General features: G+C 34.3%; 7 protein-coding genes, 1 non-coding gene and 1 pseudogene across 13 annotated transcripts; 5 read left to right on the top strand and 4 right to left on the bottom strand.

Annotated features, from left to right (window-relative positions):
• Positions 1–35,226: 35,226 nt before the first annotated feature.
• On the top strand, positions 35,227–53,145 carry LOC118180095 (neprilysin-2-like). The gene is made up of 4 exons (XM_085812330.1): positions 35,227–37,812; positions 38,505–38,665; positions 47,310–47,393; positions 52,926–53,145. Exons 1-3 carry the CDS (start codon positions 37,692–37,694, stop codon positions 47,316–47,318), a joined length of 291 nt encoding a protein of 96 aa, XP_085668456.1. The 5' UTR covers positions 35,227–37,691; the 3' UTR covers positions 47,319–47,393; positions 52,926–53,145.
• A 16,395-nt stretch (positions 53,146–69,540) lies between these two features.
• Positions 69,541–97,892, top strand: LOC118180094 (retinaldehyde-binding protein 1-like). Its single transcript, XM_085812649.1, has 5 exons — positions 69,541–69,796; positions 75,671–75,913; positions 76,040–76,236; positions 90,372–90,482; positions 97,031–97,892. The coding sequence occupies exons 1-5, from the start codon at positions 69,670–69,672 to the stop codon at positions 97,223–97,225; spliced, it is 873 nt and encodes a 290-aa protein (XP_085668775.1). The 5' UTR covers positions 69,541–69,669; the 3' UTR covers positions 97,226–97,892.
• Positions 97,893–103,231: 5,339 nt separating this feature from the next.
• On the bottom strand, positions 103,232–198,485 carry LOC118203860 (membrane metallo-endopeptidase-like 1). Its single transcript, XM_085812329.1, has 21 exons — positions 198,304–198,485; positions 192,038–192,145; positions 190,798–190,905; positions 178,640–178,801; positions 176,629–176,712; positions 174,918–175,174; positions 169,323–169,502; positions 167,507–167,593; positions 162,846–162,967; positions 155,211–155,406; positions 145,607–145,705; positions 143,119–143,196; positions 142,947–143,005; positions 130,745–130,809; positions 125,594–125,645; positions 125,393–125,460; positions 121,088–121,215; positions 117,183–117,248; positions 109,289–109,387; positions 108,360–108,424; positions 103,232–103,456 (listed from the first exon to the last, which is right to left on the bottom strand). The coding sequence occupies exons 1-21, from the start codon at positions 198,362–198,364 to the stop codon at positions 103,357–103,359; spliced, it is 2,244 nt and encodes a 747-aa protein (XP_085668455.1). The 5' UTR covers positions 198,365–198,485; the 3' UTR covers positions 103,232–103,356.
• Positions 198,486–239,722: 41,237 nt separating this feature from the next.
• Positions 239,723–251,501, top strand: LOC118184889 (endothelin-converting enzyme 1-like). The gene is made up of 6 exons (XM_085812408.1): positions 239,723–239,966; positions 242,560–242,693; positions 245,537–245,602; positions 247,877–247,972; positions 250,174–250,250; positions 251,213–251,501. The coding sequence occupies exons 1-6, from the start codon at positions 239,723–239,725 to the stop codon at positions 251,310–251,312; spliced, it is 717 nt and encodes a 238-aa protein (XP_085668534.1). The 3' UTR covers positions 251,313–251,501.
• A 4,072-nt stretch (positions 251,502–255,573) lies between these two features.
• Positions 255,574–270,932, top strand: LOC118184892 (neprilysin-1-like). The gene is made up of 4 exons (XM_085812328.1): positions 255,574–255,698; positions 263,435–263,542; positions 268,552–268,659; positions 270,620–270,932. The coding sequence occupies exons 1-4, from the start codon at positions 255,653–255,655 to the stop codon at positions 270,784–270,786; spliced, it is 429 nt and encodes a 142-aa protein (XP_085668454.1). The 5' UTR covers positions 255,574–255,652; the 3' UTR covers positions 270,787–270,932.
• A 90,717-nt stretch (positions 270,933–361,649) lies between these two features.
• On the bottom strand, positions 361,650–1,002,073 carry LOC118184887 (receptor-type tyrosine-protein phosphatase kappa-like). 2 transcript variants are annotated; one of them, XM_085812647.1, is made up of 16 exons: positions 1,000,438–1,002,072; positions 570,200–570,287; positions 551,902–551,978; positions 541,423–541,459; positions 538,361–538,458; positions 469,876–470,001; positions 461,250–461,401; positions 459,238–459,373; positions 439,975–440,124; positions 428,333–428,432; positions 409,693–409,769; positions 404,268–404,399; positions 400,170–400,298; positions 392,301–392,488; positions 383,225–383,360; positions 361,650–371,755 (listed from the first exon to the last, which is right to left on the bottom strand). In XM_085812647.1, the coding sequence occupies exons 1-16, from the start codon at positions 1,000,696–1,000,698 to the stop codon at positions 371,690–371,692; spliced, it is 1,953 nt and encodes a 650-aa protein (XP_085668773.1). In that variant the 5' UTR covers positions 1,000,699–1,002,072; the 3' UTR covers positions 361,650–371,689. The 2 variants fall into 2 exon arrangements, with proteins under 2 accessions (XP_085668773.1, XP_085668774.1); XM_085812648.1 differs by lacking the exons at positions 361,650–371,755; positions 383,225–383,360 and adding an exon at positions 388,291–388,467 and having other exon boundaries at positions 1,000,438–1,002,073.
• Positions 965,926–965,998, bottom strand: TRNAT-CGU (transfer RNA threonine (anticodon CGU)). The gene has a single exon. It is a non-coding gene; the product is annotated as a tRNA-Thr (tRNA).
• Positions 971,554–972,168, bottom strand: LOC118187294 (elongation factor 1-gamma pseudogene; annotated as a pseudogene).
• Positions 1,002,074–1,082,015: 79,942 nt separating the features above from the next.
• On the top strand, positions 1,082,016–1,151,095 carry LOC118183463 (PRL-1 phosphatase-like). Of its 5 annotated transcripts, none has more exons than XM_085812646.1 (6): positions 1,082,016–1,082,223; positions 1,141,686–1,142,040; positions 1,143,678–1,143,770; positions 1,146,083–1,146,213; positions 1,146,612–1,146,686; positions 1,150,246–1,151,095. In XM_085812646.1, the coding sequence occupies exons 2-6, from the start codon at positions 1,141,927–1,141,929 to the stop codon at positions 1,150,352–1,150,354; spliced, it is 522 nt and encodes a 173-aa protein (XP_085668772.1). In that variant the 5' UTR covers positions 1,082,016–1,082,223; positions 1,141,686–1,141,926; the 3' UTR covers positions 1,150,355–1,151,095. The 5 variants fall into 5 exon arrangements, with proteins under 5 accessions (XP_085668772.1, XP_085668771.1, XP_035208902.1 ...); XM_085812645.1 differs by lacking the exon at positions 1,082,016–1,082,223 and adding an exon at positions 1,113,263–1,113,363; XM_035353011.2 differs by lacking the exon at positions 1,082,016–1,082,223 and adding an exon at positions 1,137,515–1,137,653.
• Positions 1,151,096–1,153,433: the final 2,338 nt, after the last annotated feature.

Raw genomic sequence — 1,153,433 nt, 5'->3', positions numbered from 1 at the left:
AGCAATAAAAGAGCAGTTTAAAAATTTAAGGATTAAAATTATTTTTAAACAATTTATTCCTTCCTATAAAAATAACGGAAATAAACAAAATCTCAGTCGTGATCATAACAAAGCTGAAAGGCTTGTTGGTCTGACCTTCAGAATAGTTTTATAAAGAACGGGGTCAAAAGCTAATGGAATCTTTGTTCTAAAGTACAAAGGATGTCATTGGAAATCTCACACACCTATTTTCTGCGTTAATGACGGGGAGGGGAGGAAATTGCTGTGAAACTGGAAAAGTATTTCGGGCAATTCGGGTATTTTGAGGATACAGCTTAGCGAAGGGTCTGGATTTTAAAGAGTTAATAATACTTTAGATCAAAAACATAAATTACCTAACGCGAAACTTTATGATAGGTTAGAGACTCAATTAAGATCTCTGAAAATACTTGGTGTTAGGTCATAGGTCGTCGCCTATTTAATAGGTATGCGACCCTAAAGTCTTTACCTATCTATATCTGTCCTAAGTGGGTATCCTAAAAGTGAAGAAAATAAAACCAAATCTTGGAACAAACCTGTGCACTTGAAGTGCTGAATCACGTCCAAGGTGGCATTGTGTAACAGTGGTATAACTTCTGTAAAATAGCGATTTAACATATCTGAAGCATAACATTCACATCGTAAAAGCAAATTTGCACATCTGTAGCATAAAAGCTTTGGCATAACTTTCTCCTCGTAGGTGCTACGGCTGTAGCGTCCTCCTTCCTCCGTGTCTTGAAGCCAACAGAATATCGTGAGCGTAGTAGTTGACGCATGTAACAGAAGTGGGCGGAGCATAGTTGCACAGACCAGTAGTTTAAATTTTTAACACATAATACACATCAAAGTGCTGCCCCAGGGGGGGGGAGGCGCAAAGTCCATATCGCTTTGCCAGCATAATTAAGTAAAGGTAATAAATAGTAAATAATGAAAAGTAGAAAAAACACTATATAATCTATGTACATCGATCACCACAACTCGTTATGGTGTAACGTTCTTGGTCTTTTGCAGCGTTGAATGACTGTCAGTCTTAAAGTCATAATCTCCTATGCTACGCACAGCTTCATTTTTGTGATTGTCGCATTTGGTGTAGAAATAACGTTAAGCAATTAAGATCTCGCTATCTAATGGTTTGATTTTCATTCCACGATGTATTGCAGTGTTTCTTACAAACCACGGTAAGTCTGTAATAGTTCTAAGAAATTTATTTTGCAATCTTTGCAAAATGTGGCGATTTGATCTGGCTGTAGCGGCCCATACTGGTGCTGCGTACAGTAAAATCGGTCTTATAGCTTTAAGATAGAGAATTCTCTTGGTACATAGTTGTAATTTTAAATCTCTCCCTATTAAGGCATAAATAGACTTAAAAGCTTTATGAGCTTTTTCACAAATATATATAATATACGCCCTGAATGAAAGTTTATCGTCCACAATCACATTCAAGTACTTAATATTTTTAACTGTGGGTACCATCTAGTAACATCTAGTGTTGTTGTCAGAGATCTTAATTGAGTTATGTTGTTCACTTCTTTGAGGTCGTATGTGATGATATTAATGGCTTTTTGAAGTTTATCTCTTGCTCTGATGGGGCTGATAGAACTGCACATGATCGCGGTGTCATCCGCATAGCAGGCAAAAGTAGCATTTGGGATATTTGGCATATCGTTGGCATCTTATTTAGATGTTGTCCAATACTTTCTGTAATTCTTGTGATTTGGTGAACTGTAGTGACAAGTATGCAGTTCAGTTCAGTTCAGTTATCTGATTTAGACAGCATTTAGCAGCCCACTGCTTTAACTGCCTGACATGGTATTGCCCTAAGGCTTGGAAAAATGAGAATAAGGCGATAACCGTCGCGCCTCTATAGGCGGAGCTAGAATAGTACATGAGTACACAATGAAATTTAGAATTTTAGAAGTGCATCTGGGAAAACTGTTAGAGGTGGCAACAAAATATGAAAATATATTAAGTTATGTAGTAAACTAGTGACGAAAAATCATAATTAAATCACTAATACTTTAAATTTCATGATTTAGATCAAATGGCACTTGCCAAGCTGAATTGCAATGAGTTCTACCCAGTGGGTGTGGCTTGAAACGCCGTAGGTCGGCGGCAGTCACGTGAGGATTCATACTCCCGTAAAATGACCTCGGCCAATGCTTCTTGAAAGTTCACACACCGATGGAAAAAGAAACAGTACTTGCAGGTAAGCACAGTCAAATAATAAAGTGAAAATGAAGAATTCAAACCTGAAAATACACAATACTTGTAAAGCATAGTAAAATAAATGTATACACAATGAAACAGCGATAGAACACTTGATGAACCAACAACACAGTGGTTTTAGTTTTCTACTCTGTAGCTGTTATTCTCAAAACGCGAAGTGGTGAATTTCTCTATATACACAATATGTACACAAAAGCAGATACCTATGAGCTAAGCCATTACCCATTTGGGTTTATAGGTTTAATAGTTAAACCAGCGTCCTTTATTTTGGTCAAAACGGCTTTCAGGTGACTTAGATTTTTTCCTAGGTGTTTGAAAAGATTGCCACGTCATCTAAATATGGAACAGCAAAGTTTTCACAAGCGTGAAGGATTTCGGTCATCATTTTACTAAATGAAAATGGTGCATTCTTAAGTTCGAAAGGCACCCGTAGAGGTCTAAATGTGCGAAAACTTGTAACAAAAGTGGCTAATCTTTGAGCATTAGGTGTTAAAGGTATTTATCAGTATCCTTTTGTTAAATCCAAAGAGTTATATATTTTGCGACTGCTACCGTTTCTACTCGTTGTTAGGCAAGGGAAAGAATTGTGTTTTTGTCAACTTATTCAATTTTCTATAGTCGATACAAGGTCTTGGATCCTTCCCTGCTACTTCCATTAAAATCATAGGAGAAGTGTAATCTGAATCTCCTATTTCAATTATTTTATGCTGAAGCATTTTATCAATTTCTATTTTTAATATATCCGTTTGGCTAGGAAACATTCTGTATGGCTTACAGTGGATTGGGGTGTTTTCTGTCAATTGAATATCATGCGTTATTAAATGAGTTTTTCCTGGCTTATTAGAAAAGATTTTTGAAAACTTCAGCAGCATATCATGAAATTCTTGAATCTGTTGTTCATTTAGCATACTCGGAGCGTATTCGAAAGGTCCAGGCTCGAGTCGCGGTGGGGTCGTTGTACATATTTTACATCTCCTGCTTTCGGAAAATCCGCTAATCTCCTCCACCACCTTTTAGTTCCCTACAGTGGCGCCCGAACTAAAAGGCGGTGGATGATGATTTTTCACCACCAGGATTCGACGACTGGGTTCCCTAATCCCTAGTCACCCTTTAAAAGAAGAAATATATAAGGCATTTCTTCTCTCCTTTCTGCATGCTTTCGTGGTGTAAGGGTAGCACAATCGACGCGAATTCGAGAGGTACAGATTCGAATACTGGCGAGGGCATTGCTCATTTTTCACATCTCCTGTTTCAAATGATAGCCTAATGTCTCTACAAATGCTTTGAATAAGAGGACATACTGTTGCACACGCGGTTTTTATTCTTGGTGTTTAGCTCAGATTCTTGTTTTTTTTTTGCAGGGAAACAGTAGATAAAATGATGGGATCGGAATATTCGGTGGTAACAAAGCTCAGCGTTGTTTGTCTGAGGGAAGAAGTGTATTTGGACAGGGTGTTATAACAAAACAAGCTACTCACAAGATTACTCACAAGAAAAACGACGTTAAGAATAATCAAATGAATATTCAGGAGGATTCGAACTTGGTGGAACCACAATGGCCAGCGTTTCAACTCACCCACGTTTGCGAGGGAAACTTAACAACCTTAGGAATTCTTATTTATTTACTTTTCAAAACGGTATTATTTAAATTTCAGAGATATTGCCTAGTTATTTTGAATATTGTTTAGAACGTGTCTCCTGGATTCATGGTGGAGTATGTGAAAACGGCACTGTAGTAAAAATTCGATTTCTTTTCCAACGAGCTTCAGTAAATGATGCCACTCTACATGAACAGAGTCAGACAGCGAACCATTTTTGGAATTTTGGAGGGGGGAGGAAATCAAAATCAAAATCATGATTTTAAGATCCCGTTCCGGTACTTAATTTCTGAACTTAAAAATTTGGATCTTTACAAAATTTTTGAAGATATTACGTTTACTGTTTTCTCTAGCAGATACATCTCCCGCCGAAAGAGAAAATCCAAGCCACACGCGCTGTTTCCTTCTGCTTAACACAATGCTGTTTGTAATATGAATATTATAATCACATATTTCCAGAAAGCTAAAATATTGTAGCGTCATTAGATATTTTTGAAACAGGACTAATGAAAAATGAGCAATGCCCTCACCGGGACTGGAACCTGGACCTATGAAATAGGCTACCGTTACATTATGAAGGCATGCTGGAAGGAGGAAGAAAAAAAAACCTCATATTTTTCCTCATTTCAAGGGGGACTGGAGATGAGAGGACCCAGTCGCCAAATCCTGGCATTGACGAACTATTGCCCACTCCACCTTTTAATTCGGACGCTATTGTGGGTCATAATTTTTTCCAAGTAGGAGAATACGAAAAATGAGTAATGCCCTCGTCGGACTTGAACCTGCATCTCTCGAATATGCGCCGAGTGTGCTTCCGTTACACCCCAAAGGTATGCTCGAAAGGGGGAGGGAGGGAAATACCTTAACATTTTCAGTGCCATTCAGAAAATCTGAAAAAGAGTACTTTTTGTATTATCCAAAAACGTTCTGGAAGGTCCAGTTCCAGACGGGCATTTCTTCGACGGCAACTCGCATTTCGATACTCCTAACAGTTCCGCATCTATCAAACCAAGTTTTGGATTTGCCAATGCCCTAGCTCTATGTGATTGTATTTATAATTTATTCTGAAGTTTTCAAATTCAGCTCTTGAAAACATATTGTGTGATATTTTTTCCAGTATTCTGATATCTATGATATATCTTTCAGTTTGCTGTGTTTTTACATCCCTACAATTAGGTATTTAAAAAAATAAAACGATGGTTAGTCTGACGATGGTACCTCTGAATAACAACTAGTGACGCAGAATTTGTTGTTTATGTTTGCTAAATAAACATTCTTTCATTTCAATGTTTAATTCTGGACCTCGGAATTAATGGTGGTGTTTTTGTAATGATAAGCTATCGATTACAAATAACTATTCTTACATATTTCTCTCTATCCTACAAGATTTCACCTTATTTTTCACACCACTTTAAGGCAATTACTTTTTCAATTCTAGAACTTACAGACCTCAAAGAGGTGAGAAAAAAACAATGGATTTAATTCTTATTTTTCCTGTGTCATGATTGTTACACATCTCGCCATCTAGCTCATTTTGTACAGTAGAGGTTTATTTACTGAGTATACTGGCAGGTTGACATTCAGAGGCTGTGATCTCTTTATTTTGTGTCGGAAAGGATTCGTAGTTTATTTTCGAGGAAAAGAAAAGATTAAAAATTTCATCCTCAATATCGTATATCGTTAATAATTCGCAATATCCATATATAGTTAATAATTTTGCTCTCGACTTATAAGCAAATGCCCTACCTAACATACAGATACCACGCCTTGCTACCTAAAATTTTATTTTTAATTCCCACTTACCTTCCATTACACACTGATATTTACAATAATTACTGCTTCAGAAATGATAAGAAAAGCTACAGTTTTCTTCTAAACACACCCATTTCTTTTGAGGAAGATAAACCTAATTATTTTAACTGTAGAAACAGTGATTTTATTACTAAGATTGTGGGCGGAAAATGTAAGATATAGCGAAATTGTCATGTCTGATGACTAAAATTTAACACCACTGATTCTTGTTAATAGAAAAGGGCTCCCTCTAATTCTCCCACAATTTAGTATCTAAGATCCAATAAAAGCGCATTTTAACGAAGAGATTTTTCTTTTTCTACTTTAATAATAGAAGCCTATATCTTTTTAAGGCATACGATTATTTGTCTTTAGAGTAAAATATATGCAAGATGTTTCAATAGCTACGGCTATTCTGGCAAAACTTAGATAAATAAGAATTTTCCTTTCAGGAAAACTTTTTTGCGATAAATCTACTAAAGCGTCTCTTGTAAAACGCGATCATAAATCGGTGGTTGCGTTGTGTTAGTAAGTTAAGAAAACTTTAACGTTTTTCATGAACCATTTTCATCTGAATTACGTCTCTTAACGTTCTAGGCTAGGGTATGTTCCCAATTCTACACAATGGGAAGGCAGATCAGTTAGCGAAATCAAATGTAATTAACTTAAAAGTAGTAACATCCAATGCACTTGCAAAAAATTAACAATTATTACCAAGATTCATTATTAAAATACCGCAAAATTATAATTTTCCTTCGCCGTTGAACGAGTAGGGAAAACTTAATGATTGTATTTTTCACAGATCGCAGTACGCATAACATAGCTCGTTGGACAAAATTTCGCTAAGAATAGTCTTCCTGCGAGCGTTTTTATTTCTAGTATTTTGTTGATGGTCATTGATAACTTTATCTTCTCAGTCTTTTATCAGCCTTACATATCAGTTTTCAAATTTATTAGTAAGTTCGCCTAATAAAGTTTGCCGTTTTCTGTCTTTTAACTTATTTTATAAGCATGATTTTCTCCGAATTACGCCATGCAAAATCTCAAAATCACAAATGAATTTACAAGTTATGTCTAGAATTCGAGCTAGAGGTTGTTACAATTTTTTTAATACCGCTATGTAAAAGCTTTAAAAAATGTATGGTGACACCGATAAATAATACACATTTACGAAATATGATAAACTATAAATTTATAAGGGCCTTAAGGAAAATTTCAAAGCTCAGTTTTATCTGTTTTTGAAACGCATTTCTCTAAGGGGCTGGATGACATTATGACAAACGAATTGAAAGATGCATACTGAGGGAACCAAGATTAAGAGACAATAATTTAGAAAATATGGTTGTATTAACTAATAAAAATCTTACGTGGGAGATGATCTTTCTTGTGCCACTTATTAAATTACATACATTTTTTGCTGCACTTTATTTAAACTGATTTCTCTAAAATATTCTAATTCAAGGCAAACTGAAAATGACATTCGAAATTGCAAATTTTGAAAGATAAATACCCTCGTCAGTTTTTAACATACGGGGGTCAAGAAGTGTAAAATTTTCAAGAATATATTTGGGAAAGTATAGGAACCGGGAGCAAAATTCACAAGTGCACATCAGTATCGACACTGAAAGAGAGGTTTAAAAAAATTTACCAATGACCTCTTGCTGTTGTGACGCTGAATCTTTGAAATTCTGCATATAAGCGCATGCTGTTGTTTACTTTTTATTTTGCATTTGTTTAGCAGTTATAAATGAATACGTATAAGTGCTACTATCATTTTAGTAGATAATCTTGCAGTGCTTTCTCTTCATAAGTTTATTTAATCGTGAACATTTCACTTTCGCGAAACTTATCACGCACTGGATATTCGGATTAATGTTTGTGACATAATATATTTACATCGAGAAAATGATTCCAGCTACAATTAGCCCCGAATATTACACATTTACTAACGCCTGTGGATAAAGAGATTTCAAGTGCATAATTTTTAGTTGAGATGAGAATAATTGGGAGTGTTACAATGAATGTAATATTTTCGTATCTTGCATTCCTTTGATTTTGTAAGAGTAAGATCAAAATATGTATTGTGAATGATCTGATTACACCTATTGTTAACATTTAAAGTTGTATATGAACAAAATGCATATATTCGTTGTGAATAAGATAAATTCACTCTGTTTGAAGAGTATTTCTTGAGCAGGCAATACATTTAAGAGTGAATAATTATTAACGCGAAATTCAACACACTAAATGAGTAAGAATGCATATTAGGAAAGCTCACTTTGAATAAAACGGTGCATTGGCTATTATTATAGAATATTTTTCATAGAGACTGCAATAAAAAATGTTAAACCTTCTACTATTTACAGATGTAATTAGGCTTATATTTGATTTAAGATCGCACTGAAAATTTTCACAAGAAATGCACGATGCTTTAATTATTTTGTACAGGAAATTGCGTGGCAAAATATTTTCAACCATCTTGCGCATAAAGCGTCGCAAAGGTCATGTGAAATGACAGAAATATTACTGGAAGCCCATTGGCCCATTCTTGAAGCCACTCCCTCGGTGGCGATACAGATGTGCACTTACGAAATATACGAACCGGGACAATATATTATAAAACTTAGATTTTGTTGTATAAAAAAAATATATTCTTTTTTTTTTCCTTCAAAATTTGAACTGCCAAAACATGAATATTTTCGCCATTTGAATGGTTTCTGTTATTAGAAGTACACAGCTGCAACCAACGATTGCGAAAATAAATGCCGAACGAGATCTTTAAACCGGTTAAAGGGATGTCTATAGTATACATCTAGAATACCGCTTGTAACAAAAACGGTTGCCGGATGTTATTATGTTATTAGACGTTATAACAGTTATATATACAAAGTGTCAACGCTCTACAGCTAATTGTTTTCGATTTATGGGAGATACATACATACACGAATGCGTGCAGACATTACGAAGAACTTCTTTTTGAATCCGTTTTAAAGTCATTTTACAATCCGTTTTGGGAAGAGGAGTCCTTCATTTTGTCTGTGCGTGTAGACGTCATGCAAAAAATTCGTCAAAATTCATCCGGGGATTGTCAAAATGGGTATTCCTGTTGAAATATGATACCCGAAATTTGTGGCGATTGCAATACTTCCTTTACTTCGAGGAAGTAAAAAAATGTGGCTGGAAGTTTCTGTGCACATGCTGTATACCATATTCTAGTATAAAAAAAAGGACTCATATAGGCAATTTTTATTATATGAGTTTTACCACGTTTAATTTCTTTTAAAAATTTCCCCTTTTCATTACTTTGTCGGTTGGATCTTTGAGAAACGTAGGCTAGATTCGTCTGCCTTTTTTTTCTTTAGAAGTGCTTCTCTGCAGAATAATGAAGTTTAGCATTTCATGTAAACTTGAAAGATGTGCAGATACTTTTTCGGCATTCTATTCTTAAATGCAAACTTGTTTCCGTCTTTCCAAAGATAGGACCTTAAGGCAAAAGACTCTTCAAAATTATGTTTCGAAACATATTTACCTATGATAAAGCCTGTTTTATAAGTAATAAACTAAAATAGTAGTAGTCGCCGTGGTCTTTAAGATAGTGAACCAGCTTCCATCGTTGGGCCCATTTAAAATTCCGGAGTTAACATGATATTTGCAAGCATGAAGTGCCTTTCTGGAACATAATGTCTAGAACTCTGAAATTTCTTTGAGACAGAATTCGTCAGGGATAATTCGTGGTAGGGAAAGAGCAGTATGAGACCTTCAGTCTAATGAAGTGCGTTAGCCATACGAAATGTTTTCGAGCTGCACAGATGTTTGGTTTCATGCTTAAAGTTGAAGGCGTCATGATATTTTAAATCGTGGCGAACACTCCCTCGTTCTTTCCATGAGATTTTAGGGCTTATTTTGCTCGAATGGCCAGACTCCTGATCATGAGAATAGCAACAGCAAAGAATGTATAAGCATGCAGTTTTGTTTTGGATAAATACGTTTTAATATCTACCGGTTTCGCCGTAATGTCTTTTAGTACAAGAAATATTATTTCAGACAAACGTTATCATAGAGTAGGAACTGTAAGCCTGTACGGTTTCAAGAAATCCGTTGTTCTCTGGAAGTGAACTCTCGGTAGAAAATAAGGACAGCATTTGTGAAGATCTTTTGCAATTTCGTATCGTACGGGTTATGATCATTCTTTTGTTGCTATAGTTTCCTTGCCTCTGTAGCATGAATTTTATGTCTCCCAGCTGATGTTTTGAGGAATTACGGCAAAAATCATAAACGTTCCTTACGTTTTTCACTCTACTGGATATAAATTTTCCAAATTATCAAATATTCTATGATTTTATTCTTTATTTAAAAAATATGTGGAACAGCTGATTCAGATTCCCAAATATACGTGAACAGCTACTACTACAGACAATAGCAATTCGAACGTTTTGGAAATCCATGTCATTTTCATATTTTTTTTATTCTAATACGAAAGTGTGATACATATAAATGCATTAGTACATAATGTTAATACATAAGTGTATGTGTTCTCCGTCATATGCTAAACTGTGAAACGTCATTATGAGATTTATGCCTTGAGTTATCCAATAACAATACTTTAATAGTAAATTTTTTGCAGTTTTGATTTTCAGTAACATGTATTCCTTTAGAACAGCTTTGCTCCTTAATCAAAATGCTGAAATTACGAAAAAAGCTTAGTTTGTTCTTTGCATTTAATATAGCAAAGCATGCATGTTTTTTTGACTAATAGGAAAGATGCCTTTACGGACTCCTTTCTAAAGGAACTTGCTCATGACTAGACTAGAAGTGAAACACGCTAATGGGTCAATCAAAATCGTAAAAACAACCTTGTATTTAGCGTAAGTATATTGAAATACTCAATCCATTTCGAGGGCAGGTAAAGGTCCCTCCTCATCATGAGAAAGAAATACATAGTAAGAAGAAAAATAATGTATTACTTTCTTCTGATGAGAAGGGACCTTTAGCTGCCCTCGAAATCGATTGAGTGTTTCAATATACTTACGCTAAATACAAAGTTGTTTTTACGATTTTGATTGAACTTGCTCATATTCGTCTGAAATATATGAGAAAAATGAGAACATTTACGTAACCTTTTGGTTTTCCGAGATTTGAAGTCCTATCCATTGCTGCCAAAAAAATTCAGCTAATATAGTATTACACTCATGTCCATAAATTAAGGATAATGCAAAATCAGGCAAAGGAAGAGTTAGAAGCAAAACTAATTTGACTTATTTGTAAAGCTTATTTATTAAACAAAAGGTAAAGAGCGAAAAAAGATGCTATATGTTTGATATTATTAAACAAAATTAGCGATTTTTTTTGTCCCTAGATCAAATTACAAAAAAAAAAAAAAAAAAAAAAAAAACCTATTTACAAAAAACCAATATTACATGGTTGGTATGATTGTTAATACATTGTTTGCCTCCCAGACGATGCAATACAGTCCGTATATCGCCTAATCATGCTGAGTATCAAATTATCGATCTGATCTTGGGGGATATTACACCACTCAAAAAGCAATGCTCTCCGAAGTTCCGATAGACATGTAGGAGGAGGTTGACGGGCTGCAACTCGTCGGCCAGACATGTCCCACACGTACTCTACTGGATTCAAGTCCGGTGAGAATGCTGGCCAGTCCATACGGGTGATATCCTCCGATTGAAGGCATTCGCTTACGATGTTTGAACGGTGAGGACGGGCGTTGTCATCCATAAACACAAATTTGTGCACCCCGAAACAAACGTACATGTTGTTCCAGAATGACGTCCCGATAGATTTGGCTCGTCATTGTTCCAATTTGAACATGCAGATCAGTTCTGAAACCCAGAATAATTCCACACCAAACGAGCACTCCTGCACCACCGTAACGGTGTCGTTTAATAATTTTTTCCTGGTGGTAACGGGTACCTGGAGCTCTCCATATGAAAGTACGGCGAGAATCAGACTGCATGCTAGCTAAACCTGGACTCGTCGGAAAACATCACACAAGCCTACTGTTGCGGTGTCCACATGCATGCTCTCTAATCCAGGCTAACCGCAGGCGACAGTGAGTTGCAGTAAGTAGAACGCATCTGACAGGTCTACGAGCATATAGACCAATCTGCCCTAAGCGTCTGTACAAGGTCTGCCTTGCAATTGTTGTACCAGTGGCTGAAGAGAGCTGACGAGACAGGTCTGTGGCTGTGCTCCGCCGGTTTCTTTTGGCAGTAACTGCCAAATAACGGTCCTCATTCGACGTTGTAACTCTGGGGCGACCTGTGCTGTAACGTCTATTCACGTTAGTATCATCTTGGAATCGTTGCCAAAGCCTGGAGATGACACTCTGTGCAATTCCAAGTTCGTCTGATACTTCCAGTTGGGTACGCCCACATTCCAGACGGCCGATAATTCTACCACGTAAAAAGTCATCCAAACGCGTCCTTTGTGTCATAACTATTCGGTTACTGCACTAAAATGCTTATAAAACGCCTGCGAACAATTTTACTTCTTTGCCTGTATTCCTTATATTTCACTCTCTTACACTCTCGTCATTGTGACGTACCATCGGTGTCATCTGGTTACTTCCTGAAATTTGCATATGATTCTTGAAGATGTGTGTAGTGATTTTACAGGTGATATATTTATTTTAGATTTCGATTTCCGCGTTTTTCCGAATTATCCTTAATTTATGGACATGAGTGTAGATAAGTCCGATATTAGAACATGAAGTCAGAGCTCGTTGTTTCTCCGACGTCATAAGCACGTGAGTTTACGTGATCTCTGATGTCTTCACAAATTTAATTTCCGTCAGTTTAAGAATCTCAGAAAGTTATGGTACGAACAGAAATTCCATGCTGGTTGTTTCATTAAGTATTTTAGTTCTGATAAATATTTTAAATCTTCCACGATTTTATAATTCTCCTTATTACTCTAAAGATATTCCTTATTATTCATTTTGAATCACAACGATACTTCTTATGGTTAATTCCGTTACGAATTTCAGCATTAGATACCTCACGCAAGCGATTTTGCGCAGGATTACTCGTTCTACCTGAGTAACTCAGTAAAAGTGTATTTTTGATGCAGTTGTTTGGAAAAAAAAGAAAAGAATTTCACTAATAGATTTTACCAATTACGAAAAAACATTTTCGTAATGCAGAGTAGGTATAAACCGATAATATCCATCCTTTTATTGTACTTGTTTATTTTTTATATATTTTTTATTTTACTTCCTTTTTTATATTTGTTTATTTTTTATATATTTTTTATTTTGCTTCCTTTTATTATACTTTTTATTTTTTATATATTTTTTTTTATTTTGCTTCCTTTTCTATATTTGTTACTTCTGGTTAATTGATAGCCATAGGCCAAATCTCCGAAAAAACCTATAAACAGAAACCCATACAACTGTACGGATACGAGTAGGCCAAATATCCGTTAAAACCTATAGAAACCTGTAGAACTGTAGGCACCATAAACGAAATCCCAGTAAAAATCTATAGCCAGAATTCAGAACTTTTTGCGTAGCCATAGGCGAAATCTCCATTAAAAAAAATGAATATTTCGTAGGTTTCTTCCTCATAAAAACCAGTAGGCAAAACCCCGTGCACCTGTATAGTACCCATAAGCCAAATCCCTGTAAAAACCAGTACACAAAAATTTATAGACCAATAAATGTAGGTACCTCTTGTTAAAATCGCTGCACAAAACAGTAGACAAAAATCCATAAACAAAACCAATAGAATTATACCGTAGCTGATTATCCATACACAGAATCGTACATGCAACGGGTATCCATATACAGAATCCCTATAAAAAACAATACATAAAAATTGAACTGTAGATCAAATTTCCATAAAAACAAGTAATTAAAAACATAAACCAGCAGAAGTACATAATTAGCACTAATGAAATGTAGAGAACTAAATGGCGGCGAAAGCATTAGTTATTTCGAAATTAAGTTCAATGTGAATAAACTTCATAAAATTTTAAAAATATTTAGAAGCCTACAAGCTCCTGTCCTTCTCAATGCATATCAGTATTTATAAACATATTACAAAAATTTTGCATTAATTTTCTTTACAAAATTTTTAACTCCCTTTATATAATTTTGAAAATAATAGAAAGCTAATAATAATGCATGGCAACTTCAGTTCACCCTGCATGCTGGCTAGTGTTTTCACTAAACAATACCCAAGACCTTTCTTAAAAGAAACTCAAACAGGTGAAGATGGATATCCTCAGTATCGAAGGCGGTCTCCAGAAGATGGTGGAATAGCAATCAAATTAACAGAAACAATATTGATAATCAATTGCAATTCAATTAAATCTATTAAATACATTTGCAAGTACGTAAATGAGGGTTCTGATCAGGCAGCGTTTGCCAATGAAAATTTAGATGATGTTTCTAGGTATGAGGCAGGACTATGCATAAGCAGTTCTGAAGCAGCCTGGAGTATCTTTTGTTTCCATATTCACGAGAGATATCTTCCTGTTTTTCATCTTGCCGTTCACCTTGAAAATGGTCAAAGAGTTTTTTTTTACACAAGAGAACGTATTCTCACGTTAATAAAATAGCGAATCCTACAAAAACAACGCTTATGGGCTTTTTCGATCTTTCCAAAGTAGATGGTTTCGCGCGAACTCTTTTATATTGTGAAGTTCCAGGTTATTACTTATGGAGAAAAAACGGATTTATTAAAAGAAAAAAAAAAGGTAAGGTTGTGTCAGGTTTTCCAGAAATTAAAAAAGATGATGTGTTAGGTAGAATGTATACCGTCCATCCCGGTAATGCTGAATGCTACTTCTTACACCTTCTCTTACATGAGATTCGTGGTTCTACTTCATTTGAAGAATTAAAAACTGTAGAAGGATAGAAGCAACCGACTTTTCAAGCAACTTGCAGAGCACTTGAATTGCTGGAAAACGATATTCACTGATATCGTACTTTAGAAGAAGCTCCTATTTTTTATCCTCCTTATAAAATTAGAGAGTTATTCGCGATTATATCACTTTTTTGTTAAGTAGCAGATCTGATAAAATTATGGAAAAAGTACCGGGAAAGTTTGGCAGAAGATATCCAAAGACGAATGGAGAGAGTGAGAAGAGATGCAGAATTCGTTGCTGATATCATTTACAACCAATGTCTTATCCTCCTTGAAGATATTGTCACATTGATGTCAGGCAATGCCAGGTACACTTTGGGCTTACAGAGCCATTAAGAGAGAAAACCTCAATAATTAACAACTGTTGCTTAACAAGTAAATCATAGGTTCGAAAATCTGAGTCGACACTTTTTAAAAACACCAACATTTATTTTCACGACATTTCTAATTCTACAAAATCTTAAGTGCAACTAACTATCAAACAGAAAAGCAGACGTAGACGTAATGATGCATCATATGGGCACGTGATCCTCGTGACAGACGAATTCTTTAGGGTTACCACAGAAAGGCAGTGTGTCGCCACAACAACCGTCAGTACATTAGTGAATTGGCTTGCGATGGATCTCAGTTGGTTGAAGTAGTTTCTTGAGGTTTTTCGAAATTTAATCAAAATCAAAAAACAAGTTTATGATGAAGTCTTATGCAGTGTTGATTCTAATTCGGGGCGGTCGTTCTTTCTTGATGCTCCTGGCGGAACTGGAAAAGAAATTCTTGATTAATCTTCTGCTTGCTAAAATTAGGAATGGGAAACATATCGCTATTGCTGTTGCTACGTCAGGCATTGCAGCCACGCTAATTGATGGCGGCCAGACGGCGCACTCAGCTTTCGAACTACATCTCAATTTGAATCATTCTGAGAATCCTATTTGTAATATCTCCAAGCAAAGTGACATGGGGCATGTACTTAGAGAAACAAAAATTATTGTATGGGACGAGTGTACTATGGCCCACAAGAAGGGCTCTTAACCGGACACTTCAAGACATCAGAGGGAGTAATTAACTGATGGGCGGGTTGATTGCGCTTTTAGCTGGTGACTTTAGACAAACTTTGCCTGTTGTACCACGAGGGACACGCGCAGATGAAATTAAAGCCTGTTTAAAATTTTCACTTTTATGGCCTCATATAAAAGTTTTATCTTTACAAGTTAACATGAGGCTCTCCTCATAATGACTTGAGAGCGAAAGAGTTTTCCGAACTATTGATTGATATAGGTAACGGAAATATTACAGAGCAAGAATGAAAAAAGATAGTTATTCCAGATAACCTTCGTAATACTGTGGGAGATTTGATTACTTTGATAGAATCTACCCAAATATTGAACATGCCACATTAAATAGTTTATCGTGGTTGAAAGAAAGATCAATTTTGACTCCAAAAAATGAATCAGCAGATAGAATTAACGCCTTTATGCTATAGAAACTAACAACTGAAAATATCAAGTATGAGTCTGTGGATACAGTCATAGAAGTATAAGACACTGCTCATTATCCTGTGGAGTTTTTGTACCAGGTATACCGCCTCATATTCTTTATCTAAAGATTGGTACGCCATTAATGTTGTTGCGTAATTTGAATCCTCCCAAATTAAGTAACGGCACCAGACTCAAAGTGAAAACTCTAAGAAAAAACGTTATATAGAAGCGACCATTTTTACAGGAAAGTATGAGGGTGAAAATGTATTCATTGAGAGAATACCATTAATTCCATCAGATTATCATTTTTAATTTAAGCTTTTGCAGTTTCCAGTTTGCTTTACGACGACTATCAATAAAGCACAAGGGCAGAGTTTAAAATTAGTTGGCGTAGATTTATAAAATGACTGTTTCTCTTATGGTCAATTTTATGTGACGTGTTCAAGAGTAAGTTCACCTGGGGATCTCATCGTTCTTTAACCAGGAAAACGTACGAAGAATGTTGTCTACAGAGAAGTTTTATAAATTTAAGTATATTATTTTACAGTTTTATATATATTTAACTGCTATCATAAATTTCATGAAATAAATGAATGAATGTTCATGAAAAATAAAAATGTTGTTGTCATTTATAAAAATTGCCACACATAAAAAATCAAGGACAAATAATTATAATTGATTAAAAAATTTGATTTAATAAATAAAAAAATATTTAAAAAGTTCTCAAAATATGTCCTTAGATTTATATTGGCAATTTTCCGTATTCACTGATTGGCACTATATTTCCCGAATTTAAATTAAAAAAAATTACATTAATTATCAATTCGAAATTAGGCATTTCGTCCATATAAGAAGTCTAGGTTCACATTCAAATAGATAGTGTGCCCAGCAAAGGGGGCGGGTATCAGATATATATACCCAAGATGAAGCCAACATATTCTGTCATTATTAAACTGGATATAAACAATTCTTCATCATGAGAGTCCAAGTTCTGCTGAATATGCCATTGAATAACTTGAAGAATTAGCAGGTTTTGCTTCGGCTGTCTGAGAAAGTGGAATAATGCTTGAGTGAGACCGTCAGTCAGGATTGTAAATATTGAGAGGGCGTGACTACCTTGTCACGTGAGGTATGAAGTAATCAGAATACCACGCCGCCCACTAAAGATATTATCTGATAAATTGAATTTTATATAATATTGTTTTAAAGCAAATAAATATTTTAATCTTTTTATGAAAAACACAGCTTAAATATGTGTGAAAGCTATATCTGCATTCTCAAATACGCAAAGTTATCAAACTCTAGTTACACCTACCGTTATTGCTAAATACCGCCTACTAACTGATATATATCGTAAAGAGCATTTTTGGCAGACAATATATATCGTAAAGAGCATTTTTGACAGACAATATATATCGTAAAGAGTATTTTGACAGATAATATATATCGTAAAGAGCATTTTTGACAGACAAATCTGCGGATGTTTCCTTATCTACTCCAGCGCGTCCAGATGTTGCAACCTACAGAAGAGCAACAAAGTGTAGTCTTTACAAACCTTTTCCTCATCAGATCTGATGAAGATACCAGGTATCCGCTACGAATATTATTGATGAATGAGGCGCTTTTTTTAAACTAGGAACTAAACTTTGATTGAACTAAACTTTTAACTGAAATTTGCGTTCGAAAAGTCCTAAAACGTAAGCTTCTACAGATTGCTAAATATTTTTCCTTCCAGATTTTAGCGATATACATTTTATTGCCTTGTAAAGGTGTACACTGGTGTTCAAAAATTAAGGACGAAGTCGAAAAATTAGCATATCAGCTGAACGAAGAGGCAGAGCGGACAGAAAGACCAATCAGGAGATTAAGTAAGGTGATGTACGGTAGCACATGCGCAGATATGCATGTAGACGTAATGGGGGAGTGACTGAGTTGTATAAAGCATGTTGTCGGTGTAAGATCAGTATTTCTGGCAAAGAGATTGCACGCCGTATAGCAGTTAAAATCACACCGAGTTGCTGCCTCAGCGAGAAATGGCGAATAATCAATCTGTTAGACGACATCTGGATGCTTTTACCCGAAGTCGAATCATTGGGAAGTTGGAGGAAGGCCGCAGTGTGACCGCAGTGTGTGGCTGCAGAGTTAGGAATTGCTCACAGCATCGTTTCACGACTTTAGAGACAATTTCAAACTACAGGAACAGCTATCCGGGGGTTTAGTAGTGGTCGTCCACGAGGAACCACACCCGCAGATGACCGGTATACTGCCTTACAGGCCAGAAGAAACAGGCGGCAGACAGCGGGAGAAATCGCTAGACACACGACACAGGCCACTGGACGACCGATATCGCGTTTTACCGTGGCCAGAAGACTGCACGGTGGTGGTCTGTTTGCATGACGCCCTGTGCGGTGTGTACCTCTAACGCCTGCCCATCGGAGAAGGCGTTCTCTGTGGTGCCGAGAACACCGGAATTGGAGAGAAAATGAATGGGGAAGAGTACTCTTTACAGATGAGAGCGGATTCAGTCTGAGTAGCGATTCTCATCGCATACGCATCTGGAGAGAGAGGGGAAGCCGCAATCATCCCTCGAACATCATTGAAAGGGACAGGTATGGAGGTAGCGGTGTTCTCGCTTGGGGAGGCATCATGCTTGGTAGTCGTAAAGACCTTCACTCTTCGACGCAGGTTCAGTCAACGGGACCCGTTATTGTAACGAGATTCTTCTTCCATATGTGCGTCTTTTTAGAGGCGCTATGGGTCCGCAGTTCTTTTTCATGGACGACAATGCACCATGTCATCGCACAGTAGCTGCCGAACAGCTCTTAGAGAGTGAGGATATTGAACGTATGGATTGGTCGGCACAATCTCCGGATCTCAATCCCATCGAGCATGTATGGGATTTTCTAGGCAGACGCTTGGCAGCTCTTACCTTACCACCAGTAACGATTCCGGAGCTCCGATTAGCGCTGCAAGACGAATGGGCAGCAATGCCTCAATAACTCACTGATATCCTCATTCTCAGCATGAGCAGACGCTGTGAAACCTGCGTAGCAGTCAGGGGAGATCATATCCCCTATTAAAGACCGGATGTTTCTTGCTGGACACCCATCACAGGGATGTTTCGGCCTTCAGTCGCATTGCGCTCCATGCTACTTTTTCAATAAAGCTTCTTTTTATCCCTCTGATTTCTCTTTTAGTAAGTGTTGCTTACATTACTCATGTCCTTACGTATTGGGGATGTTACGGTATTAAATGTGTTGATTTGGAAAGCTTTTGTACAAAGTTTTATTGAAAAAACCGTCTCGTCCTTAATTTTTGCACACCAGTGTATATATATAGTTCAGGATCGACTCGTGTTGTTAACCCTTTGTTACATCTAGTAGACAAAAGTTTAAATTTGTTTATTCTTCTGTAAATGCCTTAACAGATTCCATTCCTGTGTTTATTCATTCTGTATTATTAGAACTTTCAACTGTCGATCATAGATGGTTGTATAGCATCACTAAGTAAAGCACTGCTATTTGGAAAATGGCTACTACTTCTGTTTCCAAGTTAGTACAATTTCTCATAGTAAACATTATATAATATTGCTTACATTTTCTTATACTGCCATTTTTTATTTATAATTATTAATTTTAGACATTTTATTTTAAATTTCAGTTTGAGAAAATTGTGGAGTGGGTAGATAAAGATCTACCGAAAAGAGTGAATTGAAACCCGTATGTACTGCTTATCAAGCCAAACCACCACTGGAAATGTTTATGTTTGGCAAGGAATTTCTAGAATATTTGACATTTGAATACAATAGGTACAGGTTACAAAATCGTATCAAAATGAATTCAGTCACAATCGACGAAGTGAAGGTATTTTGGAGGATTTGTATGTACATGTCAGTTGTAGATTTACCATTTGGAAGATGGTAATGAGCACTGCAAACAAAGCAGGAAATGATTTCAAATGCAATGACCGTAAATTCTTTGGGAAGAGATTTGTATGCATGCTGTCCATTGTAGTGAACGAACTGCAGCAATTATTTAAAACGAAATTTGAATAAAATTAAATTTTTGGATTATTACTAAGGTTTTTTAAGTAGAAAATATACAAACACTTTCGTTTAACTTCTCTAGATTACTTGTATGCAACAAAGGTTTAAAGCAGTTCCGAATGCGCAATGCGATTATAAACATGCTCAATATTATCTCAAATTTGCAAAAGGTGTATATTGTAAACAATAGAAAGCTAATTTAATGATATTTTATTATTTAAATGATAAAACAATTTATGCAGACTGAGATTTAAATAATATGTGGAATGAACGAACCCTGGGTAACCGTTTGCTGTTTCTTAAAATGATGCTGAGGATTATGATTGATGTAGGCATGAGATGGAATGAATAAAGTTTCTTGAAATAAGCCAAAATACATATTAAATGCGTATTCTTTATTATTATAAACGATTTATCTTTATTAGCAGAGAAGGCTCCCTATTCGTACTCATTTACAATATTTTGATAAACGTGTTTTAATCACATAATTCATCTATCTGATTAAACACATATATTAAGATAAAAATGTGTTGTGATGTATCACAAATATATGTGCCCTATATGCGCTTGTATCGTTAATACCTTATAAGCACATATATTATGGGTAATATTTAACATACATATTAAATATGTATTCTAATTTCACAATTATATCTGTAGTTTTTATTTATAAGTAACACATATATTTAGGTTTTAATAATATTACTATTAAATAAAAATGGTGATGAGATGTCTTCGAAATCTCTCAAAAAAACTGCGAAATTTTAGTTACTTCCCTAATTTTATGCTACTGCCCAGTTCAAACTTCCTTTTCTTTCACTTCCTCGTGGGAAGTAAAGGAAATATTCTAATCGCAAAAAATTTCAGGTATCGTATTTTAAAAGAAATATCCATTTTGATCAATCCATAATCAATTGGGCAATCTTTTTGGGCCATGTCTGTACATGCGTACAGAACAATAAGCTGTTTCTTCTTAAACGGATTGTAAAATAGATTTAAAATCGATTCCCCAAAGAGATACTTTTCGTGACATCTGTACGCACGTACGTATGTATGCATGTATTTTGCATAACTCCAAAACGATTAGTCGCAGAACGTTGAAATTTTCCCTATAGGATTTCTATACACTTAGTTGTGCACCTCCCTTTTTTATTGCAACTGACAGAACCAAACGTGTATACACACATACGTTTATGTGGGTGAGAATGTATATATTCACACGAATGACAGTATATATATTTACACGACTGAGAATATATATATATATATATATTACACGAGTGAGAATATACATATATATATATATATATTCTCACTTCTTTAACAGGCTTAAAAGTCCTGACAATGCCTTTATTTTTGCAGTCGTTGGTCGCAGTGTTATGCTTCCAATTATGTAAGTATTTTAAACAACATAATTGTTCGTGATTTAGAAATGTTAAAAAGAAAAAAGAAAAAAAAAAAAAAAAAAAATCTGAAATGTTTCAGATTTTAAATTACGTCCAAAGGGGCGTTTTTTAACATTTTGTGTGTTACCTTTCTTTATTAAATATCATGTTCCTCGCACTTAAACCATAACATCCAGTGCAACAGCAATATCGCAAAATAGTTTTAAAACGAGCATATCTTTAGAATTTCCGATACAGAGACTCACGCGCTGGAGATAAAAATGATTTTTCTGCACAACGTTGCCATTGCTCGCTTTGAAATCCTTGAGTTTGTTAATCAAAAATTCGTCAAAGTTTTAAAAAATAGGAAATCGATCATAAAACAAATTTCAAATTTCAAATTTGGTCTTCCACATGCTCATATTCGTTGGAGGATTACGTTATTCAAAATTCGATGACTCTATGTACCGTTGTTTTATCACAATACGAGAAATATACATACATTTATGCAGATTTTTCATTATTTAATTTCTTCAAATATAATGCAGGACTCTAACATTTTGTGGCAACAGTTTGAAAAGTGAACCGACATTTATGAGTCCGACGCAAAATGCCAAAACGAAACTAATAGTCCTTCGAAATTCAAATCCCTTTGGACTAAAAATCTGTTAAATAAATAAATCTAACCTTGAGCGCGGTCTTTCGGTTTCTATATATTTAGTGAAGCTGGGAAAGATTGGAATATTTATAAAGTCGTTACGAAAAAATAAAATTTGAAGTCGTTTGACACCCGTACTTCAAAATTTGCAATTTTTGATGTCATTTCCACCTTGCCTTGGTCTAAACGAAGGGCAGCCAAAAAATGTATAATTTATTCTGCCGTACAAGGAAGTCGTTTGGTGTCCATATAAGATTTTTTTAAAGCATATATATATATATATATATGAAACATTAAAATAGAAAATATTTATTACTTTACAGTTAATGCTTTTAATATCGGGCCTCCTTCTTTTCTAAGGGCACATATTAATAAATTATCCTTTTCTTACAGAAATTAGTACAGTCAGAAACACTGAACATTTAACAGAATGTTCAGTGTTTCTGACTCTTCAGAATTTTTCCCTCCCTTAGCACCAAAGGACTGTGATTAGGGAATAAACGTGATCAATTAAACAAAGGAATACTCAATTCTGCCAGCCGAACGCATCTGGCGAGTTGAAAAATGTCTGGAAATAACGGAGGAAACTCATACACCATACATGTCTTTCAACAGAAAAAATGCAATTGTCGTTTTTTCTTTACACATAGATCCAGATCTGTTATACCTGTCACGGCCATACTTCTCTTGTCCCTCTTGCAGCTGTTACATTACCAAATTGCAGTTTTTAATCTGATGTAACATATTGTTCACTCCCACTTTTTATATACGCCTTTCGTTTGCAGTAGGCCAGATTCTGTAAAAACATCAGTATCGTTTACTGTTTGGTAAATCTGTACGTGACATATGTGTAATGGAATTGTAGAAAAACGAAACTTTGCATAAATAATCCACGAATATATTTTTTGTTCCTGCTTTTCCATATTTCACACAATTGGCTAAAAAGATCTCCAGGGAACATGTTAGGATTAGATGTTCTGATAAAAGTCCTTATCCAGCTCTCATTTTCAAACAGTAAGTAAAAATAATTTCTTTCATTAAAAACATAAATAACCCTGAACAAATTTTATTACAAAGTCACAAGCGTGAATTTTATTCTCATTAGCCAGGGATCTATTAAATAATGTCCCGAAAGCTGATTCAAACTGTGATCTGAAACAGCAAACTGAGCGCTGTTATTAACTTCAAAAGAAACTGCAAATCTTTAGAATGCAATGACGAAGTTTTCCTTATTTGATGCAAAACCAATAATTGGCGTTGCATATATTACAGGTTGAGCATAAGTTCCTGAATTTAAGATGCTATATAACTTATTGAATTAGCTTATAAATGTGTTTTTTGAGGGCTAAACTAAAAGAGTTTTCCTTGCCTTTGATGATCGTTTGGCATAATTCTTTCTGCTGGAAGGGAACGAACGGTATTGAACAACGGCGCTTACATCACAGCAAAGCAGTTGTTCCGTGTTACAATCTCCAAAATGAGACTGCGTATTTGGGATTCAACCTGCATTTAAAAGAAACTTTGACGTACCTCCTTGAAAATCTATTACTTTGAATTGCTGTAAAACGTTTAGCGGGATAAGCTGGATCTGGGATAAAAGAAAAACACATTATGGTTGTCCTTATACCTCGAAAGACTCGTGAATTGAGTGACCTTTGACTGTTGTGGCTTTTTTCTGGGTGGGAGGTCATGAAGGAAGCGTATATATCTCCACTACCAGCAACGATTCTACCAGTTCTTATAGGATTTTCGAGAACCAATACTCACTGATGTCAACTCCGTCTTACTGGACATGCTCCACAACCTGTGGTTGGAGCAACATTGCCCCAACGATTATGAGCTTATGCAGCTGTGGCAAAAAACTTTGGTACGATGGTCATTTCAGTATTAAAGCCATACATTTCCGAAACCGGAGAATATTTTCTTTCCTCTACTTACAGTTCCGTGCAATGTCTGAACCTTTTTTGTCTGTTTTAGGCTAAGCAATAAGAGCTATCTGCTGCTTGAAGAAGGATACCTTCGTGAAGAAGTTTCCGATGGAAACTAGCACGTATTCACACTACACTTGAAGATAAATTTCGAGGCCTTTTCTTAAGAGATTAATTCATTTAACGGGTCCGGATCAAATTACCAGGAATAAAGTCCGGATCAAATTAACAGGGTTTAGCTTCTTAACCAAAGGCCACTAGTATGCTAGGGTCTTGCAAACACATTACTGAGTGTCATGCAGTGTGCTTTCCTGTGGCATACAGTGATTAGAAATTGCAGCTTGAATATAAGCAATTAAATCTTCGAAGCCCAAATGTTGAATTTCGATTTTGTTTTACTATCTATTGCAAATTTTGTAAACCTTTAACGAATTTTGATTAACAAACTCAACGATTTCAAAGCGAGCAATGGGTGTAAAAAAATTATATCCAGCGCGCGAGACTGTATTGGAAATTCTAAAGATATGTTGTTTACTGGTTTTAAATATTTTGGGAATTATTTTGCTGTTGAGTTGAATTTTATGTGGTTGAAGTATGAAGAACATGATATTTAATAAATAAATGTAACAAGCAAAACGTTATAAAAAAGCCCTTTTGGAGGTAATATAAAATCTGAAAGCTTTCAACTTTTTTTTTTTTTAATTTTATTCCCACCATATATAATATTTAAAAAGAATTTATTTTCTCTTTTTAATTCATTAAGATTTCTCTTTATGTTTATTAAAAACTTAAGTTCCAACTTTCATTCAGATTTTTATTTATTTCTGACCTTTATATGTATATAAAATAATTATTAATTTACTTGGGAAACAGAAGTCGAAAACTGAACTATTCTCTTCCTGTTACATCGCTAATATTTTCATTTTATTCCAGAATTTGTATTTTCTTTCTTGCATGTTACCTTCAATCACGGAGTTTGCTCGATATATCCTGAGAAATATTTCCATTTATGCTATTAATTTGAATGGGCATATCTGATACTAATCGAATTCGAGACCCTTTTAGTTCATTTCATCCTTTAGCATAATAAAAATATTTAATCGTGCTAAGCCTCAACTATGCAATAAAAATACATCAAAGCACAAATATGTTTCACTATATATGATAAGCCTCAAATATTTAACATATTGTTGCGTGCGTACGGGTTCGCTATGAAATGAATGCACAAGTCCGATGAAAAAGGAACAAAAATTTATTATTATCACAACAAAAATGCTTAAATTTTCTCAAATTATCATGCAGTATTACAATATCTCACAGTAGTTATCTTTTAACTACTCAAATATCCAATACAACGCAATTCAAAACAGCTAAAGAACGCTTTCGCTACAATCAACAACAGTAGTTTTCTAAACAACAACAAACTAAGCAACTACTACAAACTGAGATGTTTTCCTCCTTTTATAAGATTTTAAAATCACGCGCTAGAATTTTCCAGTACTTTCTCGAAATCAAAAAGAGATATTTATTTATTTAATGCACGCGCTCTTGTATTTTCAATTTTTCCGGCTTAGCTTTCTTTTAATATTCGTCACGCGCTGCACTGCGCGAGAAATAAAACCATTTAATTTATAATTGAACTAACATTAGCTTTTTAAATACCAAATTCGTAACACTGCCCCCTTCCCAAGGACTGCACGTCCCGGGCAGTACAGTCCCTGGACAGGAAGCTAAACTTACAACTGTGGCATAAATGCAACTGAGGCATAAACATTACATTACAATATCAAACAATATAAACAATAAATGCAATAACTAACTTAAACAAATCAAATGCTATCAAATACTAAATGCAAATCAAATACTAAATACAAATCAAATCAAATACACATTTATAAACAAAAAGGATCATGGTCTGATACTATTTACAATTATTTACATTACGTACTATAGCCATAGTAATAAGCTAACCTGTCGTAAGAGTTCGAAGACTCACGGATCCGAACCACGACGTCATTCGTGTTCAGCACTGTATATGGACCATCCGAAGGTGACTGTAATTTAGGACTCAGTCCTTTTCGTTGAATTGGGTTCCACAACCACACCTTGTCTCCTTTGTTGGATCTCTGTCTAGTAGTTCTTGTGTCGCATCTGATCTTCATTTTCTCCGTCGCCAAGTTGACTCGCTTTCGTGCAGAACGGTGCATCCCCTCAAACCGGGCCTGGGCATCTTGGAGGTGTTCCTCAGGCGATGAAGGCGCATCCGTAGGGCGACTAAACAGGCGGTCACAAGGCAGACGAAGGTCTCGCCCGAAGAGCTTCTGGGCTGGAGAATAGCTGGTAGTCTTGCGTTTCTTTTCGACCCTGGTATGATTTCGGCAGCTTCCCGAGCTCGATCTTTCGGACAAGGCGTCGACATTTCCAGGCGAGGATCCCTTTTGAGGATGGATAGTCATGCCATCAGATGCTGAAAGCAGCTTATTGTTTTTGAAATCTAAGGAAAAATGGTATTTCCTTAAAAAGACCAATCCGAGTATGCATGGATCTGTAATATCCGCCACATATGCCGTGTGATGGTAGGCGGCACTTCCAAACGTGATGTTTACGTTTAACTTCCCAGTTATGTCGATCTTGTCACCAGACGCAGTCTGAAGGGTAACACAGGATGGCGTCCAAATAAGTTTATCTTTAAACTGTTCAGCTAAATCTTTCCTAATGATGGTAACATTAGCTCCTGTGTCAATGATCATATTGCAAGGAACTCCATCGATATTCCCATTGATGGACAGTCCGTTATTGTTGCCACTCACTATAGAGATCTTAAGCGCTTTAAAACAGGGTTTTTCATTATCTGGCAACCTCCGTTCCTTGATATGGTCATTAATTTGTTTCCTGCGTCGTTGCTCAGAAATTGTCTCAATTTTCGTACCCTGGGGTGTTCTGCAATTCTTTCGTACGTGGCCTTCAGCTCCACAGTTCCAGCACTTTGGTTTCTTGTCAGTCCTTTTCCTTGCCGTGGCATTTAATTGTCTGTTTAAATCGTATGCCTTATTTTCCGTGCTCTGGGGAGTTCTGCAGTTCCTTCGTAGGTGGCCTTCAACACCGCAATTCCAGCACTTTAGGGTCGGTTTTGTTTCACCACTATTCCGTCTTAAAGCATTCACTGGTCTTGTCAACTCATCCGTTTTATTATCCGTGCCCTGGGGTGTTCTGCAATGCCGTCGTAGGTGGCCTTCAGAACCACATCTCCAACATCTTACAGCCACTTTGTTCTCACTGCTACTCCGTATCAAAGCATCGACTTGTCTGGATAAATCATCTAAACGAGCCATCAATTGGTCCCCTGGGCCGTGGACTCGCACAGCTCTGACTGGGTAGCTATCCCTAAGAGTTGCTTGCTGGGCTGCCTCAAATTTCATGGCATACACTAAAGCGCTTTTCAGATCTTTAACATCCGCCATTCGCAGTGCTTTCTATATTTCAGGGTCCCGGATGCCATCGATGAAATATTGCAGGGACAGGATTTCCCTCGTTTCTGTCGGGCATTCCGAAAAGGCGAGATGGGACAGCCTTTCAACATCCGCGGCGAGCTCCTGAAGTGTTTCGGTAGGCTTCTGTTGACGAGATTTTAATTGGAGCCTGCTGTAGTCTTTTAAACATTTCTCGCCGAAGCGCAGCTCCAAAGCGCCGGATAGAGCTTCGAAATCTAGCCTTTGAATTTCAGGAAGCGTCTGCAGGATATCCGCTGCGTCTGCTCTCAGAGAAGCGGCGAGATGACAGGCCTTAGCTTGGGAATCCCATCCATTCGCATCCGCAACGATAGAAAATTGTGTCCTATACACCTGCCAGGAGGTCTTCCCATCATATGTAGATAGTTTCAGAACGGAACGAGCAGGCATCGATAAAAATTTGAAACCTTCCGGATTGCTACCTGCCGTCGCTACGAATTTCTTTAAATCATCAACTTCTTTGGTGACCGCAGAAACTCTATCATTAATTTGTTGTTCCACGGCAGAAACTCTCTCTTCTATTTCTTCTTTTACCGAAGAAACTTTTTCTTCAAGGTTTCCAACTTTATTCTCAACTGCGTCAATTCTGCCTTCCATAACCTCGAATTTGTTTTCTATTACGCTGGTAATTTCTCTTTTCATCTCTTCTTGTCTTGCTTCAATCTTTTCCTGTCCTGCTTCAATATTTTCCTGATTACATTTCATCTCTGCTTTCATTTCTACTTTAAACGAGGCAAACGCTGATATCAGCTGTCTTAATTGCTCTTCCATCGCTCTTGTGATTGGCATTCAAACCCCACTCCTGACACCAAAAATTGTTGCGTGCGTACGGGTTCGCTATGAAATGAATGCACAAGTCCGATGAAAAAGGAACAAAAATTTATTATTATCAACACAAAAATGCTTAAATTTTCTCAAATTATCATGCAGTATTACAATATCTCACAGTAGTTATCTTTTAACTACTCAAATATCCAATAGAACGCAATTCAAAACAGCTAAAGAACGCTAATCCGCGAATTCGCTACAATCAACAACAGTAGTTTTCTAAACAACAACAAACTAAGCAACTACTACAAACTGAGATGTTTTCCTCCTTTTATAAGATTTTAAAATCACGCGCTAGAATTTTCCAGTACTTTCTCGAAATCAAAAAGAGATATTTATTTATTTAATGCACGCGCTCTTGTATTTTCAATTTTTCCGGCTTAGCTTTCTTTTAATATTCGTCACGCGCTGCACTGCGCGAGAAATAAAACCATTTAATTTATAATTGAACTAACATTAGCTTTGTAAATACCAAATTCGTAACAATATATATATATATATATGATGTACCAGCTTTAGTCGTAGCTTAAATTATCAGACGATAAGTTTAAAAAAAAAACAGGATCCATTTATTATTGGTAAGGAGAAATAACAGTTACAAAATCAGATATCCGGAGTAAATAAAAAAGAACTACTAATAACATTTTGTATGAAGTTTACTGCATCGTGACATTTAAGAAAAAGCCCCCGATATTCTTTTGCGAGTCCTTTTATAGCCTCTGGAAAGGCGGAGCTTCCAAGAAATGACGTCAGCCTCGTCAGCCAATCCAGTTCGCTTTAAATATTTCCAGAACATTCTATAACTGTACGTGTAGAAAAAGCGGGAAAAACAACTTGACTACGGGGCTGTGGATTTAATTCCACGTACTTTCAAATAAGAGAACATCGCCATTAAAAATGAAAAGAACATACAGTTAGAATTTTAAGTATATTCTTGACTATGGAATTTTATTATTACAAATATATAAACACATAAAAGTTATAATCAGCTTCACATTTGTCTTTCTGTACACACTATATTTAGACTATTGCAGTAACAATTAGATGCTTAAAAAGTGTGTACGAATGCACATTGTCATATAAAGATCATGAGAATAAATACGAGTATGTAGGATCTCATTTAGATGATGATATGATTCATTAATATGTGTTACGGTTGTCTGAATTCTTTTCTTCGGTAAAAGACTTTGAACACTAATTAGTTTTACAATTTTTAAAATTATTTTTATTCGAAAAACAGAGAGAGCTTGACTGATTTATTTTCAACACATTTATACCAAATCATTGGACAGTTTTATCTGATAAAGCACAGGCTAATTAATATTCACGACAGGGAAACTTGATGTAGAAGTTTTACTGTATTTATTCATATTGCACAAAATAAAATACTATAGTTAGGAATTCCTACTTTTAAGAAAGCAGATCTATTAAAAATATTGTATGTTTTATTAAAGTGAAAATTTACGAAGGGGGATTTAATAACTATATTATTTATATACGAGTATAGATGTCTTAAATGACGCAATGTGCCAATGAGGTTAAAATTCCATAATCGGGCAGAGCGCCAAGCGTGGCTAGAGTTTTTTATTTGGCGCGATTTAAATTTGGTTGTGGTTTCCGGCTGTATGTTTTCTTGTGGCAAACCTAGAGCTTTATTTCGGTAACTAAGAGCGCGAATTTAGTGTAGCCAGATTTTTTTTTAAAATTTAATTTTGAAATACTGTGTTTTGTTTTTAAAAGTTTTACTGTTTAATATTATTATTATATATATGTTTAATATTATATTTATATAAATATTTGCAGAAGGTTAAGCTGTGGTTGGTGGGAGAATGTTGGATTTCATATGACATGAAGTTTATAATTTATGAATGTTTTTATTTTTAATTTTATTTAGTTAATTTTTTTAAAGTTTTGTTTCTGGCATGTGGCAATCGAAAGATGTGGAATATTTAAAGCTTTGAACGAAAGTTGTTTAGTGTGTTGAATTCCACGACGATAGTAACTTGAATATTTTAGTTTATGATGCTGAATACGCAGAATTTGCTGTTCTGTTTACGTTGAAAACTGACTTCGCAGTGCTCTGATCTGCTAAGTGTTCCATTTATTTACTCAATAATTATTTACAATAATTGTTCATTCTACTATATTATGATGAATTACACATATATAGGACTATGCTTTTACTTGCAATGCTGTTGGACTTTGTTTTTTTCATCTAGTATTTTATCATCTCATTTTACTATTCTGTTTACATAAAATAACGGTGTTTCACTACTGCAAAACTTAAAAGTTACTATTATGTTTACGTTTAAAAATCACATTTTAGTGCTTTCATTTAGTGCGCCTAAAAAATTCGCCAAATTTTGAAGGCCAAAATAGTTTGGCGCCAACTTACCCCGCTTATGGAATTTTAGCCGCCAGTGAAATAATTCTAATAACTTTTACTCGTTTTTATGATGTCATTGAAGATTTTAAGCTTCACATACATAATTGTTTTTAGAAAATGTAATCACTGTTATTTTGTATAATATTTCTGTAGGCACTCTATTTGATTTTTACTATCTACATTTTAAATTTAAATAGTCACTAATACTCTATCAATATGATTCTCATTTTAAAAGTATACTTTTCTTAAAATTCCAGATTTCTTCCTGAATTTATTCTTCAAACCCGAAAAAATACAATTTCAGTTATCTCATACACGTAATATTTGTTTTTAATAAAGTGCATGTGTAATTCTTTCTGTTATCACGATTAATGAGTAAGATGGTAACTTTAAAAACGCACAATTTAGATTATCTCTCTTAATAAGTGTGAGCTGAAACCATATATAGCGTGCGTGTGTCTGTGATTATGGCAAAACCTCGAGAGCTATCTGTCTAAGGAGAGAAATGCCTTCGTGGAGGACTTTCTAAGGGAAACTGGCTCGTATACACGTTACACATGGGGAAAACCACGGAAACGCCCATGCAGCTAGCCCGTTCGCGGGATTCGAACCTCGGACCGAACTACCAGTGTTCAGCGACTTTACCGCTCGGCCGCTGGTGGGCCTTAAACATATATAGCTCCTTATATAATATCACATACAGTCCATTTATGTCATAAAGTATGTAGTATACCAATTCAATAATTTTTTTAATAGTCTTGAAGGAGAAAATACCTCATATACTTCTCCTTTTAAAGAGCGACTGGGGATTAGAGGAACCAGTCGTCAAATCCTGATGATGACGAATTATTGTCCACCCCCTATTAATTCGGGCGCCACTGTAGAATCATTAAGATAGTTTGAAGCAGGAGAAATGAGAAATGAGCAATTCTCTTGTCGAGATTCGAACTTGGACCTCTCGAGTACGCGCCAAGTGTGCTACCGTTGCACCACGAAGGCACGCTGGGAGAAGGGAGAAAATCCCTTATAATATATTATTTTCTTAGTGCAAACTTCTGTCTACAAAATAAACTTAAAATTTTATTATTTTAGAATTATAAGGAAAAAGGCTAGTTATACAATTTATATTGATTGCAACTGGATGGCTGAATATATATTTTGAAAATTATTAGTCTTCAGCATTATAAGAAAATATACATATTATTGATACTATAAATATATAACTATAAATAATAAATATATAACTATAAATATATAACTATAAATACTATAAATATATAAATATATAAGTTAATCGTTTATCATCTAACTGCTATTAGGATAAAACACTGGATTATATTTTTTTAGTTTTGGGAACCCCACTCTATGTCTATATGTATAGTAACAGAAATATTCCGGTAAATCCGCCTGTTATAGAAACAATTCATTGAATACATATTAATAGGATATCAGGGCTATTAATATGTATAGCATTAATCAGTTACAGGCTGCATTCATACTTGTTTAATTATTAATCAGTTACAGACTGTATTCATAGTTGTTTAATTATTACTGTATAATATTTATGTAACAGCTGCAGTGTGTGCATCAATATACAGTTATTTTATTGTGTAAAATGTTTAAATATGAGTTTAAAATGCTCAAATTTCAATATACAGCACCAACAAAAGTTTCTATTAAGCTCCTGACGTCGCGCTTCTGGGGCGTCAATGAGTTCTCGCGTTGTGCAGTTGCGGATTCCGAGCGATACACGAATAGTCCTAGTAAACCACCCGGGTGTCCGGATCCGCTCTCACCTGTCACATGCATTCGTACAGGACAGTGTTTCCGAACCTTTCCTCTCTTGCCTACCCCTTAATAAGACTGTAATAGGAAGTACTCGTAAACTTCCCTTTTAAAATAATTCCGTTCCACCCTCTCTTACAAATTCCCCCAATGTATTTTAATACTGTATTATCTTAATGCCATAAAATGAATAGACTTCAGTAAATAAGGTCAGAAAAGTATAATGAGACAAATCTTGTTTATTACATTTTTTATTTCAGATAAATATAATGATAACACATATTTTAAACCAAATATAATTTTATTAACACACCGTAATTATTTTAAATATCAGTTTTAAGGGACATAAAAAATGTATGTTTTGAAGAATTTATAGAACGCTGATGAGATCCATCCGATAATAAAACACTAAGCATTCTTAAAATAATGTTGTACCTCAGTAAAATATTAAACCTGTAACTATTTAACGCACATTAATACAGAACTTCGTATAAATAAAATTTTAAACTAGATATTTCATCTTGAAACCTTTAACCTCTTCGTTCTCCGTAACGCGTCTAGCGTGTTCAAGTGAAACTTCCGCAGGGCGGCCGCAACGCGCTACAAGCGTTCTTCTACATTTTAAAACTTTTAAACGTTTAAAACGCTTTCTAAATGTTTACTTGTTTCAGTTTTTATTTTTGTTTGTTCTAATACCTCCTAGAGGGCAGCCCTAATCAGGCATTCTATTTCTTATTGAATTTTCCCCGAGTTTTATGAATATTCGCGCCATTTTACATAAGATACAGGACAGTGAGAGATGGCTTCAACGTCTACTCAGCAGAAAAAGAGAAAAGATGAGGTTGTGAATTGGAAAGACAAGAAGGATATACGTTTGATGAGTACAGTCCATAATAACTCGATGATTGATGTTGGAACACGGAAAAGAACTTTAAAAAAACCAGTAATTGTAAAAGATTACAACAACAAAATGGAAGGAGTGGACCGCCTGGAACAGATGTTATCAAATTATCCTGCTGTTAAAAATAAGCAGAGATATTATTTTTCCATAATGCTTTATGATGACAAAGATGTTCCCACCTCATCAGTCATCATAGACAGATTTCATTAACGGAACTGGTTATAATTTTGTTTTCGTGGTATTAGCAAGCATGTACTTTGACATTATTTTTATAATGTGGTAAAGCCTCAAAATTTAATTACTGAATGAATGATTTGCATCCTAGTGTTCTAGAGGCAAATACTACTTCAAAATTAAATTTTCCTAACAAACCTTGGAAACATAGCGAAACTTCATATATTTTGCTCGTAAGGGCATACTTCTTTATCTGAAACCCTTAGGTCTAGACCTTATGCTTGCTTATCTGAAACCCTTCGAAAACCTAAGGGTTTATCGAAGTTGAACTATCAATAATTTTAAGCATGTTAATCTGAATCATCTCACGTAAAAACGTCTGATAACAAAAATATTAGCTCTTACGAGTAAAACACTTCAGAGGCAGATAGAAAAGGCTATGTTAATAATTTGCTATCAAAGAAAATTTTCTACACTTTTAGAAACTGCTTGGTGACCCTCTTTTCCAGATCATTCGGTCCAGCTAAAAAAAAAAAAAGTAAAACATTAAATTAATCGATAGATGAAGAATCGTAATTTTCAACGGACAGTTAACTAGTTATCTATCTAGTTATACAGTTATCTTTCATAGGAAGTGTCATGAATTTATATTATGGTTATTAATTACTACAGCAACATATATGCTTTCATTCAACGTTCGCTCACATTTATCAGCATGACGTAATTAAAAGAGCTGAATAAAAAAAGAAATACAATGACTGAAATATGTAGTTAACTAATTTTATGGTGACTAATAATTAATAAGTTACCATGAATTAATAGAAAATTGCTTCATTTCGAAGTCACGTTCACTGTGTACTAATAAAACTTGCTCCATATGAGAGTTAACGCGATAATTACGTTGTTATGCGCATAACACAAATGTGGTATATTGCTGAATTAAATAAATTTATAATACATTTTAACACTTATTAAGTACGTTTTGCATTACAAGGTATTATGTTCTTTCATACGTCATGCCTTCGTGGTGTAAAGGTAACACACTTGACGCATATTCGAGAGGTCCAGGTTCGAGTTCCGACAAGGGCATTGCTCATTTTTCATGTCTCCTGCAACAAAAAATCCTAGTGGCTGTACTGTGGCGCCCGAAATAAAAGGTGGTGGATAATAATTCGTCACCACCTGGATTTGGCGACTGAATCCCCTAATTCCCAGTCGCGCTTTAAAAGGGGGAGTATGTAAGGTTTTTTCTCTCTCCTTCCGGGATGCCTTCGTGGTGTAACAATAGCAAACTCGGCCCGTATTTGAGAATTCCAGGTTTGAGTCCTGGAGAGGGTATTACTCATTTTTATGCCTTCTGTTTCGAAATAACTTAATGACTCTACGGCGTTAACAAAAGCAAACTAAACTAAGGTGAGAAATTTATCTTATTTTAACCGTAACAGAGTACACGGTAAACAGTGTTTAAAGATCCTATTATCACAGGATTCTTAAACACTTTTCAAAATTTTGAATTTTTTACTGTACTTGTTGCAGAGTCATTAGATTATTTTGAACCTTATGAAATTTCTTTTATGTGAATGTCTTCAGTTTTTCTTTTATGTAAGCAGGTAATGACGCTAGACTAATGCTAGAGTAAGTAAGGTTTAACTGTTTCCTTTCTTTCTCTTTCTTTTTTTCTTAAGTCTAGCTGTTGTTGTCTTGTCCATGAATTTCATGGAAGAATGGTTGCCAGAGCCTCAAGCAGGTTGAACTTAGTTGAAACTTAGTTGAAAATACAATTTAAGTTATCTCATACACGTAATATTTGTTTTTAATAAAGTGCATGTGTAATTCTTTCTGTTATCACGATTGATGAGTAAGATGGTAACTTTAAAAACGCACAATTTAGATTATCTCTCTTAATAAGTGTGAGCTGAAACCACATATAGCGTGTGTGTGTGTCTGTGATTATGGAAAAACCTCGAGGGCTATCTGCGTAAGGTGAGAAATGCCTTCGTGGAGGACTTTCTAAGGGAAACTGGCTCGTATACATGTTACATATGGGGAAAACCACGGAAACGCCCATGCAGCCAGCCCGTTCGCGGGATTCGAACCTCGGACCGAACTACCAGTGTTCAGCGACTTTACCACTCGGCCGCTGGTGGGCCTTAACCATATATAGCTCCTTATATAATATCACATACAGTCCAGTTATGTCATACAGTATGTAGTATACCAATTCACTAATTTTTTTAATAGACTTGAAGGAGAAAATACCTCATATACTTCTCCTTTTAAAGAGCGACTGGGGATTAGAGGAACCAGTCGTCAAATCCTGATGATGACGAGTTATTGTCCACCACCTTTTAATTCGGGCGCCACTGTAGAATCATTAGGATAATTTGAAGTTGAACTTAGTTGAAAATAGTTGAACTTAGTTGAAACTTAGTTGAACTTAGTTGAAACTTAGTTGAAAATACAATTTCAGTTACCTCATACACGTAATATTTGTTTTTAATAAAGTGCATGTGTAATTCTTTCTGTTATCACGATTGATGATAAAAACCCCAATCTTGGGCATATCGAGTAATTAAAAAACGAAAAGGCAGAGATAAAGGTAGAAAGAAAACAGTAGTAGTTTAAAGTTGAAAATAAATTTCTTTTTCTGCGGGGGGGGGGGGTAGCTTTGAGCATGGCATTAAGTTATGACTTATATCACGCTCTATGTTCAGTTTCTGATGAGGCTGGTGCGAGCATATGTGTCGTCATAGGAAGTAGTCTGGAGTTTCACATCGACAAGTATATCAAAGTACAACAAAAATTTGGTATCTCTTTATTTCTGTCTCGAAAGCTGAATAGCGCCATTCACTGGTAGTATAGAACTTTTAATGGAAACAAGGCCTATACCTAGAAACGTCCTTAATTGTGCACCAACATAAGAGATACTGTGTCATGCACAAGATGTATTATTTATCTTGTGAATCTCAAATTGTATTCCGACTATTTTGTAATCTACTTATGCTCTACATCCTTATTTTGAATAAATACTGGATGCGGGGCGTACTGTGGGGTTGCACGATGTACCATAATGGGCAAACTCTAGACCTTTTAGAAAGCTTCAGTCTATGCAAATACTTATGAAACTTGCAATTCCCCCCCTTTTTTTTTCAAAGAGTTAGTATGGGAAGGCATTACCAGTTGACCTATGGTACATCGCTGGTGTCCCCCATTACCTGTATCATGCTTCTAAAATTTTTCTTTTACAAAAAAAAAAGAAAAAAAAGAAAAAAAAAAGAAAAAAAAAAAAATCTGAAATGTTTTAGATTTTAAATTACGTCCAAAGGGGCGTTTTTTTAACATTTTGTGTGTTACCTTTCTTTATTAAATATCATGTTCCTCGCACTTAAACCATAAGATCCAGTGCAACAGCAATATCGCAAAATAGTTTTAAAACGAGCATATCTTTAGAATTTCCGATACAGAGACTCACGCGCTGGAGATAAAAATGTTTTTTCTGCACAACGTTGCCATTGCTCGCTTTGAAATCCTTGAGTTTGTTAATCAAAAATTCGTCAAAGTTTTAAAAAATAGGAAATCGATCATAAAACAAATTTCAAATTTCAAATTTGGTCTTCCACATGCACATATTCGTTGGAGGATTACGTTATTCAAAATTCGATGACTCTATGTACCGTTGTTTTATCACAATACGACAAATATACATACATTTATGCAGATTTTTCATTATTTAATTTCTTCAAATATAATGCAGGACTCTAACATTTTGTGGCAACAGTTTGAAAAGTGAACCGACATTTATGAGTCCGACGCAAAATGCCAAAACGAAACTAATAGTCCTTCGGGATTCAAATCCCTTTGGACTAAAAAAAAAAAAAAAAAAAAAAAAAAAGATAATACCAACCTACATATTCATTTCATTGTTAATTTTTATATTTGCATGTATTTTCTATATCACAGACGTAAACCATAAGTGAATTCTGTTACAGATTCAATTCAAGTTACTGACATTTCACCGGTTGTAGAAAACGCAGAGCCTCTCCCCAAGAACTCTTCAGAATATGTTACAGACATTTCACCGAGTGTAGCAAACGTAATGCTTCTTCCCAGAAACTCTTCAGAAAACGTTTCCGATATCCCACTGGATGCAGTAAAGGCAGAGCATGGCCCCAACGACTGTACTGATACCTGCTTCAAACCCAAGTGCCTCAAATCAGGTAACATTCATATATTTAGCTGTTCATATTGACAGTTTTGAAGTATTATGTCGCTCCTTGATTTCTGCTTCATAGAAACTCGTAATCCTTAACCTGTTGGAGGATGATTATCAGTTATTCTAATCTTTTGGAATGCAGCGTCCCAGGTAGTGTTAAACAGAAACACCACGTTTCCCCCTCCCAACTGCTTTATTAAAAAGTACTTATTTACAGAGATATTGCTGAATTTTAGGGATTTTTTTTGTTATAGAATAAAGCTCGCCATTTAAGTTTCCATAGAATGAAATGTATAGGGTTATTCAAAAAGGAAGAGCAGATTTCAAACTACAAAAGACAGAAACATGATTCTAACGTTAATGGATAGAGAAAAGTTTACAATTATGGTATGCATTGAATATGAGCCCCGTGTGGTACACGACAAATGTCAAAACGGTGGCTCATTTCTTGCCACACACGAATCAGCTGGTCTTTGGTTATCGAATTCACTGCTTCAATAACTCGATGCCGTAGATCTTCAAGAGTGTCAGACATAGAAGGCATAGGAGGGGAGTGAGGCGTAGGATGTATGTCAGCTTTATTCTTCGAGCTAGAAATTTATTTTCCTGAGCAGTTTATTTTGGCTGCTATAACTTGTTCTCAAATTCTTCTTGCTTTTCAAACAATGCTAAAATAAGTATTTCGCTACCTTGCAGTTGCCGACATCTTGTTCAATTTAAACAGTAGCGTGGAACCTTGTGACGACTTCTATCAATTTGCCTGTGGTGGTTGGTTAAAAAGGCATGCCATAAGTGATGGCAGTTCATACATTTCCTCTTCTTCGAAATTCAAGATGACTTCAATATCCGACTCAAACGTAAGTAGACATGGCTGAAAATATTTGTCAAAATTTCATAGTTTTCCTGTGTTTCTAAGAATCGATTAAAGTAGTGTTACGTGACTCGTTCAAATATTTAAAAAAAATGTCCCAAATTATTTTCTATCAAATTTTAAATTTATATACATTTCAATAAAAAAATGTTACAAATAAATATAACCCAATTCCTGACTCTTTTTGTATTTCATATTTATTTATATTTTTATGTAGGAGAAGTTAGCTTTATTAAGTTGTAAGGTTTATCCTAAGTCTTTAACAGTTATCTTTAGTTTAAAGCTACTTTCCTGTCACTCCTAATTTCAGCTTACAAATTTCCTGCCAGAGTGTGTTTTGAGAATCGCGGTTAATGTAAATGAACGAAGAGCGGTACTTAAGTCGAAATTTCACTGATTTCGTTACATGGAAGAAAAAGGCTACAAACCTCTCATTTTTTGAATGGATGAAAAACCATGCGTAAAAAGCTAAAGAACTCCTCACCAAATTTAAGCAAGCGAAAACGATGCTAGAGAAGTTAGAAGTAGGCATAGCTACCTTAGATTACATTTTAAATATTGATTTGGAATTTTAAATCGTGCCAACAGCACAAGAAGTGAAACTAAATAAGTTACTATTGTATTTAACCTTTAGCGCTCAGCACGTTTTTGTACCACTGCCTACCAGCAACTCCGGCACATTTTCGAAGCGGAACGAGTGTGAAGAAGGAGTTTTAATTTAAGTGAGAAGAAATACACGTGCTTGTGAATGTTTTTGATTTTATTTATTTTATACATATGCACCTTCTTCTTGTAAATGAAAAGTAAATTTTAAATTTTGTAATTCACCTTTGGCGATACACTAAAATGTATTCTATCCGGAATATCTAATTCTTCCGTGACATCGCGCCATTCATCTAAGTCTTCCGGCGACTCTTCGCTTTCACTTTCAATAACTACCATTCGTCGTCTCTTTGATAGTATAATTTCGAACCATTACTTGACGTGTCAGAATTATGATCACCATTGTCTTCCGCAATATCATCTAACAATGAAAAATAAAACACATCTTCACTATAACTCAACTCTGTATTCTCATCACAATAATTATTTTTCTCCATGTTGCTAACCATAAAATGGGTCAAATAATGTTACAATCGTAACAGTAGCGAGACTGAGCACGTTTTAACTACAGGTAACAATTGCCAACGCTGACGACTCCGTAACATCTTAAGCCTAATCATACTAAAAACATTGGGCTCCGCAGTGGAGCCTACGGAGTTACGCAACAAATGACGGACGGCTCCGCAGCGGAGCTAACGGAGCGCTAAGGGTTAATGTAAATAGCTTGTAGTTTTTAAAAAAAAATTGATATTATTTATTAATATAAACTCTCTCTCTTTTTTTTTTTTCTGTGAATGTCAATACCTCTTTTTTTTTTTGTTGTTGTTGTTGTATAAATGTATATTAAGTTTTGTGTATGTCAACATAGAAATTGGTTATCACAAGTGTAATCACGATAACGGAATCTTGGAACGAAATCGCATCAATATGAATATGAATAACCATTACTTGTTATCATTAGCTACTTGAACCCTTATATTACTTGAATTGCATTTGTACTACATACTATGTAACGCATGTGTAACAGTTCTAACAATTGTACTTGCATGTATGAGTTATGACCTATGCCACATTGCTTTGGCAATATTTTATACCAGTACTCGTTATATAAGTCCGTATCTGTAGTGCAATGTTTGTGTTCAATGTAATCCTTATTTTAATGTTAATACTTATTTTGAGCAATAAAGGGTAATTAACTAACCCTTCTTGAGTTTACGTTTCTGTTTCCTGAGCTAAAGCGATTACTCACTTACTAGTTCTCAAGGTTCCACACACATAGCTGTAACTTCAAGGTTGGAACCCTATGAAGTAATCGAGAAATCTTTGATTTCATAAGTCTTATTTTATTTATCATATATTAAATTGTTCAAAGTGTTTTACGGCTCAACAAATAAATTAAAAACTGTATTGTTTGTTAGCATACCGTTTTATGAATTCACTATTTGCTACAATGGGGGTTTTTGTCCTTTGCATTTAAAATTGCTAAATATTTTCCTCTATTGTATTTTATCATATTTTAGAAAATTCCATACGATACTAATTTTTGTTTCAGCTTTTTGCTCTGCGCTTTTAACTTTTATTCCTTGATTTTGATGAACATACTGTTACGAATTTGGTATTTAAAAAGCTAATGTTAGTTCAATTATAAATTAAATGGTTTTATTTCTCGCGCAGTGCAGCGCGTGACGAATATTAAAAGCTAAGCCGGAAAATTGAAAATACAAGAGCGCGTGCATTAAATAAATAAATATCTCTTTTTGATTTCGAGAAAGTACTTGAAAATTCTAGCGCGTGATTTTAAAATCTTATAAAAGGAGGAAAACATCTTAGTTTGTAGTAGTTGCTTAGTTTGTTGTTGTTTAAAAAACTGCTCTTGTTGATTGTAGCGAATTCGCGGATTAGCGTTCTTTAGCTGTTTTGAATTACGTTCTATTGGATATTTGAGTAGTTAAAAGATAACTATTGTGAGATATTGTAATACTGCATGATAATTTGAGAAAATTTAAGCATTTTTGTTGTGATAATAATAAATTTTTGTTCATTTTTCATTGGACTTGTGCATTCATTTCATAACGAACCCGTACGCACGCAACATTTTTTGTTGTCAGGAGTGGGGTTTGAATGCCAATAACAAGAGCGATGGAAGAACAATTGAGACAGCTCATTAGTGCTTTTGCTGCATTCCAAGAAAAGATGGAAGCTGGCCAAGCATCATTTAAAGAAGAGATGAAAGACTCTGTTAAAGCAGAGATTAGATCCGTTAAAGCAGAAATGAAATTGGGCCAGGAATCCGTTAAGGACGAAATGAAAGCCGTTCAAGCTGGTCAAGAAGAAATGAAAAGAGAAATTACTTGCATAATAGAAAATAAATTTGAAGCTATGGAAGGTAGAATTGACGCAGTTGAAAATAAAGTTGGACATATTGAAGAAATAGTTTCTTCGGTGAAAGAAGAAATAGAAGAAAGAGTTTCTTCTGTAAAAGAATATATAGAAGGGAGAGTTTCTGCTGTGGAGGAACGAATTGAAGGAAGAGTTTGTGCCGTCCAACACCAAATCGAACAACAAATTGATGAGAGAGTTTCTGCAGTTGCCAAAGAAATGGATACTTTAAAGAAATTCGTAGCGTCGGCAGGGAGCAGGAGTGATGATTTTAAATTCTTACCAATGCCTGCTCGTCCACCTCTGAAGATATCCACATATGATGGGAAGACCTCCTGGCAGGTGTATAAGACACAATTTTCTATCGTGGCGGATGCGAATGGATGGGATTCCCAAGCTAAGGCCTGTCATCACGCCGCTTCTCTAAGAGCCGACGCAGCGGATATCCTTCAGACTCTTCCCGAAAACAAAAGGTTAGATTTCGAAGCTCTGTCCGGCGCCTTCGAGTTGCGCTTTGGGGAGAAGTGTTTAAAAGACTACAGCAGGCTCCAATTAAAATCTCGTCAACAGAAGCCTACCGAAACACTTCAGGAGCTCGCCGCGGATGTTGAAAGGCTGTCCCATCTCGCCTTTTCGGAATGCCTGACAGAAACAAGGGAAATCCTGTCCTTGCAATACTTTATCGACGGCATCCGAGATACTGAAATACAGAAAGCTCTACGAATGGCGGATGTAAAAGATTTAAAAAGTGCTCTAGTGTACGCCATGAAATTTGAGGCAGCCCAGCAAGCCACTCGTCGAGACCGCCACCCAGTCAGAGCTGCTCAAGTCCAGGAGCCAGGGGATCAAGTCACCGCTCGACTTGACGATTTAACTAGACAACTGAATGCCTTGAGACGGAATATTGGTGAGAAGAAACCGACCGTTAAGTGCTGGAACTGCGGTGCTGAAGGACACATACGACGAAACTGCAAAACACCCCAGGGTACTGATGTTAAGACCGCTTCTAACAAGCAGCAGGGAAACTAATTAGTGGCTATCTCGCGGGGCGGAGGTTGCCAGATAATGAAAAGCCCCCGTTTAAAGCGCTTCAGATTTCTGCAGTGAGAGGCGGCAGTAATGGACTTTTCATAATAGGACATATTAATGGAGTTCCGTGCAATATGACTATAGATACAGGAGCCAACGTCACCATCATCCGAAAAGATTTGGCTCAACAACTAGGAAACAAACTTATCTGGACGCCGCCCTGCGTTACCCTCCAGACTGTGTCTGGTGACAAGATCGACATAACTGGGAAGTTAAACGTAAACATCACGTTTGGAAGTGCCGCCTACCATCACACGGCATATGTGGCGGATATTACAGATCCATGCATACTCGGATTGGTCTTTTTAAGGAAATACAATTTTTCCTTAGATTTCAAAAACAATAAGCTGCTTTCAGCATCTGATGGCATGATTATCCATCCTCAAAAGGGATCCTCGCCTGGAAATGTCGACGCCTTGTCCGAAAGATCGAGCTCGGGAAGCTGCCGAAATCATACCAGGGTCGAAAGGAAACTCAAGACTACCAGCTATTCTCCAGCCCAGAAGCTCTTCTGTCGAGACCTTCGTCTGCCTTGTGACCGCCTGTTTAGTCGCCCTACGGATGCGCCTTCATCGCCTGAGGAACACATCCAAGATGCCCAGGCCCGATTTGAGGGGATGCACCCTTCTGCACGAAAGCGAGTCAACTTGGCGACGGAGAAAATGAAGACCAGATGCGACACAAGAGCTACTAGACAGAGATCCAACAAAGGAGACAAGGTGTGGTTGTGGAACCCTATTCAACGAAAAGGACTGAGTCCTAAATTACAGTCGTCTTCGGATGGTCCATACACAGTGCTGAACACGAATGACGTCGTGGTTCGGATCCGTGAGTCTTCGAACTCTTACGACAGGTTAGCTTATTACTATGGCCATAGTACATAATGTAAATAATTGTAAAGAGTATAAGACCATGGTCCATTTTGTTTTTAAATGTGTATTTGATTTGTATTTGATAGCATTTGATTTGTTTTATGTATTGCATTTATTGTTCATGTTGTTTATTATTGTAATGTAATGCTTATTAATGCATTTATGCCACAGTTGTAAGTTTAGCTTCCTGTCCAGGGATTGTACTGCCCGGGACGTGCAGTCCTTGGGAAGGGGGCAGTGTTACGAATTTGGTATTTAAAAAGCTAATGTTAGTTCAATTATAAATTAAATGGTTTTATTTCTCGCGCAGTGCAGCGCGTGACGAATATTAAAAGAAAGCTAAGCCGGAAAATTGAAAATACAAGAGCGCGTGCATTAAATAAATAAATATCTCTTTTTGATTTCGAGAAAGTACTTGAAAATTCTAGCGCGTGATTTTAAAATCTTATAAAAGGAGAAAAACATCTCAGTTTGTAGTAGTTGCTTAGTTTGTTGTTGTTTAAAAAACTGCTCTTGTTGATTGTAGCGAATTCGCGGATTAGCGTTCTTTAGCTGTTTTGAATTACGTTCTATTGGATATTTGAGTAGTTAAAAGATAACTACTGTGAGATATTGTAATACTGCATGATAATTTGAGAAAATTTAAGCATTTTTGTTGTGATAATAATAAATTTTTGTTCATTTTTCATTGGACTTGTGCATTCATTTCATAACGAACCCGTACGCACGCAACAATACGAAAGGGAAAGATTTTCTTTTAAAATATTGCTTAATTATTATTATTAAAGATTACTTATTATTTTCAACGTTACATATTAAACTAGAAAAACCTCATTTTAAAACTAAGTAAATGGAATTTGATTCGTTTTGACATTCCGACACTTTAAATTTTTTTTTATTGTTTAACCAACAGTCCATTTTGTTTGAGATAAATGCATTAGGCAGTATGTGGAAGACCTTATATATATATACATATATATGCAGTTATTACTGATTAATTCCTTAATACAAAAGACTTTTGCATTGAATTATTACAAATTCTTAATATTACCAGCTTCTCAATCTAAATACTACATTTCTGTTTTTTGCTCAATTCTTTAAGTCTTGAAAATATTGATGTAGATATAGACTCCAAAATATTGATGCTGTTATTAAAGTTAGGAATCATTGCTATTTTAGGGAAATAACGCAAACTAATTAGTAAGTCAGTATCTGAACGATACATTTGAACAACTGTGAAGAACAAAATCTACTGTTCCCATGTGCCAAGTACCGTGTAGTAGTCAACATTTTCAACTAGCAAACTGGAAAGCTTGATTTTTAAACTCTCGTTGGCATCACCGAAACTTGAAATTTTCTGCTAATAAAACTCTTGCCAACACAGAAATAAAGTTCTTTACTTTTCTGGCAAAAACAGGACTTGAATATTACTTTAGAAAACTCCTGATTCAAGATTTAAAACAGAAAGAAATGCAAAAATATACAAAACTTCAGAATCCATATGGTAACAAATATTCCTGAAACTACTTTTCCACTAAAACGTGGCAAGGATATACCTTTATGAATGAGCTGGAAAAATAATGGTATTCATTTTTCAATTTAAATATTATTCGTATCTCCCTAGACGGTGGACCCAAACCCAGGTATATTTACTCCCATCCACATCTAGTTGCGATCCAAAGAGCCGCAGCCCCCGCGGTTTACCTGATTGGGGACAGAATATGAAGTCTTAAAGGGATACAGTCCACAAGAGTCAAGGCTACCTCTGCTTGAAAACAGTCTGTTGCGAGCAGTCGCAATCGGGCCCCAATCGGTGACAACCTGACCGCAGGAGAAAAACGAAATTTTCACGAGTGGACAAACGGACACAAAACCCCAGAGGACCACCAATTAGTATCAACATATGTAGCATTCCCACAGCCAACGGGCAGACAAGACAGTACTAGTACGGTCCCTGATGAGCCAGAACCTACCATCGAAGGACCGATGGTTCTAGTCCTGCGAAGACTGATTTTACTTCCCCAGTGCCGAGACTGCCTAGGTGCAGATCCTAATCAGCACTCAAGAGAATTCTCCACGACGCCTGGAGTATAAGTAGATGCAGTTACTTAAAAATTAAATATTATGCATGTAAAAGGATGCGATTATCTAAATAATAATGCAGTTATTTTCGTACGTCAAAAGAGATACATTCTTTAACGCTTATATTGTAAGGATCCTAAGTTTTACTAACGTTTATTTTATTTTAAATCTTTACTATCACTTCTTATTTTCTACTTCTGGCCAGAATTAAAAGCTTTAACTTATTTATGCAAATTTATCTTGCTAACGCCAAGTACTTAAGTTGCGGCTTTTTGCCAAGCAAGAGAGAGGAAGGAGTTATTTGAAGCAGGCCGATTGCCATAGTAGTTTTACTCGTTTGCTGGTTGCCTTTAAGGCCAGAGGTTTAATCCTCTTAATAATTTTAAATGTATCGTAGTTTTAGCAGCTCTCTGTACTACATACGGATTTTTGTTAAATAACGGCCAATCTTGAAGTTAGGCACTTGTATATTAATCCAAAGTTAATTTTAGTTAGAGTTTTTAGTTAGTATTTTTATATCCTTACGTTCAGACCACAAGTGGTTGGTCTCTGTATTCCGAAGTTCGCTGTAAAGATAGAAAAATAAAGGGTTTCGTATACCCTTCCTGTGTGTATTGTCTACTTCACAATTTATTGAACATAGCTTGAATAAGCTCCCTGTTCCGAGTCAGGACAGTTCATGTTTCCAAAGCAAGTAAAGAGGAACACAAGTCCTGATAATATAAGGATTTAGAGGCAAAATAACGCATGTCTAAAGACGCAAAATTTTCAAGTGTTTATCTTAAAAATGTATCATTTTTTTTCATTTTTGGTAATACCAAACAAATAATAATGGTCATATGAATGTTAAAAAATCAAACTTAGTAGCATTGTAATTCCAATCTCGAAACATTAAACGTGGTTCATTAGGTACAGTCCTGAATTTGCTTTAAAATTTTGGAAACCATCTTAGGCAGTTAGCAAATAATGGAGGATGACCTGCAATAATAGCAAATAATGGATGATAATCTGACTATGATTTGAATTATTGGCCTGTAGTCTAATTGGAAAGATTAAACTGACCTACCATCAGTCCGATTCTCGTGCTGACGTCATGGAGTTTCGCAAGTGAATGCAAATTGAACTGAAATACTGAGCAGATTTTTCGAAACAATGCGTTATGTATAATTATCTGCCCTACATACAGATTTTATGATCGATTTATTAGTAACTTTGTTCATACTTCAGCTTATAATTGTATGTCTTCAATTCAATTTCTACATGTGCTGAGTTCTTATGACAATACCAAAACCTCAGCTAATTTAGAAATTAAAGAAATAATTTCTTATGCTTCTATATTTGCAGAAACTCGGAAACACCCTTGCATCATATAAGATGGCACAAAATGGTAGTCATATTTTGCAATTTTTGAATTTTGTGTGCCACATTTTATATGACTTAACGTAACTCCGGATAACTTTTCTTGTGTCGAAAGGCCTCCCTCCCAAAAAAATAATGGTTCCTTTATTTTCTTTTTATTAACAGACTCCAGGAAATTTGATATTACAATGCTTACTGATAACGTTAGAGCTCTATGTATAAATATTAATATTATTTTGCTCTTAGTTCTCTTAGAAAAGGAACTGACGGGAGAGGAACCTGATTTTATTCACATGGTAAAAGAAATGTATGACTCTTGCATGGATCTAGGTAAGTCTGATTGCAAATTTATACTTTTAGCACTTTTTTAAATGCGAAACATAAAAAAAATTCCTTTTTTATATTACACTATTTATAGAGCAAATTTTAAATTACTTCTTGTAAAAATAAGCATCAAATTCATAGAATATGATTTGCTTTTAAATTTCTGATTGTTTCTTCAATTATAAGCTTTCAGTATGTTGACTATGAAGAATAACTTTGTTTTATTTACGGTAATCTGATATTATACTTTAACATTTCTCTTAAAATAAGGCGTATTTATTTTTTTCTGAAACCTATCTTTTTCACATGATTGAGCAGTTTCGTTTCACGTCGCACATTTTAAATCAATGGGTTACTCCTTGGGTCTGTTTAATGTGACAGCCCATGTTCTTTATGAAGTAATTTCACGAATACCGGTTTTTAATTTCAGGCTGTGATAAAAGAAAAAGACGAGCATTTTTTTTCTGATGCCACAGTAGATTTTTGAACATTTTACACCATTACAAAAAATTACTTTTAATAGAAGTCAAATCAAGATAGTTTCTAATAAAAAGTCAGTTACAATAATGAATTGCGTTAATTTGAAATTACTTAGGAAACAGAAAGTAAGAAATCTGCTCTTCACGCAATTATAACTGCCAATTAGCTCAAACGATTTCTGGAAGAGATATTTTTCCATGACAGACCGTCCATGACAGAGGTTCATGGACGTAGACGAGAGGTTCATGGACGTAGACGAGAGGACGTAGACGAGAGGTATTTTTCCATGACAGAGGTTCATATTTCCGCCATGACAGACTGAGGTTCTTGGAACTCCTTTCAGCTGCAATACAACAGTTTCCAAATCAGAACGTTATTCGATGCATCTCAGGAGAGTATGGTGTCTGTTGGATGCTTGGACGCTTCTTACACAAATGTATATTATTTATTACATACACAATGTGTAAAAATAACTCAGAAAATCAAGAGAAAAGAGAAACACGCCAAAGCATAAAAATAGAGAAAGCAGTAACCTTGTGCTTGGCGTAGATTTTAATTACGATTCTATCTATTTCGAGAGCGAGCAGGTACAGGTCATACTTCAACAGGAACAAAGAAATTCTCTAAAGAAGAGGATAGCCAAAGGCAGTATTCATACCGAAAGCAGAGAAGTTAATAGAATTAAAAAAAATATTAGGAATGACTGGTTCGGAATTAAAGTTATTAATTAAACAAGATAAATGTTTGTGAATCTGATTTCAGCACCACTGTTCACAATAAAACCTCCTTTGCTTGTTTGGCTTGATTCCGCACGCTAAATCATGCCTCCCATCTAAGTAAAAAGAATGGCTTCTTTTTACTATTATGTATTTCTCGCTTTCAAAGTCTGTTCATCAGAGCCTTTGCTTGCTAAAAAATTCAATTTTTTTAGATCAGTTGCCACTGACAGATGTTTATCTCCCGTTGTCATTGATAGAGCCTTTAAAAAAATGTGGTTCTTTAAAAGGTCTGGTTTAAGTCTGGTTCTCAAAGAAGACTTCCCGACTTTTCACTGTTAGAAATAATATAAATAACCTTGCCGATCTTCAATTTTCTCCTTCTGTCAGTTACAAATTTAACAGATTCTCCAGAAGTTTAATTTTAAAGTCAATGTTTCATTTATCAGTTATATACACGTTTTGTTTCTTGAAGATTCTACTTCTAATTTCAGTTCTTTTGAATTTATAGATATCTTGTCAATGTGAGTTACATCGGCGAAAAAAAAAAAAAAAAGTGCTAGTTTCATATCAAGGAACAGATGTTTAGTCTAAAAAGAAGAAATTAATAAATCTAATCGTAGCTGAAAATCTTCGCAATTTTCAATTTGGGTCTGCAAAAATTATCCAAACCGCTTCTTCATAGTGCATTGGATTTTGTTTGGAGCTTGTCACATCTTCTTCAGTTACTGACTTTAATTCGATTCCTGTCCATCCTAACGCTTTTAAAATTCTACTAACTTAGTTTCTTTATTATTTCTGCCAACCGAATGCACTATCTTCTCTTTCGCTTTACTTCTTTGCTTTATGAATAAATATGACCGTTGGCTGTCTTCTTCTTTGCAGATTTCTTTACTTCTGATGAAGAAGGATCTGTACCTATTCGCCATCAACCTCGATAGCGTTTTAATTAAATTCTACGCTAAACATAAGGTTCTTTCTTTGCCCAACATAATACCAGTTGATTCTTCGAAATGAAATTTTTTCTTCGAACATTTTTCTAATAATCTTTCAGAAAATGTTTCTTGACCTTCTAAAATCGCATGCTTCCATTTTTTGCTGCAGTTTCCATTCTCGATGTTTTTTGATCAATTTCTTAGCCTTTAGCAAGCTAATAGTAAAACCACCGCATACGTGACTTCATCGTGATTCAAATTCCGGAGTACGGGCTAAAAACCAGCGGTTCGAATACTAATCATGGGCGGGTTCAAATGACTGAAAACATGTTGGTTAAGTAAGAGTTTTCGTGATTTTCCCTATGTGTGACGTGAATGAAAATATATGCATTACATGAAAGCAAATATATTTTTAGAAAAACAACCCTCTTCCAATTTGCTTCAATAAAAATTAAATTAATCATTTCCATATTGTCGCTTGAGTAGTCCTTTCCCTTTATCTTCATTTAATTTATTTTAAAGTACGAAGGGCGTTCGTTTCTTGTGTTACCCTGTGCCTCTGCTGCCACGCTTTGTCTCAAATTTGAAACAGCTTATATATAGCCCGCACTTTCCTAAACTCTACAAAGACCTACACATCTGTAAAACAGACTTATAACTATGATATAGACTATTTTATTATTTTGACTCACGCGAGTTATAATTTGGTAATTTAAAATTCAGAAGTTCTTTCTTACAGCATGAAACAAACTGTGTATTTCAGTCCTAAACTTAGCACATTATTTTCAAGCCACAAATTTAGTTAATATTGTTACGAAATGTAAAGGCGCGGTGAGATGGCTTTCCCGCAAAGCAGTTTTAGGGTTGCCATAAAATAGGAAGAAGAGCAGGGTTGCCATATTTGGCGAGAAATCTCCCATTTGGCGATAAAATTGGCGATATACCATGGACGGTTGGAGAATTTTCTGGAACGAATTCTTACCGGTTTAGCCCAGAATGTTCCCGAACACAAGCCGAAAGCTATATAAACCGTGCTTGTCTACAGTCAGTAAGTGTGTCTCTCATCGAGAGTAAATGTGCTTCATCGAGAGGAAGTGTGCGTCTCTTATCGAGTGCATGTGTCTCGTCTAGCGAGCTGATAGTCAGTCATTGAGCGAGTGTCTCGAAGTCTAGCGCCGAGGTGGTCGTCGAGTGCATCGAGTCTTTTAGTGCATCGTCGAGTTTCGTCATAGACTGCGCTGAGTCGAGAGCTATCCTTTTCTGTATCGTCGAGTGCATCGTGTGGAGAGTCTCGAGAGTACGTGGAGTTCCGAGAACAACCAAGCAGAGTTGGGAGGTGCACTCGGGTGCTTTGCAGTGAAGCTGTCTCCACCGTTATTGCCTGACAGTGTGAAGGCTGTGTCACTGATTGTTCCAACGTGTTTGTAGTAGATCTCCGACGACTGTCAAAAGTGTTTTTAGAGCTGTCCTGATTAACATTTGATAAATAAAGTGTGTTTCAATACTTCATCAAGTGTCGCCGTTATTCACTCCAAATCTACGAACCCCGTGCGAACGTGAATGAAGAAAATAACGCAACAACTGGTGTCAGAAAAGAAAAAACGTAACAATACTGTGCTAATAAGCTTAGTTATGTAAAGCATGGAAACAGAGAGAATAGTGTCGATTTAAACATACATTTATATTAAATGAGAGTTTTGTTCGTAGATTGATTACCTAAAGTGGAAAACAGGATATTTCGTAATTACCTAGCTTCTGTAATTTCGGGAAAAATCTTGTTCTAGAATTCTTCAAGAGAAGATTTATCAAACCGTTACTTGTAAGCATGTGTCAGATTTAGTTTCGCTGTCATTTCGGAAAAATACATACCATAAAATTAATAAGCGGGACTCTTGTCTCGGCTTGAAACTGGTCAGAGTAAAATCTCACCTTTCGCCAGTATCTAACCAGAATTTTAAAGTGTTTTAACATACGCGCCCTTTTTATTTCTTGTTTCAACTACAACTTCAACTTCAGGACTTCTGTCAGGTAAATGAGTACCTGCATTATTCTGTTACGTATGCTCCTTTAATGCCTGCCCATACACTTGATAGAAACATGATTTCTCTGGTGATTAGAATAGATGTACTCGGTTGCCGAGACTTTAACAAAGAGGTGTAAAGGGCAATGTGGTTTTAGAATGGCAAAAGAAGGAATCCGAGCTTCTTTCTCTCGACTTGCGCATACGTTGATAAAACCAGTAAATGATAGCGCTGCGTTACGCAAAATGCATTATTCCTCTAGCATGTTAATAAATTATTGATTTTTAATTAGTATTTATTGAAGAAAGAGGTGGCTGCTGGAAGTTTCAAAAGCTACTTCAGGTCGAGTCTCGGGTAATGCCAGGTAAGATTGTTTCGGAACTGAAACTGTTCATAAAAGAAGGCCGGGGGGAAAATAATTAACTTATTTTAATAAATTAGTCGTCATTTTAACCATTTCTTTCTCAATTTGTCTTCCTAAATGAAGTTTAAACTACTTCCTAACTAAATGCGCTTAGAGGTGGGTATTTTCAGACTGTAATTACCAACTAGAAGATAGTTAAAATAGGAAATAAAAATATTTAAAAAACTAAGTATGAACTCCTTTGGCTAATATATTGCAAAGAACTTAATGGAAGATAATCTTTGTCGATGTCGATGTCGATGTCGAGTGCACAAACTAAGCAAACATCTAATGAAGCTCATAAAACTCATGTGTATCTATGCGTTTGGAATTAATATTGCCTCGTTTGCTCGTTAATAATTTTAACCGGGAAAGTGCAGAATGGCCCACTGCTTGGCGCGGTTTTAAGAATTGCACATACTCGGTATCCATGTACACATCGACCTATTTTCACTTAAAAAAAATTCCAGAATTGCACAAAAATGGCATTGTACACTCCATTGACTTTATCCATGTACACATCGACCTAATCCATGTACACATCGACCTATTTTCACTTAATGGACAAAAATCCAATTCTTCTTACTCTTGTAGAAACCGCCAAATAAACGCCAAACAAATAAGTGGGCGTTTCTGCACTTCAGCCATTTTAACTTCAGATATTAAAACTGATCATCCTATGATTTATTTCAAACATGCTTAGCTGTGAAGCCACTATATAAATTAATAAAGGACGCAATTCAAATACATTATTCTTATATCATACGTTACTTCATTACGGATAAAGAGCCGTTTAATACCCGGTCGTAAAATCTTCCTCATGTCTTCTTGAACACTTGCGTATGAACACCACATTAGAAGAGGTTGCAGATAGAGCAAACTAATAATAGATGCTTAGGAAACTGTAATAAAAGTTTTAGACTTATTTTAGAAGTGTATCAACAAAATTTTATTTTCATTAATTCATTTTATTTTTGAGACAGAAAGCATTGAAAAAGAGAGTAGCAAGCCTCTGGAGAAAGTTTTAAAATTCCTTGGAGGCTGGCCTGTTTTAGAAGGACAAAACTGGAATCCAGAATCCTTCGACTGGTTGGATACACTCAGACGGATACGCAAGATGGGTTTCAATCACAATACACTGCTGTCGGTGAAATCTAAGGAAGATTACGGTTCTGCTCCTTTTAAACGTATTCTTTCCATAACGGTGAGTTAATTTATGGCCCAAGGTGTTTACACTTGTAATACTTTCACAAATATCAAAGTTTATTCATGCGTTATTCCAAATTCAATTAATCAAGCAGCGGGTTCTTGCCAGGCCACTAGCTGGTCTTCGTTTCATCTGCAGTCTTTCGAAAGACATTAATTCAAATGATCAATACATCTTTACACAAAAACAGATTTTTAAGAGGAAAAACCTACATAATATTAGAAGATACATGGAACGACTACAAGTTTAAAAATCTGTCACGACGCAGCATGCGAGTTTCTTTGGAGATCAATATCATGATGTCAAATAGCAACATCGGTTCACAACAACTGCTGAATCGCAATAATTCTTAATCAGTATCTTGGATGATACAACATGAATAATAACGATAATAATTATTTCCTAAAACTTTTAGGGTATGTAGGAAACAGTATGGAAGAATCGCAATTATCTAAATTTCATCAGAACAGCAATATGCTGAATTGTTTAATTTATGCATAGTACTTCTGTGAACTGAAATGCATAGTACTTTGAAATTAATCCCAATTAAAATTGAAAGTTTCTGAAGGTACTCAATTAAAAATAAATTACCAAATGGAGTTTTTACAAGACAATCCGCTGTTAAAAATTTGGTTCAGTGTTTCACAAACTTTATTAAAACATTTACAAACAAGAGATGGCGAAATCTTGTTCAGTTAGTTAATGCTTTGGTTAAATCATTATTTGAGAATATATTAAACCATAAGTATGCTAAACCATGAATGGGCAAAGTTGAACAATGAATTAGGAATATGTTGAACAATATTGGGAATATGTTAAATCATAAATTGGGGGCACAGTACTTCATGGATCGGCAATATGCTGAACCATTGTAGAGACATTAGGTATTTTTTAGAAGCAGGCAAGATGAAAAATTAGCAACGCCTTCGCCGAGAATCGAACCACGGACTTTTAGAATACCGACCCAGCGTGCAGATTCACTACACCACGAAGGCACGTTAGGAAGGCGGGAAAATACCTTATATATGTAGAATCGGTACTTACTGTCTAGGAATATGATGTTTGTAAACTTACTTTCGATGTGGGTGTATAGGGGCTTGAAATGACTAATTCGACTTATGAATAACTCGAATATTTAATGAAACATAAATATTTGCTACATACTAAAAAATGATTACATGTGTAGAAAGATGAATTTACATAGATGATATATACAGATGAAGAGAATCGACTGTCTTTTACATGTAAACATCTTTCAGTCGCGTCATCGTCTTTAATGGCGGAATCGTCTAACTTCATCATCGGAAAAAGGTAAAAGATTTATTCTCACAGCTTGTCGCGTCATGCGATTATAATGAACGATGCCATCCCACATATATTCCCCCTTTAAAGGGCGACTGGGGCTTTTAGGGGACCCAACCGCCAAATCCTGGTTGCGGAGAATCATCATCCACAACACCATTTTAGTTCGGGCGCCACTGTAGAGACATTAGGTATTTTTTTAGAAGCAGGCAAGATGAAAAATTAGCAACGCCTTCGCCGGGACTCGAACCACGGACTTCTGGAATACCAGCCCAGCGTGCAGAACCACTACACCAGGAAGGCACGCTAGGAAGGCGGGAGAAATACCTTATACCATGAATTAGCAATACCTTGAACCATTCATTACAGTTATGTTTATCATTGAATTTGGCTATTTTGAGCCCCTAAGTGTAATGAAGATAAAGTATAGAGCTCAGGCGTAAAACTTCTTATTAGCCATTTTCTGCTGATCCTACGTTTGGTGATTTTTATTCGATTATTGCTATGGGAGTGCTTATTTGTCTATGCAAATAAATTTAATATTAGGATGAAGTAGCAAATTTCTCTGAATATATAGCATATATTATTACGATTATATAGAAAAGAGAGTACCTCATCAATGAAATCTTGAAAGTTTAAAATATTTACATACGTTGAGCTTTATAACTCCACTCTGAAATAAGATATCTGTTTACATCTTAGGGATATTATATCTATGTAAAAGAAGGATCCTAAAAATGTTTGCTATAAAAAGTATACCCTGTAGTACTAACATATACAGAAATACACGTAATCTTATAAATAATACATTTAACCTAGAAATACTGCGGAAACTCTTTCCAAAGATCTTTTTAGCTACGTTAAATGTATTAGTAAGAATAAAATGTTGAAAACGTGCTTTAGGTGCTAAGTGCTCGGTGCTTGAGGGCGAGGTGTGTTTCCCAACAAAATCATTGAAAAATTGCTGCGAACAGGTTTTAACAGTAATTTTGTATATTACATTTTATCAATACTCGAATTTCAATGCACATACTTAAATCCAAATATAGTTATAAGAAATAAACAAAAATATGCATACTTTATAATTATCAAACACTCTGTAAAGTATCCGCGAACACATGCTAACAGCCGCCATAAACTTTTAAACACAGGCACGAGCTGAATGCTTTGCTTTGATTGGCTGCAACATATTACCTTAAACTGGTGGAAACATAAACTATTGCTGAGATGTTACTTCTTACATTGAACCATTAAATCGGATAACATTTAACCAACAGTCGGGCAACATTTTTAAAATTTACATCAGTTATGAATATGCATACCTAACCAGATATCTGAGCCAGTGTCTAACAGACTAAAGTCTCCGTTAGGCACAGGTTCAGATTTATAGTTCCTCTTCGACTGACAGCTATATCACCTCAGGCAATTAATGCTGAACATCCAGGTTTTGTGAGATTGTCTTCCTAATTGTGATTCAACATTTGAAATGTTCTAAATTTTAGTGATATTTTTCTGTAGGAGTTGCTTTAGTAAAAGCCAGAATGTTTCTGTGAGGGCTGTGAGAAGACACTTTTCATAGCTGAACTTTAAGTACTGTCATCATCATCCCCGCATCATCACTATTGTGGTTAATATTGTTAGTGTTACTATTATTATGGTTAATATTGTTAGTATTACTATTTAGAAATGCCCTCATAAGGCAAAAATTCGTAACTGGCTGAAGCTTACGCTGATGTTGGATTATCCGTGAACATGTGGTAAAAAATTAGATTAAAGAACCTTTATATTGCTAGTATATTAATAATTTAAGGGCACGCAAACGATTAATGATGAGAACGTTGTAGAGCAATTAGGTTATTTCGAAGCAGGAGACATGAAAAATATGTTCATAAACCTTTATATTGCAATAAAGGTTTATGAGACATGAAAAATATCATTATTCATAAAAATATATTTTTCATAAACCTTTATATTGCAATACCCTCACCGGCATTCAAACCTGGACCTCTCGAATATGCGCCGAATGTGCTACCGTTACACCACGAAGACATGCAGAAAGAAGGGAGAAAACACCTTATTTACTCCCCCCCTGTAACTGACGACTGGGGATTAGGGGACCCATCGCCAAATCCTGGCGGTGAAGAATCATCATCCATCACCTTTTAGTTCGGGCGCCACTGGAATGTCCTTAGGCTATTTTGAAGCAGAAGACATGAAAAATAAGCAATGACCTTGCCGGGACTCGAATCTGGACCTCTAGAATACACGTCGTGTGTGCTATCGTTACACTACGAAGGCATGCAGAAAGGAGGGAAAAAACACCTTACAAGGTCATTTAATTTAAAAGATTTCCTGCTCAATTGGAATAATCTAATTAATTAACGACTGAAAATTAAGCTTCTGAAATTTTTATTTACGAAGATGTTTTTAATATTCAAAGCAAACAAAAAAGGTATCATATAACAGCATTTGTTTTTCAAAGCATTAACTCGTTCATTTGTAAACTCACGCAAAACGTATTTCTATTTATCTTTGAAGGTGAGCCCCGCATCATTAGGAATGCCCAATGAAATGTACTGGACCCGTAAATACAGAGATGCTTATACCAGTTTAATGATGAAAGCAGCTAATATGTTGGGTGCAAATGTAAGTACCTCAAGACAAGAGATCGAGGATGCATTCACATTCGAAATGCTGCTCGCTGCTAGAACTGCAGTAGGTTCTTAATTTAGAATTTCAATCCCTTTACTTTTCATCTTCCTTTATTTGTTCGTTCTGGTTACCTGATCATTGTATTCTATATATTACATCATTTAATAAACGTGAAACAGTGTCATTTACTATCAATGACACTGTTTACTTTAATATGAATTCTAATTCGATGTAATTAATGTTTGTGCTTATGACTGGGAATACGCTTTAACTCTTTCGCATCGAGAGAGGGCAAAATCTCAATTCCCCAAACATCGAAAACACCCGTATCTAAGAATTTCTCCTGGAATGCTTTTCCTTCCCCCAAGACAAGTTGAATACTACAGCGCTAACAATAGCCTTACTTAAGTAAAGCGAGAACTTCTTTCTTCGACGCTTTGACACTGTGTGAAGTTCCCCCTTGGGACGAGGTTGCAACTTCGGGCATCAAAAGCTAAACACTGACAGTAAACAAAGGAAAGGAAGGAACAAAGGAAACAAGGAAGCTACTTTTAGTAGCTTCAAAAGACTGATTGACACGTGATTTAACAACCCTGAAAGCAGTGAGTAATGCAGTAACGTGATGGGGGAAAGCACTGGGTAGGAAATTATTCAGGCGTTTCGGGTGTCCAGCCGATGTCTGAATGTTTGGGCGTTTGGGGCGACTTCGATGCGAAAGAGTTAATAAAATGAAAAATGCATATTAAATTACAGGGTAAGAGAAATGTTGGAAATAACACATTTGATGCTCTCTAGTACTATATATTTTAAGACGCATTTTACACATAACACGATGACTGAAATAATAATATATTGAGTAATATCTGCAAAATCTTTCTTTTAAATCGGAACTACAGCCTTGAAAGATTTAAAAAAATGCATTAATCATTCAAGTTTTAGCAATTTGGTTCAAACACTGCAGATGCATTAGGCTATTCCGAAGCAGGAGATATGAAAAATCAACAGTTCCCTTGCCGCGACTCGAATCTCATACCTTTCGGATACGCACCGAGTGTGCTAACCATTGCACTACGCACACATGATAAGAAGGGGGAGAAATACCTTATATACTCCCCCTTTTAAAAGGCGACTGAGGATTAGGTGATCCAGTCGCCAAATCCTGGTGGTGAACAATCATCATCCACCACCTTTTAGCTCGGGCGCTACTGTAGGCTTATTAGGTTATTTCGGAGCATGAGACATGAAAAATAAGCAATGCCCTCGCCAGAACTCGAACCTCGAAACTATCGAATACGCGCCGAGTGTGCTGACCATTACACCACGGAAGCAAGCTAAGAAGGCGGGAGAAATACCTTATAGTACAATGTAGGTCGGAATCATTTTAAAACAAAAGGCTAGTAATATCATTGAGTGCCAAATGTAATTAAATGAAGGATTCAAAATTCGGACTGAAGAAAAATGGTCGAACCTTGAAAAGAAGAGAGGAAGAGACAAAAAAGTCAACGAAACAAGTGGCATTGCAAAATAGTGCCAAAATTTGATCTTCATGTAAAAGGAAGTGTGGCTGAAGTTTCCGAACTGCAAGTCATCAAGTTCCATGTTGTGAAATAAAACACACATTAAAGAAGATTCCTTTTAAAGGTATTTCGTAGTTTTTTTTATACAATATACGCTGAAGTGACAAAAGTCATGGGATAGCAATATGCAAATATACATATGGCAGTAGTATCGCGTAGAAAATGTATAAATGCGAAGTGCTTTGGCATGGACCCAAGTTGTCAACAAGGCACTATTCAAGCTGGTGGTTGTTCCATAAGGGTCTGGGCTGTTTTTACATGGCATGGACTCGGTCCTCTGGTGCAACTGAACCGATCATTGACTGGAAATGGATATCTTCAGGTACTTGGAGATCACTTACAGCCATTCATGGACTTCACGTACTCAAACAACGATGGGATTTTTATGGATGACAATGCGCCATGTCATCGGGCCACAATTGTTCGCGATTGGTTAGAAGAACATTCCGGACAATTCCAGCGAATGATCTGGCCACCTAGATCGCCCTACATGAATCCCATCGAACATTTATGGGACATCATCGAGAGGTCAGTTCGTGCCCAAAACCCTGCACCGTCAACACTTTCACAATTATGGACGTCTATAGAGGCAGCATGGCTCAATATTCCTGCAGGGGACTTCCAACGACTTGTTGAGTCCATGCCACGTCGAGTTGCTGCACTTCGCCAGGCAAAAGGAGGACCGACAAAATATTAGGAGGTTATCCATGACATTTGTCACTTCAGTGTATTGCTTTCCATAGGGTTACAGAACTCAAAATGCAAAGCGTTTTATAAGAGTATCCAAACTCTCCAAATATGTAAAAGAAAAAGAAAAACCAAGAATTTCAAATCACGTTGCAAATTTTTTATTAAATACGTGTAAAACTTACTATCTCAAAGGCTATTAATATCAATATAATCTGTTGGGTATAATTGTAAGATATAGTACGCTTCGCTATTACAAAATGTAACTAGATTTACCTAAGTGTTGATCCTTGCGAATTCCCGCACAGGCTTGAAGATGAATACAACCAGGAGAAAATTATAAAAGATCCTTTTATTGAACACAGTACAATTAACAGATGACACAGACTTACATGCTTACAAAGGCACGAATTGTGCTTAGAAATATAAAAAGATAATGTAACTTTTAAATTCAAATGTAAAGAGTAGTGCAAAACTGCACAATTCGAATTTCATTTAAAAGGTTTACTAAGAAGTCTACTCCGGCTGGATAATAATTCCGCGGGAAGAATGCGTAGCCACTACTGAAATGAAGAATATAGCAACGTGCGTTGACAACAGGGAAATCACGCTCTGTGTAACCTTCTCGTTCCAACAGTGTAAAATCCCTCGTTCACCGTAACTCATTTACATATTGGCGAGAAAACGTGAGAGGAAATAAGAGAATTCAGGAAAGGATCACAAATTAGCCCGGCGGAAGTCGCACCAAGAAAAGTTACTAGAGTGGGCGCGTGGGGTATCACATACCCCAATATTTAAAATACAATAAAAATAGTATTATTTAGTTTTAAAACTGTTTTTTTTTTTTTTTTTTTTTTTTTTTTTTTTTTTTTTTTTTTTGTTCTCGTGTATTATAAATAAGTGAATAATAATTGGGTTTCAAAAAATTAATTTCTGAAATAATCTTAGAGTTAAAATTAAGATAAATGAAAATAATAAAAAAATAAACATCATGCCTCTAAGTTTCATTGCATTCCTAATACACCATGCTTATTTTATTTCTTCACACTTTGAACGAAATATATTCATGTGTCCTTGTCACAGAATGTTTTCACATTTTAAACATTTCATTCACGTTCTTCTGTCCTAGCGCGAGGGCAAAAAATTTAACACATCTTTCATACTTAGCTGTTTCGAATTTCATGTATTCGTTTTAATTCTTCGTCGAAACTTCTGCTTTTGTTTTGCATGCAGTACGTCAATTTCTTGGAAAAGTATTAATCTCTGATCTTTGTTCAATACTTTTTTTCATTAATTGTAGTGCTAAGTCCTTCAAAAACAGACTTCTGTTTCCGGTTGGTGGATTAGCAGTCGAATGTAATATAATTCAAGCATTTATTACAGCAACATTCAGTGCAGGAAAGAAAATTACCATTGGCCACCTCCTTGTTATTCTGGCAATTGAATTAATTTCATCCCCCATATCCACTGCTCCTTTAGTCATATTATTAAAACATATAATTCCTGACGTTTTATTTTCTCCAATATTATCATCTATAGTATGATCGTAACATAATATTGAAAGCATAAGAACAGTTTTTCTTTTTTTTTAGGAACATCAGGAATTAATGCTTTATCTTTTTCGAAACCAAAACATTGTAGAAAATATTATTAGTTTCATTTTCAGTTTCCGAAATGCAATCTTCACTGCTTTCAAATATTTCTAATAAATATCACACGTGTTGCATCTCCAGTTCATAGGGACTCATTCTTTTTACCATAATGCAGTTAGAAAGTTTTAAGAATTTAATGTCAAGTACTTTAAAATCACTTGCGAGTAGAAATATTTACTGTTACAGTCTAGAAATAAATTTCTAAACTAAATATTCGGTCAGAAAAACACTTACACGGACAGGCGCGTGGGGTGTGTCATACCCCAGTTCCAACAAAATAGCGATAAATTTTTTTCTGAAACACACAGGCAAAGAAAAATTCGGTTCTGAAAGTCAACCACAACTAGAAACTCAGCTACTGAAAGCAGCACAGAATTTCAGTTTCACAAGTTAGGCATATTCCACTTTTATGTAGGGTTGGGGGTATAATAAACCCCACGCGCTTTCCCGCGGGGTAAAATAATTATTAGTAAAAATAAATCAAACCCTATATAATAATTCAGTAATGACGTAACAACTTTTGAGATTTCAGTGAAAAACGTGAAATTTCACTTTCCTTTCAACATTTAAGGTCTCTGAGAAATAAAAGGTCTTCATTCTCTGGTATCTAATTTACATCTTTGGTAAAGAATGGTCCATTTTGAGCTACAAAAGAACCAAAGAGAAATTCTGAATTTACTTTTAGTAACAGAAACTGCTGACTATGTATATCGTCCATTCAAGCCACACTGTTGAGTTTACAGATTGTATAATATAACCGTACAAACATTTTGATAATTTGAAATGAAATATAAAATTACAAACGCAGAAGCATAAACTGCTGACTGTTTCAACATCTACCACGATTACGATTTTAAATACACATCCATTAATACGTGTTACCGACATCAGCTAAAATGTCTTCAAATATTCAGAACACATCCACAATATCCAGATGTAAATTCTTTCCAGATGTGAATGATGTTTCAGATATGTTTTCCAGATCCAGATGTGAATTTTCTTTTTTCCAAATATTTTTGGTAAAAAAAGAAAATAGAACATGAAAGATTACTTTTAAAAAAATAATCTAATTCAATGTTATACAATTAAAAGGTCTTTATTAGATATTAAGCCAACAAAAAATATTATTTGAGAAAAAGAATGTATCATTGCAGACTGATAGTAATTGCCCTTCCTATGAGATTACAACTTTCATGTTTACAGTCCATGGATAGAGCTCGAATAAACCGTATCTGCATATTCTAGGCCACGTTGTACTGTGAATACTAGCAACTTAGCGGCTTTGAGTGTTTCTAGCCATTCGGCTTGTCTCGCCGGTTTACTACAACCCAGAGCCTTTCCTAAACATTAAAGCATTCTGTGAGCCGTTGGGCTAATCTACCACAACTTGAGAACATTATTTGTGACGTTATTATTTAACATTATTTGTGACGTTGAGCCAAAAGTGCTTGGATTTTTTGTAATCCCAAGTTGGGTCATTTGTAACCCTTTAAAGCTACTCTTTAAAGTTGGAATTTTACGAAAGGAATTTGTAGGCAGTCTATTTAGGCCTAGGAGAGTATGCAGGTATAATTTTATAAAGATTGCACAAACCATTTCCATTTTGTGGCTGTGTCCGAAGCGAACACACTCAGCTGCACGAGCTGAGGTGAGCATTGCTGTGAAGCACGTATTACAGTAAAATACTTTGTCTATGATTTAAAAACAGTAGAATCTAATCTCTGTAGCAGATTCAGCATAACCCAGGGTGCACCACGGGGAGGCCTGTTACTCTACACCCCCCAAAAAACCGGGGGAACAAAGGAAGCTCTCATTGCTTCGGCAAAGCTGAGGACTCTCCGAGGCATTTACACAATTTAAAAATTTATAAGAAAAATAATTAAAATACTACATTATTTACAATTAATTATTGTCTAGAAAAAATAATTATTAAATATATATATATATACAAATAAAATTCTACAGAAATAAAAACTAAGCAAACTACGCATGATGAAAGCAAGAGAAAAAAGGGTCTGCTCTCGCTGAAAATCAAATAGCTAAGTGAAAACAAAGCACCGGGGTCTTCAAAACCAAAAACAGAAAAGAATAAAAACAAATGTAACTAAATCAGCGCTGTCAGCCTCCCCCGTGTTTGAAGCACGATAACAGATTCTGTGACTCACCCCCACGGGACAGACGCTACCAGTACAGTGCGTTCAGTCTGAACACACCATACACTGAAATCTTCACCATACGCAATATTTCAAAGATAAAAATTAAAAGTGTAATACAGAATAGGCAGATTAGGAAATTTAATTAGCCATACACTGAACACTGACATACACTTAACACCATCAACTGAAGGCTTCACTATGCGCAATATTTCAAAGATTAAAAATTAAAAGTAATACAGAATAGGCAGAACAACAAAATTATGTATTTTTTTCCCTTATGTACAAGTCTGTTCTCAGACCATTACTATGTTATGCAAGCCCAGTATGGGCACATACAAGAAAAACAAACAGGCAGAAGCTCCAAGCATGTCAGAACAGGGTGTTAAGGCAAATAACTAGTGCAGACTGGTATATCAGAAACAATCGGATACATCAGGAGCTAGGTGTAGAGCTACTTAGATCACACTACTTTAAATTAGAAAAAAAATTTCATGCCAAGCAAAATACAATTTCATAAAATGTAGTATAAAAATCTGTAATTATGATTATAATAACTTGGACAATATGGATAGGCCCTTGGCCCAACTTAACAGTATGATCATGTAACTTTCTGTTTTTAGTATAATCAGATTACATGTACCATGGTTTTCTATGTTTTTTAAGTATCTTTGACACAGTGTCTGTATTTATGTTATTTGTAATTGTATTTATTCTATTTATTCCTTATGTCGTATGTTATTTTCTGTATATCCTACGTGTAAAGGATTCAAGTTACAAAATATTTGCATTCATACCTACCATGTGTTTATCCCAGCGTCACCAGTTCGCCCGCATCTGTGCCAATCCTTCTTACAGCTTGATGATTTCCCATTACTGCCTATGAAAATTAATACTTTAGTAATATCAAATCGAACACAGTAGCATATTAATAATTTATATATTTTTCAAATATTATAATTAAAAAATAATAATAATGATAAGAATAATAATTATCACAACTAGTAGCTAATTAAATGCTTAATTGTAAGGTTATCTCCATCAAACTTTAAAGCTACAAATATATTCTACAGGAGGTAGAGCTTAGGCTCAGGCACCCTGGCACCATTCCACAGAGGAGCGATTTTCTTTTTTCATTGATATTCTTTATAATTAAAAAAAAATCTGAAACATTTCTTTGAAAATCAGCGTCTTTAAAAACAGAATATATCTCAACATTAATGATTTGCTTGTGTGGTGCTGCCATCTATTATTCATAAAAGAGACTAAAAGTAACCATTAGCGTACTTTTCGTGAAATTTATCGATTATTTTCAGTGTCTAAAGAGGAAATATTTTTGGTGTGTTCACACCGAACACATAGCGCCGGAAAGGGTGAAGTTGTGTTCGAATAAAAGTGTCTTATACACCGTTCTTCTGATTTATGTTTCGTTTCACAAGGCTAGAAGATAATTCTTCGATAGTCATTTAAATAATAATGTTTTGAAGCCTACATTATACGTTTCCAAAGAGACATCGACTTTACAAGCACATTGTAAACAATTAAAATATATGACGCAAAATGATTTAAGGCATTGGTTGTAACACCGCAGTCATGGCCTTTTTGCAAGCCATCTGGAAAGCAGCCATTCTCTGCTTCATTGTTCTTTCCGGCATTGAAAATGCCTAGTCATTACATGCAAGGTAGTCAGGGCTTAGATTCTAAGATTAGAAGTGCCGGAGCCCTATGGAAGACCATCAGCAGAGAGGAACAAGAGTAAATAAATAAATAAAATGACTATTAAACTCATTAAAAAATTTAAAATTAAATAGTTAATTATTATCAAATTAATTAATAGATATTTAATTAATGTTTATAAATTGTTATTTAATCAATAATTATTATATAATTAATTAATTATAATTTAATTTATAATTATTAGATAATTAATTATTATTTATTGAAATAATTAAAGATTGAAGTAATTAAATAATTAAAATTAAATAAAATGTAAAGAGATATATTGAAATTTAATACGCGATTTTTAATATAATTTTATTGTTAAAATAAAATTTTCGAGATAAAATTTCTACTAAAATTATTATTCAATTACATAAAAGAAGCCTTCTTATTCGGGGCTCCGGTGCGTTCCGGCTAGAATTATGGTTTATTACAAAAACTGTGAGGCACCGGAGTTCAGATCCGGTGGGTTCCGACCCAATTTAAGTTCTGATCGTAGGGGGGTGAGTTCTTTTATCATCACAAAAATTAAATATGCTTAAAGTAAAGCTGATGAAAATTCCAGGGCAAACAGAATGAGTGTATGAGTGGGTGGAAACAAAAAATGAGGGAAATCTTGGTGAGAGGGAACGCTCTCTTTGACCGCGGCTCTCTGTTGATATAATTATAGCCATCAAGCAGATGGGTGTCAGGGGTAAATGAATCGGACTCCTAAATGCATGGAGGTAGGAAGTTTCTTAGCTCCATGCCTAAATGTAAAGTTTCTGGTTACCCTTCTGTTTTGAGGTCGCTGGTTAGACTGTATACTAAAGACAATTTTACAACAACAACCAATTTTATTTCGTGGACTGTATCATAACTAAAAATCTAAATGGAAAATGATAAATTCCCGACCATGCGGGATCAAAAAACATGTATGCTACGCTAGGAATTCGAAACTTAACTAACTGAAATTGCGCAGAAACAATGCGCTATACATAACTTTGAAGTTGCGCAGAAACAATGCGCTGTACATAACTTATATTGCCGCGTAGGAGGCAACACCTTCCCCTCCATTAGTGGATACTGTGGGAAGACTGTGTATAGGACGTCCTTCAGCAGTTTATCTCAGTATTTCTCTCTTATGTACTCGCTGTCACTTAACGCACATTTCAGAACACAAATTTTCCTTCCTCTGAGGATAACTAACTGTAAGCATCGGTAACAATACACTAGATGCAATGGTATGGCAAGAAATTTAGGCGTTCCTAAACAAACTCCCCCAAATTTATTGCTTTGCTTCCGCATGCATTTTCTTCCACTTGGTTTCCTCACGTGAGTGAGGGAACTTTACTTGAACGTCTCATGTTCTCATGAGTTCGTATTTCTAGGAAAATAGAGTATTGCAAGGTCTGCTTATTGTTAAACTAAAACGTTAGGAATTCTAAATTTTTTTCCTTTAAATTGTGGTTCAGTTTTATAAAATGAAGTACCGGAGCTCATCTTATTTAGGGCTCCTGTGCGCTCCGGCTAAAATTGTACTTTATCTTAAAAATTGAGAAGCACCGGAGCCGGGCTCCGGCGCAATTTAAGCACTGAAGGTAGTAAACAAGTAATATAAAAATATTTTTAAAACCAATTCCTACGTAGGTCAACAAAGAAAAATTTTAAAAATACAAAAGAATAAAAATAAAAATTAAAAAAAAAAAAAACAAAATCTGAAATGTTTCAGATTTTAAATTACGTCCAAAGGGGCGTTTTTTAACATTTTGTGTGTTACCTTTCTTTATTAAATATCATGTTCCTCGCACTTAAACCATAAGATCCAGTGCAACAGCAATATCGCAAAATAGTTTTCAAACGAGCATATCTTTAGAATTTCCGATACAGAGACTCACGCGCTGGAGATAAAAATGTTTTTTCTGCACAACGTTGCCATTGCTCGTTTTGAAATCCTTGAGTTTGTTAATCAAAAATTCGTTAAAGTTTTAAAAAATAGGAAATCGATCATAAAACAAATTTCAAATTTCAAATTGGGTCTTCCACATGCTCATATTCGTTGGAGGATTACGTTATTCAAAATTCGATGACTCTATGTACCGTTGTTTTATCACAATACGAGAAATATACATACATTTATGCAGATTTTTCATTATTTAATTTCTTCAAATATAATGCAGGACTCCAACATTTTGTGGCAACAGTTTGAAAAGTGAACCGACATTTATGAGTCCGACGCAAAATGCCAAAACGAAACTAATAGTCCTTCGGGATTCAAATCCCTTTGGACTAAAAATGAAAATTATATGTGAAACAACTGTATTAACATCAAGTGTCTCCCACTACAAGTTTAAAAAACGTATTTGAACTTGAGTGGATGAATAAATGTATTATTGAAAAGATGGCTGATATGCTTGCAAAAAAAGGGGGTACGGTTCTCCTAAAGCCAAAAACGCGTGCAAGCCTCCATTATATTAATCTTCTGAGATCGTTAACATGTCAAAAGACCTTTTAGAGATTTTGCCACTCGGGCATATGATGGCAAGCTTTGGAGCGTTCTCTCAACACACCCAGCTTTTGTTTCTGACCACCAGCGAACAGTTGCGGTGGCATTCTTTTAGACTATTGACGGGGCATGACTCTCTACAGAATCATTTATTTCGCATCGGACTAGCTGATTCGCCCGTTGTGTGTTTTATGTAACAGTGGACAGCCAATGACGGTGGAACATTTGGGCAAGTGTGAAGCACAGACAAATTTTCTTGTAGATTTCAGCGCTATTGGCAAGCAAGGGGTTTCTGGACTAACGGCCAATGTAACTGGCATTTGACAAATAAATTAAGACGTGAAAATTTGAATAAGAAATGAAAGTGAATTTCCCTTGATGAAAACTCCAACTTCCCTTGATCATTTCCTTGATCAAAACTGGAATGTGATCATTTCCCTTGATCAAAACTCCAATGTTTATAGAGCGAATTCCGTCTTTCCTATTTTGTACCTCCACAAGCATAAGTCTTCAAATGTTTCCATAATAATCTCTATCTACATATTGGTTGATACTAACTGAAGAATAGTCAAGTAAATGACATGATATGTATGTCGTAATGCTTCAAGTAAATTCCTTACCACGTTTATCATGCAATTTACATGCAATTACACACGCAATTTACACCTCTGTCGCATTTTCATAAAAATATGCTTCTCATTCAGCACCGCGAAACTTAGTAGGCGGTTATACTCACTACGATCAAAAGCTCAAGCCCATGGCAATACAGAGTTGATATGTGATTTTGTACAGAGATGACCTATCTGCTGTTAAATGGAAAGAAGTTAGTTTTAAAATCTTAAAGTTTTCGATCAGCAGTAGTATATATTTCGCTGAAAATATTTAAGATTCAATAAATATTTCAAATCTAAAACTTCTTAGGTGTTATCGTTTTGTTTAAATGATATATGATACACAGCCGGGGAATCGAATCCCGGACCTGTGGTGCTGCTGCGCGATGCACTAGCCACTACGCCACCGGTCCTGGAGTAATATTAACTTAGGTTAAATCTTATAATATGAAGTAAAAGAAATTTATGTTTCATCGTATTATACTTACGTATATTTCATCGTATATATTAAGAAATTTGTATTTTATAGAATGTATTCATGGCTTCTGTTGAATTGGCTGTAAATTCGGATATTGCAGTAAAATGTTCTATAGTGTTCAAGGCATATAATATTTCCTCCGGGTAGGCAGAATTATATTGTCCTCCTTACTTTCTTTTGATGACTTTTCTTGCACTTCACACATAAGAGATTGTACATTAGATTCCACTGGAGCACACTCGGCAATCCTCATCTGCACTAACGAACATCGTCAAAACTAACGGTTGGACTTGCAGATAACAGGATCGCAACGACTTATAGACTTACTGTGTTCTCAGATGAAGTGCCATCACCTAACTTATGAACAGGAGTAGCGACGTTATGTCTTCAGACTCTGTTGAAAGAAGAGAAGATACAAAATTAATTGTTATTTTTAATCTATTTATGTGCAGTTATTTGTGTTAGGATTATTTCATACGCAGTTATTTGTGTTAGGATTATATTATATTATAGAAAAATATGTAAGAGGGTAATGAATAAAATGTTATTTTAAAAGGCATATATAAAACAAAAATGTTCGGAAATACCTTTTCTAAAACGAAAGGACGTCTAACAAAAAACTAATTTCATTTCTTAACTTTTCACTAACAATATTTACATTGTACTGAGATGTTTTTAATATCTGCAATATTGAAAATCTTCCGTCCTTTGTATTTTTAATGTCATTTTCTCAATACCTGAATGTTTATATTTTTTCCGGCATTATCATAAAAACTGCTTAATTCTTGAATCAAAAAAATATTCTTATTGACATTCCTAATAATTCTATCGCAAAGATCTGTAATTTGAAACAAAGATTACCTCACATTGAAAGGTGTAATAAACAAGACATCAAGATTCAAGGACATCAAGAGTCTAAAACTAGACTTTCACGTGACGTGACGTGCCTTGTCAATCGATAGTACAAAGTAAATTTATAAACGTAATGCAGGTCATGTGATTAAAGAATTACTAAGTATATATTTTTTATTCGCTGCGCTGATAACATACTCTATCAATCGCTCGTTGCCTTGTGCCAGTTGATTCGATTTTACTTTTTATGTATTTTTTATTTCGCTGCGCTGATAACATACTCTAAAGATAATATCAATCGCTCACTGCCTTGTGCCAGTTGATTCGATTTGTTACTTTCTAATTTTATAAAATGGCTCTTATGTCTATTTATGCAGAAGATTTAACATCTGAAATCAAACTAATATTAGAAAATGAACTTCGTGAGACGCCTTCAGTAAGGAAAAATTCTCTAGAAGAAATAAAACAACTCATTGAAGGTAAGTACTTAAATATTTTTACGTGTACCTTGAATAATAACATTTTGATTACGCATCTGTCGTAGAAAATTAAAAACTAAAGCCTTTCTGGTTCAGTGTGTGAGGTTTTGCTTGTGTTTTATCAATAATATTTTATGCCTGAAAACATAGGCCTTGCAATGGCTTGGTGAGAATAAAGTATCCAGTTTCCTGAGTACAATAATTTCCCAAATAGAGAAGATCAGAGCTGCAAAAACAACAGCTGAAAAACTAATTGCAGGTTTTAATGCGGCCATGCTGCTGATGAAAATAGCCCAATCTGATGATTAAGAAGTTGCTGATCGACCTCAGGTTTTCGAGCCTGCTTGAACTGGTATTTTGATATACTGCTTTACGCATGATTTTGTATGAACTTAGCATCTCATCCTTACTTTGCTCCCATTCACGACACCGTTGCAGCATCAGGCCATCACTCTTTTCGTCTTCATGACGGTGGTGTTAAGTAACACCCTTTGATTTACAAAAAATAACGGCGAACGGCCTCAGGGCACCTTTGATTTATCGATCAATACCCTACGTAAGTGACGATTCTGATTCTGATTCTTTTCACTCTCTGCTTGTAAATCTGCATGTAACTTCACTTGTATTTCTCTGCATGTAACTCTGCGTGTATCTCTGCTTATTGCTCTGTAATAAATTTTGTTTTGCGAACCACGGCATTTTCTATGTTCAACAGTCCTACCATAAATTATAGGAAATTAATTTGTTGTAGTTGGGAGATATGGACAAATAAAGTTCTGCACAATATACTTACAAATTTCCGAAATTTCTTGCCTTTTTAAACAAAATGTATGTTATTACCAGTAAAAAGTTAGGAGAAAGTGCAGAATCGCCCACTGCTTGGCGCATTTTTAAGAATTGCACATATTCGGTATCCATGTACACATCGACCTATTTTCGCTTAAAAAAACATCCCGGAATTGCACAAAAATTGCATTGTGCACCCTTGACTTTATCCATGTACACATCGACCAATTTTCACGTAAAAAGTCAAAGAAAATTGACAAAAATCAAATTCTTCTTACTCATGTAAAAAGCGCCAAACAAATAAGTGGGAGATTCTGCACTTTAGCCAAAAGTTATTTTCAAAATAGATGGAAATTTTCAAAATCGATAATATTTTAGATCTATTTTATTCACAACTGTTAATAATTTTATTACTTTATTTACAATTCATTTGTTTATTTATTAAGTTGGCTAATTCATTTTAACGGTTGATTGTGTTTTGTATGTTTTGAAATGTTTGGAACTTAGCTCTCAGCTAGCTTTGACTATCTTTTGAATCTTTTTGCGAGTTGAAATGATTATATATTGCACACCTATGATTTTATATTATAATAATTTAAGTAGAGTAGATATTGTTACGAATTTTGTACATACATAGATGATTTTAGTGCAGTTATATGTGAAATTGTTGTATTTTTCTGCGAAATGTAATGCGAAACAAATTTTAAGGTAAAGCTATGCCCGAAAATCAAGAACACAGATAGATGCAAGTGCATTTAACATTGAGTAAATGGATATCTCGGTAATTTAGGAAGATACTACCAAGCTGACTACGGTTTTAGTGATTTATTCTGTCACCAAATTTGTCGACCATTTGGGTCAGGTCCCTGTATCACCGTAATATGAATGGAAATTGAGTAAATGTGATTGAACACTATGTTAGCTGTAACCGCAATTCTACCTCCGCATTACTTTCCAGTAATTTCGAGAAGCGGAAGGTACTGGAAATATCTCGGCGGCTGATTGAAAACTATTCAAGGTAGAAAAGAGAGCACCTGCTCTCAGTTGCTTAGTTATTGTTGTTGCGAGTGTAAAGTTAGCTTTCTTTTTAGATGCGTTTTGCATTGCATTGTGTTTAACGTTCTTGGTAGTTTGAAGTGTAACTACAGATACTATATGTTATACTATGTGATACTGTAAACACTTGTACGAATATTTCTGTGGAAAATTCCAGAGTTCTGAAATATATTTTTGATAAAAATAAATTTTTATTAACCTGTTATCGGACTTGTACGAACCTGTACGTACGCAACAATATTAATTAAAGAAAGACGGAATTTAATAGAAACAGAAATTTGAAATAAACAGTTACTAAATTTTAAATATGTAAAATTAATAACTGGGTTTTGGAGTTAAAGTTTTATTCTTATTAATAATTAACTAGAGTGTCTCAGTTATTTTAAAGCAAGCATTCTGCCATTATTGAATTTTCTGAAAGAATATTTTGTTAAAACATTATATAGCATATATATGATATATTAATATATAGTCAGTTATGAAGAATATAATATTTTACATTGCCCCTGTGCCTCCTAAATTAATTCTTACATAATTAAGCTAAGAATTACAGTGTTACACTGCATGCAATTTTTGTTAGCTTCTGCGTTGGTTCAGATGGATTAAAATCAAATTTTTTATGATTTCTGTAATATAAATTTCAATATTTTCAACAAAGTAATACGTATGTTTTACATATGAAGCTTGCGGCGACCATGCAAAAATATTACTTAATTCTGTCCTTCTAAAACTTGCTTCGAAATTTCCTGCTTTATTGCGACATATATTAAATTTTTGAAAAAGAAAAACATAGAGAACACTTCTGAGTTTCCTTCTTTGTTTGGAAATAGATTTTAAGAAGTAACTTTTACGAACATCAAAATCATCTAACCAGCTTTAAGCGATTTTTTACCTTTGATACCAAGCTATCGAAAGGCATCTGTGTTAACTGTTCATGTTTCGAACGTAAATTGTTTAGTATGTTGCTCGAAAGAGAGGCACGTGCTTTGGAGATGTTATCAATAACTAAAAGTACAAGTTTGATCCATTTTTGCGAATTGTTAGACATAGGATTAATTGTTTTCTATTGGGTTTCTGGTATTGGTAAACACCTTTAGTTTTTGTGTTCTAACAATCGGTAGTTTTAGTTACAACCACAAGTACAATAGCTAGTCAAAGACTGAAATTAGGGATAAATACATACATAGTTTGTTTTTTTTTTAAATTTTTAGTAATAGTTGTTGGAGTTGAAAACAAAAAGTATTAAGAATTATAAAAATTAATAAATTATAAGAATTTAAGTAATTTTATAAGAATAAGGGACATCTTAATAGACCTGAAAATACCAAGCTGGGAAAGCCAGTTAAGGCATGGAGCTAGTGAAACATAATAAAATACATGAGCAAGTGAAAAAACCCTGAGATGCGTTAAAACACAGTAATTAACCAGTAAATAGAAAAAGATGTAAGTTAAATTACACAAGAGAGAGCACAAAAATACAGCATTGAAACAATATAAACATATATACAAGTATAATCACTGAGAATGATACTGAATTTAACAAGTCTCTGTGTCAGAGTACACTTATGGCTTATTAGAGCAGAAATTAAACATTTTGTTTCAAATGGCAGATTGTGAATAATTACAAATGTAACCCAGTCTATTAATCTATACAAGGCCGGATGTGGTGGTTTCTTTATTATGGTGGCACCTAATAGGTGGTCCACCATCGCCTTTCCTATAAAGGGACGGACAGTTACAACCGTGCCTTCTCCGGGGTTCGAACCCAGACCCTTCGGCATCGCAGTCAGCTTCCCTGACCGACTGGGCGGCGAAATTAAACATTGGTTGTAGAACTAAATTTTCCTCAAGATATAGAGAAAACAGTGAATAGTTTGTTGAGGGATGCTGAACTGTTTGCAGCTCCGGTATTTTTTCAGATAGTTTTCTAAAAATATTTGTTATTGAACAGGATTTTCAGTTCTTTTAGAAATTAAAAAATGTCCGTGAAGGTACTGAATAATATTTCATCAATTCTTTTGTCCTTAACGTGATTGTGCAGTCTAGTATTAGGATCTTAATAGCATTTTCCTGTTCTGCCTGTGGTAACAGTGGCATAAGTTTGTAATATCATGTGGCCCCAACTTGTCAGCAACTGTGGTAGTGACTGCTACGAAGTTTGAATTTACACAGACACGTAAGAAGGGTTTAAAGCCTTTTTTTATTCAACTTTTAAAATAACAGCTGCGTCCACTTGACGCTCACAAACTACGCCGACCCGGCGGTTTAACTGAAACAGAATGTAAAACTGAAAAATAATGACTGGATGAATAAATAGCGAGATCACTATCCACGAGGCTCTGAGATCTTAAACTAACCTAACCGAGTTCTACAATACCGCTGAGATTCAGCGAGCTTACTAATTAAGCAGTTGAGAGATCCAACAAAATCTGCCGAGAAAGGCACACAGGCCAACACGCGCGGTTCTAAAATTTCTACCTAGCAACCTTCCCGTTCGCGATTCAAGAAGCACACTTAGAATCTCGTTTCCTTCCTATTTTAAACTCAACTTACTTCCGCTAAATTTGAATATACTGCGCGCTCTACTACAATTTACATACTTTAGCATTGGCAATTCTAGGGGAAAGTAAAGGCTTGACAGGAAATATTGACAGAAGCATTACATTTTAACTGAAGTGTTGTTTGCTGTTTGGCTTAAGGGGATAAAAGTAAAATTGTACACTAGAAGATAGTTGGTAATGTTTTTTTAAGAAAAATTAAGTCTATATAATTCCTGGAAAAATGTGCTAATTTTTCAAGATAAGAAACGGAAATCTAGTTTCAGCCATTCACAATTTTTTAAGTAAATATTACGCAGTCGGAATTTTCGCAATTTTAAAAATGAAAAATGGACTTTTAAAAAATATAGACAACATTTGAAACAAATAAACCAAAATGATAAAATAATCAAAATGATTATATTTTATGATAAGCGGTACTACAGTTATAGCACTAAAATTCTACAACTAAAAGATACCTATCGTATTTACACATTGTGATAAGGTGGCATAAAGGTTCTTTGCCTAAGATGAGTTTTCAGAGTGCAACAGTTTTCATATCAGTGGTGAAACCCCATGACTTTGTTAATAATTCCGGTTGCAGCCTCGAAGGTCACTCCAGTGGACAAAGAAGTCTTTTCATCAAGGTCAGGAGATGGACACTTTGCTATGTATGAGTGAAGGAATCATCCCCCCGGGAGTTCAGCGCAAGTAAACACAGGGAAATATATAAGGTGGTTTCCTGAGAAGAGGGGGAAGTTTTCTGTTTGGAGCTATGCGTATGTTGGCCTGCTAGAACGATCATTCCTCGTGCAAATGCGTTAAAGCATTTTTCCTATAACAAAATTCTGAAATTACGGAACTAAATATATCCAGGTCCCATACTGTCAAGATATGCAACTGTTAAGGTTTTCATTTTATTAAAGTTCATGTTATTGTTAAAACTTGAGTTAGAAGTTCATTTCAACCCTGTATTACAGCCTGGGGTTTGTGTAGCGGTTTCGGCCACTACACCACAACGTGTAATTTCCCCATTTTCTGACTAATTTTACCGTTTCAAAATTGAAAGGGGAAAGTATATACACACATATTGTTTCTGAAAGTGTGTCTCAAATGATAAACATAGCACATTGAAAAGCACATATAAGACACAAAATATAATACTGTTATATTATGTATTTCTAAGGACTTATCAGTTCCAATAATATTCCTTTCTATATTGTAAATTATTTTCCTAAGTGCTCATAAATTTGACACTGTTATCCTAAATTAAAGGTTTTTAATGAAATGCTAAAATATTCGATGGAAAATTACGCAAAGGGAAGATATATGTGAGTAAATAGCCATATTATATTAAAATAAAATGTCAGTTATACGATTTTATTTATACGTGGTTTTGTAGTGGTGGCTTGAAAATTATACAAATGATGCTTTATTTTACTCTCATATTAATCAAAAGGTAAACTAAATCTGAATATATATTTTTATTTTCTAGAGGAGCCAGATTTCTACCCTTTCATGGATGATAAATTCCTGCTGCTATTTCTCCGTAACAAGAAGCATAATGTTCACAGGGCTTTTAAGACACTACGAAATTATTATTCATTTAAGGAGAAATACTCACGGGTTTTTACAGATTTTCTGCCTTCCGAGCATAGAAAGGTTATAGAGATGAATTGTTACTCACCGATGCCTTTCCTAGACGCCCATGGTAGGGGCATCGTCATCTGTCAGCTAGGTAAGAAATTCATGAAAGATCCATAAAAAAGGTAAAATCTTAAATTTCTCGTACGAAGAATTATATTAAGTGATTTTTATATCTTAAAATACGTACTGCACTAAAAAAGACATTAATATTTTTCAGGTCGATATCAATGGGAAGAAAACTCTGTTGAACCTCTTATGGCTTTTGCTGTGAACATGGGAATGCTGTTTTACAAATGCGAAGCATTTTCTATATGCGGGGCAGTGCTTGTATATGATTTTAAGGACTTCACTCTGGAAAATTTATTTAAGTCTATCGGTGTCACATATTTAATCTTTGCCTTTAGGTGCTTACAGGTAAGTGAAAATTAGAAATTACATCATAAAGTATCAAGTTAAATGTGCTACGCTTGTTAAATCCACAGGCGATTTACTTATCTCTAAATGCAGGCTTGATACATCTGCTGGAGAGCGTGTTAATGGACAAAATATTTGAAGTTTTGCATACCACTCTAATATTATTCCACCTCATGTGTAATTTTGTCGAGTTCAGAAGTGGTTCCTAACAATATACTGATTCGTGCAACACAGTGTGGCGCAGAAGTTCCTAACAATTTTAAAAGATAATTAAGACACAATAACACGCCGAATAAATACTAATTCAGAAGTCAAACAACAAAAATCAGCGTCATATTTACAAAATTTTCACAGGACTAGTTTCGATGGTTTTACCGAACCACCATCCTCAGCTGCAAAACCGCAAATGAACAAGACAGGAAATAATGATTAGATAAGATAAGTAAGCCTGGACAAGAATAAGCAAGTGGCGGTATCTGTTGGTGAAACCAGAACTAAAACATAATTTCTTTAAAGGCCGAAGGGAAATTTGGATTGGAATTAGGATCAGTTATCAGAATTAGGACAGTTAACGATCCTAATTCCAATCCAAATTTGCCTTCGGCCTTTAAAGAAATTATGTTTTAGTTCTGGTTTCACCAACAGATGGCGCCACTTACTTATTCTTGTCCAGGCTTACTTATCTTACCTAATCATTATTTCCTGTCTTGTTCATTTGCGGTTTTGCAGTTGAGGATGGTGGTTCGGTAAAACCATCGAAACTAGTCCTGTGAAAATTTTGTAAATATGACGCCGATTTTTGTTGTTTGACTTCTGAATTAGTATTTAAAAGATAAATCGAACAAATGAGTGTAATGGAGTGCAATTGGCACGAAATCGAGTTAGGAAGGGAGAAAGTGGTTTTAGCGTAGGCGTACGAATACTTGTTTCATGAAAGTAATCTGCAACCATTGTTGAATCCATTGTTGCCAATATGTGGCAAGATCATTTATGCCGGTAAATTACATAAATGTCTTTGTAAGCAATGAAGTCCTCCTCTGCCCAATATATTTGGTGCTTCTATATTTTGCCAATGCTTTTCGTAATAGAAAACGACGGAAGTGCCAGAACTAAATGGTAATCTACTGAGGAAATGTGAGAAGAGTTTGCAGGGTGAGGCATTATTCCGTTTTCCAGATTGTTGATTTGCTGCACGATCGATATTGCCGTATGTGTTAAGACGATATTTGGAGCAACATGATGCCATATCTGTTCACAAGCACTGTCTGTTTAAGGCAGAATTTGGCTTGCAGTTACATCATATCTCTAGAACTCTGAGTTGCATTTATCATTTTAATTCATGGAAGGGATGAATAATAAACAGCATAAACAGAAGACCACCATCACGTAAACAACATGTTTTTTGGATAAAAAATTGCTGAATCTTTCTCGAAGTATCTTCCACTCCCAACTACTAAGTCGATGACGCGTACCATTGTCACATATACCTGTCGTAGAATAACTATATCTGACCTTCGTTTCGTCAAAAGAATTCTTCTTTAGTTCTTTGGAGAGACCAGAATATTTACAAAATCCGAAGTTTGATTCATCAGCGAGTTTGTGAGGCACCATTTGTCGAGCTTTTTCTGCTGCCAAAGTGCACTCACTCAGTTGACATTTGTAAATTTAGGGTGCAGGCGATCTCTTGTGCAGTTATTTATGTTCTTAATGAATCTAATTCAGTTTAATTAATTAATAGAAGAAGAAAGATGGACACAAGTTTATTTCTTCGCCTATGCCTTCTAAACTGAGAGAAATTTTGCAAACCAATGCAGCTAATTAGTTATGCCTTCTTTAAATTATTTACTCGTGTATTCTACTACATCTGAAGCAGAATTTCCGAATTTAAACTTGTAAAATTATAGATTTTTTTAATTTACTGTGAGTTACAATTACTAATATTTTAAAAAAACAACGCAGCGTGATTCACTACCAAAGTTGACTGTCAGGTAATAATGAAAGTTAAAATAATAATCAAAAATGATTCTCCAGATTGGTGTCAGGTATATTCAGCAGGTGTTAAATAAGGAAGGAACGCTGGTTGTGTTTCGATTTGTTTTAGATGTACGCCTGTCAGGACTTGTGTTTCTCTTTATTTGCGTTGGAAACATGAATGATCCTGAATAGGAACAGGGAGCTTACTCAAGGTATGTTCATGAAGGTGTGAAGTAGACAACACAAGCAGGAAGGGTATACGAAACCCTTTATTTTCAATACTCTACAGGTATTTCCGGAACTTCGGAATACAGAGACCAACCACTTGTGGTCTGAACGTAAGAAAGTAAAATCTACTAACTAAAACTCTAACTAAAAGCTAACTTTGAATTAGTATACAAATGTCTAGCACTAAGCCTGGCCTTTATTTAAAAGGGTACGTATGTAGTACGCCGAGCTGCTAAAACTACGATTCGTCTGCAAATATCAAGAGGGCTAAAACTGTGGCCTTAAAGGCAACCAGCAACCGAGTGGAAACTCGTAAAACTACAGTTGCAAGCGACTTGCTTCCTAAAACTCTTTTTCTCTCTCTTGGCAAAAAGCCACAACTTAAGTACTTGGGCGTTAGCAAGACAATTTGCATAAACTAGTTAAAGCATTTAATTCTGGCCGGTAGTACAAAATAACAAGTGATAGTACAGTTTTAAAATAAAATAAACGTTAGTAAAACTTAGGATCCTTACACGCCAAGTTCAGCCGCCCAACCGGAATAGTGGTTAATGACTCTTGACTGCTGAACCAATGGCCTGTGTTCGAATCCCTGAAAAGATGTAGATTTTTATAAATGCGTAGTGTCTGCACGGCTTGGGGGACACTAAAAATACGTGGCAAGCCGAAAGTCCTTTTGAGAGTTGATGGTGGGAGACCCTCGGACAGTTCCACTGAGGTTCTGTCCTTCAAAATTGGGAGAACCGAGCAAAGTCAACCTAGACCGGATGACTTTGCTCAATTCCGTATGGTAGCTGCATGGTGGCCAATGCTTTTCCCAACGACTGGAGCAATCTTGCCTCCTTGCCTGGATAAACTTCGCGGGCTTGCTCTGATATCAGACAAGCGAGATTAGCCACAACAACAACAGTTCCAAGCTATTGCTGGCTGCAGTCGAATTGTTAGTTATACAGATTTGAGGAAAAGAAAGCGATATGTTTCTTTACCATAGAAGTGCTGTATTTAGAGCTGAAACTAATAGAAACTTATTAATAAAATCTCTACATATAATAAAAGAAAGAGTCTGTCTGTGTGTTTTTCGTTCGTGCTGCGCGTAAGCTAGTAGATCCAGGGCTACGAAATTTGGTGCATAGGTGCATCTAGACAAGAGCCAGTGCATGTCGAAGCGAGGTTTTCAAAATTCGAGTCAGATTTGCTTTTATTTTATCTTGTTTGATGAAATCGCATCATTTTGAATAGTTTCATTCTTTTAGAGATGTGGTTTTCGCTATAGTTTTTCATTCAATGTTCTGTATACTGGTTTGCTGACTGTTGAAAATATCAGATAAAATATTATTAATTATACACGCAACACGCACATCTCAATCTTCTTATTCTGACGCGCATGAGTCTCGCGAGGCACAACAGGAAGAATTTTCTTTCTCTCTCTCTCTCTCTTTCTCTTTATTAGATAATGGCGAAGAGGTTTGTATATTTTGAATTAATCTCATGCACAAAGCACAATTTTGATTGGTTATTGTTTTCTGATGATAGTTTCATTCTTCTAGAAATGTGTTTTTGGCAACAGTTTTTCATTCATTGCTTTGGATACTGGACTACTTACTGACTGTTTTCTCTTGAAAATATGAGATTTATTGCTTATTTCACTATAATTTGTTATATTATAGTTTAATTATATATAACTAGCAGCTTCACTGCCAGCCTTCGTCTGGCTTTTAAATGTACCGAAAAAATGGCTGAAGGGAACACCAAACGTTAAATTTACAAACTGCGTAGAATTTTGCTCTGCAGAACAACTTCATAAAAAAAAATTATTACGTATAACAAAATTACAATGAAATAAGCAATATCCCTTAATACAAATATTAATTATCCTAATAAATAAATTAACCAACTTTCCTTTGATCGTAAGAACTCAAATGGTGTAAAGGAAGTTAAGAACTTTGTTTCCTAAAAAAATCACTCAAAACTTTTCAATATCTTAAAAACAGTGAAATGAGCAATAAATAACATAAAAGAATACAAAAAACAAAAAATTCGAAAAAGCAAAGTATAATTAATGATATTTTATCTTATATTTTCAAGAGAAAAAATTGCAATTAAATAAGCTATATCACTTAATATAAATATTAATTATCCTAATAAAAAAAATAAACAACTTTCCTTTGAAGGAAAAAAATCATGCAAATTTTTTCAATATCTTACAGACAGTGAAATAAGCAAAAAATAACATGAAAGAAACTCAACATAAAGTTCCGCGCACAATTTTACTCTGCAGAACAACTTTATCAAAAAAAAAATTCAATAAAAATGTATTATATATATAATAAAATGACCATGAAATATGCCAATCTCTTGAAAATAGTGACATAAGAAATACGACGAAAAATTGTTGCCAAACCCATATTTCTGCACAGCAATGGCTGCTACGGAGGATGACGTGTTTTACGATGCTCTTGAAAAAAACTGTAAAATTATTGAATCAGCACTTCAATCTAAATGTAATATGAATCAACAGGTTCGCGAGGAGGCCAGGCAGGCTTTGGGTGAGTTGAAATCTTCTATTTATAAAAATTTTGAACGTATCAAAGCTGTTAAATTTATGGATGCATGTAAGGAAAGTTTGAAAGACGCCATTTCAAGACCTAGTTATGCTAGTGTGATGGCGCCATCTGATGTTACAAGGATTAATGAAAAATCCTTGATTTCTTCGGATTGTTGTTTAATTGTAGACTCTGAAAACTGCTCTTCTGACGATGTTAAGAAAGTTATTAAACTAAAAATTAATCTATTAGAAGCTAAGTTAGATGTATATACTTTAAAAAATATTGGAAAAAATAAAGTCTTGGTTAAGTGTTTGACAGAAAATGATCGGAATCGACTTCAAGCCGAGATTAATGAAAAGGCTCCGGAAATAAACACGTCCTTGCCAAAAAAGAGGAATCCTGTTTTACTTGTAAAAAATGTGCCAAATGAAATACCCAATGAAGATCTTCTGAAAGTGATTTTTGAACAAAATCCCGAAGTTGTTGAATCTGATGAAAACAGAAGTATATGTAGAGTTCGATTTACTTTAAAAACCTTCCAGTTCACGAGGCACGTTGTGATTGAAACGCACCCCATGGTTCGTAAACGTATTCTGAATCAAGCCAGGTTGAAAATTAATTGGAGTATATGTGAAACTGATGATTTTATTATCATCAATAGGTGTTTTAAGTGTCTTGGGTACAACCATCGTGCTGATGAATGTCGTGAGCGAACAGCCTGTTTTAACTGTTCTGGAGAACACAAGGCAAGGGATTGTTCGAATACGAATGCTGTAGCTTGTATAAATTGCATCCGCTTCAATCATAAAACAAATAACAGATATAAAAAAGTGAATGTTAATCACAAACCCTTTTCAGAATGCTGTCCTAGTCATGAATTTATGAGAAGGAACATTCAATCTCGAATTGATTATGGCTAGATTGGCTAGACGCGTTCTAAAGTGTGTGCAGTTAAATCTTCATAAATCCAAATCTGCGACACAACAGCTAATTTTAAATATGGAAGCTGATGATATTGACTGTGCTTTGGTTCAGGAACCTCATTATTACAAGAATTTTCTTCCAGGATATCCTGGCACTTATAGACTTTATTGTGATCCTAATTCTGACAATGTAAAGGCGGCAATCATTATTCGATCACGTGATCTATCAACATTTCTTGATTATAAAAATACGGATTATAATATGGTCACCTTGGATATTACTGTTGGCTCAACTGTGCTCACTCTTTTTTCATACTATTTTGAACCCTCAAGAAACATTGACTTAGACCTTCATAAAATTAGTCAAGTCTTTATGTCCAAAAATCTTAATCGACTGGTTTGGTGTATGGACTCTAATGGCAAATCTGAATTATGGTTTAGTCCCTACTCGGAATCTCGTGGAGATAAACTGAGTGAATTTATTTCTGCCAACAACCTATTTGTTATTAATGAAGATTATGGACCTACGTTTCAGGCAACTCAGGGTTCTAGTTATATTGATGTTACTGTTATTGGTTCAGATCTTCTCCAGGATGTTTCGAGTTGGCGGCTGTCTGAAAAAGAATCCCTTTCTGATCACATGATGATTGAATTTGAATTTTGTCTCTCTACGTTCTTACGAGACACCTCAAATGTTCCTTTTAAAATCTTCAATACAGGGAAAGCAAATTGGGATCGTTTTCGAAAATTTTGTTCTTCTCGCATCACCCGTTTCATTGATATTCTTAACGACTGTACTGACAGTTCTCGCCTAAATACTCTTGTTGAGAATTTTAGTTCTGTTCTTCTCCAGGCATCTCAAATTTCCATACCTGTTAGGAATCATGGTAAGCACAATGTTCCTTGGTGGTCTGCCGAAATTTTTTGTATGAGAAAGAGGCTTAATGCCTCTATGCGTAGATTTCAGCGTTGTAAAAATCCGCCTCTTAGAGAACTTTATAAAAGTAAATATCTTGAATATAGAAAGGTTTACAATCTAAAGCTTGCCGATGCTAAATCTCAGTCTTGGAAAACATTTCTTTCGACCATTGATGTTCACAATGTATGGAAAAAGATTTACACGTATGGAGTTAAAAGAGATTTCATGAAAAAAATTGAAATAACTGGTATTTGTCTTTCCACTGGAGAGACAACCAACTCTTTAGAAGAGACAATTACTGCTGTGCTTCAGAAATCTTTTCCCTCGGATCTAGAGGAAACTGATGATGATTTGCATAAGGAATACCGTCAAGCTGCGCGTACTGCTTATTCTTCTTTTGTAGATTCTATGTTTACTTGTGATGAAGTTAATACAGTTATTTCTATGCTGGAACCAAATAAATCACCTGGTCCTGACTCTATTTCGAATGAGATTATTAAACAGTTTCACTTAATGTTTCCTCTATTTCTCCATAAACTTTTTAACGTTTGCCTAAATGTTGGCATTTTCCCACGTGTTTGGAAACATGCTCAAGTAATTCTTATTCCTAAAGGAAATGAGTCGAGGATTCCTCACCTAGATAACCTTAGATGTATAAGCTTACTTCCTGTTTTGGGTAAGTGCTTGGAAAAACTTTTTATTAACAGAATTTGCTGGTATCTCCGTCATGGAGACCTTCTTTCTGGTAATCAGTATGGTTTTACACCTCAAAAAAGTTCTGAAGACGCTCTTTTACGCTTGAATGAAATTGTTCAGAGAGGAAAAAAGAAAAACTTGCACACCATTTTGGTCTTTTTGGATATTAAGGGCGCCTTCGACTATGCGTGGTGGCCTTGTATTCTCAATCTGCTAAAAAAAGTAGAACTTCCAATGAATATTTTTTTCACTTGCTGCTGATTTTTTAAATGATCGGGAGGCCAAATTGCAATTGGGCTCGGCTTCTGCAATCCGTCACCTTGAAAGGGGTTGCCCTCAAAGTTCTGTTTCAGGACCTACGTTTTGGAATATTATTATTAATGATCTCCTATTAAAACTGGAAAATCTTGCTTGTTGTGATACTATAGCCTTTGCAGATGATGTTTTGTTTTGCTTCCAGAGTAGGGACCTTTCTGCTACTTTTTTACAGGCACAAGAGACTTTAAATTTCGCCTCCAACTGGTCAAAAGGTTTTAAATTAGATTTTAATCCTGATAAAACCAGAGTTATGATTATTGAAAAGCGAAACATCTGTTATGATGCATTTCAGTTATCTCTCGATGGCACCCCTTTGACTGTGGTAAAGCAAATGAAATATCTTGGGGTTTTTCTTGACTGTATATTTTCTTGGAAACAACACTTAACTTATGTATCAGAGAAATGTGATAGATTACAGCGTGGATTAAGTCGTATTGCACGTAACACATACGGTATTAATTACAACGTTCATTCGCTCATCTATAAACAAGGAATTGCACCCTTCATTATGTATGGCTCTAGAGCCTGGGGTATATCGCTCAAGAAGAAGATAAATTATAGATATTTACGACGTGTTCAAAGACGGATACTTCTGCGGGTCATATGTGGATATCGTACCGTAAGCTATGAGTCTGTTTATGCAATTTCTGGCTTTCCTCCAATAGACATTGCCATTCTTCATTCTATTGCTTATAAGGAAAATATTTCTGCTTCTACTGTCTCTCAGCATGATTGTATTTTACCTCTATCTGATCTCCCTCATCCTTCAGAAAGAAATGCTATTAATTTTATTCAGTTTAGCAATAAAATTGTGGGTGATTCGCCTGTAACTTGCTATACTGATGGCAGCAAAATTGATGGCAAGGTTGGTCTTGCACTTGTTGTCTTCAAAAATGGTCTTGAATTTAAGTACTTTCAATTTAGAATCAGAGATGAATGTACCGTTTTCATAGCTGAACTTTTGTGCATAAACTTCGCCGTCAAATGGGTCTCTAAACAAAATAGTGCTGTTTCAGACTATCTCATTTGTACTGATTCCCTTTCATCCTTGGAGATCTTAAAATGTATTTCTTCTTCTAATAATATCATTATCGAGATTCAAAAAGAACTGAAGAATCTAAAGGATAAAAATATTTCGGTTTCATTTTCATTTGTTCGTGGTCATACAGGTGTTGTTGGGAACGAACGAGCCAATTTCCTTGCTAAGACTGCTACTAAGCAGGAAATTGACACTTTTGTCAATATCCCTAATTCCTTCTATAAGAAGGTCATGTATGAAAGCATTGTGGAGTCGTGGAATCACGAATTCATTAATTCAAATAAAGGGAGTATAACTAGGAGATATTTCCCTTCTATTAAAATGAGATTGTCGTGTCATCATTTCTTTACAAATTACAAATTAACCCAGTTTCTTACTGGACATGGGAATTTTAAAAGTTATTTGAACAGATTTAAGTTGAGTCCTGAGTCTGTCTGTGACTGTGGCCTCGGTGGCGAGGAGAATGTAGAACATGTACTTCTTCTATGTCCTAAATATGAGAGCGAAAGAAAAGTCTTGAAACTGGGACTGAAAAATTTTAATATTAACTGGCCTCCAGAGTTTTACCAATTTATTTCCGAGAGAAGTGCTTTTAACATTTTTTGTCAATTCATTGTAAAACTTTGTAATCATCCTTGATTTTATTTCAATTTCCTCTTGTTTATTTTGTATTGTGTTTCATACTTACTTCTGTAAGCCCCATGTGATACTATGTGGTACATGGGGAACTTGTTGAGTTTTTTTTAATAAAAAAAAAAAACCCATATTTCTAAAAGAATGAAACTATTCAAAATGATGCGATTTCATCAAAAATCTATCAACAGCAATAAGAAAGGAAAATTGTTGCCAAAATTACATTTTTAAAGATGTGAGATGTGAGAAGTGTATTCGGAAGCTTCATTTAAAAAAAATTAAAAATACAAAATATTATCATTTTTCCAAAATTCTTTTTGTAAAAGCAGTCGCAAGGATGAAAGTTTAACGTGTTCAAAAATCAAAGAAAAATAAACTGTACCTTTTTTAAAATAAACGTTTTTAGAAAAAATTCCATTGAAAAAGTGTTAAGCTCCCTTTGTTAAATAAATTCGTATTTAATCGATTTATTGAAACACGAAATTTATTTTAAGTTCGTAAAATAACTAAGTACCTACGTTTCATGACGATGTGAAAATGGAGTGTGTAGAGTAAAATCTCGCTTTCCTATAGCCCATTATGTCTCAAAATGACGCGATTTCGTCACAAAACATAAAATTAAAAAAATTCTAATTCGAATTTCGAAAAAATCGCTTCGAGGTGCACTGGCTCTTGTCTAGATGCACCAATGTACCACATTTCGTAGCCGTGGGTCTATTAGCTTACGCGCTGCGCAAACGAAAAACACACACACACAGACAGACTCTTTCTTTTATTATATGTAGAGATTTTAATTATATAAAAAATTTTGCATGATTGTTTTTAGGAAACAAAGTTCTTAACTTCTTTTATACCATTTTGAATTCTTTTATACCAATTGAAGATTTTTCAAAGGGAAGTTGGTTAATTTATGTATTAGGATAATTAATATGAGTTAAGGAATATTGCTTATTTCATTGTCATTTTTTTATATATTATACATTTTTATTGAAATTTCATTTTTTTTTCTTTTTTGCTGTTGTTTGCTTTTTGGTAAAGTTGTTATGCAGAGTAAAATTCTGTCCAGTTTTTAAATTTAATGTTTGATGTTCCCTTTAGGCACTTTTCTGGTACATTTGAAAGCCAGACGAAGGCTAGCTGCGTAGTAGCTAGTATAAAATAAATAAAAGAATAATCAGCATTATTCAATGCCCGTTACATTTGCAATAACACAAGGTTCAGTTTAAATTTTCACAATGCAATGATTCAGCAATAATTGTGCCCATCTCCATATTTTGTAGTATATTGAAAGCTACAGTCATATTCAAATGAATCTCTCTATTTTTAGAGAAGAAAAATAAATATAATATATACCAATCAAATAAAAAATAGTATGTCAACACAAATAAGAGAATGTTCCACCAGATGTTATCGCCATGAATTATTTTTAGAAATTCTAAAGTGGTGAACCTCGCTAATGCTCTCACACGGACCCTCATACTATATCTATTATTGGGATGTTTAGAGCACATAATGTTATTATTTTCTTCTGCTATTGCTATATATTATGAAATTATTTTCTTCTTATCGCTTGAAGCAGCTTCTTTTCTGAGGACGACAAACTACTTATTTACAAAGCCATCTTGCAGAGCATGTTATGTTATTCCTCCCTTGTTCTCGCGTACTGAAGCCTCACTTATTGAACGCAATTAAAATATTGTTTATAAACGAACATGTAATGCACCTTGGTATATTCGTAGCAATAAATTACGTGAAGAATGATATTTTGTGCAGCTCCGAAATATATATTGCGTAAACAAGCAAAGAAATTCTTTGAAAAATCTGCTTTAATTAATAATGAAGTTACTGGCAATGACGATTGTAATATATACGCTGCTCATAATGTAAAAAGATCCAAGGGCAGCAATTATTAGTTCTCCTACTTGCTTGCTTTTATTATTTAGTTTTGCACTTAAAATGTAAATTCTGTGAAAGTATAAGGTATTTCTCCCGCCTTCTTAGCTTGCCTTCGTGGTGTAGTGATCTGCACGCTGGGCGCATGTTCAAGAGGTCCGTGGCCCGATACCCGGCAAAGGTGTTGCTCATTTTTCATATCTGCTACTTCCAAAATACCTGATATCTCTACAGTAGCGCCCGAAGTAAAAGGGTGGTGGATGATGGTTCTCCTCACCCAGGATTTGGCAGTTGGGTCCCCAAAAACCTCAGTCGCCTTTTAAAAAGGTGTATATAAGGTATTTCTCCCTCCTTCCTTGCATGCCTTCGTGGTGGGGTGGCCTGCACGCTGGGCGCATATTCCAGAGGTCCGTGGTTCAATTCCCGGCGAAGGCGTTGCATATTATTCAACTCTCCTGCTTCACAAAAATACCTAATGTCTCTACCAAACTTCTAATTTTTTCATTATGGGCATTCGATGTGATTAAAAAGAAATAAATAAATAAAAACTAAGCTATTATTCGAGAGGGATAGTGCCCCGTGCACACAACACCATTCTAATCCGAAATCGATGACAAATAATCTTCCGCGTTTTATGCATTAATTTATGAAACTATTCTCTTTTATTGTGGTAATTAGGTTAAAATCTATGTTAAAATTGTTTAGAAGACTTAAGTTTTTTAAAATATTGTTATTATATTATTATTATTATTATTATTAAATTCATTATTATTTAAAATTATTATTATTATTATTATTATTATTATTATTATTATTATTCAAAAATATTATTATTATTATTTTAAAATGTATTACTATTTAAAAATATTATTATTATATTATATTATATTATTTTAAAGTATTATTATTATTGTTTATGTTAAAATTGTTTAAAAAAAGTAACTCTTATTACAAAAGATGTTTCAATGTTTTAAAAATATTTTCAATCAAACAATAAACAATTATTCAAGGATATAAATGTTTGGATATATCATACGAGTTGCTTTAAAGCTTTGAATAAATTTGTAGATTTCATTCAGTTTTATTCAACTATTTTTATTTAATTAGCTTTTTGTTAAAATATATATTTTACAAATACATTCCAGAAAATCGATAAGTGGATCACTTTCATGATTTTAGGAAGGTAAAAAAGCCCACGAATTTGAAACATTAAGTGTAAACATTTTAACAAGTATAATGCAAGAGCACGAAAGTGATGGCTTCGAGAAACGAAAGTGATCACGAAAGTGATGTCTGTGAAATGGTACGCAAAAGCGTACCATTTCGCAGACATCTGAGCATCGTCAAGACAACATAATTCGACTTCATTTTAATATCATGCGCGACGAGACTGCTACTTCATTATGATGACATCGTGCTATATAAGCTTTCTTCAATGACATGGAGATATCTGTTCACAATGAATCTCGTTCACCTAACCGCTGACTAAAAGCAGCGAGGATGTGAAGACGTGCCAGCAGTTTTAAGTAAGTAAAAGTAAACTCTTTGAAAGTTTAATGGCAATCGATAACAATGTTTTTGGCATGAGACGCCGCTAAAGCAATCGCAAGTCCATACAGAAAGAATTGTCTGGAAAAGCCATATCCCAAAATGGAGATGATATGCAGAAGAAAGTATAGTTGTTGTGTAAGCGGCTTCCCGTTTATAGAATCAGCAATGACTGCAAGTTACTGCAATAAATATGCAAGACGCGCTCAACAATGCTGCTGCAGAGTATGGAATTACTTTATGCTTCTTTAGTATAATAATAGTCAGCCACATATTTCGATACCGTTGCAACCATGCATATTTCAGGTAAAGAGTGGCACCTCATGCTCCATATTTATTGGGCCTTGCATAAAATGATAACCCTCAATTGAATGTAAGGAATGATGTTAGTGAGTAATGAGAAGTTATTCTCTAGCGAAGTGCTTCAATCTACTACTAAGCTACTGGCTGGGATCTGTGCCTAGGCAGTCTCGGCCACGGAGGTATACTATATATGAAGTTGGTGTTTCTGAAGGCCCTGGGAAAAGTCATTTATTGGCCAGATCCGGGGGTCTGGTACGTCCTAACGTGGCGTGGTTCTAGTAGTCCGGGGGTAGCGTCCCCGGGTTTGCTGGGTAATGTTCCGCTGCGACGGGCAGCACGAGCGACTGGCAAGTAGCAAATCAAACGACCAGTGCTGCCTGGCAAGAAGCCAGGCGGTGCGTCCTTTCCTGGAGGGTCAATAGCGGAGGTTGAACCTCTGCAACTTGGTCTAAAGGGAGAGGTGATCTGTAATGTTGTTAACTCGAACGAGGCAGGGAAGCCCAAAATCGCTATCCAGACGTGAGCCCCGTGGTTTTCCAAAGAAACATTTGCCTCGACTGTCCGTAAATTGCCAGAAGGCTCAAAACCAATCATAAATAGACAATGGAATACGTCTAATGTATCAGTCGCACCATCCTCTTAAAATTAAAGGAAAGCACCACGTCAGAGAGCCATGATTTTCAAATCACTTGAGTAATATATATAATACAAAACATAACTGTTCTAAAAATAATTATTCATGTTCGTGAAGTCCCCCCCCCACACCAATATAACAACTTAGAACCTTGTATATTTAGCCAGCGCAGTGATGTTTCAGACACATTTTTAGAGAATATGCAACGCTTGCAATATAGCAAATGAACATACATAAATGTATTACAGATGATAATTCGTATAGTGTATGATATTATGGCAAAATACACTGTGATATAATGGCGGCAATGCAATATGATGATGTTAATGTTATGAATGTTTTGAAACATATACTGTCCAATGTTACACTCTTCAGAAACTGTTCAATATAATGCTCTTCGGTAACGTATATATAAATAGATACTTTTTCTAATAAAATTTTATTTTTAAATGTTTTGTTCATTCTTAAAATATTTTTAAAGGACTGCTTACCTTACTCCATCAAACAAATACATGTGATCCATGAGCCAAGCCTTTTCCATCACTTCTTCAGCGTTGCAAAATATGCCTTACCTAAGAAATTAAGAGAAAGGGTAAGTATGGATTTCATTGCTTGTCTTAAATCGAAAGAATTCTGAACCAAAATGTAAGATACAGTTTCCTTTCAGATAAAATTATAAATAGAATGGCATTTTAATCTAATTACATCTATACATACAGTTTATGTTTACAGTGACAGTAATTAAAATAATGCGCATAGCCTGAATGCCAGAAATCTCTAAAACTGAATTCAATGAAAATGGCTGTAGATGATTAGGGCAGATTTTGAAAACAATTTGATTTAAAAAAACTGTGAAATATACCACGAGAAAAAACATGTCTTTGGGAATCAAACCTATCAGCAGAAATTGAACACACCAGCCAAAGAAATGTTTACTGTAATAATTTCACTGTAATGATTATACTTGCATCAATTAAAGATATGGGTCAGTACGCGTTCTAAATTCTGCATTTTGTTACTAGCATTTGTTTATTGAAGAACGCTGCAGATATCCGGTGATTTTATTCTCATGACAGAAAGACGTGCAGGCTGCTTTTTGTAAAAATTTCGAATGATAATTGCTGAAGTTGAAGTTGCCGTACGTTAAATGCAGTAAGTTAGAATATTCCATCCACCATACAGTAAAGTCAAGACATTCATACTTTTGGAGTTACTTAATTAAAAATTTTCTGGTCCAAAATTGGTTCCTAATTATCCAGTAGCTAACAACATTCATAAAACAAGGCACTTAACGTGTTTGGTTTGTTTTGTTTTGAGAAATCAAACCGATCGATGATGGATGAAGATCAATGACGTTGGAACCATGATGGATTGATTTGTGAGGGATCAGACAGCAAAGCTGGAGCTAATTGTGGCTTTACCACGTTTTTTTTAATGTTTGCAAGCATGCATAATCACAAGGTGGCGACGATCATAAGTTACTGGTTTGAACACTCAACGTACAATTGCTAGCAACTGATGGGTACTATGAACGTTTAATTATTTCACTTGTGTATATGAGCTTTGTATATATATTATATTTCAATCGAAACGGTCACTTTCTACATAATGCTTTTGTTTTTTGAAAAAGAGTGCATTAAGTCAATTTAAGCAAATGATAACTACTATTACCTGCGCACCCCAAAATTATACAAAAGACGATTATAATGGCATTGACTCTAGAAGTCTGCCGATTATTTTTACATTGATTTGAGTTAATTCTGTCACAAAACGTCGCTTCAGAACTTAACTCAAAGTCCTAGGATATCCTGATGTTTTAGGTGGCTAGCTCAACTCAATGGTCAATGTTCGACAGGTCCTTAGGTTTCGCAGCCAGCAGATATGAGAGATCTCCTCGAAATCCCTGCCGAATACGTATGTAAGAGTTTGGGTCAGATTCACTTTACGTCTACAGTCTAGAAAGACTCATTTCTCAGCTGCAAAGTGCCCAGCCAGATGGTAAAAAGAAGGCAGCAGCTATTCATCTAATATATAAATACATCAAATAAAATACTCTCCCTGAAATTTTATGCGGCCTGCATCGTACGTTACATGTGACATCATTACTTTATAGGTAAGCAGGCAGGTAGTCAGGTATAAATGTAGAGCCCAGCTAGTATTTACCATAAGTGAGTCAATATTGACCTCATACGCTACTTATCCTCATACATTACACATCCAGATGATCAACAACCTTTCATCCATCAGACGACAATATATTCATATAGCATTCAATGCCATAAACTTTAGACATAAGAAATGGTTAATGGTCAGACATGTTTATGATAATTAAATTTCGTAATGATTCATGGTAGTTCTATGAAATCCATAGTTTTTGCAATTTTTTCCTTGTATTTTGGCTTTAGAAGTTTTGTGCTTTGATATTGAGATTTGTTGTGTTGTACCTCGTTTAGGGTCTGCGTGCTATCGCGTGATGCGGAAGGAGTAATCAATCAGCGATCTACCTATTTGGCAGAGTCGCATTCCGATGACGTTTTACCTTTTCTTGATCTAGGGGCGCCCTCGCAAGGTGGTGTAAAGTTACTCCCCACGCCTAGTAGTGGTGTTCGGTGGGACACCAGGGTACTGGTTCATACTAGGCCATACTCTTCGCATTTTCACAAAGCCTGTGTTGGTTTATTAATCAAGTTTTTATACTTACACTTTCCCTACACTGCCCACACGAAGTACAAGGTGCGATGGCAGATTGTCGATCCCCGGAGCTAAAGAGGATCATGAGAGTGAATGCTGAAAATACAGGTAGGACACATAAACTTAATATAGATTCTTCATTTTCAGCGGAAGCTGAGTTAGAAACGCAGGAGGCACATAATTGTCTAATAGTCTAGAAGACCTTTTAACTAAAGCTGGTATAGGCAATAAATTAGGACATAAAATTTGGGAACAATTTCTAGGGCTTCTTAATATTGTTACGAAACAGAACAATAAGTTGGTATACTTAACGGGGCAAGCTGAACAGACCCATCACATAGAAAATTATATCCAGGACTTACTAGTCATAGATAACAGGTTCTACACAGATGTAACAAGAGCATAATCCAGTAGTATACAGAGATTCAGATCCCTACACACACAGTCAAAACAAAAAGATGGGGCCCAAGAAAATATTCTCTTAGTTTATCGCAAAAAGGAACACTCCTCATAGGAACCCAAGGAAAATCCTGTTAAGCGTATTCAACCATCCAAATCAAAGATAGTAGTGAAGAATGTGAAGAAGATCAGTCAGGACAGTCTCCTGATTGAGATCACCAAGAAAGATGAGTTAGGGATTGTAGAAGAAACAATCAAAGAGAGTAAAAGGCTCACTGACTCGTAAGGGCTCTTTGTGCAAATTTCAGGGGTCCACCACCGCTTCAGGAAAATAAAATTAATAAAAATTAAAACCAAAAATTAAACTCAAAGAAGTTTCCTGCTCAAAGTTCAGTTGTTCCAGTCAGCTGTTTGTTAGATCATATCATTAAACAGGATAACTCTTAACAACCTGGCGAGTATTAGTAGGATCTACTGTCATTATAATTTACACTATGAACACACTTACTAATTATATTCAGGAAAACGATTTGTTCATTTTATGACATTTTTAATGTTTATAGATTATAAATCATTTCTATGTAATACTGTCAGGATTTTGCATAATTCCTTCGGCTATTTTATCACATTCGTTGAAAAATACATTGATAAAAATTTATTTCCTGTATTGCACTTAAAAAAGAGTTTGATCTTAATATTTATCATGTTCACATATAGTCTTTCTAATTTCAATTTTTGATTTACTGTGCGAGTTTTCCATTGAGGCTTACAAAACATGTAAGAAGTTAAACAACGTGTCATATGTTTGCGAGAAAGAACAACTCTCTAAAAGTAGGCTTTGCAATTAATTAAACTACTCTGATTACAGCAATTCACGATTCTCGACAGATGAAAAATGAATTACTGTAGAATTACTAACGTTTTAGAGCAGGAAACACAAAATTAAACTATGTCCTCGTTGGAATTCTAAACGTGGATCGTACACTTGCTAATTGGAAGTATTTTAAAACAATCATGAACACAGAGACAGTTGACTGATATAATTGTTTAAAACTTCATCGCTGATGACCAATTTACATGCAATTGCCCCTCATTACTCTTATTGGTCCAAGAATTGGCAGCAGAAATTATAGCCTGTTTTCCGTATTTTCGCGATTTGCAGAAAAAGACAACACTAAAAATTCTGTTAAGGAGAAAAAGAGCTTGTCGCCAACTGATTTTGGAACACCGAGTTTCTAAATGACATGCCGTAGAAATTAGAGTCTAGTATTAAAACTCCAAGAAAAAACTCCCAGTTTTTCTTTCGTTATTTCTATCAAAGTAATCACTATAAGTAAACTTAAGGAATTAACGTATCCCTCTGTGTATGCTGTCTTGATATAATTGGTAGTATCCCAATAGACGTTTGTAGGTGACGTGGTTCTGATGTCTGCCAGGAGGCGGGGGATTTTTGTGCTCCCTGCTCCCCCCCCAAAAGCTATGTCTCTACGACGTTCGGATATAACAAATTCAATTCGGAAGGAACGATCATGGATAAACTGTGTAAATATTAAAGAAGCTTTATAATTTATTTGCTTTATTTTATAACTATTTTTTTAGCCCAAAAGACGTTAACCCAGAAGGGCTATTAATTTCGTTTTGGCATTTTGTGTCGAAAATTTTAAATGTCCGTTTCAATTTAAAAAAACTGTTGCCGCCAAATATTATCGCCCTCTGTTACATTTAGAAAAATTAAAAAAACCGCATGAATGTATGTATGTTTCTTGGATTGTGATAAAATAACTGTACTTAGAGACATCCAAGTTTGAATAACGTAATCCTCCACCGAATATGGGCATCTGGAAGCCCTAATTTATAATTTGGAATTTGTTTTATTATCTATTTCATATTTTATAAAATTTTAACGAATTTTTGATTAATCAAACTCAAATATTTCAAAGCGAGCAATGGCAACTCTGTACGAAAAAAAACATTTTAATCTCCAGCGCGCGAGAGTGTGTATCTAAAATTCTAAAGATATGTTCATTTAAAAAAATTTTTGCGATATTGCTGTTGAACTGAATTTTATGATTGAAATTAGGAAGAACACGATATTTAATAAACAAAGCTAACACAGAAAATGTTAATAAATATTAAATAATAGTAATAATATTTTACATTATAAATGTAATAAATTTAAATAATATTATACATTACTGTAAATAATATTTTACATTACACCCCTTTGGGTGTAATGTAAAATCTAAAAGATTTCAGATTTTTTCTCTTTTTATTTCTTGTTCTTTTTTATAAGTAATATTTTATTACTTTTATTTTTATTAGCGCAAAGGAGCTTTAGCCTAGAAGGGCTGCTAGTCTCGAAAGGTAATGATACAGCAATGATTTTCTAGGTATAGTGCGCCTCTTTAGTTACATTCCGATCAAGGCGATAATTTTATTTCGGCTGTATTAAAAAAAAAAAAAAAAAAAAAAAACCTCCTCGAGGCATCCAAACTGCTTAAGGTGCACAGGAAAAGGAAAACTATCTGGTAAGCTTTGAAATACATTTACTGTATTATTTAAGAATTTTAGCACTTCAAATAACTAATAAAATGCTAGGAACAAATTGTTTTAATGATGAAATGACGTTTGTGTAATCTTACAGCCTATCGTTCTTATACTGGACCCACCAGCGGTCGAGCGGTAAAGTCGCTGAACACTGGTAGTTCGGTCCGAGGTCGAAACCCGCGAACGAGCTGGCTGCATGTCCGTTTTAGTGGTTTTCCACATGTGTAACGTGTATACGAGCCAGTTTGCCTTAGAGTGTCCTCCACAAAGGCATTCTTCCCCTTAGGCAGATAGCCCTCGAGGCTTTGCCGTAATTAAATAACCTAACCTTGTAGGGTTTATATTTATTTTAACTAACATTTATTTTAAGTTTAAACTATCTTTCCTGTCAAGCCTTACTTTCCCCTGGAACTGCCAATGCCAGAGTATGTAAATTTTTGTAGAACGCGCAAGGATTCAAATTATCAGCGGAAGTATTCTGAGTTAAATACAAAGGAAACGAGTTCGAGATGTGCTGTCCTTACTTCACGAGCGCGGAAGTAGTTAGTCAGAAATTGAAGAACCACGCGTTTCGGCTTGTGTGCTTGTCTCGGCCAATTGTTAATCGTTCAACGTGATATTCAAAGTTTGCTGAATTAGCAGCGGTATTGTAAAACGCGGTGAGGTTAGTTACGTTTAGAGAGCCTCGTAGTTAGTCTCTTGTTATTCTTTTCAGGTTCTTATTTTTTATTTTAACCGCCGGGTCGGCGTAGTTTGTGAGCGTCAAGAGCACGCATTTGTAATTTCTAAAGTTGAATAAAAAGGGACTTAAACCCTTCGCAGGACTCTGTCTAATTTCCAGTTTCAGCTGTCACCACTTGGTTGCGTGCAGGTTGGAGGCGCGCAACTGTACAACCTAACCTAATATAACCAGCTGCTCTTGCGTCTTGATTGGTACCTACAACCATCAAATTCTGAATAATGTAGCCCTCCACCCGAATATGGCATCTGGAAACCCGAATTTCGAATTTGTTTTATTACCCATTTCATATTTTGTAAAATTTGTGTGAATTTTTTGATTAACAAACTCAACGACTTCAAAGAGAAAAATGACGGTACTACACAGAAACAAAATTATCGCCAGAGCCCACGAGACTGTCTATCGAAAATTATAAAGATATGTTATATTTTTATCCAAATGGGACCTTAGTCCAAATGCTTACGAAATGTGTATGCATGTGTAAATGTAAAAGACGCATCTTTGGGCATAGCGTAAAATCTGAAAGCTTTCAGATTTTCTTTAATTTATTACTTTTATTTTTATTTATTTATTATTTGTTGATTACTTTTATTTTTATTTATTTATTATTTGTTTATTACTTTTATCTTTACTTTATCATTATTTATTTAATACTTTTATGTTTACTTTATTTATTACTTACTTATTACTTATATTTTGTCTTTATTATTATTTATTTATTACTTTTATTTTTTTAAACTTCTGTCCTCTAAATCTTTTCATAGGTTTTTCTTCATGGAAGCAACTTAGAAGAACTACATAAATACGTTTCTCCAGAAGTTCTTCCAGAGGAGCTGGGAGGAAATCTAGGTCCAGTAGATAACACAGAATTTTTGAAGTTTGCTCTTGATCAGGAGTCCATTTTTAATGACATGATTAAATGTGGATTTAAGAAAACGGCTTCGTCAGAGGATGGATGACAAAAATAAAAGCAATATTTACATAGCTATATTTTACAATATGTTGACTCAACCATGTATGTAATTAGTATTATAACAGAAATAATCTTTTTAAAGTCAAGTATGAAGACATAATTCTCTAATATTTGGAAAAGAAATGTAATCACTCAAAATTAGAAAATCAATAAATGAATGAAAGGCTCTGGAATTTCTACAATCGCTTAACCTGGAATATTCAATTAAGAGATGCTCGCTAGTAAAAACGTAAGCGTGTTTTTTCGCAAAATAAGCTCCGATGATGTTAACTTGTTATATCAAAAACAAGATGTTTTTGATTTCTCTTTCAGTTTCAGCATTATTTTGTATATTAAAATTTATTTTATGAATCTGACAAATATTGCTCATTTTATAGAAAGTTTATGCGAAAAAAGTGACTTGAGCTTTATTTAAATTAAATGTTGATTCATGTTGATCATGTTGATTCATGTTAAATGTTGATCTCTAATAAGAAGTTTTAAAATATGGTAGAAACTTTTTGTTTGAAGGATTTTTATAAATACAAAAATATAGCTTACATTTCTGTTCTGATTACGATTCTGTTCATTATATTTGGCGTCTAAAAGTATCATTTTGTAGAATATGTATTAAGGCCAGAAAAATAAAAAATGTTCTACATCGTTATATATAACTTTATTGGAATACGTAAATTTACAGACATACAGTTGAAAATCTACATATTATTAAAACTGAAAATTTTTCATCAAAGAAATAGGAAAACTACACACAAAAACTGACTTTTGATGATTAATATTTCTACATTGACTAAAATAGCACATAGTATATCTTCGTGAAATTACAGTTGGTGAAGTTATAAAATGGGAAAACTAAAAAACAGACAAATTACTTATATTAATTGTTAATGAATCTGCACTGGGTAAATAGTGACCATAGCATAGTGAATTTGTATTTGCATCCCATGAAATTATTAATTACTCATATCTCTGTGAATTTCGTGTAGGAAAACATGTGGTACTTGTATTTAACTCTCTAAAGTCTTATCAATATTTAAATAAATTAAATTTTTCCTCTATACGGCCATGCAAAATATAAGGTATTTCTCCAACCTTCTTAGCATGCCTTCATAGTGTAATGGCCAGCGCGTTCGACACATATTCGAGAGATCTGTGGTTCGAGTCCTGGCAAGGGCATTGCTCATTTTTTTATCTCTGCTTTAAAAAATTACTTAATGTCTGTGCAAGGTTTTCATATCTATGGAGGCTGGTATAGTTCGACCGTCTATAGCACAACCCTGGTTGGCATTCTGGCAAAACACATAGGCTCGTCCAAAAGGGGCGGTATTACTTGCTGCGACGTGAAAGGTCTTCCCCGAAAAGAGCTATGCTGGAGGGAAAGAAAGTCCCCATATCCTTCTACCCTATTTTGTAGAATAATTCGGTCCGAATGGCGCATGCGTGTTTGCGATCATGGTCGCGGATGAGGCGGTCGAACTATACTCAGAGTCTTGAGATTGCCTTCGTAAAATTTTGTACAATAAACAATTCCTGAACACGTATTTGCGGAACGTGATGTTACGTATACACGTTTTCTTAATTGTCTCAATTTAATTTAGCCAACGCAAGAATTTCAATTATAGGCTGTATGCTGCAGAACATCTTGCGCTTTGTGATAGTCCTTTTAAATGACTGATGTGATAATTCGTTCATTCATGAAACCCTGAGCTTGAAAGTCTTTTCTCAATAATGCGCAAGAGCACAGGACTGAAGACCTCAGAACATTGCATCCAAATATAGAGGTTTTTATTCCTTTAACCGAAGACCACTTCCTTATTCCAACCAATGGATCAAAATATCATGAAAACAAAGACCATTAATTAAGACACAATAACACACCGTACAAATACTAATTCAACCATCTTCCATTGGAGAACTATATTTTCTAGAGGCATTTCACATTCAAAAAAATCTTTCTCTTCTAGTTAACGATCCTAATTCCAATCCATCTTTACCTTCGGCCTTTAAAGAAATTATGTTTTAGTTCTGGTTTCATCAACAGATGGCGCCACCAGCTTATTTTCTGTCCAGGCTTTCTTATCTGGTCATTATATCGTATCTCGTTCATTTGCGCTTTTGCAGCTGACGATGGTGGTTCGGTAAAACCATCGAAACTAGTCCTGTGAAAATTTGAATATATAACGCTGATTTTTGTTGTTTGACTTCTGAATTAGTAAAGAAGATTACGTCAAGCATATTTACATCTCTGCAAATAAAGCACCACAGGAAGGAAAGCACGTCTCTCTAATAACATTTGGGAAGCAATTCCATATATGTTACCGCAAAGAAATGATTAAACTCCCATGGGAGTAAGTGAATTCCTCGACAATGATTGCTTGCTAACAGAAGATCACTGCTAGAAGTTTTCAACAGCTTTGAAAGATTTTTCCTCGTTTAAAAATGAAGCCAAGAATGCTTACAAAGGATACGTACAAAAAGCAAAAGCAATAGGAGTTGAAGGATTTTCAGCTATGGAAGGAAGAGAAATTACCGAATTATCAGAGAATGACGATCATGAAAAGATAACGAAGAACTGGATGAGACAACACCAAGCTGAAAGTAAAAATAATGAAGAAGGTAAAGGGCCTTTAAAGTACAAAAATTTAAACGAATTATTAAAAAAGGTACAAGAGAGCTGTCTGATTTTGTAAAGAAGATTGACCTAAATGAAGAAACAAGAGGGCATTTTATCAGAAGCATTGAAAACTTTTGCACTCCTTCAAATGTCGTCAAATATTGTCCTAAATAAAATCACCAGCTATTTAAAAAAATGTGTTAAAATGTTAGAAAGCATTTAAAAATTTTGACATGTATCTATTAATTAAGCAGCAAGAGAAATCCTTTCAGTTAACATTATTTCATTTTCTTCTTTTAATTACAATGATATTTAGGTTAGGTATACATTCTTAATCTGAACTACGTTACTTCGTTAGAACTTTAGATTTGAGGAACGCGATTTGGCCATACGCGCAAAGTGGTAATGAAGTTACCCCGTGTTCAGCAAAAGCTTAATGTATTTTGTTTTGCAAGCACGTATCTAAAATCAGTATTTAAAGATTTTAAATCTCTATTCATTTCTTTGAATTATTCTCTACGTTTAGTTAGAAAGTGAAATTTAACAAGCATGAAGAAATTTACTCATAAATAATGTTTAAAATTTAAAGGTGGGATTCGTCTTTGGAATATTCCTTGTTCTGATGTTTCTTATATATCTTAAATTACATAAATCACATTTATAAGAATTTAATTGTATTTTTTGCTTAATAATGCTTCGTATGATTTATCAAAGACTCGCCTTTATATTTTTGGTATTAAATATTATCATAAATATTCATTAAAATATTTTAATCTTTAAAATGCGATTTCGATATGATGTGAATTGCAGTATAAGAACGATAGACTACATGATTACACAAATATAATTCCATCATTAAAATAATTTGTCCCTAGTATTTTTATTAATTACTTAAGTTCTTAAAATGCTTAACTAATACAGTAAATGTATGCTCAGAGCTTGCCAGATTCTTTTGCTCTTCCTGTGTACCCATGTTAAGGAGTTTAGATACCCCGAGGAGTTTAGATTACTTCCTTGACCGGAATGGAACTAAAAAGGCGCTGCATATTTGAAAATTCATTCCTATATCATTACCTGTGCTACTGTGACAGCCTCTTGATCAGAGCTGGAATACGCTTCAAGCCACTTCATAAAGTGATTCATAACAGCGATGATGTATTTGCTATCATCAGCAAATTATGGCAGAGGTTTCAAGATATCGAAGTCGATCCGTTGAAATGGCGCTCAGGTAATAAAGCATTGCAGCTTCTCTCGGCCGTGTTTGTTCGGTCTTTTCCGGCTTCACAGGTACCACGTTTGTACGTCATCCCTTGCATTACTCCAGTCGAAGCACTCTTGAACTCTATGCAAAGTCTTCATTATTCCGAAGTGATCTCCTGTTTGACTGCTATGTAATTCTTCAAGGAAGTCCGAGAATTGAGATCTTGGAAGTATCATCTGCCATCAGAAGGCTTTTCCATAATCAAAATCGAATTTTCATATAATACGTAGTTTCGAATATGGAATGAGTCCCAGACAAACCAACTCAGGATCGCAATTTCTTGCCAGGTAGGTTTTCTCTTTGCAGATTCCATTAAGTCAATTATGGATTAAATGTCACAGTCTTTCAACTGGTTTCTTATTTTCGTCACTTCATGGGTGTGGGTCAGAAGAGTTGAATTCCTAACGTAACGTACGTTAAGTAGCTCGTATTTAGCTTAGACCCTCGAATATAATCGGCAGCCTTCTGGGCAATGTCTTCTGGATAGAGCATCTGGGTTTTAGTGTGACGATCCTTTTCAAAGACTTATAATAATATTCCTGGACCCTCTGTGTCCATCCAGCTATTAAAAGCTATTAAATAATTAATATTAAAGCTCTTTCAGTTTCTAAAATGCATCCTGATATTCCTTTGTCCTCAAGAACATTTGCTTACTCTTTATCAATCTGCAAAACTGTTTTGCGATAGAAGAAAAGTCCTTTATACACGTTCCATAGTAGGTGCTCCTATAGTAGGTGTTGTCTTCATAAAATTACATTTCTGTGTTACCTTTTGCGTATTAGAACCTTATTAATCTTCGTAAACGTGAAAGCTTTAAGCTCTGTAGTTAATAGATTTAAGTACAAAATTGTGGACATAGATAGTAGTTCCTCCAGAAAAAATTCTCTGGACGCTAAGGCAACGGAGAAACAAAATGTCCACAGAAGATACAGCTTGCATCTTTGCGAAACAGACTTTTCCTGCAGCTGCTGCTGATGCTACCCTATGGGTCACTTTTCTAACTATTGCATTTTCTTTTAATTCTTCATTTTATACGTTGTTGAACATTTTAACCTCTCCCTCATACAGTAATACAACTGTTTTACTATCTGCTAAAAGCCCCTGGTTTTCATCTTTCCCCACGCAATTTTCGACAACAGTATTAGTACTTTCTTTTGAGCCGAAAATCTCTTCAGTATTTCCCAGGTTTTTGTCTTTTTTCTGCTTCATAAGATCTCTTTTCCTGAATGATTTAACAACCTTCTACAGGAATAAAGCAGGTTTACTTGCTCAATGCCATTCCAAGATTCAGTTGTCCATTTTTCTACTTTCAGGATGTCTATTTTCTTATTTTTGCAATTATATCACACGTTTACTCCATGGCTAAGACAAAATATTAAAGAAATTTACTTCTGTATCTCTTTATCAGTGCTTCCCAAATGCTCCGCTCTATTGATTGGCATACCGAAGTCATGCCATGAGGGAGTATCATGGCTTTTATGACTTCACCTTGTAAATGATACTTATCAGGAACGAATGAGGCATTATTGAGAATTAGAAGTGCTTTCTTTGGTAAAGGTTTCGATTGTGATAATTATAAAATAAAAAATAAATTATTAATACAGTCCATAAAAATGGCTCATTTCATCTCTGCATTTGACTGATTTTTTTGTAAGGAACAGGAAGATTACAGAAGTTGCCAGAACCATTCCTGATTGTTTTACTTTTTAAAAACGCCTAGGGATTTTAGCATTCGTTTATGAGTTTAACGTATAGCTAGTTTAGCTAGTTTCAGCTTACGGCTGCCTATTGCATTGCTGCATGCTAAGATATTAGCTAAGCCTGGGGTCGATTCCCTTCCGTCCTGCACATGACGATGTCATTTTTTGATCCTATATTGCCATCTGATCGATTCGATTCGCCTTTAAAATACTGAATTTATTCGTAGAGTTACCTGATAGGTTTCTGAAGTATTAGTTTTGAATATTACATATAAATTGTTTAAGCAAACTCATTAAGTTAATTAAAAACTAAATCAAATCTTTTTCTCATGATTTGGTTTATGTTAAAAATTTCCATAATTTGCAAATAAATTTAAATATTTTATTGAAAGAAGAGCTTACAATTATGTAACTACTTCTAAATCTTAAGTGCAATGTTTTATGCATACATTCAAAGTTGATAACAGTAAATAATATCAGTTACAGCAATAATAAGAGTGCCCCTACAAAAAGTTTCTAAAATTCCGATTCTTCGTTTGGCTCTCCTACCAAATTCGACACTTTTTTTTTCGGTTCATTTTAGAATCTTCTGAGCACTGAAATGCTTTTGCAAACTCTGGCATATTAGACATCATTCCTATCGTTCTGTAAAAGAGAAAACATATTTTAAATACATGTATGAGGAGTATTAAGTATGAGGAGTGTGACTTTCGCTTGGAGCATTATCAATATTTGCTCAACAAAAGAGTTTTATTTGTGGAAATGTCTGTTATTATAGATATTTGGGATATGGCGTCAAAAGCAGTTTAGTGTTCATTAGCAACATTGTTAAACGCAGGATTCTATCTAAATTCTCCCTAGTTAGCGCTCCACCATTGGCCGAGTGGTTCAGCTTGCTGAATACTGGTCGCCGATCTGGTTTTGAATTCAGGTAGACGGGTTGCTAGATGGTTTGTTTTCATGATATGTAAAGTCCATACAAGCCAACGTCTCTTAGAACGTCCTCCATGAAGTCATACTTCTACTCTGTCAAGAGACCATTTGTGAAGATTTGCTTTATTCAAATAAATTAACGCAATCTAACCTGGCCCTGGTTGCAATTCAATTTTTACCGATTATGCAAATGGCTAAATTTCTTGCTGGAGCGTAAGAAAGTGTATGTTTGGTTACATTCACAGAACCCCATTATCGCATATTCCTTCTGCGCTGCTTTTTATATTAATTTATTGGTAAACTATTTGTAGTCAATTACTGAGATGATAATGAGGTGTTTATACTGATTTTATTCTTGTTGTAGAAAGTTGACGCCGTGAAAATATTAGCGTTTCTTTACGGCAGATATTGCAGCCCAGACCCTCATAGGAAGGTGGTACTCTTCTCTTAAAGAACGGCTGCCAAAATATATTCAAGGGTGTCGATAATAGCAAGTATGTAATGTATTTATATTAATTAACCGATTTTTATGATTTTAAAGTTTACACTTATTTCTCATTTCCACTAACCGTCACTAGGATGCAAATAAGATTGAAGAGAATTTCAAGGGAGGATTTTTAGTGTTTTAGATGTAAAGCTTTTTGCAACGTGACTTGCAGCATTATTTTATACCGCTCAACTCGGCCTGTTACATTACGGCATTAACCATTTTGCTAGCCGATGTCAAAACGCGCCAAGATTTAACTACCGCAGTTAGGCCAAATTTGCGTAAGCTCAGTTTACCTTACTTACTTAAAATATGAAATTTTTGATATTTTATCATCCGCAAGTAGCGGCGATTGCTTGCAAATACAGTTAATGTTTTCCTTTTGAAATCAAGTGACATGAAAATGTTATTTGAAACATTCATAGGATTGTCTGGGTAATAGGATGTTAATGACGCTCTAGGTGATTACAAAGTTAGAACTCTAAGACTATAAACCGCGAACGCCCCTGAAATATTGTGACTCATAATTTTTCATTATTCACACACATTTAATGCACGAGGTTTTAATTTATGAATAAACTCCTGATTCATAAATCTTCGTGGAATTTACGATTTGCACAACTGCGAGTTGACGTGTTTCGTTAAATTCTCCAAAGAAAATTAAATATCTATAGTAAAAGATATTTCTCATAAATAGTAACGTACATTTATATTTTAGAACTAATATCAATGATTCTTGAATATAATATCATTATAAAGTTTAAATTATATTTCAGGTTGCTTAATTAGCCAACATTTAAGTTCTCGACTACTGACGTCCGTTTGAAGAAAATGTATCCTCCAGTTATTGAGGATTTTTATACCGACTGCTAACCCATGTAGCGAAATACTTTCTTCCGGCTACAGTAAGAAGAAATGCTATAAGGATAATATGATTATTTGTTTCTCTAACTGTTTTGCCTGTATTGCTTCTATTTTTAATATCAAATTAATTCCATAGAGGTCGTCTAAGTTGTAGTTTGTAAACGCCATTTCGTTCTCATTCGAACGGATCAAATGAGCGCGCTTGTTCCACGTCCTTTACGTGAATCAGCGAAATTTTATTTTTAAGTTCTTAGCTTTTGGAATAGATTTTATGGTTAATTTGTTAACTTTATTCATGCAAAAGTAAGTGAAAAACTGTTTTTTATCATAAAATAATGGCCGATTCAGAATCAATGAAGCTAAACTCTTGCCATTCAGACAATGATTCAGAATCAGAACATGAAACGTCTGTAAATGAATCTGGAAGTAGTAAAAATTGTTTAGATGACTTCGCTACTAATATAAAAACGAATTAACAGTTTCGATTGGAAGTTATCATTTGACTGATTGAAAGGGAAGCAAAAGTAGCAGGTTAAAGACATATCTTCTTGGGTGCTTAACAGCTCGATTAAGACCAGTAGAAAGAAAGTTTTTATGTGATTTTACTGACATGAAAAACCTAATATCCGCAAGACGGAGATATGTGTGTTCATTGAAGAAAAATGTCAACAGCAAAAGAATTAGAAAAGAAACTCGGTACATTTCTCTGAACTGTCACGTTGAACATTACCTCTCGCCTTGTTTTAAGATATATCACACTAAATCAGGTCTTTGAAAAAAAGAAAGGTAAGTAAATGTAAATAAATCGAAATATAATCGAACATAATTGTAAACAAATATTATTTTCAATATATACAACTGTAAATATAACTTCTTTGTTAGGCGGCTTCTGTAGGAAGAAAAGGCTAATTCCAGGGTTGGTTTGGTTTGGTTTTGGTTTATTCGATTACGGAAAAGCACTTGAGAGCTGTTTGCCTAAGGGGAGGGAGGCCTTCGTGGATGACTTTCCAAAAAAAACTGTCTCATATACACGTTACGCATGGAGAAAAACACGAAAACGCCCATGCAGCCTGCTCGTTTGCACGATTCGAACCTCGGACCGAACTATAGTGTACAGCGACTTTACCGCTCGACCATTGGTGAGCTGGTCCAAGAAAACTATTATTATTTTATTTGCAATAAAGTGTTTTTCTAAATGCTTAAAAATTTATTTTAATAACATTTTTCTACTTACGAAAATAAAATTAAAAAAATGCCATAAAAAATGTGATTATTTTTTGGATCGAATTCAAGAAAAATGAAACGGTTAAGAATTATGTCTGCTAACAAAATATCAAATAGTTAGCAATATTTTGCCAACAGTACTTCTCGAATCCGATCTGAAATACTCTAAATAATATCTTAAAAATAAGTAATATTATCAGGACTAGTGTCTCTCTTGACTTGCTTTGGGAACATGAATGGTCCTGAATAAGAACAGGGACCTTACTCAAGCTATGTTCAGGAAGGTGTGAAATAGACAACACAAGCAGGAAGGGTATACGAAACCCTTTATTTTCTATCTTTACAGGTATTTCCGGAACTTCGGAATACAGAGACCAACCACTTGTGGTCTGAACGTAAGAATATAAAAACTACTAACTAAAACTCTAATTAAAACTAACTTTGAATTAGTATACAAGTGCCTAGCATTACGATTGGCCTTTATTTTAACAAAGGTCCGTATGTAGTACGCCGAGCTGCTAAAACTACGATACGTTTGCAATTATCAAGAGGGCTAAACCTCTGGCCTTGAAGGCAATCAGCAACAGAGCGAAAACTCGTAAAACCACAATGGCAAGCGGCTTGCTTCCAATAACTCCTTCCTCTCTCTTGCTTGGCAAAAAGCTACAACTTAAGTACTTGGCGTTAGCAAGACAATTTGCATAAATAAGCTAAAACGTTTAATTCTGGCCTGAAGTAGAAAGTAAGAAGTGATAGTATAGTCTTAAAATAAAATAAACGTTAGTAAGACTTAGGATCCTTACAATATGATGATTCAAAATTTAAATGTGCATATTACTTAAATCTGAAGCTATCATTTCGAATTTTCTGGGTGTTGAAAAAATGTCCTTTAGCACCAAAATAATTTTTGAACCTTGATAGCTAGTTCTGTGGAAGTTGTGTTCATTTAGAGTAAAATAACTGTCGCATGTCATTCAAGACAGATTGTACAGCTTTTAAGTCGAATTTCTAAAGTTATCCATTCTATCGCTAAAAAGAGATATAACTAGTTTTCAAGGCTACAGTAAAAGTATAGAGCTTCACCGTTTATTGGGATATGACACTGTTAGATGCCAAAAAGGGACGATTATGTCTGTGTATTACCCCTTTGTGATGGAATTTTACGTCATCCTGTCAAACAGTATTAGCCAAGAAATCAATTTATATACTCAGTATAAAAATCACGAACACGCATGATTTGTAACAACCTCTGATAATGTCTTGGCAACCAATCTTGTGTTGGTGCCGAACTGTAAGAGTGATTTCGCAATTAATTTAAACGTTTCCACACACACTCACATGTAAAGTACACACCACAATGATATCTATCGTACTGCAGTTAAGGTAAATTAGACATGTAATACTCCTTGTTTCTGTAACGATTTTGATTATAATAGTCACTGGGAGATAAGAGATATTAAGAAAAATTAATTCAGAATGCTATGCAGCCATCTTGTCCGACGAAAATGCAGTCCATGCAATATCTAACAAATCTTCTCTGATTGCCAATTTATGCTTTCATATTAGGTATGACTTTCTTTTTGCGTACTATTTATTCATCCATCATTGAGGCAAAGTCTTTGAAGATTTTATACCTTGAAATGTCATTAGAGACTTATTCACCAAACTGGATACTGATTTTTCTTCATTTCAGGTCTTCTGATATTATTCTAATCGTTATTATAGATACGCTAATCATTATTCTAATTTATGTAGGACGTACCTGTTATGACAATGACATAAAATTCTTGATTCTTGAAAATGCTATTGACATTTTTTCTCTATTTCTGAGAACTTGTGAGCAAATTTCATAACTTTCTCCTCTAGGGGTACTACTACTGATTTCATTCGAACATCATAGTCCTTCTACTGTTAGTAAACATCTTCTACAACTGCAGAGACCTATTTCACTGTTTAAGAGCTTCACCTTGCGTATGTTTGTATATATCATTATTAAGCCAATTTGTACTATTTAGAAAGGAATTTAATATTTTCACTTACCTAAGCTCACTTGGCACATATTCACCTTCAAACTTTACTACATCTGTGTATTTCTGACACAATACCTGGAAAATATTATGTAATTATGATGACTAATAGTAACTGTATATTTTATGGCAGTGGATGTGAATGTATTTTCAGTTACTTTAAAATCTATTGGTTCTCAAAGGTAAAAGAAATTAAAGGTGGGTATTTTTAGATTAAAAGTTAGAAACGTAGAGTTTTACTATGAGCTGTATATCGTTCTATTACATGAATTATTATTCTTAAACTATTCATATTACTAATTCATTTCTTTGTATTTGAAATTAAATTATAAAAGAATTTCTTATTTTCTATTTTTCTATTTTATGCTTCTATTTTTTATTTATTAAAAATTTATATAAAGAAAAATATTCCTTTTAAACTGTTCATTGTTATTTTGAGCAACGTCTCTATTTTGCTTAACTCATTAAATCAAGAAACGTATGCTGAATAATTATCATAAGGCTTAGAATCTAAAGCAATATTTAAAACGCGAATTATTCAAAGTGTTAAATGTGTCTTGCAAACGGCCACAAAACCAAATGATATAAACTTCGGTCCATATCTTTTGTTGCATTTCCTATATGAGTGGTAATTATAACAACATTGATTAATTCCTCTACCAACATTGTTGCCTTGAGAATATTTATAAAACTACAGTTTCTAACATATGCAAAGGGCATCGCTTTAGATAAGGGCTTCTTCGACGGGGATTTCATATGATACGTATTTTAAGAAAGAAAAATTGCTTCTGTAGGGCAATCGAGAAGTCTCTAGAAATGATTATATATATTCCAATATACTTTCACTCAAACATTCTCAGAATGATATTTACAGCTAAATAATCATGTAATCGCTATGTTATAAATGTCTTAAATGTGTTATGTGGTAAACACTGCACTTACCCTTGCTGTGCTTATAAAGAAAAACTGATCTTGTGTATAATTCTGCAGTCCCGGTAATTTCCCTTCGCTTTTATGGTCTTTTACCCACGACTGATAAGCCTGCAAAAATACAGAACGATTCAGAGTTAAAATACGTTCTCAAAAGTACGTGTTCTTATAACATGTTCTCAAAAGCAAAATTGAAAAATAAATTTGGGTTTAAAAGCTGTTGATCATCACAATATTCAACTATGACTTTGTATAATGTAAATTTGTGTAATGGATGCATATCTTGCATTTATGTATATATACATATATATACATATAAATTACTATTTAACTTAATAAATTACTATTAGATTGAAATTAATATTTAAAAGACTTACATAAATTTTGACTAATTTTTTTTCATGTTTTAAATTGAATTTGTATTCCTTGGAGATGATATATGGAAAGTTTTCTTATTATAAATTATTATGAATTATATAAATATACACATATATGTATATATATATATGTCATAATAAAAGCAAAGGAAAAAAAGACGGAACACTGTAGATGCGTGATTAGATCCATATGGAAGACGAATTTGATTGCGTCGTAAGCTAATGTGTTGACTTCGTAAATAAAACTTGGCAGTAGAAGCAGTTTTAATTCCATTTTTATTTCGAATTGATATTTGTGGCCACAATCACTTGGCACTCTAGTCGTGCCTTTCCACACAAGATTTACATTTTTATATATTGTTAAGATAGAAAGCAAGCCAGCGAAATTACATCTCAGCACGGCACAGAGCAAAAGCTGAAGTGCGTAGTTATGCAAAATGGAAGCACGCGAAGAGAAAAGTTTTGGTTTACAATTCGGTGATTGGTCGTCAAGAGGCATCTGGTATTAACGGTTACGTAAGATCGCATGATTAATCTGAATGACGCAATGCAGATAAGTTATTACGATTTTAGAATAGAGAGGAAGAATTAATGTTTGTAGTTATTCTGATTCATATAATTTTATCTTACATATTCCCCCCTTCAAAAAGAAAAAGGTGTAGCGACAGAGAAGCCTTTTGAAAGAGAAAGAGTTAAAGCACTAGCAAATGTAAAAAAAAAAAAAAAAATCATAAAATTTTTGTCCTGTAAAGTATAATTTATAAATATCATTTTTTTTAAAAAAATAGATTCTTAATTTTTAGAGTCCTATTGAATTTTTCAACATTTCAGTCCAAAAGTCTTTTTGTTTGAGAGTTCACATAATCATAATTCTTCAGGGAAGGTTCTGGTTATTACAGAATATCAAAAATAAACTTTTACATAATCATTACGTATAATTAAATGTAATGCACATAAATATTTATGATACTTATTTCTATACTGATAAATTATATTTTAACAGCATATAATAATAGGAGTAAGCTTCAGAAAATATGGTTTCACCGTTATTATCTTTCATTTGCAATTCCTGATTTTACCAAACTGGAAGCCTCGCAATACTTCTAAACAAACATATCCATCAATAGGGCTGTCCTCTTGAGCTAACCAGTGTGTTCTCTGCACTGGTGGCCCAGGGTGCCTAGACAGTTACTTAAAAAGACCTCCGTTCCTTGCATTAAGGTAACTGGCCTTTGAGAACTGCACTAATACATTCCATAATAAAAAATATAATAATAATAATATAAAAAATTTACACACACCCATAAAATGAGAGCCTCCAACATTATCTTGCATGAAGAGGGTAAAAGGAACAACTGTACAGAGGTAATTACAAGCCTCTGTTGAAGGAACCAGTACACCCTCATCATACTATACTTAACATACAATAAACCATAAATTTTAACATGCATTTACCATAATTTCATATTACTTATCTGTACTAATTTCACTTATTTTTAACATCTTTCTTTTTAGAATAATTATAAAATTCGCATTCAAAATTCTCAACAAAATTTCAAAAACATAAAAACTTATCTTAATATACTTCCCTATGAATAATTTAAATAGCTTAAAATTCGTTACTTAATTTGCTCACACATAATTATGAAAAATTAGAAAAATTAGTGAACAAGAATTTCAGATTTTCTCAAAACAAATTACAGAAATTTTAACCAATGTTGAAATGAAAACTATAGAATCCGAAGCACATTAAATAATTTAGTTCCTGAGCTAGATTCATACGAATGTAAGAATTTTTGAGCTGTTGAAAAAGCGGAAGTGCTAATAATTTTCTGTCGCACATACTTGCAAACGCTAATTCAGATCGACCTTGAACTCGTTGTAGTGCCTAACGGTAATTCACTGATGATTTATAGCATTTTTTTTTCTAAATATTGTAGAGATCGGCAAAACAAATTCGATATTCCTTTTCACTAGGCATTCGAACTTCTCAATTTATCGAGAGATTACTTTCAGTAAGTAAACACTACACGAGATCATTTTTTGGAGCACTTGCAAAACACTACAGCAGAAGAATGATCTGTTATTTTTTAAACACTGAAAAAACTAATTTGATGATTCACTTCTTTCACATTATCTTGGATTTATCACAAAATGATCATTTGAAGAGCTGAATTAAATTTTCCATTGAGGTTTCAGGCTGCAGGAAACTATCCTACCGGCTTAAATGTCATAATAAGAGCAAAGGAAAAGGAAATAACGGAACAATGTCGATGCGTGATGAGATAAAAGCACAAGGAAAACCCGGGACACTGTAGATGCGTGCTTAGATCCATATTGAAGAAGAATTTTGATTGCGTAGTATTTAAAGAACTTGGCAGTCGAGGCAGTTTTAATTCCATTTTTATTTCCAATTGATATTTGTCGCCACAATCACTTGGCACTCTAGTCGTGCCTTTCCACAGAAGATTTACATTTTTGATATTGTTGGGATAGAAAGCAAGCCAGCGAAATCACATCTTAGCACAGTAGCGAGCAAAAGCTGAAGTGCGTAGTTATGCAAGATGGAGGCACGCGATAATTTTATCTTACATATATATATCGCGTGATTTGCATAAACGTGTATAATTTTTATAGAGGGATAAGTTACTCAAAGAACGATTCTTAATTCTATAAAATAATTGGGGTGCAAAAGCAGTCCTCATATACTAGTACGACGAGATATATATAGGGAGAGTGATAATATTTTAATCCAGCGAATCATTACATTTGCGATGAGAATCCACATTAACTGCTGGAAGTTACAGCTGCCACCTCTAATACAAACGTAATACCGGAGCAGCATATAATCATGGATATTTTGGAATATATAGAGAATCTTAAGGAGGATCTCTCTAGCTACGCTAATGCGCACGAAAAGAAAACCCTCACTGGCTACGAGTGTTTCGTAAACCAGGGCTTTTCAGGTAAATCTTAGAGGAAAAAAACTAGGTGAAAGAGTTCCAGTGAACATACAGATTAAGGAGGAGTACCCCCATAATCAATCCACGTTTGACCAACCGTTGAATTCAAGTGTTTCCTAACGGAAAAAGTAAAATGGGCTGAAGCGTCATCATCCTAGGGCCACATCTCTTTGATCTCCTGCTGTTGGATGTTTTGCTCATATAACAGACCGGACAAGACTTCCTTAAAAGAAAATTGTATGAGGCCGTACATTCACACGAACAAGCATGAGATATGAATGGGTCTGTTGGGTGGTCGCTAACAATACTCCCCCCGAAACCTGATGAAAACCTGGTATTGTACTGCATGCGCTCGGGTACACTTAGTGTTGTTCAGTGCCCATAGCTATGCATTTTATTGTTACAAAGAAATGAATCCTTGACAACGAGGACTGTCGCAGATGCGACTCGCGATAAGTAATAAGCAGATAGCAGTTGCTCTATTTGCAGCTCACGGTATGAAGGCAAGTGGTTCTCCAAAGGATGATTTGGGAAAAATGGGGTTTGCAGCGATCGCTCATCTGCTAACACATAAATTTCATTCTGCATAACGGAGCACCATCTCTCCTAAATCAGGTGTTCGTATCCTCGTTCCCAATTCCTTTTAAGTATCCGGAAAGGTAACGTATCGGACAATCTTTGATGCAGCCGCACAAAAATCTGCACAAATCACCTATTCGCTACCGCTCATCATCGCACATTCGTAAAGCTTGCTTTCCCATTGCAAACGGTCACTCCATATGTTAGATGCATATCTGGCTAACTGAAAATTTGGCAAATTATTGATAGTATCTTACTGAAAACGCAGGATTCCTACTCTGAAATTACTATCTCTTAAATATGGGATAATATATATGCTGAAAAATAATTTCTTCAAGTAATCGTTTACACTAATCAAACAATAAAATAATATGTGCAATCTTTTGTTACGTCTCTTCAGTTATATGTTTTATACATATAAAGTTTCATATATATAATTTTTATTAAAAGTTACAAGGTATTTTCTCCCTTCTTTCTGCGTGCTTTCATGGTGTAACGGTAGCACACTAGGCGGGTATTCGAGAGGTCCAGGATTCAAGTCATGGCCAGGACATTGCTCATTTTCCATGTCTCCTGCTCCAAAATAACCCAATGAATCAACAGTGACTCAAAGCCACAGAATTAAATCGCTAAATCACGGCGCTACGTGGCCTGAACCAGGCAGACACGCTCTAACACTAACTTCTGAAACTCTTGCTAAAATAGCATAACTTTGTTTCTTCTTCTTTCTCAATCCGAATAAACTCCTCGCTATATCATTTGCATTCTGGAATGCACAGGGTGAGTGAAAAGAGAGTGATAGGAAAGTACTAAAAATTAATTATTAGTTAAAAATAATGGATAAACCTCAGAAACTAATTTAATTATCTAGCGCGATAACTCTCCTTATCATGTGACATTAATCACCAGCTCTTGCTGGCAAATTCACGCATTATAGTTAATCTTGCTACGCGTCTTCCAAAGCTTTAAAGACGCTGCATAGTATTACAATAAACAGCATGAGTGGTTTAAAAACAAAAATGGGCATTCGCTTCCCGGTACATTTTCTTTAGTTTATTATCATAATAATACAGTTTAACTGTTTTTTTATTTGGTTTAATTATGACAAAGCACTCGAGGGCCTAAGGGGAAAGATGTCTTTTTGGAGGACTTTGTAAGAGAAACGGTCTCGTATATCCGTTACACATCGGAAAAACCATGAAAACGCCCATGCCGTCAGCCATTTCTCCGGGATTCGAACTCTGAACTGAACTACCAGTATTCAGCGACTTCCCCTCTCGGTCGCTGGTGGGCCTATACTACACTCATATCCATAAATTAAGGATAATGAAAAATCAGGCAAAGGAAGAGTTAGAAGCAAAACAAATTTGACTTATTTGTAAAGCTTATTTATTAAACAAAAGGTAAAGAGCAAAAAAAGAAGCTATATGTTTGATATTATTAAAAAAAAGCTATTTTCTCTCCCTGGAGCAAATTACAAAAAACACCTATTTACAAAAATCCTATACTACATGGTTGGTATGATTGTTAATACATTGTATGTCTCCCAGACGATGCATTACAGTCCGTACAACGCCTAGCCATGCTGGGTATGAAATTATCGATCTGTTCTTGGGGGGATATTACACCACTCAAAACGCAATGCTCTCCGAAGTTCCGGTAGACATGTAGGAAGAGGTTGACGGCCTGCAACTCGTCGGCCAAGCACGTCCCACACGTACTCATCATCGTCAAACATCGTAAGCGAATGCCTCCGATTGAAGGCATTCGCTTACGATGTTTGAACGGTGAGGACGGGCGTTGTCATCCATAAACACAAATTGTGCGCCCATGGCGCCCCGAAACAAACGTACATGTTGTTCCACAATGACGTCCCGATAGATTTGGCTTGTCATGGTTCCAATTTGAATGTGCAGGTCAGTTCTGGAACCTAGAATAATTCCACCTCAAACGAGCACTCCTGCATCACCGTAACGGTGTCGTTCAGTGATGTTTTCTTGGTGGTAGCGGGTACCTGGAGCTCTCCATATGAAATTCCGGCGAGAATCAGACTGCAAGCTAAACCTGGACTGGTCGGAAAACATCACACAAGCTCACTGTTGCGGTGTCCACAATGCATGCTCTCTACTCCAGGCTAACCGCAGGCGACAGTGAGTTGCAGTAAGTGGAACGCATCTGACAGGTCTACGAGCATATAGACCAATCTGCTCTAAGCATCTGTACACGGTCTGCCTTGAAATTGTCGTACCAGAGGCTGAAGGGAGCTGACGAGACAGGTCTCATGCTGTGCTCCACCTGTTTCTTTTAGCAGTAACTGCCAAATACCAGTCCTCATTCGGCGTTGTAACTCTGGGGCGAATTGTGCTGTAACGTCTACTCACATTACCATCATATTCGAATCGTTGCCAAAGCCTGGAGATGACACTCTGGGCAATTCCAAGTTCGTCTGATATATCCAGTTGAGTACGCCCACATTCCAGACGGCGGATAATTCTACCACGTAAAAAATCATCCAAATGCGTCCTTTGTGTCATAACTATTCGGTTATTGCACTGAAATGCTTATAAAGCGCCTGCGAACAATTTTACTTCTTTGCCTGTATTCCTTATATATCACTCTCGCACACTCGTACCATCGGTGTCATCTGGTTACTTCCTGAAATTTGCATATGATTTTTGAAGATGTGTGTAGTGATTTTACAGGTGATATATTTATTTTAGATTTCGACTTTCACGTTACTCCGAATTATCCTTAATTTATGGACATGAGTGTAGTTTAAATGTTCACTTTTGTAAACATCAGGCAAGTAATGAAGGTCGTTTCAAATGATGCGCTTTAGATCTTAATCGACTAGACGTTAACCTAGTCAACTGTGATTTTGCTAAAGCTGTGCTAACTACAAAACCGAAATCAGATATATTTTTGGTCATACGCACGTTTTTAATATGAAATGCATTTTCCTGTTCATAATTTTTTATTATTTTCTCTCACAAGATTAATCGGATACCATGAAATGAAATATTTCTATAAATCAGTTTGGAATTAACGTGAAAATCGCATACGAATTCGCATTCAATTTCCGGAAACAAAAACATAATTTTTTCTGCAGTGCGTAATGTTTAGTAATGGTTCAAATTTTCCTAAGTAGCTTTCTCTTCTATGATGTATTCACTCACGTATTTTTTTGCTTTTTCTAATAATTTTATCGTACCAAAATCGAGAAGGGAAATTGTATGGATAATTTAATTTTCGAAGGACACAGTTAGAGAAAGAACATAGCAAAAAGTTTTCAAGGATAAATAATCAGTGTTTAACATTGTTATTTGTTCAAAATAAACCTGCATTACAGTAACAATGCCTAGTAATATTAGCATTACAGTATGTAATGAGATTAATACAGTAATTATTAATATACATATAATAATACTTGGGAAGACTAAATTTCTACTTTACTGAGTCTTGAATCATACCCTCCCTTAGCCTCTGCCGACTAAGGCCTCAAATCATTCAGAACTGCTGGGTCTGTGTCGTGTTTGCTACAGCTTTCAGATCATCCCATTTTCATCACTAGGATCGTCACCTTTTAGTCTGTCTTCTCTCGTGCTGTGATATTCAGAGCCACAAAGAGCATTAAATGTCGCTGTTTTTCTGAAACTCTTCATTATTATTGCTTCATTAACCGGAGCCCACGAACCCAAAATTCTCGGGCAAATGAATTAATGCGAAAAAGTAAAAAAAATGTGGAAGAACCTATTTTAAAATTTAGGTAGGCTTGCTTTCTGAAGGAAGTCGAAAGTCTTGAGGAAGTCGAAAGTTACATAAAACAATACATAATACAATTTCAGAACCTAGTGGCTGAAAGACTAAGGGAAAATTACTCAAAAGAAGAAACCGTATGATATATATAACTTAAGTATGCAAGTATGATAGCATAACGTAAGTATGATATATATAACTTAAGTCTTTAAACATTTAAGCTTTTCTTACCCTGTAAGCTGCATTTAAACCACCATTATCAGCTATACTTTCTCCTAGCTTTGCCTTTCCATCGATCTGCAAAGAATCCAAAGTTAGTTTGAATTAATATAGCTTTTTGTGTTTCATTTGCAAAATTAGAGGGTTGGCAATCGAGTGCTGGGTTAAAGCTTGTTTCTCCTTCCCTACCATAGAATAAGCCCTTTTAAATAAAGAAACCAGAGGAAAAATAAAACCTTTTCTGAGATTTTATGCTATTTCCCAATTCTGTATTTGTTTACGAGAGTGCAAAATTTGTTTTCGGATCTTTTAAGTTTATTTCTCAATTCATCAAGTGAAACCAAATAATCAGTTTTTAAAATTATACTTTGATTTTGATTTGAAAAATTTAATTAACTAATATGTAATTTACAGGAGACGAGGGAAAGCGAAAGTTAATATATAACTATGCAATTTTATCTTTTGGAATAAGTATTTAGCAATTTAGTTTTTTTTTGAGTAAGGTAAAATTGGAAATAAAAATATAAATTTAAATATTTTAATTATCTTAAATAAAGGAAAGTGTTTGTATTTCAGAATAAGGTACTCAATGCTTAAGTTAACTCAATTAACTAGTTTGTAGCTGCACAATTAAGGTTAATCATTTCTTTATGGAATAAACCCCTTTGAAAAGGCATTTATTTAACTCCATCATTGTGATGTCGAAATTTCTTCAAAGCTTATAGAACATTTTCATACATGGAGAAGTAATATTAAAACAGTAATTATTAAAAAGTGTCACCTAAATTTATGTGACATGGAATCAAAGACATGAAGGCTGGTGCGAAAGTGATTAACTATTATTTTCTTTAAAGACCTCAGTTTCCTAAACGTTTTCGTATAGCAATTCGACTATATAAAAGCAACCTAATTCTCTAACATCAAACTTTACTCCTCAAAATGATAGTTGTTGGAACGAATGTTGAAAATGCTATGAGAGTTATTTTTGGCAGAACGAATGCTGGCACGAATGTTGCAGAGAAGTTAAACTCGAACCTTGAAAGGTTCATCTGAGTTTTTGTGATAAGAATACTGATGTAGTTAAATGAAATTTAACACTTCGAATTATGCTATTTTCCCTCCTATTTCTTTGCAGGTAAAACAGACTTCCTATGCTGCTTTCTTTATTCCACTGATTACTCCTAATGCTCACTCGATGCAGACAATCTATATAGGGTAATTCGCGGCAACAAATGTTTGTATAGTCAGTCGTAGTTCAAGTAGTGTTTTACATGGTATTCTACCTGAAATGTAAAATATTATTACTTATTTATCTTTGAAGTTCCAACCGCACAGTATTCCTGGACACATTGGTAGAATGCCTCTTATAGTATCTGTCATATAGTCTCTTTATGTTTTTCATATATCCTCTTATAGTCTCTCATCTCTTTAGTATTTGTCATAGTAGGCCAATGAGGCCAATTTTAATTTTTGATCAAAGAAAACAGAGAGTTGGTGGCTCACTGAGATGCAGAGTACGCATGTAGCTGATAATGCACTGTATGGTCGAAATATCTTTTAATTTCGCTTACTTTGTAACGTAAGTTACGCTGCTCTGCACCATGTGATTTCCTACACTTCTTCTGTAAAGAAAATGTTAACACTTTCTAAAAGTTATGCTGAATTACTACAGACTTCACGCATGTGACGCGACTTGTCGGGTAACTTTTTAAAATAAGTGTACGCAAGGCTACAAAGAATTATGTATGAAGTCCAAAGCTGCAATGAATGAATTGCTTTGACATATTTTATTTATTATACTGATTTTAATATCGCAACATTACATTTGCAGCATTATCTCTGCGGTGTTGTTTAGGTACATCTGCGCAAGCCATTTAAAAGTGCATAGAAATCTGCATGTTAACTTATTTTGCAAATACATCTTTCCGAATTTGTTTGGAAAGAAATTTACCTATTATTCAACAGATTAATGTACTTATTAAGAAATTAAGAAGTGTGATAAAGTCCGTCATTTTTTCACTGAACGATAGATCAATGAACAGCTAGTCATTTTTATTTTGCTTTTCCTGTCAGGGCAACTAATGAGTTCAGAGGAATGCAAGATTTGATTGAACACATTAATAGCTAACAACTCCTTCCCTCCAATAACTGAACAATCTGAAAGAATCCAGAAGTTAACGTCGCACCAGACAGTGTGTTAAGGTTTTTATTCTTTTCCTGTTTACCAAAATCTTAGCTCGCAGTTTACCAATCTGCATCAGGATTTAATTTTTGCTAAAACAATTTTTTTTAAATTTTATTATTAAACAAACTCTACACACTAAGCCGCTTATAATTCAACAGTAATATCACAAAATCTTTAAAAGCAGCTTATTTTTAGAATATCAATGGGATGTTAAGGGCTGCCTAATACTGTTTTCAGTCTTTTCCCAGTTCATCTTAGCAATGTTCAGTTTTCTTTACAAGATCACCTACTCATACCCTTTTTCTGTCTTTTTAACATTATTATTAAATATCACATTATTCTCACTCAAGGTCACATAAAATGCAACCGCAAAATCACAAAACTTTTAAGAGCAGCATATATTTTTGAATTCTTCGCGTTTTTGTAATTTTTCCTCGGTTCATCATATCAGCGTTTAATTTACTTAGTAATATGAATTACAAAAACGTATTTTATCCAGTTATTAACCGCATGATGCTTCTCATTGCAAACAATGTTATTTCTCATTTTCCTTCTGCTGAGCTATCCACAAGTAATTGCAAAATTTATTGTAGCATTTTAGGGAATTCCACAGTTTTTATGGTATCAAACGAGGTTCAAGCGAGTCTAAAAATAGGGCTAATTTTTATTATCACAGTTTGAGATCATCCGAGAAGAGAGGTTTCAATTCTTTTGCACTTCTTAGAGATATCTGTACAATTTTTTAGTTCATTATCAATTTTTATTTAATTGTTAGTTTAAATGAGTGTTATCTTTTGTTGACCTTCTTATGGACATCTTAATATTGCTACAATCTGTCCTCTCCTAAGCCTTAAATCCTTCCTCTTAAAGATTTTCTACTTGTTTCAATTTGTTCAAACAACAAATTAAAAAAGAATTTTACTCCAATAAATCTCAATCTAGAAACTCGTATAACCGAAAGAGCAACAGAGAGACTGCACTTTATCTGTCCGATCGATCGTCCACTTCATGGTTACGAGAATTATCCATCATTCCGTGTTTAAAGTTCAGCCTTCAGGAATCATTCGTCTTCTGTTCAAAGATTCATAACGAAAAATAACGCCAGCAGTATTTCATGAGATCTCTATGAGCATAATATGGTATTCCAACGGGAGAATGTTGTGGTAAACTTAAATGATAATATGCGAAGGCTGCATTTCCAATCTCTAGCTAGTGTTTAAGATGAAATTCTCATTAATTTACTATATCTTTAGAGAATTGCTCTTCCTAACTTAAGTAAATTTTGTTCCTCTCCTCCGCATTTAGATGAAAGAGCTTTGGAAACAGTGTCTAACAGGGGTGGTAGAACTGCACTCATGGATATTTCAGCTAAACTCTTTTTTATCAAACGCTTTATACCTGAATGACAAATAAGCTAAAATCCTAAATAAGTTAAATGGATGAACTATAAAACAATTTTGATGGGTACAAGAGGGATATTAAGACACTGAAAAATTATCCCTTTGCTGGTTTTATTTTATAAGCGGCGAAGATGAGTTTACTAAACGGCAGTTTTTCTATTAATGATTAGTATATATTTGCTTAGGGTTTTGAAATTTAAATGTAATAGCTGCTGATTTTACTAACTAATAAGTTTAATAAGCGTCATACTATGTGCATATTAATATATAAACAAGCACACCCACATACACACATGTGCATAAGAAGAAAAACAGCTATGAATCCAGCTTACCTTCCTCCCGTACATATCAGTATAGTTATCATACTGTTGTGTTAGACATTTGACCTTCTCATCAAAATTTTCGGCAGCTTTATTGCTGAACCAGTGGACGACATAACCATGTTTATCAACATAGCGACCTGTAAATTTATCGGCATTCAAACTGACGCAAGAGTGCGCTTATAAACTGAAACAAAGCAACCTAAAGCTAGACTGTAAAGACTGTAAGTAGTAGGTAATGTGTATCCCGCTTACAGCGTCTTTGTTGTGTAAAATTATTTTAATAAACTTTATTGACTTCATCTGTCATTTAGAGATATCATTTCATTTTGTGAATTGATTCATATATTGAGAAAAAGTGAACGCCTTATTAGAAAATAATTTTTAAACTTTTGCAGCCGTAGCTAATACCAGAAATTCAATTTCTCTCTCGGAAACTAGTATCTGACTGGTCAACGTTTTTCTTTTAAAGTTCTTACCATATTTTTATTATGTATTGCATTTTGTCCCTAATAAAAAGAAAAAATAATTTTCTTTGCGGATTTGGAATGAAATTTAAAACAATAAAAATGGTTTTTGTTTACAAAATATCGAAATTTTATATTTTCAAATACTTATTTATTTACTTTTTATAAACTAACTCGCTGAAAGAATTTTTAATAAGATCTTTAAACACGTTTTAACAATCATTGCATTCAGCCTTTAAGGAGAAAAGCCATATTAATATGTAGATAATTTTATTATTGGTGTACATTTTTCATTTTCGCTTTTAAGATTAGAATCAAACGTTTGATAGTTTATTTACAGAACTAAAATATATTACGAAGAAAAAAATAAAGATGTAATTTATGAAGGAAGTGCAGAGAAATGAACTCACAATGGATTAGTGGAATTGAAAACTATAATAGTTATAGATGAAATAGAAATAAAATGATTAATGATTAAATAACGAAATCACGTGTAAACCAATAAGAAATGCAGGTGATGAGCCTAAAATTGCAGAGATCGAAAAATCATTGATCGGAATTCTCGATTTTTACTTTTGTTTTCCAACGCTCTAACAACTCAGCTGACTGCAGCGATACCCATAACTAAAAATAATGAAACAAATAGAAGGCACTCTATCAGTAGTTTATCTAATAATTAATAAATACGTATCGTATGGTACAGGCTTCAGTTGTCTTTCTGTCTGTCTTGTAGAAAATTTAACAGGTGTACTTTACATAATACTTTTTTGCAGCTGTATTGCAGAAATAGTTATTCTGTTGAAGAAATTTCATTTTTAAGGATTTGGTGTTTACTTATAGAGCATTTTATTACGTTTAAAATAGCGAGCACTGTGTACTTTAATAATTAAAAAGCAGTCTTAAGGTAGAAAATTTGAATTTGTAGAAAGTTTAATTAATTTTGTTTTCTACTATTTATGGTGTTCCATACAGGTGAAGTATGAATATACAGGTCGGAAAATTCTTTTATAAATATGCATTCTTTTTCTTTAAAGGGGTTTTTCAATGTAGCTCTTTCCTTTATGTGCAACAGGAAATTCTCTAGTATACATTAAACACATTATCATTATCATTATGAGCACACAGCCCCGATCCTCCTAACCGGCACAAGCCCGACGTATAATAAAAAAATCTGATGTGTACACCACATGACTTCCTTGTACGGAATATTAAATTATACGCATTTTTCTTGCATTTTATTTAAACTTATTAGATTGAATTAAACCTACTTCGCCGACAGCGCATAAATCACAATAGATTAAATGCAATCTTTAAAATTCACTTTGTTTACCATAGCGACACTCTGGCGCTAGGTTTACTTAATAGTATTATATTTCGTTCATATTATAACTCAGAATGCACAAAATTTATATCATTTAAAGAATAATCTAATCGTTGCCACATGTTCTATTCAAATATCATAATAAAACTAGAACTATGTATAAAAGAAATTAAGCAAACAAAACAAAAAAGAAACAGTTTTTCACAGACGATTGAGTATTTCTCATTCAATTAATTCAGTTTTCACTTCGCTACAAGGCAAAAATACATAAAAACTCAAAATATCTGTATTAAAAATTACGAAGTAAATATTAAACGCTTATTTCCTCAGAAAAATTCCAGAAAGGATTAAGTATGATTTAAATAATAAATGAAGGCGTTATCTTTGTTGTTGCAAACCTAAGTTTCTCTAGATTGGCAAGAAATCCTCTACTCAGCTATTTCAAATGTAAACAAGAGCAATGGTCGCCATCAAATTAGGCTTAGCGGCACTTAAACAATTTTAAAATTGTTGATAATTCTAAAAATATTGCATACAGATTTACTAAAGGCATAAAACCCTTAACCGGACGATAAAAACAACATAATTTAATCATTTTTTTAAAGCAAAAAATGTACAATTTACAAACATATAAGAGTAAAGAAACTGAGATCACTGAGCTGTGTAACAGAGTGGATATATTTATAAATATATTTATATACGTTTGGCGCGGCCGACTGAAACCAAAATACGAGGTGCACATCTACATGTTACAGTAGTCTTATATACAAAATTTCAACGTTCTGAGGCTACTCGTTTTTGAGTTATGCGAAATACGTACGTACGTAAGTTCGTTCGTACGCACGTATGTACATACGTTCGTACAGACGCCACGAAAAATTCTCTTCAGAATTCATTTTAAAGCAGTTTTTAGTTTTTTTGGAGGAAAAGAGTCTTTTATTCTGTCCTTACGTACAGATATCACGCAAAAACATCGTTAAATTGCATTCGAAAGCGGTTAAAGTGGGTATTTTCGTTGAAATATGCTGCCTGAAGCTTTTCGCGATTATAATACTTCCTTTTTACTTCGTTTAAGGAAGTAACAGTGGGACTGCCCAGAAAAAAAAAATATAAGAAAAACATATAAATTCCAAAATCTGAGTCTCCGTGCCGAATTCCAATTCTATCTTTAATGGTATTTATAATCTCCATTATTGTCTCTGCAAAATCTTTCAAATTTGAACAGTTCTTTTTAAAATCTTCCTTAAAATTCTTTCTATATTTCTCTCTTGCACTCCGGGTAAGTGTACATTCGCAGACAAAGTGCTTGTCCTCAAACTTATCACATATTAAGAATATTTATCTAATAGAACTACAGAATATTTATCATTACTCCGTAAAATAAGCCGGGAAACGTCCGTGATTAGTCAGTACTTGATTTATATCAATATTATTATTTGTAATATTCGTCTTCTTGTTTAACTTTATATTTTTCATTAACTCTTTTTTCTTACTAGATGACTCCCAGCAAAAACTCCATTCTGTAAAAATCCAGTTTTCCATTTCAGTAATGATCTTTTTTCTGGAATCTTAGGTAACAAAATTATCGGTCCCATCACCATTTTAGCAAGGGTTTCCGCCTTTTGATTTCCGACAATTCCACTGTATACTTTCACCCAGTGTAAATTTATTAATATTTTTTCTTTGAGCCTTTTTAAATAAGTCTTTTATTTCATTAATCAGACGATTTTTATGATTTGGTTGGGCGAGTGCCTGAAGTACAGTGCAAATATTTATAACACATCGAACTGTTAATTTTTTATTAATTCAATTAAAAGCCTCTGTTAGTGCGTCTAGTTCTTCTTGATAAACCGAATAACATTAAACACATATTTTCTTTTCCCCACTGCTAAACGTTGAGGCAAAAAATGAATAAAATTCATTTAAAGCTTCTACCTAAATGTGATTTGAAAGAACCGAGGATGCAGAAAACAGGATGCTGTTCCCCAAGATTTACTTTGTAACTTAAATGTGTAATTATAAAGCCCTTAATTGTAATGTTTTATCTTAATTGTGTTTTGTTAATTAAAACTATTTAAAAACTCCAAGTGAGTCTTTCTTTATGTTAGTTTTGGTTATAATACGTAAAAACAATGTACGTTTCTAATTTAGCGTAAGCATGTTTTTATCATTTATTAATAAGCATTTTTGACCTCCAGAAACCACAGATAAAGTTAGTTTTCATGTGTATAAAACCAACACACCGTAAAGAGTAAACTACTTTTATATATTTATACACCTGATTTTATTAAACTTCGTTACCAGAAGTACATGTTTAGGGTAAAATTTAAGAAACTTCCCACTGCAGCAACTTTTTATGAAATATGATGTATAGTTTCCTAGTAATATATCATTGCGTTGCTTCTATTATTATTATTATCTTAGATTGTTTAACGTAATACAGTTTATTTCTTTAAATTTTTGGTGTGCATGATTTAATATACTTCTGTCATTACATTCTATTATAATTTAAATGAATAACTACTTTACCTAAGTTATTAAATGCATGCAAAATCTCGTGGCCAATCATATGACCGATGGCTGCAAAATTCAGATATCTGAAACATTAATAAACATAGTTTTATCAATCATCTTACTTTAGAAATTTTATGAGTGAAATAATAAAAATAAACGCGTTTGCTGTGGAATTTAAATTTTAAAAAGTACATGTGTTGTATATTAATAACTTACTGTGGTCGATCCTTGTTGAAATTGGGATCCTGTAAAGATGCTACGGGCATCTCTGTAAAACAAATGCTATATATAAGGAATGTACCCAGACACTAGAAATAAAATCTCATGCGATTCACTTACATTAACCGTTTCACGTGGGCTACAGAGACTAATTTCTTATGCATTGAAGCCATTTACTCAGCAATAAGTTAAGAATTCAATTAACCAGTTAAGAATTCAATCAGCAAGCAACAGATGAACAAATTGACAGTGTTTGCCATTCCTTGCTTTAAATTAAGTATCAAATTTTAAATTTCCATAGAGAACTAATTTTCTTTGAACTTTATTTAATGTAGTGAACGCGATGGACATATATGTCCTAGGTCTCAGGGAAAAGTAATAGTTACAAATTGGAATATTTCCCAAAGAGTTTTCTCTCTCCGAAACAGTTGCTTTTTCCCGTTGAATTTTAGACATAAATACATATGGTATCAAGCCGGATACAAGTAATTACATCTTTTCTAAAGCGTTTTGACTAATCCATAGTCCGAAAAAATTTTCATGATGAGTCCTGTGTACAAAGGAATGGTGAATATGCAATATGAGTGAGCTTCGTTGCATCTACAGAAACCATCCGCATCAGAATTTCTTATTAATACATCAGAAGATAAATGTTTAAATTTTAAATATCAAAGAATATTAACACTACAATAAGATCTTAGAAAACAGAAAAGGATTAAAAAATTTTAAGTAAAATTATATAAATACTTAAAAATTAATTTTTCAAAGGAAAGGGTAGGTGCATTTTTTCAGCAATATCATCATGTACTTACCCTGAAATTTTCAAATCAATAAAAAAAAAAAAAAAAAAAAAACCCAGTTTTTAAAGTTTAAAGTTTCAAAATTTTTAATATATATTCTCTTAAATAATACTAAAACAGTTTAAAACCACTCAGCTGCAACACCATACCTTCCTGTTCTTAAATAACTGTTACTGCAACAAGTGTGGATGTTTTTATTGTTCTGCGAGCATCAATTGTAGATGTCTCTGCCTTTCTTTCGGCTGACTGAATATGACGTTGATCAGTGTTTGCTACAAACGTGACTGCATTATCACCAATTCGGTATCCAAGTTCATTCATAGTATGCAATCGCCTAGCTTGGCCATCGTTGTATATAATAACTGCCTCATTCACTGCTGTCTTAACACTATTATAACCACACCCGGAATTTTTAGGACACAATTTCCAAATCAAAGCATTCAACGATTTATTTTGGATTCTTTGCATGTCTTCCTAAACACGTTTTTAGTAATAATTGCACGCTAAGATCTTTAAATATATCTTTGGTAGCATCCATTACAGTTGGTGGAATTGAATTTTTATGTTTGTTACGATTTCAGATTTTCACTCGCACTCGCTGTTTGATATGTACACTACGAATCCTCCCTTGTTGGGCAAAAATTGCGGGTAGATTCCACGTCGGTTGGACTTTTGTGGTAAAATATTCCACACACTGCCTTTTGCATATCTCTTACAGAATTGCAGTGTTTTCTATTAGCATTTCCATAATAAATTGAAAATTGGGTTATATTATCATCCATAAGGCCATCTTTTCCACGGAGAGTTTTACTGTCACTAAGTTTCTTCCACTTCATTTCTTGCTTTCGCTTTCCTAATCTAGTCCCCATTCTTTTCTGAATCTGTCCAACACATTCAATTTTACCAATATGCATGATGTATCTGTAAAACTTAAAGCAATCTACGAGTGAACATTTGTAAGCAGCTGCTTACGAATTATTATTACTATTACAAACCATATTAATAACCCATATATTTGTATGATTTTAGTGGCTCATACATTTTTAGACTTCATAGAGTAATGGATATAGCTTTTGACATTTCATACATTTTTACGTGTCTTTTAATCCTTCGTGTACAGCGCAGGATTAGAATCGTCAAAAGAATTAAAAAAACGTATTTTGGTCTTTTTTTCATCTAAACGTTTTAGTAAATGTGTTTTCTCCAGTGTAATGGTACAAATAGATACACATTTTAAGAAGTTATACATATCGTGTCTCGTGATAAGATGCATGCAGCATTATGTTTTTTGTTGCCTTTTTTAATTTTTAATTATTCTGTCTTTTGGATTCTAAACTATGGGGAAACTATGTAGATGTTTCAAAATTTTTTTCACGTTTTTCCTGAAGTCGATAAAGGCGGAATATTTGGCTTTTTACATGAACTTTTGGCGGCGGACAAATATTTTATAATTGTTAACCAGTTTTTCAAGAACTTTTACATTATTCCATTTACGCACCATTATGTTTTTTTTCCTGGTTATTAAACGCAGTTTTAGAATACAGTTGAAGGTGGTTCTTTGCTCCAGTTGAAGGTGATTCACGTTATTTAAGACTTCCCATCAGTAACGCTATGAAACTAATGTAAATTACTTTAAATTGTTGCAGATTTATGCACATTAAAATGTTAATTGGTTTTTATAACATTGCTTTCTTTTATGCTTTCGTGTTATTGTTTTCATATAGGTCTTACTAAATATATATTAACTGCTAGTCATTAAAACTGCTGCATCAGGAATGAAGCGCACAGCATACCTGAAACATGCATGAAAGGTCGAATGGGATATGCAGATGTTTAGTGTTTCTCGATATCCACACATTACAGGCCATACTAATGATATCTGGAAAGAAAATAAAAGTTTAGATTAACATGTCAATTTTGTTATTCGGAAATCGCGTTTTATTCATTGTTTTTATTGTTGGAATTGTTTAAGAAGAACGAAATCATACGAACACGTGTTACAATTCGATCACATGAGAATTCCATCCTACTAAGCTGTAAAATTACCGCAGCGCCCGATTGCTGCTCGCTCTGAATATGAAATCAACTTATGACAAGAACTCAGGACAACTCTCCACAAGAAATCAACTGGGTTAAAACTCAACTTATTAGAACCGTTCAATACAGTTCGATAGACCCAGAATGGCCACACAAAACTACATGTTCTTAGTCATCAGTTTCCGATATGGTAAATGTTATTTACTTGTTTTTACAAATCGTACAGCCGCATCATGGTCCTAGGTCAGGAAACTACTCATGTTTGTTGCATAGCAGAAAATATCCGCAAATATTGGGGAATGCCATGCTGTCACGGATTGTCGACAAGGCGCTTATTGCCCCAGTGCTCCTTGGCGTTTTGCCACAAGTCACAGTGAATACAATGAAGTAATCAGCGACTCTCATGGTTGCTCCATTGGCATGGCATTATCTTCTTTGATGAATCTCGCTTTTACTTACAGCATCCTAATGATCCTATCCGTGTCTGGAGATACTGATGGGAAGGAACGTTAATAGCTCGTTTTCTTCATTGGCATGCTGTTTCGGCAACTGGAGTTATGTTTTGGGGGAACAGCGCGTGCACATCCCGTTTGTCTCTTGTACAAATATCCTGTGCTTTTTAGCTACCGTTAGATTGTTGGTATTTGAATGACCGCAAGTGTGCTCTAACTTCGATGCCACTTTAGGCCCATCTTCCAATATAACATTGCGAGACTTCATGCTGTCCACGTTCTTTGACATTTCCTCAACACAAAGATATTTGACTCCTTGATCAGTTCGTTTGCTTGGTCAACGGTTGGCATATTTCACAAGTGCACATCTGTCCAGTAATACTTCTGTCCTGTCACATGACCTTTCGCGTGCTTTAAGCAAGATGGTTGAAAATATTCTGTCACGTAATTTTCTGTACAAAATAATTAAAGCATCGTCGATTGCTTCTGAAACTTTTCATTGCGAAGTTAAATCGATTATAGGAAATTATAAAGATTTCACTAACTGGTTGAAATAAATACAAACACATGTTGGATACTTCGCAAAAATAATGATGTGAAATATTACTTAATAAGTGGTAAATAAGATGAAGAAAGAAATATGTGATAAACATCTGAGCCCAAATGCAATCTTTACGTAAAACTATGCGTATGAGAAAAATATTGACCCCAATTATATATGCAAATAGAAGTCAGCACTTTTTATTGCAGTCTATATGAAAAAGATGTTCTGTAAACCAATGCAGAATTTTATTCAAAGTGAACTTTACTAATTTGCATTCGCATACATTTAGTGTTTTAAATTTCGCATTTAATAACTGCTCACTCTTAAATGTACTGTCTACACAAGGAATACTCGTCAAATAGAGTGAATTTATCGTATTCACAACGCGTATATTCAATTTATTCACATATAATTTTTAATGTTAAATATGGACATAATCAGATCATATATATTCTGAATCTTACACTTTAAAATCAAAAGAATGCTAGCACTGAAATAAGAAAAAACTAGATTCATTGTAACACTTTCAGTCATTCGCAGCTGAATTAAAAAAAATATACATTTGAATTCTCTTAATCCACATAATATGCAGTGAACAACAGTCCTAATATTAATGCGTGATAAAAATAGAGAAAGTGAAATGTCAGCAATTAATCAAACTCAGAAAACGAAAGCACTACGAGATTTTCTACTATTACGCCATATATTTATAACTGCGAAACAAATGCAAATTAAAACATAAACAACATACGCTCACATGCACGAAGATTTAGCGTCACAAGAGCAATAGCAGCTCATTGGTTCACTTTCAAAACCCCTCCCTCAGTGGCTACGCTGATGTGCACTTGTGAAATATGCCAGTGGTTGCAGAGAGAGTGGCATCCCAACACCCACCAGCCATTAACTGCATTTTTTTCACATTCAAGATGCAAAGCTGCGGGACATGTAATACGCGTAATACAATTCTCAATGTTCAGCTGTACAGCAACTGCCTTTGTTGCGAGAGACGGACACTCGGGATACTGATTTATGCATACTTTGGGACTCCATATTATTTAAAATTTCAATCATTTTTATTGCTTTCATTCCTAATGTAGCAATTTTAATGTCTACAAGTGTATATGTGAAGCGTATCTTTGAAACTTTTACGTTTCTACTTTTGTCCTAAAATGAAGTTTATAGAAGAAGACTTGTTTTCAGATTCGTTCGTTTAATTTATTTCCCATCATTGATATTATTAAATACTAGTATTTCAATATTTTCATTTTGGAGGCTGAAAGCCTTTAACAGCAAAAAGAAGGAAAAAAGAATATACCAATAGCATTTTCCTCATATGAATATCGGGCGTTTGCTGTAAATGTTTCCAAGATGATATCCCGTCTGAAAATAATTTTTTAGCTTTTAACATGACGTTTCTACTGTTATAGAATTTCTAGTTTATGGACTAAAAGTACAAGTTTTAGAATGAAAGTCTTATAGATGAATAATAAAGAAAAAATATATTTTGCCTAATGAAGTTTTATGTATTTAAATTTCTCTGTACTTATCCTAGTACATTCATATAAATTCTTAATACTTTTGTAGGTTATTTGTTGGAATGATTTTTAACTTCCTCGTTGCATTTTTCTTAATTTCTGCATTACTCTCGAAATTTTAATTTAGAAAGCATAACTTAGTCTTCAGGTTCCACTCTAGTGTGTGAAGCAAGTGATTAAGCAGACTTTGTTGCAAAAAATGCCTTGTTGATAAAGCTATACTTTGCAAAGATGACTTAAGCCACGAAAATAAAACCTTAGAAAAGGTGAAATATACTCTGTTGTTTAAAAGTCTTTTAATAACGAATCTGAAATTATAAACGCTTGGACTAAATATTTTATATGAATTAAAATTTACATCAGTAACCTATACTACGATAAAGAAATAAGGCGACGATATCCGCAACAGGTTTTTAAATATCTTTTTTCGTAAATTTCCGTTTCTGTACATGTGGTGCTCAGTACATACCGTATATGACGAGCTTTTCTCATGAAGTCTTTGCGTGTGTCTTTAACTAGCAGTATCAGGAGTAACACATGTTTAAGGAATTACCGTATATCACTTATTATAAAAATATGCATCGTTTCTGGGCAACAACAGAAAATTACAATGTGATTTTTTGCATGTTTTGTTGTTTTTAAACAATACCATATTTAAAATTTTCTATATTACTAAGTTCATACAGAAGAGATATATTTAAAATATATGGATTTTAAAAATGTGATATAGCCTGAAGTTCATTACCGATTTTACATTTAAAATTTTTGTCTTTTTCAACTCACCAATTCGCTGTATAGTTTAAATAAATATATTATATGGAAATGCTTCAAGAAAGGTTCTTTTGCTGGTATCATATTAGTGAACAAGAAAAGCAACAGTTTTTTTTTTAAATTTCCCCCTATAACGTGGTTTATCGCCAGGTTTTCCAAATTTCTGTCCACACATTTTAAGTCGAAACGAAAGAAATGCTTTCGATGCTGTGCTGTGGGTACTTCAACCAATCTAAATAAAGTAAGGATTATAAGACCTCCCAAAACATAATTACAAAATCTTCATGGACCAAATATGGATCTATACGTTCTTTTCAGGATGCTTTAAGAAAGACAAATGTTTTGCAAAATAGTTCAAATACTGTTTAGCTGCTTCGCTGTAAGCGGAAAGGTCAATGCCAAAACGTATTTATTTCTAAAATACTACTTTAAAGAATGACGTTTCATAAATTTATTAAAGTAAGAATGCTCAAAGTTATCTAGTTTTTGAGGGTGATGTATGTGGAAAAGGTCACTGTAATTAATTCCGGACGAAAGCAGATATCTTGATGTAGAATGCTGGAAAAAGAAAAAAACAAATGCTCGCATAAAAGCCATTGAGACCCAATAAATTAGAGGATAAATCTATGAAATTTATGCTATTGGTCTTGAAGACTCATACTTTCTTTTAATCGAGGGAAATGTGCTGAGAATTCTGTAGAAGATCGTTCTCTCTTTATAGAAACGATTTTCAATTTGAATTTTGTCATTAGCTTTTTGAGATGAAGATGTTGCATTTTTTATATAATCGTCTACTGCTGTTTTGATTTTATCGGAATGCAGAATAAGACGTTAGCCTTGGAAATGGCTCCTAAAATTAATAGATATCTTGAAGATTACGTAAATGCTGTTTCCGAAAAGAAAGTATCGAATCAAAAACATTTTAAAGAGATGTTGCAGAAAGAAAACCGACTCTAGAAAATTATATGAAAAGCACTGCGCTGCTGATATATGAAAACCTGTGGAACTGAGAGCAAATGCTCGCTCTGGTCTTATATAGGTTTAACCCGGCCGCCAAGAAATATCTAGTATATTCCATTTCTCGAAATTACAGAAAGCATATACGATTAATGTTACTTCTGAATGCCGGATACGGTTACCATTACATATCTACATTAATTATATTTACTCAATCACAATACCAAATGCAGTTATCCATGGACCGAACCCCATTGTCGCCAAAAGGTGGCCAAGTCTGGCGACTTTTGGCTAATTTTCGCCAAACTTAGGGACAAATTTTTTTTTCCAAATCCGTCACCAGCTTGGCAGTATATCGCAAATTTAGCGATATAGACATTCATTCAATGTTAAATAGACTTGTCCCTGTATTTCCGAGAAAGCTTCGCTTCTTTGGATTTTCAAGTTAGATTATACAAAAAAAAAAAAAAAAAAAAAAAAAAAAACCTAAAATTTTATGTATTTTTACTAAAATACTTTAACATATATCCGAAATTCGTAAGAATATTTATACAGCTAACATACAATTACGTAAATAATTATTTAATTAATGTCAAAATTATTATATTTTACGAATAATAATAAAATAACAAAATTGCTACAAGTTCCATATAAAAGTTTTAATTTTAACAACATTTTGTTAATTAGAGTAACAATTAAAGATTTGCTTCTAGTAGAAAAAAAACAGTAAATAGTTCTGATATCTTCAAGCTCAGAACATAATGGCCCACACAAAAAATTCAGGGCTTCGCCTCAAATGGTCAAGTTACCTACGGCTAATTCCAAAGCTGAAAAATCACAAATTGGAAATAAGATTCCAATTAAACAGACGATAGGTTTAAGTCTTTCTTGTTTTCAGAATTCTCAACAAAATATTAAACCCTTTGAACAAGAAATGAAATTCTAGTAAGCTTAGTTAATGATTCTAGCAGATTCTGAAAATGAGGTAAAACAATGCATCGCTCTGTAGCTTATAATAGCAAATCACTTTTATCAAATTGGAAGAAATATTCTACCATTTACAAAACAATCAATCGAAATTTATAATCCGAAATTAATGATGCATCCTAAATTAAGTTTGTTAAAGTAACAACCAAAACTCTAAACAATCTGCTGCATGTGTTATTTAACACACGAAACTTTGATTCAGTAGTCACCACTGATTTTCGAACAAATGATTTTTATACTCAGTTTCCTTGGTTGTCGCCAAATAAGTTTCCAGCAACACTGTCTCCCGACACAGTGAATGATAACGATTCCTGGCGCAGCTGCTCGAAGACCTTTATCTTACTAGCGTCTACGGAGAGAAGGCAACTTTTGGGATCGTGATCTGATCCTCCTGTGCGCATCTCAATTTGCGCATATGCTGCCGTGCACTTCGTGAAATTTTGTTTATTTACGTGAAGTACTTTGTGGTTTTGAAATTTGCGTTATGTGTTGAGAATGGATGAAATTGTATTACATCTGTATTTGATCTACAGTGAAATACAGTTCAATTAATAAATTGGTGTTTGTTAAAAAAATTAATTTATGCTTGGAGATAAAAAAATAAAATTTTTGCTAATGAAAGTTATTAAGTAGTGCACTTTTCATTAAAAAAGTTCATTTCTTTTTATACATTAAACATTAAATTAATTATATACATTAAAAAATAATGAAATATTACCTATGATTGTTGTTAATTAAGCATGCCTATCTTCTGTAAATTATTGCTAAAACATGTGCAAATAATGAGGAAATATACGTTATGCTAGTTTATTTCTTAGCAGGTAATCACAGGACCATGATAGAGAGTGTCTATTATTTGTTCCTGAAATTTCTTTATTGCTTATACTAAGCTTATGCGTTAAAGTGTATTAAAAAGCTTATTTACGACACATATGAGCACATTCTGTTGCATCAGCTATGTGATAAGTTGGTGTTACAACTGGCATTTCAACTATGAATTAAACTATTGACATTTCATCATCTGTACAAGAGATTTTAATTATATCATTAAGTCGTGCATGTGAGACAAATGCATTAAATTGTTATTACAATAGTGTGAAAACAAGAAAATTAAAGTCAATTTCTTTGAAAAAACTGTTACTTTTTGGAAAAAATAAATACTTTAGACATTCATATTCATCATGTTATTCTCAATATATTTACAATGTCAAGCTAATAATACCTAAGTATTATTTGTGATAATTTATCATTTTAAAAGAGGTATATTATATGTCAAGGACAAGGTTGACAAAGAAAGTATAAGAATTCTTTCTGTAACTAAACATGATTCACTACTCAGTACTAAAATAAAGAGGTTTATCAATCCATGAATAACGTGTTTTTATGTACATTATCTTACTGGATGGTTGCTGCCAATGAATCGACTGTCTGTGTAACAGCTGGAGAACAAGGTGCTCAGAATTATCATTGATGCTCTGTGTTTTGTCTTAAAAAACATACATCAACCTGGATTTTAAAATGAAATTAATAGACATGAAGCTTAAATAGAAGTATCTAATTTTAAAATAACTGTAAGAGCCATAGCTGCAGTTTACTTAATAGATCAGATATTTGTGATTTTATCATTGAGGAGCCTTTCAATGGCTAAGGATTATGTAACATAACAGTATAGTAGTAGACTATAGTTAGTAAATTTGCAACATTTTTATTGCTAGTTCATAGTTGAGATATTAGTAAAGACCATTTCAGGTTGAATGTTAGCTATAACATTCTACCTGAACTGCCTACAGTACTTCGATCTTGCATGTATTTTCACTTACTGTCTCCAGAGGCAGTATTTTTTGTTTTTACATCCAGAGCTCTTTGATAGTGTTTTTTCCACACATGACAGTTCAACACAAATCGAAAACGGGGGACACTTCTACATAAAAGAAACATTCAATTGTTGGATGGATAATAGTACTTTGTACAGTTTGGTGGCATTTATGTAAAAATTATGTGTTGGTTATTTTTCAATAACTTGCAACAGTGATTTTGATTATAAATTTGTTTTAGGAAATTCTAAGCTACTGGATAACAAAAATACAGATTTTAGCAAAATGTTCATGTTATGCGTAAAAAATGAAAAATACCTTAAGATACATTTAAAATGTCAAAATTTCTGAAAAATATAACACTCTTTAAACCTCAGTTTCCTTACATCTAAATAGTATTAAGTGTGAAAATTTGTATAATTTATATATTTTTAATTACTTGTATAATGTATGCACTTGTGAATTCAGATCAATTAGTTGTTTTAACTGTTTTAAAAAATGAAGCAATATTATGCAGAGTAAGGAAATCAAGATTGTGATCCGATGACAATGAGATTAATGTTTAAATGTGAAATGGAAAGTTGTTATTTATTATATTATCAGAGAATTATTAAACTGGGCATAATCGCCAAGGAAGGTATTGAATGCTACGTGAAAATATGTTTACTAAAAAATTTGAATTTCATAATGAATGTATCCAAACACATGTTTTGAGTCAAAAGTTTGAAACTTGATGGCTGAGTGTAAATATAAAATTATGGATGTTTAAATACTTTGTAATTAGGCACATAGGTCAGGTTAATCTTTTTAAATAAGGTAAGGAATGCAAGAGCTATATGCCTAAAGGAAAATATGCCTTCATGGAGGAATTTCAAGGCAAAACTGACGTTTGAGTGCATATTAAAAAATAATACATCTAATTTTCATTCAATTTATACATATTTCATATGTAAAAAATTCTGATATATGCTACATTACTGTTAATTACTTGACTTGAAAAATATAGTAAATACACAGAAATTTAAGATTTGCACATTTCAAAAAATATTAAATATATGAGTATACATTATCCTTGTGAAAAGCATAAAATACATAAATATTTATTAAATTATTATAAATGTATTTGGAAATGAAGGATTTATTCTTTCATAAACCCCTGTTAACGTTATTGTGAAGAAATCTAGTTATTAAATATATCTAAATTTATAATGATTATAAATATTATTTAAATATATAATAACCTTAACATTTAATTGTAAACATAAATTGAAAATTTTTAGCAGGAATTTTTTATTTGCTATTTCAGCAAGAATTATTCATACTGGAAAGCAATCTGTTAAAAAGTGCTGTAAAGCACAGTCTACAAGATGTGTACTTAATTTTATCTATCAAATGCCTGGCTATTGACCATTAAAGTGCAGAGCACATGTCCAGATGAGCAGTGTCCATGACTTGTCCAGAAACACACAAAGTACATAAAAGTGAGGTAGACAGATGTGTACTTAAGGAATTAGTAAAAAATAATTTTTAGAATATGCATTGTTGAAATTAAGGATATAAAAAAATATAATACAGTTAAAAGTCTTTAATCTGGACTCGTCGGGACTTCAGTGATTCCGGATTAGGGGTTTTTCCAGATTATAGATCATAAATTTAAATCTGGTAAGATGGCATGCAGAAATTATACAATTAAAAATATGAAACCATAATTTCTGTGTTGACACATGCGCAGAAAGTTTGTAGCTTTGAGGTCCGGATTATGGACGTCCAGATTAAAGACTTTTGACTGTAAGTATCAAAAGAATTCTTTCCTTACATTTTGTAATAAATCAGTTACAAGTTTTAAACAATATTAAAAATAAACTTTTTTAATCCGTTTCAAAAATACTCATAGAAAGTTAAGTACATGGAAATCAGTAGCAATATTTAACGTATTTTACTATGGAAATAACAGCTGCTCTAATTTGAAATTAACTGAACTGAGCATTAATTATAAAGTAACTCTGATTTTTAAAGGATGCCTCAGAAGCTAAAAAATCATTCTGCATTTGAGAAGGTATTTCAGGAAGAAGCTCTGTAAATAGGAAAGAAATAATGCATAATTTTGATTTTAGTATTATAATAAACTTTGATCTTAATTTTTGTAATTATTAACCAAATAAAATCAAATTAACTTAAAATTTCTTTGTAATGTAATTAACAAGAACGTGTGAAAATATTTCATTCAAATTAAACTTTTCTGGGAAAGTATAGCATTTAATTCCGCTCAGAATAAAACATTGTTTTAAAATATTTTCTTTTTACATACTTATGACTTTGAAGTATTACGGAAAAAGAAAATATATATATTTATATGTATATTTACGATGTAATTACAAAATGTTTACCGCCGATTATGTTAAAACCTATTGATCTTAATGGATAGTCACTGAATAGTTTGGTTTCCACGAGAGGTGCACTACTGCTTCAGGGCAGTACACGAGGAAAACCAGTTAAGACCTCTCCTCTTATTTCTACCTCCATTATTTAAATTGAGGATTTTGGATCTTTAGAGAGTGTTTCTGGCATCTGTGTTGGATGGTCAGATTCTTCCAGCTCTAGTATAATTAAAAGTATCAGCTTTGTGTTCTCATGCCACCGATACTTTAATCTGATGTGCCAGTAAATTAGTGGCTAGCTTAATAATTAACTATGTAGTCTTAGACTACTGATCAACATTTTTCATTTATTTGATTGTTCGCATTTATTTGCATCGCCACTAGCCGTGGTTATGCTCTAAGTTCAGGCCGTGCTCTGTTTTGTTAAAAGTTCAGTTTAAATAAAAAGGTTGTTTTAAAATCTTTCATAAAGCTTTGTCATAATATCTCAAGTGATAATTATATTAGGGTTATAAGACTAAAATTCCATTATTAGACCAAGAATAACCTTATAACTTAATGGAAGTTTAAGATATTCATAATGACTAAATGTGTAAGTTTATTAAAAAGTTAATAGAGACAGAGCTTAAATTGCACCGGAGCCTGGCTCCGGTACTTCTTAGTTTTTGGAATAAATCATAAATATAGCCGGAGCCCTAAATAAGAAGGCTCCGGCACTTCTTTTATGCAACCGAACAAAAATTTGATCTCAAACATTTAATTTTTTGCAGTAAAACTGTATTACAAATCGCTTATTAAATTTTAATTTATCTCTTTACATTTTACTTAATTTTAATTACTTTAATAATTTATTTAATTAAATAACAATCATTAATTAAAAATAATCGATACTTATTAATATTAATTAAATAATAATGAATTAATTTGGTATTAATTAACTATTTAATTTTTAAATTATTAATGATTGTAACAATCATTTTATTTATTTATTTACTTTTCTTCCCCTTTGCTGACAGTTTAGCATAGGGTTCTGGCACTTCTAAGTTTAGAAATTAAGTCCTGAATAAGGATATTTATTAATTATAGGAACTTGATAAGTAACCTTCACCAGCAATTTAATAGCCAGTTGATTGTGTTGTTGCCAAAGTAATTTTGTCATGATTTGAATATGGTTATCTTCCACTGTCGGGGCCGTTCCTAGCGCGGTGCAGCTGTAAAATTATGCAACAACTGAACACTCGCGATACCACAACTAAATATTTTTAATTCATTGTACTTGTCACATGTAAATACTTTTTATACAATTTGTCACATATAAGTACTTAGTGAGTATGAAATAAAAATTCAACTAATCATTAAGAATTTTTTTTTTTTAATTTGGGCACTGTATTCTTAGGAAAGTACACAGGCAGCCAATGGCCTAAAGACGGCCCTGTCCACTGGTGTAAATCTGTGGTGTTAGTCCAGCTGACAAGTATTTCATATTTCTGGTGTATAACTCTCAAGCTACGTTCTGCAGTAGAATTGCTTAAAAGTAAGAATGAAACAGGGATAACACATATGTCATTCATTTGCTGCACAAAGTATAACTCAAGATATTTGAAGTTAAAGCTCAGTTATATTCACTGCATTGCAACATGTCGAGAGAAAGGCAATTTTTATCCTTACCGTCCTACACCAGGGATGGCCAACACACGGCTTTTACTTTTTATGCAGCAACTACAGAAAAGTATATCATTTTTAATAAAATTCCCAGCAAGTCTGTAAATTACTTCCAGAGAACAGGCTCTAAACAATAATGATATTGCTAATATGAGCTCTAAACAATCATGCATACTGCTTTATTTCAAGCCTTTCACATTAACTATTACAGACTTTGATTTAATATTGAAGCAAATAGACATAGAAGATATGCAAATTCTAGTGATCTGTTTGCTCTAATGCGTACCAATGATGGTGATATGTTACTTAGGGTTATCATGTTTTAGGTTTGAAAATGCTAGACTGTAGGAATCTGCAGGAAACGGGAAAATGAACACTTTCCCCCTCCTCCAGAATTGAGTAAAAAATATATTTTTGCATCAATATAATATTGTATATTTCATAATCTGCTATAAAATCTTCAAAATGTGTGCGTGTGATTATGGCAAAGCCTCGAGGGCTATCTGCCTAAGAGGAGGGATGCCTTCGTGGAGGACTTTCTATGGAAAACTGGCTCCTATACACGTTACACATGGGAAAACCACGAAAACGCCCATGCAGCCAGCCCGTTCACGGGATTCGAACTTCAGACCGAACTACTAGTGTTCAGCGACTTTATCGCTCGCTCGGCCGCTGGTGGGCCCAAAAATCTTCAAATTAAGTAGTTAAATAACAATGTGTTGATTTGATTGTTGGAACTGGAATATGGGAAAGATCATGTGGGGGAAGAAATACCTTCATGGAAGACTTTTTAATCAAAACTAGTTTGTTGGTTTGGTTTATTTTATTATGGCAAAGCACTTGATGGCCATCTGCCTAAGGGGAGGGATGCCTTTGTGGAGGACATTCTAAGGGAAACTGGCTCGTATACACATTACACATGGGGAAAACATGGAAATGCCCATGCAGACAGCCCATTTGAGGGACTTGAACCTCGGACCAAACTACCAGCGTTCAGTGACTTTACCGTTTGGCCGCTGGTGAGCCAAAACTAGCTTGTATTCATATTCATAAATATTTCGGGTGTTAACTGACATATTTATCTTTCAGATGTGCAAAGAAAACAGACAAAACTTCCTGCTCAGTTCTGTTTGTAATAATAAATGCACAGGGAAAGCCGTGAAGCAAAGCATCAAGTAAAAGCAGTGTGATTAATTCAATTCTGTAACCGTTCAACCTATGTGTACCATTTATACATATATAGTCTGATCCCAACTTCTGAAGAAAGTGCCTCTGGGAGTCATTCATTTTCATTAATGTGAAATCATCATTTTAAAATTCAGGATAACTTTCTAAAATTTTATTTTAAGGCTTATAAAATAAAAGAGTTGTTATCCTCACTAGTAATTTCATTAACCCCAGGCATTTCATTAACATTTATACAATCATTTTTATGCCTTACAGCATTTGATTGTGGATTATAAGAATTTTCGGTATATTTCTGTTACTGGGACCAGATTCAGAAATGTATACATTCATATGTACACATATATATGCATACATGAACACATCCATCCATCCATACATGCATACATTTCTGATTCTGGTTCTGACAACGGAAGAGTACCGAATTTTCAATATTCCATAAATCATTCTTTGTCAAAAGATGCAGTATCATATACAGAATCTTGAATTTTATCTAAAATTTCATCAAAAGATACTTTTCCAGCAATTTAAGTTACATAAATTAACATTAGAATGGTATAACTGCCGTTCTAATTTTGTAAGAGACAGATGCCCTATACCCTTTCTATGACTTACAATGGGTTTTTCTATATAAGCAGTACATTTTCCATTATTAAACTGGCTTACTGGGCAATAAGCATTAATTTTGTTACTCCCTTGTATTTTTAAATGTCCCATGCCTTGCACTTTAGATATAAAATAATGTCCTGAATGATGGCATACAAAATAAATATCTTTTACATGTAATGGGTCATGTTTCTCTGTAAGTTAAAAAAATTTAGATTATGTTTCCATTTCAAAATTCTCCTTTCACAACATGAAATCATTAAACACAGAGAAATCTCTCTCTTCTTTTTAAATGACTATTTCATGTTCCATTTGCAAATGTAATGAAAAGTTTTCCTTTGGAAAACCTTCATCACATAATGTGCATTTATATAATTTTTTAATGATGAACACTCAAGGGCAGTAAATGCACTATCTGATTGTGAAAATAATAAATTTTTATTATTGTTGAACTGACGACTATATAAACTGCATTTAAATTGGAAAACTTTATTTTTACTTGCTTTGAGTAATGTTGTTTGTTGTGATATATGCAATTTCATACAGTGACATTTTAGATTGCTGTTACTTGAGAAACATTTTTTTGGAATCAGGGCAGCTAAAACTTTTTTGAAGTTATACTGGATTTTGAAGCAAAAGTATATGAAATCGAATTACCATTGACGACTTTATAAAATGCATGATCTGAATTGGAATTAAATATTTCAGCAGTAGAAATATGCTTTTTATTGGAATGTATGTTCTTCAAATGATGCTATAAATTGCTGGCATTTGAAAAACACTTTTTGCAAATAGAACAGTTGTAAGATTTTGAAATTACAGTTTTCTGAAAGATGTTACCAATCGTAATCAAAGCGGAAATGTGAATTTCAGATCTATTGTCTTGAATGATCATTGATATCACCACCCAGCTCATTTAAATTGGTGCTATATATTCTAATATTCTGAAGCAGAATCCTCACAATATTCCTAAGTATTTGGCCGTGAGAAGGGTCTTTTATTGAGAGATTCTTCAGTTCATTATAAATATGTGAAAGCAAAATTCACATACTAACGAAGCATAAAACGCACGAAGTCAAATGCAAAATGTAAACAGACACATTTTTGACGTATCTGTTAACGTCACATGATGCGCAAACTGAGATGCGCGTAAGACGGGAGGATCAGATTCATGATCCCAAAAGTTGCCTTCTCTCCGTAGACGCTTGTCTTTATCTTCTGCCCCCGTGATATGTTTCCCTGTACAGGTAGATTGATGCAGGAGCTGGTGACATCCAGAGATACTTTCTCGAATATTTGTCTCCTAATGTAGACCGGCCTTAAGATTGGCTAAAGACTTCATTGCTTTGTATTGGGTGATAAATTTAACCAAAGTTATTAATACCTTTCTCTTCTGTAACATTTAAAGGGTTTGAAGGCTCCAAATAAACAATTTAGTTTAAATTCTTAAGAAAATAAATAAAAATTTCTGCTAATTCAATAACGTGAGATTATAGTTCAATTATAATAACAATGATTTTGGTATATTGTTTTTAGCTTATTTATTTTTAAATTTTATTTTTCTATAAAAATGAATGATTCATTGAGACTATAATTACACAATATTTAAGAGCAACACGTACTCTTCTCCTGGGAAACCACTTCGCCTCTTCGCTGATTCGTCTAGATTAATTCTTGCTACCTGTAACAAATAATTAAATCTGATAATTAAAATATATTCCCAAAATTTCTGAATTATATATCTAAACGAATTATTTAAAAAATTCGGTAAAATGTATCAATGCACATACTTACGATTTTGTAAAGATCAGAGACATAAATAACCGACCTAGGGTCTTTTGGGTTTCCAATACACAATTTCATGTCATAGGCCTACGAAATATAACATATATTAATATCTTCTTCTCAAAGTTGTTTTGGTTTCTGAATTACTTCCGGGAGCTATATAGTCAAAACACATAGATTAAAGTCATGCTTTCAACATGTCAAACAACTCAGGTAGTTTGCGACAGAAGAAATATATATTCAAATCTATTATTTAGACGAATATAATGAATAAATAAAGTGAAGGTCGTAGCGTTGATTTAGCAATGCAGCCATATTCAGTTTGAAGAAATTATGTTACACGTTAGTTAAAAAAAGAAAATTTAGAACAATTTTCAAACCTATATAAAAAGGTAAACTAATTTTGATATATTAATTTAAAACGATCACAACAGAAAATGCCCTAAGATCCGTAACAGAAGAAGAAATTTGTAAGCGAAACGTCCTAAGACAAGTAACAGAAATAGAAATTTGTAATACAAAAAGTTTTAAGACCCGTAATCACTTAAGAATGGCAAACACTGATGAGTGTTTTAAGTTCTAATGTACCAATTGTGCCCCGATAATATTTTCTTTTCAAACGCCCTTTAAGGATGCATTATTTTTTTCCAAATCGCTACTTTAAATATATTCTAGTACTGTAAGATAATTCTTCAGTTAAAATCAGTGAAATCTTGAATTTTCTTTCAAAATTAGCTGGAAAATTATTTAGAAATTTTAGAGAAATTAAGGAAAAAGTTCCTGTTTTGTATGCAGCCATTTAAGTTTGAATTTCTAACTATTTTCTACGGAAACAGTGTCATTGAATACTACGTCTGAGTAGAGAGACATCTTTAGCTCCAAACTGAACTTTATATAATTAACTTAAGCTAAGGAAGAACAGGATTGTAGAGGAAAATATAATGACGATGTTAAAATTCAGTTGCGAGTACATGTAGGCAAGGTACCTTATCGTGTTCACCGAACGTTTGTTTTGTAAATTACAGTGGCGCATTTAGACTGTTTTCGCAATCAATCTCAAACAGAGGATATAACGTTTGGATATAATTGTTAATTTATATCACAAGTATTATAACTGGTAAGCAAACGGTTCGTTTATAATGTTGTTTTTAGTATTTATAAGTCTTATTTTACGGCTTGGTTTGGTTTATTTTATTGAAACCAAGGAAAAACACTCTACAGCTATCTTCCTGAGAGAAGGGATGCCTCCACGGGAAACATTATAAAGGAAACTGGCTCGTATACACATTACACATGTGGTAAAGCACAAAAACGCCCATGCAGCTAAGCCGGTTCGCCGCATATTCACAAAGCCTACAGATCATTTCTTCAACAGTACGCTCTCATTGGATGAAACATCTGCTTGTCGGTCATATTTAGAATGGCGAGTTATCGCTCTGTAGGCGTGGTAATTGACGTCAAACAAACTTTGTAGGCTTTCAGTACAGCGAGGAGAAACAGCTTTTATTTCATTCGATAATTTTTTATTTTATGAATGAAAGCTAAGGGAAATAGTGTAGAATATATTTTAAATAACCTACTGATCTTATTAATAGTTTATTGGTATTTGAATTTAAACTGTTAAAAGTACGATAATTGTTTTGCAAGAAAAAGTGTTTACAATCAATATTTACAGTCAATACAATCACTTAATTCAATAAACATTTAAGGGCGTCGGATATCTATTCTTTTAACCTAAATTATGAGTATGTATAACAAAAAATGATAGTTTATTCCATTACGCGCTGTTTCTATTGAAACGCTTTTTGGGATCTTGGATCATAATCTTGCTACTGGTACCTACTACAAAGAGTAGTACAGCCAAAACAAAGAGTACAGCCAGTAGATAAAAATAAGAAAAATTAGCATTAACAAAAGTAGAGAAAAATGAAGGTGTTAAATTTTGAGACTGCACCCGAAGGCGAAAAGACCAATAATAACAAAGTCATTCAATAAAGTGAGGATAAATACAAATTTGTCCAGGGCAGAGTTCGTAAAAGTTTACAAGCGGGCATAGAACCGGCGATCTAGAAGTCCGAGAAGTGTTTCCATCCTCTTTACTGTTGAGTTGCGGTTTCGCTGTTGGCTTTCGCACACTTTTCGGTACACGAGGCTGATATACAAATAGTATGGGCGATGAAGCAAAAGTCGCCAAGTACATGATTCTGTAACCCTACGTTTCCTCTTTTAACCAATCAGAGCAAACAGTAGGAGAAACGGTCTGTAGTCTTTGTGAATATCCCAGTTCGCCTGAAGTCGGATCCTGGTTTGAGCTACCAGTGTTCAGCGACTTTACCGCTCTACCGCTGGTAGGCCCTTATTTAACGATGAAGACGAAAATCATAGAAACAATTAGGAAATTCGCATTTACCGTTAAAGATACGGGCCAGAGACTATGTAAATAGAAGTTCGTATTAAACTACAACAACAATAGGAGAATTAGACAAAATAAACAAACCTTTTCTTTGGCTCGTTTTTTAGTTTCTACATCTAACCACTCCTTTTCTTCTATCATATTTAAAAACTCATTATGAACATATTTAAAAATCTTGAGTACCTAATGGGAATTGAAAGAAATTTTATGAAAGCACAATAATAATTACATCAACACTAATAATTATGGAATAATTTAAATGGTTACTGAGCGCAAAACAATCGCTTGAAATTTAAAAACGAAAAATATAAAGAGAAATTAAAAGCTTTCAAAATGTTTACAAATTAAAAGTGTTGGCTTTCATTTACAATAAATTATCATGCTCAGACGAATTATTGCCTGCGCAATTTGCTTAAGTGTACATATACTGAGCCGCCCGGCAGGGATAGCGGTTAGCGGTGCTGACTGCCGTACCGAAGGTCCCGGATTCAAATCTTGGAGAAGACATAGATGAATATAAAGGTATTCTGTCTCACTATGGGCGGGCTCTAAATATACGGCAAGCCAGAAGTCCTCACGATAGGTTGGTGATAGAGAAAGAGGAGTGGGAAAGCTTCGGACCCGCCTTCCCCTCCTAAAAATTGGGGGTGGAACTGAGCAAAGTCGTATTGTCACCTATGGGGTTCTCAAGACTCTCGCCAAAGACCCTTTCCAAGATGAAATTCGTAGGCTTGCTCTGATTTTAGAACCTTATCTGATGTTACTGTCCGTCAGCTGGGAGAATTCATAACAACATATATTCTGAAATTCAGTTAGCTAGTAAAACAAAATAATTTAAGCTTGATTTTGCTGCTCACAGAGTACAACGTAAAGTTAGGAAACAATATGCATTTGCTATTTGAAGTGTTTCTTAGTACTAAGCATGCAAATACTCAAGCAAAATTAAGCCTGAAAAAGCTCCTTAGATATCAATTTCTTAGCTCTAACATAAAACTTGAAAGAGATAAACAAATCACACGCCATATCTAATATGCACAGCAGTTATCATTCCTCGGCTTCGGAGTCGCTGTATAAAGACAGAGATCGAAAGATAAAAGGCCACTGGACAAAATTCCACTGGACAAAAGCCTCACCCCCCGAAAAAAAAATCCCGTTATAACTGCCTATTCGACAAAAACCCACACAAATGAAACCGCTAATAACTAAAAACCCGCGTTAATAGAAGTCGAATCTCAAAAGACCTATACGGATATATATGACATGATACCCAGAAAATAATTTCCCCAATATTTTCATTTTAAGTAAAGAAAATTTATCAAACAATAACAGCAAAAATAAATTAATTAGATTAAATTAATTGCAAATAATTAAATAATATAGGCAGAAGATTGAACAACATGCTTCCTAATGTAGATAAGTACTTAAATAGCAGCTCTCCGCAATTTACCCAATAACTAATTGGGCATGGTCTAATTATTTCTTACTTGCATAGTTTCGGCCACTGAAATAATGCCCTACGCATTGGCGGTAGTATCCATAATACAGATGACTATCTGTTCGACTGCATATATACCATACTATCATTCGAAAAGACCCTACTTGACATACTAACAAGCTTCGTTCAGGAACACTAGCAAAAATGAATTAGCATTCATCCTCAGAAGACGCACATACTAACGTTACTAAGAATATAGCTAACAGCCTGGAATAATTCGCTGCTACTTCCCTACCTACTGTACATTTGAATTTTATTATTCACGTTTTTCTTCTTCGTATGAAGCTTTGGTTTTATATCCCTGTATTATTTATTGGACTTGCCTCCCAGACGGACTAGTGTTAGTGACTCTCATAGCGAAAAGACCGGTTTCGAAACCCGGAGCAGGTATAGATGTTTGTACATGTATAGTGCTTTGGTGACATAGGGACACTAAATATTGGGGGCGGCAACTTTCATAGTAGGATATTAAAAATACACCATAGTAGCTGTAAGTTTATTTATTACCAGTTATGTCAATTAATAGTTAAAGGTATACCATTTACTAATGTGTAAGTAAGTCATTGTCCATTGCATGGATTGCTTTTTGAATATGATGCCTGTCAAATGATGCCCTCTTAGCATAACACATTCATCTAGGCGGCGTTGGAAGCTTGCCATAACTCGGCGTAACTTATTCCATGGGACATTGCCGACGGAAGTTCTGATGCGATCCTTCAACTCAGGAATTATGGCACAACGTGTTCGGAAAACTGCTTGCTTCAGGTGGCCCAAATGGAAAAAGGTCTGGACATGAAAGATCGGGTGAACGAGGCGGCTAGGAAATGTCACCAAAACGGGAATTTATTCTATCTGGAAATGTCTGTCGCATTGGTTCGTCCATCTGGAACATTCCCATGGCGTCCCCAGTTGAAATGTTGCCGAAATAGACGCTGGGTAGCAATACCAGAGTGATGCTGTGCACCCCACCGATTCATATCTCTGTCACACTCGAAATGGCTGCTCATTAGTACACGAAGGCGGCACGAGCTGGCGCGCATTCATGCAGTATGTTATTGTGCTACGCAAGTCAAATTACGCTATGAACGCTGCTGCATCCTGTATATGGCTAACCGAACGTCCTTTCGAATGGTTTCATGGTAGAAGAGAGGGGTGGGAGACCTCCCAACCAACCCCAGTCTCTCAAATTTTAGAAGTCCAGAAGCCCTTGAGACTCTGACAGCCATTTTTTCATGAAACCATGGCCGCACACAACGTCAAGAAGGAAGTGGTAGGCCTAGAGAAACGACAGAACATGAAGACCGAGCAATTGTCAGAGCGGCACTCACAGCCCCGGATGCATCATTATCCTCGATTGTACACTGCTCAGAAAAAAAAATGGGACAGTGCTATATCTCCGGTTCTACTGGGCCGATTGACAAAATTCAAACTGCGTTTTTCATGTCTCGAAAGCACGACTTAGGATATATATTAGATTTATATATAGCACTATTAAATAACTAAGTAAGAAAACTTACTAAACATAATTCTAAGTTTTCTGCAATTACTCAACAATGTATATATGCTTGTTGATTTGTTGTGTGATTTATTTCTCTAAATATACTTTTCATGCTAATGTTATACTAATATATTGTTTTTTTCCACAAATATATTAAGTTATAAGCAACTGCATACCTTGCTTTTAACTGTATTCGTATGGAAATGATTACGTAAATATTATCATGTCCACATTTCATCACTGTGTATTCTTCTGCCATATAGGTCTTTGTAATAGTTTATACAATTTGTGTCTTTATACTATCATACCTGTGCAAATGTATAAACATCCTGTTTTTTCCACACATACAAATAATGTAATGCGTGGAACTTATTTCTCTCAACATTTTGCCTGTCCTCTTTCCCTGCTATACTTTTAAAAAATAATTGTCGAAACCTTTAAAAACCTGTCGAAACCTTTCCTTGTTTATAGATGCACTTACACACTTAGACAAAAAAAAAAAAAAAAAAAAAAAAAAAAAAAAAAAAATCGTGCACCATGACGCACCGAGAAGATATAAAGCAAACTGAACACAAATTGATATGCATACAGGTTTCGACGGGAAATGCAAAATTTTACATTTTGGCTGCCAATGAATGAACGATTGTCACTACAGCGCATCTGATCTGCTCAACTGGCTGGATATTTAAGAGAAGAAATTAGGATTCCAGGTCATAAATTCTTTACGACTTTCATTCCTTGTACTCTTGTAGACAGTAACTATGCCTCGCATACAGGTGCGCGCGAATGATATGCGCATATGTCAGAATTTGAGAGAGGTCGTGTAGTTAGACTCAAAGAAGCCGGTTGGTTTTATCGGCAAATAGCTCGACATTTGAGCAGGAGCCATGCCACTATTAGACGATGTTGGCAGGAATGGGTGAACCATGGCCGCACACAGCGTCAAGAAGGAAGTGGTAGGCCTAGAGAAACGACAGAACATGAAGACCGAGCAATTGTCAGAGCGGCACTCACAGCCCCGGATGCATCATTATCCTCGATTGTACACTGCTCAGAAAAAAAAATGGGACAGTGCTATATCTCCGGTTCTACTGAGCCGATTGACAAAATTCAAACTGCGTTTTTCATGTCTCGAAAGCACGACTTAGGATATATATTAGATTTATATATAGCACTATTCTAACATAGGTATTTTGACACAAAATCGGACTTTTTCTGAAATAACATATCTATATTTTTACACATTTCGATTCTACGACTCAAGTTATGCCAGAATACCAGGTTTTGTAAAAATCGTACGAGTAGTTTTTAAAATATTGACTCTCAAAATTTTAGCTCCTCAATGTTAATTGAATTTGGTAAATATTTATTAACATCTCTTTTTTTATTAAACTTTTATTATTTTTCCTTTCATATTTCGAAATTTAGGTTCATTCCAAATAAAATTTACCCATTTTTTTCTGTTTTATTTTTACAATTTCTATTCTTAAATAATTTTTATAAATTTTTCGAAAAAAAGTTTTAATTATAACCTATAAAATTTTTACCATCATCTTAAAGTAGGTGTATTTTTAAGCATATCTGCAAAAAATTAGACTTTTTTATTCAAAATTTTCTAAGATATACACGAATTTACATATTTTCGCGTTTTGAAATTTGCCATCTTTTTTTTGAGCGATAATAACGCCAAATGTGGTTTATGGAATTTTTGTTACAGTGAATTACCACAGCAATTTTTAACCTTAAATTTCAAGGAGAAATAATTATATGAAATATTTTCCCTCAATGATGCGTAATAAATATTAATTAATACTATATGAAAAGCTATTTTTTTAAAAATTACAGATGATATTATTCAAATGTTTAACTATTTTTTTTTTTTAAATTTCTCTTTTTCCTTTTTAAAAAAAAAAAAAAATAAGAGTAAATTTTTGTAAGGGTAAAATTTTGTAAGGGTAACATACAACCCTCTAGAGACTGATTTAAAGGAAGTTCAATGGTTATGTAGAAATGATCTGTAGCTAATTAATGGCTGGATAAGTCAGCAGGTTCTGTGGACAAGTAAGAATAATTATATAAACGACACCCAACATTCTGGATTCAATTAACAACGAGGATACGATATTTATTAAACGAATTTAAGAAGTTTTAAAACATAAAAAATCAACTAGTTTTTATCCTAAAATGTATTTTTGCGCGTAGCGTATTTTCATTATATCTTTAAAATTCTAATTTAGAATGTAATTGTCAAGAACTGAATCCTAATCATCAGTAATATAATAAGTAATTATTACGGTTTTTAATAAGTCCTTCTTCTGCAAATATTTCAAAAAACTTTCTGTTTGAATGAAAATATTTCTCTATGCAAATATTTTAAATTTTACATTAATCAAGATTGCACACGATATTATTTATTTACACTTCAATTCTTACCGTCAGCTCTAGTAGAAGTTACAAATCAATTATATTTAATTAAGGATTGGATTGGATTGTTTAATTATGGCAAAGCACACGAGGGTTATCTGCCTAAAAGGAGGGATTCCTTCGTGGAGGACTTTCTAAGGGAAACTGGCTCGTATACACGTTACACATGGGGAAAACCACGAAAACGTCCAAGCAGCCAGCCCGTTCGTGGGATTCGAACCTCAGACCGAACTACCAGTGTTCAGCGTCTTTACCGCTCGGCCGCTGGTAGGCTATTTAATTAATTAATGACCATCTAAGTTTAGAAACAGCGTATCGTAACAGCAATTCAATTATTGGCGGCGTATCTTTCATGTTACTCCCGATTGGCAATCTACATGATTTTTAATGAGTATTCGGGCTAGTAACTTCACTTGGAAATCGCGCTTAAACTAAGTTAGTGGTTATTTGAACATAGAAAGAACATGGGAGCTATTTGATTAAGATGCTTTCATAGAGAACCTTTGTAAAGAGAACCTAGAAAACTATGAAAACCAACCATGCAGCCTGGGTTAGACTTCGCAACAAACAATTAGTATTTAAAAATCTTCAAATGCTAGGCAACTGGTGAGGCTCCAATTAAATCTCCAATTTAATATTTTATTTGTAAATATTTAAAATATAGTTGTATTCTTAGACACAAAAAGCAGAATTTAAGTTTTGTTAACTCGTTAGTAAACTACCAAGCCGTAGTGTAAATGAATATTCAATTTCTTTTGCAATAATTGTATTCACTTAATATCCTTGGAATATGAGCTAAATAAGGAACGTTCTCGGAAGATTAAAGAAGTGTTTAAATCCAGTGATATTACGTTTGTCTTACAAGCTCAGGATCAAAACGATTCTGCAATTGCCCGAGCAGTTGACTTGTAAATGGCTGTGAATTAAGCAGATGACTTTTAATCTTACTTTTTCAGTCAGAAAACGTATTCCAAATGTTTTGTATTGCATGACAATGCATGTTTTCATTATTCAATAACCAGTCGGAGAACCGCTTGTGTTCCGAAAATAAGCATGTATATTGAATCGTCCCGCATGTTCTTCAAATTTGTCTTCTTGTGACTTTTTTTCTTTCCCAAAAACTAAAGTTGCCTCTCAAAGGAAAGTTTTTTGACATTGAAGAGACAAAAGGAGTATGACATCTACTTTTAGAGGCATGTCAAAAACAAATTTCTACAAGCCTTCTCTTCCATTACATGTTGTGCAGTCAGACAAATGTTGCATCAGCGTAAATTCTATAATCTATTTTTATTACACTCTGATTACTTTATTAACATACAGTGAATATATACTAAAACTTTTACTTCAGCTTAAGTAATTCGGAATTGTTGTCGGAACTAGGACGTAGAAGATAAGTCAAATTAAATATTTCGGTAACCCAATAAATTCAAAGTCGAAGTTTCAATATTTGATTTTCGGAGGGAGGGGAAATTTTTTCAGTTTTGGTCCATTATCCTAAGTATATTTGCTTCGATTCTTTATTTTTCCATAAAAGCGAAAAATTTACGCATGATATACATATAACGCATAGCTTCAAATTAAAATTTAATAATATACAGAGAGGTTAATTATGACCTAAGTTCCACATTGAAACGGTCATAAAAGGAAAACTACTGGATCAAGTGTTATCAAGCTTAGTAATCGTGTAAAAGAGGTCATAGGAATTTATTTTCCGGGAAAAAAGGAAGTTCGAAACCAGGGGGGAAATGGCGCTGTATGCAATATTGTTAAACGAAACATGGGTCGGAATCTAACTTAACCTTTTGTTACACGGGTTTCATATGTTTCCCATAAGAAACTTTGAAGTAAGCAAATTACCATTTAAAGGCGTTAAATTCTATAAAATGTCGAATGCGCCATCCGTGTAAGTGAGAAATTCGTCCGTGAAAACCACGAATTAGAGATTAGAAAATGTGAGATCGCAAATCACTCGCACAAGTGCGTACAGTCTGGAAATCGTTTTCTAACAGATCGCTAATTTGTAATTTTTGAAGCCTGAATTAAAATTTAGTATTTGTATTTTTTTTTTTTTTTAATTTAAAACGTTTTAATCTTATGATATTTGATTCTTGCGATTTCAAAAATAAAATATTTGACTAAAATAGAATAACATTTTAAGAAACCAAATGTGGAATAAAATTGTGTAAAGCAATGGGCACAATGATAAAACTGTTTAAAGCAGTGTATGCAAGTCATCCTAAGTTAAAATGTCGGTTATACATCTCTCTTATTTATATATATCTCTTCTGAACAGAACATTGAAAGGCGTGTTAACTGTGCTTTACTGTATTTTCTCTTTTAATATATGCAGATTTCAAACGCATCGTAGTCTGGGTTGCAAACTATTCTTCCGAAAGAAACGCAATTCAAATAAATAAAATCAAATTCTGGAAAATTTATATTAATAAATATATTTAAAATGCTCAGTTCGAAGGAATAAATAGAAAATTTTAAAACAATTATCTGAAGAGACAACGCAACACAAACAATTGAAATAAAAGTATAAAAATTTAAAAATTACCTAAAATAATAACTGTGACAAATATATATATATAAAGAAAACTATTTGAAAAAAAAATAAACCCTGCATCTTTATTTACGCAGTTCGAATAGGTAAATAGAAATTTTTAAATCAGTTATTCGAAAAAACCATGCAACTTAAACAATTAAAAGGAAATTCGAAAAAGAAAAAATTACTTAAAATAATAACATTATAATTAAAAATATAATATAAAGAATATTATTTGGAAAAAAGGAACGATGGTGACTTTTTTCCCTCTGACGGGAAAGGAAACTAGGTTGCCATATATTAAGAAGTTCGCCAAGTGAACTCTTCTTGGCTCAAACTGAAAAAAAGTGCCAACATAAATTTGTGAATTTCTCCGTAAATTTCGCTCCAAATTTTACAAAATTTAATATTTAGGCGTAATTCGAGTTATAGAATCGAAATATGTAAAAAAATTGGTATGTTATTTCAGAAAAAGTCCGATTTTGTGTCAAAATGTTAGATATTTCTATGTTAGATAAGTTCTATATATAAATCTAATATATATCCTAAGTCGCGCTTTCGGGACATGAGATACGCAGTTTGAATTTTGTCAATCGGCCCAGTAGAACGGGAGATATAGCACTGTCCCATTTTTTTTTTTTTTTTTTTTTTTTTTTTTTTTTTTGAGCAGTGTACATCACTTCTACCGGTTTTGCTCCCATTCGTATAACTCCTTCTTAGTGCGTCGTTTTTTTTTTTTTTTTTTTTCTGTCTAAGATTGTATTTGGTTTACGTCCCAAGGACAGACCTGGCGGATATGGCACGAAGTGTAAAGTTACCAAACAGTTCCGATAATCGGGTTTTGGGACGAAAATCTAACTAAATCCAGTGAATTTTTGCCCCCATTATCGGTATAAAAGACAAAAACTCATTGTTTCAATGCAAATAAGCCTTCTTCTATTCCCAGAGGTTTCTAGCTTTTGCTGATTTTAACTTTAGAGCAAGATGTGAAAGGATTAGCATTCACCTGACACACACAGCTTTTCGAGCCGTCCGAAATTGTATTGTGGTTCATATGAAGTTACATTTGATAAAATTCAACTCTATTAAGTCTCATCAAAACATAAAGCAAACAGCGGTAAGTGTAAGAATGCATGAACTTCCAAACCATGTTCGGGTTTGCAATCCTTTTCTCGGTGTGTTCACAACTTTCATCTGATTTTCGTTGTTTGGTAAAAACCCTAACTTCATCCGGTGATTATTGGAACAATGTCTAAATAATTATATTATTTTTCGGAAATCTGACAGCCGTTTCTTCATTATTTGGTAACTACAAAATTGTAAGTTTTTAAAACGTCACCATTGATTAATAAAAACGAAAATCGAGAAATAAATCATTTTATGAGTAAAAGAAATTAGATATGATCAACATAAATGAAAAATATAGAAATAGTTCAGTTTATGTATAGGAAAAATCATATATGGAAAGTTTATGTAGAGAAAAGGAAAATCGAGAGGCACATAATTGAGAAACATAGTTCCTGATATATATAGAATAGCCTTCGCACGGTATGAAGTTAAAATTTTTACTTTGCTTCGGATGTTTGGACTCTCGTTAATGGAAAATTGTCCATTATTAGTTAACAACAGGTATTGACTTTTCAAACAAAGTAAATAACGAAGACATATGAAAAGCTTCAAATGATTTTAATGTATTCTTTGGAGTAGACACTTTTTCACTCACGTCATCTTTGGTTTCCTTTTTGAAGTAATGTTCCATGAAATAAGAACTCATGTTAAATTGCTCTTCCTTCATAAGGGAATGGAGACATCGTTTCCAAAGAGGATCTACATAGCTCCTTCGTGACCTATGTTTCGGAATCTTCCAGTTCTCTGACAATTCTTGAACTATCTTCCACATCATGTAATTGGCTACCACCCTGAAAATAAAAGTAATAGTTACTGAATTAATGAATAGATTATACCCTTATTAGGTAGGTTGGTTGCTTGTTAACGGAGGACGGGGACGCCTGATGTCTAACAGAGGTGAACAGTCTTGTGTCCCGCGCCCTCCACTAACCACTTATTAGTGGGTGTTACGAAATGTACAGGCACGGTAGGGTATCTTCCCCGCAAAGCAGTTTTAGGGTTGCCATAAAATGGCAAGGGAAGGCGAGGTTGCCACATTCGGCGAGAAATTGCATCATTTGGCGACAAAATTGGCGATAAGCCATAGACGGAGAACCTTCCGTCCAGGATGAAACATCTCACGGGATGAAAGGAGAATAACGAAAACATGAAGAAGAAAAGAAAGTTTACCCCAGAATGTTCTCGAGCACAAGCCAAAAGCTATATAAACCCTGCTGGTACACGGAGAGTTAGTGTCGAGGAGTTAGTAAGTCCGTGCGGAGTCAATCGAGTTGACAATCGGTGAGTGAGTGCTGAGTTGGTCGTCGAGAGCACCGAAAGAGTCTCTTAACCTTTTGAGGCCGGGGCTTTGGTAGCAGTAAAAGCTACCAAAGGACGGGTAATCTTGAACCGAATGCTTTCCCCCCTTTAAGAAATTAATCACCTCCTATTTGCAACAAAGACTTGTGTGTAGTTTAATGAATTCTCAGAGGGGTGCTTCTATGTCGCTAAAGGAAGACCTTTGAAAGAGATGTAGTTATAACACCAGGGACGTCAAATTTGACATTTTACCCAACTTTTCAGCCTGATAAATGGGGGAAAAAGACATGGCCACTAAAGTGGACAACCCCGTCTTTCAAAGAGAGGACTCTATGGCCACTATAATGGCCATGCCGTCTTCAAAGGGTTAATGTATCGCGAGTTAGTGCATCGTCGAGTTTATTCTGAGAGAGTGTTGAGCTCCGGGAACGACTGGACCGAGGAGTCGGGAGCTGTACTCTAGTTGGAATATAAATATGATGTGGTATGTGATAATGGAATGTGTGATCTATAAAGGAATATAAAATTATAGTAACTTGCCCCCAAAGGATGGCAATTCAAATAATTTAAATTAAGTAATATTTATTATATCTTGACTTCATTAAAGTTTGAATCAATACCAGCATAAATTTAGTAAATATCGCCAGACAGAAGATTAGCAACTGTGATCGTACAGCGGCCGAAAGAAACAGTCCTACCATTTTGAATCCTAACTTTTCGTACGAGAAATGTTTAATATTCCTAGATCTCAGTTCATCATCGTTCAGCAAAGTTTCATGATAAAAAAGTCACATTTTATAACGGAGGAAATTGAGTTGACTGGTTATTGCAATATATTTTTGAAAAAACACAAGGCAAATATTCATATCATCAGTAAATGGAGCACGTGCACATGAAGTCCTTTCGAGGATTTTTAAATTGTAGAACATCGTTAATTTACGGCAGAAGTCAGCATCTATATAATTTTAGTTGAATCTTCAGTACCAATTCCTTTGCTAGGAGGAATACATTGCTCTATATACAATATGGAGATGGCAGTCAAAAAAAAAAGGGGGGAACGAAAAAGAACAAAATGTCACACACGCGTCATCCGGGGTGAGGACAGCCAGATGACCGTCCTACACCTTCGGAGCCCAGCAGCAGAAGGAAGAGAAACCGGTTGTAGCCGTCAATTTCGCTCTGTCATTGAGCGGTCGCAGTGCACAGACTTGATGTTGAATAAATGTGCAGGCTTGCCTGCACACTAGTCTATCGTCGAGTGCATCGCGAGTTGTAACGTGATGAGTCTTGAGATTATGTGGAGTTCCGAGAACAACCGAGAAGAGTCGGGAGTTGTACTCTGGTGCTTTACAATGAAGCTGCCTCCACCGTTATAGCCTGATCGCTTGAAGGCTAGAAAATGTATGTAGCCGCGAATGATATTATTAAGGTTCAAAGAAATATCGCACTTCGATGCGTTTTTGTTAAAAATGTGATACGAACTAAATACTGCTACTTTAGCCATTGCGTCCATGCTAATCTAAAAATGCGTTTTGTGTACAGAAATAAAGATTTCTTTATGTAAAATTCTGTTGTACCTAAACAACTGGTGGAATAACATATCATGCTTGCCTTGTAACCTCAAAAGACCTAAAACCGTAAATGTAAACAAAAAATAGAACGAAATCTTGCGTTAATAAATACAGTTGAAATTTCAAATAATAATATAAACATATAATGCAGTACAAAAGAATTTGTAAGATCTGTTTAAACATTTCACGAAAAAGGAAGTTACTGCATACCCTTTTACTAAATACGTAGTAAAAGTACACTTCGTACCTTAGTATTTTGCATTTTATTACACTGAGCATATAGTTATTACGATTATGAATTATTTTATTGATCATATTTGATTTCGTAAGAAGATTTCGAAGACATCATTAAGAATGCAGAATGCATACAATAATACAGAGGCTGTTCGAAGATCTTTTCAGACGATTTTTCATTTTATTTAAAGAACTTTTTTACCAAACATTTTTGGGTTTTTAATGTTCTATTTGATAACTCTTATTCTTCACTACCTTTCTACAGTGTAATTTATAAGATAACAAAGCCTTCTATAGTATCGGGAGAGTACATTAAACCATTCCTCTTGAATAAGTTTACGAAGTCTAAGAAGGGTTTAGTTCGACATTTTGATGGTACCTTTTTTAAAGTCAAAAATCACAAAACTCGTTGGGTGATACATCAGGCGATTTAATAAGGATATGAAAGAAGGGTTATTACATTGACACCCGTTTTTTGTTCCATTTTGTACAGGTGGATTTTCACGTGTATCTGCTTGCTTTGTCTTGATGCAGTTCTACTGACTGTTGGTAAAGAAAAATATTTCATATTTGAAAACTGGGTATAAAACATGTTCCTGATAGTACGTGTAGTCAATTCTAACATTTTTCTCCACTTTTACTTCTTTGTACGAAGTACACTAATGTCCATAAATTAAGGATAATTCGGAGTCACGCGGAAATCGAACTCTAAAATAAATGTTTCACCTGTAAAATCACTACACACATCTTCAAGAATCATATGCAAATTTCAGGAAGTAACCAGATGACACCGATGGTACGTCACAATGACAAAAGTGTAAGAGAGAGATATATAAGGAATACAGGCAAAGAAGTAAAATTGTTCGCAGGCGCTTTATAAGCATTTCAGTGCAATAACCGAATAGTTATGACACAAAGGACGCATTTGGATGATTTTTTACGTGGTAGAATTATCGGCAGTCTGGAATGTGAGTGTACCCAACTGGAAGTATCAGATGAACTTGGAATTGCCCAGAGTGTCATCTCCAGGCTTGGGCAACGATTCCAAGATGATGGTAATGTGAGTAGACGTTATAGCACAGGTCGCCCCAGAGTCACGATGCCGAATGAGGACCGGTATTTCGCAGTTGCCAAAAGAAACAGGCGCAGCACAGCCTCAGACCTGTCTCGTCAGCTCTCTTCAGCCACTGGTACGACAATTTCAAGGCAGACCGTGTACAGACGCTTAGGGCAGATTGGTCTATATGCTCGCAGACCTGTCAGATGCGTTCCACTTACTGCAACTCACTGTCGCCTGCGATTAGCCTGGAGTAGAGAGCATGCATTGTGGACAACGCAACAGTGGGCTTGTGTGATGTTTTCCGACGAGTCCAGGTTCAGCTTGCAGTCTGATTCTCGCCGGACGTCCATATGGAGAACCCCAGGTACTCGTTACCACTAAGAAAACATCATTGAACGACACCGTTACGGTGGTGCAGGAGTGCTGGTTTGGGGTGGAATTATTCTGGGTTCCAGAACTGATCTGCATGTTCAAATTGGAACCATGACGAGCCAAATCTATCGGGACGTCATTGTGGAACAACATGTACGTTTGTTTCGCGGCGCCATGGGCGCACAATTTGTGTTTATGGATGACAACGACCGTCCTCACCGTGCAAACATCGTAAGCGGATGCCTTCAATCGGAGGATATCACCCGTATGGACTGGCCAGCACTCTCACCGGACTTGAATCCAGTAGAGGACGTGTGGGACATGCTTGGCCGACGAGTTGCGGCCCGTCAACCTCCTCCTACATGTCTACCGGAACTTCGGAGAGCATTGCTTTTTGAGTGGTGTAATATCCCCTAAACGATCTCTGGATAGAGGTGGACGTGATGCATATGTCAGTTAACTTTTTGGTAAAGGGATGGTGCACACGTCCCCCGTTACCTACAACTATAACTAAGATCAGATCGATAATTTGATACTCAGCATGCCTAGGCGTTGTACGGGCTGTATTGCATCGTCTGGGAGACATACAATGTATTAACAATCATACCAACCATGTAATATTGGTTTTTTGTAAATAGTTTGTTTTTGTAAAATGCTGCAGGGAGAAAAATCGCTAAATGTTTTAATAATATCAAACATATAGCATCTTTTTTTGCTCTTTACCTTTTAATAAATAAGCTTTAGAAATAAGCCAAATTTGTTTTGCTTCTAACTCTTCCTTTGCCTGATTTTGCATTATCCTTAATTTATGGACATGAGTGTAAAAAGGAAGTATTGTAATCGCGCAAATTTTCAGGCAGCATATTTCAACGAAAATATCCATTTTGACCGCTATCGAATGCAATTTAACGATGTTTTTGCGTGACATCTGTACGTAAGGACAGAATGAAAGATTCTATTCCTCCAAAAAATTATAAAACTGCTATAAATCGAATTCGGAAGAGAATTTTTCGTGGTGTCTGTACGTACGTAAATATGTATCTGGCATATCTCAAAAACGAGTAGCATCAGAACTTTAAAATTTTGTATGTAGGACTTCTATAACATGTAGATGTGCACCTCGTATTTTGGTTGCAATCAGCTGCATCAGACGTATATAAATAAATATATGTATATATATATATATATATATATATATATATATATATTCACTCTGTTACCCAGCTCAGTGATCTCAGTTTCGTTACTTTATATGTTTGCAAATTGTTCATTTTTGCTTTAAAAATGATTGAATTATGTTGTTCTTATTTTCCGGTTAAAGTTTTTATCATTTGAATTAATTGAATGAGAAATACTGAATCTTCTATGAAAAACTGTTTTTTTTCTTTTGTTTGCTTAATTTCGTTTATACATCGTTCTAGATTTATTATAGTGTTTGAAAAAAACATGTGGGAACGATTAGGTAATTCTTCAAATGATATAAATTTTGTGCATTCTGAGTTATAATATGACCGATTAAAGACAACGATATAATAATTAACAAACCTTTAGATATTGCTAATAAATTTGCTGGTACCTTTAAAAAGCAATTTACCGTCAATCAATTCTACAACACAAATAATTCGCTCATCTGCAGTCATGTAACCAACTTTCTCTCCGCCCACCAAAATAAAAGAAACTATCCTACCTCACCTAATGAAATTAAATCTTTAAATACTAAATTAAATCCTAATAAAGCAGCATATTTCGACAGCATCACTAATAAAGCACTCATGGAACTTCCCAGAAGAGGAATTGTGCAAATCACAAATATCTTTAATGCCTGCTTAAGAATAAACCTTGTTCCTGGCAACTGGAAATACGCCGTTATTATTTTTATCTGAAGAAGCCTGGGAAGAACGGTTCTGAAACTCCATATGATCGAATTACTCTCAGTTTTAGGAATTAGGTAGGTAATTCTTTAAATGATATAAATTTTGTGCATTCTGAGTTATAATATGAACGAAATATAACGCTGTTAAATGAATCTAGCTCTAGAGTGTCGCTATGGTAAGCAAATAGAGTGAATTTTAAAGAGTACATTTATTCTATTGTGGTTTATGCGCTATCAACGAAGTAGATTTAATTCAATCCAATAAGTTTAAATGAAATGCAAGAAAATATGTGTATAATTGAATATTCAGTACAAGGAAGTCATGTGGTGTACACATCAGAATTTGTATTTTAAATTTGCCGTTATATGAGAAACAAGCAACAATCATAAATTCCTTTGAAAATTTTTAGACTCTTTGAACTACGTTTTAATATTTTTTTCTCCTCTTTGATCAAATTAAATGCATTTTTTATTGCAGTCATTTAAATGCACCTAAGATTCATTTATTGTGATATCAATTTGCCATTTTTATCATAACAATGTTTCTTATAAAGCAAATATTCCCATTATATTTTTCTCCTTTTTTAATTTTCGAATAATTCCTCCTCTGTTTATAGTTGATTGTTTTTGTCCTTTGATTTGGCTGAGGTTCTGTAGGGTTTTCCTTATTTTCCATAACAAATTTATTTTAGTTGATATCTTTATCTGAACTTCTCAACTTTCCCTCACATTCTCTTACCAGGATGTAAACTTAAAGTGGAGTGAGGTGCGTGTTTAAACGGGTGAATCTCTGCGTTTATTTATGAGCATGTTTATGCTAGCCAGCGCACGTTACGTTGTTGTTTCGCTGTTACGCTAGTAAACCTCTTGGCCATATCGGAAATGTCATCCCGCCTGTTAGGTTTTTGTGAGTCCACATGTTAGGCGTAACTTACGGTTATCCAGAATTACTTATTTTAGATTTTGACTTGAATTATATTCTACGTTTTTAGTTTCACCCCAAGTTTGACGGTGCCTAACGAACGAAGACAGTGCCTTTCTGTTAACTATCTTGAATTAATAAAGGGCTATTTTCACCCTTCTTCTGTGTGGTAGTTATTCACGCCTGTGCGAGAATTCGCCAGGTTAATTTGTAGGATCTAATCTATTTATGTGTAAAAACAGAGTACGACCCTATAGTTCTTTCTCTATTAAAGATCTTAACCATTGCAACATTTGAAACAGTCCGTTTTTTTCCTTGGATATGTTTTTGGAACAAATTTTCCATTTGAAACCAAACTGTGGTATTTTTTCCTTTCTTGTTGACAATATTACCTATCGTAGCTTTAGATATCAGAAACCCATGGCTTTCACATTGTTTTTTAATAATTAAATAATACGATACTTTCTGCGTAAAGAGCACAAACAGATCCTTCTATCCATTGCATCTTTTAAAGCTCCATTTTGCATGGAAACAAAATTGTCAACTAGCAGACGATAATAACTAGCAGAGATAGTCGTAGGCTTTATTTATCACAATTTACATAGTTTTTAACAGAACTGGATCAAATAACGTCTGCCTTATAGAATTAAATTTAAATTAAGATATTATTTTTAATATTCATCCCAATAAAATTACAAAATTTGTTTCCTTGCCTTCGAGAATGAAAATGAAAAATTAATATAAATTTGATTATCATCGAGTTTTAGATTGCAGTGATTTTTTTTAACTTTTAGCTTCACTCTCTCTTTTTAATTAAGTAGTTTACTTCTTTCATTATATATAAATAATATTTTAGCAACTAGTTACGAAAGTGGAAACTCTTATGCAATTAGTCTTACCTCGTGTTTGTCTTTGTGATGAGTTCGGCAAAATTGATAATGAAATTCTTATCCATAACAACTAACGTTTTATTTTTAATTTGGCCATTCAGCATTCTGTTGAAATACTTAATCCAGTTAATCTGCAAGAAAGTAAAACTGAAAATTTTCATATATATACCAAAATGCACAGGTTGTTTACATATTTTTAGAATAATTTCGATAAAGTGCGAAAGAAAAAGCAAATGTTTCCGATTACAAATTACTGAAAAACAGATTATTTGAAATAAGAATTATCCTCTGATACTTTTAAATTCATTCATGCTTCCAAATGACAGATGTAAACAAGCTGTGAATTGAAGAATTGTTTTTTGCGCTTATAAATATTTCTATTCGATAATTCAGAAACGTTATGAAATGCATGGTATTAAAAATCTAAGTGCAAAATAAGCAGGATTACTAATTGAAAATGGAAAAACCGTCGATAAATACTTTCACATGGAAAAAAAGACTCCAAAAAATCTTTTGTAACAAGAGAAAATCTTCTGAAGCAGTTCAATTACAAATTCTTTTAACTACATCTGTAGCAACAATAAATAAACAATAAACCAAGATTTATAACTTAAAAAAGCTAAAAACATAATTTTCAGAAGCTTTTGCTTAAGCATACGGCTGTATGCAGAACACTTGGGTATAACCCCTTTGGAAATTATACTACTGGCCATTGCAACACTATGAAGGAAAGCAAATGCAAAAAAAGGTACTTATTGTGCATAAATCCTATGGCATGAAGACAAAATTTTCAACTTTGTAAGCAATCTGTTTACAGAAGTGCAAAGTTTACGACTTTGTAAGCACTCTGAGTTTAGAGAAGTGCAAAATTAGTAGAAACAGCTGCCAACCCTGACAGCTAAAACGGCCTTTACTTGGTGCGTGCTCGGAACATGCCCATTCCCTGACTAATGCTCCGTAATGTGGTCGTACGATTTCGCAGGGCTGACCTCACAATATCTGCTGTTCTCTCTGGCGTTAGTCATGGAGGAACGTTGAGATCCTGCATGCCGTTCAGTATGACCTTCAGCAATCAATTGATTCCATATTCGCATGACAGTGGTTGGATGTCGACCAGTGCGACCGGCGATGTCACGGAACGATAATCTACACTTTCGATAGGCAACTATCCTACCTGTATCGCATTTCGAAACTTGATGGTAAGCATTTCCCCTTCTTATTTGAGGCATAACACGATATTCTGTGCAAACTCCAGCTTTGCAAAGGACTTTCCGAATGCAAAATCCACTACATAACTTTTCTTTTATGCAATGCTTCAGATGTCGTTTCTCGGCCAGCAGTGTACTTAGTTAGAGATAAATGGAAATACGTTGTAGCCCTTGATGAGGCGTGGATTTACCTAGGTAACTGCAATAAAGAAAGGTTTATTTAATATTGAAAACGAAGGAAAAAAATGCACAAAACTGGTTCCATCAAAGCTAAGAACGTTTCAGTCACAGCTTTATTATTGTCTCAGGATTCTTTTACGATGGGAAACGACATTATGGATAGTGGGAAAAAATGTTAAAAGCAACTCAACGTGCTATCAACAGAAAGTTTTACGTCCAGTATTCGTGGAAGAAATTCCATTTTTTTATATCAATAACTTTCAAAGTGTGAAACGTCATGGATATAAAGCAACAAGTCGTACTTCGAAATGAAAAACTGCAGTCCTTGAAAACATTAAATCATATTGGTATTCCATGGATCTTTTTCAACATAGTCTTGCGAAGTCACCTGATATTTCTCGTGTGGTCTTTTGAAAGGAGCTCTTTCTATGCTCAAACCTACCTCGATTGAATAATTCTGGAAAGTAGTGGAAGTGACTGGAAATTAATAGCCCTGGAAATTTTAGCGGAAGACTTTCTTTCATGGAAATCACGCGATGCAGCATTTTAGTTCAGAAAAATCTCTGCCAGATTGAACATTTAAAAACTATTCTTTACGCGTCTTTTTTCCTAACAGCTGGCCATTTTACCAATCAAGCACTCGTAAGCACTCGTTGAGAATATAAACTGATAGGTCATTTAGTTGCCTCATTACTCAAAACGATGAAATCAGTTTGAATATTTTGAAAGCACCAGACCACCTCAAAACACTGGGGTACAACACAGAAACCCAACTAACTGAAACACAAGAGAAAGAGAAGTTCCATTCCAATTTTCATGAAGAACAGCCGGCGGCCGGAGAGGAGAAACCCAAATCTGTTTATTTACTGCTAGCCTCTCAAGACGACGTTGAACTAGGCAATATTTTAAATGCTTCCTTGTAGCAAAGACACTAACCGCCCACTCGGTATAATAGTTAGTGAAGCTGACTGTCGTAGAGGTGGACCCATGTTCAAAACTCGGAGAAAGCATGGATGTTTCTAAGCACATATTATCTGTGCGGCAAGAATATACTCAAATGCTAAAGGTTGGCGGGAGTGGAAGAGTGGCTGGAGATCCTTGGATCGGCTACTTCCGGGTGTTCTCTCTCAATATTGGGGTGAAATTGCGCAGTTAGTGAGGCTGGACTTCCAATGATGAAATGCTGGATCCCCGCTCACTTCTACCTATATTTGTCCCAAAGACGCTATAAACAACTATGTTTTCATTCGGGCTTAAAATTCAGGAGCAAGTCTTTGGTACTAGTTTATTTAACACCATGCTAACAGGGCGTCAAGGTATGAATTGGAAACATATATTTTCTCTAATAATTTAGACTTCAGCCGAGTCCTATCACTTACTGGTGGCAGTTGATTTAACTAGTGCGGCTTTAGGTACCGTATTTATTTGCATTATTTCCCCTAGCTTTTTAGCAAAGGATTCTGAAATACTTTTATGTATTTACCTAATTTTTACCTTCCTCAAAGAGTTCAGAAAGCAAACTCTTTAAGTTTAAGTTAGATTCGTCCACGCAAAGCTTCGTTTCACCTTACTAATTGATTTGCTCATGGTTTGCGGTGCATGAGTTCTGATTGATGTAGCAATAACAGTGAAGATCTCGTAATGCTCCAGATCGTTCTGAAGATTATTGCAAGTCGGAAGATAGACTGAAGAATGATATCAGCGACTTGCAGGCTATTTCAGGCAGCACTAGGTGATTTGAGACCTAGGTAGTAGCAGTGGATAACACAAAGAACGACGCAAAATGCTACATAGAAGAAAGCTTAAATTAAGATATATTAATAGATATTTTGGTGTTAATGCTATTACATATTCTTATTACATAAGTTCCTTTTAAATATATAATTGTGTGATAGTTACCGGTAATTTATCCATGAATACTATTAATTTGTCCTGTTCTTACTGCGACAGCATCTTTCGGAAATTATGTTAGTCGCATAATTTTCTTCGCTCGATTTTCATATCATAAAATTAATAACAACAAGGGAGATTATGCAAATAAATATGCTACATCAAAGTTATAAGTTTCCCCGCCTTATTCACTTAACAGATTTTTTCCGGCTCCCTTCAACTAGCTCAGTACTTTCTAGCTTCAACTAGCTCAGTACTGTTCTTTCAACGTTGAAGCTGTAGCTTCCCAGTTAGAAAGAGAAAAAGTGTATTTTCAGTCCTTCCACATAGATTCTCCAAAGATGACATCCTCAAAGCTCGCATGGCATCCACGAGATACCTAAAAGCATCCATTCCGGGGTTGCTGGTATTCCTCTAACTTGCACAATTACAGGGCTTAAAGTAAACTTTGTATAATCTCCCGGCATATTCGGCTATGGACATTAATTGTTCATTGTCACTGTACGGTTCCAAAGTACTGCAAAGGTTTTAATCCAGTACTGTCATTCTTAAACGCGAAGTCAGATTGATTATTTATTGCCTCATCTTAATGTACAGTAAATGCACAATGAAGTCAAATAAAATCATAGCTAGATGAAGATTTAGGATACATTTTTTTTTTATTTTTCGTCAGCTACTAACTAGGTATACAAACTATCCAATGGCAAGAAAGTAAAAGGTGGTACACTTGGAAATAAAGTTGAACAAGGTAGCCCAAACAAATTAAAGTATTAATTACAAAATTACACGAGCCAGCCTAAATAAGCTTTACTTCAGCTCTCTACGTTTTCATAAAGTAATTACGATTGGAGAAACTAAAGCTAATTAAGCACTTCAGTTGCAGAGAAACGAGCTAGAGTGATAGATCAGTAATAGATGCAAAAGCTTTCACTCGAAATCAAGAATTCTGCGCATTTATCTTGGCAAGATTTAATGGAAATAAAAGTGAAACAAAAGGCAAAAAACGACAACAAATTAATTAATGAAAAACCCTGCCATTTGCAAGAAATTATTGTTACATAGGATGATGAAATTATGATAACTAATAAAAGGACAATTTTAAAAACCTTCCTGATTTAGAATACAGTTTATAAACAGATCTATTAAAATTTCACATACATTGGTTAAAACCTTATTCAGTACATGAAAGACAAATATGACCACAAAGGCAAAACAATCGTTAAGCCATTTTTACTTGACAATCAAACAAACCACTGTAAGAAACACAGGCAAAAAATATATAAATTCCCATTTGTAAACATAAATTTATATTTTGAAACAGAGTTTCAGTAGTTGCCTAAGGATATCTAATTATTTTGTTTTAATAAATGTGTTCGTAGAAGAATAATTTACCTGAGGTACCTCATCCATGAGCTCCTGAACTGTATAATTCTTACTTGCATTGCTAATGTCTTGTGTCTCTTGCTGTGGAGAAGAGAGCTATAGAAAGGATAATCATCATTTTTAAAAATGCTTAAGATATTACTTGGAAAACTATATTGTATGTGTAAAATAATACAAAAAGACATATGAACGAAGCGTTCTGTTTATTACTTACTTTTTCTTTCAATTTGGAACAAAAATTTTTTACTTAATGTAAATACCTACTATAAGAAATATCTTTATTTAAATTTCTCAGTGATCTACAAATTTACATATAACGGTAACTATTAAGTGTAAATTTCAGTGTGTTAAGTGTAAGAACATTTTAGTGTGTTCAGGGAGTGTTATGTGTTGCGCCCCCCATCCCATAATTCACAAGTTTAGACATTCCATCATGTTCCTAGCAACCCTATGAAGCTTTACTTACAGTCTCAAAGACTGAATAACTCATCCACTTGAAACTCTTGTAAGGCATTTGAGCTATTTATATGCACAATTTATTATTCACATCTTCTCAAAACGTGATCTGTATATTGATCATATTTTGCCGCATCTTAATACTACTGACTTTTCGATGTATGGTCCTTCCGGCAAAACACTGCTTTAACGTCTTCATGGTGGAATATTGTGCATGACGTTTCGTACCAGCTCACCAGCTTACTATGACCAAGAAAGACATTTATTCTTCTGTAACAATGCAATGACATTTTAGACAGAATCTTGATAGGTATTAGCATCACTATTAATAAAACAGGGATCGATTATTCGCAAACTTAACATAAAACACAAGCCACTAGATTTTTCAGGGTACATAAATAATTCGATAAACAAATGCACAGGTTCAGAGATTTATGCTGCAGATATTTCGCTTAAGACGCCACCATAGGTCATCTGTGAAAAATAGCTGATTTAAAATGGTAACAACCTTTTTCTCTTCCAGAAGAATTCTTTCCGCCCTCACAGGTTTATAAACTTCTCAACCATATCGGAAAATTACAGAAAACGAAGAACGCACTCAAGGCCAAATATGCACAGTATTGTATACTCTTTAACTCTCAGGTCCACTTTTAAATTAAACGTACTATTTATGCCTTAAACCTTCTTCCTTTTGTGCTGGATATTAGAAAAAGATAAATGCAGCTTTTGTTTCCCTAAGAAATATCAGGCATGATATTTATCGCTCTATCTCAGACAAAACGATTATTTGCTGCATATTTGTTAAGGTTTACTAAGGTTTGAGTATTAGACTAAATATAACCTTATAATATGAGTTATTCACTGTGTTCAGACTTCCTCATTCTCTTTTACAGAATACGTGTGAATGATAGCAGCAGAAAAATAAAATGCTGTCTTGTAACAAAATGCATAAATAAACTGTAACAAATCCGCAATGTTTGTATCCTCTCGCGAAAAGGTTTCAAGCAGGCCTTTCACATCTGATACTCATATTTTTTAAACTTCTATAGAGATTGAGACAAAACAAAATGAAGAAAGTAAGATTTTAAAAGAGATATCTGCGATTCGTTGAGTTCGCTTAATTCTACTATTGCAAGATTAAGTTACTGTTACGTATTTAAATCAAAAGAGAAATTTTCATATGAGCTTTAGAATTTACATCAACTGAAAAATTGTTGAACATATATGATTCCCATAAAAAAAGTTCTTGCTGTATGTAAAAACTTGAGTGGTTGTTTTAAATTTCGTATTAGCGTAACCTGATTCTCAGAAGTGAATATTAATATAGACTAGCAAAACAAACAAGCAATAAAACAAGTTAAGAACTTACTTCGGCAAATATGGTTTCAAAACTGACAACTTCTCGAAAATCATCCACTGTAGTGTCGATATTGCCATTCAACTGCTGAGCTACTTCCATCATGGATTCGAGCAAACTATCGATCGATGAATCATTTTGCTTATACGATAAATACGTATGATTCGATATTCCTGACAACACTGGGTCCATCTTGAAAATAAAATAAATTATGTTATTTGTTTCGCTTGGTTTGGTTAATTTGTGCGACGATTGATTGCTTTTAAGGTTTTTGCTTTTGTTAAAGAAGTACTAATAGAAAGTGGCTCGTATTCATATATCACATAATGCAAAACATGAAAATTATATGCAGCCATTTCGTTCATTAGAAACCGAAGCCAGACAAATTACGGGCATTCCACGATTTTATCTACACCAACATTGATGATCTCCATGTGATTTGGCTAAAAGTAAAAGTCTCATATTGTTCATTGGGAATAAGTAACTAACGTTACACATCATCAAACATTTCAAGATTTATATCAATACATCACATATTATAAAACCAAAAAGAAAAATATATTTTTATCCTTAAATGTTTCGTATGTTTATTTTTTAAACAATTCTAAATATATTTTGCCATTTGTTCCAAAATATTTCAAAGCTAGCAATTTTATTCACCATTGATTGAGTAAATGCCTTCAACATATACCGAACAACTTTACCCTTCCCGGATGACTCACAATTTGGTTACATATTTCTTCAGAAACTTACTGATTTGGAGAAAACCTATATCTTAGTTTCGTGTAAGTCACGCATACAGAAGCTGTTGTTCGATGATTATGACCGAAATTTCCTAAATTTCCTTTTCCACAGCTTATCTCGTGGTATAGTGACTGCAGTATTCTATAGAGGTTATTATCCCATTTTTGCTCAACATGTTCACCCATGCCTTAAGAGTTCTGATGCCGATTTCAGAGACAACAACGCAGGAGTTCATAGGTCAGGCATTGTCACTATTAGAACTGGAAATTATTAATTTATGTCACTAATCATTCCGTATTCGCATGGAATGATTAAGGACATAAATTCCATATAGTATCTACGGGATGTGCTTCGGAGAAGTATGTGTATTCTACCCAGCCCTCTTCGGAACTTTTAAGAAAACCTACTTAGAGAATTTTCACACATCTCCAAATCCCCATAGATGATTATATACATACATATATATATATATATATATATGGCATGTGGTTCTAGCAGAAGTTATAGCATTCCCTGCTTATGACTTCAAAATAATCAATTTTTCTCTTGCCTAAAAACTATGTTGTTGTTTATATCGAATATTTATTTATCTACTTATTATTAAATTTTTACATTTTCTTATGCTAACGTCTTTTATTAAAGCCTATGATTTGTGAAAGTTCAAATAAATACTTTTATTTTTAGCTATCATTTTCACTTTATTATATAACTTTGATAAACTATTAACATATAAATGATAATAACTATATTAATATATAAATTTAAGAGTGTATATTATAAAATATATCAGCATTTAAATTGAAACTCAAATTGCAATCGAAAACTTTTCTTTAAACTCTTAAAATGTAGCTCAAACTCATAATGCTTAAATCTCTAATTAACAGATGTGTACCCAAAGCAGCCACACCCGTCGGTTTGATTGGTTCTTCAAAGTGCACCCTCCTCGAACGAATTAGGAAACCAATAATATCAAACTAAGAATTACATTTAAATTATTAAAGTTACACTTGTCCGTCTTCAATAGGTTCTTAATTTTATAATAGTGGAGAATTTATCTTCAGAAATTTGCGACTAACTGTTATACTAATAATACGTAGTACATACACGTTAATATTGTTATGTCGCAAATTTCAATTATTAATATCTGTTTCAAGTTATTATTATTTTAATATTTTTATTTGTATTCATGTGTATTTTAATCTGGAAAAAAGTATTCTTAAGCTCTTAAGGTTTTATTTACTCATTATTCTTGAGTAGGAATTGTAACAAAGGCGAGAGACGGTTGCAAGGAAACACATCTGGTTTATTGGTTATAGCCTTTTTTTTCTACTAACAATGGAGGCAGTAGGGTCCTTTTAACTCATGGCATGTGAAACGGAAATTGTCTTCCTGTCGCTTTGTAAAGTTTGCAGTTTTGCGTACTTCAAGACAGTGGGGGTTAGGTAATTGGATGCTCGTAAAAGCTAGTTTCGCTTGTTAGTTGGGGGGGTCTATTTTTTTTTCTCACGTTGTGAGTGCAGATGTTTTCGGATTGCATTGTCAGATTTTCTGGTGTTTGATTCGTCATGAGTGTGTCATTTTCTCAATTTAGATAACATAAAATTCCGGGATTGATAAGATTTAATTTTATGATTTTTTGAAAGCCTATGAACTTACAGAGGCGGAGAAACCGAGATTTCCTGGGTGCTTGCACCAGGCTAGAGATCATTCTGATTCTGATTTTTGAGCGAAAAAAAAGAAAAAGGAGAAGCAGAAAGTTTTGCGGAGCTCCCCCTTTGCGGGGCGAGCGATTTGTACCAGCGGGCTGCGGTGATGGCTGAAGCGGAGTCTGATTTGAGTGAATTTTGAGCAGCCGCGAGGTGAAAAAAAAGGCGAACGAGGGGCGTTTTGCCCTGCTGCCGGCTTTGCCGTGCGGCCGGTTGCCGGGACAAGAGGACTTAGGTTGCGTTTTCCTTTGCTCTAGTGGATTCATTTTTTTTCTGCGGGATGTTTAAAAGTTTTGTGCGAGATGCAAGGAACATTTTCCTGCGTGATGTATGGAGAAATGTGTGCGAGCTGGAAAGAGCATTTTTACTGAGAGCTGATTGAGATGTATAGAGAAAAATCTACCAAGAAAATTTAGCACCGATTTTCTCTCTTCACCTGAATCGCCGGTTTATCTCCAAGAGTTTTTTCCGAAATATTCAGCATAAAATGTTGATTTACCGCTTCGATGATGCACGTGATTGTGCTAAAAACTGGAGTATATTCAGCTACCTGTTATTCAATTGAAATAAAGAGCCTTCTAAATTGGACTATTGGTTCCCACCTAATGGACAGATAAAGCGATTCCTGGCTGTTTGAAGAATTATTAGACTGTAATTTCCACTCGTGATTCTTAATAATTTTTAGACGCTTCAGAAAGGGTTGTCACAGAAAAATGGGCTTGGCTCATTTCCATGTGGATTGGACACTAAGGTTCCTGCTAATCAGGAAAAACTGTTTTCCATCTGTGAGTGAAATTTTTAAGTATATTTTCTCTCTCTCTCTTTCTTAGTTTTCCCGAATGCAGAACAGTTAACAATGATTTATCTACCTGTGTATCGTTATTACTTATAAAAATTAAATATTACAGTTAGTAAATGAGAAGTTATTTATAATTCCAAGTGATTACAAGTTTTTTAAATTGCCTCTCTACCGTTCTGAATCCTGAGGGACAACCAACTTGCATTCGCCTGATCCTGAGCACTTCAATGGTACCTCAGTTATGAAATTTATGGAACCTGATTACCAGTTTTTTAAATTGCCTCTCTACCGTTCTGAATCCTGATGAACAACCATCTTGCATTCGCCTGATCCTGTGCACTTCAATGGTACCTCAGTTGTGAAATTTATGGAACCAGATTACCAGTTTTAAATTGACTCTCTTCCGTTCTGAATCCTGATGGACAGTCAAGGGTATCCACTGGCCTGAATTAGCTGTTACATGTTTCTGCCAGGAGACCTCTGTCTTGGATCCTCAGTTGGGTGATACTAAATTTTTCTTGTTATTTCATTAAATTCAGAATTTTCTTAATCTTAAAATCTGCAAGATCTCGCGGAGTTGTTATGGGTGAGAGTGAGGTTAATTGTTAAAAGAAAAAGAAAGGGTTGCTCTTCCTATTAAATTTTAAAAAAAAATGAGTTAAGCATACAGTGAATTATTTTTGTTTGGAATTTCAACTTGGTTCTCAAGTCATCAACTCTTGAATCAATAGTACATTAAGCTTTGCCTATTTATTTAACCGGTGAGGATAAAAATATGAGTATTGGATCATACATTTCTTAGCACTTAATGAATTCTTTCTTTGTACATATCTAAGATACATATGAAAAGCTTTTATTTGATTCACCAAAACTGTGATTCGATTGAAATGCGTGAACTGCAGGCAGAAATGGCTAGATTCTTAAATTTTAGGCCAAATAACCAGAAGCAAAACAAGCATGTAGTGTCAGGTTTTTGGAGAATGAAACTTTAAAGAACAGTAGGATCAAGTCATTATGCTTTTATTCCTTCTACCTATGCAGACCTCAGCTAGTTTCTGTGTATCATTATGGTCATTCTGAGGTAACAAAATGAATTATTTCTAGTGTGGAATCAATGTCTTATATAGAGATAAAATATTAATTTCATCAGGATTCACTGTTTACAGTGTGGTCTCTATTTTGCATTTATCTGTAAAACAAAGGGTTTCTGAAGAAGAAACTGTCCCATAAATATTAAGCTGAATTCATCTGTAGACGCATATTAAACTCAATGTTCCCCATTTTGGCAATAGTTTTCTTTTTTGAGACTTAGTCTTCTTTAATATGACCTTTTTAACCTGAAGTCAGTAAGTTTTGCTTGTCTACCATAAATGTTTGTGCCTCTCAGACGATGTTTTGCTGGGAATATTGAATGCTGTCCAAGTTTAGAATCCATTACTTCTTCACATCTCCTATGGTTTTAGAGCTGAGGCAGAAGGTGCACCAATGAGACAGGCACCGGCAATCTGATCTTTTCGAAGATCATTCCGGACCCTCATTTCCTTTCTGTACTAAGATTTAGAAACCATGTATGAAATTTTATTTTAGGAATTTTGAGAAACTATGTAAAATGATCAAATAATAAACTTCTCCACTCACACTTTTGTTAAAAAAATTTAATAACGTTTGCACTTGCAATGACAATTTTTTTAACTCATAGTGTAGTAGGAACAACGGATTAATAACACACAATCACTTTGCTGTAATTGTAAGTAAATATTTGTGTTCAATAGATTAGATACGTTTAATGTTAAAATCATTAAACACATTTATACTTGAACGTGTTTGTTTCATTGCATTTCTTTGCGTTCATTTGATTTGAATAAAAGTTAGTATACCAAAAATTTAATTAAAACCCTCTGAGCAACCAAGGTTTCCTCTAAGAAAGCACAAATTTCCTAAAACTACTAGGAGAACAAATTATTTTTTTGATTTTAATGTAAAAACTCTCCTGGTATTTCATATCTTGATTTATTTTCTTTCGATATATTGCCTTAATTTCTTTGACATATTTTAATATGCACGTATATATACGTTCTTACAGATATCACAAAACATATTCTAGACCGTATATATACGGCCTTGCCGCTTAGAAGGTTAAATGCCAACCACAATTTACGTGTATTAAATTCTTCTATATAACACCTAAATAATTCAAAATTGTATGATACGTATAGTGCTTTACAGTGATTCATTTTCTTAGCGTTTTGTTGAGTAATGGATATTCCGAGCAGTTGCTAAGGCGCGAAAGTTACATACTTTTTCGGTTATCATATAAAGCAATTATGAAATACAGTTCATGTATTGACGAGTATTTACCTTTATCACATGCACAGTGTTATTACTGGCATCATTCTCAGCATATAATTGAATAAAGATATCGTGATTCAAGCCCATCTTGCGGAGCTCAACAAGAGTCTGAAGCCAGTCGAATGAAGACGAATTCCACTTTTCTCCCTCCAATACTGGCCACCCACCAAGAGTCTTCAGAATGTCAGAGACGCTTTGCCAATTTTCCTGATGAGTCTTTTCCGAAGAATTAATCTTCTCCGCTTGTTTCACCCCTGTCGGGCCTCCTATGGGGGAGAAAAAAATCCCGTTGACAAGTTTTTAGAGCATTTGCTTTCTGAAATGCATTTTAAATACATTTTAGCCTTCTCTGTTTAAAATGATTTGGAATGCAGACAAAGAAGTGCCTTAAAACAGTGATGTCCAATACGTGACACTGTATTTTAAAAATAATTAGATGATATTTCGCGAATCTGGACTTAGGCTAGAAATATTAATGTTTTGCCGCCCATCCGAGATCGTGGATTAGTGACTCGGATTGCCGTACCAAAGGGCCCGGTTTCGAATTTCGAAGCAGACTTGGATGTTTGTATGCATATCGTATCTGTGCAGTAAGAATATTATCAAAATGTCCTGAGAGATTGGTAATAGAGAAAGAGGGGTAAGAGGCCCCTGGATCATCCCCTCGGGGTGCTCCTCTTCAAAAGTGAGGGCGGAATTGAGCAAAGGCATACTACCCCCTGTACAATGCCCAAGGCTCTCACCAACGACAAGCGCAATCTTGCCAAGATGAAATTCGTGGGTTGGTTCTGATATCAGACAAGTGAGATTAGTCACAACAACAACACTAGTGTTAATGTTTGATGCAACTTCATTAAATTTAGTTGACAGTTAACATTCTAAAGCGTTACGTGACCTGAAATATAAGAAAGGCATTTACTCAATTGCTCTCTATTTGAAAAATAACTCATTAATTTAGAATAATTCATTGTTTAAAGTCTGTGGTACCATAATGTAGATGACGTGGAGAGGTATTGTTTTGGAAAACGGAATTCCATTATAATTCTTTTTGTGGGAAACAGATTTTGGTCTTTTCTTCGTTCGAGCCGCACATGAATAAATTAGAATATTTTTTGACATAGCTTAGGCTGGAAAAATAGCTTAGGCTGAAGAAACCGGAAATTACGAGTGGCGTCGATAACTCTTCAATAGAATATCTTATTCAAATGATCTCGAAGCTTCGGAAATTACTTCCGGTAAGCTATGTGATTACGCAAGTAGCAAAATTTTGAGATTTAAATTTTTCGTTAATTAAAGGCTTATGTAAAAATCGATAACATTTATTTCAACGTTAAACTAAAAAATCTCTGAATCGAATTTTGAAAATTGCATCTACGTGAGCACTTTTATCATTAACGTATGTTCCATCTTTCGTAGCTCTGTATTTATTCGTTTCTATCCAACAAACTCATACAGAGATTCTATCTTCTCTAATTACAGAGATTAAACCGTAGATTTGTAGTACATCTATTGAAAGATCTATTTCGATGCATCCGAAATTATAATTATTCATTTTAATCAGGTTCTAATTTTTCACATTTGACGTATTATTATATATTTCATTAGGGATATCTGAAAAGTCCGTACTTATTGAAATGCTACGTGATAAAGCTATTTTGAACATTTCCATTATGTTTTAGGTATAACGACAGAAAGATGCATAATTTAGAATAAGTCTTACCTTTTTTCTTACACTTGTCATAGGATGATTTTAAATCGGAAACATATTTAGATTCATTTTTTGTCATTGTATTTTCTAGCAGATCTAGAAATAAAAAGAAAAGTATTTATTCATCAGAAATTGTATTCGTAACCAGCATTTCATTAAACCAGATCTAGAAATAAAAGGAAAAGTACTTATTCTTCAGAAATTGTATTCGTAACCAGTATTTCATTATACGGAAGTAAAAAAGGATCAATTCCCGTTTATCCATATATTTATCTATGAAGTTAATCAACTGATAACAAAAACTGCCGAACAATTAAGGTAAATAAATAAAAGTTAAACTATTTTGCCACAACATATGCAAAACAATTCAATAAAGTTTGTAAGATGAGCGACTGTTTTCAAATTCAAATATTTATGCAACGAGTAGTTTGCTAACTTATGCATAAATCATGTCATCGGTTTACATACTGCCCGATTGTATAAGTTAGCTGTTGCCTAATATTTAAGTAAATCATTTAAAATGGTTAATCATTTAAGCAATTAAATACTGCTTTCGTATATAAACTATACTTTTCCATGTTGCTTGAATTTTAATTAAAATTTGAATATGTAGTTTGTGTAAATTCAATCAAAATTTTAACTAGTGACTAGGCAACGAGTTTTTCTCATAATGTAAAATGTGATCAGTCGTGTCCCAAAAACCTAAATTAAATTATCTAGTTATGCATTGGTAATATTCTAAAGTTTTTAGGTTTTAGTTTTAGATTTCTGAGCGGAAGACGTGAAAATTGTGCAATCTGATACCCGGACTTGCACTCCAGACCCCACCGGTTGTTAGCTTGACTTACGTTCCAGTTACAGCAGAAGGCCCACAGTAAAGAGAAAGTAAAACCTTACTTTCATACTAACTTAAAAGGACTGGGAATAATTATCGTCTACCGCCTTTATAGTTCCTTTGCCATTTATAGAGATAAGAAATTTTTAAGACAAGGAGATATCATGCTGCGCCCTCGCGAGGACTCGAACTCCTCCGCACCTTCCGATTGCTAACCGGACTTTCTTTCTAGTTACAAAACGAAGTCGCGCTGTAAGGAGAAGGAAAATACCTTAAACTATCACCCAATTAAAAGACCACTATAGAGGCAGGCATCCAATCCCTAAATACTGGTAGTGACAAATTAATGGCCCCAGTTGCATTTCGGGCTCCATTTTATAACTTTCCTAGTAAGGAAAATGTTAAAAATGTGCAATGCCACCGCCGGGGCTCGATCTCTGGACGTGCCTTTCAATTCTATCATAAATTTGTATGATATGGAACGAGTAAAATACCTCTCAAAATTCTTTGGAGTAAGTTTCGGCTGTTTGTCTACGTTCCCGCCTTGCCAGTACAGTGGTTAGTGATGCTGACTTCGTAATCATAGGTTCAGATCTGGGAAAAAGGCATGGCTATTTGTAAATGTATAGTATCTGTTTGGAGTTTGCGACAAGTTACCAGCAGTGGCACACGTCTTTCAACACATTTTTATTAAGCGCAGGGATGATTGATTTGGGTTTATTGTTTTGCAACAAAGCACACCAAGCTTATATGCCTTAGGGAAAGAAGACCTGGCTAAAGAGTTCTGGTTCATATTTAGATTACGCGTGATGAAAAGTGTGGAACGCCCATGCAGAAAGCCCTTTCGCAAAGACTTGAAATCGGTTTGAATTATCAGTTTTTGGTGCTCTTAAAACCGTTCAGTCAAATGTGGACTTAAGCACTGAGTGTGTCTAAGTGGGATAAGAAGAAATGTTCTGAAAATTCTTTGGTTCTGAAGATATACAATCCCTATTATACCCATACATATATATATCATTACTGATATTTTTTACCATCTTTTAAACAGATATCATTACTGATATCTGTTTAAAAGATGGCTATCCTCAAGCGTGTATAAGTAAAACTTATTTTATATTAACAAAGAAATTGCTCTCAATTTTTCATTAATTCTAATGATCAATCTCATGGTGATCCATGGTGACTAACCTCGGAGTTTAAGGTGGATATCGTTTTCAATTTCTTTAGCGGTAGAGATGTAATGCTTGATATCAGAAACTTCATGTCTGTTCAGCCAACCACCACAGGCAAACTGGTAGAAGTCTTCACAAGGTTCTACGCTTTGATTCAAATTGGACAGGATTTCGACAGCTAAAATGCAAGTAAAACTCCTCAGATACATATTGGTAATTTCACTGCGTAGATTTATTAACACAATATTTTCGATTCTTGAAAAAATAGAAAATTTTCATTCCAGCCCTGATAATAATATAGGACGAAATAGCTATCGGTGTTGGAAATTACCAAACTAGTAAACTTTTAAGATGATTGTTTCAGAGGAATTTATGCAAATAAATTTCCCGAAATTTGAACTTGAGTATTTAATATCAAGCTTACAAGTTTGGATTACATATGAAATATTTTCCTGTATATTGTAAGCATATCTGCTTGAAGTTATTCATTCCTTCAGTTGCAGTTAATCTGTAATCTTTCTCTCAGAAATATATATGTGGTATTTGCGTGAAGCTCACTCTTTACTGTGGTTAGTTTCATTAAAATCACTTTTAATGACTAAACATTGAAGTTATTCCGCCATACTTTGTCTGAACACCTAGTTTTCGGAATTTTAATAAACTGTTAGCAAATAAAATTATGGCAAAATGCTGTAATTCGTTTATAATTTCTCTTTGCGAGTTTTTTTGAAATTAACACATTATAAATCAGTAAACAAATGCCTTTTCTGGAAATACATTTCCAAATTTTGCTCATGTCAAGCTATTTCTTTTCTCAAAAACATCATACGGCTCATGTTTAAATCCAAAACTGTGAATCTGAAACATGCGAGCTAGTGTTAGTTAATACTTTCATTTGTATCGTTAATGTTCATTAGTGTTGCAAGTGGTTCCACTTATCAAAGAAGCTATGTCTAGCAATATACTGTTTGCCGCATTTAATTAATTGGATCTGCACAAGTGACGTGCTGGTTATGAATTTGGATGAAAAGTCACTAATTCTATAAGGAATCCACATACAAAAATATGGATCTTATAACAATTTTCTGGTTACAACGATTGATTGGTAATCTGCAACCTAATTCCTTTCCTCTATCAGCCAGTTACTCTCAAACGTTACTTCTATTGTGTGAAAGAGTCATCGCTGTTGTCATAACTGTTTATGGAAACAAGAGGTAAAAGAAAATAAAAGGTTAGCTTTATTATTTTGTAAGGATCTTAAGTTTTACTAACGTTTATTTTTATTTTAAATCTTTACTATCAGTTCTTATTTTCTACTTCCGGCCAGAATTAAAAGCTTTAACTTAATGCAAATTTGTCTGGCGAACGCCAAGTACTTAAGTTGTGGCTTTTTGCCAAGCGAGAGAGAGGATGGAGTTAGTCGAAGCAGGCCGCTTACTTTAGCAGTTTTACTCAGTTGCTGGTTGCCTTGCAGGTCAGAGGTTTAATCCTCGTGATAATTTTTAAACGTATTGTAGTGTTAACAGTTCTCTGTACTACATACGGCTTCCTGTTAAAATAAGGCCAATCTTCCACGTAGGCCTTTGTTTATTATTCAAAAGTTAAGTTAGAGTTTAGTTAAATATTTTTATATTCTTACGTTCAGACCACAAGTAGTTGGTCTCTGTATTCCGAAGTACGGAAATTATTGTAAAGAGTGAAAAATAAAGGGTTTCGTATACCCTTCCCGTGTATCTTGTCTACTTCGCACATTTATTGAACATAACTTTAGTAAGCTCCCTGTTCCGCGTCAGGTCCTTGCATGTTCCCAAAGAAAGTAAGGCGGAACATTGAACCTGATAATTTCACTAGCGGAAGTACTAGATGCCAGTTACGTTAGATTGAGAGTAATGCATCTAGCAATAGAGAGGACGATACCGCTGTAATCCTTCTTTAATAACGATGCAAAAAATACGATTTATAGTCCTACATTTTTCAGTCTGATGCGATATGGAACCGACATAACAAATTTTGATAGAAAGATAAACCAATTCTTTTCTCTCATTATATCAGCAACAATGGCGAGTAGTTTTTAATGATTTTCGTCTTTCTTTTCAAATGGTAGCAAAGGCTCAAGTTAAATCCAATATTTCACCTATATTCAATTTAGGTCGATTAAATGTGGCAAAGAAATTATCATAATTGATCGGAAATCACTAACGCGAACAAACATTCTTCTTTACATGTATAGATTTTGTAACACTTACATATTTTTATTAACTATACGATTTGAAAGCTAGTAGTAGTAACACTTTTCGAAATAAAGTATTTTTATCTCCAACGCGCAAGACTGTTGCCATTTGGAAAAATTAGCGCTTTTAGAGTTTTTAATTAATGTTTCGACTGATTAAAGTCGTACGAAGATGGGAATAGTCTAAATGGCTTCCTACGAATTTTTGGAATCGGGACTAATGCATTTAATGATTGAAAATGATATTTTTATTTCATCTTAGAAATTTTTATTAACAAACTCTATGATTTGAAAACCAGCAGTGGCAACAGTTCTCGAAAATAAAGCAGATTTTTATCTCCAGCTTGCGAAACTGTTGTCACTCGATAAAATCGAAGCGAAAATTATAGTTTTCTCGAGCTTTTAATTAATATCTCTGATTTTAGATATTTTGGGGAGGGGGGGGAATTGAACATCGACCTTTTCTAGGACCCAAAAAAGGATTGTAGAAAGTTTGGTGACGATAGCTAAAGTAGTGACTGAATTATTAGCTAAAAAACAAACATACTTTCTTCTTTATATATATATATATCGATTATTGGTAACGTGAACTTAAAAAATAATATAACATAAAATTGCAAGTCTCCTTGACGACAGCTATTGAACGGAACTTTACAATAAATTAAATAACTTCATCATCAGTGATTTTAAGCAAAACTACATATCATCTGAATCGGACAACATACAAAGTCTGCTAAGCTTTTACTGGAAACTCTACCGAAAGCCAGGCGTCGACGTTTATTCTGAAGAGTCTGTTCTGTTAGGCAAGCAGATTGCGGCGAGAACAACCAAATCTCCACTACAAGTCAACCTGTTACGTTTTTCTCCAAATTTAACTATTCTGCTTGATAAAAAAAGCTGTATATGCATCTGTATTAAACGAGTACATAAAATATAATCTTAAATCTCAACTTTTACTATAACTTAATAAACTGTTCCTTGGTAACAGGCATTATCGGGGAAACACAAGTTGGAATGAAAAATTAATTTTTGGTAGAGCAGAGTTTAAAGGGGAGTTTAACATTCAGGCAATTTTTCAGCAATACATATCACTGAAAATATGAGATAAGAATAAATGTGCTTGGTTGAGAATGTTTGTCAAATTATTTTGTGAGAAGACTGAGGTAAACAGAAGCTTAATGAAAACATAATTTCTCACGCAATGACAATTGAAAATGATGTTATGTTTGTAACTGATCAGAAAATCCGATATTTGTTGAGAGTTCAAACATATAACTGCATAATATATAATAATAATAATGTATAGTTTATAATAATAGTAATATATAGTTTAGTAGTAGCATAATATATAATTAGTATAAAACAAAGTTTTGTTTAAAATGTGAACATTTGAAAATATAGAGAGAAAGATCTATAAAAATATTTACAACTATAGATGCTTTTGTAACTGAAAATACCTTTTCCAAAGGTTTAATTCTAGAATTTAAACTGATCATTTGAAGTTCTGTAAATACATTTTAAAAAAAAATTTTCTTCAAATTTTGATGATTTAAAAGAAAATTGGGTTCATGAACCCAAACCAAATGTAATGAATGATGTCAGTCATTTAGTATTGTTACGAATTTGCTATTTAAAAAGCTAATGTTAGTTCAATTATAAATTAAATGGTTTTATTTCTCGCGCAGTGCAGCGCGTGACGAATATTAAAAGAAAGCTAAGCCGGAAAAATTAAAAATACAAGAGCGCGTGCGTTAAATAAATAAATATCTCTTTTTGATTTCGAGAAAGTACTGGAAAATTCTAGCGCGTGATTTTAAAATCTTATAAAAGGAGGAAAACATCTCAGTTCGTAGTAGTTGCTTGCTTAGTTTGTTGTTGTTTAGAAAACTGCTCTTGTTGATTGTAGCGAATTCGCGGATTAGCGTTCTTTTAGCTGTTTTGAATTACGTTCTATTGGATATTTGAGTAGTTAAAAGATAACTACTGTGAGATATTGTAATACTGCATGATAATTTGAGAAAATTTAAGCATTTTTGTTGTGATAATAATAAATTTTTGTTCATTTTTCATCGGACTTGTGCATTCATTTCATAACGAACCCGTACGCACGCAACAATTTTTGGTGTCAGGAGTGGGGTTTGAATGCCAATAACAAGAGGGATGGAAGAACAATTGAGACAGCTCATTACTGCTTTTGCTGCTTTCCAAGAAAAGATGGAAGCTGGCCAAACATCTTTTAAAGAAGAAATTAAAGAGAAATTGGATGCTGGTCAAAGGTCCGTTAAAGAAGAAATGAAATTGGGCCAGGAATCCCTCAAAGGAGAAATGAAATTGGGCCAGGAATCCGTTAAGGAAGAGATGAAATCTCTTAAAAATGAGATGAAAGCAGGTCAGGACGAAATGAAAAGAGAAATTACCTGCGTAATAGAAAATAAATTTGAGGCTATGGAAGGCAGAATAGACGCGGTTGAAACTAAAGTTGGACATATAGAAGAGAGAGTTTCTGCCGTCGAACAACAAATTGATGATAGGGTTTCTGATGCCGTCGCCAAAGAAGTTGACAGCCTAAAGAAGTGCATAGCGACGGTAGGAAACAATTCTGAAGGTTTCAAATTTTTATCGATGCCTGCTCGTTCCGTTCTGAAACTGTCTACATATGATGGGAAGACCTCCTGGCAGGTGTATAGGACACAATTTTTTATCGTTGCGGATGCGAATGGGTGGGATTCCCAAGCTAAGGCCTGTCATCTCGCCGCTTCTCTGAGAGCAGACGCAGCGGATATCCTGCAGACGCTTCCCGAAAATCAAAGGCTAGATTTCGAAGCTCTATCCGGCGCTTTGGAGCTGCGCTTCGGCGAGAAATGTTTAAAAGACTACAGCAGGCTCCAATTAAAATCTTGTCAACAGAAGCTCACCGAAACGCTTCAGGAGCTCGCCACGGATGTTGAAAGGCTGTCACATCACGCCTTTTCAGAGTGCCCGACAGAAACAAGGGAAATCCTGTCCCTGCAATATTTCATCGATGGCATCCGGGACCCTGAAATACAGAAAGCACTGCGAATGGCGGATGTTAAAGATCTGAAAAGCGCTTTAGTGTATGCCATGAAATTTGAGGCAGCCCAGCAAGCTACCCGTCGAGACCGCCATCCAGTCAGAGCTGCTCAAATCCAGGAGCCAGGGGATCAAGTCACTGCTCGTCTAGACGATTTAACTGGACAACTGAACGCCTTGAGACAGAATATTGGTGACAAGAAACCGACCGTAAAGTGCTGGAACTGCGGTGCTGAAGGGCACATCCGACGAAACTGCAGAACACCCCAGGGCACGGATGCTAAGACCGCTCCTAACAAACAGCAGGGAAACTAATTAGTGGCCATCTCGCGGGGCGGAGGTTGCCAGATCATGAAAAGCCCCAGTTTAAAGCGCTTCAGATTTCTGCAGTGAGAGGCGGCAGTAATGGACTTTTCATAATAGGACATATTAATGGAGTTCCCTGCAATATGACGATAGATACAGGAGCCAACGTTACCATCATCCGAAAAGATTTGGCTCAACAACTGAGAAGCAAACTTATCTGGACGCCGCCCTGCGTTACCCTACAGACTGTGTCCGGTGAGAAGATCAACATCGATGGAAAAGTAAATGCTAACATCACGTTTGGAAGTGCCGCTTACCATCACACGGCATATGTAGCAGAGATCACTGATTCTTGCATACTCGGATTGGACTTTCTAAGGAAATACAATTTTTCCTTGGACTTTAAAAATAACGAATTGCATTCTACATCTGAGGACATAGCGTTATTTGGAGTCAATGATGAAGTTAAATCTGTCCATAAAATCATAGCACAAGACAATATCACAATACCGGCAAGAACAGAAATTTTACTTCCTGGATCCATAGCCGAAAACAGAAATTTCCGCTACGGCATCATAGAATATCCCAATAACTGTAATAGCCCAAAAGGAGTACTAGTAGCCTCAACACTCGTCGACCTATCCAGAACGGTTATCCCGGTGAGAGTCGCCAATGTAACTGAGAAGGGGAGAATTATTAAGAAAGGTGAAGTGGTTGCAGCATGTACTCCAGTAACCACCGTTGAAAGAAAGAGTAACATCCAAGAATCCGTGTCCTCAGAGAGAATTACATCGGAGTTATTGCAGAATGCGCAATTAAACGATGGAGAGAAGAATGCTGCCGATCGCGTTATTAAAGATCTTCAAGTTGTTTTTTCCCGCTCGTCTTCTGACGTGGGTCGAACTAGTTTGACACAACATAGAATAGATACCGGCGATCATCCCCCGATCAAGCAACATCCAAGGCGTCTGCCGTTTGCTAAACAGGAAGAGGTGCGAACACTGTTAAAAGATATGGAAGAAGGCGATGTCATCGAGCCTTCAACAAGTCCATGGGCATCTCCCATCGTTCTCGTCAGAAAGAAAGACGGCTCAACAAGATTTTGCGTTGACTATCGCCGGTTGAATGAGGTTACGAAGAAAGACAGTTACCCTCTTCCTAGAATTGACGACATTCTAGACACTCTTTCTGGAAGCAAGTGGTTCTCAACGCTTGATTTAAAGAGTGGGTATTGGCAGGTAGAAATACACCCTCATGACCGAGAAAAGACGGCATTTACTACGGGACAAGGGCTTTGGCAATTCAAGGTGATGCCGTTTGGACTGTGTAATGCGCCGGCAACATTCGAACGCCTCATGGAGACTGTTTTGAAAGGACTTCCTATGAAGCCTGTCTGATATACCTGGACGATATCATCATCGTCGGAAAGAGTTTTGAAGATCATCTAGAAAATCTTAGAAAGGTGCTTCAGAAACTGAAAGAAGCCAATCTAAAGCTGAGTCCAGCTAAATGCAAATTGTTCCGAAAGGAAGTGACTTACCTGGGACATGTCATCTCTGCAGAAGGTGTGCGCACGGATCCTGAAAGCGGTTAAATCCTGGAAACGTCCCGAAAATGTCCATCAGCTGAGAAGCTTCCTAGGGCTTTGCACCTACTATAGGAGATTCGTGAAGGACTTTTCTTCCATCGCAAGACCCCTTCACAAGCTGACAGAGAGCAACCAAAAGTTCTTGTGGACAAAAGAATGCGACGATGCATTTAACAACTTAAAGGAGGCTTTAACATCTGCTCCAATCCTGACGTATCCTCAGCACGACCGACCATTTATTCTCGACACCGACGCGAGCAATGAAAGTGTCGGTGCTGGTTTGTCCCAAGAAATAGACGGCCAAGAACGTGTAGTGGCGTACTGGAGCAAGTGCCTGTCTAAACCGGAGAGGAATTATTGTGTCACCAGGAAAGAGTTGCTCGCCATAGTCAAAGCTGTAGAACAGTTCCATCACTATCTATACGGCAGAAAATTCCTGCTCCGCACCGATCATGCATCATTGACCTGGCTTTTAAATTTCAAGAATGCTGAGGGTCAAATAGCCAGGTGGATACAGAGACTCCAAGAATATGACATCACTATCCGTCATCGTAAGGGATCATCACACGGAAACGCCGACGCCCTGTCTAGAAGACCTTGCCAAGAAAACTGTCGATATTGTTCCAGGGTGGAAGCGAAATACGAGCTGCTGACTCCGGTCGCAAGACAAATTACAACATCAACATCGGCTGATCGAGAACCGTAGAGTGATGATGAAGTCAGGAAAGACCAGCTGGAAGACCGCGACATTAAACCCATAATTGATCTAATGGAGTCGTCAAACAGAAAACCTACCTGGCAGGACATTTCTATCTGTAGTCCTACAACCAAACAATATTGGGCACTCTGGGATTCACTTCACATTCGAAACGGCGTCTTATACCGGAAATTCGAATCGGATCATGGGAAGACGTTCCGATGGCAGCTGATACTTCCAAGATCCCGCATTCCTGATGTCCTTAAAGAACTACATAACAGCCCTACGGGAGGTCACTTTGGAATAATGAAGACCTTACAGAGAGTTCGTGAGCGCTTTTACTGGAATAATGCAAAGGATGACGTGCAAAAGTGGTGCCGATCTTGCGATGCCTGTGCAGGTCGGAAAGGACCTAAGAGACGCAGCCGAGGCAAGCTGCAACGTTACAACATAGGGGCGCCTTTTGAACGAATCGCCTTTGACATCCTGGGACCTCTGCCACGAACTGCTGATGGCAACAAATACATACTCGTTGTCGTTGATTACTTCACCAAGTGGCCTGAAGCTTATCCTATTCCTGATCAAGAGGCTGTCACAGTAGCTGAGGTAATGATACAGCACTGGATTTCCAGGTTCGGAGTGCCTCTTCAGTTACATTCCGATCAGGGAAGGAATTTTACCTCGGTAGTAATCAAAGAACTATGCAAACTACTCGGCATTGACAAGACCCAAACGACGCCATTACATCCCCAGTCGGACGGCATGGTAGAGAGGTTCAATCGAACCATCCTTAATAACCTCTCATTAGTGGTTTCCAGAAACCAGAAGGACTGGGACAAGAAATTACCACTCTTTTTACTGGCTTACCGCAATGCTGTCCACGAGACTACCGGCTATTCTCCATCACAGATGCTCTTCGGTCGTGACCTTCGTCTGCCTTGTGATCTATTGTTTTGCCGCCCTCCGGATGCTCCTTCATCGTCTGAGGAATATATTCAAGATCTCCAGGCCCGGTTTAAAGTGATGCACAACTTTGCACGAGAGCGAGTCAACTTGGCGACGGAGAAGATGAAGACCCGCTACGACACAAGAGCTACTGAACATCAGTTCCACGAAGGAGACAAGGTGTGGTTGTGGAATCCGACTCGACGGAAAGGATTTTGTCCGAAATTACAGTCACCTTGGGATGGCCCGTACACAGTCCTAAAAAGGCTGAATGACGTCGTGGTTCGGATTCGTAAGTCTTCGAACTCTAAACCTAAAGTCGTTCATTACGACAGGTTAGCTCATTACTATGGCCATAGTACATAATGTAAATAATTGTAAATAGTATAAGACCATGGTCCATTTTGTTTTTAAATGTGTATTTGATTTGATTTGTATTTAGTATTTGATTTGCATTTAGTGTTTGATTTGTATTTGATAGCATTTGATTTGTTTTATTTATTGCATTTATTGTTCATGTTGTTTAATATTGTAATGTAATGCTTATTAATGCATTTATGCCACAGTTGTAAGTTTAGCTTCCTGTCCAGGGATTGTACTGCCCGGGACGTGCAGTCCTTGCGAAGGGGGCAGTGTTACGAATTTGCTATTTAAAAAGCTAATGTTAGTTCAATTATAAATTAAATGGTTTTATTTCTCGCGCAGTGCAGCGCGTGACGAATATTAAAAGAAAGCTAAGCCGGAAAAATTAAAAATACAAGAGCGCGTGCGTTAAATAAATAAATATCTCTTTTTGATTTCGAGAAAGTAGTGGAAAATTCTAGCGCGTGATTTTAAAATCTTATAAAAGGAGGAAAACATCTCAGTTCGTAGTAGTTGCTTGCTTAGTTTGTTGTTGTTTAGTAAACTGCTCTTGTTGATTGTAGCGAATTCGCGGATTTGCGTTCTTTAGCTGTTTTGAATTACGTTCTATTGGATATTTGAGTAGTTAAAAGATAACTACTGTGAGATATTGTAATACTGCATGATAATTTGAGAAAATTTAAGCATTTTTGTTGTGATAATAATAAATTTTTGTTCATTTTTCATCGGACATGTGCATTCATTTCATAACGAACCCGTACGCACGCAACAGTATTAAACGCTGAAGAAGAGCGTGTCAAGTTTGAAGGTTAAAAATTAAAAATATAGAATTTCCAAAATATCGTTATATGAATTAGAGCTAAAGATTAGGACAGGATTTCTGGAGCTTTCTGAAACGATCTTAAACATACGCTGAGAATTTTGTACTACTATGTTATGCGAAGCAAGAATTTTAGCATTGAATTTATAAGATCGAGGAAATCCGTCAACTCTGCAAAATTTTGAAGAAGTTCTGAATCTTTTAATATATAATATTTATTTAATATTTAAGTCCTTAAATAAATGTAAGTAAGCACATCCAACTGATTACTATGAGCTTTAGTATAAACTGATTAGTACGTAAGTTTTGCCATTAACGTATAGTAAATTACATTTTATATGTACCAAAATGTTTTCCAGATGAATTTTTTCTTAATGAATCACATCATAATTTATTAATTAACATAATTATTTAACTTTGTAATCCTAGTTTCTATATCTCTGCACCAAGGGGGACGAAAATGGTAGTTCAAATAAAATATCGCCAAGTAAAGTAGGAAAGTTTGAAAACGTCTACTTTAGGCAAAGTGAGGCTGAAGACTTAAACACTGGCGCTTCGGCAGTGAAGTTTAATTAGATTATTTGTTCGCTGTGACACACAAGGGGTGTCTACCTGAAAAAAGCGATGCCTTACTGGGGGACATTCTCAAGAAATCTGGCTAGTATTTTCATTACACATAGGGAAAGCCACAAAACACGCTCCTTGAAGCAACCCGTTAGCTCGTGTTCGAATCCGGGCCGAACCACCAGTACTCAAATCATTCACTCACTGGTGGGGAACTTCTGCGTAATGATATCGGTAAAGTAATATCCAGCCAGCTAGCGTATATCATTTTTCTCAACTTCTCATATTTGCCTTGCCTACCGTCATGAGATTTTTCCGTGGAATGGAAAGTGACATGACGATGTTGCACAATCAGTTAAAACGAATGTGACATATGTGCTGAAAAGCATCATAGAAAAGTCTTTCACTGTTTGCTGACAGATTTGCAAAAACTCAGTCATGGTGTACATAAGCAGTGAACGGAAACAAATTGAGTTTGTAACTTTGTAGGGTCCACTTGCTTATCATCTAAGTGACAACAGTACGTGTAGCAAGTTCTTGTAGGACAGGAGAAAAATTAAAAGTACGCTTTATTAAACTCTTTAAAATTTACAATACGTCAACTCGACGCTAACACGCTACGCCTTCCTTGAGCGGTAACTCAAATCACAGAATTAAAGTAAAAATTCGAAGATGTTCACAAGTAATGGAACTAAGCTACATTGCTTAGATATTCCTGTTTCTCAACCCTTGACGAAACTATTAGAAGCAAAGTGAAACCAGTTATGCCACTAGCAGTAACTCCGGGAGTAGAAGCTGACGCTAGAGAGGTGACGGCAATAACCTCTCTCTCCAACTTTCCTTCTAAAACCCGGTATTTAAACTTTTTCTCCTTCATGTAGAATCTGTATTCCTTAACGCGCACTACCAAATTCAAATATTCTGGCATTGCTAATTAATGGAATGAAGGCTTACAAGAAAGTTTAAAATTAAACTTTAACTTGTTAGTTAAAATAAATATAAATCCCTACAAGTTATGTTGCATGTAATTTTCTACAACATCGGTCCTGGATATTGATCGAAAGAGAATTTAAATATTTGAGCTGTCCTAGTGAAATTTTAGGCTATAAACTAGTATTTACGAAACAGACTGAAACCCTTACGAAATAAAAATAAAACAAAAATTAATAGCTGTATGTAAAGAAATTTGAGAATGCGAATAACTTTAAATGTGCAACGAAACTTGCAGACAATTTATTTAAAAACCGCAGCTCTTTTTTTTTTTTTTTTTTTTTTTTTTTGAGGGAAACGTAACTGCATTCTTTAGAGTACCAATCATTTCCAAGCATACCTCATGACAAGTAACGTTTTTCAGGTTTTCTCTGAAGCTGCTTCAGTACTCACTTCGAATATTACAAAGTTGCCAACAACTTCCACATAGTTTGACGCATCATTAAAGCTTATTATTTATTTTAAATGGTCATTTGTTTTGTATTCTTGCTATTTTAATTCATCTTATTAAAATACCTTGGATGAAACAAGCTCGGTGCTTGAGAATAGGCCTAGAAAATCATTTATTTATACATTGCGACCTTTAAGGAAACAGCTGTTAAAGGATATTTTAACCTTACCTGCTTTAGCGCATCCAGGTGTCAGGCAGAAATCATACTCGGAAGAGATGTTAAGGAGAGATGCTAGGTGCCCTATGTTCACCGACATTTCAGTAGACTGTCCAGAATCTACAGTAGAATATTTCCCTTAAACTGTGAATGTGGGTTAAAATATTTATTTACATCTAAATATAAATATAAGAAATATCTAACAAAACCCTAAAGATTAGCTCATCTAGTAAAGAAAAACCACAGCAAGTGCTGTATAATTAAGATCATTGCTGTTTCTTTTTTAAACCATGGATGAGCTCATGACTTCAGCAGGTTTCCCCATACTTGACTTTCTATATTAGCTGTTTCTAAGAAAACTAGTTAGTCTTTCGTTTCATTTGATTTCAAACATTCATTTGAGCTGCCAATGGCTTCTGAAGGTGGATATCATTCATATGCTATGATATGAAATGCTGGTGTTAAATATCAGAAAAATAAAACTTTTAACATAAAAAGTGGAAGATTATGCGATAGATTAAAATGTAAGAACTCTTTCTTTTCCCATCAAAGTGATTGAAAATATCTGACAAAAATGTAGAGGTGACAGTAGTTAACAGATTTTGTCATGGAATGTGCACGCAAAAAGAGTACTTTAAGGCGCTGTTAAAGACTAGGTAAAATTATTCTGCTAACGTGAATAGTAGTTCCAAATGTGAATTTCGAGGAACTTGAAACACTACATGAACGCGAAGCTTGCTGACAAACATTTCAGCTAGGAACTGTGGCAGAGACGAAGCAGATATTAAAGGAATGTTTTGGTTTTGGTTTAGTTGCTTATGGCAAAGCCCACTAGGGCTATCTGTCTAAGGAAAGGGACGCCTTCGCGGAGAACTACCTAAAGGCAGTTAGCTGGTACACATGTTACACGTGGGAGAAACCACAAAAACGCCCTTGAAGCCAGCCCCTTTCGCCTGGAATGGAAACCTGGTAGGAGCGATTCTCGGGTACCTCTACAACGTCCATTTTCCAGTTGCCCGTTAAACTGTTCGCAGTTTCATAGAAAAAATGTATTAACTGCCAGCTTTATCCCACACATATAATGCATATTTACTACATAAAACTCATTTACAGAATTCTATTTAACCCATGTGGTAAGTTTAAACATAAGCTAACTTCCTCCGGGTAAGAACCATGAGACTATGCTTATATGTCATGCTTCATATGTCAGCACGGAAAACTTCAGATGAATTTTTAAAAATACGAATTTTACCTTCTTTGCTACATTCTGGTATCAGACAAATTTCGGATGTAGAGGAAACTTGACGAGGATATATTAGGGAGCTCACATTTGTTGGCAAGCAAGCATTTGGTCTGGAATCTGGAAAGAAAATAATTTACCGATTTTAGAATTATATAAATACAAATTTACTATTTGCACATATAGGTTAGAAATAGCCTATGCATGCACAAAGACGCTCGCATACACCCAAATATATATATATATATATATATATATATATGCGCACACACCATGCCTAACCGTTAGTAATATATATATATGTTAATATATATATGTTAGCAATTAATTAGTTCCTTTATTAAAAACACATTCCGTCAAACATTAATTGTTAAATACTTGCTTTATTCAGAAACATTTGCGTCACCATTACTGCTCAAAAACATTACAGTTCAAATTATTATCGTTCTGAAAAAAAACTGTTGTTGCCAATCGGGAAAATACATTTTAAATAAAATGAATACTTTGCGTTTACATTCGGGCATCCTGACTTAGTTAAGACTTCGGAACATTAAGAACTTATATTTAAAAAAGTTAAATCTGTAATATTAATATTTATAGTTCGAAAGCCTTTAGCTGTCATATAGATTCACCGTCGTTTTCTATTCTTTTTCCGTGTTCTAGTTTTAGTAATATGCTGCGTGTTGTTATCGTTATCTCCACTAACACTAATGTCATCACCATCATCGTCGTCTTCTTCTGATTCAGCTTGACACAGCCATGACTTTAATTGGCTCACATGAGCTGTCGTACTAAAGAAATGTCCTTTCACCTTCTCTTCTAATTGAGTCACTCTATAGGTATCACTTGGTAAAACTTCTGTAACTACCAAAGTCCTCGATACTTTTGTTGTGTTTTGGTTGATTCTCCAGTTGATTTAGGTACTCTTCTCATAACTACTATTTTGAAGTATTATTTTGAAGTCATAAATAATATTTTAAACACGGACTTTATGCAAAATTAAGCGCATTATTTTTTAAATAAAATGACAACAAAGTATCGGTTACCATAAACAATCTGTCCAGCAATGGGTTTACCATAAGTCGTATTGCTCGCCGAAATCCGTGCAACCGTCTACCAAAGTAGCACCGAGGGCTTAAATTTTCTCAGTAACAGTTGTTTAACGTGCTTATAGTCGCTAACGTTTTCTTCTGATTCAAGGGCAATTAATTGAGTTATTTCATAAGGCAATAGACCCAAAAGCTGAGAAACCCAGTTTTGTTCTTCTAACCCAATAACCAATGCCTGTCTCTCAAATAAAACTAAATAAAAACTTATATCACCTTCATTCAAATCATACTTACGCATTAATTTACTCATATCACAAATATTACTTCTACTAACATTAGAAGGAATAGAATCATTTACGTTATTACTTCTGATTTCCGCTTCTATTTTCAATTTTTCAAGTTCAAATGTTCTTTGCTTATCTTTTTCTAAAATTTCTAACTTTTCCCAGTCTAAACGATCATTTATAATTCTATCTAGCATTTGTTTAATAAAGTCTTCATTATAATTCTTACTATTCAAAATCATATCTCTTAAGCCTACAATTTTAATATCAGAAGGGACATCTACATAAAGTTCCAAAGCAAGTTCTTTTAAGTCACATTTCTTGCCTCTTGCCAAATAAGCCATCTTAGACTTCAATTTTAAAATAATAATACAATAATTATACTTATGTTCTTTCCGTTTAATACTTAGACATAATATAAACAGTTTATAAATTCACGTACCTTTCTACTTTCAGTTTTGGCGAGCTTCCGCATTCAATTTAGGCTTAGCGTACGTTAAGGCAATACGTTGTTAAATCTAGATAATAATTCTAGTTTATCCCACTTCTGAAATGTTAGCAATTAATTAGTTCCTTTATTAAAAACACATTCCGTCAAACATTAATTGTTAAATACTTGCTTTATTCAGAAACATTAGCGTCAACATTACTGCTCAAAAACATTACAGTTCAAATTATTATCGTTCTGAAAAAAACTGTTGTTGCCAATCGGGAAAATACATTTTAAATAAAATGAATACGTTGCGTTTACATTTGGGCATCCTGACGTAGTTACGACCTCGGAACATTAAGAACTTATATTAAAAAAAATTAAATGTGTAATATTAATGTTTATAGTTCGAAAGTCTTTAGCTGTCATATAGATTCACCGTCGTTTTCTATTCTTTTTCCGTGTCCTAGTTTTAGTAATATGCGACGTGTTGTTATCGTTATCCCCAGTAACGTATTATCGTTCTGAAAAAAACTGTTGTTGCCAATCGGGAAAATATATTTTAAATAAAATTAATACGTTGCGTTTACATATATTTCCAATTAAAAATATTCCAAATAATGGTAAAATTCATGTTTTGGCATTTTCAAATTTAAAGGAAGGAATTCTGCAAAAATTACAGAATCTGAACTTTTTATACGTTTTCTTATGCCCTATATTTATATTTAGGAAAATTGTATGTTCATTATAAAAATTATAAAGCAAAATATCTCACTCCGGTAAGACAAAAAATAGCCGAGATATTTAATTTCAAAATATCGATATTTGATGTTATTTTCATTATGCATTCAGGAATCGGTTAATAAAAAAATTAGAATAATTCAAAGGTTAATTTTTTGCTTTAAATGTTGTTAAATGATATTCTTTTGAACTTTTTTATTTATAATTTTATCATATTTGGTACACTGAAAGACTAGCCACGTGTCATATATAAGTGTACAACATCTAACAATGCGTTAATATTTTAATAGCTGATGTTTTATTACTTTTAAAATAATAATTCGACAATCATAAAAATATTCATAAAAATACATGTACTTTTTATGTTTTTTCAAGGCAATATCGTTACGATTTGACTACGCGCCAACAATTAAGCCTCCCGGTGTTTTCTAGAACACGAATTCTAAAAACTTTTGTGAACAAGATTCCCATTCTGAAAGAAACTAATATTGATATATAAGATATTTCTTCCGCCTTATTATTCCTTCGTGGAGTAATGGTCAGCATATTTGGCGCGTATTCGAGAGGTTCGAGTCCCGGCCAGGGCGCTGTTCATTTCTCACATCTTCTGCTTCCAAAATATCCTAATGTCTCCACAGTGGCGCCCTAACTAAAAAAGGTGGTGAATTATGATTCTTCACCACCAGGATTCGACGACTGAGTCCCCTAATCCCCAGTCGCTCTTAAAAGTGGGAAATATGTAAAATATTTCTCCAGACTTCTTAGCTTGCCTGAGTGGTGTAATTGTCAGTACGTACGCCCTTGCTTCATCAAGTGTCATAAAATGATCCCGTTTACCTATTTTTAAATAGTTTTCATACGGGCTTCTAAAGATTGTTTTTCTTTGGACCACTTAGCAAAAAATGGAGAACATTACGTTTTTTAGCTCTTTTAAATTGCAGACCTTTGTTCTATGTTTACTGTAGCTAGAGAAGTTTTTTAAAGACTGAAATTTGTTTCTGCTGTAGGTGACAATATCCTTTCAGAATGCAAGAAGAAAAGAGAGAGACGCTTCAGGTTTTATTAAGGAATAGCAGAACCTTGATCTTTCCTTCCTGTCCGGGCGTTTCTATCCAATATGATTCGTCATCTCTAATCCTGAAAGAATTTCTATCATAAAATATTTCTGCCGCCTTCGTGCCTTCGTGGTGTAGGGGTTCAGCGCACTGAGACGGTATTTCAAAGGTCTGTGGTTCGATTCCCGGCGAAGGCGGTTGCATATTTTTCATCTTGCCTGCTTCCAAAAAATCCTAATGCCTCAACAGAGGCACCCGAACTAAAAGGGTGTTGGATGAGGTTTCTCCACCCCCGGGATTTGGCGATAGGGTCCCCTGAAACCCCAGTAGCCCTTTAAAAACGGGAGTATAAGGTATTTCTCCAGCTTACCTAGCGTGCCTTCGTGGTGTAGTGGTGTTGCACGGTGGGCCGGTACTCCAGAGGTCCGCGGTTCGATTCCCGGCGAAGGCGTTGGTAATTTTTCATCTTCCCTGCTTCCAAAAATATACCTAATGTCTCTACACTATAATTATTATTATACATACCCGCATGTAGCTATGGTTGTTCGAATTATCATTTCTTAGTCTTGTTCGTTTCTATATCATGTTGTTGGTTCAGCATTTAACGCTAAGACTGTTTATTAAAGAAAGGTTTGTAGCGGTGTACATATTAATTATTTGCGATGCTTCTGTATGAACTCTTAGATATACCACCTAACCTTGGATTCATTAGTGTCTCGTACGTCGCTCTCAGCTCGACGTCCATATTATTTATCTACAGATGATATTTTATGATAAGAAATGCGCAGAGTGAAAAAGATGCTGAAAGTGAAACCTTTGCAAACTCTAAAAAATATTGTATTTTATTATACCCGGCGATTATAAATAAACTTCCCCTATGCACGGCATCCTGCAGAGCAAACGGTTGAACGGACTGCAACGAAATTTTGTGTTTATTTCCTTTAGAAAACATATTTCGAGATCCTATTGTATTTAATCATTATTTTTATTTCAATATTTAGTATCCTATCCTTCAGTGTTAAACACTAGCTTTAAATTTAATATTACACATAAACCGTACTATGAAACACAGAGCAATTTTGCTTTTCGCATTGCACTGTAGTAGAATGTCATATCATTCAGTTGATTCTAATTTTCTGTGTTTATTCTGCGCGTAATATGAGCATCATTCCACGCTCAATATATTTGAGTGAACGTAGAAATTCACTCTTATTATTTATTATTAACTGTGAACGTAGAATTGTTATTATTTATTAGCAGTAAATTATTATTATTCAATGTTGTAATTTGTTGCCCATTGTGATCTTTCGATGAACTTATAAATTCATTGTTATTATTCATTATTAAATGTGAACTTGTTATTATTTATTAACAATGAGCTGTTACTATTCACTGTTATCATTTATTATTAATTGGGAGCTTTGCGTGAACTTAGGAACCCACTATTATTATTTATTTTTAATTATGAACTTATAACTGTTATTATTTATTAATAGTGAACTATTATTATTTACTGATTCTATTCATTATTGTGAACTTAGAACTGCTGTTATTTATTAACACTGAAGCTATTAATTCCTGTTAATATTTATTATTAGATGTGATTTTTGCTTGAGCTTAGAAATACACTGTTATTATTTTTATTAAACGTGTTTATTTTTTTCCTCCTGTAGAAATTTCGTTATCTGTGTAGCTTTCCTCATTTACAGACAAACACTTCCTTCGGTATGTTTGTTTCACCAAAGTGTTTGGTTTTCGTACGTTTAGTTCTATTTTGAGAAACTTATCATCCATAATTATAATATAACTTTAATTTGGGCTTCTTTACTAAATTATTACGCTTCACTAAATGATGATCACTTCCAATTATCAGAACCACAGTTTCTATAACTTGATAACATCATTTTGTTCAAGAATGCGTTGTAATCCAATTAATATCTTTCCCTTTTCAACACTTGTTATATATCGGCTTCGAAATCGATATATTTTGTTTATCGATGTCATGAATTTAAAGACTTTTAACCTGAAATTCTGAAACCAGTGTTTTAATTCCACATCGTTTCATATCCCATCACATTTTAAAAATTTCTTTAAATTTTATTATGTTTAAAACGTAAGACTTTATCTTTCTTACTATGATTTCCATAAGGCGTAAAAACGTGCTAAAGAGAATTTATTGTATTCGAGAGGGATCATTTAAAATAAAGAAAATTATCGCTTCGTTTACACATTGCTCGGAAAGTGCTCTTAAAAAAGGAAGTGTCGCGTAATTTCTCCCACAAATTTCATATTCTTTTACTGTTTCACTACATGAAAAGCGATTATTTGAACTACAGTCTCAGATGCCGTGGGAAAAATGCTGTGATGAAAATTGCACATAAAAGGGTTGGCAGCGGCTTTGAAGTGACTATTTTAAAGTAAGAGATTATACAATATGTTTCAAACTTATTAGAAGAAGTGTCATGGCATAATGCTTTTTAAAGAATACATAATTAAATTTCACAATGCCTAAATTATAAAGTTGCATTTTACTATTCTTTGCTATGTTTTCTATATTACATTACAATAGATAACAATTCACATAATTTTTAAAGTCTTACTAATCTCATTTATGATTATGACTTAATATTAGGAGTATTCAAAAATAAAAATAGTTTCAGACAAAAAATATATACTTCCACCCTAACTTATCTCATATAAAGAAAGTAATTTTACTTACATAAATTTTTACTTAAAAGGGATGCTGAGCAAACAAAATTCATTAGAACGTCAATGTTCATTACACGAGATATTTTGAAATTACTACCTGTAGCCTCTTGTTAATAGTACGACTGCTTAAAAACCACTTTTATCTTTTTTTATTGGTTCACATTGAAAGTCCTCGGCTATAGACGGGATTAGATTTTGATAATGTGACATTAAAATACTTTTTTCTGTATGTACATGAGTTCTGAAAGCTGTTACCAAATATGTAAGTACTTTTTATCTATGATTTTAGCAAACAGCGTGTTATTGTTCTGTGCCAACACTGCATTTATTCCACGTATACTTTTCTCGTGTTATTAACGCATTGATTTTGAATGATGTATTTGATGACAAGAAGTCTATTGTTGAGGAAATATGTATCTAAAAAACTGAACAATGTACAGATCTAACACATATATCCCCTGCACTAACGTTTGGTTTGTTTAATTCCATACTGAAGTGCAAGTGCGGCCTAATATAAGATAGTAAAAAAAGTCGTTAATATTTTTCTTGCTTTGTATTGTTTCATACGTATTGTCTATTCATTGGTGATTGATTAACCTTATCTTTATTCGTTCAGGATATAGACAATTGTCAGGACGCAGATGGGAAAAATGGACCAACTGCAACTCACCCAATATGTTACTTTTGTATGGTCAGGATACACGTAACTAAAGGAACTTATCAAATAATCCATTCATTAAATTTTTACAATTTTCCGATTGCTAAGATTGAAAATCGACAAGGATTCGTGCAAATTGCTTGTGTTTATAACATAAAAAAATTTACAATAGCTAGAAGCAGGTCTTCGGTTACTAATGTTTTTCATTGTTCTAGGAATCTTCAAGAAAAATTATCGCACGTTCTTTTATGGCCAAATGCGTAAGTGTGCTGAACGTTGATATATCGAAGTGTTTGATCGAATGATTATTTTTGTGTTTTCTCTAATGCGTCACTTCATTGTGGGTTTTGAATTCTTTCACATTACCGGAGTATTTTCAGTTGCTTCACTGTCTTCTTTCCAACCTGAAATTATTACTATGAAGAATCTAATACAGACATTTATTCTATTTCATCTAATTAATTCAAGATTGAATTATTCCGCTTACAGATTAAGATTGGATTATTTCAACTACAACAAGTGAATCTGATTCATCAATAACGGAGGTTTTATTATTTTTACGGAAGGAAATTGCCGTAATATTTAATCATCTGGTCCCGTGGACGAACAAGACATTCTTTCACCATTTTTTCGCTGTGTCGCTTCCGAAAATAAAGTTCTAGCAAAAGGAAAATTGTGGAGGTTAACCATTTATACTTGAAATAGAATTTAGATGAAGACATGGCCCAGATAACAAAGATGAAGATAAGCCGTAGTTTAATTGGAAGACGAAGACTAATTAAGTTTTAATAATTAATAACTAAGTTTTGAAAAAATAATAATTAAGTTTGTGATTAAGTATTTTAAGTATTAATTAATTTATTTTAAGTATTGAGTAATTAATTATATTAATTGAGTAATTAAGTTTTGAAAATAAAGAAAATTAATAAGAAGATGAAGAAATATCAGTTGATGGTACAATGTTGAAAAAAGGAAATTTTTTCTGTAAATTCACTTTGAAGACATTTTCTTCAAAATGTTTTGTGAGAAGCAGGTAGGCTGATTACTTTACTAAGAGAATAGTAATTTATGGGAGCACGTGTAGCGTATAAACCATATACAGCAATGTGCTGAACCCAAGGCACGCCAAGCGTCGAGAAGTCTAAACTGTAATTTTTCACTTGATGTCACTTTCACTTGACCAGGGGTCTAAAACCGTTTTGTCCATAATAGTATATTCTAGAATATCTGTTGGACATCTGGTACCATTTACTTTTTCAAGGTGAATTTACAGTTGGATAGCTTTAATAATACATGCACATAAAAAAAGAGATCGGTTGCATTTCGCTTTGCGCTGGTATCTGTGTTGGAAGCAATTTCTGTTTCATTAAAAATGAAAACACTTTCACATAGAATTTTATTGAAAAGTAAAACGTTTTTATTGTTGTCGCACGGCAGCGGACGCAAGTTAAACGATCGGTGGGCAGACGGTTGGGAATTTCTGAACTTAGACGCGGTATTGCTTTATTAGATGCTTGCACCATTTACATTAAGTCATCCAGCGACCGACCGAAGAAAGATTCCTGAACGCTTGGTATTCGACCAGGGTTAAAATCGTGAATATGAAAATTTTGTATACCACATGAGCACATTCCCTTTCTGTCTTGTATCTAAAGCAAATAGGTAGCCATAGAACATAGTAGAAAGCAGAAAGCCAGATTTCCATAGAAACTAATCTAGGATGATTTCCCGCCCTAAAGGAAAATAACCATACTGTGGCTTATCATTAATCTAATAAACAAAAGTCCTGTTTACATCTATTGAGTACTTTTTTTACGAAACCTTGAATAAAATTAGCTCCTTCATATTCATAAGCCAAAGACTTAACAGGTAAATAAATTCCTGACCGCATTCCACCTTTCCTGAAATTATGAAATTCCTCCCAAGAGGAAACTCCTTCCTTACTCGTTTATCTAGTACCGAATCTGGTTTATCTGGTACCGTATCTGGTTTATCTGGAACTCCTTCCTTACTGGTTTATCTCATACCGAATTACAAATGCTATCCAAAAAAATAATAACCAGGCAAAAATTAAGTTCACAAAATTAGAAACTATAAAAGTTGCGGGCTAAATAAGCAAAAAATTACAATACAGTTGTAAGATATTTCTCCCGCCTTCTTAGCGTGCCTTCATAGCGTAGTGGTCAGCACGCTCGGCGCGTATTCGAGAGATCCATGGTTCGATTCCCGGCGAAGGCATTGCTCATTTTCCACATCTCCTGCTTTCACAAAATAACTAAGGTCTCTACAGTGGCACCTGAACTAACAAAATGGCGGTGGATGATGATTCTCCGCCACCAGGGTTTGGAGATTAGGTCCCCTAATCCCCAGTCGCGTTTTAAAAGAGGGAGTATATAATGTATTTCTCCCACCTTCTTAGCATGCCTTCGTGGTGTAGCGGTCAGCACCCTCGGGACATATTCTAGAGCCCCGTGGTTCGAGTCCTGGCGAGGGCATTGCTCATTTTTCATCTCTCCTGCTTCGAAAGAACCTAATGACTCTACAGTGGCGCCCGAACTAAAAGGGTGGTGGATGATGATTCCTCACCCTCAAGATTTGGCGATTGGGTACCCTAATTCCCACTCGCCCTTTAAAAGGGGAAGTATGTAAGGTATTTTTCCCGCCTTCTTATCGTGCCTTCGTAGTGTAGTAATCTGCACGCTAGGCACGTATTCGAAAGGTTCGTGGTTCGATTCCCGGCGAGGACATTGCTCATTTTTCACATCTTCTGCTTTCAAAAAAATACCTATTATCTCTATACAGTGAGTTATTAAATAAACAAGACTAAAAAAACAAGCTTTTATTTTCTTTGATCATTCGTCAAAGAAGAAATCTTATACTTGGCTCTTTTATTTTACCAACCAATTTTTTATACCAACTGTGTTCTTTTATTTTTTTAAATTCTATCAAGTATGATTTTCTTTGTCTAGAATGCATAACATTTGGCTTCGAAGAAAGTTATAAGATTTTGCATTATTTCTCTGAATGAGCATTTCAGGTTATCCTTTAAACATGTTTGACAGATAACCTGAAATGTTAGTGTATGTTAGTTGAATTGTTAGTTAGAAAACGGTAGCTGGTTTTTATGAAACCCGAATAGGAATAACGGTAGCAGGTTAGCAAAACGGTTGTAAATTCATTGGTCCTCAGTTCTGGAAGTGGTGTTTCCTACACTTGCCAGTGAAGCTACTTTAAGTTTTTAAACGATTATTTTGATTTATTTGTAACACCAATGTAACACAGAATCATCCAGTTAATGACTTAAATATTATTCTGCTTCATACGTAAAAGTTCCATTAGACCTTGTACAAAATAAAATGTACCATTTATTGTTTCTCTGCTAGGATAACACATATGTACATCATGATGAATGGTTCATTACGAGAAAGATGTAGCTAATATTTTCGAGCTGTTGATGCCACTTTTTTATTACTAGTGTAGATGATATCTCTCGGTTTTGGATTTTATATGGAACAGACCTCGAGTTTATTGTTTAACGTTTTTTTTTTTTTATATATTTGATGCGTCAATTGCAAGAATAGAATGTCAATCAGCATGATTCATTCGTTAAGTGGTATAAATATATACGTGGTGTAAATTTGGTCGCATCTATATTTATATATAGACAGTTTACATTCTTTAAACTGCGATTTCTCAGTTTGCAATTTTTTAATATATCCTTTTATTTAAAGTCCTAAAACTTGTTCAGATATGGACCAAATTATTTAATAAATTTACTGCTTATTTAAAATTATATATAGTAAATAGAATCAAGGATGGGATTTGAAAAATAGTGAAAAGAAAAATTATTGGAAATAAAAATGTTACTGAAATCATATTTTTTTTTAAAATTTTTATATAAAAATGTGCTTTTTATTTTTTTTTCTCAGAAACTAATTCATTAATTGAAAAATCGATCCGTAAAGTTATTAAGAACACTATTATGAATACAATAAAAAACTTTGAAGCAAAAATATTGAAAATTGGGGAAGAAGAAAGAATTTTTAATTGTTGAATTTTTTAATAAAAAAATTCAAATTAAGCAAAAAATTAAAAGCAAAAATTTTGTTTCAGCTTAAAACCATTTTGTCTCATAAAACCACTTTATATTATTCATAAAAAGTAGATGAAAGCGCTTAAATAAAAAAAATCATTCAAAAGGTACCGAGTCTCCTTAAGAGCTTGCTTTCACTAAGCAATATTGATTACCCTGCGACAGAAACACACATTAGAGGGGCTGTCATGGGTGTTTGTGTTGGAAATGAATTTGACTGCTATATCACACTGCGTGGTCCCATTCAATGACCCATTGCAGGAAATCCTGTATAGACCTGAGGCACCAAAGCTACCGACCGCAGTCGTGCCGACCTTTGGGGAGGTCTGATAATGGAACCGTGTTTTTAATCATATCATCTTCTCAGTGCTAAGAGAACCGCTATGAGAAGAACAACAACAACAATATACAGTGGATGGACAGTGGAAACACCTTGTAAAATGCATGTTTGAAAAGGAAGATTGATTTTAATGAAATATGTTGGTGGCGCTGGCGTTTTTGACTACTGACGCCACCTATACAACTTCGTAAATGTGCTAAACAGTTCAGTTGTTGTCGGAGTACTGTTATGTGAGGTTGTCATTGCATTATGTCAGAGTTAACAGACTTCGAACGTGGGCAAATTGTTGGAGCACGTATGGTAGGTGCTTCCGTAAGCAAGGTAGCCGAGGTGTTTAGTGTTTCAAGAGGTACTGTATCGAAGATTTATTCCGCATATTTGAAAAGCGGAAAAACATCATCTACTAAATCACAGCGCGGACGAAAGTGCGTCCTGAGTGATCGTGACAGACGATCATTAAGGGCAATTGTGACGAAAAATAAGAAGACCACAGCTGCAAAAGTTACTGCTGAAATGAATGTTGTGTTACCGAACCCTGTGAGTACCAAAACAATTAGAAGGGAGCTTGATAAACAGGGTATTGCTGGCCGTGCTGCAATTGAGAAGCCACTCATCAGTGATGCTAATGCCCGTAACAGGAAAAGGTGGTGTTTAAGTCATAAAGCCTGGACTATAGAGCAGTGGAAGCGAGTAATATGGTCTGACGAGTCTTCTTTCACATTGTTTCCCACTTCTGGCCGAGTTTACGTCTGGAGAACGCCATCTCAAGCCTATAATACAGACTGCTTGTTGCCAAGAGTGAAACATGGCGGGGGTTCTGTTATGGTTTGGGCAGCCATATCGTGGTTCTCTGCTAGCCCCATGATAACTGTGTCAGGGCACATGACTGCCATGACTTATGTGAACATTTTGGCCGATCAAGTTCATCCCATGGTACAAACTTTGTTCCCCGATGGTGATGGTGTCTTCCAAGACGACAAAGCCCCTGTTCACACAGCTCACATTGTCCAGAACGGGTTTTCTGAGCACGAGGATGAGTTGTCTCATCTCCCCTGGCCACCACAGTCACCAGACCTGAATATTATCGAACCTTTGTGGTCTACATTGGAACGGAAAGTGCGTTCTCGTTATCCACCGCCAACATCGTTATCTGAACTTGCCACCGTTTTGCAGGAAGAATGGTATAATATTCCCTTGGCAAACATACAGGAAATGTATTTATCCATTCCGAGAAGACTGCAAGCTGTTTTGGATGCCAACGGGTTTCCTACACCATAGAGCAAAGAAACATTAAGCAAAGAAACATGTTTTTTTTAAAGGTGTTTCCATATTTTTGTCCAACCCCTGTATCATACTATAGTGTAAATGTTTAGTATCCCACTCGTTTACATTGCATGCGTCCAGGCATGCTAAATCATCCCATTGCCCAATCCCGACAAAACCATCCTTCATGTGGCACGGACAATCCAGCATCTTGCGGAACTCAGGTGCAACTTCAAAGGCATTTATAGAACTCCAACTTAGGCCCAAATTATCTTCATTTGTTTGGTCACATTATGCTTGACAGTACACGTTTCATATATAAAACTGTTGTTCAGAGGCCAATATTTAGAGTAAAGAAGCCATCGATTTAGGACAACACACTTTATTTACACGTATAATGAATAAAAGGATCACACAGGAAATCGTGTTGACCATCACACAGCAAGTAACATCTCACCATCTCCATGCGCTCGAAGCTCGAATGACGGATGTGTCGGTAGAAGAGACAGCTGCGCCATCATAATTAATACGTATGCGCATAAGAAAAAACGTTCGCTCGCTTCTACCCAACAAAAACAGATACTAATAAAAGGTCAGAATATTGGCGCGCGGCAGCAGATCAATTATTTAGATCAGTGGACTCAAATTTAAATTTCCCACAGGCCTCATGCACTAATTTGCGAGTATTAGAAAAAACTCAATCAAGATGTTGGGGTTTTAATTTTTGAATTTAATAGTTAAAAATACTTTGCTTCATTGCGTACCGCCTATTATTCTCTTGCGTACCACCGGTTGAGAACCCCTGCTATAGTCTATGTGGTATTTACTTCAAAAGTCCCTGGAGAAAGGCGAAAACGCTGGAGAACATACACAGGGTGACTGGACAAACAACATAATTTTTCGATTGCCAAAGATATTTGGAGGTATCACTATACGAGGTATCATTTTGATCTCAACTAATAGATAAACGTGATATTATCTGTGCGCCGCCTTATTCTTTTAATCATGGTTAAAAATGCCGTTTTCTATATTGGAGACAAACTGTGTATTAAGATGCAAAACTTCACTATAATTGCACCCACTAATATTTTTTCGCATGATTTGATATGAAATAATGTATAATTTTACTCGTTAAGCATAATATTTACTGATGTATTATTATTGATGCTGATGTACTTCGTCCAGGCTGTGAGCATGTATTATAGCTTTAAAAACTACTGGACAGTGCGAGAATTGTAAGCAAAATCTGCAGAGTACTGAAACAATGTGTCCGCTGCAGTCGTTCAGATAGGATGGTTGCCACTTACACAGTCATACAACTTTACAATTGCACAAAGCACAATAATCCTACAACCATGCGCTCATATATTCATAGTTATTCATATTCCTTTTTCCTATCTTCATCATCTTCGCTACTATTTTAGTGGTATTATTCATACCGTCGTTCCTTAGCTAGGATTTTTATTATCATTAATGATTTTGATAATCTAACAATTTTTATCAGGTAGATATTAGTCGTCTAAGTACTTATCTTTCTTCCTCTTTCCATTATTATTTTTGAATTATTTATGTTGACAATTTCACATCTTTTATTCCGCCGATAATTTTCGCTTTTTATGCAACATTTGTTTACCCACAGTTTGCCCACAATCTCTTAGGAAGATGCCAATCTTTAGATACGTTTCGACTTCTTCAAGGGTGTCTATTTTCTTTACTATGACCTTCTTGTATCTTCTTCCAGAGATGCTTATTCAAGTTCAGACTGCAAGTATCTGCCTTCATAAATGGACTAGATTATTTGGATTGCTGTGAAACACACCATTAGCCTTAGAAAATGTAGCCCTTCATGATGGATGTTTAGGATCACAGTTTATACATAAGTTTCTGGGCCGAAATAACAGTGCTCATAGCTACCAGTGCTATAGCAATCCGATGTTTGATATAAATTTTAAAAAATAAATTAAAATATCTTAAATAAATAGATAAGATATTCAAATACCCGAAAATATAGGGCAAGTGCATGTCAAATTTATATGTCAGCATGCAGCATTTATGTAGTAAGTACTGTTAATTGCTAAGCCTAAGTCCGGAAAACCTAGGAATGATAATTTCATTGCTTACACACGATTATGTGATTACGACAACAAGAAAAGATAAACGAATTAATCAACTGGCACACTTGGGAATAATTTTAGCACCCATGCTAACGGAGAGACGCTATATCGACAATATGAAAGATATATTGAAACAATCTTTTAGAGCAGAGTTTCTTAACTGTGGGTCGCGACCCCATGGGGGTCGAGCAGGGGGGTCGCCAAAAATTTTAGCAGTTTTGACATTCCTTATTATAATCATTTTACAATTACCAAATATTTTTACACAATTCATTTCGTCTTTTAATTCTTTAAAATTTTCACATTGTTCTATGACTTAAAAGTAGAAATTAAAATTAATGACCTAAAACTGCAATAGTACATTAGAGTACAAATGAAAAACATTGGCAGTGTCACTCACGCGTGTGTCGGATTTGCGCAATGTTTATGGGGTGCCACAAAATTTTCGTAAATATTATGGGATCGCGAAAAAATCTCAGTGATAAAAAGGTGACGCGACTGAAAAAAGTTTAAGAAGCCCTGCTTTATAGGAAACGTAGAATTTAATACATTTCGTTTATATATTTCAATTATAATTATTACTGGCATTCTAAAATATTTCTCTCTAATTTATGTAATTCTGAACTTCCCTTTATTTAATGAATTTTATAATGCATTTTCGAATCTTTTATGTATGTAAATAGCGATTTAAAATTATCTACTTTTGTTTTTCAATAGGTTGATTGGATTCATCTCCTAAAATTTCTGCTCAAGAAAGAAGTTAATGCAAGTGACCCATTTATAATTCCCAATCTAAATTTTCTGAAGTCAGCTATTAATTTCATCATCCAATCTAACAAAAGGCAAGATAAAAGTGCAGGACTTTTAATTTATACGAATAAAATAGCCTGTTATGTGAAAAAAAAACGACAACGGACTGTAGAAAATCAATATTATTTCTTGCCTCCTTGAACATTTAAAAATCGAAAATTCAGATGTGTTATTCTTAAAATTGATTCATTTTAAACAATGGAAAGTTTACTCTTAAATTACGCGGGGGTTAGAGTGTCAACATGCGTGCAATTTCAAATATACGGATAAGTTTTATATTTTGAAAACGACTTAACAATTAAGAACTTACAGTTAGCCAGAAGCCAGAATAAGAACATAAAATAGATTAATACATTTTATGTTTATTTACCTAAAATATATGGCTCATTCTTGGAATAAAGTATTCTAAATAAAGTAAAATTTTCGAAAGTCATAAGAAGGACAGAACATATCTATGATACTGTAGTGTATTCACTCATATCATATGTTTAGACCGTTAGTTTCCAAACATCATTTTATTCGTCTGTGCCAATGTTATCGCTAATCTGCAGAAATCAGTTATTGTGCAGATTAACTAGAGTGATCCTTTAAAGTGTGGAAAATTGTTTCATTTCTCAAATTACCTAGATAATCTGAAAATTACCTGGATAATCTGCACATTACCTACTAGGCTCTAGTTAAAGGAATCGTACACCTTAAAACACATAAGATCTTCGAATATGTGACTGTTGCAAGAATTGGAATTATTTATTTATTTTAAAAACAATTACTTTCAACTTTTTACCGCTGACTACATAATATAGCTGCTTTCTGAAATAGTAATCAGAAAGTTTGTTTTGCCGCAAATATTTTTATAATTTAATCCGATTTTTGACAAAATATTTCGTCAAGTTTCCACCTTGCGTGCACAGTTTAAAACATTCTGTTGTATAATTCAATTCCATGCTTAATCAATAGCTTTTATAACATTTGGAAACGACTGTGAACCTAAAATTCTAAGAATTTGATGTTAAATTTTTATTTTATTTGGAGTTGAGTTTATAAAATGTATTTTATTAAAAAAATCTGTAATGTTTTCGTGGATAAAATTTTTTAATATTAAAATATTCATCAGATTTTTGGTTCAGTTAGAAAATAGTGTCCAAATAAATAATTCCATCAAATTTCAAGTATGTACTATTAGCCATTTTTAAAATAGCATGCCCGCAAGGTGGAAACATGACGAAAGGTTTTCTCACAAAGTGGATTAAATTACAAAATTATTTGTGGCAACACAAACTTTCTGGTTACTAGTTTCCAAAGCAGCTACATTTTGTAGTCAGCCGTAAAAAGTTGGAAATAATTTCTTTTAAAATAAATAAAATATCCCAATTCTCGCAACAGTCACATATTCGAAGATCATAAGGGGTTTAAGCTCCCTTAAAGTGAAAATTAGATCTTTGCTGAAACAACAGCAACGTTTCTATACACTTAAAACAACCGCCACTTTTAAATTGTTAATCGGGTAGGTTTCGCAAATTGTTACTGCAATGAACCACAAAATAGGTGTGCTTGTTTCAAAATCCATTTGCTATGTAATTCAAAGTGTCACTAATCTTTAGATTGCACTAATAAATGAGCATAATTTTATAATATATTTTGCAAATTCATTTTCTTAATTGTAGTAATATTTTAAACCGTTTTATTCTTTGTATTATGGTTTTCTAATTGATTGATGATTGATTCTACCAACTAATTTATTGATTGTTTGATTGCATTAACTTGATTTTTTTAGATAGGGAAAAATAAATAAATAACATTACTTTAACTTAATCGTTAGAAACTTTGCTGTTGTTCCAGCAAAGATCTTATTTTCAGCTTAACGGGAGCATAATAGGCAATGTGCAGATTAGTATGTGTCTAGTAGGTAATGTGCAAAGTGAGAGAAACAAAACTTTTAAATCTTAAAGATGCGGAAGCCGTTAATGTGCTCACTACCTACGTAAAATATGGAAAACATTTGATTCCGCACTTCAACTGAGCAAATCAGTTAATCGGCAGATTAGCCAAGTATGTGCACATTAATGACATTCGTACTTTAGAGTGGTAACATTAATAAATTACATAATATCACGTAGGTTGCAAAATAATGCAGATGGTTTCATAATTCGTTAGTTCTACACCAAAGATGTGGAAATTTTTGTAAGGAACGAAATATTTGAAAGCTTTGCAAAACATAAAACAAAAATTCAATTCATATGACATGATTTGTTTCCTCTTCCTGAGGTCACTACCAGTATAATTAATTGCATTTCTTATACAGTTTTTTGAATTATTTAGGGTCTATTCATGCTTCCTTTTCGATGCTGCAATGCCCTCGCCTGGACTTGAACCCGAACCTCTCGAATACGCGGCAAGTGTGCTAACTGTTACACCACGAAGGCATGCAGAAAGGAGGACAAAAAACTCCTGACGTGGCCCGTTATGACCATAAGACCAACTTGCTTGGTTAAATGGGTCGAACTGTGCCCATTTCTGATACATTATATACTCCTCCTTTTAAAGGGCGATTGGGATTAGGTGACCCAATCACCAAATCCTGGTGGTGAAGAATCATCATCCACCGCCTTTCAGTTCGTTGGCCACTTTAGTGTCATTAGTTTTTTGAATGCGGAAGACATGAAAAATGAGCAATGCCCTCTCCGAGACCCGAACCTGGACCTCTCAAATACGCGCCGAGTGTGCCACCGTTACACCACGAAGACATGCAAAACGAGGGAGAAAATACCTTATACCCTTAATATTTACACTAATATAATAAGAACAAATCTAGCTGAGAACTGTTGATAGTAGGAGTTTACTGTAATGGATGAGATTTATTAATGAACTAGCCACTACGCAGCCAGCCTTCGTCTGCGTTTCAAATGTACCGTAAAAATGCCTAAAGGGAACACCAAACATTAAGTTTAAAACCTGCACGAAATTTTATTCTGCAGAGCAACTTTATCAAAAAAAAGTTCAATAAAAATATATTTCGTGCAGAAAAATCTTCATATCTTTTGTGTAGAACTAACGAATTAGGAAACCATCTGCATTATTTTGTTTACATATTAAAAATTACAATGAAATAAGCAATATTCATTAATACAAATATTAATTATCCTAAGAAATAAATTAACCAACTTCCCGTTGCACGATCTTAAGAATTCAAATGGTATAAAGGAAGTTAACTTTGGTTCCTAAAATATCATGCGAAACATTTTATATAATTAAAATTATATATAGTTAAAACATAATATAAAAACATTACAATGAAATAAGTAATAAATTTCATATTTTCAAGAGAAAACAGTCAGCAGTCCAGTATCCACAGCAATGAATGAAAAACTGTTGCCAAAACTACATTTCTAAAAGAATGAAACTGACATCAGAAAGCAATAACCGATCAAAATTGTGCTTTGTGAACGGCATAATTCAAAATATACAAACCTCTTTGCCATTAGCTAATAAAGACAGAGGGGGGGAAAGGAAATTATTTTCTTTTGTGCCTCGCGAGGCACATGCGCGTCAGAATAAGAAGTTTCCGATGTGCGTGTCCACAAATCAAAAGAAAATAAGCAGCATTTTATCTCCTATTTTCAACAGACAGCAGTCCAGTATACAAAGCATTGAATGAAAAACTGTTGCCCAAATACATTTCTAAAAGAATGAAACTATTCAGAATGATGCGATTTCATTAAAAAGGATAAAATAAAAACAAATCTGATTCGAATTTTGAAAAACTCGCTAAGAGGTGCACTGGCACTTGTCTAGATGCACCTGTGTACTAAATTTCGTAGCCCTGGGTCTAATAGCTTACGCGAAGCACGAATGAAAGACACACACACACACAGACAGACTCTTTCTTTTATTATATGTAGAGATTGCTCAGTTGTGAAATGAATCGGTCAGTTGTTAGATGTCGATTGAGCAAATCATGCGAATGTCACATATGTCAATTGAATTCTAATTTCGAATGAAATCTTCAGCAGTTTTCCAAACGTAACAGAAAACCTATTTGATACAAGAAAACTATAATACTATATCTTCAAGTTCCTAGAAATTTCTATTTTTTGTTTCAGAGATGTTGCTAATTACATGATGTGGAGAGTTGTCCATCAGTCTTTGCCTTTATTGTCCAGGAATTGGACAAAATTGGAAAGCAAATTCATAAAGAAACCTCAATTCCAATCTCGTTTGACGTATTGCATAAATTTCCTCAATGGCAGCTTTGGAATAGATGTTAGTTCATATTACATACAACTCTACTTTAATGAAAAAAGTAGGAAAGAAGTAAGTGATAAACACCTTTGTAAACGAATGCTTGTACATATTTTGCAAATTAAGTTTCTGAATATACGTTGATTGGATAATTAAAATATCCAAAATTGTTATTTGCTACTTTATTTATTATTTGATAACATCATAACTCATTAAATACTAATGTTCGAATTTATAAGGAGAACTATCAGAGCATTTGCGCTGATACATTCTTCATTTGAAATTTCTTAATTTATTAATAAAACAAATTATTATTCACTCATTTTTAGCCCAAAGGGACGTTATTTTTAGCTGTAGTCTCGCAAAGGCGTTTTGCGTCGGATCACTAAAAGTGTTGAACCACGTTTCAAATTGTTGCCACCAAATATCATATTTAAAAAAAATATATAATGAAGAGTCCGCATGAATGTATGTATGTTTCTCGCACTGTGAAAAAACAATGGCACATAGAGCGTTCAGAAAAAAACGCTCTATTGATTTACTAACGTTAAAACATTAACGATTTAACGTTAAACAAACCTTTCTATAAATTTTAAATACGCATGTATACGAATATAAAATTTTGTGTTTTTTTTCTTTTGCATATCTTCAAATAAAATTGACTGGCTTCATCTACTTTGATAACAATAAAGGTAAATATAGTAAATAAACGGTATTGTCCTCAAGTGTACTCAGTTTGTTTAATTTCACATATTATGAAATAAATTCATTATGAAATCCCTATAACTTCTTCTTTTCTGTTATCCTGTTTATTTATTACTCTCTGTTATTCCTTACCCTGTTTTTCTTCCTTTTCTTCGAATTTTTCGAAATTTCTTTTTTTTTTTTTTTTTTTTTTTTTTTTTTTTTTTTTCGAATGTACACTACGCTAAAAAAAGGGACGGTTCTATATCTCCCGTTCTACTGGGCCGTTTGACAAAATTCAAACTGCGTTTTTCATGTCCCGACTAATTTATATATAGCATTGTTCTAATATAGGTATTTTGACACAAAATCGGACATTTTCTGAAAGAAGATACCACTTGTTTTCCATATTTCGATTCTACGACTCAAATCCTGCGAAACTGCCAAGTTTTGTAAAAATCCAACGAGTAGTTTTTCAAAAATTAGCTGGCAAAATTTTAGCTCCTCAGCGTTAATTGAATTTGATAAATATTTATTAATATATATATTTATATTTAACTTACTCGATTCCTTCTTCCAGAATTTGAAATTTAGGTTGATTCCAAATAAAATTGGCCCAAATTTTATGATTTATTTTTAAAATTTGTATTTTAAAATAATTTTTATAAATTTTCAAAAAACATTTTCTATTATAACCAATAAATTTTCAGCAGCATCTTAAGGTACATGTATTTCTAAGCATACCTGCAAAACATTAGAGGTTTTTTATTGAAATTTTCCTAATAAAATATACGGGAATTTACATTTTAGAGCGTTTTGAAATTTGCCGTATTTCATATAAGCGATAATAACGAAAATGTGGTTTACGCGCTTTGTTAAAATTATTTGAAACAATGAATGATGGACCTTTTTACTTCCTTGTACGAAGTAAAAAGGAAGTATAGTAAACGCGAAAAGTTTCAGGCAGCATATTTCAACGAAAATATCCATTTTGACCGCTATTGAATGCAATTTAACGATGTTTTTGCGTGATATCTGTACGTAAGGACAGAATAAAATACTCTTTTCCTTCAAAAAAATTATAAAACTGCTTTAAAATTAATTCTGAAGAGAATTTTTCGTAGCGTCTGTACGAACGTATGTACGTACGTGCGTACGTACGTATCTCGCATAACTCAAAAACGAGTAGCCTCAGAACGTTGAAATTTTGTATATAGGACTGCTATAACATGTAGATGTGCACCTCGTATTTAGGTTGCAATCGGCCGCACCAAACGTATATAAATATATTTATATATATATATATCCACTCTCTTACCCGGCTCATTGACCTCAGTTTCTTTACTCTTATATGTTTGTAAATTGTACATTTTTGCTTTAAAAATGATTGAATTATGTTGTTTTTATCTTCCGGTTAAGGATTTTATGCCTTTAGTAAATCTGTGTGCAATATTTTTAGAATTATCAGCAATTTTAAAGTTGTTTAATTGCCGCTAAGCCTGTTTTTAATGGCGGCCATTGATGTTTACATTTGAAACAGGAGACTAGTGGATTTGTTGCCAATCTAGAGAAACTTAACTTCGCAACAACAAAGACAACGCATTTATTTATTATTGCCAATTAAATCATGCTTAATTCTTTCTGGAATTGTTTCGAGGAAATAAGTGTTTGAGATTTACTTCGTAATTTTTAATATAGATATTTTGAGTTTTTATGTATTTTTGCCTTCTCGCGAAGTGAGAACTGAATTAATTAAATGAGAAATACTCAATAGTCTGTGAAAAACTGTTTCTTTTTTGTTTTGTTTGCTTAATTTCTTTTATACATCATTCTAGCATTATTATAGTATTTGAATAGAACATGTGGCAACGATTAGATAATTCTATTCTTTAAATGATATAAAATTTGCGCATTATGAGTTATAATATGAACGAAATACATACGTTAACTGTTATATAATTATTGGATTATATAACAGTTAACTTAGTTTCCGTTATATAATTATTATATAAGCTAACTGTTATATAATTACTAATACTGTTAAGTGAATCTAGCGCCAGAGTGTCGCTATGGTAAACAATTACTAGAGTGAATTTTAAAGAATGCATTTATTCTATTGTGGTTTATGCGCTGTCGGCGAAGTAGATTTAATTCAATCAATTGCAAGAAAAAATGAAAATAAAATTATACGCATTTTTTTCTTGAATTTCATTTAAATTGATTGGATTGAATTAAATCTACTTCGTCGACAGCGCATAAACCACAATAGAATATATGCACTCTTTAAAATTCAGTATATTTGTTTACTATAACGGCACTTTGAATGTACAAAATTTATATCATTTGAAGAATTATCGTTGCCACATGTTCTATTCAAATACTATAATAAAGCTAAAACGATGTATGAAAGAAATTAAGCCAACAAAACAAAAAAGAAACAGTTTTTCACAGACGATTGAGTATTTCTCATTCAATTAATTCAGTTCTCACTTCGCGACAAGGCAAAAATATATAAAAACACAAAATATCTGCATTAAAAATTATGAAGTAAATTTTAAAAACTTATTTCCTCGAAAAATTTCCAGAAAGTATTAAGCATGATTTAAATCGCAATAATAAATGAAGGCGTTTATCTTTGTTGTTGCGAAGCTACGTTTCTCTAGATTGGCAACAAATTTACTACTCAGCTGCTTCAAATTTAAACAAGAAATGGCCGTTATCAAAATAGGCTTAGCGGCACTTAAACAACTTTTAAATTGTTGAAAATTCTAAAAATATTGCACACAGGTTTACTAAAGGCATAAAATCCTTAACCGGAAGATAAAAACAACATAATTCAATCATTTTTAAAGAACAAATGTACAATTTACAAACATATAAGAGTAAAGAAGCGATTACTGAGCCGGGTAATAGAGTGGATATATTTATAAATATATTTATATACGTTTAGCGCGGCCGATTTCAACCAAAATACGAGGTGCACATCTACATGTTATAGTAGTCCTATATACAAATTTTCAACCTTCTGAGGCTACTCGTCTTTGAGTTATGAGAGATACGTACGTACGTACATACGTTCGAACAGACGCCACGAAAAATTCTCTTCAGAATTCATTTTAAAGCAGTTTTTTAGTTTTTTTTTGAAGAAACAAGTCTTTTATTCTGTCCTTACGTACAGATATCACGCAAAAACATCGTTAAATTGCATTCGATTGCGGTCAAAATGGATATTTTCGTTGAAATATGTTGCCTGAAACTTTTCGCGATTACAATACTTCCTTTTTACTTCGTACAAGGAAGCGAAAAATTGAAGGTTGTTTACAAATTTTTTGTTTTGCATTTTACTTTCCTTCTGCAGTCTAATATATTTTAGTTTTTGTTTTTATCCCACCTTATGTAATTTTTTCTATCACTCACATAAGAAACACAGAGATAAAAATGTTATTCACAAAGATTCGACAAATGGTTAAGACACATTGGAGGTAATATTCTTCTTCTATAATCCATAGGAAAAATTAGTAAAATTATGTTCGTTCCTTTCTGTGGTAATTTCGTTTTTAGTATCCGTTTTTATGCAACATACAAATTTCGTAGTGAATTAATAAAACCTGTTACAGAAAAATTTCAGTTCTTGTACACGAAAAATAGATGAATTAGTTACAAATAACATTTGCAGAGCAACGAAATTACTTTGCATACACACGTAATTCTTCCTTACGATTAATAATTTATTACATATTATATATTTTAAATATTTCTTCTTCTTAATAAGGTAATTTAGTTTAAATAGGTGAAAAATTTCAGTGGGCACATTTACAACAATTTCGATATTTGTGTCTGTGTTCCGTGTAGCGTCAGGTTTTAGCTTTCAGTTTAACAGTGTTGTAATGAAATTAATTCATCATCGGGGCAATAGCCAACTGAAAGTTTTGATGATTAATTTGTTGCGTTATATAAAGTTTGTTTATCATTTTGCAATTCTTATGAAAAGAATTCTGAGATACAAAACTTTGAGGGGATCAAGAAGGAGAAGAAAGAGGGAGAGCGATTCGGTTAACCGTAATGAAAGATGCAATCAAAGAAAGTGTTATAAAGAATGAAACAAAAAGACTCGACAAATATCCTCAGAACCAAAATAGGGCCCCAGCAGTGCCAAACGGATTAAGATTGTTGAATACTGATAGTTTGATTCGCCCTCGATCCTGCAAGAACAGGTTGGCTCTGTGATTGGGTTTTGCAGTTCAATTTTCCTTACAAAATCCTACACGAATGCATTCTTTTCTTAGGCAGATGGTCTTCGTACCCATTGCCGTATTCTAGCAACCTAAATCACAGACGGAGATAGATAAATTCATTTGTGTGACAAGATTGATCTCAGCCCAGCACTTACTAGAAGACAAATCAAGATTTATTTTATAACATTTTCTCAGGGCTATAATGTTAGTTTCTGATATCTATATTTTAGTACATTCAGTAGTTAAGAATCATTTATTAATTTTATATTTCCTTCTTTTATGAAGTCATTTTCTTTAAAGAAAGTAAAGCTATTAATGACTATAAATAGTGTGATATACAGTGGTGGCCAAAATTGTGGACACTTTTGGAAATTTTTATGTTTTTGAACTTTGTATGCTTATAGAAAATGTTACGTTTCGCAAAATGCAAACTTGTATATATCATCTTAAAGAGAATTTATTACTGAATTCAATACAAAACACAAAATTCAATTATTTGCAATACAAAAAAATTTATATGTACTTTAATATAAAAAAAATACACAGTTATGAAGTGGTTTGTAATGTCTAGCTTTCCTGGCCAATCACTGTTCTTGTACTGAGAACCAATCAAATGTTACTAACTGCCAGTAGAAGCTGACATCATGTTTACACTTGAAACAATTCATTATTTTGCTTTATTCTGTAGAAGGAGGACCTGTTTCTTATACCCTGCAAATACAAGTAGGAATTTTTGTAAAAATTTGTAATATTTAGTCAAGAAGCAATGACATCAAATAAAAGAGTAGATTGGACACCTAGAAAGAGATGTAATATTATTGTGTTACGAGAAAGTGGTCTTTCCTATGCTGAAATTGCAAGACAGGTGGGTGGTTCAGTGACTACATCTGGAGTCCGAAAGTTTTGTTTACAATATCAGGAGACATATTCAATAAAAAACAAAGAAGGAAAAGGCCGAAAAAGGTGCACCACATCTATTGATGACAGAAGAATAAAAAGACTATGTCTCCAAGATATAAAAATGTCATCAGCGGCCATCAGAAGTGATCTGAATGATGCTGGTGTTTCTGTCAGTTCAAGAACAATCAAGAGAAGATTAACAGATGTTGGACTGAGAGGTAGAATTCCACGAAAAAGCCTTATCTTAATTTTCAGCAACGAAAATAAAGACTACAGTGGGCAAAGGAACACATTAATTGGACAGATTATCAGTGGTCACAAATTATATGGAGTGATGAAACTAAGATATCGTTATTCGGTAGTGATGGGCGAAAATATGTAAGACGTAGAATAGGAGAAGAGCTACATCCTGACTGCATTCAAGCAACTGTGTAGAACCCAGTTAGTGTTATGATTTGGTCATGCATGTCAGCAGATGGTATTGGTCGCCTTCATGTCATCGATGGGACACTGAATGCCAGAAAATACATTGACACTATTCTAGAACCAAAACTTCTACCTTCCATCAGAGATCTCTTTCCCAACAATGCTTCGTTTATTTTTCAGCAGGATTCTGCTCCTTGCCACACGGCCAAAATATCGAAAGAGTAGTTTTGTACAAAGAGCATTAAATTGTTGTCATGGCCAGGAAACAGTCCTGACCTCAATCTTATCGAAAATCTGTGGCACCGTTTGAAAACTCTTGTCCGAATGAGGCGCCCGTCAAATAAAAGGGAACTAATTGAGGCTATATTTGTTTCCTGGCATCATGTAATAACGAAAGAAGTGCCTAAAACACTTGTCAGCTCAATGAAACGTCGATGTGAAGCTGTAATAAAAAATAAAGGGTACCCTACTAAGTACTGATAACTCACTGCAATCATCACTATCGATAACTATTATCGTTTAACTTTTTTTGTATTTCAAATAATTGAATTTTGTGTTTTGTATTGAATTCAGTAATAAATTCTCTTTAAAATGATATATACAAGTTTGCATTTTGTGAAACGTAACGTTTTCTATAAGCATACAAAGTTCAAAAACATAAAAATTTCCAAAAGTGTCGACAATTTTGGCCACCACTGTACATTATCTTGCATGTTAACTAAATGATGATAAGTTAGACTATATATGTATACAGGTGACTTTCACTTGCTGAATTTTAGTATGAAAGAAAAATACAATGAAAATAAAATAAGAAACTGACTGCGCAAAAATATTTTTATTTTATTTCAGGCACTAATTTTGGCTAAATATATCCGTAATTCATTCACACGTATGCTTTCGAAGGCAAACTGGATGGGTAAAGACACTAAGAGAGCAGCATTAGAAAAGGTCCCTTTTTTTCTTTCATTTTCTACTTCTTCGTGTATATTTTAAGTTGAAAGAAACTCTGTTATTTTAAAGGATCTGGTATACAGTATAAAACATATATAAAGTACATATACACATATAACAGTTATGCATATAAAGTTCTATAACACTTAATTGTTCACTCAACTTTACTAATTTGGTAAAGAAGACAATCATTACAAATTTTTTGCACTTTTAACACAACTAAAATTCTTTTGTCTTAAGTGTTTTTGTATTTTTCATTTGTCTAAAATCAAATTTTCGACTATTCAACAGGATCGTAGAGAAAACTTTAAAATGACAAGTCAACAATGTCTGTTTTCCCTACTATCTTTTCATTAAAAGAACGAATTTCATTAGATAGAACGTACTTTGAAGTAAACGATAGTTACTCCCAGTCGATAATCTTCTTTTAGCATAAATTTAAGCATAAAACGTCGAGATTCACTACGAAGCTAAAATTTATGTAAAATATAGATTAAAACTGATATCATCAAATACTTGTGTATGCATATCTTGTTCTATTATATAAGATTCAAAAGAGAATAAAGTTTTCATCCTTGCTTACTTTGACAAAATCACTTCTGACAATAAATCAGCAAAGTTTTAAACAAATCATTTTTCTGAAAACACTCTTTTCCTTCGAAATTAGAGATTTTTTTTCTTCATTGGAATACACATGTATAAATCTTCTTCCTAAAGAGAAATAAAATTGTGTGTGTTCCTTACGCACGATACCATAAGTAGCGAAATCCTTACACATATCCTGATGGTAATTAAAATGTGCATACACTGATGTGTGCGAGGAAAGGGAATATTGTTCAAAGTATACATGACGCTGCACATATGACAACATATTTTCTTCTGATTATATAATCAATCTCTCTTACCTCAAAACAATTACTTTGTTATAATTGCAACAGTTCTGTTTCAGGAACGTACGAAACTTCATGAGGCGCGAGGTTAAAGGGGCGCGAGATTAAGGGGGCGCTTTAATCTCGCGCCAAGCGTAGTTAACGCGCCTATTTAACCGTACGTAAATTTAGATTGTTCTTCTTTTGCCAACAAACTATATATTTTTTTATTTCGGGAATAAAACCCTCGTATTTGTTTTACTTAGCTATTAATTTAAGTAGAGCCAGCAGTCTAGGAGCACCATGTCAAGTCGCGGTCAAAACTCAAGAAGCTTATGCTTCGGAATCATCCAAGGATTGAAACATGAAACTGTGTTTTATCAATAACTCAACAGCGAAAGGATTCTGTAATGAGAAGAAAGAATTAAGGACTGAAATTAGTTCGACGGATCGAAAGTCGCCTTCATTTAAGTAGCGCGGCTGATCTGTTTTTGGTGTCAGGAGATGAGATCTACTGAATTTTGTGAATCTCAATTGAAGATGACCTACACTACAAATATGTAAATGGGAAAATGGGAAAAGTTACACCAGTGACGTGTGTAATTTTGTAATTTTTCGGCCTAAGTTGAAAATCGGCGGATACGACAGGATTCTTGAAGATGAAAACAATGCTGAACGTGGTTTTCCGTCACAATGCGTCTTTGGGGGATTATAGCAGATAATCAAATGACTAATTTTTGTAGGCGTTCCAAATCGATCGCTGAAAACTTTTATAGTTTTTTTAAAAGAAAATATCGCAGAAGGAATCATTATTTATACTGATTATGGAACCTCATATAAATTGATGATCACGAAGAATGAATTATGAGATGCCGAATTTGAACATTACGCTGTTAAGTACAACAGCATTGGTTTCCAAAAATTTAGGAAAAATCAAAATAGCAATAACTCATTCAAAGTAAGCCAAGCTATATAAAATTTTACTATGTTTTCAAGTAGGAGTAGCTGAATAAAACTTCAGTATGCAAAATAGCGGCTCTGCGTCGGAATATATTATCTGCCAAGAGCATGAAATTGTATGCTTGAGAGCAAGGCTTCAAATTTCGCTGTGATATTGAGGTAGGAAATCTGGTAGAGCCAATTCGTAACACTGACCTCCAGGCACCATTTGCCCGAAAAACTGCGACGGAGAACTATTGGGAGACTAGAGACAGGACTAAATCAGACTGAAGGGACAAGACGGCTAAATATGAGTCCTTCTGTAATTTGGCAACAATTTCTAACCACAGATTCGGCACCAGAAGCTTCAGCCAAGTACGTCCAACCACTATGATGAGCACCTATGTTGTTATGAGCACGAAGGAACAGAACCGCAACTTCGAATCAACTCAGATCTTTCTTACCCACCGGAAAGTTGGTGTCAGGGTCAATTACGCGTAGAAAGCTTCAAGAAGAAGGTCTGTAAGAGAAGCGACCAGTCATCTGAATGCCGCTCAAGTCACGTCTTAGAAGCGAACGTTTGAGGTGAGCTTATTAACAGGTCCACTGGACGGTTAATGAATGGCGGGCTGTTCTCTTTATAAATAAGGACAGGTCTAGCCTCCAAAGCGATAGTAGGCATTATTTAATTTGGAATGTGTAGTATGTGGAACCCGTTATCATCCATCAAACATCCGTGAAAGAGATACATACGGAGGAGGCAATGTCTGTGTTTGGGGTGGTATCTTTTTGGGTGGATGCACAGACCTCCATTCTTTCCACATGGAACCATGAATGCTCAAGTCTATAGAGATGACATCCTTGATACTTATGCGCGACCTTAAACCGGGGTAATAGGTTATGATTTCCTGCCATAGGACGACAACTTTAGACTACACAGTGCTCACATTGTGGATGATTATCTGCAACAATTCAGCTTAAAGTGCGACCAGCTCGATCACCGAACCAGAATCCTATCGAGCATGTTTCTGACGCTTTAGGCAGACATATAGCTGCTCTCATTCCTTCTCTTCAGACTCTTGCCACGCTTTCAGTTGCTTTGCAAGAGCAATGGCTCTCACTTCTTATGAAACTGATAGACCACATAGTTGCCAGCACCAAACATCGCTGCTTGTGCTGTATTGCTTCTAGGGAAGATCAAACTCCATATTGAAGATGTTTTTCCCATACCAAACTGACACATACGGTTTGTTCATTTTATACATGTAAGATAAAAAATATGAAATCAAACTTCTAATTTCAATTGTGAATAACCTCTTTTGTTTTTTATTTAATTTGCGGACTTCCTCTCTCTATCTTAAAATAGCTCTATATAAGTCTAAACTGCGTCATTCAAATTAATCAGGCTATCCTAGATAACGCTTAATGTAGCCCAATTAAATTATAAACCAAAACTTTTTTTACTCGAACTGAAACGTTTGACTGCCTCCCTTCCTCTTTTGAGTTGCTGCAACACTTTGGCTTACGCTTTCCTCCTGGCAACATGATTTTCGGCTACTTCTTCTGAATATGTACTAAGCTAACAAAAATGTAGGGCGCATAAGACGCCCATGCGTATGTGAACCAAATATTGCGAATCCAGGATTGTTTTCTTCAATAATAAAATTATCTTGAATCTGGCCATGTCTACATTGTTAAGTTTCTTTGCTACGTATTCATTATGCCCCTACCAAGTTCCAAATCAACCATATCATCTCATACATATTCTAATTTCTGTAACAGCATAATTGTCTGATGATTTCTTTTTATACCTTATTATGTGTTGTACGCTGTGGATAGGTATCATTAAACTCTACATGTAACTTTTTGAGTAATCGTTATTTTTGTGATTTTTCCTTAATTAATAATAATCAGTGTATAATTAATTTAGAAGTCAAACAACAAAAATCACCGTTATATTTTCAAATTTTCACAGGACTAGTTTTGATGCTTTTACCGAACCATCATCCTCAGCTGCAAAAGCGCAAATGAACGAGATAAAATATAATGATTAGATAAGATAAGAAAGCCTGGACAGGAGATAAGGCACTGGCGCCATCTGTTGACAAAACCAGAACTAAAACATAATTTATTTAAAGGCTGAAGGCAAAGATGGATTGGAGTGGAGGTTGTTAACTAGAACAGAAAGATTTTTTTGAATGTGAAATGCTTCTAGAAAATCACATTCAAAAAATCTTTCTGTTCTAGTTAACAACCTCCACTCCAATCCATCTTTGCCTTCAGCCTTTAAATAAATTATGTTTTAGTTCTGGTTTCATCAACAGATGGTGCCACTAGCTTATTTTCTCTCCAGGCTTTCTTATCTTATCTGATCATTATATCCTATCTAGTTCATTTGCACTTTTGCAGCTGAGGAGATGGTTCGGTAAAAGCATCGAAATTAATCCTATGAAAATTTGAAAATATAACGCTGACTTTTGTTGTTTGACTTCTAAATTCATATTTGTTTGCGTGTTATTGTATCTTAATTCAGTGTATAATTGTTTGCTACCCCGAAATTCGTAGTCGCACCCAAGCAATAGAGAGACTACACGGCAGTGATAAAAGGCGTAGTAAAAGCCATTGGGGCACTGCTCGACAGCAGTCGGACATTCTCATTTGTCCGAATTTATGCGGAAACCAATACACAAAACAACTTACATTTACTTTGCAGTGTTGGATGATATAAACACTTTTAGGCCTTCTGTTTAATTTCGGTTATCTTTAGCCGTTTTTTATGAATTATAATAAAAAGAATTAATTTATGAAGTTAAACTTTCATCTAAATTAGATTAATGATCTTAGAGAGTTATTTACTATTACGTTTCCTTTCTCTGTAAGAACTCTGCACAAAATTTTAAACTGAAATAGCGTGATATAAACTGCCTTTCATCAAAGGTCAGCCTGATTTCATTACTGTTTTACTCTGAAAATATGGAATCTACGAAGGGCCTTTTAAGAGATATTTAATCCTGCACTCTCTCTGAAATATCCTATGTATTTACAAATTTGCTAATTATTCGAATATGTAATAATTTGTTTGACTTATGTATTTTATAATAAGGTTATCCGTTGTCAGATTTCCGAAATACAAAATACTGCTTTGTTTGTATCTCGCAGGTTCGTGCTATAAAATTTCGTATTGAACACTCTAGAGAGCTATTGCATGATTCGAACGCATTTGGTGCATACGAAAATGTAAGCATTAATATATTTATTTTAATTTATTTCAAAGAGATTGTATCTATGGAATTTAGACTTTTTTGAATGAATGTTTACTAGTATATTTTAAATATCTTTTTCTAGCTGCACCTTAACGATAAAAGCTTTTTCGACAATGCACTGAGCGTTCGTAAGTGGGTAACTGACAAATACTTTTCTCAGCTTTGGATGCCTAAGAAAGTGGAAGAGTACGTAATATTTTAACTAACAAATAACTGTACAAATGTTTATCTCTTGCATTTTTAATAAAATGGAGTTCCTAAATATGAGGAGGAAACGAAACTGCATTAAAAATGATAACTGAACATTTTGTCTTATCAAACTTAACATATCATTTTAATTAAAAGAAAAATAGTTCTTCTTTACCTAGACAAGAATTGCTTAAAAAGTTTTCAGAATAAATCGTTTTAGTTGCAATTCTAAATATCATAAAATTGTAACTCATGTGATAACCCTTTGCGACACGCATATTTAAAATTTATTTTAATCTTTAAAAAATGCCTTAGAATAAGTCAGATGGACTTACTTAAGTGCCTTTAAGGCTTGAAAAAAATTCTGCGCTTTTATTTTTTACGGTGGAAGGTGGGATACCGTTTGTCCCACCATGCAACTAGCACATGTCTTATAGCATATTGGTGTATAGCAGGGAAAAAAATTATATGTGGAATGAATAAACAAAATAAAGCGTGCATTCTAAAATATTCATAATAAACACACTAAAATGCATTTTGTACTTATTGCATATATGCATGACTTGTAAAATTTTGCATACGCACATTTTGTACAGTATATATTTAATATTTTTAAATTTTAGGAACAAAAGAAAATATTTTCTTGAATATTATTTTAAGATTAAAATTTGATACTCGTACATATGATACTAAATAAAATATTAAAATTGGCACTTGATTCAAAAACATTTATATATGACTAAAATTGAAAAAAAGTCATTTTTATGAAACTTTGAAAAACATGTTGTTTCATTCTTTTGTAAGCATAGAGGCACTTCACATGTTTCACACATGCAAAATGTTCGTCGTTCTTCTTTCGATATGCTGCAATATGCACATCTTCTCCTGCTCGTTCTCTTTGGCGTTTTACTTACATTTTTTAGTGTCTTTTCTGGTTGTACGAACGGGTTTTTAGTTTTTATTTGAACTGGGGATTTCAGTTTTCTTTTCAGTTCTTTCTTGCCTGCAAGTGCCATTAGACCTTCTGTAACTGAGAGAAGAAAATCTTTCATTGTTTTTACTTCATGATCAGGTTCGCGAACAAACTTAAATAAATGTGTTTACTATACTCGCATCTAAAAAGTAAAAAAAAACATGTGCCACCATTTCTTGCTTTTGCGGTCTATTTCGTATAGTCCTTTCAGTTGATCAATCAGTCGACATATCCCATATTCTTATTGTATGAAATAATGCTGTTTGGGCACAGTACTTTTTTTTTTTTTTTTTTTTTTTTTTTTTTGTCTTTCCATCTCGTTCCTTTCTATTAATTTCTTTCATTTCAGTTGCCTTTTCTAAGCAAGACAGGATAGAAACGGATCTTTTATCCTTCCATTTTATGCAATAAATTGAATCATTGCTAACTGAAAAGTCTATATTCTCTTGACATAAATTTGTCTTTTAAATTTTTGGGTAGATACTTCCGATCCATATTTATAGTGCCTCATGCATAGATGGGTCTATGTCTTTAAAAAGCGAAACAAATTATAACTACTTCCCTTTCTTCTTCAGCAATAACTTCAACCTCAGTTATTCTCTCTTGGATTTCAATTTCATCTGAATCAGAACTGACATCTAAAGCATTTGAGTCGCAATCGGATGGCAATTCAGCAAAAAGATCCAAAGCTTCCTGAGTTGTTAATTTTTTTCTAGACATTTTAGCACATCAGAGCATACAACGGATGTAAAAGCGCGCGCAATCACGAAAAAAGTAGATGCAAAAAAGAAAAGAAAAAATAATCGTGAGTGCTGCCATCTATTGAGCGGAAATTCAAGTGTGTGGTGAGACAAATTTTAACCCACTTATTTCAACTGCAAAATTAATGTTATAAAATATTGAATCCAATAAAGATTTTTGAAAATAAAGTACTTTTGAATATTAAAAAGTATCATACATATCATAAATTGTATACCAAAATTTTTAAAATATTGAAAAATGCGAGATACAGGGATATCACTCTTGTGATCCTATTTTGAATATTTTTTGCTTATAAATTTAAGCCCTGGTATAGTAGTAACATCTACTGAGAAAAATAATAACTAAAATAGATTATTTTTAAAAGATTAGAAAATTTCTAACGGAAATTGCTAACTGAGAAAATAAATATTAATTAGGTGGGACGTATATTGACCCACCATGCCGCAAAAGGTTAAAATGGCAATAATAATTGTAATTCCTAGCCTTTAAGGTAATTTTTGACCCTAATGCTTAGAGAATACTACAATGTAGGCACTAGAAGCTCATTCAGCCGAGTATGCATAGGATAAACGTACAAGCTGTAAGGATTATATGTTAATTTATTTAACAAGTTAAACTTTGAGTTAAAGTTCCTTTCCTGTCTTCCTGAATTTCAACTTACAATTTCCGGCCAGAACGTAGTTTTAGAATCGCGTTTGAATGCAAATGAGGAGAAGTATTTAACCGTGAAGTTCTACTGACTTCGTGAGAGAGAACTAGTGATTCTGACTAGCGCGCGTTCGCTTTCTTTGGCTATTCTCTCTTAAGCTATTATCACGCTCGCCATACTTCCGGCCCTTGATAGCTTCGCCGTTATTCAGCATTTAGGGGCCAACTCTGTTAGAATCTTGATAGCTTCGGCTATATCTTTTTAGTTAAGATTAGTTAAGTTTTAGTTTTTGAGCTCAAGCTCCAGTGGCGGCTTTATTGTAAAACTTCAAGACGGAGTTCTGTTAAACTTTATTGGAATAATAAAGGGTAATTTTCCCCTTCTTACGTGTTGTTCTCTGTCCCACGAATTCAAACGATTATTCGCTGATCAGTTCTTAAGATTCTTCAAATTCAACTGTAACTTAAAAGTACACAGCACAAAATCTTACAAAGCAGTTGACAGAAATATAAATCTAGATCATTTTGTGGTCTGTTTGTAGACTACGCGTATCTTATTATAGCTGAAGACGTTTCTGTTAGCCATCTGTTCTCTTTTACGACATAATCGAAGCTCCGCTAAACTACTTGGCAAAAGGGAAATGCTTAGTTATGAAAATTATAGTATGTTGAAACCTCTTATTTTTCGATGCACAAATACATTTATTAACAAGCTATTATTACTTAGCCATGATATCATCTTAAGGTACACATAAATGAGGAAATTTCTTCTTCCTTTTTACGTGCCTCCGTAACGTATCTGGGAGCACGTACAGCTAGCCATCGAGAGATCAAATATTTGCTTCTACGAAAAAGACTTAAAAAGTCTGAATACAAACATACAGTATGCTTCCTCTTTTAAGAGTTGAGTTCGTTTCTAATAAAAGATTCAGAACTGTTTAATTCTTTCAAGAGAAATAGCAACTGACTTGAAGAATGAAGAGTTTCGATGTTCTTGTTTGATTATTTACTGTGCCATGAATATTGATATAATTACAGTTTTTAGAATTATTTAGAAGTTTTGGGAATATCTGAAAGATTTTCACATGTATTGTTGAACTGTTGTAGTCTGAGTGCAGTTTAAACTCATATTATTGTAATTATCTTGTTAGTTTGCTGGCTAATTGTCAACTTCCTCAAATACTTTAATAAGAATATCTAGCCTTTCATTATCCTGACGTCATCACTTTCATAAGTCTCAGAAATACTCGACACATGTAAGCTACTAATAAATACATCACAGAAGAAAATTCCAAATTATCGTAGAAATAAATACATCTCGTGCGATTACGAAACGAAAAGACGTTTAAAATTATATATATGTGATGTATCAGCTTTAGTCGTAGCTTAAATAATCAGACGATAAGTTTAAAAAACAGGATCCATTTATTATTCAGGAGAAATAGCAGTTACACAAATCATATATCCGGAGTAAATAAAAAGAATTACTAATAACTTTTTGTATGAAGTTTACTGCATCGTGACATTTAAGAAAAAGGCCCCGATATTCCTTTTCTGAGTCTTTTTATAGCCTCTGGAAAGGCGGAGCTTCCAAGAAAAGACGTCAGCCAATCCAGTTCGCTTTAAATATCTCGAGAACATTCTATAACGGTACGTGTAGAAAAGGCGGGAAACTACGGGGCTGTGCATTTAATTCCACGTACTTTCAAATAAGAGAACGTCGCCATTAGAAATGAAAAGAACATACAGTTAGAATTTTAAGTGTATTCTTGATTATTGAATTTTATTATTACAGATATATATATATATATATATATATATATATATATATATATATATAATTTTAAACAATATAAAAATTAAATTAAATAAAACATTTTTTGATTAAGAACAGTTGATAAAACGTTTAAACGTTTTTTAAAAAAATCAAAGATTAGCGCCTAGAGAAGTTGGAAACGTTTGTCTTCATTCGTTATTTACCATCATAAAAAATAAAACTAATTATTCTCAACGTCCTACGTTAGCCAAGCCGAAAATTTAATTGCCAGCAAAAGTAATATTGTTGCATTCTTTGCCATGCAGATTGTAATAGCATTGTGATGAACAATTATATTCAAAATTGTGTCTTGAAAAAAAATTTCTTATTTTCAAAGAAATTTCCTGAAAAGAACGTACATTCAAAAATCAAAATTACAATAATAATACGTGTTTCTATGATAACGAGCAATCTAATTATTTTTAGACTTCTTTTACAATAACTTAGATAATTAAGATGCATTTATACGGGACTTCTGTTACATTCAAAACCTCGTATGCATAACTTTATATCTGTTCTATTATTCATGTCTTTAAATCTTGCACCGACATTCATTGAATTAAAAATAAAATATATAATATAAAGAGACTGATGTTAAGAATAAAAAATTTTGTTTTGAATAGATACGTCTTTATTTGCAGGTTAGAAGAATACGATAAACCATTTTCTCTAGAAAACTTTTACAACTATACGGATAACAGCATTGGTGATCTTGGTTTTCTCCTTTAGACGTTTTATAATTAAATCTTCTTCATTAATGTTAATTTTTCATTAACGCTAATTAATGTTCATTAATATTAATTTTTCATTAAATTTAATTAATTTTCATTAATATTAATTTTTCATTAACGTTAATTAATGTTCATTAATATTAATTTTTCATTAAATTTAATTAATTTTCATTAATGTTAATTTTTCATTAACGTTAGCTATAATCTTTCGTAACATTAATTAATGTTCTTTAATGTTTAGTTATTCTCGGCTTAATATGCAAATTAAAAATGTATTCTAAATCAGAGAGTTCGAAAAACTGCGTATTCATTCAACATTATTGCTACTGAAGCTAGGAAATGCAATTTTTAACATAGATATACACGTATACGTATAGACTCATAGATATATATATAGATACATATGTATAACGTTTAAGAAAAAAATGAGATAGTTACAACCATGAACCTTTATTTCTTAGCCCTTTGCGGCACAGTGTGTCCGGTCTGAAACACCTAAAAACACAGAAAAATTGAATGGAAAAGTTAGGTTAGGTTATTTAATCATGGCAAAGCCTCGAGGGCTATCTGCCTAAGGGGAGGGATGCCTTCGTGGAGGACTTTGTAAGGGAAACTGGCTCGTATACACGTTACACATGGGGAAAACCACGAAAACACCCATGCAGCCAGGCCGTTCGCGGGATTCGAACATCGAACCGAACTACCAGTGTTCAGCGACTTTACCGCTCGGCCGCTGGTAGGCGAATGAAAAAGGATTTGTAGGTTACCATGGGTTACTGTGAACCTTCTTTATTTATAGTAGATGGCAGCTCAATACAAACTAGTCCATATATTTTAGCCATGTTTAGTTTTTTAAGACCCTCATTTTTTAAAGAAATCTTCCAGATTTTTTTAGGGTATAAAAGTAATTGTTTGAAAAGAAATTTCTATGTTATTTTTTTGGCTGTATGCTAATCTCCTTATTATTCTATATCACTTTTAAATTTTTACCTTGAAATCTTGCCTAAAATCAAACGGCGAACCCTAGGTGTGACCAGACCGGGCTCACCGATCATCTAGGACAACTGAGAGTTTGTATTCTTTGTTTCTCCGCATCTCATCGGTCAGTTCATTGACAACAATGCTCGTTTCAGCACTCTTTTCGAAGCTCTATTCAATAAGTGTGCCACTTTGTGCACACCCACAGAATTAAAACGATAAGTGCTATCTTCACAAAATTTTACTTGTGTCCTCCTCTAGGCCTAATTAGACTGCCTACCTTTTTTTAAATCAAAACTCCGACTTTAAAAGGTGGCGTGCTTAAAAGGGTTAAAGGAAAAAATATATATATATATATATATATATATATATATATTTTTTTTTTTTTTTTTTTTTTTTTTTTTTTTTTTTTTGCTGCAGATGAACGTTCTTGATACATCGCTGATAAATTGACGCAATAATCGCAATTTTGCTTGAAAACATTTGCAGTTTTTAAGATACTGGGGCAACAAAAAAGTGCCAGTAGCAAGCTAGATGTATAGAGAAGCAGAAAGCGAATGCGGCAAATTCAAGATGAAATCCTCGCTCAGAATTATTAAGTTTGGGTTCAGATTAATGATTTTCAAATTATTATTTGGCTGAAGCGTTATGTAAATCTCTCCGTCATTAGATTAGCTTGAAATTTACATGATAGTAATAAATTTTGAAATGCCTCTATTTAGAGATGTTTACTATAAGCAGTTACTATTTCTAGGATGAAAGGAGAAAATATTGGAAATAAAATGGATTAAGATACTACTGCCAATTTAAGTTAGAATTTAATTATATGTATCTTATCCTACATTTAAATTCATATAGACAAAGTTTCCGTAAAAGTCCTTATGTGGCAACTGTTAGTAATCATATATAGTTCCAATTAAAAATATTTTAAATAATGCGAATTCATAGGTTTTCAAAATGGTGAAATTTAAACAAATATTTTTTACAAAAATTACGATATTTAGTTTCTATATTGTTGCTCGGCCTCTTTAAATATATTTATTAAAAGCTTAAAATCACTCTTGAATTAAAACTCGGAACGTTTGATTCCCGGAAGACAAGAATTAATCAAGTTACGGCATTTCAAAACTGAGATTTGTTTCATCGTTTTTAGCTTTCTTTGACAGATCGGTTGAGAATAAATTCGAAGAACTTGAGAATGACATTTTTCTTTCAAATATTGTTGCAACTGCGGTGTTGATCGTGCAGAACAAGGGAAAAAATAAACTGCAACTGCCTTAAACTTTCTTTTCTTAAAATGGCCAAAAAGATTCTTTCAGGACATGAACTAGGGTTAAGTTTCTAATTGGTCACAATTAATTGGTTAACAGAAGCAGCCTAATCATCACTTCTTGAAATCGTGCATACTTATAATTTGTACTAGACTGTAACCATTGTGATCCACTGCCTCTTCCTGGAAAAATTATTAAGATTACATTTTTCGTCAGGACTGACTAGCAGCTCTGCTTAATTAGCGCAGGGACACCATCGCATATAGCGACACAGAAACTCTCAGGAGCTGCTGAGGTGCATTTAGAAAATCGCCTCGACTCGCTGATATAGTAGAGATCGCTCAGACAAACTTCCGGATTCGATCGTCTTCCCCGGAGATACTATACTGACGCTCAATAACGTTACTTTAAACCGCGCGGAAATGTAAATGAAATTCCCATTTCTCGAAAATGTCATTCAGTGATATTGCTCTGTGATTTAATAATGTGTAATATTCTTCGATTTAAACTTTTGTCTCGTATTATGTGCCAAAGGAATTTTCGCCCAAGTATATTTTCTAAATGCTGAAAATGCTTTGACAATATTTATAGGCAGTTTTATTAATATAGAGTCATAATCGAATAGTCATAAAAATTTGTCGGACTTTAGCTATGAGCCAATATTTAAACCTACTTCTGTTCTTTTTTTAGCTCAAAGGGGCGTTAGCACAGAAGTCTCGTAACGGCATTTTACGTCGAATCACTAAAAGAGTTGAATCATTTTTAAAATTGTTTCCGCCAAATATTAATGTCCTATATTTTATTTAAAGAAATCAAATAATGGAGAATTTGCATAAATATATGAATATTTCTCGCACTGTGAAAATCAACGGTACCTAGAGCCGTCTAATTTTGAATAACTTAGTCCTCCACCTGAATATGGGCACCTGGAAGCCCGAATTTTGGATGTCGAATTTGTTTAATTGTGTATTTCATATTTTGTTAAACTTTAAAGAATTTACATTTAAAAAACTCAATGATTTCAAAGCGAGCAATGGCCACACTGTACGAAAAAAGAAACACTTTTATCTCCAGCATGCGAGCTGGAGGAGCTTCTAAAGATATGCTGCTTTAAAATATTTTTAGCCCATATAGACGTTAGCCGAAATATTCTCGAAACGTGCAATTGTGTGGAAATTAAAAAACATCCCTTTTGGCATAATATAAAATCTGAAAGCATTCAGATTTTTTTATTTTTATATTTTTATTTTTTAGTTTTAAACTAAGCTGCCTTAAGAATATGTGATTAAAACCTCCAGTTTCGAAAATTTTTTATTGATCAATGCCATTCATGAAAGTATACGCAGCAACGACTGTCACTTTATTTGTTAACAACAAAAATTCTTTTACTAATCTTTTATTTTTAGTTAAGTACATATTAAGACATTCCTCTTCAACTTGGGCACGACTTCTAAACATTGAACGCAAATTTTAAATTTTAATATTTTAATCTATTTTCCTAGCATGGGAAAGAAACATTTTATACGTATTTTAGAATGAATACAAATTTTACTGAATATGTTTATAGTAAATCGAGGGGTGGCGTATAAAATCTACATTTATTTTTCCTTTATATATATACACTGCCCTCCTAAAGTTAAGGAACAGCATGTTTTTCAGATCTCACCATTACAAAAATGTCAGCAGCGTTTAAATTCACATTTCATATGAATGACAGTAACGAAGTTAAGAAAATGTATGCAAAAATAATATATACTACTTTTATTTTATAGAAATTGAATACTTATACAGGAGATGGAGAAAAAACGCTAAAATTGTAATTTTTGTTCACGAATGTTGATCTTCAGTTGTTACTATAGTTTCGTGGACAATATCCGGGAGAATCTATCAGTGTCCAGGAGAAGTCGTTTGCCCAATTCGTCGAGGTGGCGGGTGATCGGATGGATAGAAATGGGAATACCACAAGCTGATGCTGCTAAACGTCTCAATGTCTCTCGTAGTTTTTCCACCGACTATGGAATCAGTTTGAATCCGAGGATTCTTTGTCTAGAAGACATATCCCAGGCAGACCTAGAATTACAACACCTGCGAGACACCATTATTTAGCTCATTCGGTCCGAAGGAGGAGTAACATTACTGTGCCTCAGCTCATGGAAGATCATTTAGAGGCAACAGGAACAAGAATCTCAGCTACTACAGTGCGCCTGTACAATACGGGTTTATATGCAAGACGAGCAGTTCTTTGTGTCTCCTTGACCCGAGGATACAGAGGTGCCTGTTTATGTGGGACAAGAGAACACGTCAAGAACAATCAACAATGGGCGTCTTTTCGCTTCACAGACAAGTCCAGGTTCACAATGGAGTGTGATTCAGGTTGTCAGTTGATCTGGAGTGAATAACGCACCGGATACAACCCATCCCACATCGTGGAAAGACACAGTTACAAAGGTGGTGGAATAATGGTTTGGGTTGGAATCTCTTTCGGTAGTCACACTGACCTGCATGTATTCCATGAAGGAACTTTGACCGGTGAGAGATACTGAGATGACATCCTTCATCAATATGTCCTCCCATATGCCGCAGGTACTGGATTTCTTCTGATGGACGACAATGCGCGATGGCACCGTGCTCGGGTTGCTGAAAAATATATTCAGGGTCACGATATGGGACGCATGGAGTGGCCAGCTCAGTCCCCAGACCTGAATCCGATAGAGCGTCTTTGGGACTACCTTGGGAGAGAGGTTGCTGCTTTAAGTACTCCTCTAAATTCGTTAGATGAGCTTGAACAAAGATTACTCCATGTCCGGTCGTTGCCTCCCCTCTCATTGACCGAAAACTTAATTGACACCATGGAACGTCGCTGCCGTCGATGTATTGCAGCTAGGGTTGGACACAATCCTTATTAGAACTCATTTTTGTTATGTTAACACCCCATATTTCCTCAAAAAAAAAAACTACTGTGATATACTGTTTGTCCAAGATTGGGTTTCTCTGCCAAGAGTGCAATTTTTTGTTGTAATTCATGTTTTTATTGCACTTTAGAAACATTCTATGTCGCATTCATTACAGAATGTTTAGTGAACATGTCCTGTAAATTTTTTGTTTCTATGTTGCTTCATTCTCAAATTAGACACAAAAACTCGTTGTTCCTTAGCTTTTGAAAGGCAGTGCATAATATTTTCCACTTTCTTGACACTGAATTCAATTACATATGCATATAAAGTTTTTTTCTTCTTCTGCTTTTTTTGTTTTTTTTCCTTGCAGAATGCGTTTTTTTATCTATTTTTGAGCTGATACGTGTTTACTCATCTGGGAATGGGTGTAGTTTTCTAAATGTTTGTATACAAATACGCACAGACATAGACTACACAGCATATATATTTAGAGAGAGAGAAAGAGAGAGGAAGAGAAAGAGAGAGGAAGAGAAAGACGATAGTTTTAAGCAGGTTGGACAAAACGTAATAAAACACACCGATAGCTTCAAAAAGACTTTATTAGCAGAACTTTTCGAATTATCCAATATATACATTCAAATGATACTCTTCAGAATACCTACATCGTTTCAAAATTAGAAATCCCTCAGCTGCAGATTACAATGAAACCTACACAATTTTTTAGCACAGTACACATTATTTTTTGGCAGCATATACCTTTTCTAGTTACTTAGCAGTTTAAAAGTAAAGCGCTTCTCTAAGGCTGTATTAATGCAAAAATTTATTTTCCTACTTATTGTTTGAACTTATCACAAGAAGTTTTCATAAGAGGTAGTATAATAAACAGAAATCTTAAAACAGCTTTATACAATTTGATAACATTTTTAATAAAAATATATTTACTAGCAGAATAAAATCGGCTTTTGGAATCTAGTAATAAATCATGTTGTTAAATTCTACATGCACACAGTAAGTCAAGTGTAATGTTTCTAAAATCTAATAGACATTTGTGGAATTTTAATACAAAATTATATCTGAGATACAAAATTGTATCTGAGGTATCAAAATTGTATCTGAGGTATCAAAATTGTATCTGAGGTATTGCGCGCCTTCAACCTGCACGCAACCAAGAGGTGACTGTTGAAACTGGAAAATAGACAGAGTCTTGCGAAGGGATTAAGTCCCTTTTTATTTAACTTAAGAAATTACAATTGCGTGCTCTTGACGCTCACAAACTACGCCGACCCGGCGGTAAAATAAAAATAAGAACCTGAAAAAAAATAATAACAAGACTCTAACTACGAGGCTCTCTAAAAGTAACTAACCTCACCGCGTTTTACAATACCGCTGCTAATTCAGCAAACTTTGAATATCACGTTGAACGATTAACAATTCTCCGAGGCAAGCACACAGGCCGAAACGCGGGTTTCTTCAATTTCTGGCTAACTACCTCCGCGCTCGTGAAGTAAGAACAGCACATCTCGAACTCGTTTCCTTTCTATTTAACTCAGAATACTTCCGCTGATAATTTGAATCCTTGCGCGTTCTACGGCTTGACAGGAAAGATAGTTTAAACTTAAAATAAATGTTAGTTAAAATAAATATAAACCCTATAAGGTTAGAATATTTAATAAAGTTTAAGGAGGTTACAGTATAAAATATGGTCTTAGAACTGCTTCTGTCAAATATTTTTAGTGATTTTGTTTTCTGTTAAAGGTCTCTGAATATACATATCGAGTCGTTTAGTGGTTCTCGAAAAATGATTTTATCAAATGCAGGTTTTAGTTGATATAATGAATTATGAAGTACGATATGAAAGTCTCTTACATATTGTTGCGTGCGTACGGGTTCGTTATGAAATGAATGCACAAGTCCGATGAAAAATGAACAAAAATTTATTATTATCACAACAAAAATGCTTACATTTTCTCAAATTATCATGCAGTATTACAATATATCACAGTAGTTATCTTTTAACTACTCAAATATCCAATAGAACGTAATTCAAAACAGCTAAAGAACGCTAATCTGCGAATTCGCTACAATCAACAAGAGCAGTTTTCTAAACAACAACAAACTAAGCAAGCAACTAACTACAAACTGAGATGTTTTCCTCCTTTTATAAGATTTTAAAAATCACGCTCTACAATTTTCCAGTACTTTCTCTAAATCAAAAAGAGATATTTATTTATTTAATGCACGCGCTCTTGTATTTTCAATTTTCCGGCTTAGCTTTCTTTTAATATTCGTCACGCGCTGCACTGCGCGAGAAATAAAACCATTTAATTTATAATTGAACTAACAATAGCTTTTTAAATACCAAATTCATAACACTATGTTCTCTTTCTTACAACAGTTTAAAATACAAATCACACATTTAAATGTTTGTGTAGGAAATGGGAAGGAATGTGTTCATTTTGAATTTAGTACCATTTAAGTAATTGGAGCTGATCGTTTTCGGACTCATTACTAGTATTTAAAGTCACTGTTATAAAATTAAATAAATTTGCTTTCATACAATTGCTTATCACTATTAAAATAATTACTAAAAGCATATATTTTTTGCAGCTTTGCGTCCAGGAATGTTTCGTGATCCATTTTTTAATATTTATCTACCAAAGTGAGTTATTAGAGTATTTCATAAACTTTTGTAAATATAATTTCTGTGAAAATTTGCTTATGCATATCAGAATTATTTCATTTACATCATTCATAAAATTTTCAAAATATTTTAGTATTCATTGGCACATTTATTTCAGTTACCTAAATTATGGAGCTCTTGGTTCTTTGATCGCTTATGAATTAGCCCATGTATTCGATGATACAGGTAAAAATTAATATTTATGTAAAATTAATAGCCTGCATTTAAATAGTGAAACATGCCACATATAGTATAGCCTGAATGTCAGATAAAATGCTAAAACCAAAAATACAGTAATATGCAAGTAATACGTAAAATGAAATTATGCCGCATGTTTACATATTTTTGCGTGCGTACGGGTTCGTAATAGATTGAATGCACACAGAATCGATGATAAGCTTGATAAAATTTATTTTACCAAAAGAAACACTTCACAGTCCTGGAACTTTCTACAAACATATTCGTACAGCTCTTCACAGTATCACACAGCACAATCAGTAGTTACACTTCAAATACTAAGAACGTTAAACACAACGTAATACAAAGCTCATCTAAGAAGCGAATTTAGCACAGATATATCTCAATACTCAGAACTCCCACTAAACTGAACTACTCAGAAGATACTCTCTACAAGCTTATATACTTTCTCCTCGACTGCCGAGAAATCTCTAGTAATTTTCGAAATTATTGGAAGCCATATGAGGGCCGGATATGGTTACAGATATATATCTAGATTATTTACATTTATTCATTCACAATACCAATTACGGTTATCATGGGACTGACCTAAATTTCGCCAAATGGTTACCAAGTTTGGCGACTTTTGGCGAAAATTTGGTAACAATGTCATTAAATTAAAAAGACTAGAAAGCGAATATCTGGTGTCAGACCCCTGGAAATAAGTACTATGTCGAATGGAAGAACCTAAACGTTGCACTCTAAAACTGCAGAAAATGAATCTTTCATGAAAACGACATGGCTTAATAGTAACTGTAAACCTACGTACGGTGTAGTGTAACAGTAACTGTAAACTTTACAAATGTAAAAATTTCAAAATTCAAATGTTTTTATTTCTAGAAAAAGTTATTTCTCGCACATCTGGGGCTCACTGTTAGCTTTCGAATCTCATTTCGGATAGTGAATGAACAATTAAGGAGAAAAATATATCGGTTGCCCGTACGAAAATAATACTTTCATGAAATATTTCTTCGAAACTGGTAGAAAGTCTTTGGAAGCAGAAATTATATGTCCTGTGAATTGTTACGTAGAAATTGGAGGCTCTGCCTCATCGTTGAATTTAACCACGAATTGCATTATAACGATTTGGTTTTGTTTCTTAAAGGCGACAACACGCTTGTCATAGGAATATATACAGATTCAAAAGTCATTCACCTCTTCTCTCTCTACCCGTGAAGTTCACAATTGGCCATTTATGTATTTTAAAGGCGTTGAGCCGAGGTGGTTATATTTGTTGTTGCAGATTATAATTTGAACAATGTAAAATTAATTTCGAAAAGAATTACTTAATTAGGATTTTACAATATGAAATTTAAAACCTCTGAGTTACTGAAACCGCATTTAATAGCTGAATTGTAAAATTACTTCTTTAAATCTCTATTTTCATAAACTTGCGATAATATTTGCATCATTAAAGACAGTAAGAAAGCAAAATAATTTATATTATAAATTAATATTATAAGGTATTTCTTCCGCCTTCCTAGCGTGCCTTCGTGGTGTAGTGGTTCTGCATGCTGGGCCGGTATTCCAGAGGTCCGTGGTTCAATTCCAGGCGAAAGCATTTGCTCGTTTTTCATCTCTCCTACTAACATAATGTCTCTACAATATATACGAAAAGACAAAACCTCTAGAAAGTGTTGAGTTTCAGCGCAACATAATGATTTTAAATATTGAAAGGATAGTCTAGGAAAGTCACTATACTCTATTATCTTACAAATTATCACATAATCAAATAGTGAGGAGCATCTGATACGGTTTAACGAAACTAAAAACATCACTGGGAAACTTGTGAACAAAGAAATGTTTATAAATCTGAGAGAGAAGATGTGATTCTTCTTTAATTTCTTGCAGGATGCTTTCTGGACAATTTCATATGGCTAGCAATTTTTCAAGTAACGAAAATACCATTATTCAAAGAAAATTTAAAAGGTTATGCTGAAGTATATTATGTGAATAAGCAAAACAATCTTATGTGCACACCACATAAATACCTTGTATGACCTATTAAATTATACACATTTTGTGCTGCATTTCATTTAAACATTTTTCCTCGAAGTTTTAAGACACATATTTCTCATTCAATTAAATAAGCTCACCTAACCAGGTAACAGAGTGGGAAAATGTATAAATACAGGGTGATACTAAATTCCTTTTACAAATTAAGAAGGGTGACAATACCCATCCAGTAGAGCAATAATTATCATAGAACATAGGGTCGCATTCCACTGAGAGGCAGAAAAGCGGAAAATAGAAATGCGTTGAGAAAGAAGAGACTATCTCTTAAGACTATCAAGAACTAACCGTATACAAATTTGAACTGAGAAGCAGCAGCATTTTTCTCTTAGTTGGTACCGGAGAAAGCCAATCAGAACAAACGGTGTGCTTGAAAACGGCAAAACATCATCGCTTCAAGTATCACCTTGATAACACCGTCAGAAACTTTTCCTGGATGCTCTGGCGGAGTACATGTACGAAGATTTGGCAGACATTCACCTCACATACGGTGAAGCAAAAGGCAATGGACGCGAAGCACGAAGATTGCACGAACAGCTGTTTCCAAGTCATCCAACCTTTTCCAGTATTGATCGAAGATTGCGAGAAACCGGTTATTTTGCCATCTCAAAAGACAATGCAGGACGTTCGCGAAATGTGCGAAAGTCAGAAATGGAAGGCCGAATTTTGACTAGATATGTAGCAACTCCTTCCACAAGTACGCGAGCGGTGACATACGAAATGGGTATTTCTCAGCAGTGGTGTGGCGCATTTTATACGAGGAATGCACGCACCCCTACCAAGTGCAAAAAGTGCAATCCTTGGACACAGATGATCATTCGTGCTGGGCAAACTTTGTGTAATGAATGCTTGAAATGAGGACTAAAGATCTACGATTTCCTATATCAATATTATTTAGTTATGAGGCTACATTCAGCAGACGTGGCATTTTCAACGTGCACAATCAACACGTTTGGTATAACAGCAATCCCCTCTGCACTACCCCTTATAAACACCAGCATAAATTTTCCGTTAACGTCTGCGCAGGCAGGTGATTACATGGTAGGTCGTTACATCCTGCCAACCAGAGCCAACCAGAGTTTAACCAGAGCAACAATCCGTATCTTCTTGGAACAAGTGTTTCGCAGCTTATTGCTGGTTGTTCCGCTTCCCATCCAGAGACACACATGGTTTATGCACGATGGAGACCAAGCTCATTTTTCCGTCACGGTCCGTAACGTTTTGAATGCCATATATCTTGCACAATAAACGGACGTCGCGGACCTTTTAGCTTCCTCGAATCTCAACCCACGGGACTTTTTCTTCTGGGGCACATGAAATCTCTAGTGTACGAGACGCCTGTAGACTCAGCTGAAGATCTCTTGGAGATAATCGTTGTTGCCGCTGACAAAATTAACACGACGCCAGAAATCTTCGAGAGGGTGGGGCAGTCGTTCCTTCGCCGATATCAACTGTGCAGCGACACACGTGGTCGGCATTTTGAGCCCTTTTCACTTTTGGTCTCGTTCATTCGCTTTCCCAACACTGTTGTAAGTTCAAGTTGGAATTGTAATTTTCCAACTTCAACTCTTTTCTGCCTCTCAGAGTCGATTGCGACCCTATGCTCTATGGAAATTATTCCAGGTCTAGATGGGTACTATCGCCCCTCTTAATTTGTAAAAACCATTTAGAATCCCCCTGTATACATATGTGATGTACCAGCTTTTGTTCGGAATAAATAGATTGGTGAAGATATATAGATGTAGTCTTAGCTTAAATTACCACACGATAAGTTTAAGAAACAGGATCCATTTATTATTGGTCAGGAGAAATAGCAGTTACGAAAATCATATTTCCAGAGTAAATAAAAAAGAATTCCTAATAACTTTTTGTATGAAGTTTGCTGCATCGTTACATTAAAGAAAATAACCCCAATATTCCTTTGCGAGTTCTTTTATAGCCTCTGGAAAGGGGAGCTTCCAAGAAATGACGTCAGCCACGACAGCCATTCCAGTTCGCTTTAAATATCTCCAGAACATTCTATAACTGTACGTGTAGAAAAGGCGGGTAAAACAACTTGACTACGGGGGCTGTGCATTTAATTCCACGTACTTTCAACTAAGAAGACCGTCGCTATTAAAAAATGAAAAGAACATTCAGTTAGAATTTTAAGTGTATTCTTGACTATAGAATTTTGTTATTACATATATATATATATATATATATATATATATATATACGATTGCTGCTGCTGATTGCAACGAAAACAGGTGGTGCACAAGTATATATTGGTACAGTTTCATGCACAAAGTTTCAGCGTTCTACGGCTACTCGTTCTTGAGTTATCCGAGATACATACGCACGTATGTACGTACGTACAGACGTCCAGAAATGAATTTCTTCTGAATCCATTTTATATCCTTTTACAATCTGTTTTGGCAAACACAGTCCTTTATTCTGCCTACGTCACACAAAACCTTCATTTAATTGGTTTCGAGAGCGGTTGATATATGATACCCGAAATTTTTCACGATTTTAATATTTCCTTTATTTCGTACAAGAAATTTAAAAAAAAAGGAAAAGCAGAGTCTGTCAACGAAAGAATACTTTGAACTTCTTTTCTAAACTAGTCTTTTCCGTTATTTCTCCTTAAGGAGCTTAAGAGATGATATCAGTTCTTTAGAATATTTCAGAACCAATCGTGTTCATTATAAAAGTAGATTTATCATTTACAACAGGAATGCTGTGCTTAAGATTAATTTCAAATAAAATTGAGAAGCTTCTTTTTTAGTTATTTTTTTATGAAACTGCTCATGAAAAAGAAATAATCTTGAAGCAGCCTTGCTTTTCTATTTTTTAAGTGTTTACACTGCACAGAACATATTGGCCTCTAACTTTCATGTGCCTTCGCGCACAGTCAGTTTTTTAGTCTTAGTCTCTGCTGTTTGGTAAAGCGTAAGAACTTTAAATGACAACGTATTTAACTAGTTACGTGTACAACGTAATGTATTAACTAACATATTACGGTATCTAATAATGTATTTAATTGATATAAATTATGATGTACTTAATAAATCCAACTGATAACTTTTAGGAACTTTTGAAGCTTTGCTGTAACTTATGCAAATATCTCTAGAGTCATATGTTACGTGCCTAGCACAAAATCATTTGTCTCTTTCCAACTTTTAGAGGGGTTTTGTTTAGGATTTCAGTAACTTACATATTTATTTAGTTTAGCTTTTAATTTTATTTAAGTATTCATTTACAATATTTACTCTTTGCTGCTTTCAATATTGATTTTAACATTGCAGGTCGGCAGCTTGATAAAGATGGAAACGCAGTTCAATGGTGGAGTGACTACGCAGAGAAACGTTTCAAAGAGAACGCCCAATGCTTAGTAAAGCAGTACAGAATTAATACGAATATTTATATAGGTACAAGTGAGGTAAGACAGATTTATGTCATTTGATCATTATCATTTGCCGGCATTAAAATTAAAGAATGAGTGTGACACTAATTGCATAAAGATTGACTAACATTCGTTGAATACAATTAAGGGTAGTAAAATGGGCATTTTGGGCATGTTGTTCAACTAGGAAGAACGCTGACTGATGAATAAGGTTTTATTCCCATGATATGCAAAAAATCCAGTACGTGCAAATCATTAAAGCAGCATATGCTATGCTGTGCACATATCCTAAAAGTAAAATTTTAAGTTTGAGATTGGTCAGGTACTGTTAGTCATATCTCTAATGTATAAGTTAGAAGTGGCTAATAATTGGTAGACTTGTGACAGGTAAAGAACAACTAGATGTCCCCAGAAGTTTCCTTAAGTGTGAAGGCAAAATTACAGAGCCGCAGCTGAAAGTTACTATTTATCATTGCTAGTATTCAGAAACAGTTAAGTAGCTGCCATATATCAGGCTTACTAAGACCATCAACCACTATGGTTCGCAAAGAATCTCTAAACAGTTTTACATGAAGTACCAGAACTTCGTACATGTACATCTCCGTATTTACAGAAAGTATTTCAAGTTCTTTTCAGTCATTTTTCATGATATCTTGCAAAGCAGATAGAAATTATATCCTTCATGCTATGTCTGATTGTTTATTTGTATATCGAACTGTGCAGAAGGACTATGTGTCTAAGTGAAGAAGTTAGAATGTTTTTAAATTATAAAAATGGCTTATATTTGTCATATAGGGAGAAAATCCCAAACCCATTCGTTCAGACAACCGTTCGCCCGGAATGAACCAAAGCAACTTTTATTCTTCAATAAAGTCCATTCTTTCATGGATGTGAAATAGAAGTTTGCACTTCTCAGAATCTCTCCATATGAAACCTTGGATTGCTTAATGGTGTAATGAAATGTAATAAAATGTAAATGAAATGTATATCAGCGTGCTGCAACCCTCCTGGCCTATAATAATCGGCCTCATGACTAACGTAGCACACCCAACACAGATTAAAACGAAAATATGATTAGCTCTTTCCTGCACACTAACTTTTAAAGTTGGAGTTTTGATTAAAAAAAACTGTAGGCAGTCTAAATTAGGCCTAGGGGAGTACACAAGTAAACTTTTGTGAAGATAGGATTAGTATAAGAACACTGTGTGTAGGAACACACAGTAAATTAAGTCAAATAAGTTCATTTTTCTTTTACTGCGTGTAAGAACACACAATAAATTCATTCGAGTCAAATGAGTTCATTTTCAGTTTACTGTATGTGGTCTTTTTGTATTCCTAACAAAAGAAATTAAGTCAATTTGAAATTACTGAGAAATGTCAATTTTCTCGCTTAAAGATTGATATAGGGTAAGGTGACCAGACGTCCCGATTTTTAACAATTTGTCCCGCCTCCCGCGGCGTTTTAAAAAAGTCCCGATTTTTTGGAAAAAAGGCACGACAAGCTAGGAAACGGCAGAAGAATACGGTTTTGTGGCTACTTAGCCAGGATATGAGTTTTATATTATTTTTATAAATTTTATAATGTTAAATTTTAATAATAACAATTTACATGCAACTGCAACATATTGAGACCAGCTTTTCAAAGTTCGCATTGTTGATCAGTTGTTAGAATTCGACCCCTATTATTTGGACTTATTTGGCTGAATTTAAGAGACAGTACTCTTATTATTTATATTTTATAGTGGTGGCAAAAGGTCTAGCTTCGGCCTTGAAAGTAACGCTTACAACTTACGTTACGGCAAATTCAGAGGAAAAATAATACAAGTTAATATTGCTATTATTTAGAAAGAAATATAGGATTGAAATCAAAATAATTTTTAAAATATAGTTACTTTAAACCAAACAAATTAATTTAATTTTTAAACTAACAATAAAATATGTTCATGTAATTATGTACCTACTTACTGTGATTTTAAGCAATATATATAGATAAAAATTTATAATACAAATTATAAATTTATAATAAATTACTTCTTTAGATTTTTGACATAATGAGTAAGAATAGAAGGATGCAAAATTCAAAGATGATCTAAGAAGTGAATTTCCTTTTCTTGAAAAAAATGAAAAGCAATTACATGGTAAAATGTGAGAAATGTAATGGTGAATTTTCTATTTCACGCAGCACTTATTTATAATTCGTTTAAGAATGATATTTTAAAACACTCGGAGACACAGAAACATAAGAGATATTTAAATACTACTGCATCTTCCTCCAAAATGCAAGAATTCTTTCGGAAAACAATTTATGGAGACGAAGGAAAAAAATTAGCATTACAGGAGAACTTATGTCTTTTTATACTAATAACCATAATCATTCTTTCAGATCTTGTACATCATAAGTTGTCCAAAAGTTATTCAACAAAAAACGACAGCAATCTACTAAGAGAATACACTTAAATGAAAAATATGCCAAAGAATAAAATAATACTATACGTAATTTTTAATGTATTATATTTGTAAATTGTACTTATGTTGAAATTAAAAAAATACATATTACAATACTATTTTTGAGTTCTTTGAAATTTGTGTTGCTCCATATATACCAAATTTTTAATCAAGAATCCCGCCCCTCGGTAAATGGTGTCCCGCTTTACCAATGTCACCTTATAGTGGGAAAAGGTTATCTGAGTCGGTATAAAATGATTTTGAAGTGTTTGAATATATACAAACTAAGCGTCTTGCAGAATGTTATAAGAATGCAAAAGGTTTTAAAAGTGGACTTATTCCTGAGTACCCTTTGTAGCTGTTGTAACTGTTTAACTGTAACAATTCTTGAATACAGATACGTATATATTTTGAAGAAATTATTTCTTTCGTAGGCAGACGGAAGAAAGGCAGAAGAAGAAATAATATCTGGCATTGGAGGTCTGAAAGCAGCTTACTGGGTAAGGAATATTTGAATTTTATGAAGCAATGAAATAATGTTTCAGTGTCCAGATATAAAATATAATGAAATAAAAGCAATGCATTTAAGAAAAATGATTACATTTACTTGTAAATAGAATGGTCAGTTACAGAAATGTAAATGATTATTTAACTAGTATATTCGAAGGTTACAGCCGAAAACATCGCGGCGAAAACATCGCAGACGAAAACGTCGCGGAGAAAACAATGCAAGGCGAAAACGTCGTGCTACAAAACATCGTGGGAGAAAACATCGCAAAGAGAAAACATCGCAGTTCTAAAACGTCGTGGTACAAAACATAGTCGTCGAAAATAAAGCGGTTCAAAAATTTCGCTGTTGCTATGTTCGCCGTTTACCAGTCTGCTCTTGCACTCTCTTCTGCTAACCCATTTGTCTTTTTAGCTTTGTTATTAAGGATCATTTTCTTTGCATTTACACCGCATGCAATTCAACAGCAAAATCACAGAGCTTTTAAAAGCAGTATAGAAGCGTATGATTAAAATTTCAGATGCAGTGTTAAATCTTGGCATACAATTTGCTATTTATTTTAAGTCTTTTCTGAGTTCAACATATCGACATTCAGTTTTCGTAGTAAGATGGCTTACAGAATGTGTTCCTCTCTTTTCATTATTAACACTTTATGTGCTAACTTTATTTATTAAATATCACGTTCTTCACATTTAAGTCACATAAAATTCATTCAACAGCGAAATCACAAAATATTTAAAAACAGCATATATTTTTCCTGATAGAGTGTGTTCGCCGTATTTTAAGTCTGCTACATTATTTTTTTTAAAAAACTAGCCACTTGCCCATTCAACCACCTAAAACAGTACTATAATATATATATGTTACCGTGAAAGACCGAAATTGGAGAATGTCAACATTCACCAAATACGTCGGTGAAAGATCGAATATTGCATTACATTCTTGTACATTTGGACCCTCACCGGTGTATGTCGACAATCACAGATATGCTCTGGTGTAGGTCGAAAAGAGAGGAGTATATATGTACACGCTGTCATTTCAAAAGAAAGTGTTCCACAAATAAATGCAGTTTTAAAAGCAAGGGCCTCTTGTGCAATTCAAAGTGTCATAATAGTTTAAGTTGTTGCAATAAATAAGATTTGAATCACGGAATTTAGTAAGTTTTTAACTTCTATTATTTTCCTTTCTCATTTTGAATGTACAGTGTGTTTTAAGTTCTTATGTTCTTAAGTTCTTATTTTAAGTCTCAAGTGCGTTTTTTCGTGACCAATTTTTTCGCGACGAATTACGGAGAAGAAAATGTAATATTCTTATGTGTTCAACATTCACCATTAGTACATGGTGAATGTCGACATTGACCGGTTTAAGTCATAAAGAAGAGTATTTGGAAAATATTTTGGACACACACCAAGCGACTATGTGAATATTGACATTCACCGGTGAAAGTCGACATTCTCCAGATTTCGGTGTTTCACCGTAACATATATACATAGATAGATAGATGTTGTTGTTTCAAATGCTCACTTGGCTGATCTATGTTCAGCCCAAGTCCTCTCACAGTACCTTATAGGTGACTTTATAGAGATGACATCGGCAGTCAAAGTTAGGATACGAAGTTCTGATGTCTAAGCAAATGAAAAGCAAACGGTTCGATCAAAATATCTTCTAGAATAATTTTGTACGTAAAAACTTCTAAAAAATTTGCAGCATCACAGCTGAGTGCAGTTTTCGAGCTTAGCTGTGTGGTGCAGTATAAAGTCGATTTTTATGTCATCATAGATCAGTTTGTTTCTTATTAGATAACGAACATTTACAATTCTTCTCAGAATCTTATCTTGCATTACCTGACGTTTATAGAAGTCTGCCTTTGCGACTAACGCCCAGGCTGCAGATACGTAGCATAAAATTGGCCTTATAGAGCATTGGTATATCCTTCTCTTATTGTTCAGAAAACAGTCCAGAATAGTTTCCTATGAGTACAGAAAATTGGCTTGCGATACCATAGACTTTTCCAATGATGTGCTTAATATGACAAGTCCATGTAAGCCTTCACTTAATAATAACCTCTAGGTAACTTACATTATTTACACTGTTTATAATTTCCCCAAATAAGACAATCTTAGAAATTTCCTTTCGGTTTTCATTTAAATACTACTTTGCTATACTCTTATCATGCTATCGTAAGCTATTGCAGAAGCTTTCACTTTCGATTTTGAATTTTTATGCCTAATCATCTGTTTAATTCTTATTGGGTATTTTATTTCAGGCGTATCAAGCATGGGTAGTACAGCACAGAATGGAGCCAAAACTTTCGACACTCAAATTTTCACCGAATCAGTTATTCTGGATGCGGGCTGAGAACGTAAGTCAACAGCTAAAATATACATTAGTGGATGCTGCTTGAGCAAAATGCTGGCAGAAAGTATATTGAATCACGTCTAAATTCTCTTAAAATAAAAAATGACATTTAATCCTATATCATTAATTGTAACATAGGACCTGCAATGTAAACTAAATGCTGCAAAATGAATAAATTACTCATTTCTCCTCAGCACTTAAATGTTTCGATGAATACTTTGACCAAGAAGCTGAAAATGGCTGATTCTGCTACCGCTGCATATAACTGCTCATAACCAAATGTTGCTAACTCTATTCAAGGTTTTTACGACCTAAGTCGAAAGTAGAGAAATTTCAGAAATTTACATCTTGAGTTTCGTAACATAGAAATTTATTAATTGCTAAATTTTCCCTTATGTCAGAAGCTTTCTAGACGTAACATTTTAACAATACTTTTATCCTTAGCAAAGGCTTTCCAAAAAGTTTTCGGGCTTTAGATTATATAACGTCAAATAATGTTACCCCCCGCTGCCAAGCACTTGCTTCTTGTTGCACTAGCTATTGTTAGTGAACCGGTTGTTAACGAATAATATACTGTCCTTCCCTTCTCCTCCACTGTTATATAATAAATAAATATATATATATTTGAAAACATATAGACTCCCCGTGCACCACAGATGCACAGGGCTTACAGAAGTAAGTTAACTAAAACGTTAAAAGTTACATGCATAAGCAAAAAGAACAAAAGCAGAGAACAGCATTCTGGACTTTACGAAAACAGATAAGTTTACTGGCCACGTCACTCCGAACATTTTCAGGTCGTTCTGCAAGTATAATCTAGGGCATGTGAAAATCAAATGTTCCACATCCTGAGTTACTCTTTTGGAACATTCACATAAATTGTTTGATCTTAGATTAAAACGAAACAGGTAACTTGCAAATTTACCGTAACTAGATAAAAGCTGAGAAATTTTAAACCTATAGAGAAGAAACACTCGGAATGCAGTATATGGTAAATAGAAAGAAATACCTTTTAGGTGACCATAGCAATTACAAGATGAAACATATTCCTCATTCCACTTAGCTAAAAGCTTCTTATAATAAAAAGACTTCCAATAGCTCTTTCGAATGCTAATGTTGATATCAATGGGTAAATTTAAAAATTGAAATGAAACATTTTCACTATCGGATAACATGAAGGGTTCGTCATGTTCATCTTCCGTTATATCTTCAGGCGTATGACCGAATTTTGTTTCATCTTCACCATCACTAGTATTCTGATCCATAAATAACCCTTTCCAGCTTTCACCAAGACCAAACATCCTTGCTGTAGCACGATTTCCATTTCCTTTCACAAAATGAATGACTTCCCATTTGAAAACAGCACTGTGTTTGTTTCTTTTCGCGCAAGCCTTACTTACTATTAAAAGAAGCGCTAGATCAACTGCATTTGAACTAAAGCAAATGCGATTTACTAAATCACACCTTCAAATGACTATAGAAAGGGAAAACATCCAGCTCCTAAATTCACGAATTCATTAAAGTTGGAAGTGCTCTGCAGTAGCATTCTTTGGGACATCTGCATTGAATACAATCCACCCTCTTTTCCTAAATATTTACTCCCTCAAGCATTCAGCCCACACTTATTTTGTTCCTCTTATCGCTTGTCAATGCGATTTACCATTGTTCGAAAGGCTAGGATAAATGTTTTAATAAATGACCTCAAAAGATAAGAGCAATGAACATCTCTCTTTTAGATTTCTTCGTGAATAATTGGATGCGCGTTATAAAGCGAATATACCTAAAATTTAAAAAATGTAGCTTGAAATTATATATGAGTGTATACACCGGAAAATATGGTATTTAGTTTTCCTATTTCTTCACGGTCCTTCTATAGCACTCCGGCACGTCTAATTTTAGAAATTAAGTCCTGAAACTGTCCCAGTTTTTTTGTGTAAGGTGTACCTGACACTCCTCGTGTCAACTGTACTTGATGCCAAGTGTACCTCGTATGAGATGTACTTTTTTGTACAAGCTGTACCTGATACTTCCTCCTGTAGACAACCAGGTGAAGGCATGGTAGACATTGAGAGATACTCTTATACATGTTTCCCCTTAAGAAGAAGGCCTTAAGAAGTACTTAAGAAGCACTACTTTTTTAATCTTTCTGTATATATATGCACAAATGTAACCATTTATGGATGCTTCACATTCAGTCTTTTTCAGATATGGTGTGAGAAAGCTGATCCAACACATACACTACGTAGCGTTCTCGCCGGATCACGCATTCCGCAAAATTTAAGGTGAGTAAAATAAGAATTTACTGGATTAAATATTAGGCAATAATCTAAGAAGAAATACTTCCATTGTGGCTTTGGTAACATATATTAAACATGCTAAGGTTTTCAGAACCACCTGATTGTTAAGTTTAACCTTGCAAAGTTGTAATAGTATTAATTAAAATAGACTGAGTTAACTTCCTTATAATTAATAAAATTAATTATAATAGATAGTAATAATTCATATAGATAGACTGAGTAACTTCCTTATTAATTAAAATAGATTAATTAAAATAGACTGATAATTAATAATTAAATAGACTGAGTTAAATTTAATTAAAATTAATAATTAAATAATTAAAACAGGCCGAGTTAATTTAATTTAAAAAATTAAAATAGACTGAGTAGCTTCCTTATAATGCCGAACTTCTTGTCTTACCTTCTTAGTAAAGTCACAAAATACAAACTGACAACAACAAACGTGCAAAACTAATATTTATCAAAGCTTGATCTTTACGACTAAGAAGAATAAGAAAACTATATTTCTTTAAGTTGTAGCTTGATAAGACAGTAATAGTTGAATATTCGCAAATCAAAACTTTATAGACTAGAACCTGACTCCTGCACTAACAAACCTTTTAACATAACCACGTACAAGTGAAAAATGAAATCCACCAGATAGTTAGTGCACTAACAGGAACAAAGGATTTCACTGCTTTCCGGGCTGAGAACTGACAACCCTCTCTTACTAAATTTAGATTCTCTCTTCTTGTTTATTGAGACTGCATTTTCTCGCGGAGTGGATGAAAACGTAGAAATGTAGGAATTCTTCAACATAAGAAATTAATTATTATTTAAAAGAAGCGTTACATATTTAAAAGAGGCTTTATTTTGTTTAATTACTGTAAAATTTTTGAATTTTTGATAGTAAATTTAATGTTATGTTACCGTCAAACAAATTTAAAATAGTGCATAATCTGTTTCAGAGTGATGGGATCATTGTCCAACCTACCAGAGTTTGCCGAAGATTTCTGTTGCTCATTTGATATAACAACAGATCAACAAAACAGATGCCAAGTTTGGTAAAAAAAAAAAAAAAAAAAAAAAAAAAAAAAAAAAAAAACTTACTGAACAGTTCAAAAGTTCACACAAAATATGAACCAAACACAAAAGTTTGGTAAAAAAAACTTACTGAACAGTTCAAAAGTTCACACAAAATATGAAACAAACACAAAAGTTTGTAAAAAAAAATTACTATGCAAAGGCTGTGCGCATGCATTTATGTAAAATTTCTAAGCAGTTGTAATTTTGTGAGAAATTTCATTTATATTGAAATAAAAGTATTTTCTTATCTTTTAGCAGTCCCACTCATTTTTTTTAAAAATTTCATGATGCATTTTATTTAAATAACAACACTTTACACCAAGAAAAAAATGCCATTAAAAGTAAAAAAGAAGAAAACAATTTTACACGCGAAAGGCTAGATTTCTTTAAAAATATCTGTAATCAAATAATCATTCCTTTTCGTTGAAACAAGCAATAATCCAATGATGTATTTTGCTTTATTTAAATCTGTAAGATTTCACGAGCAAATTAAATCAGAATTTCCATACAAAACTTCTACGCCTTTGTTCAACCAATTACAGACTTCTGCTAGTGTTTCAAGTATTTCGGAAAATTAGTTTGTGATTGCAAAAACGGCAGACTGCAAACAGTATTTTACCGAAAAAAAATTAGAAATAAGAAAAAAAAATTGTAAGTTTTCACATTTTATATTACGCCTAAAGAGGCCTTTCTTTTAACGCTTTTTGTGTTATCTTTATTTGTTAAATATATGTTCTTCGCACTTAAACCATAAAATTCAGTTCAACAGCAATATCACAAAATAATTTAAAAAGAGCATATCTTTAGAATTCTCGATACACAGTCTCATGCGTTGGATATAAAAATGTTTTTTTTTTCATACAGTGTTCCCATTGATCGCTTTGAAATAGTTGAGTTTTAATCAAAAATATGTTAAGGTTTTAGAAAATATGAAAGAGATAATAAAACAAATTCCAAATTTGGGCTTCCAGATGCCCATATTCGGGTGGAGGATTACGTTATTCAAAATCTGACAGCTGTAGACACCTTTGTTTTATCACAATGCGAGAAATATACACATACAAATGCAGATTCTTCATTATTTAATTTTTTTAAATATAATACAAGGCGATATATTTGATGGTAGCAATTTGAAAAGTGATTCAACCATCTAAGTTTGCAATGCAAAATGCCAAAATAAAATTAATAGCCCTTCTGGGCTAACGCCCTTTGGGCTCAAAATTTACGTAGTGCCTTTTTTATAGCCACCTAAGGATAAATTCTATTTCAGCTACAGTAAGCATATGCTTTCGTACAGGGCATTGCAGTTCAGCTTGTTGTGCATGATTGTGATTAAAAAATAATAATCATGGAATTACTAATAAAAGCTGGAACTTCGAAGCTAATATGACTATTAAATGAAAATGAAAATTTTAATATTAATTTAAAGTCTAATACTGCATCTGTAATAGTTTTTCAACTCTGTTTTCATAGCAACTTTTTAAACCACACACAGTGAAACTGGGAACAAAATCAGAGCAAGTTAACAATAAACAGTTTTCTTTGGGAAGCATTCTAATACCATCAATGTGACCTTTATCTTAATCAAATAATACAAAATTACATCGTGATAAATTATTTTAAAATCAATTTATACTGTCCTTAGACTTGAATTGTAAAGCAAATCGGCGATATAATATATAAAAGTAAAAACTAAGATTAATAAAAGGAGAAATAAACATTAAATGAAAATTCCGTGAGTCATTCTTCGGGTTAAGAACAAACTACGAAAGCTAATTAAGGTAATCTAATAGTAATATCAATAATAGATGCTTACGACGAAGACTAGAACTTTTATAATTTCGTATAACAACGGAATGTCTAGCAATTGCAGCAAGAAAAAAATAGATTAAAAGAAATGAATACTAATTTAGAAATTTTTATTAAGGCAAAGATAAAAATGTATACTAATTTATAAGTCTGTAAATAAGGCAAAGATATATGAAATTTATGTAGCCCATATGTACATACATTGTACATATGAATATGTACATAAATTGTACATATGAATATGTACGAATAAAATTTACGAAAGTATGAAACAAAATTAAAAGAAATGTGTTATGACTCCAAACTTCAGAATAGAAGCCATCTTGATCTATAACATATGCTATGCATAGATCTAATCAGATGCATTCCATACATTCAAGAGATTTTATTAATGCATGTTGTAATGTTTAATGATAATTAACCCATTATCTTATTTTATCTTGACTGTCACTTCTATTTTCCACGTCTTCCAACAGGAGGCAAATTAGTTGACATACATGAACAAGGATACGGCTCTCGGCAATGACGTTGATCTCCATCCTATACCTTTCTCAAATTCTTAAATCAGTTACTTAAATCAGCTTTAACGCATTATTCGCCTTTCTGTTCACGTATTTCAATGCTTTTACTAGGATTTTCCTTTATGAATTCAAATCTTATTTACTTAAGTTTAACTGAATGTTTTATGTAGCATAGATTCCGCACCCGGCGCTGATTGATTTCCTAAAACTGAGCATTTTTTGTCGAGTTTCAGTAAAAAGCTTGTTTTAAACATTCATCTCCACAGTAGACATTTCACTAATAAGGGGCGATAAGTCAGCTGTCAGTCTGTATGGTATTTCTCCCGCCTTTCTGACATGCCTTCGTGGTGTGGTGGTCTGCACATTCAGAGTGTAATTGAGAGGCCCGCGGTTCGATTCCCGGCGAAGGCGTTGCATAATTTTCATCTCTCTGGCCTCGAAAAATCCTAATGTCTCTACAAGTCTACTCGGGATTCAAATTAATTTTGTTTTTATTAGGACTCTGAACAGGGTTAATCTGCTTATATAAAAGTTGCCTGGGGAAGCAGCAAAGTTCAGTTTGATCCCCTCAAAGTAACGAATTTGAGAAGTAGAGCTTGAGTCGAGTGTAACATTTAAAATCCCTCTAGATTGACGAAAAGGGGGGACGCTTCTTCGGATCGCCTCTGGAGGTTGGGGTATTTATTAACAGTGTTAAGGATGCCTCGAGCATGCCGGGTCTAGGATCCCCTTCCTCTAGTGATATGTCTCTTTAGTGCGTGCTTGAGTTCATTTCACGTACGAGTGTAACATTTAAAATCCTTCTAGGTTGAAGGAGAGGGGTGACGCCTCTTCGGATCGCTTCTGTAGTTTGGGGTATTTATTAACCGTGTTAAGGCTGCCTCGAGCATGCCAGGTCTGGACTCTCCTTCCTCCGGTGATCTGTCTCTTTCGTGGATGCCTGAGTTCATTTCCAGGTCTGGGATCCCCTTCCTATAGTGATCTGTTTCTTTAGTGTGTGCTTGAATCTAGTGTAACATTTAAAATCCCTCTAGATTAACGGAGAGGGGTGACGCCTCTTCGGATCGCCTCTGGAGGTTGGGGTATTTATTAACTCTGTTAAGGCTGCCTCGAGCATGCCAGGTCTGGAATCCCCTTCCTCTGGTGATCTGTGTCTTTAGTGTGTGCTTGAGTTCATTTCCTGTACGAGTGTAACATTTAAAATCCCTGTGGATTGACGGAGGGAGGTGGCACCTCTTCGGATTGCCTCTGGAGGTTTGGTAATTATTAACCGTGTTAATGCTGCCTCGAGCATGCCAGGACTGGGATCTCCCTTCCTCTGGTAATCTTATCTCTTTAGTGCTACGTGTACCTAACTGAAATTTAACTCTGCGAGATACATATTGTTCCATTCCTTCCATATGTGTTTTATTTACTCTAGAAAAGAAGAATGAGAGAATAGCAATGAAAAGCACTGCTTCACTTGGGAAATAACAAATGTATACACAGCTCTAACGAACTGAAACAAAAAGATACAGATGTTTTTTTTTCATCTCTACTCTAAAGAGAATGCAGAATGCATCCAATTGTTGAATGGGAATTCATTAGAGTTGTATATGCCTCGTCTGTGAAGCAGGTGAAATGTGAATTGAACATCACTTTTTCATCTGACATTCAACTCGAAAACATTGTTCGGCTTTTTTACATTTGTTCTGTCAACTGTAAACCAGATGCGTAGCAGAATTCCGTCGAAACATATGCTTCATTGTCTCTACAAAAGGGTACATGTCGTATTTGCAAATAAAAATTAAATAATAACGGACTATATCATTTGTTATATTTTATTAGCTGTCATGTCTCTCTCACATAAATACAATTTCTTTTGATCTTACATTGTTAAAATCTACGTTGTTCTAATAAGGTATCGCAGATTTATTACTTCTATTGGCAAAGAGAAAAGAATTTTTGTAAGAGTCATAATCACCAGAAGCGATCGTAGATAGAACATTTACGATGACTAGTGCAATGAGCCTTCTCTGCCAGCTGTTGCTATCCATCCGTACGTAAAAATTATTCATTTTATATAGCAGTAGTTATATTAAATATTTTTAACTTTTATTACGATTTTTGTTTAAAATTAAGTTATAAAATAACTATTCCCTAGTTCTCCGATGAAAACATGCAAACATATTTTAATGTGCATAACAGTCAATAAAGTAATACGATATATTGATCCTTAAATATTAAACTCATTAAATTGAAATTAAGTGAACTTTTAAAGAATAATGTAATATTTAGACTGTCACTAAATAGTTCCCCCGGGGGCTCGACAGAGAAAAACGCTGGCGTTCTGGCTAGGTCAAAATCTAGACAGACTCGATTTCTGGAGGAAAATTAACAGTCTTCACAGTGACTAGAACCATCGTTTATCTCGGTGGTGGGTTCAGGCTTGGAAGGAGCCATATGGTACTTACTGTCTTGTCTATTGCTTGGTTGTGGGGACGTCACATGGTTTGCTACCGAAGGTTGTCCTTAGGGGTTTGGCTTGCCTTGATCAACTCTGGAGGATGGTCGATGTGGTGGATGCGTTGCCGTCCACCCTGTCCTGTTCTTTGTGCTAAAATCCAGACTTGGATGCTGAAATCTTCCTTGGATCGTCTCTAGGGGCAGGGGCGTTTAACTGTGTAAGGCGGCCACATGAACTAGTCAGGTGTGGGTGCCCCTTCCTTCTAGTGGACTGTCACTAAATAGTGTCAGGTATAAATTAGTAACCGATGTTTTTACATCTTTCCTTGAAATAATAAGATTTTACAATGACCTCACAGTAAAACCAACTGTGTAATGTTTCATATTAAGCCGACTCTTCTATTTTCTGTCAGGAGATTGTAATTTCGAATACGGTCAACTCAGGTATAAAGACTTAAGGATACAATGACCATAAAAAAAGAAAATGTAAATTTTCAGAATGTGTTAACTATAATATGATAAAAAACAACGTACGCCTATATTTGGTTTTAACTTGCACTGGTACAGAAGAAAGTTCAGTTCAAATGCTGCCAATGGATTGCTAACAATGATGGAGCAGAAAACGTTGAGTGAAAGTCATTAAAATTGATCATTTAACATGGAGTGAAGATAAACAGATGCAAAATAACTTGTTGATGAAGACACTTTTCAATGAGTTTTCCTGCATTTACATTTCTACCATTCTTAAATTTAACATGTCCGAAGGTTCTTGAATGCATTTGGAACTTCCATTCATTTCTCCTTATTCAGGGAATAAATTTCGAATGCATTTTTGAGAAATTTATTTTATTGAATATCTGCTAAAATCCGCTTTTCATAATTTTTTCAAATACTGGAGTACACAATTTTCTCTAAGAAAACATTGTTTTATTAATATCAGATAAATGAATCTATTTCTGTCAAAGCATGAATTTTTTTACTAATAGTAAATAAAAAACGTTGCATTGAACAGCAGATTTATTATTTTTAAAGATTGTTGGCCAAACCCACATCAAGAGATCCCTTCCTTAAGAATACTCAACCCTGCCAGAATCATAAAAATTTAGGCTTATGTATTTAATTACTATCACAACACACAAATAAGGTTTTAAATAATTTAATATAAAGGTATACCTATGTAGTATAATATTCGTAATGTTTGTATCTGTTGTATGTATAATATCCGTAAAGTATATATATAACATTCGTATTGTTTAAATTTTAGTATAAAAATAACATTCACAAATTGTTTTCAATGAATCTAAAATTAAAATATATTACTTTTAAAAACAACTATAAGAACAGAATCGCAAGAGTAAAGCCATTAAGTGACATTTATGGAAATTCTGACCTAAAAGGTATGCATTTGTAAATCATGAACTAAGCGTGCAATTTTCGAATCAACCTTTGTACAGGAAAAGTAAAATTTGAATGTAAAATGTCATAAAATGCGTCAGAAAAAATATTTAGATGTTTACGCATGATTTACGCTCTAGTGTACATATGTTACACATGAAATTTGAATATATTCATATGATTGGTCGCCCTATATTCGCATATTTGTTTATAATTATCCTATATTATGAGGATTTACGTAAATTATTGGTAACTTTTTTCCGTATATTTATCGACTGCTGAAATTTCTCTAAATATTTTACTTTCTATGAACGTATGCTTGGAGAAAACATTTCCTTGAATCTCCCCCACATTTTACTGCGCCTATACGTACACTTTTGGTACATCTCCCCTAATATTTTTCTTTGCGTGTACGCATAACATTTTTAAACAAATAGTTAAAGTTTCTGTAGTGTTTACAAATGCATAAATGAGCATTTTCTTAAAGTTACGTAAATCTTTAACTATATTTTCACTGTGTCTATATATACATATTTCGTAAAACCTACATATATATATATACAAATTATTTATCCGTATTTTTGTACTTATTTCTTTTGAAAATATACGCAGATAATATATGTACATTATGATGAAGTTATGAAAACGTGTTTTACGCGTCACAATCAAATTGTGAAAACGCCGTTTTAAATACATGTTATTTTGTATATCTGCGTGTTCATTTATGTATTGGGGAAATTGAATATGCATTAAACGCATTTATATTTTTAAATTACTCAAAACACACCATTTGTGACTTTTTCCATGTGTTAAATGTGATGACCTAAAAGAAGAAACAGGGAAATATTTCAAGGGTTAAAGCAGCTTATATTATTTTCGTAAAAGATGTGAAGTTAATATTGTAGATTTTGCATTATTAAAGTCATTATTTTACATCATCACTGTGACGAAAAATCTTTTTGAATTCATATTTAATGTGCCCTGAATAACTGAACAATTATTAGCAAATATAAAAGATGAATAATTATTGATATGTTTTTACCTTAAGAAGCATCTATAAGCAAATGCTTAAACATGACCTTAAGGTAAAACAATAAATGAGACACCTTTTCAAAAATATATGACTCCTGCTTTAAGAATTTTGTTGAAAATAAACCTGTAATTTTCTTTCTTAATAATGCAGCTATTAATATATTCCAATCTTGATACTGTACCTATTTCAAGTATTATTTTTTTCTAACGGTTAAAATTTGTTTTAGTTAGATAAATCTATAGTTTGATGTTATAAAATGATCATGATTAACATCATGACCATTTGAGAAAAACAGCAAGCAAAAATGTTAAGCAAACGTTTTACAGTTATAAATTTCTACTATCATGCAATAAAAAAAACGAAAACACCTTGCAGATATACATAATAAATTTAAAATTTTATCTAAATACTAAGATAATTTATATCATGTTTAAGCTTTAGATACCAGAGTCACAATTTTTGCAATTAAATGCCAGGAAAAGTATATAAATGAACAACATGGCGGAGAGCAAATTTAACTTTTTAATTTTGGGGTCGATTACTCGAATATGGCAAAGCATACAATGGGTTTGAAGGTGGGATGTGTTCTTGGAAGACTCCCTAAGAAAAACTAGCTTTTACTCATGTTACACTGGTAGAAAAACACGAAAACCAATCATGAATCTTTTGCCTGGGTTCGAACTCGGGCCGAACTCCTAGTAATCGGCGGTCTTAACTGGTTGGCCACTGGTGGGACTATTTTGCTTCAATAAGATCCGAAATGAAATATTATACGAAACTGCAACCTCTTCATTTGCTAGAAGAATTTAAGGATAAGTATTTTAACAAAAATCTTAGGATTTAAAAAAAGCTATAAATTTAAAGCTTAAAAACTTTCACACCGTTTCAAAAATTCAGTTTCATTAAGAAGAAAATTCCGTCTTGTTTATAAACGTACCTTGATGTCTCCCAGAATCCTGCAGATGTTTGCTTAAAAATTAAGTTTATAAGGTACTTCTCCCGCCTTCTTAGCATGACTTCGTAGTGTAGTGGTCAGCAAGCTTGACGCGTATTCGAGAAGTCCCTGGTTCGAGTCCCGGCGAAGGCGTTGCTCATTTTTCACATCTCCTGCTTTCATGCTTCAAAAATACCTAATGTCTCTACAGTGGCGCCCGAACTAAAATGTGGTAAATGAGGATTCTTCACCACCAGGATTTGGCGATTAAGTTCCCTATAACCCAGTCGCTCTTTAAAAGGGGGAGTATATAAGGTAGTTCTCCCGCCTTCTTAGCATTCCTTCGTAGTGTAGTGGTAGCATGCTCGACGCGTAATCGAGAGGTTTGTGGTTCGAGTCCCGGAGAAGACGTTGCTCATTTTTCACATCTCCTGCATGTAAAATATCCTAATGTCGCTACAAGTTCATATTACGTATTGTTTACTACTACGTCAACCACCACACACGCAGTAAATATATGTTTCAGTATATGATGATAACTAAATCATACAAAATATTTTTTGCACATAAAATTTAAAATAATTTAAATTACTGCACCGGTTTTATTTTATATGAGCCAATATTACCTTGTGTTTACTTAAACGCAAATATTAAAACCAATTTAATACGACTGTCACAGTTCGGAACGCTCATCTTCTACGCCACTTACCTCGATTCTTTCCTAGTGCCATAAATGACACCAGATGCGTAACGATTCTTGCGATTACAAAGGCAAAGGGCCTATTTTTTATTCTCACAATCCAAGACCTCCTACGAGGAACACACGTTATTTACCATTCATTCTAAAGCTCCTTAAAAGCTGTGTAGTTTCTCCGGGAAGAGCTGCTTAGGCAGTAAAGCCCATAAATAGCACTCTAGTGTCACAGTACTAAAACCGTATTTACACAGGACATTTTATGAAATAATTTAGTATTGTATTTACATATATGACTATTTTAAACGTTTTTATAAATCAGAAATCAATACACAGTTAACAATAATATAAGTAAATATCTTTTGAATCAGGCTATAACTCTTGAATTAAGATAACAATGGTGTTTCAGTATGTAATATAAAATAATTCCGGTTTTTAATATTTACATTAATCTTAAGCAAAATATACAAGCAAACAAAATTAGCATAAATAAGTGCAAAACTGAATATGATCCTGCAATCAATATTGAAAATATCAGGTAGAATAATGGATTTTTAATTCTTTCCTTCAAAAACCAGTTTTAATTCAAAGCATGTTTTGAACATCTCAAAGCAAGACTGGCTTTGTTTTCACTAAACAGATTCCCTGTGCTTAAAAAACATCAAGGACTTATTTCACTTGTTGGAAATATGCAAGTGATCCAGTGAAAGAATGCGATAATGGCTTGAAATAATTATTTACTTTCATTGATAAATGAAATTTTCGTGTAACATTAATTTCTGATGAAATAATACCATATAAAGTTCTTTCCTACAATTTTACAGTTCTGTTTTGAAAAGGGCATTTAAAATACAGGGTGTTACAAAAGCAATGACCCGATTTCAAGAAATCATGATGATTCAGATTTTAAGGAGACGGTGGACTTTAAAATAACTAAAAATCTACCAAAATATTGAATTTGGTTTTTTACTCTCATAATATTTCATGTAAGTAACTACATGGTATGCCAAAAACCGAGTTTAAATATTCTAATTTTTAAAGAAGTTACAAGCATTTAAAATGTGTAAATAACGTAAACTTTGCCCTTTAAATTTTTGAGAAAATTTTTAAAAATGTATTTCAACAGTTATTCACTGATGTAATAATTTATATATTTGCTCAAAAGAAGGGCTTATTTCTAAAAAAAAGCCTAGAAATGTCAGGTATTGACAACTATCAATTGAATTTAACTTTGGTTATGTGAATGCTATACGCGTAGAACATGAAAAAACAAACTCGTTTTTCCCTATTCGTTACAAAAAAAGCGTGATTAACGTCGCTTGAACCAAAGCAAAAAGGGAAGTTTACCTGCTTAGAAAAAAAAAAAAAAAAGAAAAAGTAAAAAATATTGTAAAGCATTAAAAGATAATACAAATGTAACAAATGAAGGTAAAATATATGAAGAAAGTGAATTTTAAAAGTTTCATTGGATATAATGCGTAAATTGTTTCTACCCCTAACTTCGATTCACATACCAATTTGTGATATGTTTATTTGTCTCATATTCAATATTATGAGATTAAAATAGTTAAATGATACGAACTGTTTACTGTACATATTGATATTTAAAGTTAATTTGCTGTTTCACATGACCATGTATTAAAGGTTAGTTTGAAGAAAAACTTTAAATTCGGTTTTTTCAAAACAAAATTTTTCGCAGTTCGTATGTCTTGAAAATGCTCCATGCGTCTCATTTTTAGTTAAAAATGAATGATATTTGGTAGAAACTATCTTGTTATATGTTACAGTAGATCTATGTATGCATTTTTGGATATGAGGTGATTAAGAAGTTTAAACTTGTGATAATGTTTAACAAAAGGTGACATTTTTCAGAAAACTGGGTTTAAGTTTATAAATCCTTTTTAAAAATTTCTGCTCCATCATGTCTAATAACGGATACACAAAACCTTTTGTGAAGTCTTCATAACTAACATAAAGGAAAAATTAGGGGGAAATATTGAAAATTAGCTCGTAAGGAGCATTTTAAATATTTAATTAAATTTATTAATTATTTGTTTTAAAATTTTCAATTTAAAATAAATTGAAATTTTGATCATATATTTTATAAACTGACGTTATAATACGTGTATGTATAAAATTTCTTGTTGAAAGCACAAAAACTTAAAAAACTAATTTTTAAAGTATACAGTCCCCTTAACCAGTTTTGATCGAATAATGTATCGGTAGAAAATTAAAAATCTCTAGTTTCATGTAGTTGTTTCATGCAGTGTTCTTTTAAAATTTAACACAGAGAGGCTACAAATATATAAACAAAAGAGATATAATATTGGAAGGCAACTGACTCGATGACGAATTAGCCCAAAGACGAAACGGCATGACGGCGAAACGACCACAGTTAATAAGTCCATTCCGTAAGCTTCCTGCATGGCCGGTTTCATTTTTTTTTTTTTTCCATATCAAAGTGATTAAAAGCTAGTTTACCCTAGATTGTTACTTCATAAACCCATTCCTCTCCTTAGGTATATAGTCTTAGTATGAACAAAACGTGACAAATATGAAACAAATACCTAACTGAAAAAATTGTAGTCGATCTGTTAGCCCTTTGACTACTAACGGAACATATATGTCCCACCAAAGGTTTAAGAAGGAGACGGAGCGAATCAAAATTCATTCAAGAGAACAATTCATTCGGGAGAAGGAGAGAAATGATAATCACTTGAATGCTGGGATCATCTTCCAATAGTTGTAAAATTAAGACGCCACGGTACTCGTTGAACACAAATGAACATAAAGAAAATATCAAATATGAGTTAAACCAATGTGTAATTTTAGGTTATGCAAAGAATGCTTTATCTTGTACCATACGATGTAAATCTATTTCATATAATAAAGTCTTCCAGAATATTAAATGTGCTTATAATACGTCTATCGCTACGTGTGGAACATTACGTATATCCCATCATTAACTACGGCTGGATCATATATGCCCCAGGCTTTTAGCTTGAAGGCCGTTAGTCAAAAAAATACCAAACGATAAATTTACCTTATTTATGACGTATTTTGCTTACTTGGACAGAAAAGGAATAAAAAAAAAATTTTTTTTTTTTTTGATTCGTTGTCAAAAGGTTAAGTGGAGTAAGTGATTCAATAAAAAAATCCGTCTGACAAAGTTCCTCTTTTACATATACTTTGAATTTTAACCTTGTTAATGCCTGGCACCAATGCAACTATTTTATAATATGTTTCTAAAATAAACTAAATGTTTTCTTTCAGATCCCAGACCAGAAATATACGTGCCAAGGAACACAGATTGCCTAGCGTCATCCACCAAAATTTTCCTTCAACCTGACGCTTGCTTGACATCCGCATGTTCCGAATCAGGTTTCATTTAACATGCTTTCTTATTAGTTCCTAATAATGTGTAATAAGAAGTAATAAGCATGCCTTTTTTATTCCAGATAAAAACACTTTAAAATATTTCTGTGTGTTTCTGGGAAGTTTCAAAGGAAGGTTGTGCATAATCACTTTAAAATGTTTCAAATGAAATTTACTCAATTTTTACACATTTATTATAGAGTTATATACAGCACTAGTTAAAATCAAGTTTTTATTATTAACTTAGTTTACAAATTGCTAGTGTTACTGTTGAAGTCAGCCCGTACTTTTGGGTGGGCAAGGGAAGGAATGAAAATACCGAACATTTCGCGTATGAGACCAAAACCACAGCAGGATTTAAAACCTATTCCTCTGATAACTATAAAAATATTTGTATTTCCAAGTAAAACACGTTTGATTTACTTACCTACTTTAGACAATGATAGAGTATAGCCAACAGTTACTCAAAATGGGTACGAACATCATAGCTCTAACAAAGCTGTATGTTAACCGTATCATGCCAATGCGAAAAACTTTTAAACTGACTGAAACGTAAAATTAACCAGGCAATGGCAAAAGTTTGAAACTTCACGATGCATAACATTTGCTTCTATTTCAAGCCTTAAACACCTGATTAAATACCTTCAAACAGTTGTCCTAAAGGGAACAGCAATGATGATTCGATGCTGCTGTTACTGCTCATGAAATCTGCACTCAGCTGTTCTCTAAAGGGAATAGCAATGATGATTCGATGCTGCTCATGAAAACTGCACCCAGCTGTTCTCAGTATTACAATAATTTCAAACAGTTATTTACAATACCTTCAAACAGTTGTCCTAAAGGGAACAGCAATGATGATTCGATGCTGCTGTTATTACTCATGAAAATTTTACCCAGCTGTTCTCAGTATTACAATACCTTCAAAGAGTTACTTACAATACCTTCAAACAGTTGTCCTAAAGGGAACAGCAATGATGATTCGATGCTTCTGTTACTGCTCATGAAAACTGCACTCAGCTGTTCTCTAAAGGGAACATCAATGATGATTCGATGCTGCTGTTACGGCTCATGAAAACTGCACTCAGCTGTTCTCTAAAGGGAACAGCAATGATGATTCGATGCTGTTGTTACTCCTCATGAAAACTGCGCCCAGCTATTCTCAGAATTACAATACCTTCAAAAAGTTATTTACAATACCTTCAAACAGTTGTCCTAAAGGGAATAGCAATGATGATTCCATGCTGCTGTTACTGCTCATGAAAACTGCACCCAGCTGTTCCAGTGTTACAATACCTTCAAACAGTTGCCCTAAAGGGAACAGCAATGATGATTCGATGCTTCTGTTACTGCTCATGAAAACTGTACCCAGCTGTTCTCAGTATTACAATACCTTTAAAGAGTTATTTACAATACCTTCAAACATATGCCCTAAAGGAAACAGCAATGATGATTCGATGCTGCAGTTACTGCTCATGAAATCTGCACCCAGCTGTTCTCTAAAGGGAACAGCAATGATGATTCGATGCTGCTGTTACTGCTCATGAAATTTGCGCCCAGCTATTCTCTGTATTACAATACCTTCAAAGAGTTATTTACAATACCTTCAAACAGTTGTCCTAAAGGGAACAGCAATGATGATTCGCTGCTGCTGTTACTGCTCATGAAACCTGCACCCAGCTGTTCTCAGTATTACAATACCTTGAAACAGTTATTTACAATACCTTCAAACAGTTGCCCTAAAGGGAACAGCAATGATGATTCGATGCTGCTGTTACTGCTCATGAACACTGCACTCAGCTGTTCTCTAAAGGGAACAGCAATGATGATTCGATGCTGCTGTTACTGCTCATGAAAACTGCGCCCAGCTATTCTCAGTATTACAATACCTTCAAAGAGTTATTTACAATACCTTCAAACAGTTGTCCTAAAGGGAATAGCAATGATGATTCGATGCTGCTGTTACTGCTCATGAAAACTGCACCCAGCTGTTCCAGTGTTACAATACCTTCAAATAGTTGTCCTAAAGGGAACAGAAATGATGATTCGATGCTTCTGTTATTGCTCATGAAAACTGTACCCAGCTGTTCTCAGTATTACAATACCTTCAAAGAGTATTTACAATACCTTCAAAGAGTATTTACAATACCTTCAAACAGTTGTCCTAAAGGGAACAACAATGATGATTCGATGCTGCTGTTACTGCTCATGAAAACTGCGCCCAGCTGTTCTCAGTTTGTTCTATCATATATATCTCCTCAAAAACTTTATTCTATCTAGGAAACAAATTTTAAAGTCATGTGTTTTTTATAATGGCCTGTTACCTAAATATTTAAAAAGTATTTTCATGAAACTGAAGCTCACGATTCCTAATTTTTGCTGTTTATTTGTATCATCGAAATCTCTTTTGTTACATTTAACATTTTTCGGTATGGATTAACAAGAGCTGTAAAAAAAATCGTCGCTTTGATTCCTGTAACACATTCCTGTACATGTCTGATTAACAATTTTGATTTACCTCATGCTAACATGATGATCTCGTCCATAACATGCTCATCTCTTCCAAATGATTGTGTGTATACTAAATCTTTCTTCTTTATTCTGGCACTAATAATGAAAGGGTGAGTTTTTTTTAAATCTTGAATTTAAGATGCATTAAATAATGCATAATTTTCTGGTTTTCACTTTAAATAAGCCACTTTTAATAATCTTCTCGGAATAGACATGATGACTTTTGATTATCCTTTTTAAACAAATAGTGGCGTCATGGCACGAGAACAGGATGCATTTCAAAAAAATCTTTCAATGTCCAACTTCGATTTTAAACAGATTTTTTTTTACCGATATAAAACTATGAATAGCATTTGGTCTGTTATTTTAAGAATTTAAATATTTTAAAATTTACTGTCCAAAATTATTAGTCCAAAGGGTCAATTTGCCCCGAAGGACTACTAAATTCGTTTTGGCATTTTTCGTTGATTCACTTTTCAAATTGTTGCCACTAAATATTATCGCCCTGTATTATATTTAAAGAAATTAAATAATGAATAATTTCAATAAATATATATATGTTTCTCGCACTGTGATAAAACAACGGTACATCCAATTTTGAATAACGTAATCCTCCTGCGAATATGGGCATCTGGAAGCCAAAATTTGAAATTTGGAATTTGTTTTATTATTGATTTCATATTTTGTAAAGCTTTAACGAATTTTTGAGTAACGAACTCAAGGATTTCAAAGCAAGCAATGGTAACGTTGTACAGAAAAAAAAACATTTTTATCTCCAGCGCACGAGACTGTGTATCGGAAATTCTAAAAAAAAAATGCTCATGTTAAAATTATTTTGCGATATTGCTTTTGAACTGAATTTTATGGTTTGAGTACGTAGAACATGATATTTAATAAATAAAGGTAATACACAAAATGTTAAAAAAACGCCCGTTTGGGCGTAATTTAAAATCTGAAAACTTTTAGACTTTTTTTATAACTTTTTTTATTTTCCGCTTTGTAATTTGCTTTCAGACAGGCATTTTCAACATAGGTTTTTTATTTGTTTTATTGTTAATAAAGCTGTTCATTACTTTTGTATTATATTAAATTTGAGGTCGCCGTAGTCAATGGGTAAATGTTGGCTGGAAAGCAGAGGGGGCGAGAAATCGGGGGGCAGAAAAAGCAGCGACAGTTTTAAATATAAGAAATATAAGGCCTGAAAGAGTTGCTCAGAATTCAGGTAAGTAGCTGGGGAATAGCAATTGTCTTTTTTGAAACGATAAAAGCTTGATAATGAGGAAGACGAATTAAGGCTAAAGAGATATACCGTCCCAAGAACAAAAGCAAGAAGAAGAAAAGAAACACAAAAAACGCGCTCGGAAAAGCACCTTTGCCGTTCATTTTCTCAGGAGCTCTGAAAAGCGAGCTGAGAATCGTACACGACAGATGAGTTTCTCAGAGAGTTCTGAACGGCAGATGGAACTGTGTACAACAACTATGAATCCTCTCGAGAAGACCAAAAAAAAAAAAAAAAAAAGACCAACGAGGTAAAGGACCAATATGGAATTCCAGGATTGGTGATGGAAGAACATGATGATTGTAACTAAGTGGAAAAACAATTGACAAGCTAAAACTTACATGAAATTCAGGTTCCTTATATTTCGTGTGAAATATAATGTTACAATTAAGGTAATATTAACGCATAAGTTTATCATAAACACTTGCTAAATTGCTGCGGCTACTCCAATTAAGCGTAAGCTATTAATTTGATATAGCGCCAGTAATTCTGGAAATTCATATGTGAAAGTTATGTGTTTCTATGAAATGGTACGGAGTGCTTTAAGGAAAGATCATTTATTAATTGTAAATAACATTCATTTCTGCAATGGTAGTTTGAAAGTTTAAAGCTTGTTTAGGAAAAATATTAGTCTGTAAGGTCAACACTTGTAGCTAAGATATCGCCCGTTTTGGGGCTGACATTAGGATACTTTGAATTGCTAGAGTATAGGCTTAGCATTAACATGTCAGTACAAACTAGTGTGGATTATGGGTAATGGTGTACGGTAACATGATATGTGCGCTTTTGTTTCACCTTCACAATTATAATAGTCGTAAAGAAGTCAGCACAGATTGCTTATAGTTATTTTGTAAAGAATAAATATATTTTAGTGAAATAAAAAATATTATTGTATCTAGATACTATCCAATTTTTTCCCTTCACTGGAAGGATTTGAAAAAGGTGAAGCATCCTTAGATTTTTGAAACTGTAATGGATATAAAACTGGATCAGAATATAAGCAGTTAGTGCTAAATATTTCACGAAGTTTCTAAAACACTATAATCAAAGTAGTATTTTTTCCTTCTAGAACCGGCGAGTGTGAATTTCATTTGACCAACAGTTAAATTTTTGTCGATTCTTTCCTGTATGCTTCATTCTTATATGTACTTATTTTATTGCTAAACCTGACATTCACATGTAAACTTCAATTACATAATTCAAATATTAATGAAATTTTCTGTTGCAGGTCTTTCAGAAGCTGCTGAAAAGCCATTGGACATATATCGTGTGCTGCCACTTTTCAATGTCTCATCAGATTCTTACGTTTGTCTGACACCTGGATGCGTTAAAGCAGGTAATTTTCAAGTATGTTTTTTTTGGGGGGGAGGGGGTCATTTCTGTATAAAATGGATAGTAAAGATCCTTGTATCCTTTCCTGCGAGAGATATTGCTATTTAAGACATGTTGTATTCGTAAAGACTACTGAGAAATGTGGGCTATAATTTGTCTAAGGTTTCTTAACGGATGTTGCCAGCAAAGTCAATCGGTAGTGAAAAATCTTAATATCATTAAACGACATGAAAAGTTAAGAAGGCATGTATTCTTCAATGCGTTTATTTATTTTTTACCATTTTTATTTGAATTTCACGAATCAAAGAATGAACTCTATATTTTGTCTAATATATCTTAATTAAAAATAGAAAAACAGCAAACAAAAAAAAATTGAATCTATTAAATTTATTCATACATATAATGCTGTTACATGTATTTCGTGATTTCATGTACTGAAGATAATTAATTTGTCTTTAGAACTTCTTCCGTCTTTCTGTTCAGCATTACTCAATCGTTGAAGCAAACTGATACGGAATGTTGACTAATACACTCCTTATTTAATTTTGAATTTAATTTACATATTTAAATTATATCTGATCCTTGCTTTGTTGTGAACTCCATTTTTACTTCCATGTACGAAGTGAAAAAGAAGTATTGTAATCGCGAAAAGTTTGAGGCAGCATATTTCAACGAAAATATCCCTTTTGACCGCTATCGAATGCAAATTAACGATGTTTTTACGTGAGATCTGTACGTAAGGACAGAATAAAAGACTCTTTTAACTGGTTTAAAATGAATTCTGAAGAGAATTTTTCATGGCGTCTGTATGAACGTATTTACGTACGTATCTCACATAACTCAAAAACGAGTAGCCTCAGAACGTTGAAATTTTGCATACAGGACTGCTATAACATACCTCGTATTTTGGTTGCAATCGGCTGCACCAGACGTATATAAATATATTTATATGGTTAAAATTACATAATCGGGATGAGCGCCAAGCTTGGCGAGAGTTTTTTATCTGGAGCGATTTTAATTTGGTTGTGGTTTCCTGCTGTATGTTTTCTGTGGCAAACCTAGAGCTTTATTTCGGTAAATGTAAGAGAGCGAATTTAGTGTAGCCAGATTTTTTGTTTAAATTTAATTTTGAAATGCTGTATTTGTTTTTATAAGTTTTACTGTTTAATATTATTGTTATATATATGTTTAATATTATATTTATATAAATATTTGCAGAAGGTTAAGCTGTTGTTGGTGGGAGAATGTTGGATTTCATATGACATGAAGTTTATAATTTATGAATGTTTTCATTTAATATTATTTATTTATTCATTTATTTATTTAGTTTTGTTTCTTGCATGTGGCAATCAAAAGATATGGAATATTTAAAGCTTTGAACGAAAGTTGTTTAGTGTGTTGAATTCCACGACGATAGTAACTTGAATATTTTAGTTAGTTTATGATGATGAATACGTATAATTTGCTATTCTGTTTACGTTTAAAACTGACTTCGCTGTGCTCTGATCTGATAAGTATATACATTTATTTACGTAATAATTACTTACAAGAATTGTTCATTCTACTATTTTATGATGAATTTACATATATATAGGACTATGCTTTTACTTGCAAAGCTGTTGGACTTCGTTTTACTCATCTAGTATTTTATCATCTCATTTTACTATTCTGTTTACATAAAATAACGGCGTTTCACTACTGCAAAACTTAAAAGTTACTATTCTGTTGACGTTTAAAAATCACATTTTAGTGCTTTCATTGCCGCCTAAAAAATTCGTCAAATTTTGAAGGCCAAAATAGTTTGGCGCTAACTTACCCCGCTTATGAAATTTTAGCCATTTATATATATATTTATTTTCCATTTACCAATTCTGTTTTGATCACTCTCTTGTTATACATAGTAATTAACTTTGATTTAAAAATTTGATATCGTGCAAATTATAATTTTTCCTTTCCCTTTTCAGCTGCCGAAATCTCAGCTAATTTAGATGAGAATGTGAGCCCATGCGATGACTTCTACCAATTCGCCTGTGGTGGCTGGATGGATAGACATTCAATTCCTGACGATAGTTCATCAGTTAGCGCCCATTCTAAACTTGTGATCACGCTCAATAATAAACTCAGATGTTAGTAAATATGTTTAATTCTATTATAAGTGTTATAACTGGAAACATATATATTTCATCGCACAATTATCAAGATGTGTAGTTTTTAAATCACTAAGAAAAATTTTAAATTTTCAGGTCTCCTCTTAAAAATTTATGGTTGTTTGTTTTACTCTTTCGCATCGACAGAGGCCAAAACCTGTTCTGAAGCGTTCCTTCACAAGCTGAAGCACCCGTGCATATGAATTTCTATTGGAATGGATTTCCTTACCCCTGCGTAGTAGACTACTACAGCATTAACGAAACACATTTAAGTGCAGTGATTACTTCTCTCTTGGGGATCTCTGTGCGGTTTCACCCACTCTGTGCAATTTTTCCTTAGGACAAGATTGCAATAGCGAGTATGAATAGTTAAACGCTGACGCTTAAAAAAGGAGAGGGAAGATGCATTCAAATAAGAAAGCCACAAATAAGAGAACTACAGATAAGAGAGCTACTAAGAGATTCAAATAAGAGGGCAATAGGATTCAACTAAGAGAGATACTACTTCAAAAGAATGATTGGCACTAAATTTAAAAACTCTCGAAAACAATGAACCGTGCACTAACATGATGGAGGAAAGCATTGGGTAGAAAATGGACATAGGCGTTCGGGCGACCTGCCAATGTCTGAATGCACGGGCGTTACAGGCGATTTAATTGTGAACGTTAAATAAAAGGTTGAGATAAGCAATTAAGGAAATAAAAAATACGTTATATATTAGGAATGATATATGCATACCTGTTAGACGAATGTACTCCTCCTATATTCCGATTCTTATACTGCTTGTTAAGACATGTTGCGAAATGCATGGCAATATGTTACTATTTTAATTACTAATACGTTCAATATTTCTAACTTTAATATTCATGTTAAGATATATTTAAAAAGAACAACTTAAGATATATGTATATGATCATTGGCAATTACACCACATTAAACACTTAATAAAAAAATATCTATAATGTAATATTTTAGCACCTGGTAATCCCAATGGTATAGTACTGACTGCCTTTCATTGCATGGAAAAGGAATACTTAATAATTTAATTTTGGACGCATTAGCTTAGAAGTAATTTACACCAGCTGTTGAGTGTAGCTGAATTATAACGAAATATTTCGCAATTTCTTCAGAAGCAGAAGAAAACTGAATTTTATCTTTAGTTTATATTTGAAAATTTGGTTCCATGACATTTCAGTAATATTATTTAACATATATTCAGTACTTTGTATAAGTTATGTAATTGTGCTTTGTTTCCTGAAATAGAGGTATGGATACTAAATCTCGACCATTTGTCTGTTTCCAATAAACAAGAAAGAATCTAAGTGCAGTATTCTTAACATAAGTATTATTAATTATTTTCTAGCGCTCTTAGAAAGGGAATTGACGGGAACGGAACCTGACTTCATTCAGAAGCTGAAGCAACTGTATGACACTTGCATGGAGATTCGTAAGTTTCATTTCTTAATTAAACCTTCATAAATGGTCTATACTTCAAAACATTTTATTTTATGTATATGTAGGTTATTAGCATAAATTATCAATCGTGGACCCCTCATTAAAGAGAAATACGAAACATCAGTAAGACTGTGAATGGAAAACAATGTCTTAATTTAATGAATGGATATAGATATAAAATTCTATAAGATTGTATAAGTAACATAGAGCAGTAAACTGCATACAGGTGTAAAAGAAATATCAGTTGGTATCAGTGCGATTCAGTTTAGTTGATGATGAATAGGTGTTTCATTCATCGTCAATTGTCCTGAAATCGCACACTGCACCAAATTTGCCATCCGTTATATTACAATTACAAAATAATAGATAAAATATGCACAGTAACTCCCAACGTAAAGTATTTTTTTAATTTCCATAGTATACTATTTTCCTTAATTTAGCTGAACTGCTTCCTAGCACAGCTAACTAATGGGAGTCTACGGACTTGCTGTAATGTAGTGGTCGAATGAGCTACCCACAGCTCCTTTTGCAATCTAGACTTGAAATAAACTTTTAACTCAAGCTCTAACAATAGCATGAATTTTAATAAAAAAAAAACTTTACCACAAACTAACCAACCTTGCCACAATGTTTTAAACGTTTAAGAACGAGAAAGCAGTTTCTTTTATGTATCTGTGAATATAGATATTGGCGCAAACGATATTATTCTAAAGTAAGATTGAACAGTGTCACTACGCCTAATTTACAAAAATAAATAAGAATTTAAAATCAGAATTAGTAAACTAAACCAGAATTTTGAAATGTTAATTATTTCCTTCGCTTGGAGCTTAGTTGCATTCTAGAAGTCATTCTCCGTTATTTAATTTAGAGATAAATGCCACGAAACATTACTGTCAGTTATGCTTTCATTACTGTTTGATTTTTATGGAAAAAATAGAATTATTTCTTGAGTCTGATGACATAGACTTTTTCAATCTCTCTTTCATTCTGACAAATTTATTCCAATATTTATGTTGCTCACTATATAGAAAAAGATGCATTTTCACGAAAATAGTGATTGCTGTTTGCTTTCTTAGTGTTTATAATATTAAACAAGGAATTAAAAAGGTCAAGCATATCAACCACTATTCAATATTTTATTAAATACGGAAGGGTAGCAAGAAAACTTCTAAACGACACGAAATTAGAAAGAAATAAATCACAATCTGACGGACACCGTCAATCCATGCGTAGATTAGTGAATCCGGATATCGACAAAAGCCGCCAATAACGAACAATCTGCGAACTCGCGTTGTTTAGGAATGGCATACGTTATGAGAGAAGTCATGAAGCTGTGCAAACTGAACGAATTTTGGTAAAGTTGTAAGATTCTGTACTGTGTACTTTTAAGTTACAGTTGAATTTGAAGAATCTTAAGAACTGGTAAGCGACTAATTGTTTGAGTTCGTGATATAGAAACAATACGTAAGAAGGGTGAAATTACCCTTTATTATTCCAATAAAGTTTAACAGAACTCCGCCTTGGAGTTTTACAATAAAGCCTCCACTCGGCCTTGAACTTAGAAAACTAAGAACTAAACTTAACTAATCTTAACTAAAGGGATATAGCAGAAGCTACCAAGGTTCTAACCGAGTTGGTCCCTTAAAGCTGAATAACGGCGAAGATATCAAGGGCCTAGAGTACGGCCGAGCGTAATAATAGTTTAAGAGAGAGTAGCCTAAAACGGCGGACGCATGCTAGCCAGAATCACTGGTTCTCTCTAACTAAGACAGTAGAACTTCGCGGTTAAATACTTCTCCTCAATTTGCGTTCAAACGCGTTTCTAAAACTTCGTTCTGGCCGGAAGTTGTAAGTTGAAATTCTGGAAGACCGGAAAGGAACTTTAACTCAAAACTTAACTGTTACAGAAATTAACATAATCCTCACAAAGTTAATGGACTTTTATTACATTCCCCATCAGGAGTTGGAGATTTTATAAACTAACCGTTAATTTGATAAGTATTCAATTAATTTCTCATATATATGTATATGTATACACGTACCTTCTGCCCCATATTGGTAACATCTGAGTTGAACTTAATTTAACATCGCCCGCCCCCCATCTAAGTCACCCATGACCACAAGTCCTCGTGAGCAGCATTGTATTGATTTTATTTTATTTTTAAAATGTATTTTTATTGATTGCCCGAGCGAACTCGAAGGCAACTGACAATTAACTTGTAGAGCTCAGTGTCACATAACTTTGGCAGGTAATGTTGCGCTTCCAGACGATCTGATTTAAAAATCTATTTAAATTTACACCTTCGCTCCACACTTACAAACTATCTGCTAACAGCTGCTGATCAGAAAAGACCTTGCAGGCTTAATAAGCACCGGTATGCTTCTTATTCTTAAATCAAAACTGTATGTAAACTTATACAGCTCCTCAATCCGAATGAATTGTCATCCTTTCGTTTTGGCATTTTACGTCGGACTCCTATAAATGTCGGATCACTTTTCAAACTGTTGCCACAAAATGTTACAGTCCTTCATTATATTTGAAGAAATTAAATAATGAAAAATCTGCATAAATGTATGTATATTTCTCGCATTGTGATAAAACAACGGTACCTGGAGCCATCGAATTTTGAATGACGTAATCCTCCTAAGAATATGGGCATGTGGAAGAAGAAATTTGAAATTTGGAATTTGTTTTATTATCGATTGCATATTTTGTAAAACTTTAACGAATTTTTGATTCACAAACTCAACGATTTCAAAGCGAGCAATGGCAACGTTGTACAGAAAAAACATTTTTATGTCCAGCGCGTGAGTCTCTGTACCGGAAATTCTAAAGATATGCCCGTTTTAAAACTATTTTGCGATATTGCTGTTGAACTGAATTTTATGGTTTAAGTGCAAAGTAAGTGATTTTTAATAAATGAATGTAACAAACAAAACGTTAAAAAAACTCCCCTTTGGACGTAGTTTAAAATCTGAAACCTTTCAGATTTTATTTATTTTCTATTACATACTTTGTAAAACTTTAAAGAATTCTTTAATTTTATTTTTATACCTAAAAGATATAATATACCTAAACGATGTAATTATAAACACTTAGCTTCAATTTATTAGATTGATAATTTTCATTAAAATTGACTACCGAATTATTAAATTTATTAACATTTGAAGGATTATTTTGATTAACAAAACTAATGCCACATATTTTTGTCGGATAGATAATCTTCTGGTTTTCAGTCTTAATAATAAAAACAGATTCGTGTTAATGGTCTCGTTTAAACCTTCTGGTTATCATTGTACTGTGTAAGCTCGTTTAACATTTTCTCCTACAGCTAGCATCGATGAATTGGGTAGTATGCCTCTGGAGGATGTTTTACAGGATCTCGGAGGTTGGCCGGTAGTAGAAGGAGAAAAGTGGAGAGAAGATTCCTTTGACTGGATGGATACTGTCATAGAACTCCGCAGAAGAGGATACATTTTTAATATATTTATGGGCTTTGGTGTTACACAGGACTATAAGAACAACACAGCTCATATCATTCACGTAAATGTGCCTAATTTAACAAAACTCTGTTTGCTAATTATGTCGTAATAAAGGTAGAAGTATCGTAGTTTAAAGTGAAATAGTATGAAATGATTGTATAAAGATTCATATGACGATTATAGGATCACTCCTGCAATACTTCGGAGGAATGAAGCTGAGATATTAGATCTCTATGTGAAAAATGTTTCGGTAAATGTCAGCAATTACTAAATAATAAAGTATTTGACTACATCGGACACCTCAATTTCGGAAAATATTACAAATAAATATATTATTGGCGTTATTTAGCATAATACTGCATAAAATGTTAAAAACAGGTGATAAACATTATTAAAGTATAGCTTGAAGTTTTTCTTACATTTTGGGTTAACAATTTGGGTAATTTCCCATTTCACCGGCGCAAATCTCGCAATGCTGACTTTATTGACGAAACAAATACATAAACATGAACACATAAACATACAAACACATAAACATGAAAAACACATAGCACACACATTAAAAAGTATACACATTAAAAAAATATTAATAATGCTGTAAATCTCGCTAAACAGTGTTATTGACGACAACACACTGTACACACTTTTAAAAAAATGTTAACAAATGTTAGTTATAAGAATTTTTACTTTGGAGGCACAAATGTTTTAATACAGTTTAATTTTTTCTTGAAATGGCTCTTTCGTTTCCCTTCTAAACAAAATTGTATTTATGATTCACTCTGAAATGTTCGAAACGTTCCTTTCGTTCAAACATTCGATTGCTTCACCGCAAACTCCACCAGACATCCACTGTTGTGGTAGAATTCGTCCCGCATTATTTTTGCATTTCGGAAACATACTTTCATCCACTTCGACGATCATACCAGTTTGGGTACAGAGACGCCCAAAAGCAAACCCAAGAAACTACGCCGACAGGCAAAGCGAAGAAGGGTGGCCTCGTCGAAAAGTAAGGGTCCAAGGATTTCGCGTTACGAAGAATGCCATACACTGTGCGACTTAGCCCACCAGAATGCTGGATAGCAGTGATACTGGTTAGGTCCTCCGGACCTCGACACGGAAGAGACGTACTGTAGCGAAGTCTTTGGAACGCCAAACGATATCTGCAGTAACTTACCGAAGATACCTACTCTCTCTGGTACGTGCGTTCGGCTGCTTGCCCCAATAACCATAAAGGAGGCTGCGGCGGTTTTAAACCAAAACATAGCCAAATCTGCATCAGGACCTAATGGTCTTCTTTTTGCCGACCTCAAATACCGAAAGGGAGGGAAGCAGCAAAACGTCGCAAGTTGCCAAAATTATCCAGATCTGGTTGAGTTCGAGGAACGTACCTACTCAGCAGGCGGTAACCCGAACGATACTGATCCCGAAAGAAGGAGCAACACCTGTGGACATGACGAAATGAAGACCGATTTCCACTGTTAACGCATTAATGCTTTGTTCACGGCCTTGATGACGAAGCGGCTACTGTGTGCAGTTGCTCTGAGGGAAGCTCAGCGCGGATTTATGCCGTGCCCCGGTATCCTGGGGAACTTGTTTCTCCTGGAGAGGGTTCTTCGTGAAGGAAATGTGGAGACGCCACATCCAGCAGTCTTCCTATTTTAAGTTGTTGACGTTTAAGCAAAGAATCCACACAATCCTTGCGCATGTAGTTATTCCAGTCCACAACTGTCCGGTGACTGATTTCCAACTGCTTTTCACACCATTTAACTGAATTGTTCGCTTCAACTATAAATAAACCTTACACACTTCAAGAAACTTAATTCCGATGACTCAAACTGTGTGCCTTTCCGGATACTTCTTTTACCGCGAAAGTTGGTAGGTTGCAGGGCCACTGAAATTCGAAACGAAACACAATTTCATTTCATGGATTAATATTACCAGTAGCAATTTTAAGCAAAACGCATTTCCCTTAAAAGACTTCCTGTATTCTGGACAAATCCCAAATTCTCAATGGCTTTTCATCCATTTTTGACGTATTAAGAAAAAGACGTGACTCATAAGAAATGGCCGTGACTTGTTTTGAAAATGTGGCGGTAAACGTTTACCAACGAGAATGTTCAGTTTGTCATCGGTTGTATTATTTTGGCGACTTCATCGCCTGCACCGGCGAAATGGAAAAGTGCCAAAATTTGTTAATTTCAAAATTACTAGGTACGTTCCCACAAAAATATTTATCCATATTTTATTTTCATTATTTGTCACTTATTTTTATTAAGGTATAAAAAATTTAATGGACTAAACTCTAAGTGATAAAGTAAATTAGCTATTAAAGATACCTGTTTGAGTGCCAGAGCTAGCTATTTTTCGAGAAATTTCTCTCTTTTTATTTCCAAAATTGTCTGCAAAAGAATTTTAGATACGTACATAAACCTAATCTTCTAGTCCATTCAATTCATAATATTTCACAGAATATCTGTGGAACGTTTCATAAGATTACTGTAGTAATATTTTAAGATAAATTTTTTTCGTAACAAATAGTTGAAAAAAAATCACGTTTTTCAAACAAAATAGATTTAATATAATGCGAACACAAACAAGAATAAAAGAAAATGTTGGCATGTATGAAAATTAAATTGCAAAGCTAATCTTTTTCCAGAGCACTTAATATCAAATAAAGAGGTTCAAAATCATCCTTTGCACATTAACAAAATTTTTCAAATGAAAAATTCTCATTTTAAAGTTATTTAGAGCAGTCTGTTGTAACTTTAAGTAACAGCTTCAGGTTTCTCAAGTAGAAACTTCTGGTTCACAACGCAGAACAAAAACAGCCATAATTCTGTTTCTAACCACCGGAGAGAGAAAATAAAAGTAGTTTGGGGAAGTTTATTTATGGAAAGTTTAATAAAATTAATATAGCAATATTTTAAGTTAATTTTTGTTTCGTTAAAAAAAAGTTGAAAAATCAATTTTTACAAAAACTAGATTTAATGTAATACAAACACAAACAAGAGTAAAAGAAAATGTTTCCCCAAGTATGAAAATTAAATTCCAAAACTAATCTTTTTCCAGAGCACTTAATATCAGATAAAAAAAAGGTAAAAAAGCATCTTATGAACATTAATAAACGTTTTTAAATGAAAAATTCTCCTTTTAAAATTATTTAGAGCAATATGTGTACCTTTAGACATCAGCTTTCGGATTCTTAAAACTCCTTACAGAGCACAGAGCAAGAACAGCCGTAATTTTGCTTCTATCGACCGGAGAGGTGGAATAAAAGTCGTTTGGGGGTGGAAGCTTAATATATATTAGCTTGTGTACGCTATAAAATAAATTAATAAATATGTTTTTGAAAAGATTTCATAAAAAGAAGTAACGATTGGAACGTAATCGGATATCTTAAATGATGACAATGAACTACGCGCGCCATCAATATTGATCTAAGTAACTGGAGAATGAGAATATCCACAGAATGAAGTGATTGTCCACATCTCAGATGCATTATGTGAAACATTTTAGGTATCTAAGGCTCAAGTATATTTTTCATAAGCCATTTTCCTCGCTGCAAGTGCAAGAGGAGCTGTGAAGATTGCTTCTGTAATATTATCATAGAATTCTCATAACAATATGAATTGTATTGAGTAGATATTTAATTTCAGTTTGTTTAGTTTTTTTCTCTTTTATCCTTGCATTCATAAACTAGGTTAATTTCAAGACTGCACAAATACATAATTGAATTTCAAAAATCATAAAATAAAATAATTTCAAGCTTCAAAGTATACGCTTTGACATAGAAAACAGCAAAGATCATGCCGATTTATTTTTGCGATTATTCTTTAATTTTCCAGGCTAAAATGTGTAAGAAATCCTGAGAAATCTTTCTTTCAAAAACCAACGATTGAAATTTCCACTCAACCAAAGAAATAAAGTGAACATTTTAATCTTCTTAAGATAATAAACAACTCATCATTTGAATATTCTTTATGAAATTTAAATGCTATCTTTTTCCCCCACTATTAAAACATTTCTTGCGCAAAAGAGAAACATCTCGTATCAGATATAAAACTAAGAAAACTAGGAAACAGTAATATTCATAATTTTTGGTTATTTTATTATTTACGTTAGTATAATGTTGCTTATTTAACTTATTAGTCCAAAGGGGCTTTGTCCCTGAAGGACTATTGTTTTCGTTTTGCGATTTTGCGTCGATTCACTTTAAACAGCGAATCACTTTTCAAACTGTTGCCACCAAATGTTAGAGTCCTGCATTATATTTGAGGAAAATAAATAATGAAAAATCTGCATAAACGTATGTATATTTCTCACACTATGATGAAACAACGGTACATAGAGCCATCGAAATTTGGATGACGTAATCCTCCTACGAATATGGGCACGTGGATGACCAAATTTGAAATTTGGAATTTGTTTTATTATCGATTTCATATTTTGTAAAACTTTAACGCATTTTTGATTAACAAAAATTTTTGATTAACAAACTCAAGGATTTCAAAGCGAGCAATGGCAATGTTGTAAAGAAAAACATTTTTATCTCCAGCGCGCGAGTCTCTGTGTCGGAAATTCTAAAGCTCTTTTTAGAACTATTTTGCGATATTGCTGTTGAACTGAATTTTATGGTTTAAGTGCGAAAAACGTGATATTTAATAAATAAATGTAACACTCAAAATGTTAATAAAACGTTATTTAGACGTTATTTAAAATCTGAAACATTTCAGATTTTTCTTTTTCTAACTTATTTTCGTTTTTTAATTCTCTTTCTAGCTGGACCAGCCAGGATTGGGGTTATCACGCAACACCTGGCTCAGTGGATTTAATAGTTCCATCACAAATGCTTATTTCAAACTAATGGTGAAAGCAGCAAATAAGTTGGGTGCAGATAAACACACTTCCGAAGACGAACTCAGAGCAGTGCTCCATTTCATGATTCAGCTCGCGAATGTATGTATAGAAATAGTCTTCGTCTTACTCTTGTACTATATTTTAACAGTAATTTTTCCTTTCCTATTATATATGTGGGATGAGGTTAGGGTCAAAATAGGGTAAGGCAATAGCATTTTAAATATATTTAATAAAGAAAAAACAAACATGATTATGGTATGTACAGAGTGAAAAGAAGTAAAATGAAAAGTTCGATTCATCATAAACGGAGTCACATCATCAAGCCACATCGTTGAGTTGTCTCCATCGCCACGTCATATCTCATCTGAATGGAATTCTCTCCATTTCCTCACGCAGCTTGAAGAAGTATCTCGCTGCTGTAGCTGTTGCCAGATTCGGAAAAAGGCAGATAGTTGTAGAAACGAATTAACACACGGCCAATCTGCCTTGCCGGGCGTCCTCGCCTGGAGGTGGATCTGAAAAGAAAAGGAAAAAATCCAGAAAAGAGAGAAAATGAAAATAAATCAATGTCCAGGTGGCGAATGTTAACTTTGTGCACCACCGTTTCATCTGATCAGCAGAGGTTGAGAGGATAATGATGCCTTCACGGCTTAATTTTCGTACTTCGTAACAATCAGAGGGATGAACTGTCTCATAAGGACCGAAGAATTTAGGACGAAGTTTAAGTCCAAGTTTCAGTTCAAGTCGAAGATTCAGTTTAAGTGGAAGTTGCTCTCCAGGCCGGATTGACATTTGGTCGTCAAGTTTGTATTTGCAGGCAGATTTACGACGTCTTTCATACTGTCGTATATTTGCTTGGAGAAAACGGAGGGCGTTCCGTTAAGCTTCAATGCATAAAGGAGCTTGTTCATCATCTTGCTGTGGCAGCAATTTCATTTTCTTTGAAGTCCGTTTAAATTTTCTTCGTTTATACTTCCAGGTTCTTTTCTTGCGTTTCTGTAGGCGTGAAGAACCTAAGCAGTACTTTTTCTTCCAAGAATTTCAGCATTCTTTGTTGCCTCAAAAGCTTCAACTGTATCATTTTCCTGTATGTAACTGATGGTAGCATTTGGATGTACAGGTGATAAATTCAGAGTTATCTGAGATGCTTTTGTAAAACGTTTAGCAATGTGAGAAATCGTAGTGTCAGCTGTAATGTCAGAAACGAGTATTTTCCTTGGATTATGTTTCTGTTTTTTGGGAGTTTCTGCACTTTTAGCAGGTGTTTTCTTGTTTGTTTGATCAGCACATTCTTGTTCAAACTGATTCAGTTGATTTTTCACAGGTTCTTCATTATTTTGCCCGACTGGATCATCACCGACATCATCATCATCATTAGCTTCATGATTGTCATCAGCATCATCGTCGTTATCATCAACATCATCTTCATTGACATCAACGTCATCTTGATCAACATCATCTTCATTAGCGTCATGAGTGTCATTATCATCAGCAGTATCATTAGCTACATGATTGTCATCATGATCTTGATCCATGTCGTCATCTGCGTAAACATCATCAACGTCATCTTCATCAACATCATCCTCATGAGCTTCACGATTGGTATCAGCATCATCTTTGTCATCGTGATCATCCAAATCCAAATTGTCATCATCCAAATCCAATTCCAAATCGTCATGTGCATCATCATCATTTTCCTTAACTGTTTTCTTCAACTGATTTTGATTTTCTTCTATTTCCTGAGAATCTTTCATAGCAATGTCAATTTTGTGTGGTTTGTGAGGAGTAACGATATGTTGAACTTCCTCGCGAATTTTAGATTTTGAGATGTGTGAAAGATCAAATGGAAATGTTTGATCATTAGCAACGTTAGCAAAATTAACAGAAATTTGATCAACATTATTGTTGCATAAATGAATACCGTCTTTATCGAATGTAAATTGAGTTGTTGTAAAAAGTCTATTCCGATAATCGCATCAAGAGGAATCATATAGTCTTTTACTACATGCATTTTAGCAGCTAAAACAGTGTTCTGAATTTGAATGTAGTCCTGAAAGAATCCAATACTTTGAACTGTGTTTCGGCCATGTCCTGAAAATGTAATTCTGGAAGGATGCAGTGGTGAAGAACCAGTTTTGCGGCATGTTTGCTCATTAATTAGTGTTGTTTGTGATCCAGTGTCATAGAGAGATTAACTGGGTTCTTTTAAGTTGAATGTCAATATGCATAGGATGTTTAGAAAAATTTGAGTGTAAAGTGCATTTACAGTACCATCAGATGTAGAACAGTTAGCAGATTCCATAGTAGAACTACCAGAATGTTTGGGTCAGTTGGAATTAATGTGACCATAATTTTGGCAGCTATAACAAAATTTGCCATTAGATTTATTTGGACAAGTATTGCTTTTATGTTTTTTTAATCCACAGGAATAGCATACTGGTTGAGTATCTGATGTACGTTTAACATCAATTTTAGCATTGGAAAAGGAATTTGTAAATTTCTTTGGAGCATTTTGCTTCAAATATTTTGAATTGTTAAAGAGTTTTTCATAAATCTTCAGTTTTTCTTTAAATTCAGGAATGGATTTACAACCGTTAAAATTATTTTGTTGTTTGATGAATCAGGAATACCACTTATAACATACTCAATCAAAGAAGAATCATCCATAGAACCTTTCTGTGCTAGGTCTTTCATAGCTAAAAGATATTCTTGTAAGGTTTCAAATGGTTTCATGTGACGAGATTTCATTATTTGATGTAATTGAAGGCTATTAATTTTATCCGAAAATTCATTCAATAAATGTTACTTTAATTGTTCCCAATCAGTAATTCCACGAATTGATCTTATTAACGTTAAAGCTGGACCTGTAAAACATTTTTTAACAAAAATTACTTGATGTACAAGATGCGTGATTTCATAGACATTAGCGATGTCTTCTATGTCAGAAACCTCAGTAATTATCCTGAGAAGAAAAGGGTTTTATCAAATCAGCAATGTCTTTAAAGCCAAAACAATGAAACGGAACATGCGAAAGCAATACTGTTACGAAATGTACAGGCTCGGTGAGATGGCTTCTCTGCAAAGCAGTTTTAGGGTTGCCATAAAATGGCAAGGGAGGCAGGGTTGCCACATTTGGCTAGAAATCGTCTATTTGGCGACAAAAATTGGAGATCTACCATGGACGGTTGGAGAACCTTCTGGAACGAATTCTTACCGGTTTAGTCCAGAATGTTCCCGAACACAAGTCGAAAGCTATATAAACCGTGCTTGTCTGCAGTCAGTGAGTCTCTCATCGAGAGTGTGTGAGCCTCGTCCAGCGAATCAATCCCTGCGGAGTCGATCGAGTTGACAGCCGGGCAGCGAGTGCCGAGTGGGTCGTCGAGTCCACTGAAGGAGTCTGTTAAGTGTATCGCGGTTAGTGCATCGTCGAGAGAGCGTGTTGAGCTCCGAGAAAGACTGAACCGAAGAGTCAGGAGCTGTGCTCGTGTGTCGTCGAGTGCATCGCGGGTTGTAGCGTGGAGATTCCCGAGAGTACGTGGAGTTCCGAGAACGACCAAGCAGAGTCGGGAGCTGTATTCCGGATAACAGAGTCGGCTGCTTTGCAGGAAGCTGTCTCCACCGTGATAGCCTGATAACCTGAAGGCTGTGTCGCTTATTGTTCCAGCGTGTTTATAGTAGTTCATAGACGACTGTAAAACGTGTTTTGGAGCTGTCCTAACAATACTGACTAATAAAGTGTGTTTCGATACTTCATCAAGTGTCGTCGTTATTCACTCCAAATCTACGAACCCCGTACGAACGTGAAAGAAGTAAATAACGTAACAATTGGTGTAAGAAGAACCAGAAAAGAAAAATCGCAACAATACATTTTCAGGCTCACTACTAAGAGAGATTTTCGCCTCCATTTGTTTACATAAAGATTCATCTGGAGTGTGATTAACGTCGAGGGTAAACTTTGCACCAGAGCTTCGTCATCAAGGTCACTGTAGTCAGCGGAATCTGATTTTAATAATCAGCCTGCGTATTTTCATCTCTGAAACACAAAGGTGTAACTTTAGTCGCCCAGTGAATAGACAGCAAAATTCTGCTGATAACGCCAGTTTATACTTAAAAAAAAACTAATTTTTTCTAGCATTTACTGCATTTACACTTATCTGAAAAATTAAGAATAAACTTTCATTATGTGCAGTGTCTAATATGGAGCTTGCTACAAATGCTCTGCAACACTTTAAAAATGCATGTATTTTGTTCACTTAAATTCAGTATAAGACTTAATTTAAATGCTAACGTTGAAAGACAATTTTATAAAGAATTTTGGTACTTTTCCGTTTCGCCGTCGCAAATCTCGCCAAGCAGACTTTATTGGCGACAACACACAGTATACAAATAAAACATTTTAGCAAATGTTAGGTCTAAGAAATTTTGATTTTGAACGCATAAACATTTTAATATCATTTAAAATTTTTTAAAAAGCCAATAAATAAACAATTTGTAAAAAGACATTAAGAATTAACTATGCTTTCATGATTCGCCGTTACATATCACGTGACCCCAAGTGATCTTATCTCACGTAAACTACGCTACAAAAATCTAATTCCCTAAGTAGTTATCTACATTAATTTCAAGTTAAATCTTAATTTGGAATACAAGTTTAAATGCAAGAATTATCTCAATTAGTACGAATAGCTTACTCAGAAATTTTGTAAAACCGCAGTGCTTTACTTTGCTAATGCATTCTCATTAGAATTGATGAATTTAACCCTTGACTTTGCCTTTTCTATATTTTCGCCTTCGGGTGGGCGATGTGGTTGCATCCTAATTGAATTAATTACCGCGAATGGCCTTAGGTCATAAAACTGAACTACTATCTGGATAAAAATTCTATGTAATTGTATGTCCGTATTGAAAGAAACAATCAATCTGATAAGAAATGGATGCGACTTGTTTTGAAAAGGAAGTGTAAAAGGTTACCAGCAAAGATATTCCGTTTGGCATCGGTTGTGCCATTATAGGCGACTTTCTCGCTTGCGCCGGCAAAATGAAAAAGTACCGATTAAGTAAGTTTTAAAATTACAAGATTACTGTAAATATTACCCATAGGAAAATAGAAAGAAACTGTAAAATTAATATAAGCAGTTTTTCTTTTAATTCTGTTAAATTTTAAGCTATTTTTTATTCAAAAGAAAGTAATAACGACAAATTACAAAATATCAAATACTATTTTGGATCCACAAAATGTGAGATATGTTTCAATTTTTTTCATATATTCAATACATACCTGAATTGGTAATTTAGATACTGATAAGGCATCGACGAAATATCTGCCTACGGTGATTTTTGCTTTCGTGGAGGCGGTTTTATAGGAAACTCAGTCATATTCACGCTGGAGATGAAAATAACCATGAAATGTCCCATGCACTCTGCTTGCTTGTCGAGATATGAACCAGCATCGAAACTGCAGTGTTTGCTGGTGGGCAGGATGGAGTTTGAAAGTTTAGTTGAAGGTGATCAGATATTCAGTTAGGACAGCAAAAGAAGTCTTCAAAATGTAAGACTGAAAAAGAATAAGAAAAGATTTACTTATACTTAAAAAAAATTAATTCTAATGAAAATTCAGATGCCATATATTGAAATTGGTTACTGTCATGTATTAATTAGAGAGATCTTAATATCAAATATTTCAAGACTTCAGTTTGCTCTAAAATACTTTTTGTTATTTCATTTTAGTAAATTGTCCATAATATGTTGTTCTAAAAGTAATATGTAGCGAAGTTCTTAAATACCTATCCTTTCATCCCCTATAGCTCACTGCGCCACAAGAGCAAAGACGGGACATGAACGCCTTGTATCACAAGTATACTGTAAATCAGCTTACACAGGAGGTGCCAAAGGTAAAGCAAGTATACCTTAAAATATTTAACTAATATCATAAATGATAATGGTGACTATCTTCACAAATAGTGCAGCACACTTTTTAAAAAAAATGTAACTTAGGAAGGGGAAGTTTTTGCTTAATATTAAAATATCCATATAAATATTCATATAAAGTCCAGTCATCATATGTTCAAAAGGGTGTTTCCTGGGAAAAAATAAATATTTTTTTCCTTATCAGTGCTATACTTTTTGGGGGGTGGGGGGAGGGCAGAATCCGAATTTTAGGTTTGTCACTTCTCCAAAGACCGGTTTCGGAACAAAAATCGTAAAAAACCTAAAAATTGTTTGAAAGATGACAAATCTGCACGAAATTAAAGTAAATAAAATTTTCGAAACAGTCCATATATTAAGTTTAATATTCGGATAATGAACGATCCGCTAGGGTACGCTGAAAAAATTAAGTGTAGTTAGCTGAATGCTAGCATTGGTCCTGCATGACGCCGCGAAGCAACCTGCTTGTCGTATATTCTAAGCAAATATTCTCTATGTTCTAAGCAAATATTTTCCCACCGTCTCCTCTTATCCTCCACTTGGTCTTGTAACCAGCCATTCATTTGGTGTCCTGCTGTGATCGCGTTAGGTTAAATATTACAAAACCTTTCTCAGTTATCATTTGCGCATATTGTCTCAGGAGTGTAGTACATGTGACGAATCGTTGGAAGATGGAACAGTCAGCTGTGTGGGGTATTATCATTTGAATGGTATAACATAAAAGGGTTGGACAAAAATATAGAAAAACCTTTAAAAAAACATGTTTCTTTGCTTAATATCGTGTAGGAAACCCGTTGACATCCAAAACAGCTTGCAGTCTTCTCGGAATGGATAAATACAGTTCCTGTATGTTTGCCAAGGGAATATTATACCATTCTTCCTGCAAAACGGTGGCAAGTTCAGATAACGATGTTGTCGGTGGATAACGAGAACGCACTTTCCGTTCCAATGTAGACCACAAAGGTTCGATAATATTCAGGTCTGGTGACTGTGGTGGACAGGGGAGATGGGACAACTCATCCTCGTGCTCAGAAAACCAGTCCTGGACACTGTGAGCTGTGTTAACAGGGGCTTTGTCGTCTTGGAAAACACCATCACCATCGGGGAACAAAGTTTGTACCATGGAATGAATTTGATCGGCCAAAATGTTCACATAAGTCTTGGCAGTCATGTGCCCTGACACAGTTATCATGGGGCTAGCAGAGAACCACGATATGGCTGCCCAAACCATAACAGAACCCCCGCCATGTTTCACTCTTGGCAACAAGCAGTCTGTATTATAGGCTTGAGATGGCGTTCTCCAGACGTAAACTCGGCCAGAAGTAGGAAACAATGTGAAAGAAGACTCGTCAGACTATATTACTCCCTTCCACTGCTCTATAGTCCAGGCTTTATGACTTAAACACCACCTTTTCCTGTTACGGGCATTAGCATCACTGATGAGTGGCTTCTAAATTGCAGCACGGCCAGCAATTCCCTGTTTATGAAGCTTCCTTCTAATTGTTTTGGTACTCACAGGGTTCGGTGACACAACATTCATTTCAGCAGTAACTTTTGCAGCTGTGGTCTTCTTATTTTTCGTCACAATTGCCCTTGATGATCGTCTGTAACGATCACTCAGGACACACGTTCGTCCGCGCTGTGATTTAGCAGATGATGTTTCTCCGCTTTTCAAATATACGGAATAAATCTTCGATACAGTACCTCTTGAAACACTAAACACCTCGGCTACCTTGCTTACGGAAGCACCTACCATACGTGCTCCAACAATTTGCCCACGTTCGAAGTCTGTTAACTCTGACATAATGCAATGACAACCTCACATAACAGTACTCCGACAACAACTGAACTGTTTAGCACATTTACGAAGTTGTATAGGTGGCGTCAGTAGTCAAAAACGCCAGCGCCACCTACATATTTCATTAAAATCAATCTTCCTTTTCAAACATGCATTTCACAAGGTGTTTCCATATTTTTGTCCATCCACTGTATTTCATCTAACATTATGCGCATTAATCAACAATACTTAGAATATAAAACACAAGTTTATACTGAGTGTATTTATGTCACTAATTGAAAAGGTATATAGATGTTCAATACCTGTAAACATTTTTGTAAGAATAATTCAAGTGAGCACATATCACTATAACAAGTCAATATGTAAGTAATCAATTTCTTGCGTTGTGTTGATATAAAACCCGTTCAATCACTATGGTCCAGTGTAAAAAGTTAATTAAAATTAAAACAATACAAACTAAGTAAATCAAACTAACGTTTATTCTTGGTGAAACTGAATCTTTACAGAAAGTGCCATGATAAGAACAATATTCATTTTTAATATTAAGAGGTGGCTTGTTAACATAATGAGCAGAAGTTCCACTAAAAAAAACATATCTTTAAATCAATTAAAAGTGGGGGCCCCACAACCGTACTGGAGTAAAATTGAAATTATCTCGTCGAACGCAGACTCTCGAAATACATGTTTTATTTTTGACAGAGGATCACAGGCTTCAACATGAACACGCATTCATCAAATCTGTAGAAATAAAAGAAAGGGGTAAGCAAAATGAAATCAACAAAGGTAAGGCATCTGAAGACTCAGGCTCCAGTTTTTTCCCTGGACAGCTGCTGCATCAGGATGGTTCCGAACTTCCAACTTTCCATTGACCATTTTCCGGTGTAGAAAGAAAAAGGTTAGGATTTTCCTTTTCAGCAAACGGTCTCAAATTCTAGAAGCCATCCGCCTCTCTGAAGCTCTCTCAGGTCAGCAATGAAGATGATAGAAGTAGATAGCATGTTTTTCTAATCAGACCGCCGCTGCTACTCTCCACGCTGTACAGCAGACGTGACTTATTTTTTTCCTTCGCAGCTCTCCATCTCCTCCAACTGCACAGCAACTTTTGTATCTGGAGAGATCTTGAAATGTTTGGCGAAGTACGATGATGGGGAGAACGCCAAGCGCGGCAATCCCAAACGACGAAACAGATGAATCTTCAGGAGAAAGATTTCCCCATCTACCAGAATTTGGCAAACAACGCGGGTCAACAGTGCAGCCTCCATGGCCACTCCGCTGGGTCAACTTCCTCTCTGTTGATGGAAGGGGAGAAGGCACTAGCCTCGCTTCGGGCTGCCTCTCCACTATGGCAAGCAGCCTAACCGACGAAAATTCACCACATGTAAACAATCACATTTCTATGCTAAAGATGGCAGAGCAAACGGGATCCCGATTATGCAAAACATCCAGATGGTAAAGAAATCCGCACACATAGTTTCCAGGAGGACATCAAGGCAAAGAGCTTGACGAAAAGAATTCGGGGTGCAGCAATCCCCAGATAAGGAATTCTGAGAAACGAATTCCCAGCCGACAACTTTCGATGTGAAAAATTACAAAACCAGTGAATAGTTTTCAGCACAATAAACGAATTTAGTACAGTAAAAATTAAAACTATTATTTAACAACTGAGTTCATTAAAAAGTCAACACATTATAACTTGATTCTTCAGAAGAAATTAAGTATGCGTATTCATTATCCAGATTGAGTTTTTTTTACAAATTGATTGACCTTACCACCAGTCAGAAAAGAGGAATTCGATAAACTTTAATAGAAAGAAGAGAAGAAAATAAGTTACCTCAATTAAAATTAAAATTAGCACACCAAAAGTGCAGCAACAAAACTTTAAAATAAATAAAGTTAAACAACCTTAAGGGTCAAAACCAACAAGTACAAAAACAAAGTAAACGTAAGTTCCTAAACTCAAATTAAAATTAAACAATTTCAACTTAAAAAGACTTTTAAAGCAACCAAACCTAAATTTAAAGTTTAAAAAAGTTATAGTTTAAACTTACAACCAACTTTAAACAAGCTAATGCAAAAATTAATAACTTCAGTTACTGATGTGATGCTTCTTTGGCAATATGAAGCAACTCCAATGATGGAACACAGCAATAACTTTTATTTAACACTCAGAAATGGCGACATACAAACAAGAAGAGAAAACATATTCTATCATTTAAAAATAAATTACATTCTTCGGGCGAGAGTCGCACGAGGCACTCGAGTCTCGTTTCAAATATTGCCATTCACAAATACCTTAATGTTCATTTATTTAAATTATTTAATCTACAAGATTTTAACATTATTTAAAGCTGTTACACTGATTTAAGTAAGCAATTAACTGAAAGCTTGAAAATAATAACAATTAATACATAACAGCCAAAGGGCTTGAAATCCTTCACTGAAGCAAGTAAAAAGTAAAAGGCATTAATAATTATTTATGGTACTTGCGTATTATCGCAACCAGGTTGGCGCGATTTGTAAGTTTGAGTAAAAAAGTATGAATAGAAAGAAAATGTACATTTATTAATTACAGATAATTTTTAATACAGTTTTTATATTATTTTGTTTTAAAATAGAAAATAGCAATTAAACCCTTCCGGTCTCGGCTGCAATATTCAGCGAAGTAATAGGAAAAATGGAATCAAATTGCATGCGACAAACTTCCCAACGTTCAGAATATATTTCAGTTATATAGTGCTGCCATCTATCGAATGAAATCGTAAATAATAGAAGTTGAAAATAATAAACGGAGAGAATTTACATAAAGAGAAACATGTTAGTTCAAAATTTTAAATTAGGCGTAAAAGCAGCCTTTGTTTGGCGTAGATTTCAAATTCTATGGAGAAGTCGAGAGCGATCAGGCACAGGTTCTCTTCTTCAGGAGCAAGCATACTTAGCAGAAGTTATTTTTTATGTGTATGTTTTTGAAGATAATGAATTTGTGTCTGATCGCTTTTGAAATCGACAGATGTTTAACGCCAAACTAAGTTTATTTTTTTGTCCAACACACTTTGTTTGAATTTTGAAATACTTCAGTAATATTTCTCATTAATCATTTAATAATTTTATACTCAACAATCATATCCAGGTCAAAAAATGCTGACTTGAAACTGGTAATTATGCAAAGAAGCCAATCCATATTTTAAATAAACAGCTGTAACTAAAAACAGGTTTTAAACCTAAATTAATTAATTCTCTTTAAATAATGTTACAAAACGTGCTTTAACCGAGCAAATTTTCGCTATTCTTCTGATTATTATTGTTATTATCATCATTCCTCCACTCTTCTTGATGAAGAATAATCCTTATATCTCGCGTAACTCAAGAACGAGTAGTCGTAGAACGTTGAAATTTTGTACACAGGACTGCTATAACAGGTATTTGTGCACCTCCCTTTTTCATTGCAGCATATACAGTTGGTATATCTCATCTAGTTAGTCCGTGCAGAGACGATCGAGTTGACTACCGGTCAGCGAGTGCCGAGTGGGTCGTCGAGTGCATCGAACAGTCTCTTAGTGTATCGCGGTTAGTGCATCGTCGAGAGAGTGTGTTAATCCCCGGGAACGACTGAACCGAAGAATCGGGAGCTGTGCTCTGTGTGTCGTCGAGTGCATCGCGAGTTGTAGCGTGGAGAGCCTCGAGATTAAGTGGAGTTCCGAGAACGACCGAACAGAGTTTGGAGCTGTACTTTGGTTCTTTGCAGTGAAGCTGTCTCCACCGTTATAGCCTGATAACCTGAAGGCTGTGTCGCTGATTATTCCAGCGAGTGTATAGTAGATCTTCGACGACTGTAAAACGTGACTTTGAACCTGTCCTTATTAATATTGCTAATTAAAGTGTGTTTCGATACTTTATCAAGTGTCGTCGTTATTCACTCCAAATCCACGCGAACCCCGTACGAAAGTGAAGGAAGAAAATATCGTAACAATATATATATACTATATATGTATATATATATATATATATATATATATATTCCCATTGAGGTTACCTGGCTCGGTGAGCTTAGCATTTTATTCTTATATGTTAGTAAACTGTGCATTTTTCGCTTTAAAAGCGATTGAATTATGTGGTTTTTATGTTCCAGTTAATGTTTTTCGGCCTTTAGTTAATACGCATTTGTTTACATTTGAAATTCAGTAGAATAGTGAATTAAGTAAGGTTAGGGACTTTCAATGTCTTTTTCCAGAATGGGACCAAAAGTAAAACTTCAGTTTTAAACAACGAAAAATTTGCCATCTTGCCCGCTGGCCGAGTTGCTTGTTTTTGGGTATGAACTCTAATTTTAACTGTCAAAATTGTTTTTTTTTAACTGTATTTGGTGAATTATGTTTTTCTGCATTTTACAATTTTTAATGATATTTTATAACTTTTTTATGCATTTTTCCTTTGCCGCGAAGGAAGAACTGAATTAATTGAATGAGAAATATATTTCTAATTAAATTGGAGGAAATAATTCAAACTGAAATGCAGCATAAAGTTACATGATTTAAAAGGCCGTACGAGGGAGTCATAAGGGGTCCTCATCAGATTTTTTAGTTTCAGTTTACGGTTGAAACAAAATCCTGAAACTATACCTGAAACTTTTCTGTACACTAAAGAGGAAATTTCCTACAATCGTCTTCGTTAGCTGAGAAACAGAAATTGCTTTTTTATTAAAATCGCTTAAATGTACCCAAGGCTTATCAAATGTTACCACAAATCTTCATTTGTCAGCAGCTAGGTCTTTTTCTCATAATTTTCTACAATTTTTATTTCTTTTCGTAATATACTTCGGCCAAAGCGGATGAACTTAAAAGTTTAAACATCTTTATTAACTTCAAATCTTTATGAATGATTTTAGTTACAGCGAGAAAGTTTCGATGCAATAGTTTGCATCGATGCAATGGTTTGCATCCATTGCAAAGATTGCAATGCAATCTTTGAGGACCAAAGGTTTCACTTTTTATACATTTGCACACATTCGAACTGTCTTAGACTACGGTTTTGGCTTTCATTTTTATTTTTAACTATACAATTTTTTTTTTCAAATTTAATATATGTATATCTTTGAAATGCAATAATGTCGATTTTTACATCTCTTTACAATTTACAATCGATTATTTTTTTACTCAGAAATTGCATTTACCTAACCTTCGAGCCATTTATCTACTTGCCATTCCCCAAATAAATTTCTTATTCTGCAGGCTAAGAAAACAATAGCAGGCGATTATATTGGATATATTCAAATCTTTATCTCAAAATAATGACGGGAATATTTAGATAGAAAATCATTGCCGTAAAGTCCGAATTCTCTAGAATTAGAACCACAAAATTTATATAAAATATAACTAATGGGCGTTTAGTATGGAAGAACAGGCGATGTTCATGGTAGTGGTAAAGCAGAGACGAAAAGTATAGTGCAACATATTTCAATAGTGAGACGCATGAGCTTGATCTTAAAGATATAGGACGAATACGGACAAATTTAAAAACTCAACTGCATAAAATCTGATCCCCATATATATATCACTGTACTTTTGCTCTGCACGATCATTTGCTTTATGATCAAAATGTCTTCTGAATTTTGTTTCAATATATGTGGCTTTGGCGTATAAATGCAAGTCCTGACTTTGAGTTTCATTTTTAGTAATTAGAAAATGTCCTAGGACTTTATCTTCAGTAAATGATGAGGTGCCGATTTTATTGAAGCTAGAAGTCTCTATTTTCTTTATCATACAAAACTCTGCATACAAAAAAAAAAAAATATTAAATTAAAGCTGGTATGTGCCAAAGTAAAAACGTATTTCTTTTACACTCATTTTATAGTCTTAAGGAATTTTTTAAAAATCATACCAATATTATTTTAATATATCCCTTATTAAGCTTTCCATGTTTAGTCATTGAAGTTATTTTAAAGTCATTTAACGTTCTTACAAATTTCGTATTTTAATATTAGAAACGTTTAAATATTTATTCTGTTTTCCTACATCAAGTCAAAAATCATACATACTAATAAGGCAAAAACGAAATAATTTTAGGGTTACACTAAAGCCAAACTTTGCTTGGCGTAAAACAATGCTGCCAAGCAATACTCTAAAAAAAAAAAAAAAAAAAAGAAAGAAAGAAAAAACTGAAACAAAGCAACAAAACATGGAAGAAATGGCATGCGCAGACAAATTAGAAACCGCTGATTCGCTAACGCCGACCATGACGTCGAAGAGGAGGGGCGAAATCAGAGAAGTAGAAGAAAAAATAGAAAAAATAAAAGAGCAAGGCTTATATATTTATCTAATATGTATCCACTAGATTTGAAGAGAAACTGCATACTTATCCTATTTCTATAAACCTATCCTTTATTACTCAAAATCTTTTAAAAGAGAGGGTCACATCTTACGAAAGTTACATGTTACCCTATTATAGAGAGAATATAGTATAGTAACATATGTGCTTTTTTTTTTTTGTTTCTTGCATTGGCGATTTGGCGAGCTTGCTTTTGGCGTTTCGGCGTTTATTCTTTGGCGCCGAGAAGCATCGGGGTTTCTTTTCGGGGGATGCAGCCATGGAAGCAGGACGGGATGCGCTGAACCTGCGACGCTGCCACGGAACCTTTCGCGACGGAAGCCCGTCGTCGCAGCGGAATTACCGGAAAGCTTAGATGCGTCCCGGAACCTTCCGCCAGAGCGGCAAGGGTTGCGCGTATCCTGCCCTCGGATTTTACCGGAAAGCTTGAAAGGGTCCCGGAACCTTCCGCGACCGATGGAATATTTTCCTGTGTTCCAATACCTTTCTCCCGTCATCGAAAAGAAACGTGGATGCACTGGAATTACCGGAAAATTTAAGAGGGATCCCGGTCCATCCCGCCACCAATGAAATATTTTCGCATGCTGGGTTGCATAGAAATGTGGATATAGTTAAGAAAGAATGTTCCGAAATAAGAAATCATTGAAACTTCGTGTTTACTAAAAATGAAACATTTTCGCTAATTATTAAAAAAACCAGTACAACCTTTTTTTAAACGACCGATTCCATTCGAATAACAAAGCCACATTTTTTCAATGCAGAAAAACAGCGACGTGCCTAGAAAATGGTAAAATATATACGAGTCATTAAAAGAATGTTGTGGATGGTGCTGTTTCAACGGTTCGTGACTGCATTTATATTCATGTGATATTTTATATCAAAGTAAAATAATATCCATTTTACGAGATAAAATGTTGTTGTGAATTAAGGAATACTGTTACGAGCAAAATCTTAAGATGGTCAAACCCGTTTCGAGTACAAGACTGAGCGCGTCTTGAGGTAAGAGATTATACTTATTTTTTTTTTTATTGTGCCTAACTATCGTAACTATTATTATATTTTGCATTCGTTAAATTTCCCACGCGGTAAATCGAAGACACAATAAAGCTCTTCACTGTGTTTATAATAAAGGCCAATCCGAAAAGATTGGGAAATAAATATGTTTTATAATTGTTTAAGCAGAAAAAAGTCAAAAGCTCGGAGAAATTTGACAGTAGACTGACCTTATATTTGACGGCATTTTACTGTCTTAGCGCTCCAGGTATTGATTTCATTAAGTTCGATATTATAACAGTGTTTTGCTCATCAGCCTAAAAAAGGTCTAATAATGTAAATATTTCATAAAATGTTTAAAAATATTTCCGAAGAAATGTGTTATTTTATTAAATGTGTATTAATACAGTACATGGTCCGCAAAATATGCAAGTTTCGAATTACAATAATATTTGCAGTAATGTACTTTGAAATAGATCTAAGTTTTAAAATAATTCATTTTATTTACTATTATTTAAAGAACACTCACGACACGTTTTAATTCTATACACTGAAACCGTTAGATTCCGAAATCGGTTTAATCCTAGTATCCGGTGCACACGGTATTTGGCTACTTTTGGCGACTTTTATGATGAGCAGTAAAAACGGCACATATACGATGAGTAGTAAACGGGTATTCAAAGAATATATATAGTTATACATAGTATATACTATGTATATAGTGATAGTGTATAGTACTATCACTATATATACATAGACGTTTTTTTGGTAATTTTTGGTGTTGTCGATAATTTTCAAAATCGCGCCAAGGCTACACCGTATACTAGGATTTTACCCCGAAATCTAAAAATAAAAAGTCGTCTGAGATTTCCATGGCAACTTAAATAGTTTTATTTCTCATGATTTGCAATTATAGTAAGAAGAATTTTAAGAAAATGTTTAAGGCTTGAGTGTTTTGGAATCCAATTTACACCATCTTCATTACTAAAACTAACGTCAGTAACTCTCTAGAAAATCTAGATGTATGGAATCTTGAAATATTTACGCTATGGTGTAAATGCGACATAAAAAGCTTATACTTATTACTACTTGTCAAAGGATAATTATCTTCCGATACGAAGTTTTGTAGTAAGAATAATGGCTTTCTTTGGGACGCCCGAGGGATTGCTAAAATTCTTTACATTATTCATTCATTCTTGCTTAAGTCTTAACAAATGTTTGTTAAAAGTAGCTATTGTTTCCAAAATAAATTTTGTATACTGTCTGTGGCCTAACTATACGTTTTGTTTTGTCAAAATTTTAGCGAACTCTTCCGATTTTTTCTACCTACAGATAATTTTGCGAAATGCATAAAAAATTATTTAAGTAAACCTCTATAAGACGGGAAGTTAATAAACTTGTTAAAACTCAAATATAGCTGTATGAAGGTCCGAAACTTTATCTCAAATGTGAACCTGCTTTAATGGCAAAGAAGTGCTTACAGCATACAAATATATAAAGAAACATAAAAGAACGCCACATTTTTATAGTCTCATTTTTGCATAATTTATGTACAGCAAAATGTATTTTTAATGTTACTGAAGTATTTTGGAAATTAATTTTATAATCATTTGCACTGTCAACGCAATTAAGAAATGTATTCTTGGCACCGTACGTTGCTCATCTCAGCTACAAAATAATTGTATTTCAATTTTTTATTATTTTAATGGTTTCTATAATAACTTTGTATACGTGATAATATGTTATAATATTGTCAAAACCTATGTGACATTGGAGTTACTTTTTACTAAATATATATTTTTTTAGAAATGAAACATAGCTTATTATTAATGATGATTATTATTAAATTATTTATCAAAAAATTCTCATTCATTAAGTGTATTTCGAAGTACTTCGACTGGTTTAGATAATGAGAAATTAAGGCCAATAGCCTGTTTTACAAACCGACAGTCTAATTCATGCTGAATATTTTACTACTAATATTTAGGTTATAAAAAGAGATGACTGACACTTGATGGTGTAAGTGGTGTGAACTCCTTAATCAAGGGGAAGTTCCAATAAGAAAAAAAAAAAAAAAAAAGCACACTTTTTTATAAATATTTGCATTTGCGCATTATTTTCTTGCGAATAACCTATGACAGATTTAAAAATCGGTGTACATTTTATCAGTATTTATCACAGCAGTTTTTAAAATATTCCATTAAATGAGCAATGAGAGAGCATTGCTCATTTTTTCATGTATTGTTGCTTCAAAAATAAATAATATCTCTATGAGAGAACAAATCTTTATTTGTCTTATGTATGATCGATAAGTGAAAAATGAGCAGTGCCCCGGACTCGAACCACGGACATCTCGAAAACGCGTCGAGCGTGCTGACCACTACACATGGGGAGCGTGCTGACCACTGCCCACTAAGAAGACGAAGGAAATACTTTACATACTCCCCCTTTTAAAGTGCGACTACGGATTAGAGGACCCAATCGTTGTTACTCATATAATGCATACATGAACACATGTATCCATCCATACTACATTTCTGGGTCGGGTCCTGGTAACAGAACAATACACTCGTTTGAAAATTACGATGTGCGCGTCAAAAATTCAGAAGAAAAAAAACAGCATTTTATCTCATATTTTCCACAGTCACCAGTCCAGTATACAACTGTATGAAAAACTGTTACCAAAAACCACATTTCTAAAAGAATGAAAGTATTCAAAATAAAGCGATAAAATTAAAAAGATAAAAAAATCCGATTCGAATTTTGAAAAGAAATCGCTTTCGAGGTGCACTGTTCTATATGCACCTATGTACCAAATTTCGTAGCCCTGGGTCTATTAGCTTAAGCGCAGCACGAACAAAAGACGCACAGACGTTTTCTTTTATTATATGTAGAGTTGTTAAAAAATTAAATCTATTTTAGAATTCTTTATTTCGTTACCTTGCATTAGCAACAGAAGTTCAATTTAAAAAGGTTATATAATTGCCTAACTTTTCACTTAAGTGTTCGTCTAGAAAGTCCTCCACGAAGGCGTCCCTTCCCTTAGGCAGATAGCCCTCGTGTGCTTCGCCATAATTAAATTAAATACACCAGCTTAAGTGTTCGAAATGGCTTTCTGTCTATAAAAAACATGTTACTCATATTTTACTCCGTTCGACTTCCTATGCTATGTTTTGCTTGCTATTCTTCGATGCAGAACTAAACTGAAAGCCTTGTAGACTGCACAGAAATCTGTAGTTGGTGTTTTTGCAAACTCCACAGAAATCTAAGTGCCAACTCCCCAATCTATATACGAAATTAAGAGGATTCGTGAAGAATTAAATATTGTGCAACTCTGAACCTTTCATTTTCACTTATGTTAAACGTTTCACAACAATCAACACACTGTCAGCAGTGAAACAAACAAAATATACAACCGTGATGTTATTTAACGGTAAAAGACCTGATTATATTTTAAGTGCCACTCTCTCCATCAGTTACTATAATTATTATCTGAAAATGCGTATATATATATATGTATGTGTGTAAAATATAAAATACCTACCATTTTAATAATAAATTACAAATAGCCTTTTAACTCCTTGTTTACATTTGAGCATGTTCCCCTTTTCACGCCAATAATAGCTAAGCAATAACTTTTCTGATATAATCTTTACTTCCTGTAATTCTGAAAAAAGATCCGTCATCTGACCACTGTCTCGAAATGACTCCTGGAATGCGATGAAATCTTAACCCAGCATACTAATATTAGTTATGTTAGGTATCTGAATTTTAATTGGCTTAATGTAAACATTTTTGCAATATGGTACCGGACTATCATCTGTTTTATGTATTCGTACCTTGGCTCGCTTGTCATTCGCCCTTCTTTTGTTCCATTAGAATAATTTATTCGCTTTCGAAACTAACATCCTCTGTCCTTGTTTTTTTGTATTGTTTCAGAAATGTATTACGTCGTAGTTAAATTACGGTTTGCTTATTCGAGTCCGTAATGTAGTGATGTGGAAAATCTTTAAAGAATGTTTAAAAATAAATTATATGTTTTTCTTTTAAAATAATATAGAGCGATAACACTTGGTGGCAACAATTTCAAAAGTGATTCAATCTTCAAAATCCAGTTTCGAGACTAATAACACTTCTGAGCAAACTCTCCTGTGGTCTAATAAAGAAAATAAGGTAAAATAAAAATCAGAAAGCTTTCAGATTTTATATTACGCCCAAAGGGGCGTTTTCTTAACGTTTTATGAGTTACCTTATTTATTTCTTGTTCTTCGCTCATAAATCATAAAATTTAATTCAACAGCAATATCGCGAAACAATTTAATAAAAAGAGCATATCTTTAGAATTTCTGATACACAGTCTCGAGCCTAAAGATTACTCAACGATTTCAAAGGCAACACTGTACAGATTAAAATATTTCAATCTCCACCTCGTAGGGTAGTCGATCAGTTATTCCAAAACTATGCTGTTTTTCAATATTTGAGCTCAAACGGCGTTAGCCAGAATGCTTTTGAAAGGACTGTCATATAAATTTCAAAAGCACCATAGTGGTACATGTTTAAATTCACGATGCGCCGCAAGTATTGGCATACATTTTTCTGTTCTTTTCAGTCTTTTCTCAGTTAATCGTATGAATTCGGCTTTACGAAACTCTTTTTTGTCTTTTAATTATTAACGTTCTGTGTGTCCCTTTTATTTATTAAATATCATGCTCCTAGTGGTCACGCCGCATAAAATTCCATTCAACACTAAAAAAAAAAAAAAATCTGAAATTTTTCAGATTTTAAATTACCTCCAAAGGGGCGTTTTTTTAACGTTTTGAGTGTTACCTTTATTTATTAAATATCATGTTCTTTGCACTTAAACCATAAAATTCAGTTCAAGAGCAATATCGCAAAATAATGTTAAATTAAGCATATCTTTAGAATTTCCGATATACACAGTCTCGCGAGCTGGAGATAAAAGTATTTTTTTATATATAACGTTGCCATTTCTCGCTTTTAAAGCATTGAGTTTGTAAATCAAAAATTCGTTAAAGTTTTACAAAATATAAAATCTATAATAAAACAAATTCCAAATTTGGGATTTCAGATGCCCATATTCGCAGTAGGATTTCGTCATTCAAAATTCGATGGCTCTATGTACCATTGTTTTATCACAATGCGAGAAATAGACAATCATTTATGCAGATTTTTCATTATTTAATTTCTTCAAATATAATGCAGGACTCTAACATTTTGTGGCAACCGTTTGAAAAGTGAACCGACGTTTATGAGTCCGACGCAAAATGCCAAAACGAAAGCAATAGTCCTTCGGGACTGAAATCCCTTTGGACTAATAACAAAATATTTAAAAGCAGCATATCTTTAGTATTTTCGATAGACAGACTAGTGAGTTGCAGATAAAAATGCTGTACTCCCTACACTGTTGCCACAGCTTTTTTGAAATCGTTGAGTTTGTAAATGAAAAATTCATTATTAAAGTTTTACGCAGTATGAAATAGATAATAAAACAAATTGGACATTCAAAGTTTGGGCTTCCAGGTGTCCATGTTCGGATGGTGGCCTACGTTACTCAGAATTGGATGGCTCTAGGTACCGTTGTTTTTTCACAATGCGAGAAACACGCAGATTCTACGTTAATTAATTTCTTTAAATATAATACTTTAAATAGTATCGGGTGACAACAGCTCAGAGGAATGCTGAAAATATTGGCACTGTCAGTTATAAGTCAATTAAGTGTAACGTAGCGAATTGAATGCATAAAGTAATTGAAATGAATGATGTGGCGTCTTTTATGGCACTATTTACTATTTAAAGCTATGATTATTAAAATTCCCATTCATTAAGTAATTCGACTGGTTTAGATAATGAGAAATTAAGGCCAATAGCTTGTTTTAAATTTGAAAAGTGAGCCGACATTTACAGTTAATGCTGTCAAAATGCTGAAACGAAATTATTAGTTCTTCTGGGCAAATTGTCCCTTTGAACTAAAAAGAAAATGTCGCCTGCGATTTTCATGGTAACTCAAATCGTTTTCTTTTTCTCGGTAGCGCCGCCACAACAGAAAAGTACAATTAAAATATAATATTTTTGCGAAAATGTGTGTGTTTTTTTCATATTTATATACGATTTTCGTAAATATCACGCAGGGACAGTTTTAAATATTTATGTAATTTTTTTATCAAATCGTGAAGTAAATACGTAGTCTGTACATTTATAAATCATCCGAAATACTCAATCTTGATTTAAGTAGCATTTTCATGTAACAAATAAAACTGTTCGTTTTTAGCCTTCGTACTGTAGTTGGAAACACGCCCGGTTACAAATCCAAATCAGAAAATCTCGCTTTGAAATTCCGTCGAAAAGTGTCCTATTTCCTTCTCTGAAACAACTTCATGACTAAAAAAATATAAATGTTATTTCCGTTGTTATGTTTTTTGTCTGCAATTTCTATAATTAAGATTTTCCTTTTTTACGAGTCTCTGAGCGTTAAAGACGCCTGAATACTCGTAGTTCGACCTAGAGTGAATTATATTTTTAAACAACGTGTTGTCAAAACAAAAACGTGAAGGCTATAGATAACTTACAATTTTATATTATATAAATGTGTATGTGTGTTCTTCGAAAGTAAACATGCTTATTTGTGTATTGAAGTATAAATCATTATAGCTCATTGATCTCTTAAATATTATTAATACCCATACATATACAATTAGGTTTTCATGCATATTTTACCTGAAGAAATTAAAATTTTGTTTCAGTTCATGTTAGCAATGATTTAAATGAAAATTTAATTACATGGTTTTGAGTATGCTCCTGTCAGATTGGTAGAAAACTGCGGTGATCCTGTTATGAACAAATCTTAACAGATAAAGATATAACATGTGAACATAAAATCTAAAGGAAAGGTAAGATTATATTAGGGTATTTGAATATGGCTGCTAAGCACATTGGTTATCAGCCTGAAGAATGCCTTTATGAAGAACTTTATAGGGGAAACTGGTTGATATTCGCAAACCAAACGGGGAAAAAAAAAAAAAATAAATAAATAAATAAACTGCACAGCCAGCTTGTTCACCAGGATTTGAGCTGAGATTGAACTACCAATATTCATTCGTTTTAACCACTCGTAAGATAAATCTAAAGAAAATAAAGAAAATGTTTGTAATATCATGTAATCAAAAGTTAACTACATGTTATATACCGGAATTGCCTTTTCAAGTACAGTAAGACCCCGCTTAACGCTGTTTCGTTTAACGCTGTTTCGTTTAGCGCTGTTTCGGTTTAGCGCTCTTTTATTTCAACCCGGGCATTCTCCGAAATTGTGCGCAGCGCTAGGTTTCCAAATAACATATCCGAAACAGTGTAGTTGTGTTTCTTGCTTGGTGGACGCATTTTTATCATTTGAAACATTTGTTGACATTATTGTAAGTTTAAATTTGTATAATACTATAACGATTAATACAGTGACAAATATTATGATCTTTAGATTTTATCGTGGGTGATAATAAAAAACAAAAAAAGAAAGCAACCAGAAAAAGCATTTCACTGGAAACTCAAATGCAAGTGATTAGAAGATTAGATTCTGGTGAACGTCAATCTCAAATTAGTGCTGCATTGATTTTGGCAACTTCAACAATAAGGACAATTCTTAAGAATAAAGAAAAAATACTGTCACCGGCAACTGCAACTAGAATTACCCGTTCTAGAAATAACATTATAGAGGAAATGGAAAAACGACTGTCTATATGGATTGACGACGAAATTGAACGCAATATGCCATTAAGCCAATCTATCATAAAGCCTTCTTGACAAAAAGGCAGAAAATTGGAAACCCAGAATAGACTGAATGATCTGACTGAGAATTTTATTTGTTTTTAAAAGTATATGCGTTTATATTGTTTTATATATATATATTTATATTATTAAATTTAATGCCTAACCATTTTTTATCCGTCTTCCCCTAACCCCATTATTTACATGTTAAGATAGCCTCGCTTAGCGCTGTTTCGCATTACGCTCTACTTCGATGGAACGTATCCCCCGCGTTAAGCGGGGTCTTACTGTACTAAGGTAGGTAATACTTAATCTGCTTTTTTTTTTAATGTTTGGTCATGGTATTATTCATTGCATGTATTTTCTATAATACATATAGAATAATGTTACTTTGTAATAGAAATATTAGTATTCTATATGTATTATAGATTATTTTCTATAATACATATAGAATACTAATATTTCTATTACAAAGTGTCTTTTTCATTTTTAAGTGCTTTGCTTGTTGATATTCTCAAAATTGCATCTGATAATTAGTGCTGTTATGTACATAATAGATATAAATACAATAGACGCATGTAATAGATCAATATATTTTTAGTATATCATTATCATTTTTATGTAAAAAAAAGAAAAAAAAAAAAAAAAGACACTTTTGACTGCATAAATTTTCTCGAAATCCCAAGTTAAAACACGTATGAAATCATTTGTTTACAATCAGTGAACGTTACAATCAGCTACCTATCGCAGTACAATAAAACAGCGATACAATTTCCTACAACAGCCAGCAGGTCCTCCTTTACATGAACAAGAAATTTTTTTAAAAATTTTTTATTTTTCCTTTTTCAACAATGAAATGTCCTTCGATTTCATGTGATCAGGACGCTATAGAACTTACCCTTAAATAGGAAGACAAAATTTGTACATTGGCTTTTTCAAGTACAATTCAGTAATGCAGAGAGAATTTACGCCTTCTTGAACAAAATCAAAGATTTTGGAAAAGCTAAGAAATTCCATTTTTGAATGTACGAAGTCAGATCACAAATCAAAATACCGGTCACAAATCTAAATACCGGTTTTTATCCGCCACACTATTGTGTGAAAGCGCCACCTATATGTGAATTGAATCGCGGATGCTCAATTAACCATTCTTTTTACTAGTTTCATTCTCATGAGTGTTTGCCTGATATTGCGCAAAAAATTTCCGTTATTTCTCTTTCTCCTTTTTTAATAATAATGTTACAAATAAGTCTTCTCCGTTTGAGAAAAAATATGGCACTACCAGTAAGTTATAGTTAAATTGCCTGATGTAAAACGATATATCGTAAAGTTAGACATCTGCTAACAACATAACCTTGAAATATTAGCGATTTTGTATCAGCATCATATATTTATGTTTTTCATGTGAAAATGTCGAGTTTTGTGCCGAATGAGCGCCATTTGTGGAAAATTTTGATTTATTTATTTAATTTGAATTTATCTGCAGCTGAAGCGCATCGATTGCTTGTCAAAGCACACGGCGAGGCTGCCTTAAGTGAGAAAAACTGTACTGTGTGGTTTCAAAAGATTAGCGGAGAATTTGCCGTCGAAGACAAAGAACGGAGTGGAAGGATATAAGTGGAATTTAAAGCATTTTTGTACGAAGATTCCTATGAAATGCAAGTAGAACTTGCACCTACATTAGGACTGACTCAACCAGCAATTTCGCATCGTTTAAAACCATTGGGAGTAATCCAAAAGCAAATAAATTGGGCTCCATATGCAATGAAGCAAAGAAACACTGAACGCCGATTTTTTACGCGTGAAATGTTCCCAGCCAGGCATAAACGAAAGGGGGTTTTGCATCATATACCCACTGGTGATAAGAAATGGATCCACTAGGATGCTCCGAAGAAGACTAAACCATGGGGACCAACTGGCAGTGCTTAAAAATCGACAGCCAAGACGAATATTCATAGAAAAAAATCAAGTTGTGTATATGATGCTCCTCTTGGTCTCATTCATTATGAATTACTCAAACAGAACAAAACCATCACTGGGGGTTCTCTATCGAACACAACTGATGAGACTGAACTGAGCACTCAAAGAAAAATACGTCAACTACTGGCCTAGAGATTACTCTCCTGCATAATAACGCTTCTCCCCTTAGACAGATAGCCCTCGAGGCTTTGCCATAATCCATAATCACACACACACGCACACATGCTTCTGATTATTACTTGTTTCTATTGATGACTCATGGCCTATCTGAGCAGTGCTCCACATCATATGATAATAATTGGGTTGAATTCTGGATAGCCACGGAAGATGAAGCAGTCTTTCAATACAGTATCCGTATGATGCCAGAAAGATGGGAAAAGTAGTGGCTAGTGATGGACAATACTTTACATAAAACATATGATACTTTGGTGTTCTTTCTGCCATTCAGCAGGATGATTCGATCCTGCTCTTGCCAGTATCCTCAGAGAATCTCGACTGGAAGAAGAATCAAGTAAAAGTTCACTATTTACATTACATATAATAGACAATTAGCTCTTAAAGAGCGGGAATAAATATCTGCGAATTTGCTGGCATCTGGGCGCCAGGTGTTACCTAGCCGATCAGCAGCAGTTGCAGAGCCCAGAGTTCAAAAGGCAGAAATAGCATTGTTTTCTATGTTGGTTACGTCAGAAGCATTCCATAGAGCATAAAAATAACGGAAAATATGCGTATAAAACGTAACTTATCATTCTTTAATAATAAAAGTCCAATTTTTGCTAAAAAAGACGGAGACTTATTAATTAATTAAACAGCAGAGACTATGTAAAGAGGCTCGAGTAATCAGTATTTAATTATAAGAACCACAGCGTCGAAAAAGGAAATTTGACGTTCTATAAGTTTCCCCCGAATTTATAAACTTTCCTTGTCTAATTTGCAAATAGAAACACATTTTCCCATGTGATTAAGTACGCTCCTAAGAAATTATTCATACATTTTGAAAATAAGTATAAGTAAATCAGTATGGAATACACAACCTATAGCAGATAACTAAGAATTCGTATAATCTGGAAATAGTGCCTGCCTTAGAAATATTGATGACGTAGGAGATCCTAGAAATAAAAACATCTTTATTGTAAGGCCCCTTACAAAACATTCTGAATTAATATCTGTTTTGCTCATAAAAATTCGTGATCTAGGACTTTCTTGCCATCAGGATGTAAAAGAAGTTATACTTCTTCAGTGAATATAAAGTGACATTCAGGATTAATGTATTGAATTGCTTAAGTCCTATTAATTTAGAAGTCAAACAACAAATATCAGCGTTATATTTTCAAATTTTCACAGGACTAGTTTCGATGATGGTTTCGATTGAAAACCATCGAAACTAGTCCTGTGAAAATTTGAAAATATAACGCTGATGTTTGATGTTTGACTTCTAAATTAATATTTGTTCAGCGTGTTACTGCATCTTCCTTAAGTCCTATTTTAAATATGCAAATATCCACATATTCAGCCTTCTAAATGCATATATAATGTCCTAAAAGTAAACTTCAAATTCTTATCTCACAGAAATATGCGAAGCATTAATTAATTAGCATACGAATTAATTAATGCGAAGCATTATTAATGCTTTGCTGTTCTTAATATTTTGTAGGTCAGAGGAATTAAGCCTTCTAAAATCTCAACAAATTAATAATTCACATAACGTTATCGAGCAAAGAAAATAATTGACCACTTACATTATTTGAATTGATATCGCTTCGGACTTTCATTTATCAAAATATTGGCATTAGGAAGAAGAATCCTTTTTCTGCTTACTCTAGTGATCTATTTTTAGGTTTCATTAACTACTAAAAATATTAGGTTAATAATATCATCTTGTACCTAACGAGTAAACTGCAACATTTTCTATTACGTCATTTTATAAATATGCCCACTTTTAGGACAAGCTTTTAAACACAAAATTCTTGACACATTCTCAAAAATTGGACACGTGTCTTTCTTCGGCCGATGAAATGCTTTCAAAGAAGGTGTTCTGCCACATAGGACAATTGTCCCCATTGGATAAATATTTGGAGGGTAATTATATTGAAACAGATGTTGAAGGATAAAATTTTATAGCTGTTTATTTATGTTTCCAGCGTTACTTACAATGCCAATGCTAGTCCAGCTAATTTTAATAATATTGAAAGTTATGTCAATATCAGTCATCTTTTGATTAAAGACTGGCAGTTGCAGCAAATTAAAATACTGAAACCAGAAGACAAGGTAAATTTTGGAAATGCCGTTGAAAACAGGAGTTTTCATTTGGAAAATGTAAATAATAACCTCTACTCTTATTTAAGAGTAGAATTTATATCTACTCTTATTTAAGAGTAGAAATAAATTCGTAGACAAATTCTCGTGGACTTTTAAAAACATTCATAAAACATAACTTGGTTTTATTTAATGCCTAAATGCATTTTCCATGAAAACAACTAAAATGTTAAAATTATTAATTTTTTCATTTCATTTATTTGATAATAAGCAAAGCATTCAAAGGCCATCTGAGGGAAGAAATGCTTTCGTGGAGGATCCTAAAGGAAACTGGCTCGTATACACATGGGAAAGACATTATGCAGTCAGCCTGTTCGGTGGCTACCAGTGTAAACCGAACTACCAGTGTGTAGCAATTTTGCCTCTCAACTGTAAAAGGGTATTTATTCTTTTGAAGAAATAGTGCTGGTTTATGTGTACTTTTGTGAAAAAGTATTCCCAGATAAGTGTTGGAAATTTTTAAAACAATACAGCGAAATGTATGTACATTAAGAATTGAAATGCCCTCACTCAAAGGGTAAATCAAAGTTTAGTATTATACTGTGAATGCATTTTGCTGTGAAAAGCATTCTGAAGAATAACTTACTAATCATATCAAGCAACAGAAATCAGAGATTTACTATACTGTCATGGGCTCGTAATATAATTGAATGCACACAGAGCCGATGACAGCTGGATACAATTTATTTTACCAAAAGAAACACTTCGTAGTTCTGGAACTTTCCACAAAAATACTCGTAACAGTTCTTCACAGTATTACAGAATACGATCAGTAGTTACAGTTCAAACTATTAAGAAAGCTAAACACAGCAAAATAGGAGCAGAAGTTAATACTCTCAATGATTTAATGCCTGAGATCCGTAGTAGAGTCACAGATGCTAACCGATGTTTTTTCGGTCTCAAAAAATACTTGAAGTCTAACTTCACTAGCAGAAAAACGAAGATTTTAATTTACAAAAGCTTAATCAGATCCATTCTGACATAACTCTGCTGAGACCTGGGCAATGGCAGAAAAAGCTAAATGTATCATTTTTGTCTTTGAAAGAAAAATTTTGAGAAGTATTTTTGGTGGCATAAAATGCAACAATATCTGGAGAAGAAGAAATAGCTCTATAAATCCTTTAAAGAAATATATATAATAAAATATAATAGGGGGACCGGAAAGTAATGTCGTTTCTGCGCATGTCGATAACAACATGCTAAGGGCAGAAGTGGAAGCAAATCCATGTCAAACACTCTTAACCAACCTTGGTCGACTATCCAAGAGCTCTTAAAGCAGAATGGAAAAATAAGCAAAGCAGGTGTTTGAGTCCCCCCATAATCTGTCCGAAACGAACAAAGCCAACCTATCCATGACATGCAACGTATTGCTTCAACGGCATCATACAAAACCGTTTTTTGATCGTTTGATCAATGGAGACAAAAAAATAAGTCCTATATGATAATCCGAAACTCAAAAGGCAATTTTTAATAGGGGTTACAAATGGTTTACATCCCGAAAAGGCGCTGCGCTTCTGGGTGTCGGAGGGAGTATTCGCGGAATTGTTCATTTTGAATGGCTGAAACCTGGACAAACTGTTAATGCAGACCTTTATTGTGAACAATTGGATGGAGTGAACCAATCTTTAATCGAAAAATATCAATTGTCAACAGAAAAGGCGTCATTCTGCAACACGACAATGCAAGACCGCACTGTGCAAGACGAACACTGGAAAAAATGAATGAATATGGGTGGGAGGTACTGCCTTACTCACCCACCATACTCGGCCGATATCGCAGCATTGGGTTTCCATTTATTCGGATCCCTACAACATTTTCTTAGTGGGAAAAAATTTGAAAATTTGGATGATATCCAAAATGTCCTCTCGAGATATTTTACTCAAAAACCAATTGATTTTGATCGGTCCGGGATTGAAAATCTGCACATTAGATGGCAAAAGGTTGTTCATAACGAGGGTGATTATATTACTGATTAAAAAAAAACTTGTTAAAATGTATTCGTTTGAATTTAATGTAAGAAATCGACATTACTTTCCGGTCCCCCTATTATAAGGATTCAGAGAATTAAATGGACAGGACATCTGTTCCGAATGGATGAAAATCGAGTAAGTAAAAAGATCTTCTCGGCCAGACAATTCGGCACCCGAAAAAGCGGGAGACCTAAACTTAGGTGGCTCGACTGTTTGGAAACAGACTTGAGAATTTTAAAAATAACCAATTAGATGTTCATGGCCAGGGACAGAAGAGCTTGGAATTTGATTCCGAGGAAGGCAAGGGCCCATCCTGGGCTGTCTGGCCGTTGAAGAAGAAGAAGAAGAAGAAGCACAGCACAATGCAAAACGCATGTAAAAAGCAAACTAACACGGATATCTCAGTACTCAGAATTGAACTCTGAACAAACTACTAGAAAATTGATGCTCTGTTCTGTTTTATATCTTTTTCTCCCGGCCGCCGAGAAATCTCTAGCACTTCTCGAAATTGTTGAAAAATATATGAGTGTCGGATACGGTTACAGCTACATAGAACAGTTGCATACATAGATCAGTTACAGTTTTTGAATTACAATACCAATTACAGTTATTCAAGGACCAGACCAAAATGTCGCCAAACGGTAACAAGGTTTGGCAGTTTGGACAGATTTGGCGGGAACAATTAGACGCCAACATCGCATCTCGCCAATTTAACGAGATAGCCATGTATTCAATGTTAATTAGAGACTTGGCCCTGTATTATTTCCCGGCAAAGCTTCGCTAGATTTTTCATCTTACGTTATACCGAAAAATACAACAATTTCATTAAAACTGTTTCTGTATATAAAAAATCGTAACAATACATTTCAAAGCAACGACTCTGTCAATAGGAGTCAAAGCAGTTTTATTCAAAAGTATCGAAGAAAATAGGAAGGAAGTACTTTGCAACTGGTACTAATATTAATAGTTTGCATCAATTAGGTATACGAAGAGCCTGGTAGGCAACAATTTGGCAAGAGTTTTACACAATGATATTAGATTTTTGGTTTACAATACATTGCTTTTAAAAAGCTGCATGACTTAAATATACATTAGGAATCTTCTAAACCCAGAGATTATATTACAAATAATACCACTGGCAGCAACTCCATACCCATAGTTATTATTTAATGACTATCTATGCAGAATGTGAGCAATTAGGCCTTCTTTTAAGGGGAGGTGACAGACAGAACAGGATCCGGCCTATTAGTGTAATAGTTCAAAAGCTGGAATTATTTCCAGATTTTTCAAATTCTTCTCTATCTCATAATTTTGCAATGATATTTATAATTCCAGTGTTATATAACTCTGGGATAAACTCCAATAAACAACAGTTTATCCCAGAGTTATATAACAAACAAACAACAAAATATGCTTAAAAATCAATAACATATTCAAACCTGGCACCTTTCATCAGAAGGAGAAAAGCATGATTCTGCTCCTATATTTGATATTAAAAATACATAAATTTTAATGAAACCTAAACTTGATAAGTTGCATTTTTTTGACACCGAATCAATACTCTTTAAATTAAATACTGATTGTTAAAATTCATACGTCGCTGCACTTTTACGCCAGCTAATTCAATACAATCTGGGGGGGGGGTGTCTAGATATTCTTTTAAGCAATAAAAGTTCATCATAGCAGTGAACGGAAAAAGATGGGTATATTTAATGCAATGAGGCAAGAATCATGTGCATTTCTCTAATAACCACTACTATAAAATGTTTTAGAAACATAAATGATTCTCTACAAGCAAACTGAATTGAAATGTTTTAAACGTAAACTTTCAATTTTTCTTATTGAAGAGACACAACACGATTTACACTTAGGTGCAACATAGCTTCTTGACTTTTGTATTTTTCAATAATGAAAATATACGTTAATTATTAGTTTTAAAACGATATTAATACGAAACCATAATACCGTAAAGCCTCTACAGCTATCACATCTACTGTTCCTAGCCGGGACACGGGGTTGAAAGAAATATTTCTCAGAATCCCCATTTCCACGAAACCAATGTAGCTGGGTTACCATCCTCACTTAGTAAATAGACTTAAAAGCCGAACAGGAATCAATTATCGCTCAGATTGGCGAAAGAAACGTTTGCTTTCAAATTACATGTGCATCTTGTATCTCCCACAGTCTTTTAATTAAAAAAAAATCTAAACTCAGCGGCGCAACAGCCCTAGTGGGCCACGGCCTGCAGTGCTCTGAAATCTGTTTGTTGACCTTGGGCCCCAGAGGACACCAGCATATGGCCGGGGCAAGTGGTCAGCTTGTCGCAGGATCCCCTTTAGTCCCCAAGCGAACTTGGTATTAATTTCATTGACCCATTGAAGAGAAGAAAGGCTGAGTCAACCTTGCCCAGCCCGGGGATCGAACCTTGGGCCTGGGGTGCAGCTGCGCGACGCGCTAGCCACTTCGCCACCGGGCGGTTCTTTTAATTTTAAATGTGTTTGTTATTTATGGAAGATAACAGAAATGTGGTGGAAAGCATAAACAGACATCGAAGTGATAAACAGATGTGCACTGTATGTTTTAAGTAATAAAGTGTTTTACAAATGCATAACTGCTAAATTTCTTGTTATTCATAAGCCATGCTTATACTATGTAAATCATACATAGGATATGATTATGTATTATCTCCGAAACAACACGTATGCACTCTTTCGTGTATATATTCATCAATTATTTTTTAAATGTGTATTCCATACCCAGGATAATGTGCAAAGAACTGATGAGTACAGTTGCTGTCAATTACATGAATTAGAAGTGACTTCAAAAAACTTTCTGCCAATGTTCACTTTTATATTCATTATACACTTGTAATAAGTCATATATTCACATGTGCATAGAGAGAGAGAGAGAGAGAAATGTGATGGTTTAGAAATTGTCGATGGATGTTTATTAGTATTAATGTAATGGAAAATATTAATGAATTATTATTCAGAATTAAGAATGATTATTAATGAATGCATATACAAATGTTTTTCATTGTATGTAATAAAAATTCCGTAAATGTTTCAATATGTAGCATTTACAATAAATTTATGCACCTTTTATGTTGTTTACGGTTTGTCGTTTATTATGCAATACACAATTTAAATTCTACGTAGTTGGTAAAAAAATAAAGTTACGCGTTTATAAACAGAATTTAAAAAATTAATCATCTAAAACTTAGTAGAAACAAATTCTATTAATATACAACAATGATAATATTTCTACATGGTATGTTATGGGTCAATGTGAAATATAACAAATTAAGCGAATTTTGGGGAGGAAACATTTCTAAACAAGCCATCAAAAGTACAAGAATGTCCTAAAACACTGTCTACTCTGAAATTTCCGCGATTATAAATTTAATCCATATATAAACATTTTAATACTTTTAATTAAACAGTTATAATATAAACACAAATCATACAGATTTAAATTTAGTATTTTTTCGATAAAATTGGCTTCCATTTCTATCGTTCCCGCCGTCAAACTACAGCCATCGCCATACTGAAAATTAACCGTGACACTTCAGAAGCAGAACTTTCGTCTGATTGTTTAATCTCTACGCGGGACACAGCTGCAAACGGAACATTTTAAGTAAAGTTTCAAAATGTCCCGCGTAGCCGGGACATCGTTTCCGCGGCTAGAAACATCGCCTCCGTCGTGTTAATTTTTCTCGGAACCCTCACGTTCAAACCGATGCCACCAGAATCTCCTTTCTGATAAATGTCCCGCCTAGACACGCGTGTAGGTGAATGTGATAGGGGCGCAAGTTAGATTTAAGAGGATATATGCAGGTAAGGTTCCAGAACAAAATCCAGTCCGTAATCTTCTTGTCAGGGAGGAATTTGAAACACTGGCTCCTCATTGGGCGACCAGACTCACGTAATCGGAAAAAAGATTGTCGATTACATTGAATGACAAGGATGTTGATAATACTAATAAAAAAGTTAATGACTGTGTCTGCGTTTTAGCACATTCGGCCTGTAGGTGCCTGTAGGTTCGAGATATAGATAGCACAAAATTCGTTGTTTCTATATTTCAGGCAAATACACCCAGACTTTTCACAACTTCATTTCTTTTCTGATTATGAGTGCTGATAAGGCAGAAGATAAGAGACCTTCAGATGTAAATGACAACTCAACCTTCTCTGTATCGAAGCCTATCACATCTCTACATGTTGAAGTTAACAGGCCTTAGGCTATGCTGAAGCTTTGCATGCATTTCGGTAACCAGAGCTATATCTACATTGCGACTAACCTCGAAATCATAGAATTCTGCTACTTTTGTGGTAAGATTACAGGCATCCCATTGGAGAATCGTGCACGTAGAAAGTCCTGTAGGTTTGTTATCCATCATGAGAGAACGCGCTGACGGCTGCTTTGCTTTGTTACAACTGGTTGAGAGAAGCTGAACTAGATTCTGTGTGTTCCAAGACTTTGAGCAAGACTCTCGCGACGGAAACTGACAGAGTGGACAGAGCACCAAGTAAACATTGAAGCCAATGGCGTGGTACCTGGAGGCAAAGATGGCTTGCGTAATTTTATTACATCACATTTATTTTGCTACGAGGGAGGTGAGTGCTCCTAGTACTTACTTGGGTTCAGAGAAGTTACTCATAATGGTGGCCTCCTGCCTATGAAAGGGCCCACCCGAGGAATTCCTTCGAGTACTGGCTAGGATCTGTACATAGGCAGTCTCAACCACGGGTATATAATCAGTCTTCATAAGACTAGTGCTTCCGTTTATTCGGGGGTTGGTTCGAGCTCGGCAGGGTCCGTACTGGTACTGTCTTAACCGTTCCTACGGCTGTTGTGGGGCTAGATCAGAGATTACCGACCAAGTCCTTTGGGGTTTGACTACATTCAGCTCTTGCGACGGAAACTGACAGAGTGGACAGAGCACCAAGTAGATAAACATTGACATGACAGCTGAGTCACGTCATAATAGCATGACATACAGTAATATAATAGCTGAACATACTCAGCGAAAGAATAAAAAATCTTCAGGAAACCTTGGTGTGACATTTAACTCTAAATAATTCCAGATTTTCATTCTTTCATTTTATTACTTTTAATGTATTATTTGATAAATAAATGGTGAACGAAATTTAAAATGTAATTAAATATTTGTGCTTTGTTACACGATTATGTGCATTTTTCTGGGATGGCTTTATCATCTTCTAATAAATTATTAATTAAAGAATTTGATTATACATATATACATAAACACGTGACTCATATATTAACATCATGCATTGATCTTTCAACAGTAAATTTAATAAAATTAAAAAGAAGAAATACAAAATGCTTTTCTTTTATACATTGACCTCTTTTTGACGAGCACGTAAATCATAATTGAAAGGAAATAGGTTGGTAATATACCTATAATTTTTCTGCTGCAAAGCAATATATGCTGTCATGCTTATAATAAATACCAGATTCGTGGGGGTAATGTATTTTGATAGTGATATTTCCGAAGCCTGCTTCTTTTAGAGCTCGCACGATATTTTGTGCATTGTGATGAAGGAAAGGAAATCATTTGTCGCCTATTTTCCACCTTCCTCCATTCTCGAATCCTGCAGCTATCAATCCTCCTCCTTTTCTAAGCAGTTTACTGATTCCCTTGAGAGCTGCAAGGAAGTGGTCAGAATCTGGACACGCAGGTTCTAGTGTCAACATAGCTATAATTAGATCATAAGGCGGTTGAACTTCTGGAGAAATTAATTCCTCCGTCTTCAGAATCTCATTAGATAAAAGGTCACAAGAAACAACACACTTCACGGCTTTTCGAATTCTCGATTCAAGTATCTTCCTACCTTTTTCCAAGTCACTAGGAAAGAGAAAACAACATATAATTTTAACATTAATTGTTTTAGAAAAAAACTTTTAAGCAGACCTGCTAGTTGCTTATGTAAAACTAGAAAGCCTGGCGGTCATACGAAATGACTGCTGTTTTAGATATTATAAATTGTAATTAAAATGATTTCTGCAAAGGTGTCTGCTAATTTAAACTGAATTACCCAGAGCAGGCGGCGAGGACGTCCCTTTGCTTACTGCCTCACGGGGTTTCCCCCTCCTACTTGCTTAAAGTGGAGTGCAATGAATGAAACCACTGGCGGTTACATTTCTTAAGAGCCACCGCTAGATCAATAAATAAAGGTGATTTAAATAATAAAATGTTAATTCACAAAAGTCTCTTTGTAAACAACATTTCTTGTGTAGATCTTTCCCTCATTCTTAAGTTAACAGGACATGCAGAGGACCATCAATTATTTTTAATTTTACGTCCGTTTTTTTTCACTAAATCTTGAACACGCAACATAAAGTTGACCGTGTCCAAATGCAGGCTCAGGTAAAAAAATGCCAACACGCTTAAGCGTTTGGCCCTGAGACTTTTATGGATGGTCATAGCAAAGGCAAGTTTTACAGGAAATTGTCTACATCTCAATTGCAACGGCAACCCTGTGCCGTGGCAACTTCACCCCATTGGCTAGTACAGTTACGCAAGCAACCAATAGACTATCGGCGACAACAGTCAATTAAGCCAGATATAATAAAGATATTTATTTATTTCATTTTATTTGTTTTTTCATCGTTGCCGGTTTTTGCCGGTTGCATATTTCCGAATTCTATTATATATAGATATTAAATTTATTTATTAAATGTTAAATGCTCGAGCTCTTGTATTTTTAATTTTCGGGCTTAGATTTCTCAAAATATTCGTCCGAGCTGCACTGCAAGTGGAATAAAACAATTTATAGTTACGCAAGCAACCAATAAACTATCAGCGACAAACAGATGTTAAATTTATTTATTAAATGTTAAATGCACGTGCTCTTGTATTTTTAATTCTCCCGGCTTAGCTTTCTCATAATATTCGTAACGCGCTGCACTGCACGGGGAATAAAACAATTTACAGTTAGGCAAGCAACCAATAAACTATCGGCGACAAACACTTAAACCGCATATATATAAGATTACAACATCTGCATGGAAGAAAAACATATTTGATAGTATTACCTGTTACAGTTTGTAAAATGTAACTCAGTACGGTATATGGCTTGAGCTAGTGTTAATATGTGATTGCTTAAATCAATCACAGATAAGCACACAAGTGGCGTTTAATTTATGGCAGTGATGCCTTCATGGACTCCCTTCTGGAAGAAATCGACGTACGGTACAAAACTAAAAATGCTTGAGAAAAACCACGTGAGTAGACTTTGCCTCTATTTGAACGTGAGTTATTTGCAAGAATTCAATGGTCTCATCCTCTCTCATCCAGTGTTGGTCTGGCAATTAATAAGTATGTGTTTAATGACTGATTTTACTGCATATCTCCTGTATTTAATTTGCCATGTTTATAAAAATTGGAAGAACTTACACGAGACGAAACTATAACTTGAATATGAAGTTATTGTAAAACATTACAGTGGTACTATGCCAGACAATTTCATTCAGTAGGTATCATGAAGCTAACCTACTTACTTTAGTACCAAGTTTAAACGTTTAAAACGGAAACCGAGAAAATAGCAGGAATTAAAAGTTACAGAAGGTATTTCTGGGTGTTCTTATGATGCCAAAGAGTAAAACAAGATCAACTGAAGGTTACGGAGTAGAATGTATTCGGTATTCGATACGTGTAAATTTTAATGTTAAAAACCTCTTTGAAGACGTTGGTGATTATGCATTAAGAAAATAAGGTACTTTTCCGTTATGCCGGCGCAAGCGATAAAGTCGCCAATAATGGTACAACCGATTCCAAACGGAATATTCTCGCTGGTAACCTTTTACGCCTCATTTTAGAAACAAGTCGCAGCTTTTTCTTATCAGATTGATTGTTTCTTTCAATACTGGCATATTACATAGGATTTTTATCAGATAGTACAGTTTTATGTCTAAGGCCATTTTCGGTAATTAAGTCAATTAGGATGCAATCACAGCGCTTACCCGAAGCCGAAAATATAGAAAAGGTAAAGTCAAGGCTTAAATTCATCCATTCTAATGAGAATGCATTAGCGAAGTAAAGCACTGCAGTTTTACATAATTTCTGAGTAAGCTATTCGTACGAATTGAAATATTTGTTGCATTTAAACTTGTGTTCCAAATTAAGATTTAACTTGAAATTAATGTAGATAATTACTGAGAGCATTAGATTTTTGTAGTTTACATGAGATGAGATCGCTTGGGGTCACGTAATAGGAACCGGCGAATCAGGATGTTGAACCATGAAAGCATAGTAAATTCTTAAATTAATGTCTTTTTACAAATTTATTGTCTTTATTTATTGGCTTTTTATAAAATTTTAAGCGATATTAAAATGTTTATGCCTTCAAAATAAAAAATTCTTAGAACTAACATTTTTTAAATATTTTTTATGTGTATACTGTATGTTGTCGCCAATAAAGACTGCTTGGCGAGATTTGCGCCGGCGAAACGGAAAAGTACCGAAAATAATTTTCAAATGCTACAGGTTTGGTAACTGCGCAAGTTGTGAAAACGCATATTACGAAACTGCACTGTGTTACAAAAAGACACAGTTTATTTGCCAGAAACAAGTGGTTAAAGAAAGGTGTTATCAGATTAAAAATCGTTAAGAGCAACATGTGTACTGAAGATTCCTCTTCGACAATTCTTTCCTTCAAATGTTTGCCAATCAGAAAGTGACTCGGTGCTACTTTGGTAGACGGTTGCACGGATTTTGGCGAGTTTTTGGCAATTTTTCTTTTGGCGAGTAATACGACTTATGGTAAACCCATTGCTGGATAAGTTATTTATGGTAACCGATACTTTGTTGACATTTTATTTAAAAAATAATGCGTGTTATTATGCATAAATTCCGTGTTTTAAATATTATTTATGGCTTCTAAATATTAAAAATCAATTTAATTTTGCATTTTTATTTGAAATAAAAATTTTATTCTTTATCATATTTTACGAAATTTTGTGCTGTGGATGATGTAATCAGTGACGTCACCTTGCTTTAAAAGTAATTAGTTTTAATATCTATAAATTTAATCTAATGTTTTAAACATTATTTATGGCTGTTAAATATTAAAATACAATTTAATTTTGCATTTCTTTTTTAAAATGATTTTATTATGTATGATTATTTAAATAATTTTAATTCTAGGCGTGATGTAATCAGCTCTCTGATTGGTTATAGAATATTTGTGCATTAATGAGCTGTAATAAGCTCCCTGACAAGGTTGCTGAAAATTTGTGCATTACCGCGCCATTTTAAAATTTAATTCATATCTTCGAATTCCTTCAAAAATGTCTCCTTCAAAGATGAATGTTGTTTTTGATAAGTACCAAGAATTTTTGGTTTCGGAATCAAAAAAATTGTCCTTTGAGACCTTATTTTCGCCAGCCTGGCTTTCCTAATCAAAGATTTATTTATAAATTCTTATAAGGGTCAGAGGAAATTTATTTTAAATTTTTCGAGGAAATGTCGTTAATTGTTTCTTCAATAAAGTGCGAAAATGTAGATCACAGATGAAGACCGTTAGAAGAGCCGATTCTGAGACGGCCGTATATGATAATGTGGTCATGTTGGAAGAAATAACCGCTGTAACGGTAAGAAAATTATTAGACATTCCTCCTTTTTTACCGACAATAAACTAATTGCTGTCATTTTAGCTCTAGTGTACGAAGCGTTCTTATTTACTTATTTTAAAGTATTTAATTTAAGTAATATTTTAATTCTTTTAAACGTTGGTATGATGGTTTTTAATTCGATATTCAATTTACGTAATATTTTAATCCAATTAAACGTTCGCGCAATGTTTTTATAGTGGTATTTTTATTCTATTTCTATGCTATATGAAAGTAATAATTTAACCTTTCTTTAGTATTTTATACTCGTAGTAAATGTATTTATTCTATATAATATATATATGTACATATTATATTCTATATAACGTATTTTAAAGTATTTAAATTTAATAATATTCTAATTCTTTTAAATGTTGGATGATGTTTTTTATTTCGATATTCAATTTCAGTAATATTTTAATCTAATTAAATGTTGGCACAATGTTTTTATAGCGGTGTTTTTATTCTCTTCTTTGCTATATGAAAGTAATAATAACCTTAATTTAGTATTTTATACTCATAGTAAATGTATTTATTTACACTTGCCTGCCATCTTAAAAAACGACGTTTTCAACAAAAAAATTAATCCTTTTTTCTAACGATATTTATTTTTTTTTTTTTAAGTTTCGAATACTTTACTATGCGTAAAAACAGCGTTTTTCAAGATGGCTGACGTTTGTAGAAATCGCGCCAACAATTGTGCCAACGTAAATCGCCAAAAATCCGTGCAACCGTCTACCAAAGTAGCACCTAATTTTTTAATCTCATGAAGACCTAAAAGCAATCGGAGGGGAATATTATAGCACTTAAAAATAATTACACAATGGAAATCGTCAGTAGCTCTTCAAAAAATGGGAAATACAGAATTAAGTGTCTGAATTCCTTGAAAGTGTGAGAGAAATTGTGTTAGAATGCATAATGTCAACTTAGGCATGAATTTTACAAAAAGTTCTAGATGTCAATAATAGACGATGTAATTGTACAATAAAACTGATTGAAGAGAAGCTTTGATACACGTAGAAAGAATCTTATTGTAGAAATAGCTCGACACTGCGCATATCTAGGAGTATTATTGAAAGTGACATCAATTCCATCACATACTCATTACTGTTATTATTGATGGCTAGTTGGAAGATATTAGACTGCTTAAAACCGAGGTACAATTACAATTCAGTTACTACTTCTCTGTATCTTATGAAGTTGTGTCTTGTGAAAATACGAAGGATTATTTTTCAAATAACTTCTGTTTTGCAATAAAAACGAAACGAATACAAATTTTTCAAAAAAAAAAAAAAAAAAAAAAAAAAAAAAATTATTTTCTGAATTTCCGTGAAATTTTCTGAATTTATATGAAATTTTCAGTTTTTTTTGCGTAATTTTCTTGTAACTTTAAGCATTTAAGTGTTTAACAGCGAGTTTTTAGATACCTTCCTTGCATACCTCTGTTACAGTGATGGTAGTTAGTTATTTACAAACATTTTCAATTCTCCATCTGTGATATTCATTTGTTCATGTGTACGTATGCGTACGTACATTACGTATTTTTGAAAGTAGGCCAAATGAAAATTTAGCAACGCCTTTGCCGGGAATCGAACCACGGGCCTCTGGAATACGCGCCCAGCATGCAGACTACCACACCACGGAGGCACGCCAAGAAGGCGGGAAAATACCTTATATATTTCCCCTATTTAAAGGGAGTCTTGGGTTTTAGTCGCCAAATCCTGGGTGTGAAGAATCATCATTCACCACCCTTTTAGTTCGTGCGCAGCTGTAGAAACATTAGGTATTTTTTGGAAGCAGGAGACTTGAAAAACGAGCAATGCCCTTGCCGGGAATCGAACCGCGGACCTCTGGAATACGCGTCCAGAGTGCAGACCATCACACCACTAAGGCATGCCAAGAAGGCGGAAGAAATACCTTATATTCTCCCAATATTAATAAGTGTTCAAATCTTCTTCTGTTTGCGTGAATTTTGTCTCAACTGCTAACACCAAACCAGCAATGATGTCAGACGATTGCGCACCTTCTGATCTTCCTGTCACTCATTGCATTGCCATTTCACATATCTGACAATAATATCCGCAGCTTTCATGCTTAAGAACTGAAAGACTGACAGTATATCATAACTAAGAGTGCGTTCGATTTTCTTCCTTATTTTAATATCACTACAAAGCATGCAGATTGATGCCATGAATCAATTAACGTCAACTTCTAAGCAAAGAATGATGGGAATCTATGCTTTACCACATTCTCACGCTTCAGAAAGTGTTCACAAGAAGGCCTTACTTAAAAACTAACTTTATGTATCATAAGAAACTCTATCTTCCTTGTCTTTCTTTTAGTGAATCAGTCATATTTTCTTCATTCTTAGTCTTCACCATAAGTAGATCTAAGACAGTATATAAGACAGACTGAGCACCTACGACGTTTACATGTCTCGACAGTCCACACAGTATTATAACAAAACTGAAAAGAAGCATTTTACACACTTACAAATTAACAAATGTGTATGTAAACATGTTATAAACAAGAAATACCCATTCTACATTACAAAAACATAATGAAGAATTGGTGCAAATTATGCCCATAATGGTGGTGAATCAGATTATGGTTCTAAAAAGTAATTTTGTCCAGAATTAAAGTATGTTAAGGGAACTCATACACCTTAAACCCCCACATGATCTTCAAATATGTGACTGTTGCAGGAATTGAGATATTTTATTTATTTTAAAAGCAATTACTTCCAACGTTTTACTGCTGACTACATAATATAGCTGCTTTGGAAACTAGTAACCAGAAAGTTTGTGTTGCCACAAATATTTTTGTAATTTAATCCGCTTTGTGACAAAATATTTCGCCATGTTCCCACCTTGCGCGCATGATATTTTAAAAATGGCTAATGGTACATACTTGACATTTGATGGAATTCTTTATATGGGCACTACTTTCTAACTGAACCAACAATCTGATGAATATCTTAGCATTGAAAAATTTTATGGACGGAAATATTACAAATTTTTTTAATAAAATATTTTTTATAAACTCAACTCCAAATAAAATAAAAATTTAACATGAAATTTTTAGAATTTTAGGTTCACAGTAGTTTTCAAATGTTATAAAAGCTATACATTAAATATGGAATTAAATTATGAAACAGGATGTTTTAAACTGTGCGCGCAATTGGAAACATGACGAAAAATGTTGTCACAAAGCGGATTAAATTATAAAAATATTTGTGGCAACACAAACTTTCTGATTACTATTTCAGAAAGCAGCTATATTATGTAGTCAGCTGTAAAAAGTTGGTAGTAATTGCTTTTAAAATAAATAAGTTATCCCAATTCTTGGGACAGTCACCTATTCGCACATCTTATGGGTTTTAAGGTGTATGAGTCCCCTTAACTTGGTAAGATGGATGTATATAAATGAGCGACATTGTACGCAATGATGTTGTCTACACTCCAGCACCATCTACGATATTGTCCACGACCGCGACATAAATATTTGCCTCTTCTCTTGCCTTCTAAATTATCACTTCTAATTTTTTTTTTTGGGGGGGGGGAGAATTTTCGGAAACAAGGCAAATTAATAATTTCAATTTGAATTATGTTATGATTTCTTCAATAAATTCCAAATGGTAAAAAAAAATAATGAAAACTTTGCCTATTTATTTAGGAAATAACAATTTTATAAAATAAAATTTCGAATTTCTTCTTCATAGTAGAAAATGATATATTTTAGTACCTTTGAATCATTTAACTGCTGTACACTTCATTCATTTGCTATTAGTTTTCCAATCTTTTATTCTAATCTACTATCAGCAGATGAGTAAACAAATCTAGATTATTTTGGTAATTTTTTTTTCAGAATTTTAGTTTCTATTAAAATGGTCCATACGCTATCCGTCCATTCCGTACAATATGCGTAAAATACTTGCTTTATGTCTTTAGAGACCACTCTACGTACTTTTAACTTTCCACTAAGGTAAATGGTGTTTTCATTCATTTTGTGACGATCAATTCTACACTGAAAATCTTTATTTCAATTCCTTATCGTTTTCTAATTTTAATTTGAGACTGTAAAATGTTAAACTGATTCTAAATGGTAACATTAGAATTAGTTTTCATACATCATATACAGTGTGTCCAGCAAAGCAGTCCTTGATTACAAAATAAATATCTCTAAAACAAAAATTGGTAGAGAAACACAATAAGTGGCATATTTTTTGTGAAAGCTGTAAGACTATTGTACAAAAGTTTCCAAATAATAGTTGCAAAAACTGCAAATGACGTTGTAAACGCAATATGTAGTGCGTATAAATAGCGCTCCAAAAGACGTAAGAGCGATCAATTCTACCCCTGAAACGTCAAAAGAGGTTGAAATCATGTATTCCACGGAACAACCTGAGATTCTCGTACTGGAATACACCAGATTAGTCTTACGGCAACAAGCCTACCAGCGGCTTTGCGGTGAAGCCGATGAACAAGGGTAGTTCCGTCCTGGATTTCATTCCAGGCGAACGGGCTGGTTGCATGGGCGTTTTCGTGGTATGGGCGTACGTGTACATGAACCAGTTTCCCTCAGAAAGTCCTCTACGAAGGCATCACTCATCTCAGGCAGATAGTGTGCTTTGCTTAAATCTCAATAAACCAACCCATCGCAACAAGCCATAAATTCCAAGCAAGGTTGAATGTTCCCATTGTGTGTAAGCCATTCACAAGCTCTTCGCTAATTGTTCAACGGGCCTGGAAACGTGGTTGAAGATCTGGTAGGGAGCTTTCATCGCATTCACACTGTAGTTGATGTCGCCAAATGTGTCTAGAATGATTCAAGAAAAAATCCAAGGAAATCCGTCCGAAGAATTGTAGACAGTTTAGACATGTTTTCCATCCAAAATCCAAAGTATGGATGCCAGCGTACAGCGCTATCTGTTGCCAGCCTTTGTAACTATTATTTCGAAATTCCTACATCTTACAGATTTCACAATAAATATACTGCTTGTTTTATTCCTCTAGGAATTTTTGCTTCCGAGACTTTTACTTTTGAAGTCAGGAACTCTCTGATGGACAACCCGTACAAGTAATGCAAGTGTTTGGAAATACAGGGTGCTTCAAAAAGACTGTAAAACGGAATGTCTTTTTGAGCTAGTCTTGCGCACGCTGCTCATGTTTAATTCATTATTTTCCTACTTTATTTGAAATTATTGGGTTTAAATGGAATTTCTGTTATACTTTGGAATTCCACCTCTTTAAAGATATTAAGCCGTTTTGTTTTTATGACTTCATGTAAAACATTTACATGAAGTGATAAAAAAGAAAAATATACTCTTTTGAAAAAACGTCGAAGCACTATGAAGGAAGTAGTTGTTTTCATGAAATTCAATATGTGTACAGCTCATACACAGATAATAAAATGATTAAAAATTCAAGATCATAGTATATGTTCAAGGCTCACAATCACCAATTGAGTGTTCACAATATTAGTTGGTCGAACCGCCCCTGGCGGCAATGCATGCTTGAATTCGTCGAGGCAAGGAGTAATACAGATTTCTAATGTAATCCTGCGCCACATTCTGCCAGACATTCGTCAGTTGTCGCTCCAGATCTGCGATATTTTGTTATGCCCGAATCTGGCAGCCTAATATGCCCGAATCTGGCATCCTACCATGTCGATTGATGAGAGATCTGGTGACCTTGCTCGCCAAGGAAGAGTGTTAACTGCACGCAGTCTGTCCAGAGATATGCGAGCGGTATGTGGCCTGGGATTATCTTGCTGAAAAATGGCCCCAGGATGACATGCCATGAAGGGTAATGCAACCGGCCGTAAGATGGTTTCAACATATCGTTGAGCTGTTAAAAATGTACGGAGGATGACTAAAGATGACCTGCTGTCATAAGAAATAGCGTCCCACACCATCACACCACAGGGTATGGCTGTATGCCTTTGTAAAGCAAAGGCTGATTGAGACAGCTGTCCCCGTCGTCTCGAGACACGAACACGGTGGTTATCTACTACAAGAGTAAGACCGGTAATCTATCCTGCGAACCTTTTGGTATATGCAGGGTTTAATGGAACTTCTATTTAGGATAAATACATCCACCATACTGTACCCTCCACTGGCCGAAAGATCCACTGACCCCGCCAACAAATATCCTTTTATTAATCAAAATCAAAAATACAAATTATTAAATTTACATATTTACATAAAATTTTACATAACAAAATATCCTATTTAGGATTACGACATTTTAAACAAACATTTATACAAGTTGTATTTCATACATAAAATAAATCATTTATACAATTTGTATTTCATAAAATAATTAGATCATTTTCTTTAATAACAAAAATTGTTTTATATTTAAAACAGAGACTAAAAATATTCTTTTCTTACAAATTCAATAAACAAACTATTAATCTCATTAATAACTTATTACATTTTCAAACAAAAATACAAATTCTTTGCATATTTTAATTTAATAGAACCATTAACGATAATCAGTTCTTCTAATCAATAAGTCATATTGTCTTTTTAGACATTCACAATTTTTATCTAGACTAAAATGTCTAGAATCCAACCCAAGTTTATATTTTTTGTTGGCTTCTTTACAATTAATACATTCTGGATCTTCTTTACAATCCCAATGATTGTGACCTTCTCGAGCACATCTAGCACAAATCTGACTTTTTATACAATTTTTATGAAAATGGCCAAATTCTTGGCACTTGAAGCACTTAACAACATTCAAATACTCTTTAATCGATATTCGGAACCATTTCAAGTTAATTTTTCCTTGATTTATAATAGATTTGAATTTAGCAGGCTAAACTTCAGCCACCCAATGCAACTTATTATTTTTTGCTTTGATTGAAAACAAAAGTTCAAAACCTCCATTTTCAAAAATGTGATTTTGTTTAATCACCGATTCTTGAATCTCTTTCTTTTTTAAATCAGCTTCTATATTATATAATATTATCTTTGGACTTTTCTTTTTTAGAGCCTTTGTTTCAACATCTTCTTTCAACAATATATTTGATCTTATTTCTTCTTCTAAAATTTCAACTTCTTCTTTATTTACACATTCTATAACAATTCCTCCGTTGTTAATTTTTCTCACATTTTTTATTCCAATCTTCAGCTGAGCCGGATCTATTGCTTCAACCACCTTCATTTTCACTTCTTCAGATGTAACCCCTTTCACCTTAGGGTATAACAATGCTACATGTTCTTCTTTTTTCTTAAATATATCCTTCTTTTGAATCAATTTCTTTTCAATTCTTTGTTCTTGAACGATTTCAGCAAAGGACTTTTCAATAAAAGGTTGTGGTTTCTTTACCACTTCTAATTTTCCTTTCAGGTTCTCTATTTCCAACGCTTGTGAAACAATATAACCAAATAGCACTTCTTGTGCTTTAAAAATCCTCTTACGCAGAGGTATTGTAACTCTAGAGGCATCTTCTAGACAAGTTTCTAGTTCACTAATAAGTGAACGAGCCTCCTCAATAAGTTCTGATTGAACAGCAGTCTCTGTCTGTACACGTTCATCCATTATCAAGCACTCTATGTAGAGTTTGGATTAGACCTCCCCCCTTAGGAGGAGGAGCCCCCAGACCACGACAAGGTTCCAAACTCCTGGGAAGTTTTCTTCAATTAGCTTATCAAAATTTGCAAGTAAATAAAATACTTTCAATAAATAACGCTTCCAATCACTTTATAAGAGCTAATAACTTCCCCTGGGGGTGCTACAAGAGTAAAGCGGAATTCATCGCTGAACACTATACGATGCCAGTCTGATAGCAGCTATGATGATCCGATGCGACACCCCTCCAGACGACTCCGCCGATGTTGGAGGGTCAAAGGCAAACGTCTTAAAGGCCTCTGTGAGCGTAACCCCGCCTCAGATAAGCGCCGTGAGATGGTCGACGGTACCATGTGAGGTATACGCGTGGCTGTAGTTCGTTGAATAGTCGACAGTGATACCGCTGGGGCGGTTCGGGCCTGGCGAACAGTCATCCTATCTTGCCTCGCATTTGTGCTCCTTGGCCTTCCAGAGGCTTCATTTCGTCGGCAGATTCTTTGTAGCAACCATTACTGCCAACATCTTTGCACAGCAGTGTCTGTACGCTGCGGGTGGCGGCCTTATTGCTCGGTATGACCACCCAGCTTTACGCTACCCTACAATGCGACCACATTCTAAGTCGTTCAGTTGCCTGTAAGATCTTCGATATCGTCGTAATGGCATATTTAGTTGCTTCTTTACGGAATTACAATGGCAGCAACAAAAAAAAAAAAAAAAAAAAAAAAAAAGATAAATTTTCAGCTTCTGTTATTGCTTTTATACTTTGCGAATGGCGCAATACAAATCTGCGCTATGATCACAATTCTCGTTCGTTTGCTCTGAAACTTTTATCATTTGCATTTGCGATCAAGATGTTTTCGCATACCAAATTTCGTCACGATCGCAAAATTTCTTGGTCCTTCGATTTTTTTTGCAGAAAAGTGTATGTTCACAAGTTTGCGCTCTGTTTTGTCTGTCTGGGTTTATTAAATTTTCTTTGAAATTTTTCTTTTGCCTCATTGAAATTTACTTCTTTGATTAAAGGCTCGTTTCCACTACTGCGTACGAACGCGTTGCGTCAATTGAAGACACGCCTACGGCATCCGTACAAGCGTTTAAACTGCTGCGTATCCGTAAAATATTTTCATTTTCCGCCGCTAGGTGTCACTGTAATATTTTGGGGCCAAACAAGCAGTTCACGAGTTATGACGCTGAACATCCGAATTTTTCCCGCTTAAGCGAGTATTGTTTGTTTTGGATTTGATATGGATCCTGACGTAAAACGCAGAAAAGTTTTGTTTACTAAATTCTATGTTAATTGGAAATTTTTATTTCTGCTTATGAACTGCGAAAGTAAAGTACGCTAGCAATTTTTAGATAAGTAAGGTTATAATGTATATTATGAACATCACTAATTCCACAGAAGCTGAAGTAAATTAAAAAAAAATTTTTGCGTTTCTAGAAGCCTTAAATATTATTAAATAATATATATATTATTAAAACTAAAATGTACTGTTAGTGAAAAAGTAAACAAATAAATAAATAAAATAAAAAAGTTAAAAGAATTAAAAAATAGTTGGTACTTTAAAAGTACAGAGCAACTGTAAAGAAAGGTTCACAATACTTACACAAAGTTTGCTATATTTGTATACCGCTGACTTCAGGGTCATAGCTGGATAATTTATTAGAAATATCGTTTGTTTTAAAATGCACTATGGGCAGTTATATTTTATGCATAATCCATAAAATATTATTTTTAATTTAAACATTTTTAATTCATATCTCTTTTTATAAAAATACGATTTTTCTCTTTATATATACACACATTAGGTAAAGAAAATGGAAATATTTAATTAATTAATTCCTGCGCTTCTGCTGGAGAGGACTGAATTTAAAAGAAATTATTATAGTAATTTTTGTTAAAAATATGTTTAGGGCATTAATACTGTCTCATGTTAATTGGAATGAAAGTTTAGAGTCGTAAACATCCCAAAGTTTGAGCACATTCACATAAAAGTGATATATATCTGCAGGGTTTCAAAATAAATTAAATTTAAATAATTCTCTTGCGCCATTGCTGCAAGGAATTAAATTTGAATTTAACAAACATTTTCTATTCGTAAAAAGCTAATTTAAAGTTAATTAAATTTAAATGAAATTTAACGCAAACAAATAAATGATTAATTATCGCTGCGAACTAATATACAATATCATTTAAATTCTGAAGCATATGTAAATCAAGTGCAAGTATCAAAATCTATGAATAAATATATATTTCCAAAAATTTATCTATCCTATTATTCACTAATGCATTTTTATAAATTTTTTAGGATTAAATCTATCCTATTTGTCATTTATGCATTTTTATAATTTTTTAGGATTAATAATCTATCCAATTATTCACTTATGCATTTTTATAAATTTTTTAGGATTGATCTAATCTTCTAATTTATTCTAATTTAAAATCTTCTATAAATTTTTCTTTTGATCCGAAATGTTATGCGTAAATACGAAGTTCTATGTTTCGACGGAAGTCAATTTGTCTCGGTTGAGACTTAGTTTTGTTTTACTTTATTTAGCTAAGGCAAAAAGTATTATTTTCTTTAAGTATAAAATCTAAGAACAAGCAGTTCCTGTTGGTCGAAAGACTAATTCTGTTATGTTAAAGCCAAAATTTGGCCGAAGATAAAATAACTTCGTGTTCTTGTATTAATGAGAAATTTAGTTTCAGTGCCGCCAGCTTGGCGAAGAATGCGTTAAGTAAAAATTTATTTTTCTCTTATTCATTTTATGGTAAATTGTAAAAATCATATGGATTAGAATTTTGTAAATATACGTAAATACTTGAAAGTTATGTAAAAGTAGAATTTAGTTTAGAAGCATAAAATTTTAGATGCTAAAAGTGAATACTCGAAAGAAATGAATTAAAGTTTAAGTATTAAACAGCAGATAAAATCATGCTTTAGAGCGAAAGCCTGCATGTCTAAAGATGAATGAGGGGGAATTTAGAATGATTGTGTTTTGTAGGGTTCTCCACCTACACATGAATTTTAAGAATGTTAAAATAGCTCATCGAGTTTTAGAATATCGAGTAAGGTGTGTCTATTTGGTCGTTGAATGCTAACAAATCATTGTGGTTAGGGGAAGTGTTACAATACTAAAACACGAATATTCCCGTTTTGACACCACACATGGTGGAGAGCCAGGGTAAAATTAAATTCATGTCTGAATACTTGAATGAATGTGAATTAAGCAGTAATTAAGAAAAATAAAACGAACCAAAACTTTATTCAGTGTCAAGAAATTGTAAATTATAATGTATTTAGAAAAATACTGATACTTATTCCTTCCAGATGCTGGAAGGAAGAGAACAGATTGATTGCTGAATTAAGCAGTAATTAAGAAAAATAAAACGAACCAAAACTTTATTCAGTGTCAAGAAAGTGTAAATTATAATGTATTTAGAAAAATACTGATACTTATTCCTTCCAGATGCTGGAAGGAAGAGAACAGATTGATTGCTGAAGTCCAGGAAAGGTTGCTGTAAGAAGAGAGGGTAAAATGTTTGTCTACAGAAATTTATTCTAATTTTTGACAAAACAGCTTGTTTTATGTAAACGAGGCTCTTAGTTCAGAATATGGAAACTCTTCAACAGGTCGTTTCTAGGACCTGCTTCCAAGTTACCAAATTCTGGCAGCGGCAAATGTAGGGTTTATATTTATTTTAACTAATATTTATTTTAAGTTTAAACTATCTTTCTTGTCAAGCCTTACTTTCCCCTGGAATTGCTAATGCCAGAGTATGTAAATTTTAGTAGAACGCGCAAAGAATTCAAATTGTCAGCGGAAGTAATTTGAGTAAAATAGCAGGGAAACGAGTTCGAAATTGTGCTTGTTTGCTTCACGAGCGTGAAGGTGGCTAGGTAGAAAGTTAAGAACCGCGCGTTTCGGCCCGTGCGGCAGATAGTTGAATCTTTCAACTTAATATTCAGAAAGTTTGCTGTAATATCAACTGTATTTCAGAACGCGGTTAGGTTAGTTACGTTTAGAGAGCCTCGTAGGTAGTAACTTGTTATTATTCATTTTTAGTTTCTTATTTTTATATTACCGCCGGGTCGGCGTAGTTTGTGAGCGTCAAGTGCACGCATCTGTGATTTCTAAAGTTGAATAAAAAGGGATTTAAACCCTTCTCAAGACTTTGTGTACTTTTCAGTTCATAGCAGTCACCGCTATTGTTGCGTGCAGGTTGGGGCCGCGCAACATTATAAGGCTAGACCTTTATAAATGCGTTGCTAGAAAATGAGAAAATGTTCCAAATCTGAATACCTAAGTAAAATCCATTCTCATTCTTGAATTATGCTTTTAAAGGAAATATTGGTAAAAGAATGCTACAGGGCATTCACTCGCTACTGTGACGCTATACGTGAGGCTGCTCCATTTTCATGGCTCTCAGTTTCATCGACTTGTGTTCTTGCGACTTACAATTTCTGCATTTTCAATCAGTTCTACTAGTTCTGAAAGGATTGCACACCGATTTGAAGTGATTAAAGTGTTTTAAAAAGGCCTTGTACTAGTACTGATATTCTAGTTTGTTATTTTGGATTATCTGGGCACCTGCATTAATTATCATGTCGCTAGCCAGATAAATAATATCCAGATTTCGAGACTTGACGGAGAATGTATCCAATCTCAATGAGGATGTGCAAATGGATTTGATGCTGCTTCAGCCTCTAACTAATATTTTACTGCAACGCATGCCGGAAAAGCTTGAAAACCAGGTCTCAGGCCTTAACTGTGAGTTTGAGCTTTCAAAATCCCCTCAAAAACTGGACACGGAGCAAAAGACGGACTTGGATTGTAACATGGATTGGAAAGGAGCATAAAGGTCTGTAAAACGTTAATTACCTAGTCCAAACTCCCAGGTAATTATAGAACATCAAAATAAGTAGAGAGGTATGATGGAATTATATGGGAAACCATCCAGCTGGCATTAAAATCAAAGAACATGGCTATCGAACGTTGGGAAAGCGTTCTGCAAACTGTTTTGCATTCGATTCGGTCACTCTTTTATGTACAGCTACAAATGCCACACCACATGAACGTATGTTCATCCATGCTAGAAGATCATATAATGGACGTTCTTTACCTACGTGGTTAACACAACCCGGAACAGTATTAATGGAGAACCATACACGAGCTAATAAATATGAGCCTATTGTGAAGGAAGTGGAGCTCATTGAGGCTAACCCAGATTACGCTTGCGTTAAACTTCCAGTTGGTCGTGAAACCAACGTTTCAATATGATATTTAGCACCCAGAGGAGATACTCTTATACATGCCCATGATATCGGGTTGGATGAAAAACCAACAACTTTCAGATTCTTTTGCTCAACAGAACGAGAGTCTGGCCACTGAAGCTCCTGAACCCGTATCGAAACTGTAAGAAAATCGACAGAAGAGGATCCCCAAGACAGTGATTTACTGTGCCCTATTAGACAAAAGGATTTTGAAAATACTTCAAATGATAACTTGCAGAGTGAATCCTTGCGTCCGAAAAGTCAGGGACGTCTACCTTCTTATCTCGCAGACTATGTAAATTATAAATAATCTTTGGGGAGGGGTGAATGTGGTATAATATTTAATATTGTTGGCAGCACTAAAATTACACTACATTAAATGGCAACAGTCATTGTTAGTTTAAATATTGTTCTTACAATGTAGAAATTGTTTTATGTGCAATTTTAGTCGATTAAAGCTTCATTTGAGCTTCTCTTATATTTATAACACTTATGCATAGACTTTCTTTGCTTATGCAGCTTGTTTTTCCTCGCTGCTGACAAGAAGACTGTAGGCCTGTTAAAGAATCTGTTTGCTTTGTCCGTCTATTGATTCTCCAAAAGCGCGCGAAATTTTCCTTGCAGTCTCGCATAGTGTGTATGACATAACTGCAGGAATTCATAATTAACATATATATATATATATGAATACTCGAGCAAGAAATCATATATGTGCGAAATATAACAAATTAATATTTTATGTAATATTCTGCGAAATGAAGGCATGCTTATATCGGACATTAAATAAGCTTTATGCCTTATAATAACTTGAATTTGTGCACCAAAGCTAAAGCAAAGTATTCAAGGCTTTTTTTACTGCTATGCAACTCATTTTCATTTAGAGCCTGAATATTATGGCGAGATAGGCAGAAGTTGTATGATATCAAGGCTGTGAATTATAGTTATCTACATAGTGCAAAAATTTCTTATTCTATTAGATATCTAACAAATGACTTGTAAAAAATCATCTATTGGGTATGTAGCAATTTTGGGAAAAAGCAATATTTCAAAAGTGGTCATGCATAACCTTACCGTAAAGAAACCTCATGTATATGAAGAATGGAATCAGTCATTCAGTGAAAGGGAAATTTTTAACAAACAAATGGTTAGTCACACAGGCGAGAAATCTCATATCTGTGCAGTATGTGAGAAATCATTTAGTGTAAAGTCTAGGTTAATCATGCATATGTTTGTTCACACTGGAGAGAAACCTCATATGTGTGAAATATGTAAAAGGTCATTTACTTATAAGAAATCCTTAAACATGCATATGCTTATTCACACAGGAGAGAAACCTTATGTTTGTGAAGTATGTAAAAGCTCACTTAGTAATAGGTGTACTTTAAGGAGGCATATGCTTATTCACACAGGAGAGAAACCTTATGTTTGTGAAGTATGTAAAAGATCACTTAGTCATAAGAGTACTTTAAACCAGCATATGCTTATTCACACAGGAGAGAAACCTTATGTTTGTGAAGTATGTAAAAGGTCATTTAGTTTTAAGAGTTCTTTAAACGTGCATATGCTTACTCACACAGGAGAGAAACCTTTTGTTTGTGAAGTATGTAACATGTCATTTAGGGTAAAGAATAAATTAAACAGGCATATATTAATTCACACAGGAGAGAAACCTCATATTTGTCAAATGTGTAAGAAGTCATTTAATCGAAGGGATAAACTGAATAAGCATGTGCTTATTCACAGAAAAGAGAAACCTTATACACATAAGGTTTATACATGTGAAATATGCAAGATATCATTTTATCAAAAAGATAATTTAAATGATCATATGCTTATTCACACTGAAGAGAAACCTCAAATGTGTGATCAAAAGCGTGCCTTAGGCCTGCATATGCTTACTCATACAACAGAAGCAGAGAATCCTCATGCGTGTGCAGTATGTAAGAAGTCGTTTAGTCGAAAATATGAATTAAACCGTCATATGCTTATTCACAGTGGAGAAAAACCTCATATGTGTGATGTATGTAAGAAATCATTTAATCGGAAAGATATTTTAAACAAGCATATGCGTATTCACACATGAGAGTTCTTATTAGCTAAAATCATGATCGGAATTTTCCGGAAAACGTCACATGACATGTCTCATGATCTCTCATTTCTCCGAGACAAAATAATCTGTGATTCAAACTGTGTACTTCTCAGATTATTGCTAAAGTCCTACCTAGTAACCTTTATCGCCTTACCAAAATGTTGCCAAACTACCTGTTACCATATTCCAAAGATTAACCACCTTTGTTTTCCCTGCACTCTTCTCCAAATTTCAGTACTTTATAGTGGATTGTACTTTTTGAAGCATTTTGTAAGCAGTACAAAGATGTGAAATGCAATGTTTTATAACATCTTTATGACTGCAGGTTGAAAATTTTTGCTTTCTCTTTGAAAATGAACCTTTCCTAATAATAATTGTACCTTGAATGTAGTGAATACCCAGAAATGAAGTAGGCACAGCTTTAGTATTAGTCCTTTTTGGCGAGAAATTTGTTTGGCGACATTTTGGAGTGATAAATGTAAAATTATGATAACCTTGGTAACCCTAAATACTGAGCTGAAAAAACATGCCGCCATTTCTGTCCACGTAATTTTAACGAATTTGGTAGGTATAAAGTCACGTTTGTGTTAGGAAAGCACAACATTTAAAATATTTTTAAAAAAGCTAAAATTTGATAGTTAAAACTGATGCTTTTAATATTACATCACGAGTCTTGAAATTTTTTCATATGTCAACTCTGCATATTATTATAAACTCCACCCCCCAAAAAAAAACACATTTTCAGTAGCATGAGGTAAACTCTTTGTGTTTCCTTTGCTAAGGAGATCAAAATTACCATGGTCTAAAAATACTTTTTTTGCCTCATATTAGAACTAAAGGGATGTGTAATTGCATGAATTCATAGGTTCAAATCAAGACCAAAATTATTGCTTTTATAACATTTTTATAATTTGACTGACTATAAAAAATATGTTACTTAGATTATGGAATATATTGCTTATAATTTACAGTTCTTAAATTTTGTAAATCTTACAACCTAATAGCTGTATATGAATAACCTTCACTGAGTATTATTACTTTTATTAATAGTATGTTGACATAACAGTCGACTTTTTATTTTAAATTTTATGCCAATTTTCTACATTACTTAAACATTTTATTTAACAGAAATCTGAATTTTTTGTAATAAAAACTCTATAATAAATGTAAGAGTACAATTTATATATAAAAATTTGACTACAAGGCAAGCACTTAGATGCTTATTTCAATGTCTTTAAATGTTATTATTATAAAGTTTAGATATATTCTTATTAAGTTAAGATATACTTTTATTCTCTTATAAAGTTTAGATGTACAGAACAGAAGGCACTTTTTGTGCTTACAACTCAGTCAACCACTTGTGGCAAGATAACTTAGGGTAACAATTAAGTTCAAATGTAAAATTTAAATTAAAATAAATCAACTTAATTCAGAGTTGGTTAAAAACTTAACCAGCATGGAATTCAACTACAGTCAAAAGTCGTTAATCCGGACTCGTCGGGACTTCGGCGATTCGGTATTATCAATTTTTCCGGATTATAGATCATCACTTTAAATCTCGTAAGATGGCATGCAGAAATTCTAAAATTAAAAATATGAAACCGTAATTTATGAAATAAAGAACAATTATGATCTAAAGGGTATCAAAATTTACAAAAACAAAACAAAAAAAAAAAAAAAAAAAAAAAAAAAAAAAAAAAAAAACTAAACTTAATATTTATTTGTTTACTTTATTAAACATTTCTCTCAATGTAAGTTGTTTAAGTTGCTTCATTTTATGTGATAATACTTTCTCTTTAATTCCATAAAAAGACATAATTTCTTGTTCAGTTACAAAGTTCCACTGTTCAAGTCCCGTTAATTGCTGTGCCGAGAATACCAACTTGTCAATCGAAATTTTTTCATTTTCACTAACCTCTCTGTCACATTCTTCATGTCTTTATCCATTTTTTGCAGCAATTCCACTTTTTGTTTGTTGGACATCGAAACATACTTTCGTTTTGTAGATCCTTTGGAAGTCCATCGGAAATTCTATTTGACGTAATCGAAAGTTCAAGTTTACTTTTATAAAATTGCTCTTACAGTCTGCAAAAAATAATAAGCGGGATCCAATTCGAAGATTAAGGAACAATGCAATCATTAACATTAACTGAAATAGATAATTAGATAATTTTAGCTTACACCGTCCGTTATTACACATTAAACACGCAGGCGAAAACGTATTCTGCAGTTGCGCATACGCATATGCGCAGTAGTCAAGGTCTTACGCGCACGCGTAAAGCGCCTGTGCGCATGTGCCAACGCGGCGCATGCGCAGAAAGTTTTTAGCTTTGAGGTCCGGATTATGGGTGTCCGAATAACGACTTTTGACTGTATCAGTAATTACAATGCAAGACTGAAGACTACAAATCTTATCTAGCAACCTAGTAACGTGGCCTCGAAAGGCAAAACACGGTTTGTTTTACAAAGTAAAAACTTCATTTAGATTCTGGTGGGAAAATGGATGGAGGAAATTGATAGTAAAGATCCCAAGCATAAAATAACTGGTTACAATATAAAGAATGTTACATTACACTTTGTGCCCTGATTAATTATTCACTACATGAAATAGAGTAATGCATTTTTGTTTGCATCATATACAGATTATTTATTTTATTTAAATGCTGTCCAAAACTTAACAGGATTTTGCAAACATATTGACCATATTTTTCGACCTATAGATGCAACACTTCTTCACTTCAGAAGTAAGATTTAGAATTAAGAAATAAGAAAATAAGAGAGAATTATGAATAGAAAATAAATATATGTGCTGGCTAGCAGAAGAAGGATGCCTTCATAAAGTACTTTTTAAGAGGAACTGGCTCAGATTCACATTACATGTACGAAAAACCACAAAAACTCCCATATAGCGAGCCTGAACTACCACTGTTCAGTGGCTTATCACTCCAACACTAGTAGATTCCAATGACTGTTCGAATTTTTCACAGAAATCATCATTATTATTACCATTGGTACAAAATTTACTCATTATGATAATTTAATTTTAGCTTTTAAATTATAAACATAAATTACTTGTAATAAATTTAGGGATTAAAAAATACACACTTCTTAATATTTTTACCATTTACAAAATTTAATCATAAAAAGTATTTCTAATACTGCTTCAAAACTTGCTCATAATTTAATTTGATTTCCTTCACTTTGAAATATTTTTTTTATTTTCTTTTAATAACAGAATCTAAGAAACTAAAGTAACATATACTACTGGTTTGAAATGCATTTATGAACCTCTTGTAAATTTCATTATTCATAACATAAAAATTAACCTTTTGTAAATTAAAAATATTAGCTAAGTACTAATATAATATAAATATTAACTAACTACTTAAAATATTAATGTTTAATACATTAATATTATATTTAGTAATTTAAAATGTTAACCTTTTGTAAATTTCATTACTCATTTCATAATCACTGCCATAAATTCATTTACGGTAGTGTTTCAAGAATTTATCATAGCAGTATTAGAAATGTTGAAAATTAGAGAAAGACTGTTTATTCTGATTAAGAGCTTATTTTTTAGGATTGTTATTTAGTCTAGATCGGGTTTTGTTGACAATTGGCCATTTTTTTCCGATCTTCAAAGCCGGGTATACGTTGGCGACCAAAGTTTGTCGCCAAATAAAAAAATCGCCAAAAGGACCAATACTAAAGCTGCTCCATGAAGTATTACAGAGTACAGGATATACGCAGTGTTTTAAGTTTACAAGATCAGTTTTTGACTTTGCTTCTGATGCTGCAAACACAATATGCAGCTTTTACTATCTTTAAACAAACCCAGCAGCATTTGGCAAATAAGGTTTTTCTTTGCTAGTAGCTGCGTGCAAATTGTTTTTCAAGACATTTTTTGTGTGGTGATCATTTCATGAGTGTTCAGTATTCACATCTGTAATCTACCAAAATATATTGTGAGGATAATATGCATGTTAGTATTTTGAAATACTTCTAATACTGAAACATAGGTAAATGTTTCATCCCATATGTGTACTGTAACTTGCAAGTGCTTTGTGTTAAACTTGGATGTTTTGAATGTAATGTAGATACCACTTCTGCCATTAGCAACAGAAATGTCTTCCTTGTGCATGAAATAATGTATTAGGTACTTTGATTCGTGATGAACTAGTAATGTTGACCATGGCTGTCCAACTCCAGTATAAATTGGTAATATTTGGGTAATATTTACACGCAGGGTAAGAAATCTATGTATACTGAATATTTATTCAAAAACTCTTCCCCTCCATATCCATTAGTGAAAGAAAATAATTTTTAACTTGTAAGGATGCACACTTATTTTATAAGCATAAAGATTTGTGCATCAAAAATATGTCTCAATGCTTTGATAATTAAATAACTTCACATGTATTTTTTTAAATATTTATTACATTAGGTATAAATAATTTATTGTTTAGTCAGTAGCTTTTAAAATTCATGCACATAAGTTTATTATTATTTGAACATGATGTATTTTTTATGATATTCTCATGGTTAAAATCTAAAAGAGATGTGTGTTGAAATTTACTATACTGTTCCACTATACTTGGTTTCTGTCTGAAAAAATCACCAAGTGGTATTGATTATTCGTAAAATCTGGAAGCCCGCTGCATGAAGTAGGTTTTTGTGTAACCCTAATGTTGATAATGTTGGCAAAACTAGTCTTTAAATTGCGAATATTGCCAAATGTGATGAGATAAGTTGAGATTTTGGCTATTTTTTATAATAGTAAGCCTTTTGTATGGACCGGAGATTTTGAATTGCTGTGTTTGGTTGCACGTGTGTAATGGTTTATGAAAGTGGTGCCTGAAAGTTTGCTTAGTGTTATAAATGAGTATATTATTCCGGATACGACTAATAATTTCTAACTGCTGGAAGGAGTATATAAAATAGAAGGAACGTATTTATGGCTTTCCTGAATGCTATTATATGTACTTATCCGCTACCAGATATTTAATTAAATTGCTTACATGGACGAGATATTGGTGGGGGGCATTAACGTATGTACTTGAAGAAAACGTATGTTAAAGAATTGATGTTTTATTTATTTATTGGTGTCTGCATGTTAATTTTTGTTAAAAGATTTTTTTAAAAATTTTTTTATGATAGGAAATATGTATTGTTGCATGCGTACGGGTTTGTTATGAATTGAATGCACAAGTCCGATGAAAAATGAATAAGATTTATTATTATCACAAATAAATAAAACAAAATGCTTAAATTTTCTCAGATAAACCATACAGTATTACAATATCTCACAGTAGTTATCTTTTAACTACTCAAACTTTCAACAGAACTTTATTCAAAACTGCTATAGAAAGCTAATCCGCGAATTTGCTACAGTCAACAAGAGCAGTTTTCGGTTAATCTTTGGATTATGGTAACTTGGCGATTTTTTGGCGACCAACCCTGCTACAGCAACCTGCTAGATTTTTTGGGGTGATGTCATTTTGTTTTCACGAAGTAAAGACGTGTTTTTTTTTTACTCAACATTTTTTTCCAACAATCTGCTAGCCGAATTACGCTTTTGCTAGAACTTTTATGGAACAAAAGTGCTTAATCATGACGAAGATTAGGTGCGAAATTGGGAGAAAGTGCAGAATCGCCCACTGCTTGCCATGTTTTTAAGAATTGCACATACACGGTATCCATGTACACGTCGACCTATTTTCACTTAAAAAAACATCCCAGAATTGCACAAAAATGTCATTGCACACACTCTTGACTTTATCCATGTACACTGCTAAAGTCCTAGCTAGTAACCTTCATCGCCTTACCAAAATGTTGCCAAACTACCTGTTACCATATTCTAAAGATTAGCCCAGTGTTCTAAACAAACTCTTGAAACAACAACTAAATGAATTGAGAGGTTTTTCCCTCCTTTTTATAAGCTTTTTAAGTCATGCATGAGATTGTTCTAGCAATTTCTCGAAATCAAAAAGAGATATTTATTTATTAAATGTTAAATGCACTTGCTCTTGTATTTTTAATTTTCCGGCTTACCTTCCTTTTAATATTCATCATGCGCTGCACTGCGCGGGGAATAAAACACTCTTTTTATAATTATACTAACATTAACTATTTAAATACCAAATCCGTAACACTGCCGCCTTCCCAAGGACTGCATGTCCCTGGCAGTACAATCTCTGGACAGGAAGCCAAACTTACAACTAAGGCAAAAATGCAATAATAAACATTACATTACAATATCAAACAACAGGAATAATAAATGCAATAACTTAAACAAATTAAATAGTAAATACAAGTCAAATCAAATACACATTTTAGAAACAAAAAGGCCCATGGTCTTATACTATTTGCAATTCTTTATATAACGTACTATGACCATAGTAATGAGGTAATCTGTCGTAATGAACGACTTTAGGTTTAGAGTTCGGCAACTTATGAATCTGAACCATGAAGTCGTTCACTCTGTTCAGGACTGTGTAAGGACCATCGCAAGGTGACTGTAATTTAGGCCCAAGTTCCTTTCGTCGAATCGTATTCCACAACCACACTTTGTCTCTTCGTTAAATCTATATCCAGTAGCTCTCGTGTCGTATCTTGTCTTCACTTTCTCCGTCGCCCAGTTGACTCGCTCCGTTAGAGTAGACTTTAAGGTACCCCTTGTAAATGTACTCTTTGGGTCTATGAGTATCATCAACAAAATCAAAGAAAGAAATTTATGGTAAATTTTTCCTCCTCAACATTTTTTAGCGCATCTGAAATCTGTAATCATTGCCAAGCGTAATGTCAACATAAAAGGTTACCACACTTCTTTATTATTCAAATACTAACATAAAAACATTGTTTAGGTATCTCTACATGAGTCATTACTCAAGTTGTCATGTTTTGATAAGAATGCGGCAATGAAAGGAAAATATAATAAATAATGATTCACCACGTTGGCGTCAGATCAACGATGTATCTGTGGGATGTTTCGGTATGAGTAGAAAAAAAAAAAAAAAAAGTTTATTGATTAAAATATAATTTTTTAAAATTAAATGTAGTATTTATTTATTAATTTAACTATCATAATATATTACTAGTTTACTTATTACCAGTTTAATATCATAATTTATTACTAGTTAATTTATGCCAGTTTAACACTTTGAGGTACACTGTATTCATATTAGCTCATAATTTTCAGAAATTTATTCAAGGCAATGTAGAATAATCCATCCCTCACATTTGGGCATTAAACAGATAGTAAAAAAATCGATGAGGTATAATAATTAAAGGCGAAAAAATAATTAAGGGATCGAAGATAGAAGTGTCATATATCCCCATTTTACCAATGCTAAGATCCCTATTCTGCCTTTCTTGAAATTCTTCAAAGCAAGAAAAAGGGTGGCTCCGAAAGGTTAGATGCTGACTGACGAGAATTGATAAAGCCGAAAAGTAGACAGCATCTGTTGGAATTGTTACGAGAAGGAAACCACAAACAATGAGCAATTTGTATTGTTTAATGCTAGAAACTGTTGAAGAAATAAATAAATGAATTGAAAAGCATTCAAGTAACAGAGATTTGACTTAGTTTATATAAAAGAAGGACACTTTTCTGAGAATTCCAGGCTTTGTTGTGCATCCTCACAGTGCCCGTTCTGTCACTCCTCAACACCGGAGCTGAAAATCTTTGGAAATATGTGTGGATTTTATTGAGAGAACAATCTTCAGAAGTAAAGAAGTAGACTATCACTCGGAGAAGAGGAATAATTATTACTTATTTTCGCAGTGCTGCAAACGTGCAGCCGCTTGCATCGGTGATCGCAGCCTCTTTCCGCTGAACTGGTACACAGGACGCAGATTATCGAATCTGGATAACAAACACGTCGCAGATATGTTTTAGCGTATAAAAGGAAATGTTTGAAAAGAAATTTCTATGTTATTTTTTTGGCAGTATACTAATCTCCTTATTCTATATTAGTTTTAAATTTTTACCTTAAAATCTTGCCTAAAATCAAACGGCGAACTGTAGGTGTGCCCAGACCGGGCTCACTGATAATCTAGGACAACTGAGAGTCTGTATTCTTTGTTTCTCCGCATCTCATCGGTCAGTTCATTGACAACAATGCTCGTTTCAGCACTTTTTTCGAAGCTGTATTCAATCAGTGTGCCATTTTAACCACACCCACAGAATTAAAACGATAAGTGCTATCTTTACAAAATTTTACTTGTGTTCTCCTCTAGGCCTAATTAGACTGCCTACCTTTTTTTTTTAATCAAAACTCCGACTTTAAAAGGTAGCGTGCTGGAAAGTGTTAAGCTGCTTCAAGAAAAGCGTCGGCACTCCCGTATTACAACCTGCCATCAAATGGGTAACTGCAGCACCAATCCAGTTTGCAGAGGTTGCGCTGTTAACTTAAACTCTCGCCCCTTCCACCTTCCCAATTCAGTGACCTGAAACTAATAGAATTACTAAATTATTTAGATTAACTTTTATCTGAAGGAATTGTATATACCTTTACATTTAAAAAAATTTTTTTCCTCTCTCTCTCCCCAAAAAATTAAGTTGTAACTTTTGTGGATTTGTTTGAAATATCCAACAAAATAAGTTCAAAATCAGATGGAATACATTTTTATAGATTTCCTATAGAAGAGCAAAGGTTAGTACTTTATTATTTTACACTTTTGTTATTTGTAAATGGAGTAGAAATGTGATTATTGTATATTTAAAAGTGAGAATGATTTTATCTTGCATGATATGGTTTATGCATCACTGTGTGTCCATTAAATCTATTGGTTTACCATCCACTGCAGAGAACTTCATATAATTTACAGTAAGCATTTTATCAGCAATATTTAATCTTACAGAGGTGACTGGCATTAAAAATAAGCATTTCAATAATGACTGACTGATTGTTCCGGTATGGCCGGGGTACAGCACAAGGTTCAGTACAACTATCCGGATATGGTATCCCCGAAGGTAACAAATCAGGTAGGATGGGGGGGGGACCGACACATTGCGTGGTCAGAAACTAAAGTCGATCATGGACAGCTGGCAGGTGGAAATGGTGTCCTAACTAATGTAAAGAACATGATAAATTTATTTACATTACAGAATTTTATTTAAAATGATGCAGATATTCATATAATAAAATGCCATATATATAGTGTTTGCAATACATATACAGTACAAAGTCCGTAATCCGGACTCATCGGGACTTCGGCGATTCCGGATTAGCGGTTTTTTCGGATTATAGATCAATTTAAATGGTAAGATGGCATGCAGAAATTATACAATTAAAAATATGAAACTAATTTATGAAATAAAGAGCAATTATGATCTAAAGGGTATCAAATTTTACAAAAAAGAAGCTTAATATTTATTTGTTTACTTTATTAAACATTTCTTTCAACGCGCGCATACATAAGCGCGTAATGTATGCGCATTCTTTACGCGCATGCGTAAAGCATACAAAAAGTTTGTGGCTTTGAGGTCCGGATAATGGACGTCTGGATTATGGACTTTGTACCGTATATGATATGATATTGCATTTCATGCAATTATGTAGGGAAGTTAGAGTCTTTTGTGAGGTGGGCCGCTAATGGTCGAACGTCGCACTCCTTAAGTAAATTTTAAAATTAAAATTTGCAAGTTACCACCATGGCGAATTGTGATGAATTGTCTTTGGGCGTTTGACAGTGTATTCAGTGGTTGTATCATAATCCAACATTTGTTTAATTGCGTTATACTGACTATGCTTCATCTTCTCGAAGAAGTTGTGAGCTGTCATGAGTATAAAGTTATGCACAGATGGAATATCCAGGTCGTTATGAATTATGGAGTTTCTCACGTACCAAGGCGCATTGACAATGCTACGTAGAATTTTATTTTGAAGTATATCCAGTTTTTTGCGCTCAGTTTTATTGGCGATTTTGCCTAGGCCAGCACTGCATGTAGCATGATCGGTTGAATTAGAGATATGTAAAGCATTTTCTTTATTTTTAGACTGAGCTTTGATTTTTTTCCGATAATAGGATAAATTGCCATGTAGGCTGCATTTGCTTTGTTTAAGATGTAAGAAATATGACCTTTGAAGTTGAGAGACTTATCTATGTATACACCTAAATATTTATAGGAATTAGGTACAAGGATTAGAGTTCTATCTAAGTAGATATCAGTGTTGACTTTTAATCTTGTTTTCTATGTCCGATAGAGCACAATACAACATTTAGAGGCATTGATCTTAATTTTCCAAGTCTTGCACCAGTGATTGATCACATTGAGATGCATTTGTAAATTACTTAGAGCCAGCTGGGGGTTTCTGGATTCAGTCAGTACTACAGTGTCATCAGCGTATTTGAGTATTTTCATGTTGAATGGGTGTGGGAAATCATTAATATAAACATTATAGAGCCGGGGGGAAAGAACGGACTGTTGCGGGCCCCCGCTATGAATTGTTTTTCTGACAAATAACGCGTCACCACAGTGAACTTCAAAAGTCCTGTTTTTCAGATAGGAACTAATGAGTTTTACGAAACTTTTTGGAAGCATAAAATTATTCAATTTATGCAGAAAGCCTGCATGCCATACTCTATTAAAGGCTTTTTCGAAGTCGAGATAGCACACAGCCACCCCGTTTTTCTTAGTAAAGGCTTGCGAAACAAATTCCACCAAATTGAGAATTTAATGAGATGTGCAGTGTCCACTGCGGAAGCTGAATTGCAGTTCATCTATTAAATTGAGTCTTTCGAGATGGTTAGTGAGCCTTGAGCAGAGGATTTTCTCAAATACTTTTCCTAATGTAGGTAAAAGACTGATAGGTCTGTAGGAAGTGACGAGCTTAGGATCTTTCTTTGGTATTAAGATATTGACAATTATTGAGTGTTTCCATTGCTGAGGGAAATAATTATTTCGGATGCAGGCATTAAAAATATTGACTATGTTAGTAATACAACGTCTAGGAAGTGCTTTAAGTGCTTCATTGCTAATTTGATCATAGCCTTTTGCTTTCCTTGGCTTGAGTTTGTGAATAATTTCTCTTGGTGAAGTAAAGGGAATGAAATTTGTTATAGGATAATTGTTAATACTGTCAATGGTAAAATTAACTACTTCTTCTTGGAAGTTATTCTCAGGCAGGTGAGGTTGAAAGATTTTCTCTAAATCATTAGCCATTATATTAGCAATCTCATCCTCAGGTTGATAGGAGATTCCCATGTAATGAATTGCATGAGTTTGATTTGGTCTGGTATTTCTTAGAGATTTAGCAATTTTCCATACTGCTTGATCTTGAGGATCCAGGTTTGATAGGAGAAAGTCCCATTTTTTGTTTTTGAATTCTATAATTTCATGCTTGATTTTCCTGTTTAAAAAGTTGATGTGCCTTTTGGCAGGAGGATCTCCGGACTGCTGCCATTCTTTATGTTTTCTATTCTTCTCTGCAATAATATCTTTTATATATTTAGGAAGGGAGGGAAAATTAGTGCTTTTGCAGGGATAAGTCACATTATTGATTGCATCCTTCATTTTAGTGGCGAATTTATAAATTTCATCTTCGATATCACCGCAATGATTATAATTATTTCTGCAATTGTAGTCTTTCATAGTATCAGAGAATTGGGTCCAATTTATCTTAGTTCTGTGTTTCTTTAATGGGGGATAAAAGCCATAAAAGTCGAGGTTCACTGGAACATGATCAGAATTTAAGTCCGTTATTACATCTAAGAGAGGGGTATGAGGAATATTTTTAAGAAGTACAATGTCCAAAACTTCGCCGTTTCCATTAGCACCAAATCTTGTTGGAGAAGTGGGAGCAGCAAAATTGAGTTCGTTGCTAATTAAATAGTTATGTAAAATGTTTCCATTGCATATGGAAACATTTTACATTATGTAAAATGTTTCCATTGCTGTTAGATCCTGTAGAATTCCAGGACTTGTGCTTTGCGTTCAAGTCCCCTGCGATGATAGTTGGGAAGTTGGTGGAGGTTAAGATATCCAGGTCATTATTAGTCATCAGATTATTAGGAGGCTTGTAAATAGAAATAAATAGGTAGGCGTCATTTAAAGCAGTATAAATGATAGTTGAAGTAAATTCGAGCAGACGTATTGTGAGGAAGATCATATTCAGTATGCTTTAAGTGAATTTTAATGATAATTGCAGTACCGCCCCATCTACTTCGAGTTATGCCTTTCCTTGTAATATTGTAGCCGTTAATTTTAAATTTCTCGCAAGCTTTAAGGTGAGTTTCACCTATCATCATGACATCAATGTTGTACTTATCCAAGCAATCTTTAATTTCTTGATATTATTTAATGACATCGTTCGCATTGAAATAGGAAATTTTTAAGAAGCTATTGTTAGCTGAAATCATCGCGTTTATATTGCTATGAGGTCTAAAAGTTATAGTCTAAAGAAGTGAAATATTCGATTGCGGCCATTCCGACCTCGAGTTTACCCATGATGTTTTTTGCTTTTTTAAATTCTGTAAAGAATTCTTTCGCTTTTAGGAGTTTGGTTTTTATCCACTCAAGAAATGAAACTGCTTTAATTTCGCTTTCTTGTTTATTTTTGTATTCCTTTTGAGTTGTCCAGCTCGGTTGATTTTTAGTATTTTCGTTTTTGGTAGCTTCAGGAAGGGTAGGAAAATCTTCTTTATTTAATTGAAATTGTTCCTGTTCCTGCTTTTTCTCGTTTTGATTGCTCTTATTGAAGACTCTTTTGGGTAGGTTATCTGGATGGTATTTACATTTCTTCGAGTTGCTCGGGCAGCAATCGCCGCCCAGAACGCAGAGCGCTGGTAGTTCGTCCTAGTTCTTACAGGTGTAAGTTTCGTGCGGTTCGGCACATTTAAGACACCTAGGTTTGTAATGACATAGATCTCGAGTGTGTCCGTATCTCTGGCACGTATGGCATTGCACAGAGCCAGGTCTGGATTTGTAAGCCCGGACTATGACGTCTAATCCATGAAGTTGCTTTATTTGGTAGATTTGTTTACCTTTTTCGTTTCTTTTGACCTTGACTAAGAATATAGGTAGTTTAACAATTTTTCCTTCTTGGAATCTTTCGAGCTGACGTATCTTTTCTACAAGAATTCCGTGTTCAGTGAGTTCTTTGTGAATTATTTCCACATTTGAGTTTCTAGGCAGCTTCTTAATTACTACTTTGATTGGTTTTTCGGAATTAATTTTGTATGTGTGGAATTGCACATCTCGTTTGGCCAGAAACGCCATGATTGCGCGATAGTCTTCTTTATCCCAGACTTTGATGTTGAGTGTATCTCTTGTGAAATTGCCTTTGACTTTTCTTACACCTAAATTTTCGATTTCCTCTTTTAACGTATCCCAGTTGGCTGTAAAATCTGAGAAAACAATTGGGGGAATATGTCCAGTGCTTTTTTTGGCGAGAGTAAATCCTGCGGACTGTGAGTTCAATTCCTGCTCCATTCTGTTATCATTCTGTAGATTATTGAACTTACTTTTCTGTACAGGTAGTTCAGCTTCTGCTGAATTTGAATGCGTTCGTTTATGAGTGATACGGGGGGGGGGTTAAAGCCGTCGCTGTCAGTAGTAATTTTCTTTTTCTTATTCTTTGATATATTTGCATCGCTTTTTTTTTTGCGTGATAGTATTTGCATCGCTTTTTTGCGTTTGATTAGATGATTTTGTCTTTAACATAGCATTGCTTTCGTTATTATTTTCCGCGATGGAATTGTTTGTTTGATTTTTATTCATGACGGCCAGATTTAAGAGTGCGCATTCTTTCCTGTGCTTTAAGTCACGCAATTTTGTGGGATGAACATTTGCTATATGTCTTTTTAAGTTAAAAAAATGTAACTCATCTTCTGATTCACTTGGAATTTCTAACCAGCATTCACTTCGGCAAGTTCTTGGGTGGGGATCACCCACGTGGCCGACGTCTGCGAATCAAAAATCTCTGATTTCTCTTTACGTTCTGTGCTCCTGTTTTGCAATTCCTTTTATTTTGAAGCTCGGAAGATTTGATTACTCATGCAACTCTATTTATCACTCTTTGATGCTTACACACTGGTACTCTCACTCATTACCTACAACTTAACTGTGCTATTCAACACACACTATTTTACACAGGTTTTGGAATTTACAAACTATTTATATTCTATAAAACACCCATAGGAACTTTTATTTGAGGCAATAGTGCCTCAAACTGGATATATCTGAGTTGCTAGTAACATAGTACAAATGTTCTAGAATGAAACATAACAAAAACCACAGTTTTTTTAAAGTCTAAATTTGTTTTTCTGAAAAAATTCTAAAGGTCTGAAAATTGATAATGTTTTTATTTTATTCAAGAAAATATACTGGTTTAAGCGTATTTTTTGTGGGAAATACTTCAAACAATAAATCTGGAATTTTCTTACAAATTCTGCGAGTTTTATGTGAAGGAACAAAATGTAAGAAATTCTCTTGAGTTCTCGTCACGCACGTTGTAAATCGAACTTTTAAATTACATTGCTAAAAATATTTGGGTGAAGAGAAGATAGGCAAATGCTTGCGTAGAACTGTAATATACTCCAAAATCACCACTTTGTCTCGTTATTCAATAGGTATACGACTCTTTGTCTATCTATAACTGTCCTTAATAGGAATCCTAAAAGTGAAAAAAAAATTTCCAAGTATTGGAATAAACCTGTACTCTTGAAGTGTTGAATGACATCCAATGTGGCAGTATGTAACAGTGGCATAACTTTGGTAAAATAGCGATTTAACATCTAAAGCATAACTTTCACACCGTAAAAGAAATTTAACAAATCTGTAGCATAAAAACTTGGCATAACTTTCTCCTCGTAGGTACTAGGGCTGAGTGTCCTCCTTCCTCCGTGTCTTGGAGCAACAGAATAGCTTGGGCATAATAGTTGAGGCATATAACAGTAGTGGGCGGAGCATAGTTGCACTGACCAAACGTTGAAGTTTTATACACATAAGACAAATCAAAGTCCTGCCTTCGGGGGCGCAAAGTCCATATCGCTTTGCAATAATTAAGCAATAATTAAGTAAATATAAATACGAGTAAACAATGAAAAGTAGAAAAAACATTAAATTCACTATGTACATCGATCACCATATGTATCGTTCTTGGCCTTTTGCAGTGTTGAATGACTGTATAGTCATAATCTCCTATGCTACGTACAGCTTCATTTTCGTGATTATCACATTTGGTGTAGAAATTATGTGAGGCAATTAAGATCTCGCTATCTAATGGTTTGATTTTCATTCCACGATGTAGTGCAGTGTTTCTTACAAACCACGGTGAGTCTGTGATAGTTCTAAGAAATTTATTTTGCAATCTTTGCAAAATCTGACGATTTGATCTGGCTGTAGCGGCCCATGCTGGTGCTGCGTACAATAAAATCGGTCTTATTGCTTGAAGATAGAGAATTCTCTTAGTACTTAATTGTAATTTTGAATGTCTTCCTATTAAGGCATAAATAGACTTAAAAGCTTTGTGAGCTTTTTCATGAGTATACATAATATGCGGCCTGAATGTAAGCTTATCGTCAAGAATTACACCCAAGTATTTAATATTTTTAACTGTAGGTACTGTGGCACCATCTAGTGTTATGTTGTTTACTTCTTTGAGGTTGTGTCTAAAAAATACGACTTGAGACTTAGTTGCATTGGTTTTGATCTTCCAAGCGTAAAACCACTTGGTGCTGCAAAATTTTAAATTTTCATACCATAAAAGTTTAAGAAAACACTAGTTGATAAAACATTCGTCATAATACTTTTATAAGAAAGAATAAGATTTAACATTTAATTTCAAAAATCTATGAAATCTTGGATCTGAAGCCTCTTTCAAAAGTTTCAGCCTGCCAGCGTCAGAGCGGTGAATCGCTGGAGACAGGTAATTTAGTCTGGGATTCAAATTCCTTGGTACGGGCTGCTTCCATGGGAGGTTTTGTTCTTTTCCCCATGTGTGACATGGATACATGGCAATTTTCGTTCGAAGTCTTAATGAAGAATCCTTCTCTTAGAAAGATAACCCTTGAGTGTTTTCTCCTAATCAAATAAACCAAACCGAAATTTCATGTCAAATTATTGACTCCAACTGATTGGTTTGATTTATTTAGTCATGCCAAAGCTCTCAAGGACTATCTATCTGCTTAAGGAGAGGTATGCCTTCATAGAGGACATTTTAATGAAAACTGGCTCATATACTAGATACACATGGGAAAAACAACGAACACGCCCATGCATCCAGCCCGTTCGCCGGGATTCGATGTTCGGCCGCTGGTGGGCCGGACTCATACTACTCCTATCACTTGAAATATGAAGTACTAAATTTGTCAAGTGCTTCATGGTCCAGCATGTGTAAGCTTTCTTTACTTTCTTAAGTTAATTAAAAATTATCAGAGACTTTCTTCAAAGGCTGTCAGAGATAAATACCAGTTTTAATGGGTGGAGAACATTGAAATAGTAATAGCTAATATAGGTAATTTAGTAGATGAAATTTGACATGTGAAGAAATGCTGATGCTAACAGGTGATGCGGTATTTGGAATGAAAGGAGTCATATTTGCAACATTTTCTGTTGGACTAATGTTGAGTCTTAATATTTGTATTTCAGTCTTGAAAAATTCTGATTTAATTTACGTGTCTCAACGAGGAAGAGATAATTAATTCTTATAGAATCTGCAATTAAAATCAATCTCAGTTTTGTTGAGACACTTCTGAAAAACTCGCATGTCGGCATTACTTTGAAATGTGATAATCACATTTAATGTAATACATTACTTTTATTCTTGAAAAATGTGCATTGTTTTCAATTAACATGTCATATCATGTCTTTTCGAAATTAGATTAGTAGACATGATCATGCCTGGGACGCCACCTGGAAGAAAAATGGAAAGAAACCAGAATCACAGAATCACATTTGAAAATAACACAATATTGTCAATATTTCATCTTCTAATTCCTTTATCTATATCCATTTTCGCTTAACCTTTAACTACTGTGACTTAAATTGTCGCATAACTACTGTGAGCGGTCTCTCAGACCGCTTCTGCTAAAAACAAAATAAGATATTGTTTTTTTTTTCTTATTTGAATAAATATTATTTAATTTCATATATTTAACTTTTTCATGAAGATATAAAGCAATTTTTATACTCAAATCAGTTCATTAAAATAAAATATATACTATGATAATAATTCCTTCGCTTACGTATCTGGGTGGAAGAAGTAAATTTTAAAATTCAATTTTTTTATTTTGCATTAAAATTTGCGATAAGAATGCTTTAATAAGAATATAGAAAATTAATTTTTATTTTAAAAATTGTAATTCGAGTTGCATTTTATTCATACTTTTCTACTGCTTTGTAGACACACTGATTCTTTGCATGCTATATATTTGTAAGCTGTTTTCCTTTTTTTGCTCGGTGGACAAATATAGCACGTTTTTTTTTAATACAATTTATCGTCTTCGATTGCAATGTTCAATGTTATTCCATCATCATTTATTCCGAAAACTCTTCTTATTGTAAGTTTGAGTTCTTAAATGTGATGAAGTTATCCTCCGTTTTACATGAGACTGCACCAATTGAATTGCTAATGAAATCTTTTCGTTTAATTTTCAAAGCCAATGGGATAAGATTGAAATAACACGAATGCATTTGTTGCACAGATAATCCAAGTTTCTGAAGAATATTGCCATAGGCCAACGTCGGGTTCGACGAGCAGTTGAATAGATTGAACGAAGAATAGTATTGTGACTACGAGTTCGAACACTCTTGTTGGGCTCTTGAATAGACCATTTGAATTCATTTTGTCCAATAAAAAAATCTCTTGTAGAAGGAGAACACGGATTTTCATTTTCATCGGCAGATATTTCTGAAGTTGTGTCATGGTCGCTCTCAATAATTTCATCATGGGAACTTTCATCAGAGAACTCTAAATTAGACCAATTTCAAACTATGTATTCAATTTAGTCTTAGGTAAGATATATAGAATGTTTTCTGCACGCATGTGAAGCCATTTCAAGAATATTTATAAAAAAGCGAAATATGTAACAATAATGAAAAGTGAACTTTATCAGCCGAAATTTGAATCGTATCTGCTGTGATTGGTCCCACAGACCGCTGAGGGGGAAAATTAAAAAAAGTGAAAGAAGAAATGTAGCTACCCAAATGCAACTTGGTATGTGACCTTGGACAACTGATTTAGGAAGGTACTAGGAATGGCAATACCCATTAATTATTCTAAGGGGTGGAAGCATTTAATGGAAAATGTCTGGCGGTCTGAGAGACCACTCACAGCAGTTAAATTTCAATTCAATTCAACACAGTGATCCCACATTATAGCGACACAAAAATATTGTGGTTTGTTTACTTCAAACCTTTGGGAGCCTCTAGGGACCTCTGGAAGCTTGAATCTATGGGAATAAATTACGATTCGGATAAGGAACTCGAATTAGAAGATAATTTTCTAACATGTATTCGAGCCAGTTCCCGTTAGAAATTCCTGCGAAAGAGTCTTTCAGATTTCTTTGCTCCTGTTGAAGAGAGACCTGTACCTGTTTGCCTTCGAAATCGATTGAGATCTTGACATAAATGTACGCCAAACTCAGGGTTATTGTGTTACTAAAGTTACTAATTTTACATGTCTAAGTATCGAATTTAAGTAAGATTTTAGGTAGTTTTGCAATAATTAACGTTTGACATTTCAGAAATTTGGTGGTATTTTCCAACTTAGTTCCAAAATTAATTTCACATAATGCATTTAGTTGATGTTTAAATAAAGTATCACGTCCTAAATTACATCAGAACATTAAATATCAGCTTTTTAAATACACATTTTAATCACAAGATTTCTGCTAGTTTAAAAACTGATAAAAATCATAAATAATGAATTTCGGTTATCAAGACTCAAGATAGAAACATGAAGAGGGGATGTTTGCGTTTCTATATTACAATGGTGTAGAAATCAAAAGGGCAGTTTTGATTCGAAATAACATTAATAAATTCAACTGCTCTCGGTTTGTTCATAGCAAACTGTAAACATTTAATAAAATATACACATGTAATCATCGGGTAATTATCCTATAACACAGATAAGTTTTAAAAATAAATCGGAAGAGTTATGGTTAGTTACTTTCTAGCGACCGAATTCTACCGATGAATACCAAGCGTGTTGCCAACGCAGGGCAACGAAAAAGTGGAAACTAATTCGATAGGCTTGGAAATCAGGTTCAGTCCTGATACACAGGCAAAGGTAAAAGTTTATTAATTGGTCTTTTGAAGACACCAGTTTGGTTTCTAACTGTAGCTACGCGAACTAATCCGTCCTTGCCAGGATGGACATCGATGACACGCCCCATAGGCCATGCTAAAGGTGGAGATCCATCTTCGATGACAAGAACCACAGTGTCAGTCTTTAGGTTAGGTTTAACGAGCTGCCACTTAAATCGCTGCTGAAGAGAAGTCAAGTATTCCCTTCCCAACGATTCCAAAATTCACATTGTAGATTCTGAACAAGTTTCCTCCTAAAACTTCTTGTATGAGCAGGCACATGTGTGTCTGGAAAGGAAGTATCGCCTGTAATAAAATGAGCTGGGTAAAAACATTAAGTCAATATCAGAATCGTTTACGTAAGTAAGTAGACGGGAATTTAAAATAGCCTCGGTCTGGGTTAGTAGCATTGACAACTCTTCGTAGGTTAAAAGAGTTTCTTTCAGTAATTTTACGAGCTCTCCAGTATGCGAGACTTAAATAATTATCAGGAGATTTTAAGCACAACTTTTATATTGTTAACACAGCACTGCATTTAAATCCACCTGCCAGCTCTATTGCTCTGAACGTTTTATTAATCACCTTATATCCAGGAACCCAGTAATCCGAATATCTCATTAGGGGTGTGACCATGTTGGAATTATATGGTGTGTTCCGGTACTGTAATTTTCTGAAGTTCAAAATTATTTTCAGATTATTCAGATTCTTAAAATACCAAATTTAGACTGCTTATTTACTTAGCATTCGTAGATAGCTTAAGAAAGTACAATATTAGATGCATTCAGCCCGTAAATAGCTAAAGAAAGTATTGCATACATTCAGCCCATAATAATACATTCAGCCCGTAAATAGCTAAAGAAAGTATTACATTCAGCCTGTATATAGCTTAAGAAAGTATTAGATGCATTCAGCCCGTAAATAGCTAAAGAAAGTATTGCATACATTCAGCCCGTAAATAGTTTAAGAAGTATTAGATACATTCAGTTGGTAAATAGCTAAAGAAAGTATTAGACACATTTAGCCCGTAAATAGCTAAAGAATTAGGTCCTAAAGCTAACAGAATGTATTTCTGAAGGATTAGATAAAATTGTTTTAAATTTACTTAAATATTCTGAGAAAGCATTGCCTAATCTAAACCGGAAGGCGTGGTCAAAGGAAGGAGTTAAAGATCTTTAGATTCTTAAACATTTAGTTTTGCAAATTTCATGCACTGAATATTATTCTTCCAAAGCACGAAATTAAGATTCTACTTTTAAATGTTAAAGTTAATTCTTCTGTGCATTTAATAATCCCTGGTTTATCTAATCTAATTATTAAACTTAAGTTTTACATCAGGGTTCTTTACTTTTCAGCATAATTGTTTATTTATATCCAATATATGTATTTAATTTGTATATATATGTCTGTATTTAATTAATTTATATTAAATATTTATCCAATTTATGCATTTAATATGTATTATATATGTATTTACCTGTTTGTAATCTAATCGAAGGATTGTCGTAGATGGTAGAAAACCAAGCTCGCATTTAACTTGAAAATCGGCTACAGAATTTTCACCTGCTCGTAAACTAGCTGTTAAATGTTCATCTAAAGTGTCTTTCCCTCGCTAGATGGCGCCAGAGGTTTCATTAGTGAAAGAAATTAAAACTTTGTTTTTATTATTCTTTTTTGTAAACATTAGATAGTTGGTGGGTTTCGAATCCGTGTGATAAATTGGACGGATAAATTGATTCGTACAACAATGAAAAAAAAGTAGAGGCTCTAAAAAAAAAAAAAAAAAAAAAAAAAAAATGTATTTGAATATTAATTTTTTCCTTATGAATGTTTTATGTAAATAAAATGTGATATCAATAAATAGAATTGTGGTTTTTCTGTAAAGAAGATTGCCAACTGAAACATCACGTCAGATTCAACAATGCATCAGAATAGGTAAAAGAATTTTTGTTCTTGTTTTTTTAAATATATATATATAAATAGAACTTGCATACGCCAGTGGATTCTGACAACTTAGATCAACAGTAGTTAATTAATTATGTAATACTAGCATACCTCTACGTTTCCAAACACATCGCAAAAATGTTATAGCAATATACACCTGTATGAGACAGATATGGATATCTACCATATCTGTCTCATACAATACCTAAGGTGCCTCATACAGTGTACATACAGTACCTAAGGAGGTTTTTAATTGTTAATGATAGTTATTAACAATTTGATATTGTTTAATATTCCTAATTGCAACATTCTTAGCAAAGCATTATCATTGCTAATTTTTTTTAAAAATGTCAATCTTTCTACTTTTCATATGTTCAACACTTGCATATTTTAACATTGGTGACTTATTTTAAATTAAAAAAAAAAAAAAAAATAAATAAATAAAAAATAAAAGGGTAATATAAAAGCAACACAATATTAAATGCGGATTGGTCGATATCAAATTGGTGCAGCAGTTTTTTTTTTTTTTTTCTTTCATGTGCCTTTTCACGAACAGAAAAAAGTAACACACCTATTATATCATATATCTTATTAACAGGAACTTTCGGAAATTTCTTGATTGAGATGCTAAAAACTGAAAGCCGAACTAATTGATAACTTAAAAGAATATCATCTCAACTGTTATAAGTATTCTGAATTGGTGATCTTTAGAGAAAGTTAAAATTCCTTTGATTTAACGTATTGTAATATGTTATGCGTTTTCTTTGAATTGTTATATGCATGATAACTATTTAAAAATGCTTTCAGAATTTGAAATTTTAAAGCTCCAAACTCCGTTTTTTTGTATGATTAAAATGTAGCTGATTGATTTTATAGCCTAAGCAGTTTTAATTCTGACGTTTCTATTTAAGGGTATTGAAGAGGTATAGGAGAAGATTGTTCCTGCTGCCATCTAGTAGCAAAACAGAATACTAAATAATAAAAATGGATTAAGAAAAGAAGGAGATTTATAAAATGCTATTCAAAGCAATGTATTAGAGTTAATTACAATATTAAGATAAGAAAAATATTTTCAGCTATTGACTTTCAGGTCAGCAGCTTAAAATATTTTTATGTAAAAGGTGTACTATTTTTTTCCTTAAGTCATACCTTAGCTCGTATCGGTTTGTAAAAATTATTTAAGGAGGCGTTTCGTCGTAAAGAAATTTTTCCTTCAAGAAACTTATATCAATAATTTAAATTTTAAAGCATTTCACTCAAACAGATCATCCATTTTTCTAAGTGATTTTTCCGGTTCTTTAAAATTGTTTATTTCCCTCTACCTTTTCCAGGATTTCCGAGAATTCCGACAGCCTGTTCTTAATTTCGAAATAAGAAAAATACAAAATATATATTTTGAAATAAAATCTACTTTACGCAACACACAAATATGCAATTTTGTAAATTACCACTTGCTTGTTTTGCCTCTTTGGCAACAGCGTTAGACTATAACGTGTTGTCGCAAACACCATTTTCCATTCAAAATGGTTCTTTGAAATGTTTTTTAATTACAAACGTTAAAATTTCTCAAAGAAACAAACAAACAAACTAAAAAAAAAAGTCGAAATGCAGAATTATTTTATTTCATTGATTTGGAATTCCACGATGAAGATATATTTAAATCAAATATATTTAAAACAAACTGCTCTAAAGAATTTAGTATAAAGTTCTGAAATTTTTTTTCCTGTTATTTGAATGCATCCAAACTAGCATCTTTGTCTCTGCAGTAAGTTGCAGCACTAGCTTCCCAAAGACATGTCTGTCTGAAGATATCAGCCCTAACAGATGGCGACGTCAAAATACCAAAGAATTACACTTGGTCTTTTGGTTGCGTCTCCTTGATTTTATTTTTCTGCGAATTGAAATGCTTCCAGAAAACATTTTCACGCGTTTCGAGACAACACTTTCCACTGCAACGGTAGCATAATTTTCGGAAAATTTCTTCGAGTGCATAATATACAAGGAAATTAAAGGTACCTATTTATTAGTCCAAGGGGGCAATTTGCCCAGAAGAACTATTAAATTCGTTCCAGCATTTTGCATTGATTAACTATAAATGTCGGTTCACTTTTCAATTTGTTGCCACCAAATATTATCGACCTGTTATATTTAAAGAAATTAAATAATAAAGAATCTGCATAAATGTATGCATATTTCTTGCACTGTGAGAAAACAACGGTACCTAGAGAGATCAAATTTTGAATGACGTAACTCTCCATTCGAATATGGGCATCTGGAAGCCCTAATTTGAAATTTGGAATTTGTTCAACTATCGATTTCATATTTTGTAAAACTTTAACGAATTTTTGATTAACAAACTCAACGATTTCAAAGCGAGTAATGGCAACACTTTACAAAAAAAAAAAAAAAAAAAAAAAATTCTCTCCAGTGCGCGAGACTGTGTATCAGAAATTCTAAAATACGCTCATTTAAATTGCTGTTGAATTGAATTTTATGGTTTAAGTGCGGAAAACGTGATATTTAATAAATAAAGGCAACTCACAAAATATTAAAAAAATGCCCCTTTCGGCGTAAAGTAATATTTAAAAGCTTTCGATTTTTTTAAAAAATGTTTCCTTATAATGTTTAATATTAATTACCAGATGCAACGAATTATACCTTGTTAGCAAGATCCGTGTTTTTATTTATTACGACATGATGAAAATTGATTCCTGCTGCCATCTAGTAGCAAAATAGAGTACTAAATCAGAGACGCAGACTAAGAAGGATATTCATAAACTCAAAAAAAGAATTGTTCTAAAATGTTGTACTGTATTAATATATATATATATAAAAAATAAAGATATTTTCCCCATCAGGCAAACAGGTTAAGATAAGTTTCATCAAAAGAAGCTGAAATTGAAAGAAATAAGTGTGTCATACATATCGTTACGTGAAATAAATAATTTGAAATTATTTTAATTTCACAATGAAATATATACTACATTTTATTGAGTGTAGCTAGTGAGGAATAATAATAGACATGACGAACTGCGTTAACTACAATTAAATCGCTTAATTTGTTAATGCACAATCCACAACAGGCAATTTTAAATAAAAATTAAATATCTTAACGTTTGCCAGAATGGCAATGTGTCAAGCGCGGAAGGTGAAAACATTTTGTTTCGGAAAGTGACAAAGAAGTTTTATTTTTAAATCGCACAACTGGTTATTTACAGTTGAAATATAAATATAAAATAATACTTTGCCGAGTTGTAACACATTTCTTGAAATCAGTGGGTTTTCGGATATTTAATTTAAACAAACGTCTTACACTTTAGCGACACTGATACTGATCTATATCACTTCTGGTGTCAACTACTTAATAGTTCTTATCAGTTCATTCTCAGATGCCGTGGCATAAATAAGGGTATGCAAGGAATGCCATCGCATAGGGGCCTGAAGGATTTGGGGTGTATGAGTGTCCTGCTGAACTACATTTACATACTTAAACTTAAAAACACTAATAAAAATCATTCTGCAAAAACTGTATGTTCAAATAGTTTTCTTTATGAAATTTATGATAAATATGTTTAAAATTTACAAATATATCATTTACATTATAAAAGTTCTTATTTATGACTTGTATATTATTGCATAAGTCATGTTCGTAAGCTGAGTTCATCACCAAAGTGCTATATATTAGTGTAATTACTTTTTTGTACGTTTACATATCATGTTGTCTGTCAGTTTATAGCCTAACCAGTTATTTACTAGCATGCTAAATTAATTGGGGGGGGGGAGGAAACCCACCTTGGATTGGCGCAGATTTTATATAGAAACTCAAAATATATTTGCATGTAAAACCTACTGGATTTTATTTAAAAATCTCCGCAAATCTAGATTTTCTCCCCCCTTTTTTTAAGCATAGTAAATTTATTGGAGAGGGAAGGAAAATGTTTTACATAGGGCGGAAGAGTTCACTGCTCATATGTTAAAAAACTGTTCACGGTAGTTTTAAAATTATAGTGCATTGCATCCACCCGAAGGCGAAGTTGTACAACTTGAGTTAGTCAAGCAATCAATATTGGGTGGAAAGTCAAGATAGGCGTGGCCACAATCAAACTTCAAAATCTTTCGATTCACTTAAAAGTCTATTTTCTGCATGAGCATAAATTCATAAAGTCAAAATTCACTAAGTTCTTAGTTAAAGTAAGGAAGAAAAATAAGTGAACTGAAGCCGAAATAAACTTCTCACGATATATATTCGGGTATAACAATACGATGCACTCAAAAAAAAAAAAAAAAAAAAAAAAAAAAATAATAATAGCCCGAGCAATACTCGAGCGTGACATTTTGGAATACCAGTGCTATTTCGGGCATGACAGTTAACCAAAAGGTTTTAAACGGGTGTCGTCGTCATAGAAGCCAAGACTATTGGGGCAAGGTATTGTTTACTGAACGAATCAAAATATAGTCTGAACAGTGATTACAGACTGGATTTGAGATCTGGAGAGGTCTGATCTGGAGAAAGGGAGGAACACGCAACTTGGCTTTCTTTGTTCGTGAAAAATCCCGTTTCCGTGACCGTGGTTTAATAGTTTGGGAATGAACCATGACAATGGCTGCACCAAGCTCCAGATCTTTCAAGGAGGTTCTGTAATTGCTCGTAGACATGCGGACTAGATACTGGAACCCCAAGTTAGACTGTTTAGGGATGCTGTTGGCCCAGAGCCTTTGTTAATGGATGAAAATTATCGGCCTTATCGGAGCATATGTGGTGTAAGAATACTTGCAAACTGAAGGTATTACTCGAATGGATTGGCCACCTTACTCAACCAACGTGAATCCGGTTGAGCATGTGCGGAAGGCCGTAGCAAGCCGAATTTGTGAGCTGAAAAATGCACTTTTAGACCAGTGGCTTGCAATTCTACAGAACTTCATCAGCACTTTGGTAAAGTGTATGAAATCAAGATGTGAGGTATGCATATCTGTCCGAGGTGACCATACACCATATTAAACAAAAACATTTTTCCACTAGAGATGACTTCATTTTTCCATAATGCTTTGTAAAAATTTTTATTAATAATTTTTCATTAAGTATTAGTTGCATTTTACTTCTGTCATTATCCTTTAATTTTGATGCTCAATGTATATTTCTAAGTGCATTTTTAAATGTTGAAGATTTTCACGATGATGATGATTGTGGTACGAATCCTGATAATGGAATACTCATGAACTTCAATATTTTCTCCTATTTTTGGTCTTTGAATATTATTTTTTTTTGTTATTTAACAATTTTTTATATATTAATTTGTTGCTTTTAATTCAATTGTAAGTGGTGGTTCATTTTTTATTTGTCATTTTTGTTTTAAGCATAAAAATTGTAGTATATTTATATAATTCTTTTTATACTTTTTTTTATTGAAATTTGATAATTTTGAATGCATTTGTATTTTTCTTCGTTCAAATATAATATTAATAAAATTTATTTTACTAAATAATGTCTTTATTGACGCTAAATGAAGTTTGATAAATATTCGGTTATTTTCTTTTGTTTAAATTTCATCCAAGATAGCCTCTTTATTTGGTATTATAGTTTTATAAAATATCTTAGCAATAAACTAAGTGATAGTAACATTTGGAAGTTGCGAACATCAGAGGCAAAATATTGCGAAATTTAACGATAAGTTTTACAAAATTATAGTGTATATGGATAGAAAGTGTATATGTATTATAGTGTATAGTGTATATGGATAGAAAGTGTACATGTATATGGATTAACTACTCAAATGATTGGCTTTTATTTACGATAATGACAGTTAATAACAATTTAATGATGGCACTTAAATGTCTTTCAATGGATATGATTACGTGAACAACTCTTATGCGCATGGTTGCCAGAGTTTGGCGATTTCTAAAAATTTGGCGACTGCTACTAAGGTGGTAGTGATAATACGTAGTTACTGATATGTGAACATGATTTTATATTTCTTATAATTTTAAATATTATCTCTTGTAATCTTAAATAATGGAAAAAATTATTGGCGCTCCTGGTAGATTTTCGAAAAATAGTAAAAGATAGTTATTGAAAAGCAGGTGTTGTCAAGCTATAGCTTCAGGATGTATTAATAATTTTTCTTTTTGTTAGATGTTATGTTATGTAACAAGAATATACGCTAATGACTTTAAGACAGAAAATAAACAGTATAATCACATAATTAAAGTATAACTTTTTATTGACGTAAAACTATCCAAATTTCAGAAGAGAAAGCATATTTACATATAATGCTGATAATTCTCAGAATATTCCATTATGACTCACCGTTTGTTGAAAAATAGACTTGTACATAATAGAATGCTATTTCAACATAATGATTTTTACAAATCTAACAGTATCTGAATCTATTGAATAATCATAACACAGTTAATTACATATTAACTTCTTACTTTTTAATTTACTCCTGTTACTTAAGTATCTTATATATTACTCGATATTTCAATTATTACGTTACATATTCTGCCTTAACAGTTCTAAGATCTAAACTGAGTACAAAATTATCGTTAAAAATGTTTACCATTTTAGCTAGTTACTTTATAAATTTACCCTGTTGTATGCATTTTATTTAAAGTAATATAAATGTGCACTTGAACACAGGTTTTTACAAATTCTAGTATCAAATATATGTTTTACTTACATCTTTCCTACTTTATGTAGTATATCACTATTCTGTGCTTTCTTAATGTGTTTTGTATACTTTTTAAATTATGTGTTATACTAATTGTACTCTACAAATTACTAACGAAAGTGATATAGAAATGCTTCTTCAGATTCTAACGTTTGGTATTTTATTGATAAACACCAGCACTTATTTTGAGTGTATTACATTCATTGCAAGTGCAGGTATATTATTAGAAAAAGCTACAAATGTTTCATTCTTTCTTAATTTTCTCCGAATTAATTACATTAAAGCAAATAAAAATTTAGAATACAATTTAAAATTTTAATGCAGTTTTTCTGAAAATGGTTGCTAATAAAATTTGTTATGAATATGACTTCGAAAACGATTCCAAGCTTCCAAACTTTCATAACATGATATATTCAGGAAATTATAGCATTTTATGAAATATGAAGGGTAAAGATCCCTGCTTAATAATATTTCTTGAGTTAAGGAAGAATATGAAATCAAAACGTTTAGAAAAATTGTGAGGTTGCTTATCCCCTGCTTATTTTCTTAAAATTATACATATTGTGTTTCATGCGGCTATTAAACGTTCAGTTTTCGTATGAAAGTTGATTTTTTATAAGAAATGTTAAAAATTAATACATCTACACTTTCTCTTTTATATTTTTATTACAATTTTAGGTAATTAAACTTAATGAAAGCATTCTTTTGATGTGGAACATGATAATAAATTCAGTTCAGTGTTTATAGAATATATTAGAGTTGAACGATCCGCTCCGGAACTGATTCGAAGAACCGATTCACTTTGCTGAACGAATGAACAGTTGATTCCAGAAAATGGAGTGGTAGCTCTTTTACAGGTCACAGAGAAGCTCTTGTCGAAAGCTTGACAGGAATGGAGATGTAGTATTCGTTCACGAGTTGAATCACTTTACTGAGAGAGTAATGCATGATTCATGGAAAAAGAGCCGAGTTTTTTTTTGGGTGTATGCCAAGAAAGTTCGATTCCCATTTCAGGGAAGAAAAGAATGTTTATTCATATATGTTAAAAGAGAGTTTAATTTTTATCAGTTTCCAACTTTTCTTCAATTTTGTTTTATTATAGATTTTTATTGGTAGTTCTGTGTAGCAAAGATGTTTTAGGGACTTTAAAAATACATTTGAAAGAAGCCAGTTCAAGATATTATTAGCTTTTGGTTGAGTCGATTCTTCCGATCCCACTGCTCGTCTTATTCTTTTCGTTGTTCAACATGGTTAACCATTTCCGATCCCATTGCTCATTCGATTCTTTCCGCTTTTCTCTGCATCTTCCCATATCACTTTCGATTCATGCTTCTGGATGTTTTTCATCAAGGCTATTGTTAAGGAGCGGGGAGTCATAAAAAAAGACTCAGTTCAGTGAAAGAGCGGTTCTGATTCGATCCTATAAAAGAGCTGTTTTGTCCATCTCTAGAATATGTAACCATGGAAATTATTTTTATACCATTAAAAATGAATGCTGCGTTATCAGTACCTCATACTGCATGTCAGTATATGTCTAATCTATGGAGTCATTTAAAAATTGTGAAGCTCGATTGTATTCGTAGAGAAAAAACTGTAGCTAGAGACATTTCTAATGAGAACTGAATTAACTGGTGTACAGAATTTACGGTTTACATCGCAAGCAAGATATTTGGATTTAAAGCCTCGTGTACATTAATTAGTAAGATTGGACCCACGCTTAGAGTAAAATTTAAAAATTGCTGTTACGGTAAAATGGATGAATTTTTTTGCTGCATTTGTTTTGTTAGCTTCTTAGAGTTAAGTTATGCAACCAAGTAAAAATTGTGTACTAAATAATAGATTATAATAGATAAGATTTCCTAGGTAATTCTTTAGTTTGTTTAGAATTTGTGTTACTAAAGCCAATATGTTACATGATAATGCAATATGATTATGTTACTTATTATGCGAGAAGCATTTAAAATGTCGTCTACTTTTATCAGATAAGAAAATACACATATTTGAGATATTAATGCATTAAGGTGAAAATATTTATACCATATTTCAGAATATTTGCCTAAACTAAATGCTTATAAACTTACTATATGTTCATGAAACCAGATTACTTATAATATGTCATATGTCAATATTTAAATTCTTTGCGCATGTTACTTAAATACTGCACATTAAAATCATGAACAGTAATTTTGAAAATTGAAATAAAAAATCTGAATATTTTTTACTGTATAGTAAACTATCTTTCTAGAAGTTTAAAATCGTTTATGTAATTCTCATTAAATTTTACAAGCATTAGAAAAGCAAATTTCTACCAGACATATAGGGTGATAAAAACCTAGGAAAACAAACTTCTGGGAGGTATAGTGTACACCTAGACGACTCGGAATTACATACAACGCAGGGTAGGAAATGCAGCCCTAACGAGATAGGGGTGAACGGTTGGTGCTTTTATTATGTATTTCTAAGCATAAGTGCGCAATTGGAGTTTTTTATAAAAAATTTCCCAAGATACAAGCGAATTTACATATTTAGGGCGTTTTCAAATTTGTCATATTTGTTATAAGTGATAATACCGCGAAATGTGGTCTACGCGCTTTGTTAAAATTATTTGAAAGTACGAACTATGAGCTTTTTTCCGCTCGTGTACAATGAAAAGAAAAATAGGTTGTCATAAATTAAGAAATTCGTTAAGTGAATTATTCTTGGCGCATACTGAAAAAAAATGCACCAAGATAAACTCTTAAATTTCTCTATTAATTTCGCACTAAAAATTACAAAATTTAATATCTAGGCATAATTTGAGTCGTAGAATTGTAATATGGAAAAACATTGGTATTTTATTTCTGAAAAAGTCCAATTTTGTGTCGAAATACCTATGTTAGAACAGTGCTTATATATAAATCTAATATACTATATCCTAAGACGCGTTTTCCAGACATAGAAAACGCAAGTTGAATTTCGACTATCGGTCCAGTAGAATGGGAGATAGAACTGTCCCAATTTCTTATGCAAGGTGTACATGTATTGTAAATTATCGTTCAATAAAGATTCCCCCGCCCTATTATTGGCCTGTTATTCCCCCATCTTTATTTATCCTCCAGGTGATCAGTGTTAGCAGGGGGAAAATTGTTGGTATTCATCGCTATCGCAAACTGACATTTAAAGACCAAAAGACTTTTTTGATGATGAAGGCCATCGACATTTCATAACATGGCTTAAGACGTTCCATGGAATCTCGGACGTTTTGAAAAGCACAGAGCGTTTTGAAATGGCAAATCTTTGTGGCTAATCTACCACGAAGGGCCGGTATATTTGAAAACATCCGAGATTATGCGTGTGGCCAAGTTAAGACACTTCTGTCAGCTTCGTTATTAGGAACATCATGGCTTATGGTTTTTAAATGTCAATTTGGGATCACGATATATTCATATTTTCTATCCTAACATATTTGTGTGTGTGTGTGTGTGGGGGGGGGGTTGTCGATGGTTTTCCTGCAACAGCCCCTAATATCCCTCCTACCTCGTTAGGATTGCATTTCCCACTTTACATTGCTCTAGGATTCCGAGTCGTCTACGTGTACACTGCCTCTGCTAGAAGTTTGTTCCTCTACTTTTGAATCACCATGTATTTTCTATAAAAATTTTTTATGTTTTTGTTTTGATCCAGTATAGCTAAGATAATTACTGAAAACGCACACACACATATTTTAATGTGTAACATGCAGTAGTTGCCGATTGATGTCATCGTGGTTAATTTATTATTCGGGTATTGTTTTCGAATTTATATAAGCTAATATATGTATTTCATTATTTATTAGAAACCACAATTCATTAGCAATGAGCTTAAGAAAGTTAATGAGAAGATTCAAGCAACGACGAAAATTGTTAGGATCACCGAAGAGTTGAAAAAGGGGCTGCTGGGAAGTATAAAGAACGCATGCGTATCTGGGACCTGGTTATCATATACTGTTAGCCAAGGAGGATGGTGTCTACAGTTGCGGCAAACAAACACGCTAAAGTTACAAAAGAGAGGAAATCTTTGTTAAACAAAGATCAGAACGTTACAGCATGTCGAAAAATATCTTCTGATCTGGATAGCTGGAAAACATTTATGTACAGTATCCCGTGCAGTGTTTCATTTATGCACAGTATGTAATAAATAATGTTTTACAAAATTAAATGTTAATGAAATAGATTTTTTTTTTAAACCAGAATGAAGTCCTTAAACGACAGATTACGTCATCAAAAGCGTTTGCTGATTCGGAAATTGTTAATTTGTGGGTTTTTGAAATGGAGCAATGAACTGAAAAACGATATTTATTATTTCTGATATTTCTTCAGAATGGTAGTTACACTCAGCGAGCGTAAAAGTCTGCTTTAAACATTCTAAATTTGTGCTCCATTTTTTTTCCTTTGTGTTTTAGTTTTTAAAATAAATATAAACGTTTTGCTGAATGTGACTACATATGACGAAGACAGGAAAGAATATCAGATTTCGTAATTTTTAGAAAAATGATCTTAAATTAAAAAATTTTAAAATGGGAACCTTTGTGCTATTTAGAACATTTTTGCAATTGAAAGTACAGTGGCGCCTCGGTACACATCCGCTTTGTAATACGCCCTGTTTGTTTGCATAGGAGAATTTTTATGTGGTACAGGTACGATATTTATTTGGAATTCGAACTCGAGTTCGATGAGTCACGAATCTGCTCCCAACACATTGGTTCACCTCTTTCAAGACAAAGCTTCGACTGTCCATGAGTATGAGTTTCACTTTTGTTACTATTCTGTAAACAGCCTACGCTGTAACTCCGAATTTCCATGTGATTTTGTGTTTTTTCGCGGACATGTTTCGTAAATTCATTAGCAATGAGCTTAAGAAAGTTAATGAGAAGATTCAAACAACGACGAAAATTGTTAGGATCACAGAGGAGTTGAAAAAAGGGCTGCTGGGAAGTATAAAGAACGCATGCGTATCTGGGACCTGGTTATCGTATACTGTATGCCGAGGAGGATGGTGTCTACAGTTGAGGCAAACAAACACAAAAGAGAAAAAAAGTTACAAAAGAGATGAAATCTATTGTTAAACAAAGATTAGAGCGTTAGAGCATGTCGAAAAATATCTTCTGATCTGGATAGCTGAAAAAAATTTATGTACAGTATCACGTGCAGTGTTTCATTTATGCACAGTATGTAATAAACAATGTTACAGTAAATATAATAGGATTCGTATAATAATAAACAATGCATTCCTATAATAATAAACAATGCATTCGTATAATAATAAACAATGCATTCGTATAATTGTTTCGTATAATAATAAACAATGTTAATTCGTATAATAATAAACAATGTTACAATAAATATAATAGGATTTTTTTTTTCCTAAGAACCGATTAATTATTAGCCCAAAGGGGCGTTAGACCCAAAGCGTTATTAGTCTCAAAACGGCATTTTGCGTAGTTTTACTTTCTGCGTTGGTTCACTTTTCAAACTATTGCCATCAAATATTATCGCCATGTATTATATTTAAAGAAGCTACATTTTGAATAACGTAGTCCTCCACTCGAACATGGGCACTTGGATGCCCGTAGTTTAAATTTCGAATTTGTTTGTCTATCTACTTCGAATTTTGTGAAACCTTAAGAAATTGTTGATTAACAAACTCAACGATTTCATATCGAGCAATGACAACACTGTAATAATAATAATAAAAAATATCTGCAGCGCGCGAGACTGTGTATCGGAAATTCTGAAAATATGCTGTTTTTAAATATTTTGTGATATTGCTGCTGAATTGCATTTTATGGTTTAAGTACAAAGAACATAATAAATAAAGGTAACGCACAAAGTGTTAAAAAGATGCTCGTTTGGGCTTAATATAAAATCTGAAAGCTTTCAGACATTTTCTCTTTACTTTTTATTGGAAAACTTGCTTGGTATATGTCAAAAAATCGGAACAGATTAATGATGTATATGGAGGTACCACTGTATACACCAACTAACCAAAACATAGAAGTGAAAAGGGCTCATAAAGACTATTATGGAGTCAGTGTATAGTGTATATGTTACCGTGAAAGACCGAAATTGGAGAATGTCGACTTTCACCGGAGAATGTCAACATTCACCAAATACGTCGGTGAAAGATCGAATATTTCTTTACATTCTTGTACATTCGGACCCTCACCGGTGTATATCGACAATCACAGATATGCTCTGGTGTAGGTCGAAAAGAGAGGAGTATATGTACACGCTGCCATTCTAAAAGAAAGTGTTCCACAAATAAATGCAATTGTAAAAGCAAGGGCCTCTTGTGCAATTCAAAGTGTCATAATAGTTTGTTGCAATAAATAAGATTTGAATCACATAATTTGGTAAGTTTATAACTTCTATTATTTTCCTTTCTCATTTTGAATGTACTGTGTGTTTTAAGTTCTTATGTTCTTAAGTTCTTATTCTGAGTCTCAAGTGCGTTTTTTCGCGAATGAATAACGGAGAAGGAAATATATTATTCTTATATGTTCAACATTCGCCATTAGTACACGGTGAATGTCGACATTGACCGGTGTAAGTCAGAAATAAGAGTATTTGGAAAATATTTCGGACATACACCAAGAGACTATGTGAATGTTGACATTCACCGGTGAAAGTCGACATTCTCCAGATTTCGGTGTTTCACCATAACATATATACTTCACCTCTTGCATTCGTATAATAATAAACAATGTTACAATAAATATAATAGGATTTTTTTTCCTAAGAACGGATTAATTATTAGCTCAATGAATCTATTCTTAGGAAGTTTATAGATATGTTTAACAATATAATAGACATAGTTAAGAGATGTAATTACACTGATATAGTTAAGAGGTATTTTCTTTTTTTTTAATATTTTTAAAAGACTTGCGGAGAGACCTCATCACATTATAAAGCTATGTTTGAGCCTCAAGAATATTTAAAAAAAAGTTAGACTAATAAAACTCAATAATTTTTCATGTCTTTTTGGAATGAAAGCCGATTTTAGTGTTATTGTTCTATTGATTTAAGTTTAGTTATTGCAGTAAATTATTATAAAGTTGTAATATTTTACCGTAAATATGTACACCTTTTACGCAGTGTGCATCAGTATAACAAATAGAACATTTTATTGTATGTTTGCTGTACTAAGTACGTATATAAATCTACAAGAGCTATAAAAGTGCTTTGTAAATTGACTAAAAAAACTATTTTAGCATGTTTCCATGCATTATATTCGTTTTTCATTTATACTATCTACATCGTGCGATTAGTAATAAGAGATCGAAGAAAATCTTATCACAATTCAGTTTCAGTCGTACTAACCATTCTTACCAACTGATAAAACAGAAACGCAAAGTCAATGGTAGGAAGCTTTTAAGTAAATTGTATTTTACTTAATTGATAGTGATGATTAGTAATTGTTTCGAGAGTTACCTTATCTGGAAACAGATATAGAGTAAGTAATTAACGAAATATTTATATGAGTGATAGTAATTTTTTCAGAGATTACGTTATCCGGAAACAGACTTCGAGTTAATAATTAACGAATGATTTACATGAGTGATAGTGATGAGTAGTAATTTTTTCAGAGGTTACCTTTTCTGAAAACAGAGTAAATAATTAACGAATAATTTACATGAGTGATAGTGACGATTGTAATTTTTTCAGGATTTACGTTATCAGGAAACAGATTTAGAGTATATAATTAACGAATGATTTACATGAGTGATAGTGACGATTAGTAATTTTTTCAGAGGTTACGTTCCCTGGGATTTAGAGTTAATAATTAACGAATGATTTACACGAGTGATAATGACGATTAGTAATTTTTTCATAGGTTACATTATCTTTGAACAAATTTAGAGTAACTAATTAACGAATGATTTGCATGGGTGATAGTGACTATTAGTAATTTTTTCAGATATTAAGTTAGCTGGAAATAAACTTAGAGTTAGTAAATAACGAAAGATTTACATGAGTGATCCTGACGATTAGTAATTTTTTCAGGAGTTACGTTACCTCGAAACAGACTTAAAGTTAATAATTAACTAATGATTTACATGAGTGATAGCGACGATTAGTAATTTTTTCAGAGGTTACGTTCCCTGGGATTTAGAGTTAATAATTAACGAATGATTTACACGAGTGATAATGACGATTAGTAATTTTTTCATAGGTTACATTATCTTTGAACAAATTTAGAGTAACTAATTAACGAATGATGTGCATGGGTGATAGTGACTATTAGTAATTTTTTCAGATATTAAGTTACCTGGAAATAAACTTACAGTTAATAAATAACGAATGATTTACATGAGTGATCCTGACGATTAGTAATTTTTTCAGGAGTTACGTTACCTCGAAACAGACTTAAAGTTAATAATTAACTAATGATTTACATGAGTGATAGCGACGATTAGTAAATTTTTCAGAGGTTACGTTCCCTGGGATTTAGAGTTAATAATTAACGAATGATTTACACGAGCGATAATGGCGATTAGTAATTTTTTCATAGGTTACATTATCTGGGAACAAATTTAGAGTAACTAATTAACGAATGATATGCATGAGTGATAGTGACTATTAGTACTTTTTTCAGATATTACGTTACCTGAAAATAGACTTAGAGTTAATAAATAACGAATGATTTACATGAGTGATATTGACGATTAGCAATTTTTTCAGGAGTTACGTTATCTGGAAACAGATTTAGAGTAAATAATTAACGATGATTTACATGAGTGACAGTGACTATTAATAATTTTTTCAGAAATTACTTTCCTGGGAACAGATTTAGAGTACATAATTAACGAAGGATTTACACAAGTGAATGATTAGTATTTTTTTTTCAGAGGTTACGTTACCTCGAAACAGACTTCAAGTTAATAATTAACGAATGATTTACATGAATGATAGTGAAGATTAGTAATCTTTTCATAGGTTATCTGTCTGAAAACAGAGTAGATAATTAACGAATGATTCGCATGAGAGATAGTGATGATTAGTAGTTTTTCCTAGAGTTATCTATTTGAAAAATTATTTACTATAAATTATTAATTAATAAAGGAATGCAATATAAAAGATAAAATAGTCTAAAGTTCGTGTCTATAATTCTGTAAAACATTTTAAAGTTATTTTTGACTCTAAGAAATTTTATAGAATTTTTTCATTTTTGCTTATAGATTTTTGGTATGAACAAAGAAAATGAAATTATATAAAACACTTTGCTTCACACTTTGCACAGTCAAGTGCTGATAACAACTACACATCAACCTTCCATTTGCAACAGTTCATATAACTTGCACCGTTCTGACATCATTCGTGAAACCAGGGTTTATTGCAGAACACGACCCCGGGCAGTACGTTTAAAAAAGGAAATGCAGAAAAAATATAGGAATAATAAATGTGTAGAAGTGGACCCTTGGATAACTGGGGATCGAGGGCATCGAATCTCCTCTGGGATGTACGCTGTTCGCTCTTTTGTAGGCACCGAGATTCGAGAAATTATTTCTGCTTGTTGGTCATTGGTTGAACATGGAGGGACTCATCTGTATTTCAGCCCTTATGATGGTAGTTCATGATATAATTCAGAAGCAAATCATAGCAGTACTTGTACTCCGTCTGGAAAGACAATTATTAAGATTTAAATTACATTGAAAAAGAAATAATTCATAACATAAAAATTTGAATTAAAATAACACGCCAAATAACGATTACTGGGGGTGGTAATAGAATTTAAACATTTAACTGCATTCTCAGTTCTAGACCAGGACCAGGTGCATTAGATTTTCTAAAGGCCCTTTCACATTCGTAAGGATCTTTCAAATCTAGTTAACGATCCCAGTTCCAATTCGTCTTTACCCCCACCTTTTAAGGAAAGTATCTTATAGTTTTCATTTTCATCAATAGATGATGGCAGTAGCTTGAATTTCTTCCTCATATTGCTACTGCTTTAGCAGAGGTGTCAATTTCATCATTTTCGCCTCTGCAACTGAAGAAGTTTCTATATTTAAACATTTGAAACTAATCCTGCAAATTTATAAAAATGACGCCGATTCTTGTTGGCTTGGCACCTCCAATAATTATGTAGATATATAAGTTTTAAGGTACTTCTTTCTTACGCTCCCGAAACTGAATCGCCAATGAACCAAGATATCTCGCCAAAATTTGGCTGTGCATTCTTATTCCTCGCCATGTGATGGTATATTAGCACTCTGCTGCATTTTTGCTCTGGGAGCGTGTTCTAGTATTATTCAAGGTTTTCGAATTCGAATTGTTTATTTAAAAATATACAGATAGCGTTTTTTTGTGAATATGAGGTTAACAATCTTTAATTTACCAAGTAATCAGGTGGATGCGACATCAGGTTTTCAAAAAAGAGGTCTTTTACCTGACAAACGAGTATGCGAAAATGGCCACAACATGAAACTTTACATTAACGACGAAACGATTCATAGTTGCATTGTTAAAAATTGTACAGAAGAAAGGTCTCCGTAATTAGAAATTGGTTCAACGGTTCCGGAATACCGTTCGCCGCTGCTATTAGATTTACGTATTCTTGGGCAGAGGAGTTGACGTCCATGTAATGGTGTAACGAACATTTTAATATATGTGAAAGATCTGCAGTTGACTGGAACAATTATATGCGATAAAATAATAACGATAAGGATAAGGATTCTTAAAAATATTCTTAGGAAACGACACGTGAGTATTACCGTTATTATTATGTATTGTGTTGTTTACTTATACATTCGCGCCTCACGAGCTTGGCGAAATTATAGCTGAGATCTTAGCGCAAATCTAAAATCGCCAAAGATGGTCGAATAACGAATGATTTACATGAGTGATATTGACGATTAGCAATTTTTTCAGGAGTTACGTTATCTGGAAACAGATTTAGAGTAAATAATTAACGATGATTTACATGAGTGACAGTAACGATTAATCATTTTTTCAGAAATTACTTCCCTGGGAACAGATTTAGAGTACATAATTAACGAATGATTTACACAAGTGAGAATGACGATTAGTATTTTTTTCAGAGGTTACGTTACCTCAAAACAGACTTCAAGTTAATAATTAACGAATGATTTACATGAGTGATAGTGAAGATTAGTAATTTTTTCAAGAGTTACGTTATCTGGAAACAGATTTAGAGTAAATAATTAACGAATAATATACATGAGTGATAGCGACGATTAGTAATTTTTTCAGAGGTTACGTTCCCTGGGATTTAGAGTTAATAATTAACGAATGATTTACACTAGTGATAATGGCGATTAGTAATTTTTTCATAGATTACATTATCTGGGAACAAATTTAGAGTAACTAATTAACGAATGATTTGCATGAGTGATAGTGACTATTAGTAATTTTTTCAGATATTACGTTACCTGGAAATAGACTTAGAGTTAATAAATAACGAATGATTTACATGAGTGGTATTGACGATTAGTAATTTTTTCAGGAGTTACGTTATCTGGAAACAGATTTAAGCCGCTGCAACAAAGTGTGTGTGTGTGTGTGATTATAGCAAAGCCTCGAGGGCTATCTGCCTAAGAGGAGGGATGTCTTCGTGGAGGACTTTTTAAGGGAAACTGGCTCGTATACACGTTACACATGGGGAAAACCACGAAAACGCCCATGCAGCCAGCCCGTTCGCGGGATTCGAACCTCGGACCGAACTACCAGTGTTCAGCGATTTTACCGCTCGGCCGCTGGTGGGCCCGCTGTAACAAAGTATCACCTTTTATAATTGACTGTCAAGTTAATATAAATAATTATAGCAGTTATTTTTATAAGTATTTATAAAAATTTTATAAATAATTACAGCAGTCTCAAGTTATTTTATGTTTTACTCTCAAGGCATTAAGCACAATTATAATTGTTAGTTTTATCAATAATTATAATTGTCATAAATTAATTCTAAGTCAGTATTAGTACATGCATGTACCGTTTAACTGCATTTTGCAGATTTTATAGCTTTCTTTTTTCATTTTTAAGACTTATCTATCGGTGATAATCTCCTAATCACCTTCAAATTCATAATAGCCGCATATCTGAAAAAATATAACTGCTAAAAGAAATAATAGTGTTACCTTTTATATTAATAGCTCTTGGTTACTAAACAACCTCGATCCCTGTAGTTCCCGCAGCGATAGTTTCCAACATGTATTTTTCTCTATTTGTAGTTCTGAATATAGTTTCGTATAAAACACATTATAGTCAGTCTACAAAGTTTTACGACTAGTTTTACTTAGCAGAATGCAGCAAAGTTACAAAGAATAACTGATAGTATTTATTATTGTGATATCTCAGTTGTTTTCCCTAAAATATCGGCCAGAATACGGTCAGAGTATTCTATGTAGTTAATCGTTTGCTTTGTTTCAGTTAATATCTGCTCTCATGGAGGCGAAAGCTCAACAAAGAATAGCGATAACATTTAAGTTGGAAGATTTAAAGTCTTTCACCACTGCAATCTGTGACGAGCCTTTTGATAGACGTTATATCTCTGAGTCTTAAAAGTGCGAACAGAAACGTGAGAACGGTGTAAAAGAGCCTTTTATTTAAAACTTTAAAGGATGAACAGGAAGCACACCTGGTGCTTACATATGCGGCAGAATTTATGGCAAGAAACTCAAAATAGATATTCAAATGCTAAGCTGAATTTAAATAGCTAACAGAAAAACAGTACATAGAGTAATTTCAACGCGAAGTTGTCTCAGAACTTCTCCGACGTGAATTTAACTGTCAGCAATTATAACGCAAAGTCAGGAACTTTTCTTAAAGTAACAAATAAAGTGGCTTTCAACAGGCAAAACACTGTGTGGCCTAACAATCTCAAAATCTCCCTTTAAATACACCCGAATGCATTTGCATTCTGGCTGAGAAACGGAAAAAGGGAAGTGATAGTAACGATTCCAAACATAAACTAACTGGTTATTTAAATTAAAGAAACTTCACAGACTTAAGACTGTGAAGCAAGACAAAGTCAAGATGCGCTTAAAATTATTGTAAAGCATATGGGGATTAAGGTTTAAGATGATCCGATGTTTCCCTTTGGTATGGACCATTTGGTGATAGTCGTGAAGATACTGATAATAAAATCAAGATTGGACTCCCACTATAATAAACGTCGAATAAGAGTAATAACTTCGAAAAGATAAGAACGTCGAAAAAATTCGGCAGCTGTTGCTGGAAAATCGTCACTCTCTTCGAATCACATCTCTTCGAATGATCGCTGAAGAGTTTAACATAGTGAATAGACTGTTCACAGAATTATCGTGGAAAATCTTGAGAAAAGTACAATTTGTACTCATTTTATCCCTCACCATTGTAGAACAGGGAAAAGGCAAATTTTTACATGTCACAGTTTCATCCAAATGACAACCACTTAATCCCGATTTCTTTTTGAACTGTTATAAGGTATTGCTCCCGCCTCTCCGAACTAAATAAAGGTGGTGGTTGATGATTCTCCACCACAATAATTTGGCAATTGAGTCCCCTAATTCCCAATCAGCCTTTAAAAGGGGTAGTACAGGAAAATGTGTGAACAGCCTTTAAAAGAGGCTGTTCACACATTTTTTAGACGATTTTAGAAAGCGGTAATAAAAAATCGTTTGCTGCAAAAGAAATACTTGGAATTGTACTATGTTTCTAAAAGTCAAAATTATCGTCTGTGGCTTGAAAGTTTTGTTTTTATTCAAAATGGCGAATTGAACAAAGTAGTGGTTCGAAGGCTACATTTACGCTCTTTCCGAAGAGAAATATGCATACTCCGTTATCCCAAAACGATGTGAGAGTCATGGTTTTGTGATATCTAAAGCGTCGATAGGTAATATCATCAACAAGAAAGGAAAAAACGTCAAATTGGAGCCTCTAGTGGGACAAAAATTTCAAACAAATATCCAAGGAAAAAACGGACATCTCCGACTATTGCAAAGGTACGTTGTTTAATGTTAAACGAAAATCCCCCTAGTCAAAGGACAGCTGCAAAGTCATTAAAATGCTCGGTGTCCACTGTAAACAAAATGAAAAAAGTTGATTTAAATCTTAAGAAAGCGAAAAAACGCAATGTGCATCGTCTTCTTCCAAAGCATATCGCTCAACGCAGGACACGCTGCTGAATTCTATATGAGAAACACTTTAATTACATTTTATGTAATTTAGTTTTGTGATTACATAGTAGTACTAGTTACTATGATTACTACGATATGTTACTATGATTACATTTTATGTAATTTTGATTACATTTTATGTAATTCTGATTACATTTTATGTAATTTAGTTTTGTGAATACAATATACATCGTCTAAAAAATGTGTGAACAGCCTCTGTATTTCTCTCGCCTTCTTAGTATGTCTTCTTAGTAGGTAGTGGTTAGCACACTCAGTGCGTTTTCGAGAGTTCCGAGATTCGAGTCCCGGCGAGACCATTGCTCATTTTTCATCTCTCCTGCCTCGAAATAACCTAATATCTCTACACTGTGACTAAGCAGAAACTTGCTTTCTTTACGGTACCGAGACCTTCATTTACTACAGTCGGAGAATGTTCAACACATACAACAAGACTTCATTTCAGAAACGTCGAGTAAAGATCACGTTAAAGAGTTTTTTTAATTTGAAATTGATAATGTATACAGAATTCACAGAGAAAGAGCTGCATATTTAATGAAGATATAATGGACAGAAATCAGTGCTTTAGGTACATCTAAAAGAGCTAATCGAATAACCGGTTAATGCTGGACAATGATGCAATGCTTTGTCATCCAATTGCATTCTCACCTGTCAGCTTCTAGCAATAAAAAGGTGGCGTAATTCTCAGCCATTCCGCTCTGTTCACCAGATTTAGCAACTGCAAAGTACTTCTTTTCTCTAAACTGAAGTCTTGCATCAAAAATCATTAAAACCATTGAAGATATTTAAAAAATTGTATCTAGGAACTCAAACATCATTCCAAAAGATGAGTTTTAGCAAAGGAATCAAGCAGCTATGTGAACTTGGCAAGAACTGTAAAGACTTAACAAGAGTTATATATGGAAAGCTGTGAGGTACACCTGTTGTTTGTTGCAAACTTCCATTTTGTAGAAACTTAGTCTTATGACATTGTAAAGGCATTCCGTACAAAGAGAGAAAAGAAATCTGCAAAAGTAAGACATAAAATGAAGCAAAGCAGAAACCATCTCTTTGGCGTTTATTTTACCCAGGACGCCATCGATTCGGAAAGCAACAAGCAAAAGAGTAAAACGAACGAGAAGGTTGCGCCATCTGTCCGTGGAAATAGTAATGAAAAGTGGAAAATTAAGTTAGTACTATTTTAAAAGATTTCGAAAGGAATGGATTGGAATTAAAGTCATTAACTAAACAAGATAAATCTTTGGGAATGGGAAAATATTCAGGAAATCCAATTCGCCAACTGAAGAAGCTTTTCGGATAACTTTTGCAGACCCAAACTCAAAACTGTGATTGAATTTCAAACTATGATTAGCTGTGGAAGATTTCAAAATCGTAAAAACAACCTTGTATTTAGCGTAAGTATAATGAAACAATCGATTTCGAGGGCAGCTAAAGGTCTCTCCTCATCAGGAGAAAGAAATACATAGAAAGAAGAAAATAAAGGAGAAGGGGTCTCAGAAACACTTGGTCTTTTTCAGCACTGCGTGTGGTTATAACTGGATTTTTAATCAGAGTTGCACTGGCCGCCTACTTTTACTGAGTATATAACCAGTTATAATCCAGTTATAACCACGTGCAGTGCTGATAAGGACCACGTGTTTCTGAGACCCCTTCTCCTTTATTTTCTTCTTTCTAGGTATTTCTTTCTCCTGATGAGGAGGGACGTTTAGCTGCCCTCGAAATCGATTGAGTGTTTCATTATACTTACGCTAAATACAAGGTTGTTTTTACGATTTTGATTGTCACATTAGCGTGTTTCTCTTCTAGTCTATGGAAGATTTGTTTATTTCTTTCTTTCGGTCACAAGGTTCGTGTTCTGTGATGCGAAGCTTTAACGATCTTTTAGTTTGGTCGATATTTTTAACCACCCTGACAAGATATGCTATAAATTCCCCAAGAATCAAAGCCAGAATCCTTAATCTTTAAGAACAGAACTATGGGAAGTTATTTAATTTATCGAAGAGTTAATTTTATTTTTGAAGCAACCTTTCCTATTATTATCATTTTCAACACACGCTTTCTTGCCAGAATTTTAATGAATTAGAAAGCGTGTATACAAATGAGGTAGAGAGAAATTAGTATTTAAGGGAAGGTTTTCGTAAGGTGAATTCAAAAACAGAGGACAACGTGTTCTGCCGGCCTGAAGGCCGTGTTGCTATCTTTGATGGACTACTGATTAGATTTCTGTGGCATTGAGGGCTTCTAGCCATTCGGCTTGTCTACACCAACTTTTACGAGTCAGAGCCTGCCTGCGCGTTATGTAATCTGTGAAAGACTGTTAGGCTAATTTAATTCTATTTCATTTTCAGTTTACTTGTTACCTTTTGAGTTTTAAGCCAGAAGTGTTGACTTTTGTAAGCGTGAGTCTGTGCCATCTGTGAAAGATATTGAGTTGAAAAAGGGTTCTTTACACTCTTGTCTGGACGTTGTCGTACTTGAGGATACTGTACCTCACACAGTCTTCTAGCATCTCGTTGGTTTATTCTTCTAAGAATACGAGACGCTATAGAACAATGGATTTTTCTGGTCGGCGAGGTAATGATTCAAAAATTAAACTTCTGGAGAATCCGTGCAATTTTATAACCGATAGAAGCATTAAATGGAAGAACGACAAAGTTGTTACTAACATTTCTAACAATAAAATGTCTTCTTTGATGGAAAGACGGAAATGTTTTAAAGGCTGTATCAGTAACCATGGGAGCAAATCTTATATCAATTGCAACTGATTTCAAATAATTGAGTATATTAGAAAGCACAGATTCTGAAGAGCAAACTCTGAAAGCAAAAGAGCGAAATAATAGTAAAAAGTAATAGTAAAAATATGAAAAAGTAATAGTTAAAGCAGTAAAAAGCAGCCATTTTTTTACTTAACAGGGTTACATGATTTAGCATGGGAGGATAAGCAGAAAAGAGTTTACGGTAAGCAGCAGTGCTGAAAACAGATTCATTGTGGATTATACGAATGTCAAGGAAGCCTATTGTCAACTTCAGTTTCAAAAGTGATATGGATGGCTGGATCAATCGAATTTGTAATAGATAAAATCTGTGCTAAATCTACGTAGCGAATCCAGAGACGTAGCGAATCCAGAGGCTAAAAGATAAGTTCTCAAATAATTTAACCTCAGAATAGTGCATAGGTAGATTAAGAATAGTGGTGAGTGGTCATAAAGTGATTGAATTATCCATAGATAATGCTTCAATTTGGCGATTATACTTATTTTGGAAAACAAAGTGGATTTGACTCAAAAAGACTTCATTAAGACAAATTAACTTTTCAATTCTGGTACGTGTAAAATGGAATTTTCGAAGTCTAGGTTGCAGAGATATTAGGTTATTCTGAAGCAGGAGACATGAAAAATGAGCAGTGCCCTCGCCAGGTTCGAAACACGGACCTCTCGATTACGCGCCGAGTGTGCTGGCCACGAAGGCGGGAAAGAAATACTTTATAAGGGTCAAGGAATTTTAGTGCTCCTTCGACAAAACAAAGATTTAAAATCACTAGGTACCATAATTGAGTTCATGGCAAGAAATATCTTTAAGTTTATTGACGACTTTCAAAAGAATTTTGCACAGTGTCAGTAATGTTAAAAAGAAAAGAAGAAAGTCTAGAAACTAAATATTTGTCCAAACGTCTGATTTATTTGATGTTGTCCCTAAGTTAGGAACTATAGGTCGAAAAGATCAATTTTGTGGACTTCGGGGAGAATATAAAACCTAGAACAACTAGCAATAGGTTAAAATAATTTTTTAAAAGGGAGTTGGGAGTATACGAGAAGGTGTAACAGCTGGTTTAACATGCATGAAGCCAGAAGTTGAAGGATACATAGGGATTGAGCAGCATGGGCCTTCATTTACCAATTTAGTGACTCCATCAATGTATATAATCCGTAAGAACAATATCTGTCTACCCGTTTCAGCTTTAGAAATAATGGAGAAAGATAACTATAACGGATGGGGGAAAAAGTACGAAAAAGTTGTAAACATTGAAAGTGCAGAATAGCGCAAAACAGTTAAAATACGAGACATTAATAAGAAAAGTGTGAAAAAGAAAAAGCAGACGTTCTAAAATACGTGTCGATAAATAGCTGAACTACGTTACTTACACTGAAATTTAACTTTCTGTGATGTTAATTTAAACACCCCCAAAGAAGGGAAAGTTATTTTACAGCATAAGCTGTGCCTGATCTGTTCAATTTAAGCTTAGATAAGAAGGTTATTTTAAGCTTCTTCCGACTTCTGTGATTGTTGACTCGGCGTTAATTTGTTATCACTCTATATTAGGGTTAGCAGAACTTTAACTCGAGCTTCTAGAAACAGCAGAACCCTACAGGTTTTTGTAAGGTACGTAACATAAAAAAATGTTGCCATGTTTTAATGCTTTTATTAAGCTTGCTAAATTCATTTTCTTTGTAAATAAAGTGAATAATCCAAAGGAACTTTTAATCATGATTATTTCGAATGCCTGCACGTTTTTCATTTTGTCTCTCTCTGAGTAGTGCACAAGAACCAAATTTAATTACGAACTAGAACTTAATTTAGTCGTTATGTTGAGTACAAGTAAGTAATATAATAAAGAAAATTAATTAATATTTAGTGTTAATTAAGATGCTAAATAAATTAGAATTTTGATTTTTTTTCATTTTGTTTCTCTATCCGAGTAGTGCACAAGAATCAAATTTAATTACCAGGTAGAACTTAATTTAGTCGTTATGTTGAGTACAAGTAAATAATATAATAAAGAAAATTAATTAATATTTAGTGTTAATTAAGATGCTAAATAAATTAGAATTTTGATTTTTTTTCATTTTGTTTCTCTATCCGAGTAGAGCACAAGAACCAAATTTAGTTACCAGCTAGAACTTAATTTAGTCGTTATGTTGAGTGCAAGTAAGTAATATAAAAAAGAAAATTAATTAATATTTAGTGTTAATTAAGATGCTAAATAAATTAGATTTTTTTTTTTTTTTTTCATTTTATTTCTCTATCCGAGTAGTGCACAAGAACCAAATTTAGTTACCAGCTAGAACTTAATTTAGTCGTTATGTTGAGTACAAGTAAGTAATATAAAAAAGAAAATTAATTAATATTTAGTGTTAATTAAGCTGCTAAATAAATTAGAATTTTGATTTTTTTTTCATTTTATTTCTCTACCCGAGTAGTGCACAAGAACCAAATTTAATTACCAGCTAGAACTTTATTTATGATTGTGTTGAGGACACGTATGTAAAATAATATAATAAAAACATTAATTAATATTTAGTGTTAATTAAGATGCTTAAACTTAATTAAATTAGAATTTTTAATTTTTTTCATTTTGCCTCTCTATCAGTGCACAAGAACCAAATTTAACTACCAGCTAGAACTTTACTTAGTAATTATGTTGAGTACAAGTAAGTAAAATAATAAAGAAAATTAATTAATATTTAGTATTAATTAAGATGCTGAAAATTAATTAAATTAGAACTTTGAATTTTTTACCGTCAGACTCGAGATATCGAATCCTTACCCCGTCTTAAAATAAATGGCTTTAGATTTACCTTTTTTTTAGATGCATAAATAAAAATACATATTCTTTATCTCTTACTCTAGTTTGATAGATGATGGCGTCTCGGCTCTGGTAAAATTTGTAGCCTTGGAGAGAAATTACTAGAAATGTTTTCGTTACAGATTGTGAATCATCATCGGTCAACTGGCTTCTTTTCTTAATAATTTTCATCTATGAAAAAAAATCTCTTCACATGTAGATATATTCCCGAACGAAGCGATTATTCCTAGGGCAAAAATTCGTAACTGAGCTTATTTATGTTTTGACAAATACGAGTAAAAGTTAATGAAACCTGTCTCTTCAAATCTTTGAATAAACTGCATATCACACTATAGAATCATTAGATTATTTTGAAATAGGAGATGTGAGAAAGATGAAATGCCCTCGCCGGGACTCGAACCACGGACCTCTCGAATACGCGCCGAGTGTGCTAACCATTACACCACGAAGACCTGCATAAAGGAGGGAGAAAATACCTTATAATTCTTAGGGCAAAAATTCGTAACTGAACTTATTTATGTTTTGATAAATACGAATAAACGTTAATAAAATTTGTCTATTCAAATCTTTGATAAATTTTATATCATATATTAATTTAATATATGCTTATTTTAATCAGTTCCATCTACAGAATAATGATAAATGCTTAATATGTGATATGTTTCGGGACACCAGAAATGAATGTTCGCTTGTCCGGAGTACAAGTGAGAAATATAGAAAGAATTTTAAGGACGATGTTTAAAGGAACTATTCAAATTTGAAAGATTTTGCAAAGACAATAATGAAAATTATAAATACTCACAAAGATAGAACTGGAATTCGGCATTGAGACTCAGATTTTGTACTTTTTTTGTTTTTTTTTTTCTTATACCTATGTTTTCTGGCCAGTTCCATTTTTTTGATAATACGGCTGGCTTGCGCCCGCCAGGAGGGTCGGGGATGTGCCGTTTTAATGATAATGACAACTATATTAAATTAATTAGCTCCGTCTAGAGATTTTCTGGTAGGTTACTTCATGCTCGTTTTTAAAGGCAATGGAAGTGGCATGAACTCTAATTTCAATTAACAAAAATCTTGGAATATTTGTAACATCGCATTTGCAACAAATACATAACGGAAATACATTCGCGGTCTGCCAATTTGAGACCACTAAATTATGGTATTCATTTGCGTGCACCAAGCAATTTCTTTATCAAACATCCTTAAATTTGGTAGGAAAAATTTAAATTTTATTCTGAAATGTGTTAATTTACCGTGTGCGATCTTGTAAACACAGTCCACATATAAAAATATATCTGTTTCCTCTGATGATGAGTTTTGAAGTGTCTCTTAATCGTGAATACATCTGAAAGCCATAAAATATATACTTACAATGTTTTCAACGAGTTGCGGCCGATGCCTCCTCACAACTTTGACTGCTGTGAAAACGTCCACTTCTTCGTGTTCGATGGCTTGTTCGATGGCTATGCTAGCTGCGCAGTAAACCCCCACGCGACTCCTTCCGTTACTGCAGACGAAAAGGGCATCGAATCACATATACTGTTCAAGCTTTATGAATACATGTAAATATGAATTGCGAAAGCAGTGTAACGACAAAAACAATTATTTAAGATTGCATTTTATTTGTTTAATTTCACTTTTATGGGCTCTTAGTTAATTGCCCATAAAAGTTGGGTCATATCTGGCTTTTAGATGATGCCGTCAAGTAAAAGTCAGTTATGTGATGAATTAAAGAAAAATACAATAGTTATGTGATGAATTAAAAAATACAATAGTTATGTGATGTATTAAAGAAAAATAGAATAGTTATGTGATGAATTAAAAAAAATACAATAGTTATGTGATGAATTAAAAAAAATACAATAGTTATGTGATGAATTAAAGAAAAATACAGTAGTTATGTGATGAATTAAAGAAAAATACGATAGCTATGAGTAAAAATCTCTTTCCTTTTTTCAATATAATGAATATTGAATCTTGTAGGAAGAATAAAGCTAATTTTTCAGAATAAACAAAATACCTTTATTTAAATTTTAAAACAGAACCAAAAAAAAATAAATACTGCAGCTCTAAACTATCAAAATTTTAAACTCTTAATTACTGCAGTTAAAACTCTTACAACTATTCAAAAATTAAAAAACATTCCACTCTCTAAACAAAAATATATATAAAAATCTTTCGAATCCTCTTCTTGTTGCCACACCGTAAAATGCAAGTTCTTGTCCTATTATTTATATTTCACGTTCTCTTTAAGTCACGATCTTCACAAGTCATGATCTTTACAAGTCACGATCTTTACAAGTCCCCCCACAAGAAGCACATTCGTCACCGTAGAGACAATGTTGCTCAGAGTTCATTGAGAGAGAAAGAGTTAACAGCTAACCTTGACAAAGCATCAGCATTCCCATGTGAACTTCCTTTGCGGTATGTCACAGTCATGTTATACCGTTGTAACGCTAAGGCCCAACGAGACAGTTTAGCACCATGAGGGGCGCTTTGGGTCAAGTAGGTGAGGGGATTGTGATCAGACACAATCTGCACTTTGGCACCGAAAATCCATGTGTCAAATTTTTTCAAGGCTTCGATGACACATACTGCTTCTCGTTCGAAGGTTGACCATCGTTGTTGACAGGGCGTTAGTTTCTTGCTGAAAAATGCTATGGGCATTTCTTTTGTAAATGGTTTATCTTCATTATCATTCTCACCTATGGTAGGCAATTCTAGTAGTTGTTGTTCCTTATCATCTTTCTTCTCTTCTATCTTTCCAATGGCTTTGTCGAGTAGCTCATACCATTCATCAATTGTTTCAGCTTTATCAATTTCTTCAAATATGGGATTTCTGTGCTTGGTGAAAGTCCTATAAACTAAAAAAAATCTCAGCAATTTTTTTCTTCTTCTTTTTCTAATAATTCTTCATCAACATGATGTAGATTGTCTACCTCGGACTCGGGCTCTTCTATTAATTCAGCAATTCCTTCCGTTTCTTTCTCGTCTTCCAGTTCTTCGATGTCATCCGAATAACTTTCGGTTCAATCTTTCATGTTTTCACCCTTGAACTTGAAAGGTTCCTGTGGTTTTCAGTTTCATTGTGGATGACATTTTCCTTTTCAGTTTCAACTTTTGTTGTATAATCCCCACTTACTTTTTCATCTCCCAGTTCAACAGTATCTATGCTGTCCTTATTGTACTTTTTGTTTCTGTTATCATCCAGAATTTCTTTTTCAGTAAATTGTAATAGTTCACTGTTATCTGAAAGTTTATTTTCAGTTTCAAGATCTGCAGCTTCTGTGTGATTTACATTTTCATTTTCAGTTACTAAGTCAGCTTTCACACTTTTCTTATGGATTATTAAGTCATTCTTTTTATCATCTACTTTTTCCTTCTCGTTTCCAATTTCAGCAATATATTCTTTCTCTTCTATGTTCTCATAATCAAGATTTACTTGAATTTTACTTTCATTGACAGTTTCTTTTTCAACTGGGATTTCAGTCTCACCCATAAATTTGTTTTTACTTTCAGGTGGAATAATTTCTACATCTGCTATTTTGCTGTCAATTAACTTTTCCTCTTTGAGTTCATCTTCTGTTTCTACCCTCTTAGTTTCTTCAGTTATAATTTCTTCCTTCTGTGCTTCCTGTTCAACAATTTCATCTTCTATCATTTCTGTTTTCTCCATTTCTGTAAAGGGCAGTTCTTTACAACTTCCACAGAATTTTTTAACATCTTGCTTAATAGTAGGCCAAAAGAATGAGTACTTGATTCGTTGAATTGTCTTTTTCTCACCGAGGTGGCCGGCAAGAGGGATTTCATGTGCCATTCTTAGGACTTCCCTTCTTTTTTCTAAAGGTAACACAACTTGCTTAATGTTTTCACCACAGATATATTCGGAATGAAGTAATATGCCATCATCGAAAGTATATGAATTTTGATTTTTATTTGCCCATTCAAAGCATTTTTTCAGAGTTTCGTCTTGTTCTTGATGTGTCTTGAATTCTAGTCTTACCTTGTTCGTTGTTTTCAGAGACTCTATGTTTTCTTGGGAAATCTGATTAACAACAGCCAAATTTGTAGTAATGTCTTCAACTGGTGAGGATTTATCATCTGTCTCTTTGTACTCTAAGGGGGATGCATCCCAATGACGATCACAGTTCCACAGTTCGATATTTCCACAGAGTGTTTCATAAGCTGAAGAACTCAATAGCAAGTCGGTAACTAGCTTTTTTGAAACAGCACACGTAATGGACACTCTACCGTGAAAATCATCGTCAATTTTCATCTGGAAAATCTTTAGTGGAGTAATTTCGTTTTCACCAAAAGCAGAAGATATCTCTATTTTACTTTCTCCTTCGCAAGGTATGTTGTCAACCAATTTCTCACGGACTACTGAAATTTGTGCTCCCGTGTCTACGATTCCATTTAGAATAATATCTCCACATTTAACTTTGACCAGTTTTAATTCATCTATGTTTCTAGATACGTCCACTGATTTTGAGACAGGAATAGAGATCTTGGCAGTTAGCACTTCTGGTTTTTCTTTTTCTGCTAGGGGTGCTTGTGTTTGTATTAAGTTGTTTTGTGCTGTTGCAGAAGCACTTCTTGGTATCCGATTTTTGGTACATAACTTAGATGTATTACCTTCTTTTCCACAATTATAGCAAGTTAATTTGAAATTAGTCTTTTGTGGTTCGTCACTCTTACGGGATGGGTACACTCTTGGCGTGTTTTCAGCGTACAGCGATTTATTTCTGAAAGCTCTTTCTGGAAGTGGAGAACGAGGTTGCCATTTTTTATTAGTTCTGTCTGCTGATGGATTACCACCATTCTGTTTTGAGATATTACGAACACTGTCATATTCGTCAAGTTTATCAGCTAATTTGGTTGGAGAAACGAATTTCGCCCAGTCGTCAAGAAGATGGTCTCTTACTTCATAGGGTACTCTTTTCTTAATTTGGTCAGTGATAATCAAGTCTTTTAACGCGGCAAAATTTGTGATTTCAAGACCATTGATCCATTCTTCAAAATAACTTGTAATTTCGTAGCAAAAATCTCTCCATGATTTTTCAGCGCTCTTTTGGTGCATCACAATTTTTTTTCTAAAGATTTCAGGATTTAATTTAAATCTCTTCAATAAAATGGCCTTAATGTACTCATAATCTTCAAAATTTTCTTCAGATTCCCTACCAATTAATTGAAGGATTTCAGATGGCATTAAAGTCAATAAACATGAAACCCAATCTTTAGGATCAATCTTTGTCCTTTTAGCTTGTCTTTCAAATAAGGATAAATAAATCACAATATCATCGTGTCTTAAATTGAATTTGGGAATAAGCTTAATTAAATCAAAATTATGATGTCCATTTTCATTTGTTGGTGGAGTTTGTGTTAGTCGAACACGAGATTCAATTTCGAGTTTCCTCAATTCAAATTCCATTTGCTCTCTTTTCTGCTGTGCTTCTAATTCTTCTTTCCTTCGTCTTTCCTCAATCTCTTCTTTCTCCTTTCTTCGCTGTTCCTCTTCTTTTCTTTTCCTCTCTTCAATAATCGTTAAAAACACTTCTTTAGCAAATGCTTCATCATATGTATCACTTTGAATTATTTCATTTTTTATCGCCACGATTTTCATACTTGGATCTACTTGAATTTCTAATTCAGCAGCTAAAGCCAGCAAATCCTCTTTTTTCCCACGTCCCATAAAAGCCATGTCTCGATTTTATTCAGCCAATAGACTCTTAGTTTTATGAAAAGCTATTTTTTTTCTTTTCTTTTTCTATTTAAATATAATTCACAATGAATTTAATTTTATTCGACACGAAAATCAATCAGTAGAATCAATACTTAATGTGTTGTTCACCTACTCTGGCGAGTCAAACGAAATTACATTTGAACACTGGCGTATTCATTACTTTGAAAATTACATTTGAACACTGGCGTATTCATTACTTTGAAAATTACATTTGAACACTGGCATATTCATTACTTTGAAAATTACATTTGAACACTGGCGTATTCATTACTTTGAAAATTACATTTGAACACTGGCGTATTCATTACTTTGAAAATTACATTTGAACACTGGCGTATTCATTACTTTGACAAGTAAATAAACTAAGATTCCATGACGGAAACAATAATTAACTTTTCATAATCTTAATTAACTATTTTACGTTTCCAAGGTAAATTGAGCTCTCACCTGAGTTATTTTGGTTCGTAATTATATGCGGGGAAACTCCGATCCTACCGACTGCGCCAGTAAAAATCCTTTCCTTCGTCTCAATATAATGAATATTGAATCTTGTAGGAAGAATAAAGCTAATTTTTCAGAATAAACAAAATACCTTTATTTAAATTTTAAAACAGAACCAAAAAAAATAAATACTGCAGCTCTAAACTATCAAAATTTTAAACTCTTAATTACTGCAGTTAAAACTCTTACAACTATTCAAAAATTAAAAAACATTCCACTCTCTAAACAAAAATATATATAAAAATCTTTCGAATCCTCTTCTTGTTGCCACACCGTAAAATGCAAGTTCTTGTCCTATTATTTATATTTCACGTTCTCTTTAAGTCACGATCTTCACAAGTCATGATCTTTACAAGTCACGATCTTTACACTATGTGATGAATTAAAGAAAAATACAATAGTTATGTGATGAATTAATGAAAAATACAATAGTTATGTGATGAATTAATGAAAAATACAATAGTTATGTGATGAATAAAAGAAAAATACAATAGTTATGTGATGAAATAAAGAATATGTGATTAAAATCAAGTCAGTTATGTGATGAATTAGAGAAAATGTGATTAAAATCAAGTCAGTTAATGATGAATTAATGAAAAATGCAATAGGGCCCTTTATGTAATCACGTTTGTCCATTGCTATTTTGATAACACAATTGAATGATAACATTATACCCTTCCAAACAGCAATGCAACTTAAATAAATTCTCTGTATAAAAATGAATGTTTGTTTGTCTTGTATACAAATCTAGAGTTTAATTCCGATCTTTATGAAACTTGCACCACTTGAAATTCAAGAAGGCCGCTGTCTACATAAGATTACTTAAAAAGCAGCATATGGAGTTTGCACTCTTTGCGTTTCTGCTCTGAAAAGCGTAAGATAAATATGTTTCAAATTTAATCAGAAAACTCGGAGGTATAATAAAAATATGTTGCCCTTCAGGAAAACGCAATTATATTAACTTGTTGCGAATTTAAGAAACAAACTCGGCTATTTAAGACAAATGTTGCCCAAATTAAAATATTTTATAGTGTGTTATCATTTAGCAAAGCATAAAATATCGTTACGTTTGTACGGATTTGCGGATTTAAAGTGATTAACGACAACACTTGATGAAGAATGAAAACACAATTTTTTGCCAGTATTTCTCAGGACAGCTCCAAAAACACGTTTACAGTCGTCGGAAAACTACGACAAGCACGCTGAAACGATCAGCAACACAGCCTTCAGGCTATAACTGGGAAGACAGATTCACGGCAAAGCACTAGATTACAGCTCTGGACTCGGTTCGGTCGTTCTTGGAACCTAACGTACTTTCAAGATAAAACTCGACAGCCTCAACGATGCACACTCGCGATACACTCGACGACCAACTCGATACTAGACTCCGCGGATAGGCAGGGTTTATAGCTTTTGGCCTGCCTTCGAAACATTCAGGGCCAAACCGGTAAGAATTTGTTCCAGAATGTTCTCCATCCGTCTATGGCATATCGCCAATTTTGTCGCCAAATAGGCGATTTCACTCCAAATGTGGTAACCCCGCTTTCCTTGCCATTTACTGGCAACTCTAAACTCGTCTTGCGGGAAAGTTATCTAACTTCAGCTGGAAATTTCGTAACAATATTTAATGTTTCACGCATTAACATGTGTATTACCGCATCATACGTATCTTCTTTGCTTTTTTAAAGGGAATTTGTAAGGGTCGTGGCGAAGCATTACTTTCTCTGTGAAATCAATTATGCCACCAAAACTAAAATTGATTGCTCGATCTACACCTACGAATGAAAAAGGCATCATGAGCTTCTAAAACAAATGAGCAAAATTAAGCAAGAGTAAAAAAAAAAAAAAAAAAAAACGTTCGAGTACATCGCACTGCTGAAGCTCTTTCAACTGAAACAGAAGAGGAACGGAAAGCAAAACTGGAAAACGTTTCGAGTACGCGCTGCTCAAGCTCTTTCACCAGAAACAGAAAAGCAACGGAAAGCAAAACTGGAAAACGTTTCGAGTACGCGCTGCTCAAGCTCTTTCACCAGAAACAAAAAAGCAACAGAAAGCAAAACTGGAAAACGTTTCGAGTACGCACTGCTCAAGCTCTTTCACCAGAAAAAGAAAAGCAACGGAAAGCAAAACTGGAAAACGTTTCGAGTACGCACTGCTCAGGGTATTTCACCTGAAACAGAAGTGCAACGGAAAGCAAAACTGGAAAACGTTTCGAGTACGCACTGCTCAAGCTCTTTCACCAGAAACAGAAAAGCAACGGAAAGCAAAACTGTAAAACGTTTCGAGTATGCACTGCTCAAGCTCTTTCACCAGAAACAGAAGAACAACGGAAATCAAAACTGGAAAACGTTTCGAGTACGCGCTGCTCAAGCTTTTTCACCAGAAACAGAAAAGCAACGGAAAGCAAAACTGGAAAACGTTTCGAGTACGCACTGCTGAGGCTCTTTCACCAGAAACAGAAGAACAACGGAAAGCAAGACAAGAAAACGTTCGAGTTCGCATTGCTCGATCCAGCCGAACACTGCATGCAGATTTAAATCTTGGTTCATTTCATTACGATGTTAATTATGATTACAATCTTCACCCAGGTGGGGTCTTTGGAAAGGTGGATAAATTATGCATGCATTTCAGAGCCCTCAAATTTAGGAATGAAGCACCATAATATGCTGGGAATGTGGAAAAGTGAAATTGCCCGAAATAAATTCACCATCTGAACATTATCAACCTTGGTATGAAGTGATACAAATCAATAGAGACATGCAAAATACGCATTAGGAAAAGATTCATAACAGAACTAAAACATAAATATTTTCTCTCTTTTAAGTAGCATTGCAATGCTTGCTGGGTAACACTGCTAGGTTAATCAAATAAATAAAACTAATGACATATATATATTTCCTCAGCATTTTAATTAGGAAAATACAAAAGTTTTTCATGAAATATCTTTCATAATGTCTTTAACACAATAATTAATTTGCGAATTGTTCATAACATTTCCGGAAATTATTTGACCTCTGCAATAGCTTTAATCTTAATACTCTTAGGGTATTCCTCACTCGTTGAAAGCGAAATGCAAATTTAAAATTTAAAATTAAACAAAAAGCAACCTTATGTAGATATTTACTAGGGAATGTTTTTTTATTTTAAGGATCAGAGAAAAGTTTCTCCAGAATTTTGTTTCTCCTCAAGAAGAGGTACCTGTGTCTGATCATCGTTAAAATCGAAAGAGTTATTCAAAATCTAAGTCAAACTAACATTGCTTCTTTTGCCTAGTTTTAAATGTTTGGCTAAAATCGAAAACAGGCTATCTGGCGATATTTTCTGACACTTAAAAACTTTAACAATTCATTTTGACGTTATTCGACAACTTTATCCCTTATTTGACGACTTTTCTGGCTAAAAAATCCTACAATATTAACCGAATTGTTGATCACAATAAACGATGAATTTTCCATGTTTTCATACACAATCGGGCTCGGCAATTCGATAACAATATTCAAGTTATAAGACTGTCCGTGATCACGTTAAACGGCGTCTATAGTACCGCCCAATAGGACGGTGATGGAGAACAAAATGTCCACAGCTAAATCTGGGGATAGCTGTTAAATCAACGCATAACATTTAATGCAAATTTCTCGATGTTAGAGACTCGAAATTTAAACCAATTTCGCGCATTTCACGAATTTTATAAAACTTTAAGAACACTTTATAAAAGATTAAATTGCGAAGGATACTCAAAAATGAAAACATATACACAGGAAGTTATTCGAAACTAGCATGTATGGCTTCTTTGTTTCTGGGAACAGCGTTTTTAGCTTTGAAACAATGAGAGATTTCATTATGAAACGGATAAAATTATAATTAATTCTCATTTGCCTTAAGAATTTAACTACGAAGGCAATTTTATAATGTTTGAGTTAATTAAACAATTAATCTTATTAGTTTCCATATACTTTCACTAAATCACACCAGAATGCAAATTATTTAAAGTATTTAGTTTTTGGCAACTTTTGCTGATGCTGTTCTGTTACGCATCTCTACTACCTGAAGTGTTTTACTAACTTCACCTTCGGGAAGCCGCATTTACTTCGAGAATACTCAGTGCAGAGCCAAGTCTTGCTTAGGCAAGTTAATTACATTTGACATTTTAACTTGAATTAAATGGCTAAGATTTTGGGATTGAAAAACTTAAATTGGACCTACCTTGACACGAGGAGTACAGGTCCATAGGAGGTCCTCTGTCTCCACCTCTCTACCATGTTCATGAGCTCTACTAGGGAATTGGTGGAGGTAGGGACCTTGTGCCCTAAGGGCCAACAGGTGATAAAAAACAATTGTGTCGTCTTTGGCTCGGCTTTCACTCCGGACATCAACTCGGTCAATGAGACGACCTGGAAAGAAACACAAGTTTCGCTTTAAGATACTCAGAGTTTTTTTTTTAATCAGGTTTTCACGAAACTGAGAAGTGAAGTAATTAAATAGCACTATCGCAACTTGAGTGTACAAATGATCTGAGCAACAATATAAAGATGTTTCGCTTGCTTCTTCTAGTGTGACGGTGAACTTTGTTTTTAGCTGCAGGTATTGCACCTAAAATACACAAAGCTCCTACGAAGTTTCAGTGTAAATTTCTTTTTAAATATATTCCAGGAAATTTGTTAAACGATAATTGATAACATTACTTATACGACTGTCAACTGATTCTCTTAACTCTTTGAAGACCATAACGTCCCAGACGGCCTTTCATTCCAACGACCACGACCGCCCGAAACGGCTGAAGTTCCAATGTTGTTTTCTTCCCTCTTCTAAGAGATGCAATAACAGGTGCAGCTTTCCCAAATGCATTGTATCAGTTTATTGCAGATAGTTTGTCATAAAAAGATTTATTTATGGTTCCTTATCTTTATTTGTTAGGGAGTAGAAAGGATGTCATTTGAAATCTTCATTCTTCTTTGTGGGTTAATGGAAGGGGAGGGGAAGGAAATTGCTGCGACTCTCGAAAAGGTTTTCGGGCGGTTCGGTATTTATGCATACAGGTTAGCGAAGACTTCGGTTTTCAAAGAGTTAAAATACCACCTCCTTACGGACAGAATTTTCTGTGCAAGTGGAGCAGCCCCAGGGTGTCAGGCTCGCTAGTGCAATTTTGTGGCTCTTGTTGCTTGCTTGTGTCGCCATCTATTAGCACTGATGGAAAATGTGGCGTACAATGTGTCTGCGGCGATATCCACGGCTACTTTAAACGAGCTTGAGATTCGATCATAAATCTGTTACATGACAGTTAAACAGCGTACCGCTATCGTAAAACAGCTCCAGTGTGACAGTTTCCGATATGTCAACTGCTTCGTGGTGAGAGTGTTAGACTGGTTCTCGAAATCGCTAAACTCTCCCCCCAGATATTTTTAATGTGCTATGAGGAGGTGAGACTTCATGAACGCTTGATGTGGGCTTCGTTGCAAGACCTATGCGTTGACGTGATTGATCACTGCCTTGGTGAGCTGTGGCTCCAGTTCGTGGGCGTGCCTAGTTGGGTCCATTAGGTACATTGTGGATCGTGGCGCCATGACATATCTTATTACTTATGCGGAGTTGCATGTTCTTGTCATATTCGAGGTCATTTGCTGTAGAGGTTTCGAAGAAGACTGGTAATGCGACATTTCGGTCTTTGTTGCTTGCTCGTGTCGCTATCAATTAGCCCTGAGGAGAAGTGCATCCTACGAGTTTCCGATGTCTTTGAGCATGTTGAACGACCTTGGGATTCAGTCGTAAATGTATGACGTGACAGTTAAATACCGTATGGCTATCGCAGAAGAGTATTATGCGTCAGTTTCCGATTTTTGAACTCCTTCCTGATATGAGCGTTTGATTGGCCCTCGAAATGAACACGTTAATCGTTTGTTTGAACCAGTGAGCATTTTCTCTCATTGAATCGAGAGCTGAGCAAATAAAGAGGAATTTTGTTTTTCAAATAAATTTACTTGAGATGGTATTTAGTGCTTTGCTTATCAAATTGAGACTGACAGCAATTATTAATTTAGATTGTAGAAAGTTTACTATGGTGAAAAAAACTTCGTTTTCAAGAATCTTCAGCAAAGACCATCATGAAGGTGAAGTTATGCGACTGGAAATCATAATTCACAAAAAACTCCTTCACGAAAGACAATTGATCAGTTTCATATTTTATCAATACGTAATGAACAATGGTCTGAAGAGAGTTAAGAGCGTTGAGCAGAAATAGCTCGAATACCTGGTTTTGCTACATGACAATCTGATGACACACAAATTCTCACTAAGCAATTCTAACAAAGAAAAGTGTTACGATCCTCAACCACCTGTTTTTGTACTAGAAATTAGTACCTGCAGTCTACTTTATCTTGCCTAAAGTGAGATCTTACTTCAGAGACTTTAATAGCATTGAAGTGATTAAAAAAACCGGTAACCAGAGTCTATAACAATATTCTATAAGCCAAGTTCTGCAAAGGAATCAAGTAGCTGTAAGAACATATCATGCTACTAAACGCTTAAGACAATAAAGGCCTCATAGAGGCTTTTATGGAGACACGGAAAATTTATGATCGTCCCATCCGTTGTATTCATCATTACATATATAAACTGACAGACATCCGTGGAAACTATCACGCTCTATGAATGATAAATTTGTATGATTTAAGCCATGTCTATGTGGTCTAGGATTACAACGTTCTGGATCTTTATATGAGACCAACAGAAAACCATGCAGCTTGCTGAGCTCGTAAACTTGGTCTCTGGACTTATGATGACTGAAAATGAGTAATCGCATCTAATCATTGAAGTTTTCAATTGTTTCAGGCAGAAGGAAGAATCTGTATGTTACAGTAAACTTTACCAAGAATTCCATATGTATGGAAGATGTTTTACAGAGTATGGGGCTACTTAATAGAGATTGTTATCTAGTATTCAAATGAGTGCTCTGCACTCATCTTTTCTGATGAGGCTTAGTTCATGTCCTGCGCTCATTCTGATCGCTTAGGTCTAATTGTTTATTTAACTACCGAAGTCTAGATTTGCCAAAGTACTGTTAGAAGGACAATCATCAGAATTTAAAAATACCAAATCTCAACATTATGGAACATATCTCGGATGCCATGCATTATGCTATGAAATGTAGAAATAAAATATCTCCAACTAAATTATAGAAAACGTTTCAGAAAGTGTTTTGAATTGTCACAGAATACTTCTTCATATTTGGGGACTCAGTTCCCCGTCGGGACCACCAACGGCCGAGAGTAGTTCAGGAAAAAGTCGCGAAACCCTGGTAGTTCCGGGAAAGGTTCGGTTCCAGGCGAAAGGTTCGCTCCATGGACGTTTTTGCATAGGGTACATGAATTTCCGTATGTGTAACATGGATACTAGCCAACCTTGGCAAGTCCTCCACGAAGGTATTCCTCTTAGACGTGTACTTTGACATAATACACCAAACCAAATGAAACCACACTTCACCGTACTTCTGCAGCTCTTGAAATATTATATGAGGGATTCTAAATCGAGGGAGGGGATAATTTTATAGTTTCAGCTGGGGAGGAGAATGGAGTCAGCCTTTTATTTAGCTGTTAAATATTAATTTTAGTTTGCTTGGAACTTAATCAATATATTCTCTACTTTTTGCTGCTTAGTTTATAAAACACATTAAAAATAATCTAAAACAATATATATATTGATTATTTGCAGTTTTCGAGATTGAAGAGGAGGGTAGAGATTATCTTCTAGCAGTGGTGAAAGAGGTGCATGAGGAAAAGGTTCAGAACCACTTCTGCAAAATTTATTTGATATTTCAATGCATATGTAATACTTATAAATACTTTTCCTGATAAAAATATTCGACTGAAATATATATGAGTTCATAACACATTTCCAGTGTTAAGTTGGAATGTAAAAAAACAAAAATTAAGTATCTTTAATATAATTTTAAAAGCTCTTGATCAACTGGAAACAGTTTCTAAACTTAATTCTAGTTTACTTGTCTAGCCAAGGAAATACTGAACTTTCTTATCTTTATTTTTTTCACTACGTCCACGTCAATTATTTTTTAATCCAAAACAGATGGCATTATAATTTTAAACATGCTTTACTGCCCTTTAATTAAAGAAATTATGAGAAATTTTTACCGTATCCTAAACTTTCGTTTTTAAAATTCACCGGCTAAATTACGTGCATTGGAAATTTTATTCAGAAGTCTCAACATTCCAATTCTTTTCTTAGATATTATGTGCCAAGGGCTTTTCCGCCTACACATCAGACTTAAGGAAGAAGTGGTTTTACGGGGGCGTATTTGATCCGTTGTTTTTCCTGTCACAAACTTGAGCTTCAGATGTTATTATAAAGATTAGTTCAACTTTTATGTAGTATCAGTATCTTAGTCCTTTGAGTCCGAGTTTATGGGATAAAAATTTCGTTTTTGCTGAAATAAACTATCCTTGAATGTTTATGTTCCCTTCTCCAAGATTTTAAGATATTAAATATATTATTCTTTAGTTCTTGCCTCATTTTTTTCCTTTTCTTTTGTTTTGGGGGCGGGGGGTGGAATTAAAAGAATCCAGAAATCAATCAAAAATAATCTTGAAATTTTAAAGAGCCTTAATCAGCTAACTGAATTTTGGGACTCTTCATGAACTATTTTGCAAATTCAATAATTACAGCATACTAAAACGAAATGCTCGATTATATGAAACTGAGAGATGCAATGTTTATTACATTCATTAAAAAAATTCTTCATTCTCTGTAATAGGCAATGATTTCGTGCAATTCACACTATCTTACATTAAGAGTTCTGTTTATAAAAATCAGCATTTAAAAAATTTAATTAAGTAACACAAAGATACTTTTTTCCTGGTAGAAAAACGGTTTACCACTTAATCTCAATAACGTAGTATTTATTAAAAGCCACGAGTTCGTGCATATCACTTCCATAACTAATTCAGATAAGCTGGAAGAAATTTATACTTGCAATTTATTGCAATAAATATTAGTTCATGCCGAGTAAACAACTATAAATAACTCAGAAGTCAAACAACAAAAACCAGCGTTATATTTTTAAATTTTCACAGGACTAGTTTCGATGGTTTTACCGAGGCACCATCTTCAGCTGCAAAAACACAAATGAACGCTATAGGATACGTATAATGATTAGATAAGAAAGCCTGAACAGAAAATAAGCTAGTGGCGCCATCTGTTGATGAAACCAGAACTAAAACATAATTTCTTTAACGCCGAAGGCAAAGATGGATTGGAATTAGGATCGTTAACTAGAACAGAAAGATTTTTATGAATGTGAAATGCCTCTAGAAAATCCAGTTCACCAGTGGAAGATGTTTTTCGAATAATTTGGGCAGCAGAAAAAGTGAAAGTGTGAAGAAAAATTGAAAGTATCGGTAAAAACCATCGAAACTAGTCCTGTGAAAATTCGAAAATATAACGCTGATTTTTGTTGTTTGACTTCTGAATTAGTATTTGTTCGTCGTGTTATTGCGTCTTAACTATAAATAACTCAAGAAGAATACAGAAACAAGTGCAAAGACACCTTAGCAGCGAGAACTATCTTAAATTATTGATGTAGAGTAAACTTTAAAGAATTGTGAAATCGTGAATTCATGATTCATTTTGTCAATGTTTCTGAAGTATAGCTACTCATGCAGCTTAAATGCTGGCTTTTGTATAGGGTTTGCAGGTCTTTTGGAATCTTCTAAAAAAAAAATTGCACCTAGCGCTCCAAAAAGGCATATTTAGGAAAATTCCAAACGTTTCCCTGGCTGCCATGTGGTCACGACCCGTCAGGAGAATGCTTGCTTATATTTTGATATGTAAGTCATCGTTTTCCTAATTCAAAATTACAAGATCTGCGGTTTCATACAAGAAGTAAACCCTTACGAACACAACATTTTGGCTAAAGGTTCAATTAAGTAAATGGACATTATAAAATTATTACATAAAATGGAACAAGTAAACAAATAGCAATTCATATATATTACAACAATAACACTTAAATACAACCATTGGATTCAAATATATATCAACATTTAAAACATTATAGTAGGCTGTTTGCTATTTTGCACGTGAATAGAGCTTAAAATTTAATAGCTTATAAGGTACTCTCTCCCTCCTTTCCGCATGCCTTCGCGGTGTAACAGGAAGAACAACGGATGTGTATTCAGAGGTCCAGATTTCGAACCCCGGCGATGGCAGTGGGGATTGTTTCAATTTCCTGACATGGAAAAAATAATTTTAAATGACTTTAAAAGTGGCGCCCGAACTAAATATTGTTGAAAAATAAATCGTCACGACCAAGACTTGGCGACTGAAGCGATTCATTTCCAGTCGCCTTTCAAAAAGGGTAGTATATAAGGTAGTATTTTCTTAATCCTTTTCGCATGTCCTTGTGGTGTAACTGGAAAGCACGTTCGATGCGTATTTGGCAGGACCGGAGTTCGAATCCCAGCGAGACAGTTGTATATTTGTTCACTTTCCTGAAATCGAAGAATTTCAAATGACTCTAATCTTATAAAAATCTGATATAGACATCTATTAACTTCCTTGTACGCCGTACTGGTGGGGTATATCATACCCGCTGTTGCTCTAACATTCGTTTTTCAGCGGTTAGGTCACCTTACCATGTTCTCTCTGTTTTGTTCTCTTTTTTCGTTTTGTTCTCATTCTCCATTCAAGGAAAAAAATTACAAGAATCCTGATACCATGTTCTAGGAACACCTGGTGTAGAAATTTGAGTGACATTTTGCCCTGCCTCGAGTTATCCGGATACTCGTTCACGAACATGAGTACTCAAATGACGTTTTAAAACTTCTTGTATTTATGATATAAACTTACCATGAATATTATATCTTAAGAATATTACATCTTCAGGTCTTCTCTTACTATTATATATATATATATATAAGAATATTTAACAGATGACACGAACCTACATATTTACAGACAAAACACATACCACTTGCGGTGAGAACTAAAATATAATGTAACGCTAAATTTAAAGATAAAGAGTAGTGCAATAATATACAATTCAATTTAAGCTAACCGGTTGACTCAGAAGCCTACATAGGCAGGATACTAACTCGGAAGAAAGAACGTAATGCCGCTATTAAGATTAACACCTGATAGAAACTAATAACGTGCACTCACAATAGCGAAATCATGCTCTGTTTAATCTTTCCGCTTCAACTGCTAAAACACTCTCGTTCACACTACATCATCATTTACATCCTGGAGAGGAAACGCGAGGAAAACGAGAATCCGGGGAAAGCTTACAAAAAAATGAGGCTAATCTTTGGAATATGGTAACAGGTTGTTTGGCGACATTTTGGTAAGGCGATAAAGGTTACTAGCTAGGACTTTAGCATTGTACATGGATAAAGTCAAGAGTGTGCGCAATGCCATTTTTGTGCAATTCTGGGATTTTATTTAAGTGAAAATAGGTCGACGTGTACATGATTACCGTGTGTGTGCAATTCTTAAAAACGCGGCAAGCAGTTTGCGATTCTGCACTTTCTCCCAATTTCGCACCTAATCTTCGTCATGCTTAAGTACTTTTCTTCTATAAAAGTTCTAGCATAAGCGTAATTCGGCTAGCAGATTGTTAGAAAAAAATATTGAGTAAAAAAAAAAAAAAAAAAAAAAAAATGCCTTTACTCCGTGAAAACAAAATGGCGTCTAAACAAAAACTAGCAGGTTGCTGTAGCAGGGTTGGTCACCAAATTTTCGCCAAAAAATCGCCGAGTTACCATAATCCAAAGATTAACCAAAAATAGCTATTAATAAATATAAATAAAACCTTATAACCTTGAGTGAATTAGTTGTTCCTTAAAAATTGTCAAGCAGCGTATTTGTTGTAAATATTATACTTACTAAATTAATTTTCAATTACCATAAGTAGAGTCTGATTAACCACCTAAATTAATTTAGGTCACAAAATTACTCATTAGAATTTAAATTATGTGAGGGAATAGAAATGTTGAGTAAGGTCGAAATGTTAGTGGAGAGTTCATAATAAATTTTTTAACCACCTAAATGTAATATACAATCACCTACCTTTTTCAGTATCCTGAAAATCCAGGATTTTATGTTGGGGAGGGTACTGTAGGAAACGGTCTCAATGGTGAACACTGGGCCAAACTTCTTCACCTTTTCTTTTTCGGAGGGGTAAAACTGCGGGTAACTCTGCAGAAAAATTAAATATATAAGCCACAAAATGTTTTAAGTAGTAATAAAATCTTTCAGACTGCATGATCATATTGTAGAATAAAAGAAATCTCCAAACTTTGAATTCTATTAAGGCATTTAGAAAACCTGCCGTCAACTTGTCAAGGTCTAATATAATTAGAAACAAAATTCTTGAATTATTTGAGGGGGGTGGGGGTGATGAATTAGAGTAGGAGTCGCAATGTGTTTGTTTGGTTTCTTGACTGACAGATAATATTAGCTGATTTGATTGCTTTTTCGGAGGGTAGGAATACAGTTCCAAACTGGGCAACAATTTTGAGGAATCTTCCGAAGAACGAATGATTTTATTCATACCGAGATTCTGAACGTGATAATGAGTCAACAATTTCAAAAGGGAATTAATAACCGATATACATCACATTGAAGTGAAATAAGAATTGGTCAGGATTAAAAAGCCTGTGACGTAATAAGCGGGATAAACTCTCATGCGAGTAGACTGATAATGAGGTCTGCATGTATTTTATGTTTCATTTCATAAGTAATGAACAAAGACAGGTTTAGGTTTAAGAAATTATACCTAATGCTGCTTTGAAATATATGTTATATTTTGAGGAAACGTTTGTTTTATGCACAACTTTCATTTTCTCTTAAGGATGGCTTTCTAATATGATTAAAATATTTTTAAATTAAATTTCAAAATAATAATTTAATAAATAATAATTAAATTTTTTCAAATTTATAAATTAAATTTCAAATATGATTAAGTATGCTTTATTACACTAGGAGGAATACTTTCATCATGGACTTTGTAAAAGAAACTGGCTCATATTTATATTACACTACTATTTATAAGGTATTTTTAAGCTAATTATACCAATTATTATGATTCAAACCTTTATTATAACTTCTCCTTTTTATATTTCTTATGAGAACGCAAATTAGGTTTTTGTGTATTTAATCTTTTGACTAATGAAAGGAGGGCGCCATCTGTTTATCATAGTTTTGCCCCCACATCCGCCACTAACGAATAAAAGAGCGTCCGTTAGGTAGGCAAACATCCGCAATAGGTGAGTTATGGGTACCGTATATCTGCAATGGTGTTCCCATTGCTCATCTGGCAGTAGACAGCTATAACGCTTTAAGTTACTTGCTTACATTGAATGGTACCAAGATTACAACTATCTCCATACAATCAAAGAAAGAGTCTGTTTGTGTCTTTCGTTTTTGCTGCGCGTAAGCTAATAGATCCAGGGCTAAGAAATTTGGTACATAGGTGCATAAAGACAAGAGCTAGTGAACCTCGAAGCAATTTTTTTCAAAATTCGAATCAGTTATTTTTTCATTTCATTTTTTTTTGATGAAAACGCATCATTTTGAATAGTTTCATTCTTTTAGAAATGTAGTTTTGGCAACAGGTTTTCATTCAATGCTTTGTGTACTGACTGGACTGCTGTTGAAAATATGAGATAAAAAGTTGCTTATTTTCTTTTAATTTTTGGACACACAACACGCACATCGCAATCTTCTTAGTCTGATACGTATGTGTCTCGCGAAGCATACCAGGAAAAATTTTCTTTTCCCCCTCTCTCTTTATTAGCTAATGGCAAAGACGTTTGTATATCTTGAATTATGTCAACCACAAAGCACAATTTTGATTGGTTATTGCTTTCTGATGATAGTTTCATTCCTTTAGAAATATGGTTTTGGCAACAGTTTTTTAATTCATTGCTGTGGATACTGGACTGCTGACTTTTCTCTTGAAAATGTGAGATTTATTGCTTATAAAAATGTAGTTGGGAAACGTATTACATTTTTAGAATTTTTTATATTATGTTTTAATTATATATGGTTTTAATTACATAAAATTATATATTTCACTTAAAAGTTCTGCATTTTGTTTTTTAGGAAACAAAGTTCTTAACGTCCTTTATACCATTTGAATTCTTAAGATTTTGCAACGGGAAGTTGGCTAATTTATTTGTTAGGATAATTAATATTTGTATTAAGGGACATTGCTAATTTCATTGAAATTTTTTAATATAAGATATATTTTTATTGAATTTTTTTTATAAAGTTGTTTTGCAAGGCCAAACATTAAATTAATTAATGCCCTTTAGGCATTTTCCGGTACATTTAAAAGCCAGACGAAGGCTGGTCTCGTAGCGGTTACTAAATAATATAAAACAAGGTACAGTAATGTAAAAAGGCAATAAAATAAAATACAATTCACACATTAGAACACAATATGTGAAGTGCATTACGTTTACAGAGTTAATGCAATGTGTATTTAACCTGAGGGTTTTGAATGTTTAGAAGGTAGGGCTTCTGGCAGCCTCGCCAAACCGCCATCCGCTAAAATCTGGCTTTAACCATAGACGACGTTTAAACACACGCCGATAACCTTTTAACTGTCATGCCCGAGATAATCTCGGGCACAGCACTGGTGTTCGAAAATGTCACGCCCGAGTATTACTCGGGGTAATTTTTTTTGAGTGCATCGTATTGTTAAACCCGAATATATATCGGGAGACGTTTATTTCGGCTTCATCTCTTTGTCAAACCCGACTGTATTTCGGAAAAAGTTAATGTGCGCTCAGTTCAATAGATGACAGCACTTTACTGAAGAATTCAAACGTTAGAGGTTATTTGGTTCAAGGTGCATGAGATCTTTTTGTTGTAAAATAGTGTCCAGTTCTTTGAAACGTTATATAGATGATTTAGATTCTTCAACCGAAGATGAAGGATGTGTGTTTGATGAGCAGTATTCATGATACTTCCATGGTCAGCCTCAAAAATAAAAAATGGCGATATACTCAAGCCGAAGATTGTTTCTAATTACGGTCTAACTATGGGTGGTGTAGATCGCTGTGATCAGGAAATATCCTTTCATCCAACAATCCGAAAACGTCAGAAAAAATATTATAAAAAGATATTTTTACATTTACTAGACAAGGTACTCTGGAACTCATATTTGCTCTATAAAAATGTAGTTGGGAAACGTATTACATTTTTAGAATTTCGAATCCAAGTTGTAGAAGAGCTTTTACATAAATATGATGATGCAGCTTCTGGACAAAAGAATGTTGGCAGACCACCTACAATAGATAACCCTGCCCGTCTTACTGAACGACATTTTATATCTCATTTTCCTCCTATTCCTGCGAAACGTGAGCCTACAAGACAGTGCAAAGTGTGTTGTTCGAAAAAGGATAAAAATAAGGAAAAGATAAGGAAGGAATCACGAATCTGGTGTAGTGATTGTGGAGTTGGTTTGTGCTTGGAAAAGTGTTTCCAGTTGTACCACACAAGACTGAATTACTGGACTACTAATAGGTATTCACTTATATTTATTTATGTTTTAGAAAATAGTTAATTTTTTTCATTTTTAGAAAATAATGCTTCACTAGAAGCGAACTTTGCAACTGCCATGTTGAGTGACAGCCGCCTCAAAGAAAATATGCTGTGGCTACAAAACTTTAAAAATTTTACCCATGTACGTCAAAATATCAATTTTTAACTACTTAAGTATATTTTATTTTGTACTAAACATTTGGTTTTTGCAATAAAAAAATTTGACAATTTGTGTACCCAAATCATCAAAATAACTTGACAGTTAAAGGGTTAACTATCTTGGGCCACCGTAAGTAATCCGTTTTGTGTTGTAGTCAAAGACTAGGTCATCTACATTTGAATTTAAATTTATCTCATGTTAAACTAAATAAGCAGCGAAGGTTCGTCTATAACACAAGTAGTGTGACTTTTGGTTCATTTAAGAGTAAAATGGAAAAGATTATTTTAACTATTCCAAGACCATTTTTTGATTTGTTTCAGACTAAGTCGTAGCTTGTCTCCAGTCCAGTAGGGTCTGAGGGACATTGAAACAAGTTTGGAGATACAGCAGAATCCTAAATACGTGTACCTAAGTCATAAAATCACATAAGGTATACAGAGATGCGTGTGACTCACATTGGATGGTGGGTGATCACACAACACAATGATGGAATTGCAATCATGGTCATACACAAGTGACCAAAAGTCTGGAACTGTATGAGTCATAGGCCACTCGGTCACAATGAATTCTTTGGAGCGAAGATAACCCTGTAAAAAACAGAAAAAATATTTCTTGTCATTAATCACAGTATCTCACTTTTATAACTAAAATTTACATTACTTATTTGTTATAACTGAAATCAAATTTGCATTTTAAATTATCCAGTGAGATTTGCTATTTAAAGTTGCTGCAATGGTATGGTTAAAGAATAATATTGTTACGAAATGTACAGGCGCGGTGAGATGGCTTCCCAGCAAAGCAGTTTTAGGGTTGCCATAAAATGGCAAGGGAAGGCAGGGTTGCTTCATTTGACAAGAAATCGCCCATTTGGCGACATGTGGAAACAAAATTGGCGATATACCATGGACGGATGGAGAACCTTCTGGAACGAATTCTTACCGTACCGGTTTAGTTCAGAATGTTCTCGAACACAAGCCGAAAGCTATATAAACCCTGCTGGTCCGCAGTCAGTTAGTATGTGTGCCTCGTCGAGAGGGCGCGTGAGAGTGCCTCGCATAGAGTGCGAGATAGTTAGTATCGAGTTGGTGTCTCGTCTAGCGAGTCAATCCCTGCGAAGTCGATCGAGTTGACAGCCGGGCAGCGAGTGCCGAGTGGGTCGTCGAGTGCACCGAAAGAGTCTCGTAGTGTATCGCGGTTCGTGCATCGTCGAGGGAGCTCATTGAGCTCCAGGAACGACTGAACCGAAGAGTCGGGAGCCGTGCTCTGTGTGTCGTCGAATGCATCGCGAGTTGTAGCGTAGAGAGTCTCGAGAGCAGGTGGAGTTCCGAGAACGAGTCGCGAGCTGTACTCTAGTGCATTGCCGCGAAGCCGTCTCCCCCATGATAGCCTGATAACCTGAAGGCTGTGGCGCGAATATTCATAAAAACCGGGGCAAATTCAATTAGAAATAGAATGCCTGATTAGTACTGCTCTCTAGGAGGTATTAGAACAAGAAAAAATAAAAACTGAAACAAGTAAACATTTAGAAAGCGTTTTAAACGTTTAAAAGTTTTAAAATGTAAAAGAACTCGCTCGGTCGCTGTGTGGAAGTTTCATTTAAACGTGCTAGACGCGTTACAGACGACGAAGAGGTTAACAACCGCGTTAACATTCGGAGGCAGTAAGGAACATGAAATCTTCCTTTGAACATTATGGAATGTGAACGTTTCGATAATGCAGATGCAATGGTATGGGGAGGAGTAATGATAGATGGGCGTACACCCGTAAACGTTTTCAATACCGGATCTGTGCACAACCGTAGATATTGGGACGATGCTTTAAACTTTCATGTAAGACTTTTCAGGATCTAGCGTTTTATATATGAGCTATAATGCTTGTCCACATTGAGTAAACATCGCTGACAAATTCCTTGAAAGTGATGACACTGAGCGACGTGGCCAGCAAAATCTGATCTTAACCTCACAGAGAATTTATGTGACTACTTTGTAAAAACAGCTTCCATCCTCCTCCTAGGATGCTCTGAAGATAGCATTGCTGGAGGAAGTGGAACTTAATTCCACAAACTGAGGTTAAAATTGCTGGCATAAAGACACGTTGTGATATATACGTACGTCAATGAGATCACGTGGCTTTTTTAAGTCACGAGTCTTAATTTTTTCCTGAGTTTCCTTTATTTTCTCTGAAAATCTCTGAACATAACATATTATTACCATTTTTATTGTTTCATGCTACAATTTTATATCAAGTCCAAAGATGTTAAAATCTTTCCTTCGTATTAATGTGATAGATATCCTTCTATATTCATTCCTATAATACAAATAGTTTTCTATTTCATGTTTTTAAAGTGTTATTTCTTTTATTGTTTCTTTTCATTCTGTTACTGTCCCTTCACATTTCATTTACGAACCCCCAATAATTTTATTTACGTTAATTTCATTTATGATCTCCATTGCACAGAACATCCTCAGGATGTCCTATTTAAGTCGCAATATCCCGGGACATACTTAGGATGTCCTGAGTATGTTCATTCTCAGATGTCCTGAGGACATCGTAATTTAATATCCTGAGGATGTCTTATTTAAGTTGCTATGTCCCGGGATATGAGAGGATGTCCTGAAGATGTTGATTCTTAGATGTCCTGAGGACTTCACTAATTTCACATCCTGAGAATATTCATACTGCATTGTCCGGAGGACTTCGGTTGTCAAACATTCTGAGGATATTTGTTCTCAAATTTACCAGTTTTAGTTTTTTGACATTGCACATCTGAAACTTGCATATTATTTAATTTTTATATGTATTTTACTAAGTTATTTCTAAATGCTGTACATTGAAAATATTGATATTGACAAATATTGATGTGATTAATGATTTATTCTTGTTATTTTGTTATTAATTTTAACTATTTTTTTTTTTAAATTCATTTAGTCATGGAAAAGATTTTTTTCAATGGATTATCATTTTCTAGAATATCTTCTAAATTCTAAATAACATATATTTTTTATAAAAAATGTTAAATTACATGTATAATTACTTGAAAATTACACGACAAAGATTGCTACGACAAATATTGGCAAAATTAGAATTTTTTTTTTTAAATTACGGAAACTAATCTTTTTCGGAAGATGCTTTTTAATCGCGCACACTGTTATTGATATTGAATTATAATTTCGCAGAAAAGAGAATTCTCTCTCTGAAGACTATCCAAGATTCTAGAAGCTTTGGTCTTCTATAGAGATGGTCATCTTAGAGAAATAATGCTTATATCATTATTTATTTATAATCTCAGAAATATTGGTCACTTTCAGAAGTGGTCATTTAAGAGGCGATATTCTATACATTTATGTACTAATTCTCTCAAAATTTTTTTTTATATTCTCAGAAATATTGGACAGAAGGTAGTCGTCACACACGTGCAAAGTTTTACACTTCAATGAAAATGAAATTAGCATTATTTAAAATATTTCCCTATTAAGTAATTAATGAGATAAAGAAAAAATTATGAAATAGCACTGTTCATTACGGAATAATGTAGGAAGTTCTGTAGAACTATATTCTATTGCGTCATTGCACACTCTATTCTTGGTCGACCAAGAACGTTATTGTATCATAAAAGAGAGGCATTAACCTGTGCTAGGCGTAGATGTTTAGCATTGAAACGATTTCGAAGGCGAACAAAATCCATCTTCATCAGGAGCAAAGAAATTTGAAACTGGAAAACCAAGTTACAAACACATTTATACCGTAAGAAAGTCGAGAGAGACGGGAGAGTATAAATGTGTTCGTAACTTGGTTTTTCAGTTGCAGATTTCTTTGCACTTGATGAAGAAGGTTTTTGCTCGCCTTCGAAATCGAAATTCAGTTTCTATGCTAAAATTCTACTCCTAACACAGGTTGTTGCTTCGTTTTTATGATTTATTTGAGGCATGTTTCTCTTAATGTTATTATAATAAAAATTATTATTATTATTATTTTATATTTAACAACGTAAAAATAAATTTTATTTACATTATTTTATACGTTTTAGTCTCCAGGAAGCAGAAAATAAAAAAGAAAGAAAAGGATTACAGAGACTGTTCACGCATTTTTAGACGATGTATATTGTATTCACAAAACTAAATTACATAAAATTCTTGTGTTTAAAATGTTCTATTTGACATCCCTTATTCTGAACTATCTTTCGACAACGCAATTTCTAGGATAATAATGCCTTTTGAAGTGGTAGAAGAGGTATTATATCGCATTCCTCCCGAACAGCTTTCCAGAGTCCTGTTAGGTTTTGGGACAACGTTTGGATAATGCAGTTTTTAAAAGTCCGAAAGCACAAAAATTCATAGATTACACATCGGGAGATTTAGTAGGGATATCAGTGAAGAGTATGGCCTCGATACCAGTTTTTTGTTCCATTTCTTTTAGGAAATTTACAGTGGATTTTGATGTGTGACTGCTAGCTTTGTCCTGATGGAGTGTGGATGGCACTGTGGGTAAAGCGATGGTATTTCATTCAGAAAAATTGGCGATAAAATATGTTCCTGATAGTATTTGGAGTTAATCTTGACACTTTTTTTCACTCTCTTTATTTTTAACTTGCCATTATAAGAAAAACCAGCAACAATCATGAATCCCTTAGAAAAACTTTCTTTCGAATCTTTGAACCATGTACTTAAATTTTTCCTCTGCTTTTATGATAATAAATGGGTCTTTTTATGTTACAATCATTTAAATGCACCCATGCTTCCTCTATTGTGACAATTGTTTTCCATTTTTTTTGGATAAGTGTTTCTCATATAGAATTCTGCAGCGTGTCCTGCGTTGAGCGATATGCTTTGGAAGAAGATGATGCACATTGCGTTTTTTCGCTTTCTTAAGATTTAAACAAACGTCTATCATTTTGTTTACAGTGGACATCGAGCATTTTAATGGTTTTGCAACTGTCCTTTGACTAGGGGGATTTTCTTTTAACATTAAACAACGTAACTTTGCAATAGTCGAAGATGTCCGTTTTTTGCTTGGATATTTGTTTGGAATTTTTGTCCCACTTGAGGCTCCAATTTGACGTTTTTTTTTCCTTTCTTGTTGATGATATTACCTATCGACGCTTTAGATTTCACAAAACCATGTCTCTCACATCGTGTTTGGATAACGGAGTATGCATATTTCTCTTCGGAAAGAGCGTAAATGTAGCCTTCGAACCACTGCTTTGTTAAATTCGCCATTTTGAATAAAAGCAAAACTTTCAAGCCACAGACGATAATTTTGACTTTTAGAAACATAGTGCAATTGCAATTACTTCTTTTGCAGCAAACGAATTTTTATTACCGCTTACCAATTACCAAAATCGTCTAAAAATGTGCGAACAGCCTCTGTATATCTGAACGTAGGAAAATTATTTCCTGTAATCATTGTAACAACTAAATACATTACGCCATCCATCTTTCAGAGTCTTTTGATCTATCCGATGGCGTAAGTTAACATAATTCTTTTCGACTTAAAAATACGTTATTATTAGCAACTTACTGATCGCTAATTGAAAAATCATCGCAATTTGATAAATTAAAGTAGAGATTACAAACAAATTTCATTTAGGAGACAGGTTTTTCACGCTTTTATCCAAACGTATAAAAATTTTAATTCTACATTGATTATTTCGACCAATAGAGACCATTCTGCTTAGCATCTGTTTAAAATCCTGTTGTAAATATAAATGAGATTTTAATTTTAAGCAATAAGAGAATATAGTCCTTAGTTCTTAGTACAAAGAAAATAAGAAAATGTATTCTTCAATGAAATCTGAGAATGTTTTAAAAATATTATTATATCGTAAACATTCTAATAAATAATTAATTAATTATTGTGACAGAATCATTCGAAAATACTTACATCTACAAAAACAGCATTAATGTAATCTGTACTGTCGTTGCTTTGGAAGGAAGACAGGTAGGGCCGAAAGTTATCAGCTGCAAAAAGATAACACATGCAACGTTAATAGTGTACACAGAAAGGAATATGACAAGTTATGCATGCCAGATCGAAGGTTGGCTTCATAACCGGCTACCAAAATAATTAGTCCAAAGGGGCTGGAAGGATTTGCCCAGAAGGGTTATTAACTTCGTTTTGAACTTTTGCGTCATCCCATATAAAGCGACGTTTCAAATTGTTGCCACCAAAATATTAGAGCCCTGCATTTTATTCAAAGGAATTAAATGATGAAGAATCTGCATGAATGTATGTATGTTTCTTGCACTATGAATAAACAACCGCATCTAGGAACATTAAATTTTGAATAACGTAGTTCTCAACTCAAATATGGGCATCTGGAAGCCCAAATTTGATACTTGGAATTAGTTTCATTATCTATTTCATATTTTGTAATTTTAACGAAGTTTTTATTAACAAAGTCAACAATTTCGAACCGAGCAATGGCAACACGGTACGAAAGAAAAAAATAATTATCTCCAGCGCGCCAGACTGTGTACCGGAAATTCTAAACAAATGCTCTTTTTAAATATTTTGTGATAGTGCTGTTGAAATGAATTTTATGGTTTAAGTGCTAAAAACATGATATCTAATAAATAAAGGTAACACACAAACTGCTAAAAAAATACCCCTTTGGGCGTAATATACAGTCTGAAAGCTTTCAGAGTTTTTTTAAAACGTTTTTTATAAGCTTGTAAGATTCTAGCTGAATTAAAGCTATTTTTCTGTTAGATTTTTACTTGAACTGTTAAGCGAGTATTCGCTAAGTTAAACCGTGGTAATTGCAAGTCGTCCAAAGGGTAAAAAGATCCTTTTACTCAAGAAAAGTACTTAAAGTCGGCACTCCTGCTGCTTAGTAAACGCAGCACAAACTTTTGGTTATAACTCAAAGCAGTAATGTAAATCAAAATCGCAATAACAACCTTGTACTTTGCGTACATTTATTAAAATACTCAATCGATTTCGAGGGCAACTACAGGTCCCTCCTCATCAGGAGACCTGATCCTTTCTAGTAATTTCCTTCCTTCCTAGTAATTTCTCTTACCTTCTAGTAATTTCGTTCTCCTGATGAGGAGGGACCTGCTTTCAATTGAGTGTTTTAGTAAATGTACGATTGAGTGCCCTCGAAATCAATTGAGTAATTTAATAAATGTACGCGAAGTAATTGGTTGTTATTGTGATTCTGATTGTCACATTGGCGTGTTTCTCATCTATTTCAGTAATGTAAAATTAAAACTAAGCCTCAGTCAAATAATCAGCCGAAGCTGCACAGAGATATTTAACGAGTAGTTGGCTCTTGGCCCTACCACCGACGTAGAACAACAGGCAATTAATATGCGCGCCGTAAAATTGCAAACTTAAATAACGGAGAATCAACATGGCCTATTGTCTGAAGTAACTCAGATATCAGCTTAAATAGTATCTTTCTACCCTACTTTGCATATAGTGTGGGCAAGCGTGTCCTAATGTATGTTATTATTATTATTATTATTATTATTATTATTATTGTTATTATTATTATTATTATTATTATTATTATTTTATTTTTTATTAGTCCAAAGGGATTTGAATCCCGAAGGACTATTAGTTTCGTTTTGGCATTTTGCGTCGGACTCATAAATGTCGGTTCACTTTTCAAACTGTTGCCACAAAATGTTAGAGTCCTGCATTATATTTGAAGAAATTAAATAATGAAAAATCTGCATAAATGTATGTATGTTTCTCGTATTGTGATAAAACAACGGTACATAGAGTCATCGAATTTTGAATAACGTAATCCTCCAACGAATATGAGCATGTGGAAGACCAAATTTGAAATTTGAAATTTGTTTTATGATCGATTTCCTATTTTTTAAAACTTTGACGAATTTTTGATTAACAAACTCAAGGATTTCAAAGCGAGCAATGGCTACGTTGTGCAGAAAAAACATTTTTATCTCCAGCGCGTGAGTCTCTGTATCGGAAATTCTAAAGATATGCTCGTTTTAAAACAATTTGCGATATTGCTGTTGCACTGGATCTTATAGTTTAAGTGCGAGGAACATGATATTTAATAAAGAAAGGTAACACAAAAAATGTTAAAATCGCCCCTCTGGACGTAATTTAAAATCTGAAACATTTAAGATTTTTTAAAAATTTTTTTTTTATTTTTATTGTGCTAGGTGTATATACTAGCTCTGTCTTATTATTACAAAGAAAATTAAGGTAATGTCATGTAGGTATTTAGAAAGTATACGTATGTAACAGTGCTGGATTGCATGTCAGCAAATATGTATTAACAGAAGCATGTAAATAACTACTAATGTATATCTGCCCTTCTTTAGCCATGTACAATGCTATTCTTGAAGATTCAAAAATCACTGGATCCGGGCACTTTGGACGTGTGTCTACCCGGTGGCATTTGGTTCGCGGAACTGCCAACCGGATGGTCCAGGCGTTGGGTTTGGGCGCCTTGTGCAAGCCTCCCATGTGGCCTTTCTGGCTTTACTCTGTATAAGGGCGGACGTGGCCCTATATGCTAATTAACTTAATAGTAAAGGGGTGGTGGCCACGTCCTCCGTCACTATCACTACCTACTTTGCAAGTTGCAACTTGCTTCAAAATCTTGGCAAGATTTGTGGAACAATGCTCCACAGGAAAGACGCACATATAACTTGATCCCCAGTGTAAGCTTCTCATCTCTGTACTCGAGTCCTTCTCTAAATTACTTTATAACAGGACATGGACCCTTTCCCACATATTTCTACGCAAGAAATTTGGCAAATTCTGATATCTGTATATGTGGGGAACAGGGAACTCCTGATCATTACACTTTCTCATGCCTCTTAACAGAGAATATTCACATAAAATCCCCAAGAACTGATCTCCTGGCATTCCAAAGGTCTTTAATTAAAGATAAACATCAGTATCCAAAGTTTCAGAAAATTATGCAACGACTCTCTTCCTACGGCCTAGATCTCTGTCAAGTGTAAGTCCACATACTGCTTAAACTTAGTGAACTTTTACATGCTGTGATTATGAACAAAATGGCTCCGCTCGTTAACTTTATAAACTACAATAAACCAATATATCTGAAATAACCCATGGACACCCACCTGTTTAGCATTATTATTACAATTCATTTTAACATTGTGTTGCCAGTACTAATTATAATTATCTCATTATGTTTATCTGTTTATTAATTATGTTTATCTCCTATTTTTGTTGCGCCAAATCAGATGTTCAACTTATCTTGTAAATCTCAAATTGTATTCCGACTATTTTGTAATCTACTTATGCCCTACACCATTATTTTTAATAAATACTGGATGCGGGGCGTACTGTGGAATTGCACGATGTACCGTAATAGGCAAACTCTAGACCTTTTGGAAAGCTTCAGTCTATGTAAATTCCTATAAAACTTGCAATTCCCCCTCTTTTTTCAAAGAGTTAGTATGGGAAGGCATTACCAGTTGACCTATGGTACATCGCTGGTGTCCCCCATACGTTTACCTTTACCTTTACCCTACTTTGCATAACACGCGAAACTGAAATCTCATTCTGGAAAGAAAGCGTAGGTTGGAAACAAAAGAAGTAGGAAAGGTTGCTTCAAAAAAAAAATTAACTGTTAAATAAATTAAATAAATACACATAAGCTTCATTTAGTTAGTTCACTCATGTTTTTCTCTGTGGTCACAGTTTTTGCCATTGGTTTTTAACCTGCTTGTTGACAAGCTATCGAGTTCAAGTTTTGTACATTTGCTGTTGTTCGATAAAAATGCGATGTGGTGAATCGATTTTTCAAAAATAAATTTAGACTTTTCTGTTTAATGCTTAAATGATGTTTTGCATATATCTTCTTTTAACCAACAAATTAAAAATATCAGAAATTTTAGTCCAAAGGGGCACTATTGTTTTCGTTTTGCGATTTTGCGTTGAATCACTATAAATTTCCGTTTCACTTTTCAAACTGTTGCCACCAAATATGAGAATCCTGAATTATATTTGAAGAAATTAAATAATGAAAAATCTGCATAAATGTATGTCTATTTCTCGCATTGTGATAAAACAACGGTGCATAGAGCCATCGAATTTTGATAACGTAATCCTCCTACGAATATGGGCATGTGGAAGACCAAATTTGAAATTTGGAATTTTTTTAATTTTCTATTTCATATTTTGTAAACCTTTAACGAATTTTTGAGTAACAAACTCAATGATTTAAAAGCAAGCAATGGCAACACTCTACTGGAAACCTTTTAATCTCCAGCGCGCGGAACTGTGCATCGGAAATTCTAAAGATTGGCTCATTTAAAAATTATTTTGGGTCATTGCTATTGAACTGAAATTTATGGTTTATGGAATACTGAAATTTATGATTTATGGAATACTGAAATTTATGGAGGAACATGATATTTAATAAATAAAGGTAACACACAAAAGTTAAAGAAACGACCCTTCGGACGTAATTTAAAATCTGAAAACTTTCAATCTTTTTTTTTAATTCACTGTGGTGGGAATTTTTCATCGATTTTCAACCTACTTCCTGATAAGCCGTCGAGTTCAAATTTTGTGAATTGACAGTGCGATGTGGTGAACTGGAATTCGATTTAAGTTTAAGTAAAGTCTAAATGTTCTTTTTTTCACTTATCTCCCTTAAACGAATAAACTATAAATATCTGAATTTTACCATTTACACACGCCTATCAGAGCACGTAAAAAATCTTTTAAATGAAACATAAAACATTTTTTAAATAACAAATAATCATGTTATGCCTTTGTCCAATTTAAAAAAAAAAGTTTATTTTTCAATAAATTACGAAATTTATCTTTTAATGCTGTCACCCGATTCCTGTACTTGAGAATGTTGTATACTCATTACTGAAAAATAAAATTAAGAAGTTTACTCGTGTACAACAAAAAAATTGTCAGGGTATTTAACTTCAAAATTTGCAAATTTATGTCGTTTTCAACTTGCCGTGAGAAATCAGTTAATTAAGTTAGAATAATTTGAGGAAGTAAATTTAAATGAAATACGGAAAAAAATGTGCATAACTTAACAAGACTTACAAGGAAGTCATATGGTGTTAACATATGACTATTACCTGTGTAAATGGTAAAATTCAGATATTTATAGTTTATTCGTTTAAGGGAGATAAGTGAAAGAAAAAAAAAACATTTAGACTTTACTTAAACTTAAATCGAATTCCAGTTCACCATATCGTACTGTCAATCCACAAAATTTGAACTCGACGGCTTATCAGGACGTAGGTTGAAAATCGATGAAAAATTCCCACCACAGTGAATTAAAAAAAAAAGATTGAAAGTTTTCAGATTTTAAATTACGTCCAAAGGGTCGTTTTTTTAACGTTTTGTGTGTTACCTTTATTTATTTAATATCATGTTCCTCCATAAATTTCGGTATTCCATAAATCATAAATTTCAGTATTCCATAAACCATAAATTTCAGTTCAATAGCAATGACCCAAAATAATTTTTTTTTACTAATTTTATCGTCCGAAAATTAAGCGAGAAAAATTATGCTAATAACTTTATTTCCGAATAATAAGATTAAAATAACTACAAAGGAATGAAAAGAAACCTTGAATAAACTATAGGTAACTATCTAAATATTATTCATCTAAAAGAAACCTTTATTATAATAAGAATATGCTCTTTGATATTAGACATTTCTACTTTCTTGTACCTTGGATCTAGGCAGCTTCTTATTGTTATCTATGCTACTCCCTATGCCTCAAATCATATATAAATAATTAGAATAGGTGAACGTGCTGCCGACTCGTAGAAATCGTAGACTGAATGTCAGTTCGTGTTTGTTTTGCTGTGATGGATCGGTTCTTACTTTAGATTAGCATAAAATGCAACAATTAGAAAGGAACGGTTTGGCGTGCCTTTCGTAGGCAGTTTACAAAAATCTGCCTTTATTAGCAAGACGAAGACAATCACTACATAGACGAATCCATTTTTGAAATTTAAAGGAGCTCGTTCTTTGAATACATTTAGGAATGGGAAAATTACGCGAATATTTTTAAAATTTTCAGAACCTGGAGCTAAAAGGCTGGGGGGGGATTTGCATTTTCAAATAATCAACATAACATAAGCAACATTGGTAAAAAAATTTACTGCATTCTTGTTTTAAGGGGACTCATACACCTTAAACCCCTCATGATCTTCGAATATGTGACAGTTGCAAAAATTGGGATATTTTATTTATTTTAAAAGCAATTACTTCCAATGTTTTACAGCTGACTACATAATATAGCTGCTTTGGAAACTAGTAACCAGAAAGTTTGTGTTGCCACAAATATGTTTGTAATTTAATCCTCTTTGTGACAAAATATTTCGCCATATTTCCACCTTGCGCGCATGATATTTTAAAAATGGCTAATGGTACATACTTAAAATTAGATGGAATTCTTTACATGGGCACTATTTTCTAACTGAACCAACAATCTGAGGAATATTTTAATGCTTTAAAATTTTATGGACGAAAACATTACAAATTTCGTTAATAAAATACATTTGATAAACTCAACTCGAAATAAAATAAAAATTTAACATGAAATTTTTAGAATTTTAGGTTCACAGTAATTACCAAATGTTATAAAAGCTATATATTAAATATGGAATTAAATTATGAAACAGAATGTTTTAAATTGTGCGCGCAAGTTGGAAACATGGCGAAAAATGTTGTCACAAAGCGGATTAAATTATAAAAATATCTGTGGCAACACATATTTTCTGATTACTATTTCAGAAAGCAGCTATATTATGTAGTCAGCTGTAAAAAGTTGGTAGTAATTGCATTTAAAATAAATAAGTTATCCCAATTCTTGTAACAGTCACCTATTCAAACATCTTATGCGTTTTAAGGTGTACGAGTCCCCTTAAAAAAGGCAAAGAACTTGTTTAATAATGAGTAAAAATTTCGAAACATCTTTTCAAATAGCAGGACAATATTCAATGACATAAAAACCGCAAGGAATATGGGGATTCATAAATATAAATTAATTATAACAAATATGGCACTTAAGTAAATCTGTTATGTTTAGTTTGCAGATTTATTGGCAGCGATCTAGGCAGTGTATGTTTTGAGACCTCACAAACAGAAGATACTTATTGATAATTTATAGCTTACAAAGAAAAGCTAAAATTTTATCTGAGCTGATCGAAATACTGAAAAGTTTTCCTCTATCCACTCGAGCATTTCGATACAAGTTCAAAGGTATTCTCCTTCGAATAGCGTAACATCAAAACTTTGTAAAAAAAGTTATGTATAAGCTTCGAGCAATCATATAGACTCAACGTACTATGACCAGGAGACGTTTTACGACCAAAGTAATATGAAGGGAAACTTTTCTATTTAAGTTTTTACAATTTCTTTTTCGAAAAAGTTTTCGTATCAAATAGATTACTACACGGAAGCGGCTGCGATGGTAGATACAATAAAACCTTTTTCCGAACTCACCGAATCTCTTACTTTCGCTTTCTGGATCAGTGACACGTAATACGTAACAGCTTAACTCTTAAAAGTTGTTATTGTTGCGTTTAAACCATTCTTTCTTTCTTTCCCCTCTCCTTGAACACAATTTTCTGTGTAATCCATTTAGACTTTAGCTTAAAACCAATAAAGGATTTTTGTTTACGCGTGGTTTAGTATGACTCTGTGCAATATATTTTTAATCTGATATAGAAAACTTCAAATTAAAGCGCTAACAAAAACCTTATCCGTTTGTTAAACTATGTAACGCTTATAAGGTATTTCTGCCAACTTCCTAGTATGCCTTCGTGGTGTAGTTGTCTGCTCGCTGGGCCGGTATTCCAGAGGTCCGTGGTTCGATTCCCGGCAAAGGCGTTTGCTCATTTTTCATCTTTCCCGCTTTCAATTAACCTAATGACTCTACAAGGGGCGCCCGAACTAAAATTGTGTTGGATGATAATTCTCCACACCCAGATTTGGCGATTGGGACTCTTAACTAGAGGATTTTGGCTTCCCTGCTCCGGGAACTTAAGCCCACTACAGGTCTACTCCCCCTTTGGGCACATCGTGGAGGTTCAACCTCCACTATTACCCTCCAGGAGAGCAGCGCACCACCTGGAAATAAACACCAGGCAGCACCGGTCGTCTAATGCTCCTACCAGTCGCTTGGGCGAGCCCGTCGCAGCGGGACATTACCCAGCGACCACGGGGGAGATCCCCGGGTTACGAGAACCACGCCGCGCTAGGACGTGCCAGACTCCGGGGCCGGCCAATAAGTGACCTTTCCCAGAGCCTTCAGAACCACCAAGTTCATAAATTTTATACCCCCGTGGCCGAGACTGCCTAAGTACAGATCCTAGCCAGTAGCTTCGCAGAGTCTCTTAAAAAAACCCCAGTCGTCCTTTAAAAGGAGAAGTATGTAAGTTATTTCTCCCGCCTTCCTAGTGTGCCTTCGTTGTGCGGTGGTCTGCACGCTGGAGCCGTATTCCAGAGGTCCGTGGTGCGATTCCCGGCGAAGGCGTTTGCTCATTTTTCATCTTTCCTGCTTCCAATTAAGCTAATGACTCTGCAGGGTTTTGTTTTAATCGATCGTTTGTCCAAATATAAGACAACAAAATATACTAATAAACAAAATATACTACGATGACACTGTCGGTGTCCGCCGATAAAATCGCGGCAAAAATATCGCGGACGAAAACGTGGCGGAGGAAACAACGCAAGACGAATACGTCGTGTTATAAAACATCGTGGGAGAAAACATCGCAAAGAGAAAACATCGTGGTACAAAACATCGTCGTCGAAAATAAAGCGGTTCAAAAACTTCGCAGTTTAAAAACATCGTCGTCGAAAATATGGTGGTAAAAAATAAAGTCTCTACAAATCATCGCATGACGATAACATCGCAGACATGCTTTTTTTCAGGTTTTAATAATTATAAGTCGATATTCCCATAATGATTTGTGAGCAAAAGGTGTAAAGAAGGATAATTTTTACTTTCACATATTTTTATTAACTAATAAATTTTTGCTGAAGAAGTAAGAAGGAAACTTAAGCATAGAAAATTAAATGCAACTTATAGATTATATTTTTCATGAAAAATTACCAGTAAAAACTTTATAAAAAATTATTTATTAATGGCCTTTGTAAGTTAACTATGTCAGTTTAAAATTCTATTAAGTGCTATAAGTTGCATTAATTTTCTATTCTTAACTTTCCTTTTTATTTTCTCAGCAAAAATTTATTAATTAATAAAAAAAATGAAAGCAAAAATTATCCTTCTTTCCATCTTGCGCTCACAAATAATTATGGAAATATCCATTTACAGCTATTGAAGCATGTCTGAAAAAGGCATGGCTATAGTCATCCGGTGATTTGTAAATACTTTATTTTTTACCACCATATTTTCGACGACCATGTTTTTAAACTGCGAATTTTTTGAACCGCTTTATTTTTGACGACGATGTTTTGTACCACGATGTTTTACGACTGCGATGTTTTCTCTTTGCGATGTTTTCTCCCACGATGTTTTGCAGCACGACGTTTTCGCTTTGCGTTGTTTTCTCCGCGACGTTTTCGTCTGCGATGATTTCGGCTGTAACCACACTGTCAGGTGTATTTTAATTTTATAAGAGTCCTTTTACTTTTGAAATCTATCCCTTTCAATTCTTGTTTCCCGCTTAGAACTCCCTACCAGAATGAGCATTTAGAATCACATTGAAAGCAAATGAGTTATTACTAGAAGCAGTATTTAAATGAAGTTCTACACAGCAGAATTCCCTTTACCCCAATTATCCGAATCGATTGGGACCTGACATCATTCGGATAATCAAAAATTCGAGTAATTGAATTTTTTTCCGAAGAAAGGGGTAAATTACGTACACTTTAAATAATCACTACATGTACTGTATGTTGAAAATGGGAAAAAATATTTTTAAAGGAAAAAAAGGTTTTGATTAATTAAAAGGAAAAGGCCGCAGTGGAAAGTGTTTTAATAAGTACATTGTTGTCATTGCTCGCTTTCAAATCGTTGACCTTGTAGAGACATTGACATTAGGTACTTTGGAATCAGGAAAAATAGAAAATTAACAAAGCCTTCGCCGAGAATCGAACCGCGGAGCTCTGTAATACCGGCCGAGTGTGCAAACCACTACACCACGAAGGCTCGTTAAGAAGGCGGGAGAAATACCTTATATAACCCCCTTTAAAGGGCGACTGGGGTTTTTAGGGGACCCTATCGCCAAATCCTGGGTGAGGAGAATTGTCATCCAACACCCTTTTAGTTCGGGTGCCATTGTAGAGACATTAGGTACTTTGAAAGTAGTAAAGATGAAAAATTAACAACGTCTTCGCCGGGAATCGAACCGCGAACCTCTGGACTACCGGCCTAGTGTGCAAACCATTACACCACGAAGGCTCGTTAAGGAGTCGGGAGAGATACATTATAACCTTTTTTTTAATAAAAATTCGTTAAACAATTTACGAAATATGAAAACGATAACAAAACAAACACGAAATTTGCACTTTCAGGTGCCTATTATTGGGGTGGAGAACTTAACAATTAATTATTGTATGTACTTACTGTATGTTGAAAATGGAAGAAAAAAACTATTTGTAAAGAAAACTAGGTTTTAATTAATTAAAATGAAAAAGCAACACTTTTACGTACATGTTATATAGCGTATTGTACAGTACTTACAAGCGCTGAAAGTCATTGCTTGCTTAACATCTCGTTCAAAGTAAGATGTTTGACTATCTTCATCCGTTTTCGGGTAGCCCAGTTGCGCATGCGCTTAAGGGGACTCATGCACCTTAAACCCCTCATGATCTTCGAATATGTGACTGTTGCAAGAATTGGGATATTATATTTATTTTAAAAGCAATTACTTCCAACTTTTTACAGCTGACTACATAATATAGCTGCTTTGGAAACTAGCAACCAGAAAAATTGTGTTGCCACAAATATTTTTGTAATTTAATCCTCTTTGTGACAAAATATTTCGCCATGTTTCCACCTTGCGCGTATGATATTTTAAAAATGGCTGGCGGTACATACTTGAAATTTGATGGAATTCTTTATATCGGCACTATTTTCTAACTGAACCAACATTCTGATGAATGTTTTAATATTGAAAAATTTTATGGACGAAAACATTACAAATTTTGTTAATAAAATGCATTTTATAAACTCAACTCCAAATAAAATAAAAATTTAACATGAAATTTTTAGAATTTTAGGTTCACAGTAGTTTCCAAATGTTATAAAAGCTATATATTAAATATGGAATTAAATTATGCAACAGAATGTTTTAAACTGTGCGCGCAAGTTGGAAACATGACGAAAAATGCTGTCACAAAGCGGATTAAATTATAAAAATATTTGTGGCAACACAAACTTTCTGATTAATATTTCAGAAACCAGCTATATTATACATTCAGCTGTAAAAAGTTGGTAGTAATTGCTTTTAAAATAAATAAGTTATTCCAATTCTTGCAACAGTCACCTATTCGAACATCTTATGGGTTTTAAGGTGTATGAGTCCCCTTAAACAATGAGAAGTTACACATGGTCACACTCGGCCTGACGTTTCACGCTGCATTCACTTTAACGCAGTTTCAAGACCGGCAAATGCTTCACTAGGTGATGGTCCCGTGCCTGCTTCAACGTCGACACTAAGGTCATCTTCTTCCTCGACACTTCCTTCTCTCACATTTTCAATAAGTTCATCATCATTTAGAATCTGAATCTGCCGAATCACATACCATCCGTTCTGAGCATCCAGGAATTTTCAAAAGAAATTTTCTTAATTCCTCAAGTGACACGTCATCCATATCTTCTCCTGTTTCTTCACTTTCCTTTTACTCAATCTTCTTTTGTTTTCCTGCTTATCCTCCTCTTCTTCAGTTGATTCTGAAAAATTCTGAAATTCTGAAAGCGATTCGGATAATCAGGGATTCGGATATTCGTAGTTCGGATAATTGGAGTTATTCCGTACTTAGAAAAGAGAGAGTGTTTAGGCGTTCATAGTGGCGTGTGTTTGTCTTCTGTCTATTTCATTCTTGAATCTATTACTCTCGTAAGTACCTGTTGATAATCGCTGGCTAGTTTGTCTAGCTTCGGCTAAGTCTACTTTAGTTCGTGTTAGCTTAGCTTCGTATTTTCTTATCCTGATTTAAAAGCCCGAGTGGAGGCTTTCCTGTAAGCCCAAAAAGGGAGCCAACTCTTATAATTTATTTGAGTGAATAAAAGGGTACTTTAACACTTCTTGTGTCTATGTTGTTAGGGTTTGAAATCAACGATAAGTCCCTAAGTTCCTCGGTTTTTTTATCATAGACAAAGTAGCAATGGATATTATAATATTATTGAAATTTAATAGTAACAACATTGATGCTACTTTGGTAGACGGTTGCACGGTTTTTGGCGATTTTGTTTTCCTAGCGAGCGATACGACTTACGGTAAACCCATTGCTAGACAAGTTACTTATGGTAACCGATACTTTGTTGTCATTTTATTTAAAAAATAATGCTTTTTATTATGCATAAATTCCGTGTTTTAAATATTATTTATGGCTCCTAAATATTAAAAATTAATTTAGTTTTGCATTTTCATTTGAAATAAAAATTGTATTGTTTATGATATTTTATGGAATTTTATGTTGTGGATGATGTAATGAATGACGTCACATTACTTTAAAAGTAATTGGTTTTAATATCTATAAATTTAATCTAATGTTTTAAACATTATTTATGGCTGTTAAATGTTAAAATACAATTTAATTTTGCATTTTTTAAAAAATGATTTTATTATGTATGTTTATTTAAATAATTTAAATTCTATTCGTGATGCAATCAGCTGTATGATTGGTTACAGAATATTTGTGCATTACCGCGCCATTTTAAAATTTTATTATTCATCTCTTCAAATTCTTTAGATTACATTTTTCAAATTTTTTTCCACATTTTTTCAAATTTTTTCCTTAGATTACATTTTTAAAATTATATTACATTTTTCAAATTTTTTCATTGATATCTAAATTATGATTCCGTTTTTTTTTTTTTGCGGTACTTATCTATATACGACAGGTTAAATACTCAAAAAAATGTAACTACATATTTTTTTTTACTTTATAATTGTATACTTCAATTTTTATTAAAATACATCGTTTTCAAAAATTGCCGAGATATTTATTGCCACATATGTTTTAATGCTAAATAATTATACCCTAAAAAACTTCATAACTCGGATTTGAATTTAAGTAATATTTTAATTCTTTTAAAAGTTGATATGATGTTTTTAATTACATGTTCAATTTAAGTAATATTTTAATCCAATTAAACGTTGGCGCAATGTTTTTATAGCGGTGTTTTTATTCTATTTCTTAGCTATAGGAAAGTAATAATTTAACCTTACTTTAGTATTTTATATTCAAAGTCAATGTATTTATTTACATTTGTATGCCATCTTAAAAAACGACATTTTCAACAAAAAATTAATCCAATATTTTTAACGATATTTATTTTTTTTAAAGTTTCGAATACTTTGCTGTGCGTAAACTACGTAAAAAACAGCGTTTTTCAAGATGGCTGACGATTGTAAACACCGCACCAACAATTGCGCCAAAGTAAATCGCTCAAAATCCTTGCAACCGTCTACCAAAGTAGAACCACAACATTATGCGGATTCAGGCTGCAGTATGTGAATTTGTTCTTTATGAATAGTTTCAAAAGTAATCATAGCATTCGTCTCTAAATTGTAATCAAAACTAAAAATAACCTTGAAATAAGCATTCCTTTTGCATTAGGAATATGAATTTTTGAAAATTTAAATAATTAAAAAGATATACTATATTAAACTCACAAATTTTCAAATAGATAATTTTTCACTTAAACTGCTGTAAGTAGAACATTAAATAAGATAAGATGTAACTCAAAATGATAAAGACTTTTATGCATTAAAGATAATAATACTAATTATAGAAATAGACATACATTTATGCAGATTTTTCATTATTTAATTTCTTCAAATATAATGCAGAACTCTAACATTTGGTGGCAACAGTCTGATTCGACGTAAATTCGCAAAACGAAAACAATAGTTCCTAAGGGACAAAGTTTCTTTGGATTAAAAATTTGAAACGTTTCAGATTATAACGGTTGCACAAAAGGATTTGCTAAGGAGTTTCACACTGCCGCTGTTCTGCTGTTACACTCACTTCTACTAACGCATTTTAATTTTTTCCTTTTTAGGTTTATTATTAAGCATAATTTTTAGACTTACACTATACAAAATTTAACAACAAAATCACAAAATTTTTAAGAGCAGCATAGCAGTATGCTTTTGGAATTTCCGATGCGGGGCAACTGTTGACATGCATTTTTCAATCATTTCTCAGTTCACCGTATCAACGTTCAGTTTTCTCCTAAGATTGTTTTGCAAAACCTTTCGTTGCCTTTTTATTATTAAAGTTTTGCGTGTTTAATTTATGTATTGAATATCACGTTCTTGGAGCTTAGGCCACAAAAATTTGATTCAACAGAAAAATTACAACATATTTGTAAACAGCATGTCATTAGATATTATCCGATAGACAATGTGACGCGTTGGAGATAATTATTTTTACATACAGTGTAGCTGTTACCGTGAAAGACCGAAATTGGAGAATGTCGAGTTTCACCGGAGAATATCAACATTCATCAAATACGTCGGTGAAAGACCGAATATTTCACTACATGCTTGTATATTCGGACCCTCATCGGTGTATGTCGACAACCACAGATATGCTCTGGTGAAAGTAGAAAAGAGAGGTCATAAAGTGCCATAATAGTAGTTTAAGTTGTTGCAATAAATAAGATTTGAATCACATAATTTAGTAAGTTTTTTATGACTGTTATTTTATTTTCTCATTTAGAACGTACTGTATAATTAAGTAAGTTTTTTAACTTCTATTATTTTCCTTTCTCATTTTGAATGTATTGTGTGTTTTAGGTTCTCATGTTCTTATTTCAAGTCTCAAGTGCGTTTATTCGCGACTGAATTACGGAGAAGAAAATATAATATTGTTATATGTTAAACATTCACCACTAGTACATGGTGAATGTCGACATTGACCGGTGTAAGTCGGAAATAAGAGTATTTGGAAAATATTTCGGGCGTACACCAAGAGACTATGTGAATGCTGACATTCACCGGCGAAAGTCGACATTCTCCAGATTTCGGTCTTTCACCGCAACATAGCCACTGCTCTTTGAAATCGTTGAGTCTGTTGATCAGAAATTCGTTAAAAGTTTGAGAAAATATGAAATAGGTAATAAAATTAATTCGAAATTCAAAATTCGGGCTTCCAGACGCCCACGTTTGGACGGAGTTATTCAAAAACTGATAGCTCTGGAAATACTGTTGTTTTTTCCAATGCTAGAAACATTATTACATTTATGCAGTTTCTTCATTATTTAATTTATTTAAATATAATAAAGGGCGATAATATTTGGTGGCAACAATTTGAAACGTGATACGCCGTTTATAGTGATTCGACGTAAAATGCCATTTCGAGACTAACATCCCATTAAGGACTAACATCTCTTTTGGATTAATAAACTATTTTAAAGCGGGGAAGAATACATAATTTTAAAGCACTGAAGCTTCAAGCGAAAGAAATCATAAACAATGTTTTCATTATTTAATCAATAACTTTAAAAACTGACAAGGCAAGATTTCGGACTCCGTGTCGCCAGTCGCCATGGAACTTTTAAAACCGATCAAGTATATGAGCGAAACAACGGATGCAAAGTATGGTATTTCGTAAACATCCCCATCTTCCAAGAGCGTATAAGTGGTGCGAACGCCCGTAGTATTAGCAGCCATATATAGACAAATGTCCAAATACTTATTGATAGACAAATGTCCAAATACTTATTGGTAGACAAATGTCCAAATACTAATTGGCAGACAAATGTCCAAATACTAATTGGTAGACAAATGTCCAAATACTTATTCGTAGACAAGTGTCCAAATAGTTATTGGTAGACAAATGTCCAAATACTTATTGGTAGACAAATGTCCAAATACTTATTGATAGAAAAATGTCCAAATACTTGTTGATAGACAAATGTCCAAATACTTATTGGTAGACAAATGTCCAAATACTAATTGGTAGACAAATCTCCAAATACTAATTGGTAGACAAATGTCCAAATACTTATTGGTATACAAGTGTCCAAATACTTATTGGTAGACAAATGTCCGAATATAGACTGTAACGTATTTTGCAGTTTTTATCGAAATAACAGATGTCCTTTTATGTAAAAACATAAACTTTTATTCTCAATACCCAAATATAGATAATTTAAATTCAATCCTATCCGTTACAGCTTCCCACTCCAGCTTACAATTGCAGTTTCTTTCTCTATAAATTTTTCATACAAATACTAGCTGGTAACCCTTTCAGAATAGCAATTCTAAACATTTTGTCATGTTGCTCATCAACGGTTATACGGTACAAATATGATTTTGTGACTAAAATATCAAGGATAAATATCAAGGATATTATAACCCAAACCTAATATATCTCGGATATTCGAAGCATTATGTTGCCAACGAGTCACACGTCACGCACTCTTAGAATTTCATACACAAATCACGAAGAATGGATTAGGATTATTCAATTATGGCAAAGCACACGAGGGCTATCGACTTTCTAAGGGAAACTGGCTCGTATACACGTTACACATGGGAAAACCACGAAAACCCAACGCAGCCAGCCGGCTAGCAGAATTCGAACCGCGAACCGAACTACCAGTGTTCAGTTTCTTTACCGCTCGGCCGTTGGTGGGCCACAAATAATGAAGAATTCGTGTCATTTTTTGTTCTATTATACCACCTCTGTCATAACTGTGACAATATATCGCACTTTATTCGGTTTCTTTCTTGTACTTTCAGAAACATTGTTGTTAAATATTTTTGTTACTCGGGCGAAAAAGCTTACAAGTGTGTTTGGGAACAATGCTGCATATTGGGTAATTCTATGTCACTTCCCCCCCCTCACTAATATTTTTGCGCTTACTAGGAATTCATTAGCTGGTTACTTTGAGCTTACTATGAATTTGGATCAAGAGCCCCAGTCCCCCATACCAGAAGAAACAACAACAGACTACAAATCCACCTCTGCCGAACTTTATTGTGAGCACAATACATTCTGAAAGGAGACATTCTCTAGGCAGAAGCCAGAAGATGACCTTGCCTTCCGAACGGTAGAGGGTGAACCTTGATTTCTCCCTCCAGAGAACCCGTTTCCCATTGATCTACGGTCCACTGTTGACGTACTTTGCACCACATTAACCGAGCAGGGCGGTTGGATATTTTGATCATAGGTTTATGGACGGCAGCTCGACCATAAAACTAAGCAGATGGGCTTCCTATTCGGTAGCATTCATGGAAACAACACTCCCGGGTGCCTGTTGAAACTCCTGTTGGACCATCGGCTGGATGTGGCTGTTCCGAGGTTCTCTAGACAGTACCCGTCGGTCCCTATTTCTGAGTTTCGTGGGTATGCTTACTCGGCGCACATTCCGACAATCACAGCACACCATCCACTTTTAAATTACATAGGCCAGTGTCTATTTTGGGTGATTCAGATTGATAGATATGCCCCTTACGTATCGGCCATTTCAGGGATACCCGACGTTTATACCTTTCTCGGAATCGGATAATTCTGCACTTCGTGGCATCTTGCATTCTACTAATGCCAATGCCTTTTCCTACATGATATTTAGCGGCGGAGGGTGGGACGTAGTCAGAACCGCAGATATCGGCAGTGGCATGCCAATATCTTGTCCAAATACTTATTGGTAGACAAGTGTCCAAATACGTATTGGTAACAAATGTCCAAATACTTATTGATAGACAAATGTCCAAATACTAATTGGTAGATAAATGTCCAAATACTTATTGGTATACAAGTGTCTGAATGCTTATTGGTAGACAAATGCCCAAATACTTATTGATAGACAAATGTCCAAATACTAATTCGTAGACAAATGTCCAAATACTAATTGGTAGACAAATGTCCAAATACTAATTCGTAGACAAATGTCCAAATACTTATTGGTAGACAAATGTCCAAATACTTATTGGTATACAAGTGTCCAAATACTTATTGGTAGACAAATGTCCAAATACTTATTGGTAGACAAATGTCCAAATACTAATTGGTAGACAAATGTCCAAATACTTATTGGTAGACAAGTGTCCAAATAGTTATTGGTAGACAAATGTCCAAATACTTATTGGTATAAAAGTGTCCAAATACTTACTGGTAGACAAATGTCCAAATACTTATTGGTATGCTAAATGTTCAAATGCTTATTGGAAGACAAGTGTCCAAATACTGATTAGTAGAGAAGTGTACAAGCACTTTAGACAGAATAATTAACTAAACGATCTCACTATGTCTTCCTGCATATGTATGCAATACATTTGAATACCATTATATATTACATAATATACTATTCTTATTTGATGATTAACATACTACATAAATTGGAAGAATTTATTAAGAATTAGTACTTACGTGGAACAGTCGAAATAGTTCTGTTTTTATCTCTGTTTTCCAGCCTATGACCACCGGCCCTGTCGCCTATTGTGAACTTGGCAGACGTTTTGCAAATTTTCTGAAAAATGAAAAGTTAAAGAAAATGTATAATTATTCATATTCGTATTATTCATTTTAACACATTTAAGGCAAAATTAATAGCTATTTTCTCTACTACAAAATTAGGTAAGATTATAAGAATTATCGCTTTTCCCCCGTATGTGCTGTAGTGGTGTAACTGATAGTATATCCAACTACAGTTCGAAGATGAGTGATCGAATCCCATTGAATGCATACTAGTTGATATATCATGTTTCCTACTCGTAAATAAGCCTAAATGTCATTACAATGGAGCCATAACCAACAATTTGGTGGGCAATTATTTGTCAACATCTGCGTTGGGTCGATTGCGTCTAGTGCATCTATATTCGTATATAAATAAGAAAAAATTCAAATAGAAGTTAAAACTAAGCTTAAGTGATTGAGTATTGACAACTTTAGTCGATTGTTGTGTAAAGGCGTACCGAATGCTGTTTCAAGTAAGAGCTATAGCTACTAGTTGGCGAGTTTTCCTCTAATTGAAAATTTTGTTTAATACCAGCCGTGCAAAGACAGGCAATCACTGGTTTAAATCGAAAGTTTTTAACTGCATGTAAGGACTTCATTGTTGCCTGTTATTCCCGCAAGAAGAGGAAGTGAATTTATGTTCGTTAGTTGAGTTCTGCACTTCGAGCTGAAGTCAACAAAAAATTCTAATTGTCCACTTTTTCATTTCTGTTATATTTACTTAAAATTCCGGTATTGATCATTAAAAATGGGACAAAAATTAGCCTCGCTGACTAGAATATATACAAATAAAGATGAATGTCCGTGTGTTCGTAATTCATACAAATCTAGAGTTTTATTTCGATCTGAAAGGAATCTGACACTTTGACCTCCAAAACAAAAGAAAGGTCACTGTCGACATAAGATTTCGAAAAATAACACCATGTTGCGCATACTCAGAACGTTTATAGTAGGAAGCTGCCCTTACGACACCCATATTAGGGTCACGTCGCTTAAGTTGCGTTTTCGCTATCAGAGAAAGTCATACATGCTAAGCAAGGAATTTATAACCTTCTTTACCAAAAGTAAATATTAATATTTCTACACAGTTTCAGTTTTGAAATCCTATCACCCATCTTAGATTCACGTCAGCTTTGCTGCGTTCCCGCTATCAGATCTTACCTAAAACCGTTAGATGAAACCTTCCTTGCTTACTCATTAGAGCAATTTAAGATTTAATTTAAGAGAAAATTTAAGAACCTTTAAAAGTATAATTTGAATGGACCCGTTATCAGTTTTTCGGGATTATTTCGAAAACGGGGAAGAAATCGACCAAAGTGGATGGCGATTTTCCGAAAATTCATTTCCGAGAGGAAAATATTCTGGAATGGTTCAGGCTTTCAAGATCATCCAAAAGGGCTATTTTAATGTTTAATAATATGGTTTATCAGTAGGGAAAATAAATAGAGATGGTCCAGGTGAAATACCGGAGCATTTTATAGGATACCAGATGACTATACATTTAGATTAACATGAGAGCATTATTAACATGGGAGCATTTTGCTTTAATCAATTCGATTAAAAAGTAAATAATGATAATATTTTTTAGACTTGCGTCTATTGATTTTAAATAGTTTAGTTTGTGAATTAATAACAAAATGATTAAATTTAAAAGAATAATATGTTACATTTTTCCGAATCGGAACAGACTCGAATGAAAAGTGAAACAACTCAGTAAAGTTAAACAAAGCAAAATCGTGTGTCTGGAGACTAACCGCCCTCTACGGTTTAAAAAAAAATATCAAAATCATCGGCTTTTAGTGAAAATGCTACATGGCGCCGTGGTGCTTCTACATTATTCTATTTTTTTTTATACATTTTAGTACAATTTTAAACAATTCATCTTGAATGAAAATTATAATAAAATCACTGTGAATCTCAAATATAAAAATCTGATGTGTACATCACATGACTTCCTTGTATTGGAATATTAAATTATACGCATTTTTTCCTGCATTTCATTTAAACTTATTGGATTGAATTAAATCTACTTCGCCGACAGCGCATAAAACACAATAGAATAAATGCATTCTTTAAAATTCACTCTAGTATTTGTTTACCATAGCGACACTCTGGCGCTAGATTCACTTTACAGTATTAATAATTATATAGCAGTTAACTTATACAATAATTATATAACGGAAACTAAGTTAACTGTTGTATAATCCAATAATTATATAACAGTTAACGTATATATTTCGTTCATATTATAACTCATAATGCACAAAATTTATATCATTTAAAGAATAGAATTATCTAATCGTTGCCACATGTTCTATTCAAATACTATAATAAAGCTAGAACGATGTATGAAAGAAATTAAGCAAACAAAACAAGAAAGAAACAGTTTTTCACAGACAATTGAGTATTTCTCATTCAATTAATTCAGTTCTCACTTCGCGACAAGGCAAAAATACATAAAAACTCAAAATATCTGTATTAAAAATGACGAAGTAAATCTTAAACACTTATTTCCTCGAAAAAATTCCAGAAAGGATTAAGCATTTTTTAATTCGCAATAATAAATGAAGGCGTTATCTTTGTTGTTGCGAAGCTACTTTTCTCTAGATTGGCAACAAATCCACTAGTCTGCTGTTTCGAATGTAAACAAGCAATGGCCGCCATCAAAAAAATTGTTAGGCTTAGGGGCACTTAAACAACTTTAAAATTGTTGATAATTCTAAAAATATTGCATAGAGATTTACTAAAGGCATAAAAAACTTAACCGGAAGATAAGAACAACATAATTCAATCATTTTTAAAGCAAAAAATGTACAATTTACAAACATATAAGAGTAAAGAAACTGAGATCACTGAGCCGGGTAACAGAGTGGATATATATATAAATATATTTATATACGTTTGGTGTGGCCGATTGCAACAAAAATACGAGGTGCACATCTACATGTTATAGTAGTCCTATATACAAAATTTCAAGGTTCTGAGGCTATTCGTTTTTGAGTTATGCGAGATACGTACGTACATTCACACGTTCGTACAGGCACCACGAAAAATTCTCTTCAGAATTCATTTTAAAGCAGTTTTATAATTTTTTGGAGGAATCGAGTATTTTATTCTGTCCTTAAGTAGAGATATCACGCAAAAACATCGTTAAATTGCATTCGATAGCGGTCAAAGTGGATATTTTCGTTGAAATATGCTGCCTGAAACTTTTCGCGATTACAATACTTCCTTTTTACTTCGTACAAGGAAGTAAAAAAACTGACGTTTTTTCCTAGAAAATACTAGTAATCCCGGCGGTCATACGAAATGACCGCTGTTCTAGATATTGTAAATTGTAATTAAAATGATCTGTGCAAAGGTATCTGCTAATTCAAACCGAATTAATCTGAATTAGTTTATTTACTGCACAAGATGAATTTCTGTTAAATACGCAAAGTGTAAATACTTGATCCCACTCCGGCAAGAATACTAAATAACAAATATCCTCGTGAACAGATTCCGTGAAATAAAGATATAATTACAGTAGTAAACCATTTCAAAAACAAATGATTGCCAATGCAAACAAATGTTCACGTTCCCCCTGACTCGCTCAATTTGCGTTCAGCTGAAAATTCAGTTTAAAATACAAAAACAGATTTAATAATTTTAAAGGGAAATGAATTACATGCATTCCATAGCCATTTTACTTTCACGTAAACTGAAAAACACTTTCCGAAATAAAATTATGTACCCTATTTTCTTAATGGACTCGATCCACTCGTTTATGTAGAAAAACTTAAATGAACTGAAGTTCAGAAGTCGTTGAAGAATAGCTTGGTAAAGAAAGCAAAACTGAATTTCTGTAAGCACGGATGCAGTAAAGTAGGTTTAGATAAAGAAGAACAAAATTCCAAAAGAACTCTGTCTTTAGCAGCACGAAAGAAGGAAGGGAGGGAAGCTTAGGTACAATGGCGACACTGACAAGTTTTACGAGAAATGTAAGGAAGCACTGGAATTTATGAATGCCGAAGTTTGAAAGTATGCCCTAGAGATTCTTCGGAGAACAGTAATATTTTTTTTAGGACGACATATTTCTTTTCTTTTCCACACTCTCCCAATTTCGTATAAATACAACACGAAAAGACTTTTGAAATAAACTGTATATCAAAAAGACACTAGCAACTCGTATGTTGACGGAAATATAGACTGATAAGGTTAGAGCTATTGATAAAATTAAAATCTGTTAGGTTTTAATTTTAATGGGAAAAACTTTAATGGGAAAAATTTTAATGGTAAAAACTTTAATGGGAAAAATTTTAATGGTAAAAAATTTAATGGGATAAAAACGGGAAATATTTATTGTTAACAAACTATTTCCCATCGCTATAAACTTTCCATTTACACAATACGTTCACAAAGTGTTAGGAATGCAATAGGCGCGGTTAATGTTATCACTAGGATATTGTTATTGGACTATGGAAGCCCTGCCCTTTCGTTTACGAATACGCGAAAAATACGTCTCTTATTGTGACCAATAATTCTATTAATGTGATCCAAACATTTTACAATACATTCTTTAAAGTGGAGTAAATCTGTCAAATAGGTGAAAATAAATTATAAAAATTGCCAAGGGACAGAGACAGGTTGCCAAGTGAGGAATTAAAACGCCAAAGAGCTTGGTTTGGATTTTACTCAACACTTCAAAATTAAGCCAAAAAGCAACACTATTTTAGATTGCTAGCCGGGCGTGCTTGCCAACTATAACCTGAAAGCCCGCTGTAAAAAAGGAGAAAATGCTATACACTGTCCTCCACTTAAAGGGCTATTCAAAGGGGAAGGAGCCAGTCACCAAATCCTGGGGGTGACGATTATCCTCCACCACATTTTAGTTCGGGCACCTTTTATAGAGTAACTAGAACTTTTAGAAGCCTGGAAACCGAAAAAATGAGTGATGACCTCTTCGGAATTCGAACTCCGGATCTCAGACTGCCAGCCAGATGTGCTTCCAATTACACCATGAAGGTATGGCACCACGGAGGAAGGAGAAAATACCTTATATATGAAACTGCAAATTGAGTTGAGTCATTAGGTTACTTTGAAACAGGAGTATATGAAAAATTAGCAATGCCCTTACTTAATCGCGGTGAATGTATTGCCATTAAACCACGAAGGCATGCTGAAAGGCGAGAGAAAATACCTTATATACTCCCCCTTTTAAAGGGTGACTGGGGATTAGAGGAACCAATCACCAAATCCTAGTGGTGACGAATTATTTTCCACCAACATTTAGTTCGGGCGCCCCTGTAGGTACATTAAGTTTCTTGAAGCAGGAGTACACGAAAAATGAGCAATGCCTACTCCGAGACTCGAATCTAGACCTCTCGAATACGCGCTGTTACCTTTACACGACGAAGGCATGTTGCAATGCGGGAGAAAATACATTAGAAGTTTAATCATCATATTATATAGCATAGTTACGCTGTTTAAATCTTAAATATGCCACTGAGGCAATTGCAGGATATTTGAAATGCAAAACTACAGTTTGTGGTAAATCCACATAGTTCAGCGATTTCTAATTTACATCTGCATGTTCACTATACTAATTTGCCTCAAAACATATAAGCAATAATAAATTATTTGTCCAAAGGGGCTTTGTCCCTGAAGGACTATTGGTTTCGTTTTGCGATTTTGCGTTGAATCACTATAAATGTCCTTTTCACTTTTCAAACTGTTGCCACCGAATGTTAGAGTCCTGCATTATATTTGAAGAAATTAAATAATGAAAAATCTGCATAAATGCATGTATATTTTTCACATTGTGATAAAACAACGGTACATAGAGCCATCGAATTTTGAATGTTGTAATCCTATAGCGAATATGGGCATGTGTAAGCCCAAATTTCAAATTCGGAATTTGTTTTATTATCGATTTCATATTTTGTAAAACTATAACAAATTTTTCATTAACAAACTCAAGGATTTCGAAGCGAGCAATGGCAACGTTTTACAGAAAAAACATTTTTATCTCCAGCGCGTGAGGCTGTGTATCGGAAATCCTAAAGATATGCTCAATTTAAAATTATTTTGCAATATTGCTGTTGAACTGAATTTTATGGTTTAAGTGCGAAGAACGTTTTATTTAATAAATAAAGGTAACACAAAATGTTAAAATGCCCCTTTGGACGTAATTTAAAATCTGAAATCTTTCAGATTTTCTTTTTCTTCTTTTTGTTCATTTAATTTTTTTTTTTTAAATTTTTACAGCATACTAAAATCTTGTGTTTAATTCAACAGCTTGCCTTTCTTTCTATCATAAACAAATGAAATATAGGCAGAATCATGGTTCTATTATACATTCACCTACATTTTTATTTCTTATAATTTATTCTAAAGTGTAGTCGCAGGTTGTAGTTTCGAGGAAATAAGGTAAATCTCTGTACTTCTGGCCGAAATAAAAATAATCCCAATCTAAATTTGGTCAGCAGGGTCACCTATCTCTTCCTAGTTTCTTAAGTTAGAGGGGTGACTAAGACGAATTATCACACCTCCCCATCTGTGGTCTCGCCTCCAAGCGATTTGCACCTCTAGCTTGCAAATGGAAGAACCACGGTTTAAATCTTAGCCCGGGTACACTTCGTGTTTCACATTTTCTGGCTTCGAAATTTTGAATAAACTGTACAACTTAAATGTATGAATAAAAATAAATGAAGCAAAAATCTAACGGAAGCTTAAAAATACATTACTAATATCTAGATTAAATATAACCGAAGATCATCCGCATATTCCGAAAATCTTGAAAATTGGAATATCGTTTTCTTGTAGACCAGAAACACAGTTATTTCACTGCAAGTAAAGGAGTATCCTTTCTTCCTTTATTGCAGCATTTTATTTGAACAAAATTTACGTATTTTAAATAAAAGTAAATATAATTTCGGTAAACGAAATCAGAGAACACTCTTTCTTCAGCAAAATAATTAATAAATAATGCTATTGTTAATTTATCAAACATATGAGTCATCACTATTTTACTATATGAAGTCATGAAATTAAAATGAATAATAGATAATTCCACTGTTATAATTCTAAATTATATCGCATTAATAATAAATTTACTAAAAAGAAATCAAGAAATTTAAATTAACAGCAATTAATGCCACTGTTTATTTGCTCAAACATATAATTAATAATAATTTTACCAAAATGAAATCATGAAATTTAAATAAATTTCTTCTTCTGTCTCTTAAATCATATCTTCACTTTAATACCTCTAAAACTTAAAAATTTTAAAAACAATTTATTTCTCAGGGTTAATGTCAAAAAAAAAAAAAAAAAAAAATGGAAGAATGCTGTCAAAAATAGTATGAATCGGGAATGAAATGCCAGAGTTTTTATTTGTATCGTAAAAATAGAAAAGTAGGCCAGAACGTCAAAAAACTATGATTTATCCATTTGTTAGACATTACTGTCATTTTCAATAACAGACATAAAAAAATATTTTAGAACGCGGAAATGTGGTCTGTAATTCGAAAAACTCTAGCTATATATCTGAAGCCTGAATTTTCTCTTTAAATGTTAGAAATTTTAATCTTTTCAATACTTTGTTCCGCTTCAGTTTGCCGAAATTAAATCGAGTTCATCGATGAATATATAAAACGGCCTCCTATATCCACCTTTGCAATAATAATTTCCTATTAAAATTTTTAAAAATGCACAAAAATATTACATTCAGGTATTTAAAAATGTGCATTAGAATGTACATAATAATTCAAGTATTATAATATTATTAATATATAATCTGTAACGATAATTAACATGTATTGCTGAAGAAGCCAAAAAGATTCAGCGCACTTTTCTTTATCATTGAATTTTAGCGTCAAATTACAAGCGTCATTGAATTTTAGCGTCAAGTTCAAATGCTTTACAAATAATTTGTGTTTTTGTAATCCTACACATATAATTTCTTAAGCACATGCAGAATCGAATTTTTTTACCCTTTCTTATTAGCCCAAAGAGCGTTAGCCCAGAAGTGCTATTAATTTCGTTTCGGCATTTTGCGCTCATTCACTTTTCAAACTGTTGCCACCAAATATTACAACCCTGTATTATATTTAACGAAATTAAATAATGAAGAATCTGAATAAACATATGCAAGTTTCTCGCACTGTGATAAAACAACGGTACCTAGAGCCATCAAATTTTGAATAACGTAATCCTCCATCGAATATGGAAACTCGAATTTGGAATTTGTTTTATTATCTATTTCATATTTTGTCAGACATTAAAGAATTTTGGATTAACAAACTCAAGGATTTCCAAGCGAGCAAAGGCAACACTGTATATAAAAAACAAAAACATTTTTATTTCCGGCTTTCGGGACTGTGTATCTGAAATTTTAGAGATATGCTCATTTTAAAATTACTTTGCGATATTGCTGTTGAATTGAATTTTATGGTCTAAGTTCGAAGAATATGATATTTGATAAATAAAGGTAGCACACAAAAGTTAAAAAAGCGCCCTTTTGGGCGTAATGCAAAATCTGAAAACTTTAAGATTTTTATTTTTTTACCATTTGATATGCTTATTTCTAGTTTTTAATTTATTCTGATTTTTTTTGAAGTCTCCATAGTAAGAAACTTAAAAGAAACTTTCAATGAGCGAAAACGTATAATTACAACAAAGAATAAATATTGATATTATTGCTTATTTATTTCGTTTAATATTTGACGAATGTATTTTTAATATCGTAAATCCTAATTAGAGCCTTGATACTGTTCACGGAGTCATTAAAATGACGCGCTCCGACATGATACCTCGGAGTGAGGCCATGACAGAAACATGAATTGACAATTCAAATAGACGATTTCTCAGAGCAAAAAGGCATATTATATATCCCTGGTACTGCATATTAAGCTTATATGGCTGTATGTATGTAAGTATTTCTTGAGTACTATTTTTCCCAATCGAAAACATTAAAGACGTTTTTCTTAAGACACAAGTTTTCATGCACGGTGCAGCTAATATATTCTTTAATTTAACACTGCCGGCCGTCAAAATTGCAACACCAAGAAGGAATGGTCTGACGAACGTCAAAATTACATGAAAGGAAGAAGTTGGGATATGCAGATGGTGGAGGTAGCTCAGAATGCCGTGCTATGACTCGAATAAGAAGAGGAAATGCTTACCAGCAAGTTTTGAAATTCGATAAAGGCAGGATCGTTGCCTATCGAAAGTGTAGATTATCTTTCCGAGATATCGCTGATCGCGATGGTCGACATCCAGTTACTGTCATGCGAATATAGAACAATAGGTTGCTGAGGATCGGTTACAGCCGAAAACATCGCGGCAAAAACATCGCGGAGAAAACAACGCAAGGCAAAAACGTCGTGCTACAAAACATCGTGGGAGAAAACATCGCAACGAGAAAACATCGCAGTTCTGAAACATCGTGGTACAAAACATCGTCGTCGAAAATAAAGCGGTTCAAAAACTTCGCAGTTTAAAAACATCGTCGTCGAAAATATCGTGGTAAAAATAAAGTATCTACAAATCATCGCATGACTATAACATCGCAGACATGCTTCTTTCAGGCTTTAATAACTGTAAATGGATATTCCCATATTGATTTGTGATCGCAAGATGGAAAGAAGGATAATTTTTTACTTTCATACTTTTTTCTTAACTAATAAATTTTTGCTGAGAAAATAAGAAGGAAACTTAACCATAGAAAATTAATGCAACTTATAGCACTTAATTCAATTTTAAACTGACATTGTTAACTAACAAAGGCCGTTAATAAATAATTTTTATAAAGTTTTTACTGGTAATGTTTCATGAAAAGTATAATCTATAATTTGCATTTAATTTTTTAGGCTTAAGTTTCCTTCTTACTTTTTCAGCAAACATTTATTAGTTAATAAAATATGTGAAAATAAAAATTATCCTTCTTTACATACTGCGCTCACAAATCATTATGGGAATATCCATTTACAATAATTAAAACCTGAAAAAAGCATGTCTGCGAAGTTATCGTCATGCGATGATTTGTAGATACTTTATTTTTTACCACGATATTTTCGACGACGATGTTTTTAAACAGCGAAGTTTTTGAACCGCTTGATTTTGAACCGCTTTTTTTTCGACGACGATGTTTTGTAGCACGATGTTTTAGAACTGCGATGTTTTCTCCCACGATGTTTTGTAGCACGACGTTTTCGCCTTGCGTTGTTTTCTCCGCGACGTTTTCGTCCGCGATGTTTTTGCCGCGATGTTATCGGCGGACACCTGAGGATCATACTGAACGGCATGCAGGATCCAACCCCCTCTCATGACTAATGCCAGAGAGGACAGTCATACATTGAGGTCAGCCCTGCAAAACCATACGACCACATCACGGACCACTAGTCAGGAAATGGGCATGTTTACAGCACGCCCAATATCAGAATGAAAGGTGCGTCGACGTTTGCAACAGCATAGACAGCAGTGTGACCATTACTTCGGCTTCCTTAACAATGCAGCATAGAGAGAGACGGCGACTCTGGTGCGCCGAACTATAAAGCTGGATACAGGAGTGGCACAATGTTGCGTTTTCAATCGAGTCCTGATTCTACGTGCAGTATGCTTTGAGGAGACCGCACGTCAACTGCTTGCATTCGATATCGGCATAGGGGCCCTTCACCTAGTGTAACGGTTTGGGCAGCGACTGGGTACACGACGCGCACATCTCTGGATCGGATCGACGGTAATTGGACGCCAGATCGGTATATTTCTGACATCTTACGTCCAGTGGTTGTGCCCCATCTTCGAGGTCCCAGAAAGATAATGCAAGACCATATGCTGCATGTAGTGTTCTGAATTTCTTCGATACACAGGTGACAGGTGAATGCAGGTCCCGGACACCCGGACGGCTTAATATGACAAATCGGGTGTCGTCCGGTACCCGCACCTATTTAGAACAACACAACCCTGGCGACTTCCTGAAAGGGCTGCATCGGAAATATATTAATGGAGAATATGTGGTATTGACGTGGCCAAACAAGGGCGTGTGCATATATATGCTTCAGTATACAATTAATAAAAAGTTTCATACATAGGTACATTGGTGGTATAGGTACATTGGATACATATGTATATTGGTCTAAGGGGTTAATGAGATAGGCAAAGAATAAACACTTATACATTAAAAGAAATGAAACACTGACGCAACTGGCGCAATAATGCAGAAGATGACAATTAATGAATACACGTAATCGTGTGTCATCCTATATGACTATACATAAACTACTAGAAATGATATGCATAAACACATACGAATGATGGCGATAAATGAAAACACATAATCATACATTATTCTACTGGACTATACACACATCAATAAAAATGATACATACACACCTATACGTTGACAGAAATGATACACTGAGAATGAACAATTCCACAAATATATTCGAGAACATATATGCTAAATGAATTGATTTTTGAATTTCGTACTTATGTAAATCAAGATATGTGCCAGCAAATATGGAGAGTAGTTATAAAATCAGTTTTCAGGAGCAAAAATACATTATAAATTATACCTGATATTCTCGCTGATATTCATTCTGCCTGGTGATGGGATTTTTGACTGACTTCTGCTTCATCCTCTGGGAGATCTCTGAAACAGGAAACCATGTCTGACCGCTGATCAATGCTTCTTCTAGGGTCTCGTAAATAAACTTATACTGATTCTGGAAAAGGACAAAAAACATCAAATTATAGCTTAGCGTCTTAGAAAATTATATTTGGTACATATCTGGCTTAATTTTTGGAAAATTTTATAACGAAATGTTCAGATTAGGATATAAGGCTCAAGTATGCTTTTCACTTCTTTGTATGAACAAAAAAAAAAAAAAAAAAAAAAAAAAAATCGCGAAAAATTGCGAATATCACATTTCAATGGAAATCATATTTCACTGAAATATCGCATTAAATGGAATATCATATTTCATTGGAAATACTCCATTTTGATCGTTCCCGAATCCATTTTGACAATTTTTTTGCATGACATCTGCACGTACAGACAGAATAAACGACTCCTTTTTCCAAAACGGATTGTAAAATGGATTTAAAATGGCATAAGACACTGAACATTGAAATTTTGCACATGGACTGCTATAACATGTATTTATGCACCTCGTTTTTATAGCAATCGGCATATGTTTATATACTATATGTCAGCCTCTCATTTGCCTTTATTTTTGCAGTTGTTGGTCGCAGTCATATGTTTCCAATTACAGATGTGTTTTACAGATGTTATTTTTGCAGTTGTTGGTCGCAGTCATATGTTTCCAATTACAGATGTGTTTTACAGATGTTATTTTTGCAGTTGTTGGTCGCAGTCATATGTTTCCAATTACAGATATGTTTTACAGATGTTATTTTTGCAGTTGTTGGTCGCAGTCATATGTTTCCAATTACAGATGTGTTTTACAGATGTTATTTTTGCAGTTGTTGGTCGCAGTCATATGTTTCCAATTACAGATGTGTTTTACAGATGTTATTTTTGCAGTTGTTGGTCGCAGTCATATGTTTCCAATTACAGATGTGTTTTACAGATGTTATTTTTGCAGTTGTTGGTCGCAGTCATATGTTTCCAATTACAGATGTGTTTTACAGATGTTATTTTTGCAGTTGTTGGTCGCAGTCATATGTTTCCAATTACAGATGTGTTTTACAGATGTTATTTTTGCAGTTGTTGGTCGCAGTCATATGTTTCCAATTACAGATGTGTTTTACAGATGTTATTTTTGCAGTTGTTGGTCGCAGTCATATGTTTCCAATTACAGATGTGTTTTACAGATGTTATTTTTGCAGTTGTTGGTCGCAGTCATATGTTTCCAATTACAGATGTGTTTTACAGATGTTATTTTTGCAGTTGTTGGTCGCAGTCATATGTTTCCAATTACAGATGTGTTTTACAGATGTTATTTTTGCAGTTGTTGGTCGCAGTCATATGTTTCCAATTACAGATGTGTTTTACAGATGTTATTTTTGCAGTTGTTGGTCGCAGTCATATGTTTCCAATTACAGATGTGTTTTACAGATGTTATTTTTGCAGTTGTTGGTCGCAGTCATATGTTTCCAATTACAGATGTGTTTTAGAGATGTTATTTTTGCAGTTGTTGGTCGCAGTCATATGTTTCCAATTACAGATGTGTTTTAGAGATGTTATTTTTGCAGTTGTTGGTCGCAGTCATATGTTTCCAATTACAGATGTGTTTTACAGATGTTATTTTTGCAGTTGTTGGTCGCAGTCATATGTTTCCAATTACAGATGTGTTTTACAGATGTTATTTTTGCAGTTGTTGGTCGCAGTCATATGTTTCCAATTACAGATGTGTTTTACAGATGTTATTTTTGCAGTTGTTGGTCGCAGTCATATGTTTCCAATTACAGATGTGTTTTACAGATGTTATTTTTGCAGTTGTTGGTCGCAGTCATATGTTTCCAATTACAGATGTGTTTTAAATGACGAAGATACTCATGTTTTGGCAATGTGAAATTAAAAAAAAATCAATTTTGAACAAATAACGAAATCTAACTTTTAATATCATCTCATGGATCGTATACAGTAAGACCCCGCTTAACGCTGTTTCGGTTTAGCGTTCTTTTATTTCAACCCTGGGATTCTTCGAAATTGTGCGCAGCGCCAGGTTTCCAAACAACATATTTGAAACTAATATAACTATACACTGACTACCAATAAGTATTTGGACACCTGTGATAGAAAAGAAAAACTAACTGTATTTACAATCAATAGTTGGTAGAGCCTCCACGAGAGATAATTACAGCGTGGACCCTCCGGGGCATACTTTCCACAAGTCTTTGTCTGACAGCTAGTGGTATTTCCTTCCACACGGCTTGGAGAAGACATAGAAGTTCCTTCACCGATTTTGCACGGGTAGTGCACCCCTGAATTGAGCGATGCAACTCGTCCCAGAGGTTCTCGATAGGGTTCAGGTCTGGACTCTGGACAGGCGAGTCCATTCGATGAACTCCATTGGCACCATACCAAACCTTGGTTAACGTCGAAACATGACAACTGGCATTGACGTCCTGAAAGTACAGGGGTCCAACCCGTAAAACTGCCACAATTGTAAAACTGCACATTGTCATCCAAAATAGCGCTGTAGGCATCGGAGTCGAGCTTACCATGAATGGGGACCAAGGGTCCCAGCCCATACCAGGAGAAACACCCCCAGACCATAATTCCACCTCCGCCGAACTTGACTGTTGGCACAATGCATTCTGGCAGGAGACGTTCTCCAGGTAGACGCCAGAACCAGACCCTGCCATTAGAACGGCAAAGGGTGAACCTTGATTCGTCACTCCAAAGAACCCGTTTCCACTGATCTACGGTCCAATTTCGATGTGCTTTGCACCACATTAACCGAGCAGCGCGGTTGGACTTTGTGATCAAAGGCTTATGGGCAGCAGCACGACCATGAAAACCAAGTAGATGGGCTTCCTTACAGATGGTATTCATTGAAACAATACTCCCGGATGCCTGTTGAAACTCCTCGCGGATGAGGGCCATCGGTTGGGTGCGGTTGTTCCGAATTTCTCTGGACAGCACTCGTCGGTCTCTGTCTCCCAGTTTCGTTGGTCTGCCGACTCGGTTCACATTCCGACAATCACCGCTCACCTTCCACTTCTTAATCACATAGGCCACTGTCAATTTTGGGTACTTCAGATCGCTAGATATGTCCCTTAAGGATCGGCCACATTTGTGATACCCGATAATTATACCTTTCTCGAAATCAGAGAGCTCCGAACTGCGAGGCATCTTGCATGCGACTAAAGCCGATGCTGTTTCCTACACAATATATACCGGCAGAGTCCGTGACGTACCTTAGGACCGCAGATATCGTCATTTGCATTATGTGTCCAAATACTTATTGGTAGTCAGTGTAAATGTGTTTCTTGTTTGGTGCGGTGCTGTACGGACGTATTTTTATCATTTCAAACATTTGTTGACATTATTGTAAGTATAAATTTATATAATACTGTAACGATTAATACAATGACAAATATTATGATCTTTAGTTTTTATCATGGGTGATAATAAAAAACAAGAAAAGAAAGTAACCAGAAAAAGCATTTCACTGGAAACTAGAATGCAAGTGATTAGAAGATCAGATTCTGGTGAACGTCAATCTCAAATTAGTGCTGCATTGAATTTGGCAACTTCAACAATAAGGACAATTCTTAAAAATAAAGAAAAAATTCTGTCATCGGCAATTGCAACTACATCAAGCTCTGCAACTAGAATTACCCGTTCTAGAAATAACATAATAGAGGAAATGGAAAAACGACTGTCTATATGGATTGACGACGAAATTGAACGCAATATGCCATTAAGCCAATCTATCATAATGCCTTCTTGACAAAAAGGCAGAAAACTGGAAACACAGAATAGAGTGAATGGTCCGACTGACTTAGAATTTTATTTGTTTTTATAAGTATATTCGTTTGTATTGTTTTTATTTTTGTAAGAAATAAATGTTTGGTTTTATTTTTATTAAAAAAACATTATTAAATTTAATACCTAACCAATTTTATATCCATCTTCCCGTAACCCCATCATTTATATGTTAAGATAGCCTCGTTTAGCGCTGTTTCGCATTACGCTCTACTTTGATCGAACGTATCCCCGCGTTAAGCGGGGTCTTACTGTAGTTACATTTGGGAAAGTTTTATATTCATATACTAACAATTATGCAGCCAGCCTCCGTCTGGCTTATAAATGTGCCGGAAAAATGCCTGAAAGGAACGTCAAACGTCAACTTTAAAAGCTGCGCAGAATTTTACTTTGCAGAACAACTTCATTAATTTAAAAAAAAAAAAAAAAAAAAAAAAAAAAAAACAAATTTTAAAATAAATGTATTACATATAACAAAATTACAATGAAATAAGCAATATCCCTTAATACAAATATTAATTGTCCTAAGAAATAAATTAATCAATCCCGTTACCTTCTCCCAACAAACGTCCAGTATTTAATAGAAACATTAAATTTAAAAATTGCACAGAATTATCGCCCTCATTTTTCCCAGTGGCAACAGTGCTGATTTTCAACAGTCAGCAGTCCAGTATACAATTGAATTAAAAACTGTTGCCAAAACCATATTTCTAAAAGAATGGAACTTTTCAAAATCTTGCGATAAAATCGGAAAGATAAAATAAAAAAAAAATCTTGATTCGAATTTTGAAAAAAATCGCTTCGACGTGAACTGGGTCTCGTGTACATGCACCTACATACCAAATTTCGTAGACAAACAGACTCTTTCTTTTATTATATGTAGAGATCTATGAAAAATATAAGAAAATTACATGTATATGTAAGAAAAATAAAGAATATGTAAAAGATTAAATTAACAACGTAAATTTCGCTTTTCAATTCTAAAAATAGTAACCCCTTTCTGCACTGCGTCATTTCGAAAAAAATATATGTTATATGATTCTTAAGTAATGATGATGATGCCAATGGAACTAAAACTCAACCAGCCAATAGTTATTTTACAGCAATATTAACTGTCCAATCAAAATGCTTTGAAAACCAAAACTAAGTCAGCTTGACTTGAGATTTCATCCTGAACATTACGCACTTTCTTTCTGCGTTTTGCTTTAGCTGCACTGCTGTCTGCCTGCTGCTGCTTTCTTGCTACAAAGTTATCAAAAATGTATGCCTTTTGGAACAGTCATATTTATTGTGCCGACTTGTTTGTAGCCGTAACGTGCTGCTGAAAATATAACTGAAGATTTAATCTGCATTCGCCTCCAGTTTTTTAGTCATTATGGATCAGCAATTCTACGCCATCCAAATTCATCCTCTTGCTCCTGAATATATTAATATATATATTTTGAAGTCGGCAATTATTCTTAAAGGCGTAATTACGATGGTTGCTTTAAGAATTATTTTCGACCTCAATAGTAACTATTCTAGATTTTACGCTCTCCTCCTAAATTCATCTGTTCTGCCGAATTCGATATCTTTCCATGTTATATAAAACTGCTTGAAAACGTTAACTAAAACTAAAATTAACCAATCATAGCTTGTCTCTACAATTGCATCTACTTCGGTATAAATACCGCTCGCAAGTTAATTACGTCATTCATTTCCTCAGCGTCTACCTTGCTAACACCATCGCGGTGCTTTGCTTCTCAGTATATTACTGCGCTCACTCTGCCTATATCTTACTTTTAAAATGAGTTTAATATAACATAGAAACATCTCGAATTTGGGAGAACAGATGAATTTAGGGGAGAGCATAACATCTAGAATAGTTAATTTTAAGGTAGGCAATTATTCTTAAAGCAACCATCGTATTTTGTTATATCTTATATATTATTTAAGCTGTCATAATTTAATGCGTAGGAGGAATCACATACTTTAACAGCTTTCAGTCGTTATGGCAGAGGATGGATATTTTGATGCGCTTTCTGAGTTTGAAGTCTACGTAGCTAAATAAATGGAGACATATACCACAAACTTAGAAATGAAGCTATTTCAGAACATAATTTTATTCCATCATAACTCACATCAGATAATTTTGCAGAAAAGGGATTTATCCAATCATAGTTCATAACAATAATTGTTTGTATTTGAAAAGTAAGACATAGGTACCTTAGACTGAGATCCCTACAGAAGCCATATTCCTTGACACTGAAAAAGCTTTTGATAGGGTATTAGCACCAGGGACTTATCCACAGACTTATCAAGTTAACCTTCCCAGATCATTGCATTAGACTAATTGCTTCTTATCTCCAAGACAGAAACTTTGCAGTGAAAACTGGTTTGGTTTTGTTTGGTTTATTTAATTATGGCAAAGCACACTAGGGCTATCTGCCTAATGGGAGGGATGCCTTCGTGGAGGACTTTCTCGAAGCAGCACGAAGTTTTTAGCAAGGTAGAAGCTGGGGAAGGAAATGACGTAATTAACTTGCGAGCGGTATTTACGCCGAAATAGATGCAATTGTAGAGACAAGCTATGACTGGTTAATTTTTAGTTACCTTTTTCAAGCAGTGTTATATTAACATGGAAAGATATGGGAGAACAGATGAATTTAGGGGGGGGGAGCATAAAATGTAGAATAGTTAATTTTAAGGTCGCCAATTATTCTTAAAGAAACCATCGTATTTTTTATATCTTATATATATATATATACCGGGTGGCCATAATTAAACTGACAGTGCTCACAGTGTTCTGTAGCACGATTTATTTGCGAGAATGACGCCACATTTTGTAGGAAGATTAAACAAGACGGGGAACGAAGGATTCAGCGAAAAAAAATTAGTTCCAAAAGTCACCGCTAGGGGAATATTTGGCGCTGTGTAATAGAAAATAGAGTGTTAACAAATGCAAATTAATACGGAATAAAATTTATCGTAGGTCCATTCTTCTATGAGAACATTACCCCGACAGGACCGGAAACCTGTTCTGTTACCGGAGAGAAATATCGCCTCACGTTGAACAGTTTTGTCATTCCGGCACTTCAGCAAAGACAATGCCTGGGGAAAATCCTTTTCATGCAAGATGGAGCCCCTTCACACCTTGCTGTACGGGTGCAACAGATGCTACGACAGAAATTTCACAACAGAAAGAGTCATTAGCCGCTACTTTGCAACTGCATGTCCACCTCGGTCGCCTGATCTTACCCCATGCGACTTCTGGCTATCGGGTTACCTTAAGTCCAAGGTCTATCAAGGAGTGGTCCGGGACCTGACTACGTTGAAGGATAACATATCACAGACTGTACGGAAGATTCATGCAGACATGTTACTTTCTCCTGTTGTGCATACTGTGCACAGAATGCAATATGTGGACCACAACAACGGCACCCACATTGAAACTCATTTGAATGCAAAATAAAAGGTAATTTCCGTATTGATTTGCATTTGTTAACACTCTATTTTCTATTACACAGCGCCAAATATTCCCCTAGCGGTGACTTTTGGGACTAATTTTTTTTTTCGCGGAATCCTTCGTCCCACGTCTTGTTTAATCTTCCTACAAAATGTGGCGTCATTCTCGCAAATAGATCGCGCTACAGAACACTGTGAGCACTGTCAGTTTAATTATGGCCACCCGTTATATATGTTATATTATGTGTGTGTGTAATGAAATGACTTAGTAAGCTGCAACAGACTGACGATGGTTCTCAGCGTTATATCCTGAAGAGACGTTACTGCATGGTTAAAAAGATGCCACTCAGAGGAGAGACTTGTAGACAGACGTGGTCGAATTGAACATCATTTTTGTTGGTGAATAGGAACTAATAATCGAAACATATTTTTCATCACACATGATCGTGGGCTCAATATGCAACCCAGAATTTTATATAGAGTATCGCATTTTAGATAGCAACATAGTTAACAGCACAACAAGCCAAAAGGAGAGAAGTAGCGTAATGACAAAAAGAGAGCTAAAGCTAAGTGCTGATTTATCCAATATGGAGGCTCACTAAGAGAAGGTTTTGCTTTACTTTTTAAAGGTTTTAGTTCTCAAAATTTTGAGTTCAAGTTGCGAATTAGCTACGCCATGAGCATTATGCAAGCCATGCAAGATGAATTCATCTGGAAATGACGCAGTCCAGAAATGCTAATTATGATTTTTAGAACACAAGGGGGAATTAAGGGATTACCGCTAGTTTAAATTAGAATTTTAACTTACAAATTTGTTCTCTTACTTACACACACACACGCAGACATATATATATTATAAGAATATACAGATATATATGAAAAAATAAATTATAAAGGCTTGATTCGCGTACGACAAAAACTGACCGGGATGTTTAATTTCAAGATTTGTAACTTCTGATGTCATTTTCAACTTGCCGCGAGGGATCAGTTAATTTAGAATAATTCGAGGAAATAAGTTTAAATAAAGTGTAGTAACAAAAGAGTATAATATAACAGGCCGTACAGGGAAGTCATGGCGCCCGAATTATATATTCTTTTCTTTCTTTTTTTTTTTTTTGATAATTTTTTATCCTGAAAAATATTTTCTCCTTCTCGTGACAGAATTGACCTGAACAACGTAAATATGTTTAAATATTCTTTAACAAGAGTTTTGAATTCATCAAAAGTATCAACTGTATACATGCAATTAAACAAAAACAACAAAAAATTACCTAATTTAAGTAAAATAAGTGGTTGATTGTGTAAACCGATTCAATCAATGTAGTTGATAAGAATAATCTTTTCTTTGTTTTCGGCTGAATATATTTTAAGAAAATATGTTTTCCCTTATCAAACAATTTCTACAAGCTCTTACCTGTTATGTCACAAAATTCATCATCTTACCTATCTTTAAAATGTCTCAAATCTGATCGAATATCATGTGTTTTCATTTAAGCTCTCTACCATATTTATCTAAATCTCTCTCAACTATTGAAATCTCTAATGACGAAGATACTTTTATGAGCATAACTAAATTCCACGATAGCCAAACATTTTACATAAATCATGGGTACTATTCCGTTTCGAGGACCGTAAAAAAATTGCAGCGAAAATGTATGCGCAAAAGCGGCAAATCTAGCAAACGCGCCCATTTAACAGCTCGCCAAATCTAGCGTACGCGCTGATTTCAGACTGAGTAAGTTTATATAGTTCTATACTTCTTAAGACGCCATTGAAATACTAGTTTAATTTTTAAATCCTTTTTTGATATCCTATGGATTTAACAATTTGGGAATTGCCCATGACGAAAAATCGGCAATAGAATTTTGAGTAAAGTGCAGAATCACTCACTGCTTGACGCGTTTTTAAGAATTGCACATACTCGGTATCCATGTACACATCTACCTATTTTCACTTAAAATAAATCCCAGAATTGCACAAAAATGGCACTGCGCACACCCTTGACTTTATCTATGTACACATCGACCTATTTTCACTTAAAATATAAAAGGTACTTACGTATTAACGCAACCAGGCCAAAATTCGCATAAATTGCCAAATTTGGCGACCCTACTTACGGCAATCCTACGTGTTATACGTAGTTTTGTAAAAAGAACATGTGGAGATTCACAAAATTTTCCTGCATTTTCGTGCAAATTTTTGTAATTTATGAGAAAATAGCAGTGTACATGGATAAAGTCAAGAGTGTGCGCAATGCCATTTCTGTGCAATTCTGGGATTTTTTTTTAAGTAAAAATAAGTCGACGTGTACATGGTTATGGCGAATACGGTTTTCAATCAGTGCAGAAAGCAATAGCCAAAAGATTTCCGCTGAAAAAATAATTCTGCAACTTATTCAAATTCGAAACCAGAAGGGTTTAATTGCTATTTTATATTTTAAAACAAAATAATATAAAAAACTGTATTAAAATTATCTGTAATTAATAAATGTACATTTTCTTTCTATTCATACTTTTTTACTCAAACTTACAAATAGCGCCAACCTGGTTGCGATAATACGTAAGTACCATATAAAAGAAAATTGACAAAAATCCAATTGTTTTTACCCTTGTAAAAAGCGGCAAACAAATAAGTGGGCGATTCTGCACTTTACCGAGAATTGTTTCATAAAAAATGCATCATTCATTATAGAAAATTATATTTGAACAACCAACGAGATGAAATTATGCTTTAGCAATAACTCGGTAGCGAAATAGCGATGCAGGCATCTATTCATATGTTTAGCAATTTTTATATAAATTATAATAATGATTTGAAATAGTTATTTACTCTTATGCTTCCATTCAGTTATGTTTAGCCTTTTTTATGTAAATTATAATAATAAAAAAGTATTACATGAAATTAACTTTTCATCTAAATTAAAACATCAATCTTAGATAGTTATTTACTATTATACTGCCTTTCTTGCGTTAGGGTTGCCGCAATTATTTTTGGCAGCACTGGCATCAACAATAGTTTGGCGATTTTTTACGGCCTCAAAACCGAATAGTACCAAATCATGTTATCTTAGCAGGCACATAACAAAAGACTTGTTGGTAATTATCTCAACAGCAGGTTTCAACAGATGGCAGAGAAGAGCAAAATTATGGAATAAGATTAACATCTTTTTGACATGAAGTCATCAAAAAAATCGCTAAAAATACACCTCTGGTGTAAATGAGAAATAAAAAAATAATCCTGCTTTAGAAAGTTCTAAGAAATAATTAAACGAAGGGGTAAAAACTGTCTTGTGTAAAAACACCAAAGGAAACGAGAGATTAATAACCTTGATCACTAAGCGTTACTGGAAAATGATATCAGTACAAAAAATCGTTCACTAAAACAATGAAACCGTTAAATTATGAGGCAAAGTATTACCGTAGAGTTTTGCTATTAAAAGACTATTTAGCATAATTACTAGACAAATATATTCCGAATATAAGATCTAGCAAGCAGAAATTTTAAGTTTTAATTAGTTTAAGTTTTAATTAATAAACACATCATCTTAAAATTTATTTACTTTTATTTTTTCATAAACAAATTTAATGCCATCGAAAAAAAATCTGATGTGTACACCACATGAATTCCTTGTACGGAATATTAAATTACACGCATTTTTTCTTGCATTTCGTTTAAACTTATTGGATTGAATTAAATCTACTTCGCCGACAGCGCATAAACCACAATAGAATAAATTCACTCGATTTGTTTACCATAGCGACACTCTGGCGCTAGATTCACTTAACAGTATTATATTTCGTTCATATTATAACTCAGAATGCACAAAATTTATATCATTTAAAGAATTATCTAATCGTTGCCACATGTTCTATTCAAATACTATAAATAAAGCTAGAACGATGTATAAAAGAAATTAAGAAAACAAAACAAAAAAGAAACAGTTTTACGATTGAGTATTTCTTATTCAATTAATTCAGTTCTCAATTCGCGACAAGGCAAAAATACATAAAAACTCAAAATATCTGTATTGAAAATGACGAAGTAAATCTGAAACACTTATTTTCTCGAAAAAATTCCAGAAAGGATTAAGCATGATTTAATTCGCAATAATAAATGAAGGCGTTATCTTTGTTGTTGCGAAGCTACATTTCTCTAGATTGGCAACAAATCCATTAGTCTGCTGTTTAAAATGTAAACAAGCAATGGCCGCCATCAAAAAAATTGTTAGGCTTAGGGGCACTTAAAAAACTTTAAAATTGTTGATAATTCTAAAAATATTACAAACAGATTTACTAAAGGTATAAAAACCTTAACCGGAAGATAAGAACAACATAATTCAATCATTTTGAAAGCAAAAGAGTGTACAATTTACAAACATATAAGAGTAAAGAAACTGAGATCACTGAGCCGGGTAACAGAGTGGATATATACGTTTGGTGCGGCCGATTGCAACCAAAATACGAGGTGCACATCTACATGTTATAGCAGTCCTATATACAAAATTTCAAGGTTCTGAGTGTATTCGTTTTTGAGTTATGCGAGATACGTACGTACGTACATACGTTCGTACAGGTTCCACGAAAAATTCTCTTCAGAATTCATTTTAAAGCAGTTTTATAATTTTTTTGGAGGAAAGGAGTCTTTTATTCTGTCCTTATGTACAGATATCACGCAAAAACATCGTTAAATTGTATTCGATTGCGGTCAAAATGCATATTTTCGCTGAAATATGCTGCCTGAAACTTTTCGCGATTACAATACTTCCTTTTTACTTCGTAGAAGGAAGTAAAAAAATTATAACTCCTTTTTTTATAAGAATTATCGATGATTTACAACCCTTTAAACAGAAATATTATACAAGTGTTTTTCTTAGGCTAGCATAGGAATGTGCGAAAACCGAATTTAAAGCGAAAAGAAAACCTATCTGGACAGACTTTCAAATTTAGACAATATAAAAGGTAACTGAAGCTCATCTTGGGAGAATTCTGAGGCACTCAGAAGAAATTCTTTCTTCTCTACACTGGTGTGCAAAAATTAAGGACGAAGTCGAAAAATTAGCATATCAGCTGAACGAAGAGGTAGAGCGGACAGAAAGACCAATCAGGAGATTAAGTAAGGTGATCTACGGTAGCACATACGCAGATATGCAGGTAGACGTGATGGGGCAGTGACTGAGTAGTATAAAGCATGTTGTCGGTGTAAGATCAATGTTTCTGGCAAAGAGATTGCACGCCGTATAGCAGTTAAAATCACACCGACTTGCTGCCTTAGCGATAAATGGCGAATAATCGATCTGTTAGACGACATCTGGATGCTTTTACCCGAAGTCGAATCATTGAGAAGTTGGAGGAAGCCCGCAGTGTGGCTGTGTGGCTGCAGAGTTCGGAATGGCTCACAGCATCGTTTCACGACTTTACGACTTTGGAGACAATTTCAAACTACAGGAACAGCTATCGCGGGTTTAGTAGTGGTCGTCCACGAGGAACCACACCCGCAGGTGACCGGTATATTGCCTTACAGGCCAGAAGAAACAGGCGGCAGACAGCGGGAGAAATCGCTAGACACACGACACAGGGGACTGGACGACCGATATCGCGTTTTACCGTGGCCAGAAGACTGCACGGTGGTGGTCTGTTTGCACGACGCCCTGTACGGTGTGTACCTCTAACGCCTGCCCATCGAAGAAGGCGTTCTCTGTGGTGCCGGGAACACCGGAATTGGAGAGACAATGAATGGGGACGAGTACTCTTTACAGATGAGAGAAGATACAGTCGGAGTAGCGGTTCTCATCGCATACTCATCTGGAGAGAGCGGGGAAGCCGCAATCATTCCTCGAACATCATTCAAAGGGTCTGGTATGGAGGTGGCGGTGTTCTCGTTTGGGGAGGCATCATGCTTGGTAGTCGTACAGACCTTCACGTCTTCCACGCAGGTTCCGTCAACGGGACCCGTTATTGTAACGAGAGTCTTCTTCCATATGGTCTTTTTAGAGGCGCTATGGGTCCGCAGTTCCTTTTCATGGACGACAATGCACCATGTCATCGCACAGTAGCTGCCGAACAGCTCTTAGAGAGTGAGGATATTGAACGTATGGATTGGCCGGCACGATCTCCGGATCTCAATCCCATCGAGCATGTATGGGATTTTCTAGGCAGACGCTTGGCAGTTCGTACCTTACCACCAGTAACGATTCCGGAGCTTCAATTGGAGCTGCAAGACGAATGGGCAGCAATGCCTCAACAACTCATTGACACCCTCTTTATCAGCATGGGCAGACGCTGTGAAACCTGCGTAGCTGTTAGGGGAGATCATATCCCCTATTAAAGACCGGATGTTTCTTGCTGGACACCCATCACAGGGATGTTTCGTCCTTCATTCGCATTGCGCTCCATGCTACATTTTCAATAAAGCTTCTTTTTATCCCTCTGTTTTCTCTTTTAGTAAGTGTTGCTTACATTACTCATGTCCTTACGTATTGGGGATCTTACGGTATTAAATGTGTTGATTTGGAAAGCTTTTGTACAAAGTTATATTGAAAAAACTGTCTCGTCCTTAATTTTTGCACACCAGTGTATATCAACACTGACAAGCTTATACTCCAAACATCTTGCCCTAGCGTACGGGACAGATGAGAAGTCTCATTTCCGCAAGAAGAACAAGTCTACGGGCATTCGGGTGGTGAATATCGTGACATGTTAGTCCAAGCCTTCCACATCTCTTTTAATAAAATAAGGAAAGCAATGAACCAGCTAACGGTAACTTTGGCTGCGACATACACAAAACTGCGAAGGCCTTAGAAATTATGGTGTAGCTTTTCCTGGAAAAACCAGATTTTGAATCGAAATTGATGAATATTAAAATATTACATATATAATATACGTAATGAATATTATAAATGCAACAGTATGTATTACAACAAAATGTAACCCATTAATTAGTGTTTTATCTTAGAGGAGTAATATGGCGAAACGATACCTGTTTACTAGTTGTGCATATTAAAGCCCTATCACATTATCTTTCCGCTACGCGAAACGTAATGGCAGACCGCACATTGAGTTGAACAATGTTAAGCAAATTTCGCTTACTGCGCATGCTTGATGGTGTACCTTTGGCGCGGGGAGAAGTATTGGCGACTAAGCAACCCTACGCTAGCTTATTCGTGATCACCATGGCTGTCGAGTGTGTTCGAAGGATGTTTACTACTGTAAAATGTTGTGCAACTTAGCTTATTAGTTAGTATTTTAACGTCCATACCGATTTTCTAATATATCTTTCATTGTAATTTGTCAATATGCATTTAATATTTGTTAACATATGTTCGTAATAATTCGTTATTTAAATGTAATTTGTTTACATTTTATAATTCAGTAATTGTAAACTGGAATATCTCGCTTAGTTTGTTAGCGTATATTCGCGCTTTTATTCTCTCATATCAAAGAATTTAATAACTAGCATTAAGGAATTGTAAAATTTCTTCAGTGTTATTTGCAAGCACTTGTTATATTCCTCAGTGTTTCTTTATGTATGTACGAATGGAACGTATGGTAAATCCTGAATTGTTTTTATTGCTTAAAAGTATAATGAATAAATTTTCAACTAATATATCCTAAATTTCAGTCTTTTTCTGAACGAAAATTTGTACAGTTCCAAAGGAGTGTGCAGAATTTCATAGGTATTATATTTTACATTATGAATGCAAACTCTGCTTCACATTACTTCGCAATAATTTCAGCTTTCTAGTTGTTTGAGCAGTACAGCAAAAAATAGTATTTTAACACAGTAATTAATTTACATTTACATTAAACTCTACGAAGATTTAAACACCAGTTTTGTTTACAATCAGATGGCGGTACATCTACCATATACCGTATTTATCTTCTTTTCAAATCGCGCCAACATAGTAATTACGCTAAATTGTTTTCTGGGCATGCGCAGTATGCGACATTCGTTTAACACTGTTCAACTCAATGTGCGGTCTGCCATTACGCCTACGCGAGACTGGACGCCGAAATGGACAATTCTCAGAACCAGCACATTTCCGAAAAACCACATAGCTAGGTTGATTTCACTTAGTACAAAGACTTGAACGTCAAATAGTAACCGATTATCGCTCAGTTTGAGATCACGTGATCCTTCAGAAGCAAAGCATTCGTCTGATTGGTTGTTCTCTACCCGGGACAGAGCTGCAGTCGAAACATTTTCGGCGAGGCTTCAAAAAATACCGGGTAGTCGGTACGCATATTTCTCAAGTGCACATCAGCGTAGCCACTGAGGGAGGGGTTTCGAAAATGGACCAATGGGCTGCTATTGCTCTTGTGACGCTAAATCTTCGTGCATGTGAGCGTATGTTGTTTACGTTTTAATTTGAATTTGTTTCGCAGTTATAAATATATGGCGTAATAGTAGAAAATCTCGTAGTGCTTTCGTTTTCTGAGTTTGATTACTCGCTGTCGCAATTTTTATCACGCATTAATATTAGGATTGATGTTCACGGCATATTATGTGGATTAAGATAATTCAAGTGTATATATTTTTTTAATTGAGCTGAGAATGACTGAAAGTTTTACAATGAATCTAGTGTTTTCTTATTTCAGTGCTTGCATTTTTTTGATTTTTAAAGTGTAAGGTTCAGAATATACATAATCTGGTTATATCCATTGTTAACATTAAAAATTATATGTGAATAAACTGAATATACTCGTTGTGAATACGATAAATTCACTCTGTTTGATGAGGTACTTCTTGTGTAGACAGTACATTTTAAGAGTGAGCATTTATTAAATGTGAAAATTAACGCACTAAATGTATACGAATGCAAATTAGTGAAGTTCACTTTGAATAAAATTCTGCATTGGTTATTATTATAGAACATCTTTTTCATATAGACTGTAATAAAAAGTGCTGACTTCTATTTAAATATATAATTGGTGTAAATATTTTTCTCATACGCATAGTTTTATGTAAAGATTGCATTTGGGTTCAGATGTTTATCACATATTTCTTTCTTCATCTTATTTACCACTTATTAAGTAATATTTCAGATCGATATTTTTGCGAAGTATCCAACTTGTGTTTGTATTTATTTCAACCAGGTAGTGAAATCTTCATAATTTTCTATATTTGATCTCACTTCAAAAATAAAATGTTTATTTTTGTAATAAAATGTAATAAAATGTTTCAGAAGCAATCGACGATGCTTTAATTATTTTGTACAGAAAATTGCGTGACAGAATATTTCCAACCATCAGAATATTGCTTAAATCTTAAAGCACGCCAAAGGTCATGTGGCATGATAGAAATATTACTGGATGCTCATTGGTCCATCCTAGAAGCCACTCTCTCGGTGGCTACACAGATGTGCACTTGTGAAATATGCAGTCGGTACATCGTTTCCAGCGGGGCTTCGCTTCCAGCGGGGCTATTTTTTTTTTCTAGGAATACTTCCTTCTAAACCAGTGCTACCAGAAATCTAGATTCTCAGAGAAATCCCGTCTAGCATCGCTAGACGTTAGATGTGATAAGGACCATCGCTAGATGTGATAAGGGTTCCGCGTGGCTGTTGCTCTGATATCGTATAAATACGAGGTTGCCGTCATGGGTGAAGCTGTGGTTCTTTCCATAGTGAAGCTGGTATGGCACGCTGTTCTGAATTAACTATCTGTGACAAGAACGGCAAAAGAAGTCTTTTAGAGCGTGAGATTCCAGTCAGACCGTATCTATTATATTTCAATGCATGACTCGAAGTCAAGTACTTGACAAAGGTTTTAACATAGATTTGATGCAGAAGTTATCAAGTTATCACTTGTCCTCTCTCATCTTTTTTACTTCCTTGTACGAAGCAAAAAGAAAGTATTGTAATCGCGAAAAGATTCAGGCAGCATATTTCAACGAAAATATCCATTTTGACAGCTATCGAATGCAATTTAAAGATGTTTCTGCGTGATATCTGTACGTAAGGACAGAATAAAATACTCTTTTCCTTCAAAAAAATTATAAAACTGCTTTAAAATAAATTCTGAAGAGAATTTTTCGTGGCGTCTGTACGAACGTATCTCGCATAACTCAAAAACAAGTAGCCTCAGAACGTTGAAATTTTGTATATAGGACTGCTATAACATGTAGATGTGCACCTCGTATTTTGGTTGCAATCGGCAGCACCAAAAGTATATAAATACTAATATATATATCCACTCTGTTACTCGACACAGTGATCTGAGTTTCTTTACTCTTATATGTTTGTAAATTCTACATTTTTTGCTTTAAAAAATGATTGAATTATGTTGTTCTTATCTTCCGGTTAAGGGTTTTATGCCTTTCGTAATTCTGGAAGCAATATTTGTACAATTATCAACAATTTAAAAGCTGTTTAAGTGCGGTTAAGTTTTAAATAACATGGCGGACATATTTGTTTACATTTGAAACAGCAGAATTGTAGATTTGTTGCCAATCTAGAGAGACTAAGCTTCGCAACAACAAAAATAACGCCTTCATTTATTATTGCGAATTAAATCATGCTTAATCCTTTCTGGAATTTTTTCGAGGAAATAAGTGTTTAAGATTTACTTAATTTTTAATAATTAATAATTTAATTTTTAATAATTAGTAATTTTTAATACAGATATTTTGAGCTTTTATGTATTTTTGTCTTGCCGCGAAGTGAAAACTGAATTAATTGAATGAGAAATACTCAATCGTCTGTGAAAAACTTTTTTTTTTTTTTTTGTTTTGTTTGCTTAATTTCTTTTTTACATAGTTCTAGCTTTATTATAATATTTGAAAAGAACGTGTGGCAGCGATTAGATAATTCTTTAAATGATATACATTTTGTGCATTGAGTTATAATATGAATGAAATATAATACTTCTAAGTGAACCTAGTGCCAGAGTGTCGCTATGTTAAACAAATAGAGTGAATTTTAAAGAATGCCTTTATTCTATTGTGGTTTATGCGCTGTCGGCGAAGTAGATTTAATTAAATCCAATAAGTTTAAAAGAAATGCAAGAAACAAATGCGTATAATTTAACAATCCGTACAAGGAAGTCATGTGGTGTACACATCAGATTTTTTCATATACCATAGGCTGACAAGCATTACTCATCTATTAAGTTTAACGAAAAGTACCAATTAAAAAAATCTGAAAATGTTTGGATTTTATATTACGCATAAAGGCTCGTTTTCTTAACGTTTTGTGTGTTACCTTTATTTATTAAATGTCACGTTCGTCACACTTAAACCGTAAAATTCAATTGTAGAGACATTAGGAATTTTTTGGAAGCCGGAGAGATGAAAAATTAGCAATTGCCTTCGCCGGGAATCGAACCACGGACCTCTGTAGTACCGGCCCAGCGTTCAGAACCATTACACCACGAAGGCAAGCTAGGGAGGCGGGAGTAATACCTTATACAATTCAACACGAATATCATAAGATATTTAAAAGAGCCTATCTTTAGAATTCCCGATACACAATATCGCGCGCTGGAGATAAAAAATGTTTTTTTTTGCCATGTAATATAACAAATTCAAAATTTGGGCTTACAGATGCCCATATTCGAGTTGAGACCTACGTTATTCAAAATTTGATGTCTCTGTGTACCGTTGTTTTTTTACAATACGAAAAACATACATACATTCATGAAGATCCTTCATTATTTAATTTCGTTAAATATTATACAGGCTAATAATATTTGGTGGCAACATTTTGAAAATTAATTCAGACTTTTAAAGTTTTCGACGCAAAATGCCAAACAAAATTAATAGCCCTTCTGGGCTAAAAGCATTTTCTTATTCACTTACATCGAGTGCTGACCCTTGGTAACAAACATCCTACTACATAACCACCGCTCTCAACACACTCACTAAGCACTAATAGTACACTATTTTGCAGTTTTAAGAAATTTGAATAAAGGATTTGATATGGATTTTAAACTTTACTTACCACGTCTTCTATCATCCCCCTCCTGGCGTTGCGCAGACTTTTAACGTAACCGTATACATCATACACCGCATCTTCCTCTGCCAAATCCAGATTCGAATCGATACAGATGTAGGCACCCGTTCGACCGCAACCGTCACTGGGAAAAAACATTTCCGGGGTTAAACATTCTATCTTCCTCAGCAAGAAAAATGTATACAAGAAAAGTCACTAGATAAGGCAGACACTGCTATTGTAATATTTAGAAGCAAAAATATATTGCATCCAGAATATATAAATCAAAGTCAGTTTATGTATGCAGCTAACTGTATTCACTTCCGTTAAGGGAATAAATCGGATCATTTTTCTAAAAGGGGTCTTCATAGGACCTATAAATATAGCAAGAGAAGTTGCTGATAGTCATAAGCCTCTAGATATGCTCTGACATGTGAAGCAAAGTGATTTAGAATGCCACTTTTTTGTATCGCTTACGATGCAGTTTGAAAAATTTAATCCTATGCTAAATACGTGTTTAAATGATGTGCATTTAGGTTTATACCTACATCATCATTTTTAAAAAATTCAGATAGGAGAACCTTTTCTTGGTAGCATAAAAACTACATAAAAAAAGCTCTCGTTTCTCGTTTTGAAATAATACATCCCAACAAAGAATAAACTTTATTGCCGTGTTTCCCCGTGTATTTTACGTCCTAGCTTCTTAGCAATAGGTTTTGAAAAATTTTAAAATAATCGTATAATTTCCCCCTTTCCCTATTTGGGCATAGTTTTTTCTTCTGAGGTACATTTTATTGGTAAATTAAATACATTTGATTTAACTGAGAAGGCAAACAACAAAAATCAGGGTCATATTTTCAAAATTTTCACAGGACTAGTTTCGATGGTTTTACCGAACCACCATCCTCAGCTGCAAAACCGCAAGCGAACAAGATAGGAAATAATGATTAGATAAGATAAGAAAGCCTGGACAAGAATAAGCAAGTGGCGCCATCTGTTGATGAAACCAGAACTAAAACATAATTTCTTTATAAACATAATTTCTTTATGAAACATAATTTCTTTTCGAAGGCAAAGATGGATTGGAATTAGGATCGTTAACTAGAACAGAAAGATTTTTTTGAATGTGAAATGCCTCTAGAAAATCCAGTTCTCCAATGCAAGATGTTTTTTGAATAATTTTGGCAGCAGAAAAATTGAAAGTGTGATTTTCGTACCAACAATGTTGAGCAACAGAAGACTTCCGTGTTTCCTTTTTTTCTAACATATGCCTCATGTTCCTTGACGCAAAATTTTAAGGCTCTCTTAGTTCGGCCAATGTAAATTAAACCACACTGGCAAGGAATCCTATAAATACCCCAGGTATTCATATCCGGAATGGGGTCCTCGAGTAGGGAACTCGGAATTTTATTGATGAGAGAATAAACAAATTCGAAAATTAAATTTTTTCAAAATATGTGCAACTTTACAGCTTATTGATGGAAAGAAGGGAATGACAACAGAATTTTTATAAACTCCTAAAACAAGAGTTTGCCTTTTAGTGTGTTGAGATGAGAATTTTTTTAACTGCTTGATTAATAATGTTGGGTAAAAAGCCCCTAGACTTAAAATTCGAGGAGTGTTGTCGTGAGTCACTCAAAATCCAAAACCCGTAGAATTCAACAAGCTTTTCATTCAATTGCAATTTTAAGGTGAACGATTTAAAATTTAACAGAAGACTGAATTTCACTGTCCACGTTTACAAGAAGAAATCGCAATAAAATCGCATATACCTTATTTCTCAAATTATTAGTTTTCTGGACAATTCTTTCGCAAAATATTCTTTTATATCTTGAACATAACGATTATTTAATTATTGAACGTATTTCACATCCTACGAAAATATCCCTATGGCATTACAATTCATTGCAATTATTTACAAAATTCTGAAATATTTACAGAAACTTATCACTCATAATTTCGCTTCTGTATACAACTTGAGTTTGATTACAATTAAAAATTCTAAAAGATATAGTCTGTACCTGCAGTGGACGATCAGGGGGCCGTTGTCAGGATACTGGCTGAGATAGATCTTCACCCTACGCCGGAAGTCGAGGAGAGAACATGGAAAGGGGTTCGTATGAGTAGGCCAAGCGACGTAGTGTATATGAGATAGTTGCCGGACTTCTTCTCCCTAACAGAACACAATGTTATAAAAACTATGTAAATAGTATTCGATTATCCCTAAAAGAACACAATGTTATAAAAACCATGTAAATAGTATCTATTTCCAATATAGTATCGATTTACAATAAATAGTATCTATTTACAAGATAAAAACAAGATAATCCTGCTTGTATTTACAAGATTATATGATCAAGATATAAACAATATACATATATATATACACTGAAGTGACAAAAGTCATGGCATAGCAATATGCAAATATACAGATGGCAGTAGTATCGCGTAGAAAATGTATAAATGCGAAGTGCTTTAGCAGAGCTTTCATTTGTGTTCAAGTTATTCATGTGAAGAGGCTTTGACGTGATTATGGCCGCACGACGAGAATTAACAGACTTTGAACGCGGAATGGTAGTTGGAGCTACACGTATGGATCATTCCATTTCGGATATCGTGAGGGAATTCAACATTCCGAGATCCACAGTGTCAAGAGTGTGCCGAGAGTATCTAATTTCAGGCATAACGTCCCACCATGGACAGCGCAGTGGCCGACCACCTGCACTTAACGATCGAGACCAGTGACGTCTGCGTAGAGCTGTCAATGTTCACGGACAAGCAACACTGCGTCCAATAACCGCAGAAATCAATGTGGGACGTACGAGGGACGTTTTCGATAGGACAGTGCGGCGAAATTTGTCTTCCTTGGGCTATGCCAGCAGAAGACCGACTCGAGTGCCTTTACTGACAGCACGTCATCGCCTGCAGCGACTCTCGTGGGCTCGTGAGCATATCGGTTGGTCCCTAAACGAATGGAAAACCGTGGCTTGGTCAGATGAGTCACGATTTCAGTTGGTAAGAGCTGATGGTACGGTTCGAGTGTGGCGCAGACCCCACGAAGCCATGGACCCAAGTTGTCAACAAGGCACTGTTCAAGCTGGTGGTGGTTCCATAATGGTCTGGGCTGTTTTTACATGGCATGGACTCGGTCCTCTGGTGCCACTGAACCGATCGTTGACTGGAAATGGATACCTTCAGCTACTTGGAGATCACTTACAGCCATTCATGGACTTCACGTACTCAAACAACGATGGGATTTTTATGGATGACAATGCGCCATGTCACCGGGCCACAATTGTTCGCGATTGGTTAGAAGAACATTCTGGACAATTCCAGCGAATGATCTGGCCACCTAGATCGCTCGACATGAATACCATCGAACATTTATGGGACATCATCGAGAGGTCAGTTCGTGCCCAAAACCCTGCACCGTCAATACTTTCACAATTATGGACGTCTATAGAGGCAGCATGGCTCAATATTCCTGCAGGGGACTTCCAACGACTTGTTGAGTCCATGCCACGTCGAGTTGCTGCACTTCGCCGGGCAAAAGGAGGACCGACAAAATATTAGGAGGTATCCCATGACTTTTGTCACTTCAGTGTATATGTTACCGTGAAAGACCGAAATTGGAGAATGTCGACTTTCACCGGAGAATGTCAACATTCACCAAATACGTCGGTGAAAGATCGAATATTCCATTACATTCTTGTACATTCGGACCCTCACCGGTGTATGTCGACAATCGCAGATATGCTCTGGTGTAGGTCGAAAAGAGAGGAGTATATGTACACGCTGTCATTGCGAAAGGAAGTGTTCCACAAATAAATACACTTGTAAAAGCAAGGGCCTCTTGTGCAATTCAAAGTGTCATAATAGTTTAAGTTGTTGCAATAAATAAGATTTGAATCACGTAATTTAGTATGCTTTTAACTTCTATTATTTTCCTTTCTCATTTTGAATGTACAGTGTATTTTAAGTTTTTATTTTAAGTCAAGTGCGTTTTTTTGTGACCGAATTACGGAGAAGAAAATGTAATATTCTTATGTGTTCAACATTCACCATTAATACATGGTGAATGTCGACATTTACCGGTGTAAGTCAGAAATAAGAGTATTTGGAAAATATTTCGGACATACACCAAGCGACTATGTGAATGTTGACATTCACCGGTGAAAGTCAACATTCTCCAGATTTCGGTGTTTTACCGTAACATATATACAAGATGTAAACAAGACATACAAGATATAAACAAGATTTAATAATAATCTTGTTTATATTTACAAGATTATATGATCAAGATATAAACAAGATATATATATACAAGATGTAAACAAGATATACAAGATACAAACAAGATATACAAGATATAATAAGATGTAGAAAGATATAAACAAGATATACAAGATGAAACAAGATAACAAGATGTAACAAGATATAAACAAGATATACACGCCATACAAGATATCTTGTTTACAAGATTTAAACAAGATTAAGGGGACTCATACACCTTAAAACCCATAAGATGTTCGAATAGGTGACTGTTGCAAGAATTGGGATAACTTATTTATTTTAAAAGCAATTACTACCAGCTTTTCACAGCTGACTACATAATATAGCTGCTTTCTGAAATAGTCATCAGAAAGTTTGTGTTGCCACAAATATTTTTATAATTTAATCCGTTTTGTGACAACATTTTTCGTCATGCTTCCAACTTGCGCGCACATTTTAAAACATTCTGTTTCATAATTTAATTCCATATTTAATATATAGCTTTTATAACGTTTGGAAACTACTGTAAACCTAAAATTCTAAAAATTTCACGTTAAATTTTATTTTATTTTGAGTTGAGTTTATAAAATGTATTTTATTAAAAATGTTTTAATGTTTTCGTCCATAAAATTTTTCGATACTAAAATATTCATCAGATTGTTGGTTCAATTAGAAAATAGTGCCCATATAAAGAATTCCATCCAATTTCAAGTATGTACCATCAGCCATTTTTAAAATATCATGCGCGCAAGGTGGAAACATGGCGAAATATTTTGTCACTAGGATTAAATTACAAAAATATTTGTGGCAACACAAACTTTCTGGTTACTAGTTTCCAAAGCAGCTATATTATGTAGTCAGCTGTAAAAAGGTGGAAGTAATTGCTTTTAAAATAAATAAAATATCTCAATTCTCGCAACAGTCACATATTCGAAGATCATAAGGGGTTTAAGGTGTACGAGTCCCCTTAACTGATTAGCTTGTAACAGCCAAAAGCCACGATTTTTGCTTGTGCAAACAAGAAACAATCTTTTGCACGGAAAGCCATTTGACTTCCGACGATATGAACAGGTACAGATACTAGAAGTATCAGGCAGAGGTCTCAAATTCAAATAGCGCTCGAGCCGAATGCACAGTCTGAAAATGGCTGACAGCTAGAATTTATTTGATTTGATTTGAAGTTTTTTTTTTTTTTTTTAACAAAATGAAAGTTTTCTATTTACAAGATATAAAACATTTGTAAAGATTTATTTATTATCATCTAGCCATTTATGTTATGTGAAGTAGCTTTACTGTTTTTCTCTTTTTCCGTTTTCCTACCAGAATGCTAGTTTTCAGCTCGCGCTTATACAAATGAGGTAGAAAGAAACAGTATTTGAAAGGAAGGTTTTAAATTGTTTAGTCAGAGTGCGCTGCACCTACTGAAGACCACGTTACTAGTTGCTGTTCTACTATAGCAGTTTGTAACTTCGGTGTTGCTCTATTTTTGCCAAAAGTGCTTGTCGCATCGGTTTAGTTTGAGCCAGCTTGCACCATTCTGTGTAGCCTTTGGGCCAACTTAAGATTAAACTTAGTTTTAAATTTTAATCCTTTATCTTTTGAGTTAATGCATAAATGCTGTCTGGTTTGTAAGCACAAGATGGGCCTTCTGTTGAATTAGTTTGAGTTCTGTAACAAAAGAGTCTTTTACACCCTTCTTAAGTTCTGTTTCATCTTTGACATAGCGATAAGTCGTTTACACGTCTATTCAAGTATCTGCCATGAGTTACACACTGCTACTGTCGTGTTTGCCCCTTGGCTGTGGGGTTAGAACATAGTTCGATTTTTGGGGCCATCCTTGGGGGTTTAGTTCCATTCGTTTCCTTCGACGAGGACTGATAAGGTACAGAACACCATCTGAATTTTTCGATGCTCCCAGAGGGGTGCTCGGGGCAAAGATCACTTCGTAAATTTTTTGTCTAAGCGTTCAATCCGTTCTTATGCTTTGCATAAAGCCGAGGGGAGGGGACACGGGGGCTGCACCCGCTTGGATGATCCCTGGAGTTCAGATGCTCGCCCTGATAGGCATATTCCAGGGCAGGTGTTCGTCTTCGGAGTTCTGTCTCCACGTGCTAATTATTGTTGCGAAATGCCCAGCTGCTACGTGGTGGGATATCTTCCCCGCAAAGCATGAATAGGGTTGCCAGAAAGTGACAGGGAAAGGCAGAGATGCAGATTTGGCTCGAAATCGCTCCTTTAGAGATATTTGGCGAGAAAAATGGCTATATGTCATAGACGAAGCGAGAACATTCTAGAGCACATTTTTAGCCGTTTTCTCGAGAGTATTCTCGAAGGTAGGTTGACGCTATATATACCCTGCCTGTCTTGGTAAAGAGTAGTGTCTAGAGCTCAGAGATTAGCTTGAGAGCGATGGACCGAGTCGGGAGCTGTACTTAAGTGCTCTGCTATTGTGAGTTTCAAAAAACAGATACAAACGCCAAGAATTTCGCCAAATGAGACTTTTGGCGCAAAGATGTCATTGAAGGAACTTCACCAAAAAGGCTAAGGTGCGCGAATTTCACTGGCATATTCTGTCGATGTTCTGATATGTAAAAGTTATCTGTTGTGTGTTTGCGTGTGTGAATAAAAAATCTGTTAATGTGAAGCTAGTATCGTCATTAATTGATGATTTGATCAACCCTTATTTTACGGATTATTTAGCTTTTCTATATCGTCGAGTGGCACAATCGTCCAAGCCGAAAGTGATTCTTCAAAACACAATGTGAGTGTTATGATCATCTTTACGAGTATTCGAAACTTTACTGCCGTTAAGCTGTCTTCACCGTTACAGCCTGAAGTCTGCGTTGCTGATTGTTTCAGCGTGTTTTTTGTAGTTTTTCCACGAGTGTAAACGTGTTTTTGGAACTGTCCTGTGTAATAGCACACTGGCGAATAAATTGTGTTTTGATTCTTTATCAAGTGGTTTCATCAGTTACACCAAATCCACGAACTTGTAGAACGAAATATATTTAGAAACACACGCAGCCGACAGAATCCCAGACGATCTCTAAAGTTCTTAAAAGAATAAACGCTTGATCCATTCCTCACAACAGACTTTGCCAGTGCCAGTGGCTCGTTTGGAATCCCATCCTTTAGTCCGGGAGATTTATTGGTATCTGAACATATTGTCATATAGATTTACATTTATGATTGTATACATAACATACATAACATTGTTACATTCTTATCTGGTGCGAACGTTGCTTGGTACCTTATATTGCAATAATTTTGCGATAATCCGTGGTTCGAGTCCCTGCGACGGCATTGCTCATTTTTCATATCTAATGGCTCTACAACTTTGTATTCCAATATATTATCTGCCTGAAAGGTTGTGACAATTTATTACAGTTTGTTGTATTTGTGAAATTTCGTAAGGGTTTGTGTTATTCTGACGGAGTAAAAGCCCCTGTGCAAAGCGCCTTTTTAGTATACGTTGGAACAAAGTATTTGCGTTGAGTACATCTATGGATACTGAATGATTAATAGTTGTACAGCAACATGATGACTACAAGCTATTCCTCTTATCGTACAACATACATATTTACCACTACAACACTACTGTCAGGTTCGAATATGTCCGTTACGCATTCTCCCTCCTTTCTGGAAGCCTTCGTGGTGTAACGATAGCACACTCAGCGCGTATTCGAGAGGTCCAGGATCGCGTCCCCGTGAGGGCATTACTCATTTTACATGTCGCCTGATTCAAAATAACCTAATGTTTCTAGAAAGTAACAGTCATAACGATACAAGATGCATGTCACTTGCCATGAATATGTGTTATCATTCAGCCATACTGTAAGTCACAGATATATTATATTTGACAGATATCCCAGATATATTACAAACTATTTCTCTTATTGTACAGCAGACTTATTTTCCACTACAACACTAGTGTCAGGGTTCGAACATGGCCGTGCTCTGTATCACACTATTCAAGTAATTGTCATTATCGTATGACACGCATGGCACTTTCCAGGAATATGTGTTATCATTCAACGACATTCTAAGTCACATATATATTACATTTGGTAGTCTGTGGCAGCAAATATTGCGGGTACGCCGATGCTTTATATGATCTATTCTGGGGGTTGCGGAAGATTGAGAAATGGCATATTTTGCGCCTTTTGTTTTGTTCATATTGTTGCGTTTTTCTCTTAATGATACCAGTGGTTACGTTATTTTCTTCCTTCACGTTCGTACGGGGTTCGTAGATTTGGAATGAATAACGACGACACTTAATAAAGTATCGAAACACACTTTATTTACCAGTATTGTCAGGACAGCTTCAAAACACGTTTTACAGTCGTCGATGAACTACTATAAACACGCTGACACGATCAGCGACGCAGACTTCAGGTTATCATGGCTATCATGGGGGAGACAGCTTCACTGCAAAGCACCCGAGTACAGCTTCCAACTCTTCAGTTCAGTCGTTCTCGGAACGAACTACACGTACTCTCGAGACTCTCCACGCGATGCACTCGACGATACACAAGAGTATACTAGCTCTCGACTCAGCACAGTCTAAGACAAAACTCGACGATGCACTAATTCGCGATGCACTAAAATACTCTCTCGATGCACTCGGCGACCAACTCGGCGCTAGACTTCGAGACACTCGCTCAATGACTGACTATCAACTCGTTAGACGAGGTCCCCCCGGGGTTCGACGTAGAGAACTCTGCGAAGCTACTGGCTAGGATCTGTACCTAGGCAGTCTCGGCCACGGGGGTATAAAATTTATGAACTTGGTGGTTCTGAAGGCTCTGGGAAAGGTCACTTATTGGCCGGCCCCGGAGTCTGGCACGTCCTAGCGCGGCGTGATTCTAGTAACCCGGGGGTCTCCCCCGGGGTCGCTGGGTAATGTCCCGCTGCGACGGGCTCGCCCAAGCGACTGGTAGGAGCATTAGACGACCGGTGCTGCCTGGTGTTTATTTCCAGGTGGTGCGCTGCTCTCCTGGAGGGTAATAGTGGAGGTTGAACCTCCACGACGTGCCCAAAGGGAGAGTGGACCTGTAGTGGGCTTACGTTCCCGGAGCAGGGCAGCCAAAATCCTCTAGACGAGGTACACATACTAACTGACTGCGTACCAGCAGGGTTTATATAGTTTTCGGCTTGTGTTCGAGAACATTCTGGGCTAAATCGGTAAGAATTCGTTCCAGAAAGTTCTCCATCCGTCCATGGCATATCACCAATTTTGTCGCCAAATGGGCGATTTCTCGCCAAATGTGGCAACACTGCTTCGCTTGCCATTTTATGGCAACCCTAAAACTGCTTTGCGGGGAAGCCATCTTACCGCGCCTGTACATTTCGTAACAATATGCTTGATCACCCTCTGAAGATTCGTAGGAATTATAATCGGGAATACGACAGTTTTCCTTGTAAGAGGAGGAGATATATTTTAGTAATTTCAACTTCACACTAATCAGTAATAACTGATACAGTAATGTAACAAATATGTTAAGCGGACAAACTAGTAAAATAAAAGACCACTAGGAAAATGAAGTACTTTATACGAGATACATAATACATGGCGTTAGACATATATTACATTATCTACATAATACATGTCAGTGTATTTTTATTTTATATTATTTAGAATTATTACTAAAATAAAATACAATTTTAAGCAACCAAAAATGCTTCTATTGGTGTAAATCGCCTAGTTTGTAACGCAGTTATGAATTCTTTAAAGTCGGAAATTAAATTAAAGATCTTCTGCTTTGCAAAGTGGCAGAATTCACAGAAACGATTATGAGCAAGGTGCATGGAAAACGCATTCAAAGCTTTACATTTCGTGCAGTGGCAACACTTGCAAAGGTGAGTTAATGATATTTTCATAGTAGTATAAAGCGACATATAAATTGGCAAACAATTATGCTACTGTTCTACTACTGTCTGCAAAATTACGCTAAGGGCATTCATAATTGATAATTCATTGCTAAGGAATTCATTACGGGCATTTCTAGTTCATCCTGGTGGTTTAAAACTACTACAAAGTTATTTGCATAACAATCTCGTGAGTGACGTTTCTCCAATTCCGTTCTTGTTGCAGGTGTAAAAAATACACATTCCGTGTTCCACACGTCTTCTTTTGACAGAGCACTGCAACGTTATTGCGAATAAATGGAAAAACTTTTCAGTTCAGAACCCTAACAGTAATGATTTAATAATGATTTTTAAACTAGTCAATATCATTTTAAGAGCGTTTTTAACGTCTACAAAATTGCACTCAGCGATGCCATTTTGCTTATTTATGTTAATTATTACGCTCATTATTAAATTACAGTAAAAGTACTCTCTACCCTCTGGAGTAACTGTTTCATGTTGCATTACCTTCCGAACTTGCATCGTCCTGACGTTGTAATGGGCGAGAGTAGTTTCGGATAACATAGTCACCTCTATGTCCCCGTATTTCTCTGGATGGTCGATGTCGATTGGCCAATACCTGTCGCACATCACCTGTAAAAGGAAATAGAACATAAATAAAGAAAAGTAGTAACTTTAATAAAAAAAACAATCTGAAAAACTCGACGATGCACTAATTCGCGATGCACTAAAAGACTCTCTCGATGCACTCGACGACCAACTCGGCGCTAGACTTCGAGACACTCGCTCAATGACTGACTATCAACTCGTTAGACGAGGTACACATACTAATTGACTGCGGACCAGCAGGCTTTATATAGTTTTCGGCTTGTGTTCGAGAACATTCTGGGCTAAATCGGTAAGAATTCGTTCCAGAAGGTTCTTCATCCGTCCATGGCAAGTCGCCAATTTTGTCGCAAAATGGGCGATTTCTCGCCAAATATGGCAACACTGTCTTCGCTTGCCATTTTATGGCAACCCTAAAACTGCTTTGCAGGGAAGCCATCTTACCGCGCCTGTACATTTCGTAAGAATATGCTTGATCACCCTCTGAAGTTTCGCAGGAATTATAATCAATAATTTTCAGATTATATATTACTCCCAAAGGGGCGTTTCTTAACATCTTGTGTGTTACTTTTACTTATTAAACATCATGGTCTTTGCACATGAACCTTAAAATTCAGTTCAACAACAATATCACAAAATATTTAAAACAGCCTGTCTTTAGAATTTCCGATACACTGTCTCCCGCGCTGGAGATAAAAATGCTTCCCCCACCCCCCGCGTACAGTCTTGAGATAAAAAAGTAAAAAGTTAAAAAAATTCTTTAATATTATAATTAAATAAATTGTAAAGTTCAAAAATTCTTTAAGTTCTGACAAAATATGAAATAAATAATAAAACAAATTCCAAATTAGGGCTTATTTCAAATTCCAAATTATGCCCATATTTCGTGAAGGATAACGTTATTCGGAATCTGATAGCTCTAGGTATCGTTGTTCTACCTCAGTGCGAGAAACATTTATGCAGATTCTTCATTATTTAATTTCTTTAAATATAACGCAGGGCTCTAATATTTTATAGTAACAATTTGAAAATTGAAACGGACATTTAAAGCTTTCGACTCAAAATGGCAAAACGAAATTAATATCTGTTTTGGGATAACGTCCTTAGAGCTAAAAACAGAGGAGCAATCGCTCATTAGAGATCTCGCGCACTACTGAAAAAATTGCGTCTTAGAATTAAAGATGAAAAAAAGCTGTGTACTTGAACTACCGAACATTATTCAATTGAAATTTGGGTTAGTGTAACACATAACGCTGTGTTACCAGAGTCAGTGGTTCCGAATTCAAATATCATGCACGATCTATAAACAGCAGGCAAGCCAGAATTTATTAATGACAAAATATTTCACACACATTTTAAATTTCGCTCATAAAAGATTAATTAAGACATACATACACAATAATAATATAGCAAAAAAAAATTCCTTATAGGGCCTATTAAATTATGAAAATTTTTACAGCATTTCATTTAAACGTATTTCGCCGAATTTCATTAGAGATATATTTCTCATTCAATCAATTCATTTCTCACTTCGCAATAAGGAAAAATTACAAAAAATCTCAAAACATGTTTACTAAAAATTGTAAAATACAGAAAAAAACACAAAATACATTTGAAAAATTAAAAAACAATTTTTACAATTAGAATTAGAGTCTCTACGCAAAAACAATAAAAATTACAATTAAAGTTTAAATTAATTAAAATTAAGCAGAAAGACAGATTTTTCAGTGCAGAAAACTTTTGAACCCACTCGGCAAATAGACGCTGAAGTTGGTGCAGAAACTGGCTTAATTCATTATGCTACTAATTTCAAATGTAAACAAATGGCGTCGTCGTTAGGCTTAGTAGAACTTAAACAACTTTTAAATTGTTGATAATTCTACAACTGTTGTATGTAGTTTAACGAAAGACATAAAAACCTTAACTGGAATATAAGAACCATATAATTCAATTGCTTTTAAAGCAAAAAACACACAAATTAACAATATATATATGAATAAAAAACTAAGCTCACCGAGTCGGCTGACAGAGTGGGTGTATATATTTGTAATAAAAAAATTCCATAGTCAAGAAAATACTTAAAATTCTAACTGTATGTTCTTTTCATTTTTAATTGCGACGGTCTCTTATTTGAAAGTACGTGAAATTAAATCCACAGCCCCGTAGTCAAGTTGTTTTTCCCGCCTTTTCTACACGTACAATTATAGAATGTTCTGGAGATATTTAAAGCGAACTGGAATGGCTGACGTCATTTCTTGGAAGCTCCGCCTTTCCAGAGGCTATAAAAGAACTCGCAAAGGAATATCGGGGCTTATTTTTAATGTAACGATGCAGTAAACTTCATACAAAAAGTTATTAGTAATTCTTTTTATTTACTCCGGATATCTGATTTTGTAACTGCTATTTCTCCTGAAATATAATAAATGGATCCTGTTTTTAAAACTTATCGCCTGATAATTTAAGCTACGACTACATCTATGATTCTTCACCAATCTATTTTATTCCGGACAAAAGCTGGTACATCACATATATATACACCCACTTTATATATATATATATATATGGTGGGTGTATATATATATACTCACACACATATATATTTATATACTTTACGTGTGGCCGACAGCAACCAAAAAAGTAGGTGCACATCTATATGTTATAACAGTCCCTATATAAAATTTCAACGCGCTGAGGCCACTCGTTTTTGAGTTATGTGAGTTACATACGTACGTACAGAGGTCACGATAAAATAAAAAAATCCGGAAAAAAGAGTCATTTATTATGCGCATATGTACATGTGGCAGGTGACAGCAGGGCCGGACACCCGGACGGCTTACGATTACTATTCGAGTGCTGTCCGGACCCTGCAACTATGTATAATGCGACACACTAATACTACAATATACTACAAAATGCAACACACTAATATACTATATACTAATATACATTAATACTAATACGTGGGTACAATATGCACATAAAAACACATTAATAAAATTATTCTATTATTTTACAATAACTTACACATGGATACGATACACTGATGTACAGGGTGTTCGGGATAAATTTGATATATTTATAATTGACTATATTTTTACGTAGGTTGGAGGTATTGACACACACTACTCGTCATTTAAAAGTTTGGACCCTTCTTCATTCATATACAAGGTATCAGAAAGGATGGATGACTGGAACCCACCTGAATCATGGAAGAGAATAACTTACATCATGATGATTCGTGCCGGCCATCAAAATAAGGATATTATGACTGCTGCCCAATGCTCCCTGAACACAGTAAAAACAATCAGGCATGAACAAGAGACTTGCAATGGTGACTACGAGGATGTAGCAAGAAGAAAGATCCCTAGCAGACGATCTGATTGCGTTCGTACAGCAGAATTCCTCGCAAATCTGCAGGAACAGGTGTTGAAGATCCCTGGCATTGGAATTCGGGCTTTGTCACGTGAAATGAATGTTGCAGCTTCTACTATGAAGCTTGCACTGAATGAAGACCTTCGCTACTACTCATACAAACGGATTTTCTTTTTCCTTACGAAACTGTCAAATTTATCCCGAACACCCTGTATGTAGACACTTACACTATATTACGATATATATAAAATTAAGTATTGGTACACATAGATACTGCGTAAATTCGATATATTTTTAAATGCACTTTTATGTGAATATTAATAATACACTATATTACTACAGGTGTTACTCTGTATGTACTTAGATCTTGAAACATGACAACATGATGCTACATTTATAGACACAATACACCAATGACACGATACGTCAATGTACATAATGCTATACACTAAGATATTATACACTAAAAGACAGATACAATACACCAATGCACATAAATACGACACACTAATATACTATACACCAGTATTCTATACACTAATACACTAATATACTATACACCAACATGCTATACAATAGTTCGCTAATATACTATACACTAAAAGATTGTGCGTACGTACAGATGTAATGCAAAAATATCCCTCAGATGAAATCGAGAGCGGTTTAAATGTATATTTTCGTTGAAATACGGTGCTCGAAATTTTTCGCAATTACAAAACTTCTTTAACTTCGTACAAGGAAGTAAAAAATCAAATTTATATCTATTTTCTATTCGTATTCTAAGGCTGCTATCACACGTCCGTTTGTTTCGGAAGAACAACTGCTTGGAACAATTTTTCTGTTTTGCCACAATAGCCAATCACCACAGATCGCTTTGCGGTTAACACACGGGAAACTGGTTCTCCATTACAAACAAACTGATAGCTGATTGGTTGAAAACGAACCAACTTGCAATTTTTTCCCGAAAGGAAAGGAACAAAATCGTGCGTCTTTATTGCAATAGTAAACCAAGCAGAAATAGTTGTTCGTGTGAAATAAATGCCGTGTAATATGGACCTTAAGTCTGGTACCTGCAAGACATTTTTGTTGGTTACACTTTGTAATTAAAATATACTGGCGTTTGTAATGTAGCGACTTATCGCTGAGTCCAAGCATATACACGAAGTCCAAAAAAGGGTTAAATTCACCCTTTATTATTTCAAACTAAAAATACAGATGGCTCCTTTCTCGGGCTTACAGATAAGCCACCTCTTGGGCTTTAAATCAAGATAAGAAAATAAGAAACTAATCTAATGCTAAACTGAGCCGAAGCTGTACACAATGATGTGACGTAGTTGGCCCATAATTAAATTAACCGGCGAATATTAGCAACCATGGAGAATACGGCCGAGCGTTAGTTAGCTTTAACCAACGAAGCAACCTGACGGCAGACATGCGTCACTACTGACTCCTAAGCTCTTTTCTTAAAATTCCAGTGCCAGTTACCACTTCTAGCTTGCTGTTTTTACAAGCTGTATATCGGCTATCATGATGTAGTTGCTACAAGGAGCGATGCAGGTGCTGAATTGCCTCAGTGCGTCAAGAGGACAGACATACCAGACGAAGGACCTCCGTCCCAGGTCCTCATTATACGGACCCATTCAGAGTTTGGAACATACAACGTCCGTGGGACCTCTTTCTCTCGGGCACAACCCCCCGTAGTCCCCGTAGCCCGGCTTTTACAAAGCATTGGGCAGAACGAAAACGTTGCTATTTTGAAACTCTGTCACCTTGCCTCCGAGCACTACTCCATCGGCAAAACCACATTGTAAAAAAGTGCTCTGTCCGCTCTTTCAGTCCCCGTCACGAGAACTGAATGGGGTCAAACCCCCGGGAACTTAGTGGACGATCTTCCATATAGCTCCAGCACAGCCGAAGGAACAGACACGACAGTACCAGTACGGTCCTTGCCAAGCCTGAACCAACCTGAGTGCAATACTCGGGCTCTAGTCCTGTGAAGTCAAATTATATACCCCCCGTGGTTGAGACTGCCTAGGTACAGAGTACTTTCCAGGCGTTCGCCTGAGTCAACCCCGGGGGGGCGTCAGGAGGACAGGATGTAAGTTGGATGGGGACGTGACTACTTTGTCACATGAGACATGTCTGCAAAGAGATCAGGTTGAGATGAGACATGTTGTCTGCAAAGACATCAGGTTGGCTGCAGAGATGGAAATCCAGAAGTAATGGCCAATAGAATTTACAGAATAATACAATACATAATCATCAAAATCATAATTTTTCAGAATCTGCTGGTAATATTTAACTGAAATATACAATAATTGCCTGTCAGATAGATGTAGAATGTCCTAAGATAAGCATAGCAATGATACGGCATAGTCTTGCTTGAAGTAAGCGAAGCCTTTCTTTAAGTACTCTCTCTAACTCCTTTACATGTAACGCGATTCTGAAAAAAATTATTGTAGAAGGAAATAGTAGTAGTTGGAATAAAATAACTGTTAGACACTTAAATAATCCCTTAAAAATTTATAAAACATATAAAAAATTGCTGTAAATTTAAATAAATGTATATGTGTTTTTCGATTTTTGGAAAGGGGAGATGATCGTCTAGTACTAGTGAAACAGAGAATGGAAAAAAAAAAAAAAAAAAAAAAACTGTTGAGAACCACTGGCTTTAAATGTCACTCATGTCCATAAATTAAGGATAATTCAGATTCACGCGGAAATCGAACTCTAAAAAATAAATATATCGCCTTTAAAATCACTACACACATCTTCAAGAATCATATGCAAATTTCAGGAAGTAACCAAATGACACCGATGGTACGACACAATGACGAAAGTGTAAGAGAGTGATATATAAGGAATACAGGCAAAGAAGTAAAATTGTTCGCAGGCGCTTTATAAGCATTTCAGTGCAATAACCGAATAGTTATGACACAAAGGACACATTTGGATGATTTTTAACGTGGTACAATTATCGGCCGTCTGGAATGTGGGCGTACCCAACTGGAAGTATCAGACGAACTTGGAATTGCTCAGAGTGTCATCTCCAGGCTTTGGCAACGATTCCAAGATGATGGCAATGTGAGTAGACAACAGGTCACCCCAGAGTTACAACGCCGAATGAGGACCGGTGTTTGGCACAGGTCACTTACAGCACAGGTCGCCCCAGAGTTACAACGCCGAATGAGGACCGGTGTTTGGCAGTTACTGCCAAAAGAAACAGGCGAAGCACAGCCTCAGACCTGTCTCGTCAGCTCTCTTCAGCCACTGGTACGACAATTTCAAGGCAGACCGTGTACAGACGCTTAGGGCAGATTGGTCTATATGCTCGTAGACCTGTCAGATGCGTTCCACTTACTGCAACTCACTGTCGCCTGCGGTTAGCCTCGAGTAGAGAGCATGCATTGTGGACACCGCAACAGTGGGCTTGTGTGATGTTTTCCAACGAGTCCAGACTTAGCTTGCAGTCTGATTCTCGCCGGACTTTCATATGGAGAGCTCCAGGTACCCGTTATCACCAAGAAAACATCATTGAACGACACCGTTACGGTGGTGCAAGAGTGCTCGGGGTGGAATTATTATGGGTTCCAGAACTGACATGCATGTTCAAATTGGAACCATGACAAGCCAAATCTATCGCGACGTCATTTTGGAACAACATGTACGTTTAATTCGGGGCGCCATGGGCGCACAATTTGTGTTTATGAATGACAACGCCCTTCCTCACCGTGCAAACATCGTAAGCGAATATGTTCAATCGGAGGATATCACCCGTATGGACCGGCCAGCATTCTCACCGGACTTGAATCCAGTAGAGCACGTGTGGGACATACTTGGCCGACGAGGTGCAGCCCGTCAACCTCCTCCTACAGGTCTGCCGGAACTTCGGAGAGCATTGCGTTTGGAGTGGTGTAATATCCCCCAAGATCAGACCGATAATTTGATACTCAGCATGCCTAGGCGTTGTACGGACTGTATTGTAACGTCTGGGAGACAAACAATGTATTAACAATCATACCAACCATGTAATATTGGTTTTTTGTAAATAGGAATTTTTTTTGTAATTTGCTCCAGGGAGAAAAATCGCTAATTTGTTTAATAATATTAAATATATAGCATCTTTTTTTGCTCTTTGCCTTTTGTTTAATAAATAAGCTTTAGAAATAAGTAAAATTTGTTTTGCTTCTAACTCTTCCTTTGCCTGATTTTGCATTATGCTTAATTTATGGACATGAGTGTAATAATGTAGTTTAAAAATGGATGTTTGTAAATGTATAGTGTCGGTTCGACATGGAGGCACTCCAAATATGCGGCGAGTCGATGTCGCGTATTTTGGCGGAAGGGGAGACGGACTCGTCTTTCCTCCATGGAAATTGGTTGCAGAAATGAGCCAAATCGCACTGTCACCTGTTAGGTTACCAACATCTGTGAGGCTGTTACCAACGACAAACGTGATCTAGCGCTCCTTGCAACAAGGAATTTCGTGGTCTTGGGATGACTACGTCAGACAAGTGAGCATAACAAACAACAACAAAAAAAAAAAAGAGAGTTTAAATTTCATGCTATGTAAATGGTAATTTTATTGCGGTTTACAATTTTTTTTATTAACTTGCATTTCAAATATTATTTTAGAATTGTGATGTTTTATTTTACAGTGTTTTGTAAGATGATAGATGATATTTCCCACTTGCGTTATTTTCTCTGAGATGTTTTCGTCCGCAGTATCTTCATAGAATACTCCCAATATCGCATCTAAAAAAATACCTTTCTCTGAATTTCATATTCAGTTCAGTTACTCAAAAAATAGCTTGCGATTTAAAAGTAAGATTTAATATTGCTTCCTGGGAAACGCAGTTTCTCTTATCTAAGAGAGTTTATTTAAAGCATGATCTTCTAAATAAAACGGTTTTCGCAGGAAACATGCGAAGAATGAAATTTTAAGTCGCAATTTTAAATTCCACGAAAGGGAGTAATAAGAGAGCGAGAAACTACTGCGAAGATTTGAAATTCGTGTTTCTTTCATACACAAATGGCGTTTCATTTTACCCTCGGCAATTCATTCACAGCGCTGAAATGAAAATATGGAATTTTATGTTCATTTTCGCAGTTGCTGTCAAGAAAAGTGATTTTTAAAGTAACGTTAAATTAATATTGTATTTTCGTGACTTCAGTGATAACGCAAAATGTCACTACTATTTTTCTTTAGTTAATAGTATTAGCATTTCAAACAATTTCAGCGAAAGTATAAACATAAAACTTTATTTCTCCCCAGATGCTACGGAGGAATTCATAGAAATTTCATTGTTAGTATGAAACTGTTGCTTGTGTAATTTACCTACTCGTAATATAATGTTTTCATTAATGACAATCAAGCATTTACTGAGGAAATATTTAATAAATAATTCGCGAAATTTTCGGCTAAATATATCAGACTGATATACTTAAGGAAAGCTACAAATTTTGGTTCTTGACCGTAACTAAGGCGAGCCAGAAAATCGCTAGTTTCGACGCACTGGGAAAACGGTGTAGCACTAGGGTGCCTGGGTCAAGGACCCTACCCCTTTTAGAACAGATATGTTATTTCGAATACTGACATGAGCAACTAGTATATATTTAGAATTATATATATATATATATATATACATATATGTGATGTACCAGCTTTTGTCCAGAATAAATAGATTGCTGAAGAATCATAAATGTAGTCGCAGCTTAAATTATCAGACGATAAGTTTAAAAAACAGGATCCATTTATTATTGGTCAGGAGAAATAGCAGTTACAAAATCATATTTCCGGAGTAAATAAAAAAGAATTACTAATAACTTTTTGTATGAAGTTTACTGCATCGTTATATTTAAGAAAAAGCCCCCGATATTTCTTTGCGAGTCCTTTTATAGCCTCTGGAAAGGCCAGGCTTCCAAGAAATGACGTCAGCCTCGTCAGCCAATCCAGTTCGCTTTAAATATTTCCAGAACATTCTATAACTGCACGTGTAGAAAAGGCGGGAAAAACAACTTGACTCCATCGGCAAAACCACATTGTAAAAAGGTGCTCTGTCCACTCTTTCAGACCCCGCCACGAGAACTGAATGGGGTCAAACCCCCGGGAATTTAGTCAATTTAATTCCACGTACTTTCAAATAAGAGAACGTCGCCATTAAAAATGAAAAGAACATACAGTTAGAATTTTAAGTGTATTCTTGTTTATGAAATTTTATTATTACACACACACACACACATATATATATACACACACACATATATATATATATATATATATATATATATACACACACACATATATATATATATATATATATATAATATATATATAGTATTATTAAATCATGTTTTTAACATTTTTTTTAAAATTATAAGAATAGAGATAAGAGGTAAATTAAAAGATAAATTTCTAAAAAGGCTAAAGTATGCATCAACTTTCAATAGACCTGAAGTGCTATCTAGGAAACCCGAGAAAGGCGGAATGAGCTGGCTATAGCCTGATGCAGAAAAAAAACATTCGTATAAATAATAGGCAAAGTAGTGTGAGTTTCTTGGTGCACTAGTAATAATTAATCCTTAAATAATAATAATAATTTATCGTAATAAAAATAAATAATAAATATTTATCGTAATAATACCTATAAAATATAGAAAGAGGCGGTGTGCCGGCCAAGATGCAGAGAATTTCGGATGGAGTAGTTTTGAAACACCTTGTCAGTGACAGAAGCCAGGGCCGCTAAATTGTTATTAACATATTCCTTATTCTTTGGAGTTTCGCCGCCCTAGAGCCCCAACTACCTATTCCATACATTATTATAGGTATGATAACAGGATTATAAATCATTCTGAGTATATTTCTTTTAGTAATCAATATTTTTTTTGGAAAATATCTTTTATAAAATAATAAAATTGCATCAGATTTCTTCTGAATTTCTTTAAAATGAAGTTCGAAATTTAATTTATTATCTATAATTACACCCAAATATTTCATGTGATCTACTCTTTTCAACAGGGTACCATAAAATCTTAGCCTGGGTGGTCTAGTATTTTTGCCGGCCCTAGGGAAAAACATATATGAAGTCTTTCGCAAATTAAAAATCAACTTCTCATCCTGGCCCAGTTCTTTAGAATATCACTCACCAGTTGAAAACGCTGTTCTAATTTTTCTAAAGATATATATTACATATAAAATATCTATATATTACATATAAAATATCGTCTGCATAGCAGATCACATTTACGTATTCAGGAAGAGAAACATTTAATAACTTAAAAATAACGGAGCTCCAGATCAGCGGAGCACTAGGCGAGCCCTGAGGGCATCTTTTATACACATTTTTAAAAATTTTAAAATCAGCATCATACGAAAATACAACCTTTCTGTTATTAAAATAATTACACAAAATTGCAAAAATATTTTTAGGTATTTTAAAATTCTCAAGGGTGGAGAGCAATGAATTCCATATAACAGAATCAGAAGCCTATGAAACGTCGAAAGAAACAATTATCCCATGAAAATCTTTCTTCTTTTGAACTATAGTGTTTGTTAAATCATAACGTGCATCATTTGTTGACCTTCCCGAAACAAAACCGAACTGTCTATTTGAAATAAAATTATTCTCCAAAAAAAAAAAAAAAAAAAAAAAAAATGATATAACCTATTGGTAATCAATTTGTCCAGAACTTTTCCAAAGAATTTCAATAAACAAATAGGTCTAACTGCCTGGTCACCCTTTGGAATGAATATTACTCTTGAGATCTTCCACACTCCCGGAAAAATCGACAAACTAAAACATTTATTATAAAGTAGAACGAAAAATTTCTCAAAATTTTTAAATAAACATTTAACCATAACAGCATGTATACAGTCAATTCCAGGAGCACTTTTATTTCTCAATTTTCCCACAACATAACGAATCTCATCTATAGAAAATAAAACATCATCAGCACCACAGTTTGGAGATGTTAAAAGTTCATCTTTAACAATACCATCCTCAGGATTTCCACAATCAAAGTTTTCCATAAAATAATCCCTAATAACATCAGAAAATTCATCAGTACTCTGCTCATCTTTCCTTATAATCATTTGGGAAGGTCTAGATTTACGTGTTGCCGATCGAAAGTAGCAATCATAGTAGTCTTTATTATCCAAAAAATGCTTCATCTTATATTCATATTTTGTCTTTTTAATCTTATTTCGATAGAGAGCCATTTCCTTTTTATATAATATTTTTCTTTCTCTTCGAGTGTCTTCATCAATTTGTCTAACTTGATAATGTTTTCTTAAAGCCCTTATTCTTCGTTTACATCTCTGTAAATCAGCGTTCCACCAATATGTCATCTCTACTTTCCTTTTACGTAAAATTAGATGTTTCTTAACATTCTTTACTATTAAGTTTTCAAATTCCTCAACAAATTCATCAATGATAACAGGATCATAAATTCCATCCAATCTTTTTCTCATCTGATCTATATTTGGTTTTAGTTTTCTGCAAAATTTATTCAGTCTATAAATATCCTTTGTGAACACAATATTTTTATAATATATTGGCTGGACATCACAGATTTCAAAAGAGACATACCGGTGATCGCTTAAACTTTCCTCTTCATAAATCTTCAGTTCGGTACTAAATGTCGATAATGAGGAAGAACCTAGGATTAAATCTGTCCAACCCTCCCCGACAGCAGATACAAAAGTTGGTAAAGAGTCCATTTGATTACATAAAATCATATCATTCTGTATTATAAAATCCATAGTTAAAGATCCCCGATTATCAACTATTCTTGCCCCCCAGTTAAAATTTTTGGAATTAAAATCACCAATAATAATAAAATACTTATACATTTCCAAAACCTGTTCCAACCTTGTTAAATGTAAATGTACATTTTCTGTAGGAGAGAAATAAACGGACACAATTCCTAAAACAAATTGATCCATCCTTAAAGAAATGGCTATAATTTCATTCATTTTACAATCGACAATAAATTCACTTTCATCATTTGTGACAATAATGGCTGATCTGCCTTTCTCATCATATACCGCTCTCCACCCTTTATTTAAATATGGCATCTTATCATTTATAAAATAAGGCTCTTGCACTGTAATCAAATCAAAATTTTTATCTAAAATATTTTCAACCGCGGCCAACTGGCAAGCTGCCACCGCACAGTGATTCAGATTAATATTTAATATTTTCATATCCAAGGAAATAATAAAAAATAAAACAATTACAAATATAAAATTACATGTCATAAAACAGATAAAGCAGTTAAAATAATGACAAGCACAGAAAAAACAGCCCAATCGCAGTTATAATTTATTAAAATCCAAAACAATACTATTCCAATATACGCAAATGTTCAGAAATAAATTTAATCTCACGCTTATAAAGTTCACAATCCTTTGCCAAAACATGATGATTCACATCAAAACGAGTACCATATTTCAAATTCGAATCCTTACAGTTAGCACATATTTCCTTTTCTTTAATACAATATCTAACTACATGAGATTCTGAACACTTGATACAAGTAACATCATTTTTACAATGTTTAGTGGTGTGTCCAAATTTGAAGCAACGTAAACATCTCTTTGGCCTAAGATAAAGTTTTGCTACATAGGCCTTCCATCCAACACGAACTCTGTTATCCTCTAAAATTGAGGATTGACACTGGGGATCCACACGAAAAACTCTATGAGTAACTTCACTTGATTCTTTACATTTTATCCTAAATAATGGACATACACAGTCGCCAGAACAACCACACTCACTCCTCATTTTATCAGCAATTTCATCATCTTCTACATAGTTGCACACATTATATACAATAAGTTTCGGCTGTATAAATCTTTTTTCTGTGTATACAACTTATCTTTTAAATTTTCTTTAGAATCAATAACATTTTGAACCATATCAACTTGTTTACTCTCTTTAAATCTCATAACTAAATCATCGTTTCTTTTAACAAAAGAACTCATAATCTGTGCATCCATATCATCAGGTTTTACATTCACAATTAATTCATCATATACATCAATTCCATGCATCGCTGGTCTAACAACTAATTCATTTTCTTTCCAATTCTTATTATCCATAAATCTATTCTTTTCATTCTCTTGTTTATGTCGATTTTCCCGAAGAGTACTTTTAATGTCATCGATGCCCTGTTTAATGTCCAATAAAACATCCGTTTTCGAATGTATAAAATTATCTTCAATACTTCTTAAATTCTGTGCAACAAGTAATTCAACAACTTTGTCGATTCCCCCTGCCAATCCTTCAGTAATCTCACGTGAGACCCTTCTAACTTTTAATTTATCAACAAATTCATAGAGGGCCCTAACAGCAGAAAGGACGCTTCCCAATTTCTCATCATCATTTAATTTTTCATTATCACAATCCATCTTTTCTTTCGTTATATCAGAACCATCTAATATTTCACTATCAACACCTGTAAATTCTTTCTCAACATCATTTTTCAGTCGACTCATTATAACAAAACAAATAAATATCAAGATTATAATACTGCGACAGAGCTGTATATAAAATATTCAGAATTAAAACATATTTACAAATCTAAAATACAAAGTAAATATATTTAAAAACAATATAAATCACAAAAATGGTCTGTATCACACAAAATTCAAGTTTGCAATCTTTTAAAATTCACAAAACAGCAGAAAAAACATTAAATTTTAAAATATAAATGTTCTGCGCAAAATAAATAAATCGACCAACGGGCCAAAAATTACATTCAATAATGCACCAAAAGATTGATCAGTTATTCCTGGTAATATTCATAAACTCAGATCAAGTTTTTATCATTGGCCAAAAGTCTTAAGTAGGAAGTGCAAAACACGAAGCCTTCAAAGGTAAACAAATAGCGGCCACATTAAGCCTAACGTCACTCAAAAAGTTTAAGTGCAAATATTAAATTAAATATTCAGTCAATCACTATGCTTTTAAACATGGACTTAAAGTAAGTAATAAAGAGTCTAAAACATAAATCAGAAGTCATTTGCGCAGTAAATCCATGAAATAATAAGCAAAAATCTATTCATCGTATTCTAATGATCCGGCTAGAACTCGCAGAAATTCAAAGTTCATGAATCTTCAAAAATACGACTTCTAGTTCGAAATAAAGTTATAAAACACAGATCGGAACACAAAACAAGTCAGAAAAATGCACTTTAACTCACTTAATTCAAATATTTACCAAGATATAAGCATTTTATTTTTCCACTCAAACACCATGCATCATGGCTGCAAGCATGCGTAGTCACCTAATTATGGCCCTATATATAACCCTATATTAAAATGGTGCACAAGAATATTATATTATTATTATTAAAGCAAAATAGGGAAAAATCAATGGAACGGATGAACTTGCTGATAAAGTTTTTCAAAGCGAGAGATAAGACTTGACACTACACTCTCATTTCTTGTTCCATGTTGATCTTTGAACGATATTTGCTCTTTATTACAACTACAGCTGAAAATCCCCTTTCGCATAAATATGATGTTGCATAAGGAATGAGAATCCTTAAAGCTTTTGAACTTAAGACTTGGATATTCACTTTTATGATTATCGAAAACTCCACCAAATCGGAACAAATAAATTCTGTTTCAAGGCAGTTATCGGAAAAGAGTTCAATGAGACTCTCTTCTTCTTGTGAAGTGACTTCTTGTGGAACTTGAGCATGGAAATCATTTTGGATCCACGAATATTTTTCGATATTTTCTTCCACAAAGTATTTTGCAGAACCATTCAGTGAGCTTCGAAAGGTGTTCCGTGAAAAAAGACAGCAATTTTTGAGAGAAACCGATCTCACATTTCGGAGAAATAATCTTGGCCACCATCCTCATTAATTTTTCTTATCCACAGCTGCAGTTTTCTTCTAAACGCCGCAGGCATCTCCAATAGTTTCAAGATGTGCATATTATTGCCTTGTAGAGACAGATTCAAGGCAATCATTTTTCCAATATATCGCACAAATATGCCAATTTTATTAAAAAGTCCGGTTCGGCAAAGCATTTGGAGTTTGCATGTCTTTCCTCTTGTAGAAAAGTGTGAATTTCTTGATGTAACTAAAATGCATGATAAAAGACATTTCCAAGTGAAAGTCATCTTAAACTGCAGCATTATATCAGGGTTATGTGCTCAGCTCCCATGTTCATGCAAATTTGTTTGAATAGTATGTTTTCGGCGACCTAGGCTTCATGTAGTTTACAACGTCTATGATTTGTTCCAATACCAAATTCAATTAACAGCTCATCGACTTAGTGATGCAAGTACGTCCCTAGGTATGATGCAATGGGTCCACATCACATGCGGTGCTTTACTGCAAATAAGGTCCTTCATACCTTCCAGATATTGATGGAGCTATGTCAGTACAGAAACCGATACACTTTTGAGAATCTAAATTATTTTCTGTTATGAACTTTTCATGAATTTCAAATAAGTTTTGAGACTTGCGTCTTCACTGATACTTTGACAGAAAAGGAGGTCTTCAACAATTATATTGTCATCTAGAAAACGTACGTAACAAATAAGGATATGAATCTTTATCACTGTCAGTAGCCTCATCAAGTTGTAGACCAAATTCCTTGCCTTTTATTTTCTCTATTAATTGGTCATTGAGATCCTCGGTTGTATGATGGATTCATCGACACCTTTGTAAATAGTTTTTCCCCGGATTCTTCAACCATAATATTAACCCTATCGACAGCAGCCGGTAAAATAAGTTCTTCTGCGATGGTGTGAGGTTTCTTGCACTTCGCCACCCAGTACGCTACCTTGAAAGGTGCTGGAAGTGCGTTACTAGGCACTGGAGCTTGTTGAGTGAACACTTTTCTTTGGTTTTGTAAATTTTGCAACTTCTTACTAAAACATTCGCGCGATTTTTCAACTATGGTAGGGATAATGGTCTCCAGATGTTGTTTTAGCTTACTTGGCAGCACACTCTTGGACAATAGAATTTTCAAACAGAGTACACATTGCGGTCTTTCCTCATTATTTATTTCTACTAAAACAAAACCATTAGCTATCAAAGTTGGAAATATTTGCGATATTTCCGACCTTTCTCTCCCCAGCCCCTTGTCGAGGCTTGATCACTCTGACTTGAAATGTCGACTTGCTCATTCAATAAACATCTTTCCATTTTGGGACTAACTTCTGGCGAAAATACAAAACAGTACAATTAAAACAAAGCAACCGAACTGCTCACAGAAATATAATAACGTTTATCTGTCCTGGGTTCGTAAACACTTTCCGTAAACTATGAACACTTTATTATTACTTCTCTTTAACTTAACAATTTAACTACTTACGCCTATATCGGCTTATATACTATCTCCAATGAGCGCTCGCGACAACTCCTGTTGATGCGACGCGATGGTTGAATGCGGGCTTCTGGAAATCTCTCGCTTCGGCTAGCAAAGAGTTTGGCGTTGCCAAACTCAAACCGAATTCCGCACGCGAGAGAAGAGCGGTGTTGTTGGCTTCCTACACAACGAGCGATTTATGCAGCGAAAACGATTTGAATTTAGATTCCGTAAAAAGGTAAACAGGAGAATCTCGCGGCGCCCCTGTTAATTCTTCACGGACCCCAGGGCCCTGCAGCGCACAGTTAAGAGAAACTACCTCGTATCCACGTTACAAATGAAGAAAACTACGTAAATGCCCATGCTGCTAGCCCTTTCACTTGGAATCCAATAGAGGCCGAACTACCACAGTTTAGCGACTTTATCGCTTGGCCGTTTTTGAGATGATGCAGCTGTATATTATTAAAAAATTAATTAATTTATTGTAATCAACGGTATCCTCATTACGAGGACCAACTGTCCATGCAAATTCTGCTGTCGACTTATTGATCAGCTTTAATCCCTTTTAAAACTTCATTGACATCTAGGAGGCCATACCGATCCTGTCGGGAGCTTCTGCTCTAGAGCAGCGGTCGTCAACCCTTACAACTTGACCACTACATATATAATTTTACATTTGGCGGACCACTAATATGAATTATTAAAAAAACTTAAATCAGACCTAAAAACAACATATTAATACGCAAAAGACAATATTCAACTTTCCAGTACATGTAATTCTAATTTTCATTTGTTAATATAATTTTCGAAACATTTGGTGCTCAGCAGCATGCCTATATGAAAATTCAGGCTACACCCCTGTTTATGAGTAACAATTAAAACACTAATTCAGAAGTCAAACAGCAAAAATCAGCGTTATATTTTCAAAATTTTCACAGGACTAGTTTCGATGGTTTTACCGAACCACCAATAAGATAAGATGTATTTGTTGGGCGTGTAATTGTGTCTTAATTAAAACACTATTAACATCTCACTGATACACATATTTCGGTCACATTGAAAAATTATATGAAAAGTACAAAAATCTTACCTTCTTGTTCAGAAAGCTTCATATTTCCGTATCACTGAAAAGGAAAAGCAAGAACAAACCGGCAAACGCAAAGCACGAGCAATAAACTGAAAGTGTTATGCCGCCAGTTTTTAATTATTGTAAGCATAATAATCATCGCTTATTCCGCAATGGCGCTATCGATCAACAGTTAGTCAAAGCAAAAACTGAAACTTGCAGTAATGCAATTATAAACAAGAATGAAGATGGTTCTCATAAAAATCCATCAAGTTGCTTATTGACACCGAGAAAAATTGTGCTATTAACGACTACAATAGCAAACGTTTGTAATTCAAAAGGAAATAGAATTCCAGTTTGCGCTATTATTGATAACAGCAGCATATCTATGGATGCTAACTCTCACTTTCAAATGTCGTTAGATACACCTGCAAAAAACTTTTAAAAAGTCACTAAATTCAGAAGGAATTTCGCAAAAAATACTAGCTAAAATTTAAAAAAAAAAAAAAAAAAAAAAAAAAATCCAAATTTCATAATATGTTTTGTTACTCGTCATTTTTTAAACTGAATCTTCATAAAAGTATAAATAATGTCCCAATTTTTCTGTGGACCATCAAAAAGTTTTCACGACCACCGGTAAACGACCGCTGATCTAGAATATCAAAAATGGTTTTATGGATTTATTAAATATCCTGTAGAATCTTAAAGGTCTACCTAATACGAACTTCTTCGGTTTTTCCATACACATATTAAATAACACTTTTCAAATTAAGTACATATTAAATCACCTTATTAAATTATTATATCACATATTAAATTAATACATATTATATATTAAATTAATACATGTATTATTAGAAAAATAAAATAGTACATATTAAATTACCTTTAAATGACTTACATATATTAACTTTTTTTTTTCAAGTACATATTAAATTATCTTTACCATATTACATACTAAATAACTACATATTAAATTAGCACATAATAAATTATTAAATTAGTATATATATATTATTACAAAAAATAAAATAGCACATATTAGATTATTTTTAAATTAACTGCAAATATTGTATTACATTTACCATTCTGCCTATTAAATTATTTCATATTATGTATTAAATTAGTACGTATATTTTTACAAAAATAAAATATTACTTAACCAAATTAGCTTTTCAAATTAAGTATATATTAAATTACCTTTACCATATTACGTATGAAATTGCTACATATTACATATTAAATCGTTAAATTAGTACATATATTATTACAAAATTAGTACATGCTAAATTTTCTTTAAATTAACTGCACATGTTAAATTTATCTTTTCCAAATTAAGTACATTTTAAATTTCCTTTACCATATTAAATTACTATATATTAGATATTAAATTAGTACATAATAAATTATTAAATTAGTACATATATTATTACAAAAATAAAATAGTACATATCAAATTATCTTAAATGACCTGCACATATTAAATTACCTTTACCATATTACATTGCTACATATTACGCATTAAATCATTAAATTGGTACATATATTATTACCAAAGCATTGGATTAACAAGAGAACTATCTTCCTAAAGGGAGGGATGCCTTCGTGGAGGACTTCCTAAGGGTAACTGGCTCGTATACACGTTACACGGGGGGAAAACCACGAAAACGCCCATGCAACCAGGCCGTTCGCGGGATTCGAACCTCAGACCGAACTAACAGTGTTCAGCGTCTTTACCGCTCGGCCGCTGGTGGTCCCATGTTTTTACCAAAATAAAATAGTACATATTAGATTACCTTTGAATTAACTGCACATATTAAATTACCTTTTTCAGATAAAATACATATTAAATTGCCTTTACAATATTACTTATCGCATATTAAATTATTATATTAGTACATAATTTAAATAGTAAATATTAAATTACTTTTAAATTGCTTGCAAATATTAACTGACCTTTTTCAAATTAAGTATATATTAAATTACCTTTACCATGTTACATATTAGATATTGAATTATTAAATTAGTACGCATACTGTTAAAAAATTAAATAGTACATATGAAATTACCTTTTAATTAACTGCCCATATTTAATTACCTTTTTCACATTGAGTACATATTAAATTGCCTTTCAAATATTACATATTGCATATTTAAATTATTATACTAGTACATATATTATTACATAATTAAAATAGAAACTATTAAATTACCTTTAAATTACTTGGACTATAACCATACCTTTTTCAAATAAGTACATATTAAATTACCTTTAAATTAGTACATATATTATTACAAATATAAAATAGTACATACTAAATTCCTTTAAATTAATTGCGCACATGTTAAAAATACCTTTTTCAAATTAAGTACATTTAAAATTACGTTTACCATGTTACATATATGTGTAACGTGTATACGAGCCAATTTTCCTTAGAAAGTTCTCCACGAAGGCATCCCTCCCCTTAGGCAGATAGCCCTCGAGGCTTTGCCGTAATTAAATAACCTAACCGTATTACATATTAAATTATTACATAATAAAATTATTACATAATAAAATATTAAATTATTACATATATTATTAAAAAAATAAAAAGTATACATCAAATTATCTTTAAATTACCTGCACATATTAAATTACCTTTACCATATTAGATATTAAATTACTAATTATTGCATATTAAATTATTAAATTAGTACATATATTATTACATAAATAAAATAGTACATATTCAATGAGCTTTAAATTAACTGCACCTATTGAATAACCTTTTTCAAACTAATCTGATTAAAGTCCATCTTTCTTTCGTAATACATCATATTAGAGAATAGAATGGGAACATTGTTATAAATGCTGCAACAGCAATTCATTAAGACTTTACCGAGTCAACTAAGAACGGAAACTTAATCTTTAAAAGTCGTTGGAAATATCCTCCCAAAATTAACTTTCCGCAAAATATAATCCTCCAGGTCGTAACAACGGATCTGAGACTGGGAAATTTGCAGCCCCTTCTTTCCCTGTAGTATCCAAGGCTTGGATACGTCCTTTCCTGGTAGAGGAATCTGAAATGGTTCTTTTGATAATGTGAAATTCTTCCGGCTACCACCATCGCTAAGTTACTCCATTAACGGTTTCATTATGCTAAAGTTCTAATCCCTTGGTATTCTTCGAGAAGGGAAGTAAATATATAGACGTATAAATTCTCGGGAGATTTTCTTGAGATACTTTTATAGCTCGAAGTTTAAATCTAGTGCCTTTCGAGTAATCTTCGCCTGTCTGTGAGTCTGTAGGAACTTTTACATGCTTAGAAAATTCTTAGCAAACAAGATAATTGGCATGGATAACCTTTTTTCGCAAACAGAAAAATTATCCGTGAGTCAGATTTTATACAAAGTATTTAAATGAAAGTAATTGTTATTTTGAAGATGACTGGATATTATTCCCTACGGGATATATTACATTTTTATTTTTATCAGCCCTGCTAAATCGGTGAACTTATTAGTATTTCACTCGGCATTTATTATGCGGGTTAGTCATTAAGTAGATAGAACCCGTAATACTCTTTAAATCTTAGTATCTCTAGAATATAAAAAAAGTATTGTATCTTGAAAGTTTTGGGATATCTAATTTTAAATATTATTATTATAAATGAATTATAAATGAATTATTATTATAAATGAATTATTATTATAAATGAATTATTATTATAAATGAATTATAAATCAATTATTATTATAAATGAATTATAAATCAATTATTATTATAAATGAATTATTATTATAAATGAATTATAAATCAATTATTATTATAAATGAATTATTATTATAAATGAATTATAAATCAATTATTATTATAAATGAATTATTATTATAAATGAATTATAAATCAATCATTATTATAAATGAATTATAAATCAATCATTATTATACATGAATTATAAATGAATTATTATAAATGAATACATTTTCCAACAAATTTTTTTTTTTTTTTTTTTTTTTTTTTTTGTACGTAAAGAAGTAATAAGGTATTCCCTTCTCGCTCCTCTCCTTTTTTACAATCTGGAAAATTTCAGAAATTAACATCAGACACGTTTTTAGATGTCAAAATTTTAAAATCATAAACGTCTGTAGAGGCATTAAGTATTTTTTGAAAGCAGGAAGACAAGTGACGGAGGACGTGGGCACTGTGCCTCTACCACACTGGTTAATCAGTACAACACCACGTCCCCCATTAACTAAAACAGCCCCAGATTTCGAGAGAGGCACACTGGCATTTCGTCGATTTAGTATGCATTGATTATATTTATAAATACAGTGTCTTATACGTCGTTCAAGATACATATTACAAGATTTTCTACGGTGACCTTGATAACAATTATAATTATCCGTACAAATTATGGTTACACATATCGTTAAATTGAATAATACTTTGACAATATATAACTTGCTTAAAATATACCCTGAAGTACGTTTGAAATATGCATAGAAATATGAACACTGTATATTCGGATACGCGTGTTATAACACTGATTATATACATTACATATATACATTACAGTAGCTACTTAATATAATACACGGTAAATATGCGGCTCAGGATACATTAGCACATAGTAGAGAATACAGTAGCAGTTGTAGAAAAAAAGAGATAGATGGCGCTGCGCCGCCCGTATGTTTAGCTAATTAAGAGTTTCGGGAGAGAGGGTTGAGAGGTTGATGAGAGTGGTTGAGAGTGAAATAAACTAGATACTCTGTAATGTGTATATAATATTTGTACATAGTCTTCTCTTCATTAAATAGATTTAGTTAAAGGAAAGTGTCTTTGTTTGGCCAATAGAACACAAGAACCACCGATAAAGAAGATGTAAGTAAGTTATTACATACAACATGTTTTGGTAGCATCAGGCCAGAAGGTGAGTCATTTCATTTATCTGCATGCAATTTATCTTTGATAATGAGTTTTGAAGAAACCGTCGAGAGAAATAGAAAAATTAGAGGTTCGGTTCGTACCAGTGTAACAAAATTAATAAGGAAATTGGATGAGGAATTGCAAAGCGAGAATCCGAACCTAGAAGTGTTTCAAGAATCACTTTCAGTGTTAATCGAGAGAGAAACTAGCTTGTTAAAATATGATGAAGTTATTAATGCTCAAAGCACTGTTCAGGAATTTGAGACAGAAGTAGAACATTGTTTAGAATACAGCGAATCCATCATTAGATGTAAATCTAAAGTCAATAGATATATTCAAAATGTGGGTAAAACCGGAACAACTTCACAAGTTTCGGAAATCAAAACTAATTATAATACTAAATTGCCTCGCATTACCTTAGAAACTTTCAGCGGCGATTTATGTAAATTTACTGAATTTTGGGCTCAGTATAAAGCTGCCATTCACGAAAACAATACGCTTCAAGATGTTGAGAAGTTTAACTATTTAAGATCTTTACTCACCGGTTCAGCTGCAAAAGCTATAAGCGGATTGCCATTAATAGGAGAAAACTATATAAAGGCCATCGAAATCTTAACTGACAGATTTGGGAAAAAAGAAATATTAGTTAGCGCGCATATGAACGTTCTCCTAGCTTTAGAGTCAGTACGCCGTTCAAGTGATGTATCCAGTTTAAGAAAACTATATGATGAAATAACAGTTCAAACAAGAAGTTTAGAGACATTAGATATTAATTTTAATTCTTACGGCAATCTATTACTTCCTATTTTATATAAGTGTATACCGCAAGATTTAGTGTTACAGTTTAGTAGGGAGCAAAAGGTCGACACAGAGTCAACAGTGTCAGATTTATTGTAGTTTCTAAAGAGAGAAGGAGAAGCGCGCGAAAAGTCACTAACTCTGGGCCTTAAACAACAAACACTTTCGATAACCAGTGAAAGAAATACCGACAACTATCGTAAGAGTGTTGCTCCAATTGAAAAGAAAATGGTATCAGCGGCGACGCTTAATACATCAGTCGAAAATTATATGTGCGACTTTTGTCTTAAATCTCACCTTTCTAAAGACTGCGACTTAAGTATTTCAGAGAAACACAAAGCATTATACGATCAATTTAAGTGCAAGCGCTGTTTAAAAAAGGGTCACAAAAAACCATTTTGTACGGCAAAATGGGTTAAATGTAATATTTGCAAATCTTTGTCGCATTTAGAGAGCCTGTGTGATGCAGAAGGGCAAGAAAATAAATCTTTTAAAAATACTGCGAGCGCAGCAAAAGAGACAAACGTTAGTTCACTATTCCTCGAAACACTGAGTAAGCAAATTCCTAATGACGTGATTTATTATCAAACATTGGGAGGTCAACTGGTAGGAAATAATTCCACATTTAACGTTAGGTTGTTATGCGATTCGGCTTCCGAAAGATCTTATGTTTGTCAGTCTATTTCCAGAAAAGCAAGTTTACCAACTATTGGTAAAGAAAGATTAAGAATTCATACATTTGCATCTTCGAATCCGCCAGTGCGAGAATTTAAAAGAAAAAGACTTTCTCTAAAAAATAAGACAGGGTTCACTCTAATCATCGAAGCACTCGAAGTAAAAACCATATGTTCCAATGCATTACCCAAGCCATCTGCAGAAATTATAAACAATCTTCGCCAACAAGGATTTCACTTATCTGACAGCTGCGATAGTGAAGTGGCAGAGATACAGATTTTAATTGGGAATGATTACTTGAACTGCATCTTAACGGGGAAAACACATCGGTTAACAGACTATTTAGTACTGCATGAAAGCATATTCGGTTGGACATTGAGTGGTAGAGTGGGGGGAGAGAGTAAGAAGTTAAGTTCAGGGTCAGACTCCACCCGCTTGTTTATACATATCGATTCGGAAGAGCAATTAAAAATATCGGATCAGATTCGTCAGCTTTGGGAGATTGAAAGTCTAGGAATCTCTGAGTGCGCGTCGGAAAGGAGTTCTGGCGATGAGCGAATAATTAAACAATTTGAAGAGGATTTGAAATATGTAGATGGGAGGTATGAAGCTCGCTTGTTGTGGAATAGGAGTCCAGAGCATTTGGAAAATAATTTTGGTTTAGCGAAAAGGCAGTTCGAAAGGGTGCAGCGAGAGTTAAAAGGTAACAGCTTTGTGAGGGAACAGTTTATGGAAATAATTAAATTTCAGACACAAAACAACATTATTCAAGAGTGTGAGGATACGAGAGAAGGATACTTTATGCCATTCCGAGCAGTGGTCCGTATAGATAAAAAAAAGCACTCAAGTTCGAATGGTATTTAATTGCAGCAGTTGCGAAAGAGGAAAGCTATCGTTAAACGATTGCTTAGAAAAGGGCCCAAACCTAAATCCGAATATTTTGGATATCATTCTTTCCTTTCGAAAATTTAAAATTGGATTCTGCGGTGACATAGAAAAGGCGTTTTTGATGATTGGGATAGCAAGGGAAGATAGGCAATATTTAAAATTTCTCTGGTATCCTGATAATGACAGTGAGGACTTTAAAATTATGCAAATGAACAGAGTATTATTTGGATGTAATTATTCACCGTTTTTATTGAGTGCAACGATCAAACATCATTTAAAGAAATATGCGGAAACAAACAAAAACTGTATCGAGATGCTAAATAGCTCACTGTATGCAGACGATTTGTGTTATGGAGGGGAAAGTGTAGAATCAGCTTTCAGTCTTTCATCAGAGGCGGTATCTATTTTGAGAGACGCGAGTTTTAATATGAGAAAGCTAAACACTAATTCTAAAGAGCTGTATGACTTGTGGGTTCAGGATGGGTTGTGTGAAGAAAGTAGGTCTGAGACAGATAGTAAGTTGAAAGTGTTAGGCTTGGTGTGGAACTTAGAAGAGGATGGTTTGAGAGTAGACGTTACATCATTGTTGAGTAGTTTGGAATCGTTGAGAAATAGTAAAAGATCGGTGTTAAGCACAGCAGTTAAGGTGTTTGACCCAGTCGGATTTATTTCTCCATTTGTGGTGCGAGTTAAGAGACTGATGCAGGAAATATGGGAGAGAGGTTTGGAGTGGGATGCAGAGTTGCCAAAGGAGTTACGGTGCAAATGGATAAAGTGGTGCGCTGAAATTGAGGAATTAAACGCGTTGAAAATAGAGAGGTACTACTTTACAGAAGTTCTAAGTAAAGGTCAGTCGGTTGAAATTCATATTTTCAGTGATGCGTCAGTAGTGGCATATGGAGCGGTGGCATATTTTAGATATAAGAATGAGAGAGGAGAGGTATGTGCGTCGTTTATAATGTCGAAGAGTAGGATAGCTCCGTTAAAAAAGTTGTCCCTCCCTAGGTTGGAATTGATGGGGGCTGTAATTGCAGCTAGGTTAGGAAAATATTTATTGAAAATATTTCAGGATTTGGTAGGTAGGTTAGTTCTGTGGACGGACTCTGAAATTTGCTTGTGGTGGATAAAGGGGTCAGCGCGTGAGTGGAAGCAGTTCGTGTCGAATAGAGTTGCAGAAATACAAGACAGTACCTCGCCTGATAAGTGGAAATATTGTCCAGGGTCGGAAAACCCAGCAGATAAATTAACTCGTGGTGAAACAGCAAATGCATTGGTGAAAGATAATAACTGGTGGCATGGTCCATCATGGTTGAAAGATTCTGAAGATCAATGGCCTGAGCAGAAGTTTAAAGTAGAAACTGATACTCAAAATTTGGAACGTTTAAGCACTTATGTTCAAGTGACTATTCCAGAAGAAGAAAATGCGTTAGACATTACCAAATTCAGCAGTCTAGAAAAATTGTTGAGAGTTACAGCTTGGGTAAAGCGGTTTGTCGCCAAGCTAAGAAAACGTGCCTGTGAAGAAGGTCCTCTTACTGTATTGGAGATCCAAGAAGCTGAGGAGCACTGGATAAAACAAGTACAGAGAGCGAATTACTTTTCGGATATTCAACAACTAGAGAGGAATAATCTAATAACACCAGATTCTAAGCTTTACAGTTTAGCACCATATCTGGACAGTAGAGGTATTTTGCGTGTCAGAGGTCGTTTGGAACAAGCAGAATTAATAGATGACGAAAAACATCCCATTATTCTGCCCAAAACGAAGTTCACCGAACTAGTGATATTTAGTGAACACATAAAAGTATTCCATTCAGGAGTCATGGCAACATTGTCCAAAGTCAAGAATAAATTTTGGATACCTAAAGGAAGACAAGTAGTAAAGAAAGTTATTAACGCTTGCCTGGTGTGTAAAAAGTTGGCAGTGAAGCCCGCCAAACAGTTAACGGGTCAGTTACCCAGAGATCGTGTAGTCCAAAGTAATCCTTTCACAGTTGTAGGCATCGACTTAACGGGAGCAGTTACTATTAGAGAAAAAGCGGGTAACCACAAAAAGGTGTACATAGCCTTATTTACATGCGCCGTCACTCGTGCTGTACACATTGAAGTGGTTTCAGATATGTCAGCAAAAAGTTTCATTTTTTCATTACGACGTTTTTTAGCAAGAAGAGGGAGCTGCAAAGTGATTTATTCAGATAATGCCAAGAATTTCCGCAGCACATGTGAAATAATTAAAGGATTTAAAAGAATCAAAGCAGATCCAAGTGTGAGTGATTTCTTGACATCCAAAGAGGTAACATGGAAATTCATACCTGAGCGTTCCCCATGGTGGGGAGGGTTCTGGGAGCGTTTGATGAGAAGCATCAAGGAACCTCTGAAGAAAATCTTAGGGAGAGCATTACTGACTTTCGAAGAGCTCTCTACAATATTAACTGAACTCGAGTGTGTGCTAAATAATAGACCTCTAACATACGAGAGCAACGAGCTGGGTGAACCTCGCCCGCTCACACCTTCACAGTTTTTATTGCCAGGACGTGGTACATTTAACTTCCCCGAGCATTTCTTGGAAATTTTTAACAAGGTATCCGACAAAGAGACTTTAACCAGAAGGAAGCTTTACCAATCTAAGCTCTTAAAATTAACATGGATCAAGTGGAAAGAGCAATATTTACTCCATCTTAGAAATGCGCATAACTTTGCTAATCCTAAAACTGAGCGGAACCTTAAGACTGGAGATGTTGTGTTGGTAGAAGGACCAAAACAATCCAAACTACTTTGGGACATGGGTGTAATTGAAAACGTGATTATAGGAAGAGATGGACATGTTCGAGCGTGTCTTGTTCGCACGCCCAAAGGACAATTCAGAAGATCGATCCAGATGTTATATCCTTTCGAGATTTAATTTAGATAGAACTTTTGATATTATTGAGTTTTATTATATTATTAATTATTATGTTCATTTGTGGCTTTGATATATACTAGTATAGATTATTCTTTTATATTATTCATTTATATATGTCATACCATTTAGTATTAATCCATTATTAATTAATGTTGATATTGTTATGTAAGTAAGTTTGTGTACTCTTGTTAAAGAGTACAGGTGGGGAGTGATGTAGAAAAAAAGAGATAGAGGGCGCTGCGCCGCCCGTATGTTTAGCTAATTAAGAGTTTCGGGAGAGAGGGTTGAGAGGTTGATGAGAGTGGTTGAGAGTGACATAAACTAGATACTCTGTAATCTGTATATAATATTTGTACATAGTCTTCTCTTCATTAAATAGATTTAGTTAAAGGAAAGTGTCTTTGTTTGGCCAATAGAACACAAGAACCACCGATAAAGAAGATGTAAGTAAGTTATTACAGCAGTCGCAAAATGTTATGATCATAGTGATTTGTCTTGGGTATATAAAATCACCTATAACTTGGATTACACTAACATTACACATGCATAGATAAGTAAAGAAATACTGATACGGGGATAAATAAATATACATACATTAAATGCATGTTCGAGACGCATTATGTATTAAGTATGTAGTACATCCAGACGTTACACTAATTGGAGTATTTAAATTAATTCATAAACATGATTGAGTAAACACGCATACTTAGAAACATAGAATGAAGGTTATAAAGTTTGACTTTGATAAATAAGGTCACCTATATTAAGTATACATACAGGGGTATACATTTACATGAATAAATGCGTACGCATACGTTCGACACACATTGAATATGCATTGCGCATTGAGTGTATTAAATACAGCCTAGGTTAGTAAGTTATTACTCACGTTGTGTATTGACATATAATTATTATAAAGAGTTGACTTGGATATGCATAGTCATCTATTAGATACACATTACACATACTGGAGTAGATAAATAAATACATATATATGGATATATAGGTACACATACATTGGGTATGCACTGAATAATAATTGATGATTTGACTTAAATAAATGAGGTCACCTACATTGGAAACACATTACAGAAAGCAGGAGACATGAAAAATCAGCAATGCCCTCCCCGGGACTCGAACCACGGACCTCTCGCTACGCGCCGAGCGTGCTGACCATTACACCATGAAGGCATGCTAAGAAGGCGGGAGAACTATCTTATACTCCCCCTTTTAAAGGGCGACCAATCGCTAAATCCTGGTAGTGGAGAATCATCATCCACCACACTTTTTAGTTCGGGCGCCACTGTAGATTTATTAGGTTATTTCGAAGCAGGAGACCTGAAAAATGAGCTATGTCCTCCCCGGGATTCGAACCACAGATCTCTCGAATACGCATCGAGTGTGCTAAACACTACACCACGAAAGCATGCTAAGAAGACGGGGAGATATACCTTAAGTCAAACAGTCGGGTGGTTTTTAAAAAATCGGGGTTTTTTTAAAAATTTTCCAAACATTGAGAAATTAATTTACAGTTTTCATACAAGTTTTACTGAAAAGATTTGCTTTCGCATGGCGTAAAGTGTAAAATTATGATATGCTTAGTTTGTTCGTTAAACGAATACATGTATGAAAAATCGTTTAAGCATCAAATAAAAGAAATCTTAATCGAATTTTGAAAATCTTCTTTCACCACATTGGATTGTCCCCCTCCAACAGCGTGTATGCAAAATTTCAACTCAATAGACTATCAGGAAGTAGATTAAAAATCGATGACAAAATTTCCCTCACAGTGAAACATCACGAGTGAACTAAATGAAAGCTAATAAAACTGAACGCGTTGAGCATTGATTCCTTTCCTTGACTTCTCATGTAAACTCATTTCGAAGCATGAGAAGAGAACTGAAGTAAATAGTCTTCTCATATTTAACTTTCTCACAGCCCAGTGCAGGCGAACTTGCTTACAGGGATGAACTAATTAAATTTTTAGAGGTTGAGCGCCGATAAAATAATTATAACTATTCTAGACAAGATTAAAGTATTCCAAGAAAGGAATAATAAATTGCAGAAAAGGGATTATTTCAACGTTTATCAAATTTTCCTCGGCAAAATAAATAAAACTTCTGTTTGCGAAGAAAATTGAATGTATTCCCGAGAGACTTTTCTACCATCCGAACATCCAACACCTAGATGAAAAAGGCGAGAAATAATAATTGCTAGACTATGAGCCCAGGGAAAGATGTTTCTTTGCTTACCACGAGATACCGAAAATGATGAAGATATGGGAATTGGATACTTTATAATTAGTTTATTGCAATTATAAAATGCTGAATGGAATTTAACGAATGAGGAAACAGAAATTCTTTCAGAAATACATTAAGTAAATTTAGATAAATTGGTTACTAGGTTTAGAGAAATAAAACTCCAGTTTTTATTTTGAGTGCAGGTAACCCTCTTATAACACGCTTTCACTCTTATATGGTAAGAAAATTACCAATCTTTGCATAGAACGACAGCATGATTTCATTTTAAAAAGTTGATGAATACGCATAAAAGTTCTTGCAACAGTGTATGTACTATATGTAGATTTCAATGTAATAAAGACGGCACTGGTACAGAATGAATTAGTAAAGAAATACTAATATGCTATATTACGCACTAATTCCCAATTAAAAATAGGCTATTGCAATTTTTCACATATATTCACGAAATAAATATTTATTTTGCAAGGAACTTTCTCACTTTTCACCGAATTGGGCAGCACATCTGGCTAGCAATCGGGCGGATTGGATTCCGAATCGCAGCTGAGCCATCACTGATTTTTCACGCTTCCTGCTTAGATAAACTTAATAACTTTCCTAACTTCATATACATAGTATTCTAATACGTTACTGAAACTTTAAAATATCTTATGTCGACACTATAGAACTTCCTTGTACGGCCAATTAAATTATACACGTTTTTTTTTTGCTACAGCTCATTTGAACTCATTTCCTCGAATTACTCTAACTTAAGTAATAATTTTCAAGTAACTAACTTTCAACTTGTTTCGTGTAACAAACTTTCAACTTGTTTCGTGTAACTAACTTTTAACTTTCAATTTGTTTACACTTTAACGCGTAACTAACTTTCAACTAGTTTCAAGTTGTAGGGTTTATATTTATTTTAACTAACATTTATTTTAAGTTTAAGCTATCTTTCCTGTCAAGCCTTTACTTTTCCCTGGAATTGCCAATGCCAGAGTATGTAAATTTTAGTAGAACGCGCAAAGTATTCAAATTTTTAGAAGTATTTTGAGTTAAATAGAAGGGAAACGAGTTCGAAAGTGTGCTTTCTTGCTTCACGAGCGTGGAGGTGGCTTGGTAGAAATTGAAGAACCACGCGTTTCGGCCTGTGTGCTTGCCTCGGTAGATAGTTAAATCTTTCAACGTAATATTCAGAAGTTTGCTGAATTGTCAGCGGTATCTTAGAACGCGGTTAGGTTAGTTACGTTTAGAGAGCCTCGTAGGTAGTCACTCGTTATTATTCATTTTTAGTTGTACTTTCTTATTTTTATTTAACCGCCGGGTCGGCGTAGTTTGTGAGCGTCAAGTGAACGCATCTGTAACTTCTAAAGTGGAATAAAAAGGGAGTTGAACCCTTCTTAAGAGTTTGTGTACTTTCCAGTTCATAGCAGTCACTACTATTGTTGCGGGCAAGTTGGGGCCACGCACCACCACAAAGTAACCAACTTTCAACTTAACAACTAACTAACTTTAAACTTTCAACTTGTTTCAACTTAACAACTAACTAACTTTAAACTTTCAACTTGTTTCAACTTAACAACTAACTAACTTTAAACTTTAAACTTGTTTCAACTTAACAACTAACTAACTTTAAACTTTCAACTTAACAACTAACTAACTCTTAACTTTGAACTTAACAACTCACTAACTTTTAACTTTCAACTTGTTTCAACTTAACAACTAACTAAATATAACTTTCAACTTGTTTCAACTTAACAACTAATTAACTTTCAACTTTATTACTACATGTATATGATTTGGCAAATATTAATTTGACTTCTATTATGTATGATTTTTAAGAAAAAAATTATTTATAATAATTAAGTCAAACACATTTATAATTTGCAATACAATTAATACACTAGAAGTCCAATTATCCGAATCAGTTGGGATTTGGATAATTGGATTTTTTCCGAAGAAAGGATCTACGTACACTTTAATTAATTACTGTATGTACTGTATGTTGAAAATGGGAGAAAAAACTATTTTTACAGAAAAAGAGGTTTTAATTAATTAAAAAAAGGCAATACTTTTGCGTACATGTTATACAGCGTACTGCAAAGTACTTACAAGCGCTGAAAGTCATAGCTTGCTGAACATCTTGGTCAAAGTAAGCTCTTTGACGGACACCGTGCTTGCACATAAAATTTCCTAACTAGCCATTACGTTCTTTAAAGGATGAACAATCAAGCTTCTGAGTTAAGATCTTAGCTTCTTTACAAAGAATCGGACCCGAAATTGAGTTTCCCATAGAACGTTGCTGCAAAAACCAGTTGAAAACGATGTCTTCTAAATTTTTGTTTATTGCTGCCTTGATTTTCTTGAAGAATTTCCATCTTCGTTTTCAAGTAGTGACGCGAAGTTGAAAAGAGTAGTTTTGCTCCCATTAATGTCTGAAATCGTTGATTGTTCAACACTACGTTTCTGTCTAAATTTGTTTTCTTAAACTCAGTCCAATTATCCGAAATAGTCGGATTCCGGATAATTGGAGTCGTACTGTACTATTAATCTCTCTCTCTCTCTCTCTATATATATATATATTATTGCGTTTTTCTTTTCTGACACCAGTTGTTACGTTATTTTCTTCCTTCACGTTCATACGGGGTTCATATGGATTTCGAGTGAATAATGACGACACTACTGAAGTACCGAAACACACCTTATTTAACCAACATTAATCAGGACAGCTCCAATAACACCTTTTACAGTCGTCGAAGATCTACTATAAACACGCTGGAACAATCAGCGACACAGCCTTCACACTGTCAGGCAATAACGGAGGAGACAGCTTCCTGCAATGCATCCGACTCTGCTTTCCGGAGTACAGCTCTCGACTCTGCTTGGTCGTTCTCGGAACTCCACGTACTCTCGAGACTCTCCACGCTACAACTCGCGATGCACTCGACGACACACGAGCACAGCTCCCGACTCTTCGGTTCAGTCGTTCCCGGAGCTGAACACGCTCTCTCGACGATGCACTAACCGCGATACACTAACAGACTCCTTCGGTGCACTCGACGACCCACTCGGCACTCGCTGCCCGGCTGTCAACTCGATCGCCTGCACTGGGGTTGACTCGCTAGACGAGACACCAACTCGATACTAACTAACTCCCTCTCTAGACGAGGCACACACGCACACTGACTGCGAACTAGCAGGGTTTATATAGTTTTCGGCTGGTGTTCGAGAACTTTATGGGCTAAACCGGTAAGAATTCGTTTCAGAAGGTTCTCCGTCCGTCCATGGCATATCGCTAATTTTATCGCCAAATAGGCGATTTCTCGCCAAATGTAGCAACCCTGTTTTATCTTGGCATTTTATGGCAACCCTAAAACTGCTTTGCGGGGAAGCTATCTCCCCGCGTCTGGACATTTCGTAACAATATATATAAATTTGATAATATAGGGTGGCCCAGAAGTCACTTTACATTTTGAAAATTAAATAACTTTTTTTCTATTAATATATTTCTTTTTCTCTTTTCAGAATTATAAAATATAATCCCTGGAAATTTTTGGCATGGATAAGTTTACAACAGAACAACGAGTGAAGATAATTGAATTTTACTTTGAAAATGGACGGTCAATTGTTGCAACGCAAAGATATGTGCCATTTTAATGTTCGACATCCCCTAGTAGGCCTACAATAAGGAACTTAGTAACGCGTTTTCAAGGTTCAATTAGTGCAATATTTAAAACCAGCAGACTTTCAGAAACGAGTAAATTATGCTGTCAGGTTTCAGAGAACTGCAAGAAATGACAATGAGTTTATTCACAAGCTGATCATGGGAGATGAAGCTCATTTCCATTTGAATGGACATGTGAATAAGCAAAAAATAAAAAAGAATTAATTAAATACAGTCATTTAAGAAAAAGTTATTTAATTTTTCAAAATGTAAAGTGACTTCTGGGCCACCCTATACCAATTGCAATAAAAAACCAGGTGCATAATTAGATATTAGAGAGTCCCATGTACAAAATTTCAACTTTCTACTGTTAATAGTTCTTTATTTATATACATACACAACGTACAGATCAACGTACAGAGATGTATACATACACAACGTACAGATATGTTGTACGTACAGATGTCACGAAAAAAAAAAAGCTTTTTGAATCCATTTTAAATCCATTTTACAATCCATTTAGGAAAACAAAATTCTTTTACTCTCTCTATATGCACAGACCTAACGTAAAAAATTCGTCTAAATGGATTCGGAACGACCAAATTGGATGTTTCCGCTGAAATATGATCTCCAAAACTTTTCGCAGTTACACTTTTTTTTTAATTCGTACAAAGAAGTAAAATGGGAAAAAAAGTTAATGATAGTTTTCAGTATGTTTCAAATTTTATATTGGTTTCAAAATATTACTTCTGAAAATGTTTTATTTAATAAGAACAAATTATGAATCAAATCATAAATTTTCACATTTGCGACAGCCTAGAAAAGTCATTTAATTATTTAATTTACTTATTTAGTAGTATCTTTTACATGTTTTGGAATATTTATATTTTTTAAAACATATTCGTTTTTGAACTATATGTTTTAAAAAATATAAATATTGTAGATTATAGTATCTCTACACCATTTTACACGTTCGGTTGAGAATGCATAATACTTGTTTTCTTACAATGCGATAAATACGATAAATTATTATATAAATTTGGCAACAACAAAAATACTTTTTTATGTAGAACATCTTATTGAATGATAGAAATCTCAAAATATGATTCTTCTAGTAAGTAAATGGAGCGAACAAATTGGTACTTAAAATGGAACACATTTCTGGTGGCTGGATAACCTTTTCACAATTCATTTCGGGAGAAATGTAAAGAAGAAATGACCAGTCTCTTTTATAAACAGCGAAAAATAGCATACAAATGGTACTTTTTAAACAATGTAGAACAAACAATAAAATCACTTTCCAGTTGAACTGCGTTTGAAGCTGCAATAAAAGAGACTTAAAATAGATAAGAAAATAAAATATTGAATTATTTCAAGCATTTAATACAAAGCTCCGTAATGTATAGTCGTTCGAGTTTTTGGAATGATTCCCATTAAACTTCCCCTAAACTGCATTCAGCGAAACGATTTTAATATGTGAAGCAGATGCTAAAGCATTATTTTAACAGAAAAGAAAACAAAAGTATACAAATATATGTTGCTTCGTGTTCTTTCTTATTTAGTATCATTTTAGTTTAGTATTTCCTTGTACGAAATAAAGGAAGTAATGTAATCGCGAAACATTTCATGTATCGTATTTCAATATCCTAGGCAGATAGCCCTCGAGACTTTGTCATAATCACACACACACACAACGAAAATATCCATTTTGACAGCTCTCGATTTAATTTAAACGATGTTTCCGCGTTACTTCTGTACGTACGGACAGAATAAAAGACTCTTTTTCCAGAGTTTTTAATTTTTTCGTGACGTCTGTACGTACGTATGTATTTCACATAACTCAAAAACGAGTAGTCTCAGCGCGTTGAAATTTTATATAGGAACTGTTTTCTTACAATGCGATAAATACGATAAATTATTATATAAATTTGCCAAAATATTGAATTATTTCAAGCATTTAATACAAAGCTCTGTAATGTATAGTCGCTCGAGTTTTTGGAATGATTCCCATTAAACTTCGCCTAAACTGCATTCAGCGAAACGATTTTAATATGTGAAAAGCAGATGCTTTGCCATAATCACACACACACACACACACACTCAAAACTAAACATGGCTAAAATATATGGACTGGTTTGTGTTGAGCTGCCATCTACTATAAATAAAGAAGGTTCAGAGTAACCTAAAAATCCTTTTTCATTCAATTTTTCTGTGCGTACAGAATGAAATTTTTAGGTGTGTCCAAACCGGACACACTGTGCCGCAAACGGTTAAAACATTGCGGCATCAACCTTAAAGACTCCTTCTTTTCTCCCGGTCAGCCACGCGTAGACCCACATCTATACAGGAAACGACACAAATTATTATAGCAGTCAAAAACCTCAAACTGATAAAATGATTACAAGATTCCACGCCTTCGAATTGATTATGAAATTGGCAGAGCAGAAAGAATAGATGGTAGCTGAACGGTATCTACACTTTACTGAATTGAGGATCGAGTGATCGTTCCCCGCTCGGGGAGAATCGACATAATTCAAGATTATTTTACTCGTGAAGACTGGAAATAATTCAGGATTATTTAAATTTCCCAATTCCACGCATTCGTTATTAGATTTAACTGCTCTGAATATTTTTTTTCTCCGCTCTAAATTACCCTATGAGACGAATGATGACCGGAGTCAGAGCCTTGAATAAGGCCGGTACTTCAACTAGTGTAATGTCCTGACCTGACGTGAAGTCCATCCTCGTTGTGGCTCTAGCAACCATTCTTCCATGAAATTTGGATTCAACGTAAGCTTCATCTCCGATGTCAAAAATTAATTTCGCGACTTGGTACAATCTATCCCTACTTATAAATTAAATCAAAATTTATTCCGAGCAAAAGGTTTTGGTAAGTATGTTAAAAGAAATTAGTTTCTTTTCTTGATTGTATACAGAAATATGCGGTGCGATGATGCTTCGAATGCAGAATTTTAATTTGAAAGTACCTCAATACTATCAAACGGCAACTTGTATTTAACTGGCTATAAGTATTCCAAAACAACTAGTTAAAATTATTTAAAAAATTTTAATAATTAGAAAACCTTTCTACAACAAATACAAAATAGAAACAAACATAAAGCATTTTGTGTTGGATATGCGTTTATTACCACTGTTGCTTGATATTCTCAAGACAGATATATGGCTATTGTTGGAAAACAGATTTAAACAATGTAATTTAGCATAAAAGTCATTTTGTTCCTTAAGCTAACTAAGGTGCTTGCGGAATGCGATTTCTCTTCTTTGATGAAAAGATTATTTTGTACGTTAAAACTGTTTGCCAGCTAAACTGGTGAGGTGTTAAGGAGAGGACTAGTTGATATAATGGAAGGACTGATAAAAAGAATAATTTTTATTACGCTGTTTTTCATAATAGCGATTCTGATATTCTTACCTACCAATGCTTTCGCTCCTCATGTATTTGAATTCCTTGGATTTCAAGCAATTTTCCGGCTTTTTCTCAGCTGTATGACTATTATTTTCATATCGATCATGGCACTGAAGAAAATGAAAACAGATGTCCATAACTTCGAATTTACTGAAGATAAATATTATAATCAAAATGTCTATTTTGAATACGCATCTCTATCCCAATCAAATATACATGAAGACATAAGAGCAGAAGTTGACGTTATCGGTCGCTGCACGGAACTGAACCCAAATTTAGGATATGGAGGAAGTCTTTTGAATAAAACCCAACTTTTGAATGACGTTAATGATGACGTTGATTTAATTGATCTCTTTACGGAACTGAACCCAAGTTTAGGATATGAAGGAAGTCTCTCGAATGAAACCCAACTTTTGAATGACGTTAATGATGACGTTGAACTAATTGATCTCTTTACGGAACTGGACCAAAATATAGCACACGAAGAAAATCCAGTTTTATCTGAAATTGAAATTGACAACGAAAATGGTAACCTGCCTGTTCGTCGTGAAAGAAATAATAAGGCAATCCTGAACGAAATTTCGAACCATGATGAAAATACAGAAATTCTGAAGCCTGAAGTTGGAAAATTTTCGGATCAACTGCCAATGCTTTTCACCATGTTTATACATAGCATCTGTATTGGGTATTTTATTGGAACCTGTATCCGAAAATGACTTCTTATTCTATTTGATTGTTTTTATTTTTTATGTATATTTAATTTTTATTTATTCAGTCTATTTTTAAAATTTTTTTCTCTAACTATAAAATGACGAATGAGCAAAAAATAGTAAAATTTTGGAAAACTGGAATAACTTTAGAAACTCGGTGTAAAAATTGATATATTCATCAATATTTTTTTATTTGTACAATATATTTAGTTTTTAAATAGGGAAGAAGTATAGTAAAATTTAAATAGCTAAAAGAACACAAGAACTTTCACGCGAAAATGTTTTGCTGTATTGTTTTCTTTTTTCTTTCGGCATGCGAAAACTTTAAATGCACAGAATAAAACTCTCAAGATCAAAAATCTGAAGCAACGTTGGAGCCTACAGAAGAAAATAACTTATTCTTCCGTATTGTCACTTACGACATATATCATAAAACGAGAAAAAGAAAATAGAAGATTTTTCTAAACCCAAACAATGATTGGCACCTGCAACTGAATTCGATTTGCTCATCATTTTTTATTCACTTACTGGAACATCCATAAAATCCGAAGAAAAAATTAGCAAAATCTGAAAAGCTGAGAAAAATTTAGAACTGTATCCTAAAATATTTCGTTCTCCGACTCTCAGACTCTAATTCTTAACTGGAAATAATAACATATGAAAATCCTAAAAGCTAAAACATTAGAGTATGGATACGAAAAACATTTGTTCCTACCTTTGATTTATTCTCGAAAATCTGAAATCATTAATGGGATCATAAAACTGTAAACCATAGTTTTATGCATAGTACTGACGTATCTGACAATATTAACATTAATTCCACTAAGAAGAAAGAAACATTAAATGGATGTCCAATTGTTTTTGCTACGCAAAGTCAATGACTGGTTCCGAAGATATTTTTCTTATTGTCACACTACAAGCTATTCTCTGATGTTGAACCCTGATATTAATCTAAAGCATGATACACCCGGCATTGCTCCGCTGCTTCAATTATTATTAATGATCAATTATTTACTCTTTATTCCTTTTATTATATTCGTTTAAAGATCAGCATGGATAACATAACATTTCGGCTTTTATTCAAAATTATTCATAATTCATACATTATTTTTTGTTATTGTAAATACTTGTTTTTTCTTTTTTTCTTAATTTTTTTTATTATTATCCATTTGAAAACCGTCATGGATTAAGTTTACAATTTTGGATTTCACTCAAAAATTTTCTATATAAGATTTAAGATGTATTATTTCTTGTTATTATTTTAATGATGCGATTTTTTTAATTATTAATTCTTTGTTCTTTTTATTTCGTAATTTTAAAAAACTACATGGATAATAATGTTAAGTCATTTTAGGGACGTTTGATTTTTAACGTAATTCATAATTTCTTAATTATTTAAGTTTATAATTGGAATAACTTGTTCCTAAATATTTGTATAAAATTTTAAAACAGATAATAATTGAATTACCCTCCTTAAGTTTAAAACTTGAGAATGCAAATCCAAGTTATTATTGTGAGTGTCCTAAGTGAGTATTTGAGAAGTCAGGGAGAATTAGAATGATTTTAAAAAAGTTTACTTTTCAGAGGCTGCAAATTGCGAAGTTCTCACTTTTGAATGCAGAAATTTTACAAAAGAGGGAATAAATTGTCTTTTAATTTCAAAGAAACATTTTCCCTGCGGCGGAAGAGTGTCCGTGGCCTGAGTTCGTTACTATTTTGGGACAAGGTGACGGATAGGGCAGTCATTTTAGGCCAGGGTTTAAAACAAACTATAAAAAATTACACATTATTAGAATCTGAAATATTTGTGTGTAATTATTTTATGGAGAAAAATTAGCAATCGAAGTATCAATGGTAAAGATGTTGTAATTGAAAATTTGCTGTAATTTGTGATTAGTTAGGCAAGAATAAAATTTTAAAATTTTGAGCTCAATATTGGCGTAAGACAAAAGCTCTTCAATGGCGTACCTAAGTCAGAATAATTAAATTTTGCTTTACGTTTCTTGAGGTTTGATATTGGGAACTGAGTTATATTGGTTGTTAAGGAAAATGTCGGAAATAAAAATTTTGATTTATGGATTAATAAAGAGTTATAGGTTAGGTCAATTGTGTTGTTTCGTGTTTTCAGATTTCGGAGTATGAATTTTGTTGTATTATTTAAGCAGAGATGTATTTAATTAGTAATTTGGTTACAAGTTCTGCTAGTCCATTTAACGATATTTAGTTACGAAGAGTGATCTAAAACATTCTGTTCTCTTCAGGTTGTTGATGGAATCAGGCTCGTGATTAAAATTTTAGGAAATTAAGCATTACTTATATATAATTACTGTTTATTTTGTTAAAAATAAACTTTCGATGTGTAATGGAGAATGGATATTTAAATGCGAATTTTATATTGGACAGAATTTTTCATTTAATCCATTTTCTCCCTTTAATACTTCCAGTTATTTGTAGTCTTGCTTATGAATTTTGTCATGCTTCCGGTTGCCAATCATATTTCAAGGCGTATGCTTCATTATTTAGACTTATTAAGTGTTTACTAATAGGGATACGAGAAAACTTGTTGCTGTAAATTATTAACGTATTTTCTTCTTTATGTTGAAATGCTGCTAATGACGGTAAATTTTAAATGAAGCTAACATCTTCTTTAGCATATGGATTCATTATTACAATTTCAACGTGTGTAGCAGTTCAAACAGAAATGGGACGAAATTACTGCATGGATTCGAGCAATTTACGGTCTACCACCTTGCCTTCCTCAATCATGATGGCATGAATATTTTATTACGGGAAAAAGACGATTTGCTATGAAAACTTTTTAGTGCTGTTTCAAATTAAATATAATTCAATTCTATAAAAAAATGCAAAAGAAAAATATTTCTTAATTTGATTTTACATATAAACAGTGAATGATATTTAGTGACTAATAATCTAATCTGAAATCTTCCAACTTAATATCCAGTTGAGAGGCCAGAGAGATCTGGCATTACATAAATTTATTGAACATTAATTATTCTAATTCATAATATTATGGTTATTTGATAGTGTTACTGAAAATATTTCCATTTAATCTTAATTAGTATAACCGCTCTTCTCAGAATTTAATTTCTTATCAACTTAAGGAAATCATTATTTACCTGATGTGAAATCATAGATTTTTGTTATGTTTAAATTTGATGATAATATTTTAAGGATAAAAACTACGATTTGTTGTCTAGAATTTTATAGTACATGGTATCTTTTATATATTTTGTGCATATGAATTCATGGGGAATTTATCGATAGTTCAAAAAGAATACCTGTTCCATCCAGTATTGTTACCAAACAAATGTGAATTTACTAGGATATTGAGTAAATCGAACACATGAATAATTATCAGGCTAGAGCTCAAGTAATACGAAATATATTTACGGGAAAGGTTTTGGACAATTCAAGTCACATAAATAATTAAATATGTTTTTCATAACAGCAAGGTTTATGAACAATTTAAAGTTAAATCTATATGAAGTGAACCTACATATGTTTGCAACCAGATTAATTTACAAATTGTGTAGCTTTCCAGTTTGTAGGAATTGAATTTGAATACATTCATTAAATACAAATTACGAAGTCCAAGGAAACATTTTAAGAATTTAAGAAAATATTTCAGACAGGAATTTTTCAGTGAGCGTATTCATAAATGCAATGATAAATGTTGATTGAACCCAAAATTGGTGAAATAGATTTAATGATAATAAAAGATGATAATAAAAATAGTTTATTTTGGTTCATAACAAACATTATTGAACAGATGCCTGAGTGAGATAGGAGAGTTCGTAACTTTAGTAACCAACAGAGAAGAGTCTTGAGATAGGTGCAGCTTGCTTTTCCTTTAGAACTGCAATCTATTAGAATAGTGTAAACGGAGAGTAAGAAAACAGGAGAGGAAGAACTTAATTCTCACAAGACTTCTGGATTTAAGATGAGTTTGTCTCCTGTAGGAAAGAAAAGACATAGCTCTTCTGGTAGGAGCTAAGTGGATTTAGTCAACTATAATTGTTATATATTTGAGACTCTTCCTAAAATCTGAAAAGTGGGGGGGGGATGTTACGACTCAAGTGAACTGAAGCTGAGTTAGAGCGAGTTTAACTTCTAGAGTACATAAGAATAAGAGTTAGTCTTTTGTTAAAGTTCGGTGTTGTGTGAGTGTGTGACATTCATTTATGCATTTCCATGACTTTCGGAATGATGCTTGTCTTCCTAGACCTTATGAAACAATTTTTTACGTACATGCGAACGCATGAATTAAATGTTTCTTTTTCGATCCCAACACGAGCTAAAATCTTCTTTCGAAGGCTTCGAGAGTGGCAGAAATTTTTCTAGAGGCGTTAGAGAAGATTTCTAAAGGTGTATCCCAGGCTACGTGTATTTTTTGTCCCTCCGAAAGGAAATTATAAGTGTAGCGGGAGTCAGGAAATGTGATAGACTTTAAATAAGACGCTTTTCGAATTCATACTCGTAGATTAGAGAATATTCCTCCCGTTCTCTGCGACCCAAACTGTTTGCTGGCTGATCACAGCAGGGAGGGGTTGTCCCGGTTTTCTTCTTGATAGATGATCCTCTCCTCCTTCTTCGCCACTCCTGTTCTCCAGTCGCAGAGGAGGTATTAGGGGTCTTTCCACCAACTTTCCACTTCCCCGGGCAGCTACTACTTCACCGCTGCTGTCCACCCATACTCTCCTCTCTGTTCGTCGAAACGGTGAAATTAATTCCTATTGGGTCCATCGGCATGTTAAAAAATGGCAATGCGTTCAGGTCACGGACTGCTTCCTCGGCACCGGAAATGTGCCTTTAAAAGAAAATTTTCTGCTGTTTTGCGGAGTTTCCACATTCAATAAAAGGGAAGTGCGCACTGTACAGCTTTCAGAAAGAGGTAAACATTTAAAATCATTCTATCTAATGTTCTCTAATTTCTATAATATCCTCTCATGCTCTTGTGTTTGCTTCCACAGAACCGACCTTTAGATTTTATGCCTTATTAGTTAAACTCCAATCTATAAAGGTACTTATTGTTTGCTTTGGAAGTTTACTTAAATAGTTAGAAAATAACTGTTCCAATTTAGAACTAAAACAATTAAAAAGTTGTTAATTATCCTTAGAGTAAAACGTCCCTGAAGTGATATAACACTATAACGTTTTGGTTTCGTTCAAAATTAGTTGATAATTTTATTTATTATGTTTTCTTATTATTTTTAACATGTGATTTTGCTTTTTAATTTTTACTATTTCTTGATTTTTTATTATATATTTTTAAAACCTACATGGATAATATAAAATTTCGGCTTTCAATCAAAATCTAATTCTTTGGTTCTTTTTATTTTAGTCATTTTATTTTTTCCCTTGAGTTTTCCACTCTTTTTGAAATACAATTCGGATATATATCATTTCGGCGTAAAATAAAGAAAATATTAATTTTATGTCTCTTGATTTGATCTGTCTGTTCTTATTTTGTTACATAATAATATAGGCATATATTATTTAAATTTAGAAAAAAAAAGAGATTGTGTCAAAATGGAAAATGCATAATCCATTTGGACGGAAGCCACGCCCTTCTCTAAAAATTAATCGTGAGGTAATTTATTAAAAATTTTAAGAAACGTTTCAACATATCTGAGAGCTATGGACGTATTTACATTGTGTTGTTCAGAGGCCAATATTTAGAGTAAAGAAGCCATCGTAGGACAACACACTTTATTTACACGAATAATGACTAAAAAGATGACACAGGAAATCATACTGACCATCACACAGCACATAACAGCTCACCATCTCCATACGCTCGAATGACAGATGTGTCGGGAGAAGAGACAGCTGCGCCATCATAATTAATACGCATGCGCATAAAAAAAAACGTTCGCTCGCCTCTACCCAACACATTGCATTAACCTTTTAAGCACAAATGAGATTTCGAAGAAAATATTGCCGAATAACTATAACATAATTTTGAAACGTATGATCCACTCGGATGACATTTGCTATTATACATTTAATTTCTTGAAGAATCCCTTGATGCCTTTCTTACGAAACAGATTTCCAATTGCTTAGCATCTTTTTAAAAATTGTGACCATCAAATTGTAAGAAAACTTTAAATAACGACTTTTATTTAAGCTCGAATTGATTAGATTTAGAAAAGTTGGATTTTGGTAATTTGGGTAGCCGCATACTAACCAAATTTCGCCTAACTCAGTTGGCTCGAGCTTCAGGCCTTGATTCAAGCAAATTGCTAGCGGCAGGATATTAACTGGTAAAATGGGCAAGTGAAAGCAAACCTGCGAGCGTCGCTGCCAAACACTTTATATCTAAAACAATGCAAACAAACCCTTAGCTTTAAATGCACTCATGTCCATAAATTAAGGATAATTCGGAGTCACGCGGAAATCGAACTCTAAAATATATATATCACCTGTAAAATCACTACACACATCTTCAAAAATCATATGCAAATTTCAGGAAGTAACCAGATGACACCGATGGTACGTCACAATGACGAGAGTGTAAGAGAGTGATATATAAGGAATACAGGCAAAAACGTAAAATTGTTCGCAGGCGCTTTATAAGCATTTCAGTGCAATAACCGAATAGTTATAACCCTTAATGGTCTCCTTCATTACCCTTCAGCCAGTGCTTTTTCTTAATCACCTCAGTTTTCTTAACGAAGTTGTGGAGGTAATTGCATTAAGTTGCAAAGGTACTCCGGAAAATATCGCCTTGGGCCTTGGGCCGAATAGTTATGACACAAAGGATGCATTTGGATGATTTTTTACGTGGTAGAATTATCGGCCGTGTGGAATGTTGGCCTACCCTATAGGGTTTATATTTATTTTAACTAACCTTTATTTTAAGTTTAAGCTATCTTTCGTGTCAAGCCTTTACTTTCCCCTGGAATTGCCAATGCCAGAGTATGTAAATTTTAGTAGAACGCGCAGAGTATTCAAATTTTTAGCAGAAGTAATTTTGAGTTAAATAGAAGGGAAATGAGTTTGTAAGTGTGCTTCTTGATACACGATCGTGAAGGTTGCTAGGTAGAAATTTAAGAAATTTAAGCCATCACCACAACTGCTTCTGAATTTACATAAAATTTATAAGCATGTTTATGTATAAATTTAAATTCAGAAGTTTGAAAATTATCATTATTTTATGTTTTGATATTTTCAGAAGATCATCTCATTGTTTCCAAAATTTTGTGGTTTTCCAGTATATACTGTACTTTCTTGCATACCTCTTAGCTTTTTAGTGACAGATTCTAAATTTTTTTTTAAAATATTAACATGATTTAGCTTTCTCCAGTGCATTAAGCTCTCGTAAGTTTTAAAATGATTTCAACCATATAGTGATTATTTTCATCTTATTAACAAAAACAAACCCTCACACTTTACTAGGGCTTTCAGCGTCCAGGGACATCTCAAGATCTTGTGCCCCTCTTGTTTGCCAAGAATGGAAAATATTTTATTCTAAAATTTCATAACATCAGTTCGGCACTCCGTGGTTGCTGCGCTTGGGGATAAATGTTCTCTAGCTATGTCTCATTTGTGAAGTTCAGGTCGTACGTTTCCTATCTAACTCTTGAACTTTATGTCAGCTTTGTACAAGAACTGATTCATCATAGAGAAGACACAGGAACTGATATTCAGTCTATGATTTCAATGAGTCAGCCGCACATTCACTTTCTCTAATTATTTCTAGATCATTTCAGGTTTAAGGAGTAGCAGAGATAACAATACAAATGGGTGAGGTTCAAGTTACAGGGATTGAAAAAATGAAGATAATATTATTGGATACTTTAATGTTAACCTTTAACTGCTGTGAGCGGTCTGAGACTGAGGATTTTCTAACCGTCATATCCACCCCTAAAAACGGAAAATGGTCCCTTTCCTTCCTCTTACCCCCACCTGTCTCCGTTTGATGATGAAAATATAGAAATAAGTGATGTTAAGCTTAAATTAACTACTTTGAAATGCATTAGTGCTGATTTAATGACTCTTGACAACGAAATATCAGAACTTGCCTTAAGTGCTGACGATAATAGTAAAAAATATTCTGATGAATTTGAAGCTGTAGAAGAATATAAAGTCAAATTTCATGAAGCTATAGTTTGCGTCAATTCTTTATAGAGAGTAAATCATAACCAAATGGGAATATATTAAGTAATGAGAATTCAAAAATAAAACTTCCCAAACTTGAACGAATGAAATCTGGCTTGTTGAAGTTAAAGAATGCTTGTGTTTCTGGAGAGAGTTTAAATGAATTCACGATCATAAAGAAATTGAGTTGGAAGAGAAATTCCAATATTTAATATAGTGTATCAAGAAAGAAAGAGATCATTGATAGCTATTCAACTACAGCATAAAATTATACGAAAGTGATTAAGCAAGATTTGGCCGTGAGGAATTGTTAGTGGAATATTATATGTTCTTGAACTATTGACTTTAGTTGTTAAAAATGCTACCAAATCAAGACTTAGTATCACTCAGTTATATGATAAACTTGAATCCCACCTCAGATCACTAGAATCCATTGAAATGACCGCAGACAAATATTCTACAATACTCTTCCCACTTGTGGAGTCGTATGAGAAACTCAGTAAATGAAGAGAAATTGTATAGTGCAAAACTGACACAGCTTTTAAATTTTGTAAGGGCTGAGATCGAAGGGGAAGAAATAATAACTGAAGCAAAGCGATCCCCCCCCCCCCCACACACACACACAAAAAAAAAAAAAAAAAAAAAAAAAAAAGAAAATTCATAAGGATAGCGAAGATATTACTATACCTACTGCAAACAACTTGTTTTCGGGAGCAGAATAAATAAATAACAATGATATAATAAATTGTATATTCTTTGAAAAATCTCATCAAAGCAAAGATGGCTACAAAGCACAAAATTTAAGTCATGATGAAAAATTGAAAATTATCGATAGAGAAAAAGTGTTGCTTTACGCGTTTGAAAACAAACCGTCGAGTTAAAAATTGTAAAAGCAAAGCTCTATGCATGTTTTGTGGTAGGAAGCATTTTGTTTGTCAAGAATTTAAGCAGAAATCAAAAGTTCCTGTCGAGTGCAATCAAGAAAATTGTCAAATTAGTACTCTTTCTTCAACATGTACTTCAGGAAGTTTTGCTTCAAATTTTAGTGGTTGCCATGCAACATGAAGGAAAGAAACTTCATCTTTGAAGCTTTGGTCGATACTGAATCTGAATATTCCTATGTTTTAAAATCAACAGTAGAATCCTTAGGAATAAGATCAGAAACTCATAAAAAATTAACACACGTTGTGTTTAGAGGAAGGATATCTGATATGAATCATAAATGTTGAGAATCTACATACTGGTTATAGCTGCAAAATTCCTGTTTTAGATCAGCCTATTATTTGTGGACCTATACTTAGTCTACAGAAAGGACCTTCGGGATCAGAATTAGCTCTAAAGGGAATTCATATCACAGATGTTGATTATGTCAACCCGAGGATTGAACTTTTGATAGTAGGGTTCAGAATTTTCTGGAAATATTTATATAGGAAAAATACAGAAATTAAGTACAGGGATTTTTGCCATGGAAACAGTGCTCGGATGGGTAAATCGCCAACAACTAGGGGTGAAAATTGTATTGGTGCTATAGTTACCTTCCTCTTAATTCAAAATCAAGATAACAGAAAAATCTCTGGGAATTAGAAACCATTAGCATTACAGATCCCTTTGAATTGAAATCTAAGGGGAATTTGATAAGATCGTAAACGGTCATTTATGACAAATTTAAGAAAGATAATGAGGGAAGATATGAAGTGAAATTTCCATGGGTACATGAGAAAAAGAAGCTATAATTGAAAAGGTACCACGTGAAGAACTATCTAAATTTGATTGCTACTTGCCACATAGAGGTATTATCAAGGAAAATTCAACAACTAAGTTTAGACCAGTTTTGACGCATCAAGTTGAAAGAAAGGATTTCCTTCACTTAATGATTGTCTTGAAAAAGGACCTAAACAATTTAGAATTGATACCGCCATTATTAGTAAGATTTAGGGGAAAAGGAATAAGTGTTATACTTGACATAAAAATGGTGTTTTTACAGATAAGCATTGCCGAAGAAGCTCGGGATAATCTTCAATTTCTGTCGTGGAAGGATAGTGAGAGTAAAGAAATTCAAGTTTTTTAGGCACCATAGAGTAGATTTCGGAGTTATCTGCAGTTCGTTTTTTCTTGGAGCAGTTATTCGTCATCATCTAGAGAATACATGCATAGAACGTAAAGAAATTGCTGAAAAGTTATTGAGATCGTTTTGTGTTGATAACTGCGTCATTTCATTGGATACAGAATGTGAAACTCAGCATTTTATAGACGTCTGTATATAGTTAATGTAAAACTCTAAATTTGAATTGAGAAGCTGAGAGTTTACCAATTTTAATACGAGTATATCAACTCCAAAACTAGAAATATCTCAAGTCTGAGGAGTGCTGTGGAATCGAAGAACTGACACTTTATCTTGTGAAGTTGATTTAAGAACTGAGATGATGGAACCATTTACTAGAAAAAGTTACTTTCTATTGCACAAAGAGTTTTTGATCAGATTGGGGTTTGTTGCCCTGTAACATTGTATCAAAAACTACTTCTTCAAGAAAGCTGGAAATCAAAACTTGGTTGGGATGATGAACTGTTAAAAGATGTAACTGAAAAGTTTAAGAAATGGTTTAAGGATCTTCATCTTTTGAAATTCGTTGAAATTCCAAGATATATGTCAATAGAAAATCGTGTATCCATCAGCCTGCATACATTCGGTGATGCATCTAAATTATCTTATTTAACTGTCATTTTCTTGAGGGGGAAGTGAAAATCAAGTTCTAGTGCGACTCCTGATTTCTAAATCGAGGATCGTACCATTGAAAGCAATGTCAATTCCTAGACTAATGGCATGTGCAATAGGCATACGACTTTCTGATATGATGGAAAAGGCCTTAAGTATCCAAGATATTGAAGAATATTATTGGACAGATTCAACTTCAGTACGGTATTGGATAAGTCATGATGATACATGGATTGTGTGTGTAAAAAACGAGTTAAGGAGATAAGAAATCGAACAAGGTGGCGACATGTACCAGGCACTGAGAATCCTGATGACTTGCCTTCAAGAGGTTGTTCAGCGAAGAATCTAAAAGAATCACATTGGTGGGAGGGTCCTCAGTGGCTGAAGTTGTAGAAAAAAGAATGGCCTCATCATACCCGAAATGATGAAGAAGAAAATGTTGACATTGTTGAATAGTTCTAACAGCATTTAATAATGTCAACGACTTGTCTTCAAGAGTTGTTAGCTACTTTTCGATTTACACGAAAATTTCAAGAATGATCGGGTGGATGTACAGGATTATAGAAAATTCTCGAAAGAAAAGAGAAGAAAGAAGCAGGGAAAGTCTAGAGTTCATGAGCTATAAAAAGCAGAAAAAATTATAGTAAAGCTCGTACAACTTAACTCCTTTTCATCTGAAAATATTAAAAATTTAAAGTCCGTGTGTTTAAGGATGAAGGGATTTTGCGAGTCAAGACAAGAGTAACAGAGAAGAAAGATTTAGAAAATTTTTCCAGTTTTATTGCCAAGTACACATAAATTAGATAAACTATTCATCCTAGAATATCATTTGATTTTACATCATGCTGCACTTCATATGCTCTCAGAGATTAAATTGCGCCGGTGCTTGTCAATTTTCAAGATAAATTATAATTTCTGTCGGAGCCCTAAATCAAAAAGCTTTCTTTTATGTACGTGAACCACAATTTGAGCACATAAATTTTGTTTTAATAACAAACATGCCTTAAAAATCAATTCTAACTTCTGAACGCAGACCTCGCACTTTCCCTTTAAGTAAAGAAAACCTATCCAATCATATGTCAAAGGCTTATTCTCCAGGATATGCAATGAATTTGTAAGAGCGGGTAAATTTTGCATTCCCCTCAAAGAACCAAAAGTGATACTTTGGTCGTGAACGTTCCGCTATAGTGACTTCCTACTGCAGAGCTCCTGTAGACTTTCTGACTGATGTAACCAAACGGTATAACAACTTCTATCACTATACAGAGAATTCTTACGTTTATTCTCACGCTGTATTCAGGAAAGTTTATTCATGAAAACTTTCTCCTTCACGGCTAGAATTATATCGACAGAGCATCGCAATCGGAAAGTCTTTAACTCTTCCCTCATTATTTTCAAAGCTATACATTTCCGTTATCTTCATACCGTTTCTAGAATTTTCACTATTCTCCTTAGTGAAGCTTTAATCATTTTATCTTGGTGTGCTTTAAAAAAAAAAGAGAGATACCTGTCATCCCTTGAAATAGTACATTATACGTATACAATCAGGGCTTAAACTCAGATGGAGATCGACTGAGCTGCTTCTTAGCATCTAAGTGGAATTGTAATTCCAACCGACGCCCCAAATAAGACAAGGTCCGATACTTTTTTCTGTTTAACTATGTAAAACTAATTTAAAATTTATTAGATTTCTCTTTATCTCTTTACATTTTTCTTAATTAAAATAATATTAATCTGAATTTAAATTTGTTATTTAATTATTTTAATTTTTAGCTATTTTTTTATTCTTTTTCCCTTCCTCACAGCATTCCATAGGGCTCCTCCATTTTTAATTGTAAAAATTAAGTCCCTTTATGCTCTTAACCAATCTTCGAGAGAAATTTTGGATTATAAACGGTAGAAAAACTATAAGAAGAGCTATTTCTAAATGCATTGCCTGTAGGAGACGCAGTGCAAAAGCAATGAGGACAGATTCTGTCCCACTTCCAGGTAACCTATTTAATATTTTCATCGACTTACACTGGTGTGCAAAACTTAAGGACGAGACGGTTTTTTCAATATAACTTTGTACAAAAGCTTTCCAAATCAACACATTTAATACCGTAAGATCCCCAATACGTAAGGACATGAGTAATGTAAGCAACACTTACTAAAAGAGAAATCAGAGGGATAAAAATAAGCTTTATTGAAAAAGTAGCATGGAGCGCAATGCGACTGAAGTCCGAAACATCCCTGTGATGGGTGTCCAGCAAGAAACATCCGGTCTTTAATAGGGGATATGATATCCTCTGACTGCTAGGCAGGTTTCACAGCGTCTGCCCATGCTGAGAATGAGGGTGTCAATTAGTTGTTGAGGCCTTGCTGCCCATTCGTCTTGCAGCGCCAATCGAAGCTCCGGAATCGTTACTGGTGGTAAGGTACGAGCTGCCAAGCGTCTGCCAAGAAAATCCCATACATGCTCGATGGGATTGAGATCCGGAGATCGTGCCGGCCAATCCATACGTTCAATATCCTCACTCTCTAAGAGCTGTTCGGCAGCTACTGTGCGATGGCATGGTGCATTGTCGTCCATGAAAATGAACTGCGTACCCATAGCGCCTCTAAAAAGACGCACATATGGAAGAAGAATCTCGTTGACTGAACCTGCGTCGAAGATGTGAAGGTCTGTACGACTACCAAGCATGATGCCTCCCCAAACGAGAATACCGCCACCTCCATACCTGTCCCTTTCAATGATATTCGAGGGATGATTGCGGCTTCCCCGCTCTCTCCAGATGAGTATGCGATGAGAATCACTACTCAGACTGAATCTGCTCTCATCTGTAAAGAGTACTCGTCCCCATTCATTGTCTCTCCAATTCCGGTGTTCGCGGCACCACAGAGAACGCCTTCTCCGATGGGCAGGCGTTAGAGGTACACACCGTACAGGGCGTCGTGCAAACAGACCACCACCGTGCAGTCTTCTGGCCACGGTAAAACGCGATTGCGGTCGTCCAGTCGCCTGTGTCGTGTGTCTAGCGATTTCTCCCGCTGTCTGCCGCCTGTTTTTTCTGACCTGTAAGGCAATATACCGGTCATCTGCGGGTGTGGGTCCTCGTGGATGACCACTACTAAACCTCCGGATAGCTGTTCTTGTAGTTTAAAATTGTCTCCAAAGTCGTAAAGTCGTGAAACGATGCTGTGAGCAATTCCGAACTCTGCAGCCACACTTGTCACACTGCGGCCTTCCTCCAACTTCCCAGCGATTCGACCTCGGGTAAAAGCATCCACATGTCGTCTAACAGATTGATTATTCGCAATTTCTCGCTGAGGTAGCAACTCAGTGTGATTTTAACTGCTATACGGCGTGCAATCTCTTTGCCAGAAATACTGATCTTACACCGACAACATGCTTTATACTACTCAGACACTCTCTCATTACGTCTACCTGCATATCTGCGCATGTGCTACCGTACATCACCTTACTTAATCTCCTGATTGGTCTTTCTGTCCGCTCTGCCTCTTCGTTCAGCTGATATGCTAATTTTTCGACTTCGTCCTTAATTTTTGCACACCAGTGTATAGTTACCTGGAAATACTTGAATTTTACACAGTAAAAAGACTCAAAAAATTGAGATTGATTTTAACTTGAATAAGATTTTTACTTTATGAGCTGTTAGATTTGTTTACACGAGTTCATTCTTTCTTAGTATCGAATACTAGTCGTTTGGTTTTATTTAATCTGTTGCTACAAAACACGAAAAAAAAAAAAAACATTACGAATTAAACATCTGGCGCGAGGGCAGCCCCATTTATAGAAAAAGATGAAATAAGGCATAAATATATATAAAGCTGAACATTTCTCCTACCCCTTCGGGCTGAACACTCAAGTTCAGGAATGACTACTTTCTCGTAGTTGTAGTTGATTCGGATATTCCTTCTGCCATCTTGACCAAAACTGATTACGAAGCTGTTGAATCAGATGCCATTTTGACTTAAGGCAAAGAGACTTTGTTGGAGCTCTTTCAGAAAAGGAAGTTACAGGAGCACCTATTAAGAAGTGTCCTGGAGTAAGCGGTTCTAAATCCTGAGCATCTGAAGAAAGAGGAGTCGGTGGCCTAGAATTTAAACATGCTTCCATCTGTATTACTAGAGTGGTAAATTCCTCAAAAGTTAAGATAGCTGACTTGCAAACTTTCAATAAATGTTGCTTCGCAGATTTGATTCCAGCCTCCCACAGTCCTCCAAAATGTGGAGCTGAAGTGGGATGAAATGCCATACAATAAATTCTTGAGCTGCAAAGTTTTGAATTTTAGCAGAACTGAGAAGCACTGATTCGTCTTTTATGTAGGTTACTGCTCCTCGAAAATTCGTTGCGTTATCAGAATACAAATTTACCGCCCTTCCACGTCTAGAGATAAACCGTCTTAAAGCCGCTAGAAAGGCATCTGTTGATCAGTCTGAAACAACCTCGAGATGAATTGCTTTAGTGGCAAAGCAAATAAAAAGAGCAATGTACGATTTAATTCTTAGGTAAATTCTGCGTGTCAGGTTAGGTTTTGCACCTTAAATTTGTCCATGTACACATCAATCTATTTTCCTTAAAAAAAATCAGGAAGCTAAAACAAAGTTAAAACTATCATGGTAAACAGAAGTGAAGTTTGATCGCCAAAATTAAAAAAAAAAAATTATCGCTCATCGAAGGGGCATCCAATTCTACATTAGTTATAGTTGGACTTCCCTATTTCTCCTGATTTCAGCTTCCTGCTGGGATGTAAATTTTGTATGACGTAGATGTCAATTCTCAACGTGTTTCAGAAGCAGTATTTAAGCTGCGTTTCAAGAGTTCAAATGAGTAGTAGCGGACTTAGTTCCGATGTTTATGCTGCGAGATTTCAATTAGTTCTCTAGTTAGGTGTTTGACACCTTTCAAGTTTATACTGATATTCCTCGGCTCGGCTTTACTGTGTGCAGTCCATTTTGGGTTAGTTTAAGCTAAGGAGCCAGTCATTTGAATTCTTAATTTACTAGTGATTTGTAGCATTCTTATTTTCCGTTTCGAAGCCACAAGTGGTGGTGATTTATGCGCACAAAGTTTATGTACATGTTTTAATTTAAATGTAATAAAAAGGTTATTTAAACCTTTCTTCGGCAGTATTTTTTTGTTAAAGACATAGCGAAAATTCTCTCTTAGTCTTTAACATAGGGTCACGGGATTTTGCGTGGTATCTGTACATAAGGACAAAATAAAAGAATCTTTTCCCCCTAAAAAAATTCTAAAACTGCTTCAAAATGAATTCTGAAGAGAATCTTTCGTGGCGTCTGTACGAACGTATGTACGTACGTACGTATCTAACATAACTCAAAAACGAGTAGCCTCAGAACGTTGAAATTTTGTATATAGGACTACTATAACATGTAGATGTGCACCTCGTATTTTGGTTGCAATCGGACGCGTCAAACGTATATAAATATATTTATAAATATATCCACTCTGTTACCCGGCTCAGTGATCTGTTTCTTTACTCTTATATGTTTGTAAATTGCACATTTTTTGCTTTAAAAATGATTGAATTATGTTTTTTATCTTCCGATTAAGAGTTTTATGCCTTTAGTAAATCTGTATGCAATATTTTTAGAATTATCAACAATTTTAAAATTGTTTAAGTGCCGCTAAGCCTAATTTGATGGCGGCCATTGATCTTGTTTACATTTGAAACAGCTGAGTAGCGGATTTGTTTCCAATCTAGAGAAACTTAGCTTCGCAACAACAAAGATAACGCCTTCATATATTATTTAAATCATGCTTAATCCTTTCTGGAATTTTTTCGAGGAAATAAGTGCTTAAAATTTATTTAATTTTTAATAATTAGTAGTTTTTAATACAGATATTTTGTGTTTTTATGTATTTTTGCCTTGTCGCGAAATGAGAACTGAATGAATTGAATGAGAAATACTCAATCGTCTGTGAAAAACTGTTTCTTTTTTGTTTTGTTTCCTTAATTTCTTTTATACATCGTTCTAGCTTTATTATAGTATTTGGGAAAAAAAAAAAAAAAAAACATGTGGCAACGATTAGATAATTCTTTAAATGATACAAATTTTGTGCATTCTGAGTTATAACATGAACGAAATATAATACTGTTAAGTGAACCTAGCACCAGTGTGTCGCTATGGTAAACAAAGAGTGAATTTTAAAGAATGCTTTTATTCTATTGTGGTTTATGCGCTGTCGGCGAAGTAGATTTAATTAAATCCAATAAGTTTAAACGAAATGCAAGAAAAAAATGCGTATAATTTAATATTCCGTACAAGGAAGTCATGTGGTGTACACATGAGATTTGTTAAATTAAATTTAACCATGTAATAATGTAATCCTAACCATATTAGCATTCGCGTTTTAAGCGTTTCGTATTAATCATTTACTTTCGGAAATTTCTACCAAATAATATTGCAAGTGCTTGATTCCATGAATGAGGGTAGTTAATGAGTTAGTTTTACTGAGGTTAATACTTATTTTAATGAGTTAGTTAATGGTTAGTTTTAATGAGGGTTGTTATAAACCTAAAAAGGGATGCAATTAACTGTCATGGTTATTACTGTTTATTGATCTTAGGTTTGTGGTTAAAGGTTATTACTATGCAAATTTTATTATTTATTTCCATTAATTTTTCTAACAAAATTTTATATTTGCTAAAGTATCATTGCAGCATTGAGGGAAAAAAATGAATAACTGAGTATCAGACAGATGTGTTTCTTGATATATTCCAGACTAAAAATATTTTCCATCGTATAATAAAATTTAAACCGGAAAACCTAACCAAAGCGTGACCCATTTTACAAAACATTTCAGATTATTTATGGAGATACAAAGATGATCGCTTCTAAATTAACCTCTGGAAATGGAAAAAGCATTTTAAAAGGAATCTTTCTGGAACAAAATTCTTTTCTTTTTACTGTTTAGAATACTATAAGTAAAATGGCATCTCATAAGTTTATAGGAAGCGCGATTTAAAAAAAAAAATGCAACAAAGCAGATACTTGATGCTTTAAAATGCTTTAATCTTTCTTCTTTACAAATCTGAAAACTTCTTATTTAAACTGGAAAATAAGCTTGTTTTCCTTAAAGAAACATTTAAGTGGAAAAATTGGGGGATTAATATATAGTTGAAATATTTATAGTTAAAGTAAATTTAAAATCAACATTTCAGTTTATTTCCCACCATAACGCATGTCGCAAGCACCGCGCAGGCGAAACGTCGCGGAAAAAACAACGCAAGGAGAAAACATCATGGAACAAAACATCGTGGGAGAAAACATCGCAAAGAGAAAATATCGCAGTTCTAAAACATCGAGGTACAAAATATCGTCGTCGAAAATAAAGCGGTTTAAAAACTACGCGGTTTAAAAACGTCGTCGTCAAAAATATCGTGGTAAAAAATAAAGTAACCTACAAATTATTGCATGACGATAACATCGCACACATGCGTTTTCAGGTTTTGAAAGTTGTAAATGCATGTTCGTATGAATATCATACAACGCAAGAAGAAAAGAGGGATTCGTTTAGTTCTATATTTGATATATTTCTATATTTGAACGAAGTAATACATTTTTGCTGAAAAAATAAGAAGGAAACTTAAGCATTTAAAAATTGACAATGATGGAAAATTAATGCAACTTACAAAGCTTAATAGAAATTTACATTTATATAGTTAATTAACAAAGGTCATTAATAAACTAGGCTGTTTTTCAAAATTTAACTGATTAATTTTTCTTGAAAATTACAGTCTAAAAATGCTTATAAAGAGGAAGACTAACTGCATGAAGTTAACTGTATAAAAATTGCTTAGTGAATGATCAAATTATTTTCTATAACATTTCTTAATTTGATATTGTTTTAATGAAAATCACATATTGTTTTGTTTCTGTTTATTCGTAAAGTGTCGTTAACATTTTCATGTATAACGAGCAATCAATTGTTTGGCTATCGATTTGTTAGTTATGAAGAAAGTCAGTTACATAATATGTCACTATGCGATTTGAAGAATGCATGTATGCGATGTTATCGTCATGCGATTATTTGTAGGTACTTTATTTTTTACCACGATATTTTCGACGACGATGTTTTTAAACTGCAAAATTTTTGAAGCGCTTTATTTTTGACCACGATATTTTGTACTACGATATTTCAGAACTGCGATCTTTTCACTTTGCGATGTTTTGTACCACGACGTTTTCTCTTTGTGTTGTTTTCTACGCGAAGTTTTCGTCAGCGATATTTTTGCCGTGATGTTTTCGTCTGCAACCTCTTATATATATATATATATATGTAATAAAAACAAAGTCACAAGTAACTGAAGACCAGGAGAAGAAATTTGGAGACGAATGCAGATTTAAACCTTCATTTGTTATTTAGCAAACATGTTGTGGCGATAATCGAGTGGGCACATTAATTGCGCTATTCCAATAGATTTTACATTTTAGATAAATTTGCAGCAAGAAAGAAAGCAGAGCAGACAGACAGCAATGTAGCTAGGCCAAAGCTTGGAAAGCAATTGCGTAATTTTCAGGAAGAAATCTCAAGTCAGACTGAATTAGTTTTGGTTTTCAAAGCATCTTGATTTGACAGTTAATATTGCTGTAAAATTACAATTGGCTGGTTGAATTTTAGTTTCATTTACATCACCATAATTACGTAAGAATCACATGACATAGATTTTTCTTGAAATGACGCAGTGCAGACAGGGGTTACTATTTTTAGAATAGAGAAGGGAAATTAATTTACGCTGCGAATTTAATCTTTAGCATAGTCTTTATTTTTCTTACATTTATATATGTAATAGGATGACTTGGAGAATGCTGCAACGGAATGGCGTTGTTTTTTGTGTTATAATAGCCTGGATGCGTAGTTAGAAAAATGACACTCGAAGACAGGTGGTGACAGGTGACGGAGGACGGGGACGTCTGGCGTATAACACAGGTAAACAGGCATATGTCCCACGTCCTCCACTATCTCGAAGAAGCAACTCGCTGGAGCCCCGTGAGGCTGCACCGGGAGTTTACATGGCCATACAGGGGCTAGATGTCGGGTAGTTTTTACATAGGACGTTGTTAATAACACAAAGTAACTTAAAAAAGAATATAAAGGATAGCATTAAAACACTAAAACAATCATATAAGCTGAAACACATAGATATATATAAAATTAAACGTAAAAGCATAAAAACACACTCGTAATTACGTAACATAAAGACATAAAAACACACACGAGAATACATATCATGACACATAGAATACATATGGAAACACGTAAAGCACATAAATGCAAATATTACGCACAGAAGAAACATATGAGACATAGTAAGGTGTGCGTAAAGCAGTAGCGCTGTGCAGAAATATGCTCAGTTCCCATAATACATAATGTACATACTTTCATTAGGGGCTTCTGTTGCATGAATTACATATTTCGTTGCATACACTACATTCGTGCATTGCACGGATATTATATATCTCGATTTACGATAACACATCATTCCATTGGGTGCCCAGTGCTTTACACTGATAAACATGTCAGTAACATTATTTCTGCAAGTTGGTGGCTATTGAAAGCAGATGTTAACACGAGGCTCGAAATTGAATGTGGAATGTGTATTACAGAATGTGTACATACTGCGAATATCTAATCGTTGAGTACATTGTCTGCAGTACCATGTTACTGTGGCTCGCAAATGCCTTGCCCTAGGGCATTGATTTGCTGTACAACTGCGCAGATACTCCTTATAGCTGGCGGGTGTTTGATTATGAAACGATAGTAAAGTGTTCTATCATTCGTTGGATGGACATATGACATATGAGAGTAATTACGTAATTATGTATTATGTTACGTAATTATGTATTATGTTACGTAATTATGTATGTTAATTACGTAATTATGTATGTGGTAAGTGGTGGGACACTCGAAGACAGATATAGCCGTAAATTCAACACATTTTATTCCTGAGTAACATTCCTGGGTTCACATTTTATAACAACAAACAACAGCTTGCAGAGGCTAAGCGAGCGAAGTAGCATCCTAGCGGCAAGAGAGGTAGAAGCAAAAGTGCGCAAATATATACGAATATGCATATACACGTAAGACAAGGAATTGACATTTCGATTTAAATTTTATGTACACTTACATGGTTGCTGGTAATGAAATGAAATATTATTTCCTTTGTTGGTGCATAATTAGAATGACGAATTCTCTACTTAACGATGCAAATAAGATTCATGCAAAATAACAACAAATCTGATGTAAAAACAAGCATTTTTACATCAAATCTGATGTAAAAACGTCAGCTTTGAAGTGTAACAGCAATGCGCATGCGTAATTACGCGCAGGTGAATAGAGCTCGGAAGTGGATTTTCTAGCAAGTGATTTTAAATAGGAGAATGGTAACTTTTACTGCAGACTGATATTACTTACAGGTAATTTAAAAAGAATTCTTTACGGTTATGGAAATAGTTATTAAAATTAAGCATTTAATAGTTTTAACTTATTAACCCAATATAGAAACTCACCAAGAGAAAGTTTTGTATAATTTGCTTACTAGAAGAAAGGTTTCAGTTGTCGAAATTTTGAGTTCAAGTTCCGAGTTAGCTACGTCATGAGCATTACGCAAGCGATGTGACGTAGAATGATCTTGGAATGACGCAGCCAGAAAAGTTATTGCTATTTTTAGAACAGAGAGGGGGGATTTAAGGATTACTGCTAGTTTAAATTATAATTTTGAGATTTACATACGTTTTATCGAAATTTACATATTTTTTAATCTTGCATATCTTACATATTCCTCCCTTCAAAGAAGAAAAGGCTTGGCGACGTAAAAGTAACTTTTCTTTACTGCGTCATCAATCAATGTCACATAACTTGCATAACGCTAACGACGTGGCTAATTCGAAACCTGAACTCAAGACTTCGAGAACTGAAACCTTTCTCTGAATAAGCAAGTTACACCAAAAACCTTTTCTTCGTGAGTCTCCATATTGGATAGTTTCGCACTTTAGCTTCTACCTCTGTTGTGCTGGAACGCTACTTCGCTTGCTTAGTGTCTCTGCCAGCTATTGTCCTACAACAATATAATCTGTATAAAACTGTGGGATGCATGCCGCACCTACAATGATGATGTGCAAGGGAAAAGAATATGTCTTCAGAATCAATTACCCAGGGATAAAATTACGTGTGGAATTTACGCCACTTCTGTCTTCGAGTGTTATCTTTCTAACTGAGAAGTCAAGCGTCTCCAAGTTACTATAGAAGAATAGAAGGATGCAAATTCAAAGATGATCTAATAAGTGAATTTCCTTTTCTTAAAAAAAACGAAAAGCATTTACATGGTAAAATGTGAGAAATGTAATGGTGAATTTTCTATTTCGCGCAGCTGGAAGAATGATATTTCAAAACACTCGAAGACACAGAAACATAAGAGATATTTAAATACTACTGCATCTTCCTCCAAAATGCAAGAATTCTTTCGCAAAACAATTTATGGAGACGAAGGGAAAGAATTAGCATTAGCAGGAGGACTCATGTCTTTTTATGCTAATAACCATAATCATTCTTTCAGATCTTGTACATCGTAAGTTGTCCAAAAGTTATTCAACAAAAAACGACAGCAATCTACTAAGAGAATACACTTAAATGAAAAATATGCCAAAGAATAAAATAATACTATACGTAATTTTTAATGTATTATATTTGTAAATTGTACTTATGTTGAAATTAAAAAATACATATTACAATACTATTTTTGCGTTCTTTGAAATTTGTGTTGCTCCATATATATCACATTTTTAATCAAGAAAAACGCCCCCCGGCAAATGGTGTCCCGCTTTACCAATGTTAAAATCTGGTCACCTTATAGGGGGAAAAGGTTATCTGAGTCGGTATAAAAATGATTTTGAAGTGTTTGAATATATACAAACGAAGCCTCTTGCAGAATGTTATAAGAATGCAAAGGTGTTTTAAAAGTGGACTTATTTCTGAGTAACCGTTGTAGCTGCCGTAACTGTTTAACTGTAATAATTCTTGAATACAGATACGTATATATCTTGAAGAAATTATTTCTTTCTTAGACAGAAGAAGAAATAATATCTGGCATTGGAGGTCTGAAAGCAGCTTACTGGGTATGGAATATTTGAATTTTATGAAGCAATGAAATAATGTTTCAGTTTCTAGATACAAAATATAATGAAATATGAAGTAATGCATTTAAGAAAAATTATTACATTTAGTTGTAAATAGAATGGTCAGTTACAGAAATGTAAATGATTATTTAACTAGTATATTCGAAGGTTACAGCCGAAAACATCGCAGACGAAAACGTTGCGGAGAAAAAAAAGCAAGGCGAAAACGTCGTGCTACAAAACATCGTGGGAAAAAACATCGCAAAGAGAAAATATCGCAGTTCTAAAACATCGTGGTACAAAACATCGTCGTCGAAAATAAAGCGGTTCAAAAACTTCGCAGTTTAAAAACATCGTCGTCGAAAATATCGTCGAAAATAAAGTGTCTACAAATCATCGCATGACAATAACATCCCAGACATTCTTTTTTCAGGTTTTAATAATTTTGAATGAATATTCCCATAATGATTTGTGAGCGCAAGATGTGAAGAAGGATAATTTTTACTTTCACATTTTTTATTAATTAATAATTTTTTGCTTAAAAAGTAAGAAGGAAACTTAAGCATAGAAAATTAAATGCAACTTATAGATTATACTTTTCATGAAAAATTACCAGTAAAAACTTTATAAAAATGATTTGTTAATGGCCTTTTTTAGTTAACTATGTCGCTTTAAAATTCTATGAAGTGCTATAAGTTGCATTAATTTTCATTGTTTAAGTTTCCTTATTTTCTCAGCAAAAATTTATTAGTTTATAAAAAATGTATAAGTAAAATTTATCCTTCTTCACATCTTGCACTCACAAATCATTATGGGAATACCCATTTACAATTATTAAAACCTGAGAAAAGCAGGTCTGCGATGTTATCGTCATGCGATGATTTGTAGGCACTTTATTTTTTACCACGATATTTTCGACGACGATGTTTTTGAACTGCGAAGTTTTTGAACCGCTTTATTTTCCACGACGATATTTTGTATCACGATGTTTTAGAACTGCGATGTTTTCTCTTTGCGATGTTTTCTCCCACGATGTTTTGTAGCACGACGTTTTAGCCTTGCGTTGTTTTCTCCGCGACGTTTTCGTCCGCGATGTTTTCGGCTGTAACCAGTGTAGAACTGGGTGCCCCTTCAATTGGCGAAACAATTTGTTCAATTTTGGCGATGAGTAACTTTGTTTTAACCTTATATGACATCATCATTCTCCTGATTTTTTATAAAGTGAAAATAGATCGATGTGAAAATGGACAAATTCAAGGCAGTGCGCAATGCCGAGTTTCTGGAATTCTGTGATTTTTTTAAGTGAAAGTAAAATAGATCGATGTGTACTTGGACACATCGTGAATTGCACAATGGATTTTGTGCAATTCTTTGACTTTTTATTTTGGTTTTGGCGTCGTGGCCAATTTGAAATAGTGCTTTCCTGGCGCCGATCTTTGCATCAAAAAAAGAGTCGCTTTATATAAAATCTAATATATATCCTAAGCCGTGCTTTCGAGACATGAAAAACGTAACTTGAATTTAGTCAATCGGCAACAGGAGATATAGAACTGCTCCTTTTTTTTGTGTGTGCAGCGTGTATGTTCCTCGCGCTGTAGAAGAACGACAGCACTGAAAGCCAGAAATTTTGAAACCCTGTAGTAGTCTCGTGAAAATGTGCATCCCGAAGTCTGAAATTTAAATTTCATATTTTGTTTTACTTATTTCATATTTTATGCGAATATTATTACATTTTGATTAACAAACTCGGCGATTTAATAGCAATGAATTGCTGCTACACAAATCATAAGATATTAATGGTGTGAAGTTTAATCAGTAAACTTGGCAGCATAAAAAAAATGTGTTGCCACTCGACAAAACTTAAGATATTTATCTTTTGAATTTAATCAAGAAACTAAGCAGCTTAAAACGAATATATTACCACTTCTGGAAATAAAATATTTTTATCTTCCACACACCTGTATGTTGCCATTCACCCAAGCGTAAGTTATTTAATTTTTTTCAGGTGTAATCAATTCGTTATTTGATGAACAATCTAAGTAATTAGATGCAGTAGCTGATCCCGTGAAATTACATTAGCTCAGCAAAATGGTAATAAATTTTTACTTCCTTGTATGAAGTAAAGGAAGTATTGTAATAACGAAAAATTCCGAGAACCATTTTAACGAAAATATCCATTTTGACCGCTATCAATTGCAATTTAACGATGTTTTTGCGTGACATGTGTATGTAAGGACAGGAATAAAGGACTCTCTTTTCCCAAACGGATTATAAAATTGGTTTAAAATGGATTCGGAAGAGATTATTTTTTGTGACATCTGTACACACAAAAATCTACGTACGTACGTACATATACATATGTATGTATGTACCTCGAATAACTCAAAAACGAGTAGCCCCAGAAAGTTGAAATTTTGTATAGGAGTGCTGTAACATGTAGTTGTGCATCTCACGTTTTGGTTGTGGGCGGTCGCCACCAAAAGTTTATAAATATATATATATATTTCATAATAAAAGCACAAAGAAAGACGGAACACTGTAGATGCGTGATTAGACCCATATTGAAGAAGATTTTGATTGCGTAGTATGCTAATAATGCTAACTTGGTATTATCTAAAGAAATTGGCAGTGGAGGCTGTTTTAATTCCATTTTTATTTCCAATTGATATTTGTGGCCACGATCACTTGGCACTTTAGTCGTGCCTTTCCACAGAAGATTTACATTTTTGATATTGTTGAGATAGAAAGCAAGCCAGTGAAATTACATCTTAGCACAGTAGAGAGCAAAAGCTGAAGTGCGTAGTTATGAAAGATGGAAGCACGCGAAGAGAAAAGTTTTGGTTTACAATTCGGTGATTGGTGGTCAAGAGGCATCTGGTATTAACGGTTACATAAGATCGCATGATTAATTTGAATGACGCAATGCAGATAAGTTATTACGATTATAGAATAGAGAGGTAGAATTAATGTTTATAGTTATATTATAATTCTAATTCATACATTTTTATCTTACATATATATATATATATATCGCCCCTTTGTTACACGGTTGAGTGAGCTCAGTCCTTTTTATTCTTACAAGTTGGTAAATTGTGGCTTTTTTACTTTCAAAATTATTGAATTATGTTGTTCGTATCTTCCTAGTTAAGGTTTTTATGTCTTTAGTTAATCTGCAAGAAATAGTTGTAGAATTATCAACAATTTAAACGTTGCTTAAGTGCGGCTAAACTTAATTTTTTTTACCATAGCAGCCATTTTTGTTTACATTTGAAACTTAGCAGAATAGTGAATTAAGTCAGTTTCTTCACCTTCAGTGTCTTTTTGCCGAGTGGGACGAAAAGTAAACTTGCATCGAAAAATCTACCTTCGAGCTTGCTGGCCGAACTGCTTGCTTTTGTGTTGAAACTCTTAATTGTAAAAATTCTTTTTTAATTGTTTTAATTGAATTTGTTGTTTTATGTGTTTCTATAGTTTTAAATTTTAATGAAGATATTTTGAGGTTTTATGTATTCTTGTGCCTTGCCACGGAGTAAGAACTGAATCAATTGAATGAGAAATCTATCTCTAATAAATTTCGAGGAAATACGTTAAAATAAAATGCAGCAAAATCTGTGCATAATTTAATGTTCCGTTCATGGAAGTCCTGTGGTATCCGCATCCGATTTTGTTTTTCATAATAACTACTTTAAGTGGCTCTCTGAGTAAGCGTTTAATATTACAAAAAAGTTACAGATACAGTATTTGAAACATAGCCATGTCAAATTCGTACTTTTCTAACCGTAGAAATGGGCCCACCAGCGGCCGAGCGGTAAAGTCGCTGAACACTGGTAGTTCGGTCCGAGGTTCGAATCTCGCTGACTGCATGGTCGTTTTCGTGGTTTTCCCCAAGTGTAACGTGTATACGAGCCAGTTTCCCTTAGAAAGTCCTCCACGAAGGCATCCCTCCCCTTAGGCAGATAGCTCTTGTGTGCTTTGCCATAATTAAATACACCAACACCAACTAACCGTAGAAGTATTTCAGCCGTGATATGAGAACTCTGTTTCTGTAAAACTTTGAATGTGACAATATTTTCAGGATGATCCCATACATAAATATCTCTTATTAAAATATTCGTTTTTAACATTTGATTAAACTCGCTCAATCATTGATCTGAAATCACGACGAAGCCTACAGTTGTTAAGCTAGCTTTCTAAATTCCAGTTCCAAAACAATTCATTTCAGTGACTGTGGAAATCATAGCAAGGGTGTAACAGCTTTAAATAATATTAAAATCTTGTAGTTTAAATAATTTAAATAGATGAACATTAAGGTATTTGTGAATGGCAATATTTGAAACCAGACTCGAGTGCCTCGTGCGACTCTCGCACGAAGAATGTAATTTATTTTTAAATGTTAGAATATGTTTTCTCTTCTTGTCTGTATGTCGCCATTTTTTTGAGTGTTAAATAAAAGTTATTGCTGTGTTCCATCATTGGAGTTGCTTCATTTCGCCAAAGAAGCGTCACAAGGGGCTTATTTCCTGTTATTTTAACACACAGATATTTCCATTCATTCTAAATATTTATTTACTTATACTCTCCAGTAGATCTTATATTGTGTCATCTTTGAACTCTAATTACCAAAGTTAACTATTATATATAAGCCATAAAGCAAAGCCATAAAAATTTACCCATTTAGATTAGGTGCATATTTCTATTTAACCTTTCGGCAGTAATGGAAAATATTTCGAGAAAATTTAGAAACGAATTACCTATATACAAATACAGAAACTGAACAATTTACATTCGCCTTAAAAGAGTAAATAAAGGTAATTATAACTTCAGCCCTACGCAAGTAATTCAAGTACTTGGGAAAATTATGATAATTATATAGAATTACCTTGGAATCCAAAACCATCAACCTAACGGTTTAAAGTAAAATAGGAATATTTCGTATTCGAATTGAATCCAGGCATAGTTAATGTCTTTAATTATTAAGGATATCTCGTAAAATTTTAAATTACTGTTTCTACGGTGGAAATTAATTTCGCCTTTAATTATTTACTATCGTCGAACTGCTGTAGGAGGAAAAATTAATGTGAGGTTTAGAGTAACTGTTAAGAAAATACTTCTGCGTATAAGAAACTCAAGGATAATAATTAAATACTCGAATTACATAATTCGGTATCAAGAGAATTATTTTCTTAACCTAACTTTAAAAACTTACTCTATACAATATCAAAGAATATTATCTTAAATTACATACCTTTGCATAATGTATTTCTTATAAAAATATAATTCTTTTTTTTTTTTTTTTTTTTATTAAAATGTGCCTGAAAATGAAAAGGATTTCTTAAATATATTTTCTTTCCTTTAAATCAGACAAATTCATAGAATTTTATTCCCTTTCAAATTTTACTTCTTTGTACGAAGTAAAGAAGTATTGTAATCACGTCTATTTTGATGGCTATCGAATACAGTTTAACGATGCTTTGCCTGACATCCGTACTTAAGAACAGAATAAAGGACTCTTTTTCCCAAAACGGGCTGCAAAAACGGTCTAAAATGGCTTCGGAAGAGATTTTTTTCATGACGTCTGTACGTACATATGTAGGTATATACCTGGCATTACTCAAAAACAAGTAGCCTCAGAATGTTGAAATTTTGTACATCTTTCTAAATACAGCATTTCATCATTACATAACTCTCTTTTGTTATTCTTTATTACTTCCTTGTAAAGGAAGTATTACAATCGCGAAAATTTTCAGGCAGCATATTTCAACGAAAATATTAATTTTGACCGCTATCCAATGCAATTTAGCGATGTTTTTGCGTGACATCTGTACGTAAGGACAGAATAAAGGACTATATATGGCTATATAAAATGGATTTAAAATAGCTTCAGATGTAGGGTTTCCTTTATTTTGCATAACAATTTTATTTTATGTTTCATACCTTTCCTGAACTCCTCAACTTCCTCTCGCATTTTTTCACCAGAATGTAAATTTAAAGTGAAGTGCATATTTAAACATATGAATCTCTGAGTTTATTCAGAGCGTATTTTCGCTAGCCAGCGCACTTTTTGTTACTATCTCGCTGTTACGCTAGTAAGCTTCTTGGCCATTTCGGATTATCATTACGCCTGTTAGGGTTTTGTGAGTGAACCTGTTAGGCGTAATTTAACGTGCTAATCCAGCGCTATTTTATTTTATATTTAGACTCGAATTATATCCTACGTTTCAGCTTCACCGCAAGTTGACGGTGCCTTTGTAAAGCACAAAGATCGTGACTTTTTGGTAGCTATTTTGAATTAAATTAGAAGGTTATTTTTCACTCTTCTTCTGTGCTGGTAATTTATTCACGCCTGTGCGAGAATTCGCCAGGTTCATTGTAAGATCTAGTTTAATTTATGTGGAATAACAGCGACAGATCTTGCACAGAAAGAATTTTTTCGTGACATCTGTACGTACGTACTTACGTACGTCTGTACGTAAGTACAAATTTAAATGCGTACGTATGTATATGTCTCGCTTGACTCAAAAACGAGTAGCCTCGAACCGTTGAAATTTTGCATAAAGTACTGCTATAATACGTAGTTGTGAATCTTCCTTTTTGTTCCACATCGGCCGCACTAAAAGTATTATATATTTATATAGATATATATGTGTATATAATAAGATGACTCCGAGAAAACTGCAACGGACTGGTGATGCTTCTTTGCGTTGCAATAGCTCTTAGAGGCTTTACTGGGTAGTTAGAAAGATGACACTCGAAGACAGACGTAGCCATAAATTCCACACATAATGTTTTTTCTTAATAAATAATTCCTAGGACATATATTATTTTTCACTGAACATCATCACGTTGCCAATTTGTCCTTTCTAGTGCTCCCCTTTGCGAATGTTTTATGTCGGCAATTTTCGTCATAAGCATTATCTTCCCCATGCTGTTTATGGTGTTTCAATATACTGACAAAGTTGCGGATGGGAAAAAAAGAGCTGTTTCCATTCGAAAATTTCAAACACTTTTCGCTGTAACCATAACCGTGAGAGCTTTATTGTTTTAAACCATCACAATCTCGAACGCATATGTTCAAATAACAATTTTTAAAATTTCATTTCGATTGATTGATGGAATAGGCCACTAGGGATTCATATATCGGGAAAATGTTTTATAACAACCCTGTATATTGAACTTCATAAGGGTGCCGGGGATCTTGTGTCTTAATGCTGGGGCATTCTTGTACTTTGGCGAACAAAGGCGTACTACCTGCTGACACTTTTATACAAGTTGACCGCGTTGATCAGACCACCCCCATCCACTCCTACTGGACTGAGCATAAATAAATCATGCATAAAGAATATTTCGTATGTATAAAGAAAAAGAGAAAAACTACTTCTACTTCTTTTAAAAAACGTGTAAAAAAATGGAACAAAAATTCACCTACCCTGATGAAGTCAAAGACTTTGGTGAGCATGACGATGACGTGTGACTTTTGTTCCCAAACGGCTCTCCAGAAATCTGATATCGTATGCTCGTTTGGACCTGAAAGAAAATATGTAAATTTTTATGGGCACCGTGATGGAAAGAAATGTTTCCCCCGCCCTATTCTTCAAGGAAAGTGAATCAGCCAAAATGTTCACATTTGCATCAAAATTCCTCTTTCTGCTTTTCTCCCGGAAGTGCTCCCAGCTCTGCAGACTATATTTTCGCGTAACAGAAACATTTAAGCTACAAGACAGAGGATGGCAGTAATGTGAACCTTCCCTAAATCTGATTAGAAGTAAAACTACTTTAAAAATTATGGCTACCCTCCAATGGGTAACTCAATTTTTTTTCGTTTTGAATTTGATATAGAATTTTCCGACAAGTTTTGTAAAAAAAGGTTGAGTACTGTGTAGTTAAAAGATTCTGAATAGGTAGCTAGTATATATACAGTTCTTCTCAACATTGCGAAAGTTTGTGGACTTTGCATTGTAAGGATCTTAAGTTTTACTAACGTTTATTTTATTTTAAATCTTTACTATCACTTCTTATTTTCTACTTCCGGCCAGAATTAAAAGCTTTAACTTATTTATGCAAATTTGTCTGGCGAACGCCAAGTACTTAAGTTGTGGCTTTCTGCCAAGCGAGAGAGAGGAAGGAGTTAGTCAAAGCAGGCCGCTTGCCTTAGCAGTTTTACTCGGTTGCTGGTTGCCTTCCAGGCCAGAGGTTTAATCCTCTTAATAATTTTTAAACGTATTGTAGTGTTAACAGTTCTCTGTACTACATACGGCTCCCTGTTAATATACGGCCAATCTTCCACGTAGGCCGTTGTTTATTATTACAAAGTTAAGTTAGAGTTTAGTTAATATTTTTATATTCTTACGTTCAGACCACAAGTGGTTGGTCTCTGTATTCCGAAGTCCGGAAATTATTGTAAAGAGTGAAAAATAAAGGGTTTCGTATACCCTTCCTGTGTATCTTGTCTTCTTCCCACATTTATTGAACATAGCTTTAGTAAGCTCCCTGTTCCGAGTCAGGTTCTTGAATGTTCCCCAAGCAAGTAAGGAGAAACACTGAACCTGATAGCATTTACGAAAACACTGAACTTAGATCTACCTTCCTGAAAAAGATTTCGATGATGAAACACTATATAATCGATTAAGTTACATTACAAAAATGACAGTAAAGAGATTGTAAAGGAACGTATTGTGTTTATAAACCTCGGACAAAATGTGCTTTCAATTTCCATAAATACAAAATACATTTTGTTTGCTACGTCGAGCTCGGAACTGTTTATGGATTCTGAAAAGTGAAATTACACTGTTCGAAATAATAAATAATCGAAAACCAATACGAAATTTGAAAGGATCCCTTCAAGTAAAGTTCGCCTTCGAAAATCGTCGTTTAATGTTCGAAGACGAAACCAAAACTATGAAGACAAACAAATCAATCAAGCAAATTTCGAAGTTTGCTCCAGAGCCTTCATTTTCCATCAAACTTTATCTTCAAAAACATTCTTTTATGGTTAAAAGTCTACTAAGGACCTTTACTTGAATCTTCGAAAATGTGAAGAGAAGTTGGAATTAGAAATACATACCGTTTTTAGAAAAGTTTGAACGCGTTCGTTCGTTATTATTTTACTATTCTAGGGTGATTAATTCGTTATTGTTTTACTATTCTAGGGTGATTAATTCGTTATTATTTTACTATTCTAGGGTGATTAATTCGTTATTATTTTACTATTCTAGGGTGATTAATTCGTTATTATTTTATTATTCTAGGGTGATCGTATGGTTACAGAATTCCAACAGAAACAAACTGTTAGCCTCTTACAAAACGTTTAATTTTTACACGCCTCTACTCTCGAACTAAATTATACCCGAATTATTTTTTGTCCCACTTCAGAAGTTTTCGCATATATTTAGTTAGGTGCTTAGTAGTTATTTCAATATATTAAAATTGTTTGAATAATTAACAGCCTGAAAATTTTAATATTTAACTATCAGTGCATTTAAAGAAGAACCTGTGACCAACAGAAATTTCTTACAGATATCAACGTTTAGATTTCAGGCAGAAAATGAGTAGAAATTTGAATTTTTATTTCTGTTATTTTTATATGAATGTCTTCACAAATATACAAATTTGTCTTCACAAAAATATGGTAAAAATGTTTAAATTTAGTTAACAAACTTTCTTTTTCTAACAGCAAAAAAATCCTTTTTCTTTCCTTTTTTCTATTTCTTTCTTTTGTCCTTTTCTTTTTTGTTTTAGCCCAAATGGGCATTAAGCCTAGTCTCAAAACGGCATTTTGCGTTGAATCACTCAAAGCGCTGAATCAGTTTTCAGCTTGTTGCCACAAATATTATCGCCTTGTGTTATATTTAAAGTAATTAAATCATGAAGAATCTACATGAATGTATGTATGTTTTTCGCAGTGTGAAAAAACAACGGTACATAGAGTCATCAAATTTTGAATGGAAAATTTGAAGGGACAAATGGAAGCCTGAATTTGTTTCATAATCTATTTCACATTTTGTAAAGCTTTAGCGAATTTTTTATTAAAAAATTCAATAATTTCAAAGCAAGCAGTGGCAACACTCAGGTAATAAAACATTCTTATCGCGAGCGGGCGAGGCTGTCTATCCAAAACTCTAATGATATGCTGTTTTTAAATAATTTTAGCACAATATGGTGTTATTCCAAATGCTCTTTATTATTTTTTTAAATTACTGCCCTTCAGCTGAGTTTGAGTCCTTTGTCTTAACATAAGCGAAACTATTCTTGTCCCAATTTTATTGAAATGATGAAACGGCCCAGATCGTGTGATTAATCTTCTGTACTGATAAAATTTGTGCACATTCATGATTTCCGAAAAGAATCAATAACTTATCGATAATGAGGGTTTTCCTGAAGTTCAACTGTAATTGTGATTAAAGAAATCCTTCTTCAATTTTCGTTTAAGAAATTAAAAAAGAAATAATAGTAGCGTTTTTTTATTAAAAACAAAGTCAAAAGTGCATTTACCTTGTGTAGCGATGTACGCATTTGGTTTCAAAATGCCCTGAAATGAAATAAAAATACATCATTTTAATTAGAAACATCTTTTAAAACTTACAAATATTTTAATGTTGTATTAGAAAATGAATTCGTAATTTCTTTCTTCATAAAGTAAATTAGTTTTAATTTTATTTAAAACAGGTAGGATCATTATAGTGTTGATGGATACTCTCGGAACAGAAATCATTTTTATTGTTTTTGTTTACTGAATGTTCGTCATAGAAAATCATTTGAGGATTTTGTAACGAAGTTCACATGTTGAGAAAAAGAAATATTGCATCTTATAACAATCCTAGTCCTCCGAAAATACTTTTTTCCACTCTTGTATTATAAAGTAAAATAAACAAGTAAATTTCCTTGTCTTTTTACTCCATTTCAAAATCACCCCATTCGAGAAGTACATAAATTAAGATGGCACATCGCACGTTAGAATCTACCAACTGTTCTTTATCACAGAAATTATCAACTATCTATTTGCTACTAGTTGCAATTTAGCTCTTAAAGCTGTGGGAAGGAAATTCATTTTCCATTTATGCGTGTACCCTAGGATCTACTACAGGATTAATATACAAACTGAATAAATAATAACAGGATAAGTCGTTTCTGCAGTAATAAAACAGTTTTTATTTATTAATAAAAACTACGAAATAGGGAATAGTTTAAGTCTGCATGTATCCAAGAGTCTAACCATAGGGAAGTATTTTGAATGTTTTGTTTTGTTCATTGGGAAGCACATCAGGTTTTGGATTGCATATTATTCTTACATTAGGTGCCATTTTATATGATTACGTTGGTGTACGGTAATTTCATAACATTAATCGAATGATGCCATTACACGATAAGAAAAAATTATCCTTCAAAATAGCAATCGAATTTAAGGGCTACGATATAGGGAAATGTATCCATCATAACATTAATTGAATGATGCAATTACACGATAAGAAAAAATTATCCTTGAAAACAGCAATAGAATTTAAGGGCTACGATATAGAGAAATGTATCCAACATAACATTAATCGAATGATGCAATTACACGATAAGAAAAAAATATCCTCCAAAACAGCAATAGAATTTAAGGGCTACGATATAGGGAAATGTTTCCATCATAACATTAATCGAATGATCCAATTACACGATTAAAAAAAAATTATCCTTCAAAACAGCAATAGAATTTAAGGGCTACGATATAGGGAAATGTATCCATCATAACATTAATCGAATGATGCCATTACACGAGAAGAAAACATTATCCTTCAAAACAGCAATAGAATTTAAGTCTACGATGTAGGGAAATGTATCCAAGAGTAACCATAGCGAAGTATTTTGTTTGTTTTGTTTTGTTCATTGTGAAGCACATCAGAATTTGGATTGCATATTATTCTTACATTAGGTGCTATTTAATATGATCACGTTTGTCTACGGTTATTTCATAACATTAATTGAATGATGCCATTACACGATAAGAAAAAAATATCCTTTAAAACAGCAATCGAATTTAAGGGCTACGATATAGGGAAATGTATCCATCATAACATTAATCGAATGATGCCATTACACGATAAGAAAAAATTATTCTTCAAAACAGCAATAGAATTTAAGAGCTACGATATAGGGAAATGTATCCATCATAACATTAATCGAATGATGCCATTACACGATAAGAAAAATTATTCTTCAAAACAGCAATAGAATTTAAGAGCTACGATATAGGGAAATGTATCCATCATAACATTAATCGAATGATGCCATTACACGATAAGAAAAAATTATTCTTCAAAACAGCAATAGAATTTAAGGGCTACGATATAGGGAAATGTATCCATCATAACATTAATCGAATGATGCAATTACACGATAAGAAAAAATTATCCTCCAAAACAGCAATAGAATTTAAGGGCTACGATATAGCGAAATGTATCCATCATAACATTAATCGAATGATTCCATTACACGATAAGAAAAAATTATCCTCCGAAACAGCAATAGAATTTAAGGGCTACGATATAGGGAAATGTATCTATCATAACATTAATCGAATGATGCGATTACACGATAAGAAAAAGTTATTCTTCAAAACAGCAATAGAATTTAAGGGCTACGATATAGGGAAATGTATCCATGATAACATTAATCGAATGATGCAATTACACGATAAGAAAAAATTATCCTCCAAAACAGCAATAGAATTTAAGGGCGACGATATAGGGAAATGTTTCCATCATAACGTTAATCGAATGATGCAATTACACGATAAGAAAAAATTATGCTTCAAAACAGCAATAGAATTTAAGGGCTACGATATAGGGAAATGTATCCATCATAACATTAATCGAATGATGCAATTACACGATAAGAAAAAATTATCCTTGAAAACAGCAATAGAATTTAAGGGCTACGATATAGGGAAATGTTTCCATCATAACATTAATCGAATGATGCAATTACACGATAAAAAAAATTATCCTTCAAAACAGCAATAGAATTTAAGGGCTACGATATAGGGAAATGTATCCAAGAGTAACCACAGCGAAGTATTTTGATTGTTTTCTTTTGTTCTTTGTGAAGCACATCAGAATTTGGACTGCATATTATTCTTACATTAGGTGCCATTTAATATGATCACGTTTGTCTACGGTTATTTCATAACATTAATTGAATGATGCCATTACACGATAAGAAAAAAATATCCTTCAAAATAGCAATCGAATTTAAGGGCTACGATATAGGAAACAGTTTAAGTATGAATGCATCCAAGAGTCTAACAATTGCGAAGTATTTTGATTGTTTTGTTTTGTTCTTTGTGAAACACATCAGGTTTTGGATTGCATATTATTCTTACATTGTGCCATTTAATATGATCACGTTTGTTCACGGTTTTTTGATAATATTAACCAAATGATGCCATTAAACGATGAGAAAAAATATCCTTCAAAACATCAGTGGAATTTAACTACTGTAACAGCTTTAAATAGTATTAAAATCTTGTAGTTTAAATAATTTAAATAGATGAACATTAAGGTATTTGTGAATGGCAATATTTAAAACCAGACTCGAGTGCCACGTGCGACTCTCGCACGAAGAATGTAATTTATTTTTAAGTGTTAGAATATGTTTTCTCTTCTTGTTTGTATGTCGCCATTTTTTTGAGTGTTAAATAAAAGTTATTCCTGTGTTCCATCATTGGAGTTGCTTCATTTCTCCAAAGAAGTATTACACTACTTTAATGTAAGTACAACTAGTAACATATAAATATATAGTTCAAGACTTCGCAATTTGACAAATGCAGAAGCCTTTTTATGAACTTTTCGTAATATCTTCAAAGTAAATGTTCATTTATGAAAGATTCAAAACATGTCTGGAAATCATTTGACCGATTTTTTACCCCTAAACTTAATACTCGGAGGGCATCCATCATAGGATGAGGTCAAGCCAATGTAAAATTTAAAATTAAACAGAAAACCAATTTCAGATTGGCAGGGATGCTTTCAGGGGAGACACAAAATTCTTCAGAATTATTTTTAGCCCAAAAGAGCGTTAAACCCATAGGGCTATTAATCTCAAAACTGAATTTTGGGTCGTTTCACTTTTTGCGTTGGTTCGCTTTCAAACTGTTGCCACCAAATATTATCGCCATGTATTATATTTAAAGAAACTAAATAATGAAGAATCTACATGAATGTATGAATGTTTCTCGCATTGTGCAAAAACAACTGTACCTAGAACAAGCAAATTTTGAATAACGTAGTCCTCCAACCGAACATGAGCACTTGGAAGCCCTAATTATAAATTTCGAATTTTTTATTATCTATTTCAAATTTTGTAATCTTTTAACGAATTTTTAATTAACAGACTCAACGATTAACTCAACACAAACTTTCACAAACGAATTAAATCAACGATTTCAAAGCGAGCAATAGCAACACTGCACGAAAAAAAAAAAAGTTATCTCCAGCGCGCGAGATTGGAAATTATAAACGTTAGAAAACGCCCTTTTAGGTGTAATATAAAACCTGAAGGCTTTCAGATCTTCCTTTTTTTTGTCTTGAGCAAAGAGCATTTAATTGCGTTCAAAATCAATACAGCTATTGAAAATATACGCCAAACTAAGGTTGGTTTTTTGCTTAATTTTAAATAGTTGACTAAAATCGAAACCAAGCAGTTTGGCGACTTAATTCCTTACTTGGCGACATTCCTCTGCCAGTTGGCGACTTTTATAATCTTTTTAAAATTTATTTGACGACTTTACTTCAGTTAAAAAAGTTATTTATTAACCGAAACTCATATTAACTGAAATGCTGATCACAATGAGCAATGTATTTTTCATGTTTCATACAAAAGGGGTGATTCCTGTAATTCGATTACAATATCCGAACGGTAACATTAACTGCGGACACATAAGCAACATCTTTTGTATTTTCTGCTAGTATAAGTAGCTACAAATATATATCTTAATCTTAGATACAATGAACCCACTGTTGACGACAATTTTGTTAAGGGGACTCATACACCTTAAAACCCATAAGATGTTCGAAGAAGTGACTGTTGCAAGAATTGGGATAACTTACTTATTTTAAAAGCAATTACTACTAACTTCCTACAGCTGACTACATAATATAGCTGCTTTCTGAAATAGTCATCAGAAAGTTTGTGTTGCCACAAATATTTTATAATTTAATCCGCTTTGTGACAACATTTTTCGTCATGTTTCCAACTTGCGCGCACAGTTTAAAACATTCTGTTTCATAATTTAATTCCATATTTAATATATAGCTTTTATAACATTTGGAAACTACCGTGAACCTAAAATTCTAAAAATTTCATGTTAAATTTTTATTTTATTTTGAGTTAAGTTTATAAAATGTATTTTATTAACAAAATTTTTAATGTTTTCGTCCATAAAATTTTTCAGTATTAAAATATTCATCAGATTGTTGGTTCAGTTCGAAAATAGTGCCCATATAAAGAATTCCGTCGAATTTCAAGTATGTACCAACAACCATTTTTAAAATATCATGCGCGCAAGGTGGAAACATGGCAAAATATTTTGTCACAAAGAGAATTAAATTACAAAAATATTTGTGGCAACACAAACTTTCTGTTTACTATTTTCCAAAGAAGCTATATTATGTAGTCAGCTCTAAAAAGTTGGAAGTAATTGCTTTTAAAATATATAAAATATCTCAATTCTTGCAACAGTCACATATTCGAAGATCATGAGGGGTTTAAGGTGCATGAGTCCCCTTAAGCTGAGTGCCTTTGAAAGTGAACGGTATTTTCAAGAATATGAAAATATCGGTATTGAAAACCACTTCTCTGAGATGACCATCTTTACAGAAATATCAAGAGAGTCAAGTATCGTAGGTGGTCTTCTTTGAGAAGATTCACTATTATAATTTTTTAATGCTTTCTAACAATAGTTAAACTATTAATCTTCCAGGGAGGGGATACTAGTAAGAGAAAGAAAACCTTACTTTTAAGATATTATTTAAAGAAATTGTGTATAGTTAAGTAAATTGAAAACATATTTTCTCCCTTCTTTAAGCATAACTTCGTGCTACAACGGTAGCACACTTGGTGCGTATTCGAGAGGTCCAGGGTCCGAGTCCCGAAGAGGTAATTAATTACACATATTCTGCTTTGAAATACCTAACGACTCTACAATGGCGACCGAACTAAAAGGTAGTGGAGGGTAATAAGTCTCCACCAGGATTTGGCGATTATGTTCTCTGATACCCAGTCGTCCTTTAGCATGGGGAGTATATAAGTATTTTCTCTCTCTGCCTTCGTGGTGTAGTAATTAAAAGATAACTAGATGCGTATTCGAGAGGTCCAGGGTTCGAGTCCCGGAGAAGGCACATCTCTGGGGGGGGGGAACTAATTACTATACAAAGCTTAAATCTGATATCACAGTTTGCAAAGCAGATTTCGCCTTGTATTAACCTAAGCCGCTTTATAAAATCAAATATGTTCCGAACAGAAATTATTTTAATAAACGGTGGATATTGCATACTGTACAATCGTTCTAAATCTTCTTAAAATACCTTTACCTCTTACCTGGCCAAAAGAAAAACGTTACTTTGTTTTTTGCATCACATAAATTCCAATAGAACATACTTAATTTTGAAAATATCCTCTTTTACCAGTTAATGAAATGTTTTCGCAATTTCCTTTAAAAAAATGTTTACGAATTCTTAGAAGTATTTCTATTATAAAATACTTAGTTTTCTCTGACACCTCTGCGTAACTTGGCTTCAAAATTCCTATTTCTCTGAAGGGAAAGGAAAAAAAAAAAAAAAAAAAAAAAACAGGAAAAAATAAGACCCGGGAAAGAGAAAAGGCGAAATGATAAACATAACAGTTAGTTCGTTTACGGTAACATCGCTTGCAGAATAGAGTTTCGGATTCCAGTTTGGCAACAGAAATTGTTTACTTTAATATTGTCTCTAAAATAGGAGAGAATAATGTTCAACAAGTTATTTCTCACTGTTTATTTTTCTAGATGAAAGTTTCTCCGAATTGCCAGTGAGTTATTAAGAAAGCTTTTTTCGATCGCTTGCTTCCGTAAATGAAGCGAAGAGAGAAGATAAGGGGATTATGAGAATAGAAATTGGAACTTCTAAAGAAGGGAGGTCGATAAGGAAAGAATTCTGCGAACCTTTCATTTGTTCATATTACCGCCACAATCTGCTCGCTGTCATGTATCTTCTTTCAATCTTGAGTTTTTTTTCAATCTTGAGTTTTTTACAGTTGTTTTCCGAGTGTTTCAAAGTACCATTTGTTAAAATTATGATTGTTTCAAAGTTTAATTTGAAGTACACAAGTAGCTTAGTGAAGCATGAATTTATTATACGTATTTTTGTTGCTTCAAATTTAATTACAATCTATTTTCTCAAAGCTGAATATTTCATATCAGACATAAATATTGGGTCAGTACATAAATTCGTACGCATTTTTTGGTAAATTTTTAAATAATATATAAAAAAACACAATTTAACATTTTAATCAATTATATATTTTCCTCTATTATCTACAATGTCTCGCCATCTTACAGGCAGCTTTTTTTATGCCATTGCTGTAGAAAGACTCTGGTTTTGATGCAAAAACACTTGAAAATTCATTGTGTGCATCCTGTTTAGAATTTGAATTTTTACCCAGTAAAAATTTTTGCAAGGCAGGAAATAAGTGAAAAGCACTTGGGGCAATATCTGGGGAGTAAGCAGGATGTGGCAAAAGCTCCCAATTAAATTCACTAATTTTTTGCAGCGTTGTTCGAGCCGTATGCGGTCTAGCGTCATCACGATGAAACAACACTTTCTTGATATTCACCGATCGTGGGCGTTTTTTGATCAATTCTGAGTTGCTGAGACTGCAAAGTTGTTCACTATAAACTTCTGAATGAATCGTTTGATTTGGTTCTAACAGTTCAAAACCTCCTGAACGGGGTTCACCATGAATGCTGCTTTTTTCAACTTAATTTTTTTAAACCATTTCTGGGCAGTGCAACTTTTAAATTGTTGATAATTCTACAACTATTGTATGCAGATTAACTAAAGGCATAAAACGTAAATGGAACACTAGAGCAACATACTTCAGTCACTTACTTTTAATGCAAAAAATGTACAATTTCGAAATAAGCAAGAGTAAAAAACAGAGCTCAAAGAAGGTGAGATATACATATACGTTTGGTCGGATTGCAACAAAAAATTGATGTGCACAACTAGCTGTTATAGCCCTACCATATATAAAATTTCAACTTTGTGTTAATTGTTAAAAGCTAATCCTTTTAGTGATACGTGATACATACAGAGGTACGTACACACAAACGTACAGATGTCAGGAAAATATATTTGTGAAACAATTTCAAATCCATTTTCAATATATTTTGGGAAAAAGGATCTTTATTCTGTCAGCCTTATCCTTTATTTGTTGTTATGTAAAAGTAATTGTATTTTTTAGTTTATCGTATTTTGTTTCAGTAAGAATTTTACCTTATTTAAGCGTTTAAAGAATTTTATTTCCATAAACCAAATAAAACACAATTTTTTTCAACAAAATTAAGAGATGACATTGGTTAAATCTTTAGACACACAACCCATTTTTATTTCTACAAACATAAATCCACGTAGTTATCTTTTACTTAGGCGCGTTCTTAAAATAAATGTCTACTTATTTTATTAAAATTTATTCTTTCTCTACTTATTTTACTAAAAGTCTGAAGGTTGGTTTTTATGTGCATAACATAAAATACTTAATTTATTTCATTTAAACTAAAATTAAGCCTCTCATTAATTTTTTATATAAAATAATAATACAAAAATGAAATAGATAGTATTACAAATTTTCGTTAACAGTATATTGTAAATTTATGAATTATATATTTTTATGTTAACTAATTTAAAGAAATATTAAAAAAAAAAAGGAAAATAGAAAGAGATTTAAAAAATAACATACATTCTTAAAGTTTTAGATTGTAGTCCTAAATATCCCAATTAATTAAAAATAAAAAATTCCAAAGATTAAGAACATAAGAAAATTAAAAACGTAACATTATGCAAATATTTCATTTCCCTTCTTAAATAAAAAATAACAAGTATTTTTTCAGTTAATAAAAAAAAGATTTTACAGCTTGATAAAGTTAAAATTCAAGAAGTTTCTTCGAATTTAAAAATCTGCTACGTTTTCTGTGTATTCTTTTAACATAAAATGGCATAAAATTAAAAACTGAAAATGTAAGAAACGTATGTTTAAATTTTGAATATTCAGTATTCATTCCATATTCAGTTCATAATAAAGCATATGAAGAAACTCCAAAACCAGAAGCACAATGGCAAACTCCAAGAGAACGGAATACAAAAAATGCCAAACCCAAAAATGAAATAAGAAATTTACTTCGCTGCATTGTTGGTTGGTGCTAGGAAAGAAATAGATCAATCAACCTGTTTCTGACCTATAAGATACACAAACTTTAAAACAATCCCAGAAAAAGAATCCTGTTTTTGTAAAATTAAATTAATTAATTAAATTAATTAACTTTTAATAAAACCAATTAATTAACTTTAGTTAATTAAATAACTTTTAATAAAACCAATTAATTTAGTTAATTTAATAACTTTTAATAAAACCAATTAATTATAATTAATTAAATAACTTTTAATAAAACCAATTGATTAACTTTAGTTAATTAATAATTTAACTTTTGATTAATTAAATAACTTTAGTTACTTAATAATTAAATTAATTAAATAACTTTAGTTACTTAATAATTAAATTAATTAAATAACTTTAGTTAATTAAAATAATTTTTGTTTCTATTAGTCCAAAACCTACAGGCCGAAGTACGCAGTGTAACAAATTGTAAAATTATAGCATCAAAAACATAAAAAAATGTAAAAAAGGATAAAAAATTAATTTGAGCAGATTGAGTCAAAAAAAAAAAACCACTATTCAAATAAAGGAAATCTAGTGTATGAAAAAAAAATTACCTAAGTTTCGAAATCACACAGGCCTGGTTAAAATTTTTAACAATTTAAAGCATCAAAATCATAAACAAGCAAAAAGCTTAAAAATCTAATAATAATTTTTAATTTAAGTGGACCGAGTCCAAAATAACATGTAAAGCATAAGGAATCCATCTTCTAAAAAACTGTGAATGAAAATTTGATCTAAAAATGTAAAATGAAAACGAAAAAAAGTAAAAAGAGGAGTTAGTTATTAAAATCTGTAACATTAGTGCAGCAAAAATATTAGTCCTCTTTAGAAGCAAAATATACTCGTATTACTAATGAGCAATGATTTAACGAGAACCCGGATTTAACGAGGAAATGGAAAATACGTGGTTGATGCAAAATGGAAAATACTTGGTTGATACAACGTTAAGTCTATGGGAGTATAACTCGTTTGTAAAGGTTATATGTTGCATTAATTTTTTATTTATTTTCAGTTTTTGAATGCTTTGCGTTTTTCCAGTAAAAATTTATTATTTAATTCAAAAATATGAATTACAAAGGTAAAAATATTCCTGAATCTTTCTTGCACCTGCAAATTTTGGAAACATGCCCTTCAAATTTTAAATTCTGAAAACACAGTCACCACAGTGCGGTGATTTGCAGATGCTTTTTTTTCCCGCGAAACGTTTTGCGATGATTTTTAAAACTGAGAAGTTTTCGAGTCTTTTTATAGTTGACAATGATGTTTTTTTCTACGATATTTTTTCCTTTCTCGGTGGATTTGTACGTTATTTCCACACTTTTACTGGAACCGTTGCCAACATTCCACTGAGAAATTTTATTAAGTTCAGATTATGGATCGAGCGTTTAATCGATATTCCAACAATAAGAATTCTACTATTTGTAATTAGTTCCATTTCGAGTTTTAATATCTGAAACTAATTTCGATTACAGTTTATTTTTTATCGATGACTGACATACGTTAATAGGTGATACTTACATCGATGAAAGACGCGTTGATATAATCAGAATCAGGAACTCCGGGAAGTGCCTCCAAAACTACACGGTTATAATCATCTGTAAGAAAAAATTATACAAGTACATTAGACAATACGTATCAAATATATTTATACATTAAAAACTTTTTACATGTTATATTTAACATACTGTTACGAATTTTGTACATAGATAGGTAATTTTACTGCAGTTATATGTGAAATTGTTGTATTTTTCTGTGTAATGTAAAGCGAAACATATTTTAAGAGAAATCTATGCCGGCAAAATACGAATACAGGGGCAAGGGCATTTAACAATGAGTAAATGGGTATCTCGGTAATTTGGAGAGATATCGTCAAGCTGAAAACGATTTTTTGGTGAGTTATTTTGTCGCCAAATTTGGCGACCATTTGGCAGTATTTGTGTCCGGTTCTTGTATGACCGTAATATGGATTCAAATTGAATAAATGTAATTTACCACTAATAGGGAACTCAGGAATAGTTGCACAATTTTCGAAAAGGTATTTATATTGTTACGAATTTTATACTTAGGTAGGTAATTTTAGTAGAATTATAAGTAAAATTGTTGTATTTTTCTGTGTAATGTAGCGCGAGATAAATTTTAAGAAAACGTTATGCAGGTAAAGTAATAACGCAGGAGTAAGTTCATTTAACAATGACTAATGGGTATTTTGGTAGTTTGGCGAAATATCGTCAAGCTGACAATGGTTTTGGTGACTTTTTGTCGCCAAATTTGGCAAAAAATTACCTAATGTCACCAAATTTGACGACCATTCGGCAACATTTGTATCCGGTCCCTGTATCACCGTAATATGTATCGAAATTGAATAAACGTAGTTGACTACTGTGTTATCTGTAACAGTAATTCTACCCTTATATTGCTGTCCAATAATTTCGAGAAGCAGAAAGTACTAGAAATATCTCGGCGGCCCGTTAAAACCTATTTAAGACCGAAGAGAGAATATTTGCTCTCAGTTGCTTAGTTATTGTTGTGCGAGTCGTTAGTTCCGCGTGAATTGAGATATATCCGAGTTAGTTTTCTCTTTATATGAGCTTTGCACTGCGTTGTGTTTAACGTTTTTATTAGTGTAATTCGTAATTAATGACTTTGTGATACTGTGAACTCTTATGTGAGTATTTCTGAGGAAAATTCTAGAACATTGAAATGTTTCTGCTGATAAAATAAATTTATTAACCTATCAGCGGACTTGTGTGCATTCAATTACAAAAACATACGCATGCCACAATATGTATCTTATAAATATGTCTGAGGTTTCAACGTATTACGCAAATTAGGCAAATACTTTTAAGTATCTAAAAATTAATCTATTGAAGTCGTCGAATTATTTACATAAGTTTGAAAGAATATACGACATAACTAATGTTGCAGAAAACATTTTCATTGGCAATATTTGAAACAAAGCTTTCGTGCCTTACTAGTTCATTTCAAAACGTTAGAATAAATTTACTAAGATAAGAGCAAAAGCAGAAACTAATTAACGAAAATTTATTTTTGGGACTGCGCGACCGAATCGATTGTTGATAGAACAAAAGGAAGTCTTTTTAAAACAAATTACATTAGCATAACTTAGTAAGATAATTATAACATTAAAATATTTGGTACACAGACTTTAAATACAAGCTTTTCTGCCAGCCTACAGTACTATCAACCATGATATTTTTCTTCATTAATATATTAAGAAAGAAAACAACTATTGCATTAACAATGTTTAAACAAAGAGAAGGTATTAAGGATACTCTATTATCATCTTCGCTTCATTGTATCAAGTAGACTGAAAAGGCATTTTAATGAAAAGACTGGAGACGTAGGCCAATAAGTCTGGATTTTGTTTTTTAATGTTATTTAATAATTGTTAATTTTAATGATCTAAATTTTGAAATAATACATTAGTAATGCGAGGTACGTTCAAGTATTTATTAGCGCAGATAGGTTAACTTTAAATGTCGGTTCACTTTTCAAACTGTTGCCACCAAATATTACAGCTCTGTGTTATATTTAAATAATTTAAATTGCAAGGATTATGTTAATTTTATTAACAGTTAAATTTTGAGTTTAAGTTCCTTTCCTGTCGATTCTTAACTTCAGCTTACTACTTCCGGTCAGAATGTAGTTTTAGAATCACTCTGAATACTTAATGAGAAACAGCGGTATTTAACCGCGAAGATATACTTGCTCAGTTGGAGAGAATCAGAGTTTCTGATTTTTACGCGTCTGCCCTTTTGGCTACTCTCTTGCAAAGCTGTTATTACGCTCGGCCGTACTCAGGCCTTTGATAGCTTCGCAGTCAATTAGAGTTAAAGGGCCAACTTGGTTAGAATCTTGATACCTTCGGCTATATCTCTTTTTAGTTTAAATTAGTTTTAGTTTAATTCTTAGTCTCTTAAGTTCAAGCCCAAGTGTCGGCTTTTATTGTACACTCCAAAACGGAGTTCTGTTAAATCTTATTTAAATAATAAACGGTTATTTACCCTTTCGTCTTCTTGTTTCTTGTCACACGAACTCAAGCGATTATTCGCTTAACAGTTCTTAAGTTCCTTCACGTTCAACAATAACTTAGCATTTACAAAGTTAGGAACTCTACAAAATAATAACTAATAATAATACAAAATAATAACTAATAATAATACTAATAACGACGGTACCTAGAACCATCAAATTTTGAATAATGTAATCCTCCACCAAATATGTTCTTCCCTAATTTTCCCTAACTATAAGCCCTAATTTGGAATTTGTTTTATTATCTACAGTGGAATGACAAAAATATGGAAACACCTTGTGAAATGCATGTTTGAAAAGAAAGATTGATTTTAATGAAATATGTAGGTGGCGCTGGCTTTTTTGACTACTGACGCCACCTATACAACTTCGTAAATGTGCTAAACAGTTCAGTTGTTTGTCGGAGTACTGTTATGTGAGGTTGTCATTGCATTATGTCAGAGTTAACAGACTTCGAACGTGGGCAAATTGTTGGAGCACGTATGGTAGGTGCTTCCGTAAGCAAGGTAGCCGAGGTGTTTATTGTTTCAAGAGGTACTGTATCGAAGATTTATTCCGCATATTTGAAAAGCGGAAAAACATTATCTGCTAAATCACAGCGCGGACGAAAGTGTGTCCTGAGTGATCGTGACAGACGATCATTAAGGACAATTGTGACGAAAAATAAGAAGACCACAGCTGCACAAGTTACTGCTGAAATGAATGTTGTGTTACCGAACCCTGTGAGTACCAAAACAATTTGAAGGGAGCTTCATAAACAGGGCATTGCTGGCCGTGCTGCAATTGAGAAGCCACTCATCAGTGATGCTAATGCCCGTAAAAGGAAAAGGTGGTGTTTAAGTCATAAAGGCCTGAACTATAGAGCAGTGGAAGCGAGTAATATGGTCTGACGAGTCTTCTTTCACATTGTTTCCCACTTCTGGCCGAGTTTACGTCTGGAGAACGCCATCTCAAGCCTATAATACAGACTGCTTGTTGCCAAGAGTGAAACATGGCGGGGGTTCTGTTATGGTTTGGGCAGCCATATCGTGGTTCTCTGCTAGCCCCATCATATCTGTGTCAGGGCACATGACTGCTAAGACTTATGTGAACATTTTGGCCGTTCATCCCATGGTACAAACTTTGTTCCCCGATGGTGATGGTGTCTTCCAAGACGACACAGCCCCTGTTGACACAGCTCACATTGTCCAGGACTGGGTTTCTGAGCACGAGGATGAGTTGTCCCATCTCCCCTGGCCACCACAGTCACCAGACCTGAATATTATCGAACCTTTGTGTTCTACATTGGAACGGAAAGTGCGTTCTCGTTATCCACCGCCAACATCGTTATCTGAACTTGCCACCGTTTTGCAGGAAGAATGGTATAATATTCCCTTGGCAAACATACAGGAACTGTATTTATCCATTCCGAGAAGACTGCAAGCTGTTTTGGATGTCAACGGGTTTCCTACACCATATTAAGCAAAGAAACATGTTTTTTTAAAGGTGTTTCCATATTTTTGTCCAACCCATGTATCTCATATTTTTTCAGATATTAAAGAATTGTTGATTAACAAACTCAACGATTTCAAAGCGAGGAATGGCAACACTGTACGGGGGGGTGGAAATTATCTCCACACGCGAGACTGTTTATCGGATAAAAATATATTCATTTTAAAATTATTTTGCGATACTGCTATTGAATTGAGTGTTATGGTTTAAGTGCGAAAATTATTATATTTAATAAATAAAGGTGACACACAAAACGTTAAAAAACGCGCCCTTGCGTGTAGTGTAAAATCTAAAGCCTTTCAGTTTATATATTTTTTATGTTATTCATAAATTTATTAATCTGCTTCTCCTAAAGAATTCTTGTGTTGAGTGCGTTTGGGTTCGTAATAGTTTGAATGCCTACAGATCCGATGAAACGTTAATAAAATTTATTTTTATCAAATAAAAAACTTCAATGTTCCGGTATTATTCACAGAAGTACTCGAACAGATTTTAATAGCATCACAGAGTATAATTAGAAGTTACACTTCAAACTACAAAGAACGTTAAACACAACGCAATGTAAAGCGCACTTTAAGAGAAAGCTAACCCGGAAATATCTCAATTCACGCTACACTAACAACTCGCAACAACAACATAAACAACTAGAGCAGATCACGGATCATCAGTTTGCTTCAACTACTGAGAATACACTGGTGTGCAAAAATTAAGGACGAGACTGTTTTTTCAATATAACTTTGTACAAAAGCTTTCCAAATCAACACATTTAATACCGTAAGATCCCCAATACGTAAGGACATGAGTAATGTAAGCAACACTTACTAAAAGAGAAATCAGAGGGATAAAAAGAAGCTTTATTGAAAACGTAGCATGGAGCGCAATGCAATTGAAGGCCGAAACATCCCTGTGATGTGTGTCCAGCAAGAAACATCCGGTCTTTAATAGGGGATATGATCTTCCCTGACTGCTAGGCAGGTTTCACAGCGTCTGCCCATGCTGAGAATGAGGGTGTCAATGAGTTGTTGAGGCATTGCTGCCCATTCGTCTTGCAGCGCCAATTGAAGCTCCGGAATCGTTACTGGTGGTAAGGTACGAGCTGCCAAGCGTCTGCCAAGAAAATCCCATACATGCTCGATGGGATTGAGATCCGGAGATCGTGCCGGCCAATCCATACGTTCAATATCCTCACTCTCTAAGAGCTGTTCGGCAGCTACTGTGCAATGACATGGTGCATTGTCGTCCATGAAAAGGAACTGCGGACTTATAGCGCCTCTAAAAAGACGCACATATGAAAGAAGAATCTCGTCACAATAATGGGTCCCGTTGACTGAACCTGCGTCGAAGATGTGAAGGTCTGTACGACTACCAAGCATGATGCCTCGCCGAACGAGAACACCGCCACCTCCATACCTGTCCCTTTCAATGATGTTCGAGGGATGATTGCGGCTTCCCCGCTCTTTCCAGATGAGTATGCGATGAGAATCGCTACTCAGACTGAATCTGCTCTCATCTGTAAAGAGTACTCGTCCCCATTCATTGTCTCTCCAATTCCGATGTTCCCGGCACCACAGAGAACGCCTTCTCCGATGGGCAGGCTTTAGAGGTACACACCGTACATCATCAGGGCATCGTGCAAACAGACCACCACCGTGCAGTCTTCTGGCCACGGTAAAACGCGATATCGGTCGTCCAGTCGCCTGTGTCGTGTGTCTAGAGATTTCTCCCGCTGTCTGCCGCCTGTTTCTTCTGGACTGTAAGGCAATATACCGGTCATCTGCGGGTGTGGTTCCTCGTGGACGACCACTACTAAACCCCCGGATAGCTGTTCCTGTAGTTTGAAATTGTCTCCAAAGTCGTGAAACGATGCTGTGAGCAATTCCGAACTCTGCAGCCACACTTGTCACACTGCGGCCTTCCTCCAACTTCCCAATGATTCGACCTCGGGTAAAAGCATCCAGATGTCGTCTAACAGATTGATTATTCGCCATTTCTCGCTGAGGCAGCAGCTCGGTGTGATTTTAACTGCTATACGGCGTGCAATCTCTTTGCCAGAAATACTGATCTTACACCGACAACATGCTTTATACTACTCAGACACTCCCCCATTACGTCTACCTGCATATCTGCGCATGTGCTACCGTACATCACCTTACTTAATCTCCTGATTGGTCTTTCTGTCCGCTCTGCCTCTTCGTTCAGCTGATATGCTAATTTTTCGACTTTGTCCTTAATTTTTGCACACCAGTGTAGTTACTAGTCAATTTAGTTTATGGCCCTAAGGCCAATCACCCCAATTTTCTTGAACTATAGTGCAATCGTACCTTACACCTGGAGGCGGCGCTGTTATTTTGACAAAGCCAAGAGTTCAAAGCACAAAGCGAATGAATTGAACACTGTGGTCTAATACTCTTGAAATGCAGTCTCTAATTTACATAAGTACTATTTAAAGTCTTTTAGATACGCAGAATGTTGAAACTTGGGATTCCTTGATCCCGTGACGTGAACCAGCTAATGGAATTTATTTATTTCCGAAGCTGAAAATAAATTAAACTTCAAGGCAAAATTTGTAGAAATTTAACTGCAGGTACACTTCGAAAAGAAAAAGGGTGGCAGCTCTATATCTTCCGTTCTACTAGACCGATTGACGAAATTCAAATTGCGTTTTTCATGTCTCGAAAACGAGACTTAGAATATATATTAGATTTATATATAACATTATTCTAATTTATGAAGAAATTCAAAAATTTATCTTGGCGCATTTTATTTCAGTTTGAGCCAAGACTAATGAAGCGAACTTCTTATATTTATAGTAACCTATATTCCTTTCCTTTTTTTCATTGCAGACAATCGGAATAAAGTCATCCTTCATACTTTCAGAATAATTTTAACAAAATGCGCAAACCACATTTGGCGTTCTTATCGCTTATAACAAATACACCAAATTTCGAAACGCGCCAATATATAAATTCATGTATATCTTAGAAAATTTTGAATTACATCTTCTATGTGATGATATTAAAATTTTTTAGGTTATAATTCAAATTTTTTTCCCAAGAATTTATAAAAATTATTTAAAAATACGAATTTTAAAAATAAATCATAAAAAAATGGGCGAATTTTATTTTGAATGAACCTCAATTTCGAAATGTGAAAGGAAGCTTCAAATACATGTAACAAAAAAAGAGATATTAACAAATATATACCAAATTCAATTAACAATTAAAATTTTGAGAGCTGATTTTTTAAAAACTAATCTTGCGATGTTTACTAAACTTGCCAGTTTGGCATAACTTGAGTTGTAGAATCAAAGTATGGAAAAAAAATGGCATATCAATTCAGAAAACGTCCAATTTTGGGTCAAAATACGTATATTAGATCAATGCTACATATAAATCTAATACATATCCTAAGTCGTGCTTTCAAAGGCATGAAAAACACATGCCTTTGAAATTTCGTCAGTGGACCCAGTAGAACGGGATATATAGAAATGTCCCTTCGCCCCCCCAGTGTACTTGAATCATTTAAATAAATTAATTTAATGTTGAAATCCACATTCATAATTTATGTAAATGGGGAAATAATCCTGAAAATTCATTCGTAAGCTTTAAGTCACATGTTACATGCCGACGAATGGGAAATGAATGTAAGTAAGGTACTGTAATCCGGCTAAAGGAAAACCCCCAAGCTCAAACTTTGGTAGTAAAAATTTTACAAATAGACTAAAATATTGAATAATGATTCATCATTATTCGATATTTTAGAGAGATAAAATAAATGATAAATAAATGATTATGAGATTATGAGATTAAATAAATGATAAATAAATGATTATGAGATTATGAGATTAAATATACGATAAATAAATGATTATGAGATTATGAGATTAAATAAATGATAAATAAATGATTATGAGATTAAATAAATGATAAATAAATGATTATGAGATTATGAGATTAAATAAATGATAAATAAATGATTATGAGATTATGAGATTAAATAAATGATAAATAAATGATTATGAGATTATGAGATTAAATATACGATAAATAAATGATTATGAGATTATGAGATTAAATAAATGATAAATAAATGATTATGAGATTATGAGATTAAATAAATGATAAATAAATGATTATGAGATTATGAGATTAAATAAATGATAAATAAATGATTATGAGATTATGAGATTAAATAAATGATAAATAAATGATTATGAGATTATGTGATTAAATAAATGATAAATAAATGATTATGAGATTAAATAAATGATAAATAAATGATTATGAGATTATGAGATTAAATAAATGATAAATAAATGATTATGAGATTAAATAAATGATAAATAAATGATTGTGAGATTAAATAAATGATAAATAAATGATTATGAGATTAAATAAATGATAAATAAATGATTATGAGATTATGAGATTAAATAAATGAAGTAAATAATAGTTGATAAGCAGAGTCACCAAGTACTCGAACTCCACTTACTACTTTGTCAGAAGAAATACATGTAGTAGAACAAAAAGTTTCTATTTAAATTTGTATAGATTTAATACCATCAGCATGAGTTGTGGTGAATCGGTTTAGGCCTTTTAACAGTGTTTTCAACTGTTGGGTCATATTTTCATAGTTTTAAACAAATTATGTGCTGTGATTAGCAATTGCTCTCTCTCACTTTATGTAGCTTTCACCCGGCTGCTGAGATATTCCTAGTATTTTCTGCTTCTCGAAATGACTGGAAGGCAATATGATGATCGAAGTACGGTTACAACTAATATAGTGGTCAATTACATTTATTCAATAACATTACTTACAGTGATACAGAGACCCAAGCGAAATGTCGAGAAAGGGTCGCCAAGTTTGGGGACAAAATAAATAGCCAAAACCGTTGTCAGCTTGGCGATATCTTGCCAAATTACCGAGGTACCCATTTACTCGATGTTAGTTAATGTTTTCTTACTTTTCCGACATAGTTTGTCTCTTTTAGATTTTTCGTATGTTGCATTGCACAGAAAAATACAATAATTACACATATAATTGCAATAAAATCATCTATTTATGCACAACATTCGTACAAAATAGTATAATTTGATGCTAATAAGCAACAACTTGCAGTCTTCCCAAATGAAGTCATTCATTGAAAAACTGAAAAGTACAACCAACAAATATCTGTATTAATAAAAAATCGATATATGTCCAACTTGAGAAGAAAAATGAGAAAGGTTTTGTAACTCCTGGAAATAGTATCTTCTTAGTAAGTATAAAGATCTGTATGATCTCTATTTGAATTTTAATAAATATAAAAGTAAGGTCTTTTTCTTTGTTACTGAAAATGATATCAAGATTTATTTCTCTTACAAAGTGGTATTCTAGGTTTCATGAAGCTAGAATAATCAAGATTCTTTGGGAAATATATCATATATATTTCTTTCCAAATCATTATCGTTTCGCGTAATGTCCAAATGAGGCACGCTGTTGTTTTATGTTACTTTCCGTCAAACAAAGAAGGTATTCGGAGAGGTTTACAAGAATAAAAATCATACTTAAAAGGTCTTAGCTAGCAAATGTATTCTTAAGCATCGTATTCAGTAACATAAAATACAGCTGTAGCTATTCCATCATTGTAATGAGTGTCCACCTTCTATATTTAGACATTCTTTTTAATTCTGGCAACAGTGGCTGCAGTTTTATATTACACATATATTAATTTGTATGTTAAACACGTATTTGATAGAACATGTTTATTAAAATTTTTTCTAAGAAAAGAGATTTTTTGCTTTATTTTTTTAGTCCAAACAGAGGCTATTAATCTCAAAATAGGATTTTACGTTTGCTCGCTAGAAACGGGATATCGCTTTCAAATTGTTCCCATCAAATGCTATCGCCCTGTAATATTTTTCAAACAAATTAAATGATGAAGCATCTGCATGTATTGTAAGTATGTTCCTCGTATTGTGAAAAAGCTATGATACCTAGTGTCGTTTAATTTTGAATAAAGTAAACCTCCACCTGAACATGTCCCCCTGAAAAACATGAATTTTGAATTTGTTTTATTTAATTAAAAAGAAGTTTATGTTTACTATGTTTAATTAACATAGTAAACATAAACTTCTTTTTTTATAATAAATTTATATTATAGTTCTGTTATGTAATAAGTTTATATAGTAAATATGGTATAGACTTCTGTTATATAAGTTCATATAGAAATTATAAACTTCTGTTTTGTTATAAGTTTATATAGTGAATAGATACTTCTGTTATGTAACACGTTTATATAATAAATATGTACTTCTGTTATATAATAAGTACATATAGTAAATATGTATTTCTGTTATATAGCAAGTTTATATACTAAACATATACTTTTATTATATGATAAGTTTATATAGTAAAATATACTTCACTAATAGTATAATACTGCCTTCCAAAAGTTAAGGAATAGCAAGTTTTTCAAAGCTCACCATTAAAAAAATGTCAGTAACGTTTAAATTCACAGTTCATATGCATGAGAGTGACGAAGTTTAAGAAAATATATGCAAAAACAATAGCTACCACTTTTATTTTATTGAAATGAATACTTATATAGGAGTTGGAGCAAAATACAAAAACTGTAATTTTTGTTCACGGATGTTGATTTTCAGCTGTTATTTCAGTTTCGTGGACAATATCCAGTTTTTTTTTATTGAGATTACGGCAAAGCACACTAGGGCTATCTGCCTGAGGGATGCCTTCGTGGAGGATTTTATAAGGGAAACTGGCTCCTATACACGTTGTACATGGTGAAATTCACGAAAACGCCTTCGCAGCCAGCCTGTTCGCGGGATTCAAACCTCGGATCGAACTACCAGTGTTCACGACTTTTACCGCTCGGCCGCCGGTGGACACAATATCCAGGAGTCTAACAATGTCCAGGAGAAGTCGTTTGTCGGATTCGTTGAGGTGACGGGGGATAGGATGGATGGAAATGGGGATGTCACAGCTGATGCTGCTAGACGTCTCAATGTCTCTTGTAGTGTGGTTCACCGACTGTGGCATCAGTTTGAATCAGAGGATTCTGTGTCTAGAAGACCTGTTTCAGGCAGACCTAGAGTTACAACACCCGTGGAAGACCGTTATTTCCAAAGGAGGAGTAACATTACTGTGTCTCAGCTCATGACAGATAATATAGTAGCAACAGGAACAATATAAGGATTTTTTGTGAGAATCTCAGCTACTACAGTGTGCAGACGCCTGCACAATACAGATCTGTGCATAAGACGACCAGTTGTTTGTGTCCCCTTGACCAGAGGACACAGCGGTCCTCTGTTGGTCAGGCGAAGGTCTCCTGGACCAATCCCCAATGATTGTCTGTTCTCTTCACAGACGAGTCCAGGTTCACATTGCTGATTGATTCAGGTCGTCAGCTGATCTGGAGGGAACAACGCACCAGATGCAACGAATCCCGCATCGTGGAAAGACAGACACAGTAACAGGGGTGGTGGAATAATGCTTTGGACTGGGATCTCTCTCGGTGGTCACACTGACCTGCATGTGTTCCATGGAAAAACTTTGAGCGGTGTGAGCTAACGAGACGAAATCCTTGATCAATATGTCCGACCATATGCCGCTGCTATTGGCCCTGGATTTCTTGATGGGCAAACAATGCGCGACCACACTAAGCTCAGCCTGCTGAGGAATATCCTCAGGGTCAGGGTATAGAGCGGATGGAATAGCCATTTCATTCTCCAGACCTGAATCCGACAGAGCATCTTTGAGACTACCTTGGGAAAAACTGTGATATACAGTTTCTGCAAGGCTGGATTTCTCTGCCAAGAGTGGATGTTTTTGCTGTAACTCATGTTTACGTTGGACGTTAGAAATATTCTGTTGTAGCATTCATTAACGAACTGTTTAGTGAACAAACATGTCCTGTAAATTTCTTGTTTCTATGTTGCTTCATTCACAAATTAGACACAAAAAACATGTTGTTCCTTAATTTTTGGAGGACAGCGTATGTTTATACAGTATATATACACTTGCGTTTATATAATAAAAATGTACTTCTGTTATATAATACGTTTATATAGTATATATATACTTCTGTTGTATATATTTTGTATAAGATTATATACTAAATATAAACTTCTGTTATAGCCCTCGAAATACATTCAACGGTTTAATGATAATATTTACTCCAAATGCGTTTTATATAATTCATAATTACTTATGTAATTATGTAAATCACGATTAGATGAATGCATTACACTTACATAATCGCTTATATAATGTGATTACGTATTTACAGATATGCATTACCCAATTATACAAAAGCTGTAATTATTCCTCACGCAAATTCGTTTTACATACTTTTTAGAAGTTTATATTTACTCATAAGCCCTTATATTACGCATTTTCTGCATGAAATATTTAAGCATTCTGTATAATGCCAAACTCAGCATTATATAGGATCCTCACGTATTTTATATAATGCTGGATTTCTCACTTTATTGGTAACAGTTCGTTTTATTTGAAATGTATCTTAATGTAACTATACAAATGCACATGTTTACTAACAGTACTCAACTGTATTTAATAGCATATTCAGCAATAAAAAGAAGACATGATACAATAATTCATAAGCATGGAAGCGTCTGAAAAACGCGCTTAAGAGAATAAAGTGCGTAATACAGAACACCGTGCACTTTGAATCACCAGGCAATGAATTCATTTTCTCTTTAAACAGCGCTACATATTTCACTGTCCCTCAGAGACAGTGAGATTTAGGATTAATAAATCAAATTTTGCAGAAATGACAGCTTTGTCTGTTCTACAGAAATACGGAAGAGGCCATTTTAAAGGAAGGGGAAGGGAAGCACTTCTCTCGATTGATTCATCATGAAGTTCAACTCGTTTTTCTTCTCCATTAAGAGCTTCATTGCTTTCGAATCATACTTAGGAAGATTTGAATTTTAACAAATGCTTCGAAACTGTGTTAAACTATTTATACGCTTATCTTTTGGTTTATTAAAAATTGGCAGTTATTTTTATTATTTCGGTTCTGTTTTTATTTTATTATTATTTGTTTATGGCAAAGCACTCGAGGGCTAACTGCCTGAGGGATGTCATCGCAGAAAACCCATGTTACGCATGGAAAATCATGAAAACGCCCATGCAACCAGTCCGCTCGCCGGAATTCGAACTCCGGACACAACTACCAGTATTCAACGACTTTATCGCTCTTTCGCTGAATGGCCTATTATTTCGGTTCAGTTGTAGAGTCGTTAGGATTTTTTTAGAGGCAGAAAAGATGAAAACTAGCAAACGCCTCCTCCGGGAATCGAACCACGGACCTCTGGAATACCGGCCCAGCGTGCTACCGTTATACCACGAAGATACGCTAGGGAAGTGGGAGAAATACCTTATATACTCCCTTTTTTAAAGGGCGACTATAGTTTTAGGGAACCTAGTCGCCAAATCCTGGGTGCGGAGAATCATCATCCACAACCCTTTTAATTCGGACGCCACTTGTAGAGACATTAGTTTAATTCGAGGCCGGAGAGATGAAAAATTAGCAACCGCCTTCGCCGGGAATCGAACCACGGGTCTCTGGAGTACCGGCCCAGCGTGCTACCGTTAAACCACGAAGGCACGCTAGGGAAGTGAGAGAAATACCTTATACAGTTGCTCACTTCATCATTAAATTACTTATATCTTTAATCATACGTAATCATATATTTAGCACTTATTTAATTATTTCTTTTAATTAATCGTTCAATTATATTTTCAGCATTATTTTTATTTAATTATATTTTATGTAGCGATAGATATTTGCATGTGCATTTTGTATGGGGGAGTCATCAAAAATTAAAGCCAGATACAAGTATCAATTTCTATGCGAAAATAGGAGAAATGTGCTGCTGAATCATTGTATTGTTAGTATGAAGATGCCGTGAAATTGTTGAGCTTGGTATAAGAGATTTAAACGTGGGACTGAAGATTTGACGCTTGAACCTATAAACAAACGTAGAGGGGGTTGCTTGGTGTAAGGGATTTAAAGATGCGCGAGAAGATGCGACACCAGAACCTACAAACAAACATACAGAGTGGTTGCTTTGAATAAGAGATTTAAAGATGGCCCAGAAGTGACGCTTGAACCTACAAACAAATATACAGAATGGCTGCTTTGTATAAGAGATTTAAAGACTGTCCAGAAGATGCGACGCCTGAACCTACAAATAAATATACAAAGTGGGTGCTTGGTATAAGAGATTTAAGGGACGGTGGACTTTAAAAATTAGTTTTTTAAGTTTTTGTGTTTTCAACAAGAAATTTTATATATATACGTATTATAACATCAGTTTATAAAATATATGTTCAAAATTTTAACTTATTTTAAATTAAAAATTTTTAAAACAAATAATTAAAGATTTAAAATGCTCCTTGCGCACTAATTTTCAATATTTTTTCCTAATTTTTCCTTTTAGTTAGTTATAAAGACTTGGCAAACGTTTTTGTGTATCCGTTATTGAATATGATGGATCAGAAATTTTTAAAAAGGATTTTTGTGAACTTAAACCCAGTTTTCGAAAAAATATCACCTTTTGTTAAACATTATCACAAGTTTAAACTTCTTAATAACCTCATATCCAAAAATGCATACACAGATCTGTCGTAACATAAAACAAGATAGGTTTCTTCCAAATATAATTCATTTTAAACTAAAAATGAGATGCATGGAGCATTTTCAAGACATAGGAACTGCGAAAAATTTTGTTTTGAGAAAACACAGTTTAAAGTTTTTCTTCAAATTTACCTTCAATACATGCAGCAAATTAACTTTATGTAGACACTAGATAACATTTTCGTATCATTTAACTATTTTTAATCTCATATTAATATGAGAAAAATAAACATATCGCAAATTGGTGCGTGATTCGAGGTTAGAGGTTAAAACAATTTATGCATTATATCCAATGAAACTTTTAAAATTCACTCGCATGATATGTTTTACCTTCATTTGTTACATTTACATTATCTTTTAATAATTTACAATATTTTTTACTATTTCTGGTTTTATCAAGCAGGTAAACGTCTCTTTTTGCTTTGGTTCAAGCGATGTTGATCACGCTTTTTTGGAACGAGTAGGGAAAATGAGATTGGTTCCTCTTGTTCTAGGCGTATAGTATTCACATAACAAAAGTTAATTTCATTAATAATTGTCAATACTTAACATTTATAGCCTTTTTTTAGAAATAAGCACTTTTTTGGGGGAAATATATAAATTATTACATCAGTAAATAACTGTTGAAATATGCTTTTTTACATTTTTCTCCAAAATTTAGAGGCAAAGTTTACGTTTTTTGCACATCTTAAGTGCTTGTAACTTCTTTAAAAATTAGAATATTTGAACTCGGTTTTTTGCATACGATGTAGTTACCTATATGGAATATTATGAGAGTAAGAAATAAACAGATTCAATATTATGGTGGATTTTTAGCTATTTTAAAGTCCACCGCGCCCTTAAAGACTGGCCAGAGGATGTGACGCTTGAACCTACAAACAAATATACAGAATGGCTGCTTGGTATAAGAGATTTAAAGACTGTCCAGAAAATGCGACGCTTGAACCTACAAACAAACATACATAAAGTTTGCTTGTTATAAGATATTTAAAGATGTGCTACAAGATCTGACGCTTGAACCTACAAACAAACATACATAAAGTTTGCTTGTTATAAGAGATTTAAAGATGGACTACAAGATGTGACGCTTGAACCTATAAATGGACATGCAGATTGGTTTCATGGTATAAGAGATTTAAAGATGGGCCAGAAGATGTGAAGCTTGAACCCAGAAACAAACATACAGAATGTTTGCTTGGTATAAGAGATTTAAAGATGGGCTACAAGATGTGACGCTTGAACCTATAAATGGACATGCAGATTGGTTTCATGATATAAGAAATTTAAAGATGGGCCAGAAGATGTGAAGCTTGAACCCAGAAACAAACATACAGAATGTTTGCTTGGTATAAGAGATTTAAAGATAGGCTGCAAGATGTGACGCTTGAACCTATAAATGGACATGCAGATTGGTTTCATGGTATAAGAGATTTAAAGATGGGCCAGAAGATGTGAAGCTTGAACCCAGAAACAAACATACAGAATGTTTGCTTGGTATAAGAGATTTAAAGATGGGCTACAAGATGTGACGCTTGAACCTATAAATGGACATGCAGATTGCTTTCATGGTACAAGAGATTTAAAGATGGGCCAGAAAATGTGAATCTTGAACGCAGAAACAAACATACAGAATGTTTGCTTGGTATAAGAGATTTAAAGATGTGCTACAAGATGTGACGCTTGAACCTATAAATGGACATGAAGATTGGTTTCATGGTATAAGAGATTTAAAGATGGGCCAGAAGATGTGAAGCTTGAACCCAGAAACAAACATACAGAATGTTTGCTTGGTATAAGAGATTTAAAGATGGGCTACAAGATGTGACGCTTGAACCTACAAACAAACATACAGACTGGTTGCTTGGTATAAGAGATTCAAATATAGGGCAGAATATGTGACGTCCTAACATAGAAACAAAAGGTGTATGCTTAATATGAGAAATTTAAAGATGGGCCAGAAGGTATGACGTCCGAACCCAGAAACGAGCAATCAGAGCGATTTAAAAGTGGGAGAGAAGACATGTCACGTGGATTAAGAATAAAGAACAAAAGAATAGCAATGGCAGGCATGAATTTTGGCAAAATACGAAATGCACCATGATGAAAAGTTATTGAAACTGAGATTTAAGATAAAAAAGTGGATATCAATCGATAGAAATTTCTGCTGATTTTAAGTGAAAAACTGAGTATGAAAAAGATTTCTCGGAATTTTGCATTATACACACGCACACATTCACAGTGTAACGCGACCTTTTTGGAACACTTTCTGGCAAAAAGGGTGATTATTCAATGAGACCATGTTGTCTCGTAGTCCTCTGAGATTCAGGTTGTTTGCAAAATTAAAAGCTATGATGAAAAGATCAAGTTTTCCGTTGTAACTAATATCCAATCTAATGTGTGATAAGTGCTAAACATTACTTTCGAAAATGAGTACCAGATCTACTTCCATAAACGGGAATATTATCTAAATTAATAGTGTTAATTTTATATTAATATCGGAGCAAGATACGAGACAATTCTCACCGGAATTTGAATTCTGGGCCTTTCGATTGGCTACAAGTACAGGTAGAAGTGGGTGGGACTTCTTCAATTAAAGGGCGAACTGGCAGGAGAACCACTTGACAGATAACGGCAATGACGAATTATTGTCATAGTTCAATTTGGTTCCACCATCACTTGCACAGTCTATGTTTGTTTTTTTGGGGGGGAACAAGAAACATGAAACATCAACAATGGAATTGATAGAATTCGAACTCTGAGCCTTTTGATACCAGACGAACGTACTTCCAGTAGTTACACAAGCGGTTAAGAAAGAGAACATTTCTTATCAGAAACCCCTATACCGACAATGTTAAATTGGCCATTTTCGATGTACCTTTTCTCAAATTCTGCTGTAGATACAAGCTTGAAATTTTTCCTGTAATTAAAGTATACCTGTCTGATTATACTGAAATGAGCTTTTGAAACATTTTGAATTTTAGAGTAAATTACAGAATATTTTGTTCGGCATAGTAAAATTTAGCACTCTTCTCACACACACAAAAAAAATTTATTACAAAACGCTCATTTCAGTAAATATTAGGGAACCTAATAAATAAGCCATAAAAAGTTTAGATACCTGTGAGCAGTAGTTCCTGAGAAAAGGTACATCGAGTATAAAAAAATCACGTTTGGAGAAAAACGCGTTTTTATATAAAAATCCTCATTGACAAAGCAGTAGATGACAAATTAAAACTAGATTTTTTTACAGTTCTAATTTTCATAGGGATTAAAGAATGGTATTTTTAGAATGATAAAAGTGTAGAGAATTTGAAAATGCAAAAATCCGAAATCACGATTTTTTGAAGATTTTGGGGTTCCAACACCCCTTATGGGTGTATAAATAGAAGGAAAGTACTTTGAAGAAGACACTATCTATCAGCATATGTTATAAATGTTTATTACTTAAAAGCGTATTTATTTAAGGAATCAAACTATTGCACTTTTTATGGATGATATTCAAGCCGATGTTTTTATATGAAAATACAATGAATCATCGGCTTAAATTATCAGTGTATATACGATTTGAATAATTGCTTAAATGAGAGCAGAAAAATTGTTTTCACTTACACGGTATCATTTTCTTATAACTGTTTTTCAGTTCATTAGCTTCCTTCATTGCATGTCTCGTGCTGTGATTTTCACCTTTCGTAGCAATCTGAAAGGATAAAAAATACAACCATAAATATATTAGTTTTAAGACTGTTGTAGAAAATTTTATGGACTTAGATGTGTATTGCATGCTTAAAACAACTACAGGTACACTTGCTTTCATCTTATAGGAAGAGGAAAATATTTTGCAGAATGCCTATAGAAGATCTTATATGGCCTTCATTGTATATGTTTACGTAGTGTAAGAGCAAGACAATTTCATACAAAGTGCCCAGAAAAGTCCTCATAAGTCTTTCATTTCATAAGCTTACGTTGCGTAGGCAAAAAATAATTTCATACAGAATGCCCTTGAAAGTTATTTATGGCTTCCATTAGTTTACGTAGTGTAGGAAAAAGATAATTTCAGAATGCGTATGAAAGTCCTTACATGGATAAGTTTGCGTAGTGAAGGAAAAAGATAAATTCATACAGAGTGCACTTAAAAGTCCATTTTATAAGTTTACAAAGTGTAGGAAAAAGACAATTTCAGACTGTGCATAAAAGTCTTTATACGGATACGTTTACGTAATGTAGGAACAAGATAATTTCATGCAGAGTCCCCTTAAAAATCCTTTTATGGTTTTCATAAGTTTACATAGTGTAGGAGAAGGGTAATTTCAGAATGCGTATGAAAGTCCTTACATGGATAAGTTTGCGTAGTGAAGGAACAAGATAAATTCATACTGAGTGCCCTTAAAAGTCAATTTTATAAGTTTACAAAGTGTAGGAAAAAGATAATTTCAGACTGTGCATATAAAAGTCTTTATACGGATACGTTTACGTAATGTAGGAACAAGATAATTTCATGCAGAGTCCCCTTAAAATTCCTTTTATGGTTTTCATAAGTTTACATAGTGTAGGAGAAGGGTAATTTCAGAATTGCGCATAAAAATCCTAATATGGACAATCCTAATATGGATAATATGGCGAAGAGAAGGTGTAAGGATCTTAAGTTTTACTAACGTTTATTTTATTTTAAATCTTTATTATCGCTTCTTATTTTCTACTTCCGGCCAGAATTAAAAGCTTTAACTTATTTATGCAAATTTGTCTTGCGAACGCCAAGTACTTAAGTTGTGGCTTTTTGCCAAGCAAGAGGAAGAGGAAGGAGTTAGTAGAAGCAGGCCGCTGGCCTTAGCAGTTTTACTCGGTTGCTGGTTGCCTTCCAGGCCAGAGGTTTAATCCTCTTGATAATTTTAAACGTATCGTAGTATTAACAGTTCTCTGTACTACATACGGCCTTTCTGTTAATATACGGCCAATCTTCAAGTAGACCCTTGTTTATTAATCCAAAGTTAGTTTAGTTAGAATTTAGTTAATATTTTTATATTCTTACGTTCAGATCACAAGTGGTTGGTCTCTGTATTCCGAAGTCCGGAAATCATTGTAAAGAGAGAAAAATAAAGGGTTTCGTATACCCATCCTGTGTATCTTGTCTACTTCCCACATTTATTGAACATAGCTTTAGTAAGCTCCCTGTTCCGAGTCAGGTCATTGAATGTTCCCCAAGCAAGTAAGGAGGAACACTGAACCTGATAAAGGAACAAAATAATTTCATACAGACTGCCCTTAAAAGTCTTTTTATATCCTTCGTTTTATTAGTTTATATAGTAAGAGAAAAATATAATTTCAGAGTGTGCATAAAATTCTTTATACGGATAAGTTTAAGAAATATAGGAACAAGATAATTTCATACAAAAAGCACTTTAGTTTTATGGGATTTACTTTATAAGTTTACTTAGTGTTGGAGTAGTAAAACAATAGTAGTAGTAAAACAATAGTAGGAGGAAAACAATTTCAGAGTGCGCATAAAGTCCTTATACGAATAAGGTTGCGTAGTGTAGAAACAAGATAATTTCATACGGAGTGCTCATAAAAGTCCTTAAATGGCCTTCATTTTATAAGTAGCCTAAGAACAAGATCATTTTACACAGATTGCGTATAAAAGTCTTTATATGACGTTTAGCTTTACAACTATTGGTCGCATACATGCACGTCCAGTCGCAAAAATACACTCATGTCCATAAATTAAGGATAATTCGGAGTCACGCGGAAATCGAACTCTAAAATAAATATATCACCTGTAAAATCACTACACCCATCTTCAAGAATCATATGCAAATTTCAGGAAGTAACCAGATGACACCGATGGTACGTCACAATGACGAGAGTGTAAGAGAGTGTATATAAAGAATACAGGCAAAGAAGTAAAATTGTTCGCAGGCGCTTTATAAGCATCTTAGTGCAATAACCGAATAGTTATGACACAAAGGACGCATTTGGATGATTTTTTACGTGGTAGAATTATCGGCCGTCTGGAATGTGGGCGTACCCAATTGTGGAAGTATCAGACGAACTTGGAATTGCCCAGAGTGTCATCTCCAGGCATTGGAAACGATTTCAAGATGATAGTAATGTGAGTAGACGTTACAGCGCACTTCGCCCCAGAGTTACAACGCCGAATGAGGACCGGTATATGGCAGTTACTGTCAAAAGAAACAGGCGAAGCACAGCCTCAGACCTGTCTCGTCAGCTCTCTTCAGCCACTGGTACGACAATTTCAAGGCAGACCGTGTACAGACGCTTAGGGCAGATTGGTCTATATACTCGTAGACCTTTCAGATGCGTTCCACTTACTGCCTGCAACTCACTGTCGCCTGCGGTTAGCCTGGAGAGCATGCATTGTGGACACCGCAACAGTGAGCTTGTGGGATCTTTTCCGACGAGTTCAGGTTCAGCTTGCAGTCTGATTCTCGCCGGACTTTCATATGGAATGCTCCAGGTACCCATTACCACCAAGAAAACATCATTGAACGACACCGTTACGGTGGTGCAGGAGTCCTCGTTTTGGGGTGGAATTATTCTGGGTTTTAGAACTGACCTGCATGTTCAAATTGGAACCATGACAAGCCAAATCTATCGGGACGTCATTCTGGAACAACATGTACGTTTGTTTCGGGGCGCCATGGGCGCACAATTCGTGTTTATGGATGAGAACGCCCGTCCTCACCGTGCAAACATCGTAAGCGAATGCCTTCAATCGGAGGATATCACCCGTATGGACTGGCTAACATTCTCACCGGACTTGAATCCAGTAGAGCACGTGTAGGACATGCTTGGCCGACGAGTTGCAGCCCGTCAACCTCCTCCTACATGTCTACCGGAACTTCGGAGAGCATTGTTTTTTGAGTGGTGTAATATCCCCCAAGATCAGATCGATAATTTGATACTCAGCATGCCTAGGCGTTGTACGGACTGTGTTGCATCGTCTGGGAGACATACAATGTATTAACACTCATACCAACAGTGTAATATTGGTTTTTTGTAAATAGGTTTTTTTTTTTGTAATTTGCTCCAGGGAGAAAAAATCGCTATTTTTTTTAATAATATAAAACATATAGCATCTTTTTTTGATCTTTACCGTTTGTTTAATAAATAAGCTTTAGAAATAAGTCAAATTTGTTTTGCTTCTAACTCTTCCTTTGCCTGATTTTGCATTATCCTTAATTTATGGACATGAGTGTATTTTAAGTCAGTGGTCTCAAACTCAAGTGCATGTGGCTGAAATGTACGATCTGAAATTAGTTTTTTTTTTTTTTTTTTTTTTTTTTTTTTAACAAAATAAAACCTGTTAACTAAATTTTAAAATTTTTATACTAGTCTTTTGTCAAAACATATAAAAAACGCAAAGAAAAACATTAAATTTATACTTATTTTCTTTTGAAATATAAAAATTGGTATCTGCAAGAAAGTTTTGTTGGTCACAGTTTGTGATTCAAATGGATTGAAAGCTAAATATTAGACTTTTAATACTAATAGATATTTAAATTATTGTAATATATTATATATTGTAATATACTATATATTGTAATATGCGATATATAGTATATTAGAGTATATTACAATAATACTATATATTACAATATATAGTATTTTTGTAATATACTCTAATATACTAATTGTTTAAATTATTGTAATATTCTTTAGTTTAAGTTAGCTACCACTAAGTAACTAACTTAAACTAAAAGAAATACCGAAAACATTCCAAGAGGATAAAAAAATACTTGAGAGTAAATAATGAAATTTTTTCTGTTTCTTTTAATTTACTAGATTTTTCCACGACGCATGCAAAAAAAAAATAATAGTTGTATGCACATAATTATAAACTTCTTTGTTTCTTACTATGCAACCCCTCATAGCGTTTCGATTTTCATAGAGTTTGTTGTTTCGGAGGAAGATTACTAAATTTATTTAATTCTTTGCTAAATTTACTATACTAAATTTTCGTTTTAAAATTACTAAAAATAATTTTTTTTCTCGATGTATTGATTTTCAGCTACGGGAAAAAAACTTTTCAAATGTGTAAATGTACTACCAAACAAAATGGTTATTTTTATTGCAAACATTCGTAACGGAAAATATTTATCTTCTGACAAGTACTAATACATTTAACCAAATTTGTATCTTAAATCTTTGTATAAGATTAACATCACAGTGCAAATTAATTGCATTAATTTCCAGGTATTCCGGAGATCTACTCATGTTCGTTTATGGTAAAGAAAATAAACTAATATTGGACTCTAAATCATTAAAATCTTGAACGTTTTCTAATGCTAATTAATTTACGGGAAATGTATTAGCGGGCCGAATAACATTACTTCGGTTGCCATCAGTTTGAGAGCACTGATCCAAATATTTATGTTAGGATAGTTTTAAATTTTAAATTTTGATTTTTGTGAAAATTAAGATATATAACTTTATATACGTTACATCTTTTAAGTTATATCTTTTAAGAAATGTAACTATTTTGTTCATTTTTATTTCATACAAATCACTGTTTATGGCATTTTCTTAAATTGAAGTCTTCCATGAGCACATGAAATTTGTACTATTGTAACTGATACCCAACAGAACAGGCGACAAGCACTCAGTAGAGCTTTATAGTTGTGTTCTTGTTGCTGTAAGCTTTGTGCACCATATGATGACAGTACGACTATGATCAGTTCCGCCCCCCTCATTTTGATGAAGATCACTCCGGGGAGATCATAGTTGTGTAAATTGTTTATTTTCATTCTAAAAAAAAGGCGACAATTTGACTCCACATTTAAGACCGAAATTTGCCAAGTTTTTTCTTTAATTTTATAATTTGAGGTTTTTTACTTCCTTGTACGAAGTAAAAAGGAAGTATTGTAATCGCGAAAAGTTTCAGGCAGCATATTTCAACTAAAATATCCATTTTGACCGCAATCGAATGCAATTTAGCGATGGTTTTGTGTGATATCTGTATGTAAGGACAGAATAAAAGACTCTTTTCCTCCAAAAAAATCATAAAACTGCTTTAAAATAAATTCTGAGGAGAATTTTTCGTGGCGTCTGTACGAACGTATGTACGTACGTGTTTAAGATTTACTTCGTAATTTTTAATACAGATATTTTGAGTTTTTATGTATTTTTGCCTTGTCGCGAAGTGAGAACTGAATTAATTGAATGAGAAATACTAAATCGTCTGTGGAAAACTGTTTCTTTTCTGTTTTGTTTTTTTTTCATTTCTTTCATACATCGTTCTAGCTTTATTATAGTATTTGAATAGAACATGTGGCAACGATAAGATAATTCTTCAGATGATATAAATTTTGTGCATTCAGAGTGTCGTTATAGTAAACAAATATAGTGAATTTTAAAGAGTTCATTTATTCTATTGTGGTTTATGCGCTGTCGACGAAGTAGATTTAATTCAATCCAATCAATTTAAATGAAATTCAAGAAAAAAATGCGTATAATTTAATATTCCGTACAAGGAAGTCATGTGGTGTACACATCAGATTTTTTTTTTCAGAATTCGGGGGTTGTACTCATATTGAAATAAAAAAATATCTGAATTTGTATGTAACTATGAACGAAACAACAGTTCAGAAATAAAGATTCTGATTGCATCATTCAAAACAATTTTGTAAGGGGAAGTAAATGTCAAAGATTAATGGTTGTGGATGCATAAGAACTTCTATGGACATGACATATAATTTCAATAAGTAATAATTTATAATAATAAATTTAATTATAAACGAAACAACAGTTCAGAAATAAAGATTCTGATTGCATCATTCAAAACAATTTTGTAACGGGAAGTAAATGCTAAAGATCAATGGTTGCGGATGCATAGGAACTTCTATGGACATGACATATAATTTCAATAAGTAATAATTTATAATAACAAATTTAATTATAAACGAAACATCAGTTCAGAAATAAAGATTCTGATTGCATCATTCAAAACAATTTTGTAACGGGAAGTAAATGCTAAAGATCAATGGTTGTGAACGCATAGGAACTTCTATGGACATGACATATAATTTCAATAAGTAATAATTTATAATAAGAAATTTAATTATAAACGAAACAACAGTTCAGAAATAAAGATTCTGATTGCATCATTCAAAAGAATTTTGTAACGGGAAGTAAATGCTAAAGATCAATGGTTGTGGATGCATAAGAACTTCTACGGACGTGGCATATAATTTTCATAAGTGATAATTTATGATAATAATAGTAATAAACAGCAGAAAGCTTTCAGATTTTATATTATGCTTAAAGGGGTGTTTTTCTCACTTAGACAAGCATACACGTTTCGAGAGTATAATAATAATACAAATAATAATAACAACAATAATAATACTACAAATAATAATAATAACAACAATAATAATACTATAAAAATAATAAAAAAATCTGAAGGGTTTCGGATTTTATATTAACCCCCAAATAGGCGCTTGTTTCATTTACAGTCACATACATGTATCAAGAGCATTTCGGCTGACGCCCCTTTGGGCTAAAAATTTTTAAAACCAGCATATCTTTAGAATTTCCGATAGACAGTCTCGCGCGCTGGAGATAAAAATGTTTCATTCCGTACACTGTTGTCTCAGCTCAGGTTCAAATCGTTGATTTTGTTAATAGATATTTCTCAAAGTTTTCCAACATATGCAGTATAAAATTTGAAATTCAAAATTCGGGCTTCCACGTGCCAATATTCAGGGGGAGAACTACATTATTAGAAATTTGATGGCTCTGGATACTGTTGATTTTTCACAATACAAGAAACGTGCATACATTCATGCATATTCCTCATTATTTAATTTCTTAATAAAAATTCGTCAAGTTCATAAAACATGAAAGAGATAATAAAACAAACTCGAAATTCAATATTCGTGTTTTCAGGTGCCCATATTTGAATGGAGAGGTACACGTTATTCAAAATTGGACGGCTCTAGGTACCGTCGTTTATTCACAATGTGAGAAAAATGCATATATTTAAGCAGATTCTTCTTTATTTAATTTCTTTAAATATAAAACAGGGCGATAATATTTGGTGATAACAATCTGAAAAGTGAAACGGACATTTATAATGAACTGACGCAAAATGCCGTTTCGAGACTAATAGACCTTCTAAGCGAACGCCCCCTTTGGGTTAATAATTATATTTTAATTAATAATGGAATTTTAAATAAGGAATAAATAGGATATATAAATCAACGAGGGAAATGATTCACATTATCAGAATTTTAAGTATCATTAATTGAAATATTTATTCATTTAATGTCTCAAAATGCTTTTTTCTCCGTGTTATCTACTATGGAAATTCGCAACATTTGTTTCTTTCGATACAGCGGTTAACAAAAATTTAATAAGTAAGGAATAAAATTCCAGCACCAATGCTCTTCTTTAAAAGAGTATGATGCTGCCACCGCATTATAGCAAATGCTAGAATTTTCACAAAGTAATGGTCGCGTTTGTATAAATGAAACCAACTCTCAATTAAAACGCTGTATAAAAGAAGGTTTCAAATTTTCAAACTGTCAGTGGAGCGTATTTCTGCATAGCTGGTAGAAATGACTGCAGAATAAAGATCAAAAACCATGTATAACACGTTTGAGATGCTAGTTATGAAGGTTGACAGAACATTCCGCTGATATTACTTCAGGCTACAGAATTTTAACTATTAATGATGAACTGGAAAAATCTTCATTAAGATTCTGTAGGTAAGAAAAGCTAAATGTTCAATAACTTAATAATAGCAGCAACAATTGGAATAATCTAAGGAATTTTTCAGGGCGTAGTTTCGGAGGTTAAATAGAACATTCTTCTTTACATGCGAGAGGGAAAATGACAACAAAGGAGTATATGCCTAGGCGAAACCACAGAGCTGGGAAAATATATTGTGTATGTTATAGCTTATACAAAGAACATACTGCATAGATAACAGTTAGAGTTCTTATCTGATTCATTTTTGCTTAGAATAATACAGTGATAGATCCCCAAGGTAGGAAGGAAAACGCATTAAGGTTCCCGTAATGAGATATATTCTGTGAGAATTGGTTTATTCGATTGTTGGCATCTAGCAATATTGTTATATGTATTACAATCTTCAAGACCAAAATGTAGCTTCAAATTGCAAGATCAACTATAGTACTTAGCAACGGTATTTTCAACTATGTGTAGTACTTTTGTTTCTTTAGGCGTTATTATGGTATATCTGCATCTATATATTTAAAACAAAGTTTTGGAGTAGTATTGTGGGATATTATGAGAATGCTTACGCTTTTATTATATATCCTCTTTTCTATTTTCTGTATAATTTGTTGAATAAAATACAGTAAAGTGATACATAAATCGAAAGCTGACTGTGTTCAGTGTTTCATAAATAAAACTTAACATGTTCATATAGTTGGCAGGGAAAAAAAAAGAAAGTTTTCAGATTTTATAAACGCCCAAAGGGCTTTTTTTTAACATTTTGTGTGTTGCCTTTGTTTGTTAAATATCATGTTCTTCGCACTTAAACCATAAAATTCAATTTAACAGCAATATCACAAAATAATTTAAAAAGACCACATCTTTAGAATTTTCAATACCCGCGCGATGGAGATCAAAGTGTTTTCATTTTCCGTACAGTGTTGCTATTGTTCGCTCTGAAATAGTTGAGTTTGTTAATGAAAAATTCGTTAATGTTTTACAAAATATGAAATAGATAATAAAACAAATTAAAAATTTGGGTTTCCAGATGCGATAATATTTGGTAGAAACGATCTGAAAAGTGATTCAACGCATTTAAGTTTTCAACGCAAAATGCCAAAACGAAATTAATAGCCCTATTGGGCTAACGCCATTTGGTCTATCATCAATAAATACTGTTAAGTGGGTACGGGTTATAATAGTGTGTGAATGAGAGAGCTGGCACAGTAACTTTTGGGGTAATATAATGACTGTGAAGTCCCCATAAAAATTGAACCCACTTTTAGAAATCAATGATATGAAAAATAGCCGTAATTTTCCCACCCCCTTTTAAAAATAATGGTGAATAAAAGCCCCATTAAGGGGACTCGTACACCTTAAACCCCTCATGATCTTTGAATATGTGACTGTTGCAAGAATTTGGATATTTTATTTATTTTAAAAGCAATTGTTTCCAACTTTTTACAGCTGACTACATAATATAGCTGCTTTGGAAACTAGTAACCAGAAAGTTTGTGTTGCCACAAATATTTTTGTAATTTAATCCTCTTTGTGACAAAATATTTCGCCATGTTTCCACCTTGCGCGCATGATATTTTAAAAATGGCTAATGAACTGGATACTTGAAATTGGATGGAATTCTTTATATGGGCACTACTTTCTAACTGAACCAACAATTTGATGAATATTTTAATATTGAAAAATTTTATGGACGAAAACGTTACAAATTTTGTTAATAAAATACATTTTACATACTCCACTCAAAATAAAATAAAAATTTAACATGAAATTTTTAGAATTTTAGGTTTACGGTAGTTTCCACATGTTATAAAAGCTATATATTAAATATGGAATTAAATTATGAAACAGAATGTTTTAAACTGTGTGCGCAAGTTGGAAACATGACGAAAAATGTTGTCACAAACGGATTAAATTATAAAAATATTTGTGGCAACACAAACTTTCTGATGACTATTTCAGAAAACAGCTATATTATGTAGTCAGCTGTAAAACGTTGATATTAATTGCTTTTAAAATAAATTAGTTATCGCAATTCTTGCACCAGTCACCTATTCGAACATCTTATGGGTTTTAAGGTGTATGAGCCCCCTTAAAAATCCAACCCACTTTCAGAAAGTGATGGCTCTATTTTTATCCATAATAATTTTCTGGAACGAACAAGCGAAAAGTCTCTGAGACCTTCGGCAAGCGCCCCCTTTTCCGAGACCACCCCCTTTTCGAAGGGGTGATGAAACCTAGTGAATATTAAATTCATTTAAAGAGATGATTTCTATATGTAAAGATGGAATTGTTACATGAATTAAGCACATTTAGTTCTCTCAGCGAGTCTCAAGAAAATTAGCGAACTAATATCAATGAAAAGTATCCGGTTACAGAAATTAGAGAAATAAACACAAAGTATTTACCATACTTTGTGTTTATTTCTCTAATTTCTGTAAAACATAATAGTCCATTTGCCTGAGTGTGTTGTATCTTTACCGAAGAGATGTGATAAAAAAGCATCAGATTACTTAAAGCTTAATGACACTAAACCTCTCTATTTTGTATATTTGGGAAGTAAAAAGGTTTGAAATGAGGGTTTGAAAGTCATTGTTTTATAAAAATTATATGGATAAAAATAGAGCCATCACTTTCTAAAAGTGGGTTGGATTTTTAATGGGGCTTTTATTCACCATTGTTTTTAAAAGGGGGTGGGAAAATTATGGCTATTTTTCATACCATTGATTTCTAAAAGTGGGTTCGATTTTTATGGGGACTTCACAGTCATTATATTACCCGAAAAGTCACTGCGCCACCTCTCTCATTCACACACTACTGGTTAGTAATGGACTGAACGCATACAGAACCGATGATAGTTTGATAAAGAATGTTCACGTGAAAAACTGTAAAGAACCGTAATAAAACAATTTACAGTTCTGGAATTTTTAGCAGAAGTACTCGTAGAGCTCTTCTCATTATCATAGAGCACAATCAGAAGTTTTACTTCAAATTACTAAGAAAGCTGAACACAGTGCAGTGCAAAGCTCATCTAAAGAGCGAAGCTCACACGGAGATCTCTTAATACTCAGAATTCTACTCTGACTAAAAACAATAAACTGAGAACTCATGCTCTTTACGAGCTTATACACTTTTCCCAGGCCGCTAAAAATCTCAAGTATCTTCCATTTTTCGAAATTACTGGAAGGCATACACAGTTACAGTTACAAATAACGGCCGTAAATTGGTACAGTTACATATAGGCATCATATGCAGCTATTAAATTATAGTATCAGTTACAATTGCATAAGAAGTGAACTCAAATGGTTGCCAAATTTGGCAATTTATCGCAGATTTGGCGACAATAATAAATCGCCAAAACAATCGCCAGCTTGGCGAAATCTCGCCAGTTTGACGAGATTGCCATTTACCTCACTTTCCCCTGTAATTTTATTTTTCCGGCAGAATATCGTCTCTTCAGACTTTCCATGTTACATTATACAAAAGATGCTATAATTTCGCATATAATTTCATTAAAATTATTTACATTCATACAAAATTCGGAACAAGGCGGTGAATGAATTTAAAACGAAAGAGTTCGATCGACAATCAGTTCAAATAAAGCAATAAGTTCTTACTTATGGATCTGATGAGCTTCAGGGAGAGTTATTGAACCCATTTAGGGAAACTCTTGAGGATACAGAACAGACCTTAGCTGCATTCTAATCGTTAACACAAATTTAAAACAAGTATGGTGCATCAACGCCATCTACCAGCTAGAGTTTGCAACAGAATCAATTGCTGCCGTGCAGGTGGAACTGGTATTACTACTTGAAAGTCCGGTCAATGAGGTCTATTAGTTATTGTTAGCGAAGCAATGGGGATGTCCAGACGTGCAGTTTATGCGTACGCATTGTTGAAATAAGATGTGGAGTAGCGACACTGTTATGGATGCAACAAAGCAATATATAAACCTAAAATTCTGTTTTAAACTTCACAAGACGCCAAGGGAATTTCCCCGCATTCTGCGCCAGGTATAAGACACTGAAGACATTCAACGCAACGTGAACACTGATCTCAACCACATGCCACAAATCTCTACAGGCCATAAGTGCACAGCCATCTCAACCGCATGCCACAAGCTGGCTTTTGTCCAAAGTATGCGAGATCTCTAAAGGCCATAAGTGCACAACCATCTCAACCGCATGCCACAAGCTGGCTTTTGTTCCAAAGTATGCGAGATCTCTACAGGCCATAAATGCACAGCCATCTCAACCGCATGCCACAAGCTGGCTTTTGTCCAAAGTATGCGAGATCTCTACAGGCCATAAGTGCACAGCCATCTCAACCGCATGCCACAAGCTGGCTTTTGTCCAAAGTATGCGAGATCTCTACAGGCCATAAGTGCACAGCCAAAAGAGGCGATTATTTTGAAAGACAATAAGCTGTATCTCTGCGTACATGTGTAAGAATTATTTATTATTTTAAACAAGCCAGTAATTATGATTTTGATCTGTATTTTAATTCCTCTCTTTCCTATTCCTTACCAGAGTACAATTGAGATAGCCAGTATTTAAACCGAGGGTTTTGAAGTTTAGGACAGAGTCTGTTTCTGGCTTTATGTGTACACTAATTGCTAGTTTCCTGCCAGTTGTGATAATTGTAATTATTCAGCTTTGCGTTATATCACTGCCAACACTTAGATTTTAGTTAATCTCTATAGTGCTGTTGTAACCCAGTAGACAATGGTTATAGTTCAGTAGTTGATATTGAGCAATAGTCATAGTTCAGTCACTATGCTACTCCAGCAACCAATGCGTACCACAATACCACAGTCAAGCAACATCATTATAATTGTAAATAATAATGTTTTGGCGTTCTAATAATTGTTTTTAGAATTTAAAACGGAGTCTGTTTCTGGCTTCGCGTGCAAGCTACGTGTTAGTTTCCTGCCAGCTCTGATAATTGTAATTATTCGGTTTTGCGTTATATCGCTGCCGATACTTAGATTTTGAAACGTCGGTAGAAATATTGATTCAGCTTCGAGTAGCATTTAAATTGTCTTTGACTACTGTTCCCCGTTTTGCCTGAATTTGACCGTTCTTTAAGTTGCATCAACGCCAGCTGCGAATGATTAGCACAAGAAAGTGTGTTTATGTCTTGAATTCTGTTTAAATAAGAAGATTATTTCAAAAACCTTCTCATGACTTTGGAGTTACTTCAGACATAACGATAATTTATTTTCCGTCTGTTGGGATTATTTAACTAGTTACCAATTCTAGGATCAAGTAAAACCCCATAACCCGGCCTTCCCTGTAACTAACTCATTAACTAAGTTCTAAACTCATTATTCATCGTATTTATTGATCACAGGGTGCATAATGCAAAGCATGATTTATGCGCTGTATTGCATTTTACGGTTAAATATTGTACTATAATATTTAAGTAACGTACTATGGCAGTGCATTGTACTATAAAACTATAGTTAAATAACCCCATCCACTGGATCTTTCAGGCTGATATACACCTTTCCAGTTGATGTATACATGTAAAAGTACTGATAAGGTAAAGGTCGTTTTTATTTATTGATTATAGTTTAATGAATGTTTGATTAATTATATTTCTTCATTCTACAGAAAACTAATAAAAATTAAATTCAATTTTTTTAGCCATCTCACACAAGTGTCAAACATATTTTCGTAAAGTTCTCAGTCTTATTTTCAGAAACTTTATAAATTAGAGTACTTACCTAATTTAAAGAAATATGAGAAAAAATATTTAAGGAAATAAAGCCTACAATTAATTTTTTTCCTAATACCTTGCATTGAATTCCTAATACCTTTCCTAATACCTTGCATTAAATTTTTACATTACATCTTAAAAAATGAAAAGCTGCTTCCTTATTTCAACTATTCCCGTTTTTCTTCAGGTCTTCCCTCGGTCTCTAATTTCTAATATTGTCTGCATTCGAAAGCTAAAATCTTACCACCACTAGATTCAGATTTAATTTTTAACACTACAAATGGCGTCAGGTTACGTTTTGAATGCAATTAATTTTCTAGACTGAAAAAAATACTAAAATATAGATGTTCTGACTACCTCTTCTGCAATTAATTTTCTAAGCTAGAAACTAGATGTTCTGAACTGAGTATTAAACACCAGAAGTGAATTTTGGGGAGATCCCCATGAGATTCTTCCAGGTAGAACACATTCTGATAGGGATTTTATTAATTCATAAGTAATAGTTTTATTCCATCATGGAATTCACTTGAACACATTCTTTAAATTAATCAGAATAATTAATGACTTATTAGATATTACCAATAATTGAAAGAGAAATGTGGCATTCTAAATTCATAGCTTAACATTTTCTTAGTTTCTTAGTTACATTTCTGTCTAAATTTTAGCTGTTGACTGCACGAGTGAAATTGATGAAACTCTCGCCACTTTGTTTTATGAAAGGAGATGTAAGATGTTATAGATTTTGTGTTAATAGATATACGATGTTATAGATGTTGTGTTAATAGATATAGGATGTTATAGATGTTGTGTTAATAGATATACGATGTTATAGATATTGTGTTAATAGATATACGATTTTATAGATTTTGTGTTAATAGATATACGATGTTATAGATATTGTGTTAATAGATATACGATATTATAGATGTTGTGTTAATAGATATACGATATTATAGATGTTGTGTTAATAGATATACGATCTTATAGATTTTGTGTTAATAGATATAGGATGTTATAGATGTTGTGTTAATAGATATACGATGTTATATATATTGTGTTAATAGATTTACGATGTTATAGATATTGTGTTAATAGATATACGATGTTATAGATTTTGTGTTAATAGATATACTATGTTATAGATTTTGTGTTTATAGGTATACTATGTTATAGATGTTGTGTTAATAGATATACGATGTTATAGATGTTGTGTTAATAGATATACGATGTCATAGATGTTGTGTTAATAGATATACGATGTTTCAGATGTTGTGTTAATAGATATACGATGTTATTACGATGTTATAGATGTTGTGTTAATAGATATACGATGTTATAGATATTGTGTTAATAGATATACGATATTATACATGTTGTGTTAATAGATATACGATTTTATAGATTTTGTGTTAATAGATATAGGATGTTATAGATGTTGTGTTAATAGATATACGATGTTATATATATTGTGTTAATAGATGTACGATGTTATAGATATTGTGTTAATAGATATACGATGTTATAGATGTTGTGTTAATAGATATACGATGTTATAGATGTTGTGTTAATAGATATACGATGTTATAGATATTGTGTTAATAGATATACGATATTATAGATGTTGTGTTAATAGATATACGATATTATAGATGTTGTGTTAATAGATATACGATGTTATAGATTTTGTGTTAATAAATATAGGATGTTATAGATGTTGTGTTAATAGATATACGATGTTATATATATTGTGTTAATAGATGTACGATGTTATAGATATTGTGTTATAGATTTTGTGTTAATAGATATACTATGTTATAGATTTTGTGTTTATAGGTATACTATGTTATAGATGTTGTGTTAATAGATATACGATGTCATAGATGTTGTGTTAATAGATATACGATGTTATAGATGTTGTGTTAATAGATATACGATGTTTCAGATGTTGTGTTAATATATATACGATGTTTCAGATGTTGTGTTAATAGATATACGATGTTATTACGATGTTATAGATGTTATGTTAATAAATATACGATGTTATAGATGTTGTGTTAATATATTTACGATGTTATAAATGTTGTATTAACAGATGAACTATATTATAGATATATTAATGTGTAGAGTAATTAGGTTAATTGGAAGCAGAAAATATGAAAAATAGCAAACGCCTTCGCCGGATTGTGATTGCCAAGTACAAGAACCCACAGAAATATCATAAAATTACATCTGTTTACTTTTATTCACAAATCATTCCCAGACGAAAAGCCATTTCGATGTTTTTGAGAAAGACTGATTGCTCCCAGCGTAGCTGTAACTGTATCCGAAATAAACATGAAGCTTCAAATTCATATAAACAGAATGATGTAAAATGTCACATATTGGAGACGACGGCTATCATGTGGAACATAATCCCGCCCGGCAACTCTAATATGCTCGGAAGAGAAGACAAGATTTTACACGAAAACATATCTCCCAAATTGTATCTGAAAGTTTTTCCTTCCGCTTCGGCGAACCATAATCGAATTTGTCAGCGAGTGCCTTTCAAAGAAACCTGCTCAAACTCAGACCCGCTCGAAAAAGAAAGGGGGGGGGGATACAGAAGTTGAGTCGGTCACTTCGAGGAAAGGAGAAGGTGAGAAGCGCTGTGGGATAGATAGCAGCAAAAAATTCCTTCAGGAGAAATGACATGCGTGATAGAATGGAAAGACGATGTGGTTGCAAAATGGCTATAATTTTTTGCTTAAACATTTAGGGCTAGAGTGCCCACTGTGGAGCATTTGCTTTAGATGGAACAATTCATGAATTAGTACGTAAGGGAATATGCTGCCTAAAAGTGATAAAAATTTGTGCACCACATAGTATTTGATTTTTTCCCCCCATTTTCAAATTGAGAAACTTTTGCGTTAAGTTCTCTAAATTGTTTTTCTGCAAATTCTAAGAGAAAGAAACCTTAAAAAATTCCGATGCCAGTTAAGTTGAGAGTAATTTATCTAACAACAGAAAGAACGATATCGCTGTAATCCTTTTCTAATAACGATGTAAAAAAAATACGATTCATGCTCATACATTTTTCAGGCTGATTCGATATGGAACCCACATAAAAATTCCGATAGAAAAATAAACTAAATCTCTTTCATTATATCAGCAGCAATGCCACACAGTTTTTAATGATTTTCGTCTTTCTAATCCAAATAGTCGGAAAACTTCAAGTTCGATCCACTATTTCACCTACATTCATTTTTAGTCGATTAAATGTGGCAAAATATTTATCATAATTGATCAGAAATCAAGAACGCGAACGAACAAACAAACGCAAAAGCAGGCATTCTTTTTGATATATATAGATTTTTTAAAGCTTAGAAAATTTTGATTATCAAAACATTACGATTTGGAAGCGAAAAGTAATAAATAATTTGAAATAAAGCATTTTTATGTCCAACACGCGAGACCGTTACCACTCGGAAAAATGACTGCAAAAATTAGTTTTTAGTTAATATCTCGGCTGATTACAGTCGTACAAAGTTGAGAATAGTCAAAATAGCTTCCCACGGATTTTTGGAATCGGGAATGATGTATTTAATGTTTGGAAATACCACTTTTATTTCATTGTAGAACTTAGAAATTTTTTTATTAACAAACTCTACAATTTGAAAGCGAGCAGTGGCAACACTTCTCGAAATAAAGCAGATTTTTATCTCCAGCGTGCAAGACTGTTGCCGCTCGGAAAAATGAAGTGAAAAATTAGCTTTTAAAGCTTTTTTTAATTAATATCTCTTAATTTAGCTATTTTTTTAAGAAAAAAGTGGGCGTCGAATTTTCTAGGACTCAGAAAAGAATTGTACACTGTATTGCTGACGATAATTGCTGACGATAGCTATAGTAGTGACTGAGTTAATTGCGAACAAGACATTCTTCTTTATATTATATAGTCTATGAAATCTTTAATATCAGAGAGTAGAACGTGATTTTATTTATCTGATGAAAATAATTCGATCTTCGAGCTGTTCAAGTACCTAAAAATAGCTCGCGATAGGCATGGAATATCTGCTTAATTGGATAACAAAAACGTAACTCGAGCATTTAGCCAGTTAAGACAATCAAGCAGCTAAAAATCGCTGATGCAATCGCTAAATCGCTGATCGATTGGTAGCCTTATCGGTTAAAGAACGTACTTTCCTTGAATTGCCCCTAAATCTGATTTTGTTAAGCAGTAGTTATGTACAGATGTACTCTCAAAATGGCGGTCCGAAAATTTATATCCATTACGTACTCGTTGCAAAACATTTCAAGATTTTAGTTATTTGAAGACCGCGTTTACATTAATTTCATATACCATTATAAAAGGAATGTGAATAACACGAGACATCTATAAATGGATTAGTCTACACTGTCATACAAATATTATTCAAAGATTTCACGTTAAGGATTTCATTAACATCCATTCTTACTTGTCAAAAATTAAACACACTCAGCTACGATTTTTTGCGCTATAAATAATGCTTTGTTTCGGTAAACATTTACAGGGGTTGGACAAAAATATGGAAACACCTTTAAAAACACATGTTTCTTTGCTTAATATGTTGTAGGAAACCCGTTGGCATCCAAAACAGCTTGCAGTCTTCTCGGAATGGATAAATACAGTTCCTGTATGTTTGCCAAGGGAATATTATACCATTTTTCCTGCAAAACGGTGGCAAGTTCAGATAACGATGTTGGCGGTGGATAACTAGAACGCACTTTCCGTTCCAATGTAGACCACAAAGGTTCGATAATATTCAGGTCTGGTGACTGTGGTGGCCAGGGGAGATGGGACAACTCATCCTCGTGCTCAGAAAACCAGCCCTGGACAATGTGAGCTGTGTGAACAGGGGCTTTGTCGTCTTGAAAGACACCATCACCATCGGGGAACAAAGTTTGTTCCATGGGATGAACTTGATCGGCCAAAATGTTCACATAAGTCTTGGCAGTCATGTGCCCTGACACAGTTATCATGGGGCTAGCAGAGAACCACGATATGGCTGCCCAAACCATAACAGAACCCCCGCCATGTTTCACTCTTGGCAACAAGCAGTCTGTATTATAGGCTTGAGATGGCGTTCTCCAGACGTAAACTCGCCCAGAAGTGGGAAACAATGTGAAAGAAGACTCGTCAGACCATATTACTCGCTTCCACCGCTCTATAGTCCAGGCTTTATGACTTAAACACCACCTTTTCCTGTTACGGGCATTAGCATCACTGATGAGTGGCTTTTCAATTGCACCACGGCCAGCAATTCCCTGTTTATGAAGCTCCCTTCTAATTGTTTTGGTACTCACAGGGTTCGGTAACACAACATTCATTTCAGCAGTAACTTTTGCAGCTGTGGTCTTCTTATTTTTCGTCACAATTGCCCTTAATGATCGTCTGTCACGATCACTCAGGACACACTTTCGTCCGCGCTGTTATTTAGCAGATGATGTTTTTCCGCTTTTCAAATATGCGGAATAAATCTTCGATACAGTACCTCTTGAAACACTAAACACCTCGGCTACCTTGCTTACGGAAGCACCTACCATACATGCTCCAACAATTTGCCCACGTTCGAAGTCTGTTAACTCTGACATAATGCAATGACAACCTCACATAACAGTACTCCGACAACAACTGAACCGTTTAGCACATTTAGGAAGTTGTATAGGTGTCGTCAGTAGTCAAAAATGCCAGCGCCACCTACATATTTCATTAAAATCAATTTTTCTTTTCAAACATGCATTTCACAAGGTGTTTCCATATTTTTGTCCATCCACTGTATAAGAGAATAATATTTCTGCATACTTGAAAATTAACAAACAAAACCTGATATATAAGCCATCACATGACTTCTTTGTACGGAATATTTCTGAAACTGAAAATATATATTTGTCGTCCTTAAATACTTGTTGAATGATTTTTATTTAGAAAAGGCTCCTTTTACGACTAGCAACACTTACAGTAAAAGAGAGTGAAGTTTGTATTGGTATTACGCTATTTGGAACTTTGTTCTAGAGATTGCATTTTAAAATAAACTGCAAAAATTCAAAAGGACCGCTCCTGTTTATTCCTATTTCGTTTTCTCTAGCGATAACGGAAATGAAACTTTTAACTACCTCCTTCTTAATGAGCAACTCCTTTTTATAAATGCCTCCGTAATCATAATTTACTTGATATTTGTAATCTGCATTCAAGAGTTTCAGCGGAATACAAAATCTGATTGTACGGCTTATTAAATTATACACATTTTTGCTGCATTTCAACTAAGCTTATTTCCTCCATTTTCATCAGAGATATATTTCTCATTCAATTAATTCAGTTCTCACTTCGCGTGAAGGCTAAAATACATAAAATCTCGAAACATTGTCATTGAAAATTGTAAACAGCAGAAAAACATAAAACATCAGATGAGTTGAAAACAGTTTAAAAAACAATTTTTATAATTAAAATTAGAGGTTCTGTGCAAATACAAGCCATTCGGCCAGCGGGCAGGACGGTAGATCTTTCGGTGCAAGAAACTGAAAGTTTACTTTTCGAAAGTTCCACTCTGCAAAAAAGACTCTGAAGTTGGTGCACAAACTGACGTAATTCACTATTCTCATAAGAATTTCAAATGTAAATAAATTTCCGCTTCGTTAAGCTTAGTATCACTTAAACAATTTTTTTTTAATTTTTTATAATTCCACAACTATTGCATGCAGATTACATAAAGGCATAAAACCCTTAACCGGAACACAGCAAAAACATAATTCAATTACTTCTGTTGTTGTTGCTTATGCTCACTTGTCTGAAGCAGTTAGCCCAAGCCCACGAAACTCCTCTTGGCAAGGAGTTCTAGATTACGCCTGCCGCTGAACGCAGCCTTGAGCACCATTCAGATTACAATGCAGTTTAGCTCAGGTCCGCCTCCAGCTATGATGGAAAGCACCTTGGGGGCGGAGACGGGTCCGAGGCTCTTCCATCCCTCTCCCCTACCATCAAACCACACGATAGGACTTTCGGATGGCCGCATGTTTACAGTGCCGTCATGCCGCACCGAAACTAAATCAAATACCGTAAATATATACATTTACAAACATCCATGCTTTTTCCAGGATTCGAGCCCGGGCTATTCGGCTTGTAAGTCAGTGACGTTTACCACTGCACCGATTGGGCGGCTCAATTAATTTTAAAGCAGAGGATGCAGAATTTTTCGGATATAAGAATGAAAAACTGAGATCACCGAGCCGGATGGTTACTGATGAGGTATATATATATATATATATATATATATATATATATATATTTGGTAGGTTTATTTCAACCAAAATGGGAGCTGCACAACTACATGTTATATTAGTCCAATATACAAAATTTCAATATTCTGAGGCTGTTCGTTTTTATGTTATGCTAGATATATACTTACGTATGTACAGACGTCACAAAAAAATCTGATTTGAATCCATTTTAGATGTATAGTACACTCCAATTGGGAAAAAGGACGCCTTTATTCTGTGGGTGGGTACATATGTCACGCAAGAACGGCGTTCAAATGGATTGGAGAGTGGCCAAAATGGATATTTTCGTTGAAATATGATACCCGAAAATTTTCGACATTGCAATACTTCCTTTACATCTTACGTGTATACGAGCCAGTTTCCCTTAGAAAGTCCTCCACGAAGGCATCCCTCCCCTTAGGCAGATAGCCCTCGTGTGCTTTGCCATAATTAAATACACCAACACCAACACCTTTACATCTTACAAGAAAGTAAAAAGGTATAACAAAATTATGTGGCTATTGAAATCTCGTGATGATTTCTTTGTATAATTTGTTTGGATTAAAAACTCGTTCTTCATCCCAATTTAATTCCGTATGCCGATTTAAAATCTAATTGTTCTTCACCTGTCTTCACGATCCACTTGACTTACTCCTATAAAATAATATTTCCCGCAAAAAATCTCATTAAAATATGCGGCTAGGCGGAATGCCGCCTTTCTGTCTCTCCAGCTACGCCATTGTTAGGTTTCCAATTTTGTTTTCTGTTTTTAACTGTAACTCATAAAATCTTCCACACGTAAACGCCTAAGAACATTATATACGTAACTTTGGACAACGTCCTGTTGCCAGTGACGTCACGAAAGAAGCAACAACATGCCACATCCTTCATTGGTAGGTAATACAACTCTCCCATCGGGTGGTCGGAAAATAACCAGAAAAGGAATCAATCAACCCTAAAAGGGTCACGTATGACGTTAAACAAAACATCTATCTCTCGTCCACGGCAAATGAACCACTTTTTGCTCTTCGTTTTTCTATTTTTTTCCCCTATCGAATCTTTTAGACTGCTCCACACACCCCGGCTTCTAACATTTCCGATCGCGTCTAACCGCCCTCGCAGCGTAGCGATAATGGAACCGTTTGCGTTTGGGGGACGATTCAACAGAATGAGTCGGGATCAGAAGGCGAAATCTATATATGTCTTTGACTTCTTTGACTTGATTACAGACCATTCCCTTTTTCTGTTATCTGTACTTGTTCGGAGACGGTAGGGAGAAAGGCAGTAACTAGGTCTCTCGTAGATTTTCTTTCCTTTCCTCTTTTACGGCGATTTCTTGCGACATTTCTGACATCTCCTAAAAGTCGATGACATTTACCAGGATATTTTTACAATGTATCAATTATAATCCTGGCAATACCACAGGACGACATTTTTTTGCGGTATTGAAGAATAAATAAAATTGTATGTAGTAATTCCGCAAACATCTTTAAGTAAAGAAACTTTACTTCATAGTTTAATTATATTTAATTTGTTAGTTTGTAAGGATCCTAAGTTTTACTAACGTTTATTTTATTTTAAAATTGTACTATCACTTCTTATTTTCTACTTCCGACCAGAATTAAAGGCTTTAACTAGTTTATGCAAATTGTCTTGCTAACGCCAAGTACTTAAGTTGTGGCTTTTTACCCAGAGAGAGAGAGAGGAAGAAGTTATAGGAAGCAAGCCGCTTGCCACTGTAGTTTTACGAGTTTCCACTCTGTTGCTGGTTGCCTTTAAGGCCAGAGGTTTAGCTCTCTTGTTATTTGCAAATGTATTGTAGTTTAAGCAGCTCGGCGTACTACATACGTACCTTTCTTTAAATAAAGGCCAATCTTAGTGCTAGGCATTTGTCTACTAATTCAAAGTTAGTTTTTAGTTAGAGTTTTAGTTAGTAGTTTTTATATTCTTACGTTCAGCCCACAAGTGGTTGGTCTCTGTATTCCGAAGCTCGGAAGATCCTGTAAAAGAAAGAAAATAAAGGGTTTCGTATGCCCTTCCTGCTTGTGTTGTCTACTTCACACTTTCCTGAACATAGCTCGAGTAAGCTCCCTGTTCCGATTGAGTACCATTCATGTTTCCAACGCAAATCAAGAGAAATACAAGTCCTGATAAGTTTTGGCTTTAAAACGATTATTTTGAAGCCTTTTAAAATAAAGTTCGAATGCTCTTCGGCCTTTTAAACATATAATTACGCAGAATATAAATAGGCCGCCCAGATGGCAAAATGGTTAGTCACTCTGACTGCCACACCAAAAAGCTCGGGTTCGAGCCCCGGAGAAGGCATGGATGTAAATTGTCCATCCCTTCGTAGGAGCAGGGCCCACCAGCGGCCGAGTGGTAAAGTCGCTGAATACTGGTAGTTCGGTCCGAGGTTCGAATTTCGCGAACAGGCTGGCTGCATGGGCATTTTCGTGGTTCTCTCCATGTGTAACGTGTATACAAGCTAGTTACCCTTAGAAAGTCCTCCACGAAGGCATCCCTCCCCTTAGGCAGATAACCCCAGTGTGCTTTGCCATAATTAAATAAACCAAAACCAAAAACCTTCGTAGGATCCAACGGTAGCCTCCTATTACGTGCGTGCATGATAAAGAGACCACATCTACCGGCCTCAGAAGTGGCCAACGCCTATATAATGGCTATAGCCTGCCATTGGGAGAGGGAAAAAATATGAATATTTATTTAGTTACGGCTAGCTCTGATGGTTGTTGTTAATCGGCATGTAAGTAATGTAATGTAAGTAATAGTGTAATGTAAGTAATTTAATCAATGAGTGTAATACGTCGTACTATGTGTACTTTTAACATACCGTAATCGGTAATGTAGTCATTAGCGCGTGTAACGCGTGCCCCATGTGTATTATTTGAAGTAACGCATATATGATTATAAGGCAAAGTATGTGTGCCTATCTTGTTATATAGCACAATGCCATTTAAGAAGTAATAGCAATAATGTAAACTATAAGTAATCCAGTTATAAAGTAACTTAGCAAGTTCGCAATACAATTAGCTTAACGTAGTATACAGTCAGGTTATAACTCTAATAAGTGTAGATTAATGTCATGCATTATGTATGTGTAGTCTAATGTCATGTGAAGTGTAAAGTATGTATGTACTAATTCATGCAAGTATTATGTATAAGTTTAATGTCATGTCATCTATCATGTATGTAATGTTATGTTTCATGTATGCATTATGGCCTATGAACACCCAGGTCAACCATTAACATAAGAATCTGTACAGAACCAATGTCAAACTGGAATAGCCCCTGTATGGCCATGTAAACTTTTTCATGAAGGCTCAGTAACTCCCGGTGCGCCCTTGTGGGACCCCATGGAGTTCTTGTATCTATATAGGGGAGGGCGTGGGACATATGCCTGTTTACCTCCGTTAAACACCAGGCGTCCCCGTCCTCCGTCACCTGTCACCTGTTGTTAATCGGCTTTGCGTTACAGCACTACCGACAAGTTGATTTTGACACTCCATTTAGAATTGCTGAGCCAGCTCAGAGTAAGATTTAATTTGGATAAACTTTGACTAATGTTTCACGCTTGAGTTTGACTGTTCTGTTTAGTTAACTCCTTCACATCCAATCCGCCCGACACGGCCCTACATTGAAACAACCAGAACCGCCCGAAAACGGCCGAGATTGTAATATTCATTCTTTTTCTTCCCTCCCCCTAAGGTATGCAGTAGCGGGTGCATTGTATCAGTTTACTGCAGACAGCTTGTCCTAAGAGCTTTTCTTTACCTTTTGGTTGATCGTGACATTTCGTTGTTGATTCTTTTGTGGTACAGTGTGCTTTTAAGCTTTAAACAGCAATAAAAGAGCAGTTTAAAAATTTAAGGATTATATTTATTTTTAAACAATTTATTCCTCCCTATAAAAATAACGAAAATAAACAAAATCTCAGTCGTGATCATAACAAAGCCGGAAAGGCTTGTTGATCTGACACTTCAGAATAGTTTTATAAAGAGCGGGGTCGAAGGCTAATGGAATCTTTGTTAGAAAGTGCAAAGGATGTCATTGGAAATCTTCACACCTATTTTCTGCGTTAATGGACGGGGAGGGGAGGAAATTGCTGTGAAACTGGAAAAGTATTCGGTTCGGGTATTATGAGAATACAGCTTAGCGAAGGGTCTGGATTTCAAAGAGTTAAATCAGGCGAACTGTGCCTGATATTGTTAGCACAAGAAAGTGCATGTGTTGTAATTTTTGTTTAAATGAAAAGATTATTAAGTTACTTTTAATTATTAGGTTACTTTTTAGTTACTTCAGACACAGCAATAATTTTCGTTGCAAGTCTGTTTCGGATTTTTGCACTAACTTACATCTTCAGATCTAGGATTGGATTGGATTGGATTATTTAATTATGGCAAAGCAAACGAGGGCTATCTGCCTAAAGGGAGGGATGCTTTCGTGGAGGACTTTCTAAGGGAAACTGGCTCGTATCTTCATATCTAGGAAAACCTCACAAAGTGAAATATTTGAAGTTCTATTCGGGGTAAGGACAAAGTTAATTCATGATTCTAAACCAGGGATTCAGAACGTTTTCTTGCATCGACCCATTTAAAGGAATAATTTACTTCAGTAATCTCCTTACATTTTTTTTTCTCTGTAATACACAGCGTACATCATAATTCTAATACAAATAAAAATTCAGCTTTCAGATTTTATATTACGCCCAAACGGTCGTTTGTTTCATTTACAGACACATACACGTGTCAAGAGTATTTGGGCTAACGTCGCTTTGAGCTAAAATATTTAAAAACTGCATATCTTTAGAATTTCCAATAGACAGTCTCGCGCGCTGGAAATAAAAATATTTTATTCCTTACAGTGTTGCCATGGCTATCTTTCAAAATGTTGAGTTTTTAATCCAAAATGCGTTAAAGTTTTATAAAATATGATATAGCAATAATACTTATTCCTAAAGTCGGGCTTCCAGTTGCCCATGTTCGGGTGGATGAATACGTTATTCAAAATGTGATGACTGTAGGTACCGTTGATTTTTCACAATGTGAGAAACGTATATTAAATTCATACAGATTCTTTATTACTTAGCTTCTTTAAATGCAATATAGGGAGATATTTATTTGGTGGCAACAATTTGATACATCGCATTTAAGTGATTCGACGGAAAATGCCGTTTCGAGACTTATAGCCGTTCTGGGCTGATGCTACTTTGGGATAAAAATTGAACGTAAATAACTTATAGATAACGATTAGATTAAGAATATGAAAAACGTTTTTGGAAAAAATTGTTTATTAAATTTACGTTTAATTACTTTCTCTGTTATTGCTATTTTTAGGTTTTTGCACATTAACAGATTTTCAGAAACAAAATTACAGACTGCAATTACGCAAAATTCCGATTTTTAATGAATGTGATGGCTGCTGTTGATGTATTGGTGCAATTGTTTTAATATTCGGCCTAAAACTGCTTAATTTAATTTTTAAATCCCCTGATCAACATTGACTGCTTTAGAGTTTCATCGATCCCCATAGGATATCCATGGTGTTAGTCCATGGTATCCATGGTTTGCTGGATACCATGGTCCGCTGTTTGGCCCGCTGTCCATGGACGCATGGTCCATGGATTAATCCACGGTCCGCTGTTAATCCATGGCGTAAAATGTTTAATTCTATGGTGGAAATCGTGTTAGTCCATGGTATCCATGGTCCGCTGGATACCATGGTCCACTGTTTGGCCCGCTGTCCATGGACACATGGTACATGGATTAATCCACGGCCCGCTGTTAATCCATAGTGTAAAATGTCTAACGGTATTTGACAGTGGCATCCGAACTAAATGTGGTCCAAAACAATACGTTATCACCTGAACTTTGTCGAGTGAGACTGGTGCTTCTATCCTATCGTTTTTCAGTGCGTGGACAATGCAACAAATTATCTCGTTCAACACCTGCGTGCTCTTTCTTTATTATCTGCTTATTGGAATGATAACAAAACTAATAACAGCTTATCACATCTCATATATATATCTAATGAGGTATTGTTAATCCCTGCTGCAATTGCCAAAATATATTCCCACAGCTGAAAGGAGAGCGCAACACGCCATTTTGTGTTCTTGGCCATACGTTGGAGCACTGTCCTATTAATGCCATACATCAAGGATTACCTTTTGTATGCCCTTTTGTACCATTGAGCACATTCTAGAATACTGGTAGTACGGCGGGTACATTTATTTTTTTATAGTAAGTTTATATTTAGACATAGTCATAATATATGAATAATTTTAGGCGTAGGTTTGGGGATCCTTGTCGTGCACGACTTCATTACTAATGTTCTGCTTCAAATCATCCATTGTCCTATGGCTTGTAGTGTAGAAAGGTAACTAGGCAGAAATACCTGTGAAAGCAAAAATATCGTTTGGAGTCTGCTGTTGTGAACAGCCAGGAACATAGGCCATATTTAGATATGCTTCCACGAAGAGAGAGCAGTTTTTGAACACTGATGTAATAGCTGTTAATCTCTCATATATATTTCCCGTTTCAGACAAAATTAATTGCCACTAGGTTTTTCTTTTTATTCATATAGATAGATGATGGAAAATATCACGTTTATATAGTACATTGCTGGCCATTAAAATTGCAACACATGAATGATCTGACGAACGTCAAAATCGCAAGAAAGGAAGACGAGGTTGTGACATGCAAATGATTAGCATTTCAACACATTTAGACGGCGCAGGAGGGAGAAACGACATCTAAAGATCTGCGTAAAAGAAACACCTGTCACGGATTTCTCACTCGAAAAGCGTCATGATCAGAATATCCTGTTATGTCTCGAATAATAAGAAGAAATGCTTACCAGCAAGCGTCGGAATGCGATAAAGACAGGATCGTTGCCCATCGAGAGTGTGGATTATTGTTCCATGATATCGCCCGTCGCACTGGTCAACATACAACCACTGTCATGCTGACATGGAATCAATGGGTTCCGGAGGGTCACATTGATCGTCATACAGGATCCGAGAGGACAGATATATTCTGAGGTCAGCCCTGCGAAACCGTACAACCCCATCAAGGACCATTAGTCTGGAAATGGGCATGTTTGCTGTACGCCTAGTATCCGCTCGTATGGTGCGTCGGCTTTTGCAACCGCGTGAACTAACAACACGACGACCATTACTTCGGCTTCCCTTGACAATGCAGCATACAAAGAGACGGCGAATCTGGTGCGCCGTACGCCAAAGCTTGATACAGGAGTGGCACAACGTCGTCTTTTCAGACATATCTCGGTTTTTTGTGCAGCATTCTGATGGCCGTATACGTGTCTAGAGGCACCGAGGAAACCGCACGTCGCCTGCCCGCATTCGATATAGGGCATAGGGGCCCTGCACTTGGTGTAGTGGTTTAGGCAGCAACTGGGTGCACGACACGCACATTTCTATTTTGGATCGACGGTAATTTGAACGCAGATCGATACATTTCTGACATCTTACGTTCAGTGGTTGTGTTCTGTCTTCGAGGCCTGCCAAAATGGCATCTTCCAACAAGATAATGCAAGACCACATGTTGTCATATCGTCTTCTGACCTTCCCCGGTACATCCGGTATTTGACTGTTGCCATGGTCTGCACGGTCTCCAGATCTGTCACGCATTGAAACATCTGGTCATGGGTTGCTGAGAGACTTGTCCGCCATCCTTCTCCAGCTAATAGGGTTGATGAAATGCGGCATAGACTTGAAGCAGCATGGAATGAGTTGCCCGTTTCTTTCATCCAAGCTCAGCTCGACTCAGTGCCTAAGGGCCGTTTTAGGTTCCAAGGGTGGCAGCTGTTTCCAGTAATTTCGTACCTCTGTAAACCTCCAAAGTGCCTCAAAATTTAATCATTTTATCTTCATGCCATACTGTTTACGTACAACAATAATAATTTTTTTTGTATTTGCTTTCCTTCATGGTGGTTCAATTTTAATGGCCAGCAGTGTATATATTCTTTGAATTATCATTAACACTTTCTGAGCAGGCATTTTTTTTCTTTCACGGTTCGGTTAACAAAATCGCAACCATCTGCTTGTTTTGGAGAAGGTTCACTACGGCCACAAAAACTTCGGTTTCCGAAATCCCGAGTAAAAACTATCTTGAAGAACTTTCTTGACTGAAATGAAATAATTCAAAGGTGACTGCTTCGTGAGGGACAGATTGTGAACTCCAAATTTTATGAAGAAAGCCGTCTGATGGGAATTCAGGGCCTTAGGCCTGGAAAACCTCAAAGGAACAAATGGTTTCATCTGGCCGAACCAATTCCTGTTAAGCATTTTCCACAAGCAAAAGAAAAGTATCGCAACTCTCAACACTCTCCTTATTCGCCAGAGCTGGTACCTGAAACTATTTTCTCTTCCTTGAAGTGAAATCTCACCTCTGAGGTCTTTGTTTTATATTGTTTTATACTGTTATTGTTTACATTGGTCTTTGTTGTATGGAAATATTTAAGAAATTGGTAACCGGAGACTTGAACAGTATTCTAAAAGGAAAGTTCATTTGAATTCATTTTAATACGTTCATATGAACAAGCCAAGTGTTGCATAGGGTTTCAAAGAATGCCAGAATATTTCAAAGAAGGATAGGAATTAAGGATATTTTTTCTTGAATTTTTGATTTAGAGCAAACTTAGTCTTAAAATGTTACAAACCTTCGTTATGGCATACTCAAAATATTCCTTATCTTGTTATAAATTTATTTGACTCATTTTACAACGTTTATTTGAAAATAAATTAGAAAAGCTACGGCTAGCGAAAACGTTCCTTCTTGGCTAGAGCGAATATCAGTATAACATGGATCAGAAGGAAAAAAAAATGGTTTCGCGCCCTACAATTCGTGAAAAATGATTGTGGTGTTACGCATGATTCAATTCCAGAATAAATCTCCATTTAAAGCACCTCTTCCCTTTCGTTGCGTGAATTCACATTGCTGAAAGAAATTGAAAAATCTAATAAACAAACATAAATTATTTAAAAGCCAGCTGAAGGTCAGAAAATAATTCAAAATGACAAAATGGTGGAGGGAAAGAAGCATCCTATGGAAATCCCATAAAAACACTAAATCACGCTTCGTTTATTCAGCATCTAAAACAATCGTTTGGTGGCATAAAAAAGAGAAGAATAAAAACCAAAAACATTTATTTTTTACAATGAAGCTACGAAGTGAAGTGGAATAAAATTGAGAATTTATTTCTGAAATTTGAATAGAATATATGTGAACTGGAAGGAATTCATTTTAATACGTTTAATTAACTATTTCTCAAACAAGGCCATTAAACCTTCAGTGTTTTGTTCCACGCAAAATGGCGATTTGGAACATCTGTTTTAAAGGCTGCTTCGAAATAAAAAGAAGGCATTATGAAAGTTACAAAACTGCCTCTTTGTTTGCATATTTTGCACATTTAAAATAGATTCATTGTCTTACTGTTGGAGAGGAATTTTTAGAAAATTTTAACACTAGGCTATGGCAACATTTGGATTGAAAAATGAATGATTTTGTCACTTAAAGTTTTATATTTGGATTCTTATTTAAAGTTATGTGAGAAACATGCGTTTGTAATGAATGGTATTAAGATCGCCAGAAATTATGCTGAATTTGTCACAGTGAGCGGTGAAAAAAGTGGGTTAAAAATTAATTAATAATTACGATTAATAAGAGGGCAGTTATAAATCACAGGTAATGGGAAAAACCAACCTTATATTAGAAAAGTCCAAAATAAAAATTTATGTGTGACGTGGGTTCCCTTAGCTTTTCTTTTTTTTTTTCTTTTCTTTTCTTTTTTTTTTTTTTTTACTTTTATAGAGTCTTAAGTGTTGCCATGCTTCTGAAAAAAACCATCCTGAGAAAAAAAAATAAAAAGCACATTTTTATATAAAAACTTTAAAAAAATATGATTTCAATAACATTTTCACTTCCAATAATTTTTCTTTTCACTATTTTTTAAAACCCATCCTTGATTTTATTAAGTATATAATTTTAAATAAGCAGTAAAATTATAAAATAATTTGGTCCTTACAAGTTTTAGGACTTTAAGTAAAAGGATATATTGAAAAATTGCAAACTGAGAAAACGCAGTTTAAAGTATGTAAACTGTCCGAATGGTCATTAAATCATTTCAAATTTCTTAAACATTTTATTACTGAATTTCAATACATAAACATATGTTACCGTGAAAGACCGAAATTGGAGAATGTCGACTTTCACCGGAGAATATCAAGATTCACCAAATACGTCTGTGAAAGATCGAATATTGCACTACATTCTTGTATATTCGGACCCTCACCGGTGTATGTCGATAATCACAGATATGCTCTGGTGAAAGTCGAAAAGAGAGGTCATAAAGTGCCTTAATAGTTTAAGTTGTTGCAATAAATAAGATTTGAATCACATAATTTAGTAATTTTTTATCACTGTTATTTTATTTTCTCATTTAGAACGTACTGTATAATTAAGTAAGCTTTTAACTTCTATTATTTTCCTTTCTCACTTTGAATGTATTGTGTATTTTAGGTTTTCGTGCTCTTAAGTTCTTATTTCAAGTTTCAAGTGCGTTTATTCGCGACTGAATTACTGAGAAGAAAATATAATATTGTTATATGTTTAACATTCACCATTAGTACATGGTGAATGTCGGCATTGACAGAAATAAGAGTATTTGGAAAATATTTCGGACATACACCAAGAAACTATGTGAATGTTGACATTCACCTGTGAAAGTCGACATTCTCCAGATTTCGGTGTTTCACCGTAACATATGTTTATATAATAAAACTTGGTACTGCTCAATTGATTAATATGAACATAAATTACAAGCTTTTGTTTAAAACTTTATCTGGCTAGAAATATTGCAAAAAAATCATAAAATGCAAGTAGAATTTTTTTTACCTGTTTTTGTTTTTTAAAACACGCTCAAAACAATTTTAATGCATGAATTAATTATAATATATTTTCTAAAACGCTTATAATCAATATTAATAATATTAATTTGTCGTTTTATTCAATTTTTTAAAAAGCAAAATTGGAAATTTTAAGACATAAAACATTTTATTTAAAACTACTCAGCAGCTTATGTGATTTCTTCTCTTATTTTAGCCATTTGTTCTCGTATATAAATTTCATTTATAATTAACTTACGTGCATTTAAATTAATTAAAGAGTTTAATGTTTGTTCCTGAACTATTTCAATAATGTTTAGTCAGAAACGTGATCACGTTCACTACACCACCTCTTTCTGTTCGTGTCTAAGCACAGATAATTTCAATATTTGAATAAGCATAGCAAAATTGAGTGATAATACACATAAAATTGTTTGCTGAGGTCAATATAAATATATAAACTTGCCAGTTTAAAGGCTGAAAAAATTTTTTTTTCGAACTTCAATTTGTATTTAAATAAATCAGTTTATACACATAAACAGAGTTTTTTTATAGTTGAAGTCATATTTAGTTACACTCCTTTTTCTTTACCCTTTGTTGCTCACTGTTCCACTACATGGAACACCCAAATTGAATCGCTTCTGAAACCGTTAAATTCAACCGTAAATGGATAAAAATGCCTTTATAATATACTTCAAACTTCTCTTTTTAAATAGTCGATGGCAGCATATCACAAGCAGACCCAGAATTTTCATTTATGATGTGTTATTAAAATCCACTTACTTTCTCGTAATTTTCTATATTGTTTGTGACGCAAATTTTTTTTTTTTTTTTTTTGGCTTAGTGTACGTTGTTTAGCCAATTTAATTTAAAGCATTACTTGATTTGTTAGAGAATCAAGGGGTTATTTTAAATCACATTTCAAAGGAAATATCCGTTTTGACAGTTCCCGAATGCATTTGGATTATTATTTTGTGCAACGTCTGTACGTACGAACAGACTAAGGGACTCCTTTTTCCAATAAGGATTGCAACACAGATTTAAAACGAATTAAAAATGGATTCTTTGGAGACATGTGTACGTATTTATCATAACACAAAAATGATTAGCCGTAGAACGGTGAAATTTTGTATATGAAACTGCTATAACGTCTAGTTGTACATCTTTATTTCGTATTGAAATAGGAAGTATGCTCAGTCTTGGCTTGGCAGCCATTTGAAATGGAGCTCCCGATAAACGTTGCCGCCAAGTGCGAAGTCGTGCATGGATGTCAAAAACATTCGCAAGTGGTGTAGAGAGTTTACAGGCGGTCATACTCAAATTCATGACGAAGAAAGGAGCGGGAGGCCGTCAATTGCCGACGAGACAATCACGAAAGTTGAGGAACTCATGCGTAAAGATCGGAGAATCACTCTGGATGCTCTCTGCATTTTGGTTCCTGAGGTTTCCAGAAGCACCATCCACAGGATTTTAACGGAAAAGTTGCAATATCAGAAGGCGTGTGCAAGATGGGTGCCGCATATGCTGACAGAAGACCACAAACGGCAACGGGTTGACATTTGTCTGGACGACGGTTCTGCTCCAATGATGAGATGAAAGATGAGGTTCAACGCTTCCTGAAGGGCATGGCGGCAAGCTGGTATGACATGGGCATTGTAAAACTACCACAGCGTCTACAAAAATACATCGACCGAAATGGCGATTATGTTGAAAAATAAAGCATTCATCAATCTTTAAAGTGATGTAGCAATTATAGAAAATAAACGGTTCTTTGTATATCTAAAAATATAGGAGACCTTTTTTTAGGGATTGCCCTCGTAACAATAAATAAGTATACTCTGTAACAATAAATAAGTATACTCTTAGGGTACTTAAGTATGCTTTCATAGTATATATATATATATATGATGTACCAGCTTTAGTCGTAGCTTAAATTATCAGACGATAAGTTTAAAAAAAAAAAAAAACAGGATCCATTTATTATTATTCAGGAGAAATAGCAGTTACAAAATCAGATATCCGGAGAAAATAAAAAAGAATTACTAATAACTTTTTGTATGAAGTTTTCTGCATCGTGACATTTAAGAAAAAGCCCCGATATTCTTTTCAGAGTCCTTTTATAGCCTCTGGAAAAGCGGAGCTTCCAAGAAATGATGTCAGCCTCGTCAGCCAATCCAGTTCGCTTTAAATATTTCCAGAACATTTTATAATTGTACGTGTAAGAAAAGGCGGGAAAAACAACTTGACTACGGGGTTGTGGATTTAATTCCACGTACTTTCAAATAAGAGACCGTCGCTATTAAAAATGAAAAGAACATGCAGTTAGAATTTTATGTGTATTCTTGACAATGGAATTTTATTAGTACAAATATATATACAGTATAAATCATTCAACATTATATATATATAGTATATACAGTATAAATCATTCAACATTATATATATATATATATATATATATATATATATTAATTCAAAAAGAAAATGTAAAGCGAACTGGTAATTAGACGAAAGACCTATCTGGTCTCAGAAACTTTTGCGCATAATGCTGCAAAAAGATTTGAAAAAATAGTAGTAGGTAGGAACATTGCAGCAACCTTACTAAAAAGTTACCAGGAGCTGTAGCTCCACGAAATGTTGTAACATAGTACTACATAAACAATATATATATGGTATATACAGTATAAATCATTCAACATTATATATATATATATATATATAGTATATACAGTATAAATCATTCATCATTATATATATCTATATATATAGATATATATAGATATATATAATGTTGTATGATCTTACATTCATTTAGTGCGAAAAGAAGTTATTCTACTACTTGCGCAATTGCTGCAAAGTAAGTTAATAATAATTTATTTACTAAATAATATTGATTATATTATCTCCTAAGTTGAATTATAGTAGAATTATCTTAAAAGAGTGAATCCATACAGAGTCCTGACTATATACTGCATAGTCAGGGCATTAATTCAATAAAATTCCACCGAGGCTCGGCTCCAATGGTGTTAAGTGAAACATTAATTATTAATAATTACTAATTACCTCCCGCATTTTTTTTATGTCAACATTTTTGGATGCATTCCATATGGCCCTGGAGTTTCTGATTTTAGCTATTAAAACCTATTTGTACAAAATATTCAGCCTACGACTAGCAAGGATATAAATCTAACTGTTCATTCCAAGCTTCTACCTTTGATTCGATTGAAACAGACATTCAACCCTGCTCTAGCTGACGAAATTTTTCATCTTTGATACAAGAGAGATGATGAACCTTATTCGGTTATTTAGAACCTTCAGGTTTGGTGTCGGAGAGGTTGATATTACCATAGCAACATCTCGTGTTGCTATGGTTACCAGCAGGTTAGACGGTGCCAATCGGCAGGGGCGTTAAGTATTGAATTTAAAGATTTCACGGGCACATTTGAAATTTAGATGATGGGTCCGTGTAGTTTGTTGCTAACTGGGGACGGATTAGTCAATTCAAAGCACTTTTGATCTTAGTCAAAACGTAAGGCAAATCAAAACTCAACGCAAGTATTTGAATTACCCAATAGCTCATTCAGATATTCTGGAAATACGGATAATTATACCGCCTTTTCTCCTATGTATTTATTCTAATGCAAGGGAAGAGATTATTGCAGTTACCCTATTTTATTTACAGAAAAATTATATACAGTTAAATAGAAATAGTTCAAGTATTTGAATTAATCTATAACCTATACGGATATTCTAGAAAATCCGGATAATTATATTGACTTTTCTCCTGTTAGTTAGATGTATTCAATCTAATATAAAAGGACAGATTGTTACCCTATTTTGATTACAGAAACATTTTATGCAGTTAAAAAGAATAATCTCAAGTGTTTGGAATAATCCATAGTCCGTTTGGATATTCAGGAAATCCGGATAATTATACTGCCCTTTCTCCTGCTAATTATATATGTATTTATTATAATGCAAGGGAACATATTTTTATCGTTACCCTATTCTATTTAAATAAAAATTGTATGCAGTTAAAAAGAAAACGTTGAAGCATTTGGATTAATCCATAGCCTATAAGGATATTCTAGAAACCCGGATAATTATACTGCCCTTTCTCCTGCCAATTATATATGTATTTATTATAATGCAAGGGAACATATTTTTATCGTTACCCTATTTTATTTAAAGAAAATTGTATGCAGTTAAAAAGAAAAAGTTGAAGCATTTGGATTAATCCATAGCCTATAAGGATATTCTAGAAACCCGGATAATTATACTGCCCTTTCTCCTGCTAATTATATATGTATTTATTATAATGCAAGGGAACATATTTTTATCGTTACCCTATTCTATTTAAAGAAAAATTGTCTGCAGTTAAAAAGAAAAAGTTGAAGCATTTGGATTAATCCATAGCCTATAAGGATATTCTAGAAACCCGGATAATTATACTGCCCTTTCTCCTGCTAATTATATATGTATTTATTATAATGCAAGGGAACATATTTTTATCGTTACCCTATTCTATTTAAATAAAAATTGTATGCAGTTAAAAAGAAAACGTTGAAGCATTTGGATTAATCCATAGCCTATAAGGATATTCTAGAAACCCGGATAATTATACTGCCCTTTCTCTTGCTAATTATATATGTATTTATTATAATGCAAGGGAACATATTTTTATCGTTACCCTATTCTATTTAAAGAAAAATTGTATGCAGTTAAAAAGAAAAAGTTGAAGCATTTGGATTAATCCATAGCCTATACGGATATTCTAGAAACCCGGATAATTATACTGCCCTTTCTCCTGCTAATTATATATATATTTATTATAATACAAGGGAACATATTTTTATCGTTACCCTATTCTATTTAAATAAAAATTGTATGCAGTTAAAAAGAAAAAGTTGAAGCATTTGGATTAATCCATAGCCTATAAGGATATTCTAGAAACCCGGATAATTATATTGCCCTTTCTCCTGCTAATTATATATGTATTTATTATAATGCAAGGGAACATATTTTTATCGTTACCCGATTCTATTTAAAGAAAAATTGTCTGCAGTTAAAAAGAAAAAGTTGAAGCTTTTGGATTAATCCATAGCCTATACGGATATTCTAGAAACCCGGATAATTATATTGACTTTTCTCCTGTTAGTTAGATGTATTTATTCTAATACAAAACGACAGATTGTTACCCTATTTTAATTATTAAGAGAAAATTTATGCAGTTAAAAAGAATAATAACTCAAGTGTTTGGATTAATCTTTAGCCCATTCGGATATTCTGGAAATACGGATAATTATACTGCTTTTTCTCCTGAAAATCAAATGCATTTATTCTAATGCAAAAGAGCAGATTATTATTAGTTACTCTATTTTAATTAAAGAAAAATTATATACTGTTAATAAATTCGCATATTTGGATTTATTCATAGCCCATTCGGGTAAGGTAGAAATCCGGATAATTATACTGGATTTCCTGTAAGTCAGGTACTTATTTATTCTAATTGTATGAAACAAATTCTTATCGTTACTCTCTTTTAATTAAAGAAAGATAGCATGCAGTTAAAAAATATAATGTAGTTCCATTTGCATGAATCAATATCCAAAACATACTATTGTTTACTTATTCAGAGTGAAAAATTGATTAATTCTAATTTGCTTAGGCTTACGGTCTCTCTGAATTTCAATTAAAGTAACAGAAAGAAATTAATTTTTGTTTACGCTTCACACGTATTTTTGTTTTTAATTTAATTATTTTTCCAGCAACATAATCCTCCCAGAAAAAAAAATAAATAAATAAATAAATAAATAAACAAAATGAAAAACATAGCATTTCCCGACATAATATCAAATTAAAACAAGATATTTCTACTGAGGTAAAATAATAAAGTTAACAGTATAATATGTTTAAAATTCGGCAAAAATGCAATCTTAAAATTTGGAGCAGATTTAAAAAAAAATATCGATTCTGAGGGAGATCAGACACAGGTGTAACTTCAGGTCTGACTTCTTCAGAAGCAGAAAAAGAGGGACCTGTGTTTAATTATTCTCGAATTCCTGACGTTCTGTCTGAAAAAAAAAAAAAAAAAAAAAAAAAAGACTCGTGCCTAATCCTCGAAATCCATAAAATTGTGTTCAATTTAGACCAAATTAAAAGTTGCCTTAATAAGGTATTTCTTCCCTCCTTCCGGTGTACCTTCGTGGAGTTAATGGTAGTGCACTCGACGAGTATTCGAGAGGTTCAGGTTCGAATCCCGGTGAGGGCATTGCACATTTTCCACATCTCCTGCTTAAAAATAACCTACAGTGGCGCCCAAACTAAAAGGTGGAAGACGATAATACGTTACCACCAGGATTTGGTGACTGGGTTTCCTCCTCCTCAGTCGCCATTTAATAGGGGGAGTAGATTAGGCATTTTCTCCCTCCTTCTAGCAAGCCTTCGTGGTGTAACGGCAGCACACTCGGCGCTTATTCGATAGGTCCAGGTTCGAGTCTTTCGATAAGGCAGGCTAGAGCATTGCACATTTTTCATATCTGCTGCTTTAACCTAATGACTCTACACGTTTTTGCCTAAATTTAAATTATATATGGTATATTTTTTCCATACTTAATATAATATTTTATTTAAATTTTCAATTCACAATTTGTAATAAATTAATGACTTTAAGAAAAGTTATTTATTAATTATTATTGTTATTTATTAATGACTTAAAAAGAAATTCAAGCCATGTAAAAAGGTAAACTGAATTTGTTTTTAATATTTATTAGCCCATTACCTTATCATTACGTGTATTATCACTTCACTTTCTCTTGCTCGCACCAGGAGGCAAATTAGTAATGCATACAATAATAGAATTCTTGATGTTAGAATAAAAGGTTTTGGCAACAACCGTTTGTCATCTTAGTATTATTTTCGTTCAGCTTCTACAATTATTTAAATTGGATTTAACCTTTGCTAGTCATCTTTGCTTGTGTAGTCAAGAGTTTGAAGGAAACCGTACATTTGTACATTGCTTTATGAATTTAATATTGTAATATAACTAAATTCATTTTAGCTCTTATGTCCTGATAATTTCCAAAGCAACGAAGGACTTTTTGTTATTACACGAGCTCTGTAAGTTTATGTAAATAGAAATTTAATAAAAACACTTGTTCAAAATTTCTCCTGATTGGATTTTACTTTACTGAAGGATTAACACTGGAATATAAGTCGCCTGGTTATCTTCACAAAACTACAATTTAACATGCAAGATAATTCGGTTCCATATTAAGTTAAAAGCAAGATAATTCAGTTCGTATTAAGTTACATGCAAGATAGTTCGGTTCCGTATTTAGTTACGTGAAAGCTAATTCGGTTGCATAAAATTACATGTAAGATAATTCGGTTCCATATTAAGTTAACTAAGAAAATGAAACAAGCCATACCAGGAAGATAATTCGGTTCTATATTAAGTTACATGCAAGATAATTCGGTTTCATATTAAGTTAAAAGCAAGATAATTCAGTTCCGTATTAAGTATTAAGAACATGCAAGATAGTTCGGTTCCGTATTTAGTTACGTGAAAGGTAATTCGGTTGCAGAAAGTCACATGCAAGATAATTCGGTGTCATATTCAGTTACGTGTCAGATAATTCGGTTGCATAAAATTACATGCAAGATAATTCGGTTCCATATTAAGTTAACTAAGAAAATTAAACAAGCCATACAAGGAAGATAATTCGGTTTTATATTAAGTTACATGCAAGATAATTCGGTTTCATATTAAGTTAAAAGCAAGATAATTCAGTTCCGTATTAAGTATTAAGAACATGCAAGATAGTTCGGTTCCGTATTTAGTTACGTGAAAGGTAATTCGGTTGGAGAAAGTCACATGCAAGATAATTCGGTGTCATATTCAGTTACGTGTCAGATAATTCGGTTGCATAAAATTACATGCAAGATAATTCGGTTCCATATTAAGTTAACTAAGAAAATTAAACAAGCCATACAAGGAAGATAATTCGGTTCTATATTAAGTTACACGCAAGATAATTCGGTTCCATATTAAGTTAACTATGAAAATGAAACAAGCCATACGGATAACTGCAGTTATGGATATTTGTAGTTCGAATTACTGAAATTCTACTATCTACTGAATTTCCACAGACATATAAAGATTTGATTAGATTTTGGCTAAAACTTGAACAACCGGCACTGATATTTTACAGGAAGCCCATAATGGTCTTCAATGGACAATGGGAAATAGTACTTTATTTGAAGCTCAAAACAATTTTATGAAAACTTACATTAAGATATGATTCAAAACGTTTCAATTAAAACTTTATATCAATGGAAACAATATATTAGATTTTGGTAAAAACTCATAAAACGGAAATTATATTTTGCTTGAAGCTTTAGACAAATTTAAGTGAAATTATGAGATAATCTGAGATAATCTAAAACTTCTCAACTTTGGAATTTAAAACTCGTATATTGTAACTGAAAACGACGTACCAGGTTTTGTCTGTATTTGATAAACCAGAAAGGGTACTTTAACTTCGAACTCTTAGCAGATTTCTGGGGAAAATACAGAAGCAATATAATAAGAGTTTAATCTAAAATAATAAACTGCATGTTAAGGAGGTTTATTATTTTGATGATACTTATTTATATCAATATGTGCAAGCGAATGATTTTTAAAACAGCGTTTCATTTGCAGAAACTTCCAAAACTGAAGCACCCTGCCAGAAAATGAGCTTGTTATTCTTGATGATGAAGAGGCGCAAAAGCAAATAGCAAATTCGAAAATTCATTGACTCCAGGCAGTCTTTCTTCGTCTGTAATTTCAAAATTAAGCCTTGTTTAACAGCAGCTATGCATCGCGGAGATATGCAATCAAATCAAAATAAATTTAGATTTGTTGATATTATAAAAATAAAACTAAATTAAAATTAAATAAAATTTAAAAAATAAAAAATAAAATCTGAAAGCTTTCAGATTTTACATTACGCCCAAAGATGCGTCTTTTTTTTAACATTTTGTGTGTTACCTTTATTAATTAAATATCAGGTTCTTCGCACTTAAACCATAAAATTCCTTTCAAGAGCAATATCGCAAAGTAATTTTAAAACGAATATATCTTTAGAATTTCCGATACACAGTCTCGCGCGCTGGAGATAAAAATGTATTTTTTCCCGTACAGTGTTGTCATTGCTCGTTCCGAAATCCTTGACTCTCTTAATCAAAAATTCGTTAAAGTGTTACAAAATATGAAATCGATAATAAAACAAATTTCAAATTCCAGATTCGGGCTTCCAGATGCTCATATTCGGTGGAAGATTACGTTATTCAAAATTTTATGGCTCTAGGTACTGTTGCTTTATTACAACGTGATAAATATATATACATTAATGCAGATTCTTCATTATTCAATTTCTTTAACTATAACACATGGCTCTAATATTTGATGGCAACAATTTGAAGAGTGAGCCGACATTTATAGTGAACCAACGCAAAATGGCAAAACGAAATTAACAGCCCTTTTGAGCTAACGCCCTTTGGTCTAAATAGATTATGATGTTCGTTTTTAAAGTATTTATTCTACGTATATTATAAAAAATTAATTTCCTTTGCTTAAAATCCAATTAAAATATATATCTTTAAACTGTCCAGTGAAATCATTTTAATAAAAGAAATAAAGGGGGGAAATTTTGATTACCTGTCACCTAGATGGGTAAGTGGTTAGTGAGATTCACTGCAGTAACGAAGGACCCAAGCTCGAATCCCGGGGAAGATATGGATGTATTTGTTCGTATATCCTCGCAAGAAGCAATGGGGCACACCATAATAAAGTGACCCCCCGGTTACGGCCTTAGTAGTGGCCAATGTCTATGGACGGCTTGGGACCACCATCGGGCGAAATAAATTTGATTATGTTGATATAAATTGAGAAAATCAGTTTTTACATTTGGCTAATAATACCTAATGAAATAAAATCTGATGTGTACACCACATGACTTCCTTGTACGGAATATTAAATTATACGCATTTTTTCTTGCATTTCATTTAAACTTATTAGATTGAATTAAACCTACTTCGCCGACACCGCATAAACCACAATAGAATAAATGCATTCTTTAAAATTCACTTTGTTTACCATAGCGACACTCTGGCGCTAGGTTCACTTAACAGTACTATATTTTGTTCATATTATAACTCCGAATGCACAAAATTTATATCATTTAAAGAATTATCTAATCGTTGCTACATGTTCTATTCAAATACTATAATAAAGCTAGAACGATGTATAAAAGAAATTAAGCAAGCAAAACAAAAAAGAAATACTTTTTCACAGACGATTGAGTATTTCTCATTCAATTAATTCAGTTTTCACTTCGCGACAAGGCAAAAATATACAAAAACTCAAAATAAAAATTACGAAGTAAATCTTAAACGCTTATTTTCTCGAAAAAATTCCAGAAATGATTAAGCATGATTTAAATAATAAATGAAGGCGTTATCTTTGTTGTTGAGAAGCTAAGTTTCTCTAGATTGGCAACAAATCCGCTATCCAGCTGTTTCAAATGTAAACAAGAGCAATGGCCGCCATCAAAAACATTAGGCTTAGCGGCACTTAAACAATTTTAAATTTGTTGATAATTCTAAATATATTGCATACAGATTTACTAAAGGCATAGAAACCTTAACCGGAAGATTAAAAACAACATAATTTAATTATCTTTAAAGCAGAAAATGTACAATTTACAAACATATAAGAGTAAAAAAACTGAGATCACTGAGCCGGGTAACAGAGTAGATATATATATATAAATATATTTATATATGTTTGGTGCGGCCGATCGCAACCAAAATACGAGGTGCACATCTACATGTTATAGCAGTCCTATATACAAAATTTCAACGTTCTGAGGCTACTCGTTTTTGAGTTATGCGAGATATGTACGTACGTACGTTCGTACTTCAGAATTCATTTTAAAGCAGTTTTATAATTTTTTTGAAGGAAAAGAGTCTTTTAATCTGTCCTTAAATACATATATCACGGAAATACATCGTTAAATTGCATTTGAAAGAGGTCAAAATGGGATATTTTCGTTGAAATATGCTGCCTGAAACTTTTCGTGATTACAATACTTCCTTTTGACTTCGTACAAGGAAGTAATAATACAAAATTTTGCATTACACATCTTTCTATTTATTAGAACAAGAAATTAGGTTTAATTTACCAAACGATCGACAAGAAATGTTTTAACTAGCAACGAGCCTAATACTTACAGCTAGTTGTTGTTTAAAACACAGAATTGGCAGGAGGCCACCTGATGGCCACATCCAGAGATTTTAAACATGGATATTTAATGTCACGCAGTAATATTTCGGAGAATATTCAAAACCAGTACGACACTTCAACCTCCTGTCATTATCTAAGTTACAGTTGCGTTAATGATATGAAGTATCAGCAAAAGAAATACTTCCTTCACATATGTTGTTAACTTTCAGCTAAAATACTCTTTAGATATTTTGCTTGGTAAAGCTGTTTGCTCATAAAAAATCCTCAATTAATTTGAATAAAAGCTGGTAGGCGCGTTTCTGAGAAAAGGCAGTGTTCATTAATTATAAAATTAATTTATTATTTCGCACGTTCGCTTGCTTGCATGGTTAATTAAAAAAATTCCGTGATCCAGGTAAGTAACGTATATGGCTCTTGAAGCTTCTTTAATTGATTGAACTAATTTCAGGATTTCTCGCGGAATACACTGGAAATATGAGATCTTGTAGGATGATTACCCTCCCATGATGAATTTTTTAAAAAGTTAAAATGTATACTTTGATATAATTTTTGCAAATTAAATACTTAATAATTATTTCATTAATTACCTTGGACAAATTACAATTATATTTAAACACAGTAGACGAATTAGAAATATAACAAATAAAAGGTGCAGTTATGGACGAATTCTAAAGCGTTTCGAATTCTTATTTCTTCGATGATTTTGATTTGTTCTGATTATTTAAAAATGGCAAAACACACCGAGGGATATATCCCTATAGAGAGGCATGCCTTCGTGGAGGAATTCCTAAAGACTAGCTGATATTAACGTTACCCGTAGGAAAAACCAAGCAAATAGCCTACCCGTTCGCTTGGGTTCCAACCCGGGACGAATTTACCAGATTCAAAAGCTTTTTTAACTGCTCATCTACTGGTTGGTCTCCTTCCTTAAAGAACATTACATTCTATACTATTTTTGCCTAAAAACATGCAACGATTTTTAAAATTTTTAGAACTTAATTCAAACAAAATCGAAAGTTTTAGGAACAACAACCCCGCCAATGGCCGAGTTAAGATTGGTTGACTTGATTCGACTTGGATCTAGAACCCAGGTGAACCAGCTGACTGCATGATTGATTCTCGAGGATTTGTTTCGTGTTTGACGTAAATATCAACTATTTTCTCTTAGAAAGTATTCGACGAAGGCATTCCTTTCCTTATGCATATAGTCCTCATCTGTTGGGGGCCCACCAGCGGCCGAGCGGTAAAGACGCTGAACACTGGTAGTTCGGTCCGAGGTTCGAATCTGCGAACGGGCTGGCTGCATGGGCGTTTTCGTGGTTTTCCCCATGTGTAACGTGTATACGAGCCAGTTTCCCTAAGAAAGTCCTCCCCGAAGGCATCCCTCCCTTTAGGTAGATAGCCCTCGTGTGATTTGCCATAATTGAATAATCCAATCCAATCCTCATGTGTTGTGCCATATTCAAACAACCTAACCTAACAAAATTAGAAGGGGAAACTTATCGGCCAAAACAAGAGTTTTTTTAATATTTGAATGTCGAAGTAAAGGAACATCTTAAAAAATGAAGTAATAATTGCCTAAAAAACCTCAACCGATGGATCCAAGATTGAAGACGGAGTTGGTAGCGCCTACATTTGCTACCACCAAAATGATGAACATATCCGTTGGAAGGCAGCACTTCAATAGTGTGTTCCAGGCAGAAGCCTTGGCCATCCTCAACGCCACCAACGACATACTAAGTAACGGCTACCACCAAGCATGCATCTGTACAGACAGCCAATCTTCAATCCTGGCGATTCAAAACTTAAGCCACACCTCCCCAATCATCTCCGAAATCCAAAAGCTACTCTCTGTAAACCACCAGCAACGCATTCACCTCACCTGGGTCAAGGCGCATGCTGGTTTAGTTGGAAACGAGGCAGCAGACACCCTAGCCAAAGAAGCCGCCATCAGTTCTGAAGTTCAGCAAATCCGTATCCGTGCACCACCATCGCATCTAAAGAGGCTTCTCAAAGAAGACCTACTCAAAATATGGCAAGAGGAATGGAACGCGTGTGACTCCGGACGACGGACCTACAATCTCCTACCCAAAGTCTCTCTATCACGCCTCATAGATATACCCCAACTCACACGGTTCATAACGGGACATGGCCCCTACCCAGAGTATTATTATAGGCACAACATCTCCACTACAGATGCTTGCGTGTGCGGCCAACTTGGATCACCAGAACACTATATCTACTCTTGCCCACTCACAGCAGACAACCACATTAAGCATCCCACTCCTCCTACAGACGCCTTTCAACGGTTCATTATTAAAAACAAACCTGCAATCAATAAAATCTGTAAGGTCATTGACCAGCTCGCCGCTATGGGCCAAGATATATGCGACGCTGCATAATCCCACAACGTCCGCCACTAACAGAAGTCAACATGAATATCACCCTGTGCTGCTAACATGTCACCGCGCTCGGCATGCTCATATACTCAGCAACCTATGCGCTCCACAAATATATATTCGCCGGACCTCTACGTGTTCCCCATATCAATGTCCAGCAATCACATGTTATTCCCATCTTACGGCCCCTCGTCTGTAAACACACCCCACAATGTACAGTATATGTGATCAATGAGGCCAAATATGTATCTGACATGTGGTATATGTGTATTATTATTTTTTAAGTGTGTCATAAGTCTTCAGTGTTATTCAAGTGTATCCCTCTCCCCCCCTTTTTTCCCCTCTGCGTGCGTGTTTCCTGTACATTTTCATGTTTTTGTGTTTTCATACATTTAGTACCTAGCTCTGAGCCCCTCACCTGTAAATCCGTTCCACAAGTCTCATACCTGTAATTATGTAATTAGTCAAGCAATGTTAATAAGTCGCCCCTGTTTGGCCATGTAAACTCCTGCACCCTTAATAAGCTCCCGGTGTGGACTCTTGAGGCGACAGGGAGTTGTTGCCATTAGGTAGTGGAAGGCGAGGGACACATGCCTGTTTATCTCTGGTAGCCACCATGCGTCCCCGTCTTCCGTCACCTACCTACCTACCTACCTTTATAATGGCTTAGTACTAATATTTAAACAATGAAATCGCTTTTAAGAACAACGTAAGTATGGTTTGGTTTCATTTACCATTTTCAAGCCTAACCGATGTAACATTAGATTATTTTACTTAAATGCATAGTGTCTTGTTGCATAGACTCTTGTTTTATATACGTTTGATTAAATAATCACTTTGACTTTCAGCGCTGACTGTGAAAAAAACATCTGATGCGGACAATATATGACTTGCTTGTACGGCCTATTAAATTATAGCCACTTTTTGCTGCATTTCATTTAAACTTATTTCCTCGAATTTCATTAGAGATATTTTTCTCATTTAATTAATTTAGTTCTCACGTCTCGGCAAGGAAAAAATACATAAAAACCTCAAAACATCTTCATTAAAAAATCTAAAATACATAAAAACATAAAACACCAAATGCTTAAAAACAGTTTAAAAATGATTTACAATTAAAATTAGAGTTCCTACGCAAAAAGAAGTAATTCAGCCAGCGGGCAGAAAGACATATTTTTCGGCGCACAACACTGAATGCTTACTTTTAGTCGCACTAGGCAAAAGTAAAACTGGTGCGTAAACTAACTAAATTCACTATTCTATTAAGAGTTTAAAATCTAAATAAATGGCGTCCTCGTTATCTCAGTACCACTTAAACAATTTTAAAATTGTTGATAATTATACAACTATTGCATGCAGATTATCTAAAGCCAAAAAATCCTTAACCGAAATATAAAAACAATATATCAAATTTAAAGCCAAAAATGCACAATTTACCCACATATAAGAATAAAAGAACTAAGCTAACAGAGCCGGGTAACAGAGTGGGTATATACGCATGAGGGTACTCAATTTCGAGTTGTGCGAAATATATCCGTACGTACAGATGTCAAGAGAGAAGCCTCTTTTGAATCCCTTTCAAATCCATTTTACAATCCGTTTTGGATTATTCCATGCGTACGTATAGATGTTACGCAAAAACATCGTTTGAATTTATTCGAGAAGGATTAAAATGGGTAGCTTCGTTGAAATATCATATCCAACATTTTTCTATATGACAATGTTTCCTTTACGTTGTACAAGGAAGTAAAATAAAACACTTCACTAAAAAATAAATGTACTATAAAACTACTGAAAATACGCATGCAAGAAAATGTTCATTTTTTTAAAAAATTTCTTTACCGCACTCGATAGAAGGTAACCGATACTAATATAAAGAAAAGTTTAGTGAGCTATTTAGTGCATTTTATTATGCATATCTCTACTAATGGGTCATAAAATACCCAACTAAAATTTTATTTGCGTTTTCTAGGACCGTTATTTTAGATATAATGCTGCTCTCTTTGTTTCTTTTATCGTTACATGGTTTTAAAGTAGGGGGTTATAAAAATTTAATTATGATACAGAAAATACATATTCTTATCTATGGAGAAATGCTCTTTCAGAGATTTCTTAAAGTGCTTAAATGAATAAAGGTTTGTTCAACGTCGGTAAAAATCTTTATGCGATCTTCATTTTAGCGGCCAATCGATGTAGACATGTACTACCAATTGCAATAAAATGTTATAATTGGCACGAGTATTTGAGTTATCGGAAAGAACTCTTACATCATATCACCGATAAAATACTATAGAATCTCTACCGTATTATTACTTAAGGAGTATCAGAAATCCGTATACCGACAATTTCGATGCACCTTTTCTCAAAATCTGCTGTATATACAAGCTTGACATTTTTTTGTGTAATTAAAGTATACCTATCTGATTATACTGAAATGAGGTTTTGAAACATTTTGAATTTTAGAGTAAATTACAGAATATTTTGTTGGGCATAGTAAAATTTAGCACTTTTCTCACACAAAAAAATTAAATTTTTTTCCCCAAGTTTATTACAAAAAGCTCATTTCAGTAAATATTAGGGAACCTAATAAATAATCTATAAAAAGTTTAGATACCTGTGAGCAGTAGTTCCTGAGAAAAGATACATCGAGTATAAAAAAAATCACGTTTGGAGAAAAACGCGTTTTTGTGTAAAAATCTTCATTTATCAAAGCAGTAGATGTCAAATTAAAACTATATTTTTTTACAGTTCTAACTTTCAAAGAGATTAAAAAATGTTATTATTAGAAAGATAAAAGTGTATAGAATTTGAAAATGTGAAAATCCGAAATCACAGTTTTTTGAAGATTTTTGGGTTCCAACAGCCCTTAAAATTTACGAATGGTTCCAAAATAGAAGATAATGCAGCCTGTGTATACAAGAGGTATATCAAGAGGTACAACAAAGTTCGGCGGGACTCGAACCCCGAACTTCTCAAAATACGCGCCGAGTGTGCTGACCATTACACCTCGAAGGCATGCTAAGAAGACGGGAGAAATACCTTATAAATATAGAAAACCAAGCAGAATTAACTTCAATATAAAAAATACTAGATTATGCAAGTGAAAACGGTATATTAGTAACATTAACATAACATCTGCCATCACTGCACAATTTTATGCTATTAAAATGCTAATGAAAATCTATTTTCACAGAATGGCAACACGATGACGTGTTGCAGCCATTTTATATAAACAAATTTGTTTATTTATTTCAAAACTTTAAATTAAATTCCTGCATCTCAGATTTTATCTGACGCTTTCGCTCTGTCTGAACTTTTAACGTATCAGCAACTGACATACAATTTATCATTAATATTTTTATTAATAGTATATTTTTATACTTCCTAAAGACTCAAAGTTTTGGGATTGCATGCCGCAAAACATGCAGCCGTTTTCTGTTTAAAGAAAAACATTTCTTTTGACATTCCAGGGGACAGCAGCAGTATAAGTACTTCTTGAAACTGAAGTTACTTTTATTTTTGACGTATGCGGTACTGAGAGTGAAATTATTTATTTTGAGTGCATGGCAGACTTCAGTATGTTTAAACTTTAAAGGGAGAATAAAAGATTCTTTCACTTTAAAGTGAAACAGTTACAGCAGCAAATAAAACATTGGTAGCCATTGTGAAATATTGCTTGATTTCAAGAGCAGGAAGACGTAGTGTGAGTTTCTAAATAAAAAAATATATTTTGAAACTCATATTTTAATAAAACGTATTTTTCTAAGGTACAGCTTCTCCAAAGTGCAATCAAATCACTTATATCATAACGTAACAAATTTTAATAACTCATATTTTTCTTAGATATAGTTTTTGAAAAGTCTAACCAAAGCCCATGTGACAAAATATCCCAATAAATAAGATACAGGATTTAAGGCAACAAGAATCAGCGTTATGTTTATAATTTTGCAGGATTAGTTTCGAAAGTGAAACCACAGAACTTTTTCTTCAGCTGCAGAAGTGCAAATGAGGAGCGAGAAACACAATAATAAGAAAATATAACATAAGAAATAAGGCGATAAGAATGAGACAAATAAATATGAAATAATTTCCTTTAAAGCTGAGGGTAAAGATAAATTAGAATTGTGTTTGTTAACTAGAACTGAAATAATTTTATGCATATGGAACGCCTCTAGAAAATCCAATTCACCAACGAAAGATGTCTTTTCATGTAATTTTGGCTGCAGAAAAATCGAAAATATGATTTTCTGACCAACAGTGGTGGGCAAGAGAAGATTTATGCTTTTCGGTTTTTCTTAACATATGCTTCATGTTTCTTAGCGAGAAATTTTAAGGCTCTCTGAGTTTGATTAATGTAAATTAAACCACGCTGGCACAAAAACATGCATATATCACAGGAGTTCATATACGGAATGCGGTCTTTAAGTACTGAATGGCGAATTCTATTGATAGAAGAGAAAACGATCCGAAAGTTGAATTTCTCTAAAATATGTGAGTTTTATAGCTAATAGATGTAAAAAAGGAATGACAACAGGACTCGTTTAATATCCTAAAATGAGAGGAGGGGTTTGGATGTGACCGCTTTGTCAATAAAATTAGGTGAAAAGCTCTATCAGTAGCAACAACTTTTAAGCAACGATCAAGAGCCGATTTGGAGGGACAAACTTCAAGTGCACTGAAAACGAAGGAATAAAATGAAGCTAACTTCTATTTAGTCGAAGATTTATTGGTTAATAAATTCATTGAAATTAATTATAATCTTGCAAAGTTTGTTTTGATTAATATGTTTTTGCTTATGTTAAAATTTGTCCTGCACTCCTACTATTTTTTTCCTCCACCAGAATACACCCGGCATTAAAGAACGTGATTATTGATAAAGCCGTCAAAAAATTTTCAGATTCCCATCAAAGAAGACATTCCACTGTTAGAAATAACATTAATGACCTTGTCGTGCTTCCATTTTATCCTTCTGTTAGCCATAAAATTGCACGGATTCTCCAGAAATTCAATTTTCAAGTCGGTTTCTTCCCTATTAATAAAATTCACCCTTTGATTCTAAAAGATTGTTTAATCCAACAATTCCCTCCTCTTCCTCGATATTCTTATAATCCGCAATAAAACCGATTTTAGCACCACTGTGTACCGTAAACCCTTTGCAGTTTGTTTACCACCCCATGCCAAGTCATGCCACCCTGTTAAGCAAAAAATGGCTTCTTTTTACTATTATGTTTTCCGCGCGCTAAAAGTTTGTTCCTCTGAATCTTTGCTTACCAATGAACTTAATTATTTGAGAGCAGTTGCGATTGACCGTGGATTTTCTCCCGTGATTATTGATAAAGCCGTCAAAAAATTTTCAGATTCCTATCAAAGAAGACATTCCACTGTTAGAAATAATATTAATGACCTTGTCGTGCTTCCATTTTATCCTTCTGTTAGCTATAAAATTGCACGGATTCTCCAGAAATTCAATTTTCAAGTCGGTTTCTCCCCTATTAATAAAATTCACCCTTCGATTCTAAAAGATTGCGTTTCTGTCTTGAATTCTTGGGGAATTTATAGTATATCATGTCAGTGTGGTTTAAGATATATTGGCCAAACAAAAAGAGCGTTGAAGTTTCGTATCAAGGAATATGAATCTTATGTCAAAAAAGGCGAAATTAACAAGTCTTCAATAGCGTATCATAGCTCGACTTTTAACCATAATTTTGATTTTGGGTCTGCAAAAATCATCCAAAAGGCTTCTTCCATAGGCGAATTGGATTTTCTTGAGGCTTTTCACATTCACAAAGATTTAGAAAGTTTAGTTAATGATTTGAAGTCCAATCCAGTCCTTCCTAATGCCTTTAAAATTCTACTATCTTAATTCAATTATTTTTGCCGATAGTTGGCGTTACCTCCTCGCGCTTGGTACTACCAGAGGGTATAAAAATCCGTTCAGTGGTTGCTTTCCATTATTTGAAGTTCAGATTTTGAGCGTAATGTGCATTTGCCCCTCGCTCCCTATTTTAACTTCGCTAATATTTCTTTATGCTTGATCAGACAGCCTGGCTCAGTAAAAGTAGGCGGCCAGTGCAACTCTGATTAAAAATCTAGTTATAACCACGTGCAGTGCTGATAAGCACTACGTGTTTCTGTGACTCCTTCTCCTATTTTCTTCTTTCTATGTATTTCTTTCTCCTGATGAGGAGGGACCTTTAGCTGCCCTCGAAATCGATTGAGTGTTTCATTATACCTACGCTAAATATAAGGTTGTTTTTTACGATTTTGATTAAAGAACGTCTCGGGTTATGTCATCGGAGACGAGACGGTGGATATTTTCTAGTAATTGCTAAATTCCACCTTTAGTGTTGAATACTAAGTAATAGTTCAGGAAATTAACAAATAAGTGCTAGGATAGAGTTTTAATCTCGTCTGTTATAAATAATATGAAATTCCGATGCCTGTTATTCCTATAAGAAATGGAAGTTAATTTGTTTCAGTTTGAAGTTCAGTTTCGGTTTTCAGTTTGAAATTCAGCTCGGAACTTCAAACTAAAGCCAAAAATGAATCTTTAACTGCTTTTATTTCTATCGCATTTATTTAGAATTTAATACTGGAGTAAAACTCGGGATGAAAATTCGTTTTTCAGGCTAGAAGTGTGGACTAGTTTTCGTTGAAACTACTTCTGTAAACTCCGTTTTCATTTGGTTTCGAGCAGTTGACATTTTCTTATTCTCAAGGTCAAAACTGTCGGTTCATGGTTATAGCCGTAAACTCATTAATGTAACAAAGGAAAACTTGCCGTGAGTCTTGAAGAGGTTTATTGTAATAGTATGTTAGTTTCAAGTTCCGGTTTTGTCTTGGTCCTAATTAAGAATATAAACTAATTTACACATATTCATTGTTATTAAAAACACTGATCTTTTATATATATATAAGAATAAATTGAGTTTAATTAAAAAAATTAAGTTTAACTACATATTTAATTAAATATTCTTTGTGCCATCGCTACAAGGAATGAAATTTAAATTTAAACAAATTTAAATTCTAAACAAATACGTATAAAAGTAAAAAAGTAGAAAAGCAAATTTAAATTCTAAAAAAAGGAGAAAAGCCAAAATAATTTAAAATAATTTAAAAATATGCAAACATGTAAAAGATTTAATTCTCGAACTAATCTACAATATCATTTAAATTCAGAAGCATATGTAAATCAAGTGTAAAATCTATCCATGAAAATAAATCTACTAATTTAATAAATTAAAATTAAATTAAACAATTTTTTTAAAAAATGCATATGTGAATGATCGTAGAGTAGGCAGGAGACAGACTTATCAAGGGGAAGTTGCCTCCAAACCTAACTCTCCAATCATTCAATTCGTGTTTCGTCATTCATGCAGGCTAGAAACATATACTTCAACTTTCTGTGAAATTTTCTAGATTTTCTATTATTCGAGAAAGCAAGCAGCTACTTTGAATGCACTCCATTAACAAAAATTTATTTTCTTTCTAAAAGTATTCTAAAAATAACGATAAAATTTGGCGTAGCACATAAAAAATGCATACTTCAAAACGAATCCTTTCCGTCTGCCTTGTCAGTATTCTCATACATTTGCAATAAGTATAGCTTCCGGAAATAAATCCTAATTTGTTTTTTGAAAGCACTGCAATCTAATATTTTACGTATGAGACAGTAAAATTTAGCGAAGAAAAATGCGGTCCTTTTGTATATTCTCGTGCAATATTTCTCAGAGAAAATGCTGCACATTGAACCTTTAGCTTTTGAAGTATGCACATTTAGAGCTTTATGTAAAGTTTAATAGAGGAAATAGTGTTTTGTTATATGTTCTCGCCTATTTCTCAGAGAAAATGCTGCACATTGAAAATTGTGTCTTAAACAGATGCAACATTTGCAGCTTTATTTTGGCTAACTAATCATGTGTGTTGTTGCAGTTTCCAATCAAATAAGCCACCCAGGAGCATAGTAAAAAGGCAAGCTACCTGAGACTAATTTACGAAAATATTACTGTTTTCTGTGTCAGGATAAGTAATAACATATATTTTTATTTCTTTATACGAAGTAAAAAGGAAGTATTGTAATCGCGAAAAGTTTCAGGTAGCATATTTCAACGAAAATATCCATTTTCACCGCTATCGAATGCAATTTAACGATGTTTTTGCATGATATCTGTACGTAAGGACAGAATAAAAGACTCGTTTCCTCCAAAAATTATAGAACTGCTTTAAAATTAATTCTGAAGAGAATTTTTCGTGGCGTCTGTACGAACGTATGTACGGACGTACGTATCTCGCATAACTCAAAAACGAGTAGCCTCAGAACATCGAAATTTTGTATATAGGACTGCTATAACATGTAGATGTGCACCTCGTATTTTGGTTGCAATCGGCCGCACCAAACGTACATAAATATATTTATATATATATCCACTCTGTTACCCGGCTCGGTGACCTCAGTTTCTTTACTCTTATATGTTTGTAAATTGTACATGTTTTGCTTTTAAAAATGATTGAATTACGTTGTTTTTATCTTCCGGTTAAGGGTTTTATGCCTTTAGTGAATCTGTATGCAATATTTTTAGAATTATCAACAATTGTAAAGTTGTTTAAGTGCCACTAAGCCTTTATTTCATGGCGGCCATTGATTGTTTAATTTGAAACAGCTATGTAGTGGATTTGTTGTCAATCTAGAGAAACTTAGCTTTGCAACAACAAAGATAACGCCTTCATTTATTATTGCCAGTTAGTCATGCTTAATCCTTTCTGGAATTTTTTCGAGGAAATAAGTGTTTAAGATTTACTTCGTAATTTTTAATATAGATGTTTTGAGTTTTTATGTACTTTTGCCTTCTCGCGAAGCGATAACTGAGTTAATTAAATGAGAATTACTGAATCATCTGTGAAAAACTGTTTCTGTTTTGTTTTGTTTGCTTAATTTCTTTTATACATCATTATAGCTTTATTATAGTATTTGAATAGAACATGTGGCAACGATTAGATAATTCTATTCTTTAAATAATATAAATTTATGCATTATAAGTTATAATATGAACGAAATATAATACTGTTAAGTGAATCTAGCGCCAGAATGTCGCTATGGTAAACATATACTAGAGCGAATTTTAAAGAATGCATTTATTCTATTGGGGTTTATGCGGTGTCGGCGAAATAGATTTAATTAAATCCAATAAGTTTAAATGAAATGCAAGAAAAAATGCGTATAATGTAATATTTCGTATAAGGAAGTTATGTGGTGTACACATCAGATTTTTTTTTTGTTTAATCTAACCTCTACTACAATTACTAATAGCAATCTTGGTATATTTTCCAAATATTTTAGCGCACGTGATAAAAAAAATTCTGTTGTAAGCCAGGATAAAATGTTTAGACTTTTACATAGAAATCTTAAGAGAAGTAAATGAATTTTATTCAAATATATTTTCCGTTTTAAATTGTATGCAAGCATTTATGTTTAACTTTCGTTCTGGTGGCCTGGTACTTGGTGGCAAAAATTTAAAATGTGATTTGCCGTTTATAGTGAATCAACGAAAAATGTCAAAATTAAATTAATAGCCCTTTTGGGCAAATTGCCCTTTGGACTATTAAATAAAATAAAAGAATCTTTCAAACTTTTGCAAATGTATTTCTTATTTTACGTGATCTCCGAGAATAGGAGATATAGAGATACTTATTTAGAACGTGGTAAAATTCTGTGACAAACAAGTGATTAAAACCTAAAACTGATTTTAAGTTATTTGGACTAGTTAATCTAATAATAATCCTTTACAAAAGCGTTTTCCTTAAATAAAGTTCAGCCACTTTAAACTTTGAAGTCTTAATTGCTTTACAAACAGCGAAAAGGCGTTGCTGTAAATGCAGCTGAAAAGCAGCTGGGGACGGTTAATTACATGTGAAAGGAATAATGGAGGGCGCTAAAATCTACGGCAAATAACCGTGGTTTGTATAAAGCGCCCAGTGTGAAATCCAGGACTAAACAGTTTAGAATTACTATAGCTTGATTGTAATTGTTAAGTTATAGTTAAACAATTCAGTTACTGTTAAATACTTCAGTGGTTTAATAAAAATTTTTATTAACTGTAAAAAAAGGCCCAGGCACAAAGTCTTCAAAAATATGCTTATAATTTTAGTGAAATAAATGTATGGTATTTTCCATACGTTATTTTTACCAAATTATACATATACGAATGTATTGAAAAATATTTACCATCTTTATGATATTTTTTATTAGTCACTTTTATATATTATATTACTTTTAGAAAGATTGAAAATAAAATGTATAAATTCAAAATATCCAGTGATTTTGGGACATTTATAATTTGTTGTCCGTTTTTTACGAATATGAAAATGGAATTGTATGTGAATTTTCTTTTTTCAGCAGCATTTAATTTGATACACTTTATTTCTACACTTTAATAAAGTTTTAAGTTTAAAACAATTTTCTCCTGTTTAAAGAATTCCAAGCAATTAAAAATTGTGTGTGTGTGTGTGTGTGTGATTATGGCAAAGCCTCGAGGGCTATCTGCCTAAGAGGAGGGATGCCTTCGTGGGACGCCTTTCTAAGGGAAACTGGCTCGTATACACGTTACACATGGGGAAAACCACGAAAACGCCCATGCAGCCAGCCCGTTCCCGGGATTCGAACCTCGGACCGAACTACCAGTGTTCAGCGATTTTACCGCTCGGCCGCCAATTAAAAATTGAATCCGGGTATTTCACATAAATTTAAATTACTTTAAAAAAGTTCTGTCAATTAGATATGATGCTAAAACTTTCCAGTGAATTTTAACATGTGTGAGAAAATTTTGTACGTATTTGCAAATAAATAATTACGGATTTTCTTTATTTGAAGATCTGCAAAACAATTTATTAATTTTCTTATACCAAATTCTTCCTTTTAATTTATTTCCCTATTTGTGAATATCATTTCTTTTATCAAAATTGCAAAACTAATCCCCCCGATCAACCGATGGAGGTAGGAAGTAAGTAACACACTTACTTCCATGGATCAACCTTTCTTACCTCCATGGATCACATGCATGGAGGTAGGAAGTAAGAAGGAGTCGCCCTAAACAAGTTTCTCCGTACCCTGCTCTGAAGCACCGGCGATCCCTTCGTGGTGACCAAAACATTGGGTCATTTACCATTGAGTTCTATGGGATTTGACGCGTTCGGGTGTAAATATTTTGTAATTACATCGCAAATATACATATAAATGTATATATTTTCTTTTTCTACAACACTTCAGAGTCCTAAGTATGTGAAAAACACATATTTTTAAACAACATTTCATTCTGAACGGAATTAAATGCTATACTTTTCACAGGACAGTTTTCTCAGAATGGTTTAATTTGAATGAAATATTTTCACAAGTTTTCGTTAATTACATTAGAAAAAAAAATTAAGGTAATTCGATTTTATTCGGTTAAGGTACAAAAATTAAGATCAAAGTTTATTGTATTATTAATATTAAAATTATGCATTATTTCTTTTCTATTTATAGAGCTTCTTCCTAAAATACTTTCTTAAATATGACATGATTTTTTGGCTTCTGAGGCATCTTTTAAATCGAAAAATGCAAGTCAATTTATAATTAATGCTCTGTTCGGTTCATTTTAAATTAGAGAATTATTAGGAAAATAGTATTTGACTTTCTCTGAACATTTCTGAAAGGGAATAAAATAAGTTTTTTTTTTTTTTTTTTTTTTTTTTTTTTTTTAAGTATTATTTAAAACTTGTAACTGAGTTATTATAAAATGTAAAGGGAATAATTCTTTTAATTATACTTATCAGATTTTTTTCTTTTTACCCTTCATTTCAACAATACATATTCCAAAACTCTTTATTACGTTCTTAAGTGCGCATCTCATAGCATTTGCTTTACAATACCTTTTAACAGATTGCTTTCCAATACGAACAATTCTTGCTTAAATAGTTTTATAACGTATTTGTAAACAGGATTTCAATTTATGTTTACAATTCAATATTAAGGTTATTCTATATTTAGATAACATTTATAATCATTATAAATTAGATACATTTAATCATTAGATTTCTTCACAGTACTATCACAGTTGTTTATAAGTGAATAAATTCTTCATTTCAAATACATTTATAAATAATTTAATGAATATTTAAGTATTTTGTCAAAGGCAGATACATGCTTTTTGCAAGCACATGCATAAATACCCATACATATTTCCTATTTATCATTTCCGGCATGTGCAAATCTTTAATTTCTGTGCATTCACTATATTTTTCGTGTAAAGTAATTTACACTAATTTAGCATACACCCGAAAGTTTTACATAAAAAATATATATGAATATAATTTGAATGAAAATTATAAGTATTATTTTTAATACCCACTCAAAGGTCAGTTTTTCTTCAAAATTCCCCCACGATGGCATCTCTCTCTTTAGGCAGATAGCCCTTGCATGCGTTACTCTATTTAATAAAAACTTAATCTGACCTATGTGCCTAATTACAAATATTTTAACATACATAATTTTATATTTATATTTAGCCATCAAGTTTCAAACTTTTCAAATCTTCTAGAAAATAAATTTTGGCAGATCTCTTTTAGCAATTTTCTTAAAATCTATATTTTTGCAGTGCAACAGCTTAGAATTTTATAAAACAAATTCATAATCAAAATCGCTGTTGTTAGTTATCGAAAAATAACAATAATGTGATTTTTGCGTAAATGTCAGTAAACTATACAAATTGCTATTATCCATCACACTATGAATGTTTCTTTCATGCGAGAGTGTCCCTTTTTCGATTTCTATGGAACTGTCCTGTGTCGAAATACTATCAGAATTTTGTCAAGCGAGCTTCTGAATGTAAACAAAAAACACCCCGTCTGGTGACCCAAGCTTCAAAGCAGTGCTTCACTTCTAGCGCGGAATGGCCCCTCCTCCCTTTCCTACCTCCATGATCACATGGATGGGAATGAGACAATTCGCCGTGACCATTTCGCCGTAGCCGTTTCGACGTGGCCGTTTCAACGTTGGCCACTTCGACGTCGGGCCGTTTCGCCGTCAAGACATATTTTGCTTTACAAGACTGAATTATGTTTTGCAGTATTATATTAATTTGATTTAAATTAATAACTTTTTAGTTTAATTATTTAATTTAATTTAATAAACCCTTTATATAATTTATATAAAATAATATATTATTATATATTACTTTATATAAAATGTTTTTGAGTACAGTTTCATACAAATACACCGTTACACATGACATATTAATTTTAAGAAAGTAAGGTGCTGACAAGATTCCAAAGTAATTCCGTTTCCCATTCAGGTTTCATAAAAATGTGAATTTCCTGCTCGCATGTGTGATTTCTCTGAACTAGCTGATTAAAATTTCAAGAAATTTTGACGAATCATGACAATACTTAACCCGCATAATTTTAAAATCGATAGTATAACTTCCCGTTACATCAAAGGCTTAGCCCAAGTGCTTTTCGATACTGTCATAATTTTCCAACTTAATTTTTTTTTAATTGTAATTTTTTTATACAATTAAATTTTTTTATTTTATTTGCAAGTATGAGATATAAAAAAATTACACATTAATTAAAAAAATTAAATGTGTAATTTTTTTATATCTCATACTTGCAAATAACTTTATATTATATTAAAAGTAACCTTTATTAAGTATACAAAAGGTAAAAAGAATTATTAAACTAAATAAATTTAATATGAATATAATACGGCAAGATAAAATAGAGTTATGTAAAGATAAATATATCCAGACAGCGAAACATCCCGACGGCCAAACGCCCACGGTGAAATGGCGACGGCGAAAAGTTTCAGACCCCATATGGATACCATGTAACGATGTATCAAAGTTTTTTATCTCCATACATTTCTTACCTACATGGATCAGCCCAGGTGGACAGAGGGTCCCAAAGTATAGATAAATATAACGTTAAGTGAGTGACGCAATCATCAGCAAGGAGAACACAAGGCAAGAGGTCTGTCTCCAGTGTTTACCAGGTGGAGCCAATCCCATCCGGACAACCTTGTAAATCTAACCATGTAGCGTCCGCATAACTAAGGGACAAGACAGTACCATATGTTCCCAACCGAGTCTGAACCAGCTACCGTATAAACGATAGTTCAAACCCATCTGAACAACCTTGTAAATCTTACCATGCAGCATCCCCACAACTAAGGGACAAGACAGTACCATATGATCCCAACCGAGCCTGAACCAGCCACCGTATAAACGAAAGTTCAACCCCATCTGAACAACCTTGTAAATCTAACCATGCAGCATTCCCACAACTAAGGGACAAGACAGTACCATATGATCCTAACCAAGCCTGAACCAGCCACCGTATAAACGATAGTTCAACCCCATCTGAACAACCTTGTAAATCTAACCATGCAGCGTTCCCCACAACTAAGGGACCAGACAGTACCATATGGTCCCAACCGAGCCTGAACCAGCCACCGTATAAACGATAGTTCAACCCCCATCTGAACAACCTTGTAAATCTAACCATGCAGCGTCCCCACAACTAATGGACAAGACAGTACCATATGGTCCCAACCGAGCCTGAACCAGCCACACTATAAACGATAGTTCTAGTTACTGTGAAGACTATTAATTTTGCCCAGAAGTCGAGTGTGTCTAGACATTAATCTAGCCAGAAGGCTGGGATTGGTACCAATTGTTCCCCGGAGAAGGGCGGGAGTAACAGTAAAGGTACTGAACATGAAATAAATTGTTAGATAAAAATGAATAAATCCTTACAGCTTTCTAAGAGAAGCTTCTTTATATCCATTTCTACATGAGGAAAGCCACAAAAACGCCCTTGCAAAGCCAGGCCATTCGCCGGGATTCAAGCTTACGTCGACCTAGCAATGTTCAGTGACTTTAAATTTGATAACTGCTGAGCGAAAGTTTGGTGTTTCTTTGTAATTATAAAAGACATGTAAGAGTAAAGTAGTTTAATACCAAGAAGGTCTCGCATAGGCTTTGACTCGTTTTTTAAAAACAGGAATAACATTTTTCGTGCCGTTAAGGTACGTGAGGTCTACACGAGAAATAGCATCAAAATAGAGGAAATTCCCTTTCACACGCCATACAAGCGACAGAAACAAACGTGACGTTATTAGGACTGTTAAAAAACTTCCCTTAATAGTCTTCCAGTTGGAAATGCGCTTGCTTTCGAAACAACAATGGCATAGTTTCTGTAGCACCTCGTCACGATTTTGTTGTGCTAGGAAAGTACTATATTACATTCTTTATTTCTTGCTGGCAAGAAGGCTTTAAATTTGACTGCAGTTGGTCTCTGAATAGACTTAATCGAAAACAATAATATTATTTTTTTAGTATTTAGTAAATGAGAATGAAAACATGAATTTAAAAAAATGTATCACGTCATATCATTGTGGAATTTGAAAAACGAAACATGCAATACGGAAAGGAAAAACTTGAATAATAAAATATAATAACGAACTAGCTGTCAAAACATTTTCTTTAGTAATAAAAACTGTGACAGTTAATTTGTCTATAGTTAGCATGAGAGGAACAGATTACGTTAACACATTGATAGGTCAAGACCAGAAATTCTAAATTTAATAGCAAATTTTAATGTAATTGTTCAAACGTGCTTAAACTCTTGAGCAGGTGAATTCTCAGTTTCTAATCTGAGCGTTGCAGCCATGCTGTCATGTAAGTAAATGTTTATTTTTCTGTATTTTTATTTCTAAATTTAAATTTGTTTAAGCATACTTAGACTATTGAATCTGAAAGGAATGCACGGTCTAAAAACTGCTGACGGGACAATTTTTGTTTCTTTGTTTTTAGCAAAATAATAATAATAATATTTATAAAAAAAATCTGAAAGCTTTCAGATTCTATATTACGCCCAAAGGGATTTTCTTTTAACGTTTTGTGTGTTACCTTTATTGATTAAATATCATGTTCTTCGCATTCAAAACACAAAATTCAATTCAACAGCAATATCCCAAAATATTTAAAAACAGCATATCTTTAGAATTTTAGATACACAGTCTCGTGCGCTGGAGTTAAAAATGTTTTTTTTTTTTTTTTCGAATAGTGTTGCCACTGCTCGCTTTGAAATCCTGGATTCTGCTAACAAAAAACTCGTTAAAATTTTACAAAATTTTAAATAGATAATAAAACTTCAAAATTCGTTCTTGTGCCCATGTTCGGTTAGAGGACTATGTTATTCAGAATTTGATGGCTTTAGTCCGTTATTTCTTCACAATGCGAGAAACATTCATGCATTCATGCAGATTCTTCATTATTTAATTTCTTTAAATATAATACATGGAGATAAATATTTGGTGGCAACATTTTGAAAAGGGGGCCTACCAGCGGCCGAGCGGTAAAGTCGCTGAACACTGGTAGTTCGGTCCGAGGTTCGAATCCCGTGAACGGGCTGGCTGCACGGGCGTTTTCGTGGTTTTCCCCATGTGTAAGGTGTATATGAGCCAGTTTCCCTTAGAAAGTCCTCCACGAAGGCATCCATCCCCTTAGGCAGATAGCCCTCGAGGCTTTGCCATAATCACACACACACACATTTTGAAAAGGAATCGACACAAAATGTCGGGTTGAAATTAATACCTCTTCTGGGCTAACGCCCTTTGGGCTAAAAAAAATCCGGAAAATGAAAAAATAAAAATATTTTAGCTAAATTTTAAGTTTCGCTTACTAAATATTTATTTATGTACAAAAAATTATCTTAATAGCACAAAAAGAAAATTCAAGTTTACTTACGTTTTGATAAGTATGAATAAAATATAAACAAATGTCTATCCTTTAATCTTCCAATAAGATTTTTATCACTTTGCAAGTTAATTGGTTAAGCTATAAGGTATTTCTCCCACTTTCCTAGCGTCCTTCGTGGTGTAGTGGTTCTGCACGCTGGGCCGGTATTCCAGAGGTCCGTGGTTCGATTCCCGGCGAAGGCAGTTGTTAATTTTTCATCTCTCTGGCTTCCAAAAAATCCTAATGTCTCTACAAAGCTTATAGATTTATTGGGGAGTTATTTACGCACATTTTAATGATAATTAAAATAATAATATAAACTCCAAATAATTAGCTAAACTTAATTTTTCTGGTGAGTTATTCACGCTCACTGTTAATGATAATGAAAATATTCAAATAATTAGCTAAACTGATAGATTTTTTTGGTGAGTTATTCATGTCCATTTTTGATGATAATAAAAATAATATAAATTCTAATTTCAAATAATTAGCTAGACTTATAAATTCTTTAGTAGATTTTTCACGATCGCTTTTAATGATAATGAAAACAATATAAACTTCAAATAAACTCATTGCCTCAAAAATTTGCGCACCAAAAAATAATTGTGGGATCGTAATGAAACTTGGCATAAAGGTACATGTCAGGTAAATATGCAAATGATTAGAAATGCAGCGTTGCGCATTGCGTAATGCCACTAGAGGGTGTTGAACTCTGTTCTTCTTGGAGTATAAAACAGGTAAGCAGAGCTTGTTTGAGTGTGAAAGCTCTGAACTGTGACCATATGAGAAATTTTGATATCTTTACCTACGAAATATTGAATGAGGACGCCAAACTGCGCCCAATTGCGGCCCACCTTATCAGGGACCCGAACTTTCCCACCTAGTGCCCACCTGTAAATAATGTACCCAATGTGTTTATTAGCATTCTTAATTTTGTATCTTACTCATTTATTGTACTTCACATTCTACACTCATTTTATGACTCCCACTTAGTCACGCCTTTACCGGGCCGGTTACTTGCTAGTGAGCTCTTGCGTTGCTCGTCTTCCTATTCTTTATCCGTCTTTCTCCTCCTTACTGCGGACATTATGTGAAGATAGTTCTATGTTATTGTGCCCATCCGGCATAAATTTGATTGAGCCAGATAAACTACTGATCTCAGTGGTATTCTGGCTATAAGTTATCAGTCAGTCAGTGTTTGAGTGTACTTATTCTTTTGCTAAGGAAACGCTGAGGCAGATATGCCGGCCGCCATCGAAGGCAATATCAGCAGCTGTCAGAGTTCTAGAGGGGAAGAATCATCGGGATAATGGAAGCTGTGTGGTCAGCTCGGCGAGTAGATTGTCAGATAGGCTGTTCTGATTTTACTGTGAGGCCGTGTTGGAACCAGTAGACAGAAGAGACGTCATTTGTACGGCGACAGAAAGATTTGTAGGCTCAGGACGCCCTCGACAGACCAGTCGTCGAGAAGACCGTCACATCATACGACACGCACGCGTAGAGCCAACTGCTTCATTGGCGGCTATCCAGACACAGGCAGCAGCTTCATTACGGGCCCTTGTGTCTTCTTAAACCATCGCAAGGCGCCTGGGTGAAGGACATCTGGTATCGCGGCTACCATTACGTGTGCTGCCAATGACACCCACTCACCGACACCTCCGTTTGGAGTGGTGTCGCACACGACAGGATTTGACTTTAACGGAATGGAACCAGGTTGTCTTCAGCGACGAATCGAGATTCAATTTGACCAATAATGTTCGTGTGTCGAGGCTCTCTTGGTGAAGGCCTAAATCCTGCCTTCCCTATACAGCTACACACTGTTCCCACAGTTGATGCAATGGTATGAGGAGCCATTGCTTACGATACACGGTTGCCCCTAATATTGATACATGGCAAAAGGACAGGTCAGCGGTATGTCCACGACATCCGTCAGCCACATGTGTTGCCACTGATGGCAGGGTTCCCAGGAGCCTTTTTCAACAAGAAGTCGGTCACACACAGCACGGATCTCACACTAGATTGCCTCCGCCACATTAATACCCTTACCTGTCCTGCTCAATCTCCGGATTTGTCACTAATCGAGCATTTCTGGGATATTTTGGGGCGTCCAGTTGGACAACCTAAGAGAGTGGCCGAACTAGAGGAGCGTTTACAGCAACTGTGGAACGAGATGTCTCAGAACATCATCGGAACTTGTATGCCTCAATGCTCGCTCGTATCGCATCCTGCATTCGCGCTAGAGGTGGTCCAATAGAGTACTAAAACTTCCATTCATGTGTACATTTTTCTGCAATAAATGATCGTTTTTTCTTTGATTTTCTAATCACTTATATCAAAGTAATACGTACATATTGTTACGAATTTGGTATTTAAAAAGCTAATGTTAGTTCAATTATAAATTAAATGGTTTTATTTCTCGCGCGGTGCAGCGCGTGACGAATATTAAAAGAAAGCTAAGCCGGAAAATTGAAAATACAAGAGCGCGTGCATTAAATAAATAAATATCTCTTTTTGATTTCGAGAAAGTACTGGAAAATTCTAGCGCGTGATTTTAAAATCTTATAAAAGGAGGAAAACATCTCAGTTCGTAGGAGTTGCTTAGTTTGTTGTTGTTTAGAAAACTGCTGTTGTTGATTATAGCGAATTCGCGGATTAGCGTTCTTTAGCTGTTTTGAATTACGTTCTATTGTACATTTGAGTAGTTAAAAGATAACTACTGTGAGATATTCTAATACTGCATGATAATTTGAGAAAATTTAAGCATTTTTGTTGTGATAATAATAAATTTTTGTTCATTTTTCATCGGACTTGTGCATACATTTCATAACGAACCCGTACGCACGCAACAATCTATAAAATTTGGTTTTATTCTGACAACTCTTGCTTGGTGTTTTTATAGCAAGGAGTGTACTTATCCAAACTTAAATATTTTCTGGCGAGTTATTCACGCTCATGATAATGAATTAAACAATTCATGATATTCAATGAATATTCAATGATAATGAAATATTCAGTCATAATGAAAATAATATAAACTCCAACTTCAAATAATTAGCAACTTCAAATAATTAGCTAAATTTATTGATTTTTCTGGTGAGTGTTTCACTCTCAAATTCTAATGGTAATGAAAATAATATAAATTCAAGCTTTAAATAATTAGCTAAACTAATAGATTTCTTGTTGAATTATTCTTGTTCATTTTTAAACATAATGAAAATAATATAAATCCTAATTTCAAAAATAATTAGCTAAACTTATAGATTTTTCTGCTGAGTCATTCACGCTCAATTTTACTGATAATCAGAAAAATCGACACAATTTTTCTCTTTTTCTTCCTATATTGAAAAGCTTTATAGGCTTTCTGCTTTGCTTTGGCTATGTACGCCTTCCTCAAGAAAGATTTTATTGTCCTCTTTCTTAAGATGTTAGTTGTTCATTAGTACGCACAGCAACGACACGTTCTACATACATTAATATTAAGCAGAATTTGAATTTAGCTAATAATAATAATGCAGTGGATAAAACTGATAAATGGTTAAGGTTTGTCCCTATTTAAATATTTTAAATACCAATTTCATGCAGTATGGAGAGCTCATAGTGTTCGCCGAACATCTTTCTTTCAAATTTTAGCTTTAAGTGAAACAAAAAAAAAAAAAAAAAAAAAAAAAAAAAAAGATCCCGCAAATCACATTGTCGAGAAAATATCAACAATCAAAAGAGCAAAATACAAATACTGCGGTGGTCAAGCGATAACTGTTTGTAATAAAATTAATGTGCCTTTGCATAGCAAATGTTTCAAAGATTTCCATGCATTCGTTTTGACTGACGTTGCGTTTTCGCAACACTTTTTTGTCTTATGTATATATATATTAACGCATGGATCACAATTCGTCAGTCAACGCATGGATTTAGTCGACTGTGTTTCGTTCCTCTCCTCAGTCACCTTTCAAATGAGCCCGAATGTAAGAAATTACGGCCTCTTCGCTGTGTATTCTTAGTATAAGATGAATGAAATATGCAGATTAATTAAAGACATAAAAACCTTAACCGGAACATACAAAACGCATCAGTCACTTTTAAAGCAAAAATTGCCCAATTTACCAGCATATAACCATAAAAAACTAAAATCGCCAAACCAAGTAACAAAGTAGGAATACATATATATATACATGTATAAGGTCCGGCTATTAATTTCCAGGATTCATGGAATAACTCGGAAGAAAAAAGGTTAAACACATAGCCATTTAATATGATTCAAAGTAATCGCCATCAGCCATAATGCACGTCTGTGCTTGACTGTACAAGTTGCGGAAAGAAGTTTTAAAGTCCTCTTTTGGAATGCTCTTTAAAAGTGACGTTACAGTTTTCTTGGTGGCTTAGACATCCTGAAATCTTGTTCCCTTCAGCGAATTTTTCAGCTTAGGAAACAGGGAAAAGTCTGAGGGTGCTAGGTCTGGAGAGTATGGCGGATGCTGCATTTCAACGACACCATGCTGGGTTAAGAATCGCCTCACAGGCAACGCAATGCGTGGGCGGGCATTGTCATGTAGCAGCAGCCAAATCCCATTTAGTTGAAATTGAGGCCTCGCTCTACGAATTCGTTTTCGAAGTCGGTCAAGAGCTTCTGTCTAGAACTGTCCATTGATAGTCATGTTAGGAGGAGGAAATTCATGATGAATGAGTCCATTACAATCAAAGAAAGTGATTAACATGACCTTGATTTTGGACTTTTCAAATCGAAATTTTTTCTGCCTTGGTGAACTTGGAGACCGCCATTTGGAACTTTGACGCCTGGTTTCAGGGTCATATTGTTAACACCAAGACTCGTCTCCCGTGACTATCCTATCCAGGAATGCAGGGTGGTCAGCATCAACATTTTCACTTCGACAACAGGAATTTAAGAGCTACGTTTTAATGCGCCTGTCCAAGAGAACCACTTACTTCAGAATGGCGCCGATTGCATTGCACATGCGCAAGAAAACGCTCTCCAATATGCCTGGAAATTAATAGCCGGACCTTGTATATATTCCCAGTTTTTTACCTGGTTATATATATTGTTACAGATTTGGTATTTAATTAGTTAATGTTATTAGAATTATAAATAAAATTGTTTTATTCCCCGAGCAGTGCAGCGCGTGACGAATATTAAAAGAAAGCTAAGAAGGAAAATTAAAAATACAACAGTGCGTGCATTTATCATTTAATAAATAAATATCTCGACTTCGAGAAAATATCAGAAAATTCCCTCGCATTTAAAAAGCTGATATAAGCGGCATGAAAACCTCTCAATGTTTTCTTATTTAGTCAGATGTTGTTTAAATCTTATCCATTTTTCATCGGACTTGTACATTCAATTCATAACGGACCCATACGCACGCAACAATATATACATAGATATATATATATATATAATTTATAATAATAAAACTTTCCATATACCATCTCCAAGGAACACAGATTCGATTTAAAAACCAGAAATGAAAAAAATTTAAGTCAGAATTTTAATTTATATTTGGAATTAATATTTTAATATCTACTTGCTTAAAAAATCTGCTAAGAAAATTCTCTAATATATATATGCGATTGGTGCAGCCGCTTAGAACGAAAAAGGGAGGTGCACAACTACATGTAATAGCAGCGTCAATGTATTATGTTCCGTGTTTCGAGTCGTACTGAAGCCAGACTTTTTCAGATCTTGTTTTGAAATGTCTAATGTGCTGGCAACTGACAATTTTAATATATTCTAATTGAGGTTCAAATAACATTATCCTGTTTGGGAAAGAATTAAACACTTGTAATGGAATCCTTTTTTTAATAAACTGCTCATTAGCATCCCCATGAAAGCGTGTTTTTATGATGTGGAAAATGTGTCACACCGGATCAGATGAGCGAGAGCTTCGTGGGATGACATAGTTAAGAAAAATTTGGAATTACTACTCCAAAATGTGTTTTAAGTAGGTATGGACAGGGCTGTGGAGTCGGTAGGGAAAATGACCGACTCCGAGTCCTGGAATTTTAATGACTTCGAGTCCTTCCTATATATGTAAACATATACACATGGGTACAGCTTATTGTTTTAATATAATAGAAGTAATAGATGTTACAGAAACTGATGCATAGCAAATTTTTTATATTAATTAGCATTTATTATGAAATGGAAAAACTGGCGTTAGTAATTTCTAACCCCAGTGGCGTAACAGCCCTAATGGGCCAAGGCCTGAAATCTGCTTTCTTGACCGCGAGCCCCGGGGTGCGTAAGCATACGCCTGAACAAGTGGTCAGCTTGGTCGCAGAACCCCCAGCGTTTAGTCCTCAAGCGAACTTGGTACTCATTTTATCGACCCAAGTGATGGAAATCAAGGGATGAAAGGCTGAATCGACCTTACCCAGCCGCGGAATCGAACCCCGGACCTGTGGTGCCGCTGCGCGATGAGCTCGCTACTGATCCTCTAGTAATTTCTAAGAAACAGTAAAACTTCGACAAGATCTTTTTTGTTGGAGGACCATAGATCTGATCTGCTAAACTTCAGAACTGAGAAGAGTGTTTCTACATTGACTTGAGTAGGAAGAAGAGCTGTTACTGTTACGGCTACTTCCTTCAACTATTCAGGATAGATTTTTTATAAGTTCTAAAAGAGGTGTCTTGCAAGAGCAATGATATTTATATATTTCTTCAAAGGCCGTGTATAAATCTTGTTTGCTTGCTTTTTCATTTTTATATCTAAAGGCTCTTGGTTATTTATTTTCATTCGCTTTGCCTTAGCCTTTTCAAAATTATCCAAATATTTCTCAAAATCTAATTCATCAGTGGAAGAGGACGATAGAGACTCAGTTGCAATATTTGCAGTTTGACTGTCCTGATTCGAATACTCCAGTTGTTCTGAGAATAATTTCATTCTTAATGAAAGTTCATAGATGGCTTTCTTTTGCCTTTTTAATTTGGTTGTCATCCAACAAAATTCGGCGTTTTGGATAAACATATATTGAACCCAGGAGGATCTTATTGTCTAGCAAACTAGTTTTTCTTTTCTTCGTTGAAGAAATGATTCCTTCTGCAGGGACAGGGACAGGGAAAAGTGGACGGAGCACCAGAACTTCGTCAGTGACTTTTACAGGTGTTGCTCCGCCGCACTACTGTACCCCGCTGGGCTTTTAGTTTGCCCGCATCGGATGCTAGCCTACCAAGACATTTACATAGTAATTTTACATTAATACTAGATTTACGTATTGAATATACAATTACAAAGACATAGTATACAATTATTGCAAAGAAATTGACCTATTAACAAAAGTTGGATTATGGCAGATTGAAATAACATAATTACTTCGAACATACATACAAACTTTCATTGTACATTGTACTTCATACAAACAATATATTTACATTAGTATATCTAGTTACATCGAATTAAAATAAACATCATTTTAAGGAGCTGATTGAAGGATTTCTTTCTTTCTTTCTTTCTTTTTTTTTCTTTTTTCTTTTCTTCTTCTTCTTCTTCTTCTTCTTTTTTTTTTTTTTTGTGTGTGCATTTTATCATACTTAGTTGAATTACTAAGGCGAATTCTCTTATTAATACATTTCCTTTCATTTTTTTAACCTGTTACACACAGATGCATCAGCACTGAAGTCTTACATTATTATTTTTGTAAATTAATGTATCATAAATGATTCCTTCTGCAATAAACCCTCCATTTCAGAAAGAACAAACATCACATTCTTCCAGTTTTGCCTCTTGTAAATTCTCCAGATTGTAGCTTTTTGGTGGCTACATACGGTACAGAAAGAAAAGTTTCTATTTCTGCAAGATCATTCCACAGTCTTTCTGTTAGTGAAATATTAGGGTTATTTACATCTTCTTAAAACGATCTTAATCCTAACAACCACAATATCATCAAATATGTACTTCTCCATTGCGTTGCTCTTTTTCCTGCTCGCTTCCTAAGAATGGCATCAATTTTGGGAGTCCTTGCTGCTTACCTAAATTCACCAATGAGATTAGTAACTAAATGAATCTGTTTAATCAATAATGGCAAATATCAAGTCCATCCTGCTCCCTTATATTTATTTACTAATATGTCAATAAAATGGAAAATAACTATTTATTAATGTATATGTTACGGTAAAACACCGAAATCTGAAGAATGTCGACTTTAACCGGTGAATGTCAACATTCACATAGTCACTTGGTATATGTCCGAAATATTTTCCAAATACTCTTATTTCTGACTTACACCGGTGAATGTCGGCATTCACCATGTACTAATGGTGAATGTTGAACATATAAGAATATTATATTTCCTTCTCCATAATTCATTCACGAAAAAACGCACTTGAGACTCAGAATAAGAACTTAGAATAAGAACTCAGAATAAGAACTCAGAATAAGAATATAAGAACTTAAAACACTCAGTACATTCAAAATGAGAAAGGAAAATAATAGAAGTTATAAACTTACCAAATTATGTGATTCAAATCTTATTTATTGCAACAACTTAAACTATTATGACACTTTGAATTGCACAAGAGGCCTTTGCTTTTACAACTGCATTTATTTGTGGAACATTTTCTTTTGGAATAGCAGCGTGTACATATATTCCTCTCTTTTCGACCTACACCAGAGCATATCTGTATTGTCGACATACACCGGTGAGGGTCCGAATGTACAAGAATGTAAAGAAATATTTCATCTTTCAACGTCGTATTTGGTGAATGTTGACATTCTCCGGTGAAAGTCGACATTGTCCAATTTCGGTCTTTCACGGTAACATATATAAACACGGTAACATAAATAAAAATATTAACTCAGTTTGTCATTAAGTGTTTTTTTCAATTCACTTTAATTTCATTTCAAATTGAAACTGTTCAACAAAACTCCTGAAACTGTTCAATATGACTCCGACTCCGACTCCACAGCACTGGGTATGAATTATTATATACTTCATCGCTCAGGTAAATTTTTTTCGACTTAAAAAAGTCTTCATGTATTGCATAAAGTCAATACTTAGCTTTAATATTTAAACAAAAAACCAGAATGTTAGCTCCTGTAAGTATTCGGTGCATGAGTGACGAAAAGAAGGAAAATTCGGTAGAATAGAATCACAATATTGATGGGGAAAGAATCTATAGCTGATTAACAGGATATACACTTCTTGTAACTGTGCCAGTCGGAAGTCCATCTCAGACGGAAGTTTCTATTCGTAGCTGAGGATATCGCACTTCCGAAAACTTCGAATAGTTTTGCTCTCTTCCACAGCAATAGATGCGAAGTTCCTCCAATAAAAGCACTTGCTTAAGTTGAACAAAAAAGCTATATTTTATAAAGAAGCTATGCCATTCAAATGAATGAAATCACACGATTTTTTGTACCTTGGATTTTACTTAATTATAGAATACATTTTAAGGAAATGTTGCATTTGCATTCCCCCGTGCATGTTCTTTTGGTGTAGGTGGTTACGAATTGTAAGATCCATGCTACGATATGTGAATTTGTTTTTATTTCAAACAGAAACATTGCCCGATACAGCTGAAACCCGCTATATACAGCTTCAAAGGGACTGAAAAGGTTGCTTAGCTGTATCCGGTGGTTTCCTTATATCCGATCTGATGACAAAAAAGTATGACGTAGCTAGCACATGATCTCCCGCCACTTCCATGTTCAGATATGGAACTGCTCGAATGGCAGCCATGTTTAAGTAAACTCTCTTTTCCGGTTGATCATTTGTAAATGAAATCTAATTTCTTTATAAACATTAAGGCTTAATGCTAATTATAAACAGGGCCATAAAAAATTACGAAACCTCATTATGAGAAACCGTGTGTTGCAAATTCACCCTAGGCAAGGGTTTACTTTGTACTTAAAGAAAAAAATCTGATGTGTACACCGCATGACTTCCTTGTACGGAATATTAAGTTATATGCATTTTTTTTTTTGGCATTTCATTTAAACTTATTGGATTGAATTAAATCTACTTCGTCGATAGCGGATATACCACAATAGAATAAATGCACTTTTTAAAACTCACTGTATTTGTTTATCATAGCGACTGTATAAAAAAAAGAGGAAAAAGGGAGGTGCACAACTAGGTTCACTTAACAGCTACGTTCACATAACAGCGTTGTATTCCGCTCATATTATAACTCACAATAAACAACATTTATATCATTTGAAGAATTATCTAATCGTTGCCACATGTTCTATTCAAACACTATAATAAATGTACAACGATGTATAAAAGAAATTAAGCAAACAAACAAGAAACAATTTTTCACAGACGATTCAGTATTTCGCATTCAATGAATTCATTTCTCACTTCGCGAGAAGACAAAAATACATAAAAACTCAAAATATCTACATTAAAAACTACGAAGTAAATTTTAAAGACTTATTTCCTCGAAAAAATTCCAGAAAGGATTAAGCATGATTTAATTCGCAATAATAAATGAAGGCGTTATATTTTTTGTTGCAAAGCTTCGTCTCTCTAGATTGGCAACAAACCTACCATTCTGCTGTTTCAAATGTAAACAAATATGCTCGCCATGTTATTTAAATATTAGGCTTAACCGCACTTAAACAGCTTTTAAATTGTTGATAATTGTACAAATATTGCTTGCAGATTTCCTAAAGGCATAGAGATATATAGAGATATAGATATATAGATATATATAGAGATATATAGAGATCTATAGATATATATATAGAGAGAGAGTGTATATATATATACACTCTCTCTCTCTCTCTATATATATATATTAATATACGTTTGGTGCGGCCGATTGCAAGCCAAGTACGAGGTGCACATCTACATGTTATAGCAGTCCTGTATACAAAATTTCAACTTTCTGAGGCTGGTCGTTTTTGAGTTATGCGCGAGATACGTACGTACGTACATACGTTCGTACAGACGCCATGAAACATTCTCTTTAAAATTCAGTTTAAAGCAGTTTTATAATTTTTTTGGAGGAAAAGAATATTTTATTCTCTCCTTACGTACAGATACCACGCAAAAAATCGTTAAATTGCATTCGATATCGATCAAAATGGATATTTTCGTTGAAATATGCTGCCTGAAACTTTTCGCGATTACAATACTTCCTTTTTACATCGTACAAGGAAGTAAAAAACAAGAAAACCTAGATCACCAAATATACTTAATAAAACAATTTTTACAATCAAAATTATAGTTTCTATGCATGAATAAGCAATTCAGCCAGCGGGCAAGAAGGCACATTTTTCGGTGCACAAAACTGAAAGTTGAATTTTTGGTCTCACTCGGCAAAAAAACATTGAAGTTGCAAAAACTGACTCGATTCATTCTTGTACAGAGTTTCAAATGTAAACAAATGGCGGTTCGTTAGGCTTAATTCGCCACTTTTAAACTGTTGATAAATCTAGAACTATTTCATGCAGATTAAGGCATAAAAACCTTAACCGGAACATAAAAACCGCATAATTCAATAACTTTTAAAGCAAAAATTGCACAATTTACTAGCATATAATGTAGGGTTTATATTTATTTTAACTAACATTTATTTTAAGTTTAAACTATCTTTCCTGTCAAGCCTTACTTTCCCCTGGAACTGCCAATGCCAGAATATGTAAATTTGAGTAGAACGCGCAAGCATTCAAATTATCAGCGGAAGTAGTATGATTTAAATAGAAGGAAACGAGTTCGGTGAGAGAGTGATTCTTACTTCGCGAGCGCGGAGGTAGAAATCGAGAATTAAAGAACCCCGCGTTGCGGCCTATGTGCTTGGCGGGAAGTAGTTGCAATTGTTCCAGTGAGCTTCAAGTCTGCTGAATTAGCTGCGGTATTTGTAAAACGCGGTGAGTTAGTTATTTTAGAGAGCCTCGTAGTTAGAATCTTGTCTTTATTTTCTTTTCAGGTTATTATTTTATTTTGACTGCCTAGTTGGCAAAGTTTGTAAGCGTCAAGAGGACGCAATTGTAAATTAGTACGTTGAATAAAAAGGGACTTAAACCCTTTATAAGACTCTGTGGTTTATACAAGCTTTCACAGTCACCTCTTGGTTGCGTGCTAGTTAGAGGCGCGCAACGTTATATTGGCGCCCGAAACACTTATTGAACTGAAATGGCCGAAAACTGGATGGAAGCCGCTGGACAACACCAAGAAATGACAACGCAGTTAGAAGGATTTGGATACCTGGTCCAGACTTTGAGAACATCAATCAAGCCAAACGTCTATTTCGACGGAAAAAATTCGGTGGCGGTATTTCTCGAAGGTATAGAAAACCACTTTCAGCTCTACCCGGTGCCTGAAAGACAAAAAGTTGCCATCGCCACATCAGCACTAAGAGGACAGGCCGCGCTATGGTGGAAAAATATAGGCAAATTTCTTCTAGGTGAATTTGGAAGCCCGACGTATACTTTTGAAAATTTCAAAACATCGTTAGTAAAGGCCTTCCCCATAGTGAAAGATCGCGCACGGCTGGAAGCCGAGCTATATAGTTTCTATCAACGGGATACAGCAGAATTGACGGACTTTATTTTACGAAAAATCAAGCTAACGGATATGCTGCATGGCAAGAAACCCGATGCGGAGATCATTGAAATAATATTACCAAGATTGTTACCCGCTGTCCAAGACTACTTTGAAATTAGAAACCCAAGAACATTGCAGGAACTCTTCGAATTGGCGGTGAAGTTTCAAAATCGCAGAATCGCGGAAAGAGCGAGAGGGGAAACATATTCTCAAAGTACCAGAAGGAAGGAGGAAACAAGAAATGGAAATCGCTCATATGGGGGAAAGAAATATCAAGCTAACGCATCGAAACTCGAAGGTCAAGGCCCAAAAAGAAAATTTGAAAATAAGCATCCGCGTACCCAGAAGACACAGATTGAAAGGAAAGCTTTAAACGACTAGAGGGGCCTGTGAAAGGGAGGGTCCAGACCCCGGAAGTTTTAGAAAACCCCCCAAATAGACATCTAAATACAGTCATCGTAAAAAACTCACAGCTACCAATTATACAAGTCCTGGTTGGCGATGTACCAGTAGAAGCCCTCATCGATACAGGGGCAGAAGGAAATTTCATGAGTGAAAAGTTCTTCAAAAAGAATTTTTTTAGGATACGACTCTTTAAAACCAGAAATACGGAAATTATAGCGGCGCAAGGAAAAACATGTCACTGCATCGGGAAAGTATCATTGAACTTACAGATAAAGGAGGAGGGTCTCAAAGTATTAATTTTTGTGGTGAAACACCTCCAACACTCTCTTATTTTAGGTATGGACTTTTTAAGGGCCGCGAGGGCCAAATTAAATTTTCAAGATAGTTCCGTGGTGCTGGAGATGGACCAGAGGGTGGTGGAACCGGTGGAGACACCTGAATTGGACCTTAGCCATTTGAATGACCAGGAAAGTAAAGCAATACAGCAAGTGGTGAGTAATTTTTCTCATTTGTTTTCAGAAAAACCGGGAAACTGTCACATCGTGACTCACAAGATTCAATTAAATGCCGAAAAACCTTGTAGGACTAAACCTTACCGCTATGACAAACAAAAAGACTTAATCATCGAAGAACATATTCAGGAGATGTTAAAGAATAAAATAATAACGCCCATAAATAGTGAGTACGCGAGTCCAGTAGTACTATGTAGGAAAAAGAACGAGTTTCCTCCTTCGGATAAAAGGGCTTGGAGGTTTGCTATCGATTATAGAAAACTAAATAGCATAACTAAATTCCCAGTTTACCCTTTGCCGGTTATAGACGAGATCATTAGACAGATCAAATCGACGAGATATATGTCTACTTTGGACTTAACGTCTGGCTACTATCAAATAGCTATGAGACCCGAAGATATACATAAAACCGCGTTTATAACAAAATCGGGCACTTATGCATTTTTACGCATGCCTTTTGGGTTGTGTGGGGCCCCATCAACATTCCAGAGAGCTATGGACATTGTTCTAAAGCCTGTCCTAGGAAAATCAACTTTAATTTATCTAGATGATATAATTATAACGAGTAGTACGTTGGAACAACACGTTAATGACCTCGAACAAGTTTTTAAATTATTAAAAGAGGCCGGTCTCACAATTAACGCCTCAAAATGCAAGTTCGCAACTAAAGAACTTAAATATCTCGGTTATAAAATTTCGCAAAAGGGTATAGAAACGCAAGATTCAAAAATAAAAGCTATTAAGAATTTTCCACCGCCCAACACCGCCAAGAAACTTTCGTCTTTCCTTGGACTATGTTCTTACTATCGATCTTTCATAAAAGATTTCGCTAATATTGTTGAACCACTCTTAGTAATCAAAAGAAAAAAGAGTAAATTTACGTGGACAGCGGAAGCTAACACGGCTTTTGAAAGATTAAAAGAAGCGCTTATTAATGCCCCTGTTTTAAAATTCCCTGAGGGGGACGAAAACCTGGAAATTGCGGCAGATGCATCAGACTATGCGGTGGGTGCGGTTCTTATGCAAAATAGCCATCCTCTGGCATTTTTTAGTAAAACATTGAATCAGACACAAAGGAATTATACAGCTACAGAAAGAGAAACATTAGCCGTATTAATGGCTGTACACAAATTTCGAGTTTATTTCGGCAAATCGCCAGTAACAGTCTTTTCAGATCATGCGGCTGTTGGTAGACTTTACTCGGGAAAAAACCTAACGCCCAGGTTAATAAGATGGGCTTTAAAACTCCAAGAATATAATATCACAATAAAATATAAACCGGGTAAGGAAAACAATGTAGCTGACGCACTTTCTCGTATAAAACTGGACGATGAAGGTAATGAACTTAAATGCGCTGTGTTGACTTCAAAAATTTTAGATTCTAGAGATACGGTTATTACTGAACTGAAAGCTGATCCTGAATTTAGAAATATCTATGCTTATTTGAAAGACCCCGAAAGCTTTGAGCATACAGATATCGATGCGATAAGAAATAGAGCAAAAAACTATGAAATAATAGATAATTTATTATTCTATACGAAAACAACGAACGAAAATCTTGAGTATAAGCCAGTCATCCCAGCCTCGCTTCGATTAAGCATTTTGAAGGAGTTGCATGAAAAAAAAACAGCGGGCCACCTCGGGGTCAGAAAGAGTTTAAAAAGGGTACGCGAGGCGGTATATTTCCCGCAATTATACAAAATAGTAACGGCGTATGTCAGGTCCTGCAATCAATGTCAGTTAATAAATGATATTAATTACAGCCCGGCCGGGTACTTAAATAGCATTCGCGCTACATTTCCGAATGAAATTTTAGGCATAGATCTCCTTGGTCCCTTCCCCCAGAGCGAGTTAAATAAAAATCGTTTTCTTTTAGTAATAGTAGATCATTTTTCAAAATGGATAGAAATTGTTCCACTTAAACGCGCGTCAGCCAAAACAGTCGCAGATGCATTCTTACACAGATACATTTTAAAATACGGTGCACCGATAAAAGTCATTAGCGATAACGGAAAACAATTCATTAGTCAAATATTTGAAAACATATGCAATGGACTTGATATACGCCATATCAAAATGTTTCCGTATAGACCACAGGTTAATATAGCAGAAAGAGTTAATAAAAACATTGTAAAAATAATTCGCAGTTACGTTAGCACACATCACAAGCGCTGGGATGGCTACATAAATGAATTAGCTTATGCTTTAAGAACGGCACATCATGATACTACGGGAAAAACTCCAGCAGAATTATTTTTAGGCAGAAAGTTAATTACGCCTTTAGATAAATTATTCTTTGTGCAACAAAGAGAGCAGGAATTTAGACAAAAGGACGTGCAAAAACTAATTGATCAGGCGCTTAAAACTTCGGATACGGCAAGAAATAGACAAAAGTTATATTACGATAGAAAACGCCGTGAAGCAGATTTTAAAATTGGGGATAAAGTATTGAAACGGAAATTTTCTTTATCAAGTGCTCCAGACAATTTTATGGCAAAGCTAGCTCCAAAGTTTGAAGGCCCCTATGTAATTCAGGAAATCAAAGGAGTAGTCTTATATCTTAAAAACGAGAGAGGGGAAATCTGTAAAGCAAGTCCCGACCAGGTGAAAAAATACTATAATCCCAATGATTTTGAAATCCTTAAAAGTTTCTTGCAGGACTCAAGTCTAAACGAAATAGAAGGGCCAGAGACTGCAACAACTATTCCACCACCCAAGAAACGGAGAACTGAAGAGAGACCTAGCACTTCTACAACCCGGACGTCGGTATCAAAAAGAAAAAATGAGTTTCAAACTCCGGCGTTTAAGAAAAACAAAAATACAGATGAACCGGGTAAAGAAACCGTGGTAAAGACGAAAACACCACCTACAAAAGATGGCAGGAGAAATTACACATCAAGGAGAACGCGCACACGGCCACAGAGTCAGGTGCCAGCAAGGCCGCCGTTCCGGAAACTGAAACGCCAACAGGAGGCACAGAAGTACGAGGAACAGAAGAAATTCAAGGACTCCAGACCGGAGGACGTCAAGACCAACCGTCCCAGGCAGAAACGCAAAGGACAACAACCAGACGATTACTCCGTCAAGAGGCCAGCATGTAGAGGACGCAAAAGAAAGATCAACGGGGACGACACGCGGAGATCAACAAGGAGAAGATTGAAATCCATGACACCTCTAACTTGGGATCAATTTTGTCAAAAACGGATGACGGAGTTTCAAGCATCGAAAACTCAAAGATAAGTTAAAACCTTCTATATTTTTTTTTCTCTTTTGTTCCGAAATGTTATGCATAAGTACGAAGTTCTATGTTTTGACGAAAGTCAATATGTCTCGGTTGAGACTTAGTTTTGTTTTACTTTATTTAGCTAAGGCAAAAGTATTATTTTCTTTAAGTGTAAAAGCTAAAAACAAGCATTTTCTGTTGGTCGAAAACTAATTCTGTTATGTTAAAGCCAAAATTTGGCCGGAGATAAAAATAACTTCGTATTCTTGTACTAATAAGAATTTTACTTCCAGTGCCGCCAGCTTGGCGAAGAATGAGTAAAGTAAAAATTTATTTTCTCTTATTCATTTTTTGGTAAATTGTAAAAAGCATATGTATTAAACTTTTGTAAATGTATGTAAATACTTGCATGTTATGTAAAAGTAGAATTTAGTCTAGAAGCATAAAATTGTAGATGCTAAAAGTGAATGCTTAAAAGCAATGAAGTCAAAATTTAAGTAGTAAATTGTAGATAAAGTCATGCTTTAGAGCGAAAGCCTGCATGTTTAAAGATGAATGAGGGGGAAGTTAGAATGAATGTGTTTTGTAGGGTTCTCCACCTACATTTGAATTTTTAAGAATATTAAAGTAGCTCATTGAGTTGTAGAATGTCGAGTAAGGTGTGTCTATTTGGTTGTTGAATTCTAACAAATCATGGTGGTTAGGGGAAGTGTCGTAAGACTAAAACACGAATATTCCCGTTTGACACCACACATGGTGGAGAGCCAGGGTAAAGTTAAATTAATGCTTGAAAAATTGAATGAATGTGAAGTAAGCAATAACTAAGAAAAACGAAACGTTAAAAACAAAAATTTATTGTGTCAAGAAAGTGTAAATTATAATGTATGTAGAAAGATACTGATACTTATTCCTTCCAGATGCTGGAAGGAAAGACCAAGATTGATTGATGAAGTCCAGGAAAAGTTGCTGTAAGAAGAAAGCTTTGTAACGACTAACAGAATTTTAATTGTTACATAAGATTTTTTTTGTGTAAACGAGGCTTTCGCCAGTTAGTTCAGAATTAGATAAACTTACAACAGGTCGTTTGTAGGACCTGCTTCCAAGTTTTCCAAATTCTGGCAGCGGCAAATGTAGGGTTTATATTTATTTTAACTAACATTTATTTTAAGTTTAAACTATCTTTCCTGTCAAGCCTTACTTTCCCCTGGAACTGCCAATGCCAGAATATGTAAATTTGAGTAGAACGCGCAAGCATTCAAATTATCAGCGGAAGTAGTATGATTTAAATAGAAGGAAACGAGTTCGGTGAGAGAGTGATTCTTACTTCGCGAGCGCGGAGGTAGAAATCGAGAATTAAAGAACCCCGCGTTGCGGCCTATGTGCTTGGCGGGAAGTAGTTGCAATTGTTCCAGTGAGCTTCAAGTCTGCTGAATTAGCTGCGGTATTTGTAAAACGCGGTGAGTTAGTTATTTTAGAGAGCCTCGTAGTTAGAATCTTGTCTTTATTTTCTTTTCAGGTTATTATTTTATTTTGACTGCCTAGTTGGCAAAGTTTGTAAGCGTCAAGAGGACGCAATTGTAAATTAGTACGTTGAATAAAAAGGGACTTAAACCCTTTATAAGACTCTGTGGTTTATACAAGCTTTCACAGTCACCTCTTGGTTGCGTGCTAGTTAGAGGCGCGCAACGTTATAATAAAAATAAAAAATAAATAAATAAAAAAATAAATAAAAAAATAAACTCATCTCCAGCCATGCAACCAAAGTAGGAAATATACTCTTCTTTTTAAAAAAAATTGCATTTTTTATCGAGACTGCAGCAATTGCGCAAATCGTCTCTTAGATTTCTGACTTTGATTCTGAACTCTTTCTAGGAAGTTTTGACTTATGACTTTTGAGTTATATATATGTATAATTTATAATAAGAAACTTTTCATATACCATCTCCAAGGAACAGAAATTTAATTCACAGCATGAAAAATTAAAAAATTTTTTAGTCAGAATTTTAAGTAGATTTTTAAATTATTATTTCCTAAATTTCTATTTTCTTTTTCTATTGTTTTGAAAACATAAATCTCTGCAAAGAAAAATTCTTGTATATATATATAAGAACGATATACGATATATATATATGATTGGTGCAGCCGCTTGCAACGAAAAAGGGAGGTGCACAACTACATTTAATAGCAGTCCCATATGCAAAATTTCAACTTTTTATGGCTACTCGTTAGTGAGTTAAGCGAGAAACGTAAGTACGTACGTATATACGTACAGATATCAAGAAAAAGTTCTTCTGAATTCATTTTAAATCCATTTTTCAATCCGATTGGGAAAATCATTCCTTTTATCTGTCCATACATATAGATATCATGCAAAAACATCCTTCAAATGGTTTCGAGAACGGACGAAATGGATATTTCCGTTGAAATATGACACCAGATTTTTTTGGCGATTACAATACCTCTCTTACTTCATACAAGGAAGTAATTATCTTCAAAATTCAAATTTTAGAATGCATACTGAAATTCTTAAAATCTTTACATTATAAAAAATGGAAGAGAAGCTGTGTTCTAACATAAAACTATCATGCTTTGTTACAAATGCCATGTCTAAAATCATTAAATTCTTCCTAGGTACAGTGTCTCACAAAAGTGACGGGACACTTGTGTTTTACAAAAGGAAACTGTAATAAAATAAATTAAAAAAACATGTAAAAATTTTTTGTGGGTGTGTTTCATACTTGAATTTAGTAACAAGTATTACATAAGATACATTTTCTCAAAATATTAAAATATTAATTTAATAAAAATACAGTTGTTCAGAACGGAGCAAAAAATGGCTCACATAAGTGATGGGACACCATTAGATACTACTACGTACTACAATAAAAATATTTTTTGGGGGTTTTTGATTTCACTGAAAAGCAATTGGCAATATTTTCAATATCATTAAACGATATAAAAATAATCATATGATTCAGGATAAAAGAAGACCTGGCCGGCCATCAAAGCTATCCAATGGAATAAAGCGAATTATCGTTCGAAATATTAAAAACAAATCCAAGAATGAGTGCTCCTAAAGTTGCTGCTGATTTACAAGCATTATATGGAGTGATTGTTAATCCTGAGACTATTAGAAGAGTAATTCGATCTGCTGGATATCACGGTAGAGCAGCCAGGAAAAAATTCTTCGTAAGTGAAAAGAATAGAAAACTCAGACTGGCTTTCGCAAAATCCAACATATTGTTGCGTGCGTACGGGTTCGTTATGAAATGAATGCACAAGTCCGATGAAAAATGAACAAAAATTTATTATTATCACAACAAAAATGCTTAAATTTTCTCAAATTATCATGCAGAATTACAATATCTCACAGTAGTTATCTTTTAACTACTCAAATATCCAATAGAACGTAATTCAAAACAGCTAAAGAACGCTAATCCGCGAATTCGCTACAATCAACAAGAGCAGTTTTCTAAGCAACAACAAACTAAGCAACTACTACAAACTGAGATGTTTTCCTCCTTTTATAAGATTTTAAAATCACGCGCTAGAATTTTCCAGTACTTTCTCGAAATCAAAAAGAGATATTTATTTATTTAATGCACGCGCTCTTGTATTTTCAATTTTCCGGCTTAGCTTTCTTTTAATATTCGTCACGCGCTGCACTGCGCGAGAAATAAAACCAATTAATTTATAATTGAACTAATATTAGCTTTTTTACTACCAAATTCGTAACACTGCCCCCTTCCCAAGGACTGCACGTCCCGGGCAGTACAATCCCTGGACAGGAAGCTAAATTTACAACTGTGGCATAAATGCAACTGAGGCATAAACATTACATTACAATATCAAACAATATAAACAATAAATGCAATAACTAACTTGAACAAATCAAATGCTATCAAATACTAAATACAAATCAAATACTAAATACAAATCAAATACTAAATGCAAATCAAATACTACATACAAATCAAATCAAATACACATTTATAAACAAAAAGGACCATGGTCTTATACTATTTACAATTATTTACATTATGTACTATGGCCATAGTAATGTGCTAACCTCTCGTAATGAACGATTTTAGGTTTAGAGTTCGAAGACTTACGAATCCGAACCACGACGTCATTCAGCCTGTTTAGGACTGTGTACGGGCCATCCCAAGGTGACTGTAATTTCGGACAAAGTCCTTTCCGTCGAGTCGGATTCCACAGCCACACCTTGTCTCCTTCGTGGAATTGATGTTCAGTAGCTCTTGTGTCGTATCGGGTCTTCATCTTCTCCGTCGCCAAGTTGACTCGCTCTCGTGCAAAGTTGTGCATCACTTCAAACCGGACCTGGAGATCTTGAATATATTCCTCAAACGATGAAGGAGCATCCGGAGGGCGGCCAAACAATAGATCACAAGGCAGACGAAGATCACGACCGAAGAGCATTTGTGATGGAGAATAGCCGGTAGTGTCGTGGACAGCACTGCGGTAAGCCAGTAAAAAGAGTGGTAATTTCTTGTCCCAGTCCTGTTGGTTTCTGGAAACCACTAATGAGAGGTTATTAAGGATGGTTCGATTGAACCTCTCTACCATGCCGTCCGACTGGGGATGCAATGGCGTCGTTTGAGTTTTGTCAATGCTGAGTAGTTTGCATAGTTCTTTGATTACTGCCGAGGTAAAATTCCTTCCCTGATCGGAATGTAACTGAAGAGGCACTCCGAACCTGGAAATCCAGTGCTGTATCATTACCTCAGCTACTGTGACAGCCTCTTGATCAGGAACAGGGTACGCTTCAGGCCACTTGGTGAAGTAATCAATGACAACGAGTATGTATTTGTTGCCATCAGCAGTTCGTGGCAGAGGTCCTAAGATGTCAAAGGCGATACGTTCAAAAGGCGCCCCTACGTTGTAACGTTGCAGCTTGCCTCGGCTGCGTCTCTTCGGTCCTTTCCGACCTGCACAGGCATCGCAGGATCGGCACCACTTTTGCACGTCATCCTTTGCATTATTCCAGTAAAAGCGCTCACGAACTCTCTGTAAGGTCTTCATTATTCCAAAGTGACCTCCCGTAGGGCTGTTATGTAGTTCTTTAAGGACATCAGGAATGCGGGATCTTGGAAGTATCAGCTGCCATCGGAACGTCTTCCCATCATCCGATTCAAATTTCCGGTATAAGACGCCGTTTCGAATGTGAAGTGAATCCCAGAGTGCCCAATACTGTTTGGTTGTAGGACTACAGATAGAAATGTCCTGCCAGGTTGGTTTTCTGGTTGATGACTCCATTAAATCAATTATCGGTTTAATGTCGCGGTCTTCGAGCTGGTCTTTCCTGACTTCACCATCACTCCACGGTTCTCGATCAGCCGATGTTGATGTTGTAATTTGTCTTGCGACCGGAGTCAGCAGCTCGTATTTCGCTTCCACCCTGGAACAATATCGGCAGCTTTCTTGGCAAGATCTTCTAGACAGGGCGTCGGCGTTTCCGTGTGATGATCCCTTACGATGACGGATAGTGATGTCATATTCTTGGAGTCTCTGTATCCACCTGGCTATTTGACCCTCAGGATTCTTGAAATTTAAAAGCCAGGTCAATGATGCATGATCGGTGCGGAGCAGGAATTTTCTGCCATATAGATAGTGATGGAACTGTTCTACGGCTTTGACTATGGCGAGCAACTCTTTCCTGGTGACACAATAATTCCTCTCCGGTTTAGACAGGCACTTGCTCCAGTAGGCCACTACACGTTCTTGGCCGTCTATTTCTTGGGACAAAACAGCACCGACACTTTCATTGCTCGCGTCGGTGTCAAGAATAAATGGTCGGTCGAGCTGAGGATACGTCAGGATTGGAGCAGATGTTAAAGCCTCCTTTAAGTTGTTAAATGCATCCTCGCATTCTTTTGTCCACAAGAATCTTTGCTTGCTCTCTGTCAGCTTGTGAAGGGGTCTTGCGATGGAAGAAAAGTCCTTCACGAATCTCCTATAGTAGGTGCAAAGCCCTAGGAAGCTTCTCAGCTGATGGACATTTTCAGGACGTTTCCAGGATTTAACCGCTGATACCTTTTCAGGATCCGTGCGCACACCTTCTGCAGAGATGACATGTCCCAGGTAAGTCACTTCCTTTCGGAACAATTTGCATTTAGCGGGACTCAGCTTCAGATTGGCTTCTTTCAGTTTCTGAAGCACCTTCCTAAGATTTTCTAAATGTTCTTCAAAACTCTTTCCGACGATGATGATGTCGTCCAGGTATATCAGGCAGGCTTCGTAGGAAAGACCTTTCAAAACAGTCTCCATAAGACGTTCGAATGTTGCCGGCGCATTACACAGTCCAAACGGCATCACCTTGAATTGCCAAAGCCCTTGTCCCGTAGTAAATGCCGTCTTTTCTCGGTCTTCAGACTGTATTTCTACCTGCCAATACCCACTCTTTAAATCAAGTGTTGAGAACCACTTGCTTCCAGAAAGAGTGTCTAGAATGTCGTCAATTCTAGGAAGAGGGTAACTGTCTTTCTTCGTAACCTCATTCAACCGGCGATAGTCAACGCAAAATCTTGTTGAGCCGTCTTTCTTTCTGACGAGAACGATGGGAGATGCCCATGGACTCGCTGAAGGCTCGATGACATCGCCTTCTTCCATATCTTTTAACAGTGTTCGCACCTCTTCCTGTTTAGCAAACGGTAGACGTCTTGGATGTTGCTTGATCGGGGGATGATCGCCGGTATCTATTCTATGTTGTGTCAAACTAGTTCGACCCACGTCAGAAGACGAGCAGGAGAAAACAACTTGAAGATCTTTGATGACGCGATCGGCAGCATTCTTCTCTTCATCGTTCAATTGCGCATTCTGCAATAACTCCGATGTAATGCTCTCTGATGAGGACACGGATTCTTGGATATTGCTCTTTCTTTCAACGCTGGTTACTGGAGTACATGCTGCAACCACGTCGCCTTTCTTAATAACTCTCGCCTTCTCAGTTACATTGGCAACTCTCACCGGGATAACCATTCTCGATAGGTCGACGAGTGTTGAGGCTACTAGTACTCCTTTCGGGCTATTACAGTTATTGGGATATTCTATGATGCCGTAGCGGAAATCTCTGTTTTCGGCTATAGATCCAGGGAGTAAAATTTCTGTTCTTGCCGGTATTGTGATATTGTCTTGTGCTATGATTCTGTGGACAGATTTAACTTCTTCATTATTAATTCCAAATAACGTTATGTCCTCAGACGCAGAATGCAATTCGTCCAAGGAAAAATTGTGTTTCCTTAGAAAGTCCAATCCGAGTATGCAAGAATCAGTGATCTCTGCTACATATGCCGTGTGATGGTAAGCGGCACTTCCAAACGTGATGTTAGCATTTACTTTTCCATCGATGTTGATCTTCTCACCGGACACAGTCTGTAGGGTAACGCAGGGCGGCGTCCAGATAAGTTTGCTTTCCAGTTGTTGAGCCAAATCTTTTCGGATGATGGTAACGTTGGCTCCTGTGTCTATCGTCATATTGCAGGGGACTCCGTTAATATGTCCTATTATGAAAAGTCCATTACTGCCGCCTCTCACTGCAGAAATCTGAAGCGCTTTAAACTGGGGCTTTTCATTATCTGGCAACCTCCGCTCGCGAGATGGCCACTAATTAGTTTCTCTGCTGCTTGTTAGAAGCGGTCTTAACATCCGTACCCTGGGGTATTCTGCAGTTTCGTCGTATGTGTCCTTCAGCACCGCAGTTCCAGCACTTAACGGTCGGTTTCTTCTCACCAATATTCCGTCTCAAGGCGTTCAGTTGTCTAGTTAAATCGTCTAGACGAGCGGTGACTTGATCCCCTGGCTCCTGGACTTGAGCAGCTCTGACTGGGTGGCGGTCTCGACGAGTGGCTTGCTGGGCTGCCTCGAATTTCATGGCGTACACTAGAGCGCTTTTTAAATCTTTTACATCCGCCATTCGTAGAGCTTTTTGTATTTCAGTATCCCGGATGCCATCGATGAAATATTGCAGGGACAGGATTTCCCTTGTTTCTGTCGGGCACTCCGAAAAGGCGTGATGTGACAGCCTTTCAACATCCGTGGCGAGCTCCTGAAGTGATTCAGTGGGCTTCTGTTGACGGGATTTTAATTGAAGCCTGCTGTAGTCTTTTAAACATTTCTCGCCAAAGCGCAGCTCCAAAGCGCCGGACAGAGCTTCGAAATCTAACCTTTTGTTTTCGGGAAGAGTCTGAAGGATATCCGCTGCGTCGGCTCTTAAAGAAGCGGCGAGATGACAGGCCTTAGCTTGGGAATCCCATCCATTCGCATCCGACGCGAGAGAAAACTGGGTCTTGTACACTTGCCAGGATGTCTTCCCATCATATGTGGATAGCTTCAGAAATGGACGAGCAGGCATCGGTAAGAATTTAAAATCATCATTCTTGCTCCCTGCCGTCGCTACGAATTTCTTTAACGTTTCCATTTCTTTGGCAACTGCAGAAACTCTCTCATCAATTTGTTGTTCGACTTGGTGTTGGACGGCACAAACTCTTCCTTCAATTCGTTCCTCCACAGCCGAAACTCTCCCTTCTATATGTTCTTTTACAGAAGAAACTTTTTTTTCTATTTCTTCTTTCACCGAAGAAACTCTTTCTTCAATTTGATCTTTTACGAAAGAAACTTTTTCTTCAATTTGTCCAACTTTATTTTCAACTGTGTCAATTCTCCCTTCCATAGCTTCAAATTTATTTTCTATTTTGCAGGTAATTTCTCTTTTCGTTTCTTCTTGACATGCTTCAATCTTTTCTTGACCAGCTATATAAGCTATATAGCTATATATAAGAATTCTGATTACTGGCAGGGGAATTATTTGCTGATGAGAGTAAATTTAATATATTTGGTTCTGACGGTAGAATCTTGGTGTGGAGAAAACCCAGGGAAGAATTTCGCAAACAGAACTTGGTGCCAACAGCAAAACATAGTGGAGAAGGAGTTATGGTATGGGGGTGTATGTCGCCCGCTGGAGTTGGTAATCTCGTTTTTATTGACAGTATAATGGATGAATAAAATATATTGACATTTTAAATCAAAATTTGAAATCTTCAGCACGAAAATTGAACCTTCATAACGATTTTAAATTCTACCAAGACAATGGCCCCAAGCACACTGCTTTGAACGTTAGACTCTGGCTCCTGTATAACTATCCTGAAATAATAAAAACACCACCACAATCTCCAGACTTAAGTCCCATAGAGAATATTTGGCAAGAATTGGAATCAAGAATTCGCAAACACACCATTTCTTCAAAGCAACAATTAAAATGGGTGCTTGAAGAAGAATGGGGTCAAATCGCTCCAGAAATCATAAAAAAATTAGCCGAATCCATACCAAGAAGATTAAATCATATTTTAAAAGTAAAAGGAAATCCAACAAAATATTAAAACCTTTTAAAAAGTAAAATTTTTTGATAAATATTTGATGGAAAAGTAAGTGTACTATCACTTATGTGAGCCATTTTTTGCTCCGTTCTAAACAATTGTATTTTTATTAAATTAATATTTTGAGAAAATGTATGTTATGTAATAATTGTTAATCAATTTAAGTATGAAACACACCCACAAAAAATTTTTACATGTTTTTTTTTAATTTATTTTATTACAGTTTCCTTTTTTAAAGCACAAGTGTCCCATCACTTTTGTGAGACACTGCATTTGATTAAATCAAAATTTATTTAATTATAATTCTATTTATCTACTAAATTCACTGTCTATTAAAGTTTAACCTTTTAACGTGGGTTAATTAATGTTGCCATCGTCTAATTTATAAATCAATATCAAAATTCAGTCATTAAAAGCGATTCTTACAATATGAGTGATATCAAAATCAAACGTTTGAATTGGATCAGTTCCAATTGGCATTGTTACCTATCTTATTAATTCAACTACGTTAATGTGATCTTGTGCACAGAAATTAGTTGGCGATGTAGAATAGCACGCAAATTACCCGTATATGCTATCATGATAACATCCGCAGAAGGAATTATTAATAGACAATTTCTCTGACGCAAATCATTTAATGGACTTCGTACGTATAGCCGCCAGTATGAACAAATATTGCGTTTTCAGACGGGAAAATTGGATTGCGATATAATGTTCGCTCTTAATTCGAAGAGCAATAATGCAATTGAATGCAATCATAGTGAAACTAGGATTCCCAAGTACTTCTATTTAATTCCCAAGTAAATCATAGTAAAATTATATCAGGCAAGATGAAAATGTTTATCGTAAAACTAGACATCTGAAATGAATTCTTAATCGAAATTTGCCATTGCCCTAATTGGTATTAACATTTCAGATAATTTATGCAAATATTTAGACTTATTTAGCTGTATTTTGGTTTCCATATAGTGCTAGTATTATTCATTAATGCATTCATTTATTTGTTTGTCTTGTGCTCATTATATTGCAGAAACATTAGGTTATTTTGAAAGAGGAGAGGTGAAAAATGAGCAATGAACTCGCCGGGACTCGAGACTGGACCTCTCGAATACGCGCCGAGTATGCAGCCGTTACAACACGAAGGCATGCAGAAAGGTGGGAGAAAATACCTTATGTACTTCACCATCTAAACGGCGACTGGGGATTAGGAGACACAATCGCCAAATCCTGGTGGGGAAGAATCATCATCCACTACCTTTTTGACTTCGGGCGCCATTGTTGTTGTAGTTGGTATTACAAGGGGTGAAACCCCCGGCGCCCCGGTCTGAAACAAGTTCAGCCATCCAGCCATAACAGGGGCGCCACTGTGGAGTCATAAGAATATTCTGGTACAGCGGACGTGAAAATGATCAATGACCTTTCCGTGACTCGAACTGGACATCTCGAAATACGCGCCTTATATAATAGTGTGCTACCGTTACACCACGAAGGCATGCAGAACGGAGGGATAAAATACCTTATAATATGAATATTTCATTGTGTAACTGTGTTTAATCAAATTTATACCCACTGTATACCGTTGTAAGTGCTTATTTTGCATACATTAAATCAAATCAAATCTTGCTTTTCTAATAAATTTATACACGGTGTCCCGTAAATGTTACGACAAACTTCTTTGGTTGTAGCAGCTCGAGTCTGGAGATCCATATCAGGCACAACATTATCGTGGTACACAACACTTTTGATGGCAACCCACAAAAAGGAATCAAGACTCAATAAATTCGCTGATCGTGAGGGCCAGGGAACCGGTACACCACGCCCAATCCATCGATGCGGGAATGATCTGTTCCATGTAACACATAAACCGGAGAAAATAAAATTCCCATCATGGCTACGAACATTCAGTCCGAAACGAGCAGCCGCCCCTTCATGTTTGAACCACATGTTCACAAGCTCTCCGTTCGTATAGCGTTCCAGGCTCTTCATGTGGTGCCTACCACTCGAATGAGGCAATCCTCACTTTCCACTAGCACTCTTCTGTACGCCCTGGCAGAGTACAATGACGTTTCTGGAAAAGGTTTCCTGTGCAATTTTTAATCCCTACCATGTGCCCTACCTCCCTCAGAAGTTTGTCACAACATTTAGGGGACATCCTGTGTACAGTATTAAATACACTCATCTCCAGGCTTACCTTTATATACCAAAAAATAATGGTATTCAATAAAATATAGAATCAATGCAATACATTTTTGCAGAGACCGTGTGAAAGACAAAACTAATTAGACTTCTCCAATTAAAAGTAATCAAACGGTTTCCGATATGCAAATCAAAGCGTTACGCCATCTGACGGTGAATCAAGCGCTTTAAGCAGAGTGAATTTCTACAATACGGCATTCCATTTGGAAGATTCTGTTAAGAGGTAAAATAATCGGCTGTTCACAATCTGGCCAGACGATCACGGAAGCGGTGAGACGTGTGAATACTTCAAGACAGACAGTCTCTGTGTTATGGAAATAATTTGACAACTCTAAAACTGTTGTAAGGAGGTCTGGACAACATATTAAGCGATTAAGAACTGCTTTTCTATATATATTTGACAATAACTGCCCGTCGTGTTCAGAAGTATACTGCTCGACAGTTCAGAATTTGCAACCGTCACTGGAGCTGTTGTATCATGGCAAGCTTTGCCCAGAAAGCTTTTATTTTAGGAATCCAATGGTGTATGTTTACTATTTTCTCAACAAAAGATGGATCGTTTTAATTGGCCTGGACAAAGTCTCAAATGACTACATCTCAAGATGGATATTTGACAATAACTGTTCGTTGTAACAGGAAATCTGTTGCTCGAAAGCATCAACGTTGAAGCTAATAAAAAAATTCTTTTCCAAAAAAAGATTATCTACCTTTATATAATTGATAGTAATAATAGTATTGCATTTTACTTAAGAGGAGATCGAAAAAGAAACATTCAAGTAATTATTTGTACGAACCTCCCCCATCTCTAATTGTTAATTCCTGGAACCGTAAACACAATCAGACAAGTTATCCTTCCGTCTTAACTTCAAAGTAAAATAACAGCAACTCAGAAGAAGATGTAAAATAAACCTTTTAAGTTTACTTATCAAGACGACGATTAAACAATGTGCTCAATAACAAAAAATCAAGTAGCTTCAGTTTGCGGGAAAATAATAACAAATGCCCAAATAACATTAAAATATTAAATATGAACTAAATAGCAACTGTAAAATTTAGTTCAGGTTCTCAATCTGTGACGAAGCAGTTACGGCTTTCGAAGCTAAAGCCAATTTAAGCAATTTACTTCCAAGAAGAAGTAATACAGTGACGGTCAGCGATAGCTGCCCAAGGCTCTCTGTCAAGCTCAAAAACTCTACGCTTTAATACTTGCGTGAGGGAAAGGATGCCTTCGTGGAAAACGTTCTATGAGAAATTCGCTCATATTTTCTTAATACGCGAAGAAACTCGCCAAAAAAAAAAAAACCATACAGCCAGCTTATTGGTTAAGATTTTAACTGAGGTCGAAATACCTGCATTCAGTAGTCTTATCTGTTTGCCAGTTGATAGGCCGGAATTATCCTTTAATAATATAATTTGCTTATGTATTTTATGAAAATAAAAGATGTTCATACTTTTGTTTAAGAAAAAATGTAGGTAAAAATTTCATTTTTGCATAACAAAGAAAGTGCTTATTTCCTTGTTGCGTCGAACATGACAAAGCAAGTAAGGTTAGTCCACGAGCGCATCCTTCACCTTACGCGGATAACTTTCCTGTTCTTTTTCCAGAATAAGAGAGAAAATGAACATTCAACAGGAAACTGGATCACATTCAGGTTATACCCGGAAAAAAAAATGAAAGGAAAAAATTGCTGTCTCAAAGATTCAGATTATAGTTGAATCCTAGATGAGTTAAAAAGCTAAAAAAAAAAAAAAAAAAAAAAAAAAAAAAGGTAAAAAAAGCTAAAAATAAAAAAATTAAAAAGCTAAACATAATAAAGTTAAAAAGCTAAAAATAAAAAAGTTAAAAAGCTAAAAATAAAAAAGTTAAAAAGCTAAAAATAATAAAGTTAAAAAGCTAAAAATAATGAATTAAAAAGCTACAAAAATTTGAAATTTTTAAAAAGCTAACAAAGTATTTAACAATAATAATAAGAAAATTATAAGAAAATTTATATTTTAAATTTAAAAAAAAGATGGAATTTATCTTCGTATGCTGATTCTAGAATTACTCCTCTATCATGTCCAAAACGTACAAATAAAAATTCCAGAATAAGAATACTATGAATGAAAGCTATAAAATTTATATAAGCTACAAATACTTGAAATTTTCAAAAAGCCAACAAAGTATTTAACAATAATAATAATAAAATTTATATTTAAAATTTTAAAAAAAGATGGAATTTATTTTCGTATGCTGATTCTAGAATTACTCCTCTATCATGTCCAAAACGCACAAATAAAAATTCCAGATATAAAACAGAAAGCTATACAATTTATACAAGCCGTTAAAAATAGTAATGTTCAACAGAGTTCAGAGAGAAATTTATCCCTCACTTTTAAAATTCTAGATGTAATTTATAAACTAACAAAATGCTCTTAATAGCCTTTCCACATTGGAAAGGATTTTCCATAAAATATATCTCTTGTACCAGAGCCATATATAAAACGCATTCAATTTTTCTTTCGTTATCGTGAAAATTCAAGGACATTTCTCAAACAACTGCTGAAATTACTTGATTTTATTTTCTCAAACAACAAAATATTTTACTCTAACAACAAAATATTTTACTCTAACAAGGTTTGTACTGCTGATGCCAACTGTTTAAGAAGTCCATTAATAGCCAAGATGCTAAAGGCGCGATAGAAAAAGTTTGTTCCATATTACGGTCCTAGCTGCTGAATGGGTTAGCTACCTAATTCTCTACATGTGTAGCCCCTAGGCTTCTACGCCAGAAAATACTGGATAAAGATATTCTTATTCTGTAACATGAACTAATCAACTACATATTCAACTTTTCAATATGAATGATAAAAGTTTGAATAGATTTTCAGCTTTTATTGCGAAGAAAGCGCTGAAATAATATTTTAATTCATTTGGACGACTTTTCTGGTTTTTTATATGGTACTGCGTCTTTTTAAACCCCTCTTTTAATCCATAAATAGCGCTTTATACTGTTTACATTACTGCAACATGAGTCAATGCGGATTTGTTTTTAAAATAAGGCTAGATAACAATATTTGAATAAACCGAAAATGTATTCTTTTATAAGATGGATCTTTTAGAATAATTTACCATATTAAACTTGGGACGTTGGCTCATTTGAGTTATTACTTTTGCGGAAACAAAACCCTGTTTTTAAAATTTATTTATTTATTTTTGTTATTTTATTTCTTTTCTGACATTTTACTGTTACGCAACGTTTGGTTCTTTGGAAAAGCAAAAGTCGAAGTTCTTTGTAAAGTTCCATTGAACTCTCGAAACTAATAATTAATTAAAACTTCTGACTCTTACTCTTTTTCATTTGCATAAAGTTTTCTTTAAAAGAGTCGATTTTGTTTATTATTAATCTTGTAGAGGAAATTTATCATTCGCTAAATGCGAAAAAATATTTCTGCAGTTCGCTATCGATCTTGTTGCTATAGCAAGCATTTTTCTTACAACTACTCTAAGATGCAGCATAATGTAAAGCTAACAGATATAGGTTAAAGCAAGGCTGGTACTTATGCATTCATCCAGCTTACGTCAGGCCTTTCTAACCTCTAAGCTTCCACTTCGAAAGGAATTCCGAGGTAGAACACTACGAGGGATGGGGTCCGAGGGTCTCCTAACATCAACCTCTCCAGAGGATTTTGACTCGCCTTAACTTTTGAATGCCTCCTTGTCGCACATATACTATACACCTAATAATCAAAGATTATCTGGAAGATAATATCAAGGATTTCTATTATGATTGCTGGAAAGAGAAATGGAACATTTCAGGAAAAAATAAAGATTATTGGTTGAACTTTGAAGTTTCTAAAAATATGATAATGATATGTAATTTTGATTACAATCAAATCAGTACTAGATAGGTAGCTTTCCGGCGTACTTGAAAAGATTTAATTTACACAATAATAACCTTTGTAGTTTTTGTAGAGCTGAAGGCGATGCACGACATTTCGTTGACAAATTATTGCAACATATTAGGGAAGAACATTGTAACATAAAGGAATTCCACTATCGTAATAAAGAGTTTACATTTGCAAAGGATTTGATGAACGTTATAAATGGTGATAGAAGAATACGGCGAATTTTGGTTTGATGTTTTTTGACTGTATTTAGGTTTTAATCTATGTTTTGTTTTAATCTTTTAATTTTTGTTTGTCTATGTTGGGTGTGCTGCGTTAACCCTGAAGTCGATTATTATCAGCCAGAAGGGTTGTAGCACACTCGTAAACTGAACTAAATCAGAAAAAAAATCTGATGTGGACATCACATCACTTCCTTGTATGGCCTATTAAATTATACACATCTAGAAAGCATGGCGGTCATATGAAATGACCGCTGTTCTAGATATTATAAATTGTAATTGAAATGATTTGCGGGTGAAAGTTTACAATCGAGTGCCCCTTGTTTCTTGGCGATTCTTTTTTGACGCCAAGATAGGCGCCAGGAAGGCACAATTTCAAGATGGCCGCTACACAAAACCAAAATAAGAAGTTAAAGAGTTGCACAAACTCTGTGTCCATGTACACATCGATCTGTTTTCGCTTAAATAAACATTCTAGAATTGCCCAAACTAGGCATTGCGAACTGCCTTAAATCTGTCCATGTACACGTCAATCTATTTTCATTTAAATAAAATCAGGAAGCTAAAACAAAGTTAAAACTATCATGGTAACCGGAAGTATCGTTGAAGTTTCATCGCCAAAATTTAAAAAAAATTGTCGCTAATCGAAGGGGTACCCAATTCTACACTAGAGCCGAAATGTGTTCAGTCGTAAACCATTTCAAAAACAGATGATTGCTAATGCAAATGTTCACGTTACCCCTGCCACGCTCAGGTTGCGTTCAGTTGTAAACCATTTCAAACACAGATTATTGCTAATGGAAACAAATGCTCGCGTTACCCCTGACACGCTCAATTTGCGTTCAGCTGAAAATTCAGTTTAAAATACAATGTCGGAATAAAATCGGGCAAAATTTTAAACTCTTTACGCGAAAGGATATTTAGCATAGGAGTATATACTACGCATAAGATGTACGCATAAGAAACCAACTAACGTTCGGATTATGGTAACTTGGCAAATTTTTTGGCGAAAATTTGGCGACCAACCCTGCTACAGCAACCTGCTAGTTTTGTTTTGGACGCCATTTTGTTTTCATGAAGCATTTTTTTTTTTTTTTTTTTTTTTTAACTCAACATTTTTTCCAACAATCTGCTAGCCAAATTACGCTTATACTAGAACTTTTGTGGAACAAAAGTGCTTAATCATGACGAAGATTAGGTGCGAAATTGGGAGAAAGTGCAGAATCGCAAACTGCTTCCCGCGTTTTTAAGAATTGCACATACACGGTATCCATGTACACGTCGATCTATTTTCACTTAAAAAAAAAACATCCCAGAATTGCACAAAAATGGCCTTGCGCACACTCTTGACTTCATCCATGTACACTACTAAAGTCCTAGCTAGTAACCTTTATCGCCTTACCAAAATGTCGCCAAACTACCTGTTACCATATTCCAAAGATTAGCCGGTAATTCATATGTAAATATAGTTAAATGCATAATAAACAGCAATTGTATGAATTAAAAATATTTAAATGTTCTTAAATGCCACGATAATTTAATTAAAACAATGATAACTGCATGTATAGTGTCAGTGTATATTGACTATTTGAATGCAGTGGCAACTTCACCCCATTGGCTAGTACAGTTACGTAAGCAACCAATAAACTATCGGCGACAAACAGACACTTAAGCCGCATATAATAAAGATATCCTAAATATGTTCTGCATTATCTATACTATTCAAATATGTGGTCGTCTGTCTGTCTGTTTGTTATAACATCATCTTCTCCGGAACGGCGGAGTGTTGAGATTTGGGACAGGTAGCCTGGGTTCCAAAAATTCGTGGAAAGCCATTTCGACCATTCTCATCTTCGTATGACTTTAATCAGCCGCGATATTAATTAAAAACTCTGAAAGCGCTAATTTTCGCCCTCTTTTTTCCGGGTGGCAACAGTCTCGAGCGTTGGGGATAAAATTGCTTTATTTCGAAAAGTATTACTACTGCTCGCTTTTAAATCGTAGAGTTTGTTAATCAAAAATTTGTAAATTTTACAAAATATGAAATAAATATAGCATTGCCAAACATTAAACATATTTTTTATATAAGGGCATTTTCTGATGTTGAAGAAAGAACGCTATTGAGTGTGACGTCATTGTATGTCGAAAATTTTTCGTTAATGACAGCATTTTAAATAAATACCTGCTGTTGGCAACGTTTTTGTTTCAAGTTAGGACAAATGACACGATATGTTACTCCTAAGTGAATTCTTTTGTTGATATTGAAAAAAATATTTTATATTACATCAAATTTACATCATGATGTCATACGTATTAACCTAAAAAACACGTACACACATACAGACATTTTAAAAATAGTCAAAACGTGTTATGAATACCCTAATTCATGCTTATTCAGTGAAAACTCACTATCGAATTTTTGGACCAAAAACATTACCTCTCCATTCAGTTTGGCTAAAGGTTAAAATAGTGCTTTTTTTTCCCTTTAGCGGAGCCATCAATGTCCCAATCACATTATGTTTCGGCTACGGTTAGGTTAGGTTAGGTTATTTAATTACGGCAAAGCCTCGAGGGCTATCTGCCCAAGGAGAGGTATGCCTTCGTGGAGGACTTTCTAAGGGGAACTAGCTGGTATATACGTTACACAATGGGGAAAACCACGAAAACACCCATGCAGCCAGACCATTCGCGGGATTCGAACCTCGGACGGAACTACCAGTGTTCAGCGACTTTACCGCTCGGCCGCTGGTGGGCGTTTCGGCTGCGAGGAACTTGATGTCGAAAGGGACAGTTCTCAAAGCCCGCACATTTCCAGGAAACCCACGTAATTAGGTTAGCATTTTCACTTATTACAAAGACTTGAACGTCAAAGGGTAATCGATTATCGCTCAGATTAGGATTACGTGATCCTTCAGAAGCAGAAATTTGGTCTGATTAGTTGATCTCCACGCGGGACAGAGCTGCAGCCGAAATATTTTCGGCGAGGTTTTAAAAAATTCCCGCGTAGCCGGGACATCGTTTCTGTAGCTAGGCAGGACTTCGCTTCCAGCGGGGATCTTTTTTCTAGGAATCCTCCCGTTTAAACCAGGGATACCAGAATCTCGTTTCTCAGAAAAGTCCCGTCTAGGAGAGATTGCCGCTAGATGTAATAACTTTCAGACAGTGGTATAAACAACCATTCAGACAGTGAGTGACTCTGTTAAGACAGTGGCATAAATGTCATAGAGGCACAGCCATAAGGCATAAAATGCGTAAGTTCCGTTCACATCTGCGAGACAGTGTCTGAGCCATAGCCAATGAGAGAAGCTAAATTTGCTCATGCGTGGATTACCATGCATTGGTCGACTCTTATACCAAGTGGGGTAAAGTTGGAAATTTCGAACATTATGCCAAAACACCTAAGCCAGTTTTTGTGACTGGTCTGGTTACCTAACAACGAAGCTTGATTTAAACCAATTATGACATTTATACCATCGTCTCAAAGGAGCTTAAGACAAAAAGTCCCACTCTCTTTTATGAGCTTGAAGTAAAGTACCACTTTTGGTTGACCATTTTTACTCAAAAGTTAACCAACGTTTTATATGAAAAGTTTAAATATGGGAACATCTCACATAAGATTTATAGCGGAAGAACCAAGTACACAGACAGAACAGACACACATCATTGTAAAATTAATGAAAACGTGTTTTGGGGACCAAATTTGTGATTATTCACTTAAAACTCCCTATCGAATTTTTCAATTGAAAGCATTATTTTCCTTACCTATGTATATAGGTTGGCGATAGGTAAAAATCAGAATTAAAATAAATGTTGCGTATTGTCTCATATATGCCTTAACTAATAGGTTTTACGCTAATTTTTGAGCTGGAAAATTCCTAGATACTGATAGCGAAACCGGGTTCAGTTCCTGGTTAATGGGCTGGCTGTATCGTAGGATTTTACATTTCTCTATGTGTGACGTGAATAAGAGTCAGTTTCCCTTAAAATGTAATTCCGTAAAAAATTATTTTTCGCATGTGTCAGCCGAATATCGTATTTCCCTGATTTATACAGTTTTGCCGATTTATAGTGACGTAATTTCACAATTTGGAGAGTTACATACACATACGTATTTACGCACATACATACATACATACATACAATCTTACACGCGAATGAAAATTCGGAACTATTTTCGTTTCTTGAAGCTGCTTTGGTTGAAATGCTGTTTGTCGAACTTCTGAATTTAATCTAATCTCTTTTTAATTAAGAAGTCTTAAAATAAATCCTAGGCTACAAGAGGCAAAACCGAAAAGATCTGAATAGAAATAAGACGTTTAATTCCATGTTGTTATTCTTGAACGAAGGTAATTAGAATATGTAAATGAATCAGATCATGGCCAGAAAATGAACATAAAGAAATGGCTGCCATTATTGTTTAGTAATTGAAGTACAGCATGAGAACAATTTCTCTTAGCAACTTTTTGATCAAAGGGAAAAAACCGCTAAATAAGATCTTAGTAGAAAACTATTTGTTAGTTTTTCTGTTTCATTCATTTGTAACTAAGCGGCAAGGCCGTATATCTATGGCCTAGAATATTTATTGTGATATCTGTAAGAACGTATATATATGTACGTGCATATTAAAATATGTTAACGAAATTAAGGCAATGTATCAAAAGAAAACAAATCCAGGTATGAAATACCAGAAGAGTTTTTGCATTAAATTCAAAAAAGTAATTTGTTCTCATAGTAGTTTTGGGAAATTTGTGCTTTCTTAGCGAAAACCCTGACCGCCCAGAGGGTTAAGAGAAGATTGCAATTCGAATCAACAGAAGCGCATGCTTTCACAAAGTTATACGTTTCTTTAAGAAGTTTTATTCTTTTTGAAGTCAAATGTAATTTACTTAAGTTCATATAAACGGAAAACAGGTTTAAAAGTAAAACATACTTTATACGCAATTTACTGAAATTAGTTATCAAGAGCAAATGGAATAATTTAATCTTTTCATAAAATGTTTCCTTTTTACCGCAGAAGATCTTTTCGGATATAAAATGCGATTTTGAAGTAACAAAACAAAACCTCTGTTTGCATTATTTAAAACTTCTTATAAAACGTGTGAATATTTTATTGATGTATCAAAAGTGTAACCTTGATATATCTTTTATAATATTTCTATGGTCTTGTTTCCGAGCTTTAACCATTTTATCAAATAATCTCAAATTCCACTAGAACTTTTATAAAAGGCTAGAACTTTTAATGTAAATATTTTTTGCTGCATTTTCTAAAACAGTGCAAAGCTCATGGGAAAATTTAAAGCAATCCATAAAAAAAGATGCTTGGGAAGTCGCCATTTCGTTTTCCTTCTTTAGAGAATGTTAACACGATAAAACAAACCTTTACATGATCCATCGGGAGTATACTGACGTTTTTACTTAAGATTGAACTAAAATTTATTTATTATTATTTATGCTTTTTATTGTTTTTTATCTAGTAGAATCCTTTCCTTTTGTTCATTTAGTTTTTCCATTTTATTTTTCGTATGTGAGAAGATAAACTATTCACACTAAAGTCATCATTCTAAATCATAATATAATTTGTAATTTTGATAAATTATACCGGAAGTATTCATGATAACGAATTTTAACAAGCCCTTTTTATTATATATGTCTATAAATATTAGTTTACGGTGAGTTTTGTCGGTATTCCTCACATTTTAACGTCCAATAAAATTGTTGGTTATTAATAATGTTAAATTTTTCCTTACAATCTTGTTTATAAATCATTAGTCAACATCACTTTAGTTTATATTAATTTTCTATGTAAAATATTTAGTCATCATCTTTTTTTAGAAAACAATAATTACAGTGCAAGGTACTAAAAAAGCACCTATCACACGAAAGTACTATCCCTCTTGTATTTTAGGATAAAGTTCATGGGAAAAAATGCAGAGGAATATTTTCTGAGAACCTGCTTCCAATAAGGAATTATTGGTTTCTAAATAGAACGAAAGACAAGCTACTAAATTAAATACAATATTTTCATACGATATGGAAAGAAAAATTAAGGAAAATTACCGATAGATTTGTTTTTAGGCATTGTAGTAAGCAATATAATGGATGTAGGCCTAATCTGAAATTCCTCAAACAGACATGGGCTATTATTGTAAATATTGATAAATATTGTAACGAATTTTGTGCATAAGTAAATGATTTTAGTGCAGTCATTTGTGAAATTGTTGTATTTTGCTGCATAATGTAAAATGAAAAATCTTCAAGAAACAAGCTATGGCGGGCAAGTAAGAGTACAAGGAAAGTTGTCAAATGAGAGTTAGCCCAGAAGGACTATTAGTCTCAAAACGGCATTTTGCGTTGAATGATTATAAACGGCTGATCAAATTTCGGATTGTTGCCACCAAATAGTATCGCCCTGTATTATATTTAAGAAACTAAATAATGAAGAATCTGTATGAATATATGCAAGTTTTTCGCCTTGTCAAAAAACAGCGGTACCTAGAGTCATCAAATTTTGAATAACGTAATTTTCCACTCGAACATGGCCACCTGGCAGCCCGAATTTTGAATTTCGATTTTTTTTATTGTCTATTTCATATTCTGTAAGACTTTAACGAATTTTTAGTTAAATAATTCAGCAATTTAAAAGCGATCAGTGGCAACACTGTAAGAAACAGACATTTTTATCTCCAACACGCGAGACTGTGTATGGGGAAATTCTAAAGATATGCTGTTTTAAAATATTTTTACTCCAATGTGCAATTTGCCCAAATGCTCTCAAACTGTGTATATCTCTGTAAATAAAACAAATAATGTAAAAAAATAACAAAGTCAATTCCCACTTAGGTGAACAAATAAAAATTTAAAAAAGAAATAAATAATTTTTTTTTAAGTGAAAAAACTGTATTAGCATCAAGTGTCATCCACTACAAGTTTAAAAAATGTATTTGAACTTGAGTGGATGCATAAAAAGTAGTTTATTAACGATTGAAGATTTGAACAAGGTATAGGGAGAGTGTGAGCTAATAGTAGGAATTTACAAAACATTCCTTGTAAATGAAAATACATTCTAAAATGCAAACAGCCGTCAAAAATGAACCTTTGTAAATGGAAAAACAACCATAGCCTTCAGATTTCGTTTTGTTATACATTTCGTTGTTTAATTTATAAAACACATTAAAAATGATCTAAATTTAAACAAACGTACATATATTGTTCGAATTTTTTAAAAATGGGGGGGGGGAATGGTGGTTTAGTAACGGTGAAAGAAATACATGGGGCAAGAACGTTTGAGAACTCCTGTTCTATAGTTTAAAACGTTTAACATAATTTTAGGTTCGGATTCAGAAAATTTTAATGATGACAATTCCAGTTTATGGATGAATATTTTTTAAGACTATTACTGGAGACTTGTAATTCTCCAGTCTTAAACGATTATTGATAGACGATTAAAGCGAAATATAGGTCAAACATCAAATAATTACATGAAAATTTACAGCTCGAAATAATTTCACAACATTTCAGAGGTAATAAATCAAGTAAATGAGCCGGAAGACTTCATAACAATAAATAAGACTAACAAAACCAAAATGGAAATTCATTTCATGCTTAAACACAATAAAACAAAACAAAAAAATACCGGGAAAGGGAATTAACGCAAGGCAGTCAAAGTTTCGGAATAAATAAATATTTATTTGAAACGAAACTAGACATTCGAAAGAATCCCGAAACCAAACAAACAATGCTAAGGAATCTGACAGCAGGGAAAATTTTCCCCAAACATAATTTTCCCTTCGGCGAAAGGAAATGTCATGTTTGTTCGCTTAACTGTCTAGCAAAGAATTTTGAACTGTCTTCAGAAAGTACACATCAAGGTAGACAGCCACTTAATAAGGAAATCCGATCTTTTCTCAAAATATTCCGACACTTTTTATGGTAAAAAAAAAACGGACTAAAATTGCTGACGTAATCAAGGAGTGATCAGATAGTCTCCTGTCATTTTAAAAGGGGAATTTTAGATGTGCTTGTAGAAGATCGATAAAATCTTATTCTCAATTCGAGGGAGCTGCTCTCCCTATTACTCTTGGCTTGTTGAAATATTTTATGACTAGGTATTTTAGAGAATAAAAATACGAACACGCTGAAATTCTAATCTGAGCCAGAACGTAAGTGGCAGTTCGTTAAGATAAAAGAGACTCGATTTTGGTAGAAAAGATTTAACTCCATTACATTGAACATGCATTTTTTTTTTTTTTTTTTTTTTTTTTTGTCTTTACCGAGAGTAAATGGATCTCCGAGTAACTAAGTTCCGCACTTGTTTTTAACGTTAAAAATTTCGATGATGTTTTCTTTTTTTCTGTGATGTATGTAATTTATGTTTTCGATCATCTACGTGAGCTCGGTCAAAGAATGGCTCGGTGATTCATGTATTTTAATATATGATAAAATACAAACTAACAAGCCATCGCTTTTCATTAAATTTCTCAATACGTGTATTTGACTTTCAATCGATTAAAAGAGAGTTTTGCAGTCTTTTTACTTTCTTATAGGAAGTAACGGAAGTCCCCCCCCAATAGCGGGCCCTCAGACAGTACCTCCTACATACCCTTATAGTATAACGCGTATACTAGCCAGTTTTCCTCAGCAAGTTCTTCATGAAGGCATCCGTCCTCTTAGGCAGATAGCCCTTGAGTGCTTTGCCATAATTAAAAATAAACAAAACCAAAGCGCACATATGATTCTTCTGGTCAATGAATTTCTCGTCTCTACTCGTTTTGAATACTTCCATCGCAGCTGATAGACTGGTAAACGTAATGCCTGTATCCAATTTTAAATGTATATTTTAATTACCCCTCTGAGCGACACAGTATTTTAGATCCGTCACGAAGATGGGTAATTAAACAGCATTTATTAATTGAGTTTATATAATTGCTAATTTTAGTCTGTATTTTCAAGAATTGTCGTCATAAACTAGGGTTTTTGTGCCCTTCTGGGGTAAAATGCATTTCATTTTCAAAAACTCCCTTAAAAGTACAGTAAGACCCCGCTTAACGCGGGGGATACGTTCCATCGAAGTAGAGCGTAATGCGAAACAGCGCTAAGCGAGGCTATCTTAACATGTAAATAATGGGGTTAGGGGAAGACGGATAAAAAATGGTTAGGCATTAAATTTAATAATGTTTTTTTTTAATAAAAATAAAATCAAACATTTATTTCTTACAAAAATAAAAACAATATAAACGCATATACTTTTAAAAACAAATAAAATTCTCAGTCAGATCATTCAGTCTATTCTGGGTTTCCAATTTTCTGCCTTTTTGTCAAGAAGGCATTATGATACATTGGCTTAATGGCATATTGCGTTCAATTTCGTCGTCAATCCATATAGACAGTCGTTTTCCCATTTCCTCTATAATGTTATTTCTAGAACGGGTAATTCTAGTTGCAGAGCTTGACGTAGTTGCAGTTGCCGATGACAGTATTTTTTCTTTATTCTTAAGAATTGTCCTTATTGTTGAAGTTGCCAAAAATCAATGCAACACTAATTTGAGATTGACGTTCACCAGAATCTAATCTTCTAATCACTTGCATTTGAGTTTCCAGTGAAATGCTTTTTCTGGTTGCTTTCTTTTCTTGTTTTTTATTATCACCCATGATAAAAACTAAAGATCATAATATTTGTCACTGTATTAATCGTTATAGTATTATACAAATTTAAACCTAGCGCTGCGCACAATTTCGGAGAATTCCCGGGTTGAAATAAAAGAGCGCTAAACCGAAACAGCGCTAAACGAAACAGCGTTAAGCGGGGTCTTACTGTATACGCAGTGGATAAAAAATTTCAACTGATTCGGCACAAAAGTATCGACCCTGAAGATTACCGAAGACAAAACGAAAAAGATTTCGAACTGACATGTTTCTAAATTTTAGATTATCTCTTCTCCGAGACCTCTCTAGCTCATGAAAAATATATCACATACTTAGAATGGCGCTGGACTAGTTCTTCCAGACCTTTCCCTCATAAGTTATCTATTTCTTTGTTTAATGACTTTTCTTCACAAAGTTTGTTTTCGTATAAAATGTATCCATCACCTGCCGTTTCAACCACGTGATCTAATGGAACATATCGAACTTAACCCCGCCAAGACCTTTTCGTGACAAAGCGGAATTCCATTTCCTTTTTTATCACCAGCTTCTGTTATTCTAGTGTTGAAACAGGGAAGAAAATAAATAGTGAGGAAAGTGGGCGGGAGAGTTACAGTAATTTCGAGATGTTTTCGAATCTTTTTAAGGGTTTAGAAACACCAAACGGTTTGTTATTTCAACTCCCATCTCCGTCATATCAGTTTTGGGTTGTGTTAATAACGGACAACATTAACTCGACAAAACTGTACTCAGTACGCAGTAAGTTTACTATTTTTGAGTTTTCAGACTTCAAAGCAATTGTGAAGGTCGCTGGTTAAATTTGTAGTTTCCCAAGGTATTTTTTTTTTCCTTTGAGAACATACAGACTCCCCGTGCACCACATATGTACAACACGGGGTCACAGAAGTAAGTTAACTAGAACATTAAAGGTTACATGTATAAATAAACATTAAAAATTACATGCATAAATAAAGCGAACAAAAGCAGAGAACAGCAGCCTGGACTTCACGAAAACAGATAAGTTCACTGGCCAAGTCACTCCGAACATTTTCAAATCGTTCTGTAAGCATAATCTAGGGCCATCAAATGTAGGGCACGAGAAAATCAAATGTTCCACATCCTGAGTAACTCTTTCTGAACATTCACATAAATTGTTTGATCGTAGATTAAAACGTAACAGATAACTTGCAAATTTACCGTGACCAGATAAAAACTGAGAAAATGTATTCCTCATTCCACATAGCTAAAAGCTTTTTATAATGAAAGGACTTCCAATAACTCTTTGGAATGCTAATGTTGATATCAATGGGTGAAGAATTAGAACGTTTCAACTATAAATCATGGCACCCACCAACAGACGCTGACGATATCTAACGGGGGTGGTGTTACTGGTCCGATAGATAATAAAGAAACACTGTGATGGTAAATGTGTAAAAAAACACGCTTTGGAAAATTTGGTTGCTGAAATACCTTTAAAACATTTTAATGGCAGTTCCGTAAGCCACACTTGGGGAAAAACCTAAAAGCACAGACACTTCTGCCCAAGAAAAATTCATTTCTAGATAGGTATATGGTAATTTGTACATTTTAACGCTGCGTCCGCACTAAACCACATCTTTTTAAATACCTTTCAATAAACTGGAACAGTAACTTTTATTAGTCCGAAGGGGCTTTGTCCCTGAAGAACTATTGCTTTCGTTTTGCAACTTTGCGTTGGTTCACTATAAATGTACGTTTCACTATTCAAACTGTTGCCAACGAATGTTAGAGTCCTGCATTATATTTGAAAAAATTAAATAATGAAAATTCTGCATAAATGTATGTATGTTTCTCGCATTGTAATAAAACAACGGTACATAGAGCCAGCAAATTTTGAATGACGTAATCCTCCTACGAAAATGGGCATGCGGAAGCCCAAATTTGAAATTTGGAATTTGGTTTATTATTAATTTCATATTTTGTAAAACTTAAACGAATTTTCGATTAACAAACTCAAGGATTTCAAAGCGAGCCATGGCAACCTTGTACAGAAAAAACGTTTTTATCTCTAGTGGCGTGAGTCTCTGTATCGGTAATTCTAAAGATACGCTCATTTTAAAACTATTTTGCGATATTGCTGTTGAACTGAATTTTATGGTTTAAGTGCGAAGAATGTGATATTTAATAAATAAGTATAACGCACAAAATGTTAAAAGAACGTCCCTTCGGACGTAATTTAAAATCTCAAACTTTCAAATTGCTTTTTATTAATTTGCTTAGCAAAACTTTTAACTCTTTGAAATCCAGACCCTTCGCTAAGCTGTACCCTCAAAATACCCGAACCGCCCGAAATACTTTTCCAGTTTCACAGCAATTTCCTCCCCTCCCCGTCCATTAACGCAGAAAATAGGTGTGAAGATTTCCAATGACATCCTTTGTACTTTCTAACAAAGATTCCATCAGCCTTTGACCCCGTTCTCGATTAACTCGTTGAAATCCCGATTAACTCTTTCCCGATGAACTCTTTGAAATCCAGACCCCGATTAACTCTTTGAAATCCAGACCCTTCGCTAAGCTGTACCCTCAAAATACCCGAACCGCCCGAAATACTTTTCCAGTTTCACAGCAATTTCCTCCCCTCCCCGTCCATTAACGCAGAAAATAGGTGTGAAGATTTCCAATAACATCCTTTGTACTTTCTAACAAAGATTCCATTAGCCTTTGACCTCGTTCTTTATAAAACTATTCTGAAGGTCAGATCAACAAGCCTTTCCGGCTATGTTATGATCACGACTGAGATTTTGTTTATTTCCGTTATTTTTATAGGAAGGAATAAATTGTTTAAAAATAAATTTAATCCTTAAATTTTTTAAACTGCTCTTTTATTGCTGTTTAAAACTTAAAAGCACACTGGACCCTAAAAGAATCAACAACAAAATATCACGATCACCCAAAAGATAAAAAAAAAAAAAAAAAAAAAAAAAAAAAAAAAAAAAAAATCCTAGGACAAGCTGTCTGCCGTAAACTGATACAATGCATTTAGGGGAAAGTGCACCTGCTACTACATACCTTAAGGGGAGGGGAAAAAAGATTACAATTTCGGCCGTTTTCAGGCGGTTCTGGTCGTTTCAATGTAGGGCCGTGTCGGGCGGATTGGATGTGAAGGAGTTAAGCTACTAAATTTCATAAATACAGTTTTTAACAAAATGTTTGTATTGTTACGGTTTTTGTATTTAGTTTGCTATTTTTAGCAGAATCGTAATTCAAATTGTTTCATTTCCCCGCGCAATGCAGCGCGTGGCGAGTTTTAGGAGAAAGCTGCGCCGAAAAAGTAAAAGGAGCACGCGCATTTAATAAATAGATATCTCGTAATTGCTTTTGCTTTCCAAAAACCTCGAGAAAATACCAGAATGTTCTCGTGCACGATTAAAAAGCTTTAAAAGGCCGGAGGAAAACATCTCAGTTCAGGTGTTTACTTAGTTCTTGTTGTTGATTGTAGCGAACTAGCGGTGAGATCAGAATAGCTTTCTCTGCGTTTGAATTGTGTTCTCTTTAACGTTTTTAGTTGTTTAAAAGATAACTACTGTGTGATATTGCGATATTGTACAAATATCTGTCTGTGAGGGAAAAATTTTTAGTAGCATTCTGTCTTATTTCTTTTGATAAGAATAAATTTTGTTGAGCTTTCATCGAACTTGTGCATTCAATCTATTACGAACCCGTACGCACACAACGATATTATACAGGTGTTTCAGAAAATCAGTTACAAAATTTCAAGAGAGACAGAATACACTTAGATGAGGCCAAATCACACAGCAGTGCATGGTCGAAAAGGATTTCCTGGCGCGGTTGCGATAACACAAAACACAAGAAAGGAAGAACATGAACAGAGGGGAGGGAACATGCTTATTACAGCAGAAATCAAGAAATAAGAATAAAAATGGAGAACGATCCTCATCAATGAAGTTATTCGAAATTACGACTGTGGCCACTGATGCAAGCCTCCCATCTTTGGCACATTGAAGTTCTGATGATCTGGAAAATACCGGACACGTCCCGGACTTCTCCAGTACCTGCCATGTTGGCGTGCAGCAAGTTCCTCAGTACTTCTAACGAAGGTTTCGTATACAATTGTCTTGACGTACCCCAAGAGGCAGTAGTCAATGCAAATGAGGTCTGGCAATCTTGCTGGCCAATACACCGGATAACCCTGCCGATCCCATGTTGAGAATACATTTCGAACGCCTTTCTTGAGGACGATAGTCTGTTTTTGTGCTTATTTCTTGGTTTCAGCTGCAATCAGCATAATAAACATATATTCTCATCTTGTTTGTGTCCTTTCTTTCTTGTGTTTTGTGTCATCACTACCCCTCTAGGAAAGCGTTTCCACCCATGCTATTAGGTTATTTCGAAGCAGGAGATGTGAAAAATGAGCAATGCCTTCGACGGGACATGAACCACAGATCTCTCAAATACGCGCCGAGTGTGCTGACCACTACACCACGAAGGCGGGAGAAATACCTTATACACCCCCCTCTTTTTAAAGGACAACTGGAGATTAGGGGACGCGATCGCCAAATCCTGGTGGTGGAGAATCATCATCACCAGGATTTGGAGAATGGGTCCCCTAATCCCCAGTCACTCTTTAAAAGGAGGAATATATAAGGTATTTCTCCCGCCTTTTTAGCGTGCCTTCGTGGGGTAGTGGTCTGCACACTCAGTACGTATTCGAGAAGTACGTGGTTAGATTCCCTGCTAAGATATTGCTCATTTTTCAAGTCCTGCTTCCAAAACATCCTAATGTCTCTACATATTTGCTTGACAATACTATATATCGCTGCGTTAAATACTGACAAAACATAGCTTTCGCAGCATTTTTTTAATGAGTAAATACTAATAATTTTCTTCGGAAAGAGCACAAGCATCACCTTTCGTCCACTGCTTCTTTAAAAGCGCTATTTTGCACGAAAACCAAATTGTCAAGTAACAGACCATAATTTACAGTTCCAAAAGTATAGTTGCAGTTAAAATCTATTTTCCAAGCAGGCGATGTTTTTTAATAGCAAAGCAAATGATCTTGAAAACGGTGCAAACAGCCCCTGTCTCATATATCGTTGACTCAAACATGCAACTCAAAACATGTCTCATATATCATTGACTGTTTAGCTTAAAATTATTTCTTATTTACCTAATATGCGTTTACGAAAACTAGCTTTTAATATTTTAAATTTTATAATTTTTCATCTTTTTAAAACATTTTATTTTATCGAAATTTTAATAATGAACTCTTCGAAACTTTAATAAGGACTCGAGGTCTTAGACAACAGTTTGAAATTCTCATGTTCTGTTTAAATGTTTTTAGCTAGTTTAGCGTGCCATTTTGCTAATTTTTAACATTGCATTTCACAGTTTCAAACGTTACCAATTTCTCACTTATAAGAGAATTAATAACTGTTTATTCTATCAGGAATTTCGATCGCACAATTCACAAAGACAGATATGCATCAGCTAAGTTTGCAATGATAATTAGCATTGATGGAATTCTGACATTCACGAGTATTTTGAATAATTAGAATAGGAAGAGCAATAAGTGATCCGCTGAAACTAATAATTCATATTGACGACGTCAATAGATTTGATTAAAGGGCAATTTCCTTATATCCGAAATGTGTCTTTAACCTTCACTCTGACCTTTCTTGTAAAATAAATTTGTTGGAGAGTTCTGGAAACTAGTTTAGCAATTCATTTAGTGTGTAATTTCATTAGTGTATAAAATATAGCACAGCAGAGTTCCCGCTATCCGAATCAATTGGGACCGGATCCCTATTCGGATTATCTAAAATCGCATAATTGGTTTTCTCCCGAATAAAGAATCTAAGTACACTTTAATTAATTATTAAAAAAAATTGGGGGGGGGGAATTTTACTTTAAAACTTTAATATTAAAACATTTCAGTTCTTCTTAATTACTTTAATTTTTTGTAATTTTCACACAAAATGTCTTTCACTTAATTTTTTTACCAATTTTCACAATTTTTCAACAGAACACACATTTCAAATTACAAACAGTTTACATTTTTTCACATACCACTTCACTTTAATTTCCTTCAAGCAAACTTACATCTCTTGATTGGCTCAGTTACTTAACTCCCTAAATAATTGATAATACTACCTTTAGGATTTTAATTTAATTTAATTTAATTTAATATTAATGTTTACAAAAAATTTTTTTACTATAACAAAGATAGCAGCTTAACACTCTACCTACATAAGCGCCATCTATATAATTTGAAGAACACACTTACTTCTCTTTCACAACACTTTTGCAGACCCCAACACTCAGTAGGTAAGTTAGAATTAAAACTTACTATTTACTTGCTTTAAGTATTTTTTTAAAAAAAATTTTATGTAGTATCTAAGTATTTTCTAAATATGAAATTATACATTTAAATATATATTTGTTTTTTAAAAATTGTGAATTAGTTCTTTTTGTTTCTTATTGGTTTATATGGATTATGTATAGTTCTTTTATAGTTTCTTTTTATTGATATGCATATTCGTGTAGGGGAAGTTTCTGTAGACAAGGATTTCTCAAATACATTGGTTTCTAGATTTTTTTATTATTTTATAAAAAATTAATTTTTAAAAAATTTAATTTTTTAAGAAAAAGTTTAATTCTTGACTTTACTTGCTTGTTACTCAAAAGACTTCATTAGAATTTTCCTTTTTGAACTTTAATTCTTAAATGTTAATTTCTAAGGGTACCACTTTATTGGAATTACTTTTGGTTTTGACTTTTACCCTTGCCTGCATGAATGACGGACGAAACACGAATTTAATGATTGGAGAGTTAGGTTTGGAGGCAACTTCCCCTTGATAAGTCTGTCTCCTGCCTACTCTACGGTCATTCACATATGCATTTTTAAAAAAATTGTTTAATTTAATTTTAATTTATTAAATTAGCAGATTTATTTTCATGAATAGATTTTGCACTTGATTTGCTTATGCTTCTGAATTTAAATGATAGTGTAGATTAGTTCGAGAATTAAATCTTTTACATGTTTGCACATTTTTTTTAAAAATTATTTTAAATTATTTTGGCTTTTTTCCTTTTTTTAGAATTTAAATTTGCTTTTTTACTTTTATACGTATTTGTTAAGAATTGAAATTTGTTTAACTTTAATTAATTACTATATGTACTGTATGTTGAAAAATGTGAGAAAAAAACTATTTTTAAAGAAAAAGAGGTTTTAATTAATAAAAATGGAAATGCAAGACTTTTACGAACATGTTATTTAACTTACTGTACATTACTTGCAAGCGCTGAAAGTCATTGCTTATCGAACATCTCGGTCAAAGTAAGCTGTCTTTATCCGTTTTCGGGTAGAGAAGTCGCGCATGCGCTTGGCAATGAGAAGTTGCAGGTAGACACACTGGGGCTGATGCTTCATCCACTTCAACGCAGTTTCAAGGCCGGCAAACGTTTCTCTAGTTTCTCTGCTTAAACTTCGTCATTAAGGTCATCTTGTTCCACGGCCTTTTTTCTCTCACACTTTCAAAAAGTTTATCATCATGTAGAATTCAAAACCCAGGGTCTGACGATCACACACACACCATTCATTCTGGTGTATCCTCAACCTTCTGAATATCCAGGAATTTAAAAAAAGAATTTTTTCTAATTTCTCAAGTGACATGTCATCCTCATCCTTTCTCCTGTCTCTTCACTTTAATTACCTTGAGCTTCTTTTTTTTTCTTTTCCTCCTTTTCTTTCTCTTCTTCAGTTGATTCTGAAAAATTCTGAAATTCTGATAGCGATTCTTATAGTTGGAGTTGGGATGATTGGAGTTGTACTGTATTCTATCGAGTCGCAAATAGATTGAACTTCTATTTCTTGAGTTTTAAAATAATAAAATTTAAGAAATCAACTTTTGATTGCATTTATTTTTTGTTGAAATTAGTTCCTCATCTTATATATATGCGGCTTAAGTGTTTATCGCCGATAGTTTATTTGTAGCTTGCGTAACTGTAAATTGTTTTATTCCCCGTGCAGCGCAGCGCGTGACGAATATTATAAGAAAGCTAAGCCGGAAAAATTAAAAATACAAGAACGCGTGCATTTAACATTTAATAAATAAATTTAACATTTATATATAATAGAATTCGGAAATATGCAACCGGCAATGATGAAAAAACAAATAAAATGAAATAAATAAATATCTTTATTATATGCGGCTTAAGTGTCTGTTTGTCGCCGATAGTTTATTGGTTGTTTGCGTAACTGTACTAGCCAATGGTGTGAAGTTGCCAAGGCACAGGATTTGCCGTTTCAATTGAGACGTAGACAATTTCCTGGAAAACTTGCCTTTGCTATGACCATCCATAAGTCTCAGGGCCAAACGCTTAAGCGTGTTGGTATTTTTTGACCTGAGTCTGCATTTGGGCACGGTCAACTTTATGTTGCCTGTTCAAGAGTTCGTGAAATAAAGGACGTAAAATTAAAAATAATGGATGGTCCTCTGCTAAAGAAAGTCTATGTAAAGAAGGAAAGGCACCATAGACGTAATGTAAACCATTTTATCTTCTACGCCGCTAGAAAGAATAGGGACAATTCGCCAAGGGATTTGGCGACGGAACCTGTTGGCGAGAATTTCTCCCTTTGTTACCTGGCCGAGATTTTTCACATCCGCCACGTGTACAGGAAATTGAGGAATACGGTTTAAGATGAATCGTTTTTTGACTTTTCGTGATAATCTAAACTCGAATTTTCGTGCTTTTTTGTTTTACTAGTTGAACTTGTATTATCCATATCGCAGTTTGATGTCTGATTTTATATCAGGTAGTTCGGTCCGAGGTTCGAATCCCGCGAACGGGCTGGCTGCATGGGCGTTTTCGTGGTTTTCCCCATGTGTAACGAGTATACGAGCCAGTTTCCCTCAGAAAGTCCTCCACGAAGGCATCTCTCCTCTTAGGCAGATAGCCCTCGAGGCTTTGCCATACTCACACACACACACTGATTTTATATCTGTCAATATGTGGGAAAAAATTTAATCACACAGCTTTAAACTCTTGATAAACGTGACCGTCGAACCTGTTCAAACTTCGACATCAGCTTCGAGCTTTGGCGCTATTTGGCGACAGATGTGTCCCTTTTCGTTCGGAGGGAGCCACTCCTGCTGCTGCGAAGCTTTCTTTCTTAACAATACGTTTTCTTTGCCTTTGCAAGGTGAGCTTAAAAATGATGGAAAGATCTACACAAGAAACGTTGTGTACAAAAAGATCTTTGACATGTGAATTAAATTTTATTATTTAAATCACCTTTATTCATTGAGCTAGCGGTGGCTCTTTAAGAAATGTACCGCGAATGGTTTCCTTCATTGCACTCTACTTTAAGCAATTAAGCAAGTAGAAGGGGAAAACGCTGTGGGGCAGTAAGCAAAAGGGCGTCCTCGCCGCCTGCCCTGGGTAATTCAGTTTGAATTAGCAAACACCTTTGCACAAATCATTTTAATTACAATTTATAATATGTAGAACAGCGGTCATTACGTATGACAGCCGGGCTTTCTAGTTTTAAAATATCAGATAAAAAATAAACATGGAATTTATTAATCTTTCCTTTAAAATTCCATTTCTTACAAGCATTTTTAAACAACGTCAATAAAACGTCTTACAAGCATTTTAAAACAACGTCTTACAAGCATTTTAAAACAACGTCTTTCTTACAAGCATTTTAAAAAAAGTCTTGTTCTAGAACAGTGTTTTTCAACCAAAATACTCAAGAAAAATTGTATTTCGAAGGTCCATAACATGAACCATAATGAAATCAATGGTCACAAACTCAGACTGCAAGCTGGCCGAACGCAAGATCTGAAAACAAGCGACGAGATAAATTTTTTAAATGTTTTTTAACAAAATGAAAAAGTTTCGTAAACAAACAACAAAAAAATATTTTTGTAATTGAAAAGGTTCACAATTTAACTGTCGCCCAGAATTGTTGTTAAAGGTTTTCTACTCTCCTACTGAGAGCTTGCAGTCTACCAGTCTGCTCTTGAACTCACTGCAGCTAACCCATTTTTTTTTTTCATGTTAGCTTAATTATCAAGGATTGTTTTCTTCGCACTTAACCATATACAATTCAACAGCAGAATTTAAAAAATCTGAAAGCAACATAATAGCATATTGTTACGAAATGTCCAGGCGCGGTAAGATGGCTTCCCCGCAAAGCAGTTTTAGGGTTTCCATAAAATAGCATGGATGGCAGGGTTGCCACATTTGGAGAGAAATCGCCCATTTGGCGTCATTGTTATGGACTGCTTGAAATCCGCGATATGGGACGTCTGGAGAACCTTCTGGAACGAATTCTTACTGGTTTAGCTCAGAATGTTCTCAAATACAAGACGAAAGCTATATTTATTTATTTATTTACCATCAGATGAGCAGCTGCACCGCCTTTAAGACATTCAGCTTTTACACTCAACTGATGGAATCATCTACCAACTGTGTTGTTATGTAAAATACAATAAAATTTTAGAATTTTGATAATTACATAATAAAAATAAAATATCAAGAAATAAATATATAAATAATACTATAAATAATAAACATAAATAGATACAATAAATAAAAGTTAAAAATTTAGAATAAGATAAATACAATGTTGTTATATATGAAGTCAAATAAAGTATCAAAATTTTGAGAATTATATAATAAAAATTGAAGAAATTAAATATATAAAAGCATAATACCTAAAGAAATATGAAAGTAAATGAAACGTAAATAGATAAGTAAATACTTAAGAAGATCATTACAAATTTTGAAAATGAACAACATAATGTATAAGAATAGTAGAGGCTGAGAATGTAAGATATGTAAAGAGTAAAGTATTTCATTATGGAGAATGAAGGGCAGTAATTGAATAAAAGTTGATGAGAAATAGTATTTGAATGAATTAGGATGACCTGAATGAAAAGTTCGTGGAAATTCTTGAAAGAGAGTCATTCTTGAGTAAAAGACTTGACTAAAAATCTTGAGTTGAGACTTTATTAATATATTAAGGAGATGGAGTTAGAAAATATCCTTAAATTCTTGATCGAGCTTGAGAGATCTTGAAGGTTTAAATAAAGATAGTCTTGAGTGAAAGCATTAAAATGAGGTAGTAGAAAGAATGGCTTATTAAGTAAGGTAAATGAACAAAGAATAATGATTTCAAGTTCCTTTAAGATTATCGATGTTTGCGGAGATATAATTTATTATATTATGAAGATTATTTCTGAGAATATTACTTTTTAATAACTGTTGAAACCATAACTGAGCAGAAGTTAAATTGTATGCTTTAAGGTGATAATCTTTAGTAAGGTTGCAGTGAAAGAGATAATGATCTATTGTGCCTTCATTACCACAGGTACAGAGATTTGTATGCTGAAGTCCGAATCTATGAAGGTATTAAGACGAAAGCTATAGAAACCCTGCTGGTCCGCAGTCAGTGAGTGTGCCTAGTCTAACGAGCTGATAGTCAGCCACTGAGCAAGTGTCTCGAATTCTAGCGCCGAGGTCGTCGTGTGCATCGAAAGCGTCTCTTAGTGTATCGCGGTTAGTGCATTATTGAGAGAATGAATTGAGCCCCGAGAACGACTGAACCGAAGAGTCGGGAGCTGTGCTCTGTGTGTCGTCGAGTGCATCGCGAATTGTAGCGTGGAGAGTGTCGAGGGTACGTGGAGTTCCTAGAACGACCGAGCAGAGTCGGGAGCTGTATTCTGATGCTTTGCAGTGAAGCTGTCTCCACCGTTATTGCCTGACATTGTGAAGGCTGTGTCGCTGATGGTTCCATCGTGTTTATTGTAGATCTTCGACGACAGTAAAAGCGTTTTGGAACTGTCCTGATTAATATTGGCAAATAAAGCGTGTTTCGATACTTCATCAAGTGTCGTCGTTATTCACTCCAAATCCACACGAACCCCGTACGAACGTGAAGGAAGAAAATAACGTAACAACGGGTGTCAGAAAAAAAAAGTAACAATATGTTTAGGATTTTCGATGCAGTGTTATGTGTTGGCATAGATTTTTCTATGTTTTTTTATTGAGCGTTTTCTGGTCTCGAAATGGGACCTTGCGTCCTCCGCTATAAATGGAGAATCAATTTCCAAATTGTTCCCACCAAATATTATCGCCGTGAGACACATGCAGATAACTGCATTCAGATGTGTGCATATATAAGTATGTAGTTATGGAAAAATTCTGCAAAGGGGTGCCAATCGCTCCGCACAGTTTTAGATGCGCAGTTACATCTTATATAAAGCAGAACTGCTAGCAGGGGCTAAGCGACACGTTGCCAGCAGGCATGTGAAGTGCTGAAAGAGAATGCGTAATTAATTGCGGTCTATTTTTAACATTGGAAAGTCTTTGTTTTAATCCTGAGCAGCGATTGGGAGAAGAATTTTGTACTGCGTTTACTGTAAAGAACGCGTCATATAACATGGTGCAAATTGGAGCCTTGAAAAGGGAATGAATCCAATTAAATTTAAGTATCTCAAGGACAATTCCAGTTAAGTTTAATTTGGTAATAAATTTTTCTTCATATTTTTATGCCTTATATATATATATATGCGTGTGTGTATATGTGTTAGATATAAAATATGAATGAACGTTATTTTATTTGGCAATACACCTTTTAATTCCTCATTTTATTTTGGCTTCTCCTTCCCGTAGCCGCATTATGTCATCATACGAGGGTTGGAACTTTAATAGTGGCAACACGGCTGAAAAAACGCTACGCAACAAAACCAAAGAATATCGCGTATACCACACGTAAACTACATACCTACCTTACCTCTCAGCAAAAAGACTCGTCCTGCCTACGTCACGCGCATGCGGAGTGACGCGAAGAACGAATCCTTGTATTAGCTCGCGGTCTAAAGTAAGTGTTGTCAAGATGTTTTCAATACAAGAACAACGATGTTGGATAAAAATTGAATGTGCCAGAGGTCGTACAGCATAACAGTGTCATCAAGGGCTTCAAGAGGCTTGCGGGGAATCTGCATTGCCTTACAGAACTGTAGCAAGATGGGTGAAAGCATTCAATGAAGGACTGCGGCCAGGTCGTCCGAGTGTCAGCGATGCAGATGTGCAAGCTGTTGCCTCACTAATGGACAGTGATTGCCCCAAACGATTCGTCAGCTGGCCGGACAAACAGGATTAGCGCATACGACTGTGCTGCACATTCTGAAGGAACGCCTGTCCATGAGAAAAATTGCTTCACGATGGGTTCCACATCAATTGACAGAAATGCAGAAATGGCTACGATACGATGCTGCCCGAACCCACCTGGAGCGCTATATGTGCGAAGGAGATGCTTTTTTACGCCGTATCATTACGCTGGATGAGACTTGGGCCCGATCGTACCAGCTAGAAGTGAAATGCCAATCAAACGAATGGCGTCATCACGGGTCACCACGACGTTCGAAATTTCGTCAGAACCCCAGCAATGTGAAAGTTATGGTGATTCTCCTGTACGACTGTGATGGTGTCATCCTAACGCATACCGTTCCCCCACAACAGACCGTCACTGCGCAGTATTACTGCTCATTTTTGGAGCACAATCTCCGACCAGCTTTGAGAAAAAATGGCAACACTTTCTGCAGAACGCTCCTCTCATTTTGCACGACAATGCTCGGCCGCATGCAGCGCAAGATGTGACTGATTTGTTCAAGCGATCGGGCTGGGAAGTGCTTTACCATCCCCCATACTCCCCAGATCTAAGCCCTTGTGACTATGACTTAATTCCTAAGATGAAGGAACCACTTCGTGGCACTCGCTTCCAAACTGTTCCTGAGATTCTTGCGGCAGTAGACCGGTCCATTCAAACTATCAACAAAACAGGCGCTGCTACAGGTATTCTGAGACTTCCACATCGTTGGAAACGGGTTGTACACAATGCTGGCGACTATATTGAAGGACTGTAAAACATGGTGACATGAATCACTTTTGTATTCCTTGTAAATAAATAGTTGCCACTATTAAAGTTCCAACCCTCGTATTAATCCAGCAGTTAGGTTAGCTCTTGTCCAATCACCGTTGAAAATTTAAACAAAGGATTCAGCTCTATAAATATTCTTTGCTGAAAATGCGCACTCACTTTTCCTGTCTTCCGCTAGCTGCGCGATTGGATGTTACTCATTTTCCTGCTTCGGTCATTCTTTAAAGATGTGATTCTTTATATAAATGTGTGGAGGGAAAGCAGGAAACATGAATAAATGTGCAATGTTCATTTTTAATAGCAGTGTAGGTCATGTAAATTTTAAATCTTTACAACAATGTATATGCAAACAATGCATAAATGAAATGCATTCGCTAGCCGCATAAAATTGCTTTGAAGGCCTCATGCGGCTTGAGGACCGCCAGTTTGAGATCACTAATGCAGAAGATCCAGCTATCTACTACTGGTTTGCTGAATCAGTATTGCGTTGTCGGTGGATCAAAATGGTGGTATTGATGTGGATATTGTAGATTGAGTATAGATTCAAGACTAGTTTTTGAATTTCTGTGGCAGTCTTGGAGAAGCTGTAGCTCCTGCTCAGCTTAGGTTAAATTGCTGAATTTTTACTTCTTCATGCGAAGAAAAGGAAGTATTGTAATCGCAAAAAATATCAGGTACCATATTTCAGGGAATATATCCATTTCAAGCGCACTCCAAACCATTCGAACGATGCTTTTGGTTGACATCTGTACATACGGACAGGAAAAAAAGACTGTTTTTGTCAAAAAGTGTCCTAAAATGGATTTAAAATGAATTCAAGAGATATTTTTTTTTCCTGGACGTCTGGACGTACGTACGTACGTATGTATCTCGCATAACTCAAGAACGATCAGTCGTAAAACGTTGAAACTTCGTTCATGGGACTGATAATATGCAGATGTGCACCTCTTATCTTCGCTGCAATCGACTATATATATATATATATATGTAATAATAAAATTCCATAGTCAAGAATACACTTAAAATTCTAACTGTATGTTCTTTTTATTTTTAATGGCGAGGTTCTCTTATTTGAAAGTACGTGGAATTAAATCCACAGCCCCGTAGTCAAGTTGTTTTTCCCGCCTTTTCTACACGTACAGTTATAGAATGTTCTGGAAAAATTTAAAGCGAACTGGATTGGCTGAGGAGGCTGACGTCATTTCTTGGAAGCTCCGCCTTTCCAAAGGCTATAAAAGGACTCACAAAGGAATATCGGGCACTTTTTCTTAAATGTCACGATGCCGCATGAGGCCTTCAAAGCAATTTTATGCGGCTAGCGAATGCATTTCATTTATGCATTGTTTGCATATACATTGTTGTAAAGAACTTCATACAAAACTTCATACAAAAAGTTATTAGTAATTCTTTTTATTTACTCCGGATATCTGATTATTTAACTGCTATTTCTCCTGAATAATAATAAATGAATCCTGTCTGATAATTTAAGCTACGACAAAAGCGGGTACATCACATACTGTAAAGCACTGTGTTGCACTATTTCTTGGAGCCACAGCTCCTGGTAACTTTATGACGAACTCACTACAATTTTTCTTATTATTATTTCATAATTTTTGCAGCATATTGCGCAAAACATTTTTAAGATCAAATAGGTCTTACAGCACAGTACTTACTCGCATTCCAATTATATATATACATATATAACATGAACAAGAGTGACCTTAGTGGTCAAGAATTTTGCTCATTGATCTGCAAAATTTTTTAAATATTTGCAAAGAAGAGGAATGTTTAAAAGCTATTGTTAAAAAGTACATTTGACACTGTAGTTCCTATGTAAAATAGTTGCATCACGTAAAAATAACTAACAAATCTAAAGAAGTCTAAGTTATCGTGTAAAAACGTAATGTAAAAATTACAAAACGAGATAACTTTAAAATCAGAAAGGGATGAGAAAAAAACTAATAAATTTTAGTACAAAAATTTTAATAATTTTAAAAAGATGCTCGCAATTAAAAGCATTTAAAATGTTTTTAATTAATTGAAATTAATTTTTTAAGTACTTGAAATGTTAATTGAAAGTAGATCCTCACTTTAGTAGGTCACACCTTTCAATTAGGTACAATATTAAATTAAAATAATATGTTTCCCCTGGATTACCTGGCTCGGTGTGCATAGCTTTTGTATTCTTATATGTTGGCAAACTGTGCATTTTTTTCGCTTCTAAATTGATTGACTTGTTTGGGTTTTTGTTATGGTTAAGGTTTTTAACCCTTTAGTTAATCTGCATGCAATAGTTATAGAATTATAACCAAATTAAAAGTTTAAGTGGCAAGTTAAGTCTAATGAACCGTCATTTGTTTACACTTAAAACTCAGTAGAATTGTGAATTAAGTCAGTTTCTGCAAATTCAATGCCTATTTGAGGGGTGAGAACAAAGGTAAACTTTCAGTTTTGTGCATCGAAAAATCTACTTTCTTGGCCGCTCGCCGAATTCCTTGTTTTTGCGTAGAAAATCTAATTTTATTTCTAAAAATCTTTTTTTTTTTTTTTTACTTCCTTGTACGAAGTAAAAAGGAAGTAATGTAATCGTGAAAAGTTTCAATCAGCATATTTCAACGAAACTATCAATTTTGACCGCTATCGAATGCAATTTAACGATGTTTTTGCGTTATATATGTACGTAAGGAGAGAATAAAATACTCTTTTCCTCCAAAAAAATTATAAAATTGCTTTAAAATGAATTCTGAAGAGAATTTTTCGTGGCGTCTGTGCGAACGTACGTACGTACGCACGTATCTCGCATAACTCAAAAACGAGTAGCCTCAGAACGTTGAAATTTTGTATATAGGACTGCTATAACCTGTAGATGTGCACCTCGAATTTTGGCTGCAATCGGCCGCACCAAACTTATATAAATATATTTATATATATATATATCCACTCTGTTACCCGGCTCAGTGATCTCAGTTTCTTTACTCTTATATATTTGTAAATTGTACATTTTTTGCTTTAAAAATGATGGAATTATGTTGTTCTTATCTTCCGCTTAAGGTTTTTTATTCCTTTAGTAAATCTGTATGCAATATGTTTAGAATTATCAAAAATTTTAAAGTTGTTTATGTGCCGCTAAGCCTAATAACGTTTTTTAAGGCGGCAATAAATTGTTTACATTTGAAACAGCAGACTAGAGGATTTGTTGCCAATCTAGAGAAAATTAGCTTCGCAACAACAAAAATAACGCCTTCATTTATTATTGCGAATTAAATCGTGCTTAATCCTCTCTGGAATTTTTTGGAGGAAATAAGTGTTTAAGATTTGCGTCGTAATTTTTATTACAGATATTTTCAGTTTTTATGTATTTTTTTTTTTTTGCCTTGTCGCGAAGTGAGAACTGAATTAATTGAATGAGAAATACTCAATCGTCTGTGAAAAACTGTTTCGTTTTTGTTTTGTTTGCTTAATTTGTTTTGTACATCGTTCTAGGTTTATTATAGTATTTGAATAGAAAATGTGGCAACGATTAGATAATTCTTTAAATGATATACATTTTGTGCATTATGAGTTATAATATGAACGAAATATAAAACTGTTAAGTGAACCTAGCGCCAGAGTGTCGCTATGGTAAACAAAGAGTGAATTTTAAAGAATACATTTATTCTATTGTGGTTTATGCGCTGTCGGCGAAGTAGATTTAATTCAATCCAATACGTTTAAATGAAATGCAAGAAAAATGCGTATAATTTAATATTCCGTACAAGAAATCATGTGGTGTACACATCAGATTTTTTTAAACTATTTTAACTGCATGTGGTATTTTATGATTTTCTGCATTTTACAATTTTTAATGAATATTTTTTGAGTTTTTATGTATTTTTTCTTCGCTGCGAAGTGAGAAATGAATTAACTGAACGACAAATATATCTACTAATTCGAGGAAATTTGTTTAAATGAAATGCAGCAAAAATTGTGTAAAATTTAATAGGCCATACAAGGAAATCATGTGGTTTCCACATCAGTTTTTTAGCAATTGTAGACGCAGCTTATGTTTAAGTCACATCCAATTGCCTGGAAAATTTTTCTTTGTATATTTTAATTGAATCTCTCACAGATGGTTAGGTAAAATGAGCTTTAAATCATTTTTAAATCTGTGTCTGTTTGCTTGGGATTAGAATTTCCTGTAATGAAAGTTCGTTTTGTAATTCTTGTGAAATCTTAATTTTTATTGAATTTCGACTTAGCTAAATCACTTGTATCTATAGTAGGTGTTACAGCTTGGCTCTTGTATTGATATTAACATGTTACAAAAGCAGCCCATAGAGAACATTGGTAACTTAGCTATACATGTTTGTATGGCTAAGCTACCCGATTTGAAAAATATACCTTCAAGCCTCTTCTGATCTAATTTAAATCTTCTATTCTTCTAATCTGGTAAGTATTTCATCTATGCTATTAAGACTTAGGTTTTTATATTAATTTTAGCCCAAATGGGCAATATGACCAGAAGGTGCATTCATTTCGTTTTGGCATATTGCGTCGTCAACTATAAAACTGCGTTTCACTTTCTGAATTGTTGCCGCCAAATTTTAGAGTCCTGCATTAAATTTAAAGAAATTAAATAGTGAAGAATCACTTAATTAATGCATGTATGTCTTTCGCACTGTGGTAAATAAAAGGTAGCTAAAGACATCAGATTTTGAATAACGTATTCCTCCACTCGAATATGGGCGTCTGGAAACCCAAATATGCAATTTGTTTTATTATCTATTTCATGTTTTGTAAGGCATTTATGAGTTCTTGATTAAGAAATTTAACAATTTGAAAGCGAGCAATGGCAACACTGTACGGAGAAAAAAAAATCTGTCGCCAGCGAATGAGACTATGTATCAGAAATTCTAAACATATGCCCTTTTAAAAATATTGTGTTATTGCTATTGATTTATTGCTTTATGATTTAAGTGCTAAGAGCATGATATTTAATAAATAAAGGTAACACGCAAACCGCTAAAAAAAGTCCCTTTGGGCGTAATACAAAAATCTGAAAGCTTTCAGATTTTTTCTTTACCCCAAAGGAGCGCGTTAGCTCAGAAGAACTATTAATTTCGTTTTGAAATTTTCTGTCGGCTCACTATAAACGGCGAATCACTTTCGAGATTGTTGCCACCAAATGTTTTAGCGCTGTATTATATTTAAAGAAATTAAATAATGAAAGATCCGCATAAATGTATGCATGTTTCTCGCATTGTGACAAAACAACAGTATATAGAGCCATGAAATTTTGAATAACATAAGTGTCCACCCGAATATGGGCATCTGGAAGCGTAAATTCGGAATTTATTTTATCTATTTCATATTTTTAAGCATTTATGAGTTTTTGATTAAGAATTTCAACAATTCCAAAGCGAGCAATGGCAACACTGTACGGATAATAAAACCTTTTTTTATCTGCAGCGCGCGGACTATGTATCGGAAATTCTAAATATATGCTCTTTTAAATATTTTGCTATATAGCTGTTGGATTGAATTTTATGGTTTAAGTGCGGAAAACATGATATTTAATAAAAAAATTTTACAAAACGTTAAAAGGCGCCCGTTTGGGCGTAATATAAATTCTGAAAGCTTTCAGCTGTGGGATGTGTGTGCGTTTTTCTTTAAGGCAAAATGCTCCCTGTGTAAAATTAAGTGAATGATTTTCTTTTGCGATTTTGTAGACTTTAAGATCCAAAGTTGAAAATGCTGTCGAAACATTTCGTGACAGCGATCACATTACAAAGATCCCATAAAAAAAAAAAGAATAAAGCGAACTGGATCAGCTTTCCTTTTGGTTTACCACAAGTTTAATACCAAAAATCCGCAGTTTCATGACACAGAGCACGATTTTCAATTTCCTGGAAAGAATAAAACGATATTTCAACCCCACCATCTGGTATAAAACGAAATAAATATGTTCTCATACTCCTTCTCCGCTCAGATCACACGCAATGAGTGTTTCGAGCTATTTTTAGACTCCGAACACATCTGGGTTATTTTGGGAGTCAGCAGATATTGGAGTAAAATACGGGAAACCGTCACGTGGTAAATCAATACCCCCATGGCCGCGGGCAAGAATCATTAGCGGAAAGCTTTTTCCAGAGGTTTTAGAACTTTTTATGCCCAAAGGGTAGTTAATGACTATTATTATTCGAAGATGAGATACACACAGTTGTCGTGGATCGATTAGAAAAATAACTGAAATTTTTAAATATTTATTCTAAGGCTGCTCCATCCCGATACAGAGTAATTAATTTTCAAGCCTGAGGTTGATAGATATAAGAAGATTCAACGTTAAGAATTTTAAAAGCCAGTTAATTTTGAGGTACAACAGTTGTACCGCGGGCTTGAGAAAGTTAATACATACTAGGGACATATATATCTGTAAATTTTGAATTTTTTTTTACTTTATAAAATGAATTTTTAGCCCAAAGGGCGCTAGCCCAGAAAGGCTATTAATTTCGAAACGGCATTTTTCGTCGATTCATTTTTCAAACAGTTGCCGCCAAATTTTAGCGTCATGTATTATATTTAAAGAAACAAAATATAAAAGAATCTATCTGCATTGAATGAATGACTGTTTCTTGCACTGAATATTTGCATAAATGTTTCTCTCTACATATACAGTGGTGGCCAAAATTGTGGACACTTTCGGAAATTTTTATATTTTTTAACTTTGTATGCTTATGAAAAATGTTACGTTTCGCAAAATGCAAATTTGTATATATCATTTTAAAGAGAATTTATTGCTGAATTCAATACAAAACACAAAATTCAATTATTTGCAATACAAAAAAGTTATATGTACTTTAATATAAATACAAAACACAGTTATGAAGTGGTTTGTAATGTCTAGCTTTCCTGGCCAATCACTGTTCTTGTTCTGAGAACCAATCAAATGTTAGTAACTGCCAGTAGAAGCTGACATCATGTTTACACTTGAAACAATAAAAGACTACAGTGGGCAAAGGAACACATTAATTGTACAGATGATCAGTGGTCACAAGTTATATGGAGTGATGAAACTAAGATATCGTTATTCGGTAGTGATGGGCGAAAATATGTAAGACGTAAAACAGGAGAAGAGCTACATCCTGACTGCATTCATGCAACTGTGAAGAACCCAGTTAGTGTTATGATTTGGTCATGCATGTCAGCAGATGGTATTGGTCGCCTTCATGTCATCGATGGGACACTGAATGCCAGAAAATACATTGACACTATTCTAGAACCAAACTTTCTACCTTCTATCAGAGATCTCTTTCCCAACAATGCTTCGTTATTTTTCGGCAGGTTTCTGCTCCTTGCCACACGGCCTAAATATCGAAAGAGTGGTTTCGTACAAAGATAATTAAATTGTTGTCATTGCCAGGAAACAGTCCTGATCTCAATCCTATCGAAAATTTTTGGCACCGTTTGCAAACTCTTGTCCAAATGAAGCGCCCATCAAATAAAAGGGAACTAATTGAGGCTATAATTGTTTCCTGGCATCATGTAAATAACAAAAGAAGAGTTTAAAACTCTTATCAGCTCAATGAAACGTCGATGTGAAGCTGTAATAAAAAATAAAGGGTAGCCTACTAAGTACTGATAACTCACTGCAATCATCACTATCTAATGTATATCGATAACTATTATCGTTTAACTTTATCATTATTTTGCAATACGTTTAACATCGTATTGCAAATAATTGAATTTTGTGTTTAGTATTGAATTCAGTAATAAATTCTCTTTAAAATGATGTATACAATTTGCATTTTGTGAAACGTAACGTTTTCTATAAGCATACAAATTTCAAAAACATAAAAATTTTCAAAAGTGTACACAATTTTTTGGCACCACTGTATATAAAAGAAAGAGTCTGTCTGGCTGTGTGTGTGTGTCTTTCATTCGTGCTGCGCGTAAGCTAATAGACCCAAGGTTACGAAATTTGGTACATAGGTGCATATAGACAAGAGCCAGTGCACCTCGAAGCGAGTTTTTTCAAAATTCCAAAGAGATTTTTTTTCTGTTTTATGTTTTTTGATGAAATCGCAATAAATCGATAATTCTCTCTCATTAATTATATCAGCAGCCATTGTTGCCGACATATCACTGTTGCCATTGTTGCTGATATCAGCACTGTTGCCATTCGGAAAAATGAGGGCTATAATTCTGTGCAGTTTCTAAATTTAATGTTTCTCTTAGATACTGGACGTTTGTTAAGAGAAGGCATCGGAAATTTAGTTAATTTATTTATTAGGATAGTAAATATTTGTATTATGGGATGTTGCTTAGCTCATCAGAATTTTTTTTTATATGTAATACATTTTTATTGAAGTTTTTTTTTTCATAGTGTTGTTCTGCGGAATAAAATTCTGTGCAGTTTTAAAATTTAATGTTTGGTGTTGGTTGCCTTTTTAGCCATTTTTCCGGTACATTTAAAAGCCAGACGAAGGCTGGCCGTGTAGCATCTAGTGCAGGGATGGGCAAACGTTTTCGATCGCGGGCCAAAAATCGAAAACATAAAGTTTGGCGGGCCAAGATGAATTTTTCTAAAATTTTAAAAACAATATACAAGTATTACAATTTAATATATTAATGAGATGAATGAAATTGCGATTTCATTTTTAAAAGTTCCTTATATTGAGGTTCGAAGTGAGATGTACTGATTCTAAGGAACGAGGCTAAATGCTCATCTGTCAGTCTACTTCTGAAATAATTCTTTCTACGGTTTCCAGTTGAAAACACTTGTTCACATATATAAGATGAAGCAAACATAGCACTGATTTTCTGGGCATGAGATATTAAATTTGAGAAACTTACTTTCGATAATGATTCGTAAAACTCTAACTTTGGCATATTTAGAAACAATTGCTTGAGATGATTGTTAGATTGCAACTCAATTAATTCAAGCTGCAAATCTGACCTCACTGCTTCACAATTTACGTTGAATGGCATGGTAAAAATATCCACTTCTGCTTGAATGGCACTGAAATCTTGAAATCTGCGTTCGAACTCAAAATGCAGTTTTTTCAAGCTATCTTCATAATTCTTAAGGTTCTCTTCATTTAGAGTGTATTGAATTTAACCTCGGGAAATGAGATAAGTCGTTCTTACCTAACTGCCCAGCAAACATATTAAGTTTTAGTTTAAAAGCTTTGAGATGCGACCAAATATCGTCGATAAATTGATTTTTCCCTTGCATCTTGACATTCAAGTTGTTCATGTGACAAAGAAGATCTGGGAAAAATGCAAAGTCTGAAAGCCATTTTGTATCATCTAACATTTCGCACTCCGCAGAACACTGTTTCTCATAGAAGAACGACGCAATGTCGTCTTTCAGCTGCCAAACCCGCTCGAAAACACATGCTGCACTAAGCCACCTTACTTTCGTGTAATACAGTACATTAGAGTATTCAGATTGCACTGACTGAAGAAAATCTCGAAATTGCCTGTGAGTAAGCCCACGAGATCGAATAGTATTTACAAGCTTCACAACTGTATCAAGCACGGGTTTCATATTCAATGCAGATTTACACAGAGCATCTGGATGTACAGTAAGACCCCGCTTAACGCGGGGGATACGTTCCATCAAAGTAGAGCGTAATGCGAAACAGCGCTAAACGAGACTATCTTTACATGTAAATATTGGGGTTAGGGGCAGATGGCTAGGAAATTGGTTAGGTATTAAATTTAAAAAGTATGTTTTTTTAATAAAAATGAAACCAAACATTTATTTCTTAAAGCCCAAATTAATAGCACATTATTGTTTCTTGCAAAAATAAAAACAAAATATAAATAACAAAACGAATATTCTTAAAAAAAACAAATAAAATTCTCAGTCAGTCATATTTAGTTAGCCTTCCGCGTTTTCAGTGTTCTGCCTTTTTGTGACAAAAGCATCTAATGTTGTTTGCCTTTTTCTTTTGCGTTGTCCTCTTAAAAGTTCTTCATAAACGGATAGAGCATCTCTAACCCCACGCCTTACTTTTGAGCTCCTGTCAAAATTCGGATCATTTTCAATGAATTGATCCATTATTTCAGTTATGGTAGACAAACTCCTTTTTACAAACGCCATCGAAAGTTCTTTTTGCTCTTCTTCTGAATCACTGCTGTCAACATTTTTGTTTTCTTCTTGTTCGGTTAATTCCTTGAGCTCATCATTAGAAAGACTAGCCGCTGCTTCTTGAATTATTTCTTCGACATCTTCCACATTTACCCCTTCAAAATATGTCTGTACAATACCGCACCAAACAAGAAATACAAGTACACTCTTTCGGATATGTATTTGAAATCTATCGCTGCATAATATTTCAGGGAATCCCCGTATGCTGCGAGCGATTTCGTGGAATCCCCGGGTTGAAATAAAAGAGCGCTAAACCGAAACAGCGCTAAACGAAACAGCGTTAAGCGGGATCTTACTGTATAACACAATGTAGAAAAACAACATTGTTCCCGGGATAGTTTTGATTAAAGATTCCAAGAAATCCAGATTTTTTTCCTATCATATTTGGTACTTCATCGGTCATAATATTACATATATTTGTTATAGGCACTTTCAAAGTTAAAAGCCCTTCCTGAAATTCACGAAAAATATCATATCCCGTTGTAGTTCCCTTTAAAGAACGCATGCACGCCAGTTCCTCAATAATTTCAAAGTTCTCATCAACACCTCTTATAAATAACACTAATTGAGCAGTATCATTTATATCAGTGCTTTCATCCATAGCTATGGAACAAAATTTAAACTGGCCAATCTTTGACTCTAATTGTGATGCCAAATTTTTATCGATGGCTTCCATTCTAGAAGTCACCGTTTTTCGAGGTAAGGTTACAGTCTCAAAATTATTTTTCTTGTCTGGACATAAAACATCACAAACTTGGAGCATGCATTGTTTAACGAGCTCCCCATCACTGAGAGCTTTATTATTTTTAACAATATTGTATGCTACAATGTAACTTGCATGTGTAGCTGCTTCTTGAATACTGTTTACCTTCTTGAAAACATTTTGCCGGCCTGATAATTTTTTACAAAGACTTTCTGCATTTTGTTTTTTTTTTTCATATTCGGACATTGCTTCGTAATTGGAATTCTTATGATTAGATGTGAAATGACGGGATATGTTATATTCTTTGAAGACTGCTACAGCTTCACTGCAGATAAGACACACTGGTTTATCTTTTACAACTGAAAAAAAATATTTCCATGTCCGTTCATCATTAAAAGCGCGGCACTCTGAATCAACTTTACGTTTTTTAATAGCCATTTTGAGGTTGAAATATTTTACGAATAACCCAAACAAGCACTAGCTACGCTGTACTTTTAATAATTTCACCACTATTCTCAATGACGCTATATGTCCACAATCTTTGAACACGCAATCAATAATATTAGAACTCGCGCCAAAAGAAAAAGCCGCTAGATGGAGCTTAAAATGCGCAGTCTGCCACATGTGAGGTCTAATTCACCCATATTGAATTCCCATATGTCTGCTCCACAAGAAAAAGGTAACGCTTGTTGGCGCCAATCTACAGCTATAACTCACAAATAACTTCCGCTTTTAACACTTTACCGATTGAAAACTGCCTGTGTTTGCTATTATTTCCTTCGATTTATGTTTTTTAGAACAAAAATAGAGAATGTAAACAAATTACCAGCTCTCTGAAAAAAAGGAAGAAAAAATATAATATTTAAACAAAGTAGAAAAGGAGATGGATATGTAATATATGAATATTTCTTTTAATTTGCCTCTGACCGGCAAATTAAAATTATATCCGCGGGCCGGATAGAACCTTCCTGCGGGCCGTAGTTTGCCCATCCCTGATCTAGTGTATTATATTTATAGAAACTAAATATAAAAGAATCTGCACGAATGCATGTATGTTTGAATGCACGAATGCAATGTGAAAAACAACGGTATCTAGAGCGATCGAAGTTTCAATAATGTAGTCTTTGAACTGAGTATGGGCACCTGGAATCCCGAATTTTGTGTGTGTGTGTGATTATGGCAAAGCCTCGAGGGCTATCTGCCTAAGGGGAGGGATGCCTTCGTGGAGGACTTTCTAAGGGAAACTGGCTCGTATACACGTTACACATGGGGAAAACCACGAAAACACCCATGCAGCCAGCCCGTTCACGGGATTCGAACCTCGGACCGAACTACCAGTGTTCAGCGACTTTACCGCTCGGCCGCTGTTGGGCCCCGAATTTTAAATTATGAATTTGTTTTATTATCTATTTCTAATTTTGTAAACCTTTAAAGAATTTTCGATTAGCAATCTCAGCAATCTCAAAGCGAGCAATGGCAACACTGTACGGGGAAAAAAAAAAACATTTTTATCTCTTGCACGCTAGACTGTATCGGAAATTCTAAAGATATGCTGTTTTTAAATATTTTGTGATATTGCTGTTAAACTGAATTTTTATGTGTTTCAAATGCGAAGAGCATGATATCTAATAAATAAAGGTAACACACAAAACATTAAAAAAACGCCCTTTTGGGTGTCATTATAACATCTGAAAGCTTTCCAATTTTCTTTTAATTTTTTATTTATTATTTTTAGGTGGTAAAATGTTTTCATATACCGTATTTCATAGCGCATCTTCCTGTAGCCTTTTAGTGCTGGGTTCTAAAAATTTTAAAATATTCGCATAATTTTCTACCTCCTCTGTTGCACACAGTTTTTCCCTCTGAGTGCTAATTACCTTAGATATGGCTAATGTGCTAATGGCTAACCTAAAATATGGCTAATGTGCTTCTCTTACGAAAGCAAACATTTGTAAAGCGAAGTAAGCACATCTATTTCCCTCTGGGCAATGTCGAAACATAATCTTACATCACAGAAAAATTCTAAAACTGGAAAAACGCTATACTTAGACTTTTGAATCATGTTAAGATCCAAAATTCTTTGTTTCATGTCTGAGGAATGGCTATGGCAGTCGCCATATTTTATTTTTAAGTTCGAATCGCACTTCTTTAAAATATTTGCTGTTTCTTTTTCTGGAATTTCAGGACAGGTTTCCCGACCAGATTGCTGATGTCGCGATCGGCACAACACAATCGATAATCTTTCGAAAATTTAAATTTGCCTCTTCAGCATTTAAATTTAAATTAATCTCCTATGCATTTAAATCTAAATTTATCTCCTATGCATTTCAATTTAAATTTATCTCCTATGCATTTCAATTTAAATTTATCTCCTATGCATTTCAATTTAAATTTATCTCCTATGCATTTCAGTTTAAATTTATCTCATATGCATTTCAGTTTAAATTTATCTCCTATGCATTTAAATCTAAATTTATCTCCTATGCATTTCAATTTAAATTTATCTCCTATGCATTTCAATTTAAATTTATCTCCTATGCATTTCAATTTAAATTTATCTCCTATGCATTTCAGTTTAAATTTATCTCATATGCATTTCAGTTTAAATTTATCTCCTATGCATTTAAATCTAAATTTATCTCCTATGCATTTCAATTTAAATTTATCTCCTATGCATTTCAGTTTTAATTTATCTCCTATGCATTTCAGTTTAAATTTATCTCCTATGCATTTCAGTTTAAATTTATCTCCTATGCATTTAAATCTAAATTTATCTCCTATGAATTTAATCTGCTATGCATTTCAATTTAAATTTATCTCCTACGCATTTCAATTTAAATTTATCTCCTATGCATTTCAATTTAAATTTATCTCCTATGCATTTCTGTAAGAGCTGATACGCCACATTCTCAACACAGCACAAAAAAAATTCTTGAATTGTAGCTATCATTGCTCGTCAATATTAAAGAATAACCTGAGGAAATACGCTCGCTGATTAAAGTTTTCAACCAATGTCTTAATGATGTATTATTGATGTTAATTGTCTGCAACTGAACGTAAAACTACATTTCTGGGCATAACCTGGGCGCAATGTATGCATATATCGGAATTGTTGGTATGTAGTAAAGTTACTGAGAATACTAAGTGTGATCAGTATTAATAATATACAATTCAAAAGGCATAATTTAAATGAGGGAAAGTGGCCGTTGATTGGTAGACATGAGAAGGGATAAGCGCAGGTGGAAGTCATTCGAAATCTGAATATCCCTCAGTGTCATATCAAACTAAAACTGCATTTTAAGCAGTGAATCACTCATTAGAGAGTGTGGACGACTCCTTAGATAGTGTGGACAACTCATTAAATAGTGTGGACCATCGTGGATGATCAGTAGCAACTACTGCCTCCGAAGACCTTTTCTGTGATTGTCAGCTCGAAGAAACCGTAAACTGGTTGTCCTGAAGGACGCTGTTGCAGGAACTGAAATCAGCCATTTTGCTGCTGCATGAAACCTTCAAGAAATTGGTCGGAGAAAATTAGTGGTTTGCGTCATTTCCACTTTATGTTCCATGGGGACAAGTTTATGGTGGTGCTGCCGATATGTCCAATAGAGTCAAGAGGAATAAAGTCCTGTACTGATTATTGACGAGTCCAGATAGAGCCAGAATCATGATTTAAGGCTTGGATCTGGAAGCAGAGAGAAACATAACTTGCCTTCTCTTCTTCATGAAATATCCTATTTCCATGGATGCAGTTTTATAATTTAGGTGGCATCAGCAAACGTGGTAGCACAAAGCTTCACATCTTCGATGAAGGCTCAGGAACTGGCCACAGGCACATGGACGACGTTTTAGAGCCCCACGTACGGCTATTTAGGGGTGCTGTAGGTTTTGCTAATTGATGAAAATGTTCGTCGGCATCGAGTATGTTTGGTGTCAGAAGACTAGAAACAGTAACTGTCACTCGATTAGGTTGCCAGTTTATTCACCAGATTTGAAATGACTTCGGCATGTGTGGGGCGCTTCACGCAACTGAAATACCTTTCTGAACTTCCAGGATCTGAAAAGGATGCTTTAAGAAGAACGGCAGTGAGTTCCGCAAAGCTTGATTAACAGTTTGGTAAATTCTATGAAATCACGATTTGAGCTTCTATAAGACTGACCACACTAGTTACTAGGAAAGATTTACTGTAAAACAGGGAGAGATTTTTTCATCATTTTTAAATGTTCCCAAATTTGACAATAAATTCAGTACTTTCACATTAGTCAACTAACTAACTAAACTCAGTAGCGCAATAGCCCTAGTGGGCCACGGCCTGCAGTTCCCCGAAATTTGCTTTCTTGACCTTGGGCCACGAGGGGCATCAGCCTATGCCCTGGGCAAGTTGTCAGGTTGTCGGAGGTCCTCCGGTGTTTAGTCCCGAAGCGAACTTGGTACTCATTTTATCCACCCTTCAAGGTAGGAAAGGCTGAGTCAACCCTGCACAGCCCGGGGATGCATTAATCAACTATCAACTGGTAATTTATGCTAGATATTTTTTTAAGACTAAAAGGAACATTAGTCCCAAATGGGATATTAGTGTCCAAACGGCATTTCGTTTTGAATCACTATAAAAGGCGTACCACTTTTCGAAACGTTGCCATCAAATATTATCGCCATGTATTACATTTAAAGAAATTAAGTAATGAAGAAACCACCTGAATGTATGCATGTTTTTTGCATTATGAAAACACAATAATGTTGTACTGCACCGGACAATGATTTCAAAGCGAACACTGGCAGCACTGTACGGAAAAAAAGAACTTTTATCTTTACCGCGAGAGACTGTCTATCGCAAATTATAAAGTTAAGCTGTTTTTAAATATTTTGTGATTTTGTTGTTGAATCAAATTTGGTGTAGAGCAAGCGCCAATAACGTGATATTTAATAAATAAAGTAAACACAAAAAACATTAATAATAAAAAGACCAAAATTGTTTTGTAAAGCCATCGTAGTAAAAAAAAAGTATCTTGATATGATGAACTAAAAAAAGGCTTAAAATAAGAACAAAATTTATTCCAAAACTGCATCGGGAATTATAAACGTGTAATGCTATCCTGCTTTTAAAACTTTCGTAATTTTGCTGTTGAATTGCATATGGCGTAAGTGTGAAACAAATGATGCTTAATAATAAAGCTAAAAAGACAAAAAAAGAAATGGGTTAGTAGGATGCAGTGCACCCGCAGACTGGTGGACTGCGAGCTTAGCGAGGAGGTAAAAGTCCTAAAAAAAAAACTTTTGGGCTCCCGTTAAATTCTGAAAACTTTTAGTTATTTTATTTTTGTTTTGTTGCAAATGTTTTAAAATTTTGTTAAAAAACGTTCTGACCTTGCAGCTTCTTTCATGTCAAGCATTCGGCCCATACGCAATTTGGACTCGTCTGCCTCCTCTGCCTTACAGGAGGACATTTCTAGGGAACCTACGCGTAGTCGCATTACTCGTAGGAAAAACCACGGAAACTTGCATACAGTGCTCAAAGAATCTAACTTTCTAGCCGTGTGCAAAATTCTGGAGAGGCATTATAAATTTATACATGATTTTAAAGCACAGTTATATAGTATTCCAAACCTACCATACCTGGTCACATTAAAAACGGTTGGTTATTGCATACTTTGGATATATAGAGACATAATGTAGTTCTTGTAGAATTATTTTTCATGTACAAACAAATATTTTTGTATCACATTAAAGGGAATTTATGTTTTAAACGTAACTCAAAAACAAAGATATCCACCAACGTGATCTTTATTTGCATAAATTACGATGCCAGAGCTTTCCCAAACAAAAAAAAAATCGTTAGTCATTAATTTTATCTTATATAGGTGGCAGCTGCTAATTTCAAAGTAAGTACGAACGTAATTGTGATTCGCCTGCCTTTTTTCGAGACACTTTTTAGTGAAAAGAATAGTTGAAATTTTTAAAAACAGTAAAAAGGGAATACGTGAGAAGCGCTAAATATTCAACCGAGAAACCGTCGAAGAAATGAAAATGTTGCTTAAATTAAAACATACTGTTAATGAAGGGCTTAATGTGAGAAGCAATGTGCTGCATATATTAAACAAATAAGGGGAAAAATTATGTCGCTTAAATTTGGTAGAATAAGGAAACTGTAATATTTTTTCTATGTGGAAAGGTAATTCTTTCAGAGAGTTTCTACCTTGTTAATTAATTGCATCAGGAAGAATAATAAAAAATTCATACGTGTATAACATTGTTAAAGATACTTTAGGGGTAAAAGGAGAGAGAAATATCTTAATAAATTAATTGTTTTGTAAAAATGACGAATTTTAATGTTCTATTGTGGAGACATTAGGTTATTCTGAGGCAGGAGACATGAGAAATGTGCAATGCCCTCGCTGGGACTCGAACCTTGGACCTCTCGATTACGCGCCGAGCGTGCTGACCATTACACCACGAAGGCATGCTAAGAAGACGGAAAAAATACCTTATACAGTCAAAGGTCGTTAATCCGGACTCGTCGGGACTTCGGCGATTCCGGATTATCAATTTTTCCGGATTATAGATCATCAGTTTAAATCTCGTAAGATGGCATGCACAAATTCTAAAATTAAAAATATGAAACCGTAATTTATGAAATAAAGAACAATTATGATGTAAAGGGTATCAAAATTTACAAAAAAAAAAAGCTTAATATTTATTTGTTTACTTTATTAAACATTTCTTTCAATGTAAGTTGTTTAAGTTGCTTCGTTTTATGTGATAATACTTTCTCTTTAATTCTATAAACATACATAATTTCTTGTTCAGTTACAAAGTTCCGCTGTTCAAGTCCCGTTAATTGCTGTGCCGAGAATACCGACTAACTTGTCAATCGAAATTTTTTCGTTTTCTCTAACCTCTCTGTCACATTCTTCATGTCTTTATCTATTTTTTTGCAACAATTCCACGTTTTGTTTGATGGACATCGAAACATACTTTCGTTTTGTACGATAATTTGGGAGCTCCAGAATCGGAAAATCTATTTGACATAATCGAAAGTTCAAGTTTACTTTTATAGTATTGCTCTTACAGTCTGCAAAAAATAATAAGGCGGATCCAATTCGAAGATTAAGGAACAACGCCATCATCAACATTAACTGAAATAGATAATTAGATAATTTTAGCTTATACCGGCCGTTATACATAAAACGTGCACGCGAAAACGTATTCTGCACTTGCGCACACGCATATGCGCAGTCGTAAAAGGTCTTACGCGCACGCGTAAACGCCTATGCGCATGTGTCGACGCGGCGCATGCGCAGAAAGTTTTTAGCTTTGAGGTCCGGATTATAGATCATTCCGGATTATGGGTGTCCGAATTAACGACTTTTGACTGTATACTCTCCCTTTTAAAGGGCGACTGGGGATTAGAAGACCCTATCGCCAAATCTTGGTGTCGAAGAATGATCATTCACTACCTTTTTTTAGTTCGGGCGCCACTGTAGAGACATTAGGCAAAAGCAAATCGTTTAGGTCTATCCGTCGGTTTGATAGCTTGCAACGGCTGCAGTTTGTAAGGGCTTCTTAGGTAAGTAACTCTTCCATATAGCCTCTACAGACTCGTCACTGACCGATGGCCTGCCAAAACGGGGTTTGTCCAACAAACTGCACTGCCGGTATCCTTCAACTGCTTATCGCACCGATTGATGTTATTTCCATGTGGTGGTGGTTCGTTGTACACGCGACTACATTCACGTTGCACGTTGGTCACGGACTCGAATTTGGCAAGCCACAGAACACACTGAACTTTCCTCTGCACGGTCCACAACTCGACTGGCGTGGGCGTGGATAGGCTGATCTGCTCCTTCGCAGATCGCGGTGCTACGTCATCACCTGTGTGTGCACATGCTTGCACATCATACTATGGAATCTTGTAGAGCTTTCCTTTTGTTTGGTGATGATTTCATTCTTCTGTCTTGTTTTTTTCCTTTTCTGTATCGAACAAAAATGCACCATGACTTTATAGACGCACTATATAAAGATTAAATACAGTTATTCGATAACAGACTAATTAGAATTGTACAGGGACAAGACCAAATTATCGCCACACTGTCAACAAAATTTGACTTGGCGACTTTTGGTGATTTTTCGTTGAATTTGGCGACAAAAAATAATGCCAGTTTGGAGATATCTGCAAATCTAGAGAATTCACCTCACTGTTAAATAGACTCGCCTCTGTAGTCTTCTTTTTCCGGCAGAGGTTCACCTTTTCAAGCATTTCCTGTTATATTACACAAAAGATGCTAAAATTTCACATATAATTTCACTAAAATTATTTACATACATGCAAATTGGTAACAATAATTATTAGTTAAAGACGGGATGAAGGTTCTCCTTTTAAGTTAGATAATCAGGCTGGTATTTAGATTAAATCAGATTCAGTTTAACTTTATGAAATTGTTAATTTAATGACATGAAAATATTAATTCACGAACATCATTTTTAACCCAAAGAGGCAATTTTCCCAGAAGGGCTATTAATTTCGTTTTGGTACTTTGCGTCGATTCACTCTAAAAGGAAAATCACTTTTGAAATTATTGCCACCAAATATTAGAGCCCTGTATTAAATTTAAAGAAATTAAATAATGAGAAAAATATGCATAAACGTATGTATCATTCTCGCATTGCTGTAAAACAACGGTAGCTAGAGCCGTCCAAATTTGAATAACGAACGTCTGTACAGGGTGATTCAGAATTCATCATTTGGTGGGGAGGAAGGGAATAGGAAAAGAAAGATATTTCACATAGGAAAGTATGGGCGGAGACGAATGCATGGTGGTGTAGAAGGCGCTGTGTGTACACAACTTCCATACATAAGCACAGCTGTTTGACGTAAGCTGTTGTTGAGTTGCTGTAGTGTATTGCGTTGAATAGTTGTATTAAAATTGTGTTGTATAGTTGTATTGTATTGTGTTGTATAGTTGTATTGTATTGTGTTGTATTTAGCACTATTGATTGAGGTTGTTTAGTTGTATTTGAATTTGCCATTGGAACTATAGCTGTAGTATATCTTCTCATATTGTTGTCATTGATTTGCATTATCTTGGGTCTTCCTTGAAAGCTATGATCGCTCGTCACGTTTTGCGAACTTGTCCGATTGGATTGTCTTGCTCCTTTTGGTACTTCTCTTCTTCCCCTTTTCTCCGTTTTCTCATCTGAGATTTTCTCCACGTCCGGATTTCTTTATGTGAAGTGACCATGGGCTTTAATTCTGGAACCGGCAACACTGCTCTTCGCAATAGCTCGGTCAATTATAGAGTCTAAGTTTACAGCCAGACGTCATTCGACTAGGTGGCTTTGCAAAAGTAACAAGAGCTGGTATACATGGAATGAACTTGCAGATATGCATGTAAATGCCAGGCATATTCCAGAAGGTGCGGTTGTTCATGCAACGCCTTTGTGAGTTATGCATTCTAGCACACGGTCAGCAGTACGAGCGCCTCTTGTAAGTCTGTAAAACCGATGCAAAGAAATATTACATGTAAGATAATAAATGTTTTTTTCCTTACTGCTTCCTTCTTATGTGTTCTTTTCATCACTGAACTGGGATCATTTTTCCCTACTACATGGCATCTGCGCCCATGCATTCCTACGTATGTGAAATCTCCTTTTCCTATTCCCTACCTCCCCACTAAATATTGATGATGAATTCTGAATCACCCTGTATATATGCCGAATATGAGCATCTGGAAGTCCAAATTTTGAATTTGTTTTATTATATATTTCACTGTTTTATTATCTATCTTTATATATTTTGTAAAGCATTTATGTGTTTTTGATTTAGAAACTCAACGATTTCAAAAGCGAGCAATGGCAACACTCTACAAGGGGAAAAAAACTTTTCATCGAGAACCAATTTCAAACCTGCGGAAATTCTAAAGATATGCTCTTTTAAATATTTTTTGATTTGCTGTTGATTTGAATTTTATGGTTTAAGTGCGAAGAATACGATATTGAATAAAAAAAAGATAACACACAAAATGTTAAAAAACGTCCCTTTGGGCGTAATATAAAATCTGAAAGCTTTCAGATTTAGATAGATATTTTACAACATAGTAATATAAGTATTCTTATGCGAGAAATAGCGTAAAAAGTAAATTAATTCTAAACTTTACGCACTTTACATCCATGACGGACCATTTTTACTTCCTTGTACGAAGTAAAAAGGAAGTATTATAACCGCGAAAAGTTTCAGGCAGCATATTTCAACGAAAATATCCGTTTTGACCGCTATCGAATGCAATTTAACGATGTTTTTGCGTCATATCTGTACGTATGGAGAGAATAAAATACTCTTTTCCTTCAAAAAAATTATAAAACTGCTTTAAAATTAATTCTGAAGAGAATTTTTCGTGGCGTCTGTACGAACGTATATACGTACGTGCGTACGTACGTATCTCGCATAACGTTGAAATTTTGTATATAGGACTGCTATAACATGTAGATGTGCACCTCGTATTTTGGTTGCAATCTGCCGCACCAAACGTATATAAATATATTTATATATATATAAACTCTCTTACCCGGCTCAATGATATCAGTTTCTTTACTCTTATATGTTTCTAAATTGTACATTTTTTTCTTTAAAAAAATGATTGAATTATGTTGTTTTTATCTTCCGGTTAAGGATTTTATGCCTTTAGTAAATCTCTGTGCAATATTTTTAGAATTATCAGCAATTTTAAAGTTGTTTAATTGCCGCTAAGCCTGTTTTAATGGCGGCCATTGATGTTTACATTTGAAACAGGAGACTAGTGGATTTGTTGCCAATCTAGAGAAACTTAGCTTCGCAACAACAAAGATAACGCCTTCAGTTATTTAAATCTTGCTTAATTCTTTCTGGAATTTTTTCGAGGAAATAAGCGTTTGAGATTTACTTCGTAATTTTTAATATAGGTATTTTGATTTTTTATGTACTTTTGCCTTCTCACGAAGTGAGAACTGAATTAATTAAATGAGAAGTACTCAATCGTCTGTGAAAAACTGTTTCTGTTTTGTTTCTGTTTTGTTTTGTTTGCTTAATTTCTTTTATACATAGTTCTAGCTATAGTATTTGAACAGAACATGTGGCAACGATTAGATAATTTTTTAAATGATATACATTTTGTGCATTCTGAGTTATAATATGAATGAAATGTAATACTGTTAAGTAAACCTAGTGCCAGAGTGTCGCTATGGTAAACAAAGTGAATTTTAAAGAATGCTTTTATTCTATTGTGGTTTATGCGCTGTCGGCGAAGTAGATTTAATTCAATCTAATAAGTTTAAATAAAATGCAAGAAAAAATGCGTATAATTTAATATTCCGTACAAGGAAGTCATGTGGTGTACACATCAGATTTTTTTTGTATGTTAATCTATGGCATCCCGCTGAATAAACTGCTTATCAGATCATTGCTTCGAAATGCAGATCTTCAGAATGCTCAACATCCAACCGCATGCTACATTAGGCTTTCATTGTCCGCCGTCTCACTTCACTTCCTTTCTTTTCTCGGCCGATTTTCGCTTGCTTTTCGAATCGATTTGTATGACAATGCAAGCAGTAACGAAGATGGAACTCAAAAGTAAGTGAAACTGAATTTAAATGAGAAAATGATCCCCAGGATTTAGTTCGATGCACATAAAGAACGAAAACATTCTTTTGTTAAAGTTATTATTATTTTTTAATTTTGCGAATACGTAACTAATTTGATTACACTATTTCATGTTTTAGAATATTACGATATTAAGTTTTAATATAATAGGAAAATGGATTTTGCGGTGACTTAAACGGAAGAACTGTAATTTGTTACAAAAACAGTTTTAAGGAAAAATATACTGTACATTTATTCGTTTCATTATTTTTATCAAAATATGAGTAATGAGGAAGTTCGCATCAAATTCAAGCCTTTTTCATTCTATCCTCTCATCAATCTTCGTTTTTCTTAGTAAGGAATTAATATTTGGATGATAAATTTATTCTTTACTTAAAGCAAATATATGGAAGCATTCGAAAAAAACACTTGCGAAATTTTTAGCCCAAAGGACGTTAGCCCAGAAGGGCTATTAATTTCGTTTTGGAATTTTGCGTTGAAAACTGTAAATGCCCGTTTCACTTTTCAAATTCTTGCCACCAAATATTATCGCCCTGTGTTATATTTAAGGAAATTAAATAATGAAAAATCAGCTTAAATGTATATATATTTATCGCATTGTGATAAAATAACGTTACTTAGAGCCATTCAATTTTGAATAATGTAATCCTCCACCGAATATGGGCATCTGGAAGCCCAATTTTGTTTAATTATGTATTTTCATATTTTGTAACATTTGTGAGCTTTTGATTAAGAAATTCAACGATTTTAATGAAAAAAATTTTAACGATTTTAACGATTAAAAAATTTAACACTGTACGGGAAAAAAAAAAAAAAACCTCCAGCGCGCGAGACTGTGTAACGGAAATTCTAAAGATATGTTCATTTTAAAATTATTTTGTGATATTGTTGTTGAATTGAATTTTATGGTTTAAGTGTGAAGAAGATGATATTTAATCAATAAAGGTAACACACAAAACGTTAAAAAAATACTTTGGAATGTAAAGTTTAAAAGCTCTCAAATTTTTATTTTTTAATTATTAATTTACATACTTTTTTTTACTTATTAAAGGAAGGGATGCCCTGTGAAGGTCTTTTTGAGGGAAACTGGCTGGTATTCACGTTATGCATGGGGAAAACCACGAAAACGCCTATGCAACCAGCCCGTTCAGGAGAACTCGAACCCCGGACCGAACTACCAGTATTCAGTGGCTTTTACCGCTCGGCTTGTGGTGGGTAATTTACATATATTCAATGCTAATTTACCGCATTTCTTCGAGTATTTCGCCCCTCTTTTTCTAATTTTACCATCCGAAAATCGAGAGAAGAAAATCATGCAAATAATTTAATTTCTGAAAGACGTGGTTATAATAAGAACATAACAAATTAACAGTAGCTGTAAATTAACTACAGATAAATCATCACAATATTTCTTTAAAAGAAATCTGCATTTCAATAAAATTACGTAATGATACTAACATTAAAATATCTAATAAGATATCTTTATTTCTATTTCCATGTAACTTGAATTTCACCCGTTCACAATGTTGTCTATGCTACTCCTTAGGCCTCAAATTATCCATCAATAAGTAAATCATGTGATTATGCAGGAAACTCGACGGAAATCGTAGAATAAATGTCTGTTTGTGTTTGCTTTACTATGATGGGTCGGTTTTTATATTAGGCTAGCATAAAGTTCAACAGTTCGGAGGGAAACGTTCTGCGTGACCTTCGCAGGTAGTTTGCAAGGAAATGCCATTATCAGTAAGAAGAAAAAAATCACTATGCGAGCGAGCCCATTTTTTGAAATTAATGGGAGCTCGTTCTATGAACGCACTTAGGAGAACTGCGCGATTGTTCTATAGATTTTCAGCATTATGGCGCTAAAAATGTAGGGGTAAAAACAAGCGAGGAGATACGGTAAATTATACTTTTACCAGCAATACTTGCGTAAGTAATAATAAGAAATCGAGTCTTCTAAAATACTGCTAAGCAGATTAACAATGTGCAAGGTTTAGAAAATATTAATAAGGATGTGGTGTTAGCCTTTTACGTTGAATCACTTAAATGCGCTGTATTACTTTTCAGATTGTTGCCGCTAAATATTATCGCCCTGAATTACATTTAAAGAAACTAAATAATGAAACACCTACACGAACATATGTATGCTTCTCGCATTGTGAAAAAACAACGGTACTTAGAGCCATCGAATATTCGAATATTGAATAACGTAGTCCTCCACAGGAGCGTGGGCGCCTTGAAGCCCGAATTTGGAATTTAGAATTTCTTTTATTGTCTGCATTCACATTTTGAGAAACTTTAACGAATTTTGGATTAAGAAACTCGACAATTTCAAAGCTACAGTGGCAAAATCATACGGAATAAAACATTTTTATCTCCAGGGAGCGAGACTATCTATCTGCAATTCTAAATGTATGCTGTTTTTAAATATTTTTAGTTTAAAGTGGCGTTATCATAAATGTACTTGAAAGATGCAATGTGCCTATGACGAAAAAGACCCATTTGGGCGTAACATAAAATCTGAAAGCCTTCAGATTTTTTTCATTTTTTTTCCCATTTGGGGAATATTTTTTTCCTAGCCCCCAAATAGTTCCACGTTTCTAATTAGTTTTTATTACGTGCGTCATTTTTAGTATTCAGACATTCTATATATATATAAGCGGCTAAAGTGTCTGTCGCCGATAGTTTATTGTTGCCACTCGGAAAAATGAACGCGGAAATGAACGTTTTCGCAGTTTTTAATTCATATCTCGGCCGATTAAAGTCGTACGAACGGTATCGATGGATTCGGAGAATTTTTTGGAATCCGAGGATACGCGTCTCGAATTTGTACTCGGCCCCGTTCCGTAGATATTCGAGAAAAAGGAATTTGGCCCGTAGCCAAATACCTCCGATAGGGAAAAAACTAGAAAGAAAGTGGAAAATATAGGGAAAACATAGGGGGATAACAGTTTTTTATTAATATCTCGGCTAAATAAAATCCTACGAAGACGCGAATGGTCAAAATGGCTTGCCTAGGACCTCCGGAATCCAATGGTGTGCTTCGCTAAGCCCGGAAGCCAGCCGTTTCGGAGATGATGTTACTTCATTTCCTGGCGGTCATTTCGTATGACCGCCAGGCTTTTTAGTTATTATATATTATGTTTTAATTAAAGGATCTTTTACACCTGTCTCAAGTTCCACTTGTTGTTTAAAGCATAGCAATAATTCTCTATCTATAGCTTAATTATCCATAGTACAGTCTATCTACAGTTTAGTTAAAGTTTGCAAAGAAGATTGCTAAACTTCGTAGATCTATAGAATACACCATAGCTTCAAAGTCTCTCTCATTTGTAGTAACGGAGAGAGAAACACCGTAGGATTTCCTATAAATAATACCTCTGTGCCAAAATGAAGCAATGAAAAATTCATATCTAAACATATTTAGTTACTTTTCCTCTAAGCCATATTTCTCTTATACGCAATCTGGTAATGAAGAAGTGGTAAACATTTCCGTAGCAATATGAGTTCAGGTTTCTTGTAACTGAGATTAGCTTTTTAAAAGTATCTGACTCCGACTTACCACAACAAAAGATTTCAAATCCATACCAGGAACAAAAGTGTCAAATTTCTTACCTAAAAAGAAAGAAAAAAACAAAATATTAAGTACCTTCCCTTATCTTGTTACTTACAACATTAAAGGAAATAGTGATTTTAATTGTTATGATACTAGCTTAATTCAGAATGACTTTTAAATAAAAGTGGAAATTAGTAATATTAACGAATTCAACAAACATTTCGTAAAGCAGTCAACAGTTAACACACTGCTGTGTTTAATGAATTAGATCTTAAGGAAGCATATTCTGTTTAGAAATCTTACATTTTATTACCTAAAATCGATAATGGAATTTTGTGATTTTGCTACTGCAAATGCCTATTTGACATTAATTTCGATTTACACCTTGCATAAATTTAATTACTTCTAATAAAATTATTTTTGTCCTTTAGTAGTTAAGCACATTTTTTGGCAGCAGTAGAATTCTTTAGCAATCTGTTTTTTTAAATTTTTCGATATGTGACAATGATCTAGTCAAATAATTTGAGTTGATTGTTCATTCGTTGTGGGGAAGCATGTGCTTTAGCTTTATCGAAAGGTACCCTGGGAAGTTAATATTACCTATACTGGAGTCTATCCGGTACAGTACTGAGTAACTCTGACTGCCGTACCAATGATATCGAGCAGAATATTTCGCAAGTGCACATCTGTATCGCCACGGAGGGTGTGACTTCTAGAATGGACTAATGGGCTTCCAGCAATATTTCTGTCATTTCACATGATCTTTGCCGCGCTTAAGGGGACTCATACACCTTAAAATTCATAAGTTCTTCGAATATGTGACTGTTGCAAAAATCGGGATAACTTATTTATTTTAAAAGATATTACTTCAAACTTTTTACAGCTGACTACATAATATAGCTGCGTTCTGAAAGAGTCATCAGAAAGTTTGTGTTGCCACAAATAGTTTTATAATTTAATCCTCTTTGTGACAACATTTTTCGTCAAGTTTCCACCTTGCGCGCACAGTTTAAAAAATTCTGTCGCATAATTTAATTCCATATTTAATATATAGCTTTCATAACATTTGGAAACTACTGTGAACCTAAAATTGGATTAAAGGTGGAAACATGACGAAATATTTTGCCACAAAGCGGATTAAATTCCAAAAATATTTGTGGCAACACAAACTATCTAGTTACTAGTTTCTAAAGAGGCTATATTATGTAGTCAGCTGTAAAAATGTGGAATTAATTGCTTTTAAAATAAATAAAATATCCCAATTCTTGCAACAGTCACATATTCGAAGATCATAAGGTGTTTAAGGTGTATGAGCCCCCTTAAGCAAAGTGGTTTAAAATATTTCGCCACTCAGTTTCCTGTACAAAATAATTAAAGTATCGTGGACTTCTTGTGAAAATTTTCAGCGCGAAGGATTTTACACTGAAGGGCCATTACATTATGTTCACCTTGTTAATAACATGTAGGACAACCTTCAGCCCTCAAAACTGCCAGCACCCGGCATGGCATCTCCATAAGGTGATCATAAGGTAGTCTGAGGTATCTAGTACCAAGCTCTCATCAACTAGGCCTACAATTCCAGGAGGTAGCCTTGCAGCAGGAATTTGGTTTTCCAGGTGGGACCACAAATGCCCTATTGGATTAATGTCAGGTGAATTTAAAGGCCAAGACATGACTTGAAAGTCACTGGAATGCTCCTCGAACCACTCCCTGACAATTCGATCTCTATGACATGGTGCATCCTCCTGTTGGTAAACACCATCCCTCGCCGGAAATACTGTTCTCATGAATGGGTGAACTTGGTCTGCAACGATTACCCATTGAACAATCGATGACGTTTGTCATGGTCTGTTCAATGGAGATTATGGATCCTAATGTACTCTATGAAAACATTGCCCACACCATAATACCTCCGCCGCCGGCTTGTCTCCGTCCAACTGTGCATCAGGGAGCCTGGTTTCTTTTGGAAATTGGCGTATTAACCCACGCTCAGAAAACGTGGACCAGAAAACGTGATTCGACGGATCATGCAATTTTCTTCCATTCTTCTTATAGACAATTCCGATGTTTCTTGGCTCAGATGCAGCTGGCGATGACGTGCCATCAGTGCAGGGGCATGCTTCGGTCTCCGGCTACGTAGGCCCATACGCAGCAATGTACGCTGCACATTTTGTTGAGAAACACTGTCTAGGTCGCCACTGTTGTAGCTGGTGGTGATTTCAGCTGTTGTAGATCTTCGGTCAGCACAGTTAACAATGCGTAGCATCTCCGCTTTCCTCTGAAATCAATACGCCGTCGACGACACACTGCTAGCCGGCCGACTTGTCCTTTCACTATCCATACACGACTTTCGATATGTACCCACAACAACTACATGTGAGCAGCCCACTAAACGAGTTGTTTCTGATAATGATGTTCCCAGTTGCCTAGTCATAACGATTTGACCTTTATCGAAGTCTGATAAATTAACTGCTTTTCCCATTATGTCGCTAATCGCGCTATGTTTGGAAAGATTCCATGTTTCACTGTTTGCTGTTAATAACATGCGATATGCATGTTGTTATCCGGCTGCCATGAGGTAATTGTCTCTATGGTTGCTTTAGTTAGAAATGTTGCTTGACTGTATGAGCCGAAGGACAGCATAGGGATTGAGTAAGTATTTGGAAACAGACACTCCAATGGAAGATGTTTGAACACCCGGGTACCTGGGCAAAAACCCTACCCCTTGTAGAAAAGTTAAAAACTGCCAATGATAAAAGCCAAATAGCCAAAAATATACATGTAAATAATTTTTTTATCTATTTTAAATTAGAACGTGATAAGATGCTTATAATAGTTAATTGAATAAACTAAGTAACTACTAACAAATAAATCGAATGAGGAAAAGCTGCGAAAAGCCGTCGAACTGGTGATCAAGAGTGTGTAACTATGAGAAATAAAACATCTAAGATAGCACGAATCAAATGACACTCTGAATCCTTATTAAGTACAGCAAATGTTTGGAAAGAACTTTGTGGCTATACTGGCTATCAGCAGAGAAACAATATCCTGCTCTTGCCAGTTCCTGATGTAGTCCCGTGTAGGGCCTGACAGCGAAGAAACCTGATTGGAGTTTGGAAAGACTGGAACTGTGGCATATATCAGCCTCCGCTGCTTTAACCACCGCTTTTGAAAAAATGCTCTAAGGCTTTGGGGGTGATTATGAGTAATAAAGGTGACACATCACGCCGATAGGCGAAGCTGGAACAAGTACTCTTGGTACGTAAATAGAGAATTTAGGAAATGGAGGTCTAAGCATCTTGGTCGTGCAGGTGGTACTCCACTGGCCGCCGTACGAGCTTTGCTGTTCCTTCACTAGTCGAAGAAAGAAGATGATTCGTCGTTGGCGAGTCACGAAGGTGGTCACTCACCGAAGTCCTGACCCCTAGAGGAACCACTTGAAGATAGTAAGAAGGGATGAGAAACATGGCATTTCGTGCATAAACATAGTCTAATCCTCAGCTTCAGCAAACTTCATCATACATAGTGCAACTTGAAAGCCTGCTACAAACTTCTCCGCGGTGTTCATTGCTGCGCGAATCTTCTGAATACTTGCAATAACCTCACTTAGAAAGTTTCTGATCTTTGAATCTTGTAACTAAGTTATTGTTGCCGAAAGTTCCTCAGGGGGAGTCTGAATTTTCTTCCTGGCTTTATCGCTGTACGTCATTCTCTGTTCTCTCTTATCTTCATTAGTATTCATCTGGATCAGCTGAGGGAAGTCTGCTAGGGTGGGTACAGGCATCTTCTTCTGTGTGATGGAAAGACTTTATAATTGACCGAGCAATGCATAGCCGCTTTATATATTCCAACATGAGCCGCGCACGCGCAGTGCTTTTGTGCCTGGACGAGCCCATTGTTATAGACAGAGGGTAGCCATAATGTAGTGGCTCTTCGGTGTATATAAGCAAATATATTATTAATAATCTTATATTCAAAAGCATATTTATATACGTAAATAATAGATGTCTAGGCATTTTTATTGAAGTCTGTATGAAAAAGATGTTCTATAATAATAGCCCAAGGACAGTTTTATTCAAAGTTAACTTTCCTAATTTGCAATCCTACGTATTGTGTTAAATTTCACGTTAATAACTGTTCACTCTTTAAAGTATTGCCTGCACAAGAAATACTCTTCAAAAAGAATTAATTTATCTTATTCACAAGGAATATATTTAATTTATTCATATGTAATTTTTAGTGTTAAGGACAGGTATAATCAGATAATTCATAAGATATATTTAAATCTTAACTTTCAAAATCAAAGGAATGCAAGCATTCGGATAAGAAAATGCTAGATTCATTGTAACACGTCCACTTATTCTCAGTTCTATAGAGAAAGTATACATTTGAATTCTTTGAGTCCACAGGTGTTAGCAAATGCAGAATATTTCAGGCAAATTATAGCTTGAGTTATTTTCTCGATATAAAGAGCGATAATATGCCACGAATATGAATCCGATTATCATTGCGTGATAAGCTTCATGAAAGTTAAATGTAGACGATCCAATAATCTTATAAAATGAAAGCAATACGAGATTTTCTACTAAAATGATAGTAGCACATATACGCGATACATTTATAACTGCGAAACTAATGCAAATTAAAATGTAAGCAACAACATGCACTCATATGCACAGTTTCAAAGATTCAGCGTCACAAGAGCAAAAGAATCTCGTTGGTCCTCCAAGTATCGTGTAATTTTCTCCTTCCTCGGCGCGCTCAGGGGAAGTGCTCCCCTAAATTTTGAAATGGGTTCGTCCATATAATGATTGTTTTAGTCTTATTAACAAAACTAAACCCTTGCAGATTGCCTGCGAAGGTCACATAGAGCCTTTCCCTTCTAACCACTAGCCTTTATGCTAGCATAATCCAAGAACTTATTCCTTACAGATAAGTAAACACGAACTGACATTCAGTCTACCATTTCGCGGATTCGACTGCACGTCCATCTTATCCAATAATTTATGGATGATTTCAAAGCCTAAGAGGTAGCAGAAACAATACTGAGACTGTTCCAGTTGCAGGGAATCAGAAATGGAGGTATCTTATTTGATATTGTAATGTTAACATAACTATGTATTTTTGTTTGGGTGTATGTTTCTTTTAACGAAAATATTGTGATTGTTATGTGTAGTTTATGCATGACTGCATTTCATCTTTTATGTTCTTAGTTGTTCTTTCTTCGTTTTATACTAACTACTACTCGTTTTTACTGCATCCTTAGGAAAGTAAATCAATCGCATAATTCTTAGTCTCTATTTTCGGATAATAAAATAAGTAAAAAAAATCTGATGTGTGCACCACATGAGTTACGGAATATTAAATTATAAGCATTTTTTTTGTATTTCATTTAAACTTATTGGGTTGAATTAAATCTACTTCGTCAATAGCCCATAAACCACAATGGAATAAATGCACTCTTTAAAATTCACTTTATTTGTTTACCACAGCGACACTCTGGCCCTAGGTTCCCCTAACAGTGTTATATTTCGTTCATATTATATTATGACTCAGAATGCACAAAATTTATATCATTTAAAGAATCATCTAATCGTTGCCACATGTTCTATTCAAATACTATAATAAAGCTAGAATGATGTATAAAAGAAATTAAGCAAACAAAACAAAAAAGAAACAGTTTTTCACAGACGATTGAGTATTTTTCATTCAATTAATTCAGTTCTCACTTCACGACAAGGCAAAAATACATAAAAACTCAATATATCTGTATTAAAAATTACGAAGTAAATCTTAAACACTTATTTCCTCGAAAAAATTCCAGAAAGGATTAAGCATGATATAATTCGCAATAATGAATGAAGGCGTTATCTTTGTTGTTGCGAAGCTTAGTCTCTCTAGATTGGCAACAAATCTACTATTCTGCTGTTTCAAATGTAAACAAATATGTCCGCCATGTTATTTAAAAATCAGGCTTAACCGCACTTAAACCGCTTTTAAATTGCTGATAAGTCCAAGTCTGTTACTTAAGTTTTGCGTAGTTGTGTGTAATTAAAATCAATATTAACTTATACTCCGCGAGAAGAAGACACTTTTTTAAATTTGCATTGCTTATGCAGTGAATACACACATTAATGAGGCCATCAAAATGCATGAAATTAACACTTCTAAAACTCATTAAAATACTGAAATATCCATTTTTGAAAATACGTAAAAAGGTAAATTAATTGCTCTGCTTTCCTTGCAAAATATGAACACTGAAATTTCGATATTTTTAACACAGAAAAGAGAAGCTTCGATATAAACATGCACTTAAAGCAACTCATAAGCTAATAACGACGTTTAATGCATTTCGAAAACTCCCCATAAATAGTAGGTTATTTCCCACAACTTGTTGTGAAATACTCATTTCAGGATTAATTATAAAAACTGTAATTACAGTTTTCGAAAACGACGAATAACTCATTTTATGACGAAAAATAATAGCTTTATCTTCTGCTTTTCGACAGATATGTCGTCCGGATTGGGTACAAATACAGTTTCAAACGACTATTGATTATCGATAATACATTACTACCCAGAAAGCTAAAAAGAATTTTTTTATTTGAGTTATTCATTGAGGTAATTTTCTGGGGGAAAAAAATGAAAAAAAAAAGCCATTTCCGACGTTAATGTTGGAATAATTCGTGCAAACCATGGAATTTGTACAGTAAAGGAAAAAAATTAGATTTACCAGTTTGGCAATCCCTATTATTGAAAGCTAGTTGCGACAATGCAGTTCTCCAGGAAGCTAATTTTGACGAGAGTAGCTTAGGCCTAATTGTACAATTTTCGAAAAGATGTTTATATTGTTACGAATGTTTTACTTATATAGGTAATTTTAGTAGAATTATAAGTGAAATTGTTGTATTTTCCGAGTTATGTACTGCGAGATAAATTTGAAGAGAAAGTTATGCCGGAAAGGTAATAATACAGGGGCTAGTGCATTTAACATTGATGAGTAAATAGGTATTTCGGTAATTTGGCGAGATATCGCCAAGCTGACAACGGTTTTGGCAACTTATTTCGTTACCGAATTTGGCGAGAAATCGATAAAAGTCGCCAAATTTTGTGACAATTTTACAACATTTTGGTCCGGCCCCTGTATCACCGTAATTTGTACTGAAATTGAATAAATGTAATTGACCACTATGTTAGCTGTAACCATAATTCCACGCTCTTATTACTTTCCAGTAATTTCGAGAAGCAGAAAGTAATAGAAAAGTCTTGTGAGTGGTTAAAAACTATTTATGGCCATAGAGTGAGGTTCTGCTTCTAAATGCTTACCGAGATGTTTCAAGTATTATAATAACTCACCGATATGCCTTAAGTGTGGCTGTTATCATCTTACCTATACTTGCACACTAAAACGTGAAGAAAACCGTACATGTGTGAGACGCCGAAAATCGCATGTAGCTTTATATAAGGCCGATGTATGTGAGTGTTTTCCCAAAATTTCACCCACAGAAATCAGAAGTTAAATCAACACCAGTGTTGACAAAAAATCCTACTAAGAAGGACTCTAAACCCATGTATGTATCTTCAGATAGTAAAGCTACTGCGCATGCGTCAGCTGCTCTTGATAATATGATAAGACTCTAACGCTGTAAAAGATATATTTTCTGGAGCACAGTTAGATAAAGTCGTTGAATTTTTCAGTAGATTACTGAAGTTTGCTTTAGAAAAAAGGAATTCGCATGAAGTAACACATAAAACGTTAAAAAAACGCCGTTTTGGTCATAATATAAAATCTGGTTCAGATTTATTTATTTATTATTTTTTCCGTCCAATAACTTTTAAAATGGATAAAAGTACGAAAATATGTACGCATTCAGAAATCCCAGGACAAATAAATTTTGATAGTCCAATCCACAGGCCACAGGTAAACAAATGACAGGTTGCAAGCGCCTCGCGGATCACCATTTGGCCAAGATTATTTTACACCACAAATATCATAAATAGATTTCTAGTAATGTTATAATAGCAAGTCAGTTGCAAAACTTTCAAAAGCTGTTTAAATTATAGCGAAGAACTCAAAGCAGGGTTTCGGAAAAGCTTTCCTTGCTTCTTTTACATAATTTCATATTTACGAAATCTAAAGTAAAAATGGCGTGCCATTTTTCTTTTAGTTAATAATAACAAAGAAAAGGAATCCAAGCAAAATTACCATCATAAGAAAAATTGTGTTTTCTTTATTGGCTGTTGACAGCGCCACAATCTGGAAGTTTTTAAATGAAATATAACTGGGGAACAAACGAGCCTAGTTGGCGTATTGCCAAGGCCATTCCATTCTGCCAATAGCTTTAATGTAACCTAGAACTTGAATTCTTTGTTAAAAAAGCGTTACTCTTTTTTGCAATTAACTGCGACTGCAATTCTACAGTATTATTCTACCGATCTACTGCTTAATAGCGTTACTTCCCACAGCAATTACAGAGTTCTTTGAGAAAACGAAATGGTACATGAAACGTGTCCCTGTACGTCTTGGACGGGGCTACTACAATTAACATCATTTACCTACTCCTAATATTAATTTTCTTGATATTTCTTCGGTGAATATTATTGTCTTCCTCTTCTAGATATTTTACGGTTCCAGTTTTGTTTTCAGAATTAAATTTAGAATAACTGGAATAATCATTTTGTTGTTTATAAAGGCATAAAGAATATTTTAAACTTTGATAAGGCGTTTTCTTCTTTTTTCCAGCATGTTTTTGTGGTGTAACGGTAGCACACTCGGCGTGTATTCGAGAGATCCTGGTTCGATTCCCAGCGAGGGCGTTTCAACTTTTTTCATGTCTCTTACTTAAATAACCTACTGAGAGAAAACACATGTCAACAGGAGAAATTCTCCATACTCAGTGATTCGGCATCAAGTCTGGCGGCTATCGCAAGTCAAAACAGCCGGAGTCCATTGGTATACGGAATTCAAAAACAGCTTCTGACAATGCCTATTTCACAAAAGACCCACTTTAAAATGGGTTCCCGCTCACACAGGGATTCAAGGCAATGAAGCCGCTAACCTACTGCCCAAGCAGGCAGCCAACTGCACGGATATATTAGAAAGACCAACTAAACTTCATTGGTCTCATATTAAGAGAACAACTTTGACAAGTTTGCTACAAAATTGGCAAAGTAGATGGACAGAGGCAGAGGTAGGACGAAGGACATTTCGCTTACTGCCAAAAGTTAACATGGGAATAAAGACCCACTGTGCTAGCCTAACACAGTTCTTGACAGGTCATGGACCATTCCCAGTATACCTGAACAGATTCAGACTTAGGGATACTCCTTTCTGCGAATGCGGAGAGGAAGGCGATACGGACCATTATTACTTCCATTGTGTACATTCAAGAAACTGGCACTTGAAGAAACCAGCGGACTGTGCCTGGACAATGTGTACGAATAACACACTCAAAAACAGAATAGCCATTGATAAATTAGAGAAAATTTCAAGGCACTGCCTAAGCAGAAACAACCGTGGATAATATTATAATGTTCAGAACTTAAAGTAGATAACCAGAATAACGCTTAGTGCCTTGCAGTTATCAATATGTAAAAACTGTTATTAGTACAGTAAGACCCCGCTTAACGCGGGGGAAACGTTCCATCAAAGTAGAGCGTAATGCGAAACAGCGCTAAACGAGGCTATCTTTACATGTAAATATTGGGGTTAGGGAAAGATGGCTAGGAAATTGGTTAGGTATTAAATTTAAAAAGTATGTTTTTTTTAATAAAAATAAAACCAAACATTTATTTCTTAAAGCCCAAATTAATACCACATTATTATTTCTTGCAAAAATAAAAAGAAATATAAATAACAAAACGAATATTCTTAAAAAAAAACAAATAAAATTCTCAGTCATATTTAGTTAGCCTTCCGCGTTTTCAGTGTTCTGCCTTTTTGTGACAAAAGCATCTAATGTTGTTTGCCTTTTTCTTTTGCGTTGTTCTCTTAAAAGTTCTTCATAAACGGATAGAGCATCTCTAACACCACGTCTTACTTTTGAGCTCCTGTCAAAATTCGGATCATTTTCAATGAATTGATCCATTATTTCAGTTATGGTAGACAAACTCCTTTTTACAAACGCCATCGAAAGTTCTTTTTGCTCTTCTTCTGAATCACTGCTGTCAACATTTTTGTTTTCTTCCTTGTTCAGTTAATTCCTTGAGCTTATCATTAGAAAGACTAGCCGCTGCTTCTTGAATTATTTCTTTGACATCTTCCACATTTACCCCTTCAAAATATGTCTGTACAATACCGCACCAAACAAGAAATACAAGTACACTCTTTCGGATATGTATTTGAAACCTATCGCTGCATAATATTTCGGGGAATCCCCGTATGCTGCGAGCGATTTCGTGGAATCCCCGGGTTGAAATAAAAGAGCGCTAAACCGAAACAGTGCTAAACGAAACAGCGTTAAGCGGGGTCTTACTGTATATAATATTCAACCTTGTTACTCTGGAGTCTTCCCCGCCGTGATGGTATATAATTTCGTTTGGTTCATGTCCGTGGTCGGATGCCATCATAGCGGTGCACTCACTCACTTACAAAGTCGACCCCATAGCTGATTTTTTTATTAAATCTTAGTAAGAAATTTACATAAGTTCTTTATAAGAGTCATTTAACATAACTTATTACAAGAGTAACTTTGCAGAAGTTCTATAAAGCGATCTGAAAATCGAAATGTAATAAAGACGGAAAGTTTTTTCATAGGTCACGGTTAGCAGTAATTTTCTTTGTACAAAACAAAATTCTTTCGTTTTCGTAATTCATTGCATTTTTGATAATTTTATGATTGATTTCTTGATGAAAACTAAGCAATAATGTTTTTAATGACAATTCCTTTTATAAAAAAAAAAAAAAAAAAAAAAAAACTAATGTGGACACCATATCACTTCCTATTATGCCTACTAAATTATATATATTTTTTGCTGCATTACATTTATACTTTTTTCTTCGAAATATTTTAACTAAATTTAGTGATCCCTCGAGGCAAGTTGAAAATAACATCAAAATTTGCAAATTTTGAAGTCAAAAACCGTAAAACGACGTAAATACATTCAAATAAAGACATTTTCAAAATGTTAATAAAAATTAAAAATAATTAAAAAGAAAAATTGTAATATAAACTAGTGTTTTTTAATATTATTATACCAAACGGTGTTAGATCAGAAGTGCTATTAATTTTGTTTTGCCATTTTGCGTTGAAAACTTTAAATGTCGGTTCAATTTTCAAACTGCTGCCACCAAATATTACAGCCCTGTATTATCTTTAAACAAATTAAATAATGAAGAATCTGCATAAATGTATGTATGTTTCTCGAATTGTGATAAAACAACGGTGCCTAGAGCTATCCAATTTTGAATAATGGAAACCTCCACCGACTATGGTCATTTGGAAGCCCAAATTTGGAATCTGAAAGTCTTTCTATTGTTTATTTCATATTCTGTAAAACTTCAAAGAATTTTTGATTAACAAACTCAACGATTCCAAAGCGAGGGATGGCAACACTGTACGAAAAAAAAAGAAAAACGTTTTTATCTACAGTGCAACAGATTGTTTATTGGAAATTTGATATTCTCTTTTTAAATACTTTGTGATATGGCTGTTGAATTGAATTTCATAATTTAAGTACGAAGAACATGATATTTAATAAATAAAGGTAACACACCAAACGTTAAAGAAACGCCCCTTTGGTCGTAATATAAAATCTGAAAGCTTTCACGTTTATTATTAATAATATTATTATTATTAGCCCAAAGGGGGGTTAGCCAGAAGGGCTATTAATCTTTTAACGGCAATTTGCGTTGAATCAGTTAAATGCAATGTATCACTTTTCAGGTTGTTGCCACTAAATATTGTCTGCCTGTATTATACTTAAAGAGATTAAATAACGAAGAACCTGCATGAATGTATGTATTTTTCTCGCATTGTTTGAAAACAACTGTACCTAGGGCCATCTTATTTTGAATAACTTGGTTCTCCACCCGAACATGAGCACCTAGAAGCCAGAATTTTGAATTTATTTCATTGTCTATTTCATATTTAGTAAATCCTTAACTAATTTTTGATTAAGAAACTCAACGATTTCAACGCCAGCTATGAAACACTATACGGAAAAAAAAACATTTTTAACTCCAGCGCACGAGACTGTCTTTTGGAAATTCTAAAGATTACGCTGTTTCTAAATATTTTTGATTCAATGGAACATTACTCCAAATACTCTCGAAAGATGTATATGTCTAAATGGAAAAAACGTCCCTTGGGGCGTGATATAAAATCTCGCAGCTTTCAGATTATTATTATTTATTATTATTATTATTATTGTTATTATTCTTATTCTTATTCTTATTGTTATTATTATTAATATCATTATTATTATTATTACTGTTATTATTGCTATTAATATCATTATTATCATTATTATTATTACTGTTATTATTGCTATTAATATCATTATTATTATTATTATTGGTATTATTATTATTAATATCATTATTATTACTGTTATTATTGCTATTATTATTATTATTATTATTATTATTATTATTATTATTATTATTATTATTATTATTATTATTCAAAAAATATAAAAGAGACCAATGTAAGCGTTTACAATTATTTTAGTTATCTTTTAATTTCGAAATTTCTGAAATGTCAGAAAGCTGTGCGGATGTCTGTAAACAAGGTTTCACAACTGGGGGTTATCCTTGATGAGGGGAGATTTCGTGATTTTAGAGGAGGGTGCTTTGGGGCAGCAGAAATGGCAGAATCAATTTGTAACAAAAGATTCGTGATAAAGCTTCGGTGCGACGCATTTGAATCATGTGACTTATAAAGGCCAAAACGCTGCATCATGTAAGTACTGTGGGCGAGTAAAAACGTTTCCTTATTTTTATTCATTAAATACAATAATAATTTATGTAGTAAATATCTGAGTAACATTAATTTAAACCTTAAATTTTTGCATGCAGTTATGTGTTACATTACATTAAAGCAAAATATTTTTGGTTTTCATCTTTATATATTATTTGAAAAACACTATTGGAACAAAAATGCCTTGGAGGGAAGAAATTTTTTCATTATGTTGAAAAAAGAAAGTGTATAAAAATATAGAGAGAGAAATACGGAAGACCTATCAGAGGCCGGACGGTGAAATAGCTGAACACCAGTAGTTCTAAATGGCATCAAATCCCGGCAAATTCTAAACACTGAATGGGAGTTTATATTGTTTACGCCATATGTAACGTAAATACGCACTGGTTTTTTTTTGCAGTCCTCCACGAAAGTACTCCTACCTTTGGTGAATACTTTTATGTGCCTCTCCAAATTGCCCTCTCCCCTCCCCCCCCCAAAAAAAACAAAAATTCTGATGTGTACACCACATGACTTCCTTGTACGGAATACTAAATTATATGCATTTTTTCTTGCATTTCATTAAAATTTATTGGATTGAATTAAATCTACTTCGCCGACAGCGCATAAACCACAATAGAATAAATGCATGCTTTAAAATTCCCTCTAGTATTTGTTTACCATAGCGACACTCTGGCGCTAGATTCACTTAACATTATTATATTTCGTTCATATTATAACTCATAATGCACAAAATTTATATCATTTAAAGAATAGAATTATCTAATCGTTGCCACATGTTCTATTCAAATACTATAATAAAGCTAGAATGATGTATAAAAGAAATTAAGCAAATAAAACAGAAAAGAAACAGTTTTTCACATACGATTGAGTATTTCTCATTCAATTAATTCAATTCTCCCTTCGCGAGAAGACAAAAATACATAAAAATTCAAAATATCTATATTAAAAATTACGAAGTATATCTCAAACGCTTATTTCGTCGAAAAAATTCCAGAAAGGATTAAGCATGATTTAATTGGCAATACTAAATGAAGGCGTTATCTTTGTTGTTGCGAAGCTAAATTTCTCTAGATTGGCAACAAATCCACTAGTCTGCTTTTTCAAATTTAAACAATCAATGGCCGCCATAAAAAAAGGCTTAGCGGCACTTAAACAACTTTAATATTGTTGTTAATTCTAAAATTAAATCATACAGATTTACTAAAGGCATAAAAACCTTAACCGGAAGATAAAAACAGCATAATTCATTCATTTTTAAAGCAAAAAATGTACAATTTACAAGCATATAAGAGTAAAGAAACTGAGATCACTGAGCCGGGTAACAGAGTGGATATACATATAAAATATATTTATATACGTTTGGTGCGGCCGATTGCAACCAAAATACGAGGTGCACATCTGCATGTTATAGCAGTCCAATATACAAAATTTCAGCGTTCTGAGGCTACACGTTTTTGAGTTATGTGAAATACTCAAAAACGTTCGGTCATACGTTCGGACAGACGCCACGAAAAATTTTCTTCAGAATTAATTTTAAGGCAGTTTTATAATTTTTTTGGAGGAAACGAGTCTTTTATTCTGTCCTTACGTACAGATATCACGCAAAAACATCATTAAATTGCATTCGATAGCGGTCAAAATGGATATTTTCTTTGAAATGTGCTGCCTGAAACTTTTCGCGATTACAATACTTCCTTTTTACTTCGTACAAGGAAGTAAAAATATTGTTAGAAGAAAGTACTACTGTTATGGTAAATAATTTTACCAACTAATTTAACTTAAAAATAATATATAAATTATTTTTAATAATTCATAAGAATAGCGTGAAACGATGAATAAATTATTTTAAATTCTGAAATGTAAGAAAGTTCATAATAGAAGATCCTGAGAGATGTCTCTGAGCTGCATCTCCTATTTTTAAGTGCACCGAAGTTTTGAATGAAAAATCTTCACAATCTTCTAAATTTAACCTTCACGTAGATAAATAAACATTCAAATCAAATGTTAAATTTAATTTTCAAATAAATATATATATATATATATATATATTGAATTTTAATAAAAAATAAGGAAAATCTAAAGGGTTTCAGATTTTAATTTACGTCCAAAGGGGCGTTTTTTTTTAACATTTTGTGTGTTACCTTTATTTATTAAATATCACCTTCTTCGCACTATAAAATAATAAACGGGATTCGCCATAAAATTCCGTTCGAGAGCACTATCACGAAATAATTTTAAATTGAGCATATCCTTTAGAATTTCCGATACACAGTCCCACGCACTGGAAATGAAAATGTTTTTTTCTGTACAACGTTGCCATTGCTCGCTTTGAAATCCTTGAGTTTATTAATCAAAAATTCGTTCAAGTTTTACAAATTATCAAATCGATTCCTAATTTCAAATTTGGGCTTCCAGATGTCCATATTCGTAGTAGGATTACATCATTCAAAATTCGATGGCTCTAGGTACCGTTGTTTTAGCCCAATGCGAGAAACAAACATACATTTCTGCAGATTCTTCATTATTTAATTTTTTCAAATATAATGCAGGACTCTAACATTTTGTGGCAACAGTTTGAAAAGCGAAACGGACACTCAGAGTGATTCGATGCAAAATTTCAAAACGAAAACAATAGTCCCTAAGGGACAAAGCCGCTTTGGACTAATAAAGTAATTCGATAGATATAATTTGGAGTTTGAAATATTAGTTTATTATTTAAGAAAAATACATTTTTGAAAGATACTTACTAGAACGAAATACTTTCTTCTGTCGCAAATATTCGAAACTTTATTTTGAATTGAACTTGAATCGTATTTTTAAAACAGATCCCTTTGATCTTTCCTTAAACTTTATCCATGTAGTTAATGTATTTCAATCATTCAATTAATCGTTCTTACGTTCGGTTATTTTTTTCTTGGAAAGTGGTAGTAGAATGAATTGATAACAATATATCTTATTTATATTGTAATCGATTAATCAGTTCCAATTTCAATCCGTATTTAACCTCAGGTTTTAAGGTGTTATTTCTTGTTTCCATTTTTCATCAATAGATGGCGCCAGTAATTTATTTCCTTTTATTATTATTCCTTTTTATATAATAATCGATTAATCAGTTCGAATTTCAATCGGTTTTTAACCTCAAATTTTAAGGTAATTATATCGTGGTTATTTCCATTTTTCATGAATAGATGGAACCAGTAATTTGACTCATTTCCTCTCATTATATCGCTTGAGCACAGGCTTCTTTTTTGTCATTTGCACTGCTGCAGCTGAAGAACAGATTCTATATTTAAACCTTTAAAACCACTAATGCAAATTTATGAATATTATTCAGATTCTTGCATAATATTCATAAATTTGCAGAACTGGTTACCTTATACAGAGGCTGTTCGCACATTTTTTTAGATGATTTTAGTAAGCGGTAATAAAAAATCGTTTGCTTCAAAAGAAGTAATTGCAATTGTACTGTGTTTTTAAAAGTCAAAATTATCGTCTGTGGCTTGAAAATTTTGTTTTTATTCAAAATGGCGAATTTAACAAAGCAGTGGTTCGAAGGCTACATTGACGCTCTTTCCGAAGAGAAATATGCATACTCCGTTATCCGAAAACGATGTGAGAGTCATGGTTTTGTGATATCTAAAGCGTCGATAGGTAATGTCATCAACAAGAAAGGAAAAAAACGTCGAATTGGAGCCTCAAATGAGACAAAAATTTCAAACAAGTATCCAAGGAAAAAACGGACATCTTCGACATCAAGGAAGAAAGAAAGGAAGAAACGGACATCCTATTGCAAAGGTACGTTGTTGTCCACTGTAAACAAAATAATAAACGTTGATTTAAATCTTAAGAAAGCGAAAAAACGCAATGTGCATCGTCTTCTTCCAAAGCATATCGCTCAACGCAGGACACGCTGCAGAATTCTATACGAGAAACACTTATCCAAAGAAAAATAGAAAACAATTGTCACAATAGGGGGATGAAGCATGGGTGTATTTAAATGATTGTAACAAAAAAAGAGCCATTTGTTATCATAACAGGGGAGAAAAAAAATTTAAGTACATGGTTCAACATATCGAAAGAAATCTTTTCTAAGGGATTCATGACTGTTGCTGGTTTTTCTTATAATGGCAAGTTAAAAATATGAGAGTGCAAAAAAATGTCTAGATTAATTCCAAATACTATCAGGAACATATTTTATCGCCAATTTTTCTGAACGAAATACCATCGCTTTACCGACAGTGCCATCAATCTGCGAGACTCCATCAGGACTTATGGAATTTTGTGCTTTCGGACTTTTAAAAACTGCATTATTCAAACGTTGTCCCAAAACCCTAACAGGACTCTGGAAAGTTGTTCGGGAGGAATGGGATAGAATATCTCTTCTGCCACTTCAAAAGGCATTATTATCCTGGAAACTGCGGTGTCGAAAGATAGTTCAGAATAAGGGATGTCAAATAGAACATTTAAAACACAAGAATGTTATGTAATTTAGTTTTGTGAATACAATATACATCGTCTAAAAAATATGTGAACAGCCTCTGTATATTTCCAATGTCCGTGTGTTATTTTTACTCAGTCAGTTTTGTAAGGAGTTTTAAAGACATTTCTCTGACATGTCGTTTCATGTTTAATTCCGGAAGAGTTTATGGTTTATTTTTCACCACCTATCCTGCTTCCAAAATCCAAAGAACTCTGCAATTTGATTAGTTGTTTACGAGGATATCGTAATTAATTGAGGTGCTAAATTAAAGGAGAAATTTATCTTTGACACGAGGCTCATTATTCCGGTAATTAAAACGAAATGGATCCCTGTTTCAGCATCATGAAAGCTATTGCCGGTACAAACTCAGTAAAGTTTGCAGACTCCTTAAAAGCGTTTCAATAAATTTTAATCCCTGTATGAGTAAACGCTCAAATTCTAAGCTATTTATCAGAAAATTAAATAAGGGGAAAAAAAAGTTATTTCACTGGAATAATGTTTCCTGGGAACCCTTTGATTGCTTTAGTAGCGTGTTGGGGAAAAGATGTTGTAAATTACATCCCAGCTTCCTTGCCCTGTCGTTCAACGAGCGAATCGTTGAAGTGCTCTTCTTCACGTGAAGAGCAGTAAGTGGGGGGTCTCTCACATCCCATTATTTGGGGCTAATCGATGTGGTGGAGGCACTACACTCTTCGTGTATTTTGCGATCGCTAGCGGATCATCAAATCTAACGGAAGATCCAACAGCTGTGGATGATAGAGTGGAATAACTGAACTACGCCAGTTATCCCATTCCTCAAGCAGGCAAAGATATCTGCAGCTGCTGAATGAAATGTTCCATCACACGTTCCATCAAGTGGATATCGGTGCGATATTGGCTAAGGCGCCTTGTCGATAAAAAGAATTTTGTGGGGTTGCTATGCGCTAGTTACTGGGACAGTGGTATTTCTTCATAAAAGATATGAAATAACTAAACATTTATAGCATTAGAGCAGTGGTTTTCAAACTGGGTTCAGAAGAGCCCTGAGGTTCTATGAATCAAATAGCGGGGGTTTCCGAGAGTAAAAACAAAAATTCGAAATGAAAATTACAAAGCACCGACACTAGTTTACTAGTATTTATTAACTAAAAAAATGCCGATATGTACACCATATGACTTCCTTGCACGGAATATTAAACTATACGCATTTTTTCCTGTATTTCATTTAAATGTATTTCCTCGAATTTCGTTAGAGATATATTTCTCATTCAATTAATTCAGTTCTCACTTCGCGACAAGGCAAAAATACAAGAAAAAAACCTCAAAATATTTTCATTAAAAATTGACAGATACGAAGAAAACATAAAACGCCCCAACAGTTAAAACAATTTAAAAACACTTTTTACAATTAAAAACGTAAAAAAAAGCAATTCGGCCAGCACGCAACAAGGCATATTTTTCGATGCACAAAAATGAAAGTTTAATTTTGGTTCCATTCGACAAAAAGACACTGAAGGTGCAGAAACTGAATTCACTATTCTGTTTAGTTCAAACGTAAACAGATATGGCTGCTATGGTGAACAAAAATTAGGTTTAGCCGCAGTTAAACAATTTTTAAATTGTTGATAATTCTACAACTATTGCATGTAGATTCACTAAAGACATAAAAACCTTAACTGGAAAATAAGAAGAATATATTCAATCTTTTTTAAAGCAAAAAATGCGCAATTTATCAACATGCAAGAATAAAAATGATTGAGTTCACTGAGTCGAGTAACAGATATATATATACGTTTGGTGCGCCCGATTGCAACCAAAAAGGGAGGTGCATAACTATATATTATAGCAATCTTATATATAAAATTTCAACGTTCTGAGGATACTCGTTTTAGAGTTATGCGAGATTCATACATACATACGTACGTACGTACGTACAGACGCGACGAAAAAATCCCTTCTTAATCCATTTAAAATCAGTTTTATAATTCATTTGGGGAAAAAGAATTATTTATTTTGTTCTTAAGTACAACTTGTCACATAAAAATATCATTAAATTGCATTCGATAGCGGTCAAAATGGATATTTTCGTTGAAATATGACACCCGGAATTTTTCGTGATTACACTTCCTTTCCTTCGTACATAGAAGTAAAAATATAAACATACATTTAGTTACTTTTAAAATGCAAGTACACCCTAGTCGCTATGTATAGTGCAAGGGTAGGTGACTCATTGAACACAAATTAGTGCTTTTAATAAATAAATTATTATTAATTTTATGTTAAAATTTCTTAATAAAAATACAATACTTTTCTTTAATTTTCGTTATATAAAGTATCTGTACCATATTTGCGTTAAATATTGTTTTAAGGTATATTTTTCTAAGGAGGTGACGGTGTTCCTCTAAAAAACTTACGGTTCATTTATTTTGTTTTCATCTTCCTTCATTCAAATATTCTGTAGATTATGTAACTCTGAATCCATTGGCATTTGAATTGCTAAGCTAATTCGAGGAGAATTTAAGCTACCACAAGCAAAATTTCTTCCGATAGGCTTAGCTACAGCATTTAATGCCAAATTAACACATTTCAGATTTACAAGCTGGCGTCATTCCAGAAAAATTTGGATATTCTATGTTAGATTTTCCCCGAAGCTTCTAGAAGGGCTGGGTAAGCCTATAAAAACGACTGCGTTCAGTTCAATTTAAAGTCGTCGACTGTGAGCTTCTGTTTTCATGATCACTATATTTGATTTTGCATCGCAACAGATTCTGATTACCTGCGATATTCTTCGAAAGTTAAGGAAAGTTTGTCTTATCTGTGTTGTCTTTGTTGCCCAACCAGTGGCCGAAGCCATCCGGTGCCCCGACTAGTCAGTTACCGAGCCAGCGGCCCAACTTGTTCCCCAACCAGTGGCCATAAAATCGATGCACATTGGTAACATGGTTTCATGGGCATTTTCAATGTTTCTTCGACGAGGAAAGTGCACGCGACCCAGCTTTCCTTAGAAAGTACTCCAAGAAAGAATCTCTTCCCTCCCGCAGATATCCTTAGCCTGCTTCGCCATAACTACACTCATGTCCATAAATTAAGGACAATTCGTAGTCACACGGAAATCGAACTCTAAAATAAATATATCAACTGTAAAATCACTACACAAGTCTTCAAGAATCATATGCAAATTTCAGGAAGTAACCAGATGACACCGATGGTACGTCACAATGACGAGAGTGTAAGAGAGTGATATATAAGAAATACAGGCAAAGAAGTAAAATTGTTCGCAGGCGCTTTGTAAGCATTTCAGTGCAATAACCGAATAGTTATGACACAAAGGACGCATTTGGATGATTTTTTACGTGGTAGAATTATCGGCCGTCTGGAATGTGGGCGTACCCAACTGGAAGTATCAGACAAACTTGGAATTGCCCAGAGTGTCATCTCCAGGCTTTGGCAACGATTCCAAGATGATGGTACTGTGAGTAGACGTTACAGCACAGGTCGCCCCAGAGTTACAACGCCGAACCGGTATTTGGCAGTTACTGCCAAAAGAAACAGGCGGAGCACAGCCTCAGACCTGTCTCGTCAGCTCTCTTCAGCCACTGGTACGACAATTTCAAGGCAGACCGTGTACAGACGCTTAGGGCAGATTGGTCTATATGCTCGTAGACCTGTCAGATGCGTTCCACTTACTGCAACTCACTGTCGCCTGCGGTTTGCCTGGAGTAGAGAGCATGCATTGTGGACACCGCAACAGTGGGCTTGTGTGATGTTTTCCGACGAGTCCAGGTTTAGCTCGCAGTCTGATTCTCGCCGGACTTTGATATGAAGAACTTCAGGTACCCGTTACCACCAAGAAAACATCACTGAACGACACCGTTCCGGTGGTACAGGAATGCTCGTTTGGAATGGAATTATTCTGGGTTCCAGAACTGACCTGCATGTTCAAAGTGGAACCATGACACGCCAAATCTATCGGGACGTCATTCTGGAACAACATGTACGTTTGTTTCGGGTCGCCATGGGCGCACAATTTGTGTCATGGATGACAACGCCCGTCCTCACCGTGCAAACATCGTAAGCGAATGCCTTCAATCGGAGGATATCACCCGTATGAACTGGCCAGCATTCTCACCGGACTTGAATCCAGTAGAGCACGTGTGGAACATGCTTAGCCGACGAGTTGCGGCCCGTCAACCTCCTCCTACATGTCTACCGGAACTTCGGAGAGAATTGCTTTTTGAGTGGTGTAATATCACCCAAATCAGATCGATAGTTTGATACTCAGCGTGCCTAGGCGTTGTACGGACTGTATTGCATCGTCTGGGAGACATACAATGTATTAACAATCATACCAACCATGTAATATTGGTTTTTTGTAAATAGGTTTTCTTTGTAATTTGCTCCAGGGAGAAAAAAATCGCAAATTTTTTTTAATAATATGAAACATATAGCATCTTGTTTTGCTCTTTACCTTTCCTTTAATAAATAAGCTTTTCAATTAAGTTAAACTAAACCAAAACCTGTTGTATCTGAGCTATTAATAGTTGTTACCTTGCTGTGTAAGCTGTTTACGAGTATTGCAATAAAATTCTACTTTCCATCTGTTCATCTGGCACAGATATAAAGATCGCTGTAAATCCGTTGCGCACAGCAATATTTATAGAGTTTGACACCTTCCTTAAAGTAACCGATACATGCAGTTTGCCATAACATTTTTTCATCACTTATTTTCGTTGTATTTGAAGATTCTGCCTCTCAAAGATGATTTTATCCTTAACGTTTTGTCAAAAATGTGACTCAGTTAAAAATTAACTAATTAATGCACAAGACTAAGTGTGGTACAAGACAGTGTCACCCGAATTAAAATGTGGTGGACGATAATTCGTCACAACTCCAGTTTATTGAGTTTCGGACCCCCCCAGTCGCCCTTTAAGTAGGAAAGACTCTATGATAGTTTCTCTTTGTCCACTACGTACCTTCCTAGTGTAGTTGGAAACATGTCCGAACATGTTCGAACTTACGTTCGAACGCCGGTGAGGACGCTGAACATTTTCAAGTTTCCTGTACGATAAAAATTTTAATGACTCGACAGTGGCACCCGAAATAAACTAAGGTGAATGATAATTTGTTATACCAGAATTTAGCGATTAGTTCCTCATCTCCCTTATTACAAATTAAGTTGAAAAGAGTCTAAAGTATTTTTACTTTCCCTAATGCATGCCTTTGTGGTGTAACTGGAAGCATGTCCGGCTAGCAATCTGTGGTCCAGAAATCGAATCCTGGCAAAGGGAATACACATTTTTTTATGTTTCTTACTTTCGCAAATCTAATGACTCTACATAGTGAGTTATACAGTTAGTTCACAGTTACAGTCAAATAAATTTAGTTTATAGAATTTTGTTTTGTTTGGTAGCATAAACCAGCATCAAACTTCTAACAGAGTTGGAGCGAATTATGTTTGGGCTGACGTAACAACAGAATCTCGAAAAGGTTCAAAACAAACATTTTATTGAATCAGAACTTGAACATAAAATGTGCATCTTCTGCTTACAAAGCCACCACTTGTGATGAAGTAACATTGAGTAACAATCAAATTCAAATTTAAACTAAGCCGAGTAGCCAAAACACAAGTGAATTAACGCGAAGCTGGCTCAAAATTTCCACGGGCGTTACAATTTAAACGCCGGCGGAAAAACGCAATGCCGAAGGATTGTGTAATGTCGTCAGAACTAGCGTAGCGTAGTAATGGGGTTTCGAAAGGCAGAAACATGCTATCTTACAATCCAAAAATCTTGACTTAAATGCTGCGCAACTGATTTGGATTCTGGTGAGGAAACGGAAAGGAGAAGTGATAAAAAAGCTGAAATTATACAAAATTAGTTACTTAAAATAATAATAGCCCTACAAATAATAATAACAATAATAATAATACTATAAAAATAAAAAAAAAATCTGAAAGGTTTCGGATTTTATATTAACCCCCAAATAGGCGCTTGTTTCACTTACAGTCACATACATATATCAAGAGCATTTCGGCTGATGCCACTTTGGACTAAAAATATTTAAAAACAGCTTATCTATAGAATTTCCGGTAGACAGCCTCACGCGATGGAGATAAAAATGTTTTATTCTTTATACTGTTGCCATTGCTCGGTTTAAAATTGCTGAGATTTTTAATCAAAACTTTGTTGAAGTTTTACAAAATATGAAATAGATAATAACTCGAATTCCAAATTCGGACTTCCAAGTGCCCATGATCCGTTGGAGGACTATGTTATTCAGAATTAGATGGCTCTAGGTGGCGCTGTTTTTTCACAATGCGAGGAACTTATACAGTCATGCAAATTCTTCATTATTCAGTCTCTTTAAATATAATACAGGTAGATAATATTTGATGGCAAAAATTTAAAAAGTGATACATAGCATTTAAATAATTCGACGCATTTTGAGACTAATACCCTTTCTGAGCTAATAAATACCGAAGTTTATATTATCAAGTCTCAAATGTGAGTTACGGTTTGATTTAAAAGCCGAGAAAAGCAGGAGATTTGATAACGGTAATTTCCAGCTGAATATAACTCCTAGTTATCCCTAACTTAAAGCGACATTTAATTATGCATCTTTTTAAAATGCAAAATTGAGTTTGAACTTCAAGATATATTGTGTACATGAAGCGAGAATGTTATAAATCCATTTACTTATCTCTCTGCGTTCTAAAAGCGTGTATTCATTGAGATGATTACGAAACTCGTAAAGTGCCCATTCCTCGTACCTGGCAAAAGTGCTGGCCAAGCCAGAAATCTGATACTTCTGAGGGTAAAATGATTGACTGTTACGTGACTTGTAAGGAGGTCATAAAATTTCTCACCACGTCTTCAACGTGACATCATTCTGTGAGTGACCGAATTATACGCTCCCTATCATCACTTTTCTCTAATAATAGCAAGGCATCAGCTTTTAAAGATCAGACTTGTAAAATGTATTGGAAGGTGTGATAAACAACATCGCCAGAAGCGGTCGTATTGTAATGTTCCCGTTGACCTTTACATTTGTTTAGAGAGAGGCAATTGCACGAGGACCGAATGCACTAAAAGCAGCCAACGGACCAGAATTGCTTTTGCGTTTATAAGGTATTTCTTCCAGCTTCTTAGCATGCCTTCCTGGTGTGGTGGTCTGCACGCAGGGTGCGTATTCCAGACGTCCGGGGTTCGATTCCCGGCGAAGGCGTTGCATATTTTTCATCTTTCCTGATTCTAAAATACCTAATGTCTCTACAACGATGATGGAACGGGACAGCTTCCGTCCTAATGCGGCCTAATAGGCGCCTATCCGAATTAAATGCCGCCCCCCCTTGATCAATCAACCATGTTGCGATCCCACAGAGCAAGGGCAGACAAGGCAGTATCAGTCCGGTCCCTGCCGAGCCTTACTCTGCCCCGAGAGCCCTCAGGCCTTCTGTGAAGTTTGTTATTATGCCTTCGTGGTTGAGGCTGCCTAGGTGCAGATCCTAACTAGTACTTCCCAGGCGTTTGCCTGGGTCAACCCCCGGGGGGGGACTAATGTCTCTACAGTGGCGCCCGAACTAAAAAGGGTGGTGGATGATGATTCTCCCTACATAGGATTTGGCGACTGAGTCCCCTATAAAACCCAGTCGCCCTTTAAAAGGGGGAGTATATAAGGTATTTCTCCCGCCTTCTGGGCATGCCTTCGTGGTGTGGCGGTATTTAAGAGGTCCGAGGTTCGATTCCCGGCGAAGGCGTTGCTAATTTTTCATCTTGCCTGCTTCCAAAAATTCCTAATACCTCTACAAGATTTTTAACAAAATAAAACTAGTTAAAAATTGTTTTAATACGTATTTGTCAATGCATGCATAAACAGTTATAATAATACCGCCCAGTCAGTATAGTGGTTAGTGACCAAAACGCTGGCGCATGGATCTCCGACCTAAGGTTCTACACCAATCAAAAATATGTCCATGTGACGGAAAAGGAATTTACCATCCACCGCCGGCGGCATTCATTGAATCAAATGATAGTAATATCACAATGCTAAATCGGCAAGGTCATCTCTACAATAATTGTTACATAATATTCCATATGAAAAAGATATACAATAAATTCATTATTATATTGTCAGCGATAGGATCTACACTGTGGACAGTTCAATTTATATATTAACCAGTCTCGTAACCTATGTCTGCTTCAATATGTCATAACTTCATCCGTACTATTGTTGCAGTTATCCACAGAGTAGGCCAGTCACATCAGTTCAGGCAGTTGATAGTTCCATAGCCCAAAGTATATGATGTTGTGTACACTATTCTGTGTTCATATAGGTGTATTTAATTACGGCAAAGCACACTAGGGCTATCTGCCTAAGGGGAGGGATGCCTTCGTGGAGGACTTTCTAAGGGAAACTGGCTCGTATACACGTTACACATGGGGAAAACCACGAAAACACCCATGCAGCCAGCCCGTTCGCGGGATTCGAACCTCGGACCGAACTACCAGTGTTCAGCGACTTTACCGCTCGGCCGCTGGTGGGCCTGTGTTCATATAAACTGGATTCTAAGTTAACTTTTGATAAATTGGAAGTACACTTTTGTTAAGTTCATCGTTTACGTAAACACTTGTCTACTCCGATGCATCGCAACTTCGTGTCCTTAGCAGTTTGCACACCTCATTATGTATGTCATAGCATTTTGCCCACTGTGTGGCAGTTATCCACAAAGCAATAAAGAAATTACATTTGGGAAGGTAATATGTATACTGGAGAGTTGAGTCCGGGTTCGTATCCCAAAGAAGACGTGGTTGTGACAGTCCCTTCCTTCATTCCAGGCCACCATTTCCTCCTATGAAGGGATGAACTTATCCTATGAAGGGATGGACCACGCTGGCCATAATGAAATGGCCAGCACTTCCAGGCTTTGTGGTGGCACAAGGCTAATGGCTATAAAGAGCCCGGTCATAAAAAAAAAACATGAAAGCTTTCATATTTTATTTTAAGGAGCGTTTTTAATGTTATGTGTGTTACCTTTATTAGTCCAAAGGGGCTTTGTTCTTGAAGGAGTATTGTTTTCGTTTTGCGATTTTGCGTTGAATCACCATAAATGTCCGTTTCACTTTTTAAACTGTTGCCACCAAATGTTAGAGTCATGCATTATATTTGAAGAAATTAAATAATGGAAAATCTGCAAAAAATGTATGTCTATTTCTCGCATTGTGCTAAAACAGCGGTACCTAGAGCCATCGAATTTTGAATGACGTAATCCTACTGTGAATATGGATATCTGAAAGCCCAAATTTGAAATTTGGAATCGATTTGATAATTTGTAAAACTTCAAAGAATTTTTGATTAATAAACTCAAGGATTTCAAAACGAGCCATGGCAACGTTGTACAGAAAAAAACATTTTTATTTCCAGCGCGTCGAACTGTGTATCAGAAATTCTAAAGATATGCTCATTTTAAAATTATTTTGCGACATTGCTATTGAACTGAATTTTATGGTTTAAGTGCGAAGAACATGATATTTAATAAATAAAAGTAACACACAAAACGTTAAAAAACGCCCCTTTAGACGTAATTTAAAATCTGAAACCTTTCAGAATTTTTTTAATTTAATAATCACGTTCTTCGCACTTACACAATAAAATTCAATTCAACAGCAATATCACAAGATATTTAAAAGAGTATATTTTTAGAATTCCCGATGCACAGACTCTCACGCGCTGAAGATAAAAATGTTTTCATTTTTCGTACAGTGTTGCATTGCTCGCTTTGAAGTCGTTGATTTTGTTAATTAAAAATTCGTTAAAGTTTTACAAAATATGGAATGGATAATAAAACAAATTCCGAATTTGGAGTTCCAGATGCCATTATTCGTGTGGAGATGTACGTTATTCAAAATTCGATGTGGCTGATCTTTAGAATATGGTAACTGGTAGTTTGGCGACATTTTGGAGGCGATAAAGGTTACTACCTGGGACTTTGGTAATAATGTGAGCAGTACTCAATTCCGATTACGCATTATTTTGTGTGAGGGAAATGAAAGATCATGGGATATGTCATGTGATATTAATGGACGAATTACGGTTCTTTAATCGGAAAAGGGGGGAAATCGGGAAAAAATCTGGAAATTTTGTATTTGCCTTTATTCTGTGTTGTGTGAAACAGTGTTCGTTAATTTTTGGATCCCATGGCCCTAACTAAAGTGAATTCGAAATGAGTATTTAGTGGGATTGAAAGGGGTAGTAATAAGTGTTTCTTTAAGGTTGTGCGAGATAGAAGTAAAGATGTTTTATTAAGTTATTTATTTTACCTGGTACCTTGCTGTGAACTATAAGTATGATTTTAAAGATCCTGAAACAGAAATAAGAAAAGTTTATCGGACACGTAATCAAGATTCTGAAGAAGATTAGGTAAGTTAGTATTTTTAATTATTTGAGGATATTATTTTTATGCATTGTTCTAAATGTAAGGTGGAAGTAAAGTAATTTGCGTAAACGTGCATGGAAATAATTTAAAAATTTGACACTAAGTATTTGTAACCATTTATAATGTTTGCGGAATGAATTCGTTGGTGACGTTTATAATATAATAGATAATTGAGAGGTAAAAGTTTTTGGATATTTTATTTATTTTATACGTGGAAATGTTCATATTTGAAAAGGGTATATACTTTTTCGCGATCAGGTAATTTCATATATGTTCTTTTTACCGGGTTTAAAGATTCAGAAAATTGTCATGTATTTTCGTGAAATTTTTCTAATTTATGAGAAAAAAGCAGTGTACATGGATATAGTGAACAGTTTGCGCAATGCCATTTTTGTGCAATTCTGGGATGTTTTTTTTAAGTAAAAATAAGTGGACGTCAGTAAAAATAAGTGCAGTGAATATCTGTCATGATTAAGCAGTTTTGTTAGATAAAATTTCTAGCATAAGTGTAATTCGGCTAGTAGATTGTTGGAAGTTCAGTAGATAAAAAGAAAAGAAACATGTCTTTACTTCGTGAAAACAAAATGGCGGCGGGGAAAAAAAAAATAGAGGGTTGCTGTAAGAGATTTGGTCGCCAAATTTTCGCCAAAAAATCGCCAAGTTACCATAATGTAAAGATCAACCTTCGATGTCTCTAGGTACCGTAGTTTTATCATAATGCGAGAAATATCCATACATTCATGCAAATTGTTTATTATTTAATTTCTTTAAATATAACGCAGAGCTATAATATTTGGTGGCAACAATTTGAAAAGTCATTCAATCTTTTACATTTTTCGAAGCAAAATGGCAAAACGAAGGGATATTAATTTCCTTTTGCCATTTTGCCTTTAGGGCTAAAAGCTCGTAATAATATTAAAGTAAAGAAAAGATTCAAGTTTGCACTGGTTTTCTGTCTGAAATCTAAATGTTAGTACCTGCGAGGCATTTTTTTTTTGGTAACTTTGTAATTCAAACCAACTGAAAGCTAAATATTAAATCTTCAGACTGGCAGTTATTCAAATAATTCTAACATACTGAATTGAACACTGAATAACTCTAACTAAAAAAAGTCTTGTAGAGTCAATATATTTTTTTGAAGCAGGAGAATTAAAAAATATGCAGTGCTCTCGCTGGGAATGGACCACTTGAATACGCGTCGAGTGTGCTTCCAACTACACCACTAATCTTGTGGTCGTTACGAATTACTGTCTACCATATTTTAGTCCGGGAGCCACTGTAGAATCATTAGGTTTTCTTAAAAACCTGTAGACCAATAAAAAATATGGAATATATGAAAAAAAAATTTGATACGTCATTTCAGGAAAAGTCCAGTTTTGTATCAAAACACTTATGTTAGAATAATGATATATACACTCACGTTTGTGAAAATTGCAACACCAAGAAGGAATCGTCATAATTGAATGCAATTTAATACACAGTTGAGTGGTAGTGGTACAAATAAATGATTAAATGTTCAAAGCAAACAAACAAGAACAAGAGATCAGAATCAGTATTTTGTGTGGCCACCACGCGCCGCAATAAGTGCTGCTACACGACGTGGCATGGAGTCAAACAAAGTTTGAATGTCTGACTGAGGAAGAGCATTCCATATCGTTTGTACGCGTACCCAAAGTTCGTCTGCAGACGCAACAGGACGAGGATCACGAGCAAGACGCCGACCAATGACATCCCACACATGTTCAATTGGCGACATATCCGGGGAACACGTAGGCCAAGGAAGAAGCTGTACCTGCTGCGCTGCAAAGAAGGATTTAACAATCCGAGCAGTATGAGGGCGGGCATTGTCCTGTTGAAATACAGCGCCTGGCAAGCTTTGAAGGAAGGGAACAGCTTCGGGCTGTAGAACTTCACGGATATACCGGTTGCTGTTCAGATTGCCCACAATTCGTAGCAATTGAGATCGTCTATGATATGCTATGGCGCCCCAGACCATAACTCCGGGTGTTCGTCCACTGTGGCGTTCGATAATGCACTCCGGAAGGTGGCGTTCACCGGCATAGCGTCTGACACGAATGCGGCCATCATGGTACCACAAATTAAAGCGGGATTCGTCAGAAAACACGACATGCTGCCAATCAGCACGCCAGTCTCTATGCTGATTGGTCCATTGTAGCCGCAGGCGGCGATGGTCGTGCGTTAGGAGGATCCTGTATAAAGGAGTCCGTGCGCGCAGTCCACACTGCAGCAGACGTCTACGAATTGATGAACCACACAATGAAACACCTGTAGCTATTGACCACAGTGCTGCCAATTGTCTAGAGGAAGCTGTACGGTCCGTCCGCGCCATGCGGACCAGGTGTCTATCATTGCGAGCTGAGTGTCACATTTCGGGGTCCACTCCCGGATTTCCGAGTTGTCCGACACTCGTCCGTCCACTGCTTCCAAACGCGCATCACTGTGCTGCTGTTACGCTGCACACGAGAGGCTACTGCACGATACGACAATCCAGCTTCACGAAGGCCGATGATTCTCCCTCGTTCAAACTATGTAAGTTGTTCAAATCTCGCTCTCTTTCGTCGACGAGGCATAAGTACAGATTGAGTTAACGTTTACCACTAGCAGATAACCACCGATAACCATACACGCCTCGCTACAGCCGTCTATTTATTCGGATCCATCAGCCGTTCAGAGGGCGCTGCTCAGCATACGCATGCGCTACGGATTTGCAATTCTAATCATTTGCATATCATGCGCTACTTTGCATTTCCTGAAAATTTCAGCTCACTCGCGTAAGTCCTTCATGGTGTTGCAATTTTCACAAACGTGAGTGTATAAAGCTAGTATATATCCTAAGTAGCACATTCGACACATAAAAAACGCTAGTTAACTTTCTTCAATCAGCCCAGTGGAACAGGCGGAAAAGAACTGTCCTTTTGTGTATGTATATGCGAGAGAGAGAGTGTATTTAGGGTGTATACCGCACAAAATATGGGGGGGGGGGAACAGTTATAATCTCCCGTTCTACTTTGTCGATTGACGAAATTCAAACTGAGTTTTTCATGTCTCGCAAGAATGACGTAGGATATATATTATATTTATATATAGCGTTTTCTAATAGAGATATTTTGACACAAAATCCGAGGTTTCCTGAAATGACATGCTAAATTTTTTAATATTTCGATTCTACGGCTCAAATTATGCCAAACTGCTGAGTTTTGTAAAAATCGCACGAGTCGTTTTTAAAAAATGAGCTCTCAAAATTTTACCTCCTCAATATTAATTGAATTTTAATATCTCTCATTTTATGAAACACCCTTGATTCTTCCTTTAATACTTCGAAATTTAAATGCATTCAAAATAAAATTCGCCTAATTTTTATGATTTATTTTTAGAATGTTTGTTTTTAAATAATTTTTATAAATTTTCGAAAAAATTTTGAATTCTAACATATGCAATTTTTGCCATCCCCTTAAAGAAGATTTACTTTACTTTTAAGCATACCTGCAAAAAAGTAGAGTTTTTTTTAATCAAAATTTCCTAAGATAGACGTGAATTTACATTTTGGCGCGTATTTTGGCGTAATTTACATTTTGGCGTTATTGAAATTTGGCGTATTTATTATAAACGATGATAATGAAAATGTGTTGTACGTATGTTAAAATGTTTTGAAAATATGAACGATGACTTTTTTCCCGCTCGTGCAAAAAGAAGAAGGGCAGAGGAAAATAGGTTGCTATAAATTAAGAAGTTCGCCATGTGAATGATTCTTGGCGCAAACTAAAAAAATTCGCCAAGAAATATTTTTAAATTTCATACCAAAAATTACAAAGTTTAAAATCTAGGCATAATTTTAGCCGTAGAATCGAAATATGGAAAAATATTGTATGGTATGTTATTTCAGAAAATGTCAAAATACATATGTTAGAACAATGCTATATACACTGACTACCAATAAGTATTTGGACACCTGTGATAGAAAGAAAAACTAACTTTATTCAAAATCAATAGTTGGCAGAGCCTCCACGAGAGGTAATTACAGCGTGGACCCTCCTGGGCATACTTTCCACAAGTCTTTGTATGACAGCTAGTGGTATTTTCTTCCACTCGGCTTGGAGAAGACATAGAAGTTCCTTCACCCATTTTGCACGGGTAGTGTACCCCTGAATTCGGCGATGCAACTCGTCCCAGAGGTTCTCGATAAGATTCAGGTCTGGACTCTGGGCAGGTCAGTCCTTTCGATGAACTCCATTGGCACCATACCAAGCCTTGGTTAACGTCGAAACATGACAACTGGCATTGTCGTCCTGAAAGTAACAGGGGTTCAATCCGTAAAACTGCCACAACGTAGGAAGCACATTTTCATCCAAAATAGTGCAGTAGGCATCGGAGTTGAGCTTACCTTGAATGGGGACCAAGGGTCCCAGCCCATACCAGGAGAAACACCCCCAGACCATAATTTCACATCTGCCGAACTTGACTGTTGGCACAATGCATTCTGGCAGGAGACGTTCTCCAGGTAGACGCGAGACCCAGACCCTGCCATCCGACCGGTAAAGGGTGAACTTTGATTCGTCACTCGAAAGAACCCGTTTCCATTCATGTACGGTCCAATTTCGATGTGCTTTGCACCACATTAACCGAGCAGCGCGGTTGGACTTTGTGATCAAAGGCTTATGGGCAGCAGCACGACCATGAAAACCTAGCAGATGTGCTTCCTTACGGATCGTATTCAATGAAACGATACTCCCGGATGCGTGTTGAAACTCCTCGCGGATGAGGGCCATCGGTTGGGTGCGGTTCTTCGGAATTTCTCTGGACAGCACTCGTCGGTCTCTATCTCCCAGTTTCGTTGGTCTGCCGATTCGGGGCACATTCCGACAATCACCGCTCACCTTCCACTTCTTAATCACATAGGCCACTGTGGATTTTGGGTACTTCAGATCGCTAGATATGTCCCTTAAGGATCGGACACATTTGTGATACCCGATAATTATACCTTTCTCGAAATCAGAGAGCTCTGAACTGTGAGGCATCTTGCATGCGACTAAAGCCGATGCTGTTTCCTACATGATATATACCGGCGGAGTCCGTGACGTACCTTAAGACAGCAGATATCGTCATTTGCATAGGTGTCCAAATACTTATTGGTAGTAAGTGTAAAAGTCTAATATATATTCCACGTCGCGCTTTTGACACACGAAAAACGCAGTTTGAATTTTGTCAATCGGCCCAGTAGAACGGGAGATAGAGAACTGTCTCATTCTTTTTTTGTCTCTTTGCCGCAGTGAACCTGTTTCAATAATCGCGGGAGGAAATATTTCTTAGAAAGTTAATTAATAAAATAATCATCTCAAACTAATTAATAAAATAATCCTTTAAGAAGAAAAAGTATACTTTAAAACTCGCGAATATTTTTACACCATAAAACTCTTAAGTACCTAGAGTTTAGCGTAAACTTAATTAGAACAAAAAAAATGGTGACCTGAATTTACTCAAGTAATTAAAACGACGCAGGTTCGTAAACAAATGCCATTAAATACAACGCAACTCTCCGCAACGAAGAAAGTGACTGCTAAGAATAGAGAGTCTATTAAAATTTCGAGAAATAATATAAAGTTTCTCAAACGCTACTTCCACGCTGTATCTAATAAAACTACGAAGAACTTGAAGTAATTCCAGTGGCCTGAAGGAGAAGGAGGAAAAAAAAAAGAATTTCTAACGTTTCCTCGTTTCGTCGTACAATATCCTCATAAAAACGATTTAAGAGGTATGTTCTTCCCATAAAAATGAGAAATAAATATATACCTGGCTATCAGAGAGTAGTGGAAGTTTTCGGTTTCTCTTGAGCCCATTTTAGATCTACAGTAAGTACTTAAAAAGGAAAACTTTAGTTTCAGAAATTATGGCAAACTTTCACCGTTTTCCAAAGGGCAGTAACTTCATAATTTAAACTATTTTTCTAATACATATTAGCTCAGTTATACGAACATTACATGCTATGATAATGCCTCCTTTATCTATTCACGTCAGCGCAAATACTTGAGTATTAAATGGTATAATAATAATAACTGTTTTGGTTAGCCATTTTGTTTTCGGAGTTTTATCGTAGTTTTTTCTAAATCAAGATGGTCTTTTATTTTATAGCGTCTGTCTTTTAAGTTGGATTACAAACGAGCCAAATAAAGAATAAATACTTTTATTTTAATTATTTTAATGACAAGCTCTTATGTTATTGTGGAGGTAAGGAAAGTTAGACTCAATTAACTTTCCAAAAACACCTATAAGGTATTTCTCCCACCTTCTTGGCGTGTCTTCGTGGTGTAGTGGTTCTGCACGCTGGGCCGCTATTCCAGAAGTACATCGTTCGATTCCCGGCGAAGGCTGTATCAATTTAATTTTTTCCAAGTTATAGAGAGACACCTAAAGTTTTTCATTTTTCATCTTGCCTTCTTCCAAATAAATCCTAATGTCTCTACGGTGGCGCCCGAACTAAAAGGGTATTGGCTGATGATCCTCGTCACTCAGGATTTGGCGATTGGGTCCCTTAAAATCCCCAGCCGCCCTTTAATAAAAGGGGGAGTATATAAGCGATAAGCAACGGAGGACGTGGGCACTGTCTCTTTACCAAAAGGTTAATCGGTATAGCACCACGTCCACCTATATCTAGAGCCTAAAGAGGAATCACAAGACGCCACGCACCGGGCTCCCAAACCCAAAGCCAAATTCAACCCGGGGGCAGTCCAACAGACCAAATGCCCACGAAAGACAGTCCCAACAACCGCCCAGGCCCCACATTTATTAAATAAAATAACAAAAGCGTGCAGGGCCAAAAAGGGCGAGTTTTGACAATAAGCAAAAATTTTACAAAGGTGTAATACATACAAATATAGAATATACATAAGCTAAAGTACAGTCTGATGTTGAGCAGCCCAATAATATACAATGAGTAAAATATAGACAGTAGAATTAGACTTAATGACAATATAACATAAAAATAGAGAACATAGTGACATAATGAATGTAAATTATTACAGCAATACACAGAGGATATACCAAAAGAAATAAAAATAAAATAATACAATAGCCATCAGTGTGTGACTGGAAGTACTGATACATGGGAAATGCGTAAAGCATTCAGAATTCGACTTAAATCAGAAGACTAACAACTGGATCGGGATACATTGCATAGCCAAGTACATATATTTGACAAAGCAACGTATTGAAAGTCAGTGTAATAAACTAGATATTCGCTATGACAAAGTCATGTTACAATATCGCAGGTAGTGATGTGATACAGAAGAAGTAGGTAGCGTACAATATAATTTGATCTCGGTACGCATTCAATCCCTATAGTACAACAATAGTTAGGAAAAAGGAATATGTTATACAAAATATATTTAGCATGCAACTGTGTTTAAGATATACAAAGGTCGATACATTGGTTACTACCAATTATGGTACAGGATTCGTACCAAACTTAGTAACTGAATGCAATAGCGGTACAATACAATTGATCACGTGGTATTGTGGGAAAAACATGCAATAAGGCTAATTAAACGATTATGAGGAATAAAAATAACATATTTAGTTTGCATAAAAGTTAACGAATATAAGATACCATACAATACTATACAATATTACAATACAATACAATACAATACAAAAATTAACATATTTAACCTGTATTAAAAGCCAACTGATATAAGAAGGGGGAGTATATAAGGTATTTCTCCTGCCTTCGTGGTGTAATGGTTCTGCACGCTGAGCCAGTATTCCAGAGGTCCGTGGTTCGATTCCAGGCGAAGGCGATTGCTAATTTTTCATCTTGCCTGCTTCCAAAAAATCCTAATGTCTCTACACACCTTTTTAAATTTTTACTTTAAAAAAAATTAAGTGAACATTGTTGATTTCAAAAATATATACCATGTTTATGTTTGAAGTGTCAAACAAACTGAGGGCGAAAAATGTCGCGTATGTCTGTAAATTCAGACATACACGACACTTTCGTAAAGACGAAACTTTTCAATGGCATTTAATCGAGATTTGATTTTCTTATGCCCAACCTTTGATTGCTCAAAATTATGTTTATGGAACGATTTGAAAATGTTCGGAGTGACTTGGCCAGCGAACTGTCTGTTTTCGTGAAGTCCAGACTGCTGTTCTCTGCTTTTGTTCGTTTTATTTATGCATGCAACATTTAATATTTTAGTTAACTTACTTCTGTAATCCCCGTGTTATACATCATACAGGGAGATTGTATATGTTCAAAAAAATATATCACAAACTATCTAAAAACAGTAAAATTTTAGAGCTTCCGATAAACAGTCTAGCGTGCTGGAGATAAAAATGTTTTCTTCCGTGCAGTGTTGCCATTGCTCGCTTTGAAATCGTTGAGCTTGTTAATCGAAAATGCGTTAAAGTTTTACAAAATATGAAATAAATAATAAAACAAATTTGAAATTAAAAGTTCGGGTTTTCAAGTGCACATGTTCGAGTGCAGGATTACATTATTAAAATTTTGATGGTTCTAGGTACCATTTTTTTTTTCGCAATGCGGAAACATACATACATTCATGTAGATTCTTCATTATTTAATTTCTTTAAATATAATACAGGGCGATAATATTTGGTGGCAACAATTTTAAAAGTGACTTAGCCTTTTATAAAAATTCAACGCAAAATGCCCTTTCGAGACTATTAGCCCTTCTGGCTAAACATAAGTAACGTAAAAAAATGTTTTTAAGGTCAATTCGTACTTGGGTTAACACAGAAAAATTTTATTTTAGTTACTTTTTACTAACATTTTTTCGTTTTTAATTTATGAAGCTGATGGTGGTCTATAATTTCTCATTCTACGCATCTCTTTTAATGCTTCATTATTGCAAGGAACCGTTCCAGTGAGTTTCGAGCAGTCCAGTTCTTCATTTAATATTCCATCTAATGATTTCTCACGACTCAAGGCGGTATATGCTTGATCTGCTGCGAAGAATTTTCGTTTTGAAAAAAAAGATAGGCAATCTGATAATGCCTAGAGGAGTTCACAAGTAAAATTTTGTGAAGGCAGCACTTTTCGTTTTAATTCTGTGGGTGCGCCCAAAGTGGCACACTGATTGAACAGAGCTTCGAAAAGAGTGCTGAAACGAGCATTGTTGTCAATGAACCGACCGACGAGATGCGGAGAAACAAAGAATACACAATCTCAGTTGTCCTCGATTATCGGTGAGCCCGGTCTGGGCACACCTAGGGTTCGCCGTTTATTTTAGGCAAGATTTCAAGGTAAAAATTTAAAACTAATATACAGGGGTTGGACAAAAATATGGAAACACATTTAAAAAACATGTTTCTTTGCTTAATGTGGTGTAGGAAACCCGTTGGCATCCAAAACAGCTTGCAGTCTTCTCGGAATGGATAAATACAGTTCCTGTATGCTTGCCAAGGGAATATTATACCATTCTTCCTGCAAAACGGTGGCAAGTTCAGATAACGATGTTGGTGGTGGATAACGAGAACGCACTTTCCGTTTCAATGTAGACCACAATGGTTCGATAATATTCAGGTCTGGTGACTGTGGTGGCCAGGGGAGATGGAACAACTCATCCTCGTGCTCAGAAAACCAGTTCTGGACAATGTGAGCTGTGTGAAGAGGGGTTTTGTCGTCTTGGAAGACACCATCACAATCGGGGAACAAAGTTTGTACCATGGGATGAACTTGATCGGCCAAAATGTTCACATAAGTCTTGGCAGTCATGTGCCCTGACACAGTTATCATGGGGCTAGCAGAGAACCACGATATGGCTGCCCAAACCATAACAGAACCCCCGCCATGTTTCACTCTTGGCAACAAGCAGTCTGTATTATAGGCTTGAGATGGCGTTCTCCAGACGTAAACTCGGCCAGAAGTGGGAAACAATGTGAAAGAAGACTCGTCAGACCATATTACTCTCTTCCACTGCTCTATAGTCCAGGCTTTATGACTTAAACACCACCTTTTCCTGTTACGGGCATTAGCATCACTGATGAGTGGCTTCTCAATTGCAGCACGGCCAGCAATTCCCTGTTTATGAAGCTCCCTTCTAATTGTTTTGGTACTCGCAGGGTTCGGTAACACAACATTCATTTCAGCAGTAACTTTTGCAGCTGTGGTCTTCTTATTTTTCGTCCCAATTGCCCTTAATTGTCTGTCACGATCACTCAGGACACACTTTCGTCCGCGCTGTGATTTAGCAGATGATGTTTTTCCGTTTTCAAATATGCGGAATAAATCTTCGATACAGTACCTCTTGAAACACTAAACACCTCGGCTACCTTGCTTACGGAAGCACCTACCATACGTGCTCCAGCAATTTGCCCACGTTCGAAGTCTGTTAAATCTGACATAATGCAATGACAACCTCGCATAACAGTACTCCGACAACAACTGAACTGTTTAGCACATTTACAAATTTGTATAGGTGGCGTCAGTAGTAAAAAACGCCAGCGCCACCTACATATTTGATTAAAATCAATCTTTCTTTTCAAACATGCATTTCACAAGGTGTTTCCACATATTTTTGTCCATCCACTGTAGAATAAGGAGATTAGCGTATAGCCAAAAAAATAACATAGAAATTTCTTTTCAAACAATTCCTTTTATACCCTAAAAAATTCTGGAAGATTTGTTTGAAAAATGAGGGTCTTAAAAATTAAACATGGCTAAAATATATGGACTGATCTGTGCTGAGATGCCATCTTCTATAAATAAAGAAGGTTCAGAGTAACCTATAAATCCTTTTTCATTCATTCAATTTTTCTGTGCGTACAGAAGGAAATATTTAGATGTGTCCAGACCGGACACACTGTGCCGCGAAGGGTTAACATAGAAATATGGAAAGAATTTTCGCTACGTAAAGGGACATTACATCTTCATGCAACTCTATAATACCATTTTTTAATTCCATACACTTTCAAAATCTTTAGAACTCTGTCTTACTCTTGCCACTTATTTCTGTTAAATATTAACATCCCATTTATCGCATTCATTTACGATTATTTATAAAATTAAATTTTACAGCAAGTAAGAATTCCTAATAAACGGTCATTATTTGTAAGGCATTTGTTATAACATACAGGGTGCGGCAGGGAAACTACTTTATTTTAGAAATGAATAACACAAATAGTATAAGCTGTATCAATTTAATTTTTTCCAAGTTATAGAGAGACACCTAAAGTTTTTTTTTATTACAGTTTAAAAATAATATCGTTAAGGTGGCCTCCGTTTTGGTCAATGCATTGAGATAGTCGAGTTGTGAAGTTTCTTTCTATTTTTACCAGCATATCGATGCGTATGTTGTCGATAGCAGCTCGAATATTGTTCTTCAGTTGAGCCAGGGTCTTTGGACGTTAGAGATTTCAGATAGCCCCACGAAACGAAATCACACGGGGCTAAATCAGGGATGCGCGGTGGCCACTGACAATCGCCACGTAAGGAGATAAGGCGTCCAGGGAAATGTTCTCCAAAAAATCATTGTCCAATGATGCCTATTCTGGACAATGCACACCAAACAGTCACACGTTCTGTATGGAGGGGCTGTTCATGAAATTCTCGGGGATTCGTTCCACTCCATTATTGCTTGCTTAATGCCAACTGTCCCCCAGGGGGTCGACGTAGAATGGATGCATTATATTTTGTTTGTTTGTTTGTACCATAGTTTTTATTTAAATTAGTTGGACTCAGTTTTGAAAGTATTTCATATTTTCAGTACAAATTATGAAAGTATACTCGGTTTATTGTTTGAATGCTATAGGTACTACTTGTAACATGCTTTCTTTAGGGTCTATTAATGACTATGTTGCTTATGTCCTTGTGTTCTTGAAGGCCTTGTATGCCACTGTAAACTTATTCTGCTTAGTCATAATAAATAGCTTCTGGAGGCAGGGGCTTTAATCCGTGTAAGGCAGACATCATGTCAGCTAGGTAATGGAGCCCCTGTTCTCTGGTTAACAGTACTCTGCGAAGTACTGGCTAGGATCTGTACCTAGGCAGTCTCGGCCACGGGGGTATACAATTTATGAACTTGGCGGTTCCCGATGGTCCATGGGGTAAGTCTATACTTGCTCTTCATGGGCCGAGAGGTGTTAGTCCCCTCCACCAGGGTATTGGTAGCCAAATAGCAAACTGGGCCATTGAAAGTCTGGTCACTGCTGTTCTTGGTATTCCATGTAAAGCCTAAGGAGAGGGGCATCCCGTGTAGTGCTAGCAGGTAGCCTCAATCAACGGCCAGTCATCGCTATAAGTTGTCATCTCCCACACCACAGTGGTCTCGGTCCAGCCGAGACGGTGGTCTTGACTGGTCTGTGTTTAGCGGTGGGTCGGCTGAGCGTTGAGCGTTCAGCAGAGGGAGCTTATAAAATTTTTGGTGTCTCGGGGATGTGGGACCCCGGGCCCAGCTGGTGTGTCAAAAGTCATCTTCAGGTGACTATTCTGGCTGATTTAGCCGGAAACTGAATGTTCTTAATTGAACGGGCAGCGGTATGAATTAGTTAGTTAATGCCAACTGTAACCGGAAAGATGAAAATGAGGCTCATCGCTAAGGAACCCAAAGGCATCATGAGGTGCATTGTCAAGAACGGCTTTGCATGCATTTTTTTCGTGACAGAAAATTGCATGGATTAAGTTTTTACACCACTGCCTATTTATAAGGATGAAAATTCAGTACGTTGAAAAGTACGACTCCACGGAAAACGCGCGCTTCTCTCTCGTCCACTGCATGATCCGTACTGAACGTACATGACATAAAACTTCAGATAATATTCTTTTCAATGAGCGTCATCCCACCCTTCTCGGAATAAATGTCGGTAGACGGCGCGCGTTTGAAATAAGGACATTTGCCCGCCGTAGCCTGTATTCAATAAAGAACAGCATATCTTTAGTTCCGATAAACAGGAATAAATAAACAGGAATTGACTTTAATATGCGAAAAAACTGTATTAACATCAAGTGTTATCCACTACAAGTTTAAAAAGATGTATTTGAACTTGAGTGGATGAATTAAAATGTATTTCATTAACGATTGAAAATTTGAACAAGAGATAGAGCTAAAAGTAGGAATTTAAAAGAAGAAGAAAAAGGGAAAAAATTAAAAACATTTTTTTGAGCAACTAAACCTTTTCCTCTCAGAGAACCAACACCAAATATATGCCGGTGGTATATCTCACAAGTGCACACCAGCGTAGCCACTGAGGGAGGGGTTTCGAAAATGGACCAATGAGCTGCTATTGCTCTTGTGACGCTAAATCTTCCTGCATGTGAACGTATGTTGTTCACGTTTTAATTTGCATTTGTTTCGCAGTTATAAATATATGGCGTAATTAGTAGAAAATATATGGCGTAATTAGTAGTAGTTTCTTTCTTAAGAGAAAACAGTCTTTTAAACATTCTGAAGATGGCGAAATGTAACTGTTCGATGTTAAAAAATGTATTTCCAGATCAAATGCTTTTACAAATTTTTAATACTGTCCTATCACTAAACATAATTGAATAATTATATAGAGTTAATATTTATCTTTTAAGAGATATATCACATTTCGTCTCATACTGGTCTCCTTTTCTTATTAATTTTATTGTTCGAAAATCGTGAGCGGAATGTTATGTGTATAATTCAATTTCCGAAGGACGCGGTCGCAGTTAGAACAAAATAAATGAAACGTAGTCATGGATAAACTACAGGTATCTATCACAATATAATCTCTTCGAAAGAAACCTGCGTTTCAATAAGAAATCGAACCCTTTTGTACCTAAATAATGCAGGTGTAGCAGGTGTATCTCGTATACCAGGTTGTCTCCAGAGGAAAAAACCTGGCATGCGGAATACTCGTGCATTCTCCAGAGGTTCTCTCCAGAGGAAAACCTGACGGAATACACCTGCATTCTCTAGAGGTTCTATCTAAAGGAAAAGCTGGTATACAGATTACTTATGCATTCTACAGAGATTCTCTCCACAGGAAAACCTGGTATACGGAATACTCGTGCATTCTCCAGAGGTTCTCTCCAGTGGGAAACCTGGTATACGGAATACACCTGCATTCTCTAGAGGTTCTCTCGAAAGGAAAACCTGGCATACGGAATACTCATGCATCCTCTAGAGGAAAGCAATGGTATACGGAATACGCTTGCATTCTCTAGAGTTTCTCTCCAGAGAAAAATCTGGTAAATGGAATACTCATGCCTTCTCCAGAGGTTCTCTCTAGAGGAAAACCTGGTATACGGAATTCACCTGCAATCTCTAGAGGTTCTCTCCAGAGGAAAACTTGGTATACAGAATACACCTGCATTCTCTAGAGGTTCTCTCGAAAGGAAAACCTGGCATACGGAATACTCATGCATTCTCTAGAGGAAAACAATGGTATACGGAATACACTTGCATTCTCTAGAATTTCTCTCCAGAGAAAAATCTGGTATATTAAATACTCATGCATTCTCCAGAGGTTCTCTCCAGAGGAACACTTGGTATACGGAATACACCTGCATTCTCTAGAGGTTCTCTACGGAGGAGAATCTGTTTATTGTTAGGTTGTACATTAAAGCGAGGCTTATCCGGAAAGCATATTTCACAAGTGCACATCAACGTAGCCACTGAGGGAGGGGTTTCGAAAGTGGACCAATGAGCTGCTATTGCTCTTGTGACGCTAAATCTTCGTGCATGTGAGCGTATGTTGTTCACGTTTTAATTTGCATTTGTTTCGCAGTTATAAAGATATGGCGTAATAGTAAAAAATCTCGTACAGCTTTCGTTTTCTGAGTTTGATTAATCGCTAACATTTCACTTTCGCGATTTTTATCACGCATTAATATTAGGATTGATGTTCACGGCATATTATGTGGATTAAGAGAATTCAAATGCATATTTTTTTTAATTCATCTGAGAATGACTGAAAGTGTTACAATGAATCTAGTGTTTTCTTATTTCAGTGCTTTCATTTTTTCGATTTTTAAAGTGTAAGATTCAGAATACATATGATCTGATTATATCCATTGTTAACATTAAAAATTATATGTGAATAAATTGAATATACTCGTTGTGAATACGATAAATTCACTCTGCTTGATGAGTATTTCTTTTGTAGACAGTACGTTTAAGAGTGAGCATTTATTAACTGTGAAATTTAACACACTAAATGTACACGAATGCAAATTAGTAAAGTTCACTTTGAATAAAATTCTGCATTGGTTATTATTATAGAACATCTTTTTTATGTGGACTGCAATAAAAAAGTGCTATTTACATAATAATTGGTATAAATATTTTTCTCATAAACATAGTTTTATGTAAAGATTACATTTGGACTCAGATGTTTATCACATATTTCTTTCTTCATCTTGTTTACCACTTATTAAGTAATATTTCCCATCGATATTTTTGCGAAGTATCCAACATCATGTGTTTGTATTTATTTCAACCAGGTAGTGAAATCTTCACAATTGCCTATATTTGATCTAACTTCGCAATGAAAAGTTTCAGAAATAATCGACGATACTTTAATTATTTTGTTCAGAAAATTGCGCGGCAGAATATTTTCAACCATCTTGCTTAAATCTTAAAGCACGCGAAAGGTCATGTGACATGACAGAAATATTACTGGATGCTCATTGGTCCATCCTAGAAGCCACTCCCTCGGTGGCCACACAGATGTGCACTTGTGAAATATGCATACCGGTGGTCAAGACATGCAAATCCAAGAAAACTCTGCAAATTCCATTACAGCATATTTCAAAAATGAAATAACGAATCGACTTCTGAGTTCATTAATCTAGTTGAAATAATTAACGCATATCAGAATGCCAGAGCCAATTAAAGCTCAAGCCATTTTGCATTACGGCGCTTTATCCTTTATCATCGAAAAGATCATTTTCAATGCAGACTCTGTTCTAGTTGCTTTGCTGCAATGGAGAAGGAATCGGAACGATTACTGCGACTTCATCTTCAATGCAATTAAAAAAATCCGTTTTATTACATTTATTGCACAGCTATTAAGATACTCTTCATCAAAACGATTCCTTTCCCATTCACTCTTTTAAAAATAGGGTGAATAAAATCCATTAATAAACTTGCTCGCTTTTATATTGTCGAACTTACTTATCTGAAGCCGTTAACGGGGGCGATTTACGGATGGTTTACAGTTCGCGTAGGCAGCGCTCATTATGTCTTTTGGAACGCGTGATATTATCGTGAAAGAAAAATCTTTCTTTTCGTTTCTCGATTTCCATCATTAAAAATGTTCCCCGCTGTTTGGAGAATCATGCATGGAAATAATAATTAGAATAAATATTTCGTATTTTAAAGAAAGAAAGATAACTCGTGATATCTGAATTCTGAATACACGCATCTGGAGGCTTCAAATGCAAGGAATAATTTGGATATAAGTATTAGGCCTTTATAATGTCCAGTGGGGAAATGTATTCAATGACATTAATAAACGATATAATTAAAGAAATGAAAAAGATTTCGAAACTTAGAAGAAATATTTTTGGGAGTCTAGATATTAAGATCAAACGAATGTGAACTTTTAAGATGAGTGTGAAAGGATTTAAAAATTGTTTTAGTTCATCAAAGATTTCTGCCGAATTTACATCAAAGCTTCTCTTTGTAATTAACACAAATGGCTTTGAGAACTTCGTTGTACCTTTAAAAATTTCATATCTTATCACATCGGGATTGAAGGACTGTAACTTTAAAGAGATGACATTTATATCTATATATATAATAAAAAAAAGTAGAAAGTCTGTGTTCCGATCTTTCGAAATCCTGGTTATTTTTCCGCCTCATTTAGTATCCTTCGTTCCGTTCCTCCGATATCCCTGTTAGGAACTGCGGTCAAAATTCATTATATGAGCTGCCACTTGGGTTTTTTAAGTTAATTGAGCAACCAAAAATATTACTGTGTAATTTTAGGTTTCTTTTAAAGAAATAATATTGTGATATTTATCAGTACTTTATCCAAGATAAGTTTTCGTTTGTATTTTTTTCCTCTTCATTTTCGGACAATAAAATTAATTAAAAACAGGAAGAAAATAAGCGAATAAATACCATATGTATAATTTCTGCTCCAATATTACATTAGTGCCTGTAAGGTTTCCTACAAACACCAAATACACTGATGGCCATTAAAATTGCAACACCAGAAAGGAATGTTCTGACGGACGTCAAAATCACGTGAAAGATTGGGATATGCAAACGATTAGCATTTAAGCGCATTTAGACGACGCAGGAGGCAGGAACTACATCTGAAGCACTGCACAAAAGAAAATGTTGTGTCGCGGATTTCGCATTGCATTTGTAAGGTCGTAGTTTGATCAGAATATCATGCCATGCCCCGAATAAGGAGAGGAAATGCTTACCAGCAAGTGCCGAAATTCTATAGAGGCGGGATCGTTGCCTATCGAGAGTGTAGATTATCGTTCTGGGATATAGCCAGTCGCAGTGGCCGACATCCAAACACACAGTCACGCGAATATGGAATCAATGGGTTGCTGAAGGTCATGCTGAAATGCATGCAGGATCTAAACCCCCTCCCATGACTAATGTCTGAGAGGACGCAGATATTATTATGTCAGCCGTGAAAAACCGTATAACCATATCATGAACAATTAGTCAGAAATTGAGCATGTTTGTAGCACGCCCAGTATCCGCTCGTACACAGTGTCGACGTTTCCAGCAGCGCAGACTATCAGCACGGCGACCATTATTTCAACTTCCCTCGACAATGCAGTATAGAGGAGGACGGCGACTCTGGTGCGTCAAACGACAAAGCTGGATACGGGAGTGGCACAACGTTGTCTTTTTCAGACGAGTTCCGATTCTTCTTGCAGTATTCTGATGACCATATCCGTGCCTGGAGCCTTCGAGGAGACGGCACGCTGCCTGCTTGCCTTCGATATCGACATAGGTGCACTGAACTTGGTGTGACAGTTTGGGCAGCCATTGAGTGCACGATACGCACATGTCGAGTTTGGATCGACGGTAATTTGAACACCAGATTGGTACATTTCTGACATCTTACGTCCAATGGTTGTGCCCTATCTTCGAGGCCTGCCAAACGCCATGTTTCGACAAGATAATACAAAACTACATGTTGCGCGTCCTGTTCTGACCTTCCTCGGTACACAGGGTATTTGACTGTTGTCCTGGCCTGCGCGGTCTCCAGATCTGTCACGCATTGAAACATCTGGTTATATGTTTCTAAGAGACTGGTTCGCCACACTTCTCCAGCTGATACGGTTGATGAAGTGTGTTCAACCTGTTCTGACCTTAAGGGTATTCGATTACTGCCCTGCCTGCACGGCTTCAGATCTGTCACCCATTAAAGCTTGATACAGGAGTGTCACAACATCGTCTTTTCAGACAAATCCCTGTTTTTCATGCAGTATTCTGATGGCCGTATACGTGTCTAGAGGTTCCGAGGAAACTGCACGTCATTCGATATCTGCATAGGGACCCTGCACTTGGTGTAGTGGTTTGGGCAGCAACTGGATGCACGACACGCACATGTCTAGTTCGAATCGACGGTAATTTGAACGCAGATCGATACATTTCTGACATCTTACGTTCATTTCTTGTGCCTTATCTTCGAGGCCTGCCAAACGCCATTTTCCAACAAGATAATGGAAGACCACATGTTGCATGTCGTGTTCTGACCTTCCTCTGTACACAGGGTATTTGACTGTTGGCCTGGCCTTCACGGTCTCCTGATCTGTCACGCATTGAAACATCTGGTCATATATTTTGTAGAGACTGGTCTGCCACACTTCTCCAGCTGATACGGTCGATGAAGTGTGGCATGAAATGAGTTGCCCGTTTCTAACTCCAGTTCGACTCCATGCCTAACTAAGAAAGGGACGTCTTTAGATGCCGAGGGTGGCAGCTTTTTCTACTAATTTCGCACCCCTGTAAACCCCCAAACTGCTTAAGAATTTAATTATTCTATATTCATGCCATACTGTTTTACATAAAATAAATATATTTTTTGTATTTGCTTTCCTTCATGATGTTGCAATTTTAATGGCCAGCAGTGTATAGTTAAAGAAATTAAATAATGAAGAATCTTTCTGAATGCATGTATGTTTGTCGGATTGTGATAAAACAACGGTAGAGCGATTTAATTTTGAATAACGTAATCCTCCACGGAATATGGGATTGTGGAAGTCGAAATTTGTAATTTTTTTATTATATATTTCACTTTTTGTAAAACTGTAACGAATTTTTGATTAACAACTCAACGATTTGAGAACGAGCAACGACAAGACTGTGCGAAAAAAGAAAACACTTTTCTCCAGCGCGCGAAACTGCGTATCGGGAATTCTAAAGATGTGCTCTTTGTATACTATTTTATGATATTGCTGTTGAATTGAATTTTATGATTTAAGTGCGAAGAACTTGATATTTCACAAATAAATGTAACACAACCGTTAAAAAAAGCTCCTTCGGGCGTAATATAAAATATGAAAGCTTTCAGATTTTTTACTTTTTTTTTTTTTTTTCAGTTTCAGTTCTGCTATTTATTTACACCATTTCATCTGTATTTTCCTTATAAGTATGGACGTATTTTTTAAATCTGTATTAATGAATAAGGTCTAATTTGATAAATGGATACAAACACGAAAATCAAGTATCATGATGACACGTTCTAAAGCAAATTTTCCTTAGTTAATTTACTAAGAATCATAGATAACTTGAGACGCCGTCTTGTTAATTTAAAGCTCCTTAAAATTAATAAATTCTGTCATGATGAAGCTAACAGCATGTTGGTTATGAAGTACTTCTTCATAAGCTCTAAATTTCCTAAAATTTAATTGCCTGAATAAGCTTTCAGACTACTTTAACATGACTAAAGTTAGCGATAACCATGATCCATCATACTTTTAAGGAATTTCAGACGAATATTCTGTAAGATTTGGGGCCGAAATTCAATAAAGATTTTTCAAAAAGATTTACGATCTATAAACTAATTTTAGATTAGTAGAGTTTTCTATAAACATGTGTGGGCGGAACTCCAAGCTAAGATTTAGGGTAAAATACTGTTTAAATGCGCTTCATCATTTTGTAGTGCTGACAGGTTTTCAGGAACCTATTTCAGCAAAACGACGTTTCTCAGCCAATTGCTTTGAATCAATTAACGCTCTCATATTCCAAATTCTTTGCGAAGTTATGAGGTAGAAATTTTTCTCTATAAATAAAAAAAAAAAAAAAAAAAATAAGGCATTTCTCTCTTCTTTCTGCAAGCCTTCGTGGTGTGACTGTTAGCACACTCGGCGCGAATTCGAGAGGTCAAGGTTCAAGTCCCGGCGAGGGCATTGCTTATTTTTCATTACTCCTGCCTGAAAATAACTCTATGACTATAACGACTTGACTATAACGACAAAACAACTTACATATGTATGGCGATTGGGTCCCCTAATCCCCAGTCGCCTTCTAAAAACGGGAGAATATAAGGTATTTTTTCCCTCCTTCCTGCACGCCTTCGTGGTGTAACGGTTAGCAGGCTCGGCGCGTATTGGTGAGGTCGAAATTCGACTTTCGGTGGCATAATTCGCAAGTGCACATCAGTATCGCCACTGAGGGAGGGGTTTCAAGAATGAACCAATGAGCTTACATTGCTCTCGTGACGTAGAATATTTGAAACTGTGGATATCAGGGTGCGTTGTTGTTTACGTTTTATTTTGCATTTGTTTCACAGTTATATATGTACGGCGTATAAAATTTGCTAGTGTTTTCATTTTATAAATTTATTTAATAGTCAACATTTTACTTTAGTGAAACTTACCACGTGCTGATATCCGGATAAATGTTCGTGGCATCTTATTGTTCTTTCTATTCAGAAAATGACTCAAAGTACAATTAGCCTCGAATATTATTCATTTACTAACACCATTAAATTAAGAGAATTCAAATGAACGATTCTTTTACAGAGCTGAGTATTCTCAGCTCTGTAAAAGAATTGGAAGTGTTTACAATGAATCTAGCGTTTTCTTATCTCAATGCTTGCATTCCTTGTCACATTCAAAATATATTTTGTGAATGATCTGATTATAATTTTTCACGTTATAAATTTTATTACATTTAGTGATTATAAATTTTAAGGTTAGAATTTACACATGAATAGATTAAAAATATTCATTATGAATGAGATACATTCATCTGTTTAACAGCATTTTTTGCGCAGGCCATATACTTAAGAGTGAACAATTATTAATGTGAAATTTAACACACTGAATGTGTAGACATGCAAATTAGGGAAGTTCACTTTCATTAAAACTGTGCATTGCCTATTATTATAGAACATATTTTTCATATAGACTGCAATAAAAATTGCTGAGATTCCTGTTATTTACGCATATAATTATGCTTATATTTTATCTAACTAAGCAATGAAAATTTTCACAAGAAATCCACAATGCATTAATTATTTTGTATAGAAATTGCGCGGCAAAATATTTTCAAACCGGTTGCTTGAAGCGCGGCAAAGGTCATGTGAGATGCCAGAAATATTACTGGAAGCCCATTGGTAAATCCTAGATACTACTCCCTCGGTGGCTATACAGATGTGCCTTTACGAAATATGCGTCCTAGCGGGGGCATTGTTTATGTTTCTTCAAGTTTCCCGCATAAAAATAATCTAATATCTCTGCAAGGTAATCATTGAAATGCACAAATAATTCTTTTAAATTTTAATTTTCTTGTGAACATTGGAAGGCCAGAATTATATATAAAGATCCACTCGCGTGAAAAATAAGAGAGTTTGCAATTGCAATGTCCATTTTTACGAAGTATAAGTAGCTCCGAACGTATTGATGATGGAATGAGATGGAGAATTGTTGGTAGACTGGATGCAGGCCAATAACAGGCGCAGACGGCTACAGAGCTTAAAGTAACTCTTAGTGTAGTCTGAAGTTTGTGGGAACATTTTCAGGACAGTGGTTTCATTAAGAGAAGACACGAGCAATTTCGACTAAGATCCACAACGACCAACGAGAATCGTAGTATGTGAACATAGGACTGCTACAGGTACAGGTATTGGAAGCACCAGAGACAGACTTCATTAAAGATCAAACAGGTATTGCTCCCAGTCACCAGGCAACTAGGGCAAATTTAAGCCCTCATGAGGTCAAGTGTATGCGTGGCAGAGAGTTGGTAAATTTAGAGGCTATGGGTGAGGTTACTTGAGGAGGGAAGGACAGAAGAGGAATAAAGCTGACGGATACATCTTTAGAGGGCAGGTTTAGAAGTTTAGAACTGCTACAACTTCACAGCTCCCCTGTGAGCTGTGCGCTACTACTGGAACCCAGTCTATACTTGTCAAGATGTTTCATGAAGTAGGGTTGCATACCAGAAGACGAGTTGTTTGCGTTTCACTCACTGCAGCGCACAAGAGAGTGCTTTAGCATGGTGCAGACCACATGAGACTTGGATATGCAACACCGTGCTTTTTACAGATGAGTCGAAATTCAGCAAGGAAACTGATTGTCGGCGTACCGAAGAAAACCTGGAACACGATACCATCCCTTCTGACTCAAGAAAAGGAATCATTACTTTGGTGGGGGTATAATGGTTTGGGCAGGCATTACGCAGCACGACCTTACTTTCCTACATGTGTTTAAAGTCCATGAGTGTTATGAAGTATATAGAGGAGACTTTAGAGTCCTGTGTTCGACGTTTCAGGGGCGCAGTCCGTTCTGGTTTCGTGACAATGGACGACAGTGGTCGTAAACATAGTGCTCAGCTGGACAACAGTTACTTGGAAATTAAGAATATTATCCCGATGAATTGGTCAGCCAGATATCCTGATCTTAACCTTATACATAACTGCAGTTTCATCCGGCCATCAAGCTCCGAGAACCAAACGAAATTTGTAATGTAACCAGATGGAGCAAACATAAAGTTATTGGATTTTATTCAAGATGGATAACGCTCAAGGTAATGAAAATGAGAGAATTTGTAATGCCTTAAACTTTAGAAGGAAAACATCCAGTTACTAGACTTTACTCCCAATAAATAGGACTCATTGTAATAAAATGGTGTTGGTTGGTGTATTTAATTATGGCAAAGCACACTAGGGCTATCTGCCTAAGGGGAGGGATGCCTTTCGTGGAGGACTTTCTAAGGGAAACTGGCTCGTATATACGTTACACATGGGGAAAACCACGAAAACACCCATGCAGCCAGCCCGTTCGCGGGATTCGAACCTCGGACCGAACTACCAGTGTTCAGCGACTTTACCGCTCGGCCGCTGGTGGGCTCTGTAATAAAATGGAAAGAATATTCTAATGCCACAAAATTTAGAAGAAAAATACCTAGTTACTAGACTTTACTTTGGATGGATAGAAGTCGGATAAAAATGCAATAAATTTCTAATGCTGCAAAATGTACAAGATAAACATCTAGTTATTAAACTTTTTTTGGATGAGAAGGACTCATTGTAATAAAAAGGAAAGAATATTCTAATGCCACAAAGTTTAGAAGAAAAATATTTAGTTACTAGACTTTAGTTTGGATGAATAGAAGTGTGATAAAAATGCAAGAATTTTCTAATGCTGCAAAATATACAAGATCATCTAGTTATTAAACTTTTCTCTGGATGAGAACTCAAAGTGAATTTTGTAATGCTACAACTTTAGGAGAAAAACATCTAGTTACACCTTGCGTTCTGGATGAATAGAACTCAAGGTAAAAAAATGAAAGAATTTATAATGCCACAAACTTTAAAAATAAAACATCCGGTTATTAGACTTTATTCTGGATGAATAGAGCTCATTGTAATAAAAATGCGAGAATTTTCTAATGCTACAAACTTTACAGAATAAACATCAAGTTATTAAATGATTTTCTGGGTGAATAGAACTCAAAGTGAAAAACATGGAAGAATTTTATAATGCCACCAACTTTAGAAGAAAAAGATCTAGTTACATCTTGACTTCTAGATGGATAGAACTGAAGCTGAAAAATTTAAAGAATTTTCTATTTTAGTAAACTTTAGAAGAAAAACGTCTAGTTTCCAGACTTTAATCTACCCGATTCTTGAACTGGAATTTATTCGTAATGGATTAAACTGAAGATGACGAAAATTTGAAAATTTTATATTATCGCAAACTTTTAAGTGCACAATATCAGGTTAGCAGATTTATTCACAAACACAGAACTGAAAATGATAAAGAGAGAAGAACATTTGTCCTACACCCCCATAAATTACGTTGTCCTCAAAATTAAAGAACTACCAGATACAGCTTTGTGCACGCTATCTAGAACTAACTTTTTTTCAGTATCCGTGATATTTCTTTTCTGCAAATGGCATCAACTGCGTGATATGTCCAGAGACAAACTTACTGCGACAAATTAAAGGCTCCGATAGGAAACGAGATAGAGAAGAAAAACAATTGTTCCAAGACCGCAGAAATCAACTTCGAATTGTGGAATCAGTCGGACAGAGCTGTGTGTGATGGAAAGTAAATATTTCTTCATACGAGAGAGAACAGATCGGAAAATGGAGAACCTATTATCGGCGGAAATCGTGTCCCTCCGGGATAAAAAGATTGTTATTTCAAGAGATGGGTTAAATACATCAGGACAAAATTGGAACATGTTTCCGTGAGTAACCTACCAGCACCAGCACAACTTTATATATGTTTCTAAAAAAAGCCTCCATGCGAGAAACTTTCTATTGTTTTGAATAAACGTTTATCTTAAAATATGTGGTTTGTGTGGCTTCGACCCAAGACCAATGTATAAGTTTTCCTCGGCTTCCAAAAGCTATGCTGAAAAGCCTTATAAGGCATTTCTCCCGCCTCTTTAGCATGCCTTCGTGGTGTAACTGTTAGCACAATCGGTGCGTATTCAAGAGGTCCGAGGTTCGAGTCCCGGTGAGGGCATTGCTAATTTTTCATCTCTCCTACTTTCAAAAATTACCTAATGTCGCTACAACCTATCATAAATTAAGAGAGAAGAGCATTTACCGTGGATTTATATGAGAAAAATTCGAACTGTTTCGAAGCTTAAAAGAACATCTTACAAAAGATCTGAAAGTTTTCAGATTTTTCAGATTTCGGGCTTCTCTTAAGTATTTCCGATGCACAGTCTCGCAAGTTGCAGATAATATTTTTTTTTTCGACAGTGTTTACATTCCTTGCTTTGAAATCGTTGAGTTTGGTAATCAAAAATTCGTTAAAGGTCTGCAAAATATGAAATAGATAATAAAATAAATTCCAAATTTTGACTACTAAATGCCTATATTTGATGGAGGATTACGTTATTCAGGATTTGATCGCTCTAGTTACCTTTGTTTTATCACAATGCGAGAAACATACATACATTTATGCAGATTCTTCATTATTTAATTTCTTTAAATATAAAACAGGGCGATAATATTTGGTGGCAACAATTTGAAAAGTGGTACACCGTAGTGATTCGACGCAAATTGCCAAAACAAAATTAATAACCCTTCTGGGCTAAAAATATACTGAACAATAAATGCAACTAAAATAATATGAAATTTTGTTTATTTAATTTAATACTGTAAAAAAACAAAAGGAATGATGCCTTAATAGAGGATATTCTGAAAGAAAGCTGCCTGTATTCATGTTATATACATATCGTATAACCGAGGTACGATTCATGCAGCTTTTCACTAGGACTTGATCGAATTATTAAGGTTTAGTGTCCTTGTAAATTAACGCATTCCCCAGTGCGGGCTCTCGTGGTGCAAGTTATTACCACATTCAGAATAGCAAATAAAAAATTCTGTAGTGCGAATTCCGGTGTAAGTTTGATTTTTTTATATTTCCTGCCTTGAAAAACATAGAATTCTCCACTGTGGCGTCCGGAATAAAATGTAATGAATCACAACTCGTCAATATTTGGAAGTGATGGGCCAGATTTCGTGCCTTTCTCCAGTCATCCTTCAAGCAGAGAAAAAAAGCAAGGAATTAACGCATCTGCCTCCACATCCTCGAAAGATGGAAAACAATTGTCACAATAGATGGAGCATGGGTGTATTTAAATGATTGTAACGAAAAAAGAGCCATTTATTATCATAAAAGGGGAGAACAAATTTAAGTACATGGTTCAAAGAATCGAAAGAAAGTTTTTCTAAAGAATTCATGATTGTTGCTGGTTTTTCTTATAATGGCAAGTTAAAAATAAAGAGAGTGCAAAACAATGTCAAGATTAACTCCAAATACTATCAGGAACATATTTTATCGCCAATGTTTCTGAATGAAATACCATCGCTTTACCCACAGTGCCATCTATCTGTGAGACTCCATCAGGACATAGCTAGCAGTCACACATCAAAATCCACTGTAAATTTTCTAAAAGAAATGGTAAAAAAACTGGTATCAAGACCTTTACTGATATCCCTACTAGCTGTTTGGGAGGAATGGGATAGAATATCTCTTCTGCCACTTCAAAAGTTATTATTATCCTGGAAATTGCGGTGTCGAAAGATAGTTCAGAATAAGGGATGTTAAGTAGAACATTTAAAACACAAGAATTTTATGTAATTTAGTTTTGTGAGTACAATATACTTCGTCTAAAAATGTGTGAACAGCCTCTGTATTTTCTCCTCTTACAGGCATGCCGTCCCGTTGTAACGGTTAGCACACTCGGGGCGTATTCGAGAGGTCTAGGTTCGAGTCCAGGCGAGGGCATTGCTCATTTTTTATGTTCTTCTGCTTAATGAAATCTACTCTTTAAGTTTAAATGTACACTGGGGCGGGGATTACATAATGGTATTGGTAGTTCGTTAAAAAGTAGCAAAAGATTTCTTGTAATTTGCGATGTTAATTCTGGCGCCTTACTAAAATGGAGAAGAACGTGACGTTCTTTAAAAATTTCAAGATCTCCAGAATTGAATTTTCCAAACTTTATCCTTATATTCAAACGAACCTTATAGAAACAACTTCATAAACCACGTTAAAAACGCTTCTGTAATCAGCTTCTGTTATTTGCATTTGCGACTCACGTAAAGACCCTAATAAGCAAGTCGGTAGGGTAGATCTCTTGGGGACGTTGACCACGCCGTCTCTGCCTTTCTTAAAATGCCCCATTTGCAATTCATATTTCGAAGATAAAAAAATGGCTAATAAAAACCTATGTCTCATTTTTTGTGTTATTCAAATTAGTATCCCTGTCCCCTCTGGAACGCGGCCAAATGTGAGTACTTATTTTTATGTGTTTTCCAGCAATGAAATGGTTGTGAAATAGTATCGTGTCATTGAGGTCGATTGCTGAATAATTAGAGCTGCTAACTTAAAAGGCATTCACTTTCAGATAATCATTCATTTCTACTTTTGTTAGTTATATGAATGGAATAATCCGAGCAGTTAGTTAATATTTATTTTTCATTTATGGAGTTACAGAATACAAAAGTTATCGTCGATTAATTCAAACAATTTTCTTTGAAAAGGTAATATGTGTTAACTACAACCAATGGGTTACTAAAATGGTTCAACATGTTTCACAGATAATAAAAAGAAGGAATTTGCGCTAGATAAGGAGCGTATATTTATTATTCAATAAATTCTTGACTATATTATAATTATTAGTAATATTAATGTTTTTACTATATATCATTATTAAAGATTTTATTCGAAATACAGAAAGAAAGTTACATAGAGTGTTCGGTGTGCTGGTGTATTTAATTATGGCAAAGCACACTAGGACTATCTGCCTAAGGGGAGGGATGCCTTCGTGGAGGACTTTCTAAGGGAAACTGGCTCGTATACACGTTACACATGGGGAAAACCACGAAAACACCCATGCAGCCAGCCCGTTCGCGGGATTCGAACCTCGGACCGAAGTATCAGTGTTCAGCGACTTTACCGTTCGGCCGCTGGTGGGCTCCATAGAGTGTTCGGAAATGGTAATTATGCCTATATAGCATTAAATACTGATGCAGTTCGTAATTTTAGTTAAAACTTTCCGGCACGCTATCTTTTAAAGTCGGAGTTTTGATTAAAAAAAAAAAAAAGGTATGCAATTTAATTAGGCCTACAGGAGTACGCAAGTAAAATTTTGTGAAGATAGCACTTATCGTTTTAATTCTGTGTGTGTGCCCAAAGTGGCACATTAATTGAATAGAGCTTCGAAAAGAGTCCTGAAACGAGCATTGTTGTCAATGAACTGACCGATGAGATGCGGAGAAACAAAGAATACGGACTCTCAGTTGTCCTAGATGATCGGTTAGCCCGGTCTGGACACACCTAGGGTTCCTCGTTTGATTTTAGGCAAGATTTCAACGTAAAAATTTAAAACTACTCGTAATATATAATAAGGAGATTAGCATACAGCCGAAAAAATAGCATAGAAATTTCTTTTCAATCAATTCCTTTTATACCCTACAAAAATCTGGAAGATTTCTTTGAAAAATGAGGGTCTTAAATAACTAAACATGGCTAAAATATATGGACTGGTCTGTGCTGAGGTGCCATCTACTATAAATAAAGAAGGTTCATAGTAACCTATAAATCCTTTTTCATTCATTTTTTCTGTGTGTACAGAAGGAATTTTTAGGTGTGTTCAGACCGGACACACTGTGCCGCGAAGGGGTAATCAGCATATTGAACAGAATTTTATGAAAACAGCTTAAAGTGACGGAGAAAATTCGTAAATGTATTGGGTTGGCAACTAAGTAATTGCGGATTTTTTTTAGAAAATCAAAGACAATTTTTTTCATGGAACTAAATAACTTTATTCTGTAATGTATTGCTCATTTTGATGAATGACCTTTTGCCATCTTTCAGGCAGCATCATAATCCCACGTTCATAAAACTTCTGGTTTTTATTAGCAAAAAACTGAATCAGGTACGATTTGACATCATCATCATTATTGAAATTTTTACCATTCAAGGAGTTTTGTAAAGATCGAAACAAAAAGTAATCAGGTGGTGCAAGGTCAGGACAATATGGTGGATGTGACAAAACATCCCAACCAAAATCCAATAATTTTTGCCGAGTGACCAAAGATGTGTATGGCCTTGCATTGTCATGATGGAATACAACGCCTTTTCGATTTGTCAATTCGGGCCGCTTTTCTTCAACTGCATTGTTTAATTTCGTTAGTTGTTCAATGTAGACATCAAAATTGATCGTTCGGTTGGGTGGTAAGAGTTCAAAGTAGACAATTCCTTTGTAATCCCACCAAACTGATAACGAAACCTTCTTTTGATGAATATCAGCTTTTGATGTTGTTTGAGTTGGTTCACCTGGCCTGCTCCACGATCTTTTCTGCTTGATATTGTTGTAAACAACCCATTTTTCATCGCCAGTTATCAGTCGTTTTAAAAATGGATCATTTTCATTACGTTTCTTTAGCAAATCGCAGCTGTTAATGCGTTGCGTTAAATGCGTTTCTTTCAGTTCGTGAGGAACCCATGTATCGAGTTTTTGAACATAGCCAAGTTGTTTTAAGTGATTTTCAATGCATGTATGTGATACATGAAGCTTCTCTGCAATCTCACGTGTTGTACTGTGACGATCCGAATCGATTATTGCTTTGAGTAGGTCGTCATCAACTTCAACTGGACGACCAGAGCGTTTTTCATCTTTGAGTGAAAAATCACCAGAACGAATTTTGGCAAACCAATTTTGACACTGCCGTTCTTTTAAGGCTTCGTCACCATAAACAGCACATAACTTTTTATGAGCTTGCGATGCGTTTTTCCCTTTGCGGAAATCAAAAAATAAAATATGATGAATATGTTCCTTTTGATTTTCCATTTTTCAACGAACGCCAAACGAAAACTACGCAACCGATCCAAAAACGTTTTTACTGATTGACAGCTGAATTGCCAACTATCAAATAACAAAATGTGTTTTACATTTGTACTACGTCTGCAACCCTAAAAATTCAACTGAAGCCATCTATGAGTGAAATCCGCAATTACTTAGTTGCCAACCCAATACAATCTAATTTTCTACATGGCTTCTCTTTCACAGAAAAATTCAAATTAATGAAACATTCACCATGGTTTCATAAGCGAAACGTAGCATATTCTATGCCATTGTATGCAAAATTAGCGGAAATACTCGAAAGCGAATTTAAAGATATGCGTCACGTTCTTTGATTAATTGTACTTCCTTCGAAGAAAGAATGTGTAGTAATCGCGAAAAATTTCGGGTATCACATTTCAATGAAAATATCAGTTTTTTCCGCTCTCCAATCCATTTGATCGATTTTTTTTCCTGACACCTGTACATACGTGCAGAATAAAGAACTCTTTTTCCAAAAACCGATTAAAAAATGGATTCAAAAGAGATTTTTTTCGTCACATCTGTATCGCGTGTAGCTAAAAAAGAATTAGCCTCAGAAAGTTGAAATTTTGCGTATGGGGGCTGCTATAACACGTAGGTATGGACATTCCTTTCTGGTTGCAATCGGCCGCCCTAAATGTTTATCTACATATATGTACCCACTCTGTGTTAATATATATGTTACCGTGAAAGACCGGAATATGAGAATGTCGACTTTCACCGGAGAATGTCAACATTCACCAAATACGTCGGTGAAAGATCGAATATTGCAGTACATTCGGATGCTCATCAGCTATTTTACTTCAAATATCATTTTTGTATATCCCTTTGAAGACGAACGTAAGTCGTACGTAACCCGAAAACAAAAAGGCTAAAAATTATCCCCTTATACACGGATATGTGCAATAGTTACGTTGTTTCCGTTTAGGTGAAATAGAAATTTTAATGGATGGTGCTTACGCAAATAAATAAATAAATAAAATGAAATCTGAAAGCTTCGGGTTTTATATTACGTCCAAACTGCACATTTTTCATTTACAGACACGTACATGTTTCGAGGGCAGTTGAGCCAACGCCACATTGGGCTAAAAATATTTAAAAACAATACGGCTTTAGAATTTCCGATAGACAGTCTCGCGTGGTGGGGATAAATAGTCTTTTATTACTTGCACTGTTGCCACTGTTCGCTTTTAAATTGTTAACTTTGTAGAGCCATTAAATTATTTTGATACTGGAGACGTGAAAAATGAGTAATGTCCTCGCCGAGACTCAAACCCTGACCTCTAGAATAACCGCCGAGTTTGCTAACCATTACACCATGAAAGCATGCTGGAACAAGGGAGAAAATGTACACCTTAAAACCCGTAAGATCTTCGAATATGTGACTGTTGCAAGAATTGGGATAACTTATTTATTTTAAAAGCAATTACTTCCAGCTTTTTACAGCTGACTACATAATATAGCTGCTTTCTGAAATAGTAATCCGAAAGTTTGTGTTGCCACAAATATTTTTATAATTTAATTCACTTTGTGACAAAAGTTTTCGTCAAGTTTCCACCTTGCGCGCACAGTTTAAAACATTCTGTTGTATAATTTAATTTAATATATAGCTTTTATAACATTTGGAAACGACTGTGAACCTAAAAATCTAAAAATTTCATGTTAAATTTTCATTTTATTTTGAGTTGAGTTTATAAAATGTATTTTATTGAAAAAATCTGTAATGTTTTCGTCCATAAAATTTTTCAATGTTAAAATATTCATCAGATTTTTGGTTCAGTTAGAAAATAGTACCCATATAAAGAATTCCATCCCATTTCAAGTATGTACCATCAGCCATTTTTAAAATATCATGCCCGCAAGGTGGAAACATGGCGAAATATTTTGTCACAAAGAGGATTAAATTACAAAAATATTAGTGGCAACACAAACTGTCTGGTTACTAGTTTCCAAAGCAGCTATATTATGTAGTCAGCTGTAAAAGGTTGTAATTGCTTTTAAAACAAATAAAATATCCCAATTCTTGCAACAGTCGCATATTTGAAGATCATAAGAGGTTTAAGATGTATGAGCCCCCTTAATCAAGAATTTGTTAAAGTTTTTCAAACTATGAAATAGACAATAAAACATATTCTAAACTCCAAATTCGGTCTTCCTGCGCCCTTATCCGGGTGGAGAACTATGCTATTGAAAATTTGATGACTATAGGTACCGTTGTTTTTTCAGAATGCGAGAAACATACATACATTTATGTAGATTCTTCATTATTTAGTTTCTTTAAATATATTACAGGATGATAATATTTGATGGCAACAATTAGAAAAGTGAAACAACCGCTTATAGCGATTCGACGCTAATGCTGTTTTGAGACTAATAGCCCATTTGGGGGTAATTCCCATATGGGCTAAAAATTTCATATTTGAAATGGGTTGTTAAAATAGTAAATTTGTGAAAAAGGTATGTTTCATATTTTGCTTTACCGAAATATATATAATTTTCTTTCAGCTATAAAATACTTTCTGAAATAAAATATCATAAATAAAGAAAAAAGGCTAACTTTTATTAAAATAAAGGAATTCCTTGCTTATAGATAAAATGACAACCGAATGTTCCGGACTGTTCAAATATGCAGAACGTTGTGGTTACAGTTTGTACATTTCAGAAAATTAGGTTAGTACTTTTTACCATTAAAAATTCATGTTATAAAAGAGCGACTTGTTTTTTTGAACTGCAATTTATCTTTTTGAAACACCCCGTTGTTTTTGATGGTTCTGTTAATGATAGGCTACAATTAAGGTTTTACAAATATAATTCTCTGTGTGTTCCATGGGTAATTTACCGTAAATAAAAGTGTACGATACGAATAGATAACAACGATATACGAAATGCTCTGAATTGTTTCTGTTAATGAGCCAAAACGGTGACAGCATTTCCATTCCGCTGATCACGTGGTTGGTTTTCTTTGTAGCTAGCTGATGAGATGTCAGCTGTATGTAATTACTACTTTGCAGAAGTTTTTCATAGGAAATAAAATAGAGTGATAACTTTAATTTACAGTAGTTTGTGGCAAAGTTTGAAATAAAACAATATTTGTGTGAATGGCATTAACTCTGTAAATGTACTCATGCTCTCCTAAACATAAAAGGCACTTTACTCTTACCATAACTGGTTTAGGATCAAACTGAAACAGTTTTGAGAAAACACACATAACAGAAAATTAAACCTACGAGGATTAAGTGCGTTTGATTGAAAAGGCTAAATAAATAAATTGTTAACAAAAAAAAAAAAATCTGAAAGCTTTCAGATTTTACATTACGCCTATAGAGGCATTTGTTTAACGTTTTCTGGGATACGTTAAGTTATTAAATATCATCTTCAACGTACTCAAACTATAGAATTCAGTTCAACAGCAATATCGCAAATTAATTTTAATATGAGCACATCTTTAGAATTTCCGATACAGAGTCTCGGGCGCTGGAGATAAAAATGTTTTTATTTTCCTTTTTCGTGCAGTGTTGCCATTGCTCGTCCTGAAATCGGGGAGTTTGTTAATCAAAAATTCGTTAAAGTTTTACAAAATATGAAACCGATAATAAAACAAATTCCAGATTTCAAATTTGGGTATCCAGATGCCCATATTCGGGTGGAAATATACGTTATTCAAAATTTGATGGCTGTAGGTACAGTTGTTTTACCACAATGCGAGAAACATACATACATTTAAGCAGGTTCTTCATTATTTAATTTCTTTAAATATAATGCAGGGCTGTAATATTTGGTGGCAACAGTTTGAAAAGGTAACCGACATTTAAAGTTTTCAAGGCAAAATTCCAAAACGAAAATAATAGCCCTACTGGGCTAAGGCCCTTTTGGCTTTGAAAAAAAGAAATCTGAAAGCTTTCAGATTTTGAATTACGCCCAAAGGGGCGTTTTTTTAAAGTTTTGTGTGTTCCTTTTATTTATTAAATATCATGTTCTTTGCACTTAAACCATAAAATTCAGTTAAACAGAAATGTGGTAAAATAATTTTAAACTGAACATATCTTTAGAATTTCCGATACACAATTCCGCGCGTGGGAGATTAAAAAAAATTTTTTTTTACCCCGTCGAGTGTTGCCATTGCTCGCTTTGAAATCCTTGAGTTTGTTAATCAAAAATTCGTCAAAGTTTTACAAAATATGAAGAAGATAATCAAAAAAATTCCTAATTTCAAATTTGGGCTTTCAGGTACCCATATTCGTAGTAGGATTACATCATTGAAAATTGGATGGCTCTAGGTACCGTTGTTTTATCACAAAGCGAGAAACATACATACATTTATGCAGATTCTTCATTATTTAATTTCTTCAAATATAATACAGGGCGATAGTCTTTGGTGGCAACGATTTGAAAAGTGATACGCTGTTTATAGAATTCCGAAGCAAAATTGCAAAAAGGAAAGAAGAGCCCCTCAGGGACAAAGCCCCCTTGGACTAAAAATGAAATGCCTTGATAATTCAACTGAACATACCTTATTATTAAGAACTTAACAGCATTTCTGACGCTTCTCATTTTGTTCTCACTTGTCCAAACATTGTTTCAAAAGGGCTTTGAAGCAGTTCGGATGAAAAATTCGCTGATTTAATGCTGAGATCGTGAATAGCAAAGTGAACTGCAAAAGTTGCATCTTTTTAGCTGCGATTAAGAATTCTTTGTTGTTGTTGCTATTGTGACTTATCCCACCTGATCGGCAGTAACATCAGATCAGGTCTCTGAAATTACAACAAGCCGACGAAATTTATCGTGGCAAGAAGTCAAGATTTCGCCTGTCGTTGGCAATATTTGGCACCATACAGCTGGCAATAGGACTTCCGTCTCGAATTTGATGGACAGCACTCCGTGGGGCCGTGTCTCTCGAATAAGTTTCACGTATGTTTCCAATTACACCAAGAATGCATGTGGAACTGAGGGAGAAAATACCTTATATAAATATTCATAAAACATCGAACTGTTAATTTTTTATTAACTCTTTCGCATCGAAGTCGCCCGTAACTCCCGTTCATTCAGGCAACGGCAAACCGCCCCAACGCCTCGTTTATTTTCTACCTAGTTCTTTCCCCTCCACGTTAGTGTACGGCTCATTGGTTTCGCGAGTTGTTAAAAGACATGTCAATCATTCTTTTGAAGCAAATAAAGGAGAAATACGGAAAGCTATTGACGTTCGCAGGTGCAATCCGGCCCTAAGGTGAAACTGCACACAATGGATGAAACCGCAGGGGGAATAGAAAACTATTCCAAAACAAATTCGTAAACACGGGCGTTTTCGATGTTTGTTGAAAACAGATTTGGTCGTCTCTCGATGCGAAAGAGTTAATCCTATTCAAAGCCTCTGTCAATGCGTACAGTTCTGCTTGATAAACCGAATTCATTGGTTTAAGTTTTATTCTCACATTATCAATCTCCACTCCATGAAAATAAATTACCACAGCGCTACCCACTTTCCCATCAATTCCAGAACCATCTGGCAAAAACGTCAATTTCGCCACCAGAAGGAAAATCAAGACCATAAAACAATCCAAATCGTGTCATTGGGTGAATAACATCCCCATTCTCTTGTTGAAAGGCCTTATTTGTAAGTACCTTTCATCCAACTTCAGTATCTGTAATAATTTTATTAGCTTATAAGGTATTTCTTCCGCTTTCTTGGCGGTCCTTCGTGGTGTAGTGGTTCTGCACGCTGGGCCGGTATTCCAAAAGTCCGCGATTCGATTCCCGGGTAAGACATTGTTAATTTTTCATCTTTCCTGCTTCCAAAATACTTAATGCCTCTACATAGTATACATAATATACAACTAAGAGTATAATAATTTGTAATAAAATCGAGAGGGGCGGAACACCCGCAAGGACGCAGGCAACTTCGGTCGTGAAGCTTCGTTCAAACGGGGGCGTAAAAGGCATAACTGGTTAAAGCCGGGATCCGTTTCCAAGGCTACGTCACAAAATCTGATTTAGGGCTGGTGGCATAGTGTTCAAAGTTTTCAACTTTACGCCAAGTTTGGGATAAGCGTCGACCAATCAGAGCGAAGCTAAAAAGAAGCGGCGTTCTACAGAAGATTTCGCTGTCGCAATACAAGCAGAGCGAACGCGGGAAGTCAGTCGAGCAGAACAGCAGACACATCCACGCATGCGCAAATTTAGCTTCTCCTAATAGCCACGGCTTACATCAAAGAATCTCTAAGGAGAAGAATGAAAGCTTCCATAGACGCAATGTAAACCTGTTTCGCCTCTGCGCCGCTGTACCGAAGAGCCACGGCTATGCAGTGAAACACCAGCGCAGGGTGAAATTTAAACAGCGCAGTTCGAGGAGATAGTAAATTTTTTACTTTGAAATAACTCAAAATGTTTTATTTTCATACATTTCTGGAGTTTTATGAGCAAAAGGATGTTAGTTGGAATTTTGGGGCGAATTATAGAAATCCTGTCCAATTTTTACTTTCAATTTAAACAGCGAGCCGTACGAAGACAAAATTTAAATGAAATAAATTTCTTAATTCTTTTCTTCTGTAAACTTAAAAAGGGGGGAAAACACATGCCATACAAAACGTAATAAATTTTTATGGATCCATAGTTAAAATTTTACAGTGAAATTTTAAAAGCAAAATTTGCAATAACTAACTGAAACAGAAAAAAATATTTAAAGACAATTAAAGGCACCCCTAAATAAATTGAAAACACTGAAATACATTATAATTATCCAACAACAACTTTAAAAACAAATTACCATGAAAACGTTTAGACAATTATTTGGAATGACCATTGTGAAAACCAAGAGCAAAGTTTTCACCCAATAGCCAAAACCATTTCATTTACAGCATTACATTTAAAAAGTCTTTAAAAGAATTTCACATGGCTAAAACCAAGTACCTCTGACTACAACAACAAAGAACATTTTCGAACAACGTGGTAAAAGATTGCTAACATGGCCGACGGCATGCTGCATTCTTTGATGGTGCTTTGTTGCCTCCTGATGTTATTTCGCACATGCGCAGTGAGGTACGGAGGGTGGATAGCTTTGAAATGGTTTGCCCCTTTAAAGTAAGCTTCAGGGATATACATAATGTGTCTCTTCGATCTGACGGAGCCACATTTGCCCCGGGGAACCTTTACTTCTTCTCCTTAGAGATTCTTTGGCTTACATCCCGTTCTCGCCAGTGTGAACGGAATTCCCGTATTTTATGCCCTTATGACTACGCCTCTATGCCCTGAACGCAGCCTAACTGTTCTGAAGGCTCTTGTTATGGCAAGCATCCAGCCTCTCTGCGGGGGAGGTCGATTTTATTCTAATCCTAAGTACCTCCTCTGCCCGGCAGCCCCAAGCTCCAACTCCATAAAATATTTAGGGATGACCTTATTTCTTATAATTCTAATGATACTCCTCCTGGCGACTGGGAATGAGGGGATCCAATCGCCAAATCCTGGTTGTTAAGAATTATGTCTACTACTTTCCGTTCGGGCGCCACTGTAGAGTCATTAGGTTCTTTTCAAGCAGGAGATGTGAAAAATGCACAATGCAAGACTCGAAAGCTGGACCTCTCGAATACGCGTCCAGTATGCTTCCAATTATATCACTAAAGCAGGTGGAAAGGAGGGAAAAAATACCTTATATACACAGTGTATGTTAAATGTATTTTAATTTATATCAATTAGATGTATTACGAAAAATATGAAATAAAAATTTTAATTTTTAAAAAGGTTATTTACTATTTTTAAATTACTCAGTATACTAAGAGTTCGATTTAATTTGAAAGTTTAATGTTTCACGCAATGGCAACACTTGCCAAGAAATGCTCTCAGATTGGTAATCATTGTAATCATTGTCAGTTTTCGAAGCAACTGCACGGATCTTGCATTGCCAGGATAGAAATTTCAGTATTAAATAAAAATAATACATGTCCATCGAGGTGTAAACAAAGCAAGGATTTAGGGAATAAATGTGTAAGCTAAAATAAAATACGTTTACTTGTTGAATTTTATTTTGGCATCTAAATTTCAGTTAAAGAAAATACTATGTATGAATTTCAATACATGTAAATTTTAATAATGAGTTGTTTCTTAAATTAACTTCTAGGAAGGTGAACCTATTTTTGCTGAATCGCGTTTAGGATATTTGAAGGTATACATTACTTGAAGGATGTTCACCATTTTTGTAAATTTTGTATTTTCAGGTTAGTTATTTTCATTGGTTCTGTAAATTCTTCCCTTGACAATATTAATTTTACAGTAAACTGCTATTTCAAAACTACAAACGATTTCTAAATCCTCTTCGCAGTAAGCAACACATTTTGGTCCTCATCCAATAATGTTTTGTAGTAGTTGAAAAACCATTTTGGAAATAGCAAAGTTTTTCTTATCGTATATTCTGTAACCGTAGAGTTGATCCAGTGACGTATGCCAGCAGGTGTTCCAGGCAGACTTTCCTCACCCTTTCCTTTGTCCCACTCCTGCGCGTTATATTATTATCTTCTTTATGGCAATTACTTCGGCGACGCATTCTCAGTCAGGTTATCTTCTAATTTAAACACCTGAAAAGAAAGAAGCTAACTTCTTCTTTTTTAAATCTTTTGGAGATAGCTGTCAGATTTAAAATGTAATGAGTGCGTGAAATAGACGTATTTATAACGTTAATCATACACACCTTTTTTATTTTTGCTTTTAAAAAACAATGCTCTTTAATTCGTTTTTTTTATTAAATGTAGAATTCAAATTTTGCTTTCAAGTATTAGAAGCTTTTATCATTAAACAAAAGCTTTTTACTTCCTTGTACGAAATAAAAGGAAGTATTGTAATCACGAAAAATTCCGCGTATCATATCATATACATTTTGACCACTAACGAATGTAATTTAATGATGTTTTTGCCTGACATCTGTACAGGACAGAAAGAAGGATTCTTTTTCACAAAACGAACTATAAAACTGATTAAAAATGAATTCAGAAGAGATTTTATTTTCGTGGCGTTTGTACATACGTGTATGTATCTCACATAACTGAAAAACGAGTAGCCTCAGAACGTTGAAATTTTGTATATACGACTGCTATAACATGTAGATGTGCACCTCGTATTTTGGTTGCAATCGGCCGCACCAAACGTATATAAATATATGTATATATATATATATATATATATATCCACTCTGTTACTCGGCTTAGTGATTTCAGTTTCTTTATTCTTGTATGTTTGTAAATTGTGCATTTTCTGCTTTAAAAATGATTGAATTATGCTGTTCTAATCTTCCGGTTAAGGTTTTTATGCCTTTAGTTAATCTGCATGCAATAGTTGTAGATTTATCAACAATTTATAGGGAATCATGTCTTTCTGCAACTTCAGTGTTTTTCCGAGTGGGACCAAAAGGAAACATTTAGTTTTTGTGCACCGAAAATTCTGCCTTTTCGCCCGCTGCCCTATTTGCTTGTTTTCGCGTAAAAACTGTAATTCACATTGTAAAAACTGTTTTTTTAATTGTTTTAACTGTATTTGATGTTTCATGTTTTTCTATATCTTTCAATTTTTAGTGAAAATATTTTGAGTTTTTATGTATTTTTGTCTTGACGCGAAGTAAGAACTGAATTTAATTAACTGAGAAATAGATGTCTAATGAAATTCGAAGAAATAAGTTTAAATAAAATGCAGGAAAAAACGCGTATAATTTAATATTCCGTACAAGGAAGTCATGTGGTGTAACCATCACATGACTTTCATTTGAATGATTCGAGAAAATTTAGAATTCTTGCCACTTTTAACAAAACGCTAATGTTTATTCCTCTGGGAAAGAACGAAGTTCCTGAAAACATACGACCTGCGAACTCTGCAGATGTGAGTCAAGGCCAAGTCGGAATATTTTTCTTTTTTGTCCTCCCAAGGGTTAGGAATAGAACGTTGTCGAAGACAATGTCGTAGAAGTTCGGAGTTCCAAACAGCGGAAGGACAAAATGTAGAACATGCGGGTAAACAAGAAGTGGCGCCGAGTTGCATTGTCACAACGGATTGTGTATTGCGAATAGCAAAGGATCTTGTAGATGGGGAAATAAAGGAGGAGTCTTTTTCATTCTTTGATGTTTTTTTTTTTTTTAATACTCTTCTTGCTTTTCTTAGCCAAGGATACGCAACAGCATTTAAGTTGAACTTCGTCATTCTCTGTCGCTTAGAGGAATTATGTTCGGAAGCTGACAATCGGAATAAATAATCGTCCCGAAAATGTTTGCATCATCATTCATCAAACTCAAAATACAACCCATTCCCTTTTGAAAAAGTTTTTCAAATTACATACTCTTAGTTCTTAAACCAGTGGTCCCCAACTAAAATTCTATTTAGGCCCAGTGCTCCATTTGAAAACAACCGAAGGACCACACTTTTTTTTTTCAGCAAACTATTTTTTAACTTCTTTGTACGAAGTAAAAAGGAAGTATTGTAATCCCGAAAAGTTTCAGGCAGCATATTTGAACGAAAATATCCATTTTGACCGCTATCGAATGCAATTTAACGATGTTTTTGCGTGATATCTGTACTTAAAGACAGAATAAGAGACTCGTTTCCTCCAAAAATATTATAAAACTGCTTTAAAATGAATTCTGAAGAGAATTTTTCGTGGCATCTATACGAACGTATGTACGTACGTATCTCGCATAACTCAAAAACGCGTTGAAGAGAGCGTTGAAATTTTGTACATAGGACTGCTATAACATGTATATGTGCACCTCGTATTTTGGTTGCAGTCGGCCGCACCAAACGTATGTAAATATATTTATATATATATCCACTCTGTTACCCGGCTCAGTGATCTCTGTTTCTTTACGCTTATATGTTTGTAAATTGTACATTTTTTGATTTAAAATGATTGAATTGTGTTGTTTTTATCTTCCGGTTAAGGTTTTTATGCCTTTAGTAAATCTGTATGCAATATTTTTAGAATTATCAACAATTTTAAAGTTGTTTAAGTGCCGCTAAGCCTAATAATTTTTTTGATGGCGGCCGTTCCTTGTTTACATTTGAAACAGCAGACTAGTGGATTTGTTGCCAATCTAGAGAAACTTAGCTTTGCAACGACAAAGATAACGCCTTCATTTATTATTGCCAATTAAATCATGCTTAATCCTTTCTAGGAAAGAAGTATTTACTTCGTAATATTTAATATAGATATTTTTAGTTTTTATATATTTTTTCCTTCTCGCGAAGTGAGAACTGAATTATTTGAATGAGAAATACTCAATCGTCTGTGAAAAATTGTTTCTTTCTTGTTTTGTTTGCTTAATTTCTTTTATACACAATTCTAGCTTTATTATAGTATTTGAATAGAACATGTGGGAACAATTAGATAATTCTGTTCTTTAAATGATATAAATGTTGTGCATTCTGAGTTATAATCTGAACTAAATATACTGTTAAGTGAATCTAGCGCCAAAGTGTCGCTATATGGTAAACAAATACAACAGAATAAATGCATTTATTCTGTTGTGGTGTTTATGCGCTGTCGGCGAAGTAGATTTAATTCAATCCAATAAGTTTAAATGAAATGGAAGAAAAAATGCGTATAATTTTATATTCCGTACAAGGAAGTCATGTGGTGTACACATCAGACTTTTTTATCAATATAAATTACGTGGTCACATTGGCAATCTAGGATATGAAGGGGCTGATTGGTTGGCAAAACAAGCTACAAATCTTCACGTAAGTACACCAATTATACTGCCTAAGCAATTTTTCAAGAAAAAAAAAAAAAAAAAAAAAAAAAAAAAAAAAAAAAATAGGGATGATACAATATACAAGTGGAATGAATTATACAGGAATTCTACTACTGCCTCCTTGACTAAATTATATTTTCCTTCCATTCCTCATAGACTGAATAATAAACACTTTTTCTGCAATTTTGAAATTACTCAATTTCTAACTGGACATGGTAATTTCAATTCATATCTGCAGAGATTAAGATTATCTAGTACAGAATTGTGTTCATGCAGTTTCGGGGGCGTGCCAAATGTCGAACATTTGTTGTTCTATTGTTCAAAGCTTACGGAAGGACAAAAAGAACTGATTTCTAGATTAAACTCTGTGAAAATTACATTTCCTCTCCCTCTTCACGTATTTGTCCAAGATAAAAGGGCCTTCTCATTCTTCTGTAAATTTATCTCTTACGCGTCATCTGTGAATTTGTAAGTTTATTTTATTTGTTTGTCTATTTCCCTTACCTCTGTAAGCCTTATGTAATAAATACTATGTGGTGCACAAAGAATTTAAAATTCTCAATTTTAAAAAAATATATATAATTACTAAATTTTAAGCTGCGCTTACTATACATTATCAAAATATAAATAAACCATAAAAAATAGAACTTACAGCTAAAATTAAATAATACTGTAGGCATTTATAGTTATTTTCACTAACCTGTTAAGTTTCATGCTTTTTTTCTTATAAGTCTTTATTCCTATAATTGCCAATGCCAGAATATTTAAATGTGGTAACACGCATGAAGAAATGCTACCATTAAGAAAAAAGGTTTAAATGCTGGAATTTTTATACGGGAACGTTCGAGAGAGTGGGCAAGCACTGTGTCTTTGTAGCATAAGCTTCTGATATGTCATTTATTGCTGGTTAAAGTGATGTAATTACTCTTTCTTTGCTTCCACTACACTTCGATGCGGTTTCAAATAACAGGATTATCTGAGCCCTGGGGAAAATTCTACTGTTTTGCTCTAATATCTTACAATTTTTAGTTTAGTTATTGTTAGTTGAGTTGCCGCTCGAGCGAGGCATCGTTTGTTAGGGTCACGTCAACGCATTGTGAATTTTAAAATCGAATAAAAAGGGTTCTTTTAACCCTTCTCCTGGCTGGTTCCTGCACTTACTTCAGCTGTCACACTGGAATCTTAAAAACTAGATATTACAGCATAACGAAGCAAATCTGAAAGCTTTCAGATTTTATATTACGCCCAAAGGGTACTTATTTTATGTGTTACTTTTATTTATTAAATATCATGTTCTTCGTACTGAAACCATAAAATTCAATTCAACAGCAATATCGTAAAATATTTAAAAAGAGCATATCTTTAGAATTTCCGACACACAGTCTCGAGCGCTGGAGATAAAAATGTGTGTTTTTGTGTGTATTTAATTATGGCAAAGCACACTAGGGCTATCCGCCTAAGGGGAGGGATACCTTTCGTGGAGGACGTTTTAAGGGAAACTGGCTCGTATACACGTTACACATGGGGAAAAACCACGAAAACACCCATGCAGCCAGCCCGTTCGCGGATTCGACACCTCGGACCGAACTACCAGTGTTCAGGGACTTTACCGCTCAGCCGCTGGTGGGCCGGAGATAAAAATGATTTTTTTTTCGTACAATGTTGCCATTTCTCAATTTGAAATCGCTGAGTTTGTTAATCAAAAATTCGTTAAAGTTTTACAAAATATGAAGTAGATAATAAAACAAATTACAAATTTGGGCTTTCAGATGCCCATATTCGAATGAGGAACTACAATATTATTCAAAATTGGATGACTCTAGGTACCGTTGTTTTTTCATAATGCGAGAAAAATACATACATTCATGCGTATTCTTCATTATTTAATTTCTTTAAATATCATACAAGTGACAAGTGACGGAGGACGCGGGCACTGTCCCTTTACCATTAGGTTAATCGGTATAGCACCGCGTCCACCCCTGTCTAGAGACAACACCAAAAAGAGGAGATCTACACATGAGAGCCCCCACCCGGTGCCGAAGCCCTACGTCGGATCCAGGCCCCCGTGCCGTTCTCTACCCAAAGAGCCACTGGGAATTTATTAAAAATCAAATAAAAATTACACGTCTAAGTAAGGGTAATAATGACAAAAGAAATAATAAACATAAATATTATATGAGATAATATTAAATATGCTTAAGTTAGCCAGATGTAATAAGAAATGCTTGAAATAGTAAGTAACTATATGATAATAATTAAATACAATAAATATGGAATTATGAATAAATATGGAATACAAGAAGAATTATAATAACATAAAGGTTTTAACATGGGGAAACGGAACCAAGAAGGCATAAACGTTACAAATGGCATTACAAGTATTGAAGTACCAAAGACATTAAAGGTTGGAAATTAACATTCCAAGTGGGTAGGCGGTTTTGTTAAAATGCAATATATAAAAGATACACATAACTATAAGTACAATATAGATGGTATATATCGACGGTATACTTTCAACTCCAACAGTGCAATAGAAATAATAAATTAAAAATACAATGCAGGTAATGTGTGTACTAGAACAAAAGTTTCTTTGTGTAAACATAGTGAGGGTATATTTAAAATTGGAAGTACAAGACCATGTTGATGTAATATAGAGCTCTAATATTTTATAGCAACAATTTGAAAAGTGAAATGCCGTTTTGTAATAGACGATGCTAAATGCCAAAACGAAATTAATGGCCCTTCTGGGCAAAATGTCCCTTTTTTTTTTCCTTTGAGAACATACAGACTCCCCGTGCACCACATATGTACAACACGGGGCTTACAGAAGTAAGCTAACTAGAATATTAAAGGTTACATGTATATAATAAACATTAAAAATTTGTAGGGTTTATATTTATTTTAACTAACATTTATTTTAAGTTTAAGGTATCTGCCTACGTTAAAAAAACGATTTCGGCGAAAAAATTCGATTTTTTTATTGCCCAATTTGAAAGGTCAATTTTATAGGATTCCGAAAATGGTTCATTTTTACGTATGTGATAATTAGAAGAGAAGGTATAGCCAATTAACTGCACTGGAAGTGAAAGCAGAAAGACCGGAAGTGCCATTTAAAAGGCTCAACTTAAAGGTAAACAATGTTGTTATCCGTGTTTTTTTTTTTTAACTGTTTGTGTGTAAAATTGTGCTAAAACATTTCATTTTAATTCTGGGTACTTTTTTTTTTTTTTTTTTTTTTTGTTTCTGGCAATAATTATTTGCCTTAATTCTTTGAACTGGGACTGGCAACATTGCGGTTTTTTTAACTGGGTTAAAATTAGGTATAAAGACTATGTTGGTCGATTAGGTATAAAGACTATGTTGCTGGGTGCATATATAGCCGTTTTAATTTTTAATTCAGGGTATCCTGGATTACTTCCTGTGTTTGAACATTTAGGCATATCAATTGAACAAGAAATGATTAAAAATTACTTTGGAATTGATAACGAAAGAATAAAGAACTCGAAAATTCATTCGTCGCTCATTTCGAAAATAGCCAGAAAAAAATTAAAATCAAACAGGAAATCAAAATTACTTAAGTATAAAGATATGGAGGGTGTGATGTACAAATGTGAAGAATTTTAAGTGTGTAAATACAACAGAACAGTTTTTCTGTTGATGTGAAATCTTTAAATGCGTTTTCTGAAAAATTAATTTTTCTAGTGTTTTTACATACAAGAAATGTAATTACTCAAAATGTTCTAAAGATATCTCTATTAAATTTCACTAAAATGTTTTCTATATTATTTATTAGATTTTAAGCTACAATCTAAGTAATATTTATTAACTTGATTGTTTTATAAGTATTTCTATATAAAACGATAAGAAATATTTTACAAAAAACTGTGTTTTTTCATGTAATTACACATATTTTAGTAAATTTTAGAAATATCATATACATTTTAGTTCATAACACAGATAAGTGTTGTAGTAGTATACAGTATAAAAAAAATTGAAATATATGCTGTGAGAAAAAATATACGGCATTTAATGTAAGTGTTAAATTCTCCGAAAAATTTGCATAAAATTGCATATATTTCAAAAATTTATAAAAATATTCCTAAAAATTTACCTATTTTCATGATTTGATATCATATTTTGACTAAATAAATATATATTTCATGAGAATTCTATGTTTTTTTAAAAAAAGTGCTCCGAACGTAGGCAGATACCTTAAACTATCTTTCCTGTCAAGCCTTACTTTCCCCTGGAATTGCCAATGCCAGAGTATGTAATTTTTTAGTAGAACGCGCAAGGATTCAAATTGTCAGCGGAAGTATTCTGAGTTAAATAGAAGGGAAACGAGTTCGAAGGTGTGCTTTCTTGCTTCACGAGCGTGGAGGTGGCTAGTTAGAAATTGAAGAACCACGCTTTTCGGCCTGTGTGCTTGCCTCGGCAGTTTGTTAATCTTTCAACGTAATATTCAGAGTTTGCTGAATTACCAGCGGTATTTTAGAACGCAGTGAGGTTAGTTACGTTTAGAGAGCCTCGTAGTTGGTCACTTGTTACTATTCTTTTCTTAGTTTCTTATTTTTATTTTACCGCCGGGTCGGCGTAGTTTGTGAGCGTCAAGAGCAAGCATTTGTAATTTCTAAAGTTGAATAAAAAGGGATTTAAACCCTTCTCAAGACTTTGGTCTATTTTCAGTTCTCAGCAGTCACCACTTTGTTGCGTGCAGGTTGGAAGCGCGCAACTTTACAAATTACATCCATAAATAAAGCGAACAAAAGCAGAGAACAGCAGTCTGGACTTCACGAAAACAGATAAGTTCACTGGCCAAGTCACTCCGAACATTTTCAAATCGTTCTGTAAGCATAATCTAGGGCCATCAAATGTAGGGCACGAGAAAATCAAATGTTCCACATCCTGAGGAACTCTTTTTGAACATTCACATAAATTGTTTGATCGCAGATTAAAACGAAACAGATAACTTGCAAATTTACCGTGACCAGATAAAAACTGAGACACTTTAAAATTTAACGAGAGGAAAGACTCGGAATTCAGTCTATGGTAAATAGAAGGAAGGAACTTTTTGGTGACTTCAGCATTACAAGATGAAATGTATTCCTCATTCCACATAGCTAAAAGCTTTTTATAATGAAAGGACTTCCAATAAATTGCCCCTTTGCCTTAATAATTATAATAACCCAAAGGAAAAAAAATTAGATTTATTTTGTATCTGAAATCTTAGGTTTGGTACCTGCAAAATACTTTTGTTGGTTACATTTTGTAATTCAAATATATTGACAGCTCAATTCGTTTGCAAGAGTCACGTGGTAAATGAAATAACATACGAACAATAGAATTTATGAATCTAACAAAGCCGTCGACTATCCGAAAGATGGCGCTGACGATTTTTCGTTATTGTTCGTTTTGCTTGCATTTCTCACAAACGCTCAATTGACGTCTGAAGAAGTGTGTCATCTGTTTACGGGTAGCGCTAGTAGATAAACTCTCCGCGTGTCAAGACCGAATTCAGTAGTCTAACTTGGTTTATTTTTACGTCCAGAGGTGTTGAACCATATTTCTCACCAAAGAAAAATCCAACATTTTTTTGGGGAGGTGATTCTTCTCAGACTTTTTTTTTTTTTTAACTTTCTTTCGTTAACCACCTTATTAGCTTTCTGTTCTACAAATAAATGCTCGTTTATTTTTCTTGGCAAATATAATTTTCGTTTGTTTCCAATTTTAGCGAAATTCGCAATATTCTCTTTCTACTTATTTTTGTTATCATTCTCTATATTTTCTAAATTTAAATCCTAAGATCAGCATTTTACATGAATTGTCATATTCTTAGGGATTATTCACCGTTATTCAAAAAACAAAAAAGAATCAGTTATTTGGAATCTTTTGCTTTCATGCGATTGCCACCAGATGTTATTATCACTTTACTAAATCGCTTGCAAATATTAACAAATTACCATTAACAAAAACATAGAATGATATATTACACAAAATTTCTAAATCTGTTTTAATAATTTGGTTGGAGTTTTGATATGGAAGATGGAATATTCGAAGCGCGAATTTTGAAATCTCACGTATCTTCAAAATGCGAAAACGTGAAGTTTCTTTTATATATATATACAATGTATGTATATATCTGAATCTTTGAAAACCTAAATTAAAAATTCGTAATTTGTTTTACTAAAAACATTGGAAAAGGTGGCATTAGTAACATCCAGTAGAAGCGTTTATAAAAACGCGAAAGCGAATGTTGCTTCAGGTTTAAGTATTTCGGTGGTGGTGTATTGAGAATACGGCAAAGCACACTAAGGCTATCTGCCTAAGGGGAGGGATGCCTTTCGTGGAGGACTTTCTAAGGGAAACTGGCTCGTATACATGTTACACATGAGGAAAACCACGAAAACGCCCATGCAGGCAGCCCGTTCGCGGGATTCGAACCTCAGACCGAACTACCAGTTTCAGCGATCAACTCGTAAGGGCTAAGAACGTGCTATTTAATACATAAGTAAACAAGACGTAAATAAAAACAAAAGGACAAAAAAAGTTCTCTAAGGCCATCTTTGTAAGAAAATTTAACATTGATATGAGGAATTAAGAAAAGACTGAAAAAACGGAAGAATGCATGCAAACACTGTATCGGGAATTCTAAATGTTGTAATGTATTTTGCAGTAATTTACAAAACAGACAATCTTCTTAGTAGAACATAAATTTTATTTCTAGTTCTCGGTGATAGACAAATTTTATACAATTCTTAAGTGGCAAAATTTTAATACTACTCCTAGCTAGCAAAATCTTCAGAATACAAAATCTTTTTTAAACAATATCTCTCGTTGCTGAGTAGGGGTTTGATACAAATATGGCGTTGCCACTTCAACAATAATTATATTTATTTATTAAATAACAAGATATTACAATGTATACTGCTATGCTGATTTGAACATTTTTGTAATTTTGTTATTGAACTATACATGGCGTAAGTGAGAAGAAAATGATGCTTGATAATAAAGCTAAAAAGACAAAAACAATGCTTAGCAGAACTGAGTGCTAGAATAGACTGGTAGACTGCAAGCTGAGCGAGAGCACAAAGACCTTAACAAAGGCTTTTGGGTGACCGTTAAAATCTGAAATCTTTATTTATTTATTTATTTATTTATTTTAACAAAATTTCTCACTGGGGTGACATTTAATACCGCATGGCTTCATCGAGAACGAATGTCATCTTTGTGGTATAATAAATCTGTTAGCAAATACAAGAAATATCTTTTCACATACCTTTTCCCAAACCCCATCACTTCGCTACAACTTGAAACGCAGAAGTAATGTAATAGGATACCATAATTATCCTGTTTACGTTTCATTCTATTGTTAGTGGCTTAAATATGTATGATTTGCTCCCGAACGTGCTTACGAATTAACATTTCAGATCAGGATTACAACCTCGTGCCTCAGATTACTCGGGATTTATCGCGTGGACAAACTCATAAATATTGATTCCAGGGTATCCTAGGCATCTACCTGACCTTCATCACTATCTCATGCATATAAATACAGAGAATAATGGAAAATTAATCACACATGTAGCTTCTGCTGGCCAACAAATTTCACTAAATTCTATGTTACATGTAGGTGGATTATAATTATTTAAAAATAGGAAATATTTATCAAATACGTAAACAAGCTACAACCCATAAAAAGATGTTATTTACGAAGTCTCTAAAAAATACACACAAATTTCTACGCCCAAAAGATACATTCCTTTCAGATTCTACGCCCAAAAGGAAGTATTTTAACGTTTTCTGTGTTACCTTTATTTATTATATATCATGTCATTCGCGCTTAAAATACATATAATTCAATTCAACCGCAATACCACAAAATATTTAAAAACAGCATATCTTTAGAATTTGCGAGAGGCAGTCCCGCGCGCTGGAGACAATTTTTTTCCCGTGCAGTGTTGCCATTGCTCTCTTTGAAATCGTAGATTTTCTTGATAAAAAATTCGTTAAAGTTTTAAAAAATTTGAAACTGCTAATAAAACTATTTCGAAATTCAAAATTTGGCCTTCCAAGTGCCCATGTTCTGTTGAAGGGCTACGTTATTCAGAACTGGATGGCTCTAGGTACAGCTGTTTCTTCACAGTGCGAGAAGCATTCATACATTGATGCAGATTTTTCGGTGTCCGCCGATAACATCGCGGCAAAAACATCGTGGACGAAAACGTCGCGGAGAAAACAACGCAAGGTGAAAACGTCGTGCTACAAAACATCGTCGTAGAAAATAAAGCGGTTCAAAAACATCGCAGTTTAAAAACATCATCGTCGAAAATATCGTGGTAAAAAATAAAGTATCTACAAATCATCGCATGACGATAACATCGCAGACCTGCTTTTTTCAGGTTTTAATAATTGTAAATGGATATTCCCATAATGATTTGTGAGCGCAAGGTGTAAAGAAGGATAAATTTTACTTTCACATATTTTTTTAACTAATAACGTAAGAAGGAAACTTAAGCATTGAAAATTAAATGTAACTTATAGATTATAATTTTCATGAAATATTACCAGTAAAAACTTTATAAAAATGATTTATTAATGGCCTTTGTTAGTTAACTATGTCGGTTTAAAATTCTATTAAGTGCTATAAGTTGCATTAATTTTTTATGCTTAAGTTTCCTTTTTATTTTCTCAGCAAAAATTTATTAGTTAATAAAAATATGAAAGTAAAAATTATCCTTCTTTCCATCTTGCGCTCACAAATCTTTATGGGAATATCCATTTACACTTATTAAAGCATGCCTGAAAAAAGCATGTCTGCGATGTTATCGTCATGCGATGATTTGTAGATACTTTATTTTTTACCACGATATTTTCGACGATGATGTTTTTAAACTGCGATGTTTTTGAACCGCTTTATTTTCGACAACGATGTTTTGTACCACGATGTTTTAGAACTGCGATGTTTTCTTTTTGCGATGTTTTCTCCCACGATGTTTTGTAGCACGACGTTTTCGCCTTGCGTTGTTTTCTCCGCGACATTTTCGTCTGCGATGTTTTCGGCTGTAACCAGATTTTTCATTGTTTAGTTTCTTTAAGTATAATACATGGCAATAATATTTGGTGGCAACAGTTTGAAACGTGAACCAACGCAGAAAGTGAAACGACTCAAAATGCCTTTTTGAGACTAATAGTCCTTTGGGTCTAACACCCCTTTGGGCTAAAAAAGGACCTTTTTGTGTTTCAATTTCAGTGAGTTATGAAGAACTTTCTACTAGTTTAGTTTATTCGTAATATAGTAAGTAATAGTAAAAGGTGCAATAACGACTGAAGTGGTCTCAAACTGACGCACCGACATGCCTTAGAATAGGAATAAATAAGGGTAATAATTCTCTGAGTAAATTTTCAAAAGAGACTCCAATTAATTTAGAACAACAACCGTGAAATGAAGTAATAATTTAATTCTTTATAACAAATGTGTAGAGGGTGGTTATAACAACACTTCCTCGATATATGCGTCCCTAATGGACTACACTAGTGGTGGCGAACCTTTCTGGGGCCGCGTGCCCAAAATTCAACCATAACAGACTTATTTATAGAAAAGTGCCAACACCCCAATTAAACTTGAAAATGGGGCTTTGGGCTAGCAAAACAACACATAAGTCTGTCTTATGTGTTGGTCTTAATACGTAAATATAAAAAATCTGATGTGTACACCACATGACTTCCTTGTACGGAATATTAAATTACACGCATTTTTTCTTGCATTTCATTTAAACTTATTGGATTGAATTAAATCTACTTCGCCGACAGCGCATAATCCACAATAGAATAAATGCATTCTTTGAAATTCACTCTAGTATTTGTTTACCATAGCGACACTCTGGCGCTAGATTCACTTAGCAGTATTATATTTCGTTCACATTATAACTCATAATGCACAAAGTTTATATTCTGTAGCAATCTTGCTTTGAGCAAGAAGAAAGGAGGTGAGGACTTTGGCGAACGCCGTTTCCTCCAGTCCGTGAGGAAAATTTATATCATTAAAAGAATAGAATTATCTAATCGTTGCCACATGTTCCATTCAAATACTATAATAAAGCTAGAACGATGTATAAAAGAAATTAAGTAAACAAAACGAAAAGGAAACAGTTTTTCACAGACAATTGAGTATTTCTCATTCAATTAATTCAGTTCTCACTTCGCGAGAAGGCAAAAATACATAAAAACTCAAAATATCTATATTAGAAATGACGAAGTAAATCTTAAGCACTTATTTCCTGGAAAAAATTCCAGAAAGGATTAAGTATGATTTAATTGGCAATAACAAATGAAGGCGTTATCATTGTTGTTGCGAAGATACGTTTCTCTGGATTGGCAACAAATCCACTAGTCTGCTGTTTCACATGTAAACAATCAATAGCCGCCATAAAAAAAAGGCTTAGCGGCACTTAAACAACTTTAAAATTGTTGATAATTCTAAAAATATTGCATACAGATTTACGACAGGCGTAAAAACCTTAACCGGAAGATAAAAAACAACATAAATCAATCATTTTTAAAGCAAAAAATGTACAATTTACAAACATATAACACTAAAGAAACTGAGATCACTGAGCCGGGTAACAGAGTGGATATATATATAAATATATTTATATAAATTTGGTGCTGCCGATTGCAACCGAAATACGAGGTGCACATCTACATGTTATAGCAGTCCTATATACAAAATTTCAACGTTCTGAGGCTACTCGTTTTTGCGTTATGCGAGATACGTACGTACGTGCGTACATACGTTCGTACAGACGCCACGAAAAATTCTCTTCAGAATTCATTTTAAAGCAGTTTTATAATTTTTTGGAGGGAAAGAGTGTTTTATTCTGTCCTTACGTACAGATATCACGGAAAAACATTGTTAAATTGCATTCGAAAGAAGTCAAAATGGATATTTTCGTTGAAGTATGCTGCCTGAAACTTTTCGCGATTACAATACTTCCTTTTTACTTTGTGCAAGGAAGCAAAAACAAGAAGAGAGTTTTTAGCGATAGAAAAAAAACATTTTATCACAGGAAGTAGATTGGATTTGCGTAATTAATGTGATTTTTTCTGTAGTATACGTACTGATAATTCGCCAATACTTGGCTTATACTTCGTTAATTTGAGCGCAACACATGCAGCACAGGTTATATGTCTGTTTGTTCTTGTGCCACATTTGATGTTATTCAAAGCTGAAAACAGCTGTTTGCACGCATAAGATAATCCAAACAAAGTAAGAATAGCACTCCCAAGTGTTTTCATTGATTTAAACTTATTTGACAGAAAATTCCACGCTTTAAAAGGATTTCATTTTCCTTAACTATCAATTCTGCTGTGCTCTTAACACTCCATGTTCCCAAGTGTTGTACGCAGATCAGATAATTTTCTTTTCCAGAGATTTCTTAAAATTCCATTAGCTCCATTTTTAGATTTTCAAGTTCTAACCATTATAAGCAAGAAAGATCAATTTCTTCAAACTTAGATTTATCTGGTGTTGGTGTATTTAATTATGGCAAAGCACACGAGGGCTATCTGCCTAAGGAGAGGGATGCCTTTCGTGGAGGACTTTCTAAGGGAAACTGGCTCGTATACACGTTACATATGGGGAAAACCACGAAAACGCCCATGCAGCCAGGCCGTTCGCGGATTCGAACCTCGGACCGAACTACCAGTGTTCAGCGACTTTACCGCTTGTCCGCTGGTGGGCAGATTTATCTGGAGAAGTAAGAAAACACGCTGTTATTTACGTCTGTCAGAGCGGTAGAAATCTGTCATTAAAATTCTCTTTTGCAGCTGCCACGATGCTCTAAACGATGTCTTCATCATTTGAAGGATTGTGAGCAAATTGTGTAGAATTTTTTAGATGCATCTTTAGATTTGGAAAATATTTCAGCTACCCACTTGCAAGACCTCTTTCGAAAACATCCAGTTTTCTCTGAAATGTTTTTATATCGCAAAACATCCTTTCTGCCAAGCATTGTTGCCTAGTTGCTTGTTATAACTTTATTATAACTTGATATAACTTCAATGTACTGAACAAGAAACTTGTTGCTCTTGATGGTGTCTCAACGTATCCCACCCACAAACTAGGTGTTCTGTTTGTGGGTGGATATGTTGTTTGTGTAAAACCGAGTAGCATAGTGATCAGCAAGTGACTCAGCTTTCTCAGTTTCGGTGTAGGCAATTCCTTGAAGCCCAGTCAAGGGCGGAATGTTGGTGTAGCATCTCATAAGCTTATCAGTTGCTTTCCAGATATTGTTTTCTTCTGGTGAAAGTGAAGAGTGGTAATCGGCCCAGTCCTGGTCTGTTTGTTTACGTGTAAGGGCCCTGGCGATTAAGTTGATTGAGAAGTGCTCTATCGGGAGGATACCTTGACCGCTGCTACTCATCCTTTCTTGCTGCATGTCTTCGTTGAATTAATTTTTTGATTTCTGTATGCTATTTTCCCTTTCTACTGGCAAGTGCAGGCTTGCTATTTTTCTGCACTGCAAGAGTAAAATTGTTGACGATTGCGTCTAACTCCTCGCCTTACTTTGCAGTTGGAATGTGTGTTGTGGTGTTGTCTAAGGCTTTGGTAAATCCAGACCAGTTGGTTATGAAGGCCTTTTTGTGTGGTGCGTTACGGACAGAGAGATCTAAATCCATCAGAACAGGGTTGTGGTCAGATGACAGTTCATTTAAGGTGTCAATAGATTTAAATGTCCCTTAAGCAAGAAAAATTCAAGAACTGATTCAGATCTTCCGTGGTAACGTGTTGGGGTTTGTGGGACTGCTCCGTCTGCGCGTGTCTAGTGCCGTCTGACACTAGATGTGTGACACACAACGCGTTCCCCCGCACAGAATGCATGCTTTCCTACTGTGTTCAATAACTCCAAATGATTCTGCCCAGGTCTCTTGAAATGATTTTCCATTATCAATGTTTAATTTTGCCTTTTTGTTTTTGGCTGAAGTCATTTGTGAGGGTTCAACACCTGGCGTACAGAAAAGCACAAAATTTAAAAATGAAGAATTGAATATAAATCGGACACATACTAAAAAGAGGTAACATTATTATCCAAAAGTAAGGGATTGGATTTTCACGTATCAACAATCTTCAAATATGAACAGGGGACAGCTGTAATCGTTAACCCGGACATCTCCTTGCTAAACTCTTAATTTTAGATTTAATATGCTCCTTTTCGGCTTTATTGGGCTTATTTTGGCTGAGCGCATGTGAATAAGCTTGGTTTCTCTCCTAAGTTTTCGTGTTTGCTGTATTACTAAATTGCATGTTTTTACATTATATCTGTACATTCTGTTTAAGATATTAAATTAGAATTCTGCATAAGTTACCTCAAAATGCTTACATCTGAAAACTGGAATCTGTTTGATGAAAGTATTAAAACCTACTAGCAGTCTGCAATAAATTTGGATTCGTTTAGCAAACATTAGCTGATTCAAAAGTCAAACAACAAAAATCAGCGTTTTCACAGGACTAGTTTCGATGGTTTCACCGAACCACCATCTTCAGCTGCAAAAGCGCAATATGCAAGAGTGAGATAGGATATAATGATCAGATACGATAAGAAAGTCTGGACAGAAAATAAGCTAGTGGCGCCATCTGTTGACGAAACCAGAACTAAAACATAATTTCTTTAAAGGCCGAAGGCAAAGATCAACTGGATTTAGGATCATTAACTAGAACAGAAAGATTTTTTTGAATGTGAAATGCCTCTAGAAAATCCAGTTCTCCAATGGAAGATGTTATTTGAATAATTTTGGCAGCAGAAAAATTGAAAATGTGATTTTCGGACCAACAATGTTGGGCAACAGAAGACTTCACTGTTTCCTTTTTTTCTAACATATGCCTCATTTTCCTTGACGAGAAATTTTAAGGCTCTCTTAATTTGGCCAATGTAAAATAAACCACACTGGCAAGGAATCCTATATATACCCCAGGAATTCATATCCGGAATGGGGTCCTTGAGTATGGAACTCGGAATTTTATTGATGGGAGAATAAGCGACTCGAAAGTTAAATTTCTGCAAAATATGTGAAAGTTTATAGCTCATTGATGGAAAGAAGGGAATGACAACATAATTTTTATAATCTCCTAACACAAGAGTGTGCCTTTTAGTGTGTTGAGATGAGAATTTTTTAACTGCTTGATTAATAATGTTGGGTGAAAAGCCCCTGTCGATAGCTATTGCTTTTAAATAATTTAGTTCTTCATCAAGGGATAGTTTGGAGGAGCAAACTTGAAGAGCACGGAAAACAAAGGAATAAAAGGAAGCTAACTTTTGTTTAGTCGGATGACATGATTTAATGTGTGGTGGATGGCAAACCGATGAAGATTTACGGTAAACCGTAGTGCTGAAGTTGGATGTGTTATGTGTGACCAGAATGTCGAGAAACGGAAGAGAATTGCAAGTCTCAAGTTCAAAGGTGAACTGAATAGAATTCATTGTTGAAACAACGCTGATTTTTGTTGTTTGACTTTTGAATTAGTATTTGTTCGGCGTGTTATTGTGTCTTAATTAAACATTAGCTGCTTCAACATTGGCGTATTCTTTGCCATATAACAAGTAATTTAATTGGTGCAAACAACTGAAACGGCATAAATTGGATCAACAAATATGTATATAATTTCTGTGGCGATATATGAAAATCTTATATCTAGTATGCCAGTAGCATTATGCGATTAAGTAAGTAAGAGACAAGTTCAAGAACAAACTAAAACGCTTATTTAAATTACATAGTATCGTTTTATTCTGATTATTGATTAAGGAAGTAATATTTTAGTGGCGTGCCGGCAGATGAGTCTCTGCGTGTCGACTGTTGCTTCGCCATCACCTGGACTACACGCTCAAGCAATCGAAATAAAATTTCAGATACTGTTATTTCAAGGTACGTGTTCGAGGTTATGATGCATTAAAACAACAGGGTTCTCACGATTACGGTTACAGGGAAAGAGTTTCAGAATTTCCGACTGGCGAAATCCACTTTTTTTCCCTGCGAAAATTGATCATCGCATTGAAAAACATAATTGGTGTTTCGAACAGCATACGTATGATGAAAATTGGGTGGCGTGAAATGTTTGCAGAGAGCACTGTAAAGGCCCAATGACAAAACAAGAGAGGAGAGTAAATAAATATATTTCATTGGTATTACAAGTTTTCAATATGCCCACTTCTGCAGACGGATAACGCACTGCAAGTGAGAGATTGTTGGCAACAGTGACAAACGTAGCGTCGCAGGGGGAATCTGTATAATTTCACATTTTAATAACATCTTTTTATTCTGAAATATCTCCCGAATTTGATGTGTAGATGCTAGAATTCAGATAACCCTAGAACCAGAAATCCATCGAAGTGAAATCTGAGGATCGCAATGTCCACGAAACTTGCAAAGTTACGGGAGATGACCCTTCCTCAGAAGTCCTGTTGGAGCAGTTGAGGAACACATTTGGTAGCTTGTGGAGGAGCACCATTTTGCATCTATACAATGTCATTAACGATATTCCACTCCTGCATTTCTCGAATTACGTAATTCTGCAACACCGCTGTGTACCGAACGTATCAGATGAAGCACGTTTTCATACCTGTGGAAGTGACTTCCTTTCTGTGTGTTCATTAGACCTCTGCTATGCTCTTCTTTGCAAATGTTTTACACCTACAATTTTCGCCGCCTTTTAAAAATTTCCAAATTTTCCATTGTAAGAGTAACATTGTAATCATCACAATCTCCAACGCAAACCTTCAAGTAAGAATATCTGAAATTTCATTTCGATTGGTTCAGCGTCTAGTCTGCTAAGGGCTCATGTATCGGGGAATTTTTTATAACCTTCCTGTATTTTTACTTCCTTGTACGAAGTAAAGGAAGCATTCTAATCATGAAAAATTCCAGGTACAATATTTCAACGACAATATCTATTTTGACCACTATCGAATGCAATTTAATGAGGTTTTCGCGTGACATGTGTACGTATGGACAGAATAAAGGACCCTTTTTCGCCAAAAAATTATAAAACTGATTTAAAATGCAGTCACAAGAGACATTTTCGTGGCGTCTATACATACGTACGTGCGTATGTATGTATGTATCTTGCATAACTCAAAAACGTGTAGCCTCAGAACGTTGAAATTTTTAACATAGAGCAGCTATAAAATGTTGTTGTGCACCTCCCTTTTTGGTGTCAATCGGTCTTACCAAAAGTAAATAAATATATATACACATATACCTGCTATGTTACTCGGCTCCGTGAGCTCAGTTTTTTAATTCTTATACGTTTGTAAATTGTGCATTTTTTGCTTTAAAAATGATTGATTTATATTGTTCTCATCTTCCCGTTACGGTTTTGTGCCTTTAGTTAACCTGCAGGCAATATTTGTAGAATTATCAATAATTTAAAATTTGTTTAAATGCACCTGATATTTTTACTACTATAGCAGCGATATTTATTTATATTTGAAACTTAGCAGAATAGCGGACTTTTTGCCAATCTAAAGAAACTAAGCTTCGCAACAAAGATTACTTCTTTTTTATTTGTCTAATTTCTTTCATACATTGTTTTAGATTTATTATAGTATTTGAATAGAACATGTAGCAACGATTAGATAATTCTTCAGATGGTATAATTTTTTGCATTCTGAGTTAAAAAATGAATGAGATGTAATGCTGTTAAGTGTATCTAGCGTCAGAGTGTCACTATGGTAAACAAATACAGTGAATTTTAAAGAGTGCATTTATTCTATTGTCGTTTATGCGCTGTCCACGAAGTAGATTTAATTCAATCCAATAAGTCTAAATGAAATGCAGGAAAAAATGCGTTATAATTTAATATTCCGTGTAAAGAAGTCGTGGTGTACACATCAGACTTTTTTCTTCGTGAATGAAGCATATTCTTATGCATGCAGCCGAAAAAATCACGCAGAAAAAATTAAATGCATTTTGCATGGAAAGATATCGAATCAATTTTGAAAACATAAATTTCCCACAAAATTTACGTTTAAAATTATTGACTTTCATATTGCGTGTAAAACATCATTTTGGCATAAACGGATAAAGGAAATAAAAACATTCCTATTTACGTAAAGCCACACGAAAGATCTGTTGCTCTACCATGAATTAGAAGCGAAAAATGCTTTTCATGTCAAAAACAAATTGAATTTGCATTTGAAATACATCTGAAGTTGCAGTGAGGTTATTACTCCAGTATTTTTCGTAAAAATATTTCGTAACCGTTGCCAGTACTTTTAAATAACTTCATGCAACTTTAAGAAGAAAAATTACATCTCTTATGGGCGCACTTCCGTTTTATTGATGGCTTTTACGTTTATTCAAAAATAAGTCTAAGATAAATACTAACTGTATACCGTTTCGTCAATAAATTTTACGGTTTTGTGAAATAAATTTTACGGTGTGAAATAAATTTTTGTGAAAAAAATTTTACGTCAATAAATTTTACGGTTTTGTGAAAACGGGTTTGTGAAATCCACTCAGACAGTAAAATAATATGTAAAATTTGAAATGGCAACACTGCTATCATCATATTTCTTTATGTAAACCTAAACTCAATGCATATATATCTGTCATCTATAACATTAAAATTTGTGTGCATCTGTTTGTTTATTTGTTTGTGACATCATCACTTCCGTAACGGCGGGGAGTTACGTTTCGAAAAAGATACCCAAAATTCCAAAAACATGTATACGAACCAGTTTCCATTAGAAAGTCTTCCACGAAGGCATCCCTTCTCTTAGGGCAGATAGCTCTGGAGATAGCCATAATCACATAAACCAAACCAAATCCGATTAATTAAGCAGATTGATATAAAAAATAGCGTCCACGATTAACTCAAAATCGCGACTGATTGGACGATGGTTAAAAAACATAGGAAACAAAAATAACAGACAGAAAATTACTGTTAACAATTTATCCGTAACTTCCAGCAACTTAGTCACAAAAAAATAAATTCGCTGATAAATTTAATCAGTATTTACAATAAATCAAATGTAGCACTCTGTGAATAGCGGAAGAATAAATATCGTTAGGAATGAAGAAATTAAGAATGAATTAAAATTAATTATAAATATCATTAAAGAACCGTATTTACGAGAATAACAATACCATTTATAAAATATATTATGCTAAGAAACCAATTATTGTGATTTAAAGCTTTACTAAAACTTGTCCTTTCCATCTTGCATAACTCATGTTTCGATAATGTATCTTGCATAACTCAAAGAATAGCCTCAGAACGTTGAAATCTCGAATATAGGGCAGCTTTAGGACGTAGCTGTGCACCCCTCTTTTTGGTGGCAATCGGCTTAACCAAAAGTAAATAAATATATACATATACATATACCCACTCTGTTACTCTGCACCGTGAGCTCAGTTTTTTTATTCCTATATGTTGGTAAATTGTGCATTTTCTACTTTAAAAATGCTGTGAGTACGTATGTACGTATCTCGCTTAACTCAAAAAAAAAAAATAAATAAATAAATAAATAAAAAAATAAAAAAAATAATAATAATAATAATAGCCTCAGAACGTTGAAATTTTATATATTAGACTGCTATAACATGTAGTTGTGCACCTCCCTTTTTGGTTGCAATCGGTGGCACCAAAGGTATATAAATATATTATGTGACTAAGTCGCTTATTTTTCTTGTTTTCTAGTTGATAAAAAATTTTCTTCTTGTTGAACCCCCACTGTATCCATTTTCTCAAATGACTATTTTACCAATTTTCAGGGTTAACTTTAAATGAAAACTGTTCTTCCTGCAAGTTTCACAGCTCTAATTTTTATCCCAAAGGAACGTTAGCCCAGAAAGGCTATTAATCTCAAACCAGTATTTTGCGTTGAATCACTTTAAATGTCTGAATTACTTTTCAGATGGTTACTACCAAATATTACCACCTGTATTATATTTAAATAAATTAAATAATGAAGAATTTACATGAACGTATGTATTTGTTTCGTATTGGGAAGAAACAACAGTACCTAGAGCCATCAAACTTTGAACAACTTAGTCCTGCACTCGAAAAATTGGTTTTATTGTATATTTCATATTACGTTAAATTCTATAAGGTATTACCTCCCTCCTTTCTGCATACCTTGTGGTGTGACAGTTACACATTTGGCGCGTATTTTCGAGAGATCCCGGTTTGACTCCCGGCGAAGACACTGCTAATTTTTTATGCTTTCTAATTTCAAAATAACGTTAATGAATTTTTGATTAACAAAGTCAAGGATTTCAAAGCAAGCAATGGCAGCAGCACTGTAAGAAAAAAAAATTTCCTACAGCCCGCGAGGTCTATCGGATATTCTAAAAATAGGCTTTTCTAAATATCTGTAGACCAAATGCTCTCAAAACGTATACGTAAGTGAAAGTAACGACCCTTTAGCCGTAATTTTTATTGTAGTCCAAAGGGGCTTTGTACCTGAGGGACTATAGTTTCCGTTTTGTGATTTTGCGTCGAATCAATCTGAATGTCCGTTTCACTTTTAAACTGTTGCCACCAAATATTATTGCACTGTATTATATTTGAAGAAATTACATAATGAAGAATTTGCATAAATGTATGTACGTTTCTCGCATTTGGATAGAACAACGGTACCCAGAGCCATTTAATTTTGAATGACGTAATTCTCCTGCGAATATGGGCATGTGAAAGCCCAAATTTGAAATTTGGAATTTGTTTTATTATCGATTTCCTATTTTGTAAACCTTTAACGAATTTTTGATTAAAAAACTCAAGGATGTTAAAGCGATCAATGGCAACGTTGTAAACGATGCTCAATTTAGAACTATTTTGCGATATTGCTCTTGAACTGAATTTTATGGTTTAAGTGTGAAGAACATATTATTTAATAAATAAAGGTAACACATAAAATGTTAAAAAACGCCCCTTTGGACGTAATTTAAAATTTCAAACCTTTCAGTTTTTCCCCCTTTAATTTTGATTTTTTATAGGACGATTCTCCTTTTCTTTCTTATTATCTTGAACTGTGTTCCAGATTTCAGGGCAATTTGAACAGCTTCAAGCTGTTTTATTTTTTCCTAATAATGGCAAAAATAGATGTATGCTATACCATACGATTATTTTAGAAATTTTAAATATTTTTATCATCTTTAAAATAAAATTAAACTAAAAATATTCAAAATTCTTAACAAAACCTGTCTTAAATTTGTAGCGTCTTGTCACGTTCATTTGAGATATAAAACTTTAACATCTTTATATATATAAGCGGCTTAAGTGTGTGTCACCCATAGTTTATTTTGCCACTCGGAAAATAAGTGCGCAAATTAATGTTTTCGCAGTTTTTTAATTAATATCCCGGGCTACTAAAGTCGTACGAAGATGAGAACGGTAGTTGTATTCCGAGAAGTTTTTGGAATCCGAACATACGCTATCAAATTTCAACTCGGCGCCGTTTCATAGATATTTGAGAAAAAAGAATTTGGCACGTAGCCAAAACCCTCTAATAGGGAAAACCCAAGAAAGAAAGTGGAAAATGTAGGGTAAAATTAGTTTTTAATTAATATCTCGGCTAATTAAAGTACCACGAAGACGCGATTGGTCAAAATGGCGTGCCACAGACCTGCGGAATCCAGCGGTGTGCTTCGCTAAGTCCGGCAGCCAGCCGTTTTGGAGGAGATGATGTTACTTATATATATATGCGGCTCATATACATATGCGGCTTAAGTTTCTGTTTGTAGCCGATAGTTTATTGGTTGCTTGCGTAACTGTACTAGCCAATGGGGTGAAGTTGCCACGGCACAAGATTGCCGTTTCAATTGAGACGTAGACAATTTTCTGTAAAACGTGCCTTTTTATGACCATCCATAAGTCTCAGCGCCCAAACGCTCAAGCGTGTTGGCATTTTTTTTACCTGAGCCTGCATTTGGACACGGTCAACTTTATGTTGCCTGTTTAAGAGTTCGTGAAAGAACGGACGTAAAATTAAAAATAATGGATGGTCCTCTGCAAGTCGAGCTTAAGAATGATGGAAAGATCTACGCAAGAAATGTTGTGTATATAGAGATCTTTGACCTGTGAATTAACATTTCATTATTTAAATCACCTTTATTTATTGAGCTAGCGGTGGCTCTTAAGAAATGTACCTCCAGTGGTTTCCTTCATTGCATTCTACTTTAAGCAATTAAACAAGTAGAAGGGGGAAACACCGTGGGCCAGTAAGCAAAGGAGTGTCCTCGCCGCCTGCCCTGGGTAACTCAGTTTAAATTAGCAGATACATTTGCACAAATCATTTTAATTACAATTTATAATATCTAGAACAGCGGTCATTTCGTATGACGGCCTTGCTTTCTAATATTTGATAAGCAAGTAATAGTCAAATGCAAATGATAATTCTTATAATTATCATTTTCATTTAAATTAAAAAATTACGACAAGAAACATCATCTTCTGAAAATTCTTATCAAAAATTCCGCATACCCGAATTTTTATGTCAGTTTCTGATAAACATTTTTTAAATAAATTATTTTATTACAAGGTATAATTTGACAACATTTATTTTCCAACAAACAAGACTCCGACAGAGAAAAACTAAAATATTAGCGAAGAGTTTTGAGGTCTACGTTTCACCATTTAGTACAAATGTAGGAAAATAAATTTCAAAAATACAAATGTCAGGAAACAAATGTGAGCCACTCTATATATTTGTACAAAATTACGTATAGAAACATTTATGTATTATATTTTAGGAAACTGGATATGAGAAATATGCTAGAATGCAAATGTCATATATATATATATATATATATATATGTGTGTGTTACCGTGAAAGACTGAAATTGGAGAATGTCGACTTTCACCGGAGAATGTCAACATTCACCAAATACGTCGGTGAAAGATCGAATATTGCACTACATTCTTGTATATTCGGACCCTCACCGGTGTATGTCGACAATCACAGATATGCTCTGGTGAAAGTCGAAAAGAGAGATCATAAAGTGCCATAATAGTTTAAGTTTTTGCAATAAATAAGATTTTAATCACATAATTCAGTAAGTTTTTTATGACTGTTATTTTATTTTCTCATTTAGAACGTACTGTATAATTAAGTAAGTTTTTAACTTCTATTATTTTCCTTTCTCATTTTGAATGTATTGTGTGTTTTAGGTTCTCATGTTCTTAAGTTCTTATTTCAAGTTTCAAGTGCGTTTATTTGCGACTGAATTACGGAGAAGAAAATATAATATTGTTATATGTTCAACAGTCGACATTCACCGGTGTAAGTCAGAAATAAGAGTATTTGGAAAATATTTCGGACATACACCAAGAGACTATGTGAATGTTGATATTCACCGGTGAAAGTCGACATTCTTCAGATTTCGGTGTTTCACCGTAACATATATATTTTTAAAGGCATCCAAACTCTAAATTGAAACGCGTAAAATACCAGCTTTATGAATAAAAGGAATAAGATAAATTTAAACATACAACTGAAATATTTTCTGGCGCACGAAATAATTAATTCCTTTTCATACAGTATGTTTTGTTTCAATATTTCAGTTTCATAACATGAAATGGAATAATGCGTTTTTTTCCTCATAATTCGGTTGCTACACTTATTTTTAATGTAGTATTTGTATTCTATGTTTTTATATTCTTTTTTTTTTCTGAAACACAAAATGTAATCTGAAGACACTGCAAGAAAACTCTTCTAAGAAATGGAATTCGCAAGCCTGGGACTCTAAAAAGCAGTTTTTATTTCAGAATTTTCTTCAGCCTGAAATTGGATTGGCTGCATTTACCTCCTCTCTTCTTAAAAGATTTGTTGTAGCTGCTGTTGCCAAAAAAAAAAAAGAGTAGAAAATGTACAAACAAAAAATCAAAAGTGATTCAAACAAACTATTTCCCGTTACATTCGTTAGATGCTTTTGTTGAGGATGAGTGCTTGACCAAGAGAAATAAAAAGATACTAAAAATATGTTTATGGAATTTTTCAATAAATCATACTTGCATTCTCCAGAAATTTTATTTCTTGTTTTAGCTAAAGCAAAGTTTTTCTCAAAAACGTTTTTTGAAATAACTGCCTTACTTTATATAAAAACGTGCTTGTGAAATATGGTATACATAACTTACAGGCGAAAGAGCCAAACACAGAGGATAAATAATACGGAAAATATGTATATGTACTATGTCTCAGCAACAAATCAGGAAACGTAATGTACAAAATATTCCAAAAGGATTAACAACTATATTGGTAATGGTAAAAGAATGGTAAAAGAAATGTCATTAATGGTAAAAGAAATGTTCTTCCTCTTGTTGCCTTTTATATGGAATTCATGGAACATTGGTTGCTCAAGGAGGCTGGATTTCTACTTTCTAAGGAAGGGAAAATGTTAGGTAATCCTCTTTAATAATTAAGAGTTTCATTTTTGATGAAAATACCCCTCCCCACACACACAAAAAAAAAATTCAAAGGAGAAGAAGAAAAGTTATTTTATCTCCTCCAAAATTTAACATCAACCTTTGATAGAAACTACCTATTTTAAATAGATATATGATACAATATCTTTGCCTTTTACATGCATAAGTAAGCTAGAGAAAACAAATTACACTTTTTCAACAAATTTGTTGAGATCTTGATTTATTATTATTACTCCTCAAGATAAAGTATGCAGTTTTATAGCTTAGACAGAACAGATATAAATTTTATAAATTTCCTCTCAAATTAAACCCAATTTTAAAAATCGTCTATTATTTCAGACAAAAGCTTTTTATAAGAAGAAAACACATCAAACTTTAAGAAACTATTCCAAGTGTTCTTTCAGGTATGGTCATCATTTCAGAGTATTGATTTCCGATCTCTGAAACCATATTTCTTTTGAACATAAAATTAGGTACGTTTGTCTCTGAACCATTGTACCATCGGACGTATCAAACGCAGGTTTACGTTTCAAAGCAAAGATTATTTGAAGATTTGTAATCTTTTGAGAACTTCAGCGGAAAGAAGAGTGCGGTCAATAAAACACGTACTTCGATATCAGAAATGTAATTTCAACAATGAAAGATGGGCGGCTTTGTTTCTATCTGGGTCCTTTTGCGGAAGAACTTTCAGTCGCGATTTTATAAAATATATCGCAACTTTCTTACACATCTTTAAATCTTCTTGTTTTACAGAGGGAGTTTACATATTTTTAGAACGATTTCGATAAACTATTTTTTTTTTAAATCTGAAAGCTTTCATATTTTATATTACGCCCAAAGGGGCGTTTCGCTAAAGATTTGTATATTTCCTTTATTTAATAAATATCATGTTCTGTGCACATAAGCCATAAATTCAATTCAACATCAATATCGGAAAATAATTAAAAAGAGCATATCTTTAGAATTCCCGATATACAGTCTCGCTTGCTGGAGGTAAAAATATTTTATTTTCGTACAGTGTTGACATTGCTCGCTTTGAAATCGTTGAGTTTCTTAATCGAAAATTCATTAAATTTTGCAAAATATGAATCTTCACTGAAACAGTACTATTTGCGGCATTGAAGGATTCGGAAATGAAAGTAATTAAGATCTGGCCACTTTTTACTTCCTTGTACAAAGAAAAGGAAGTATTGTAATTCCGAAAAACTCCGGGTACCATATTTCAACGAAAATATCCATTTTGACCGCTATCGAATGCAACTTAACGATGTTTTTGCGTGACATCTGTACATATGGACACAATAAAGGACCCTTTTTCCCTAAAAAAATTATAAAACTGTTTTAAAATGGATTTAGAAGATACTTTCTCGTGGCGTCTGCAGGTACATACGTACGTACGTAAGTGCTTATGTATGTATGTATCATGTGTAACTCAAAAATGAGTAGCCTCAAAACGTTAAAATTTTGTATATAGAACAGCTATGGGATGTAGTTGTGCACCTCCCTTTTTGTGGCAAGCGCCCGGAGCAAAAGTAAACAAATATATATATATACATATACCCACTCTGTTACTCGGCTTCATGAGCTCAGTTTCTTATTCTTACATGTCGGTAATTTGCGCAATTTTCGGCTTTAAAAATGATAGAATTATGTTGTACTTTATTCTTATATGTTGGTAAATTGTGCATTTTTTGCTTTACAGGATTGAATTATGTTGTTTTTATCTTCCGTTTGAGGTTTCTATGCCTTTAGTTAACTTGCATGCAATATTAGTAGAATTATCAACAATTTAAAAGTTGTTTAAGTGCGGCTAAACCTTATTTTTTAATCATGGCAACTACATTTGCTTACGTTTGAGACTTAGAAGAATAGTTGATTTGTTGCCAATATAAGCAAGCTAAGCTTCGAAACAACAACTGTTTCTTTTTTAATTATCTAATTTGTTTTATGCATCGTTTTAGATTTATTATAGTATTTGAATAGAACATGTGGCAAGTATTAGATAATTCTTCAGATGATATACTTTTTACGCATTCTAAGTTATAAAATGAATGATATATAACGTTGTTAAATGAGCCTAGTTCCAGAGTGTCGCTATAGTAAACAAATATAGCGAATTTTAAAGAGTGCATTTATTCTATTGCGGTTTATGCGATATCGACGAAGTAGATCTAATTCAATTCAATAAGTTTAAATGAAATGCAGGAAAAATGCGCATAATTTAATATCCCGTGCTAGGAATACATGTGGTGTACACATTTGATTTTTTGTTTGTTTGTTTTGTTTTGGGTAATCGTGATTCTGAAAGCGAAATGAGTGAAAGTGTTTTTTTTTTCCCCCCCAAAAAATGAAAGAAGAAATCTAAAATGGCGATGAAGCACGCAAGTCTAGCGATAAAAATCACAAAATAATAATAGAAATAGCTTAGAAAATATTAATTAATTACTTGATTTTTTAAAAGAAGCTGAGCTTAGAAACGTTCCATTTTAACTTGGACAGAAGCCATCAAATATTTCCCATCCCGTTAATGGTAGAAAGAAAAAGAGAAGTTTTGAATGAAATTTTATAATCTATGGATACAGGGCGATCCAAGGTTATTGACAAATATTCATGAATGGGTTCCTGTCCCAGTCCGTTGGGCTATCTAAAATTCTACTAGAATGAAAAAAATGTTTAAATATCACTTTTCTACTTCCTCGTACAAAGTAAGAAAATAGTGTAGTCGCGAAAATTATCGGGTATCATATATGAATGAAAATATCCATTTTGGCAGCTATAGAAAGCAATTTAACGATGTTTATGCGTGGTATTTGTTTGTAAGGACAAAATAAAGGACGCTTTTTCCCAAAACGGTTTTCAAAATGGTTTAAAATGGATTCAAAAGAGATTTTTTTTCGTGACGTCTGTACCTATGTATCTATGTATTTCGCGTAACTTAAAAAGCGGATTGGATTGGATTGGATTATTCAATTATGGCAAAGCACACGAGGGCTATCTGCCTAAAGGGAGGGATGTCTTCGTAGAGGACTTTCTAAGGGAAACTGGCTCGTATACACGTTACACATGGGGAAAACCACGAAAACGCTCATGCAGCCAGCCCGTTCGCGGGATTCGAACCTCACACCGAACTACCAATGTTCAGCGTCTTTACCGCTCGGCCGCTGGTGGGCTAACTTAAAAACAAGTAGCCTCAGAACGTTGAAATTTTGTATGTAAGACTACTATAACATGTAGTTGTGCACCTCTTTTTAGGTTGCACCCGGCCTCAAAAAAATTTTATAAATATTTATATATATTCACTCTGTTACTTCGCTTTGTGATCTCAGTATTTTTATTATTATATGTAGGTAAATTGTGAATTTTTGGCTTTGAAAACGTTTGAATTATGTTGTTATTATCCTCCGGTTAAGGTTTTCATGGCTTTAGCTAATCTGTATGTAATACTTGTAGAATGACCAATTATTTAAAAGCTGTTTAAATGTGACTAGGCCTATGTTTTTCCATAGCAACCATATTTGTTTGCATTTGAAATAGCAGAATAGTGAATTAAGACCGTTTCTGCTCCATCAGTATCTGTTTGTAGGAGTAGGACCCATAGCAAACTTTCAGTTTTGTGCACCAATAAATCTGTTTTCTGGCCCGATGGCCGAATTGGTTGTTTTTACGTAGAAACTCTTAATTGTAAATTTTTTTTTTATTATTTTAACTGTATTTGGTATTTTATATTTTTCAATTTTTAATAAAGATATTTTGGGATTTTATGTATTTTTGCCTTGTCACGAAGTGAGAACTGAATTAAATGAGTAATTAATATATGTCTAATGAAATTCGAGGACATAAGTTTAAATGAAATGCAGGAAAAAAATGCGTATAATTTGATATTCCGTACAAGGAAGTCACGTGGTGTACACATCAATTTTTTTTTCTTTTTTTGCTAGCAGAAGTGGAATGTTTATGTGTATGACAAAGGTTTTCCTTCTAATTTTCAAACTTGCACAGAACGCTCATCTGTGCTGGAGGTTTTGGAACGAGATATTTTGTTAATCTAAATATTTCTGTATTCTGTATTCTATAGTTTATCTTATAAATAAATTTTTGGATCTAAACAAGAAGGATTTGTTTTCGTTGTCATAATAAAATAAAGAAATGGTTAGGGATTTTCAATATTGAACCATAAAACATCAAGAATTAAATTGAATGAGTCCTTAAAGCGACCATAAAGGAAAAACAAACTAGGAATAACAATTTAAGCGGAGATTTTACAGAAACGCGTCACAGGCCATATACCACAGTTTTAGAAACATCGGTGTAAATGCGCCCATACATTTCAACCTTCATTTACCTCCGACTGACATAACAAAAGGACTCATCTTGCATTGCATTGGTTTCTTTTCTCTCTACATCTACTGTCTCAAGCAGCGAATAAATTCATCGGGAACGCAGAGTAAAAGTTTCGGCAATTAAAAAGAAAAAAAAAAGTAAGAAAAAACAGAAACCATTAAAATGTCAAGAAGTGGAGAAGTAGAACAATTGCTTGATTCGCTGGAAGCCTTTCTCTCGTGACGTCATTTCGCCATTCTTTTGGAGGTACGGAAATAGAAAACTTGTTGGCAAAAGGGATATCGCCAACTTACATGCGATCCGGCCTTCAATACCTATCCCGTTGCGGCACCTTAGCATTGTCGGCAAGGACTGAAATAAGTTTTGATTCTACTTAACTCGCCAAAGAGTTATCCAGTCTGAAGATATCTTTTATTGTCCGCCTGTATAAATTAAACGCAGGTGATGACAGTAAATTAATTGCGAATCCTATACAATCACCATCAGAAGTGTAATCTGAATGGGAATGTGGAACGTGCGGAAGATAAGGGATGGTACATCTGAATCTTGAAAAGGATTCGAGATTCAGAAACTTGAATTTTTATGCATTTTTTTTCGTTCGAATCCTAACCTAAAGTTCCATTGACAGCTTTAAGAAGCCTCGTACACCTTAAAATCTTTAAATATGTTACTGTTGCAAGAATTGTGATAACTTATTTATTTAAAGAAAATTACTTCCAGTTTTTTAGAGCTGACTATATAATATAGCTTCTTTGGGAAATAGTAATCAGAAAGATTGTGTTTCCACAAATAATTTTATAATTTAACATGCTTTGTGTCATAATTTTTTATGTGTTCACGTCATGTTTCTACCCTGCGCGCACGATTTAAAACGTTCTGTTACATAATTTAATTCCACATTTAATATATAGCTTTTGTATAATATAGCTACTTTGGGAAATAGTAACCAGAAAGTTTGTGTTGCCACAAATAATTTTATAATTTAACATGCTTTGTGTCATACTTTTTTATGTGTTCACGTCATGTTTCTACCTTACGCGCACAATTTAAAACGTTCTGTTATATAATTTAATTCCACATTTAATATATAGCTTTTATATAATATAGCTTCTTTGGGAAATAGTAACCAGAAAGTTAGTGTTGCCAAAAATAATTTTATAATTTAACATGCTTTGTGTCATAATTTTTTATGATTTCACGTCATGTTTCTACCTTGCGCGCACAGTTTAAAACGTTCTGTTACATAATTTAATTCCACATTTAATATATAGCTTTTATAACATTTGAAAACCATTGGGAACGAAAAATTCTAAGAATTTCATGCTAAATTCTTATTTCATTTTGAGTTGAGTTTATAAAATGTATTTTATTAACAAATGTTTAATACTTTCATGCATAAAATTTTTAATACTATTAAATACTATTAAAATAATTTCAATTTTAATACTATTAAAATATTCATCAGAGTTTTCAGTTAAAAGGTAGTACCTATATAAAGAATTCTATTAAATTTCAAGTATATACCATCAGCCATTTTTAAAATATCAAGCGCGATATAGTGAAAAACCATGTTTTGAAAAAATCAAGTATTAATGTTTTTTTTAAAAAAATACTTTTCTTCTTATTATGTGTATAAAGTACTTATTATCTGAATGATATCATAACAATATATAATTTCTAATAGTTAATACTAGAATAATTACTATAAAGTGACCTACATTCACATAAAATATGATATGTCGACTGATAATGGTCCTAAATTTGTACACATCTAAGGATACAACTAAGATTTTTCTTGCAAGTAAAAACTTACTTATAAATAACTGTTTCAGCTAAAGTTGTCTGTAATGCATTGAAGTATATCATACAAATGAATTATTTAATATAGCTTCCAAAGGGCAACTTAAAAATACTTTAAATGTTATGCATAAAAATGCAAAAAAGCCATATTCTAAAATTTGAGAAAATAAAATTGCGTTTTAATATGCACGTTACTAAATTAAAATTTTCTTATAATGAAGTGTATGACACGTTTATTTTCTAAATGATATACTAGTAATGTATGAATTTCAAAAATTCACATAAGCATTATTAGCATAAGTTACCCTAAATTTACCATTATAATATTACGTGACAGAAAACAATGGGTACATATTCAAAGATACATCTAAGACATTTTTGTACAAATAATTTGTTTGAATTCAACCACGAACAAAAACATATTACAGTTTCTGACAGTTCTTTTGCAAGAAAAACTTAGTAATTCAAATTTTGAACACATACCATGATGAAATAACTCAGTCAATCCATCCAGTTAATCCATCCAGTTAATTCATTCAGTTAATTCATCAAGTTAATTCATTCAGTTAATTCATCCAGTTAATTCAACCAGTCCATAATTAAACCAGTTTCCCCATATTTCATTTCAGTGTGTTTACAAACTTTATAACATCAATAATTTCGAATCGTTTGGCGTAATTCACCCAAATCGAATGAAATACGGGGTGTTTATAACGCCACGGACCCATTTGATGTTTAATAACTCATAAAATAATAAAGATAGATTAAAATTAATAACATAAGCGGTTAGATAGACTCAAAAAGTTTCATGACCCTTGTCAATGAACTTCACGTGTGACCCCTTCGTCGCACGGAGAATATCAAGTCGATATTCCATTTTACACCTGATACCGGCAAGCATGTCGGCATCCACAGAGACTATTGCGGTTGTAATTCTGGCTTTTTGGTCATCCATGTTCGATACTCTCCTCCTGTAAACGTTGTCCTTTACAAATCCCCAGAGGAAAACGTCCAGCGGCTGATCTGGGTGGCCAAGGAATTGGACCTCATCGCCCAATCCATCTTCCTGTAAAATGGTCATTCAATAAACTACGAACGATGGTACCCCAATGAGGTGGTGCATCATCTTGTTGCAAAAAGACATATGGCTGAAGCTCTTCTAGTTGTGGAAATACGAAGTTTTCCTACATGTCTAAGTATACGACTGATGAAACCGTCGTTCCTGTAAAGAAGAGAGGCCCAATGATTCGGTCGTGCATTAGTCCACACCACACATTAACCTTTGGGGAATCCCTTTGTGCCTCACGGTATTCATGGGAATTTTCAGATCCCCATATGTGCACATTATGGCGATTAACAATGCCAGAAAGATGCCAAAAACAAAAGAAAGAAAAATGCAATTAATAAGCAGACGATATTTAGAAAAGTACAGATATTTAGACTGGAAAATGAAATTATCCGAAATTAACCACACGCGCAGACGAGATTTACAAAAGTAAAGATATTCAAACCTCAAAAGGAAAATATATAAGTTATTCCATCAATAAATGCCATAAGTTTGTTTATATCTTCATTATTTTATGAGTTATTAAACATCAAAATGGGTCCGGGACTTTAAAAAGACCCTGTATAATCACTAAAGTTCTGAAATGACGGTAATTTATTACTGGTTAAATAATACCACTGTTTAATTGCTTGAACGACGAACTAACACGACACTTTTGATTTAGATTTATAAATTTCGATGGAGCTACCATGGCAGACCTTCGAAACTTCTTAAAAAATAGCTTTAAAACGATTCGATTTGAAAAACTCGAATTTTTGTCCATTCTTCTTCACTTCAAACTTTCTAATCTTAAACTAAAGATTCGTTACAAGTTATAACTCAAAGCTTCCGAAAAATTGGTTGTATTGACTTCAGTTATACATTTGCATCAACTCCGAGATTGTTGAGATTTTTATTTTACTTGTATCATAGTTTCAACTTACAGAGGTCTTGAAAGCCTTACTCAGTGTTCTGGACAGAATTTTGTGTTTGATTTGAAATATTCCGAAAAAAATGTATGAAATTTGTATGAAGTATATATAAATTTGTATGAAGTAAAAATGTATTAAAAAATGTACGAAGTGTTATTAAAATATATTTTATCACACCATGTTGAAAAAATTAGCTTCAATTTTAAAAAGTTCTAATTATGTACGTCGTTTGTTAAATTCCATTAATGGCCTCTGAATATATATATGCTTTTACTTCCTTGTACGAAGTAAAAAGGAAGTATTGTAATCGCGAAAAGTTTCAGGCAGCATATTTCAAAGAAAACATCCATTTTGACCGCTATCGAATGCAATTTAACGATGTTTCTGCGTAATATCCGTACGTAAGAACAAAATAAAAGACTCGTTTCCTCCAAAAAATTATAAAACTGCTTTAAAATAAATTCTGAAGAGAATTTCTTGTGGTCTCCGTACGAACGTATATACGTACGTGCGTACGTACGTATATCGCATAACTCAAAAACGAGTAGCCTCAGAACGCTGAAATTGTGTATATAGGACTGCTATAACATGTAGATGTGCACCTCGTATTTTGGTTGCAATCGGCCGCACCAAACGTATATAAATATATATATATCCAGTCTGTTACCCGACTCAGTGATCTCAGTTTCTTTACTCTTATATGCTTGTAAATTGTACATTTTTTGCTTTAAAAATGATTGAATTATGTTGTTTTTATTCTCGGGTTAAGATTTTTATGCCTTTAGTAAATCTGTATGCAATATTTTTAGAATTATCAACAATTTAAAGTTGTTTAAGTGCCGCTAAGCCTTTATTTTCATGGCGGCCATTGATTGTTTACATTTGAAACAGTAAACTAGTGGATTTGTCCAATCTAGAGAAACTTAACTTTGCAACAACAAAGATAACGCCTTCATTTATTATTGCAAATTAAATCATGTATAATCCTTTCTGGAATTTTTTCGAGGAAATAAGTGTTTAAGATTTACTTCGTAATTTTTAATATAGATATTTTGAGTTTTTATGTATTTTTGCCTTCTTGCGAATTGAGAACTGAATTAATTGAATGAGAAATACTCAATCGTCTGTGAAAAACTGTTTCTTTTTCGTTTTGTTTTCTTAATTTCTTTTATACATCATTCTAGCTTTATTATATTATTTGAATAGAAGATGTGGCAACGTTTAGATTATTCTGTTGTTTAAATGATATAAATTTTGTGCATTATGAGTTATAATATGAACGAAATATAATACTGTTAATTGAATCTAGCGCCAGAATGTCGCTATGGTAAACACATACTAGAGTGAATTTTAAAGAATACATTTATTCTATTGTGGTTTATGCGGTGTCGGCGAAGTAGATTTAATTCAATCCAATAAGTTTAAATGAAATGCAAGAAAAAATTCGTATAATTTAATATTCCGTACAAGGAAGTCATGTGGTGTACACATCAGATTTTTTTAAGTAACATGCTTAAATTTGTTTTTCATTGATTCGTATTGTAGATAATTTAATATTCATCTTACTTGCAGAGTAAACTTTCTATTTTAATTTCCGTTCGGATAAGAATCGGTTATCAGACCATTTAATATTCCTCTTACTCACACGATAATCTTTTTGTTTTAATTTCGTTTTGGATAAGATTCGGATTCCAAAATACTTAGTATTCGCTAACTTGCAGGGCAAACATTTTATTTTATCTTCGTTTCGGATTCTGTAGATAATTTACTATTTCTCTTACTTGCAAGATAAACTTTTTACTTTAATTTTATTTCGGATCAGATTCGGATTCCAAATAATTTCATATTCGTCTTACTTGCTGAATAAACTTTTTATTTTAATTTTGTTTGGGATAAATTCGAATTCCAAATAATTTAATATTCTTCTTACTTGCAGGACAAACTTCTTATTTTACTTTCGTTTCGTATAAGATTCGGATTCTAGATAATTTATCTGTTATCTGCAGGATAAACTTTTTATTTTAATTTCGCTTAGGATATAATTCGAATTCTAGATAATTTAATATTCCTATTCCTCTTACTTGCAGGATAAACATTTTATTTTAATTTCGTTTAGGATAAGATTCAGGTTCTAGGTAATTTAATCCTAGTCTTACTTGCAGTATAAACTTTTAATTTTAATTTCGCTTAGGATAAGATTCGAATTCTATATAATTTAATATTCAGTATATGCAATATATATAATATCCTGCAATATATTATATATATTGCAGGATAAACTTTACATTAGGAGGCAATTTGCTCAGAAGGACTATTAATTTCGTTTGTGAATTTTGCGTTGATTCACTATTAATGCCGGTTCACTTTTCAAATTGTTGCCATCAAATATTAGAGCCTTTCACTACGTTTAAAGAAATTAAATAATGAAGAATCTGTATAAATGTATGTATGTTTCTCGCACTGTAAAATACAACGGTATCTAGAGACATCAAGTTCTGAATAACATAGTCTTCCATTCGATTATGGGCATCTGGAAGCCCAAATTTGGAATTTTGAATTTGTTTTATTATCTATTTCACATATTGTCAAACATTAAAGAATTTTTGATTAACAAACTCAGCGATTTCAAAGTGAGCAATGGCAACACTGTGCGGGAAAAAAAAAAACTTTTATCTCCAGTACGCGAGACTGTGTATCGTAAATTTTAAACATATTCTCTTTTAAATATTTTGCGATATTGCTGTTGCATTGAATTTTAAGTGCGACGAACATGATATTTAATATGTAAAGGTATCACACAAAACGTTAAAAAAATGCCCCTCTGGGCGTAATGTAAAATATAAAAGCTTTCTGATTTTTTTTCCCGTAGTGTGCATGGTTATGTACATTTTGCACAAACAAACAAAACAAAAAAAAAATGGAACAGTTCTCCCGTTCTACTTGGATGACTGATGAAGTTTAACTTACGTTTTTTATGTCTTGAAAGTGCGACTTAGAATATCTATTAGATTTATGTATAGCATTTTTATAATATAGGTATTTTGACACAAAATCGAACTCTTTCTAAAATGACATACCGATTTTTTTCCCGTAATTTCATTCTAAGACTCAAATTATGCCTAAATATTAAATTTTGTAAAATGTGATGAGAAACTTACCGATAAATTTTAAATTTGTCTTGGCGCACATTTTCCAGTCAACGCCAAGGTTAATTCGATTGGCGAAATGCTTAATTTATGGTAACCTATTTTCTTTTCCCTTTTTTCACTGTGCACGAGTGTAAAAATAGTAGCATTGTGCATTCTTTCGCATAATTTTAACAAAGTGCGTAAACGAGAATTATTGGCATTATTATCGCTTATAGAAAAATATGCGAAATTTCAAAGCGCGCCAGTGTGTAAATTCACGTGTGTCTTAGGAAATTTTACATAAGAAACTCTAATTTTTTACAGGTATGTCTAGAAATACAACTATTGTAAGGTGACAGTAAAACTTTTATGGATTGTTATTCAAAACGTTTCTCGAAAAATTTATAAACATTAATAAAATCTACAAACTTTAAAAGTAAATCAGAAAATATCTGCGAATTTTATTTGGGTTGAACCTTGACTTTGAACTGTAAAAAAAAAATTAATGAAGTTTAAAAAAAGGGGATATTAATAAATATATGGGAAATTTAATTAACGCTGAGGAGCTAAAATTCTGAGAATTAATTCTTTTTTTAAATTTACTCGAGCGATATTTACAAAACTTGGCAATTTGGCCTAATGTGAGTCTCAAAATCTAAATATACAAATATGTATGTTACTTCAGAAAAAGTCCAATTTTGTGTCAGATAACCTACGTTAGAGCCATACTATATATAAATCTAAAATATATCTTGAATCCCGATTTTGAGACATGATAAATGCAAGTTGTATGTCGTCAATCGTCCGAATAGGAAGTTTGTTTGTTTGTTTGTTTTATTCAATTATGGCAAAGCACACGGTTACAGCCGAAAACATCGCGGCAAAAACATCGCGGACGAAAACGTCGCGGAGAAAACAACGCAAGGCGAAAACATCGTGCTACGAAACATCGTGGGAGAAAACATCGCAAAGAGAAAACATCGCAGTTCTAAAACATCGTGGTACAAAAGTCGTCGAAAATAAAGCGGTTCAAAAACTTCGCAGTTTAAAAACATCGCCGTCGAAAATATCGTGGTAAAAAAATAAAGTATCTACAAATCATCGCATGACGATAACATCGCAGACATGCTTTTTTCAGGCTTTAATAACTGTAAATGGATATTCCCATAATGATTTTTGAGCGCAAGATAGAAAGAAGGATAATTTTTACTTTCACATTTTTTTATTAACTAATAAATTTTTGCTGAAAAAATAAGAAGGAAACTTAAGCATAGAAAATTAAATGCAACTTAATAGATTATACTTTTTATGAAAAATTACCTGTAAAATCTTTATAAAAAATTATTTATTAATGGTCTTTGTTAGTTAACTATGTCGATTTAAAATTCTATTAAGAAAATTCTATAAGTTATCTTAAAATAATAAGTTATTCTTAAAATTCTATAAGTTGCATTAATTTTCTATTCTTTCTTCTTATTTTCTCAGCAAAAATTTAATATTTAATAAAAAATATGAAAGTTAAAATTATCCTTCTTTACATCTTGCGCTCACAAATCTTTATGGGAATATCCATTTACACTTATTAAAGCATGCCTGAAAAAAGCATGTCTGCGATGTTATCGTCATGCGATGATTTGTAGATACTTTATTTTTTACCACGATATTTTCGACGACGATGTTTTTAAACTGCGAAGTTTTTGAACCGCTTTATTTTCGACGACGATGTTTTGTACCACGATGTTTTAGAACTGCGATGTTTTCTCTTTGCGATGTGTTCTCCCACGATGTTTTGTAGCACGAAGTTTTCGCCTTGCGTTGTTTTCTCCGCGACGTTTTCGTCCGCGATGTTTTTGCCGCGATGTTATCGGCGGACACCAAGCACACTAGGGCTACCTGCCTAAAGATAGGGATGCCTTCGTGGAGGACGTTCTAAGGGAAACTGGCTCGTATACACGTTACAATGGGGAAAACCACCGAATAGGAAAGGAGATATAGAACTTTCCCATTTTTCTGCACGAATGTACCTGTCAAAGCAATTTTAGCTATGCAGTTTAATTTTCATTTTAGTATGTTAAGTAATTTATTTCCGTTTTCAAGACAGTGGATGACAATGAGGAAAATGTTAACTGCACTTAGTAACATAAACTGTTATGCTGTATGAAAAGTCCTTAGATGCATTAGAAAGACACGGCACAAAGTGCAAAATCAATAGAATGAAGCGAGTGAAAATATATCAATCTTGATTTTTGCTGAATTAATTTTAATTAAAATGTATGGTTCTAAGCCTTCCTTGTGCATGAAAAGTAATGAAAAATATTAATTCGGAATTCATTATACTTATTTAATTGACACTTCTACAGTTTCACAGTTAAGAAACAGCAACGCTTAATATTTACTTTTTGTTTTCCGCACAGTTTTAACTCACTTAGTAAGTCATCTGGATTTTCAGCAATTTGTGTGCTTTTGCAATAGCTGTTTAATACAAATAAGAATGAGAATCAAGCTAGTTTTGTGATGGGTACTTTTCTTTCCTTAAAAGTCTCAGTCTCCGTCTTAGGGTTTGCTTCCCAAAAAAAGACAGACATGCATTGAGAAGTTAAAATTAATTTTTGAGGCTTATTTATTATTAAAATAAAATGTTACCAGATCAAAATAATTTTCTTCTGAAATTAGAGTATACTTTCATAAAAGAACTGTAAATGCACTTCGTATTTAAGATTCTCGTGTGCTTCGGTTAGAATTATAATTTATTTCAAAGACTGAAAAATACTGGAGCGTGGCTACGATGGACTCATGCGCAATTAAAACTGTGAATTAGACATAATTTTGTATTCCAAAATTCGTTAATTTTACTTATTTTTATTAATTAAAAGCAAAATTAATTTGCAAGAAAATTTCCTGTGACATTCGAGAATGAATTTGGTGGTTTTTCCTAACTATCATCGGTTTCAGACGCGAGAGTTTTAAAATAAATTCAGGGCGATATACAAAAAAAGTAAGGTTTCTCGTTTTAGTGATAAATAATTTCGTTTTGTTCATTAACTTAGTCGTTCGCCTCCTTAAAATACTCATTACATCTTATTGCATTTTGCTCGAGACGTACTTTAATAAATGAAATATTAATAAATTTAATACGTAAATAAATAAATAACGTAGTCCTTTACTCGAATATTGTCACCTGAAAGTCCGAATCTTAAATTTCGAATGTGTTTTATTATCTATTTCATAGTTTGTAAAATTTTTAACGAATTTTGGATTACCAAACTCTACGATTTCAAAGTGAGCAGTGGCAACACAGCAGGGAATAAAACATTTTTATCTCCAGCTCGTGAGACTGTCTAACAGAAATTCTAAAGATAGGATGCTTTTAAATATTTTGTGATTTTGCTGTTAAATTGAATTTTATTTCGCGTAAGCGCCAAGAACGTGAGATGTAATAAATAAACACACAGAACCTTAATAATAAAAAGACAAAAAACTTTTTGTAAGATCACCTTAGTAAGAAAACTGAACATTGATATTATGAAAAGACTGGAAAAGAAAACAGAAATATATATACTTAATGCTGCATGAGAATTCTAACTGTACACTGCTATTAAAGGTTTATTTGTAATTTTGCTGTTGGATTATATGTGACATAACTGAGGAGAAAATTATGTGTGATAATAAAGCTGAAAAAAGGGGTTTAGTAGCAGTGAATGCAAGAGCAGACTTGCAGACTGCGAACTCAGCAATGGCTTAAAACCTTAACAAATCCTTTTGAGCGGCCGTTAAAATTTGGAAACTTTCAGATTATTTTTTGAATAAAATTTCCCACTGGAGCGATATTTAATCTTGCTTGGCTTCCCCCCAGGACGGATATAATCTTTTCGGTGCGTGTGTGTGTGTGAGTTTCTTAGGCAGAAAGCCTCGAGGGCTATCTGCCAAAGGGGAGGGATGCCTTCGTGGAGGATTTTCTAAGGGAAACTGGCTCGTATACACGTTACACATGGGGAAAACCACGAAAACGCCCATTGAGCCAGCCCGTTCGCGGGATTCGAACCTCGGACCCAACTACCAGTGTTCAGCGACTTTACCGCTCGGCCGCTGGTGGGCTCTTTCTGGGGCACTGTAACTGTTAGTAAATACAAAAAATATCTGTTCTCATACGTTTTCCCAGCAGCCAATCCCTTCATCATAGCTTTAAACACAGCCATACTCTAATCAGATACAATAATTAATTATTGGTGGTGCGTAAGAGATCATAATTACTGTAATAAGATACTATAATAATACCATAATACAAAGCGTAACATTAGATTGGTAGATTCCTGTTCAGTGAGAGCGTACAATAACCTAACATGCCCTTTTGGGCGACCTGTGAACTCTGAAACCTTTCAGATTTTTATTTCATAAATAAAAATTTTCATTTTGTTTAAAAAAAACTTCTGGCCCGTCAGCTGTTTTTCAGATTGTGTATTAGTTTGAGATTATTGTCGTAAAGGGATGGTGTTATGTGAAAAACAACCTTTTGAAGCCGCGCAAATATATATCCTGCAGCTGCAAAAAGGCCAACCAAAACGCGATTCTTACGGATGAAAGAACTAACGTGGAAATCTAATCAATATGAGACAGCGTGACATCTGAACTTTAAAGCTCATGCAACAGTTGGGCAAGGAAAGAAACACGTCTATGGACATTTTCACAGCGAGGTAAGTTCACTTAAGACATGAAAACACAATTCATAAAGAATAACGTCTGTGTGTTTGTTTGTGATTAACTCAGTCACTACTACAGCTATCGTCACCAAACTTTCTACATTTCTTTTCTGGGTCCTGGAAAAAGTCGACGTACACGTTTTTCAAAAAAAAAAAAAGAAAAAAGAAAAAAAAAAGAAAAAGAAAAGAAAAAAAAAAATCTGAAATGTTTCAGATTTTAAATTACGTCCAAAGTGGCGTTTTTTAACATTTTGTGTGTTACCTTTCTTTATTAAATATCATGTTCCTCGCACTTAAACCATAAGATCCAGTGCAACAGCAATATCGCAAAATAGTTTTAAAACGAGCATATCTTTAGAATTTCCGATACAGAGACTCACGCGCTGGAGATAAAAATGTTTTTTCTGCACAACGTTGCCATTGCTCGCTTTGAAATCCTCGAGTTTGTTAATCAAAAATTCGTCAAAGTTTTAAAAAATAGGAAATCGATCATAAAACAAATTTCAAATTTCAAATTGGGTCTTCCACATGCTCATATTCGTTGGAGGATTACGTTATTCAAAATTCGATGACTCTATGTACCGTTATTTTATGACAATGTGAGAAATATACATACATTTACGCAGATTTTCATTATTTAATTTCTTCAAATATAATGCAGGACTCTAACATTTTATGGCAACAGTTTGAAAAGTGATCCGACATTTATCCGTCCGACGCAAAATGCCAAAACGAAACTAATAGTCCTTCGGGATTCAAGTCCCTTTGGACTAAAAAAAAAAAAAAAAAAGACAGCTAAAATCAGACATATTAATTAAAAACTCTCAAAACTCTAATTTTTGCCCTCATTTTTCCGAGTGGCAACAGTCTCGCACGTTGGAGATAAAAATCTGCTTTATTTCGAGAAGTGTTGCCACTGCTCGCTTTGAAATCGTAGAGTTTGTTAAATAAAATTTCGCGAGTTTTACAATGAAATAAAAATAATATTGCCAAGCATTAAAAACACTCTTCCCGATTCCAAAAATTCGAGTGAAGCCATTTCGACTATTCCCATCATCATAGGACTTTAATCAGACGAAATATCAATAAATAGACTGGTGGGCCCCCAAACACACAGGCATTCTTCTTTTAAATGAAACAAATGTCTGCTTTCCACTCAACATTAAAATGACGCGTCTTAATTCTTTCCCATGGCGGTCTTCTGTTTATAACTCGAAATACACGTTCATGAAATGACAAGTTTATGTACGATCAGAGGTTATGGATGTAAAGCCTAGTCCACAGCGATTAAACCTAGTACACGAAGATTACGGGAACAGGAAATAACTGTATACGAAATCACTGTAAGGTAGATCAGATCTTTCTAGCATTCGAAAATGTATCCATCTAGCCATGCAGTGCTATTTAGCTGACGTTTTCAATTTCTGTAAAGAGTTTAATTTTGCACTTTGCACACTTTTTAAAATGGCGCAGATAAACCCAGAATTTTTAGTAAAATTATTAATTATAAGTTAAAGCACTGCACAAGTGTATGTTGTTCAAATACCTAAAATTTAGAATTTTGAAAGGTGGGTATTTTACAATTGGATACCGGCCGGCATTGTGTTTCCAATCCTTGCTCTGTACAATTACAACATCCATACCCTCTCTGGGATTTGAAAATTGCTCAGCAGCAACCAAACGGCAAACTCTCTGAACCCTGGTAGTCTGATCCAAGTCTAAAACTCGGCAGAGGACTAGCTGCATCTGCGCTTTCGTGGATGTAATGAGAATATGACCTATATTCACTTCGTAAGTCCTCCACGAAGGCATACTTTAAGTAGGTAGCCCTTGGTGCCTTGCCTAATCAACCGAAACAAAACCTGGGATTCCAAAGTCCGCTTAGGTTTGGTTGTTAGGTTACGGCAAAGCACAGTAGGGCTAACTGCCTGATAGGAGGGATGCCTTCGTGGAGGACGTTTTAAGAAAAACTGGCACGCATACACGTTACACATGAGGAAAATTGAGGAAAACGCCCACGGAGTCAGCCCTTTCGTCGGGATTCGAACTTCGGACCGAACTACCAGTGTTCAGTGACTTTCACCGTTCGGCCACTGGTAGACTGTCGGCTTAGGACCTATGGCAGCCAATTCTTACCAATAAAGCATAAATTCCTACCAAAAGAACTCCAAAATGTACCATCCCCAATCACTTTGATATATATCTAAAGGGCGGCTATATCTAAAGGGGTATTGGAGTGAAAATCAACAAAATTACTCATATTAAAAAAGATGGAATAGTAGTCGCTTGTTTTTCCAAAGAAGGCATTCATAAAATCAACTCAGCTCGGAAAATAACAACAAAATAAACCATTTAATTTCTTTAAAAATTCCTACGAAAAGAACTCCAAAATGTACCATCAACAATTATGCTGATATATATCTAAAGGGCACTATATCTAACGGGCGGCTGTTTTATCGTTCAAGAATCGGAAACATCCACCTTACAGCATTGTGGATTCAAGTCATGTTCCTGCATGAAATGATTTGTTGTAACAAATTTGTTCCAGTGTGAAATAATTCGTTGTTAGTAAATAATAGTCTAAGGCCAGATGCCCACTGCTTCCCGATGTAGGCATTCCGACCTAAGACCTAGAATAAGGAAAATATTCGGCTAATCTTTGGAATATGGTAACAGGTAGTTTGGCGACATTTTGGTAAGGCGATAAAGGTTACTAGCTAGGACTTTAGCAGTGTACATGGATAAAGTCAAGAGTGTGCGAAATGGCCTTCTTGTGCAATTCTGGGATATTTTTTTAAGTGAAAATAGGTCGACGTGTATATGGATACCGGGTATGTGGAATTCTTAAAAACGCGGCAAGCAGTTTGCGATTCTGCACTTTCTCCCGATTTCGCACCTAATCTTCGTCATGATTAAGCACTTTTGTTCCATAAAAGTTCTAGCATAAGCGTAATTCGGCTAGCAGATTGTTGGGGAAAAAATGTTGAGTATAAAAAAAAAAAAAAAAAAAAAAAAAGCCTTTACTTCGTGAAAACAAAATGGCGTCCAAACAAAAACTAGCAGGTTGCTGTAGCAGGGTTGGTCGCCAAATTTTCGCCAAAAACTCACTAAGTTACCATAATCCAAAGATTAACCAAATATTCTAAGCTTAATTTTTCATTTTAATCAAAACGAAATTTTTTACACGGACACCCACATTCTCTGTTTACGCTTTGTTCTTTTTCCTTCAAGCGATCAGTTTAGAAGGCAAACACATCAATATAGAACTTTAAACTGGACCAAGCAAAAAGCCCGCTTTGTTTAGTGTCGGTTTCGAATAATATCCTGTCGATTTCGAAGATGATCTGACGACTTTTTCTTCAAGAGCAAAAATCGATTTTGCCGGACCTATCTTCTAAATCGATTGAATTCTATTCAAAATTTAGGCCAAACTAAAATGGCTTTTTAAGTGCTATAAGCAATTTCCGATTTCCAGAGGTGAAACAATGCCAAATTTCAGACGGAGATGCTTCGAAATCAGAAGAAAAAATTACATCAGAAGTATCACTGTTAAAACTTTACAAATAGTCGAAGTTTCAAATACAGTTTCTCGTCAATAAATTCTCCTTTGCTCGACAGTTTTAAGCATTTATCGACTGTTGTGACGTATGCAGAGTAGAAACTTACACAGGTTCGAAGATTTTCGGGTATTTAGGACAAACTAAGTACTCGTATATGTATTTATATTTCCCTTTTACATATATAAAAATATAGTAGTAGTATTTGAACTATAAAAATATAAAAGTAGTATTAACTCACCAAATGGAGAAGAGAAGAACACACCAAATTTGAAAAACTTACCTGAAAAGATAAAATAAAACAAGAATAAATTATATGCAAAAAAACACATTAAATAATAACAGAAGCTTTTGAAATAAACATATTAACTGATGTATTCTTTCGATGTTTTTCGAAATGCTACCTTTGCTGAAATAAAACTGCCATCTAACGCGTTTACTCGCATTATAGTTGCACCCCCTCCCCTTTTCCAGCAGAAAAAGTAGTCAAAACATTTTCCTCTTTTAAAAGTCGCAGTGGTATGTTTGACCTTCATCTAGAAAATAGAAAATTATCAGCTGTACTTTTTCCCAGAACTAGTAGTCATTATAGTTTCATTTGTTCTGTAACTATCACTGATATTCTCAGTGGTCACTCCATATCCAGATACAGTTTGGTTTATTGAGATTACGGGAAAACACGCTATAGCTATCTGCTAAGGAGAGGGATGTTTTCGTGGAGGGCTTTCTAAGGGTAACTGGCTCGTATACACGTAACACCAAAGGGTTAAAACCACAAAAACGTCCATGCAGCCAGCTCTTTCGCGGAACTGGAACTCGAACTGAACAATCACTGTTCAGCAATTTTACCGTTCGGCCGCTGGTTGGCCTTACCGAGATAAGGAATTCCCTGCTTACCCTGCGAGGATGAGTTCTTTGGAGCAGAATTACTTATTCCCCCTCCCCTCATTTTAAAGCTTTCAATTCGTTCTTAAATAAAGAAAGGGCACTATTCGGTTTCAAGGGCCGTAAAAAAATTGCAGCGAAAATATACGCGCAAAAGCGCCAAATCTAGCAAACGCACCCATTTAACAGCGCGCCAAATCTAGCGTATGCGCTGATTTCATATTGCGTAAGTTTATATAGTTCTATATTTCAGAAGTCAAACCACAAAAATCAGCGTTATACCTACAAAATTAAATACTAATTCAGAAGTCAAACAACAAAATAACGCTGATTTTTGTTGTTTGACATCTGAATTAGTATTTATTCGGCGTGTTATTGTGTCTTAATTAAGTTCTATATTTCTTAAGACGCCATTGAAATACTAGTTTAATTTTTAAATCCTTTTTTGATATCCTATGGATTTAACAATTTGGGAATTGCCCATGACGAAAACTCGGCAATGGAATTATGGGTAAAATGCAGAATCACCCGTTGCTTGACGCGTTTTTAAGAATTGCACATACTCGGTATCCATGTGCACATCGACCTATTTTCACTTAAAAAAAAATCCTAGAATTGCACAAAAATGGCACTGCGCACACCCTTGACTTTATCTATGTACACATCGACCTATTTTAACTTAAAAAGTAAAAGAAAATTGACCAAAATCCAATTTTTTTTACCCTTGTAAAAAGCGGCAAACAAATAAGTGCGCGATTCTGTACTTTATCGAGAATATTTTCGAAGAAAAGGCATCATTCATTATCAAAAATTACGTTTGAACAACCAACGAGATGAAATTATGCTTTAGATATAAGTCGGTAGCGAAATAGCGATGCAGGCATCTATTCAGTTATGTTTAGTAATTTTTATATAAATTATAATAATGATCTGAAATAGTTATTGACTCTTATGCTTCCATTCAGTCATGTTTAGCCTTTTTCATATAAATTATAATAATAAAAATGTTATATATGAAATTAACCTTTCATCTAAATTAAAACATCAATCTTAGATAGTTATTTACTATTATACTTCCTTTCTTACCGCAATTATTAAGGTTGCCGCAATTATTTTTGGCAGCATTGGCATCAACAATAGTTTGGCGATGTTTTACGGCCCTCGAAATCGAATAGTACCAAAGAAAGTTTCTCTAAATTTTCTGGGCTGGACGTATCTGAAGTTAAAGAAAAGAATCTTAACTGATGTTTTGTTTTGCGGTGAATTTCGCAACGGTGTGTTTTGGACGTCTTTTTTAGCCCAAAGGGCGTTAGCCCAGAAGGGCTATTAATTTCTCCTTGGCATTTTGCGTTGAAAACTTTAAATCTCCGTTCCCTTTTCAAACTGTTGCCACCAAATATTACAGCCCTGTATTATATTTAAAGAAATTAAGAAATGAAGAATCTGCTGAAATGTATGTAAGTTTGTCGCATTGTGATAAAACTACAGTACCTAGAGCCATCCAATTTTGAATAACGTAGTCCTCCAATCGAACATGGCCACTTAGAAGCCTGAATTTTGAATTTCGGATTTCTCTTCTCAACTATTGCATACTTTGTAAAACTTTAACGAATTTTGGATTAACAAACTCAACTATTCCAAAGGGAGGAATGGCAACACTAAGCTGAAACAAACATTTTTATCTCCAGCGCGCGAAATCTGAATTCTAAAGATATGCCGTTTTGCTGTTGTTGAATATTTTGTGATATTACCGTTGAATTGAATTTTAAGCGCGAAAAAAATTATATTTAATAAATAAAGGTTACACACAAAAGGTCAACGAAACGCCCTTTTAGGCGTAATATAATACCTGGAAGCTTTCAATTTTTCCTTTATTTTTAATACAGTGCGAGAGAAATATATAAATTTATGCAGATTCTTCATTATTTAATTTCTTTAAATATAATGCAGGGTGATAACATTTGATGGCAACAATTTCAAAAGCGAAACGGGTGTTTATAGTGATTCAACGCAAAATGCGCCGTTTCGAGACTTGTAACCTGTGTATGCTAACAAACACTAAATTCAAGAATTAAAACAACATGATAAAATGTTCCCTCTGGTTTACAGATAACTGCAATCTTCTCATCAGTATTTCAGAATAAGTTTGAGTCTAGACATACAAAATAAGTATTGCAGTGATGATCGACAAAGGAAAGAAGAGCGCATGCGCATAAAATCAGGTGCGGCATTGCCGGATGTGTCGCTACTTCAAGAAAAGTCTGCTCTGATTAATTAACGAAGTTTCTTGATCACGGTTCTTGGGCAACGAAGAGGTGGCGTCATCAAGGCAAACAAAACCAATTACGTGGAGAAGCATTTGCCCATAGGGACCCAAGAACTGGCGCATACATACATAAATGTGTTCCATCTTATTTGTTATAGCAGGAAGTTTCTTTTTTTTCCTCTGGAGGAGATATTTTTCTTTATTTTTCTACCGTTACCTCGCATCCGATCGAAAACGGGAGCCTGCGCCTGAGAAAAATAACTTAGTGTTTTATTTCCCTAACTTCTTCCACAAAGCGCGTTTCAGTTTTATTCCAGAAGAAAAGTTGTAAAAATGTTTTTAGCGTTTGGGGAAGACTTAGAATATGAGGCTTGCTTGGTTGTGACTCAAGCAATCGATTTTGGATTAGATTGTTGGTAGTGAGTTTTCAAATAAAAGCTCTTTTCATTTATGGATTTTACGTTGTTTTTTAGTTTCAAAAACCGTAATTTTTTTTTTTTTTCTTTTCAAATTTATTTTATTAAATATTATGTTATAAATTTATATTATTAATATAGCTTTTTCGCGTTTGATTTATTTCAAACATAAATTTTAACAGAAATGTACTACGCCGTAACTCGAGTACTTACCCTATCAAAACTACAACTTCTTGCTTATGACTCGCCATTTTTTTTTTTTACTTTAGAAGACAGGAATAAAAATCTGTTTCTTAAAATTTTAAATCAAGATTTGAAAAAAGGAACAGAAAATGAACAGATGCGTAGGTAAAAGCTTATAAGGTATTAAGGTATTTTCCCGACTCCTTACTAGCATGCCTTGGCGGTGTAATGCTCAGCAAACTCGGCGCGTATTCGAGAGATATGTGTTTCGAGTTCCGGCGAGGGCAGTGCTCATTTCATGTCTCTTGTTTCGAAATAAACTAATGTCTCTACATTGGCGACAGGACTAAAAAAGGTGGTGGATGATGATTCTCCGCCACAAGGATTTGGCGATTGGGTCCCCTAATACCTAGTCGCCCTTTAAGAAGGGGGGAGTATGTAAGGTATTTCTCCCGCCTCCTTAGTATGCCTTGGTAGTGTAGTGGTCAGCATACTCGGCGCGTATTCGAGAGTCGGCGAGGGCATTGCACATTTTTTATCTCTCCTGCTTTCAATAAAACCTAATGTCTCTACAGTGCCGCCCGAACTAAAAAAAGTGTGGTGGATGATGATTCTCCGCCACAAGGATTCGGCAATTGGGTCCCCTAACCCTCAGTCCCCTTGTAAAAGGGGGTGTACAGAAGGTATGAAGGTATTTCTCTCGCTTACCTAGCATGCCTTCGTGGTGTACTGGTCAGCATACTCGGCGCGTATTTGAGATGTCCGTGGTTCGAGTCCCGGTGAAAGCATTGGTCATTTTTCATGTCTCTTGCTTTCAAAAACAAGAAAAAAAGAACGACGTAATTAGCGTCGAAGAAAAAAAAATTGAAGTAGACAATTTTTTATAGCAAAACAAAATCGTCTAAAAAATATGCGAACGGCCACTGTAATCACACTGTACTTTTAAATGATTGCATTCCCATTATACTCATCCTCTTCAGTTTTATGACTTCTGAAAAATGTTTTATAAGTTTTAATAAAGCATTCTATTCCAGACATTTAACTATAATGCAATCAGTACTACTCTCTCATTTTCAGATTATTTAGCAATCTCGTCTTCTCACATATTCTAGGAAATTTTACGTTTTACTAACACTCCGTTCCAGAACGGAATTCTATTTCATGCAAGACAAACACCGGGATGCATTAATTCTTGCCTTTAGCGATCCTTCAGCAAAGTGTTAAGCACTTCACTGATTGGACAACGGCAAGAATTAATCGCTGAGTTGTTTAGCACCTTCCCAGAGGGACACAAACAACTTTGACGGTGAAATCTGGCTTCGCAGAAAACAATGGCGAGTTTGATCGTTTTCCATAAATTAGCGGCAAAGCGGCATAAATTGCGTTGGTTGCTTTACATATGAATGCTTGAATTCTGAATTTCCTCGAATGTCTTTGTCGACAAGAAATGTTAATGCACAAAGCAAGCATTTCGAAAGGAGGAGCAATAAAGCGGCAGAAACTTGGTCATTTTTAGTTCTTTGTACGAAGTAAAGGGAGTATTGTACTCGCGAAAAATTTTGGTTATCAGATGACAGAGGAAATATCCATATTGGCTGTTTCCGAATGAATTTTGGCTTTTTTTTTCAGTGACGTCTGTCGCGTACGAAAAGAATAAACCGACTTTGGAAAATGACTCTTTTTCCAAAACGGATCATAAGAAAGATTTAAAATGCATTCAAAATGGATTTTGTTGCCCTGAAATCTGTACGGAACTACCGGCATATACATCTTGCGTTAAAATTTCTTAAAATACGTTAAAATTTCTTCTATGGGACTACTATAGCATCTAGTTGTGCACCACCCTTTTTTATGGCAATCGACAATATATATAAACATATGTTACATTGAAAGCCCGAAATTGGAGAATATCGACTTTCACCGAAGAATGTCATAATTCACCAAATACGTTGGTGTAAGATCGAATATTGCATTAGTTTCTTGTACATTCGGACCCTCACAGTTGTATGTCGACAATCGCAGATATGCTCTGGTGTAGGTCGAAAAGAGAGGAGTATATGCACACTCTGTCATTGCAAAAGGAAGTGTTCCGCAAATAAATGCAGCTGTAAAAGCAAGGGCCTCTTGTGCAATTCATGCGTGCAATTCAAGTGTCATAATAGTTTAAGTTGTTGCAATAAATAAGATTTGAATCGCGTAATTTAGTAAGTTTTTAACTTCGATTATTTTTCTTTCTCATTTTGAATGTACTGTTTGTTTTAAGTTCTTATATTCTTAAGTTCTTATTGAGTTTCAAGTGCGTTTTTTCGCGAAGGAATTACAGAGAAGAAAATGTAATATTCTTATATGTTCAACATTCACCATTAGTACATGGTGAATGTCGACGTTTACCCATGTAAGTCAGAAATAAGAGTATTTGGAAAGAATTTCGGACGTACACCAAGCGACTATGTGAATGTTGATATTCACCGGTGAAAGTCGACATGCTCCAGATTTCGGTGTTTCAGCGTAACATATATACTCGTATATACTGGCTTAAAAGTCCTTACCCGGAAGTCCCTTAATGGGAAAATTATCAATTTTCCGAGTTTTTAATTAATATTTCTGATTTTAGCTACTTTTTTGGAAAAAGGTGGACATCGACCTTTCCCAGGACCCAGAAAAGAATTATAGAAAGTTTGGTGACGATAGCTATAGTAGTCATTGAGTAATTAGACAACAAACGCACAATCTTTTCTCTTTATATATTGTTACGAAATGTACAGGCGCGGTAAGATGGCTTCCCTGCAAAGCAGTTTTAGGGTTTCCATAAAATAACAAGGAGGGCAGGGTTGCCACATTTGGCGAGAAATCGCCCGTTTGGCGACAAAATCCGCGATATGCCATGGACGGATGTAAGACCTTCTGAACGAATTCTAACCAGTTTAGCCCAGAATGTTCTCGAACACAAGCCGAAAGCCATAAAAACCCTGCTGATCTGCAGTCAGTATCAAGTTGGTGTCTCGTTTAGCGAGTCAATCCCTGCGGAGTCGATCCCGATTTGACAGCCGGGCAGCGAGTGCCGAGTGGGTCGTCGAATTCACCGAAGGAGTCTCTTAGTGTGTCGCGGTTAGTGCATCGTTGTGAGAGCGTGCTGAGTTCCGGAGATCGACTGAATCGAAGAGTCGGGAGCCGTGCTCTGTGTGTCGTCGAGTGCATCGCGAGTTCTAGCGTGGAGAGGCTCGAGAGTACGTGAAGTTCCGAGAACGACCGAACAGAGTTGGGAGCTGTACTCTGGTGCTTTGCAGTGAAGCTGTCTCCACTGTGATAGCCTGATAACCTGAAGGCTGTGTCGCTGATCGTGTTAGCGTGTTTATAGTAGTTCGTCGACGACTGTAAAACGTGTTTTGGAGCTGTCCTGACAATACTGGCAAATAAAGTGTGTTTCGATACTTCATCAAGTGTCGTCGTTATTCACTCCAAATCCATACGAACCCCGTACGAAAGTAAAGGAAGAATATAACGCAACAATATATAGATGACAAAATGGTTCATAAGACTTTTATCTCTAATAAATACAACAGCTGCTGTAAGTGCAAAGTTCAGATTACTTGATATCAGTATGTCATCAGTATCAGTGCAGTTTTCTTGGTTTCCGAGAATGGCGCAACAATCAGGTTGCTGAATGATTAGATAGCATCACTGGAATTAAGGCGAAGCACATGAGTGCTGTATACCTAAAGTGAGGTATACTTTCGTGGAGTTTTTTTCTAAGGGAAGCTGTTCGTATTAATGTTTCACACGGGCTAAACTACAAAAAATTTCATACAATCAGCTTATTTGTCAGGACTTGAGAGTCTTCCAGTGTTTAGCAATTTTACTGCTCATCCGGTGACAGACGGTACGACAAATGGAACTTCAAAACTTTCTAACGAATTTCAACTGGCATTCTATCTCAGACACAGGGTTCAAAATCAGTGCAAAAAATCGCAGCGATATCGAAATTTATTGAAGTGTGTGTTCAAAGATCTTGAATACGATATTGGACATTGATCAAATAAATGGAGCAAATATCGATATTTGCTGAAGGAAGCCTAAATTCAAAACTGCGTTTTCGTTCCTGAATGCAATTGTGAAAGTCTGTCCAATATCGAATTTATATTGTATTCGAAACTGCGTTCTGTTTCGAATATAATAGTTTCGAACCTCGTTTTAGATTGTAACGTTTTAGATCAAAGTAAATACTGAAACTTAGCAAGAGTAGATTATATTCGATCTAGAATCTATATTTTGTCATTGATCTGACATATGGAACAACTTGAGAAGCCAAACAACAAGAATCAAGGACAGGTTTCGATGGTTTAACTATAGAACCATCTCCTTCGAGTGCTATTTTAACTTATACTATATGAAACAATGTTCAAACGTATATTACTTTCGTTATAACCAGGACCCAGATCTTTTTGAGTTAAAAACTCGCTGGAAGTGCCATTAATATTAGCCAAGAAATGCTCTTAAATTGGGAAAAACTGGTCCTGGAGAAACTCCTCCAAATGTAAAAAATAATAATATAAAAAATGACATAATTGAAAAACACCGGTAAATTCATTAAATCTGAAAATAGGAAAAAAACAATCTGAAGGCTTTCAGATTTCGTATTACGCCCAAAGGGGCGTTCTTTAACGTTCTGTGTGTTACCTTTATTTATTAAACATCATGTTCTTCTCACGTAAACCATAAAATCCAATTCAACAGCAATACCGCAAATTAATTTAAAAAGAGCATATCTTTAGAGTTTCCGATACACAATCTCACGAGCTGGAGATAAAAATGTAATTTTTTCCGTAGAGTGTTGCCATTGCTTGCACTAAAATCGTTGAGTTCGTTAATAAAAATTTTGTTAAAGTGTTACAAAATATGAAATCAATCATAAAACAAATTCCAAATTCCACATAAGAGCTTCTCCAGATGCCCATAATCGGTGTATGATTACGTTATTGACAATCTGGTGGCTCTAGGTATCGTTGTTATCACAATGCGAGAAATATGCATACATTTATGCAGATTCTTCATCATTTAATTCCTTTAAATATAATACAGGACTCTACTATTTGGTGGCAACGATCTGAAAAGTGAACCGACATTTATAGCAAGGAGGTTAGAATAGAAGGAGGGAGGGTTCGCGGTTTCCTCCACTATCGGGGAATGAAACTCCGCCGAACAAGCGGCGTCCATGTTTGTGACTTCAAAACATTGCATTACGGCAGTGACATGTACGTGTTTCTAACCTGTTCCGTGCATTTATTTTCCAGTAAAAATATGTTAAATTTATAATGAAATCCCTCGCTATTGTTGAATTTTTGTTTTAAAGTAATAAAGATGATATCCATAATTTACTATGTACAGCAAATTATTAAGAAATAGTTCGAAATCTAAATGCATGCGCATAACATTAAAGCCTTTAAAAAATGATTTTTCTGCATATTTCACGAACTTGCTTAGGTTAGAAAATAAATCTTAATAAAATAAAACAGATTTATGTGAATTCATTGATTTCAATTTATGCGCATTTCATATTTATTAATCTCAAAGAAACTGCCTTTAATTAAGTTAAATTACAGAAATACACCGATATAAGTTTTTGGATACATCTTTCCACATGTTCAATTGTGTCAATATTTTACTTAATTTTATCACTATACTGCCCAGAAATTTGTAAGTTTATGCAAAAAATTTTTAACAGCGGTACAGTTTATCTTAACTTAAAAAAATGAATAATAATTAATATATAAAGAAAAGCATCGCTTTATTTAACACCTTTACAATTAATAAAAATAGTAACAATTGATTTCTTACTTTTCATGAAAGTTATAAAACGAATTAACTAAAACGTTCAAATTATACAATTTAAATCCTACGATATAGCATTGTATCTTAAGGAACGAAGATACCAGCTATAAACAGAAACATTAAAATGTATTTAATATATTTTGATTATAGTTATATTAAATAACCTATTTTAAGTCCTTTTTTTTCACATCTGGAAAGAAAACCACATGACATTGTGATATTTTTTGACATAGTTGTCATATTACATAAAAAAAGAAAATTAATACTTACGTGTGAAAAATAATGCCCGGAATTTTTTTCGAGAACCTATTTGTGCATCCATATGCAATACAAGTTGACATGCTTCAAAAAGAAAAGAAAAAAATGTTGCAATGACAGACTTCCTTGCACAAGTCACGGTGATAACAGGAAGATAGTCGCCAAGCTTCACCGTTTGAGTTGAACCTTCCCTCCTTCTATTCTAACCTCCTTGATTTATAGTGAATCAACGCAAAATGCCAAAACGAAATTAATAGCCCTTCTGGGCAAATTGTACCTTTGAGCTAAGAATTACACACGTCTGTCACTTGAATTTTAATTCCTTTTTCCGAATTTTCAATCTTACACAAATATATTAGAAACTGGATTGAATAATTAAGTGTTTCTTGATATTTTCGAAAGTAAACGATCGTCTGTTGTCAGTATATACAAATATATTAGGAACTGGATTGAATTGTTAAGTGCTTCTTGATATTTTCGAAAGTAAACGATCGTCTGTTGCCAGTATATACAAATATATTAGGAACTGGATTGAATAATTAAGTGCTTCTTGATATTTTCGAAAGTAAACGATCGTCTGTTGTCAGTATATACAAATATATTAGGAACTGGATTGAATTGTTAAGTGCTTCTTGATATTTTCGAAAGTAAACGATCGTCTGTTGTCAGTATATACAAATATATTAGGAACTGGAATGAATTGTTAAGTGCTTCTTGATATTTTCGAAAGTAAACGATCGTCTGTTGTCAGTATATACAAATATATTAGGAACTGGATTGAATAATTAAGTGTTTCTTGATATTTTCGAAAGTAAACGATCGTCTGTTGTCAGTATATACAAATATATTAGAAACTGGATTGAATAATTAAGTGCTTCTTGATATTTTCGAAAGTAAACGATCGTCTGTTGTCAGTATATACAAATATATTAGAAACTGGATTGAATAATTAAGTGCTTCTTGATATATTCGAAAGTAAACCATCGTCTGTTGTCAGTATATACAAATATATTAGAAACTGGATTGAATAATTAAGTGCTTCTTGATATTTTCGAAAGTAAACGATCGTCTGTTGTCAGTATATACAAATATATTAGAAACTGGATTGAATAATTAAGTGCTTCTTGATATTTTCGAAAGTAAACGATCGTCTGTTGTCAGTATATACAAATATATTAGGAACTGGATTGAATTGTTAAGTGCTTCTTGGTATTTTCGAAAGTAAACGATCGTCTGTTGTCAGTATATAAGCGCTTTGTATCGTTCATTTTTCGGCTTGATTACTAAAATATGCAAAAAAATGCTTTACAAATGTAAAATACTCAAAACGTGCACAAGTCATCAAACTCCTGGCTTTATTTTTGACATTGGGGTCATTTTAATGTGTTTTATACAGCAGAACAAAAATGTTTTTAAATCTCGAATTTCTTTTTCGTTTAAGCAGTGACACCTGGGATTGTGAAATTGGATTTAAACCTAGTATCCGACATAGTGATTCATCACGGAATTATAATCGTTAACAACTACTTACCTGTTAACATAAACAAAAGTCAAATTTAAATTTAAAAAAAAATTCTGAAAGATTTCAGATTTTATACTATACCCTGAATGGGAGCATTTCGAGAGCATTCGGGCTAATGTTCCTTTGGGCTAAAAATCTTAAAAACAGCAAAACAGCTTATCTCTAGAATTTCGGAAACACAGTCTTCTCACTGGAGATAAAAATGTGTTTTGCCGTACAGTGTTGCCATTGCTCGCTTTGAAATCGTTCAGTTTGTTAATCAAATATTCGTTAAGGTTTTACAAAATTTGAAATACACGATAAAATATTTAAAAACAGCATATCTTTAGAATTTCCAATAAACAGTCTCGCGCACTGAAGGTAGAAATGTTTTTTTTCCGTAAAGTGTTGCCATTGCTCGCATTGAAATCAACAAGTTTGTTAATCAAAAATCCGTTAAAGTTTTACAAAATTTGAAATACCCAATGAAATAAATTTGGAACTGAAATTTCGGGCTTCCTGGTGTCCATATTCGGGTGGAGGACTAAGTTATTCAAAATTTGATGGCTCTGGGTACCGTCGTTTATTCACGGTGCGGAAAACATACATGCATTCATGCAGATTTTTCATTATTCAATTTATTTAAATATAATACAGGGCGATAATATTTGGTGGCAGCAATCTGAAACGTGATTCAGACTTTCGTAGTGATTCAGACAAATAGCCCTTCTGCGCTAACGCTCCTTTGGGGTAATGAATGTTTTATTTATTCACTTATGGTGGTTTACACTTAAGATGATAATACAAACTAAAAGCATAAATTTATAGTTATCTAAAAATTACAAGAGGAGGTTACTTGACTTTGCAGCTAAGCTTCAAATGATTTACAAGATCGTAAATTCAAGTCCTAGCATTTGGTTATCTTTCCTATCTCCATGAAATCATATAATTTCATGAAACGACCCAGTAAAATTTCTAATAGACTTACGGTTAAAATCAACCTCCTTATTTTAAGCTAAACAGGTTACCATTAAATTGACACAACTTTCTGGTCTAAGAGAATATTGTGACACGAACCAAGAAGAATTAGATAGCAACTCAAACTTAATTGTTATTAAATCAAGAATAATTGTTACAAAACTCTGTTAACTGATTACTTAGTTAGCTTGTTATTTATGTAATTATTTAACGCGTTGACTGTCATAGGGGGTTACTGGTAGTCGGCCCTCGATTGGCTACGCCGTCTTGGGGGCTACCGGTAACCGGCGATGCGACCAATAATAAAAATATGTAATTAGAGTAAATATCGATACTGATAAATCTTTAAATAATACTCTTGTTATAATGCTATAATGATTTGAAGAGTAAATAAATCTCAAAAATAATATTCAGCGCCTCTATGGTCACCAGTGATTCTCACCACGAAAAATGCAATAAATGCAATCATATAACTCACCTTATCTTCTGTAGGTATTACCCAACATAATATACATCGCATAATAAAAAATCTGATGTGTACACCACATAACTTCCTTCTACGGAGTATAAAATTTTACGCGTTTTTGCTGCACATCATTTAAACTTATTTCCTCAAATTTCATTAGATATAGATTTCTCACTAAATTAATTAAGTTCTCACTTAGCGGCAAGGTAAAAATGCATAAAACCTGAAAATATCTTACTCAAAATGTGAAAAATATAAAAATTATAAAACACCAAATACAGGTGAAATAGTTTAAAAATTTTTACAATTAAAATTAGAATTCCTACTCAAAAACAACAATTCACCGGCGTGCAAGAAGACACAGAAGGTGCAGAAACTGATTTAATTCACTATTCATCTAAATTTCAAATGTAAACAAATATGGCTGCTATCGTAAAACATTAAGCTTAGCCGCACTTAAACAACTGTTAAATTGTCGATAATTCTACAATTATTTCATGCAGATTAACTAAAGGCATAAAAGCCTTAACTGGAAGATAAGAACAACACAACTGAATCATTTTTAAAGCAAAAAATGCCCAAATTATCATCATATAGGAATGAAAAAAAACCTGAGCTCACGGAGCCGAATAATGCAGTGAGTATAAATATATATATATATATATATATGTGTGTAATAATTTCGAAGCCCAGTCGCGAGTGGTAGGGCGAGAGGAAGAAGTTGATAATAAATTAAGTTCAGCTAATTATGATCTTTATTTCCAGATTTCCAGCCATACTAGAATAATTCCTCGTAGCCAATATACTCTTTAATCATAACAGTTACAATAATTTCTTATACACATTAGGTTTTTTAAAAAGAATGATGCAAGGATTTTACGGAAGCGAAGCGAGGAAATATTAACAAGGTAAGAAGGTAGCAGAATAATAACGTAATTAGCTCGCCAGAGGTATTTGTACCAAAGTAGGTGCTATTCTAACAAGCTATGATTGGTTAATATTAATTGTAGTTGCCCTTTTACGTTATATAACGTAGAAAGATCTCGAATTTGGAAGAACAAATGAATTTAGGGGGAGATCATCCAATTTTAAAAGTCAATTGTGTGGTCGCCAATTATTTTTAAAGCAGCTATCGTATTTTGTTCTATCTTACACATACATACCCACTGCCGATAAGAATTTTCGGACACCCTACACTTATGAGTCAGACACGAAGAGAACACTTTGCCAACTCCCCCAATAGAAGAATGTAAGTTACTTAATACCTTTCCCGGCCTTTATATCTTCATATACATTCACTGTTCTTATTATATTTTATTTTTTTTTATTATTTTTATATTATATTTATATTGTCTTTGATTTATTTTTACAAAGTTTGCATTATTTATCTTATTTTGTAATCTTCTATGTTTATTTCAACTTTACTTTGAATTCGATTTCATAATGACAATTTCCAATGTTTAATTTTTACAAATAATATAGAACTCAAATGCATAAACATGAAAGTTAATTAGGATTGCTTTTTACTCCAAATTGAATTGACTAAAATACTTCATAAGAATAAGTTCTTTGAGTATCAGCATTGGATCATAATCCCTTCTATTAGCGGAAATATTTGGCCTGACTAGAATTGCCGATTTGGCTTTAACTTATAACTCTTTAAAGACGAAACACTATCGTATTTACGTATTTTTTTCAATTATTGTTCATTGAACGGGAGTTGGTTTGTTCCCCTTGAAAAGTCAACTAATTTCCGATCAATGACAATGATTACATATTTTTAATTTTTCCTTTTACAATTGAAATTTTATTCTTCATGATGATTTAACTCCAATCCCCGTTAAAACATTATTAACATTTTGCTTTCAAATTACTTCAAAACATCTTTCAAAATATAACTTACCAGTAAGGATTCACTCTTTTAAAATAATTCTACTTTAATTAAACTTAGGAGATAAAATAATCAATTAATCAATACTGTTTAGGAAATAAATTATTATATATATGTTGTATATATATATGTAAGTTCCCCTTGAAAAGTCAACTAATTTTAGATCAATGGCAATGATTACTTGCATTTAATTTAATTACTTGCTTTTAATTTATTTCTTTTTACAATTGAAATTTTGTTATTCATGATTTAATTGAAGTCCCCGTTAAACATTTTTAACATTTTTCGAAATTAAACTTACTAAGTATGGATTCACTCCTTTAAAATAATTCTACTAAAATTAATCTTGGGAGATAATATAATCAATATTCTTTAGTAAATAAATTATATATATATATATAGTGTTATGGTTTTTGAATTTATTTAGCTATTTTTAGTAGAATTTGTAATTAAAATTATTTTGGTATTCCCGTGCAATGCAGCACGAGACTTACTTAAAGAGAAAACTACGCCGGCAGAATTAAAATACAAGAGCACGCGCATTTAACATTTCAATGAATATAAATCTCGTAATTGTACTCTTTTGCGATCCAGAAAAATTTAGAAAATGTGAGAATTTAAAAAGCTTATAAACGCTGGAGGAAAACATCTCAATTCAGTTGTTTTATGAGTGGTTTAGAAAACTGTTGTTGTTTACTGTAGCGAATGCGCGGCGAGATCCGATTAGCTTTCTCTAAGTTTCTCTGTTTTGAATTGATTTCTGTAAAACGTTTTAGTAGTTTAAAATGTAACTACTGTAAAATATTGTGATATTGTAAAAATGTCTCTGAAGAAATTTCAGCATTTTGTATTTTATTCTTGTGATAAGTATAAATTTTATTTACTTTTCTGTGCATTCAATTTATCACGAACCCGTACGCATGCAACAATATTTATACACTTTTGGTGCAACCGATTGCGGTCAAAAAAAGGAGGTGCACAACTATATGTTATAGCAGTCCTGTATACAAAATCTCAACGCTCTGAGGCTACTCGTTATGCGAAATACATACATACATACTTTTGTACGCACAGAAGTCACAAAAAATATCTACAAATTTCATTTTAATCCTTTTTGTTACCCCGTTTTGGGAAAAAAACAGTCCTTTATTCTGTCTGATGTCACGCAGGAACGTGGTTAAACTGTGTTCTATAGGGGTCAAAATGGATATTTTCGTTGAAATATGATGCCGGATAATTTTCGCGTTTACAATACTTCTTTTTTACTTCGTATAAGAAAGTAAAAATTCGCGTTGGCGCCACTGGCAAAGCAAGTAAAATGTGAGCAGCGGTCAAAGTGTTAAATCTTATCACTTGAATTGGTTAAAAAGCGCTTTACTTTATTATCCAAGGGAAGTTAAAAGAGTTATACACTTTTCACCCTTTTGTCTCTGAGTTTTTCTTTTCCTTTGCAATATTAACCCATTCTAAGTAATAGCTTTCATAATACGCAGTAGAAAAAATCTGATGTGTACACCACATGACTTCCTTGTACGGAATATTAAATTATACGCATTCTTTCTTGCATTTCATTCAAACTTATTGGATTGAATTAAATCTACCTCGTCGACAGCACATAAACCACAATAGAATAAATGCATTCTTTAAAATTCACTCTAGTATTTGCTTACCATAGCGACACTCTGGCGCAAGATTCACTTAACAGTATTATATTTCGTTCATATTATAACTCATAATGCACAAAATTTATACCATTTAAAGAATAGAATTATCTAATCGTTGCCACATGTTCTATTCAAATACTATAATAAAGCTAGAAGGATGTATAAAAGAAATTAAGCAAACAAAACAAAAAAGAAACAGTTTTCACAGACGATTGAGTATTTCTGATTCAATGAATTCAGTTCTCACTTCGCGGGAAGGCAAAAATACATGAAAACTCAAAATACTATATTAAAAATTACGAAGTAAATCTTAAACACTTATTTTCTCAAAAATATTCCAGTATTCCAGAAAGGATTAAGCATGATTTAATTCGCAATAATAAATGAAGGTGTTATCTTTGTTGTTGCGAATCTAAGTTTCTCTAGATTGGCAACAAATCCACTACTCTAACAATCACTAACAACAATAACTAAACAATCAATGGTCGCTGTCAGAAAAAAAGGCTTAGCAGCACTTGAACAACTTTAAAATTGTTGATAATTCTAAAAACATTGCACACAGATTTACTAAAGGCATAAAAACCTTAACCGGAAGATAAAAACAATATAAATCAATCATTTTTAAAGCAAAAAATGTACAATTTACAAACATATAAGAGTAAAGAAACTGAGATCACTGAGCCGGGTAAAAGAGTGGATATATATATATAAATATATTTATATAGGTTTGGTGCGGCCGATTGCAACCAAAATACGAGGTGCACATCTACACGTTATAGCAGTCCGATATACAAAATTTCAACGTTCTGAGGCTACTCGTTTTTGAGTTATGCGAGATACGTTCGTACAGACGCCACGAAAAATTCTCTTCAGAATTAATTTTAAAGTATATTTATAATTTTTTTGGAGGAAATGAGTCTTTTATTCTGTCCTTACATACCGATATCACGCAAAAACATCGTTAAATTGCATTCGATAGCGATCAAGACGTTGAAATATGCTGCCTGAAACTTTTCGCGATTACAATACTTCCTTTTTACTTCGTACAAGGAAGTAAAAATTAATGAAAGTATGATATGAAAGAATTAGTAGTGCAAGAGAACAGTACTTAAGAACAACTTAAATACCTATGCTTCATTCTAGAATGGCTAGAGACAAACTAAAAGTCATTAACAAAGATGATATGGATACCGTCCAAGCATTCGAAATTTTTTGCTTCCTGTTTGCGCAATTGTTTGTACGGCAGATACTACGTTTCTGGAACAAACGAGGTGACATCGCTGCTGCTCTAAAATGGTGATGTAACGAACTAATGGAGTAGAATAACCCCAATGACTGAATTCCTTCTAAGAAACACGAAGTTTTCATTTTAAATGAAGTTCACGGTTAGCTAAGTCTCACATTCTTCATTTCACAATTAAATGAAACCACAACCTCCAGAACTCACGCTAAATTTTTTGTTATGGTAGTTGTAGGGATAAAATCCAATTTTCTTCGCTTGTCCTTCTTACAATACCCAAATGTCATGAATATGTTACCGTGAAAGACCGAAATTGGAGAACGTCGACTTTCACCGGAGAATGTCAACATTCACCAAATACGTCGGTGAAAGATCGAATATTTCTTTACATTCTTGTACATTCGGACCCTCACCGGTGTATATGGACAATCACAGATATGCTCTGGTGTAGGTCGAAAAGAGAGGAGTATATGTACACGCTGCCATTCCAAAAGGAAGTGTTCCACAAATAAATGCAGTTGTAAAAGCAAGGGCCTCTTGTGCAATTCAAAGTGTCATAATAGTTTAAGTTGTTACAATAAATAAGATTTGAATCGCATAATTTGGTAAGTTTATAACTTCTATTATTTTTCTTTCTCATTTTGAATGTACTGTGTGTTTTAAGTTCTTATATTCTTAAGTTCTTATTCTGAGTCTCAAGTGCGTTTTTTCGCGAATGAATTACGGAGAAGGAAATATAATATTCTTATATGTTCAACATTCACCATTAGCACATGGTGAATGTCGACATTCATCGGTGTAAGTCAGAAATAAGAGTATTTGGAAAATATTTCGGACATACACCAAGCGACTATGTGAATGTTGACATTCACCGGTGAAAGTCGACATTCTCCAGATTTTGGTGTTTCACCGTAACACATGTACAGGTATGCCTATTTCTTGCTCACCTTACTTTTCAGCTTTATATTAAAAATTCTTATGTGTAATCTTTATTTTTATATTATCTTTTAATTAAAAATTTTATTACGTAACTTTCTTGTATGGCCTATTAACTTAGTCATATTTTTTCATGTATTTTATTTAAACTTATTTCCTCGGATTATTGTAACTTAATTGTAACTTATCCAACCCTCAAGGCAAGTTGAAAATGACATCAAAAGTTGCAAATTTTGGTATGAAATACCCCGTCAGTTTTTGTCGCCAAGATTCAAAATTTTTGTACTTTTATTTTCTTTTTCATAACGAGTATTAAAATTTTCCCAGAAATATAGTATGTTGTTGTTGTTACTTGACCGACGTAGTCAGCCCAAGCCACGAAATTCCTCGTGGCAAGGAGTGCTAAATTACGCCTGCCGTTGGCAACACCCTTGAACACCTTTCAGGTGACAGAACGACTTAAGCCCAGTTCCAACCCCAATTTGACGGGTATGAAGGTCTCTCACCACTCTACACTTCCAAACAAACCATAGGAGGGGTCTTTCGGCTTAGCGCATATTTAGAGTACCGCCATGTCGCACAGACACTATACACATACAAACATCCATGCTTTCTCCTGGATTCGAACCTCGGCCCTTCGGCACGGCTGTCAGCGACCCTAACCACTCTACCCGTTGGGCGGCAAATATAGTATAGGAACCGGGAGACCGAATTAAAAATTAGATTTCGTTCTTTGTCGAAGATTAATTCTTTTAAATTTGGCATGGCGAAACTATGAATATTTCATCATTTAAGGGGACTCATACACCTTAAAACCCATAAGATCTTCGAATAGGTGACTGTTGCAAGAATTGGAACGTACATTCATGCAAATTATTCATTATTTAATTTCTTTAAATATAGTTCAGGGCTTTAATATTTGGTGGCAACAATTTGAAAAGTGAACGGATGCAAAATGCCAAAACGAAATTAATAGCCTTTCTGGGCAAATTGCCCTTTTGGGACGCAAATAACATGCCATCTAGAATAAACCGTACTGTTATCTATTAGAATTAGGTTAATCTTAAATTTTAAATTATTAGCAGTTAAGTATCATCCTAGTAAGTAAGTTACATTATTTTAGAAAGTATTTAATGAAAAAGGTGTAGCGTTATGCAGCTGAAAACTCTCTCAATAAATTTCCGGTGATAAGAAAGAACATACACTTATCAATTTAACAAGATTCTGCCTGTTTTTTTATTCAAAAATACATGTAAAAAATTTAAAAAAAGTAAAGATTGTTAAGATTAAAAAAGTGTTTTTTCCCCCTGCTTTAAGTTAAACACGCGTTAAAAGGCTCGCTGTTAAAAATACTAGCCAAATAAATGACGTTATTTTCTGCAAGGGACGCATATATATTCCCAAGAGTAGGGTGTCATTTTACTTTGTAAGTTTTATTAAATTTTTTTCCTAAAAGAGACCTTAAAGCATGAGTTAACAAACTTTTAATCTTAACACATACAGACACACAAACAAAAAGCACATCAAGCTTGCCCGCTGTTTTTTAAGCGGACTCATACACGTTAAAACCCATAAGATCATCGAATATGTGACTGTTGCAAGAATTGGGATAACTTATTTATTTTAAAAGCAATTACTTCCAAATTTTTACAGCTGACTACATAATATAGCTGCTTTCTGAAAAAGTAGTAATCCGAAAGTTTGTGTTGTCACAAATATTTTTATAATTTAATCCACTTTGTGACAAAAGTTTTCGTCAAGTTTCCACCTTGCGCGCACAGTTTAAAATAGTCTGTTGCATAATTTAATTGAATATTTAATATATAGCTTGTATAAGATTTGGAAACTACTGTGAACCTAAAATTCTAAGAATTTCATGTGAATTTTTTATTTTATTTGGAGTTGAGTTTATAAAAAGTATTTTATTAAAAAAATCTGTAATGTTTTCGTGCATAAATTTTTTTAATACTATAATATTCATCAAATTTTTGGTTCAGTTAGAAAATAGTGCCCATATGAAGAATTCTATTAAATTTTAACTATGTACCGTTAGCCATTTTTAAAATATCATGCGCGTAAGGTGGAAACATGACGAAACCTTTTGTCACAAAGCGGAATAAATTACAAAACTATTTGTGGCAACACAAACTTTCTGGTTACTAGTTTCGAAAGCAGCTATAATATGTAGTCAGCTGTAAAAAGTTGGAAGTAATTGCTAATAAAATAAATAAATTACCCGAATTCTTGCAACAGTCACATTCGAAGATCATAAGGGATTTAAGGACTATGAGCCCCCTTAAAGACTCTCTGTAATTAGCGGTGCATGACGAAGACCATGCTTGCGAAAATAAAGGACGGGTAAAAGGGGTATGTGGTATGCATGTTTACTTTTAGTATTGTGGATTGCAATAAAAAGGGGAGGTGCACAACTAGATGTTATAGCAGACCCATGTGCAAATTTTCAACGGCTAATCGTTTCTGAGTTACGCCACACACATACGTCCGCACGCAGGTAAAGATGTCTCAAAAAGAATCCATTTTACAATCCATTTTGGAGTAGAGTCCTTTATTCTGTCCGTACTTATAGATAGCATTTAAAAAATGGTCAAAATAAATTCGGGAACGGTCAAAAAGTATATTTCCGTCGAAATCAGATAACTGAAATTTTTCGCGATTACAATACTTCTGTTATTTTGTACAAGGGAGTAAAAATTGCTCACTTTTTAAATGATATGCTTCCCCCTCGCGAATGGCGGGCTTTGCCCGTTGGGGAGAAAAAGTGGCTCAAATCTTTACTAAAATCGGAAGCCATGAGGCCTTTACTTAAGACCGGAAGCGGTGGTTTCTTTGTTGTAGAGGCACCTATCAAGTGGGCCACCCTTGCCTCCTATGAAGAGATGGACAAATTACCTCCATGGCTTCTTCGGGTTTCGAACCCTTCGTTACGGTTGTCAGATTTTAAATTATCTGCTATTAAATCATTTTTGAAAGCTTCATTGCCATCATTAAATTCTGTTAAATTAAAGTTTTAGACAAGCTTTGTTTGACAAGCTAAAAAAAGTTTTAGACAAGCTAAGATGTTTACTTTACTAAATACAAAGTTAATCCTATACATAACAATAAAATTAAATGTCATCAATTAAATTAATATTCCATCGTGTACATTTTCAGGTAAGTATATTTCCAGGCAAAGCATTTTCAGACGAGGCATTAAACGCATTAATGTGATTTTTCGAATATCAAAAATTTTTCTGGAAAGTTCTGATTTATTTTCCACATGACCATTTAAAAAGAGTGTTTAATACTATCCGCATGTTTAATCTCAGAACCAGATATGTTTAATATAAAATGTATTTTTTATACTTTACATACATTCGTTTTGAAGCGTAACATTCATAGTCTTGATTTTCAATAATAATTTGAGCGGAAAAAAAAACGATTTTGGAACTTTAAAAAAGTATTTATGTTTGTTATATACTTCTAGTAAGCTCTGGATTCTGTAGAGAGTGAAATAACGAAACAGTTACTTTTGTAACAAAACTCTATCATCAAAGCTAAATTTGTTTTATTGTTTAGTGATCTATTTCAGATTGCTTTTAATTGCTTTCATTTTCGAAAACATTATAATCGTAAGCATTGATCAGCTGAGTGTGTCTACGCCACACACATTTTGTTTTTTTCTTCGCCTAACTTGTTTTTCCACCATTTTTTTCTCTTTGCCTTTCTCAATCATATTAGCCAATATTTATACAACTCTGGAAATGATAACTAAAGTAAATAACACTTAACTCTTTGAAAACCTACGATTTCGCTAACCTGTGCGCATAAAATACAGAATCGCCCGAAAAGGTTTTCGAGAGTCACAGTAATTTCCTCCTTTCCCCATCCATTAATTCACAAAGAAGAGTGAAGATTTCAAATGTCATCCCGTCTATTTCCAAACAAATAAAGATAAAAAACCACAAATAAATCCTTTTAGGACATGCTGTCTGCAATAAACTGATACAATGCGTTTGGGGAAACTGCATCTGCTACTGCATACCTTAGGGGAGAGAAGAAAACACCATCGGAATTTCGGCCGTTTTGGGCGGTTGTGGTCGTTTGAATGAGAGGCCGTTTGGGACGTTATGGTCTTCAAAGAGTTAAAGCAGGCAACTCATTCATCTGAATGCTGGATGCTTGATCATCTGACTGTGTCCACGCCGCACACATTTTATGCTCTTCATTTTTTCTGATATAAGATAAAAGATAAATAAATAACTGGGTTAAATGTTGATTCTTCAATACGAAATAATTTTACATTTGCCACTGTTAGCTACATTTGATGACTACATATCTAATGTTTTATTTATCAGGAAAACTATGCAAGATGGATTGAAACAACACTGCTGGGACATAATTTCAAATACATACTGATAAACCTTGACAAGTTTCTTCTCTCAACTAAAAACGCCTAGATTTAACAGAAAGATCATTCCTGTTAAATAATTTTGCAACTCTTTGACTCCTCTACATTATTTTTCAATAATTATTATTGACTTGGTCAACTTGCCCAGAAGGGTTGGAATTTTGCGTTGGTTCACTATAAACGACATTTCACTTTTCAAATTGTTGCCACCAAATATTAGAGCCCTGCATTATACTTGAAGAAATTCGGTAATGAAGAATCTGCATGAAAGTTTATATGTATTTTTCTTGACTTGCAAAAAAAAAGGTACCTAGAGTTACCAAATTTTGAATAACGTAGTCTTCTACTCGAATATGGGCACCTGGAAGCCCAAATTCGGAATTTGTTTCGTAGAGACATTAGGTATTTTTGGAAGCAGGCAGGATGAAAAATTAGCAAACGCCTTCGCCGGGAATCGAACCACGGAACTCTGGAATACCGGCCCAGCGTGCAGAACCACTACATCACGAAGGCACGCTAGGAAGGCGGGAGAAATACCTTATATACTCATCATCCACAACCCTTTTAGTTCGGGCCCCACAGTAGATACATTAGGTATTTTTAGAAGCAAGCTAGATGAAAAATTAGCAACGCCTTCGCCGGGAGTCGAACCGCGGACCTCTCAAACGCGCTAAGCGTGCAGACCACTACACCACGAAGGCACGCTAGGAAGGCGGGATAAATACCTTATATACACCCCCTTTTAAAGGATGACTGGGGTTTTTAGGGAACCCAATCCCCAAATCCTGGGTGAGAAGAATCAAAATCCAACACCCTTTTAGTTCGGGCGTCACTGTAGTGACATTAGGTATTTTTGGAAGCCGGCAGGATGAAAAATTAGCAAACGCCTTCGCCGGGAATCGAACCATGGACCTCTGGAATACCAGCCCAGCATGAAAACCACTACACCACGAAGGCACGCTAGGAAGGCTAGAGAAATACTTTATAGTTTTATTATCTATTTCATACTTTCTAAAGCTTTAATGAGTTTTTGATTAACAAACTAAACCAATTCAAAGCGAAGAATAGCAACACTGTCTGGGAAAAAAAAAAAAACATTTATATCTCCAGGGCGCGAGACTGTGTATCGGAAATTCTAAAGATAGGCTCCTTTTAAATTATATTGTCATACTGCTGTTGAATTGAATTTTATGGTTTATGTGCGAAGACCATGATCTATGTATATATATAAAAAAGAATGTGTGTTTGTGTGTTTGTTTGTTTGTTCGCGATATACTTGGTCATTACTATAACATTTTCCAAAACCCTGCCCGATCAACAAGGGTATGCGGCAGCTGTTTTAAGCGTTGGGAAACGTTGCTGTTGTTTCAGTGAAGATCTTATTTTCACTTTAACGATTATATAGTAGGTAATATGCAGATTACCTACGTAATTTGAGAAATGAAACATTTTTACGAACTTTAACGGATCATCCTATTTAATCAGGAGATTAGCTAGATAATCTGCAGCATAGTCGATTTCCGCACTTTACCTTACCGCTAAAGTCCGGAACACCTTGCGAAAGACAAGGAACCTTGCGGAAAAAAAGGGGGACAGTTCTATATCTCCTGTTTTAATGTATAAGGTATTTCTCCCACCTTCTTATCGTGCCTTCGTGGTGTGGTTGTCTGCACGCTAGGCGCGTATTCCAGAGGTCCGCCAATCGAATTCTGGCGAAGGCTTTGCTGATTTTTCAATCTCTCTTGCCTGCTTCCAAAAATACCTAATGTCTCTACAACTGGACCGATTTTCGAAATTCAAATTGTATTTTTCATGTCTCGAAAGCGCGACTTGGGATATATGTTAGATTTATATATAGCGTTCTTCTAACATAGGAATTTTGACACAAAATCAGACCTTTTCTGAAGTAATGTACCATTTCTTTCCATATTCTGATTCTACTACTCAAACTATGCCAAAGTCCCAAGTTTTGTAAAAATCGCACCAACAATTAACTTCCAAAATTTTTGTTCCTCCATGTTAATTCAATTTGGCATATATTTATTAATATCTCTTTCTTTATCAAACATATTTCATTCTTCCTCTCCCATTTCGAAATTTAGATACATTTTAAATAAAATTTGCTCATTTTTTAGGATTTATTTTTAGTCCAAAGGGGCTTTGTCCCTGAAGGACTATTGTTTTCGTTTTGGGATTTTGCGTCGGACTCATAAACGTCGGTTCACTTTTCAAACTGTTGCCACAAAATGTTAGAGTCCTGCATTATATTTGAAGAAATTAAATAATGAAAAATCTGCATAAATGATTGTCTATTTCTCGCATTGTGATAAAACAATGGTACATAGAGCCATCGAATTTTGAATGACGAAATCCTACTGCGAATATGGGCATCTGAAATCCCAAATTTGGAATTTGTTTTATTATAGATTTTATATTTTGTAAAACTTTAACGAATTTTTGATTTACAAACTCAATGCTTTAAAAGCGAGAAATGGCAACGTTATATAGAAAAAAAAATACTTTTATCTCCAGCTCGCGAGACTGTGTATATCGGAAATTCTAAAGATATGCTTAATTTAACATTATTTTGCGATATTGCTCTTGAACTGAATTTTATGGTTTAAGTGCAAAGAACATGATATTTAATAAATAAAGGTAACACTCAAAACTTTAAAAAAACGCCCCTTTGGACGTAATTTAAAATCTGAAACATTTCAGATTTTTTTTTTTTAAATTTGTATTTTTAGATAATTTTTATAAATTTTTCAAAAAACATTTCTGATTATAACCTATAAATTTTTTTTAAATTTTTTTAATTAGATTTATTTCTAGCATAGCTGCAAAAAAATTAGAGTTTGTTATTCAAAATTTCCTAAGACATACGTGAATTTACATATTGGCGCGTTTAGAAATTTGGCATCTTTGTTATAAGCGATAATAACGCCAAATATGGTTTACGCTTTTTGTTTGAAAAATAGGAAAGGAAAATTAGTTTGCTATAAATTAAAAAGCTCGCCATTCTTAACGCAAACTGAAAAAAAATACGCCAAGATAAATTTTTAAATTTCTTATCAAAAATTACAAAAATTAATATCTAGGCATAATGAGTCGTAGAATCCAAATATGTAAAAAAAAATATTGGTATGTTTCTTCAGAAAACTTCTGATTTTGTGTCAAAATACCCATGTTAGAACACTGTTATATATACGTCTAATATATATCCTAAGTCGCGCTTTCGAGACATGAAAAACGAAAGCTATATTTCTACAATGAGTCTAGTAGAAAGGGCGATATGGAACTATTTCCTTGTCTTACGTGCTAGGTGTACATTGCCTTAATTTTTATGCCAACAGTCAGTTGTCTTAGTTAAGGTATGTGCCTACATACGGAGCCTTTTTTTTTTTTAAATACATAAAATTTTAATTAAACACACATGTTTTTGAGTAAGATGGGATATAGAACTATGAATTTAAATGGAATTTTATAGAACGTTTCATTAATTTTTCAAATATAGGCAATATTTAGTAAAATTTTAGTGAAAATTTTCATTTACGCCACATCTCCTAAAATAAATTCTAATGAATATACTTCATTAATCTTTACACGGTATATAATTAACATACTTACCTGTGTTCTGTAGCAAAAGATTTGCAGTACTTATAAAATGTTTTGAAATATTCAAAACTTGGTGCAAAAACTCAAAATTTAAACCAAAAAAATCCTCTTTTCTTTCAAACACTGTCAATAAAATCAATAAATAAATACAAAGAGGTCAGATTTTGGTACAGAACACAGATAAAGATGAGTAAAACATTTTGGCAAAATTTCATTTCAATATTCTAAATACATTTTGAGAAATTAATGTAATCGCAATCAAAAGTAACGAAAAACACAATTTCTCAGAAAATGCATTTAAAGATTTTAATACAGCACAAAAAATTTTGTAATCACTTTAGACCTTTAAAACTCGCCGTATTTGTATGTTAGGCCCTCTTTTACTTCATTCTTAACTAATTTTGACTTTCTTTTAGCATTTTACTGGTTAAGTTTGCTGCTTGTAGAGATTGGCGTATTGGAGTATTCGCTGTTTGTCTATTCCCATGTAGCTTTCAAGCATCATGGGATTAATTTCTATTTCTATATACCTGAAAATAGGTAAAATTCCTAAATATCTTGAATTAAATAATAATACAGCAATATCTGCACCTAAAAGCATTGTTTTCAGTTGGACAAAAGTTTCTTTAGGTAAAATATACGTCAAAAGGTTATTAAAATACTCATTATTGTTTTGAGTCTTCCCATGTAGGCATTTTATCAGCAAAGTGTCATACAGTGAAAGATGTGTTGTTTTTACAGCTTTTATATTGTTTAATAATTAGAAAATAGTTGTTTAAACTTAATGTTTACATTTTTACGACCATTTAAATGCCAACTTCCGGCATCCTAAAATTCACTTCCGGTTTACTTTTTATACTATAACTTTGTTTCTATTTATCTTAAACACAAAAATAAAGCATTTTTGGAAACCTGAATATATGGCCTATAAAATGAATATATAACAAACATACCTTAGAAAGAAGACGACTGACTGTACTGACTGCATTGCCACCTTCAAAGTCTCCTATTGATTAACATATGTATTAGATGAGGCTAAATTTTCTATTAAGTGACAATATGGGTTCATAATTTAAGTATTATCTATCAAAAATCTTCTCCGTCTTATTTTTTTATTATCTGATAATTTACTGAATTCATTAAGCATTACATATAAGGTAATAAGTTCATTAGATAGCACATTACACAAAATTCCGAAAGTTTGCTATCTGTTGTAACGTAATCCAAACTTGAATGAGAAATATTTTACAGAGAAATATTTTAGCGAACACTTTTGCACGGTATATAATGCATAGTCATCAGTTCTTAATATCTCAGGATTTATAGAACAGACTTTATATTTTTTCATTTATAGAAAAATTAGCAAGCGTTTTGGCACTTTGCGTCAGAAACTTGAAATGTCCGTTTCACTTTTCAAACTGTTGCCACCAAATGTCAGAGTCCTGCGTTATATTTGAAGAAATTAAATAATGAAGAATCTGCATAAATGTATGTATGTTTCTTGCACTGTGATAAGATAACGGTACCTACAGCCATCGAATTTTGAATAAGGTAATCCTCTACCGAATATGGGCAAGTGGAAGCCCTAATTTGAAATTAGGAATTTGTTTTATTATCGATTTCATATTTTGTAACACTTTAACGAATTGCTGATTAAGAAATTCAACGATTTCAAAGCGAGCAATGGCAACACTCTACGAGACAACTTACGCTTTGTATTTTCAACGCGCGATACTGTGTGTCAGAAATTCTAAATATATGCTCATTTTAAAATTATTTTGTGATAGTGCTGTTGAATTGAATTTTATGGTTTAAGGGTGAAGAACATGATATTTAATAAATAAACACACAAACACACAAAACGTTAAAAAACGGCCCTTTGGTGTAATTTAAAATCTGAAAGCTTCCAGATTTTTTTTTCTTTTTTAGTCCAAGGGCTTTGTCCCTGGGGAATATTGTTTTCGTTTTCCGATTTTGCGTCGAATAACTCTGAATTTCCGTTTCCCTTTTCAAACAGTTACCACCAAATATTATCGCCCTATATTATATTTGAAGCTATTAAATAACGAATAATCTGCATAAATGTGTATATGTTTCTCGCATTGTGATAAGACAACCGTACCCAGAGCCATCGCATTTTGAATAACGTAATCCTCTACCGAATATGGGCAACTAGAAGCCCAAATTTGAAATTTGGAATTTGTTTTATTGTCGATTTCATATTTTGTAAAACTTTAACGAATTTTTGATTAACAAACTGAAAGATTTCAAGGCGGGCAATGGCAACGTTGTACGGAGAAAAACATTTTTATCTCCAGCGTGTGAGTCTCTGTATCGTAAATTGTAAAGATATGCTCAATTTAAAATTATGTTACGACATTGCCCTTGAACTGAATTTTGTGGTTTAAGTGCGAGGACCATGATATTTAATAAATGAAGGTAACACACAAAATGTTAAAAAAGCGCCCCTTTGTACGTAATTTAAAATCTGAAACCTTTCAGATTTTCGTTCATTTTCTCTTTTTTTTTTTAAATATATATATATATATAATAGTAAATGCAGAAACTTTACTCTGAATTAATTACTAATAAATGTGCTATAAAAGTTTCCAAGGCATTGCATAATTAAAACAAAGTTTCCTATACCACCTTAAAGACAAAAATATGCGAAAGATAATTCCACTAAAATTATCCACAACGCGGGGACGATTCGAGAGTCCCAGCATCTGGACTTAATGGCGGGTTCGTGTTCTAAAAGGAACCTTGAGTGGAACGATCGTTGTAGCAATCAAACCAAAACACGATTCCAACATCCCATCACCTCCACTATCGAAGACAAACATTAGGAGAGATGGAAAAAAGAGGAAGTAGTAATGACTGAAGAACGGTTTCGAAGAGGAAGGGGGTTACGAGCGCGGTATGTTTTTATCGAACCTCTTTTATGGATCTTCCGGCATCCATTCCGTTCTTTTCTCGTTCACTATACGTTCGAATGATTTCTTCCTTTAGTATTGCCAGAGTTTATTCAATTGAGATTGAAGTTTTTTAGAGGAAGCTCAGTCTCAAGTTTTATAGCTTTCTCCACCAAAGTACCTCGTGAATAAATTCAAAGAACATGCTCTCCACGTCGGCAAGAAATGGTATGAAAGATGTGGTTCTGATTGTTGAGGTTTAACCAGCAGCGGTCAGATTAAAATATAAAAATGATATATTGTTGTTAATCGGTATCAAAATGTTACAAATGTTAACTTTTAAGGAAATCATTCTTTACCTTTAATTATGAGAATAATGAAGAGGTTGAAATGACAAGGAAAAAAAGGAATAAAAGAAAATATTTTTCCTCAATTAGTTCAATAGTGCATTTAGTTTACTTCAATTTATTCAAGCTTTGCAACATTTATAGCGAAAATTAATTAAAAAATTAATAAATGGAAATTTAGTGGCTCTATGGTATACATCAATAATCAGTTCCAGATCCTTGGACGTATACCCAAAACACTTTTTCAATAAGGTTAGGTTAGGTTATGTTATTTAATTACGGCAAAGCCCCGAGGGCTATCTTCCTAAGGGGAAGGATGCCTTCGTGGAGGACGTTCTAAGGGAAACTGGCTCGTATACACGTTACACATGGGGAAAACCACGAAAACGCCAATGCAGCCAGCCCGTTCGCGGGATTCGAACCTCGGACCGAACTAACTGTGTTCAGTGACTTTACCGCTCGGCCGCTGGTGGACCCTTTTTCAATAAAAAATTAAAGTAAATAAATAAATAAATAATTAAAATCTGAAAGCTTCCAGATTTTCTATTACGACAAAAGGGGCGTTTTTTAACGCTTTGTGTGTTACTTTTATTTATTCGATATCATGTTCTTCGCACTTAAACCATAAAATTCAATTCAATAGCAATATCGCAAAATAATTTAAAAAGAGCATATCTTTAGAATTTCCAATACACAGTCTCGTGCGTTGGGGATTTTTTTTTGGGGGGGGAGGGTAGAGTGTTACCATTTTTCGCTTTGAAATCGTTGAGTTTCTTAATCGAAAACTCATAAAAGCTTTACAAAATACGAGAGATATAATTAAAAAATTCCAAATTCCAAATTCGAGCTTCCAGATGCCCATATTCGTGTGGTGTGTGTGTGTGTGATTATGGCAAAGCCTCGAGGGCTATCTGCCTAAGAGGAGGGATGCCTTCGTGGAGGACTTTCTAAGGGAAACTGGCTCGTATACACGTTACACATGGGGAAAACCACGAAAACGCCCGTGCAGCCAGCCCGTTCGCGGGATTCGAACCTCGGACCGAACTACCAGTGTTCAGCGACTTTACCGCTCGGCCGCTGGTGGGCCATATTCGTGTGGAGACATACGTTATTCAAAATTTCATAGCTCTGGGTACCACAGTTTTATCACAATGCGAGAAGCATACATTCATCGAGATTCTTCATTGTTTAATTTCTTTAAATGTAATACAGGGCTCTAATATTTAGTGGCAACAATTTGAAAAGTGATTCGCCGTTTATAATGAATCAACGCAAAATGCCAAAACGAAATTAAAAACCCTTCTGGAAAAATTGCCCCTTTGGACTAATAATGAATCCGTACTTATAAAAAATACCCATTGTTATTATTGTACTATTCTTTAATATTAAAATACAAATGCAGTGGTGAAATCTATACATTGTACGCAAATGAAGCACTGAGTGTGTGTGGTCCAGTACATAAATGTTATTTTTGTTATCAAAATCAAAAACAATTTTACAACATGTCCTAAAGTCAGTGATGTTTGTATGGTAATTGATTCCTCTGTTCTCCATGTCAGTCGCTTTAATAGGGTTTTTGTTTAAGATTCTTACTCTGTAAACGATACGCAGTGAGCAAGTCCTGGATACACATACAATCTTCACATTTTTCAAAAGACTCGCCTGTCACCTCCTTGATTATGATACCAATTTTCTTCATTGCTTCTCATTTTCTTTCCTAAAACTCTTTATTAATAACTTTATAAAAACCTTACTCAAAAAACACAAAATCACTTAAACGTTCTAGAGTTATAATGCGAATTGTTTACTGAATAGTAGCAGCAGGGGTAGTGATTCTCATGGGCAGTCGTAGCAGTATCTCGAAATTGGTAAACAAGAGTAGTGCGCTCAGTTGTGACTCAACTCGATTCCAAACAGGAATCTGAAGGAAAAGACTCCATTCCCTAGCTATAGCCTTACAGTGATTAAGTGCCCTAACCTCCCCAGGCCATCCGAGAGAACGCCACTCCCCTCGGCTAACCCAGAGTAGTGCCCGCAATCGTGACTCAACTCGATTCCAAACAGGAATCTAAAAGAAAAGGCTCCATTCCCTAGCTATAGCCTTACAGTGATTAAGTGCCCTAACCTCCCCAGGCCATCCGAGAGAACGCCACTCCCCTCGGCTAACCCAGAGTAGTGCCCGCAATCGTGACTCAACTCGATTCCAAACAGGAATCTAAAAGAAAAGGCTCCATTCCCTAGCTATAGCCTTACAGTGATTAAGTGCCCTAACCTCCCCAGGCCATCCGAGAGAACGCCACTCCCCTCGGCTAACCCAGAGTAGTGCCCGCAATCGTGACTCAACTCGATTCCAAACAGGAATCTAAAAGAAAAGGATCCATTCCCTAGCTATAGCCTTACAGTGATTAAGTGCCCTAACCTCCCCAGGCCATCCGAGAGAACGCCACTCCTCTCGGCTAACCCAGAGTAGTGCCCGCAATCGTGACTCAACTCGATTCCAAACAGGAATCTAAAAGAAAAGGCTCCATTCCCTAGCTGTAGCCTGACAGTGATTAAGTGCCCTAACCTCCCCAGGCCATCCGAGAGAACGCCACTCCCCTCGGCTAACCCAGAGTTGTGCCCGCAATCGTGACTCAACTCGATTCCAAACAGGAATCTAAAAGAAAAGGCTCCATTCCCTAGCTATAGCCTTACAGTGATTAAGTGCCCTAACCTCCCCAGGCCATCCGAGAGAACGCCACTCCCCTCGGCTAACCCAGAGTAGTGCCCGCAATCGTGACTCAACTCGATTCCAAACAGGAATCTAAAAGAAAAGGCTCCATTCCCTAGCTATAGCCAACGAACGTCTATGTAAAGAAGAAAAGGCTCCGTAGACATAATGTAAACCAGTTTGTTTTCTACGCCGCTAGAGGGGAGAGTGAAAATTCGCCAAGGGATTTGGCGATTGAACCTGTTGGCGAGAATTCCCCTCTCTGTGATGCAAAGAATTTTCTAAGGAGAAGAAGTAAAGGTTCCCCGGGGCAAATGTGGCTCCGTCAGACCGAAGAGACACATTATGTATATCCCTGAAGCTTACTTTAAAGGGGCAAACCATTCCAAAGCTATCCACCCTCCGTACCTCACTGCGCATGTGCGAAATATTTCACGAGGCAACAAAGCAGCATCAAAGAATGCAGCATGCCGTCGGCCATGTTAGCAATCTTTTACCACGTTGTTCGAAAACGTTCTTTGTTGTTGTAGTCAGAGGTACTTGGTTTTAGCTATATGAAATTCTTTTAAAGGCCTTTTTAAATGTAATACTGTAAGTGAAATGGTTTTGGCTATCGGGTGAAAACTTTGCTCTTGGTTTTCACAATGGTCATTCCATATAATTGTCTAAACGTTTTCATGGTAATTTATTTTTAAAGTTGTTGTCGGATAAATATAATGTATTTCAGTGTTTTCAATTTATTTAGGGGTGCCTTTAATTGTCTTTAAATATTTTTTTCTGTTTCAGTTAGTTATTGCAAATTTTGCTTTTAAAATTTCACTGTAAAATTTTAACTATGGATCCATAAAAATTTATTACGTTTTGTATGGCATGTGTTTCCCTCCCTTTTTAAGTTTACAGAAGAAAAGAATTAAGAAATTTATTTCATTTAAATTTTGTCTTCGTACGGCTCGCTGTTTAAATTGAAATAAAAATTGGACAGGATTTCTATAATTCGCCTCAAAATTCCAACTAACATCCTTTTGCTCATAAAACTCCAGAAATGTATGAAAATAAAACATTTTGAGTTATTTCAAAGTAAAAAATTTACTATCTCCTCGAACTGCGCTGTTTAAATTTCACCCTGCGCTGGTGTTTCACTGCATAGCCGTGTCTCTTCGGTACAGCGGCGCAGAGGCGAAACAGGTTTACATTGTGTCTATGGAAGCTTTCATTCTTCTCCTTAGAGATTCTTTGCTGTGATGTACCGGACCTGGCCGAGATTTTCTTTCTCCGCCACGTGTACGGGAAATTGAGGAACACGGGTTAAGATGAATAAGAAAATTAGGTGAAGTTTCACTTTGACTGGCTGTTGAACTTGCATTATCCATATCGCAGTTTGATGTCTGATTTTATATCCGTCAATATGGAGGGGAAAAAATGGAGTCACACAGCTTTAAACTCTTGATAAACGTGACCGTCGAACCTGTTGGAACTTGGACATCAGCTTCGGGCTTTGGCGCTTTTTGGCGACAGATGTTTCACACATGCGCAGCTGTTTTCCTTTTCTCTGGAAGTTTTCCCTAGAAGAAGGACCTGTTTCCTTTTTCCCTGGAAGTTTTCCCTAGAGGAAGGACCTGTTTCCTTTTTCCCTGGAAGGGAGCCACTTCTGCTGCTGCGAAGTTTTCCTTCTTAACAATACATATTCTTTGCTATAGCCTTACGCAGAGTAAGTGCCCAACCTCAAGAGGCCATCCGAGAGGGCGCCTCTTCCCTCGACCAACTCAGGGGGAACCTCACATGTCAAACATCGTCCGTCCCCAAGTGTTAACCGAGGAGGACCACCCTCCCCGGGCAGCCTACGATATCTAACCATGCAACGTCCACGGACAAGACAGCACCAGTACGGTCCCTGACAAGCCTCAACATATCACCGAATAAACGATGGCTCTAGTCCTTTGAAGACTGATTAATTCTTATTCCAAACAAATGTCATATACCAAAGAAATATTTTTCCATCTATGGTGGATGTATACCTCAATAGATTCAAATTTAGAGAAGCTTCCTTCTGCGGATGCTGAGAGAAATGGCAACACGAACCGTTATTACTCTCTTTGTGTTAATACAAGAACTTGGTACTTAAAGAAACCAGCGGACTGTATCTGAGCAACATGGAAGTCCAACATAGTCAAACACAGAGCAGTCCTTGGTAAAGTAGAGAAAATATCAAGCAGAAAACACTGTGGATAACATCATGTTTGGAATGATCAGAATTTAAAGGAAATAAACAATCAGGGTAGCACCTAGAGTCTGCCGTTATCAAGTTATATAATCCTGAACGACTAGTAAGTTTCTTACAGAATAGTAAAGCTTGTTTTCATAGGCAAGAAGTATAAATCTGAGCATTTGTTTCAGGTATTCAAAACGTGTATTAATAAGAACTAATTTTGCACAAGAAAGTGTGAAACATAGGAACTGCTATTAGCATATAATATTCAACATTGTAACATAGTAGATTTCCTCGCTAAGATGGTGAATAATTCCGTTTCGTTCACCTCGGTGATCGGAAGCTATCTTAGCAGCACACTTACTCATCAGGTTGGACGTATTTCAAAGCTGACATATATCAATCGATGCAGTAGGTGTATTTTTAGCAGAATATAAAATATTAATCGAAACAAAATCCAGCTTTACATTCTAGTACTACAGCTTTACATTCTCATTTGCAGCTTCACTAAAAGGAACACGCAGTGTTAAAACCGAATATTAAAGTTCTTCAAAACGAACATCATGGAATTATTTAAAAAAGTAATCAAAAGTTCAACAAGAAAGCTTAACAAAACCAGATTTTATATAACAGTGATAAATTCGAGTCGAAGGATCAGGAGTTAATTTTATCATATGCTACGACTTTACTTTCTCAACATTTGATTAATTAAACATTTACACCTAATGACAAGGTATCGTGATAAGATCTATTATACTCTAGATAATTCATCATATCATGTTATATTAAATCCTAAGCAATTTATCATACCAAATATGTTCCAGAAACTCCGCAAATGTCACTGAATCATAAATTATTAAAAAGGGAATGAAGTATAATTCTATATTAATACAAACCAATGTTTGTTTTGTAAAGAATATCGTCTGAAGTATTATAATTAAACAGTTTTGTAAATTCAAAGCAGATAAAAAATATAAAGTATTATTCAAGCGTATACTATTAAGAATTAATTAATTAATTAATTAATGCAAGTAATGATTTGCTTTGTGTTAGTTAAAAATTAATCAGTTTTAAAATAATTATTTATCACTAGACAAATCAAATAATAAAGCCATAAATCATGTTATTAGCCCCAAAAAGGCAGTAGCCCAGAAGGGTTATTAGTCTCAAAATGCCATTTTGTGGCGTCTGACTGTAAAGGGCAAATCACTTGTTCAACTTAATACACTTAAATTGTTGCCACCAATTATTATCCTCTGTATTATATTTAAAGAAATTAAATAGTGAAGATTCTGCATGAATGTGTTGTTACGAATTTCGTACTTAGACAGGTAGTTTTAGTAGAATTATGAGTAAAAGATTTTCTGAGCAATATAGGGCGAGACAAATTTTAAGAGAAAGCTATGCAGGAGAAGTAAGAATACAGTTAACATTGAGTAAATGGGTATCTCGGAAATTTGGCGACATATCGCCAAGATCAAAATGGTTTTCCCAAATTACTGTGTCGCTAAATTTGGTGAGAAATCGTTTAAATTTGCCAAATTTGGCGACTGTTTGGCGATATTTTTGTCTATCTTTGTATCAGCGCAATATGTATTAACTCATTAGACGCTGGTGTTGCGTTGACGCAACGGTCAAAATAAATGCGCATATAAATATAACTACTTAAGATATTTTATACCAGCAGATGATTTTGTGTATCGAATATTATGAGGATTATTTCTGTAAAAAAATATTTACCTTCAACAATCATTTTGTTTATAATAATTAATCGCATACTTTAAGCAAAATTTTCGACCGGGTAATTTTGCTGAAAATATTTAACGAAAGAATCGCCGTCTTTATGAGTGATCTATTTTTAGTCAAGGTCACCGTTTATCAGAACATTACATCAGTCAGATGTTTATATTTGTGTTAGGAAGGAAGAGAAAACAGGTGTTGCGTTGACGCAACGTCAGCAGGAAACGGGTATTCAATCTCCTTTTTCACTCATTCCTTTCGATGTTCTGGTTCATGTTATGGTTGTTTAAAAATGCCTAGAACGAGGTATCTTACATTAGAAGAAGCCCTTCAAAGATTTTTTGATGAAGAAACAGATGATGATAATGTTAATAATGACCAGAATGAAACTGATATTGTCGTTGTCCCCCCCCCGAAATTGCCGAGACTAGTGACAAAGAAGAAAGGAATGGCAATGTTTTAAATAATGATAATGATATTTTACCAAATGATACTGCTGGAGAAGTTGAAATTCACGTAAGAAGTAAGTTTCAGCCTTCTAAAAGCAGTTATAGTCATACTAAAAAGTTTAAAATGCAGAAGTCTGAAATCTTGAAGTGGATAAAAAAGGAACTGTTAGTTATGTCTCATGAAGAACATGAAGAAAGCGATAGAAGAGAAATTATAAAAGATAAAACACAAGGTAAAACTAGTGCACACATTTTCGATTTTCTTTTTGATTTAGACATTTACTCTCTTTTCGTTGAACAGACAAATATATACGCACAGAAAAAAAAAAAGCCCAGAATTTATTGCATCTGAAGCCTATATGAGAAGATTTATTGTAATATTATTTCTTACAGGATATCATTCTTTACCTCAAAAAAAAATGTATTGGTCTTTTGATAAGGACATTTTCTGTTCCTGTTGTACGAGAATCGATATCACGTTTGCAGTACAAGAATATGAAGCAGAATTTGCATTTGACAATACTCAAATTGACAATACTGATAAATTATATGAGGTGAGACCTATCTAAACTTACTAAATATCACCACTTTTTACTACTGGAAATATAGTCTCTTTTAGATTTCAGACGCGAGAATGCATTATTCCTTTTTCAAACTCCTATTGAGAGTGTAGAATTAGCCAGCAAATAGATCAGCTACAGGAAGACCTAGTAAATTCAGCATTCAAAAACCATTGCATGGAGATGGTATACATTTTATCGTAAAGTCCGTGATAACAAAAGACTTTGTTGTAAAGAGTACCATAGCCAGACTATTTATAGATGCAAAGTATGTAATGTAGCTTTACATCATGATTGTAATCAAGCTTTTCATGCTTGAATCCTTCAATTGAAATAACCTGTATTTGTAAAAGAAATACAATGTATATTTTAATATTAAATTAATTACAAGTAAAGTGATTTGTAGATTTATAAAACGTTATAAAGCTAAAAAGTAATCCTGCGCCCCACTCAAACCAAACATCACACGAGTACAATCCTACTCACGAAACATCTGTAGTCTTATTCCGCTGACGTTGCGCGAACGTAAAACTCGCTTTTTGCACAGGTAAGAGTATTTTTTTCTTTTCAATGTAAATTTATGTTATAAATGCTTAATTTAATATTTGTTATTATTTTCATGAGAAAAGAAACATTCCTTGTAGTTTTGGCGGTTAATGGGTTAAAATTGCATAAATGTAATTGACCACTATGTTAGCTGTAACAGTAGTTTCACCTTTGCATTGCTTTCCCTTAATTTCCGGAAGCGGAAATTACTAGAATTTTCTCGCGGCCGGTTGAAAACTATCTAATGCCGAAGAGAGAGCATCTGCTATTCAGTTGTTTAGTTAGCTGTGTTGTAATTTTTGCTTTCTCCTTGTGCTTAACGTTCTTAGTAATTTGAAGCGTAACTACTGATTCTATTCTGTGATACTGTGAACACTTATACGAATATTTCTGTAGAAAATTCCAGAGTTCTGAAATATTTCTTTTGATAAAAATTAATTTTTATTGACCTATTATCAGACTTATGCATTCAATCTATTACGAACCCGTATGCACACAACAGTATGTATCATTCTCACATTGTAAAGAAACGCCGGTACCTAGAGCCATCAAATTTTGAGTAACCTAATCCTCCACTTGAACATGGGCACTTGGACGCCCAAATTTCGAATATGTGTTATTAACTATTTCATATTTTGTAAAACTTTAACAAATTTTTTATAAACAAAAAGAAAACATTTTTATCTCCAGCGCATGAGACTGTGTATCGGAAATTCCAAAGATATGCTGTTTTTAAACATTTTTATCTACAGCGTGCGAGACTGTATATCGGAAATTCTAATGATATGTTGTTTTTAAATATTTCGTGATATTGCTGTTGAATTGAATTTTATATACAGTAAGACCCCACTTCACGCGGGGGATACGTTCCATCGAAGTAGAGGGTAATGCGAAACAGCGCTAAGCGAGGCTATCTTAACATGTAAATAATGGGGTTAGGAGAAGACGGATAAAAAATGGTTAGGCATTAAATTTAATAATGTTTTTTTAATAAAAATAAAATCAAACATTTATTTCTTACAAAAATAAAAAGAATATAAACGCATATACTTTTAAAACCAAAAAAAATTCTCAGTCAGATCATTCAGTCTATTCTGGGTTTCCAATTTTCTGCCTTTTTGTCAAGAAGGCATTATGATAGATTGGCTTAATGGCATATTGCGTTCAATTTCGTCGTCAATCCGTATAGACAGTCGTTTTTCCATTTCCTCTATAATGTTATTTCTAGAACGGGTAATTCTAGTTGCAGTTGCCGATGACAGTATTTTTTCTTTATTCTTAAGAATTGTCCTTATTGTTGAAGTTGCCAAAATCAAAGCAGCACTAATTTGAGATTGACGTTCACCAGAATCTAATCTTCTAATCACTTGCATTTGAGTTTCCAGTGAAATGCTTTTTCTGGTTGCTTTCTTTTCTTGTTTTTATTATCACCCACGATAAAAACTAAAGATCATAATATTTGTCACTGTATTAATCGTTATAGTATTATACAAATTTAAACTTACAATAATGTCAACAAATGTTTCAAATGATAAAAATGCGCCCACAAAGCAAGAAACACAACTACACTGTTTCGGATATGTTATTTGGAAACCTAGCGCTGTGCACAATTTCGGAGAATCCCCGGGTTGAAATAAAAGAGCGCTAAACCGAAACAGCGCTAAACGAAACAGCGTTAAGCGGGGTCTTACTGTAGTTTAAGTGCAAAGAACATGATATTTAATAAACAATGCTAACATACAAAATGTTTAAAAAAATGATCCTTTGGACGTAATATAAAATCTGAAAGCTTTCAGATTATTTAATTTTTTTAATTTTTAAATTTAGTTTAAATTTCAGCATCCATCACAATTTGATTCCAAATGCTGTACCTCACTTCGGTATTTACGTATTATCCCGTCGGTCTTATGTTTCATTTGATGTAAACCCCAATTAGCCACCTTTGCTTTTATAAACTAGAATATGAATTAATTTCTGTTGCTGTATTTTTTCTTCGGAGTTTCAAAGAAATGGTTAAAATTTGTGGGTAACCTTCTATAGCACACAGTGGATTATTTTCAAAGTAATATGGCCGACAAAACAGTAATAGATTGGAAAAGCTGCCTACGGGAAGTTTGCAAACAGAGTTTCCGGTAAAATCGGAGGCTGTAACAAAATACGGTAAAACCACATTAACACAAATCTCAAGGCAAGTTGAAAATGACATCAAAAATCACAAATTTTGAAATTTAATAGTCCGGTTAATTTTTGTCGTACGGGAATCAAACTTATTATAATTTTATTTTCCTGATCAAACTAATCATACTAATTATAATTTTTATTTTCCAATGAACTAACAGTGTTCATTGACTTTACCGTTTGGCCGCTGGTGGGCCTCAAAAGAGCGGCATGTCTGTATAGTAACAATATTCCAAATTATAACATTTAATCGCGATCATATTATGTGGCGCCTACTGTGTTAAGAATTCCTTCAGTTCCAGCTGTAGAGTAAAATATCATTTTTATTCTGTCATTACAAATAATATTTAACGTCCGTTAATTGACCGTAAAAGTAGTGCTAGATGCTAATAGCACACTCTATCAGCGTCACTATTTTTCATTCTTCTATTTCCCTAATTATCCCTTTGCTGCAAATCCTCAGACCGAAAGAGGAATACATCACTTCACCTGCATTATTCATGGCCACTCACGGTAGAGGAATTCATGACATTGACCCTTTCTCGCAACAATGTTATTCATCATTTGTGTTCCAATGGTTACGTTTAGTTACTTGTGCATTTAAGCAAAAATGTAAGCAAAGATTTTACTATTCAGCAGCAGTTTCTCGATTAAAAGAAATCTGATTTTTATAGCAAAGACCACGGTATAAAAATTAAATGGTATTATAATGGAGATGACACATTTTAATTCCATGAACCTTGAAAAAGGTGCGAGTCTTGGAACTCGAATTTTAGTGTTTTGTTGCCATTCAAAACTTTTGAATACTTTATGTAAAAATCTGATGTGTACACCACATGACTTCGTTACACGCATTTTTTGCTGCGATTCGTTTAAACTTAATTCCTCGAATTTCATTAGAGATATTTTTCTCATTCATTTAATTCAGTTCTCTCTTCGCGGCAAGGCGTTAAATTATGTTTAACGCCTAATAACGCCTAAACATAATTTAGGTTTAGGCGTATAAAACGGCTATCTTGATATCAAATATCAAGGCAGAAGTTCTTTTCCCCTTCGCCATCTTCTATCCTGTCCTCCTGGACGCGTAATGGCAGAACGCACATTCAGTTGATAAATGTTAAATGAATTTTCGACTACTGCTTATGCCCAGGGCCCACCAGCGGCTGAGCGGTAAAGTTGCTGAGTAGTTCGGTTCGAGGTTCGAATCCCGCGAACGGGCTAGCTGCATGGGCGTTTTCGTGGTTTTTCCCATGTGTAACGTGTATACGAGCCAATTTCTCTTAGAAAGGCCTCCACAAAGGCATCCCTTCCCTTAGGCAGATAGCCCTCGAGTTGCCATAATCACACACACACGCTTATGCCCAGAAGAGAATTTGGCGCAATTTTAAAAGAAGATAAATGCGGTGTATGGTTGATTTTTGTTTTATCTGTGCGTAAGTAGTCCAGGGTTTTAAAATTTGTTAGGTTGAAAGTTGCTTCAGTTGCTTGCTTGAAGTGTAAATATAGACTGTAAACTCCGCAAATTTTCTTTTAAGAAGGATAAAGACATATTAACTGAATGCTTATTGGTGTTGTGGTGTATTTTATTATGGAAAAGCACACTAGGGCTATCTGCCTAAGGGGAGGGATGCCTTCGGGGAGGACTTTCTAAGGGAAACTGGCTCGTTTTCACGTTACGCATGGGGAAAACTACGAAAACACCCATGCAGCCAGCCCGTTCGCGGGATTCGAACCTCGGACCGAACTACCAGTGTTCGGCGACTTTACCGCTCGGCCGCTGGTGGGCCCTGAATGCTTATTGATTATAATTATGAGGAATAAAAGCAATTAAGTATTTACCATACGTTCGATTCGTATATACTTTAACAAATTAGGAATAAATCTGGTTTAAATTATTGAGTTAAAATCAGAGACATTATTGTAAATAATTGATATTAAATGTAATATTTACGAACAAAATAAACCAAAATGAAATGAAACAAAAGCAAGTGCAATAATCACAAACAAATTTCCGTAGTATTTGCAATTGTAAACATTTGATAAGACCTTTGCATGGCAGACTTGTGTATAGGGTTGCTTATGCTTAGTCGCCAGTATTTCTTCCAACGCCAAAGAGCCATTGAGCATGCGCCACACCATTGAGCATGCGCAGTAAGCGAAATTCGTTAACATTGATCAACTCAATGTGCGGTTTGCCATTACGCCTCCTGGAAATACTGTGTTGTGCTCATTCTACTTGAAGCTCCCATCTATGGGAAACGATGTTCTGACAGCTGGAATACAGCATGAATTTTTCCTGCTAATCTCGGCATACAGCGGAAGTTGGAGTTAGTTGATAATACTCAGCCCTTTATTAGATAACTAACTTGTTGGAATCGTATGCGAGGTTGAGACCTTGCCAACCAAAGATGTGCATCTGAGTGTTTGCCATCAAAGTCTGAGCTCGAATTAACACTCGAACGCAAAGTTTTATCCGTTTTGTGCACTCTCTGTGAGTTTGTCACTAAACTGATTGTGCAACTTATGCTCTCGTTCAATTGCTCTCCCAACACTGCTGTAGGTTCAGGTTGGAATTCTAATACTCTTCTTTTCCGCTTCTCAGAGTGGAATGCGATCCTATGTCCTATGGTAATTATTCCTCATCTGGATGAGTACCATCACTCATCTTAATTTGTAAAAACAATTTAGAATAATGTATGCATCTGGTATTGCCGGCAGTCATATAAGAACTGGAGGTGCACGACTAGGTGTTATAGCAGCTCCGTATGCAAAATTCCAACGTTGCTTGGCACCTGACGCTGAGTTCTCGTGGGCCCTCTGGGGGGGGGTCGTTTGCAACATTGGTGGTATTACTAGCATCAATTTATGTTGTGTTATATTTGTTTGCATCATCACAAGTTGTGTTTATTGTAACACAAGAATGGGCACTTACGTTCTAAGTTTTGGTTTATAAATATAAAGATTATTATAACTTTACCATTCGACTTTACCGATTACATCGATTATCTCGCTTTCCACCCACGCTTTCTTGCCAGAATGTAAATGAGTTAGCTCGTGTATATACAAATGAGTGAGTGAGTGAGTGAGGTTTTTGGCGCAAAACCAAAGATGGTTATGACGCGCCAAACACAGGATGGGATGATTACAAATGTATATACAAATGATGTATAAAGAAGTTAGTATTTAAGCGATGGTTTTGGAAGGTGATTTTAGAGTGTGTTCTGCTACCTGAAGAACTTTGATTTACTAGAGATTAGATTTCAGTGGGGTTGAGCGTCTCTAGCCATTTAGCTTGTTTACGCCGACTTTTACGTGTCAAAGTCTGTCTGCGCGTCAATTTACCTTTGCAAAATCGCTAGGTTAACTTAATTCTGTTCTATTTAAAGTTACGTGTTACCTTTGGAGTTACGCCAAAAGTGTTAGATTTTTGTAAGCATGAATCGTTTGCACGAATTGTAAGCACGTTATTTGTTTAGATTATCAGACGTAACTTGCTTCACGTTTATTAAAGTTACAGGACTAAAATAGCGTTACCATGTCAAGCATAACTCTAAAAGATTTTTCGGAGACAGAAATATGAAAAATCAGCTATGCCTTCGTCAGAATTCGAATCATGACTTTTCCATTGCTAGGTGAAAATGCTACCAGTTGAGCCCGTATAGAACGCACGGGGAAATCCCAATCGCGCTTTAAATAAGGGAGAATGTAAAAAAATATATATATAATTCTTTTCATTCTCTCTTATTTAAAGGGCGACTGGGGAAAGGCAAGAGACCCAGCCCGTCAAAAACATGTGCGGTGACGGATTATGCGCACTTTTATCCGTACTTGCCAAAACAAAATGTGCACTTTTATTTACGAAATTTTCTAATAGGAATAATCGCTTTGTTTAAGAGTACATTTACATGCGAAAAACCTTTTTGCAAAGTTGAACATTAATAAGAAAAGAATCTGACTGAAGAGAGTCTGTAGTCCGTGATGAAGATGATTTCTAATACTTTTTCTCTAATGAATAGACAATATGCAAACTAAATTGGTATTTACATACAAAATTTATAATTATTTACATACAAACATATATATTTTATGTGTGGAAGAAAAATTCAATAAATAAAAGAAAGAGGTTACGTTGTTATAATGTATGTTTTGTGAGGATTCATTTAAGTTACTTAACAGTAACTTTTATTTCGAATCAGCCTTTCCTATTTATCTCGCTTTCGACCCACGCTTTCTTGCTAGAATGTAAATGAGTTAGCGCTTTTATATGCAAATGAGTTATAAAGAAGTTAGTATTTAAGCGATGGTTTTGGAAGGTGATTTTAAAGTTTGTTCTGCTGCCTGAAGGACACATTGTTAACTTTGATTTACTAGAGATTAGATTTCTGTGGGTTTGAGCACCTCTAACCATTAGGATTGTTTACGCCGACTTTTACGTGTCAAAGTCTGCCTGCGTGTTAATTTACCTGTGAAAAATCGCTAGGTTAACTTAATTCTGTTCTATTTAAAGTTACGTGTTACCTTTGGAGTTAAGCCAAAAGTGTTGGATTTTTGTAAGCATGAATCGTTTGCACGAATTGTAAGCACGTTATTTGTTTAGTTTATCAGACGTAACTTGCTTCACGTTTATTAAAGTTACAGGACTAAACTAGCGTTGAAACAGAACTCTGTGTACATGGTATTATTTGAAATTTATTGTTGTTATGTTATTTTATTAAAGCGAGGAGTGCGTAGATCGTAGATTCCTTCCTGGCCTAAATTGTGCAATTCGTAGAATTTTTTTTAAGTTTAAACAGGATGCTGTGTACATGGTATTCTTTGAAATTTATTGTTGTTCTGTTAATTTATTAAAGCGAGGTGTGCGTAGTTTGTAGATTCGTTCGTTGCCTACATTGTGCAATTCGTAGATGTTTTTTTGGATTCTTGTCAAATATTTTTGGTTAGAAACTTTACGTTTTTGCTATCTAAATTTTTTGTTTTTGTTTCGGATTTTTAGCTAAATTGTGTGTTCAAAACGTAGTTTTTGCAGACATTTTAGGCTAAACGTTCAAAATGTAGACAAAAAATTTAGATAGTAATATGGCAGCGTGAAGTTTCTCGCCAAAAATATTTGGCGAGAAATTTGGCGACTTGAGGGCGCATATCAGAGTAGTTCCAAATTTAGAATTGAAAATATTTTTTTTTATTTTGTAGATAAAAATTTTCATTTTGTCAAATAGAAATTCTGACCCATCAGCTGTTTTCAGATCGCACATGAGGCCAGCATGTACTCAGTTTGAGTCCACTGCTAAAATGAACCAACAACACTAACTGCCGCCAGATTTTGAGATAATGAAAAAACAAAAACAAAAAAAATCTTTTAACGTATTCCCAAGACAGAGCAAATTACTGGCAGATCTTCCTGCTCAAATGATCTACAATCTGACGATGAAATCGTACATCGTACAAGGTCCAGCTATTCTATTCCTTTCTCACTACTTAGCACTTTTTCGCTTTACTCCACATTTTTCTGGCTATTTTTTACTCAAGTAATGATCTACAAAAAACATCTGATAACGAGCAAAGAGTTCTCTCCCCGTCTGTTCGAAATGAGGCAAAGCGAAATCTTTTAGCCGTCTTCCTCTACAAGCGGGAACGAATTGTAAAGAAATTCACGCTCATTTTTTTCATTCCTTTATTTTTTTAGTTCTAGACTATACAGCTCAAACAAAAAATAAACAACATTCTTTTCTGCAAGTTTAACACTCCTCAAAGTTCTTCAAATGGCTTCACTCTTCAAAAAACTTAACAAAGGAAAATATCACCAATTTTTAGCTGCATAGTATACAGTGCAATTAGTACAAGTCGCTTATAACGAGCCCTGATTTAAGGAGAACCCGTATATAATCAGGAAATCGAAAATACTTGGTGGATACAATGTTACATCTATATAAACATAACTCGCTTTTAAGGGGACTCATACACGTTAAAACTTATAAGATGTTCGAATAGGTGACTGTTGCAAGAATTGGGATAACTTATTTATTTTAAAAGCAATTACTTCCAACCTTTTACAGATGACTACATAATATAGCTGCTTTCTGAAGTAGTGATCAGAAAGTTTGTGTTGCCACAAATATTTTTATAATTTAATCCGCTTTGAGACAGCATTTTTCGTCATGTTCCAACTTACGCGCACAGTTTAAAACATTCTGCTTCGTAATTTAATTCCATATTTAATATATAGTTTTTTATAACATTTGGAAACTACTATGAACCTAAAATTCTAAAAATTTCATGTTAAATTTTTATTTTATTTTGAGTTGAGTTTATGAAATGTATTTTATTAAAAAAATTTGTAATGTTTTCGTCCATAAAATTTTTCAATATTAAAATATTCATCAGATTGTTGGTTCAGTTAGAAAATAGTGCCCGTATAAAGAATTGCATCAAATTTCAAGTATGTACCATTAGCCATTTTTAAAATATCATGCGCGCAAGGTGGAAACATGGCGAAATATTTTACCACAAAGAGGATTAAATTACAAAAATATTTGTGGCAACACAAACTTTCTGGTTACTAGTTTCTAAAGCAGTTATATTATGTAGTCAGCTGTAAAACGTTGGAAGTAATTGCTTTTAAAATAAATAAAATATTCCAATTCCTGCAACAGTCACATATTCAAAGATCATGAGGTGTTTAAGGTGTATGAGTCCCCTTAACGCGCAAACCCCGGTTTCAGAGTAATAGTTTTGTGATTCATATAATTTTTATTGACTTCTCCAGCTCAGTTAACCGAAAGTTAGCAATGAATCATAAATCTTGCAAATACGTTATGGCTACTTTTTTCTTTTATTTTAGGGAGTGATTAGTTGAATACTTAGCACCGAATTCTACAAGTGTTATCCAGCCGGTTCGGGGTTTCGGTCCGGGGTTCAAATCCCGGTGAACGGGCTAGCTGCATAGGTTTTCTCCATGTACGATAGCGTGTATGCTAGCCAGTTTTCCTTAAAAAGATTCTTCACGAAGGCGTCCCTTCCCTGACGCAGTTAGCTCTCGAGTGCTTTGCCATAAACTAAATTCAGTTTTGTGTTCGTTTCACTTTTGCAACGGATCACTTTTCAAATTAAAGGATACTGCCGCAGAATGTTATCGCTATGTATAATATTTAAAGAAATAGTATATCAATTATAAATAATGCAGCGAATGTAAAAAAAATCTGATGTGTACACCACATGACTTCCTTGTACGGAATATTAAATTATGCGCATTTTTTCTTGCATTTCATTTAAACTTATCGGATTGAATTAAATCTACTTCGCCGACAGCGCATAAACCACAACAGAATAAATGGTATTTGTTTACCATAGCGACATTCTGGCTCTAGATACACTTAACAGTACTATATTTCGTTCATATTATAACTCATAATGCACAAAATTTGTATCATTTAAAGAATAAAATTATCTAATCGTCGCCACATGTTCTATTCAAATACTATAATAAAGCTAGAACTATGTATAAAAGAAAAGAAGCAAACAAAATTTATTATTAGTATTTCTCATTCAATTAATTCAGTTCTCACTTCGCGACAAGGCAAAAATACATAAAAACTCAAAATATCTGTATTAAAAATTACAAAGTAAATCTTAAACACTTATTTCCTCGAAAAAATTCCAGAAAGGATTAAGCATGATTTAATGGGCAATAACAAATGAATGCGCTATCTTTGTTGTTGCGAAGCTAAGTTTCTCTAGATTGGCAACAAATCCACTATTCTGCTGTTTCAAATGTAAACAATCAATGGCCGCCGTCAAAAAAAAAAGGCTTAGCGGCACTTAAACAACTTTAAAATTGTAGATAATTCTAAACATATTGCACTCAGATTTACTAAAGGCATAAAAACCTTAACCGGAAGACAACATAATTCAATCATTTTTAAAGCAAAAAATGTACAATTTACAAACATATAAGAGTAAAGGAACTGAGATCACTGAGCCGGATAACAGAGTGGATATATATATAAATATATTTATATACGTTTGGTGCGGCCGATTACAACCAAAATAGGAGGTGCACATCTACATGTTATAGCAGTCCTATATACAAAATTTCAACGTTCTGAGGCTACTCGTTTTTTAGTTATGGGAGATACGTACGTACGCACGTACGTACATACGTTCGTACAGACGTCACGAAAAATTCTCTTCAAAATTAATTTTAAAGCAGTTTTATAATTTTTTTGGAGGAAACGAGTCTTTTATTCTGTCCTTACGTACAGATACCACGCAAAAACATCGTTAAATTGCATTCGATAGCGGTCAAAATGAATATTTTCGTTGAAATATGCTGCCTGAAACTTTTCGCGATTGCAATACTTCCTTTTTACTTCGTGCAAGGAAGTAATAATATACGGCAAACACTTAACATTCTAGCCATAAAGTTAAGCTGCTTTTAAAAATTTTGCGATTGCTAAGTCACCCGAATTTTGAATCCGAAACACTCTATGACCCGAGGACATACTACGATCGATGCGATATTTTCAGATCAAAGCACTAGAACGAATATGCACACGAGTACGCATAATTATCATTGTCAGTTTAAGGAAGAATTTATACTATTAAAATCTTGTAGAATTATCTCTTTCGAAACGGCAAGGAGTTGAGTTTCTAGAAAGGTAAATCCATTTCGACCATTCTCATCTTCGTACGACTTTAATTAGCGTAGATATTAACTAAAAACTCTGAAAACGCTAATTTTCGCCCTCATTTTATCAAGTGGCAACAGTCTCCTACGCTGGAGTTAAAAACCTGCATTATTTCGAGAAGTGTTGCCACTGCTCGCTTTCAAATCATAAGAGTTTCTTAATAAAACATTTCGAAGTTTTACAAAATATAGAAATAAAAATAGCATTAAATATATAATTCTCGATTTTCAAACATCCGTAAAAAGCCATTTCGACAATTTTCATCTTCGCGCGACTTTACTCAGCCGAGAAATTAATTAAAAACTCTCAAAACATTAATTTTTGAACTCATTTTCCCAAGTGGCAACAAACTCGTACGCTGGAGTTAAAAATCTGCTTCATTTCGAGAAGTGTTGCCACTGCTCGCTTTCAAATCATAAGAGTTTCTTAAACATTTCGAAGTTTTACAAAATATGGAAATAAAAATAGCACTAAATATATACGTCTCGATTCCAAACATTCGTAAGAAGCCATTTCAACAATTCCCATCTTCGCACGACTTTACTCAGCCGAGAAATTAATTAAAAACTCTCAAAACATTAATTTTCGCACTCATTTTTCTGAGTGGCAACAGTCTTGCGCCTTGGAGATAAAAATGCTTCATTTCGAAAAGTCTTGTTATTGCTCGCTTTCAAATCGTAGAGTTTGTTACTAAAAAATTACTAAGTTTTACAAAATATGAAATAAAAAATAACACTGCCAAACATTAAACATATTATTATTATTATATAAAGTCATATTCTGACGTTGAAGAAAGCACGCGATTGCGTGTGACGTCACTGTACTTCGAAAGTTGTTCGTTAATGTGAGCATTTTAAATAAATAGCTGCTGTTGGCAACATTTTTGTTTCAGGTAAGTAAAATTGACACGATATTATTATTGCTACGTTAATTCCTCTATTCATATTGAGAAAATTTTGTTACATTACATTAAATTTAGATCACGACGTCATGTCTGAAGTGTCGAATGTTTTTGTTTCCTGATTCGGCAATAAAAAAATTATTTACGAATTGGTTGTTGCTTAAAAAGAATGAACTAATTTCTTTCATACTGAAATGTTTTCATACATTTGCTTTTCAGGGGTACATGAAATTACAAATTTTACTTTGGCTGTAGCCTGCTCATCTGTTAGGCTTGCGCGCTAGTAAAATACTAAAAAGTGGATAGAGTTTATATTTCGCATTGAGCCATAAAGTTCATAAACAAATAACACTTTATTTACAAACGATCATCCGGAAGTGATAGTTTAACTATTAATGCTATTTCACCAATTCAGTGTCTTTATACCGATGATGTGGTTATGTGTTCGCCACATCAGAGATTTTGTACTTTTAATTTAAAAAAATCAAGATTCATTTTCACATTTTCAGATTTTAATCTTTAGGCAGAAATCCAAATTTTAATTCCATTCATTTAAATTTTGACCAAAAATCTCAAATTTCTGAGTTTCCTCTTCTGGTTTCACTTCGTATTTGATAGATAATTAACTATTTGTTTTTTAAAAACAGCGAAAATCTTCGGCTTAAAATATAAATTGGGGTAAAATCCTAGCATACGGTTCGGCCTTGGCGAGATTTTGGAAATTGTCGCCAATATCAAAATGACTTAGTTCTGTTAATCATATGTACTGCGTTTACTGCTTACCATAATGTCGCCAAATCCCGTGCGCATCGTATACTAGGATTAAACCTAAATTGCTTAACGAGCTAGTTTTAACAGATATTTATAACACTTTCTGTAAAACAGAAATCCACTAAAATTTCAGTGCTACATGAACCCTGAAATATCCCATGATAAATTTGAATCAAAGTTCGGATACTAAAAATTTAGATACAAACATTACTCTAAAACAAAACAAAAAAAGCATACAAGACAAGAGAGCTCTTAATAATAGGTCTACAAGAATCGCTATCTTTGCACCAACATGTTAACCTTTGTAGACATAAAAAAATAGACCTTGCAGGTACGGTTTTCGTTATTTGTATGTTATTTTTAGAAAGACAACTGCGATCTTCCCCATTCTTTTAGAAGTTTCGAAACTAAATCGCGAACGACTATGCAAACGTCGAGAGTTTCAGGAATCAAAATTGTTCTGTTAATATTGTATTTGCACAGATGAATGCAAATACAATGTACACTGCGTAAGAAAAATGGGACAGTTTCTGTATCTCCCGTTCTACGGGTCCGATTGACAAAATTCAAATTGCGTTTTTCATGTTTCTAAAGCGCGACTTAAGATATGTATTAGATTTATGAAGTATACTATTGACAGGATTGCGGTCACCATGTGGATCAGTTGTCCAATTAAGTGTGGAATGAAAATGCAAAAAACTCTTTCTGGCAATCACTTTCTGAAGACAACCAGCTTTGAAAGTGAACAATATTTCTGATCTAGAGGAACCAAATTTTAATATGTTCTGTTACCCATACGTGCTGTTTGGCTTAGATATTCCACCTGGTTTCAGCAAGACCATGTGGCAAACTCTCAGCTATATTCCCTCACAAGAGGAAAAAATGGCAAAACGTTCCTTCAGTTCATAAAATTCATATTCGTTAAAGAAAATTCTATTACAGTATTTGCACTGATGGCCAAAATTATCTCAACAGACGTGCAAATAAAATCAATCTATGAAAAAGCAATCAATCTCAGTTACTTTTCTTTACCGAATCAGCAATGGCCAAACCTAAATATTATCCAACCAAATTGAACAGTCAGTTTTTGTTATGCAAATAAGGCGTAGCGTGACAAACTTTTTTCACGAAGTACATTAATATCCCGCGAATTTCTGTAATTCATGGCCTAATTTTAATGTTTAACAAGTCGAAATAATTTTTAGTATGACTTGGTATCATATGGAAGGAGGATCTTAGAGGCGACGAACCATCAGCTAAACAGAAAAGCCAGACAACGATTGGCCGTGTTGTTGGGCAATTAAGTTTTTGTTTCCTTTAAGCTGGAGACGTGAAAAATGAGCAATACCTTCGCCGGAATTTAAACGTGGACCTCTTGAATATGCCCCGAGCGCTACCTTTCAACCAGGAGCGGGGACAGACATGCCAAACATAGATCTTCGGCCCGGGTCCGACTTGGAGACCCATACAGAGTTGAGATATCTATGGTCCAAGGGATCTCATCCTCGCGGGCGCAACCCCCGCAGTCCCCGCACGACTTGAAATAAAGCATTGGGCAGAACGAAGCACGGATATGAAAATGAACTTAGTCAGTTTGCCTGCGGGCACCACTCCGTTGGCGAAACAATCGTAGATATGAGTGCTCTGTCCACTCTGTCAGTCCCCGTCACGAGAACTGAATGGGGTCAAACCCCCGGGGATTCGGTCAACGATCTCCGAACTAGCTCCCCCGCAGCCGAAGGAACAGACACGACAGTACCAGTACGGTCCCTGCCAAGCCTGAACCTACCTGAGTACAATACTCGAGTTCTAATCCTGTGAAGCCAAATTACTATATACTCCGTGGTTGAGACTGCCTAGGTACAGATCCTAACCAGTTCTTCCCAGGCATTCGCCTGATTCAACCCCCGGGGGGGACAGGGACAGGAAAAAGTGTACGGAGCACCAGAACTTCGTCAGTGACTTCTACAGGTATTGCTCCGCTCCACTGTACCCGCTGGGCGTTCGGTTGGCCCGCATTCGGAAGCCAGCCATATTTAGCCTGTTTCAGGCATGTGTAACATTTCTAAACTTGCACTACTTTTGTAAATTGTGGAACATAAGGTATTTAAACAGACATGATAGCACCTTGAAATATGTCTTTTATTTTATATGAAGAAAGTTTCTTCGTAATCAAGGAAATCTTTTGTTGTAATTGAGAGATCGTTAGTAAGCATTTAACGTACTCGGGCGTAATTTGTGTCCTTTCAATTGCAGTGCAGTTCTTTTCTGAGAGCTACCTTTGCACCACGAAGGTATGCTGGAAAGAGGGAGAAAAATACCTCTTTAAAGGGCAAAAGGGGATTAGGGCACCCAATCGCCAAATCCTGGTGGTGGCGAAGTATCGTCTACCATCTTTTAGTTCAGAGGCCACTGTAGAGTCGTTAGGTTATTTTGAAGCAGAAAATGTGAAAAATAAGCAACGCCTTAGCCTGGACTCGATCCTGGACTTCTCAAATACGCGCCGAGTGTGCTACCGTAATACCACGAAGGCATGCTGCAAGGAGAGAGAAAATAACTTACAATGTGACCGAATGTTTCAGATAGTCGCTGCCATCTTGTTACAATTAAACCACACTGAGTATGTTAAGTCAGGACAACGTCGCAGGTTGAAAATAGCAGCTTCTCAATGTGGATCCCGTCTGTAATTTCTCGTCGTAATACTAACTTAGCTGGTAGACGTCTGTATTCAAAATAGTCGGCCGTCATTGAAACGTTTCAGTTGCAATGAACCATATGCAGGATATTGGATAATAAAGTCTGTTTTGTCTGGACAGCAATATTTTAAGTTTCAATTTCCTCATAACTAAAGGAGGCTGCTTAAGTCGTAGAGAACCCCACAGATAGAGTCTGCAATAATGGACCTCTCTTCTGCGCGTGACTCTTCAGATACTATTTAATACAATACTTTGAATAATGCATCTGGAAAGAGCAAAGTACATGAAATATTCACACTTTCTGGGAAAATATGATGATAGGAAGGAATGACACAAAGGAATCTTCCCTATCATAGGAGAGAGGAATATCCTATAATAGGAAGGAATAATAGTCAATGGATGTGCACATATTCGACAAAGGATTTACGTCTGCCTGCATATATCGAGATTAACGATAACTTATAATAAGGCATTTCAGAAATACACTGAGCAAAATAATAAAAAAAAAAAAAAAAAGAAACAAAAAAGAAACAAAAAAGAAACAAAAAGGGGGGTCAGTTTTATATCTCCGGTTCTACTGGGCCGATTGACGAAATTCAAATTGCATTTTTTATGTCTCGAAAGCTCTACTTAGGATATATATTAGGTATATACATAGCATTCTTGTAATACAGGTATTTTGACATAAAATCGTACTTTTTCTGAAACGACACGCCAAAGTTTTTCCATATTTCGATTCTACCATTCAAATTATGCGTAAATATTAAATTTTGTAAAATGTGGTGCGAAATTTACGGCGAAATTAAAAAATTTATCTTGCCGCACTTTTTTTTAAAAATGCACAAAGAATAATTCACTTGGCGAACTTCTTAATATATGGCAATCTATATATATCCTTCCACTTTTTACATAGTGCACTAGCGGGGAGAAATTCACATCTTTCCTACTTTCAAATAATTTTGACAAAGTGCCTACACCGCATTTGATGTTATCGCTCTTAACAAATATGCCAAATTTCGAAATGCCCCAATATATAAATTCACGTATATCTTCGAAAATTTTGAATGAAAATCCCTAATTTTTTTCAGGTATAATTAGAAATATATCTACTTGAAGATGATGATAAAAAAGTTATAGATTATAATTCAAAATTCTTTTTGAAAAATGTATAAAATTATTTAAAAGTACAAATTTTAAAAATAAATCGCGAAAATGGCGAATTTTATTCGGAATGAACCTAAATTTCAAAATGTGAAAGGAAGAATCAAACAAGTTTAATAAGAAAAGAGAAATTAATAAATATATACCATATTCAATTAACAGATAGGAGCTAAAATTTTCAGAGTTAATTTTTTAAAAGCTACTCGTACTCACAAAACTTGTCAGTTTGGCTTAATTTAAGTGGTAGAATCGAAATATGTAAACAAACTGGCATGTCATTTAAAAAAAAAAAATCCGACTTTGTGTTAAAATACCTATATTATAAAAATGCTATATACAAATTTAATACATATCCTAAGTCGCGCTTTCGAAACATGAAAAACTCAGGTTGAATTTCGTCAATCGGCCCAGTAGAACGGAAGAAGTAGAACTGCCCCATTCTTTTTTTGGGAAGTGTACATGTGAAGCTGACTTTCTTTTTGGATTTGATAACACGTAGAAATCAGAATAGCTGATACCCTCAGCATAACTATTGCATTTCAAAATTCTCCTATTAAAGATTTCAGCACTGAAATCCCTAAAAGCACTAGTATATCTTTAAGCACTAGCAACTATCTTTGAACACTAATCAAAGATTAAAACTTACTCCACCAATTTCTAATTAATTATCTAGCTGAGAGGATAAAATAATTTTCACCCCCATTAAAATCAAAAGTATTCATTTATTTCCAACGTAACATGTTAACATAATCCAAACGCTAAACCCCCCCCGGGGGTCGACGTAGAGAACTCTGCGAAGCTACTGGCTAAGATCAGTACCTAAGCAGTCTCGTCCACGGGGATATAAAATTTATGAACTTGTCAGTTTGGTGGTTCTGAAGGCTCTGGGAAAGGTCACTTATTGGCCGGCCAATTTCTAATCCACCAATTTCTAATTAATTATCTAGCTGAGAGGATAAAATAATTTTCACCCCCATTAAAATCAAAAGTATTCATTTATTTCCAACGTAACATGTTAACATAATCCAAACGCTAAACCCCCCCGGGGGTCGACGTAGAGAACTCTGCGAAGCTACTGGCTAAGATCAGTACCTAAGCAGTCTCGTCCACGGGGATATAAAATTTATGAACTTGTCAGTTTGGTGGTTCTGAAGGCTCTGGGAAAGGTCACTTATTGGCCGGCCAATTTCTAATCCACCAATTTCTAATTAATTATCTAGCTGAGAGGATAAAATAATTTTCACCCCCATTAAAATCAAAAGTATTCATTTATTTCCAACGTAACATGTTAACATAATCCAAACGCTAAACCCCCCCGGGGGTCGACGTAGAGAACTCTGCGAAGCTACTGGCTAAGATCAGTACCTAAGCAGTCTCGTCCACGGGGATATAAAATTTATGAACTTGTCAGTTTGGTGGTTCTGAAGGCTCTGGGAAAGGTCACTTATTGGCCGGCCAATTTCTAATCCACCAATTTCTAATTAATTATCTAGCTGAGAGGATAAAATAATTTTCACCCCCATTAAAATCAAAAGTATTCATTTATTTCCAACGTAACATGTTAACATAATCCAAACGCTAAACCCCCCCCCGGGGGTCGACGTAGAGAACTCTGCGAAGCTACTGGCTAAGATCAGTACCTAAGCAGTCTCGTCCACGGGGGTATAAAATTTATGAACTTGTCAGTTTGGTGGTTCTGAAGGCTCTGGGAAAGGTCACTTATTGGCCGGCCTCGGAGTCTGGCACGTCCTAGCGCGACGTGGTACTAGTAGCCCGGGGGGTTTCCCCCGGGTTCGCTGGGTAATGTCCCACTGCGACGGGCTCGCCCGAGCGACTGGTAGGAGCAACTTGACGACCGGTGCTGCCTGGTGTCATATCCAGGTGGTTCCCTTGGAGGGTAATAGTGGAGGTTGAACCTCCACGAGGTGCCCAAAGGGGGAGTGAACCTGTATATGTGATTAAGTTGCACGAGGCAGGGAAGCCAGACGCTAAAATTATTTGTGCCAGATGCACCGCATGAATTTTGTTTTTATTTTGTATTCGATATTGTTACGAAATGTAAAGAGGCGGTAAGATGGCTTTCCCGCAAAGCAGGTTTAGGTTTGCCATATTTGGCGAGATATTGCTCATTTGGCGACAAAATTGGCGATATGTCATGGACGGATGGAGGACCTTCTGGAACGAATTCTTATCAGTTTAGCCCAGAATGTTCTCCAACACAAGCAAAAAAACTATATAAAGCCTGCTGGTACGCGGAGAGTACCAGATAGTTATTCTCGAGTTAGTTAGTCGGATCGAGTTGACAGCCGGGCAGCGAGTGCTGAGTGGGTCGTCGAGTGGATCGAAGAGTCCCTTAGTGTATCGCGGTTAGTGCATCATCGAAAGAGTGTGTTAACCTCCGGGAACGACTGAACCGAAGAGTCGGGAGCTGTGATCTGTGTGTCGTCGAGTGCATCGCGAGTTGTAGCATGGAGAGTCTCGAGAGTACGTGGAGTTCCGACAACGATCGATCAGAGTCAGGAGCTGTACTCTGGTGCTTTGCAGTGAAGCTGTCTCCACCATTATAGCCTGATAACCTGAAGGCTGTATCGCTAATTCTTCCAGCGAGTTTATAGTAGATCTTCGACGACTGTAAAACGTGACTTTGGAGCTGTCCTGACTAATATTGGTAAATAAAGTGTGTTTCGATATTCCATCAAGTGCTATCGTCGTAATTTACCCCAAATCCACACGAACCCCATACGAACGTGAAGGAAGAAAATAACGTAAAACCCGTAAAGAAAATTAAAAGTAGCAGTATTAAAACGTTATGTACTGACTCAAAAAAAATTTAAGTAATTCAACGATTTTAGGAAAATATGTGTTTGGGGAAATATTTTCATATAAAAATCATTTTTTTTTATTATAGTTAGCTTTTTTGGCAATAACCTTATTAATGACTTGATTAGAATCTAAGATCGTCCTGGACTATAAATGGCAGCTAGTCTTTTAAGACAACTTTTAGAAAGCTTACATTTTTATTAGACACTTTTATTTAGTAGTCTGTATTTAGTTCACTCGTAGTCATGCACTTCCAGTTACCGAAGTGGTTTAAATGAAAAAATACTCATTTTTTGCAACCTAAAATTTTTAAAAAATTGATTTTGGACCAATAACGACATCGAACTCCTTATGCAGTCTTCCGTTTCCTACACAGGAATCGGTTAATTAAGTTAGAATAATTCGAAAAAATAAATTTAAATGAACTGCAGCAAAAAATGTGTATAATTTAATAAGCCATACTAAAAGTCATGTGTTGACCATATTAAATTTTCTCAATAAATTAATATTTAATTTAATTTAATTAATTAATTAAAAGTAAATTAATAATTTTAATTAATAATTTAATTTTAATTAATTGATTTATAATCAATTTAATTGTTTTATTAATAGGTTAATAATTAAACTAATTAATAACAATTAATTTAATAATTTAATTTTATTTAACTGCAAACTTCTGAGCTAAAGGTTCGCAGCAGCTCTAATTTATCTCAATCAAATCAATGAATGACAAACATGTTAACCAGCAAAATATAGCCGGAGAAGAGAGTTATTAATTTCACTTTTATTTCTCTCTAAACAGCTCAGAAATCGGAAGCTTCAAAGACACTAGAATTAACAGAATAGAACTGTTTAAGTTGCCATTTTACGCTGATGGTTGAAATACGAATATATTTGCTTTAATTTAAAATTAACCATTTTTAATGCAGAAACAGGTTTTATGGACTTCCTTTTCACAAAATAGAGAATTTATTTCACCATTGTTATCTACAAGTGCAAGCGAACTGCTATGGCTCATTTTGGGAATGTGGTTGACCATTTTCATTTTCACTCGGCAATTACTTTATTTATAAGGAAAATAAACAGAAAACTCCAGGAAAACTTAGAAAAGAATTTCAGCTTGGAGCTTAAAGTAGCTGTCTGTATTCAGGAAACCTAATTTAAATAATTTTAATTAATTTTAATTAAAATTAGTCGAATAATAAAATTAATTATTCGACTAATTTTCTTATTAAAATTACTTTAATTTCGAAATTTGTGTACATATGGAAACATGTGGCAGCTTCAACAGTATATGTTGCAAGTTCTAAAACAACGCAAAAAAAAAAATTGCTTTTGAAATTAAAAACTTGCAATTCTTGTAAATAAATTTTTATGTGGGCAAGATATGACTTCTCAGAATACGGCTGATTAAGTTACACACATTTTTTCCTGCATTTCACTTAAACTTATTTCTTCGAATTTCATTAGAGATATATTTCTCATTCAACTAATTCAGTTCTCACTTGCTGGCCAGGCAATAATGCATAACTAAACACTCAAATCATCTTCCTTAAAAACTGCAAACTAGAGAAAATCGTATAACACCAAATAAAGATAAACACAATTAAAAAAACTAGTTTAGGAATTAAAATTTCAGTTTCTACGCGAAAACAACAATTCGGCCAACAGATTCGAAGACAGATTTTTTAGTCAACAAAACTGAATGTTTGCTTTTGGACCTACTGCGCAAAAAAACATAGAAGTTAGTGAACAAACTGACTTAATTCACTATTCCACTAAGAGTTTCAAACAAACAGTGATTTCGTTAGGCTTAGCAACGCCACTTAAACTTTTAACTTGTTGATAATTCTACAACTATTGCATTCAGATTAATTAAAGGCATAAAAACATTAACCAGAAGATAAGAACAACATAAATCATTCAATCAGTTTCAAAGCAAAAAATTCACTATTTACCAACATAAAAGAATAAAAAACTCACTGAATTGGTTAACAGAGTGGATATATATATATGTTTTGTGCAGCCGATTGAAACCGAAAGGGGGAGGTGCAAAGCTACATGTTATAGTCGTCCCATATACAAAATTTCGGTGCTCTACGTCTTTTCATTCTTTAGTTATGCGAGATATATACATCCGTATGTACGTACGCACAGATGTCAAGAAAAAATCTCTTCTGAATTCAGTTTAAATTCATTTTACAACTTTTTTAGCAAAAACCATCTTTTATTCTGTCCGTACGTACAGCTGTCACGCAAAAACATTGGTCAAATCATTTTGAGAGAGGTTTAAATGGATGTTTTCGTTGAAATATGACACCCGAAATTTTTCGCGATTACAATACCTCCCTTACTTCGTAAAAGGAAGTCAAAAGAGTGTTTTGCATTTTATTTCAGAAAAATAAAAATATTTTATTTTTTAATTGTATAGCTTCTTTTAAAAGATATAAATAAAACAAATAAATGTTCTTAATTGAAGAAGAGAGGCAAATCATTTATTTGGACTTTACAAATATCTAAATGCATTCTCGTTCGAAATTGGCCTTTATATTTAAAGGTCTACTGCATAACCTGAAACTCAAAATAATCTCATACGGCACTGTTAAGTCAGTGTTAATATTTCATAACTATAATTCTCAAACTAAATTTATTCTTTCATGTAATTATAAAGCTTTCAAGCAACTGCCATACAATGTCAAACATGCAGAATCTCCCGTAGAATACGGAGAAAATCAAAATACGAAAATACATCTGCAAAATCCGACGGCACTATCATATCTCTAACTATGCAGGGAATACGTTAAATTTAAAACATTCTATCTGTAATTGGGTTAGTGTCTAGCTAACTGTGTTTCTCAGAGATTATTTATCGAACGAAAGTATGTCCAACTATCAAAATGAGTATTAATGCTTGGAATATTTGAAGACTTTGGATAACGTTTCACTAGCTTTGACTGTAACTGGAGAAAATTCCATTTGCCTCTGATATATTAATATGACAAGATTAGAGTATTCAGTTTTAATTATAGAATAACGCAGTTTGCGGAATTTACGTAAGAGATAAAATAAATATGTGAACACTTGGATAAGTTTGAGAGTAGTTTGCAGAAGTTGCTACTTAAGGGAGATAAATATGCAGCTGTTATCTACCATCGAATTTAGGCCTTCAGATTAAGAGAAGTGAATAACGACATTAGACTGGCTCACATTTGCTTTTGCAGATTTGTAGTTTTTAAATTTATTAACATAGATCCTGTACTAAAATATTGAAATACAGAGGCTGTTCACACATTTTTTAGACGATGTATATTGTATTCACAAAACTAAATTACATAACATTCTCGTGCATTCTCGTGTTTTAAATGTTCTAGTTGACATCCCTTATTCTGAACTATCTTTCGACACCGCAATTTCCAGGATAATAATGCTTTTTGAAGTGGCAGAAGAGGTATTCTATCCCATTCCTCCCGAACAGCTTTCCAGAGTCCTGTTAGGGTTTTGGGACAACGTTTGAATAATGCAGTTTTTAAAAGTCCGAAAGCGCAAAAATCCATAGGTGACACATCGGGAGATTTAGTAGGGATATCAGTGAAGGATATGACCTTGATACCAGTTTTCTGTTACATTTCTTTTAGGAAATTTACAGCGGATTTTGATGTGTGACTGCTAGCTTTGTCCTGATGGAGTCTCACAGATGGATGGCACTGTGGGTAAAGTGATGGCATTTCATTCAGAAAAATTGGCGATAAAATATGTTCCTGATAGTATTTGGAATTAATCTTAACATTTTTTGCACTCTCTTTATTTTTAACTTGCCATTATAAGAAAAACCAGCAACAATCATGAATCCGTTAGAAAAACTTTCTTTCGATTCTTTGAACCATGTACTTAAATTTTTTTCTCCCCTTTTATGATAATAAATGGCTCTTTTTTGGTTACAATCATTTAAATACACCCATGCTTCATCTATTGTGACAATTGTTTTCCATTTTTCTTTGGATAAGTGTTTCTCATATAGAATTCTGCAGCGTGTCCTGCGTTGAGCGATATGCTTTGGAAGAAGACGATGCACATTGCGTTTTTTCGCTTTCTTAAGATTTAAATCAACGTTTATCATTTTGTTTACAGAGTACACAGAGCATTTTAATGATTTTGCAACTGTCCTTTGACTAGGGGGAGTTTTTTTTTAACATTAAACAACGTACCTTTTCAATAGTTGAAGATGTCCGTTTTTTGCTTGGATACTTGTTTGGAATTTTTGTCCCACTTGAGGCTGCAATTTGACGTTTTTTTTTCTTTCTTGTTGATGATATTATCTATCGACACTTAAATTTCACAAAACCAAGACTCTCACATCGTTTTTGGATAACGGAGTATGCATATTTCTTTTCGGATAGAGCGTCAATGTAGCTGCTTTGTCAAATTTTGTTAAATTTGCCATTTTGAATAAAAACAAAACTTTCAAGCCACAGACGATAATTTTGACTTTTAAAAACATAGTACAATTGCAATTATTTCTTTTGCAGCAAACGATTTTTGATTACCTCTTACCAAAATCGTCTAAAAAATGTGCGAACAGCCTTATAGATTTCGTGTGTTTTTCTAACATATAATTTTTTCTCTTCTTTAAGACGTGCTTATTGCCAAATATATATATATATATATTATTAAATCATTCCTTTTAATAAAAACATTTGTTCAAAAACTGGTAATCACGAATTCTCATAATGATTCATGCACTTTAAATTTTTGTTGTGAAGCTCCTGTGGATGTTTCTTGTGATAATTTATAGCGCGAAGACGCGTTAGCCCAAAAGTGGTATTAGTCTCGAAATGGAATTTTGCGTACAGTCACTAAAGTTGTTGAATCACTTTTCAAATTGTTGCCACCAATTATTATCGTCTTGTATTATATTTAAAGAAATTAAATGATAAAAAATCTATTTGAATATATGTATTTTTCTCGCATTGTGAAAAAATAACGATACACAGAGACATCAGATTTTTGAATAACGTAGCCCTTGACCCGAATATAGGCACCTGGAAGCCGAATATTGAATTTGGACCTCGTTTTTATTACCTATTTTATATTTCTTAAACTTTAAAGAGTTTTTGAATAAGAAACTCAACACTTTTAAAGCGAGGAGTAGCAACACACCGTAGTGTACAGTCATTAGGTTTTTTTAAGCAGAAGACGTGAAAAATGAGTAATGTCCTCACCGGGACTCAAACCTGGACCTTTAGAATACGCGTCTAGTATGCTACCGTTACACCACGAAGACATGCAGAAATGAAGAAAGAGGCAACAATGAGTAATGATATTGAAACTGTCGATGTACAAGCCTCCAGGAGAAGATGTATTAACATTACGAAGTGTGACATTGTAGATAAATGGCGGACTCAATGGGAAAACTCTTCTAAAAATAATATGTATAAAAAATAAGAGATCATTCTGATTCAGATTTTAGAGCGAAAAAGGAAAAGGAGAAGCAGAAAGTTTTGTGGGGCTCCCCCTTTTCGGGGCGAGCGATTTGTACCAGCGGGCTGCAGTGATAGCTGTAGCGGAGTCTGATTTGAGTGAATTTTGAGCAGCCGCGATGTGAAAAAAAAGAGAAGAAAGGGCGAACGAGGGGCGTTTTGCCCTGCTGCCGACTTTGCCGTGCGGCCGGTTGCCGGGGCAAGAGGACTTGGGTTGCGTTTTCCTCTAGTGGATTCATTTTTTTTCTCTGCGGGATGTTTAAAAGTTTTGTGCGAGATGCAAGGAACATTTTCCTGCGTGATGTATGGAGAAATGTGTGCGAGCTGCAAAGAGCATTTTTACTGAGAGCTGATTGAGATGTATAGAGAAAAATCTACCAAGAAAATATAGCACAGATTTTCTCTCTTCACCTGAATCGCCGGTTTATCTCCAAGAGCTTTTTTTTTCCGATATATTCAGCATAAAATGTTGATTTGCCGCTTCGATGATGCACGTGATTGTGCTAAAAACTGGAGTATATTCAGCTACCTGTTATTCTATTGAAATAAAGAGCCTTCTAAATTGGACTATTGGTTCCCACCTAATGGAAAGATAAAGATCTTTTTGAATTGGACTATTGGTTCTCACCTCTTGGACAGATAAAAGATCCTTCTAAATTGGACTATTGGTTCCCACCTAAGACAAATAAAGTGATTCCTGACTGCTTGAAGAATTATTAGACTGTAATTTCCACTCTTGATCCCTAATGATTTTTAGACGCTTCAGAAACGGTTGTCACAGAAAGAAAAATTTGCTTGGCTCATTTCCATGTGGATTGGACACTAAGGATCCGGCCAATCAGGAAAAACTGTTTTAAATCTGTGAGTGAAATTTTTAAGTATATTTTCTCTCTCTCTCTTTCTTAGTATTCCCGAATGCAGAATAGTTAATAATGATTTATCTACCAGTATATTGTTATTACTTATATAAATTAAATAGTACAGTTAGAAAAATTGAGAAGTTATTTATAATTTCAAGTGAATGCCAGTTTTGGGCGGATTAAAATTTGTTTCACCTACTGAATTTTGTGAGCTAGAAAAACGTTACTTTCTATTTAATAAGAACCTGTTATTTGGAGGATTAAATTTTGTTACACCTACTTAATTTGAGAAAAAAATAGTGTTAATCTTAATTAATGTAAGCTGTAGTTTGGTGTAGTATTATATGTTATTTTGGCTTAGAAAAATATGTGGTAGGATACTGATCAGTTATCCATTATTTAATTAAAATAGTCAAGAATTTAATAAATATGTGTTTAAAATTTAATTGTATTTGTGTATTTATGTTGAGTATATTTTACTGTGGTCTGTCATGTCCCTCCATTTGTTTGAGAAGGAAGGCTTTTAAGAAACATGGAGTTTAATTGAATTTGGAGTTATTGATTTTACCTTTACATACGTTACTCACAACGCAAACCTAAAAAGTTAAATTGTACTACTACTAGACGATTGCTTGATAGATATGATATACGATTGCTTGATAGATATGATATACGATTGATTGATAGATTTAGTTATACGAATGTTTATAAGATGTCGATATGATATATGAATATTATGAATTAGATTTTGAATGATGAATATTTTGATGAATTATTTGAGATTTTTAGTTAGTTTTGTCCGGCACCAAAGTTCCAAGTTCAAAGTTAAAAGTATTAATTAAAAAATATTCGAAAATTCGAAAATTCTAAAGACATGTTGTTTTTAATATTTTTATATCAAATGCTCTCGAAACGTGCATGTATGTGCAAACTGAAAAACAAAAACGCTTATTTTGGCGTGATATAAAATCTGAAAGCTTTCAGATTTATTTTTTTTTTCGCATTTTTCTTGACAAAATCGGTAGCAAATTATTTCAGCTTCAGTTTTTTTAAATGAGTGCGATGAATTATTTATAATTAACAAAGAGTTCATACCATTAATTTAAAAAGCTTTTCCATATGTTCCTCGAAGTCCTTTAAAATGTAAAATGGAGCACTGTTTTCTAGAAACGTCAAGATGTGGTCTAAAAAAATACATATAATGAAGCCATACCCTTTTTCCGAATATTAAGTTACAAAGCCAAAAGAAAAAAAAAATCCTTGAAGCTACGATTACTAGCAGAAAACATTAGCTCGTAATTTTTTACTGCGTATTAAACTAGTATCAAAAACAAAAACATTCGCAAAGTATTCGTAATATTTTTTAAATATTCGTAATTTTAAATAAACTGCTACGACGTTTTAACTTTTAGAATTATTCTGCCCAAATCTTTTGTTTAATCATATGACAGAGTGTAAAAAATACGACAACGACATCTATTCTCGGTCATTCTATTTCAGACGTACTAAATTACAGTTTTAAACAGGATATTTGATTATTAAAATAAACGCTCATAACGAAATTTATTTTGCACCATATGGCTATCTATATACTCTCATTCTTATCTAATGTTTATCTAATTTTGAAGTGAGGTGTCAATAAAGCAGAAAATTGCACTGAAATATTCTGATCTTATCTTAATTGAAAATATCATTGTAAATGCATTATTATATATTAGCTGAACACAGAAAATTATGTTAATTTTTTAGTTCATTGTTAACGAGAGTGAAGCCGCATTCATACAGGTTATGTACAGGTTGTCTAACAAAGTACTGTAATAATTATTGCCCAGCATTTTAATTAGGATTTCTTAACTGTAACTTTCAGTTCAATAAAATGATTTAACATCAAGGAACCTTTAAAAGTTACGTTATTAAGGGTAATACTTGAAAGATTGTTATTAGTAATAATAACATTATTACTGATTATTGTTATCAGTAATAATTTCATTTATTCATATTTAAAAAGTGGCTGATATCCAGAGGCCACTATTTCTTTACATCTATATACAGCAATCAGCTTTTTTAAAAGAAAAAGTATAGAATAATGTGAGAAAAATCCCAGTTTCCCAACGATTAATAGAAAAATGTGGAAATGTGTCGAGAAAAAAGAACTACGAAAGAAGGAAATTCCTCTCTAGCAAAAACAATTCTTACTTAAAATCTATCATATACCTACACAAATATTTTGTTTATAATCACTTATCACTTCTATAACTTAGAAAGTCCTCCACGAAAACATCCTTTCCTTCAGGTGGGTAGCCATCGAGTGCTTTGCCGTAGTCAAATAAACCAAACCAAACCATGTAGAGTCATTAGGTTAATTGCAAACAGAAAAGATGAAAAATATGCAACCGCCTTCGCCGGGAATCGAACCACGGACCTCTGGAATACCGGCCCAGTGTGCTACCGTTACACCACGAATGCACGCTAGGGAAGTGGAAGAAATACCTTATAACCAAAACAACCATTTTTAAAATGTACAGTTAAAATCCAAGAGAATTTGACAAAATGTTTTAAAGAGTTTTCGTAGAAACGAGCTAACAAAAGAACAATTACCAATGTTTACAAAAGTATTTTAAAATAATTGTAGCATACATTATGTTAATTAACCAGTTGTTGAGATTAAGATAAAATAACATGCAGAACAAGTATTAATTTAGAAATCAAACAACGCTGATTTTTGTTGTTTGACTTCTAAATTAACAGTTCTTGAGATTCTGATTTTTACTGTAGCTTCTTCCCTCCATATTACTCACTAGAATTACACTTAGCTTTGAGTATATATGAGCTTACGGACAGAGAGCTTCTAGGGCGTATCATTACAGATGCCCCCTTTTTTGTAAGGAATAAGTATCTTCGTGATAACCTGAAAGTAGAACCCCTTGCAAAGTTCTTAAAAACATTAATACGCAATTCTATCAGGTCTCACAAGACTGCAACATTACGAATCATGTCAACCTCTTCGGCTATAAAATTCTGCAAGAAGATGAGCACTTGCACCTTTACACAGCTTTTATATTAAACAAAAACCAAAATTTCCCGACATAGGATTTTAAAGTGTTATTACAACTCCATATTGTGCAAGCTTTCTAACTTTTTTTTTATAACTTTTGTAGGAATTTCTGCTATTTTAGCATGGCATGTACTTGTAAATAGTGGTCTATTTTCTGGAGAAAATATGTATTTTATGTTTTATGTACTGTTTAATTCTGTAAAATGTTTTCCACATCCCTCACGTGACAAAGGTGTCACCAACTTTCCTTCTGTTCTTTACTTGCATCGCTTCTTGAAGCACATATGTTACGACAGCCGGTATACAGCTTGCATACTTACGCGACCACAGCGGCAACTGGAACTGGAACTGGAACTGGAGCTTCTAAAGCACTCGCATACCGCCATCAGCATTTGGCCAGCTCTGTCTAAAAGTAATTATCTCGGCTTTTCAGTCTCTCACAGCCAATACTTATACGCCAGTGAAATTACTTTGATATTTTGTTGGTTATTCTGGCATGCAGTGGGAGATGCACTACTCATGCTCTTTCCATATTCCTGAATGAGTCCCGGTAGGGATCTGACGTATATAAAAGTCCAAATATGAAAGATCATCATGAAGACATTTTTCCTTACAAAAAAAAATTATCATATGTGATGATACGTCTGTGAAATTCTTGAGCCAGTTTGTATAGTTCGACCGTCTGAAGCGCAACCCTGGTTGGCATTCTGCCAAAACACAGAGACTCGTCCAAAACTTGCTGCTGAAACATATGACTCTTACATAAATCTGGTGATGTAAATGAAACTAAAACTCAAGCAGCCAATAGTAATTTTACACTAATATTAACTATCCAATCAAAATGCATTGAGAACTAAAACTAACTCGGTCTGAATTAAGATTTCACCCTAAACATAACGCACTAGCTTTCAAGGCTTTGGCCTAGCTGGACTGCTGTCTGTTTGCTGTTTCCTTCTATATTATTGCAAATTTATCTGAAATGTAAACCTTTTGGAATAGGCACATTTAATGTGCAAACATTTTTGTGGCCACAACAGGTTTGCTGGAATAAAAAAAGGAGATTTAATCTGCCTTCGCCTCCAATTTCCTATTCATTATGGGATCCTCTGCCTGGAACTTAGTTCATAAAAATGACGGTAATTTTTTTTCATTTTGCAGTAAACATCAACAAAATAGTCTTAAAAAATATTGAGTATTTTATAAAAGGGTACAAGGACTTTCCTGAAAAGATATAAATTCAGTTAAATGGTGATCACTTTTTAACTACTCATATATTTTAATCAAATTTTATTATTAGAATTCCATCTAAAAAGTAAACACGGAGCTATTTCGAGGAATGTTTTTATCTTTCGCGCAACAATTTGCGTCGTTATTGATGGCGGAATGGTTACCTAGTTTTCCTAAATTTCAGAAAAAAGTTGGCAAACTGTGTCATCACCATGAATCGTCGAAGAATGTCGAGAAGAGACGATCCAAAAGAAATATTCCCACTCCAAAAGAAATATTCTATTTACTTTACACCTAAGGTCATGCAGATGCCCTTGCGTTTTCTTTCTTATCACATCGTATTTTTAACGTAGCTTCTTTGTTTTTCCAGCGCAGCTTCTCGAACTATGTTGTGTTTTCTAAAATATCTGTAAGTCCTGTACAAACAAAAAGCGTTCGACAAACTGTCTGTCTTATATTTATAATGTGAAAGCATCACAACGAAACAAAATTACACAAGTTCAATGATCAGTTGCATTATCAAACGGAGAATTACATTACACCATGCATTTTCACAACATTTATCACATACCTTATGAGAAAATAATATTAATTTTACATTAAACTGGTGATATGTTTCTGGTTATCAAAATAAACTAGATCTTCTAGGAAATTAGAATATCTAGCTAAAGATGTATTCTCTTGTATATATGAGTAAAACCCACGTCTATAAATCTAGCGTCCACTAAAACAGAGGGAAGGTGTTTTCGATTTTGTTCTAGTTCGAGTGTCCAACCTTGCATTCAACTGTCATCGGTTAATTTCAATCGGTTGTCCCAGCAATGTACAGTTCGCTTATATGCATCCGGGTTCGAGTTTAAGGGGACTCTGCAACTTTTGAATGATTTATTTTTTTTTTATTTAAGAATTTTCATCTACTTTTTATGAATAAATATTAAGTGGTTTTCCGAGACAAAATGGTTTTAAGCTGAAAAAAAAATTTTTGCCGTTAATTTTTGTTTACATTTATCGATTACAATACTTCCTTGTACGAAGTAAAAAGGAAGTATTGTAATGGGACTACCGATTAAAATTAAACGATGACAGTTGAATGCAGGCTCGGACACTCGAACTAGAGCAAAATCGAGAACACCTTCCTTCTGTTTTGGTGGAACTTAGATTTAGGTGCCGAGGTATGTGGGTTTTACTCATATATACAAGAGAATACATCTCTAGCTAGATATTCTAATTTCCTAGAAGATCTAGTTTATTTTGATAACCAGAAAAATATCATCAGTTTAATGTAAAATTAATATTATTTTCTCATAAGGTCTGTGATAAATGCTGTGAAAATGCATGGTGTAATGTAATCGCGAAAAGTTTCATGCAGCATATTTTAACGAAAATATCCCATTTTGACCTCTTTCAAATGCAATTTAAAGATGTATTTCCGTGATATATGTACGTAAGGACAGAATAAAGCACTCTTTTCCCCCAAAAAAATTATAAAACTGCTTTAAAATGAATTCTGAACAGAATTTTTCGTGGCGTCTGTACGAATGTATGTACTTACGTGCGTACGTACGTATCTCCCATAACTCGAAAACGAGTAGCCTCAGAACGTTGAAATTTTGCATATAGGACTGCTATAACATGTAGATGTGCACCTCGTATTTTGGTTGCAATCGGCCGCACCAAACGTATATAAATATATTTATATATATATAAACTCTCTTACCCGGCTCAGTGATCTCAGTTTCTTTAGTCTTATATGTTTCTAAATTGTACAGTTTTTGCTTTAAAAAAATGATTGAATTATGTTGTTTTTATCTTCTGGTTAAGGATTTTATGCCTTTAGTAAATCTGTGTGCAATATTTTTAGAATTATCAACAACTTTAAAATTTTTTAAATGCCGCTAATCCTAATAATGTTTTTGATGGCGGCCATTGCTCTTGTTTACATTTGAAACAACAGGATAGCGGATTTGTTGCCAATCTAGAGAAACTTAGCTTCGCAACAACAAAGATAACGCCTTCATTTATTATTTAAATCATGCTTAATCTTTTCTGGAATTTTTTCGAGGAAATAAGCGATTCGAGGAAATAAGCAATTTCGAGGAAATAAGATTTACTTCGTAATTTTTAATACAGATATTTTGAGTTTTTATGTATTTTTGCCTTGTCGCGAAGTGAAAACTGAATTAATGGAATGAGAAATACTCAATCGTCTGTGAAATACTGTTTCTTTTTTTTTTGTTTTGCTTGCTTAATTTCTTTTATACATCGTTCTAGCTTTATTATAGTATTTGAATAGAACATGTGGCAACGATTAGATAATTCTTTAAATGATATAAATTTTGTGCATTCTGAGTTATAATAGTTGAATCTTCAAAGCTCTGATTATTTATTGCTAGTGTAAAATGTTTTTCACCATTTGCCACTTCGCTCAAATACCGCCGTCCCTATATGTACATAGTGTATAGTTACAGTAACTCATGTGCCTCAGTGTTGTACAAGAACTTTAGTGTTTAATTTCTCAGACCAAGACTTCACTGAATTGTGATATCTACTATTTCAAGATGCATTGCGTTGTGGACAGTTAACGCGAAGGTGACTCCCACGTGATTACCACTGTCCAATCTGTGTTTTACAGAAAGGATGAATTTGAATATTTTGTTTAGCTAATCTGTTGCACTTAGTTGTGCCATTTGTCTTCATTTAGATCGCGATATTAGTTTAATTATTCCAATCTAGATAACCTGTTTAAAAACTTGATAATTATTAATATTTCCAATATTTCTCATTGTACGCGTAAGCTGGTGACCACCCACGTGACAGGCTCCTGCCAATCATCTCCCTTACTCCACCTACATTTCACAAAATTTGACAAGTTTCGCCTAGTTGGCGCCTTAATCGCCTTAATTAAATCGCCTTAATTAAAAACTTAAGTACCAACGCCTTAGGGCAATTTACCAACAGAGACGGTTAAAGTAGCGGTTGACTACTAATTGCCGCCTAGCCATTGACTCGATTTCGATTTCGTTATAATATGAACGAAATATAATACTGTTAAGTGAACCTAGCGCCAGAGTGTCGCTATGATAAACAAAGTGAATTTTAAAGAATGCATTTATTCTATTGTGGTTTATGCGCTGTCGGCGAAGTAGGTTTAATTCAATCTAATAAGTTTAAATGAAATGCAACAAAAAATGCGTATAATTTAATATTCCGTACAAGGAAGTCATGTGGTGTACACATCAGAATTTTTTATTCAACAATTAAAAATTCTTTTTTCTTCCACAATTTTCAATACTATTGTTTTTATTGTATTTATAATAGTGTTCTTAATAACTTTACGGATCGATTTTGTAATTAATAAATTAGTGTCTGTGAAAAAATTAAAAGCACATTTTTATATACAAACTTTAAAAAAATAGAATTTCAGTGACATTTTCACTTCCAATAATTTTTCTTTTCACTGTGTTTCAAAACCCATCGTTGATTCTATTTAGTATAGAACTTTAAATAAGCAGTAAAATTATTAAATAATTTGGTCCATATCTGTACAAGTTTTAGGACTCTAAGTAAAAGGATATATTGAAAAATTGCAAACTCAGAAAACGCAGTTTAAGGAATGTAAACTGTCTGAATAGTCCTTTTAAATCATTTCAAATTTCGTAAAAATTTTATTAATGAATTTCAATACATATTATATATAAAATAAAACTTAGTACTCATCAATTGATTAATATGAACATAAATTACAAGCTTTTGTTTAAAACATTATCTGGCGAGAAATATTGCAGAAAAATCATAAAATGCAAGTAGAATGTTTCTTTACCTGCTTTTGTTTTTTAAAACACGCTCAAAACAATTTTAATGCATGAATTAATTATGATATATTTTCTGAAACGCTTGTAACCAATGTTAATATTATTAGTTTGTCGTTTTATTCATTTTATTAAAAAGCAAAATTGGAATTTTTAACAGACATAAACCATTTTATTTAAAACCACTCAGCAGCTTATGTGATTTCTTCTCTTATTTTAGCTATTTGTTCTCACATATAAATTGCATTTTTAATTAATTTATGTGCATTTTAACTAATTAAAGAACGCAATGTTTGTTTCTGCACTACTTCAATAATGCTACAGTCAGAAACGTGAACACTTTCATTACAACACCTCTTTCTGTTCGTATCTAATCACAGATAATTTCAATTTTTGAATATGCATAGCAACGTTGACTGATAATACACATAAAAGTGTTTGCTGAGATTAATATAAATATATAAACTTGCCATTTTAAAGGTGAAATTTGTTTTCCAACTTCAATTTGTATTTAAATAAATCAGTTTATAATAAGCTGAGTTTTTTGATAGTTGGAATCATATTTAATTTACACTCCTTTTCATTTACACTGATTTTTAGTAAGTTACTGAAAAAATTAAGAAGTAAAAAAAATAAACATTGAGGGGGGTGTGGCATTTAATGGGTGTCAAAATTTTTAGAAACTTTTTTATAGCATTATTATCGTCAGATCATTTCAAAATTTCTCTTCCGTGTAGTAAGGGTATTAAGGTACAGTGGATGGACAAAAATATGGAAACACCTTGTGAAATGCATGCTTGAAAAGAAAGATTGATTTTAATGAAATATGTGGGTGGCGCTGGCGTTTTTGACTACTGACGCCACCTATACAACTTCGTAAATGTGCTAAACAGTTCAGTTGTTGTCGGAGTACTGTTATGTGAGATTATCATTGCATTATGTCAGAGTTAACAGACATCGAACGTGGGCAAATTGTTGGAGCACGTATGGTAGGTGCTTCCGTAAGCAAAGTAGCCGAGGTGTTTAGTGTTTCAAGAGGTACTGTATCGAAGATTTATTCCGCATATTTGAAAAGCGGAAAAACATCATCTGCTAAATCACAGCGCGGACGAAAGTGTGTCCTGAGTGATCGTGACAGACGATCATTAAGGGCAATTGTGACGAAAAATAAGAAGACCACAAAAGTTACTGCTGAAATGAATGTTGTGTTACCGAACCCTGTGAGTACCAAAACAATTAGAAGGGAGCTTCATAAACAGGGAATTGCTGGCCGTGCTGCAATTGAGAAGCCACTCATCGGTGATGCTAATGCCCGTAACAGGACAAGGTGGTGTTTAAGTCATAAAGCCTGGACTATAGAGCAGTGGAAGCGAGTAATAAGGTCTGACGAGTCTTCTTTCACATTGTTTCCCACTTCTGGCCGAGTTTACGTCTGGAGAACGCCATCTCAAGCCTATAATACAGACTGCTTGTTGCCAAGAGTGAAACATGGCGGCGGTTCTGTTATGGTTTGGGCAGCCATATCGTGGTTCTCTGCTAGCCCCATGATAACTGTGTCAGGGCACATGACTGCCAAGACTTATGTGAACATTTTGGCCCATCAAGTTCATCCCATGGTACAAACTTTGTTCCCCGATGGTGATGGTGTCTTCCAAGACGACAAAGCCCCTGTTCACACAGCTCACATTGTCCAGGACTGGTTTTCTGAGCACGAGGATGAGTTGTCCCATCTCCCCTGGCCACCACAGTCACCAGACCTGAATACTATCGAACCTTTGTGGTCTGCATTGGAACGGAAAGTGCGTTCTCGTTATCCACCGCCAAAATCGTTATCTGAACTTGCCACCGTTTGCAGAATAATTTTGCAGAAGAATGGTATAATATTCCCTTGGCAAACATACAGGAACTGTATTTATCCATTCCGAGAAGACTGCAAGCTGTTTTGGATGGCAGAGGGTTTCCTACACCATATTAAGCAAAGAAACATGTTTTTCAAAGGTGTTTCCATATTTTTCTCCAACCCCTGTACTTTTCCAGCGAAAAATTGAAAAGTCGGTAATTTCATTGATTTTGGGGTATAAGGTATTTCTCCCACTTTCCTAGCGTCCTTCGTGGTGTAGTGGTTCTGCACACTAAGCCGGTATTTCAGAGGTCCGTGGTTCGATTCCCGGCGAAGGCGTTTGCTAATTTTTCATCTTGCTAGCCTCTAAAAAAAATCCTAATGACTCAACAAGTGGCGCCCGAACTTAAAAGGGTTGTGGATGATGATTCTCCGCACCCAGGATTTGGCGACTAGGTCCCCTAAAACCTTAGTCGCCCTTTAAAAAGGGGAGTATATAAGGTATTTCTCTCACTTTCCTAGCGTCCTTCGTGGTGTAGTGGTTCTGCACACTGAGCCGGTATTTCAGAGGTCCGTGGTTCGATTCCCGGCGAAGGCGTTTGCTAATTTTTCATCTTGCTAGCCTCTAAAAAAAAATCCTAATGACTCTACAGGGGTACCGAGTTTCCTTAAGCAAAAGGACTAGCTGCATGGTTAGTTTTTATGTTCATCGTTATGTGTAACGTGAATACGAGCCAGTTTTCTTCAGAAGTCCTCCACGAATTCATCCCTCCTCTTAAACAGTTAGCTCAAGGATTAATTTGCCCTTTTCCGATATGCAACCAACTATAATTGCTTAAATTTGTGTCAGGTGTTAAACTGAAATCTTCATACGAAGACTGGAGATTTTTTTTATCTTATGATTTTTCATTTTTTTTAAACTTTAAAATAATTTTATGATGTTAGACAAAGCGTCAGCTTTGCCTGGCGTAAATTTTGACTAAGACTAGATTTATTTCAATACTGATCACATACGTCTCTCTCTCTTCTTCAGAAAGCAAAACAATTTTTTGAAAAACAAATTATTGAGAACCTTTTACTGAACTCATGTTACTTTTTTCGCCTTGTATCACATTTCGCACTTATGTGTTGCTCTTGCAGTTGGACTTCATCATAAGGTTTTGAAACTTTAGCTGCAAACTTTCAGATGTGTTTGACTGCTTTCGGAATTTTCAAAATGCAGTTTTTTTAAATTGTTTAGAATTAATCCTATGCGTTCGAAATTAATACAGAGTAATCAAAAAGTCAGTATAAATTTGAAAACTTAATAAATCACGGAATAATGTAGATAGAGAGGTAAAAATTGACACACATACTTAGAATGACATGGGGTTTTATTAGAAAAGCTATAATTAGAAAAGCAATAATCTGATCAGAAAAGCAATAATTAGCATAAGAAATTAAGACAAAGCAAAGATGATGTTCTTTACAGGAAATGCTCAATATGTTCACCATCATTTCTCATAGCTGTAGTCGAGAAATAATGTTGTGAACAGCACTGTAAAACATGTCCGGAGTTATGGTGAGGCATTGGCGTTGGATGTTGTCTTTCAGCATCCCTAGAGATGTCGGTCTATCACGATACACTTGCGACTTCAGGTAACCTCAAAGCCAATAATCGCACGGACTGAGGTCTGGGGACCTGGGAGGCCAAGCATGACGAAAGTGGCGGCTGAGCACACGATCATCACCAAACGACGCGCGCAAGAGATCTTTTACGCGTCTAGCAATATGGGGTGGAGCGCCATTCTGCATAAAAATCGTACGTTCCAGCAGGTGTTTATCAGCCCTGCTGGGGACGATTCTGTAACATATCGGCGTACCTCTCACCCGTCACGGTAGCAGTTACAAAACCAGAATCACGCATTTCCTCGAAGAAAAAAGGCCCGATAACAGTATTTTTTTTTTTTTAGTTCTAATAAAACTCCATGTCATTCTAAGTATGTGTGTCAATTTTTACCTCTCCATCTACATTATTCCGTGATTTATTAAGTTTTCAAATTTATACTGACTTTTTGATCACCCGGTATATCTCACCAGCTCCTTATGTGCTAATATTAGTTAAATTTAATATAACTAATATTAAATAGTAACTAATATTAGTCCTAATATTAGTTAAATTTACACATGGTAAATTTAACTAATATTAGTCCTAATATTAGTTAAATTTACACATGGTAAATTTAACTAATATTAGGAGTTATGGGAAATTATTTCAGACAGCAAAATAATCAATACATTTCCAAAAAAATTACAAATATCTTTTCTGGTTACGCACACTTCATAAAAAAGCTTTCATTACTTTTAATCCATTATATAAAGTCAGATTCAGAGAATGCATACAGAACACATGCGACATGCGACGGAGGACGTGGGCACCACTCCTCTACCAATACGGTTAATCGGTATAGCGCCACGTCCACCTTTATCTAGATAATCATACGTGTTCATTGTGCTAATATACTAATATATAAACATACATACAAATTTGGTACTTCATACAGTGGCGTTAAAGCTAATTAATGTTAGACACTGGATAATACATTGCCATGTTACAACGTGTATGCAAAAGCATGGATACGATAGCATATATACATAACGTGTGTACTCATATGTTGAGTACACTATGACCCTTTGAAGCATTATCATTAGATTACAGAAGACATGCACATACTGAAATATTAGGTGCGCAATGTTATGCTGGAATAAGTAATTAGTACAGTGAATTAAAAGTTAGACCCTAGATTAGTACTGTGTAGTACAGTGTCTTTGGTGCAATTAATTTTAGAGTGGGGCTCTAGTTAGTTCTTTGCGATACGGTGCCGTGTTACAGGATAAAATGTGCAGATGCATAGTTACATTATCATATATACAGAACATAAATTCATATACATATATACAGACACATTAGGTACATGATTATTCAGTGCGTAATAGATGTATATTAACTATACAGTGCCAAGATATGTGATAACACTAGTAGATACATGGGTACAATTACATATAAACAAGGACATACACAATTACATATAGACAAAAGCGTGTATACCCTTATATTTTGGTACACAATAGTCATTGGTGACATAAACATTTCGTACTTACTTCATATACTGAAACTCTAGATCCATAAAATAATGTTATAACTAGTAATAGTAATAGGTGCTTATTTAATTTCATAATAGGACACTACGTTGATGTTTTGCGTTACTGTGTCACGTTACGTAGAAATGTATGCGGGTGCATGGGTACAGCTTCCTATATACAATGCTATACTGTTTTCTTATTTACAATGCTATACCTATTTACAATGCTTATATCATTCGATTTCATAATCAATAGGTACATGGCACATTTATATACATGAGCAGATGGTACATTGTAGAGTGCCGTTGAGGATAATTGATGCAATTAATTTTATAGTATTTTAAAAATAATGCATTTATACGCAATTATAGGGTGTATAATTGTCATTGGGTACATATACATATTCATATATTAGTTTCTTAATACAATGCTAGGGCAAGTAATTGGTGCTGTTATTTTTACATGTTACATGATGCTGTAGGCAATTGGATGGATAAACTAATATATATACTAATATACATATACACAACTTTTAGGCACATAATAATCACTAGATTCTCAGACATTAGGTACATGGTATACATATACATATATAAACAGATGGTTCATAATACAGTGCTATGGAAAGTAATAAATGCAGTTAATTTTATAGTAAAATTCTAGTTTAACACTATGCGAAACGGCTTCATGTTACACAGTGTTAAATACTGACGCATGAATACAGTAATATTTCTACTTGTTAATACTATATATATATAAAAATATACAAATATTTTTAGGTGCATACTTAACATAGGATACATAATTATTAGATGCACTATGCATATACGTACATAATACATAAGATTAGTACAATGCTGGAACAATTCATTGGTGCTGTTAGTTTTAGTGTAAGATCCTAGTTTAACGCTATGTGGTACAGTGCCATACTACAGGATGATATGCGCGGAGCCATGGATGCAGTTATATACATACTAAAACACGTATACCCAATTATTAGGCACGCAGTAATCATTGGATTTATAAGCATAATATACATGGTACATAAACAGACGATACATAATATATAAACAAATATATATATAATAATAATGCTATAGAAGTTAGTTAATGCAATGGGGTTTTTAGAATTAAGACTTTAGATTAACACTATGCGGTAAAGTGTCATGTTGCGTGATGTTATATTCGGATGCATGGTTACATTATCATATATACGAGGATATATATACATATTATTAGGCACATAGTAATCATTGGGCTCACAATCTTAATGCACATAGTGCCTTAGTCTCGTGGACTTGAAAGTACGTAATAAGGTTCAAATGGTGCTATTAATTTGATGATGCTAAATAATATTAATACAATAATGCAGCAATGATTAATACAGTTAATGATCAATACAGTAACATGTATACTAGAACACATATATACAAGTACAAGGCGCATAATTACATTGAGTATAGAAGCATTGGGTGCATTATACATATACATACATAAAACATAACTACATGGTGGTACTTAAGATACATTTATAAACAGGTACAGATGGTCCTTATTTACATATTGCGGTACAGATAATAGACATAATTCGTTTGGTTGGCATAATGCAAATTGATTAAATAGTTTATTCTTGCTATATTACTAGGAGTGTTGGACACTCCTTACGATAATTCACAGTTATTTTGTGGTGTTGGTAGTTGGTGCTAGACACTGAATTACTATTCGTCTACATGGCTAAGTATGGCACAGGTCTGTGTTAAGATCGGCCAGTTTATCCATTAAAAGCCCTATTTTTCTAACCAAGTGCCTCTGTTTTATCAAAAACTTACAGAAAGCTTGTCGATTGGTCGACGGAAGGTTGATGTGTAGCCCTTCTGTAAGGGGACAGGAGGTTAGATAATGCTCCGGAGAGCCAGTCTGTCCACAGGCGCACTGGCTAGTGTTACTTATCCCGCGTTTGTTAAAGTACTCGGGAAATGGTCCGTGACCCGTAATGTATCTTACCAATTGCATGTTTGCAAAATTTTTGGTAGTGTCCACGTAGCTGACATGGTAATAAGTCCGTCGGCCGGTATCGCTGTTGTCCCATGTCTGCTGCCATTTCCCGATTGCCTTTAAGCGCAATGTTCTTTTCAGGTAAGACACTGGCCATGGGATGTTGATTTGTTGAGATGTTGCTCCTGTGGCAGCTTCTTTGGCTAGATGGTCAGCCAACTCATTGCCGTGGTGGCCGGCATGAGCTTTGATCCATTCAAGTCTTGTATGGAGTTGGGAATTTTTTCGCAGATCTTCCTGTATTCCCTGAATAATATCGGATGGGTGGTCAGGGTTTCCTATTGCGTATAGCGAAGAAAGACTGTCTGTCTTTATTGTAGCGTTGCGGGAGTGGTGGGATTGCAGGTAGCGGATTGCAGGTAGCGGATTGCTTGCGCAATTGCCACTGCTTCTCCCTGAAAAACGCTATTAAATTGCCTTAGTTGACCCTTCCATTGATCTATGACTGTATCTTGCAGCATGACCACATAGGCACTTCCCACGTTTTCGTCTATCTTCGACCCGTCAGTGAAGATAGTAATCTGTGCTGGACGGTGGGCCGTAGTTGGATTGGTAATTATGCTTATTCCGGTGCCTTTGGCTGCTGGATGGATTTTCAGGGGGCAGCATTTAGCTTCATAGTCCTCTGGATTAAAATATTCTTCCTCAAAGGTGACAGGTCTTTTAAGCTGCAGGACGATTTGTCTTGCTGCCTCCTCTTCGACACGGATGTGTAGGGGAAGAAGGCCAGCCAGCACGTTGATCGCGTCTGAAGACGTCGTGCGGTAGGCTCTAGTGATACTCAATGCAAAAGGTCTTTGAATGGTAGAAAGGTGTTTAATTTTCCTGCTTTGCATTGGGTGAGCCCATACTGCTGCTGCATAAGTGACTATCTTTTCTACCACTGTGGTGAAGAGGACCTTCTGAATATGAGGATTGAGGCCCCATTTGTGGCCATGAAATAATCGCATTTGCTTCGCTATTGTCACTGTTCTAATTTTGATGTCCTGGATATGTGGTATCCAGGTCATCTTGTGGTCGAACGTAAGGCCCAGATATTTTAGTTGATTGACTATTTGTATCCTCTGATTGTTGATCTTAATGGTTGGTCTTCTTGAAAGAGAACCTCCCTTTTTAGGTATTAATAACACTTTGGATTTGTGCTCTGCAATTTTCAGTTTAAGGTTGTCACATAGGGCATAGAATTGTTGGCACACTTCGTTACAGTGAGTCTCTAATTCTCTTCGGGTTCGACCTTTCACTATTAGCGCTGCATCGTCTGCGTAGGCGTAGATCTTTGTGTGCGCTGGCCATGAAGCTGTTAAAACTTCGTTGAAAGTTAGATTCCACAGGTGTGGACCAGCGCACGACCCTTGTGGACAGCCTCTCGTCTGCTCCTGTTCTATTATGCCTGAGTTGTGAACTGCTAGTAGTCTTCTATCCTGTAGATAGTTGCTTAGCATCTTATACAGGTTGCTCGGACATTTTGCCTTCCGCAGAGCCTGTTTGATAGCCGGCCACCATAATGTATCAAAAGCGTTTTTGAGATCTATGCTTATCATGGCAGTATGGTGGCCGCTATGTCGATTCTCTAAAATTGCTTCTCTAATGTCGAAGAGTAGGTGGACTGTAGAAGTGCCCGTCTTAAACCCGTATTGTCTCGGGCTTAAGAATCCTTGCGTGTGTAAATGGTACCGTAGCCTGTTCATGATAATCCTTTCTAGTACCTTACCCATTGCCGATAAGAGACAGATAGGACGAAAGGATGTGGCCTCGGCTGGGTTCCGGTTCTTTTTCAGAAATAAAATAACTTGCCCTATCTTGTATGGTTTTGGGAATATACCTGCTGCCAGAAGCTTGTTGAAATAGTCAACAAAGAATTTAGGGTGAGTTTTGATCGTTGCTTTGGTGATAGCATAGTCCATCCCATCGGGCCCAGGGGCTTTCTTGCGCGGCAGAGTTGCAAGAACTTTTTGAAGTTCATTAATTGTAATATCCGGGTCTGTTGGGGTGTCCAGTGTGGTTGTTACTGTCCTGAGAAGAGCTTGTTCTGTTGTGTCCTGCTGTACATCATCATTGCAGAAAACTGCGTTTAGGAGCGTACGTAGGGTGTCTGCCGTGTACTCCTGACTGTTGGTGATTGAGAGAGGGATCTGTAGCTGCGAAGGTTTAAAAATTTTACCGGTAGCTATTTTGTGGTGAATACCATACGTCTTTTTTGCTTGGGTGCAGAATTCCCTCCAGGAAGTAATCTTAGCCTGAATAATCATCTTTTTGTACCGCGCCCGCTCCCGTTGAAATATGGTGAGGGTGTTGGACTCTATCTCCAACCGTCTTTCGCTTTTGAGTTTTCTTCGCAGTGCTCTGCACTTTCTTTGCTGTATTCTGAGCGCACTCGACCACCAGTGAATGCCTTGGAGTCTCTTAGATTTTCTAAGAGGGAGATTTTCATTACATATGGCTTGCATTGTTTCTTGTAATGTTACGGAGAAGTCTTCTAATTCTGCTGACGTGTTAGCTAGTTGGAGCGAAGGTTCGAGGCGCATTAGCTGCACTTTAATTTTCTTCGTAAATGTTGTTAATTTTCGGCCAGGAAGGTTATAGCGTTTGATCTTGGACACGGAGGTGGTCTGCGATATAGAGAAGGTAATGAACTTGTGATCACTGAGGCTCTCTTCCTCTTCGACTTTCCAGTCCTGCAAAAGAGGTGCTACGTGCAGAGTGGTCAGGGTGAGGTCTGGCCATCCCTGCGCAAAGACCCTGTCGAAGGATGGTGGTGCATCTGCTGTATTCTGGACTATTAGATTACTTGAGGATATGAAGTCCTCTAGTTCTCTCCCTTTCGGGTCTGTAGTTCGATATCCCCAGGCCGTATTATGTGAATTGTAATCGCCTGCGAAGATCATATTTGGGATTTTAAATCGATGTATGACACTTTGGATGAATCTTGTCGTCGGGCCAATATCCGCTGTTGGAGGAGAATAGATCGACGCTAAGATAACAGAGAAGGAATGTACTTCTACGAGCACTGCTACATGATCTTGATCGAGTGAGATAGATGTTGGAGACCAGTCTGGATTACAGCTTATTATTATAGCTCTTGGTGGATGGTCGTGATTGGAACTTTGAAATACAGTCCATTGCAATGGAAAACCTGCTGCTGCGCCATCGCGGGTATATGGCTCTTGACCTATGATAAAGTCTATTTTATTATCAATTGCGAATTGAACTGTCTGAGCGACCGCAGCCCTGGCTCGCTGCATATTGATTTCTAAAAATCTGATGGGTTCTTCGTTTGAGTTAAACACTGTATTTATCTGAACGTTTTGCGCTTGTTGACTTTCGCAATTACGTAGTGTGTTGTTATTAATATTGGGTGATGCTGCGGATGTAGGCAGCTGCTCGCTGGTATTCTGCGCATTCAGTTGCGTAGGCTGGGTGCCTACAGTCGTGCATGGTTCCATGTCTGTCGTTTGCGTCACGGCAGTTAATACATTCTGGTAGTTCTGCTTTGCAGTTTTTGACATTGTGCGGTCCGGCGCAGTAGGCACAGAAGTTCTTCTTGCATGTGCATTTATTCTGGGTATGTCCGAGCTGCTGGCACTTGTAGCAGTGACGGATGCCCAGGTACTCTGTGATTGCGTGTGCGTGCCAGCCTGTGAAAATTCGTCTTGCCCTAAGAACTGCCGGAAGGATGGACGGTTCGCACTCCAAAACCCATTTGACTCGCTTTGGGTTCCGTTCTCGGAGTCTGAAGAGCGCTTTGATGCCTGTGGATGGGATTTCTGCTGTTGCAGCGATTTCCCCGATGAGTTCCTCGGGCATGATGTTGTCCGGGACGCTATGAACTGTGCAGCGTGGCTTTCTTCTTTGCCGTCTTTGCAGATCAATCTCAAGGTTGGCATTTTGTAATTTCTCTTCTAATTGATCTATGTCTTTAGTTGATTTGCAAAAGACCTCTAACTCTCCTTTCGATGTTGAGGAGATATGCTCCACCGCAATTTGTAGGCTGCTAATCGGGGCTTTTTCTTGGAGCTCCTTCCTGAGTTGTGCTTCTATCTTCTTACCAGTAGGCTTTATTATTAAACTAGGCCTCTGTGTTAGTTTCACTACTTCTGCAAAAGAGCGTGGGGGTGGCTCCTGTATAACTGCTGATGTTGCTGCGTAAGAAACTGATGCACTCAGTGCAGGAAGATCGCTCGAGGTTGTAGAAATCTGTGCACGTACTGCTTCGCAACAGACGAAGGTGGATGTGTTGACCCCAATTTCAGTTGTCTCAGGCTTCAGTGTGTATTCCGGGCCTTCTAGAACTAGCCCTTGTAAAACTTCTAACGACTTTTGTATGCGTATCCTTACGTCGTTTGGCAAGAGGTACTTGTTCCTTCTGGATGTCGCCGAGGCCTGTCTGATATCTTCTGCTAATGCTACAATTTTCTCTGCGTGCGTCCGATCTGAAGAAAGTAAGGCAAAAGGGTCTAGTATGCCATTGATAGGGGTATGATCTTCTTCAGTCGGCACAGCAGATTTTCGTTGCATGGCAAGAAGCACTATTCAATATTGCAACACTATTCAAAATTGATGTCACACAACACTGATTCTTAACATTCACGAATATGATAGAGAGGTATGCAGTTGTGTTTGAAAATGCAGTTGATTGCACAGTTCAGTAATACAGGGAATATTATCAAGATAGCAGTACTGAACAAATAATAATAATAATAATAATAATAATAATAATAGTTCAAAGTTCGGTACAGGGTATTACTGCATTAAAGTTTAGTCAGTGTCACAGATAGGACTAACTCAGTTCAGTGAGAAATATGTTACACTGTGGACTATTAAAAGCCTAGTGTAAAAGCTGTCACAGTAAATAAAGAACTTGTTGCTTTGATGCAGGTTCTAATGTATGTGTGGCATACACTATGTTAAAATAACACTATCACTATAGCAGTACAGATAACAGAGACAAAGTGACACTATAATTAGGGTAGGCTGTGAGTAAGTACAATTTAAACAGTAAGCCTAGTAAGAAGTCACACCTGGGGATATCACACCTGGGGATGTCAGTGTATTATACCTTGCACTAACCACAAAATGTTCTGAAGTGTAGTTTGAGATTGTTAATATACGGGCCTACTGCTCCCTGTTTATCTCAGAATGCAAGAAAGATGAGGTAGTTTTACCTCAGTAGATTAACATTACAGTTAGTAATATACAAGGATTATTCATTGACCATCTAGTAAAAGAACCGTGGTTAGAGAAATTCCTCTAAGTCCACTATGTGTCGGGAAAACTAAGAAAGAAGAGGGATGGACACTGAGAACAGATGAAAGAAACAAATTAGAAAGGGGGCAAGAAAGAGGGGGTAGATGAATAGTAGATGAAATTGTTAATAAGGGAGAAGAAGTGAAGTCAAACTGTGGTGGAGTGGAAACTTTGGGTTAAATAGTTACTGAGTAATAAGAGAAATAAAAAAAGGGGGTTAGAATCAAAAGGGGGGAAAGAAGGGTCGTAGAGAAAAGTGAGAGGTAAAATCGGAGAGGTAATAAGGAGGGAAGACAAACGAAGGTGGAATGGAGGCTCTAGGTGGTGTGGCTGCTGAGTTATTAGAGAATTAAAAAGTGGGGGGTTGTGAATTAAAAGGGGGAAAGAAGAAGGGTAGGGGCTTATAACTTCTTAACTATAAGTAAGGTGTCTACGAAAAGGGAATTTTGTTTAGAGAGTGAATAAAAAGAAAAGAAGGTGTTAGAATGTTACAGGGAAGAGCTGCAAGAGAAATAAAACGTAATTAAATACAATTAAACTTAATTAAAATAGGAATAGCACTGAAACTAATGGAGTTAGAGAAGAGGGGGAACTGGGGATGTCAATAGGAAGGAAAGGGGAACCTATGTATGTAATTTTGTGGGGCTAGCTTGGGTTTAAAAAAAAAAAAAAAAAGAAATTGGGGGGAGGCTTAGCGTATGATTAGTCTAAAAAGTGTTTCTGTGTGTGGGGTACTTATCCCTAAAATTTTCCTTTATAATTCTGGTATGAGACTTAGAAAAATTTCTCCGTTGAACAAAAATGCACTGGTGAACATATCTTGCAGGGTAATAAAACCATTAAAAAAGCACAATAATTGCAAATAAACACATAATATGTTTAATAAATAAATACAGTATGAGAAAAAAAAAATATCAAATAGAGCTAAATTATAGTTTTAGATCATAATTTAATATGCCTTTAAAACGTTGTATAACACAATACTACCACAGAATACTAAAAATATGGGCAAAATAGCTAAGTACAAAATATAAACAAACACACGTGGTGAATAAAACTCATATATCCCACTTTGGAAAATTATTTAACAATAATTAGATAGCTATCGGAGACCTAAAATACCATTAGTGCTTTGTACTATAAGTATAAAGTTATGAAAAAATACTGTTATTGACACATATGTATTCAGTTTTTAGTAATAGCCCTTTGAAAGTACCTATTTAGCACAAAAGCTATCAGCTCTTGTGAAAACCCGGTTGTGTAAGTCCCGGTTATGCAAATCGGAACCAGAGGCTATTGCAAATTTACAAATTAATTTTTAATAATTTAATTAAAAGTGATATCAAAAATCTGGTTAGATAAGTCTTCCAGATCAGACTTAATGTAACTAAAGTTTCTAGGATAATATTAAAATGTTGACATAATGTATAGAAATAGGCTGTATAAAAAAGCAGTTACATAGAACAGAACCAGCTGCCTCTATACTATTGAATGAACAGAACTTACAGCATTAAATTCACATATAAATGATATTAAAACTGAATACGCTCTTACTACTAACAACAATTGAGCATTATCAAGAATTTGAAGTAGGATTAAATAATAAGATTTAGTTATATTCAGTAATCAAGACCACAGAATCAAATGTTAAAATATAAAGTGCCTGTTACTAGGCTCTACCGAACTGTGCATACGACCTTAGTCAAGGTCGAGTTGTTGTTGACAATAAGGCTGACGCAAAATGAAGCTGGTCAGTTATTCAATGTTACTCACAGCTCAATAGATAGAATGTAAGAAGCCTACCTTGGCAGTGATAAGACGAACATGGTAATCCAATGTAATCCTGGGTAATGAATTTTTAAACACTTTTATCAATGATTTCTTGGACTTAGAATAAATTTCGTAAGGTTAACACTGTTGACACACACAAAAGAGACGCTACGAAGACAAGAACAATGGACGAATAACAAAAACACTAATTTCACAAAAACCACTAGACGCACAAACACATAACTTATATCAAAATGCTCCTCCAACACTCACTCAACTTAAAAACAACTTTTCTATCACTTGTAATTAAAATTTCCGCTAATTACAGGGAATAATTGCGGAGCGCTTACAGACACGTCTTACTCCCTCGGCGGACCCTCATACAGAACACAGAAAGCAAAAAGCATATGTACTAAATAAATATATCAGATTCTTCGCCCAAGAAGCAAAAGTTCAAATCGGAATTCCTTTACGAGTGCCTGAATTCTGTTATTTAGTTGGCTGCATTTAATTCAATGCGTTCTCCTAGTCACTGGTGCAAACTTAAACTTTACCTTTTAAATTAATTAAAATTGTTCAGGTAAAAGTATTTGGATATTTTGATTTTCTTCTGATCTTCAGCTCTTTGCATCAATTACTATTGATTGAATAAAAGCCTAATGCTTCATTTGTCTGTTTATTATTTATTTATTCTTAAAGTTGCTCGGAATTCGAAATTACTGTTGCCACTCTTGATCGAATAAAAGAGCTCACAATGTTTAATTTGCTTGCTACTGTTTGAAAGCAGCTGATATTGCTTTCATGTGCAACAGAAATGATGTGAAGGACAAAAAAATGAAACTGTTGCTAACTCAAGCTGTATAAAGAATCATTAATCTTCTATATCAGTCTTTCTAAACCTGTTTTGTACCAGCCACTTCTTTCACCATTTCTAGAAGATCACTCCCCTCTCCTTTGCAAAACTTTAAAAGTATATATAAAGCAGACCAAAGGCCGTGCGCTAACGTCCCTGAACCCTGGTAGTTCGACTTCGGTTCGATTCCAGGCGAATGGCCTTGCTGGTTTTCATCCTGTGTAACATAAACACATGTCCTATGTTTACTGTAATCAAGGCCCCTGTAGAAGGGGCGGTGCCAAAACCAACAAGCTCTGTAATGACCATAAATTCTTGCATTGTAAATAATCTGTAACAATATGTTAATGTTATGTCCTATGTGTCGAAGTATGTTGTAACAGTATGTTGTGCTATGTCTTATTTGTTGTTAGTACTATGTCCTATGTTTACCGTAATCAGGTCTCTTGTGGAAGGGGTGGTACACTAGAGAGGTAGTGCATGGGGGCTATACCATGTTTGTCAATGGCGATGGCGTGGTGCCCCCTGTGCTTGTTCCTGTCCTGTCCTGTGTAACATAAACAAGAGACAGTTCTCCTTAAAATGTCTTCCTGGCAGATAGCCCTCGCGTGCTTTGCCATAATCGAATAAACCTACCCGAAATATATACCTATATATATGTAAAAATTTTTATTGGTACGTTGATGTAACTTCGAAACCAATAACTTTTTATTCATGACCGAGAAAACTGCTGCATACATGACTGAAAATTGCGGTGTAATGGACGACATGACGGAATTTTAGAAGCATGATCAGCTTGGTAGTTAAACATCAGTTAATTTTTTATCACGAATTACTTAACACATATCTTTTCAATTGGTAGAACACTAGGGGCGCTGAAGGCTCCCTGCAATTTTAGATACACAGTTAAAACTTAACTAACGGAGAATAACTAGCAGAGGCGACACATTGCCAGCAAGAAACGGAAGTGGAGAAAGAACGATGCGTAATAATTTGCAGCAGTATTTATAAGCTCCGAAAGCCTTTGTTTTAATCCTGAGCAGCGATTGGAGAAAAGTCCACAGCAGCGTGGTAATTTCAGGGAAAATGCACATGCCTTGAAAGGGGTTGTGCATTAATTGAAAATTAGAAATTTAAAGGTCTATTGTCAATTTGAGCCAATTAAATTTAATTAAAATAAACGATTAATTAAAGAAAAAGGGAGAGAGAAAAACCTTACTTATTCACTAAAAAAACGATTACCAGCATTACGACTGGCATTAAGCTGTTTTGTCTTTTCATCTAGAGCGAGACCAATGAGATATATTCCGATAACCTCAGAGATGACGCTTCTTATGTATACCTGAGGTAAATTAAGAAGGACACTCTTTCTCTCTTATGAAATGTATCTCATTTCGTACAGGGCAACTTTTCGTCAATAGAAAGATCTCTGCAAGCGACATCTCTGAGGAAACGTTATGAGGTATTTCTCCAGGCTTCGTAGCGGGCCTTCGTAGTGTAGTGGTCTGCACGCTGGGCGTGTGTTCCAAAGGTCTGTGGTTCGATTGCCGGCTAAGGTGTTGCTCATTTGTCATCTCTCCTGCGTAACAAATAACCTAACAGTGGCGTCTCCTAACAGTCTCTACAGTGGCGCCCGAGCTAAAAGGGTAGTGGATGGTTTCAAAAATAACCTAATGACTCCACAGCATTTGTAACATTTCACAAAAGCTTTGCCAGCCAGACAAATGCTTTCCCACTTTGTTTGCATGCGTAAATTCTTCATATATCCTTGCCTTTAGACTTAAGTGCTAACATTTTCTGATAAAACAACGTTATTTTTCTGTCGTGCGTATTTTTATCATTTAATCTTGAATAAAAATTAGTTCGCTTGCGTAACTTCTGTAAATCTGTAGCGAAACGAAGCAATTATTCCTTAACCCTTTGACTATTAACGGGATATACATGTCCCACTAAAAGTTTAAAAATTATAGTTGGGTTAAAAACTACTTAGAATCTCCTGAAAGCTGGGAATCATCTTCCAACAGTTGGAAAATGAAGACGCTGTTGTGCTCGTTGTACACAAATGAACATAGAGAAAAAAACAAATATGAGTTGCCTAATGCGTAATGTTGGGTTATGCAAAGAATTCTCTACCCTGTACCATACGATGTAAAATCTATTTCATATAATAAAGTTTTCCACAATACTACGTGTGCATTATAGTAAGTCGATCGCTACGTGTCGGACATAATCCAACCATTAACTACGGCTAGGACGTATCTGTCCCAGCCTTTGCAAAAAAAGTCCCAAACGCTACATTTACCTTATTTATGACATATTTAGTTCACATGGTTAGAACACCGGGTGCATTTCTTTTTACTTCCTTGTGAAAGGAAGTATTGTAACCTCGAAAAGTTTCAGGCAGCATATTTCAACGAAAATATTCATTTTGACCGCTATCGAAGGCAATTTAACGATGTTTTCGTGAGATATCTGTACGTAAGGACAGAATAAAAGACTCTTTTCCTCCAAAAAAATTACAACACTGCTTTAAAATTAATTCTGAAGAGAATTTTTCGTGGCGTTTGTACGTACGTATCTCGCATAACTCAAAAACGAGTAGCCTCAGAACGTTGAAATTTTGTATATAGGACTGCTATAACATGCAGATGTGCACCTCGTATTTTGGTTGCAATCGGCCGCACCAAACGTATATAAATATATTTATGTATATATACATATCCACTCTGTTACCCGGCTCAGTGATCTCAGTTTCTTTACTCTTATATGTTTGTAAATTGTACATTTTTTGCTTTAAAAATGATTGAATTATGATGTTCGTATCTCCCGGTTAAGGTTTTTATGCCTTTAGTAAATCTGTCTGCAATATTTTTAGAATTATCAACAATTTCAAAGTTGTTTAAATGCCGCTAAGCCTATGGCGGCTATTGCTTGTTTATATTTGAAACAGCAGAATAGTGGATTTGTTACCAATATAGAGAAATTTAGCTTCGCAACAACAAAGATAACAAAGATATTCATACAAAATACATATTACATATACAATATACAATATACATAAAAAGATATTCATACAAAGATATTCATACAAAGATAACAACAAAGATATTCATTTATTATTGCGAATTAAATCACGCTTAATCCTTTCTGAATTTTTTTCGAGGAAATAAGATTTTAAGATTTACTTCGTAATTTTTAATACAGATATTTTGAGTTTTTACGTATTTTTGCCTTGTCGCGAAGTGAGAACTGAATTAATTGAATGAGAAATACTCAATCGCCTGTGAAAAACTGTTTCTTTTTGTTTTGTTTGCTTAATTTCTTTTACACATCGTTCAAGCTTTATTATAGTATTTGAATAGAACATGTGGCAATGATTAGACAATTCTTTAAATGATATAAATTTTGTGCATTCTGAGTTATAATATGAACATCTTCTTTTCGATACAAACGTGAAAGGCCTAAGGCATACTTGATCTATTGGTGATGACTCACAGTAGTTGGTACCAAATGCGAGTGAAGGTAAAGCTAAAGGTTTATAATATGAACGAAATATAATACTGTTAAGTAAACCTAGCGCCAGAGTGTCGCTATGGTAAACAAATAGAGTGAATTTTAAAGAATGCATTTATTCTATTGTTTTTATGCGCTGTCGGCGAAGTAGATTCAATTCAATTCAATAAGTTTAAATGAAATGCAAGAAAAAATGCGTATAATTTAATATTCTATACAAGGAAGTCATGTGGTGTACACATCAGATTTTTTTAATTCGTAGTCAAAGGATTCATTTTTGGAAGCCAAATAATATCAATGTATGGTTTTGGACGTATCCTGATTTCAAACTAATGAATCGGGATTAATTTATTATTATTAAAAAAAGGGCTTTGTCCAAAAAATTATTATTATTATTAAAATAAGGGCTTTGTCCAAAAAATTATTATTATTAAAATAAGGGCTTTGTCCAAAAAATTATTATTATTAAAATAAGGACTTTGTCCAAAAAATTATTATTAAAATAAGGGCTTTGTCCAAAAAATTATTATTATTATTAAAATAAGGGCTTTGTCCCAAAAGGGCTTTCTCCCTGAAGGACTATTGTTTTCGTTTTGCGATTTTGCTTCGAATCACTCCGAATGTCCGTTTCACTTTTCATACTGTTACCACCAAATATTATCGCCCTGTATTACATCTGAAGAAATTAAAAATGAAGAATCTGTATGCATGTTTCTCGCATTGTGATAGAACAACGGTACCTATAGCCATCCAATTTTGAATGACGTAATCCTACTGCGAATATGAGCATGTAAAAGCCCAAATTTGAAATTTGAAATTTGTTTTAAGATCGATTTCATAGTTTTTAAAATTTTAACGATTTTTTGATTAACAATCTCAACGATTTCAAAGCCAGCAATGGCAACGTTCTACAGAAAAAGCATTTTTATCCTCAGCGCGCGAGTCTCTGTATCGGGAATTCTACAGATATGCTCAATTTAAAATTATTTTGCGATATTGCTCTTGAACTGAATTTTATGGTTTATGTACGAAGAATATGATACTTAATAACTAAAGGTAACAAACAAAATGTTAAAAAAAACGCTCCTTTGGACGCAATTTAAACTCTGAAGCTTTTTAGATTTTTTTTATTTTTTAATTATTAGTCATTTCATTTATTTATTAATTATTTCTATTACTATTAACTCCTATAAAATCGCTCCATTTTACCTTTGGCTTTACAATTTCGATAAGATGAAATCGACGCTTTAAAAAAAAAACCTGCAAAAAATAAAAATAGTGATCGTGGTTTACGAAAGACTGATTGATTTGAATTGATTATATAAAGGTACCAGTAGCATTATGAAGCTCAATTTGTAACTTGGAGAAAGCAAATTTAGTTGAGGTTCTGGCACCATTATGTCATGGACCGTTTATGATAACTTCTGTCTTGGCAAACAGTCACCAGCTTGCATAAAGGTGCCGCCACTTTAATGATAAAAAGGACTTATATTCATCGGCGCTTCGGGAAATTTAATTTAATTATTGACTAATTGTTCGAAAGGTTTCTTCTCTGCAATAACCATATTCAAAACATTAAGTAACGTAAAATTAACTTACATAATTATTACACGTTTATTACTGTCAACTATTCTACCGGAAACTAAATGATTAATTTATTTAGTTAGAAAACTGGAACGTGAAGCTTCGATTTACCCTTGTGTTCATTGTAAGTTTAGTTCATAACGAATGATTAATGTCTGACGGTTTATAATTAAACGGCTTAATTCAGATGCATGTTAAAATTTTGAATAAACATAATGAACACTGAAAGTTCAGTTGCATAATAATCAAACAAACATTACACAGTTCTCTAATTGCAGTGTAGGGCTATGCATATACAAATATTAGTTATTTCATTACACAATATAGCTATCTCTATCTATCTGTCTGAAAATAAAATAAAATATATCTGTTTATAGAAAAAGAAAGACAGGCTAAGGTGATGTCAGCATTTTTGTACTACTATAAGCGAATGAGGTATTGCTGAACATTGCTAATTTCTAAGGCTTCCCAATTTTGAGAAAACTTACCCCTGGGGGTCGGTCCGAAGATCTCCCTCTGTCCCCTACCTTCAACTTTTCTAAAGGACTTTTGTCTTGAAGTGTTTTGCAGTGCCCCCTTGACGCACAGACGATATACACTTACAAACGCCTGGGAATCTTCGCGATTCTGTTTTCCAAGTGCATCGGTTCGATAATCAACATCACTAATCACTATACCGGTTGGGGGTGGGGCAAGAAAGAGGCATAGGTAGATGGTTGCAAAGTGCAACGAAAGTTATATAAACAATATTATAGTCTTACAACGAGAATTATATAGAAAATATTACAGTCTTACAAAGAAAGTTATATAGACAGTACTACAGTCCTACAACAAAAATTATATAGACAATATTACAGTCTTACAACGAACGTTATACGGACAATATTACAGTCTTACAACAACAGTTATATAGAAAATCGCATTTTAAATTCGGAGCAGTAGAAGTGAATAATGTGTAGTGTCCTGGCCAAAATTCGAAATTCGAATTTCAAGTTTGCTAGCCGGCCGTGTTTTCTAATTATACCACGAAGGTATGCAGCAAGAAAAGAGAAAATATCTTGCAGAGTCAGTAAACATTTAAAATATTTCAAGAAATCTGAAATATAAAGCATAAAAATCCTGATTATTTCTATAGAATTTTATTCTGCGAATTGTAAAAGTTTAGTAGCACTTACATCTTTTAAATAGGATTGCTTTTGGAATCCTGAATTTATTGCTGTGGTTTTGAATTATTACTATTACATGTCAGTATTACAGTAAACGGTTACGAACTAATAAAGGTATAGCAAAAATCTTTGTAGAGACATCAGGATTTTTTGGAAGCAGGGACGACATGGAAAATGAGCAATGCCTTCGCCGGAACTTGAACCATGGGTCTGTCGAATGCGTGCCGAGAATGCTGACCACCACACTACAAGGCATGCTAAGAAGGCAGAAGAAATAGCTTATATTTCCACAAAAGTGTTTTGGCATAAAAGGTCTCCGCTTCTTTATTAAAATCAAATTTTAACTTGAAAAATGGGGCGTCACATTTATGACAAGATTTAGTAGCATTAGGAACTAGGATTCCCAGTCTCATAGTGGTTGGACGATTCGCAACAGAAGGGATTCACTTTATGAGCGAATGAACAGTTGATTCCAGATAATAGAGTGGTATCCTTTTCACAGTTTACGGTTTTCACAGCTACAAACTCTTATAAACGGGTAAAAAAAGTTCGATTCTCATTTTAGGGGAGAAAAGAATGTTTTATCCTCCAATGATGAGAGTTTAATTTTTACCTTTTTCCAACTTTTTTGAAAAATAATTTATTTTAGAATTTTATTATTAGTTCTGTGTTGCAAGGAGGTTTTAGGAAATTTTAAAACTAAAGTTGAAAGAAATCAGTTCAGAAAGTTAGCATTAGAGTGAGTTGATACTTCCGATCCCACTGCTCGTTCAATTTCCTCACTCTTCACTCCAACCTCCTTAACCGTTCCCAATCCTTCTGCCCCTTTGATTCTTGTCAATCTTTGCTCCATTCTCGCTAATCGCTCTTGATTCACACCTCGTTCCCAAGCTTTTTCATCGGGGTTATTGCTAATAAGCATGAGTCATGAAAAAACAACCGGTTCAGTTCAGTGAGAGGACGGTTCTGATCCGATCCCATAACAGAGTGGTTTGTCTATTTCTATTGCATGCTAAAATACTTTGTACATTGAGTTGTTTTGTCATAAAGTTAGGAGCAGTTTAATGAAGACTGATTTGTTTCGAATTAAAAATAAATCTTTTTGATTGCTCAAAATTCAATTTGTTTTCATAATTTCTCAATTTTTGTCTTCTATTCTTAGGTATTTTCACTGCATTAACATATTTATATTCATGCATTGTTTATAAACTGTAAGAAACGATGTGAAACTAGAAAATTTAATGATTAGAGCCAAGGGCTATCGGAAATTCGAAAAATTTCTCGACGCGTTGATAACTATAAGTCAGACTTATCACTAAAAGTGGCGGCACTTTTATGCAAGTCGGCAACTGTTTGCCAAGACAGAAGCCATCATAGTGACATAATGGTACTGGCACCTCCAATAAATCTGCTTTCTTGAAGTTACAAATTGAACTTCATAATGGTGCTGGTACCTTTATACTAATAAAGTTGCTCTGATATAAAGGAATACCAGCACATAGATGCAAGTTGCTCAAGTCATAAACTAAACATAATAAAAGTAAAGACTTCATACGGGTGCCGGCGCTTTCTTCTACGGCATCCGACTTGTATAACGGGGAATGCTCTGGCACAAAGGCCAAACTCACTTATATAAATGTGCCAGTATTATTATGATGGAGATTTCTCTAAAATAAAATAAAGGTTGATAGAAGTTGCTTTCTCCAAGTTTTAAATTGAAGTTCATGAGGGTGCGGGCACCTTTATGCACATACTTGACTATCCGCTAGAATAAAGTACCGACCGTGAACGTTTCGGCCTCTCGATGGAGGTTGCATTCTACGCGGTATAAACTGAACTTTACAAAGGGTGCAGACGCCCACCAGCAGCCGAGCGGTAACGTCGCTGAACATTGCTAGTGCGGTCTGAGGTTCGAATCCCGCGAACGGGCTGGCTGCATGGGTGTTTTCGTGGTTTTCCCGTGTGTAACGTGTATACGAGCCAGTTTCCCTTAAAAAGTCCTCCACGAAGGCATCCCTCCCTTAAGGCAGATAGCCCTCGAGTGCTTTGCCGTAATCTAATAAACCAAACCAAAGGGTGCAGACACAGCTTACTTCTTGACTTACATCTTCAAAAGAACGTCTTGGAACGTTTGAAAGGCTTCATTCCTCCTGACATAAACTGAAATTCCCATTGGTGCCAGCACCTTTTGTTGAAGTTGACAGCTATTCCCTTAGTTCTTCAGAAGAGGGTCATGACACATGCAAAGTGTCACGCAAAAATGCAAATTGTCTTAAGAGTGTCAAGCTTTACTTATATCTTGATGAATGATGGCTAACTTTACTAAAAGTTCCGGCACCTTTGCTGAATTCGGTATCCGTTCACAGATTTTTCAAAGGAAAGTCCCAGAGAAAGGTGCAATTCTTTATGGTACATACTGAACCTCGTAAGGATATCGGACGCCTTTATATCTTAATGCTGCGGAACTTTTCTAACTTGACGAACAATCTCTACATATAATAAAAGATAGAGTTTGTCTGTGTGCGTCTATCTTTCGTTCGTGTTGCGCGATATGCTAATAAACTCAGGGCTAAGAAATTTGGTACATAGGTGCATCTAGACAAGAGCCAGTGCACCTCGAAGCGATTTGTCATTTTGAATAGTTTCATTCTTTTCAAAATGTGGTTTTGGCAACAGTTTTTCATTCAATGCTTTGTATACTGGACTGCTGACTATTGAAAATATGAGATAAAATATAATTAATTATACTTTCCCTTTCAGATTTCGTTTGTGTGCATTTCTTTCATGTTATTTATTGCTTATTTCATTCTTTTTAAGATATTGAAAAGTTTTGCATGATTTGTTTTTCAGAAAACAAAGTTTTTTTAGCTTCCTTTATACCATTTGAACTCTTTAGATTTTGCAACGGGAAGTTGGATAATTTATTTATTAGGATAATTAATGTTTGTATTAAGGGATACTGCTTATCTCATTGTAATGTTTTTATATATAATACATTTTTATTGAAATTTGTGTTTTTGTTTGTTTGTTTGTTTGTTTTTTGATAAAGTTGTTCTGCAGAGTAAAACTGTGCAGTTTTTTAATTTAATGTTTGTGTTCCCTTTGGGTATTTTTCCGGTACATTTAAAAGCCAGACAAAGGCTGGCCGCATAGCGGCTAGTGGATCATAAATCTGACAAATGTATGAAAACTGACAACCCTCTGGTTAGGGCCAAGCAAAAATCCAAAGAAATATCATTCGCAGAATTCTTCAAATGTTATTTAAAATACCATTTCGCATCTTCCCAGAATTCAGAATTTTTTTTATAGTTGAGTAAATAACAAGCAAATTCGAAAAATAAATATTATGCAGCAAATATTTTTCAGTTGCATTCTCTCGGTAAAAAGTGAACCGAAAATTCTCTGTTATTTACTTTCGCAAACGAAAATGGCGATATGAATAATATCGCCATTTTCGTTTGCGAAAGACAGACAGAGAATGCTTTAGACATGACAGCTGAACCAGTTTGATTTCAAACTTTTATTTTCACTTCGGATATCATTTTCTCCTACATTTTAATTTGCCTATTTTTAAATCCACGCTTTATATTCAAACGAATAACCACATTTCTGCGAGGGAAAATAAGTATGAATTATTTGAGAAGTATGAAATGGATTTCGAAGTGCTTCTGGTGGAAATCGGGTAAACGTAATGGATTTTGAATTGCTTCGAAAACTGTGATTGAAACTTCTCTTTTTAGTCTGAAATAAGTATTTACCGTATATTTCCGACTATAGGCGAAAATTTTGAACAAATTTTTATTAACGAAATTTGGGAATGGAGTATATAGTGTCCACAAAAATCCTATTATCCAGCCTTTATTTTAGCAAGCATTGATGGTAGATATATATTATCAGATATAAAAATATTTTAAGTAACGAAAAGATTAATATTTTAGCATTTCTGCATTCAAAGCAGTCAATTTTGCGAAAATTATGAAATCTGACATTTTGTACTTTCCTCCGGTGTCTGTACTTATGTTCAGAAAAGTGTTGTATTTTTGTATAAAAAAACATCTAATGTTGAAACTAGGGCTTTGTATAGAATATTAAATTATACGCAGTTTTTGCTGCATTTCATTTAAACTTTATTTCCGCGAATTTTCATTAGACATATTTCTCATTCAATTAATTCAATTCTCACTTCGAGGCAATCTGCGACTCCAATTATGCCAAACTGCCAACTTTTTAAAAAATTAGTTCTCAAAATTTTAGCTCCGCCATGGTTAATTGAAATTGATATATATTTATTAATACCTCTTTTTTAATTAAACTTACTTGATTTTTTTCTTCCAGAATTCGAAATTTAGGTTCATTCCAAATAAAATTCACCCATTTTTTATGATTTATTTTTCAAATTTGTAGTTTTAAATAGGTTTTATAAATTTTTCAAAAAAAATTTTTTTAATTAAAACCTATAAAATTTTTGCCGTCATCTTTCTAAGCATACCAGAAAAAAAAATTAAGAGTTTTTTAACTCAACATTTACCAGGATATACGTGAATTTACATATTGGCGAGTTTTGGAATTTGGCATATTTTTTATAAGCGATAATAAAGAAAAATGTGGTTTATGCACTTTGTTCACATTATTTGAAACAATGAACCATGAACTTTTTCCGCTCATTTACCATGAAAAAAAATCTGATGTGTACACCACATAACTTCCTTGTATTGGAATATTAAATTATGCGCATTTTTTCATGCATTTCTTTTAAACTTATTAGATTGAATTAAATCTACTTCGCCGACAGCGGATAAACCACAATAGAATAAATGCATTCTTTAAAATTCACTCTAGTATTTGTTTACCATAGCGACACTCCGGCGCCAGATTCACTTAACAGTATTAATAATTATATAACAGTTAACTTATATAATAATTATATAACGGAAAATAAGTTAACTGTTATATAATCCAATAATTATATAACAGTTAACGTATATATTTCGTTCATATTATAACTCATAACGCACAAAATTTATATCATCTAAAGAATAGAATTATCTAATCGTTGCCACATGTTCTATTCAAATACTATAATAAATCTAGAACGATGTATAAAAGAAATTAAGCAAACAAAACAAAAAAGAAACAGTTTTTCACAGACGATTGAGTATTTCTCATTTAATTAATTCAGTTCTCACTTCGCGAGAATGCAAAAATGCATAAAAACTCAAAATATCTATATTAAAAATTACGAAGTAAATCTCAAACACTTATTTCCTCCAAAACATTCCAGAAAGGATTAAGCATGATTTAATTGGCAATATAAAATGAAGGCGTTACCTTTGTTGTTGCGAAGCTAAGTTTCTCTAGATTGGCAACAAATCCACTAGTCTGCTGTTCCAAATGTAAACAAGCAACGGCCGCCATCAAAAAAATTATTAGGTATAGCAGCACTTACACAACTTTAAAATTGTTATTAATTCTAAAAATATTGCATACAGATTTACTAAAGGCATAAAAACCTTAACCGGAAGATAAAAACAACATAATTCAATCATTTTTATAGTAAAAACTGTTCAATTTACAAACATATAACAGTAAAAAAAACTGAATCACTGAGACGGGTAACAAAGTGGATATATGTATATATATATATATATATATATTTATATACGTTTGGTGCGGCCGATTGCGACCAAAATACGAGGTGCACATCTACATGTTATAGCAGTCCTATATACAAAGTTCCAACGTTCTGATGCTACTCGATTTTGAGTTATACGAGATACGTATGTATGCACGTACGTATGTATGCACGTACGTATGTATGCACGTACAGAAGCCACGAAAAATTCTCTTCGGAATTAATTTTAAAGCAGTTTTATAATTTCTTTGGAGGAAACGAGTCTTTTATTCTGTCCTTACGTACAGATATCATGCAAAAACATCGTTAAACTGCATTCGATAGCGGTCAAAATCGATATTTTCGTTGAAATATGCTGCCTGAAACTTTTCGCGATTACAGTAGTTCCTTTTTACTTCGTACAAGGAAGTAAAAAGGAAAGGAAAATAGATTGCTATAAATTAAGAAGTTCGCCAAGTGAATTATTCTTGGCACAAACGGAAAAAAATGCCGAGATGAATTTTAAAATTTCTCCGTTAATTTCCCAGCAAATTTCACAAAATTTAATTTTTAGGCATAATTTGAATTTTAGACTCGAAATATGGAAAAACATTATCATATCATTTCAGAAAAAGTCCGATTTTGTGCAAAATGCTTATATTAGAACAGCACTATATATAAATCTAATATATATCCTAAGTCGCGCTTTCGAGATATAAAAACGCAGTTTGAATTTCGTCAATCGACTCAGTAGAGCAGGAGATGTACAACATTCCCTCGGCCTCCTTTTTTCCCCCAGTTTACATCTCTCTTTCTCATTGCCAATGGGCAGTACCGAAATGTTTTATATATACCACCTTACCTGGGTTAAAAGTCTTTACTCGGCTTTTATTTTTGCCATCGATGGTGATAGACACAAGCTTCCAATTACAGAAGTGTTTTAACTAACGAAAATACTCATGTTTTAGAAAAATCAAATATTTTTTAAAAATTGATTTTGCACAAATAACGAAATTTATCTTTAATGTGATCTTTCGATTTCTTTACTTAGATTTGGAAAAGTTTTAACATTTGTTGTGAAATATAAAAATACGTGTAGTTTGGCTCCCGAAAGCAAAAATTGACCAGGATATTATTTAATTTCAAAATTTGCGATTTTTGATATCATTTTCAATCTGCCTTGATTTTGTTAACTTGCTAACGCTTTATACTACTTATATTTGAGAAAGTGTTATACTCGTTATGAGAAAACAAAATTAGAAGTTTGACTTCAGCACTACAAAACTAAGCAGGGTATTTAACTTCAAAATTTGCAAATTTTGATGCTATTTTAAACTTGCGTTTAAGGAATCGGCTTATTAAGTTAGAATGATTCCAGGAAATAAATTTAAATGAAGTGCAGGAGACGGGAATTGATTGTTATGTGTTCATAAATGTGTACTCCACTTTTAAATTGATTTCAGGGTATATTAGTTCACAGCCATTTATTTAGATCAAAATCAGATTGTTAATATTAAAAAATATTTTTTATTTTAAATCATTAAGATGTTATCGAGATATACACTAAAAAATACATCTTTTTTAGAGAACATTCCCTGCATCTTATCGAAGTAATAAAAGATGTAATCTTAGCATACTGATTCGTATCTAAGATTAAGTTATCTATAAAGAAGAAGATATAAGATATAAGTGTATCTATAAAGAAGAAGATATAAGATATAAGTGTATCTATAAAGAAGAAGATATAAGATATAAGTGTATCTATAAAGAAGAAGATATAAGATATAAGTGTATCTATAAAAAAGAAGATATAAGATATAAGTGTATCTATAAAAGAAGAAGAATGTCGATGAGTTTGTTCGGGATTAAAACTCAGTCACTATTATAGCTATCGTCACCAAACTTTCTACAATTCTTTTCTGGGTCCTGGAAAAGGTCGACGTCAATTTCTTTCCAAAAAGAATAGCTAAAATCAGAGGTATTAATTAAAAACTGTGAAATCGCTACTTTTAGCCCTCATTTTCCGAGTGGCAACAGTCTCGCACGGAGATAAAAATCTGCTTTATTTCGAGACGTGTTGCCACTGCTCTCTTTCAAATCGTAGAGTTTGTTAATAAAAAATTCCTGAGTTTTACAATGAAATAAAAATAGCTTTGCCAAATATTAACTACATTATTCCCGATTCCAAAAATTCGCGGAAAGCCATTTCGGCTATTCCCATCTTCGTGCGACTTTAATCAGCCGAGATAATAATTAAAAATTCTGAAAACACTTTTTTCGCAGTCATTTTTCCGAGTGGCAACAGTCTGGCGCGTTCGAGATAAAAATACCTTATTTCAAAAAGTGTTGCTATTGCTCGCTTTCAAATCGTAGAGTTTCTTAATCAAAAATTTGTAAGTTTCACAAAATCACTATATATAAAGAAGAATGCCTGTATGTGTCTTTGTTTGTTCGCGTTATTGATTTCTGATCAATTATGGTCAATTTTTTGCCACATTTAATCGACTAAAACTGAATGCAACTTGAACTTTTACGACCATTTGATTAGAAAGACGAAAATCATTGAAAACTGCGTGCCATTCTTGCTAATATAATGAGATAGAATTAGTTTATTTTGTGTGGTTATTATTACATTTTTATGTGTGTTCCATATTGTATCAGAGTAACAAATGCATGACTATGAATCGTTATTAGAATTTTTGCATCCTCGTTAGAGAAGGATTACAGCGGTATCGTTCTCTCTGTTGTTAGATACATTACTGTCCAATTTAACTTAACTAGTATCGAGTACTTCCGCTAGTATTGCATAAAAAATCCTCTTTCTCTCAATTTTTCTTTTCTTACATCAATCTTTAACATATATTATCCATATAAGTTATGTAACAAAATGTTGTATAAGGCAATAAAAGTAGCCAATGAAAAGTAGCTAATGGATAAAAAAAGGAATCTGTTTAGAAGTTTTATCTGTACTTAAGATTGGCGATAATACGCTAAAGTAAAGCACTAAAAATTGGCATTTCCTTCTTTTTCAAACCTTCAGCTGTGTTGGAGGATATTTTCTTCCAAGTTTTTGAATCTTCGCAATAAAAGCAAAGAATATATAACCATCCCGATCGTTAAGATAAAAAGGGATTGAATTGAGATATTTTTAAAAATGAAAATTTCTAATCTGTCCTGAAAGCATTTTCCTCAGATTCGGGAAGTTTATCTTTCATCAATCTTACTTAACATAATCTTATTCGGGAAGTTCTTTTTCTTGCCTGGGGCTTTTTAATGTTTTCCTATGGATCGCATTTCTTCGCTCTACGCATCTCTTACTTATCTGTATTTACAAAATGACGAAAGATAAAAAAAAACGCGTAATTCTAGCCCTGACATGATCGTGGATCTGTGTCGGACTCATATCGAAAGACAGAATTTATTTTCAGAAAATTTTTTAACATACGTTTGTTGAGAAAAGTTAGTAATATAATTTGAAGACATTGTAAAAATGTAATATTTTCTAAGGTTGCAATTGCTCTGGAAACTGAGTTTAAGTCTTATAACCACTCACCAGCGGTAGAGCTCTAAAGACGTTGAACACTGATAGTTCGGTCCGAGGATCGAATTCTGGACTGGCTGCATGGACGTTTACGTGGTTTTCTTCATGTGTAACGTATTTAAATACCGGTCAGTTTACGATTTACGGTCATTGCATTTGAAATCATTTCCTGCCTTGTTTGCAGTGTTCCTTACCATCTTCTAAATGGTAAATCTACAACTGACATGTACATACAGATTCCCCAAAATACTTTCATTTCGTCGATTGTGATTGAATTCATTTTGCTACGATTTTGTAACCTGTACCTATTGGATCCAAATGTCAAATGTTCTAGAAATTCCTTGCCAAACATAAACATTTCCCAGTGGTGTTTTGGCTTGATAAGCAGTACATTTGGGTTTCAATTCACTCTTTTCGGTAGCTCTCTTTCTACTCACTCCACAATTTTCTCAAACTGACATTTAAAATAAAATGTCTAAAATGACTAATTATGAATGAAAAATGGCAGTATAAGAAAATATAAGCAATATTATATAATGTTTACTATGAGAAATTGTACTAACTTGGAAACAGACATAGTAGCCATTTTCCAAATAGCAATGCTTTACTTAGTGATGCTATACAGCCAACTATGATCGACAGTTGAAAGTTCTAATAATATAGAATGAATAAACACAAGAATGGAATCTGTTAAGGCATTTACAGAAGAATAAACAAATTAAAACTTTTGTCTACTAGAGTGGACATGATGCAACAAAGGGTTAACTAAAAAGGCACAACTTATGCTTTAGAGGATGGGTGCAAGACAAGGACCCTGAGGCACTCCTGAAGTGATGTTTTTGAAAGCTGAGTGGACATTTTGTTGACTGACACTAAAAGCTCGGTCGGTAAGGAAGGAATTGAGCAGAAGAAGAATTTCCCGACTTGATTCATCTTGATTAGTTTATAGATCAAACCCTTGTGCTAGACGCGGAGGAATGCTTTCGCCACGTCTAGCATAAGGATTCTGACTAAGATTCAAAGCCCCCCCCCCAGATTATATGCATTAAAAGCTAATTTGCATTCTGGCTAGGAATACAGAAGGAACAAGTCATAGTAAAGACAAAAATCATAATAACAGTTTAATTAAAATGAAGTACGTTATGAAATTGTTTATTGCAATGCTCCAAATACGCGGTCCGAGGCGCATATGCGGCCCTCGAAGCAATTTTATGCACCCCGCAAAAGCATTTCTATTATATATCTGTTGCAGGTGCAGTGTTGCAAGACTTCAAGATTTTAGTTATTTGAAATTCGAGTTTACAATATTTTCATTTCCATTATAAATAACGCACCAAAAAAGCTATGGAAGCTAATTAACTACAAATGTGATATTAATCTTGCTCAAAGATTTGAAATACAGATTTTTAAATTTTTTATTCCCCCCCCCCTGCAAAAAATTAAACAAGCTCAGTTATGAGGTTGTAGAGACATTAGGTATTTTTTGAAGCAGGCAAGATGAAAAATTAGCAATGCCTTCGCCAGGAATCGAACCACGAACTTCTGGAATACCGGCTCAAGGTGAGAACCACTACACCACGAAGGCACGCTAGAAAAGCGGAAGAATAACTTATATACTCCAGCTTTTAAAGGGCGACTGGGGTTTTTAGGGGACCCAATCGCCAGTCCTGGGTGAGGAGAATCATCATCCAATATCCTTTTAGCTCGGGCGCCACTGGAGATTTGGCGCCATTAGGTATTTTTTGAAGGCAGGCAAGATGAAAAATTAGCAACGCCTTCGCCGGGAATCGAACCACGGACCTCTGGTATACCCGCCCAGCGTGCAGAACCACTACACCACGAAGACACGCTAGGAAGGCGGGAGAAATACCTTATACCTTATGGGGTTTTCCACTTATTACTAAATGAGTGTGTTACTAAATGGAATTAATGATCTTCCAAGCAGTAGGACTCTGATACACAGTGAATCAAACAGCTTAAGAAAGCCGAAACCCTAAATGGAACTAGTGATCTTTCAATGTACTGGAACTCTGTGATTATAAAAGGTTCTGGACACAAATAGTATAGGAAAACATCACTTTATAGTTATGAGGTTATAAGGTTGGATTGGAGCACGACCCAGTCCCCCTTGTCAATGAAGACTTTATGTAGATCAATTTTCTCCCTTCTTTCTGCATGCCTTCATGCTATAACGGAAACACACTCGGCGCATACTCGAGAGGTCCAGGTTCGAGTGTCGGCGAGGGTATTGCTTACTCCTCATGGCTCCTGCTTCAAAATAAACTAATGACTGTACAATGTCGCCCGAACTAAAAGGTGGTGAATGATGATTCTTCACCACCAGGGTTTGGCGAATGGGTCCCCTAAACCCCAGTCGCCTTTTAAAAGGGGGTTTCCCCGGCCATAACATACTGAAAGTACCAGTTCTCGTGAGATTACCGAAGTTAAGCAAGCAGCATCGGGCGCGGTCAGTACTTGGGAGGGTGACCACGTGGAAACACCGCATGCTGCTGTCATATTTGGGTGTTGTTCCTCCCTCCTTTTTGCATGCCTTCGTGATTTAACGGTTAGAGCCCACTCGGCAGCGTATTCGAGAGGTCCAAATTCGAATCCAAGCGAGAGTACTGCTTATTTTTCACTTTCCCAACATAAAAAAAACCAAAAAAAGTCTAAAAGGTTATCAAGGCAGCAAGTGATAGAAAGGAAGATTTCAAACTGTATATGCTTAGTAAAAATTATTTTTATATAGAAATGCGTACACTGAGTTGTATTGATGCAATAACCGAAAGCTAATGAATAATAAGTATAATCTTTTTTAACCAATTGCTATGTGCTACTTAAATTATTTGTTATGGCGATATAAGATGTTGCGCAATCACGACGAACATCTTGACAATCCTTGAAATTACAGAAAAAGAGCTCCCACCACAATGTCTGGCGGGTGGCGGTCGCTATAGCAACAGGGCTAGTAAATTTCAAATAGGGACGAACCAAAGGTTGCTAATTCATCTTTAAATGCGCCAAGATGGCAAACTGAAAAGTAAATCTTCAAGACACCCCTACGGAAAATGGATCACGGCTCGTTTCTACGGCAACAGACAATTGCAAACTAATTGGCGGGAGCTTTTCTTATGATAGACAGATTGTACATTACCTATTACAGTGATACGGGGACCGACCAAAATGTCGCCAAATTGTTATCAAGTTTGGCGACTTTTAGCAATTTCTCGCCAAATTTGGTAGTTGCTCGCTTGGCGATATCTTGCCAAATTAGGGAGATACCTATTCACTCAATGTCAAAAAATCTTTCCCCTTGTATTCTCATTTTTCCGGCAAAGCATCGTCTCTTTAGCTTTTCAAGTTACATTATACAGAAAAATGCAACAATTTCACATATAATTGCACTAAAGTCATCTATCTATCCATGCACAAAATTCGTAACAGTATTAAATTTGATGAATTTATCTCTTAACTATGTCTTTTTGGACTGTTATCTCTCACGTATTTACATTTACAGTCTATAATTGTCTAGTCAAATCAATTGTTGAAAATTTAAATTAATGCATTGCAGTAGCGTCTGCAGCATCTCTGAATATTGCGGCTATTTCTTATATAAGACATATTCTCTTACTATATTTGCTTAAAAAAACAATTACTGCGCTTTTTTTTTTTTTTTTTTCTGAGATGCAATATAGTTATAGTACTTAACTGTAACTGCATGCCTTCTCAAGAAATAAGTATAATTGTTCTTCAGCAAAAGCATCCAACCCGTCTCATATATCTGTCTTCTTATGTTCGGAGATAATGACACAGCACTTCTTTAAAACATACGGGCACTTAACTCTTAAGGCTAAGTGTTCAGCAAATATCTCCGTGTACTCAAAAGAGTGGCGGTGGCTCTTTCAAGATTCCTTAACAAGGCTCTTATTTGAAACAACTGCTATGTTAACTTCTTAGGGAAAAGAATGCCGTGAATTAAGGGAAAAAATGTCAGGAAGGAAGTATCAGATTCTCTTGTTTTTCAAAAGAAAATTGGATGCTAAAAGAAAAATATTTAAAGTGTCCGAAACAAGTCCTCGAAAGTCTTGCTTTTAAAATTCGTTAAGCAACTCATCACACGAGCTTAGCCACTGAACAGATGTAATGTGTTACTGTAGATTTCTGGAAATATTTAAATTCATTTGTTTTATTGCTGTGATTTATAAAAGATAGTTATTTTTTCTTTTAGGATAGCAGTTTTATAATTTAATGCCCAAAGGAGCGTTATCCCAGAAGGGCTGTTAATATCGTTTTGGCATTTTGAACTGGTTAACTATAAAAGTCCCAATCACTTTTCAGATTGTTAACACCAAATATTATCACCCTGCATTATATTTAAGGAAATTAAGTAACAAAGAATCTGCATGAGCATATGTATGTTTCTCGCATTGTGAAAAATAGCGGTAACAACAGATCATTGTTTTTCACAACACGAATTTTGAACAACGTAATAACGTATCCACTCAAATATGAGCATCTGAAAGCCCAAATTTGGAGTTTGGAAGTTGTTTTATTATCCATTTTATATTTTTGTAAAACTTTAACTAATTTTTAAATAACAAATTCAACGCTTTCAAAAGCGTTCCATTAACATTAACATCTTCCCGTACATCTTCCCCAAACACGGATATTTTATGCGCGGGGTTTCTTGTTTTTGCATTATTACTGTTGAATTGAATTTTATGGTTTAAATGCGAAGAACGTGTATTAAACACTAGTATTTCAGATGAAGTACCCAGCACTTCACTAAAACAGCGTTTCTGCCTTCTGGCCGCGTTGTTGCTAAAAGTCTAATCTTGCTACGCTTCGGCCGTATTATTACGTGCGTGCTGGAATTCGCCAGTGATCTGTAATAAAGGTCAACTAAGTTAGTTACTTATGTGCAGCGTCTGCTGGTTTTAGTTTAGTTAGTATTAAATTAATTTCCTATTTTCTATCTTGAGTTAAAGCCCAAGTGAAGGCTTATTGTAAGCCCGAGAAGGGGCCATCCATGAACCATTTTGTGTTGGAATAAAGAGTAAATTTAACCTTTTTTTTTTTTTTTTTTTTTTGGACTTTATTTAAAAAATGGTATATATTTAATACCATTCTTTGAATTTTTGCAATTTTTTAGTAATTGCATTTCAAGAATGGATACAATTTCTCACTTTTTTATAATGCTTTATTTCTTTTCAAGAATGATTTATTTAGTATTTTACCAACTCTTTAATCCAAGTTGAACATGTGTTGAATTTAAATTTTCAATTTAATTTATTAATATTTTCCTCAATGATTGCAGCTTATAGCGTATAATTGGAATTTGGTTTAGAACTTTGTCTTTAGTTTATTGTAATATCTACATGAATTCCGAATTTTAAGCAAATTTATACTACTTGTTGCAGCAAAAGGTTTGGAAATAATAGCTACAAGTCTTACATAGAAAGACAGATGCATAGCCATATAGTAAATAGGCATAATAATATATGGACTTATAAATTGTTTTAAAAACTAATATATTACTAATGAAACGAAAAAATGAAAACTTTTCAGAGAAACATTTCTTTCTTATTTATGCAAGAAAATTATATTTATTGAATTTTCTAGAAAATGCTCATGATTTTTGTTTCCCTTTGTACATTTCGATGAGCTATAAAAAAAAAAAAAAAAAGCAAGTGTCTACTTCCGATTCCCGAGCATCACAAATTTTCCAGCCGTATCTCCCCCCCCCACTAAAAGAATCTAAAAAAAGATTGCGTCCTCTGGGAAGTAATTAAGTGAAACTTCTCTTCAAGTTAGTAATCAAAGTTTTGCAACCAAAACATTTGTCGTAACTAACGACAAAAAGTTTTTCAACTAAAAAATTATCAGACTTTGGAACTTAATTAGAAATATTCCTCATGAATGATAAATTAGTTGTCTTTACAGAATGTTTTTAAGTAAATAATTTTAATATGAAAACGTATAATGTCCGTAAAATAACTAAAAAAAGAATTAGGTTTTTCTCACGGGCAAATTAGTTCAGAATTAAGGAAGATTTAAATATGAATTTAAATTTGTGTGTGGTTGTTCTATTAATTATTTATTCTTCACTTTAATAGAAAAAGAAACTCTTTAATGCTTGCTAATTACTGTAACTTCAAGATTCTTGCATCTCTTAAATCTTTCAATGAAATAGGATGAAGGAAAAAAAAAGCTTTTTACTTAGATATTAAACATTTCTTAACGAAGCAAAGTTTGCAAGTTTCTATTTCATAAAAACCAAAATTTAAAAAAAAAATATTTTTAAAAAATACAGTAATATTTATAAAGAAGATGCAAGTGAGTTTTAGGAAATGAAGTACATAATTTAAGATCTTGATTTTTGCAATTATTTTCGTAAAATAATTTCATAATATTAATTTGAATAATTCATCCTTACTGGTAATTAATTATTCTCGAGTTTCAGAAGATATTTCTCCGTTATTTGCGCTCTCTCAAAAATGCACAATGTCACTCTTTATTTTTGTTACACAGCAAAATAAGATGACGTCACAAAAAAGGGAGGAGCTTCGTACTCTGCTAGTTTTAAATTAAATACTGATCAATCCTATGGACAAGGCTGCAGCAATGTCACTTTTTATTTTTGTTACACAGCAAAATAAGGTGACGTCACAAAAAAGGGAGGAGCTTCGTACTCTGCTAGTTTTAAATTAAATACTGATCAATCCTATGGACAAAACTGCAGCAATGTCACTCTTTATTTTTGTTACACAGCAAAATAAGGTGACGTCACAAAAAAGGGAGGAGCTTCGTACTCTGCTAGTTTTAAATTAAATACTGATCAATCCTATGGAGAAAGCTGCAGCTTTGTCCATAGCATCTACAGCTTTGTCCATAGGATTACAGCTTTGTCCGTAGGACAAATAACAAAGATGTCAATAGTGAAAATTAAAGAGAAATACTCCTATTAAAATTCTTATAGTTCAAATTACATTAAGAAAGCTATTAAAGTAAAAGAATTACAATTTGAAATCTAAATAAATTCCAGTGCACAAATTCGTAAATTTTAAGTAATATTAAAAACATTTTAGCCCAAATAAGCGTTACTTCAGAAGGGCTATTAATTTCGTTTTGGCATATTGCGTCGATTCACTTCTGCGTTGATTCACTTTTCAAACTATGGCCACCCTGTCTGTATAACGCCCTGTGTAAATAATTACATAGGGCGTTATATAGACATTATTCTTTAAACGGCCCTGTGTAAATAATTACACAGGGTCATTTAAAGAAATTAAATAATGGAGAATCTGTATGAATGTATGTATGTTTCTCGCATTGTGAAAAAACAGCGGTACCTAGAGCCATCGAATTTTGAATAACGCAGTCCTCCATTTACATATGGGCCTCTGGAAGCCCAAATTTTGAATCTGGGATGTGTTTTATTATATATTTCATATTTTGTAAAGCATTTAAGTGTTTTTGATTAAGAAACTCAACGATTTCAAAGTGAGCAATAGCAACACTGTATGGAAAAAAAAAAAAAACTTTTGTCTTCAGAGCGCAAGACTGTGTAAGGAAAATTCTAAAGATATGCTCATTTAAAAATTATTTTGCGATATTGCTGTTCAATTGAATTTTAGGGTTTAAGTGTGGAGAGCACGATATTTGATAAATAAAGGTAACACAGAAAACGTTAAAAAAACGCTCCTTTAGACATAATGTTTTCTTAATTTTAAAATGTTTAAGAAAAATTGTTTACAAGTATTAAATAGTAAAAGTTAAATCGGCGTGGAAAAATTGCTTTACCAGCAATGGCCAATAGTAGTGGGCATGCAAATAATTGTGATAAAAATTGTGACAAAAGTTGCTAATGATAATTAAACCCATAACAAGATAAATAACCAAAATTAGCGAATGAACCACTTTAAATTATTTAATCATTGTAGTTCATTCGAAAATTCTGAGCGCCCCCTTGACACTGTAGCCTTCCAATCAATAACGCATAAAAATTAATTACTTTAAAATTAATATAAAAAGCCCTATCAACTCAGTGTATTTAAACCAAAAGTAATTCCTATAACTAAAGAAATACTAAATTATATAGAGAAAAGAAAGAGGAACACAATCAAAATTCGATTCGACGTTGTCATAAGAAGATCCATCAGATCTCCATTGAGTCGACTTCTCAGGAAAATCTCTGTATTTTTGTTCAACCAAAATTAGCGAATGAACCACTTTAAATTATTTAATCATTGTAGTTCATTCGAAAATTCTGAGCGCCCCCTTGACACTGTAGCCTTCCAATCAATAACGCATAAAAATTAATTACTTTAAAATTAATATAAAAAGCCCTATCAACTCAGTGTATTTAAACCAAAAGTAATTCCTATAACTAAAGAAATACTAAATTATATAGAGAAAAGAAAGAGGAACACAATCAAAATTCGATTCGACGTTGTCATAAGAAGATCCATCAGATCTCCATTGAGTCGACTTCTCAGGAAAATCTCTGTATTTTTGTTCAACCAAAATTAGCGAATGAACCACTTTAAATTATTTAATCATTGTAGTTCATTCGAAAATTCTGAGCGCCCCCTTGACACTGTAGCCTTCCAATCAATACCGCATAAAAATTAATTAAAATCAAAAGTGTAATAAAATCAATTTGCCTAATAGAGCATAATAATTAATTAGTATTTCAGTAGCATTTTGCGCGGAAATGATTTGAGATATTTTTGTTAAACAAAAAAATGTTTGTAATGCTATATACTGTATGTACGCGGACTCGAAGTGCATCGTCAGTCTATCTAATATATTTTTTCTGGGATAGAATAAACTTTTTAATAAATATTTCTTTTTATAATGCTTTCTTTACAATTCAACTCTATGCAACTGAAGCGTGCGAATTTATTTACTTATTTTGCTATTTTCTTAACGTATATACATTTATATATATATGTAATAATAAAATTCCATAGTCAAGAATACACTTCAAATTCTAACTGTATGTTCTTTTCATTTTTAATGGCGACGTTCTCTTATTTGAAAGTACGTGGAATTAAATCCACAGCCCCGTAGTCAAGTTGTTTTTCCCACTTTTTCTACACGTACAGTTATAGAATGTTCTGGAAATATTTAAAGCGAACTGGATTGGCTGACGAGGCTGACGTCATTTCTTGGAAGCTCTGCCTTTCCAGAAGCTATAAAAGAACTCGCAAAAGAATATCGGGGCTTTTTCTTAAATGTCACGATGCAGTAAACTTCATACAAAAAGTTATTAGTAATTATTTTTATTTACTCCGGATATCTGATTATTTTGTAACTGCTATTTCTCTTGAATAATAATAAATGGATCCTGTTTTTGTTTTAAAACTTATCGTTTGATAATTTAAGTTACGACTAAAGCTGGTACATCACATATATATACTCGTATATTAGTATCAAAGCAAATCAGTATTTTTAGATACTTACATATTATCTTGTCAGCCGTTAAATATGGCTACCATAGAACCATGAAAGCTGGCCCAGATCCCACCAAATTTGAGCCAATCGATTGTGCTGAAGTTTTAAGGAACTGAAGCCTCTGTATTTAATGAACACTCTATATTCTATGTGTTTCGTTTTTTGCGTTTCATAAGAAGGCTTTCGACGATTTCTACTATTTTTTTAGGCCAATCGCAGAAGCTATATTTAGAACGTCACGAGTACAAACTTCCTACAGGTAATTGTTCCAATTCATTTATGTTTTGTCGGCCGTGTTTAGCTGACTATATCATGTTCGTTAATACTGTTGTGTTCAACGGATTCGTGGCTTTGGAGTCCTTGATGACAATACTTGATAGAGAACCAAAATTCAGTTTATTCGCGAGTATTATACAGTAGAGTTTCAAAGACACGTTTACAGCCGTCGAAAAACTACGATAAACACGAAATCAGCAAGACAGTCTTTAAGCTATCAGGCTATAACTGTAAAGACAGATTCAGGGCTACGAATTCATTCTAGAATGTTCTCGTTCCGTCTATGGCATATCGCCAAATGGACGATTTCGAGCCAAATCTGGGAACCCTGCTTTTCCCTGCCGCTTTATGGCAACCCTAAACCTGCTTTGCGGGGAACCTAGGCATTTCGTAACAATACACAGTTTTTATATTAGAATCCCATAACTTCGAAAATAATGTACTGCATGCAGTTCTGTAGAAGACAGAACCCAAATTTTAATCATTTGTTTCTAAATGCAAGATAAAAATGCAGTTATAACAGTTATTTTATGACCTTATTTATAAAAACGAAACATGGTTTCTGAAGAGTTAATCAGGGTTACATCAGACGAAAGGGTAGATGTTTTAAGTGTAATGTTACGTCCCATAATTTACGCTCAATCGCAGTACTTGGCGACAGTTTCACGCTCAGCGATACAATACGTAAGTACCTTTTTTAATTCTTTAGCCTATAATGTTAATTTGGGGATCGAATAATTTCTAAATCACTTTCAACTCGTGTATAAGTTTACCCTAAAAACTCAGTAGTAAAGTATTTGCTAAAAATGTTTGGCATTAGGAAAGGAAATATGCAATAAATGATGAAATATGATATCCTTCACAAGTTTTTTTATCATTATTATTAGTAGTATTTTACGTTTTATTCTTAACAAAGAAGTTTTTGTGCAGTTCCCCCCTCATTAATAACCAAATGCTTTTATCGAACGCGTTTAATTGAAGTCTGCTTATGATGTAATATTAGACGTTAAGCTTTTCTTTCTTCCTGACTAACCTTATTACAACCCTCTGCAGAACTTACTTTTAAGGAGAAAAAAAGTCTTTTCACAAGTAACTACTTTCATTTATACCCGAGCTACAATCAATTTCGGAAACCATTAAAGTCTACCTCCTCCGCTCCGCCCCCATATTCGTCATTTCTCGCCTCGTGTTAAAAAAACACACGCACAAATAAAAACTTGATATAATTTAAAGCAGCGCGGACCTTTTAAGAGTAATCCAGCTGATGAGACAAAAAAAAAACTGAAATTTAAGTCACACGTTGAGAAGAAAATTAAATTGAAAACACAAAATACATACCTTACCTGACAAGGACATAAATAGATTTTTTTCTTTTCCAGCGCCGTAGTTTTAATCTTTTAATACTAAAGATATATTTATATTTTTACTGCTTTCGCAGTTTAGGCTAATCTTTTAATGCCAATGCCGTTCTGACATTATGCTTATTTTGTGAGTTCTGATTAGCTGAATAAAATGGTTTCAGACTAGCGCCCCCTCCTACCTACCCCTCGATGCGGCCCGCGAAGTTTTTCATTAGACGTATTGCAAATATTTCACGATTTCAGTTATTTAAAGTCACTGTTTCCATCATTTTCTTTATCACTAAAAGAAAACTTGAAAAACGCATCGAAAAAATTATGAATGGAGCGAAGTAATTTTACAATATGACGTAAATATTGTAGGTTATTTTGATGGTTACATTAGGTTATTTTGATGACATTACGTTATTACATTAGGTTATTTTGATGACATTAGGTTATTACATTAGGTTATTTTGATGACATTAGGTTATTACATTAGGTTATTTTGATGACATTACGTTATTACATTAGGTTATTTGATATATAATTTTACAATATGGCGTAAATACTGTAGGTTATTTTGATGGTTACATTAGGTTATTTTGATGACATTAGGTTATTTGATATATAATTTTACAATATGACGAAAATATTGTAGGCTATTTTGATGGTTACATTAGGTTATTTTGATGACATTAAGTTATTACATTAGGTTATTTGATATATAATTTTACAATATGGCGTAAATATTGTAGGTTATTTTGATGGTTATATTAGGTTATTTTGATGACATTAGGTTATTACATTAGGTTATTTGATATATAATTTTACAATATGACGTAAATATTGTAGGTTATTTTGATGGTTACATTAGGTTATTTTGATGACATTAGGTTATTACATTAGGTTATTTGATATATAATTTTACAATATGGTGTAAATATTGTAGGTTATTTCGATGGTTACATTAGGTTATTTTGATGCTGGAGACGTGAAAAATGAGCAATGTCCTCGGCTGGACTCGAACCTGGACCTCTCGAATACGCGTCGAGTGTGCTACCGTTACATCAGGAAGTCATGCAGAAAGGAGGGAAATAATACCTTATATTATACTCTCCCTAGGACCGTTCCTAGACCATTGGCTGCCAGCGTACTTTCCTAAGATTGCCGTCCCCCCCCCCAATTTTAAAAACAGCTCGGTGATTAATAAAATTTCTATTTCATACTAACTCACTACTTACCATATGACAAATTGTATAAAAAGTACTTACATATGAATACATTACATAGTACTTACAAGGAATTTAAAATATTTAGGCGTGGTATCGTGGAAGACAAGCCGCCCCTAATTTTCGCCGCCCGCGTACTTTTACGCCCTTGCACCCCCGCTGGGAATGGCTCCTTTAAAGGGCGACTGGGGATCAAGGGACCAATCTCCAAACCCTGGTGGTGAAGAATCATCAATCAACACCTTTTTTGTTCGGGCGCCACTGTAGAGTCATTAGGTTATTTTGATACAGGAGACGGGACAAATACGCAGTGCCCTCGCCAGAACTCAAACCTGGGCCTCTCGAATACGCGCCGAGTGTGCTATGTTTACACCACAAAGGCATGTAGAAAGGAGGGAAATACTATCTTATAATCTTTCTCAAGGATTTGAAAATACTCATTTTATAAATTTTTATTCGTGCTTGTCAGAAAATAAATAAGCTGAGTTTTGAGAATTTTTGCTCCAAGAATAATCGCTTTGTTTGTGAATACACTTATATCTTGAATAGCTTTTTTTCACGGTAGATACTTAATAATATAAGAACTGGATTGGCTGATGAGTATCTACAATCCGTCATGAAGATAATTTCTAGTAATTTCTATCCAAGGATAAAACCTTTATCAGAATCGAAATGCCATCAAGTGTCAAGCTTGTAGTAAGAAATAACGAAGTTTATAATTACTTTCTAGTACACAAATATATGTAATTTATTTACGCTGGAAGGAAAATGCAATAAATAAGCAAAACCTACTAAGTTGTTATTATTTACTAGTCCAAAGGGATTTGAATCCCGAAGGACTATTAGTTTCGTTTTGGCATTTTGCGTCGGACTCGTAAATGTCGGTTCACTTTTCAAACTGTTGCCACAAAATGTTAGAGTCTTGCATTATATTTGAAGAAATTAAATAATGAAAAATCTGCATAAATGTATGTATATTTCTCGTATTGTGATAAAACAACGGTACATAGAGTCATCGAATTTTGAATAACGTAATCCTCCAACGAATATGAGCATGTGGAAGACCAAATTTGAAATTTGTTTTATGATCGATTTCCTATTTTTTAAAACTTTGACGAATTTTTGATTAACAAACTCAAGGATTTCAAAGCGAGCAATGGCAACGTTGTGCAGAAAAAACATTTTTATCTCCAGCGCGTGAGTCTCTGTATCGGAAATTCTAAAGATATGCTCGTTTTAAAACTATTTTGCGATATTGCTGTTGCACTGGATCTTATGGTTTAAGTGCGAGGAACATGATATTTAATAAAGAAAGGTAACACACAAAATGTTAAAAAAACGCCCCTTTGGACGTAATTTAAAATCTGAAACATTTCAGATTTTGTTGTTTTTTTTTAATTTTTGACCCACTTTATAAATTTTCTCTGAAAATTTAAAAAGTTTTCATAATTTGTTAGCCCAAAGATGCGTTAGACCCAAACAGCTATTAGTCACCAAATATTATCGCCATATATTATATTTAAAGAAACTAAATAATGAAGAATCTGCATGAATGTTTCTCGCATTAGGAAAAAAATAAGAGAGCTATCTAATTTTGAATAACGTAGTCCTCCAACCGAACATGAGCATTTGAAAGCCCAAATTTTGAATTTCGAATTTGTTTTATTGTGTATTTTATATTTTGTAAAACTTTAACGAATTTTTTATTAACAAATTCAACGATTTCAAAGACAGCAATGGTAGCACTGTACGTAAAAAACATTTTTGTCTCCAGAGCACAAAAATGTCGTCAAATAGTCGCCAAGGCTGGCGACTTTTGGGCCATTTCTTGCCAAATCTGGCGACAAAATTAGTCACCTGATCCATTGCCAGCTTTAACAAGATAGTCATTTACCTCAATGTAAAACAGGCTTTCGGAGTATTCTTACTTTTCCGGCAGAGCTTCGTCTCTTTCAGTCTTTGTTTTGATCAATATTTAATAAATGAAACTTGAAATTTATTTAAAATATTTTTATTTTGTTAATAAAACTTTTCATTTTGATAAAAAAAAAAGTAATAATTTTGGGCATCAGCTGTTTTCTGATCTTGCAGTTTGAGTTTGAGACTACTGGCTTAGTGATTACATGTTACTTTATATACCGTGTCATTCCTCGTTTTCCTTAGAAAGTCTTCCATGAGGGCATCCTTAGAAAGTTTCCCTTAGAAAGTCTTCTATGAAGGCATCCCTCCTCTTAAGCAGATAGCCCTAGTGCGCTTTGTCGTAATTAAATGCATTAACCAAACCAACTTTCCAGTTACAAAAAATGTTTTCAATGACACAAGGGTTCAAGTGCTGGAGTTTTTAAATTTAAAGAAAGAGTTTGCTTACATTTAGTAAACTTTTGTACTCGTTATAAGAAACAGAATCGAAGAATACTATTCAGTGAAGAAATCACACTGCGCAAAGCTAGGAAAGGTTTAAATGAACGGTTTTATGAAGTTCGCCCGAAACAAACAAAGAAAAAAAACTTAAAATATGGTATTGGACAATGTAATGGGTGTTCATATTCTGTAGAATGGTATTTTTTTATAAAACGTAGAATCTATGAAGCAAACAAACATTCGAAATTTATTTGGGAAGATTTCATGCCCTATCCGTACTGATAATTCCAAAGTAAAAAGTAGTCAAATATAATTAAACAATTAATAAACTTATCTGCTAGTAAGTTTGACCCATTAAATAAGTTTGAAGACTTATTTTATGGAATATTTCATGCCTCAATATAATCAATAACGCGAAATAATCATTCTGCGACATTATACAGTTTTAGACCAATATTCTGAGGTCGACCAAATCCGGAATGCGACGGATTATGGGACCGTTCCTGTGTAGTAAATGTAGTGTAAATATTAAATATATTATGATTCTTAGCTTTCTTTGGAAACATGAGGCATATAGGATAATACACCATGCAAGGTGACTTACGAAATATCATGTCATTTCTGTCACTCCATAAATATTTTAATATTATATTAAATACAATGTCAATATAATATACGAATATATAAAATAAATAATATAAATAATATTAAATAAATAAATATATAATATAAAATAAATAAATAAATAATATAAAATAAATAATATACGGAATACAATGTCATTTCTGTCACTCCATAAATATTTTAATATTATATTAAATACAATGTCAATATAATATACGAATATATAAAATAAATAATATAAATAATATTAAATAAGTAAATAAATAATATAAAATAAATAAATAAATAATATAAAATAAATAAATAAATAAATAATATATAAAATAAATAAATAAAATAAATAAATAAATAATATAAAATAAATAATATACGGAATACAATGTCATTTCTGTCACTCCATAAATATTTTAATATTATATTAAATACAATGTCAATATAATATACGAATATATAAAATAAATAATATTAAATAAATAAATAATATATAAAATAAATAAATAAAATAAATAAATAAATAATATACGGAATACAATGTCATTTCTGTCACTCCATAAATATTTTAATATTATATTAAATACAATGTCAATATAATATACGAATATATAAAATAAATAATATAAATAATATTAAATAAATAAATAAATAATATAAAATAAATAAATAAATAAATAATATATAAAATAAATAAATAAATAAAATAAATAAATAAATAAATAAAATAAATAAATAAATAATATAAAATAAATAATATACGGAATACAATGTCATTTCTGTCATTCCATAAATATTTTAATATTATATTAAATACAATGTCAATATAATATACGAATATATAAAATAAATAATATAAATAATATTAAATAAATAAATAAATAATATAAAATAAATAAATAAATAAATAATATATAAAATAAATAAATAAATAATATAAAATAAATAATATACGGAATACAATGTCATTTCTATCACTCCATAAATATTTTAATATTAGAAATGCGTATTCTGGTGACTTTAAACAGGAAACGTCCGTTAGATGTTAAGAAAACTCAGAATGGGACACATAATTTTTCTCCAAATAGCAGTATTCAAAATGGCGGATAAGAACCAGCTGAGCGGAAACCGGGAACAGAAGGTGAAAGCTGTAATGTTTTTTGAAGAAATGAGAATTTGGTGACGGCACAACTACGTTTTGAGGCGCACTCATGTGTAAGGTGGAGTCTTCGCAAACAAACCGTTCACAGATTGTGTCAGCAACTAGAAGCCACTGGCTTTGCATTGGAGGAGACTCGAAGGTGCCCATCAAGTGTCTGAACATCTGGAAAATGGCAACAGGCCTGTTCACTTTTACACGCACAGTGTTCATGCAAGACGGAGCCCGCCCAAAGGTTGTTTTTGATTTCTCGCGGGAGATGGCTAATGGGCATATAATGTTACATCGATATCTTGAACATTACAAAAGTAAGAGACAGTTGCCACACATAGCCAGATGTTAATCCAATTTTTTAAGGACTGTTTTGAAATATAAGGTATCTGCAAATTGTTATCGTGCAGTTACGTGCTGTGCAGTTTCGAAAACGCGTGCCGGAGAGTTGCGGAAAATGCAAAGGTTCGCTTCCCAGAGACTGTTATAAAGTTCTAGTTAATTTACGTGTCTTTAGCTACTATAGTGAAGTGTCTGGTGATTATTCGCTGGTCTTCTTACAACTATAAAATAAGCCTTCTTTGGTGTAAAAAAGGTTAAAATACCCTTTCATTCACTCAAATACAGATGGGCCCTCCCGGGTTTACAGAAAAGCCTCCATTTGGGCTTTACGTTAAGATAGAAAATAAGGAACTAAACTAATTCTACAGGGCCGTTCCCACTGGGGTTTATCTGAGCTAACGGAGGAAACTGACGTAGACGACCCATCTCCAAAACCATTTTTTTTTTCCATAGGGCAGCAAGTTGAAAAATCTGGACTGCAGGCCTAGCGGAGCTAGTCAACACTTGGAACTGACTCTGTTAGCTCAGATAAACCCAAGTGGGAACGGCCCTTAACTAGCTAAACTGTACAAAAATAACCTAACTGAGTTGGCCCGAAACCGGAGAATACTAACAGGCACATAAAAGCGCCGTTCCCACTGTGGTTTATCTGAACTAACGGAGTCAGTTCCATGTGTCAACTAGCTCCGCTATGCCTGCAGTTTAGAATTTTCCAACTTTCTGCCCTATGGGAAAAAACTGGTTTGGGAGATGGGTCAGCTACGTCCGTTAGCTCAGATAAACCTCAGTGGGAACGACTCTTTACCTCCGAAAGTAGTAAGATAGGCTTAAAGCAATGATGTGGCCCGAAGGCAGAACACGCTTTGCTGAGAACTTTCGAGCTCTTCTATGAAAGTGACTGAACTTCCCATTAAATACTGGCTCTTCTTCATTTACATAAAACGCGATACTGAAATCTCATTCTGGCAAGGAATTATAGGTGGAAAAGAAGAATTTAAAGGAAAGGGTTTCAAAATTAAAAATTACTATTAGAAAATTAAAATAATCCCTTCCCTGTGAAAGATTATAATGAACACATTCTGCACTAAACTCACTTTCCATGCTCAGACATTTAACTATTAACTCATTTCTTTAAAAAATTTTCATGCTAAATAAAAAGATAATAAGCATAAGAAAGGGTATGACATTTTCTGTACCACCTTGTGTCTTATTTTAAAGAGCGAATTTTTTTAGGTACTTGAGGTGCATTTTTTAAATCAAATTACTTAATCAGAAATCATTAACATCAATAGGTTAGTTTTCGAGCTTATACAACAGAGATTGCTTAATTGTGGTCATGTTTGTCCACGGCTGTTTTCATAACGTTAATCGCATGATAACATTAAACAATTACAATAAATTAGCAATAGAGTTGAACTAATTTAATAAAATATTACTAGAAGCATATAAATAATATCCAGTTTTAAAAAACTACGAAAAAATTTCATTAGTAGTGGATTTTCTGCAAGCGTTCATTTATGAATTGTGTCGTATGTTTCTCGAAATTATTTGCTCGATGTTGTATCCCTAATCTTAACATTCAGTTTCGGTTTAATTGATTATGGCAAAGAACACTAGGGCTATTTGTCCAAGGGAACGGATGTCTTCGTGGTGGACTTTCTGAGGAGAACTGATTCCTATATCCGTTACACATGGGGAAAACCACTTAATATTTGGAGGGTTTTCTTTACATCAATATATAACATGATGTGCATGGAATTGTTTCAGAAGGCTGATATCTTCTATCATGTTCAGGGACCTGTGTCTTATCGTTCCCGAAGTCAACAGAGTTATTAAAAATTTGTTGCAAAATATACAAAAAGTTGCGTAGTCTTAAATGGCTGCCTAAAATAAAAACCAAGCAGTTTTTTTTTTTTTTTTTAATTATTCAACCCCTAATGGATCACAATTTTAGTCATTTGGCATTTTTTAAAAAAAATTTATTTGGCCTTAATTGGAGAATATGAAAAATTCATTTCATAACATTGTGATGATATTAATCGAACTGCTAATCATATTTGTAGAGATATTACGTATTTTTGAAGCAGGAAGCATGAAAAATGAGGTATGCCTTCACCGGGACGCGAACCTAGGACCTCTCGAATACGCGCGGAGTATGCTGACCACTACACCACGAAGGCATGCTAAGATGGCAGGAGAAATACCTTATATACAACCCCTTTTAAAGGGCGAGTGGGGATTAGGGACCCAGTCGCCAAATCCTCGTGGTTTAGAAGCATCATCCACCACACTTTTAGTTCGGGCGCCGCTGTAGGTTTACTAGGTTATTTTTGATGCTAAGAGATGTGAAAAATAAGCAATGTCCTCGGCCGGACTCGAACCTCGATCCTCTCGAATAGGCGCCAGCGTGTTCACCATTGCACCGCAAAAACATGCTAAGAAGGCAGGATGTATTTTCCATGTTTTCGTATACGGACGATAAGGACTTCATATGATAGATAACAATATTCGACTGAAAACAACGGCGATCACATTAAGCTGATTCTCTTTCTAGTTCTAGAGTTTAATCTTTGAAAATAAAATGTCCACCAAAGATCAGTTTTGATATGTCAGTTATTATAAACAGCCTGATCTCGGGCAGCACTAAGGAACTACACTCATGTCCATAAATTAAGGATAATTCGGAGCCACGCGGAAATCGAACTCTAAAATAAATATATCACCTGTAAAATCACTACACACATCTTCAAGAATCATATGCAAATTTCAGGAAGTAACCAGATGATGACACCGATGGTACGTCACAATGACGAGAGTATAAGAGAGTGATATATAAGGAATACAGGCAAAGAAGTAAAATTATTCGCAGGCGCTTTATAAGCATTTCAGTGCAATAACCGAATAGTTATGACACAAAGGACGCATTTGGATGATTTTTTACGTAGTAGAATTATCGGCCGTCTGGAATGTGCGCGTACCCACTGGAAGTATCAGACGAACTTGGAATTGCCCAGAGTGTCATCTCCAGGTTTTGACAACGATTCCAAGATGATGGTAATGTCGGTAGACGTTACAGCACAGATCGGCCCAGAGTTACAACGGCGAATGAGGACCGGTATTTGGCAGTTACTCACAAAAGAAACAGGCGGAGCACAGCCTCAGACCTGTCTCGTCAGCTCTCTTCAGCCACTTGTACGACAATTTCAAGGCAGACCGTGTACAGACGCTTAGGGCAGATTGGTCTATATGCTCGTAGACCTGTCAGATGCATTCCACTTACTGCAACTCACTGTCGCCTGCGGTTAGCCTGGAGTACAGAGCGTGCATTGTGGACACCGCAACAGTGGGCTTGTGTGATGTTTTCCGACGAGTCCAGGTTTAGCTTGCAGTCTGATTCTCGCCGGACTTTCATATGGAGAGATCTAGGTATCCGTTACTACCGAAAAAGCATCATTGAACGACACCGTTACGGTGGTGCAGGAGTGCTCGTTTGGGGTGGAATTATTCTGGGTTCCAGAACTGACCTGCATGTTGAAATTGGAACCATGTCAAGTCGAATCTATCGGGACGTCATTCTGGAACAACATGTATGTTTGTTTCGGGGCGCCATGGGCGCACAATTTGTGTTTATGGATGACAACGCCCGTTCTCACCGTCCAAACATCGTAAAAGAATGCCTACAATCGGAAGATATCACCCGTATGAACTGGCCAGCATTCTCACCGGACTTGAATCCAGTAGAGTACGTGTGAGGACATGCTTGGCCGACGAGGTGCAGCCCGTCAACCTCCTCCTACATGTCTACCGAAACTTCGGAGAGCATTGCTTTTTGAGTGGTGTAATATCTCCCAAGAACAGATCGATAATTTGATACTCAGCATGCGTAGGCGTTGTACGGACTGTATTGCATCGTCTGGGAGACATACAATGTATTAACAATCATACCAATCATGTAATATTGGTTTTTTGTAAATAAGTTTTTTTTTTTTTTTTTTTTTTTTTTGTAATTTGTTCTAGAGAGAAAAAATTGCTAATTGTTTTAATAATATCTAAACATATAGCATCTTTTTTTGATCTTTACCTTTTGTTTAATAAATAAGCTTTACAAATAAGTCAAATTTGTTTTGATTCTAACTCTTCCTTTGCCTGATTTTGCATTATTCTTAATTTATGGACATGAGTGTAAATTCAAATCTCCTCCAGCCCCCAAGTCTTTATTGTGAAGCAAAATATATTCTCATCCACAACCGTTGAGTTTAGTTATGAAGTTTTATCTAAAGTTGATAATTTCGAAATTAATGACTTTCCGTAAACTTAATAATTACGAGCAGTGGTATGCGCTAGTCAGAAAATTTCTGAAGCTCGAACATTGCTCGTATAGCAGATTATTACAAATTTTATAGTTGCTTCATAAAACTCTTTGGTACTATCATTCACAAAGATCACTTAAACAATGAAATGAAAGCTGAGGGTCAAAGCTTGTATTTTTACTTCTAGTGCAAGGAATAACAGTTTCTATAAATAATTTTTGGTTTGGTTTATTTGATTACTGCAAAGTACTCGAGGGCTACCTGCCTAAGGAGAGGGATGCCTTAGTGGAGGACTTCCTAAGGGAAATGGATCATATATTTGTTATACATGGAAAAAACCATGAAAACGTTCATGCAGTGAGCCCGTTCACCAGGATTCAAATATAGGACCAAACTACCAATGTTCAACGACTTTACCTACATTTCCGCTTCTATAAATGATTCGAACACGTTAAGCATGTTCGAATTAGAGCTATTATCGCTGTATTTTATTTAGGAATAACTCAGCACAGGAAAGAGAATATCTTATTGTAATCTTCGAATTAAAGTAGAACTCTCACCGATGTTCGTAAGTTCAAAAAGGTGAAAAGATGCAAAGGAATACCGAAACTCCTTACTGTGTGTGAGGTTAAAATCAATTCTTCTTTCAATTATGAATAATTACCGCCCCCCCCGAATCATCTTCACTGAAAATGGTATCTGGTACTAAAAGGCTTTGTAGAGAAAAAATTTGAACTCCATTTATAATCTCGGTTATTTATGTCTTTATGATATGACGTATTACGCAGCCCAGAGGGCAACTCTTAGATGACGTTTTTTTATCCGCATTATATCCCAAAAAGCAATAATGTATGTATGTGTAAACTCACCAGCTACCGAACAAAATAGCTCAACACTGGTAGTTCGGTCCGAAGTTTGAAACCCGCAAACCGGCTGGCTGCATGGGCGTTTTCGTGGTTTTTCTCATGTGTAAGGTGTATATGTTACGGTGAAACACCGAAATCTGAAGAATGCCGACTTTCACCGGTGAATGTCAACATTCACATAGTTGCTTGGTGTATGTCCGAAATATTTTCCAAATACTCTTATTTCTGACTTACACCGGTGAATGTCGACATTCACCATGTACTAATGGTGAATGTTGAACATATAAGAATATTATATTTCCTTCTCCGTAATTCATTCGCGAAAAAACGCACTTGAGACTCAGAATAAGAACTTAAGAATATAAGAACTTAAAACACACAGTACATTCAAAATGAGAAAGGAAAATAATAGAAGTTATAAACTTACCAAATTATGTGATTCAAATCTTATTTATTGCAACAACTTATGACCCTTTGAATTGCACAAGAGGCCCTTGCTTTTACAACTGCATTTATTTGTGGAACACTTCCTTTTGGAATGGCAGCGTGTACATACACTCCTCTCTTTTCGACCTACACCAGAGTATATCTGCGATTGTCGACATACACCGGTGAGGGTCCAAATGTACAAGAATGTAAAGAAATATTCGATCTTTCACCGACGTATTTGGTGAATGTTGACATTCTCCGGTGAAATTCGACATTCTCCAATTTCGGTCTTTCACGGTAACATATACAAGCCAGTTTCTCTTAGAAAGTCCTCTACGAAGGCATCTCTTTCCTTAGGCAGATAGCCCTCGAGCGCTTTTCTATAATCAAATAAACCAACGCGTATTTCCGAGTAAAACGTACTTGCAGCATGGTCTGGAAGGCTCTGGTCAAATTGTGCATCATTGTCATGAAAATTACTCCCAAAATTATTCAAATGTTCCATATGGGTGCATAAATACCAGCCAATAGCTAGCCTGGTGCATTAATACGAGCCAGTTTCCCTTAGAAAATTCTACATTAAGGCACCTTTTCCTTTAACCAGATAGCCCTCTTGTACTTTAGCGTACGAGTCAACTGAAGGTCACCTTGAAATCTCAGCTCAACATCTAAAATTCCATCTTATCATAAAAAGGAGAAAAAGGAGATTACATTACATTGTCTGTTCTTAATTGCGCTATAATGTATCATAAAAAGAGAAAACTGAGATACATATTTGCTTTGGATGTCGACCTAAAATGTGATCTTTTATTCTAAGTACTTACATGTCATTCTTTTTCAGTTATTACATTTTTATGGGTCGATAAGTAAGTTAGACTTGTAGTTTATGTTAATGTACCCAAATCATGCAAGAGTCGAATATATTTCTCTTTAAAGGAATCGTAATGGTTGCAGAAATTACGTTTTGGGATTCATTCGGTCGAGATGTAGTAAAACGTCATTGTCTCCGGATATCAAATATATATATATATGTATATGTATGGAAAAAAAAAACTTTTTTTTTAAATCTGAAATGAAGATTTTACATTACGCCCAAAGGGGCGTTTTTTTGACGTTTTGTGTGTTCCCTTTATTTATTAAATATCATGTTCCTCACACTTAAACCCTAAAATTGAATTCAACAGCAATATAGCAAAATAATTTTAAAATGGGCATATCTTTAGAATTTCCGGTACACAGTCCCCCGCGCTGGAGATACTTTTTTTCCCCGTACAGTGTTGCCATTGCTCGCTTTGAAATCGTTGCGGTTTTTTTAACCCAAAACTCGTTAAAGTGTTGTAAAATATGAAATAGATAATAAAACAAATTCCAAATGAGGGCTGCCAAATGCCCATATTCGGTGGAGGATTACGTTATTCAAAGCTGGATGGCGATAGGTACCGTTGTTTTATCATAATGCGGGAAACACACATACATTTCTGCAAATGCTTCATTATTTAGTTTCTTTAAAACGGGGCAGTAATATTTGGTGGCAACGAAAAAAAGTCTTTATATTACTGTACAAATTCTTCTGAATAATGACCGCATGAACACGTTTTGAAATGTTTGCACGAAGTTTCTTTAGGATGTTTCACTGGATCAATAGCATCAGAAGCATTTCACTGAATCACAATATGGTGATACAGGTACTGTCACGTGATGCCATTCACATTTCTGGTGTCTTAGTATCTCGCAAGCTTATCCCTGGACTGTTTTTTCAAGTACTTTGTAAAAATTTGTTTGATTATGAGAAATAAATGCCTTTTTTTCTGCTGGTCTGGCTGTGACTAGTTGACGGTGGTTTTTTCCGTCGAAATTACACTGCCCTGCTTGGTAATAAAGCATTAGGCCAAAGGTCATCTAGGTATTCATCCGTCATTAACAAATATTCCCTCTGAGCACGAAATAGTCTTTAACAGTGGCTTCCAAATTAAGGAGATTATTCGGGGTAAAATCTGCCCATCTACATATTGTTGTGTTCTACGGGTTCGTGGATTTACTGATGATAACAGTTGACGAAGCATAGGAACACTGCATATTCGCACTGTATATAACACAGGGCAATTCCAAAGACTTGTTCGCAGTCATCGAAAAACTACGATAAACACGCTGAAACAATCAGCAACACGGTGTCCGCCGATAACATCGCCGTCGAAAACGTCGCAGACAAAACAACGCAAGGCGAAAGCGTCGTGCTACAAAACATCGTGGGAGAAAACATCGCAAAGAGAAAACATCGCAGTTCTAAAACATCGTGGTACAAAACATCGTCGTCGAAAATACAGCGGTTCAAAGACTTCGCAGTTTGAAAACATCGTCGTCGAAAATATCGTGGTTAAAAAATAAAGTATCTACAAATCATCGCGTGACTATAACATCGCAGACATGCTTTTTTCAGACTTTAAGAACTGTAAATAGATATTCCCATAATAATTTGTGAGCGCAAGATGGAAAGAAGGATAATTTGTTTTTCATATTTTATATTAACTAATAAATTTTTGCTGAGAAAATAAGAAAGAAACTTAAGCATAGAAAATTAATGCAACTTATAACACTTAATAGAATTTTAAACCGACATAGTTAACTAACAAAGACCATTAATAAATCATTTTTTATAGTTTTTACTGGTAATTTTTCATAAAAAGTATTATCTGTAAGTTGCATTTAATTAAGTTTCCTTCTTACTTTTTCAGCAAAAATTTATTAGTTAATAAAAAAATGTGAAAGTAAAAATTATCCTTCTTTACACTCATAAATCATTATGGGAATATCTATTTACAGTTTAAAGCCTGAAAAAGCATGTCTGCGATATTATCGTCATGCGATGATTTGTAGATACTTTATATTTTACCCCGATATTTTCGACGACGATGTTTTCAAACTGCGAAGTTTTTTAACCTCTTTATTTTCGACGACGATGTTTTGTACCACGATGTTTTAGAACTGCGATGTTTTCTCTTTGCGATGTTTTCTCCCACGATGTTTTGTAGCACGACGTTTTCGCCTTGCGTTGTTTTCTCTGCGACGTTTTCGTCCGCGATGTTTTCGGCTGTAACCAGCAACACAGCCTTCAGGCTATAACGGTCAAGATAGCTTCACGGCAAAGCACTAAAGTACAGCTCCCGATTCGGTCAATCGCTCTCAAGCTAATCTCTGAACTTAAGACACTACACTACTGAACTCAAGATACTACTTTCTCCGTGTATAGGCAGAATATATATAACTTTATTCTACCTTCAAGAACATTCCTGAGTAAATCCGCCAAAAATTCATTCTATAGAATGTCTACTCCATCTATGGCATATATAGTTTTGTCGCCAAATGTCACCAGGTGGGTGATTTTGCGCCAAATCTGGTAACCCTCCATTTCCTACGATCTTCTGGCAACCCTAACCACGCTTTGCGGAGAAGCTGGGCATTTCGTCCACTAAGTCTAATAGTTCTCCTGATTCATCTTTTAAGTATGGAGGAATATAAGGAAGTAAATTGTACTCCCATAAACGTGCTATTGTAGTGTAAGTGGTAACATTTTAGTTAGCTGTGGAGGATTAGTGGTTCGAATCTCGTCGACGTCATAGTTAATTCATCACGTTCTGCAGTTTCAAAAAATCTAAAATGTTTGCTACGACTGTTTAGCTCAAAATTGTCTCTGGTGTTAAGCTGAAGTCTGCATACCTCCATCAGCCTGCAATTTCTTTCTGATCTTAAGATTTTTTTTATTTTTATTAGTTATTTATTTAATTTTGTAACTTAAAAGATAAATAATTGGAGGTAATAGATTACAATGAGTGTCTCATATTGCAATGTTTTAATTATTAATTCTTAATGCAGAATAGCTTTATAAATTCAGGTTACGTTTTGCCGTTTCAAATAATATCCGAAATAAGAGTTCCTTCTTTTGCATAAAGCTATTTTTAACATTAGATTGTAAAGTATTCGTTTATTTTTACGAAACAGTTATTTTATTTTAATTAGCTCTTCCCATTTTCCTGAAAGAACGCTATATCTTAGTTCGCGCGTATTCAAATGACACAGAAAACAGATAGTAAGTACTTAAAGGAAGGTTTCAGATGTAGAATCAGAGCTTGTTCTGCCTGCTAAAGGCCACATTAGCTAGCTGACTCTCTTGAAAGCAGTTTATCTGACGGCGTTACGTTATTTTCAGCATTTGGCTTGTCACGTCGACATTAGATTTTTGAGCAGACTTGAGAGCACTTTGTCTGCGTAGGACTTCGGCTAAATTACATTTTACTTACTTTAATTTCAATTCATCATGTTTTTTTTTTATTTACGCATAAAAGATGGCTGGTTCTGCAAGCACATGACGTGCCGTCTGTTAATCTTTATTTGAATTTAATAAAAGGGTCCTTCCAACGTCTCTCTTGTAAATTCCAAGGCGCACAGCGATATGTCGCGTATGTCTTAAGTAGAAGTCTCAGAGTTTATATTGCCAAAGCGAGTGAGACTCAAAAGGCAAACGAAAAACAAAATTGTTTTGAAAACTATCTCGAAACTGACTCCTTACGCTTCAGATGAATTCTTAAAAGTTGCTTTTATACATTTAAAATGCGAACATTTGTAATTTATTATTTCAAACAAATAATGAAATATTAAAAAATATATTTTATCACCTAAAAAAATCTGAAAGGTTTAAGATTTTGAATTACGTAAAAAGGGGCTTTTTTTTTTTTTTTTTTTTTTTGTGTGTGTGTGTGTGTGTGTGTGTTACGTTTATTTATTAAATATCATGTTCTTCGCACTTAAACCATAAAATTCAGTTCAAGAGCAATAACTCAAAATAATTTTGAATTGAGCATATTTTTAGATCTAGATTTTTTAATTTAACCTCCTAAAAATTTTAGATCTAGATACACAGTCTAGCGCGCTGGAGATAGAAATGGTTTTTTTTTTTTTTTTTTTTTTTTTTTTTTTTTTTTTTTTTCCTGCACGATGTTGACAATGCTCGCATTGAAATCCTTCAGTTTGTTAATCAAAAATTCGTTAAAGTTTTACAAAATATGGAATCGATAATAAAACAAATTCCAATTTTCAAATTTGGGCTTTCATATACCCATATTCGCAGTAGGATTTACGTCATTCAAAATTAGATGGCTCTAGGTACCGTTGTTCTCAATGCGAGAAACATACATACATTTATGCAGATTCTTCATTATTTAATTTCTTCAAATATAATACAGGGAGATAATATTTTGTGGCAACAGTTTGAAAAGTAAAACGGACATTCAGAGTGATTCGATACAAAATCGCAAAACTAAAACAATAGTCTCTCAGGAACAAAGCCCCTTTGGACTAAAAAACAAATAACTGTGTTTTTTAATCCATCATTTTCTTTAAAATTTCGTTCCGTTATGAATTCCGTGAATTCTTTACCTTGGCGTTAATACGAGGCTAACATCTTAAATATTTTTCTACTTTTGTCAGAAATGCGAAAATGCCTCCACTCATGAAAACTTTCCAAAGAAGTTTCGAGAAAAATAAATATTTCGACTATCCTAGAATCCATTACTGGAGCCTCGAGACAGTGAAAACAAAACTGAATCTATCAATAAGGCTTAATTCTTTCAAAAACTTTCTCGCGGCTTTTTTCTTTATTCTTCTGTTTCTGGAGTTATTCCACCCGAGAAGCGTTTTCAGTTGATGGATGAGATCACGTGATGCCATCCATCACGAACAGCTTATTAACTAGCATTGTCTTCCATTTAAATTTGTGCTAAGCATTGAACGATGATTTCAGTAAAAAGATTTATATTAAGTATATTAAGCGTTATTACACTTTTAATTTTATTGATCTCCTTGCAGTGGACAAGGTTAGAATAGAATTGGTGCGAGTTTAAACAAAAATACAAACTTCGAAAAGATTGTCTGATTATGAGTAGCCTAAGGAAAAAAAAAAAAAAAAAAGACAGGGATGCACAGGATATTATCTTCCACGGATGACCAACAAGTATCCATCGTAAACAAGTTGCAATTTTGGGATTTCTTATATGGCCTATTAAATTATACCTACTTTTTGCTGCACTTCACTTAGACTTTTCTCCCATCGCGGCAAGGCACACGTAAGAGCTCAAAACATCCTCATTAAAAATCTTAAAATACATAAAAACCTATAACACCGAATAAAGTTAGTTAAAAAGAATTAAGGAGAAACATTTTTTTGCTATTGAAATTAGAGTTATGAGATATTTCTCCTGCCTTGCCTTCTTAGCATGCCTTCGTGGTGTAATGGTCAGCACGCTCGGTACGTATTCGACAGATCCGTGGTTCAAGTCCCGACGAAGGCATTGCTCCTTTTTCATGTCATCCTGCTTCCAAAAAATCCTAATATCTCTACAGTGGCGCCCGAACTAAAAAAGGTGGTGCATGATGAATCTTCCCACCAGGATTTTGCATCTGGGTCCCCTAATCCCCACCGCTTTAAACGATCGTGTATATAAGGTATTTCTCCTACCTTCTTAGGATACCTTTGTGGTTACCATGCTCGAGGCGTATTCGAGAGGTCCGAGGTTCGAATCTCGGTAGGGCATTGCTCATTTTTCCTGTCTCCTGCTTCGAAATAATTCAGTGTCTCTACAGGGATTGTGCAAAAAACAAATAATTCAGCGGACCAGCAGAAAGACAACATTTTAAGTGCACGAACATTTGAAATTAATTCTTGAGAGCAAAGAGACACTGAAGCTCCTTGTCTACTGGGCAAAAAGACACTGAAGTTGCTACACCAGATCTCTTAATTCACTGTAATACTAAGGGCTTCAAATGTAAACAAACAGCCGACACATTAAGCAAAGCGATACGTAAACTTTTACTTTTAAATTGATCATAATTCTATAGCTATTGCATTCAAATTAACTAAACGTATTAAAGCTTTAACCAGCACATAAGGACAATAATAATTCAATCATTTTCAAAACAAAATATGCAAATATGCACAGTTTAGGAACATATAAGCATTAAAATCTAATATGTAATATGTATATATATATATATGTGTGTGTAATAATAAAATTTCCATAATCAAGAATACACTTAAAATTCTAACTGTATGTTCTTTTCATTTTTAATGGCGACGTTCTCTTATGTGAAAGTACTACTTGGAATTAAATCCACAGCCCCGTAGTCAAGTTGTTTTTCCCGCCTTTTCGACACGTACAGTTTTAGAATGTTCTGGAAATATTTAAAGCGAACTGCATTGGCTGACGAGACTGACGTCATTTCTTGGAAGCTCCGCCTTTCCAGAGGCTATAAAAGGACTCATAAAAGAATACGGGGGCTTTTTCTTAAATGTCACGATGCAGTAAACTTCATACAAAAAGTTAATAGTAATTCTTTTTATTTACTCCGGATATCTGATTTTTGTAACTGCTATTTCTCCTGAATAATAATAAATGGATCCTGTTTTTTAAATTTATCGTCTTAATTATTTAAGCTACGACTAAAGCTGATACATCATATATATATATATATATGTGTGTGTGTGTGTGTGTGTGTGTGTAAGAAAAAGAATATGTAAAAAAGATTAAATAAGCAGTTAATAATATGTAAGATAAATAATAATATGTAATATATTTATATTATTACGTATTAATAATATGTAAGATAAATAAATTAATTTCACTTCTCTATTCTAAAAATAGCAACATCTATTTGCAATGCGTCATTTCGAAAAAACTCTATGTCATATGATTCTTACATAATTCTGATGATATAAATGGAACTAAAACTCTTCACAGCCAATAATAATTTTACAGCAATATTAACCATCCAATCAGTATGCTTTGAGAACCAAAACTAAGTCTGACTTAAGATTTCATCTTGAACGTTACGCACTTGCTTTCCACGCTTTGCCTTATCTGGACTGCAGTCTGTCTGCTGCTTCTTTCTTGCTACAAAATTATCAAAAATGTAAGCCCTTTGGAACAGGCACATTTAATGTGCCGACTTGTGTGTAACCGCTACATGTTGCTGAAAATAAAATTGAAGATTTAATCTGCATTCCCCTCCAATTTCCTGGTCATTGCTTTCTGCTCCTGAATTTATTACAACTGCTTCTAAGTTTCTAAGTTTCATCTATTACATATATATGTAAAATATAAAAAATAAGACGGCTTTGCTCTATGCAAAGAAGCAACCTCTAATTAACTTTCCGCAATTTCAGGGTTTTTCCCCTAGACCAGTATTTTCGAGAACATTCCAGGCTATTACGTAACCGCTTCTATAAATAGAGAACTCGTGCCATTTTGCGTCAGAAGAGACCACTTTCTCCCTCTGCTATTAAGACCTATGCTGCTGCTGTCATCTGTCTTCCTTTGTTAGAATACTACGACGTATTGAATTTTATTTAGTAAAGAGTGATAATAGGCCTTTCAATTGAATACAGATGTGGAATCAAAACAATTAACTTCTGTGTCATCATTTCTGCCAAGCTTTTTTCATGTACCCGACTGCCAAAATATCATAAACATATGTTACCGTGAAAGACCGAAATTGGAGAATGTCGACTTTCACCGGAGAATGTCAACATTCACCAAATACGTCGGTGAAAGATCGAATATTTCACTACATTCTTGTACATTCGGACCCTCATCGGTGTATGTCGACAATCACAGATATGCTCTGGTGAAAGTCGAAAAGAGAAGTCATAAAGTGCCATAATAGTTTAAGTTGTTGCCATAAATAAGATTTGAATCACATAATTTAGTAAGTTTTTTATGACTGTTATTTTATTTTCTCATTTAGAACGTACTGTATAATTAAGTAAGTTTTTAACTTCTATTATTTTCCTTTCTCGTTTTGAATGTATTGTGTATTTTAGGTTCTCATGTTCTTAAGTTCTTATTTCAAGTTTCAAGTGCGTTTATTCGCGACTGAATGACGGAGAAGCAAATACAATATTGTTATATGTTCAAATTGACCTTTAGTACATGGTGAGTGTCGACATCGACCGGTGTAAGTCAGAAGTAAGAGTATTTGGAAAATATTCCGGACATACACCAAGCGACTATGTGAATGTTGACATTCACCGGTGAAAGTCGACATTCTCCAAATTTCGGTGTTTCACCGTAACATATATAAGTAATGATTTTAAAATACGTAGATGAAAACAGTGAAACTTTTAGCAGCTTAAATACTGCGTAGACAACCGAGAAGACCGTAGTGGCTTGAAGGTGGCTGAGTAGAAAGCATAATGACGCAATTTAGCACAACGTATCTAGAAAAATCACAATCTTTAATTATTTTACGTATATCAAACCATCCTTTTTGCAGACAAGATGTTTCCTAATTGCATTTGAATACAGTAAGTTCCAATTTGAAATACGACGTCATCATAAGCAAGTAAGCAGCAGCATACACGAAAAGCGTCTTGCCGGCAGCAAAACTCATGCGGAAAAGGGAGAGTGTCATAGCACTTCAGAGGAAGAAGGTTGGGAAGCGGAAAAGTTTCAGTTCAGAGTTTTGCTTTACAATTAATTTGATTGGGCAAGAGGCATCCGCATTAAAAGTTTAAAATTTTGTAAAGAGTATTTATACAAATATTTTGTAATATGTTTATAGATATTGATGTGCATTGAAAAGGACAGGGACTTGTAGGCTTCTAGATATTTTAAACATTTTATTTGAAATTACTCTACATGCTTTCTCCGCCATTTAGTTCTGTACATTTCATCAATGCTAGTTATGCACTTCTGCTGGTTTATGTTTTTATGGAAATTTGAAATTTCATCTACAGTTCTATTTCTGTGTATTGTTTTTTAAAGGAATTTTGTATATGGATACGCGTTCTATGTATGATTCTATGTATGGATACTCCACTATGGTATAATTCTATTGGTTTTGTTTATGGGTTTTTGTGTATTGTTTTGTGCAGCGATTTTTCCAAGAGGTACCTATATTAGTCTGTGGATTTTTGTGTAGTTGTTTTTACAGGATTATAGTATAGGTGTACGTGCTTTTGTCTACTGGTTTTTACGGGGCCTAGACCTACGGAATGTCCATTTTTTTAATGGAGATTTGTCCAATGGATATGCATAAAGTTCTGATTTCTGGCTATGGCTTTTTACTGGGATTTTGTTTATAGTGCCTACAGTTCTACAGGTTTCTACAGAGATTTGGCCTACTCGTATCCGTACAGTCGTATTGGTTTCTGTTTACAGGTATTTTACGGGTATTTGGCCTACGGGTACCTGTACAGCTGTGCAAGTTTCTTTCTATGGGTTTTTACGGGTATTTGACCTATGGGTACCCGAACAGCTGTACGGGTTTCTTTCTATGGATTTTTACGGGGATTTGGCCTACGGGTACCCGTACAGTTGTACGAGTTTCTGTCTGTGGGTTTTTACATGGATTTGGCCTACTGGTACCCGCAGGGCATTTTTAGCAGGGGTGAGATAGAAAAATCTGGAACCTGTGAGAAGAGATTGTGATAAGATGGCATAAAGGTTCTTTCTCTAGGATGAGTGATTTCAGAGTGCGATAATTTCCATCAGTGGTGAAATCCTGTGCCTTTGTTAATGATTCCAGTTGTAGCCTCGAGGGTCACTCCCGTGGACAAAGAGGTAAAAGAGGTCTTTTCAGCAGAGTCAGGAGATGGGCACATTGTTATGTATGAGCGAAAGAATCATTCCTCCTCGGGAGTTCAACACAAGTAAACACAAGAAGATATATAAGGTGGTTTTCTGAGAATAGAGAAAAACTTTTCTGTTTAAAGCTATGGGCATGTTGGCCTGCTAAGAACGATCATTCCTCGTGTATAATGCGTTAGAGCACTTTTCCTGTTTAGAGCCATGGGCATGTTGGCCTGCTAAGAACGATCATTCCTCGTGTATAATGCGTTAGAGCACTTTTCCTGTTTAGAGCTATGGGCATGTTGGCCTGCTAAGAACGATCATTTCTCGTGTATAATGCGTTAGTGCATTTTTCCTGTAACAAAATTCTGAAATCACAGGACTAAATATATCCGAGTCCCAGAGTGTCAAGATATGCAACTGTTAAGGTTTTCATCTTATTAAAATTCATGTTATTGTTAAAACTTGAGTTTGAATTTCATTCCAACCCTGTGTCACAACTCAGGGTTTTCGTAGCGGTTTCAGCCACTACACCACAAGATGAATTTAGGGGCAGATCACCAAATTTAGAATGTTCATTTTGAGGTCGCCAATTATTTTTTTGGAACAGCTATCATATTTTGTTATATCTTACTTATATATATATACACACACGATTAATGCGGCTGACTGCAATGAAAAATGGAGGTACACAATTAGATGTTATAGCTCTTATATACACAAAATTCAGATGTTGTACGGCTACTCGTTTTTGAGATATGCTAGATATGTGTATACATACGTAAATACATACAGATTCCTTCTGAATCCAATTTAAATCCACTTTACAATACATTTTGGAACAAAAACGTCAATTACTCCGTCCGTACGTGCAAATGTCAAGCAAAAAAAAATCGTTCAGATAGATTGGAGAGCCGTCAAAATGGATATTTTCGTTGAAATATGATACCTGAAATTTTTTGCGGTTACAATACTCCTTTTACTTCCTACAAAGATGTACAAAACTTCAATTCGAATTCTGAAATTAATCGCTTCGAGATGCATACTTTTGCCGTCCACACAATGCCGGTATATCATATCCTGTAGCTCTGAGAGTATCTCTCTGCTATAAGATGAATAAACGTGACATGTAACAGACTTTCCTTGTTTACTTCCTTATACGAAGTAAAGGAAGTACTGTAAAAGCGAAAATTACCAGGTGGCCTATTTCAACGGAAAAAAACCATTTTGGCCGCTATCGAATACAATTTAACGATGTTTTTGCATGACATCTGTACGTGAGGACAGAATAAAGAACTCTTTTTTCCCAAAACGGGTTGCAAAAACGAAGCAAAAGTACTTAAAATGGCTTTAGAAGAGACTTTTTTCTTGGCATCTGTACGTATGTATGTATGTAAGTATGTACGTACCTCGCATAAGTCAAAAACAAGCAGCTTCAGAACGTTACAATTTAGTATATAGGACTGCTATAATATGTAGTTGTGCACCTCACCTTTTGGTTACAATCGACAGCACCAAAAATATATAAATATATACGTACTCTATCTGTTACTCGTCTCCGTGAGCTAATATTTTTTATTCTTTTATTTTAGAAAATTGTGCATTTTTTCCTTTAAAGAAATGATTGAATTATGTTCTTACTTTCCGGTTAAGGCTTTTGTGCCTTTGGTTAATCTGCATGCAATAACTGTAGAATTATCGAAAAGTAGTTTAAGTGGAACTAAGTCTAAGCTCCCATTTGTTTACATTTCAAACTCTTAGTAGATGAGCAAATTATGTCAGTTTGTATAACTTCAATATCTTTTTGCAGAGTGGAAGCAAAAGTAAACTTTCAGTTTTGTGCACCGAAAAATCTGCCTTCGCGCCCGCTGGAAAAATTGCTTATTTTTGCTCAGAAGCTCTAATATTAATTGTAGAAATTGTTTTCTAATTGTTTTAACTGTATTTGGTTTTTATGTTTTTCTATATGTTTCAATTTTTAATAAGGATAGAGGTTCTTTGTGTGTTTGCCTTCTGGCGAAGTGAAAACTGAATTGATTGAATGAGAAATATATCTCTAATGAAATTACAGGAGATAAGTTTAAATAAATTGCAGCAAAAAAATGCGTATAATTTAATATTCCTTACAAGGAAGTCATGTTTTTAAAATAATTGAGATAAGTCTCCTTCTTTGCAAATTTTACACTTCTCCTCAGAAAGAACTGTGACCAATTTCACAGCTGTAACCCTCATTACTTTCAAGCAAATTCTGTTGCCATTTCTCCCTGGCAAACAAATGCCTTCTATTTCATTTAATTCTGTTGCCATTTCTCCCTGGCAAACAAATGCCTTCTATTTCATTTAATTCAAGAAGCTATAAATTCCTTAACTAAACAAATCTCAGAAAATTAGAACGTGTCAAGCTTTAAAAGAACAGCTTTGAATATTGAGAAAGGTAATGAAGTGGAATCGGGTGACATAATTAGGAAACATATAGTGTTTCTCCTTTCTCTTTTCTAAGGAAATGAAGTGGTTTCAGAAGAGAAATTGCTTTCAGAATAAAGAGATATAATCCGATTTGTACAGTAAATCACAGAATACCAGACGAGAAGATGCGTGAAGTATCTGGTTTTGAAAACATGCTTAGCGTTCGGATTTAATTATTGCCAGAGAAATGCAAGTAATTCAGACGCAAGACAGTCGGAAATGTGGAATGCATACCAGTGCTGTGTTTAAAAAGTAATTAATTCTTCAGCTTGCAAATTAGATTATAATTACAGAGGCTGAGGGGGAAATTAACCATCCCGCGTAATAAGTACAGTAAGACCCCGCTTAACGCTGTTTCGTTTAGCGCTGTTTCGGTTTAGCGCTCTTTTATTTCAACCCGGGGATTCTCCGAAATTGTGCGCAGCGCTAGGTTTCCAAATAACATATCCGAAACAGTGTAGTTGTGTTTCTTGCTTTTTATCATTTGAAACAACATTTGTTGACATTATTGTAAGTTTGTATAATACTATAACGATTAATAATACAGTGACAAATATTATGATCTTTAGTTTTTATCGTGGGTGATAATAAAAAACAAGAAAAGAAAGCAACCAGAAAAAAGCATTTCACTGGAAACTCAAATGCAAGTGATTAAAAGATTAGATTCTGGTGAACGTCAATCTCAAATTAGCGCTGCATTGATTTTGACAACTTCAACAATAGGGACAATTCTTAAGAATAAAGAAAAAATACTGTCATCGGCAACTGCAACTACGTCAAGCTCTGCAACTAGAATTACCCGTTCTAGAAATAACATTATAGAGGAAATGGAAAAACGACTGTCGAGATGGATTGACGACGAAATTGAACGCAATATGCCATTAAGCCAATCTATCATAATGCCTTCTTGACAAAACGGCAGAAAATTGGAAACCCAGAATAGACTGAATGATCTGACTGAGAATTTTATTTGTTTTTAAAAGTATATGCGTTTATATTGTTTTTATTTTTGTAAGAAATAAATGTATTATTTTATTTTTATTAAAAAACATTATTAAATTTAATGCCTAACCATTTTTTATCCGTCTTCCCCTAACCCCATTATTTACATGTTAAAATAGCCTCGCTTAGCGCTGTTTCGCATTACGCTCTACTTCGATGGAACGTATCCCCCGCGTTAAGCGGGGTCTTACTGTAAATTTGGTTGAAGTTCAGTGACATTATTGGTTGGCATCCGGCGTTATTTCTATCTTTTGTCAAGAACTGTCTGTTTAGAATTCTAGTTATGCGAATACATGGAAATCATTTATCCGAAATGAATGTTCCTTTTTCTAGTTAAATAAAATTTAGCTTATTTGAGAATTTAAAACGTCTTTGTTGATATGAATAATATAAAGAAATAATACAATGCATTGTGCTTTTAAGAAACTCTTGAGATTATTTAGATGAAATAGCAAAATACGTAAATTGGATTTCGGTGCTGTGTTAGATTGTACAGACATTAGATTATTCGTGTATACGAGCCAGTTTCCCTTAGAAAGTCCTCCACGAAGGCATCCCTTCTCTTAGGCAGATAGCCCTAGTGAGCTTTGCCATAATTAAATACACCAACACCAACCACCACCATTAGATTATTTCGAAGCAGGAACAATGAAAAATGAGCATTGCCCTCGCTGGGACTCGAACCACAGACCTCTCGAATACGCGTCGAGCGTGCTGACCACTACACCACGAAGGCATGCTAAGAAGGCGGCAGAAATACCTTATATACGCCCCCCTCTGGGGATTCGGCGACCCATTCGCCAAATCCTGGTGGTGAAAAATCATCATCCATCAACTTTTTGTGCTCGGGCGCCACTGCAGACACATTAGATTATTTCGAAGCAGCAATAATGAAAAATGAGCAATGTCCTCACAGGTACTCGAACCATGGACCTTTTCAATATGCGTCGAGCGTGCTGACAACTACACTACGAAGGCATGCTAAAAAGGCGGGAGAAATACCTTATAAGGTAGCCAATTAGATGTTAATGCAAATAACGTATTTGAGTACTTCATTTTCCCCAAAATTCTGTTCTTAGCTGTTACAAATGAAACATTTATAAAAAGAGACTAAACAAACTAGGCTAGGTAATGTAAGTACCTATCCAGGCAATTTTCATCTGCACATGTTAAAAGAAAGTACTCAACTGCGATCTGTTAGACGTCTGTCTGTAACTGTTGTGTTTGTTCTGTTAAGCCTTGTGCATATCACGTTGCTTTTTCTCTTTTTTCTTTACTTCTTTCCACTTAGGAGCCCACCAGCGGCCGAACGGTAAAATCGCTGAACACTGGTAGTTCGGTCCGAGGTTCGAATCCCGCCAACGGGCCGGCTACATGGGCGTTTTCGTGGTTTTCCCCATGTAACGTGTATACGAGCCAATTTCCCTTAGAAACTCCTCCACGAAGGCATCCCTCCCATTAGGCAGATAGGCCTAGTGTGCTTTGCCATAATTAAATAAACTAAACTAAAGTAACTAACTAAACTAAACTAAAGTAAACAAAGGAAGTATTGTAATCCCTAAAAATTTCGAGTATCAAATTTCAAAGGAAATATCCATTTTGATCTTTCCCAAATCTATTTAAACGATTTTGTAGCTTGACGTCTGTACATATGGACACAATATAGGACCCTTTTTTTTCCAAAACGGAGTGTAATATGGATTTAAAACGGAGTTTTTGTGACTTCTGTACATATGTAGCTAGCGTAACTCAAAAGCAATTATCCGGAGAATGTTGAAATTTTGGATATGGGACTGCTACAACATCTAGTTACGCACCTCTGTTTTGTATTGCAATCGACGGTGCCAAACATATATATATATGTTAAATATAAAATATCTACCTTTCAAAATTTTTCAAATATTAAATAAATAAATAATAGCCCTTTAACTCCTGTCTTCATTCTAAAAATAACAGAACAATAATAATTTTTCTAACTAAACGAAAAAGATCCATCATATAATCTACATTGAGCACTTATCGATGAAATCTGAACCCGACATCTGGACTTTAATGTCGTGTGATCTCAAATGGAAATTCGGTATAAAAAGTTCATTGCGTCGCAACCGCCTCCCCTTCTTCGCTTTTCACTTCTGCTTCTAGACGCTTGTGTCTCGCCTTGCCGCTAGCCACGCAGAGTTTACTTTACTAAATGCCATACATTCTGTAAGAAATGTAAGCTGTATAAAACTGTGGGGTGCATAGCGCACCCATATTGATGATGTGAATTATCCAGGAATGAAATTATGTGTGTTCTTCAAGTGTCATCTTGCTAGCTTCGCAGTTATAATGCCGAGAACCACCGCCAATCCATTGCAACTCACTTTCCACAAAGTTATCTTATTACAATAATGCTGCAGTCCTATTTCAATAATGGCACAGTTATATCGCACACACAAACACACCTACACACACACACACACACACACACATATATATATATATATATATGATGTACCAGCTGTTGTCCGGAATAAATAAATTGGTGAAGAATCATAGATGTAGTCGAATGCTCTAAGTATCAGACGATAAATTTAAAAAACAGGATCCATTTATTATTATTCAGGAGAAATAGCAATTACAAAAAATCAGATCTCCGGAGTAAATAAAAAGAATTACTATGTAAATAAAAAGAAATACTATTTGTATGAAGTTTACTGCATCGTTACAAAAAAGACCAAGATATTCTTTTGCGAATCCTTTTATAGCCTCTGGAAAGGCGAAGCTTCCAAGAAATGACGTCAGCCTCGTCAGCCATTCCAATTCGCTTTAAATATCTCGAGAACATTCTATAACTGTAGGTGTAGAAAAGGCGGGAAAAACAACTTGACTACGGGGCTGTGCATTTAATTCCAAGTACTTTCAAATAAGAGACCGTCGCCATTAAAAATGAAAAGAACATACAGTTAGAATATTAAGATATTAAGTGTATTTTTTACTATGGAATTTTATTATTACGTATATATATACATATATGAAATATTTTCCAGCAGTCGTGATACTTGGCATCAAAGTTCAGGCATTTCTGTAGCAGAGTGTTAAGGCATTATCCAAAGAAGACACAAGATTTCACTTTTTATTATTTCATATTGTTACTTTGATTTCAGAAGCAGATCAATATTCGTTACTAAATAAGATTACTTTAAATTTATTGCGTCATAGAGGTGTGGTGTGGTGTATTTAATTATGGCAAAGCACACTAGGGCTATCTGCCTAAGAGGAGGGATGCCTTTCGTGGAGGACTTTCTAAGGGAAACTGGCTCGTATACACGTTACACATGGGGAAAACCACGAAAACACCCATGCAGCCAGCCCGTTCGCGGGATTCGAACCTCGGACCGAACTACCAGTGTTCAGCGACTTTACCGCTCGGCCGCTGGTGGGCCGTCATAGAGGAAAGGAAGATGGGAGCAGCAGTGTAGGTTTTAACAGCACAGGGAGAGGGAAGCTTCTGTTGTTTTGTGTCAAAATGGCGCGAGCTCTTTATTTATACTAGCGGTTACGTAATAAGCTGGCATGTTCTAGAAGGTACTGGTCTAGGGGAAAGATCCTGAATTGCAGAAAGTTAATTAAAGGTTGCTGGTTCCCCAAAGAGCAAAAGTCATAGTATTTTTTATATTTGACACATATATAGCTGGAGTCGAATGTCATTGTAAAATTTCCCCTGAACAGCCAATAATGAAATTCGAATTGGGCTGATCTACCATTTACCGCTTTTTTTTGTTTCTGTTTTGTTGCTTAAGTCTTATGTCACACTTTTATTCTATTGTTTAAAGTTTGGCTTGCCTTGATCAACATATTACTTGCAATTAGATTTGAATTTTATTTGTTAATATTCTAGCGATAATATTGTTTATTTAATGTTTACACTTTTCATTGCACTTTATTTTACTTACGTTAAAACTTTTTCACCTGAATCACAGTATCTAAGCTACTTTTTAGCGAAAGCACTAAAAATTTTCTTTTAACTTATCCTTTCCCTTATCCTGCCTTTATTTTCGTTGATAGTAGTCATATCTTTCTAATTACAAAATGGTTTTTACCCTTTCCAGCACACTACATTTTAAAGTCGGAGTTTTGATTTAAAAAAAAAGGTAGGCAGTCTAATTAGGTCTAGAGGAGTACACAAGTAAAATTTTGTGAAGATAGCACTTATCGTTTTAATTCTGTGGGTGTGCCCAAAGTGGCACACTGATTGAATAGAACTTCGAAAACAGTGCTGAAACGAGCATTGTTGTCAATGAACTGACCGATGAGATGCGGAGAAACAAAGAATACAGACTCTCAGTTGTCCTACTTACGTTAAAAATTTTTCACCGTGAGCCCGGTCTGGGCACACCTAGCGTTCGCCGTTTTATTTTAGGCAAGATTTCAGGGTAAAAATTTAAAACTAATATAGAATAAGGAGATTAGCATGCAGGCAAAAAAATAACATACAAATTTCTTTTCAAATAATTCGTTTTATACCCTAAAACAAAGTCTGGAAGATTTCTTTGAAAACTGAGAGTCTTAAAAAACTAAACATGGCTAAAATATATGGACTGGTTTGTGTTGAGCTGCCATCTACTATAAATAAAGAAGGTTCAAAGAAACCTACTATAAATCCTTTTTCATTCAATTTTTCTGTGCGTACAAAAAGAAATTTTTAGGTGTGTCCAGATCGAACACACTGTGCCACAAAGGGTTAAACGACGAATATATTCCTGTTTCGGTAATGTCAAATTTTTTTAAAAAATTTAATTTTCGACAAATAGCGAAATCTAACTTTTAGTGAGGTCTCCCGGTATTTAATGCCAAGACCGGTAGCGATGCCTAACGATTAATGCGGTCTGTTATATTTGGGAAAGTTGTATACTTATTGTTAAAACATAAAATTATAAGAAGTTTGACTCTCATACGACAAATGTCGAGCTTGATGTTTAATTTAAGAATTTGAATTCTTTATGTGATTTTCAACTTACTTGGAAGGATTAATTAATTAAGTTTACAATAATTCGAAGAAATTAATTTAAATTAAGTGCAGCAAAACATTTGCTTAATTTAATATGCTGTATAAGGAAGTCATGCGGCAGTGTCCACATCAGATTGTCTTTTACGTATATGTGTGTGTATGTTAGTGCGTGCATTATCATTTAATCATCAGACTATCAACAAATCCTAAAACGCTTTTTAAGGTAACAACATAAACTGCAACTGAATTCCGTGTGGTACATTAGTCGTAATATGGTAGGTAACATTAGTCGGAATATTCATTCATTGAAACATTCATTCGTGTGATACATTACTCATAATGCTCATTCACCTGAACATTCATTCGTGTGATAAACACATTCATTCGTGTCATAACATTAATCGTTATGCTCATTCATGATAGCATTCATTCCTATGATACATTACTCATAATACTCATTCATTGAAGCATTCATTCGTGTGATACTTTACTCGTAATAGCCATTCATTGAAACATTCTTTCGTGTGATAAACACATTCATTCTTGGGATACATGATACAGTAGCCATTTTATTGAAAGATTTTGTCATTGACATTCATTCTGAAACTTCCACAATTTTTAAAATCTTGTATGAGCTAATTTTGGATCACCCTGCCTATTTCAGTTGACATTCAATTAAATTATGTTAGTAAAAACAACTCCCAAATTCTAGGTCCATAGACAGTTTTGTTTTACGCTGGTGATGCTTTACACTAGACTTTTCATCGTTTTGTTATAAACAAATTTAATTTATTTTAGACAGGAAACACCAAGTTAACGCCTGGTTCGACAGTTGGTTGCAGTTCATACGAATACTGTATTTTTCAAGAATAAAGTGTAGAGATATTAGGTTATTTTGAAGCAGAAGACGTGAAAAATGAGCAACGCCCTCACCGGGACTCGAACCTGAAACTCTCGAATACGTGCCGAGTGTGCTAACTCTTCAACCACGAAGGGATGGAGATTGAAAGGAGAAAATACCTTTTATATATATATGTGTGTGTGTGTGTGTAATAACAAAACTCCATAATCAAGAATACACTTAAAATTCTAACTGTATGTTCTTTTCATTTTTAGTGGCGACGTTCTCTTATTTGAAAGTACGTGGAATTAAATCCACAGCCCCGTAGTCAAGTTAATTCGTTGTGGTTCAATGTTAATTTTACCTACGTCATATTTGTTTTTGGAAAACACATTCTTATATTTATTTAACAATTTAATTAATTCAGGGTTTTCTTCCTCCATACTCGCTGAATCTGTTGTTATTTCACTACTTTGTTTTTTTCTGAGGATGGATCTAATTTCTTCCAACTGTATGATTCATAATCAATTTGCCAGTCTTCAGAAAGCTTGAAAGCCAACTCATGTCCACGCCACAAACAAATACCTGAAATGCTGCTATTGTTGTCTTCACCAAACAGGAGGACACTTCCAAAAGCATTCGTTCTTAATTTATCTAGTCTCTGGAACATACCTGAAATAAGATTACATCTTATGAAAACAAGAGTGAGTTCTTGAGGATAGAGATATTCACAACACCAAATCGAATAATTCTCAGGATCAAACTTCTCCAAAAAGTACTTCACAGATACACTTTCATCTTCATTACTGTAAACTCGCTTGAATTCATCCATGTTGAATGTCCCCTTAGGAAACTGTTCAAAGGGATCCTTGGATTTGGGTTCTTGAGCTAAGACTAATTCAGTCTCATCAGGTTCATCAGCAACTTCTTTTTTAGATTTCTGCTCCTTTTTCTTTTTTTCCTCTTTGGGCTTCTGAGGTTTTTCTTCTTTTCCTTTGGCTGGTTTATTTTTACCTAACTGTTGTTGAACCTCTGCATATTTTTTAGCATCAAATTGTGCCATTTTTTCACACATATATATATATATATCATGTAAAATAGTTTTATAAGAATAAATTGAATTTAGTTAAAAAATTAAATTTAAATATAAATTTAATTAAATATTCTTTGCGCCATTGCTGCAAGGAATGAAATTTAAATTTAAACAAATTAAAATTTAATTTTTAACAAACACGTATAAAGTAAAAAAGCAAATTTAAATCCTAAAAAAAAATAATAATAATTTTTAAAAAAATTTAAAAAAATGTGCAAACATATAAAAGATTTAATTCTCGAACTAATCTACAATATCATTTAAATTCAGAAGCATAAGCAAATCAAGTGCAAAATCAATCCATGAAAATAAATTCACTCATTTAGCAAATTAAAATTAAACTAAATAATTTTTTTTTAAATGCATAAGTGAATGACCGTTGAGTAGGCAGGAGACAGACTTATCAAGGGGAAGTTGCCTCCAAACCTAACTCTCCAATCATTCAATTCGTGTTTCGTCATTCATGCAGGCAAGGGTAAACGTCAAAACCAAAAGTAATACCAATAAAGTGGTACCCTTAGAAATTAACATTTAAGAATTAAATTTAAGAATAAAGTTCTAAAAGGAAAATACTAATGAAGTCTTTTGAGAAACAAGCAAGTAAAGTCAAGAATTAAATGAAACTTTTTTTTAATTAAATTTTTTATAAAATTAATTCCCTATAAAAAGTCTAGAAACCAATGTATTTTAGAAACCCTTGTCTACAGAAAACCTCCCCGACACGAATATGCATATCAATGCATATTATGAATATGCTCAATGCATATTATGAATATGCATATGCATATCATGTAATATATATATATATATATATATATATAATATGAGGCCACTGCCCCCAATGTATTACTATACTCCCCCCTCTTAAAGGACGATGGGGGATGGATTAAGAGACTTAATCGCCACATTCTAAAGGAGAAGAATTCCTATCCCCCACCTTTTTATTTAGTTCGAGCGCCACAGTAGAGACATTAGTTTATTTTGAAAAAGAAGACATGAAAAACGAGCTATGCCCTCGCCGGGACTCGGACTGGATTTCTGCGCGCCCAGTGTGCCAACCGTTACACCACGAAGGCATGCAGAAAGGAGGGAGAAAATACCTTATGCTTTAGGTATTAGGATTTATTTAGTAACTATATATTGTTTAGAAAATTTGCAAGAGATATTATGCGAACTGTGAATGAGAGTAAGAAGAATATTGGTATCGAGATATAACAAAGCAGAAAATCATACTGAAAGCAGAAATAATTGAAGTAACTTAATTTAAGATGAATTTTGTTCATATAAAGAAGATTTGACTAATAATAATAACTAACTGAAAGTAAAACTTATAAAGATTTTAAACTTATGTAAAAACACAGAAAGGGAAACAACACACTTATACACTATTTCACCGAGAGTGTTTGGAATGTATGTATCTGTTTTGGGTGTTTTTTTTTGTGTGTGTATGTGTGTGTGTGTTATGCTTTGTGGCTTGGTCTGTCCCCTCATAGCCATATCCCCTTCGCGCCGACTGTCACGTATACGTGCCAGAGCATTTTCCAGTTTACTACCGACTGTCACGTATTTGTGCCAGTACCCTGGAACGTTTTAGAAACTATAATTTCTCCCACAAGATGGCACTGTATGTCCATATGGTTTCAGATACGTGTACATTAGACCTTCTACTCGAAATGAGAGAAGCATGACTCACATACACGTGTTTTTGATTATATAAACAAACGGGGAACTAAATGTTTCCCGTTTTAAAATGTTGTTTTTGATTATATAAACAAACGGGGAACTAAATGGCGTGATTTATGACGTCTCTTTAAATCGCACGTGGTAGTTGTTTATTGTAAGTAGAAGTTTTATATGCGCTAACGCGTTGAGTATTTCGGTTTACAGTTCAGTTTTTAGAAAATAATAAGATCTTGTTAGACGTGAATTCTTTCTGTTTTTACCGTTGCAATGTCGAAGCGTCTAAAATGTTTAACAGAGCATGAAATAACAGAAATGATGCGAAATATTTTAGATATTGATTCTGAAATTCTGATATTCTGATACTGATTCTGAAAGATTAACTGAAAGACATTTTCCAAAACTTTGTTCAGAAGAGACTGATAAGAAAATGAGACGACGATGCTTCGTTTGTTCACATTCCCGGAAAAATCCTCCAAAACGGCAAATGAGTTATTACGAGTTCAAGGAATGTAACGTAGGACTGTGTGTAGATCCCTGTTTTCAAATTTTTCATACGAAAAGAGAATTTTAAGTAATATATTTAGTTTTCAGATGTATAATGTTAAAATTCATAAAATGGTGAGTAATTAAAATAAAATGTGTAAAATATGCATTTAAACAAGAAATAAGGTAATTAAAGTATATATATAAAAATATTTATAAAGCATAAGCCGTTTAAATACTCTATAGAGCATTATTAAACAATGCGTTGATACTTCGGAAATTTCATGGATTTAGGCTTAGTAGCAAAGAAGCCCCCGGCCCTGGAGAGACGCTCGCGGAAGACACTGCCGGCCTCCGCGATAAGCGCGCGTTTTCGCTACCCGGCTCGAAGGGGATATGGCAGGTTTCGCCTGCTAGGTGGGCTGGGGGCAGTGCTTAGAACGAACTAACTAACTATCCTCATGCTTCATTGAAACTGCTTTTTTCCTTTATTCTGAAACATTTTCATCTAGCCGGATCCTTCCCACCCAGTTCAGATCCTCAACATTGCTAACATGGAAAAAAACAAACAAAAGGTCAAGAGCATATTTTTCAACAACTTTTCTGTTCTAATTTCTCCTTCGCTTATGTATAGTACATTCCAGAATTCGAAGCACTTTACAGCATCAAAGTCGCGTTAGCATCCGTAAAGACACTTACTAGGAGTACAACAGCGAGGGAGGGAGAAGCTTGAGATTTCAAGTATCCAGATAACACGCGTCGACAACTTCCTCGCCCTATAAGGGTCTGCTTGTGAGTATAAAGTGGTTATTAGTAACTCTTATCGAGGGGCAGCAGGCTGCGAAATCGCTTTTCGAGCCGTCATTATGTATGTTCATAAACAGACGAAGGTGGGCGTTAAAGATAATGGTATCGAGAAAATGCTCTTGTCAGATTGTATCGTATAACAACACGTCAGCGTTATGAGAAGCACAGGTGAGAAGGGATCCATCTCTGATATAAGAACGTAAAAACAAAAATCTGATGCCCCCACCACATGATTCCTTGAACGGAATATTAACCCGGCGGAAGTCGCACCAAGAAAAGTTACTAGAACGGGCGCGTGGGGTATCACATACCCCAATATTTAAAATACAATAAAAATAGCATTATTAAGTTTTAAAACTTTTTTTTTTGTTCTCGTGTATTATAAATAAGTGAATAATAATTGGGTTTCAAAAAATTAATTTCCGAAATAATCTTAGAGTTAAAATTACGATAAATGAAAATAATAAACATCATGCCTCTAAGTTTAATTGCATCTCTAATACACCATGCTTGCTTTTTTTTTATTTCTTCACACTTTGAACGAAATACATTCATGTGTTCTTGGCACAGAATGCTTTCACATTTTAAACATTGCATTCACGTTCTTCTGTCCTTGGCGCGAGGGCAAAAGATTTAACACATCTTTCATACTTAGTTGTTTCTAATTTCATGCATTCGTTTTAATTCTTCCTCGAAACTTCTGCTTTTGTTTTGCATACAGTACTTCAATTTCTTGGAAAAGTATTAATCTCTGATCTTTGTTCAATACCTTTTTTCATTAATTGTAATGCTAAGTCCTTCAAAAACAGACTTCTGTTTCTTGTTGGTGGATTAGCAATTGAATGTAATATAATTCAAGCATTTATTACAGCAACATTCAGTGCAGGAAAGAAAATTACCATTGGCCACCTTCTCGTTATTCTGGCAATTGAATAATTGGCTGACATTTCGTTACCCATATCCACTGCTCCTTTAGTCATATTATTAAAACATATAATTCCTAACGTTTTATTTTCTCCAATAGTATCATCTGTACTATAATCGTTATATAATATTATAATGTTATAATGATCGTTATATAAAGCATAAGAACAGTTTCTCCTTTTTTAGGACCATCAGGAATTAATGTTTTATCTTTTTCGAAACCAAAACATTGTAGAAAATATTCTTAGTTTCATCTTCAGTTTCCGAAATGCAATCTTCATCGCTTTCAAATATTTCTAATAAATCTCGCATGCGTTGCATCTCCAGTTCATAGGGACTCATTCTTTTTACCATAATGCAGTTAGAAATTTTTAAGAATTTAATGTCAAGTACTTTAAAATCACTTGCGAGTAGAAATATTTACTGTTACACTCTAGAAATAAATTTCTGAACTACATATTCAGTCAGAAAAACACTTACGCGGACAGGCGCGTGGGGTGTGTCATACCCAGTTCCAACAAAATACCGATAAATCTTTTTCTGAAACACACAGGCAAAGAAAAAGCGGTTCTGAAAGTCAACCACAACTAGAAACTCAGCTACTGAAAGCAGCACAGAATTTCAGTTTCACAAGTTAGGAATATTCCACTTTTATGTAGGGTTGGGGTATGATACACCCCACGCGCCTTCCCGCGGGTTAAATCATACGCATTTTTTGCTGCATTTCATTTGAACTTATTTCCTCGAATTTCATTACAGATGGATTTCTCATTCAATTAATTCAGTTCTCACTTCGTGAAAAGACAAAAATGCATAAAACCTAAAAATATCTTCATTTAAAAAGTTAAAAAATATAGAAAAATATAAAACAGCAAACACAATTAAAACAATTAACCCTTTGTTGCATACAAATAATCTAGAGAAGTTAAACGAAAATGTTTGTATTTTTTCTACTTAAAATAACCTTAGTAATAATAAAAAAAATTAATCGTATTCAAATTTCGTTTTAAATAATGGTTGCAGTTTATTCACTACAGTGGACAGCATGCATATATGTACATGCATACAAATCCCTTCCCAACGATTAACGGTCATTGCATTTGAAATCATTTCCTGCCTTGTTTGCAGTCATCATTACCATCTTCTAAAGGATAAATCTACAACTGACATGTACATACAAATCCCTCAAAATACCTTCACTTCGTCGATTGTGATTGAATTCATTTTGCTACGATTTTGTAACCTGTACCTATTGGATTCAAATATCAAATATTCTAGAAATTCCTTGCCAAACATAAACATTTCCAGTGGTGTTTTGACTTGATAAGCAGTACATTTGGGTTTCAATTCACTCTTTTCGGTAGATCTTTATCTACCCACTCTACAATTTTCTTAAACTGACATTTAAAATAAAATTACTAATTATGAATAAAAAATGGCAGTATAAGAAAATGTAAGCAATATTATATAATGTTTACTATGAGACATTGTACGAACTTGGAAACAGAAATAGCAGCCATTTTCCAAATAGCAATGCTTTACTTAGTGATGCTATACAGCCATCTAGGATTGACAGTTGAAAGTTCTAATAATATAGAATGAATAAACACGGGAATGGAATCTGTTAAGGCATTTACAGAAGAATAAACAAATTTAAATTTTTCTCTACTATCGTGGACATGATGCAACAAAGGGTTGAAAAACAATCTTTACAATTAATATTAGAGTTTCTACTCTAAAACAAGCAATTCGGACAACGTGCAAGAAGGCAGATTTTTCGGTCCACAAAACTGAAAGTTTACTTCTGGTTCCACTCGGCAAAAAGACACTGAAGGAGCAGAAACTGACTTAATTCACTATTCTGCTAATTTTCAAATGCAAACAAATATGGCTCCTATAGTAAACAAAATTAGGCTTAGCCTCACTTAAAAACTTTTAAATTGTTGATAATTCTACAAATATTGCATGCAGATTTACTAAAGGCATAAAATCCTAAAGCTGAAGATAAGAACAACATAATTCAATCATTTCGAAAGCAAAAAATGCGCAATTTACAGACATATAAGAATACAGAAACTGAGCTCACCGAGCCGAGTAACAGAGTGAATATATATACATATATACTTTTGGTGCAGCCGATTGCAACAAAAAGGGAGGTGCACAACTACATGTTATAACAGTCCAATATACAAAATTTCAACGATCTGAGGCTACTCGTTTCTGAGTTATGCCAGATACGTACACAGAGACGTACATGCATATGTACGAGATACCATAGACGTACAGACGTACGTACAGACGTCACGAAAAATTCTTCAGAATCAATTTCAAATCAAATTTTGGTGAAAAACAGTCCTTTATTCTGTCCTTAAGCACAGATGCTTCGATCTACGATTCAAATTATGCCAAATTGCCAATTTTCGTAAAAAATCGCACCAGTACTTTTTAAAAAATTAGCTCTCAAAATTTTAGCTCCTCAATGTTAATTGAATTTGATATATATTTATTAATATATCTTTTTTATTAAACTTGCTTGATTCCTTCTTCTAAAATCCGAAATTCAGGCTTAATCTAAATATAATTCGTACATTTTTATGACATATTTTTCTAGGCAAATTTGCAAAGAATTAAGAGTTTTTTTTAATTCAAAATTTCCTAAGATATACGCAAACTTACATATTCGCGTGTTTTGAATTTTGGCGTATTCGTTACAAGCGAAAATAACGTCAAATATTGTTTGCGCACTTTTTTAAAATTATTTAAAAGTAATGAAAGTGGCCTTTTTTCCTCTCGTGTACAATGAAAAAAGGGAAAAGAAAATAGGAAGTTAATAATAAATTAAGAAGTTTGCCAAGCGAACTTGGCGAAAACTGAAAAAATGTGACAAGACAATTTTTTTAATTTCTCCGTAAATTTCGCACCTAATTTCACAAAATTTAATATTTAAGAATAATTTGAGTTCTAGAATTGAACTATGAAAAAACATTTACATCTCTTTTCAGACAAGTCCAGTTTTGTGTCAAAATACCAATATTATAACAATACTATATATATATAAATCTAATATATACCCTAAGTTGACATGAAAAACGCACCTTAAATTTCGTCAATCGGCTCGGAAGAAAGCCCAGTAGGACAGAACTGTCCCCCTTCCCCCTTTTTTTTTTTTTTTTTTTTTTTTTGCGCAGAGTACATCTATTGAAAAAATGAAAGCTTTTGACGAAAAGGAGTCACTTTTGAAATGGCTGTAAATGTCACCACTTTCTGAACTTGAAATTTTTCGAAATAGTTTCTGACTCATGGATTTATCGCTTGTTTCTTACTTCTGTTATTATTGGAGATTATATTCAAAGAAAAGAATGCTATTCTAAATAGCGCTGACACTTCCGTTCGATTCGATGTTTTCCTTGAGGCCATTGGCGGGAAAAGTGCTAGTTCTTTTTTTTTTTTTTTTTTTTTTTTTTTCATTTAGTTTTGCATTTTGTTCCTTAATCAGCAGGAAAGCGATTAAGAACGACTTTTAAATGTCGAGGGATGGGGAAGGTAATGCTAAAATAACAAAAAAGGAGGAGGGAATAAATACTTTTACTGGTGAAGCTCTTTCGTCTAAATTCATTCTAAAAATGTCAGCAAAATAATCTTTTAATTCCAGAGTAATTCCACAGTAACGAACACCCAATTAAGCCTAGTATTTAATGCTAATTTGTTTTTTTCCGCTGTACAAACTATGGTAATGAGTCTAAGGTATTTTATACGTTAATTCCTTTGAAATCTTTCTAAGGAGTTACGTGTCATTTACTGTACAAAAGGTAATCGCTAAACAGTGAGTTTGAAATTTTTGTCTAGAAAATTTTTTATGTATAATCAAGTTATAAATTATTTCTCTGCTTTAAAATGCACTAAAAATGCATGTGCAATTTACACTATTAAAATAAAATAAAGTACATGAGAATATTTCGTGATACAGTGACGCTTTCGCTATCTAAATTCATTTTTTAAATCATTATAATTTAACAACAGAATTATCGCATAACATTTGATTACATTACACGAAAGATAAGAATAGCAGTACCAGATGGTACATATATAGACAGTACAGCTGGTACCAGGTGGTAGAAGCAAAAATATCGTGCACGAAAATGTCGAAGAGTAAACATCGCCGTACAAAAAATCGTGGAAGAACAGAAAAATAAATAGAAAACATCGCCGTTCTAAAGCACCGTGGCACAAACAAATCGTCGGTCGAATAAAAGGCGGTTCAAAAGTTCGCAGTTTAAAAATATTATCGTCGAAAATGTCGGAGTAAAATATAAAGCACCTGCAAATCATCGCATGATGAAAACATGTCATCATAGACGTGTTTTTCAAGCTTTAAATGTTGCAAATAGATATTCACATAACCATTTGTGGACGCTATAAGAGATGAGGAATATTTTTACTTTTATATGTCATATTTTTGAATTAGCTAATTAATGTTTGCTGAAAAAGTAAGAAGGAAACTCAGACATTCAGAAACTGAAAATGAGAAGAAAATGAATCCTACTTATACCAGTAAATGCAATTTTAAACTTGCATATTTAGGTTATTAAGTAATTAGTCTCCTTTATAATGTTTATTGGTAATTTTGCATGAAAAATATAGTCAAATTGAATTATGGTAACTTGGCGATTTTTTGGCGAAAATTTGGCGACCAACCCTGCTACAGCAACTTGCTAGTTTTTGTTTGGACGGCATTTTGTGTAAACGCATGTTTTTTTTTTTTTTTTTTTTTTTCCACTTAACTTTTTTTTCCAACAATCTGCTAGTCGAATTACGCTTATACTAGAACTTTTATGGAACAAAAGTGCTTAATCATGACGAAGATTAGGTGCGAAATTGGGAGAAAGTGCAGAATCGCAAACTGCTTTTTAAGAATTGCACATACACTGTATCCATGTGCACGTCGACCTATTTTCACTTAAAAAAAAAATCCCAGAATTGCATAAAAATGACATTGCGCACACTCTTTACTTTATCCATGTACACTGCTAAATTCCTAGCTAGTACTCTTTATCGCCTTACCGAAATGTCGCCAAACTACCTGTTACCATATTCCAAAGATTAGCCCAAAAAACAATTAGAGAAAAAAAATTCATAAAAGATTTATAAAATATTATAGAAAAAAATCTGAAAGGTTTCAGATATTAACGGGTCGACAGAAGGGTTTATGAAGGTTTTTTTACGCTCTCGATAGGGTCGCAGGCTACCAGTCTTCTGTTACACAAACTTCTATTAACCTATTTTATTTTATTTATTTATTTATTTGCGCCCACCAGCGGCCGAGCGGTAAAGACGCTGAACACTGGTAGTTCGGTCCGAGGTTCGAATCCCGCGAACGGGCTGGCTGCATGGGCGTTTTCGTGGTTTTCCCCATGTGTAACGTGTATACGAGGCAGTTTCCCTTAGAAAGTCCTCCACGAAAGGCATCCCTCCCCTTAGGCAGATAGCCCTAGTGTGCTTTGCCATAATTAAATACACCACCACCTATTTATTTATTTTGGTCTTTTTAGCTTTCGTCATATGCAATTTAACAGCAAATTTGCAAACGTTTTAAGTAGCATAACAGCATACGTTTAGAATTTCTAATACATCGTTACGCGTTGGCATACCATTTTTACATCTCTTTTCTCTGTTGTGTTTTTTTTTTTTTTTTTTTTTTTTTTATTATTATTATTATTATTATTATTATATCAATGTTCAGTTTTCTTTCTAAGAAGGCTTTACAAAATATTCCTTTCGCTTTTTGTTATCAACGTTTTGTCGGTTTCCTTTATTTTTTAAATATCACGTTCTTGGTGCCACATAAAGTTGGTATAGACACAAAATATTTAAAAACAGCATACCATTAGAATTTGTGATATACGGTCTCACATACTTGAGATAAAAATGCTTTTATTCCGTACAATGTTGCAACTGCTCGCTTTCAAATCATTCAGTTTGTTAAATCAAAAATTCGTTAAATTTTACAAAATATGAGATATATTAAAAAAAAAAAACAAATTCCAAATTCAAAACTCGGGCTTCTAGATGATGCTCGGGTGGAGGACTACGTTATTCAGAATTTGATAGGTCTAGATTTTTTTTTCACAGTACGAGAAGCAAACATACATTCATGCAGATTCTTCATTATTTAATTTCTTTGAATATATTACAGGGCAATAATATTTGGTGGTAACAGTTTGAAAAATAATACAACGCATTTAAGGGTTTCGAAGAAAAATACCGTTTCGAGACTAAAGACCTATTCGGGACTGTCGTCCCTTTCGGGCTAAAAGGGAGGATGAGCAAAGGCGTGAGGTTAAACTTATTAAATTTGTTTATTTAATTATCAAATTACTTGCTTTCGCTTTGTAATCTGATATTCTTTCCGTGAAAATTAAATTTTGTTTTGTTTCAGTTTATTCCTCTTCTTAAAGAGTCATTAACGTTTCTGTAATTTTATAAAAGAGATTAATTAATTAGTGACCTGTATTGGTTAAGTGAGAACGTCGAAAATGTTACGAACTAATGTAAGTAGAATTCGTTTTCTACTTATATTCAGTTTTTGAATGCTTATGTTTCCTTCTTACTTTTTCAGCAAAAAATTATTAGTTAACTTAAAAATATGAAATAGGAAAGTAAAAAAGTAAAAAAATACTCATCTTGCCTTTAAATTACTATACAAGTATGTATTTACAGCTTTTAAGCGATGTTATCGTCATGCGATGACTTGTAGGTGTTTTATTTTATCACGATATTTTCGACGACGTTGCTTTGAGACTGCGAAGCTTTTGAACAGCTTTATTTTCGACACCGATGTTTTCAGAACTGTAATGTTTTCTCTTTGCTTTCTCTTTCCCAACGATGTTCTGTTAAGACGATGTTTTCGTCGTGCGCTCTTTTCATCCGCGATGATTACGGCGGACACCCATAGAAGTGGATGGAACACCAGAATTTCACCTTAGTCATACACGTGCAGTCACTCAGGCTCGAGATAAAAATGTTTTATTCCGTACATAGTTGCCACTGCTCGCTTTGAAAGAGTTGAGTTTTAATTATCTCAAGCGGGCGAGACTGTTGCCACTCGGAAAAATGAGAGCGAAAATTAGCCTTTTCAGAGTTTTTAATACACTGACTACCAATAAGTATTTGGACACCTGTGATAGAAAAGAAAAACTAACTTTATTCAAAATCAATAGTTGGTAGAGCCTCCACGAGAGGTAATTACAGCGTGTACCCTCCGGGGCATACTTTCCACAAGCCTTTGTATGACAGCTAGTGGTATTTTCTTCCACTCGGCTTGGAGAAGACATAGAAGTTCCTTCACCGATTTTGCACGGGTAGTGCACCTCTGAATTCGGCGATGCAACTCGTCCCAGAGGTTCTCGATAGGGTTCAGGTCTGGACCCTGGACAGGCGAGTCCATTCGATGAACTCCATTGGCACCATACCAAACCTTGGTTAACGTCGAAACATGACAACTGGCATTGACGTCCTGAAAGTACAGGGGTCCAACCCGTAAAACTGCCACAACGTAGGAAGCACATTGTCATCCAAAATAGCGCTGTAGGCATCGGAGTCGAGCTTACCATGAATGGGGACCAAGGGTCCCAGCCCATACCAGGAGAAACACCCCCAGACCATAATTCCACCTCCGCCGAACTTGACTGTTGGCACAATGCATTCTGGCAGGAGACGTTCTCCAGGTAGACGCCAGAACCAGACCCTGCCATTAGAACGGCAAAGGGTGAACCTTGATTCGTCACTCCAAAGAACCCCCTTTCCACTGATCTACGGTCCAATTTCGATGTGCTTTGCACCACATTAACCGAGCAGCGCGGTTGGACTTTGTGATCAAAGGCTTATGGGCAGCAGCACGACCATCAAAACCAAGCAGATGTGCTTCCTTACGGATGGTATTCTTTGAAACAATACTCCCGGATGCCTGTTGAAGCTCCTCGTGGATGAGGGCCATCGGTTGGGTGTGGTTCTTCCGAATTTCTCTGGACAGCACTCGTCGGTCTCTATCTCCCAGTTTCGTTGGTCTGCCGACTCGGGGCACATTCCGACAATCACCTCTCACCTTCCACCTCTTAATCACATAGGCCACTGTCGATATTGGGTACTTCAGATCGCTAGATATGTCCTTTAAGGATCGGCCACATTTGTGATACTCGATAATTATACCTTTCTCGAAATCAGAGAGCTCCGAACTGCGAGGCATCTTGCATGCGACTAAAGCCGATGCTGTTTCCTACACGATATATAACGGCGGAGTCCGTAACGTACCTAAGGACCGCAGATATCGTCATTTGCATATGTGTCCAAATACTTATTGGTAGTCAGTGTATATATCTCTGATTTTAAGGACTGTTTTGTGGGAGGAAGAGGACGTCGACCTTTTCCAGGACCCAGAAAAGAATGGTAGGAATTTGGTGATAGCTATAGTAGTGACTGAGTTATTCGCGAACAAACCAAACCCCCACACGGTTATCATTCTTTATATATATACTAGCAGAAGTACCCGATGGCGGTTAAGTTAGATTGAGAGTAATGCATCTAACAACAGAGAGAACGATACTGCTGTAATCCTTCTCTAATAACGATGAAAAATGTACGATTTATAGTCATACATTTTTCAGTCTAATTCACAAGTCAAACAACAAAAATCAGCGTTATATTTACCAAATTTTCACAGGACTAGTTTCGATGGTTTTACCGAACCACCATCTTCAGCTGCAAAACCGCAAATGAGCCAGATAGGAAATAATGATTAGATAAGATAAGAAAGCCTGGACAAGAATAAGCAAGTGGCGCCATCTGTTGGTGAAACCAGAACTAAAACATAATTTCTTTAAAGGCCGAAGGCAAATTTGGATTGGAATTGGGATCGTTAACTAGAACAGAAAGATTTTTATGAATGTGAAATGCCTCTAGAAAATCCAGTTCTCCAATGGAAGATGTTTTTTGAATAATTTTGGCAGCAGAAAAACTGAAAGTGTGGTTTTCGGACCAACAATGTTGAGCAACAGAAGACTTCTGTGTTTCCTTTTTTCTAACATATGCCTCATGTTCCTTGACGCGAAATTTTAAGGCTCTCTTAGTTTGGCCAATGTAAATTAAACCACACTGGCAAGGAATCCTATAAATACCCCAGGAATTCATATCCGGAATGGGGTCCTTGAGTATGGAACTCGAAATTTTATTGATGGGAGAATAAACAACCCGAAAGTTAAATTTCTGCAAAATATGTGCAACTCTATAGCTAATTGATGGAAAGAAGGGAATGACAACAGAATTTTTATAATCTCCTAAAACAAGGGTCTGCCTTTTAGTGTGTTGAGATGAGAATTTTTTAACTGCTTGATTAATAATGTTGGGTGGAAAGCCCCTGTCAATAGCTATTGCTTTTAAATAATTTAGTTCTTCATCAAGGGCTAGTTTGGAGGAGCAAACTTGAAGAGCACGGAAAACATAGGAATAAAATTAAGCTAACTTTTGTTTAGTCGGATGACATGATTTAAAGTGTGGTGGAAGGCAAACCGATGAAGGTTTACGGTAAACCGTAGTACTGAAGTTGGATGTGTTACGTGTGACCAGAATGTCGAGAAACGGAAGAGAATTGCAAGTCTCAAGTTCAAAAGTGAACTGAATAGCAGGATCAATAGAATTCATTGTTGAAAGAACTCTATTTAAATCATCTTTATTACCTTCAAACAGAGTAAAAGTATCGTCTACGTAGCGGAACCATGCCGGGAAGTTTAAAGTTTCAAACAATTTTGATTCATAATAATGCATGTAGATATCAGCCAGGATGGGACTGAGGGGGCTTCCCATGGCTAATCCCTCAGTTTGCTTGTAATATTTATTTTGGAAAACAAAATGTGTTTTTTTCAAACAGAGTTGAGTGAGAGAAATTAGCTCATCAATTTCGATGCAAGAGAAATGAAATTCGTGAAGTCTGATTTCTAGACATCTTAATGCACCCTCCACTGGGACATTGGTGAATAATGATTTTACATCAAAAGAAACCATGAGTAAATTACTAGGAGAAATGTTTTTAACTTTTTTTACAAACTCTATTGAATTTTTTATGGTGTAAATGTTATTGTCTAAGAGAGTTGAAAATCTAGAAACTAAATATTTAGCTAATGGATACGAGGCAGTACCTAAATTTGATACAATAGGGCGGAAAGGAATACCACTTTTATGAATTTTGGGAAGAGCATATAATCTGGCACAATTCGCAACAGATGGGATAAGTGAATGCTTTAAGTTGCCTGAAATGATTTGCGAAGATTTGATCGCAGTTTTTATTTTTGACAAGTCCGAAGGTGAAGGATCTTTAGGGATCGGATTATATGGTCCTTCGTTTAAGAGTTTAGTGACACCATCGATGTAAGTGTTCCTATCCATGACGACTATCTGGCCACCTTTGTCGGCCTTTGAAATAATAATATCCGGGTTAGAATGAATTTCACGCAATGTAGCTCTTTCTCTCGCAGTTAGATTTGGTTTCAAAGGTTTATTATTGAATTTCACATTATGAGCGATGAAATTCAATAATAAACCTTTGAAACCAATGCAATTTAACGATGTTTTTGCGTGATATTTGTACGTAAGGACAGAATAAAATACTCTTTTCCTTCAAAAAAATTATAAAAATGCTTTAAAATAAATTCTGAAGAGAATTTTTCGTGGCGTCTGTACGAACGTATGTACATACGTGCGTACGTAAGTATGTCGCATAACTCAAAAACGAGTAGCCTCACAACGTTGAAATTTTGTATATAGAACTGCTATAACATGTAGATGTGCACCTCGTATTTTGGTTGCAATCAGCCGCTCCAAACGTATATAAGTATATTTATATATATATCCACTCTGTTACCCGGCACAGTGATCTCAGTTTCTTAACTCTTATATGTTTGTAAATTGTACATTTTTTGCTTTAAAATTTGCTTTAAATTATGTTGTTCTTGTCTTCTAGTTAAGGTTTCTATGCCCTTAGTAAATCTGTATGCAATATTTTTAGACTTATCAACAATTTTAAAGTTGTTTAAGTGCCACTAAGCCTAATAATTTTTTTTTTGATGGCGGCCATTGCTTGTTTACATTTGAAACAGCAGAGTAGTGGTTTTATTGCCAATCTAGAGAAACGTAGCTTCGCAACAACAAAGATAACGCCTTCATTTATTATTGCGAATTAAATCATGCTTAATCCTTTCTGGAATTTTTTCGAGGAAATAAGTGTTTAAGATTTACTTAATTTTTAATAATTTAATTTTTAATAATTAGTAATTTTTAATACAGATATTTTGAGCTTTTATGTATTTTTGCCTTGTCGCGAAGTGAGAACTGAATTAATTGAATGAGAAATACTCAACCGTCTGTGAAAAACTGTTTCTTTTTTGTTTTGTTTGCTTAATTTATTTTATAAATCGTTCTAGCTTTATTATAGTATTTGAATAGAATATGTGGCAACGATTAGATAATTCTTTAAATGATATAAATTTTGTGCATTTTGAGTTATAATATGAACGAAATATAATACTGTTAAGTGAACCTAGCGCCAGAGTGTCGCTATGCTAAACAAATAGAGTGAATTTTAAAGAATGCCCTTATTCTATTGTGGTTTATGCGCTGTCGGCGAGGCAGATTTATTTCAATCCAATAAGTTTAAACGAAATGCAAGAAAAAAATGTGTATAATTAAATATTCCGTACAAGGAAGTCATGTGGTGTACACATCAGATTTTTTTATATATACAGAGATAACAATGCTTTTTTTTGGATGTAGAGTATGAAAAATATTATTTTAGCATGATATCTTGACACTATTTTAATATTTATATCTCCTTTAATTAATTTTTCTTTGTAGCTATACCTCATTTTTGAAATCCTCCGAAATTTTAATTCAATCTTTTTAAATTAAAATACTTGCTGTTTTGACTGCTTTTTTTGTCACAAATTTTATCATAGTGAAGCCGCACAATACCGTTGTTGGCTTGGGCCGTGTGCACCTTGTTGATGCCCAGGGTTTTGCCTAATCCCCCCACCCAATTTTGCGAGAGCATTTCTTGGAGAATAGATCCAAAGATATGGAATCACACCAAACCACTCAAGAGGATTTTCAGCTCACCGTCAATCATAAGTGCCTCACGCCTCAAAGACCCTACATATTTACAAACACCCAAGCCTTCTGTGGGATTCGAATTCGAATCCAAAGATATGGCAACCAGCAACACTTGTAGACAACACTTGCAGCATTAGGTAAAATTACCTAATGTAAAGCAAAAGAGATGAAAAATTAGCAATGCTTTAGCCGGGACTCGAACCACTCTCAAATTCGCGTCGATCGTGCTGACCACTACACTACGAAGGCATGCTAAGAAGGCAGGAGAAATACCTTACACATTAACCACTATACAGATCATCGTTATAGTTAGAATACTTATTAGGCGCTATTATGGTCACTAAGATGTTATATTAGACTATTTTAATATACCAAAGTCTCGAGGGTTATTTGCCTAAGAGGAGGAATGACTTCTTGGAGGGTTTTCTGAGGTAAACCGGCTTTTATTCATGCTACACATGGAATGCAACGAAAAACCAACCATGCAGCCAGCCCACTCAGGCAAACCAGAACGGACTATCAGTATTCAGCGGTCGTAACCATTCGGCTTGAAATTACTAACAAATTAAATTATTCAATTTAACAATAATGAAAAAATTCTACTTTTTGAACCGTAATGCATTTAACGCAAAAACATTATTCGAATATAGTCATTTTTTATATTATTGAAGAATGACATATTCGCCAAAATAAAGAACATCATTTTCTTTTCCCATAGTTCTAGCTGTCTTTTTCTTAAAAAATGGTTTCCGAATTTCTTAGAGCAATTGCGAATAATTTATTCAGAAAGGAAGAAGCAAGGTAAAGAAAATGGCGGGAAATAAGCTGAAAAAAACCTGTAATAAGCTCTGTCGATACCACCAGAAAACTTTAAAAGTTCTTATTATATTTCTACCAAATTCAGTAACAAAAAGAAAGAATTTTCATAAAAGCATTCGAAGTCTTTTAATAGAAATGATTACAAAAAGAAAGAATTTGTTTTAAAAAAATTAAGAGAATTGTGAAAGAACACAAGAATTATGCGTTTTACTTTAATTATCTAACATTTTTGTACTCGGAAACGTGTAGGGGTTGTTTCGATATAAACTCGCGTGATTTTCGAAAATAATGGCAACAGTTTTAAACAGGTTAAACTGGAATTATAAAATGTGAATTTCTTTGAAGAAGTTTTATTCGGCTTTGATCAGCGTATCATCTACTGAATGTTTAGTATAAAAGCTCGAAATTCCTTTTCTTCCGTTTTATTTTTTTTTTGTAGTAGCCTTTATTATTCAATTAATAGTATGTTTCTTTGTTATTATAATATTTCTAATCGCCTGATCTCAACCAAAGCTAGATTACTCCACGAGATAAATCGTAGCCAACAGCAAAACGTTGCGCATACCGTTTAGTTATAAATGACACCAGGAGTATGAGTAAGATGGTCTCCTATCCCCTATTTTCCTTTTTTTTACCAGCAGCTTCTCGAAAGAAGTTTCGGCTCCATACTATTTTAAGTGCCTCCATGCCACGAAGACACATACCAACAGCCATGCCTTCTCATGGATTCGAATCCGGCCTCAAGGCTATAGACATTCTCTTGGGATATATTTAAGGTTTTGGAAACTGAAATTAAACATCTTTTGATCAAAAGTGCTCATTCAGAGGTAAAAGTAATTCATTAAAAGAAGAAAGGGGACTGAGATATAAAGATAGAGAAAGACAGAAAGAGGCAGGATAGATAAACAGATAAAGAAAAATAAGTAGGCAGGGATGTTGACAAACAGTGAGATAAGGAGATAGATAGAAGTAAATATGTAGATACAGATAGATATATAGATAGAGAGAAAGATATAGGTAGATAGGCCATATAATGTGACAGGCAGATAGATAGGGAGAGAAAAATTCGATAGAGAGAAAGATAGGTAGATGGATAAAATAAACAGAGGGATAGGTTAATAGAGAGGAAAATGTAGATAGATTGATGGCTAGATAAGTAGTCAGAAAGAAAAACATAGAAATAGGTAGATAGATAAAATAGGGAGAGAGATAGGTGAATAGACAGATTGATGGAGAGAGAAACAGGCAGATAAATAGACAAAAAATAATAGGAGATAGATAGGTAGAGAGATAGTCAGAGAAACAGAGAGATAGAGAGAATGATAGAGATATATAGGTAGATATAGAAACAGATAAATAGACAGTATGATAAAGATAGGTAGATATTTAGATTGCTATAGAGACAGAAAGAGAGAAGGGTAGATGTGAGACAGAGCGATAGATGGAGTAATAGACAGAGCAAACGAAAGACATAAAATCAGTTCTTCCTAGATTTAGCAGGAAATAATCGTGTAATTAAAAGTAAAATGGGAATTTATTGACCACATTTTAGGTTTACTGAATCAAAAAAAAATTATATATTATAAGTTAAAATCAAATGCTCAGAATAATATCGTGCTAGCTGATTTCAGAAAATATGCATTTTTAATTTCCGGACTTAAAATTGTGAAGTGAAATTCAAATAAATGTTTTATAATTTTTCATAACATAATTCACATAAAATACGTTCAAATTTTAGATAGAAAAATCATAAGGAAACAAAATGCAAAAAGCTGAACTATAAATTCAAGTTAAAATATATTTATGATGTAGTTTATATACCGCGACTGGCGTAATGTTGGACGTTCCCATATTGAATAATACGTTATTTTTTAATTTAATCTGAAAATGTATGATGTATTTCAAACAAATACAATTCAATCCTTTCATTGATTGCCAAAGAGACGATTCATGCTAAATATTAAAAAAAGTACCCAAAAAATTGCATCATTTTTTTCCAAAACAGAAAAGCTTATAAAAGTCTTTAAAGTATATATGTTCTTTGATTTTATGTTTCTTTACCATTTGCCTTTTATTGTAGCTCGAAGCTATACTCAAAATTGCTCTTGTGGATTATACTTTATTTTTTCATAAATGATATATATTTTTTATAAAATTCATGAAAAAAAAATTCGATGTTTTATAGAATTATTTTTACTTATTTGTACGAAGTAAAGGAAGTATTGTAATCGCGAAAACTTTCAGGTATCCTATTTCAACGAAAATATTCATTTTGACCGTTCTCCAATCCATTTCAACCATGCTTTTACATGACATCTGTACGTACGGACAGAAAAAGGACTCTTTTACCAAAAGGGATTGTAAAGCGGATTTAAAGTAACATAAAAAAAAACTCTCTAAACATATAACAAAACTTATCCACTTTACGTTTAAAACCACTGATCTATAGCGGCAAATCAGTACGTGAGTCAGTAGCTACACTCCTTTTTTTTTATTCACCGCGTACTACAGTACATGGTGAGTGAAAGCTTATATCTAGACCTTTCCCAAGGGAGGCAAAATTCCTTCTTTTCATAGCCGTCCACAAATACCAATTGTTTAGTGAAAAGACACACATTCAAACTTTATCTTTTTGCAACCGTTAAAAGATCGTCATAAAATTTCAGGCTTTGTAAGTTCCATATACAAGTAATATACACTCATGTCCATAAATTAAGGATAAGGCAAAATCAGGCAAAGGAAGAGTTAGAATCAAAACAAATTCGACTTATTTGTAAAGCTCATTTATTAAACAAAAGGTAAAGAGCAAAAAAAGATGCTATATGTTTGATATTATTAAAAAAATTAGCGATTTTGTCTCCCTGGAGGAAATTACAAAAAAAAAAAAAACCTATTTACAAAAACAAATATTACATGGTTGGTATGACTGTTAATACATTGTATGTCTCCCAGACGATGCAATACACTCCGTACAAAGCATAGACATGCTGAGTATCAAATTATCGATCTGATCTTGGGGGATATTACACCACTCAAAAAGCAATGCTCTCCGAAGTTCCGGTAGACATGTAGGAGGAGGTTGACGGGCTGCAACTCGTCGGCCAAGCATGTCCCACACGTAATCTACTGGATTCAAGTCCGGTGAGAATGCTGGCCAATCCATACGGGTGATATCCTCCGATTGAAGGCATTCGCTTACGATGTTTGGACGGTGAGGACGGGCGTTATCATCCATAAACACAAATTGTGCGCCCATGGCGCCCCGAAACAAACGTACATGTTGTTCCAGAATGACGTCCCGAGAGATTTGGCTTGTAATGGTTTCAATTCGAACATGCAAGTCAGTTCTGGAACCCAGAATAATTCCACCCCAAACGAGCACTCCTGCACCACCGTAACGGTGTCGTTCAATGATGTTTTCTTGGTGGTAACGGGTACCTGGAGCTCTCCATATGAAAGTCCGGTGAGAATCAGACTGCAAGCTAAACCTAGACTCGTCGGAAAACATCACACAAACCCACTGTTGCGGTGTCCATAATGCATGCTCTCTACTCCAGGCTCACCGCAGGCGACAGTGAGTTGCAGTACGTAGAACGCATCTGACAGGTCTACGAGCATATAGACCAAACTGCCCTAAGCGTCTGTACACGGACTTCCTTGAAATTGTCGTACCAGTGCCTGAAGAGATCTGACGAGACAGGTCTGAGGCTGTGCTCTGCCTGTTTCTTTTGGCACTAACTGCCAAATAAGGTTCCTCATTCGGCATTGTAACTCTGGGGCGACCTGTGCTGTAACGTCTACTCACATTACCATCATCTTGGAATCGTTGCCAAAGCCTGGAGATGACAATCTGGGCAATTCCAAATTCGTCTGATACTTCCAGTTGGGTACGCCCACATTTCAGACGGCCGATAATTCTACCACATAAAAAATCATCCAAATGCGTCCTTTTTATCATAACTATTCGGTTATTGCACTGAAATGCTTATAAAGCTCCTGCGAACAATTTTACTTCTTTGACTGTATTCCTTATATATCACTCTCTTACACTCTCGTCATTGTGACGTACCATCGGTGTCATCTGGTTACTTCCTGAAATTTGCATACGAATCTTGAAGATGTGTGTAGTGAATTTACAGGTGATATATTTATTTTAGAGTTCTATTTGCGCGTGACTTCGAATTATCCTTAATTTATGGACATGAGTGTACTTGGAAACACATCTACATACTATCATTGTAATCGTACTCAGAAGAAACAAAGAAAATAAATGCACAAATAAATGCCTTCTAATCATATCCTCATACGGCAGTTGGCTAGATAGTAATTAACTTCCAATTGGCTAGACAAAACGTCATGGTATATAAAAGTACATGAGCCTTCCAGTTGGTGGTGGAAAAAAAATATGTGTGCGAAAATACAAAATCTACATATAACAAAGAAGAATGTCTATCTGTGTGTTTGTTTCTTTGTTCGTGATACACTCAGTCACTACTACAGCTATCGTCAGGAGACTTTATGCAATTCTTTTCTGGATCCTGGGAAAGGTTAACGTCCACATTTTTTCCAAAAAAATTCAATATACTCATATGTTGCGCGAATTTAACGAACTTTTGATCAAAAGCTCAGCGATCTGAAAGCTTTTGCATTGCCACTCTGCAAAAGCTTAAGATATACGTGTTCGAAATTTTATCTGAATACTGGGCGATAAAAAAAAAATTGTGTTGCCACTCGGGAAAACGCAGTTATATTAATTTGTTTCGTATTAAATATAAAATAAGTAAACTAGGCTATTAAAGAGAAATGTGTTGCAGTGGAGAAATTAAAATATTTCAAAATGTTTTATCGTTCAGCAAAGCGTAAAATAATTAATTTTTCACGCAAATGCGTGTTATTTCATCCGACGCATTTACTTTGCTTTTAAAAGTGAATTTGCAGCAGTCGTCCCAAAGCGTCACTTTTGCTGTGAAATCAGTTATGCCACTAGGCGAAAATCGGTTACTCGATTTGCGCCTTAATTACGATACTAAAAAATCTGATGTGTACACCACATGAAATGTACGAAATGTACGAAATATTAAATTATACACATTTTTCTTGCATTTCATTTAAACTTATTGAATTGAATTAAATCTACTTCGCCGACAGCGCATAAACCACAATAGAATAAATGCATTATATTAAAATTCACTCTATTGTTTACCATAGCGACACTCTGACGCTAGGTTAACTTAACAGTATTATATTTCGTTCATATTATAACTCAGAATGCACAAAATTTATATCATTTAAAGAATTACCTAATCGTTGCCACATGTTCTATTCAAATACTATAACAAAATTAGAACGATGTATAAAAGAAATTAAGAAAACAAAACGAAAAAGAAACAGATTTTTACAGACGATTGAGTATTTCTCATTCAATTAATTCAGTTCTCACTTCGCTACAAGGCAAAAATACATAAAAACTCAAAATATCTTTATTAAAAATTACTAAGTCAATCTTAAACACTTATTTCCTCGAAAACATTCCAGAAAGGATTAAACATGATTTAATTGGCAATAATAAATGAATGCGTTATCTTTGTTGTTGCGAAGCTAAGTTTCTCTAGATTGGCGACAAATCCACTATTCTGCTGTTTCAAATGTAAACAAGCAATGGCCGCCATCAAAAAAAAATATTAGTTTTAGCGGCTCTTAAACAACTTTAAAATTGTTGATAATTCTAAAAATATTGCATACAAATTTACTAAGGGCATAAAAACCTTAACCGGAAGATAATAACAACATAATTCAATCATTTTCAAAGCAAAAAATGCCCAGTTTACAAGCGCATAAGAATAACGAAACTGAGCTCAATGAGCCGACGAACAGAGTCGATATTATATATACATATATTTATATACTTTTGATGCGGCCGATTACAACCAAAATAGGAAGTGCATATCTACATGTTATAGCAGTGCTATATACAAAATTTCAAAGTTCTGAGGCTACTCGTTTTGGAGTTATGCGAGATACGTACTACGTACGTACATACGTTCGTACAGACGCCACAAAAAAGTCTCTTCAGAATTCATTTTAAAGCTGTTTTATAATTTTTTTGGAGGAAAAGAGTCTTTTATTCTGTCCTTACGTACAGATGTCACGCAAAAACATCGTTAAATTGCATTCGATAGCGGTCAAAATGGATATTTTCGTTGAAATATGCTGCCTGAAACTTTTCGCGATTACAATACTTCCTTTTTACTTCGTAAAAGGAAGTAAAAAGGGCATTACGAACTTCAGAAACAACTGGCAACGGGAAGAAAGACTGGAAAACGTTCGAGTACGTACTGCTGAAGCCCGTTCGTATGAAGCAGACGAGCAACGGGAAGCAAGATTGAAAAATATTGAGTACGCACTGCTCGATCTAGACGAACGCCGCAAGTTGATAGTGCATTCCATTACGATGCTAATTATGATTCCAGTCTTTATTTAAGTGTGGTCGTTGGATAAGAATGAAGTACCAGGAATGTTGCCATGTGGGTAGAAAGGTGAACTTGCTAGAACCAGATGGAAAAAAAATATCGTGCAATCAAAAGCATTTCAATAAACAGAATTATTGTAAAACACAAACACTTTCTTTCCTTTAAGTAACAGGCCAACCAGCGGCCGAGCGGTAAAATCGCTGAACACTGGTAGTTCGGTCCGAGGTTCGAATCCCGCGAACGGGCTGGCTGCATGGGTGTTTTCGTGGTTTTCCCCATGTGTAACGTGTATACGAGCCAATTTCCCTTAAAACGTTCTCCACAAAGGCGCTCCTCCTCTTAGGCAGATAGCCCTCGAGGCTTCGCCGTAATTGAATAACCTAACCTAACCTAACCTTTAAGTAACACTACAACGCATGCCGGGTAACAGCGCTAGTAGAATGTAAAATTAACAGCAAGTACAGTGCATGATGTTATGATACTGGGGAGTTATTTATATCTAAAGCAGCCAGAAATACAAGAATGTAATTGTACTTAATCTGGAATACGTAAACATTGTTAAATCATCCGTTAGATCTGTTAAAAGTAAATTACACAACGATGAAAATAAGTCAAGTATATAGACACTAATTCTTGAAAAATAGTTACAGGCATTAGTTTAGTTTGCTTATTTTTACAATGTTTACTTTTCCATGATTTCTTTTCTCTCTTTTTACTTCCTTGTACGAAGTAAAAAGGAAGTATTGTAATCGCGAAAAGTTTCAGGGAGCATATTTCAACGAAAATATCCCATTTTGACCGCTATCGAATGCAATTTAACGATGTTTTTGCGTGATATCTGTACGTAAGGACAGAATAAAATACTCTTTTCCTTCAAAAAAATTATAAAACTGCTTGAAAATGAATTCTGAAGAGAATTTTTCGTGGCGTCTGTACGAACGTATGTACGTACGTACGTATCTCGCATAACTCAAAAACGAGTAGCCTCAGAAAGTTGAAATTTTGTATACAGGACTGCTATAACATGTAGATGTGCACCTCGTATTTTGGTTGCCATCGGCAGCACCAAACGTATATAAATATATTTATATATATATCCACTCTGTTACCCGGCTCAGTGATCTCAGTTTCTTTACTCTTATATGTTTGTAAATGGTACATTTTTTTCTTTAAAAATGATTGAAATATATTGTTTTTATCTTACGGTTAAGGATTTTATGCCTTTAGTAAATCTGTGTGCAATATTTTTAGAATTATCAGCAATTTTAAAGTTGTTTAATTGCCGCTAAGCCTGTTTTTAATGGCGGCCATTGATGTTTACATTTGAAACAGGAGACTAGTGGATTTGTTGCCAATCTAGAGAAACTTAGCTTCGCAGCAATAAAGATAACGCATTCATTTATTATTGCCAATTAAATCATGCTTAATCTTTTCTGGAATTTTTTCGAGGAAATAAGCGTTTGAAATTTACTTCGTAATTTTTAATATAGATATTTTGAGTATTTATGTATTTTTGCCTTCTCGCGAAGTCAGAACTGAATTAATTGAATGAGAAATACTCAATCGTCTGTGAAAAACTGTTTCTTTTTTGTTTTATTTGCTTAATTTCTTTTATACATAGTTCTAGCTTTATTCTAGTATTTGAACAGAACGTGTGGCAACGATTAAATAATTCTTTAAATGATATACATTTTGTGCATTCTGAGTTATAATATGAATGAAATATAATACTGTTAAGTAAACCTAGCGCCAGAGTGTCGCTCTGGTAAACAAAGTGAATTTTAAAGAATGCATTTATTCTATTGTGGTTTATGCGCTGTCGGCGAAGTAGGTTTAATTCAATCTAATAAGTTTAAATAAAATGCAAGAAAAAATGCGTATAATTTAATATTCCGTACAAGGAAGTCATGTGGTGTACTCATCAGATTCTTTGTTTTGAATATTGGCTTAATTCTCCCAATGTAATGCATTGTTTCGCTACATTAAACTGCTTGAAAATATCGGTAAATTCTAATAGTATTTTTCTGTTATTAATAATAAGGATTACTTTTCCCCCTAGTGCTTTTTAACTTCTTTTTAGTTAATTATGAATTTCAATTAACCATGAATGTTGTCCATTGCTAATTTGAAGTCCAGTACATTAATTAAGATACTAATTACCCTTAAATGTTTACCAAATATTGCATAATTACGAAATTTCATACACCTCAATTATTGGGAAAGATGTTCTAAGATTTCGGCAACCGCCTTCTAACTCTTGATATTGAAGAGTTTGGAATCAGATGAAGTGCCAAAAAACGGGTAGTTGTGTTTAGTATGCAAGTAGTTATTCAAAGCAGTATCTTCATATTATACATTATATTTAAGGCATATAATCATCATAGCAACTCATCACAAATCCTCACAATTGTCACAAAAAAAGACAGTTCTACATATCCCATTCTACTCGGCCGACTGACGAAATTCAAATTGCGTTTTTTATGTCTTGAAAGCTCGACTTATAGTATACGTATTAGATTTATACATAGCATTATTCTAATATAGATATTTTGACACAAAATCTGACTTTTCTGAAATGACATGCCATTTTTCTTTAAATATTTCGATTCTACAACTCAAATTATGCCAAACTACCAAGTTTTGTAAAAATCACAGTTGTCGTTTTTGAAAAATTAGCTCTTAAAATTTTAGCACCTCAATATTAATTGAATTTGATATATATTAATTAACATCTCTTTTTTATTAAACTTGCTTGATTTTTTCTTCCAAAATTCGAAATTTAAGCTTAATAAAAGTATAACTCGGACCTTTTTTTATGATTTATTTCTAAATTTTGTATTTTTTAAATATTTTTTATAGATTTTTCCAAGAATGTTTTTATTATAACTTATAAAATTCTTAACATCATAAAGTGGATGTATTTCTAGGCCCACCTGCAAAAAAATTACAGTTTTTATTAAAAATTTTCTAAGATATATCTGAATTTATATACTGGCGATTTTTAAAATTTGGCTTTTTAAAAAAAAAAAGAGTTAATAACGCCAAATGTGGTTTTCTCACTTTCAAATACGTTAAAATTATTTGAAAGTATGAAAGATGGCCTTTTTTTCCGTTCGTGTACAATGAAAAAGTATCTCATGTGTACACCACATGACTTCCTTGTACGGAATATTAAATTATACGCAATTTTTCTTGCATTTCCTTTAAACTTATTCGATTGAATTAAACCTACTTCGCCGACAGCGCATAAACCACAATAGAATAAATGCATTCTTTAAAATTCCCTCAAGTATTTGTTTACCATAGCGACATTCTGGCACTAGATTCACTTAACAGTATTATATTTCGTTCATATTATACCTCAAAATGCACAGAATTTATAGGATTTAAAGAATTATCTAATCGTTGCCACATGTTCTATTCAAATACTAGAATAAAGTATAAAAGAAATTAAGCAAACAAAACAAAAAAGAAACAGTTCTTCACAGACGATTGAGTATTTCTCATTCAATTAATTCAGTTCTCACTTCGTGAGAAGGTAAAAATACATAAAATCTTAAAATATCTATATTAAAAATTACGAAGTAAATCTTAAACACTTATGTCCTCGAAAGAATTCCAGAAAGGATTAAGCATGATTTAATTGGCAATAATAAATGAAGGCGTTATCTTTGTTGTTGCGAAGCTACGTTTCTCTAGATTGGCAAACAAGTCCACTAGTCTGCTGTTTCAAATGTAAACAATCAATAGCCGCCATAAAAGAAGGCTTAGCGGCACTTAAACAACTTTAAAATTGTTGATAATTCTAAAAATATTGCAAACAGATTTACTAAAGGCATAAAAACTTTAACCGGAAGATAAAAAACAACATAATTCAATCATTTTTAAAGCAAAAAGTGTACAATTTAAAAATATATAAGAGTAAAGAAAGAGATCACTGAGCCGGGTAACAGAGTGGATATATATATAAATATATTTATATACGTTTGGTGCAGCCGATTGCAAAAAAAAATACTAGGTACACATCTACATGTTACAGCAGTCTTATATACAAAATTTCAACGTTCTGAGGTTACTCGTTTTTGAGTTATGCGAGATACGTACGTACGTTCGTACACATGCCACGAAACATTCTCTTCAGAATTCATTTTAAAGCAATTTTATAATTTTTTTTTGGAGGAAACGAGTCTTTTATTCTGTCCTTACGTATAGATATCACGCAAAAACTTCGTTAAATTGCATTCGAAAGCGGTCAAAATCGATATTTTCGTTGAAATATGCTGCCTGAAACTTTTCGCTATTACAATACTTCCTTTTTACTTCGTACAAGTAAGTAAAAAGGAAAGAAAAATAGTTTGCTGTAAATTAAGAAGTTCGTGAAGTATAAAATTATACTTGGCACAAACTGAAAAAAATGCGCCAAGATGAATTTTAAAATTTCTCCATAAATTCCCCCAAAAAATTACAAAGTTTAATATTTAGGCATAATTTGAGTTGTAGAATCGACATATGGAAAAACGTTGCCATGGCATTTCAGAAGTCCGATTTCGTGTCAAAATACAATAAATGAGAACAATAAATATGAGAACAATGATATATATAAATCTAATACATATTCTAAGTCGCACTTTCGAGACATCTAAAACGCAAGTTAAATTTCGATAATCGGCCCAGTAGAACGGAAGATATAGAACTGTCCCAATTTTTTTTTCGCAGTGTACATTAATGCTCATGCATTAATACTGAAGAAGTATTTCACTCTGAAAGAGTATTAAATTCACAGAATATTTCAGTCGAAGAGCAACAGTCATTAACCCAATGGTAAGCACCTCGTCGCTCATAACTATCAACTATTCTAATTATTATCGACAATTTAGCAAGCTACTAAAAGATAGGCAGAAAATTTTCTTACCTGATATTCAATCTTGGCCAGAACTTCGTATTTCCTGAGCAAGTTAATGTGCTTGGAAAAAGCAGATAGTTCAATGGGTGCTTTCGGAATCAGCGGCATTAACTTTTCATCCTCGTTCATGGGAAGGAACCCGCTGTTCAGAAGGGACAACTGGATGCGGCTGATGGAATGGGCAGCTCCAGCCTTCCTTCGGAGAAGGTTGCTGCCCCCGCTGGAGTTTGCCGGCTTCGCTTGTTTTCTTTTGGGTTTCTTCGCCGTCATTTTGCTCCAGGTGGATGTGTTGTTATTTTCACCGCTGTATCCCGCTGTCGCGAAGTCCTCCAGTTTGGAGCAAGTTGAAGTTTCTTTCCCTTCACACAAAAAAAAATATCAAAGGAAATTCACTTGGAATCCACCGAATAGCTCGCAGTCTCTTTTCATTTCGTTTTGTGACGATACTACAGTACAAATGAGAGGCCTACTTCTTGAAGTATTAAAAATCCTCTATGAAATGGCTAGTTAGTAGAAATAGTTAACATATAAACACCTACATTAATTTCTCCGCACTTCTATAAAATATAACAGTACATTAAAAAACTCATGATGGAAAATCCAGGAATTATTCAGACATAATAACGTTCTAGGATAACGTGAGTGCAAACATGAATTAATTCAAATGGTAATCATTTCTTTCAGATAAAAAGATGACTATAACTATTGTACAAGGCAACGTGAATTGAACTGCGAAAGTGCTTTTACACTTTTTAATTAAATTCCATATTTCAGAAATGTAGAAAATATTATATACGAGACTAGAGTCTTGTCAAATAAATATTTAGTTCTCCTGTCGCTTTTTCCCGATTTTGAAAAATAATCACTATTATCTTTAAAAATAAACCTTCGAATTTAAATTCTATGTAGCTGAAATTTTATCTTACCACTATTGTATTCTTTTACGAGATATAAAATTCAATGGATTATTAATTACGATTTTATAAAAATCATATTCAAACGAGTCTAACTGTTTTGCTAAAGACATAAAAATATACCTTAAAATAACAAAACTTTAAAACTAGCCAAACTATATTCAGAAACAAAAACTTAACAAAAGTTTTGTTAGAAGTATTTTACATGATGCCCTACAATATTTTTTGGAACATACGGAGAAATTCGAATTTCAATAATTACGTCATATCCAGCGTCAATAATTACGTCATATTCCTTTTTTATAAAGTAATTCACAATTTAGTCCTAATGGCGTTGATTTATTGCCAATATAGTGCACAAATCCACAGCCACATTTTTTTCCAGATAATCTTCGGATTAGAAGTAGTATTCTTTATCAGCTATATTGAAAAACTTCGATGTCGATAGTTCAAATTTAAACACTCGCATATCAAGACCTTTCAATCCTCTGTCAAAAAATGAACACGTGCTTCTGTTTTTTACTCTTTCGAACACTGTCACTCGAAAATCGGAACGTTGAAAACGAAGCAAAAAACTTTCCTGTATCCAAATTTTTCCATACAAGAAAGGTTAAAAAAAATGGCGCAACAAAAAGCAGAATCAATTCGTTTTTGTGAAAGAGAGGACACACGTTGTTCACTTACAGGAGCTACTCATCCGCGCGTGTGCTCCGTGGAAAGACGGAATGCATACTGACACCGGCAGGCGCAGACGATTTCGGAGTGATCTAAAAATAGAAACCGATCCCGTAAAATCGTCGGGTTGTCTGACGTTCTACATGGAGCATGCGCGCAACAGGCAGTTTCGCCAACCTGCTGTTAGAAATGAATTTCCCCCCTACTCATATTTCTATCTCATTATTTTTTAATAAAAATTGCTTAATTATAATTCAGACGAGCGGTAATCTTTTATACATACTTCGATTACATTAGTCAAAGCCTATGTAATGTAATTAAGTTATTATTTATTCAATAAAAAGAGCATGCGCAGTAAGTTACCCGTTACGTAACTTACATCGATATGTTTCGAAAAGAAAATAATCTAATCGCAAAAATTTTTAATAATAGCTAAAGATTATGAAAGAATTGTTTGGAACGTTGTTTATGCATTTCTTTGCATTTGTTATGAAATTCGAAAATTCTTGATTAAATTATAGCACTTTTTCAAAACATGCTGTTGGATACTCAAAGCAATATGCATTTGATTAAATAGAAAATTACTTAGAATATGTTCCAAAACAGATTTTAAAATGATATACTGAGGTAGTTTTGAAAATAACAAAACCTCAATCACTAAATTTAATACCATATTAATTACAAATATCGATAGAAAATAAAGTCTAAAAATGCATTTTTAATAGATTGAAGATTTTTTTTATCTTTTTCTGCTTCTGACTTTTAGCCAGAAATTTTAAAAATAAATTTATTTACTTATTCGATTTAATAGCTAGTCGCAGCTTCTAGCCATTTTCACCAGCTTAATTTTTGTTGTTCTAATAAACCTGGCAACTGCAGGCAAAACACCTGCCCTTGAATTAAAGTAAAAAAACATTCATTGTTGTCACTAGCACGATGTACAGAGTAAGTTTTCGGCTTTTAAAATTATTCTAGCCTAATTCGTTTTTTCATAAATATGTCAATTTAATTGAATATTTTTGTAATGTAACATGTACACTGCACAAAAAAAAGAGGGGGACAGTTCTGTATCTCCTGTTCTACTGGGCCGATTGACGAAATTCAAATTGCGTTTTTCATGTCTCAAAAGCGTGACTTAGGATATATATAAGATTTATATATAGCATTATTCTAATATAGGTATTTTGACACAAAAACGCACTTTTTCTGAAATGACATGCCAGTTTTTTTCCATATTTCGATTCTAAGACTCAAATTATGCCAAATGGCAAGTTTTGTAAAAATCGAGTAGTTTTTAAAAAAATGAGCTGTCAAAATTTTAGCTCCTCCATGTTAATTTGTAAGGATCTTAAGTTTTACTAACGTTTATTTTATTTTAAATCTTTACTATCACTTCTTATTTTCTACTTCCGGCCAGAATTATAAGCGTGAAGGAGTTTATGCAAAGTTGTCTGGCGAACGCCAAGTATTTAAGTGTGGCCTTTTTGCCAAGCAGAAGAGAGGAAGCCGTGAGTTCGAAGCAGGCCGCTTACCTTAGAAGTTACGCAGTTGCTACTTTGCCTTCCAGGCCAGAGGTTTTAATCCTCTTGATAAATTAAACGTATTGTAGTGTTCACAGTCTCTGTGCTACATACGCTTCCTGTTATTATAAGGCCAATCTTATTCTAAAGTTAAATTAGAGTTTAGTTTTATTTTGATATCTTTTAAGTTAGACCCCGAGTGGAGGGTCATTGTATTCCGAAGTACGGAAGTCATTGTATATAAAGAAAAAAATAAAGGGTTTTGTATACCCTTCGTCTGTATCCTGTCTACTTACTACAATTAGTGAACATAGCTTTAGTAAGCTCTCTGTTCTAGTCAGGTCATTGTATGTTTCCGAAGAAGGTTAGAAGAAACATTGAACCTGATAGTGGCGCCCGACGAAGAATAACCATGGCCGAGTTTCAAGAAGAACCTGTGCTGCCTGCAGAAACAGCTCAGAATCCAGAAATGCCAGCTGCCGCCCTGGAAGGATTTGGGTATATTGTCCAGACCATGCGCGCTTCGATAAAACCAGAAGCAACGTTTAATGGAAACTCACAGGTAACCAGTTTTTTGGAAAAATTGGATGACCACTTCATGCTCTACCCCGTGCACGAGTTTCAAAAAGTTACCTTAGCTACCAGCGCTTTGAGGGGCCAAGCGCTTAACTGGTTCAAATGTATCGGCAGAAGTCTCTTGGGTCAAGCAGGAAGTCCCACCTATACCTACGAAAATTTCAAGACTGCCCTACTAAAAGCCTTCCCTGTTGTAAGGGATCGTGCGAAATTAGAAACAGAACTTTTCAGTATATATCAACAAAGAATGGAAAACCTCTCCAGGTTTATTTTAAGAAAAATTCACGTTTTCAAGCTCTTGTATGGAAACCGTCCGGATCCTGAAATAATTCAAGTGATTTTGCCGAGGTTACTACCCCAAGTGCAAGACTTTATTGAATTGAGAAATCCGACTACACTGGAAAAATTATTTGAGCTAGCAATCCAGTTTGAAAGTAGAAGAACGGCGGACGTCGAAAGAAGACGCCAATATCAACAGCGAAACCAATTTGGTACGCCAAGACTACAGCAAACTCAAGCACATGGCTACGGAGAAAAAGCGAATCAGTGGGCAAGGAAACCCGAGCATTCAAAAACAGCCGGCGAACGTCGACAGTTCAATAGCAACCCAGGAAAAAAGTCTCAAGGCCAGTGGAGAAAGAAGGAAAGCACCGAAAGAAAAAATAATTTAAACTAAAACGGATTTCTGCTGACGAGAGGGTGCGGAAATCCGAAGGCCACGAAAACCCCTCTTCCTACAAGTTAAATACAGTAATGGTGAAAAATTTAACTCTTCCGAAGATTGAAGTCTTGGTAAATAATATCCCGGCCACCGCACTCCTGGATACCGGCGCGCAGTGTTCCTGTGTGGCAGAAGTCTTTTTTAGAAAGTATTTTCGCAAATACCGCATATATAATGCGGATAATACAACAGTATTAGCGGCGCAAGGAGAACAATGTAAGTGCGTAGGTAAAGTACCTTTGTACATCCGTATCAAGGACGAACAAGTAAAGGTGATGTTTTTTATAGTAAAGAATTTGCAAGCACACTTAATACTAGGAATAGACTTTCTTTCAGACGCACAAGCTACACTGGATTTTAATGAAGCGTCTCTTAAGCTGACGATGAAGCCAGTGCGTGTAGAAAAGGTTGAACCGCCAAGGGTAAATCTCGACCACCTGCCTAATGACGAGCAAGATAGAATCCGACAAGTGGTAAGTGAATTTGCTTCCTTATTTAGTGATATTCCAGGATTTACCCAGGTTACTAACCATAGTATTGACACCGGAGATGCATTGCCGGTTCGTCAAAAACCATACCGGTATGATAAGAATAAGGAAAAAATTATAGAATGGCATATTACCGATATGCTACGTAAAAAGATCGTAACGCCTATCTCAAGTAGTTATGCTAGTCCGGTGGTTTTATGTAAGAAAAATAATGATTATCCTTTGGAGCATCCAAAAAGGTGGAGATTCGCTATTGATTACCGTAAATTAAATTCCATAACGAAATATCCGGTATATCCGTTACCGATTATAGAAGAAATTTTAAGGAACATAAAATCAACCAAATTTATGACAACTTTAGACTTAACGAATGGTTATTTTCAAATAGGGATCAGGCCTGAGGACGTGCCTAAGACTGCTTTTATAACCAAGTCTGGCACTTATGCATTTTTGCGAATGCCGTTTGGCCTTTCAGGCGCCCCAGCAACATTTCAGCGATGCATGGACATTGTGTTAAGACCTGTTCTCGGAAAGTCCACATTTATCTATTTAGACGATATCATTATTACTAGTGATAATCTAGACCAACATGTACAGGATTTAAGACAGGTGTTTTCTTTATTAAATGAGGCCGGTCTAAAAGTTAATGTCGAAAAATGCAAATTTGCAGCCCCTGAATTAAAATATTTAGGTTACAAAATATCGCAAAAAGGGATCGAGACAGATGAATCAAAAATAATCGCGGTACAAAAGTATCCCACTCCAAACACGGCAAAGAAGCTCTCTTCTTTTCTAGGACTTTGTTCATATTATAGGTCCTTTATAAAAGATTTTGCGGCTATCGCTGAGCCATTGTTAAAATTAAAAAGGAAAAAGGCAAGATTCTCGTGGACGGCCGAAGCCAATAGTGCTTTCGAAAAATTAAAACAAGCATTAACGCAAGCCCCTGTGTTGAAATTTCCTGAAAAGGATGAAAATTTAGAAATTTCAGCGGATGCTTCGGATTATGCGGTAGGAGCGGTACTTTCGCAAAATCAGCAGCCAGTAGCATTTTTTAGCCGAACTTTAAATCAAACACAAAGAAACTATTCCGCGACCGAGAGAGAGGCACTTGCAGTTCTGTTAGCAGTGCAAAAGTTCCGAGTCTATTTTGGAAAGGCGCCGATAACAGTATATTCTGATCATGCGGCGGTAACTAGATTGTACTCTGGAAAAAATTTATCCCCAAGGTTAATAAGATGGGCACTCAAGCTGCAAGAATATAATCTGGTAATCAAGCATACCCCCGGAAAGGAAAATATCGTAGCAGATGCCCTGTCACGAATTAAATTAGACGAACAGGGTAATACCGTAAAAGTTGCAATGCTGACAGCGTGTACAATAAATTCCCGAGAAACTGTAATAACCGAACTGGGTAAGGATCCTGAGTTTGGAAGTATTTATGAGTATTTGAAGGATCCTGAAAATTTTAGCCACCAAGATATTGTGGCGATAAGAAATAGGGCGGCCCATTACGAACTAATAGATGGTCTATTATTTTATACAAAAACTACGAATTCCAACAACGAATTTCGACCTGTTATCCCAGCTAGTCTTAGATTAAATATCCTGCAAGAGCTCCATGACAGCCCTTTAGCTTCTCATGCTGGTATTCGAAAAACTACTCAACGCGTACGCGAGGCAGTCTACTTTCCTGAACTGCAAAAGTTAACAAGGGCGTATGTCCAGTCCTGCCCAACATGTCAAGCCGTTAATTATATTAATTTCCGCCCGGCCGGGTTTCTAAATAGTATTAAATCCGAATTTCCAAATGAAATAATCGGCATCGATTTATTGGGCCCTTTCCCAAAAAGTCAGTTAAACAAAAGTCGCTATCTCCTTGTTATAGTTGATCATTTTAGTAAATGGACCGAAATTGTTCCCTTAAAACGAGCCTCCGCGAAATTAGTTACCGATTCTATTTTAAATAAATATATTTTAAAATACGGGGCGCCCCTAAAAGTTATATCGGATAATGGTCCTCAATTTGTAAGTAATATATTTGAAGACATGTGCCAAAAACTGGGCATACGTCATTTAAAAATGGTCCCGTATCGGCCGCAATCAAATATAGCGGAACGGGTCAACAGAAATATAGTGAAAATTATCCGTAGTTATGTTAAAAATTTTCATAAAAGCTGGGATAACTATGTCAATGAATTTGCTTTCGCCCTTAGGACCGCAAAACATGATACAACGGGCAAAACTCCTGCTGAGTTATTTCTAGGCAGAAAGATTATAACACCGTTAGATAAATTATTTTATGTGCAACAAAGAGCCCCAGAATTTAAAATGGGTGATATAGAAAAACTAATTAAGGAAGCAAAGAAGAATACGGAAGTAGCACAAAGAAAACAGAAGCTCTATTATGATTTGAAACGACGGGGAGTAACTTATAAAGTAGGGGATGAAGTACTAAAAATTAAGCATTCACTTTCTTCAGCACCAGAAGATAAAACTGCCAAATTTTTCCCACGCTTTGAAGGACCATATGTTATAGAAAAAATAACTCACGCTGTTGTAGTATTAAAGGCAAGAAATGGCGAAACCTGTTCCGCAAACATTGACCAGATAAAACCATTCTATGACCGTAATAAAATGCAAATCTTTTCAGATCTTTTGCAGGATCCGGTACGGCAGACACCGCAGGTACAAGTTCCAGAGGTGGGAAAACGACAAGTACAAGGGCAAGCCAATGAGAGACAGAAGCAAGTGAAAAGAAAATTGCCCCGCGGAAAAATTGAAGGTACAAAGAAAAAGAAGTCGTTCCACCGTCCAAAAAACAGAGTTCACGAACACCCCCAGAATGAAGAAGGGAGAAGGACGACGTATGTGGAAAAGACCGGGAGAAAGGACGGCAACTATAACCCGGCTGTGAAACGGAAGATTGACTCATCCGACAGAACTCTCCGCAGCAAAAGTCGCCGAACTGCGGAAGGGCCATCAGCGGCGGAGGAAAAAGTACAAGAAAAATTTGAACGGCCAACAACGAGGTCCAAGCAGGATCACGACAGAAGTTTCCCGGTTCCACCAAGACCAGCTGCCTTCAAACGGCCAAGACCACAAGCAGAGGACAGAAGGAAGATGTTCAAGGGTGGCCGTAGTGGTGAAAAACGGAAGCTTCCAGAGGAAAGCACTGAAGGGCGAGCCCGTACAAGGAGGATCAACCAAGCAACGGTCTGCAGCACCTTTAAAGACTGGGCCCAGAAAAGGATGTCTGAATATTACAAAGATAAGTAAAATTTTGTGTTACTTTACAAACTTAAGTTAATCTTTCATTCTTACTGCAAGTGGCAGATTTGAAGAAGTTTTACCTCATGCGAGGTCTACCTTTATCGCCAAAAGGGCGAGAAATGAGTTGTGACCGATTTTCTTATTATGTTTTTCAATTACTCGCGCGTAAAACTAAAGTTGATGTATAATAGCGTTGTATAAAGACTTAAATTGTATAAATTTTATTTAAAACATTCTAACAAGAAAGAAGTTTTAGTCTGAAAGACTTTTTGAAATGTAGTATTATTTCAATGTAGAAAGAATTGGCACTTGCTTTGAAAAGAATAGAAGTTAACAATGTACTACTAATGTATGTTTTCAAATGTGTAAAATTAACGGCATCTTCATATGTTCTTGTATACATGTGAACTGTTATTTTGAATGTTTAGAAATACCGTGATATGGTAAAAGTGAAAGTAATGTTAAAAAATTTTGTTATTCGTGTGACTGTAAAGATTAAATCATGCTGAATATGTGTTAAAGGTTGAATGATGTAGTTAGGCTCTCTGACGCTACACTTTAGAGTTAGCCACTTTCAGAATAGTACCTCAGGGTCTAGAGTTGAAATTAGGGTGTGTTAAGAGGTCTCGTATGTTGAATTTTAACACGTTAGTGTTTTGATTGTAGGAGGAAGTGTTGAACACATAGACAGAAACACATTCGTGTTTGGTGTTTTTACAACACATGTCAGAGAGCACGGGGAGAGATAATTAAAATAGTCATGAATGAAATAAGAATGTTAAGAAAAGTATATTCTATATGTTATTTACAATGTCATTCTGTAACATTTCATTAAACTAGTTTTCCTTCCAGATCTCTGGAAGGAACCAGAATTGAATAAAGCTCCTGTTTTGATGCAGTACAGATGAAAAAGAAAAAAGATTGTTGTATATTCCGGGAGCTGCTATTGTAACAAATTTCTTTCTTTTAAAATTTTCTAGTTTCTAGCTAAGTTATGTTTGTAAAAGTTTGGCCTCGCGTTAGTTTCTAGAGCTAAAAGTTTTCAACAAGGTCGTTTTAGACCTCAGTTTCAAACTAATTAACTCTGGCGGGAAGTATGTAAGGATCTTAAGTTTTACTAACGTTTATTTTATTTTAAATCTTTACTATCACTTCTTATTTTCTACTTCCGGCCAGAATTATAAGCGTGAAGGAGTTTATGCAAAGTTGTCTGGCGAACGCCAAGTATTTAAGTGTGGCCTTTTTGCCAAGCAGAAGAGAGGAAGCCGTGAGTTCGAAGCAGGCCGCTTACCTTAGAAGTTACGCAGTTGCTACTTTGCCTTCCAGGCCAGAGGTTTTAATCCTCTTGATAAATTAAACGTATTGTAGTGTTCACAGTCTCTGTGCTACATACGCTTCCTGTTATTATAAGGCCAATCTTATTCTAAAGTTAAATTAGAGTTTAGTTTTATTTTGATATCTTTTAAGTTAGACCCCGAGTGGAGGGTCATTGTATTCCGAAGTACGGAAGTCATTGTATATAAAGAAAAAAATAAAGGGTTTTGTATACCCTTCGTCTGTATCCTGTCTACTTACTACAATTAGTGAACATAGCTTTAGTAAGCTCTCTGTTCTAGTCAGGTCATTGTATGTTTCCGAAGAAGGTTAGAAGAAACATTGAACCTGATAAATTGACTCTTGTATATGTTTATTAATATCTCTTTCTTTATTAAATTCATTTGATTCCTCTTTTCCCATTTTGAAATTTAGATTCATTTCAAATAAAATTTCGCCCATATTTTATGATTTACTTTTAAAATTTATATTTTTAAATAACTTTTACAAATTTTTCGAAAACAATCTTCTGTTATAACATATAAACTTTTTATCATCATCTTAAAACAGAAGTATTTCTAAGCATGCTTGTAAAAAATGAAAGTTTTTTATTCAACATTTCCGAGGATATACGTAAATTTAAATATTGGCAAGTTTTGAAATTCGGCCTATTTGTTATAAGAGATAATAACCCTAAAAGCGGTTTACGCACTTTGTTAAAATTTGAAAGTATAAACCATGGCTTTCTTTCCGCTCATCTACAATGAAAAAAATCTGGTGTGTACACCACATGACTTCCTTGTACGGAATATTAAATTATACGCATTTTTTCTTGCATTTCGTTTAAACTTATTAGATTTAATTAAACCTACTTCTCCGACAGCGCATAAACCACAATAGAATAAATGCATTCTTTAAAATTCACTTTGCTTACCATAGCGACACTCTGGCGGTAGGTTCACTTAACAGTATTATATTTTGTTCATATTATAACTCAGAATGCACAAAATTTATATCATTTGAAGAATTATCGAATCGTTGCCACATGTTCTATTCAAATACTATAATAAAGCTAGAACGATGTATAAAAGAAATTTAGCAAACAAAACAAAAAAGAAACAGATTTTCACAGACGATTGAGTATTTCTCATTCAATTAATTCATTTTTCACTTCTCGACAAGGCAAAAATACATAAAAACTCAAAATATATGTATTAAGAATTACGAAGTAAATCTTAAACGCTTATTTCGTCGAAAAAATTCCAGAAAGGATTAAGCATGATTTAATTGGCAATAATAAATGAAGGCGTTATCTTTGTTTTTGCGAAGTTAAGTTTCTCTAGATTGGCAACTAGATAGATTCTTCGTACAAATCCGCTACTCAGCTGCTGCAAATGTAAACAAGAGCAATGGCCGCCATCAAATTAGGCTTAGCGGCACTTAACAATTTTAAAATTGTTGATAATTCTAAAAATATTGCATACAGATTTACTAAAGGCATAAAACCTTTAACCGGATGATAAAAACAACATAATTCAATCATTTTTAAAGGAAAAGATGTACAATTTACAAATATATAAGAGTAAAGAAACTGAGATCACTGAGCCGGGTAATACAGTGGATATATTTATAAATATATTTATATACGTTTGGCGCGGCCTATTGAAACCAAAATACGAGATGCACATCTACATGAATCCATTTTAAATCAGTTTTATAGTTCACTTGATTGTGAGAAAGGAAAAAGGGGAAAGAGAGTGCTTTATTCTGTGCTTACGTACAGATGTCACGCATTCGATAGCCATTTATTTTTGTTGAAATATGATATCCAAAATTTTTCGCGATTACAATACTTCCTTTTTTACTTCGTACAAGGAGGTAATAATAAGTTGTTGCCAGAAATGTTTATTCAAAGGAACTGTTTTTTTTTTTAATTCTTAATCGAAATCGTTATAAAAATATGCAAATACCCTCAGTAGAAATGCTATAAAGCAAAGAACATTAAGCATTTATAAAAAAAGAGCTAAGCAATTCATCTCATTTGTTTTTGTTAATTCGTCAACAATCTTCAATTTCCTATCTACGGAAATAGTTTTCATTTTTCTACAGATAGAATGTATTATTTTAAAGTAATATTTTTACACGTATTTTTTGTGTAAAAATGGAATTAAGAGTGCAAGGTTTTATTTTCTTTTACGAAGTAAAGCAAGTATTGTAATCGCGAAAACTTTCGGGCATCATATTTCAACAAAAATATTTATTTTGACGTTCCCAAATCCATTTGGACTTTTTTTTTTTTTTTTTTTTTTTTTGTGTGTGTGTGTGTGTGTGTGTGTGTGTGACGACCATACGTACGTACAAGAATAAAGGAATCTTTTCTCCAAAATGGGTTTTAAAATGGGTTGAGCAGAAATTTTTTTCTGAAACGTTTGTACGTACGTACGTATGCATATATTTCGCATAACTCAAAAAGGAGCAGCCGTAAAACGTTGAAATTTTGTATATGGGACTGATATAGTATGTAGTTGTGCACTTCCCTTTTTCATTGCAATCGGCACACCAAACATATGAAAATATAAATATAGATATATATATTGCTATTCGGCTCTGTGAGCTTGGTTTTTTTTAATTCTTATATGTTGATAAATTGTGCATTTTTTGCTTTAAAAGTGATGAATTATGTTGTTCTTATCTTCCGGTTAAGGTTTTTATGCCTTTAGTTAATCAGCATGCAGGAGTTGTAGAATTATGAATAATTTTAAAGTTGTTTAAGGAGTAGTAATCCTAGGCCGCCATTTGTTTGCATTTAAACGAAAACTTAGTAGTACATTGTCAGTTTGTGCACCAGCTTCTGTGTTGTTTTGCACAATATGACCAAAATGTAATTTGCAATAATTTTGTTCACCGAAAATTTTGTCTTCCTGCCCGCTGGCCAAATTGCTCCTTTTTTTTTCCCACACAAATTCTAATTTCAGTTGTCAAAATTATTTTTTAACCATGCTTAACTGTATTTAGTGTTTAAGATTTTCTGTATTTACAGTTTTTAATGAAGATTAAGTTTCATATATTTTTATCTTGCCACGAATTGAAAACTGAACTGATTGAATTAGAAATATATCTCTAAAGTAATCGGAAGAAATAAGTTTAAATGTTGCATAGCCATAAATGTGTATTATTTAATAGGCTGTACAAGGAAGTCATGTGGTATCTATATCAGATATTATAATTATTTGTCAAACAGTATATGCTTTTTAATATTATTATTAACAAGTAAACCATTTACCATACTGACAAATATTTCTAATGTGTTAGAAGATGGACTTTTGCTGCACAGTATTGAGTCAAAGATATAGCTTCTATATAATTAATTTAAAGAAATAAAATTATCTTTGGAGATGTAAAAAAAGACTTTTATGCAATGAAAAATAATTTGGCCTTTTCTAAATGTTTATTTTTTAAAACAATTTTCTAATCTAATTTTCTTTTGTTTGAAACGAAGGTTAAAAATACAATTACAAAAACAAAATGATAATATAGATACAAAGAAGACATTTTCATTGCCGTTACAACGATGAAAAGGAATAATAAATGGTAATGACGCGTTATCGAACGCCATTTTCATCTTAATGAAACAAAAGAAACTGTTTATTTGAAATGAATATTTCTTCTCAGTAATAGCTTTTTATCGCTTATTTAAGATAAAGAAAAATAATGGAGCAGCACATTATGGTCAAATCAAAAGTTAAGAATGAAATATTGAGATTTTCTTGAATAAATTGCTATTTAATTAGACAAAAAAATCTTTAAAAAAATAATTAATCATGTTAACGATATCTAATAAACTAGAAGAGATTTCTTAAGATATTAAGTCTAATAAAAAATTTAATATTTCAAATTCGGCAACATTATCTTACTAGAGCAAAGCCTAGATTAAATTACTAAACCTTATGTTGCCATCATCATTCTATTAAATTCATTAACGTTAAGATAATATTTAATTTTTTAACTGATTGAAATTCTTTTTGCATTTTGAGAGTACCCTTTTACGGATCCCTTTTTCTCAAAATGCGAAAGCATTTCGTACCGTTTTCCAAACAATATATTATTTAAATAGAGGAAAAACAGAGGCTGTTCGCACATTTTTTAGACGATTTTGGTAAGAGGTAATAAAAAATCGTTTGCTGCAAAAGAAGTAATTGCAATTGCTCTAAGTCAAAGTTATCGTCTGTGGCTTGACAGTTTTGTTTTTATTAAAAATGGCGAATTTAACAAAGCAGTGGTTCGAAGGCTACATTTACGCTCTTTCCTAAGAGAAATATGCATACTCAGTTATTCAAAAAGGATGTAAGAGTCATGGTTTTGTGATATGTAAAGCGTCGATAGGTAATATCATCAACAAGAAAGGAAAAAAAAACGTCAAATTGGAGCCTCAAGTGGGACAAAAATTCCAAACAAGTATCCAAGGAAAAAACGGACATCTTCGACTATTGCAAAGGTATGTTGTTTAATGTCAAAAGAAAATCCCCCTAGTCAAAGGACAGCTGCAAAATCATTAAAATGCTCGGTGTCCACCGTAAACAAAATGATAAACGTTGATTTAAATCTTAAGAAAGCGAAAAAACGCAATGTGCGTCGTCTTCTTCCAAAGCATATCGCTCAACGCAGGACACGCTGTAGAATTCTATATGAAAAACACTTATCCAAAGAAAAATGGAAAACAATTGTCACAATAGATGAAGCATGGGTGTATTTAAATAATTGTAACAAAAAAAGAGCCATTTATTATCATAAAAGTGGAGAAAAAATTTAAGTACGTGGTTCAAAGAATCGAAAGAAAGTTTTTCTAAGGAATTCATGATTGTTGCTGGTTTTTCTTATAACGGCAAGTTAAAAATAAAGAGAGTGTAAAAAAATGTCAAGATTAAGTCCAAATACTATCGGGAACATATTTTATCGCCAATATTTCTGAATGAAATACCATCGCTTTACCCACAGTGCCATCCATCTGTGAGACTCCATCAGGACAAAGCTAGCAGTCACACATCAAAATCCACTGTAAATTTCCTAAAAGAAATGGAACAAAAAACTGGTATCGAGGCCATACCCTTCACTAATATCCCTACTAAATCTCCCGATGTGTCACCTATGGATTTTTGTGCTTTCGGTCTTTTAAAAACTGCATTATCCAAACGTTGTCCCAAAACCCTAACAGGACTCTGGAAAGCTGTTCGGGAGGAATGGGATAGAATATCTCTTCTGCCACTTCAAAAGGCATTATTATCCTGGAAATTGCGGTGTCGAAAGATAGTTCAGAATAAGGGATGTCAAGTAGAACATTTAAAACGCGAGAATTTTATGTAATTTAGTTTTGTGAATACAATATACATCGTCTAAAAAATGTGTGAACAGCCTCTGTAAAAATGGACGTTCAAAAGGGTTTTATACATTTTTTTTTAAGCTCTCGCTGAGTGTGTAGTCTACCAGGTGTGCTGTTACACTCACTCAAACCATTTTTTTTTTTTTTTTTTTTTGTCTTTTTAGCTTTATTATTCAGCATTATTTTCTTCGCACTTACGCCATATGCAATTCAACTTCAAAATTACAAAAAATTTTAAAAGTAGCATAACAATATACGTTTAGAATTCCCGATGCAGTGTTAAGTGTGGACATACATTTTTCTGTTTTTTTTTTCAGTCTTTTCTCATTTCATCATATCAGTGTTCAATTTTCTTACTAAGATGGCTATACAAAACTTTTTTTTTGGTCTTTTTATTATTAAGGGTTTGCGTGTTTACTTTATTTTTTACATATCACGTTCTTCGCACTTACATGACAGAAAATTCGTTTCAACAGCAAAATCACAAAATATTTAAAAACAGTATGTGTTTAGAATTACCGATAGAACATATAGATAAAAATGTTTTATTCCGTACAATGTTGCCTCTGCTCTCTTTCAAACACAAGAATCAGCGTAATATTTGTAAATTTTGCAGAGCTAGTTTTGACGGTTTAACTGCCGAACATTCTTCTTCAGCTGCCTAAGTGCAACGAGAAAAAAGTAAGTCTGTTTGGAGCTCCTATAATTTAGGTTAAAACAACACACGGAATAATGTTTATTGGAGAAGCCAAACACAAGAATCAGGGTAATATTTGTAAATTTTACTGGACTAGTTTCGATGCTTTAATTGCAGAACCAACTTCTTCAGCTGCCTAAGTGCAAATGATAATGAAATAGATAATAAAAAACTATGTGACTTCGTTCTGTGAAAATATTGAATATTTTTCATTAGACAGATCACCGATTAAATTGCATCTTTGTTGTTCAATTTGTAGAGTCTTACTGTCTTAGGTAGTATCCGTTAATTCGAAACTCTATCTGCAGACTTAAGTGAATACCTTCTCCCTCATTTCCGCGTGCCTTCGTGGTGTAAGGGTTAGCACACTCGGCGCGAGTTTGGAAGGTCCAGTTTTAAGTCCCGGCGAGGGAATTGCACATTTTTCCCGTCTCCTGTTTCAAACAAAATCTGATGACTCCCGAACAGGAACTCGAACCGAGACTTCTTGATTACGTGACGAGTGTGCTACCTTTACACCACGAATTCAGGCGGAAAGGGGAGAGAATAACCGGCGCTGCAAGCATTATTAGCATGAATAAAGCAAGGCCGAAGACAGACTGCCATCGTAGAAATTCAAGCATTTACGTGGCCTTCATCAGGCGGAACACGCTCTGATTCAGAAATCTAAAAACTTCCTTTAAATACTATCTCTTTCTGTCTCGTTTAAATACGCACAAATTATAAATTAGCATTTTGACAATAAAACGCAAAGGAAAAAGTGACAGTAAAGCTGCATGCATAAAATAACTGGTAAATAAAATAAATAAATTAATACTTTTTAAAATCATTTCTATTCAAAAGTAAGAAACGGACATTCTTAAGACCTGCATCTATTGCTCTTAAATAGCTTAGTTTGTTAATCCACAACAGACCGATCTAGTCTGAAAGATAAAAATCCTACATTTTGCCGAATGTCAACAGACTCGAATGAAAAGTGAAACAACGCATTTCTAGTGATTCCACTCAAAATCGAATTTTAAGACTAATAGCCTGTTTTGGGTTATTAAATAAAAGGAAAGACGTGACGGATTTGCTGCAAATGCCCCCAAAACGATGCAGAATAATGATTTTACTCGCTGAAGAAGAGGGTCCATTTTCTGTTGCTTTCGAAATGCACATATTATTCTTTAAAATAAACGTCATCTAAGGTTAAATTTTTCTGGGCTTTAGGCTTCTGCTCTATATATAATGTAACATTATTGTCATCAGTGCAACGTATGGAAAAAAAATCTAATTTTCTATCACTCAAATACTCATTTTTTATTTAGTATTATACGTTTGCTTTATTAAGCATCGCTCAACAAAAAAACTGTGTTGAAGCATTACATGGGTCGGTGTTGAAGCGTTACATTTTTCATGGTAGAATATCTCTCTATAAACTTCGCTTAGCAAAAAACTGGATTTATACTTACATATAAGCATTAATATAATATAAATGATATACCAATGCATGCATGAACGCCCAAAGTAAAAACGAAATAAAAAGCAAAAAATAAACTAAAATGCGATTAATCAAAAAAAATGGGCTACCGTTGAACGTAAACAATTGTTTTTTAGTAGTTCAAAGTAAACAGTTTATGTAGGTTATATAGTTTGAATATGGCAAAACAAAAGGGCGATCTGCCTAAAAGGTGGGCTGACTTCGTGGAAGACTTTCTAGGGAGAATTTGGACCATATTCACGTTACAGACGGGAAAAAACATGCAGCCTGTCCGTTCACCTGGGATCAAACGCATACCAGGCCAAAGTACCAGTATTCCGGGGTCTTAACCTCTCAGATACAGGTGGGGGGGGTGTCAAATGAAACTGTGAAAAAGGGCTAAGATAGTTATGATACAGCATCCTCTAAAATTAGAAAAATTACCACTTATAAGTAAAGCTAACTGATTTCTCGTACCCACCAGCGGGCGAGCGGTAAAGTCGCTGAACACTAGTAGTTCGGTCCGAGGTTCGAATCCCGCAAACAGGATGGCTGCATGGGCGTTTTCGTTGTATTCCCAATGTGTAACGTGCATACGAGCCAAGTTCTCTGATAGAGTCCTCCACGAAGGCATCCCTCCCCTTAGGCAAATAGCCCTCGAGACTTTGCCGTAATTCAATAAACCAGACCGAACCAACTGACTTTCCGACGGTACTTGCACGGAAGCATATCAATAAAACAACTAGAACAAAATTTGGTATTTCCCAGTCACGCAGAGCAGGACGTATAATATGAAACGCTTGTCTGCAGTAACTGATATGCTGAAGAAGTTTATAGCCAAACAGAAATTTTCGCATTGTCAGTCATTGTATTGCAGAGACATTAGGTATTTTTGAAAGCAGAAGAGGTGAAAAATGAGCTTTTCCCTCCCCGGGATTCAAACCACGAACCTCTCGAATACGCGTCGAGCGTGCTGACCACTACACCACGAAGGCATGCTAAGAAGGCGGAAGAAATACCTTATATACTCCCTCTTTTAAAGGGAGACTGGGGATTAGGGGACCCAATCGCCATATCCTGGTGGTAGAGAAGCATCATCCACCACCTTTTTTTTAGTTCGGGCGCCATTGTACAGACATAATTTATTTTTGAAAGCAGGAGGTAGCCAGGACTCGAACCACGCACCTCTCAAATACGCGTCGAACGTGCTGACCACTACACCATGAAGGCATGCCAAGAAGGCGGCAGAAATACCTTATAATATCTTGATAAACTTCTTAGTATTATTTTGGGAATACCGGTTCTTATCTCAGGCCCGATTTTTGAAAACTGGAAACACTTGCGCCTTCAGAGTTTAATATTATACGAAAAGTAAAATAATGATTAAAAAAGATTTTTGTGGTATGCGTTGTATTTTGTGTACAAAAGGCAATACTGTTAATTATAATTTAAGGGAAACCTAACACACTTATTCACTTCGGATTCATGAAAAATATTGTATTTTTAAAACCCAGCTTAGTAAGCCAAATAATAACACGGAGGTTGTCAAAGAAACGAAAGTTAAATATCAACAAAAATTTAATCATTTGATTTCAGGTAACGTAGTGACAAAGAAAGGCATTTGTATTTCCAATCAATTTTGCATTTGCAATTCTAGAAGTAAAAGAAAATCAATCTCTCTCTCAGCATTTGCGTGTCCAAATGCATCAGAAAACTGTGCTTGATTATTGATAAGGCGGAGAAAAGAATAGGCAGCAAAAATTCTCTCTGTATATTAGCATTTATATGACAGTCGAATATTTCAGTATCTTATGACTTCTAGATGGCATCAATGAAATTTTGATTATAGTTCTTTATTTATATCAGCGTTACTGATGAATTACGACACGCAGACATCTTGATGAAATAACAAGAAAACATATCGTGATCAACGTAGAAAACAGTTTCACAGTTGATTGGACAATATCAAACGATGAAGGTTAGTTTTAAAACTGAAAGGTAGAAGAGAAGATTTCAGAAAACATTATTCACAGACGATCATTGTATGATACGTACCTTACTTGATAATTTAAACTCTGACATAGACTTTGAATAATGCTCTATTGATTTCGAAGAAAATCAAATAATAATTCCTCTCCTTCAGAAGTAAATCGATTTTTGCGAAAATGGGGCCGGAATTTGAACAATGGGCCTCTCTAATACGCGCCGAGCATTCTGGCCACTACACTACGAAGGCATGCAAGGAAAACAGGAGAAATACCTTATATACTCCCCCTATTAGGGGACCCAGTCGCCGAATCCTGATGATGGAGAATCATCATCCATCGCCTTTTTTTAATTCGGACGCCAGGCGCCACTGTAGAGACATTAGAATTTTTTGAATGCGGAAGAGATGGAAATTCAGCAATTCCCTCGCCTTGACTCGAACCACGAACCTCTCGAATGCGCCGAGCGTGCCGGCCATTACACCATGAAGGCATGCTAAAAAGGCAGAAGAAGTACTTTATAACTTTGCCAAAGCAAGGAAGGCAGAAGAAGTACCTTATATAACTTTGCCTTTGAGCATTTGTCATTTTAAAGGATGCCTAGGTATTATATACAATGCCTAGGTAAAGCTGTAAGGTATTTCTACTGCCTTCCTAGAGTGCCTTCGTGGTGTATTGGTCAGCACACTGAGCCGGTATTTCAGAGGTCCGTGGTTCGATTCCCGGCGAAGGCAGTCGCCAATTTTTCATCTTGCCTGCTACCAAAAAATCTTAATGTCTCTACAGTAGCGCCCGAACTAAAAGGGTGTTGGATGATGATTCTCCTCACCCAGGATTTGGTGATTGGGTCCTCTAAAAACCTTTAAAAGGAGGAGTATATAAGGTATTTCTCCTGTATGCCTAGCATGCCTTCGTGGTGTAGTGGTCAGCACACTGAGCCGGTATTTCAGAAGTCCGTGGTTCGATTCCCGGCGAAGGCGGTTGCAAATTTTTCATCTTGCCTGATTCCAAAAAATCTTAATGTCTCTACAGCAGCGCCCGAACTAAAAGGGTGTTGGATGATAATTCTCCTCACCCAGGATTTGGTGATTGGGTCCTCTAAAAACCTTTAAAAGGAGGAGTATATAAGGTATTTCTCCTGTCTTCCTAGCGTGCCTTCTTGGTGTATTGGTCAGTACACTGAGCCGGTCTTTCAGAGGTCCGTGGTTCGATTCCCGGCGAAGGCGGTTGCAAATTTTTCATCTTGCCTGATTCCAAAAAATCCTAATGTCTCTACAAAGTATATAATAATTGTCATATTTCACACTTTGTCTAAAAATGCCAGGCATTAAAATTCCTAGGTATTCTATAAAATGGTGGAGTTTCATACTTTCATACTTTACTTCATTTCATGCCCATGAATTAAATTCGAATATTGAAAAGGCGTAGTTTACTCATAACTATAAAATGGTATATCATTCTGTAAAATTTTCTAATTCTGCTTCTGTTAAATCCGATACTTTCACGGGTCTTTAACTATTTACTAAATGGCTGTATCCAAACGATTCCTTTGCAGTTAGGTTGAAGTAAACCAGAAGGAAGAAAAAAAAAACCTGGAATTATCTCCCTTGCCATCAGAAGCAATCACGGGTAACAGCTCATTTTCGGCGAAATACTAGGTCACATGATTACAGCCTTTTATCCATCCTTCATCAGGGACCTCTGCCTCAACCGACCGCCAAGATGAAAGGTCACGTGACTTGCTCCATTTACTTTCTGCTCTTCTAGCGACATGGAAATGCATCATAAATAAAGAACGAGTAAGTTGTTGTTTTATCATAAATTTGCATCGAATGGGGGATGAATAGCTAGAGCATTTGAATAGAATTCTGGGTAAATGTGAAATAGTGGCAAGGAAAGGAAAACGAATTGGCTGTATGGAACTGATATGATTTGTTTCGAAGAGAAGAGATGTTACAAGAGAAATATACTTTTCTGCGATCTTTTATTAAATTCGCTTCTGTAAAAGAAATTTCATTTCACTCCAAAAAAATAGTAAGAGATAGTTAATAATTCTTTTTTTCTTTTAATGTTCTTATGCTAAAGTAAAAATCCGTTACAAATGCTGAACATTTTTATTGCTGAAATATTCCGTTGCGGTATTAGCTCAGAATATATGGCAATGGTCTCCAGCTGCATGCGAGCCAAAATCTGAAACATGCTACATGACTTCTTTACGCTTCCGCAGCTTAAATCCTACGGAATATTAAATTATACGCATTTTTCCTACATTTCACTTACATTTATTTCCTCCAATTTCATTAGAGATATATTTCTCATTCAATTAATTCAGTTCTCACTTCGCGGCAAGGCGAAAATACGTAAAAACTCAAAATATTTTCATTAAAAATTGGAAGATTTGAAAAACATAAAACACCAAATACAGTTAAAACAATTTTAAAAAATTTTCTACCATTAAAATTACAGTTTCTAATCAAAAACAAGCAATTCGGCCGGTGTGGAAGAAGGCAGATTTTTCGGTGCGAAAAACTGAAAATTTCCTTTTGGTCTCACTCGGCAAACAGACACTGAAAGTGCAGAAAGGATTAATTCACTGTCCTGCTAACTTTCAAATGTAAACACATATGTCTGCTATGGTAAAAAATAGGCACTTAAACAACATTTAAATTGTTGATAATTCTATAAATATTGCATGCAGATTAACTAAAGGGAAAAAACCCTTAACCGGAAGATAAGAACAAAATAATTCAATCATTTTTAAAGCAAAAAATGCGAAATTTACCATCATTAAAGGATAGAAAACTGAGCACACTGAGCCGAGTAACAGAGTGGGTATATATACATACATACACTGAAGTGACAAAAGTCATGGGATAGCAATATGCAAATATACAGATGGCAGTAGTATCGCGTAGAAAATGTATAAATGCGAAGTGCTTTGGCAGGGCTTTCATTTTTGTTCAGGTTATTCATGTGAAGAGGCTTTGACGTGATTATGGCCGCACGACGAGAATTAACAGACTTTGAACGCGGAATGGTAGTTAGAGCTAGACGCATGGGTCATTCCATTTCGGATATCGTTAGGGAATTCAACATTCCGAGATCCACAGTGTCAAAAGTGTGCCGAGAGTATCTAATTTCAGGCATAATATCCACCATGGATAGCGCAGTGGCCGACCACCTGCACTTAACGACCGAGACCAGCTACGTCTGCATAGAGTTGTCAATGTTCACAGACAAGCAACACTGCGTCAAATAACCGCAGAAATCAATGTGAGACGTACGAGGGACGTGTCCGATAGGACAGTGCGGCGAAATTTGTCTTCCTTGGGCTATGCCAGCAGGAAAGCGACTCGAGTGCCTTTACTGACAGCACGACATCGCCTGCAGCGATTCTCGTGGGCTCGTGAGCATATCGGTTGGTCCCTAAACGAATGGAAAACCGTGGCTTGGTCAGATGAGTCACGATTTCAGTTGGTAAGAGCTGATGGTAGGGTTCGAGTGTGGCGCAGACCCCACGAAGCCATGGACCTAAGTTGTCAACAAGGCACTGTTCAAGCTGGTGGTGGTTCCATAATGGTCTGGGCTGTTTTTACATGGCATGGACTCGGTCCTCTGGTGCAACTGAACCGATCGTTGACTGGAAATGGATACCTTCAGCTACTTGGAGATCACTTACAGCCATTCATGGACTTCACGTACTCAAACAACGATGGGATTTTTATGGATGACAATGCGCCATGTCACCGGGCCACAATTGTTCGCGATTGGTTAGAAAAACATTCTGGACAATTCCAGCGAATGATCTGGCCACCTAGATCGCCCGACATGAATCCCATCGAACATTTATCATCGAGAGGTCAGCTCGTGCCCAAAACCTGCACCGTCAACACTTTCACAATTATGGAAGTCTATAGAGGCAGCATGGCTCAATGTTACTGCAGGGGACTTCCAACGACTTGTTGAGTCCATGCCACGGCCAGTTGCTGCACTTCGCCGGGAAAAAGGAGGAGCGACAAAATATTAGGAGATATCCCATGACTTTTGTCACTTCAGTGTATATACTCCTGGGGAGGCAAATTGCAGCCAAAAGGAAAGAGCACAACTACATATTATAGCAGTCCTAATATATAAAATTTCAACGTTCTGAGGGCACTCGTTTTCGAGTTATGAGAATACGTGCGTACAAACGCCACGAAAAAATGTCTTCTGAATCCAGTTTAAATTAGTTTTATAATCCGTTTGGGGAAAGAGAGTCCTTTATTCTGTCCTTACTTACAGGTGTCACGCAAAATCACCGTTAAATTGCATTCGAAAGTGGTCAAAATGGATATTTTCGTTTAAATATGGTGCTCGGAATTTTTCGCGATTACGATACTTCCTTTACTTCGTGCAAGGAATTAAAAATGCTTTGAAGGCAATGATTTTGCGGTATCTAAAGCAAACGATAGATAGTTTTGTCAGTAAAGAAGAACAATGTCAAGATTTGGCTTCAAGGAGAAAAAATTTTCAAAATAAATATCCAAAGTAAAAACGGAATGTTTTGAATGTTGCAAAGGTAAGAAATTTAACGTAAATGGAAAATCTGTTGTCAAAGTTGAATAATCATTAAAATCCTCAGAATCAACTGTAAACAGAGTGATTAATGCTGATTTGAATTTTAAAAAGGCCAAAAAAAAACGCATTGTGCATCGACTTTCTCCGCGACCTATAGCGGAAATCAAAACGCGCTTCAGAATTCTCTATGAGAAACAATTATTCGATCAAAAAAGGAAAAGCTTTGTCGCAGTAGATGATTCTTGGGTATAGTTAAATAAAAGCAATGAAAAGAGATCCATTTATTAGCATCAAAGAGAAACAAAAAAATCTTAGAACATGTTTCACAGTGTCTAAAGAACGTTTTCCGAAAGGATTTATGATTGTTGCTGGTTTTTGATATATGACAAATAAAATTAAAGAGAGTTCAGAAAACTGTTACAGTCAATTCCATATACTACCAGGAACATATTTTATACCCAGTTTTCAAATACGAAGTACATTCATTGTCTTTACCCACAGTGCCATCAATCAGTAAAACTGCATCGAGACAAAGCAAGCAGCCGCAAGACAAAATCCACTGTTAATTTTCTGGAAAAAAAATAGAACAAGTAAACGTGTATCAAGACCCATACCCTTCACTTATATTCCCATTAATACACGTGATGTATCATTTACAGAGTTTTGCGGTTTTGGACTTTTAAGAAGACTATCCAGACGTCGACCTTCAACTCTCCTTGGAAAAAACGTTTGGAAAGCTCTTCAAGAGGAATGAGCTAAAACACCTCTGCTACTAACAAAATCTAATGTGTACACCACATGACTTCCTTGTACGGAATATTAAATTATACGAATTTTTTCGTGCATTTCATTTAAACTTATTTGATTGAATTAAATCTACTTCGCCGACAGCGCATAAACCACAATAGAATATAAGCACTCTTTAAAATTGTTTACCACAGCGACACTCTGGCGCTAGGTTCACTTAACAGCGTTATATTTCTTTCATATTATAACTAAGAATGCACAAAATTTACATCATTTGAAGAATTATCTAATCGTTGCCACATGTTCTATTCAAATACTATAATAAATCTAGAACGATGTATAAAAAAATTTAAGCAAAAAAACAAAAAAGAAAAAGTTTTTTTCACAGTCGATTCAGTATTTCTCATTCAATTAATTCAGTTCTCACTTCACGACACGGCAAAAAATACATAAAAATTCAAAATATCTATATTAAAAATTTTGAAGTAAATCTTAAACTCTTATTTTCTCTAAAAATTCCAAAAAGGAATAGAAAAATTTTGTGCTTAGTTCTATTTAATTTATAAGGTATTTCTCTCGCCTTCGTAATGTTGCGGTCTGCACGCTCGGCGCGTATTCCAGAGGCCTGTGGTTCGATTTCCGGCGACGGCGTTGCTCGTCTTCCACTTCTTCCTGTAGCAAAATAAAAAAAATTGTGCAAGAGGTCTTAAGAGAACATTCTAGTCGAAATGTTGCGAATAACAAAAGATAAACTTCACGATAAAGAAATAATAAATAGACTGCTTAAAAATAAAGAGAAATTACAAAAGAAAGAAATTCATTAAAGAAAATTCTCCAACCAAAATTTATGTAATAAGTTATGATAATAATATGAATACAATTATTGTATAGACTTTATTTGTAAATCACACACAATATATGGCAATGTAAAAATTTTAGAATTATTAATAAATAAGTTTGACGTGGGCAGAAGCGATTAACCGTAATGCTAGAGGGATGGTGCGCACGTCCTCCGTTACTACTACTTCTGCTACTACTTCTTCCTGCTTCAAAAATAACTTAATGTCTCTACAGTGGCGCCCGAACTGAAAGGGTGATAGATGATGATTCTCCACCCCCGAGATTTGGCCATCGGGTCCCCTAATTCCCCAGTCGCTCTTTAAAAGGGGGAGTATATAAGGTATTTCTCCCGCCTTCTCAAAATGCCTTCGTAGTGTAGTGGTCAGCACACTGGGTGCGTATTCCAGATGTCCGTGGTTTGATTCCCGGCGAAGGCGTTGCTAATTTTTCATCTTTCCTGCTTCCAAAAAATACCTAATATCTCTACAAATTAACATAAATAATTACAGCACTAGGCACTGCTTGCAAAATTAATTTAGTGAGCATACTTTTCTCATTAGCCTTTGTTGACCACTGCACTTTCGCAATCGTTGGCAATCAAATAGTACTTTCGCGAGATGTTTAATTTCAAATTTTCAATTTTTGATGTCATTTTCAACTTGCCTCTAGGAATCGGTTAATTGAGTTAGAATAATTTAAGGAAACTTGTTTAAATGAAGTGCAGCCAAAAAACTGTATAATTTAATAGGCCGTATAAGAAATCATGTGGTGTCGACATATTCTTTTTTAATTCTGCAGCTTAGGTTAATTTTTAATTCTGTACGTCTCCTAACTATAGTAGTAAGCCCATCGTTATAATATAATTAAAAACGGAAAGAGTTTTTTTTTAATCAGGTTCATTGAGCACTACTATAAGTATCAAATATAACATTTATTCGTCCCAAACTTCATTTTATAATCAATTTAGAAGCGCCAGTACTTCGCTTTTCATTTGTACAATTATGTGTCATCTTTATTTAAGCAATGATCAAACATAAATTGTTCAGATTTCTATGACAACCTCAAATCTGTATCTCAATTCTGCATTTTTCATTCCAGAATTTTCTATCTTAATGATGCATGTTAATGATTTTCTGCTTTATTGCTCTCCAGGAATCCTTTTGGGGTGATGCCATTCTGTAAACAAATAATATTCAAAACTTTGGCTGTTTATCAAAAGGACGTTTCCGAAAGAGTTATTATATCCTGAAATTTAATTTTTGCGACCTCGTTCACAAAGCGTTTTGTTTTGTCCTGCATATAGAAAATTCATAACAATAAGAGGAACTATTTTCAGTTTCATTTAGGAAATAAATAAAGAACTTTCAGAATTTATTTATGGCTCTGATATTGGAAAATATGCGTTTTAGAAAAGGACGTTTTGAATTCTATAATATGCACCATGCACATAAAAGTTTTCATGGGAGCTATAATTCCACAATCCTCGGACGTAAAAACATACTTCCAACTTCAAAATTATTCGAAACTAGCGAAAGTACCCGATGCCACTTAAGTTAGATTGCGAGTAATGCATCTAACAACAGAGAGAACAATACCGCTGTAATCCTTCTCTGATAACGATGCAAAAAATACGATTCATAGTCATACATTTTTCACTCCGATGCGATATGGAACCCACATAAAAAAATTTCGATAGAAAAATAAACTAATTCTTTTTCATTATATCAGCAACAATGGCTCGCAGTTTTTAATTATTTTCGTTTTTTACTTCCTTGTACGAAGTAAAAAGGAAGTATTGTAATCGCAAAAAGTTTCAGGCAGCATATTTCAACGATAATATTCATTTTGACCGCTATCGAATGAAATTTAACGATGTTTTTGCGTGATATCTGTACGTAAGGACAGAATAAAAGACTCTTTTCCTTCCAGACGTACTTCCAGAAGTACTTCCAGACGTACATACGTACATATGTACGTATCTCGCATAACTCAAAAACGAGTAGCCTCAGAACGTTGAAATTTTGTATATATGACTGCTATAACATGCAGATGTGCACCTCGTATTTTGGTCGCAATCGGCCGCACCAAACGTATATAAATATATTTATATATATATCCACTGTGTTACCCGCCTCAATGATCTCAGTTTCTTTACTCTTATATGTTTGTAAATTGTATATTTTTTGCTTTAAAAATGATTGAATTATGTTGTTCTTAAGGTTTTTATGCCTTTAGTTAATCTGTATGCAGTATTTTTAGAATTATCAACAATTTTAAAATTGTTTAAGTGCCGCTAAGCCTAATAATGTTTTTGATGGCGGCCATTGCTCTTGTTTACATTTGAAACAGCAGGATACCGAATTTGTTGCCAATCTAGAGAAACTTAGCTTCGCAACAACAAAGATAACGCCTTCATTTATTATTTAAATCATGCTTAATCCTTTCTGGAATTTTTTCGAGGAAATAAGCGTTTAAGATTTACTTCGTAATTTTTAATACAGATATTTTGAGTTTTTATGTTTTTTTGCCTTGTCGCGAAGTGAGAACTGAATAAATTGAATGAGAAATACTCAATCGTCTGTGGAAAACTGTTTCTTTTTTGTTTTGTTTGCTTGATTTCTTTTATACATCGTTCTAGCTTTATTATAGTATTTGAATAAAATACTTGGCAACGATTAGATAATTCTTTAAATGGTATAAATTTTGCACATTCTGAGTTAAAATATGAACAAAATATAATACTGTTAAGTGAACCTAGCGCCAGAATGTCGCTATGGTAAACAAACAGGGTGAATTTTAAAGAATGCAGTTATTCTATTGTGGCTTATGCGCTGTTGGCGAAGTAGATTTAATTCAGTCCAATAAGTTTAAATGAAATACAAGGAAAAATGCGTATAATTTAATATTCCGTACAAGGAAGTCATGTGGTGTACACATCAGGTTTTTTAATCAAATGATCGTAAAAGCTCTCAAGTTCCATCCAATATTTCACTTATATTCAATTTTAATCGATTAAATGCGGCAAAAAAAATTCTCATAATTGGTCAGAAATCAATAATGCGAACTAACAAACACACAGACAGATATTCTATATATGTATAGATTTTGTAAAATCTACAAAATTTATGATTAATAAACTACGATTTGAAAGCGAGCATTAGCAACACTTTTCGAAATAAAGCATTTTTATCTCCAACGCCCGAAAATGTTGCCACTCGCAAAAATTAGCGCGAAAATTAGCGCTTTCAGAGTTTTTAATTAGTATTTGACTGATTAAAGTTGTAGGAAGATGAGAATAGTCGAAATGGCTTCCCACGAATTTTTAGATTCGGGAATAATGTATTTAATATTTGGCAATGCTATTTTTATTTCATCGTAAAACGTAAAACAATTTTATTAACAAATTCTAGGATTTAAAACGGAGTAGTGGCAGCAACTTTCGATACAAAGCAGATAGAGGTACGCGCGAGTAAGACGTGCCTGCCAAAGTATAGATAACATTACCTAGACAAATAGAAATCGTAATTGAGATAGCATACACCATTAAGAATGAGATTTAAGGGGACTCGTACACCTTAAAACTCATAAGATCTTCGAATGTGTGACTGTTGCAAGAATTGGGATAACTTATTTAGTTTAAAAGCAATTACTTCCAACATTTTACAGCTGACTACATAGTATAGCTGCTTTCTGAAATAGTTATCAGAAAGTTTGTGTTGCCACAAATATTTTTATAACTTAATTCGCTTTGTGACAAAATCTTTCGTCAAGTTTCCACCTTGCGAGCACAGTTTGAAACATTCTGTTGCATAATTTAATTCCATATTTAATACATAGCTTTTATAACATTTGGAAACGCTCGTAAACCAAAAATCTTAAGAATTTCATGTTAAATTTTTATTTTATTACAAGTTGAGTTTATGAAATGCATTTCATTAACAAAAATCTGTGATGTTTTTGCGCATAAATTTTTTTAATATTAAGATATTCATCAGATTTTTGATTCAGTTAGAAAATAATGCCCATATAAAGAATTCCATCTAATTTCAGGTATGTACCATTAGCCATTTTTAAAATATCATGCGCGCAAAGTGGGAACATGACGAAAAGTTTTGTCACAAAGCGGATTAAATTACAAAAAATATTTGTGGCAACAGAAACGTTTTGGTTACTAGTTCCCAAACCAGCTATATTATGTAGTCATTTGTAAAACGTTTGAAGTTATTGCTTTTAAAATAAATAAAATATCCCAATTCTTGCAACAGTCGCATATTCGAAGATCATAATGGGTTTAAGGTGTATGAGCTCTCTTAATGTGGAGAAGTAACATAGATACATAATAATGACTTAAGGGGACTCATACACCTTAAAACCCATCAGATGTTCGAATAGGTGACTGTTGCAAGAATTGGGATAACTTATTTATTTTAAAAGCAATTACTACCAACTTTCTACAGCTGACTACATAATATAGCTGCTTTCTGAAATAGTAATCGGAACGTTTGCGTTGCCACAAATATTTTTATAATTTAATCCCCTTTGTGACAGCATTTTTCGTCATGTTTCAAACTTGCGCGCAAAGTTTAAAACATTCTGTTTCATAATTTAATTCCATATTTAATATATAGCTTTTATAACATTTGGAAACTACTGTGAACCTAAAATTCTAAAAATTTCATGTTAAATTTTTATTTTATTTTGAATTGAGTTTATATATGTATTTTATTAAAAAAATTTGTAATGTTTTCGTCCATAAAATTTTTCAGTATTAAAATATTCATCAGATTGTTGGTTCAGTTAGAAAATAGTGCCCATATAAAGAATTCCATCCAATTTCAAGTATGTACCATTAGCCATTTTTAAAATATCATGCGCGCAAGGTGGAAACATGGCGAAATATTTTACCACAAAGAGGATTAAATTACAAACATATTTGTGGCAACACAAACTTTCTGGTTAGTAGTTTCTAAAGCAGCTATATTATGTAATCAGATGTAAAAAGTTGGAAGTAATTGCTTTTAAAATAAATAAAATATCCCAATTCTTGCAACAGTCACATATTCGAAGATCATAAGAGGTTTAAGGTGTATGAGTCCCCTTAAGAAAGAACGCAGTCCTAACACAGACACCGTTCATCTTGCTTCATAATTCTTTAGACAGAACTCCTACCGACTAGGGATGAGTAAAAGAGCTTCTTTAAAGGATCTAATTGGAACCGTTTGCTCACTGAAGTGAATCAGTTCCTTTAACGATTCAGCGCTCACTAACAATGACATTAATGAATGCGTACGGAACAGGCATGGATCAAGAGCGGTGTGCAAAGATGATGGAAAAGCAGAAAGAATGGGATCGGGAATCGACTCCACCAAACCGATCACTCACTGAACTGATTTCTTTGAACTGAGCTTTTGAGATTTCCCCTTAAAAAAATGTTTTCGGCTAATCTTTAGAATATGGTAATAGGTAGTTTGGCGACATTTTGGTAAGGCGATAAAGGTTACTAGCTAGGACTTTAGCAATAATCTGAGAAGTACAGAGTTTGAATCACAGATTATTTTGTCTCCGAGAAATGAGAGATCATGAGACATGTAATGTGACATTTTCCGGAAAATTCCGATGGGGATTTTAGCTAATAAGCACTTAGAAACAATTTCGATGCTAAAGTGCAGAGTCGCCCACTTATTTGTTTGGCACTTTTTACAAGAGTAAGAAGAATTGGATTTTTGTCAATTTTCTTTGACTTTTTTAGTGAAAATAGGTAGATGTGTACATGGATAAAGTCAAGAGTGTGCGCAATGCCATTTTTGTGCAATTGTGGATGTTTTTTAAAGTGAAAATCGGTCGACGTGTACATGGATACCGTGTATGGGGAATTATTAAAAACGCGGCAAGCAGTAGGCAATTCTACACTTTCTCCCAATTTCGCACCTAATCTTCGTCATGATTAAGCACTTTTGTTTCATAAAAGTTCTAGTACAAGCGTAATTCGGCTAGCAGATTGTTGGAAAAAATGTTGAGTAAAAAAAAAAAAAAAAAAGTGGCCTTTACTTTGTGAAAACAAAATGGCGTCCAAAAAAAAAACCTAGCAGGTTGCTGTAGCAGGGTTGGTCGCCAATGTTTCGCCAAAAAATTGCCAAGTTACCATAATGTAAAGATTCACCAAGGTTTCTACAAAGAACAATAATAAAGTTCTGGAATAAAAAATTGCTAAAAGTTAAAAAATAATAAAAACACTTTTATTACATTATTTTATTACTTTAATTGATATTTTGTTGCTACTACAAAACACTGTGTAAAAACAAATTTTCATATTGGAGGCAGATCCCAAAAAGCAGAAATGCCAAGTTACCATAATGTAAAGATTCACCAAGGTTTCTACAAAGAACAATAATAAAGTTCTGGAATAAAAAATTGCTAAAAGTTAAAAAATAATAAAAACACTTTTATTACATTATTTTATTACTTTAACTGATATTTTGTTGTTACTACGAAACACTGTGTAAAAACAAATTTTCATATTGGAGGCAGATCCCAAAAAGCAGAAAATTGTCTGCTGACAATACCGTTTCCCCTTTTTTATGTAGTTTGATGAAATGATACCAAATATCGATCGAGGCTCATATATTCGATAGGATATTTTATTCTGCAACCTTGGAAAAATATATTAAATGGAAAATTTTGTGTTTATAAATATATACTAATTCTAGACAAGAGAAATCCACAGCTCTTGATTACAAGACGTTAGTAAAATAAGTAAATAAATAAAAATATAATTTCTTATTTTGCATAAACATTACAGTAATATTGTATAAAAAAAGTGGGCATTTGGACTGACGACACTGTGTGCTAAATATATTTAAAAACAGTATATCTTCAGAATTTCCAATAGACAGCTTCGAGCGCTGGAGATAAAAATGTTTTATTCTCTGCAGTGTTGCCACTGCTAGCTTTGAAATTGTTGCATTTTTTATCAAAAATTCGTTAAAGTTTTGCAAAATATGAAACAGACAATAAACAAAGTCCAAATTCGTGCTTCCAGCTGCCCGTGTGCGGATGGAGGACTACGTTATTCAGAATTTGATGACTCTAGGTACCGTTGCTTTTTCATGATGCGAGAAACATACATACATTCATGCAATTTCTTCATTATTTTAGTTTCTTTAAGTATAATACAGGGCGATACTATTTGGTGGCAACAATTTGAAAAGTGATTCAAAGCAACATTCATTCAACGCTTATAGTGGTACAACGCAAAATGCCGTTTCCAGACCAATAGCCTTTTGGGCAAAAAAGCAAAAGTTTATAAACTGATTTATGGTGTAGTATTAATGAGAAAATCCTGGACGCATTTCAACAAAAATAAATTGCTGTAGTCTTCAGCAAGAAGGGATCACCAACAGTGATATGAAGTGTTCACTTGCTTGCTACAAAGATAAGATGGATATAACGCATTTACAACCGAACCTTAACAGACACGTTTTACAAATATCGCCGAAACTTTTACACTATACTGTTATCTCTTTTTATTTGATTTAGTTGACTTAGCTTCACCTATTATCACTAACTGGTATTAAATAAAAACTTCTGTGTAAGAAAAGAGATTTCATTTTTATGTCAGTCTGAAATATATTTTTTGCATTTTTCTTGCTTGATTCCAAAAATAGTTAAATCTATTAAGGGGGCTCATACTCCTTAAACCCCTTATGATCTTCGAATATGTGTACTGTTGCAAGAATTCGGGTAATTTATTTATTTTAAAATCAATTACTTCCAACATTTTACAGCTGACTACATAATATAGCTGCTTTCGAGACTAGTAACCAGAAAGTTTGTGTTGCCACAAATATTTTTGTAATTTAATCCGCTTTTTGACAAAAGGTTTCGTCATGTTTCCACCTTACGCGCATGATATTTTTAAAATGGCTAATGGTACATACTTAAAATTTAATGGAATTCTTCATATGGGCACTATTTTCTAACTGAACCAAAAATTTGATGACTATTTTATAGTATTAAAAAAATTTATGCGCGAAAACATTACAGATTTTTTTAATAAAATACATTTTATAAACTCAACTCCAAATAAAATAAAAAATTAACATGAAATTCTTAGAATTTTAGGTTCACAGTAGTTTCCAAATCTTATAAAAGCTATATATTAAAAAATATTAAATTAAATTATGCAACAGAATATTTTAAACTGTGTGCGCAAAGTGGAAACATGACGAAAAACTTTTGTCACAAAGCGGATTAAATTATAAAAATATTTGTGGCAACACAAACTTTCGGATTACTATTTCAGAAAGCAGCTATATTATGTAGTCAGCTGCAAAAATTTGGAAGTAATTGCTTTTAAAATAAATAAGTTATCCCAATTCTTGAGACAGTCACCTTTTCGAAGATCTTATGGGTTTTAACGTGTATGAGTCCGCTTAAAAAACAGCGGGCAAGCTTGATGTGCTTTTTGTTTGTGTGCCTGTATGTGTTAAGATTAAAAGTTTGTTAACTCATGCTTTAAGATCTCTTTTAGGAAAAAAATTAAATAAACTTACAAAGTAAAACGACACCCCTACTCTTGGGAATATATATGCGCCCCTTGTGGAAAATAACGTCATTTATTTGGCTAGTATTTTTAACAGCGAGCCTTTTAATGCGTGTTTAACTTAAAAGCAGGGGGGAAAAACACTTTTTTAATCTTAACAATCTTTACTTTTTTTAATTTTTTACATGTATTTTTGAATAAAAAAAACAGGCAAAAATTTGTTAGGTTGATAAGTGTATATTCTTTCTTATCACCGGAAATTTATTGAGAGAGTTTTCAGCTGCATAACGATACACCTTTTTCATTAAATACTTTCTAAGATAATGTAACTTACTTACTAGGATGATATTTAACTCCTAATAATTTAAAATTTAAGATTAACCTAATTCTAATAGATAACAGTGTACGGTTTATTCTAGATGGCATGTTATTTGCGTCCCTAAAGGGCAATTTGCCCAGAAAGGCTATTAATTTCGTTTTGGCATTTTGCGTCCGTTCACTTTTCAAATTGTTGCCACCAAATATTAGAGCCCTGAACTATATTTAAAGAAATTAAATAATGAAGAATCTGCGTGAATGTACGTATGTTTCTGGCAATGCGAGAAAAGCAACGATACCTAGAGAAATCAAATTTTAAATGACATGGTCCTCCATTCGAATATGGGCATCTGGAAGTTAATATTTGGAATTTGTTTTATTATCTATTTCATATTTGTCAAATATTAAAGAGTTTCTGATGAACAACCTCAACAATTTCAAAGCAAACAATGGCAACACAGTACGGGTGAAAAAAAATTTTATCTCCAGCACGCGAGCTGTATATCGGAAAGTCTAAAGATATGCTCTTTTAAATATTTTGTGATATTGCTATTGAATTGGGTGAATATTCGGATTATGGTAACTTGGCGATTTTGGGACGAAAATTTGGCGACCAACCTTCTACAGCACCCTGCTAGTTTTTTTTTTTTTTTTTTTTTTTTTTTTGAACGCCATTTTGTTTTTACGAAGTAAAGGTTTTTTTTTTCCCCTCAACATTTTTTCCAACAATCTGCTAGCCGAATTACGCTTATGCTAGAACTTTTATGGAACAAAAGTGCTTAAAAATTTGAAATTTACTTTAGAGAGGGCCATAGGATTCAAATATTAAGCAACACTGTTTCACACAAGATACAAGATGCAATGAAGCTGAACATACAAAATGGTATGACGTACTGCAGATATTCTTGCAAATTCCCCCCCCCCTTTTTTTGGATTAAAGAACTCTGATTCGTCCATAAATGTCACATGACAAATCTCATGATCTCTCATTTCTCTGAGACAAAATAATCTGTGATTGGAACTCTGTACAAGTCCTAGCTAGTAACCTTTATCGCCTTACCAAAATGTCGCCAAACTACCTGTTACCATATTCCAAAGATTACCTTTGAATTGAATTTTATGGTTTAACTGCGAAGAACGTGATATTTAAGGGGGCTCATACACCTTAAACCCCTCATGATCTCCAAATATGTGACTGTTGCAAGAATTGGGATATTTTATTTATTTTAAAAGCACTTACTTCCAACCTTTTACAACTTACTACATAATATAGCTGCTTTGAAAACTAGTAACCAGTGTGTGTGTGTATGTATTTAATTACAGCAAAGCACACTAGGGCTATCTGCCTAAGGGGAGGGATGCCTTTCGTGGAGGACTTTCTAAGGGAAACTGGCTCGTATACACGTTGCACATGGGGCCACGAAAACACCCATGCAGCCAGCCCGTTCGCGGGAAACTAGTAACCAGAAAGTGTGTGTTGCCACAAATATTTTTGTAATTTAATCCGCTTTGTGACAAAATATTTCGCCATGTTTCCACCTTGCGCGCATGATATTTTAAAAATGGCTAATGGTGCATACTTGAAATTAGATAGAATTCTTTATATGGTCACTATTTTCTAACTGAACCAAAAATTTGATGACTATTATAGTATTAAAAAAATTTATGCGCGAAAACATTACAGATTTTTTTAATAAAATACATTTTATAAACTCAACTCCAAATAAAATAAAAAATTAACATGAAATTCTTAGAATTTTAGGTTCACAGTAGTTTCCAAATCTTATAAAAGCTATATATTAAATATTAAATTAAATTATGCAACAGAATATTTCAAACTGTGCGCGCAAAGTGGAAACATGACGAAAAACTTTTGTCACAAAGCGGATTAAATTATAAAAATATTTGTGGCAACACAAACTTTCGGATTACTATTTCAGAAAGCAGCTATATTATGTAGTCAGCTGTAAAAAGTTGGAGGTAATTGCTTTTAAAATAGATAAGTTATCCCAATTCATGCAACAGTCACCTATTCGAAGATCTTGTGTATGAGTCCCCTTTTAATAAGGTAACGTAACGCACAAAACGTCAAAAAAAAAAACGATCTTTGGCCGTAATACAAAATCTGAAAGCTTTCAGATTTTTATTTTTTGTTTTTGTATATTTTTTATATTAACTCTTTCCTGTTATTTTTATATTTTCCGCCAGCTTCACCAGAATGCAAAATTACAAAGGAATGCATTGAGAGAGAATGGATGAATTCATAAAACAGCTAACAGTTTATTTTCGCGAGCTGTCACATTTTCACCGATCGGGTTTTGGTAAACGACATGCTTGTATTTATTAACGCTTTGGCTTAGATATCACAGATTGCACCAGCACGTTAGCTAGACATTGAATCTATTTCTTGTGTAGCCAATCTACTGTAATTTACTGCAAAAAAAAAAAAAATGGGAGAAGAAACGGGTATCAAATTCATACCCTTCAATCATATTCCTAACTAAATCTCCTGATCTATCAACCATGTTTTTTGGCGCTTTTGGACTTTTAAAAAGTGGGTTGTCCAAAAATCGACCTACAATTTCCTTAGACTTTGGAAAGCTGTTTGAGAGCAATGGGATAAAATACCTCTTCCGATACTACAAAAGTCTTTATTCCCTTGGAAATTACGGTGTATGAAGATAGTGAAGAATAAGGGTTATCAAACAGAACATTTAAAACATAAAAATTTTAGGTAAAATATTCCTGTAATTACAATGATCGTCGTCTGTAAAATGTCCAACCAGCCTTAGTATTAAAGCAAAAAGCAATGATAAGAGTGTGTTGTTGCATAATGCTTATCCATAATCAGCACTAAATCTCCCCGCTTGGCGAGAGCTTTACGTTTTACGAGGTAAAATGTAAGTACCTATTTAAGTATCTGTGTTTATAAAATCTCGCAAGAAGCTGTGGATAAGTTTATAAGGTATTTCTCCCGCCTTCCTAGCATGCCTTCGTGGTGTAGTGGGTCAACACACTGAACCGGTGTTCCAGAGGTCCGTAGTTCGATTCCCGGCGAAGGCAGTTGCCAATTTTTCATCTTGCCTGCTACCAAAAAATCCTAAATTCTCTACAGTGGCGCCCGAACTAAAAGGGTTGTGGATAATGACTCTCCACACCCAGGATTTGGCGACTGGATGGTGCGCACGTCCTCCGTTACTACTACTTCTGCTACTACTTCTTCCTGTTTCAAAAATAACTTAATGTCTCTACAGTGGCGCCCGAGCTGAAAGGGTGATAGATGATGATTCTCCACCCCCGAGATTTGGCCATCGGGTCCCCTAATTCCCCAGTCGCCCTTTAAAAGGGGGAGTATATAAGGTATTTATCCCGCCTTCCTAGCGTGCCTTCGTGGTGTAGTGGTTCTGCACGCTGGGCAGGTATTCCAGAGGTCCATGGTTCGATTCCCGGCGAAGGCGGTTGCTACTTTTTCGTCAGTTCTGCTTCCAAAAAAATCCTAATGTCTCTACAAGTTTTATTAAATTTTAATTGCATCTTTAAGGCATAGTGTTAGTAAATTTAAAATAAATTTGTATAGACATTAGGTTATTTGGAAGCAGGAGATATGAAAAATGAGCAATACCTTGCTTAGATTTGAACCACGAACCTTTCGAATACGCACCGAGTGGGCTGGCTCTTACACTACGAAGGCATGCTAAGAAAGCGGGAGAAATACCTCATATACTCCCCCTTTTCAAGGGTGACTGGGGATTAGGGAACCCAATCGCCAAATCCTGGTGGTGGAGAATCATCATCCATCACCTTTTTTAGTTCGGGCGCCACTGCAGAGTAACTTAATTTTTCAATGTCAGGACACTGAAGAAATGAGCAATGCCCTCGCCGGAACTCGAACCATGGACCTCTCGAATACGCGCCGAGTGTGCTGCCCGTTACACCACAAAGGCACATTAAGAACGCGGGAGAAATACCTTATAAAGCTTTAATAAATAATAAGTAATTTATTTTAAATATTTAAAATAAATTTTAATACATGTGTAAAGATTTGCAGCTGTGCGAATGAGAATTCGTTCACAGCACTGAAAAGTTAAACATGTTGCAGTTAATAGGTAATTAGGTTTAGCATGAAATGTCTCATCTTCAACCCACACATGAAAATCATTTAGGACTTTCCAAAAAAAAAAATGTAAGAGAGATTCGCTTCAAGCGACGAATTAGGAATAAAAGCAGAGCTTAAATTTCGCCGGAGCCCGGCTCCAGTACTTCTTAGTTTGGGCGACATATTTTAATTTTAGTCGGAGTGCAAGGAGCCCTAAATAAAAAGGATCCGGCACTTTTTTATGTAACGGAACAATTATTTTAGTAGAAATTTGATCTAGAAAATTTTATTTTTAGCAATAAAATTATATAAAAAATCGCTTATTAAATTTTAATTGATCTCTTTACATTTTATTTAATTTTAATTATTCAATTACTTTAATTATTTTAATAAATAATAATAAATTAATTGTGAACTAATTAAATAATAATTAATAAGTATTCATTATTAATATCAATTAAATAATTGTTAATTAATTTGATGCTCATTAACTATTTAATTTTTAAATTATTAGTCCAAAGGGATTTGAATCCCGAAGGACTATTAGTTTCGTTTTGGCATTTTGCGTCGGACTCATAAATGTCGGTTCACTTTTCAAACTGTTGCCACAAAATGTTAGAGTCCTGCATTATATTTGAAGAAATTAAATAATGAAAAATCTGCATAAATGTGTGTATATTTCTCGTATTGTGATAAAACAACGGTACATAGAGTCATCGAATTTTGAATAACGTAATCCTCCAACGAATATGAGCATGTGGAAGACCCAATTTGAAATTTGAAATTTGTTTTATGATCGATTTCCTATTTTTTAAAACTTTGACGAATTTTTGATTAACAAACTCAAGGATTTCAAAGCGAGCAATGGCAACGTTGTGCAGAAAAACATTTTTATCTCCAGCGCGTGAGTCTCTGTATCGGAAATTCTAAAGATATGCTCGTTTTAAAACTATTTTGCGATATTGCTGTTGCACTGGATCTTATGGTTTAAGTGCGAGGAACATGATATTTAATAAAGAAAGGTAACACACAAAATGTTAAAAAACGCCCCTTTGGACGTAATTTAAAATCTGAAACATTTCAGACTTTTTTTTTTTTTTTTAATGATTTTAACAGTCATTTTGTTTATTTATTTACTCTGGTTCCCTCATTCGTGATTGTCTTTCATAAGAGACTACTTCACTTCGTCGACTTGCAATATGTGACTTCAGTCTTCTCCATTTAGGCAAATTATGAAAGTGAAAACTTTCCCATTAGCTGGTTCACGTCACGTGACCAAGAAATTGCACGTTTCAATCTACTGCATATCTAAAAGACTGTGTAAATAGAGACTGCGTGAAATATAGACTGTGTAAATATAAATTGAGTAAATATAGACTGTGTACGTGTAGACTGTATATATATATGCATTAGAGACTGAATTTCAAGACTTTAAGACCGCAGTACTCAATTCAATCGTTGATAAGAACTTTGTGTGTTTACGAACTTAGCTTTCAGCTCTTGACTAAGCCAAAATAACAGCGTCGCCTCCGAGTGTAAGGTGTGATTGCACCACAATTCAAAACATTTATGGTGATTGGCCTTAGGGCAATCATCTAAATCGATTAGTAAAAACTCACAGTAGTTAAAGCTGGTAGCAAAGTGATGATCCTCATGACCTAAGATACACTGGCATGCAGTAATAAAATTCCAAACAACAGTACTTCTTTCAAGAACAGCTGAACCATATGCTGAACCTTGTACGTAATATTAATTTATACGGATTATTTCCTGCATCTCATTTAACCTCTTGAGACCCGAGCAGTAATTCCTGGATAATTTTATCTAATTTTTTGTGTGTGTACTTAAAATGGAACTATTAAAAAGAAAAAATATAAAAAGTACATTTTGAAAATTTATGTTAATTAAGTGGTACCCAAATGGGTATCTTGGAACTGCATGCATATAACCTCATTATAATGATGTAAAGAGTTACATCAATGTATAAGGGCGAGTCAAATGAAAGTGAGCCAACCCCTCCTCAGCAAGAATGGTTCGGTCCATCATCTGCGGCGCATGCGCGTAGCACAGAGACAGCCTTCATTTACGAAAGTGGCGCGAAAGTGTGAGGTTAAAGTTCTTTAAGGCGATCTTACACTGGATTGAAGACGGTAGCGTGACATAATGGACGCTCCAAAAGAGGAACAGCGTGGTGTGGTCAGGTTTTTGACAGCTGAAGGTGTTTCCCAACATGAAATTAGTCGCCGTATGACTGCTGTGTACGGTGAACATTGCATCGCATTGGCCACTGTGAAGCGTTGGAGCAAACGGTTCAGAGAAGGACGTGAAAGTTCAAAGACGATCCAAGACCGGGCCAAAGCCACCTTGCAATCACCCCCGACACAACTGCACAGGTTGATGAGCTGATTAGACAAGAACGGAGGATAAGCATCGATGAACTGGCAGAACGTGTGAACATCAGTCACGGTTCGGTTCACACCATAATTCATGATCATCTCGGTTATCGGCTTTTGTGTGCTCAATGGATGCCCAAGATTTTGAACGACCGCCAGAAGACGGAGAGGTTCGGCGCTGCTTTGACTCATCTCATCCGGTATCAAAATGAGGGTGACGACTACTTGTCTGAAATTGTGACCGGAGACGAATCATGGTGCCACCACTACGAACCTGAAACACGCTGGCAAAGCTTACAGTGGAAACATTTGAATTCACCACCCCCGAAGAAAGCAAAGGCTGTCATTTCCTCTGGAAAGGTGCTATTGACTTTTTTTTCAATCGTCAGGGGCCATTACTGATTGAATTTGCTAAACGTGGAGAGACTATCAATAGTTCGCGATATTGTGCAACGCTGGATCAGCTGCGTGTCGCAATCAAGAACAAACGACCTGGAAGATTGACGAATGGTATGATCTTGCTACACGACAATGCTCGTCCCCACGTCGCTGATGTGGTTAAGACACAACTGGCAAAGTTCAAGTGGGACACACTGCAACATCCTCCATACAGCCCAGATTTGTCGCCATGCGACTTTCCCATTTTCGGGAAACTGAAAAAACATCTCAAGGGTACCAGATTCGTGTCGGACGCCGCCGTGAAGGAGTCGGTTACAGACTTTTTGAATCGACAGCCCAAGGAGTTTTATGAGACGGGGATCACGCGGCTCATTTGTCAATGGGATAAATGTCTCAATGTTCATGGAGACTACCTTTAAATAAAGTACTCTGTTTGTCATATATTCGCATTGGCTCACTTTCATTTGACTCGCCCTTATATATAGTTTTTTTAAACAGTCATTTGTTATGAAATTCAAAGAAGCAATTCCTGTTTTGTAAGCTAAAAATAACATTTAATACATCTTACTCTTGACTCCCGTTTGCTGGATAACGGCTTTCTGCGAAAGGGCTCGCCCATGCGACTGACAGGAGCAATTGATGACCAGTGCTGCCTGGTGTCCTATCCAAGTGGTGTGCTGCTTGCCTGGAAGGGTAATAGTGGAGGTTGAACCTCCACGAAGTGCCCAAAGGAGGAGTGGGCCTGTAGTGTGCGAGTGCACGGAGCAGGAAACGCCTAAATCTTGTTTATTTGTCCATCATATCAACACCTCCCATGTAAGTGTTATACGCCCTTAGAATAGCAAGGTTGTATGACATCTACTCGCTGTCTTTGTTCTTTTGCCCACCTCTTACAGCTGCTTTCAGGTTTGATGCCAAATGTTCTTGACAAAAGAAGACATACATTTTCTTCAGATGTTAGAATGCCTTCATTTTCCAGATGTTCAGAATCAGTATCACTTTCTGGAATATTCTGATGTCTGGATAATCAATATCAGAAAGTTTCCCCATCACTTTGTTCAAGCAACACTTTGATTTCTTCATCTGTCAAATATTTTACTGAAACAAAATGAAAACAACATTTAGCATCATCGGTATACTCTGATTCCAAGGTACCCAAACGGGTACTTTCTTTTCTAAGTGAAAAAAAATCGAAAACAACAACAAATTTTACAAAACTGCATGTATAATAAAGCTTACAGACCTCTTAGTTGAAAAAATTAGTAAAAACTTAATAATTATAATCATTAATATTAAAATAAATCAATTTACCTCTAGTCGGTCGAGACGCCATTTTGTCTCATTTCTCGATTTCAAAGCTGTATGAAATACACTGGTGTGCAAAAATTAAGGACGAAGTCGAAAAATTAACATATCAGCTGAACGAAGAGACAGAGCGGACAGAAAGACCAATCAGGAGATTAAGTAAGGTGATGTACGGTAGCACATGCGCAGATATGCAGGTAGACGTAATGGGGGAGTGTCTGAGTAGTATAAAGCATGTTATCGGTGTAAGATCAGTATTTCTGTCAAAGAGATTGCACGCCGTATAGCAGTTAAAATCACACCGAGTTGCTGCCTCAGCGAGAAATAGCGAATAATCAATCTGTTAGACGACATCTGGATGCTTTTACCCGAGGTCGAATCATTGGGAAGTTGGAGGAAGGCCGCAGTGTGACAAGTGTGGCTGTAGAGTTCGGAATTGCTCACAGCATCGTTTCACGACTTTGGAGACAATTTCAAACTACAGGAACAGCTATCCGAGGGTTTATTAGTGGTCGCTCACGAGGAACCACACCCGCAGATGACCGGTATATTGCCTTACAGGCCAGAAGAAACAGGCGGCAGACAGCGGGAGAAATCGCTAGACACACGACACAGGCGACTGGACGACCGATATCGCGTTTTACCGTGGCCAAAAGACTGCAAGGTGGTGGTCTGTTTGCACGACGCCCTGTACGGTGTGTACCTCTCACGCCTGCCCATCGGAGAAGGCGTTCTCTGTGGTGCCGGGAACACCGGAATTGGAGAGACAATGAATGGGGACGAGTACTCTTTACAGATGAGAGCAGATTCAGTCTGAGTAGCGATTCTCATCGCATACTCATCTGGAGAGAGCGGGGAAGCCGCAATCATCCCTCGAACATCATTGAAAGGGACAGGTATGGAGGTGGCGGTGTTCTCGTTTGGGAAGGCATCATGCTTGGTAGTCGTACAGACCTTCCCAACTTCGACGCAGGTTCAGTCAACGGGACCCGTTATTGTAACGAGATTCTTCTTCCATATGTTCCATACGCAGTTCCTTTTCATGGACGGCAATGCACCATGTCATCGCACAGTAGCTGCCGAACAGCTCTTAGAGAGTGAGGATATTGAACGATATATTGTATGGATTGGCCGGCACGATCTCCGGATCTCAATCCCATCGAGCATGTATGGGATTTTCTAGGCAGACGCTTGGCAGCTCGTACCTTACCACCAGTAACGATTCCGGAGCTTCGATTGGCGCTGCAAGACGAATGGGCAGCAATGCCTCAACAACTCATTGACACCCTCATTCTCAGCATGGGCAGACGTTGTGAAACCTGCCTAGCAGTCAGGGGAGATCATATCCCCTATTAAAGACCGGATGTTTCTTGCTGGACATCCATCATAGGGATGTTTTGGCCTTCAGTCGCATTGCGCTCCATGCTACTTTTTCAATAAAGCTTCTTTTTATCCCTCTGATTTCTCTTTTAGTAAGTGTTGCTTACATTACTCATGTCCTTACGTATTGGGGATCTTACGGTATTAAATGTGTTAATTTGGAAAGCTTTCGTACAAAGTTATATTGAAAAAACCGTCTCGTCCTTAATTTTTGCACACCAGTGTAGTTTGACATCAGTATGGTGCTGCGCTCTTTTAGCAGACAATAACGATCATTTTTTTCCCAGTTGGGTACTCTGGGATTTAAGTCAAACAAACGTTTATTATTGGAGTAAACGCTAATGTACTGAAGTACCCAATTGGGTACCAAGGGTCCCAAGAGGTTAAACTTATTTTCTCGAATTTCATTAGAGAAATATTTCTCATTCAATCAATTCAGTTCTTACTTCGCGGCAAGGCAAAATTACATAAAATCTCAAAATATCTTCATTAAAAATTGAAAGCTATAGAAAAGATATAAAACAACTAATATAGTTAAAACAATTTTTTAAAAAAATTTGCAATTAAAACTAAATTTTCTACGCAAAAATAAGCAATTCGGCGAACGGGCAAAAAGACAGAGTTTTCGGTGCACAAAACTAAGAGTTTCCTTTTGGTCCCACTCGACAAAAAGGCACTGAAGCTGCCGAAAGACTTAGTTCACTATTCTGCTAAGTTTCAAATGTAAACAAAAATGGCTGCTATAGTAAAAAAAAAATTAGACTTAAACACTTAGTACTAAAGCAACTTTTAAAATTGCTGGTAATTCAGCAAATATTGCATGCAGGTTAACTAAAGTCACAAAACCGTAACCGGAAGATGAGAACAATATAAATCAATCATTTTTAAAGCAAAAAAAAATGCACAATTTAAAAATGTATAAGAATGAAAAACAAATGAGCTCACGGAGCCGAGTAACAGAAAAATTCCTCACCTTTTTAAAAAATGTTAGTTTTTACTCCCTCACCAACAGCGTCCGGTTACACCTTGTTTTAAATTTGAAAAGACTTTCGGCAACATGGTTATTAACCACCACGAAGTTTTAGCTACTAACGAAGTTTTACTACTAAATATCTTCTAATACTTCAACACTTGTAATAAATACTTCACCACTTCTAATACTTCACTACTAAATATCTTCACCACTTGGATAGGACACTTTAGGCAACATGGTTATTAACCACCACGAAGTTTTACTACTAAATATATTCTAATACTTCACCACTTGTAATACTTCACCACTTCTAATACTTCACTACTAAATATCTTCACCACTTGGATAGGACACTTTAGGCAACATGGTTATTAACCACCACGAAGTTTTACTACTAAATATATTCTAATACTTCACCACTTGTAATACTTCACCACTTGTAATACTTCACCACTTCTAATACTTCACTACTAAATATCTTCACCACTTGGATAGGACACTTTAGGCAACAGGGTTATTAACCACCACGAAGTTTTATTACTAAATATCTTCTAATACTTCGCCACTTGTAATACTTCACCACTTCTAATACTTCACTACTTAATATCTTCACCACTTGGATAGGACACTTTAGGCAACATGGTTATTAACCACCACGAAATTTTAGCTACTAACGAAGTTTTACTACTAAATAATGAAATTGCCAGCATCCTGATTACAGTAACTTCATAGATCCTTTTCACCGACATATTGTCACAGGAGATCTTAACATCAAAAGATTATCAACTACGTCAGCCTATGTAACTTGGGACCAAATTTCGTCCAACTTTCGGCCTTAATAAACCCTATTGCCTAAAGCAATTCCACGATGATCTTAATAAATTCATTATTTTAGCAACTAATCGCTTCAACCACTACTTTTCTCGAATGGAAAGCTGCTTTAATCAATGAATTTGAACTTGAACTCTTTAAACTGCATAGTTTCAATCAAGTCCACAATAAGATACAACTTGAATCCCATACTAATCTTTTGGAAGAAAGCTTTATCATCACCAAAGTCGACAATGCTAGTAATAATTTTAGTGTCATATGAAAAAAAAATTATTATGACATTCTGCAACAAAAATTTCAAAGTACTTGCACCTATACACAGGTCTGTACCAGCATTAAAATACTTTTAACTAAATTAAAGCACTTTATAAAAGACTTAAATTCCGTCCCAACAAATTTAATAGCAGATTTGCCAACATGTATGCATTGCCTAAGTTTCATAAAACACCAGTAAAGTTCAGATACATAGCAAATAGTACCAGAAGTTACTTAAAAGAAATTGATTATCTCTTTGCACAGTAACTTAAACTCATTCGAGATGTAATTAACAATTTTGATTTCCAAGAGAAGCATTACAATTGGATGATCTCTAACCACGATAAAATTATTCTTATTTTAAACTCACTTGAAATAGAGCATATCCAATGCTATGATTTTGAATACCTTTACACTACTTTACCTCTTGAAGAAATTTATAATAGTTTACTTTTCCTCAGATCAATACTATTATTTCTACAGAAAATTGGCAACTGTTCTTGAAACGTGTACTTTTTAACAATTATATTTAATTTAATAACAGCATCTTTAAACAAGTGCAAGGTTTGCCAATGGGCAGAAATTTTTCAACAGCAATTTGCGAAATATTCCTGTTTACCCAAGAATATAAGTTTATGAAATCACTTAAAATTGAAGATCACAAATACTTTCAGCACATCTTTCGTTTTATACATGATGTTATTGCTTTTAACAACTTTAACAAAATAGAGAGCTCAAATATTTACCCAACTTGCTTCAAACTTAATGCCACAAATACTGTTCAAAATGATATAGCGTACCTTGATTTACATATTTTGGATTACAAACTTATCAAAATTTACGACAAGCGCAGATATTTCAATTTTCCTGCACTTAAATTAACTCGTTGGAATTCTAATATTTCAAAAAGAGTCGTATTCAACACAATTAATGCGCAACTTCTCAGAATTAAAAGACTCTGTAATAATGTACAACACCTACCAGAAGAAATACACTACTTTGTTAATATCTTGCTAGACAATCTTATTCCAAAAACAGTCATTAAAATTTCCGTAAAAAAAAGCTGGAATTTACCTGTTTTTTTAATTATTTGAGATATATAATGATATTATTTACTTAAATACCGAAAGGGAAGGTGATTAGTGGATGGCTAATTTAAATGATCTAATGTAAAAATGTGTAGCTTATTACTCTCACTACTTATTTTTTTTTTCTCTACACATTTGGCTCAGTACTTTAATACTTTGTTTTTAATATGTATAATATCTAAATTAGTATCTTTTTCTGGCCAAATCTATCCTTTTATTAAATTTTATGGGCCACTTTTCGTTTCAAAGAAGCTTGATAGCCCTCTAGCTTGAAGAATTACCACTTTAACTAACAAATTACTATATTTTTCCGATTTCAACTACTTTTTTTGGCCAAATTTACCAAGAGTAAAAATTAGCCATTTTGCATTCGCCTTTTCTTACTATTCATGAATGGACATCGCACAGGACAGACGCCATGTTGAAAAAAACTACCTTCTACACCCCACCCCCCCCAATATTTTTGGACTCAGATCCTTACTTACGTTTTATTGGATATTGCTTCCTCACGTGTGCTTTCCCCCTTGGCGTAGTCTCGGCCAATTGGTGAATTTAATTCGCATCTTTTTCACTCTTGTCTGTTGTTACTTGACCACCCCTCTTTCTGCCATTTTTGTAAAACAGCTTCTAGCAGAAAGAAGTGTTGAACTCAGATATGTTTTTCATTTAATCTTTTCTGAGTTATAAATTTTGGTCATAAACAGGCCTAATATTAATCTTTTCTTCTCTTTCTAAAACATTATTGCTGTTAGTGCGTTTTTAAAGTTATAACTTTTCAGACTAGAAGGTTCACCCATAAAGTTAGTGAATATATTGACTAATAACAATTTAGCTATTTATTTTAATGCTGTAAATATGCCTTACCAGGCTTCTTGTATAGTTTTTCCTGCACATATTAAGTATTTCTCTTATATTAGTTAACAGCGGACGGGTCGGAAAATGAAACAGAAATTGAGACCTGGATACAATTAATATTTGGACTTTTTTAATAAAAATTTGTTGGCTATTAGTCTCAATGTCCTGTTTGACGAAAAGCGTTCTGGAATTTAACAGAGCTCGAATGTCACCATGCATTTCCTTTGAAACGTCCGTGATGATATTTGAATTGGGCTAATTATTCCATTTACCGCAGCTTGCGGTACTTATTGTTTTTTAATATGATGTTTTTGTAGTTTTTTTTTCCCTAATATTTTTTGAGATAGCTTACACTTTCTTCTACATACATATTAACCTTTAAATTTGGATCAAGTTAAGCTTTCATCTTTTGCTATTTTTCTTAATTAGTATTTCATACATATTATGTTTTTACATTTTGCATTATAATTGGATTCTTTACTTTGTGTTTATACTTTTTTTGCAAAGGAACTGAAAGACCACTTTAGCTCATAGGCTATGGCTTGAAGAATTTACATTTTAATTTTATATGTATATATATAGTATATATACATATAAAATTAAAATTTGACGATTTGGACGAAGATTTCTCCACCAAGAAAGAAATGATATTTAGCGATCAAGTAACGTCTCACTTACCCGGGGAACTTGGTAAAATAGTGAAAAATAACCTTGTAAGTTTGCGGTTCTTTTCATATATTTTTCATTTGACTAAGCATAATACTTTTGAAAATGTAACCTTTTCAAAATGAATGAATCATTTATGCTAACCCTGCACTGTTAACAGATCTTCTTGAAGATTTATAATAAATGTGCTTTTAGTTTAGTTCAATTTGAACGTTAAACACAAACTCACCAAAACTCAGTCAACGTCAATTACTACAACGTCAATTACACAAGCGCATCAGCATCGCAAGGAGATGTTAAAAAGTCTGATGTGAACAACACATCAATTCCTTGTATGGCCTATTAAATTATAAACATTTTATATAGATATCCTCGAATTTCATCAGAGAGATTTTTTCGTCCAATTAATTCAGTTCTCACTTCGCGGCAAAGCACCATCATTAAAAATTCTAAGATACAGAAAAACATAAAACACCAAATACAGTTAAAATAGTAAAAAAAAAAAAAAAAAAAAAAAAAGTACAATTGAAATTAGAATTTCTACACAGAAACAAGCATTTCTGTCAACGTGTAAGAAGACAGAATTTTCGGTGTACAAAACTGAAAGTTTACTTTTGTTTCCAGTAGGCAAAAAGACATTGAAAGTGCAGAAACTGACTTAATTTACTATTTCATTGAGTTTCAAACGTAACAAATGGCGGTTCGTTAGGCTTAATCGCCAGTTTTAAATTGTTAATAATTATACAACAATTGCATAAAGATTAACTAAAGGCATAAAAACCTTAACCGGAACATAAAAACCACATGATTCAATCACTTTTAAAGCCAAAAATGCACAATTTACCAACATAAAAGAATAAAAAAAACTAAGGTTACTGAGACAGGTAACACAATGGGAAAATATGTATATATATATATATACTTAAAGATTCTAAAGTTAAAAGTAAATTGGCGTCAAATCAATGTTATTCCTCAGCTATATTAATATTAGTAATCGTGTAAAAGAGGTTTAACACAAAATCCAAACATATCAAAATTAAAATAAGAATTCATAGTAGTACAAACTCTAAAAATAAAAAAGGAAACGAAAAAAGGGGAAAAACTAAGGTTACTGAGACAGGTAACACAATGGGAAAATATGTATATATATATATATACTTAAAGATTCTAAAGTTAAAAGTAAATTGGCGTCAAATCAATGTTATTCCTCAGCTATATTAATATTAGTAATCGTGTAAAAGAGGTTTAACACAAAATCCAAACATATCAAAATTAAAATAAGAATTCATAGTAGTACAAACTCTAAAAATAAAAAAGGAAACGAAAAAAGGGGAAAAATTGCAAGATAAAAAAAATATATAAATAATAATTAATCTCCTTTTACTGAAAATCCAATTCAGAACTCATCAGGAGAAAATGAATTAAAGCTTCACAAAAGTCAATTATATATATTTATATACGATTGGTGGAACGGAAAAGGGAAATGCACAACTACATGTTATAGTAGTCCCATATACAAAATTACAGCGATCTACGGCTGCTTATTCATAAATTATGCGAGGTATTTAAATACGTACATACGCACAGAGGTCAAGAAATCTCTTTTGAATTCATTTTAAATCCAATTTACAATTTATTTTGGCCAAAACAGTCCTTTATTCTGTCCGTACGTATATAATGTCACTCAAAAACATCTTTCAGACGGTTTCGAGAGCTGGTGAAATGAATATTTTCGTTGAAATATGATATCTGAAGTTTTTCGCGATTACAATACTTGCTTTACTTCGTACAAGGAACTAAAGAGAGATGGAGTTGCAATCTTACATCCATCCTATATTTGTAAAAAAAGTATTACCATTACTCCTTGATTTTGTCGCTTAGATAGCTGAAAATCTTTTTGTATCACATGATATCAACAATTTTCTCTTCACGCATATCAATAAAGGCTTCGAAAATATGATATTTTTGAAGACAAAATTCTTCGAATATTAACAAAACAAATCCACCAAATTTTCAACTCCTTTTCTTAATCCACATAATCTTTAAAAGATATCCCTCGCCGTTTGGAAGCATTTACTTCACAATGCAAATCCCAAACGATAAACATAAACAATCCAAAAGTATTTTACTTCAGACAGAAAAAAATCCCAACTTTACGCTCTTCACATAAAATATTCCGATGAATTCTTTTGAATCGGTTATTCACCCGCGCAGAGTTCCAATCGATATAAGCTGCCATTCTATAAATTCCCAGCTATGCAAAATAGATGTTTTGTAACGGCGCACAGGCACGAGCTTTCAAAATGGGTCGCTTGTCAACGCTGTCGCCGAGCCATTACGAATCACCTGCGTCTCGCCCTCTCCTGAAAATGTGGCCAGTGTTCTTTGAAACAGATTGTCGCTTGCTCTGTAACCCATTAAACCGCACGAAAGTAGCTGTAACCATAACCTGCTTGAGTTACCAGAATTTAATTACCTGCTCTCAGTAAACAAAACAACTGCCTATCAACAATGTGTTGATGGATTAGCTAGCAAGCGAAAGTGTATCGAGTTTAGAAACTTGAGGAATTTTCGATATTTTTAATTGCGTAATTCCGTTCAGTTATTAGCAAATTATGGTGAAAATATTGAGTTTTGTGAGATATTCTAGAATCAAGCTGAAGTTGATAAAACTAGAGCAAATTTAATTAATTTCGAATGTAAATCAAAAGGTTAAATGAAAAATTATGGATTTCTGTCTAATGTAAATTTGCTTAATCCAAATAGAGTCTTAAACTGGATTCGGCGGAGTGCATCATCAGTTAAAGACTGAGTTTAGAACTTTTATTTAGCTTGTAAAAATTTATCATGAAAACTGCAGTAAGATCAGCAAACATCCAACAAATCCTAAGCTAAACAAGTAATACTTTAAACGTCTTTAAGTCAAACCACAGGAAAGATTATTTTCATTTATACCGCAGGGAAGCGTGCGTTAAATAATATCTGATGTGAAAACCACATGACTTCCTTATAAGTCCTATCCCATTATACACAGTTTTTCCTGCATTTTCAGCGTGTTTCCATGAATTTCATTAGAGATATATTTCTGATTCAATTAATTCATACTTCGCGGCAATATATAAAAGCTCGAAACACCTTGATTAAAAATTGTTAAATACATACAAACATAAGACATCAAATACACTGACTACCAATAAGTATTTGGACACCTGTGATAGAAAAGAAAAACTAACTTTATTCAAAATCAATAGTTGGTAGAGCCTCCACGAGAGGTTATTACAGCGTGGAACCTCCGGGGCATACTTTCCACAAGTCTTTGTATGACAGCTAGTGGTATTTTCTTCCACTCGGCTTGGAGAAGACATAGAAGTTCCTTCACCGATTTTGCACGGGTAGTTCACCCCTGAATTCGGCGATGCAACTCGTCCCATAGGTTCTCGATAGGGTTCAGGTCTGGACTGTGGACAAGCCAGTCCATTCGATGAACTCCATTGGCATCATACCAAGCCTTGGTTAACGTCGAAACATGACAACTGGCATTGTCGTCCTAAAGGTAACAGGGGTCCAACCCGTAAAACTGCCACAATGTAGGAAGCACATTGTCATCCAAAATAGTGCAGTAGGCATCGGAGTTGAGCTTACCATGAATGGGGACCAAGGGTCCCAGCCCTTACCAGGAGAAACACCCCCAGACCATAATTCCACCTCCGCCGAACTTGACTGTTGGCACAATGCATTCCGCAGGAGACGTTCTCCAGGTAGACGCCAGACCCAGACCCTGCCATCCGAACGGTAAAGGGTGAACCTTGATTCGTCACTCCAAAGAACCCCCTTTCCACTGATCTACGGTCCAATTTCGATGTGCTTTGCACCACATTAACCGAGCAGCGCGGTTGGACTTTGTGATCAAAGGCTTATGGGCAGCAGCACGACCATGAAAACCAAACAGATGTGCTTCCTTACGGAAGGTATTCATTGAAACAATACTCCCGGATGCCTGTTGAAACTCCTCGCGGATGAGGGCCATCGGTTGGGTGCGGTTCGTCCGAATTTTTCTGGACAGCACTCGTCGGTCTCTATCTCCCAGTTTCGTTGGTCTGCCGACTCGGGGCACATTCCGATAATCATCTCTCACCTTCCACCTCTTAATCACATAGGCCACTGTCGATTTTGGGTGCTTCAGATCGCTAGATATGTCCCTTAAGGATCGGCCACATTTGTGATACCCGATAATTATACCTTTCTCGAAATCAGAGAGCTCCGAACTGCGAGGCATCTTGCATGCGACTAAAGCCGATGCTGTTTCCTACACGATATATAACGGCGGAGTCCGTGACGTACCTTAGGTCTGCAAATATCGGCATTTGCATAGGTGTCCAAATACTTATTGGTAGTCAGTGCATAGTTTAAAAACAGCTAAAAAATTCTTACAATTAAATTTAAATAAGTTTCTTAAATAAGTTTAAAAACAAGCAATTCGGCCAACGGGCAGAAAGACAGGTTTTTTTTTTTCGATGCGCAAAATTAAAAGTTTACTTTTGTTCCCATTCAGCAAAACACAATGAATTTGGTGCACAAACTGACTTAATTCGCTAATCTACTAAGAATTTCATTTGCAAACAAATGGCGGTTTGGTTAGGCTTCGTTTCACTTCAACTACTTTTAAATCGTTGATAATTCTACAACTACCGCATGCAGATTAAGCGGTTAAGGTACAAAAACCTTTAACCGAAGCATAAGAACAACATAATTAATTCGCTAATCTACTAAGAATTTCATTTGGAAACAAATGGCGGTTTGGTTAGGCTTCGTTTCACTTCAACTACTTTTAAATCGTTGATAATTCTACAACTACCGCATGCAGATTAAGCGTTTAAGGTACAAAAACCTTTAACCGAAGCATAAGAACAACATAATTCAATCACTTTTAAATTTAAAAATGCTCATTTTACCAACATATAAGAATGAAGAAATTGAGCTCACTAGGCCAGGTAACAGAGTCCAAACATGTATAAATATATACATATATATAGATGTATATATTGGAAGAAAGGAGAAAAAACACGCGGTATAAAAAAGACCTGTGCGGTCAAAAATTTTGCGCATTGAGCTGCAAAATTTGAAAACAAGGTAAAAAGGAAATTCTTCATGCTGTTGCTTAAAAGCAAATCTGAAACTGTGGTTCCCGTGCAAAATTTTTTAATACTAAGTAAAAATAAATTGCAATTACAAAAAGTTAAAATACAAGACGTATGAAATACTTAACAAGAAAACTGACCCATAAAAAGTGAATGTAAAACTCAAATCAAGTTTGAATGTTAAAAAATGTTGATTAAAGTTTAAACAATCCTAAAACATTTTTAAAATAAACACAAAAATTAATTAAATAAATAGCTAGAAAATAATCATATAAATATAACAAAGAATTTTAAAATTTTAGAAAGAAAACATTTCAAACAAGCAAAATGCCACTTCAAAAAATTTTGAAATTTAATGAAAAATGCACAAAAACAGAAGAGGAACTCAATCAACCTCAGTGTCACTTCATCAGGGAAAAGGAATGAAATTAATTGAAATCTTTCCAGAAAAGCAAGGATTTTTGTAGAAGAGAGATTTCAATTAATTTCAAAGTTCCTTTCCCCTGATGAAGTAACAGTGAGGTTGATTGAATTCTTCTTCTTTTTTTGTTCATTTTTCATTAAATTTCAAAAATTTTTGAAGTGGGATTTTACTTGTTTCAAATACTTCGGTTTTAACATTTTAAAATTCTTTGTTGTATTTATGTATATTATTTGATATTTATTAGTTATAAATTTCAATTTCTTGTCTTTCTGAAATATTAGTTCTAAATTTTTTACTTTATGTCTTTAATGATAATTTTTCTGCAGCTTAATGCGCGAAAACACTAGGCAAGTTTGTGTTTTGTTCAAAAGAATTGTTTTGTATATATATATATATTGAAATTTATAATTATATATATATATATACAAAACAATTCAATACAAAACAATTCTTTGATGATTCTATATATATATATATACCCACTCTACTACACGGCTTTGTGAGTTCAGTTTTTTTAGTCTTATATGTTGGTAAATTGTGCATTTTTTTGCTTTAAAAATGATTGAATTATATTGTTCTTGTCTTCCGGTTAAGACATTTACGCCTTTAGTTTATCGGCGTGCGATAGTTATAGAATTACTAACAATTTAAAAGTTGTTTAAGTGCGGCTAAGCCTATTTTGTTTTATCATAGCAGCCATATTTGTTTACATTTGAAACTTAGCAGAATAGTGAAGTAAGTCAGTTCCTGAACCTTCAGTATCTTTTTGCCGAGTGAGACCAAAAGTAAACTTTCAGTTTTTTGCACCGAAAAGTCTACCTTCTTGCCTGTGGCCGAATTGCTTGTTTTAGCTTAGAAAATTTTATTTTAATTTTAACTGTAAAAATTTTTTTAACTGTATTTGGTGTTTTATGTTTTTTTACAGTTTTCAAGTTTTAATAAAGATATTTTGAGGTTTTATCTATTTTTGCCTTAAGGGGACTCATACACCTTAAAATCCATAAGATCTTCGAATATGTGACTGTTGCAAGAATTGGGATAACTTATTTTTATAAAAGCAATGACTTCCAACTTTTTACAGCTGACTACATAATATAGCTGCTTTCTGAAATATTAATCAGAAAGTTTGTGTTGCCACAAATATTTTTATAATTTAATCCGTTTTGTGACAACATTTTTCGTCATGTTTCCAACTTGCGCGCACAGTTTAAAACATTCTGTTTCATAATTTAATTCCATATTTAAAATATAACTTTTATAACATTTGGAAACTACTGTGAACCTAAAATTCTAAAAATTTCACGTTAAATTTTTATTTTATTTTGAGTTGAGTTTATAAAATGTATTTTATTAAAAAAATTTTTAATGTTTTCGTCCATAAAATTTTTCAATATTAAAATATTCATCAGATTGTTGGTTCAGTTAGAAAATAGTGCCCATATAAAGAATTCCATCAAATTTCAAGTATGTACCATTAGCCATTTTTAAAATATCATGCGCGCAAGGTGGAAACACGGTGAAATATTCTGTCACAAAGAGGATTAAATTACAAAACTATTTGTGGCAACACAAACTTTCTGGTTAGTAGTTCCTAAAGCAGCTATATTATGTCGTCAGCTGTAAAAAGTTGGAAGTAATTGCTATTAAAATAAATAAAATATCCGAATTCTTGCAACAGTCACATATTCGAAAATCGTAAGGGGTTTAAGGTGTATGAGTCCCCTTAATACATAGTGAAAACGTAATAAATAATTATAGTGATGAATGAATTAATTGAATGAGAAATCTATCTCATAAAATTCGAGGAAATATGTTTAAATGAAATACAGCAAAAAATGCGTATAATTTAGTATTCATGCGGTGTCCGCATCAGATTTTGTTTTCGCTATTTACTGAATCAAACATCAGACTGACTACTGACTGGCATTCAAATTATTTGGAATGAAATTTGCAGTATCATTTACAGTTTTTCACATTTCATAAATTTAGACGTAATCATTTACCGTCATTTCATTTTAAAAGTTCAATTTCTTAATTTTAATGGGAGCAATATTATATTCTTTTGTTAGGAATGCAAAATTCCAGTACCCAAAAACGTCTCTCTTGAAATTTTGAAGTAAACACTTCGCCTTCTTTTAAAATGAGAAGCATTTTTAAATATTAATCAGGCGATTGTCTGGAATAATTTAAACTAAACGCTTAAGAGGCTACTCATTAAAAAAATAATTAATATATAACAAGGCTAAGATAAGTTTTAGCCTTGTTATATATTAATTATTTTTTTTAATGAATAGCCTCTTAAGCGTTTAGTTTAAATTTTTAAAACGCAATGTGAGACAAGTGCTAATTGATGTTCGATCTCAATAATACTATGCTTTTATCTAATTTATAGCATATCATTTAGAAAAGATGATTAACTGCGAACTCTTTTCGTCTGCTACCCCTCTAATTTTGAGAAATTGCTTCACGAATCGTTGCCATTAATAACAGAGAAAATAGGGCAATGAACATTGTTTTGAATTTTCTAGCGAATAAAGTGATTGATGATTAGCGTAAAAGGGGTTTTCCTTTTTCTTAGAACTAAGGTAATTAATTTTTTAAGCTCAGATTATTTCTTAAGAATTTACGAATAATTCTGATTTAGACAATTATGAGCTGTCTAACTCACGAATCTCTAGAATTAACTATGCTTAATAATAGTTTTGTTGAGTAGATCCGGATAAATTAACAGTACATTTCTTTAAAAATTTATGTTTTGTTTCTTGAAGGGCTAATAATTATCAGTTGTAATGTAATTTACGGTTATTTTAATTCATTTCATAATTCCGCGTCTTATGAAGAATAAAAGCACCAATCATGGGTTAATATCAAGTAATATTTTTGTTGAGATTTGTAATTTTGTGTTTTTCCAGAAATGAGCTATTTTTAGCCCAAGGGTTATCAGTCTCGAAGCGGCATTTTTACTTTAAACGTCGAATCGCTTTAAACGTTCGAATCATTTTTCAAGTTGTTGCCACTAAATATTATCGCCCTATATTACATTTAAAAAAAAATCTGAAAGCTTTCAGATTTTATTGCGTCCAAAGCGGCGTTTTTTTTTAAGTTTTGTGTATTACCTTTGTTTACTAAATACCATATTCTTCGCGCTGAAATCATAAAATTCAATTCAACAGCAACATCACAAAATAATTTTAAAATGAACATATTTTTAGGGTTTCCGATACAGTCTCGTGCGTTAGAGATAATTTTTTTTCTTCCCGTACAATGATGCCATTGCTCGCTTTGAAATCGTTGAGTTTGTTAATCAAAAATTCGTTAACGTATTCCAAATATGAAATCAACAATTTTTAAAAAAACTTCAAAATTCCAAATTAGGGCTTCTAGAGGCCCATAGGCCCACCAGCAGCCGAGCGGTAAACTCGCTGAACACTGGTAGTTTGGTCCGAGGTTCGAATCCCGCCAACGGGCTGGCTGCATGGGCGTTTTCGTGGTTTTCCCCATGTGTAACGTGTATAGGAGTCAGTTTCCCTTAGAAAGTCCTCCACGAAGGCATCCCTCCCCTTAGGCAGATAGCCCTAGCGTGCTTTGCCATAATTAAATACACCAACACCATCTAGAGGCCCATATTCGGTGGAGGATTACATTATTCAAATTTGGATGGCTCTAGGTTGCGTTGTTTTATCACAACGCGAGAAACATACATATAATTCTACAGATTCTTCATTATTTAATTTCTTTAAATATAACACATGCAATAATATTTGGTAGCCACAATTTGAAAAGTGAACTGACATTTATAGTGAATCAACGCAAAATGCCAAAATTAATTTAATGAACCTACTGGGCTAGCGCTCTTTGCGCTAATAAATTAGATAATGAAGAAGCTGCATGAACGTCATCACGTTTTTCGCATTGTGGAAAAACAACAATACCTAGAGCCGTCAAATTTTGAATAACGTAATGCTCCCCCCGTATCCGCTTGGTGGCTCGAGTCTGGAACTTTGAACTTTTTTGTTATCTATTTCATATTTTTTAAACATTAACGAATTTTTGATCAAGAACCTCAACCATTTCGAAAAGAGCAGTGGCAACACACTGTACGAAATAAAATATTTTTATCTCCAGCTCGCTAGACTGTCAATCGGAAATTATAAAGATACGCTGTTTTTAAATATTTTTAACCCAATGGTGCGTTAGTCCAAATGCTCTCAAAACGTGTATGTGTCTGCAAATGAAGAAAAAGCCTATTTGGTAGTAATATAAACTCTGAAAACTTTCAGACATTTTATATGTATATATGTTACGGTGAAACAACGAAATCTGGAGAATGTCGACTTTCACCGGTGCATGTCAACATTCACATAGTCGCTTTGTGTATGTCCGAAATATTTTCCAAATACTCTTATTTCTGACCGGTCAATGTCGACATTCACCATGTACTAATGGTGAATGTTGAACATATAACAATATCATATTTTCTTCTCCGTTATTCAGTCGCGAATAAATGCACTTGAAACTTGAAATAAGAACTTAAGAACATGAGAACCTAAAACACACAATACATTCAAAATGAGAAAGGAAAATCTTACTTAATTATACAGTACGTTATAAATGAGAAAATAAAATAACAGTAATAACAAACTTACTAAATTATGTGATTCAAATCTTATTTATTGCAACAACTTAAACTATTATGGCACTTTATGACCTCTCTTTTCGACTTTCACCAGAGCGTATCTGTGATTGTCGACATACAACGGTGAGGGTCCGAATATAGTACAAGAATGTAGTGAAATAGTCGGTCTTTCACCAACGTATTTGGTGAATGTTGATAATCTCCGGTGAAAGTCGACATTCTCCAATTTCGGTCTTTCACTGTAACATTTGTTTATACTGTTACTTACGTGTTTTTTTTTTTTTTCCTCCTTTTCTGACACCAGTTGTTGCGCTATTTTCTTCCTTCACGTTCGGAGTGAAAAACGACGACACTTGATGAAGTATCGAAACACACTTTATTTAGCCAATATTAATCAGATAGCTCCAATAACACTTTTTGCAGTCGTCGAAGATCTACTATAAACACGCTGGAACAGTCAGCGACACAGCCTTCACACTGTCACGCAATAACGGTGGACACAGCTTCACTGCAAAGCTCCCGACTCTGCTCGGTCGTTCTCGGAACTTCACGTACTCTCGAGATTCTCCACGCTACACCTCGCGATGCACTCGACGACACACAGAGCACAGCTCCCGACTTTTCGGTTCAGTCGTTCCCGGAGCTCAACACGCTCTCTCGACGATGCACTAACCGCGATATACTACGAGACTCTTGCGGTTCACTCACGACCAGTTGGCACTCGCTGCCCGGCTGTCAACTCGATCCACTCCGCGGGGACTGACTCGATAGACACACGCACACTAACTGACTGCGGACCAGCAGGGTTTATATAGCTTTCGGCTTGTGTTCGAGAACATTCTGCGCTAAGCCGGTAAGAATTCGTTCCAGAAGGTTCTCCATCCGTCCATGGTATATCGCCAATTTTGTCGCTAAATGGGCAATTTCTGGCCAGATGTGGCAACCCTGCCTTCCCTTGCCAATTTATGGCAACCCTAAAACTGTCTTGCGGAGAAGCTATCTCACCGCACCTGTGCTTTTCGTAACAATATATACGAGACTGTGCTTGCTATAGTTTGGACATCTCCTGCCAAGATTTCAAAAAGTACAACTAAATGTACATTTCAAAATGTACGTTAGTTATTACATTCTTAAAATGTACGTTAGTTATTACATTCTTAAAACGTACGTTTGCTTAAAATACAATTTTTGGTACTTGTGTATTTCTTTCTAACGACCGGGACACCACTATTAAACAATTGGTGCATTTTGGCGATGCTATAATATACTTCGGTGACAATAAAAAAACTTTTTTTTCCGCGAGCGTTGTTTGTAAATAGCATTTCAAAATAGAATCTTAATTTTATTTTCTGCATATTGTCTGTGCTTCCATATGAACTCTGCTAAATAAAAAGTTAAATAACTTGTATCGAACTTATGCCCTAAGTTTTAATTCTCATGCTTTGTCGTCTGTTGTTGGTATTTCATTTCCATCAGATATCTTCCGACCTATGTAATTTCATTGCATGAAAAGTTTGATATTTGTGATTTCTTAGCAAAATATTATACACCAGGGAAAAAAATCGATTGTTTTTACATCAGTTTTACGACAAATTTTATGAATTCTTAGATGCAAAATACAATGGAATCTTGAATCACGAATGTCTCAGTTCACGAAAAATTCATTCATGAACTATTTATGTGAAAAAGTGCACTGTGGATGACAAACAGTGTCTCGTTACGAACACTCAAACCACAACATTTTATTGCCAGATGTGTCTTGGAGCAACGTATGCAACCTAATTAACATCCAGAAACTTACAGAAACATCGTTTTAAAATTTTCCAGTGGGTAACGAGCATTAGGCATTAGGGCAGCAATGAACTGACAGGAAATGCAGGAAATCATGTGTAGATTGTATTGCAGGCGAAAGTTGTGGTTAGAAGTCAATATGCTCTGGAACAATATGTTAATTAACCGTCATATACAAGAGATGTCGTTAAAGAAGAAATGGGAAAATCTTTCTTAATATGTATAGAGAGAGGATTAAGTCCCAAAAAAAGAGTAACAATAGATAAAGAAGGTTGTTTACAGATATTTAGAACGATTTCGGGACCGTTTAACTAATATTTAAAATGTTGTGGGGGTGTATTTAGTTTCATTAACAATTAATTTTTAGTTAAAGAACCTTTACCTTCAATCTCATTTCCACACACACTTTCCTGCCAGAATGCTAATAAGCTAATGCGCGTGTATTCAAATTGAGATAGCAAGAAGTGCTATTTTTACTTCCTTGTACGAAGTAAAAAGGAAGTATTGTAATTGCGAAAAGTTTCAGGCAACATACTTCAACGAAAATATCCATTTTGACCGCTATCGAATGCAAGTTAACGATGTTTTTGCGTGATATCTGTACGTAAGGACAGAATAAAAGACTCTTTTAATCCAAAAAAATTATAAAACTGCTTTAAAATGAATTCTGAAGAGAATTTTTCGTGGCGTCTGTACGAACGTATGCATGTACATGCGTACGTACGTATCTCGCATAACTCAAAAACGAGTAGCCTCAGAACTTTGAAATTTTGTATATAGGACTGCTATAACATGTAGATGTGCACCTCATATTTCGGTTGCTATCGGCCGCACCAAACGTATATAAATATACTTATATATGTATATCCACTCTGTTACCCGGCTCAGTGATCTCAGTTTCTTTACTCTTATATGTTTGTAAATTGTATATTTTTTGCTTTAAAAATGATTGAATTATGTTGTTTTTCTCTTCCGGTTAAGGCTTTTATGCGTTTCCTAATTTTGGAAGCAATATTTGTTCAATTATCAACAATTTAAAAGCTGTTTAAGTGAGGTTAATTTTTAAATAACATGGCGGACATATTTGTTTACATTTGAAACAGCAGAATTGCAGATTTGTTGCCAATCTAGAGAAACTTAGCTTCGCAACAACAAAGATAACGCCTTCATTTATTATTGCGAATTAAATCATGCTTAATCCTTTCTGGAATTTTTTCTAGGAAATAAGTGTTTAAGATTTACTTCGTAATTTTTAATACAGATATTTTGAGTTTTTATGTATTTTTGCCTTGTCGCGAAGTGAGAACTGAATTAATTGAATGAGAAATACTCAATCGTCAGTGAAAAACTGTTTCTTTTTTGTTTTGTTTGCTTAATTTCTTTTATACGTCGTTCTAGCTTTATTATAGTCATTGAATAGAACATTTGGCAACGATTAGATAATTCTTTAAATGATACAAATTTTGTGCATTCTGTGTTATAATATGAACGAAATATAATACTGTTAAGTATTATATTTCGTTCATATTCGACGCCAGAGTGTCGCTATGATAAACAAATAGAGTGAATTTTAAAGAATGCACTTATTCTATTGTTTATTGTGTATCGTTATTTCTATTCTATTGGTTTATGCGCTGTCGGCGAAGTAGATTTAATTCAATCTAATAAGTTAAATGAAATTCAAGAAAAAAAATGCGTATAATTTAATATTCTGTACAAGGAAGTCATGTGGTGTACACATCAGATTTTTTTAAGGGAAGATTTTGGAAGGTGATTTTAGATCATGTTAAGCCTGCTTGAAGGCCATGTTGCTGTTTTAAGTTACTAGCGGTTTGATTCTGTGGCTTTGAATGCTTCTAGCCATGCGGTTTGTTTCCACCGACTTCTATGAGTCAGAGCCTTCCTGCGCGTTAAATTATCCTCTGAACTGTTAAGCTAAATATAATACATTTTACTTCAAGTTCAACGTTACCTGTTTCAGTTGAGCCAGAAGTGTTGACTTTGCGTAAGCTCATGTGGGGAAATCTGTGCAACTATATTTGATTGAAAAAAGGGTTCTTTACGCCTTTCATTTGACTTTTCTGTTATCATAAAAACTTGGGGATGATTCTTCATACAGTCGTTTAGAGCTCGTAAATTTATGCTTCCAAAAAGAGCAAGACTGTGTAATGTAAAGAGTATTATCATGATTTGATGAACACCACGCATGCGCACTTTAGCAAATCCAGAACTCACCTCAAGACGGATATATCACAAGCATTTTTTTTTTAATATTCGATCTGGTAGTCACTTTTCTAGTCTGCATTGCGATTTCATGGTAGAAAAACTTTTCGCAAAATTTGCAGGGGTTTTGATTTCTATTCCTCTTCGCCTACGTCCCAGGGTCCCTCCATAATGGTGGATTTGTACTTAGAAAGAGATCTTTCCGAGAGTCTTAAGACACAGTAGTCCATAGGTCAAATGTCAGGGGACTTCGCAGGAATAATTTAAAAAGGTATTTATGCAATACCTGCATCAGTTTTCATTTTTACTTCCTTGTACGAAGTAAAAAGGAAGTATTGTAATCGCGAAAAGTTTCCAGTAGCATATTTCAACGAAAATATCCATTTTTCGAATGCAATTTAACGATGTTTTTGCGTGATATAAGACTCATTTCCTCCAAAAAAATTATAAAACTGCTTTAAAATTAATTCTGAAGAGAATTTTTCGTGGCGTCTGTACGAACGTATGTACGTACGTACGTACGTTCGTGCGTACGTACGTATCGCGCATAACTCAAAAACGAGTAGCCTCAGAACGTTGAAATTTTGTATATAGGACTGCTATAACATGTAGATGTGCACCTCGTATTTTGGTTGCTATCGGCCGCACCAAACGTATATAAATACTATATTTATATATATATATTGATTCAGTTACTCGGCACAGTGATCTCAGTTTCTTTCTCTTATATGTTTGTAAATTGTACATTTTTTGCTTTAAAAATGATTAAATTATGTTGTTCTTATCTTCCGGTTAAGGTTTTTATGCCTTTCGTAATTCTGGAAGCAATATTTATACAATTATCAACAATTTAAAAGCTGTTTAAGTGCGGTTAAGTTTAAAATAACATGGCGGACATATTTGTTTCCATTTGAAACAGCAGAATTGTAGATTTGTTGCCAATCTAGAGAGACTAAGCTTCGCAACAACAAAAATAACGCCTTCATTTATTATTGCGAATTAAATCATGCTTAATCCTTTCTGGAATTTTTTCGAGGAAAAAGTGTTTAAGATTTACTTAATTTTTAATAATTAGTAATTTAATTTTTAATAATTAGTAATTTTTAATACAGATATTTTGAGCTTTTATGTATTTTTGTCTTGTCGCGAAATGAAAACTGAATTAATTGAATGAGAAATACTCAATCGTCTGTGAAAAACTTTTTTTTTTTTTTTTTTTTGTTGTTGTTTTGTTTGCTTAATTTCTTTTTTACATCGTTCTAGCTTTATTATAGTATTTGAAAAGAACATGTGGCACCGATTAGATAATTCTTTAAATGATATACTTTTTGTGCACTCTGAGTTATAATATGAATGAAATATAATACTGTTAAGTGAACCTAGTGCCAGAGTGTCGCTATGTTAAACAAATAGAGTGAATTTTAAAGAATGCCTTTATTCTATTGTGGTTTATGCGCTGTCGGCGTAGATTTAATTAAATCCAATAAGTTTAAAAGAAATGCAAGAAACAAATGCGTATAATTTAATATTCCGTACAAGGAAGTCATGTGGTGTACACATCAGTTTTTTTTTTTTTTTTTTTTTTTTTTTTTTTTTTTTTTTCAAGGAATGCAGTGGTACTTTTCGAAAAATGACTTTTTACTTTATCTTGATGAAGTTTCCCTCGTTGAAAGTCATTAAAATAAAGAAATGTAATTTCTTCCGTGAATATCGGACGTAAAACTTTCTCTTTATAGTATGCTGAGTTGATTTTAATATATTTTAACACTGTTTTTATTTTAAATTTTCTATCGTAAGAGAATCCTGCGACTATCATAAACTTCTTACTGAACGATTCTTTGCATTGACGGAATCAGGTTTGTACATTTTTTTTCCTTTTCGTTTTTTATAATAGACTTTTTTGTAGCAGACATTTAGGTAAACCCAAGTTTCATCAAGGGTCACAATGTATTTTATCTCCATTTATCTCCTGCTAAATAATTATCATACTAGGTTGGTTGTTCTGCGTTGAAATATATGCCTCAACAAAAGCTAGTGAATGTTACGTATTTTAACCCTTCTGGTTTGTAAATCTCGATTTATAATTCTATTCATTGCAAATGTACTTGCTGCAATTTATTACTCTGCATTTTATTGCTGCATCGGGGAATTTTCTATTGTTATCAATTATTTAACTTTAGAAACATTAGAAATTTTCATCCTGGGTAATTTTATCATATTTAGTAATTTTCATCATTTTTGGTAATTTTTATTAAAATCATATTTAATTTTAGTAAATTAGTAATCATATTTAGTAAATTAGTAATCAAAATTACTAAATATGATTATAAATTTTTTTAATATTTAGTAATATTTAGTAATCATATTTAGTAATTTTCATCCTGGGTTCTACAAATTGCTCTGCGTTGAACCACATGCCTCAGCAAAACCTAGTGAACGTTATGTATTTTAACCCTTCTGATTTGTAAATCTCGGTTTATAATTGTATTCATTACAAATGTACTTGCAGCAATTTATTACTCTGCATTTTATTGCTGCATCGGGGAATTTTCTATTGTTATCAATTATTTAACTTTAGAAACATTAGAAATTTTTATCCTGGGTAATTTACATCATATTTAGTAATTTTCATCATTTTTAGTAATTTTTATTAAAATCATATTTAATTTTAGTAAATTAGTAATCATATTTAGTAAATTAGTAATCAAAATTACTAAATATGATTATAAAATTATTAAATATTTAGTATTCATATTTAGTAATTTTCATCCTGGATTCTAAAAATTGTTCTGCGTTGAACCACATGCCTCAGCAAAAGCTAATGAACGTTATCTATTTTAACCTTTCTGATTTGTAAATTTCGTTTTATAATTGTATCCTTTGACGCTGCAGATGTACTTAAAGACTCTGCATTCGATGACTGCTGCATCGGTGAATTTTCTATTGTTATCAATTATTTAACTTTAGAAACATTAGAAACAGTACGTACCTTTTTCATATATTTGTTTGGAGTCATCTTTCTACGTAGAAGTAATGACTGACAGCTTTTCCCTTTCCGATTAATACTGTTTCTCATTTTGAGCTTATAAATTTCAATATCACTCATAGAATAGGGATAATTATCTTTGGAAGGCGCAAAACCATATCCTTCAATCTACAGCATGTTTACGTGGGATATTTTGGAAGACGAATAAAATTGAAAGGAGCAGACGACATTTCGCACTTCAAATAATAATCTGTTGCCCGAGAGTTTTATTCCAAAACATTTACTTTTTCTAAATTCTTTACTGAAATCGTTCTATAAATGTTTAAACACCTTTTGAAAGTTTAGTAGCGGCCGAGTGGTAAAAGTCGCTGAATGCTTGTCGGTCCAAGGTCCAAATCCCGGCGAACGGGCTGCTGCAAAATCGCTTTTGTGGTTCCCCATGTATGATATGGATACGAGTCAGATTCCCTCAGAATTTCTCCACGGAGCATCTCTCCTTTTGGCGAATACCATTGTGTGCGATGTTGTAATAAAAAAATCTGATGTGTACACCACATGACTTCCTTATACGGAATATTAAATTATACGCATTTTTTGTTGCATTTTATTTAAACTTATTGGATTGAATTCAATCTACTTCGCCGACAGCGCATAAACCACAATAGAATAAATGCATTCTTTAAAATTCAGTCTATTTGTTTACCATAGCGACACTCTGGCGCTAGGTTCACTTAACAGTTTTATATTTCGTTCATATTATAACTCAGAATGCACAAAATTTATATCAGTTAAAGAATAGAATTATCTAATCGTTGCCACATATTCTATTCAAATACTATAATAAAGCCAGAACGATGTATAAAAGAAATTAAGCAAACAAAACAAAAAAGGAACAGTTTTTCACAGACGATTGAGTGTTTCTCATTCAATTAATTCAGTTCTTCCTTCGCGACAAGGCAAAAACACATAAGAACTCAAAATATCTGTATTAAAAATTACGAAGTAAATCTTAAACACTTATTTCCTGGAAAAAATTCCAGAAAGGATTAAGCATTATTTAATTCGCAATAATAAATGAAGGCGTTATCTTTGTTGTTGCGAAGCTAAGTTTCTCTAGATTGGCAACAAATCCACGATTGGCAACAAATCCACTATCCTGCTGTTTCAAATGTAAACAAGCAATGGCCGCCATCAAAAAAATTATTAGGCTCAGCGGCACTTAAACAATTTTAAAATTGCTGATAATTCTAAAAATATTGCATACAGAGTTACTAAAGGCATAAAAACCTTAACCAGAAGACAATAACAACATAATTCAATCATTTTAAAGCAAAAAATGTGCACTTTTCAAACATATAAGAGTAAAGAAACTGAGATAACTGAGCCGGATAACAGAGTGGATATATATATAGATATATTTATATAGGTTTGGTGCAGCCGATTGCAACCAAAATACGAGGTGTACATCTACATGTTATAGCAGTCCTATATACAAAATTTCAACGTTCTGAAGCTACTCGTTTTTGAGTTATACGAGATACGTACGTACCTATGTACGTACGTACATACGTTCGTACAGACGCCACGAAAAATTCTCTTCAGAATTCATTTTAAAGCAGTTTTATAATTTTTGTGGAGGAAAGAGTATTTATTCTGCCCTTACGTACATATATCACGCAAGAACATCATTAAATTGCATTCGATAGCTGTCAAAATGGGTAGTTTCGTTGAAATATGCTGCCTGAAACTTTTCGCGATTACAATACTTCTTTTTTATTTTGTACAAGGAAGTAAAGAACTAAGTGTAGTAAATGCTTAGAAAGGGTACTTGTTGAAATATTGTAATCCTATCTATATGTACCGAACATTTAAGTAAATTAATTAAATGGTTTCTTAAAAGTAGTACTGTTTATGCTGCAATATTGTTTAAATCAAGGAAAAAGAATTAAAAATATTTAATTAAAACGAAGTTGTGTTATTTGGCCTTTTACAATTCTGCATAAATGCAATTTATTTTACTAATAAATATTTTATTTCGCTAAGGTGTCAACCAATAGAGATATTATACATTACCATACTGGATATGTAAGCCACTTTAAAACGTTCAGTATGAATTAAAAATTAAGATTATAGAATATCATAACCAGTATAGCTGTTCATTTACAAGCATTTTATGCCAGTTTATAGATTTCTTTTATTCTTCTGGAAGCTGACTAAGTAGGCCGACGAACTTCCAAGTTTTGATTCTTAAATTCTACACCTTTTTCCGCCATTTTGTCCTTAAACATAAATAATCATTTCGCATCTGTCGGGAAGTCAAGTTAGTGGCATTTGATTTTTTTTAAAATCTCCAGTCTCATTCATCGAAAAAAAAGGGTAAAAAGCATGTTTAGGGGAACAGTGGCAGCTTTTATATTTACGTAAATGACGCTGTGCACCTTAAAAGTAACCTGTATTTGCACAAATAACGTCAGCTATATTCCAAGGGTATGATTGCGAATAGCTACCGCGAATTATTCTTATTTTTGACGTAAATTCTCGTAGAAAATTTCACGCCATCTGCGCATTAGCTGGCAGACGATTCGTCTCGGATGTTTGTTTGCGGTTGCCGTTTGATGTTTACGTTCAGTTCTAAAGACAGAAAATAAATGTATGTATTTATTTTTAACATTCTACCTACTCATACGCGCCACTAACAACGCAATTTTTCCAATTTGTGATTAAGTTAGAAATTTCGATTATCAAAACTTTGAATTGTAAAATTATAATTCTTTACATTCCCTTTAAAAAAATGTCAAAATAATTTAACAAATGCATCTAGCAACTGAGATCCAAAAATAGCAGCAACTCTAAAACACTTTTCGTAAAAGTTAGTTTTTTATTGCTCCCTCTGTACCAAATTAGTTGCTACATCTGAATACTTTTGAACTGATTATTGATACTGGTGACGTTATGATTTCCTTTGAACACTTTTCAGAAATTTCTGGGTACTACGTTACCAATCAACAACATTTACTTACGAAGCATTCCTTCCTTAAATCAGTACCAAATTAGTTTAAAAAATCCAAGGTTCGCACACCCTTAAACCACGCCCCATTTTTTAAGGACTCTTCCACCAGTAATGATCTTTGATCGATGATTTTTCCCGTGTATATGAGAGAGTTCCTCTTAGAAAATCCTCCACGAAGGCATCCCACTCCTTTGGCAGGCAGCCCTCGAGGCTTTGCGTTAATCACATAAACATGATCTTTCTGATATACTGGTGGTAGATTCCTTACAAAACGGGGCGTGGCTTAAGAGCATGCGAACCCTGTAAATTTGATTCGAAAAAATTGCCCCAAACTAATTGCTACATTTGTGGAAAGTAAAAAACTGAGAATGAAAATGCAAAGTTGTGATAATTTTAATCGCAAATAAAACAATTTTAACTGATATATAATTTTACTGGTGTCAATATACTAAACTACATCGAAAGTTATTTATGACTCCACCTACTTGAAATGTAGCAACTAATTTGGGACACAATTTTTTATCTAAATGTAGCAACTAATTTTGAACGGAGGGAGTATAATTTTACTTGCTTCGAAAATTAAAGCTGCCTTCTCACGGTTTAATAGAATTGAAAGTTTGAAGAATGTAGTTCTGAATTATGATTCCTGAGCCACACATCTAGGCGGTGACAAAATTTGGTGAATATTAGTATAATGAATCTTATATCTAAATCTCAGCAAATTAGCTAGTTGCGTGGGTGCTCTGGTAATTGAGTACCTTCTGATTATCTCCTCACCACCATCAAACGGTGGCGAACTCATTGGGATTTTGGAGAGTATTCGTAAACTTATTGCCGCTAAGCTGAACTAACTTTTCGCCAAGCTGAAAATAGCAGCGAGTTAAAGAATTGTGTACAGGAGCTGTCCCTGAAAAAAAAATTTAAAAAGCGAGAACATCAGTAATAAAACACTTACCTCGATACTTCTTTTCTTTGCAGTCTTGTTCTCTCCATGTACACAGCGATCTGTTTTAGCTTAAAGAACATCAAAAATTTGCACGAACTCTGTTCCGCTTTACCCCATAAACACCGGTCAAAACAGACAATACACTGCTCTCATACCTGGGTTGCCATATAACTAATTTTTGGCGACTTTGTTTGTTTACATTTTTGGCGACTTTGTTTGTTTACATTTTTGGCGACTTTGTTTGTTTACATTTTTGACGACATATTGCTTTTCCTCATCAATACATTTTTGCGACTTTCGGACTGCAGAAAATCAGAAAATACTCGTAATTTTCTTTATGTATAACATGAATACGAATGAGTTTCTCTTCCAAGGCAGATCAGACAACTCTAGGATAATTTGCAAAACATGGATTCTTTTCCATCATAAAACAATATGCCCAAATAATTTTCTCTAGAAATATATATGCACCAACTTAGAACGTTCAGCGAGAACATGTATTTTATTTATCAGCTTGTAACACAGGTAAAACTTTTTTTAAATTAAAGAATTTCAAAATTTATTTCAAAAGGACTTAAATAAAACGTTGCGCTATCGCTGTTAGGATTAAAAGTTAATTTAATAGAGATAATTTTTCATTTATATATTTTCTATTCTCAAAATTAAGGATTCTAGATTTGGTGGTCACCCCCTAAGTTCATCTGTTCTCCCGAATTCGAGATCCTTCCATGATTATACAACAATCCAAAATTAACCAATCATAGCTTAGAGTACTCTCCGCATCTACTCGATACAGATACCTCTGGCGAGTTAATTACGTCATTCTTTTGTTAGCTTCGCCACGGCTAATACATCCCCGCTGTTTCGTTTCTTAAATGCTTATGTGATTTCTTTTAAAAAACTAATGTACATAGAAATTTATCATACTTAATTATGACTAAATAAGTGTGTGCAAAATTAATTGGATATGTGCGAGAACAAAGATTGGTGATTTGGAAAAAACCACTTTCGTTATCGTTATCTGTATGCCTTGACCATAAGCTATGACCGCTACCGAAAACTGTTAAGAGCTCCAGTGTCTTCTTCTACGCATTAAAAATATGACATATATATATATATATATATTATCCCCTTGGAAAACAAGCGTAAAAAACTATTGTAATCTTGATACTTATTAAAAGTTAATTCTCTAGGAAAATGAGTTTTAACTATAGAAATAAAAAAGTATTTGAATTTTAAAAAAATTATTAGGACAAAATAAAATTATAACTTAAGATGTCCATTTTTAACCTTTTTTATTACTATATATGTGTGTGTGTGTGTATAATAAAGGCTCTAGTGTAGAATTGGGTGCCCCTTAGATTGGCGAAATTAACTTAAGATGTCCATTTTTAACCTTTTTTATTACTATATGTGTGTGTGTGTATGTATAATAAAGGCTCTAGTGTAGAATTGGGTGCCCCTTAGATTGGCGTCATTATTTTTTTAATTTTGGCGATGAAACCTCACTTCTGGTTACCACGATAGTCTTAACTTTGTTTTAGCTTCCCGATTTTATTTAAATGAAAATAGATTGATGTGCACATGGACATATTTAAAGCAGTGAGCAATGCCTAGGTTGTGCAATTCTAAGATGTTTTTTTAAGTAAAAACAGATCGATGTGTACGTGGACACAGATCTTGTGCAATTCTTTGACTTCTTATTTTGATTTTGTGTAGCGGCCATCTTAAAATTGTGCCTTCCTGGCGCCGATCTTGGCGTCAAAAAAGAACCGCCAATAAACAAGGGACATCCAATTGTAAACTTTTACCATAATATATATATATATATATATATATATATATATATATATTGGTACTTCTTTGTTATAGCGGTCTCCAGCCGTATTTGGCAATTTTAGATTTGTGCCAAGATCTCGGCTATAATTTCGCCAAGCCCTTGAAGCTCAAATGTAAAAGTAAACAATACAATATATAATAATAACAATAATACTCACGTGTCATTTCCTAAGAATGTTTTTAAGAAAATACGTAAAATCAACAATTTTAGTGGCGCCACCTATCGACCCGAAATGTAAGTACACAGCTAAGCTAAGCGTTCTCAAGCTTTTAACTAACGCGTACCACTCAAAACCTGAATATCACCAATACAAAATACTTCTGCCACCACCACTCTTGAACAAAGCTCACATGGCATAAATTTTCGAGTGTCATTGAAAAAACTCAATAGGGATGTTGGAGTTTTAGTTTTTGAATTTAATAGCTAAAAATACTTTGTTTCTTTGCGTACCGCCGGTTGAGAACCCCTGAGTTAGATCATCTATTGGGAGAATACCCATATCTATATAATCTGAAAGGTTTTAGATTTTAAATTACGTCCAAAGGCGCTTTTTTTAACGTTTTGTGTGTTACCTTTAGTTATTAAATATCCAGTTCTTCTTACTTAAACCATAAAATTCAGCTCAACGGCAATATCGCAAAATAATTTTTAAATGAGCATATCTTTAGAATTTCCGATACACAGTCTCGCGCGTTGGAGATAAAAAGTTTTTTTTTTTTTTTTTTTTTTTTTTTTTTAATTTTATTATTATTATTATTATTATTATTTTCCTTTTTTCCCCCTTAGAGTGCTGCCATTGCTCGCTTTGAAATCGTTGAGTTTCTTAATCCAAAATTCTTTAAGTTCTGACAAAATATGAAATAGATAATAAAACAAATTCCAAACTAAGGTTTCCAGATGCCCATATTCGCTGGAGGGTTAAGTTATCCAAAATTTGATGGCTCTAGGTATTAATGTTTTATCACAATGTGAGAAACATACATGCATTTATGTAGATTCTTCATTATTTAATTTCTTTAAATATAATACAGGGCTGTAACCGTTGGTGGCAGCAGTTTGAAAAGTGAATCAACGCAAAATGCCAAAACGAAATTAATAGCTTTTCTGGGCTAACGCCCTTTGGGCTAACAAATCTCGGATAGCTAATCATCAATTTTGACGTTGATTCTGCAAAAATTATCTGTATAGCTTCTTCATTTGATAAACTGAACTTCCTTGAGGCTTTGCAAATTCTCCAAAATTAATTTTGATTAATTAATAGCATTAATTCCGGTTCAGTCTTTCGTATCACTTTCAGATTCCTAGTATTATCTTTCATGTGTCATTACTATTTTCACCGACAGATAACGCTATTTTCAAAGTCGCTTTTCTTTGTTTCGATATAAAAATGGTTCGTCGTATTTTGTGAAAATGTTTTGGCTCCTAAAGGAAAGGGACCTGCTTTTTAATGCCCTGGAAATGGAGAGAATTTTATTCAAATTATGAGACAAACTAACGCCAAACTAATGCTCTTTTTTTTTTTTTTTTTTTTTTTTTCCTTGAGTTTAAATGTACATTAAAATATAATTTTCAACTAACCTTCAAAAGGAAATTTTTGATAAAGATTGTCAGTATACATGAAAATATAAATCATGAGGAATTGCTCCAGACTCAGATTAATACAAATCCCTGTAATGATAATAAAATGGAAAGGATAACTCTTTTGCATACTTTCCTTGTCATAGAAAAAAACGTTTTTCTCATTCGAAGAGAGCTTATTTGTAGTTCTGCCATCTATCGATGACATTTGTAAACTTATTTAAACAGATTTCAGTCCTTGATTGAGCTATGTGAACTTATAATACAGGTATTATACAAATATAATTTAGTATGTATATATCATAAAAAATAAATAAATTTAAGTCTAAATTCGTGATACCTCGAAACAGCTTCAAACGTTTAAAAAAGGTTTTTTAACTGAAAGATATAAAAATAAGTTTATAGAAAAAAGTTATCTTATAGTTATCCAAGTAATATATTTTAATGTAATGTACGAAACAGTTTTAAGTTAAGCACCTGCTAGTTTCAGAATTACCTTAGCAGAAATTAAAAGTATCTTCCATTTAAAATACGTTGTGAAAAACAATAAACATCTCTTCAAAGTTTTTAATAAAACAAAATGTAATGAAAGTGATACATGTTAACAGCACATTGGTTTCAAAAAAGCAACCTTATATTTAAAAAGTTTGTGTAGCTCTTGGCCAATATCGGGGACGTTGTCTGGACGCCGTTGTGCTGTTGAGTAGATGCCGCTTTGAAGACCGCTTCATAGCACTTCTCCGTCGTAAATATGCAAACAACTTCTTCAAGTCGTTCTATGTCTTTTCGAATAGTCTCAACTGTTCGAAAAGATAGAATTCATCAAATAGGTGATCTATCACAAAGGTACCTGCACCTTTACGTAAATCAGTTCCTATTTTTAACTTCTGTGTTACGAAATTAAACTGACACTAAAACGTAACCTGTTAGCTATTTGAACTGATTAACCAGTTACCGCCCTTACAACTATTTAACGGTCAACATAAATATTAATTCAAATCTAAACTCAAAAAAGTATTTATTGGTGGGCACCTAGTAACTTGAAAGATAAAATTGAAAAACAACTGAAAGATTAATTTATAGCTATATAAAAACACAAGATGATCCGAATCGCCTTGACTGAAGTTTCAAAAGATTTGCAATTAATACCCTAATTTTAAAATTACAGCACATGTTGTTCTTTTCACTTTTCGTTTCTTCTGATGAAGAGGACCTGCACCTGCTCTCCCTCGAAATTGATAGTCTTGGTTAAAATATACACCAAACAGAAATTTGTTGCTTTGCTTAATTTGCTTGTTTTACTTTTAGTGTGTTTCTGTTCTTTCTTGACGGTAAGTAGGGTGTAGCTAAGTAGAATAGTAAATACGGATGTGGCTTAATACATGGCGTGTAATAAGCCACATCCTTGTATGAAATAATGTATGCATCCATGCATAATAATAATGCATAATGCATCCATGCATAATAATAATAATAATAATAATAATAATGCATAACGCATTCATGAATAATGCATCCATGCATAATAATAATAATAATAATAATAATGCATAACGCATTCATGAATAATGCATCCGTGCATAATAATAATAATGCATAATGCATCCATGTATAATAATAATAATGCATCCATGCATAATAATAATAATAATAATAATAATAATAATAATAATAATAATGCATAATGCATCCATGCATAATAATAATAATAATAATAATAATGCATCCCTGCATAATAATAATAATAATAATAATAAAGCATAATTCATCCATGCATAATAAATAAATAATGCATCCATTCATAATAAGCCCTAACTTGTAAAAAGTAACCCTCATAAAGTTGGAAGCACCTTATATCAACCTATGTAAAAAAGGTTTTTAGTTGTTATTCTGGGTTAGCAAATCAAACGAAAATTCTACACTGGCGAGAAAAAGTAAAGGAGCAACCGTAAAAAGGTGCTGTATGTTAACATTTTTTTAATGAAGTCAAACGTACTAGAAACGGTTGATAGCTCAAGGTCAGCATTATCATGCCTTCCAATGGTATTCACCTTTTCTTCGCAGAAACATACAAATATTTGCGCCCGTTCTTTTGACAGGTGTGGAAAGGAATGATAAAAGGATGCTTTGATGTTTGGTCGGTATACTGGCCTGCAACAAGTGACAGTGATCCCTACTCTTACCGGCCCACCAGCGGCCGAGCGGTAAAGTCGCTGAACACTGGTAGTTCGGTCCCAGGTTCGAATCCCGCGAACGGGCTGGTTGCATGGGTGTTTTCGTGGTTTTCCCCATGTGTAACGTGTATACGAGCCAGTTTCCCTTAGAAAGTCCTCCGCGAAAGGCATCCCTCCTCTTAGGCAGATAGCCCTAGTGTGTTTTGCCATAATTAAATACACCACACCCTACTCTTGCCAGTTATTGAAAGAGTCCCATTAGGGCCTGACCTGTGAAGCAACTGTAAAGAATAATCTCCAAAAATCTAATTTTAGGATTTTATGAGTTCGGTTTGGTTTAATTGACTACGGCAAAGTACTCGAGGGTTATCTGCCTAAGGGGAGGGGTGCCTATGTGGAGGAATTTTTAAGGAGAACTGGCTCGTATACATCTTGCATATAGGAAAACCACGAAATGTACATGCCGCCAGCACGTTTGCGTGATTCGAAGCTTGGACCAAACTGTCAGTGTTCAGTGACCTTTACCGTTCAGCAGCTCGTGGACTCAAGATTTTATGAGTACTTAAATAAAATGGAATATTTCATTGAAAAGATTATAAGGTATTTCTCCCGCTTTACTAGCGTGCCTTCATGGTGTACGTGGTTCTGCAGTGGTTCTGGGCCAGTATTCCAGAGGTCCGTGGTTCGATTCCCGGCGAAGGCGGTTGTTAATTTTTCATCTCTCCGGCCTTTAAAAAATCCTAATGTCTGTACAAGATATAGTGTCTGATTGGGAGCATGAAAGCAGGACGAACATTGACACGCCTCTGCGAGACCTAAAAATAGTCAAACGCGTCATGTTAAGAATCTGGAAACGTCACGTTAAGAATCTGGAATCTGGAAACTTTATACGTCATGTTAAAGACTTCGGTGATGTATGCAGGCAAAATGTTGCTGCAGATTTTCGGGACTGTTATTTGGCAAAGATTACTAAACGAAACAGATAGCTGATGCCAGCAAAGGTTGTAAAGAATTTCCTTGCAACTACAGGAACTCGATTATGCAAATATACCGTGAGTAACAACCTGCATAAAAGAGGGCTTTATGCAAGGAAATCCATGATTTGTGTCCCACTAGTTTGGGCTACGAAACGTGCCAGACTCCACTGGTTTAGATATTATTGTGATTGGAGAACTAGGAACTAGAATCGAATTCTCTTTATTGACGTGTCTCTCTCTTTTAAGCCCAAATGGACGTTGTAAGGGCTTCGTGGTTCAATAAGGCACCATTTAACAAGACGAAACAAACGTTTATTAAAAATATGGTTCAAAGCATAATAGTAAACTCAGAGCACTACATCGCGCCTACAGCATAGCGAAATCTACCACCTTCCGCTCCTGAGGCTAGCATGCAACTCTCATAAAATACAGTAACCCTACTTAGAGAAGAGGCTACACGCGCCAAGCATGCTCTGTTGATCGCCAAACAGTCGCCAGATACTACAGACGTTAGCACTGAAGTGCTATTAGTCTCAAAACGGTATTTTGCCCCAAATCACTTTTCAAAGAACTGCAGCAAATATTACCACCCTGTATTATATTTAAAGAAACTAAATAATGAAGAATCTACGCAACTGTAACTATATGTTTCTGGCATTGCGAAAAAACAACGGTACCAAAAATCATCAAATTTTGAATAACCTAATCCTCCACCCGAACATGCGACCCTGGAAGCCCGAATATTTTAGTTGCCTATTTCATATTTTGTAAAACTTTAACGAATTTTTGATTAAAAAGCTCAACAATTTTAACGCAAGCAGTGGCAACACTGTAGGGAATTTTTACCTCCAGGACTGTCTATCAGAAATGTTGTTTTTTAATATTTTTAGCCTAATGTGGAGTTAGCCCAAATATTCTGGAAACGTGCATGTGTTTGTAAATGGAAAAAAATGTTTGGGCGTAGTATAAAGCTTTCAGACGTTTTCATTTTTGGAGGGGAAGGGTTAGATTAATTTTGAATTTGTTACAATCTAAACAGAACAAATCACATACAATAAGCTTGAAAACTTGAAAAAGGCATCTCTATAAAGGTTTAAGATTATGGTAAAAATAGGAACCATTTTTATCAACGTATCTGTGAATGCTGAATATGCAGAGATAAGATTCTCTACTGCCATATCAAGTTATTTAGAGATACAATTGGTAATGACTTCTTCCTGGTGGATGATAATGCTCATCCCCATGTTTTGGTTTATGTGATTAAAGCAAAACCTAATGGGATATCTGCTTAAGGGAAGGGATGCCTTCGTGGAGGACTTTCTAAAGGAAACTGGATCTTATACAGGTTACAAGTGCAGAAAACCACGAAAACGCCCATGCAGCCAGCCCGTTCGCAGGATTCGAATTGAGAACGAAGGAATCCAGGGGATGAAAAGTCCGCATATTCTCTGGATTTAAATCCGTTAATACAGATGTGGATCCCACCAGGACTCCGACTTGCATCACTATTATTCCCACCTAGAACTCTTCGAAATCTTCAAGGCACTACTTACAGTGAATACATTTTGTTACTGCAGGAACTTTAATCTAACATATAACATGAAAAATTTCTTGCATTTCGGTCAGAGGTGACCAGGCATTTTATTATTTTTTCTCTGTGTATGTCTAAAATATTGTAGACCCAACTTCCCTGCTCCATTTCATATCACGATTCCTATGTTCTGCTAAAATAGACAATCCTACGCATAGAAGATACTATGCCAGGCATGAAATGAGGATGCTGTGCAACTCCTATGTTCATAGCTGCAAAATCATTCGTGAGGTTTTATGCAGTTACATGAGTTTTATAGTTTATTTAATTCCCCATCCTTCTTTCGCAACATACTTGCACAGAGGTGTTCCGACACAAAGGTATCTGCATTTTCATGAAGGTTATTTTTTAACTTCCTTGTACGAAGTAAAGCAAGAATCACGAAATCACGAAATTCGGGTAATCTGTAATCACGAAATTCGGGTATCATATTTCAACGGAAATATCCATTTTGATAGTACCGAAATCCATTTGAATTTTTCTTCGAATTTCTTTTCTTTCTGGGTGTGAATACTATACATACGTACAGAATAAAAGACTTTTTTTTTTTCCAAAACGGATTATAAAATAGATTTCAAATGGATTCGAAAGCAATTTTTCCATGACATCTATACGTTATGTATCTCTCATAACTCAAAACTATTAACCACAGAACGTTAAAATTTTGCATATGGGACTGATACAACGTGTATTTGTGCATCTCCCTATCTTATTCAATACCCAACATATATATATATATATGTAATAATAGAATTCCATAGTCAAGAATACACTTAAAATTCTAACTGCATGTTCTTTTCATTTTTAATGGCGACGTTCTCTTATTTGAAAATACGTGGAATTAAATCCACAGCCCCGTACCCGCTTTTTCTACACGTACAGTTATATAATGTTCTGGAAGTATTTAAAGCCAACTGGATTGGCTGACGAGGCTGACGTCATTTCTTGGAAGCTCCGCCTTTCCAGAGGCTATAAAAAGACTCGCAAAAGGAATATCGGGGCTTTTTCTTAAATGTCACGATGCAGTAAACTTTATACAAAATGTTATTAGTAATTCTTTTTTATTTACTCCGGAAATCTGATTTTGTAACTGCTATTTCTCCTGACCAATAATAAATGGATTCTGTTTTTTAAACTTATCGTCTGATTATTTAAGCTACGACTAAAGCTGGTACATCACATATATATATATATTCTGTTTCATGACTTTTAGCCAGAATTTTTTAAATAAATTTACTTATTTATTCGACTTAATAGCTAGTTGCACTTTCTAGCCACTCCATAACTACCATTATCACTAGCTTAATTTTTGCTATTCCTCATAAACCTGGCAACTACAGGCAAAACACCTGCCCTTGGAATAAAGAAAAAAAAAAAAACCGGTAATTGTTGTTACTAGCACGATACACAGAATAAGTTTTTGGCTTTTAAAATTATTCTGACTTATTTTTTTTTAAATATAACATTTAATTGCATAGTTTTGTAATATAACGTGTACTTTTTTTGTTTACATTAAATTATTTTATTTACACATTTTCACATGTTTTGATCGTATCATTCATTCAATACTTACGTGTTGTTCTAACGATTGTTTTAGTATTTAAATAATGTTTTCCTTTATATATACTGTTGTAAAATAATTTTTTAATTGATTTACATCTTGTAGGGGAATTCTTGATATATATGATATGAGTTTGCTAAATTTGGGGGATGAAATATTTATGTTTAATTGCATTTCTACTTTCGATTTACATGTTCATAACAAGAACGAAAACCGATGTCTGAACGGTTGGAAGGAATGAGAAATAAACTTATTTCCCCTGAAGAGTCAGTATTGTTTCGCTGCCTTTTGAATTGTACATTTTTAGGTATTTTTTATTGGCTGTAATTATTATTAGCAATTTTTGCATCACATTTTATGCGTATCCACTACTTTTAGCCATTTAGTAGAGCAATTTTCACATGCCGATTTTCTTTTTACTATTTCAAATACTTTAAAAACAAAGTTTCTAAAACTTTTAAAAATTTTAAACAATTTTTTCAAAAGCTTTTAAATATTATTTAAAAATTACGAATTTGTAAATTAGAATTTATTTGTATTTCAAATTGTAATTCGTTTACTGTTTTTTTTTAATTGACTTACTTAATTTTACTTTGAAATATAAATTATAATAGGAGTTTTCTTCTTGAATTTTAATCATGTTTAATTAAATCATTGCAGCCTAAGGCAGGATTTTGAATAGTCCTTCCTTAAATATGTTTATATATATATATATGTGTGTGTGTATGTGATGTACCAGCTTTTGTCAGGAATAAATAAATTGTTGAAGAATCATAAATGTAGTCGTAGCTTAAATAATCAGACGATAAGTTTAAAAAACAGGATCCATTTATTATTATTCAGGAGAAATAGCAGTTATAAAAATCAGATATCCGGAGTAAATAAAAAGACTTACTAATAACTTTTTATATGAAGTTTACTGCATCGTGACATTTAAGAAAAAGCCCCGATATTCCTTTGCAAGTCTTTTAATAGCCTCTGGAAAGGCGGAGCTTCCAAGAAATGACGTCAGCCTCGTCAGCCAATTAAGTTCGCTTTAAATATCTCGAGAACATTCTAAAACTGTACGTGTAGAAAAGGCGGGGAAAACAACTTGACTACGGGGCTGTGAATTTAATTCCACGTACTTTCAAATAAGAGACCATCGCCATTAAAAATGAAAAGAACATACAGTTAGAATTTTAAGTGTATTCTTGACTATTTTGACTTATTTTTGACTTATATTTATTATATATATATATATATATATATATAATTACAAAACAATTTTTTAAATATATAAATATGCCTAGTATTTTCGCGCTTTTAGCTGCTGAAAATTATCATTGAACATAGAAAGTATGAAATTTAGAACTAATGTTTGACAAATACCAAAAATTTCGAAATTCATAATTAATAAATTTAAAATAATCCTATAAATGCAACAAAGAATTTAATAAAACCAAAACTTCTAAACAAGCAATACCCCCAATTAAAAAATTTTTAACGAAATTTAAAGAAAAAAGAACAAAACAGAAGAAAAATTCAATCACAGTATTTTCTGCTAAACTACATATTGAAAAGTGTATAATATTTTGTAATGTTGTAACAAGAAGAGATCGCCTGTAACTTCATCACAACTTTTATACCTAAGCATTACAGCAGGAATTTGGTTGCAAATTGAATTAATGCAGTACCTGTGATTTTTCAATTATTTCAAACTGTTGATATATTAGCATACAAATACGCGTATTAAATCTTTAATAATTCGTGGAATTTTATCTTTCAGGCATGTTTATATTCATTAAAAAGTATGCAAAAATCAAAATATCTCTCTTGTTTAAGATCGTACATGTACTCATAAATTTGTCTGTTATGTCTTTAGTTACACTCCTCCGTTACATATTAATTCAAACTGCTTGAAAAAGGTAAAAAAAATCGATAATTTTACTATTCCGTTAATTTGATTCGTACATGTTACTTCTAATTGCTTTTTGCAATTCAGGAAGCACCCACCAAACAAAAAAAAAAAAAAAACTACGTTATAATAAATTAAAAGAAAGCGTACTTTTAATCACAGCAATAACTTTCACATACAGATAGATTATTATTTCTTGTACTTCGTTCTCTTAAAAAAAAAAGGCAGTTTATCTGATTTATAAAAAATATAAAGAGATTCCGGTGAAAGAAATATCAAATTAGAGTATGTTATCAAAAAGTAAGTATGATAAGCTGGACTCCAGTATTGGCCAGTTTATAAGACCGTGAACTGCGGAATTTAGAGAGAGTCACAGTTGTTCCATTTCTTACCAAAGCGATACTTCAGACTGCTTATCGATAAGTTTGTTTTTATACTTGATAGCACATTTTCTGGAAAAAAAACTTTCTAATTTCTGATTTTTCTGATCTATTACTTAATTCTTTATTCATAAACTCCTAGAACTTACGTAAAAAAGTCATTTGAATAATGATGACTTTGTGTATCTACTGATAATAGAATTTTAAGTAATTTTAATACTAATAATGAAATTTTAAGTAGAATTTCAAAATAAATATCTTCGATATTATTTTAAAGGTTTATTTGGTAAAGAATTAATTCGAAGTACGAAGAAAAGGATTCTTTTTTTGCTTTGTATTTGTAGCATCTCAAGTTATAGAATATTTTGTCTAATATGAGAGCTCGTCTGCTCAGTGGTAAGTAACTTATTAATATTATTAAAAAATTATTTTGAGAGAATTGATGAAATGTTATTAATTTCTGTTGAACTGAGAATTTCTGTAGGAAATTTAAAGTTCATTTAAACTTTAATTGGCTGACTTCCTGAGTTTTAATTTTTAAGAGTTAACATTTTTTCATTATTATTCTGAGAATTCTAATTTTATAAAGCTAAATTTTCATATCGAAGGAGTTGTGCTTCGAGAATTCATGTTATTTCTACTCCGAGAAGGCTATTAGTCACAAAATGTAATTTTGTGTCGAATTACTATAAATGCGTCGTTTTTCTTTTGATTCGAGCCTGTTGCCATTTGGAAAAATGTAAAATATTTATCTTTCAAACTGAATCCGTCCGTTGTTGATTAACAAACTAAGCCATCTGAAAACAATAGGTGCGATTCTTAAGAATTTCTGTTTCTTACTTTTGAATCGAATTGATTTAAATGATAAAAATGTGTTTAATTCATGATTTATCTAATTAAAAACATTCAATAATTTGAAATTACGTGTTTTTTATTATTTATTTCATATTTTGTAAACCTTCAATGTATTTTTTGATTAGCAAAATCAACGATTTCAAGCGAGCAATTGGCAACACTGTATGAAATAAATCCTTTTTATCTCCAGCGTCCGAAACTGTCTATCGGAAATACTTAAGATATACTGTTTTTAAGTATTTTATAATATGATTTTGCTGAATTCAATTATATGTGACGTAAATGTGAAGAATGGGATATTTAATAAATATAGTTAACACACGAAACGTTAGTAGAAAAAAGGCAAAAAAAAAAAATTGTAAGTCATCTTACTAAGAAAAACTGAACACTGATATGGTGAATTGAGAAAAGATGAAAAACAGTACAAAATATGTGCCAACTCGCATTGGGAATTCTAAACATATGCTGCTATGCTGTTTTTAAAATTTGGTGATTTTGCTGTTGAATTATATATGGCGTAAGTACGATGAAAATTATGCTTAATAACAAAGCTAAAAAGACAAAAAATAAATAAATAAATAATAATAATAAAAAATCTGAAATGATTCAGATTTTAAATTACGTTCAAAGGGGCGTTTTTTTAACGTTTTGAGTGTTACCTTTATTTATTAAATATCATGTTCTTTGCACTTAAACCATAAAATTCAGTTCAAGAGCAATATCGCAAAATAATGTTAAATTAAGCATATCTTTAGAATTTCCGATATACACAGTCTCGCGAGCTGGAGATAAAAGTATTTTTTTTTTCTATATAACGTTGTCATTTCTCGCTTTTAAAGCATTGAGTTTGTAAATCAAAAATTCGTTAAAGTTTTACGAAATATAAAATCTATAATAAAACAAATTCCAAATTTGGGATTTCAGATGCCCATATTCGCAGTAGGATTTCGTCATTCAAAATTCGATGGCTCTATGTACCATTGTTTTATCACAATGCGAGAAATAGACAATCATTTATGCAGATTTTTCATTATTTAATTTCTTCAAATATAATGCAGGACTCTAACATTTTGTGGCAACAGTTTGAAAAGTGAACCGACGTTTATGAGTCCGACGCAAAATCGCAAAACGAAAACAATAGTCCTTCAGGGACAAAGCCCCTTTGGACTAAAAAAAAGGGTTAACAGGAGTAAGTGGAATAGCAGATTAGTAGTTGTAATTTCTTTGAATAGTGTGTCAAATGTAGAAAACATTCTTCGTCAAGTCAACTTCGTATCACAATTCAGCATTTCGTAACCTTAAGCAATGGATAAGATGGCTGAATAACCGGCTGCTTGAAGTGGGGGTCATTAAGCTGCTATTTGAACTTGTCTATGGTTTGCCCTACATATACTACCCATACTGTCTATGGTTTACCCTATACACTATATAACGTGAATACCAAACAGTGCCGCTTTCGTAACGTAAATATAAACCATTTCCTAGTTTCCCTTTCCTTCAGCAAATAACCGCAGTGAGCATTGCTATGATACAATAGATCCCAAAACTTCCTTCTGTCCTGATGATGCATACCACTAACACTCATAAAATTATATTCCACATGAAAACTGCTACCCAAAAAACATGCCGCCCTAGGCAGATTGCCGTTTCTGCTCATTTCTAGCCACAACTGTGTCTTGACTACGAGTAAAGTGGACCTCAATGAACATTTGTGAAATACAGTGTATTTCTCTCTAATTCCCGGTTCATTTTTAGTGCTCGGTTCTGAAAATTATAAAACTATTCGCGTAATTTTCCACTTCCTCTGTGCGTTCAGGAAACAAGTTTCTCTGAATTTTAAAATGGATTTGTTCACATAGTGATTGTTTGCGCCTTCTTGCTGACAATGACAAAACCTTCGTTGAATACTTGCGAAGGTCACGCCGAAACCTTCCTTTCAAATTGTTGAGCTTTATTCCCGCCTAACACAACAACCGATGCATTACGGCGAACAAACATCAGTTAACATTCAGTCTACCATTTCGCGAGGTCGGCTGCATATTCTACAACTATTGGTGGATGATTTGAAGCCTAAGAAATAGCAGAGTAAGAATAAGAACGGGTGAGATTCGGCAAGGTCCACGAGAGTTATCTGTCTAAAGGGAGGAATGCATTTGTGAAGGACTTTCTAAGGGAAACTGGCTCATATACACGTTACACATGGGAAAAACACGAAAACGTTCATGCAGCCAGCCCGTTTATGTGATTCAAACCTCGGACCGGAATGCTGGTGTTCAGGGATTTTGCCTCTCGGCCGCCTATGGGTGCAAGATACAAGGAAGTAGAAATGAAGTTATTTTACTAGATACTGAAATGTTAATATTACTATGCATTTTTATTCAAATGTAGGTTTCTTTTAAAGAAATAATATTTTGACAGTCACTTATAGTTTATCTATGCTTACTTTACATTTGCGGCTGTTATTGTAATCGCACCGAAAATTAAATTACTTGCATAAATTTTTCTCTTGATTTTCGGGAGATAAAATTAGTAAAACTAAAAATGAAAAAAGAAAAAAAGAAAATCTGAAAGGGTTCAGATTTTAAATTACGTCCAAAGGGCATCTTTTTAACGTTTTGTGTGTTACCTTTATTTATTAAATATCACATTCTTCGCACTTAAACCATAAAATTCAGTTCAACAGCAATCTCGCAAAATCATTTTCAATTGAGTGTATCTTTAGAATTTCCGATACACAATCTCACCCGCTAGAGATAATTTTTTTTTTTTTTTTTTTTTTTTTTTTTCCTGTACAACGTTGCCATTGCTCGCTTTGAAATCCTTTTGTTAATCAAAAATTTGTTAAAGTTTTACGAAATAGGAAATTGATTATGAAACAAATTTCAAATTTGGGCTTCCAGATGCCCATATTCGCAGTAGGATCACGTAATTCAAAATTGGATGGCTCTCGGTACCATTGTTTTATCACAACGCGAGAAACATATATACATTGATGCAGATTCTTCATTATTTAATTTCTTCAAATATAATGCAGGGCGATAATATTTTGTGGCAACAGTTTGAAATGTGAAACGGACATTCAGAGTGATTCGATGCAAAATCGCAAAACGAAAACAATAGTCCCTCAGGGACAAAGCTCTTTTGGACTAAAAAAAAAATCTGAAATGTTTCAGATTTTAAATTATCCCCAAAGGGGCGTTTTTTAACATTTTGTGTGTTACCTTTCTTTATTAAATATCATGTTCCTCGCACTTAAACCATAAGATCCAGTGTAACAGCAATATCGCAAAATAGTTTTAAAACGAGCATATCTTTAGAATTTCCGATACAGAGACTCACGCGCTGGAGATAAAAATGTTTTTTCTGCACAACGTTGCCATTGCTCGCTTTGAAATCCTTGAGTTTGTTAATCAAAAATTCGTCAAAGTTTTAAAAAATAGGAAATCGATCATAAAACAAATTTCAAATTTCAAATTGGGTCTTCCACATGCTCATATTCGTTGGAGGATTACGTTATTCAAAATTCGATGACTCTATGTACCGTTATTTTATGACAATGTGAGAAATATACATACATTTACGCAGATTTTCATTATTTAATTTCTTCAAATATAATGCAGGACTCTAACATTTTATGGCAACAGTTTGAAAAGTGAACCGACATTTATCCGTCCGACGCAAAATGCCAAAACGAAACTAATAGTCCTTCGGGATTCAAATCCCTTTGGACTAAAAAACTTGTTTATGTTTCAATAACAATGTAATTTCAGTAACAGTTGGTGTCGGTTGCTTTCTGAAACAAGATGTAATAAACAACTATAGTGATATAAATATCGTTCTTCGAAACTATAATCCTGCGATTTTATTCGTGTTAAACCTATTTTCTTGTTACTTTATCATAAGTTTCTTTAACATTTGTAGTAGTGATATTCCAACAGGTTCCTTTTCATGATGTAAAAAAAAACTTTGCTTATGTCTATATTTTAAGCATACTTTCTCCTGTTACTACTACGTACTTGCTTACTTTTTTCTTGTTGAAAACTGGCATAATTCGTAATTTTGACGAACAGCTATTTAAAACATCAGCTTTCTTGCTTTTCAAAAGCTTAAATAATTATCAGTTAAAAAATCATTATTTCAGAGATGGCAAAATCCTGTTTCCTAAACTTGGTTGGGTTTTTGGATTTTTAACCACATGTTTACTTTGTGAAGTTACGAAATGCCTTATTTGGAAATTCGATTTCCGAGATAAAAATGTTACGATATCTCGAATCTTCTGGTGATAGGGAAAACGCAGCTATCTGAATCCGGCATGGCTTCTGAATCAACTTGTAAACAACTCATCGGTATGTAAACAAAATCAAACGGAGCTTGAAAGTTATCCAAAAATTGAAAGATCAATGACACATGCAATTCTGTTTGAAAAGAAATGTTATTGCAACAGACCAAATTATAAACATATGAAGTCTGTCAAGATAGCTAATCCAGATCCGGTTTTACCATAAGCCGAAACTAATCAAAGTTCTAGTTGGACCTACCTTATTCATCAACAAAAATGATTTAAATTTTTTCGATTTTATTTAGTTGTAGTAAAATATCGTTTAACTACAATTAAGCAAAGTTGAAACTATAAAATGTCCTAAGGGCACCTGTCTTGTACTCGTATCATTATTTATTTCTAGTAAACTGCTTTTGAATTAAATTTTAAATATATAATCACTATAGTTATTGCTGTTGCTAATGGTCACTTACCTGACCTACATGTCAGCACACGCTCACGAAATACCTCATGGCAAGGAACGCAAGTTTATGCCTGCCGTTGGCAACAGCCTTGAGTACCATGCAGGTGACATTACGATTTAGCTGACTTTGATGAAAGTCCCCAACTTTGATGGGAACCACCTCCTCTTTCCCTACCACCAACCTTTCAAGAAGATTTTCGGCCGGCCGCATATTTAGGGTGCCTCATGCCGCACGGACACTACACATTAACAATCATCCATGCCTTATCCTGGATTCGAACCCGGGTCCTCCGGCACGGATCACTCTAGTAAATGGGGTGGTCAATAGATTCTGACTGCTTGCCAGAAGTTCAAAATGTAGGTTCGAATTCCGCATTATGGTGTTATCTCGTCTAACGACGCGTAAGACTAGAATAAACTTTTTTAAGAAATGGATTTCTCCTACCACTGGGTTCTCGTAGCCGAAATATATTTCACTGCAAGAAATGTCCCGTCTAGCTATGCAGGACACATTACAATCCAAGTAAGATGTTTTGGTTAAAGCTGTGTCCCTCGTAACTTTCCCCAAAGAATTAGTTTTCTCGTAAGTCAATCAATCAGATACCCCAAAATGAAAATTCGCGGAAATATTTCTTTCGACCCACTGTTGAGAGTATGTGGTAGATGTGATACAGATTTAAAGCTTTCTGCGTGTGTCCTCGTCCGCCCTCATTGCTAGGATAATATCGGCCTACTTCCCGTGGTGCACCCTGGACAACGCTTTCGACACAAAAGGACCAATGGATTCTGGCGTTCCCGCCAAATGAGTCGAGAAGCAAGTGGCTGGCCATTTGTTGACGGGGAAAAAAGTTACAGAAAATTCAAAAATTCGAGTTGAACAACATGAGTAATTACGTTTTCATAAATCTTTTAAGCTGAGTTTTAAATTTGGGGATATGAAAAAAAGGAATTTGTTAACCAAGGAAGAAATCAATAACCGGAGCAAAATAAAAAATTAAGAAGAATGGTTACAATAACAGCATGTCGTAGATTTTCATTATGACGTATGATGAAATCATTTGTTTTTCCAGCAAGAAAGATTTCTTAAGAATTAATAACGCAATACGAACTTTTGTTTGTATGTGTGTGTGTGTGTGTGCGTGTTAATCTCATTGCAAAGTGTAATAAAACTTGGTTCTAGAAGCAAAGAAGTTGTTTGAGTTCAGAAATTTATGAAGAATCTGTTTCGTTAATGGCTAAAAGACACGATAAATCATCGTGAGTGAGATTAAACTTTATAAGAACTTATCAGTTAGCGTTTATTTGTCCCACAATAGAACAGTAATCAGATAAGTGCAGGAAAACGGTATCTTGGGGTAAAATCTTTATTCCCCCGCCCATATATAAATAATGCCTTTATTTGTTCTGCATATAAACTTGAAGAAATAAAAAAAAAAAATAATAAAAGACACAGTTTCTATTTTTATAATATATATAGAGATAGATAGATAGATATGTGTGTAAAATATAAAATATCTATCTTTCAAATAATAAATTAATAACAGCCCTTTGACTTCCGTCTTCATTCAAAAAATTAATAGAGCAATAATTTTTCTAACTAAACTACCTGCACCTCTGATGCGCACTTATCGATGAAATCTGAACCCAACGTCTGCATATTAATCTGTCATGTGATCTGAAATGGTATAAAAGGTAATTGCGTAGCAATTACTAAGGACACTTTTGGTTTGGATTTGCTTCGAGCTGGTTGTCTTTCACGCATCCGGATTCTTGGTAAGAATTTTCAAGCTTTGTTCTTAGCGATTGTTTTCTTTTGATGAAAAATGCCTTGCTTCGAGTTACGTTAAGGATCTCGTAAAGTTTAGGTTTTGTTATGGATTTAGATTTTCTTAGGAATAGGGATTTAATTCATAATATTATTGATAATGGCACTCCGGAGGATAAGTATAAGTTATGGATTAACTTAAATACGCATCGTAATCAAATTCTAAATGGAAAGGTTACTGTTGCTCCTGATATTCTTGATGAAATTTGTAAACTCACTGAAGTCCTTAACTTAGGCATGAAAATGTTCAAAAATGTTGATGAATTTAATGAAAATTTTCCCATTGATAATGAATCTTCTGTTAGTAAGCCTAGTGCTAGTAAACCAACTGATTCTCAAAATATGCAAAGCATAATAATACCTCCCGATAATATTCAGAAGGCTACTGCTGATAAGCAGAAAGAGGAATGGATCTATCCCAAAAAAACCCACAAACGCAATCTTAGCGAAGATAGCAATCATTCAACCACATATGTTAAAAATAAATATTCCGCTCTCTCTAACGAAGACGATATGAATGTTCAAGTCATCAGTTCTCAGAATTCTCAAGATAGCGAAGGATTCGTTAAACCCAGAAAAACCGCTAATAGAATACCTCCTATAATCATTTCGGACGTAAGCGATTGGAAAAAACTCCGCGATGAAATTAAGAAACTAACTTCCCAAATGGAATGCAACTTTAAAGGCACTGATATACACATCAAAGTTAAAAGTTCAGATGATTACAGATTAATCACTAAATTCTTAGATGATAAAACTATCTCGTATCACACATTTCCTCTGCCAACTGAAAAACCCATACGCGCTGTGATTAAAAAACTCCCAGCACACACTAAAACAGAAGACATCTTTGAAGAGTTAACTGAAAAAGGAATCCCAGTTAAAGCTGTTAAGCAGTTCACCAAGAAAATTAATGGCGAAATTGTCAAAACGCCCACCTTCTTAGTGAAAGTAAAAAGAAGCATCGAAGGGAAAATATTTATAAAATTACACATATCCTAGATTTAGGAGTTAAAGTTGTTAGCTTCAAAACTACGCCAGGTCCGACACAGTGTCATAACTGTCAAAGGTACGGTCATAGTAAAATGCACTGCAAGCATAAAACGCGCTGCCTAAAATGTGGCCAAAATCATGCTACGTATACTTGTACTAAAGATAAAAATCTACCTGGTACCTGTGCCCTTTGCGGAGGTCCGCATATAAGTTCTTATCGTGGGTGTGAAATGCACCCTGATAATATAAAAGAGAAGATAGCCCAGCAGAAATCAAGAGAAGAAAATCGTAATACCAGAAGAAATAACCCACCCCCACCTCCAAGGGACTTAGAAAATTTTCCGCCGCTTCCTACTCAAAATCAAACCCAAAATGTTGAAAATAATAACAACGAAAATAATACAAGTCAAACCAATCGGAACACAGAAAGTTCAGGAGAAGCAGAAAACTCCGCCCCTGGATTCATATTATGGCTAAAAAACTTATTCAACCAAGACAAATTACTTTTCCAAAAATTTATGACAGCAAAATCACTAATTGACAAAATCCAAATCGGATTTGAAGCATTTGAACTCTTAAGCAATATGAACTATGAATTCTAATCCTTATATTAATGTTACTAGTTATCATATCACTGCCTCGAGTAGTTTAGATGTCGCATATTTTAACGCAAATGGTATAAAAAATAAAAATACCGAGATACTTAATTACATTAATCGTCATGATATTGATATTTTTCTCGCTAACGAAACTCATCTCAGAGCATGTGACAAATTTAAAATACAAGGATTTAGAACTTATCGTTCTGACCGCTCTCATAATAGAGGAGGCGGGACTTTGATTCTTGTTAAAAATTATCTTCGCTCCACTCCATTTAGCCTCAGCGGCAATACCAGCATCGAACACACAGCTATCATTGTGCACTCTCGTACCAACGAACCAGTGGTTTTTATCTCTGCCTACAATCCACCAAGGAACACCATCAGTGGTCACGATCTCATCAGCTTTAGCAACATCGCTTTTCCGGTTGTCATAGCCGGCGACCTTAATGCCAAACATAATTCATGGAACTCAAGAATCAGGAACACTAATGGTAACATACTCTATAATTTGGCACTAAATAACGATCTCAGAATTTATAGCCCTACTGACCCTACCCGTTACCACCATACAGGTACAGCTGATGTTCTTGACATTGTCATTACGAAAAATATTCTTCAAATTCCATATCTTAAAATGAATAATGAAATGAGTTCAGATCACCTTCCAGTCAATTTCACATTTTATGGATATGAAAGGTCACTCCCTCTCAAAAGCATCACTAACTGGACTAAATTTAAGGAAATCCTTGAAACACTACCTGCACATCCGGTTTTAGCTGATATTTCACACATCGAAGAACAAATCACTAAAATCAACAGAAGAATTAACACTGCTATTATCAATTCTACTACTTTTAAATAATATCAGAAGCCCAAATTAACTGACTACTTAATTGATAAAATTAAAGACAAAAATAGGACTGCCAAGCAATGGAGAAGGACGGCTGATCCTACTATTAAAAACGAATTAAATAGAAAAATCCGTGAAATTCTAGAAGCTATCTCTGAATATAGGTCAAATTCTTGGGATGATCTCCTTGATTCCATGGACTTTAACCCAGGAACTGTCTGGAAAATTGCAAAAACACTCCGTAAAATTCAAGACTATAATATTGGTCCTATTAACACTAATTATGGCATCGCCTACTCTGAAAAAGATATTGCAGAAGCTCTTGCCGCCCATCTGGAAAATACTTTTACTAACAACAATTATTACAATGAGGAAATAGAATAGGATGTTTATAATTTTAATATTCACCTTTCGGACCGCATTGGTAATGAGCATATTAATCCCACCTCACCTAATGAAATTTATGACATAATCAAAAATCTAAAAATCAGAAAAGCTCCGGGTTTCGACGGGATTTCAAATAAAATTCTAAAAATTCTGCCTAAAAGCTATATTGTCCTAACAACTAATATCATAAATGCGTGTCTCAGGTTAAACTATTTTCCACAGCAGTGGAAACATGCAAATATTGTTACTTTCCTTAAACCGGGGAAAAATCCAAGGGAGCTTAACTCATACCGTCCAATTAGTCTGCTTCCTGGGCTGGACAAAGTTTTCGAAAGGGTCATACAAAGAAGACTTACAAAGCACCTTCAAGATAAAAATATCATAAATAGTGAACAATTCGGCTTCAGAACTGGACACAGTACTGTTCATCAACTGCTTAATGTAACAGAGTATATCGCTGATTCATTCGTTAAAAAGAATGCAATTGAAAGTTGTTTTTTGGACTTAGAAAAAGCATTTGACAAGGTGTGGCATGATGGTTTAATTTACAAGCTACACCTTGCTCATCTGCCAATTAACTTCATTAAACTTCTAAAAAGTTATCTGAGAAACCGTACCTTTCAAGTAAAAATTAACAACACTTATTCTACGAAGAAATATATCAAAAGCGGAATTCCACAAGGAAGTGTTCTTGGACCCAGTCTTTTTTGCATTTATACAAATACATTTATATATTTATACAATGCCCGTCCCACTTAATTCAAAAATAGTTAAGTTTGCTGATGATACAGCGATATTGACCAGATCAATGAAACCACAACTTGCTGTTGATAAGCTTGAAATTGCAGTGAATCACGTTGTGCATTACCTTAAATCATGGAGACTCAGCATTAATCCCTCTAAAAGTAAAATTCTACTTTTTCGCCGACATCGAAAATTCACCCAAGTTGAAGTGAACATTAAAATTAATAATCAAGAAGTTCCTGTGGTTAACAGCACTAAATATTTAGGTATCTATTTTGATTCACAATTGCTCTTTAAAGAACATTCCGAATATGCACTCAGAAAAGCGACTGTCGCAAAAATTGCTCTTCAACCCTTGATTGGCAGAAAATCCAAGTTAAATGTGAGAATTAAAAAGAAAATATATATTACACTTATTCGTCCGATACTTCTGTACGCTATCCCTGTTTGGGCCACCGTTTATAAAACCTACAGAAGAAGACTACAAATTTTTCAAAATAAAATTCTACGCGATATCATCAATGCACCGTGGTTTATCAGAAACTTACAGATTCATAAAGAATTGAAGATCCGGCGCGTTCCTGATGAGATACTCACTACAAGCCACAATTTCTTTCAAAAAATAGTTAACTCAAGATATGACCATATAAGGGAGCTAATTAATTATGATCCTACCCTGGAATGTGCTGCAAAAAGGCCCAGAAGCATATTCCATAATGTGAAGTGGTGAATTGTAAATAGTGTATATAAAAAATTTTATTATATGAGGCTGTACAATATCCCACAGCATCGGACTTTGGATTAAAGCTCACTTATTCTTCGTATTTTCAACTACCTCAGATGAAGTCGCAATGTTGGATGTCGCAATGTTCGTCATTGCTCTTTGGTAGCTTTTTATATTTTTTATGTTCAATTTGTTTTCTACTACTTATGATTGACTTTGCGACACCCAAATGAGTAATGGCTTAGCTCATAGGTATCTGCTTTTGTGTACATATTGTGTATATAGAGAAATTCACCACTTCGCGTTTTGAGAATAACAGCTACAGAGTACAAGACTAAAACCACTGTCTTGTTGGTTGATCAAGTGTTCTCTTGCTGTTTCATTGTGTATACATTTAATTTACTATGCTTTACAAGTATTGTGTGTCTTCAAGTGTGAATTCTTCATTTTCACTTTATTATTTGACTGTGCTTACCTGCAAGTACTGATTTCTTTTTCCACCGGAGTGTGAACTTTCAAGAAACATTGGCCGAGGTCAGTTTACGGGAGGGTGACTCATGTCGTAACTGCCGCCGACCTACGACGTTTCAAGCCACACCCACTGGGTAGAACTCATTGCAATTCAGCCTGGCAAGTGCCATTTGATTTAAATTATGAAATTCAAAGTATTAGTGATTTAATTATGATTGTTCATCACTAGTTTACTACATAACTTAATATATTTTCATATTTTGTTGCCAGCTCTAACAGTTTCCCAGATGCACTTCTAAATTCTAAATTTCATTGTGTACTCATGTACTATTCTAGCTCCGCCTATACAGGCGCGGCGGTTACCGCCTTATTCTCATTTTTCCAAGCCTTAGGGCAATACCATGACAGGCAGTTAAAGCAGTGGGCTGCTAAATGCTGTCTAAATCAGATAACTGAACTGAATTACTAAGGATTACATTCAAATTCTACGAAAAATGTGATTCTTCTACTCACGAAGTTATTAAAAACATAGGGGAGTACGACAATTTAATCGAACAGACGCATAAACGGCCCGGAAATATACATTATAATGTTAGCTGGTAGTTCTTGTATATATTTTATTATTTTCAACTATTTAATCTACACTCATGTCCATAAATTAAGGATAATGCAAAATCAGGCAAAGCAAGAGTTAGAATCAAAACAAATTCGACTTATTTGTAAAGCTTATTTATTAAACGAAAGATAAAGAGCAAAAAAAGATGCTACATGATTGATATTATAAAAAAAATTAACGATTTTTTCTCCCTGGAGAGCAAATTAGAAAAAAAAACCTATTTACAAAAAAACAATATTACATGGTTGGTATGAATGTTAATACATTGTATGTCTCCCAGACGATGCAATACAGTCCGTACAACGCCTAGGCATGCTGAGTATCAAATTATGGATCTGATCTTGGGCGATATTACACCACTCAAAAAGCAATGCTCTCCGAAGTCAAGGTAGACATGTAGGAGGAGGTTGACGGACTGCAACTCGTCGGAAAAGCATATCCCACACGTGCTCTACTGGATTCAAGTCCGGTGAGAATGCTGGCCAGTCCATACGGGTGATATCCTCCGATTGAAGGCATTCGCTTACGATGTTTGCACGGTGAGGACGGGCGTTGTCATCCATAAACACAAATTGTGCGTCCATGGCGCCCCAAAACAAACATACATGTTGTTCCAGAATGACGTCCCGATAGATTCGGCTTGACATGGTTCCAATTTGAACATGCAGATCAGTTCTGGAACCCAGAATAATTCCACCCCAAACGAGCACTCCTGCACCACCGTAACGGTATCGTTCAATGATGTTTTCTTTGCGGTAACGGGTACCTGGAGCTCTCCATATGAAAGTCCGACGAGAATCAGACTGCAAGCTAAACCTAGACTCGTCGGAAAACATCACACAAGCCCACTGTTGCGGTGTCCACAATGCATGCTCTCTACTCCAGGCTAACCGCAGGCGACAGTGAGTTGCAGTACGTGGAACGCATCTGACAGGTCTACGAGCATATAGACCAATCTGCCCTAAGCGTCTGTACACGGTCGGCCTTGAAATTGTCGTACCAGTAGCTGAAGAGAGCTGATGAGACAGGTCTGAGGCTGTGCTCCGCCTGTTTCTTTTGGCAGTAACTGCCAAATACCGGTTCTCATTCGGCGTTGTAACTCTGGGGCGACCTGTGCTGTAACGCCTACTCACATTACCATCATCTTGGAATCGTTGCCAAAGCCTGGAGATGACACTCTGGGCAATTCCAAGTTCGTCTGATACTTCCAGTTGGGTGCGCCCACATTCCAGACGGCTGATATGTCTAGCACGTAAAAAATCATCCAAATGCGTCCTTTGTGTCATAATCATAACTATTCGGTTATTGCACTGAAATGCTTATAAAGCGCCTGCGAACAATTTTACTTCTTTGCCTGTATTCCTTATATATCACTCTCTTACACTCTCGTCATTGTGACGTACCATCGGTGTCATCTGGTTACTTCCCAAAATTTGCATATGATTCTTGAAGATGTGTGTAGTGATTTTACAGGTGACATATTTATTTTAGAGTTCGATTTCCGCATTACTTCGAATTATCCTTAATTTATGGACATGAGTGTAGATTTTGTTTCAGTTTTATCATCATTTTCATCTTATGGACTTCGCCTGGTATCAAGGCTACTGACTTTATATCACGTGACAGTCTACTTTCCTATGAGCATTTAGATATAGGTACTTTCGCCTCAGACGAAAGCACAAAAATTGCTGGGACTTGTTTATATTATTTTGTATTTTTACTGTACGATTCTGTGTCAAATGTACGATAATGTGTAAAAAATATGCCAAAGTTATTAGTTGCTATTATTACTTATCCAACGAAAACTTCATCTGTGGCCGATAGATGGCGCCACGCCTGAGCAACTACTTCACTACTGAAGACTGCACTTTTATTATAAGTGCACAGGATTTTTCCATCTTATGGAATTTAACGAACTTTTACAGGTCCTTAGGGAAATGATAAATATGTAGTGGTAAAGGCGGTAAAGGCTTCGGGTCGAACACCACTTAACGAATGATGATCTCCGATCTCCGACTCCCCATCTCGCTCCGCAACTGTCCCAACAGAGTATGAGATGAACTGCTTGTATTTTTTAGAACATTTTAAGAGGTTTTTCTCTCGACTTCGGACATACCAAGCAATTTTAAGACTGTATTGTGATTTTTGACATACTGGACTTTACATGCCGATCCCCAGAGCCTGAAAGGTAACAGCCATTTCATAGCTGTTCTTAAAAGAACATTTTTTAATCATGTAAATAGCGTACTAATCAATTTCTGAGTATTTCATGTAATTATTTTGAACTATGTGCACATATCTTTTCAATTAGTGCTGTAGTTGGAAAGCCACGCCCCTCATGACATTAGAGTCGCTGCTTTAGGCCACGTGACCAACTAACCAGTGCCTGACCACAGCCCCTTCTACAGCTGCATCCAGTCTTGGCAAAGGGCTTCAAAGTTTTTTCCACCTCAGCGTATACCTCATCTAGAGAATATTGTTCACGGACTTTCTTAGACGTCGGGCCCAATTCAAGGTTCACTCAGGAATCTGGCAAGAGCAGGCATAAGAATTCCCCGCTGCATGCGAGAATAATAACGATAGTATCAAAGCATCACTTCCCCTGTCTTCACTCTTGTCTTCTTTTCTCTGTATCGCCTTGCTGCTACCCACGCACAGTTTAATTTTTTAATCTGGTCCATTGTTTAAGAAGATATAAGCTGCATAAAATCGTAGGATGCATAGCGCACCCACAGTGATGATGTGCATTATCAATGAATAAAATTATGTGTGGAATTTACCTTTATGTCTCTTTTCGAGTGTCATCTTTCTAACTAACGTTAAGCCTCACCAACGTCAAATCCGTTGGAATTTTCTTTCCACTAAGTCATCTTCTTACATACATATATTGTTATGAAATGTCCAGCTGAGGTAAGATAGCTTCCCCTCAAAGCGGGTTTAGGGTTTCCAGAAAATGACAAGAGAAGACAGGTTTGCCATATTTGATGAGAAATCTCCGATTTGGCGATAAAATAATTGGCGATATGCTGTAGACGGATGGATAACTTTCTAGAATGAATTTTTACCGGTTTGCACCAGAATGTTCTCGAAGGCACCCTAAAAGCTATAGAAACAATGCCTGCATGCGGAGTAGCAGTCAGTCAGTCAGTGCCTCGTCTAGCCTCAGTCTAGTCAGTCAGTGCCTCGTCTAGTTGATCGTCAGTCTAGTTTCGAGTTGGTCGTCGAGAGTATCTCAAGTCTAGCGAGTGCATAGCCGAGTATATCATCTAGTGCACCGCGAGTTGTAGCGTGGAGAGTCTCGAGAGTACGTTGAATTCCGAGAACGACCGAACAGCGTCGGAATCTGTACTCTGGTACTTTGCCGAGACAGCTCGTACTTTGTCGTTACAGCCTGATAGCCTGAAGGCTGGAGTCTCGAGATTACGTAGAGTTCCGAGAACGACCGAACCGAGTCGGGAGCTGTACTCTGGTGCTTTGCCATGAAGCTGTCTTTACCATTATAGCCTGATAGCCTGAGGGCTATGTTGCTGATTGTTTCAGCGTGTTTGTAGTAGTTTCTCGCTGACTGTAAACGTGATTTTGGAGCTGTCCTGAGTAATACGAGCTAAATAAATTGTGTCTGATTCTTCATCAAGTGTTGCCTTATATCACTCCAAATCCACGAACTCGTGCAAAAACGCAACAATGTATATATATTACATTTCCGAGGTCATTTCTAAGACAGTGTTAACAATATCAGGAATTTATTCGAGTGTCTAAATATGTAATGAGGGAAAACATTACTCTCAAGAATACAAACCACGTGATACTCATTCTCGAAATTTTGTTAAATACTGTAGTGTAGCAAGATGCAGTGAGGCAATTTACAAAGTGCCAACAAAGTCCCTGAATAACAGCTTGTTTTTCAAGAATTTAACAACTTATGCCTTTGGTACTAATCATACTTTCACAAGCAAGGTGCCGCAAATTACACATCCTCAGCATGCGACAAAATGGCGTCTGGTTGATGGTCTCTCCAACTGTAGGCAATTGTAAATAGTCAATGAATCGAGGTCAACTCTGGCTATTAGTGTTCATTGAAGAAAAACGACTCTAAAATTTTTTCATGTGGCATCCTACATCAAAAATTCATTTTCGGGTTGTCTCGCTTCAGCTACTGCGTGACTTGAGAATTTTGGGATCACCATATCCTCGTACTATGTGTATATTAGACCGAAACAAATTGTTGAAAAAGTAATTTCACATACATGCAGTTACACTATAAGGTATTTCTCCCACTTTCCTAGCGTCCTTCGTGGTGTAGTGGTTCAGCACGCTGGGCCGGTATTCCAGAGGTCCGTGGTTCGATTCCCAGCGAAGGCGGTTGCGTATTTTTCATCTTTTCTGCTTCCAATTAACCTAATGACTCTAAACACCACTAAAATTTACACCGCTACCTCTTTCACAGTGCTCATTATTATAATATAAAATTGTGCATGGACTTAAACCCTAAACTTTTTTAATCTCATGAAAATATAACAGGTATTATTTTAATACCTGTAATCGTGAATGGCAGAAGCTAACAAGGAATAATGACTTATGATATATGTAAAAATTGCCTTAAGACTTTATTTATAGAATGATGTCTATATATATGTATCTAAGGAATATATATTCTAAGACAAACTACGGTTAATGTATTGTTAAATATCAATGCACAAATTTTACCCATGGTCGAAGCACAAAAATTGCAGAATAACTTATGTCAATTTGTAAATTTATTGCTAAGGCTCAATAATCGGTAATCTCTTTTAGATTTTGTTTACTAACCTTGTTCTGAAACATAAAGTGTTATCACAATTTCCGCCTCATAAAAAATCTCTACAGTATTACCGTCAGGACTTTAGCAAATTGGGCAAGAACACATAAAAATATGTATACCATAGGGATGACTTATTCCGTTTGGTCTGTAGGTCTGATGTCATTTCGATGCAGAGAATAAAGTACGGTTTTCAAGTAAAATGTTCCATTTAACTGACTGTATTTTAGTCAGTTTTTTAATTTCAGTTCTAGGAATGGGAAAAGATTTTAAAAAGTAACAAAACAAACAAAAAAGAAACAGTAGTTTTTGGACTAAAGCACTAGAAAGTTGATTTAAAATAGAAAGGGAAAAAAATCAAAATTCTAGATATGTTTTTGTCTCGGAAACTGTTTAAATTCTTTATAGGCAAAAATTTAGAACAATCAATAAAACATAAATTTATAATTTAATACGAGAATCAGCTGTTGAGCGAGTATAATAGTCTGTTTGAATTACATTAATAAGAGCATTTATTCTAATGAGTTTTCTTGAATATGAAAATTTTATTTTTTCCTCTTGTTCCGCATGAACACTTTTACGATAAAATTTTCGACACAATTTTATTATTGTAGGTTCATTAGAATTTTTTTGAAGCAAGAGCCATGAAGAATGAGCAATGCCGTCGCCTGGATCTCTCGAATACGTGCCGAGTGTGCTATCGTTTCACCACGAAGGCATGCTGGATGGAAGGAAAAAATACCTTAAAATGTTAATAAAAGAAATTTCGATTTTATAATTAGTTATAATTTGAACTTTCTCCTGAATTAAAAACGTATTAGCTTTATATAATTCAATAACGTTGTGCTTTATCATTTTGATGATTCGTCGAAAGATTTCAGCTAAATTACAAAGATTTTCTCCTATTTAAGATACTTACTTCAAATTAAAATGTGAGCAAACATTTTTTAACTTTATAAATGTGCTGTTACAGGCTTGTAAAATTTATGATTATTCACCACATGGTTTTCGCTTATTTTTGCAGAAGTATAAAATCTCGAAAATTGTAACAAATCTGCTAAAAATAAGGGCAGTATAGTATGGTATCTCATTGGATTTTTTAAGCTGTGTTATATAGACATAAAACACTTTAATCTGCCGCGCATTTTTTCATTGTTTATTGCTTTTTATCTTTCTCCGCTGAAGTGTGTAATCTCGGAATGCAACTGAAATATTTATAGCTGTAATCTTATCTTCTCCACAGTGTATATCTCGGCACCATATTGCAGCTCAAATGTAACAAAATAGCTGTCAAAATATTTTCTTCCGGCGCATGGAGTTAATTCCTACGAGTTAAAACGGATGGGACTGGATTTCTGTGAAAACTGAGTCAAGAGATTTTGGGTATATTAAGATAAGGAGGATTAAAATTCAAACGTGAAGATTTCATTTGAAGAACGCTTTTAAAAAATTGGTTTTAAGGATTGCTGCAATTATTTACGTCATAAAACGTCAAACGATCAACGAAAATCTTATTTTGTACATAATATGCTATAAAAATTCATCACAAAGAAAGTTTTCTGTAGAGTTGAAATGCTTAGATATTCTGCTAGCCATAATTGCTATCAACTTCTTCACCTAAAGATCGGACTGCGTCTTGGAGTCTGTAAAACGTGACTAGCTCACCTGCATCATTTAAAAGTAAACTAGAAAATTACATAGATTACCATTTATGATTAAAAAGAACTAAAAACCATTCCTCTTTAGAATAATTCTCATGATACTTGATTGAGTGGCTGAAGCCAAAATACATTGGTAGGTTTATGTCAGTTTGAACCAGTTTCCTGTTCCTTACAGCTGAGCTGGCTACTGTGTGATATTTTCAGGATTCCTTCTACCTACAGTGTAAATAGAGAATTATTTTCTGCCTAAAATTCATCTGTAAAAGACATCCTTTCCGTTTAAAAGATAATCGTAATACATTTCTGTTTGTTTTAATAAATCATCCATTTACCCCTAAAAAAGCCACCAGTTCCTGATTGAATAAGAAATTTGAACAAAGTTAATTCAATTCGCGCTCTAATTTCAGAAGAATGGACTGGTTTCATACCTGCTTAAGTGGTTCATCTATCTACGTATATATAAAGAAGAATGTCTGTGTGTTTGCGTGTTCATTTGTTCGCGATTAGCTCAGTCACTACTATAGCTATCGTCACTAAAATTTCTACAGTCCTTTACTGGGTTCTGGTAAAGGTCGACGTCCACTTTTTTCCAAAAAAAATTAGCTAAAATCAGAGCTATTAATTAAAAACTCTGAAAAAGTTAATTTCTCCGAGTGGCAACAGTCTCAAACGCTGCAGATAAAAATCCGCTTTATTTCGAGAAGTGTTGCCACTGCTCGCTTTCAAACCGTAGTGTTTGTTAATAAAAAATTTGTAAGTTTTACAATGAAATAAAAAAAAAAATCTGAAATGTTTCAGATTTTAAATTACGTCCAAAGGGGCGTTTTTTTAACGTTTTGAGTGTTACCTTTATTTATTAAATATCATGTTCTTTGCACTTAAACGATAAAATTCAATTCAAGAGCAATATCGCAAAATAATGTTAAATTAAGCATATCTTTAGAATTTCCGATATACACAGTCTCGCGAGCTGGAGATAAAAGTATTTTTTTTCTATATAACGTTGCCATTTCTCGCTTTTAAAGCATTGAGTTTGTAAATCAAAAATTCGTTAAAGTTTTACAAAATATAAAATCTATAATAAAACAAATTCCAAATTTGGGATTTCAGATGCCCATATTCGCAGTAGGATTTCGTCATTCAAAATTCGATGGCTCTATGTACCATTGTTTTATCACAATGCGAGAAATAGACAATCATTTATGCAGATTTTTCATTACTTAATTTCTTCAAATATAATGCAGAACTCTAACATTTTGTGGCAACAGTTTGAAAAGTGAACCGACGTTTATGAGTCCGACGCAAAATCGCAAAACGAAAACAATAGTCCTTCAGGGACAAAGCCCCTTTGGACTAAAAAATAGCATTGCCAAACATTAAATGTATTATTCCCGATTCCAAAAATTCTCGGGAAGCCATTTCGACTGTTTCCATCTTCGTACGACTTTAATCAGCTAAGATATTAATTAAAAACTCTGGAAACACTCATTTTCGCTCTCATTTTTCCGAGTGGCAACAGTCTCGCTCGTTGGAGATAAAAAGGCTTTATTTCGAAAAGTGTTGCTACTGTTCGCTTTCAAATCGTAGAGTTTGTTCCTCAAAAATTTGTAAGTATTACAAAATCTATATATATATAAAGAATAATGCCTGTTTGTGTGTTTATTTGTTTCTTCACGTTATTAATTTCTTATCAATAATGATCAATTTTTTGCCACATTTAATCGACTAAAATTGAATATAGGTGAACTATTGGTTGAAACTTAATCTTTGACAACCATTTGATTAGAAAGACGAAAATCATTAAAAACAGCGCGCCACTGTTGTTGATATAATTAGTTTATTTTTCTATCGGAATTTTTTATGCGGCTTCCATATCGCATCAGACTAAAAAGTGTATGACTATGAATCGTATTTTTTGCATCGTCTTTAGAGGAGGATTACAGCGGTATCGTTTCCTCAGCTGTTAGATATATTACTCCCAATTTAACTTAACTAGCATCGAGTGTTTCTGCTGGTACTTGTATAAATGAATAATTCCAGTTCTGTTTAGTACTTTCTCCTTGAAAACAACCGTCCCATGACACAGACAGACCTGTTGAGTTCTGCCTTATTCGACTAAGGAAGCAAAAAAAAAAAAAAAAAAAAAAAACTGTCGTGTAAACCAAATGAAAGCTTCGAAATCATAAATCATGACTTCATGTTGATCAGAATTCAGCTTAATAACGATGATATTACAGTAATGAAATTAAAGATTCTGCTCTGGTGACGGTGATATTTGAAGCTTAAGACTGCGTTCAGACGGCGGCGTAAAGGGCATAGAGGCGTAGTCATAAGGCCATAAAATACGGGAATTCCATTCACACTTGCGAGAACGGAGTGTAAGCCGTGGTCAATGGGAGAAGCTAAATTTGCGCATGCGTGGATGTGTCTACAACTTTCTCGCGCTGTTCTCCTGCTCGATTGACTTCCCGCGTTCGCTCTGCTTGTTTTGTAACAGCGAAATCTTCTCTAGAACGCTGCTTCGTTTTAGCTACGCTCGGATTGGCCGAAGGTTATCACAAACACGGCGTAAAGATGAAAACTTTGAACTCTACGCCACGAGCCCTAAACCAGATTTTGTGGGAGCTCGGCTTTAGCCACTTATGCCCTTTACGCCCCAGTCTGAACGAAGCTTAACATGTAAAGACATTAGGTTATTATTTTTTTTTGAAGCAGGCAAGATGAAAAATGAGCAAACGCCTTCGACGGGAATCGAACCACGGACCTCTGGAATACCTACCCAGCGTGCAGACCACCACACCACGAAAGCACGCTAGGAAGGCGAGAGAAATACCTTATAAACATACGTAGCTTAAGAAGTTTATCAGACACAGACTACAGAGTGTATTTGCTGCTAACTTCAATACCAAATTCCTTTATGATGAGTATGGGAAAATTGTATGTCTATATTCTCATTGCTCTCCTTCTTTGAAAGCATAAGACCTGTAATGTTTTTCCAGTTAGGCCATGGGCCAGTTGCTGGGATTCGAGTGGTTCCCCCCCCCAAGCTCAATTTGTATGCGTGCAAGTTGTCTTTAAAAGTCCTCCGTTGAGACATCTCTTTTCTACACATATGCTACTTTGAAGTCAACAATTAACCGTTTAATTCGCATGTTATTAAACAAGTACATTGTTTCAATAATAAAAATTTCCCTGAATCGAACCGAAAAGCATCTTAATTTGATTTGCGCTGATATACTTAGATACATTCTATAGTTTCCAGAAGAGTTACAGCATTGCAGCAAGTTATAAGTAAATCTAGGTTATACACTGCTCGACACTGAAAATGCAACACCAAGAAGGAGTGGTCAGAAACAGATGAAATTTGGAAGAAAGACAGAGACAGCAAACAGCAATAAGTGAACTTTATTTCAAACTGATAGTCAGAATACAGAGCGAGAACGGCGTCGGCTCAGTAGGATAAGTGGTAAGTGATAAGTGACGGTGGACGTGGGCACTGTCCCTTTCCCGTAAAGATTAATCAGTACAGCAGTAATAATTAGATCAGTACAGCAGTAATAATTAGATCAGATCAGCTGTACTGATTAGATTAATCAGTACAGCAGTAGGATGTAGGATCACCGCGGACAGTGATGCACGAAGAAACACGTCTAGGCATAGAGTCAATAAGAGTGCGGATGGTTTCCTGAGGGATGGCTCTCCATTCTCTTTCAACCATTTGCCACAGTTCGTCTTCTGAACGAGGCAGGGGAAGAGTCTGCAAACGGCGTCCAATCACATCCCACACATGTTCGATTGGTGACAGGTTAAGAGAGTACGGTGGCCAGGGAAGCATCTGTATATCTTGCAGAGCATGTTGGCAGATGCGAGCACTGTGTGGTCGAGCGTTATCCTGCTGAAAAATTGCATTAGGCAGCCCCTGAAGGTATGGGAATGCCACCAGCCGCAGTACAATATTCAAGTATCGTTGGGCCGTCAAAGTGCCCTGAATACGAACTAGAGGTGACCTGGAATCGTACGCAATAGCGCCCCAAACCATTATGCCACGTTGTTACGCGGTGGGGCGTTCCACAGTTACTGCCGGATTAGATCCGTCTCCACGTCTCCACGTCGTCTATGCGGCGACTGTCACTGGATAAACAGAAGCGTGACTCATCTGAGAGCACGACGTTTCGCCATTCTGTCATCCACATCGCTCCAGTCCACCACCATTCTAAACGCTGGGGTCTATGCTGTGGGGTCAATGGCAGTCTTCTTAACGGACACCGTGAGTGCAGGCCACGTTTAACCAATCGACGGGAAATGGTTCTGGTCGACACAACATCCAGGGTATCTTGCACATGCTGCAGAATCGCGGTACAAGTGACTTGCGGGACCGCCACAGCTTGTCGGCGGATGCGTCGATCCATGCGTGCTGACGTCACTCTGGCTGCAGCTGCACCCCTCCTTCTTCCCAAATTTCTTTGTTCCAACCATGTTCGCCATAGCCGATGCACCGTGCTCGCATCTATGCGGTTATCAACTGCGATTTGACGTAAGGGCCAACCCGCCCTTCTCAGTCCGATCACCATACCCCTCGTAAAATCGTCTATCTGCTGGAAGTGCCTTCGTTGACGGCGGTCTGGCATTCTTTCCTATTACACGTATTCTCCGGAACAAAAACCAACTTTCTTCGATAATTCGTCTGGCACAAATAACGACAGGAATATTGCCCATTCTGCACGTTCCTTCCCTTATATCTTACTTCATGCACGTCGGAGAGCTGCGCATTTCACATCATTCGCATAACTCAGTGACGTGCGTCTACTCTAAAGTTTGCATCAATTTCTAACCACTCCCTCTTGGTGTTGCATTTTTAATGTCGAGCAGTGTATATGCACTGAATAAAAGCAGTGCTATGATGAAAGTCGATATGCTTTTATTTGGGTCACCCTATATATAAACATAATAATACTAAGATTTAAAAAAAAATTAAAGCTAAGTGTCGAAGGTTTTAATTACCTTTCACACATTTTTATTAATTCCGCTGGATAACGTAGTAACAATTTTTATGCATAAGAAAGGAATGTGTTTAAATGTCGTGAGATGCTTTATAAAAAAAGTTGAACGTATGCAGATATTTTGGAAAAATTCAGCTCTATGTTTATTAATTCACCACACTGATCTAAAATGATATTTTAGGTCAATCAACATTTGCATAAATGCCCTTATGACGTCTTTGTATTACATGACTATGTTTTAATTGAAAACTTATTGAAATTTACTAAGAAGAAACCAAATCCCTTCATTCCTTCCCCCGTTGATCATTTGTGCATTCAAATTGTTGCTTAAAATTCAAATACGAAATTTAGATCATGGAATAGATATTTGTTATCTGTATTTTCGATAGAGAACATCAGCTCCTAGAATAAAAACAAGTTTTTTATGAAAAATTTTATTTTATATATTTTATTTTAGTAGGTGGCAATTAATCTGTTGGTTATGCCCCACTTCCGGTTTTCCCAGATGAGACAGTTTTGAAAATGATCTCATTTCAGCGTAAGTAAAGCGAAGTGATGATGGGGCATGACTGTGAAATATGTATCAAGTGAGGTGACGATGTCGCTTTGATCTCTTTAAACATTGTGTTCAAATACTGTATAGAAACATTATTGCTACCACTGGTATATTGATATCTAATACGGTAAATATGGAAAGCAAGTTATGAAATAATGACGTGTGAACAGTCTATGTTATCATTTTATTCAACGCCTTTCTTTGAACATCTCCACCCTTAACCACAATTTTCTCCCTACTAAATATCTGTCAAGAAAGATAAAAACTAACTGTCAAGAAAGATAAAAACTCCCACTAACTGTCAAGAAAGATAAAAACAAAATAGAAAGAATCTCTAAAATTGTACACTTCTTTAGTGCAGTGGGGCTATATCTGTAAGAGCAATAGTTAAATTCTCTGGTATCCCACTCACTTCTACCAGCACTATTCTCATCCCGAACAGCAGCAGAAGAAAAAAAAACGGCATTAAAGGACCCAATTACTGTTGCCACCATCAGAAAGCCGGAAGTGACAAAGGCTGCAATGGAAAATGGCATAATCATGTGCATGACCTGATCAAATACGAGAACGAAACAACAGGTAAATTTGCTATCACTCGAAAGTCCCAAAACAGTATAATGTGTATTAACAGTGTAAAGTGGCGTGTCTGCCTTTAGTAATTTGATCTATATATTAGCAAATATAATGCATCTGTTAGTTATCATGTCATCGTGTGGTGCATCCGTGGCAAATGGCAAGTTTTCGTTTCGTACAGCAGCACCTGTTACTTACGTAGTTCTTGTAGAAAGAGCTACTGCGTGAGAGATTGTTGCTTAAAGCACGAGCAATAATATTTTGAATAATTTAGTAAGCTGTCTGATGTTGTATGATGCTGAATGATGTAGAAACGTTGCTGACTGAAATGATGAAGAATTATTCAATACAAGATACAATTTCAAAGCCCACTGACAAGCATTTTGTACGGAGTTGTTTGCCTTCTCGAAGCAACAAAAATCCTTAGCAGCCATTAACCAAAAAGGCGAGATTATACACCTTTCAAAGTGAAACAAATTCTAAACGGCTGTCACACAAATTGTACAACGGAACACAAAGTGGCAAAAACAGGATTTTGACCAACATCTGTGCTTCAAATTCCAGGAGACGCATAACTTGGGACTCCTTGATGACATAATGCCACAAATCACACAGATGCATTCCATTTTGCCAATCTCTTGGCTGCAGATATTGTATTCCCCTTTCTGGGAGTTTCGGGTGATTTAGGGGAAATGCTACAATTTGGTACTTGTTTTCTACGTATGCTTGATCAGCCTTTAATGAAATTTGATTGCTTTCCTTGTAAATAGATTTTCGATTCCACATTTGTAATGTAACTTTATTCTATATATTATATTTGACAATTTCATAGCTAACAATCGGAAAGAAAGTATTCTGAAATTTTTCGCTACATTTATTAATGTAAATTGAAACCGTATTTAAATTTTTCTTGAGAAGATTATTCCTGACTGAGTACTCTGTATAAAAGGTGATTCTGAGTATTTAATTTTGCATAACTCGAAGGCTTGGTAAATTTTACGTTGACATTACATCTGATATTAAGTTGTGACTTTACATCTGACATTTTACATTGGTAGTGAAGTATAATGTAGTATAAGTCATACATTTATGGAACAGTTCTACATTTTTTATTGGTATTTAATGCAGATTACAAACCAAGCAACGATATTAATTGATGAATGATGCCTGTGACCCTTGCCAATGTTATGCATCATGTAGTTGGCCTTACAACAAAGAATGACCATAAAAGTAGTTACTTGGCAACTAAAGCATACTTTTATAAAGGACACAGTGGGCTAGGAAACTGCTATATAGATTTTCCATCTCCTAAAGCATAAGCTAAATGTTCCTTTATTCCATTTTTATAAATTCGATGTTTCTTCATGGGTCCTCAAAATCTAAAATATAATCTCGTAATTTTGCAATAGTTGGAGTCAGCTGCAGAGATTTAAACGCAGTAGTTTTATTATTCAGATAAAAAGCAGTGATAATTACACTTACATTTTCTTTTGAAAAACCATCTTCATAAAGTAAGTACTAGAATAATCCTAGATTCGTCCCGAGTCCTAGAATCGATCGCTGAGTTGATAATCATTTGAGATGAATTAGAACAATCTCTATAAAATAGTATGACTATATATACATGATCTTACCATGTTATAAAATTAATAATCTGGCAATCATTTTACTAATCTTGCTTTGTTCCTACTTGCGAGTTCACTGTCTGAAATAATAATGCTTCAGAAAATGTCACACCAAGAAAGTGTGGGTTCCGCCGTTAATTTACTCAGTGAAACTCTGCTTATATATTCAGATTTCTGCTACCATGTTAGCAGGGTAGTAGGGAAGACAGCGTTCATAGCTTGGGCTCAGGATCAAATCCTGGAACAAGCATGCATGCTTTTAAGTATGTACCATTTTTGAGGCATAGAGGACTTCAAATATAAGTCCTTTAGAGAGGTTGATGGAAGGAGGGAGGGGTAGGGGACCCTCCGATCTGTATTTCAGAGGATTCTTCATTAAAATCGAGACGGAGGTGGGTAAATCCGCATTGTCTCCTATAAGATATATAAGGCCTAAGCCAATAACAGGCACAACCATAGCCTCTTGGCCATGAAAAAATTCGTATGGTATGAGGTTTCTGAACCGCCTGGTGACGAAGTGGCTACCGCGTCGCGCAGCTGCACCACAGGTCCGTGGTTCGATACCCGGGCTGGACAAGGTTGACTCAGCCTTTCATCCCTTATGTGGGTCGATAAAATGAGTACCAAGTTCGCTTGCGGACTAAACACCGGGGGTCCTGCGACAAGCTCACCGCTTGTCCGGGGCATATGTTGATACGTTCCGTGGCCCTAAGGTCAAGAAAGCTGGAAAAGTTCACTGCAGGCCGTGGCCCACTAGGGATATTACGCCACTGAGTTTAGTTTTTATAAGGTTTCTATTGATAAGTGAGATAAGTTACAACTAAGGTTTCTTAGTAATTAATGTATCATATAGAAGCATTATTTAACGTAGTTTTTAGTGCAAGTGTTAGCATTTGGACTTCTCCTATTTGTTTGCATTCACCTGACTTCGAAACTAATAATACAGAAAAAACAGAAGCTTCAAATAAATTTAGATTTATTACTGAAGCCAACTTGAAATCAAGAAACTTAGCACAACATAGAAAGTTAATAAAACAGCATCTTAGTACGTCTGAACATCTTTTATGATACAATTTCCGAGTTGCTGATATACTCGATGTTACTATACGGATGTACTCTATTCAACAAATGGGAAATAGCTCCACTCGCATGCAGAGTCTTCGTGAAGTCTCTTTAGTCTAACTAGAATAAGGCCTCTTGTAGAATGCACTTTACTCTCTTGTAAAATCTCTTGTAGAATGCCCTCTTGTAGAATGCACTTGGTTGCTCTAGATTCGACCGTAGGTCTTTGGTAGAATCTATTCAGCTACTAGATTTGACCGGACTCCAAGGAAAGACCAGCCTTTCTGGCGAGCCTGGTACTGGTCTCTGGCGAGTAGGGTACTGGTACTGGTATCCTATCTACTCTGTATGACTCTGCTCTGTTCGAATTTATTACTGTGTTGCTACAGTTGGAATCTGGAGTTTTTACTGGTGACGGTTGCGGCTAGTTGTACGGAATATGCAAATTTCTCCAAAATTTGGCAATAAGCATGTCCTATTTGAAGATGCTCAATTGAATACAGTTTACTGTATTTAGGTTTCAAAGGCGTAAAATTTGAAATAATGTTTCGTGGTTTCAGAGTTATGTTAAATATCATGGCATCATGAGATTACATATTAATAACTTCCACTTCATTTTTAACTCATAATTTCCAAAGGCTGAAGGTATATGAAAAGCAAATTTTGCATTCCGTTTTAATATGGGAGAAAACAGCAAACGTAAAAGAAAAGATTCGATAAGATCAAATTTATCAAAGTTTTTGTTTATTCGGCTAAAACAGTATCTCTAGCCAAAACTCAGTTAACGACTAGAGATACTGTTTGTTAAACGTTTGTTATTGAAGGAGTCTGTAAAAAATCGCAAAATATTGAGATAGAAATTGCGGACAGTTAAATTCAGTTAAATAATTGTAAATACATAAAATAGAGAAGGGGAACAATACTTGTATATTACAATATCAAATTTCAATGAAAAGTACGGCAGACTTATTCTGGGCTGCGAGATGAGTTCCTGGAAAAATTAAAAGAACAAATTTTCATCTCCCAGAATATGAGCAGCAGTCGGTCTAGTGAGCAGTTCATTTCTATTCAGTGTTTCAATACGAAACTCATTATCTAGAATTTTGTACTGAAAAACTGAATAGTAATTCACAATGTGACAATCAACTGCTTGCGAAAAATGCTCAGAACGCTTGTAAAAATGGGCTTACTAAGACAGTTAAAGGTCCTTTTGAAACAGGTTTGTTCTGATAGATGGTATGCGTTTAGTGCAGGGATTCCTAACTTTTACCTGAAGTCAACCCCTTTCAAAGGAATGCTATGTTTCCTCGATCTACATATATTTTTTCTGTAATATAATGTATACAACACAATCATAATGAAAATAATTGCACATAAATAACTTAAAGATAACAATTAGATTAAGAATATGAATAAAAGTTTTCAAAAAATGGTTATTAGATTTATGTTTAATTATTTTTATGTTATTATTTTTTTAATTCTAAAAATATAAACAAGTTTTCAGAAAAAAAAAAAAGCATTTCATTAATAAAGTACCATTTTAAAGAATATGGTGCTACGCTGGATGTATTGATGCAATTTTTTTTAATATTTGACATAAAATTGTTTAATTTTAATTTTAAAACACCTTGTTCAAAAATAATCAACTTGTTTTTGGTTTTATATTGTCGTTTTGTGTTTTTAGTATGTTATAACTGTGTTTTCTTCTGCTCTTGCGTTTTAATTTTTATAATGTTCTTTTTTCATAAAAAGTTATATAGTTAAAGAATATACTGATTATTAAAATATATTAAATAATTTTAGTGTATTTACTTTATGATTTCTTCCTTACTATAAAACACAGTTTTTTTATTAGGAATTAGTTTTCTTTTAACACAGTTTTCCGTACTATAAAACACAGTTCTTTTTATTAGGAATTATTTTTTTAACACAGTTTAACAGTTTTTTTTAACTGGAATTATCAATTTTATTTATAATTTTGAATCACTGGAATCTTGATTATGACAATCAATTGTAAGTGCATAAACGGCTGTCAGTCCCTTGACCATCAATAGCCTCCTTTTAAATTTTATCGAGCCCCAGGGAGTCAGTAATGACCCCGTTAAGAACTCCTTCATTTAAATCACACAAAGCAAACCATTTAGTAATGTTTGCAGGAATCTAATGTCTTATAGTAGCAGCTGCCCAGGTAGGGAAGGCACGGGTGATGTGTCTTTTAATGGTTCAGATTGGAATTTGTTCCCATTATCGTGTAAAGACCGTCAATAATTTGATTTACTTTGCTCGTATATGAGCAATATGATCCCTACAAATTAATGCATAGCTGATAGTTACACCAAGCTATTCGTACTCTCAAGACAGTAGCGTCAGATAATTTAAGATTAAAGTCTATTGGCATTTCTCTTTCTGTCACCTTATGTAATTGAGCTTACGTAATAGAGCTTATTATTCACATGAACTTGCGCTTATGTGAATTCTCCACAGACAACAGCAGCATTCAATATCAGAAATTTTATATGTAAGATCAGAACTGCATGTTTCAGGTTCATGAATTTTATCGCAATTACAGTATCATCCGTATAACATGCAAGGAATGAATTTAATTTGGGGAAGTCATAAGCAATAGAAAAGTTTACTGTATTGGATCCAGAATAGACCCTCGTGTAACTCCGGTTCTGAATGGACTGAGAGCATGGACATCATCTTCTTATGTGACAGTAAAGCTTCTGTCTTGTGAAAATTAGTAGATGAGAAAGATAATATATCCGTTAAATTTTAAACTGATGACGGAATTTAATTGTAAATAAGACCTTTATTTAGTTGTAAAGGAGACCAGATTTGATAGAAAAATTTCGCCATCTCTAGCATAAAGAGAGCGGCATATTGTTTACTATGCAGGGAAGACTTTGAAAATTCAGTTATTTTGATAAGTTGGTTGGATTTGCCATTTTGCAATATTATACTATTCTCTTAATAAATATCGCAAGTCAAACTTCAAAAATTCTAAAAATTCATGGTAATGATCTATGTTCTTAAAACACTATTAACTATTAAATCAATGATTTTGATAGACTTAAATTAAATAAATAAAACCTAGGCAGTTTACCTTTTGTTATTTTGATAATTCGACACTAAATTTTACCTCTTTGCCGAAACCTCTTTTTGATGATAATTATTTAATCTTTGATGATGTGGGGATAAAGACATTGAGCCTATGAACCTCGTAATTGAACCCTTTCTTGATCTTTGATAAATAAAACTTAATAGCTTAATAAACATTTGAAATTTATTGGTGTATTTAAAAGTACTTCTACTTCAACTTACAAATTTTTATTTCATTTCCCGTTTTTTCCGAAGTTGCACATTCTTGTGACATTAACCGTTAAGGCTTGGTAATTGTGCGCTGTGAGTGATTTATATCCTGTCCTTTTTCGATGTGCATCGCATACGTGGTAAGTAAATAATTTGAAATTCCTATTTTGCGGTGTATTATTTAATACTGTTTGTTTATGTGGTCAGAAAAATAGGGAAAATATCTGTAAATGTCAAATGGGTTATGTCAGTCTCTCATTGAACCGTAATTTCAAAATTTGTTTATTTTCTTTTAAATAACTCATGTGTATTGATATTTACAAACCATTTATCACGTGTTTTGATTTCAGAGTTAATTTATCATTATTGAAACAGACAAGGATGTAATATTTTGAGAAAACTCGAATTTTTTCTGCCAGGCAGTTCATGTCCGTTCATGTTTGTTTTAGTGATGCTCATTTTTTGAAGTATCCAATCTTTGGATATTTGAAACTGTGTGATTATTCTCAAAGAAGTTTTATTTTGTTATTTCAGGCAAAGCGAATGAAAGTATTTATAATTTTTTAATATTATATATTTAATCGATAGTATTCATATGCAAATTTGCGAGTGTGTTGTAACCTTGTTTCTGTTACGCATTTCGCAGTGTTTTAGAACTTTAATTTTGAATAAATTTATATGCTTCTGTTAATGATAAGATTTATATAATTATAAGGTGTAAATAAGTGGATAATACTATAAATGTAAGAAATTAGGGGAATTGTTTGAATGATGTAAGTAAGGATGGCTTGCCTTGGATAAATGTGTTCGTAATATAAGAAATTTCTGTCATGTAAAATAATGTGAAATAAAACTATAGATAAATAAGGAAAAGTGCTCTAAACTCATTATTAATAATATATAATCTTAAGTAATTTTAGGTTTAGATCCAGGTACCTACAGTGAAATAAGTTGCATCAATATTTTGGTTTCTGTATGCAAATGAAAGTTACTTTGTATGTATTTATAAATATCTTAAAATAATAAGTGTCATGTTAGGGAACCCATACATAAGACCATTCTCAATATTTATATTTGAGGAACTTTATAAAGAAAATAAAATATATTTTTTCAGCAGCTTGTGTGAGTAAAAAATAACTGAATGTTTTTATTGAATTTATTTATAACTCAAAGGTATCAAATTGCTTTGAAGAAACTTCATATAGAGTTTTACATATTTGAAAATTAATTTCCTGGCTAAAATTTTTTCCCTTAACCCGGCGGAAGTTGCACCAAGAAAAGTTACTAGAGTGGCCACGTGGGGTATCACATACACCAATATTTAAAATATGATAAAAATACTTTTATTTAGTTTTAAAGCTGTTTTTCTTGTTCTCGTGTATTATAAATACGTGAATAATAATTGGCTTTCAAAAAATTTATTTTCAAAATAATCTTAGAGTTAAAATTAAGATAAATGAAAATAATAAACATCATGCCTCTAAGTTTCATTGCATTTCTAATACACAATGCTTATTTTATTTCTTCACCCTTTGAACGAAATACATTCATGTGTTCCTGGCACAGAATGTTTTCACATTAAACATTGCATTCACGTTCTTCTGTCCTTGGTGCGAGGGCAAAAAATTTAGCACATCTTTCATACTTAGATGTTTTGAATTTCATGTATTCGTTTTAATTCTTCGTTGAAATTTCTGCTTTTGTTTTGCATGCAGTACGTCAGTTTCTTGGTAAAGTATTAATCTCTGATCTTTGTTCAGTACCTTTTTGCATTAATTGTAATGCTAAGTCCTTCGAAAACAGATTTCTGTTTCTGGTTGGTGGATTAGCAGTTGAATGTAATATGATTCAAGCATTTATTACAGCAACATTCAGTGCAGTAAAGAAAATTAACATTGGCCACCTCCTTGTTATTCTGGCAATTGAATAATTGTCTGACATTTCATCCCCCATATCCACTGCTCCTTTAGCCATATTTTAAAAACATATAATTCCTGACATTTTATTTTCTCCAATAATATCATCTACAGTATGATTGTTATACAGTCAAATTTCAAAAATTTTAATATGTGAAAAAGCTGTATTAACTACAAGTGCCATCCACTACAAGTTTAAAAAACTACTTGAGTGGATGAAAAAACGTATTTTATTAACGACTAAAAATTTGAACAAGATATACAGAGAGTGTGAGCTAATACAGTCAAAAGTCGTTAATCCGGACTCGTCGGTACTTCGGCGATTCCGGATTATAGATCATCAGTTTAAATCTGGTAAGATGGCATGCAGAAATTATAAAATTAAAAACATGAATTTGTAATTTATGAAATAAAGAACAATGATCTAAAAGGTATCAAAATTTACAAAAAAAAAAAAAAAAAAGCTTTATATTTATTTTACTTTATTAAACATTTCTTTCAATGTAAGTTGTTTAAGTTGCTTCTTTTTTATGTGATAATACATTCTCTTTAATTCTATAAACAGACATAATTTCTTGTTCAGTTACAAAGTTCTGCTGTTCAAGTCCTATAATTGCTGTGTCGAGAATACCGACTAATTTGTCAATCGAAATTTTTTCGTTTTCAATAACCTCTGTTACTTTCTTTGCAATCGGAAGCGAATTATAATGACGAGAAATTTGATTTAAATCATATCAAAGACAGAGTACATCAAGATGAAATACTACATTTAGTAAGGAATTATAAGCCAAATAAAATAAAAACATCTGCCCTGAAAATAAGGATAGCGCTGACAGATCAACTACCAATTCATTGCTAGCGCCGCGGCGTTAAAGGTAAACAAAGTTTAGATAAACAAAGGATATGCCTTTATCCATTTTTTGCAGCAATTCTACTTTTTGTTTAATGGACTTTGAAACATACTTTCGCTTTGTAGATCCTTTACATATTAGTAAATATATATTAGAAATTCTATTTGACATAATCGAAAGTTCATGCTTACTTTTATAAAATTGCTCTAACAGTCTGCAAAAAATAATAAGCCGAATCCAATTCGAAGATTAAGGAGCAACGCAATCTGCAACATTAACTGAATTAGATAATTTTTGTTTAGCTTATACTGTCCGTTATACATTAAACGTGCATTCGTAAACGTGTTTTGCACACCCGCACACGGATATTCGCAGCCGTAAAGGTCTTACGCGCATGCGTCAAAGCGATGCGTGCACAGAAAGTTTATAGCTTTGAGGTCCAGATTATAGATCATTCCGGATTATGGGTGTCCGAATTAACGACTTTTGACTGTATAATGTTGAAAGCATAAGAACAGTTTTTCCTTTTTTTAGGAACATCAGGAAATAATGTTTTATCTTTTTCGAAACCAAAACAGTGTAGAAAATATTTTTAGTTTTCATCTTCAGTTTCCGAAATACTTCATCGCTTTCAAATATTTCTAATAAATCTCACAGGCGTTGCATCTGAAATTCATAAGGAGTCATTCTTTTTACCATAATGTGGTTAGAAATTTTTAAGAATTTAATGTCAAGTACTTTAAAAATCATTTGCGAGTAGAAATATTTACTGTTACACTCTAGAAATAAATTTCTGAATTAAATATTCGGTCAGAAAAACACTTACACGGACACGCGCATGGAGTGTATCATACCCCAGTTCCAACAAAATACCGATAAATCTTTTTCTGAAACACAGGCAAAGAAAAAGCGTTTCTGAACATCAACCACAACTAGAAACTCAGCTACTGAAAGTAGCACAGAATTTCAGTTTCACAAGTTAGGAATATTCCACTTTTATGTAGGGTTGGGATATGATACACCCCATGCGCTTTCCCGCGGATTTAAAAAAAGATATGTGTAAATATCAGTAGCTTAAGTAACAGGGATGCCAGTAACTTTAGTCATCTACAATAGCTTGCAATTACTTTCAAACGCTTGTCTTTTTCAGTTTTGTTTGTGAAAAGTAGTAAATATTAGCAAAATTACTATATTTTTCTTTCTTGTATACAGTCAAAAGTTGTTAATTCGGACACCCATAATCCGGACTTCAATATAATAATATAAAGCTAAAATCTTTCTGCTCATGCGCCGCGTTGAAGCATGCGCGTTATCGTTTTACGCGTACGCGCAAGACATTTACGACTGCGCATATGCGTCTGCGCAAGCGCAGAATACTTTTTCGCATGCACGTTTAATGTATAACGGACGGTATAAGCTAAAATTATCTAATTATCTATTTCAGTTAATGTTGATGATTGCGTTGTTCCTTAATCTTCGAATTGGATCCGGCTTATTATTTTTTGCAGACTGTAAGAGCAATTTTATAAAAGTAAGCTTGAACTTTCGATCACGTCAAATAGAATTTCCGATGCTGGAGCTCACAAAGGATCTAGAAAACGAAAGTATGTTTCGATGTCCATCAAACAAAAAACAAATTGCTGCAAAAAATGGATAAAGGCATATCCTTTGTTTATCTAACCGTTCCGAAATCTGTTTATCAATTAAAAATATCAATTTCATGCTGCTCTGCGCGGGGGGTGGGGAGTCGTGGCGCGCAGCGCAATGAACTGGAAATTGAGGAACTACTCTGATATGCACCCTCAAGTCGCCAAATATTTTAATAACTTTACGCTGCCATATTACTATCTAAATTTTTTGTCTACATTTCGAACTTTAAGCCTAAAATGTCTCCAAAAACACAGTTTTCGCACATGCAAAAACTATGTTTTGAACACACGATTTAAGCTAAAAATCCGAAACAAAAGCAAAAATGTAAAGTTTCTAACCAAAAATATTTGAAAAGAATCCATGTACACAGCGACATGTTTTAACTTAAAAAAACATCTACGAATGGCACACTGTAGGTAGCGAACGAATCTACGAACTACGCACACCTCACTTTAATAAATTAACATAACAATAAATTTCAAAGAATACCACGTACACAGAGTTCTGTTTCAACTTTAAAAAACATCTACAAATTGCACAATCTACACTAAAAACAAATCAAGAATATAAACTAAAATGAATTTCAGACAATTCAAAAATCAACAATAAAAACGGAAATTCATACCAAAAACAATGAATATAACATTCTACAAAATAAAAACAATAAAATAAAATGCACTTACCATAATGAAAGCTTCTTTTAAAAGCAGAATTATCTTCCCCCCTATCTTCTCAGATACAGAGCATGCAAAGTCCAAAATACATTCGTTAATGAAATTTCGCCAGTCACACAACGTCTGTGAAGAAAACTTCCACGATTTTGCTATATCACATGCCTTCCTACGATTCAAAATTTCGAAAGTAACAATAAAAACTTCCTCCAACGTTAACTTGCTACACGAAAACCAAGATCCAAACCTTAAACTCCGCTGACACCCACATACTTTATTAGCAACAATTTTACTGCAAACCCACACAAGTCTATCAGAAACACCATTTTTCGTCCGAGTTCCCATATCAGCTCCGCATTTCGGACACGTTAAGCTCCGTTTTAAAAGTCCCGACTCCCACAGAAATTCTAAAAATACACTACGATCTCCATAAATACATCCGTGAACAAAAGACTCGTTAACAACTCCAACATCGTACCTTTTCATACTAAATTTACTCTGCACATAATTTAAAATATGCAGCTGAAACCTTCCCACCACGTCTGTCTTTCATCGCAACACAGGCCATTTCAAAAACACGCGACACGAACCAACTAGCAATTAAGAAACTACTCCACCAAAAGACTTTTCAACGTCGACATGGTTGCCACACAACATGCAATCGCGCCAAAAACCAGCGCAAAACACATATCGTCACATTTGGTGAAATTAGGGCGTTTATCAGAGTTGTACAGAAGTTGATCTGTCAGCACTATCGTTATCTTCGGGGCAGATGTTTTTATTTTATTCGGCTTATAATTCCTTACTAAATGTAGTATTTAATCTCGATGTACTCCGTCTTTGATATGATTTAAATCAAATTCCTCGTCATTATAAATATCACGAATACAAATCAAATAGTTTTCTGGTTGCAATTTTCTAATTTCGGCTATGTGTAAGGCATGCTTTACGCATGCGCGTGTTGAAAGAAATGTTTAATAAAGTAAACAAATAAATATTAAGCTTCTTTTTTTGTAAATTTTGATACCCTTTAGATCATACCCTGCTCATTATTTTATAAATTACGGTTTCATATTTTTAATTTTATAATTTCTGCATGCCATCATACCAGATTTAAACTGATGATCTATAATCCGGAATCGCCGAAGTCCCGACGAGTCCGGATTAAAGACTTTTGACTGTACTATTCATAATCTTTTTTTAAACCTTTTTTTTTTTTTTTGTAAAGAAAAAGTGTTCATAAAGTTCTGAAAATGTACTGGCATAAGTATTTCAACACTTAAAAACAAGCTGTTAATATTATATGAAAATGTGGCATTCAGTATTTAACTTAAATATTTAGCTAAAATTACACTTTTCGTGTTCTTTCTAATTTATTCAAGTCTTTTTTTGTGTGTGTATGAATGTTCAATTTTGTTCAGTTCCCCTGCGAGAATTGCTTTAATACAATAAAGAAATATCATGTTTCTTTATTCTTTTCTCCAGCTCACTCCATGCATGTTTGATAGGATTTAAGTTCAGAGAATATGAAAGAGTTTTGATTTAGAGCTGCATGTTTAAGATCATGATAAAGCTTTAACATATTTTGCATTCCTAGTGTTCTTGCAGATGCTTTCAGGTTTCATTAAGAATATTAATATATTTATACTAATCATTATTATTTTTTATAAAAACTAAATTTCCCATCCCAGAGGCAGGAAAACTTTACACTTCTCTCCTGTGTAACAGCAGTCGATGGCTTATGCGAATTCATTGCTACATTCTTCTTTCACCAAACAGTAGTTTGTCCATTAAACTCAAATGTGTTCAATTTTGACTCATCTGCAGAATGGTCGGGGGGGGGGGGGTTGCAGATTCAGTTCTTCATTTGGCTTTCACTACATAGTAGTTTGTCCATTAAATGCAAATATATTAAAATTGATTTTGTGAATGCCAGACATATTTTTCTAACTTTCCTACTGGCAAAGAATTTCAGTACTTTTTTGTTATTCAGATCAGATTTAGAACGTGCATACATGTATTGGAATTTGGCAGATAATGGAATAAGGCCAGAATTCAATTCTTGCAGATTGTGCATTGTATCCGTGTGCCCTGATGGTTCTTCTTACGGTTTAACCTTTTTTCTATAAACCATTCTTTAAAATTTACTGCGAGTTTTGCAGCACTAATTTTTTTTTTTAAATGTTTCATCAGATAAATCAAACTTCTTCGTGTTAGCCTGGAATGTGGTCCAGATTCCATCGCATTTTCTACAGCTTCACTCAATTCTATCATTTTATGAGATCAAAAATAGTTGTATGCTTTACATCAAGGATTTTTTTTGTTTCAAGTTTCAGCTGTCTTTAGAATGATGAATACAGTACAAAGTCCGTAATCCGGACTCGTCGGGACTTCAGCGATTCCGGATTATAGATCATCAATTTAAATCTGGTGAGATGGTATGCAGAAATTATACAATTGAAAATATGAAACCGTAATTTATTAAATAAAGAGCAATTATGATCTAAAGGGTATCAAAATTTACGAAAAAGAAAAAAAAAGCTTAATATTTATTTGTTTACTTTAGTAAACATTTCTATCAATGTAAGTTGTTTAACCTTTAAGAGATGGGGCAGTTTGGAAAGGTTTCACTTAAAAAGACGGGAAATCCAAATGCATTTTCACCCCTCTTTTAGCTGCCATTGTAAAGGGAAACTACTACTCTTTTGCAACTTTTCCTGTAGGTGTTGGTTGCCTTTGTTAGTTTTCAGATTAGGGAATAGGTGAGATTTCATAGCTAAATAATTGTCGTATGTTGGAATACAGTCAAATACCAAAAATCCGCCAACTCCTGAAATCCACATTGCCTCTCGGAAAATAAACATTCAATTTGTAGATTCCGGAAACCACAACATTGAGTATTGAAGAAAAAAATACTTACCAAATAATGACGTCATAATTACCGAATAATAACGAGTCAAAATGAAGATACCGAATTATTGGCCTAAAAAGTTTTAAAAAAATAAGATAAAATAAATAAGATAAGCTTTTTTCCCTCTAATCAGCATCGAGGTAAAAAAGCAGACGATTCACTCAACTCTTTGTTCAAGTTCAGGATTCACCCCCTCCTTCCCCGTTGGTATATTATCTGAGCTTTATTATTTCATTTCATGAGATTCTTTAGTGCTGCCTTTTTTTTTTATCCGGATATTTTGTGGATAAATTAAGAATATTTTAAATTTCAGCCATTTTTAATACAATGACAGATAAGAAACGTACTCGTGATTTTACTGCTTGCAACGTTGTAAAATGTATTACATTGACGGTAACGCAAAAAGCGCAAATTCTGCAGAAAAGTGGAAGCAGGTGCTACTCCTCGATTTATAGCAGAATGGTATGGAATTGCGACACAACTGTGTATGGTATACTGAAAAATAAAAGAAAAGCTGTTAAAATTTTACAGCAACAATGATTCTAACACCGGACTCTGAAACCGTAAATCTTTGCACGAGGCGAAATCGGCAAACCTCGATGCTGTGTACATATAATACAATGAATAATATAATCAATTTATATATGTAATAATAATTTAATGCATATAATAAATTATTGCAATAATGTATATAATAATTTAATTAAATGTATCTAATACGCCTTATTCATTTTGCACTTTTAGTCTGAATATTATCTTTTCTGTCCTGAAATCCGTACAACCTCTGGTCCCAAGCTTTGCGGATTTCTGGAATTCTACTGTACTAACTTTTGACTTTGCATCATAATGAAAATATGCCTTAGCAGCAAATGCACCCCTGTAATGAAGTCTAAGTCTATTCAGTTTTTATTTGTTTCCAAACTGAATTTAGTTTAGAATTACATGTGCATTAACATTTTTAATTTATACTTGAAAATGATGTTTAACTATTTGTTTCTCGTATAAATCGGCAGTTCCCTTTTATTTGTTTCCAAGCATTGTGTAACAGCTTATATTTATATATCAAACAAATCCTGTAGTATTTTTCTTAAATTAGTTTCGTTTACTTTTTCATTAGTATTCAGTTTAATTTATTGATTTTCCCCCCATTGTATCCTTTTTTCCTTTTTCAACTACATTATTGTTCATTGTTCTTTCTTGCAGTTTTGTGATAAAAGCTTTTTTTTATCCTTTAGCATTTTTTAAAAATTAGTTTCCTTTAAAAATAGATTTTATTGATTATATTTTCATTGCATTTTGCATGTTTCAAACAGCAATATTAAATACAAAAATTACAATGAAAAAGGAAAATATAACGAAAAAAATACATTTTTAATGACACAGAAAAGTTGGTGAAATTAATACTAATATAAAATTGCCAAGATTTCACTGCTGAGGGAAACCAAAGGGAATTTACGAAACCCCTTAGTTGGGAGGCGCGAAGGTCATTTCGCATAAGTGGCAAGGAGGTTATTTGGACAATGACTATCTCCGCACCCTGAAGGATGGGGGGAGGGAATTCGCTGGTCGATATTTCGGACACAGCCGTCTTCTTGAGAAACTGGCCGATTCTTAAGCCACCCATCTTTTAAAGATTAAGTTGCTTCATTTTTTGTGCTAATACTTTCTCTTTAATTCTATAAACAGACATAATTTCTTGTTCAGTTTCAAAGTTCCACTGTTCAAATCCTGTAATTGCTGTGTCAAGAATACCGACTAACCTGCCAATCGAATTTTTTTCGTTTTCAATGCTGTCACTTCCTTCACTATCAGGAGCGTGCATGTGTAAACGCTTTACTGGCTTTACGCGCATGCGTAAGTTTTTGGCTTTGAGATCCGGATTATGGATCATTCCGGATAATGGACGTCTACATTACGGACATTGAACTGTAGTTAAATTTCAGCAGGACTTACTGTTAATTTTTTATGTCTTGCAATGTTCATTTCAGATATGGAATTGCTAATATATTTTAACCTTCTGACCGTCAAGGCTGTATATACAGCCTGGAAAATTTTTTGTGATATCCATAAGAACGTATTATATCAAAGAAATTAAGCCAATATATTGAAAGTACACAAATCTAGGTATAAAATACCAGGAGAATTTTTACATTAAAATCAAGAAAATAATGGGTACTTTTCCGTTTCGCCGGCGCAAACCTCGCCATTTCCCTTTCTCCGGCGCAAATCTCGCCAAGCAGACCTTATTGGCGACAACACACAGTATACACATAAAAAAATGTTAAGAAATGTTAATTCTAAGAATTTTAAACATTTTTTTTTTTTATTATTATTTTGGAGGCGTAAACATTTTAATATCGTTTAGAATTTTTTCAAATGGGTCTTTTGTGTCCTTTCGCCACATAAATTCGGCGAGGTAACTTTCCAGATGATGCCGAGCAGTTCCTCTGTGTTTCTTATTCCGCCATTTTGCGCTTCTCCATAGTCTTTCAATTTTTTGCGTGTGCGTTCCAGTTTCCAGATCTACAAAATTGTATTTATGGGTTCACTTTGAAATGTTCGAAACTTTCCTCTTCCAGTTTTTCAGTGCAATATGATTTCCATGAATCGGAATATATTGTAGTTCCTTTTTCGATGTTTTCATTTATTGCCTCTAATATAATACTCATGGATCGGTTTGGCACCATCACAAGGAAACATTCGTTTGTTTCACGACAAACTCCACCAAAGATCCACTGTTGTGGTAAAATCCGTCCCGCGTTGTTTTTGCGCTTCGTGAACATACTTTCATCCACTTCAACGATCATACCAGGGCCTCCTATTTTGCGTTGTTGACGTTTAAGTAAAGAATCCACACAAACCTCTCGCATGTAGTTGTTCCAATCCACAACTGTTCCGTGACTGATTTCCAACTGCTTTTCACACCATTTAACTGAAGTTAATTCTTCACTCCAACCATAAATGAATCTTAAACACTTCAAGAAACTCAATCTCGATGATTCAAACCATGTGCCTTTCCGTATACTTCTTTTACTGCGGCAAGTTGAAAGGTTGCAATGCCATTGAATTTCGTCTCAAATATAATTTCATTTCATGATTATTTTCACAAATAGCAATGTTAGGCAAAACGCCTTTCGCTTGAAAGAATCTGACGGATTCTTCCTCTGTCCTGGGCAAATTCCAAATTTTCATTGGTTTTTCATCCATTTTTGACATATATGTAAAAGACGTTAATTTTAGAATTTAAAGACGTTAAATTAAAGATTTACTATGCTTTCATGGTATAACCTCTTGATTCGCAGTTTAATATCACGTGATCCCAAACGATCTCATCTCACGTAAAATACGCTACAAAAATCTGATTCTCTCAGGAATGATCTACATTAATTTAAAGTTAAATCTCAGTATGGAATACGAGTTTAAATGCAAGAATTATTTCAATATTATAATTAAAAAAATTCTATGTAACTGTATGCCAATATTGAAAAAAAAAGGTAAATCTGATAATAAATCTCAGCGACTTGTTTTGAAAAAGTGCCGTGAAAGGTTATCAGCGAAGATATTCGCTTTGGCATCAGTTCTACCATCTTCGGCGACTTTATCGCTTGCGCCGGCGAAATGGGAAATTGCGCCGGCCAAACGGAAAAGTACCAAATAATGTTTTCTCGTAGTAGTTTTGGGAAATTTGTGCTTAGCGAAAATCCTGGATGATCAGAGGGTTATAAACAATTAATTTATTAATTTCTAAATGCAGGTGATAAGTTTTATGATGCATTCTTGGGCTAATCTTTGGAATATGGTAACAGGTAGTTTGGCGACATTTTGGTAAGGTGATAAAAGTTACTAGCTAGGACTTTAGTAGTGTACATGGATAAAGTCAAGAGTGTGCACAATCCGTGTATATGCAATTCTTAAAAACGCGGCAAGCAGTTTGCAATTCTGCACTTTCTCCAAATTTCGCACCTAATCTTTGTCATGATTAAGCATTTGTTCCATAAAAGTTCTAGTATAAGCGTAATTCGACTAGCAGATTGTTGAAAAAAATGTTGAGTAAAAAAAAAAAAAAAAAGCATGCCTTTACTTCGTGAAAAGAACATGGCGTCGAAAACAAAACTAGCAGGTTGCTGTAGCAGGTTTGGTTGCCAAACTTTCGCTAAAAAATCGCCAAGTTACCATAATCCAAAGATTAACCTAAACTATTTTATTACGAAGAGTATTTTGATACAAAGAATATTTTTGCAACATGCAAAATTTAAAATGCAGAAAAGTATTTTGTAAAACGTTTCGAATATATATTTCAGTACGCAAGTTTCTGGAAACAGATGCGACTCATTGTAATTAAAATCATGATTTAAATTGTAGTTAAATCATTTGATTCTTCCATATTCTTAAATTGACATGATTTGAATCAGTCGATTAAAAAAAGTTTTTGATTAAAATTAGTCTTTCATTTTGTTTAAGTGAATTAAGATGTGTTAATACAAAAGCTTAAGATGATCTATAATGCTTTTAAAATAGGAGCATTTTAAACAAATAAAATAGGTTAAAATTTTTTAAACTAGCTATGTTAGTACTGTATGAAAAAGTATATGACATTCATATCTGTCCAGTACTAAGAGTTAGATTAAATTCTTTGAATATGACCGAATACCTAAGGGGCTGGTCTTCCATATGTGAAGAAAGAGCATTATTCAAGAATTCAAGGGAGAAAAAAGACTAAGTGTAATCAATCGGGCAAAAAGATTTTCTTCAGAAAAGTTCATGAAGATCCTGAGTTTTAAATTAGAGATATACTGAAAAGAACAAGTTTAATGTATTTAGGAATAATGGGAAAACCAAGTGACAAAAGGGTATAAACATCTCAGAATGGAAACATGATTCCAAGGTATAATAAGGAAGAGGGTTCTGTCATGGGCAGGGGGGGGACGTGTGGCTGCCAGTGGTGTTGGAAAATTACATTTTATAAAACACATATATATATAAATAATAATATAGATAAAATTTGTATACAGTCAAAAGTCTTTAATCTGAACTCATCGGGACTTCACCGATTCCGGATTATAGATCATCAATTTAAATCTGGTAAGATGGCATGCAGAAATTATACAATTGAAAATATGAAACCGTAATTTATGAAATAAAGAGCAATTATGATCTAAAGGGTATCAAAATTTACAAAAAAAAAAAAAAAAGCTTAATATTTATTTGTTTACCTTATTAAACATTTCTTTCAATGTAAGTTGTTTAAGTTACTTCGTTTTATGTACTAACACTTTCTCTTTAACTCTATAAACAGACATATTTTCTTGTTCAGTTACAAAGTTCTGCTGTTCAAGTCCCGTTAATTGCTGTGCCGAGAATACCGACTAACTTGTCAATCAAGATTTTTTTGTTTTCACTAACCTCTCTGTCACTTTCTTCATGCCTTTATCCATTTTTTGCAGCAATTCCACTTTTTGTTTGATGGAGATCGAAACATGCTTTTGCTTTGTAGATTCTCTTTTTGACATAATCGAAAGTTCAAGCTTACTTTTTATAAAAGTCCTCTAATGGTCTGCAAAAAATAATAAGCCAGATCCAATTAGAAGATTAAGGAACAATGCAATCTGCAACATTAACTGAAGTAGATAATTAGATAATTTTAGCCTAGCTTATACTGCCCGTTATGCATTAAACGCGCATGCGTAAACGCATGTTTGTATCTTTGAGGTCCAGATTATAGATAATTCCGGATTATGGACGTGCAGATGAAAGACTTTGTACTGTATATATAGAGAGAGATTGTGTACTGTCAATTATCCAGGCGTGAAATAATCTGTGGATGGCGATGTCTAAACACCCATACTCAGCGCTTGTGCAGGAATGTGTTTAAAAAAAAAAAAAAAACAATCTCAAGTCTGAGCTTGCTTTAAAATCTGCTGAATTATGATTTTAGGTTTAGCTTCAGTGATTACCTTGTACAATTCATTCTGCATGTGATTAATCGAATGCATCATTTTGGTTGCTTACTGGGATGTTTGTTAGTTTCTGACGTATGTTTTGCATATTTTCCTCTTATTCTTTTAAAATATTGGAACTAAAAACTGAGTAAAGAATGCACTACAAGTACTAAGTGCAAGTAATTTGTTTTAACATCAAAACAAAAACTTAGGCTAATTGAATGATTTGGACATGGAGAATCTATAATAAAGTTTGCCGAAGAATGTGGAATTGCCATGCAAACTGTTCATGACAGTACAAAAAACAAAAAATGTCATCAACCAAAGAGGATTCGAATACATCACTTTGGAAAATATGCAGTGGAATCTGACAAATATCTGACAAATTCTGGTCTTTGTTTCACTTAGTTTTCACCGTAAATTAGGATCCACTTTTAATTTTGTTCTGTATTTATTTTTCAAACATAGCATGGAAGAATATCCTTGTTCACACAAATAGGTTGTGCAGAAAGGCAATAAAAATTTAATAGCTTTATTCAAAGTGCATTAATTCTTTTTTTTTTTTTTTTTTTGGTTCAACCAAAAGTTAACAATTGTGTTATTTTTGAAACCATCAGTTAGAGTTTGATCAAGGTGAATAAATACTTATCAATTGTTCTTTTTCTTCACGAGATGAAAATTTCAGGTACATTTTAACAAAATGGATTTCTAATCCAATTTTCTTTTTCGTAATCCTCGGGAAAATACACAACGAAATTATTTATCGATGACAAATAATAATTTTCAATGTCGGATGGTAAAAAATTTTTTTTCAAAGTATTTTTGGCTAGAAAACTTGCTAAAAATGGTGAAAAACTTAAAATATTATTATCAAATTCTTTTGATTTTTAGCTCGAATTTTTTTATCGTTGCATTTATTTTATTTTTAATGGTAAAAAAATTAACACTTTGTCCTTATAATTCTAAATTTAATTCAATTAGCTTTCTAAAAATATCAGCTACATATGCTAAACATGCCAATTCACTAAGCAAACATTTTTGCAATTAAAATTTTAAATCACAGAGAAAAATTTGAATTTCTGATCAAAATTCAAAAAGACAATTTATAACTTTGCCTCTGTATGACCAACCACCTTACTTCGAAATACATTTTCACCACCCATCTCTTGGTATAAAATCGTAAATATTCTTGAATTTAAAGCTCGGCTTTTAATAAAATTAACAGTTTTTGCAGCTTGACTCAAAACAGTTTTCGGGGATTGTTTTGGATACTAAAGTTTCACAATGAATGGAGCAGTGAGTAAATTTAATTTCAGGTCTGACCTTTCTTTACTTGAGAAATAATACTGGAATGTTTTCCTGTTAAAGCCAAACTTCATCACTGCATGTGTCAATCCACTTATTCCAGGGAATATCATTCTCAGACATAAAATTGTCAATTATTTGAAAATTTCATTTGTAGGTGCTCTATCGTGAAGAGTTTCATGAAATAAAAACTCTTTGGCAATTCATTTATCTTCTTCAAAACTAATAATTGAACAAAATTTCTTTTGTCAGTATTTTCACCCAGATGCAATGCGAAATACCCATCGTGTTTCATTTTTTAATAGGTTCGTTATGTCACTACTTCCATCCAGTTGTAATGTGAAATATTCACTGTGTTTTATTTTTGAATACCTTCGTTAAATCTGTACTTACATCCAGTTGCAATGCACTGTGGTTTATTTTTTAAATAAGTGGATCTTTTATGGAATTCACCATTTCATGAATTACTGTCACATTTACAACTTAATGTAACATTTGATAACGGAATATTATTAAGCTCTTGATTGAACAATGTTATTAGCCGCATTTTGTTGAATAATGTTAAAACACTATCTTTAGTTGCTAGTAATAAGGTTTTCTCCAATAGTGTGAGCCTGCCCAGTCTTGACAATTTTTAGGCTTACTAGATAACTAGTTTCCAAAGCTTTTTTACTTGAAGTAACAAAACCTTTCGTTATTTGTTTACTATTTTTGAATGCTGATAGTTTCCTCTTAAAATATTCTTCAGATTTATCCTTTAAATTGGAATGCTTAGATTCAAGATTTCTTTTAAGAAACAATGATTTCATACTTTGTAATTGGATAATAGTTCACTGCGAACAACACATTGAGGTTGAAGGGTCCATTCGAAGTAAACCCAAATGATAAAAAACTTTCATTATATTTTCCATAGTTTTCTTTTTGTCCTGGATCCATCACCTGTGAATCATCACTTTTCCAGTTAGACAATCATAGTTATTTTTCCGTTTTAGAAATCTAGGTTTGTTTTATTATTTTTTCACAAATATTTAAATGCACAATAGATTAGGAGTTTTTCAGAAACAAATGACCGCCTAGAAAAGTAAGGAATACAAAGCAACAAGAAGATAAAATACCTGCTGTTAGAGACAGCAAATCAATGCAAAAATATTATTCTGATTGAAAATAGAGCAAGATGAGACTGGAAATGGTGGCGACATAAAGTGTAGGCATGCTAATAAATCGATAGACTCTTAAAAATAATTAATGAGATACTATTATTTTTTATACGAACTTATTTTTATTTCCTATTAAATACGACATCCATTTCTATTAATCCTTTTAAAAGCCTTATTTGTGACAAATTTTGTTATTTCTGTGGCTATAAGAATATCAGTGAAAATAAAAACGCATGATGTTGCTAAAGTCTACAAGTGGCAGTTGACCTCGAAGAAAGCTTGGATCGGATCGCATAAATTTACGAATGTTATAGAAAAAACTTAAATAGAATGTTGCAGTGTTTAATTTTTGAATTTAATAGTTAAAAATACTTTGTTTCTTTGCATAGCACTGACTGAGAATCGCTGGTTTAGATAATCGAGAGTGGTTTGTATATCAATTTTTATTATCGGATTTGTTTTTATATAATTTGTGCGTCTTTTAGTGATCACTTTTCAAAGGTTAATAAAATGACCAGTAAATGGTTTAAAAAAATCTTTAATTATGCTTAAGAAATATTTATCAAATACATATTGAATAATGTCAAAGGCAGCAAGAAGTTCCTTATGCCCAAATTTGGAATAAAATTATGTTGAAAAAAGTTTCAGTTTTCGGATTCGAAGCATATACAGTAGAGTATATCCATGAGGACATTTATATCGACATGACTTGGCAAACACTGTTCTGTAAATGATTACTCACGATCTTAATTTTCCGTACAGCCTGCCTGACAACCGTATCTCAGCATTGCCTTTTCACAAAGCATTAAAATCTTTCAATTTATTTTTACAATCACTTAAAACACTGAGGGTTTTAAAAGCAATAGACATACTTAATAATTTATAACAATATTTTTAACAATATACATAATTTAAATTTTTTATTATATATTTAACTGATATAATTTATATCTAAGTAATGATTTCTGTGGGGAAGTACACCATTATTATAATTAATAAGAGATGCATTTCACGCCATATAGTATGTTCTTCAATGTAGAAAATTTTATTTGCCTTAAACAGAGCTCGAAATAATAGTAGCCAGCATGCTGTTAGTGACTGAGAAATTGCAGCTTGTGGGGTCAAAGTGATAATAACCTAGGAAAAATATGTTGTTAATGCTTCCCAGAGTTTATTTTCAGGTTTTAAATCTTACTTTAAACTTATATTTCTCTCCCCCCTATTTTAACAGTCTATGTTCTATTTATACTCTTGTCATACTTTCTAAGAAATCTTACCAAATTCTGTAGTAGCCATTTATTGAAATTATGGGTGTATATTTCTTTGCATGAGACTAATATATGTAATGCTTTTGGGATTGTTATTGTGACCAGCATTCCATGTAGTACTTCACTGATTGAGTTGTGACAAACATGTTTACTAGTGATTTCATGCAAATTTTTCCCGTAGTTGTTCATGACTTTGAGAAATCAAAAAAGTATCTTGTTATTTTTTAAGAAAATGATGAATTTCAGTAATTATATGAAAATGGCACCCTACAATACAAAGTATCTGAAAATAGCAGATAAATACTATGTGTTGTGCAAAGTTTACAAATGCACAAAAAATGCTTGTTGATTGATATAGCTGTAGGAACTCCAGAAATCCACACCATTAGTGGTGTGCCAAAAAAACATAGATGAGATTATTTTAGGACTTAAAAAAACTATTTAACACAGCTTAATCACAAATCTTTAATGCAGATTTATTTCTGTGGTGCTTGCTGCACTTCATGCCTTTAGATTTCTGTATGAGGAAGTTTGTGAAGAGAAGATTATGTAGAACACCTTGGGATTGATATTGCAGATTTGAGTGCTTGAATTACAGATCTGATGGGATAATACAGCTGCTGGCACCAGTAATGCTATAATTTTTGATGTTTCAACTTGGATTGGTTTTTAAATGTGTTTTCTTGTGTTAAATAATTTAAACTGGTAGATTGTTATGTACCCCATAGAGAATCTTGACATCAGTAAATGTTTTTTTAGAAATTGCTATTTCATTATAATTTTCCCCCCAATTTTTATTTAGATGATGGCAGTGGGTGTCCATATTTAAATATAACAAAATCTGTCATTTTGCAACGTCTTTGAAATCAAAGTTAGTGTTCTTAAACTGAAGATTGTCAAAAACATTTCTATCTACTGTAATTAAAATGTTTCTCCTAATTTTGTTATTAACATAAAAAATTATGCATTAAACACACGTTAAAAATTGTAACTGTATTTTCATTAATAAATAAATACTTATATGGGTTTAAAATAATCAGTAAGACATTCCTGGTGCCATTTTGTATTTATAGTTGACCAACCAAATTATCACTTTCTTTAGTAGGAAAATGCATCAAATTAGAAATTCTTTCAATTTCCCTCTAATCTGAAAAAATATTAATTAAAATTGAAATTAAATCATTCAATTTCATGCTAGTGGAAGGAAAAATAAGGAGGAGTGGGTACTTTTAATTTAGGACACTGGACTGAGCTCAAGGGCATTGAAATTACTATAAAGGGATTGTAAGGTCAAATGAACAGTGGCAAAGCCATGTCAACAAAACGAGCTCAGACCATGATGCATGTCCTCAGCAAATAGCCTTGGAATTGAAGCTCTTTTTTTATTGTCCCTGTTCCTATCTGAACGCAGAATCAGTCCCAGAGCTGGTGCAACACCACCGGAGGCAGAATTTAGAGGCAGCCAAAAGTTTTAGAAGCTAGCTAAACACCGGACGCCAAGCTTTAGGAACTACAGAGTTTGCACCAGCGGAAAACAGCTTTCCCCTTTTGAAAGTGGCCTTTTAGGAAGAGGTAAACGTTGTACACTAATATATTAAGTTATGAAGGAATTCTAATCTGTTCCTAAGCGGATGTTTACTTGTAATTGCTTAATCGGATCACGCTATAGAATGTTTTGAACGACAATTCGATGAGCGTTTCAACGAATTGCTGTTACATCAACCTTGCCGTGCTGACGTCGCTAAAATGCCTTTGTAATGATGAGTGAGTTGACTAGTTTCTGCCTTTGGTTTCGAGGTTCCGGGAGAATAAGAACTGAAAATTAGAAATGAGCGAAATATAAGTAATGTAGTATAATATTTTGTAATCTGTGTTTCGTACGTGAGATTCTTATTTTTGTACACTTGGGGCATGTCATTAATTTAGCATGCATATGGTTTTATTTAAGAAAAAATAAAAGGTGATAATTAGGCATGTTTAGGAAAAGATAGATATTTTTTGTATGTATTATGGATAGCTTAAATTTAGATCCAATAATAAATAATTATTGGTATACTGTAATTAGTTTTGTTTCTTCCGTTTCCCTCTCCGTGGGATTAAAAGAAAAATTGCTTCGTGTAGCTTTTACCTTGTTTTTAGTTGCAAATGGCGGGAACACACAGTTTTTTATACTTTTATGGAGAAGGAAAGCATTTTGTAAATGTGTCATTGTAATTTGTATTTAGTATGTTGGTTAAAACTGAGCTATACTTTTTCCCGTCATCCCGAGGTATCATGGTTATATTAGAGGTTGATGTAACAACCAGTTTTTGTTCAACGGTACCCAGCCAGTCTAGTGATTAGTGACACTCACGACTGTTGCCAATGGGCCCGAATCCCGAACAAGGGATGGATGTTTGTATCGGTACAATGTTCTTTCGACATGGGACACTAAAAATACATGGCAAGTCGAGAATTTGGTGGTAGGGAAAAGGGGTAGGATATCCGTTGACCGCCCCTGCCCGCTGCATAGTTAATGCAGTAGAACGACACCTGTACAATCTACGGTGAAATTCATACGTCTCGCCCTGTACTGTTTGTATATTGGTTAGAGGCGCTGACTACCTTATCTGTGGGCACGATTTCGAATGGCATGAATGTTATATAGTGTCTCTGCTGCGTCAAAGGGGCACGCAAAATAAATGGTGAGTCGAAAGACTTCTCGAGTGTTTTGTGGTAGGCGCAAAGCGGCGGGCGATCCTCGGAATGCCCCACGCCTGGGTGTCTTCATCAAAACTAGGGCGAAACTTAAACGGCCATTCAGAGACCGGAGTTTATCTGAGCTAACGGAGTCGGTTTCACGGGTCGACTCGCTCCACTAAACCTGTAGTTCAGATTTTTCAACTCGCTGCCCTATGGAGGGACGACTGGTTTTGGATATGGGTCGAAGCGATGCCTGGCGATACTTAATCTCACCGAAAATGCACAGGTACCAGCCTTGCGTCAACTTTCACCTGTATTACATAAAGCGCCACTCAGACTGTATATTGTTGTAACTATGGCCTCTGATTCGAATCCAGAGAAGGAATGGAAGTTTGTTAGTGTATAATGGTTATACAGCATAGGAGCACTCAAAATACTAGGCGTTCCAGAAGTCCTCTGGAGTGGTGGTCGGGTGACCATCGGCCTTCCCTTGAAGGATTCTCTCGTTCAAAATTGCGGTGGGACTGCTTCACTAGTGATGAGATTTTAGTATGCTTCCACCTGTACCTGCGTTACATATGTAGGAAAAAAAAAATCTGATTCGCGTATTATGCCTTAAATTGTTGAAGTGAAAAATTAAAAACATACCTTTGTATTTTATAATCAGTTTTTTAAGCTGCGAAAATTATTTTTAATGTAAATATTTTGATTTGACGATAATATATTTTAGTTTATCCACTTGAAAATCGGCATTTTACAAGTTATCATATCAGCTCCACTTAATGTCGGCCTTTCACAAGTTATCAATCTGTGTAAATATCATTGAAGTATCTTAGAATGCTGCTCATAGTCGCAATTTAAAGAAGGTACTGGAGATTTAACTTGGAGTGGTACAGCATTTTTCGTTGCTAATTTTCACCTGCTGTAGACGAGGAACTTTGGAATTCTGAATTGAAGGTGCACTTTCATGTAAGCTCAACCTGAATATTTCAACAATCTAAGATCCGACTACCAGGAGCCCTCTGAAATATGGATGCTATATATCTATCATTCTTATTTCAACTATGCTTGCAGGTGTGAGGTAATTGTTTTCGTGTTTTTTTTTTTTTTTTTTTTTTTTTTTTGTAAAGATGTATATCTTTTTATCGCGATTCCACTGTTTCGAGTCGGTGGAGGCTTATGACTGAGATAAGATAACCGTTGTATTGCTTTCCTCCGTGAAATTATTCGAGTTTGACCTTAATTTAGTGACTGAATTGTTTTAATTAAAAATAAAATGGTGTTATAAATCTACGGGTTCGCAAAAGCAGATTGTATAATTTTCATCGCTAAAATAAATAAACGCCTAAACAGCTTTGCTTTATCACACGTACAGTTAACTGCTGCTTAACTGGACCGTGCCTTTGCTTATTTATTTGAAAAAAGGTTGTTTACTGCCGAATGATGAAAATATAACAAACCATCGGCGTTAAAAAGAAAGATGTGTGGAATAACAACAGTGATAGCAAATGATGGCATAGTATTTCTGTCCACTACATAATTTAATGGTATGTAATTCGTCAGTCTATAAATGTTGATAAAAGTAAATCACTCACTCGTAAGAATAAATGCACGACCGTTAATTTCTGTTTCACATTAACTCCTGTCAAAGTACGAGAGTATTTTCTTTGTTGTAAGATTAGTCCAAAGGGGCAATTTGCCCAGAAGGACTTTAATTTCGTTTTGGCATTTTGCGTTGAAATGTCGATTCACTTTTCAAATTGTTGCCACCAAATGTAATCGCCATTTGAAGAAATTAAATAATGAAGAATCTGTATAAATGTATCTACGTTTCTCGCACTGTGATAAAATAACGGTTCCTAGAGCCATCCAATTTTGAATAACGTGATCCTTCACCGAATATGGGCATCTGGAAGTCCTAATTTGGAATTTGTTTTATTATCTATTTCATATTTTGTCACACATTAAAGGATTTTTTGATTAACAAACTCAACGATTTCAAAGCGAGGAATGGCAACACTGTACGGTGGGGGGATTATCTCCAGTGCGTGGTTCTGCGTATCGGAAATTCAAAAGATATGCTTATTTTGCAATTATTTTGCGATATTGCTGTTGAACTGAATTTTTTTTGAGTTTAAGTATAAAGAACATGATATTTAATAAATAAAGAAACCACACAAAACGTTAAAAAAGTCCTTTTGGGCGTAATGCAAAATCCGAAATACCGTTCAGCCGCTGGTAAGCTTCATTTAGAATCCTGATTTAATTTATCTAATGCACTAGTTCTCCAGATTAATTTGGTTGAAAATACAGGGAAATCATTGGTTAATGTAAGGAGTCCTATGAATAAAAAATGTATTGAAGGAAATTAACTTTCAATAAATACAAGTTTGAATGTGCTTAAATAATGCATAATGATTTCGGAAAACTTTTAATAGCCCTATCTATGCCTTTTTTTTTTTTTTTTTTTTTTTTAAAGTAAATCAAACTAAGATGCAGTTGTGATATTTTCACTTTCTTGTGCTAAGCAAAGCAAGTATTCTAATTCGCAAATTTCGGTCATCCTGTTTCGATGTAAATATCCATTTTGACTATTTTCTTGCCAGACGTCTGTACGTACGGACAGAATAAAGGACTCTGTTTCCAAAACGGATTTTTTTCGTGACAGACGGGGCAAAAGACGTGAGATATACGTACGTACGTATGCATCTCGCGAAACTCAAAAACGATTAGCCGTAGAATGTTGAAATTTTGCGTATGGTACTGCTATAACATATAGTTGAGCACATTCCTTTTTTATTTCAATCAGCTGTACAAAAAGTACCCATTTCCAGTTACAGAAGGGTTTTAAATGAAGTAATAATAAAATCTAAAAGGTTTCAGATTTTTAATAACTTCCCAAGGGTCCTTTTCTAACATTTTGTTTGCTACCTTTATTTATTAAATATCATGTTCTTCGCTCTTAAACCGTAAAATTCAATTCAAGAGCAATATCGCAAAATAATTTTAAATTAGAATTTCCGATATAGTCTCACGCGCTGGAATGTTTTTGTCTGTACAACGTTGTCATCGCTCGCTTTAAAATACTTGAGTTTGTTAATATAAAGTACGATAAAGGTTTTGCAAAATAGGAAATCGATAATAAAACAAATTCCAAATTTGAGTTTCCGGATGCCTATATTCGCAGTAGGATTCATTTAAAATTGGATGGCTCTAGTACCGTAGTTTTATCACAGTCGAGAAACAGATACATTTATGCAGATTCTTTATTATTTAATTTCTTCAAATATAATACAGGGCGATAATATTTGGTGGCAACAGTTCGAAAAGTGAAATGGACATTCAGCGTGATTCGACGCAAAATCGTAAAACAAAAACAATAGTCCCTCAGGGACAAAGTCCCTTTGGACTAAAAATAATATTAATTTGGGCGAATGTAGAAATCTTAACTTTTAATGTGGTCTCCCGATTCCTCTACTTATAATTGGGAAAGTTTTCCACTCATTATGAAAAATGAAAATTTTAAAACGTTTGTCTCCTGTACGGCAAAAATTGACCTGGATATTTAATTTCAAAATGTGTAATTTTTTGTCATTTTCTACTTGCCTGGAGGGATTGGTTAAGTTAGAATTATTTGAAGAAATAAGTTTAAAACAAATAAGTTAAGAAAAAAATAAGTTTATAACAAAAAACGTATTTAATTTTGTAGGCCGTAGAAGAAAATCATGTGGTGCCCACATCATGTTTTTATTTAACAGAATTCTCAAGCTTTGCATCGGAGGAAAATATCCTTGCTTTGTGTCGAAAGCATAGTGTTTCAGTTATTTCTGTGAATTAACACGAGTTTCGTGATCAGAATTGCCCGAACAAGATGTCATTCAACCGTCGGAAATTACGTAGTGAATCATGATTTAAAAGAAACGGATGGAGGAAAAATTCTTTCTCATTGTCGGTGGAAATTCATCCTGGCGCCAAACTTGGCGACGGTTTGAAAATTGTTTATTTTGTATTTGCCCTTCCTGAGGGCAAATGCTAACATCTGTATCACTATGTACACATTTTCTGTATTCTCCAGTTTCCGTAAGTATACAAAATATTAGAGTTGTCTCCGTCTTCATGTGCTTTGTGCTATACATCAGCTGTCCGTAAAATTCTCGTGTATGTCAAACTGTTTTACTGCTTTAGAATATAATTAGAGGTCTACGAATTTAAATCTGTCTTTTAGTTTATATAAATTATAATTTATATTAAAGAAACAACCGCAGAGTATTTCTATCCATTTTTCTTAATTTCCGTTAACGAAGATCCAATAAAATGTCTGGCGCATTCATCTAATTCCCAACTAAGCAGTTCTATTTTGAGGCACTCAACAACGTCATTAGGAAGGTTTTTGGAGTACTTGGGTAGAATGTTTTTAGGATGTTACGCATTTGCGGTTTAGTTCGATATGTTGCATACATGTTTACAAATATTAAGAATCTGTGTTGGATTTTTCTAATTCTGTTAATGGGTAAGTTTTGTTATCATATTAGATAATATTTTAAAGAATTCGTTGGCGGGAATAATATATTGGTGGGCCTTTTTCTTGCATAATTTTCAGAATGCCACCAATTTCGAAACAAAATAGTAATTTCTTTGTGTACATTTTACACCCAAAAGCAAAGCATCATTTTTGGATCTAATTAATAGTGCAGCTATAACCATGGAAGTGTTAAATTTCAGCAATAAAAAATAAGTTAGATTTTTACTAAAAATAAGTTAATCTATAAACAAGATGATAAAAAGTTTTATTTTTTAAATTTTCTATATATTAGTAACAAGACACACGGTTTTGTAAAAAAACTTCACATAAATAATTATTATCAGATCAGTTTTTTAAAGCAAATGTTAGCTTAGATAAATGAAGCTGTAATTTTTTGAGATTATAAAGCAAAATTACAGGTGGCTTCGAAATACTCGTGGTTTGAACCTGATTTCACTTCTGGGCGTAGTACGGCCAAGTTGTACTACGTTTTCATGCTTTTCTCGTATATATATATATATATATATTAGGGTTGAGTTTCCTAAACAGTGTCCAGAAAAGCGTTCTTATGTTAGAGTTAGTCGCGCGATCTACATGCATAAGTTATTCTTAAAAAAAGGGGGGTTGATTCCTGGAAATAATATAATATGACCATAATATAACTAATAACAATCGATAATTAAAAAATAAACTGTAATTGTATATATGATGATACAATAAGAGAGGAGAAAAAAAGTATTTCAGAACTTTTTGCGACATACCGGAAATTGTCCTTCTTCGAGAACCGTGACCTCAAAACTTTGTTTCTTCTTGGTTGAACAATTTTACATGCAAAATTCAAAAATATGTTTAGACATATAAATAAAAATTTCATAAATATTGCTTGTAAATGATAAGTCGCGCTTTCCTAGAATTATATTTAGCCGGGTTAGAGAAATTGGTCATATGCCCGGATGAGGAAAAAATAAAGCTGTCATGTTATAGCTTGAGTAAAGATGATCTTGAAAAAGATTGTGTAACCGTTTTCCTCCGGGCTAAACAACTTGTGTGCGCCAGCGGCCTTGGCATTTTGTACACACAAGCTGAAGTGCCAAACATTTTCCGGAGTTTGTGTGCACCCACCTCCGTTTAATTCTGCAGCTGCCGATTCTAATGGGTATCACAAAAAGCGAAAACTGTGCTTTTTCTAAGATAGAATTGTATTAAGGGAGCCGAGAGCACCTTCGCGCGGTATAATTGTAAGGACACCGACCTTTTCTCTTTGCAGTGAAGTTTGGAATTTAGTATTTTTGATATTATAGATTTCTGCATGCATGAGTCACTTTTCAAACTCTTAGTTCTTCAAATGGGAAATGTTTATGTACATGTCGTCTTCTCAAACGTAAAATGAGACTGAAGACTGATTTAATATTAAAAATTGCTGAGAACATTTATATGAAGAAATGCATGCTATCCTTAAATAAATAATTGTTTAAATTTATATCTATGTACCCTTAATTTCAATAAAATGAATAATTTAAAAGTAAGTCAGAGAAATTTCAAAATTTGACTTGAAGTAACCGTTCTTGAGAAAAGTATGTATAGATTAAAGATTAAATCACAAGATTTAAATTGAGATTAATAAAATTATTATGAGATTCAAATTGAGGTTATTTAAGGTACCTCATTTTACCAATTTAGAAGTTCTATTGAGGTGTAATAAAATGAGTATGGCAATATATATTTTATATCTTTATTTATTCTGTATTTCAATCAAATGTGAATTGATTCATGAATAGTAATTTTTATTTCATTTTATTATTATTAAAGATTTAACTTTAATACTAAAAGTAAATTGTAGTGGTCTTATGAAGTCAAAGTTTAGTACAACATAAATTTTATATATATTAAGACTGAGTATTTTTCAGCAATGGTGTTTCTTCATTGAAAACAGGAATGTGTTGAATATTTTTTCCCCTGAAAAGAAGACACTCCATTTCTTTTTACATGCATTTACTCATCTCATTTAAAATTATTATCAAAAGTCGTGTTGCCATTTAGAAAAACTGAAGTTGAATTGCCTTAGTACGTAATTGTGAATTCAAGTTGCAGTCTGATTCAGATTTAATGGTTTGCTTTGCCTCAGCCTGCAATGTAAATGGGGGGGGGAAGTATTATTTTTGCTATGAATTTGTTAAAATATAAAAACACTGCACAATTGGTTAGTACAAACAAAGGTTTTTAGCACTTAATAGCTAACTACCATTTTGAAAATCAAGTATTTGTGGATTAGAAATACTTTTTGTACTCTCTGATAGCTATTAAATTATATATATATTGCTCTTGCTAGATGTATGACCACATATTGTTCCAATTTGTCCTCTCTAGATATATTTGAAGTTTGTTAAAATTCACTGTATACATACACATTCATATATATAAAGAACAATGCAATAATTCAGTCTTAAATGCTAGTTTACTGGAACAGCAAATTAAAATACTGTAGAGCAATAAAATGCATTAGAGTAATACAAGAGCAGTAAAATTAGATTGAACTATTTGAATACAGCATGTCTGAAGGGAGGGATGCCTTCATGGAGGACTTTCCAAGGGAACTTGGCTCATACTCATGTCACACATAAGAAAAACCATCCGTTCAGCCAGCCCGCTTGCCTGGGAATGAACCCAGATTGAACTTTCAGTATTCAGCTGTCTTAGCTACTTGACTACTGTTGGGGCAAAGTATTGTAGAGCAATACAAGAATATATAAAATATAGATTACTCAGAACTTGGTGCATTCAGTTTTTAACTATTGCATTTATAATTTAAATCAAAAAGACACGTATGCAACTCAATAATCCAGTGCTGATGGGAAACAATGTCATTGGCAAATTACATTTTGATCATGTAAACAAAAAATATGTAAAATTCAAATAAATAGTTCTGGAAAATGTTTGGTTTATTGAGATTACGGCAAAGCAGACTAGGGCTATCTGCCTAAGGGGACAGATGACTTTGTGGAGGACTTTCTAAGAGAACTGGCTGTTATACTTGGGGGAAAACGACAAAAACTCTCATGCAGGCAGCATGCCATTCGCAGGATACGAAGCTTGGAATGAACTACCCGTGTTCAGTGACTGTACCGCTTGGCCGCTAGTGGTCCTTCTAGAAAATGTATAAATTTCAAATTGTCTATTAAGCAGTTCGTCGGGAGGAGGGAGGAATGCATCATGTATGGTCAACATGTTCCAGTCATAGTTCTGAATGTACAATAAAAACCTTTAGGAATATTAGAAAGATGGTCTCTCCTCCTCCTGACGAGATAATGCACGATAGCTAATTTCTTATTCATATTTTAATATAATTCTATATTTATACTCAAATTTTGCATATTGTTTATTCTGTTCACTTGATCAGCAACAGTTGATGCTTACTGCTCTTCTAACAATGTTACATTATTATTTAGATTTCCCCCTTAAAACCTTAAAATTATTGCATTTTATCCCCCTCCCTTTTTGACTTCATCTAGCAGTATTATTTAATTATAAGTAAAACTTTAAATAATTTGTTATATTATTTATGATTTTCTAAAATTATACATATATTTCAGATCTCTTCTGTTGTGTCTTCCCACTTGATGGAGTTCGTGGTAGTTTACAAAGGTGAATATTGCCAAGCACAACACAAATAAATTGAAAATTGGGTATCTTCCGGAATTGTGCCATTTATTTTTTTACTTCTCGACAAGTCATTGTTGAAGACAATTCCAGAAAAGGTGCTTTCTCAGTATAAATAGCAAAGTTAAAGATTGAAAGAGGATTCCTTGTTTTTTTATCGTTTTAATTAACGGAATGACAATGAAGCAAAAACTTATGCGACCAGGGCCGTCTGAGATTGTCTACAAGAATATGAAATTTCTCATAATGGATCGTCCCACCGATGCAACTATAGCTACATTTATTGAGGTAATTTTCATGTTTTTAGTAAATTAAAACTTCCTTCCTTTGAAGCAGCTTTCGACAATAAGTGAAAGCTATTTTAAAATTTTTACCAGTGCAGTTTTATTTAAAATGACTCTGATGTGATTTAATTTTTACTTCTCCAGTAAAAAATAAAGATTTCCCCCTTAACACTTTTACATGAAAGTTACAATGAAAAATTTTCTAGTAAAATAATATTCAATTTAAAAATATGTGTTTAAAGTATTTTCTATAGCTTTCTTATGAAAACTGTGATTTATTTAATAATATATTCTTAAAGGAATTGCTTATCAGCAGCTGTATTTAAGAAGTAGTGGCTTAAGATCATACTAAGTGAAAAATTAAAAATTTTCTTGTATAAAATATTTTTAATACCTTTAATTTTTTGTATTTTACCTTGAAGTTTTTAGCTGTCCCAATTTAAGTTACAGTCTGTTATAGTATTGCAGTCTAAAATAATTTCCAAGTTTTTTTCTAAAAAAATTGAACACCAGTTTCAAAGTACTTGAAAAGTACAGTCTTTACCAACATAGAAAAATATGATACTTTCTGATACCCACACGTCTGTTTTAACATTCAGTAGAATTTCTCCATTTTTGGCATATTATTTGGTGTATGTGTGACAATAGCTGACGTAAACGTGCAGATACTAATATTTTAAGTAAATGCAATTTTACAGGCTTTATATTTAACCATCATTTTGATGATTAGTTTTCTTATACACCAAATTGATTTCCCCTCTCCCATTACAAAATTTCTATATTTCTAATAAAATGTTTCTTTTTTATTAGTATTTATGAACATATCATTACCTATGAGCCATAAAGATAACCAAATGAGCATTTTTACCAATTCACAAATTTATCAGCGAATTGCCAACTATTTGCTGGAAAGTAGGAAAATAATAATCAACACCTTTTATTTCTATTGTTTTCTCTTATCTTCGTTAAAGATGACCCCTGAGAAATTTAACGAATAGGTGGATATTTATGAAAATGCAGATAAAACATGAATCAGCTGGTGTAGAAGCATTAACTGGGTACTCTTCTGTTGTCGGGACCAGATTCAGAAAATATAGGTAATATGCGTGTGTGTATGCATACGTTTCTGAATCCTTCCCCAATAACAGAAGAGTACCCATAATTGTATCATAAATGATTATGAAAAGGATTGGATTATATTATTAATTAAGTAAAGCATATTGATTGAGATGCTTTGAAGAATTTTTTAAGGGAAACTGACTCATATTCTCATTGCACATGGAGAAGATGCACATATCTTAACGAAATTATGATGAATATATTGGCTTTCTGAAGGATACATGTTGATATCATCAGAGCGAATGCATATCAAAATGTTTTAAAATCAGTATTTCATTAGAATAATTTAGATTTAAAGGTTTCTTAGTGTGCTAAGTGTGATTTTGTCATATGAGAAATTGATATTAAACTTGTGGAATTATTTTTCACAAAAATGTTTCTGGTATTTGGCAAGATTAATTTTAAGATTACTTTAGTATGAAACTGATTATTGCATTTAGAATTTATTACTTGTTGTATAATATTACTTTTGGTGTGAAATTTTGACTTGAATTTTTTTTTTAATGTTCTCCTCCCCCCTAGGAATTAAAAAAGAAAAATGTAAAAGAAGTTGTAAGAGTTTGTGAACCCACTTATAAAACAGATGCTCTGGAAAAGCATGGAATTAAAGTTCTGGTAAGTATGCCAATTTCTTAATCAGTTTATGGCATTTCCCTTTTAAAATTTTTCAGAAATTTATACTTGTCAGAAAAGTTTCATTTTTAAATTATTTTTTTTAATCATATATCTTCCTAAAACTAATCAAGTACAAAATTATGACACTTTCAAATTCTAGCCATTGAATTTGAGGAAGATATACAATTATACCCGTGAATCTGCGGTTTACAGTGAAGTAAACTGTACTTTGAATCCCATGGTTCAAACCGCGGAGAACCGATTGATTGGCTGAATGGGTATTTTTGTGGTTTTCTGTATGTGCATTGTGTGTGCAAGCTAGTTTCCCTAAGAAAGTCCTCCATGAAGGAATCCCTCCTATTATTGCCCAACTGCAAAATGCAGTTTAAACCTGAATCAACTGATGTAGAGGCATAACTGGTTACTCTTATGTTTTCAGATAGCCCTTGATATATTCAAATAAACTAAACCACAGAGGAAGTAACAAAAATTGCAAAAATAGAATATCTTAACAAATCGTCGAGCAGAACAGGAAAACATGCCGACATTACAGTAAATGAAGTGAACCTATACTGTTTACACCACACAGGCAATGTTGGAAATTATTAGTCTGCCTTAGTGGTTCCTAACCCTATTGCTCTATGCACCTCCTCTCACCACTGCTAGAAGATAATACCTCCTTTTACAAACTCAATATATATATATGTATATATAAGGTAAAAAATGTGTGAATCAACTTTACAATTTAATTTAATAATAGCCTCTTAGTTCCTCATTTTTAATTTGGGCATTTCCTCTCTATTCTAAAACTAATAATAATTTTTCTGGATTGTGTCATTTCTAGGTGAATCTATGTCACATGGCTTGCATAATGCTGATTATGTACTAATTCAGAACCTAAACTCAAAAGTTCGAGAACTGAAATCTTTCAAACCTAAACCAAAACCTTCTTTTGACGACTTCCCGATTGGAATAATTATGCACTTTAGCTTCTGCTTCTCTACTTTTAATGACATTTTTTCACTGTGCTCACTGCCCCCAATTGTAAATGCTCTTGAATAGGTATGATTAGAGTGGCAAGTAAATTGTGCCCACAAATGTTAATTGAAATAAAAATGAATATTTAATATTACTTGGCTGCCAAGTTGCCTATTCATTATGGAATCAACATTTTAACATACCACACAATCAGAATTCTTTCTCATCAGTATGGATCTACATTTTAAGATATCTACATGCTAACATTACTACGTCCCTTTTTTCATTTTTATTACAGATATACATTTATTTAGATTAAAAGTAATTTTTGGTATTTATACACTGAAACTAAATAATTAACAGCTACATTAGCCCCTTTTAGTTTATCCATGTATAAGGAAAGCTTTGCGGTCAGAAGTGTAATTTACTGTACATTTATTATCTAACATAGTGTATCATTTTGTGAATATATATTTATATTGTAAATATAAAGTTTTCAGCTGTGGATAGTCCTTTGCCTTTCTGAAAAATTATGTCTCATGATTTCAATAATGTTGGAGTTTCTTAAAATTAGTGCTTAATTAGTGATCTAGAACAAATAAAATAAAATCTTGCTGTTTTTTCAACCAGTTCTTAACACATTGACTGCCATGGGGGGGTCACCGGTGGCTGGCACTCGACGTGGTTACAGCACCGTGGGTGCCATCGCTGACACGACCAATAGTAAAATACATAGAGTAAATATCGATACTGATAAATTTTAAAATAGTACCATTGTTACTATAATGGTTTGAAAAATAATAAATCGTAAAAATTTTAATTATAAATCGCAGTAATGGTCTACAGAGCGGTGACCGTCACACGAAAAATGCATTAAGCACAATATAACTCGCATCATCTTCTGTAGATATTTCAACATAATATAAATTGCATAATAAAAATTTCAAGTTGTCGTTATGGGCTAACCACCACAAAATGCCCACCGCAGTCGATGTAATCAAGCCAAAAGTGTTACAGCTGTCATTATGTTTGACGAGTGGTCATGACATAAGAATTAGGCACTTGAATGAGATCTGTATTTTTTTAATGTTATGCATTTTTTAGTAGAATTGTATGAATAAATTTTGATATTGATGTAGAGTGTAAATCCATCACTTTTAGTTAAATTGTTTGTTTCTTAGATGGCACCATATAAATGCTGTTTTAAAATTCAGACATGCCTTAAAATGACATCAGACTAAAAAAATAACTAACTAAAAGCAATAGATCCCATCTACATGATTATCAAATTTTTTGTGTAAGGTTTATAAATTCTAAATTGCATTTATTTACAGGATTGGCAGTTTGATGATGGTTCCCCACCTCCAGCAAAAATTGTAAATGATTGGTTTGATCTTCTTCGACGGAGATTTAAGGAGGATTCGGACTGTTACATTGCTGTGCATTGTGTTGCAGGCTTGGGACGGTATGAAAATTTAAATAAATTTTATATATTTGTTTTATATTTAAGAATATATTAAGTCTATATAATTTCAGTTTATACATAAATTTTATAATGTTTTTAGTAATTGCATTGTAGTTAATGCCTAAAATTATTCTTTTTAAATTATTCACTTCTGTTTCGAAAGATTCAAAATTGTAATTTATTTATTGAAAAATATACAAATATAATCAGATTTGCGCAGTTCAGACTTGCATATATTAAGAATAGGTATATTTTTAATACTTTTCTTACTGTATTTTGTTGTCAAAATATAACTATATGGGAGTAAAAGAAAAACTGAGTATTTTGGTCTAGCTTTTATAGCATAAAATGTGAAGTTTTTAGCCATAAATTTTAATTTATATATATTCATGTTTTAGGGCTCCTGTTCTTGTAGCAATTGCACTGATCGAATTAGGAATGAAGTATGAAGATGCAGTGGAATTGATTAGGCAGTAAGTTTTACCAAGCATTTCTTTCTTAGATATAATGACAGACTTATTTCCTGGCTTTTTTCACATTTATCAAATACTTTACTGTTTTTAATCACTGTAGTTCTTATAATGGCTCAAAATATATATATTTGATAAATATGACTTCTTAAAATAAATTTTGAGCTAAATACATGAAATGTGTCCAGAGTTCTAGGAATTTAGCTCTTCTTGAATTCTAAAACTTATAGACAAATGCTATAAGGCCAGACACAGGTTTCTGGCATGCTTAGGCAGTGCAATATTGTTTTAGTTCAATTCAATTGTTTATCTGATACAAGTGCATTTTTGTAGTTTTTATTGGGATAAATCTATTCAATTGATTGGAGATTATATAAAAAAACTTCAATGTAATATTGATAAAATTTTTTAAAAAAATCTACCTGAATTCTAAGACTTCGGAAGCATCTTTATATACCTTATCAAATTGGCTTATTTAGGCTTCATTTGGAAGGTCATTGAGATTGTTGGTTGGTTAAAGCAAAGCACATGATTACTGTCTGCTTTGAAAGCATAGGGATGTGAAATATGTATTGTATTTTGAACATTGTTTGAATTACAGGCAGTTAACCTGTCTGGGATAGTTTTACAATTCAATAATTTATTTAAATAATTTTTAAAATGCTAGCCTATTCCTTGCCATTTGCAGATCTCCATGTGGGGAATCTTCCATAAGCACCCAGTTGGTAAGGTTCTGTGTAGTTTATAGTATGAGATGTTTACTTGAATTTAAATTCACCCTGGGGATTTTAGTGTATCCCCCCTACCCTGAATAAGTATAATGGATGATTAATTTGATATATAGAGGTATCTGTAAAAAGTGCATGATTTCTAGTACTAATTAGTGTTTTGGGGCTGAGGTTAAAATGATCTGGTAAAAGTGTCATTTGTAAAAGACATCAGACTGTAAATTCTGCTGCAATTGAAATAAATAAGAGTAGGCTTTGTTTCATTTTTTCTTAATCTCTCTCTTCCCATTTTTGAATTTTCTTTGCTTAAATAATCGGACATTTCTCTAACATTACGAGCATTTTTTCTTGGACGAGATAATGTATCAGTAAGATATATTTCTTGCATCAATGAAACTTCTGGGAAATTTCAGTGCTTTTTAATTATTATTATTAAAACTCATTTATTGTGTTGACATTTTGCGGGGTCTCCTAGCTTTGTTGGGCTTTTCAGTAAAAACTGTTTGCCTTCACTCACAATCTAGCTGAATTATTATTACTCTCAGATGTAATATCAGACTCAAATTCTGTGCAATTCTGTGTCGAAAATTTCATCATTTTAATGCTTAGTGTGTTGAAAATTTCTGAGCAAAGTTTGTAGACATTTATTTTGTTTGTAGCTCAAATACTGAGATCACTTCCTCTTGTAACCTCCTGATTCATTGTGTAGATATTAACTTGAGAAGCATGTGTATAGTATGCAGCACTCTGGGAAGCCATATTATACTTAATGAGGAAAAGAAGTTTTTCTTTTTAAATAAGAACATTCTCTTTTAAAAGGTTCTTCATCGATACAGACTGCTTTTTCGGCAGATAATTGTCTAGTGTCCCTATATTTTTATTCAACTAAACTTTATTTATATATTGTTTATTATTAGAAAAAGTTTTTCATATATTATCTCAAAGGAACAGAAATTCAATTAAAGCCATGAAAAATTTTTTAATCAGTATTCTAATTAGTGTTGTAATAATCAGTGTATAGTCCACTATTGCAGTAAAAGCCTTTTAAAATCTGTAAAGAAAAATATTGACTTGCCAAAATACCAAATTCAAAAGTAGGTTTGAAGTACTAAAAAAGTAGTTAATGTCATTGATTGCAGATTGTCTTGTCAAGGGGAACCAGTCTCTATCAATCAGTAATAACACAAATCAAACCAGTCTACTATCAATCAGTAATAACACAATTAAGTGAGAGTGTTTCATCTTTTTCCCCCAAGTAAGGACTAAATTATTATTTTGTAAGAGCTAGATCATAAGTCATGAACAATACTAAATTAATAGAAAGAATCAAAATCGTAATAACAACCTTGTATTTGGCGTACATATATTAAAACACTCAATCGATTTCGAGGTTAGCTAAAGGTCCCACCTCATCAGGAGAACGAAATTACTAGAAAGGGAAAAAAGAAAAAGCATTGCCAAAGGAGTCTCAAACACATGGTCATTAACAGCACTGCACATGGTCGTAACCGTATTTTGAATCAGAGTTACACTGGCTGCCTACTTTTACTGAGACAGGCTATCTGATCAAACATATAACAGACTAAAACGGTGGGGGAGGGGGGGGATCTGAAGTAAAAAAAAATGGGGAGCAAAGGGCAACTGCATTTTCATGCACCAAATCTAAACCTCGAATAAAGGGAAAGTAACCTCTGTAACGGCAAAAATAATAACCAAGAATTATGATAATAGAATTTTACAGGCATTAGGAAGGACTGGATTGGACTTAAAATCATTCACTAAACATGTTAAATCCTTGTGAATATGAAAAGCCTCAAGAAAATCCAATTCACCAATGGAAGAAGCCTTTTGGATAATTTTTGCAGATCCAAAGTCAAAATTATGATTAAATTTCCAACTATGATACGCTATTGAAGGACTTGTTAATTTCACCTTTTCGACGATTATTATTATTGGTTTTTGTTTTAATCTATGTGTTACATGTTTGATCAGATAGCCTTGCTCAGTAAAAGTAGGCGGCCAGTGTAACTCTGATTCAAAATCCGGTTACGACCACGTGTTTCTGAGACTCCTTTGCCAATGCTTTTTCTTTTTCCCCTTTCTAGTAATTTTGTTCTCCTGATGAGGAGGTACCATTAGCTGCCCTTGAAATCGATTGAGTGTTTTAATATATGTACGCTAAATACAAGGTTGTTATTGCGATTTTGATTGTTGCACTGGCGTGTTTCTCTTCTATTCTAATTGAAAGAAATTAGTCCATTTATGCTAAAAGACCTGTCGTAAACTAAATAAAAATAAGTTGTATATTTTTTTCAATATAAGTTACTTGTTAGGAACATAACTAAATGAGATCCTTACTTTAAAAAAATATACTCTAAATCAAAAGTAAAAACAAAAGTTATACATTTTTAATATTAAAATTCAAAAGATCAAAATTTACATAATCTTTTAAATTAAAAGTTTAATTTTATTTATAAGTAATTCAAAAAGCCAAAGACTTGTGCTAAAACTGCCAAGTAATAAATCAATAATTTATTATTAGAAAAGGTTTTTCATATATCATCTCCAAGGAAGAGAAATTTAATTAAAGCAATGAATTATTGGCATAAATTTTAGTCATTATATCTAAGTTATATTAAAACTGTGGTCAACAACAATAGCTACATTTTTAGTACTTTAAATTTCACTTTTTGGAATTTTTACGGTTCAAAATATTTCTTTACACATTTTTTTTTTTTTTTTTTTTTTACTACAGTAGAAATTTAAATAATTTATACTTAAATTATTCTAATTTCTTTTTAAAAATTTAGTTTCATAATTTGCTTTGATTTTAGGAAACGGCGTGGAGCCATAAATGCTAAACAGCTTGCTTATTTGCAAAAATACCGTCCTAAATCCCGATTGAAGGCTCATAATGGTTTCAAGCAATGTTGTATTCAGTGAAGAATCACATTTTGTGATCTCCTTTTTATAGCATTCAGATGCAAATATGTATTTGAATAGTGATCAACTTGCTACATATCCTTTGTCTTGGTTCCTCCAGTATTTCAAAATGTGGTGCTGGTGTTGATTTCATTAAGGTTTCTTTTCTGTATATATTGAAAGCTGCACTATTTATTCTTAATTAACTTTCTTTATATGCACTATGAAGAGTTAACTCATTTATTGATAAATTTAAGCCCGACTTATTATTTATGTACAAAAAATGTCCCCCCTTCCTGTTCTTGTGAAATATTTAAAACAAAAAAAGCTGTTTATGCTTGATGGTTAGATTTAACTGAAATGTTTTATGATCGTATCTTCGGTAAGATTAGATATGTGTATTGCTGTCTGTCTGAATTTGTTGATGTGAATTTTTAATTTAATGAAATTGAAAGAGTATGTTTTAATTTTGAATTGATATCTGCTATTGATTTTTTAATTCACTAAAATTCTTATATGAATTTAAACAGTTTGTTGCAGACTAATTTAAGAAATCACTATTGTATACATATTCATGCCAATTTATTTGACTTTTGTTTCTATAAGTTTTGTAAAAATAGAACAATATGTATATCTGTTTCAGTGTAAAAGAAATTGGATGTGACATATTTTTATGACTAACAATATTGTACAAATTAAAGGAAAGGAATTTCCTACAGAGAACTTTTATTGATTTTAATAAAGTTTCATTAAATGTGTAAATCTTTGTTTTGATGTGGAAAATATTAAATCCAGGGGCATTTAAATATTCATGTGAAATGTTATTAAAATTAGAAAAGATGCACATCAGTATGAAATGCAAAATTAGCTTAGATTATTTTGTTTTTAAAAATTTACAGGCATTATTGTTCTTCAAAATTAATGACTTTCACAAATAACATATGCGTTGGTAAAAGTGATTCTGAATACAAATTGAATAAGTTAAAAAACTGGGTACTACTTCTCATTGAAAAAGACAGGTAGCTTTTACAGTATAGTGTTGGAGATTCAAACTTGTTGGGACTTCGATTCCGAATTTGAGAATTTTTTGAATCTTTATATCAACAGTTTATATCTGGTAAGGTAATAAGTAGAAATTATAAAATTTAAAATAGGAATTTATTTATGTAAAATAATGAAGCATTTATGAACTTGAGGGAATTTAGATTTACAAAAAAAGCTTGGTATTAAATTTTTCATTTCAACAAACATTTCTTTGAAGCTGCCTTTTGTGGCTGTGTGTGCAAATGTGGTTTCTTTGATTTTATTAACATGCATAAAAGTTCATTGTTCACGTCCCATATTTGCTCCATTGAGAATTGCCACTAAATTCTCAATCAAGATTTTTTCATTCTCAACAACCTTTTATTGGTAATGATATTTTTTCTTTTAAATTTAGAACCTACATTATATGAAGTCTGTTCATCTACAAATGCATAATAATGAAAGTTCTAGCTCCTAATATTCTATAGGAAAAAAAAAAAAAAAGTCAAAAATTATTTTCCTGTTTAAAAGTATTTTGATGAAAAATATTTGCTTCCTTACTCAGGTTTTCAACAGTACAAAATTAAATAAAAGCATGACTGTAACTATATAACTTAACCTTCTGGGTGCCATATTTTGCATTTACTTTTATTTATAATATAAATGTAAGTTTATGAAAATGGACTAAAAATAAGTAAATATACAAATTTAGCTAATAAAGCCTGTTTAAATACAGCACAGATATTTATAGTGAAGTTGGATTTAATAAAGTTTCTATTCCAGTTATATTTGTTATTAAAAAGTCATGTAATGCTGATGAATTAGATGGAGTATTTAAAAATGTGAAACTTGCATTTATTTATAATTACATTGAATTTTAATACAGTGCTGTATCCTTCTACACTGACTACCAATAAGTATTTGGACACCTGTGATAGAAAAGAAAAACTAACTTTATTCAAAATCAATAGTTGGTAGAGCCTCCACAAAAGGTAATTACACCGTGGACCCTCCGGGGCATACTTTTACAAGTCTTTGTATGAACAGCTAGTGGTATTTTCTTCCACTCGGCTTGGAGAAGACATAGAAGTTCCTTCACCGATTTTGCACGGGTAGTGCACCCCTGAATTCGGCGATGCAACTCGTCCCAGAGGTTCTCAATAGGGTTCAGGTCTGGTCTCTGGGCAGGCCAGTCCATTCGATGAACTCCGTTGGCATCATACCAATAGGGGTCCAACCCGTAAAACTGCCACAACGTAGGAAGCACATTGTCATCCAAAATAGTGCAGTAGGCATAGGAGTTGAGCTTACCATGAATGGGGACCAAGGGTCCCAGCCCATACCAGGAAAAACACTCACAGACCAAATTACACCTCCGCCAAACTTGACTGTTAGCACAATGCATGCTGGCAGGAGACGTTCTCCAGATAGACGCCAGACCCAGACCCTGCCATCTGAACGGTAAAGGGTGAACTTTGATTTGTCACTCCAAAGAACCTGTTTCCACTGATCTACGGTCCAATTTCGATGTGCTTTGCACCACATTAACCTAGCAGTGTGGTTGGACTTTGTCATCAAAGGCTTATGGGCAGCAGCACAACCATGAAAACCAAGCAGATGTGCTTCCTTACGAATGGTATTCATTGAAACAATACTCCCGGATGCCTGTTGAAACTCCTTGCGAATGAGGGCCGTCGGTTGGGTGCAGTTCTTCCGCATTTCTCTGGACAGCACTTGTCGGTCTCTATCTCCCAGTTTTGTTGGTCTGCCGACTCGGGGCACATTCCGACAATAACCGCTCACCCTACACTTCTTAATCACATAGGCCACTGTCGATTTTGGGTACTTCAGATTGCTAGATATGTCCCTTAAGGATCGGCCAAATTTGTGATACCCGATAATTATACCTTTCTCGAAATCGGAGAGCTCCGAACTGCGAGGCATCTTGCATGCGACTAAAGCCGATGCTGTTTCCTACATGATATATACCGGCGGAGTCCGTGACGTACCTTAGGACCTCAGATATCGTCATTTGCATAGGTGTCCAAATACTTATTGGTAGTCAGTGTATTACATA

Source organism: Stegodyphus dumicola, chromosome 3 (genome assembly GCF_044657685.1).
Source record: "Stegodyphus dumicola isolate Sdum_Otavi_A_Nest chromosome 3, ASM4465768v1".
In the NCBI taxonomy this organism is placed as follows: Eukaryota; Metazoa; Arthropoda; class Arachnida; order Araneae; family Eresidae; genus Stegodyphus; species Stegodyphus dumicola.
The sequence above is the reverse complement of the archived record's forward strand: the minus strand, read 5'-3'. Positions and strand labels throughout refer to the sequence as shown.

Excerpts from the sequence above, each read along its gene's own strand:
- LOC118180095 (XM_085812330.1), top strand. The coding sequence starts at position 37,692 with ATGCTTCTTCCCAGAAACTCTTCAGAAAACGTTTCCGATATCCCACTG. Across the intron at positions 37,813-38,504 it reads ACCCAAGTGCCTCAAATCAG|TTGCCGACATCTTGTTCAAT; the intron begins GTAACATTCATA and ends GCTACCTTGCAG.
- LOC118180094 (XM_085812649.1), top strand. The coding sequence starts at position 69,670 with ATGGCTCTTATGTCTATTTATGCAGAAGATTTAACATCTGAAATCAAA. Across the intron at positions 75,914-76,039 it reads CATCGTCATCTGTCAGCTAG|GTCGATATCAATGGGAAGAA; the intron begins GTAAGAAATTCA and ends AATATTTTTCAG. Across the intron at positions 90,483-97,030 it reads CTAAGAAATTAAGAGAAAGG|GTTTTTCTTCATGGAAGCAA; the intron begins GTAAGTATGGAT and ends ATCTTTTCATAG.
- LOC118203860 (XM_085812329.1), bottom strand. The coding sequence starts at position 198,364 with ATGAACATTGACGTTCTAATGAATTTTGTTTGCTCAGCATCCCTTTTA. Across the intron at positions 176,713-178,639 it reads TATCCACCTTAAACTCCGAG|ATCTGCTAGAAAATACAATG; the intron begins GTTAGTCACCAT and ends TTTTATTTCTAG. Across the intron at positions 155,407-162,845 it reads ATCACAAAGACAAACACGAG|GGTGGTAGCCAATTACATGA; the intron begins GTAAGACTAATT and ends TTTTATTTTCAG.
- LOC118184889 (XM_085812408.1), top strand. The coding sequence starts at position 239,723 with ATGTACGAAGATTTGGCAGACATTCACCTCACATACGGTGAAGCAAAA. Across the intron at positions 242,694-245,536 it reads TTTATATAGGTACAAGTGAG|GCAGACGGAAGAAAGGCAGA; the intron begins GTAAGACAGATT and ends TTTCTTTCGTAG. Across the intron at positions 247,973-250,173 it reads TCTGGATGCGGGCTGAGAAC|ATATGGTGTGAGAAAGCTGA; the intron begins GTAAGTCAACAG and ends AGTCTTTTTCAG.
- LOC118184892 (XM_085812328.1), top strand. The coding sequence starts at position 255,653 with ATGACTAGTGCAATGAGCCTTCTCTGCCAGCTGTTGCTATCCATCC. Across the intron at positions 255,699-263,434 it reads CCAGCTGTTGCTATCCATCC|ATCCCAGACCAGAAATATAC; the intron begins GTACGTAAAAAT and ends GTTTTCTTTCAG. Across the intron at positions 263,543-268,551 it reads ATCCGCATGTTCCGAATCAG|GTCTTTCAGAAGCTGCTGAA; the intron begins GTTTCATTTAAC and ends TTTCTGTTGCAG.
- LOC118184887 (XM_085812647.1), bottom strand. The coding sequence starts at position 1,000,698 with ATGACGGCGAAGAAACCCAAAAGAAAACAAGCGAAGCCGGCAAACTCC. Across the intron at positions 470,002-538,360 it reads AAGTCTTTGACTTCATCAGG|GTGATGTGCGACAGGTATTG; the intron begins GTAGGTGAATTT and ends TTCCTTTTACAG. Across the intron at positions 459,374-461,249 it reads CCCCTGATCGTCCACTGCAG|TGACGGTTGCGGTCGAACGG; the intron begins GTACAGACTATA and ends GTTTTTTCCCAG.
- LOC118183463 (XM_085812646.1), top strand. The coding sequence starts at position 1,141,927 with ATGACAATGAAGCAAAAACTTATGCGACCAGGGCCGTCTGAGATTGTC. Across the intron at positions 1,146,214-1,146,611 it reads TGTGTTGCAGGCTTGGGACG|GGCTCCTGTTCTTGTAGCAA; the intron begins GTATGAAAATTT and ends TTCATGTTTTAG. Across the intron at positions 1,146,687-1,150,245 it reads GCAGTGGAATTGATTAGGCA|GAAACGGCGTGGAGCCATAA; the intron begins GTAAGTTTTACC and ends CTTTGATTTTAG.